Source organism: Dermatophagoides pteronyssinus, unplaced genomic scaffold, assembly GCF_027571235.1.
Source record: "Dermatophagoides pteronyssinus isolate colony J.1.1.1.1 unplaced genomic scaffold, Derpt_VIB-CSIC_2022.12 sq0003, whole genome shotgun sequence".
NCBI lineage: Eukaryota > Metazoa > Arthropoda > Arachnida > Sarcoptiformes > Pyroglyphidae > Dermatophagoides > Dermatophagoides pteronyssinus.
The window spans coordinates 2,760,200-3,884,998 of NW_027461527.1; the positions used below are offsets into that span (position 1 = coordinate 2,760,200).

The following is a 1,124,799-nucleotide window of genomic DNA, read 5'->3' on the forward strand; positions in this document are numbered from 1 at the left end:
GAGACTATAACGCCGCCAAATCAAAGACTTGACGGGCACCTTTCTCTCACCCTGTCCTACAGCCGTCCCAATCATCTGGTCGAACGTGGCTTAGCATCCTCGGCACGAAATGCACCAAAGCTTGCGGCTGAAAAACACAGGAACAACCTCCGAAAAGATCCATTTCCTGCATCGTTAGCCGCCGGCATTGATTGAATCGACCGAGGCGCATACTTCGTGGTTCCATCTGTTTGCCTCCCAGTGGTTTCACGTGCTATTTAACTCTCTCTTCAAAGTGCTTTGCAACTTTCCCTCACGGTACTTGTTTGCTATCGGTCTCGCTGTGATATTTAGTCTTGGATGGAGTTTACCACCGACTTTAAGCTGCACTCTCAAGCAACCTGACTCTAGAATGCATTGGCCTGCATGTATCAGCCGAGTGTCTCTATGGGCCTAGCACCCGCTCTGGATGTCCCTGTCAAAGGAACTTGAAACATACGGCAATACATGATGCGCCAACACATTAACGCCGCATCTCTTGAACGCCTAAACGTCAAGACTTGGCGCTGGACTAATCCCCTTTCACTCGCCGTTACTCAGGGAATCCCATTTGGTTTCTTTTCCACCGCTTAATTATATGCTTAAATTCAGCGGGTATTCTCGCTTGATCTGAGGTCGAAATTAGACGTTTTTATTTGGACAATGATTTGCGACTATACTTTGGTTATGCAAGGCACACATTCGAGGTGTTTAGCTGGAAACGCTAAATACCTTTTGTGAGTGAATGTGCTACAAAGCCTTCTTCAGCACAAAAGTCAGCATATCAAATGTTTGGAAATGATCCGACGACATTTTCACACGACGAAACAGATCTATCCCATTTTGTTTGGTCATAATTTGATAACGACGCTCAGACAAACGAAGCCATCGGCTATCCAATGGCTGCAATGTGCGTTCGAATGTCGAGTGATCGGAGTGTCCTGCATTTCACACCGATTAACGCAGCTAGCTGCGTTCTTCCTCGACCAGCGAGCCGAGTGATCCACCACTGGCAGTAGTTATTTTTGTTTTTTGCAATTCTTTGCAGAATCACAATTTGGTTTGTAACAATGTTTCTGGCTTAATGTTTTTCATAAATGAAAAAGAAAATACCTTGAACCTGTGGCTCCGGCATTCGTTCGATGACGAATCCAGTATTTAAACCTAGCGGCACTTGTTGCAAGAACAAAGCGACACACTACATCCACATCTGTCCCGAGGACAAACAGGAACTGTAGGCTAGGCACCAACAGGCATCAAGGAGAATCGCCGACAAAGTTGACATGATTCGGTTTAACTCCTTAATTAAGAAATTGTCCCATTGTTTTCATCCATGTCGCCCAACATGAAAACCAGGATACAATTTCAGAGCTTTCAATAACCTCATCAATGTCAACAATTGCCAGTCGATCCGTTTGTGATAACGGGCAACGATTCGTTCGAATTGATAATCGAATGTTTCTTTTAAGCAAAATGAATGCTCAAGAAAACCGATAATGATCCTTCCGCAGGTTCACCTACGGAAACCTTGTTACGACTTTTACTTCCTCTAGATGTTCAAGTTTGGTCATCTTCCCGGCCGAACATGGCCACCACGAGGATAGCTACGTTGGCCAGTCCAAAGACCTCACTAAAACATCCAATCGGTAGTAGCGACGGGCGGTGTGTACAAAGGGCAGGGACGTAATCAACACAAGCTGATGACTTGTGCTTACTGGGAATTCCTCGTTCATGGACAATAATTACAATCCCCAATCCCAATCACGAAAAAGTTTCACTCGGTTTCCCGCTCCTTTCGGAGTAGGTAGACACATGCACGCTGATTTTTTCAGTGTAGCGCGCGTGCGGCCCCGGACATCTAAGGGCATCACAGACCTGTTATTGCTCTTTTTCATACGGCTGAAACGCCGTTTGTCCCTCTAAGAAGCGTTCGGATAACCGAAGGTATCCAACACTATTTAGTAGGCTAGAGTCTCGTTCGTTATCGGAATTAACCAGACAAATCGCTCCACCAACTAAGAACGGCCATGCACCACCACCCACTGAATCAAGAAAGAGCTCTTAATCTGTCAATCCTTCCAGTGTCCGGACCGGGTGAGTTTTCCCGTGTTGAGTCAAATTAAGCCGCAGGCTCCACTCCTGGTGGTGCCCTTCCGTCAATTCCTTTAAGTTTCAGCTTTGCAACCATACTTCCCCTGGAACCGAAAAACTTTGGTTTCCCGGAAGCCGCCAGCCGAGTCATACAATAAACTCTGGCTGATTGCTGGTTGGCATCGTTTATGGTTAGAACTAGGGCGGTATCTGATCGCCTTCGAACCTCTAACTTTCGTTCTTGATTAATGAAAACGTTCTTGACAAATGCTTTCGCTTTAGTTAGTCATGCGGCGGTCCAAGAATTTCACCTCTATCGCCGCAGTACTAATGTCCCCGTCCGTCCCTCTTAATCATTACCTCGATTCCGAAGACCAACAGAACAGAACCAAGGTCCTATTCCATTATTCCATGCAACAGTATTCAGGCGATAATGCCTGCTTTGAGCACTCTAATTTTTTCAAAGTAAACGTATCGATCGCCTGCGACACTCAATTAAGAACACCGCAGGACAATGCGATAATCTGCTCAGTATGACAGTAACCACCGTCAGGTGGACCGCCATACATGAGCTGAGATCCAACTACGAGCTTTTTAACCACAACAACTTTAATATACGCTATTGGAGCTGGAATTACCGCGGCTGCTGGCACCAGACTTGCCCTCCAATTGATCCTCGTTAAAGGATTTAAACTGTACTCATTCCAATTACGAGAACGCATAAGCGAAGCCCGTATTGTTATTTTTCGTCACTACCTCCTCGTTCTGAGAGTGGGTAATTTGCGCGCCTGCTGCCTTCCTTGGATGTGGTAGCCGTCTCTCAGGCTCCCTCTCCGGAATCGAACCCTGATTCCCCGTTACCCGTTACAACCATGGTAGGCATATAACCTACCATCGAAAGTTGATAAGGCAGACACTCGAAGGATATGCCGCCGGCACGAGGCCATGCGGTCAGCTGCAGTTATCCAGAGTCACCACCGTAAGGTGTTGCCACCTTTGGTCTTGGTCTAATAAATGCGCTCCACCACGAGGATGAAGCTTTTCGGCATGTATTAGCTCTAGAATTACCACAGTTATCCATGTAATTGGTCAACATCCAATGAATCATAACTGATTTAATGAGCCATTCGCGGTTTCACCTTAATACGGTATGTACTTAGACATGCATGGCTTAATCTTTGAGACAAGCATATGACTACTGGCAGGATCAACCAGGTAGCAGCAGAAGTTATAGGAAATCCGCATTCAACAATCAAGTCGAAATTTGGAAACCAAACTCTGCTTGTGTCACCAAACCGAATACACGATTAGGCAACACGGTATGCTAACCAATACAAACACATCACTGCTTAGGTGGGAAGTTACGTATTAGTCAAACATGCCTGAATCGTACCGAGTACGATTAAAACCCGAAATCTTACGATTAACAGGCCTTTTCGTCGATCTTCTTCAGCTTATTGCGATGAACATTTGGCTGTTCCACCGTAAATTTGCACATTTAAGCACAATAGATGAAAACACGCCAAATTCTGGATCCATCCAGAACGACCAGGTAACCAAGAATCCATAACGAACCATCGAGCAGCTCCAAGTTGACGGGAATCAGCAGCCGTTGGCATTTCAGTCCATGTCTTCATGTGATACAAGAAGAGAAGACCCAGAAACGCTATGGCAATTTGAATTCCTGGACCATGCGAGGCTAATCAATCATGGACATCGAAACTCAAACGCCAAACTTAAGCACGAGATCAAAATCTCTCGCTTAAGCTCCGCGCTAAAAAGCGCTTTCTTCATGATTTTGTGACAAGATACCATAATTTTGCTGTTAATGCATACTATATGGTCGGGCAAGCGCTTATTTTTTAAAAAATAAGCGCCTTTCCAAGCCGATTTAGCTCAATTGTTGCTGTGCACTGAAGCAGCGCTGCAACGCAACAACCTTACATAAATCGACTATCACTATTCGTCGTTTTTCGACGATTGTCTTGTCACATATTATAGAAACTTCGACTAGTGATGATAAACTGTGGTTAATGATCATTTGCAATTGTTGCCGATCATTGGATACATTTACGTAGTTGATCGGCGAGAGAAGAAGAAAATTTATCGAAGTGGCAAAATAATTCTATTTAATCCGCAAAAAAATGCTGCAATTTAGTTGCTAAATAAAGAAATACAACCACATTTAACTTCGAGATAATATCGTTGCCATAGACATTTGCCAAACAGACGATATCATACAATGATAAAAACATGTATGTGCAAGCGAATGGCAATCCTGTGATTGGCCGTAAGGCGAAATTATCAACACATTTTAGCCAAAGAGATAATGCGATTAAACATACCTTGTACAAGATATTGCCAATGATAATAACCTGTTTTATCATCATTGTATATTATCATGATTTTAACTATGTAAAAAAAAATCCATACAATCATGCAAAAACTAAAAACGAAAATATTTATCCAATGTCAACGACATACAGATTTTTGTTTGTTTGTTTAATATTTCAATTTCAATACTCAAGACAAATTAGCTCTGAGTTTTAGCGAAAACTTTTTGATAATCATAGATGGATCAAAATAGATCAAAGACAGCAAAAAATAGATAATATTTTTTACGGAAGCAATTCTATAATATTATTATGATAAATATTTATAAATTGAATGTAAATTTTTCTTTCTTTCATTTCCATTTTTTCCCTACAAATAAAAGAATCCTGAATTGGCCAATCAAGATGATTGTATCGTTTTTCGTTTTCTTTTTTTATTCAGAATATTCTTTGTGTGTTTTATTTTTTTTCGCACTGACTAAAACGAATTATTATTAATTCTATTCGGATTGAATTTTCCTGAATCTTGAATATAAACGCATTCGAAGAAAAGTGTTTTTTTCTTTTTTCGTTTCTGCACAAATCTCAAATATTATTCTGTAGAAAAAATGAATTGTCTGAAAATTCGTTTCAATTGTACCAACATTAAACACAAGCAAATTTGGTACCAATTTTTACATTCTTTTTTTCTGCTTTCTCATCTTTTTTTTACCAGTTTCTTCGTTCGTTTTTTTTCTTGTTTCTCCATAAATTTTAAATTTTTCTATGATTGAATATTGTTGTGTATGATGAAATTTTAGCTCGTTGAAAGTTTTTTTTTGATTCAAATCATTCAATTTTCATTTCAAGTTTGCTCATTTCCATTTATTTGTTTCATATAACACACTAAGCTACAGCAACAAATATGAAAACTGTGAATTTCTTCTTTTTCTTTTTGTTGAACATTTCAATTCGTGAATAGGAGGATACCACGCGCTAAGAATTTATGTTAATTTTTTTTTGAAAAAAATCAAAAAAACTGAGAAAAAATTTCAAGACAAAAGGATTCGTTTTTTTTTCATAAAATGTCTATGGGCAATGGAAAACAAAAATGTCGACCAAGTTCATTTTGAATGAATCCATTGAACAAAAAAAACTTTTTATTTTTCAAGAAAAATTCCAGATAATTCAATTTAATTTTTATTTCTATTTTTTTCTGGTTACAATTCTCAAATTTTGTTGTTGTTTTATTTCATTTATTAAGGAAAGAGAAGGAAAATTTACATTTCTTGGAATTTTTTTTCTTTCTTTCTTGTCGAATCATTTTCATCATTGTTTGTCGTCTATGTATGTGCACATCTTACACATTCAAATTCCATAATAGACATTGAAAAAAATTGAATATAGGCAACAACAACAATGAAAATGGAAAGAAATTTCCGGACAAAATACAAGTCAAATTATCGAATAAGAATAATCTGCTCTGTGAATAAACAAACAAACAAAACAGGAAAAAAAACTCGATAACTCTGTGAATAACTGAAACAAATACTGAAACAAGATGATATAATTCAATGAAACAAAACAAAAACAAAAAAACATTGAACTAATGAGTTTAGATGAGTTTTATTAGATAAAAAATAAAATAAAATTTATATCTCTGATATACATAGTTTATATCAATTTTTTCTTGCTACTTAACTATCTTGATATAGTTTTCTGTTGTTTATATCCAACCAGCATGATCTGTTTCTTTATATCTTTGCTCATTCCATTTCTCTGCTGGTTCTTGATTCGAAAATTCTTGCAAATTTTTTTTTTGTGCTGAAAATTTATGTGCTGTAACAGTTCAATTCATTTGAAATTTCATTATTTTATTCCCTCTTTCATAAATTATTTTCTTTTCTTTTTTTTTAAATTTGATTTTTCAAATGACAGTATTTTGCCTGTTGTTGTTGTCAAATTAGAGAATTTCTATTAGTTTTTTTTTGCCATTCTTTGCAGATATTGATAATCAGCATATATAATATATGGATGATAATGTTGCCGACAACAACAACAACGATAAACGCATTATAAACTCAAAGAGCTCTTTCATTGTTACGAAAGTCGAAATAAATTTATTCAAATTAGATTTGTGTAATGTTGCCCGAAGAACGAGAGAGAAAGAATAATGGAAACACCATAAATCTATCAATAAAAAGAAAGACTAGAGACTAACTAATTGTCATTGATGATGACAATCGAAATATGAAAAATCCAATCAAATGAGATAATTTTTTTTTTTTTGATATGAATGACAGGTTCATATATTTCGAAATAAATAAACAGAATGATGAAAATCCAATTTCCAATTAATTGATTCAACAACCAAAAAAAAGAAAAGAATATATACCGATATTTTGATCAAGAAAATATTTGATTACATTTTCTTCTTTTCATATTTGAATGTGATGATAATTTTCAATAAACATTGGTTGTGTGTATGTGTGTTTTGAATAATGACTATTTTGATTTCATTTTTCCCTCCCGCATTTTATATTTATTTTCAAAGAAATTTTCCAAAAAAAAAAGTAAAAACGAATTCAGAATTTGTGTTTGTGCAAGAAAGAGAAAATAAAAATGTCAGTTTTTTCTCTTCCTTCGCTTCCCTTTTCACAATATGTCGATTGTCAATTTTTGTTCACTTACTTTTATATTGGCTGCAATTTTTTACTTAGCTCAAAGAAAAAAGCTATTATTTTTGATCAAATATCATTTTTTTTTGGATTGTATAAATTTTTCATCTTTCAATTCAAATATCGATACAAATCGATCAACAACAACAACAAAAAATGAAATGTATCAATCGCTATTCTCCCATTCTGGTCGACCAAATGATAAAAAGCGTGATAAGTAAGAAAAGTGGAGTACGAAAACGCTTTTGAAAATTCATTTGACCATGTTTAGATATCTAAGAAAAAAAATATGAAATATTTGATTGTTCCGGATAAAATATGATGATGATGAAAATCATCATCATCAATTGCATTGACAATTTTGTTTGTCACTTTTGTCCGAAATATATTTCATCTGAATTATGATTTTGTTGTTGTTATTATTATCGTTATTACAATTGTGGTTTTCAATTTTTTCCATCATCGTTATTGTTATTTTTGAAAAATTCAAAATATTTTTCATTTTTTTTTTTGTTGTGAAACTCGGAAACGTCATTCTTGTTTCATATGTTTCCAATCAAAAAGAAATGTCCATGATTCATTTATTTTGGTTTAAAAAAAAATTTGAAAAATCTATAATCACCGAGCTTTCATTTCGTGTGTGACAGAATGTGCTTGAAAATAAGAATGAAAACTTAGCCAAAACTTTAACTGTAACTGTATTCTGTTTTCTTCTTGTTGTTGTTTGTCATAAGTTTATTATCATTTTTATTCTTATGATTATTAATGTCTTTTTTCTTTTGCCTTTTCTTATGTCCTATTTTAATGATGTCATCATCATCAACATCTCGTAGAATCATTATCATCATCATCATCATGAATATTCGTACTTTATGGAAACATTCATTTTAAGTGTAAAAATAAGGATTGTTGCAGCATGCTGAATATTAATCCAATTTATTTTTTTTATTTTTTTTGTAAATGCGCAGATTGATTTAAAATAATTTTCTATCATGCCATTACTATATCGGCTTTTTGTTCCCGATTCACTGGAATCAAGAATGTGATGACAACAACCAAAACAAGACAAATAAAAAAGAAAGCGACAATTCTGACAACATTCTTTTTTTTTGGAAATATGTCTTCATATCATATAACATAATGTCACCAATTTTGATGGGTTATTTTCTTATCAAACCAGACCATATTTTTTTTTGTCTTTTAACCGGTTCAACAACGAAAGAAAAAATGATTCAAAATTGATTCATATCAATTCATAGAATCTATTCTAGACACACAATGATAATGAAACAAAAAAAGATACATGTGTGAAGAAAAAATATTTTGCATATTTGGCTTTTGTTTTTGTTTTTCTTTCATTATTCTTACAAACTGATTTACACGATAGATGAATATTAATATTTTTTTTCTCCTAATATAATCTTTTGAATATTTTACATTGGATGAATTAACAGACAGAAGAAATAAAAAATTCGTTCATCATCTTTTTTGCTTCAAATTTTAAATGTAAAAGAAAAATTTCCTGGAACATTCACATGGGAATCAAATGACGACAACGACGACAACGATAATAAAATTGAATTGTGTTTTAAATAAACTGTCAGTAACAGAAGCTTATCATCATCATAACTCTTTTTTATATTAAAATCATTCATTCAATTTTGATTGTTTGTTATAAATAAAAAAAATTTCAGAATTTTCATTTATGAATCATAATAGAATTAAGAATTTGACATTCGACATTTTCTTGTTATAAACAAATTAAAATGGAAATCCAACACTCAATATTTTTTTGTTGTTGTTGTTCGTTGAAATTCTAATTTCATTGATGTAAACTGAAACTCGAACAACAAAAATCATTCAATTATTCATGGTTAAAATTAGAAATTTAAAAATAAAAAATTTAATTACCTTTAAGCAAAAGCTTAAAAATCGACTGACATCATCGAATAAAATTCTATAATAATGGAAATATTTAGAATTTTTGGAATAATCATTGATTGACAATGGCAAAAAACATTACAAGCTTTCAAATATTCAAATTTGACAGAATATTCTCGCTTATAGACAACGACAGGACATTCTCCTTTTTTATCCTCAATTATCATTTTGTAATGAGAAACGACATTGGTGATGTTAATCGTTATTCAGATTTGGGTTATGTTTTTTTTTCATTCAAATGAATCATTTTATTTGTCATTAAAATTCTTGACAATTTTTTTTTTTTTGGAAAAATTCACATGATGATTATGATAGCTGAACTTTTTTCTTCCTTCATTTTTCTCATTCATATCGCACTGGACGATTAATGTATAGGGCTCCGGTTTTGTCATTTTCTTCCATTCATTCATTATACATTATGGCCAAAGATTTTTATCGTTTTTTTTGCCGAGAAAAAAAATTTCAGAACAAAAAAAAACTTTAAAAGAATCAAATTTGATAAAATTAAAATGAATAACAAAAATGAATTCTTTGAAAATGAATGAAAAAAAAACTTTTTCTTTTTTTCTTTTCGTTTCGTTTTTTCAAAGCTGCCAAAACAAAAACTAAGCCATTCGAGTTACCACCAACCAGAAAAACAAAATTTGTGGGAGATAAGAATTCATTGAATCCTGTTGCGATTTTTTTTTATGGTTTAGTGGGTGTGAAATGAGAAAATGAATAGAATAGAATAGATAAATGAATTGTTGGGAGAGAAAAAAAATCCATGACAATGTCATGGTACATTTTTTACTGATGTATCAAAATGATTATCATTTTTTTTGGTATCTATGTTTTTTTTTTCTTTTTTTGTTGTTGTCATTTTTCATCATAGCAAAACCAAAAGAATAAATTCAACCCTCCTCCTACAACAACCAATTTTTTTTTATTTTCATATCAACCCCCCTTTGAAACGGATGTTGATAATAATGTAATGATGATAAGATTTATCTTTCTTTCTCTCTCTCTCTCTCTCTCTCTGGCTCATTTCTGTACTGATGTTTTTTTTCCTTCATTTCATTCAGATATTTAATCGTTGTTGCTGTCGTAGACAACAACGAAAGAAACAAAAAAATATTAAATGAATTAAATGAATGAAGCGTATAAGCAAAAGAAAAAAGAAATCATTTGTCTATTGTTTGATCCATTGATGATGATGATCATTATTAGATTATATAATAGGGTTTTTGTTACTATGTTTTTTTTTCTGTTTTTGTTTCATATCAACAAACAATGATAATGATGATGATGATAACGAAGTTAGAGCAATACGATAAAGCCCCAAGAGAACCATCATCATCATCAATTGGAATCTAAGAAAGAAAAAAAAATATCCAAAAATGAACCTAGAGCCAAATAAAAAAAAAAAGAAAAAAGTTGGCCGGTCCAGTTTTATATTTTACTTATTGCATCATCATCATCATCAAAGAATATTATGAAGAAAAACGACGATAATGTTATTGCCGGCAACTGGCAGAATGTAGTTTTTTATTATTGTTTGAATATATTCATCTATAACAGTGTAGATGAATATTTTTTTTTCTTCTTTTAAAATTATCTTGATTTTTTCCTTCAAAAAAAAAAAAAAAAATTCAACACAATGTATCGACCATGAAACAAACAAAAAATACAACGGAACCAAACGATAAATCTGATACATTAGTAACAAACGACAACGACGACAACAACAAACCATAGATTCTATGGCATAGAATTTGTTTGTAGCAACCCGAAAATTTATAGGGCAGCCAGAAACAAAAAACTTCGATTTTTTTTTCAGTGAACGAAACAAAACAACAAAAAAAAAGTTTAAATTTACTTTCCATTGAATTTTGTTTCATCTTTATTGTTACTGTTTTTTTTCAAACAAAAAAAATAAAAATAAAAATAAAGATAAAGATTGAAGGAACCAAAAAGAAGAAGAAGAAGAAGCCATGTAATTTGCCATTTGGTTTCGATATATACTCATCCATCGTATCCACGACATTTAATTTCATCAACGGTCGGTCGGTCGGTGGTCATTTTGTTTTGAAAGCCATCAATTTTTGTTTTCTTTTTCTGCACACATTTTTTACACCAACTGATGGATGAAATTGTAAAAAAAATAACGAAAACAGAATAGAGAAAAAGTTTTATATCGATCGATATATTTTTTGCAATTTTTTTAGTTTAGTTTAGTTTCGCCCATCGTAAACAGGCTATGCCATGATTTACAATCATTTCATTTCATTTTTTTGACTTTCTGGCCATCTCTGATATGATGATCATCATCATGATCATCATCAACGTTGATCCAAGCAAGTTTATTTTTTTTCTGGCACATCGTGAAAAAAATATGGATAAAATCCAAAACAAACACAAAAAATTAAAATCAACCAAAAGATTTATGCAACGAACTTTGCAACGAAAAAAAAAAAATAATGTACAATGTTTTGACTTTTGGAAGTGAAAAGAAAAAAAAATTGAAATTTAAAGTTTGAATTATCGATTTGTTTTTATGGAAACAAAAAATCTGTTGGTTGTTTGTTTGGTTTTCAAATTCATCATATATTATTAATAATGAAATGAGATTCTATCTAACACAGCAACAAACAATATGTGTCGACCAGAATGAAAAAAATATCGACCATAAGATGATATGGTCAAGAAAATCGATTCATTCATTCATTCATTCTTTTTTGCTTAAATATAGAATTAGGAATCATATCATTTTTTTCTGATTTTAATAATGTTTGATCAAGTGTTAAGTAGTATATGATGATGATCATCGTCATCTCTTTTTTTTAAAGAAAAGATGAAGAAAAGATGAAGAAAAAACTTTGAAAGATTTCGTGTATGGAAAACATGATGTGTGTATCATTTTGTTTTCATTTATATTCATTTCATTCATTCATTTTTTTCGAGTATAATCATTAGATTAGTGAATGAATGAATGAATGAAGAGTTTATTTATCTATTTTGGGCTGATGTTTCTTTCCCATTATCATCATCAACAACATTAACAAGTTGAGCATCTTAAAAATTCTAATTCAATATGTACGCGTACGTGTATGATGATGATGATGATATATTTACACAGAGAGATAGATTTCAAAAATAAATATTTGTTTCATCAACACATTCTTCATTCTTCAAGTCTTTTTTTTTGGAATCGACATTGTTCTAACATTATAATCATTATTATCATAATCATCATCATTCGAAATGTGATTCAAAAGAAAAAAATAACTTATTATTTATTCTGGTTGTTTTCCTGGTTATTATTATCATCAAACTACTTTTTTTTTCTCATAATGACATTGCTATACATTTATTTATATCGATTTTTTTTGAAAACTTGAAATATTTTTCTCAAAAGAGTGTAAGAAATATTCACATTATTCCGGGATGGGAAATAATGGAATTTTTTTCTTTCTTTCATTCTATCAATATGATGGTTTACGGATGTATTATGCGGATCCATTATTATTGAATAAAAGATCGAATATAAAAATGATCCATTTTAGTATAATGATGATGTGTTTAAGATGCATCGAAGATGAAGAAAAAAACGAAAGTGAAGAGTGAAGAGTGAGAGAGTGAAGAAAATTCAATTCATTCAAACATGAATTTAATTTAAATAATTTACTTTCAAATGCAGGTAATTTCAAATTTATTTTTTGTACAAAACACACACACACACACAAACACGCATACAAACATCGATTTAATTAATCTTTTATAAACGAAATATTCAAATTCATTGTATAATTCATGTCAAAAAATCAGTGTGTGTGTGTGTGTGTTTATGGTTCTAACATCAACATGATTTTGATTTTTGATTTTTGGTTGTAAATTCTTTCATTCTATTTCTATATTCTTCTCTCTCTCTCTCTGTGTTAGTTTTGTTTATCGAAGAAATTTGTTGTTGTTGTTGTTATTATTCGGTTATAATCAGACAACCAGAAAAAAATTATTGTAATTTGATATGATGAGGTTGATGTTGTTGTTGTTGTTGAAATGAAGAAAAAATTTCATCATCAACAATCAACCAATACCGAATGTCGATGTTTTTCTCTATCTTCTTTTTGAACTTTTTTGATGCGATGCCATCATCGGAACAGGGGAAAAAATTGCCCAAAATTAAAATAAAAAAATTATAAATAATAAAAATCAACCATTTTAAGCTAATGGAATTATTCATGAATAAGATCATATCGTATGTATGCATGCGTCAATTTAACTGGTTCGTTGATTTTATTTTTGTTGTTGTTGTTGTTCACTCTTGATTTATAAAATTATTCTTGTTGTTTGTAAAAGAATTTTCTTTTTCTTTTATCGATTTTGTGATTTTGTCGTTATTTTTTTCCTTCCTGCTTGTTTTGTTTGTTTTGTTTGTTTCGTTTGTTTGTTTACTGTTATTTCATTTTGTATGTGAGATACAAGAGAATATTATTATTATACAAGATTTGTTTTTTCGTTTTCTCGTTTTTTTAAAGAAAAAGATTTCACTACACTTAAATCATTAGTTTTACTATTTAAATATTTGCAAGAAAAAAACAACCCAATGTTGTTGTGCGATCCATATGTGTTTTGATAAAAAAAAACAAAATTCTAATAAGATTCGGATAGTGTTTTTTTTTCGTACAATTACATTGATCTGATATGAGTGTTTTTACTTAATATATTTTTTTCTTTCTCTCGTAACGATTGATCGTTATAGTTGTTGATCGTTTCAATCGATCGATCGATCGATGATGATGATGTAATCATGATTTCATTGATGTCAACTTTGTTGTTGTTGTTGTTTTGCTTCATTATTATTTCTCATTTCATTCCATCATCACCATTACCATCATTAGTGATGGCGATGACAAGATAGATTTATTCATGTTTCGTTACATACGCACAACAGAATTATTAAAATCATTAAACATTTTAATTTTAGTTTTGGGATAAAAAACGAATAAATTTCAAAATGTGTTTATTTTCTGTTTACAGAATATTCGGCTAACTGAAAACGAAGAAATCGTTCCATTTAAAAAATGACATTTCTTCATTGCCTAATAGAGATGTTTAGAAATTCAATAAAATTGATCACCAATATCGTATATCGATAAAAGCAAAATCATAGAATGCCATAACCAAACAAGCATAGAAATATGAACGAAACAAAAAACGATTGAAATTTTTTCCAATATTTATTTAGGAAATTGCATTCAACAACTGTAAGTAGAAAACGAAGTAATTGGTGTTTCTTCCTTTTCACTAATTCTACAAATAAAATACGTAAATGACAACAACAACAACAACTAAGTATGAAAAATTGGAAATTTTTTATTTCAAATTTTAAACAACGAGATTTGAAATATTGATGATCATTATCAACATCAAAGTTGTCGAGTAGAAATAAAAATTATAAAGGTTTTGCTGCTACTGCTACAGGAATCAATAAAATAATTAAAATTAAAAGCAACAACAGAAACTGGATTCACGAACGAAATGATAATGATGGAAAGGGAAAAAAGAAAGTAGAAAAAAATCAATTATCGTTCACCTAACGATGACAAACGAGGCCATCATCATCATCATCATTTACACATAGAATTTGACTTTTTTCCACGGAAAAATAATGTAATGCAATTCGAATGAATGAATGAATCGAAATGAAATTTCTGTTTCAGATTCTTTCAGATTCCAGATTCTATGGGAAAAAAACAATTTTTCGTTTGTTTTTTTCTCTATTCAACATCGTTACCTTGAAAAAGAGAAATGTTTAAAAATTTTTTTGATTGTCAATAATTTTTGTTCATCGGTTTTTTCCTTCCAATACCAAAAAAAAAATCTATAGATTTTAGCCAATGTTGCATTTCTATTTGAAATTTTCTATTGGTAATAAAGCAAATAAAAACAATGAAATTTATTATTTTTGTTTCATTAAATAAAGATTAAAGATTTCTACAAAAAAAAAAATCAGCATGATATAGTCAGTCATTGATTCAGAAGAAGAAGAAGAAAAAATCCTTATTTCCTTTCAATTTCAATTTCAACAAAATTTGATCTCGGTGCAAACACACTGATTTCTTTTCTCATTCTTTCGACACAATTGTATATACACGCAATTTTTTCATCATCAGACTATTAAATGATTCAAAAAGTCTTTTTTTTCACTAATTTTGCCAAATAAATAGAATCAAATCAAATGAATGGAAGAAAAAAAACCTGGTGAATGGATGTAGAAACCAGAAACAATGCCCGAAAATCGAATGAAAGAAGAAAATTAAAAAAATTCTGATCAATCGATATTGAAATCAAATATTGAATCGCACATCCGCCATGGGCCATTGAAAAAATCACCAGGATCCAAAGATGGTTTCTTCTGTCTATATGTAAAGCCTATCGAACAGTTCCTCATTTATCCCTGTGTGCGATTGCTGGAATATGCCCAATTGACATCAGGATCAAGCAACTGAATGCCATCGCCTCATCTAAAAATAGCTCAAGTTATATCAATGAATTCGGAAACATAGCCCTGATTGAACCTAGATTTCGCAGATCCAATTGTCGCCACCCAGCTATATCATACAATAAATTTATATGTACACCGGGCCAACCATTTCATAGCACTACACAAATAGAAGTTTATACCGATGGATCCAAAATGGACAGCGGCACTGGTCTAGCCTTTGTTATATTTATTAACGGCGTCGAATTCCACCATTACCAACTAAGATTAAACAACGACTGCTCGATCTTCCAGGCTGAACTAATCGCCATCCAAAAATGTCTCACGTATTTAATAAACAACAGAATTGGCCCTTCCAACATATTCTCTGATTCACTATCTTCGTTAATGGCCATTCTAAATCGTGAATCGGACTCTCCCATCGTTAATGACATCCAACAGCTTCTTATTCAACTTGAAAATTTTAATATTCCTGCAGTAATTAGCTGGGTAAAAGGTCACAGTGGCGTCCATGGAAATGAAAGGGCTGATGAATTAGCTAAACTGGCCATTGATTCAAATACAATCTCGGATGCCTGCCTCCCACCTTTGTCAATAGCCAAAAAATTATTCAAACAGCGGATGTTGGTCGACTGGAACTGCCGATGGGCTTCACACAATAAGGGCCGATTTACATATCAATTTCTTCCTGACATTGCAAAAAGGTTGCATATAGACTTTAACACAAACTTCTCGACGACACAATTCATTACTGACCACGGATTTTTCAAATCATACCTTAAAAGGATGGCGTTAATTAACGACGATAATTGCAGTTGTGGTCATGGTGCGATGTCAGCTGAACATCTGATGTTCCACTGCCCATTGACCGAAGATCTTAGACTTCGATTTTCAGGCATGGCCCGCTCAGACCTGCTTAACCACAATACGAATATTATTCCTTTTATGGATGCGGTCGGGCAGATCTTCGATAGATTCAACCGAGGCACAGCCACCATCCACTGATCCTTTTTATCACTTATCTTATTTTAAATTATTGTAATTATTCATTTATTTAAACAATGTTATATTTTATTGGTATTTTTATCTATCTATTTATCTATTTTATTATTATTATTATTTATTTATTTATTTTTATTATTTTTATTATTATCATTATTATTATTATTATTATTTTTTTTTTTTCCTTAAACATTGTCAATATATCGAACCTGACCATGTTAAACCCCTGATTCCATTTTCAGGTGGTAAGATTCTTAAATTAATAAAAAAAAAAAAATCGCACATCCGAGCATCAATACACTGCATATCCAAAAAAATTCTCTAAAGAATTCTAATCCAAAAAAAGACGATAGTTTTCACTTTTATAGTTGATTTGGTTTTGAATTTTGTGTGCCGAAAAATAAAACAAAAACAAAAACAAAAACAGAAACAAAAATCAAAAATCCAAACGACCGATAATAATATATATGGAAAGAAGAAGAAAAAAAAATAAACGAATTGGGAGTGACATTCCAAACAAACATATTTCATTTTAGAATCAAAATTTTTTTGTTTGTCCCCTTCTATTTTATTTCCACACAATAGCATAGCATAGCATAGCATAGCATCTTTTCTTTCATAATACGCCTTTCATTTTTTTTCCAATTTGCTCATCATCGTCATCAGAATGGTGTTGGCGAAAAAAAAATTGAAAAATTGAACAAAAAAAAAGTTGAAAAGAATTGAACAAAAAAAAATCGATCGTTCAATGTTCACAAAAAAAAAAAAGATTATTCAATTTAGTTCCATTTTCATTTTCATTTTTCTTGTTGCCAAACTCGTTTACACAATATACGAATTATGATGATGATGATGATGACACGGTCATATATGAAAAAAGTGATGTATTATTTGTTGTGTCGTACAACATTGTCATCATCATCATCAACAACATCATACATGTGGATGATAGAATCATTATGGATGGCTGAATTTTTTTTTTATTCAAAAAAAATTTTTTTAAGGCTTGTATTGAATGGATCATATGGATTCGGCAATCCTTTTTTTTCGGTCCTATTCTGAAACACAGAGAACATTCTGTCATCGTATAAAAGACAAAGTCTGACTTTCTTTCTTTTTTCTTGTTCTCACCCAGAATCTTACACATTCATTGAACACTGATTATCTCTTTCTCTCCCTCTGACATTTCTCTAATGAAAAAAAATGAATTTAACATTACACATGCGCTAAGAATACTGTAACCGGTTTTATTCTGTGTGTGTGGGTGAAAAAAAATGTAGTTCCCGAATATTCTTTTCAATTATTCATCATATTTAGGACAAATTCTTACTCAATTCGTATAATGGAATCACAAAAGGATTCCAAATACAAAATATAAAAGAAATTAAAATGAAAAATTTACAGAATCTCAAACTAAATCTTCGAATCTCAGAATCTTAACTTTGTGAATTATCCGAATGAATGGAAAATATTTTTTTTTGTTGTTGTTGTTGTTAAAATTCTTTTGTTTTTGTTTTTTCAACAGCAACAAAGAATAACAAAAAAAAAATTATAAAATAATAATAAAAAACCAATCTGGTTTTGTTTTGTTTTTTCGGAAGATGTAACCAAGAGAGATAAAAAACGACTCAATGATTCGCGTATTTCCATTGGGACTTAGTTTTTTACTTCTACTTTTTCGTTGGTTGGTTGTTTTTTGTTGTTTTTTCGAGAATTAAAACATTACATAGGTTTTCTCACTTTCATTCACAGTTAGATTCTAAGGTTTTTTGGATTTTTGGATTTTGAAATTCAACTTTTTAAAATTATCATTTTTTGTAATTATTTTTTTCAAGTTTTTTTTTCTAAATTATTAAATCTTATTCCGCTTTACTTTTTTTTCTATTCTTTTTGTTGTTGTTTTTGTTCATCTTGATGGTACACAAGAGGCATTATTCGATTATTCAGAGCATTTCTTTTTCATCCCCCTACCAACCTCCAACATGTAATGCCAACATTGATATAAAAGTTACCAAAGGAAATAAAAATACTGAGAATCATATTGTGTAAACAAAAGCATTTTATTTCCAAAAAAAAACAGATTTCATTTTCTCTTGTTCCCTGTTGATCAAATGCTAAAAACAAAAGAAATGAAATGAAATAAATGAATTTTACATCAACCTTTTCAAATGAAAAGTAAAGGAAATATTATTCACTTAATTTCAAAGTTATATAATGAATGAATTCATAAATGTTTGCCCACAAAGAGAGATAGAAAAATAAAAACGTTTCATCGTTTCTCAAACTTTTTCATCTTTATTCTTGTCATTTTGAATATTTTTGTTTTTCTTCTTTTGGATTCCAAGTTTATCATCAAATTACGTTATTCTTATTGTTATTTGAATGTGTTTTTTTGTGAGGAAAGAGCAAAACAACAATTGAATTAGATTTGGAAAAGATTTTTTTTTGCGGATTCGCATTCACTCCGATTACAATTACCATTGGATATTTCATTTTTTCTTTGGCCATTATTATCGACGAATAACAAAAAAAAAGCAATAAAAATCAAATTGAGAAAAAATTATTGTTTTGACGTGCGCATCGTATGGTGACGATTATGTGATTATTTGGATACATCCGCCTATCCACCTACCAAACCTTGAACTCTTTTTTTTCTTTTCTTTTTTCGTTTGATCATCATATCATTCCATGCGATCAAATTGTTTTATTTTTGTTTTTGTTTTTGTGTTTGTTTCAAAAACATTTATCTCATTTAATCGTTTATAACAAAGCTTCGACAAAAGTAAAACTTAAATGGCAATGAAATTATATAAATAAATAAAAAAAACAAAAAAAAACAATTCTCAACTTTTATTTCCATTAATATATTTTGAGCAACAATGGACATGCAATGATGATGATGATGGTTGAAAAAAAAATCTTCGCACTATGTTTTTTTTCATTTTAAACAACATTATTTGATGTGTTTCTGGTAAGAAAGAATCGACCGACCAAAGCAAACACCATATACAATCCATATATATCCATTGATTCGACTATGGAATGTTTTTTTGTTGTTTTTTGTCAAATTATCCCGTTATATTCGTTTTCATCATCACCATCACCATCGTAAATATTTTTGATCGTCAAAATATTTTTTTTCCCCTTTCATTCTTTCTTTTTTCACATACCAAAACAAGAATGGTTAAAAATTTTCTGTGTTATTGTAATTCTTTATTTTTATTTTCATTTTAGTATTTTTTTTTCCCCAGTTTTTTTTATATCGTTTTTTTTTCTTCAATGGATTCTGATCGTTTTTTTTTTCATTTTCATTTTATTCAGTCAAGTCACGAAAAAATAGTTTCACACACACACACACACCATATACCAATTGATCATTTCTCAGTATTGTTGTTGTTGGTGAAACAATTCTCAATTCATTCGTTTCAAATTTTTTTTATCTGTTTATGTTGAAGTTTTATTTTTATTTTTTTTCAAAAAGCGAACCAAAAAAAATAAAATAAAATCAGCCATTATCATTGTTGTTGTTGTCGTTGTCGTAGTCGTCATACATAATCTTGTTATCAGATAAAGGCCATAATCATAATCATAATCATCATCATCATCTTTATTGGCTTATAACTTTGAGAAAATTTATTCATTCTTATTCAAAAGAATATTCTTGGAAAATTGTATTTATTTCCTGGTTTTTTTTTAAATATTTTTTTTCAAAAAAATTGAAATTCGTGATACAAGTGCTGCCATCTTTTCACCGATCAAAAATCTTCTAACAGCTGTTTTCGAATTCAAAAAAAACTTCGATAATTCTGCAGATAAATAATCATGTTGTTCAACAAATTGTCAGCGCAAACATTTCGCCGTTATATTTTTGTTCTTAATAACAATAATTTAAAGAATTGCTCAACTTTATCATCATCATCATCATTACAATCATCGTTATATGTTTCAGCCAAATATGCAAAAGAATTATTTCGTGTTCTTGATCCTAAATATGATGTTAATTATTTGAATTATGTTCGACAAAATCTCGATAAAATTGAACAATCATTTCGGATACGTAATATTGAAAATAATTATTTCAATAATCCTAAACTATCGGATTCATTGAATGATTTTATCAAACATCTAACCACTACTGAATCGTTGAAAAAGAAACGAAATAAATTGTTAGGAAAAATAAAAAAATCCAATGATTCCAATGAAACTTTACAGGAAAAATATCAACAATGTTATTCGGATTTAGTCGAATCACGTGAAAATCTTTTTACTCTTGAAGAAACTATTGTACCATTCTTGTTGAGCATACCATGTGAAATCGAACCAAGTATCCGTAATGAACCTGAAATAATAGATCAATTTAAGAACAATACTGTTGGTCAAATTTCACATAATTATGTTCGACTTGGTTATCTAAATAACCTGTACACAAGATCAATCGTTGGACCTGGTGCCAATTATCTACATGGCGAAGGTGCATTATTATATTATGGTTTGATCGATATGTTCAGCCAATCGCTAAATGAATCAGGACATATTTTAGTCAATGGTTTAGATCTAGTCAAAAGTGCCATCATTGAATGTGTTAATTATAGATCATTTCGTGAAGATCTATTTCGATTATGTTTAGCAAGCAATCAAAGTGAAGATAATCAACGTTTACATTTGGTCGGTGATGCATCATTGGAATCATTTTGTGCCTGGTTATCGAAACAGAAAATTGATCGTGGAAAATTTTATCAAACCGGTAGCGCATATAATCATTGCGATTCAATTGAACAAAATCATTTAATTCGTGCAACCATTTTGTCCAGTGCGAATGAATCATCAAAAGTTATGAATGATTTATATAAATTATTTTGGAATATATTCAAAACGATTGGAATCGATCGTTGTACAATTCGAACCGATATTCAATCATTGTATCCAAATGAATATGATAAATATATACTATTATCATGGTTAAAATCTCGACAGGAATGGATACCGATCGGTGAAATTATCCATCACCATCATTATATTACACAACGATTAGGAATGTCAAACTATCAAGATTGTCACTTGATTACATCATCAATCAATTTAATTCCATTATTATATTCGATTGTTGAACAATTTCAAATATTCGAAACAGGTAAACTTGATATACCTGAATCGATTAGAAAGTATTTGATTTGTGAAAAAAATTAATAAATTTTTCAATTTTTTTTTAATTTATTTATAAATGTTAATAATTTGAATCAAAAATTTTTTTAAACAATAAAATTACAAATTTTTTTTCCTCATTTCAATTTAATTGATCCAAAATTTAACTACGTATCGATTTTTTTTTTTGTTTTTTATTGTGTGTGTTTACTTTAAAAACTTTTTCAGGCCTAACATATTTTATTGGCTTGCCACAAATGAAGCAAGGAAATCACTGACAATTTGTTTGAGTTTACCATCTGTATCAGGGCTAATTTGACCTTCAGAAGCGATCGTAGACAAAAGACTTGAATGAGATGTTTTCACGTGTTGCAAAAATTGTTGTTCAAATTTGCCAATTTTTGATGGATCCAATTTATCCAAATAACCACGGACACCAGTATAGATGACGACAACCTGTTCTTCAATCGGCATGGGTACATATTGTCCTTGTTTCAAAAGCTCGGTCAAACGAACACCACGATTTAACAATTGTTGAGTTGCAGCATCCAAATCGGAACCGAATTGAGCGAAAGCGGCGACTTCACGATATTGAGCCAATTCCAATTTCATAGAACCGGCAACCTGTATTCAAAGATCATTGTTAAGTAAATAGGGCAACAAATAGAAAAGATATCAATTTTACCTGTTTCATGGCCTTGGTTTGAGCAGCCGAACCGACACGACTGACAGACAAACCGACGTTGATAGCTGGTCGAATACCTTTGTAGAACAATTCAGTTTCCAAGAAAATTTGTCCATCCGTAATTGAAATGACATTGGTCGGGATATAGGCTGATACATCACCAGCTTGTGTTTCGATGACTGGCAAAGCTGTCAATGATCCACCGCCGAATGTTTCATTCATTTTGGCAGCACGTTCCAATAAACGGGAATGAAGGTAGAAAACATCGCCTGGGTAGGCTTCACGACCTGGTGGACGACGAAGCAACAAGGACATTTGACGGTAAGCGACAGCCTATTCACAAATACAAATTAATTTTCATTTTAAAAAATCCTTTGGCTATTGACAACTGTAATTTTTACCTGTTTAGACAAATCGTCATAGATGATCAATGCATGCATGCCATTGTCACGGAAATATTCTCCCATAGCACAGCCAGAATATGGAGCCAAATATTGCAATGGAGCGGCATCCGAAGCGGTAGCACATACAACAACCGTATATTTGATGGCATCAGGAATCAGTCAAACGTTTGACGATTTGAGCTACGGTGGATCGTTTCTGACCAATAGCAACATAGATACAGAATAATTTTTTCTTTTCTTCGCTACCATCATTGAATCGTCTTTGATTGATAATAGTATCGATAGCAATAGCGGTTTTACCAGTTTGACGATCGCCAATAATCAACTCACGTTGACCACGACCAATCGGCACCAACGAATCAACGGCTTTCATACCCGTTAACATAGGTTCTCTGACACTAATACGAGGAATGATACCAGGAGCTTTGACACCAACACGAGCACGGGTTTTAGTCTTGATTGGACCTTTACCATCGATTGGATTGCCCAAAGCATCGACAACACGACCAAGTAATTCAGCACCGATTGGAACATCGACAATGGCACCAGTTCGCTTGACAATATCACCTTCTTTAATCAACTTGTCGTTACCGAATACGACAATACCGACATTATCAGGCTCCAAGTTCAAAGCCATACCCTAATGTTAATGAAAATATAAAAATTGATTTTTGATTTTAAAATTCAGAATTTTGCTTTTTAATACAAACCTTAAGGCCACTCGAAAATTCAACCATCTCTTCAGCTTGAATATTTTTCAATCCATAAACACGGGCGATACCGTCACCAATCGAAAGTACACGACCTGTTTCATCCAAATTAGCCGAAACTGTATGTCCAAGAATACGTTCTTCAAGGATGGAGGACATTTCAGCAGCTGAAGCTTGTTGGCATGTTGATGTTTGAAGATTTCGTGATGCCACATTACCACAAATTGGAACATAACATTTGGTAAGCTAATGGATCAACAACAACAAAAAAATGAATTATAAATCTCAACAAAATAGATATATCATTTACAGTTTTAAGGGCACCACTTTTACTAGCAGCGGCTTTGGTCAAATTCAATGATCGAATTGCAAGCGAACTCATTGCCATTTTTCTTTAATCGTTGTCGTCGAACTAATTAAACAATAATTGATTATTTTGAATCGTTTGAAGAAAGTTGTAAAATTTAAAAAAAAACTTACAATGGATAAATGAAAAAAAAATCTTTTTTTATAATAATTTTATTGAAACACAAAAATCAAATATCAGAAGTGAACAAACAACACACAAAAAACCAAACACACATCAAGCACCAATGTCGGTGAATGTTGTATCTTTTTCTATTCGTATAAGAACGAAAAAAAAATCTCACTCTTTTTTAATACTCACACAAGAAGAGAATTGATTTCGAAGACGTGCCCTCAAATGTATGACCTGTTCAGAGAATGCGCATTACAACCGGCTTAAAAACAGTCTGGCCATTCAAATCTAACGTGATTCAAGTTTTAAAAATTGAAAACGAAAACAAAATCTGATAAAAAGTTTAAACTATTTTTTTTTATTTTTAAATTAACAAAATGAAATTATCAAATAATAATTCGAGAGAGAGAGAGGGTGCTGTTGCTTATTAATTGACAAAATTATAAAATAAAAATCAATAAAAATATCACAATAATAAGAATTTAAGAAGGGAATTTTTTATCAAATTAAAACAAATTAATCAATTTATCAATTATGTGATGCACGATGACCTTTCATATAGGCAATCCATCGATCGGCAACCGTTTTGAAAAGATCATTTCGAGTAATCGTATACAAATATAATAATTGATTTATATGTGTTGAATGATAATCCCAACGTGCAATATTCGGTGCTATACCTAAGCTCAAATGTCTAAGATCATAAAATGATCCTGAACCAGAATCATATATTGAAAGAGCTGATTCTAATGATCGTATTCCTTCATCATAAAATTGGCCAGATTTTTGACATATATTATCTTGACAAGCTTTACTAAGATCATATAAACCGAACAATGAATAGATGAATCCGTTTAGAACAAATATGCTTGGTACAGTTGGATATTCTTCATACCAGATATATTTATCAAACAAAATGGCTTTAACACCATTTTTGTATGATTCGATTTCAAAGATATTCAATGCTTTTTTTAGCACTTTCCAAATATTTTGTATTGTTTGTAGCACGATATAATCGAGTTAACAAACTTATTGCATGTCCTTGGGCCATTGCAGAATGCCAACCTTTTTTGATTACCAATAAACCTTTAGATAATTTTCTATCCACTTGAATACGCCAACCACCTTGAGTATTTTGATTACGGATTAACCAATCACCAGCTGCCATAGCAAATTCTTCATGTGCTGAAGTTAGAAGGGATAGATTTCGTATATGAACAGTACCATTGATTTGAATGTTTAAAACATGATAATTGTTGCGTTTTCGGTCAGAAATGGTATTTCCTTTGAATAAATCCACAAGCAGATCACGAGTAAGACGAAACCATTCATGTTTTTGGGAAGCTTTTAGATCCTAAACCATATGTGATACGATTATCTTCAGGTTGTAGGACAAACACTTTGTCGATAGTAGAATAAACGACATAAGATAATTGTTGTGTCGGAATATGAAACATGACAAATGTAATTGAAGCATTTCCTTCTAGTTTTAAATCAATTTGCCCAATTAGATAATTTGTATGATTATGTTTCAAATCCAATCGCGCATCTTTAATAATAAGATATTTTTTTCCAGAATCTGGAACAAAATTAAGATCAACATTTAAATTGGATACAATTCCATCGTTGATTAATTGGATACGTTCGGACGGTGGAGATGTAAGATTTTTATTGAAATGGCTGAGACCGTATTGACAGATTTGCGTAGGATAAAGATGACCATCAGGAAACCATTGCGTCGATATTGGAACATTATCGATGGCCGAAATACATTTAACACGATCACGAAATTCTACATTATAATTGCCAAACCAAAGAAATAAATTTGCCGGATCGTATGGTTGATCTGGATAGAATATCTTCGAATAGCTGTGATTCCATTCAAAATATTCATCTCGACTTTTTGGATTAACAATTTTACCACCGATTTCAAAATATTTATGAATAAAAGAAAATGGAATATAGACGGAAGTTTCTTTGCTATTGATCAATTTCAAACAATTAATCTTGTATTCACCGTTGATTTTGCAAGTAATGTTTCGTATTCTTCTCGATTTTGACACCGATTTGAATTCGGTAAAAGAATCAACATTTTTACCATTGGCCACTGAAAGCTGTTCAACCGGTGATGCAACAATAAGATCATTCGATAAAGTTTCTGTTTTATTTTGGATTATTAATTTTCTTGCAATAGGATAAATAGTATTGGCAATAAATGAAGGGTTTTTCGTAGGATTACTATTTGAAATGAAAATGAGCCAACCAAAAATCGATCCAAATGCTATCAAAAGAATTAGTAGAAAATTTCTTAGATAAAATTTCATTTTATCAAATTGTTTTTGTTTGAATAATCAAACTTTTTTGAATGGAAATTAGAGATATAATTATTTAAAATCATTATCGTTTCATTAATTATCATCATTTTCATCATAAAGGATTCGTTAATTTAAAAACAGTACAAATATGGAATTTCGAGGTAAACAAAATGTTTCAAGCAAATTTCGATATATCGATTGTTTTTAGTCCATCATCATATATCGAATTATTGCAGACTTGTGATAGTGTTTGTTTACAATTTTTTTTTACTAATTTACATTTTGGACATTTATTGATTTTGGAATCTTCCAATTTCTTTCTAATTTAAAATAGAAAAAAAATAAATAATTTCATCAATATTACCCTAATAAATGTCGAATAATATGACTCCAAATATTGATAAAATTATACAATCATTACAAAAAAATACTCAACAATTAGATAATCTTAATGAACAGATGAATGATTTATCCAATTCTTCTCAAGATTTATATAATACAATTAAATTGAATAAAGAGGTTTGTTATATTTTTAGTATTCTGTTTTCATTTTAATTCATTAATCTTTTTTTTCCACTCATTATTCTTTACAGTATAATGACGAACTTAACTATCTTAATAATCTATCTACATATAATACACGAGCTTCCTTAATTGCTGCATTGGAACAAGAAAGAAAAACTATTCAAGAATTGGAAAATGAAAATCTTGAACTAGAATCTGCCATACAAAATCATCAAAAAGTTTTGAATGTAATCATGACTAAATATCGTGAACAAGGACATTTATTAGAAAAATTAAATCAATTGGAAAAATTATATGAAATTCAAGATGATCTATTGTTTGAACGTGAAAATTTTTTCCAAACCAAATTAAATGAATTAGTGCCATTACTCGATTCAGTCGGTGCATTCGATGAAATTGAAATTCAAAAACAAGATGTCCTTATACAAAAAATGATCGAAAAAAATAATAAGATAAAAAAACTTTTACAACAACAATTATACGAAGAATGATTGATTGTGAAACAAAAGTGACCATTTCAAAAAGCAACGAATGCTCATTCATTATTTATTTGTATTAGGAAAAAAAGTCAGCCTTGTCAATAATTTGTAAATTTTTTTATTATTTTCTGTACAAATGAAAATTAAATTTTTATTTATTTATTTCTTTTCATTTTCTTCTTGATTGCTGAAATATTCTTCCGGATCTTCTTCCAATTCTTCATCGATCCGTTCTGGACGAGACAAAGTTTTATATACTTGAAGGGCCTGTGTTTAATAATTATGGAGACAAACAAAAAATTATTTGTTTTTTTATCGATATGTTTTCTCAACTTACATTTGCTGACATTTTAGCCACATCTCCTGCATCCGATGACAAGATCAATGTGTTTCCTGTTTTGGCCAATTTTGAAAAAGCACCAATATATTGCTCAGCAATATTCAAACTTGCTGCATCACTTCCCTCCATCGAACGCAATGATTGTCCAACAATATGTATGGCTTTTGATTTAGCTTCCGCTTTAAGTCTAGTTGCTTCGGCTAGACCTTTTGCTTCGTTAACTTGTTCTGTAAGATTAGCTTCAGATGATAAAATTCGAGATTGTTTTTTACCCTCAGCAACATTGATTTCGGCTTCACGAATACCTTCAGATTCAAGAATGGCTGCACGTTTTTTTCTTTCGGCTTCAACTTGCATTTGCATAGCTTCCTGAACTCTTGCAGGTAACGTTATATCTCGAATTTCATAACGCATACATGTTAGACCCCAAGAGCTGCTGGCCAAATTGATCGATTCGACAATAGCGATGTTAAGCATTTCACGTTCTTTGAATACCGAATCTAAATGAATTTTACCGATTTCCGATCGCATCGTTGTTTGTGCAAGTTGAGTAATAGCGAATTCCGGATCTTCAACACCATATGAGGCTTTATAAGGATCGATAACTTTCAAGTAAAGAACGCCATCAATATGTAATGTGACATTATCACTTGTGACAGCTGACTGTTGCGGAATATCAATGGCAATTTCTTTTAAACTTTGAACGTAACTGATGCTATCCAGAACAGGTATAAGAACATTAACCCCAGGATCTAGTATTCGATTAAAACGTCCCATACGTTCGATGATCCAAGCTTCTTGTTGCGGAACGAATACGACAACTGTATTCAATCTAGCCGAATGTCTATAACGAAATTGTTGATGTTGAACATTCCATGACTGATGCTCACTATGAAATTGTAAAAACAGAGGATTTGATCGACGCAATTGAACAAATCTACCTGGTTTAAGAACGAATCTATTCAAATATCTTGCCGCCGAATTCATAATTTAAATTTTGAAATAACCGATGTAAAAAAAAGACCGAATGTAATCCTCATGCAAGAATTGAAAAAAAACATGATGCAAATCGTCTATGTCAACAGTTTGTCAAAATAGTCGTACCCGTTTGAATTCGGAGAAATTATAAATTATTATAAAACAAAAATGAACAAGAATTTGTTCGATTAGATTTTTATTAATTGATTTGAAAATTATGAATTCTTAATAATGAGAATAATAATTATAATTATAATGATGATGATGATGATGATGATGATGATGACAATGATTAAAAAAGAAAATAAAATAAAAATAATTATAACTTTAAATGTCGATGATGAAGGAATTTCTTTTTATATTTACTCATCTTATTTCCTAACACTTTTGATGATTTATTGTTACGATTTTTTATTTCGTCTCTTCTCATTCAGTGATCAACGATGAGATAGTGATCATAATGTCAAAAAAAACTGATTGTTTCATTATCAAAACGAAAAAAGTCAATAAATGAAACCAATAAAATGGATCGATGTTACATGTAATAATTGTAAGTGTATCTTATGTAAGCAATAAAAAGAGTGAAATATTTCAATTTCCTATTTTTTTCAAATATTCATGTCACATAAAAAATGCCATACAAATTTTTTAAAAAAAAAAGATTAAATTTTTTTTTTGTTTCATGTTTAAATTGTTTATGTATGTAAGCGTGAGCTTTGTTTGTTTGATTGAATCTGTAATAATTAATAGTTTGATTGATTTCTTTGTTGTTTAAATGATTGAAACATTTTTCATTGAAAAAAAAATTACTGCCATCATTCATTTTTGGGAGATGTTTTTTCCTTGATTGATAATACTGTTTACAAAAAAACAAATTCATGAACAAATAAAAAAAATGGATGAATTATCGTTCCAAATTGTTTTTTGTTTTATATTTCTTATTCAATGCTTGTACATCGTTGTCATTTTTGTGACAGGGAAGGTCGATTGATGGAAAAGATCAAAAGAAAAAAAATGAAACCTAATAATATAATAAAAAATATATAATAGTCAATGATGATAATGATGATGTGAATGATGATGATGTGAATGATGATTATGATTATGATGATGGAGCTGCCCAGAGATAAGAATTGGGTATCGATACTCCATTGAAACATAAATCATTGTTGAGAATGTGAAAAAAATTATTCAACATTCGGATTGGTAGTTGCGAAATTCTTATGATGATGATGATGATGGCGGTGCAAAAAAAATTATGAAAAAAATCGAATCGAATTATGAGTGTTTGTGTACGAAAATTTGTTTTGGTTATTTATCTCTTTGAAAATTGTTGCTGTTGATTGATACAAATGATTGATTGATTAATTAATGATAAAGATGATGATGATGATGATGAAAAAATAATGATAATTCTTTTCTCTTTATATATCGCCAAAAAAAAATGATTTTTTATCTTCTCAATTTTGTCTGGAAAATCACCGAAATTTGTTTTTCAAATTGATAATAAATAAATCGTTATATTCTGTAGTGCATAAAATGAGTGAATGAAAAAGTGAGAAAGATAGAAAAAAATGAACAATAATAATTTCCATCCGAGTTCGGTCAGATATTGTTATGTTAATGATGATGATGATGATAATGATAATGATAATGGAGATTGTTGAGAATTTGGAAAAGAAAAAAAAAGCTTTTCAAGTTCTACTTGGCAAATTTTTTTTTCATTTTCCTTTTACATTCAATTCGTTGTATTATTTACATTGGCCTTCGACTGGCTGCTTCTCGTTGTCTATCAAAAATAAAATGACATTAAAAATGTAACCAAATAAAAGTAATTTTAAAAAATACCTTAAAAATTCTTCGTGAATAATTTGATGCTGATGTACTATTAAACGTTCACGTTCCATTAGCATTTGTCGTTGAAATTGTTCATGTTGTAATGCTTGTGATTGAGCTGATAAAGCTTGAGCCGAAAACTATTTTGAGAAAATTATTTTCAATTATTCAATACATTTCTAAAATAAATTGTGAATCGTACCTGATGATTTAGTTGATCCTCAAATGATCTATATAAAGATGATTGTTGTGACAATTCGGATGGTCTCGGCATAATTGATCCCGGACGTGATGGATATGCCCCTGATTGTAATAAATTATGACCTGCAGCAGCTGCCGCAGCCGCAGCAGCATGCAAACTTGCCGGATCAAATTGTGATCCTGGCATGCCGATTGCAGCCGCATTAGCTAAAGCAGCTTGTGCAGCAGCGGCTTGTTCGGCTGCTGCTGCTGCCGCTGCATTCTGAGCACTGGCAGACGATGGATGCAATGATGGATGTTGAAAGGAAGAGCCAGGACCACTATTTCCAGGCCCAGAAGCGCCAGGATGTAATGAATCAGGATTGGCTAGACCCATTTGTAACCGGAAGATATGATCAGCACTTAGACTACCAAGACGATCGGCATTGGCTTGGAATCGAGCCGCGTCAGCAGCTGCAGCCATTTGTTGAATTTCACGATCATTCGGTGAAAACAACATGAACGGATTTAATCCTGGATTCGCACCGGCCAACGACATGGCAGCATTTGCCGATGACGTATTCGAGTGATTGGCCATAGTAGAATTTGGCATACTTGGTGCTGTCGATTGTGCCAATCGCCTTTGCATGTCTAATAAATGTGGATCAAACAACGATCCTGACGATGTCGAAGGCATCGATGGTGGTGGTTGCTGCGGCTGTTGATTATGTTGTGGTGTTTGTGATTGTGAACGTGATTTCATTTGTTCCATTTCTTTTTGTTTTTCCATCATTTTTTGTTTCTCCTCTGCTTCCATGCGTTCTTTTAGCATTAATTGTGCTAATGCCATTTGATCAATTTGGCCAGATGGTCCACCAGCAGAGGAATGTAAGCTAAGAGGTAAATTCGGATTCATCGGATTCATTGGATGGCCAAGCGAAGGATGAGAAAAAGGTGAATACGCTGTGTGTGGTCGAGCATATTCGCCTAATTGGCGAAGTGCAGGTGTGTCGAAATTTCTTGGCGTACGACGACCACCCATCGAACCGAGATGTGAATTATCACCGACCATACCAGGTTGATTTGATCCATGATTGGATTTCATTTCAGCAGCAGATTTTTCCGCAGATTTCTGTAAAAATATGGTTAGTTTTAAGAATTATAAATGTTAAATCAACTAAATTTCTATCAACCTTATGTTCTTCACGTTCTTTTTCGGCAGCTTTACGTGCCCGTTCTTCTCGTCTACGAGATAAATGTGATTCCGGTGCAGGTTTGAATGTTAAATCTGTTCGTGCACAAGAATTGTATTCACCGCGATTCCAATGTCTCAAAAATCTATTAACAAGTAAAAATGTTGGCAATTTTTCAAAAACAAAAAAATGATCAAAGAATAACATACATGGCCGAATGACTACGATGACATTCACTATCTTCAATTTTCGGTTCTGGACTAGGTCCACGAGGCAAGTATGAACTATCAAAATCCTCTTCATCGTGCTGATAAAAATCTCTTCTCGGATCGAATACATCTTTGTTGTCATGTGATGATTTATTTGATGGCAAATGTGATGATGAACCATGATGCGAACTTGATTGCGATGTAATGGGAGACTTAGATTTGGATGACATTTGTGAATGAGGTGAATGGGAAGCAGCAGCCGAAGAACCTGGACCACCAATATTACCGGAAGAATTCGAACCAGGCGGAGGTGGTAAAAACGAAGAAGGAAATGCACCTTGTGGCAGACGTGTCGCTGCAGCATACTGGGGCCATGGCGGCATAAACGGCAGACCAGGCAATCCATGTGGAAATCCAGGAGGATAATTCATGAGCGGATTAAAAGGCAAACGATCACTGCCGGGAGGTAAGCCTGGAAAATTCGGATGCGATAACAAAAATGGATCGTTTGGTGATGTCATAAATGGTGGCACTGTTGGAAAGTGCAGTGAATTGTTGTTAGCCAAGTACATTGACATTTCATCCATTTGTAATTCATTAAAATTACCTAACGAAGGAAAAGTAGGAGCCGTTGAGCTGGGCACTGATGTTCTGGGACTGGGTAATCTTCGACCACTTTCGTTTTTATTACTACTGTTGCCGGATTTACCACTACCCGTTTCTTGTCCATCACGTTGTTTTTCATCACGTGAACCTTTCAACGATTCATTTGATTGACCCACATTGGCGGAATCCTTTTCGCTGATCGATTTCATCGATATCGGATCGTGTTGATGTGGTGACGAGAAATTCAATGGTGGTACTAGATATGGGAATTGGGATCGATCCGATGGTATCGGCGGCATTGGGGGTAATGAAGAATGAAAGTTAAATGATGATGATGTGGGCGGTATTGGTGGTGGGAGCGGGGGTGGACCGCCAGGATGTAGTGAATGGTGAGCCGGATGATGATTCGGTGATGGCGATATTGATGATGACGATGGTGGGGACAATTTAGTCGAAGCAGATGTTGATGACAAATTCACTGTGTTAGTTGTCGAATAATTGACAGCGGTAACATTGTCTTCTTTTTTGATGATTGATGATATTGTTGATGCTACTGTAGGCGATGAACTGCCACGAATCATTGAAATGGTCGAGAAAGGCACAGAAGGATTTTGTTGCTCGGCCAAACATGGTTTTTCTTGTCGTGATGATGATGAAGATAGATCTTGTGGTGGTGAATATGGTGGTTCATCTTTGATCATTGGTTTAGCATCCGAATGATCAGACGATAATGGCTCTGCCGATGATTCAGATTTTTGTTGACTATCCAAATGACCATCATCATTCGAATCATCTTTAGTAGTTTTGATCATTATTTGATCATCATCTTCACGAATTCTATCGGAGAATTTGGTTTCATCTGAATCTTTCGTATCAAGATCATTTTTTGATTCAATCGATTCTAGTTTGGCGGAAACATCAGTCACACTTGTACCATCCGCATTATCTTTTTCTCGATATTCACTTTTTGCGATTTTAGCTGCTGTACTATTATTGTCATCGTCATCGTCGTCATCATTATCATGTGAATCATTTTCCGGTGAACTGTCTTTGATTTTTTCGATAATTTTATTTACATCTTCATTAAGATTAATAGCCGATTCATCCGGTTTACTTTGATCCGAATCAAGGCCATCATCATCATCATCCAATGATGATGATAATTTTTTCCGTTTAATGTCATTGTCCAGCTGTTCATCATTCGATTCTTGTTGTTGGTTATTGCCATCACAACCATTAAAATTGTCATTGTTATTGTTGACACTGGAATAATGTCGTTTTTTATTGCTGATGTTAAGAATCGGATCAATCTTTTTGTTTTCATTATCATTACCAGTGCCGGTAATAGTAACGGAAGTAGCATCACCATTAGTTGTCTCAATTTCTAATGGATTTGCATCACTATTACGTTCAGGGCTACTGTTTTCGGATGATTTTGAATTACCACGATTCAATTCGAATTTACTATTTTTATCGCTTTTGTTTCGTCGAACACGTAGATTTGGTTTGCCATTACTTAATTGGCTTGCCGTCGTTGAAAATTGTTCATCGTCCATTTTATTATTACTGTTGCAATTATTATTATTATTATTATTAGTATGTAGATTGGAAGATGTTGATTTATTGATTGAATCGGTCGTTGTTGTCGTTGATGATTTATTACTACCAATTGGTCTATGATCACCGTATCTTTTCAGATAACTACGGCATTCATTACACAACAATGAACGATCTTTGCCTGTTTGATGTAGTTCTTTGGCTATTGTATTACAATTACTACAGGCAAGGTCACTGTTAATTTGTGAATCTGAGTCGTCAGTTTGATCCGCTTCGTCTTCACTTGCAGAACTAGCGGCTACGTTATCGTTGTCTTTGTTTGAAGTTGATTTGTTTTGAACATTAGGATTATTATTATTATTGTTTTGTGTACGAATTCGTCGAAGTACACAGCGTCGATGACGACGATGTGGTCGTGCCGAAGCGGCTTGTGGAGTTTTCTTCCAAAGATAATAATATTCGACCAAATCGGGCTAATAAAATTGCGGGAAAAAAATAAAAATAAATTGAAAAAAAAGTAAAGACATTCTTACCGTTTCTTTATGTGATAATAATTCTTTGCGAATTTTGAAAAAATTTTTACCGTATAATCGTAAACCTTTTACGAATCGTTTCTGTATAACATGATCATTAAATTTGAAATATTTTTTTTAAAATAATAAGTAATTTCCATCAAATAACATTACCTGCTCTTCTTCAGTCCACTTTTTATCAATGCCTTTTGGCACTGGACTTTTGACAAGAGCTTGTAGAGCCTTACCGGTGTCGTAATTGCTTTCGTGCAACTGTGTTTGATAATGACAAACAAATCAAAACAATAACAGATATAATATCGACATAAACAAATAAAATAAATATTATGTGAAAAAAAGTTCAATTTATTTTTTTCAAAAAAAAATTATTAGATACCAATTGTAAAGCGTTTATAGTTGTATCGTCTCTTGAAGCGGCTAAACATCCATCTTCAGCTGATCCACCATCACACATACCGGCAAATGCAGCCATGCTTCTAGCCGCACGCAAATACATTTTTAGATCGCATTCTTCTAGTCCAGGCATCCATCGCAGCTCTTCTAATGATTCGCATTTTTCGGGCATCTCACGCGGCGACACATCCAGTTTGCAATCGGGCAAGCGTGCCTGGTGTGCTGGCCCAACGCGAATTTCGCCCACAGAATTTACTGCCAAATCGTCAGCCACCTTGTATCACTCCTGCCCTGTTTATGGACAGATGAAATCCGTTTTTGGTTTTTCTTTTCGTCTATATCAATTTTATTGTTTGTTTATCGGATTTTTTTTCGTTATCGTTAAAAAAATATGCAAAATATTCAATTGTATTCAGATGAACTTTATTCGTTGATCATTTTCCGGAAATCCGGGGATTGTTTTTTTTCTGGATTGATGCACCAACGATCGATGATGTGTAATAATAAAATATTTTTCTGAAAATGAACTAAAATGATAAACAAACAAGTAAAAAAAAAATGAAATAATTGACAAATTAGTAAAATTTTATTATATTATTTCATTTAAAAAATAATGAGAGAGAAAAAATCGAAATAAAATCTTTGCGGCCAGAATAAGAAATGAAAAAAAAGTACAATAAAATGAAATAAAACGTTTATAAATGTGAAATTTAGTTTTTTCTTCTTTTTTTTTTTTGCCCGACAACCATTCTCATAATTACCCGATCAAGGCCGCCATGTTATCATTCCATGGAAAGTCGGAATTTTTTCATTTCTCATTCATACAATATATTATTGAATAATAATTTTCAACTTTTTTTTCATCAATAAATTCTCTGAAATTTTCAAATGACAATGTTGAATGAAATATTTTTAAAATTGAATAAATTTATTGAAAAAAATTTCCCGCATTCTAACGTCAGTCGATTGGTTAATATTTTCATTTGAAAAAAAATTTTGCACTGTATCCATATTGTTCTACCTTTCCACTAAATATTGTATGGTCCAAATATATTCAAAAAAATTTTCGAGAAAATAAAAATTTCATGAAACTTTAAAATGGAATCTTATCAAGTTGAAATGAGGAGCAAGAAAAAAAAATGAGATCCAAATTGGTTATGATTCTCGGCTTTTTTATTATTATTATTATTTTAATTTCATTTACTCTCTTTTCACATTATTCCAACACATATCGTGAAACTTCACATGGAAACAAAACAAAAAAGGTTTATGAAAAGTTTAGTTCATCACAAAGTGAATAACGAAAAAAACATAACAAGATTTTATTTCTTGTTATATTGGATTCCGAAAAAAAACAATTCTTGTTCTCTCTCACATTCTGGTCTTTTATTTTTTTTGTGGAATTCTATTTTTTTATTGTTCTCATGATTATCATTTATGTTCATCATCATTGATTATATAGCAAATTTGTTTCCAAATATTATATTGTGTATATAAAGAATAGTGAAAATAAAGATCACCGTTTTTTTTAGAGAACCGATTTGACGCACAAACAAATATAGAAAATTTGTTAAATACAAAATATACTTGGGATTCTAGTATATATTTTAATATTTGTATATTTCTAATGAGTACCTATACATTCATTCTCGATTACAATGCTAAAACCGAAACGAAAACCAAAACCAAACTAACCGAAAAAACAATTTCAAATAACTCTATTTTATTGTTGTTGTTTTTTTTCTATGAACAAAGATGAATTCAATGCAGGACAATATTGAATATTGAAAATATATTTAAAAAAATCACACGGAAATAAGACAAACAACTAAATTAACAAATTGAATTCATTTTTAATTTAATAATTATTTGTTATCACATAAGAATATTATATTATTACTCATTCTTACTACTATATATTAATAACCATTTGTTTGTTTATTTGTCTCATTTTGTTGTCATTAAGAAACGAAGAAAAAAAAATAAAATAAAAAAAGGTCACGATTCACATCATCATTAAATAATGATTATTATTATATGACAACAACTACAAATTATCTTATTTCATGTTTCTTGTTCATTTCATTCAATCATGTACACTTTCCATTGTTTCGAGAATCGCTTGACCACTACTAACATTACACAACAAAAAAAATTTATTCAATCACTTATTTGATACGGATGACTAGATATCTATAAAATATACTGACCAGGAAAAAAAAACTAAAAATCAACCAAAATTCAAATAATTTTTTCACGTTTCATTGATCAATCAACAAATAAAAAACGGAAACAAATAAAAATTAAACAAAACAAAAAAGAGAAATCAACATTACATTTTGAGGGTTTTTTTCAACATCAAAATGACATTGACCGACAAGTTTATCATCAACATCAATTGATGCGATGCATCAATTGAATCGCTCTACTACTGATGCAGTTACTGATCATATAACCAATATGACTACTGATAACTAACTATTCACTAAAACATTTATTAGCGGCTAAACAAAACTAACCAAACAACAAAATGATCATCATCATCATCATCATGTCAAATGATAATGATTCAGGCCATTGCAATGGTCATCATCATCATTATTATTATTTTCATCATTATAATAATGATAATAAAATCAAAGGTGAGAAACTTTTAACAACCGAGAAAAAAAAATATAGTGGGGGAGATGAATAAACGTTGATGTTTCGAATAGATAATGATGAAAACGGAGAAATAGCTACAACAACAACAAAAAAAAAGTTCAATTTCAAGAATTTCATACATATCTCTCTGTGTTTTTTTTTTTCTTACAATTTTTTCTCTGTTGTTTTTGTTGTTGTTGTTTGTTAGATTCGAGTTTTTTTCAACAACAACAAAATCAGCTCAATTGAGCTGATTTGATATTATTATTTATTATATTATTTGTTGTTGTTGTCGATTTATTTGTTGTGTGTTTGTATCGTACATCTAATATCCACTACTACATAACACATCTAAAATATTAAAGATACAAGAGAGTAGTCATGCAAGTCAATTATGAATTATTCACCATCACACACACACACACACACACACACACACACACTGAATACAAGAATAAGAATGGCATCTTTTTTCTTTTTTTTGCTTCTTCATACTCTAATTCTTGTTTTTCATGTTTTGTTGATATCAAATGATGATGATTGTCGATTGTAAAGTGTGTATGTATGTCTCTATATGGCAAAGATTAATAAATATTCATATTTTTTTATCTCTTATTGATTGTTTGGGAAGAATATAAATGATTATTTTCAATTCACAATCTTGTTTAACAAATGTTCAACAAACAAAAACAAAAATTTGTCAATCAAACAAGCTAGCATCAAATAATTATCGAATAAATTATATTTAAAACTAGCCAAATAGATCTTATAACATTGATATCTCAAAAAAACCAAAACAAAACTATAAATTCAGTATTTATAACGACAATGTTTGTTTGATCATTGATAATGTTCACATAAATACAAAATTAAAGATACGAAAAAAAAAAACATTAAAATAAAATTTTTTATTTATAAACAAACCTACACACACATACACACACACGGTAAACGATCCTTAACGACATTTATTTTGATATTACAAACACAACCACATATACAATTGAATCCAGTGGTTTAATCTGTAATCAATATAAATGTGTTTATTTCAACAACGAATAAGAATAATGGGAAAAAAACAAGTATGAATCTTGTTGAAAGTTTACTAAACAAGATACAAAACGGTAAATAAATAAATAAGAATCATATATATTTTGTTTATGATTGGAGCAAAAAAAAAGTGACAATTTATTATCACTGAAAACAACGATTTACCAGTGTTTTTTTCTGTGAAACAGAATCGTAGTTTATGCCAATTTCTTTTTTTCTTTTTGCTCCACCCTTTTAAACAACCAACCATTCAAATGAAACAAAAAATTCTTGGCTGAAAATGAAATGAATTTTGCAAAGAAAAAAAAATTCATTTTGACAACAACAAAAATATTTATGATTTCATTTTTTGGGGTATTTGTTATTCATAAATAATAATAACAATAATAATCCGACACGAATAAACAAATAATGATTATTATATGATGATTATATGATAATGATGATGATGGTTAAATCTTTTATGATGACAAATATAATCACACACACACATTATACATTGTGGATAAAATAATAATAATCATCATCATCATCATTATCATTTACCATCAACTGAGAAAAAAAAACATAGAAAAAAGAGTTGATGATTTCATGTCTATTTAACCATCAATGATGATACTCTTAGATGTTATGTGTAAATCTTTCATAAATAGAAAACAAAAACTCAACAATTTCATCATCATCATCATCATATTATATTATAAAATCAATAATCTAAACGTTGATTCAACAAACAAACAAACAAAATCTCATTGTTATGATTTTTTTTCTTCATTGAAATTAAAACGGTAACCAAAACGAATAAACATTGACAATGTGAAACATGAAAGAATCGTGTGTGTGTGTGTGTGTAATGAAACACGAAAAAAGATTTGTAAAGAATTTTCCATACACAAATAGACCGCATTTAGAGAGAATAATACGATTTATTGTATTATAAATTTCATATATATGAATGGGAAAAAAAAGAATATTTGTCTATATAAATACAATAAAGCAAATACAGTAGACAAACATTTAAAAGAATTGAATATTATGGAACAGAATTGAATAGAATAGAATGAGTAATGAATGTTGAAAAATAGAATGAGGATGCCGATACAGAACCATTCAATTTTAGTCTATTATATTATTTATTTTATATGCAATTTAGTGGCAGCAATGAAGTGGTTATGATGATTATGATGTTGTTGATGATGATGATGATGATGATGATGATTATGATGGGCAAACAACGAACATAAAAACAAACATGCACACTTTATACAATAAGCCAAATAGAAAAAAAACAACCAAATCTACTGGATCGAATCCGTTTGGATCATACACACACTTTACTCACACATATTATGATTATTATTATTATTAGTACATATGGGGTGGGGGGAAGAGATAGAGAGAGAGAAAAAAAAAGTTCATCTAAAATACAAACTATTTTTGACATTATATAAGTAAAACTATATGTTTTTTTTTTTGGTTCTTTGATTAATGTGTCGGATGAAAATGTTTGTATTGTTGTCGTAATAAATATTAATGCATAATGATGACTAAGGCGACCTATGGTGCCAACATAACAAATCATTTTTTTATTGAAGAAATCATTTTTGTTTCCTATTGAATATTGTTAATTGAATAATGGAATGGCAAAAAAAAAATCTATAAAGAAATTGATTATGTTATTCTATAGTTGGTGGATGGATGGATGGATGGATGACAAAAACATCAACAACAAAATGAAGAGAGAAAATTAGCAGACCGGAAATTTTTTTTTGCTTCATTATTATTCAATCATTATATTCTTAATATAATATTATCTTGATAATGATGATGACGAAAGGAATTGAATGATCGATTATTTATTTATCAACAAAACAATTATATCAATTGTCGATATTAATCAAATTAAAATAAATATTCATATTGGATTCAATCAACAAACAAACAAAAAAAAAATCAGTTTAAAATCCGTCCCAAAAGATTTCTGAAAGGAGTGAATCAATAATTTTTAGAATTTCCTTTTATTTGTTTCAGAGAATTTTTTGTCCTTTCATTCTTTCTATCGTATGAATTAAATGAATTTCACAATTAGTTGAAATAAATAAATAAAGATTTGAAAATTAACTAAACTTACCTTATTATTAGGAGTGTGAGTGGAAAAAAATAACTTTCAGTTAAGATGAATTTTAAGTTTTAAAATTGTTCATTAAAATTTTATTATAATTGTTTCATGTGAACAAGAAAAGAGAAATAAAACAAAATCCAACTTTATTTAACAATAAGATGTTCCACAACAACAATAATGTTTATAAGCTTTATTTTTTTATTTGTCCACAAAATCGTGTATGATACGCAAAACAAAAATTGAAAAAAAAGTTTATTTAATCAATCAATTTGATTGATTATAATCCAAAAATTATAATGATGATGATGAAAATAAATATACACCAAGCACAAAGCACAAGAGTGTGAATTATAAAGAAACACACAAAAAATTGAATTCGTTGTTCAGTACAAAACTTGAAAAAAAAACAACACGAATGATTATGAATTTTCAAACAATAATAATAATAATAATGATGATAATAAAAATAATAATTATTTTTTGATTATAATAATCCGAAACATAATTCGTATATCACCAAATTATGAAATGAAAACAAACAAACAAACACAGAAATTATTATTATATAGAAAAAAAATCAAATCAAATCAAATGTATCATTGAAAAACATCATTTTTGTTTAAGTACGATGATTACACAGAAAAAAATTGTTGGCTACCACATACACTTATTACACGAAATAAACATTGAAGAACTGTTGTTGTTTAATATTCAAATGATGAGACTTTGGAACAATCAATCAAAGAACTAATGATGATGATAATAATAATAATTTATATAATTTTGATTTACACTGTAAATTTATTATTGATGAATGATGATGATGATGATGATTATATTTGTTTGTAATTGGATAATATTTCATTTTATTGTTGATTGATTGACCAGTTATTGATTTTTGCGAGGTCAAGGAAAAAAGTTTACGATGATGAGTTCACAAGAATGGGAAAAACGACACATTTCATTTGACAATTTCAACACAAAAAAAAAGAAAGAAAGAAAACTATTCGAAAGAATAAACACAATAATTAAATTGTTGTTGTTCTTTGTTCAATTTCCATCGTTTAATCTGGTCCCAACATCACCACCGATCCTGGAACCCGATTAATGATGATGATGATGATAAAGTTGGTTATGTTTGTTTGTTTTTTTCTTAAACATATTTTTTTAAATAATAAAAGCAAAACACTAATATATAATAGGAAATTAATTCACATTCACCATGTTATCTTGGTTTTCTTTCTTCTCCCCCCTCAATATTTGGATTCCAAGATTCTTGAATAATAATTGTTGTTGTTGTTGTATTTTGTATTCATAATACATTGAATTATGCTAGCAAGCTAGCTAAATGGATATATGGGATATAATAATAATGGATGAATAGAGATCAATCTGGCACCCAAGAGAAAACATCATCATCAACACCAAATAGCAGCATCAATATTAGTACTCTGAAACAACAACAGATATTGGAAAAAAAAAGAGGGAGAGGATAGTATACTTTCAAAAGAAGAAGAAAGAAGAAAGAACTCAATAGAAAGCTCACTTTTACAAACACACAAATACATAAAATAAATAATATACGCGTATTAGATTCAAAGATACTCGACAAACTCAAACTTTTATCAACTCTAACAAATCGGTTCGGCTTGAGCTCTTTCTCTCTCAACTCTCTTTGCTCATAATTTTGAAAAAAAAACAAAAATTGAGGAGGATGAAAAATTTGTGGAACATGATGATAATGATAATTGAGGATGATGGAAATACATATGCACACGCACACACACACAAAAACATACAAATTTACACGATTCCGATTTTTGTTCTTTCTTTCTTTTCCCTTCTTGTTTCGTTCATAAATTCGAGCACGAACCGAATTTGATTGTTGTTGTTGTTGTTGTTGAACACACAATGAACAAAGAGAGAAAAAGAGGGAGAGGAAGATCGGCTGGTTGAAATTTTCGGATATACAATTGGATTATTTTTTTTTCTCTGGTTTTGTTGGTGAAGAATGTATATGTGAATTGAAACTTAAATCGAATATTTCTTCTTCTTCTTTCATTGATACCTGCTGGAACACTATATATCTTATGTACATCTATGAATGCTACTACTTTCTTGGAATTCTAATAATTCGATAGTAATTGGTAGTGGTAGAGTGTTAGAGGCAGGATCCAAACCGATCATGATTTTTTTTTCCAAAGATATATCTGCTGTTATTTGTTATAATATCGAATATATTGGAAGGCGTAGTCGATTTGTCTTTGTTCGATATATATAAAATCGTAAACGTTAACGTATTGTTATTGCTTCAATTGTTGGTCACAATCAATAGAATCTATTCCGTTTCAACAATTATTACGTTTATTAGTAGTGGTATTCAATTTGATCAAACGTCAAAGAATTGATTTGTACGAGAGGGGGGAAGGAAATATCCATTTTGTTAGATCAAAAACGATCGATATAGAATGTTAATCATAACATTGTGACCATTACAATGATAATAAATATCATTCAACGTTTCGTTCGTTGCTCTCTTCATTTCTTTCATCTTTTTTTTTTGTTAACCAAGGGGCAGCCATCTTCTTTGGATTGAATATTTTAGTTAGTTTTTTTTTCATTTAGAATTTATTCAATAAATTCTTGTAAAAATGTATTGACAGTTTGAACTCTATTTGGATTCCTATAGGAAATTTCATTTTTATTTTATGTTATTGTCAAATCGAATAATGTATTTTTTTCGGATTCTTTCTTGGATATTGTTTGCATTGGAAACAAAAAATTTGAATCTTATCATGCAAGATCAATAAACGATAATCAATTTTTTTTTGGAGAGAGAGAGAGAGCAGATAGGTAAATGATTATAATTATACATCTTTCAGATTTTTAGCTATTCGAAAATGTTGTGTAAATAGATTATCATCTTGATCCTGATTTCCATCATCATCATCATCATCAATCATCATAAAAAACAAACAAACAAACACTTTATTAGAATGATAAAATAAAATAAAATTCCAAAGTTATAAACTTAATAAAGGAAAATCTATACACATCTAACAAAAACATATCCGATTTATAATGACGGATATAAATTATGTGTTCGAATGTAAAACAACAACAAAACAAAATTGGCGCCATTCATTATAATTTTTCTAATTCTATTACTGCCATCTATTGGATGCCGATCAAAAAACATTGAAGCAACATTCATTTATAACGTTCGAAACGTTTTTTTGTTTTCTCGTGATATTTCATCGGGAGAAAAAATAGAATTTTCATTTTGTAAATGAAAAAAAAATCCGATTTTTTCTCTGGTCAAAAGAATCGTTTTGTTTTTTTTTCAATTACCAATTAAAAAAAACAACAACAACAACAATTTTACATTTGATATATGCAGAAATTGTTTGTTTGTGTGTGTGTGTGTGTATGAACATGGTAAAAATCTGCGCAAGCAACAACGATTCTCAGTTTATTTATCCTTTTTTTTATTATCTTGAATGTCTGCAAACAAAGAACAACGTATACTGTGATATATTTTTTTTTGTTTGGTTTGGTTGTCGGTTATATTGTTGAATTGGGAGCCGCCAACATTATTCAATGTGTAATCCATTATATATCCAACACATACACACACTCATATATACCAAAATACTGTGAGAGAATCAAGATAGAAATAATAAAAATAATCTTTTAGAATGAGGTGATTGTAATATTGGCGCCTATAAAATTACCACCACCACCACCTACACAGAGGGAAAAAATTTCGGTTATAGTCTTTAAGGACAACCCTTTGCGAAAACTCAGTCCTTTTTTCATCGACAGATGGCACTGATTTTAAATTTTTAAAAGAAAAGAAACGAGCGAAAAAAATTTTTTTTCGATTCTTTTTCCAATTTTTTTTTTTTTTTTTTGATTCTTTTTTCCAATTTTTTTTTTTTTTTTTGATTCTTTTATTGAACTGTTTTGTTTTTTTATCCTTTGGTTCTTTTAAAGTCAATTAATTCTCAATTGAAAATACCTGATTTACATATATTTTTTATTAAGGCGCTGCGAGGATTCGAACCCGTGACCAACACATTTTCCATTATGATTGAAATTTCCATAAACGTAAACCAATTTTTTAAAAAAACCCAACCAAAATTCGATCTAACTAAACAGGAATAAACTGTTAAGATATGATATTGTTGGTGAATTATCACCTAAATGATTTCTCTTTTCATATTGGAAATTTTTCAAAGGCCGATTTTGACTTAGAAAATTTTTCAAATTTTGGCTTTCGACTTAGAAAATTTTTCAAATTTTGGCTTTCGACTTAGAAATTTTTTAATTTTTGGTTTTGACTAAAAAATTTTTCTAAGTCCGATTTCAATTTCAAGAATTTTTCAAAGTCCAATTTCGACTTAAAAATTTTTCTAAGTCCGATTTTGAAAAAATTTTAAAGTTCGACTTCGACTGAAAATTTTTCAGATTTCGGCTTCGACTTAAGGGAATTTTTCAATTTTGGCTTTAGACTTGGAAAATTTTTCAAAGTCCGATTTTAACATAAAAAATTTTTAAAGTTCGACTTCGACAGAAAATTTTTCAATTTTGGCTTTCGACTTGGAAAATTTTTCAATTTTGGCTTCGACTTAAGGGAATTTTTCAATTTTGGCTTTCGACTTAAAAAATTTTTCAATTTTGGCTTTAGACTTAGAAAATTTTTCAAAGTCCGATTTTAACATAAAAATTTTTAAAGTTCGACTTCGACAGAAAATTTTTCAATTTCGGCTTCGACTTAAGGGAATTTTTCAATTTTGGTTTTGACTTAGAAAATTTTTCAATTTTTGGTTTTGACTTAGAAAATTTTTCAATTTTTGGTTTTGACTTAAAAAATTTTTCAATTTTGGTTTTGACTTAGAAAATTTTTCAATTTTTGGTTTTGACTTAGAAAATTTTTCAATTTTTGGTTTTGACTTAGAAAATTTTTCAATTTTTGGTTTTGACTTAGAAAATTTTTCAATTTTTGGTTTTGACTTAAAAATTTTTCAATTTTGGTTTTGACTTAGAAAATTTTTCAATTTTTGGTTTTGACTTAGAAAATTTTTCAATTTTTGGTTTTGACTTAGAAAATTTTTCAATTTTTGGTTTTGACTTGGAAAATTTTTCAATTTTTGGTTTTGACTTAGAAAATTTTTCAATTTTTAATGATTTTTTCGCTATTTCAACAAATGTTGTATTCGATTGGTTTCAACAGACGACTTTTGAGTGAAATTTTGAAAATTGTGTCACATGATCAAGCTATTTCAACAAAAATAGTCAAAAAAGTTAAAAAGCCTAAATTATTTCTCTCTGTGTACAATTCAAGATAATAACCATCGTTATTAGTTTTGTACTTTTTTTTATTAATAAAATAAAAAAAAAGTACAAAACATCATTTTGCATAGTATTTGTATATTTGATATTTCTCTCACATGTATGAACATCCATCATTATCATCATCATCATCATCATTGAAATTATAATAATATAACCACACAATCAAAGACTGAAAAAAACATAACCAAAGTAACAGGGTTATGCAAATCTATCATCACCATAACAGCCATAATTTCTTCTTCTTTTTTCACTTTATTCTCAACATTCTTTGTTCCATATTCTTTCAAGATAATTTGTTGTCATTTGAATCAATTTGTTTATTTTGTTTTTTGTGTATACACACATTTATAATCGATAACATTAACACATCATCATTTTCTGATTCGATCAAATATTTATTTATTGTTATCGAATCATCATACATAATAATCATTGTGATAATGACAATTCATTCAATTATCATCTGAATTTTCATTTCAAATTTTTTAAATCTTGGAAAAAAAAGTCTTAGACGACTCATATTTCTTTTATTCTCTTTGTTTCGTTTTTTTCTGTTTTTTTTGTTTGCAAATTTTGTGTTAAATTTATTTCGATTAATGTGATCTATATTGATCAAACGAAGATTATTTTCGCAAATGTTTAAACAAATTCAAATGGGTTTGAAAGCATTTTTGTTATTCACTGCACGTGTTTGGTCATGTATTTGTTATTCAATAAAAAAACAAACTCGAGCGGTAAGTTATTTAATTTGATCATTTATTAGAATTTTTATTATCATTAAAATATTCATTCATTTATTTATACTTGTTACCATGGACATTGTTTTTTATCATCAGCTGAAACAACATCAAACAGTTAAATATGACATCTTACCATTATCGCCATTATCAGCACATCGTTTAAGTAAGTTTTATATTCATTATATAACCATGTGATATATGTTGTATTTGTTTTTTTGTTTTCATAGATCTTGTCAAACGGAAAACATTGGTTCTTGATCTTGATGAAACTTTGATACATTCACAACATGATGGTATAGCCAGACAAACTGTGAAACCGGGTACACCACCCGATTTTATACTTCGTGTTACGATTGATCGTAATCCAGTCAGATTTTATGTACATAAAAGGCCACATGTTGATTATTTTCTTGATGTGGTAAGGAAAGTCATATTATGATGGATATTATTTTTTAATCATCATTGTGCAGGTGAGCAATTGGTATGATTTGGTCGTATTTACCGCCAGTATGGAAATATATGGACAAGCCGTTGCAGATAAATTGGATAATAATCGTGGTATATTACGGAGACGTTTTTTTCGTCAACATTGTACATTAGATTTTGGTAGCTATACGAAAGATTTGTCCACAATTGTTGGTGATCTATCAAGTGTTTTTATTCTGGACAATAGTCCGGGTGCATATCGTTCTTATCCAGGTTAGAATTTTAATTTTTCTTTTCAAAAAAAAGATTATCTTTTTATTTTTTCGAATCAATAGACAATGCTATACCAATTAAATCATGGTTTTGTGATCCTACCGATACTGCATTATTAAATCTATTACCTGTATTGGATGCATTACGTTTTACAAGCGATGTACGATCCGTATTAAGCCGCAATCTTCATCTGCATAAAATGTTTTGAAAAAAAAATCTCAACATCATGCCTACAACTTATTTTTTTTTAAAAAAATTTTCGATAAAAAAATGTCTATTTTTCTTAACTTCATGATTAATTGAATATTTTGCAGCCAAAACCTACCGAGATACACACACACACACATGCATCAGCCTTTCATCATTTCACTTGATCAATTTTCGAAATGGAATACAAATTATTTTTTGACATTATCATCATCATCATCATCATTACATTTGATCAGAAATTACCTGCCAAAAAAAACAACTAATTTTCATCTATAGGAATAAATGATAACGAATTTTCATTTTTTGCAATTGTAATTTGCCCCCACACACACATACACAGACAGACTAAGCATCATCATTAATCGATCATTTGTAATTTTTTTTTTCTCTACTAATGATGATGTTTCATTGTAAATTATAATGAAAAATAATTAACTCGTTAATATTTTCTCTTTGAATTTAATTTCCATTTTCAGTAACATTTCGGTAACTATTCTAAAAAACAAAAACAAATCAATTTCGAATCAAATCTTTCGCGGGTATATGTTTGTTTTCGAATTGTGATTTGTTTTTCTTCTCAAAAATATTGTAAATAACGATATGATAATTTAGTATTTGTTAGGTTGTTTTTGTCATCAATTTTTTTTGTTTCTTTGTATATAAATGAACGATTCTTTTTTTGGATTTCATGTTTTGTTTTCCTAAGTTTGTTTCACTTTATTTGGATCCATTATTTATTTGTAACATTTTTTTCTGGTTTGTTTTTTTTTGTAAAATAAAAATGACAATGTTTTGATCATTTTTTTAAAAATCCAAATATGTGATCAACATGCGTTGCAATGATGATGATGATGATGTTGAATATTCAAAAGTCAATGCCAAAATAGATCAACAAAAACAAAAAAGTTTAAACATTGATCATCATTGTTTTTTGTTTTGAAGATTCAATTTTGTATGGGTTTTCATATATTAAAGCAAGCGATAAATTCAAATTGGTTGTTATTTCAATTTCATCTTTATTCTTTGTTTTATAAATAGAATCATGACGATTTCATTCAAAATTTTCAGCATTTTATTAATCATTTTGACAGCTATCATATCGATCCATGCGAATAATGTATCGATTGATAATCCAGTTAATAATCAAGAACAAAAAATTGCAACATTTCGTAATCATTTTAAACCATCATTAGTGAATGAAAAAATAGATAAAGAAGAATATGATAATTTTCGTAATGGATTAATGTTGATGCGACAAAATCGTCAACGTAATATGGATCGTTTAAATGATTATTATCAACGTTTATTACGAAAAGGTGCCAGCAATATTGATTTTACATTTCGTGCATATAATTTTACTACCGGCATTCAATTTGAAGAAGAATTTGATTGTGATCTACATTTATTAACCGATTGTGAATCAAGTTTATTACGGAAAATTGAAATTATTGAAGGTCGTTTTGTTGTTTTCACTGTAAATCGTACCGAAGAGGAAGAAGTTTCATCACAAATCGATGTTTTGAATGTATGTCGATCATTGGATAAAGAATTTACATGTTTAATTAATTTTGCTGATAAATGTGAAAAAAGAATGACATGGTCATCATTTAGTATATTGAAATATGTTATTACACAGAATAATGAAACAATTGTTTCATGTAAACAAAAAGAAATTGATTGGCTTGGACCATCGAACGATGAAAATGTAAAAGAAAATGTATGGATCGATCAAAATGGTATGAGTCATTTGATTAGTAATTCTCGTGGTCCATGTATACCTACACAAGTTATATCAATATGTTGGACAACAAATATGGGTCAGGATTTTCAATTTGGTCATGATGAAATACAAACTGGCAATCAATGTGAATCTGTTTATCATTTTGAACGTTGTTTGAAAAAATATCTTTATGAAGAGGATAGTGAATGTTCATTGGATGAAAAAGAAGCTACTGTACAGATAATTCTGGGCACAATTAAATGGAATCTATCACAACAAAAACATTTGCCAAAAATTTGCTACGAACTAAAACATCAATGGATACGTAAAAAACATATAATCGGTATGCAAGAAAACATCTATAATGATTATTGGGATCGTGCAAAACGATTTGCATTCAATTTACGTACAGATTTTGGCAGTCTTCTTGATCCTTATTGTAATTGGGTGGTGAAAAAATTTGATAAACCTTGTGAACGACGTTTTGATCGTCGTATTCGTCAATTATGGCATGAAGAAGATGTAAACGGTGTGCAATTGGATTGGCAACGAGAAAGTGAAACGATTTGTTGGTAAGCAATTCGAACGATAATTTTTGATAATTATTAACAACAATTTTGCTTTGATTTTTTTTCTGTTTAGTGCCATTTCTGAATTCAAACAATGTGTTTCAATCTATGTATTAATTCGTTGTGGTAAAGATTCATTTCGTTATTTTAATAATCATTCAAAAATTGCTCAATTGAATCAATGTAATAATCTGGATTATTCAACCGAAATATGTTCAATGAGATTGAATTTTTGAAAAAAATTAAAATTGAATAACTCAATTATCAATCGACAACGATAGATGTCGTTCATTATTTTAAAAAATTATAATTTATTGTAACTTTTGTTTTAATCATTTCTTTTACAATTTGAATAACTGTTATTATTTTTTTTTTTTTAAAATATTAATAAATGAAAAGTAAACACTAGATGTCGACTGTGTTCAATTAAGAAAAACGGAAATCAATAATCATTTCCGTACATGTGACAATTCTATCATTACATTACCAAAAAAGGTCAGGACATTTATCATTTATCTATTGTCGTGTACGTACAAACGAAATCCATTATTATATGCAAATCATTTCATCAATTTGACTTGATGATTCGATTGATGATTTTGGTACATTTTGGCAAGTTTTTTTCAAAACATAACGAAAAAAAAATCTAATCTCCTCACTTGATATCGATCGATCGTAAGATTCATAAACAATTTACCCAAAAAAATGAAATAATGATTTTTCTTTTCTTTTTTTCTTTTTTCACGAACGTGAACGAAATAACGAAACAAAACGATGATAAAGAAAAAATTCAATTCGAATCATATTTTCGATGATAATTTATCAATTTGAATTTGTTGTTGATCATCATCATCAATGATTTGATCATGGTAAGAACGGTTTTTATGATGTCTGGTATAATTTTTCCCCCACCATTGATAATATCGTATGTATTTTGTTGTTGTTGTTGTTGTTGTTGTTCGTCCTAAATATGTCCTTTAATTTGTCATTCAATGAATTTGAATCTATATTGAATTGATTATTATGATTGATTTTTTTTCTTTGCTTTGCTTTTCAGAAAAAAAAATAAACCGATGATGAATTTTCCTACAATTTCCGAATGTAAGTTTTTTCTGTTGAAAATTTCGCACCATTTGATGTCTCTCTTTGGTTTTTTTTGTCGAGGCAAACAAAAAATTCATTCAAACAGTGTCGAATCCATTTATATGAACTAATTTCAACAGTGAAAAAAAAACCTCTTTTTTTCAACATTCATCAAGATGATAATGATGATAATGGTGATGGTGATGGTGGTAAGTTTGTTTTTTTTCGGGAAAACAAGAAATCCACAAGTTTAATGGATGCTAGATATTTTTGTTGTTGTTGTTGTTGTTTGCTTGAATCCAGTTGTCCAGTGTGTTTGTGTGTGTGAAAATTTAATTTTTATTTTTTGAACAAGTGAAAATTTCTAAATTCAGATTTGAAATTTTTTTTTATTTATAAATCTTAAATTATTATTGACTTATTTTTTTCGAAACTAAAAATGATTTCAAAAGAAATTTGAGGAGAAAACACAAAAAAAAATCAGTCATCATTTTTTGATGATGATAATGTAATGTTGGCCAGATGTGTGAAGATTTTTTCATTTCTCTTTATCTCTATATCTGAGTCTTTTCGAATGATAAAACAGCAGTAAAAAAAAAAATTCTGGTCTGTTTAATTTATTCATCATTTGGTTTTTGTAAATTTTTTTTCTCTGTTCTCGATTCGAATTTGATTGAGCATCCCGAAATTGACTGAAACATCATCATCATTATTCAATTATCTTGTGACATATAACCATTTGCATCTAATAGATTTTCTTCTGTTTAATCAATGACAGTGTATCGAATTTATTTCTCGCCTTTTTCTTCGAATGTTTCCACATCCTACAAAACAGAAAAAAAGAGATCGAATTCGCACACGCATCAAACCAACAACAAAAAAAATGACACCAAGACAATCAAAAATGTCTAGAGATAATGATGGTATGACAAGATAATAATAAAGATTCGAATTTAATATATCAATATGACTCACAATGCATGTGACATTCGCACCCATGATATGCTTGAATGTGAACGAAAAACAAAAATCAATTCAATTCAATCGTGCAATTTTATTCTGAATTTAGCTTGAAATTTATTGCATTTTTTCCATGAATTTGTTGTTTTTTTTCTGAAGACAAAGATTAGATTTGTTTTCTGTTTTTTTGGCCGAATCGATGATCAACAAGTGAAGCGAGAGAGAGACAGAAAAGAAGGAAAAAAAGTGATAGCCAGTCGTTGTTTTGCTTGCTTGCCTAATTGATAAGATGTTTTTTTTCCAAATTTTGTTTTCGCTATTTCGTTTTTGATATTAAAAAAAAATATAATTTTATTCCGTCCTTTGGACCCGATTCAATGATGTTTATTGAATGATGTGAAAACGAAAAACTTTCGCGAAGTTTTTGCGTAAATAAATTTATTTTATTTTCAATAAACATTAGCCAGATCCAGATGTGTTTTTAATAGATTAAAAAATCCATTTTCAATCAATCATAATGATGTCTTGATTGATGTGTTATTAATAACACATCATAATTATTGAATTATTATAGACATCATCATTAAATCTAAATCAATTATTAATTATAAATAATATTTTCAATGACCAATTAAATTATCTTATAAAAATCTATAATCAATTAATCTTTCGAATTGATCATCATCATAGTAATAATCCAAAAGGATTGTAATATTAATAGTTTTTTTTTCTATGTTTGTTTTCGTTTGAAAAATAATTATCATTATCGTCATTTTTTTTTGATGTGATGATGATGATCATTGCAATAATCATCACCATGGTGTGGTACAAGTGTGAGTTTACAGTAGAAAACCAAAAATCAATGATTTTTATGATTCGTTTGTAATGATGATGATGATGATGATGATGATGATACAGAGAGTCTGGTCTGATATACAACTATAAAAGTAACTGTGTGTTTGATTTGTATTCCTCAAACCTCTTAACCATTATCACCAAAAATCAAATGGTTAATTTTTTTTATAATCATCATCATCATTATCATCAATCTGTACAATTTATCAATCTAAATTTTTATTTGTAAATTATATGTACACTGTTTGATCGTACGATTCAAACAACACCCTATAGTCTTATTGCAAATTTATTTTTTCAGGAAAAGTGTTTCGTTGTTGATCACCACCATTATCGCTTTTAATTGATTTTTCTTTCTGGCTTTAATAACTACTACAAGGCGCCTTCAAACACACACACACACACACAAACACACCCATCCGATGAAGATCGAGAACATCGAAAAATGGTAAACTCATCTTATATTTTGTTTTTTGACAATTTCTTCCAACAACAACGACAACAGAATGGCTGATTTAGCATTACTATGAATGATGATGATGATGATCTGAATTTATCTTATTGCCATTTTTTTTTCTATGGCTGTTTAGTGTGTGATATAGTTTTTGTTGTTGTTGTTGTTGTTGGTATGATTACGACGATGATGATGATGATCAAATCAACTATGATGGAAGAAAAACCAAACAAAAAGAAGAAGAAAAAAAATTATTAAATCCAATCTAGAATGAAAAGATTTCTTTCACATACATCAAATACATCACATAGAAATCTTTTCTACAATATTTTATTATCATCATCAACAACAACAACGACGACGACAATGACAAAAACAACGTTGTTGGATTTTTTTCTGATTTTCTGTTATCAATGGATAGAAATGGGAGAGAGAGAAAGAAAAAATATCGAATCATCCTTATGATGATGATGGCAGTAGACCTCGAGACTTTATCATCATCATTATCGTCGTCGTTACCATCGTTGTTTGTTTGATGTGTATATAAATAACGGTCGACATTTTCGTCGATGTCATTGCGTTTTTTTTTGTTTCATATTCTGTTTCGTTTGACTTGTGTTTAGATGCAATGTAGGTGTGTACGTGTGTGTCTGTGTGTTTGTATGTATGTATGTATGGTTTGTCAACCAAAATATCTTTGTCATTCATCAACTGCTTATAGAATTTTAGCCAAAAATGAATTTTCTAAAATAAAATCCTGCAGTATAGATGAATGGATGGTTGGTTGGTTGGTTTGGTGTATTCGTCATCCTCAACATCATCGTTTTTTTTTTTGTTAAAAATTTTCTAAAGAATTTATTCTATTCTTCCTCATCCTCAATCACACAAAACATACAATTCATCATTATCATCATCAACATCATCGTCATCATTTTGAAAAATGGTTCGTCATTTTTTATGTTGTTGTTGTAACAATCCTTTTTTTTATATATTTCTTAGAAAAATTTTTTCCATTTTTTTAGTTTGTTTGAAATCTGTTTATATAGGATTTGATCTGATTGTTGTTGTTTTTTTTCCTTCGAAAATTGTTTATTTTTATTCACTTTTAAATTCGGTTGCAATATTTGTTTGGTTTTCTTGTACTGTTTTTTTGTTGCACATTTTGCGTTTGTTCATTTTCCAAATAACAATAAGGTAATTGGATCGAAAAAAAAATTGAAAATCGATAGCCAGTAAAAGCATCGATCATAAATCGATTCAATCAATAAGTTGATTGAAATGAATACCAGAATTTTTTTTCGCATTATTCAATGATAATTTATGTCCGAAACAGAAAAATTATTATTATTATTTAAAAATATTTTCCTCATTTGTTTTCCTGTTTTTTTTTTTTAAATTGAAAGTTAAGAGAAAAAAACAACCAAGAGAGAGAGTGAGAGAGTGAGGAAATTTTTTTTTGTTTTCAGTTCTATCGATATGCTGAATAAAGGGGAGGATAATGAAAAATTACGGATTTCATTTCATTCAATTTGTTTTGTATCCTTATCTCTTTTTCAATATTTTTTTTCGCCATTACATTCAATTGTAAAAATAGATAATTTAACTTTTCAACAAACAGAAACAGAAAAACATAGCTTTCCTGTAGTTATTTTGCCAAACTAACTAAACTCTCTCTCTCTCTAACACTCTGTGGATGATGATCAAAAAATAATTCTCTCCCTAACATCAAAAATATATATCCTTCACACTCCTACTTTTGTCTCTTTGCATGTCATCATTATCATCATCAGCGAAAAAAAAATGGTGGTATGTTTTTCTGTTTTAGAAAATGTCGCCATTTATAGTTTTTTTTATATATATTTAAATAAATATTTTTAAAGATAATTTTTTTTTGGCCATGGTGATGATGATATCGGCATGCTTGTTGTTGTTGTTGTTACCATTGATGTTGATGATGTTTGTGTTAGTTTTTTTTTCTATTTGATTTGATTGTTATTCATCGAAAAGTTTTAGTTATTTGAATGTTGTTTGATAAGTTTATAATATCATCATCATCAAATAAATCTTTCTGTATATGATATTCTTTCTTTTTTTGTTGATAGTGTATATTTCTATATCTACAAAACAAAAAACAAAAAAAACTAATATCATTTATAAATGTGTAAATATGATATGTTTTATAAAATTGTTTTTCTGGAAATTTTCCGCTGAATATCTACATATCATTATCATTTTGATTTCGAATGTTTAACCGAATCAATTGATCAAATATAACAAAAAAAAAAAAAAAAAATATCATCCTATCATCCTTCGATTGGATATCATTTTGTTTACGAGAAAAACAAAAACAAAAAATCATTCAGAAAAAAAAATAAAGATAAATCTTGTTGTTGTTCGGTTATATTATTAGGTGATAATATCATGTATCATATCGAAGAAAAGCTTCACGCCCATCATTGATTGTTCATTATTTTTATTTTTTTCAAAAAATCTTCCAAATCTAAAATACATTTATTCAGCTTTTTTTCTGTTTTGTTTTGTTTTTGAACGAAATTCCAATAACAAAATCATTCAATGATTTTTTTGTGTTTCGGTTCAATTGATATATGATGATGATGATCTTTCTTTCTCTATCTCGCTATATATGTTAGTTGTTTAGTTTTTTTGTTGTTTGAAATTTTCTCTCTATGCTTTTTTAAACACACATACACATCATTCACATTTATAAAATGTGCCATGTATGATTGAAAAAAACAACAACAGCAGCAGCAGAAAAAAATACCACCGATTCGGCGAATCAAAAAATAAAATAAAATAACAGACAGCAATAACCCGAATGATGATGATTATGATGATCGAATCACGAATGAACTAAAAAAAAACGTCGATGACATTGTAAAAATCTAGCAGTGGTAACAGGAAAAGCAACATCCAAAACAAAAAAAAAGCAACAAGTGTGTCGCCGCATTTCGATTTGAAAACAAAATATCAACGGCTACAACTTGAATGAATGAATCAATGAATGAAGACTTTGGTTTCGATTTTTTTTTCTTCTTCTTCAAAGCTTCAAGCATTTCTTTTGCTATTTTTGAGGATTGATAATGTTGTTGTTGTTGTTCAATGAAGAAATCAACAACATATACATCAGACTTTTTTGGAATGAATTGATGATCAAAAAAAAACGAAGACGTAGAAGAAAAGTTGTTTGTTGCTGTTGTTTTCGTAAACTACTTTGATGAGTCCAAAAGAAACTTATTTTTGTTGAAAAAAATTAATTCAATTTATCTCATGTATCACGAGCTTTATTTCAGTGTTAAATTATCTGTTGTTTTTGTTCTCGTATTACAGTTATTATTATTATTACAGTTATTTTTTTGTTTTTTTTATTGAGAATGCCATCGATAATGATTATTGAAAATTGAAGATTATTCATTGATCAGCGAAACGATATTTGTGTATAATGTGTGCGACTATTTTACGATAAAGAAATATTACTTATATTCAAAAAGTAAGTATCAAAAAATTATCCAATAAAAAACAAACCTAATTTTGATTTTTTATTTCGTTTTTTTCCTTAGCGACAAACAAACAACGATTGAAGAATGACGTGCAAATATAAAAAAAAACAAAACCAAAAAAATGATGATCAATATGATCATTTCAACCCACACACACTCACAAAACACACACCTGCTTCACATTAATAATCTGATCAACACCATTTAATCGATCAAATTGAGGAAACCAGAACAAAGAAAAAAGTTATTGATTTGAGTAACGGTTGGCATCTTACCAGACATGTATTAGATCCATTTTTTATCGAAATGTTAAAAAAAAATTACCATTATTATTATTATTGATGGTTTTTTTTTGAAAAAAATAATTATTCTAATACTGTCTCGTAAGATGTTGTTCGATTACTTATTGTTCAACATTGGCAAAAGGGAAAACTATTGATTGAAAAAAAAGAGATAAACAAAGCAACAAAAAAGGTATTGTTTTCTTGTTTGAATTTCCATTTTACTTTTATTATTATTATTATTATTATTATTATGATCCTTTACAATATATTCAAATATAGATAAATAAATAAATGAATTGTTTATTTGAAAAAAAACGATTGATTGATTATCATTTTCATTTTCATTTCTTATGATCTAGAAGAATATTTTGGAAAAAAAGTTCAGCATCTACTTCGATATTTGAAAGTGTGGTAAGATTATCGTTATTTGTTGTTGCAATTGCAGTCGTCATTGTTGATGGTGATAATGATGATGATGATTCGGAAATATTTCTATTTTCAACTTCATCTTTTGCCGATTCATTTGTTACCATTGGAACAATATCATTACTAAAATTCGAAATACCTGGAAGAATTTTTGGTGGTGGATTTTTCGATATTATACCGGATGACATAATCTGTGAACTGGTCATTACATCACCGAATTGTACCAGAACATCATTAACAGTAATGGCTAAATTGGATAATGTAGCAATAGCTACAACACGTGCACGAAGTGATTCAAGATTTCGATAAATTTGTTGAACATATGATTGTAATGGACGTAATCGCATTACCAATCGATATTGACGATTTAAATTAGCTTTAGCAATGGCAATACCGATCATTTCGTCAATCTTTTTCAAATCGGTTAACAAAACGGAAAACCGTTCTTCTTGTTGGTCTTGATTTTTTGTATCATCAACTTGTTGTTTATCTTCATCAATTACAATTGATGATGGTGTTTCAACATGATCATCCGATATATAATAATGTTCACCGGAAATTGATTCATCATTATTATTATTTGCGGCTAATAATTTTTCAACCATTTCATCGACACGGATCAATAATTTTGCTGTTGTTTCGATTGGATCTATTGAATGTAATTTTTCATCATCATCGTTATCACTGAATTCGGACGTTCCAATTGGATTGGCATGATTTACAATGAATGAATTATTCAAAATAAATAAAAATAAACAAAAAATCGAAAAAAATTTCATCTTGTTTTTCTTTGTATGTTTGTTTGTTTTATATGTGTGTGTGTGTATTTCGTGAAAGTGGACACAAAGTTCAATTTTTTTTTCTTATTGATGACGATGGCTGGCAATCATAAACACGATCAATTCAAACTGAGGTCAATTCACATTCATTAGCTAAATAAAATTTGATCGGTAAATATCAACCACACAATGATGATCATTAGATTCCGAATGAATAATCCGGATGAACCGGTTTCGTATCGAAGTTGTTTTTGTTTATTCTTATTTTTTTTTGGGATTCATTGAATAAATCGTGACCTGTACACTTCTAACGGTAAATGATTATTATGGTCACTGAACTAAACTTGTTTATCAATCAAAAATTTTATTCAATTTTAACCAACCATAAAAAAAACATCCTTTTAAAAAAAGGTGAAAAAAAATTTTCGAAATTAATTAATGATTTTTTTTTAATTCAATTCAAAATTTATTCAAAGAAAAGTATTTATAAGATTATATATGATGTGCATATGTGTGTATATGATTGTTGTATAAAAAAAACAAACAATATGAATATGAATTTGAACATTAAAATGTGATGATGTTGATTGAAAAAAAAGAAAAGAAAAAGAAATCAAATTAGTGTAATCAAATACAAAAATGCATATGAATATATCAATGAATAAATGAATGAAAAAAAAGAATGGATTAATGTAACATTTTGGTCAATTTACTAATCGATCTGGTTTTTTTACCTTTTCTTGATCCAACAATTATTCCTCCTTTTCTATTATTATTACTAATATTGTTGTTTGGCACACTATTTGTATTATTTATTGCTAAACCCATTATACCATTATTATTATCTAAAGTTTGATTATTATTATTATTATTATTATTATTACTGATCGATTGATAGAATCGTGCATCATATTTAGAATATTTTATGGCCATTGAATCATGATCATTTGAATGATTCAATGATCCAATCAAAGGTAGATCATTATTGGATTGATTTTGTTCCAAACTGCCAACACCGCTGATTGTTGTAGCCACAAACGAATCGATTAATTGTACAATTTCTTTATGACCACAATTTAATGCAACATCTTTAGCATTTCGGCCATAAAAATCTCGATGTGAAATATCGCAACCAGCTTGCAATAGATATACACAGGTTTCATAATGACCTTGTTGTGCGGCCACAAGTAATGGCGATGCACCTTGAGTCGATGATATTGGATTGACTATAGCGCCGGATTCAATCAATAATCGAACCACTTCAATATGACCATTCCAAGCACACATATGTAGAGGCGTTCTACCTTCAGCATCGATGGCGTCAATATTCGTACCAAGTTTTATTAAACAATCAACTAACGTATATGTACCTTGCCAGGCTGCAACATGCAAAGCGGTTCGTCCTTCAAGATCTTTGATTTCTAAATCAACACCAAATCGAACTAAAAATTCAATCGTTTTAACTGCCGTTTCTAGATATTCTTCTGGTCCATTTTTGTACAATGCGGCAAGATTGAAAAACGGTGGTCCTTTTTGTTCCAAGGTGCTGTGTGTGAATGCAACGACACAATAAATTATTGATCGTCCATCAGCATCTTTATAATTCACATCGGCACCTTTAAGGATCAATAATTGAGCCAAATCAAGGTAATAGGATAAAATTGCAATTCTTAACGGTGAATTACCACTATGAGCTATAAGATTTATCGATTTTGGTGTAATCAATGGTTCGCATACTTCGAAATTATTCTTAGCAACAGCCTCATGTAATGCGAGTTTTCCGGATTTATCTTGTGTATGAATCAATTTATCGCCACCAAATTCCACAAGAACTTCAACAGTTTCAAGCGAACCATTAGCAGCGGCCATATGTAATGCAGTTTGACCATTATTGTCTCGATGCATTTCATCACAACCAACAGTAAGCAATAAACTTATTGTCTGTCCCCAGGTTTTCGGTTCATTAGCAGCAAAATGCAATAATGATCGACCAGTTTCGTCAATAAAATCCGTATGCGATCCCCAATACATAAGTAATTTGATAATTTCTGGTGAACAATTGACTAAAATGGCATGTAAAATTGGTGGCATTGAATATCGATCCAATAGTTCGACATCAGCATCATTTTCCAATAATAACTCACACATGTCAAACGAATGTTGCATTAATGCCAAAATCAATGATGAATATCCCCATTGTGGATCACAAACAGCATTAACATCGGCATTAAATTCAAGAAACAATTCGACCAATTTCATGTTGCCTTTTTTAATCGCCCAATACATTGGCGTTTTACCATTGATGAAATTTTGATTGATTATGACATTTCCATAACGGCTTAGAATGCTACGCAATGCTTTTAGATCACATAGATGCATTGCTTGTTCAAATTTTTGATATAATTTGTTTAGATATTCTTTGGATATTTCTGTTTTACTTAAATCTTGATCATCGACAAGAGGATTTTGTTGTTCATCACCATCACTGTCAACAAGACAATCATCATCGATTGCCATCGGTAAACATTGTTTAGTTTTACAATCTTTCAATGAATTTGATGTAGTACTTTCCAACTGGTTTGTTGAATTAATAAACGAACTACTATGATGATGATCATTTGGAACTAATGTTGAATCGAATTTTGTCGATAATTTTCCATGATATTTTTTATCATTACTATGATCTTGTTCGAATGAACTAGTTTTTGGTAAATTTTTATCATTATTATTAAATTTTTCAATATGACTGTAATCAGTTTCGGCATAAATGCCTGGTGTTTGAAGTTCAAATAATTTATTATTTGAATTTGACGATACTTGTGCTTGTCCACTGGTTGTTCCCATTTGTGAATCCGAACGATCTCTTTCATATAACATATCATCTGAAATATCATTTATTGAATCATCATTATCTTGAATGTATTTATTACTAATAGCCAATGCTATCTGTCGATTTTTTGCCACTTGTTCGCTAAGATTCATCATAAATAAATGTGATTGTTCGGCATCGGGAAAATATGATCGACAAATGAATCGTGCTGTACAATGTTTGATATCGCTTAACCATTCAAATAGACTGCCATGTATTAATTTGATTGATTCATTATTATCGGCAAATAAAATCAAATGATGTGCAGCCAAAACATCTAATATTTGTCTCAATGTATCTTCTGTACATTGAAGTTTGGTGATGAGATCAGCAATCGATACTTTGAATGAATTAATTCGTTCTATCGATGAGAATATTGTTTTGAATTCATTTTCCCATTTGGAATTATTATTAAACATATTAGTGAATAGAGCCAAATAAAGACCATTCAATGTGGCACCAACAAAATCTAATTGTTGAACATCGAAAATTTTTTGTACAATACAATCAATCAAAATCTTGACGTACAAAATCGAACCATTACTTTTATGAACAATTTTATTCAACAAATGTTTTGATGTTGATGATGATTGTGATGATTCGTTTGATGTTGTCGGTGTTTGTAGTTTTGTTTGATGTTTGCAAAGATAACCCATTATATCGTTATAGACATTGGATTTTTTTATATCATCAATGACAATTTTACGTGCACCGGAAAACATTTTCGTTATTCCACGATAACGTTTTGGTCTTGCCGTTATTATTACATGTAGCCAATTAGGTAATGCATATAAATTGCTAGCAACTAAATCACAAATATCTGGACGTAAATCAATCGAATCGATTAATAATAGATAACGTTTCGATTGTAATTGATACTTATTTACAATGGTCATATCTTTAGCAAAACTATTCAATAATTTAAGTAAATTTTCACGAAAATTAACATTATAATTAGTTATGGTGTTTGTATTGTTAGGTGATTTAGATGATGATGATGATAATGATGATTTTTGAACATTAAATGTTTCCTGAATTTGTTGATCAAAATAATGAATGAAATCATTTGGTGTTGATGAGGTAAATTTACAGAAGAATGACATCAAAACACGACTTTGAAAACGTTTTGTTTGACTGAGCAATTGCATAAGAAATGTTTTGCCACTACCGGCTTGACCGAATATAACGGTAACATTTTTAATTGTAGGTTGCTGTTGGGATGATGATTGTGGCTGATTATGTTGTTGACCAACTGAATTATTTCCGTTAGAAATGTCAAGAATTTTTTCAATTTTATTAAAAAACCAATCACGCCATATAATGTCATCATCATTACGAATTTGTTGAAGATTTGTTTCTAATTCGGAATCAGATACAGGCGTATCGGTTGATTGCAGTGGTGGTGGTGGTGGTTGTTCAGGAGGTTTTACTATTTGAGCTCGATTATCATCGGATGATGATATTGGAAAACTATTGTCAGCCATTTTATATGTGTATAGACACAAATTATGTAGCGCAAATAAATGTAGATTGTTTTTAGTTTTGTTAAACAAACAAAAAAAAATTGAACGAGAGAATTCAAAATGAAGATAATGAATGTTTATAATGTGTGATACGTGAGAAACAATTATTTAAAATTGAACAACAAAGAAAAATTCAGATTGAATGTAATTTTTTTTAATGATAAGAATAATGTCATTTCAATGGTGATAATCGATTAATTGATTTAGGATTCATATTCTTCATCTTCATTTGTAACATTTAAGCTATCCTGAGCAAGGGCGGCATTTTGCATTTGTAACCATTCTTGTTGTTCAATTAATGCTTGTTCTTGACGAGCTTTAGCAAATAATTCTTGTTGTTGTCGAAGTAATTCTTCTTCAGGTATACCTAAATGTTCCAAACGTGTTGATTGTCGTCGTCGTTTACCTTTACAATCATTCATAACAGATTCGGCATCGGATTTATAATTAGAAAAACCAAGTCGATCAAGTGCTGATAGAACATGTTCAGCTGACATTGTTTTTTTCTGTTGACTTTCACATATTAAATTTGCTTCTGTTGTTATTTTATGAATGAATTCTGAACAACATTGTAATATAAATTCTCTAGAATCGTTGGCTACACGAATATCAGGTACGATTTCTTTGATTAATTTATTAATTGCCGCACGCGGTATCGTAAGTTCATCATCATCTTTATCGTTTGAGGCCATTTGATGTAATCGAATATGATATGGTAGAATTTTTCATCAATAATCAATTTGCACAATTATTATAGATTCATTCGAAACGATAAATTATCAATGTTTGAAAATTTTCTCGATGAAACAATGTCGCTGAATGAAATGTTTTATCCATCCAGTTGGTCAATTCAAACACAGATTAATCGTTATTTTTTCTGTTTTTACTGCCAAACAAACCGAAACCGTAGAAAAACTATATCTAAATGGAATTTAATTCAAAAATGTCGACGATTCGCATTAAAATTATTTTTTTTAAACCAATCAATCACAAACAAAATAAAAAATAGTAAAATTTTGAGTCGCGATATCGCACACTCGCCATCGATTATTGGAACCTCGCAAGACATATATTTTCCTCGTTTTTATTCTTTTTCTCGCTCGCTTTACGAACGGACTGTACACAGAGGATAGGATAACAGAAATTCCACACTTTAAATTTTTTAAATTCTAAAATTTTATTTTATTTTTTGAGAAAAACAGTTAATAAATTCCAAAAACAAATAAAAATAAAAACTAAATCAAAGTAATTTTTCTTTTTCATCTTTATCGGATGTTTGGACTAGATAAAATATGGCTTCATCTTTGAGAAAACTACAGAGGAAAAAAACAAGAATTAATGATTAAATACATTTTTTTTGATGATAAAAACAACAATCAGGATTACCTGTACCAGAAAAATGGAAAAAATGCTGTAGCAAAATGCCAAATGGAATGTGCATCAAATGTGTAGAATATCGGTGCAAAATCAAACAATTCCAACACCAAACAAATGTTAACGAATGCTAAACTAAGAAAACATTTTCGAATGTGTTTACGATGAAAGCGATTAATAAAACACCAGACTAGCCATAAAATTGTACTTGTAATACCTGTGGATTACATTTTCAAAATTAGCTAAGTTAAAATTTTTGCAAAAAACAACATACCAGTCATAATATTGATTTTCATATTATAACCATAATCGAATCGATGATACATTCGAATTAAATGAAATATGTAAAAACCAATGAAAGGTATAGCCAAGGAAATCTGAATTTTTTTGACCTTTAGGTTGAACATTTCGGTGATCATTTTAATAGTTATCGTATATAGTAAATAAATCACAATTAAGTAGGCTGAAAAGTAATCTAATTTCTAGTGAAAAGAAAACAAATTTAGCTTTTGAATTAAATAATTTAAAAAGATTATAAACTAAACCTCAGTTAAGGGTGTTTCACGAGCATGAAATACCATCGACCAAAACCAGGCATTCATCGATATGAATGCTTGTATTCTCCATAAATTATAAAATGGATCATTTGAATATTCACCGAAAATTCGATAATCCTTCCAACAGTATAAATTTGTTGCCAAATTACCAATGGAAAAAATGAATGATGCCGGCTCTTGGATTCCGTACAATCTATAAAATGTCCACTGTTATAAATTTTGGAGAATTAAAAAAAATATAACAAAATTTTCATGAAATCATACTTTTCCATAAAATTGTGGAACAGAATGAACATTCTCATCATTCTGTAATCGATCAATTGTTTGCCATTGTGCTTGTAATTGACATTCGGATTGGCAATCCCATCCGAATAGTTTTAAATATACCGGTTGTCTTGATTCAAATTGTGTCAATAAATTTGGTTCCGAACAATTATTTTGAACACAATCGATGAAAAAATATTGAAACAATCGTAAACGATCACCGAAAGATGCTTGAGCTATATTCATTAAATATCATTAATACTATGTTAAAATAATATTAAAAAATTACCAAAGTCAAATAAAAATATTGCTAAAATGATGATCAATGACTTATCGATCATGGCTATATTTAAAAATGATTCTAGGTGATTAAATTAAAAACATTGCACTAAATTTCCAAATAATTTATTAAATTATTTACAAATGATTTTTTTTTGCATAATGATCCGGAAAGTTTTCGGGAACTGTTTTTGTTTCGACAAGAAATTTTCCGATTCCAATCTTTTCATGTCAAAGGCCGTCTGGTCGAACAAAATTATTCATTACACGCGTGTTTATTTTTGAAATATTTTTTCAAATTCAAAAATGTCAACCAATTCAGAAACCGATTGTATAGAATCTCGAGTTATTGATTTTCTAGAAAATGCTATCGCTTCAACGAATGAAAGTGAAAAAGTATCATTCCTAAATCAGGCTCAAGAATTAGTCATCCATAATGATATTTTGGATAATTTTCTTGATGAAATTCTTGGATTTCAAAATGATAAATTCTCTGAAGTTCGTAAATTTGTTGCTGGTTTTATCGAAGCGACCTGTAAAAAAGATCCGGATTTTTTCCCTAAAATTATTGTCAATTTAAGCCTTATGTTAGCCGATGAAGTTCCCAATGTTTTGAAACGTGTAATTCAGGCTTTAACTCAATTGTATAAAATATTTTTACCATGGATTGCTACGGCCAAAGTAAATGAAGAGGCTGAATCGACTGGCGTTGTTTGGAATCAGATTAAAAATCAAGTTTTCTCGCTGATCGATCTAACCGAAAACGATGGTGTTCGTACACAGTGTGTCAAATTTATCGAAATGGTAATCGTATGTCAGACCAGACGTGATAACTTTTCCAAAGAAGTAGATTTTTCCTTGGATCAAATCGTCAACGTAGATAAAAAACTAATCGACATTGATGCATTGGAAGATGAAGCAAAACAATTGTTTGAACAATTAATCAATTTTCAATCAAAAATTCATATTTCTAGCGTAAATTTAATGGCCACAATGCAAAGTTTATCGTTGATTGCAAGACAACGTTCACGTTTGTTTTTCGACAAAGTTGTCTTATCGTTTGAAGCACTGAGTACGAATCTACCTCCAACATTAGCTAAGTCGCAAGTTAATTCTGTAAACAAACAATTGAAACTTTTAATGTTAATGTTGTTCAAACATCCTTACATTCAATTCTCAAAATATCAATCAAAAATAACGCAAACATTGTTGAATATTGGCGTAAAACAAAGTGAAATAAATCGTTCTATTCAGGATTGTAAAAAACGTGGTATCAAAATCGAAGCCAGCAACAATAATATTGCAAATGAACCGAAACGAATCAAGATCGAAATCGATGAAGATGATGAAGAAATGGAAAATAATAATGGAAATCAAGCACAGGAAAATGAACAACCAAAATTCAATTTGGATACTAGTCTTCATGATTTGTCGCGGAAATTCTCTCGATATGATGCTATTAAAGCTGCCGATATAACAGCCAAAGATCTAATTGGCCGTTTAAATAATCCAAATATTATCTGTGATTTAGTTCTTACATCATTACATTTATTGCCTGATGACTTGACGCCCGAAATGACTAATTTATTCAAAGATTTTTCATTCACGTTGAATGATCCGGCAACCATAGCAAAGAAAATAGCATTTTATTTTACCGGAATGGGTATTGGACCAGGAATCGATGAAGTTATTGCTAAATATATGAATCTATTCGAAACACAATATCATATGAAAATTGATAACGAAACAAATAAAAAAATTACGAGTATGGTTAAAAAATTGATAAGTCGTGAAATGAAAAATCAACAACAAAGTCATAATAAAGTTAAACTTGTACAATCGGGTAAAAAAATGACATCGGCCGTAAAAATTAAACAACTTAAATTGGAAGATATAACTAAACCATTAGAATTGAATGAAAAAATTCGTCATATGGAAAAATGTATCGGACGGATATTGGTATCAAATCAATCGGCTCAATTTTCTGCTAAACAATATGAAAATTATCGTAAAATAATTGGAAAATTGTCCTCCAATTTCGTTACCTTTGATTCATTAAAATCATTGATTAAAGAATATATTTTTCAAGATATTCGTTCTCGATATGATATATTGTTCAATGCTTTATATTTAGAATATATTAATTGTAAATCACTACATAAATCAATGAAATCATATTCGGATTATCTGACTTGGATAATCGAAAGTGTACTGGATACATGCGAACAAAATGATATTGATTTTTTTCTACAAAAACTTTATCTTGAATCACCATTACTTGATGAAAAAGCTATTGAAATGTTTAAGAATTTTGTACTTCATTCCGAAGATTTTGAATCATCATCAACAATATTAAGAATATTAGTTGAAAAAAGACCTGCATATCGTCGAGAATTTCTAAATTGTTTATTACAAATTTGTATTGAAACAGAAAATCCTGAAATTCATCAATCATCATTGGCAATGATTATTGAAATTTATCAGAATTCTAAATTCAATCTAAAAGAAACGGCCGAATCATTTGCATTAGAATGTTTGAATCTATTGAAAAATGATACTTATGGTCCGAATGTATTCGGTTCAAAAGAACCGATTCCCTGGAATGATGAGGCAATTAAAGTTGTATTAGCTGTTTATCTAAAATTATTACCTCTTAATCAAAAATTGATACATGAATTACCGAATGTATATGTAGCCACAAATGCTCATATTAAACGTATTATTCTACGATTAATTCAAGAACCAATTCAAGATATCGATATGAATTCAACGGAAATAATAAAATTTGTTCAGAATGGTTTTATTGAGGGTGCAGAGATTATTGTTTCACGTGTGATACACATACTTACGGATAAACAAAAACCAAGTCCAAAATTGGTTGCCTGTGTTAAGGATTTATATCAGAAACAGAAACGTGTTACCGATGTTCGTTTCCTAATTCCAGTACTCAGTGGATTTTCAAAACGAGAAATTATCGAAATCCTACCACAACTAATAAAATTGAATCCAAATGTCATAAAAGAAGTGTTCAATAGAATACTCGTTTCACATGGTTAGTCTTTCGTACAATTATTTCCTGTTTATTTCTCAATTTAAAAATTTAATTTTTTTTGATTAGATCCATCGTATCAAAGTCCAATTTCACCTGCCGATCTCATGATTGCATTGCACAATATTGATCCATCCAAATGTGATTTGAAGACAATCATAAAAGGTAAATCATAAATCACATAAGAATATACCCTTTTCTTATTGTTTTTTTTTCAAAATAGCCATACATTTATGTTTTGAAGAGAAATCATTGTTCACTGCCGAAGTTCTTGCTATTGTTATGCAAATGTTAAGTGAACAAAATCCATTACCAACATTATTGATGCGTACAGTTATACAAACATTAGGCCATTATCCAAGATTAATTAGTTTCGTTATGAATAACATTCTTCAACGTTTAATATTGAAACAAGTTTGGAATCAAAAAAAAGTATGGGAAGGTTTTATTAAATGTTGTCAACGAACATTACCACAAAGTTTTCCTGTACTATTACAATTACCACCAATTCAATTACAATCGGTATTTCAAACAAGTCCAGAAATTCGTCCATCATTGATTAATTATCTACAACAAATGAATGAACAACAAGTTGCATTAATACCACAATCATTATTGGATATAATATTATCATCTGAATATGATATGAATGCTAATAATAATCAAATGCATGATTCGGATGGCTATCGACCACCACCACCATCACAACAACAACAACCAATCGAATCAATAACCGATATTGTTGATTCTTAATTTATAATTTTGACAAAAAAAAAATTATAATTGTAAAATGAATGATTCTTTTATTTTTTTCAAAAATTAATTATTAAAAAAATACGTTTTTTTTTGTGTTGGGATTTTTTTTTGTTACAAATCTTTTTTTTTGTATTGTTTTCAATACATCAAAATATGAAAATTAAAATAAAAAAAAATTTCGATTTCATCGATCCATTCACAAAATCACATTCATCTTGTTTGAGCATCATAAGCATTTTGAAATTTTGAATCGAATAAAAAAAAATCATTTGATCGTCGTTGTATACATAATACATCCAATGTATTTGATGTAACAACGATGAAGATGATGATGACCTAAAGGATGCCATGATCAGTTTGTACAAAATATATGTGTGTGTGTGTGTGTTTGTTTGTTTGTTTGTATTTATGTATGTAAGAAGAAACCAGGTATTTCTAGAAAAACTAGAATTTTGTTATTTTTTTAGGGTAAACAAGGACACATACATTTCTTTCAATTTGAATAGTAAAGTGACCGTCATCGACAAAAAAAAAGTGATCATAATCGTAACTTTTCAAAGTCATCATTTGTTATCATCTTGCTGTTGTTGTTGTTGTTGTTGTGGATGTTCATATAAGAATGAATAAATAAATTTTACTTAAAACCTGAAATAGGGTTGTAAAATAGGTTTGGTTGTTTGGTAAGTTGGTCAACAAATCAGTATTCAGTAAGGGTTATTCTTTTTTGGTTTACAAAAAAAGTCTTTTTTTGCTTTGTTTTTTGTTTGGTAGAAGGAAAATAAACCCGAAAAGGAAACGATTCACATAATAAGATTGTGTGTGTGTGTGTGTGGAAATTTGTTGTGTAACAGGTGTGTGGATGGTTAATATCGAAGCCAAGGAAATACAAAGGAAAGAAGAAAAAACTAAAGAAAAAAAAATAAAACATGAATGATTGATATTCAGGATGGGTTAATTATTTTTTGCTTTGTTTTTTTCCAGAAAAAAAACTATTTCTCTTTAATTCTGTTTTTTTCCTGGTTATTCATTCATTATTTCCTATTCCTGGTTTATTATCATTATCATTATTTCTGTCCTTTTTCTTGATTTTCGTTGGAAAAGTGATCATGACGATAACAACAACAAAAAAGTATTCAATAAATACTGAAATTAGCTTTAAAAGCATTATAAAGAATTTCTGTTTTGGTTTTGTTTCATTTCTCGGTCATCGAGGTCATCATGAGAAAACATTTTAGAAAAAAAAACACGGATGATGATGTATGTTATTCATAATGATTATCATTATCAACCTTAATAATAATCCTGTCGGTAATCATGATGATGAGGTCAGGATTATTTAGCGATGGAATTCATGAGGTAATCATCGAAGAGAGAAATAAAGAGAACGAAAGAAAATCAATTTTTTTTTGTTTCCTTGTGTTGTGTTGTAAGTATATCGACAGAAGATCGACAGAATATAAACGGGGTAAAACAAAAAAACAAAATAAATAATAATAATTCAAGTTTCTATCATCTAAGAGTAATCATGAATGATGTATCAACCTGAATGATGTTCATGGTAAATTCTGTTCTACCGAAAAAAAAGTTATTAAATCATAATCTCAATAATAATAATAATAATAATAAATATTCAAAGAAAAAGAAATAGGAAAATAAAAGAATAAATATTATGTGATCGATAGATAGATAGATTGAATGATTTGATAGAAAAAAAGAATAAATATATTCCAAATGATTAGATGATAATGATGATAGAATTTGTGAATGAATTTTTGATGATTATAAAATATATACAAAATGATTAATTTTTTTGCATTTTGTTGAAAAAAAAATTATTTTTTATGAATTTTTTTGTTATTATCACCACCACCACCACCAATATGTTTCTTTGAATTATTGTTAAATTCTTTTTGATCCATATGTAATAATCGATCAAATTGATTGGTTGGAAAATCAATCCTTGGTAATAATGGTTTTCCATAATTGTTCATATTTTGTCGATTATGATTATAATAATCGTTCATTTGATGATGATGATTATGATGATGATGATGATGGTGATTATGATGGTGATGATGATGATGTCCATGAACAGTAGCAGCCGCCATTGATGCAGCAGCGGCTGCTACATTTGTAGCAGCTACCACTGATGATCTTGAATAATCTTTACGAGAATTTGGTGGCGAGCCGATTGACAGCTTGCTAAATTTCAGACAATCAATCTCGTCTAAAATATGAAAAACGGAAAGAAATTAAAATTTTTTTTAAAAAATTAATAATTAATACATAACAAAAACGTTAAAATTAACTAATTAATCAATCAATCAATTAAATACATGCACAATATTTGAATGATAATTATCGTTAACATTGGCCATGGATGATTCAATGTCAATAATATTAATCATTATTATTATTATACATTGCCAATGTCAATGATTATTTTCTACGCACTCACAAACACACAACTATCTATCATTATCATCAACATAATCAGAAGAACAAAAAATACTTTTATCCTTGAAAGTTAACAATAATTTTATGATGCGAAACCGGTAAAAATGAAATAAATCAAACCAATATTATTATTTTCAATTTATACAAAACGGTGACATTGAATGTCACCAATTAAATATAGATTTTTTAATTGAAAAAAATTGATTAAAATAAACCAGAACAAAATGTATAAATCATTATAGATTATAGATTTGATTTCAAAAACAATATCTGAAAATTTCATCATTAATATGCATAGATTCAATATTTCAATTCTAAATCCTCGTGATAATCTCTTAATATAAAAATTTCTTCTTTTTGATTTCCAAAATGTAATGAAATCGATTTTTTTTTTGTACAATGAATTTCAAGGGAAAGTTTTCTTATTTTCAAGAACAAAACATCATTGATATGCACTGTTAAAAATGGTATGACTTTATAAGTTCATAAAGTGGAAGTGTGGACTTATAAGTTCACATTTTTTCTTGTATGAAATTATAAACTCACATTATTTCTCGTATGGAGTTATAAAATCACAACGTTTTTCGTATGAGTTTAAAAATTCGAATTTTGGATTTTATTTGTAATTAAAAACTCATAATGTTTTTCGAATGGACTTATAATCTCACATGGTTTCTCGTATGAAGTTATAAACTCACAACGTTTTTCGTATGGAGTTATAAAATCACAACGTTTTTCGTATGACTTTAAAAATTCTAATTTTGGATTTAATTTTATTTTTTTAAAATTAAAAACTCATAATGTTTTATGAATGGAGTTATAAACTCACATGGTTTTTCGTATGAAGTTATAAACTCATAACGTTTTTCGTATGAGTTTATAAGCTCACAATTCCTTAAAGTGAAGTTAAAAAATCACAATTTTGGATTTTATTTTATTTTTTCAAATTACAAACTCACAACGTTTTTCGTATGAGTTTATAAGTTCACAATTCCTTAAAGTGAAGTTATAAAATCACAATTTTGATTTTATTTTATTTTTTCAAATTACAAACTCACAACGTTTTTCGTATGAGTTTATAAGTTCACAATTCCTTAAAGTGAAGTTATAAAATCACAATTTTGATTTTATTTTATTTTTTCAAATTACAAACTCAAAAAAATTTTGATTTTTGGACTTGGAAAATTTTTTTGAAAAATTTTGAATTCATGTGGAGGCGACGAGCGCCCTCATAATTGAAATTAGCTGTTAGGGTTCTGTTTTGATTATTTAAACTACTGTTCGATTAGTTGTTATTCATTATTTTTGTTAAGTGTGGTTCGTTTACAAAATTTGGTTATCAGGTTTGTTCATTGAATATGATTGTTGTTTATGTCTAACTTGTTCCATGTTTTTTCCTAATCTCATTGGTTTTGTTTTAAGTATTTTTTATCACTACCTACAATAACACCGAATCAAGCTAAGATTGAGAAAGAATGACATTTATGTTGGGGATGTTCGATTGCTATCTGTCTCAACTTCAATGCCGACAAGTGTCGAATGAATGCAAAGATTCTAATTTACTTTATTTGTCCATTTGATCACGAGGTCATAATCTATAAAGATGGATCGAACAATGAAAACCAAGTCGGGTTCTCTTTTCATGTTCCTGAGCCGATTTCTATTGATAAATTTCTATTAGCCTTGTTTAATAATTATAATAATTAATAATATATCTTTAAATGAAAAATAATTAAAAACTTCAATAATTTAATTTAATTTCACTTGCGCATCAAGATTTTTTTAATAAAAAAAAAAAAACGCTTGCGTATAGGGGTTTTTATTTTTATTTTAAAAACCTCACATTTTTTCTCGTATGAAGTTATAAACTCACAACGTTCTCGTATGAGTTTATAAGCTCACAATTCCTTAAAGTGAAGTTATAAGTTCATAAAGTGGAAGTGTGGACTTATAAGCTCACAATTCCTTAAAAAGTCATACCATTTTTAACAGTGTGGTCAAGTTCAACAATATAATTTTCATGGTAAAATAATCATTTTTTCAGTGTCAAGAACTACATTCTTCTTGAAACTATGATAATGTGTATGAACAAAATATCATCATTATACAACAACAATGAAAAAGGATTCAAATTGATTTGAAATGCGGAAACTTTTCTTTAAAACAAAAAAAAAATGCCATCATCAACATCATTATTATTAGAACATTTATGTATGTTATGATGACCCGGGCATCAACAGAAACAACAACAACAAAATCAAGGACAAACCTAGTATTCGCAACATTCATTTTCATGGTCAAATATGAATTAAAATTCATTTAAATACGGACATCATCTGTATCTCTTTCTATTAATTCAAAAAAAAAAAAAAAAATAAAATATTCAGGAAACAAAGAAAAGAAAAACAGGAACAACCGGACTGATGATATGTGATTGTAAGCTTCAAACAACAACAACATTTTTTTTCATTCATTACAAAATGATAAAGCAAAATGAAAAAAAACTAGTTATCTAACCTGTGACCTATTCTCTTCTTCCCCTTTTAATTTCTTACTTTTTACTTCTTCATAATATTCAACATTCGTGAAAAATGGCGACATTATATAATACAGATCATACTTGCCCTGAACTTGATAACAATCACTCATTTACAAAAGAGAGAGAGAAAGAGGCAAGATAAATTTCATTCATTGAATTTGAAAAAAAAACCACAGAAGGACAAAAAAAAATCCCTTACAACAACAGCCAATTTGAGAATGAAGAAAACAACATTTGAGGGACAGAGAAGAAAAAAAAACAACTATCTTAACGGAAAACATTCTATACTCTACTTTTATATAAGTCTGTGTCCGTATATGTTTCTTTGTTGTTGTTGTTGTTGAATGAAACTAGATCTCTTTTAAAACTTATCTTTTTTGAAATATAAAAAGTAAATATATCAACAACAAAAAAAACTTAACTTTCCAAGATCAAGGCTGATGATCACCGGCGGCCATCATATATAAATGTTTTTGTTAAAAAAAATATATATATATCGGGTTATGAAAACGGATCAAACAAACATATATAATGTATATTAATGTGTGTGTGTGTGAGGTCATTATCATCATCAAGTATGAAAGAGGACAAGGAAGAGAACTAAAACTTTGATGATGATGATGATGATGATCAGGATTTGTGGAATGAATTTTTGAAAATGTATGTCATTAAGAGAAGAAAAAAAAATAAGAGAAAACAACAATCTTAACATTTTAAGGATTAGATGATAATTCCAGCAAAAACAATTTATCATCATCCTTTTTGGATTATCATTCATTTATCATTCATTTCGTTTATTCAAATACCATCATCATTATCATTATCGTTGGTTGGTTGAACGGTTGTCATTTAAGGATACATTTTTGGACTAGTTTGATAATGACAATCAATTATCATCAGTTTATGGCACACAGTTGGCAACAACAAGTTCCTTTACTTGATTATGACCAATATATATAAAAACAATCGGAATAAGATTCAAAAATGTTTCAAAAAAAAGGGTTTGACATTCAGAAAAAAAACTGTCAACAATGATTATTGATCAACGAAAGTAATAAACATTTTTTTTGAGAAAATAGAATCATTCAAAAAAAAGAATGTTTCTAAATTTGGAAATCATTTGTTCACAAGAATTTTTGTTCTTTTTTTCTTTTCTTCTCAAAAATGTTAATTAGTATCACACACACACACAAGGGTGACTGACTGAATGACCGATTGGCTGAAATCGATCGATAGATCAATTGATTGATTGACGGAGATTGTGTTAAACGAATAAAAAAAACAAGATATTTTTTTCCTTTTATTTTCAAGTTCATTGCGATCAAATTTGACATGATTGAATGAGGATAGTTACAAAAAAAAATAAATAAATATTATTAACATTGTCAATTTTGATCATTGCCAAGGGCAACTTTACCTTCAAAACAAAAATGATTTAAAAAAAATTTGTATCAAACAAAACAAAAATGATAAAAAAATTTGATACAATTTTTTCTTCACTCTCTTCACTTTTTCCTTATGATCGACCATTTATTTATTTATAAATACAGTGAATAGCGGAAGTATGCAACATTAACCGATATCGGTATTTATTTTCGAATGTTTTCAAATATCGCTTTTCCCCTTTCTGTACTGAACATTTGTTTTTTCAAATAGAAAAAAAAATTTTAATTAAAAAACAAATAGCAAGGTCATAATAGATTCATCAAAAAATTTAAAAACAACAAATTAAAAAGTGAAAGCCATCCAGAAAAGAAAAAAAAACATTTATGGAAATGATAATTTGTTACTACAGATAATTTCGTTTTTTTTCAAATTGAAATTATTCATTCGTGATTATTTTTTGCTGCTGTCTGTAATGATATAAATAAAGGATTGTAAATTTCAGAATGAAATTCACCCTCCTTTTGATATCACTTTCTTTTTCTCAATGATCTGATGATAATTGTTTTTGTTCAATAGAAAAAAAGGGGGATAACTATCATTAGAAGGGGGTAAATATTATTGCCAAGTTTTTTTTCTTCCTGTCCTTCTCTTAAAAAAAAATAGTCATCAGGAAAAATTCAAGATCATCAAATTCGAAGGTTTTCTTTCTTTTTCAATTTTCAATTCAAACATTGTACATGTTTTTTTTTATAATTTGATTGATTGATAATTATTGTTTTTTTTCTATTCAATTCAAATCAATAAATATTAATATAAGTGTGAATAAGAGAAACTTACATGTAGTACGCATTTTATCGGATCGAATCATTGGAAATGAAATTTCAATAAGATTTCTTCTTATGAATTTGTTGTTGTCAGATGATATTCAATGATGTAATCAAAATGAACAAGATTATTATTTTTGATACAGAATTCACAAATTTCATTCGAATAACACAAACACCAAACAATTTTCATTGAATAAATTCATATTTTTTAATTCAAATAAGTTTAGAAGAAAAATAAATTGAAAAAATTGAAAAGCCAGGTAAACAATATTCGAATGTTTTCATCATCATCATTTGTCGAATGATATATATGTGTGTGTGTGGATAGCATGTGAGTATGTTTTTTTTTCTGGATTCAAATGGTGGTCGTCATCGAACATCATATATAACCATCATCATCATCATCATTATTATCACTACAAACAAACATCATATAGACCACTAGTTCTAGTTTTTTTTTCTTTCATCAATGTCTTCTGTTCTATATGTATGTATGTGTAATATCATCAAATGTTGTGTATATAATAAAAAAAAATCTGAATCCTAAAACAACATTACATGTTTTCGAATGTTGTTGATGATGATGAATTAAAACCAAAGGTAGTCAAAAACTTGATTTCGGGTAATAGAAGAAAACAAAAAAAAAATTTGAAATTTGAAATTGATTGTGACATGAGAATAGAATGAAGAATAATGATGAAAGGGGGGTAGATCATTTTTTTAAATATTCGAACAGTGTGTGTGTTTGTGTGGTAGTAGCATTAATGTTTCAATCAATGACAACTTGTTGATAGATAAGATATGGTTTGCCTTTTTCTTTCGTCATCTCTATATGGATCTTCACTTTGGATTATGCTACTATCACTCGACAATATACGCCTTACTTTCTCTCTCTCCTTCTTTGGATTTTTCAGAATGCAAAAGGAAAGAGAGAGAGAGAAAGAAAGAAATCTGATCGAATGTTTGTTCAAATCCGCTCAACAATATTTTAGTTACAAGGTTCAAATCAATTTTTTTTTTCTTCTTTTTCTTTTTGGTTTCATTTACCGCTAACTATTTATTATATATTTGAAACAAAATTATCATTTTTAAAAGTATATATTACACCTGGTCTTCAAACAAACCGGTAAAATTGCACAGCAAAGTAAAATAACAAAACAAAAACAAAAAATTGGTCCCTTTTGGTTGTTTTTACAGTTCCGCTTGCATGTCATAGGAACAGATGCAAAAGTAAAAAAAAAGGTTGACTCTCTCTTTGTGTGTGTATAGTTATTGCAATTTTCAATGTCAATCTTTGACTCTCACTAGTTTTTTTCCCATTTATATGAATGACATAACTTTCTCTTCCCGGTTTTTCTTTTTTTTTCATTTTGATTTTGATTTTGAATGATTCAAAATACACCAGAAACATAGATCCAAACATCATTGTTTCATCATGTCCCAAATTTTTTTTCTTACAGAAAATATTTCTGGTTATAGTTTGTGTGATTAACCGAAAACGACCTTCTTGACCTTTACCTCATTATTATTTTTTGTTGCTTTCTTTCTTTACAAATGGACAGCTGTGTAACAAACATAACGGATAGATATTTTGGAAAAATGAAAAAATTCAAAAAAAAACAGTAGTTTTTTTTCTAAATAATTTTTTGGCAAGAAAATTTTATATTCGGATGAAAATCCAGAAAAGAAAGTAAAAGAAAAAAAGAAAAAATTTTTGAAAATGAAAATTTCAAGGGTGTGTTTTTTGTTTTGTATTATGTAGAAATCCAGAAAATGTTTCTTATTTGAAAGACAGATGAAATCCAAAAAAAACAAAAAACAAAAGAACGGAAAAAGGCGAGCAAATGGTGAAAGTGATAACAACAACAAAAATCTTTTACTGACAGGATTTGGGCACGGCCAGATCCAAATTCAAAAACAAATCTAAACTTATAAACCATAAAGAAGGCACGAGACTGGCACACGACACATCTTTTTTTTTGTTTTGTTCTTTGAAATCTCAATTTGGGATCCAAATTTTCATTATGAATATTTCCCTATTGAAAAAAAACGTATAGCAAGCGCGTGGCCAAATACTAACCTTGAATTTTCATCATCATTTTTCTTTCTGTGTTCAGACATCTTTCTGTATTGGAAATTTTTATCTGTTTCTATTCCAAAAACGGGAACAATCAATTTGGAACAACAGGAAAGACATATGTCCATTAAGCCATTTGCCAGTAAAGCAGCAGACCAGCAGCCTTTTTTTGTCGACATTAAACAACATCACCAGGTTTATTTTTCGTTCCAATTGGTCAGTCAGTGATGATCATCATTGATGTCTGACCATTAAGGTCAAACGAAATAAAATAGATCAAAAAAACAAAAAAAAATCTTGGATTCAAAAAAAAACTAGGTTCCATAATAAAGATTCTATTCATTCATTCATTTATCAGGCTGACAACATTCAATCTCAATCCATCACAAACGAAAAAAAAATCCTCTACAAACTCATGATAAATGGACAACAACAAAAAACTTATTTTAGGTCATAAGTTTGTTATATGAGATTTTTTTGATGAAAAAAAGCGTGCAAAAAAACGTGCCGAACATAAATTCATGAATTCATCGACATTTGATAATCGAGAATGTTGAATTGAACATTTTATAAACTTGAACAGCAAAAAGGTGAAACGAAAGAGTTGATTGACCTAAACGAGTTCATTATTATTATTTCTTTTTTCACCATTTTTTTTTTCTTTGTTAGTTATTCATTCAATTTTTTTTCAAAATTGAAATGTTTGGACTTCATTATTATTATTATTAGCTGCAAGCTGCAACAAGTACAAAGATTTTTTTTTCTGGCTAAAAGATTTGTAGGCTGTTGTCGTTGACCAGAAAATTGTTTTTTTTTGTTGGGCATCAAAGGATTTTATAACAAGACAATAAAGTGTTTGAAACAAGAAGAAATTGAAGCCTGAATGGACAATGGTCAATCTAATCTTGTCTACTGCAGCAAAAATAAAAATATAACGGGACCATTTGCTTTTTTCTCTAATCTTTCTCTTTTCAACAAAAAAAATAATATTGGTTATTATTTGACCATAAGGTCCACACAGATGATGATAATTCAAGGTCATTCACGGTATTCTTGGAAAAAAAATCCATACAAATAAGCCAGTCGTGTGTTGTGATTTGTCGCGTGTGTACCCATTGTGGTAACATTGATTTACAGAAATAGGGAAAAACGAAAAATCTCCTCAAAGCAAAACAATAAAAGTGAGAGAGAGAGAATGAGAGAAAGAAAGCCAACAGGAAGCCAGGTTGATGATGTCAATAAAGTAAAGTGAAGTAAAGTTGAACAAATAAAACAAGCAAGCAAGCAAGCAAATCAAACATACCAATGGTCAGAAAAGCTCACGCGACTTGCTCGTGTATATGCCAAATGTGTTTGGTCCCGTTAATTTTTTTTTTTTTTTTTTTGACTGTGCAAATGTAAAACCAAAAGGTGCACAATAAAAATTGAAATCCAAATTTAGAAACAACATTTGAAGAAAAAAAACGGGCATCTGCCTATAGGCCAGATAGGCTTCTGTTAAAGGAAAAAAAATTATATATTTTTTCATTACATGTTCACACACACACACAAACATATGACCTTTATTGGTTATAAATACAAGCTAAAAATACACTATAGGGTCCTAGGGTCAAAATCCGAGCCAACAAAAAAAAAAAAGAAAGAAAAGAAAAAATCTTTGCAATTATCACACACACACAATCATCAATTGAAATCCAATGATTGTCCTATTCGTATTTTCAACATATACATTATTTTTCTTCAATGACCAGCAGATGATGATGAATACTCAAAATAATAATAAAAATAAAAAAGATGAAATTAAAATTCAAACAAAAAAAAAAGAAAAAAAAATAAAACTTTTATGTACCGGAATAGGTCAAATGGTCAATCAATTTTGACCAAACTAAAAAAGAAAACTAACTAAATTAAACGAAAAATTTAAAAATTTAAAGCTTAATACCATCGATACTAGATGGAGTTAGTGAATGATTGAAAAAAAATACAGAATCTTGAATTTTTTTTTTTTTTTTGATTGTTGGTTTGTGGCATAAGAGAGCCGGTTTTTTTTGTTATTGTGTGTGTGGTGTAATATGTTCTCAATATTTTTGTTTTGTTTCAATTTGTTTTGTTTTTGTTGTCAAGTGGCGTTAGTGAGCCGATGAAAAGAAGAAAAAACGATTCCGAACTTTTTTTCACAGCATTAAAACACACACACATCATAATTGTGATGTTGATGATTCATTTTTTTTTTTAATTTGATTGATGAAATGATGAAAATATAGGATTTTCTTTTGCAACGTTCGAATGTTAACCAGAATTTCAAAATACAGTTTTTTACTTTATTCACTTCACATTGTGTGTGTGTGTGTGATATATGTGATGTATTTAAATTGAAAATTCAGGCAACGATTCTTATTTATGTGTGTTTTGAAATTGTCATTTTCAAAATTATTCCATTTCATTCAACAATTATCGTTTACTCGCTTTTTTTGTTTTGTTTTTGTTTTATTTTGATCATCCAATGAAATTCGAACAGACAGAAATGAATGGGAAAAAAACAACAACAACAACAACCTTTTTTCTTTGAAATAATAATGATAATTTTTGTTATCGAAATGTAAATCAAATGATCAAATTTATATCAATTTTTGTTTGTTTGTTTTGTTTACGTATTGAGGAAGAAGGGGTTTCGATGGTGATTGATAAAATATTGATCAATAAAAACAACAACAAGTTAAACAAATTGAAGCACTCATATTAACCAAAGATAAAATTCTGATCATATCGATACCTAATAAGAAGATGATCCACTTTTAATTGATTTTTTGTGAAGTAAAAAAAATTACCAAATAATCATCAATCATTACGTTGATTTATAACAAAATTTCGAATTTGATGTTTTTTTTTCTTTAATTCGAATTGTTAAAAAAACAAACAAAAATTATTTGAATCGAATTCACAACACAAGAACAAACAAACAAAAGAAATACGATTTTATCGTTTTGTTTTTGTTTTTCTATTGATTGGCACGATACAAATTAATGTCTTCAGTATCAAGACAGGCATCATTGCCCGAAGAAACAAACGATACAGCTACCAATACTACTGTTATTGAATCAACATCACCAAATGCTCAAAAAATGAATGGTTTAACATTAAGTGAATTATGTTGTCTATTTTGTTGTCCACCATGTCCGGCACGTATTGCAGCTAAATTAGCATTTTTACCACCTGAACCAACTTATTCAATCATACCGGATGATAATCATTCAACAAAATTAACCTTAAAATTTTCCGAACGTGCCGATTGGCAATATACACAACGTGAATTGGAATGTTTCGAAGTTCAATATGCTCAATCAAGTCGTGGTAATCGTATTGCTTGTAAGTTTCATTTTGTTTATACAAAATTAATTTTTTCATTGATATTGATTTTATTGAACTGATTGTTTATTCTTATCAATCAAAATACAGGCATGTATGTACGAGCGACTCCTAATCCTAAATATACGATATTATTTAGCCATGGAAATGCCGTTGATTTAGGACAAATGAGCAGCTTTTATCTTGGCCTTGGTACCCGTATAAATTGTAACATATTTTCTTATGATTATTCTGGCTATGGTGCCAGCACTGGAAAACCGTCCGAAAAAAATCTTTATGCCGATATTAATGCCGCATGGCTAACATTACGTAGTAAATATGGTGTTAGTCCGGATAAAATTATTCTTTATGGCCAAAGTATAGGCACAGTACCTACTGTTGATCTAGCTTCGCGATATGAATTAGGTGCCGTCATCCTACATTCACCATTAATGTCCGGTATGAGGGTTGCATTTCCAAATACAAAACGTACATGGTTTTTTGATGCTTTTCCAAGGTATATTTATTATTTTTTAAATTTTTTAAATATCTAATTCATTAATAAATCCTTTTTTCAATTATAGTATCGATAAAGTACCAAAAATTAACTCACCAGTACTGGTAATACACGGTACCGAAGATGATGTGATTGATTTTTCGCATGGTCTAGCTATTTATGAACGTTGTTCGCGTGCAGTTGAACCATTATGGGTCGAAGGTGCCGGACACAACGATATTGAGCTCTATTGTCAGTATTTAGAGCGGCTTAAAAAATTCATATCAGTCGATTTACCTGCCTCAGGATCTGCGGCAGCAGCATCGACAACAACGACAACGAATCAATCATAGAAAAATTATTTAACCAAATCGAACAATCAATTGAAAATTATCGAAACCATCCATTGTTTCATACTCAAACTCTTTATCAAAAGAAAAACTATTGGAATTCAAAAATTTTTTTCCTTATTCAAAAATGGATAAATCCTTTGTATGGTTTTTTGTTTGTATATACGAAAATTTCATAATATTTACCAACCACCGATAAATAATTTCTCATCCCAAATGGTTTTTTTGAAGAAAAAAAAAAGTTCAGTGCATAAAAAACATAAGTATGGATGGAATTGGTTGGTGAATAAAATCGATTCACACACACACACACTCCATTCATTTATTTGGTGAAAAAAATTAAAACCAACAACAATTTTGTTTTCTCTTTTATTTTTATCCAATTTTTATTCTTCATTTTTCATTGAATTCTTTCTTTCATTTCTTTTTTTTGATATGATCCGAATTTCTTTCTTTTTTAAAAAATTTCATTATTTATTTTTCAAAACTAATTATCATAACCAAAAAAAAAAAAAAAATTGTGTGATGAAAGTTGATGTTGGATGTTGTTTTTTTTTTCGTTTGTTTTGTTTTTAGTTTCAAACAAATTCAACAAAAAAATGTATGATTTCTATGTAAAATCTGTAACACCGACACACACACACATCTATACATACTGTATTTTTTTCCTTATTCAAGCGGATTCTACAGGGCGATTTAAAGAAAAAACAGATAAATAAAAACTGTTCATTTTATTATGGTAATTTTTCCAATTATTTTCAAACTATAATATGAAAAAAGTAATTATTCATCAATTTTAAATAATAAAAAATGAATTTTTTTTTATTAATTGGAATTTTTACCGAATGAAAATCTTTGATGATGATGAAATATGATCGTTTGTTTACATGAATTTTCATGATGATATGATGATATTTTCATATCCTGACAAATGTATTCCGGTTTACTCTGTGTGTGTTTGTTCAGTTGAAGATGACGTCCGGTTTCATTTTTTTTTCTCTCTCTCTCTTCTTGCCTGAACCATCATCATCATTTAAAGAATAATATTGATTCACTATAGAGTTGTGTGTGTGTGTTGTGCGTTTTGGTAAAATTAATAATTTCGATAATGTTAAATGATGAATTGTTTTCGATTTTTCGACAAGAACATTATCCAACATTTTATAAATATAATGGATTGCCAAAATTTTGGATCGATATTAATCTATTTCGTTTGGTATCATTGTTTATAGCTATATTATTAGCATTTTTAATTATTCTTCCTGGATTTCGTGCAAAGGTATATATTTTGTTATCGATTAATTAATTAATTAATTAACTAATTAATTATTGATTGATTAATTATTTAATAGAAATTTTCGGTAGCATTACGTTGGAGTACAAGCCTGATCATTTTATTTCTAATGCTTTGTAAATATATCCGATTAAAATTGATTAGATCAAAAGTCATTTGCTTTTTTTTTGTTGTTAATTACAAGTTTGTAATCTGATGCCATATTGGGAACGTGGACAGATACGATCACAAATGCCGTATCGTTTTGGAAGAAATCTTAATATTGATGCAACGGTTGGAATTAATATTGGATTACGTGGTATCAATATTACATTGATTGGTAATCCAATTAATCAACATAATGATACAATCGATTTTAATGAATATTTTGATTGGACATGGTCACAAGGAAAACCTGGTTTTGGCTATGATGGTTTGTTGTAATGAATTTTATGTTTAAAAATATTTTAGTTTTATTCAAATATTTTTTTTTATTGAAAACTGAAAAAAAGCTGGAAAGTTTCAAAAAGATTATCGTCATGCACAATTTCGTGGCCTACCATATCCAATCTTATGGATAGCCGAAACATTTACGATTGATTATGAATCAATACATATTGGTCGATATTATCGACAAGCTGGTTGGTTGGCACATATATTTCTATGGTATTTATCACAAACAATAAGTTCATTGAACGGATTTGATTGTTTTTTGTTTTGAAAAATGTCAAAATTGATGTTTAGGATGGTTGTACCATTATTTATCATATGCAATATACTATTTCAAACAGTTATCTATTATGGATCATTATGGATTATATTTACTGGAATTAGTTTATTAAGTGCAAATTTTATTGTTATTTTTTATTCACATTGTTCAATACCGTTAACATTAGCATTTGATAATGGTTTTTTAATTACACATTATTCATGGTGTTTTTATATAAATCTAATTAATGGAATATTATGCATTATAATCGGTATTATAACATTGATTGCCGATCTTCGTTTACCGGATGAAACGGCCGAATTTTTCGGTAATGATGTATTACAAAGTTATGAAGATTATTTTGCCGATCCACAGGATAATGATGACGTAAATGAATTTAATAATATTCATTCGACAAGTGATAATGAAGTATTATTACGACGAAAACAAATTAATGGTGAAAAGGTTAGTTTTTATCTTCAAAAAAAACCATCTCTTATCTCTTTCCATTCTTTATCTTTCTCGTTATTTAATCAAACTAAACAAACAAACAGATCATTACACATCAGGAAAAAACGATAGAAGGCGGTGTAACAAGAGGATTAAAAAAACGAACCCTATCAAATCGATTTTCACGTTTTCAAAAATCAACAATACGTTCTGTCAAAAAACCTAATACTACATCGAATGATCGACATCGTTTCCATGATGAACATAATACAATCAATCAAATTGATCTAGATGATGTCGGTGGTGATACTGGTGTGGTAGGTGTTAGTGTTACTAATGTTAACCTGTCAAATATCGATGATAAACAATCGGATGAAATTCCATTATATGAAAATTTCCGGCAATTTTCAACCATTGGTGAAGAAAAGGAAGATGATAATGAAATGTAAATACATTTCGACAAAAGGTAACCTGATGCCATCTAGCTATTGATATGAGAAAAATTATTATTTCAAAAATATTTTTTGCTGTTTTGAATTGAATAAATATGAAAAAATTTTCATTTTGTTTTAAATTCTGTGTTTTTTCCATTTTCTTTTTCTTCCTTATATCAAACCAAGAAAACTTTTTCTATTCATTTCCTTTAAGATTGTTTTGCAAAAAATTCATTATTTCCGGCATTTAGTTTTGTCAATTTCGCTATAAAAACAAACGTTTTATTTATTTATTAGATTTTGTACAATGTCATATGTCATATAAGTTTTATTTTGAAGTTTTTTTTAAAAAAAAGAAAAGAAACTGGAATGATTATTGGAATAAAAATCAATCAATTAACACAGTAATGAGCAAAGGATGATGATGATGATGATGATAGTATATTAATGAAAATATTGATAATAATGATAATTGAAACACTGTTGTGGTTAAATATTGTTGATGGCAATGATGATGATGATGATGGATTTGTTTTCATTCCAGATGTTAATTCCGGTGCAATATAATTTGTTTCATATTCCCATATTTCATTTTCCTCATCATCCACATCATCATCATTATCATTATCATGAAGATGATTTTGTTTATTATTAAGATTCATGGTAAAGTCTACAGGAAAATGAAAATGCAAATGTCAACAATCATTGTTTTCATTTGAAATGAATTTCAAAATATGTTAAATATTTACCTTTATTCATTGAATGATGTATATTTTTATTAATATTTGTTTCGAGATTCGGTTGATGTTGAAATAATTTTTTATCATGAAAATTTAATTTTTGATTATGTTTTTTCAGGTTGGATGCAGTTGTTGTCATTGTTATTGGCCGTCTTAATGGTTTTTTTGTTGATGGTGGTGGTGGTGGTCGTTTACGTTCCAAAAGTTGTATAAAATTTCTTTCATTACCCATCTTATTTTTACCTATACAATTATATTTATCGAAATCATTTTTCTGTATATCACTAATTTTGAGCCTTTGGATTAAAAAAAACAATGATGAAAATAATGTAATTCATTTTTTGAATACATTCAATAAATACCTGGCAATAAAACGATAGGGAATGATACTTTCATTCATTGATAATGTATATTTCCTATCACTGTAAACAATTAATGGTAATTGATTATTTTTTCTGCCAATAAACATTAGCTCTTGGATAGGATTCAATATGACATTCAAGTATTGGACTTGATGAGATTGCTGCTTCAACCAAACGTTTATTTGTCCGTATAACTGGTTTGACTAATAATTGAATAATAAGTTTTTTTGTTTTTACAAGATAATTAGTAATCGTATCACGAACAATCAAATTTATTAAGGATCATGGAAAAATTCTAATAATAAATTATTAACTTACAGCTAACGCCAAGAAATATTCGTTTACTTATTGTCGGTAATATACCATTGGAAGCAATACAAAGATAGGCACCTGTCCGAATCATTATCAAAATTAATTCTGATTAAACTTTTTCATATAAAAAATTTACCCATTTGATGTCTGGACACATTTTTCAAGTTTAAATATTGACCTTTAATTGTCAATGATGCTATTTGATCAATAATCAATAATCAATTTATGAATGATATGATATTATTTAAATAACTTACATTCATTGGTTTGTGAATCTAATTGAATTGGTTGTTCATCTTCACGACGCCATACAATCTGTGGTTCTGGTCTTCCTTTTGCCAAACAATTCAATGTTGCAGATGAATTTTCTGCTATATCAAAATCCGAGCTTGTTTTCTCTTCAATAAATGATGGTGGAACTGTTTTTTGATCAAACAAAAAAATAAAAAATAAAAATTTTGTTTCAAATTTGATCATTCATAACATTAACTAACCATTTACTTCAAGATAACCAATTTGTATACGCATTGGTTTAGTATTTACTTGACACATATAAAATCCACGATCTTTTTCCTGTACATCATGTATGGTTAGATAAAATGTTGTATTTGCATGTGACCGTACGGATATTCGTCCATTTTTACTGATGACCGTATCATGTGTAGCTAACAATACATGATGATCCTGATGAAACCATACCAGCTATATTTGAATCCAAAGAAAAAAAATTTCAAATGTAAAAAAAATTCAAAAATAAAACAAAACATATGTCGACATTATCACACACACACGAATATTTCATCTGAAAAAAGCATAAACGACCATAAAACATTCAATTCTCTATGCAGTTATTATATTTAATTTAATTTAATTCAATTTAATCCGTTAGATATGTGATGTGATACGATTCATTTGAAAATTCTTTAACAACAACAAAAAAGACTCATCATCAACATCAACAACGAGAAATTTTCCTCTCCGTTACAATCAAAATAGACGATTATTACGATTATAGTTGTAGTTGATAATGATATTAAACTCTTTGTATGACAAGACAATTTTGACAAGTTTTTTTTCAAATGAATTTTTTTCCGCTTTTCAAAAACCAGTGAGAAAAAAATAACCAAAAATTTTAAAACTAAACAATCATTTTGATGAAAGAGATGTCATCATTCGACCATCATCCATTCATTTTTTTTCATAGAATTTAGCCTTCACTCGTTGTTTTTCATTCACAATTGTTTTTGTTTTGATGTCATAAGTTTTTCAACAGTTATTCTTTAGATTTGTATCAATTTTTTCAAAATTTTTTATCTAATCAGTATGGAATAATGATGGATTTGTTTCTCCCTTTGTACAAACGCTGAACATTCAATTGCTAACTAATTAGCTATCGACCATTGGTCATATCTAATACAATATTCATTTCGAAATAACGAATGACAATATGATTCATTCAAATGAATACGAATTTGTTATATAAGATGGGATTACTATCTTTGAATTACAACAGGGAAAAGAAAGTATCGAATTCAATTTTATTTTCTTGTTGGATAATATATTAATAATATGATAAGAATGTAAGGAATTGAATGGAACAAAACAAGAATAACATAAAATCGATATAACCATATAATAATAAAATATATGATAATGATATCCAAGTAGATATAGTTGAACTAATCGTGTGTGATCGAACGAAAACAACAAAAAAAAATGATGATCTAATATAGAATAGAAAATATGAGAAGAAAATGATCCATAACCCGATAGATAGTGAAAGTTACTATTGTGAAAAGAGAAAACTCAGAAAAATTTCATCAATCAAAAGAATTTTTTTTCTCTCTAATGTGAATGAGTTATATCCATGATTCTATATTCCATTAGTCGTTTGTTTGGAATGATGATGATGATCATCATCATCATCATGATTATGATGAACAAATTAAATTAAATTAAAGTTAAATTTTTTCTTTTTTTTTCTTCTTCAATGTTGAAGAAAAAATGTATCCACACACACAAACACACACATCGAACAAAATAGCAAAAGGATTTTGGAAAATTTTTAGTCTTTTGCAATTGAAATATATTTCGATTTTTTACCGCCAATATTATCGATTATATAGGAAAGAATTAAGAAATTTTGTTTTGAATTTCTCTGAAGAAAATAACTCTGTTTCAAAGAGTTATTTATAATAATTCCAATTTGAAACCCGAATATAAGAGAATTACGAGAGAAAAAAAACATGACATACAAAAATGAAAATAATAATACTGGAAAAAAACACTTTCATTTATCATTTTTTTCTGTTTTTTGTTTCATTCATTCATTCATTCGGCCGTTGTTGTTGATTATTAGAATTACATTGACAATTTAACAAAGATTTGAATGAGAAAAAAAGGAGGGAAAAAATTACAAAAGCCGACAAGTTCCAAGCGAAAAAAAAAACAATAGGAAAAAGAGAAGAGAGAATTTAGCAAAATAATAATAAATAAAAAAAATTCTGGATTGAGTGAAATTCTTTCAACATTACTAGCTTATATGATGCTATTTTAACCCTTTTATTTTTTCTTTTTAATTCAATTCAATTGAAGCGGGGGCTATTTGAGTGTGTGTGTGGATGGAAAATGAAACCCATAAAAATTGAATTATTCATTTGAAATGTACAATAATAATATGTGAAAGGAAATCGGCTAACCGAAATGTTAAATTTTGTTTTTGTTGTTGTTGTTGTTGTTGTCGTAAATGTTTGCAACAAATCAGTCATGACAATTAAATATTTTGTGTGATGCATCGGGTTGATTGTTTAAGTTGTCTATCATTCCATTTTTCCATTTCATTTCATGGATATTCTTTTTTTTTATTGTGATGCTATTTTGTTGTCGTTGTTGCTATAATATTCAACATTCAGAATTTTGGCCAATGTAGAATCCATTTTTATTATTAAGCTCGTTGTTGTTGTTGTTGTATTTTTTTCACAACAATACTCATAAATCTTAAATTTACTAAATTGATCTTTTATGTTGGATACTATAGTTTCATAATGAAAGTCAACATAATCATCATCATCATCATCGTTTAACTTGTTTTCAATTCAATTCATTTATAGATTTACTATAGAAATTTTAGTTATCAAAACTAGATTCTTTGCTTATTCAGCATACTAATACCATTGATCAAAAAAAAAAAAAAAATTCTCTTTTTTCTCTTTCATTCATAACAAGAAACACACACAAAGAAAAATATAATAATTGTTTGAAACCAAATTTTCAACATGTGTTCGGTCGGATCTTATTCTTTTCGACTCGACCAAATCACAAACGGTAGTTATTCTATCGATAGTTAATTAGAGAATAAATTCTATTGCGAGCAAAAAAAAAAAAAAAATATTTTAACAACAGCCAGAAAAAAAAGAAAAATGACAGTAATTATCATCATTTAAATCATTAAAGATTTATTGAATTTCTTTTTTTCTTTTTTTTGAATTTCGTAAAAGAAAGCAATTATAATTTTGATTATTATTATCAATCCGGCTGGTACCGGATATTTGAGTAATGATTGAACAAAAGTGAATTGAAATTTGAAATTCAAATTGATAAAAATAAAAGTTACGGAAGAAAATACCCCTACACACACGCAAAGTCTAAGAAATGTTTAAAAAATAGAAAAAAAACCACTAAAAGACTTACACGAAAATCTTTTAATTTAGGAAATACACATTCAAATGTTGCATCACGACCAACAGTAACTGTTATATTTTTCATTGTATTTGGCCAATCCGAATTGTTTGGTGTTGCCGATGAAATATGTCGGCCTATAAATGATAATATTCCATTGCTACCACCACCACCACCACCACCATTGTTTTGATGATAATTATGATGATGATGTTGATGGAGATGTGGATGTGGATTTTTATTTTTATCATCATTATCATCATGTTCATTAGGATGCAGATGTTGTTTTCTTTGAATTTTCAATGATATTCTTTCATCTAAATCATGTTGTTGGTGGCCATCATTTTGAACATTTGCTCTTGTCGAAAGATGATGATTCCTAAGTTTTTTTTTGTACAACAAAAAAAAAAAATCAAATATCGATATGAAATGATAAAAAAGAGAAAAAAAAAGAATAGATAATACTAATTAGTATAATGATTCTTCAATTGGTGGTGGTGATGATGATGATGATGATGAAATCAATTATTTACCATAATGATCGTCGATGTGTACGTTTTTTGAAAGAAATATTTTCATTCCATTTATTATTCTCATAATTATCGTCATCGGGAAAAAATGAAGAATTTATTTGATTTATAATTGTTGTTGTTGTTGTTGTTGATGTATTTAGTTGTGGTTGTTGTTGTTGTTGTTGAATAATGATTCGATCATCATCATCATCATTATGAATGTAAAAACTATCCATTGTCATCATCATTGGATGATGATGTTGATATTGATTTTTATTATTCTTGAGTTCAATACAATTACAATGATCAATATGAATGATCATTGTAATCATTATTATCATCCACATCCACATAATATACGATAGGCAAATTTCATTGTTGTTGTTGTTGTTGTTATAGAATTTGAAACATCTGGTCAATGTTTTTGCTGTTGCTATTCGAATGGATGATTCAGGAAAATCTTGGAAAAATAAAAAATAAATAAAAAAATGTAGTAGCAGAAACAAATCAATGTTGATATATATAAATTAATCATAATTTTGTTTTGTTTAATTAAAAACAAAAACAAAAATTAATCAATAAATAAATCTTCTGTATCTGTTTTTTTTCTACCTGAAATTCATTAAATTTTTATTAACCAATGCACGTGAATCAACGAAAAAACAAAACACAAACAACCAAATTTATTTAATATTCTTTACATCACATCACAGAATAACCCCGGAATAATACAAATTGTATTAAATAATAATTATATTCCAGAATCATCATCATCATCAATAATGACCGATTGAATTTTGTTGTTTGGAAATTTGATTTGTTTGTTTGTTTGTTTGTAACAAAAAAACAAAATTTTTTTTACCTCTAAATATCAATTATAATTATTAGTATTGTTATGTTTATTTATTTATTAAAATAATGAATTATTATTATCCACATGTTTTTGTGGAAAGAAAATCAAAGTAATTCGTTGTTGTTTTGTTTGCTATCTGTATCATTGTATTCAAACATAATCCAATTAGGAATAATTTCAATAATTATATGATTATTACCAGGTAATTTTTTAATTTTGTTTGGCAAGAAAATTTTCATTTTTCATATTTTTTTTTCAAATTTCCATTTCAAAATAATGTTTTTGTTTTTTTTCACTCATGAAATTTTCCGGTTCTGGATGAATATTTTTGCCTCTTCTCTTTTTCTCTCTTCTACCGAATTCATATTCCAGGTTTTTGTTTGTTTTTTGTTTTGTCGATTCGAAAAATATTGTTTGTTTGTTTGTTTGGTTTGTTTTACATCATAATCATCATCATCATCAAAAGGTTTATGAATGAAATTTTTTTTTCTCTCTCTCGCTCTCGGTGTGTTTTCATTTTTTTTTCTTCATACATTTTCAAATGAATTAATTAATTATAATTAACTAATTAATTAATGAAAATGATGTAAAATTCATTTGGAAATTATTAAATAGAAGACGAATTTAACACAACATATAATATCAACATAGGTTTTTTTGGGTTTAATCATTTTTTCTGTTTTTTTTTGCTTTGGAAAAAACACAAACTAGGCCAGGTTATTTATTTATTTTCCAAATGGGGAAAATAAAATGAAAGGGGTTAACGGTGATAAGGATGAGAAACAAAAAAAAAGATTATGTTTATTTAAGCCATAATATTGATAAAATTGAATTATGATGAAGATGATGTCAGAGAAAGGTTTCCGTAAATAAAATTAATTCTATTTCATTTCGTGCAAATGTTTGTCATCATCAATGTATACAAACAACCAAACAAACAAATAAATGCCTTAACGGCATCAATTTACATAAACTTTTCCATACAAACACGCATCAAACTAAAACTATATTCATTGGCATTTTATGAAAGATTTCCGTGGGTTGAAAAAAACCGGAACAAAATTGTTATGTTCTGTTCATAAACAACGAACATTACAGAATTCTTTTTCAAATTCTATTGAAGATGATCTGGATTTTTGAAAAAAACAAAATCCAAAAAACATTTAAATCAAAATTGATTCGATATTTTCAATACAGCAAAAATCAAACATGATTATGATGATGATGACCATTATCATCATTATTTTATGATTGAATCATAGATGATGGGTATAAACAATCATCATTTGGATGGATACAAGGAACAAAATAAAAAAAAAATAAAAAAAAGACAAGTAGCCATTTTTACGGGTTTCTGGAACAACGACAAACCTATGAAAGTTTTTTGGGCCAACAAAAACATAAAAACATAAAACAAGAACACGAAAACGATGAAATGCAGTGATGCATTAAATTTATTATTATTTTTGTCCACAATAATTTTTTTCTTTACTGATATAGAAAAAACAAAAACAAAAACAAAAATAATCAGAAAATGTAAAGGAAAAAAATAACAGGACTAAACTTTTGAATGAATGACCAAAGAAATTCCAAAGAAAAAAAAAATGAAAATTGATTGACTTTATTTGGTCATCAATATATTTTTTCTTTTCTTCATTCTTTACCGATTATTTTTTTGCAGATACACACCACTTATATCTTTTTTTTTTGGATCAAAATTAACTTATTTATTTTTTTTTTGACAAAACATCAATCGCGAAATTGATTTTTTTGAAAAGTTTTTTTGTTTTGTTTTGTTGTGAAATTGAATTAAAAGTGAAAACAGAAAAAATTATTATCATTATTATTGATTTTTTTTCAATCGAAAACAAAAACAATGAAAAAGAAGAATTAATCCAAAAACAAACAACTTACAGTGATAAGGCGCCATTTGTTTTTTTTTCTATGAATGAATTGAATATTCTGTGAATTCAATGATTTGTAGCAAATTATTATCAAATGTCGAATTTGTTTGAATGATCAAGTAGTGTCATCACATATTGTACTTTGAAGAGAGAAAATAAAGTGTAAAAAAATCGATTCAAATCGATCGATCGATTATTGGCCAAATCAAGAATTTTATTATTGTTTTGCGATGTTATTATCATCATTTTCTCATCATTATCATCATCATCATTAAATTCGTGTGTTGGTGTGTGTGAACAAGCAAAAACACATTAAGAAGATTAACATTCATTATATTGCGAAAACCAAAAATTGTCTTGTTGATCACAAGAATTAATTAGTGGTGAATTAGTAATGTTTTTTTTTCGTTAATATACACTGATGGACAAGAATGTTGAATGAAAAAGCTGATAATAATAAATTGGAAAAAAATGACAAAAAAAGATTCTATTGTCAAGCAAACAGAAGAAGAATAACGAAAATCAATTATAATTTCAATGATAATAAATCTGAGAAACAAATTTTGTAGTTTGTTTGTTGATTAATTTAATTGATACAATTTTATGATCATTATTGAAAATTAGGTGATGGTAGTAAAGAAGGAAAAAAACGATAAAGTTTAACAACGAAGTTTCAATTTTCTATTTATTATGGCCATATAATTTGATTTTATTGTCGAAAGAAAGAAGAAAAAAACTTGGAAATAAAATTGAAAATTTTCAGATTTGTGAAGATATTCTTGAGCTGGAACATCATCATCATTGCTGATCTGTTGTTTTATTTTCATTCATTTCATAAATTGTAAAAAGAGAATGACAAAAAAAAACTATGTGAAGAAATAAATCCACATTGGATCGGATATTTATAGTGGAAAGAAATTCTGTCAATCTGGCGCGGATGTTGCGCAGCAAATATTTTAACATGTGTGTGTTGGTTTGTGTGTGTGCCAAATGGATCGCATCCGATCATAGTATTGATAAGTGGCGGCACATTCAAAATAGTAACCATTATGAACATCGATGGATGAATCCCGACAAACAATTCTAACGACGGCGACATTGCAAAAAAAGAAAAAAAAACAACTATTCAACTAACGGATAATACAAAATCTAGTAAATAGAAAATAGTGGAAAAGAATATGAAAAAAATAGTATTCTTTTTTTTCTGGAATCATCGTAATAACATCACCAACAACAACAAAAAAAACCCATATATAATACCAAGTCATTTCATCTCTATACATTCACAATGTCTATAGTCATCATATACTAGTCACTATAGTATATTGGAATTTTTGTTTCTTGTTCATCAAAAATCACACAACCACACTGGTTTTTTTTCTCCAACATTGATTTTGGTAGTTCGGTTCCATTCATGGTCATGATAGTGATGATGATGATGATGATGATCAATGAATAAAATTTCTATCCGATAAAAAACTTAAATGACGATCGATATCTTTCATCATTCATTGGATTCGGAAATTAATGAATGAATTTGAAATCAACTATTTTTGATTGAATGAGGTTTTTGTTGTTGTTCCTTGTTCCAAGAAGATTTCTCAACACTTTAACAACTTTGATTTTTCATAATTTTTGTTATTGTTTTTTTCCTTTTTGCATATCAGATTTAAGAAATAAAAAGAGTTCAGCCATCATTATCATCAACATTGGAATTTTTTTTTCATTACGATGATGGTTATTTATGTATCATGGATCCATCAAAAAAAGTCCAAAAAAAAGTGATGAAGATAAAATACGACATGACTGATAACAAGATTGGTTTGAACTTGAAGAAAGATCACATCAAAAAAAAGAGAGGGAGAAAAACAGAAAGTTTTTTTTGTTTGTTGAAACGGGAAAAACAAAAATTCCGCTTCGAATTGCATTCATTTTCATTGCTATAGTGAAATATACATTTGAATGATGATGATGATCAAGATGAAAAAAAAACATAACGACCGTAAGAGGAAAAAAGAAATGAAATAAAAGTTCAATAAGCTATTAGTTTGTTTTTTTTTATCCAATTCAAAATCATGTTTTTTCGGCCCGAAAAATCTATTGAAAATCTTTATAACAACAACAACAAAAAAATAAATAATTTCATTGCAAAATCATCCAGAAATTGCTATGAATCTATTATGGATATCTTCACATTTTAGAATGTTCAAAATAAAAAAAAAAAATGAAAACGAAATAAAATAAAATAAAATGAATCACTATATGCGAATCATTGGAGAGATGGATTGGTTTAGTCATTTTTGGTTGGTTTGGTCGGTCGGTCGGACGGTTAGATGGATGGATGGATGGATGGATGGATGGATGGTGTTGATGTTTAACAAACGATGGATAGGATCGACTAGTCCATTGGTCCAACTATGGTAATATCTATCCACACACACAAACATACACTTAACAAGTCGTACAAATGAGTGACAGCATCCATTCAATAACAACAACAACAACAAGACCCTAACACCAGATACAAGTTTCAACAACAACATCAACAGCAGCAGGAAACATTTCATCTTCAATGTTTGTTTGTTCGTTTTTCCCCCGTTTTCCAGAAAAAAAAACTACTACAACAAAGATGATCCAACAAAACAAAACAAAAAAACTTTGAAACTCTAGGATAACAGAAAAAAATTGGATAATTTATTTATGTGTTTAATCTTATCCAGTAGTAATGGTAGATCATCCATTTGGAAATCTATTAAAAGCGAAAACAACAACAATAAAATGAAAGAAGTGAAATGATTTTTTTTTGTTTCTTTTCTCTTTTTTACGAATCATTTTGATGATGATATAAACTTGATTAATATACCGGCCATTATCACCATACTAACCATCTTTGAATATTTTGGAAAAATAAATGTGACCAAAAACAGCGAAAGCGAAAAGTTTTTTTTCTTTCCAATTGATGGATGATCAAATCGTATGCGGTAGTAATTTTGTTGTTGATGATGCTAATCATACGAAAGTTATAAAGAACACAGAATACGTGCATGGAAAGATTCATTTATAATCTGAATATAATGTTTGGATTTACTTGCAAAAAAACCAAACAAACAGAAACACGTACAATAATGCTACAAGTGCTAGGCCTGTTGTTTGATTATGATTAGAATTCAGTTGTTTCTTATGAAAATTCAATGATAAAATTGTTCTTTTTACACCCAGTTGTAACAAAAAAAAAATAATAATAATTAACCATCCATAAATCATAACCGGAAAATATTTAACCGAACACATATTTTGTTGTTTTTCTTTTCTTTTACAAGAAACTATTATTATTATTATTATTATTATAAAAATGACAATTACCGAAATAATAACCGAAAACATTTAATTTAGATTTAGGTTCAAATCACAACATTCTCATTCTTGCCAGACAAGTTAGTCAAACTTCATTATTGTTATTATTAAATCTTATCCGGTTTATTTCATTTAAATAAAACAGTAAAAAAATGGAGAAGAAAGACTGTATGTAATAATCTAATCTTTGTAAGATTTTAAGGATAATTTATGATTAACAACTGTATTGTTTTTTGTTTTGTTTTTGTTTTTTGTCATTACAAACGACAAAATAAAGTAAAGTAAAGTCTTGTTTTTCAGTTGTTATGAAACAGCTTTAGTTATTTATTTTTGGCGGGCTGATGTTTCAATTTTCGTTTTTCGTTTTTCCTCTTGTCTATTGTCAACGAATAATGTCTCGTACACTTGCTATATATGTTTGTTGTTAATAAAGCGAGAATGTCGTTCCAGGATCAAACTACCAAATATGGCATGAATCGATGTCAAAACATATAGTTTAGTGATAACAGAGGTTTGTTATTAGAACTTTTTTTCCCCCGTATCAAACTCTTTATGTGCTATAATTTTTTTGGCTAATGATTTTCTTTGAACAATACGTCGTCATCGTCATATTTTTCTTCCACTAAATTCAATAATTCACCGAAGGAAAATGAACTTTTTGTTCCACTATCTCCCCATGTCAATGCATTGAAAAAAAAGAATTCATCAATGGTCAAAAGAGTGTAAACAAAAAACAATTATCGCATCACAATTATTCACAATCAGCTAATTTCAATGACAAAAAAAAACAAAAAATATTCACACCGGTTACAATGGAATTTTTCATTGATTTAATCATAATTAATTTAATCATCTAATTATGCTTATGCTGATGTTGTTATTGTTTTCTTTTTCCTATGATAATCATATTCAATCAGAAAATCAGTGAAAGAAGGTTTTTTCAAAAAAAAAATCAAATCAGTTCCAGGGTCGATTGTTCAATTCTCCCGAATAATAGTAATGATAATCGGATACAGAATCTATGAAAACAAAAATCTGTTGGAAGGAAAAAAGAATATATTCACGTGGATTATGGAATAGAAAATGATGCTAATATTTTCTCTTTGGAATTTTTTTTTTTGATAACGCCAAATGAAAATATTGATAATAATTTTATTCGCTTGATTTGATTTCTATGTATGTTGTGCATATCATCGTTGTTGCTGCATTGAATTAAACTTTAAATAACTAACAAACAAACGAAAAAAATATGTTGATGATGAACAAAAAAAAAAGGCAAACAAGAAGAAGAATAAAATGAATGGTCAGTCAACGGTGTTATTGATGATAAGAGAAAATATTATTCTTTTCTTTATTTTGTTGTTGTTGTTACTGATTTTTTCTTACAGCTAACTGGACACAACTATAGATTTGATATGAAAATGAAAACGATACGAATATTATTTACTGGTGGTATTTTATGTGGGGAAAAGACTGAATATTTTTGTTTGTTTGTCCAGAAAAAAAGTTCATTTTTTTACACGAATAATAATTTCAGCTCAACAACAACAACGACAAATATCACCTTGAATTGAAACAATGTTTCTTAATGACGTAAGAAATTGTCAATTGTAAATTATTATTATTATTATCTCTCAATACAGACAAGCAAAATTCAATACGATCATCAACAACAACGATGGCCGAATTTTTTTTTATTATTTAGTTCCAAATAACTAATAGGCTTATCATTCATTCATTCATTCATTGAATAATTCGAATTCTATTTGAACTTGTAATGATCAGGTCTACGAAGAGAAAGATTGATCTATCGTCTTGATGTTGTTTTTTTCTTTAGATATCCTCATTTCATTCATTCATTTTTTTCGACTTATGAACTGTGATAATAAGGATGATGATGATGATGAAAATTTGATCTTCAAATCATCATCATCATCATCATCATAAGACGGTTATGGCAACAACAACAACAACAAAATCCAATGCAATGACAAAATTATTATTTTTTTTCGATAAATTCGTATTCGATTTATCGATGTATATTTATAATGTGATGATGTGAATGAAATGATATTCTTTTTTTTCACAATAATGATATATATTTGGTGTGTGTGTGTGGAGGGGGGAAAAGAAAAAGAAAGAATAGATTTTTGATCATTGATAGATTATGCCTAATAACATTCTTGTGCGAACCAACAAAAAAAAAACTAACATGATAAATTCTAATTGAAATGATGAGTCTATGAAGAAATGGTGGGGAGAGAAAAAAAAACTACTATAAAGATTCTATGAATAAGATCCGATATATGATCGGTCGAGAAAAAAGTCGAAAATGAAGAAAACAAAACAAAACAAAAAAAAATGGCAAAGAATCATTGAAAATATTATTAGATACATTTCCATCAACAACAAATCATCAACAAATTTATTTATATACGGATTATTTTTTGTTTGTTTGTTGATAATCAGTTATGAGAAAATGAATTTCATCATCAATATTTTTTCTTCTACTTCTTTATTGTCGTTTGTCGATGCAAGAAAAAAAATGAGCATCATAGTACTCAGTGTGTATACAAATTCAAAGGGAAATTTTTCTTCTTTTTTTTGGTTGATGTGAATGATTCAAATAAATCAAGAATTTTCTTCTTTTCTCCTTCTTTGATTTCGTACATTTGAAAGATTTTTTTTTTTTTTGAAGCCACTTATTCTTTATATTTGAATGAAGATTGAAAAATAATCATCATCATTGCCAGCTTATAATTTCTTTCATTTTTTCACTTGACTTTTGAATCATTTTTTTCTTTTTCTTTTCTTTGATTGAATAAGAATATTCACCCAATGATAAAGCTTGGGTCAAATCTTTTTCTTGGTCTGGATTTTGCGAATGGAATTATTATTATTATTAGAAATGATAATTTTGAATGACATTTTTTTTGTCGAACAAATTTGTTTTTTTTTTGTTGGAAATATTTGTCGAAATCGCTTCAAACGAAACATACGATGACGACAAGATGGAAGCCAAAAATAATTATATTTTGAGAATGATTTTGTTTTTTAGCAAAAATCAAAACAAAAAAAAAAAAATCTTGAAACAACAAACTCTCGTCGTCGACGACAACAAACATCATGACCAGCAGCAGCAACAGAAAAAGATCTCAAATCAAATTTTTTTTCTGGACATTGTCGACGATGAACATGAATTTAGGATTCATTTTTTTTCTTCATTCTCGTTATTATCATTTTTATTTTTTTGGGTGTTAATGTCAAACGATGGACAATGGTCGAGTTTGTATCCAGTTTGGTTTGACAGTTTTTTGTGAATTTTTGTTTTTTAACATTTCATTTTTCTCACTTACAGAATTTCTAGTGAATGAAGAGAGTGAAACATGTTTCACTTAATGTTAATAAAAATGAAAAAGAAACAAAAATTCTTTTTGCCAAGATGTTTTCACTTTTCGAAACATTTTTTTAACATTTTGTCCAATTTGATTTAAATAATTTTCTGTTTTTTTTTCAATTTTTTGGAAATAAACTTGTCATCAACATCATTGAAATTATAGAAATGTCATTTTCTTCTGGGGATATTAAGTTTTTCTGAAATTTTTTTTGTTTGGTTGTTGTCTGAATTTTTATTGCTTTTGATTGGATATTTAATTTAATTGCAAAAATGTTTTTATTTGAAATGGTGTTTGATAAAGGTCATCCGAATAGATTGAACCAACATCCGAAGGGTATTCAGGGTCAATTGAATTGAAAGGAATCCAAATTGAACTTGAACTATTGATTGATTTTGGAATTTTTTTCATCTTTTCATTGTTCTCATAGTTTTCTATCTAGCTGAAATCGATATAATAGAATTAAATTGACCAGAAGTGTAAAACCGAAAGTAAATGGCCAATGGGTGAATGAAAAAATTTGAACCGAAATAACCGACCATATCATCAAACAAAAGAGAAATAGCGATGACCCGACTTATCACATGTCGATAATAATTTAAATAAACAAACCGATCTTTTGATCTATTCGATTCATTTATATGATTATATATTTGCGGTTATTATATTTTTCACTATCTATTTTCGATATCTTGTACAGTACAGATATTTTGATGATGATAAATCGGAATGATCGATGATGATAAAAACTTTGAATACATTGTATATTGATCAGCTTGATCACAATCACAATGATTAGTCATTCATATCGATATTTTTATTTTTACTTCTTTCTTTCCTTTTCTTCTTTTTTTGTTTCATATATAAAAGCAATGATTCAATAATGATCATCATTGATTAAAGTAAATGTATATCTCGTTTACTTATGAGAAAAAAAAACTTGGTTTCAAATTATTTGAATTTGAAAGACATTTGTCATATGGCCTCCATTGTGTACCATTTTACTGATGCTGTTGCTGCTGTTGATGATGATGATTTTGTTGATGTGATGACAAAATTAGATTATCGAATTGCACTCTGGTGAATTTGTCTTTTTGTTTCATCCCTCTTTGTTGTTGTTGTTGTTGTTTTTTTCCCAACATAGAATCACTTTCGAAAATAGTGAAAGCCATAGTGTTGACCATTTCTATTCGGCAAATAGAAACAATTCACAATATTTAAGAAATGAAAAAACAAAAAGAAAGAAAGAAATTCTTCGGCGCCATCATTTTCAACGAATTCATCCATAGTCAACCATTGGCACATTCTCTGTTCCCTCTTTTTTGTTTTGTTTTGTCCTGGTTCTGGTTTATTTGCCCGATGTTGGTGACGGCGATGATGATGATGATGACGATGATGAAAACAGCAATCAATTTACAATGTAAATAACCAAATTATTATAATAAATAAAGACCAACATCGACATGCGAAAATAACCCAAAAAAAAATAAAAATAAATAGCCATGAATTGAATTGATAGCCAAACAACAACATGGTTAAAAACTAGAATAATGAAAGATGACAACTTTGCGATTCCAAAAAAAAAAAAGATTCGATTCTATTTCAACCACGAGTAACCATTTGGATCTCTATATTTACGAAAATTAATACGTTCAACATTCAAAACAAACAAAACTGAAAACCGAAAAACATTTTGATTGAATGAAATGACATTCATTGCTGAAGCCATTTAATAATTGTGATGATTTTCATTCATCACAATTTGATTTTGGACTGGACAAAACATTAATGATGATCAACAACAACAACAATAAAAAAAGCAACGAAAGCAAAATTTAATCATTCATAATGTTATAAAAAACGTTGAAAATCTATGCTGCTAATATCAGAGAATATTCTTTTGGAAACAAATCTTTGCAGCATACAATGTACGATTCCAAATTTTTTTTCTGTCGATTATGAAACAAAGCAAAAAATAAATAAATATTAAAAAACAAAACAGGAAAAAAAATCTGCGACCAACAACAACTTTTTTCATTCATTCATTCATTCATGGCTATTTGCTGTTGTTTGATTAGATAGTTGATCTAATAATCAACGGCAATGTTGATGATGATGATGATGATGGGAAAAAGTACCGTTATTTTGTCACCGTCGTGTTGTTATTGTTGATTTAATCATCAATCGTATGACAACAAACAAACAAGAAGAGAGAAAAAAAATATATTCGATAACCGGACCCAATGGCCGGAGTAAACTTTGTTAAACGCCATATTACAACTTTTTTTTTCTCCATATTTCAACCGAGGAAATCTTTTTTTTTTTTTGTTCCCGTTTTTGATTTTTACCGAAATCTAAAACTTTTTTTTCCATTTTTTTTGCCAAAAATAATTACATTATACAGAAGAGACGAAGAGAAGATCGGTAGGAAATTTTTTTTTTTTTTTGACAAAATTCAATAGAATTTTGTTGTTGTTTCTCGAACGCTATGTTTTAACAATACAGGATATTTTGATGAAAATAATCTCTCATTCCATTTGATGATGATCAACCAGATTTTTCTTAATACTCAAACGATCATCAAACGATCATCATCACTAAAAATAAAAAATAAGAAATAGAATGTGATCATCGCACATTATCTAACGAGCTTTGTATCGAATCGTACAAATCGAAAAAATGAATAAGAAACGAATGTTGAACACATTGTTTAAAACATTGTTGATGATAAACATCTCTTTTATATTACTTTCGTCACACACACACATTATATTTTTTCCCCATAAAATACATGATTTAGGCTAATGAACAGAGATCACCAAATTTGGATATCAAAAATAATGTTGTTTTTTTAGGAATAATTATGGAACAAAACAAAACAAAAGAAAAGAAAAAACATTAGAAAAACATCAAATTCTTATCCGATCAATTTGTTATTTATTTCGTTGTTTTTTTTCGAAAATATCGATAACAAAACAAAAAAGGAAAGGAAATAAAAGATTCATAATTAGATTCTGTATTGTCAAGGGAAAGAAACATTTCATTTCACGGATTAATCAGATTGATTTGATGATTTTTTTTCTTGTTTTATCGTTAAATGATTTGGCTGATAACCAACAAAAAAGAACTAAAAATAAATTCATCAATGAGAAAAATAACCATCTGTCCATTTTCTCAAATCATTTTTTTTTTTAAATATTCAATTTGATAATTTCAAATATAGCTCGCTAGATGGATGAACTTGTGCTTATGATGGTTTACAATAAAAACAACCCTCTGCGTTTGCGTGACAAAATATCGATATGATTAATTCGATGATAATATTTGACATCATCATCATCATATGATTATTGCTTTAAATTTTTCTGAATTGAATTTTTTTTTCTCAATATGAATTCCGAATCGAATGATAATAATAATAATAACAATAATGATGATATTGTTAATATGAATGACAATTCATCAATCAATGTTGTTGTATCGGATGATAACAGTCATCATAATCAACAACAACAACAACAATCAACGATAAAATCAATTGAAAGTCGACAATCAGTAAAAATTATTCTGCATAATCAATCAACACGTAGGGTGACAATAACATGGATTGATTATGGTGGTAATGAACGTATCTATGCAAAATTACATCCAAATTGTAAATTTGTTATCGATTCTTATGTAACACATCCATGGATATTTCGTGATATTGAACGAAAAAATTTGGCTATATTTGATGCAATAATTGCTAATCGTCGTGATTTACTTGCATTTCAAAAATGGAATAAATATTCTGAACAGAAACGTTTTCATGTTGCTGATCGTATCCTGTTTCCAAGACAACATAAAAAAGATTCAGAATTCATATTGGTCATTATTAAAAATGGTGTACATAATCTACAAGAATTATGTCAATTTTCATTGATTGAACAATTACATCGATCATCAACATCATCATCAATAACATTACCATCATATATTCTAAATAATTTGCCAAAACATCTTTGTGAAATTCTACATAACTACATCGATAATGGCCAATCTTTATTAGAATTTTTACCATTATAGTGCAATTATTCATCAAAATATACTCAAAAAACTTTTGTTTTTCAGTTTGATTATTGTTTAATTTGAAATTCTCAATCGCTCAATTCGTTATTGTAATTTCCTTCTTTCTTAATTTTGTGTGAATTTTTTTTACAAATTTTTTTTCAATAAATCATCAATTATAATTATATAATACAAAATGATGAATGAGATATAATGTGATTCTATACTATGATGATGATAAATCAAATCAATGTTTATTGATTGTTTGTTCAATTCAACTTTCCATTTCGGTAATTGTCGATTGTAGTTTTGATTCAAGCTGTTCAATTGTCGTTGTCAGTTTACTGTTGTTGTTTTCGATTTCGTTTTCCGATGATGGTTTCAATGTTTCATCATCACGTTGTTGTTCGGGTGATTTTTGTTGTTCATCGATGGTAGTTGTAGCTGCTGCTGGTATTGGATCATTCGTTTTTGAATCCATTTTTCGATCTTGTGTGCTCTACAAGAATTTTTGAAAAATAAATTTTGAACACAACAAAATAAAAACAAAACACTAACCTGAGATTCGGATGAACTGAACAATTCTTTCATTTTATTAAGGAAATGATCAGCTTTTTCTCGTACACGTGTATCAGTTTTATATTTACGACATTTTTTCAATGTTGAAATCAATTCTTTAAGATTGTCACCGAAATTTGAAACATTTTTCGATGTTATCTTCATTTTTACATCATCAATACTGTCCATTGTTTCCAAACATTTATCGATATTTGCATTCGTTTTCGATAGACTAAGCTTAATATTCGAATCGATCGTTGCTAACCATTCATTGATCCTTTGATTTGAATCTTCTTGTTGTTGTTGGTGGTTACGATTTTTTGCCTGCTGTAATCGTTCCAAACGTTTACGTTCCATTTTTTCACGTTTTCTTCGTTCCTTTTCACGTTCTTTTTCTTCCAATTTTTGTGCCAATTTTTCATCCTGTAATTTTTGTTTCAATTTCATTACATCTTCAATCGTTTCGGTTTTTGTTGTTGTTGTTGATTTTTTCGATATTTCATCATCATCATTGTTGTAATCATTATTGCTGTTGTTGTTTTCGACAAGATTTTCTTTTGATTTTTTTGAATCTTTCGAATCACTATCATCATCATCATCTTGAATGATACGACGTCGTCTTTTTTTGGTTGTCGGTGATTTTGAATCTTCTATATCGGACGATGAAGAAAGTGAAGATGCTGCTGCTGAAGATGATGATGAAATTTTTAATCGTTTATTTTTCTTTTTCTTGTGATCTTTTGATGACTCTGAAATATCATTGCTATTGTCATTGTTGTCAGCATCATCATCATTGATATCAGAAATTTCTACTTCACTATCAGATTGTTTAATTATTTTACGTTTTTTAACAATCTTTTTTTTGTTCGAATTCTTTACATTGTTTTTATCATCATCATCATCATTATTGGAATCATTATCATCACTGTGGACATTTTTCTTCTGTCGATTAGATGTTGATCGATTTTTGGTACCATTCTTTTTCGATTTTGAAGATCTATGATTATCGTCTTGTTCATCATGATCAGAAACACTTTTATTATCATCGAAACTTGCCGAATCTTCGTCATCGTCATCAGATTTTTTAAATGAAACATCACTTTCATCATCATCATCATCATTATAATTATTATTATGGCCAGATAATTCACGTTCATCACGTAAACGTAACATTTCTTCCGAATCCATTGTTAAATTTGGATGTTTTTCAATTTCTTCAAGTCCTTCATTAAAATTTTTCATCTTACGTGGAATGCCTAATTGATGTTTATATTGATGATATGGATAGATATCTTTTGACGATAATACAGCACTGATTTTTGATTTTAAAAAATTATTAATTCTCATTATGAATTGAATGGATCAAAATGAAACTTACAGCTCATAGGTACCGAAAAAGAATACAGGATAACGTCCAGGATGTGGTCTAAAACCGATAGGAAAATCTTTTTCAATCTTTGAAAGAAATGAAAATGATTATTTATATTTGATTTTAAAAAATTAATATTTCAAAAATTAAAAATTACCCGAGCCGGCCAAGGTGGATAGCCTTTAATTTTGGCAAATACAAGATCGCCAACAGAATAATTACGTACGGGTTTTGGTGGCATTCTATATATTTTTCGTGCTAGATGTTTTGGGTATTTTTTTTCGGTTCCGATAGATCTTTAGGCTGCCAATACAAAACTTACTCAAAAAAATTGATTGTAAGGACCGAACGAATCAGCAGCAGCAATAACAACAACAACGAACCAAAGAAAGTAGAGGTATAGTGTTGATGTTATGAAATTTAATTTTAGTAGAATTTGGTTTTTTTTTTGTTTGGAACCCAAAAACCACCATCAAATAAACGGTTATTTTTTGGGTTCTATATACGAAAATATGATTGCGGATACAAATTTGAGAATTTCAAGCTTTTTTTGTAAAATTGAGCTTGCGAATTATATTTTGAAAGACCAGAATTTTTTTCGTTCAAATTATTAGCGGATCAGATATTGATAATTGATCGATCGATAAACAATTCTTCAAATGATAATTTAAACACAATCTATTTCGATTCATTATAAAAACAGGCCAGCGAATTTCATCGTTGTCGCAGTCGTCGTCTAATTCTACCTCATCGATCTTTGTTTTTGTTGAATGTTTTTTCAACCACAAGATGGTTGGATCGAAATGGATGAAGAATTGAATTTTTAATAAATTTTTTTCTTTGCTTCAATAAGATTATTTCTTTTCTTCTGGATGAAATTTTTTCCATTTTAATCCTGAAAACTTTAATTAAATAAAATTATTTTCAATGTTATTATGTTGAAAAAACATACACATGCCATTTGAATGTCCAAAAACTATAAAAAAAATAAATAAATTGAAAATCTAGTTCAAAATTTTCCAAACATTTTCGTTCCTGATACCGGAAATCATTGTCACAATCGATTAGCCATGATCAATTTGATCACTAAGAAAAACCTTGAAAATCTAATTCATTTCGAAATTTGGAAGGTTGAATTTTTTTCTCTTTATCTCACACATTATTCTTAATTGTTTTCCGATGCATCAAATATTTCAACAAAAAAAAAATGTTTCATCGTCATGGCCAAAAAACAATATAATTAAAATCTGAAATTTACTTTTGAATTTCGAAATAATTAAAATAACATTATCGAATAATTGGAATATTAAAAAAAAACATTCGAATCTATTTTGATATCAGTACGTGGTGAAATGGTAGAAATAGACATCTAAAGTTTCAGAAAATTGTCAAATTAAAATGAATAAAATTAAAAATTTCGCACTTGTTGCAGCAATTCATTTGTTTTTTATTAGTATTTTGAATTTATAATTTTGGATTTCAAAAAAAAAAACATCAATGCCATCAATTGATTGTTTTTTTCTCGGGGTTTTTTTCTTTTTTCAAAAGCAAATAGAAAAAAAAATTCCCAAAAAAATCTACCACTAGCCACAATTTTTTCTCTCCCTGTTCATATGCACCGTGTTAGAATAACTAACAGCATATAACAATGCTATAGGACCAACAAACAAACAAAAAGCATCAAAAAAAAATTTTCTCCCACAATTCATTCATTCATTCATTCATTTCATTTGTTTAAATGCTTACCACCACTTATATCACCAATCCATAAACGAATGAAAAGAAGAAGAAGAAGGAAAAAAAACTCAAATCAAATACAAAACATTCATTCATTCAATCAATTTTTATTTTGCATCCACAAAGAAAAAAAGTTTTTGTTTTGAAAATTCCCTAACCAATCCAATAATAATAACAACAACAACGAAGACGTGAAAAAATTCAAAACATTCGATTTGTTATGCAATCGCGATTAATCGATTTTGTTTTTATAAATTATCGATATTTTATTGATGATTATTGAGGATGTTTTTAATTTAAATTGATTTGTAACTAACCAACAAATCATCATCATCATTATCAACAAAAATCAATTTCAATTTCCGTTCATGTTTGCTATTTTAAATAAAGTTTTTGAAATCGAATTTTTACCTTGAAACAATTTCACCATTTGCATAAATCTTCATGCTTAGCAATCCTTTTCATTAGTTTTGTTTTATCGCCTGCCAAGTGTCATCATCATTAAGTTTGACAGTGATTTTTTCATTTACTCCCTTCAACCATATCATCCGTTGTTGTTGTTGTTGGCAACGAAATATCATCAACGTCAACATTGAAGAAATAAACACCCCAATGTCATTATAACATCATCTCATCAACTAATCATTGATTTGATTTGTCATCTTTATTCTTTGATTCATTTTTTTTTTGATTTTATCCACAAAACATCAACACATCATGGCTTCCTTTGTTGATTTTTTTAGTAAATCGAAAAAAGTAGGCAATTATAAAAATGTAGGAATCATTTTTTTATGAAAAGAAATGAGAATTTTTAATGTTTAAAAATAAATAATCTTACCTTGTGTGTGTGTGTGTTATCTTTTTCCAAAATTTTACTTATTAATTTATCTAATTTTTTTCCCATTATTTTTTGTAACAAATCGGATCAATCAATCAATCAAAAAACTAATCGATTTTATTTCTTTTTTTGTTTTTTCCCCACCAATAAATGTCGAAATTTTTATCTTCAATCGACCACCACAACAGACATTTAGACCGAAGAAAAAATTCGAACCCGGAACATTAAGATATTCATTACATAAACAAGCAATTGCTAGTCTTAATTCGGGTATTAATCTTCGTGAGGTTGTTAAACTACCACAAGGTAAGTTTTGTTCAATTTATTTATCCATTTTTTAAAAATCGATTATGATGCGCAATAATGTTTTACCGGAGAGAGAGAGAACGGGATTTTTTTTTAATTGAAAAAATTTTTATCAATCAAAACCAAATAAGATAATCTAATACAAACACAGGCAAAGATTCGTCTTTTGATCAGATGATGATCGATTAGTTGCATATTCATTTGAGAAAAAAAATCCTTCTTATTTCCTTTCTTAATCGATATGTTCAATTTAGAGAAAGTCATTTTTTTTCTTGCTGGTTATTGTTTTGTTTTGCTGTTGTTGTCTGGTTGAGGAATTTTAATTTTCCAGAAAATAAAAATCTAAATTTAGTCAATAAAAAAAATATCCCTTTTCGAAAAAGAAATATACTTAAAATTCAATTAGGTTCTATTTTTTTGCCAGTCGTCTACAACCAGCAAACAAACAAACATTTTGATTTGACCTCATTGATCTTCAAACGAATAAACCCGTTGGTACCAAACAATATCATCATCTATTTAGGATTGGTACTTTGTTGTTGAAGGAAAATAAAAATAATGAAACAATTTCCATTTCTGTCTTAATTCACACACAAACATGATCCATTTTTCCAAATTTTATTCACACAGTGGCTAGCCACACGATTTTGTTTTTATTCAATGAAACATGATAATCATTAATAAGGTCACTTTTTTTTCTGGCCATTTCAAATAAATAAACACATTTTTGGAAATGATAATATTCAAAAAATGAATTTTTTTCTTTTCTTCGTGTCCATGTTCTTATTATCAATGTTGATGATGATGATTTTGTGTATTTGATAGCTTTTTATGGTCAAAAACAAAGAAAAAATGTATTCAGTTGTTGTTTTGACTTCCAAGATGATCAATAATGATGTATGACTTTTGGATCATCATAGAATTTGAATGAATGAATGATGGATGGATGGATGGATGGATGTATGGATTGATTTATTGAATTGAAGGATGTCACGAAAATCATCATCATCACAAGGTGTAGGTGTGAGGCCAGCTCGATCATTCATGTAAATTTCTCAATATTGCACCCAAATTTGTGTGTGTGTATGTGATGTGTAATGTTGCTATTTTAAATTTTGTTTTTGATTTTTGATCGATTGATTGGATTTTTTATTATTTTTACTTATTGAATAAAAACCAATTATTCATTTTTTCGAAATGATTGATTATTTTTCTCTTAATTAATCATCAATGATCGATGAATTTAATTGCTATTTTTTTGTTTGCTTCTTTAAATGAAAAAAACAATGGTAATCAAATAACACAGGTAGTTTTTTTGGATTCACCAATGTATTTCGAATCTATCTGATAGTGATAATATGTTTTTTGATATGCAAAATCTGTGCCACACAATTTGAAAATGGCCCACAAAAAAAAAAATATTCATCATCATCATTATTATTATTTGGTCATGGATTTGTTTATTGTTTTGCTTGATACAGTTTTGTTTGGATCAGGTTCGTCATCGAGAGAAAGAGATTATGCAATTTCGTTTTTGATGAACACAAAAAAACTTCTTTTTGAACATAATAATCATCAACGTTGAATGAAAATGAATGAATATCATGATATTTTTTCCATTTCATTTCACCACGAAATGAATTGTTGAAGAAAAAAAATGTTGTTTCATTGTTCCAAAATGAAAAATACTATCTTGGAACCTTTTTTTTTGTTGTTGTTAATGTGTTATGACACATGTGTGCAACACACGCAGAAGCAGTTGATAAATTGTCAATTGATCCATTTGGATATCAGTGTTGTTTTTGTTATTGTTGTTTCATCATCTGAATAAATTTCTGCCATTGACATCAAGTTCATCATCATCATTTTCAACTTGAAATCTTTATGAAATGAATGAAATTCAATTTGTTTAAAGCGAACAAAATGGCCACAAAAATTGTTGATGATGAATTGTGATATGTTATTGTAGAGAAGGAAAACATTCACACAGATGTTTATCACACAATGTAGCCAGTCAAATTGAATTTCCGGATTAGATTTTTGCTTGCTTTTCCAACATGTGATATTTCTTTTTATCAATCAAATTTCCCCTCTTCGTTTGGAATCAAATTTCAATTTCCTTTTTTTTCTTGTTGCTGTGTTTTGTATTCATTGTTGACTTTTGATTTTTATCGCAATGAAAAATGTCAGGATGTTAATTTACGAACTAAAACTAAACTAATGTTTTTTTTCTATTGATTAAAATTATAGGCGAAGATCTATGCGATTGGATAGCCGTACATGTTGTTGATTTTTTTAATCGTATCAACCTTATTTATGGTATTGTAACCGATTATTGTACGGATGAATCATGTCCACGTATGTCCGGTGGTCATAAATATGAATATCTTTGGGCTGATGGTGTTAATTATAAAAAACCTGTACCATTACCGGCAAATAAATATATTTCATTATTAATGGATTGGATTGAAACACAAATCAATAATGAATCATTATTTCCAACCAAAAGTGATGTACCATTTCCGAAAACATTTTTGCCAACATGTAAAAAAATTCTTGCCCGTTTATTTCGTGTATTCGTACATGTTTATATACATCATTTTGATCGTCTAATGGCGGTTGGTGCTGAAGCTCATTGTAATACATGTTATAAACATTTTTATTATTTTGTCAAAGAATTTGATCTTGTCAATGCTAAAGAATTTGAACCATTGGTAAGTTGTTATTATTTTTTCATACTTTCAAAATTAATAAATACATTAATCTCGAATCATATTTAGGCTGACATGACAAGAAGATTATGCGATACAAGTCGTGGATTACAGATTAATTTGACTAGCTGTGGTGGTAGTAGTAATAATGGTGATTACGGATCGTCACATCATAATCATCATCATCATCAACAACATCATCATAATAATAATAATGATAAACATCATCATCATAGTAACAGTAGTAGTAATATTCATAATAATAATAATGATAAAAATGCTGGATGACGCCCACGCACATTCGAACACTTATTTTATTCGCCCATTTTGTAATTTTTCCATCAAGAAAAATAACGCATTCGTCCATACCATTCTCCCGATGATGACTATGTAATGGTCATATGTTAATGATAATGTTGGTTTTTTTCCTTCCAATCTATTTTTTTAACATTAATAGTTGTAATTTGTATAAAATATTTTTTTCCAACTAAATACGAATAATGATAATCATACATTGTACGCACATTTACACACGAACAGAAATTATTACTCCATTGATTTTATTGATTTTTTTTATCGATTTTTAATTAAATTATTTTTTTGGATTGTCATTATGGAAAATTTGTAAAAAAAATTTTATTTATCGTTGATGAACAAAGAGCAGCAGTATCGAGTTTATTTAAAATTTTCAATTTATCTTGTTTTAAATCAACCTTCTAAAAGATCATTGGCAGGATTATCACCATCAATATAATGAATTCCTTCGATTATATTTGCTTGAATCAATTCATTTCGAATGAATTGTATCAAATGATCCAGGCCATCAATCAATACGACAACTGCAATCACACCGATCGGTATAAGTAATTGATTAAATCGATTAAGCTAGTTTTATTTTTGGAGCAAATAATAATCATTAATCAACAAAAAAAATGTCATGCACATTCGATAAACATACCTTTTCCAATCGATGCTGTAATACTGGAAATGTTTCCATTTGACCAAGTGCTCGCAGCATAAATTGATGAATTGGAATATCGAATAAATCATAAATGGATCGACAAATCCACCAAGGTGCACTCAATGGATACAATGGATCATATGATGATGCTAATGAATAATTATGTACGGCCATAATTTTAAATCTATAAATTAAAAAATAATTCTTTTTTCTCAAAAAAAAAAATTTTGATTTTGTCACAATCGATTATCGATTGATTTTTAACCAAATCTTTCGAACATTGTTGTTGATTGATTGATTGCATAAATGTAAACACAAAGAAATAACAAACAACGAAAGAAATTATTTATTTATTCAAAAATTTTTCATTAAATTTTTCTTTTTTTCTGTTTTATTTTAAAATTTTCTTTGTTTCACATGTTCAATAATTAATAGTAGCATTGGTGTGGGTGTGTGGATAATGAATTTTTGTTTTCGTGTAAAAAAAACCTGGAATTTCACTCTTGCTTTATTAGTTTGGTGGTTCAAAGATTTTGGTTTTTGTAAGGTGAATGATGCTAATATCTTCTTTATTAGTTGAGGGAAAAATATTCAAACAAATTTAGAATTATCAAATCAGGAGGTTTAATTGCTTTTTTTCAAAAAAAAATTGATTGAATATGATGTGGAATTGTCAAAAATCAAAGGAAATATAGATAATCAATTACAAATTAGCATGGGATGTTTGTTTGTGTTTTGTTTTAAATCGATGATGATGATGATGATAATAAAAATGACCAAAATATTTTTTTTTAAATTCAAACAATAATGATATTAAATGTCTTAGAAATTTCATTTTGATTTTAAGATTTCGAAATTGATCAATCAAATGATGATGACACATTGATTACATTATGGCACAATTTTGATTATTTTCCACATTATTCTGAAAAATACAAAAAAAAATAAAACAAAATTAATTTTCAAATGGGAAAAAAATATTGAAAAGGAATACCTCATTGTTAAGATAACCCGTTCGTTGAAATGAAGATGTAATTCGTTTTTCAGTTTTACGTGATGCAACTTCCTATAAATGAATAAATCGATAAATTCTTTGAAAAATTCTTTAATTCGAAAAAAAATCAAACATACCTCATTATTATTGTTAAACAATGTTGTTGACATTGTATCGGCAGTAAACCATGTTTGTGATTTCATTACAATATCTGTTGGTGGATTATGTATCTGTGTACCGGCATCTGAACTCCATATTGTTATTGTTGATTGTGGTTTAATAACAACTGAACGATGAAATTTATAACGTGTTTCAAGATCATCTGCTCGTCGTAATAGATACCAACCACTTAGTGATATTTCTTTATCGCTTTTATTGAAAAGTCGAACATATTTTCCTTCAACATCATGATCAGAAATTTCTACTTCACCTTTAGCTGTTGCATTTACAACCCAATCAATAATAGATTCTTGCTCTTGTAATGCAATTCGTTTACGTTTAGTACCACGCGGGATAAATGAACGAGATGATGATGAACTAATCGCTTGTGATGATGAACCAAAAATTCCACCACCACCACTACCTGCACTACTTAATGATATATTCAATCGTGTTTCTTCCCCTTCCAATAATTTTCGATACACTTCTAATTCGGCATCCAATTTGATTTTATCATCCAACAAATCATTATAATCATCGGTAATTCGTTGTAATTCACGTCGAATCTCATCAATTTCTTTTTCTTTTTCATTCATTTTAATCCTATTCCAATCACGCTCTTGTGACAATAATTTGTTCATATCTTCCAAACGTTTTTTCATTGATGAATTTTCGCTTTTCAATGTTTCCAATTCACTATCGAACATTGTGTATGATGAATTCAATTGTTTAATCTTATTGGCAGCAGAATTTAATTCGGAATTCTTTTTCGCCATCTCTTCCTGTAACATTGCGATACGTGACTCATATCGTTCTTCAAGATCTTGACGATTAAGGCGAATCATATCGTCCATATTTGCACGTAATTCATCCAATTCATATTTCAATCGTTCTTCATATTGTGCTTTCAATTCTTCAGTGTGTACTTCTTTCGATTCGTATGTTTTTCGTCGAACCTCTTCCATTTCATTTTGGAATAGTTGTCGTTGAAAGGCTAATTCTTCATTCAAACTTTGATTACGATTCTCTAAATCAACACGTAATATTGTTTCCTCTTCCAATTGTTTCTGTATACTTTTCAATCGTCCTTCAAGATTTTTATTCTCTTCGGTCAATGAGCGCAATTCATTTTCCAAACGTTTACGTTCAGATAATGCTTGTGCAATTTTACTTTTCAAATCTTCAATCTGTATTTCCAATGCTTGATTACGTTTTTCTAACCCATTAGCTTCGTTCATTTTTTTCGCAAGTCTGACCCAAGCAATTAAACATTGATTAATTTAACTTTTTTTAATTGAATTAAAAAAACTACTTACTTTGCTTCGGCAACTTTCAATTCCTCACGTAAACGACTCAATTCCAATTCTAGTTGCGCTTTTTCTTTGGCAATCGAATCCAATGTTTGTCGTGTATCATGTAATTCTCCTTCATACATTGTTTTAATCGTATGAATTTCACGACTTTCCATCGATTTCTGTATCTGTATTCGAAGTTTTGAATTTTCTGTTTCCAATGAACGAACACGTTCAATATAGGCAGCAAGACGATCATTTAGATTTTGTAATTCAGTTTTTTCCTGTATCCGTGATAATCGTCCAGGTGATACCGGACGTGTTGGTGTTTGTGATCGTCGTAATGGTGTACCGGCACGTGTTGAACTAGCTGTAGTTGTTGATGATTGACCAGTACCAGATATTTCAATTGAGGTAGTCGGCATTGTTGTTGATTGTTGTTGTGATGATGATACTGTTGATGTGTTGGTAGAAGTTTTTTTCGATTTAGTAGCCATGTTTGAATGTTATGTTTATTGTCGTTGTTTTTTTGGTGAAAAAAAGCTGATTAAAATCGATTGATGAAACTAGTCGTATTCCAAATTTCGTAATTTGAAATCAATTTAAAAAAAATACTGAAGAAGTAATGCTCTTTTCAATTAAATTCAATTGATTGGTCTCGTGCGATCGTTTATTATCAATATTATTATTATCACTGAAAAGTGCCAACAAAAGCGAAACACTGAAAGGCAAACACAAGGCAGCTAGAAAAAATGGTGATAAGGTCAAGCCCTATTATGAACAAAATTAAGAAAAAAAGGTCGATCAAGAGATGAAAGTTTAAACATACCACACCAAAGAAAAAAGCGGGCAATTTAGCAACACCAATGCTATTCTTTTGGTTTTCAACTTTCACATCAATATACACACTCACACCACGCTAGCTTTTACAATATATTTGCGCTTGCTGTATGGTGTGGCTGTTGTGGTGGTGGTGGTCGAAGTTTTGAATCCACAGTTTGGCAAACATCAATGCAAAAAAATGATGTTAAATAACAATGGTTTGAAGAAAAAAAAACCAGCGTGGTTTTGATCAAAGATGATGATAATTATTGTTTGCAATAAGAAAGTAGTAGTGGTAGCCGGTATATGGATGTTTTTTTTTGGATGAATAACGATAATAAAGATGATGGCGGGAACCTTGGGTGGATTCTTTTTTTATGATTTTTCTTTATTTATGACACAAAAATGAATGAATGATATGATCAAAAAAAAAGATGTAAGAAATTTGCGAAATGTGATAAGAGTAAGAACAACAATGATCACGATTATTATTGAAATACAAATATAAAAATAACAATGTTATAAAACCAAAATTGAAAAAAAAATTGACGTCAAGAATTGTGTGACAAACAACAGACACACACAACACTATAATTCAATTCTTTTTTAAATAAATAAATTATCCACTTAGTTTGAAACAGATCGATTGAATTGAATTGAAAAAAAAACCTGATTTCTATTAACAGACAATCTATAATAGATAACCTTGTCTGATTGAATCTATCAATCAATTAATTTCTGATTGAATTCTATATATTGTAACAACAGATGCAATCCAAATACAATCACACATACACAGGTAAATTGTTTTGTAAATGGTCGTCAAGAATAACTATTTTTGTTTTTGTTTTTCGATCTTTTGATTCATTCATTTATCACGAATTATTCATTGGTTTTCACTTTCAAAAACACACACAGACACACACACAAACACTCAAGTTGTTGCAACCATAACCAATTATAATCGAATACTTTTGATATATCATTTGCCGGGAGATATTCATAAACATAATGATGATCCATAGAATCCTCCTCCTCACATTAATCAATACCACTACCTAATTATATATATGGATGTGGGTGGATATTTAGAAGAAGAAGAATTCAACGGCAAAAGCAATAGCAACAATCACTAAAGTCTGTTGCATTCATGTACATTGATTTTTGAAAATGATATCACACCTTTTCTGATTTTTTTTTTTGTTAATTCTTATTTTGGATAAATGATGTCACTACAATCTATATATTAGTAATAATTTATCGTTACCTTTCCTGTAAATTTAAATTTTTAAAAAAATGTTCATTTCCCATTTTGTAATTTGTAATAATTTTTACGTTTCAATTATCATCACATGAATTAATGAATGAATTGTAATCAAAATTGAAAATTTCAATTCTTGTTTTTCTATCAATAATAACCATAATTACTATTCGTTACAATCATTATCGAAATAATTCAATTCTTTTTGTTTGTTTGTTTGATTTAATGATTGTCAAACGAATGAATGAATTATTATATAATTGTTGTTGTTGTAAAAATGATTTTGTTTTAGTGCAATCAAATCTAATCGAACCGAATCGATGATTTATTGTTTTTGTGGCATAAAATCATTCATTCATCACATTTTATCATTAGTGATGTACTTGTCGTCATCCAACTTTTTGTTTTTTGTTTGTTAGCGTTATTCGATATGAAACGAATCAAATTTATTGTAGGTATACGTCATATTAGAGATGTTTTTTATTTTTATTTTGGCTGTATTCAAATAATATCAAATTGTATAAAAATGAATGACAAAACAATCATTTCGATCAATCAATTCATGATTGATCAAGTGTTTGATGTGTTTTGATTTATCAGTTTTTCAATACAACAAAAAAAAACAATGAATCTTAATGAATCTTCACAGCAACAACAACAACAACAACAAACATCGATCTTATGGCGTAATCTTTCTTATAATTATCATAATCCATTAGGATTAAATAATAATAATAATAATAATGAAAAATCTTCAATTTTACAATGTTTAAATGGTCATCTTTGTTATCAAACATTAAATGGATTACTTGGTCCAAGTGGTTCGGGTAAAACAACTTTATTAAAATGTTTATCCGGTCGTATAAAATCCGGTCTAAATGTTCATACAGAAATCTATTTGAATTCAACAGAATCAAAACGTTTAACAAAAACAATACGTTTTATTGAACAAAATGATAAAAATGTTTATGGCCAAATGACTGTTCGACAGATATTATCGTATGCATTTCATTTTAAAAATAATCAATCACATCTTTATGATATTGATTCACATATATCGATTATAATGAATGATTTATTATTGGATGAAACAACCATTCTTGATCGTAGATTTGAACAATGTTCAGGTGGTGAACAACATCGTATTATTATTGCACAGGAATTAATGTCATTAAAACAACCAACATTTTTATTTATCGATGAACCAACTACCGGTTTGGATAGTAATTCTGCATTATTATTAATGAAATGTTTATGGCGTTTAAGTCAACATAATCGTATGACAATATTTGTTTCGATTCATTCACCAAATTCAGATATTATGAAATTGTTTGATAAGATTTATATTCTGGCTAAAGATGGTGTTTGTATCTATTCTGATTCACCAAAATATTTGGATGAAAAAATTGGTCATCAATTAAATCATGATGATGATGATAATCGATTGAAAAAATCATCATCATCAATTGAACAAATCATTCGAATTGCCTGTAATAATAAAAATCATCCATTGATACAAAAATGGACAAAATTAACATTGGAAAATGAAAATGAACAATTTAATCAAATTATGATGGCTAAAAATACTGACGTTGATAATCGATTAAAATTTCAACCAAAAGGAATTCTAATCGGACAAAAATGTTTTCATTTCAAAGATCTTTACATACAATTACGACGAATATTTAATATTCAATTCATGATTGAATGGCGTAATCTTATGTCTATAATGTTATTCTATATGATTGTATTTCCATTTATAGCATCATTTTTTGATGAAAAAATTGTACAATCATATACAAATTGTCATATGGTTGATTATAAGGGAAAATTAAGAAATCAAACCTGTTATGAACGTTTAAATAATGAAATCAATACAAATGAATATATAATATATCTTTGGTATTGTCAATGTATATCAGGTTATTCAATAATGATTTTAAGTACAATATCAATTTCATCAATGTTGAAAATGTTTCGCAATGAACATCGTAATCGTAAGTATGCAAAAAATTAATTTTTCATTTAACCAAAGAAAAAGAAGAATATCAAATTAAGTTCAAGTTTTTTTTCGTTTTGAATTAGATTGGTATCATTTTGGTGTATTATTCATAGCGATAACAATGATAACATTCATACATCTTGGTCTATTATCCTGGCTAATTGGTACGATGATCTATTTCAGTGTTAATCATAGTTATGTTGATCAATATCGTTTAAATTGGTATCGTATTATACATTTTATATCATTTATATGGTTAAATAATATTTATCTACAAAGTTTTGGACAATTATGGAGTGTTATATTTTTTTCTGATCAACAACAACAACAACAATCATCCGATAAAGAATTGGCTATTATTATTGGAATGTTTTTCTTTCAATCAACATTTTTGTTCAATGGATTTATGATTGAAAATCCTAATCGATTATATTTAATGAAAATATTTTCATATTTTTTACCAGTTAAAATTATATCAAATGGTTTAATGTATTCATTTTATGGTATCGATCGTAATTGTCCAAAATTATCATCAATCGTTTTGGATGATTTTGATGTTCAAATTGATCATATTTATAGTGATATTTTAATCATACTAATACATTGTTTATTGGCACGTTTGCTTACCTATATGATAATGTTGATAAAATTTTTTGGTTTTAAAAATTTTTATTGGCCAAAAAAATTTCAACCATTCAATGGTTATATTAATCCATTTGATAATGATGATGTTGACAATAATAACCGAAATGAAATGAAAATTGAAATGATAAAAATCAATTCGACAAATGATGAAAATCAAATCCAAACATTAAATAATCAAGATAATCAAGAAAATATAATTATTGCATGGCGTTCGATTTATTTATTTACATCATCAAATACAATCTATGAAATACGTTCAATCAATAATTTCAATATTGATAATAATGAAATAATGAATAAAAAATTTCATATTAAAAAATCTAAATGGACAATTTCGATTCGGTACATTGAATGCAATAATGGGACCATCAGGTTCAGGAAAAACATCACTACTTAAAGTTTTAAATGGTCAATGGAAAAGACGTCTTTGTTATGAAAGTAAATTCTATCTAAATCGATTTAAATTGATTAAACGATGTTTTCTTGAACAAGATATTTCTGGCCATCTTATGTCCGGTCTTACAGGTCGACAAACATTAATATATGCATCACGATTAAAAAATTTATTCGATTCAAAAAATATTGATCATGAAGCAATTGCTGATCGTATTCTTAATGAATTATTAATAGTAAAAATAGCCGATAAAATTGTACAAAAATGTTCAAATGGTGAACGTAAACGTTTAGCATTAGGTATAGAATTGACATCAATTATAATGCCGAATTTAATATGTATTGATGAACCAACAAGTGGTTTAGATTCAAATTCAGCTGAAATTATTATCACCTGTTTACGTAGAATTGTACGCGAACATAATATAACAATTATAGCATCTATTCATCAACCACAATCAGAAATTTTGGAAATTTTTAATGAAATATATGTTTTGGCTAAAAATGGTGTTTGTGTTTATTCCGGAAAACCCGATACAATCATCGAACATTTATCAAAGGTATTGAAAAATATTGATTTAAAATCAAATCAATATTATTCATCATCAATTGAAAAACTTATCAATTATTGTTCTGTAGAAACAACAACAGATTCGATTGTCGAAAAAATGGTCAATATTACTTGTGATAAAATTATTCAATCAAAACAATTTAAATTAATTAACGATAATGATGATCATGATGATGATGATGATATTTATTCAAATCGACAAAGATTTTCATTAAAATCATCATGGATATTATTACAACGTTATTGTCATAATCCAATGTTTAAATGGACAATAATTTTATCAATATTTCCAATCATATTGATAATATTATTACGTAATTTTTATCCAGTTGAAATTGCCAAACAAAATGGTTGTTTTAATTTTTTGGAAAATGATTTTAACTATACAATCTGTTATGATGATGATTGGAAAATGATAAACAAAGATCTAATGGATAATACACGTTATACAATTTATATAACATTCATATATTTAACATGGATATTAATACCGGCAAGTATATTATTTGCACAAGAAATGATATTATTTGATAATGAACATCGAAATGGTTGGTAGATTTTTGGTTTGGTTTCTTTTTTTATTTTCAAATTTTTTTATTTCATTAATTTTCATAGGTTGGTATAGTACTGGTTCATTTTATCTGATGAAATCAATTGCAGAATTTTTACCAATGTTTATAACAACATCGATATTTGTTTATGTTGCCGATATTTATGAATCAATTCATTCGGGAATATATTTTTGGATGTTATTATTATTTATATTTGGTTCATTAGCAATGCAAGGAATGGGTCATCTATTAGCTATTATAACAAATGGAAATTTTTTCGCTTTAATCACAATATTACCTGGTTGGATGACATTGCTGTTTTTATTATCAAATTTTGCAACACCAATTCAACGTTTAAATTATTATTATCAATTATTATCAAATCTATCACCATATCGTTTTGTAATGGAATCATTATTAATATTACAATATGGTTTTGGTCGTTGTCAATCTAAATATGAAATACAATTCGTTCTATATCGTATGGCTTTTGTTCATAATGATGATGATAATAATTATTATTATCAACATTTTTATTATTGTATTCAACAATTATTATTAAATATTTTTATTTATCGATTATTAGCTTTAATTATGTTGATTATACGTACCGAACCGTTTGATAATTATCGTCGTAAACGAATACGTCAACATTACAAATCATGATAAATGTCAAAATTATAAAAATTTGAATCTTTAAATCATATTTGTTTTATCTTTAATTTTAAAATCTAAATTATTGTTGTTGGCAACACACATTTGATTAAATCATTTCATTTTTTCAAAAAAAAAATTCAACTCATGCGCATTATCATTGTTTTCAGCCTAATGTATAAAATAAATGTTCAAACAGAATACGCAGACTCAAAAAGAAAATTCCAAACCAAAATATAAACAAAAAAAATATCTGCCTGTACATTGCCGTATATATATATTGCTCATCCAGAAAAAAAAAATTTGATGCGCACTTTTATTTTCTTCCATTTGTTAAATGTTTTAGAAAAACAACAAACCCGGAAAATCGAAACAATTTCAGATTCTTTGGATCCATCAACAACAAGGTTTGTAAATTTAAAAAATGAACATTATCTTGTTTTGTCATGAACTTTGGAAATTTGTTTATTAATTGTTGCAAAAAAAAAAATATGTCGATCGATGACTAATGCCAAATGGTAAAATGGTCAAATTTGTTCGAAAAGAGAAAAAGACAGGGAGAAAAAAACAATATATCGTCATACTATTTGATTGCCAATCATTAGATTCGAGGATAATAATGTAATGAAATTGTTGTTATCCTCGAAATCTCATGACTTCAAATGCTTGATGATGACTCATCGAGCTGCCAATCGAGATTTTTCTATCACTCTTTTTTTTCTCCCATTTCTCTTTCTCTTTTGATTTTTGTACTCAAAATTATTTGATTTTTTTGTTGGAAATTTCACCTCAGTATATAAACTGAATACAATTTTATTTTATTTAAAAACATTTCAATTTTGTTTATTTGTGTTTTTAGTGTTAAAACAACAACAACAAGGATGGCCGATTATATTTCATTAAAATCATCAGATAAATCTGATGTTGATCAATTGGATTCACCATCAATAATGACCGATAGCGGTAATCATGAATTTAATGATTTTAAAAGTTCAGAATCATTGGTTACATTTAACAAAACCAAAATGATTTATTCATTCAATGATGAATTGTGGGCACATTTTTCCGTATTTTTGTCATCATATAAAATGTCTGATGAGGATCATGTTGGTATTTGTCGATTGCCCGACGATACTTTTATTGTTTCAAAATTAATTCGTGACTGTGAAGTGGATGCTGAACTGGAAAATTTGGATGATATCGGTCTTTTGGACGATGATAAAATTATTGCTAAAAAAACTTGTTTCAATCCAAAAGATTTACAAATGGATAATAATAAGAAGCCAGTATATTTTCAATTCTGCTATCAAAATGTTAATGGTGATATATTGGGTAAATCTACACCATTCCAGATTAAAGATTTGGCCGAAATGCAAAGTTCATCAATGTCACCACCGCAAATGATTGAAAGTACAGCCACTACAAGTGGTGTTGATCGTCCAGATGAAGAGGATTTCATTGTGGTAAGTTTTTTTTGAAATTTTATTTCGAAAAAAAATGAGTTTAACATTAATTTTTTTCTTATCAGGTTCGATCACAAGAAAGTTTTCTCAAAGAAAGAATCGAGCATTTGACCAAATCAAACAATTTACTTCAATATCTTATCCGTAATATGGAAAAAGATATTGTTGACAAAGAAAATGAAAACAAAGAATTGAATTTGCGATTAAATTCGACCGTAGAAGAATTGCAAAAAATCAAAAAAGCACATGCTAATTCGGTGGAAGAATTAGAATATATTAGCCATCAAAGAGTTGATCTTGATACTGCTAAATCACAATTGGAGGAAACATTAAGAACTGAACGAGAACTTCGACGAAGATTGGAAAAAGAATTATCCGAGATGCAAATCACATATAAAGACTATGATAAAGATTTGAAAGAATCACGTGAAAATGTCGATCAATTGCAGGCAATTTTGTTGCAGAAAGAGGATGACATTTCATTAGCACAAGATATGGTAGCCAATCTTCGTAAAGCAAACACTGAATTGCTTACTAAAGTAAATTCGTTGGAAGATGATCTGGAAAGTACCAAATCAACTTTGGCCAAAACATTGGATGAACGACGTGCATTGATGGATGAACGTTCGAATTGGCAAACATCAATGAAAACATATGATGAATCGAAAAATTATCTTATACAACGTGTTGAAGAATTGGAAAAAAATCGCGAAAAACAATCAGCAGAGATTAAATCATTGGAAGAAGAATTACGTCAATCGATTTCGAATCTAAAAAATATCAATTCCAAATCTGAAAAAGAGCAATCATATAATCAGAAAAAAGAACAAGATCTGATTATAAAGATTGATAAACTTAATGCTGATTACATTGAAATGCGTGCTCGTTTAGAACAAGCAAAAGTTGAATATGGTAATTTGTTTGTGAAATATCAAAATTTACAAAAGAAACATGAACATGTTAGTTCAAAACGAGATAAATCCAGTACAATGTACCCAAAATTACCATCAAGCGATTCATTTCGTAGTAATTCTTTTTCTAATGCTGATAACCTGGTCATTATTGATGATCCAGTTGATCGTATTCTCAACGAAATGGATTCGGCTGCCCAAAATCTGGTCAATACGACTGCAAATGTGCCATCATTTGAAGAGGTTAATGAAATTCCAATACAATCATCATCTGCCGAACAACAAACAATGGTAAAAACATTGGCTACCGAACCATCGGCACCACAGCAACAAAATCGACCACAACAAAAGGATAATGATGATAATGATTCAATTCGTGTACGAAGCATTATCGATATGCCATGTACAATGTGTGAAGAGGTGATTCGATGTAAACAAACCGATGAAAGTGGACAAATGAAAGAAATGATTGAACATTTTGAAAATGTACACAAACAAAAAATGTGTCCAGTTTGTTCGGTATTGTTCGATACACGATTATCGATATTTAAATCATATTTTTCAACACATTTACAGAATCATTTCAATCAGATGAAATATCCATCCACATCATCATCATCAAAATGATCAACGAATGTGACCCCGATTAAAATTAATGATGACAATATTGTTTCGATTTAATATTTATATAGTGAGATGATTTGTTTTTTCCCTTTCATTACATTTGATTGGTTATTTTGTCTTGTCTTTTCTTTTCTTTATAATGACTTTATCTATTAAAAATCAATGAAAATAAATCGTACCATTTAATTACATTTTGGAAAAAAATATTTTAAAACAATTTATTTATAAAAAAAATAGAGGAAAAAATGAGCAGATAATGTATCCGTGTGAATGATGTTAATGTTAAATCAACAAATCAGGTTAATTAATAAAAATGATAAAACAGACAATTTGTTTTAAAAACAACAACATTAATAATGACAAAGTATGGTATGTACAGGCGATGTGTTAATCACTTTGAGCTTTTTACAATATTTGTGTTTCGGTTATTGATATCAGACGATAAAAGAAAAGAAATCAGCTTGTCATATCATTATTGTTTTCTTCATCAACTTCTTTTATATCATCAGCTGATTCGGATACTTTTCTTGATCTTGGTTCGGCTATTGGTAGTTTATCTTTCCAATATTGATAATTAATATTCATATTTTCAATCATTTCGGTAAAATTTCCAAATGCTTTGAGTTTTGAAAATTTCGAAGACAAATTAGATGAAAGTAAAAAATTTAAATGTATAAAAAACATTGAAAAAAATACTTACAATGCCAAGCTTCAAACATATCGTTGGCAAAATAATCGATAAAACCAATTTGTGATTTTGGTATTGAACAATTTTTTCGATCAAATGTTGGCATTACAACTGGTAGGTGATTACGTTTTTCTTCTTCGGTCTAAATCAAACAAAACAAAAGTTTTAATAAAATGTCATGGACCTTATTATTTGATTACCTGATCACAATATTCGGATGCAATTCGATTGGCCCAAATTTCACATAATTTAGTCGGACGACCTGGATTGGAAACATCGGCACATTTAATTAACATACGTTTAATTAACACAATATTTTCTGGTGTAGCCAAATCTGATACAGTTGTTGTTGTAGAAATATTATCATCATCATCATCAACATCAATATTTTTATATTTGTCCAGATTAATTGTCAATTGTTCATCATCAACAATATTGAACGATTGAAATGTTCGAACAAATTTAGTTAAATGTTCAAAATGTTTGGTCATTTCGGTAGCCAAAACCATATCGATGATTGATTGACGACATTCACGATATGTTTCACGATCAAGATTTTTAAATATATTCACACGATCCGAATCTGGACCAAGAACTGTAAGTCTAAAAGCATATGCCGCATGATGACTTTCAAGGACCGAACTGGTGTTTCAGTGAGAAATAAAAAACAAATTTAAAATGGAATCAAATAAATCAATGTTATACAACAATACATACATGTCATTATATAATACAGCTAATTCATGATTTGAATTGGATAGAAAAGCACTATTCCTACCGGGATGATCGACATCATGAATGATTGCCGCAATCAAACAAATAGCCTGATCTAACGGGTCAAACAATGTTTTCAGTCGTTCAGACATTAGAAAATATGCTGTGGCTTGCATTACATCGGCTGCATGTGTTGAATTATGGTATGAATTTTTACGATATTTCGATTCTATTAATGAAAGCCAATTTTGTGCAACTGTACGGCTACAATTTAATGTCTGTAATACATTAAAACGATCGAATATAGAATTACCAAGCCATAATAATGGTCTGTAAAAAAAAATGTTAAAGTTTGCAATAAATGAGAAAAGGAAATGAAAAAAAAGAAAATATTAAAATTGATCACCAGTCATTATTATCCATTATCCATTGGAAAATGGTTAATTAATTATATTCTATATAATAATAATAATAGTAGTAATAGTAGTACCTATTTTCAGAAATTCTTTCCAATTCAATGACATTGAAATTCCATTTAAGATCATCTTCTAATAATTTCTGTATATTAGCCGGTACAATCATCGATAAACTTGATTGATGATGATGATGATGATGATGATAATGAAGATGACTTTGGCTTGAAGAATATGCTGGTGTTGACATTGTTTGTGTTAAATGATAGGAAGCATTATTTTTATTATGTGATGATGATATTGATGATGGTACATCATGTGACATTCGTCTTGTACCACTATTTGCTTGGTTTATTCGCTGTCTATCAATTTTTTATTGATATAATAGAACATTGATTTTTTGTTAACAAAAAAAAATAATATTCCTACTTACATTCATTAAACTACTTATTAATTCCGATGTAACCTGATCTTCTGGTTTCATTTGATTTTGAAATTTATTGAATACTTCAGAATTTTTCAATATATCAATTGCTTTTTCTAATGTTGGCGCTAAAAATACTGGCCCACTTTCTTTTATAGCCATTAAGATATTTATAACCTATTTTAAACAGTCAGATTAATAATGATAATGAAAGATGTGAACATTTTTTTTTGAAAGTTTAATCGACCACAAAAAAAACATAATAAAATTTTCGGGACCGTTACCTTGGTTATAGGAGCTTCAATCATTGAAACTGAATTGAATTTGGCTAAACTTGGTCGCCGAGCTGCAATATCAAAAAAAAAAATTCATAAAAATGCAATTTTTTTTCGTTTACAAAAAAATTTGACGTTAATAATAATAATATATTTTTTTGAAAAAAATGACATACCTTCTGAACGAACATCAATGGTTGACATTTTACGATATGCACTTCTTGCTGCAGCAGCCGTAGTAATTGTTGAATTTGGTGATGATGATGTTGCTAATGATCCATGACTTGTATGGAATTCTAATATTTGAAAATGAAATTTTTTTAAAATATATTTTGCAATTCATTTCAAATAATAATAATAGTAATCATATTTACCTCTTTCTGGACTCATTAGTTTATCAACAAAAAGGAATGGAAATTCTTTTATATAGATTATATATTCAGGAACACTATATTCGTTTATTATTGATAGAATTTTAATGAATAAAACAATTTTGCCAAAAAAAAGTTAATAATTATTTACCCTTTTCGATAATTAATTGGCATTATACGATTCCATATTGGTATACTTTCACCGGATTTTCTTCGATGATATATTTGTCCTTCCCATTCCTGTTATTGAGACACACAGGAAGGAAAATTCATTAGAAAACAGTTTTTTTCTTTTACTCAAGCAAAATTTAATTCAATTCAATTCAATTCAAGCAAAATGACAAAATTCCTATTCAATTCCTAACCTTTCCATCATTATAATTGTTAATTTTTTCATCAACTTCCATTTTGATTAAATCGTTTTGGAAAAAATCCTGTGTTTTCTGTCCGATCATATCATCGGCACGAAAACCAAACATTTTTTCAATCGAATGATTAACATATCGTATATCATGTGATGGACCAGTAATAACAACACCTTCTTTACAGGAATCGATTGCCATCATCATTGTTTGTGCGGCACGTAATTTCATTTGTAATTGTAATTCAAATTGACGTAATTGAATCAATTCATAATGATAATAACCGCAATCTTGTGAAAAGGTTTCCGGTATACACTATGTATATATGTAGAAGAACGGTAATTTAATCATTTTGATTTAATAATATTTCGTGATAAACATACCCGATTGAAACCGGATTTATAAATGTCAATCAATTGTTGTTGTTGTTGTTGTTGATCATTATAATAAAAATTTTTATTCATTAATGCTATGACTATTGTAAATTCATTGCCTTTTATATCACGAATCGATCTAGTTATCAATTACAACACAAGAACACATTGTAAAAAATATTTTATAATTTTTTTGTATTTAGCAAATAATATTGTAACGAAAAAAATAAAACTTACCTGCATAAATTTAATGGATCGAAAATTGGCTGTTTTGTATTACCCGAAAATGATGATGATGATGATGATGATGAATCTTGTAAAAGAAATTTTGTTCTAGCCGAATTTTGACTATCAAAACGAACATGTCGTTGATGTGGTTGTTGTTGATAATGATGATCATGATGATGATGTTCAATTTGTTGATGAGAATTAGAATTCTCATGAGATCGGCTGTCAATTATAATTAGTTCATGTTGTTTTTCTTGATATAAATTCATAGCCGATTCTTTTGTATCAACTAGATCGATACAAGAAAAACCTGCCAAATTTCCAGCTTCAAATAACCATTTAGCATGATTATTATATTTATCATTAAAAACTAATAATAACTATAGGAAGAAATTAGAAAAAATTGATATTAGAAAGACACACACATTTGGGAATAACATTGAATGAATAAAGAAAAAATAACATCTTTATGTCATCTTTTGTCATTCACTCATTCAAAAGCATCAAAACAAACAAACAAACATTTTTTTTACCTTTGGATTTTTCATTTCAATATTCATACGTCCAAATTGTATGAATGATTGATCAAACATTTTGGTTGCGATTGTCAATTGTTTATTATTATTATTATTATTATTATTCATTTTATTATTGATCATTTGATTTGCTAAAGATGATGATTCATTATTGATAAAATCCGGAATATCTTGCTTGCTGCTGCTGTCGATTAAATTCTGTTTAGCGGACAATACTTGATCTGAATCCTTAGGAAAAATTGCGAAAAAAAAAAAATAATTTTTTGTTTCAAATTTGAAAAAAATTAACAAAAAGAAATCAATCAACAAGATACAAGTGTGATTCTTTTTTTGATTGTTGTTGAAAAATATCTATTATAAACGTCTTGATCATCTAACCCCGAATGTTTGCTTTAATATTATAATTCCGATAATCGTGTTTTTTTTTTTTGGTTATGATATTCACATTGTCAAATATATAGTCTGCAAAAAAAAGATAATCTCCTTATCAATCAATCGATCGATCGATCGATTGATTGATCAATCCAACCATATTATTATTATTGTAAATATAAAAGGCTATTGTACGATGATGATATTGGGTGTTGTAGCGTGAAATTTATCTCAATTGTATTATCGATATCATCATCATCATTTAGATAAACACTGGCTATATGAGTTGGCTTTTTTTTGGGCTTATTAACCACCTGATGAAAATGGAGTAATTTGGCGCCGTGCTAATAGTGTTCCTGAACGAGAGAGAGAGAGAGAGAGAGAGAGAAGATAAGCCAGGCTGTAAAAGCCAACTAAATAATTGATATTATAATGATGATGATGTACGTAAATGATATACGATTAATTTGTTTGTTGTTGGTTAAGTGGATTTATTTAGTCGGTATATTGAAAAAAAATGAATCTAGTTTTAAAGAGCTTTAAAATTTTAAAAACCCTCATTATCATCATTATCATCATCATTATTGAACCAAGTCAAAGTTTATGGCGCCTAAACTCTACTAAATACTACATATGACAAAATTACGGCTAACTTAATTAATCGATCGATTAATTAATCAGTTAATCACATTGATTATCAACCATTACCAAAATATTATCGATCAAGAATTTTAAGAAAAAAATGAAATATCCAAAAATTAATTGATTGATTTATGGCCGACTTCTCAACCAATAAATCCAAATCCAATTCTTTTCAATATAAATTTTCTTATATTATGCTATTGGTGATTATCTGATCAACCCAAAAACATAAAAAGCCATAAAAAACCTTTTCTTTATTAGACATTGTAAAATAAAACTTGTTGTTGTTTGTTTGTGTAAAAAAAAACAAACTATAAATGAAACTATAAAAATGAAGTATCAAGTACTTTACTCTATTTAAATTAAAAAATACATGTATCGCACACACAAAAATATTATCACCTCTTTTATCATCAGCTTTTTTTTCGATTATTTATGGCATTTGTTATTGTTGTTGTTCATGGCATCCATCAATTGAACTTATGATGATTATCAAATGTAAATGTGTATTTGCGTGCGTGTGTACGAGTGCGTGTAGGTAGATAGGTAGATAGGTAAAACAATTTCAATCAAGTAACAGAAAAAAAAGGAAAAAAAAAGTAAGATTTCACAATTGAAAATATTGATCTTATTAGAGACAATAAGTCTTAAAAGATCTAGTTTGAAAAATGATTGTTATTTTTAGATTATGTTTTTCTTCTTGAATATTTCAATCAATTATTTATTCGTATTACCTATTTACTTTTTTTTTACAATAAAATCAAATTACCTGAAAAAAATCAGATTATTGTCATCATCATAATCATCATTTTCTTTTCAAATAAGAATTGTTGAAATAACAAAATGTTTTTAAAAGTATAATGTGTATTCATTTCTTATTTATGATTTCTAATTGAATTTCTATAAGAGAGAAAAAGAAAAAAGTTAGAGATAATTTTTGTTTCTTTATCCAAAAAGAATTTTTCCTACTTTTTTTTCGTGTCATATGATAATACTAATTTGTTTTATGACAGACATCCAGAGAATAATTTTCTTACAAAAACAAGCGATAAGGAAGAAAAAAATTCTGTAAAGTTTTTTTCTGTTGGAATTTTTCTATACACTGATGATGAAAATCAAGAACATTCTGATGATGATGATGATGATTCGATTGACATGTCACACAATCAGCATACATACACACACACATTCTCATCATTAATGCCATCATCATCATTATTCGTTAAGAAAATCACTCAATCATTTCATCTTCTTCATTTTCTGTTATTATAAATAACAAATTCATTTCAAACACAAAACTTAGCCAAAATAACTAAAATTAACTTAACTCAGCAAAAAAAAATTGTAAATTGAATTCTTCTTCGTTTCTTTCTTTACAAGAAAATTTTGTTTTCTTCTTGATTATATATTTTTTATACGTAAAATAATTATTTTGCTTGAAGAAAAAAAAACGAAACGAAAAAGGGAACCAAAAAAAAAAAAATTAATTCATCATCATGAATGGTTAATATATTCGAAATAGCCTGGCAAAACGAAAAAAAAAAAGATTTACGAAAAACATACGTCATCATTTTAAGCAATTTAGCAAAAAAAAGAAAAAAAATCTATGGATGATGTACACACATTCTGTCTTCATTATCGTCGTCGGCATTGACAAAAATGCTAAACGAAAATATTCTCATTAGCAGAAAAAAAAAATCAAATCAAAAGTCAAATACACGTGCTTGATCAAGATGAATATTATTATATGAATTTTTATCACTTCTTCTTCAGAAAAAAAATGTTAATGAATAGCTAAAAGAAAAAGAAAAAAAAATATTTATCAGATGATGACGTCTTGATTTTTTTTTTATTTATTATTTGGATAATTAAAATTTGACAGTGAATTCGTTAAAAAAAAGAAAAGGTAAGATGATGTTTAATAAGAATCAAGTTAAAACGAAAAAGAAGAAGAAAATTGCCAAAAAGAAAAAAATCCAAAATTATTTCTCTTATCATCTCACGATCATCATCATCATCATCTAAAAGTCAAATTTTTGTTGTTTTTTTTTGCACCAAAATTTCACTCATTTTTTCTGTTTCGCTGATTCTAGCCAATTTTATTTCAATTTTCTCTAATTGGCTTCAGGCATTCATTCATTCGTTGTTGTTGTTGGCCATTTATGTCATCAACATATCATCCATGGCCAAGAGAAAATCATTGGAAATTCATAATTTGAAAAGAAAAATTTCAAATGGAAAATTGATATTCAAAGATTTTGGGGAAAAAATATTGTCAAGGACAGTTACAAAAAATATTTTCCTTTTTACCCTCATCACCCTACCGTCCTTGATTAATTCAATGTTGGCTTCACTGCCAAAATTCATTGTATTTTGGTTTTTTTTGTTTGGTTTGGTTTCGGTTTTACGTGGTCATATCACTTACTGAACATTGTTGTTCCAATAAATTAGATGATGGTTGATCACGAAATGGTTCTAATCGTGCAATCGTTACAGATGTAGCTCGATCAAACGATGATGCTGAACCATATAGACAACAATATGGTTGATGATTTTGAAAAATATTCGCACGATTCGATGGAATTCGTTTTTGATGACGACAACAATAATGATTTTGTTGTTGTTGTTCATCATTATCATCCTGGTGATGTTGATTGTCATCAATATTTTGTTGTTGATTACTATCATCAATTTGGCTAGATCTTTTGATTCTTTTTTTCATCATTTGTTGTTGTTGTTGTTGTTGTGCCTGTTCACTGTTATCTATTGCTGTTGTTGTTTTTGTTGAATAATCGGATTTTTCCTTATTACAAAGTTTACATTGAATAGTTGTTATTTGTGATGTTAATATATTTGCATCAATTTTTGATGATGTATCTGCATCATCCATATGATCATGACTACGACGATTATTTTTAGACATATTTTTAGTAACTTTTAATGTATTAACATTTGAAATTGTTTGATTTGTAGGTGATAAATGTTCCATACTACAGGTAATACATAAAGGTTGTGTAACAGATAATTCGGATTTTATTGAATGAAGACCGGTTAATGATGCCGATATAGATTTTAGATGAGCACTTTCAATTTTATCGGATATATTTTCTTCACGATTATGATGTTGATGATGATGATGATGTTTATCCGATGATGTTGTTGTTGATGATTCTGTTGAATCACTACATTGATTTCGACAGAAATCAAAACGAATTGATTGAAATAGACCACAAGTATAATCCGTTTGTTGTTGTTGATGTCGTGGATTATAATTATCGTCACTTAAATCCGAACAACTTGATGATAATGATGATGATCGTGATTGTGAAATATTTATCGTTTTATTCGATTGTTTTTTATACTTTTTTCGTCGCCGTTTTTTCAATGATAATCGAAATTTGGACGGACTATTATTTGATTTTGTTGTCGGTATCGATGATGATTGTATGTTGTTATTATTATTATTTTTGTTGTTGTTGTGGTGATCTAGTTTATTATTATTTTTATTTAAAATTTGTTGCCGAGTTATGTTTTTCGTTGTTGTTGTTGTTGCTGTTGGTTGCTGTTGTTGTTGATCATCATCATCATCATCCGATTGATTATTATTATTATTATTATTATTATTATTATTGAAATTTGTAGCAGTGGAGGAATTGGTGGTGTTGGTGGTGGATGAGGCAGAGGTAAAAGTAGGAGCAGAAGCAGCAACAGCAGAAGATGAAGAAGAAGCTTGGGTGCTTGGTGTACAACCCATTATATAAATTCCAATGGAATTTTGATTTTTTTTTTAATTTTTACTATTGACTTCCGGACATTTGTTTCGATTTCCTTTTTTTGTTTTCTGTTGTATTTTTCTGATGATAATCGATTGTCGATGATGATGATGATGGTTGATTGTTGCGGTATTCGTCGAATACAATCATTTAAAAAATGAAGTGAAATCTAATCACCTGGGTTTTTCAATAATTTTTTTTTTGACCGGGAGGTGAATGAAGAAGAAGAAGAAAAAATATTGATTATCGATTTTCGATATCGAAAATATTTTAATTTAAATCACATTTTTTTACACAAACGGACAAATTGGCGCCCAAAAAAACGACAACAAATTTTTGTTTTGTTTGCCATTCAATTCATCCAGGTATATCACACACGATGTGAATGGATTTTTTTTTCGGGAAAAAAAACTAAATACAATTTTCAATGAAAACAGACACACAAACAGACACACACATGGTTGACTAACACAACAACAACACTATACTGATCTCGATTATCAAACCAGAAAAGAAACAGAAAAAATGAATCAACCAACCAACCAACCATCCACTTGAACTAAAAATTAAGCAATATTTTTTATTATTATTATTATATGTGTGTTGAGAATATCGAATCACAGTTTGTGCCCATGTGTGTGTGTGTGTGTGTGTGTGTCTATGGTGTGTATGCATGGATTCAATCGTTGATATAAAATGATGATGATGTTTAAATGATGATGATGATGATGGTAAGCAAGTAGAAATATTAGAAAAAAACTAGCAAATTTTCTCTTGTCGTCGTCATCATCATCATCATCATCAAAGTTGTCGTTGTTTTGTGTGTGTGTGTGTTTGTGTCAGGATTCCTTTTCATCATTACACAAAAACACACAGGTATCATATAATTGTAGTTGATATCAACAACAACAACAACGATTGCCTGCTATAGCGTTTTATTTATTGAAAAAAAAGGACAAAATCATCATATAGTATAGATGCTATAGCTTCTATTTTTTTTATCGTCATCATTCTCATCATTATTTACTTACTAAGCTTATCCAATTTGTTCTCGATTTTTTTTTCGTTTGTTCGTTCAATATCTTTTTCATTTGTTCGTTCGTTCATTCATTCGTTTGTTTGTTCGTTATGTATTCTTGTTCAATTCTTTTTTTCTTCTTCTTTTCAATTTTAATAATAAGCACCCATAGTTATTTTTGTTGTTATCATTCAATTTCCTCTTTTTTTGTTGTCTTGTTATTTGCCTCACATTTGGTTATCCTTTCTGTTCTTTCTAGATTTTTATTCATATAATAATAATTCTGTATGAGAAACGATAATGATGATGTTTTTTTTGTGTTAACCTGTACATTGTTTTATATATATATAGAGAAAGAGAAAGAGATAGAAGACAAATAAATTGTATAGAAAAACAATGGAATGGAATGGATTCTTTTGCTTTCGTTTTAATATTCATCATTTTGACAAATTAAATCCAACATTGACACATCGTTTTCGTTGTTGTTGTTGCAACATTGACAGCCATCAGCCATCAACAACAACAGCAGTGGCAAACAACATTATACATATTCTAATCTAACATTTATTCATTTGTCGCATTTGTCAATGTTAATTTGGATATATAAAAACAATATATACACACACACACAGACTATATTTTGTTTAGTTTTCAATTAAATTTTGTACATTCTTTTTTTTTTTGTTCGTTAGTTCGTTCATCAAACAAGTCAAACGACAACGATGAAGGGCATCCTATTCGCATTTATGATTATTGAATTAAATGTACGTTTTTTTTGTTGTTGTTGTCGTTTTCTTGAACTTCAAAATAGACCGGTATCATTTGATGAGGATGATGATGATGAAAAATGATGAAAGATTTAAGATTTAACTTTTACCAAAGTATATAAATTGAAAGTGAAAATGAGAAGAGATAGAGAGAGAAAAAAAAGATTCTTTTTTTCTTCTTCTTCTTCTTCTTTGAATTTGGGGAATGACAGATTGATTGCAAGAATGACACTGGAATAACATAAAGAAGATGATGAAAAACATAAATGATTAGAATCGATTAATGTTGATGATATTCATGTTCATGGACGTACACATTATACATTTTGGTATATTTGTTGATATGGACATTGAATTTAAAGAAAAATGAAATGACGTTTATTTTCTTCTTCTTCTTCATTTTCATTTTCTGTTGAAAAATAATGAAAAATTCATGCTTAAACTACACACACACACACACAAACAAACTTACCTGGAGCATAACATGTTTATCTCGATGTCAATGTTGTTGTTGTTGTTGTTGAGATGGAAATTTTCGTTTATTATTTCATTTAAAATCATCATTCAAGAAAAAAAAATTGTTGACAATAATTTTTTCTTTTTTCATTTTTTGATTTCTTAATCATTCATCATAATTTAATTCAAGTTTGTAGCATCCGGAAGGCTTATTGAGGAAAATTGATGAATCTTTCTTCTCTTTCTTTCTCTATTTCACTGAAATTTCCAATTCAATCGACATAAAATAGACAGCAGAACAAAAAAAATTCAAAATCGATAGGAAAAAAAATCATCAATTTGATTATAATTGAATTAAGTTGAATTGAAGAAGTAAAAAAACAAATTTAAATTTAAATTCAAAAAAAAAGTAATTTTGATAACTTGTTTTTTTATTTTGATTCTGTAATTTGAATATTGCTACAAATTGAATGAATATTTATTCCATTGTGAAGAAACAACAATTCATTCAAGTACAAGGAAAGGATCTCTATCATCATCTCTATTATCATTTGATTGTTTGGAGCTTTATCAAATTGAAAATCTATATTTGTTCAGATGTCATTGTCATCATCAACAACAAACAACAACAACAACAACAACAGTAATTTATTTTGGCTTGTTTGTTTGTTTGATATATTTTATTATTATTATTATTATTATTATTATTTGAAATGTCACCGATAAATTGGAAAAATTTTAATTTCTTTTCATTATAATGATGATGATGATGAAATTGACAGGAATGGAAAAAAACATCTTTGATGTAATAATGGTATTGGTGGTTACATAATCTTTTATCAATTAATTTGATATCGGTTTATGGATCGTTCAATAGATTTATTTTCTGTGTGTGTGATGAACTACAAACAAGAAATTTTCTATTTTATTTAGATCTTGACTGATGTTGAATTTAAATTCTATTAACCCAATCATCTCTTTCCAAATCCTTATATGTTTATCATGAATATTGCTGGTGCAAGCACGCAAGTGTTGTTCAAAAGCAAAAAAAAATCAATATTGAATTTCGCATTTTTGTTCTAAATTCTTTGTCTTAAATGAAAATTCTTGTTTTGTTTTATTTGTCAAAAAAAAAAATTCTTATCAATCTTAAACAATCGATCAATCGATCGCTTAGATTGATTGATCGATCAACGATATTTTATTTGGTTGATTGATTTTATCAGTGAATGATAGAATTTTATTCATTCATTTCAAATTCAATACGTATGTGTGTGTGTTTATCATAAAATATACGCACCAATATGACATTAACCATCATCAACTTACGTTGTTGATGTGGTTTGACGTAAGAGATTTTCTTTTTCTTTTTTAAAGAAAAGATGAAAACGAAAACGAAAAAAAATTTGTAATTCAGAAAAACAAAAATCATTTGCAATTAATAACTGATATAACGAATGATTGGATGAACATCATCATCATCATCATCAAACGAACAAACAAACAAATTCACTTTTGGAAGAGAAAAAGAGAAAAAAATCAGACACTGAATTGAACATGTGATTCTTTGAATCAAGGTTAGCATCTTTTTTTGCTTTTAAATAAGAATCATCATGATTGATTTTATTTGAATTGATTTGACGTGGAAAAATTTTTGTTTAAACTTTTTTTTCAAAAAAAAAACTTAAATCATAAAGAATCGAATCATTTTTTGTTTGTTGTTGTTGGGATTCTATGTTTTGAATTACCAAACGAGCCAACAAATTCAAATTGAAATTCGAATGAAAGCCACCTGAGAATGAAGAATAATAATAACAACAACAAAAAAAACAAAATGAATCAGGAATGACATGTGCGTTTGCGTTTGATTTATACTATATATAAAAATTTTTTCTCGCCAATTTATTGATTGATTGTTTTTCAATCGATCGATCGATCGATTGCGATCCGAATTTGTTGTTGTAAATAGATTTTTTTCACTCTCTTGTTATTTATCATAATAACAACAACGACAAAAAAAATAATGATGATGATCATCCCATATATTACATACATACATACACATTATTATTAACCAAGCCATTTAACTTTTTTTTCGCGAAATTATTATTATTGTTGTTTTTGTTGTTGAAGTGACTTTTTTTTCACTCTATATATACAGTCTGCCATATTTCTGTTTCTTGGTTTTTTGACATTTGTTGTTGTTGTTGTTGTTCACAATTTGATTTTTACGTATCATTTCGAATGAAAAAAAAATCATCATCATCATCCGAAATCCTTAATGACAAATAATAATAATAATAATAAAGCAGCAGCAAATAAATGAATGAGTTATGGCCCAAACAACAACCGGTAGTTGTCAAATGCAAGGCGCCTTTTGGCTTGATGATGATGCTGATTTGTCGTATATATTTTGTAGCTGAATTTTCAATTGATAAATGTTTTTGGTGTACAAATTTGTGTGTTTCCTTCAAGCTGATTTTTTTTGTTGATATCTAAACGTATATAAATCACACATAGACTAACTCATTACGTTGCTGCTGATTTTTTTTCCTATTGTAATGTGATCTATCCTTTTTTTTCACTTCGAATGATGATGATGATAATGTAGATTTGGTTTCCACATAACAAACACTAATCAAAGTGTGAAAGAGTATTTTTTTTTATTTTTGCCTGTCTTTTTTTATCAAACAAACAAAAAATTATATATAACTTTTCCATGGTTAATATCTATATATTTGTAGCAATAACAACAACAACAACGTTTGCCTGGATTTTTGAATCAAACCTTTATATCATTAAATGTATAATATAGATTTGGACAATAAATACGTGAATTGTATGTTTAAATAACTTTTATGTATGAAATGAATGAATGCATGAATGAATGAATGGAAAAACACCTGGAGAAAAATAGATTTCAGAATAATTTGATTCTTATATAAAGTAGCAGCGGAAAAAAATCTTCTTTCTCATTAAAATCAAATACATTTTATTAAGAAATTTTTCGTTCAAAAATTCTGTATCTGTTATTTATTTATAAATTATAATATTATTTATTTATTTGGATTAATAATATATAGAGAGGTGTGTGTATTGTGTATTATGTGTTATGGTCTTTAAATTCATTGTCTCGGTGTGTGTGTGTGTGTGTGTGTGTACACAAATTAGATTCTTCTTATGTATATATCCTATTTAGTTTTATTTTAAATCAAAAAAAATGGAAACAGAAAAAATTCTTAAAATTCTTTATGGTAATTAGATGTTGAATGCATCAGTGTGTGTGTGTGTGTGTGTGTGTTTGTGTCTAGGTAGTTAAGAGGAAAAAAGCTAATATCTTTCAATGACAATTATTTGTTTTTTTTGAACAAAATAAAATTACTCTAGTGAATTGTATGTGTTTGTGTTTGTGTGCAAAATATACGTCCTGATAAAGTTTTTCATTTTTCAAAACAAAATTTAAAAAAAAAGTTTTCATCAATTACTTGGCTGTATGAATGAATAAATGTTTTATGGACGATTGTGTAATGTCTGTGTAGTTGTGGTGATATTTGAAAATAAATCATTATTATAATTTAGTTTACATTCTAGATAGAAGCCTATCGATAGCCGCTTCAACATTACCAAATGTTTCAATCAATGCACGTAAATTTGCTTCACGATTAGTAAAACCCATTGCTTCTAATTGTAATAATTGCTGTTCATAACGATTTTCAGCTACTGCAGGTGCCGGTACTTGTAACATATGTTGCATCATTTGTGCTAATAAATTAGCATTCGGAATTGATGGATTTCCTGTAGCACTTGGTGTTGTTGTTGTTGTTGTTCCTGTAGGATTAGCGATAGTAGAAGCAGTTGTTGTTGATGTAGATGTTGTCACTGCTGTTGTAGAGCTATTATTCGATGTTGATGATGATGTTGTCAACAATGATGGATTATTAGTAAATAATTCCGAACTAAGAAAAAGAAATTAATTATTTTAAGAATTAAATAAAATCCTATTATCATATTAGAATCATACATATTTGAAACGGGTACACCAAGAATTCGGATCAATTGTTCATAACCCCGTTGGATTTGTGTAAATGCCTTTAAAAAAACAAATTAATAATAAAAACATGAAGAATAAATTCATACCTGCATGGCTTGTGGATTATTCTGAATTCTTTGATACAAAGGATTCTGTGATAAACTAGAATTAGCCTGAACACTGGTTGCATTGGTTCCTGTGGTATTGTTTGCGCCTGCTGCTGCTGTTGCTGATGGCATGAACGGATTATTATGAAGAAGTTGTGGATTGCTCATCATGTTCTATATATCAGAAGAATTCGGTTAATAAAAATTATTATTAAAAAACAGTAATGTTATCGTACCTGCATCATATTTTGCATCATTGGGCTATTAACCAATGACTGTACCAATTGAGGATTCTCATTCATTTGTTGCATCATCTGTTGCATTGAGCCCGGTGCAAGCATATTGAATGGCAATCCACCGCCACCACCACCAACACCAAAAGCGGAATCTCGATTATCACCTGGAGCTGGTCTTGCAGGTGTTGAAGTATTTGATCGTTGCCATGGATTTGGTAATGGCTCACGATTCTCTGTATTACTTGGCGTTGTACTAGTTGTATTTGTCGATGATGATGTCGAATTTGCAGATGTAGTAGATACAAAAGGATTGTTGCCAAATTGTTCTTGAGCAGCGTTTATCATTGGCTCCTGTAATTCTGTATACATTCGCCGTAAGGCATTATAACCACCTGGTAGGCTTTCCAGATTGGACAGGGCACGATCATGTGATCGCATTAATTCTTGAAATGTAGCCGGATTACGCATCATTTCGAATGTTTGTCGTAATATATCCGGACTTGATAGTACATGATTAAGCTCAGGATTACGTTCGATCAATTGCTGGAATTGAGGATTACTCGATATGATTGAACGAAATATTTCCGGATTTGAATAAAGATTTTGCATCAATGGTGATTCTAACATTTGACGCATGAATTCTGGATTATTCAATTGTTGCATCATTTGTTGATTTAAATCAAATGGTCCACCAGCACCAGCACCCATTGGTGGCATACCCATTGGTAATCCACCACCAACATTGTTATTATTATTATTATTGTTTGCACCGGGTGGACCAAGAAACATATTGAATAATGATGACATTGGTGGTGCAGCTGGATTTGTTGTTGTCGTCGGCTCTGTTGATGCTCGTGTAGCCGTCGATGATGTTGTTGCATTTGAAGTGGATGTACCACTCGAACTATTGGATGTTTTGACCTGATGAAATTTAAAAAAGATTGAAAAATAAAATATATTTCAAACAAACAGTAACTTACATCTCGTATGACCAAATGAACAATGTAACCATCTTTCATTTCTATGGATTTTTGGAAGAATTCATTAAAACTTTAGAAAACAAAATAATTTCGAAAAAACTTACTATGATTTTCTAATGTATCACCATCTTTAAGAATTTTTCCAGAAAATATTAGACATACTTTATGTGGTTCAACTTTATAACGTTCGGATACCATTTGACGTAAATCTTTAACACTTGCATTATTTGCCAATTGAAATTGTTCCCGTTCTTTTGATGTTTTTACAATAATATTAATCATCTCTTTTAATTCGGATGGTGTTGATGATGATGATGATGACGATTGTTGTTGGCTTTTTTCACCAGAATCATTTGGTGATTCCGATGTTGATGGTTTTGGTGTTGAATTATTCTCCGACATTATTGGAATCTTTTCAATATGATCACAATGAAGTTAAAAAACAAACAAAAACAGCTTAAATATGGTGATGATATTTGAATGGATCAATGTATTGATAGATGAAAAAACTATAACGAAAAATATTTTAAAAATTAAAAAAAAATTAATACAAACAGCTGTTTGAAATGATAAATTTTTGTTTGAAAATCAAAATTCGAAAAAAAAACTTGAATTTCTACTAATTTCAATCAATTTGCTTCTGCTGATCAATATTGCTGAATCATTTGGGGAAAAAAACTCGATGTAACATGACAGCACATTTAGAAGATACACATACACACAGTGAGAGAATGAATGTAAAAAAAAGGGAGAGACATACACAACAAACACAGTTATTCTTTTCATTGAATATTGATTTTTTTTTCGATTCAATAATCCTGTCATCGATTGATCATGATCATCATATTCGAATTGAGGGTCAATATTTAAAGAAGAAGAAAAAAATCATTCAATTGATTAAATTACCTGAAATATAATATTTGAAAGCCAAATTTTTTTTTTTAATATTTTGAAATCGATCAGCCGGTTTCTTTTGGAAAAAGAATGAATTGCGTTTTTTTTCACTTTCTTTTTTTCTTTCTTTCTCTCATGTAATGATTACTCACAATATTAAATAGTGAAAAAAAAACGAAAGAAACTTTTATTTTAAGTATGACGTGTGTACCAAACACAACCAACCAATCACACAGAAATAGAGGCAGAGAGAAACAGGAGAAAGTGTTTTTTAACTCTTCACCTTTCATATAGGACGTATGTTTCAGAATTTACATTTGACATTCGAATTTTTTTTGTTTTTTGGTGAAATTCGATAATTCCAAAATTCTTAAAAACATTAACAAAGTAATTTTCCTTTTTAAAAGAAAAAAAAATCTCTTTTTTTAATTACAGTTTTGATCAATGGTTTTTATTTATTTTTTTTCAATTTTATAAAACAAACAGCATTGTTTCGTTTTTTTAAAATCTTTTGTCGTTATCCGTCACTGTTATTTTGGTGATAAGTTTTAAACAAGTGATGAATTTTTTGTTTTTTTTTCAAATAAAAAGGCAATAAAACAAGAAAGAATTTTGGCATTATGCATAGAATCAGTGTGTGCGTGTGTGTGCTGAGGTATGTAGCAGAAAAAAGTTTCAAATTCCCAACAAAATATCACTATAATTTTGAAATGGAATAAAAAACTACTTGGCTGTTATTATAATGTTTTTTATAATTGATGTGGTGGAAAATGTCGAAGAAAAAACAAAACAAAAAATTCAAAGTGTCAAAATAATGTGTGTCTGTTACAAAATATCCAAGATAAGTGTGTGTGTGTGTTGTCATTCTGTTGAATGGTGAAAATTTGAAAAAAATTGGATAATTTTTTTTTTTTGAGTGATATAATAATGAATAATGGTGTGGCAGATATAAAGAAAAAAGAGTGATTTTGGCCCAACAGAAACAAAATATAACAGAAAAAAATATCAGAATAGGCTGATCATCATTCAAATTCATCAGTATCATCATAATTTGATGAACTAGTAGATGCTTGTCTTGCTTTACTTGCAATACCTAATATTTTTCTTGATTTTGGTTTATCTTCAAATGAATTTAAATGTCTATTTAATGATTGATGTTGTTGTTGTTGTTTTTGTTCTAATTCACGTGCTTCTAACATTGAACTTTTATTTGTAATAACAATCGGTAAATTAATATGTAAATCAATATTATGTGGTATATCTAATGTAACATGTACAAAATATTTTATTGTTATTATTGTTGATTTCATTGTTAATTGAGCTCTTGTTGGTATTGGTATTTCGATTATATCTTCAATTACTTCGGTTGGATCAACTTCACTACCATTAATTGGATCGACTAATACAATTTCCAATGTACGATGACGATCACCAGACATAAATATTTGTGTTTGATATAATGCAGCACGTGGTTGTACTTTTAATGTTGATGTATTATTGATCAAAGTTTTTAATTTGATTGTTTCACCTTGTTTTTTTTTTTGAAAAAATTGATAAATAATAATTATAAGTTATACAAACAAACAAATAGCTTACCTGCAACATGTCCTTTACGAGAAATTATAGCTTCAATTGAAACCGATCCAGAACCAAAACAAAATAATCCTAAATCTTTTTCCGAACTACCACTTACAGAAAGCTGATTTTTTTTATTGAATCAAAAATGAGAAAAGAAAAAAATAATTAGTTAATAATTGACCGGGAAAAAATGAAAAGATTTAATCCTAAAAAAATATAATAAGTTACAAATAATAATAATAAAGTGTTTCGAAATCAAATCATTTTTATAATCAGCAAACAAACAAACAGTTCAATAACCGCTGTTGTTATTTTGTTTTGGCCAAAAGAAAATTTTTTTTTCACCAGAAATACACTTACCATTAAACTTTTTCGTACAGGATTTTCCAATTTAATTTCAACACCATAACGATGTCCTAATTCACCTTCTTTATCGATTATACATTCAACAAAATAATTAATACAACCATAACGTCCATCAAATGATGGTGGTGATTCACTGTAAAATGGATTTAAGAAAAATGAAAATGTTTTACTAAATGAAAAAAAATTCACTTATAACTTACCTATCATTTGGTAATCGAAAACGAAATGGTATTTCATGACGACCACTACGAAGTATTTGTGAGCTAACTATAATCATTTGAATCAATCAATTTAATTAAAAAAAAGATTTCAACAGGCAAATTGACTTACCGGCACGTGGTAATTCATAAAATTCTTCTAATAATTTTTTTTGATCAAATGTATCATCAGCATTACGTATTTTTGACATACAAACAATACCGATTCTTAATTTGGATAAATGTAATTCACCTTGAAATGATATACGTAATTTACCGTGTACCATTTCATCCATTTCATATATTTTACGATCACGATCCAAAAATATTTCAACATCTTTGATAATTAGATTACGATTCATAATTGATTCATTCAATTTTTTTGTTTTTGTTTTTGTTCGTTTGATTAGAAAAAGATTTTTTTTTAATAACTTGTTTGATATCGTAATTGATTTTGTTGTTGTTGTTGTTGTTAAATGTGTAGAATATAAAAAGTAAAAGAAAGTAAATTCTTCGAGGCAAAAAAAAAGGTTGTTTGTTGATCGATATCTGCTTCTAGGAATTTATTGATTTAAAGAAATGTTGTTTTCATTCACAATGTAAACACAAACAAACAAACAAACAATCACAGACAATCCATATTACAAATGATGATCAATCCATCCATTCTATAAATCGAAAACAAAAAAAAAAAACAAAATTCAAGTTTTTTGTTTGTTTTTACCAGAATGTGAAACAGAGAGAAAAAAAATTACAATTTTTGTATTTTCGAGGCGTAGTATACTCTGGTTTTATTATTTTGTCTTTGTTAATAATGATGGTGGTGGTGGTGATGATGATGGTGATGGTGATGATAGCGGTGAATGAAGTAAACAAATACGGGTAGAACGAAAAAATAAATTTCCCGTTAATGAGTAAAATGAAAGTTTCAAAATGATTTATTTTTTCTGTTGAAAAATATAGTTCTTTACTCTCTTTGCCTTCTCTATAGGTAGATAAATATTTTCGCCTAATAAATTGCCCGAAAAAAATAACAAAAACACAAAACGAAAAAAACAATCAGATCAAATCGATAGAATTGAATTGCCTGGATACACGCAATTTATAAATTTTCAGTTTTGATAAATGAAAAATGTTGTTGAAATAATAATGATTATTCTTTGGGTATGAAAATTAATCAGATTCATTAGTAAGTTGGTTGGTTGGCTGGCGTTTTGTTCCTGTATATGTTTGTTTGTTTGTATGATTGTTTGCTTACTTTGCATTGGTGAAACACAAAACCTGGATAGTTCGGTTTTTTTCTTTGCTGGAAAATGTCTATCGAAATTTAACTTGAATGAAAAATGTTCATACAAATTTAGGTAATGTGTATGTGTGTGTGTGCTGTATCCAGTAGGCAATAATCATAATGATTTCTGTTGGAAATGGGCGTATGACTTCGTGTGTGTGTGTTTGGGTTTCCAATCGACGCCGAAAAGTAAATTTGATAAAATGATGATGAAAGAAATGAGAAATTCAAGAATCGTACAATTGGAAATAAACTAATAATGGAGATAGAGAGAAAGAAAAAGAGAGAGGAAATAAAAATGTTGTTGTCTCTTTCTTTTTATCTCAAAACACAAAATGATGAAAAAGCCATAGTGGAACGTTCCAACAACAACAGCAACAGAATACAAAAGCAGCAATTTTGATCAGTTCAAAGGACTGTGTCCCATGTACAATAATCATTGCGTATACGCATATATTACCGACAAAACCGAACAAAACAAAACCAGAATAGAGAATCCAAGTGAATTTTTCTTTTTCTTTTTCTGGAATCAGAGAGGCTTTTAAACTCACCCGAATGGAAACGAAAAACAGAATCCAAATTTCTATTGATTTGGCTGTTGGCTGGATCTTCATTCTTGTTTGTTTACAGAATTTTTTTTTTTGAAATTTTCAATATTTCCTTATGATGTATATACTTTTATTCATGGATTCTTTCAACAACAACAACGACAACAACATATAAAAATGGAAAACAACAAAAAGATTTTTGCTTGTTTGTTTGTTTGTTTGTTTTGAATAATTCAATAATACAAACTAACATAAAATGGATGAATATTTTTTTCTTTTTTGAAAAATAATTTATGAACATGCGTAGATGTGTTTTTGTGTGTAAAATATATTTTACTTATAAAGTTTTTATTATAATAATAATAAATGAAAGGCAAACGACCATAAAACATTTTATGTCTGTCTTTATTCTTCTAATGGAAAAGAATCTTCCATATTAATATTTTTTGTTTTTTATGATGATGATGATGAAATTGAAGAACCCAAAAACCAAAATTCTGATCTCTTGATACCTTATGGTGTGTGATCCTGTATATGGTATTGTAAAATTTTTCATTTATATTAATGAAAATTCTTGTCAAGGTTGATTTGTTTTTCTTTTTCTGATTCGTATTTCTATCATTGCAAATGATGAATAAATTGATTGAATTTTTTTCCTGTTCATTTCAATTCATTTTATGTGTTATGTCAATCATAAGATTGAAAATATATAAAATAAAAAAAAAATATTGAAATAAAAAAAAATCAAGAATTGACATTATCAGGAGGAGAGAGAGAGAAAAAAAATAAAAATCAATCAATCGAAACACCACCAAAGACTGCCAAAAAAAATCAATCTTTTTTTCTGATTAGATTTTTTTTTTTTGTTCACTTTCGTTCTCCTGTGTATCCAAACTATTCCGATGTTGCGCACATAATGGACAACCATATTTTCAGTGATAAAAATATGGATCTTGATCTTGATGGTATAAAATATTGTCAATCATCATTCAACCAACTGAACGACAGACCGACCAATAATTGGAAATCAATAACTCTTTCACATTCTCACATTCTCTATGTTATTATTATTATTATGTAAAAAAAACAACTAAATATTCAATATGTGTTTATCACCACTAACATCACATAAAACAAAACAGCAACAACACAAAAACTTTTCCAATTCGATAATAAAATTCTAGCTAGAAAAAAGATAAAGATGAACAGTACTAACATGTTTCGGTTTTGTCGTTTTTGTTGTTTATTTCCGAATTGATCAACTACACTAATATAATTTTTATGTACTGAGAAATGTAAACAAACTTACACACATACACACACACAGAATAAATTCTTTGGAAAGACCAATTTATCTAAAAGATTTTTATTTATTTTTTTATATAGCCAATAATGTTTTTATCAATGTAATGTGTTTTTGTTGATTACAAAGCGCACACACATCATTGATATTAACATTTTCTTTTTATAACGATTAACAATGACATCCAATAGACTATGATCATCATCATTACATATATGCGATGGCTAAATATGATTAACTAAAAAAACCATGATATCAAATGGATATCAGATGCTAAAAAAAATACAGCAAAATCGATCGACTAGATCGGAATAGAAAATGAAATTGGAAAAAAAAGTTTTTTTTTGTTTGATTCTCTTTATTTCCGATGCAATGACTTGTAATACCAGAGAGAAACTTTTCTTTAGAGAGAATATTCTTTAATTCAAACAAATCTTTTGTTTTTTCTTCAATCCATAATTGGATTCTTACAAATAAAGAAAATGATAAAAAAGAATCCAAATGGATGTCTAAAATATATAGTCGAGTATTAGTATTCGTAATCAATTATTTAAAGATTTTTAAATAATGTTGATTCTTCCAATGTTTTTCTTCATTCTATTTGTATATTCTTGAGAAGTTTCTTTGTCATAAGATTTGCATTTTACAAAATTTGAATTCTGACCTTGAATTTTGAATTTATTATACATGTAGGTTGCCTTTAATAATAACGTTTTCTATAGAAAATCCTAATAATACAATCATTAATTGATTCATTAAGGAAAATTTTGACAAAGTAAAAATGATGTTCCAAAACACTGTAACTAAACTAACGTGACTAGAACAAAAAAAAAGAAAAGAAAAAGAAAAAATGCAATCAGTAAATCTCTTTTTTTTTCTCTAGATACAAAAAGCAGATAGGCAACAAAAACAACAAGAAAAAAACTTTTCCGAAATATAAAAAAAAGATAAATGAAAAGATTTTTTGGTTATTGTTAGTTTGGTTATTATTTTCAATCAACCAACCAACTAACCAACCACCCACCCGATAGGAAACACATTCAGATCTATTCTGTTTATATAAAAGCTTTTTTCTTTGATTAAGATAAAAACCAAAGAACGGAAAGAAATATGATTGATACAAAATAATATCGTATTAGTTAGTAGATTCTTTCTATTTATGAACCAAAAATTGTGATTACAATGGCATTTATTTCCAATGTTGATGATGATGATAATAATAATAATAATAATAATGGCATCGTAACATTATATTCTTTTCTGACATGGTGATGAATAGAATAATTCCCTGTGTGTGTGTGCGTGTGTGTATTTTTTGATTAACCCATTACCAGACCAAATATTTTTTTTGTTCCAGTGTTTATCAACTGTTTATTTGGTCAAATTCTTTGTCGTTGTTTCACACTTTTGAGAAGAAAATTTTTTTTTAAATGAAATATTCAACGAGTTAAACATATATGAATAAGATTCGTTTTCTTTTTATTTTGTCATTTCAAGAAGAAAAAAACATCATTAATAAATCATTAACATTATTATCATCATCATTGACAACATCATCATCTTTAAATTGAAGTTTATTCAGAACCAAAAAAAAAAAAAACAAACAAGCAAAAAACTTTTTTGTTGGAATTACAAAGCAGGAAAAAAAAGAAGTTTTTTCCTGTCTTTTTTTTTGCCCTCAGATGTGATTACGTAAGCAATAATTTTGTTTCTTTTTTTTAAGGAACAAATGAGATTCACAATGATGAACTCATTGAAATGAATTTTGGAATAGAATCAGCAATATTTATCAAAAGAATATCATAGATAAAACGAACAAATTCAAACACACAGTTCCAAACGAGAGAAACACCAAAAAAAACAAACGGTTGGAAAACATTGAAAAATCTTTTTTATGTTTATCTATTTAACAAATACGGTAAATAGTTTTTTTTAGTTTTGTTTGATAGTCAAACAAAATAGCCAAAGAAAAAAAAAATAATTTCAGGAATGGTAAAATGCGAAACAGATAGAAACGGAACTATATCGCTGTCCAGAATTGTTGTTGTTTAGTTTTGTAAAAGTATTGTTCATTTATTTCAATTTTCAACAAACAAACAAAAAAAATCATTTGTCCATGAACAAATCCAGAAACCTATACCTGTTTTCCATTTTCAAAATTTTTTTTTCACTTGAAATGATAATGTTGCTATGTTGGTTGGTATATGATGGACATTATTATGCCAAACAAAAATATTAAGAGAAGAACAGAAAAATTATCATATGCAAAAAAAAAACTTCAAATAAAAAGTTTGTTAAAATAAATTATATAAAAAAAAACTACAGAGATAATTTTATGTATGTATGTGAAAATGTTGAAGAATGTGCAACCAGAAACGATACAAATTATAATTTATTCCGGTTTTTTTTTCTTTCCAAAACTTACGGAAAATAACAACAACAACAACTGTAAATCTTTTCTCAATGTTACAGCACAATAATATGATTGACTCGCCCAAACTTTAACATTAAAACTGAAAATAAAAAAAACTGAAAATGAAAAATAAAAATTGAACGTCAACCGAATTTTACTTCACAGTCGATTGGGTCAAATACAGTTGTTGTTGTCAATATTTTGCAATTTTTTTCTGACAAACATAAGATTGACAAGAATTTTTTTCTGGTTTTGATTTTTTCGTTTCGTTTCGTTTAGTTTGTTTTTGACATGAACCAAATCCAAAAGAATTTAAAATGTTAATACCTGCCTATTTTTTTTGTTTTGTTTTGCCTCTCCACTTGATGATAAGAAACAGAATGTTGATACAATTTCATTTGCTTGTTTGTTTTATTCTTTTTTTTTGCGTGAACATCATTATTTTCTTATCGCTAAACTAAATTGAACGCGCGCTAAATATTTTTTTAAAAAAATTTACCAACAAATTGAACGCCATCTATCGATTTTCATTAAAAATTTTTGCCAATTTTTTTCAAATAAAAATGAAAATTCTTCAAATAAAAAAAGAACAACAAATTCTCATTATTTATTCATTTCATTCCAATTCTGGAATAATGTTATATTTTTCACATGTTCTATTTCTTCATGTACATTACATGTACATCTATTTATTAGTTTTTTCTTCTGAAACGAAACAAAAAAAAAGTCATCAATAATCGATGATCAACATATTGAACACGTTTCTTATGATCATTGATCGATTCATCTTATGATTTTCGAAATTAACATTTAACAAACTGCTGTTTTTTTCAGAATATGTTCAATAAATTTTGTTTTTTTTTTTGCAGCTATAACAACAACAACAAACTTTTGGAATTATTATCGAAATTCAACCAACAACAAAAAAGGCAAAGCAAAACTCAAGAACCGAAAAAAAAGTAGAAATTCAAGCAAGCGAAAAGATTTTCATATATATCATCGAATGATATATGTAGAATATTCTGATCAGTGTGTTATTTTTTTCTCTAAAAGATTTTATTTGATGTTTTTGTTTTTCCCCCAATTATTTCCATCATTCGTTATTTAACTTTGCTCTTTTTTTCTCTCATTCTCATCATCATCATCATCATCATTAAAATGTTCAGCCATTCGCATTTCTTCTTTGATTATATATATAGTCGATATGAACTTAATGAATCATGATCATTATTTTATTAGAATATGATGATGATGATGATGATTATGAAACAAAAGACGCCTCTGTAGAAAATATTCCAAGAAATTTTTTTTTCTTCTTCTTTCCATTCGTTGATTAAAGCAATCATAATTAGCTTTCACTCATTCTCAATTAACGAGAACCGAACCAAAAGAAAGAGAGAGAGAAAAAATTTCATACCCAAAAAAACCAAAACCGAACAAAAACAATCCATCCATCAAAATGACGACGATGTTTTAACCATTGTTTATGAAATGTGTGTCGGTCGGTATGTGTCAAATGATTATTATCGATTATTTGCGTTCCGAAATATATATAGCAGAATAGTATAGCAGAATTCGGCTTGTTCATATAAGTGTATGTTTGTTCTGAATCACCAAAAGAAGAAAAAAAACCAAAAGGTGAGTCATAGCCCTTATGTAGAATCGATAAGAATTCTCAATTCTTTTTCGGAATGTGATACATGGAATGTATAACTATTTTTTTTTCGGTTCGGTTCGTTTGTTCTGTTAAAACATTTGCAACAAAAATAAAAATACCATCAAAGAAAATGCATCCATATATGCTTCTACTTTTCAAAAAGGTTTTCATACAACTATTAAAATATAATGCTTTTATTTTTCAAATTCCAAAATACGCATATATATTTTGTTTGGAGTGGGTGTGGGTGAAAATAGTGACAAAAATTTTTGCTGGTCCGGATAGAGTAAAAATATTGTGCTAAAAGTTACTTTTATTTTTATTTTTACATTTTTTTTTCGGGTTCCAAAATGTTTGCCCATTTGAAAATGATGCGCAGAACATCATGACCGGTTAACATTTTTTTTTTTTTTGAAACATAAAAAGATATAGACGTGTGTGTGTTTCCTTTTTTTTATAACTGTATCGCCTGTATACCAACAACAACAACAACAACGATAACAGAGAAATACCGATTTCACGGCCAAATTCCTATGTCAAATTGCGTTTATTTTTTTTTCTTCTGTGGATTTTCGTAGCTTCTAGCAAAAAAAAAGAAAGAAAGAAAATTGCGCTTCCATTGACCGACTGACCGTGTCTGCGTACGTGCGTGTGTGTGTGGTAATAATACGTTCAGGTGCATTGTATGTTTTTATGGAATTTTTTGGTGATTTAATTTTCTTTTTGTAGTTCTTCTTCTTTAATTAAACATTAATTTTGCTAATTTTAAATTATTTATTTATTTATTTATTCATTCATTTTTTATTAGCGAACGGATTAAATATTTCAACCAAATAACTAACTAACTGCCTAACTAACTGACTAACCAATCAATCAATCATTTAATAATGATAATAACACTAATAATAATATTGTGATTTATTAATCAATTCATTGATTTTCAGTATTTTGAAACATATCAAATCAAATGATATCAATCATTTTCATATCAATATTATTAAAATTACAGGAACTAAACATATCAAGATGCAGAATAATGACGCCTCTTTTACTTCCACTTCATCTTCGTCTCAACACCATCATAATCAACAACAACAACAACAACAACAACAACAACAACAACAACAACATCAACAACAACAACAACCACAACAATGGTCATCATTTTCACGTCCAATGTCAAGTCAAGCAATGACAAAACGTGATCGTTATCAATATAGCCCGTCCATGTCATTATCGGCAAGTACATCACCACAGCCACAATTATCACCATCAAATAAACAACCATCACCAATAATGATGATGATGATGATGAATAAATCACCATCAACATCAACAGCAGCAACAACAACAAATAATATTGCTGCACGTAGCCCGACAGATCAATTATTAGCCAATTATCAATGTGGTACATTGAATGCAAGTACACCACCATTATCACGAAGACGAAGACATTCAAAATTACATTTACGTATTGCATCCGAATTAAGTGTTGATCAAAGTGAAAGTAATTCAAATACAATATCAAATATTAGACAACAAGAATCTAATAGTTCGATACAGAATCTTAATCAAATTAATAATAATAATAGTAATGTACGACCAATGAAAGAAAGATATCGAATTGTTATATTAGGATCAAGTGCTGTTGGTAAAACAGCAATTGTTGAAAGATTTTTATATGGTCTTTTTTCTGAACGTCATTGTGCAACGGTTGAAGAATTACATAAAGGTGAATATGAAATACCCGGTGGTGGATGTATACCATTAGAAATTCTTGATACAAGCGGTTAGTATTAAATTTTTTTTATATATAATGTATTTTAACTAACTAATCAAAAATCAAAATAATCTTATGGCATTAATTATCATCATAATCATCATAGGATCATTTGAATTTCCAGCCATGCGAAGATTGGCCATTTCTACAGGTAAAATACATTTGATTTTTTTTTTTGTTGAAAATTAATTAATTAATTATTTTTTTTGTTTGTTTGTTTCGAATAAATTAATTAATTAATCAATCGATTTTCTTTTCTTTTAACCAAACCAATCATTAATCATTATTCGATACAGGAGATGCATTTGCATTAGTCTATTCAATCGATGATCAATCATCATTTGAAGAGATAAAAAATATTCGTGAAATGATTAAAGAGATTAAAGGTAATCAACAACCAATGCCACCGATTGTTGTTGTTGGTAATAAAGCTGATCTTGATGATGATGATGATGATGTTGATGTTGATGAGAATAATGATGATGATGATGATGATAATGATGTTGATCATAATAATGATAATCAGAATGATGAACAGGATCGACAGAAAAAAATCACTAAACAAACAACAAAACGACGACAAGTTAAAATGGAAATGGCCGAATGTGAATGTATTGATTGGGAACATGGTTTTGTTGAATGTTCAGCTAAAATGAATAAAAATATTGTGAATATTTTTTCCTGTATGTTAATACAGGCACGTTTAAATGGAACATTAAATGTTTTACCAAAATATAGCTCAAAAGGTCATCATCATCATCATCATCATAATCATCCACATATCCAAGATCATCATCAACAACAACAACAACAACAACAAGGATCTGGTAATCGTTTTCAACAAAGACGACGATCAAGTTTACCAATAAGTGAATTATTTCATCGATCATCATCATCATCATCAACAACATCAAGATCGATAAGTGGACATGGAAATTCATCATCATTTACAAAGAATAGTTGTACACCTTCTTAAATCACCTAATATTTGTTTTTCGTTTTCTCTTTGATCACCATCCATTTTGTGAAGCAATAGAATTGATTTAAAAAAAAACAGCAATTGCAATACACATCACTCTACATATCAATCGATGTTTCTTCTTGTTGTTTAGTCATTTTTTTTTGATTAACACTAATTAACTTCATTTTTTTTTCTTCTAAATCTAATGCCAATCCGAACCAACCAACCCCGAATGCAAATAAGCAAATCATATTACACTGAATATTCACTTGAATAATCACCAAAAAAAAATATGCATATCATTAACAAAAAAGGGATAAAATCAAATCAAATACATATCACAATGTTGTTTATTCTTTTCTTTATTCTTTGTTTTTTTGTCAATTTTATTTTTCCAAATCAATCAGATTGGTTGATTATGTTTTTTTTTTTTGTTTTGTCGGAAGAAGAATGAAATAAAATATCAATTTTGATATCCGATCAAAAGATGGCGTCACCAGTTGTTGGGGTCCAACAAAAGTCATCATTCAAAATAAAATGATGATGATGACTTGGCGTGTTAATAATCTCATTGGGTTTTTGTATAGGATTCTTTTTCTTTTAACGATTTATTTTTCCACCATTTTCATAGAGAGAAAATAGCAAAAAAAAAAATAAAGGATCTAGACTCTCGGCGTCGGCGACGAAGACGACGACGGCGGCAAATATATAAAATTTATTATTATTATTGTATGTGTTTGGTATGTGTATGTAGCACACCCAAAAGCAAAGTTCATTGTCTGATGGTTAGATTTTTTTTTTTTTTTGGTTGGATGTATCTGTGTGGATGACTGCTGTATTTTTTTTTTCTTGTATAAGTGCAACACTGTTTAATTTTTTCTTTTTGGTTTGTATATGAAAATGTCTATGTGAAATGTGGATGACGATGGATGGATGATGGTGATTGACATGAACGAACCAAAACGAACTAACAAACGAACGAACGAACGAAAAACAAGAATTTAGTGACGATAGACAGTCACAATGTGTGTTGTATATTTGAGATAGTATGTGGTATATACACACACAATGTTTGATGATTTCCGTTTGACTGTGATTTTTTTTCGTTTCGTTTAGTTTAGTTTTGTCGGTTTTTGTTAACCAAAAAAAAAAAGAAAAGATATTGAATAAATGAATGAAACCTTGATATGTACCTTGATATAATAATAGTAGTATTTTTTGTTTGTTGTTTAGGTTCATGTCAATAATAACGAAAAAAAAACAAATAAAAATTTTTAAAAAAATAAATAAATGCTCCATTCATATAAATAATGATTAATGATTGATTCTTTTTGGATTGGAATTTCCGTTGCATATATCATATATTGTAGATATTCAATAATAATCAATTACGTTGGTCATTGGAATTTTCTTTTTTCTCTTCTTCGTTAGTTAGTATAAATAAAGAATTGGAAAAAAATAACCCGGCATTTCGGGTCATCATCAACAACAACATCAATGATTGGCAGGATATTTGGCATGGTTATAATAATAATAACATGACATTTAAAAAAAAGAAAAATTCCATCGAAAAATAATGAGAATGACCCGAAAAAAAACAGCAAGCAACATAAATTCTCAGACAGCCACACACACACAAACACTGTCTCTATACCTTTTTTTTTATTGGATATATATTAGAGTCGGTCGGGTAAAAAAAACAAAAATTATTTATTTCGGTATGTATGGTATGCGCGATGAACAACGGATAGAGAGAAACAAAAATTCCCGATTTTTTACATTGGCAGCAAATAAAATAGAAGAAGAAAAAAAAACACAGCAAATCTCGAAATAACTTGTTACCTGTTTACATTAATAATGGTGAATGTTTTTTTTTCAATATTTCATCATCCGGCGTTCGGTTCAGTTTGGGTTTTAGTTTGATAATAATAAAGGTATTTTTTTTGTTTTCCCCTTCTACCAGAGATATATCTATCTCTTTCTTTCTTTCTTTCTTTTTCCCGAAATATTTTCTAAAATATTTTATCCGTTAACAATCGATAACGAATGATGATGATCAAGTTGGCTGGCTTATACATATAACCAGGCCAGACTTATACAACAACAGCAAAAAAAAAGTAGTTAAACAACTAGACGAATTAAACATCATCATGGTTGATTGATCATCATCATCATCATATAACCTGTTCGCAAAAGTTATGACAAAAATTTTAACTATGCCGTTTTTTTTTACCTTTTCGTCGTCGTCGTCGTTGCTCTTGTATTGAATAATGTTAATATTTTTGTTGAAGAAAAAGAAAAATCAACCGAATTGATGCCGAAAAATTTCCTGAAAGTCATCCAATGATTATGGTTGTTGTTGATGATGATGGTGGTGGTGGTGGTCATTTATAATGACCTATAGGGCATTCAAAACTGAAAAGAAGAGAGAAAAAAAATGGCCAAAACGGGCCATTCAACTTTTTTTTTGATCACCATCATTGTTGTTGTTGTTGTTGTTGTCGATAATCATTATGAATGATGATGATTATGATGGTTATATATGTAATATAAAAGAAAGAAAGAAAAAAAAACATTGAACAACAATGATTTTCAATGTAAATAGGCCACAATCAATGAATTTAATTTTTCTCTGTGTGTATGTCTTTTTTGGAATATACATTTTACTACTACCATTATTTCTATTCAAAGCAAAAAAAAATGAATGAAAAATTCCATTGAAAAATATAAATTTAACTCCTTAATTCCATCGAATAGTTGTCTCTTTTTTATTATCTATTTATAGTTTTTGGTTCCCCTGTTTGTTTGTTTGTTTGTTATATCTATGGATAGGAATTTGCTATTTTTTTAATATTCATATTCAATTATTATTGGGTTTGATTTTTTTTAATATTGAAAATTTTTCTGTTCTTTCATATTGACAACAGATCATTTTGTTTGTTTGTTTGTTTGTCTGTTGAAACAAAACATGTTGACAAATTAGGCGTTGGAAAAAATAAAAAATAAATTCCAAATAGTTTTTGATTCCATATATATAATCAACGAGTGATCACATCAAATGATTTTGACCATATAAAGTTAGCAAAAAATTTCTAGTTCATTCACAAGATTTTTGTTCATGTTGTAATTAGAAACAACAAAAACAAAACAAAACTGTTTGTGGATCGCCAACACACAAAAACACATCCATCCTACTTGATTCAATTTTGAAATGTTGAAATTATCATTATTCGAACTGATTTCATTATATATTCGATAGGATATTTGTATCCAATATGTACATCATCATCAATTGGATTATCATCAATCCAATTTTTTTCGATGGATGTAGGCCATCAACATTTAACGTTAACAAATTATATATCTAAAAATCTAAAATCAATAATCAATCAATATGAAATCAATTAACGAATGAAAAAAAACAAAAAAATATTTATCAAAAGTTCAACCGGAATTTCGGAGGGGAAAAAATGAACATGCGCTTTACAACTTCCGTTGCGGAGGAGGGCAAAAAAAATCAATAATCTTTTAAATTTTGGGAAATAAATTTTATTGGAAAATTGTTTTTGTCTCTAATCGTTGTTTATCTCGTTTATCTCGCAAGGCGTTAAATGTTTACGTAAAATACAATAATGGTGGTGACAAATTAAATCCATTTTTTAATTTTCATTCAATCTATTTTTCTTTTTCTAAACAAACAATCAAATAAACAATCAATCGATTGATTGATTGATTGATCAATTTTATTTATTTATTTGTTTGTATTTCCGTTGAATCATTATGAATTAATTTACCTGAAAAAAAAGAAACTTTTTTTTAAAAAAATATCATGATTAAAAAACATTCATAAAAAACAGGTGACACATTGTTGTTTGTTTGTGCTTTGAATTTCCCTCTTTCCTGATTTTGTTTTCGTCGATAAGGCAAAAAAAATGCTTTATGGGAAAAACCTATTACCGACGCTTATCTTTTTCGTATATTTTTATCGCTGATTTTCGCTACTGGAACTGATTGACTTTCTTAACGAAAAAAAAAATTTAATCTTTTTTTTTAATGAAAAACATACACAAATATTCAACAGGTCGTCGTCGTCGTCTGTTGTTGAAAACAATATGGCAAACAAAAAAAATGAATAGTTTTTGACCGGCTGCTTGGCGACAACACAACCGGATTCCATACCGAACCGAATAAATGCCACAGAAAAAAACCCATCATCATCATCATCATCATCATTCACATAAAGATATGATAATGAATAAAGTGGGCAACAAAAAAAATGTCATCAAATCATTCATCCTCATCAGTATTTCTTCAGCCAAAAAAAAAAATTTCGGGCGTCATAAAAAAAATTTTAAAACGTCCTATGACCCTTGTGGACTGAGAGAGAAAGAAAAAGAGAGGCAATTCACCCCTGACCTCATTCACAGTAAATTGAACTACCACTACCATTATCATCGGATTATATGAATTACCATCTTTCAATACATTCAACTCAAAGAACTCGAAGAAGAAGAAGAAGAAAAAATTACCATCGACAATGATGAATATTGAGAAGAAACAAAATAAAAGAGAGTTCATCGACATTACTTAGTCTCTATATCTCTCTCTCTATGAAGTTAAATAAACTGAAGACACACATATATTTCAACCAGAAAAAAAGCGGAAAAGAAAATATTTGCCCAGTCTCTTTCGAAATGATCAAATATTTTCCCATTCAAAAAAAAAAAACTATTCGGCTTTTTTTATGGGTGGCAGTATTTGGCGATGATGATGATGATATTTGATGGTGGTGGTGATGTTGATCATTCTATAGCCCAAACAAAACAACCGAAAATACACATCCGTTTGAAAAGAATATGCAAATATTATACGGACATGCGTATTATTCAAAGGATAAAACAGTTTGTTTTATTTGAAAAAAAAGAAGAAACATGTCTTAAAAGCCGGCATTTTTTTTCTCTCTCTTCTCTTAACTTATTCAGATCATCCACAAATGATTTCGAAATTTGAACTAACCAAAATGATTCGTTGAATTTCTTCGTTGTTGTTGATGATGATGATTAAAATATGCGCGTGTACCGATAAATGGTTAACAGAAAGAGATGCGGATTAAAGAGAAAAGAAATAGATGTTAAATCACCCATTTAAATGATTTGAATGTTTTTTCCATTCATATAATATTTTTCTGTATGACCCTAGGCTTCTTCTTCAGCAAGAACAGAAAAAAAAACTCTATCTGCTTCTCTTTCTGTCGTCCCTAGTGAATGTTTATCATCGTCATGTTTCTCGATTGAGATAGAGTCGAAATGAAATGAAATAAAATAAAATAAAATGAATGAACCGGTGTGGTGTCAGTTTTTTATTTTATTTTTGGGTGAGCCAAACCAAATCAAAACTAGTATACTAGATACTAGATAGATTTTCCTAATATTTTTGATCTACTCGATTTTTTTTTTTCTTCTTTGGTTGGTGTTCAACAAACCAGACATTCATTCATACATGATAGTTTTAGTATTCGATCAGTATTCAAACTATCCAGTAGTGTTTAATGTGTTTAATGTGTGTGTGTTTGTTTGTTTATTTGATTCAAGATGTTTGTGCTTTTTTTTTTTGATTTAAATAACCGGATGATGATTCAAATCAAATCATTTTTCTCTGCTCTGGAATCAATCAACATTCAATTGACAAAATTTTCTACCTTCAATTCTCCACCGGTAAGTTTGATTTTTATTTTTAATTTAATTTGAAAATAGATTTTTTGTTTTTTGAAGCCAAAATTCATTTGATTTTGCCACAACGGACATTCACATTCAAAACAGACAGTTGATAACGAAAAAAAATTCGGGCCATTAACCGGCATCGATTATTATTATTATTATTATCAACATTAAAATCATTCAATCAATTCGATGAATGCCTTCTGTATTACTTTGTCTGGTTTGTCCGTTTGGTTGTCGGTTTATCCGGCGGCTATCTATTTATTTATTTTTTCCTATTAATTCAATGGTGCAATGCACCGTTTCTGCTTGGTTGAACGGGCAGGTTATGTTTTTTTTTGTGGCTGGTTGGATGATGGCTTCATATTTCTTCTTCTTCTTTTTTTTTTGTTGAAAAAAAAGCCGGTTGTGCATGAATGCTGTTGCATGTTTTATATTCTTTTTTTTTAAGGCCAATCTATACCCGAGATAACCGATGATGATGATGATGATGATGAAAAATATCTGGAGCATACACAATATATGTATCTGGTATGAATCGGTCAGATATTTTGCGTTTTGTATTTCCTTTTTTGTTTCTCCAACAAGCCAAAATGAATCTTTAAAAAAATGTGGATTGTGTATTGTCGAAATCATCAATCATTTCATTAGGATTACCGATTTGTTTGTTTGTTTGTTTGAATTATAACCGGTAAATAAATAAATAAAAAAATATATATTCAAACACGAACATTCAATCAATTCAGTTATCGAAAATCTCAAAATATCCATCAATTGATTGATTGATTGATTGATTGATGGACAACTATTTCGACTATTTTAATCTATTGTTGTTTGAATCAAATCAAATCAAATCAAACAAACGAACGAGTGAAAAAAAATCAAATTAACAACAACAACAACGAAAACGATGACACAATTTTTCATTCATAAGAATCAGATACGACGAAGAAAAAAGTAAAATAACAACGGAATGAAATCATCATCATAATTGCAATTTACGATTGCAATTTTTTGTATTGTATATTGCGTTAGTTTTATGCATAACATCCAGTACAACAACAGAAGAAAAAAAAACATTGAGAATTACGAATGACAAGACGATGATGATGATGATAAAACAGGTTAAGAAAAGAAAACTTCCGGCTCCATTTTTGTTAATGTTAATGTATTTTTTCCATTGAAAAAAAATATGAAATAATTATTTTTTCTTTTTTTGGCATTTTAAAATTCTCATCTCTCTCGTTTGTTTTGTTTTGTTTTGTTTTTTTTACAATCTTTTTTATCGTAGTAAAATTTTTTGTCGTTTTCGTGATTTAGTGATTCTTATGAATCGTTGTCGTCGTCGTCTTCGTCATCGTATATCCCTTATACATTTCATTCATTCATTCATTGGATTTTTAATTCATTTTTCTTCTTCTTTCACTAAGAAATTGATGATGCTATTTTTATGAATCAAATCATCATCATCATCATCATCATCAAATTCAGACATTTCGGATTTTTCTCATTTGAACCAGCCAAACAAGTCAATCAGTCAGTTAGTCAGTCATTCATTGTCAGTGATATGTACAACTTTAAATCTTTTTTTTTACTATCTTTTTCTCTATCTCTATCTCTCTGTGTGTGTATGTTTAAAAAAAATTTACAAACATGATTATTATCCCTTTTTAGCCGTCTTGTTGTTGGATAAAGCTTTTCTCTTTTTTTGAACACACACACACGAAAAATGATGACGCCACATTATTTCCGAAATCCAAAGAATGCCAAACATTCCTTTTAAAACAAAAAACAAAAAAAAAACATTGATTGAGATTGACCATTCACAACAAGATACAAGATGAAGAAATTTGTTTCCCCTTTTTTTTTATTTTCCCTGAAATAAAATAAAACTGGATACTCTTTTTCTTTCGAAATAAAAAGAAGCATCCATAATAATAATAATAATAATAATAATAATTCTGGTTGATATTCATCAGGTTTTCAGGTATTTTTTATTTTCTCTTTACAGGTATAGTTACACATTGATTACAGGTGAACGAGAAAGAGCAGAGAGAGAGAGAGAGAGAGAGAGAGAGAGAGAGAGAGAGAGAGAGAGAGAGAGATGGACGTCACAACTCGTTTTTTTTTCCTGTTGATTTGTGTAAGTGTGTACGGTTTATACACGTATGTAACGCCCGCAATATTTTTCATTTTAAATAGAGAAAAAAAAATGATGATTATTAGGATGACTATGGTGTCGAAATAGTGTAGGTAGGTAGATCTTTCTCTCAATTTTTTTTTCTTCTGATTTTGATTTTGAATCCGGTTGAAATATAAAGAGAAATATCAAGAGTTTTGTATATGTGTGTGTGTGAGTGTGACGATGAATAAAACGTCTAGTTTTGTTTTTTTTTTTTGAATCGAATCCCATCACACAAAATACAGCAGAAAAAAGAAAAGAAAAGAAAAAAAAAATGTTTGGCGTCAAACCACTTTAATCGGCTACAAGAATGATGACGCCTGATAGGATTTTTATACATTTTTTTTCTGCTCAATATCCCGTTCGATGTCTTATGTGTGTGTGTGTGTTTGTCTACTGTTTTCAAATTTTTTTCTTGTTTTTTTTGATTGATAAAAATTTTCAAAAAATTTTTCTGGTTTAAATTTGTTCACTTTTATCATCGGTGTTTGGTGTTGGTGATATTTTTTTGATTTGATTTGATTTGATTCTGAATGACCAAATCATTTTCAGATTTGAGATTGATTGATTGAATAAATAAATCGAAATAGTCGTTGATATTGAAATTCTGCCAACAAACAAAAAAAGAAGATTATTTTCTGTGTTTTTTTGTTTCAATTTGTGTCAATTATTATGGTGATTTTCAACAACAACAACAACATTAGCATAATTCATCTATCATCACAATTTTTGTTTGTTTTTCAACGCTTCCGAAATTCCGGATTCAAAGATTCGCAATTGAAGGAAGGTGAGTGTTGTTGACAAGCACATATATCACATGAAAAAACATTATTTTAATCATTGAAAGAAGCAGATATTTGAGATAAAATAATAGTTAGCCGGCTAATGATGATTATTTGCGTGCCAGTAAAAAAAAAGTGTGAGGCACCGGTTGAATTATGATGATTATGCAAAATGATGCATTTCATTGAAGTTTAAAATTTTATCATTATTCATTCATGTGGATAAAACACCGATTAGATAATAAATAGATAAAAACTTACTTAAGTCGAAATAGTTGTTGGCCTTTTAACTAACTAATCTATACTATAACTAAACATATGCCAAATGGGTAAAAGGTCTAACCATTATCATCATTAATTTTGCCATTTAAAAAAAAACTTGTTGCACTTTTTTTTTGTTGCATTTCTCATCATCATCATGATCATCATCATGTGTGTGCTAACCCACAGCCAATTTTTTTTAGTTGTTTTTGCCCTCTTCCTTGATTACATACACACACACAATCACATCACATAGATAGATGAATACAAGGCTGACGACCTGATGCCTGAATGATAACATTCACTCCCAGACTATTTTGTTGTTGTTGTTGTTGATCGTTGTTATTCGTTCGTTGATTTTGTCAAATTGAAAAAAATATTCGATTCAATTTTTTTGAATTTGGTCTAAAATGGCCAATTTTTTTTTCTCTTATTCTTTGGTTACAAAATAAATATTTATTAACCCGGTTGTTTTCACACACTTTTGGATACCAAAATAATAAAAAAAAATTTGACGCCGTCTATGTGACATTAGTGTTTTAATGACGCCATCAAATTCATTTGTGGTTCTTTTTAAAACCGTGTACAGGATTCTTTTTTTTTTTTGTTTTGTTTTCAATAAAACGCATGCGTATACGCATGTCACATGTATAATATATTATATCCATAATCTATCAATTGCGTATATATTTGGCGTGAATATCTTTCCTCTTTTTTTTTGTATCCCAAGGAAATGAGAAAAACGACGACGACGACGATGAGCAAATACAAAAAAACGAATGAGCTTGATGTAGTAGCAAAAGCAAGCTACAAGTGGTGAGAGAGGATCATTTTTTTCTGGGGAAAAAGAGAGGGGGGAGCATGGAACCAGGCCTGATGATTATTATATTCACTTCTTGATGCATTCAACATACATAACTCCTGGTCTATGTCTAACCATTACATACATACATGTATATATCCTATTCGCGAATTGAAGAGTATAGAAAATCCAAATGAAAAATTTTTTTTTCAATATATCCATTCAATATTCGATTTTGGTTGTTGTTGTTGTTGATTTTGATAATATAGTGAGAGAGAAAGAGAAAAACAATATTTCGCACATCAAACTTTTACTGTTAATTTTTTGTTTTGTTTTTGTTTCCCAGTTATAAACACATCAGTTAAAGATTAAAGTTTTTGTTTTTTTTTATTCAGAAAAACAAAAAATCGATGCAACCGCTAGTCTCATAATTCAATATCAACAACAACAACAAAAAAAAGTACGCCATGTGACGTTGTTATGATTCGAGGAGAAAAGTTTTTTTCGTTTTTTTAAAAAACAAGGTAAGTCGAATGAATTTTCTTTTGGAAAACGTATATGATATTTATTGATTTCATTTCTTCAGAATCTTTCCAATTAAAAACAAAAACAAAACAAAATCATAATTCCTGGTTTGTTTGTTTATTTTTATTTTTTTCATCATTCTTACCTGTGTGTGTGATAATAGCCATTGCCAATCAATCAATCGATTCGATGTTTTGTTTTGTTTTTTGTTTTCTGCTGTTGTGTTTATACCTGGTTGAATTGATTTAGAATTGAATTGTATGTAAGTAACCCTGAATATTTTTTTCTTACTTGCTAGACAACGACTGTACCTGTACACACACACACATAGTCTAGCTTCATCATCATCATTGTTTAAAGGTAAGGAAATTTATTATTTATTTTCTTCCAAAATTGATAGAGATGTGATGATTGTCATTTTTTATATATACTTTGTGTCCAAAAAAAATTTTTCTTATTATTATTATTATTATTATTTAATCGATCATTCATCGGACTCACACAGACACAGACATAAATGATCGCAAAAAATACCTAACAAAATCATCATTTGAAATTATATTATACAAAAAAAAATATTATTATTTTTGGTTGTTTATAATTTTCAATTCAATTCAATTCGATGATTTTCCTTTATATATTTATATTATATACTACATAGACATCATTTTAAGCTTTTTAGCCAATCGTTGTTTCGGTGTGGCCAGACCTTTTTTATATTTTTTATTATTTATAGAAGAAGAAATATTCATCGCTGTTGCTATTGATGATTTTTCTGACGATTGTTGTTGCGTATGATGATGATGAATTTCTCCTCTTGTTTCAATAGTGCCTGATTTTGTTGTTGATGATGATGATTGGCCATGTTTTTCAATTTTTGTTGCCTGTTGTTGTTGTCTACTATTAATGATATCAGCAGCATTTATATTGCCAATCATTGTTGTTGTTGTCGTCGTAATCATTTTGGATTGCTGCGACGAATTTTTTAAATTTTTTCGATTAACACTTATACCGCTATTCATTGTTGTTGATGTTCCAGGTTTCCATATTTTATCATTAGCAATATTTTGTTGATGATCTTCAGGTGTATCTAGATCCATATAGATATAATCATCATCTTCACGTTTTTTACTTTCAATTATTTTAATCAATTCATCATCATGTTGACGTTTTTTCTTTTTCTTTGATTTAGGAAATAATAACAATTCTTTGCCAACATTTTGATCACTATTTAAATCATATGGATCATCCATTGATCCTGGTGAGAAAAAAAGAAAAGAACCAAACAAACATGGCAATGATATTTATAAAATCAACAACAATAATAATAATCATAATAATTACTTACTCCTGATAACATCCTGGGCAAGTTTCATATTAACTTTAATTTTTAAATTTGAATTTGATGATGTATCTGCTGTATCGACTAAATCTTTGATTTTTGTTTCCTCTGGATTCATTGTTAATGTTGATGGCTGTGTTGATGATGATTGTTGTTGTTGTTGTTGCTGCTGCTGCTGATCGATAGTATCTTTTGATTTAATTTTGATTTGATCTTTATTATCGTTTTGATTGATTTTCTTTTTCTTTCTTAAACATCGATTTAGGTCACGTATAATTTTTGAACAATTAACAGCTCTAGGTATTAATTGTTGTTGTTGTTGCTGTTGTTCATTAGTGGATCGTTTTGATTTAGATTTCTGTAACCAGAATCTTAGCTTTTCTATCAATGCTGCAATACCCATCGATAGATGTTTAGGTGGTTGATTTTTAAGATTTTCTTTTGCTAATTTTAATATATTTGGTGCAGCATACCAATTGGTCAATTCATAACTGGGAAAATCTAGACCAGGTTTTTCCAATGATTTAAGAAAATCATTGATCGATAATTGCTTTGCAATATTTAAACTATGTAGAAAATAGCCACCAAATGCAATAGTATCATCATGTGTGAGTATCGAATAAATCCAACCATTTGGTATGAATATTGTTTGGCCTTCTGTTAATTTAACTTTGAATACATTCTCTGCATTTCTGTAGAACATTATTTCATGTAGATTTTCTGATTTAATCCATTTCTCAAAATGAGCTAGATTTTCATTGCTAGGTTCAATCATATAGAATGTTTGTTCACCTTTCATTATATGATACCATGCGGATGCAGCACCAATATCGATATGAAAATCATTATATGCATTACGCATTGATAGAAAACAATATTTTGTTAGTAATGGCTTAAAAGGCACATCCGGCCAATACATATCGACCCAACTAAGACGTTGTACAATCCGTGGTGGTATAAATTGTTCACCTTTAATATTTTTCGACATTATCACACGAACCGCATATACATCCTGTCGTTCGTCATGGTTAAGTTTAAATTGATTCAATAAATAAGATAGTTTAGTTTTCACTTTGATCTGGCGAGTAACTTCGATTGCATCGACTATCAAATCTTCGGGATAGTATTGATGAGCTGTTGATAGATTGAATTGCGGATCGATTGACATTTCTAAACCATTTTTTGATTCGACTATAATTGGTCGATCAAAACCGCTTAAAATTAATTCTTTCAATGATAATTGTTGTCCACGCATACGTTTCACATCGATCATTGATCGTGCATCCGGAATCGATGTTGAACGTTTTAAGTAGTTGATAAAATCCGGTGTTCCCGTTTGTATAGGTAATTGATCGGCATTTTCAGCATTTCGATTATGACGATGATGATTTGTGATTGTTTTCAATGTAGATGGACCTGTATATGGACGACATATTTGACAATAAAATATAGATGTTTCTTGAGCTTGATGGACTAGTAGATCAGCACATTCTAAATGAATTAAACGTTGACAATTGTTGCATGTTATTGATGATGAACCGAAAATGACGCCATCTTTATTATTATTATTTGAACTCATACCCTGACCACAGATGCATAAGGCCATAATATTGCTTGATGATAAAAATTTATTGGTGAATTTTTAAATAAAATGATGTATCTATTGAAAGAATATTCATGGTCAGAATATCATGATGATGATTATGATGAAAATTGAATCATCATCATTGATTGATCGACACTTACTTACCAAAATGTTGATAATGATGGCAACCATACCAATTATTTGAATCGACATTTATTTTTCATTCAAATTGAAATTGGAATAGCAGTTATGTGTTTTATACACAAAAAGTATGATGCTTGGCAGCGCGCATCCAAACAAACAAACAAACAAACAACAGGCGATGAGCAAATGTATTCAAAGAAGAAAAAAAAACACTGTATTTTTTATGCTGCTCAATTTTTTTTTCGATGTTGTTCATAAAATACGTTACAATGTCTGGTTAAATTATTTAATTGGTGATTGGCTTTTTGTATATTTGTTTAGTGTGAAATAGCAAAACGAAAAGGCAGTAGCATAGCCGCAGCATCATATAATGCTGCTTGTTGAGCGCTTGTTGACTTGATGTTTGGCGTGGCGTGTGATGATATTTGTGGTGGTAAAAAGGAAAGGCGAACGAAAAACGTGTCTTTCACCGAAAAAACAACCACCACAAATCGACGAACCAAAATCAAAATCGAATCAACGATGAAAAAAAAATTCGAAACAATGTGACTTTTTTTTTTGTTGTTTATTTTGTTTGTTTTAATGTCATTTCAAAATTTTTCTAACTTTTATTTTTTGTTTCATTCCAGATTCTAAGATTCCAAGCGACCAATGATTTCAATATTTTTTCAACAGGACAATCGAATCCAATCATCTCAACAACAACATCATCCTAATATTTTTCCTGAGCTACAAATGGGGTTTTCACAGTGATTTTACACAATCATTATCAGGTTGTTTGTACCAAGAAAAAATAGAAACAAGATAAATCATCCTATTCTACAATCATCCAGTGTATCAGAAAAAATTCTTGAAATTTTATGGTACAATATTATTCTGGTTGATTCGTTGAAAAAGAGGATTTTTCTTTTCTTTTTTTTCCTGTGTTAAAAAAAATGTGAGATCATTGTGAAAGCTGTTTTTGTATTGCTCAATTTAAATCAACGCCCATCAATTCATTATCAATTTTTCAAAAAAATTCTTATTCTGTTTAAAATTTTCTTGAATGTTTAATGTAAATTTTTGTTTAAAAAATTGTCAAATCTGTCACTATTTGTTTCAAAAAGAAAAGCAAAAAATAATCAATAAAATGATACGTTGACCTAATTTTTTTTGTTTCTTGTCCATGTGATGTATGCGTGTTGTGTGCTATGTGTGTGTGTGATATTTTTCTTGGGAAATTTTCTCATTTAAAAGGCCATCATTTGTTGAATGCATGCTACATATTTCTTCATTTTTTTGTTACATTTATTCACACACATAACACAATCCATATCCGAGTTTATCACATGTTTTGAATTTCAACCAAGAGATGGCGATACAATTGATTGAAATTTTTTATTTTTTTGTCAATTTAAATTTCAAATTAAAATATTTGCTTTGTTTCGACCTTTGGCCTATCCACCATAGAAAATGATTTCATTTTCTGTTATCGCAATTGAATTACAAGACAAGATACAATAATTTTTTTCGGATGGTTTTGTGTGATTGATCAGTAAAAAAAAATGTATCACAAAAATCGATATCATTTCAGTCGATCATCATCATCACCAGGAGATATTTTTTTTATTTTTTTTGCTTGAAAGCCGTGGGAAAGTCTGGTTGTGGATATTTCTTGGTTAATTTTTCTTTTCGCTTCAGTTTTTAGCATCAATTTATCGATCAATTGATATCGTTTTGTTTTTTACATCAAAATTACTTTACAAACCAAAACTTATTACAAGTTTGGAACCATAAACACACTGACGATAATGATGACAACGAACTATATCGAAAAAACAAAATGATAATCAAAATGAAAAAATGAATTTCATCATTTCATGATCAAAAGCAATCAAAAAAATGATTCGACAAATGGAAAAACAAATTCATTTTTAAGGCTGAGAAAAATTTTCTTTCTTTTTTCGATTAATAATTTGTGACAATCAGAGAGAAAAGTGATTAATTCATAAAAACTGATTGCTGAAAGAGAAAAAAAAAGAAGATCCTCTTTGGTCCGTATCCTTGTGTGTAATAAGAAAAATATCCGGGCATTGTTTTCGGATTGTTTGGTTGGTTTATTCTTCGTTGGCCACAAATGATTTATGGAAAATTTCTTTCTTCTTTTTTTATTTATTTATGATCGGATTGAATTTTAGAATAAAAAAAAAGTTTAATTAAATTAAACTTTTTTCTGTCTAGCCATAACCGTAATCATCATTATCACCATGATCATCATCATCATTCAAAATGGTAGATTTTTCTCTGGGAACCCGAATTTAAAAAAAATCAAACGGCAGCTACCACTTGCTGGTTGATCATTATTTTTTTTATTTTTTTTTTTTTGGTTCATTCTTGCTTACTGTGAATGATGATGATTATCATCATCATAAGCAAAGTGCAAAATGGATTGCATATGGTTTTTAGTTTGTTTGTTTGTTTGTTTGTAACACACACATATATAGGCAACAAACCAAATCCAAATCAATTAATCATTGAAGATGATGTTTAGATTTGTTGTTTTTTTTTCTTCAATTTCTCACTCACTGTTTATCAATGAATAAATGTGTGTGATACACATGGAGAGATGAATTTGTTTGCAAAAAAAGAAAATCTATCAATTTAAAAAGAAACAAAATAAATGAACAGATAACATATCTAAATTTTCAAATTGAATCCGGTATTGTATTGTGTTTTTTTGCATTTTGTCCGAGAATAGCGAGGGAAAGAATGATTGATAAGACAAAACTTATATAATTTCGGGATAATAATAATTTAGTTACAATATTGAGAATGTCCGTAACATTCTCGACATTTTATCAAACATGACTATCAAATCAGTGTTTTATTTTTTTCTGTTGACCACATTGGAATTTGCAACAAATTTCTTTTCCTTCGTTCGTTTGTTCATTCGTTCACTTAATAAATTTCATTTACACATTTGCAAAAAATTTGTTATCAATTTGATCAGTGTCAAAGCTTGAATTACCCATTCTTGTTATGTTTAGCGATGTAGAAAATTTTCATTTTTGCTTGTTTGTGTGATTCACACACACATACATGACAGATCTTCAAAAAAAAATAGCGATGTCGTGTATTTTGGCCAGAAAAAAAATAGTGATGGGCCAAAATCATCATGTTATGTTGTATCACAAACAAACAACGACAACAACATCGAAATATCATTTCGAGATGTAAAAGATGGATGATAAGAAACATTTTGATTTTGATTTTCATATTTTCTTCTTCCTTCTTGGATTATTTGTATGTCGGCATCATCATCGACAAAATGATGATAATAAATTTTCAATGGAATGAAAAATCATCACTTTAATAGATTGCAGCGATTTATTTTATTTTTTTCATTTTTTTTCGCTGATCTGAATATCAATTGATGAAAATAATGTTGTTTGTTTGAAATGAAATGATGATGATTATTATGATGATAAGTGGCTATTATCATCATTTCAAATTTGACGTTTTTTGAACGAAAAAATCGCTGCTCTTGTTATGAATGAAGAACTTTTTTTTGAAGGAAAAGATTAAAGATGTAAGGTGTGTGTGTGTTGTGATATCACGAATTGTTGCTCGAATTGTAAACTTTGAGGAAAAAAATTTTCGGGATCCAAGATTAAGCATTCAAAGAAATTGATTTGTTGGACCTTGTTCGTCATTCATTCAATGACCTTTCATTTTGGCCATTGACCATTATAGCCCATAGAAGCCAATCCAATTACTTTGGGTTTGTTTTCCATCGATATGCATCGATGAATGAATGAATCACATGAGCATCAAATTAATGGGCTATGTGTGTGTGGGTGGGTGGCTAAACCTTATTGAATGATTGAAAAATAAAATTACTTAACCGTGAAAGTAATATTTTATTGGATAATTACATAATTGGTAAATGATAGGTTTTTGTCACCTGTGTGTGTGTGTGTGGCCAAATATTTTCAATTTATCAATGTTTGGTTATGGAAAAACCATTGATTATCTAATTTTTTTTTCTTCTCAGTAAAAAATACTTAGTTTGTTTGTTTGTTTTGTTTTGATCAATGTCTGTATCATCATTGGCCATTTCCGAAATCATCTGAAAAATTTCACATTCGAAACAAAACAAAAAAAAAAATTCATGGATCAATGATATTTTACACACTAAATATAGATTGCTTCCTCATCATATCATCATCATCATCGGATTTGGATTCAAACTTACACGACGATGATAACTTGTATATAAATATCGATTTCATAATTTGACCGCATCAAAGAGAGAAAAAAAAATTTTTCAACTTCAATGGATAATGATGATGACGCTTTTGACGGTGATCATCATGATGTTTTTGAATTTTGTTGAAATTTTTTTTTTTTTGCTACATTCATTCATGGTTCAATGAGAATCATCATAGAATAAATGCCGCGCGTTTTTTTCTGTTGCTGTCGAAATTCAAATTTCACCCAAGAGTTGCTCGATTCACTATAAGGATAATGATCGATGTCGGTTCTTCTTTTTTTTTCGAGGGTACTTTCTTCAACGAAATTCTCTCACTCAATAGGAAAAAGACCCAAAAACCGAAACCAGATTTTTTTTTATTTACTTGGCTTGATTTAATTTAACTTGCGTAGCTAAGAAAAACTCGCGCGTCACTTGTTTTTGTTCAACAAACAGCAACAAAAAAAAATTTGTTGAACGCAATCAAAATATGGTAAAACCGACACACAAACACCAAAAAAAAGCATAAATAGTGTAAAATCATTAAGATCCATCGTTTGATTCACATGTGTGTGGGCGGCTTAATTCAAAAACAAGGACCATTTTCCGCCATATTTTTATCAACAAAATAAAATTCTGGATCCATTTGTTAAAAATCTTTTTTTTTAAAAAAAAAGATCAGATATAACTTAGCCATATCATTAGATCAAACTTAAGAAAAGAAATGCCGTCCTTTGTTTTTGTTTCTCAATGTTCACTATATGATGTAATCATATCATCATCATTAGATGATATTCTGTTATTGCCTCCCCTCTCATCATAATGTTTTAAAAAGCATTCGGAAGAAAACAAGAAAAATTTCGGATAATGTGGTGAATAATATTGATGACGACAACAACAACAACAGCAAAAAGTATCGATTAAATCGATTGATTTCATTTTGTTTCAAATAAGAAGAAGAAAAAATATCTGGGAAATTTTTCCATTGATTTTTCTACATATTTATATAAAAATATTGTTACCGATCAAATCAAAATTTGAATTTTTCTAAAATTTCAAATACAATAGATTTTCTTTGTCTTTTTTGTTTGTTTCTGGTTTTACATTTGTTTTTGTTTATTTTTGTTCAATTGATTGTCTGTCGACAACAAACAAACCAAACCAAACTGCAAAAACAAAAACATCAAAAAAAAAAAAAATCCAAACATGTTCTGGCAAGGGAAAAATGATTCGTTCATGAATTTCCAGAAAATTTCTTTCATTGGTTTTCATCACCAGATTTAATTTCCGTTTTTTTTCTGTTGTTGTTTGTTTGTTTGTTTTCTGTAATCAAATCAAGAATAATGATGATGATGATCATCATCATTTCATTTTTAAAATCTGTTTGATTCTATGCGATTGAATAATAATGTCACCCAGAATGTTTCTAAAAATTGTATTCTTGGTTTTTCATTTTTATTTTTTTTGTTATTAGAAACAAAAAAATCAAAATTTAAAAAAAACAAGCAAAACAAAACGATGCTCGAATAAATGTTTTGCCATCATCATTGGCATCCTACACACACCACATAAAACTTTAGTTCATATCAAAAAAAAAGAATATCTCTCTGCTTGTTTGATTTGAATGAAGAATCATTGTTTATGTTCATTCATTTGTATGATGAACAACAACAAAAAAAACGGATAAATTAAATTTAACTCGAAACATTTAAGATGTGATTTTGCTATTTTACTGAATTCTGAACAAATATATAGTGAACATATAGTGACAGAATTTTCTTCAAACAAAGTTCAACAAATCAACAAGAATATTCAGTCACAATAATGATAGTTGATGATGATGATGAATAATGGTCGAAAATGTAAAGTGACACAATGATGGTGATTGAAGAGATTAAGATCATCAAGTTTTTTTTCTTTCTTTCTTGGATAGAAATTTTGTTTGTCGTTGTGAATTTTGACGATATATGTGATGTTTTCATCGTCACCATCTCTGCTGCATATTCGAGCCAAATATTTTTCATATTTTTACATAACTTTATCGAATGGTTGTCGTTTATAATGAAGAAAATTAGCTTTGGAAAATTCTCATTCATTCATTGATCAATTGATTAATTAGATTAATGAATTTATTAATGAATGAAATGAAGGTGTTGAATACTAATTGAATTCAAATTTGTAAATTAATCACTTAATTATTTTCGTTAATGAATTACCACTCTTTTTTTTGTTTCTTTTAGAAAAAAAAACTAGCATAAAAATTCATATAATGAAATTCATTTTTATAGAAAATTTATTTAGCAAAGAAAAAAAAAATAGCATCCTTGTTCTCACTTCATCATCATCATCAGGATTGAATATAATCGTTTGTTTTTAAAAATCAAGAATAGAATGCCTTTGTGTATATGTCACATGTGTCCTCCAATTTAAAAACGTGCAAACATCTCTCTTTTATTTCTGTAACAAAAGATTCATTCAACAACCAAAAAACAACAACAACACATTTTATTTTAACTATGAATTTTTATTTTTCGTTGCATATTAATTCGTTAATGATAATCGAAAAACAATGAACAAACAATGTTTTTTTTTATGATTTATAAAAATGAAATGAAAAGAATCAATTTCATTATAAACATTTACTTAATTAATGCCATAAATGATGCTATTATCGCCATATTTATTTAACCATAACAAAAACACCTTTTTGATTGTATGATTAATTGATATTGTTGGTTGATGGATTGGAAGACAACATACCTGAATATTGAATCAATTAATTAACCTTTCAATCAATCGATAGGATTTCCTATAATAATCGATTGATATTGTTGATTGACCATTGATCGGTTTGGTCATCATAATCATCATCATCATTTATGTTTAAGATAGAAAAATAAAAATGCTGAATGTATATGTCTTTTGCTAAACTGAAGGAGTGGCCTATTTGTTTTTTTTTTCGCATTATAACCACTTGAATGATGTTTGGTTTTACCACAAAAATGTACATATCGAAAAAAAAGGGGAAAGAAAAAAGGAGGAGCTTCATCAACTTAATCTATATGGATGTTTGAGAAAAAATTACGCCCATCTGAAAAGAAATTCAGAACTAAAAATTAGCTTGTTGCTTATATTTTACAAGTAGAAAAACAAAACTGTTGAACACATCCAATGTGTGTGTGTGAGTGAATATTCACTGTATATGAATGTAAAGTAGGATGCACAAGCCAAAAAAAACAATTTTCCAACAAAATTTTCGATATTGTCGAATACTTTTGATTTGATTGGCCATTTTGTTTGTTTGTTTGTTATCATCAAATGTTTCAAAAAAAGAAAAAAAAACATCTTTTAACATTAACATCACTCAATATTACAATTATATCTTATTCAACTAAGAAGACAACAACAACAACAACAACAACGAAAAAAAAACTTCATAAATAAAAACCACCGACAAACCAATATGTCAATAATATTTTTATTCAAAAAAATTTTTTTTTGAATGAATGAATGAATGACAAACCTTTTTTTCTGATGTGTTTTTTTGTCGAAAAGAATGAATGAATGAATGAATGAAAACATTCTTTTCCAAAAAATTTGGATACATTTTTTTCTTCTAATTAATATCATTTAGCTATTAAACACCGGCAGCATCATTTTTCCTTGTTCTGTTAAACAGAAATACGAACAATCGAATAACATTCAGATTGGAATTTTGTTTGGTTGTTTTGTTTTGAAAAAACGTCTTATCATCGAAATTGATTTTTTTTTTTGAAAACAATAAATCTTTGTATATGTTTGTCACCGTTTTTCATCTTTGAATTCGTTTGTTTGTTTCTTTGTTTGACATTTGGCTTTCCTTTCTGAATCGTATCCTTTTGTCTTTGGTTTGTTTGTTTATTTTTGTTTGTTTGAAATAACAATCATCAAGTGTTTATTGAAAAAAGAAAAATAAGATAATATGGCCGAATTAGAAACAACAACAACAACCACATCGACAACATCAACAAATACAACATTATTATCATCATTGACAACATCCAATGATAATAATGATATTCCATTAATATTACCAATAACAACAAAATATTCAATACCATTAGCTGTTGCTGCAAGTGGAATTGATTCATTATCATCATCATCATCAACAACAACAAAACAATCATCAAATGGTTTACATGGTTTAAATGATGATACAAATCCAGAAATCTATGAAGCTGTTTCAAAAGTTTTACAAAATTATAGCTGGTCATTGGTACCGAAAACAACTAAACCAGTTACAACAAATCAGGTGAAACAATCACATCATGTAAAACGTCCAATGAATGCATTTATGGTTTGGGCACAGGCTGCACGTCGTCAATTATCCGAACAACATCCACATTTACATAATGCTGAATTAAGTAAAACATTGGGTAATTTATGGAGGTAAGTTCAATTGTTTTATTAGTTATATGACATATTTAGATTTCTTTTTTGTTTGATTTGAAAAATAAAATTTAACAGAAATTTAGATGAAAAAACTAAACAACCATTTAAATTGGAAGCTGAACGTCTTCGTTGTCAACATAAAAAAGATCATCCAGAATATAAATATCAACCTAGAAGACGAAAATTATCAAATAAAGCAAATAACAACGATGATGATAAACAACAACAACAACCAAGTATCAAAAGAATTAATCGTAATTCGAAACGAAATATTCAACAATCAATACGTAATCAAAATGATGGTAATCATCATCAACATCATGATAATAACTGTTACAGTGATGATAGTAATGGATTAATGGGCAGATGTAATGATGATGATCATCATCAACAAAATTTGGATCATGATCCGATTAGTCCACGATCAATGGAATCAACATCAAAAGAATCATCAAATTATATGGCTAGTAATAGTCCACCTACACCTCCTACTACACCACAATCAGCAAATCGATCTGGATCACAACATCGTAATAATCAGAATAATAATCAACAACAACAACAAACTGCATTCACATTGAAAAAATATGAATTCTCACCATATGCTCATCTTGTATCGCCCATCGATAAAATTGAAGATGGTAGTGATTGTATTAAAGAACATCAATCCGTTTCGCCAACATCAACATCGATTATTGGTTTACATAATTCTAATGGCTATGGCGATAATCATCATTCGATTGGTAGTGGTAATCATCATCATTTGGTCAATGATCATCATAGTCCGGGTAGTAATTGGTCTCGTTTGGTCGAATCATCATCATCATCACATGGACCATCATCATTCTATCATCCACATCACCATACTCATCATCCACATGTTGCAAGTGAAGCAACAAGTTTGATCAGTGGAAATGTTGATTCGAATACATCGAATACATTGCTTGGTTCAAATAATAATACGGCTGCCGCTGCTGCTGCCGCTGCAGCAACAATGATTGGACAATATGGTAGTGGTGTCGCATCGACCGCCACACCATTATATGTCAATAATATGTCGGCATATCATCCCGGTTCACATGGTCATCATCAAAGCTGGCCAAGATTTGTCACCGATAGCCATCATCATCATCCATATGGTCATCATCATCATCATCATTATGCAGCAACTGCTGCTGAAACAGGTTATGCAACAACAACAGCTCCAAGTTCATTTCACGATTATTATGTAACCACAGCTAAACGCAATAATATGACCAATTTTACTGCAAGCCAAATTGGTAACACTGGATTTATGACAACAACAACAGCAACAACACCAGAAACATCAAATGATCATCATCTTACAAGTTCATTATGGAATTCCACTACATCATCACCAACAACTACTGCTGCTTATCAATGTACCAAATTAGATCCAACGTTCGAAACAAACGGATCAACACATCAGAATCCATTGCTTTCTGTTAATGGATATCGTATGATGTCATCAAATCCATCATCATTATCATCATCATCATCGATAGGCAACATAACCACAACAACTGAAACCATTAATCTTAGCTAAAAAAATAATAATAGTTTTTTTTGATATGATAATAATAATTTAATTTAAATTTTGTAATTATAATAATTAACCATTTTATTCTACTTAAATTAATTTTTTTTAAAAACAAAAATAAAATAATCCTCATGCAAAGATTGAAGTCAAAAAATTTTTTTAAGAAACGAAATTTAAATCAAATTAAAATCAAATTTCAGGCACAAATGCTGGCATCTGTTGGATGATAACTAAATTACGAGTAAATTCTGTTGGTATAGCATCATCGATTAGGCCATGTTTATAAAGTACAATACCATTACCAAAACGATTAATATATGATTGATATTGTCGTTCATAATAATCAATATGACATTCGATTGATGCAAACATTGCTTTACATTCGATCCAAGTGATTAATATTATTTGTTTATCATCATCGATAGATTGTTGTTTGATTTGATCCAATTGATTTGTTCGAAATAATCGTATATTATCGTTCGAATCATCAGTTTTGTTGTTTGATCGTATTAATATCAATGGTAGATTAAGACAAAAATCTGGCGTTACATCATAGTTTCGATCACGTAGCTGTTGTTCACATAGGAATGAAATCTTATTCTTTTGAAGATAATCACGAATTTCCAATTCAAATGACAATCCAACATTTAGACGCATTTGTTGTGTAAAAATACCATCCATCATATCATATAAATTAATTTCCATAATTTCATAAGCTAATCGTCCATTATCACAATCATTCGGATTCTTCAACCATTGTTTGGCAATCTCTTTATTCGGCGATATTTGATTGACAATAAATCGCATCAATGAATAGGCACTGACATTGTATTTTTGTGCCAATTCTAAAATCGATAACGTTTCCGTGGTAGTATCCTTCCATTCCTGAAGGATTTGTTGCATATTAGCTTTGGTATTCGAATATTTATTCGGGAATTCTCGACGAAATTCATAGCTGACCAAACTATAAACAAGTGAAAAATCTAATGAATATTTATCGCAAATAGCATCGATGATTATTTTCATTTGATTCACGCCATTTTTTTCTGTTAAACTTTTTAAATCATCAATAATTGAATCGAAAAGAGATTTTTTCATTACGAACAATATTCGTTTGAAAATTCAAATTTTTTTTGCTGTAAACAAAACAAACATCAAAACTACTATTTTGATCGAGTGAAAAATCTGTCGAAATAGTTGGAATTTGTTTTCAAAATTCACGTGAGTAAAGCAATTTTTTTTAATTTTCAATTGATTTTTTTTTTAATTTCTTAGAATATTATCAAAAATCAAATAATGAGTGATCGATGAAAGAATCAAATGTGTCATTTCGATTAACTTTTTTCAAATAAAATTCCATTTCAAAGAATTAAAAAACTTTTTTATTTGCCGATTTCAATCTGTGGGTCTGCAGTGTTCGGTCAATATAGTCGAAATTGTTTTGGCGCTTTAAACCTTGGTTTTTGAGAAAGTTTTGGAAATTGAAAAAATTGATTAAAATTTTGATTACACCACCATGACGACGCCGAAAAGTGCCTCAATTGTTGCTCCCCAAGAGAAAGGAACCGAAGACAAAGTTGCTGATGTGACAATGGATTCCATCGATATTTCAATTAAAATCAATCCTGATGATAGCATTGTGGTATCTAGCGCAAATGAATCATTCGAAAAGCCAATGGCTAAAAAAAGGATTAAACTTTCCAAAGAAGATAGTGCTCGGATCAAAGCTGAAAAGGAAAAATTACGAGAAGAACGAATACAATTACAAATCGAGAAAAGAAAAAGCCAAATTGGAATTGGAAAAAGTTCGTATAGAAAAGGAAAAAATGAAAATGGAACGAGAAAAACAAATTCTTGAAGAACGAGAAAAGAAACAAAATGAACTACAAATGAAGATGCAGATGAAGGAAAAACTTAGAAAAGAAAGAGAAGAAGAAAAAGCTCGCAAACAAAAACAATTGGAAGAAAAACAGTAAGTATCACTGAAATAATTCTAACTATAAATCAAACTAACAGAAATTCTATTTCGATTCCAGGGCCATCATTGAAGAAGAAAATAAGAAAAAAGAATTGGCAAAGTTAACCGAAAATAAAAAACTGGAAAAAAGTCGAGCATTTATTATGAATTTTCTCAAAAAACCCAATACAAGTTTCAGTGAAAATAGTGATCCAAATACTGATATGAATCGAACATTGTCGACAACAGATAATGAAATTGATTGTGGTGAAGAATATTTATTTGTTCCAGAAAATCTATTCAATTCATTTGATCCTGATCAATTTGATCGTTCAATCATTAATCAGAATGAATCTATCGAAAATCTATATCTTGCTTGTTTATTGTCCGGTAAAAAAGTTCCATATCAATCAATTCCAAACATTCAATCATCATCGATTAATGGCGATGATGAATTGCCTGAACAATATCATTTAAATAATTATATTTATCTGAAATTCTATGAAAATCTTAAACCACCATATTTTGGACCAAAACCATTGACCACTGAAATTGATGGTCGACGACCATTTATCAAATTAGAATCATTAGATTATGAAGTGGATAGCGATGAAGAATGGGATGAAGGTGGACCAGGTGAAAGCCTAAGTAACACTGATTCTGAACCTGAAGAAAAAGATGATTATGAAATTGATAATGAATTTTTTGTACCACATGGTTATCTATCTGATGATGAATTCAATATGAATTCTGATCTTGCCATAAATAATGATAATAATGATAAATCACAAAAAAATACAGGTCCATTAACTAAAGAACAAACATTGCTCAATGAACGAAATCGTATTGGTGATAAATTAGCACCACAAATGATTGGATGTTTTTGGACATCAACATCATCATCGTTGGAACATCAACTATTCGGCCAAGATAAATTGAAATTTTTGGAACAATTTAAAATTTGTCAAATACCATTGCCACCGATTGTTAGCAAACAATAATTTCATGATTGATGTAATTTCAATTAATTTTTCAAAAAAAAATTGTTTCAAAATATTTTTTTTCAATTAAAATAAAAAAAACTTTATATTCTGATTACGAATTGATACAACAAACCGAAAAAAAACTACTTTGATTCGAATTCCTTTTTTTTCTCTCGATTCTTTTTCTATTCTAATCCAACATCAAATATACTCATTATATACAGGAAATAGTCAAGAAGACAATCGATGGCAACAACAACAAAAAATAATAATATATCGGAAGTTAGTAGATCATCATCATCATCGATGATTGTTAAGATACACATTGTGTGTTTGTGTGTGCGTACCATTAAACATTGAAAATGTAATTTTTTGTTCAAATCAAAATATCGTGCCCGATTGTTGTGCACACACACACACAAACACAAAAACTACCGCCGTATACACCACCAGTATGTGTCACGACAATGGGAATTTTTATATCATTTCTCAATTTCATTGTTTAGTAGGTTCAGTGAATAAAGTTTCGATTTTGTTCCTTTTATCATCAGATTGATTCACGTGTGAGCAATTCCATTCAATTTCATTCGGATCTTTTTATTCATTCATTCATTTTGATGATTGTTAATAAAAGTTTGATTCATCTATTGAAGGAGAGAGAGAGAGATAATGATCCAAAAATGGAACTAACAACAGAAACGAAAAGCATTGAGTTGACAATGTGAATTTTTTTATTTTGGCTGATGTTCGGTTATGGCTTGTTATTGCGTGACAATTAAGTATCGGTAATTATTGGAAAATTTGTCCATTACACACACACACACACAATTCAACCGATATTTTTGTTGTTGTTATTGTTGTTGATAATAATTCAAAACAAACAAAAACAACGACAACATTATTACATCATCATCATCATCATCATCATCATTCGATAGATGATTCATTTCCATTTTCGCTTTCGAATCAAATTTGTAACGCGATCGTATCGTATCCTGTGTATGTTTTTCCATTCTGGTATCGTTGTCCAAGTGAAAAAATGATTCAAATTTCATTATCATATGATATAATACGCCCCAATAAGATCCAAACAATAATGATAAAAAAATAGTTTGAAAAAAACAGGAAACTCAATTTTCTAAGCTTGTAGCTTTGTTGTTGTTGTTGAATTTGATGGGGAAATAGAGAAAAAGCCGCCGAAATTGTTGTTGTTGTTGTTGTTGTTATTTGAATTTTGTACCAAACCTAGAGAAAGAATGAAAACAAAATATGATAAATTCATTTGGACTAAAACTATCACGATTTAGATGTTTTGTATCGTTTTTTTCTTTTTTAGACATAGAATATTGTTATTTTCAATGCATACTTATTTTCAAATCCAATGAATGAAAAAATTCTATGCACGTAACTGATTCATAACAGGGATAGCATCTGTTTTTTTTTTTATTTTGCAACTTTATTTTTTACACACAAGATTCTTTGGTATCATGTATTCTCATCGAACAACAAAAGCAAAAAAAATAAAGGAATTTAGCGAAAAACAATTTTTTTTCGAGTAATAACATTCGAAACTATTTTGACAACAATCCGAGAAAAAATAAACACTATATTAACCTATAGTGTTACGCCATTATTTTTGTTTTCATATTTGTTGCATTGTTATCGTTAAAATTCATAATTGAAATCATTTAACAAACAGAAACCGGGTGAAGAAAAAAAAATATTTCAAACAGTTTATTCAGGCATTAACATTTTGTGTGTGTCTGTATGTGGAACATATGTGTGAATAGATTCAAATTATATTTCGGTTCATTGATTGATCGATTGATTGATTGATTGATTGGTTGATTGGCTTATAACAAATTTAAATAAGTTAAAGTGAGTTGTTTAAGATGAATGAATGAAAACAATTATAACCTTATTACTTTATTATTTGTTTTTCTTTCAACAACAAAATGCAAAACTCAAACCAATTTGTTTCGAAAAAATTGAAAAAACGGAAATCATTCAACCCTTTACAAACCCAAAACAAAACAAAATAAATATTGCGCTGATCCATTTGAATGTTTTTTGTTTTCGTTTCTGTTGTTCAAATGCCGACCCGATTACTTTGAAATTATACCGAAAACACAGTAGCCACAGTTGTGTTTGTATCTTTTTGTTGATAAATATGAATTATGTTTCCAAAAAATATTGTAGCGACTATGATGTTGATTGAATCAATTCGAGCGAAATGTGAAACGCGAATACGTTTTTTTTCCTACGGTTTTGTAGTTGTTGTTGTTGTTGTTGAATGGGAAAATCAATTTATAAATTTTGATGATAAAAATGTAAAATATTGTTGTTGGATTGCCCTCAGGCTTTAAAAACAAAAATAAAAATATGCCATCATCAGTGATGGTGATGTCATTTTTATCGGATGAAAACAGTTTGAGTAAAAATGTTTCAAATTTTCAAAATATCCATAATATTTTGGCAGACCTGTCATTCATCACCAAGACCATGGACAAAATTACTTATAATTGACTTAGTGTCAATGGTAGTAGTAGTTTGATGTTTGTAATATTTGTCAACCAATCAGTCAGTCAGTCAGTCAGTCAGTTAGTAAGCATCTTTGTTAATAAAAATACCTCTCGGCTATTTTTTTTTGTCTGCATTGAATTTTTAACACCTGAACGTCTTTTTTGTTGTTGTTAAAACATCATCACTAATAATAAAAGTGTGACATTTTCCATCATTTATGTTTGTTGTTTTCGGATTTAAAGAAGGAAAGAAGGAAAATAGACATAGTGAATCATCTCTTTCCATATTGGTGGATACTTGCATTTTTTTCCTATTTATAGAAATAAGTGAAAAGAATTTTCAGATTTACACTTAGCTTTCAACATTAACACAACTCGCACACACACACACAATAAAATCAATCAAACAAACTAATTGACTATTAGATTGGCTTCGATTATTCGGTTAACAAAATAGGTAAAATTTTTTTCAATTTCCATCGCACTTTATTCGTGTGTTTTATGGTGTATGTATTATGGTGTGTTGAGAAATTTAATTTTCAATTCTTTAGTTCATTTTGTTTTTCACTGAATAATAATGTTCGATCATCATCATCATAAGCAATGATGATGACAAGCTAAGTGTTAATGTAAAAAAATATAAATATAAATGTGTGTGTGTATGTGTTAAATTAAATGGTTGAACAATTCTGAATATTTCGGGTGTGTGTATGTGTTTTCGGTCTGTGTCGATAATCAAATTATTTCATTCAATTACCACCACTATTCATCCAGGGAAGAAAATATTGGCCCTTTTTTCACAATCATCATCATCTCTAATCGATTTGCTTGATGTTTTTTATTATTTCAATTTAGGGAAAAAATGCAGGCCAATTTTCCATCATCATCATCCCTTCTGATTTTACAGTGTTAATGGCTATTGTTGGGATGATGATGATGATTTGTGTTTGACGCAACCTTTCGATGTCAATTTGAAAAAAGAAGAAAATTCCAAATAAATTTGAATTTAAATTTGAATTTTATTTTTATTTACATTTTAAAATTGATTATTCTGGCTGTTACAAATCAATCAGAAAATTAGTTTGAAAATTTTAAATGAATTTTTAAAATGAAATGAAATGAACATCAATTGAAAGGATTGAGAGAAAAAAAAAGTTTTTTATTTTCAAAATGCTTTTCTTTTAATCTTTGCTTAGATTAACTGGTTGTTGATGGTGGTTATTGGAGGTTCGATCAAGATCTACAATTTTATCATTATCTGAATTTTGTTTCAATGAATTATCATCACTTAAAGATTCAAATTGATCGAGTATAACTGATGATGGTGATTTATTCATCAAATCATCATTGATAAGATCATCATCATCTTGAACATCACCATCATTCAATATTGGTGATAAATTTGAATGATTTTGATGATGATTTGGGTGATGAACTACTGAATTATTCGATGATAATAAACTTTCGATACTAAATTCCGTACGATTTGTTGCTGATGATCGATAATTATCATTGATTAATGGTGATCGTTGTTGTTGTTGTTTTTCCGCTATCAAATCTTCATTTTGTTGTTTAATATTATCATATCCCATTAAACGTTTGTAAATGTTATTCATTTCATTATTTGATTGTTGCTGTTGATGATGTTGTGATTGTTGATTCATTGCGAATCGATTTGTTAATGTTTGAAAAAAATTAATAGCTTGTTGTGTTGCAAAAAATGCAGCTGCATTTGTTGGAACAATTGGATTTGATGATGATAATAACGGTTGTGTTGTTGGTCTAATCGTTGATGGTGGTAGTGTTGGTGGTGGTAATGTCGGTATAGAATGATGATGATATGTAAATGGTCGATTAATTGATGCCGTAGCCGCTATTGATGGTTTACGGTTAGTAACTAATGATATTGGTGAAGATAAAATTGGACGTCCATTAACGACGACATCATCTTCGTCATCATCATCATCATCATCGTCATCATCATCGGGTACAGAAAGTCCCATATGACGACGAACTTTTCGTTGTGCTTTACGTCGACGAAAATCACCTTTTTTAAAATCTTCTAAATTTGCCGGATGTATTGCCCAATAATGACCTTTACCATTAGCACTACGTCCTGCTTTCATAAAACAATCATTTAATGATAAATTATGACGAATACTATTACGCCAACCAGGTCCACGATTACGAAAATATGAATAATTATCCAAAATATATTGATAAATATCGGCTAAAACCATTTTTTCATCCGGCATACTTAAAATTGCCATTGCAATCAAACCAATATATGATTGTTGTGGTTTATGATCATCATGTGAATATGAATAACGTGAATGATGATGATGATGATGATGAGATCGATTATAGTTTCCGCTGCCATTAGTTGCCTTTGTTGATGTCGTTCGATTATTGTTGACCATTGTTGATTGTGGCGGACGCGAACCAATAAATGCTGGTGATAATGATAATGATGATGATGTTGTACCATTCGTTATCAATGATGATTGATTATGATGATGAAGATTTTGTATTGATTTTGTTAATTGATATTCAGCAGCTAAATGTGCTTTAGTAAAATGTTGTGCTAAAATTGTTGCAGCCATTGATGATGATGATGATGATTGTGATGGAAGAGTTGGTGGTGGCGGTGGTGGTAGCCGTTGATGATTATGATTCAAACAGGAATTAGATAATGCTAATAAATGATTCATATAGATTAATTGTTGTTGATCAATGATATTCGATGATGGTGATGATGATAAATGATGATTGTGATTATGTGGATGATGATCATTGATCATATCGGTTGATGAATTAACATTGTTTTTAATCAAATCCATTTTTTTCAACAAAAAAATCAAATCAAACGAAGCCCGTTTTCTATGATGACGAATTTGAAAATGAATCAATCTTTTCGACCAACGACGACAACAGCAACAAATTAATAAAGTTTTCAAAGAATAATATTTTTCTTCTTCTTCTTCTTTTTTAGGCAGATTTGTTTGCATTTTTTTCGCAGTTTGTTGTTGTTGTTGTTGATGATGATGTATATAACCACAATATATACAGCCAAACAACAACAACAACAACAATAATAATAATAATAACAACAACAATGAAAACAACAACAACAACAACAGAGAGAGAGAGAGAGAAAGAAAAAAAGGCAGACCTAATATTTTTGTTGTGTTTAAAAACACAACAAACTTTGGATAAATATTTTCATTTTTTTTATTTGTATTTTTTTTATTTGCTGCCTTAAGCATAATAACTTTTGTGTGTGTGCTAAAGTGTTATGTAAAAATAGGTGGAGCATAAGCTAATGCGAAACGCATGTGTTTCGTTGATGTTTTTTGTGAACATCATCAATTAACACAGAAGGGGAAAAATAGGTAGAAAAAAAAAAATCAAATTGAAAATCAAATATTGCAATTCCCTTCGGATGATGATTGTTTTGTTTAGTTGTTTAGTTATCTTTATTGATCGTTGTTTGACACATCTAGCATCCAAATATTTTGATTTTGTTGATGATGATGATGATGATCTTGTCATATTGGTAAAAACGCATGTTTTCCATTTTCAAAACTAGATGGAAAAACACTTCAAATATTGACCACACACCACCATCATCAATGATCCTATAGCTATATATATAAAAAAAAGCTAACAAAGAGGTGTGTCTTGTGTTTGAATTTTCTCCGCCTTTGAAACTTTTTTCTTTCTGTGCTGAATTCATGTGTTTTTTTGGTTGTTTTTTACAAAAACACAACAGCAAAACAAACGGATACCCAGGAGCCAAACCAGGATGAAACATTTCAACAACAACAACAACAAAAAAGCATCTCCATTATCTTTTTTTTTATATTTTGCTGTTGGCTGTTGTTGTTGTTCAATTTATTTATTTATTTATTTCATGTTTGATGTTGTTGTTGTTGTTGTTGTGTTTATATAGCCAACAAAATAAAATACCGAATTGGCAAGCAAAAAAAAAAATCCAAAACTTTTTTTTTGCTATTGCCAAACCCAACAACAATAATAACATCGTCATGTCAGAAAACAATTTTCTTCCATTACAACAACAAAAAAAAACAGAATAGATAAATAAATAATCACATTAGACAATGATGAGATATATAAAAAAAAGTTGTTGTTGTTGTTATCATTTGAACAACAACAATAGTTAAATCCATTGGAAACAAAAAATATTATTACCAAAGTAGATGTTGATGGCACACCATTTAACAATGATTTCAATCAATTGACCTTTTCCATTTTAAATTCAATATTTTTTGTTGTTGTTGAACAACACGAAAAACTATGTTCCATTTGACCGGAACTACTGTGTGTGTGTTAAATAGGAAAAATTTTCATATCTTTCAATATTGATCGCATGACAAGATACACGAGAGAAATGAAATGACATTTGATGATGATCTTGAATTAAATAGATTTTTTTTCTGCTGTTGTTGTTGTTGAAAGAGTTGATCATCATCATCATCATTTTCACTCTCTTTTCTTTCATTTTTTCATTCGTTTTCATTCGTCATTTCATGAATGGTGAATATGACAAAAGAAAAATCACTGAAAATAGTGTTTAAAAAGAAAGACCATATGATAATGACCATTGTCCAGCACAGACAACTTGACTGAATGACTGACATTTTTTGTTTTGTTTTTGTTTTGGCCCCAAAACAATATTGTTTTCTGATAAAAACGAAGTGAAAAAAAAGAAAGAAAAAATCTTTTTTTCCAATCAGAAAATAATCAATGATTTGATGACCATTTAGGTTAGAATTGAATTGAATTGAATGAATGAATCCATTCAACACTTTAACTGCTTCTGTGTGTATTTGTGTGTTTCTGTTTTTCTTCTGATGTTGATGATGAATGAATGATAATGATGGCACCATAAACAAACATATAGACAAATTGTAATGATCTATTGTCCATCTATTTGACCATTGTCGTCCATTAACTCATTCTCTGTGTGTCGATTTAGTTGCTCTTTTGTTGTTGTTGTTGTTGATTTTTTTCAACACAAAATAAAAATTAAATCACAACATGTTTTCTTCTTCTTCTTCTTCTTTTGTTCTTTTTGTTTCCAGTCAATTCATTCACGCGATAAAAACTTAAAATGAACATTTATTTAAGATCAGATCAGACAAATTGTCACCAAACAACAACAACAACAACAATAATAATCAGAAAAACATGAAAACAAATTATGGTGACAACATGCAAACAACTAGAAAAAACAACAACAACAACAAAATTTGTAATGAATGGGTTCTTTCTAGATTGGACATTTGTATTAATTAAGAAGACAGACAACAAAAAATTGTCTGTGCAAATCATTCTCTGTACGATAAGAATCATTGGTGAATGATTTTTTTTTTGGGAATATTATTTCTATCCAAACATGGTTCATCTATAGATTAAAAAAATAGTTTGGCCATATTCAAAATATTGAAACTGAAAAAAAAACCATTTTAAAGTGGTTGATATTTACTTTTATATGATTCACACCTAATGATGAGTGGTGGTTCACTAAAATATTTTGATTCAATTTTTTTTTTTATTTTGACTGAAATCAAAATCAACAAATGTGTTTTATACTCTTCGCTTAACACACACACAGGATAGAATTCATATTCATAGAGGTGTGAAACTTGGAAAAAGTGTAACATTAACAATTTTTTTTTCTTCTAACGAGATTAAGTGATCAAATCAAATTGGGGACCACACCATAAGTTTGGGTTAGATTTTTGTTGTTGTTGTTTTGTTTACATTAGGAACCATTCAAGTGTTTTCAGGTCACCACATTATTATTATTATTGATCATCAATGATGATGATCTTGATGGACCCAGAAAACTTCTTTTTTTCTCTCTTAAATGAGCCAATCATATATTTAAAAGGTTGTAAACGTTGCAACTGCCATAAATGTGATTCATTTTTCCGGATAAATCTTTACGATAATCATCATCATTATTGATAATGTAAACATGGTTAAACCTTTATTCTTTTTTTTCCTGGTTGCTTACAGTTATTTACAATTAAAATTCATTCAAATCAATTCGATTGAATTGAATTGGATTTCATTCATAATTTTCTTTTTTTTTCAAGTGATTTTCCTTTTTGGAAAAAATAATTTTTCAGTTCGTAACAACAACAACAACAAAATTCGTAACTATTTCGACACAATAATCATTATTATTATTATATGGAAAAAAATAACTACAATAAAATCATCATTATGATTTCAAGGCCCAGGAAAATCCTTTTATTATTATATGAATTTTTTTTTTTTTTTGGTTGTGTAAATAAACAAAATCTTATCCCACACACACACACACACACACACGATTGATAAATAAATAAAAATTTCGCTGATGATGATCATCATTAGGGTCTAGCCATTTTGGAACCATAATTCATACGTCGACAATAGGATTTTTTTTTTTGTCATCATCATCGATCTAAATAAATGAATAAGAAGATCAGACAAAACTTTTTATATTCATTAGTGTGTGTGTGTGTATATAAAAGTATTTATTAATCAGATTTAGTGAGACCGATTATAAGATTTTTTTTTTTTGTTTGTGTCTGTGTGTGTTTGTGTGAATGACTGATTTTGTTTTTGGTTTTTTCCATTCACTCATTGTATTTTGTTTTCAATGATATAATCTTCAATAACAACAACAACAACAATAACGACGAAGGTAGAATAAAATCAGTATCGTTGTTGTTGTTGTTTCTTTTCATTTTTGTGGCTTAAAATCTCAGACAAACGTAAACAAAAATGGTTTCTAAGTTGAAACAGCTCGCGGATGCATGTATGTTGATATATGGATGGATATGGTCTTGAAAATTGAAAAAAGCAAAAAATTTTCAAGTATTCATAATGTGTTAGCGATTGAATGAGTGATGGCCATCAAATGAATAATTTTTTTCTAGTTATCCAGATAAACATCCAAAAATGCCAAGTGTCAAGGGAAAGAAACAGAGAAAACAAGGTTATCAACTGCCTTTGCTTTTTTTTTTTTTTTGATTCTCAATCATCAACCTTTAAGATTCTTTTTGATCAAAACAAAATATGAGGAAAAAATTTTTGATTGAAATAGAGGGCAATATAAATAAAGGTTCAAGTGTTAATGTGTTAAATCATCATTAGTTTTTCCTTTTTTCTAACAAAATCAAATCCATAACGTTTTTTTTTTCTTCTTTTTTCTTGATTTTGAAATGTTAAAAACATAATGGTGTGGTGGCGATATGATTGAATGATATGTCAACAATCAAGTTACTTATATTCTTTGATGATTTACTTTAATATATTGCTATCTTTTTGTATAATGGACATGGTTGATGTATTCATCATCAACTAAATAGAAAATAGAGGTGTTTTCAATCTGACAAGAGTGAGAGAGAACCATTATAGTTGCTCAAATCATTGAATGATCAATGAATGATGATCGTTGATTGTTCATGTTGTTGTTGTTTCTTGATGATAATTTAACACCTCGGGTTTTTTTTCTGACTTTTTTTCGGTGATGAGGGTGATGTATGATGGATGATGATGATGGTAAAAACTCATCATCATCATCGTCATCGTGTCATGTCAATCATTTGAATCCATTTAGAGGTGATAGGTAAAGTCATCAAGTCTCGACAATCATTTAGATTTGAAAAAAAAGAATTTTCAAGAAGCAAAACGTTTTTTCGCTACAATCGGAACAATAAAATATCGTTAGTGATTCGTTGGCCATCATTTTATTCAGCCATCTTTTTCCCCCTTCAAAATCATTGATCACAGCTAACGGCCTCTATTGTTTGAGAATCAAAACAAATATTCATGGAATAGTTATTTATCATCAACGATAGATGGCATACAAAATGCTATAATTTTTTATTTTATTGCTGAAAAAAGTTATAAAAAAAATTCATCAATTTCTCCCTTCATCATATAATAGAAATCAAGTGGTGATCGAAATAAAATGCAAAATGTCAAGTGGATCCAATTTCGCACTATGAATTCATTTATTCACTACATTAGTTCATTTTTTTTGCCACTTTCTAAATCTATTTTATTTTCGGTCATTGCACGGCTGATACTGAAATGAACTGAAAAAAAACAAAACGAAACAAAATCGAATTACCGATAATAATAAAGAATATCCAATTTGAGAGAAAGAAAAAAATGGAAAATAACAAACATCCCATTGAATTATCCCTTTTTTTCGCTTGAATACTCTTGTTTTCTATTTACACATTTGTGGACCACATTTGTCAGTTGACCGGAGAATCATGTAAAACAAAACAAAACAAAAACAAAAAATTCTTTTCGTCGTTGTTTTTGCCGATTGGGCACATCTTTTTTTTTTTGGTGATGTTGTTTTAAACAAAACAACAAAAAAAAAACAGACACAGTGTGTTGGTAATGGTGTTAAGCCTATCAAAATTGGTAGTATCAAACGAACCGAAAGAAAGAATTACTAGAGAGAGAGAGAGAGAGAGAGAGAGAGAGAGAGGAAGAGAAAGATCCATCTAGAGCCAAAAGCCAAGTATCCATCCGACAATATATGAAATATAACATCCCGTTGAAAATTTTTTCTTTTTTTTGCCAATTCAGGATTCAGGCCTAATTAAGGTCGACCACAACAACAACAACATGATTTGGAATTACCAACAACAACCAAGTACTACTTACAATCATCATCATCACTATATATATCTTATTATATTGACATGAACACTATTTAAACATCCCCAAAAAATTCACTATATTCACCCCCCTCCTCTATGATGATCATTCCGCATGATCTACATTACTTATATTGACTAATGTATGTGTATTGTGTGTGTGTCTATTGTGTATTTTTTATTTATTATTTAGTGATTAGAATTCCATAAAAAAAACAAAACAAAAAAGGAGAACCAAATATATTCCCTCTCTATTCATTCAATAATAAACAAAATTATCTAAACAAAGTTAAATGAAAGAATCGGTGAATATAATCATGTTCAAATGAAACACAGAAAAAAAGCCAAAAGAATCATCCGCTTTATATAAAGTGTAGTGTGTGTGTTTGTTGTAATCATAATTCTATTGTGATTACAATGGATTCTATATCATATCATATCATTGTCTTTTTTTTTCCCTTTGTATTTTATCCAAATATATAACGTTATTTATAATGAAAAACCTTTAAGAATCAAGATGTTCAAGATATTGCATTTTTTATATTGTTTTCACTACACTCATTTCTTATCAAAAAAAAAAATATATTTCAATGATGATGATACACTTGGAAAACAAAACAAAACCAAAACAAAACAAAACGGAAAAATTCTGTACGATAGGCATCCAAATCTAATTATGTTTTTTTTTCTGTGTGCAGTGTGCATCATTGGTTTATTGGCATCATCATCATCATCATCATTGAGGATAGAATGCGTTTGGATTCTATCGATGCTTGTGTGTACCAAATTGTATATGGCTTTTTTGTGTTTTTTTTTTTGGCACGTGAGACTTTTTTTTTCCTGGTTGTCGGCATAACTGTCTCTGTGTATGTCTGTTTTTTTCAATATGAACTTTACACAATTAGATTGTTGGACCAAGAAAATGATAATAATAAAAAAAAAAATATTGGATTGGATTTTGTGTTCCATTTTAGATTCAATTGAAAAATGATGATGGGGAAAATTTCTTTTTATTTTTTTATTGCCTGATATCAAATCGGATGATTCAATTTAAAGCATTGAATTTTTCTAAAAAATTTTGTTTTCAGTTATCGAGATGAAACAAAGTTGGAATTTTTTCAATTTTTTTTTGTGTCAAATTTGTTATCATGAAATTCAATGGAAAAAAATGGTCAAGCAATGATGATCACACCTTGTCCATTGACAAGTCAGTTATTCATCGTCATCATATCTTTTCATACAAAAATCGTGATAACATCTAAATCCAAAACAGAAGATTTCATTGTTATTAATTTCATATTTTTTTTTTTTTTTGATAGATATTTTGGCACATGTATAATTTTGTCTCCAATCAATAGTGTTAAAGATGATAATGGTGGTGGTTTACTTTTTTTTCACAATTTTCTTTATCAAAATCGCTGTCCTTTTCTTTCTGCAGCATCATCATCCTACTATCATTCAAATTATTCTCATTATATGATCATATTGTATAGCGTTCATAGTGTTAAATGAATGAATAACATGATATAGTTTGTATAATTAAATTCATTTTATACACACAATACATATACAAATACAAATATTTTTCATTTCGATACAATCACGGATGTTGTTGATTTAGATCCTTTTAAAAAATGAAAAAAATTTTCAATTCAATTCATATATGTGATTATCAATGAATTTTTTTTTCTTATTCAACCTAACCTAAGAAAACCAAAGAAAAAACAACTGTTCCGCCTTGCCTTCCACCCCCACCCCAAAAATCTTTTCCTTTATCCATAAAGCAAAGCGAACAACAACAACAAAAATTCAAGTGGGAGGTGTATATAATAAAGTCAAGATGATGATAATAATAATGATGAAAATGATGACCAACAACAACAACAAAATGACCAACTTAGCCCTCGTGTGTGTGTCATCATCATATATAATTGATAGATGATAAAAGTGATGTGATATGTGTTTAAAACATCAACAACAATGATGATTCGCGCGACTTTTTCTTCTTTTGTTGACCATAATAATAACATAATGAATAGTATGTGTGTGTTTGGTCTCCAATATCAAATGTGACTTTTTTAAAAGAAAAGAAAGAGAATATTTTCGTTGATCATCATTATTATTATCATTATCATCTATACAGAGATAGAGAAAAATGTATGACGAACTAAGAAAATGATATGATCAAGATTATGTGTTTATAATGGTAATGCGATCATCATCATCATTTTGAGGAGCGGTTATACATTGGTTATTCCGTTTATTCATTCATTCATTCATTCATTCATTTAAACATTCTTTTCAATTTTAAATATTGTTGTTGTTTCAATCATAATCATCATTGATGGTGTTGATTTTGAACAAATCTTTGTTTCAAAATTTATAATTTTATTTATTTCATTATATTGAGAAAATTGAAAAATTATGCAAATTTTTTTTAGTTTATCGGTTATGTCACCAGGTTTTTTATTTCCATGATATTTGATTACAATTTATTTTTTGTTGTGAATCCTGTTTCAAATCCAATCGATAAGATAATCGATCGATAAGATTAATCAATCAAATGTATGTTTCAAGTATATCGATTGCTTTCGTTTTTTTCTCTCTTTCTTTCTATTTTCCAATCATAATATTTATCTATTTTGTTTTGACAAGTACAAAATGGCTATTTAGCTTATTTGATTTTTCTCGCTATTTCATTCATATAAACACACACACAGTGTTTATATATTGATCATCAATTGATTGACTTTTCAAAATGAATCTTTCGTTCGTTCATTCGTTCGTTATTTTCGTCAAACTGAAAGTTAATGAACTAATTATTTTTTTGCTAGAAACAAACAAACACACACACACACTCAATATATTTTGTTGCCTTATTTTCAATTAATTATCGGTAAAATGCAAACACAGAAATTCCTTTAGGATATTGAGAGAACACTTCTTTTTGGTATAAATGAAACAAATTGTCTTTTTTTTCTGAAAGAAAAATACACATTTGATAGATCAGTTGAGAGAAACAATTTTCTCCTCAGTATAATCAATGGCAGGAGAAAAATTGATCAAAAAAAAAAACAAAATTCAAATGGTCAATGGTTGATGATCATGGTTGGTGGACAGGTACACAGATCAAGAGCAAAAGAAGAAGAAAAAAGATCATCGATCAGGTGCAGCAACATTTAAACAAAAATGAACAAAAAAACAGCAATTTCTCTCTAGCAAGCTCTATCATTCTCTCTTTCTTCATTGTGAATGTAAGGCACGTTTTCTATTTATCACATTTTTTTTTGCATTTTCTTAGATGTCAATTTTGTAGGTGTGTTTCTTTCTTTAAGATGATGATGATGATGATGGAAATGAATTTCTTTCATTTCTCTTTCCATTTGCATTCTTGTTGTCGTTATAATTATGATGATGATGATGAGGATTTTATGCATTTAACACTCGCACACACACACACACTATGGTTTTGAATGGAATTTTTTGCTTTTGTTGTTGTTGTTGTTGATGTTATTTGGACAAATAAATCATTGGAAAAAGTATAAGTATTGTATGTGTGTGTGTGTTCCAACCCTATTATTACGCTGATTTTTTTTCACCAAAAATTTTTTTTTCTGGTGACTTGTTGTTGTTTGGATCTGATTCTATTGTTGTTGTTGTTTTTGGGTCGAATTTTTTTTCCAGTTAAACACTGCTGTCAGTTTGCCAGTCAGTTTGTCCCAGTTTAGTTTAGTGAAACTCCAATCTTAATTGTTTTGAATCATAATGATTTTTTTTTTTTTGGTTGAAATGAAATAAAAGGTCTTAGCATTTTGGTCAATAATTTGGTTGTCGTTTTTTTTCATTGCTTGAAAAAAAAGAAAAAGCCGCGAAACTTTTTTGTTTTAATTTTTTCTTCCAGAAAAAAAAAAACAAAAGAAAACATAATGAACATTGTCCATTTTCTAAAAAGACCTGCTTGATTATGAGATGATGATGATGATGATGATGAGAAGGATGTACAATCATTCAGCCAACCAGATATTAACCAGTTTTCTTTAAGAAGTTATCTTTTTTTTTTTTTTGCTTCAATGATTATCATTATTTTCAATGTAATGTCCCACATTAAACACACAACTATCTCATAGTCATAATACACACACAGACAGACAGTCAATGTAATATAGTGTCATCTTTTTTTTTCTTTAAAAAATTTTCTTTAAAAGCAAAAAAAAAAGGTTGGATATTTATAGAGACAATTATAATTGTTGTTGTTGTCCTTTTTTTCTCTCGTTTTTTTGGCTGGAAAAAGTTTTTTTTTTTTTGGTTCATCATTTTTATTATAGTGACAGTATAGATAGAGAGAGATGCTTTGGCAAATGATGGCCATCATAAAATAAAAAACTTTTAAAAAAGAAAGAAAAAAACCATATGGATAGACATACACATTGACAAGGCTGGTTGCTGATGAATAAAAGAAGCCAATCGGATGCTTATTTTCAACGAAAAAAATCAATTTAACCCCGAACAAGAAAACTTGTCGTTGATTTTATTCTTTTTTTTCATCTTTATTCCTTTTTTCAGCAAAAATCCAAGCCAAGTTTTTTTTAATCAGAAAAAAGTCTTTCAATGTCTCATAAATAATGAAAACTTTTTTTTGTATTCACCATTAAAATAGTTGGTAGCCTGTACAAATCATCTTAGCATCCTAATATAATGTCCATGTCATGCGTGTGTGTGTGTGTGTGTGTGTGACTTTGGACCATATAGCTCTTGTCAATCGTATTGGTAGTTTGGTTGGGTAGTTAATTTGTTGTTGTTGTTATTATTTTCGATCATTTTTTTGGTTTTTTGTTTTTACAGCAAAAAAAAAAATATGGTAGTCACAAAATGCACATATAACTTTTACTACAATCCAATAATTATTATTATGACGACGATGTCCATGTTTTTTTTTTTGGTTGATAATGTTGATGGGAAATGACTATATGTTGATGATGTGATGCAAATAATAAAAAAAAAGAGTTGGAAAAATACTTGGTTGTTATTCGTTTTTACCATCACCATCATCATGATAATCATGTTTTTTTTGGCCCATAAAACTTGTGATGATTTCGCTCTCTCTTTCTCTCTCTCTCTCTCTCTCTCTCTCTGTCTTTTCGATCATAGTCCATTGTCAGTAGTTGTTGAAAATCTATAGAATAATAGTTTATTGGATCTCGGTTGGTTGATTTTTATTTCGGAATTTTTTTGTTGTTGTTGTTGTCTAGTTTTGTCGTCGTCATCGTCGTTGATAATAATCATCGTCTTCCGATTGACTAAATAGTGTGACTATTTTTATTTTTTTCTCTTCTGTGACCCCTACTAGATGATTGGGTAGATATGGTCGACCGACATCAATACAAAAAGGGTTAACATGATTTTTTTATGGTGATGATGATGTTGTTGTCGTTGTTTATTGTCGTGATGCAAAAAACAAAAAAAAACACAGCAAGTATTTTCAATGAAGAAAGGGTCAAATGTCTGTGTCTGAGTGCAAAGTTCAAAAGTCAAAATAGGATTCTTGTTCATGATATGATGATGATAAAGCCAATATTTATGTGTAACAAACCAGTGAAAAAAAAGCCATCAAACAAAAAAAAATTCATGAACAAAATACACGAGAAGCATCTTAGCATCTGTATTCGAAGAAACAAAAAAATATATTCTCTCTATGTTATATCGTGGCCCGCCACCACCAGCATTTAAATATGCAAATCACAAGAACAATCGAACAAAAAAAAATTATATAATTCAATTGAAAAATCGTCAAACGAGCGAAAAACAAAAAATTCTTAATAACCAAAAAGAGTGAAAGATAAGAAGAAAAAAATATGATGGCCATAAAGAGTTAGGATGTTAAAGTTGTTGCTGCTTCTCTGGTACCATCATAATTTTTTTTACGACTAGCGACTCAATTATAATGATCTTGAAATGTTTTTCTATCTGTCTTCAGTTCTATTTCTATTTTTTTCCTCGGATGATGTCAAAAACTTCAAGCGAAAATTTCTGATAATTTGATTTTTTTTTGTTTTGTTTTGTTCTTTGGAAAGCAATGAATGATTATCGTTTTTATTATGTTTGAGAGTAAGACCACCTGGATGTCAGTATGTTGTTGTTGTTGTTGTTGTTGTTTGTCATCATCATCGATGATGATGATCAATTCTTCAGGTAAACATTTTACAAGTTGTCAATGAATGAATGAATGAATGGATGAATGAAATGAGAAAATGAGAAAGATCAATGTCCATGTCTACACACATGGGCCAGGTTCCACAATCAAAGTTTAATCAATTTTTTTTCATTTGTTTCCCTTGTTTGATTTTCATATATATTTGGGTGCGAAAAAAATGTCGAAAAAATAATTTCATTTTTCCAATAAGCGAAACAAAACAAAAACGCGATTCATCATCATCATCATCATCATCATTGTGTCATTTCTATTTCTAGAATTGGAATTGAATTGAACACCACCAAGTCGATATTGGTTGTTATCATTAACACTGTGTGTGTATGACAATGAATTGAATTGAATTGAGTGTTTTTCAATGATCAAAAAGGTAGAACACGAACCAATAAACAAATGAATGAACAACAGAAACTTCGTATCACGACAATACCAGAAACACACACAATTGGACAAGATAGCAAAGACAAAGACAAAAAAAAAGATGCATCCAACCATGACCATCACCGTTATAATAATAATCATCATCATTATCAAATACCATTGGATAAATGAAATAACACTCATTCACCCTCCCCAAACTCACCCACCATTATCACCAAAAAAAATTCTCATATGGTTTTTGATTAATAATAATCATTATCATCATCATCAATGGAAGATCATCATCATGTTATGGTACAATACAAAAACAAGCAAATAAAACATCTGTAAATATTCGACTTGATTTTTTTTCTGTTTTGTTTGTTTGGTTCACTGTTCCAAATTTGACACAAATCGTTTTTATTGTTTGTTCCAAATTGTTTTTTTCTGTTTTTGGTGTGAATGATGATGAATCCGGATAGTTTTTTTTCGTTTTGTTTTTTCAACTAAAGCAACCCCTACTACTATTACTTATGATGATCGTCATCCACTGACGACAATAAATAGAAAAAATACAGAACAAGAATCATCATCATTAAGTGTTGATCCACCATCACCAACACCCCCGCAAAACAACAAAACATATAGAAGAAAATCTTAGAGGTTACTTGACACATACACAAATTGTTTATTTGCACGAAATCCATTTTTTTTTCTCCTCTCCACTGTTTTGGAGACATAAGTAATGTTTTCTCTTGTTTTTTATTAATCAATATCTGATTTGGTTGTTGTTGTTGCTGTTGGATAATGATGATGATGATGATGGTATGACGCCAGGATAATAGTCTATCATTATTATAATCAAACAACAACAGTAGTAATATGTAATATACTTAACTATTACTGTCGATATGGTGTATGTATGTTTGATCAAATATTGAAACATGAAAAGTAAAATTTCAAACACATGACACATGTGTTTGTTTGGAATGTATATTGATCATCAATTTTTCAAAAAAAGAAGAAAAATTGAAACATGTAATTCTGTTTGATCCAAACGATTAGGCCACACACATGAACACTATGAACAAATGATGTTTTTTTTTTCTTTGGAGAAATGTTGAAAATTGAAGAATTTTTAGTTGTCCAAACATTGATGCTTTGGTATGGTACCTTCTTTCGGCGACAATTAATAATAATTTTTTTTTTGTGTAGCGAAAAAAAACTGATAGGACACATTATCTTACCCTTTTTGCTGGACACACACACACATAACATCAATTTTTTTCATCCATAACAACAGCAACAACCGAGAAAAAAAACGATAACACATGTCGAATACAATTCATTTCCTAATCGAAAAGGAACCAGATATGTTTTGTTGTTGTTTACTGTTGTCACAATGTATTTTTCAATATGATTAATGTTGGGATAATTATTATTTTTTTTGTTTGTTTGTTTGTTTGATGACCAAAACAACATTCTGGATTTGTTTCACTGCTGCTGTTGTTATTGTTGTTGTTAATGGGTGACACATTTCTCATTCAATAAAAAAGCTTAACATTATTCAAGTATTATTTGATAGTTTGGTAGTTTGGAAACAACCAATATGGATTGAAATAGTCAAAAACAAGAGAGAAAGAATATTTCCCAAAAAAAACAAGAAACGCTAAGCTACAATTAATATTTAATAATGGTATTTTGTTTTGTTTTGTTTTGAAAACACATCACACACACATTTTTTCTTTCATTTGGAGAATCAATTAATCAAAAAAGAAAGAATTTTCTTTTCCATTTGCATTCATTCACTTATAATTCTTGATATTATTGATGGTCAAACAAACTTATTCACACTGTTTGTTTCCTATTTTTTCCGTAAAGAAGGAACAAAAAAAAATGCAAGCATCTTTCGATCATCATCATCATCAAATGATGATTGTTTGACCTGGTCTGATGTATGTATAACAGCAGCAGCAGCAGATGTAAAATACACACATCATCATCATCAAATAGATGCTGTGTACAGTAGTGTTTATTTTATATTTTTTTTTCGTTGGTTGATGGTGTTAATAGATTTATCCAAATCTAAATCATCCTGATGATGATCCAGATCATCATCATTTTTCAATGGTCATCATTAATATTCGATATGATTATGATGATGATATTTGATAAAACTTAACGATGATGATGACGAAAACGTCGACGACCAACAAATAAACAAATAGACAAATGATAACTAAGAATATGCAGGGATTAAATTTTTACGACTAGCTTTGATCTAAGTCGATTTCGATTCGATTCATTCATTCATTATTGTGATGATGACACCTAAAGCTATCGATTCTCGGATAGAAAAATTCAAAATATTATGGTGGAAACTGTCAACATTTTTTTCTGCACAGCGAAAAAAATCTTATGTATTTTCAATGATAAAAATGAATGAATGAATGGAAAATCCTTGCGAGAAAAAAAAATTATCATCATTTTTTTTTTTTTTTTTTGGCGTATGTTTGTCCATATTTATGGTTATTAATCATTATTAACGTATGATGATGATTATGATGAGGATTTCTTAAGATTTTTTTTCCCGTTGCCCTCTTCTACAAACAAACAAAACAAAACAAGAAAGCAAAGAAGAAGAAAAAAAATTGATGCTTTTCGATTAGTTTGGATTTTCTTTCGTTTTCGCTTATTCCATTCTTTGGCGTGTGTGGTGGATGTCAAACCGAATGGTGTGAATGTTTTTTTTCATCGATTCTTTCACTTTTTTCCTTTCCATAATGGTTTTGTTTGGCTTGCTTGATGAGAGAACCAACAAAAAAAAACGATTCGTCATTATGTAAATATTGAATAAAATGAATTGAATGGAATGAATATTATTAAACCACAGTGACTTGAATACATGGCTGATATTGAATTTTTTTCTCTAAAATCAAAAAATTTGAATAGATTCTTTACAACGGTTCCTGATTGTGTGTGTTGTCGGTGTGAAGAAAAAAAACATTACCAATTTTCATTCATTAAAATTTCATTTAATTCTTTTTTATTCATTCATCAAGAATGAATAATGGTAAAATTCTTGGCTATTCTCAATACATTCTATTGTGATTTTATTGAAGGCATTTTTTCCGAAAACATTTTTTTTCTGGAAAAAATTCTGTTGAATGAAAAAAAAATCAGCTTAATGTTATGTTTTTTTAGGTGTCTCAGCAAGAAGAATGTTTTTTTTTCTGTTTATCAAACATTAACAGATTTAACCCGAGTGTAGTAATGCATCAATGTGTGATTAATCAGTTTTTTCTCTTTTCTAATTCTGCTATATAAGTGAACGAACCAAAAAAGAAATCATTTTCATTTCATTTTCGATGCGACAATCCGTTCCAAAAAAAAGTTTACCCTAATTACTCATCAATGATTGAATTGTTTTTCTAAATCAAAGAACTTAATTAAAACAAATTTTCACTGTTTGTTTTTGTTGGTGTTTGTTTGCTTGATTTGTTGTTGTTGTCGCTGTTAACAAAGTAATTAATCAATTAATTAATTAATTAATTAACACATCGTTGATTAACCTGATGATGATGATAAATAAATAATTTCAAAAATAGATAAATTATTTAAAAAGATTTTAACCCTTTTTTTCTGGTTGTACTCTCTGAAATCAATTACATTGACATTTAGGGGAAAATGAGAATCTGATCCAGAAACAAAGAGTGATAGTGCTTGAAATGATAAGAATAGCAACAACAACAACAAAAAAAGACTTGTGATTTCAAGTATGTTTCATATGATATGATGATGATGATCCACTTCCACATATCCATGGATGCTTATTGTGTTTGTTTTCGTTTTGAATACACACACACACAAACTATTCTTACATCCATTACATTGGTAAGGCAAATTGTTATTGTTGTGGCTTGTCTCTAAGTATGATGATGATGATGGTGATGTTTGTGATATGGAATGGAATGTCTGTACACATATGAATTGTGGCTGATGATGATGCTGATCTTGCGTTCTCTTGTATATGTGTGTGTGAAAGGGAAAAATAGATTCTCTATGTGCAACGCAAACAAACAATATCCAACAACAACAACAACAATGTTTCGGCGTTCCATTTTCAATTTTTGATGGCCAATTTTTTTTTGTCTTTTATACTCTGGCGTGCTATCCACACACGCAAACACACTTATTTGCCGAAAAACAGAAGCATAAAGTTTGTTATTTAGCAGAAAATAAATTTATTTTTTTTCGTTGTTCAAGTTAGTCGAAAGTGAATTGGTGTTAACACTGCAAAATTTTTTCTTTCCATTTCAATGTGGGGTGATGCGGCCCCAATTTTTAACTCGGTGATGATGATTCGCAGCATCATTTTTATTATTACTATTAATCCTTAGATATGCATCCAAACATGAACATTCAGTTCATTGTACCGTGTATGTGTTAAAATAATGTGTGTGTATGTGTTTCCGATGGAAAAAATTTTAACCAATATATTTTGATGATCGTGAATTTTCAAATTGGTGTGTTATTGTGATTCGATCAAACATTATTGGTTTTCGAATAAAATACCCTGATGAATAATTTTACCATTTATTTAATGAATGAATGAAAAAATGAATGTTTAAAACAATTGAATCGATTAAAATTATCATCATTATCAATTGATCTATCGATATTGATGATTGAACATTCAACAATAACAAATACCTTTGTTGTATAAATATGAAAATACATGGCTAGAAAATAGCCATGCTTTCCATTCCATTCATAATGATCCATTCATTCATTCATTCATTCATCGATAGTCGCTGTTTATCATCGATTTTTAATCTTTGTGTGTGTGTGTGTCCTTTATAAATGAATGAATGAATGGGAAAAAAATATTAATATTAATGAACTAACCAACAGCGAAAAAAACAAAACAAAACAAAGAAATCTAATATATTTTGCTTCGATCAAATGTATTAGATATATCCATGATCAATTTGTAAAGAAAACAACATCAAAACGCTTGTTTTTTTTAAATGATTGCAAATTTTCTGAAAAAAAAATAAATTGTCATTGGACATATTCTTTGCAATGATGATTATTATGTTTGTATGATCAACACATTCATAAGATCTCCTCCTTGTTTCTTCTTCTTCTTCTTAAAAGAAAAAATTAATGATCAATAAGGATGGATGGATGGATGGTTTATGATTATTATAATTAATCCACATTATAATTATAATTCACAATCATTATAATCATTTTTTTTCTTCTTTTAAAAAATATATGAAAAATTTTGATCATTTTACATCTGACATCTATTTTCATTTATTGAATAAGTGATTGTACGAGGCACATCGTCGCATATCATAAATGTTCAATTGATTTTGTTTAATTTAAAACAACAACAGCCTAAAAATATTTTTTAAATGTAATGTGTTATTAACATTATTATTATTTTCGATGATGATGATGATGATGGAAATGAAATGAAATGAAATGAAATGAAATGAAACATAACTTTTTCCATCATCATCATCATACAATTCTCATTCATACACAAATTACAAATGTCCACCATCGCCACTATCATCATTATCACCATCAATACATTATATTTCACATCTGTGTGATTAGCTCTCAGGTAAGAGACTTTTTTTCAAAAAAAAAGTATTCAAGAGAGTTCAATCAAACAAACAACAACAAAATGAAAGTCACGATTATGTTTTCTGGATTTTATTCTAAATCAAAAAAATGAAAATTAAAGGGCAATTTCTTTTGCTTTTTGATTAATAAAGATCATTGTGTGTATGTTCCATCGTGTGTGTGTGTGTTTCTGTCTAGGTGTTTATTTCATTTTTTTTTCGTTGAAATTTCCATGTCAATGTCCACTTGGTGATGATGATCCTTTTTTTTCATAACAATAATCATTATCATCATCATCAACTAATCAACTGATGATGATGGGCGCATGTCTTTAATTTTTGATTGTTTCAACGAATAGAAAAAAAACAAAGCAAAATTGAATTGATTAAAATTTTTTCTTTAATCAATTGTAAATTCATTATTATTAACCCCAAAGTGATGATGTGAATATTTTTTCTTTTGCTGAAGAAAAAACTTGATTTTGTTGTTGTTGTTGTTGTAGAAACGGAGATTTATTTGTTAACCTTGTTCAACAACAACAACAACAACAAAATCATATACAGCATATTATCATTTATAATAATGATGCTGAAAATTTCATCTAAAATTGATTGCTGGTCATTGTTTAATTTAAAACGAAACGAAACGAAAAAAAAATTCCCAATTGAAATTCATTAATTCAGTCAAAGTGTTTGTGCATGTGTGTCTGGCTAACAACAACAATATGTCCACTATTGAAAACAACATAAACATCCATTGATCAAATGATAATATCGATTGTATTGTCAAACAAACAAAAAAAAATTATTCAGATTCTAATGTTTTTTTTTTTTTTTGATGATTGGGCAATTAATTAGCTGAAAATTTTTTTTTGTCCACTTTGTAAGATTAACCAATCACAATGCAATTTCTGTTTTTTTCTTTTACTGTAATGTTTATGCCCAACCCGAAAATAAAATGATAATTTCTCATCATCATCGTCATCATCATATATTCCAGCAATAATATTCTATTTTTTTTTTGTCAAGCCCCTTTTTTTTGTCATTTTCTTTTGGTTATAACCGTTGTTGTTGTCGTTGTTTTTATTATTTCTGGGTTGGCATTTTCTTTTTCCAATACAAATGTTTTATTGGGTTGTCACCACAAACAAGAAAAAAAAAATGAAAAAAACGGGCGACAAAAGAAAAGGGGATTGGCTATGGCGACATTTGACAACAAAAAATCTGCCAACCAAATGCACTGTACACTCATTCAGTATTTTGTCTATATAAAAAAAAATTTTTTTCATTATAAAACGAAATAATCATTCAACGATAACGACAACGACGACGACGAATATCTACGTCGTCTCTATGGTAACCAAAAAAATGTCCTTTATGCTAGTGTGGACATCACCATCACCATCATTATCAGTACCAAAAAGAAAAAAATCATCATATAGAATGGTGGCATATTTTTTTCAATTTTCTTTACGTAATTCAAGAAAATAAAATGGCCAACAAAACCGTAGCTATCTTCGTAGCTATATAGTTTGATGATTGCGATGACCTAACATCATCGCTACTCAAATATTGCGCATTCGCTTTATTTGGAACCGAAACCAAAAAAGATACCGCAATTAACTTGGAAGTTTTTTTTTTTTTTTTTTTTTTTTTTTTTTTTTTTGGTTATGGAATGACAAAAAATATTCGGAAAAAGGCATTTGTCGATTGTATAGTATTTGTGTGTTGTATGCGCTCTCTCTCTCTCTCTCTCTCTCTCTCTCTTTTGACGTATATGAATCTCTATATATAAAGCCAATTCCGGATTCCAGATCCAAGATAACAATGATGGCAATGGCGACAAGACATGTATTGTTGTTGTTGTTGTTGAACCAAAAATAAACAGTGGGAGAGAGTGCGGGTGGCGACAAAAGTCGTTCAAAATGATGATGCCAAACAAAAAAAAACCGATGATATTATGTGTATGTCTGCGCGCGCGAGTTTCTCTTTCTCTCACTATATTCTTTAATTATTATTGAAAGCGGGCGACAATTGAATATACGAAGACGAATAAGAAATGTGACTTACCCAAAAAAAAATAAAGTATTATTTTGTCACACACCATACACATGCACAAGTGTTATATGTGTCCAAGAAACAAAACAAAAAAGGTGTGTTTGCATCCTTCTTGGCCACTCCTTTTTATCCACAATCCAGTAAATTTTTGTGTCTTATTTGTGCCATATCATCATCATCATCATCATCCATTTCTATGCTTGATGACGATATGAAAAAAGATGTAAAGCACATACTAACGTTATAAACGTTAAAAGACTTTTTTCCTATTTTTTTTTTTTTTGTTCCACAACAAATAAGTGTTGGTGATAGAGATACTCAAGAAAACAAAAAAAAACTTTGTCTTTTATATTGGACGAAAAAAAGTCACACACACGCATACACCAACAATATTAATATTTGAAATGATGGTGATGATGATGAACATGATCAGAATGTGTCAAGAATCCAGAATCATTCATAGATTCATTCTATCCTTAGATCATTTTCACTTTTTTTTGTTATTGTTATTGCTATTGGTCGATTGATATGATTTTCTTATTCAATTTTTATCCATTGATTAGGAAACATCATGAAAAACCGGAAATCTATTTGATTGAAAACCAAAACCAAAAAAAATAACGCCAACAAATTCGATGTCTACCAATTTTCAATTATCACCATCATTATCGATGATTTTAGAAAATCATCATCATCATTATTTGGATAGTTTGGGTGTAACAAACCAAGAATTTTGTTCACCATCATCAACAACAACAACAACATCTTCATCATTAATGTCATCGACTCATCATCAACATCAAAATCCGCATCATAATTCAGTGAATATTCTTTCAGGACAGCAAACAATACCACTACTTTCACCGCCACCACCACCATCATCATCATCATCAGGAATCGTTTCTATTCCGGCTTCTGCGGCAATTGCTGCAATACCATCATCATCGACATCAGCGGCGGCATCTAATCATCAATATCAGGCGTCATCCTCTAGGAAAACATCTTTAAATTCAACTACTAAGACAACGTCATCATCATCATCATCATTTTCAACAACTATAACTAGTTTGAATAATAATAATAATCATCGAATACCTCCGCCTACATCATCATCATCATCATCATCAAACACTTCTTCGATTACTAACAACATTAATAATCAAACAATTCTGTCATCAACATTATCGTTAGTTAAAAATGATTGTAATAATAATGATCATTGTCGTAGTTTAGTGGCTGAATCATTATCATTATCATCATCTCAACAACAACAACAACAACATCAATTGAAACGTGATTCATATTTGAATAACATTGGACAACAACATCCACCACCATTTGTACCAATATCATCATCATCATCATCATCATTTTTAGATAATTTATTAATAAATTTTACAAATTCTATGCCATCATCAATTGAATTGGCGCCATTAGCATTAGCAGCTATTCAACAACAACAACAACAACAACATAATCATCATCATTCACATAATCAACAACAACAACAACAACAATTACAACGTGATCTAATGCAAAATTTATTACCATTTGTTACAAATCAAAATTGTCATCATACATCATCATCATCTTCGTCGTCATCGGTTGCTACATTTCCATTTCCTTTTCGTTTATCAAATTTTTCATCATTGAACAACAATAATAATAATAATAAACCATTATTGATGCGTTCACCAATGGATCTGGTAAGTGATTTTTGATTTATTTGTTGTTTTGCCATGGTCATTTTAACACTTTTCAACCGAACAAAAAAAACGACTTTTGGGTCATTTTTGTCTATAGACCTCTATGGTCCAGTGCTTGTGTTACAATAATAAAAGCCAAATATCCATTTTGTTCCATATAATGTAAACAACATATGACCACAATGTGTCCGAAAACAAAAAAACCGACCAATTTTCAGTGAAAAAACAAAATGGTCAATTTCGAGTATTTTGATTTGATTGACATGCATGTGTCAAACATACACAAACATACACAAACACAAAATCACAAATAAACACACATGCTTGTCGTAGCAATTAATTATGATGATCATCATTAATATAAACTTGGTGTTTGTGTTTAAATTATCGAATCTTTTTAGCTAAAATTGACATTGACATGTTTGAAGAAACAAAACAAAAAAAATCGATCAATCGATTGATACAAATATATAACGGGCAATCTAATTTCGTTCATTCATTAACGAAATTTGACTGATGTTGATTATAAACAAACTATCCAAAAAGATTTGGGAATTTTAGGATCACCAAATGTTTATGCACACTATTTTCACCCTCGACAAAATTCTTTCCCGGACCTAGTGTATTTACACACACAGATGGTCAATACCAATTTATCTGATGATGATGATGTTTAAATAGACCAAAATCACCCAAAATGATAAACAAATGATAAATAGGCTTTTTTTTGTTAACAAGGGTGGTGGGTATTTGATTGTTAAAAAAAAATTATGTTAACAAATTTAGAAAAAAAACTAAATTGTAACAAAACAAGAGATTCTTTAAAACAAAATCCCAATAAAAAAAATTTTAAACAAAATGTTTTTCTTTTCTTCTGTTGTTGAAGATCACTATAGAAATCCATTGTCCATTGACTTTTTTTTCCGTTCTTCATTGATGATGGATTTCTAATTCCGTTTTCTGATCAATCATCAATTGTATTTTTAATACAGTGATGGCCAACCAAATATTTACTAAAAGAAGAAGAAGAAGAAGAAGAAAAAAACCTTGATCTTGTTGTTGTCTTTGTTGATCAACCATCACCATCAACCAATCAACCAAATAGCTCTTCAATTGTCATTGTTTGTTGTTGATGATGATGATGATTATCATCATCATCATGGTCGAACGAAGACGACGACGACTACGACGATGTTCAAGTTGTTGAACATCATCAACAAGCTGCTTCTGGTTATATTCATTCATTCATTCATTCATTGTTTACATGTGATTAGATCAGAACAAAAGATGATGACGATCAATAAGAATGTTCAGAACAAAACAAAAATTAAATGTGATTGTCATTTTTGTCTGTTTCTTTGCATTTTACTTGAAGAAGAAGAAGAAGAATTGTCTTCGCAAACGACTTTTTTTTTGTTGCTTGCTTGCTTGCATTTTGTTGTTCACTTCAAATGTAATTAGAATTTAGACAAATAGAGTAATCAATTTATTATTATTATTACTTTTTGGTTATGTCCAGAAAGAATTTTCTCTCTAAGTCAAAAAGTCAAATAATGTTTACATTCAAGATGATTTGACTATCACCAGAAAAAAGTATAAAAAAATATTTTGCTGGGTGGTGGTTGGTTCGATTGTCCATCAATTATTGTTATGATTATCATCATCATCATCAATATTTGACGATCACTTTGGTGTTTTTTGGTTGTTTGGTGTTTTTGGTTAAGGTCACACTTGATCGCCTTCTATCTCTTAAATCTTTTTTCTTTTCTTTACTATTTCGTACAAATATTTGGGTTGTCATCAAATTCAATCGATTTTTTTTTGTGACCATCTTGAACAACGAAAATTATTGATCAATTTTTAAACATTTTGTTTCGATTGACCGAACCAGTCGGTCACAGTCAACGAACCACCAACATTCAAAATGTATTTGTCAATGTCAAAATAGTTGGTTGTTTACCTTTTTCTTTTTCTCTTATTGCTGTCTATTTTAACAAAAATGGCCACCGCTGACTATATGATGGTATACCATCAATCGATCGATCGATTGATTGAACTCTAAAAACTTATTATCATCATTTGGATTACCTGATTTGGCTTTTTGATTTTGTTTATTCAATAATGATGATTCAATTGGTAGTTACTTTGTTGAAATAGCACTTAAAATAAACACACACACACACACACACCAAGAATTTGAAAATTCATTGACATTTCACATTTGACATGACAATCAAAAAGTCAAATAACAAATTGCATTTAATGGTTTTTTTTGTTGTTGCTAACTTTTGGAAACATTTAAAATGATGTATTAATAATGAACAACAACAGAAAAAAATGTAACAAAGGTTAGAAGAGGGAGAGAGGGGGGTTAATTAAAATCTTCAATATTTTCCAATTCAAAATGGATTTTTCTCTTTGCTTTTGAAAAAAAGTTTTAAAGTCAAAAAAAAAAATGAAAAATGTCGAAAATGATGATGATGATGGTCAATAGGGTCATGTCAAGTATGAAAGAAAAAAAAAGACAAATTGTAGTTTTTAAGTAATGAGATAAATCAAAAAAATGTGTTCAGGTTAGGATCATTCAACCTGAGAGATATTTTTTTGTTTGTTCCACTTGTCATGACACACACACACACACAGTGTCAGTGTTTGTGTGTGTGCATTGAATGTCAATTAAAACATGGATTTCAATCAGGCGAAAATAAGAAGAAAAGAAAAGATTTTTGAAAAAAAAATTTCATTTTTCAATCAAAAAAAGATAAAATTCATTGTCTCATCATCAAACATTATCTTTACATTCTTGTCATATCAAAAAAAAATGATGATGCTAAGGATCATCATCATCATCAAATGATTGAAAATAGACATCGATTGGACAGGCGAATGAATGAAAGAAAAAAAGAAAATTGAAAGAATGGTCAACGTCACGTTTTAATTCAGGATTTTTTTCTTTCTTTTAGTTGTTGATCATCAAGATGATCATATATTAATCGTATAAAAAAAAGATTGATTCATTTGCATAGGATGCATCAATGAATGAATGAATGAATGAATGAATGAATGATGACAACATTGTGTTTGTGGATGTCAAATAATTGTTTGTTTTTTGTTTGTTTGATTGAACTATAGTGAAGATAATAATAATTTTATGATTATGGTCAAATCTAAATCATAATTGATATGATGATGATATTATATAAGACATATAGAGAGAGAGAGAGAAAGAGTGGACATTTGATTCATTCATTCATCATTCATTCATTGTCACATGTCATTCAAAAATGAATGAATCCAAAATGAATGCCATTCGTCCAAAGTAATCTTTTTTTTTCAATATATTTTTTATTATTGAAAAAAAAGATGCAAAAAAACATTTGAATTTTGCATCTTTTTTTTCAAACAAAATCATCATCATCATATGACAGCTATGTGTGGTTAATAATCAAACACAAGCATCTTAACAACCGAAAAAGACATTATTATTATTATTATTAACATCTTCAGGAAAGGGGAAAAACACACATCAAATACAACTTTGTTTGTTTGTTTGTTTCTATAATGATATGTCAATAGTTATAACGTTTTTGGACAAAACAAAAAAACAATAAAATAAACGCTTTTTATTTCGCTGAAAATGACAAAAAGTTTTTCAAATGAAAAGAAGCATCATCGACAAACAATGATGATAATGGAATGACAATCAAAAAAGAAAAGAAAATTCTTTCTTTCCCCTGATTATATGGAAGAAACGCATCAATTGTGTGGATGCGGCGGCGATGGCCGTCAAGCACACACTCACACACACACACACAACATGTCGCCAAACATCTTTTACCTAATGCATTTTATATTTTATGGATTTTCTCGAACCAATTATTAATCCATCATTTTTATTTCTATCTTCTAAACAAATTTTGTCAAATTCAACCAACCAACCAAACAACCAACCACCTACACAATAATTTCCATTGTATTTTGGTAGATTTACCTGTCGCCATATTGTCCCATCCTGTTGTTCATTTATTGCATTTTTTGATAATTCTTGTTTGTTTGTTTGATTGCTTGCTTACTTTTGACATTTAGTTTGTTGTTGTTGTTGTTGTTGTTGTATTTCGATTTTGTGAACAAAGAAAATTTTTTTATTAACCAAAATTGTCCATTATTCTTACCTGTGTATTTTTTTTTTTCTTTTTACTTCAAATTTTAAGCTTTATTTTTCTTTTTATTCGTTCACTTACAATCTGTCCTGTTTGATGTTCTTAAGTGTGTTCGCATATTAAAAATATATTTTGCAAGAAGAGAGAAGGGAAAAGAAAAATTCAAAACACACATTCTTTGTCAATAATAAAAAAATGACTTATTATTATTGCTTGCCTGCCTGTCTGTGTGCATACAGTTTTTTGTTGATTACCTGAATGCTGAAGGAATGGAATGGCAAGAAAAAAAAACATTCAAAGTTTTTCATTTTTATTTTGAATGATGCTATTGCTTGATTCTTTGATTGTCTTGTCAAATCTTTTATTCTGATGTTATTTTCTTCTGTTTCTGTTCATTTTGAATAATTTTTTTTTATTGTTGTTCATTATTAGGCTTCTATAGCTTCTGTATTATTTCTTCTTTTTTTTGTGTTATGCTTGAAAACATCACCAAAATAAAAAAGAATTAGTATGAATGATTTGTTTGAATTGACAAATAAGAAAAACAAAAACATCATCATTATTCTCTCACTGATTAATTAAAATCAATGAAATTGAAAATTCTCGGTAGGATTATTTTCCTTTTGGAATTAAAATGACTCGATGATTTTTCTAGTATTTCCTTATTTTTAAACCACAAATTCGAACCCGAAAAATGCAGCAATGAAGATAATGAAATTTGTCATAATTATCATCAACACTATTCATTTACTGTGTGTGTGTATACACTTCAATCACACTTCAATAGTTGAATTTTGATCAACGAAAATGTGCAAAAATATTTTTGTCACTTCTCTTGTTTGTTGGTGGTGGTTGATGATGGTGATGGCCAGTCCATATCAATCTAACTAATTGATGATGGTAAAGCATGCCTGCCACCAGTGTTTGTTTATTTGTTTAAATTTTTTCATTGAATCGTTAATGTCATTCGTTAATGTCGTTCGGAATGTTTTTAGCACTGGATAAATATTTGATCAATAATCTCAAATGAAAATGTAAAGTGTGGTTGGTTTGCTTTTTGCTTGCTTAGGATTCATTGTGTTAAGTATTCTAAATGATGATGATGATGATGAGATTCAGTTAAATTAAGATATATGTCATCAATGAATGAATGACTGAATTTTGTCCCAAAAAATTCATTCATTATTAACCCACTTGACACATTCTTTCCAGATCCCCTAAGCACCACACGCACACACACACACACACACACCACTTTCCACAATATCCAAAATCCAATATTGATAAAAAGGATTTTTTGTTTTGTTTTGTTTTCCTATTTTCATTTCCACTAAAGTGACCGTTCAATCAATGTCTAGTGTTGAATTTCTTTTTTCTGTGTATTTATAATTCAAACAACAACGACAATCAATCGATAAGATCAATGGTGATGATGATGATGATGACCGATCGATTCCATTAACCCGTTTAACATTCATTGAATTAATAATTTTTGTTCACTTTGTACAGAATCTAACTTTCTGGCCATATGAGTGTGTGTGACACTACTATGTTTTTGTCATTGAGAAAGAGTTAGCCAAAAAAATTTCTACCGAACTTTTTTGAATATCCAAATATTGTAGCCAAAATAAAAAAAAACTAATGGTCCGTTGTTCATTTTGTTGTTGTTGTTGTTGTTGGTCAGTTTTTAGATTCATCAACAACAACATTCATTCTGGATTCAGAAAAGAACGGGTAGTAGAAAAAGAAGAAAAACAGGGTAAATGAATTTTTTTTCTGTTGTTGAAAATTCTGAATCAGCGTCAGCCGGGTTTTTGGTCATTATTATTATTATTATTATTAACAACATCGATAACAATAAACAAAAAATGTGAACAACAAATGATGTTTAGATAACAAGAACAACTCTTGCATACGATTTTTTTTTGCTGAATATTTTTATTTCCAGCCTAGATCCCAAAAAAAAACCAAGCCAAAATGCAAGTGAATCTTAATTTATTTAACACATTAACGCTCTGTTCGTCGTCGTCGTCGTTCAAACAAAACAAAACAAAAAAAAGTTGTCCATTTGACCATTGAATGGCCATCATTGAACAACAACAACAACAACAATACATTTGGGAAATTAGTTTCATCAACATCAAATGAACAACAACAACAACAGTAGTAGTCAGGAAAAAAAAACTGGACATTTATTAATTAGCCTTTGCTCTCAAACAAATATAAACACAAATGGTCAACAATAACAACAACAGCAAATAATGACCAAATGATGCCTTCGAGAGTAAAAATAACTAAATGAATGACTGACTGACTGACCAATCGAGAATCAGTGAAGAATGGGTTACCCAAATGTTTGTTGTTGTTTTTTTGTTCAATTTCTGAATGGTTGGTGACATTAATAATGATGACACAATCCAGTTTCTGATGATGATGATGATAACTAAGATAGATGAATAATTTAGCAACAACAGAACTGATTAAATCAAAAAGAAAACTTTTCGTTTTATTTTAACAAAAACAACAAAATGTAACGATAAAATATAATAATCATTATGTTTTTATATTTTCTCTGATCCAAAAAAAAAAAATGATTTTTGATTTGTTTGTCATTTTCATTGATGATTCATATTTCAATTATCCTGGTTGTGGTCATTTTCGGTGGTCACTTATAATTAAGATTGTTTATGTAGTTTCATAATAATAATAGGATGACCAAAATCTCGTATATTCTTATTTGGAAGAACATTTATTTTGTCTGTTCCATGTGTGTATGTATGTGTGACACATCTAAATATTTTTCAATGTGGCAATTTAATTAACATTTTCTATTAATGTTTTTGTGTGGTGATAGGGTCATAAACAACTATAGTGATGATGCTTGTTGTTGTTGGTGTGGCCATCATCATCATCATCATCATCATCATCGTAATCATAGAAATAACAAATTTTTAATGACTTTTGATTATCTCTCTCCAATGTACCATTTTGTGGTCGGTCAAACATCATCATCATCACCCAAACAAGTATCACACACATACCGTATACCATATCGTATACAAACACACACATAGTAATGATGTTCAAGTCGGCTTTTTTCATTGAAATTCAAAAAAAAAGAAAAAAAATTTCTCAATCACGATCAAGAGAGGATTTCATTCATGAAAATTATTCCTGAAAAAGTTTTTAAAGATCAATGGTATCAACGGGGTTAAAAGACAACATTGACAAACAAACAGAGAAAATCATTTCTGTCTCGTCATTATCATCATTTTTATTTATCGTCGGTAGCGTCATACATTTTTTTTACTCTGACAATATCTGCGTATTCTATATGGTCCATCAAATTTGGTTTTTTTTTCTACTTGATGTTTGTCTTTTATGATGATCTTTTCACTTGTATTTGTTGATGTTCATGTAATCTTTGGTATTTGATGTTTTGCCGACATTTTCTTCCTGTCGTTTTACCTTGTTGTGTTAACTTACCTGACTCTGACACATTTGTACAATTGGCTATTTATAATGAAATATATGAATATTTTTTCTTCAATAGAACATTGAATAAATGAATAATTTTTTATTAGTTAGTTAACCCTTTTTTTCCGCTAATTTTTTTAAAAGCAAAACACAATAATAAACATGATATATGTCATACATGGTTGATGTAATCGTGCATATACCACTATTGTGTAATGAATGGATGAATGGATGGATTGGTAAAAAGGTTATAGTCATCATACATAGTTAAACATCATTGTTTCTGTTGAACATTATGATGGTTATAATTGTGCTATTTGTTCGACAAAGATTTTCAAATGATAAAATCAAAAGGGACTGACTGTGTAAGTTAATAGAATTATTCTTGAAAAAAATAAGATCATCATAACATTACAATTGGAAAAAATATAATAAAATTTGGAATTTGTTTTTCAGTTGAGGAAATGATCATCATGAGGATCACATCAGCACGTTTGCAACCAAAAACACCAAAAGAAAAAAAATGATGCTGATGTATAGTTTCATCGAATAATAATAATAATAATTCCAATGACCAATTCTCATCAATATTTTGTGTGTGTGTGTGTGTGTGTGTAATGTTCAAGGGAATCAAATTCTGTTGTTTTTCACATTTCAAATATCATTCATTCATTTATTCATTCATCCTACACACACAAACTTGTTCATTGTCTTTCTATCTTTATTCATTTTGTTTTGGATCGATCATAATGGAAGACAAAATTATTATTATCATTATTGTTTTTTTTCTCTCTCTAACACACATCAATTATGGATATCATTCATTCATTCATTCAGTGTGGTCATTCATAGTGGTTTTTTTCCTGTGAAAATCAAATTTTCTTTCTTTCTTCCATTCTTTTTTTTCCCAATTTTCATATCACATATCATTTGATCTTATCTTGAATTCAGTGTTTTGATGTTTCTGGATTTTGAAAAGAAAAAATTATCATTATTGGATGATGGTATACTTAAATTATTGATGATTAAACATCATCGACAAATAATATCATCATCAGAGTAATAATGATGACCACAATCCTTTTTTTTTATTATTTGATTAGATTTTTGTTGTTGTTATTGTTATTGCTTACAATGTTTGCCATTAACACTTTTTTTTCGTTTGTTTGGTTGTTGAATGTAATTTAATCAGATGATAATAATGATAATGTTATATGGTTTTTTTGTTTCTTTAATTTATTCAAATAAATTTTTTATTCTTTTCCTTTTTTTTTGCTATAGGTGCTACGTTGTTCAACACCAAATTGTCTTTGTGAATGTTTTCAACCGGGTAAACCATTGATGCGTCATTGTGCACATTGTAATCATGGTTGGATTGCACATGGTAAGTTTCTTCTTCTTCCTTTTGTTGTTCATTCTTAATGTCTTATCTTTTATGATGATGATGATGATGATGATGATGACCATCATCATCATTTCAATGATTCAAACTACAATCAATTTTTCACACAAACAAACAGAAAATTCTTATAAAAAACAAAATAATGTTCAGAGATGTTTATCACACACACACACACACACACACAGGGTGAATATTAAAATATATTCGAGCCTTTTTTCTTTCTTATCTTTGTTGATTTATATTTCGTGATGCAATCATCATCATCGGGCGCCATCATCATCATCATCATATCCGTATCCAATTGTATCCATATTGATCATTTCAATAGTGCTGCTTTATATATGGCTATGAATAGTGAAATGTGATCGAAAAAAATATATTTATATAATACATGATTGTTCAATAAATCAAACAAGAATTGAATGTGTTTATCAAATACGAAAAAAAAACAAACAAACAAAACAAAATATCGTTTCAAATTCCTATGTGTGTAAATGTAAATAAAGATGATATGAGATAATGGCAAATGGCCAGTTAGATTATTGGATGATATTTTTTTGTTCAATATTGATTGAAATTTTTTGAAAGCAAATTCTGATCAAAATACACAGATACAGTGGAAAGAGAGAATAGAAAAAAATAAAAGTAGATGGGGTGAATTTTTTGTTTAAAAAAATGAAAAATTTCCATTCAGGATTCTGGTTGGTGTGTTGTTGTTGTTGGTTGGTTGGTGTGATTAATATGCCTTTTATGTTAATCGGACAATGCCAGATATTCTTTTTTTTTCTCCATACTGCTGCTGCTGCCATTCTACCTCTATGTATCATCTGGTTTCATCATTTTTTGTATGCCCCTTTCGATTCTTTTTTATCTCGAATGGAAAAAAAATATGATTCTCGACCAAAAAATCGAACAAATTATTGGCTGTTTTCGAGCAAAAGTGAAATAAAGAATAAAATCCTATTTTCTCTCGTAACACTGACAAATTTCAATTTTTTTTCCCTATCATTCACGGTTTTGGTTATCTTTTTTTTTCTCGACAAAAAAATTGAATCAGTAAAAAATGATGATTATGATGGCAGGCAGGCACACTTACAATTTTCAATATCGAAAAAAAATGAAAAAAAATACGAAAGAAGGATGACAACCTAAATTGTCCACTTGGGATAATCACTTTACTTTACTGTTACACACACACACACACACACACACTTTGCTACAATTACATTTTTTTCTATATTCACGATACGACAATCATCATCATCATCATCATCATCATCGTAATCATAATAAGTCAACAGAAAATAAGAATAAAAATGTGAATCCAGAATTGACTTTGGGCCCAAATACATGGCTAATCTTATCATTCGATGCAGAATTGAATAAAACTAAAAAAAGTGCTACTTTGTTTTTTTGTTTTGTTTGCCTCGTTATATAAATGGTATCCAATTTGTCATTCAAATGTGCTATTTGATGTTTTTTATGCCTTGTGTGTCTGTTCACATTCATTCATTCATTTCCCCACATATAGAAACACATTGATATCAGCCGATATTATATAAACCAGAATCTCTTTCCATAAATGCACGTTTATATGTTTTTTGTTTGCTTGGACACGTGCTCGAACACAGCCATATTACACAGCAATTTATTTTACTTTTTTTTCCTCCGTATACTCTCCACTGTCAATTAATCACAAATTAATTTAATAATAATTTTTTTTCTACTTGCTTGCTTGTTTGGTATTATTGAATATAAACAGTTATGTAATGGGCGATGTTGAAAAATTTACATGTTTGCCCAGTTCATTCTGATGCTGATGCTAATATTTATTATTGATCTTGTTTTTTTTGTCGGTCACGTTCATTCGAATATCAAAATTACTATTTCTGTATCGACAAAGGTATAAAATATATTCAAAACATAGTCAATTTTTTTCCCGAATCCGATTGATCATGATGATGATGATGTCAGGATCTCCTCAGAGGACACTTATATGCATAATATACATTATTGACAACTGGATAAAAATGACAGCTGAATGATGATGATGTTGATGGTAGCAGAGCAAAAAAATGGCCACATTTTTTACCAAAGGCATCATTATCGTTATTTATTGATTGATTGATACTGTAATCACAAAAAAAATACCAATAATAATAATATTCATCTTTTCTTTCCAAATTTTTTAAATTAATGAATGTCGACTATGTCAACCCAAAAACAGAAATGAATAATATAGAATGTGAATGTGTATAAATAGTGTTTCCCTCCTGTTGATGATTGATAAAATTGCCAACAAATGAAATGAAAAAAAACCTGGCTTCTGGGCTAATTTCTTTTTTCTAGATATTGAAAAAAAATTTCATTTTCACATCCACAACCACCACCAATATCACTGCCCAATTTACAATTGTCAAGTGTATACACTGGTGATGTTGCTTCAATGACAAATGTGGTGACATTTATCTTCATGTCATTTTTTTTTATTCTCAATCACTTGTACATATAGTAATTTATATAGATCAAAAGCCACTGTATGTTTAGTTAATATGTCTGCAATCAATTTGTTTAACTTGACATTCATTCGGAAAAATACATAGACAAACAAACTGATGATAAACTCAAATAATATTCAGAGTTTTCAAAAAAAAGTAAAAGAAATTCTTTATAATTGAAAAACAAAAACAAGAAAACACACAGTGTGTGTATGGAAATAATCGTCGGATGTTCTTGTCATCATCATCGTTTCTTTTTTCGTTGGTTATCATCAAATTCTTCATTTTATAAATCTTTCTTCTTTCTTTTTTTTTCTAAAATATCCAAGTTATAAATTACTCAAACATCAACATCAACATCATCAGAATCGATTTATCGTTCGTCTCGAACCATTAGACAAATCAAAAGCGAGAGAAGAAAAAAATTATAAATTATTAAAGTTATAGAGAAAAAAAATGAAAAGCGTAGAAACCAAACGAACGAACGAACAAAAAAAAACTAATAATTCATAATTATAATGAAACAAAAAGAAAGAATCTTTACTTTGCTTTTACCCTACTTGAATTGAAATTGATTCCTTGACTTTTTTTTGTCTTGGCTTTTGGCTTTTGGTTTTAGATGCGACATGTGAAACAAGAAGAGATAGATAAAACAGACACACTCAGTGTATAGCAAGTCAGTCCTCTATACAATCACATCATATCAAAATCAAGAAACGAAAAATTCAGCAAATAGAGATAGAGACAAACATGATGATGTTTTGAAAGTCGGGGAGAAAAAAAAAGGCGCGTGCTAAAAAATGTCTACTATATATATAATTGTCCACACACACACACACACATCAGCCAGCCAAACATTGGCTGCAAAACAGACTGACACACGAACAAATTGATGCGGCGTGTGCCAAAATTACATACTCGCTGAGGAAAATCTCTACTTCTCTCTCTTTGTATGTGATTGAAAATGATGATGGCAGGCAATGATATGTCCAAAAGAAAATTCGGTCCTGTTTTATGTCTAATTTTTTTTCTGGCGTTTGTCTCTCTTCTGGCATCATTTTTTCGAAATTCTTGATTTTTTTTTTTTGACAAAAAAATAATGACAAAAATACCAGAAAAAAAGAATTTCATCAGAATCAATTTATGAATTGATTTTAGTAAATCTGCGAATTCGAAAATGGATGAAAATGACAAAAAAAAATTCTTGTTTATCGTCGTCCAATTACGCACAAACATCCAACATGTCGTTTTGAGATTTGAGAGTGAAAGTCAATTTGTTGCCTTTTGATTTGATAAATTCAAGATGCTCATTCTCCCTTGGTGTTTGTCTACATGGCGTATGAATGAATGAATGAATTTTGTTTATTAAGAAAAATTTTCCAAAAACAACCACCACCAATATAAACATTAAAGAATTTTAAAATTGTGAAAAGAAAAAAAATTTCAAATTTGATTGCATGCCTGCTGTTGAATGTCGTTGTCGTTGTGTGTTTGTGTGTATATGTGTCGTACAAAAAATCCAGTAACCAAACTTAATTTTAGCCGCATCAATTTTAAATGTAAACATTCGAAATAAGAAATTGCCAAAAAAAAGACTTTGATGACAGAATTTTTCAGTAGTAAATCTCTGTTCTGTTTTTTTTCTTCTTTCCGGATAATAATAATAATAATAATAATAATTTGTGGCTTGTGTGTTCTGGTTTTTTTTCCGAATCAAAAGAAAAAACACATTAAAAAAATTCTTTATTTACAAAAACTGGTAAAAAAAAGAAAATGAAAAATCGGGTTGACAAAAAAAACAATCAATATAGTAATCATCATCAGTAAAAGATTCTTGTAATTAGATTGGTTTTTTTTGTTGGTTTTTGCACTATTCTAAAAAGTTTATTTGGTTGTTAAACACACAGAATACAAACACATTTATTGATTTATGTTATGTTTGTCTTAATCAAATCTTATTCACAAACACACACACACTAAACATCCCAGCAAGAGAAAAATTTTTAATGTAAATCCTTTTCAGAAATGAATATTTTTCTTTGCATTTTTGTTTTTGTTGTTTGGTTGCTATATAAATCAATGTGTGTTTATCATGGTGATGATGGGTGTTGAAAGATGGATGTTTCTCTCAGTTGATGATGATCCTAACAACAACAAAAACGTCCTAAAGATAGATTAGAAGTGAAGAAAAACAACAACAACAAAAAATTTTACAACCAAACTCGTAAAGAAAGAGAAATTGGATGATGTTTGAATATATATGTGAATGAGGGGCGCTTAAAAAGATTTAATCATTTTTTCATTTTTTGCTTCTTGATGCTTCTTGTTGGTTGTCGATGTCGTCGTCATTAATGATCATCATTATTCTTGGCATATATGAATTGTGACCAGAAAACATTTTTTTTCTGGTTCTGGTTTTATAAATTTCATTTACATTTATTTGTAAAATGAAAAAATTTCTAATTTTATCAGAAATAAGTGCATCGAGAAGCCATATATTTTAATATGGCATTTTTTTGGCCAGTAATATCATCAGCTATTCCATAAACATATTCATAAACATCTTCTTTTTGGTAAGGATTTTCATCTTCGATATGATAATGATTATGATGATGACGATTATCTTCATCATATGGCCATTGTTGCCACACCCGATGGTCGAACACAAAAAAAATGATGATTATGATTATAATAATAATAAGATTGGAAAATGATCTATCGAGAATGGTGATGGTAGAAACCAAAAAAAAAAAAAAAGATGATATCATTCAAGGTGGTGGCTATTTTGTTTCTTAAACAATTTTTTTTCCTCTACTCTAAACGACAATGATCAAAACGACGACCACGGGTGATATTGATGATATTTGTCTTTGACAGCCGCAACAACCACAACACTGAAGATCATTCAGTTTGTCAATTATTTTTGTTTTTGGTTCAGGGTTTTAATTACAAAAAATGATTGTTTTTTTTACTTGGTTGTTGTTGTTGGAAAGATATGATATTTGACAACAACAACATATTGATTATAATCTTTGTTGTTTTTTTTTGGTTGATTGGTGGTGGTATATTTTTCAATGTTTTATTTTTCCCGAAATATAATGATAATGATGATGATCATAATAATGAAGAATCTTCTTCTTCTTCTTCTTATGTGACGCACCTTGATTTGGTTGTTGTTTAGCTGTTGTTGTTGTTGTCGTTCATTGTTGTTGCTTTTATAATTTTTGACCCATGTGCTCCATATATATTTGCATGTTAATTAAAAAAATAACTAACTACAGATTGTTGTTATACCAGGCATGTTGATGAGTGTCATCTTTACTTTGTTGTTGTTGTTGTAGAATGAGATCAACAACTATCTGATGATAAGGACGACAACAACAACGAAAAATCGAATCAAAAAAAATAAATGTTTGGTCATCAATATGGCCTTTGATCAAAGGCCGCAAACTTATCTCAAGTCATGTTTTTTGTTGATGATCAATAATTTCTTCATGTTTTTTTCAACACTCTACCTGTGTGTGTGTTTGTGATGATCAAACATCAAATTTACCTGATTTTTAAAAACTATTTTAGCTGCTGCTGTAATGTGACATAATATTGTAATGATTGAATATTCAATGACGAATGAAAAAAATTCATTTTAATGATTAGGCAAATGATGACAACCAAACAATTTTTATTTTTCTCTCTTCAGGCCATAAACTTTCTGGACAAAAAATTTATTTCTGGAAACATTGGACACTGGACACACACGCCAAAGTGTTAGATGATAGAACAGCAACAAAGATGCAAATTGTCGATTTCTTTTTTTTTCGCTATAAAAAAGTATAATTAGCTATCTGAATAAAAAAAGGAATGTAAATCAAAAAAAGTTTTTTTTTCTATTTATTTCTCACTCGTGTATATAAATAGAAATTTTCTGTTTGTTTGTTTGTTTGTTTTTATTATCATCACTGTTATCAACCATGGCAATGAATTGATGGTTGATTGGCAAATTGCAATCGATCCATATGCAATGGAGAAAAACTTTTTTTTTCATTATTATTATTCAATCGATTGACAAGATTGATTGAATATTTTTTTTGTTGTTTCCATAGGCGTATGATACAGCAGCCATCTACAAATCTATCATGGTAGAAATGATGTGGACAATCAAACTACTTAATTACATGGTTTCTTTCTTTTTTTTTGCATCATACTGATGATGATGATGATTATGGTTTAAAATCAATGTCGCATCGTTAATAATGATGACGGTCAATGTCGTGATTGTAAGCATCATCATCTAGCATCTAGCATCTTGAAAATAGCAATTTGAATCTACCTTGTTGTTGTCGTCGTCTTGGTCGTCGATAATATATTGATGATGATGATGACAATATTCAAAGAAAATTGAACTTCTTTACCATCTTTTTCTTCATGCTCGAATATGATGATGATGATGAATGAATGAATTGAATCGAAAATTTAAAGAAGCGACAATCAAAAACTAAACTAAACCGAACTGAACACATATAAAGTCAATACATTCAAGTCAATAGCATCATTAATATCGTTGTTGTTCGTTCGGTTTTTTGTCGTTTGTCTCTGGAAATGATGATGAAGAAAAATTTGTTTTTCTTCTTTTTCTTCTTCTTCTGCATCTTCTTCTTCGACGAAAAAATGTCCAAAAGACTTGTTGCTGTTTGATTCGATGACTTTTTTTTTCTACACTGCATTCTTGCTTGCTTGATCATCATTAACATTATACAAATTGTCTTTGACGACTTCAAACTCTCTTTCTCTCGAAAAAATACAAACTACTTGTTGTTTGTCATCATCATCAAGCTAAAATACCTGGAGAAAAAAAAATAAGATGATGTCGACGACGAAGAAGACGATCAATTCGAAGACAAGATGAATAGATCGAATCTTCAATGATGAATTTTTAACAAAGTCACGCGGTGGTACTTTTCTTACCTTTCTTCTTCTTCTCTTGGTTAGCTAAGACCAGCATGATTTTTTTTTCTTCTTCTTCATTCATTTGACCTGTCGATGAAGAATGTCGTCGTCGTTGTTCGATGTCATTTTGTCAAACGATGATGATGATGAGATGGACCTCCTAAGACCAATCATCCAATCGATATTAAAAAAAGAAGAAAAAAACAAAATTGCATAGCATCATCGTGAGAATTGAATTGAATTGAATTGAATTGATGATAATGATGATCGTGTATGTATGCAGTATAAATTATTGAACTTTTTTTCTTCATCATTATTGAATCTGGAATTTTATTCATTCATTCACTTCATACCAGATACACATAAACAAAACAGGCCAACAAATTAGGCAAACTAGTTGTTTGCTGTGTGAAATCTATAGAGATTGAAAATAAAATTCTGCTTAATGAATTTTTGTTTCTAGAATCTAAGGCAAGATTGTCTAAAATGTCATCTTGAAGAATGGAGGACAACAACATCATAGCTCAATATGGTGACTTAATTGATGATCATCATCATGGACAGTGTGTGTTTGTTAATATCCAGATCTTGATGATTGTTGTTTTCATTCATTCATTCATTCATTTATTATGCTGGCATCAATCAGGATGTCTTTTTTTTCTTCATTTCATTCCATTGAAATTTTGTGTTTTTTGTTGTTGTTGTTGTTGTTTTGTTATTGTGATTGAAGAAAAAAAAGATGAAAATAGAAATCACATCGATCACTTTACGATGAATAAAATGAAAAAAAAGATCAAATCACAGACAGAAAAGAGGATAATGGATGTCTCTTTCTTTGAAATAGAAATAACATTAGATTTTTTTTTTCATTTTTCTGTTTCATTCGCATCGAATATTGAAAGTGAAACTTTTCCATTTTCCAAACACACACACACACAATTCATTGAATTTTAGTCAATTATTCGATGATCAAATGTCCAACTGACCAATCCACTCAATCCACCATCATCATCATCATCACAATCACCACCAACAGATTTATCACATGTGGCGACATTATTTTTTCATTGATATTTGTTTACGAAAATTCTTTATATTCTTTGATGATGATGATGATCCTTTGAAGAATTTTTTCTACTCATTCCACTATTTATACCGGATATATCATACTGAGCGAAAATAGTCGATCAGCTCAATTCGTTCGAATTCGAATTCTTCGATATTTCAACATTGACATTGAAAATCAATCAACAAAAAATTCCTGCTGCTGTTGATCATAATCGTAATGACAATTAAAAAACAATTATTATTGACCATCATCATCATATTGATTTTAGTTCAAAGATGTTAATGTCGAAAAATATTTTTACCGGAAAACTATAACTTTGTAATGTTTGTGTGTGATAGAAGTTGATTTTTTTCATCATCATCATCATCATCGTTTTCCACTGATCACCAATCAATCACAGAACATAATGAATGACCAATATCGTATACTCACTTTAACAACGAAAAATAAAAAATTCAAATCAGGATCGTGAAGTATTTTTTTGTTTCTGGAGTATGAAAAAAAATGAATTACGAATGATGATGATGATGGAAAGAGATTGAATATTTTGATTCAATGATGATCAATCTCATCATCGTATCGTAATTTTTCATGGCCCCTCTTGTCATCTATGGATGAGGCTTCTTTTCATTCATAATATGCTTCTTTTTGGTTGATCCATTGATCGGTTATCAATCTTGAATCTTTTTTTCTGAATTAAACATTTGATATACGATATTATTTATATCGCTCAAAAGATCAATATGTTTGATTCATTACTCATTCAATTTATTCATCTTTAAATCTTTGTTTTTTTCTTTCTCAAGGTAAAAAAACCATAAGATGATAATTCCAAAATCACACACACACACACACAATCATCATCCGAAATAAACAATCAAAGTGTTCCAGAAAAAAATAAAACATCGATACTTGATTTTCAATTTATTTGACATCATTTTCCTCTTGCTCTTCGATTTCAATGATTTCACACACATACCAAACATCCAAACCTGAAAAAAGGATAGTCACCAATCACTGGTCAGTCAGTCAGTCAGTCCGGTGACCAGTTAATTTATTCAATTAGAAAAAATACTATATCTTTTTATTCGGTGTTTCGCAAATGAAAAATACCATTATTATATTTTATTTTAATTTTTTCGTTGTTTTGCTTCATTGCAAAGGCCGATTATTTTCGATATATAAAGCATCATTATCATTATCATCATCATCTTGATCCTTCGCTGACCGAATGTATTGCATTAATAATCAACAACCAAACCAAACCAAGAAAAAAAATAAGCCATATTATTGACGGCCATATAATGTTGTTTCATTGGCCACGAGTCACACACACACATAGTTCATTAGAATGGACGACGGATGTTTCTTTCAATAATGATAATGATAATAATAAAAAAACTAAGCTGGTTTGAAAAAAAATATAGGCGATAACAAGTCTGTCTGAAGTGTTTTTTCATTCATAAAACCGAAACACACCGAAACTAAAAAAAGAGACTGAAATTTATCCAATCCATTTCAATCTGATATTCAGAATTTTTTTTCCCCAAAGTTTTTTTTTATTATCGGAAAAAAATTCAATTTTTTTTTGTTCGCTGATTTTACCATGTTTTTCATTCATAAGAAAAGCAGCCAATATGGATAAAGCAGAAAAAGATTTAGCATCCTAATAACACATGTAATGTTTACAGTTTTTTTTCGTTTGTTTGTTTGATTGAAATTCAGTTATCGTTTTTTCAGGTTTTTCTTTTTCTTCTTTATTTAAACACATCGGATAGCCAGAGAGAGAAACACTATGAACAAAATCAGCCCTAGGGCCATTTTATTTATATTTCATCGTAAAGATTATACTCAATCAAAAATAATCAATGAACAAACGAATGAAAGAAAACTTTGTGTTAACAAAAAAAAATCATCCAAAAGAAAACATTAAATATAAATGGCTAACCAACCACACATTCATTCAGTTTCTGATTTGTGACACTAGAATCAATTTCAAAAAACAACAAAACAAAACAAACGAAAAAATTCCTGATGATGATGATCATCATCAGTGTGCTGATGTAAGTGTCTTGTGCCACACACACGACATTCTTTTTTCTTTGAATGGTCCATTTCACATTGTTGTTGTTGTTGTTTAGAATTGGATTTTGAATTTTAGTTTTTTTGAATAAATTTTTTTTCTTATTCCTGAAAACAAATTCTCTGATGTTAATAATGAAATTTTCTTTCTATTTATCAACTGGATAAGGGTAATTATATTTTACTACATTTTACAGAATAATCATCCAAAAATGTAGAACACAAGCAAAAAGAGAGATGGGAATTTAGGGTTACACAAATGGATTTGCATCATTTCTTTGCATACATTCAATGATTCATATTAAATAAAAATTATTTTCTGAAAAAATTGATTTGAATAAAATGAAATTAGTTTTTTTAAACCCTTTTATCTTCTTATTCAATTGATTTCCGTTTTCATTATTATCAATGATGATAATAATGTTTGACATTTTTTTTTGTTTTCTTCATGATGATGTTCATAGCTGATGATCCATAACTGACTTAATTTCCGATTAACTCTTTTTTTATATGCAGAATTTTCTTTTTTTTTTTTTTGAAATTCTGTTCAACATAATTAGTTTGATTGTTATACAAGGGACAACTGTAATATCAAAGCCTTTTCGTTTTTCTTAGAAAATTGATGTTTATAATTAAACATTTTGTTAATTGTTGACATAATGATGGTATTTTTTTTCATTGTAAATCAATGAATTTTCTTCGGATTCACAAATTCTTCATTGTTGTACAGGCATTATTATGATTAGTGGTTGGTGAATAATGAAAAGAAAAAGAAAAGAAAGGCAAAAAACATCAATGTTATGTAATGTATCATCTATTGTCAACATTGTTGTCATAAAATACATTGGGGAAATTCTTATCAACAACACATTATGTATCGATTAATAAATTCCATTCCATACAAAAAAAAGGAATTCTGTGTGTGTGTTTGAATGGAAAAAACGTCAATTTTTCAATATCATTTTATTATTTATTAATCTAAAGGTTAAGGTTATCTACTCATGATGTGTGTGTGTCCGTGCATGCGAATCAATATAACCAAATCGTTACAGCAAGCAAAAAAATTGATGTTTAATTCTGATGCGGTGGGGTGGGAGACAATATGTGAATAATATTTTTTTCTAACTCCGTGGGTTGGGGAGAATGGGTTATTATCAGGATTCAAACTCAAAGATTCTATGAAGAGAGAAAGAGAGAGAGAGAGAGAGAGAATAAAAGAATCGGGAATGAACCGAAACCGAAATGATGATGATGATGATGATGAGGGTTTTTCTCTATTCGCGATGATAATTCTTTTCTTTTTTCTTTTTTTTTCTTTTTCAAGATTTAATGAGTTTCGTTCCCGTTTTATTATTTGATTATGTTTGTTCGAGTAAACTTTAGCCAAAATACCGTTTGTGTTTAGGTCTATATCGGTGTGTTTCAAACGATAAAAAATGAATGAATGAAACAAAATAAAAGTTGATGATGCGTAAAAAGTATCACGCAAAGTCACATATTACACATTTTTTTGTTGGCTCGTGATTCTCTTATTCTCAATGTTCCTCTCTGTACCAAAAGGATTTTTTTCATTTTTAATTTTATTTTGAATTTTATTTTCCAAACTTGCGACATTAGAAATTGTGAAAAGTGGAGAAGGTGGGGGAAAAAAGCAAATTCTATATTCAATCTTTGTATTTTCGTTTTTTGTTCCATGAATGAACTTCATTGGAGAATTTCATTCATTTTTTCCTCTATCGTGTTCGATATTTTGTGATCAGAATGAAGATGATGATGATGACTTTTTTTTCTTGTTCATTATTATCTTTTTTTGGTTTCAGGAATGACTAACACTGTTTTGTGATCATGTTTGTTGTTGATGATGGCTATTAATTTCAAAGTTTCGTTTTTTTGTTTTCCAGTATTAATTATATATATCGGTAATGCATTTTTTCCCTCTCTATTACTTATTTGTTGTTTCCAACTCGAAAAACAAATGAGAAATGAATAAGAAAAAAGAAATCAATTAACTTACAGAAAAGAGAATATATTTTGCTTTTTCGATCAAATTTTTTTTTTTTTTTTTTTTTTTGAAGAATTTTTCTGGTATGTTTTCATTGAAGAAGAAAAAACTTGGAAAATTTCTTTTCTTGTAAAGGAGTGGCTTTATTCAGTGGAGAAAATAGAATTCAGAAAATTAGAAATATTTTTTTTTTTGTTTGTAATTTAAATCTTTACCTGTTTTTTTTCTTTTCTTTTTTGAAAGCAATTTATTATTACGGGAGAGAGAGAGAGAAAACCGATCACAATATATTGATAATGGTAATGTACTGTGTAAAGAAATTGAAACAATTGTAATAAGCGGAACAAGCAATTATAAAAAAAACACAAAATTAAAACAAGCAAAAAAAAATATCAATTAAAAACGAATACTGAATGTTTTAATGAATGATGCTAATGGTTTTTTTAGTGAATGAGTGTTAAGCATTTTCTCTCATTCATTCATTAATTCATTTGAAATTGAATGAAAATGTGTTTGATTTATAAACACACAGGTAAAAAAGATTGCTAGGCTTGTTGTTTATAAACAACCATCTCCATTATTATCATCATGATCATGATTATGGCTCAAGTTCATCATCATATGGTGAATATATGAAACAATGGAATTTTTCGTTTTGACAAATTGACTTATTTAATGGATAAAATGTTCTGCTTTTTTGCAGCTTATTGATTATTATTGATTGAATTTTTCCAGAGTTTTTTTCGTTTGTTTGTTTCATTAATCCATTCTTATCCAAATGAAAAAAATTTCTTAATTTTTTTGTTGACTGCATAAGATTGTAAATGTAACAAAAACACACACACACACACACACAGACAGACAAAAAGTCAATTACAATTGAAACATTTTTTCCCTCTGTTTTTTTTGCTATTATTTTTACCTTTAGTTATCTTTCATCACATTTATTTTATTGAATTCATTCATTTATTTTTTTTGAATAATGTCTTTTGATGACAAGATAATACAAAAAAATGATTCAAATTAACAACTGAACAACAGCAAAATAAAATTAATGTATGCCATTTTGTTTTGTTTGATTCTAATCAATATTAATGAACATTTTTTTCTGTTGTTGTTTCTAAAAAACATTGAATTTATTTTTGGCCCATTGATTGTCATCGATTTTGTCAGAATTCAATACCTGATGTTGTTTGTTTGTTGTTGTTGTTGTTCTTCATCTAATAAATGTTCGCAAATAGCAACAAAAAACTTGAATATTTTGTTTTATCATAATTTCCATTTTTTTCGTTTGGCTGTTGACGAATGGAACAATGGGTTAAAAAAACAATTTGAACAACATTAGTTTTCGTTCGTAGATAATGATTGAAAAATGTAAAATAACTTTGAAATGAATGAATGAATGAAAAAAAAACCCCTTTGATGACTCGTTGTTTGGTCGCTTTTGTTAGGACAGATGTTGTCGATGTTTTGTATTGGTGTTTAGTTTGTGATTCCAAAATTTTTTTTTGGGAATCATCAACTGATGATGATGATGATAATATTATTCTCCTATTAACAGCACTTGTGTCTTATATTTGTGATCTTTGTTTCCAAATTTTTATTTATTTACAACAACAAAACAACCAAACAATTTGTCAAATATAATTAATAGTAAATAGTAAATTTCCTTTTTTGAACTGTCGATAATGTTGTATGTGCGGTTTTTTTTTCTTCATTCTAATATTTTATCTAATGCGATTGTTTGCTTCAAATTCGTGATTCATAATGGATCAATTCTCTTTCTTTCTCTCTTTCTTTGTGTAAGGTTTTTCTTATTCAATTCTTGTAGTTTTTATTGTAACAAAAAAACAGCTGTAAACTATATTACATTTTGTTGGTCGATTACAAATGATCACCAACATAATACAATATATAACAGGCATTTATTATCATTATTAAAACGGTTATCACATATATCGGTAGTAGAGAAAAGAAAAATGTGTGAAATTCAATTATTATCATATGTGATAATAATGATAATTGAATTTACAAATTTTTACGAATGATGCAAAAGGGTTAATCACATACACACACCGAAAGTCAGCGAGAGAGAAACGATCCACAGTATGTTGCAAAGACATTATTATGCGATATTTTTTTCTTCCCTTTTTTTCTCTATAAAATGTTTTAATCTACTTAACCCCCATGTGTGTTATGAAAATAATGATAATGGTCACAAATTTCAATGATGATGATGATCATCATCATTATTATCAAACTGAATTTTTTCTTCGTTTTTTTGTTGTTGTTGTTGTTTTTTTTTGTCGATTTTGAAATTCCAAATGCCCATACGAATGAATGAATCAATGTTGTTTTTGAGAAAAACAAAAATATTTCCCCTCAACAAAATGAATGTGTTAAAAAAAAAAAAATTTTCAGGAAACGAAAAATTCCATTGGGTACACACAGCAAAACTATTTTGCACAAAAGAGCTATTAATTTCTTTCTCTATTTATTCATTTTGGTTCTGTTTGGTAAAAGTTCCCAGAAAGAATAACAGAAATGATCCAGAATACGAATACGAAAAGAAACGACAGTCGTTTAGACTGTCATCAGGAATAAATATTTTTATTTTATTTTTCGGTTGTTGTTGTTGTTGTCCAAACATCAACCCAAATAATAATAATAAGAATTTTAAACTGTGGATCCAACATCAGTGCATAGGGTAATTTTTTTCCACCATGGAATGAGCAAAAAAAAAAATTCCCGAAAGGCCAATTTGCATTCCCGAACATCTCAGATGTGTGTGTGTGCGTATGTAAGTTTGGTAGCTAAATAAATAAACCAGGCAAACATTTTTTTTTGTTGATGTAATTCAGTTATTCAAAAGTTTATGTATGTGTGTTTGCATCATTGCATCACATCTCATCATATGGTTGACTTTTTTTTTGCATTTTGAAGTTTTCTATTGAAAAAGAAAAACGAAAGAAAATAGAGTTGAAGAATCGTCGCATCAAAGTATTCATGCGGATATTCACTATTTTTCCACATACACACACACACACACACACATATCAAAACAATCGAAAGGGAAAATGATTCTTCTTGGTTGCATAACATAGAATGAAAAAAAAACTGAAAAACGTCAAATTTAATTTCTGCAAACTTAGCATATTATGAATATTAGTTGAGAATGGCATTTTTTTTCAAAAACAAAATGATTTGAATTGAATGCAAAATAAAACTTTAAAATGTATCGTTTTCACTTATATGAATCTTGTTTCTAATCTAAAAAACAAATCCAAAAAAGAGAAGTGAGAAATTTTTTTTGACGAAAACAGGAAAATGAATTTAGAAAATGTCAACAACAACGTTCAAAATCTACATTTGTTGTTGTTTTGTTAATTGTCAATTACATCGTACGTAAATATTCAACAACAACAAAAAATCAAATGCAAAAAATCAAATTAGCTAAAATATTCTCTCTTTTCTTGCATATATTCAAAAAAATGTTTCTTTTGAAAATTCTTTCAGTTGATCAATGCATATATTTGGATTATTTAATATGAAATAAATAAATAATCATTTTAAATGGTTTTTCGTTCGTTCATTCGTTCGTTTCGTGAATGACAACCGAGACCGAATGAATGAATGAATGAATGAATGTTTTTTTTCTTCGGAAAAAAAGCCAAGGACAAAAAAAAACAACAACATTGCCATTGTCAATTAATGTTAACACTGTTTAAGATTGATCATGACAGTTTTGGCTCTCTCTCTTCGATGTTTTATATCCACTTTTCAAATTTTTAAAACATCATAACGCTTATTAACGAAAAATTTTGAATGCTTGGATTGAAAGAAGAAAAACAAAAATTAACATCCAACCATGTTTGACCAATTCAATTCAATCATCATCATCATCATGTTATCAATCGATATATCCTATCATCATCATCATTCGATAATCGGTATCCGATTTTTTCGTTTCTTCTCTATGCACGATTGCCACTAATCACTTCAAATGTTTTAAATACTTGTCTGTTGTTGTTGTTGTTTTACTAAATACATTCAAACAAATATTTTTCTTTTTTTTCAATAAAGATAAGATGAGAAAAGTATTTTTTTTAAAACAACAACAAGATTAGTTATCCAATATACAAAGATTCAGGATCTATTCATTTTAACCGAATGAATTTTTTGTCTTTTTTTCTGCTGTTGCTATTGCTGTTGTTCAGAAACAAACATATCTGATTTTCGTGACTATATTTGTTCTTTTCCACGATTTTCCAATCATTTTTTTTCTTCTTTATACCCAAAAAAAACACAAATGCTGTTTGTGTGTGTCCCTTTTCACATTGATTTAGTGATGAAGAAGAAACATCCGATTTTCTTCATTTAAAAGAAACAAACAATTCAAAATCATTGAAGATGATAAGTTTTGTTTGGGTTGTTGTTTGGTTAAATATATTTTCTAACTAATATAATTCTGGTATCATCATCATCATCATCATCATCATGATCTATGATCGTTATCATTGAATCCAGTCGTTTGTTGTTGTTGTTGTTGTTGTTGTTTGGTGAAATGTCGTGGCCAATAACCAATGCTGGTTGTTGCTTATAATTTTACATTTGATTTTTTTGCTTTCCTTGGATATTTATAAATGTGTGGTACCGACAAACACACAACAAACGACGACTTGACAAATGTTGTCACGAGAATTCGCTTTTTTTTCGCTTCGCTTTGCTTCGCTATTGGGTGTTTTTTTTCTCCATAAAATATATTTTATTTACCGTCATCTTCATCATCATCATCATCATCATTCTTTTTTCATTGTAACCAATCAAAGAACAAAAACCAATGGATGATGATGATTTTGATCTTCGGCAATGATGATCGGTCGGTTCGGTTCGGTCGGTCATCATGGATATTGCTCACACATTTTTTTCAATAAGAATGAATATGAACCAAGAAAGGGAGAGAGATGTTTGTCACGATTTCGCATGATGATGATGATGATGAAGAAAGATAATTATAAATATATTTTAATTTCTCTCTCTCTCTCTCTTTCTTCAGCTACAAACATTCTGTTGTTATATATGGAGCTAATCACTCTTGAATAATGTAATGTAAAATATATACAACAACGAACAACGAACAACAAAATCAAAAATCAAACACACGATGATGGTATTTATCTTCGATGAGATTCTTGACTCTTGGCTCTCTCTCTCTCTCTCTCATATTAGACATATTTTTGTTCATTTTTTTTCTGGTGATGCTTAACGTTTTATCGATATAAGATATCTGTGTGTGTGTATGTAGCCCCTAAAGTAGTAAAATAATGTAACAACAGCAAGAACGACATTTTAATGTTGATCATCAGCATCATGATCATGATGATGATGATGATGATGATCATGGACATTTAAAAAACATATTGATTGTTATTTTCTTCGAATAGATTTATGTAATTGCAATTATCACACACACACACAAACATCCATGTATGGCTATTAAATAGATGAATTTTTTTCTGTTTTTGTTTTTTAATTTGGCCACAAATAATGTTGATGCACGACGATGACGACCATCTTCGTCATCTTCGTAGTCGTCGTCGATTTTTTAAACAACAACCAAAATTCGTGTCGTTTCTTCATCATCATTATTATCATCATCATTTTTTTCGTTTGGGGTTATTTATAATTGAGAATTTATCGGTTATTATCATAAGTTTTAATGAAAACAGATGCTAAAATGACTATCTTTATAATCTTTTATGATTGGTTCGGGTTTTATACCCGTGCATCCGATTCTTTCGATTTAAAATGTTTTCCGTAAATTTTTTTCCTCCGAAAAATTTTCCTATGAGTGTCGGTAATTGAATTTAGTTATTCATTTCACACACACCAAAAACATTCAACCAAATATGTTTGTTTGCTTTTTCAATCATTCATTTACCAAAAAATTCTTTTTCATTTTTCCGGAATTTTTTTTTCTCAATTCGGGTAGATCATTATACGAACATGGATTTTGTTGTTGTTTGGCCAATCAATAACATCATTTTGAACATCACTCGAAAAATACTTTGTTTTTTTCTTTTCTTGATTCCATTTTGATTTACTTGATTGTTTTGGATTTTGGTTTTGTTTTCGGTTTGCACCATTACAAAATCCTCGAAATACTAACAAAACAAAACAAAAAAAAACCCGATAATGATAACCTTCGACCTTGCGGGCCTAAACAACAAAACAAAACAAAAATGTTTGTTTACGCGGGTACCGAAAACTACATGATCATTGACCGTATATGATCACATAAACAAAACACATTTTTGGATAACAAGAAATTTTTTTTTCTTCTTTTTCGTTTGTTAGTTTGTTTGGAATGTTGTAAAGACTAATTACAATGATGACGACAAGCAATGATCATCATCATTATTTAACCAAAGAGCCTCTCGACTGGTATTTCTCTCTCTCGCTCATTCGCTTCAATTATCTGATTTTGGTTGTTTGGCCTAAATATTGTTGACATGGAATTTTTCTGGTGAAACAAAAAGGGGCAATGTTATTTTGTCTGTACTTTGTTTTTTCATTAGAATCCATTCCAAAATGTAAACAAAAATTAGTTAGCTGTGTTTGGCTAATAAATTAATTTTTGCTCAATTTAGCACGTCAGAAAATGAAAAAAATTTACACACCGAAAGTTACGCGTTTTATTTTAATTTAGTTTTTTCTCCATTCATTCATTTCATTTAACCGAAAATCTAATTTTGAATATTTTTTTTTTCGGATGGCCATTTAGAGAATGGGATCTTCTTTTCCTTTCTCTCGATCGATGTTTGTTTGTTTGTATGAACGATGTAGATGATGCCACAAAGTGTTAATTATCTTTACAATTTGACATTTTTTTTTGAATTGATAATAATCATTTCTTGTTTGTTATTCATTCTTCCAACAACAATGATAACCCGTAGGAAAATAAAAGGAATTTAATGATAATGAATGTGTTGGCAACCAGTGTGTTTGTGTGTGACAACCCAATATTTATTACATCAAATTTTTTCAAATTGAAATATGATTAAGGTGAAACCATGCCCGTTTTTTCATCTTATCAATCTCACCTTTTTGGTGTTTGTTACTTCGGAAAATAGAAAAATTTAACCATTTACACGGTTTACTCTCTGTTAATAATGACCAAATGTCCATACATCGTATTGAAAAACAGACAAACCTTATTCCATCAAATGATGATGATGGTTTGTTGTCTAATTGTCAATATGTCTATCTATTCTAATACTGATGATGATGATGATGATGATGGCCGAAAAAAAACAACCTTAAAATGACTATGACGACAATTTAACTAGAAAATTACATATCTTTGAATAGTAGTGTGTGTGTGTGTATGTAATATACCTTGTCTCTCCCGGCCATCTTTTTTTTTCATTTATTCATTTAGTCAATGTTCTTCTTCTGCTTCTTCTGATTGAAAATTATTATTGAAAATTTATTCTTGAACAAAAAAAAAAATACTTATCGATCTAAGGGCGGTCATCTGAATGATGATGATGATGATGATGATGAAAAAAAATGTGAACGAAAAGAAATAATTGGGGCTGACAATATATTAAATTGATTGGTTTACCCAATTCAGGTCGTGATGATCAACAAAAAAAAAAAAAATGATCAGGATGATCGAAATAATGGTAATTGGTGATGGTGGTCAAAATGATTTTTTTTTCTTTCTTTCAAGAATTTCTTTTTCGTTTGTCATATACGAAAGCTAGCTGTGCAATAGCTCGCGCGCTCAGCTAGATACCAATTTTCAATTTTTTTTCTTTCTCCAAAGATGATGGAAGAGGAATACACCTATGATGATGATGAAAAAAAGTCACCTGTGTATGTAAAGTGACAGAGATTGAAAGATTTTCGAAAATCTTTTCGTTTTTTCGAAAAGATGTTCTGTCGTTTTCGTCATTATTCTTTTCTTAAAGAACAACAAAAGACAAACGATCCGAAACAAAAAAAAATCTCAGTTATTTCACAAAAAAATGAAGCTCACGCGACAACCCTGTGACAAGCGGTTTTGAACAAACAAACAAACAGAAATTCAAAGAAAAAAAAACCACCCGGACTTAAGGCGTACTTTCTTTCTCCACCAGAAAATTGTATTCTTTCCAATCATGTTTAAGAAGAAGGAGAAAGAAAAAAAAATTTAAAGAAAATTAAAAGCGGTTGACAGTGAACATCATCTTCTTATTTCTTTTTAACGAAAGAAAATAAAAAGCCTGAAGCCATTGTGTGTGTCGTTATGTCAGATCTATGGCCAGATTTTAGGTTTGGCTTGTTATTTTTCTCCTCATCTCCTTCATATAAATATATTCTTCTTCTTCTTCTTCTTCACATCTTTTTTTTTCGTCTTATGTAGAATCATTGATTGTCGAATGTGTTGCTATCCACACACACACACATTGAATTTGTATTGCATCCAACAACCAAAAAAAAAAAAATGTTGATGACCATCAAGCATTAATATTAACACACACACACACACATAAGCCGTGATTGAAGTGAAAAAAAAGTCTTTGATCTTTAATAAAAAAAAAGAAAAAGAAAATTCTTTCGTTCTTCTTAAGGTCAATTGTCTCTTCATCATCATCATCACTTATTATTTTTGGTAAAGAGAAAGCTTGACTTGTGTGTGTGTGGAATGTCGTTTACAATTGTTCTTCTTACATACACAGAAACTTGCATTGCACACATCAAAATCACATCACATCACAATGTCAAGCAAGCTATGATAAATATTATTTATATTTTCAAAAAAAAAAAATTGGATGCGGCCCTTCTTCAGCATTCATTCAATCAAAAAACGAAATGGCTAAACATTCTTTTTATCAACGAAATTTTTTTCCGTCAGACTTAAATTGGACGCCTACATTTTTTCTTTTTGAATGTGTTTAAAGAAAACCCTATTTACATGACATAAGACATTTTATTTGAATGGCAATTATCATCTTGCAGCAGCTCGAAAGAAAAAATATGAATTTCTTTTCCTTCTTTTTTTATTATTCTTTCTTCTGGTCAATCGAATAGTGGAAAAAAGAAAACTACCAACCCGAACAAAACAAAACAAACAAACAAACAAAATGAATTTTTTGATCAGACTAGATTAGACACCCTTGGCCATTATCATTATTCGTTTTTTTTTCTCAATTTAATCAATATAAAGATCGATCGATCCATGACACATATGGCACCATTTATTTGCGATGTTCTGGTCGTTACTAAAGAGAGAATCTCTATTATTATTAAAGTTTGTTTTTTCCATTGAAAAAATTTTTCAATTCTTTTCAAACTTTGAAATTTAATCTATAATTTAGTTTCATCAATGATGATGATGATGATGATATATTTGATTTGTTGGAAGGCATCACCATTATATAATTACTATTACGGATTTTTTTCACCAGTTTTTTCACTGTGAAATAAAAAAAAACTTAAATAAGAGGACGGAATCGATATTTATCTTTCAAGGCAAACATCCAATCATCACGATAATCATTTTTTCGTTCGTTTTTTTGCTTTGGATAATAAATCCACAGGGAAAAAAGTCACAATGATGAAAAATCTGTTTTTTTGGGGCGAAGAAATGAAAAAAATGAAATCTTTAAATGTCACTTGAAATCATTGAATCTAACCATTGATCATTGGATAAATGGTGGTGGTGGTTTTTACAGCGATGGTAAAAAAAATGTGGTCATCGTCTATCATCATCATCATCATGATGATTTGGTTGATAGAAAATATTCCTTCTGTCGAGATCTTTTCGATCTTTGATGATGGTGGGTTAATAGTGGTGGATGTTTTTTTTTCTACAAACAAACTTCGATAAAAAATTAAATGATGATGCTTTACGATTTCAAGTTGAACAACCAAAAAAAAAAAAATTTACGAAGAGAGAGAGAGAGAGAGAGAACAAAAATGAAATATAACAAATTTTTTGTTGTTGTTGTTGAAAGCGAATTTATTTTCATCATCATCATCATTTCTCTGAATGAATGGTAAACGATAAAAAAAATACTACGATTTTATTTTTCTCTCGATGATAATGATCCTCATCATCATCATCATCATTCGAATGACATACGATCATCATCATCATCGGATAAAAATGTTATTTTTTTTTCCTGTTTTCACTTTTGTTGAATTGAATTTTTTTTCTCCAAAAAAACGAAAAAACACATCATGATGATGCGGCAGATGATGATAATTTGGTGTTAATGGACACTACTGGTCTTGTTGTTGTTTTTTGAAAAAATTTTTTATATTTATTTCTCAATGACACAACCAAATACGCCCCCACTTATTTTTTGTTTCATCATCATCATCATTATTCGGTGATTATATACTCTAGGTTGCCCGAGTATCTATTTTTGGTGTTTGGATCGAATCGTAATTATCAATCGATTTTCTTTCTTCTCAAGTCATTTTTTTCATTGATTCAAGAAAGAAAAAATCAAATTCAAAATTGATTTTAATTATTATTGACGCAGATCTTTTTTTCTCAAATCTACTTAATTATTTTGTAATAATCATCATTACCACCACAAATCAATTAATACCTAATCTATGGTACTGAACATTGCTTGATTTTTTCTTTCCTGTTTCTTTGGCTTCGGATAATGTTCAATTTTATTTTGGATTCAGTTTGCCGACGATACGGTTTTTTTTTATTATGAATGAATGAGTGAATGAATGAATTTTGCTCGTTCAACAAGCCAAAAAAAAAAAAATAAAAATAAAATTCAATGCTAATTATAGTCCAATGTGAGTAATGACCCATCAGGATGATGATTATCATACTGATGACCGTTTCTCTTTTTGTTGTTGTTGGATAGATACTATATATGGATAACAACAACAAGTTGCTGATGATTGAATCTTTATCGTCAGCGCACACTTATGTCTTATGAATTTTACCTTAAAGCTAAGCATCCTTTTCAACAACAACAACAACAACTAGAAAAAATACAAATTTTCCTCGCTTAATCAATTATCATGAAAATCTGTAATGACATTTTGTGTTTAAATATTCAACTAAAAATTTTTTTGAAATTTTTAAAAAACATTTTTGTTTTTGACATGTCCATTTGACTCCACCTTTCGATTTTTTCTTCTTTTCTTGAATTTAATTGTCTCTCTCATTTATAAAGTATCGATGTTTTTTCATCTTTTTTTTAATGAAAAAAAAATTAAAGAATGCTAATGATTGATTATCAACCAGAGAAAAAATAATAATGATGATTATGATCATTATCATTAAATAATCATCATTATAAATGAAAAAATATATATTGAGAATAATTTGGTCATCAGAAAATCAGTAATCATAATCATCATTATAATAATAATTTCATAATTTCTGTTATAAAAATAGGTTTTTTGTTCACATTTTTCAGGGATGCTTCGCCAGAAGAGATGCTTATTCTGTTTTTGTTTCGTGTTTTTTGTTTCATGAATTGTTTGTGATGACAAAACATAACAGAAACAAACGGAAACTAAAATCACAAGAGAAAATCGTGATCAATGAGTAACATTGTTTTTTGTTTTTGTGAGATGCTTAGCTTGTTGTTGTTGTTGTTGTTTTTCCAATGAAAATCCTGACATTTTTGAACAGGTTTATTTATCGTTTAACTGGTTTTTTTTCTGCAATTCGATCAAATCAATTGATCTATCGATCGATCGATTGATTTATAAGAGACAAGTCGATAGCGATAAAATAAATTTGTGGACAAGTTTTCTTTCTCTCTCTCTTTAAATCTTTTCCTACTCTACCTACTTAAGACTAGTCAAAAAAGAAATTCAACTATGTCGTTGTGTTGAATTAAGGATGTGCAGCTGCGTTTTTGTTTTTGTTTTACCTTTTTTTTTAATTCTTTAGTTGGTGATGAGGATGTTGTTGTTTAATTATATTCACTATACATTTATAATATGGAATGACCGAATCTCGACAACCTTTAACAAACTGATCGATCAGGCTACAAAAAAAAATACAGTGAATAAATGATGGAGAGCAATGCACGATGTTCATCATCATCATCAAGAAGAAGAAGAAAAAGAAAAAAATTATGAATTATGATCCACATACTGATTATGTGATTTGATCATCATCATAATCATAATCATCATTATCGTTTAAACAATATTTGGATCATTTAAAAAAGCAAAATTTGAAATAAAATTTCCTCTTTTTTTTCATACATTGAAATCAATAATCAATCGATAAACACTAATCTATGTTCACGTTTGTCTATTCGGAAAATAAAATGATTATCATGATCATCATGACTATTATGTCTAGGAATTGAATTTAAAAACAGAAAAAAATCTAAACTGAAATTTGATGATCAAGTCAAGAAAATATCAATCAATCGATCAAATATCAATCGATATCATATATCGAATACACACACGATATCAATTGGTGAAAAAAGAAAAAAAAATCCAATGCACTTTTAATTGCTTATTATCATCATTATCCTGGGTTTTTTCTCTGAACAGAAAAAAAATCTGATTTACTTAATCGATTTAATAATAATTTTTTATTGAAAATCTTCCCAAAAATACCTTTCTCTTCTTTGAATGATAAATCGATTTTAATTTACACTTGTTGTTGTTGTTGAGGGTTCCAAATTTTTCATTCATTCACTCACTCTCTCTCATTCGGTGTGTTTGTATGTCAAATGTCAAATGTCAAACGTTAGTATGTCATCTATTTCGGCATTTATTTGGTTTTGACATTTATGTTTGCTTTTTTTTTGGTTTCGTTTTAGACGCCGATGATCATCATCGATGATGATGATGATGATGATCACACCACAAGTGGTATTTTTCTTTTTTTTGGTGACTTTTTCGCTCAATTTAATTACAGTTTTGAATATGAAGATAGACCAAATCGAATCAAGGTGTATACAAACGATGATACACTTATGGACCATAGTGATGGTGGTGGTTTCACCTTGGATTTGACATTGAGAATCAAGCAAAACGAAAAAAAATCGACCGACTGACATTTACTTTCTTTAGTTAGTTTTCTATGTCGATAATATCATACAGGTACCTTCATTTGGAACCTTCATTTTCATTCGAAAGAATTATTTATTGTTTAAAGACATTTATCAAAATGTCGACGACTACGACGAACTTTTTAATGGTCGTTTGTTTAGCAACAATAACCAGAACAACAACATTGATATTTGACAATTTACATCTTCTATCGAGATTTTTGGGTCCCTCTCTCTTGCTCGAGTTTTCTTTTCACTTATGGTTGATCGTCGGCATTCTTTTCTTATTAATGTCTTAAAAAAACAAAAATACTGACACCAATAATTAACTCTTGGATTTTTTTGTTTTTGTTTTTTGTTTTTTCGTTTCTTTAAACTCCATATTTTTTTTTATTTCTGTTCGCTTGTCGCCAATTATAATTTTGTTGTTTAAAACGAAACGAAACGAATCGATGATGATTTTTCAAATGATAGAAGGATTGTGTGGTGATGATGGTGATGATCGTCATCATTGATGATGATAATGATGATCAAGCAAAAGGTGGGAAACATGTTGAGCCAAAAAAACGAAAATGAATTTTGTTTGTTTGGTTGGTTGGTAAAAAACAAATTGATCATAGTTTTCTTACCTTTCTTTTTTGGCCCTTTATTTTCGGGTTTTTTTTGTTTTGTTTCTATACAAAACAAAACAAAAAATCATCATTATTTGATGGATGAGTTTTTCTTTCGAATGAAAAAACTTAATGAACAAAAAAAAAGTCAACACATATAGAAACTGAAACACACTTGGTGATCGTCTAGATCCTTCAAGTCTTAGACTTTGTCGTCGTCGTCTTCGTCAATATTCGTGATGAGATATTTTTCTCTCACTCTTTTTTTACCCAAAATAATTGTCCATTTTCATTATCATGGTTGGTTGTTATTCTTTGGTAGTGATCTCATTTAATCATCATTTCGACTTTTCTTTTACCTGGTTTACCTGTCGGCAAATTTATCTTTATGTTGATACTGATGTTGATGTGATGATGATCATGATGATGATCATCATCATCATGTGATCAATGGTTTTGTTGTTGTTGGTCAGACTTTTTTTTTGTTCAAAAACTTAACCACCCACAACTTTACTTTGATGAATGAAAAATATCATCAAGTCTCGGTTTTTTAAAGATTTTTTTTCAATGTTCAATTGTGGCGACATTCTTTTTTTTCTGTTTTCAAACCATGTTTGATCCAATTATCTCGACAACAAACAACAACAACAACAAACGAATAAAACACTATTGTTGTCTATCCCTTTTATGCTAAAGATCTTAAGGTTTTTTTCTGATGGTGGTGTATTATTATTGAGTGACCACATGTCAAATGTCAAATGTCATGTCACAGTTTTTGGTTATTATTGTTGGTATTCTTTAATAATGATGATTACACCAGCAAAAAAGAAAATTCAAATTTTATTTACCTATATGTTTTTGATGATTGGTTTTCTTTTTTCTTCTGGTATTTTGTGTGTTGACATTTCTTTTCTTTTTGTTTTTCTTTCTTTTCAAAATGAAAAAAGATTGATTGGATTTGTATGTGAATAAAGGCAAAAAAGCGATAGAGAAAATTAGTTTTTCAAATTATTCATCATCATCATCATCATCTTCAGATCTAGATATTCTTCGTCAGATTCAATCGAAGACAAATAATGTTTTAGGTAAGGATAGGCTTGACGATGATGATGGAAGCAGCTAGCAAAACAAAACGGCGCACCTATTATCATCGATGAAAAAAAAGACTAGGTAACAACAACAACATTGATTGGATAGAGAAATAAAGAAAGAAAAAAATTCAAGTTTATGCAGGTTATATAATCTATTACAATCTGGTAATGAACAACTGTAGGGAAAAAAAGGCCACCACATCTATTTTTGAATATTTAGTTAAATTAAAAGTTTGTTAATTTTTTTTAATATTCAAAATTAAAAACAAAAATTTAGTTAGTTAGTAGGTAGGACACACACTTTGATATTCTCATTCTGAATTCTCAAATTCAAATCTCCAAAAAAAAGCTTAGCTTCGATGTGTATGTAAAACCAAATCCAGATCTGTCGCCTGAAACTAACTGAACTGAACTAAACCAAATACACAAATACACAAATACACAAACACACACGGATGTCATCTGTCGTTTGGTTATATATCTTCTATTTTTCTCTTTTTTCTCTTTCTATGATGATCATTGAATGATCATCATCACTATTATCCCACCCACCCATCACATAGTCTCATCATTATCATCATTTCATTTCATTTCACGAAATGACCTTATACTACCACCAATTGAATGAATGAATGAATGAAAGAGAGGCAAAAGCAAATGAAAGCAAGCGAGTGAGAGAGATAGCTGACCTTACATGTTTACCAATGATAGAATATTTTTCTTGTATTTTTTTTCACTGAATTGAAAAATAAGCGAAAGAGAAAATAAAAAGAGAGAATTATGTAGAAAAAATAGTTAAAATAAGTAACCCTCCTACCAATCAAGAAGCAAACATACATACATACACACACACACACCTGCATCACTATTCTCTACTAATGTTTGTCTCGTCATCATCATTCTTATTATCAATGGATTCAATGATGTCCACTTTTGGTTAAATGATGATGATGATTATGATGATTCCAATGTCCAAAAAAAAAGTTGTCGTAGAAGAATGATTTGAAAAAGTCCAGTTTTTTTTAGTTGTCGTCGTCGTTGTTACTATTATATTTTGGTTTTGTTTTGTTTTGTTTAGTTGTTTGGTGTTTGGTGTATGTCGTGTGTATGTTTTTATTCATAATTCAGTGTCTCTTTGATGCTGATTGCGACAACATCTATCTCTATCTCTCGATCACACCAATCAGAATAAAGCAAGATTAAATTGTCGTTTCATCTATCTAGTTTGTTTATTCGTTTGTTTGTTTGTTTGTTTTCGTAATCTCGATTTGTGATGTTTTTCTTCTTTTTTTCTTCTCAATTGTATTCGTGGTGCCAATTTTTCTCTTTTTAAATTTATTTATTTAAATTATTTAAAAAATATTGTGATTGTTTTGGTGAATGACGTATGGTGTATATTATTGAATTTTTATGAGTGAAAATTAACAAAACCAAGAGACAAACAAAAACAAAAATTCATTCCAAATGACTCTGGGCATTGATTTGGCTCGTCATTTGGCTATGGAATATTGTCAACAACAGAATTTTTTACAACAACAACAACAAAAGAAACAAAAACAATCAACTGAAACAATGTTGACCACAACAACTAATGATACATCAACAGATAATGATAATAATAATCGATTAAAATCAATCAATGATCATATATCGGCTACATTAGCCAAATGTCATAATAATAAAGATCGTATTGCAGCTAGTGAGTTTTTTTGTCTGTTTGTTTGTTGTACTTAACACCGTTATATTAAGACTTTTTTTTCGAGGAAAAAGCCAAACAGAACTGAACTAATTTCATTGAATTTTTCGTTTTTGTTTTTATTTTTTCATTAATATAGTGATGGAACGATTAAATCTGGATAAATTACTTAAATATGGTCCAACAGCATCATCATTGGCTGCTGCAGCTGCAGCAGCAGCCGCATCACATAATTTACCTGGATTTACTAATACACCACCTACAACAACAACAACAACAGCGGCAACGACAACACCAAATATTATTGCCGGTACCGGTAATACATTATTCGATATTGCATCATTAATGTTATTCGGTACACATGCATTACCAATACGTTTGAAAATATTATTAGATCGATTATTATGTACATTGGAACATGATGAATTAGTTAATTTATTACATGCATTTGGTTGGACATATGATGATTATTCACGTGGTTATATGTTACAGGTATGTTTATAATCGTTTTTTCAATATTAATTCAATCTGTCAATTTGTTTCTTCTTTGATTATGATAATGATATTGATCAATATGACATCGATAAATTGAGCAAAAACAAAAACAAAACAGCCAGGAAAAAATAGAGATTTCTTTTATTATTATTTCGCAGATTGTAGAGAAAAGTCTTTCTTCTTCCACTAATCCTTGATATTTAATTTTTTTTTTGCTTCATTCAATAATGTGATATGATGATCGAAAATAAAAAATGACATGTAAAAATGTTTTATGCCAAAAAAAAATACAAGGTGAAGAGAGAGCAAAAATGCTTATAACAATCTTTTTTTCTATCTTTCTTTCTTGAATATAATCGTATTAAATAGCCAACAGAAAAAAAAGGAATTAGTTGAATATTTTATTTCAATGAATTTCATTCATTCATTCATTTAAATTCATTTGAATGATGTTCAGCAACGTAAAACGATGATGTTATTTTGTGTGTGTGTTTGTGTTTCATCAACATCTTTCAACGACAATCTTTAATCTTGCTCCTTTGCTCGTTGATTCCAACCATCCATCCATTCCATTCCATCATCTGAATTATCAATATTCAAAATAATGTCCAGATCAATTATTCAAATCTTGTTATATGTGTTTGTTTGTTTGTTTGTTTGTTTGTCGAATGAAATAAATAAATAAATAAAAAATTTTCATTCATTACCTGTATACGTCGGTATTTTCTGTTTGTTTGTTTTCTCTTATTATTCAATCTTTGTCCTTTGATTGATTGATCTATTCGATGCCGAATTTTTTTTTATTTAAATCGATAAAATAATTGATGACATAAACAACGACAACAACGACAAAGAAATAAAAAAAAAACATTTCCGAATGACCCTTGTTGTTCATTTGTTGATGATGATGATGGTCAAAGAAGCTATAACTGGTTACTATTTTTTTTTTTACTTTTAAATTTTAAATTTTATTGATGACTGAGTGAGTGTGTTTTCTTATTATGTAACATACTAGCGGCATTTCTTTTGCTTTTCTTTTAAAAAAAGTTTACGGGTTGTTTTGTTTGATTCGCACCTTTTTTTTCTCCTTCTCCTACTCCCGATCAATCGATTGCGATTGATATTCAACCGACAAAATAAATAAATAAAATAAAAAAAAACGAATTAAATGAATTAGAATTACAGACAGTAAACAGACTTGATGAAGATGAAGAAAAAAAATGTGAATTTTTTTTGTTTTATAAGCAAAATTCATCCAACAAACAAACAAACAAACAAACAAATGAACACACGACACACACACAGGTAATCCTGGGCGAAAATTCCTTTAAATTGGATGTAAAAATAACTTGTTGCAATGTTGCTTTAAAGTAAAAAAAATTTATTAGCCTGATGCACACACCATTATCATTATTTTGATCACCAGCAATGTGATCCAGATGAAAAAAAAGTGTAATAAAATAAAAATGTAGAATTCAAACAACATCGTAAAATTTGTCAACATTTTTTTTTCGTTGTAGATGATGATGATGTAAATCGGCTTTTTCTTTTCTGATTTTTCACTGTTTAGATTTTCTGTTCGGAAAAAAAATTAAAATTTCCAATTGTTTTTTTAAATGTGACATTCACATAATTTGATCCGAACTTTTTAAAGTTCTTTGACTTTTCGGCTCAATTCGGTCATCATTAATTATTGATATTGGTCGTCGGCGTGTTTTGTGACCATGTTTATTGCTTGTTGTTGTTGTTGATGATAATGATGACAAGTAATGCATCAAACAAACAAACAAACATTATTCGAGCAAACATTGATTATAAAGAAAGAAAAGAGAAAGAGAAAAACAAAAATGTAAATTCCATCTTGATGATCATGCCTCGAAGCTATTTTTAGCACCAAAAACCAAAAGCATCTCTGCTGTTGATCAGGCTTTATTATCATCATCACCATCATTATAATTTATTCTGTACATTGTTTTGCAAAAATCTGTACACAAAAAAAAATCATGAATGTGTATTTAAAAATTCAATTTTTTTTTGGTTTCATTGAAAACTAAAATTTTGAAATATTTAAAAATCTTTTAGATTGATCATCTGTGTTGTTTTTTCGGTTTTGTTATGGTTATAATTTTGCGACGAAAAATATTTCTGATCATCATTTTCTGTTAAGAATTGTCTTTAAGTTTTGTTTTTCGGTTTCAACACTGGGGCTGCTGTAGATGTTTACATTAAAAAGATCATCATCTTCTTTTAGTTTTAAATAAAAGTTTAGTTTTTGTGTGTGTGTATGTTTGGTTTGGTTCGGTTATATTGATCTGAACATTTTGTCAAACAAACAAACAGGCAAAAAAGAAAATCCATACCAGACACACACATGAATAAGAATGTTGTTGTTGAATGGCAAGTTCCAAAGTTCTGGCTTTTTTTTTCTTTGGCTTGATTTGATTATTTTTGACTTATTTCGTTTGTTGATCATTTCTGCTGTTGTTGTTGATGATGACGGCAAAATGTTTAGAATATAAGAATTTTTGTTTTTCTCGGATTCAAAACTGGCTTTGATTTTGTTTTTGGACATAAAAAGTAATAAGGGACAAGTGATATTTTTGTTTTTGTAAACATTTTTTTTGAACATGGTTTATTTAGACCAAATGTCAACCAATCACATTCGGAATCTGTTTTTCTTTTCTTTGTTGATGATTGGAAACATAAACAAATTTTAAAACTTTTAAAATTTGACAATTTTGATGAAAAAATCTAATTTTTTTTACAAATTTTTATAAATTTCACTAGGATTCAATTGGTAACATTCTAACCAAATGGATAATCGTTTCGAAAGAAGAGGAAATTTATATTATACAATTATTTTTAAAATTTCCTGAAACCAAAATGATTGCACAGAATTTTGTTATGAATGAAACAATGATATTACAAACAGCATCCGCTGCCACAGCTGCTGCTGCCACATCCACAACTGCATCAAATATTACAGCATCATCCGTACAATACTCATCATCAGCATTATCACCAACAACGACAAATACAACAACATCAACAACAACAGCAACAATCAATGATTCATTATCATCATTAATGGCAAATAATAGTTGTAGTGCAATATTATTGAATAATCATCATCAACAACAACAAATTGTTATGAATTCACAAAAATTATCATCAAATAATAATAATATCAAAATGAAAATTAATAATGATTATAATGAGCTTATAAATATTAATAAAAAATATAATCATCATCATCATCTTAATAATAATATTGATAATAATTGTCAAATAATTAATAATAATTTAATTACAACTAATAAGAATAATCATGAAACTAATGTGAAATCAAATAATCATCATCATCATCATTCGAAACATGATAAAAATGGAAAACATTCAACATCTTCTAGTAGTAATACCACCTCTTCCATATCATCATCTTCATCATCAACAACATCATCGACAACAACTTCCGCATCAATGAATAATCATCATCAGCATTATAATCAAGATTTATTATCATCAGATAAATCTAAACAATCTACAAATAACAATAATAGACAATATTTGACCAATGATTTTAATGATAATAATGAATCAATGATTAAATCAAACAAATCGAATAATTTAAAAAATGATTTAAATAAATTATCGTCAAAAGAAAAGAATCAAATCCATCAAGCATCTTATGATAATCTTAATAAATTGGATAATCTTATGATGGCAGCAGCAGCTGCTGCTGCTGCAAGTGGTTGTGTATCACCATTTAATGAATTTTCAGCTAGAAAACTAAAATCAAATAATGATCTTCACAATCTTCATTCTCATCATCATCATCATCATCATTCATCACATCAGCATGATGGTGGTCAATTTTTACCACCACCACCACCCACCATAGGTGTTTCGATATCATCGGCAACACCTAATGCACAATCACAGCCACAGCTTTTACAACCACAACCACCGGCAACAGCGGCAGCTGTTGCAAATTCATTATTATCATCATTACCATCATTAGCAAATTTTTCCCCATTATTAAATCCGGCTACATTATTGGCCGCAACAACTGCTGATCCCAGTAAATTTCCCGGAACACTTTCAGCCGCTGATTATTGTAAAATTGATCTCAACAATCCGAATGCGGCAGCTGCAGCAGCAGCCGCCGCAGCAGCAGCGGCTGCTGCTTTCAATAAAAATTTGGATTTCAATCCTTTCGCAGCGGTGACAACGACAGCAACAACAGCGGCTACAACGGCTTCGGTAACTGCCTCAAGTCCTAATAATAACAACAACACTAGCAACGTTAATGCTAATAGCAATCGAAAAAATACTAATGATAATTTCAATTCAATGAATCCTACCACCGGTGTTGAAACAGTAATGAATCTTAGCCAACCAATAACCGGTAGCGGTTCTGGTGGTGGGGGTGGAACTGGTAAACGTCGTAATCATGAACGTCATCATCGTCATAATCATGATAAAAATAATAGCAGTAAACAATCCGGTGGAGGTAAACATTCACGCAAATCAAATCATCCATCTAAACGACGTTGGGATCCATTAATATTATCATCATTGACAACAAATCCAACAACTGGAAAGAAACGTGTTCAATGTAGTGTTTGTCTGAAAACATTTTGTGATAAAGGTGCATTGAAAATACATTTCAGTGCGGTACATTTACGTGAAATGCATAAATGTACGGTCGATGGTTGTAATATGATGTTCAGTTCAAGACGTAGTCGTAATCGTCATAGTGCCAATCCAAATCCAAAATTACATACACCGAATTTCCGTCGTAAAATTAATCCACATGATGGCCGTACGGCTAATCCATATCCGATATTGCCACCACCACCAGGCGCATTATTTGGTATACCCGGTATGAATGGTGGTGTTATTACAAATATAGAAACATTAAAGTCAACATTCAATGCTAGTACATCATCCGATCATTCACCTAAAACATCATCCGATTATGCAATCGATTTTAATTCAATGTCATCACATAGTTCAAGGGCAACACCAAATGAAGAAATTATTGATGAAGATGATGATGATGATGACGATGATGATGATAATGAAACATATACCGATGGTGATGATGATGGTCAAAGTGATGATGATGATTCAACTGTTAGAAGAGATGTCGGTATTCGGGTAGCCGATATCGATGACGATGATGATGATGATGATGATGATGATATTTGTATTGATCTCTCATTTAAAGAAGATACTCATCATAATAATATTAATAATAAAAATACGGGAAGAAAACGTAAAAATTTTAATCCAATAAAATTCTCATTAAATAATAATAATAATGAAAATTATCAGTATTTATCCAGTGATGATGATGATAATGATAATAATAATAATAATGATAATAATAATGGTCAATTATCACCACCATTATCAGCATCCGGATCATCTTCATCATCATCATCCGCATCGACCGGATCATCTTCACCATCATCAAGTGATACGGAAAACTATTCATCCGATCAGATTAATATTACTAATAATAGCAAAAGAATCAAAGTCAATGCCGATGGTGATAATGGTGATGTAGGAAATCAACATCGATCTTTCACGACGGTTGATGATTGTAAATCCAATAATAACGATACCGATATTGATGTTAATGATGATGATAATGATACTGGTGTTAATAGTGATATCGAATCGAATGATAAAAATAAAAATAAAGATCTCGATAATGACCAAAGAAATTTAGAATCAATAACTAGTGCTTGACCGATGATACACCGAAACAATTGGAAAAAAATTTTGTTGGTAAGTTTTAGTTTTGTGCGTGATATGTCATTTTAGATCTAATTCTCTATTCTCTATTCTCAAAAACAGATGACTACACTGATTAATTTAACAAACTATTCATCAATCAAATCGATCCAAAGATATCATTATTTTGACACCGAAATAGCTTCTGTACATTTTTTGTCGTTTATTGGATTTTTTTCACCCATTTTTTTTTGTTGTTCATCATCTTTCTTCTATCGCAAAAAAACAAAGAATATTCTATAGCTTCTTGTACTGTAATCATCAAAATCCACTATCATTATCATCATCATTTAGACAATATTTTACCATGTTATTATGTTTATCCTATTCAAATATAATTAAATTTCATTTTGATATGATCCATAATTATAGTTTTTTTTTCCTTTTGTCATTTTCAAATTCAATTAACACATTATGTAGACTGATTCTTTCTTTTTTTTTTGTTCATCACCTGTCTCTTCTATCTTATCCGATCATTATTTCTGGACTTGATAATCAATCGATTGATTCAATTCATTATTGATTGGTGGTATTACCGATGGAATTCAGAAACCGATATTGTTTTCTATTATCATCATCGATCAACAATCTATGTTTTCATTCACTCATTTATCTATCTATTTGACCAAAATTTTCATAAAATACACACACAATCTTTCTTGTTTTTTTTTTGATCCATTTGACCGCCATATATACTTAATTTGTAAATTGTAATTTTTCTTGATTAAAAAAATAATTAAACTATTATTTAATTAATGATTTTAAAATAATGATGAATCATTTTGAATTTTCTTTTATTCAATTTCATTTTATGAAATTATAAATATGATTTGAAACAATCATTGCCATCTATTATTTTGAAATATAAAACGATCAAAATTCTGATTTTGAATGAAATCCGTGCTGCCATCTTGTTTGATCATCTTATTTGGTAAATAACTCACATGCCAGATGATGCAACATGGTCAAAAAATTATTTGAATTTAATCGATCATGAAACGTTTATTAAATTCATTATGTGATTTAAATCTGTTATTGAATAAGAAATTTGATGTACCAATTTTTCGTGTACATTCATCGAATATATCGGTGATAAAGACGCCCGTAGATTTTTATGAAACTTTAAAGGTTAGTTTACCCGGTTGATCAATTGTTAGTTGATTAAAGATTTTTTTTCTAAAATTCGAATTAGAATCTTTCTGATCAATCAACAAAACGAATTTGCATATCATCACTGTATATAGGAACCGATCATCTTGAAAAAGATCTTGTTGAAAGCTTTTATCAAGCCAAATCAAAATCACCTGATTTAAATCTGACAATTTTGCTTGATTATAATCGTGCTACACGTGAAACACCGAAATCCGATCAATCCAATGGACCAACTTCTTCAAAATCCATTCTATTACCGTTGATAAATCAGGGAGCAAATGTAAATTTTTACTTAACACATTTAACTAGTCGACATTATGGATTATGGCGACGACCCAAATGGAATGAATTAATCTCTTTGCATCATATGAAACTATACATTTTTGACAATAACATTATTATAAGCGGTGCAAATTTAAGTGATACATATTTTACTAATCGTCAAGATCGTTATATATTGATACGTGATTCACCAACACTTTGTGATTATTTTGATCAATTAATTCAAACAATTGGACAATTTTCACTTAAACTCAATACAACCGGTGATTTTCAATTACATGATAATTGGCATTATGATCCAAGAAAATTTTTTCATCGATATTTATTCAAAATTAATGCCCATAAAGCTATCAAAAATTTGAACAATGATTTTTCAGCTAAAACAACCTTTAATCATCATAATATTAATGATGATGTTGTCGATACAATTGTTTTTCCATTATTACAAATGAAAAGTTTGAAAATTCGTGATGAAGAAAAATTTACTTCATGTTTGTTTGAAAATCAATGGCCCAAATCAACCAGACTCGATATAGCTACTGGTTATTTTAATCTGATTCAAAAATATCAGAAAAAATTGACAGAAAATTCTTGCCTTTCCCCACCGACAACTATTCTTATGGCTTCAGAAGAAGCTAATGGATTCTATGAAGGAAATGGTCTTTTACGTTATGTGCCTTATGTTTATACATATTATGTACGAAAATTTCTTCAAAGAATCAATAAATTATCTAATCCGAATCAGATTTCAATACGTTATTATGATCGATCAAAATGGTCATTTCATGGTAAAGGAATTTGGTTACAAACACCCGAATATTATCTAACAATGGTTGGATCAACTAATTTTGGTTATCGTTCTGTATATCGTGATAATGAAGCCCAATTAGTAATCATCACAAAAAACGAACGATTAAAGGAAACATTTCAATCTGAATTTGTTGATTTAGTTCATCATAGTCGTACGATTCGAAATTGGCAAACAGATTTACCAAGAATACCATTTCTAATACCATTTATATCAAACATTTTTCGAAGTTTATTCTAAAACAACTATACTAGACGATAATAGTAATTTAATTGATTTCAATTGAATTAGATTAAATATTTGAATGAAATAAATAAATATACATTGAAACTGAAATGTCCTTGCTTGTCTTTAATGATTTTTGTCTTTTTTAATTTTCAATCATCATTGTACGCCTCTGTTCTGTGTGTATGTATCTTTGTTGATAATGATGTGATGTGATTTATTTGGAAATTGTAATTTTTTTTTGGTTATTGCTGAACTATGACATTGATTTGAAATATTGGGATATTGATCCTTTGGATTGTCATTGGTGTTGTGTGTATTTACTGATTATCATTTTTTTCTTCTTCTAAAATTATTACCCGAACAAAAATGAATAAATGAGACATAGTTACAAGTAAAATTGTCAAAAAAAAAGAAAAATCAATTGATTCGGCACAGATCATTTTTTTCCTAACTTAAAAATTATTGATTAATAATATCAATCAATCGATATGGATTTGAATTTTCTTTTATCATTATCATTGCGAATGATTAGCATTTGCTGTTTTTTTTTCAAATGGTAAACAAATGGAATTTTTTTTTCAATTTTGATTGATTGATGCATGAACCTCCGAATCAAGAAAAAAATTGTTCCGATTTTTATTTCGTCGTATTTTTTAATCATCAAATCCGTATCTGAATGTGATTTATCATCAAAAATCGTGAAGATTGTCATGAAAATGGCGTTACAGTAGCACATCTATATGAAAAAAAAATTGTTTATCAAAATTGTTTTTCTCCGATTGTTATTTTCAAAAAAAAATGATCTGGTTTTGATTTTTTTTCCTCCTCAACTCGATTCTGATTGTAGTCGATTAGACAACCATGTACTGAACTAGCTAACTAACTAACCAAATATCGCTTATTGATCGCTTTAGATTTTCATTTTCATTTTTTTCAATTTGTTGGCTGTTTATTATTGGGTTTTTTTTTGGTTGGCAATCATCATCAGCGTTCAATAATTATTAAATTGAAAATTTTCAAGATCATTATTTGAAACCCAATAATAATATCATCAAAATCATCATCAAAGTGAACAACAACAACAACAACAAAAATACAATAATGGCTGAAAAAGAAGATGGTGGATTTATTGGACAGATTCGACGATTATCACGTAGACTTTCGGGTAATATTTTGTCGGCTGATCCAAAAGATGTTCGTGCATATATGGCACGTAATGAAAGTAAACGTAGCATTTATAGTTATGATAATGAAGATCAATTAAGAGTTGGTATGTTTCAATTCAATTTAATTGATTAATTGCTGTCTGATCAATCATTAATTTTTGTTTTTTAAAAAAAGGTGGAATTCTTCTCAAAGATTTAGCCGAAGAATTTGGTACACCACTTTACATTTATGACATTAATCGTATCTATGATAATTACAATCTATTGGCTGGTGTATTGAAAAAAAAGAATTTTTTGCTTAGCTATTCAGTACGAGCAAATTCAAATCTAGCTGTATTGAATATATTATCACGATTAGGATCAGGATTTGATGTTGCTTCGGGTGGAGAAATTGCTCGTTGTTTAGCTGCTGGTGTTGATCCATCACGAATTACGTTCAGTGGATGTGGAAAAACACAAGACGAAATTGATTTTGCTATTAAATCCGGTATCTATTGTATAAATGCTGAAGCATGGGATGAATTGAATCGTATTGAAAGTGTTTGCGTTAAATATAATAAGATTCAAAATGTTTCGATTAGAATTAATGCCGATACACATAGTGAAGGTAATTCTTTTTTCTTCTTTTTGAGATTTCGAATGGATGAATTCAAATTTACTTATTAATCAATTAGGAACAATGAGTCCAGGTTCACAGCATGGTCAATCGATTACAACACAATCGAAATATGGTGTACCATTGGCCGATGCATTGGAAATCTATTCACGGGTAAAAGCATCATCAACAATGCGTATCAAAGGCATTTCATGTCGTGTGGGAACACATGTAACACATTTGGAAAGCTATTTAGAGATTCGTGATAAATTATTGCATTTAGCTGATGAATTACGACAAGAATCAAAAATATGTGTTGAACATCTTGATTTTGGTGGTGAATTTGTGGGCAATCTGAATGCAATGAATGCCGATGCAACCGAGATTTCGAATTGGATCGAAAAAATTGCTTCACCAATTCTGGAACGTGGCCTAAAATTAGTGTTAGATCCGGGTATAAATTTTATGGCCGATGCTGGTGTATTATTGACGAAAATCGAATACATCAAAACGAATACTTGTCATTCAAAGCAAGAATCGTTTAGCGGTACAACATCACCAAGAACCGGTTCATTCATTAGTTCACATGGTCCACATTATCATTTGAAACATCAGTTTGCGAAACGAACATTTGCTGTTGTTGATGCTGGTTTCAATGATTTTGCACGTACTGCTATGCTTGGCCAATCTCATCATATTGTACCAGTTCATCAACAACAAGCAGTAATGGTCGGTGGTATAACATCGGATTTTAAATACGATATTGTCGGTCCAATCACCGATGCTGCTGATGTTTTTTGTCGAGATTTTACATTAAATCATAAATTATCTGCCGGCGAATATTTAATCATTTCGGATGCCGGTTCATATGGTTCATCAATGTCAAGTAATTTTCAATCAAGAAATAAATCGGCTGAAATTTTAATCATCGAACGACAACCGATTGTAATACGTGAACGACAAAAATATGAAGAACAATATTCAAATGAAAAATTGGTACCTGAATTGAAATTGAATTCATCGAAAATAATTGAAGAAGCTGAATCACAAGAAGAATTGATTGAAGAATCACCCGATACCAATGTTGAAGTTGATGTTGGTGGTGGTGATAATGAAACCACCGATGATAAAAAAGAATAATGAACGGACCAAAGTGAAAAAAACCAGGCAGGAAAAAACAAGAAATGATTGTGATGGTCGATTCGAAAAAAAAATAACAACAACAATCGATTTTCGAACAGTATCGCGGGTCATGATCAAGTAGATTACAATTAGAAATTGAATCAAAAATATATTTTTTTTTGTTTTGTTTTGTTTTTTTTTTATTCTTTAATCATCAAAAAAAAGAAAAAGAAAATAGTCCCGCTCAAAAGAAAATGTGATTGATTGATTGATTAATTAATTTGAATTCATTCATTCATATAGAAAATAAAATGAAAAAAAACCTAAAAAAAAATTTATTAATATGGACTTGATCATGTGAATCAACGATAAGATCGATTGGATGAATTTCCATAACCACCTCTTCGTTGTTGATGTTGTTGTTGTGGCTGTTGATGATGATTAACATAATCGCTTGTATAATAAGATGAGAATCCCGATGCTTGTGGTTGTGGTGGTGGTGGTGCTGTCGAATATCGACTATTATAATTCGATGATGATGATTGTTGTTGTTGTTGATAATAACTTCCAGTGCTATATTGATTCTGTTGTGATGGTTGTTGTTGTTGGCTATAATAACTTGATGATGAATAATTTGATTGTTGTCTAGATGGATTGGAATGATGATTATGATTATTATAACCAGAATATCGATTACTATCTTGCTGTTGTCGATTATATCGATTATTATTATTATCGGGATAATATCGATTTTCAGTTGAATATTGTTGCATATTATATTGTTGATGACGATAATTTTGATAACCATATTGATTATGATATTGTTCATTACGATATTGTTCACCACCATGTTCTTTTTGTACTAATCGTTCAATCATTCGATGACCACTACCAGCTAAATTGGCACGATCTGAACGTCTATTCATACCAATAATTGGACGATAACGTTCAAATCGATCAAGATCTTGTGGACGAAGAACAGTGTCAGGTTTTCGTGCATTCTTTAACATTACTGCTGGAAATATAAATTCTTTCGAATAAGTTGGATCATAAAATTCACAGCATAATGTCTTTGAATAAGTCATTGAATAGTTTGAACTTTTTCTTAATGAACCAGATATTAAATTTGGTTCTGATTCAGCAGCTGGTATGGCTTTTTGTTCATTATTTTTATTTACATCATCATCAGTGTCATTGTTTTCAATGGACGTTCCATTTTCGATTGCATTACGAATATTATCTGAAAGTATTGAATGTTTTTTCGATGTAAAAATCAAATGTGATCCATGACAATTACGACGTTTTTCACTATCGGTAAGATCATTGTAAACAGTTTTTAATGCAGCAAACAATCGTTCTTCATCAATGAATGGTAACAATGCAACACCCATCCATGCAGCTTTTTTACCATTCAAATCGATTTTGAATGTTGTCGGATAGAAATCAATGATTGGTGAATCATTACGTGACATTAGTTCACGCCATGTTGGTGGTAAACTTTTTGATGATGCAGCTGGAAATACACTCATCAATTGTTCTAATGGTTTGAATGGTTTAGCCATACGATCAAATTTAATATCAATTTGTTCGATATTTTTGAAATCACTAGCAAAACATGCATAATGAAAAGGAAAAAACCATTTCCAATCAGGACAACCTTGATAATAATAAAGCATAACCCAACAAAGACCTCTAAAATATTCATCCGCAACTTGTTTACTAATACGATCCACTAATTCGACACCAAATTTATGTTTATAATAACGTTCTTTCCATCCATCATTATATAATTGTACCAGATCTTCTGGTTCACTATCATCATTATCTGAATCTTCACGTTTTCGTTTCAACGATGATTCACCACTATTATCATTTGGTTTGATCAACATTTTTTCAAGTTTATCTTTGGCTGAATTCGAACCTTGATCTTTATATGCCATACGCACTTTGTGAGCTTCTTCCCTCGGATTATTGAACACTTCTGGACGTTCAGATTGTCCAACAGCTTCTGGTTTCAACCATCGTAAATCCTGTTCAGCTTGCATTAATTTTCGTCGTTTATTTCTTTCCTTAAAATTCTGTTCATTTTGTTGTCGTTGTTTAAATATTTCATCTTCATATTCACCCAATTCTTGCAATACGAATTGTACACGATGTTTATTAACATGACCATTTTTTGTTAGATACATATCTTGTGCATCTGGATAAGCTTCCATAACATATTTATAGATTTTTATTAGACGATCAATTGCATTTTCACGAATTTCTAACGATGGTAAATGTGGTAAGAAATCATTACCAACGAAAAAACATAGAAAAACATAATCATCGATAAAACGTTCAAAATTTAATTGAACACTTGTATTCGATTTACATTCTTTTTCAAGATATTCTCGTAGAACATTCAATCGAATGTAAATAAATTCCGTATCAGCAGGTCTTATTTGTTCATCTTCAGGTTTCGGTTGCCCGGTACAATCTTTTAGCTCATGACCAAGTTGACCACATAGATCACATGGTCGTGGTTGATTTGGTTTAAATTCTTCACGTAGAATGGTAAAATTTGGTTCATGTGTTGCCAGACCCAACATGATAAGATCAGCATCGGCACCATAAAGACAATGCGAAAGATTTGCATCGAAATTTTTATCCGCTTTTTGTCGTCGAATATAATCCATAATTTTATGTTCACCTTCACCAGGCACAGATGAATCACTTAGGATAATCATCAAATCTTTAGGCCATATTGAATGTTGATCATCATAATCTTCACTTAATTTACGATTAATCCAGCTACGTAAAGCTTCGCTTAGATTTATCATAAAATCAGTACCAGGTGTAATGACGTTCGAATCAAAATGAGCGGAATCTTCTTTTTCCGGTACTTCGATACCACGAGCCAATAAATCATCTTTAACCTTTTGAATTTGAATCAATTTTTCATATGATTCTTGTGCAGCACGAAATCTTCGTGATCGTTGTTGATTCATTTTGGCACGCGGTGCAACACCATCAACAGCCATATATACTAATTTTTTTGGTCGAACAATTTTCATTATATTTTCAACATATTCAAAAATGGCTAAAAACATTTCCTCTTCATTTGCTGGTGGTGGTTTATTTTCCGGATGACTACACGGATGAATAATACCATTCATATCGAGATAAAGATTATCGAAATGATATTCACCTTTAACACCATCATCACAATGTACAACAATTGATGGATATTTTTTTGATAACCATCGAAAAAATGCTGGAACTCCCATATTGGTTATTCTAAATTTTTTTTTAACTTTAAAAATCTTTAATCAAATAATGATTGAAAGAAATGTTTTTGGAAAATGTTCAAAATTAATATCGAAATTGAAATTGGAATAAATTGAATTAGCACACACACACAAACAAACATACTCTCAAAAATGGATATAAACAATAATAATTATCCAAAAACCTATTCTATGAACGGAACATTATTCCACGTGCTCGAGAATTTCATTTTTGTTGATGGATTTTCGAAATTCTTTTAATCATAATCAAATTATTTGAAACAAAAATGACTACATTTCAAAAGGCAACACTTTTTGATTCGGATCATGAAGATGATGATAATGATAAAGAGCCTGATATGAATCCTGGTCAATCATCACCAACATCATCAACATCGACACTCGTAATTAATACTGAAAATTCTTATGCCGAAAAATATGATGATTGGCGCCGTAAAGAAGAGCTACAAAAATTAAAAGATAAATATGGTGATAATCTTGACATTATGTCTGAAATTGATGATGATGGTGATGGTAATGATGATTCTGGTGCTGGTCAATCCAATTCAAGCAATGAAACTTCAAGTGATGATGATGATGAAAGTGGTGAATCATTGACCGATGATCCTTTCGATGATGATTTTTTCAATGTATATTCAGCATTGAAAAATAAAGATTCAAAAATTTATGATAAAAATTTCAAATTTTTTACCAAAGATGATAATGATGATGACAGCAAAAATAAAGAATCTGAAAAGACAATTCCAAAACAAAAAGCTGAAAAGCTTACATTGCAAAAATATCACGAAAAATTGATCGAAGAGAAAAAAGGTATTACGGAAGAAGATGAAACAATGTTGAATAATAAATCGAATGATGAACAACAACAACAACAACCTGAAGGCTATTATGAAGAACTTTATAATATCCGTAAAGATATTAAAGATATTTTCAAAGAAAAATGTAATCCAGATGATGATGATGGTGATTTATTTTCAATTAAACATTCGGATAATATTGTTAAGAAAAAAGAGACCAAACCAAAATCATTGCCCGAAATTTGGACAAATGATGAAAAACTTGATGAAGATGAAAAATTCCTAAAACAATATGTTTTAAATCGTGGATATGTACCTTTAACATTAGACTCTAATGATAATCGATTGAATCGATATAAAAATGTTGACAGTCATTTTAGGATTGTCGATGATGATGATAATAATGAGCAAAAGCTTTCGGAAGAGAACAAACCATCAGTTGTTGAAAATATTCGAAAAAATTTAGATGTTCCAAAATTTCATTATGAAGAACCGGATGCAACAATTATTAAACGTTATCCACGTAATATTGATTCCATACGTGATACAGCTGTTGTTAATGATAAAAAATCTAAACGTGCTGAAATACGTGAACGTAAAAAATTGGAAAAACAACAGGAATTAAAACGATTACGAAAAATGAAACGTGAAGAAATTGAAAAGAAAATTGAAACATTGAAATCAATTTCTGGAAATGATCGACTTGATTTAAAAGATATTGATTTGAATGTTATTATTGATGATGAAAATGATTTCGATGCAGATAAATATGATGAAAAAATGAAATTATTATTCGGTGATGATTATTATAATAATTCGGATGATTCGAAGCCTGTATTCAGCTATATTCCTGAAATTGATGATGAGGTAATCCTATCTATTATTTTTCAGAATAATTGAATTTTTGTTTTTAAAAAATTTTATTTTTAGCTTTATGAAGAAATGAAAATCAATGATGATAATACGAAAAAAAGAAAGAAGAAAAATAAACGAGAAATTAAACAACATAAAGATATTATGGCCGATGATGATATTGGATTATATGATGATATTGTTGGTGGTGATTTGGCAACACGTTTTCGTTATCGTATGGTTGAACCAAATGATTTTGGTCTTACCGATGAAGAAATATTATTAGCCGATGATAAAGAATTGAATCGTTGGTGTTCATTGAAAAAAATGACACAATATCGTTCAAAAGAACGAGAACAATATGAACGAAAAGTTTATCAACAAAAATCACAAAATCTTGAATTGAAAAGAAAAATTCTTAAAAGTGTTTATAATAATGATGATGATAACAATGATAATGGTGATTTAATGCCAACCAAAAAGAAAAAGTCTTTATATCCAATTGCTGTTGATCAATTAACGAATGAAAATGATGAAACAAATGACAAAATTGTAGATAATCAATTAACTAATACGAATGACGATGGTGATACGGTTAAAATAGAATCGACAAAAAAACGTAAACGTAGACGTAAACGAAATCGTGCCAACAAAACCGATTCGGAATCATTATCATCAGATAAAATTAACGATAATCAACAACAACAACAATCATCATCGAATGGAAATGTAGAACAAACGATAAAGAAAAAATCTCGTAAAAGACGTCGAACAAATAATAAAAATTCGAATGCAAAAGATTCAAATGGAAAAATATCCGAAATATCTGGTGTTAGTGTACAAAGATTGAAAGCATATGGCCTAAGTAATCGTGAATTGAAACGAATGCAAAAATAGTTGTAATTTTGTTTGGTTTTAATTTTCTTTTTTATTATTATTTTTATTTTCAATTAAAAACAATTATCAAACAAACAAATAATGATGTGAATAGAATAAAAATTTTTTTTGTTTTGTTTTTGTTAAATACATTTCCCAAAATGAAATTTTCTTTTTCAAAGTAAATTTTTTAACATTGATGGTATTGCAATAGATATGGCAAGAATTGTAACAAAAAATCCAATCAATATAATATAAATTGCCAATAAAAAATAACGAAATGATGATGTTGTTGTTGATGATTGATTATGATGATGATGATGATGATTAATATTATTATTTCCATAAAAACTTCGTTGATTATGATGCATTTCTTGTAATGCAATATCCGGTGATTCTATATTGAATAGGAAAAAAATTGTATAATTTTTGTTTTGATGATAAAAAAAATTACTCACTTAAACCATTTGAATTAGAAACCGTAGATACCGATGATGATGATGATGAAGATGATGATGTACAAAATGAATGAAATTGAAATAATAAATGTAAAATAACATGACAAAATATCCAAACAATAGCTATGTACAAGAATGAATCGGGAAGATTTGCAAGTTTAAGTTTACTTGCTAATAGTATGGCAGCAGCGGCCGTAATTTGGCCGGCTGTACCACCAAACCAATGTGCCCAATTGAAAAGCCAACGTTTTGGCGTTCCAGGATGTGGTCGAAATAGAGCACCAATCGGTTGTAATATGGCCAATGTAAATGCAATTGAACCAAGAATTTGATGTATTCCCTAAGAAGAAAAAAAATCATTATAATAAATCAAACTTTTGTAAAAAAATGATAATCATATTTAATGAAATACTGACCAAACGATATTCACCAATATAATAAAAGATACAAATCTGTGCAATAATCATCAAACAGATGCTAAATATCATTAGACAACGATGAAACTAAAAATTCAATGAAAAACTGAATTTAATTCTGATTTCAAATTAATTAAATGAAAAAACATACAGCAAACCAGATTTGAACACCACAAAGTAAACGACCAGGCCAGGCTGTTTTGAAATATCGAGCCAATGTAATTGCAATAGGTACCGTACCGAACCATGCGATCAACATAAGACATCCTTATTTTTTTCAAATGATAATTCAATTATATAATGCATTAATAGATTGAATCATTGAATATATTTACCATGTACACGAATCAATACGCTAAGATCTTTGACCTGCAAACTACCGGCAGTAATTGATGATAGATCAATCGGTTCGGATGTTCGTAATTTAATATCATGATATTCTTTATGATTTTCTTGACCATCAGTATCATATGATCCTGATGCTAAAAATATATGATATGAACGTTTCGAAATATCATAATCATTATTTCCAACACGAAATTTCCTTGGAACAAATCGCCAATTACATCGAACAATACCATCGATAAATTGTCCATTTTGTTCCTGAAGAATATCCATCTTTTCTTTTCTAGATAATTGTTCATTTGATTTTCCAAAATTTTGACTTAGATCAACCATAACATGACCATTTGAATTGACTAGACAATCGACAACAAAATCATTGCCCATACGATTATCATCGGACAATGCCATCGAATAATATAAATTGGCCATAGTCGATTGTTTAGCTTGTATGCTGAAATCATTTTCACCATTTTCATTTTTCCAAACTGTCATTGATCAAATTAATCAATGGTAATAAATCAAGAGAAAAAAAATGGATAATAATAAATGAATGAATTACATTGGGCTGTCAAATAAAATTGTATTGAATTGAAATGAAATAATAAACAAACCTGACATTAATGCACGACAGGATTTACTGCCAACGCAATTGCTATTATCATCATTATCATTATTGGCCAATCCAATACATAACCGGTTCGAACATTGATCATAATCAATATCGATTTTTGGTGAATCATTATTATTTATTTCGATTGGTTGATTATTATGATTATCAATCAATTTTGAATATGATGATTCATCCGTACGATAACCATTCAAAAAATAGATTGGTTCTGAACGAATATCATTCCAATATGCTTGTTTTACTTGTACAACGGTTGCTTGAAAATAAAGGCTTCCATTAAATGTCGGTGTATTTGGTATCCATCTTGCCGATACACGAGTTTTTGGTTCACCATCTGCATGTGTCCAGGTATTCTTTTATTATTATTATTATTTTTTTATGGTGGGTGAATATAGAAATGGTCAAAGATTAATGAAATGTGTGAAAATTGACGTTTAATTCGATTAAGTTTTAGTGATGAATGAAGGAAAAAACTTACATGTATATGTGATAAACAACTTTTTGTTATTGTATTATTTGTTAAACGTTCAAAATAACCATCATCATCAATAATTTGATAAATATCATCATCATTTCTTTTAGCTTGTACAATAAAACCGGCAAATGTAACATGTGCTGTTGCTTCAAGATCAATCAAAATTATTTGCTGTTTATAATGGCGATTATCATTGATTATATTGATGGTTAATTTATATGGTGATAATGTATTTTGTTGTTTACCATGTCCAGGTATCATTGTTGTACAAACTTTTTGATTATTTGGTGCACCACTACTATATGCTTCGGCCATCCAAAAAGAATTAAAAATACTGGTTGTGGCCATCATCATCATCATCATCAAAAACAACAACCAAATTCTTAAGCAAATCATGGTTGCCGATTCGTTTGAACGCAATTGATGAATATAAATCAAGTTTTTTTGCTGTTGTTGTTGTTGTTGTCCATTTGAATATAATCGATAATGATTGATTCGATGTTGATTATCGAAATACATTCACGAAACAAACAAACAAAAAAAGATGAAAGAAGATATTTTTTGAGACCAAGATTGCAAAGAAGAATGGAATTTGATTGATCAAATAAAATTTCCAATCGGAAAGAAAATGTGCTAAAAGAACAAACAAACAAAACGAATAAAACGAAAGAGAAAATGGTTAGAAGAAAAAAATTCAGGGATAGAGAGAGAGAAAGATGGAATATGGAGAGATTCAAAATGGTCAAAAAAAAGAAAAGAAAAGAAAACAATCGATATTTATTGTCCTTCACTAATCTCTAAATAATAATTGTTATTTTAATCATTTTTTTTCTCGTTGTTGTTGTTGTTATATAATAACGCAAAATAATGGCCAATAAGATTCATTGAATAACATTGAAAATTATGATCATTGAAAATGATGTCATTTTGCTGCTGCTGTTGAACAAAATGAACAAAACCAAATGAAATTCATTCGATGACATCACCAATCATCATTTTTTTTGTTTGATGTTTTCCTGTTGCCATTTTTTTTCTGAAAACGAAAAGAAAAGTAATAATAATTTTTGGCTAAATTTTCATTTCAAATATTAATAGTCATCATTCATTCAAGATGATGATGATGATATTTTCGATCAAATTGAATTTCTTTGAATATTAAAAAACGAAATGATAATAAAAATGTCCTCGACGAAAACAACAAGCGAAAAGAAAAAAAAGCCTTTCCCATGTTGTTGATTTTCCAAGGCATTTTTTTCACAAAAAAAAATCGATTAAAATTTTTTTAAACAGTTAGACAATGTCACCAACAACAATAACAACAACAACAACAAATATTGTCACCCAATGATAATTTTATCGACTGTTAATTTGTTTTTGGATGAAAAATGAACGAACAACGAACAAAGGTTTGAAGGTTGAAGAAAGGATAAAAGAAAATTAGAAAATTTAAAATATCAATCTTGATTAACTTTATTGAAAATTCTATTCTCGATAATAATTATCAGGTAATTTGAAATTTGGTTTTTATCAATTTTCGTGTTTTTCGTTTCTTTCAAACACAAACACAAACAAACTTACATTGACAGTTGATTTGATCTTGATCTTTTTCTTTTGCATTTGTTCTTGAATGCAATGTAATTAATCAGAAGATTTTTTTTTCTTGTTTTAATTACACTTGTACTTTATTAATCAATTTTCAAGTTTAAGTAAGTTCCTTGATGCATAAAATATACAGGGAGAAAACTGGAAGCTGAAAAAAAATATTAATGTTTTATTTTTTCGTTTGAAACAAAACAAAAAAAAAATTCTGTTGAAATATTGAACATACATTTGGTTGATATTAGCAACCGTTGTTATTTTTTTTGTCAAGTGGGATGAATATTTTCTGTTTTTGGGTTTTGTGATTCGAATTGTGAAAATCATGTAAACAAAAATGAATGAATTTCACCACAAAAAACGAATGATTTCAGCAAATGATTCAGCTCAATGCTAATCATGTAGCTAATAGAATGAATCATTCGAATGTTTGATGTCCGAAAAGATTCGATTTTTTGTTTTTTACTGGAAATGAAATCGATTATCATCGATAATCAAATTATCCTAAATTAATGATTATAGACTCGAACAACAATGACATAGGCTAAAAGATTTTCAATAAAATAAAATAAATCCATTTACAATTATAATAATGATAATAATAATAATATTGACTGTAACAAGGTATTTTTAACGGTGTTTTCAATCAGTCAATATAATAACATTATTTTTTTTTGGAAATACAATTCAGAAGTTTCAATGTTAATGATATGTTAATGGTTTTTTCTTTTCTTCTCATTGTAAAAAAAAATGGGAAAAGAAAATCTTTTTAAAACTTACTTACTTGTTTATTTCCTCGACGATATCATCGAAAGGATTATCCGGGGTTAAAAAAAATTTTTGGATGTAGATTGAAGGAGTGGCAAAACAATATTTTTTGGGTTGGTTTTTTTTTATCAGATCATGGATCATTCACAAATAATGTTGTTGTTTGAAAATGAAAACGTTCGAATTTGGATTAAAATTTCGGCGAAAAATCAACAACAAAATAAATAAAGATCAATCAATCAAATATCATTTTTTCAGGCAACGTCGACAATTTTTCTTGAATTGTTGTTGTTGTTTTCACATTTCACATTTCAAAATGATTTTTTATTGTCTTTGTATCTCTGTTTATTCCATCACAAAACATCAAACAAAAATATACAAAAGAAATTTTTTCGTTTCTTCATATACTGGCCGTGCCGTGTGTTCTTCAAAGTTTGTTAGTTTGTCTGTTTTGTTGAGTCTATCCATTTTTATTCATTCATTCAATTTCATTCATCGTTGAATATAATTGCCGAAGACAAAAAGACAGCACATACCACAAACTTTAGTGAATTTTTGTATGCTGTTCACCATTGAATATTACCACCACCACCACCACCATGACCATTGAATATCGTCAAAACTGGCTTTTTTTCGCTCCATGGAAAAAAAACCTCGAAATGATAATGATTGCCGATTCGATTTTTTCTCAACTGTTTATTGATGAGAATATGATTTTTGTTTTGGATGCAAAAAAACAAAAACAAAAACAAAAACAGGATTCCAATCGAATTTTCTTAATTTAATTATTCGATGAAATGTTTATTTTTTCTGATTTGAAATATATATTGTTGGCGTCGTTGTTTGACGCCAACGATATTGGTATATTCATGGCCAAATTATAAACAGTTTAAATAGATTAATTCGAATCAAAGTTTTATCATAAAATTTGATTGATTTGAAAAGAAAATTACAATTTTTTTTTTGAAAAAATGCATCCCGAAAAAACCATTCAAATAACGTGACTAGAATGCCATCTATGAATGAAATTTATCAATTTTATTTATCTTTTTTTTCGAAAAAAAAAATTACAAATCAAATATCCGCTTTTATTGTGTCAAAAAAAAATGTGTTCAAAGGATTCAACGAGATGAAATGAAAGCAAAAAAAAACACAATCTAATAATTCAAAATACTACGCAGTTGTTTTCGATTTATGAAAATTTTTTTTTTATAAAATATCAAAAACAAAAAAAAAAAGTTTATGAACTTTATTATTATTACTAACTAAAATTGTCACAAGGCAACAAAACAACAACAACAATTCTCGAATAAAACGCATACCTATTGTCATTATCATCATCATAATCCTCATATTTGATTACTATCAAAACAAACGAATCTATTCAGCTCTGCTGTGGTTGTTGCGGTTGACATAATCAATTTACGCTTTTAACATCCTATAATTACAGTTATATTTATTTATTGTTGTTGTTGTTGTTGATTTTTTCATAATCATCCAATAACGTTTACGATACCGTAATTATCTTATCGTTATAGATATCATTGCAGGTAGATTTCTTTTTTTTCAAGGATTCAAGATCATTGACAATGTTATATTTGATAAGAGTATTGAGTTAAATAGATTTAAAACATATAAAAAAAAATTTTAGATTATGTTAGCAACCAGACAAATGTAAGGATACCATGACAATTTTATATTTAAAAAAAAGGTAAGTGTTACTCGACTTTAGCGATAAAAACAGAAAAAAATTGAGAAAATACTGATGAAAATGATTGCTAATCAGTGCTAAAAAAATCATTTTGGGTTCAATATTGATTTTCCAAGAAAATAAAAAAATCAAAATTGAAAAAATATTTGAAAAAAAAAATTTCGACGCAAAACAAAATCGTAAATTCCTTCGAAAACGTCTTCTATGTACAGACAAATTATCGAATGATTATAATCAGAGTATCAGATTATAATACCGCTATCTATATGGCAAATGATAATCTAGTGGTATGAAAATGTGTGTTTATGTGTGTGTGGCTGCTTTTATATGTCTTCAATAAACCATTTGTTCGATTGTTGTGATGAATATGCGTTTGTAAATTTCGATGATCAAAAAAAAGAAAACCGATGATTCAATTGACGATATAAACACCACCAAAATCATTTTAATCGTGATGTTTATTTGATACAAAACAATCAAAAAAAAATTCATGTCATCTAAAATTTTGTTTCGATAAATGTTTATTTCAATTTAAATTTAACTTTTGTTTTTTTTTAAATAATATATAAATACTTTCGAAATTGTCAATTGGTGAATTTCATCATTTCGAATTTCATCATTCATTTTTTTTCATCAAGTTTTATTAACACACAAACATCTATCATTATACTTCATCATAACCACACACAATATACACAAAACGTTTAAGAAATTTGATGCTCAAGATTAATCATTGTCAATCACACAATCAAACAAAGGCATTTGACGTTCATGGCAAAAAAATATTGAAATTTTTTTTCCTCATCTTCCTCGTTTTTCATCATTAAATGTTCAAAAAATTTTGGAAAAATTAAGCCAAAATGATCTCGAAACTAAAACCGATTTCTTTCTTCATTATTATTGCTCATCATTTTATCTACCTGTTCATCATTATCAGCTACATCACAAACATCGAAATCGATCAATGAATTGGATATTTGTGGTGAAAATGGTCATATTGATTCACATGCATTAAATATGTAAGTTATTGACTTTTTAAATCGATTATTTTTTTATTTTAAATTGAATATTATTCCGAAAAAAGTGGCTCAACACCATGGAATGTAGCTCGTGATTCAAGTTACATTGACATATCACCATGTTCAACATTTATAAATTCATCGAATTATAGAAATTATTACATTCCAGATGAATGTAAACAAAGTCATATTTGTCATAATATAACCGATAAAAATGGTCATATTCGATCGATTGGATATCAATTAAAACATGTCATATCGGAATTTGGTACAACACGTGCAATTTATATTGGTTCATCATGTGCTGATAATATTAATTATACAATTAATTTACGATTTACATGTGGAAATCATTTGGTAAGTTTTTTCTCCAAAACATTAGATGTTTTATCGTGGACGACTAATGTATTGAAAAAATAATTGTTTCAGGGCCATCCATCATTTCCACTCGTTTCGATTAAAACCAAATGTGCTATCATATTAAATTGGGAAACATCGGCTGCTTGTCGACAACAAATACCTACATCATCATTCGGTTTGAATGAAATGAAATGCTATGTTCTTGATAATCAAAATCGTATTCGCGATCTAACACCTTTGATACGTACTAATGGTAGTTATCAAGTAATGGCCGATTCAAAAGAATTTTATATCAATGTTTGTTCGGCAATCGGTGGTATGGAAAATCGTTGCTCAACACTTGAAGGCTCATCTGCTTGTCAATTGACAACTGGTTCCAAAAGAGGCTTCATTGAATCAGTTGGAACATATAAATGGTCTGATATGAAATTCATTCCATCGAATGAACAGAACGAACGTGAACATATTGAACTTACTTATTATCGTAAAGCAACAGCATCAGAATTCAATCCTGTTACCAAAATTCGTTTCATATGTCCACGACAATTATCAAAAAGTGTTTCATATCGTAATTATCCGATATTAGTTTCGGATTTAGATTCTGAATATATAATCGAATGGATTACCGATTATGCGTGTCCAATGGATATGATTGAACAATTAATCGATCCGAATACATGCCAATTTGAACAGATCAATCTAAAAACATTGCCAAAAACGGAATTTGTAATCGAAAATATACCGATTCAAGATCAAAACAAAACAATTATAATGAATATTTGTGGTTCGGTTAGTCATAAATGTTCAACAACATCATCTGTTTGTTTAGTTGATGGTCATGGTTTTCGATCAATCGGTTCGAAATCTGAAGGAAAATTTTTCAAGGCTGATAATCGTTTAAATATTGTTTTCTCATCGAAAAAGGTTGCATGTAAAAATAATCAAGGAAATTCAATGAATTCACGTACAATTATTGAGCTTGAATGTGATAGATTTGCTGACAAATCTACCGAACCAAAATTCATTCGATTTGCAAGTGATACTTGTGAGTACAAATTTAATTGGAAAACATCGATCGTATGTCCATTGTTTGAACAAACAAATCTAAATTGTTCATTGGTTACAAAAGATTCAAACGATAATCTTATTCAAGTTGATTTATCATCATTACGATTATCAGATTCCGTTCATCGTACACAATCAACGAATATACAATTTCTATTCAATGTTTGTGATCGAATACCATCTATGGTTAAGAACATGAAAATTCCAAAAAATTGTCAACATTCAGCTGCTTGTATGATTGATAAAGCAAATAATCTTTCATTTAATATTGGTAATTTTAATCGTCCCATCACATATAATAAACAATCAAAAACATTTGAATTATTATATACTGATGGCTTTGATCTTACTCGTAACAAAACTGTCAACACAAGAATCATATTCATCTGTTCAACGTATCAAGTTCAGCCTGTTGAAATTGATTTTGATGGAGAACATTCAGAATATGTTTTGGAATTTCGTACACCGGCCGCTTGTCCAATGAATCCTGTTATTGGTGATGATTGTAAAATTTATGATTCATTCACAGGACATTCATTTGATTTGTCACCATTAAAATCAGCAAGCTATTATGTTATTCGTGGTGATCAATATGAATTTGAATTGAATCTTTGTGGTCCTATTGTCGATGGTTCATGTGAACGACCTGATACGGCAATCTGTCAAAAAGAACTTCTGGGTCAAAAACGAAAATTTAGTCTTGGCACTTCTCATGATAAATTAGTTTATTGGAATTCCATACTAAATATGACATTCACTAATGGTGATCCATATAATGATGTGAATCATACTCCACGAAAATCACATATATCGTTTGTCTGTGATGAAACAGCTGGTAAAGGTCATCCAGAATTTATTGGCGAATCAAATCGTTCATATTCATTCATTTGGTATACCTCATTAGCATGTGTTGAAGAAGTGCCGAAAACAAGTCATTGTACATTTGAAAATGAAACACATTTCATTGATTTCAGTCCATTATCGTTGAGCACGGGAAATCATTTTGTATTGAGCGATGATCAAACATTGATCAAGATTAATTTCTGCAAATCATTGAATCGTGAAAGAAGTAATTTAGTAAAACTATGCAAACCAAATTCGGCTGCTTGTATGATACAGATGCAGATGCATTCACCTGGTGAAACAATTATAACGAATCTTGGTGAACCATCTGAACCACCAATGACCGGCTTTGATGGCGATATTTATTTTTTCTTGAATAATGGTGATCCATGTCCATATGATTCGAAAATTAATTTAACCAGTAGCTTTCGTATGGAATGTGATCGTGAATCTGGACAAATGATCAAAATTATGCAAGTTGATCCAGATGAACGTCGAAAATGTACATATGAATTTATTGTACAATCACCAATTGCCTGTGCACAGAAATTGACTGAAACAAAATTTGAAGATTGTGTCTATACCGATCCACGTACAAATCTATCGGCCGATTTTAATCCATTAATGAAAACGTTTGATTATGAAATTAATCCTAAAAATCCATTGAATCGTACTAGTTCAAAATTTATTTTCAACATTTGTAAAAAAGTAAGATCAGTCGATTGTGGTCCAAATGAAGCGATTTGTTTTTCAAATGTTGATAAAACTCTTGTTAGTTATGGATCAATGAATCAGTTACGTGTCTATATGAAGCAAAATCTACATTTACGTTATAGTGGTGGAGCAGCTTGTGATAAAACATTATTATCTCGTCGTCGCTCAACTGATATTGAAATGGTTTGTTCCACAAAACAATCCAATCCAATCGTTGTACATTATGATGAATGTTTAGTGAAGATGTATTGGGAAACACCATCGGTTTGTAGCCTAAAAATACCAAGTTGTTCATTATTCGATTCCGATGGCAATTATTATTCATTGCGACAATTATCATCATTAACGCATTCATGGCGTGTTAAAATGAATAATACGGATAATTATTATCAGATAAATGTTTGCAAACCATTACCATCGGCAACATTTCAACAATTTTCAAAAGATATAGCAAATACATGTGGAAAACAATCTGCTGTTTGTCAATGTAATGAACAAGATGGATGTACAAAAGGTTTTGGAAAAGTTTCTGATCATGAACTTACATTGGATCCGGATACTAAACATTTATTGTTGACCTATGAAGAAGAAATATTGAATTGCATTGGCCCGAAAGGAACATTGTTACCATCGAAAACAGAAATTCAATTTCAATGTTCAACCGATACTGGTATAAATGGACCCAAATTTATTAATCAAACAGATTGTACACTTTATTTCATTTGGAATACATCTTTTGCATGTCCACACAATTTGGTAAAAAATGATGAATATCGTTTATCATTAACAAATGATATGATTCTTATTGATACAACATCCAAATTACGTTGGGATTTAAGCGAATTGTTTAAGAAAAAAATTATTGCACGTGAAACGCGTACACGTGATGGTCTTGTTGAACATTATGATTATCATATTCATCTTGATCCAAATAATGATCCAATAATGGCCGATAAACAATGTTCACAGGCAGCAGTTTGTCAAACAAATGGTAATGGTTTAAATCGTGATATCGGTACATTGAATGAATGGCAATTTGTATCCGATGGTAATATTGCATTGAATCTGAATATTCATTCAAAAACATCAACTTGTGGCCGTAATAAATTGAAAAAAGCATCAACAAAAATATTTTTCGAATGTATCGATTCGCATCAACAAAATAACAAAGATAATGAATCTAATGATGTTAGTTTTCTTTATGAAAGTGATGATTGTGAATATTATTTCCTTTGGCGTACACCATTAGTATGTCCATTATTGGAAGAACAACAAAAATCTAGTCGATCTAATCATGATAATGATTCTAATGGTAATGGCCCCAAACAACGATCATTTATGTTACCAATAATTTTATTATTGACAGTGATATGTTGCCTTTTATTTGTTTCACATCGTTATTATCATGAGTAAGTGTAGATAGATTTATTTTTTTTCAAAGTTTCAATTTTTTTTCTAATTCATACATAGAATCAATGTGAGAAATTTTATTTGTCGTCATATGGAACGTTTGCGTAATCATCGTGGTTCTTCACCTACAACTTCAGATGTTAATTTCCGTTATCAACCGGTATGTTGATGATAATGATGATGATTTTTTTTCATATTCATTCGTTTTAAGCTTATTCAGTATACCCATTCTCTTTACCTTTATAAAAATTCGCTTATTTTTTTTCATTATTTTTTCATTATTATTTTATTTTTATTTTCATTTTTCCCTTTTGAATTCACCCTAAATAGTTGGAACTTTAAGCATTTTAATTTATCTTTTATATCTGATGATGACCCGAGAATTCGTCAAATTCATAATTTTAAAAATTTCTGATTTTTTTTGATAATCTGACATCTTTATTTTCAAAAAAAAAAAAACATTTTTGATTCATACTGTGATATCCTTGGAGATATATAATTTATCCTTGATTACCTTGATTGTTGAATTATCTGAAACAAGGAAGAAAAATAACGTTTTGTTTTTGTTTTTTTATTTCTTTCAACAAAAAAAAATTACGGAAATTATAGTATATTTCTACCTGAAAAAAATTGGCGAAGATAACGAAATCATCTGAGAAAGAAAAAATGTTCAATCAAAGTTTTACTATCAACATGAAAACCTCTTAATTTTTATTTGATCAATGCCATTATCATTATCATTATTATTATACTATAAAATGGGGGGTCAATCAAGATGCCTTTATTGTGATCAATATTTATAAATATTTAATTCATTATATATCATTATTTTTATCTTTTTCATCTTTATTCCCTTTTTGTTTGATTACAATTTAAATTTAAAATCAAAGTGTTTATTCAGTGTTAAATAAAAAATATATATGTAAAAGAAAAGAAACGTTTGTATTAATATACATGATAATAATGATAATGTTAATTCTGTTTCGTAATAAACATTCTTTGTCAAATTTGAATTTTTCATTTGTTTTCTTTATATAATTTTCATGTTTGAAAAATAACTAATCATCATGTAGAAATAAAACATTTTTTTGTTTCTTGTTTATCGTTTATTTAAGGTAAGAATTTTTTTTTTTGCCAATTTTTCAATAAAAATTACTTTGTTTTTTGTTTTAGATTTTCGCTGTGATATAATGTCAATTTTCAGGTAAGTCGGATTTTCGAAAAAAAATTTTTACTTTCGTTCTCAATTAATGGACCTTTTGGACAATGATGATATGGTAAAAGGTTCGATGGTAATCCATGAAACAAAAATGTTTGGTCATTTTCTTTCCCTCATTTCCCAAATTTCCAACATTTAATTATCGATTGAAATATAATTCACAATTTGATTGATTTCACAAAGTCGGTTATTCATAATCGCTTTGAAAAAAACCATATCATTCAAATTCATTTCAAATCGATTGAAAATCAACAATGAAATTTTTTGGTTATTTGAAATATATTTTGTCAAAAGAATTTTTCAATATTTCAAAAAATTAAACTAAAATCAAACAAACATTTTTTTTTTTTTGATCAAACATTTTTGATTTTACGCAATTACCAATATGAAAATAATGATCGAAATATATATTTTTTTTCCAACTGAGTCTTGATCCATTATCTGAATTCAAGGAAGATTTTTTTTTTGTTTTTGTGTTACTAGTCAAATACTAACACGTATTCTTTTTTTCTTTTTTTTCTAGAATGTTTCGTATCATTGGATATCATCGTAAATATTATTACCAGGCAATAGATCATCATCATCATCATATGGACACGCATTCTGGATGTCATTTTCTTTTTTTAAAATGATAATAAATTTTTTTTCTTCTTGTCGAAAATTAAAATAAATTGCCCAAAAGAAGAAAAATTGCACCGGAATTTAAAACTATAAATTTTTTCTTTATATTAAATTTTTTGTTATTTTCAATTATTTTCATGATCACCTAAACATCGACAAAGGTCACTGAAAAAAAGAATCGTTAAATTTTCTGTTAAACATTTTGTTGTTTTTGTTCGTTCGAAAAAACACATTAATATTTAATTCGGTTTGAATTTTTTTTTGCACGGCAACACACAGATCACACCTTTTAAAATAATGATGCTCGAAAAGGGTTCAATATTAAGATATTTTTCGTTTTTTTGTTTTTGTTTTTTAATCAAATATTTATGCGCGAACCAAAGAGAGAAAAAAAAATTCAAAGTTGATCCATGATGATGTTTAACACAGAAATGAAATAAAATGAATTGCACAGCAAAAAACAAAACGTCTAAATTATCGATAATGTTTTTTTACTGTTTTTTTTTGTTTCAACATAAATTATAATCAATTATTAATCACGACGACAACAAAATTGTCCATTGTTGTGATGTATGTGTGTGTGATAAACATTATATGAATGAATGAATGAATGAATGATGAATATGATGAGAAATGGATTAAATTTATCTGGAAATGATGATTGTTGTTGTTGTTTTTTGGGAAAGTTTCCGTATTATAAAAAATTTCTTTTTCTCCCTTTTGTTTGATTGAATGAACTCGAATATTTTGGATTAATATGGGCGTTATGTTGTGCTACCCCGTTATATGGTTTAGTCGTCGCTGACGTTGTCGTTGTCGACACCTGATACCTGGGTTAGGGGATATCATTGGTTTCATTTCCAACCAAAATGATAAAAAAATGCTTATGTTTAATTCATTCATAATTTTGTTGTATTTTTTCGCAAAAAAACAGTTTTTTTTTTGTTTTTAATATATCAAATGGTTTCCATTTTCCATTTTGATTATTGTTTTTTTTTGGTTTTTGGTTTTGTTTAAAAAATAATTTCTACTAAAATTACTTTTCTCGAGGAAATTTTTTCGCTCGAGATACGAGAAACGAGTAAAAAACCCAATATGAAGATGATCTCATTAAACGATCCAGGAATGAAAAAAAACAAAATCAGTCTCTATATTATCTCATTGTAACGGACAACTATATCTGGTTAGCTTCGGTAGCATTGGACAAAGATTCAAGGAAAAATTGACAAACTGGAACTTTTATATAGAGACGAACGATGTAAATATACATTTTGTTGAGATAAAAAAGAACAAAAATTTCATTGTCACTTGGTTTTTTTTACTTGTATTACTTTCATCATTTGGGAATGATGATGATGATGATGATTAAGCTTTAAACACACAAACACACATTTTAATGTGAAAAAAAACTCATTAATCTAGTTGGTAAAGGTAGTAGTGATCAACTTGAATATAAAAAAAAATTCCAAAAGATAACATCAGAATAGTGATATTCAACCAACCAACCAACAGAAAACAAAAAACAAAACAAAAAAAAAAACATTGACAGATACATTGGCTGATCATTGGGATGTTGTTGTTATGTTCCACCAACTATTCCAACTGTTATCGATAGAAGAAAATTTTGAAACAACATTTTGGACATCGATAACAACAACAACAACAGCCGTACAAAAAAAAACATACCGGGCTTTTAGTTTGATTTTATAAAAATTTTTTCTGTTGTTGTTGTTGTTCGGGTATTTGGTTTTGTATTTTCTTTTTCTTTTTTTTTCTCTGACACACATATACATTATACATTTTGTAAAGAAACTTGAATAATTTTTTTTGCTCTGGTCATCATCATCATCATCATCCATTTGATGATCATCAATCTTCATTCACTTTTGTCGCTTACAATGTGTGTATTTTGTGTGTTGGTATTTTATATATAAATAAATACCGGGTACCAGAAAAAAAAGTAGCAAATTTCGAGCAAACAAAATTAGGATTCCCGTTATCCGCGAATTCATTTACCCGAATACCCGAAAACATACACTACACCATTGAATAATGGTATTTTGCTGGTGTTAAAAACATTTGTTACTGATGATGATGAAGAAATTCTGACAAATTCTTTTTCCAAGAAACAAAACAAAAAAAAAAAGTTCAGGAAATAACCCGTTGAGTTTCAATGTTTTATTTTTTCTCTGAAAACATCAACAATATCGATTAGTTTACAAACAAACAATAATCAATTATTCATATGGTGACATCAGCCTTCAAATTTTAAATTAAATTGAAAAAAAAATGTTTCAAAAAATAATTTCATTAGTTTTTGAAATAATCAAAAAAAAAAAAAAATTTCCGACATCTTGATGATGATTATCATCGGATAGTCCAAAAACGTAATCAACCAATAAATTATTGATGAAAATATTTAAGAATTTTGCCCAAAATTCCTTGGAAAGAAATCTCAATGGAAACATTTCTTGCCACTATTTTTGTTTGTTTTTGGAAAAAACGAATATATCTCTTAAATGTTAAGATTATAAATTATATTGTTTGTTTGTTTTTTCTGTTCACTGTTATTCTTGTTGATTCTTTGAATTTATTTTCATTTTTTTTATTTTTCAACCTAGATGATGATGATGATGATGATAATCTTGAAATTACATTACACACACACAAACACAAACAGACATCATAAATTGTTAATAAAGCAAAATCAACAAACAATCCCGGAATTTGTTGAAGAAAAAACAACGATGATGATGATGATGATGATCATGATGTAGAAGTTTTTCTTTTTAGTTGAAAATTGTTACCGGCTTCAATGATGATGATCATCATCATCATCATCAAGATAATGATACGAAGCGTCAGCCAAAACTAAAAAAAAAGAAAGAAACGATAAAATAATGATGATCACCATCGATTATGTTTGTTTTTTTTCATTACCAAAAAAAAAACAAACTTGATATATCTCACTGTCTTACAGTTTTTATCATAATCATCATTATTGTTGTTGTCATAAAAAAAAATCTTTTTTTTTTCATTCATTCATTCAGTTGAGAATTCCATAGAGATGATGATGATGATGCAAAAGGTAGATTATTATTATTATTATTCTTTTTTTAGGATTCTTATGATAACCAGAATTATCATACAACAGTAATAATAATAATAATAATAATGATAACGAATGAATGTATAAAGCCAGAAATTCTTATGTTTTATTTAATGTTAACACAAACGTACACACACACACACATAGTCTTTTTTTTTTTTTTTTTTTTTTTGGTTGTTTGTTAACCATTATATGTCATAATTAGAATATTATTCTCTATCTATGCAGGTTATATATTTATTCATACATCACATACACACATAATGTTTCTGATAAATTCACATTGTGAATTTCTCTATAGGGACATACACACACACACTGACTAATATAATTTATAAGAACAAAACCGTCATGATAATAATACGAATTTGGTGATAAGAATGGTAAATTTTTGAAATAAAAAAAAACAAGATTAAGATTTTCTTCTCGGGAAAAAATGAATTAATACCAAACACATATTCATGGGGATAGACGAACTGAACTTGGTTTGATAAATCAGAAAAAAACATTCAGTTATAATGATGATGATGATAATGCTTGAAAAGTAATCATCATAATTCAAACGGTTATCAGTAAAATTTTGAAACAAAAATTAAAAATTTTTAATTTTTTAAAGGTAAAAAAACTTGAAAAAATAGCCAGAAAAAACTACGAATTATGGAAATATCCAATGTTAATCAAAATTGATTTTTTCCATACAATTTTCTTCGATTATGTTGTTAATGATGATGATGATGATAGAAATGAAAATGTCATGTTTACATAATATTAACCTGAAACCCCAAAAAAATCAATGTCAAAAAACAAAAACTTTTCAATTAAATTCTTTCATCATCATCAACGACAACGACAACAACATGATTCTTTTTTTATTAATGAATTCTGGTTGATTTTTTTTTCTCAAGGTTTTTTTCGTCTCCAAAAAAACATCCATTATCCATGTACGATCAAAAAGATAGTGTGTGTGTGGTAAATGATCATGATATTCATTATCATCATCATCATTCTGATGTAAAGTTTTTTTTTCATCTTCAAAAAAAGCTTTATTCAAATTGTGACTATCATTATGTTGATCATCATGATCAAAAGATGAAAAAAAATCATCATTATGAATTTTTTTTTCTTTTCAAAAAATAAAAAAATTGACCATTTTTTTCATAACGGTCACTATTCACATAATAATAATGATGATAATTTGATGAAATATTTATATAAATGTAATGTAACGGAATTATGCCAAGTTTTATATATCCAAAATGCATCATATGGTCATTATTATTATTGTATGTTTACCTTGCCGATTTCTCGTTGTTGTTGCTGAATATTTTCATTTCATTTCATTTCATTTTTTTTAGGTTTTGACCAACCAGGATTCTCAATGATTATATTTTTATTGTTGTTGTTGTTGCTCATTTATTTCTATTTCTATTTTTTTCGAATGTCCCATATGAATCATATGATGATCATCTTGATGATGATGATACCCAAGATGATCATCAAGGACGACGACGATGGATATATTCAGCGTGTGTGCGCGTAGAGTTGAAATAAAAATGGCCTATTCATTATTATTAGTAGAATAAAGGTGTTTTATGTGAAATTAGAATTAATTTTTTTTCTCGTTTTGGTTTGGTCTGATTGTTGTCATTTGAATATTCTTGTTGTTGTCAGAATTTCATTCCATTTTTCAGTGTTTTTTTAAATTTTATTTGAATGTGAAAATTTTTCGACAAAAACTTTCCATTTTGAATGAAGAAACTTCCCGGGATTAAATGAAAAAAATCGATATCGAAAAAAGTTTATCAAAATGATAATCCATATTTGAATTTAAAAAAAAACTTTTAAGTATTAACGAATATGAATTTTGGACATTTACCTAAAGGACAATAGATCAACCGAATCAGAATTATTTCATAACAACGATAAAAATAATGGTCAGTTTTTTTTTGTTTTCAGTAAAATGTTCTACACCTATGGAGACATTAGTGGACATTAGTGGTAAATAGACAGAACCAGAAAAAAATTGCAGATTTTTTTTCTCGGTTAAATAAAAGTTTTTGTTTTTGTTGTTGATCAAGTCCATGAAAATTATTATTACCGAAAAAAAAAGTTGTAATAATATTTTTGAATTGAGTTTGGCATTAAAACACACATGGCAAACACACCGAGATAGACAAGTCTTAAATAATTAATAAAATTTTGTCTCTATTTTTTTCAGCAGTCAACGAGGAAAGAAAAAATTCATGCAGAAATTCTATACATGGTTTTTGCATGATGAAATATTGCGTCGGAAAAAAAGGAAGAAATTTTTCTACACTGACCCGACTTGATATTTCAGTGGAAAACAAAACAACTGTACTTTTTATCATAGAAATGAATGAATGTACCGAATGATTTCAAATGATATTAACGATCATCAGTGTTTCATGATTTGAACAACAAAAGAAAAAATTTTTCAAAAATAAAATAACCCTGGTTATCAAAGACAGTTATTGAATGAATGAATGGATTATCCATTCATCCATTTATCCATCTATTCAATAACAATAAACAACAATGTAACCATGGTCATAATGATGATAATAATGATATCCTGACAATCATTGACATTGAATTGTGAATGTAAAGATAGAGAGAGAAAAATCTTTAAATTTCAAGTCATCATCATCGAGGACCACACACACACACACACACAGAGAAACACTGAGAAACAAAATTCGTGATTATCAATGTATTTGATCTGTATTTGATATTGTTGTAATGTCATTATGTCATTTTTGATGATGATAACCAAAAAAAAAAAAAATTGTCATTGAATTTGTATATACGTCCAACAGCAGCACAAATAATTATTATTTGAAAATTGGAAGAAGAAGAAATCAATCAATAAATTTTTGATCAATGAAGATATTCGGAGTTGAATAAGATCGATTTTTTTCTTCCTTAGTTTTCATCATCATCATCATCATCATTATCATCCGTTGTTTTGACAACCAACCAATCAACGAAGGAAAAAAAACAATCAAACAAAACTGAAAAAAAGGTCACCAAAACAAAATGATCAATACAATTCAATTTGATTTTAATCGATTGATTGATTAGAAAAAAAAACATGATGGAAAATTTGACAATTTTTTTTCTAGTTAATCAGATCAATGATTTATTTTTTCCCAAAGAAGACTATCCAGATCAATGATTTTTTTTCATTTTGTTTTGAAAATTTTCAATTTCGTTTTCATTCTTTTTTGTTGTTTACCTTAATCAAGTTCAATTTGTCTCTTTCTTTTGGCTATTGTTTTTTGTTTTGTTTCACCGTTCATAATGAATTTTTCAACATCACCGTTGTTGTTGTTGTTGTTCATTTCGATTCTCAATTTTCAATCAATTGATTTTCTTGTTGTTTTCCCCTTTTGAATTTAATTCATTTCATAAACAAAACGAGTTGAAAAAAAACTTTATTGATTTGTTGTTTTTGTCAATTTGAAAATTTGATTGATTACATCATCATCGACTGAATCGAAAAAAGTCGATATTGACCCGAATTTTTCAATTCAAATTGGAGAAACGAAAATTTCTTCCAACAAACCATATGATTAAACATCTTTTTTTTCATCAGAAAAAAAATCCAAAAATAAACAATCAAATCTGATTCAATTGTTTTGATTCATTGTAGAATGGAAATATTGTTCAGTTGAATTCATTCATCTTGTTTTTTGTTTTGTTTTTTGTTTTCTTGGAATAATTTTTCATTCACACACAAAGATAATTATCATCACTATCATCATCATCATCAAAAGATGACAATTTGATGAATAGATTTTCAAAAATCTTTATGATGATGATAACCGCAAAAAAAAGAAAAGAAACCATCCTAATAATCATCATTATGGATGGTTGAATTTCACAGAAACAAAACACCGAAAAAAATGGATTATCCCAAACATTTTTTTTTTTTTGTTCACTTGACAATAAATATTCAAATTAATTACTATACAAAAAAGGGGGATAATTATTATTATTTTCATTTCATTTCAAATAACCCATGGAGATTTGAATGGAAAAAAGAATATTTATGACACATATAGAGTGGAAAAAAAAAGAATTTCAAAAGAATTTTTTTTTCTTTTGAAAACATTTATGATAGCCATTCAAATGTAGAATATTCATTCATTCATTCATAAAGGTGTGTGGTGACACTTTTTATTATTATCGTGTGTGTGTGTGTGTGGTACATAACATAATCGATTAACAACAACAAAAACAACAACAAACCTCATCGTGTGACAAAATGATAAATATACGTTGTGTGTGTGTGTTTGGTGTATAATTATTATTCTTGATGAGAATTTTTTTGTTTTTTTTTATTTTGAAATTAAAAAACAAGAATTTTGTTTTGTTTTGTCACTAGAATTTCGAAAATAAAACAACGACAACAAAACAATTGAAAAATAGATAATTAAAGGGAGAGAGAGAAACACGAAGAATATTCTGTAATGAATTATGTTCTTTTTTTTGTTCGTTACTAATATTTGAAATAAACAATGGAAGAATTTCACTCTGTGGAAATATTTTTTTGAGAAAAAATGGCCATAAGTTTCTCATAAATTTTCTCTCTCTCTCTCTATTCACCTGTGTATTTAAAAAACTTTTTGATGATGATGATAAATAGGTAGATAGTGAGGGAGAGAGAGAAAATAAATCTAAATCAAAAAACAAAAATTTGAATTATATTTTTTATTGTTGTCATCATTTTGGCGTTTGTCGATCATCATCATGATCAACAACAACAACAACAATAACGTGAACAAAATGAACAACTTTTGAACCAGTGCTATATGTTTGTGTTTGTGTGTGTGTGGATAAAATGAACCAAAAGAAATTAAAATTCTGATCACGAACAACAACAACAACCGAAACCGAAAATCGAATCGAAATGAACCGAAATAAATAGCAAATACACACAGCCAAACACACTGTCATAAGTCAATCGATTCGGATTTCGGTTGGCTAAAAGTTTTGATTTTTTTTTTTGAAAAAGTTTTTCAACAAAAAAATAAAGGATTTTATCATGATTTCCATTTACCTGTTTTTTTTTTCATTTTCCCAAAATATTTCTCACACATTCGACAATTTTGAAAAAAAATGAAACAATTTAGATTCTCATCATCAAAAAAAAGGTCATCAAATCAATTTAGGGGTTAGGCAATGAAAAAATCTAAAAATTTTAAATTTTTATTGCCAAGCATCATGATGATGATGATCATCATCATCAGAAGAAGAAAATTGATCATTTATTTCCGTTTTTTTTTCTGTCGGTTGTTTTTTTTTCCGAGAAAAAGTTCTGCTGGACAAGGTTGACTGATCATCATCATCATTATCATTATCATTAAATCTGATTAAATGAGGTGTGTAGTGATGATTTTATAGATCAGGAGAAACAAAAATTTGAAATTTTCCCTTGCTGACAACAACATACGCCTAAAAACGGATATCTGAAAATTCAATCAAATCAAATCATCCCTCCAAAAAAAAAAACATTTCCGTCGGATATTCCCGTTGTTGGAATTCAGGATTAATCACAAAGTGAAAATTGATGATTAATTGATACGCCCGGATTTAACATCTTATCGCATCATTATATTCATTTTACTACATACACCCATCCTACTTGCTATATTATGTAACCAATCTATACACACACACACACACACTAACCAAATGTGGTTAACGGTATTTTACCTACCTGGTTGCTATCACCGGTGTTTTTTTTCTTCACTTCACTATTCTATCCATCTCTCTCTCTCTCTCTCTCTATATATGTTATGAGAGTGTAGCTTTTTTTTGTTTTTCAGCAGACGACAAACAAATGAAACAAAAATAAAATAGGAAAAAATAAAACCTGCCACAACGGAATTGAAACGTATTTTTGTGTGTGTGTACCTTTTTTTTCCATTCAATTTTCTCTTCAATTGTGTATGTATCCTTTGAACTTACTGTTTATGTGGAGAAAAGGAAAATCAAAAAATGGGCAAAAATGATCATCATCATCAGGGAATAAATGTATGGTAGAAGTGGTTTATTATAAAGGTGTGTGTGTATATTATTTTTCTCATCGTCTTTTTACCGTTTACCGTATTTACAATTTCAATTCAGTATTTTTGGTCGGTCGGTCGGTCGATTCGTTCATTCATTCATTCAATTTATGTGTGTTCTGATCATTTTATTTTCTCATTCACATTTCAAACACGATTACGACATACGGCTGTTATTATTTTGTTTTTCATCGGCAAACATTTTACGTAAAAAAATTGTTTTTTTCTGTAAAGTTTCTCATTTCCAGCCAATGAATAATAATGATTATTTAAAACAAAAAGTTACTTGGTTTCGTTTTTACTTTTAAAATTGTTTTCCAGCCCTTTACTTTCTAAGGTAAGATTTAAAAAAAAAATTTTGTAATTAAAAATTGAATTTTTCATTGAGATATTCGTCCTGTCATTTATGAATTTCTCTCACTAAAGGTAAAAAACACTAAAATGTCGATCCATTTTTCGTTATGACATTTGAATACTTTTTTGAAACCATATTTGAATTTGATACCGGTTTTTGTTGTTGATGGATTGATTGATTGATGCGAATTCATTGAAATAACAGCTACATTTGATGGATTATTGTTGTTTGTCGTTCTTTTTATTCGTGTTGGCGTTTAAAATTTTTGAAAAAAAAATTGAAAAATTTAAATTAATCATCAGTCAAGATATGAATTTTTGAATGTTTGACTTATTTGATGAAAGAAAATAATAATGTTGAAAACCAATTTACTTTTACAATTATCAAATCAATCAAAGATGCAGATAGAAAATGAATTTTAAACAAAATAAACAAACAAACAAAACATTTCTCCATAGGTTTGTCATTGAATTTGTTCTGGTTTGAAATTTTTTGTGCAAAAATATTTATTGTCATTCAATGATGCAAGTCATATTTCCATTTATCAATCGATCTTTATTTGCTTATTTTTGTTATTTACCTTTTAAATGAAAAATTCTTTTGATTCGATTCGCTTATACTCGAATGTTCTTTTTGATTCAAATGATGATGATGTCATTTTTTTTTATCATTCATTTCGCAATTCATAATTGCCAGTAAACAAACAAAACATTTAGCTATCTTATCTGATTTAAATGGATTTTCTTTCTGGATTATTGTTAGCCAATTTGGTAGTGGTTAGAGATAATAAACAACCAAAAGCCAATGACTGAAAAGATCAGATCAAGAAAAAAAGATCATGTAAATAGAAAATGATTTCCATTCTTTTTCCTCTCTGATGATATTTGTTTATTAATATTTACATATCTCACGAATGATGATGATGATTTGGTTGAATTTTAATTTTTTTTTGTTGTTTTGTTTTGCCACTAACGACAACGAAAAAAAACATGATTCAAAATGAAAAAGTGAGAAAAAAAAGAAGAGTAAAGAATTATGGATTCCATATGTTTTTGCTTTTCGGATTCTGCTACCTGGTTCCACAATCTCTACAAAAAAAACCAGTTAATGATTTTTTTTTCTTTGTTGCAGAGTATTAAACCATTGTTTGGTTGGTCGGTCGGGTAAAGTTGATACCAAAGAGAAAAAAAAATAATATTCTTTGTAGAAAAAAAAATTATCGTCATCTCCGGTTTCTATTTGCGTGTGTCAACGTTATGTTTGTTTGTTTGTTTGTTTCACTCGCTCTGTGTATGTTTTCGCTGTCGGTGTTTACCTGGAAACCAAAGAGCAAAAAAAATGGCAAGCAAACAAACTAAACTAAACAGAAGAAAAAAACGATCAACTTTCCCAAATAAAAAAAAATGATGAGAATGTCAGAGCAACAACAACAACAACAACAAAAACCATACGCATTACAAACAAACAAACACAAAACAAAACACATAGAATATAAACGTAAGATTGATTCGCAAACAACAACAACAACAACGCAGAAAAAACGTATAGTTGAATTGACAAATTATCATTACATTTTCTGTAACCACGAGAGACTGTGGAAACAGAAAATGGGAAAAAAATCGATGATGATGATTGTCGTTGTTTTGTTTCGTAAAGTTTTCCTATAACTAATGTCAAATCGTTTTCTTTTCTTTTCTTTTAGCAGATATACAGTTGTAATTTAGTTTGTTTTTTTCTTTTAATTCAATTTTTTCCCGGTAATTTTTTTCTAAAAATAAAATTCCTAATTCTTTTTCATATTCTTTTCCAGAATAATCATCAATTTTTTTCCTGCAAGCATTTCTTTTCTTTTGATCATTCGTTTGCAATCATCATTCGATCAACAACAAACCAGAGAAAAAAACCAAAAGCTTGGATCAACAATTTGATTGAAACGCCATTGTGTTTTCAATATAACCTTCATCATCATTATCATCATCGTTCCATTGTGTGTGTGTGTGTTTAATGTGAACAACAACAAAATTTGACCTTTTTTTCTCTCTTGTTCTCTCTCCTGCTCGTACAATCTAAAAAGACCTTGTTTGTTTGACCTTACTTTGGCCGGAAATTTTATTGTGTCACATTTGACATCGGAAAACAGAAAAAAACAAAACTTTAAAAAGATTTTTTTTTGATGTGAACAGACGACAACCTAGGACCTTATTAATTGTGTGAATTGAGAAATTTTTCTGGAAGAAAAAAAAATAATAACCCTCGTCAAAACTCAAGATACACACCCGAAAATTATAAAAGCTTTTCATAGTTTATCGACAGGAAACGCTTTACTTTTTTCAATTTCTACTTTTTTTTTCTTCATTTCAAACAACTTGTTGTTGCTGCTAGTCATTGATGTTTTATGTTCTACGATTGATTTCCGATTAAATCATTATCATTAATCGTGATTTTTTTTACACATGCGCAATACATTGCACTATTGTTGATTAAGTAATTAATAAATTTAATAGAATCATCATCATTGAGTATCATTGTTCATCAGTGAATTGTTCATCAGTGCATTTTAAACCCAATAATATTGAAACATAATATTTTCAGACAAAATTCAAAACTTGGATCATCTTGTTCCAAATGGAATTAGTACATGCGGCCACTGTTGCCGCAGTTAATAATAACAATAATACAACTACCAACGCAAATAACAACGGAAACAATATTATTGAAAATAATATTGTTGTTTCAAACAACAATCATAACAACAATAACAACAACAACAACAATAACAACAACAACAACAACGGCAATAATAATTCATTAACACATCTTAATCAATCAATGGAATCGGTCAATAATTTAACGGATGAAGAGGTAAGATTCTTGGATTTTTGTTTCATTAACATTTTTTGAAAAATTTTCCAATCCACTAACAGCAACCAACAACAGTAGCATTTTCGTTGATTTTTCTTTCACTTTTTTTTTAAACTACAAAAATCTGATCAAAAGTAATTTAGTAAATTGATCTTTTTTTTTCTGTAAAAATATAGTGGAAAGAAACAGAAATCACTGTTATCTGTTTCATTTCAATTATACAACATTCGGTGTTTGTTATTATGAAAACGATGTGGATAATGATCAAAATGAATCAAATTCAAGTCACAAATTCTTACAATCATCATTCAGTAATAATGAGAATTATAAAGAGTGAAGAATCCATCTAGCAAAAGAAGAAGAAGAAAAAAAAACGATCCATTTTCTGTCACTGACATAGAGAGAGAGAGAAATGAAAAACACAAGCTGAAAGAGGTAAAAAAAATTGTCATCAAGAATATTGAATCTATTTATCTCGTTGTTGGTGTGTGTGTGGTGAATAAATTTCCTAAGAATTTTTCTCTAGAAATTTCTCAATTTACAAAAGCACTTGTGACTTAATTAATTAACTACATACACGTTTATGTTGATGGTGATATGAAAAAAAAGGAAATTTTTTATGTTGGTTGAAAAATTGTATCCGAAATTCATCGAAATGAATGGGATTTGGTTTTTTTGAAAAGGTTATTTTAGATTCTTTTTCATTCATTTTGTTTTTCTTTTGGTTCGGGTTAGGTTTCTCACTTTCATATTATTCCAGAGAAAAAAGACTAATGTCCCTAAAGAATTACCGATACGACTACGATTCTATCGATTCGTAGAAATTCTGTATCCAGAATGAATGAAAATGAAAATGAAATGAATGAACAACTTTGACTTTTTCTTTAAATTTGCACGAAAAATCGATGTATGTCAAAATCAATTTGAGATTGAAAATGAAAAAAAAAATTTGGTAAACAGAAAATACCTGTAATATCACTGTTATATTTTTTTTTGGGGGGGGGGTTTATTCTGTCGTAAATGGTAGATTTTGGGTGTTAATAGAATTGAAATATATTGAAATTCTGAACAAAAGATTAGACAAAAATCAAAGGAAATTTTTTTGTTTCTGAATTTTAACCAAAAATTTACCGGGTGTCAAGAAAAAATCCACTTTTTTCAACCAAAAAAATTTCTGTCCATTCAGCTATTCTAAACCAAAAATACCTTTCTAAAAGAATTTCAATAATGATTAGAATTTTTGATGACGATGCACATTGTATCCGGATTTTTTTCTACCTTTCTCCCTCCACTGTAATCTTCTTTCAATTCTATTCATTTACTTAATTTTGTTTCCTTTTTTTGCATAATATTCCAATTAATTAATTAATTAATTCAAACTATATTCAAACACACGGAGATTTTTTTTTCAATGAATCAAAAAAAACGGATTTACCAACTTTCTATTATCACTTTCTAGTAGTAGTTTTTTCGGAATATAATAAGCATCCATCCAAAAGAATCTCGTTGTTTTTGTTTTTGTTTTGCTTTGGCCGCAGCAAAGATTAAAAACAATGTAATTTCTTTTTTTCATTCATTCATTGAAAACAAACAAAAATGAAACACACACACACACACTCTCTTGGTTTGTGTGAATGTGTGTGATTGGAATGGATAATCGTTCAACAGAAAACGATGAAACCAGAATCTCTTATAAACAAAAAAGTTTATCAGAATCAGATTTCGTTTCTGGAACTTTGATTTATTTCCATTTTCTTTTATATTTAGAATGGTGTATATTTTTTTCTGATGGCCAGATATTTGATTCATTATTATTTTTTTGTTTCTAAATGTGAAACCAAAACTAACTAACCTAAAACTTTCAACTAACTAACTAACTAAAATGTTGATCATCATTATGAAAAAAATTGATGAAAACAACAACAACAACAACAAACAGCCTCCGGTTATGAATGATAAGAATTTGATTCTGATTTTCAGAAATTCATTCATTCATTCACATTTGGTCATTCATAATGATTTTTTCTTTTCATTTCTTTTCAAATCTTATTACTTTATTTTTATTTTTTCTTCCATTAAAGTTCATTATTCTTTGTCCGAAATTCTGTTTGTGATTTACGAATTCAAATTGTTTCCATTTATGATTGAATTCCTGAACAATCAAAATATAAATCGGAAAAATAAGAGAAAAGAATTTATTTTTGTCTATTTTTTCCATTCAGAATCGATTCAAAATGGAAATAGAAAACCAAAAAAAAAAATGATTGAATGGACAACGACGATATGGATGAATGATCATGATGATTGTAAGGTGGACAATTCATTCATTCATTCATTCATTCATTTCAATCATTCAATGAATGAATGAATGAATGAATAAATAGTCTTCAAACTTTTTTTTCACTTACATTATTTATGAATTATTTTTTGGTTGAAAAATAAGTTTTCTTCGGATTTCCTTGAACACATTTATAACATAACTTCTTGACGCACACACACACACTTAATTTGTCTTCTTACATTGTACACCGTACTTACACACACCATAATTCCTGTATACATACATAAGACACAGTTTGCTGACTACATGCCCTCCCGCCTTAGTGTTTCCCTTGCATTGGCGGGCAGTGGCAACTTCTCCTTAGGACACACACACCTATACCAGGTGACATTTTTGTCAATCATTTTATTCAATAATTTAACTGAAAAACAAAAAGTTAAATCAATTGATTATTTGATTATCAGGTAAACAACAAAAAAAATTACTAATGGACAAAAATATTCATAAATTGGTTGTTATGGTTGTCATTTTAGTTTTGTTTAGGTTTGTCCATCAAGCAAACCAAACCAACAATTTTATGGTTCAATTTTTCGATTTTCGAAAAGTTGTTCAATCAAAAAAAAAATCATCCGATTGCGGTTCATGTCACAACAAAAAAAATGACTATAATTTTCTGGAAATAGTTTGTTCATGTCAAAATGAAAAATGAAAACATTCATAAAAATAATTACTACATTTAGAATGGGAAAATTCTGAAAGTGAAATTTTTGTTTTTGCTTTTTTTTTTTGTTGGCATTACAAATGACAACCATCCATAATCTTAACCATATACGAACAACCACAACGTGTTTTTAAATTATTCATCGAGAAAAACACAAAATTTTCCGATCATTTTTTTACCCGAAAAATAGAACAAAATAAAAATCCATTGCCCAATTATCTTTGTGCAACAACGAAGAAGAAAAAATCGTTACGTTATACATGGACGACCATTTTGTTTTGTCGTCTTTGCTGTTGTTGTTGGATATAATCGAATGATTCGAAATGAAAATGAAGAAACAAAACAAAAAACAAAACAAAACAAAATTGCAAGAAAAGTTCATTTAATAATATGATAAATAAATAATTTTTTTCAAAAATACAAAAAAGAAATTGGAAAAATGAAAATTTAATCTCGGTTTATTTCGTTGTCGTCGTTCCTTATTTGGTTTTGCTCGTTGAATCTTTTTTATTTTATTTTTCTATTTTGAAACAAACGTCAATCGTATTTTCCATTTCAGTTTTTTTACTTTTCGTTGATAGTTACCGAAAAAGGAAACCAAAATGGAAAAAAAGGTAAACCAGAATTGAAGATGATGATGATTTTTTTCAGTTTCTGAACAAAGAATTATTATTTGCACGCAATTAAATATCGCATTGTGTGAATCAAATTAGAACAAAAATAAAAAAAAACCTTAAAATGAAATGAAAAAAAAACAAAAAACAAAGAATTTAATATTGATAATGATGATGATGATGATGACAAACCAATTTTCATTTAATGATTTTTTTTTCATTTTATTTGTTTTTCTGTTTTGTGTTTGTTTCGATTCTTGATTTTCGTCACCATGTGATGATGACGTTGATTCCAGTTTTCACTTCAAATTTTTTTTCTTTTTTTTGCTTGTGAAAATCCAATTTTGAAATTTTTTTTCCCCATTCGTTTGTTCTGGCAATTTTCACCTACTCGAAAAACATTTATCGAACATTTAATGGCTTTTTTCTTGTTGGTCAAAACTGTGTGTCTACGAATGAAATTTGATAGGTTTTTTTCCCAAATTTATGATGTGTTTAATTGGTGAAAAGTTTAATCTTTTTTTTTTTTTGGCCATGTTTAAAACTTTTTAATTTTGATTCGGAAAGAACAGAAATTCTGTAATTTTTTAAGTTGGGAAAAAAACAAAGAAAAACATTTTTCAAATGACCTTTAAACTTTGATTGATTCAATTCGAATCACAAACAAACAAATCATTTTTTATTTATTGAATTTCATTTGAAAATTGGTTATTCCGAATCATCATTTTTGTTAGCATATAAATCGATTTTTGGTCAATCTTTTCGTTTGTTTGTTTGATATGCGAACCAGAAATGATTTAATTTTCACCAGAAAAAAATTGAAAAACTTAAAAATGAAAAATTCAAATCGAAAACATCATATGAATTGTAAATTTTGTGTTTGTGTGTGAGGTGAATTACCTTTACATAATTTCATTGAATATCTGCACGGAAGAAACTTGAAATGACCGTTGGCCATTTCGGTTTGTTATACTTTCATTGTATAAATTTTTTCAAAGATAATGTTTTTATTGTTGTTGATGCTTCTGTTGGTTTATTATTAGATTATCGTGTTTATCATTCTTTCCATTGATGATGGTCATGAAAATTTCAACAACCACAAAAAAAGAAACTTTGAATTTTGATTTTTCTTTTTTTTTTGTTGTTGATTTGAAAATATTTTCTTTCTTTTGCCCAACTGAATATTATTATCATCATTATCAATGATAAACTTGGAAAATGAATTTTTTCAATGGAAAAATTCTTTCTTTTTTTCCTTCGTTTTTCAGCCTATGGGCAAAATAATGTTGAAGAAAATGAATGAAAAATGGAAAAATTGAATGAATTTCGTTATGAATTTTCTTTCTTCTTTTTTCTACCCAAACTTTTGAAAAAATCAATAAAATTCATATTTAACGGGAAATAATAATAATAATAATCATTATCATTATTTTCTTGCATCATTCACGATGATGATCGATTGTTTGTTTGTTTGTTTGTTTGATTGCAAATGGATATTCAAATTCAATCTATCAATCCATCAATCCATCAATCCATCAATATCGATATTGATTACAATCATTATTATTTTCCTTTTTGATTATCCTGATCATCATCATTATAATCGTTCATTTTGATAATAATAATACTAATGGCCTTGATGTTGATGATGATGATCATATCCATTTTCATGATGAATGAATGAATCATCATTATAAATATTGAGAAAAAGAATCATTATTCTTCTCCTTCGTTCTATCAAATCAATATGGCTGTTGAACTTTTCATAATTTGTTGATCATCATCATCATCATTTTGATTTTGATTCGAATTCAAATACAAAATACTAACAATGATTTCAACGAAAATTATCGTGATGATGAATAATTTTGACAAAATCATTCTGTTAACGTTTTTTTTCTTTTTGAAATGAAATTTTAGGTTAAAACGAAGGTCATCAACACACACACACACACACACCAGACAGTTTAACCATTTGAACCGAAAAAAATACCGATACATTTTAATAGACTTTTTTTCTCTAGCTGCTGCTAAATTGAAAATGAAAACACGTGCCCGACACACGTACACGTTTATCCTCCCCAGACCAGTTTCTCATTTTGTTGTTGTTACTGTGGTCTAACCTGAATCTCTGATATACACAATAAGTGAGTGAGAGAAACAAATCAGCCAGCAAAAATACAAAATAAAAACCCTAGTAGAAACAGATGGCCCTTGGAAATTTTTATAACAAAATTTGGTTCCGTTCCATGGCATCCACCTAGATATGAAATGTGAATGGATGGATTGGATGGTTGGATGGCAGATGGTTTTTTCTTGCAAATTTTTAAATTTTTATTTTTTGTTCATCCGTTTTCTCTCTTGTTGTCCGTACTGTTTGGTTTTTGTTCCATCCAAAATTGTTGTTGTTGTTGTTTTTTTGATCCAAAACGAATGAAAAAATATGGTCCAACTTAAATGATGATGATGATGATCATATAAGTGGAAATAGTGATAGTGAAGAGCGAAAGAAATACCTTTACAAACCAAAACTAATAGGAACAAAGCAAAAAAAACAACAGCTGTCAATCTTTTTTACGTTTTGATTCAGATCTAAATCTATGATGATGATCATCATCATTATTGTCAATGATAGATAATGTTTCTAGTGAAAAAAAAAATTGTAAAAATTTAAACAAAAACAATCGACTATCATCATCAATTGACCATTGTCCAATTGTCAAATTGTTTCAAAGAAAAAGGAAATTGAGATAAAGAAGAAAACAATCCGGTTTTTGATTCGATTTACTTGTCACATTTAAAAAACAAAAAACCCATTATCATCACCATCATTATTACTTTCCGATAGAAGAAAATTTCTCGAAAAATTTTTTTACCGAAAACAATGCCGATGATGATGATGTGTTTACCTTTTTCTTTTTTTTCGTTATCATTTTTCCCGAATCTAAAATAATCAAAACGGGAATTGATCAATTTCATTACGGACGAAACAAAACTGAAAATCCTATGTATCAAACAAACAAACAAACAAAACAGGAGAAAATAAAAATGAAACAAAGGAGATGCACACTAATATAGTTGAACATCATTTGTTGTTAACAAGATTATTATTATCTCATCATCATCATCATCATCGGTTTGTTTATTCGTTCGTTATTTTCAAAGTTGTTGTTGTTGTTGTTTTGCTGTTGTTGTTGTTAATGTCGTTCAATCAACAACAACAACAGATCCTAGAATCAACAAAAAAAAAATGGACATTTCGGATTATTATTCTGCAACTATCATATATATGTAAATGATCATCATTTTTGTTGTTGTTACGAAAAAAAAACAAAACAAGAATATTCTTCACCAAGAATTAGACTATTTTAACATTATGATGATAAAATTGCAAAGAAGAAATAATGAATGAATGAAACAAAAAAAGTTTTTTCCTATTTCCTTTTTTTGAGTATCAAGAAATAATCATGTAATTTTGCTTATGGTTTTTTTCTTTTCTTTAGCTTCAATTTTTGATGTTTGTTTTTGTTGCTTTATTATTATTGTATGCAAATGAACATTATTCGAATATATTTTTTCTGTCTGTCTGTCTGGTTTGTTTATTTTGACCATTCATGGATCAAAAAAAAAAAACAAATTGGACTTGCTTCTAACATTTTATTTTCAGAAAGTTATTAAGGAAAAGAATCTACTATGATGATGAGTAAGGTGGTAGTAATTCTTTAAGGGATTATTCTTTTAAGATCTTATTCTGCTGAATATCAGAAATAAATCTCTGTTGTTTTTTTTGGTGCTTCGTGGATCATACTTTATTCGTTTTGTTTCATTTTGGTTCGAAGAAGAATTTCAGTCCCAGAATTCGGTAGTTTCATTTTTTTCATATTTTAAAGTAATCAAAAAACTGATCAAAATCCTGATGATGATTAAATATTAATTATTCAATTAAATTTCTTATAAAACTAATCAATTTTTTTCGAAAACAAAAAAGTTTCTTTGTTTCTTTGTTTTGGTTTTGTTTGTTCGGGAAATATTTCAAAATTTGTTGTTCCGGATTTTCATTTGAAATTTTTATTTATTTTCTGGGTAATTTTCCACAAAAAAAAACTAAGAAAACATTAATGTTTTATAACTTTGTTCAAGTTCACCAGACAAAATGAAATTGGAAAATCAAATTTTCTCTCTGTTCTTTCGCTATACTTATTTCTATCTTTCTTTCTAACCAAACAAACGAGAAAAACTGTTTCTACCTTGATGATGATGATGATTATATGTCGATTAAAGTGATGTGAAAACTTTTTTGTTTTCTCGCAACAGAATAAAAAAAAACAAATTCTGCAGTCTTAAACACACACACACACACACACACACACACACACACACACACACCACTTACCTGCAAAGTTGAAAAATTTTTCGAAAAAAAAGAAGCTTGAATGTTTTTTGGCTAAAAGTCTCAGTCTTGATGATAACAATTTATCAGGATAATGACGGGGAAAAAAAGCAGAAGAAGAATTTAGTAATTTAGATATTAAGTAAGCTGAAAAAAAATTATCTCAGTCACTCACATTAGGAATTAATTATTAATTTTAGCAGCAAACAGCATCAAAAAAAAATTCATCAAGAATAAGTAAATTAAAAATTCTTGAATCATTTTGATTCAAGTTGATTCGCAAGCGATGAAAAAAAAATAAACAGCCATCATTGATTTTGACAATTTTTTTCAATCATCAATTTTTTTCCAGGTACTTTTGTCGATGATTGAAAATCATTTCATCAGAATCCAAAAAAAAAACCAATCAAACAATGGGAAAAAAACATTACACATGCTAAAAGTTGAAGTGTTTGATGATTCCTGTTTTTTTTTGAATGATACTTGAACGCTCCCGAAAACAACAATTCTGATGTTATTGTTTTTTCATCATAATTTTGATCGAAACAAAAAAACACCAATATTAACAGAATCAGATTTGTTTTTTTCTCAACAACAATAGTGTGTTTGTCAATCGATTTCGATTGATGTTTTTTTTCAATTTCAGACTGAAACTTTGACCTTTCTATTATTCTTTTGCTAACATTGTTTAAATCGAAAAAAACCCTTTTCGAAATCAATTGAGGTGGTAAGGTGTTTAAAATATGGAAAAACATTTTCAAAAAAAATTTGTGTCAAGTGATATGACAAAAACAACGACAACAATTTGTAATTAACACTTTTCATTCACAATTGAAAATGAATGAAATTAAATTGAAAAACAATGTCGTTTTTGTAAAATTTTTCCACAACAAAAACACCAAATATGAATTATTTTAAAAAATTCTAGGTCGCAACAAAGATTTCATTTTCATGTTTTTTTTAATTATGAAAAAATTTTCACACCAAAATCTATTTTTGGTGTTTGTCAGTTGACAAATCAACCAACCAAACAAGTTGATGAATCCAACAGAAAAAAAGAAAGAAACACACATTCATTTCATTTTACATGCATCTCTTTTAATTATCCCAAACAACAACAACAACAACAGAGTGTTACAAAAAAGTGTTACAAAATTGATGATGATGATGATGATACCTGCTAGCTATAAAAATGATGATAACCTTTTCATTCACAGAAATGAAAAATATTCAAAATGATGATGATAAAAACGACCTGTCAAAAGCAGAGAAAAAAAAGCTTTTGTGACAATGATTCATTCATTTCAATTCAATTCAAACATTTGAATTGAATCGTTTGTTGGAAAATTGATGCAAAACAGAACATAAAAATGAAATTCTTTAATTACAAGGATCCTTTGAAACCAGATTATTATTTCATCGTCATTTGTGTGTGTGTGTGTCATCGTTTCAGGGCAAATGACAATTTTTCTCTCCTTTTTGGTTTCATTTTTCTTCAAGATTCAATAATAATCAAAAGAAAAATTTCAAACAAAAATTCAGAAAAGAAAATGTAAAGAATTTTTTTCAAATTTGAATTTCTTTACACATTTTTGGTTAGCATATTTTCATTTTCTTCAAAAAAAAATTAATCAAAAAAATAAAGTTTTCTTTTTTCTTTCAAAAAAAAAATTTCAACAAAACATCAGGATAAATGTCATTTGCACATTCATTCATTCAGTAAATAAGTTTTTTGTTTTCGGTTACCAAAAAAAAAAGATTTTCTTTGGCAGTTAATTAAAAGTATTTATGAGGAGATGCTTGGATTTTTTCTTTTTCTTCTTCGTTTTTTTTTCACAAAATTCATTTTGTCATTCATTGAAAATGATGAAGGTTAGGAATATGCAAAAGAAAATTCTTACATTGCATTCGCCCAAAGGATTATTGTTATCATTATGTTTGTTTACGATAAATTGAATTTGTTGTTTTTTGTTTTTATTTTGTTTTCGATTGCTTTCATTGATATTCAAATTGCGGAAAAAAAGTTAATTAAACATTTTTCTTTCCTCGTTTACTTTAAAGATGCTAAAAAAACTTCATAAGAAACATGGAAAATTCTAAACAAAACAAAAAAAAAATGTTGGCCAAACAAACCGAAAAAAAATCGATCAAAAAAAGAAAAGAAACTATTTCCAAACGACTAATGATGAACAAACGCTATTCAAAAAAAAAAGACAAAAAGTTTCCAGAAATGTTTCTCAAATATTCATGATGTTTTTTCCCCTCCCTCATATCTTTCCTAGCAAAAATAATCTTGATGAATAATAAAATAAAAAAAAAACATCGATAGATTGGATGTTGAAAAAAAGGAGAAAAATGATGATTATGTTTTGGAAACTTTATCATCATCATCATCATCATTTGCTTGCGGGCATGTCAAAGACATTCTTCATTTATTCTTTTCTCAAACACCCACTTTATTTCTTCAAAAAAATGATGAAAAAATCTCCATTTTTTGTTTGCATCATTCATTCACTCAATACCTTTAACTACTCATAAATAAAACCGCAATGACGATGATGAAAAGAAAAATAGAAAATAAAACAACTTTTATCGGGAAAATTATTCTTTCCCGAGAAATAACCGGAATGAATTTTCCCAATAAATTAAAGATGGATTTTAGCCAAACAAACAACAAGAAAAAATCTTTATCATCATCTAATCAAAAAAGATGTCGTTTATTTTAGATGTCATTGTTGTTTGGTTGTCCACAACGAAAAAAAAATTACCCGTTAACAAATACCGAACAAACAACAAACAAACGATTTCACATTTCATCATGATCATAAATCATTTTTCTAACTACCTTTTTTTTTTTGTCTAATATTATACCTTTTTAACACTCCCCTTCTTTTTTTGGTTAAAGAATAAAATCTAAAAGAATTTCTGATTGATATTCTGGCTTTTTTTCACTCTGTAAGGTTACTTGTTATTTTTTTTTGCTTCCAGTTTGTTGTTGTTATCTTGATAAACGAATAGTGAGAATATGTGATATTTTTCATTTTCTTTTGTCGTCATCATCATCATCATCATCGGTAATTTATTTGGGCCATTTTTTTGTTGGCTCGGTTGTCATGACACAAACACAATATTCTTTCAAAATGTTTATAATAATAATAATTTTCAGTTGTTGTTCGATAAATGAATAATGGTGTTTTGTAGTTTGGTGGCGGTGGTGGTGGTGGTTACAATAATATGCAATCAAGTGTGTTTGAAACGATTTTTTTTTACGGTTGTTATATTGATAATGATGATGATGATGATGGGAAAGAAAAACATTATCGAAAACAACAAAACTACTACCTGTGTTTTTACCTGTATTTCAATAATCATTTATTTGATCATCCATTATCATCATTTTTCTTTTTGTCGGCTATATTTTCACTTACTTGGTTTCTTTTATTAAATTAGAGAAAGTTTCAGAAGTTTTTTTTTTGATTTTTGAAGAAAAAATAAATAATTTTTAATCGATAATTAATTGAATTTGATCAATTAGATTGATATTCGATGTTTTATTGAATGAAATATCTAGTATTTTATGTTACTTGACCCGAATAGAATCGATTTATTGATTTTTTTATTGATTATTTTGAATGATCGAAAATAATTATGGTCATGGTCAACTATGTGTTTATTTGATTGATTGATTATTTTTGGGATTTGACAATTTGGAATTGGAAATGATCTTGATGATAATCGACTAAATCAATAAGATAATTGATTTTTTTCTTGCTTCTTTCTTTCTTCATCATTATCATCTTCAATTTCGGATTGAAATTTGATCGATTTCGGATTCGGTTCATTGATTTTCTTCACTGATTTAGATATTCTTTATTACTAATCATGATGATTATATATTGGGAAAGTTTCTTAGAAATCATTGATAGAAAAAATTCCTGAAAAATTTCTTCCCAATTTTATTGTCCATCTTCTGATGTTGTTTTTAAAGGTTTTTCACGTAAAAAATACAACCACCATTATTTTGCCAAGAAAAAAAAAACTTCAATTGACACATCCTATTGATCATTTAAACACGAAAAAAAATTTTCCTTTTACTTTTATCCATTGAAAAATGGTTAAATTTAGTTGAAATAACCGACCAACAACAAAAAGAAAACCACGATACTATTATCATCATTGTGGCTACCAAAAATTTTTTTCTCTCGAATGCATAATAAATCTTTATGTCTCCTTTCGTTCCAAAATAAAGTCTTTCAGATACTTTGAACACTATACCTCTGGTGTTGTTTCTTCCTATGATCATCGAGAATTTTGTTTTCTCTCTCACTCTCTTTCTCTCTCTCTTCGGATAGAAGAAGTGAAAAAAAAGTTTTTTTTCGGATTCTTTCCCATAAACAGAAGTAACAAAAAAAAAAAAAAAAAGAAAATATAGAGAAAATTGCCACAAACCATCAACACGACAGCTTTTACACACACAAACACAATAAAAAGTGATTATGATTCATATCGAAACGGGGCAAAATACCGAATACTGTGTATATGTGAATCAGGAAGAAAATATATAACACTATCATCATCATCATCGGTATTTGTATCTTGTATATGGATGATGATGATGGTGATGACGACACCCGAAATTAATGGGCACCTGGTCATATATTTTTCGATGAAAAAAAAAGAAAAAGAAAAATTCTTTCCCGAATAAATTTCTCTTTTTTTCGGTTTTCTATTTCTCGGGTATTTCTACCACTTTGTCATTTCATTCACAAGTTTACAACAACCAAACAACAACAACACTCTCTCTCGATATTATTACTTTGATTCAGGCGACATTTTTCTTTTCACTGGGCGTTTTTTTATTCGCCACAAAATACATTTGCTAGTTTTTTTTTGTTGTTGTCACCATCATCATCATCATTGTCGGTCGGTCTGTCGGTTATTCCTGATCACTATTTCGACAATGATGATAGGTTTTTTTCAAAGAAATTTTCCCGGAAAAAAAAATTTATTGTCGCTATTTAAATTCCTTCTTGTTCTTATTTTTGTTGTTGTTGTTGTTAAAAATCCAAGTTACGTCATTAGAATATTACTATCGATGCTTAATGAATGAATAAATATTTATTCTTTCTGATCCAGAAACAACAACAAAACAGAAACTCACAATTCAAAAATGGTTGTCGTCGTATTCAAAAATCAGTTCAATAATTAGTGTTGATTTTGTTTCGAGAAAATATTTCCCTTTTGTTTACCTTTGCTTTTGCTTGTTTGTTTGTTTGTTTATTTATCTAAACTGTCAGATTCAATTCAAATCTAACAAAGTGTTAATAATTTAATTAATTAATGTTTTTCATGTTTTTTGTTTTGTTTTAAAACACGAAAACAAAAACTATATCCATCCAGAGAATCGCTTCATTTTAATCTCGAATGATTCTGTGTTTTATTTTTCTATCATTATTGATATTAATTTCAAAAACAAAAACAAAACAAAAAAAATTACCTAATTTCTTTTGTGAAAACAAATAGAGCAAACAGAGAAATTTTTATTCGGTAATTTGAATAATCATAATAATAATAATAATAATAAAAAATGAAATGAATAAAATTCTTCGGTTGAAATAGCTGCCCTAGGTGTTCACCCGGGCGATTGTTGTTGTTCGCCATCCTCATCATCATCATCATGGATGGATTGAATGAAAAAATTTTTCTTTTCCATATCAATTATTCAATGATTTTCTTTTTTTTCTTTTCAAGAAATTCATCTCCTCCTTCACCACTCATATTTTTACAAGCGAACAAACAAATGAAAATCATCATTATTACCTAGAAGAAGAAGAAGCAGAATATTCTTCTTCATTCAATTCAATTCTTTTCGGTTTGTTTATCGGATGGATATTTTGGGAAATTTTCTCTTCTTTTGTATTTTCAATTATTTATTTGAAATTTTTATGATTCATTTTTTTTTCTGAAAAATATTTCTTCTCTTCTCTTTTCTACACTCTATTTTTTGTTACGGTTATATAATCTTTTTTTTATCTTTGGTTTGCCTAAATATTTTTGTTGTTGTTGTTTTCACGGTAATTTTTCAAAAAAAAAAATTTCCCATTTTTTTTTGACCTGGATTCTGCACCCAGAATCTTCACATAGAATTTCATTCAAATCAGAATGTGGAAAAAAATGGATGAATTTCCGAAAATTTTACCTTGCAATTTTTTTCTATTTTCACTGATTTGGTCAAAAAAATTTTGACCACCATCAAATTAATACAGATTGTTGTTTTCAAGTGGATATGTCAGTCAATCAGTGAATATTGTTTATTCGCATCACGTATACATGAAGAAAAAATGAAAAATCAATGATCATCATCATCATTATGATTATTATTGACATTTTGCTACTTATTTTCAAAACAAAAAACAAAAAAAAAAATTATTAACAAATTGGAAATTTTCAAGATACTCGAACAAATGTGTCATATTTTTGAAATCAATCATAGAATCACTGAATTTGTTTATACTTTTACCGTGGCATATATCAGTTTTGATTATCGTCGAATATGACGGTGTTAGTTAGATTTATGTCCATCAGGATAAAAATCCATCCAAAAACAAAAACCAAAATAAAAAAAAACTCTGTTTTTAATGGGATAATCAAAAAAAAAAAAGAAGAATTTTTATTATCATTATTTTGAGGATTTTTTTTACAAGAATTACACTTTGTTTTTTGTTTTGTTAGATAACATATTAACATATATACACCACATTAAACACCGGTTATTTTTTATTTTTTATTTGATGAAATTTTTTTCTGGCTATTTTCACTTGCTCTCTTGAATTTTTGCATCTTTCTTTTTTTTGATCATCATCTCTGTCTTTTGTCTTTCATTTTCAAGCCTGTTTTTTTTTGCACAGAAACACTGCAACAACAACAACAAAATGATGGACAAGAAATAAAGTCATAATAACCGATACGTTTAAGAGAATGAATCTTTTCATATATTTCACAAGAAGATAGATATCGGTAAAAGAATTTGAAAAGAATTCTTGTTTTTCCCCTACCTTTTTTTTTGTTTTGTTTGGGAATTAAATCGAAAGTAAAGTTTTATGGATATTTAATGCATTTGTTTGTTTGTTTGTCGAACCACAAAAAGAAATTAAAACTCGGGATGAGAAAAGAAAAGGAGAAAAAAATCTTTGTTTTGATGATGGTTAAAGGTTTCAAAATGAAACTTTTTCTTCTTTTTGGTGAATTATTACTTATTCTACGACGTCAATGCTGCTACCACCACATAATCATTACATTTGGAATCTTGGATTTTTTACCTAAATATTTTTTTTTATTTCGTAAAAGTAACGATTGAATGAACATCATTTTGATTTGGCTGATGCAAAGATTTTTGTTTATTCGTTTGTTTGTTTGTTTTTCTCCGAAATGACACTGATCCCATATAAATGAATAAAAAATCAAATCAGAGATAGCCATGAATGTATCAAGCCAAAACAAAATGAAACAAAGTTTAAATTCCAGAATGAAAACATCGATAAATTTTTTTTTTTTGTTTTAAAACGGTCATTTTTGATTTTTCGCTTCGTTTTTCAATAGGAATAATGCTGTTTCTTTTTGGATGTCTCCTAAATGTCTACAGTAAAGATTGATTAATACCGGAAAGATTGTCATTGTCGAAATAGGTAGTAGTAGTAGTTTGACCAAATCGATCAAAATAGACTTATTTTTATTCGTATACGATCGATATTTGAATCAAAAAATTAAAACTAAAAAAAGTAAGTAGAGTGGATACTTGATGGACAAATGGAAATGGAAATTTCTACATTTGTCGTTCCATTAATTCATGTGAGAATGAATCAGAAATGTTTTTAGACACACCTTATCAGAATAGAAATGAAAAAAAAATTCAACTTTGCCTTTCAATTCCACTGTCAATCAAAAAATAGTTTTTCTGTGATTTTTTTTCTGGATCAATTTATTCGATGTAACCAAAATGATGAATGAATGAATATTTATTTGTGAATATTCTACTGTTTCTTTCTAACCAATTTTCATTTCGAATTCAAATTCAGGTTATTTATGTCCGTAGTAGTAAAATAAAATGAATATTAGTAGTAGTTCGCATTGTCAGAATCATTATTTATTCTCCTTGAAGAAAAATGAAATGAAATTACAAAAGTCCAGAATTTTATACCGGTAAAAAACATTTGTCTTTATAAACAAAACAAAACTGATTTATCATAACCGATTACCTCGAACAAAACGTAGGTAAATCATATTATTATTATCAATCTGACATGATGATAAATTATAATTCAAATTCTTACCATTGAATAACGATGAAATATTGTTTTTAATTTTAAATATTTTTCTTTTTTAAAATATGAATTTTTAAATTAAACATCATCATATAAATGTCATAATATTCATAATATTGATGATTTTTTTTTTCATCCAAATATCTACTGTTTGTCAACGACTAATTTTTTCTCTTCTTCATAGAAGTAATTTGGTTGTTTTCTACCATTTTTTTTTCATTTTTAACCTTTCTTTTCGTTTATCATCCTGTTTATTTCACCACATGTGAATTACCATTATTTTTTTCACATTCATTCTAGACGTTTTTCCAGTCTTCAGAATTTGGGAAAAAGACAAGAAAAATAAATGCTTTTTTATTTTCACCACAAGAAACAAAACCGATTTTTCGAATTGATAAAAGTGGAATGGGAAAAATAACAATATATTGAGATCGAAAAGTAAAGAAAAATTTGCGTGCATTGGTCACATTTAGATTTTATTTTGTCTGTCTGTCTCCTTGTTTTTTTTTCTTGGCGATTCTATATTCTTCTCTATTTACTTTTTTTCTGTTTCTATGTACACAAAAAACAAGAAACAAACCGAAATAAAAGTCAACGAAATATATTCGAAAAATGAACAATAGCAACCAGAAAAAAAGATCCATTGATTCTATTTTTAAGATTGTAGGTGTGTGTGTGTGTGTGTTTTACTTAGGTGTTCGTGCATGTTTGATATAAGAATATTCTTTATTTGTTTGTGTGTGTAAATAGCTTCTGTTTTTTCTTGATTCTTGATTCGTTTTTACTGTTGTTGTTGTTATTTACCTTATTTATAACTTATTTCGAGTTTAGAATTGAAAAAAATAAACTTTTTCAAGGTACAAAAAAGAAAACATATGAGAATTACGAACAGTCAAACAGACATCCAAAATAGTTTCTTTTTCTTCCTTAAATGTAATTCATGTATGTATGACATGTTTGTTCCCATAGCCATCATCATCATTCAGTCTACGACCGTAAAACAAAGATCGAAATCTATTTTGACGAAAAAAAAAATGAAAATGAAAATATTATGTAATGTTGAAGCAATTGTCATTTTGTCTACCTAGCTATCCATATATTTCATTTCGATCAATAAAAACAGAAATTTTGTGACTAAATGAGAAACATACATACAGTTTTTCAGCATGTTTCGAATATTCATATAAATGTGAAGAATTCCCGTGCGAATGAACCGAATGAAATAATAAAAAAAAAATTTTGGAAAACATATAACCGCCCCTTCTTCTTCTACGATAAAGACAGACCAAAAACTAAATTAATAATAACGACCAATATTCCTGGAGAGAGAGTGAAAATGTTATAATAAATTTTTTGAACTTGTATTTCCGTCACATGCATAGTAAATAGAAAAAAAAATAGAGCAACAACAAGATAAAAAGAGAATATAATTAAAACAATTATTCAATTAAAATATATTGTAACAACAACGACGACGAAGTAAAAATATTGTATCAATTTTTCTTTATCGTTTCATATTGGGCCTTTTTAAAATATTGAAATTGTCAATAACAAATTAAGAATATCATTCTATATTTTTGAAAGAAAAGAAACGTCAATAGTGTTGTGGTTGTTTTTAGTTGTTTTTTTCAAGTTTTATCTAAATGTTATTTATAATTGAATTTCAGTCAATTTTTTTTTGTTGTTGAAAATTTTCTCCTTCTGGATAAAAATTTTGCGTGCAAATAATGATTACGTTAGTTAATTTAGCCTTAAAACCAGCGTTTAAATAAGGAATTTCACGGTTTTTTTATTTGAAATTCTTACATCATTGATAATTATTCTTTTTGCTTGTTTGATGGGCAAAATTTGGTAAACATTATTTTCTATGAGGCCAACCAACAAACAAAAAAAGAAAGTTTTACGTTTTTATAAATTCATTTTCAAAATGTCAAACAAACACATTCATGCATGTATGCATATTATTATTATGGAATAATAATGTTTATTCATTCAATATTGATCATTTGGGAATTGAATGAATGTCATTTTTTCGTTTTTTTTGTTTCGTTTTTGATGGTTGGCCTCAAATATAGAATCGAAAATAATATATCAAATGAAATTGGTTGGGTTGATAGAGAAATTTTTTTAGAATTTTTAGTTTTCTGAAAAATTTCTTTTCGTGGAAAAATTTCCGAAAAAGTAAATCCGGTTACAGGTGGTGAAATTATACCTGATGAATTTTATTTTTCAAATGAAAATAAATGAATTGGGTGTAACCAAACTGCTTTTTTTTCTACGTTTGATGAACAAAAACAAAGAAATTTTCCGGAAATTTTCTTCATTATTTTTTTTCTAATTAAACTTAGTGTGTGTGTGTGTGTGTGTGTGTGTGTGTGTGTGTTGCTTAACATTTACACAATACTTATGGTTTAATCAATTAATTCAATCGGGTAAAAAAAACATTGACATAACACAAATTCAATTTAAATTTTAAATTCTGTTGATGATAATGGTATAAAATATTTTCGCTTGTAAATCGATTCATTTCAATTAACGTCATTAGATTTGTTACTACTTCAAATAAATTAATAAAAACTTTCTTTTTTTTTTGGTTTCGTCTTGAATGAAATGAATTTCAATCGTGAACAACTACACAGACACTACAGTTTTTTATAACGAAATTTGGAAAAGAATTCATTCTTAAAGTCATTAAATTCATAAATGACATTTCTACAATCTTACCAATGATCAAAAATATGAATATTATTCTGATGAAACATTGTTCACCCAGAATTTGACATTTATATTTTCTTATTTGATTTTAAACGTTTGAATTCAGCCACCAAATCAATCTATTCTTGGCAAAATATGCAAACAGAGTGAGATCAATATGATGGAAAAAAAAGTTTTTTTTTCCCATCAAAATTACATTTGTCATCGAATTCATCATCATCATCATGCATTGACTTTATTTGCAGGGCCCTGTTTGTTTTTTTGTTTGACTAAAGATTTGACATCATCATCAAGGTATAACCAAATTGAAAAGTTTTCGTTTTCGTTCTGGACATATTTCTATTCAGAATCCATTCGCAGAATATCTCTCTGTGTGTGTGTGTGTGTGTGTGTGTGTGTGTGTGTGTGTGTGTGTGTGTTTGTCACATTATACGTTTACAAGAAACATTCAAGATTCGTGAAAACAATTATTGATAAAATCAGTGTACGATACTGGAAAAAAGTGCCAAAAAATTTTTCGTGAATATTTTTTCATGAAGCAAAGCCAAAAAAAACATATGAATTTCATATTGATTTTGTTGTTCATTTTGTTTGATTCGATTTTGATATTTGTCATTCATTCATTCATTCAATCATATTCATTTCAATTTTACCATTGCCTCCAGTTTTCCGAAAAATTGAAAGAAAACAAACAAACCAAAAAAAAAAAAACGTCAAAATTTCCTTAGAGAATATTTCTTTGATTCTTTCCAGGAATATTTCTCTTGCACAACGATTTATTTTCTTTTTCTTTCTTTTTTTGTCAAGAATATGCTTTTTATCATTCGAACAACAAACAAACAACAGCAAAAACTTGCAATCTAAAATATATTTTCACACAGCTTTTGAAAAAAAAATTCTTTCACTAAGAACCAAGAATCGAAGAGAAAAAAAGTGACAATTTTTCAATGATTTTTTTTCTTTCTTCTTCTTTTCGATCGTTTTTTCTCATTGTGAGTGAATGTTGAAATCAATTCTCATTTGATACTTATTTTGGCCACTTGGAAAAAAACATACATTCAGTTAGTACTGTTTGTCCCTGGATGTTTAAAGATTCTTTATGTTTTTCTTTTTTTGCTGTTGGATTCTTTGTCGAAAGAATTTTGATTCTTGCAATTTATGCAATTTTTGTTGCCTAAAAAATTCTTATTGAATTATTCTTTTTATTGTTGTTTATCGTATTTTTCGTTTTCACCTAACCTGTTCACTTGGTGATTGTATTGCGAAAAAATTTTCATTTCATTTAGTTTTTTTTTATCACTTCTTTGTTCTCCCGTGTGTTTGATTGAAGGAAAAGTTTTTTCGAAAAGTTGACAAAAGTCTCTCTCTCGGTGTGTGTGTGTGTTTGAATAAGTTCTCATCGGGAACAAAAAATTTGTTAGTTGGTTCCAATTAATTCTCTCTCTCTCTCTCTCTCTCTCTCTCTCCCTCTCTCTCTCTGATTCTCTGATTCTCTCTTTGTCTGTATGTGGTTCAGAGCGAATAAAAAATTCAATTTAATTCAAATTTATTCATATACGATTCTTGTTTAAACAACAACAACAACAATGATGTGGTACAACAGATTTTTTTAAAATAAAAATTTCATTTAAATTCATTCGTTTTTTTTGTTCTCACTTTTTTTTCTTTTGATTAACTTGCAAGATGTGACGAATGTAATGAATGTTTATTGACATTTTTTTTTAACTTGAACTTTGGTTCTTTAGTTTTTCTTTTTTTCGGAAAATAAATTCCTCTTCTGAAACAAAAATCTGGGCAATTATCATTAATGTCTTCTTATTATTGAATCAGGTTAATAAATCTTTACCCAGTCGTCGTCGTCGTCGTCGGTGTTCAAGTTGCCAAGGATTTTCATCATCAACATCAACATTTCCTGCAATAAATTTTTTTTCATTCTTTTTATTTATTATGTAATTAAATCATTTATGGTCTTTCGGGAAAAGATGGAGAAAAGTTTCTTTTTTTTCCAAGCAACTTTCCTCATTATCATTCATTCATTCATTATCTATTTATTGATGTTACATTTTTTTTGTTCCCGGGAAATTTTCTATATAACAAAACAAAAGCAATAATAAAAAGAAAAACGCAAAGGTCATCATCATCATCATCATTTGATCATAAATTATAAGTTGAACAATTGATTGATTGATTGTAATAAATTTTGATTGAATTTGGGATAACCGAAATTCAATTCAATTAATAAAATGTAGCAAAAATAACCGAAATTCTGTTCACAAGAATCAAAATGTGAAGACATCATTATCATCAGATACACCGCAAACATAAAAATTGAAAGATCAATAATAATTAAGAATTTCCTTCTTCTTCTTTTGTTGGCTAGATTTCTTCATACTCATTATTTTTCTCCTTTTTTTGACTTTGATTTTGGCTATTTTTTCTCGAATTGATGTTTCGACAATTGATATTTGAAATGGTATAAACAAATGATTGTAGAAAATTCTGCTGGTTGTGGGTTTACATTCAAAGAAATTCTGCTTGGATAAGCAGAATTTTTCTTTCTGACGATATTTCTAGGATTTATTCTTTTTCACAGTAAAAAAATCACCAAAAGAGAATGAATGAAAAGTGAAACAACGCGAAATTCAGATTCATGAATTGAATGATGACCGAAAAAAAAAAAAATGTTACATGTTTGGGTGTGTGTGTGTGTGTCAAATGCATATCACCACCATCACCATCACAATTCGTTTTTTCCGAAAAAATTTTCTAGCAAAAAAAAAAGTTTTATCCAACAGAACTTTTCAATGTAAAAACAAAAAAACAGGAAAAAAATTCTTTCACTAATTCAAATGCATGTTGCATATATGAAAATCATTTAATTTTGTTAATGAATAATTGTTGTAATTGGTTGTAAAAAGCAACAAAACAAAAAAAAAAAATTTCGTTTGCATAATAATTATGATTGATGGAAAATATGAATGAAGAATTTACTTTGTTTTCATCCCCCCTCGAAACTATTCAATGAGAGGGAGAAATTCTGTAAAATTTACATTAAAATTAACAACAAGAAAAAATCACACACAGTGCCAGCTTACGGAGAAAATTGCTACTAAACTATTACTTGTTTATTTTAAATGAAAAAACTTGATTTGTTCGGTGTAATCTAATTGTTATTTACAAATGTAAAAATCTTTTAGTGAGTGAATAAATGAATGGAATGGAATGGATGTAAAAAAACGCCAGGTAAAATCATTATTTCAAACTTAAGTACAGAATTATAATTCTAATTTCATCATCATTCATCCATCAAAACATTTTACAAAAATTGAATTTTGAACAATGTTACAAAAAATTGATAAAATGTAGCAAAAAGAAATTCTTTTTGTTCAAAAAACTTTTAGTTTTTTTTTTTGCTCGTTTGTAAAATTCTTCATAAAATTTATTAATTAACACACGCTATTTTCACACACCAAACACACACACATCAAATATTTGCTGAATTGAAATTTGAAACTTTATTTTTCATTTTTTCAAGCTGCTACTATTGAAAATGAAATTTTTCTAATTTTTTTCTTTCTCTTTTTCTCGTTTGTTTTTTCTCTATTCATAAATCTAGGTACGAACATTGTTCGTTAGTGGACTTCCAATGGATGCTAAACCACGTGAATTATATCTATTATTTCGTGCATATAAGGTAACAATTAAAGTTTAATAAAGTTTATTTTTTTTGTTTTGTTGAAATTAAAAAAAAACAGAATTTGAAAACTTGAATAACTAACGGGTAACATTTGTTTGAGATTTGCTGATGATTACGAATCTGGAAATATTCTTCCAGTCATTCGAAAATAATAATTTTTTTTTTCACCAAAATTTCAATTCAAACGAATTCAAAGTTTTCACACATCAACAACAACAACATAGAAAAATCTGATAAGCAAGTGCAGTGAAAAGAATAAACATTAATTCATCATTCGATTAACGCAATGAATGATGAATCTTTTTGTTTGTTGTTGTTTGTTTGGCTTAAATGATGTTTCAATGTGTGCCCTAAGCGATAAAACAACTATGATTTATTGTTCATTTTTGGTCAGTCAGTTAGTTTGTTTGTATGTTTGTTATCAGTCTATTACTTTTTTTCAATCATTTTGTTTGTTTGTATGCGGTTATTCAAATGAAAATAACCGAAGAATAAATCAGTGGTCATCAGTGAACATTCTCTTTTTTCCCCTTCGAAAAAAAAACAAACTACCTTAATTCATCAATGTATTTCATTAGAAGAAAAATGAAAAAAATCATGATTAATATTTGAAAACAAACGATGCAACGATGCAAATATGTTTATCTAATAGTAATAATAATAATATTCGTGTCCATTAGCTAGTGAGTTAGTTATTCAAAATGGAATCAAACACTTTATTCTATGTCACTGTTAATGATGATGATGATGATAATGAAATATTCATAAGTGAACGAAGTTTTCTTTTTTCTTTTTTCTTTTTGCATATGTTTTTTTTCTCTCGTTTCTTAGCACTAGATAATGATGATGAAAAAGAAATCATCAATTTAGTCAATTCAGATAGACGATGAAATGATGGGCGAAAAAAAAAGAATCTTAGCTAATTGAACTAAACCGAAAAATAGAAAAACAGAAAAGAAAAAATTCCATTGAAAATTAATGGAGATTAGTGAATGATTGCTTCGATTGCTTTCGAATCATAATAATGAAACCGAAACCAAAATAGACAAATAAACAATGAAGAAAGAAAAGAAAAACTTGGCGATAAATTAGATTATCTTTGATTCTTTTTTTCGTTCTTTTTTTGCATTGATGTTTATGGTTGAAAAGATATCATTAGAGCTGCACACAGAATCAGTGTATTCTATTTGTTAAAATCTTATTGGTTTTTTTTTGTTATTATCGAATAACAAAAGAAAATTATAGGTAAGATGCGGTAATCCCTTGAAGATAATTTCAAAAGAAATATCGACAATCAAATTGTTAACCGGCTAGAATTCAAAAATACAATTACCAGTGATGGTAATTAACATCGTTTTTTTTCTGGAACGATATTTATAATTACTTTTTTTTGAGACATTTATTGTCATAAGATATTAATTGGATTTATGAATGATTTTCAATTTTTATTATTGCCTATAAATTTACGTTGATTGTTCAATTAATCTTTTAAAAATTTGGTTTTTTGGTTTTTTTTGCTTCACACACATACAGGGATATGAAGGATCATTATTAAAAGTTACCAGTAAAAATGGTAAAACATCATCACCGGTTGGTTTTGTTACATTTTCAACAAGAGCTGGTGCCGAAGCTGCTAAACAAGATTTACAGGTAAATATTTTTTATATCAAAAGATAATTTGTCATTATGTTTTCATTCATTTTGTTATCTAAACAAAAAAACAGCAAGGTATCCGGTTTGATCCTGATTTACCACAAACAATACGGCTTGAATTTGCCAAGAGCAATACCAAAGTGAACAAACCAAAGCAATCATTGCCTTCATTATCATCATCATCATCATCGGCAGCAGCAGCAGCTGCTGCTGCTGCTGCTGCCGCTACTGCCTCAAATCATCAAGCGGCATTAGCGATGCATCCGCTTACCGGCCGTAATTATTGTTATTTTTTCCCTTCCCACCTTATTTCTTTTGAAAATAAAATGACTAACTTTTTTTCAATTTTTCAATTCTATTTCCACCCAAAAAAATCCATCAGTCGATCTAAGTGCTGCATTGTTTTCAAATCCACATGATAGCTGGGCAACACCACATCCATTATCATTTCCTGAAATGAATACATCGGCTGCATTACATTCAGCTGCAGCATTAGTACATCCAGCATTACATGCTCAACTACCGGTATGTTTTATAAAATTTGATTTTGAACACAAAAAAACATCAATAATAAACACCAAACAAATTCTTTCGAAAAAAAAACAACCACAGAATCAGTTAGAATCAAAATAATCAGACAGAATTACTTCTTTCAAATTAAATTCTTAGCGTTAGAATCGTATTTTTTTCGATTAAAATTTTAATTAATTTAATTAATTAATCAACTAATTGATTGATCTGATCTATATTTCCATTTTTGCACACCTGCACTCTTCATCATTCACACACACACACAATCACCTATTCCAATTTTATCATTTGAACGAACGAACGAACAATAACAATTCACCTTTGACACTCATATCAATCACTCACAAATTGAATTCTTATTTTTCTTTTTTTCTTATTTCGTTAATCACTTGACCTTGTTTTTATTCCATTCTTTTTTTCTTCTTCTTATTCTTCTACTTGTTCTTTGGTCACATTTTTTCTCGATTCTCTGTTATTATTATTATTATTTTTTTTTGTCATTCACTTTTCACTAATCATCATCATCATCATCATCATCATCATTCATTATCATTATAATCATCAAAAATTCTGCGTAACACTATTTTCACACATCCATTCACACACACCCACTTAAATGTAAATCTGCACTGTAAACTATTTCCACACACCTACACTTACACACCTTTACCTGTTTGTTTTTTTTTAAATAAAATAATAAAAATACAGCCTCAATTAGCAGCCGTATCACATCCAATGAGTCATCATGGTCATGCAGCAGCAGCAGCAGCAGCCGCAGCAGCATTAGCTGCAAATCTTCATCATCATCAGCATCATCATTCACAATTACATCATCATCCTCATCATCCTGGAACTGGAATACAACCATCACATTTAATTGCTGCATCATCAACAACCGCTGCATTAGCAAATCCAATTGGTCAAACACCACCATTATCATCAACAACTGTAACAACAACAACAGGTGCAACACATCATCAACATCATCATCAAAATCATCTTAATCATCATCATCATCATCAACATCAACATCCGCATCTACATCAACAACAACAACAACAATCAAATAATTGCAATACATCACCATGTTCAACATTATTTGTTGCTAATCTTGGTCAATATGTTTCCGAACAAGAATTAAAAGAATTATTTGGAAGGTATTCTAATAATAATAATAATAATAATAATAATCATACAATCATTACAAATCATAATCATAATTAAATTAATCTTATAAACAAACAAATAATGATAAATGTGAAACTGTGATACACATGTGAAATTGATAATCATCATCATCATTATCATCATCATCGTTACCTGATTAAAGTTTTTTTTTTTGTTTCGTTTTATTTTGGCAAAAAAAAGAGGTGTGAACTAAATGGACGTGATGGATGTGAATTAAAGATTGAAAAATTAAAAAATCAAAGTAAAAAACAAAGTTAGATCATTTTTAATTGGTTAATTTTATTTTTCTGCTTTCATTCATCATTCAAGATTTCTCTTCCCATTCGCCACCCCCCTCCCTCCAAAAACAATATCACCAAAATTTATTTTGAAAAAAAAATTTTTCCATTCACCCTATATATGCAATGATGATGTTGATGATGATGACGATAATGATGAACAAATCCAATCAATCAATCAATTTTTTTCAAATATTCATCCACACAAACACATTATTGTATGCGTATGAAAGTTTTTTTTTGTTGTTTGTTGTTTGCACTAATTAACGAAAAATCACCTTTTTCGAATGCATTCTTTTCTTCTATTTTTTTTTGGTTGCTCACAAACTTTCATATAATCCTTTCAATATATATCGATCATATCAATCAATTCAAATTAATCGTTTCACTTAACACTATTTATTCACACACTGAACACAAATAACAAAAAAAACAAACAAACTTAAATTCAATTAATGATTTTGATACTTACCTTTTTCATTTTTTTTCTCTTTCTCTCCTGTTTCACTTGTATCATTTTTTGTTGTTGTTGTTGTTGCTGCATTTCTGCCCCGTCTCTGTGTGTGTGTGTTTGTGACATGTATGATTTTGTTTTGTCCATTTCCAAATCAAATCAAAAAATTGTTAGTTTTATTGGATTTTGCCGACTTCGGATGCATAACAAAAGTGGAGCACCGGTTGCATTTATCGAATTTACGGTATGCTTGTTTTCCTTTTTTTTTTTGCTTACCTATTTTTTGGTCATCTGTTTTTGTAACCATAATTAATTAATATTAATGGTATGATTGGTATTTCAATCTAATTTTTGTCTTTTTACATACATTTTTTTTCAAATGAAAAAACCAAATCATTAATCATCAAATTAACAAAAAAAAAAAAACAAAAACAAAATAGGATATACGCCTAGCAACACATGCAATGAATGCTTTACAAGGATTTATATTATTTTCATCATCCGATCGTGGTGGTGGTATACGTATTGAATATGCTAAAAATAAAATGGGCGATATATCCGGAGGTTCATCATCCGGTGGTTCATCATCTGTTGGTGGATCATCAATTAATAGTCAACCATTAAATCATCATCATAATCATAATCATAATCATCAACATCAAAATAATCATATTTCTCAACATCATCTTCAACTTCATCATCATAATAATGATATAGTCAATTCGGTAAGTATATAATTTCAAAAACTTAATCATGGCGCCATCCAACGTTTAATTCCGCCAAAATTAAAAAAAAATTGAAATCAACAAGTTTTTTTTTAAATTTTGCATCTGAAATAAATAGATGGCGCCATCAGATCCATTTTTTACAAATTTTTTTTTAAATTCATTTTTCTTTGAATTAGATTGGACATGATTAAAAAAAAAAGTAAAAAACAAAAATGCTGGCTACTTAATTCAAATTTTAATTTCAAATTCTAAATCATATCATTTTCATTCATCATTTTATTTACAAACAAAACAAAATGAAACAAAAAAAAACTTTCTTGGTCATCAAACATCATTCAAACATTGTTGTCCCTATTTTTTTGTTTTCTCCGCTGTCAATCATCATTTACTACGAATTGTTTTTGCTTATTTTAATCCTTTTTTTTGGCCATTATCATCATCATCATCATCATCATACTTGAAATTAATCTCGAAATTTTAAAAAAATTTTCATCAATTATCATGCTAATTACTACTTACTTATTTGTTGTTGCTGTTGTCATTTATGGAATATTTCTTTTCAAGTTATTTTTCTAAACAAACTTTCTGTCATTTTTCTTTTCTTTTTCCTTTTTTTTTCGTCATTCATCATTCAATCATCATAATCATAATCATAATCATCAACACATGGATTATCTTGTATCATTATTATCGAGCTATTTTCTTTTTTCTCTCTTTCTCTAAATCTTATTATTATTATTAAATTACATCATTGGATGAATGATCAAGATTAAAACAAAAACAAAAAAAGAAAATTCTGTAATTTATTATTACATAACATGTATAAACCAAATAAAAAAATAAAAACAACAATGGTAAATCATGATAGAATAATCAAAAAAAAGGAGTAGTATCAATTTATAATTTACAACTTTACAAAAAAAAAAAAACAAAACAAACAAAATTACAAAACAAAATAATTACAATTTAGATTTACAACAACAACAACAACAACAACAACGACAAATTATATTTGTTAAATATAAATTATAAATTATAAATTACAAATTATAAAATATTTAAGTAATTTTAATTTTGTTTTTATTAACACTCAATACACACACAATACACATTTACTTATTTTATTTTATTTTATTGTTGTTGTTTCGGTATATAAAAAACAAAAAATTAAAAAATTAAATAGTCAAAAAATAAAAATTTATGAAATCTGATATCTTGTTGGTTGTTGCGGTTGGTCGTTGTCGTCCAGTAAATTGAAACAATGAAACAAGATGATGATGATTATGATGATGATGATGTGGTCAATTTCATGTCCAGTTGCTAACGGACCAAAAAAAAAAAAATTTTTCCAGTGAAACGTTTTCAAGGATAATTTTCATTGATAATAATGTTGAGGACATTCATTCGTCGATAAATTTGATCATCATTAAATTGTTTTTTTTCTTTTCTTCTTTCTCTCTCAACATCGTATTGTTTGGGTTGAATAGTTTTTATTACCACACACACTGAAACACAGCAAACAATCATTACATAAAATATCATTAAAATGTTGAAGGGGGAAAAAAAATAATATTATCATAATGACGACAAAACCAGTGGAAAATTTTTCACGAAAAATGAATTTTTATGTTTTCATCGTATTGTACTGGAATTCTTTCCATCATTATTCACACATTTGGGGTATATGCATACTTTTTTCTACCACCACCAGGTTTCAAACAACAATCAGGTTCAATTCAGTTCCGGTTTGGTTTGTTTGTTGGTTTGGAAATTCATTAGGGCAATATTCATGTAACACGTTCATCACTAATTGCTAATCAAATTTCTTTGAAAATCATCATTGTTTGATTTGATTATTTCGAAATACAAATTCTTGATTGGATTTTTTGATTTTCGAAACAAAAAATACGTGTCATCCGAATATCTTAGCATTGTAGCATTATAAATTTGTTGAAAATTTGGAACAAAACATGATACATGGATTACTGATCTTTGATCTTTTCCCCATTATTTTTTTTTGGGAAAAAATAATTTCCTGTCTCTCTCATTCATTTTTCATATTTCGTAATTTTTTTTTGTCTCTTTAAACAAACCAAAAACTATTTTCCCTATTTGAAAAATCAAGCAAAATAATATAAAAACAAAAACTTGAAAATAAAATTCAATATTTATTATCCGCCAGGCAGAATGATCATCATGGATCATGATTTGTATAGATAAAATCATGACAGACACATTTTGTTTGGAAATTTTTATTCACAGCAAAAATATGGATAAAAGAAGGGGTTAAAAAACATCAAACATCAAAAATACAAACAAAAAGAGAGAACCACAAACATTGACATTTATGAAATGAAAAATTTATTGAATTATTTTTTTGAAATGAATAAAAAAAAATTTTAAATAAACTTTTCGATTGATGACGATAATTAAACATTATCATCATAAATCCTCTTTTCATAGATTAATCAATGATTGATAAAAAAAAATAATCATGATTTGGATTTTGGGTTTTGTTTTTTTTCTCCACAGAATATTCTTTTCTTGATTTTATTTTTAATTAATTAACAAAATTCCCTAAATAATGTTGCAATAATCATTCAACAATGATTTTCATTGGAAAAACGAAAACATAAAGATCCGATTTGAAAAAAATTGTTTTTGTCATTTTTTTTTTGAAAAATCTCATAGGAATTTGTGTGTACAATTTCGACAACAACAACAACAACAACAAAAACAACGGACGTTGACTGTTGTTGTTATTGTTGAAGAATAATTTCTTTTCTTTTTGGTTAAGATTATTAAACAAATTAGGGAAAAACAACAACAAAAATACTGATAATTAGTGATTTGAGATCAGATGCTCATTAGTAATCATCATCATCATCATCATCCGAAAATGAAAAATCCCAAATCAAATCAAATTGATAAACATGATCTCAATTCTTTGATTTCAATGAACAAGAGCAAGACGTACAAATTTTCAAAATTCTATGAACACAAACCTACACACACACAAACAAACAAATGAATCCTTACTCATTTCAAGAATATTCTTTCACTAATAGTAGTTCAATTGAATCAATTGTTGTTTCAATCAGCAAATATTTTTTTTTTTGTCTCCGCCCTCCTTTTTTGTTATCATCATTACAAAATTGTGATGATATCCATCATTAATTACTGGTTCGATGTTTTTTTTTTTTTCTGGTTAATGGTTACCATCAACAACCAGAAAGAAGTAACAAAAAAAAATTGTCAAACAACTTGAAAAACAACATTAAAATCGACACGCACACACACACACACACACACAGGATATTCTAGCAGTCAAATATAGAATACGAATTTTTCAAATGAAACGTGATACTCTAATTACTGAACGACAAAACAACAAAAAAATTCTCTAAAGGATTCTCTTGTTCATGTTTTTGCAAAATGAACAATAATTGTTGTCGATGATGATGTTGATGATGGCCGTTTGTTTGATTTGGGGATATTTAAACGAAGAACATTTCCAAAAAAAAAAATCAAATCAAAATCAATTTTTGAATCAAAAAGAATAAAAACCAAGAGTGAAAAAGAAAATTCAGAAGTCAAAAAAGAATATCAGTGATTTGATTCAACGAATTTGTTTGTTTGTGGCAAAAAATCAATAATAATCAATCAATCAATCAATCAAAAAAAATGGCCTCATCAACGATAACATCATTTTGTTTTGGTGGTCGTACAATATTTCTAATGACCATATTAATAATTATTTATTATTCAAATTATTATATGGTTGATGGATTTAAAAAACCACCATTGAATGGTGGAATTTTTGGTAAAAGATCATCATTATCATCTACAGTATCATCACCATCATTACAATCACCACCATCATTATCATCATCATCATCAGCAGGATTATCATCAATGTTTGGTCGTTTTAATGTTCAAGGTTTTGTAGTTTTTTGTTTAAGATTTTTTTTTTACAAATATTTTCTCATTCGTTTACCACCAATCCCTCCTAGATATCGATAACGATATGAACAATATATGCGATTTGGTTACCAATTTAATGCCCGTTTGTAATAATTGGTTTATCAAACTGAATGAATTTATCAGTAATAATAATAATAATAACAACAAATGAAGTAATAACTTCTGGATCTGAATTTGAAAATTATCATTACAAACGAAATTCTCAACAACAACAACAACAAAAACACTCATCATCATCATCATCATCGTCGAAACATTATCAAAAATCATTTCGAAACTTACATATTAAAATTTTGAACATTTTGAACAATTTTTTTTTTGTTTTCCTTGAATGGATCCAGTAAATCAAACAAACAAACCAAACAAACAAAAATTTATCATTTATCATCAAGAATCTTGTTTAATTATATACTATGTATACATAATTACATTCATCTATTATGATAATGGATATGATTATCACACACACACACACACCTACACAAACATGGGACAAAAAAATTTTTTTTAATTTTCATTCAAACGAAAACCCAAAAACCGAAACCAAAATCATTCAAAAACTCAGTCAGTTAAAAATTATTATTATTACCGTTGTTGAAGTCGAGAATCAACCACAAGAAAAGAAATAAATAATGAAAATTAAACTGAAACTGATTTATATGATTACAAATACAATTACAATAAACCAACAACAATCAAATTAAATTCATTTTATCTGTTTGTATGACAAAAAAACAAACAAACAAAAAATAATAAAAGAATTTCTATTTTCCTGTCAAATGAATGGACACAAGATGAAAAAACAAAATCTTCAAAATCAATCAACAAAATGAATTTGTTGTTGAACAACAACAACAGCAAAACATTTATCCATAATTGCGTAGGCGTTATGTAAGATTGTATGAAGATCCGAATATTTCTTTTCTTTGTTGTTGTTGTTGTTGTTGTCGCACTTTAAGTGTAAATTTCAATTTAATCATTTCCGACTTAGGGTTTTTTTCTCTTTCTCTATCTCTATATCTGTTTGTGTGTTTATATTTAACTTTTTCCAAAAAAATTTTGAATGTTTCTAATTTTGGGTTTTTTTATTTTTTGTTTGTTTGTTTGTTATTTTTTTCAATCTTTATTTATTTTCTTTTGTTGGTGGGTGCATTTTTTAGTTCAAGTTTAATGTGTGGATGTTTTTCATTCCATTTTTTGAATTCTCAAATCAAATGAAAAGAAAAGAATTGATTAAGGTCAAGATTCGAGTGAAAAAAAAGATGACAGCTATTGTTTTTTTCAAATTTACCATAGGATTTTTTTTGTTTCGAAGAAGAAGCGAAGAAGAAATTCTGGAATCAACCGGTTTCTCTAGAAAAAAAGGGTTACCACTTTTTCTATTTCCACAAAATGGATTGAAATTTATCATGCAAACATCATACATCTGTTTAAAGCAGATGAAGAGAGAGTGAGAGAGAAAATATCAATCACGAAAAAAAAGTGGAAAATCACCGAAACGAGTTACTGTTTTTGATTTTAATTAATTTTAATACTTTCAGTGTATGAATATTGAAATGAATCGTTTGATTACAGGTATAGCAACGTTAAATATAAAACATAACAACAAATTATTGATTGATTGATTGATTGATTGATCAAGTAATCAATTATTTCTTTGATTGATTGCAATTTCTTTTCTTTTTTCTTTTTTCTGCAACATTATCTTCACCATTACCATCATTATCATCTTCGTTATAATCATCTGTAATAATTATTTGGGCGAAAAAAAATTGAATTCATAATGATAATTTTGAAATTCATTGATTCAACACAAAGGTATTTCGAGAGCAATTCTGATTGATTGATTGATTGTATGAATGAAATCAATCGTGTAATTTTATTAAATTTACACTTGTTGTTGTTGTTGATAATGATGTTGCTGCTCTTGAATGACCATGAATAAAAAAAAATGATAATGAAAAGGCCATGAATTTGTGTACTTCTGTTTTTCGCTGACATAAACAATGTTCAGAGTGCAGATTGCTATGCAAGAAAAAAAAATTTAAATTTTTATTTATTTCAGTTTTTTCATTTCATTTCTTTTAATTGAAAAGATACATACCCTTCCCCATTATAAGTAAACAATTTCATCAATCATTCAATGTTGTTGTTGTTGTTGTTGTAGATGATGACAAATGATGAAAATCAAAAAAAGAACAACAACAACAACAAAACAAAAATATGATGCTTTTTCGATAATATCAACAATTCATTCAATCATAATCATCATCATCATCACAATCGAAACACGAAATTTATTTGATCAAGTCCGTCAGTCAATCAATATCAATCAATCCTACAGAAGCGAAAAAGAAAAAAAAAAACATTAAAGTTGATCAAAACAAAAACAAACAAAAATTGTCGTTTTGGAAATTCAACATCAACATCATCATCGACATCATAATCAGTAAGGAAAAAAAATTATAAAATACATTCTCTCTCTCAATCAGTTGATTGATTTTGATTTTTTCATTTTTTTTCATTTGCCAGTTTGATTCGTAAAACAAAAATCCAATCATCTTTTTGGAATATAGTGATTTAAATAGATATTTAAAAAAAATGATCAACCATCATTATTGTTCAACATTACGTTTATCATCATTTATGATGATAACAATTTTTCTATCATCATCATTATTATTAATAACAATGATTTTAATCACAAATATTGATAATGTTGATGGACAATTTTTTACTAAAACATCTAAATCAATACCAAGAATGGGTAGAAAAGTGGATAATAGTTTAATTATGGTAAGTGTTGTTTGTGTTTGTTTTTCGTTGAATTTCCAATCTATCTTTTCTTTTTTTCCCTTTCTTTCAACCAATTAGGAATCGGAGGATTTACCAATATCAGATCGAATCAATGACTATGATCGAATTCCATCAACATTTTGGAATCATCAACAACAACAACCGAATAATCAAACCAATCTATTACATCGGCTATTTGTTCAAATTGCACGTTTATTTCGTCAATCACCTCAAGCATATTGAAAAAAAAAAAATTTTCAACAAAACATTCTCATCAATAACAACCAGAAAATCCAAACAAAAAAGTCATTGATTACCAAACAACAGAAATTTTGTAAAAATATTTTTTCCACAAACTTTTTCATTTATTTATCGAAATTATTCAGATTAAATCAACCAAATACAACAACAAAAACAGAAATGAATTTTTGTTCATTGTGTAAATGATCAATGGTGTTCAATCATTCTCTCCAGAATTGGCTATGGTCGTGATTGGTTTTTTTCTTTCTTGATTGATTGATTGATTGATGATCACGAATTTAAATGAAAGGTAAATCGATTATCATCAATCGATTCTGTGTGTTGCATCCAGTATTTTCTCTTTTTTTTCAAAATCAGAATCCAGAATACAGAATTATCATTATTTCAACAAAAGCAAAAAACAAACTTTCAACTTTTGTTTATTTAATATTTTAATTTCAAAATTTATATCCTTTTTTTTTGTTTGTTTCCAGTATTTGTTTTTGTCTGTTTGTTTGTTTTAAATTATTCATTTTAATTTTCATATTTACATAATTTTTCTGTCTGTCTGTGTGTGTGTGTGTGTTTTGAATTCTCTTGTGAAAAAAAAAGATTTGTTTTGGTTACTTTTGTATCTTTTTCAATCGATTCAAATGTACTTTATCAATAAATTTTTAATTTCTGTTTTTTTTTTTGTTTGAAATAAATGATTTTTTTTTTCGTGGTGGTGATAATGATTGGACAACAACAACAACAAAAAATGTATCTAATTTAATAAAGGGGAGAAAAAATTTTTTGCTACTTTTCAATTTTGAATCAATAGTGTTATTTTGAATGCAAGAATAGATTTCAATGATTTTTCTTTCAATGATGATGATGATGAGATCTATTGCTGTCAGATGCATGATGATGATGACCATAGGATGACCAATGATGATGATGATGATCGTTTTGCTGGAATAAATATTCGTTCACCTTTCACCAAGATATAATTTATTCAAATTTTCTTTATTGTCATTGTTGTTATCGTTGTTGTTGTTGTTCAAGTTTTCTGAATATTCTTTCATTTTGGATGGTGATGATGATAATTTTAACATTGCCAATGGCATATTAAAATCATCATTATCATCATTTTGTTGTTGTTGTTGTGGTTCGCCAAAATTATTGCCCATATATGATATTGATGGTGATGATTGTTGTTGTTGTTGTATCGGTTCTAATGCCATTGTTGATGGTTGAAAACCACCACCTGAACGTTTACGTGAAAATAATGTAAATCCACAATGACAACCACCAACATAGCCATTAAATTTTGTACGACGACAAAATGATGAACAATCTAAACGTCGTATAACGGTTGGAAAATCCATTGTACGTACAGCATTAACATGATTTTTTTGTTCATTATTATCATTCAATATGGCAATAATTATAATAATGGAAATCAATACAATCGATGATGATAATGATGATAATGATTTTAATCGTTGATTTGCCGTATTCATGATTTGATGATTTTTTGAAATTTCTGTTGAAATTGCTATCAATAAAACGGGAGGGAAAAAATATTCGAAGAAAAATTTCCAAGAAATTGGACACTATTGTAAAGAAAGTTTACTGTAATTGGTGAATTTGTTCAAAGTTTATCTCAATTCAAAGAATCCAAATTATCAACCAAAAATGATGATGATGATAATAATCGAAAAACTAAATCGAATGGCAATTCTGTATGAATATTTATCTAGTTTAAATATCAATGTTGATAATATTTTTTTTTCTTTCAAAAAATGGCGACATCTCAATCCACTAAAATCTAGTCTAGAAAAAAAACATAGAGGTATATTTTTGTTGGTTGGTGGTTGAAAGGGAAAATATATCCAACAAGCAAAATAAAAAGTAGAAAAGAAAATCTTCATCCAAAGTTTCACCATCAAAGTAAGTAAACAAAGGGAACAGGGACATACAGAATCTGGTTCAAAATCAGCATATAAAAAACATAATGAAAATAACCAATAACGTTTGAAAAAAAAATTGTGTCGGTGTGTGATATGCAAAAAAAAATTCATGCATTCAGCAATATTCTATGTGACGCAACATATAATGTTGTTTTTTTTTCGCGCGAGTTATACACAAAGATGGTAGAATTTTGAATCATGAATGCATGCGGAATGCGCATGCGATGCATTTGATTATCATTTTTTTAATCATGAATATTTTGGGGTTATATAATCCATTCAAATAATATGCATCGACATGTATTTTTCCTCACTCTCTTTAGTTCTTTTTGAATAAGAACAAGAGTACGTTATTTAAATTTATTAACCACTTGGTATGTGTGTAGGTTAATCGAATGCAGAAATTGAAAATTTTTCAGAAAACAGAAAGGAAGGAAAGAAATCTTTCCAGATTTTTAAAATCAGAGATTTTATCGGATAAAAATTAAAAATTTTCATCACATTCTTGTTGTTGTTGATTACCGTCAATTTTTGGCTTGTTTGATTTTACGAAAAAATGCCTCCGGAAATTTTTTTTTCTGGATAAAAAAACCATATGGTTATGTTTAATTCATCGAAATGCATCATTTGTTTTCGTCGTCATCGTTGTTGTTGTTGAAAACCATGTTTGTTTGTGATTTTTATTTTTCTGTTTACCAAAGTTCTTTACATTTTTTTTGTTTGAAGGGGAGGATTTGAAAATCAATTTTTTTTCCACATTCAAAATTCATCAGGTAAAATCATTTGGTTTTTTGAATTGAGCAAGGGGAGGGAAGGAAAACATCCGACAGAATATTTTCAAAACTACGTAAAACCTACTTAACAACCTGGGAAACAAAAAATTTCGTCGTGCGTAATATCAACGCAAGCAGAACGATATTGGAATTTTTTTTCCATTTGGCCTAAAACAATTATATTAGCTTAACGGCTTATCTTTTTGCAGAAGATTTTTATTTACTCCAGCCAACAGAAAAAACAGAGAAAAAAAATTAAAATCAACCCAAGAGATATTTACACATAATGTACATACAAAAAAAAAGAGAGAGAGATAAGGATTTTATGAAAATCTTTATGGGAAAAAAGGAAACTTTCTCGAAAAAAATTCATATGACAAATTTATGTTGCAATTATGTAAATTCAAGCCGGATATTTTCTTGTTTGTTTGTTTGTCTATTTTGAAAAACTAAGTTTATCGTTTTTTTTCTTGGTTGTAAGAAAAGATTTTTCACCAAAAAAAATTTATGGAAAGAAAATTTCCGAAATTTTTTTCCATAAAAATGGCAAAGATATGTTGTTTATCCTGAAGATTTATTCTCCAAAAAATTGAAATGTTTTGTTTTGTTTTGTTTGTTTGTAATAAAATCTGCTGCCATCATCCTTTCAACAGGACCAGAAAAAGAAAAGAAATTAACTTGATGACTGTAAAAAATAAAAATAATTAGGTAATTTTAATTCATAATGATTTCATAGCCATCAACAACAACAACAACAACATTTTTTCACATATAAGTTACGCATATGATGATGATGACATCATTAGCATTCTTTTTTTTCGTCAATGGTAACGGTGGTTAACAGAAAAAAAACACGTTAAAAATTAATTTTACCAAAAAAAAACAAAAAAAAAAACCATAGTTTCCATCATCATCATCATCATTATCGTCAAATGTTACGATTTCGGGCAAAAAAGAAAATCATCATTTTCTTCATGAGAATTCCTTCGTAAAGAATCACATCTAATCTAAAGTTTTTGTGTTGATCCTGATAATGATGATGATGATGAGAAAACAACAAGCCAAAAAAATAAAAATTTACAATTGCTATTCACACCAAGCTTAACTATTATGAATTTAAATTAGATTATTTATGAAATTGAATTCATTTGCCACCAAAAATTCGTGAAATGTTATGAATGAAATGTTTTCATTGGTGTAAAAATATCATTTGTAAATTCAATTTTCTTTTCTTTTTTTTTGTTGTAAAATTTCAATTTTGTTTTCATTTTCGACCAATAGTTGGCGTCACACACAGTGTTAAGAAAAATTCTGTACACGCATTCGAAATACGTGTAAAGAATTTCAAAAACTCGGATCAAACAAAGAAAAAAATTGATTAATTTTCCTTGGAATTAAATTTTCAAAGATTATCTTCCAAGAATATTCTTTATTTATTGAATTTCATCATTAATAATGATAAAAATGAAATTAATTTTCCTTTTTTTCCAGAAATCAATCAAATTTTCATCATGATTTGAATATTGATTTCATTTTTTGATCAATATGAAATGAATATCGGAGTAGGATTAATGAACAAATGAAAAATTTTAATTTCATTTCATTTTCATCCAATGATGCTAACGTGTTGAATTTTTTTTTTCCATTTTTTGAATTATCATTAGAAATGAAAATCGATAGATGGTAGCACTGGAATTGGTAAATCATTATTATTTTGATTTGAATTTCCGGTGATGAAATTATGATTTCATAATCATCAATGATGATTTGTCATTTTTTCCCGACACACACACACAAAAGAATTGATGCGGAAATCAACAAAACAATGAACTTTTCCAAAAATGAATTTCGATAACGAACAATCAAAAACGATCGACATTCAATATTGAAAAATACAAATTATTGACATCTATGGAAAAAGGGGAAACCAGAGATTCATTCATTCATTCATTCAACCAAACCAACCAAGTACAATGTCTTTTTTCATCAACAAACAAACAATCATTTATTAATTTTATTTTTGTTTTGTTTGTTTTCATTTTCATTTTAATTAAATTAAAATCCAATTACAGTGAAAAAAAAATAACAAAACAACAACAACAACAACAACAAAGAACATTTATTTATTTTTAGTTTTGATTGTCATTGTCAACATCATTATTACAACAAAAAAAACCTATAGAAAATTAATAATTATTAATTATTTTTTTTTCGTTGTTTACAACAATAAATCCCTGTTGTTGTTGTTGTTGCTGTATGGTTCTGGCCAACAAAAAAAAAAAATCTCATAAAATTAACACATTGATTTCCGATTGATTTAAGAAAGATTTTCTTTTCTTTTCTTTCCTTTTTTCTGATCCAAACTGTACCCAAAAAAAAACATCATTATCAAAGTGCTCACTAGCAGCAGACATCTGTTTGTTAACAACAAAATCCATCCATTCGATTCCAGATGAATTGGATGGATGAAAAGAGAAAACAAAAAAAAAGGGATCATAATTAAATTTGATGAACAAAAACAAAAATTTCCAATGAATTTCTAACGGTCATGGATGTGTGATGTGTATGATGTCCACACACACACATAGCCATGATAATAATGATGTTGATGACGATGGTGGTCAGTAACAGTGATGTTGATGTTTCTCATTTAATCCATAAATAACAATGAAAAATTTGTCTTTTTTTCTCCCCAAAAGAAAGGTAGTAGCATTATTAGAGATTTAAAAAAAGAAAAACATAAATTTCGCAATAACCGGACATGACAATCATCATCATCATCAATTCAAATAATGATGATGATGACAAATATTGCTGTTGTTGTTTTGTTTATTTGTTTTGTTGTATCATAGATAAGCCAAGAACCCCAAAAATAAAATTCTAAACTAAAAAGTAAAAAAACGAAAAATTCTCCCCTAAAACAAGCAAACAACCTTTATGATGATAATGATCATCATCATCATCAACAACAACAACAACATTAATGAGTTTGGAATTTGATCATAATCATCATTGATTCATCAGTAGTAAATGAAAATTTGTTAACGAAAAAAAAGACCAAGAAAAGAAAGAAATATATACAATTTTTATCTATTATGGATCAAACAGTTAAATAACACCCAATGAAACCAATGAGAAAATGAATGAATGAATGTGATTACAATAGGAAAAACACACACACACACCATATGATATAATCAATTTTTTTTCTTCTTCTTCTTTTTGTAGGACAATTTTTATATGGTCCAACGATTAATGAATGAATGAATGAATGAATCGATTTGAAATGAATACAATGATAATAATGATGATGATGATTATAATGATGATGATGATGGTTAACCATTTCTATATTATTATTATTATTATTATTATTATTACTTTATTTACAAATGAATTTTTGCTGTTGTTGTTGTTGTTGTTGTTTGGTCAAGTTTCACTTTAAATGAAAATGATACATTGTGTATGTGTGTGTATTTGGTCAATAAATATAAAACCCAAAAAGAAGCTTGTTTTTAGGATATATAAACAAACAAACAATGAATTGAAAGGTAGTGAAAGAATGAGTGAGAGAAAAAAAAAGTGATTATATTTACAACGACAAAACAGAAAAATATAAAACATAATGTATTACAATGAAAATAAAAAATATATATATTGTTTTTCAAAAGTCAACAAACAAAAAACATTATTATTATCTATTGTTATTCGATGATATTGTAAAAATAAAGAAGCATATTGACAATTTTAGTTGTGTGTGTGTGGTAAATATTTGGTTTTATTATCTACTATATCGAATAAACGTTGAAAGATAAAAGAGAAAAAATTTCACTTTTCAAATTTTTTTTCGAAAAAATAATAATAACCGGACACGTGTTTAGTTTGTGGAAAATTTTTTTCGATCATTTATACCTTTGGATGTGTCATTCATTCATTATTGGTAAATTATTGATTATTTTTTCACCATAACAAATGGATTCTGGTAAATGAATGAATGAAAAAATTACAATTGTTCTTATGGGTTATTTTTTTTTGTGGTTAACAAATGAAAAATTGTTTTTTTTTCTTTCTTCCATTAAAAATGTTTCAGTTGATTGAACTTTTTTTATTTCTAAAAAGTGATCATTTTCTTTCCGTTGTCTTTACCATTTTGATTCGGTTCATTTGTTCGTGTTTTTTATGGCTTTTTTTTATGCTGTCGTTAGGTTTCCCACAATTTCCGTTTCTTTTTGTCTGATGATTTTTCTGTGTGTAAATAACCGAATGATGATGATGATGCAAACAACAAAACATGAATAATCGATGAAGAAATGATAATGATGATTTCGATGGAATGAAAAATTGAAACTTTTAAACATCATTGGTCATCAATTTCTCTCTCTGCACTTTCAAATTCCTGGAATTCAATATATTTATTTCATTCATTTACAGAGTTACGAAAACTTTTTATCTTTTCTTAACATTTTTCGTTTTGTTGAAAACTTTTACCTGTTTATATAAAAAGGTTAATATATCAATGATTTTATCAATAATTCATTTGTTGATCAATGTTAAAATAAAGAAGATAAATATCATCATAATGATAATAATTTTCATTCATTCAATTCAATTCCTATGAAGAAACAAAAAAAAAAAACTTGGTCAGAAAAATAAAAGTTTTACCTAAAGGAATACCTAATTATTATTATCATCGTAAATGAATAATCCTTTTTTGTTATCTTATTATCATCATTATTAAACCGATTATAAACCTTTTTTTTCCAACAACAAAAAAAAAAGTATCCATTATTTTTGCCTTTTGATTTCAAATTTCTTATCGATTTCTAATATGTTATTATTATTATTATCATCATAATAATCATATCATATCATTATCGTCATCGTTGATATTTCTTTTATCGGATATTCTATTTTTTCTCTTTATATTGGATTATATTTTATTTTGAATAATAACAACAACAACAACAACCTGGAATCTTTGATGATATTTTTGCATAAATTCGTCATTCGAAATTGTTATTTTTATCTATGTTGTTCCGTTTTTTGGTGTGTATTGATCGGGTTTTTACGGATGAATTTCATCCATCCGATCATTCGTTTACTTTTTTTCATCTTTTTTAATATCGAAAGAAAAAAAATTCAATATTTTCTCAGCTTTTTTTTCGAGAAATTTCATAATTTTTTCTTCTTTTATTGTTATTGTTATGACTTTAATGTTTATTTTTTTCAAGAAAAAAAGAAAAAAAATGTCAATGCCAAATGTATGGTTAGGGATCCAATTTTCTTAACATTTTTTTCTTGGTTTACATTTACAGTGAAGAAATAAGAGAAAAAAATTCAAACAAATGAAAATAATTTCTGTTTGGTTTGTCTGCCTGTTTGCTTGTCTGTTTGGTTTGTATGGAGAAGGTCGAGTTACAAAGTTATTTAATATATTCCATTTCGGGTATCCACCAGAAAAAATAGAAGAAAGAAACCAAAAAGTTATTGCTCCATTTCTTGTGCAAACAATTATTATTATTTTTTCTATGATTGATTATTATCAACTTGTCTAAAATTGGATTTCATCATCAATATCATAATATTTGCTTGATTCAGGAATTTAAGAATATCAAAAATAAAAAGTTCAAGATTTATTAGAAATTGGAATTTTTCTGTTTGTTTGTGTACGAAAAATCTCAAAGGATATCAATGAAAATAAAAATGTAAAACGAAAGAAACTTTTAGTAAAACTTTTTATTTTTTCTATAAACAAATATTTCCGGAAATTTTATTCAGGTCATCAATAACAACATTGATAATAATAATGATAAACATCAGTTGCGAGGAATGAAATCCGGTAATATCCGGCCGATAGGAATGATAGGAAATGAAAAACCATTTTTAAAAATCATTTCCGTAATATGATGATGTTGATGATAATAATCATCGTTATCTAATATCGTGTTGGATATTTATTGAATCTTTGAACTGAATTCCCCGAAAAATTCAAGATGACCATAAATGGTCGGTTGTTTGTTTGTTTTTGATTTGGGTCGGTATATCTTATTAGCTGATTCATTAAGTTTATTTCAATTAATTTTTATCATCACAAGAATGAAATGAAATGAAATTTGAGTGCAATTTCCAAAACGGAAAGTTTGCCCAAATACAAAAAACCTTAAAGAAAGATTATCCTTGATAAATGGATGGATGGATTGATGGTTTGTCTTCAAGTTTGTTTGTTTGTTTTTGTTTCGGGTACAAGTTTGACAAATATTTTGATTGTGTTTGGAGATTTGACAATCTTCAACCTCAATCGTGTTATTTTACTTCAACTATATATTCCCACACATGCTTTATCCGAAAATCTATTGTGATGATTATATTTTCAAATCTATAATACCTGAGCTATAATAATGGAGAAACAAAACACACACACACACACATCTTGAACCAAAGTACCACCATATTGACTTCCGTTTTCTGTACGTCATGTTTATATTTGAATTTGATCGCTGATGAATTGTGAAAGAAAGAATGAATGAAAAAACTTATGCAGGTAACTTTTTTTTTGTTTTGTTCAAATATCAAACAATCAAAAGTAAATATTCTATGAATCTATCTAGAGGCTGTTGGCTGCTGTTATCGTTATTTTCAAATGAAAATTGATAAGAAATTCAATTAAAATATGTCGAAAAAAACTGTTGTTGTTGTTTGATTTGATATCTTGTGTGTGTGAGTGGGTAAAAAGCTTATAAACAATAACAAGAATCACAAGATTAATTAAACAAAAACAAAAAAGTAAAACATAAAACTTGAAATCAATATTGGATGCAATATGTTTTTTGGTATTCTCGAAACAGAAATGTTTATTTTTAATCATTCAAAAATTTTTCCATTCAAATTTAGCTAAACAGGGGAAAAATCGGAATCAATTTCAAGCTTTTTGTAACAGATTTATCTAATTATTTTTCCAACTAAAATCATTATTGAATAATTAAAAAAATTTTATTCAAATGATTTGATCGAAACAACCGGTAGGTGGTGGTGGTGGTGGTAACGTTTGATTTTTTTCATTTTGATTGGCCTGTTTTTTTTTTGCTTCTTGGCTTTTTTCTTCTTCGTTGTTGCTGAAATCAGACTAAATTGAAAGCAAAAAAATTTGAAATTCAACAAATGATCAATAATCACACAGCATGATAATAATGATGATAATAATGATGAGATTTCCATGATAGATCAGTTCAAATCCCGAAAAACATGCTCAGCATGAATGATGAATTTTCTTGATTTTTTCTTTTCTTACCAATATTCTTAGTAGTGTAATTGAATAAAATTGAATTTTCTCTGATTTTTTCTTTATTGCCTTCGTTTGTTTGTGTGTGTTCTACAGATCCTCATCATTGTTGTTGTTGTTGAGTGAGATGATGATGCCAAACATTGTTTGGCTTTGATGTTCATCACATATATGGAAAAACAAAATTATTTCTTTCCGATTTTTCTCTCTCTTCTTCATTGAATGACAAGAAATGTTTCGGGTAGAAAAAGAAGAATAGAATGGAAAAATTCCGCAACAAAAAAAAACATGATTATTTTTGAAGCATAAAATTCATTCATTTCATCCATGATGATCAATGTCATACATTATTGTTTGAATCGTTGTACGCGCGTGTAAAATTGATCCGAAAACATGACATGAAATATTTATTGAATATACCCGTCGTTGAAACTTTTTCTATGGAAAGAATTTCGTTATTAATTCTTGCTTCAAAAAAATTATTTATTCAAGATTGATCCAGGATTTGGATGATGTTTCCAAAGAAAAAAAACGGTCAAATTATCATCATCATCATCATCATCTATTGATTATGATTGATGATTGGAATTTTTCTTTTTTCTTTCTATTCTGGATTTTCAATTTTCAATATATTAGGCTGTTCGGAAAGTACTGTCGGCGTTTTCGAGCACCATTTTTGATCGTCTCTAAAAAATTTTTGGTAGGAGATTTTGAAATTTTTTAAAAGCAAATTAATTTCTTGGTTATCTGGCTATAATTTGATCCAAAATTTTCATCAATTTTCCAGCCCAAAATTTTGCTAGGGCCGCTGGAAGTGACCCTTGTCAAATTCAAAATTTTGACGTTTTTTGTTTTCAGTCCACTGTGACATCAAAAAAATTGTCCAACAACTTTTGGCCCCTAACTGATGATCTCTCATGTCTTGGGACTAACCAGAAGTGATTTTCAAAATTTTGCTGCAACGCAATCATCCTCAAAAGCGGTTTGATTTCCGGTCGGAATAAGAATGTATGATGTGCTGTTTTCCCTATACCATTATGATTTTTTCCAATTTTTTTTCAAATCTTGAATGATGATCAATTCAAGAATTTTTTGAGATCAAAAAAAGCCAACAAAAACTTTGGGTTGAGAAAAAAATCCACAATTCTCGATGATCGACAAACGCATTGAAAGGCTATGCACACAAAACGACACGACATTCAGACGGCTATGCAATAGACGGGTCACTTCCAACGGCCCTAGCAAAATTTCGGGCTGGGAAATTGATGAAATTTTTTGATCAAATTATAGCCAGATAACCAAGAAATTAATTGGCTTTTTAAAAATTTCAAAATCTTCAACCAAAAATTTTTTAGAGACGATCAAAAATGGTGCCGACAGTACTTTCCGAACAACCTAATAGTATTGCATCATGGTTTGAATCAAACATTTTTACTGCTTCTATTAATGGCTGTCAATCAATTATATATCTATAATTTCCGGTTGAATAATAATGTTGTTTCTGGTTAAAAAAATTTTATTGTTTATTTTGTTATTTTTGTTTGGTGACTTTTTTCGTTTTTTTTGTTTTGTTATTGTTGATGGAATGCATGTTCATGTAATGGATGATATAATGTTACAAATAGATTAGAATATCTATCATCAAGGGAAAAAAAAATAATACAGTGACCTTTTCGTCAGACAAACAAAAAAAAAAAAAAAAAGACATTCCAACATCAATATTGTTTCCAAATATGGATACAACAACAACAAGAAAATATTTTTACATTAAAATCGATGATTGTCAAACAAAAGAAGCTATTTTTGGGTATAAAATACATGATATTTTTTTGGTGAAATGAATGTTTTTTTTGGATGATTGAATAGATTGAACCCCAAAACAAAAACAACAGATATTGAATGAAACATTCAGAAATCCAAATATAGGATTCCACTGTTTGATTAATTTTCATTGTCAGTTTCTATTCAACCAGAAATTGAACCAAAATTACCGAAAATTTTTCATTATATGTCAAAAACTATAGTTTGTTTTGGATCCATATTTGGGATTGCGATTAACGATTAACCTTTTTTTCCCAACTTCCCTTTTACATAATGACATCAATGTATTTTATCCAATCGAAAGGTCAAAATTTCAATCAAATGAAACCCAAATAGCCAAATAAGGTATGCTGTACTGGATTAATTGTTTTTTCCTTCATCATCTTCCTCTCATTATTATGAATATTAATCATTATGAATAAATTACTTTTTCATTTGGGTAGATTTTTGGAATTTTTTGGAACGTCAATTTTTCTTGTTTTTCATAAACAATTTCTGAATATTTTTTTCATCTTAATCTCAGTATTTCATTATAATGGAATCTTGTTATTGTAGCCGAAAAGAAAAAAAACGGGAGAGAGAGAAATTCCATAGAGAAAACAGTGCAAAGAAAATACTAAATGAATATTCATTATTTACCTGGTGGTGATGGTAGCAAGAAAATGTAGGAAAAAAAACAAAATATGCTGATAAGATTGAATGAAACAGAATTCATCATGTTTGTTGTTTTATACAGAATTTAATAATGACATATGGGCAAGATAGAGAGAAAAATTTCTTCGGAAAATAATAACATAGAAAAATTCATGTTTTTTTCCAACTAATTGATTTTGTTTTTTTGTTTTTACTTTTTTTTCCATTTTCCAAAAACAACATTATAAACTTTTTTTGTTTCCAAAATGTTGGCTTCACTGCCATACATTTCTTGACTATTTCATTTTTGGATTTGAGCATCGTTGCGCAAAAAAGTATTCAATGATGATAATTTCTAATTAGGATACAGGCGATGCAACTGATGTAATAAAATTATTTATAAAATTTGATCATCAGAAAATACAAAATACAAACAAAAAACAAAAAAATTTGATAAGATTATAAATAAAAATCAACAAAAATAAAAAATAATAAAAATATAAGCCGATTTCTATCATTAATAAAGATTTTTATTTATCGTTTTATTTTCATATTTGACTTTTTATTTGATTTTGAATGACTTTGAACTATAATCATATCTTCAAGGTAAAATAATAATTTTTCTGTCATCATAAATTAGTGAAACAAGAAAATTGGTTTTTCTCTTCTCTTCTCTTTTCATTTCATAAATCTATTAAACGATTCTATTGAAAGAAGAAGAAGTTTCCAAACGAAAATATTATCATTTTAGATTTCTATGATGAATATAAGAAAAAACACACACACATAATTTAACATTCTGATGAAATTGTGTGTGTGTGTTTTCAGATGAGATCCATTCATCATCATATTGATTGGCAAAGTTTGTTTTTTTTTAAACAAAATTGTCTCGAAATCATTCGAAAACAATTCCTGTGTTTGTTTGACTAAAAGAAAAAAATGCTGTCACAAATCATAATGATCCTAACCAAAGAAATTGACAAAATAATTTTCTTTGAAAATATTTTGTTAGCAAACCAAAACTATTTCGACACCAACTACAACAAACACTTTTCATATTGATTTTTCAATTTTTTTTCAATTTTTTTCATTAAATTAATTAATTTTACTTGAAAATTTTCATCATCCTTCATCATTCTTCTTATTCAATGGAAAACAATTTTCGTCAGTTAAGTATTTTCGATCATATTTCATCAGTATTATTAATGGATAAAATAAAATGAATCAAGTGAAGCATATCAAAGAAAAAAAAATCATTCTTTTGAATTTTCAATCACTAGATCCATAGATTGATGCGGTTACTCGATTGGCACCACCATCATCATCATCGTCATCAAACAATGAATTTTTTCCCATATTGAATGAATGGAAAAAAATCCATTGAATTATAATTATGAATATAATGATGTGAAAATTGAATCAAAACCAAAACAAAGAAACAAAGCGAATCAAAAAACATGTGAAACAAAACAAAAAAACTGAATTCAAGAGCTGAAGAACTTTATCATTATTGTTATTTTGTTTAGTTAGTTTCTGCTTTCGTCCTACTGGTTTCATTGCAATTCTGATTTAATTAAATCTCATGATAGCGATGATGATGAAGATGATGATGTTATGATGTTATGAATATAGAAAACCAGAAGTAGATTATTACTATATGCGTGTGTGTTTGTGTGTTTGTGTGTGTGGGATGTAAATAATAGTAAATAATAAGGAAAAATACCTGATGATATTTATAACCAACCAGAAAAATATAAGGTACATAAATTGTTTTTTTTTCTATCTGAATATCATTGTAGCGAAATAGCGGAAAAAAATGTCAATTGAAAATGCCATTCATGTAAATTGCCATAAGCATAATTTACCTGAAAAGAATTTTCATTTTTATTTTTTATATTCACCCACACATACAATGTGTTTCTGTTGCTTCTTTTGTTTTTTTTGGCTGTTCAAATTTAATTACAATTAAAAAATATCAATTAACAACAACAGATATTGCTGCTACTGATGATGATGATGCCTTAACTAAATTCATTCATTAAAAGGAAATTGCTTTTCCATTGAAATTCTATTGTTGTTGCTATTTTGTTTTTTTCCTTTGAATTTCATGATAATCATCAATTATCAATGGAACAACGCAACAGTACACAAATTAGAAAAAAAAACATATAAACTTTTAATGTTCCAAATATACATCGTGTACCATATGAACCCATAGAGAGAAAAAAAATTTGATAATTTGAATAACATATAGACTTGTATAGGAGAGAAAAAAAAAGAGCAATCAATCTAAAACAAACATTCAACAACAACGACGATGAAACAAAAACCAAACATTTATTTTATATTATGTCACATTGTATGAATGTTTGTACATTTTTTTCTAACCAAAAAAAAAAAAAAATCAATTGAATAATGTTCACTTATAGACCGAACAAACAAAAATCTTTTTTTTAAGGAGAAATTGAGAACAAAATTCCAATAAAAAACACGTTATTTTTACAAATCAACCACCATCATCAATTGATTAGACGATGGTTGATTGATAAAAAAAAATCAAGATTTTTTTTCCCGCTTCTTCGATGCTTAACATTTTTGTTGTGTTTATCGAAATCTTTTATCAATGTTTTTTTTATTCATCCATAAACAAAAGTGTAAAGAAATCAATTTTTGTTGTTATCGCATTCGCTAATCATCATCATCATCATCGCATAGACAAAAAATTTGAATAATTAATGATTGAATTGTTGAATCCCCTCTTTTTTCGAAATGTAAAATGAGTTATTTTTAGATGATTTCTTTCTTTTTTTTGAAGAAAATAAAAAACATTTCTTATTAATTTATTCATATAAAATAGTTGACATTTGCTGTCTGATTTTGTCAAACAATTCTATCATCTTATTTGTAGTTTATGAAACAAAAAAAAACAACAAAATTATCCTAATTCACATGGGACATGTTCACTAAGAAGAAAAATAAAGTAAAAGATTTTTTTGTTGTTGTTGTTGTTGTCATCAATTTGGACAAAAGACATCAACAACAACAACAACAAAGATTATGATAATGATAATCTTTAAACAACCAAAGCAAAAGAATTACTCATCACATTCTGTATGTGTGTTCATTTTTTGTTTTTTGTTCATCATTCATATGATGATTTATGACCTTAACATTATTGCATTGCATTGATGAATCTAAACAATGATGATGTTCAGAAAAATTATGAAACTTTTTTTCATTATCCATTCTACGATCGTTTGTTTTAATTTGTGGATTTTTTGCCTTTTTTTTATCCATTCATGGAAATGGATTACTTTGATGAACGAATGATATTTTCAACAAAGATCTTTATTTCATTTTTTTTTCTGCTTAGTTGTTTGCATTTTATTCTCGACAAACAAACAGGACTTGATAATCGATTAATCAATCAATTAATCAATCAACAACAAGGCCGTAAAAAATATATCAAATTCATTTCAATTCGATTCAATTCTTCAAAGCACACTTTTCATTCATTCATTCATTCACTCACTCTCTCTTGTTGAATAAAATCATTCGATTTTTCGTTTATGAAAAAAAACAAACAAACAAACAAAAAATTCTAATCAATCAATCAATCGATAATCAATATTGGAAGAAAAAAAAACTTTGACAAATAGCAAATAATTTAGATAAGAAACGAAACATACAATTGATAAACAACATTGTCAAGCAAGTTTCAAGCAAGAAAATAAACAAATCTTAAATCAAATGAAAAAGAAGATTGTCAAACAATTTTTTCATTTTCTCTCTATTTATTTATCAAATGAAATGAAATGTTGTTTGTGTAAAACACATACACACAAACTAACTGATCGATGATGATGGTCTCAAATTTTCAATGAAAAAAAAAATTAAGAAATCCAGTGTGTTAATAGAATGTATGTTTCAAGGATTATTTTTCATTTTCATTTTCAATTATAATTTTAGTTGATAAAAAAATGTTCATTGCTAACTGTTTTTCAGTTATTTGCTTGTTTGTTTGTTTTTACCCCCAGTTGTAATTCTGAAATGATGAATCACAATTTTGCAACAAAAAAATCTTATCTGATATGTGGGTTTGATGTTTGTCGAGCAAAAAAGATGCAAGAAAAGAACCTTCAGTATCCAAGTATACCAAGATGGTTATGAAACAGAATATTCTGTGGGAGAAGAATTTGGGAATTTTAAAACGCTTTTCGTATGCCTAACAAATATCGATCATATCAATTTCATCAAAGAAACTAATCACATGATTATCGATTTGTGTGTGTGTGTTGTGTATGTTTACATAATGAGGATCAAAAATAATATCAGAAACTCGTCAACAGAATCATCTGATCATCAGATTCACCCAAAGAGAAAAAAAAACCAAATTAGATTTTAAACATGAAAATAATCAATTCATTTTGAAATTGATAATTTCATTGATAATCAATGAAAGAAATGTGTAAAAAAAACATTTTTATCATTATCATCATTTTGGAAGAAAGAAGAAAATATAAACAATATTAATGAATGGAAAAAACCAACAATCATCAATGAAATCATGACCAAAAACATGTACCATTTCTTCCTTTGAATTTGAATTTCCAGGAGAAAAATGATAAGATTATCCAGTGAGATTTCAACGAGAAAGAATTATGGGAGAAAAGAAAAACAATTTCTGTTTGATTCTGAACCGAATTGATACGGGAAAAATTCAATCAAAAAACTTTGTTGAAAACGAAAGCAAAAATCAAACAAAACCAGCATGTTTTTTTCCGGTAATTTTGTTTTTCATAATCGCTATTCGATTGAAAATTTGTAAAGAAATTTCATCAAAAAAAAAAATTTCACTAAAACCACCACCGCCATTATTGTGTGGTAATAAATTTCTTTTCTCTTTTCTTTGGTTTGCGTTGGTTGTATTGTAATCGTTTTTGTCTTTTTTTCGCTTGTTTGTGGAATTTAATTGCATAATAAATTTTTTTTTTAAAGGGGAATGAACGGATGAATTGAATTTGAAATTAAAATTCAATATCCGATATCGATCAGATGCCATTATTGATGATTATCTGTGGATATTTTGGTGAAAAATTTCTCTTTTTTAACATTCCGGAAACATTTTTTTTCACATTTTCACTTTTTTCTTGGTTGAAAAAAAATTCATTTTGAAAATTTATCACCCAACGACAACGACGACAACAACAAATTGAACCGGAAAAATTATTCAAATCTCAAATTAATGACACACACTATATTTCATTTGACAAATTTTGTTTTTCATTCATTCAAATATTTTCAAATTGAGAAAATTTCTTGGAAATATGACAAGAATTATTCAAATATAGAAAAAAGTTCGCAATATGAATGTACAGAACAACTATTTACAGAATTATTGAATACAGAATGATGATTATGATTTGTTTTTTTTTTGAAATATAAATGTAAATAACATGATGATTTTATTACAATTTTGTTTTTTTACTTTGTTGTAATTTTTTTGCGGAAATATTTACCAAAAAACTTTCTTTTCATTTCGCGCCATTCTTTCAATTCAAAAAAATCTTATCGTAAATGTAACATACAAACATCATCAAAGCCATCATAATCATATGATGCTAATCATCGTTATCGATTTCAACAATAAAATCCATTCAAAAATCAAATTTGATAAGTAAATAAAAAATTTCCAAGGTTTTTTCTGTGAAATTACTGGAAATTTTCCCAAGAAAATGAAAAGGGCAATGACAAATTTCACAATGTGGTCAGTTTCCAGCAGTGATTTTTTAATAATAATGATTATTATTCTTGAAAAGATAATTATGTTTAATAATAAACTTTTAATGAATAAAATAAACATGATTGCACTATCAAATGGCAACTAAAAAAAATATCATTATAATGATGTTGTTTCTTTTTTTGTTAACTTTGCATTAACCGCGGTCAATATCAATATTACAACCTGAATGGGCGTCATTACATTTTGTTTCGGTGAATTTCTCTTTCTTTTTGCCGACATTTGGCGCCAATCTGCTAATATGGAGAAAATATTTCTTTGGCTGGTTTTCTGTGAATCAAGATATTTTCCAGATATATGTTTCGCTGTATAAAATATTAATTCTGGTTAATTTTGGAAAATAGTTTTTGACCGGAAATTTTTGTGTGTTTTCAAAATTCCAAAAAAAAGCACTGAATTTACCGAATTGAACACGAACATCAAATTGACCAATCGATTCTAAGAAAAAAAGAGAAAAAGAAAAAATTCCCAAATTGCGAAAAACGATGGAATGAAATCCAAAAAGATCAAACCGAAAAAAAATATTGCTGCAACATTGCAATAATCGATTGTAATCATCAACATCATCATTTTGTCTGGTGGCAAAAAATTGTTTCTTCTTGACTGACTGATGATGATCATCATCATCAGTAAATCAGTGTTAGTCGGTCGATTGTTTGCGGCAAAAAATCAAAGATGAGAAAGCAAAAAAAATCATTTCACATTTCATTTTTGACATTTTATCTCATTCTGTCAATTTTAACACAATGACATCATTTTTTTTTCTTTACTTCACACCCATCATTCATTCATTCATTCATTTTCCCTCTCCCTCTCCCTCTTGTTGATCTAATCTAGTATTCAATTTCATTGATTTCATTGATTTTTTTTCCTACATGATGATTTTCAACTTCCGAAATTTTCTTTTCTTTTTCAAATATTGACAAGTGGTTGTTGCTTTTTGCTTTTTGTTTGTCGGTTATATTTCACAGATGTTTGCAAATGGATTGTTTGCAAAACAAATCAAAAAATCAAATTTCAATCATCATTGTTGGCAATGATGATGATTCATATTCGGTAATTAGTTGAAATTTTTTTCTGTTGTTGTTTTCGGAAATTCATTACCAATTGATCTCGATTGATTTTCGATTGATTTTTTGATATTTTAAAATCTTTTTTTGTTGAAAAAAATGATGCCATCGATGGATGATGACGTCAGGATCTTTCACACACACACAAAATTTTCTCCTTCTTCTTCCTTTTAAATTAATCATGAATGAAAGTTAAAGATGATGATGATGATGATGGTAGCTGTTGTTTGTAGGCGGAGTATATTGTTTGTTTGCTGTTGTTTGTGGAAGGATAATGCAACAGTAGCAATAATGATAAGAATAATAACGGAAAAGTTGTAATATTTTTTGCAGCGTCGCTGCAACAATTTTCTAAACCATCGTTGTTGAGAAAATAACAGAAGAAAATAACAGTCTTTTCGTTTGTTCTTGCCTATTTTTTTTCTCCCCCTCATCTATAGTCGTTTTCGTTTTCGTTTTCGTGTTGTTCATTTTATTTCAATCAACCCGAAAAACCCGTAAAATAATGATGATGATGATAGCAACCAAGTTATAACCAACAGACACCAAAAAGCAAACCCAAAACTGAAACACCAGTGTGTATAAAGTGAATGGCTTTTTTTCACTCTACAGTTTAATCTAGTCATTTCATTTTTCGTCAATATCGAAATCTATCATTGAATAAAAACTATATAAATATCAGGTTATAATCAAATCCAAAATTCAGTTCAATTCAATATTCAATTGAATATTAAAATTTCAGAAAAAAATAAACCAAACGAATTGTTCCTTCCTTGAATATCGATTTTAATTTTGCGGTGTTTTTTAACGAAATTCTCAACACTTATTCGAAGGTGTTTGTTTCTATTGAAAAATTTTCAAAAAAAAATTTTCAACAAAGAAAAATCAATCGAATTGTGCTCTGGTTTTGAGATCAAATCAAGCAAACAATTTTTTTCTCATTTCTTCTAAATATGAAAATATCTAAATCTCAACAACAACAACAACTGAATCATCATCAGCCATCATCAACAATGATATCATCAATAATGTCATATTCATCAATGATGAATTATTATCCATCATCTAAATCATCAATATCATCATCAACAAATAAAACAAAAAATTCATCATTAATATCAAGAACAACAACAACAAATCGTACAACACAAATGGCAATGGCTTTTCTATTATTATTGATCTGTGCACAGATTGTTACATCAGCACCGGCATATGATTTGGAAAGTAAGTGAAAAATTTTCTTTCCTTTTTTCGGGAATTACCGCATAATTTTGCAAACGAAAAAAGGAAAACCGGAAAAAAATTTTACCGTTTGATCACATTATACATTGAATTTATTCATGCATTTATTTATTTCGTTCATCATGAAACATCATCATCATTATAATGATGATGATGATGATGAGGATCATCTGGATCTGTTGGTTCTTGTGTGTGTTTCATTAGTATCAAAAATATTTGTTTGTTTGTTCGGTTGGTTGATTGATTCACAATTCAATTACAACCACAAATACAGGACACACTGAGAAATTTCAGGCATCTCATGTGTTTGTTGTTGGTTATTTTTTAGTTGATTGTTTGTTGTTTGTTGTCAAATTTGGTTCATTTTTATTCATTAACAATGATGAGGATCATATGAGGATCATCAAGTATCCCGAAAAATAAAATAAAATTATGGAATAAAAAAAAAGATTATTTCCATTTTGAAATTTGTTTTCTTTGCATCACTTTCATTATAACAACAATCAACCGAATAACCGAAGTAAATTTATTCCGGAATTTTTTTTTGTTGTTGAAAATTTCACAACTTTACACACATCAAGCACAAGCAAACACACGCATAAGATCAGTCTATATTTAGGTTTTTCTCTCTCTCTCTTGATTCGGGCTTTCGGTCAATTCACATAATGCTTTAATTTGATTGACAGCAGCCGAAAAATTGCTTGCTTGTTTTCTTTGTTATTTGATTCCGTCATTTTGTCGTTGTTGTTCGCGTTAATCCGTTTGTTTCCGCTTTTCCAATGAATAAATATCAAATTTGGCAATTCTTTTTGATGAATTCCAATGAACTGATGACATTTTTTGTTTTTGGTTGGCTACCATAATTACATTGCCATTGAATCAACTGTTCTGTCAATTACGTTGAACAAAAGAAAAAAAAATTGATTCATTTTTTTCTTGTGAAACAGAAAACAAAAACAAAAATTAAATTAAATTAAATTAAATTCAACAAAATGAAATTCATCATATGTCAAACAATCAAGCAAACAAGCGAAAACGATTTTGTTGTCCCAACAAATCAATTTTTTGACTTTTATCGATCCAAAAAATTTTTTTTTCCGGGAGGGTGTTTCAGATTTTCAAAAAAAATTTAATTCTACGTCTCTTTCCCCCCTTGGTTCAACTAATGATGATCATTATTATTGATTATCATGTTTGTTTTTTTCAGGGAAAAAAAAATTGTCATCACTTTTTTCGACTTTCGAAAAACGAATATTCCATGGAAAATGTATTTTTTTTTTTTTTTTTTTGGAAGGGGGAAGATCAATTTTTTTCAAGAAAAATTTCTTCACTTTTAAAAACTTTTTTGTTTTTCATTAAATAATGTTAGGCTTTTTTTTCCAATGAAAAAAAAATGAAAAATTTCTTTCAAACAGTCCAATTCATCCAGATAGGTTACAGAAGCCAATTATAAAAATCTATTTATATATAAAAAAAAGGTTATCCATCCATTCATTCATCAATTTTAATGAATCCCCATATTAGATTCAATATCATAAATATTCAATAAGAAGTTTCTAAAATATTTGACTAGGAATTTTTTTGTGGAATAGTAGTAAGAAACTAAAGTATACTCACACTTACAAGAGTGCAAATGTAATGATTTTTTTTTTTGTTGGATCGATTTTGAAATTGAAATTGAATTTTTTTTTTGTGTTTGTTTGTGTCGGGTTTCTATGTGGGTGTCTAGCTGAAATAGTTAATACTTGCTTACTATGCTTCACATCATCATCATCATCAACAACATTATCATTATTATCATTCATTCACGAACATTGCATTAACATTATTGAATTTTTGATTTTGTTTCTTGTTTCTTGAACCACAACAAAAAATAACCGATCAACAACCAAGAATCAACCACAAAACATGATGATGATGATAATGATAAACCAATTTCACATTAAACAAAAAAAACCAATGATAGTTAGATAAATGATAGTTAAAAAATAGATAAATATTATGAGTTTTCAACCTTTTTTTTTTATTCCCTGAATGATTATTGTTATTACATGTCTATAGTATCTATAGTATATCAATAGTATTCGGTAGTGAATAAAAAAGTAAAAAAAAACAAATTCGATTAAAAACAATCGATTATTGATCAGAACCGAACCGAACGAAAAATAAACATTTTGAATTTTGTTTTTTTATCGATTTTTTGTTAATCTTCTTTTTTCCATTGATCAATCAATAAATTATTGATTGATTTTTTTCTGTTTTTCTGTTTAAATTATTGATAAATTCACGTGTTTATTGTGATATAAAACAAAAAAGTAATAAAAATTTTCTTTATAAACTTTGTAAAAAATTTTAGAATTGCGTGATCTTTATGAAATATGGTTACGACAGGATAGTCCAACACCGTTTGTACATCAAATGGAACGTAAAGGTGGTCGTTCACCAACGTTAAGGTAAGATTTTTCTAATTGATTTTTTTTCATAATTGTTTTTCTCCCTTACTAACTAATTGAATCACTAATCATCATTAGACTTCGATTTGGTAGACGTTCCGATCCATTATGGAATGATAAAATGCCATCAATCAAAAACAATCGTGACATTAACAGTATTGAAGATACAGATTTGGAAAGAATGCCATGGAAAGAATGAAAAGTAAAAAGAATATTTAAACCAAAACAAAATAAAACAAAAAACAAAAATGAAAATTTGCAAAAACAAAAACAAAATTTAACATTCATCAATCTACCACACAATCAAACAGACAAACGAAACACATAAAAATCAATCAATCAATCAATCACATATAGAGTATAGAGCAATGTTATGATTTTACTTAACATCAAAGATTTGGTATAATTTATGGCAAAATTTCTCATTGATAAAAACATACACACACACACACAGAATTTAAATTTTTAAACAAAAATTCATCAAATTTAATCAACTTTTCACATTCACATTCACTACAACTACCACTATTACTAGTCATCATATTTTGATTTTTTTTCATTCTTCTTTTGTTTGTTTCCATTTACTATCCATACACGAATTTGCATGTTTTTTTCCCATTGTGTTTGTGTGTGTGTTTGTTTGTTTGTTTTCATTGAATATTCTGTCCTCCACATTCACACACACATAGAGAAGAAAAACATAAACATCACAAAATACATTCCATCATCATCATCATCATCATCATCATCATTATTTAAATTGAACAGAATCATTATTTTTATGGTGTGCAACAGGTTGATTTTATTTTTTCTGGGTATTCATCATCAATGAATGACAAGAATGAATGAATGAATGAATTGGCATGGTGGTAAACATCAGCAGCAAATTAATCAAATACAATTTTCTGGTTTGCAGAAAAACACAACAGAAAATTTGTTGTTGTTGTTGTTGTAGTTGGCATCAATCAATCAATCATCTTAATTCATTCATTACGAATCATTTTATTTTGGATATTATTAATTTTGTGGTTTTACAACATAGCAAACAAAACAAAACAAAATAACAGAAAACATCGATTCCTATTTATTTATTTATTTTATCCACATTTAACATTGTATACACAAACAAACAAAACAAAACAAAAACATCAAATGTCCGTTATTAATCATCAGTTTTGTGAACAAGCGCCAATACCAAAATCTGAGTTTTAAAAACGAGAAAAAAATTTGAATTTAAAAAATTTCAAATTTTTAAAAAATTAATTTTCAAAAAGAAATAAAATTTTCAAAAAAGAAAATGTTTGTCTAATACACCCCACACACGCCTACACATAGTTTGTTGTTCTGTTTGTTTTTTTCTTGACGCAAACACACACACACCGTTTTCATTTATTCATTCCAAATACAAAAAAAAGGTGTGAAACACACACACACACCTGTATTTACCTGAAATACACACACTTGAAAGTTATTTAAAAAATTTGCGATCTACAATGATGACAATGACGACGACGACGACGACTATGATGACCTCGACGACGACAATGATGATGATGATAATTAATATTTTTCGGTCACAATAGCCCAAACATAACCCATTCAGACATGATTTTCAAACAAAAATAAAAAACAAAAAATTAAATTTGATAAAGAAAATTAATAATAAAAAAATTTTATTGATTAAATGAAAATTGGAATAAACATTACACCTTAATATGAAAAAGAGAAAATGAATTTTGATTAATAATTTTTTTTTTCATTCGGATGATGACATTCGACATTGATTGACATGTTTGAAGAATATATAAATAGAGGAACCGCCAACGATCCAAAAAAAAGAGATTGGGATTTTGCTTTCCGCCTACCATAATACTGATGATGCTGCTGTTAAGTTTGTACTTTTTTTTATATATCTAACATTGTCAATATGTGTTTAGTACAATCGTACAGTTGTATACATGTGTAGGTATCATATTTCTCGCCATGAAATTCATATAAATCTATTTGATGTATGATAAGGAATTAGAAAGAAAAAAAAACAAAAATTTAAAATTAGAATCAATAAAGAAAATGTATTAGAAATTGCAATGACAAAGTAGGCAATATTTATTATTAACCTTTTTTTTGTCATGAATTTCATTCATCAAAAAAATAAGGTTAATAATAATGATTTCAGAGAGAAGATTAGTCATTAAATCTTATTGCTTATAAAACCAATTAATGTAATAAGCAATCAATATTTTTAAAAAATTTTCATCAAATAATTGCCTTTTTCTTAATGTAATGTTTTTTTCGCTGGTTGAAACTTACTTGATCATTTTTTGGCGTTCTATATATTAACAATTCTTGCATTTGGATTCGTATTCGTTAACTGTGAATTTGATGGTGATGATGGTCCAGATGAATTTGAATGACCAGCATTCGATACAGCATTTGATTGACGTGAATATTTATTCTGTAATTCTTCAACTTTTTTCTGTAATGCAGCACGTATAGCTAATAATTCTTTGTTTCGTAAACGTATCTGATCAATTGATTGTGGTGAAATATTCATATTCCAACGACAAAAATAACTTGTCCATATTTCGATAAATGGTGCAGCACAACGTGGTATAATAACATAATCTTTAGTTGATGATGCTGTCATTGAAATTGTGTATGGTGTTGGTGCTGTTGTATAGCAAGCATTTAGAAATTCATCTCGATAAGTATTTACCATTGACCATATTGATTTGGTTTTCTGTGGTAGACCATCACGTTTACGTGTTGATTCTGAATTACCTAAAAATGTTCCAAATAAACATGAATACATATGATCGGCAATAACTAACAAAAGTGTTTCATTAAATTCAAAAGCAGTAGGAAATTGTCGTTGAATTTGCCAAACACAATCAAGCCATTGAAGAAATACTGGTGAACGATTATCATCCGATGATTTATCTTCACCATGACCAAGTCGTTGAGCAAATTTATGACCAAAACTGAGCCATTCTTTTTCGATCAATACTTGAAAACCAGTCAATGTTCGATAATATGGATCCAACATTAACATGGCCAGACTAGTTAGCTGTGATGTTCGATCCCATCCATCACTACAATGTACAACGACCGATGTTTTTTGATATTCAATTTTATCGACAATTCGAACAGCACCACTCAATATAATCTGTATATGTTTAAGCCATTGTGATTTTTCCAATTCCAACATAAACAATGAATCATCAATATTTCCATAACAAAGTTCAGTCAATTTTCTTAAACTTTCACGCATCGGATGAATCGAAGCAATACCAAGAAATTGTATTTCAGCATTATTATATAAATGTTCATTTTCAAGACCACCACCACGTGTACGATTAGCCATTGCATTTGTTTGTGGTCTAGCATCCATAATAAATATTTTATGTGATTGTGCATTTGCATCCATTATCATTTGAATATATTTTTCATCATCGGTTGAACGTTGTCCACTAATACCGGTTAATGGTTGTGAACAACGTACAATACTTGCTTGTGATTCTGGATGTATCCAACTTAATACCGGTAATCTTGCGCGACTACGAAATGCTGCAACAGCTTGCAAATCATTATCAGTAACATTATGTGGTACAACTAAAATGGCTGGATATGTATCACATAGTTTATATTTATCATTAATTTTTGTTATACGCCATGATTCATTCGGTAAATTCATTCGTCTATATTCAGCTAATGGTTCATATATTGACCAACCATCAACTGGATATGTAACCTATTTATAAAATTATTACAAATATTTCATTCATGTTACAAGAATTAGCTTACTTTAAATTCAAAACAAAACATATTCTTAGTCGATGCATAGGTTAATGGGAATGCATATTGACGTAGTTTTTCGAAAACATCACGCCGTGAATGATTTTCCGGGCTATGTGCAAATTTTAATGTTCGAACATCTTTACAATGTATTATTATACCATAAGCATTGTTGCCTTTTGTTTGTGAACCACCAAATTTATCAATTTTTTTAATAGTACCCAATGGTACATGTACTAATCTAGTTTTTTCATGTTCTTCATTACTTTTAAAATATAATTTATAATTTGTTAAATAAAGATGGCCTCGTATTTCACCTTCATATGGACAAATATATGTTACTTCACGAGCATTAATTTCTGAATCAATTTTTTCACCGGGAAATAATGGTATATCATCAGGATTATCACCCGATAGACTAATTTCCAATACCGGACTTAATGGTGAATTTGTATAATTATCGTTTCGATTCATTTGGATATAGATGTTCCAGAAAAAAAACGATGGTTAAAATGAATAAAATTCAACTTAAATGAAAATAAAATACGATCAATCAATCCGCCCTCAACACGATAAAAAATAAACAAAAAGATTTGTCATGAAACAAAAATCTTTGAAGCAACATGTTTACTGAAGAAAATAAACGATTACGGGGAGTGTCAATATCATCATGATGATATACACAAGCCGTACATAAAAGACGTTTTTTTTTGAAAATTCGAAAAAATTTTATTATTATCGTATCATCAATATACTATCATCATTATTTTCATTATTATTCTGTTGTTTAAGATTTTCATTAGCCATCGATGATGATGTTGACGATTTAGCAAGATTACGTGCAAAATCTATTCGATTATCACAATCAGACCATGTAGATAATTTTTGATTTAAATCAGGTAAATCTAAATGGCTAGATGCTGCTGGTGGTGGTAATTGTAAACTATCCGGATAAAATTTAAGTGCATCATCAAGTAGATCTTTGGTTACATCATCACGTTTGAATAATCGATTTAATCCATATGCCTATATGAATGAATAGAAAAAAAGTATGATAATATCTGCATTTTTGAAAAGATTATACTTACATGATCCAGATAATCGACTGCTTCAGAATATTTATCCAACATACAATAAACTAAACCGATCGATGAATATGTTGATGGATTATTTGGTGAAAGTGAAAGGGATTTTTTAAAAAATTCAATCGCATCATTATAACGTCCTAATTTTCTTTGTATATGACCCATATTACTAAATAATGGTTCATATTGTATACGAATATCATCTTTGTTTTCAATATATTTTAATACACGTAAAGCTTGTCGAAGATAACGATCAGCTTTTAATAATTCATCCGAATGAAATGCTGTAACTGAAAGTTCATGTAATACTAATGGATCTTCGGGTGCAATTGTTAATGCAGTAAAGATAAATTTTTCACCAAGTTTATGATTTTCGGTACGTGCATATTCAACACCAATATAAAGTAATGGTAAATGACAACCGGGCATTAAATGTGATGCTTTAAAATATGTTGCCATCACTTGATCATGTTCACCATCATCGGAAAATGAATGGCCATATAGTAACCAAGCTGGTGCAAATACATTATTCAATGTAACTGCTTTCTGTAGATAACGTCGTGATACTTCTTTCTTTTTGATCAGATGATAATAACAGCCTAATGAATACCAGGATATTTCATGTTCCGGATATAGATCGATCAAATTTTGTGACAATTTAAATAATTCTGGAAAATTTTTAAACAAAAAGCAAAACAAAAAAACCATAACGGTCATTGACATTTTTCAAGTTACAAGTCATTCATCAAAAAACAACAACTAAACATTACCAATAGATCTTTCAAGGCTGAGCAAACATGAGATATGTATCTCAAGACATTCAAAATTATGTGGATCTTTTTCGATTAACCTGTAGCGGAACGAAACAAAATAAACAATTTTTGTTGTTGTTGTTAATTTTCAAAAGAAAAAAATAATAAAAAAACCATACTTGGATGTAATTTCTAATGTTTGTATTAGGTCAAAATTATAGAAATGTCTTTCGGCTTGTGCGATTAAAAAATCAACATTTTCGGCAAACAATTGAAATGGTTTACGTATGATCAAACGATCTGGTTTATCATATTTTTTCAATTGAATATAATAAAAAAATATCATAAAATCCGTCATAAAACTTCGTATTAATTTTGAACGTTCTGAACGACTTTTTAATTATTAATTTATAAAGAATATCTAATTCTTCAATTTTTGTTGCCATATGATGATGTGTAATACGATAGAATGCTTCATAGCAAAGAAAATTCTGTTCCAATGCCTGTATTAATGATTGACGTGCATCGATACGATTATCCAATGATTCATATGCTTCACTACGTAATACAAGTAATGGTATACGCCATTTTGAATCATCGAATCTTGTTTTCAAACATGAATCAATAATTGTTAAGGCTTTTTTATATTTTTTAATTTTCATCTAAAAGATTTTAAATTGTAATTAAAAAAAGGAAGATCAGAATTTAAATGAAAACAACAACAACAACAATAATAATAAAAGGATTTACCAAACATTTGACTAGTAAACAACAACATTTAACATCCATTTCATGTAAACGATTTTGTTGTAAAAGATGTGCTGCACGTTGATATTGTTTTGATAAATAGATACAATGTATCATTATAAAACCATCATTTATATTCATTCCATTGATGGCTATAATTTTATCCGAAAGAAATATAGCCGATTCATATTGTAATCGTTGAATTAATTTATCTCTTTCCAAACGAATTATACGTATCAATTGTTCTTTATTATTATGATTACCATCAACATTGTTTGAACATGTTTTTGGTCGTTGTTGTTGTTGATTTGAATTGATGGATAAACTTTTCATTTCGTTTTTCCTTGTTGTTGTTGGTTTAATAATTTTAAATTGATTTTTAAAAACATTAGAAACCGATTCAAACAGCGGTTCAAATTGGACTCGCGCGTGATGTCAAAAACACTGAAAAAAAAGATTCGGATTTTTTTTCTGACTGTGGTATACCCATACGGAGAGTACGTATCCAAATTTGGATTTTTTTTACGAAAAAAAAAATTCATTTGAAAAAATTTTGTAAAATTCTCATTAAATTTTTTCAATGACCATTCAAAACAAAAAAAAACTGACCATGGAATTAACCTTGCTATAATGATCATTACAATTTTGATCATGATCTAGTCGTTTGACCATGTTATTACATTCATTGAATTTGAATAAATTATCATCCATGTTAATGGATCGACAAACTTTTTTCTGTTGCCAATGTTTTTTTTTTGCTTTGTGAAATGAAAAAATGATCATGGCCATCCAAATATTTCAATGAAAAACTTGATAACATTTAATTTTAATTGAATCCTTTATCATCTTTCAGATATGACTCTGATGATGATGATGATGTTACACAAGAATCTACTCAATCAATTCGAACGATCCATGTTCCAATTTCAGAATCTTTTTCTCTCTTTTTTTTTGTTTTTGTTTTCTCAATCTGTCAATGAAAACGAAACAATCAAATTAAAAAAACATAATGAAATGAAATTGAAATGTTTCTCTTTTCGAAATGAAATTCGGCCTCGGTCATTGGTGAATATCCTCCCCCTTATAAAAACCACAACTATTTGTTGTTTGAAACATTATTGTTGTTATTGTTGTTCAATGTTCTCTTTGAATTTTTTTGTATCAAAGATTAAACAAAACAAAAACCTGAAGACGAAAGACGTTTTTTTATTTGAAAGAAATGATTTCAGGTAAATGATTTCCGAATCATTATTGTTATTTGAAAATTTTCATCAGTTTTTTTTACAGAACACACATCATCAACATTATCGAGGAAAACAAAATTTTTGTTTATTTTTTTACTTGTACATTTTTACTCTAATCTTCGAGATGTGAACATCGCATCTATCGACACGAACGCAATAATAATAAATAACGACAACAACAACAACAACAATATTCAAATAACCATAATTTGATAATATTTTTTGTTATTCATGATTTGTTTTTCTAGTGAAATATCATCATCAAAGCATCGTCACTTGTTGCCTTTATCGAAAACACACACACACACATTTGAAATTCTGATTTGATTTGATTCGTTACGACCGACCAGAAAACAAAAACTAATATAAAAAACCAGAAAATTTTTTTCTGCAATCAAATTAATCATCAATATATTATCGGATTAGTTTTGAAAAAAATCAACCCAACCAACCATCAATATGGCTACTATGAATAATAAAAAATCAATTTTAATTTTATCAATAATAATGATTATTTTAGAATCATGTAAATCATGGCCAAGTGGTGCACCGGAAAAAACTTGTCCAACACTGTTACCACGGCATGGTGGCCAACCGGCAAAAGAAGCAAATGAATCACCATATATGTTGGAACAATCTAATTCACAATATAGACCTGGTGATCAGATTTTAGGTAAATTTTTTTTCCCATAATGTTTCTTTTCTCATTTGTTTCTTTTCATTTATTAGTTGTATTGAAATCACCAAGCAACATACCATTCAAAGGATTGATCGTTCAAGCATTGGATCCGGAAACGGGCAAAAGTATTTTTGATTTTTTTATTTCAAAAAGTTTTTTTTTGATTTCAATTATCTTTTTATTTCTTTAAACAAAACAAAAAAAAAATCTATATTAGCTATTGGCAAATTTTCCCAAGGAACTGGCCTAAAAGTGATTGATAGCTGTTCGGCTGTAACACATTCGGACAACAGGTTAGTGAAATTTTTTTTTATTTTGAAAATTTCTTTGAAAATTTTAATAAAATCACGAATGAAATTTATATTACAAAAATCAAATTACAAAAAAAAATGATCCTTGAATGTATATTTGGTGTTTGGTGGTGATTTTATCAATTTGAAGCAATTTTTAAGTTATTTTTTTTGATTTCAAAATTGAATTAAAAACCTTGAAAACCAATTTTTGTTTTTCTTCTTTTCTTCAAAATACAAAAAAATAGAAATAAAAAAGCAGCAAATTTGGTTTGGAATGCACCATTAAATACCGGTAGTGTTAATCATCAAGGTGGTTTAAGTGGTCAGGTTGTATTTCGTGGTACAGTTGTAAGAAAATATGATACATTTTTTAAAGGTCTTATATCGGTTGTTAATCCACATGTTCATGTTTGAAAAAACAAAACAAACAAACAAGAAACCAAGTATCATTGAAACCAATCTTATTACAAACACAGCATAATAATAATACTGATCAACACATCCATCACAAACACAAAAAATAATCAAAGTTATAAAATGCAACAATGTTTTTTTTTCAACTAATTCAATTTTTTATTAATTACCAAATTATGAATAAATTTTTTTTTCTTGTGAACAAAAATTTTGTAATAATTTTTTTTTAAACTTATTCTTTCCATTACATTACACGTTTTTTTATATATTTTATTTCTGCTGATGCTTCCCATATTGTTGTTGTTGTTAAGGTAAAAAAATGACCCTACATACAAAATTGATGTTAAGATATTTTGATGGTCATTATTGTTTTTTTAAAAATGTTTTATGATTTGAAGGTGGTTGGTGTATGTTTGTGTGTGTTTGTATTGAATGTATTGGGTGTATGTTTACCGATTCAGGATTTTTTTATTTAGAAAGCAAACAATAAAAGGAAAGCCATCATAAGACAGAAAAGACCCATAGCTTCGGATAAGGCGAAACCTAAAATGGCATATGAGAAAAGTTGTTGTTTGAGCGATGGATTTCTAGCATAACCGACAACTAAACCACCAAATACAGAACCAATACCGGCACCTGAACCAGCAACACCGACTGTAGCAGCACCAGCACCAATAAATTTGGCTGCTGAATCAATATCTCGTCGTACCAATGATGTATGCAAACCACGACTGGGAATCAATGATGATGATGATGTGTTTAATTTTTCATTTGTAACATTTATTTGTTGTTGAATGCTACCGGACATACAACGAACACTTGATCGGCCCAAAAGCTAAAGATTCATCAAAAAAATAAAGAAAGGACAAAAAGGTCATTGATACTGTATGATGTGTGTTTTATTAATATATAAATACCATTGATCGAATAATGTGGTTTGAAACACGAGTTGATTGAAGGTAAGCCATTTTTGTTAAATCGATATCTAGATATTCAAAAAGATTAGAACCAGAAAAAAAAGATTAGAAATTTTAATCAAATAAATCAAACATGTGGTTTGAACAAATAAGTGATCAAATCATTAATTATAGAACAAAAAATTAATCAGAATGACCAATGATCGAAAATCTAATGGCAATAACGACAACAAACATTCATGTATCGCATCATCATCAAATTGGACATTGATTGTTTCGAAATAATTAGTAAATTCAATTTGTATTTTAAGATAATAATTACATTTGGAACAGGATGGATTTTTTTAGATGAAACAAAAAAAAATCAAACAAACTAAAAATTCAGGGAATAGAACAAGACAACGTGTGTGCACAATAGTACGACGGCTTATGGCTTTTTAGGCAATGATGATGATTTTTTTCGTTAACAAGAAAATATAAAAAAAAAAATTGGTTCTTTGCTTAGAGGGCAAAAGGGAAGATGAAGGAGAACTCTCAGTCGGTGTTATTTTGTACAAACGTTGGTTGTGTGCTTTTTATTCAGTTCTTTTTTTTCTCAACGATATCGATGAGCATGCGTCACCTTTTTTTGGTGTACAATGTTATCAAATTGTGATTCCGTTCATATAGAATGTTATGAAATTTTTTTCTTCAAATTTTCTTTTTCAAATTTTCGCCACATTTTTCAAATCTAATAATCTGTCAACTAAATTGAATCGATTAACTTTGGATGGAAAGCAAAAAATAATCTGTGCGTTTAAAGAGAAATGACATCTAAATAATCAACGTATAGAATTGCTGAATTCTGAAAAAAGCCGGTATTTTTTCGGTGAAACGATTAGCCCGAAAAGATCCATCTGATTTTTTTGCCAATTCTAATCAATTTTTGGATCGAAAATTTCTGAGAATCAACTGATCAAAACAAAAAATTCCTGAATCCGGAATATTAAATTCTCCAAAACAAAAAAAATAGAGAAGAAAAAAAATTAGAAAAATCTTTCGATTGATTTTGAGCATGCGTAAAAATGATGAGCAAGAAATTGAAAAAAACGAATTCGAAGCCGGAAAAAAATTTACTACGCATTTGCGCAGTTTAATATGATTGAAAACGAAACATCATTCATCAGCGACTTTTGATTTGTTTTGTTCATTCGAGAATTATTTTCATTTTTTTTCATATTTTTTTGGTTGCGATAACGTCACCCGGTGACTCGGGTGAACTGGTTTTCTTTCGCAAAATAATTCCCCTCCTCCCGTCATCATCATCATCATCGCCGCCATCATTCTTCAAAACGCGATATTCTTTTTCGAACTCAAAAAAAAAATTATATAGCGAAACGAACGTAAAAATTTCTTGGTTAGGTGTCGCTACTAACCATATTTTTCTATTTCGTCGTTTGATTTGACCAGAAAAAAAAATCAAGAGAAAATTTCTCTCCCGCTTTTCTTTTCTTTTCTTTTTTTTCGTTGAACATCCAAATTCTTTAGGGCAATTCGACAAATTCTTTTCAACGATAATAATCATCTCGATAAACTAACCAATTTTATCCGGGAATTCATTATATTCTCATTTCAAAATTGTAAAAAAAAATTTTTGCGGTTTTTTTCCTGTTTGATCGAATTACCTGTAAATTTGAATAATTTTCTCTCTCTCTCTCTCTCTCTCTCGCTTTTATTTTTCAATGGAAATATTGTAAACTCATCAAGATCGATCGATAATTAACAAACAAAGTTCGACCGGTATTTGAGCCATACTGTATATAAATAACGCCATATTGTTCGTTTTCAAAATTAAATTCGATAAAGTTAAAAAATTCGCTTTATTCAATCATTGAAACATATCAAAAAAACTCGATTCAAATCAAATCCATCCAAATAAATAATTTCGAAACAATATCAACAACAACAAATTACGAATCCGAAAAAGAAAATCCCCAATCTGATTATCAATAACAAAGTAACTCATCAACTGATTGATTGATTAATTGAAAATTCAGTTAACGACAATATTTCATTTGATAGGATATCAACAATCAGCAAATCAACAAACAACCAATCACTAATTTACAAAGAGTGTGAAAAAGAAGAGGATACCCTGATAAGCCCTTTTTCAAAATGTTGTTTTGAAAGAATTTTAACTGTTTTTTAATAACCAGAAAACGTTTCTCGTTGTATACAAACAACATCAACAACTACAAGAGATAATTACGTCGTCGTTTTTTTTTCTTTTTGATATTTCACTCTGCGTTTGTTTTTTGATTATTATTATTATTATTTATCTAAAAATATAACAACACAAGCAACGCAAGAAGCAATCATCTCATTCATTCATTCATTCATTCATATAGGCCACAATAATTCTGATTTTAGAAACGTAAAAAAAAATATTGCGGCTTTTAGTAGATTTATATTCAATGTAATGATTTGAATGTAGAAATTTTTAATTTTTTTCTTAAAATTTAATCGATAAATTACAAAATAATCAAAATGGCCGTTTTCTTATCAAATGTTTGTACATTTAATTCTTGTGGTATAAAATTTGCATCATTAACCGAATTAATCAGACATATTGAAGATCATCATTTAGGTTAGTGATTGGATTTCTTTTTTTCCCATTTCCTTATTGCTTATTAATGCATTTTTTTTTGACTAATTCTTTTTTTTTAAAAAAAAGATGTCGATGCAATTGATAATACACCACAAAAAAATCCATCAAACACTAATTGTATGCCGGTTAGCTGTGTTTTAAGGTAAGTAATCATAATTATAATAACTGTTTTTTTCCTGAAAAAAAAAATATTTTTTTCTTATTTAAATATGTTTTACAGAATTTTTTCCAATGATGGTAATGACCTAAATAATGGTGGTGGTGGTGGTATGATAGATTCGAATTCATTGAATGATTCTCATAATAATCAAAATAATAATTATCATAATGGTCATTATGGACATCATCATCATGTAAGAAAATCAATCAATTCACCGGCTGCATCATTAAGTACAACACCTACAGGTAACGTGTAATTGAAAAAAAATGATTTCATTCCTTTTGTCAATTTTTCTTTTTTAAATTTACCTTAGAAGGTAGTGAACTTGATGATGATGCTGGATTCGAAAGTGATTCGGGCCAAAGTTCAATCGATTCATGGGCAAATGTTGATACAACAAACACCAATGCATTGACTAAGTAATTGTTGTCCATTTTTTTTAATGTATAAAAAATCTATAATTAATGATGCTATGCTGTGTGTGTCACTCCCCAAAAAAAATATTTCCAAAAATAAAACAACGAAGATTTCATCAAATTATGGGCTCAAATGTATCATCATCGCCAACAATCGAACAAACGGCAAATGTCAACGGTTTACAGAATGTATGTACAACAATGAATGGCAATGGACAAATGATTACAAATTCATCGAAAATGATGATAAATAATGGTGGTGTTGGTGGTGGAAAAAATATCGATGAAAAACGTCTTTATCATTGTACATGGCAAGGTTGTAATAAACAATATCGTACCTCGAATAGTTTAAGTCATCATAAACGAACAGCACATATTAATAAGGATAATAAGATGACAATGGCTGGCAACAACAACAACGGTTGTGGTAATCAAAATAATAATGGCCAATCAAATGGTCATCCGATGACACCGAAAACACTGGCCATAAAACCAATGCTTGATGAAAAGTATGTGAATTTTTTAAAAATGTTTATTTGATTCTAAAAAAAACATTTTCCTATTTGTTTAGTAATAGGAAAATCTATCGTTGTATTTGTGGAAAAATTTATAAAACTAGTCATGGACTTAAAAGTCATCAGAATACACATCATTCTGGCGGTGTTCAGCATCAATATGCACAGAACAATCATTATCAACAACAACAACAACATGATAATGAAATGATGACATCAATCATACATCAAAAATCGGAGACATTTAATGATATGAATTCTACTACTTCATCATCATCATCATCATCGAATTCAAATTATATTCATGTTTCAGCATCATCGATGACAAATACTAATGGTAATAATAATTTACAATTATCATCAATAAAAGCCGAATTATTATCACCAACAACAATGACCAGTAATAATAATCTGCCATTATCACGACAATCAAATAATAGAATGATCAATATTGGACATACATCATCATCATCATCATTACAAACAAATCATAATACAACAACTGTACATTTTAATCAAAATGATTTAATACCGGATCAAAGTTGTCCACCTGTATCGGTTAATGTTGAAGTAACAAGTTGTGAACCAAAACAGATGAATTTTTTGGCAAAAAATTCAAGTCCACCAATAATATCGGCACCAACATTACAACAACATTTACTTAGTCCAGTTATACCTAAATAATTGTGTATAAATCAATCATCAATCAATCAATCCTAAATTTATTAGGAATAATTTGTTCAAAAAAACAATGTCTATTGTGTGTATTTTTAGTTTATATGTGTGTATTTTGATTTATATATGTGCAAAACAAAAATTCTGTAAATCTTTTATTAATATTCTCGGGTAATGAAAAAAAAATTCTAATATTAAAAAAAAGTATAGGTATTATTATCATTATCATCATCATATTTATCATTTTGTCGCATGCTTTTTCTCTTCTTTTTTTGTTGTTGAATGCTGTGATCAATTATCAATAATAATGATGATGACGATGCTGATAAGAATAATTTAAAAATTTTTTTTTCTTATCCAATGAAATTTTCATTGTCAATAGGGGCTATATTTATTTTTTCTTTTTTGTTTTTATAAATATTGGATTAATGTGAAAATAAAAAATTTACTCAAAACTGACATATTGTTGATGTTAAAGGTGTTGGCTATTTTTTAATAGTTCAGATGCTTGATTTGAAACAAAAGAAGATTGTTTCAAAAACTTTTTTTTGCAAATTCAATTCAAACTTGAATCAAGGAAATCGATTAAAAACAGGCAGCCAGGAAATGATGTTTGCCAGCCCCCACACCATTTCCAAAATTGTTGTTTTCGTTGTTGTTGTTAATCATGACGATAACAAGACGCCATTTAGAAATGTACTTTAAAGAATCGTTTGTAACTATATAGAATCATGCTATAATCAAATTAGATAAAAATGTCAGGATCTTGCGCATTATTTTTTTTTGACAATTTCCTTTTTCAGTTTTGGATTTTGTTATTCTTTGCTATTTATATATTTTGTTGTCAATTTTTTTTTCGTGGATTCAATTCTTGTATGAGACGTATGAGCTACCTTATTTACACTCCGATCCAATAAACGAATCGATCGACTATTTTTGGTTAAACAAAGTGGTTTTGTCGTTCCATTTATAGCTTGAATATCGAGCCTTGTTGGCAGTTTTTTTCCCACATTCATTTTTTTCGGGTCTCAAATTCATTTGTGTTATTAAACCAATTGGATCGTTGAGCAAAAAAGTCATTAATTTCCATGATTAAGGTGAATATTTAAATACCAGAAACAAACAAAAAAAAACAAACAAAAATGTGCGGTGGATTTACCTGTACAAAAAATTCGCTTAAAGCGCTTAACCTTCTTTATATTGTAAGTATTAATCTCATTTGATTATTGCTTTTCTAACCTATTTTTTTTTTTTTTTGAAACCAAAAGGTTGTATCGTTTATATTGATTACAGTTTCAACTTATGGTAAAACAATCATACAGATTACCGATATAACAATAATCGAAGGTATTTTTGCATGTGGTGTATTCTTATTCATACTTTCAATGTTAGGCCTTGTTGGTACGGCTAAACATAATCAGGTTATGTTATTTTTTGTAAGTTTTCTAAAAAATTATTATTTTTTCAATTTAATTTTAATTTTGATGACATCATTTTTTATCATTTACTATAGTATATGGTGATTTTATTCATATTATTTGTGGCACAATTTAGTATTGCATGTGCATGTCTTGCATTCAATACCACTGAACAACGTGAATTAGCTGATAAAGAATGGTATTCATCAACAATTGAAAATCATCAACAATTACAACGTATATTTGATTGTTGTGGATTTCAATCGGATGATCCAAAAAATTCGGAATATTGTCCAAAAGTAAATTGTTGTCAAACAAATGATTGTCAACAATGTTCGGATTGTGAATTAAAAATACAACAAGCAATTGGTGATGTATTACATGTTGCCGGCTGGACCGGTATGTTTTTTAGTTTTACCGAATTTATTGGTGTTTGGTTAACAGTACGATATCGTAATCAGAAAAATCCACGTTCCGATCCAAATGTTTTTCTTTAAAAAAAACAAACACAAAAAAAAATAAATATGCACAATCAATCATCATATTATTCCACTATTTTTGTTTCTAAATTTATTATTATTGAACATCAAACAATTCACACATCAAACACAAACACACACACAAAGAAAAAAACAAAAAATTAAAATTGAAAATCGTTAAAAAAAACCAATAAAATGACTATATATTGATATGATTTAGATTTTAAGGGTGATTTGTTTGTATAATGAAAATTGAATTATTTTTTTTGGTCAGTCATCCATTAATCCAAACAATTCAAGGACGAAGAAGTGATTTTTCCGGATTATTAACATCCACATCTCTCCAATAAGGATATTGCATCGATTGATCGGTAAGTGGTTTACCAGTGATACGAACAACACGTTCAGTTATTAATGGTAATAAATTATCATAAAGTAATTGACCACCATCACGTGATAAATGTAAACCATCATTGAATAATTTTTCATTATTATCTTTAACGGCCATAAAAATTTTGTATAGATCTAATAATGATATGTTCATTTCTTTTGCAACCGATCGACAAGCATCCACATATTTGATTAGATCTTTTTCCCATGTTTCCGGTATGATAGGACGATTTTGTTCGAATGACCAAGCTTTGAATATTGTTTGATGCATGTGTGGCGGTGTAATCAATATGATTTTATCTTTATCAATACCTTTGGATGTTAGATGATTTAACATTGCTATCAGATTTTTACGATATTCATCAACGGGTACATGTTGTCCGGTAACACTTGAAGCTGGTACCGAATCATTTGAACCAAGTAAAATTGTTACACAAGCAATCTCTTCAGCTTTAAATTGTGCGAATATTTTCGGCATTATCATTTTACACCATCTGGTATTGTAACCCGAAAAACCTCTCGGTACTATATCGCAAACTCTTTGATAAAATCAATGAGTAATGATGGTAAATTATATTGGAGAAAAAATTAATCCAAAAACAAACCTTTGAAATTTATTGGCTAATAAAGCACCCCAACATCCATTGTTTGGATCAAAACTACGTTGTGTATGTGAATCACCGAATAAAATGATTTTAGGCCACATTTTAAGGGTATTTTTGATCATTTATAAAATGATCGTTTGTTGAAATAAAATCACAAACTAAAAAATCAAGGGCATTCGATAAAATGAAATAATTGAGAAAAAAGTGACCAAACCGAACCGATTCAATTGGCAATAGATGGCATTTAAGTAGCATAGAATTTTTAGAATTTTTTTTTAGAATTTTAGAACAGAAAACTATTTTTCATGATAATCAGGATAAAATTTAATTTACAAATTGATGATGATGATTATAGTTTTTAAAAAAAATAATTAATGATTAATTAATAACATCATATAAGAATTAATCTTCACAATTTTCAAATTGTCCATCTTCTTCAATAGTTTCGGAATGATCAAGATGATCATTGGTTATAATTTCAACTTCCATTTGATCACTGGAAATAGTTGTCGATTCTTCATGATGATTAGATTTTTTTCGTTTAGATTTGAGTAGTTCTTTTTCCTCCACATAAGTTCGATGCCAACTAATCAGTTTCGGTATTAGATGATCAAATCCATAAAATGAAATAGCACTTAATACATCCTGTGAATGAACGGTTCGTCGATTATTTTCTTCGGCCACTTCGTTTGCACGTGTAGTCGAATAAAGTATGAAAAGATGTGCTGCACGTGCTAATGCTTTGATGAAATCTTGTTCGACCGTTACTGAAAAAAAATGAAAAATCATTTTAAAAAAATTCATTTAAAACTGAAAAAAAAGAATACCTGTAGATTCATCCGGTAATGATTCGGCTATGATTTTCGTTACCACATTTAGTGGTATAGTAAAATCGGAATTACTGGCCATTGATCTAACAAATGTGTTTTGATCAACAAAAAATTGAATGAAATATTTTGTTTTCGATGAAAAAAAGCGCGAGCTCATAAAAAAACAATCGATTATCGAAATTGTTGCCAATCGATTAATTCGTTCATCATTAATGTGCGTGTGAAGGGCATCATAAGAAACGAAAGAAAAAGCTCATCGGTTTTGTTTATTTAGCTCGTTGGTTGTTTCGAAAACTTTAACAATTTTCTTTTGACCAGAAAAAAAATCAAAAAATGATGTCATTTGGAGCTTCAAGATTATTGTCTCGTTTACGTTTGATTCGTTTGAATCGTCGAAACATGTCCAGTCATGATGTACCGGAGAAATATCGTCATTTGGTTCGATTGGATATGAATAAGGGTTATCCGGTACCGAATCAACTATATTCAGAAGCCTATTCAGCTCGACAATCTAAATACAATAAAATGCTTGGTTTATCTGCATTGTTTTTGCTTTCAGCTATGGGCTATTGTTCAATGAATGGTACATTTGAATTTTTATCACCACCACCACGTAAAGTTAATATTCCATTGGATCAACTTCGTTGATTTTATTTGAAAAATGATGAAAAATTCGTTGATAAAAAAAACGAAATTTAGTCACGAATTGTATCATTATTATTAATTGAAAAATGTTGATAGTAAAAAATATGATAAAATAATAAAATATTCATTTATTATTATTAACAACAGGAATTATGATTATTTTTAAAAAAATTAATATCTTTGTTTTTTTTTTTTTAAATTGGTCGAAGCAAAGTGATTTGAACGCGAAACAAAACAATCAAAACAAATTATATAATGAATAATGATGATCAATTACAATCTTTGTGCTGTAATAATTCATTTTTCAGATAGGTAACTTCCTTGCATAATTTATCGATAATTTTCTATTTTTTTTATAAAAAAAAAGTTTAAAATCAATTTAAAATCATCATCATAATCACTTTGAAATACATACTTTTAATTGTTGATTTTGTTGTTCATATTTACTGACACGATTTTTCAATTCATCAATTTCTTTTTTCTTTTTCAAACGACAACGCATTGCAGCAGCACGATTACGTTCAAGTGATAAACGTTTTTTTTCTTTTGAATCTTCTTCAGTAGCCGATTTACTTTTACGGCCAGGTTTTGCACGTGGTGGTAATGCAGCTTCAGTTGCTTTAATTTTATTAATTAATTCATCCATTGTTTTTTCTTTTCTACGTGATGATGATGATGATGATGGAAGACGATTAGAAAGTTTTGAATGAATTAATTCTATACTATTTCCGCTTGATTGTGTTGATGATGATGGTGATAAACTACAACTATTACTATTCGAATTTGAATCAATGGATGGATCAATTGAATGTTTTGGTAAAATTTTTACATAATTTGTTGTTGTTGTTGAACATAAATTATCATATGATGATTGTGGTAAAATTGATGATGATGAAAATGTTGTATTAATAAAATTAAAATTATCATCAGTATTGGTCAACATTCGATTATTATTTGAAGATTGAGAATGAAAATCAATTAGATTTAAATTAGAATTTATGTCTGTTAATGATTGAATTGATTGCGAAGGCGGTAAAGGTAAGGTAGATGGTGGAGGTAATAATTGTTTTTCCGTAATATGATCATGATGATGAGGTATGATTTTCGTGGTCGAAGTTGTTGTTGAAATTTTGGCGGCAGGATAATCAACATTTTCTTCAACAATTGTTGATGTTCGTTTACGTTTTCGAATCGTTGGATTCTGTATTGAATCATCATCTTGATGATTTGATATTCCATTCGAACAATCATCATCATCATTATTATTATTATTATTGGCACTTTCAAGTATCACTGGTGCTGATCGGATTTTACATTGAAAACCATCTTTAGATGATGGTGGTGGACAAATGACCGATACAGCATTTGATCGATGTTTATTATTATTTGAATCGATATTATCATTAATCGTATGGCAACAATTTGATAATGATGTTTCTTTACAATTTTGATGATCATTATTATTATTATTATTATTATTATTATTATCAACAACAACAGAATTATTATCATCATTAATTTCACTTTCCAATATTAATGTTGTTATTTGTGCTGTTGTAATAGCTGTAGATGAAATTGGATCACCAACATTAACAATATCAGAACCAATTGTTGGATTCAATGCTGTATCCGGTTGTATTAATGGTGTATTCAATGGTGATGAACAACAAATCGATAATTGATTATTACTATTTCCATCTGACAATGTTGTTGTCGATGGTGATTGATCGATACGATTTTTTAATGCCAATTCAAATTGTCGATCAAATGGATTTTTATGTCCATTTAAATAGATAATATTGGAATAATGATTTGGTGCCAAATTCATAATGATAATGTTGATGAATGATGATTGAACAATATCTGCAACAAAAACAAAAAACATCAAAACCGAAAATCGACCAAAAAAACTGTTTCAACTTGTAAAACTTACAGAAATTTTTGTCGATTCGAAAACGAAGAATATTTTATTTGATTCAAATTGATTCTTCTTCGTTGTCGACGTAATTTGACAATAATAAATTAAATTACATTATCGGATAATTATCGATTATAACAACCGACAAAATCATCTGATCAAAACAAAAAATTTTTGTTGAAATTTAAAAAAAACTTTTGTTTTTTTCGAATGAAAATCATTGGAAAAAAACAAAAACAACAACACAAACAACTAATGATAATGATGATGACGAAAAATGTCGAATGACGACAACAGGAACCGACAAAATGTTGATGATGATGATGTATCAAATATGATCGATAAAATCAATCAATCAATTAATTGATTTGAGAAGCAAACAAACAAACAAACAAAAATCGTCCAATATGTTTTGGGATCAAAACTTGATTTTGTTTTTTTGGGTGTCTTTTTGCTCGTGATCATTATATAAAGTTAAGAAAATTTTAAACGGCAATAACAACAACAACGATAACGACGATGAAAATACTTGCATCATTTATTGATGATTATCCAATGAGAAAAACAACATAATCAAAGTGATTACAATCATCTTCATTATTATCATCATTATCATCACCACTACTACAACAACAACAACAAATTTACAAAAAAATTATCATTTTTAGTCAAACCAAAAATTATCTCAATGATATTTTGATGATGATGATGCAAGTGAAAAAAAAATTATAAAGAATGTCTGTATATACATGGGGGATGGATCATATGCAGTTGTTGTGTAACACGCGAGTTTCAATGTGTGTATATTGTTCGGTAATAACATTCTGGATTCCCCCACACTACTATGATCAATACCACTACCTTATGGAACAAGATATTGAGGACAATGATTCTCAACCGATCAACACCTTGAATGAATCCTTTTGGACACTATTGCGAACATCATTTTGAAAACCACTGTGTAATTTAATCACTTTTCGGCTATGCTGCTACTACAAAATTCTTCTTTTTTTGATTCGAAAAAATCAAAATCAAAAATTCTCTCAATATTGATTAATTTTTTTGGAGGTTTTTCTCTTCGCTCTGCAAAGAAAAAAATCAATCGATTAAATAAATTATTTTTAAATATTTTTAGAAGTATTTTAACTACGAATATTGTGTGCGTGCAACCATCAAACAAAAAAAACAACTTGAATTAAACGTATCGATCAATTTGGCATTGGAAATTTTCTTTTTGAAGAAACAAATCAAATACGATGATGATGATTTGAAACGATAGGCAACCAAAAACCGATTGATTGATTGCTTTAAATTTAATGATGGCAAAAGTTGTAAAAGCCACTTACTGTGTGATCAAAATTCAAGAATTATTCTGAATGAAAATAAATTTTTAATATTAAAAAAAATTTGAAATATGCCAAGTGTGTGTGTGTGTGTGTATATGTTTAATATGATGTGTATGTTTGTTCGTGCAAATGAAAATGAATATTCTCTCTATACATAAATTTTCAATTTAAACGAAAAATTTCATTCAAAATATTATCATTAATAACAAAATTGAATGCATTTTGAATTGTTGTTGATTCAGTTTTCAGCATTTTCGCTTCATCAGTTCCTGTCATCGGTTGAACGATTTCATCATGACCATTATTCACTGATGATGGTTCTTGGATCATAACAACATCTTCATCTTGATTTTCAGCTTGCTGTTGTGATTGTTGTTGTTGATGACTAAGATTATAATAATACATTAGACCACGAAACATTGGTAATGAAAAATGTTTTAAAAATATATCTTCTTCAGTTGAAATAATATGAAATGTCCATTTTAAACAGAATGTTGTTGTTATTTGTTTTGTACAACGTAATGTTATTCTTGTTGTATGACAATCAACAGAAATTTTTTCAATATTTTTAATTGTATCGGGCATATTTTCCATTAATAATTTTAATGATGAATGAATGGAATCGGTTGATTGTAAACGTATTTTATTATATTTTTGATAATTTTTTTCAATCTGTTCCGATGTTGAACATTCAAAATATGTTTGTGCAAAATCTGATAATAAAATTGCATATGATTTTTGTTGTTCATCATATAGATATTTTATTAAAATTGTTGTCGAACGACCATTTACAATAGTATTTATTGAACATAACCAATTTATTGGTTCTAATCTTGATAATAATTCTGAACTATTATTTAATTTTGTTATTGCTTTATCCAACAATGATGATGATGATTGATTTGTGGCAGATGACACCAATGCCGATGGTATTTTTGATGATGCTTTTAATTTAATCATTTTTGATTAAATTCGTAAAAAAAATTTAGGGAGAAAAAAAATGTTCGAATTCGAGTTTAATGGTAAATGATGGCGATTAAACAAACAAACAAAGTAAATAAATAATAAAAATGCAATGATGATTTTTCTAAATCGAATTAGTTTTTCGTTTAAAAAAATTTCAAAATTTCAATGAACCAATATTGGATAAATCGGGTAATTTAATATCACGAAATTGTTGTGAAAGATTCATATTTTTTACAGCTGATACTGCTCTTGCTGGTGCTGCACTGATTCCCATCTAACGAAGTAAACAAAAAATTCCCAAATGAGAAAATGAAATAATTTTTTTTTGTTTGAAAAAATTCAAGAAATTGAAGCAAAAATCAACAAAACAAAACAACAAAAAAAACGGGTGGAAAAAAAATAAGAGGGAAAGACGGACAGACAGACAGGCTTGTTCGTAAACGACGGAATGGTTGAAAAAAAAATGAATTTCGTTTTAATAATTTTAAAATTTTTCATTTCATTTCAATTCAATTTCAAGAATGTAGAATATTCAACAAAAAACTAACCTCTTGTTTTTCCAATGAATTTTGTTCTTCAATACGGGTAATAATTTCCGACATGCTTGTTTCCAATACCATACCACCCATAACTAATTCATTTAGAATATGATGTACCTAAAGAAATTCGGGAAAAATTGTCTGAGAAAAATTCCGGATAAACAAAACGAAACGAAACATACTTTATCAACATGAAATATTAAATCCAATTCGCAAACATTTTCAAAACATTTATCCAATGTTTCAACAAATACTTGAATCAAATCCAATATTCCTAATTCAGATTCACTTGAATCAACACAGAATACAAAATATAATGTTGCATAATGACGATAGATTAGTTTATAATCTGAACCACCGATTAAACTAGTTTTTTTTGAACAAGAAAATTATCATCATTAGAAATTATAAATATTAAATGAAAATCAAATAATTTACCTGCCACCTTCAAGAAAATTACAAACATTTTCATCACGTTTTGAAACTAATTGAAATGTTTCTTTAATAATTTGTTGTTGTAAATCTTCGGGCTATACCATATGAAGAAAATTGAAAAGGAAATTTGATTCACAATCAATCAATTTCAAGAAAATAAAAACTTACATAAAATTCATAAAATTTTGTTAAACGTGGCTTTCCATGATTATTGAATACTAAAATGGCTTTAATCATTGTGTTTTTTTTTTCTTCACAGAAAGAAAGAAATTCTTCAATTCACAATGTTTGAATACCTGAACACACACAACACACAAATTGATAATCCGAATTAGATCGTGATGACAAGAAATGGAAAAAAAAGTTTCGATGATGATGATGATGATTCACAAAAAATATTGACGAGTGTGTTTTTTTGGAACAGCAGAATAAATGTCCACTAGATAGCGCCATTTATCCATTTTTTTTCAGATCACATTTGACATTTTTTTTCCATCATCAATCGTTCGATCGATCGAACGATCATCATCATCATTATTATTGAAAACGTTCGATCGTTTTTGATCGATGTTTTTGATCAATAAATCTATTTTTATTATTATCATCATTATCATTAACACCATTGCATATAATGGCAGATAATAATCATATGTTATCTATAAGTAATTTTATCTGAAACATTTGTAAACAACCAAATGAATCGAATGTGATGGCTATTTTTCTGTTCTAATTTATTTTTTCAACAAAAAAAAATCTATCAAGTTTTTATATACGGAAATTATTTATTGTTGTTCAACCCGAAAAAAATCTATATATATTCGATAATAATAATTCCATATTGTTACAAAATCATATTTTTTTAAATAATAATCAATAATTCAACAATTCACATCTTCGGGTAAGTTTTTTTCATTAATAATTGAATGTTTGTCCCGTAATCCTCTCCTAATATTGTAATATTGTTGTTGTTGTTGTTGTTCATTTAATCTTATCACATAAGAATTTTGTTTGAAATACGAGAAAGTTGTTGTTTTTGTTGACCCAAATACAAAACAAGCAAACAACCTAAATACACAAAAGATTAGGAATTTTTTGTTTTCCTATTTCTAGGAACCTGTTTTTCTTCATTAAAATGAATTTTTTTACTTGTAACTTGTACTTAGAAAAAAAACATTTGAATTTTTTTCCCATTAAAAAAATATGATGCTTAACACTTGTTGTCGTCGTCGTTGTTATTGAAATTGAATTTTTTATCTCGAAAAAAAATAATGATGTTTTTTTTTCTGTTGGGTACCCGCCTTCTAAATTGACCTTGATAGCGACAACGATTGGGAATCTCCAAATGATTGAAAATAATTTCTTTCTTTTTTTTCTTTTTGAATGAAATAAGATGAAGAAATCTTTTGATTTTCTCTCTTGACTTTCTCCTTCTTTTTTTTCATCATAAGGAAAAGTTTTCTTATCCAAAACATGTACTTTTTTTTGTTCCGTTCATTATTTGATGATTGAAAAATAAAATTTTTGTTTCTGTTTTTGTCTTGTTCAAAATAAAAAAAATCAATCGATCTGCGTTTGCCTATTTCTTGAATTCGAATCAATCAATTTTCTTTCAAATAAATTTTCGAATGTTTCTGTCATTTGGACAGATATATCATTATATCGACAAAATTGGTACATAACAAACATGTACACGTTGCAAACATTGAGATAAATACAAATTGATAAATTTTTTTGTTATTTATTGTATCCATTTTATATTATATATTTAAATAAACTTAGTATCAAACATTCTAACACTTTGTGTGTGTGTGTGACAATCATCAGTAATTATTTTTTTTTTTCAAAAATCAATTCAATATTTGGTCTTTTTTTGTTGGATTTTGTAAGTAAAAAAACAATACTTTGAATCTTTATGTGTTTTCATTTTGAAAATTATAACCCGAATATTCTAGGTTATTTGATTTATATGTGGGTATGTTTTTCTACAATCCATACATACCTTTTTTTTGGGATTCTTGTCATCATCAATAAATCATCATAAATAAATAATAATCATTGTATATTGATGACAAGATTAACATTTTTTTTTCGAGAATAATATTATTATTATAAAATAAAATTGATTTACTTAGTTTTTTCTTCTCTCAATAGTATTTGTTGTAGTAGTTTATTAGTAGCCATAGAATTATATATAATAGGGTATTATTTACTCAAAGAATATCATTCCTATATGGTTTATCTATATGGTGATTGTCATCAATGTATTTTATCAAAGAAAATAAAAAGCCATATAATTCAGGAAGAAAACAACAACAAAAAATTCGTCTGCATTTTACAAGAATGAATAAAAAAAAATGTTATAATTCTGTGTAAAATTTTCGAAATGATTATTTTTTTCTTCTCTTGTTGTTATTGTCAATGATGATGATGACTATAAGGTTAAATGTATGGTATCTTCAATATATTCTTTTTTTTCATTCAACACAATCCATATGATATGAATTATTTTAGTGTGAATGTCGTTTGTTTTCAATGTCTTTTTTCTTTCACTGTTTAGAAATAAAGTCAATTCTATTCTTGTTAGTTGTGTGTGTGTGTGTGTTTGTTTTATAAAATTCTATTATCAATTTCAAACAAAACAAAAACCAGAAGCAGAAACATAGTAATTTGTATGAATCACTACACAACAAAGCAAAAAATCGACATTGAATGACAAATTGAATTCAAAATTAAAAAACAAACATTAATTTCCTGGTTTTTTTATTAAATCAAATTTGGTTTTCAAAAATTTTCAAAATAAAAATTTTTCTTTTCAAATGAATCGAAAAATGAGTACATTGTTCGTATATTTATTTTATTTTCCTTTTCTTTCTTTCTTTCTTTTTTTTTTGTCATTCCTTTACCCCTTTTTGGTTTTTTTTTTCTATCATTTTGCCCAAACAGTCAACCCAAATTTTATTTTCGACAATATTCTTATTTGAGATTCTTATTTAGATTTTTCTTTTTTTTCTTTTTCTTATTTTGATTATAATTATTTTCAACAAAAATTGTTTATAATTTCTTTGAAACATTCTTATTGTAATATTAATATTAATACTAATTATAATAATATGTTTGTTGTTCGTTCATATTCATCAAAATCATCATCATCACCATCGCCATCATCATCAAAATCAAATGATAAACATAATAAACATAATGATTTTTTCTGGAATTTTAATAGACAGGATAAATTTGCCTGGATTAAAGTAATGGGTAAAAAACGTGCTTGTATTATTGGTTCGGGTAATTGGTAAGTTTCGTTGATTTGTCATCAATTGATTTTGATGTATTTGATTTATTGAATTCAAAAGGGGTTCAGCTATAGCAAAAATTGTTGGAAAAAATGCACAAAAGTATCCACAATTTGAATCCGAAGTTCGAATGTATGTTTATGAAGAGATTGTTGATGGTAGAAAATTAAGTGAAATTATCAATGAACAACATGAAAATGTTAAATATTTACCTGGTCAAAAATTGCCTGAAAATATTGTAAGTATTTAAATGTATTTTTCACAAAAAAAAGAGATAAGATTATTTTCTTTTCTTTTTTCCCATAGATTGCTGATCCAGACCTTGAACATACGGTTGGTGATGCTGATATACTTGTGTTTGTTGTACCACATGCCTTTGTATTACGAATTTGTAATACACTAAAGGGTAAAATTAATCCAAATGCAATAGCTATCTCGTTGATTAAGGTTTGTTAGTTTTTTTTATAAACTTGAAAAGAACTTAATTTTTGCATTATGATATGATAATAGGGTTTTAATGAACTGCCATCCGGTGGTATTGAGCTTATATCCGATGTAATACGTCATACATTATGTATTGATACATCTGTATTGATGGGAGCAAATCTAGCAAATGAAGTGGCTGAACAGAAATTCTGTGAAACAACTATCGGTTGTAAATGTCCACATCAAGGTGCCATACTAAAGGATTTATTTCAAACGGATGATTTTCGTGTAACGGTTGTACCGGATCGATATACAGTGGAAATTTGTGGTGCATTAAAGAATGTTGTTGCATGTGCTGCCGGTTTTTCTGATGGTCTAGGTTATGGTGACAATACTAAAGCGGCTGTCATACGAATTGGTTTGAAAGAGATGATTCGTTTCTGTAAAACATTCTATGCCGATGGATTGCAAGTGTCAACATTTTTTGAATCATGTGGTGTTGCTGATTTAATTACCACCTGTTATGGTGGTCGTAATCGTCGTGTTTCCGAAGCATTTGTTAAAACTGGTAAAACAATTGAAGAACTTGAAACTGAAATGCTCAATGGACAAAAATTACAAGGTTATCAAACATGTGAAGAAGTTGTCAATATGCTCAATCTTAATGGTTACATTGATCGTATGTATTTTGCGATTGCAAAACAAAGCAAAAAATTTTAAATGTCTTTTTATTTTTCGATAGGTTTTCCTTTATTCCATGCTGTAAATCTGATCTATAAACGTGAAATACCTGCAGAAAAATTGGTTGAATTTCTACGCAGAGAACCTGATGAAGATGATTGAATTATTTTTTTTTACTTCAAAAAAAAAGATTTATCATTCGTTCAATACAATCAAATAATCAATTGAACAAAATGCATGAATTGAAAGTGATTGATTGCATTGAAATTCAAAAATTATGACTGAAATTAAGATTATTTATAAAAAATTTTTATTCAATAAAAAATCGTTTGTTTCTATCACGTTTATTAATTTTGAATGATGTTTAAGCAATTTCAAATTGGGAAAATTTTCAGAAATTTTCGAATGTAAAAGTTACATGGGAACTTTTTTCCACAAACACAGCTGACTGTACATGCATTTGAAAAAAAGTTGTCCGCGTGGAAGCTGTCTTTTGTTTCGAATTTTTGTTCATAATAAAAAAATCTTAAAATCATGTCTTCGGATGATGAAATTTGTGATCGTCTTTTGTGGCTCGGATTAACCGATGATAAAGTAAAAGATACAATTAAAAATGAATCGTTGACAAAATTATTAATGGAAATGATCGAAACATTGCAAAAAAATATCGATCAAAATTCAAAAAATCTTGATCGAAATATTGGAAAATTAGTTTATCAAGCTGCAACAACTTCGAAGACCCAGATACGACATCATCTACCAATGTTAATCGAATATATTGCCACTCGAAAAATCGATAGTGAACCAAAGTTAGCCGCTGCAATTGAATATCTTCTAACAAATCCTACATCAGTCGATGTTAAAGAATTTGAAACAAATGCCGGTGTTAATGTTGTCATTACTGATGAACAGATTAGCGAAGCAATTGCAAAAGAAATCGAAAAAAATCATCAAGAAATAATTGAGAAAAGATATAGATTCAATGTTGGCATTATAATAACGGAAGCACGAAAAGCATTAAAATTTGCCGATGGTAAAGCAATCAAAACCGAAGCTGATAAACAGATTCAGAAATTGTTGGGACCAAAAACTGAACAAGATATGGCTAAACCGAAAAAAGAAAAACAGCCAAAACCATCGAAAGGTATCGTAGTGAAAGAGGAAGAATGTCGTGATATTATTGAATTATTACGACGTGTAAATTTTCATAAAATTGGTGAAAATTATAAAACCGATGGTTATGTTATAACACCGAATACAATGCGATTATTGGCCGAACATTGTAAAGCTGTTCAAGGTCGTGTACGAACTAGATTTCCACCCGAACCAAACGGTATTCTACATATTGGTCATGCAAAAGCTATAAACATAAATTTTGGTTACGCTGAAGCACATGGTGGTGATTGTATTCTACGTTATGATGATACAAATCCGGAAAAAGAAGAAGAACGTTTTGTTCATTCGATTCGTGATATGGTTGAATGGCTTGGTTATAAACCTTATCAGATAACATATTCATCCGATTATTTTGATCAACTTTATGAATTGGCTGTGAAATTAATCAAATGTGGATTAGCTTATGTTTGTCATCAAAAACCTGAAGAATTAAAAGGTTTTAATCCACCACCATCACCATGGCGTAATCGTACAATTGAAGAAAATCTTCAGCTATTTGAAACAATGAAATCCGGTAAAATGAATGAAGGTGAAGCTACATTACGAATGAAATATACGATGGAAGAAGGAAAAGTTGATCCGGTAGCATATCGAATAAAAATGGCTGAACATCATCGTACCGGACGTAAATGGTGTATTTATCCAACATATGATTTTACTCATTGTCTAGTTGATTCGATGGAAAATATTACACATTCATTATGTACAAAAGAATTTCAAACAAGACGTTCAGCTTATTATTGGCTATGTAATTCATTGGATGTATATTGTCCAGTACAATGGGAATATGGTCGTTTAAATGTTTATTATACGGTTGTATCGAAACGTAAAATAGCCAAATTGATTGATGAAGGTATTGTTGATGATTGGGATGATCCAAGATTGTTTACATTAACAGCATTAAGACGTCGTGGTTTTCCATCCGCTGCTATTCGAATGTTTTGTGCACAAATGGGTTTGACCGGTGCTAATACGGCTGTTGATCCGGCAATGTTAGAAGCTGCTGTACGTGATGTACTTAATACTACTGCACCACGTGCTATGGCCGTATTACAACCATTACGTGTAATTATTGTTAATCTACCACCGAAATCGGCACCAACATATCTGGAAATACCAGATTTTCCAGCCGATCCAAATTCAACCAAACATAAAATACCATTTGATCGTGAAATATTCATTGAACATGATGATTTTCGTTCGGATGATTTGGATCCAGATTTTCGTCGTTTAACACCAAAACAATTGGTTGGCTTAAGATATGCCAATTGTGCTATTCGTTTAAAACAAATACATCGTCGGACTGATGATAATCAAATCGATTATATTGAAGTTGAATATGAACCAATCGAACAACTGAAAGAAAAACCACGTGCCTTTATTCATTGGGTTTCGAATCCATTACGTGTTGAAGTTCGTCTTTATGAACGATTATTTAATCATAAAAATCCTGAAGATCCAAATGAAGTTCCCGATGGTTTTATTTCCGATTGTAATCGTAATGCTAAAACAATAATACCGGCTGCATTGGTTGATATTTCGGTTAAATATGGCCAAATTTATCAACAATTTCAATTCGAACGTCTTGGTTTTTTTCAGTGTCGATACTGATTCAAGTGTTGGACGTCTTGTATTTAATCGTACTGTTTCATTGAAAGAATCATCAACAAAAACGTAGACATTTTTTTCTAATTTTTTTTTATTATCTTTATATTGATATTTTAAATTCTTTACGAAAAATAAATAAAATTTCAAACATTGTTAAACTCGCAACGTGTAAATTATTAATTAACGCATGCGTATGTCGTAAAATAAACAATTGAAACCACATTGCATCAAAAAAAATCACAACAAAATGGTCAAATCAACAATATCTCCAAAAGAATTTGACACAACAGCCCAATGGCTACAAGATCCACAGAAATCAATGGCCATAAGATTTCGGGCATTATTTACGTTGAAAAATATTGGTGGCCAATCGGCAATCGATCATATTGGCAAAGTTTTATTCGAAGATGATTCAGCCCTGTTGAAACATGAATGTGCTTATTGTCTTGGACAAATGCAAGATGTTTATGCAATTGAAATTTTATCAAAAGTTTTAGCTAATACTATGGAACATCCTATGGTTCGTCATGAAGCTGGTGAAGCACTTGGTGCAATCGGTACTGATGAATGTCTTGAAATACTAGAGGTAAAGATTGTTTTGTTTGATAAATGAATTGTTTTTTAACTTTTCGATCTAATCTATAGAATTATGTTAATGATAGTAATAAAGATGTTGCTGAAACCGCTCAACTAGCTGTAAATCGAATAAAACATTTTCGTAATCGTGATAGTGATTGTTCGAATGGAACATCTGATCATTCCATTTATTCATCGGTCGATCCAGCTCCGCCATTAGGTTTAAAAAATAATGATAAGAAAATGATTGAAAATCTTCGCCAGGTTCTAATCGATCCGAATGAATCATTATTCAAACGATATCAGGCAATGTTTTCGTTACGTAATCTAAATACCGATGAATCAGCAATGGCATTAGCCGATGGTCTTGATTGTCAAGATTCAGCATTATTTCGTCATGAAATTGCATTTGTGCTTGGTCAAATGCAACGTCCAATAACGACAGCGAAATTGGCCAAAGTTTTGGCCGAAAAATCAGAAAATGAAATGGTACGTCATGAATGCGCTGAAGCATTGGGTGCCATTGCAACCGAAGAAACTAATCAAATTCTTAAAGATTATCTTGATGATGATACTCGTGTTGTTCGTGAATCAGCTATCGTTGCTCTTGATGTATCCGATTATAATAATAGTGAACAATTTCAATTTTTAAATAATTAATTTAATTCCAATTAAAATTTAATTAAAAAATATATTTACAAAAACAACCAAGAATCTTGATTCATTTTTTTGTTAGATTAATCAATTTAATCTTTATAATCATCATGTTTATCATTATAAGTATCAATATTATCACGAAATTTATCTGTCCATGTGATGAAATCTTGATGATTTCGTGTCACTAAAAATGCTGGATCTTGTATGACATTTGGTCCGATTCTAACGTGTCCATGTTTGACATATTTGACTATCATATTGAAAAAATCATTCATTTGATTAGCATTATGGAAAAAAACTTATACAAAATATACAAACCAGCAACTTCTAATGGTCCGGTAAACATTCCAGATTTTATCATATAAACAGGAAGACGACGTCGACAAAATGTACTGACACAAATATCCTTACATCGTTTCAATCGTTTCGTATGAATCAAACCAATCGAATATAATTTTTCAATCAATTGTGCTGAACATTCATTACGAAATTCATCATCCGTTTCAAGTGTAGATAATTTTTCGGCCAATTGACGAATTTCGGCTGCAAGTTTATTATATTTCGTATATTCATTACGATCAACACCATATTTTCGCATCATACGTAATTCATTCAGATTGTTCGGTTCCCATTGTATGAAATTAACTTTACGAAGAAGTTTTTTCTCATGAAATCGTAATTTTCGTACCATTTTTGACAAAATTTAAATCCCAAAATATTCTACCAAAATTGAAAAACGAACAAACGTGCATGCATGAAAAAATGATCACATGGTTTCCTGGAAACTTTTTTTCAAACTTGATATTCTTTTTTTTCTCGAAAAGTTTTTCCGTGTCCACGTCTTAAGTTTTTAATTCAACGAAACAAATTCTTAAAACAATTAATTCCGAAAATCATGGCCGATGCTGATCTTCCTATCGATATACAGACCAATAAATTATTGGGTATGTATCAATAAATTTTCATTCCGAATTTAATCAATTTAATTCAAATATCAACAAAAGATTGGCTAATAAGTCGTCGTCATTGTCGAAAAGATTATCAAAAATCAATCGATATGATTCGTAATAAGATACGATTGGCCATACAAGATATGCCACAAATTGATGAAGTTCGTGAATTATTACAACGTAATGGTATGTTAGCCGAAATGATTATGGTTCGAAAATTTTCAAATATTTTTCTCTTCGTGTAAATAACAGTATTCGATTATTATGTATGTCAACGTATAGTTGAAATACTAAAAAATACGGATAAAAGTTCAAAAAATATATTCGGACAATATACATCAAAACGATTTCAGGATTGGCAAGAAATCTGTAAACAATATGAAAAAGATAATGTTTATTTAGCCGAAGATGCACAAACATTAATACGAAATGTAAATTATGAAGTGCCATCATTGAAAAAGTGTCAATCCAAATATCAACAACAAATATCCGATCTTGAACGATTAGTTGAAAATAGTCGAAAACAATCGAAAAATTTTCTCAATGAATATTATGCTAGTTGTAAAAAATTAGCTATCAATGGTGATAATATACGTGATGAACTTTATTCACAATTGGAAATATTACCGGAAAAAATGTCCATTCTTGCTGAAAAGATACCATCATTAATATCGGTTTGTAATTATTATAAATCATTCATACATTTTGTATCACAACAAAGGTAAGAAAAATGTAAATGAATCGACCATGAGTAATGATAATTATATTTTAGTGAAATTGAATGTCTACCAAATCTTCATTATCTATTGGCTAAAGGTAATACTACCTGGTATGAATATCGTACTGGTCATATACCGGATTCGATTGAAGAGGTAAAACTTGGTAAATCAACAATGGCAAATGCTGATGATGAAAATGTTATCGATTTTGGTGATGATAATGTAAATAATGATCAAATTGATTTCGGTGATCAAATTGATTTTGGTGATGATGATCAAGCAACATCATCAACGGATACACCATCCACTAGTAATGGAGATTTTGTTAAATTAGATCAAGAAGATTTAAATGTCGAAATTGATGAACCAATCAAAGTTATGGATGATGAATTTGCAAAACAAACAGAAGATGTAGTAAAAATTGCACGTGGTGATGATGCACTAAAGTGTTTTGCTTCATACAGAATTTCGAAGTAAATTTATTAATGAATTGATTGAAATTGAATATTTTCTACGTGAAAGAATTGAAGAAATAAAATCTGATCATGCATTAGCATCATATTTGTTTCAATCGGCACCAAGTGTTGTACAATTAACCGGTGTTGATGGTCTTCATGAAATGATGTCTATTGTCATACAAATACGACAACAATTTGAAACACCTGCATTGAAAGCATTGTATTATATGAAAAATAGTCCAAAATATATTGAAAATTTATATAAAAAATTAAATCATCTAAAAACATTGTCGGAAAAAGCAATGAAAAAAGCTGAAGATTTAGAATTGAAACGTTCCGAATTATTACAAGAATTATCGGGTATTGGACCACAGATTGAGGAACAAATTCAACATACTAAACATATTCAACGGCGGGTAAGTTTCATGAGAATTTTCAAATCGCATTATTTTTTTTTCATTTTCAAAATTTTCAGATTGAAGAAGCAATATCGAAAAAATACAATAATCGAATGGTCAACATTATGGGTGGTGTACAAGTGTTATGAGATCCTGGATAAAACGTTATTTTTTTAAAAATGTTTTTTTATTTTTTCATTTTTTTAAATAATAATAAATTGATGTATGAAATGGAAAGGAAAATAAAAATAAACTCAACAGAAAATATTAGAATTATAAACAGTAAATAACTTAAATTACATTGACTTTTTTATAACAAGATTTAAAAAAAAACTTTTGGGAGAAAAAAAATCATTCGGATTTCTACACATTGACAGAAGTGTGTCGATATTGAATGTAATCATTTCAAATTGCAAGAGATCAGTGAAAATAGTCAAATTATTAATCAATTTTGTATTTAACAATTGTGGATTTTGTTTGTTTTTTTTTGCCCAAAAGGTTTGATTTTTTTTTTTTGGAAAAAAAGAAAAATGAATACCCCATTGACCAAGAAAATAAAAAAAAATTTTTCCCCAGCATCACCATTGTTGTTGTTGTTTTTTTGTTTGAATCTTGATTCCGGAATTAAAAGAATAATTTACTCAAGCTCGTTAATATATTACGTTTAGTACGACATGATGGTTTCACCGATGGACAACGATGACGGCTAAGACATTTGGCAAATTTTCTATCACATTCACATAGTTGATAGGCACATCGTTGTTTTGAATCACCATCGATAACGTATCCTATTTTCATTTAAATATAAATTTTGTTTTGTTTTTTTGGTTTTGTCGTGGTTAGAATTTTTTTTTCAATTACTGATGGATGTATTCATTTGATTAACATTAAATACTTACCACAGCTAGCACGACGATTTTTTCTACAAATCCATTTATATGAAACAAAATAAACTAATGCTTGATTACATTCGCTTTGTTCATAACACATATCATGCATATAACAGCATCTAGATTTTATAATGAAAAAATTCAAATTAAAAAAAAACAACAATAGACAAAAAATTGTACAAACCTATCGATAGCATCAACGGGATAGCCTTCACCTTGAAAACCACAATAACAACCATAATCTTTATAACTTAATGGATTACATTGTGCTATACAACGTATCATTGATGCTAAACTAACAACACCACGTTTAAAACGATTATTATTATTATTATTATGATTATATGATGATGATGATGATAAATTCATAGGATTATGGTCAAGGTCATCATCATTATCACCATCATCATAAACATGACGATCAATAAAAAGACTAGCCATCAATCTTGAATCATCAGATTTATTATTATGATGATTATCAGTATTGTTTATTATTATCAGTGATCCATTTTCATTATCATCATAACGGATATTATAGCCATTAAAATCATCATTATTAATCGGGTTATCACTTAATTCTAATTTTTTTAAAAACAAAATAAAAAGATTATATAATTAGAATTCGTGAAAGAAGAAAAAAGTGTTTTGTTTTCAAAGCAAAAAAATCATTTAGTGATTAGTTGATTGACAACTTTACCATTCTCTTTCTCTCTTGATCAAACTCTTTAATTAATGTTTTTTTGAAATTTGAAAAACAACAACAACAACAACAACAAACACATCATTTAGCAAAATTAATAAACAAATATTTCTAATTATAATAATTAATTAAATTTATTTTTATAAAAGTTTCAAAGAAAATTTTTTAATTTCTTTCGCCTAATCCTTTAACAGCCACTTCCAAACTACTACCACTTTCAATTATATCATTATAGTAAAATAAAGATCCGGTTGTTGTTGTTTAACAGTTTTGTTCAATCGCAATAATAATATTATCTGTCAAAAAATTAGTCGAGAAGAAAAAAATTAAACGTTAAACCAGAGGATGAAATGATGATGAAACGAATCAATGGATAATTTGCCATAAGCACAAGTGTGAAATGTAAGGTAAAAAAAGTGGGAAATCTTATTATTATTATGTGTTTGTGTTTGTAAAAAAAAAAGGAAAATTATCACCAATTTTTTTAATGACAAAAATAAGAAAAATAGTATTTTTCTTTTCATTTCTTCTTTGTTCGTTTCCGTTTAAATTAGATTATTGTTATTATTGTTTTTTAAAGCCAAAAATGATTTTTTTTGAAACAAAACGTTTTTTGTTTTCGTTCGTTGATGATTATGAAAATTGGTTGAATAATAATTGTTTCTGGTGTTCGTGAAATTGGCTGTTTTTTTTTAGGTTTGGGTTTTTTCTTTTTTCCTATTTTTTTCTTCTCAATTGCATTTCCTTTTTCCATCTTTTCTCTTTCTCTCGTTTGTCGATGGAAAAGGAAAATATATTTTGTTTTGAGGAAAAAATTGAATAAAATGAAAACACGTGCCAATGGTACGTGGTAATTTTTGATTTTTGAAAAAAATTATTCTTACCAATCGGTATAATATTGGAATGATTTGATTGTCGAATTGAATCGTTTGCATTGATTTGCATCAATGATGATGATGATATAGATGACAGATTGAAAATGATGAATGTAAATATAATAATCAATATTAATAATAAAATTGTAATTATCATTTGTGATCGTAAAATTAAATGCTGTTGTTGTTGTTGTTGTTGTTGTTTTTTCATTAATGATAAAGAAGATTGTTGTGATTGTTTTCGACTAAATAAAATTTCATTATTCAAATACTTGGCCATAGTTAAATGGATGGTTTTTTGAAAATGGATGTTTATAAAATTCAGTAAGAAAATTTTCAATTTCAAGACTAGAATATCGAATCGGATTTTATTCGTTTTTGTAGTTTTTTTTTACCAAATTTTTTTTGTTTTCGATTTCGAAATCAAATAAAAATAGATGTTTTAACTAATTTTTGGCGAAACAAAATAAAAAAATATTAATCAATCAAATATACAGGTGGTTGTTACAAATAAATGGGGAAAAAATTCAACCTGAAACAAGTTTTTTATTTTTTAAAAAATTTCTAACACTTTTACTGTTGTTGTTGTTTATTCACTGACAACAGGATGAATGAATGAATATGGTGATTGAATTGAATGTTGCTGTCGTTGTTGTTGACTATCATTGATGGAGTACGTGAATTGAAAGCAACGCAAGGAAAGAAAAAACGTTGAAGGAAAAACGCAAAAAAAAATACAAAATTCTTCTGACAATAAGCATACAAATGAAATTATCGTTTGTTTTATCATTCGGAAATGGAAATGTACTAAACATTACAGTTTTGTTCTAGTAGAATTTCATTTGAAAAAATCTTCTTTAAACTGAACAAAAAAACGGATGGCGCCAAATATAAAAATCAATCAATCAATCAATCAATTGGATCAACAACAACAAAAAAAAAAAGTTTTCAAAATTGAATGACGATAATCAGATTTTTTTAAAAAAAACTTCTTGTTTCATTTGACGTTTTTTTGATGATGTTTAATGACGATATTTATCAATCATTACTACCACCATCACCACCACCACCACAATCACTATTCACCACTGTATTGACGACGATCATCATCATTTGATTTCACTGTAAAACTGATTGATGGTAATAACAGTAATAATAATATCCACATCGTTGTTGATAATGATGACCATGACCATGACCACCACCACCAACAACAACAACAACAATAATAACAACAATTTTTAATTATCATTATCACTTTTATCACATATTTCTATGTGAAAAAAAACAAGAATATTCATTCTGGAAAGAAAGTGAAAAATGTTGTTTACATTGAATCGAATGTAGATGTGAATGGTTGTTGATGTTCATTCAATACCTCTCTCTCTCTCACACACACACACTCTGCATCTTAGAGAATTACATTTTTGTTTAAACGATGAAAAAATCCACATTGATAATGATGTTTACAAGTAATAAGAAATTATTTTGTAAATGATGATGATGATGATGATATTGAAAATATCATCATGTTTTCTTTTTCTAGAAAAAAATGAATTTATTATTATTGAATCAATTTGTTGTTGTTGTTGTTGTTGTTACATTCAAACTATGTTTCTGGAACAAACAAACACGCGCATTTTTTGTATTTTTGATATCCATTCCAAGCGCGCGCGTGTGTGTGTTACACTTTGTTTAGAAGAAAAAAATAAATGATTATCATTCAACAGATTATTTCGTTTTTGAAGAAACTTTTTTATCCAAAAAAAAAAAAATCTTTTGTTATTTTTTGTTGTTGTTTTTCATTTTCTTTCCAAAGAGTTTTTACTTTCTGTATTTTATCTCATAAAAAACGAGTCGATTCGGTCATCGCTGTTGAGACATTTTGTTTTTGAATATCGCAAGCAAACAAGCAAGAGACAATGAAAAGAGAAATGAAATGAAATGAAATGAAAAGAAAAAAACAGAAAACATTTCTCTATATTTTTTTTTTACTAATCTGATCTCCATACTCCTCTCTCCATAAATCATATTTGGATATTTTGGCGCCAAATCCATATAATTTCCTTTCGTTTTTGTTGTTGTTGTTGTTGTTGTTGACTCCTATACTATTATTTTTCAATTTTGTTGTTGTTGTTGTTGTTCATAATGATAATAGGTAGTAATTTTAGTAATTTTTTTTTTCGAATCAAGATTTTTTTCCAAAATTGATTGAAACCTTGAAATAATGTTGTTGTTGTTGTTGGTCATTATCAACAACAACAACAACAACAACAAACATTATTTATTTTGTTTTGTCTGAAATTTTTTTTCAAATTTTTTGATTGATTTGGAACAAGGATAGACATGGTTCTTTGGATTTTTTGTTGTTGTTTGAAAATAAAAATCATCATCATCATTTTCGGATGATAATTTTAGTGACCTTAACCCGTTAATCTCTTTTTTTTTATTTTTCCATATTTTATTCATAAGTAACAACAACAACAACAAAAAACTAAATCGATAGGATTGATGTCAATGACAGTATTCAGCTTGTCAAATGACAAATGACAAAACACACACACACACACGGACAGACAGATCAAGATAATTACAAATTGTTGTTGTTTTTTCAACTGAAAAGTAAATTACAAAATATTTTGGATTAAAAAAATGAAAGAATTACACGTGTTTTAAACTAATTACTATAGTTTGGTTAATTTGTTTGTTTTTTTGAAAAAAATCGGATTTCAAGGTTTTACCTTTATAATTCTCGGTTGATTGATCGGGTAACATTAAGCAACAACATGATTACAGAAAATTGTCCGAAAAAAATCATTAAACATTTGATAATTTCTAGGTCAATCACAATATCAGGTCTTTCGGTCAAATCAATGTTTGTTTTGTATTGTTGTTGTTCTTCTTCTTCGTCAGTTGATGAAATGGTCAATGATTTTTTCATTTCATTTTAAATTTCATCAAGAATAAAGATTTGAAGCAAAAAAACAAAATCAAGTCAATCACGAAAAGAGAAATTAGATAGGTTAAGATTTTTTTTTTCTATTTGTTTCTTCATTTGTTTCAACAAGAAATTCTTTTTTTTGACATTTACACGATTATAATTGTTGTTTGTTTGTTGTCATAGTTGATGAATTGAACAAGCAAAATCAGCTCAAAATTTGATTGATTTAATTTTTTTCTTAATCAACAAAATTTGAATGTCAAATGTCATTTACAGTGGACATTTGAATCAAGAAAAAAAAATCAAATCAAATTTGAATTCATATTCGAAACTAATCAATCCGGAAACATCATTTACGAAGTAACGAAAAAAACAAAACAAAAAACAATTGATTTGTTTTTTTCCTTGTTCCAATTTTCTTTGACCAAGGAAATATTTTATCATTTCGATGTTGATGGTTGATGATGACGATAATGACAAGGAAAAAAAAATTGAAATTGAAATTATCAATACTTTTGTGTGTGTGTGTGTGAAAGGTAAACAAACCATCATCTTTTGGTGATCTTGATCAATGTGAATTTTTTGTTTTTGTTTCTGTTTTCTTTTTGACAAAGGTTTTTTGTTTTATTCGTTCCTTTGGATCGATTCGATACATTCGAAGACGAAGAAGAAGAATAAACGGATCGAAATATGATTTGATCTTGTTTTTGTTGTTTCAGTTTTTTTTTCTCGGTCGCATTAATTCAATTTGATCTGTTTAATTGCTTCCTGTATTTTTTTCCCCCATTTTTCCCAGTCTTCTTTGCAATGACCAATGAAGCAAAAGAAACGATTTTTTTTTTTTTGTCAATATGGTTTACATTTGATCGGTATTTCTCTCTCACACACTCCCGAAGATGAATTACCGAAGAAAACAAAACAAAAAAAAAATTTTCGCAACAAAAAAAATATCTTAACAATTGAATGGGAAATGATGATGATGAAAATTCAAGACTAACATCGCAACAACAACAAGGACAATGGATCACTATATAACGGACAACACACACACACACACACGTGTGTTATGTTTTCGAATAACCGGCTTTCTATTTCATTCCATTCGATCATCATGATTACCGATGGAAAATGGGATTTTTTTTCGAAATGAAATCAAACAAAGACATCATCATTATCATTTACCGATTGAAATATACGGTCAATGACGATGTTGATGATTCAATAATGGCCAAAAAAACAAAAAAAAAATCTTTTCCGGTATTTCACACATAAACAAACAAATCAAATCAAACAAAACAATTCAAATTTAACAATTTCTATTACCGGACGCCTTTGCAATCATTATCATTTAATGTTTTTTCTCTTTTTTGTCGTCGTCGTCTTCGTCGTCAATGGAAAGTAAATCTTTGACAAAAACCTGGTAAAATCTCGATAAGCATCATCATCATCATTTTCAAAATGAATGAAAATGAAACATTAAACGAAAATGAATAAAGCCTTGGCCTTTCTCATCATCATCATCAATGATTATCTTCAAATAATGTTACAAACACAATATTGGGTCAGAAAAAACGAAAAACAAACAAACAAACATTTTTTCTATTCAAAATCCACCCACATACGTATATATTTTTCCCATTTCATCATCTACATATTGTACATTTAAAATGATGATGATGAATAAATTCATAATGACATAGTTGAAAGAAAAACAATGTAATTTTTTTGTTTTGTTTTGGTTATTATATCATCATCATCATTATCAAGTGCAAAAGTCAAAATGAATGAAATGAAAAATTCAATGTTCACTTCAGAGTGAACAAATACAATGGATAATAATTTCTTTTCTTTTTTTTAATAATGAAAAAAATATGTATCCATCAAACACTTACAAAAGAATGCTTTTATTCGACTTGACAATGAAGGATTCATTTGAACAAAAAAAAAGATGCATGAATGAAAATGAAACAAACAAATGATCTTCATTTTCACTATGCATTTGTTTGTTTGATAATCGTATTAAGAACGAAAAAATACGGAAACATCAACAAGTGAAATGGTTGATGATGGTTAAGAACAGACAAAAATCTTTGTTAAGAATGCAATGAAAAAAAAATATATAACCCATTGTGTATTTTCAATCATTTGTCTGTATGGCAAGTTCATCATCTACATTTGTTTTTTACAAAAGAAGACGATAATGGTGATGGTTAATGTTTAAATCAATTTTATTAATTTTATTAATTTAAAATACAAAAATCAAAAGACAAACAAACAAATTAAACAAATTATTATTATTATTATTTTGTTTCGTTTGTAACGAAAATTTTAAAAAATTAAAAATGGTTTTTTTGGTTTTATTTTATCATTTTTTTTATTAATCATCAAAAATTAAAACCATCACTTGAAAAATCAATCGGTACTAATGATGATGTTGTTGTGGATGCGGCATTTGAATCTTGTATCGCATTATTATTATTATTATTAAACGACATAATTTCAAATGATGATGATGATGATGAATTATTATGATGATGATGATGATGATGATGATTTAGATTAAGATTATGGTTATTAATATGATGTTGTTGTTGTTGTTGATGATGATGATGATGATGATTTAAATGATGTTGCTGATGTTGTTGATGATGTAAATGATGATGTGAATGATGCGAATGATGATGATGATGTTGGCCATCAGCTGATGATGCAATATTATTACTATTGGTAATCAATGATGATGATGTAGATGATGGTGATGATGTTGGAGGTGGTGGTGGTGGTGTTTTATGGATTCCATTTTGTCTATAGAGGTAGGGATGGAAGGGGATTAAAAAATAACCAAAAAAAAGGGATGATTGTTAGTTTGAACGAAACGAAAAAAAAAATTGATTATGGATCAAAAGGAAAAAAAATTGTAAAATTGATTTTCTTTTTTACCGAAGAGAGAAAGAAAATGAAAATCAAAACACCTACGCACAAGAAGATTAAATAAAAAAAACAACACAGGCTAATCATTGGTTAATTAAAGAATTATTATTATTATCATTATTATGAATAAGAAAAGAGAAAGAGAATTTCGATTAACACATTTTAGATTGCAAGAAAAAGGATGATGAAGAGAGAGAGAGATGGAAAAAAAGCCAGAATTAGAAGGAAAAAAGATTTTCGTTTTTTGTTCGTTATTCATTAATTCATTGGTTTTTTTTTTGGTTGCCATTGATAGAATCCATGTTTAATATTTTTGTTCGGGGAAAAAATTGAAAATTTGAAAATCTCGTAATTGAAAAATAAGATCCAGAATGATGATGATTTAATGAATTTTTTTTTTGTGGTTCTGTTTTCATTGAAAAATTATGATTTGTATGTGTGTGTGTAAGTGTTAATGGGACACAGGTGGTTTCTTTTTGAGAAACAATCAATTAATTTGATAAAATGAATTTTGGAAACAAACAAACAGGAAAAAAAAGTCGATATGCGATTTTGATCGGTGAAATAATTCAATGTTTATGCCAAATATGATGAAATGCTGGAGTGAAAGATATTCAAGATAATAGGGTTTAAATGGGGGGAAAATGACAAGAATCGATTTATATATAAAGGAATTGAGAGAAGAAAAAAAATTCCAAATTGAATAAGCTAGGGTTAATTTTTTTTTGTTTTATAATAAAATTATTGTTTTTCGGTTAACACACAGACACACACGCACACATGCAAACAGAGAAATATTTTTGCTTTAGGAAATAAATGTGAAACATTTTCATAGGAATTTTTTTGTTTTTTTTCGTTTATCAATATCTGCCATTGATGCAATCGATACGTCAATAATGATTAAATTCGAATGTTTTGTGTGAATCGTTGATTGATTGAATGATTTTTTGTTTTGAATTGTGAAAATATTTGTTTTGAATGTTTATTTTTTTTTCAGTAGTGATTTAAACCATATGAAATCCTGTAACCCTTTTTTTATTAAATTTTGGTTTTGACAGGAAAAAAAAGAAGAAAGAAAGAAAAATTGGAATAATGAGGAAAGATTTTATTTCAATGTTTTTTTCAATTTGCAAAAAAAAAATAGAAAGATCAAACAAAATGTGAAATCAAAGATTTTCATGCCTGATTAATATTGAGAAAAAAATGGAAAACTGGATTCGAAATGAAATAAAAACAAAAAACAAAACAAAAACGAAATAAATAAGAAATGAAAATGAAAATTTAAAGCAAAAAAAAAAATATGACTGAAAACAATAATGATAAAAAAATGATATTTTTTGGTTTGTTTTGAAAATGGAAAAACTTACTTGACTGTTGTACAATCCATTGATGTTTGATTTGAATCAAATGGCATTGAATTCGAATCACTTGGTGAATGTGGCTGTAATGATGATTGTGGTGTATTTGGAAATGATTCCAATGACATTGCAGATAGACTAGGGTTGTTTTGTTTTGGTTTTGGTTTGTTCATCATTCAAAATGGATCGATTTCCGAATCACACATCATCAATGTTGAGCATCATAAATGAATAAAAATCAAGAAAAAAAAACAAACAAGATTGGTAAAGAATAAAGACAAGAAGAAGAAGAAGAAAAAAAGAATGAGAATTTTTTTCAAATTAGAAAATGAATATCAATCAATTTAATTATCCCGTTAATAGTAATTTTGAAAGTAAAAATAAAGAAAAAGAATAATAAAAAGGAAATGTAACTAGATAATTTTTTTTTTGGTCAAAATAAAATTTTAATAATACCCAGGCACACATGTGACCAGAACTGGTTTAACATAACCGGTTGTTGTTTTAGTTGTTTCACCAATAGGTGTATAATATTTAGAGAATACCATATCTTTCGGTGTATCCGGATAAAGATGTGTTAAATTTTTTAGATCATTTAAACGATCAGCTAATGAACGTATACTTAAATCTTTTGCCGTAAATGGTTGTAACATGAAACAACCAGCTTGATTATCATCGGGTGATTTTCCTTTCCATGCTACGGTTAAACCGCCTTGTTCAGAATCAGAAAATCTTAATAAAAATGTTCCCATTGATGATTGTGATAGTATATTTGCCGTTTCAGTTCGACTAATAAAACCATGTATTAGATTATCATTCCATAATGGTCGTAAATGTTCTTTAGTTATTTTTAATATTGAATAAAACCATTCCCAAAATGTAAAATTACGATCAGGTAATGGTTCTTTACTAAATTGACTCCACGTAATCAATACATTTAGATCGGGTACATTATTCGTACGTAATGCTTTTGCAGCCAGAAATCTTAGATTATCTTGACTTAAACCTTTACCAACATTTGCAATAAATTTTTGACTAAGTACTTCACCAACACGATAAAATGGTACTTTATCCGGTACGATAAATGATGTTCGTCTCTAGAAAACAAAAAATTTTTGAAGAAAAAAGAAATCAATAATTAATTTTTTTTCAACAAACCAAAAAAACAAAAAATTTTACCTGTTCAGCAAATGCATTATCCCATGTGATTGTAGCATGTGCATGTGGCTCTTGATTTCCATGCACAATTACAACCACCGGTAATGAAAATGTTTGAACGCAACATGGAATCTAATTTATTTCAGCAAAAAAAAAAAAAAAAAATGAAAAATGAATGAAAGAAAAACAATAAGAATTGAATTAAATTTAAAAAAGAAATGGCCAAAAGCAATGGAAAGTTTTGTTATTCTCCATCTTCATCAATTCAATATTACTTACTCTGACTGGCATATCACCAAATTCTTGACTTATAGTGAAACGTGAATTAAACAAAAGGGCAAATTTTTCATCCATAACAGATTCTGTACCTTTCTTTTCTGTTCGTTTAATTTTTTTCAATTGCATATTACGAAAATGGACACTTAGGTGAGTAGTGGCTGCATGATATTCCATAATACCAACATTATTGAGAATTTCGCCAGCGGCCGATTCATTCTGTATGAATGATAATGAATTATCGGCTACATTACTTAATAATGCTGCTTGATGTTCACTAATAATATGGACCGATACATTTGGTGGTGCTAGATGTAGATTTAATTTACAGCCAACCAATAATCGTACGGTTGCTGTAAAACGTGTATTTGTTTTCATCACTTGTGGTGGCTGTTTTTCAATCACAAACGTATTCTTAACTAAACGATTTAACATGGCAGTGTTTGCATCCATTAAATTATACAAACTATCTGTAAGATATTGATTTGGACTATAGTTTGTACATGTTATTTGCATACGTTTTATTTGTAAACGATTTTGCCATATAAAATCGGCTAATGCTTCACACCAATCTTGTATATCATCCAATGTATAACCAGTATAGATAACACCATTACCTAATAATTGTTGACCACGATGCCAATTAGCTAATTCAGTATCCAATACTTTTGTCATTAAAATATTGATTGCATTACTACATTCACGTAAACGATCCAATAATTCGGATCTTTGTTTCATTAATGTTTCAGTCGATGTTTGTAGATTATTTTCTTGTATTTCTAATTGTTTCATTATTTTTGCACGTTCATTTGATTGAGCATTCTGTAATAAAGTCTGTGTTTTTTGTCTATCCTGATAATTAACAATTAATTGTTCTTGATCCTGAAATGTTTGTCGAATAATTTCATCTGTTTCGGTTAAATCTTTACGAATCCTTTGTATGTCACGATTAATTTCTTGAAATGAATCCTGTATTGGTCTTGGTGGTTTTGTATCCAATAAACACTGTTTATTTTTTTTGTTGAAAAAAATATTAGCAGTGAAATGAAAAAAATAGACAATTTCAAAATTATAATCAAATTAAAAATGGGAAAAAAACTTACACTTTGAGCATAGCTAATTATACGTGATTCTTTTTGTAATGAATAATAAATAATACTAGCCAAATCAACCGGATTACGATGTTGTGCGCTAAATGCAACTTGTGTTAAACGATATTTGAGCTGATTATTATCCAATGTATGAGCTAATGAATTGATTTTCAATATAAATTCTTGTTGTAATGCTGTTGCTAATGCTTCAGTTTCTGGACATAATTCTGTTACAATTTTTGACCATGGTTGTTTTTCAATCCATTCACCAAGTATTGTACGTACTTCCATTGGAAATACATCCGTACCATAAACTAAACTAATTTGATGTTGTAATTCTTCCGGTAGATTATTTTGTACAGTCCACATTTTTGGTTTCTTTAAATATTTCTTGTTATTCGATTGGAAACAAAAATAAAGTAGAATTTGCAGATTTATTTACGAGAAATTCCAAATGAAAGGATGATCAATCAATTATCGATTGATTGATTGATTGATTAATTATTTCTCACCAGGCCGAATAATTAACGATGATACAATCTAACAACAGTAAAAATGTTTTTTAGGTGGATAAAAATAGAATCAAACAAACAAACAAACAAAAAAAAACAAAACAGAATTAGTTAAAAATAAGAATTTCAAAGTTGAAAAAAAGTTGTTACAAAATAAATTCATCAAAACAAACAAACAGAAAAAAATCAGTCGAAAAAACAAATGTCAAATCAACAAAAAAAATTGAAGAATTCAAACAACAAAAATGATGATGATGATGACAATAATGACAATGACGACATTGTAAACTTTTTAGAAAATCTATTGAACAACAACAACAACAACAACAAAAAATCAATCAATATTCAATTTGATTTCCGTTCGACAAAAACAAAAAAAAGAGGACATTATTATCGATCGTCAAAACACACACATACAAATACAACATGAACCTAAATGTCGACAAACAAACAAACAAAAAATCAGAATGATAAGAACTACTGTTTTGTAAAAAAAATCACAAAATAAAACCGGAAATTCATATGAAAAAATACTAATAAATCAGAAACAATATTTTATGTGGGGGAGTGAGAGAAAACAAAAAAGATAATCTCAGGATGAAATATTGAAAACAACAAAAACAAAAAAAATTTGAATTTGAAAAAAAATTCTTGACAAAAACATTCGAAACAAAAAAACATTCGAATTCTATATTCACAGAATTATAATGAGGCTATTTCGACTCATTAAAGATCTACTCAATTTTTGTCACTCGATTATGATGTTTGTGTGTTGACATCTTCATTATCAGTACAACTTTTTTGTTTTCCCCTAAATTCCTATGAAATTCATTCATTCAGATTGACAAAAAATCATAATAATAATAATAATTTCTAGTGAAACTGAAACAAAATTAAAACTAAAACAAACAAGTCAACATGAAACGAAACGAAACGACTGATTAATAATTTAAAAGAGAGGCGAAATTTGTTTTTTTCACCATTCTCATTTGACATAATCATCATCATCATCATCATCAATAATAATGACGACGACGATGAACAACGTAATGACGGAAATAAATTAATAGTTAATCGAAAAAAAAATTGATGATAAACTTTGATGTTTTGAATCAACTTTCACAGCAGTATATATGCAGAGAATCATATATCAAACACCGAAATAATTTATATCAAATTAACAATGATGATTATGAAGAATATTTTATTTTTTCATTTTTTTTGTATCAATTTTTCGTCTTTCTTCTTGTGATTAGTTTTTTTTTGGGAAAAGCAAAATGAAAACGAAAAAAACCTACGGAAAATCAAACACAACAAAAATTATTAGATTTCTCAATAAATCCTCTTTTGTTGTTTTTTTTTTTTGAGATTCTTTGGAAGAAAAAACAACAAAAAAGTACGTCGTCGACGTCGATGTTTATTAATTTTAATGAATTTTTTGTTTGTTTTTGTTGGAATAATTCGTTTTCCCTCTTTATTTACTGACTGACTGACTGACTGACTATGTGATTAATAATAAAATATGGATCAAGTGACAAAACAAAACAAAACAGCAAAAAAAAATTGTATCAAAATTGAATTTGAAGCCAAAGAGAGATTTCATGAGGGGATTTGAATCTCAAAAAAAAGATCCATTTCTGAATCTCTCTCTCTCTCTCTCTCTCTCTCTCTCTCTCTCTCTCTCTCTCGATTAGATTTGAAATTATGAAATGAAAAACAAAACAAAAAATATCGGATTATCGGATATTCTATTTGGTTGTTGAAAATAAGCTTGTTACATTTTTTTTTGAGGGACTATTTTGACTTGAAAAACAAACAAACAATTATCATTATGTAAATGTAGAACAAACAAACAAACAAACAAAACAATATTGGTGACCAACATCATCAATTTGATTGTATTTCCATGTGTGTGTGTGTTCGTAAGAAAGTTTCTGGAAAAATAAGCAAACAAATAATTTCTTGGTTCTAAATTAAGATTAGAAAATCTGTTTACAGTACATATATCTTACGTCATTAATTTTTTTTGATTCAATTTTGAGCTTTTTTAAAATGTTTCTTTTAACAAACAACAACCAAAACAAACAAAACTTACCCAAAACTAAATTCATTAATAATGATGATGATGATGATGAGAAAAAAGAATTGAATTATTAAATTGTTAGGTTCATTTTTCGTTCGTTCTTTAAATACCTGTTTTCTCTTCAGAATTTCAGCTTTAAAAAAATTCTAGTTTCGGGAATTTTTTCAGTTTCGTTTTCCACTATTTGAACCGAACGAACCGCTCGTTGAAAATGAAATGAAACGAAAGGAAGAATTCCCTTTTATTGGAATGATGATGAATTTCTCAAAAAAAAAATAATAATCAACATTCGAATCAAACAAACAACAAAAACAAAAATTGGTCCCAATTAAACAATTTTTTTAAAAAGTGAAAATGGTTATTTGTTTCCAAGAATCAAATGAAATTCAAATGAAATTGTCAGAGAAAAAAAAAACTTTTTGGGGAAAAAAAAATTTCGTAAAGTTTTCCAACGAGCGGACAAATTAGACCAAATGGGTAAAGTTTGGAAAAAAAAATCAATTTTTTTTCGTACCCCTTTCCAAAAAAAAACCCATTATCGAAAGTGTGTTTTACCACTTTTTTTTTTGTTTTGTTTCTGGAAAGAGTCAAACAAGTTCTGTTACATGTTGATGATGATAATGATTATTATTATTATCGTGTATGGTGATTGTCAAATGTGTTTAGTAAAAAAAGAAAAAACAAAAAGAAAACAAAATTAAATAAATGATCATTTTTGGTGATGAAACAACAACAACAACCAAAAAGTTTATTCTACCCATTTGGTTTTGTTTTTTCGGGAAACTTGAAGAAAAAACTCAAAGAAAAATGGCAAATTCAAGAAAAAAAAACAACAACAAAAATTTTTTTCGAAAGAAATTTTCATTTCAATTCCTTATTGAAATTGAAGATTTTACCGAAATTTTCTTTAAAAAAACTGGGGTAAAACTACCATCATTTTTATTATTGTTTTACCGAATCGAAGAAAATTCAAACTTATTTATCATTTTTTTTGTTGTTGTTTTTTTTTGGGTAAAGTAATACGAAAGAATCGTCAATTTTGAAATATTATACGGAAATTATCATGATGGTTGAACCGTTAATTTCTTTTCTTTTTGCTTTTCGGTTATAAACCCAAGAAAATAACCAAGAATAACCAGCCATCATTATCATTAAATATTTCATCGTAAACATATTAAAAAGACAATATTTTCATTCAAACCATGACAACGTTTGATTATGAATAATTTTTTTTTATATTTTAAATTAGTTGATTGAATTAGTTGTTTTTCCAAGTAAATTTAGTTGTTTTCGACTAAATTTTTTTTTTGATTCCATTGATACTACTGATGGGTTATTTTTCAAAATAATTATCATGATAATGTAATTTTGATTTCGAAATACATATATTTTTTTTCATTTTACAAAAAAAAAATCTGGAATTCTTGATTGTTTTGGCTGAAAAAAATGCCAAGCGACCCTGAAATAACAAAAAAAAAACAAACTATTTCAACCTGAAATACGAAAGTCAAAAAAAAAAAGTTTCTAAAAAAGTTTTGATGTTTGTTGTGATGTGAAATTCGCAAGAAAAAAAACAATTAAATGAAACTTGGATTCTGTAGACTCGAGAAACATCGAGAATTGAAAATTGAAAAGAATTTTTTTCCCCCACACAAAAAAACAAATTCCATAGAGAATCTAGTTTTTTTCACCTTGAAATTCAAAAAAAACAAAAACAAACAAAACATTTCATTAGGTCATTGATAACAATCTTTGATTAATTATTACTTCGTTTACATTTTTTTTTAACGAAATCAAAACATTTGAAATTTATGTTTTGATTGATTTTTCTCGCTTGCTTGTGTCTGCATCATTGAAGATTATCTTTTCGACATTGACATTGATAATCAAAATATTAAAAAAAAATTAATCAAAAATGATTTAAAGAGATCAAAGGGTTATGATGAAAAGATTGAATTTTTTACGAATTATGAAAGAAAAAACATGTTTTTTTCTGATTAACACTTTGGCATCATCATTATCTCCCCTCTGTATTTTTACTAATTAAAAATTCAATTTTTAAATCGATAAAAGAACAGCAACAACAACAAAAAATTAATTACTAATTCGGTTATGATATTTTCCTCAATTTATAGAATCAAAAAACAACATCATGTTTTTCTAATCTAGTCTAACAAACAATCAATCATAATCGATGAATGAATGGAAAAAAAATCTAAAAAAATCTAAACCGTTAGACATGTACGAACAAACAAACAAACAACGAATGAATCCTGTTTGTTTTTCTCAAAAAAAAAAATAAGAATTTCCATGAAAAAAATCCATGATGACAAACTTTTTTCAAAGACTAAAAAGATTCTTTCCAATTAGCCAATGTTTGTTGTTGTTGTTTTTTTCTGTTTGCACTTGTATTGTACTTCTATTTTGGAACAAACAACAAAATAATAATAATAAAAAAGTCCAGATTCTCAAATAATAATCATCGATTTGATTTCACATGATTTGATTGAGAAATCAGTGCGAAAAAAAAAATCCGATGATAATGATGTGTGTGTGTGTGTGTGTGCGAGAACTGGACGACAAATTATAAAAGAAAAGATTTTTTCTTTTTCTATTAAAGGAAAAACAAGCCAAATGACAAACTTGATGCCAAATGGATTCTTTCATCATTCCAAAAACAAACAAGAAATAACCGGTTAAGTTGAGCAACAGAAACAAACTGAAACAGAAAAAATTTGAAGATAATTTCACAAAATGTTCAACAACAACAACGAAAAAAAACCGGATCAAAAATTCTTGAAAAGAACCATCGAATCGATGATGATGATGATGATGATGATATTAATTTAATGATAATGATAGTCGATAGTAGTCGTCGCCATCATTATCATCATCTTTTTTGATAAAACCGAACAGAATTTTGATGATGCGAAATGAAAAAAAAACGTAAAAAAGCTAGAAAAAAAGAAAGAAAAAACTTCTTCATCATAATCATCATCATCATCATCGTTTTGATTACATCATACGAAAAGTATATGTATGATTCTGATATGTTGTAATCATTATGGACAAACATACAAATTAATTTTCATTAGAAAATCTTTTTTAATGACAATTTTTCTTTCTTTTTGTTGCTGGAAAGAAAATGCCATTTGATTGCTATCAACTTTTTTGGTTTTTTTTTCTCTGGCAAATTTTATATGGAAAAAACAGGGTACATTTGAAACAAAACAATGAAAATATATCGCGATATATCGATTTCAAACCAAACAAATCAATCAATCACTAATTCGATAAATGTAAATGATATACAACCCGAATAATGTTGTTGTTTCCAATTGAAACGAAGGTCATACCTATAGTATAGGGTAATAAAGAGATAAAAATAGACACAATTTTTTTGAATACAGGTAAATGCGTGTACGTACAATACAGGTTGAAATAGTTTCGAATGTTTGCTTCATATTTTCGTAAGTTTTTCATTTCATTTTATTTTACAGTTTTTGTTTGATTTGAAAAAAAAACGTTGTTACAGAATGGGCTCCATACAAAATTGAATTGAAAGAAGAAAAGAAAAAAGAAGAAAAAAGAAATTTTCTTTTCAACAAGAAAAATTTGAATTTTTCAACAACAACAATATGCAAACAGGTAGATATTATTTTTTTTTCCAAAGAATTTTTTCCAATAAAATTGTCAAATGTAAATTTTTTCTTTTTTGAATATTCGGGAATGTTTTCATCATCATCATCAGGTACATCGCAAATGAATGAATGAATGAATGAAAAAAATTGAAACATAGCCGATGGCTAAGTCTAAATTTAGAAACTTTTTTTCAATTCATTCATTCATTCGTTCAAATGGGAAAAATTTTTCAATTTCAAAACCCAAAAAAAACAACCAGAAACCAAAAAAGTAATGTAGATATCAATATGAAATGTTTACCCGTTTTTTCTTCACACAATGAAAAAAAACTTTTTTTTTCTTCTCAACCCTTTGGGGGTCAGACAAACACACACAGATGACAATTTCATTGAAAAAAAACACCGTTACATTTTGAGATTTTGTTTACAAGTGTGTTTTTGTTGATTGTTTGTATCAGTAAAGTTTGTACCCAAATCAAACCAAACCAAACCAAACCGTTAATATGGTTTGAGGCTAAATTTGATATTGATTTTTTTCTTTTCCATCATTATTGTTGTCGTTCGTTTGTTCAATTGAAAATCAGTCAATTGATTTTAATGAGAAATGGATTTTTTATTTTCTGTTGAACGACAACGACATAAGTGGATTTTTAAAGTTATTTTCAAATGAAAAACCCTTCTTATTCGATTAATAAGAAAATGAAAAGATTCTATTCGAAAAAAAGCTTATAAAAAAGATTCTGACTTGGAATTAAAGAGAATTTGAATAAATTCAAATGAAAGAAACGAATATTATCATTTTTTTTCTATCAATTCAATCAATTAACCCTAAAGGTATTCCAAATGTTTGATTCCAAATTCTTGGAATTCAAGAATAATCCTTTTCAAAATTCATACAACATTCGATTTTGTTGTTGATGTTGAAAAGTCGATTCTTTTGGTGCAACAAAAAAAAAACATAATTCCAGTGTATAGTTATTCACGGAATCCACTGTTTAGAAAACAACTTTAGAAAGCATGTGTAAACTTTATCGGTTTTTTTTGATTTCTTTGGAAATTCTGCTACTGTTTCGAGAATTGATAAATTCGTGTGCGGTATTGGTTCTTCGGACATGCGTAGCCAAAAATTCCTCCATCATTTCAAGATGGAGTTTTTTTTTGATAGTGATAAAAACAAGAAAAAAATACCCAGAAAAGAATCATAAAAACTTTGGGAAAAAAATGATTGAATTCAAATGAATTTTCAAACATCAAATTCTATCAATTGATTCAAAGAAAAATACAGAACTCATCATCAAATACAACATTTGAACATCGAATATCTGAAAAATTCTTCGTCGAATCTTCAAGAATCGATATCGAAAGCATACATAATCAAACATTGGATATGAAATTGATTTTTGACATCTTGATTACCATCCTGTTTTTTGTTTTTACCTGTGTGTTCATTCAGTGTTCAAAGGAAAAGAAAAATTATTTAATCCGATTGCGAAAAAACAAAAAAAAAACAAAATTTCCCAGAATACTCAATAAAAGAAAAACACGTTCATTGCGCATGTCTATTTCGAATGCCAAATTCTATAGAATATTCTCTACGTGAAAATAATGCTATATATTTTCACAGCAGCAGCAACATTTAAAAACAAAAACAACAAAAACAACTGGTGTTGGATGCGGCGCATCACAACAAGTTGCCAATTTTTTTTTCTGCTTTTCAATTTCAGAATTATGACTCAATCGGATACACACACACACTCTACTCACGAATTATTTTTGGTTTTTCTGGACTATCATCATCATCATCATCATCAGCCAATCGAACCAGATTAAAGAGTTCGTCTGTGTGTGTGTATGTGTGAGTACAAGAGTGTGTTCCAACATCATCATTATCCAAATATATGGAACGAATGGGAGAAACTTTGATTCTGTAAACAACCAAAATGATTCTATACACAAAAAAAAACAAACAAACATCGTTTCTAAAAATATAGACATTTTTCTGCTTTTGATTCAATGAAATCCACGAAAAAAAAGACTCAAAAGATATGATGATGATTTTCGTTTTCGTACCAAAAATACCATCATCATATCATATCATACATGGTGTGCAAAGGCGTTAATTATTGATTACAGAAAATACTAATAATAACGGTTGATTGGAAAAAACTTCATTCATTATAAATGGAAAATTATAATGTAAAAAATAGAGAATTTTCATTTCCAAAAGTTTTTACAGCGAAATTTTTTTTTAATGACAGAAAAAAATGAAAAAAAATATCAAATTGAGAATTAATCGATTGATTGAATAAAAACTAATCGATCAATCAATCGATCGATCGATCGATCGATCGATCTAGGCAACAGCAAAAAAAAAAAAATTTCAAGCCAGGAAAAAAATCATCATGCATATGATATGCACGAATAAATCAAAGGAAAAAAACATTGATGATGATCATCATCATCAACAAATCGCCAATGGTCATCATCAACGATTTGATCAACGAAATGAAAGAAAATTCCTAGAAAAGAAAATTCCCTGAAAAAAAATCAGATCAATTCAATTCAAATTAAATTGATTTGATGAAAAGATGGAATTTTTTTTTGATTTTTTTCAAAATTGATTAAAAATTTAAACGAACCAATTTTTTGTGAAGGGAAGAGATGATTGAAGAACCAGAAGAATCAGAAAAAAAATTCCTCAGAATTATTCTGGTAAATTCTGTTGAATCACTTGATGGAAAGTTTTTCAATTCTTTTTTTTTTGTTGTTGGCTTAAATCAGTGACATTTGCATAATTTTTTATTTTCAGGGAAATTTTTTCCCAATTTACATTGAACAAAGTTAACGAACGAAACTATTTTGGATTTTTAAAAAATAAATCTTGTAATGATGATGATCATTTGGGCAAATTTTTTTTTTGAGTACCGGTAAAGAGAAAAAAATCCACGTGGAAATTTAATAATGATAATGAAAAAGTTTGGATAATTAAACATTCTTCCATCAGGTTAATGAAATTAAGCCGGCCCCTTCAAAAAAAAAAAAATTTCATAAAAATTCCTGTGTGATGATGTATCGACAATTCGTACAACAAATTCTTCATTGATTCTAAAAATATGAAATTCAGAAAAATTTTGCCCAAAAAACAAAATTCGTTAACCAAATATGAATATATTTGAATACCATGGCCATAATGAATAATGACATCATGTTTTTGATGATGATGATGTAAACAAGGCAAAAAATTTCTTTAGGTAAATATTAGTAAAATGTAAATCAAAAATCAACGTTTTTCTCTTTCTCTTGTTTTCGTTTTCTCACCTCTATTCAAATGAAAATTGATATATGCAAATTCAAACATTCATGCCACAAATAAAACATTCTATACACAAGAAATAGGAATGACGTAAACATAAACCAGAAAAATTCATTTAAATTTCAAATTTTTTTTTCTCTCTCTCTCGCCCCCTGTTATTCTTTTTTGCTAAGAATAATCATTAATCATTAATTTTTTTACCCCCTTTTTTCCAGTTTTCTTTGCCTGTATCATTGAATTCAGATGCTGGTCAACGATTTGTCATCATCATTGACCAAAAGAACCAGTAAATAAAATTCCGAAACGAAAATTCTTTGGAAAATGAAGAACACAGTTAAACAAGAAAAGCAAAACAAGAAGAAATTCTGCGGAAAACAAATCCCAGTTTACCAAGGAAATTTTTTGGAAAAAAAAATTTAATTTGTCGTCACATTCATTTATTTTGGTTTGTTTGTTTGTTCGTTTGAATTAACCCTTTATAATCTCATTCAAACTAAAAAAACAGTGATTGTCGAAAAAAATGGTTGAAAATCAATATTTTTGACTTGAAAAAAAACAAATTCTGATTGTACATTTTCTTGAGAATATGAATGAAAATGAAATTAAAAATAGAAGAAAAAAAATTTTTCATGGAAATTTCCCGGGAAATTCTTTGGAATCAACAAACAATCATTAACCTTATTTTGAAAAAAAAACATAGAAGGAATATCGATCGATAAACTGTCATTCGATATTCTGATTTTGACCCTTTTTTTTGACCGTATTTTTTCAATAACAACATTATCAAAAAACATACAAGTCTTGCTTGTTTAACACGTTGTTTGTTTTTGGATTTTTCCCTTTCAATTCAAGGACGTTTATTTGTAAAAATTGATTATTTTTTTTTCGTTTGTAATAATGTTTTTCTTTCCTCTTCTTTTTTTTTATTTTGGTTGTTATCTTTATCTTTATCTTGCATTAGTTACGACGCAAACATTTTTGCAACAACAAAAACAACAACAACAACAACAGCAGCAGAGAAAAATTACCGTTTGTTTACATTTAAATTTCAAGTTGATCGATTGATATTGTGTGTATGTATGTATGTATGTTTTTCAGGAAAATTTCTCTTGAAAACTCATTTCAAGTAAAAGTTTTCTTTGAAAATATTGATTTTTTTTTGTTGTTGTTGAAGAAAGTCTGGATTAAAATTTTGAAATTTTATCAAAATCAAATCAAATTAAGAAAAGATAAGAAGAGAGAGAGAGAAAGAGAGATTTGAGCTTCACTTTGAAATGACACAAGTTATCAATCAAATCACAAATCAAATCACAAATCGATGTGAAAAAAGAATCCTAAGCAAAAACTTACCGGTCATCATTTGATTGAATTTTTTTTTCTTTCTTCGTCGTTGTTGATAAGTTTGTTGAATCACAAAAAGGAAATCCAAAGGTCAAATGTCGTGGTCGTCGTTATACACTGTCTGATTGTCACATCACCTTCACTAACATCATTATTCTTATTCAAATTAGGTAGATTTCAGAAAAAAACAGAATGTTTCGAACACAAAAAAAACATCAACACCCACCCCGTTAGAGTGACAAAACTCAAAACAAAGCATAGAAAAAAAAAACTCAAAATAAAATTAAATTAATGAAACCAAAAACAAAAAACAAAAACAAAAAACAATTGAACAATCATCATTATCATTGGATGATGTTATCTTTTGGCAATGATGATAATGAGGATTAGTTGAGTAGAAATAGTGGAAATTGAGAATCCAAAATTGAACATTCAAATCAAAAATCGGTGAAAATTCAAATTATTTGATTTGATTCAATTCTGTTGACGATTAAATTGTTGTTCAAAATCCAAAAAAGCAGAAGCAGCAGCAGCAACAAGAAAATATCAAATAATGTTCTGACCTGTTATAACATTAAAGCTGACTAAACGTATGTGTGTGTGTGTTTTACTTGGTTGGTTGCATGATTGCTTTTTGAAGTCGCAAAAAGTAAAAAAAAAAAATCCATTTGAATTGAATTGAATGAGAATGGATGATATCACCAAAACATACCACATATATATAGTTGGATATTTGGTGGTGTACATATTGTCTGTTCGTTCGTTATTTCTCTCTCTCTCTCGCTCTCTCACTTCATAAAGATTTAGCGACGTCGTCGTCGTCTTGGTTGTTCGTCACCAAATGATGATGATTATTATGATGATAGTGATTTTCTTCTTCTACTCCTTGTTGTTGTTGTCGTTTTTTTTTACTTCTTCTGGTATCCTGGTTATTTTATTTCATTTTTTTTCTCTGGCCAAACAACCAACCAACCAAATAAAAAAAAAATGGAAAATCTTTCCAATACAACACTCTCGATATAAAATGTTTTCATTTTCATTTTAGCTGCTGGGGATATTGGAAAAATGATGAGATAGAAAAAAAAATATGCACAGACTCCACACATACACACAAAAAAAAAAATATTGATAAAAAGCTAAAAGTTTGTTTGGATTCTTGATATCTCTTTGTAGTGGTTTTTGTTTTGGATTCTGATTCTGGTTTAACATAACCACTTATCAATGTATGTCATTGACAATAAACAGTCAATAAAGGGCTAATTAACTTTTTAAAGTGTTTTGCTGTTTCTTCTTCTTCTTCTTCTCAAGGGTTAACCCAGGATTTGTATTTTTTACTGTTTTTATCATATTTCATTTCATTTTCACAAAAATACTTGAAAGAGATGTGAATCGATGATGATAATCAAAACGTTGTAAACAAAAATTTCAAGAACGATAACACTGATGATGTTAAATAAAGAAGATATTTGAAGAGAGAAATTAGATCAATTTTAATTTTTAAACTTATCGAACAACTGATTGATTGATTGTTGATTGTTTGGCTATTTGGCTGGCGTTTGTGCTTTAAAAAAAATTGAATTTTGGATCATCAACGAAAAGATTTTCTGTCCAAAAAAAAAATTTCTTCTACTTCTACTTCTGCATCTTATTTCACCCTCTACACACACGGCTAACCTCTTTCGTTTGTTTCCTTTACTAAAATTCATTTCATCAAACATCGTTGTCGAAAAGGGAAAATTCTTCCTTGAAATTACAAATCAGTAAAAATGAGAGGAGGAAAGGAAAAAATCCAAAATCGATCCAAAACTGAATGAATAAAGCATCAATTTATTTATTTATTTATGACAAAAAAAAGAGAATCGTTAAATGGTAAAAAATTGATGACAATTTTTTTTTGTTTGTTTCTTCAAAATCGATGATGATGTATATGTAATAATCATCAACGATATTCTACCTCTTCCTCTCTATCCCTCTGCCACAATTTTTTTTTCTACCCCTCCTTCCCTTGGATATTTTTGATGGATAATGTATATGTAATCCTCTGTGTGTGTGTGTGTATGTGTATGTGAGGATAATGATAGGATCACACATTGATCATCAACATCAACATCATTATAATGATGATGATGATCAAGAATAATGATGATTATCATTTTGATCATCATCATCATCGACATCAACATTATCATTAAATAAGTATGCACAATAAAAAAGTGTGCAACCAAAAAAAAACTAAGAATATGATAGTAATGACGCCCGGCGCCATTACTACTACTTCTTCGTTTTACTTGGTAACTTACTACTACTACTACTACCGCTACTACTTTCGATCATTATCCTAAACAACAACAACAACAACAAAAAATTCTATTCAAAATGAAAAAAAACAAAAACAACAAAAAAATTTCCAAAAAGCGCATCATCCAAAAAAAAGAATGAGAGAAAAAAAAGTGGGCACGAATCATGCCGATACCATGCTGGATTTTCAATTCACATCCCATAAATAAATAAGCGTGAAGGCTAAACTGAACTGAACTGAACTGAATGAATGAAAAAAAAAACATTCAACCCTTTTTTTTTGTTGTTGTTTTCATTTTTAAATTTTTTGTTGTTTTTTTCCTTCTCTTCTCTCTCTTGAAATTACCAGCAGATGAATAGAAAATCTTTCGTATTTTTTTTTTTTGTTGTTGTTTGTTTGTTTGTTTGTTCGTAATTGAATGTACATTTGATTTTTTTTTCATTCATTCATTCATTCATTCATCCAAATGATTGAAAATGTGAAAGAAAAAAACGATTGAAACAAACGAAAAAAACAACAACAACAACAACAACAAAAAATCTTATCTCGAAGCTATATTCTCTAACCAAAGTCGAAATGAATAAAGAATTTTTGTTGTTGTTTCGCAAAGATTTTTTGTTGTTGTTGTTGTTGCTTTTTTGCAAGTCTTTTCATCTATTAAATCATCATGCATGCAAAAAAAAAAAGAAAATTTCAATGTGTGTGTTTTGTGTGTAAAAGAAAATCATTATCAAAAGATAATCATTATGTGAATTTTTTCGTTGATAATGATGATGATGATGATGATATATACGAATGGCGCCACAATCACCATTTTTTTTTGCTTGTTGTCGACGGTCATTTCGACTAAAGTGGGTGTAGCAGTAGCTATTTACTAAATGGATATTTGGATTTTCTGGTCTAGTCTGGTCTGGTCTCTTTGTGTGATGTGTTTGTTGTTGTTGTTTTTCAATTTTCGGCGGGAGTTGGTTCACTAAAACGAAAAACAACAAAAAAAATTTTGTTGTTGTTGTTGTTTCCGTTGTTACTCTTCCGAATGATGTTCATTTATAGTTGGTTTTTTTTCTTGGTGAACCTAACTAACCCAAACCGATTCGACAAAAACCAAAACCAAAAATAAAAATCCAAGAAAGAAAAAAATGGCCAACCTTACATCTGCGCTCTTATGAAAATGAAGAATTTCAAAAGGCTATCAGCAGAATTTTAAATCTCATTCTGGATTTTATTCGCATCGCATCGTTTGTCAGTGAAGAAAAAAAGTTTACGAAAAAAAAAGAAAAAAAAATATTTTTGGGAAAATATAATTTTTTGGAATTTTCCCAGAAAAAAAAATTTATCAATTTCAATTTTTTTACCATGGATAATCATTTTTCTACTACACATTTTATTCTATAGAATTCTGGTTATTCAATCGTTGTGTTTTTCTGGTAGCCAGCATTTATAAAATCTTTTTTTTTTCTGGTTATGTGTGTGTTTTGGTTGTATATGTTTTTTGTTTAAAAAAATGATGTGTCGAAATAGTTGATTGAACAAACCCAGAAATGGAAGCGAAAAACAAAACAACAACAAAAATTAAGTGGGGGTGGCAGATTTTATATCAGCCAAGAATAAAAAACATCGATTTATAAAATTGAGACTGGTTATTATCTTTTATCTTTTGTTGTTCTTGTTGTTGTAAATAACAACAACAAAAAAAAAGGGTTTGGTTTTTTCATCCATTTTTCTGGTTGCCCAACTTTTCAAAAATCCATTCGAAACACACACACACGCTATGCGACAAACATTGCGCACTTGATATAATCATCATCATGATGGAAAAGCAATGAGGGTAAAAATAGATGAACTAGAAGGGGGAATGAAATTCTGGTCCATTGAAGAAAAAAAAAATCAAAAGAAAAATCCAGAATTCTAGAATTTTCTTTTGGTTTCTTCTGGAACTCCCTTCTGGTTCTTATTTATTTTCAACATTTGAAAAAAATGAAAATTCAAAACCCAAAAACGAAACAAAAACAAAACAAAAATATGACACATTCAATCTGTGGAGAAAACTGAAAACTGTTGTTATTTTTGTTGTTTTTTGGCCCTGTATATATTGTTTATCTGGGTTCTGAATTTAAGGAAAGAAAAGAAAATCTAGCAACAAGCAACAACAACAAAAAAAGCCAAACCAAACAACCAACAGACCAAAAATAATCTTGGCGCCTCAAATATAGCATAGAAGAAGAATCCTTTGTTGGAAAATAAGAGAAACAAAAAATTCCGCATCCAAAAAAACAAAAACAAAACAAAAAAAATCAGCATTAGATTCTGTTGAGAATTTTCATGAAACAAACATGCGCATATCATATTCTTGGTAAAATTGTTGAATTTTTGTTGTTGTTTTCTCAACAACAACAACAACAACAATCTTAACAGCCATCCAGAATAAGCAACAGCAGCAGCTGCAAATCATCATGGATCGTTTTTTTTCTGTCCCCTTATCATTATATAGAGATGGAAGCACTCAGTGTTTGCTGGAAAAATGAAAATTTCGGAATAAATTCTTGAGAAAAAAAAACTAATACAACCTCTTTTTGCAAATGTTAAATGGTTGGTTGTACTTTTTACTAGAATTTTCCATTTTTTTAAAATGAAAAATTCATCCAATCAAATCCAATCAATCGGGTTACATTCAAAATATTGAGATTCAACAAAAAAAAAGTTTTTTCTTGGCTGAAGAAAATTTCAATCTTGATTTATCAATTATTCAAAAAAAAAAAATGTAAAAGGGGGAAAAATTGGATTTTTTTGGTTTCTCTGTAAAATGAAGGCGACGAAAAAATTTTTTCCATGGGAAAAAATGTTGCCAAACACACACACACTCAGACATTCAGACCAGAAAAAATGAAAACATCAATATCAAATGGGATCAAAGACCTTGATTGCTGCCTTGGTTCCAGAACCAATTTTCTTTTTTTTGGGACGAAAAAAACAATTCAAATGTATTACCCTCTCGGTTTCCAATTTTGAATGAACAGAAAAAACGTATTGGATGTTAATTTGCATAGCCTTTTCTCTCTCTTTACTTTAACCAAACCGTTATAATTCAAACATTTTGGGGGTATTTTCACACACACACACACACTTTCTCACCAAACACACTTGTTCGATTTTGTTGTTGTTTTTTTTTGGCATCTTTAAATCATCAATGATGCTTATCAACAAAATCAATAGTGTACAAAAAAAAGGAAGCAAAGAAGAAAAAAATTTACAAAAAGAACTCAATATAAGGGATATTTCACCATAAATCTTTTCATTACAATTTATTCATTTTTCTCTGATCTTCACATCACTTTTGCCATGTCAATATTGGCTGTATATTTTATTTCTTTCCATTCCCCCCTCCCTTCATTCACACCCCCTCAGTAGATCATCATCTTCAGTGACAGTAGGCCGAGAAAACGTCACTTTTTTTCACTCTCTCTATCTATAGTGATGTGTGATCCTATACATCACTTACAGTGGATGTTTGATGTTCATGGTGGTGATCCCTGTGTGTATGTGTGTGTTGGTGCGATTTACCAATAAAAATAAAATTACCTGGAACTGTATTATTGTTGCCTTTATGGATAAATGAAAATTGTTTAGTGTTTAGCTATAGAGCGCAAAGCTAGCGCAACTTGTGCTTAGTTGAAATGATTACACCCCCCTATCTCCCTTCACACACAAAAACACAAACATTTTTTCCGCATCCAAAGCAAAAAAAAAGTCCATTGCACTTTGTGGATCAATCGATGATGATGATGGTATTTTTCAAGGTTTTTCCTTCTCATTGCGCATACTTGCGGGACTTGTTCAAAGTGTGATACATTTTTTACTGAAAATCGAAAAAAAACACTGCCGCGCGAGCTTCCACACTCACACACACATATCAACAGAGATCAAACAAAGATTTATTATTATTGACTGAATGAAGAAAATCAATGTGAAATCTTGAGGAGAGAGAGAGAGAGAAACGAAAGCATCCCAAAACAAAATCTTATTTTCCAAAGAATCCTTATTTTTTTCTTTCGTTTGTGTGTTGAAAACACACATAGCACAGCACACATCTTTTTGACACAAACATAAGCATCATGCAAATGAAATAAATAAATAAATTTGTAGCAAAAAAAAAGTTGAAAGGTCATCATCATCATCATTTACGAGTGAAACGAAACGAACGAACAAAAGAAAATAATAAAAAATGTAGCAAAACAGCAAAACAAAACAAAACAAATGATGACCAATTCAAATGTTGACCAAACAACACAAAAAAAAAAGAGCGATAATAATTTATGTGAATTTTTCGTTGTTGTTGTTGTTTGGATTTTTTTTTAATGTTAAAAAAAAACGCGTGTGTGGTTTATTGTCATCATCATCATCATCATCATCATTATCAATCGGTTTTCTTTTTTCTTTGGTGGTCTTTCCACCAAGCAATGATGCTTATAATGCGATGTTTAACGATTATTGTGATGATGATGATGATTATAATGGACAATCATTTTTGTTTTTGTTTATTATCGTTTTGGTTTGCCATCACTTAAAGTACGACGAACTTTTTTTTTATTATTATTCATTTTTTTGTTACTCTTTTCTTTGAACCAATATTGCGAAATTTGGTTCATTTAGTTAGTTAGTTTTTTACGGTCTTTGTCTTAGTTTGAAAGGTATTTAAACGAGAGAAAAGAAAAGATTTGCAAGCTTTTGTGGACGACTAATAAAACAACAACAAAAAGTACCGAATGATTTATTTACAATCGTATTCATTCACTGACAACAGTAAACTGACCATAGATTTTTGGTTATTCGACTAATTTTTGTTTTTTTTGTTTTTGTTTTTCTTATTGCATATCATTCATACAAGTTATAATTAGAAACATACATTGATCTTGTCGCGCGAGCTTTGAAAGCTCGCGCGGTTTGTGTATTGTGGATATTGCTGCGCTTCGTTTCGGTTCTATATGTGAATATGATGAAAAATTTAAGCTTCAAGCAAGCGAAAAAAAATTGGGAATTCTTCATCATCTTGATGATCATGATCATCAGTGTCATGTCATTTGGTTCAAGAAAGAAAAAAAAGTCGTAAAAAAACGACAAACATACGAACAACTTTGGATACATTAAAGGGAAAGAAACTGACAGAAAATCGTTTGCATTTAAGAAAAAAAAACACTTTGTTTCTTTTAAATATTGATTCGTTTTGCGAAAATAAAGGTTTAACCGCGAATTTTTTTCTTTCTTTGGTTATGAAATTTATATTCGAGCGAGAATGAGAAAAACAACGATAAATTCATGGATTATCATCCATTTGATTTTTCTTTTGATCAAATTGCGAAATCCATTGTGTGTGTGTTGGTGTTGGTGTTTGAAAAAGTAAAAGTAAATCACGGTTAATCTCAAAGAATTGCGAAAACCAAAAACCAGGTCATTCTACATGATGATATTAACCTGTATATCAGCCTGAAGAGGATGTATACCAGATCTATCTGGTTATCAGGCGAAAATTGATTTTTTTCTTTTTTGTCCAACCTGAAAATTATGCAAAAAACTTTTAGCCTAAGTAAAATTTAACCCTTTTTTTGCGCAAAAAAATTTTTTTCTTCCCCTATCTAATCTTTATTTCTTAATTGTTTGACTTGTTCATCATCATCTTTAAAAGATCATCTTTATTTTGTTTTTTTGTTGTTGTTTTCTTTGTTGTTGTTGTTTTTTCCAAGTGTAACGATCGGGTTAACACTGTAATGATCTTAATAATGTTAATGATGACGATGATCATCATCATATCATCATTATCAACAGAAAAAATAAGAGGTTCATATAATATTAGATAATAATCATCATCCAGATGGGGGTTATAATCATTATCAATTTTTTCTTTACTGGTAAAAAAGCTGAAACACACACAGGTAGCAATGACCTATCGACAATTTTGACGACAAAAGATCCATTCGCATCAATGGTGGGGGAAGCAAAAAAAATCAACAAAAATTATTGGCCAAAAAAAGCAAAAACAAAACCAAAACAAAGATTCAACAGCAAAAATAAATGTTTCAATCCATAATTTTTGTTTTTTTTGTTTTGTTTAATTACAATTTAAACACTTTGTTCAAATTGAGATCAGGTTAATGTGTTTTTTATTTTTCGATAAATCCATAAAACAAGAAAAAATGAATTCATTTTTTCTCTTGTTTTACGATTTTGAAATGACAATAAACAAGTGATGCAACAACAACAACAAAAATCATGACAGACATTTTCCATTGAACAATTTTTATAGCCAGAAAAAAATTAATGATTTTTTTTCGATGAAAAAACGAATGGCCATTTGAAATATCAATTTCTTGGGAATTTTTGTATTGTTTTTCCGGGAAAGTTGCTCTAAAACCGAAATTCCAAAATTTTTCTTTAATCAAATTTAATTAATTATGGAATGTGTGTATAAAAAGGTCTGACTTGGCAATAAAATTGTTTGGAAAAAAAATTATTAAAGAAAATCATCTGCGAAGAAGAAAAAGACGAAAAAAAGTAAAGTAAATTATGACCAAACATTCAACAAAATCAGTACCAAAACCATCATTAAATGTAACGGGAAAAGATGCATCAACATCTAAAACAAAACAAATTTCAACAAATACAAAAAAATCCAATGATTTGATTAATGATAAAACGAAGAAAAAAAAGAAAAAAGATAAAGAAAAAGAAAAAGAAAAAAAATCATCAAAACCAACGGAAAAAACAACAACAACAACTGCAACTAACGAAGATGATGTAGTAGCAAAAACTAAATCTCATTCATCTTTAAGAAAATTAGATTCATCAATTGGTTTGGGTAATATTAATCGACAAGAAACAGCATCATTACAATCATTATCAAAAAAATATCAAAAATTTGGTAATTTTATAACACCATCAATGACAACAACAATGATAAATGATCATCAAACAACAACAAATGTAGCATCTAAAACATCATTTTTAATGAAAAATAAAATATTGAAAAAAAATATTGAACATATTAATCATTATGGACAATATCTTTATGATTGTGTTATTGTTTATCTTTATTGTCAACGACATAAACGTTTAGCTATTGCCGATGTTAAAGATAAAGGATTATTTTTACCATATACACCAATTCGACGACATGAATCATGGCAATCAGCTGCTGAACGTTTAATACATGATTTAATTCGGTTATCATCAACCAAACCGAATCAAATTCGTCAATCACCATCATTATTTAATGAACCAATTTTAATGGATATATTACGTATACAGATACCGGATTGTTTAGAATTTGTACAACGTATTGTATTTCGTATTGATATAAATTGTACAGATTTATTAAAAATTTGTAATTGTCAAGATAAAAATTCGAATCAATTAATATCATGGCATTTAATTGATGATATACGTCATCATACTGATTGTCGTGATTATTTTGGTCCTGAACCAATGTTAATTAAATATGATGATAATTATGTAAATTATCGTGAATCAACAATAATGACAACATTAACAAATGTAAATCATTCATCAAAAAATATTAATCATTTATTAAAACAAATGAATTATAATGAAACAGATATATTACGTTTATATTCAGATTTCATACAACATTGTTATCCATCAGAATTTATGACAAGTTTATCGTTGAAAAATTTTCTTATAAAATGGCAATATGAATTACCAATGACTATGATTGAAAATGGTTTGAATAAACATAATTCAAATGATAATACTAACAATAATTATGGTGAAAGATTTATACAAACTATAAATCAACAAAGATCAACATCTAAAACAAACAATCAAACAACAACAACAACAACAACAACAAGTTCCAAAAATTTATTATATTTAAATTTTAATGAATTTATATTAGGATTAGCAAGTATTGATAAATTAATTAAATCAATAACATCGATAACTGAATTTAATACTAAAACTTCAAGTGATGATAATGATAATGCTGGTGGTGGTGGTGGTAATAAGAAAAATAAAAAAAATGATGATACAACAACAGTGACAAAATCACCATTAGATCATCTTAGACGAAGACAAGATGATTGTTATCCACAATTTCGACCACGATTAAATCGACAACCATCATTTACAACAACAACAACAACAGCCACAACAACAACAACAACGGCAAGATCAATATCAACATCATTGTCTTGTCCATCATCATTATCATTATTACAATTATCATCATCATCATCATTAATATTGATGGCAAACAATAGTCCTGATAATGTTAATAATAATAATAATGATAATAATTTAATTAAACAAGATAATTTAAAAAAATCAATTAAATTACAACAACAACAATCACATCATTCACATCATCAACAACAACAACAACAACAACGATATACATTATCAGTACATATGGTCAAAATGACTATTAATGGTTGGTATTATGAACCGATGGTAAGTTTTTTTCTCAATTATAATTATCATTATTATCGTCAATCAATCGTATGTGTGTGTGTGTGGTGTTTGTTTTTTTCTTGTCGGTCACACATTGAGTCGACGATATGCAAGATATCAAATTCGGGTTCAAATGTCAATGAGCGTTGTATGGTTTTGTTTTTTTAAAAATGTTTTTTCCGATGAAATTTGTCCACAAAAAAAAGAGATTTTTATTATCATTATAATGGTGATTTTCGGTCGGGATTTAAGAAGAATCTTTATTTTCTCATAACCAAAACATTACAAAATTGTAAATCCCAAAATCTTTGGGTCATTTGAATGGAAAAAATGTGACAACTTTGAAAATCAATCGGATTGAAGATTTAGTTTTTGCTTTAAACTACTTTCGGAGAAATTGTTTTCTTTGGTTTAAAATAACAAAACATGTGTCTAGTGATTATTACTAATATTGAATTTCTATCTTTTCTGTTTTTTTATGGGCACAGATCAATAATTATCCGGATGTAAAACGTATGGCAAAAGTTCGTCGAAAATTATCGCAAAGAAATTTTAATCCAACATTTTGTTGTAATCGTATGATTGATGCAATACGTTCATATGCATATCGTAATGGTGTTGTTTATTTTGGTAAAAATGCATATAATTATGATGATAGTTCAAGAAAAAAATCCCGTAAACATAAATATCATCGTCAACAACAACATCAACATCGAAAAAGTTTGAATGTAAGTAGTAAAAGTACAAGTAGTGATGGTGCATTAATATGGCAACCAGATTCAAAAGAATGTATTAATGTTATTGTAAAAATATTAAAAGATGTAAAAGAAATATTTAAACAAGATAATATTGCTATTATTGATGTACAAACACCTTGTTTTGTAATTGGTGATTTACATGGTAATTTACATGATTTATTAGTTTATGATCATACTATTATTAATCATCGTGGTTATGAATCATATTTATCAACAACAAATTATCTATTTCTTGGTGATTATGTTGATCGTGGTGATTATTCAATTGAATGTATATTATATTTATTTTGTCAAAAAATACAAACACCACATCGTATACATATGCTGCGTGGTAATCATGAATGTCGTTCATTACAAAAAGAATTTACATTTTTTGATGAATGTAGACAAAAATTTGGTGATCATTTAGCTGAACAATTATGGAATTTAATTAATGAAGTTTTTGATCATATGCCATTGGCAGCAATTATTGATGATTCTATATTCTGTTCACATGGTGGTAAGTATAAAAATGATGAAAAATGACAAAACGACCATTTTATATATTCAATTTTTTTTCTTCTAAATCGCAGGAATACCATCATGTGCGGAAAAATTAGAACAAATTGCCGCAATAAAATTACCAATGAAAGAACCAGAATTAGAATCAAGAATAGCACATGAAATATTATGGAATGATCCGGTTTCGGATCAAGAATATCGTGATCTATTACAAAATACACGTTCAATGACAACAATGATGGCTGTTTTAAATCATAATCAAAAAAATCCAATGATTATGCAAAACAAAAATAATAATGATAATAATGTAGAAGATTTGGATAAACAACAAAAACAACATCAAAGTGGTGAAAAAAAAGATTCTACAACAGCAGTAAAAAAATCACCATCAGATTTGAAAAAAAATGAAGAAGGTAAAAAAAGTAGTAGTCCTAAACAACAACAACAACAACAACAATCGAATCAAACATTAAAATGGAAAAGTGGTTTTCTACCGAATACTAAACGTGGTACAGCATGTTATTATAGTGAAGAAGCATTAACAAAATTTTTAGATGATAATCATCTTAGTCATTTAATTCGTGCACATGAAGTTATACCACCTGGTTATCAATATCATATGGGTGGCCGTTGTTTAACAATATTTAGTTGTTCAAATTATTGTGGTGGTATTAATGAATCGGCTGTTTGTTTAATTAATGATCAAAAAATTCGTGTTATAAAAATCGATACAAATACGGCAACAATGAATTCAACATCGGTGGTTAAAAGAAAAACAACACCACCACCACAATCAAATACGGATGATGATGATGATGATAGTAGTACGGCTGAAGAAGAAACGGAAGAAGAAACAGAGGATGATGAAGAAGAAGATTGACAGAGAGATGTGTATAGAAAATATTTTTGCTTTGTTTTTTTATTTTTCAAAAAAATTAATTAAAAATAAACCAAAAACAAATTTGAAACCGAAAAAAAAATCAAACATAAGGGGGGAAGAGAGAGTGCGAAAGTGGCTGCTAACTTTAATCGATTCTCGAGAAACAAACAAACAAAAAAAATATCCTTTCTTCGAAAAGATTTTCATTTATTTTTGGGTAAATGTGTGTGTTTGTGGTCATCGACAATTTCTTAAGAATCAATTTTCATGATAATTTCTTGTTTTTTCCTGTTTTCAATATCGATGTTTCTGATGTCATAATAATATTTTTGTTTGTTTTGTTTAGATTCTTTGTGATTGTGGTTTATGTGGGTAAACATTAACCCACACACACACACATTCACAAGAATTGAATGGGTGTAGAGTTTGAACGAACCCTATGCAATTAGGTTATTATTACGTAATGAATCTTGGGTTGGGATTATTGATAACTTTTTTTTCACAAGAGAAGTAGACATTTAATTTTTCATTAAAATTTTATTTTGAAAATAAAAAATAGAATTTCCATTAAATTAAAAAAAAAATTCTGTCCAAACCAAACCAAACAAACCAAACAAAACAAATCGAGAAATGAATGATGAGTGTTTGTGTGTGTGTGGGGTGGAAAGATTTATAAATATTCCAGTATATCTTTTTCAGCAGTTCCAGAAAAAACCAAAAAAACGGTCATCGTTGACCATCAATGATGATATTTCAACGTTTATCATCATGATGATTATCATCATTAACAAGAAATTCCGAAAAAATTCAATGCATTCAAAGTAGTCTTTATAGCGACATCTTCTGGTTTCATTTCAAGATATGCTGAAACAATTTCCAATGTAATCGGAAGACTAGATGGTTCATTTCGTTGAAATGAACAGTAACTATGTTTGGATGAATTTGACAAAGGTTAAAAAATGTTAAAAAATTCAATTTCAAAAAAAAAAAATTTACCGATTAAGATAGCTAAGTGAATTTTCTGTCAATGAATCTTTTATGTTTTGTGATAATTTATTACTACGAATATTTGGAAAACAATATGGACTATCGGTTTCAAGCACTGTCAGGATTTGAAACAAAGAAAAATTAGTTTCGAAAAAATTTTCAATAATAAAACAAGAACTTACTTAGACGATCTAGGGGAAATTTTTTCTCCACAAATAGCTGCATCAGACCATTTTCAGGTTTCATTTTTGAAATATAACCAGTTATACCTAGATAAAAACCCATATCTAAATATTTTAATGCTTCTTGTTGACTACCGGTAAAACAATGTACAACAATATTCGGTAATAAATCTTTATATTGTTCTAATATTTTAACAAAATCTTCATGTGCATCACGTTCATGTAAAAATAGTGGACGATTTATACCTTGTCGTTTTAAATCGACAGCAATTTCAATTTGTTTAATGAATACATCTCTTTGTATATCTCTTGGACTAAAATCACGATTATAATCCAGGCCTATTTTCAATGCGAAAAAAATGAAAGTTTTTAATTCAGAAAAAAAAACAGAAAACAAAACAAAACATACCACATTCACCGATTGCAACACATTCACTATTTGTGGCCATTTCTACAGGGGGAAAAAACCAAGATATGAAAATGATATTTTTTTAAAAAAATAACCCAAACCTCTTAACATTGATTCTGAATGTTCGGTCCATTGTTTGGCATCATGTGGGTGAACACCTTTTTATGTGTGTGTAACAATCAATCAATAAACAAACACATAAAGAAAGAAAATGGAAATTTTCTTTTCAATTAAATTTAAACTAATTTGATGCAATATTTACCTGCAGTAAATAAAAGTATATCTAAATGGTTGGTTGGTTGTGCAATAAAAATTTCCAATGAAATTAATAATTTAAAACAAACCAGAAAAAAATAATGTCAAATTTTACCTGGATGTAAACGTGCTAAACGTAATGCTTCACGACTTGAATTAATCGATGTACCGGTGACAATAATTTTTTTAACACCAACATCTTCGGCACGTTGTAATACCGATTCTAAATCACGATTAAATTTTCTATTAGTTAAATTTGCACCAATATCAATTAATAGATAATGATGATCAATAATATTTAGATTTAATGTTGAAAAATCTTGGCTAACTTGTACACGAACATTTTCACTTAAAATGTTCATGATATATTTCAATTATTCGTTGGGATATTCAGTCGATGGATTAAGGATGACACAATGTTTGTTATCGGGAAATTTATTTATCGAATCTAATCAGATCGAACATGAATCAATCAATTTTTTTCTCTCAATATTCAAGATGCACAACGATTCACAATGCGAATTGGCCAATGAATGATGACGCCTTGATTTTTTTCGATTTATTTATTACAAAAAAGACAACAACAACAACAACCACGCCATACGATTATTTCTGTTTGTTTGTTTACCTTATAAACACATATTTATTATCACTTTTTTTGTAAAAATTGATTAGTTTTTTCTCTTTTTTTTTGCTTGTTACAAAAATATATTTACCCAAAAGAAAATTACTACAATATTATTATTAAATCATGATGAGTGAGAAAAATATTGTTTATTTACAAAAGCAACAACAACAAATTATATCACACATACACCTTCCCCCCGCAAACTTATTGATTGGGAAAAAAAGGAATGATCAACAAATTGATGATGATGATCATACCACCATCAAATCCATCAGATGATAATCGTCTATATATAAATTGGCATACAAGAATAGAGAGTGTTGAAAATGTGTTTGAGTAAAATTCAATGTGGCTGTGTGATTGTTGTTGTTGATTGTTGTTAAAGATTTTAATGATGATTCACACAATTCTATGGTATAGAAATGCAGCAGCAGGCAATAGCAGATAGCATCAAACAAGACAAACACATACACATTTGGGGATATTATTATTATTATTATGATTTTTTTAGGATAAAATAGATCTTCATTGTAGCCTAGCAGCAGCAACGATGAAGGTTATCCACAACCACCACCACCACTATTTCGTTGATGATTTTCTTCATTTGATCATCATCATTCGTCGTCGTCGTCGTTGTCCCATCTCCTCGTCATTCTGATTGATTAAAATCTTATAAAACGTATACGACGATCACTTGCATCAATAAATACCACTGTTGCTGAATCATTATTATTATTATTATTATTTACAGAAGATTTTGGTTCCAAAATTGTTAAACATTTATTATCAAAATTTGTTTGAAATCCACTGTTATTCAGTTTATCTTGTTGATTTTCATTATTGTTATTAATATTATTTGAACGTATAACAAATTCTAAATTATTAATGGATAAAAAATTTTCAAATTCTTGTCGATCAAACATTAATTGATGATTGATTTTTGTTTGTTTTGTTGTTTTTTCAATAATTTTCTTTAATATTTCAACCGAAAAAAAAGAGAAAAAGTTTCAAAATCAGTTTAAAAGTCAAATCATCAACTTACCGGTGGATATCGTCGTTGTCGTGGTCGTCTATGATAATATTTTGCAAGAAAAGTTAACATCTAAGAAGAAAAGAAAATTTGGAAAATTAGTAAAAACACTGAAACAACTGACAAAAAGGGAATCATTCTTTAGTTGAGAAGGATTCTATCAAATATAAAACAAAAGAAGATCATTTCGTTCTTTCAATGAATTCAGAATATTCTTCTCTTAGCAAAAAACAAAAAACAAACCTGATTATCTTTGATAATCTTGAAATTAATGTTTTTTATTTTCTTTAAATCAATATTATTTTTCATTGATATTGATTTGGATATTTCTTCTGGTGGATTTTTTCCCAGCATTATTGTTGATAATGTTTTAAGTTGTTGTTGACTTTTCATTTGTTTTAAGCTTGTAATCGATGAATTAGACTTTATTGTATGGGAAACACAATGAACACCATTTTCCATTGGACATTGAATTGAATTGAAATAAAAGAAATGAGAAAAATGAAATATTAGAATAAAGGAATTAGGAATTTGTAAGTGAGAATAAATTAAATACACACACACACACAAGAATGATACATATTATGATTAAAGAATATTCTTCGTTTTTTATCATTCATTTTCACCAGGGCAACGGTGGTAATAAATGATAAAGATTTTTTCGTAAATAATAAATAAAAATAGAATTGTGTGTTTTGGGTATGAAAAGATTTTCGTTAAAGAATATTTGGAATATTAACAAAAATGTATTTTTCATTTGGAAAAAAGCTTTCAATACATTTTTCAACTGAATGGGGATCAATATGGAGAAACAAAAAAAAAAAAACAATGATAGTACAGATGAACCTAATTTAGGAGGGAAAAAAAGAAAAATGATACCACCGCCACCAATAAACCTTGACCAATATTATTGGATTATTTATCAATATTTTTTTTCTCTGTTTCCAAGAACAAAATAAAGAATTATTATATTTCTTGCGAAATATTTTGTTCATTTCATTTCGTTCGTTGATCATTTTTTTCAACGCCAATTTGTTGTTGTAAAACAAAACAAACACAGTCGTTATTACTTTTTTTTACTTGGCTGGACTTTTTGAACTAATTTTTTTCTCGAAGAAACATTTCCAGACTTAAAAAACTACTTGGTAATAAAAAAAAAGAAATTGCTGCCGCTGTTGTATTCTTTTTTCGGGTTTTTGGATGGGAATTTTCTTCGTTTATCGCTTACGAAATATATAACAACCATTTCAAGAACAAAACAAAACACTTTCGATTAATTAATAATCATCATCATCTTAACAACAACGATACATTGCACACACACACATTGCACAAACAAACACAAACACCGTTGATTTTGATGAAATTTACTTGATGGTGGTGTGTGTGGTGCTTACTTTTATTGATGTACAACTAAAACTTCTTGATGATGTTAATGATGTTGATGGTGATTGTTGTTTCGGATGTTGTTGTTGTTGTTGTTTCTTAAACTTATCAAAACTACTTGTTTTTGGAATTGTCGTCATAAATCCATCGTTGTTATTGTTTGAACAGCTTTTTTTATAATGAAATTTTGCATCATTTATTTTTATTTGTTTATCCAATAATGTTGATGATGGTGGCGGTGGCGATGGCGGTGGTGGTAATTTTATCGAATCTTTTTTCATTATCATTGATGGTGGTTGTTTTACTAAAATTTTTGTAAATTGTTTCCTATTCAATTTCGACAATGATGATTCAGTAGCCATTTTTGTTGTTGTTGTTGTTGTTATTGTTGATTTTGGCCTTGAAACCAATTTATTTGTTTTCAATGTAGAATCATTATCATCATGTGGAAAACGTGTAATGATCTATAGATAGGAAAACAAAAATGTTCAAAACAAAAAGATAAAAAACACAAGGTTTTTTTCCATTATTATTATGAAACTTGCCTGTTTAGTTATCTGATTCATATGATGATGATCATCATCATCACGTTTTTTATCAATAATTTTGTCGTTTTGTTGTTGTTGTTGTTGTTTCATTGAATAAAATTGTTGTTCCAGATTCTTATTCGTTGTCGATGATGATGATGATGATGATGATGATAATGATAATGGTATACCGGAATGTACACACGCAATACATTCATCAACAATAATGATTATTGGTAATAATGAAAATATTTTCGACAATGTTTCAGCAATAATCTTTCCATATTGTTTACCATATTTTTCATAACATTCATTATATAATGATTCGTTTGTTGTTGTTGTTGTTGTATCATCGATTAATATTTGTTTTGTTTTGGATGATGTATATGTTGTTGATGATGATGATGATAATTTGCATTTGCTTTTGCCTTTACTTTTACTTTTACTTTTAGTTTTTCCATTATTATTATTATTGATTGTTTTAATCAAAAAATCTGTCGATAATTCATTCTGGCCACGTAATAAATGTACTTTATTCGGTTGAATTAGTTTCATTGCAAATAAATATACTAAACATTCGATACCAAAATTGAATTTTTTACTTGAATAATTACCTATATTTATTTGGATTTGGATTTTGGTTTTGTTTAAAAAAATTGAATCGATTTTTAAAAGATAATTTTTTTTCTTACCTAAAAATATTAAATTTTCAGCCATGATTGGAAAACTTTGAAAATAAAGCCTATTCAATTGTATTAATCGATCAAGATTACCATCAATATTACCGAATACAAATGCAGGTCCATTTATTTTGATCAATTTTTCTTCATGACTTAACATAATAGCCAATTTTGAACATAAAACATTCAAAAATTTTGCAAATATTGATCTTTCATCTGATGATGTCATTATACCGAATGATTTTGTTGTAGAATCCATCGACGACGACAACAATGATGGTTGCTTTTGTTGTTGTTGTTGTTGTTGATTTAAGATTTTCTTATTTTCTACATTACTTTTACAAACATTGATTTGATTATCATGAATTTTTCTATAAAAATCCTGTATTAATTCAATAAAAATATTTGCAATCGATGTATTTGAAAAGATAAAATCCATTGAATATTGATAACATTGTCGTTCTTTTATTTCATAGTCGATTAAATCTGTTGATTTTTCTAAATGTTTTGAATGTTTTGTTGATAATTCATTCGTTACAAATGATAATAAATCAACGTCATCATCATCATCGTCATCGTCATCATCCGTATCCTCATCATCATCATCATCATTTCCACATTGAATCGATGATGAATGTTGTTGATGATATTGTTTCCAAATAATTTTCGGTTCAATACAACGACCATTTTTATTCAATGTTACACAATGGCTACCAATACGATATAATATTGATGATTGTTGATAACAACGTTGACATTCTTTATTATTTATTTTATTATTATAACGTTTACTATTTATCGATTTATTATTCTTATTTTTTTTTGATTTTTTACTATTCATTGATTTTTTCTTTTTCGACTGTTCTTGCTTCTGTTGTTGTTGTTGTTGTTTGGTTGAAATAGATTTCGATCTTTCCAATTTATTATTATTTTCCGTTAAATTTTTCTTATTATTATTATTATTTTTATTTTTAGTTTTCATTAAACGCATCAATAAACTTTCTTTCATACGACAAAGATTATTTAGTTGTAATTTTGTTTTTAATGTTGTTGATTGATTTTTTTGTATTGATTCGGCAAAATTTTCAAATGTTATCATATTGTTGTTGTTCGTTGATGTTGATGGCGGTGGTAATGTTCGTCGAAATTGATCCAACAATTCATTGATCATTGAATTATTATAGTCTGGATGTATATCTTTAAACATTTTCATTAAATCCATATAATCAAGATGATTTTTTCTACCATAATCATAATATCTTTTTTTTTTTTTTTTTGATTGAAAAAAATGAAAAACAGGTGAAACATTTTTTAGTTTCTCAATTTTCTGAATCATTAAACACAAAAGAAAATTACATGAAAACATACCGAAATATAAAACGTATTCTTGCCATCAATGTATCCGATGTTTGTGGATCAATAACAATCAAACCGATAAGAAATTCATGAAAATCAATAAAATCATCATTAAAATGTTTATTTGTTTGTTTAGATTCGGATTTTTTTGACGATATAAATGAACGAAATAATGGTAATAAACGATTTTTATCCAATGATGAATCACAATTTTTAATAAAATATGAACGAAATGATTCCAATGACATCATTGTTGATGGAAAACAATGTTGAATAAAATTTCCATATATTTTTATTATAATATCATGATTATTAGCTAAATTAAAATATTTTAATGCATCATATTCATCAGTATCCGATTGTTTTAATAAATCTAATGCATATGATAATGGTATTTCTTCGATAATTTTTGCCGACAATAATGATGATGATGTATCAAGTGTATGTAACATTGTATAAATTTCTGGACCCCATATTTTATCAATTTTTCGACTTAATATTTCAGTTGATTTAAACCAATTAACACGCATTGTATCTTCACAACAATGATCATATGATTGTAAATGAACAAATTGTGTTATTCTTGTTATTGTTTTGGTTGTCATCATTAATTTCGGTGATGTTGTCGGTGATGATGATGATGATGATGATGATTTGATTGGTACCTGAATACGAAGAATCTGTAAATATTGCATTGTATATTTTGGTGCTAAACGTTCAGCTTCTTTTGCATCCAATTCTGGATCTTGTCTACCGATTAATATTGCAACACCATTATGTGATGCTTGTTGCCATGTTGTTTGATTATCATTAATATTATCAATTAATGATACAAATGGTAACCAAATACAACCCATTTTTTTAACATTTGTCACAGCAATACGATCATGTTTTGGACAATAAATTACATAAACAATACAATCATAAACTGATGTTGATGTTAATAATTGATCACCATGATAACCTTCCGGTGTTAATCGTGCAACAAAATCACATCTTGGTGGTAAATGTATTGATGATGATGTTGATGATGTTGATGATTGTTGTTTTATTGTACCAATACCAATACTAAGTAAACTACTATCAGTATTTGGTGAACGAAAAATTGGTGCAGATTTTTTTATCAATTGTATTTTTGGTTGTTGTTGTTGCGATTTAATCAGTTTTGTTAATGATTTTTGTCGTAATTCTTTATTATTTGAGGAAATTATTTTACCGCTATCAATATTGATTTGACGATGAGGTTGATGATGATGATTATCATCATTATGGTTATTATGGGCCATTAGATCTAAATCGGTTTTTTTGGGAAAATGAATGAAACGGAAAGAAACGAAAAAGAAGAAGCTATGTTAGTTTTGTTTCGATTCGGTAATTTATTTTTTTCTGTTGTTGTTCAATTACATTCGTCGATGGCGACGTTGATGATGATGATAATGATGATGATGATTATGGTCGAAACATAACCAAACAACAGCACAACAACTAAAACGTACAATTCTTTTTATTTATTGTTTTTCTTTTCGATTCTGGATTCGAAATTAAATTCGAAAAAATTCAAATTAAATTTTTTTTTTTAAATTTTTCATAAACAAGTTGCAAACTTTCATAGATGGCAGCACTTGTATCAAAAAGATTCATTCATTCAACAAAAAAAAAAAATTGTAAACATTTTTGAATGACGTATACGACAACGACGAAGAAAGAAGAAAAACAAAAATAACATGAAAAAAGCATTTGCATTTGATTTAAAATTTTAAAATTAGAATTTTAAATTTTCTTCTCACTCACTCACTCACTAGATTCTATTTACAATTATCACTTGAAATGATGTATGGAAAGATAGCGAGAGAGAGAGAGAAGTGAACACCAAAAAATTCCGAAAATTCCAAACACACACAGTTGTTCCAATGAATTAATGAATTCTAATTAAAAAAATAAAATTCAAATTCAATAATAATTATTTTTCAATTCTAAATTGTTGTTTGTTTGTTGTTGTTTGTAAACTTGTGAAAAAACAACAATCAAAAATATTTAAAATATAGAAAATGTTTTCGGGAATTTTTGTTAATGGTTGTGAATTTTATTTTTATTTTCCTCGTCTGTGTTTTTTTTGTCAAACATCATGAATATGCATGAATCTTTTTAAAATTGATTTTGATTGCAGTTTTTTTTAAACTTTTTGCATAACAAAAAAAAAAGAAAAGAAATTCTGATTTTGCTTTTTGTTTTCGTTGAAAAGCCATAACCGAAAAGAAAAAATGTACAATTCAATGGGAAAAAGTTTAAGTAAACAATTGATTAATTTAAGTAAAGAAAATGATGATTTTAAACGACAAAATAATCAAATTAATTATAATATTATTGATGATGATAATGATGATGAACAAAATGATAATTTAGTAAAATTAAATGTTTATGGTATACCAATAATAAATAATATGATTAGTTTTACTGGTTTAGGTATTTATCATACTGGTGTTGAAGTTTATGGTAAAGAATGGGCATATGGTGGTTATCCATTACCAGTATCAAGTATATTTCGTATGAGATGTCCAAAAGATATAGCATCATTATCAAGAATATCTGGCCATTTACAATTTGATGAAACAATTATAATCGGTCCAACTGATTATTCATTACAAGAAATTGAATATATTGTAAATGAGTATAAAAAATTTGATTGAATTTATAAATTTCTTCAATTCTTTTTTGTAAATTTTTATAGATTGCTGTAATGGGTTCAAAAGATTATATTGGTACAAAATATCATTTATTACATAGAAATTGTAATACATTTTCAAATGAATTATGTATGTATCTTTGTAATAAACCAATACCAACACGATTAAATCGTTTAGCACAAATTATTGGTAAATTTCCATTCATTACACAAATGATACCGGAAGAATATTTTACACCAATAGCATTAGAAAAAGATATTGCAAATCGTCAAAATTTAAAACAACAACAACAACCAAAATATAAATCTGAAATAGCAGCTAAAATGATAAATACTATATCACCATATTCATTAACTGATATAATGAAAACAAAAATGATTCAATCGGTTATGTCCAATACGGATAATGATAATGATAAAGATCAAACAACAACAACAACAACAACAACAAAAACACCTACAAATTCTATACAACAATTAAAATCAAACGATAATAATAATAATTATTACAATAATAATAATGTTACTGGAATCAATGATGATCAATTGGAAGATCAATATAGTATATTTGGTTTACGATCTAAATCATCGATTCAATATAAATGATTATGATGATGATTATGATGATGAACAAAGTCAAATAAAACAAATAAATAATCAAAAAAAATATGAATAAATGTTTGACAGACACACACACATCACATTGCGAATATTTTCAATATTTTTTTTTCCATATTTTATCCATAAAACATGATGACAATATGCAATGAAAAAACAAAAAAACAAAAATTTTATGAATTTCACAAACACACAGACACTCCTTTAGGCAAATTCACATTTTTTCAATCAGCCAAACGAAGAAGATGGAAGAAAAGTCATCGAAAATGTGTCAAACATTGTGTGTATTGAACTTTTGATATTAGAAAGGAAATGAAAAAAAAAGAAAAGAAAAATGATAAAATTATATTACGAAGACGACGACGACGACGACGATGAATGATGATTGAAAATTGAAAAAAAAGCAAAAGAAGAAAAAAAAATTTCAAATTCATCACCATTCGTCGTCATCATCAATCGTAATCGAAGAATAACCCGATTCGAGCACACAACACATCGGATTGTCATTCGATGCCGTTCATAAAGTCTATGACAACCAAAAAATCGAATGTTTTCCAAAGAATATTCTTTCGGAATCGAAAAAGACTTTATTTTTTCTTTTGCGCTCCAGATTTGATTCTTTTCCATTCATTCATTCACTATATTTTCATTATTCCGGAAAAAATATGCAAGGAAAGAGTTAGCGAAAGAAAATTTAATTTGAATTTGATTAGATTTTTTCAATCCTTTTTTTCTCATTTCACATTGACTTGTGTATGTATGCCGATCATCATCATCATTATTAAACCCGAGTGAGAGAGGGGAAGAAAACTCGTTATTATAAACTGAAATGATCTGAGCACAAAGATAAAGATGCCGAAGAACAAAATCTGATCTCCGAAAAAAAATCAATTCGAAAGAAAAATGGTAAAAAGAAAACACTGAGAAAGAAGTTAATATGACAACTCATAAGGGGACCAAAAAAAAAATTCCAAAGAATTTTTCTATTTTTTTTTAATGAAAATAATAAAAAAAATCCCCCAAAAGAATGAATATTAAGAAATGGCTGTCATCATCATCATTTTGTGTGAGCCAAAAAGCTCATCATCATGATCATTTTTGGATTCTAAAAAAAAATCTAACCGGAACTTGTAACAGAATAGAGAATTCTATATATTCTGTGAAAAAAATGAAGAAAATCTGTAAGAATCGGCAGCAGAAGAAGAAAAAAATTCATATTTATTAAAGATCGATATGTAATAATCAAAATGAAGAGAAGAATATTCTTTCGGAAAGAAATGAAAAAAAGAAAAAGAAAAAAGATGGATGTATGCATGAAAAAGAAGGAAAAAAATTCTGAAAAGATTTCTCTTCTTGTTCATTCGTGAAATTGCCATGGAATAGCTAAGCTAGCTAGCTAACGAAAAAAAATCAATCATTCATTCAGTGTGTGTATGTTCTACTTTCTACTTTCTATATCCAAATCATTCATCGAATGATAATGATGATGATAAAAAAAATAAGGAAATTAGTTTCTTAAACATTAGAACATCTAAGAATTTCCAGTCTCTTCTTTACATCATCATTTGTATTTATATATAATGCAAACATCTATCTCTCTCTTTCTTGGAAGAAATTCTATGCTTCTTCATTCTTCATTCTTCAATCAAATCAAATTGAATCGATATCCCAATTAGACAAAAAAAAAGATTCTTTCTTGATTTTTTTTTCTCTTCTTCTTCTTCTTTGGAAAAGAAAAAAGAAAATAACATGATCTATGCATATAATCATAACATAATGAACATGTTATTCATCTTATCATCATCATCATCATGTTCATTTGCTAGTTGTTGTTGTTGTTGATGGCCATTTCCGGATTTTTTTTTATTTATTTCAATGTTTCAATTGATGATGATGATGTTTGATTCAATCATCATCAACAACAACATGATGATGACGACAACATTTAATCATCATTGACTACTAGACACAAAGTATGTTCGTTATTTTTGCTCCAAAAGATAATCATCATCATCAACATCGTCCAAAAAAAGAAAAGTTAATTTTCCAAAAGTCAAGGAATTTAATTTAATTGATTAGAGAGAGAGAGAGAGAGAGAGAGAGAGAGAGAGAGAGAGAGAGAAATGATGAAAGTAGAAATTCATTTTGATTTCTGGAAAGATTTATTTCAGACTGATCATCATCATCTGATCGTCTGATCATCGTCTGATGTTTAATGATTCAAACTTTTTATATGAAAAACAACAACAACAACCAACAACAACCAAGAATTTGATATGTCGATCATGTTCCAGAAAAGAAAGAAAGAAAGAAAGAAAATCTTTTTTTTTGGATTCATTCATTCATTTTTGGATTTATTTATCTTCAAATTTCTGTATTTTTTGCTTTCATTGATCAATTCAATTTACAATTTCTTCGTCGTTTTTCTTCAATTCTAGACTTTAAGAAATTTGTCCAAAATCATTAGCTTAATGATGATGGATTATTATTATTTTATTTTAATTTCAAAAATAAACAAACAGTGAAATACAGTGAAAAAAATCAGGTTAGGTTAGTTTAAACCAGTTTTAAACCAACCAATCATTAGTGTTCTATACACCTAACATGGAATCTATCTGTGTATGTTTGGCCATCGAATGGAAAGATTTATCCAAAATTTTCTTTCGTGTTTTTTTCCTGCAAAGACTTTTCTTCATTCGAAGAAATTCAATTGATTTTGTTTTTCTAAACAAATTTTCTTTTCAAAAAATTCATGTTTTTTTTGTTTCTCTTTTCTTTTCTGCAGAATTCAAAAGAATTTTGTAGCCAAAAAATAAATTATACAAATAACAAATAACAACAACAACAAAATGTAAAAAAAATGTGAAAACGAAATTTTCCAGTTTCCAAAATTCATTCATTTTCATTTCACCATAAACACACAACGGTAACGACAACTACAATGATGAAAAGTCTCTGAAGATTTCCACAAAAAAAATAATTTCCAAAGATGTTTTTTTGTTTATTATTCAATGAATGAAACAACAACAACAACAACAACAGGATAAAGATCAACAACAAGACAGGTTACAAGATGCAAACATTTAGTAAAACAGAAGCAGCAGCAGTAAAAAAACTGAAGAAAAATTTAAAATTTAAAAATTTTATTTTATTTTCTTTGAAAATTTAAATTTTTGTTTTCCTTTCTTTTCATTCAAGTATTCAGTGTTTTTCGTGTTTTTCTCATATGTGAATGGTGAGATAAATATGTGTTTTGTGTGTGAAGAATTGATTTGAAAATGTCAACAATTAACAAAAACAACAAAAAACAAGTAGTGGGAAGGTGATGGGTGTTTTGGTGGGTGGGTGGATTGATTTGAGTGGAAGTTTTATTTAATTTAGGCTATAAGTTTTGTACAATTTTTATTTACAAATTTTTTAAAAAATTTTCCAGAATCCAATCATCATTATCCGAAATTATTTTTGTTCGTTTTTTCAAAACAAAAAATGAAAACATTTCCCATTAGTTTTGCTGGAAACTTTCCTATCCTGTTACACACCGTTTTTATTTTTCTCAGACAAAAAAATAGCCATTCCGAAAGTGTCATTTTGATTAATTTTTTTTTGTTCATTTTTTGATATCGTTTGATGTTGATAAATTAATGATCAAGATGTTGTTGTTGTTGTTGATGATGATTGAGAATAAAAAAAATTGAGAAACACGAAGACGACGATTGATTGTATTTGTGTGCATTTGGAACTTGTACCAAAATGATGATGATGATGAGAAAATCACAGAATTTAGATAGTGAAAAAGAAAAGAAAAATTATATCAGATAAGAAGTGAGAGTAAAGCGAGAGAGCAAAGAATCTGACAATCTTCTGTTTCTCGATTCTTGTTTTCGTTTTGTTTCGTTTGTCGTTGAGGATCCAATTTCCATTCTTTATCAAAAAAAACCTGAATCTAGAAAGAATTCTGGTAAATTTTTTTTCTGGTTTCTTTTTTTTCGACGAAAATGATTTTTTTTCCTTTCTCGTTATATAATCATCTTCATTAGCCATTTCAAAGATTGTTTCTTTGGAAAATTTTTTTTTCACTCGTTTGTGCGTTGTGTGTTCCTGGTCGGTTTCCCCATATTCCTCCTTATTATACAGCTGTCTGTTGTAGTTGATTAAAGTCACAGTGAATTTCCTAAGAAAAAAAAAGAAAGAAATTTTTGAGAAAAAAATAAAATGTTAGAAAAAAAACAGATTAAGATATGGAAAGAAAGTAGTAAGATAATGATTTTTCTTTGCTTTCTTTGTTTTTATGTTTTGTTTTTTCGTTTTTTTTGAAATTCAAGAATCATTCACGCACACAGACATTCTGTGTAGAATTCATCAGTAAAATGGAACCCGAAAAAAAATACCAGAATCATCATCATCATTATCTTGAATCAGGAAGAAAAAAAAAGTAAATTTCCTTTTTTTTCCCTTTACATGATGGATATTTTTTGTTTTCTTCGAAGAAATTTTCCCGAAAACTAAAATCATGTTTGATGGTGGCAAATGATGATGATGATGATTCTATTCGGTATATGTTCGTGTCATTGGTATATTAGATTGGATTCGCTTTTTTTTTTACTATTTCTACCCAAGTTATTCATTCATTTATTGTTTTTATAAATTTATCATTTGGTAAAAAACGATTACATAGTGAAATTTTACGTTTTTTTTCTACTTTACTTTACTTACTTACTTTATCATTATGGTTATCTAATGTATTTTTTGTGAAAGAATCGAGTCTTAGATTGAATACACAAACACACACAGGAAAGGAATTTGGTCGATTCTTTAAAAGAATTTTTTTTCCATTGTTTTAATATGAGAAAATTTACTTCCAAAATCATCATTGGTGGATTCTAAATCTATCTTTGTGTGACATTATGACAATGATGTTGATGATGATGATCTATATTGATGTGCAACAATTTTTTTTATTTCATTCAACTTTTCCTTAGTTTTCCCAAGTTTTTCGTTGATGAAATTTCATTCAAATGGTCTTTTCTGCCACTGTATATGCGTCTGTGTTAAATTGTTTTTTATTTTTCAAATTTTTGGTTCATCAGTTTGTCGCTGGTACAAATTGCTTGGGAGAGAGAAATCTTTCCGCTTTCTATCTTTCTTTATCCAAAAACATATTTCCTTTTCTGAAATAAAAAACACTATTTTCACTCTTTGTGTGTGTGTTAAAATGATCATCATTAGTGGAAAAAAAAATCTTTTGTGTGTTTGAATGTATTTTATTCCCTTTTTTTCACACACACAAACAGATAGAGTTGATGATGTTTGCAACCATAATGTATTTTCTTTTATTTTCAAGAAAATTTCTTTCCTGAATTTTATGGGAAAATTTCTTTTTTTCATTTTACGGGTTTTGATTTTCGGGTTATATGGGATGTCATTGTTTTTTGCATCATCAATCCTTTCTATCCTTTTTTTAAGAAAAACAAAAACAAAACAAAAACCACCACCAATATTCATCAATTTTATCCATAAATTGTCATGGTTGATTGATTGATTGAATGAAAAAAATCATTTGAATCAATTTGTAACAGAAAAACAAATGAAATATCCACCAACAAACACGAACGAACCAAAATCATTCATAAACAAAGTAATGCAAAACAAAAAAAAACAATTTCATTAGATTAATATTGATCACGATTTACTTTTATTTATCAAATTCATTTTGTTTTTTTTTTGTATCGAAAATAAATTTGTTTCGTGCATTTCATATGTGAGATATGCGATTGAATCGATTGATCCAAAATTCTTCATTAAACATTTAGTAAAATAACGATACAATGTGTCCGTGTTTGTTTGTTTTTCCCCCGAAAAAAACTAGTTGTGTGCATATAGAAACAAAACCGAAAGTTTTTCGGAAAACATTCGCAATATTTTTCCAATTTGTTGATGATCATGACCATCATCATTACTAATCATTATTAATATTTTGGAAAGAAAAAAAATCAGAGGATAAAAAAACGTAGAAAAATCATTTTTCAAAACCAAAAAAGTTTTATTTAATAATTTTCGGTTGTAAACAACCACAACGGAAGAGATAACCAAAGTACCGTAAACAAATTCAACTAATAAATAAAAAAACCGAAAATATTTCCAAAAAAAATAGACATTTATTATCCTCGGAATATAAAGATTCATCATTGTTTCTGTCTATCCCAACCGAAAAACAAAAAAAAACCGGTAAATAGCATTAGGTTATTTTATTTTTTTTTTTCGCTTCCATTCACACAAATGTAAATGTAGCTGTGACCATTATTGTAAAACGGACATTAATTTCTACAACCAACCAGAAAAAAATGGCAATTTCTCTTCTCACATCATGTTTTTTTTTCGTAAAAACCAGAGAGAGATGTGTTTTATCTAACACTCTTGCTTCGTGTTGTGTGTGTGTATCTGGTGTATTTGCGTGAGATGAATTTACTAACATCAACCAACCAACTAAACAAAACCAGAAAAAAATCGAAAATTTTTCTCAGAATCCTGATCAGATATCCACAACCACAAATACACCAAATATATCCAACCAACAGGGTGTTTGTCGAGTAGAAAAAGATTGGAAAGAAAACAAAACAAAACACCCTTTATTCAATAAATAACCGAAACAATCATCAAATAGTATGGCCAAATAGCAGCAACATTCAGTCAAACAGCATCGATTATTGTTGCCGTTATCGACAACAATCGACCAAACAGAAAATACATTACAAAATGTGTGTTTTTTTGAAAGAAGAAAAAGAAAAAAACATCCAATTGCATTATAACATTGTAATGCTACTTGGTCTTTTGCTAAGAGAATTGATGAAATAAGAATTTTTTTCTCCCTTCATTCTTTTCACTTGGAATCTTGGAACAAAAATAAAATAAAAAAAATTTTCACAAATCGAACTGAAATCAACTGAATCGACTTTTGAAGCTACACACAGACACACAATTCATCGATGAAATAGACTAGGGTTGAGTTTTTTTTTTTTTGTTATTGTTGGTCCATTTTATTATCATTTTGCACTCAAAGAAGTGTTAATAATACGAAATTTTCACCAAAGAATAAATATATAGACAACACTTCTACTTTCGAATGGTCATCATTTTCTCAATTCTTCTCTTTTTTTTCTCATTTGCTTTCTTTTCTTTTCATCCATTGCATAACAATGTTTATTTGATATATTGAACACTATAGCCAACCACTATCACATCATCATAAACACAATGAATGTCTCTGGAGTGTTGATCGTTGTATATTTGAATTGGCAAAAAAAAAGAATAATGATGATGATCGGAAAAAATCGACAGAAAAAAAATAAATAGAAAATTTCCCGAAAATCGTAAAGATATTTTTTTGTGTTTTGCTTTCTGGAAAGTATTCTTTTTAAAATTTTACTCACCTCATCAATCGATGATGATGATGTAATTTCCATTGGATTTTGATTAACACCTGGATGATGTAAAAATATTGTTGTAGTTCCCGCTGCTGTTGCTGATGGTGTACCATCCGGTAATGAAACGGTATTAGTACCAACATTAACCGTCGATGTATCAATATTAGCTGTTTGTCCATAATAATCATTATCATTATTTGTTGTTGTTGTTGTTGATAATACAAAACCATCAATCTGTTGTGATGAAAAAGTAAAAAAATCATGAAAATTTGATACATAACATTTTATTCGGCTATTTTAACTGAATGAAATTCTGACATTATTGAAAATTATAAATGCAACAACAACAAACACATAAAGAAAATATAATTTAAATGGACCGTGACACCACTGCCGAGATTCCAAAAAAAAACATTAGAAAAATTAATGTTTCTTGACGAAAGACGAAAGAAGAAGGAAAAGAACCAGAATATTCTCCTTTTTCTCTCAACATAATATTAATGTTTCAAGAGATTCTTCAGAAAAACGAATAACGAATAAATCTGAATATGATATACACATTGTGTTAAAATAGCTAAAAGAAGAATTTCCCTGATATGGTTGATGAGCAAAAACTACAAACCAAAAAAAAGGAAAATTCACATAATGAGATTATGGTATGTATATGAACAGTTTGAAAAAAAACAACGACAAACAACAATAATTTGTTATGACATTGTCATAAAACATTACACCTTTGGGGATATATTATCATCATCATCATTGTTCTGAAACATTAAATGATTTTGATTAAACATAAAAAAACAACAAAGTTTTTCCTAACAACAACAACAACAACAGCAAGAAAAAAACAATAACGACAACAGAATATATCAGGGTAAAATATTAATCACTGTTGTTGTTGTACAGTAGATGATTTGATTCTGAAACTTTTATTATGGATATTTGTTGTTGTTGTTGTTTGAAATATTCATCTTTATTACAACAGCAAAGTGTGGGTGATAATCATAATATTAGAAAAAAAAACTTGAAACTTTCAAGTGGACATATTTTGGGATTAAGAAATTCCCGAGAAAGTTTCTTTCATCAATGTTAATCACAGAAAAAAATGATAATAATGTCTGGACCATTTTCGGTTGTTGTTGTTGTCATTCTGTTGTAATTTTATCGAAAAGTTTTTTACTATAATTATTGCTGTTGTCCAAGTAATAAAATTATAAAGGTGGAAAAGTTTTCCGAAAATTATTATTATTTCCAAAAAAAAAAAAAAAATTTGCCAAGAAACTTACTTTATCATTTAATGATAAAATCTGTGGCTGTGATGCTGTTGTTGTTGTTGTTGTTGTATATAAAATTGTTTGTTCCGGTAATGTATCAATAAAATAATGATGTTGCGGTTGTTGTTGTTGTTGTTGAATCAATGAAGGAGGAGGTGTATCGGTTATCGATGAACTTGGTGTTGATAATGAATGTTGTTGTTGTTGATGATGATGAACAATTTGTGAAAATTGTTGAGGAAAATGTTGTTGATTATTAGGTATTATACAACCAGATGTAGGTGTAAAAAATGCAACTTGATGATGTAATGGTGAACTATTGTTTTGATTATTTGTTGTAAAATATTGTTGTTGTTGTGGATCAAATTGAAATCCTGAATGCTGATGATGATCATTATGATGAATATCGGCTGATTGGAATGTTGTTTGACCATCCATATCATCATTGTTGTTGTTGTTAATTAATGTTGTTTGTTCCATTGGTGTAGCACTAATTAATAATGATGATGATGAACCATTATTATTATTATAATAATGATGCTGTTGATGATTATTATTATTTAATAATGGTGAATTTGAATGAATTAATCCTCCAGTTGTCATCGATGATTGTTTATGTTGTTGTTGTTGTTGTTGATATTGATGATGATGACGACGATTCAATGTACCACCAATTATCGATTGTTGTTGTTGTTGTTGTTGTTGTTGCTGTATTCTTGATACAATTGATGATGGTAAATTTTCTTTAATCACAAATAAACTAAGCTTATTATTATTATTATTATTATTATTATTAGAATCAGGCACTGTTGATGTTGAAATAGTCGATTGTGATGATAATGATGATGATGATGATATAGCCATTGTTTTTTTAGTTACATCTGTACAAATAGCAACAATGTTAAAAAAAACAAAAAAAATAAATATAGAAAATTAGATAAAATGTATCAATCGGGGATTTTTTTTTGTTGTTGTTGTTGTTTCGATTGCATTCATCAACAACAACAACAACATTTCAATGTATACAAAAACAACAACGTTGTTGAATTAAAGTTTGATGATGATGATGATGCTGAATTCAATCATGTAACAAACAAACAAAAAATTGATTGAATTATCGATCTTGATCGATTCGTGTGTTTGCTTTTTGTTTTGTTTTTTTATTATTGCTTTGGCTATTTTGTTCATTTCTATTTTCTAATTCTAAATTCTGATAGATTTTCAAGATGATTTTCACATTCTTTGATAGTAATTTTTCCCATCGTTGTTGTTTTTCTTGTTTCAATTCAATTCTGTATTCATTGTTTCAATTCGTCCATCTACACTCATTTAGATTCTTAGGTGTTTTTTTTTCGTTTATTCATTTCTTCGAATTGAATTACTTATCAATCAATACATTTCTATTCATAAATATCGTTATTAGAGCTTACCATTGAACGGGATAATATCTGGTTTACCATTTGTTGTTGTAGTTGTTGCCGTTGTTGTTGTCATTATTGTTGGCATCATCATCATTGTCATTGGTTGATTTGTTGTTGGTGATAAAAATGTATTGGCATTATTATCACTACCACCACAAAGATCATTACCATTATCATTGGTAATAATCATAGTAGATTCTTGATTCCTTGATGATGATAATAATCTAATGGTTCGTTGTTTTGTTTTACCACCACCACCACCATTATTATTATCAGCTTTTTTCTTTCTAACATTACCATTATCATTATCATTATTTTCGATAATCAATGAAGAATGCTGATTATTATTATTATTATCATTTCGTTTTATCAATGATTGATTCATCATATTGTCAACATTATCGGTTGATATATCCGTTTCGGTAGGACGATAAGCAAAACTGGTATATGAAACAAAAGAAAAGAAAGAATAATTTTTGTCAAAAAAAAATTTTCACTTGAGAATTGCAAAAGAAATTGGAATCATTTTTTTTTTTTTGAAAAGGGGAAAAAAAGAAAATGATGAAATGAAACATCCTTGTGGAAATAGAAATTTGAAATTCTTCACCACACACACACACTTATTGAACATCGATTTATCATAATCAATTTTTTTCGTTCGTTCATAATGATTTGGGGATTGATTAATTTCTGTGGGCGTGTTTTTTTTGGTTGCTGTCTCTTATTGTCACCATCATAATCATAATGATGATGGTTTTGATCGATTGACTACTGCTTGGAGAGGATTTAAGTGTTTCAAATAATTTTTCCATTGGAAAAAAAATGAAAATTCATCAAACGTAACACACACGCACATGCAGTTATTTAGGGAATTTTTCAATTGAAAAAAAGACTTACTTTTGTTTAATTTGTTCTTCTTTACGACGATTTTTTCTTGAAATTTGTCGTTGTCGTAAACGACAAACAATATAAACAATAATTACAATTAATAATATTGTAAATAAAATACTTATAAACATCATTGAATACCATGATTCATATTCATATTCTTGTAATGAGCTTGAAACTATGTTATAAAAAACAAAAGAAGAAGAAATTTAATTAAGAAAAGAAATTAATTACAAAAAAAAACTTACTTAATTTAGTATTTTTTGTAAATAATGTTGTTACTGTTAAACGTTCAAAATCACTTTGTCCACGTTCATTTTGTGCATATAATTCTAAATGATATTTTGTACCTGGTTGTAAATTATTTAGATAAAATATTGGACTTGTTTCGGATGTTAAATTTATTTTTTTATTTATCATTTCTTTTCGGTGATGAATTGAAATCAAATTATTAACACCACTATTACCAGCAGTTTTTATTTTCAATATTGATTGTTTATTATCAATAAGGGATTCATTTTCATTTTCATCTTCATTATCAATGTCATCGTCGTCATCATCAATTTGTTTATATTGATAAACATTGGCAAAAAATATTTGCCTTGAACCACCATTATCACCTGGATAACATTCAATTGTTAAACTTGTTGTTGTTTTATTTGTTACTGAACAATCATTTAATGATGATGGTGGTCCTGCTTTTTGTATACGAAATGAACATGGTTGTCGTTGTATACCTATACGATTTTCAGCCCAACAAGATAATTTTCCATAATCATTTTTTGTTTTAATTTGATATAATAATTCATTATCATATTCATGACGTGATTGAGCAATAATTTTTGTTTCATCTAACCATTCATCATCATTATTATTATCGTTATCATTATCATTATCATCATCCACATTATTCAATGTCCAATAATAATTTATTGCAATTGGATTTGATTGTACATCACATTTTAAACGTATCGATTCATTTATAGCTAAGGCATATTGTTGATTATGATTATGATGATGATTGTTTTGTTGATTGATTGTTGCTGTAGCCAAGGTGGTTGTTATTCTCATTCCATTATTATCACCTGAACCAGATTTATTTGGATTTAAATATGGATCATTACAGAATGGAACATCTGTCATCAAAAAAAGGTTGATTATCATAATTAGTTAATTAGCAAACAAATTAATTAAAGAAAATAAAGAATATTTACATTGAACATTCAATTGTATTGCATTTGAACGTGACATTCCTTGTTGATTAATAGCCATACATTGATAACGGCCACGATGATTTGCATTAACCGATTCGATTAATATTTTGGTTACATTTTGTTCTTGAACATCTTTATTTTTATTTTGGAAAAGAAACAAGAAAAAATAAAAAACAAATTCAATTGAAAAAAAGGATTGAAAGAAAAAATTTACATAACAAAAAAAAACAAAACACGAATCGAAAGTTTTAAAAAAAGAGAATGTTTCTCAAGAATCAAACAAACTTGAAATCTTGATTTTAGATCAGAACAATGTGGTTGTTGTTGATAAACTAAATGATTGATCAACAATGATGATTCGGAAACAAACAAACAAACAAACAAATTATATCGATTTTGAATTATGTTGTAATCAACAACATTCATAATTGAATTGAATGAATTTATTTAGATTCAAACAAAGAAAAACCCAAAAAATTCTTTCATTTTGAGCATCTTTATTTCAATAATCAACATCTTGTACAATAAAAAAAAATGCAGAATTTTCTTCATCATCACGATATTCATGATGTAAAAAAAAACACTGAATAAAGTTTGCCAACTCGAATTCATTTTCCAAAAAACATTGCACAAGATGATGGAATTGATGACAAAATTGAATGAATGATCGAGTGAAAACACACAACACACAAAACACACATACACACAAAGCCAAAAGAAAGAATCTTATAATTTAAATTCTGTAAGCATATTTAACTTTTTTTTATTTTTTCATTCTGGTGATGATGATGATGAAAAAAATGAAAAGAAAAATATTCTCAAAAGAAGAATCCATTCAGCATTCAAATCATCATCATTATCATCATCGTCAACATCGATATTGATATTGATCAATTCAATTCAATCATTAACTATTCCATTTTTGTTTTTTGTTTTGTTTTTCAACTTTGAAAATCATTAGTAGTATTATCATCGTTTTGCAAATGAATGATAATGGTAAAAAATTTAATTAATTTCCAATGTTGGTTTCAAAGTTTGTTTTTTTTATTTTTACAAAATCAATTTAGGTAGATTGATTTTGGGAAAATTTTTCCGAAGAAACTTTTCCGAAACTTTTTTCTCAAAAACATTGCCCGACTGATTTGCAATGGAAGCTCAGACATAAAAAATCTTTTACGAATCTAAATCTCAATTAAATTTTTTTTCGTTTGGCGGGTAATAATTTTTATGATAACGATAAAGTGAAAAAACCCAAGATAAAAATAGTCATAAAACTCTGAAGAAAAAAAGAATTGGTCCCAAGATTCTTGATTTGTTCGGTTCAAGGAGTAAAAAGAAAAAAATTTCAAATCAAAAAGAAACCAAAAACCCTTGAAATTGTTCATCATCGATTTTATATCGATTAAATCGATACTTTATTGGCTTGATGATATAACCATTATGACTTCTTTTCTTCTTTTTTTTTTTTGATTTCAGTTGCAGAAAAAAAAATAAACTCAAAGGACCAATCATCATGAAGTTTTCCAAAAAAAAAATTTCCCAACTTCTTTACGATAATAAATTTAAAATTTTTTTAAAATTTTAAAATTCCATTTTGATTTTGATTTCACTACACTTCATTGGTGATTTTTTCAATGTTTCTTTCGCATCTTTACAGCAAACATTCAGAGATCAAGAAATGCGCCAAATTTTTACGAAAAAATAACAAAAAAGATTTTTCACTTGAATTTCAAATACAAAACAAAACAAAACAAAACAAAGCGAAAGAAAAACAAAGTAAAGGTGAAAATTGTTTTCCTGGAATAAATTTATTCATTTTTTCTTTCTTGTTCGTCAAAAACAAACAAGAATTTTTATTTTTATTTTTCCATCTTTGAATTGAATTTCATTCAATACGGAAACATTTTACCGTCAAAATGAACATCATCATCATTGGTGTGAGACAAGGAAAAAAAAGCAAAAAAGGAAGGAAATTACCGAACGAAGAAAAAGAAGAAAATGAAAATATTTTCGACAAGCTGTGCTGAATATAACTGTGTTTGCCACACGCCATTATTTGATTTTTTTTTTTTTTTGCTTCCTTCAAATATTCCAATGGATAAACCTTTTTTTTTCTTGACTGTCAATTTTCATCGGGTGTTTTTTTTCCGAAAAAAAACGAATAAACGAATAAAACACGCAACTTGTAAAAAATGAATAACAACAAAAAAAAAGTTTTGAAAATTAAAAATTGAATTTTCAATCATCAAAAAACAGATCGACTTGGTTCGATTCGAATTGCGCAACAACAACAACAAGAAAAAGGTGAATTCAATGTCATTTCAATTGAATAGCACCATAATGATTATCAATTTTCTTTTTTTTCACTGAAAAACAATTTCACGAAGCTTTTTCGAAGAGGAAAACAAAACTTGATGAAAAAAATAAAAAATTTAATTCAATGAATTTTATTAACACAATGCACCCACATTGGAATAGATATTGGAAAATTATTGTAAAATTTCTCAATATTTTTTTCTGTTCTGTTTGATTTCCCATCGGAACATTTTGTTATAAACGAAAAATAGAAAAAACGTATCATCATTATACAATGAATGAATGAGTTTCAATTGAAAATGAAAACAGCAACTGATAAAACCTTTGGCTAAAAGTGAATGGAAAAAGTGAAAAAGTAATGTCCAAAGCACAATAACAACAACAATATCCGCATCATTAGAGATGAGAAAAATTTGAAAATGTCCGAATAAGGAAATGGAGAATCCAGTTTGTGATTAATTTGAATAAATAGCCAAACACACAGAGGAGGGAGAAGAAGAACAAAGGTCGTCAATATTCGGGTCGTGTATGGAGGTTTTTTTGGATTTGGTCCATTTTATTGCATCATCATCAATGACGATGGATGATGTGATGAGCATTTTTGGCCATGTCTCGTGAGCATCATTAACCAATCATCCGTTGAAAAAAAATGGTCGTTTCAAATCTTTGCTTCATAAACAAAACAAACAAAACAAAATTCATGGATTTATTTCTCCTCGTTGGCACTGAACTTGATATATGACCCTTATATACGATGTAAGGTTGATGAACGAAACAGAGAAAAGGAAAAGAAAAGAAACATTGTTTTCCCAGTGATAATCCATGAAAACAATGTTTTTGAAGAAAAAAAAATTCTACAGATCCTGTAGATGGCTAATGATTTATATTTGCAATGACATTCATTCATTCATTCTGTAAACATTCATTCATTACATTTACATTTGCACCGAATAACAAAAAAAACAAAACAATGCAAGAGAATGCAATTCTCGAAGGAATTGATTGTTGTTTTCTTCGAAAACAGAAAAAAAATTCCTTTTGTTTTTTCGGATGATAATTTCAATACGAAAATTGCGAATATTTTTTTCCCCTTATTCTCAACTGAAAAATTGAAAAAAAATCCATAAAATTCATAAGATTTTCTTTTTTCAACAATTAAATCCAATCCCATTCAAACAAGAATTAAGAATATTCCAAGGACACCATGAATCTTACGTAACAATGTCTATCCAGGATTCTCTGCATTGCTCCATTCATTTACTCAAAGAATTTTGTTTACATTTCGGAAAAAAGGAAAATTTGAAAAAGAAAATTGAAAAGAATGTAAAATAAGGTAAAATTTACATTTTCTTGATATTTTTTCAATGTTTTTATCTTATTTTCTGGCCATTTAAGATATTTATTGAAATGAAAAATAAATAAAATTATGATAATCCACACACACACACACACACACACACACACACACCAATCAAATTGGCAAAGAAACAAGTTTAGGCAAATCGAAATCGAGATAAAATACATTTAAAGAATTTTGAAGAAAAAAAAATTTAACGAAGCGAAAAAATGAATTGAATAAAAAAAAGAGTTGAATTCAATTGAACGAAAAGAAAATGAATTTTCTCTTGGGAAATTTTCATTTTTTATTTTTTTTCGATCTAAAATTATGTAAGAATGTATGGTGTGTGTGTGTAAGTGAAAGTGAAAGTGAAAGTGAAAGAAAAATTACATGAATTAAAATGAAAAAAAAAGATGCTTAAAGGATTTTTTTTCTCTCTTTTTTCTCGGTTTTGTTTATTTTATACAACACCATCATCATATAGTCAATAAATTTATTGCCTTAATATCTTTTCCTTCTTCATTTCTAACCTACTTTAGTAACAAAAAAATTTACAAATCCAAAGCATCATCGCAAATAGATAGATAGATTGCATGTTTAGGTGTGATTTGCAGCTAAAATTAATTACCAAAAAAAAACAACATATTTTTCTTGTAAGAATTATCAAAATTTGAAATTTATGAAAAAAAAACAAAACGATAAAAGAATGGGTGATAAACGTATTTGACGTTTGTGTGTGTGTGTAAATAGGAAAAGAGAGTTTTTTACATAATTTACACTTGGGAAAAATGATAATAATAATAATAATTATCATTTTCATTAATTATCGCTGAGGAATATTCTTTTCTTTTCTTGTTGTTGTTCGAATCTAATCACAATAGCCAAATCTTTTAGCGATTAGCAGTGGATTTTGAAACTTTGAATTCTTGATTTTCTTGATATCATTTTTGAAAAGTTAAACGAAGTGTACACATTAATTAAAAGATTTCTCTTCTTCTTTTGCCTTTTTTTCAGCCAAACAAAGACAAAATTCTCATTATGTTTATAATGAGAATTTTGCTTTCCATGATTTTAAATCTTTTCTTCAGCAAACAAAAGGTAAAGTCAAAAAAATAAAACAAAAAATTTTTTCAAAAAACAAATCCAAAAAGAAGCATCCTCTTCATTTTCATTTCCATCACACTATTATTATTATTATAGACAGACAAACATATATTTCATTCACACGTGAATAATATGTAAATCACTTTTTTACTTCTTCTTTTCCTTTTCATTTCGAAATAATTTTCCTCTGTGTGCAGAAAATGACTAAATTAAAATCCAAAAATACAAAGTGAAAAAAAACGAATGGTTCTTCTTCTTCAAGCTAAATCCTTTACTTTTTCTTTCTTTTTTTCCTCTTGAAATACTTTTGAAATTTCTTCTTTTTTTTTTATTCGTTTTGATTTTTAACTTAGTGAGAGAAAAGAATAATATCCGGAATCTCTGCAAACACAGAGAGAAAGAATCCACACACAGAAGAATTTCTCTCTCTCTCTCTCTCTCTCTCTATATTCGGGTAGCAATTGTTATTAACATCATCATCCGCATTCTCATTATTATCGTCATTTAAAATTGCAAAAATAAAAAAAATTTCACCGAAAAAAAAGAAAAAAATACACCATGTGTATTATAAATCAAATGGCTCGAGCTTGAATTTATCTATCTAAAAATTTGTTAAAAAGAAGGAAGAGAAAAAAGATGAATAAAACCGAGCTTATTGAAATGAAGAAAATAATAATATCACATCACATTGCTTTTATTGGCTGTAGGTAAAAAGTAAAAAAGAAAAATTCTTTCTTAACAAAATCTAAATGATTATTATTAACAGATTCATTTTATTTAGATATTTTTCCATTGTTTCATTCCTTTTATTTTCATTCGTTTTGTATCTTGATTCGTAAGAATAGAGAAAGAGAGAGAGAAAATCACATCGTCACAGTTCATTTGATAGGATAGTAACTCTTATTATAAAGTCATTTTCAATTTCAATTCATTTTTTCTTCCTTGATTTCTAACGAATTTCGACAAAAATAGTCAAAGTTTTTTTTTGTTTTTTGTTTTCTTCCTTAGCAAATTGGAAACGAATTCCAAACGACATTGTTCTGTGTGAACAGGAGAATGAAGAGAGAAAAAACCAAAATCAATTCTGCCTATCACAATTTTGTTTTCGGGTAAGAAAATCGAAACCAGAAATACTTCTTTTTCATTCATTTTCAATGGAAGAAAAAACCAATTTTTTTTCTCTTCATTGGCTGAAAATTGTCATCATCATCATCACTTGGAAACCGAAGACCAAAAAAAAACAAATTACCAAATGTGAATTGTGAATTTGTTTTCGTTTTTGGTTTGAAGGGGAAAAGTTGTATTTGTCGTTGGTTTCAATTTCAAAATCTTCAAACAAGATTGGCAGATTAATGAGAAGAAGAAGAAGAAATTGGTCAGAAAATGAAATGAGAAAGACAACAACAACGAAAAAAAAAAATCGAAACCGATTGATTTTGGTTCGATCGAAATAACCATTGGACTGTTTTTCCCAATTTTGTTTCAATGTTTTTTTTTATTTGTTTTGTTTTTTATTGAAAAATTTGAGTTTTTTTCATTAAAATTCATTGATTATCAATCGATTTTGGTGAAATCGTCATTGGAATTCATTTTAAAACAAGTTTATAGACCATCATTAACATCTTTGCATAGATTAATAAAAACTGTATGGATGAAAAGAAATAATGAATTTAGTTTTATTCTGTTTTTGATGGTAAAAACACAATTTTTTTTAATTACCCGAACAAAACCCAACAAAAACTACCAGGCCTCTCACGTCATGGAGGTGAGAGGATTCAACTTCCAAGAAACCAGTGATTTCAAATATTTGGGCGTAACCCTGAACAACACGAGAGATGCACATCAACAAATCAGGGAACGAATCAAATGTGCAAACCGGTGTTACTATGGTCTCGAGAGAACGCTCAAATCTAAGTTATTGTCCCACCAGTCAAAAATCCGGTTATACCTCGCTTACATTAGGCCAGTCTTATCGTATGGCTGCGAGGCCTGGACACTTGCAAAGGCGACATGAGAATGCTAGCAGTATTCGAACGCAAAGTGCTCAGGAAAATATTTGGGCCCGTCTTCAACCCGGTATCCAATCAATTCGAAAGAAGGCACAACGCGGACCTGTACGAACGCTTTGGGCGTACAAGTATCTTGGGATACGTCAGGGGAAAAAGAATCGAATGGATGGGCCACGTTTGGAGAAACAACGGGCTGCTGAACCAGGCGTTCAACTATAAACCTGCCGGTTCCAGGGGCAGAGGCAGACCCAAGGAGAGGTGGCGGAACAGCGTGGAAAAGGACCTGGAACAACTTGGCCGACCACTTTCATCGAATATCCCGGATGACAGAGAACGGTGGAAAATTATTGTTGTAGAAGCAATGGCCCTAAATGGGCCGTTAAGCTTTTTGATTGATTGATTGATTACCCGAACAAAACCGGCCATATTAATCAAACCAAAACGACCATATGAAAAACCGTATTGTTTTTTTGTTTGAAATTTTTCCAAATGATAACCAATTTTCCATTGTAAACGTAATGAAAATTTTTCATATGTTGATGCAGATGCAGATGCAGATGCTGATTCAGATTCAGATGATTTTGTTTGATTAAACATTCTGATTGTAATCAATCGTTGTAGACTATGTATACCTGAACGATGTATACGTTGAAGATATTGTGTACAAATATAATGTATAACAAATAGACCCATATGATGAATAAGTGATGACATTGAAAATAATAATAAACGAAATATATTATGATTACTAATTTGATTATTATGACTGATTTTTTGTGATTGTATAAAAATCATAGGAACAAGATAAAGATTACCAGGTAAAAACCAAACAATTAATATGAATATAAATTTAGAATAAATTTTCGTTACACGATTAACCAATAAAAATAATCGGCAATTTTGATGTAAAAATTTCCAAATTAATTTGGTTGTTATTTTCTCGGATTTTAAATGATCAATTTGTTTAGAAATTTTTGGATAACGATGAAATATTATAAAACTAAAACCAAATATGAATAAAAAAATCAATTCAGCTAAATGTATAATGAAATAACCATCGATTAGTGTTAGTATATTATTCAATTCAAATGATATTATTTTCAAATAATTTAACCAATGCGGATGATTAGGATTCGAAAAAAAATTCCTGGATTAATTCGAAGATGTTTATAAAGATAAAATGTTGATGCATATGTAAACAATAAACATAGCACGAATATTTCAATATTTCTTCGTAAAAGATGAATTTTTAGATAACGACAAATTGATTGATCATTATTTTCGGGATTATTTATTGATTTCATAACCGATTTAATAAAAATCATATTTAAATGACAAATTTCAATGGAAAAAAAATTCCGTATAACATAATATGCATTGAATGCTGCTAATGAACATATTAGATTATATTCAGGTGTAAGATCCATAAAAATTGATATATCAAATAGTAATAAACGTTGATTATATGTTAATGGTAGAAAATATAGTAGAAAGAAACGAATACATGAAATTGGTAGATAAATTTTTAATAAATTTTTTAAACGAATTATTGAATTATTATCATTTTGTTCAATACGATTGATTATATAAGCAATACTTTGAAAATAATAATTTATTGTTGGCCAAATCAAATGTATAATATTTGTAACAATTTTTCGATAAAACATTTTTGTTTGTTTGTTTGTTTGTTTGTTCTGTTTTGTGACACTACTACCTATCAAATGTAATATCAATGATCAATTGAATCAAGTTGGTTTTGAAATTTTTTTTTTTTTGGTCTTTTTGTAAATTGACAGAATACAGAATTCACACAGAGTGCGATTCACCAAAATATCCGTCTTAAAAAGTACAGGAAAAACAATGAAAGTGAAGAAAATTATTGATTTTTTCTCCATCAGCAACAACAACCAAAAAAAAAAAAAAAAAATGAATGATGAAGAAATTCTTTTTCAGGAAGAACCAGAAAAATATTTCATAATTTAATGAAAAAATTTTCAGAAAAAAAGTTGTAAACTCATCAAGCAAACGATTATAAATTATAAGGAACCAAAATCCTAATGAAATAAATGTTAAATGATTACGAAAAACAAATTATAAGGAACCCAAAACTCGAGAAAAAAATAATGGATATTGAGAATGAAAGTTAAGAAAAAAAACTTGACAATTATCAAAATGACAACTCAACAACAACAACAACAACAAGAAAAAACAATTGCAAATTGTTTTGTCGCTTAGGTAACAACAAATATATTCCATTCGAAGAAGAAAAGTATGGAAATTTTTTATTTTATTTGCTACCCAAAATAATGATGAAAATTATCATTTTTTTTCGATCAAGTTTTTTTTGTTTGTTTCATCAATTTTATCCAAGTCCATTTCCATTTTGAACATTTCCATTTGTTTGTTTGTTTGATGATAATTCTTAAGTTATTCGCTCTCTCTTTCTTTATACACACATTACATTTTGAATGTTTTATTCAACAACAACAAAATGTTGTTGTTTCAGTCAGTCAGTCTTTTTTTTTCCTTCACTAACCATTATCATCTGATAATTACTAATTGTTTAGTTTTTTTATATTCTTTCTTTGCCCTATGATGTTTGTCTCATGAATTTAATGTATACAAGATGTACACTTTGTCTATGAAAAACGATATTAAAAAAAACAAAACAAAAACTTTTCAAGTATACCATCGATGCAAAATGATCATCATCGATTGAACATCATTGTCGATAAGATTAATTTTTTTTGGGGAACTTTGGAAAGCAAAGAAAAGCAAAGAGAAAACAACGATGAAAAGAAATAAAGATTTTCAATAATTCAATAGGTGTAATTTTGTTGTTTGACTTTTTTTGTAAATCGAAAAATTGATCATTTTGATGATTATCATCAACAAAAAAGAAAAGAAACAAAGACAGTGTTTGTTTTGTTGACAAAGATCCTAAAACTAAACAAATATTGATTAAAATTTTAATAATTAATTTTATCATTAAGACAAAAAAGGAGACCAAAATGGACAAGAAAATCATTGAAATTGGAAACAAAATTTTCTTTACAAAAACAACAACAAAATGAATGATAATTATCATTCATTTTTAACGATTCAAGTATTTATCCTTCCTTGTTCTTCATATATATCGTTTACCGAATCTAATTAAACTTGTTGTTGCTGCTTTTTTTTCTTATAATTTTCCATTGAATTCAGTTATCCAGTCAATGATTATGAAACAACAACATGTTTTCCGACCCCTATGTATTTTTTTTTTCGATTTTTCGCATTGTTTCACGCACGCAACAAAACAAATTGAAAAGGTAGTGAAAAAAGAAATGAAATTGGAAACTTAACACTTGGGTACGAAGAAGGGAAAATCAGGAAAGAAAAAGGGGAAAAAAATTACATGCTATTTTTATCCATTTATCCGGAAAAAAAACCTTCAGATATAACAGTGATTCAGTGACGTTAACAACAAAAACTGAAGAGAAAAAAAAAACTTTAAACAAAAAAGTTTAAAATGAGACAGTAGACAGAAAATAATAGTAAAAGTAGGAGGAGACAGAAGATTCTTTAAAAATGAAAACAACAAGAATTCCATGATGATCTAAGAAACAACAAGAAATTCTTGCCTCTTTGTTCTTAAGGAAAAAAGATTATGGTTTATGAAAAATATAAAATGAGAGAGAGAGAGAGATGCATTCGGTATACAAACATTCAAAATAAGCTGGATTTTGACCAAATAATAATAATAAAAAGATGAGAATAAGGCAAATGATATCATCATCATCATCATAATCTATTCTAACACTATCACCAAAAACAACAATAGAACCATAGAAGTGGAAATAGTTAAAAACAAAACGAAACAGAAAAAAATTGAATGATATACATGAACATCTTTTTTTTTCGTAAAGAATTCTCAAGAATCTCGAAGAGATTGTTGTTGTTGTTTTTGTCTTTCAACAACAACAACAACAACCAAATGTCAAATGATAATATTGTTATCATCACCATGTTTTTTGTTTTGTTTTGTTTTGGCTTCCTGTTTCGAAAAACGGTTGAAAGAACAATGATAATGATAATGTTTGTTGTTGTTTGTTGTTGAAACATTTATGCATACAGCAACAACAACAACAACAAAAATAATGAAAAAAAAGATGGTAGAAAAAAATCAGCAAACAAGCGCAAACAGAAACAAATGAAAAAGAAAATATCAAAAGACACTTACCTAATTGTTTATTCAACTGTATAATGGTTGAATTATGTAAAATCTGTACATCAACCAATGATGGATTTGCATTGATAAAACATTCAATCAATAATGTTGTTTGTTCATTGATGACCATCATTGTTGTTGTTGGTGATGATATTGATGATGGTATAATGGTAGTTGTCGTTGTCGTCGTCGATGATGTTGAAGATGATGACATTGAATGTTGATCATTATTATTGTTGTTGTTGTTGAATTTACGAATTCGTAATATAACTTGAGGGCTATCTATTTACGGTTTTAAAAAGAATTTTATAATGAAAACAAAAGATTATTTTTTGGCTTTTTGAACCAGAAAAAAATAACGAAAAAACAAAATCGGATTTAAAAATTAAACTTTTTTTTTCTCCCAGAGTTTCCCGAGAAAAAAAAGTTGAACAAAAAAGTTTTTTTGGAAAATTCAATTTTCTTTTTTTTCATTCGCTCGTTTTGCTGGAATTTAATGGAAACATTTTATGTGTCGATAAAAAAAACAAAAAAAAAGTTTCAGTCAGTCAATATTGTTTTTGGGTAACAACAACAGCAAGAAGATAAAGAAAAATCGAAAATTCAAACCGATCAAGGTTTTCTTTCTCTTCGTTTCAATAAATACCGTTAACCTTTATCATTAAAAGTTTTCATTTTTCGTTGCTGTTGTTGTTTCTACACTTTCTCTAGTCATTTCAAGGAAAATTAGATGATCGTACGACGGTTATTATGACGATAACCGAGTGAAAATGAACAACCTTGCTTTTGGATGATTACCAACCATAGATTATATCAATCACCAACAACAGTGGATCGATTGACATTTACCTTGTCAATAATTGATTTTTGTTTGCAAATTTGAAATTTCCTTTACTAAAAAAATTAAACTTTTTTTTACTTTTGGCTCTCGTCATTCGATTAATCGACAGCCAAAAATGAATGCTATAAAAGTTCGACACATTTAACCTCTTTGCTAAATCCTTTGCATGATTGATATTTGTTTGGTTTTTTGAAGGAAGCAAAAGAAAAAAAATTTAAATTCAGAAATCTTTTTTATTTTGAATGCTTTTAACGAAAGAAAAAACAAAAAACAAAGTGGTTTTTGGCTGTAGAAATAGCCAAATTTCAAAGGAAAATCTTATTGAACAACAATAATAATAAAACAAATGAATAACGATAATGGGCTTTTTTTTCTGGTCTGGTTCGGGTAGGGAAGGAGATTCTGTGTGATGTGTTTATTCAATCGTTCATTCTATTTATTCATTTAGTTTAGCTTTGGCTGAAAAGAACAAAACTAAAAGAAAGTGAATGGGTGCAAAACAAAACAAAACAAAACAGGGGAAAAAATCGATAAAACAACAACTGAATGAATGAATGAATCAAATTGATAAAAGCATCTTGAAACATCAGTATTTTTTCACTGAATTTTTTCTCAACAACAACAACAAAAAAGTGATTGATGTTTTTGGAATTGAAATCATTGAAACGATGAAAAAATTTGTTGATGTTTTGTTGATGATGATGATGATCAATGTAAAGAAGCGATATGATAATTTCGTTTGTTTGTTTTATCATATTCTTTGTAATTCTGAAGAAATTCTCGAATTTAAAAAATATTTGATTTCAATGGAAAAAGATTTGAATTCGAATGATCAATCTTTGTGTTTGGACATTTTTCATGCGAAAACAAAAAACATCAACAACAACAGCCATAACAAAAGTTTTACTGCTTTTTTTTTCTTCCAAATGAACAGGTCAAACAAATGAAATGAAAAGCAAAGAAAAGAAATCTGAAAGAAACAAAAACAACAAGAAACAAAAATTGTTTCGGATACCAGATGTTCAATCATACACACAGACAGACAGACAGAAATGATTCTTGATATAAAATCTGGACATGAGTTAAGCCTAGCTGTTATTTATTTATTTGAATTTGAACAGCAAGATAAGCATGAATGATAAAAACAGAAAAACAAAAAACGAAAAAGCAATGCAGTGAAGTTGACTTTTTTCTTTTTGTTGTTGTTGTTGTTGTTGCATTACATATATGGAAAAAAAAGTCAATTGAAAATCAATTGAAAATCAATCATCGTGTTTGTAATTTGCTTTATAATTAAATAAAATTATAAAAACAGCAAAATTGATTGATTGATTGATTAGGAATATATATTGAATCCGGTTAATGATGAACGGGAAGGAAGAAAAAACTACTGGGATTTTTTTGTTTCAATAATGTTTTTGCTTAATGTAATTTTTTTGTGAAAAAACATGGCCAAACAAACAACAATTTGATCATCATTATAATCATCATCATCATTATGATGATGATGACGATAATAACAACCAAAAAAAAAGAAGATAAGATAAAATCAATGGAATATCTGGTTGAGAGAGAAATATTGCGGAAAATCTTATTTTCCCAAGAAATTTCTTCTTCTTTTTCTATTCAAAAAAAACCAGTAAGTCCAATGTGATCATAGATATCTATAGAAAGAGAAAAATCTTTCCAGACGCGTTTATCAACGTTCGATTTGTAAATGAAAGATGTTATAGGGAGAAAAATGCAACAGAAAAATTGATGTTAAAATAAATTAATGAAGACATATTGATGAAGAGAATGGATAGATGAATGGATGGATGAATGGAATAAAAACAAAGAAGAAGAAGAAGATCACCAGAACATCATCATCATTACTTTTAGTGGAAACATTTTTTTTCCCTGTTTCACTTTTTTTTCCGGCTACCAAAAATGAAATCTATCAAAAATCAAGGAGAAGAAAATAACTACCAAGATAGATAGATACATGTAATGTATTATGAATATAATTTTGTAATAAAATTTGTTTTATCCAATGTAAATGTGGTGTAAATGGATGATGAATATTCTCTTTTTTCTCATTGATTTAGAAGAAGAAGAAGAAGAATATTTTCTTAGCAATGTTTTCAAATCATTTCAGCCAAAAAATCAAAGTAAATGATATTTCTCATATGGAAAGAAATTCTTATACATGGTGGCTATTATTGATGATGATAATCGGGTGGATTGTATCCCAGCATTCATTTCTCGTTGAATTCCATCATGAAATTCATAAAAAACAAGAAAAAAATCGAGACAGTCAAATGGCAAAAAAAAGAAGTAAAGAGTTATTTTTTTTTGCATCGAAATAGGATTCATCCAACAAGAAGAAACTATTTTCAAACAACAAGCAGATTTATTTATTTCTCAATGTTGTCATTGTCGTTTCGCTTTCCCTCTCTCTCTCTCTCTCTCTCTCTCTCTCTCTCTCTCTCTCTCTCTCTCTCTCTTTATGCTGATCGATTGAATATTACACTTTTACAACGAGAGAAGAAGAAGAAGAAGAAAAAAGCTTATATTTGTCCCCAGGATGTGATGATGATCATAGAGAAAAGAAAAAGACGAAAAAAGAAAAGGATCATTTAATTGTAGCAAGCAAGCAAAAGAGAGAAAAACGATGATAACATGCATATGAAAAATTATTTCAACGATGAAAAACGACTACGACGAAGAAGAAGAAAAAGAAGAAGACGATGATCATCAAAATAATAATAATAATAATCATTAATAATGATGATGATGTAATAATTAATCATTAATTATATTAGAAATTTTTCTGGAAAAGTAAAGTAGGAAAGTGTTTTCAGAAAAAAAGTTTTTTTTCTTTTCTGCTTTCTCTTATTTAACATTTCCTGCAGGGTAGGCTGATGATGATTATGATAGTTGAGACTTGGGATTCTCTTTTTTTTTCAAACAGAATTCTGGCTACTGGTATAAAATATCATTATGATGATGATGATGAATAAAAAAGTAGCCAACCCTTATTCTTCTTCTTTGTTTATATAGAATATCAAGAAAAAAAAGAGAGAAAAAAAATGGCAAAGAATTTTTTCATTTTTGCGAATAATGAATACATTTGAATAGAATTAGGTTGTTGTTGTTGCTGTTGATTGGGAAGATGAGAACATCGTAAACATCATCATAATCATCATGTGAATGAGAGAGAGAAAAAAAAGAATCAATTTTCATTTATTCATTCAAATGATTTATTCGGGTTTTTTTTTGTATGGAAAAAAAACACAATATCATCAATTCAATTTCATCGAAAATTTTTGCTGTTTGAATTCGATGAAAATTCTTGTCACACACACACACACACAAATGATCATTGATCGAAGCAACTATAGAATCCAGAACAGATTAACATCATATATGACATGCTAGCCAGCCAACAAAATATGATAATTATTAATTATGATGATGATTAACTGAAAAAATAAAAATCACATGGTTATTTTTTTGTTTCAGCAAACGACAACAACAATATGTAATTATATTTTTTTTTCTAGTCAGCCAAACCAGTCAACCAAATAAATATTTTTTTTTTTTTTTTTTTTTGAAAAAAGGGAAAAAAAATCATCAAATTGATCTAGTTTTCAATATAGAAAAACCTAGATAGAAATCTCTCTTGCTTTGGTCAATATTCAATAGCGAAGCTTTGTGTTTCATGCCATGTATTCAGTGATTAAACATTTTTTTTTGTTCCTCTGGTTTGAAACAAAAAACAAACGATGAATGAACGTACCATCAACGATGAAGGGAAAGGGAAGAAAAATGATCGATTATTATTATTCTGGTTGAATCGTTATTGTGAAACAACAACAACAGCAACCAGAACCAGAAAAAATAAATAAATCTCTAGTAGCCAACCAACAACAAACTCTTCGGACAATAATAATAATAATAATGACAATCAGCCTTGAAACAATGATGGATTAAGTTATAATCATATACAAAGAGAGGGAGAGTGAATAGGAGAAAGTGATGTTCATCATCATAGTTTTTTTTGGTTGATATTCTCTGTGGTCAAATGTTTTTTTGGTTTTTTGCTTTTACAGTGATTCTAAAATGCTTTTTCAAGTTTTGGAAATTTTCCCGAAAATTATTGACAATGTTTACTGTATTTACACACGAACGCACACGCACACACATGTAACTGGACAAGTAATTTTCGGTAATTTTCCAGAAAACTATGTTTCCAATGTGTAACACCAAGAAAATGAAAAATGAAAAAATAAATTCAATTTTAAAAAATGAACAAAAGATAGATGATGTTTGTTATTTGGCGAACCAAGCAGAAAATAAACATTGTATCAAACAAGATCCAAAACAAAACTTGATCTGATTTGCAACAAAGCAAACCAAACCAAACAAACAAATAACGATAATAAAAGTTTTAGATTTCACTGTGTGATGATAAATTGGTTAAATCCAAAAACGAATCAGAAAACAAACACGAAACACCAAGTGAAACACAAAAAAAAAATTTCAATTTTCATTAAATAATCAGATTTATCAACAACAACTGAAAACAAACATCATCTATCCATCCATCCACCTAGTGAAAGTGTGAAAAAAAAGTTTCATCATAATAATAATTAATTGATTCTATTAATTAGGGGAAAAAACTGAACTGAACAGTAGCAGAAGCAGAAGCAGCAGTAGAGAAATCTAATTACCAAATATTGAAAATAACAATAACAACAACAACAACCGAATAAAACAAAGCTAATTATTTTCCATTCATTATCCACCACCACCACCACCATCATTATCATTGGTGGATTTAAAAAACAACCAACAAAGCTAAGATTATGGAAAAGTTTTTTTTTCTTTGTTTTGAATTTTGGAAACTTTTTTGTTTTAAAAAAGCAAAAAAAAATATTGAAAATAATAACCAATCAAAAAAGAAGAAAAAAGAAAGAAAAAATCAATGCAAACAGATTCCTTGGGTTATATTTGGATGGCCTGAAGAAATGAACACAAGTAGAGTTCATCTTTGTTTAAGCAAAAAGAAATGTTTGAAAAATGAAAATGTTTTTTTGGAACAATGGAAAAAGAAGAATGGGTAGAAGAAAACAAATTCAAGTTGAATTTCTTGAAATAACCAAAGAAAAAACTAGAAGAATCTTTTCTTTTCAACTTGATCATGATGATGATGATAAAACCTTTGAACATTTCTTTTTCTTTCTTTTGATTAATCGAAATTTTCCAAAGAAAAGAAACCGAATAATAATGGAAACTTACAACGGAACAAAAAATGAAACAAAATTGGTAATAAAGTAGTTTTCCAACCAAAAGGAAGAAGAAGAAAACCCTTTTGTCTTATGAAAAACTGAAAATTCTGAATGGAAAAAACACAATTGAAGAAAAAGCATAGTAGTCGTTTTGTGAAAAGATTTCACAAAAAAAAAAAAATTCAAATCGATTTTCGGTTAACGAAAAAAATCGAAAATCTATAATTATGATTGTGTATGGAGGAAAGAAGAATTTTTTCGGTAAAACTGAGAAACTTTTCGGTAAAAAAAATTTCCATTGTACTTCTTTCCTTGTGTGTGTGTACTTCTTTAGTACATAATTAATATTCTCTCGCTTTCAATTTCATTTGAATTTGATTCTTTTTTTGTTTCGTAATGAAAAAAACTAAAGAACAAAATGAATTTTTTTCAACTTACAAAGTACTTCTAATCGCCAAATACTTTCAATATAATTTCGATTTTCATCATCAATGTTTTCTGCTGTTATCGTTGTATTTGTTGTTGTTGTTGTTGAAAATTTTTTATTCAATTGAATTCGAGGATTATAAGCTCGACATTTTAATAATGAACCATTATCATAAACAGTTGGCTTGAACGTTATTGAACTAAATGTTTTATTCGATTCATATGATTCAATTGAATTCGGTGTTATTAATTGTTTATCATTATGAAACCATTTTATAATTGCAGCCGGTTTTGAACCATATGTTTGACAATTTATATCAATTTTACGTCCAGCTAATAATTTTGTACGATTTGTCAATATTTGTACATCGATTGGTAATACTTTTATAATGAAAGAATGAAAGAAACAAACAAACAAAAAAGACAGTAAATCCAATTGCAGATTATCTTTTTTTTTCTTCTTTTTTACTTACAATTAATATCCAATATAACATAAGCTTCGATTGGTATTGTTGATGAACTATTATAATTACCAGCTTGACAAACATATTTATCATATAAATCATGTGTTGATATTTTATAAATAATTAATTCATTTGAAACTAAACCATTATCACTGACAATATATGAACCATCGATCATAACACCATTTTTATACCATTGTAATGTTGGAGGTGGTATACCTAGTTAGTTAGTTTTTCAATTATAAATTTTTTGACAAAACAAATCAAAATAAATCAATTTTTTTCAAAAAAAAACTTTACCTCCATTCGATTCACATGTTAATATAACATCAGTATTCTGATCATATGGACCGATTGTTGAATTTTCAATATAATTTCCATTTTGATCACGAATTGTTATCTTTTTTGGAGGCACTGTATGTGAAAGTGAGAAAACATAATTAGATTTGATTGATCAGTACATCAAATTAGAATATTCGATGGTGAGAAAAAAAAACTTTCATTAATGAGAAAGGGTTAACTAAGGAAAATATTGATTCTGTGTGCGTGTGTGTCTCAAAGATTTTGAATCTGAAAAAAAAGTTGATCCAATTTTTTCTCACTTTGTTAATTGATTATTCCTTAATATTAATTAGCTAAGATGATTCTGCGAAGAAAAAAATATTGTTTTTTTTGTTGTTGTTGTTCGACTAATTCTCTTTTGACAACATAGCTAATAATTTTCAAAAAACAAAAAAACTTTTTGATAAAGTTTCTTTTCCAGAAAATTTCTGATGAAACAGAAAACAAGAAAAAAATCATTAATTTAATGCAAACAACAACAAAGTTTCCATTAAAAAAAATAGAATAAACTAACTTTTCATTTTCCAAATGTGTGTGTGTGTTTGTTTTTGGGTTTTGGTGGATCTTGTGAGTCAAGTTTTGCCTTTATATTCTCATCATCATCATCATTATTGTGATGTTTAAATAAAGATAAAAAGAATGAAAAAAGAGAAATTCCATTCATTGAATTTGTGGTTCAACAAATGTATGAAAAAGATGATTGATTACCAAGGAAATGAATAACGGAAATTTTTTCTTAAATTAATCAAATGTTTCCAAGGAATTTTCTTATTATTCCTGGTTAATTATATCCTGTTCCTGTGTCTGTATGTCGGTGTCTGTGTCAGTTTTTCAGTTTTCAGTTTGGGTAAATATTATATATTGTTATTTACCTATAACATGAAGTGTAACAAATGAATTGATTGTACGACCCCAACGAAAATCAACACGACAACGATAGTCATTATGATCAGTTTCAAATACTGGATCAATAATTAATTTTGATGGATTTGATTGTAGATTAAATATGGCACGATTTGGTTGAAAAATATCACTTAAAAAATGTGTTGCATTTGATAATGTTTGTGAAGCTCGTCCATCCACTGTATAGATAGGCACACGTGTATTATTACCACGATGCCAAAATATTAATTGTATTGCATCGTCTGATGAAGGCAAAGTTAAATTGCAAGGCAATTCTACACGGCCACCAATCAATGATTTTATTTCACCATAAACTAAAAAATAAAATGGGAAAAAAAATTTAAAAAACGAATGCAAATCAACAATGTAAATCAACAAAATGGAGAAAAATTGAACAGATAAAATGACATAAAACATGCACCGTGATTACAAACAAACAAAAAATTACTACCAAAATCAAAGATAAGTAGAAAAACATAAGATACAAAAGGTCATATTACAACAACAAAAATGAGAAAAATGAAACACCGGCTTATATAACATTGCCAATCAGAAACAGTAACAACAAACAAAACAAAACAAACGAAATGAATGAATGAATGAATGAAGAAGAGAAAAATCGGAAATATTTATTTATTATCATTTATATTATACACTTACATGTTTGATCCTCGATTTGGTTTCCGGGTAATTTAATTCCTTGTTGTTATTTTTGTTGTTGTTTTGTTTTGTTTTTCATATATATCACAAATGTATAATGTGAAAGATGAGAATGAGTTTAATTTCACATCATCAAACAATGAATGGAATGAAAATCCAAAATGAAATTGGACAGCAGCAGAATAGCATCACCAATGGCAGAAGCGATTATTATTATGGAAAGGAAGAAAAATTGTTGATTTTGTGTTTGGAAAAGTGATGCAATTGAACAATGAAGGAGTCAGAAAAAGCAATGAATTAAAAGAAAGAAAAGAAAAAGAAAAAATATTAAATGTTATTGAAAGACAATGAATGAATGAATGGGTGGAAAACAGCAAAAACGAAAAGAAATTAAACATCATTTTGAAGATGAATATAAAGGGAAAAATCAAAATAACAGTCAAAATTTCGTATCCTTATCGTTAGTTAAAGAATAATAGGGGTTTCACACTAGCAGCAATGTGAATGAAATATTTCAAATGCAATATTTCAGTCCATAAGGCTGAAATGTAGTGAAATATTGCATTTGAAATATTTCATTCACATTGCTGCTAGTGTGAAACCCCTATAAGAGAAAAAAGAATATGCAATACAAGAAAAGAAAAAGAAAATGACCGAACATAACAAGCAAACAAAACAAAACAAACTTAATGGTCAGATTAATTCTTATGTTTGTTTTGTTTTTCTTGCTTGGAAATAAATGTGAATCAAGATTGTAAATGGTTAACTGAATAAATGAATGAATGGCCAAATTCTTTGGACCGAAAATGAACATTTTTTTGAACAAAGGAAATGAAATGAAGGGTTAGAACCCGATAAACAAACATAAAAATTATTATTAATAAACGAATGAAATGAAAGAATGAATTGAAATGAAATAGTGAATGGTGATTGAAATGTTTTTATGCAATAACGAATCGATGATTCAAAACATCAAATCAATGTTCTTGAATTTGGTAATTCGTTTTTTTATATGTAATTAATTTAAATTACACAAAAGGATGTTTGACAATGATGATTATAATAATCATTATCGAACATCAATATTATGTAATGATAATGATGATAATTGTGTGTTACTTGGAACATCCGTTGTCTATTACATTATTATTTAACCCAGACTAACCATACAATTACGAGAATTTTTTCGGATGATGATGTTACTTAATTTACTCTATCTGATTTAATAGTAATTTGATTGCATAATAGTAGTGGGTAATGATGAGAATGAAACAAAAAGGTCAATTTGGTCATTTTAACCACTGGAAAATCATTATCATCAATGGTGGATCGTTATCAAAGTTTCTGAAGGACAAATGGCTATATTGCAATAGTGTAATGTGTTTTTATGGATCATTTGATCGGGAAAAATAAACATCAATATCGATAATTTGATCAAATTATCAATGATGAAGAAGAAGAACCGATTATCGATTATCATTATTCTAGCAATTAATTAAGTAAAAGATTGACTAACATTTTGAGTCCAGTTGAATAATTTTTGATTTTTTTCATTGCCTAAATTTATTTGAAAAAATAAGGGAAAGAAGAAAGTTTCAATATTCAAACTATTTATTTACATTTGTTTGATATTTTGATTAGAAATGGAAATTTTTCTTAGAAAAAAAAACAAATCAAAATTGACAAAACGACAAACAATCTGATCAGAAATTCCTGAATCACATTCAAAAAACAAACAAACAAAATGATTGTTAGATAAAAATTTACTGTTTTTCTCCAAAGTAAACACACAATTTTCATAGGAAAAAAAAATTCGAAAAATTTTGTTTTTCATTTCTGGTCTGGTAAAACAACCAAAAAATGTAAAGCCAAAGAAGAACAAGATCACATAGACCATTGATGAAGTGAAATTTAGTTCAAAAAACAGAATTTCAAGGGAAAAAAATACATACCAGATACATATGGATTGGAAGCCATTGCATTAATACCACCAATCAATAATTGTTGATATAATAAAATTATAATTATAATCATCGATAATGATATTGGTGGTAATGATGATGATAATGATGATAATAATGATAATAATCGTCTTTTTCGTTGTTTTCTTCTCATTATTTCTTACCGATTCGTTGACATTAGAATAAAGATGATGTTTTGATATCAATGATTATCATATTCAGATTGATTTGATGAAGATCACATGGATATGACTGGAAACAAATTAAAAAATTAGAAAAAAAAACAGAAAAATTCATTATAATTAATTGCGTGTAAAAAAGTTTTTAATTTAAATTTTTTAGTAATAAATTTTTCTGGAAAGTTTCTCTCTTATCCCTGAAAAAAAATTTATTCTGTGGACAAAATTCTCAGGAATTTTTTCACTGATGAAATTAAACAACAACAGCAGCATTTGGATAGTTTAATTATATTCATTTGTGAAACCGAAACAATGAAATGAAATGAAAAAAATGAAAAATGATCAAAAAAGGAATTTCTCGGGAAAATTTCCGGAAAAAACACATAAAATTTTTTATTTTTATTATTTTGTTTCCGAAATTTTTCACTTTTTGCACAACATTCATTGATTAAATCAATGAAATTTTTTTTGAAACAAAAAAAAATTTCGGTCGAAAATGAAATTAATCAACATTTATAGTGATGTAAAAACAAGAAAAATTAAATTAATTTTTTGTTTTGTTGTTTGGGAAAAATGGACTTTCATGATTGCGGCTATCAAAAAAAAATTGATAAAATTCCGGGGAAAATTCCGGTGCCCAATGATAAGTGTTGATTCGCACAAAACAAACGCACAAATCATTGATTGAAATAATAAGATTTGTCGGAAAAAACAATAGAAAATTATTTTCAAAATACATTATTGTGGCAAACACACACAAGGTCCCATTACACGAGCGCAATTGCCTCAGAGATTTTACTTGAGATGTGGGCGGAGCGAGATGGCCTCATCGGTCGGTCTCATTCGAGCTATTACACGGTCAAATGTTGTTGTTGAGATCGTTCTTCGTTGCGACACCAAGAATAATAATTTCTTGTTTCGTCGTAATGTTAATGAACGGAAAATTGACGCAAAGCATTCAAATTGTTTTCAAATTTATCTTTCTGTTTATTTTGATTTATTTTTGATTTCCGTTTGTTCTTTATTCGTTGTTTAATAAGGTATAATAATTAATTTCTCTATAAAAGGTATTTTTATTTATTCAAATTGATTCAATTCAATTCAATTTATTGAAAAGACGTTTATCCGAGATTTCGGATATTCACGTCGAATAAAAAGTTACAAAAATTAATTTTAAAATTTACAATTAATGTGTGTGTTGCCTTGGTATAGATAAATGTATTTATTCAAATTAAAAAAAACTTCAATTATAATTTTGGTTCTGTTTTCGTTCTGTTTATCTCGTTCGTTCGTTTTATCAACGCTTCACAGTTCTTGATGATGGATTATTAAAATTAATCTTTTTAAACTTTTTATTCGACGTAAATATCCGAAATCTCGGATAAGCGTCTTTTCAATAATTGAATTGAATTGAATTGAAGAATAATAATTTCTTGTTTCGTCGTAATGTTAATGAACGGAAAATTGACGCAAAGCATTCGAATTGTTTTCAAATTTATCTTTCTGTTTATTTTTGGTTTCCGTTTGTTCTTTATTCGTTGTTTAATAAGGTATAATAATTTATTTATAAAAAGGTATTTTTATTCATTCTAATTATAAAAAAACTTAAATTATGATTGCTAATTTGTTTTCGTTATGTTTATCTCGTTCGTTCGTTTTATCTTCACATCACAGTTCTTGATGGATTGTGAAGAACGAAGAATTGGAAGAAGTTATGGTGCTTTTTGGACTGATTTTGTTATCATCCTCTTGAAAAAGAAAAGAATTTGGTACAATAGATGGTTTGTTAATCGAAAGAGATATTTTCGAATTCGCATCATCGACCAATATCTTCTGTGCCAAAGATAATCTTCGAAATATCCATTATCAATTGAAAATAAATAAATAATAATCCATTATCAATTGAAAATAAATAAATAATAATCCATTATCAATTGAAAATAAATAAATAATAATCCATTATCAATTGAAAATATATAAGAATCGGTGGAAACAATTCAAAAATTAATTTGAATTGCTTAAAAAATAAACATTATATATTTCGTAAAAACTTTTTCTTGTTTTTTATGCAACTTTTCCGAAAACTTCCCAAAATCTCAACTTTTTGTGATCGACACAGGCCTACTTGGCTGTGGCGGTCGATGAAAAACCATTCGAGCTGAGGCACAGCAAAAACATAGGAACTTTTTTTCTGCAGACGGCCTCAACACAATTTATGCTGGCCGCCTCAGCGGCAATTGCGCTCGTGTAATGGGACCTACACACACACAAACCTTCAAGCACTTTAAAATTTCAACCAATTTTCTGTGATTGATTCGTTGGAAAATTTTCAGTTTTGTTTTCTCATAAATCTGTTCGATAAGAAAGGGGTAGTTACTGATGCAGCAACTGATGATGATAGATTGGATATGAATAGATAGATAAATTCTTAGGAAAATTTCTCGGAAACTTTTTTTTCATGTCATTTTTGAAATGTTCCATTTTTGTTGTTGTTGTTTGATACCGGAACGGAAAAGCGAAATCTAATTTCCGTCCATAAACAAACTTGAAAATCAACCGAAATATAGAATATTGTCAATATCCGATCAGTTTCAATGATAATTCTTTGTGATTATTCATTTTTCCTATTAAATTTCTCAGTTTTTTTTCCCAAAAAATTTCTCTTGGATTATCATCATCATGATCATAATCATTCAATCTCGAATGTGTTAATCGAACCATTAATAATGATTAAGCCAAGTTTTTTTATTTGAAAAAAAGAAAATATGTAAAATAGAAATTCATAGCTTTAAAAAAATGGTTTAAAAGTGCGTGAATGGTTTTCATTGCCTTGGATGATGAATTTTAAATTTATTTTTTTTTCTTTTTCAATTAAAATTCATTTTCATCATTTTCAATTTCACATTATAACCAAGGATTCTGCCCGGAATTCTGGTATTTGCGTGTTTGGGCACATGGGAACAAAAACCAAAAAAAAAAAAAAAAATTCAGATAAGTGACTGTGTGAGGGGGAAAATGAATGAATGAATGGATTCAATAGGGAAATAATTGAACCGGAAAAAAATTTGAAATTATTTAAAATTGATAAATTTTTAAAAAAAAATGAATTGACTATATCGACAAAACTGTGGCGATAAAGTTGATGATGATGGCGAAATAGTTGATTGTTGATTTTATAGCTAAAATCCCAATGACTAACCACATTCAAAGCCAGTTTTGTTTTCATTTTCTAAAATTAAATTCTGTTTTCCCATGAAGAAAAACCGAATAAAATACATTGACGACATTTCAAACGAAAAGATTTTTTGTATGTAAATTTTTTATCGTTGTTGTTGTTGTTGCATTGAACCTGAAAAATGATCGTTTTTCCGGGTTACAGAATTCTTATCAAGGAAAAAATTCTTTAAAACTTTAAATAGGAAACATTATTTCTGGTTAAACACTGACATTTGTTTGTTTGTTTGTCTGTATTTTCTTGATCTTGGCTCTTAGCAATGTTTATTCCGGGGTTAAAAAATGGCACACAAAATGAATTCATGATTTTTGAAACAAAAACTTTTGAAAAACAAAAACAAAAATGTCGTCGAACAAAACTAAAACAGAAAAGTTTTCCACTGAAAACAAGGGGATGAAATTGAAGAAAATATTTCGGAAACAAAAAACAAAAACGGAAAACACAAATCACGGTAACGTCATTTCTGTACGGGTTTTATTAGTTTTTCGCCCATCTAATTCAATTGAAAAACAAATTTTTTTTTTTGACAATATCACTGTGTTTATGCCAATGGTTTTGTCGAAAGAATCATTTATTTCCGATCAAAAAATTTATAAATCTTCACAGACAAAAGCGACGAAGAAGGAAAAAAATCGTTGTTGTTGTTGTTGTTATGTTCACTTAGTTTTTTTTTTATTCATCAGAATTTTTTTTTTCAAACAAGAATCTTTGGTGTATGTCGGAGTGTTAAATATATACACAAAAAACAATTTACAAATAAGCAAAAAGCGTTTATATAAAAAAAAAATCTTTTCTTTTGCTTTTACCGGATATTTTCATCGACATCATCATCATCATCGACAACAACATCAACAGTGATGATGTTCACCATGTTCATATACATACATTTTTTCTGTATGTTTTTTTGTTGTTCATCTTCTTTCTTCTTCATTCATTCATTCTCTATCTTTCATCTATTTTTTCATTCATTCATTCTGTCATCATCAATGTTTTGTTGTTGTTGTTGTTGTTGTTGATGGTAATGATTTCTGTTGTTGTTGTTCATCGTAGTTGTTGTTGTCGTCGTCGATGTTGTTTGTTGTTGATGATGCATAATATTTACATATTTTCATTCATGAAAATTCTGTTCATTTTTTTCTGTCTGTGTGTGTGTGTGATGTTCGGTTTGTTCAATCTTTTTCCATTCTTCTCATTATTATATGGCTATGATATGAGCATCATTGGATTCTTTGATTCGTTTTTTCATGATGATCAATCTTTAGAATCAAACAGAATATTCTGGATTCAACAACAACGAGATTTCGATGAATCAGATCAATGAAAGAATAATGATGACTTGAAATTTTTGGATTTTTTGGAATGGACAATTCAGATTCGTACGGAATGAATCATTAAAATCATTTTATAAAAAACAATTTGTAGTTAAAAATAACCAGGCAGAGATTCTTAGAAGTTAAAAAATGTTTTTTTAAGGAATTTTTCTGATTAATCGCAGATGATATTCATGTTTTTCCTCACTCACTACAGTTGATAATAATCATTAATAAGATTTTTTCTTTGTTTTTTTTTTTGATAACTTTGGTTCTGAAAAATTATGAACGAGAAAAAAAAATCATATTCATCAAATGTTATACAATATCTCAAATTACATCTGCAAAAAACGAAAAACAAGAAAATCATTTTATTCATTGAAATCTCAATGAATGACTGAATCACTGAATCACTGAATCACTGACTGAATGGCATTTATATGCTCTAGATGTGAGTGACATACACACACAAGAATTCAATTATCATCATCATCACCATCATCATTAAAGAAACAGAATCAGAATCATAAAGTATGAATTTCATATTTTTTATTTCAAAGTTTTTTTTTCATTATTATTAATAATAAGAATATTCTCATTATATTTTGTGCTGTTGTGCTTGATCATCATCATCATATCTTTTTTTTTGGCAAAATTATTATTCAAAATTCAACTTTCTCAATTCTTACTTTCTCTCTGCCGAAATATTCTAAGATTCATGATGAACAAAAAATGAAAATATGCAAATTTAACCGGTCGAATTTTCATTTCATTCATTCATTCATTTTTTGGCACTTCTTTGAATCATGGTAATAATCATCATCTTGATGATCATCATTTCTAAAGTTAGCCTAGGTTTTATTTTTTGCATATTTTTTACTTTCCAATTGAAGATCCTCTACTTGTTTTAGTGAATTGAATTGAATGAATGAAAATGAAAATGATGATGCTCATAATCATAACCATAATCATAATCATCAGTAGCGAATGGGGAAATGAATGAAATGAATAATTTTAATTTATATTCGGTTATTATTTTTTCTCGCCATATTTTTTTTTTTTTTTTTGGCGACAAGAGAATTATAGCAAAGACAGACAACAACCATAACCATAATAGATCGTGGAAGCAACATATTTTTTTGCTAGCAAACAGAATTGATGTTTCTTTTTTTCGACCAGATTTTTTCACTTTTTTTTTGAATTCGAATGATCAATTCATCAACCAGGAGAGAGAGAGAGAGAGAGATATTGAATATATTTTGTCAACGTAATAATTATATATGATTTTTGATTTCGATAAATGTCATCATCGTATAAAGTTGTTGTTGTTGTTTGGTAAAGATATGAAAATTTACCACTGGAAAATTGATGGTTGACATAAAAAAAAACCATCAGGAAAATTCACTTTGATTTGTCGTTGATCTTGCAACGGAAAAAAAACAAAAATCTCGTTAAAAAATCATATGAATATTGTTTGTGTATGTGTGTGTGTGTGAAACGTAAATGCTATGAATGAATGAATGAATGAATGTGGAAATAAAGTGTTTTGAAAAGAAAAAAGCCAAGCAGAAAAAGAAATCAAGCATCAATTTGAAACAACAACAACAACAACAGAAACAATCATGGATGATCAATTCTTGTCTCGTTATTCATTCTTTTTCTTTCTGCTTATTTTCTGCCTTTTAGCTAAAAAAAATAAAATTCCTATCATCAATTTAAGCTTCGTCAGTTTGGCTGCTTGATCATCATCATCATTGATGCTTAAAAGAATGAGAGAAATGAAAAACCTTCAAGGCATGCGGCCAAATCGATTGATCTGATATTGAAAAAATAATAATAATAATTTTTTCTGTAGCCGAATGAATTTAAGGAGAAAAACAACAACCAAAAAAATCCAAAGCCAATTTATTCAAAGATCAATCGTTTCAATTTCTTTTTGCGCATCCAATTTGTTTGGTCAATTTCAGCTATATTTTGTAACGAGATAAAACAAGCACCAAAAAGAGAAATTGACAGCTAAATGAATTGAATTAATTTAGCTGTTTTTTTTGTTGTATTGTTTTCTAGCCAAAGGCCAAGTGAAAATAAATAAATAAATTCTTTCATCTTTAAGTATTTCTTATTTGGTTCAAGAATTTTTCTTTGGGTGAAATTCTTACTTTATCTGATCAATCAAAGAATAATAAAAAAGCGCACAAAAATATTTCTGAAATGGCAAGAAAAACAAGATTCTGTTGTTGTTTTTGTTTCTCGAAAATGGAAAATAATCTTGTTCAAATGGGGGAATGCAGTTTTGGCATCTTTTTGCTTTTCTTTCCTGTTGTTGTTGTTGTTATCATTTTCACCGGAATAAAGATTATTTTCTTGTCCATATTCTGACCATTATTATCATGGCATGGATAACAGAACAGGTATGATGTTTACAGAAAGTTTACAGCAACAGTAATGTTTCCGGGGAAAAATAAAATTCTGTTATCAATGTAGATATTTAAAAAAGGAAAGAATTTTCTCATTTCATAAATTTAATGTGAAAAAAATTAGATGAATGTTATTCTTTCAACTAAACAATGGAAAAAACCGAGAAATATTCCAGAAACTTTTTTTCAAAAAAAAAAATTCCGGAAAAAAAATGATATCCAATATAAAACGTGATGTAATTTTCGAATATTATTATTATTATTGAGATCGATGATTATCATCATCGTTTGATGACCCTTACCAAGAAAAAACATTATCATCATTATATGATGATGATGATCATCAGTAAATAAAAAAAGAATTGGCGAAAAAAAACACTTTCCCTCTCTCTCGGGTGTAAAATTCAAAATCGAAATTCGAAAATCATCATCATGATCATAAACACAATGATCAATGCAATTTACAAGAAACGAAAACATTATTATCATCATCATCATCATCGTAAAACATTAAATCATAGAAAACATCATCATCATCTCTCTATTTACAATTCTGAACAAAACAACGAAATTGGAGCTGTAAATGATCATCATGATGATGATAGTTTTATTGGGAGAAAATTCTTCTTTTATTTCATTTCTTTGGAAATTTCTTTTTGAATCGATTTAAATATAGCAGGTATTTTGTTTGGTTGGTTGAGAGGCAAGAGAGTTGTTTAAATGTCATTACACAATCGATGATCACAATCGATAGTGATGATGATTTGAAGTTTTTATTTCCCCCATCTCTCTACTAAATTATCATTTTCATGAAAATAACAACAACAACCGAAACAGAAAAATAAAACGATTGCGTTACCGGATAAGTAATAAAATTATCAAAGCTTTTTTCTTTTTTCTTTTTTTGACCAGCCAGAATTGTAAGAAACAGATCGATCGATTTTGTAGATCGATAAATGATGTTTTGGTAAGTAGGGTTTGGATTGGATATTATGCGTAATGATGTTTAAATGCTGGTGAAAGAAGAAAAAGCAAAATTGCAATTTTCAAAGTAAAGAAAATACAGAAAAGTTTCCTATTTAATTTGTCATTTGAATAAAAAAAATGGTTATTCAATTATTCATTTCCTGAATATCGGGTAAGGTTTCTCTTTTTCATCAATAATTTAGCGTTTTTAACTATAATGTCAACATTATCCATTAAAAAACTTTTTAAAATTTCAAAAATTTTTAAAAACATTGTATCATCACTTCTATGAATCATTCATGAATGTTTCAACCAAAGAATGACGGTATTCAAAAATGATTTTTCAACATTTTTTTTTTTGCCCGGCTAATTGATAACCAAGATGGTTTTGGTTAATTGTTAAATTGTTATCCATTTCTTCAACAAAAAAAAAGTTAATTGATTTTTGTCGTATCGATTTTTGATGATTATTTTTTTTTAACACCGGGTTGTTTATCGAACGACAACGATCGACGACGAAAAACATCCAAAAAAAAAAACAATTAATTTAAATGCGAGGGAGAGAGAGAGAAAGAGAGAAACGTGACATTTACAAACACAAACAAACAAGAAAATCTTGTCATTAATTAACACCATACACTCCAAAACACCAACGCCAATATCCATAAGTGTTTCGAATTGGTGGAAAATTGACAATAGAATATGTCAATAGACAAAGTCAACAACGAAAAGAAAAGGAATTTCAAATTAATTATAATCAATTTTCGAATGGAAAAAAAATTTCGGAAACTTTTTTTTTCTCGAAAACTTTTCCAAATAAATTCCCGAAAACTATTCTGAACAGCAAAAAAAAAATCGATATTTCGGTATTCAAAACAGCAAAAAATCCATTTTCATTTTCAATATTCATCGCAACAACAACAACAACAAAACTAATACAATCTCAATGCTGTTACAAAATGTGGATCCATATTTGATTCAAAATATGGATGGATGGATGGATAAATGGATCAAATCAATCGAAATGGAACAGAAAAAAGAAACTACACTACACTTTTTTCATTATTATAATGAAAAAACATTGAACGAAAAAACAAAACAAAACAAAACAAAACAAGCGAAACAAATAGTGTACAATAACGCCAATTTACCTAATTTACGAAAAAAACTATTGTCACATACTTTACACAAACACATACACACTATTACTAAAGTGTAAATAGTGTTATTATCACAAAATTTGAACTTTTTCTTTTCGTTATCGGTTATCGTTGTTGTTGTTGTTATTGTTATTGTTGTCGTCATCATCATCATTATTACCGATATTCACGCTTAAACCAAACGCGAAAATTTATCGATTTCATCACATCATCATCATCATCATCATCGTCAAAAAGAAAATACTATAATCATTATGGTGGGATTCTGATTCTGTAAAGAACTTTCTTTATTCTTCTTTCGTTTTCACATTCAGTTCGATCGATCCGATTTCGATTCAAAAAAAAAAAAAAATTTCTTATTTTCCAAAAACGAACATCTAATTCCTGGAATTAGCTTTACAATTGAAAAACGTGTTTTTCGCAATGAATACTGTAGCAGAAGTAAAAGAATTAAGAAGAAATTCATTCAGTACAGCTCTTTCAAGTATAGATTATCAATTCAAATGTTGTCATCGAAAACAAGAATTGTTTACAACAACAGTAACAACAACATTTTCTCTTTTCTTTTCTTTTCATTTTTGTCAATCACAAAAATAAGGTCATAGAACTTGACAATTCTGTTGTTGTTGTTTGGTTGTTTGGGTAGCTAGATTCTCATCTCTTTTTTTTTTGTTGTTGTTGAAGAATTTATCTATCAGAAACCAGAAAAGAGTTGAATTTGTAGTTTTATTCTGGTTTTCTTCTCGGCAACAACAACAACAACAATTTATCATCAAAATCATTGTTGTTGTTGTTGGTGAATAAATTCTTTCAAATTTTTCTTTTTTCAATAATGTCATATTATCCATGTATCCTAAATGTATAGAATATTCTGTCATCATCCGTTTTTTCCCCCCAAGAAAACAACAACAACCATCAATTTCTCATTCAATTTTTTTTTTGCATACAAAATTCCTGTTGGATATCACCATATGATGATGATGATGATGATGATGATGATGAAGACATTCTTGCATCACAATCCAAATACACACACAGAGGAAAGAGAGAAAGTTTATACTGCAACCAAACAACAACAACAACAAAAGTTTTAAAACCCAAAACAACAACAACAAAAGAAAAGAAAAGAAATGATGTATATTTTCATTTGCGACATGTTTGGAAATAAATGAATTTTTCGTTGTTGTTGTTGTTGTTTTCACCATGGATCCATAAATGGAAATATCACATCAAACATTACATCACAGAATTCAATAATGAAAGAATTGGTGGTGTGGGGGATGTCACACACATACACTTAACAAGAATGACATAATGCAGAATCGAAGAATATAATAATAACAAAGAAAAAACATGTAAAATAAGAATTAAATTATTCTTGACATTCAAGAATGAAGAAAGCCAAGAAAAAACTGTCCATCATGATGATGATTGTTTTGTTGTTTCGTTGTTGTTTCGTTTTTTATTCATTGAAAATTCGTTTTTCACCCATAACCAACCACAAATTTTTTGATTTGTTTTTTTTTGTGTTTTAAAAATCTGAAATGACATATTATGTATGTAAATTCATTTATCATTGGGATTTTATAGAATCCGGAAAAGACCAGAGAAAACAACAGAATCTTGACAGAATTCAAATTCAAAGTGTATGTGTGTTTGGAACCTAAACACCAACAGCAACCATCGACAAACGATTGACCTTTTCCATGGAAAAAGTTTTTCATAAAAAAAAATTTGGGGTAATTATTCAATGCCAGCAACAACAACAACGAGAAAAACAAAAAAAAAATCAAATGACCCAGCAAGAAGTGAAGAAAAAAATCTAACTCCGAAAAAACATTACCGAAGAAAACAAGAAACAACAACAACAAAAACATGGTAAATCAAATCAAAATCAAGAATCAAGAAAACAAGATGTAAGTAATAATAATATATTTCTCATTTCATTCTGTATGGAATTCCTAGTGGATTGTTTTTCTTCCTTTCACTTTCTTATTGCACCCAATGAAAAAGAAAAACATTAATGTTACATTTTCAAAGTGTGTGTTCTTTGTATGTGTTTTTCACTCTCTCTCTCGCTCATTCACTTACTGTCAATCTTATGTTCATATATTATGCACAACCAAACGAAAAACGAAAGGCAAAAATGAAACAAGAATCAACGATGTAACCTGATTTTTTGCCGTTTCCAACGTCTATGTGTGGCTAAGTGGATCGCCTTTTTTTTAATAAAGATTCTGGAATATGAATAAGAGAATTCTGCATATGTTCTATTTCCACACACACACACACCGAAATCGATCAAAATCTTTGAATGTTATGGAAATTTTCCTCGTTCATTTTTTAGGGCCATCATTATTATTATTTTAATCAAAATAGGAAGAAAAAGAATGGATTCCCTTTTTGCTGGATGGTTATTTTGTCTGTTTGTCTAAATTGAGAAATTGTCATTGAAAATTTCAATTTTCAGTGATTTGGAAATTGAAAATTGAATTTTCTTCTTTTCTTTTTTGGCAGAATTTCACCTTTTTTCCAATCACAAAAAGTGGAAAAGAATAATTTGGTTATTTTCCTTTCTCGGTAAATCCTGGCAAAACTTCTTTTTTTTTCTGTGATTCATATTTCTGGTACAATAAAAACAACAACAACAAACCTCTTTTTTTTTACTCGAATCAAAATTGAAGAATCCAATTTGAAGATTTTGATGTTCAATTTTTTTTACCACCCCCCAAAAAACGGTTGATAATCTAAAAGAATTTATTTTTTTCTTTCTATTTGATCGATAGGTAAGGAAACAGGGAAAGAAAGAAAGAGAAAAAGAGAAAAATAAGAAAATTTTCATTCAATTCAAATTTTGATTTGATTTTTTCTTCTGAATTTTGTTGTTGTTGTTTTTTTCGGGTAAAAAAACCATAAGGTTGTTCCTATCCATCATTTTTTTACAATTGAAAGATTTACAGGATTTTTTTTTCAATCAAAAACACAGTTCTGCCTTCCACTTGAACCAATTGCCAAATCAAATTCCCATCGGTTTTGTTTCTCTAAGATGTGTGTTTTTTCTCTTGTTGGATTTTTTTTGATTGAAATTAAAATTGACAAATTTTGTTTTTGTAAATCGAAAAATTGCTGAATTCAATCAAAAATTAGGGCATTTTTGGTCGGTATGACAGTATTTTCAGGTAAATTTTGATTTCCCGGGATCAAATATCAAACAATCAATGAATAATGATAATTTCCGTTTATCAAAAATAATAATTTTCAAACACCCGAAATACGCATAAACATTTAATGAATATTTCCGCATTTGAGCATTATTCATTTTAATATGATGAAAACGATGATAAAGAATATTTATTCTCCGATCCAAAACAACAACAACAACAACAAATTATTGTCTTGCAACCGACAGAATATTCTGTGTGTAAAAAAGAACAAAAATATGGAATTTTCCACCGAAAAAAAAACATTATTCATTTTTTTATGGAATTCTACACATGCGGAAACGGAAAGAATTCAAAACATTCATTTTACTATATAGTGTCCAAATTTGGTAATCATTAATTAATTGAAGAAATGGACAAAATACGTTGATGAAAATCCCAAATATAAATATTGTATCAAGAAAATCTTTTTTTTCATCATTATCAATGTTTATTCTATTCTATTCTTCTAATCGAAGAGAAAGATTCGGTAAACTTTTCCCAAAGAAAATCCATTTATTGTTTGTCTGTGTGTATATCGACGAATGTGTAACACAAAAAATTCATTTAGGTACGTTTTATATAGGAATCTTTTTTTCGGGAAAAAAATTAATTGATTATCGACAAGACCAAAATCATTTTTATTTACTACCAAAAAATTCAGTGTGTAATATACAACAATGCAAACAACAAACATTAACCAGAATCTGAATCTCATATCATCATTATTATTTTCATTGAAAAAGCAAAGAATTTTATTTTATTTTTTGGAAATTTTAAATCAAATCAAATCAAACATTGTTTTTTGAATTTCATTCATTTTTAATAATAAAAAACATTTGAATGTGTTTTTCAATTTGGTTATTATTCCAGAAATTCAGTAAACAAACGAAAAAAAAACATTATTTATTTATTGTGGTCCAGGTGGACGTTGTTCAACACTTGGATCGGCTGGTCCTGGTGGTGGTTGTTGTTCATCAATATCCATTGCAGCATCTCTACTTACAGATGGTGGCTGTGTTGTAGCCGATTGTGTTGAACGGCCACGTTTTTCTGCATCAGTTAATGGTGATAAAAATTGTTCCACTTTTTCATCTTCAAATATACGAAATGGAAAATCTTTACCAACAATACCTACACTAACATTTTGTGATGTTAATTGTGTATCATTTGGTAAACATTCACGTAATGCAAGTAAACCATGTTTAACTAATTCATCACGTTGACAATCATTAAATTTATCCATATGTTTTTCCAAATAAGTACGAGCCGATTGTGAACGTGAACCAATTGCCATTGATTTACAATCAAAATAATTTGCCGATGGACATGTTTGATAAATATGTGGACCAGTTTTATCATAACCACCAACAATTAAACCAACACCATATGGACGACGATCATAACGTTGTGTACAGGTTTGCATTTTTAAACCCATATCGGTCATTAAACGATTCAATAATAATGGTTGTTCATGTGTAAAACGTTCATTAAGACATTCATTACGCATATAACGTGTTAATATACGACCATCAGCAGTAAGACCAGCAATAGCAACACCAATATGATCATCAACTTGAATCAATTTTTTCTGATACGATGATAATTCATGTGATGTACGTTTCAATGCGACCAATATAGCAAATTCACGATTTTTCAAACCAATTGCTGTTGATCCTTGTTTAACAGCTTCCATAGCATATTCAACCTGATGTAATCGGCCTTGTGGTGACCATGTTGTAACATCATTATCATATTGATTACGAAACATTTTTTTCTTTGTTTTTTTTATTGTTTTTGGTTTCAGTTTATCAGATCGATGATAACAAATTGATTGAATGAATGAATGAATGACAACAGTTTAATTAAACAAAGAAAATCGGGACAAAATTCTGGAACAAGAAAGAGAGAGAGAGAAAGAAAGAAACAAAATCAAAAAACAAAAAACCGGCAAGAAAAATCCAAATTCACAAAACACACAGAATGAACAAACACTCAAAAAACACATCAGCTGAATCAGCGTGACAATGCAGAAAAAATTTTTGAGTGAATGCGCCGCTGTCAAAAAAAAGAAAACCGTTCATAAACACTAGTACAGATTGAATTCGAAAAAAAAAATTATATAGACACACAATCAGCGCAAAAGCCAAAAATTCATTCGAAAAATTCAATAAAATCTGGTCTTTTCTCATTTGGGTTTTTTCTGATGAAAAAAAAATAATTCAAAAAGCCGAGGACAATTCTTTTCCACGAGAATAATGATGATAATGATGATGATGATTATAATGGAGAAATTAATTTTTGTTTGAACAAAAAAAAAAAATAACTTTTTCATCATCATTTCAATGAAATGATGATGATGAGATTCATTTTTGTTTTCCCGACTGTTTTAATTGCAAACAGGGATCGAGCCAAAGAAAACTTTCCAAAAATCCGGAAATTTTATTGAAAAGAAAATTTTCTTTAAAAAAAAAATTCTCCGAATCTTTTCCCAATTAATAATTTATGGATCGAAAAGAAAAATTCCACCGTTCAGGATTTAAAGGGGTTAAAATATTGAACTAAATTTTTTTTTGTTCATCGGAAAAATAATTAAGTTTTCCAATGAGAACAGTAAGGTAATTATTGCGAAAATGAAAAAGTTTATCGGGTTTTTTCTGTTGAAAAAGAATTTCGATGACAGTGTGAAAAACAATACAAACCATCAATAAGATAAGAAAAGATTATTAACACCGACAAACAAACAAGAAAAAAAAAAGTTTTTTCCTACTTCAAATCTAATAATAATCTCAGCAAACAAACAAACAAACAACAAATTGACACATATCAAATGTTAATCTCTCTCTCTCTCTCTCTCTCTCTCTCTCTCTATCTTTTTTTTTCTTCTATTTTAAAGACAAATTTTTTTTCCCGAAAAACGGAAAACGAAAATTTCGTTTCTTTTTTTCGGTTATTCGATTGATATATTCGGTCATATCGATTTTCGTTTGTGCAGTTTTTTTTACTTCTGTTTGTTTGTTGATTAATCCATCGATACACGATGTGTGTGTGTATAATAAATGTCACACTGTCAATAATAATGTTTTTTTTCGTTCGTTCGTTTCTGTTTCTGTTTCTGGATCTTAATTTCAACCCGGGTATGAAAGCAAAGAAAAATAAAAACCCCGAATAGTTTTGGAAAATTCCAAAAATAGAAGAACGTTCTGGTTTCATTTTTTCCCCACATTCACTATTCGTTCAATAATGATGATGATGATGATGAAAACAATAACACCCCCTCCCCCAGAAAAATGTATATTCCATGGGGGGAGAATGGATGGTTAAAAAGAAAATAAATGTAGAAAAAAATTCTTTGCCAACAAGGAATTAACAACAACAACAACAACGATGACGACGAAGATGTTGATACATGATTGTTAAACGATGAAAACGATGAAAACGACATATTTCAACGAAAACGAAAAATTGATCTTGGATTTGATTCTGTATTTGTAGTTTCAATCGAAGGGGAAAAGTTTCTGATTCTCGCTGTGTGTGTATGTATGTTTACTTTTCGTTTTATTATTTTGTTTCGATTGGGGGGGATATCAGTGTGTGAACCACTTAATCATCCATAGTAAAGAGAAAAAATTCCTGTTAAAATCTAAGAAAGATAGAAAATGTTTGGAATGATATTTCGTATGTTTAGTTTTTTTTGGGGAAAAGAATTTTGCCAGATCAACACATATTTTGCTGTTTGGTTTGTCTACCAATGAATAAGGGGAAAAAAAAGTTTATAGAAATAGAGAAAATTTATGGAAATTTTTTTGCCGGGAAATTTTTCTTAAATAACAATTCAATTAATCATCATATCAAGAAGATCAGATCATATCATCGAATGAAATTAATCGAATTTATTCAATTGATTGATTTATACACAGTGCATTTGGTCAACTATACTACAGTTTGTTGTTTGTTTGTTTGTTGAAAACGAAAATCAATGATGACAACTTCTGGCTATCTTCAGGGTTAATCGTATTAGTAAATGTCAAAATATCCAACAAAAAAAAGAAAAGAAATGGCAATAAAACATTCTTGCTTGTCCTCGGGATCATTTACATTTTTATTCCCATTGAAAGCTGAATGGACTTTTCGATTTTTCGTTTCTTATTTTATTTAGATTACATTTCAAAAGATTGCCTTGTTTCCTGTCATCAAATATGGATGTTTATCATCATTGTTATTCGAATTGGATCATCCGGAACAAGACAAAATCAAGAGAAATAAGACTTGAATCGAATCAAATTGAATGGAATGATCGATTGATTGATTGAAATTGGGATCAAATGATGGATACAATGTTAAAAACGACGACAACAACAACAACAACAAAAATTCTTGCATGTAACGTTTATTGAATCGGTTGAAAAGATTTAGATTTATTTAACCCACTCTCCACTTATTTAACCTATTTTCTGCACACACAGGATGGAGAAAAAAATTCCAAATTGTAAACTAAATTGAAAACTGAATAAAAGAACTGAAAACAAATTATACCAATTAATGTAAATAATCTAATTAAGAATTTTGTAACAACAAACAGCAAGCAAAAGACCATCGAGCAAAAGAAAGAGAAACAAACCAACGAATGGATTTCCATTGAAAAAACTAAATAACAAACAACAACAACAACAAGAGAAAAAAGTGAAGAGAAAGAGAATAACAAAAATTTTCAATCAACCGGATAATGAATCTTGAACAATAACAACAACAACAACGACAAAAACGTTTGAGATTGAAATTAGTGAATTGAAGAATTTCTCATTTCATAGATTTTTCATCATCATCATCATCATCATTGGTTGGTTGTTTAGTTAAAAAAACATTACATTCCGCAAAGAGAGAGAGAGAGAGAGAGAGAGACAATTATTCCGATTTCGAATTGGTAAAAATAAAATAAAATAAAAATTCCGAATTCAAAATGAAAATAAAATTTGGAAAATTCTTTTCCAAATTACAATACTGAAATGATGAATATATTTTTTTCCGAATCTTCTTTATTGTCGTTCTTGTTGTTGTTGTTGTTATGTAACAAAAAGAAGAAGAAGAAAAAAAAACATATGGGAGAATATTTCCCAGGAAACTAACAATAGAATTGCGGAGAAATAGGAAGAGAGAGAGAGAGAGAGAGAGAGAAAAACATGAATGAAACATTTCTGTGTTTCTTTTTTTTTTTTGTTTGGAAAATGAAATTTTCTTTCTTTTCTTCAATGATTTAATGATGAATATGAAATGAATGAATGAAAATTTTTCCTAAAAGTTTAAATAATATTTGTTCATTGATCTACCATCGTTTAAATTCAAAATCATCGAAAAAAAATTTCTGGAAAAAGTGTAAAAAATTTTCTGGAAATTTTTTCCAAGGAAAAAATTAAAAATTTTTTTGTTTGATCAACCTAGTTCTTGTCGATTTTGTTTGCAGAAAATTTTCATTTCAATTCAATCGATGAATGAAACGAGAAAAATGAATTTTAAAATTTTAAAATTGTTGTACATCACCCACACACACACTAACACAACTAACTGATTGAATAAATTTTCATTTTTGGTTTTCAATTTTTTCAAAAAATTATGAATTTCAATGAATTTCTTATGAATGATTTAATGAAAAAACAACCAACCAACCAACCAACCAACCAACCAACCAACCAAAGAATTGAATTTCATTTTGATTCACACAACAAACACACTTTGTTTTTTCTTTTCTTTTTTGTTTCTGGTGGGGTTTTTTTCCAAGAACAAGTGAAAAACATGAATGAAATTAATTATCGAAACAAACATGTTTTCTTGTTGAATTCTGGTAAAGGAATTGAATTCCAGTGAACAAAAAAACCAGAATCTTAATTTACATTTTTCATAATTTACATAAATTTTCTAAAATTGGTCAATACGAATCTAAGAAACAAAACATTCATCATCAATTGAATGACTATCTGCATTATCAGTTTGGCCTAAACAATCGTCATGCATTCAAAAAAAAAAAAAAAAAATTCTGTGATTCTGCTTCTGTTTCTCCATCATTATCATCATTTCCAGAAATATTACCATCATTATCTTCAATGAATCAGAATCAGAATCAGAGTGATCAATGAATAAGAATCGTGAATTTTTTTTTCAAATTTCCCTTGTGGTTTCTTATTCTTCTTCTTCTTCTCAAAGCTTCTTTTCTCCATGCTTAATTTCATATTACATATCTATTATATGGTAATGATGAAAATATTCACTAGAAACAATCATCATCATCATCATCATGTCAAAAAGAAGAAGAAAAAGATAGAAAAATGTCAATCCGTTTCTATCATAATGATTATTTATGATGATGATTTCCAATAATCATCATTATTCAAATAAATCAAATTTACATTATTTTTGTTTTCCTAGTTTTTTTTTGATTCAATCATTTTGATGTTCGCATTGGTTGGTTGATTGTTTGGTTGGAATCGATAGACAACAACGACAACAACCACCGATTGGAAGCAAAAATGTATATCTTTCAACCGATCAAACAACAGCAGAAAAAAACAAAACAGAATGATAATTCCACTGGAGAGAGAGAGAGAGAGAGAGAGAGAAGAAAAAATCAATTATCTTAATTTGAATTAAAATATCAACGATGTGTGGATTGAAATAGAAAAAAAAAGTAGCAAAACATTCATCAAAGGGAGAGAGAAAGACAGACGGGGAGAGAGAAATTAATTTCATTTGCACACAAACACACTGTTGGAATATTGAGATTCAATTTAATCATCGAAGGAAAAAAAATTGATAAAACATACAACGATTCTGGATTCTGCCACAGAAAATTCTGTATGTGTTTCTCATTTCAATTGCAATTTTTCCAATGATGATGATGATGATTACACAAAACCAGATGTACCGAACATACATCCATATTTTGCCTATTACTCAATTCTTTTTTTTTTGCACTAATCAAATAATCATCATAGTTTTTTATATTCAAATGAAACAGAGAACAAAGTGTTAACAAAAAATTGATTGTTTTTACCCACCGTTCCAAGGAAATTAAAAAAAATCATGTTTCTGGAATGAAAAAAAAGACAAACCGGAGGGGGGAAACTGAGAACCGAAAAAAAAGCCAAATTCTAATTATTCAATTAGAATGACTTTCAAAGGGTTGACTTTCCAAAAAAAAAAAAATGGGGGGAATGAATTCTCGATTCATTATTTTTTTTTTGGAGAAAATTTTTCTAAATTAACTCTGTGTGTGTGAACCGTGGAAAACTGAAAACTGAAAAACTTTTCTTCATTATCATCATCATATTCTTTCATACATTTTCATGCTCCAATTCTTCGATATTCTTCGAGATTCTTTGATATTCGTTCGTTGGTTCCGCTGCTATCGTTCATTGACTGAAACATTTTTTTTTCATTTCATTTTTCATTTTATACAATTGAAAAACGAAAGAAAAATTTATCGTCGGCGCTAACACTAGCGTACTATTGCCGGAATCGATTTGAACTCGATCGAAACACCAGAAAGTGAGTGAGAGAGTGAGAGAGAGAGAGAAAAGTTCAGTGTCAAATTAAACAATTCAATGAATGGTGGTGGTGGTGGTGGTGATTGGGGAGGGGTGGTAAACAACAAAAAAGTTTTGTTTTTACCGATTTTTTCACTAAATGTGTCATACAAGGTTGTCAAAGTTTCTACATACACACACCCCCTCTTCTATTGGTCATTGAAAATGATAAAAACAGTTTTTTCTTCTTGTTGCAATGATGATGACAACTTAATTCTATTAAGTAGCCATTTACTTGATTTGTTTAACCAACCAACCACCATCACCACACACAGAATAAAACCATCATCATCATCATCATTATTATGATCAAGACACAAGAAGAAGAAGAAATTTGTTGTTTTTTCTTCTACAAAACAAAACAAAAAACAACATGACAAAATTTGATGGTTAAAGAAAGGGGGAAAAAAAGAAAAGGAAATTCTTTCTTTCTTCATTTCGATTTGTCATGTTGTTATTCTTTCTTGGTTTGTTTTGGTTTTGGTCTGGTTGTTTCAATTGAGAAACATTAAATAAGAAAGGAAAACCGCAACCTTAAATGAAAATGTAATTAGTGATAAATGATTCTCTCTCTCTCTCTCTCTCTCTCTCTCTCTCTCTCTCTCTCTCTCTCTCTCTCTCTCTCTAACTTGTTTCTGTTTGATTAAAACAATTTTTCTTTTTCTTTTTTCTCATCAGGCAATCGGTCATAATGATAACAAAGATGCAAAAAACAAGAAAAAATCTTATTCACTGATGATGATGATGATTGAATAATCAAAACGAATTTGGACCTGACAACAACAACAACAACAAGCCAGAAGAAAAAGAAGAAAATCATATTTAATAATCATCTTTGGGCAAAACAAAAAGAAAAAAATAGAAAAAAATGAAAATCTGAATAAACAAAATGAATGGATGGATGATGGGTTTTTCCTTCCTTTTTTCTTTTTTCTTTGAATGACAAAAATTCTGTATGTTGTATTTTGCTATAGGTTGAAAATGTATGAAGAGCTTTCTACTCTAATGGACTTTTTTCTTTTTCTTCTTCTTCTTCTTTTGGCTTTGCCTGCATCGTTAACCGATTTTTTTCATCATCATCATCATCATTATCGTTGGTCCAGTTTTAGTTTTCTTGCACTACTCAACGATGAATAAAAATTTTGGATGAATGAATTTCATCAACAACAAAAAAGGATGAAAAAAAGATTCATCATCATTATCGGATTTACAAAAAAAAAAAAACAAGAAAAAAAAACGAAATGAAATTATGAAATTTTTACCCAAAAAAAAACTGATAAAATGTTGGAATCAACGAATGATTCAAGTGGCCAGCGACCAAAAAAAAAATTTTCAAAATTTAAATTTTGTAAAATCAATTTCAAATGAAAGAAATTTTCCCGAATTATCGTCGTCGTCGGTGTGGAAATAGGAAAATCATCCCGGAAATTTAAAAAAAAAATTCCACATTATAATCATAATGTTGTTTTGTTTTGTTTGAAATTCATAAAGTTAGTGAATGATGATGATTATAATTATAATCATAGGGCTCATGTTTTGTTTTTTGTAATTATCATTTATGAATAAAACTTTGATAACTTGGCTTTTTTTCTAGATTCCTGTTCATCCATAATGTCATTTCCAAATGAGAATTTAATTTTTTGGGAAAGTTTTCGAAAGTAAAAAGGAAAAAAGAGGCAATTTCTCCATGTTTCCATTTCTCAACCTGAAAATCGAATGTTTTTTCAATTATCAGATTTACTGGAAAATGGAAAACATTTTTTATTATTGTTTCAAAGCGATGAACATTAAGATTTTCTTCTTGGAAAATCGATTGAAATCTTTTTTATAATTAGAAAAGAACTGGGGGTAAAAAATTGCCAGAAATTTATGGAAAATTTCCCGAAAAAAAAATTAAATTTTATTACACTTCGTGTATCGATCATCAAAATTTGATTGATCCAAAAAAATGAAATAAAATTTTGAGAAAAAATTCTTCAAATCAATCAACGAAATGGTTACTATGTGTCATTAAGAAAATAAAAATTCCAAAATCTAAATCATCATTGACCAGAGAAATGACAAAAGATTTATCGTTTTTCATTTTATTTTTATTCCAATGAATTTCATTTGAAGAAGAAAAAACATTTTCATCAGAATTCTTCAGCAGCAGCAGTGACAAAAAAAATTTTCCTCCCCAACCATAAAGCGATGAAAATTCCAATCTAAACAAAGAAGAAATTATCAAGAATTTTTTTTGGTGGATGTAATAACCGATTAGATTTTTTATTTTCATTTTTTTTTCTCTGGTCTGTAATGGCTTCCATAAAGCCATCATCATCATCATCATCATCATCATCATTGAGAGATTGAAAAATTGAGATTGAAATGTTTTGGGAACATTTAGTGAAAAAAAAACCATATTTCTTTCGCTTTTTCTTTCTGCAACCAATTTCAAAAAGATGTTAATGGTTAAATGGGAATTTTCTTTTTTAAAAAAAGCCGATGGCTATTCCTAGTGTATTAACCATTTTTTTGGGTGTAATGAGGGGAAAGTTTCCCGGAAACGGAATTCAGGGAAATTTTCCCATTATAAATGTGCAAAAATTCTATTTTATTTCAAACAAAATATCAAAATATATAGAAAAAATGTGATGCTAATGTTTTGACGATGATGTTGGTGATGCAACTTTATCATTATTCTTTGATTCATTATCACGATGACCATCATCATCCATTCTCAACGTTTCAGTTAATTGTTCCAGGATTTTTTCATGAAAATTTTTTCGTATTGTTAAACGACAATCATTGAATGAATGTAATTCATCTAAAAATTTTTGAAAACCACATTCAAATCGATTACATAAACGTGTACAAAATGTTGCCTGTTCAGTACGTTGTCGTTGAATATTGTTGTTGCTATTGTTGTTTAGTGAATTCTTGATTCACAGTATGTGAAAAAGTGAGAAAAGAAATTTAAAAAAAGTTTTTCAAAAATTATTTTTCTGGAAAATTTCCATTACTTTACCATTGGGTAACTTCTCTGTCGACAATAAATCGGAAATTTGAAAATAAATAAAAATAAAAATGAAATCAAACAAGTCAAGAAAAAGTTTCAATCTAAGAAATCTTTTGAAAAGATTGTTTCCTGAAATTTTTCTGTTTGGTTTTCTTTTCAAATTTTGATTATTTTGTTACAATGTTTTCTTTGTTGTTGGACTTTGAAAACACTTTGAAAATAATAATTGAATTAACTGAACTGAACTGAACAGAAAAATCAAAAAAAAAAAATTTCATTTGTCAAAATGAACAAATTTTTCTAATTGAATTTGTTGATTTTTTTTGTTCAAACAAACCAGAAAGATGTTCACAACTTTTGACCAAAAAAAAAAAATATTTTGGTTATTAAATGAATAGATTGATACTTTTCGGGAAAATTTCTTTCCGGAAAATTTCCTGCATTTTCATTTTTTTCTGGATTAACATCTATCACATTATTTGAATGGAATTATTGCCAATCGATTTTTTTGGCCATGATGACAAATGATGACAGTCAATGTTGTTGTTGTTGTTTTTCCTGACTTTCCACATGGCAAAAGCAAAAAACAACAGCGACCAAAACTCGCCAAACAGAATCGAATGATAATAATCGAAAGAAATTGATAAGAAAAGAAATTGTTTCTGCATTTGTTATCCAGAAACAACAACAACAACAAGAGAGAAAGTTTACACCAAGCGGAAATATTCCCGAAACGATCGAATGATTTTTTATTGTTATTGTTGTTGTTGTTGTTGTTGTTGTTCGGAATCAAATTTTATTCTTAACAAAATCATAACAACAACAACAACAACAATCGACAATAATCGACAATCGAAAATTATTATTATTATTTTTGTTGTTGAGTTAAAATAGCAAAAAACAAAAACAAAAACTCTATAGTCACACAAATGATGATGATAATTTATTGTAAACACACAAACAGAGAGAGATGTTGAAATAGGAAAAAAAACTAAAATCCGGATTGTGTGTGCGTGAATCGACCAAATGAAAAATTGAATGACATTTTTCATTAACTCTGAGGGGGTAATGCAAAAAGAAATGAAGAAAAAAAACAAAAGAAAAGTAAAGAAATTTCCAAAGAAATTTCGTGCCTTGTAATACGTTTTTTGTTTGGTTGATTCTGGTATTTCTTTGGTTAGTTTTTTTTCCTTCAAAATCTGTGTGTGTGTTTACATGTAAACACACACACAGAATTTGTATCACCAGAGAATATTTCAATGTTTGCTTGCAAACAAACAAACAAACAAAACTTTGTTGTAACATTGTCATCATGATGATGATGATATGGAGGAAAAAAATTATCAAAATTGGACAAACCAGAACCCAAAAAACAAAACGATAAAGAAGAATTAAATTGAATTGAAAATAATTTTTTGTATTTGTTTTTTCATTTCAGTAAGAATTTCTGAAGATTCTGTTTTTGTTAAAAAACAGAATGTGTTTACAATAAGAATTCTTGTTTGGTTTAAAACTTTTTTTCGGAAAGATTTTGATCAAAAAAATAAATATTATAAAACTTTTCATGTGATTGAAACTCAAGTCAAGGAATGGTAGGAAAAAAAACAAAACAATTTGAGAATCCGATTGATTGTGTGTGTGTTGGAAAATGTGGAAAATTTCCGATAAATTTCATTCGGAATTAGAAACCAAAAAGAAAATATATAACCAGTGTGCGAGAGTAAGAAAAGGCAAATAATATTCAAAGCGTTGTTGTTTTCGTTGTTTAAAATTCACCAACAGATTCAAATTGGAAAAAATGGTAAATAGAAAACAAAAACAAAAACTAGAAAGAAAAAACTTATTAGATTTTAAATCACGAAATATTCTCTTTTTTTTTTTTTGGTAATTTTTTCAGCTTTTTTAGCATCGATTTCATTGTTGTTGTCGTCGTCATGCACGATCTCCATATAGAATGTTTGTGTCGTTGTTTTCGCTAGTAAAACAAGCGAGCAAATACAATTTTGCGGATAGATTTTTCTTCATTTTTGGTTGATACCAAGGCATCCCCCCACCGAAAACATTTCATTTTCTCCTTTTATCTAGGATTTGTTTGAATGTTTTTTCCTGTTTCTTTACATTTGGATTTCAATATTCCTTTTTTTGTTTTGTTTTCTTTGGCTTTCGAAAGTTGCAAAATTGTAAAATCAAAAAACTTTTTTTTTCAAACAAAAATTCATTTCAAATTCATTGAAATTAATGAATAACGGAAAATATATTTTTTTCCTGATTCTTTTGGATTATTATTATTATTAAAATTATTGGAATTTTATTTTGGAAAAAAATACATTTGGGAAATATTTCCATACAAGATTTATGGCCAATATTTGTGGATAAATAAATAAATAAAAGATATGACTTTTGACTTAAGTAAAAATGAAAATCTTTTTGGCTATTTCATTTGGCTATTTTTAAAGCTTCAAATGGCTGGAAAGTGTGTGCGAAAAACAAAATTTCGATTACAAATTGACTTATTAAACAAGGGGAAAGAGGAAAGAATTTTTCGAAAAACCAAAATAAAACAAGAAAAAAATGTTCATTATTGTGATGACACAGACAAACAATAGCGTAATAACCATGATGGAATTTCTTTCCCGTAAATTTTCTCCAACTATTGTTAGATGATGATAGTGGTGGTGGTGGTGGTGGTTGTGAACATCCCAAAAGTATTTTTTATTTATTTATTTATTTATTTCATTCTGTTTTGGTTTTTGTTTTATTCGTTAGTCAATGTTTTACAATGGTAATAAAATTTATTGCCTTGTTTTTTTTTCTCTGTTTTTTTCTCTGGTAATTCTTATTTCCTTGATTTGATATTTGTTGGTTTGTTGGTTTGCTGTTTGTTTGTCGGTTATCACATAATAATAATAACCAGAAACCAGAAACAGAAAAAAATAATGGCCTTATGATCCGTGGATTCTTTTTTGGATTCTCTCTCTCTCTCTCTCTCTCTCTCTCTCTCTCTCTCTCTCTCTTGGGTGATTTTATTTTTTTTCATCAACTTTTTGGTTATATTTCATAAATCTGTAATAACAGATAATGGAAAATTTTTTTGTTTGTTTGAATTTGAATTTAAATTTTTCCATTTCTTGGAAATTTTATTCCAGGATTTTATACGATTTAACCAATTTTTTATACGATGAAAGTTTATCAAGTTTTTCGCCATCAACAAACGACAAAAAATCAATACATTTTTTATCATTAATCATTCATTTCATCATCACTGATGAAAATTATATTATTCAAAAAAGAACGAGTTTAAAATTAAAATTCCTGGAAAATTTCCCACAAACCAACCATCCATTTGTGTCCCCTGTGTGTTTACATGAACAGAAAAATGACAACAACAAGCGACCAAAAATCATTTGGAATAAATTAAAATGAATTTACATGTTTTACATACAAACAAACCAACACACATTTTGTGATTATCATTTATTGAAAATGAAACATACGTTGATTTATTTCCGAAAAGATGAAAAGTAAAAGTAAAAAACTCTGTTTTTACAAATCAAAAACAACCGAATATTATTAAGAGAATTGGTCAGGAATTGAAAAAAAGGAGGGAGGTAGAAAAAACATTAAAATCAAATTAAATAAAATAGTGTAGCGAGCTGTTGGTCAACAGGAGAAGATTGATTGCATCAATATCTTATTTTTGGTACAAGGAAACAAAAAATGGGAAAACATTTCTGGGAAAACTGGAAACATTCAAAATATTTTTTTTTTGTTTTTCCTTCCACACAATTTCCAAAACTCTTGGCTGATTCTGAGGGGAGCGAAAATTTTTTAAATTTGTAACAACCAAAACACCAAAAAATTTATTTTTTCTTGTTGTAACAACATTCGGACCCAAATTCTGGATAAAATTAGTTCAGCAAAGAAAGAAATTGCAAAGCAACACCAGTGTTAAGAAGAAGAAGAAAAATTCCCAAATCACAAACATCAAATATAGTAAATCAAATTCTTGGACCAAACTGGATGGTGTGATTTTTTTTTATATTGGTAATGTCAACAAGCAACGGAAATGATAAATTTTGGTTATTATTTGTAAAAGAGCCGAAAAGAAAGAAAATTTCATTTTGAAACTTTGAAAAATGACAGATCAAAACAAAAAACAGAAAAAAAAAGTTTTTCTGGTAAACATTGTATCAAAGAATATTTCTGGAAATATTCCCAAATGGTGATGCTGATTTGATATGTTTGATCAGTAAAACCACAGCATAATTTTCACCCTTTTTCACCCTAGATAATGTTTTTGTTGTCAAACTAATTCTAATATAATCAAGTTTTTGTTTGTTTATGTGTATTTAATGTGTGTAAATATTTTTGTAAACATGGATTTTTTACAAAGTAAATATTTAATATAAATAAGAAGAAAAAACAATAAAGAATGTTTTGGATTTTAAAACACAAAGTTAGATAAACAACAACAAAAGTAAAATTATATAATTTATATTTTTTTGTAAAATGTTTGTAATTCTTTTGTTTCAAGGAAAGTAGGATAAATGATGTTTGTCTTTTCGCTTTCCAAAAACGTTGAAAATGTCAAAATGTTTTTTCAACAAAAAAAAACAGTGACAACAGCAGAAGAGAATTTTCATCTCGAATTTCTGCGAACAAAACAGTGAGAAAACAAACAAAAAGTTTTAGGTTACCAAACAAACGAGAAAAAAAAGATAACAGAGTCACTAATGATATTCTTTACAAATATGATAATTAATTTGTTATGAACAAGTTTTTTTCTCTAAATCCTTTTTCCTTCTTTCCGAGAACAGAAAATAAGATTTACAAATGTAAATCATTGAGAAACAAAATCAACTATTTGTCAACCAGATTGATTCTCATTCAGATGTTCAAGATGATCAGGATGATGAAATCTTCAAAAAACAATACACTCGATTCATTCGTTATTCTTATACAGAGTAACGAACAAAGAGAAAAAAGAAAAAACTTTTGATTCTTGACTTCTTTTCTATGTGACGAAAAAAACTATAGTGATGTATTTGTGTATGTGGTTTGAAGTAGACTGCTGTTTTTGTTTTGTTTTTTACATCTTTGTTCTGGTTATTCAGTTCAGTTCAGTTCCAAAAAAAACATGATGATAATGACAACATATGTTTTCGACAAAATAATCTTTACGATTTTTTTTTTTTGAACAACAAAAACAAAACCAAAAGAACAAAAATAGTTTTTCCAATGAAAATCTTATTCAAATTCAAATTTTTCAATTTTTTTTTTTTGTTGCATAATACACTTGTCGATAATCAACATTGTTTTGTTTTGTTTTGTTGGATGGTCATCTTCAGCCAAACAAACTAAATGAAAAAAAACCAACCAACAGAATCAGATTCAGTTTCTACATTTTGGACTTTTTTTTATTGGCAATAATCTCTGAATCGATGAACAAACAAACCAAACCGAATCGATCGAAATAAAAAATCAAAATTCGGGATATCAGAGTAAAAGAGAAACGAACAAACAACAAAAAAAGAAATGCTTACGGGCATTAACAATCGCCATTATTATTAACATTTGAAATGTTTCAAATGTCCACCACCAACAACTATCAAATAATGTTGTGTGTGTGTGTGTTTTTTCATTGGGATTTTATTTTTTTTTAAATAAAAAATACGAAAATTGCTTTTGGGTTTGACCAATCGATTCGACCGAATTGAATCCATTGAAAATAATGGACAACAACGAAACAAATCAGAAAAAAAGTAAAAAGATAAATTGAAAATAACACTTACAGCCACCAATAAGCAGCCAACATCCGAAGGGTTATTACGATTTGTTTTTTTTTTTTTTTGATGATGATGATTCTCGAAATCAACAAACGAAAAACAAAACAAACATCCACAACGAATTGTTGTTTGTTTTTTATAAACGATGATGATGATTGATTTCGGTTTTACATCAAACCAAATTTCAATCATCCAAATTGACCGATATAAACAATTGGAAAGATGAAGGAAAGTTTACAAGAAATTTTTTTTCCTTGGTGACAATCATCTATACACAAGCAGCACACATTAAATTCAATGATGGAAAACAACACAGAAAAACACATACACAATTGGAACACTTATGGAACACCGAGAGAGAGAGAGAATAACCGGAACAGAAAAAAAACAAAACAACGAGAAAAACACACACAACAAATATGTGCATGTAATGATGATGATGTTGTTGAACACTATTTTTTCTGGCGAGGAGAGAGAGAGAGAACACTTGAAGAAGAAAAAGAAAAAAAATGATGGTAGAATCAATAAGATCGAAGGAAAAAAGAAATTGGATTGTTATTTGATGATGATCATCATCATGCGAAAAAAAGGAAAGAAAGAACCAGAATCAATGATGATGATGATGGATCAAATAACCCTGAAGACGAAGTAGAATATATAAGAATTTCAAATATTCAATTTTCTTCTTCTTCCTTATTTATTTATTTGTCGTTGTTGTTGTTGTTATTGTAGATTTAGTTGATTTTCAAGAATGTCAAATTGCGATTCAAATCGATCTGAATTGTGAATAGAGAGAGTGCAAGTGAAAAGATTACAAAATCAATATTGATTAAAATCAAAGAAATTTTTTTCTTTGATGTAAAATTCTTTGAATAATTTTGTTGAAGAAGAAGAATTGAAACACCAACAAACAATGAATTTGAATTTTTGATTAGATATTTTTTAAAGTTTTTAAAAAATGTTTTGGTTTTTGGATCGATCTGAAATCCAAATTGTAAAATTAAAAATCAATTAACGAAGAGAGAGATATGTAAGAAAAAATGTTTTGAGAATGATCATCATTAAGTCAAAATAGTCGTCTTGTTTGGAACATTTTTTCAACAAAAACAAACAAAAAAATATTGTCAATATGGAAAATATATGTCAAAATAGGAAATAGGATATCATCCGATACGATACGATTACACATCATACATTACACACATGATAACACTTACACTGCTTGAACACAGATGAATTTAGTTTTACATCTGATCTGATCATACAAACACAAAAACATACAGAGAGAGAATATTCTTTATATTCAAACAGACCTAGAATGATGATGCTAACTGTGCGCCATATCTATGTTCAATTTGTGGAAGTGGAAATAGAAATACGTGGGAGCAGTATACTGATTAATGGACCAGAATCCATAAGAAATCCAAATTTCTCTATAGAATTTGCCGTATCAATTTTTCAGTTCCACATTCACATCAATATATACGTACATTTGGCGCCTGAGCATCATCATCATATCGTTTTTTTTTTTTGGAAAATGATAAGTGATGATCAGTGATTCTAGTGATGGGTTGTATATAATCTTATTCTTATCATCATATTTCATTATAATAAAACACACAAAACACACAAATCCTAAATAAGCAAAAGACGAATGTTTGAAGAAATTTGATTTGAATTTCATTGTCATCCATATGGTTGTTATTTGTGTTGTTGTTTGTCGTTGGCTGTTCCATCCCTTCATTCATCATTCAGAAAAGAAAGAAAATATACAAAACAAACAAACAGGAAAAAAAATGTCAACAACAACAGTTTTTCTTTTCTTTCTGGAGAAAAATATACAATACCTACCGATACATTTTCACAACCATGAAAATATCTCATCCCGAATGAAATGTTGGCCAATTTTATTTATTATTCGTAAATTGTTTTGTTGTTGTTTTTTTTGTCTTGTCTTGTTATCATTCTTTGATCATCATACAAAGAAATGCAAAAAAAATCCATTGTTAAACACAGATCTAAGAAAGTGAAAGCAAGAAAGCAAGAAAAATTTGAATAAATTGGGCCAATATGAATTGGGATATAACTGGAGCAGCAGTGGCCAAAGAAAATGATAACATTAGAAAATTTCAATGTGTAAAATTTCACCCAATTTGTTCTTGCCTTTGGATGGATGTTTTTGGTTGATTTTGGCTTTTTTGTTGCCTCTCATCACCATTCACCAGTAATGATGGATGAATAATCTTGGAACGACAAGAAGAAAAAAAATAGATTTTTTTTCTGGCTTAATCAAATCAAATCATGTCCAAAATTTACCATCATCATCATCATCATTATTATTTTAAGCGATTCAAAAGTGAAGAAAATGATTTTTTTTTTTTTTGGGGGGGGGTTAATGCTAGGCTAGGTTGTCATATTCTGGCCCCCATTACATTACATTCAAAAAGACAATAACATTATTGAAAGATTTTCTCTTTGATTTACTTTGCATTACATTAAGACACACACACACAGAATTTGATAATGTTTTTATGGAACTAGCTGAACGAAAACTGAATCAACCAAATTGACCATTTGATGATAATCATTCAATCAAATTATCAAATATTTTTTTGTTCACTACTCATCATCACATGATGCTGGCATTTACAATTCAAATAAACAGACCGGCCAACAGAAATTCCTATAGAAAACCTTATGACAAAACATATGAGAAACATTGAAACATTTTTTTGTTTTTGCCTGCTTGCTTTCTTGGTTCATAATAATAATCATTATTTTGCTTTTTTTGCTTTTTTTTTCCAAGATGAAATCATCATCTGAGATATCAAAGATGTTTATATCAATTATATTCGCATGGATGAAATTTCAATTTGAACAAATGTATGAATGAATGAACGAAAGAACAAACGAACGAACGAATTGGATGATGTTGGAGAATCATTTTTCTCTGTGTTGTAGTTTTTTCCAGAAATTAACAAACATACAAAATGTTACATATTACAATGTAAATAACTAATCTTATTCTTTTCTTCTTCACATTCTTATTCTGTTCAAATTCATTCGATTCTTGATCCCAAAAGAATGAAAGAAAGAATTTTGATCTACCATCATCATCATCATCATCATTGATCGATTGTAAAGAATAAAATAAACATTACAGAGTGATTGTAGAATGAACGACAACAGCAAAAATCATCATCATCATCATAAATCCGAACCGGATAAAATTTGATTTTTTTGTTCCCAAAAAAAATGTCATTACAATTTCATTGTTGGAAAAAATTCTTTGTTGTTGTTGTTGTTGTAGCGATAAGTTGTGACAATAAAATCAACAACAACAACAACAACGATTATGGTAATCAAAAGAGAAAATGATGATGATGATAATGATCAATTTTCAAATGACAAGAAATATTTCCGTAAATATTTTTTTCGTAAACTATTTCACAATTACATTTCATTATTCTCACACAAAAAAAGATTTCTATTTCAACAATATTGATTCCTTAAACGAAAACAAATTTGATTACATTTTCCAAGTTGAAAAAAGAAGCAAGTCATCATCTTGAAATGAAATTATTATCCACCAAAACCAAAACAGAAAAAATATTATGTTGATGTATATTTTTACGACAAGAATCTGTCATCATCATCTTGGATAGAGTTGAGTAGAAATAGCGAAATGGAGAGAAGAACAACAACGACAACAAAAAAGTCGATTATAACGATCGACAATCATCATCATAATCAACATAAGAAGAATTTTTTTTTCTATAAAAACAACAACAAACAAAACTATCAAACAAATCAATCTCAGTGCCTTGTTTTTTTTTCGTTTGTTTCAACCATTTTTTTTTCGATGCAGGAAATTTTCTTTCGATTATTACCACCATCACACTATAAACGACAATCGTTGATTGACACATACGTTTTATTATAGTTTTTTTCTGGTTTGTTTGATGATGATTGTGGAAAACTTTTCCACCTACCTCCCTCCTATTAAAATTTTTACTTTCAATAAGTTTTTTTTCTGTTTGTTTTCAAAAGAAATATTTATGGGAAAATTTTTCCGCAAAATTTGTTTTCGGGAAATTTTTTCTTCCTCGAAAATTAACATTATCATCAATTTATGTGATATGTGTGTGTAGACCAAAAAACCTAATATGAATTTATTTTGTCATCGCTGAAAAAAAATTAAATTCAAATTGAATTTCCCGAAGAAGGAAAAAAATCCCGTAACCAATAAATAACGTTTTCAAAAAAAAGGGAAAAAAAGAGAAACTTCCCCGAAAACAAAATTTAGCTCCAAAAAATTTTTTCATCATCATCATCATCATTTATAACACAAAAAATGTATTGGACAAAAAAAAGAAGAAAAAAACAGAATTTTTTCCATAACATTGATTTTCGTTTACGCCATCATCATCATCATCAAAATTCAATGACGATGGATGATAATGATAGCAACGGACAAATAATGGTCATCATCATCATTTATTTATTCATTGAGTTCAATATTCGTCAAATATGAAAAGAAAAAAGACGAAAAAATTTGTGAACAATCAATTTTTTCGGGTTTTTTCGAGAATCCAAAATGATTATGATGATGATGTTTTTTCAACAACAAACAACAACAACAACAACGAAAAGAAGAATTGCTGACAACAACAACTATTTTCATTTTTTTTTTCGAGAATAATAAAACATTATCAACCTATGTGTAAATAGTGGAAAATGGAATATTGAATGAAAAAGATTCCATTTCTACCCATTACCATCATCATCATCATTATCAACTTGCTAACCACCCTTTAACTTTGAATTATTGAATAAATATATTCATTTCAATCGTTTATTGAATATAATAATATTGAAAATCGACCAAGAAGAAAAGAAAAAAACTAGTGAAAATTTTTATTCTATTCTGAATAGAATTTGATAAAATGTTTATGGAAGAAAAAATACAGAGTGTGAGAAAAGAAAGAAAGGTATGCAGTTTTTGTTGTTGTTGTTGTTGTTGTTGGCCATTTTTTCATCATCATCATCATCACCATTATATTTGACTTGAATCGATCGACTGGAATGGAAAATTGAATGCAATTTTTTGTTTGTTTGGTTGGTTTGGTTGATGCCTTTGCCTTTTCATCAATGATGATGATGATGATGGGTGTGAATTGAATGAAAATAAATGGGAAAAAAATTGAACAAAAAAAATTGAACAAAACATCCAGTTTGCTGTATCGTTATCAAATGAAAATGAATGTAAACAGCAAACCTAAAAAAAACCCTGAAGAAATGATTGTCTAATGATCGTCGTCGTCTTTTTTTTGTTGTTGTATTTTTGAACATCCATTTATCGGATCGATTTCAACAAAAAAAAAATGATTCATTTTTCTTTGTTTGTTTGTTTTTCCAGAAGAAAAACCAAAAGTTTCCAGAAACATTTCTTTCTGGGAACATTTCCAATCAATTGGTCAAAAATTTTTAATGGGGAATTTCCTTTCCCATATGACATTTTTCAACACCCTGTGTCAGAAAAAAAAGGGTCAGAATTCGTAAAACAACCAAGTGTTAATTAGAGAAAATTCCCGGGGAAAAAATGTTCTCGGCAAAAATCTATTACATACTTTTGTAATTAATTAAAGTAAGTGTGTGTGTTTGTGAAAAACACGAAAAACAAAACTAAATTGACAGCAAATGACAAATGTCACAAGAAACAATGTTTGTTTGCGAATATTACAAATAACTAATGAGTGTGGCACGCGTTAATGACAAAAGAAATTTTACGAAATAAAAAACAGAAAATTTACAGAAAAAATTCCAAAATTCAATGAAACATGATATCCATGATAAGTGACAACATTTGAAATTGAATTTAGTTTTGTCTTTGTCTTTGCTAATTAGCAGTTTTTTTTTGTTTTTTGTTTTAAACAAAAAACTTTAAAAAATTTTCCCGTTATTTTTCTGCAGCAAAAAAAACATTGCCCGATTGAATTTGGCCAACCCGGCCACACATTCCCGATAAATTCAGTGTGACACCCGAGAGAACCCGAGCCCAAAGTGAATATTCGGAATTTTAATGATGCGAAAAAAAAGTTTCTTTTTTTTTGCTTGTTATTTTTGTTTTTGTTTTTGTTGTTTATCATCACTTTTGGATTCCAGTGTGACCAATGTCCATTATCCAAAAAAAAACGGGAATTTTTCTCGGTTTGTTAAAAAAAAACTTTTTGTTTTTTTTTCATTTCAAAATTCTGTAAAAAAATTCAATGTTTGTTTGCAGCAGTCAGTTTCGCAATCCAAACAAACAAACATTCTTTTCGAAATTATTCAAACTTGAGAAAAATTACAGGGAAATTTCCCAGCAATTTTCATCCAAAAAAAAATTCCTTTTCTCAACAAATTGACAGTGGAGAAAAAAAATCGCTGAAAAAAACATTCTGATTATGACTTATTTGATCATCATTCGTTGCTCATTCGTTGTTCGTTGTAATCATGTCAATCTTGAAAAATATGGATTTTTTCTTTTCTTTGTATGTAAGAAGAATATTAACTTAACCCAAATTTCTATATATAAAGAATTCTATGGAATCGAGAAAATGATGATGATTTGTAGCATTATTGTTAAGTTACTTTATTCATAATGTGACAACAACGAGAACAACAACAACAACAACAACAAAGACCAATCAAATAATGGAATTTGGTTATTTTCTCTTGTTGTTATTAATAATAACAAGAATTGTTGGAAAAGAAGAAGAAGAATCGGAAAGAATCGTCGAATGGAGATTTATTTATTTATTTTTATGGATTCTGGAATACACACACACACACATATACATTATATGTAAATAATGATAACTTTTCTTTCCATTATTATTCCGGGTTATATTCATTGATTGTCATCATCATCATCATCATCATCATCATTGTTGAATTGAATTGAATAAGGAATTTATCATTTGTAAATTTGTGATTGTCTTGTCTTGTCTTGTCTTGTCTTGTTGAAGTGAAAACCAAAACCAAAGAAAATTCAATAACAAACCACCAGCAATAATAATAATAATGATGATGATGATGATGAAAATAAAAGGAATATTATCATGATTTGGTTGATAGAATTGATCAGATAGAATATCAAGATGAAGATAAGTCAAGTGATCATCTTTTCTTCTTTTCTTTTCATATTCAAGTGGATTTTTTTTGTATTCATAAGTAACATCATCATCATCATCATTGTTGTTGTTGTTATTCTGGAAATGAATTCTGTCAAATTCTGTCTATACAGTCAGAATTGTCAATGAGGACAGATTGAACAAAGTATGAGTATGGGTGGTTGGATTGAGGAAGATTCGGTGGACAAATTTTTCGTATTTCTCTTTTTGGTTCTGGTTGTTTGAATTGAATCCTATAAATATTTTTTTTTTTTTTGGAGGAGGGGGGATAACCAAAATCAAGATCACCACCACCACTACCGTAATGAGATCAATTTTTAATTAAAATTTTTCTTGAAAAATGATGATGAAAAGTGAAACGAAAAACTAAGCTTATTAATAATTTTTTCGTTGAGAAACATTTTTCCAAAAAATAAAATTAAAATTTCACATTGACATTTCATAAGATTCATTCCATTCATTTCATTTTAAATATTTTATGGGGATTGAATGAAAATGAACGGAAAAAAGAAAAAAATCCTTGTTTAAAATTAAATTTTCAACCCAAAAGAAGCGAAAAATGTGAATGTTCCTCATCATCATCATGGTGATGTAGAATCATCAAAGAATTTCAAAAAACAAAAAAAATATTCAAGAATCTTTCTCGAAATTCTTTCGTTCAAAAAAAGAATAATTTCAGGAATAAATTACGGAAATTTTTCTTTCCAATTTCTTCATTTCAATATGATCATCATCGTCGAAGAAGAAGCAAAGAATTGATGAGCCTGTTTTGTGCAATGAGTGATGATTTTCAGAAAAAAAATATGTTTCCCCTTGATAAACAAGGTAAATCAATTGGTTTTTGTTGTTGTTGTTGTTGTTTGGTTTAGAGTTTGGTTTTCACTAATCGTCTTTTCGTTTGTTCATTGGAAAAACAACAACAAATTTTTCGAATGATTTTCCGAAACAAAACCAAAAACATTATCTTCTTTCCGAACACACACACACACACAACACATTTTGGCTGAATTTTATTCATTTTGAAAACTTTGAAAAGAGAAGAAAAAAATCATTTTTAAAAATAACGATGATGAAAATAGGGGAAAAAAAGATTCGGTTGAAAAATAATTTGCATAATTTTTTTTTTGTTTCACCGAATCGGTGATGATGATTTTGAATTTGTCGATCGAAGGGAAACTTTCACCAACAACCACACACACACAAACATTTCAAATAATTATTTTGGAAAGGAAAAGATTTTCGGCCTATTATCGATTATTGTTTGGCCAGACCGAAACCATCCATCCGTCCAAACAAACTAACCACCAGCCAGTCTCGTAAACAACAGAAAATTAACCGAAAAAATGAAATGAATCGATGACGATGACGATGATGGTTGTAGTCAATTATGAAAAAAATTAATAATCGACCCAATGATTGATTCCAAAACAGCAGTCAAACAACCAACCAACAAAAAGTGATGAACGAATTTCGAATGAAATCGATTTCGAACGCAAAAACAAAATCGAAATCGATTTTCGATTGAAAACCGAAAAAACCAAAAAACAAAAACAAAACAAAGAATTGTGTTTGAAGAAATGAATTTTGAAAAATTGAAATTCAAGAGAAATTTTTATTCTTTGTAAAAATTTTTTTCATTGTCAAACTTGAAAACATCCAACAAACAAACAGCAGAAAAAATCAATCAATACCAAAAAAAAACCGATGATTTTGTTGTTGATGATGGCATCAAAACAACAAAACAAAAGCAACGAAAAAAAGGAAATTAACCGAAATCATCAAATGAAAGTCACATCCAAACACATCATCATCAACATTGACAAAAATGATGATATACCACATGCCGATCTAATGTGATGTGTGTGGGATGTTTTTAGTTTTTTGGTGACAAAATTTTTATTCTTCAAAGATTCAGTGGAACATAGAAAAAATTTGGTGCCTGTTTTTTATTGTTGTAATTTTTTTTGTTTTTGTCTTCTGTTGAAACAATGATGATTTGGTTGTCTTATTTTTGAGAAAATGAAAAAAAAAGAATTTCTCTCTTTTTTGGCTTGGTTCTCTTCTTTGGTTCTTTAACACAATTTTCTGTTCGCCTTTATTTTCATGGACTGTGCACACAAGTGAAAATGAAATTTGTGACCAAAAAAAGCAACCAACGAAAATCAATAAAAATCATTAACTTTTTATTCATTTTTTTTTGTTTTGTTTTGTTGGAAACAACAAAACGATGACCGACCGAAAAAAAAACTGATAAACTGCCATAAAGAATCAAACAAACTGATGATGATAATGACAATGGCAATGGCAAATACACGTAGGTTTCAGGAAATCGATTCGAATGTTTTTTTTTTTCGTTTCGAATAATTCTGTTGATGATTACGAAAACAACTGGCGCCATCTGTAAACCGAAGGTATGAAACTCAATTTTTTCAATTTTTTTGATTTTTTCAATTTTTTGATTTCGTTTCTCAAGAGAATTCCCGGATCAAAATCATAGAATTAATTGATTTTTTTTTTTGAGAAAAAAAGTTTCAATTTTTTTCCAACGAAAAAAAACAAACAAAAGAAATATGTCAATATCAGAAACAAATGTTGAAAATTCAACAAACCCGAAAAAAGTTTTTTCAAAAAAATTAAAAAAATCAAAAAAATTTTGACCACATTTGTAAGACAAAGATCAAAGAATTGAACGGGTATAAATCAAATTTGTTTCTTCTGAAAAGAAAATGACAAAACAAAACAGAAAAACAAACTTTTTAAACCAAAATCAAACGGAATAAATCAAAAATCATCGACAAGGGGAACGAAAAATCAATCAATGATTTTCTTTTGTTATGGGATAACAGCAACAGCAGCCAGCCAGCCATTCATCCATAATAATTCAATGAGGAAGGCGATTTTCATTTTCCTGGATTTTCAAACGAAAAAAAATTTCATCATTCAACAGCAACACTAATCATGTAATGATGATGATGTAAATATATTTAGCTAAAATTCAATTGAAAAATATCGATTGTTTTTTTTTCAATTTTCAAGTTTTCATTCATTCATCGTCTAAAACATCAATGTCCTTCCACACAGACATATAACGTTTCTTTTCAAATTTGCTTGCCATCATCATCATCATTATGATAATGATAATGTATTGGGCGTAACAGTCTTTTTTTTTTCTTTCCAAAATTAAAAGAAAAGACTTGATTGAAAGTTAAAAAGTTATAAAATGAAAAAATTCATAATCTTGAGACTAAAAGCTTAAGATCACTGTTGTTGTTTGTTTGTTTGTTTTCCCTTAATACTTTCTTTCTGTTAATAATTTTTTTTTACAAAAATAGAAAATCGGATCTGATTCTTTTGTTTGCATCCTTTTTCTTCCTTCTCCTTTCTCTATACGTGCACTTGAAACAACTGCTGATTACTGAGTACAAACGTGTTATGAATGTGCAAACACACACGCAAACACGTGTGTGTGTGTTTTCGAGGTAGACGACAACGATTGATGATAATAATACTGATGCTGAGGATGATAATGACGACAACCATAGACTGACTAACTAACACACAGGTGTCCAAACAGGATCTTTTTTTCATTTCATTTCATTTATTTCAGTGACGTTGATAATGATATGGCTATAATCGATAAATGTTTGTTGATGTTCGATTTGGTCATTGCAAAAACCTGATGCGAATAAATTTATGAATTTTTTGATTGATTGATTGATCGAATGTTCTTTTGTCTGTTGCCTACTGTTGCCTGTCATCATTATCCTCATCATATATGATGGTAATTATAATCATCATAAAGTTTTGATACTTTGAAACTTTCAAAAACTGTTAAAATAGAAAAAAATTCATTGAAAATTGAGCTTCGTCTGTTTAGCTTTAACTGTTCTGTTCTTGATCTGTTTTGTTGTTGATTTGAAAATTTTTGTTGAGATTTCTTCAATCACTACATGCCGGCAATGAAATTAAAGGTAAAAAAAAATTCAACCAAGTGGCCAAAATCCTTTTAATCCGTTCTTTTCAGAGAAAAAAACATACAAGCATCATCAATTCATGGATAACGTGTTTGAAGACAAATTTTTCTTCCTTAGACCTTTTAAAAATCTTTGATCAATCAAAAATCTGTGATACAAATCCATCGATGTGTGTGTTTCTTGAGTTGGCTTAAGCTCGGTTCATCAATGGGAATTTTTTCCAACCACCATCATCCATTCATCTTCAAAATGTTTGTTTGCAAAGATTTTTTCATCAATTTCATCGGTTGAATGGATTCATCGAATGATCAACTGATTTCAACAACAACAACAACTAAGGGAAACCAAAAATCAATTATTAACGTCTATTATAATTATTATTATTATGATAATTTTGTTTGTTTGTTTGAAAATTTCAATTTTTTCCATTTTCAATTTCATCGGTTACAATCGAATGAATATGATTGAACAACAACAACAACAATACCTTGAAATCAACGATGATGGCGATAATCATTCAGTTGGACGATGATGATGATGATGATGAAGATGATGATTATGAAAATGGATGACAAGTGAATTTTTCAGGAATTTATTTTTTTCTTCTTTCATTCGTTGAAACAAAAATCAATCAACCGAACCATCCAAACTGATCAAATTGTGTTGTGTGTTTTTTGGAATTTTTTTGAAAAAAAATGAAAAAAAACAAAGATAAAACTACTACCACTACCATCAAATTGCCACCGCCACAACTTTCATCACCACCGCCGGTGGTGATAAACATCATCAACAATATTCTTCGTTCAACATTGCGATTCCTGTCAGAAATTTTTCGTTTTTGTTTCCGTTCACATCTTATCAAATCGAATTGAATCAATCGATTGATTTCCTCTCTCTCTCTGTGTGTGTGTGTTAATTATGATTTTTAAAATTTTTCAATTATTAGGTTGTTTTTTTCTGTTTAGTTTTTGAATGAAATCATCATCATTTTGAAGAAAAAAACAAAACAAAACGAAATTGATTTGTCATTCAAAATCAATGTCATTTTGGAAATATTTCTCCCTCTCTCTCTCTCTCTCCAAAAAGTGATGATGATTTTTTGAATGAAAACAACAAAAAAAAATTACACCGTTATTTCCACACATTGTGAATCACTTGATTGATTAAAAAGTTTGTTTGTTTTTTTTTCGGGAATTTGTTTATTTTTCCGGAAAATTTTTTTTCTTTGTAAAGTTTCTTTCTGCAAATATTTTCCGCTAGTCTTCTTCATCATCATTATTTTTTTTGCTTCCTTAAAACCGAAAAATCAACTGGCTGATCGACTTTTTTGTTTTCTCAGTACACCAGAGCACAGTGATGATGATATTCTAGTGTGAATGTGGTCATCTGTGTGGTTGTTGGTCGGTTAGTTCGGGTCATCCGTTAGTTAGCCCGGTCATCGTCGGTCTGGTTTCTCTCTCTCTCTATACTATATATTTCTTTCATTGATGTGATAACCTATCCTATCAATAACCTATCCTTCAATTTTCATGAATGATATTAGTCATCATCATCGAAACCACCACCACCACCAACAACAACAATATCTAAACTGAATTTCTTTTCGAAAAGAAGTGGGGGAGAAAATAAACAATTTTTTTCCGACTATATAAATACCGATTGATAATTTAGTTGAATGGTTTAAACCAACCAACCAACCGACCTTCATCTTCACCGTTATCACCTGTAAAATTCTAATGAATTAATCAACAGTGTTTTTTTTCTTTCTTCAACGAAATTTGATCAATAATTTGAACAAAAATCATCATGTTTACATCGATTCGATCCAAACCAAAATAATAATAATGATAATGGATCGAAATTGATCTATCAACAGCGAAATTCTCGAATTCAAATTAGTCATTCTAAATTTGTGATGATATCGATCATTTGGATCTCAATGATGATGATGATGATGGTGATAATTGATGCAGCTCCAACTGAAAATCAAACGAAATTATCGATAAAATTGGATGATCATCTGCAAATGATGATTGAAAATAACATTGATGATCATCATCACCATCATCGTCGTCGAAAACGTTTCATATCATCCGATGTTGGTGCAATGGTAAGTTTCCAAGAAATTCTATTTTTTTGAAAACTTATGGAAAATTTTCTGAAGAAAATTTCCCATTCTGTAAAAAAAAACAGTAATGGGAAATTTGCTAATTATTATTTTGGGTAAATGTTTGTCGAAAGAAATTTCTCTTTCTCTTTCTTTATGATGATTTTATCAATGACAAAAATTGATGGTCGTCATCGTCATCATCATAATGATGATGATAATTTTCATTTTTTTTCCAAACTGTTGCTGCTGTTTCTGTTTGTCGATAGATAATGTTGACAATTTTGACATTCAAAACAATTTTCACTTCCCAAAAACTCTGTGAATGAAACAAATCAAAAAAACAATCATCAACATCGTCGTTCATCCATACAAAATTATGGTAGTGATGATAATGATTTTTTTTCTCCAAAAATTACTAAGTTTGGTATAGAAAAACTTTTTTGAATTGATTAATTAAATAGAAAAATTAATTATGCAATTTTTTTCGAGAAAAAAACATCAATTGATTTTTTGACAGGTTTGAGCGAATGTGAGAGTCAATCAATCAATCAATCAATCAATCAGGATGGATCGATCCAGGATTGTATTTAAGCAAGTCATATTAAAGTGTATAAAGGAGAAAATTTCCACCTTTTCTTTATCACACTTTTCAAGGTTATTATACACAGTTGTTGTCATCATCATTTCTTTTATACGATGGTGGTATCTGAAGACGAATGAAATTGAATTAAGTTTTTTCAATGATAATTTATGTTAATTTAATTTTAGGAATTTTGGAAAAGTTTTTCTTTTTTTGGTTTGGAAAGAATGAAGAAATTTCACTAATCATCATTTCAATGTAACGAAACAATGATGATGATAGCTGCCTTTGAACTTGAAATTAAAAATAAAAAGATTCTTGTCAGCAACAAGAGAAAATTCTTGTCAAACATTCAAATCATTATCATCATCATTTTCTTCGTTTGTCATTTATCATTTTTATTTGTGTAGGTACAACCTGTTGTTTAGAAATTAGACAGGTGAAGAATATGAAAAAAACAAGGAAGCGATGTTTAAAAAAAACATCCATTTTCCGAAAGTTTTGAAAAAAAATTTCACATCTTTTTGATATGTTTTCCCTCTCTCTCTCTCTCTCTCTTGACGGTGAAAGGGTTGAAAATACTTTTTTTTCATTGTCAGGAACTTAAAGATTTAGAAAACGAGAAAAGGGTACAATAACCTTTGTTTTTTTTTCTAGTAATAACTTTGTGTATAATCATTTGCTTCCAATCAAAGTAGTTCAAGGTTAACTAACTGGCAACAACAGGTAGAATATAAAAAAAAAGAATGACTAATTAATGATAATGGTCACGTAATAATCATCCATTACTATTATTATTGAAAAGCGAATCTTCAGCGGACAGTGATCTGATGGGATTATCGACCTATGATTTTCAAAAGATCATGATCCTTGATTTAATCATCACTTTTTCTTAATCTAACCCCTCCACATACTCACACACACAGGGTGAAAGGGTTGAAATATGTCTAATAATGGCTTTCAAATTTATTTTATTTTTTATTGCCAAAATCATATGCAATGTCTGTATGTTTCAGTTTGATTGATTGGCATTATCATCATTGTCAAGGGTTTGAAAGAAAAGAAATTCTCACTAAAAGAAACTTTGTTGCCCAAGAATTTCATTCAATCAATGATGATGTGAATCACTCATGAATCACTCTCTCGTCATTTCATTGACCTGTATCATTGTTTTATTGATTTTTTTCTTCGAATACTCGATAGTTTCCTTTCTGTTTTTAACACAAAGGTCATCGACGTTCTTCAAAAGCATTTATCGACGACCCACTCGATAAATTCATTTCAAAGGTCAAAAAACGCAAACGGAATGTTTTATTTTTACAAAAAAGTACAATACCCCTTGTATCATCATATCACCATCAATTAATTGTACACACACACTTGCAGACACATCGCTAAAATCAATTGTTAAATATTTTTCACGTTAACCATGTGGTTATTATTCATTTTTTTCTTTTAACGTTTTGTTCATTCATTTTGTTTAGAGCTACTTACAACGATTTGGCTATATGAATGAAAGTGAAGATTCAGCATCATCACATTTAATATCGGAAAATATTTATTCACAAGCAATCATGGAATTTCAACGTTTTGCCGGTCTAAATGAATCAGGTTTGTATATGAAAAATTTTGTCAAAATTTTTTCATTTTTCTAAAATTTTTAAAATTATCTTTTCTTGTTTTTTTCTCATCATTTTAATTTTTCAAAACAAAAATAGGCATCCTTGATGAAGAAACAATTCAAATGATGAATGCACCAAGATGCGGCAATCAAGATCTTAATGGCCATGGTGAAGAAGCACGTAGACGACGAAGACGACGTAAACGTTATGCATTACAAGGTAAGGTTATCATTACCATTATTTTTTTTAAAAAATGATAATGATAATCACAATCTTTAATAATTGAAAAATTCAATGTCAAAAAAATTAAATTTTCTGTTTATTTTGGAAAAACTAAAGGATCAAAATGGCGAAGAACCGATCTAACATATCGTATATCACAATATCCATCCAAGTTAAATTTGAAAAAAATTGATATTGATCGTGAAATAGCACGAGCATTTCAAGTTTGGGCCGATGTTACACCGTTGAATTTCAAAGTAAAACAAGATGGTCGTGTACATATTGATATTCGTTTTGTTTCGGGTGAACATGGTGATGGTGATCCATTCGATGGGCCCGGTAATACATTAGCACATGCATATTTTCCACAATATGGTGGTGATGCACATTTTGATAATGCCGAACATTGGACAGTTGAATCATATTCTGGTACAAATATATTTCAAGTTGCAGCACATGAATTAGGACATTCATTAGGTCTTGGTCATAGTAGTTCAAGAGATTCATTAATGGCACCATTTTATCAAAAATATAAACCAAAATTTAAATTACATCAAGATGATGTATTAGCTATACAAGCATTATATGGTTATAATGATGATGATAATAATAATGAATCATCAACAGAATCATCATCATCATCATCATCTACATCTGAACGACCAATTGAACCTGATCCATCAGGTGATGGACCAGATTTATGTCAAGATAGTAGTATTGATGCTGTAACACGTATTGCAGATGGTTCAACATATGTTTTTAAAGGTGATTATTATTGGCGTATTGAAACAAATGGTATTGCTGATGGTTTTCCACGACGTATATCGACCGATTGGGATGGTTTACCCGGTAATTTAAATGCAGCATTAACATGGGCCGATGGAAAGACATTCTTTTTCAAGGTTTGTTTGTCTATTGTTTTTCTATATGAAAATCATTTCAATCATTCTGTTCTTAAATGTTATGTTTTAAAAAATAGGGAAATAAATATTGGCGATTTAAAAATATGCGTATGGATAAAGGATATCCAAAATTGATTAATACTGGTTTTGCCGGTATACCGGATAATGTTGATGCTGCATTTGTTTGGGGTGGAAATGGAAAAACATATTTTTTCAAAGGAAATGAATATTGGCGTTTTGATTCAAAAACCGAACCACCTGTTTCGAAACTATATCCAAAATCGATAAAAAATTGGAATGGTATACCGACACGTTTGGATGCTGCATTCCGTTGGGAAAATGGTATGACCTATTTTTTCAAAGGACCATTATATTATCGTTTTAATGATATTGATTTTGAGGTAAATATATTTTCAATCTTGAAAATTCATATTTTTGATTATATAACCTTTGTTTTTTTTGTTTTCTCATAGATTGATACACGTGCAAAACCACCGTTTCCACGTCAAACATCACAATGGTGGTTTGATTGTCAATCATTAAGTAGAAAATTAAAACGTCGTCCAACAACAAAAAAACGTAGTAGTAGCAGCAGCAGCAGCACTAGTAATAATCGTCGTAATTCATTTACGGATAATATTCGATCATTTTTCGGTATTAGTCAAACAAAACCGATTGCAAGTGCATTAATGGATTCACAATTATCAACAAATGAAAGTGAATGGCGTTTACATGGTTCAGCCGGAATAGATGATGATTCTGATTTGTCAATCAAATCAGAATCATCATCAAATTCAAATGATGATACAATGCAAGATTGTAAGTTAACATTAACATTAATGATAATGTTTACTATCATTTCAACATGGCTACTAAATGGATGATGAAAATTTATACTTGGTGATAATATAATATACTTAAATTCAATTAATTTTCTTTCATTTTTTTGGTAATGGTAATGAAATGGTTATGGTTATTTGGTTGATTGGTTGATGGCAATTATTGATTTATCATTGTTCGCATGTAACTAAAATATCCAAAGGGGCTTGCTTGCTTGTTTGATTTTTTTTTCTATTTTGGATCTCTTTCAATTCACTATCATTTAAATCAATCGAAAAAAAATTCTTATTCATTGCTATGTATTATCTGTGTATGTCGTCTCCAGATATTCATCCATGATAAAAAACAAACAATTAACCCAAAGTGTGGATTATTGGCGATTTTATGGTTTAGCTGGCTGGCTGGCTGATGACATTTTACCTGTAAATATAAAATTTTCTTCAAACATTGATCATCATCAATTAGTATTGGGCTCATCAAAAACAACGACAACAAGTATTCGGAATCGATATTTATTATTTTTTTTATAAACAAAATTCAATTTGTAAATAGATTTTTTTTTTGTTTCTGGATAATTCGGCAATCGATTTTCATTTTTCAAACAAAAAAAAAAATTTTCTTTTTCAAATAGGTGTTAACAAATCTTGTCAATTTTTTCATTTTTTACTCGGCTAATATAAATGATCTATCTATAGAATGGAATTGTAATTGAAAAAAAATTATAATCAATTTTGTAATGGATTTTAAAATTTTTTTTTTAATTAAAAAAAATTATTTATACAACAAAAAAAATGGATTCGAATGTATCTCAATGATGACAAGTTTCGCCATCTATTATTGGTGAGATAGATTAAGAAAATAATAATGTTGAGATAATTAATGTTGTCATCATGATGATAATTGATGATGATGATAATTTAATCGTATGACCATCATTCATTGATTGATGATCATGTAAATATTGTGCAATTGGTCGTACTGGACATCCACTTGAATCAGCTAAACGCATTGGTAATACAGTCAATGTAGCACCGACCGGATTCAGATCAAATACAGTTTGATCCAAATTTTCCAAAATATAAATGTTATTTTCATTTAAAATGACATGTGATCGATAATCATTACATTGGCCACAATCAATTGATGGACCATCAATACCGACACCAACGATTTTTTTATCCAACTAACCATTGAGCAGCTAATGGATGTAAACCAGGAAAATGTGTCAATGTATCATCAGTAGTATCGGTACCAAAATAATCCAATTTATTTGGCCAAAATCTTGACCAACCAGTACGAATGATAACAATTGAACCCTGTTCAATAGGACCATTTTTTTGTTCCCATTCTTTAAAATCATTAACATTTGTTTGATAATCACGTTCACTTTGTGATTGACCAACAACATCAATAATAACCAATGGACGTTCCAAAAGATTTTCTAATGGTATATCAGCAATCGACCATTTATCTTTACCACCAAAATGATTCGGTGCATCCATATGTGTACCGGTATGTGTTGCCATAAATATTTCATCTGATTGAATTCTATTAATGAAGAAAAAATGAAAAAGAAAAAAAAATGAAATTAATATTAATGATAAAAGAAAAAATGGGACAGAAAAAAATACTGTCAAAATTCATATGAATTCATCATGCCTAAAGGCCAATTTTTTTTATAATCTTTCTTTTGTTCTCATCATCATCATTTGAAGTTTCTGATTATAAATTATAATCAACAATTGGAGAAAAATCAAAGAAGAATTTATCAAAATACGAGAAAAATAACGATTTCGAATGTTTTCATAAAGTAACAATGTTTGTGTATGACAAAATTGTCGAACGAATAATAATTTTGTTGATAATCATAATCATCATCAACATTCGACAATTGTCAAATGATGATAATCAGATGGAGGAAAACAAAAATAAGTTCATATTTAGACCATCATCGACATCGACAACGATGGATGAAAAACGGCGTTTTTTTTCTTCATTCTTCATCGGGTTTGTTGTTGTTGTTATAGATTTCCTGCTCCCTCATTTTTTGTTTTGTTTTGTTTGTAAACTTTTTCATTGTGATTTTCATTTCTTCATCTAAAATATAAGATAAAAGTTGAAACAGTGAGCGAGAATGAAAATCATTTTTTTTTTTGGTTCAATTTTCTTTTTCAACCACCAAGAATGCTTCTGAAAATACTATCTATCTTGATCTCTATACTATGGATGAATTCCTTATGCGAAATGGACAAAAAAGATGAACGAAAAACATCTCAGAACGAACAACAACCGAAATGAATCATATAGATGTGAAACAAGATTAATGATTGAAAAATGTTTTTTCTTTTTTGGCCACTCTTGTCTATTGTTATCTTTTTGGCGTTTTTGGGTTCGCGTTCTTTCTCTCTTGTCTCTCTTGAAAATATATTCCATTTTTCCGTTATGCGACCGGATCTTGTTCGTTCGTTTCAATAGTTTTTCTTCATAAAATGTTTGCTGCTGTTGTTCATTGTCACCATACATCATTTTCATCATCATCATCATCATCATCATCATTATCATCGAGTTCAACAACAACAGAAATCCATATAGATTTCCAAAAAAAAGTAAGTAAGTAAAATGAGAATAAGAATGAAACCAAGTGTATCATGATTTAATTATTATTATTATTATTATTATTCATCGAAAAAAACAACAGAGAGAAAAATAACAAAAAGAAAAATATACACAAAGAATTCAATTTAGAAGAAGAAAAAACGACAAGACAACAAGTTTTCAATCAAAATGATTCATCATGATGATCATCATTTTGATTATATTCAACTATAGGACGTACTGGACATCCACTTGCATTCGATAATTTTAATGGTAATATTGTTATTGTTGATCCGGTTGGTTTCAGTATAAATATTGATTTTTCAATATTTTCCAATATATAAATGTTATTACTATTTAATATAATATGTGAACCTTTTCCATCACATTGTCCACAATCAATTGATGGACTATCAATACCAACACCAACAATTTGTCGTTGTTTAACAAGCCATTCAGCTGCTTTTGGATGAAGGCCAGGAAAATGTGCCTGTTTTGGATCATTTGTTTCCGTACCAAAATATTCCAATTTATTTGGCCATTTTTTTGACCAACCGGTTCGTATAATAATAACCGAATCTTCTAATATTTTACCATTAATTTTTTCCCATTCATTTAAATCACGAACAGTAACTAAATAATCTAATTGATGTGATGCATTATCAACAACATCAACAATAGCTAATGGTCGATTGATTAGATTTTTTAATGGAATATCAGCAACTGTCCATTTATCAAGACCACCAAAATGTATTGGTGCATCCAAATGTGTACCCGTATGTGTTGCCATAAATATTTCATCTGATTGAATTCTAAGATTTATAACGGATAGAGAGAGGAAAAACAAAAACAAAAACAAAAAACGAATTGGAACAATTTCATAATTCATTATTATTAATGTGTCATATCAATGATTATTCTTGTGTAAAGATTTGATTGTTTTCATTCATTCATTTGTACTGATTGATGAAATATTATCAAGATAAATTAGCCGTAAACATTTCAACAACAACATCGATATCGATTTTATAAATTCAATTCGGCAATAATCGATATATATCGATAAATGATTAACTATGTTTTATTTGGTACGATCATTTGGGCGATGAAATCCGAAAAAAAACTGAAATGAAATGAAATTAAGAAAAAACTTACCGAATCGTTTGATTACCAGTTTTTTTCTCACGACTTAAAATTCGTAATTCATATGGTCGAGCTGTTATCCATTTCATTATTTTTGCATCCATTTTATAGCTTAAATCAACTGTCATACGATGTGCGGATATTTGTTGAAAAAATAATGGTTTTAAAACCAATAATAGATATATGGCAATCAAACTTAATAATGTCATTTTGATTCCAATATAAAGAACTTTAAACAAAACAAAAACAAAAACAAACAAAGAATTCAAAAGAAAAAACAAATTCAGATTAGTTTGGACACACAAAAAAAATTAATTTTAATTTCTGGTTGAAAACAAAACAAAGAACAACGATTAAAAGTCACCGAATTTGAATGAATGATTCACTTTTGGTGATTTTGTTTTTAAAAAAAAATTTCCAATGCTCGATATTGCTCGATTACGATGTAATTTCCACTTTTGAATTAATTTGATGTTATGATATTCTCATTTCTGATTTTATGGAAAATTTTTATTTTTAATAAAATCCTGAAATTCAATACAACAGCTAGGTGTGACGATTAAACAACCACTACTACTACAATAACGGCTATTCATCACCTAAGAATTTGTTTGTTTGCTTGTTTGATTCACCCAGAAATGATAAAAGAATGAATTCAATTCATACTGGACAACATGCAAAGACAAAAACAAAAACAAAAACAAAAAACTTGTCGCGCAAGCTTCACTTGTTTCATATTCTCATTATTATTACCCGCTTGTTAACCACAACCACCACCTTACTAATCAACAGAGCAACCTTGAATTTGTTTTTTTTTGTTTTTCGTTTCTTTTGAATGAAGAAACCATTCAATTCAATTCAAAAAAACTATGAATCGATCGATATGAATTCAAAATGAATGAATGAATAAAGCTTTTGATGATCATTGACGATGGTGGTGGTGGCGGCGGTAGCTAAGCAATTTACATAATTATCATTTTGCTGTTTGTATACTGGACTTTACCACTACCGAATTTCTATATTTTTAGATTCGTGACATTTTTGGATTAATAAAACTTACATGACCAACATTGATGCATTTTTTGTTGTTGTTGTTTTTGATATGTTTATTTTGTGCCAGGAAAATGAAATCGATCGATTCGATTCAATTTGATTGATTGATTGATTCGGTTTGTTTTCAGGTATCCCAACTATTCAATGGAGAAGAACGGTTTTCAAAAACCTAAATGAAAAGGAAATTTTCTTCAAAACAATTAATGAATTTAGATGATGGTAAAGGTAGTGTGATAGGTGTGTAAAGATAATAATCATTACCTGTGTGTGCTATTGGGATATCAAATAATCATCATTATGGATCAAAAAAATTCAACAAGATAGACTTGTTGTTGTTGTTGTTGTTATTATTGTTGAAAAGAACGAAAAAGAGAAAGATTCCACTCAATCATTTTAGTTACTCAACAATCATCAATTTTCGATGATTGAAAATGATTATTTTCTCTTTTTTTTTTCTTCTTCAATTCGAAATGGTCGAATTCATCATTTTCTCTTTGTTTGTCCTTTCCATGGCGACGATGATGACGGCGACGGCGATCTGAAGACTTCACCATAGACAACACAGTTTCGAGGACAAGAAATTTCAAAAATTTTTCTTTTTCCTTTCCTTTCATTGGATTGATCATAATCTTCAACATTAAATAAGATAAAAGAGTGAAAAAAAAGAAATTAAAAGTTTGTTTATTTGAATCAAAGACCACTACCATCATTATCATTATCCGATTATCATCCACTGTGTGTCCATCTTTTAAACATCATCGAAGAGAGAGAAAGAAAAAAAGTGAAATTTGATTGTAAACAGATTGAATCATATATGGCCGTGACCAAAATATTTTTTTTTTCAAAGAGACCAATCACATTGATTTTTCTCGATGATTTTAAACTTGGTAAAACTTTTCTTTTCACTTGTTTTTGTTGACCTCGATGTTTTTTGTCAAATTTTAAATGGGAAATTTTGATTGTTTTCCAATTCCGATATCAATTTTTTCATTGCTTCCATCGAATAGTTTGTGTTTTGTTTTCAATCTTTTTTTCTAAAACGCAAAAACAATTTTAAAAATATCTTCGAAAAATTTCGTAATCACTATAATTCTATGTTTTTTTTGTAAATTGAAAATTCATTCAGAATCAAAATTCATTGTCATTATTAGATGATAATGTTAGCTAGTTGGTTGCCATTACATTACCATTGAACTAAATTAGTTAACATTGAAACAACAAACAATCGGTTATTCAAATTTGGCATTTACATTGACTAATAATAATAATAATAACGATGACGGTGATGAAAAATTCTGTTGCAATGCATTTTTCGATGCAATCGTAGAATATTCCATTAAACGACCATGATGATACAATGGATGTTCAATGTCATCATCATCAACTGCGAATCGGATAGAGGAGGGGCAAAGTATTTTTTTTTTTCATTCGAAAACAAACCAAAAAGATCATCGTCATTATAAATAAATTGATTGTCGTTTGTACACTGGCATTGGGGAAAAAAAAGTCTAAAATTTTTTTTATTAGTTGAAAAAATAGAAATTCTTGCCAATTTTTCTTCTTCGAAAAGAATTTCTTTTAAAATTGAAATTCTCTCAATTCTCTCTCATTCTATTCAACGACATTCATTTCGAACGAAACAAATATTCGATTTTCAAAAAAAAATTCTTTTTTTCTCTTTTTAAATAATTTTTGTTTGTGATCTATTGATTGATCGGATTGGAACATATTAATAATCATGCACATCAACATATCGGAAGAATCAGCATTTGCACCATACGAAGATCGTTGGTATGAACGTGAAGCTGATGGTTTTCGTACCTGTGGCCGTTGGCGTCGTGGACGGAAAAATCTTTTCAATTTAGGAAGAAAATTCAATCAAATGGATTTTGAACGTCGTATTATGGCTGAACGTAAATTACGTAATACATTAAAACGTTTAGATAAAACAACAGCTGAACCGGTTATGGAACAAGGTAATTATTGTGAACGTATTAATTGGAATCATGTTTATCCAAATTGGTTAAATTATCGTGAACTTCATATGCATCATAAAATTGTATTGTAAAACATCAATCGAAGAATAAAATACCAAAATTTTTAATTAATAAAATTTATTTTAATTTAATTACATTAAAATCAAAAAATAATTTTCAATTTATACAAAAGTTTCATTTAAAAAAATTTCATTCCAGATCAGGTTCTTCAAATAAATCATCCGTTGAAAGTTTACGTTTTAATGATAATACATTTTTATCATCTGATTTTTGTTGTTGTTGTTGTTGTTTTTGTAACTTTTTCAGCTCTTGTTGTTGTTGTTCAAGTAATTGTTGTTGTTGTTCTAACAATTGTTGTTGTTGTTGTAGCTGTTTTTGTTGTGAATTTTTGTTAATATCAACTGTTATTGTCGATGATGATTTTGATCTATCATAATTTGGTTTAGATTTATAACGATATTGATTGTCATAATAAGTAGACGATGTTGATTGCTGTTGTTGATGATATGATGATGATGATGATGACGAAGAAGTTAATTGTGGTTGTCTTGATTGAAAATTCGACGCCTGTTTTAATTCATTCATTCGTATTTGATAGACAATTTTTGAATCAACATTTAAAACTTTATCCAATTGTCTTAATGCAACTAATCGAACAAGATGTTGTGCTGAACAGGTAATATCTTCTTTATCTTGTCGATTAAGATAATTAAATATATTTGTTAAACGAGCTTCACATGGATCAGCTAAACCTTGAAAATTTGTCATCATGATACCATGAGCAATAAATTCAAAAAAATGCCGAAATAACGATGCCGGCCCTAGACAACAATTTGCTGAGATCAATATCCGTTCCAATATCACTTCGAATGTCTAAATTGAAATGAAAATTTTTTCAATAAAAAAAAATCAGAAAAAACAAATTTTTTTACAAAAAAAACTTACATAAAGTGTTACATTAGACCAAATATCAACACGTTTAGTTAGATCACGAAGTATTCGTAATGTAAATGTAAAAAAATTATGTCTAATTCCCATATCTTTAAACCAACGAAAATGTTTTATATCATCCAATGAACGAAGACATTTTTCTCGATTCAATAAATCCACAACATTTTCACGAAGTTCTTGTTCACTTTCATCACGAATATAAGGACAGGTTAGATAACAATCAAATCGCAATATTCTTTTGGAATCATCTTGAATTATTGGTTCATTACCACCACTACTAGAATTTAATGTAAATGTATATAATGATATACGAAATTTTGTTTCATCCAACATTAATTCCGATTGAACATGATATTCACCTGGATAATCATCTGGATTTTTTGATAAACGTTCAATTTCTTTCGGTACTAATCGTTCGAATAATTTTAACAACGATTCAGTTGGTAATATTGATGATAAAATTATTAGTTGAAAATATTTTTCATCTGTAATTAATAAACCTTTACCAAGTGGTCCTGGACGTACTACACGAATAAAATCAACAACTCTTGAATCATTTGATATGATACGATTTTCACTATTATTTTCCAACATATCTTCAATCGTATCCATCGGTAATAATGTTTTATGAACGGATAAAATTTTTGGTACAGGAATTGGTAGTAAAAAATTCAGTTCAATAAAACGTCCAACATTACGTATTGCTTTTTCAACCAGATAAGCTGTTTGATAAATATATTCTAATTCAAATTTTGTTGGTTGAATTAAATGATGTCTATATTCAAGTAAATAATCACTAAATGATCTAGTATAATGATCTTTTCCTTTCAAAGATGATGAATGTATTGATGTTGAATGAGCATTATTTTGATTATATTTAAATATTGTTACAAATTCTTTAGATTTTTCTATCGAACGAAATGGATCCAAATCTTCCGTTAGATATGGTTTTGTATGTAATATTTTTTTCATTAAACGTTCTTTTTGTCTTATTCGTTCTAATTTTTCATTTTCAATTTTTATCATATCACTTTTTATAAATTCAACAATTAAATTTGGATCAACTTTTTTCTTATATTGTAAACGATGACGACGACCTTTTAGATGTAAATTTTTTGCATTCAAATCATTAAAACGACATTCACACAGTGTACAAGTAAATGATATAATTTTTCCATTTTGATTTAAAACTTCTTCAATAAAATCCTGGCCAATTGGTTTACAATCGAAAAAATCTTTAATTTCATGTTGCATTTTTGATAATGTGGATGATGATGACGATGGTGATTCGGATGTTTCATTTATCGTCATTCGATCCAAATTTGATGTTTGTTCACCAACATTCATAATGGATCTTGATTTCATTTGATCCGCTTGTTGCTGTTGTACATCATTATGTTGCGAATTTTTATCACCAAATAATTCTTTAATTTTTGTTTCCAATTCAATGGAAACATTTTTTGATAATATTTCCGGTATATTACTAAAAAATTCTTCACCCATTTTTCTACGATAACCAATCGAACGATTATGACGTTGTCCTTTTAAATGACTTGAATATGAATCAATACTAACACAAGGTACATCACAAATACGACATTTTAATATAACACTCATTATTGTTGGTCCACGATTATTGATGGATTTTTTATTTTCCAATGAATCTTTTGGCACCAATTTTTTCATTCCATTATTACGTAAAAAATTCAACACGTTTTTTATGTTTAAAACCGGACATATGTTTCATCATTGAATCCGAACTTGAACAAACTAATTGACATGTTTGACAAAAATAGTTTGATTTTTTATCACTATTATCGATTAAGGTTTCTGATTTTGTCGAAAATTTTGGACTATTCAATTCGACAACATTGGCAGTGCTATTGATGTGCGATGTTACAGATGAAGAAATCATGGCGGTGCGCGGTGTATTTGGTAATATTTGTGGGGCTTGTAAGGTGGTTGTATTAACATTACTAACGGGCATCATAACCATAGGTGTTGATGCGTTTACATTCGAAGGATTTGGATAATATGCATCTGGAGACATCATAGTTGTTGGTTGAAACATCATCGGCGGTGGTGGTGGTGGTGGTGCTGTTGGTCGTTGTTGAAATTGAATCATTGGATTAGCAACAACCGAAATCGTTGTCGGTGTGACAATCGATGGTGTGGACGATGTTGCCGCAATAATCGCTGCATATTGTTGTTGCTAATTTAACAGGAAATTCAAAAATTTTTTTTACAATATTCATTATGGACAAACTTACATATGCTTGATATTGAGCAAATTGTGCAGCATATGCTGCATATGCAGCATTATTATTAACAGATGCTGGAGCTGTTGAAACAGGAATCGTTTGCTGTTGTTGTTGTTGCTGCTGAATAATGGCTGCTGTTGGATATATGGAAGTAGCCGATGATGTTGATGCTACGGCTGTTGACATATAACTATATGGTAATGGATAAATAGCTGTCTGTTGATAATAACTATAATAAAGTTTTGATGAATTTTGGATTGTTTTTTGGCACGAATTGCTACTTACGTATATGGTTGTGGTGTTTGTTGAGCAATAGGTTGTATTTGGCTTACGAATTGAGTTTGACCACCACTTGTAACGGATAGGCCAATCGGATTATTATTTATCGTTGTCATTGTTGTTGTTGTTAGATTCGGTATTACCGATGGTTGTTGTGTTGATTGTTGTGGATTTAACATTCTTCGAGTCGATATTCATTGATTGTGAAATAGGTAAAATAAATTGAATATTTTTTTAAAAACAAACGTTCATATCACATTTTTTAAGGGAAAAAGAATTTTGATAAAATTCAAAGATTCAAAACAAAGTAGAAAAAAAACATTTAAAAAAAAAGATTTTCGAAATCAAGAATATTTTTTTTTTTGCAGAGAATTCAAAGAAAACTCATTATTCTTTTGTTTATACATTGACAGTTTATATTTTACACATGTTTATCGAGTCCTATCCTATATGAACAATATATTCGAATCCAAAAAAATTATGGAAGTGGTATACGTTGATGTGAATAAATTATCCCCAAAAAAAAAAATGTGTATCAGCTGCTGCCACATGTGTAATGTTGGCAATATTGAAATGATGATTTTTTCTTTCAACATTCAATTCATTCAATGTGATTATAAATGTGTGTGTGTGTTTTGTTTGTTAATTGAAAAACAAAAAATTTGCTTTTAAATTTTTTTTTAAATTCTAAAAATTAGTTAAAAAATAATAATAATAATCATGGATGATAATGAATTTGATCAGATCAAGTAAGTGTTGTTGTTCGATTTTTTTTTTTGGTGGTTCCACTTTCAAAAATTTAACTTTTTTTCATTTCCATAGTGATGGTAAAAAACAACAAACAACCGGAAAGAAAAGTAAAAAAGATCGTCGTAAGAAAAAAAATGATGATGATGATGAAGATTTGGATGCATTGTTAGCCGAATTACATATGGAAATTGTTGAAGGTAAAAAACCATCGGTTGTACCTTCAACATCATCATCATCGAAACCAATCAAATCGGATGATACGATAACGACTGAAACTAACAATAATCATGTTGATAATATGAATGATAAAAAATCCACCGTCAATCAAATCAATAATGATGATAATGATGAAAAATCGCAAACAAAATATAAAAAGAATAAAAAAAAGAAAGATAATAAAAAAGTAACGAATCAATCGACGCAAGAATCGGAAAATGTACAACAGAAAAATAACCAAAATGATGATGATGATAATAAAACTGGTGATAAAATGGAAAATGTTGATAAAAATAATGCCGATAAAAGTGATAATGATGATGGCGATGATGATGATGGTGATACCGGAACCAGTAAAAATAAAGACAAGAAAAAGAAACGTAAAGAAGCAAAGAAAAAGAAACAAGAAGAACAACAATCAACAGGTACAACAAAAGCATCGGGAAAAGGTCCAGGTAAAAAACAAATAGCATTAATGCAAGAAATTCTGAAAAAACAACGTGAAGAAGAAGAACGACAACAACGTGAAGAAGAGGAACGAATTCGTTTGGAAGAAGAACGTGAACGACAACGTGAAGAAAAAGAACGATTAGAAAAAGAACGAAAAGAAAAGAAAAAACAAAAGGAAAAAGAAAGAAAATTACGATTGAAAAAAGAAGGAAAATTATTGACAGCCAAACAAAAAGCTGATCGTCAACGTGCTCAATTGAATTTACAATTATTAAAAGAATCTGGTCAAGCAGTAATTGGTAAAACACGTAAAGAAGGACGATTAGATAAACAAGATTCACAAGATGATGAATCTAAATCTGATAATAATTTATCTGAACCAAAAGATGATGATAATACTGAACCATTAGATGATATTGAAATGGTTAATGATGATGATGTTGATGAAGAAGATGAATTTCCTGATGATTGGGAAAATATTGTGATTGAAGATAGAAAAAAGAAACAACAGCAACAACAGAAAACAATAGAAAATAAAAAATCATCCAATAATAAATCAGCGAATGATAGCCAAACAACATCCACAACAAAATCAATTGATCCAGATTTATCGTTATCAACATCAAATCCGGCAAGTAGACCACCGGAAAAATTTCGTTCACCAATTATCTGTGTACTTGGTCATGTTGATACTGGTAAAACAAAATTATTAGATTATATAAGAAAATCACATATCCAAGATAATGAAGCTGGTGGTATAACACAGCAAATTGGTGCTACATTTGTACCACCAACAGCCATACAAGAACAATGTAAAAATGTAAAACAAAAAACTGAACTAAAAATACCAGGTTTATTAATCATCGATACACCTGGTCATGAATCATTTTCAAATTTACGTTCACGTGGTTCATCACTTTGTGATATTGCCATATTAGTTATCGATATAATGCACGGTTTGGAAAAACAAACAATCGAATCATTAAATTTATTGAAATCACGTAAAACACCATTTGTTGTTGCATTGAATAAAATTGATCGTCTTTATGAATGGCGTTCAAATGTACGTAAAGATGTTGAAGATTTAGTTAATTCACAATTACCAAATGTAAAACATGAATTTAATACATTAAAACAAAAAGTTATTGTACAATTAGCTGAACAATCAATTAATGCAGCATTATTTTATGAAAATCCTGATCCACGTACCTATATATCATTGATACCAACATCTGCACATACTGGTGATGGTATGGGTAATCTAATCAATTTGATTACACATTTTACACAAACATTATTGGCTAAACGTATAAATTATGTATTGGATTCATTGGATGCAACCGTATTAGAAGTAAAAGCAATACCTGGTCTTGGTACAACAATTGATGTTGTATTAGTTAATGGTAAATTACGTGAAGGTGATAAAATTGTTTTGGCTGGTCATGATGGTCCAATTGTTACACAGATTCGTGCATTATTAGTACCACAACCATTAAAAGAATTACGTGTAAAATCACCATATGAAGAATTGCGTATTGTTTATGGATCGGTTGGTGTTAAAATTGCAGCACATGATTTGGAAAAAGCTGTTGCCGGATTAAATTTATATGTTGCACATAATGAAACTGAATTAGAACGATTGAAAACAATGTGTTGGTCACAATTTGGTTCGGCTATGAAAGCTATAAAATGTTCAGATAAAGGTGTTTATGTTCAAGCATCAACATTAGGTGCATTGGAAGCATTATTGGAATTTTTAAAAGATTCAAAAATTCCTTATTCAGGTGTACGAATTGGTCCTATTGCTAAACGTGATGTTATGAAAGCATCAATAATGTTAGAACATTCACCCGATAATGCTGTCATATTAGCATTTGATGTAAAAATTGATCGTGATGCACAAGAATTAGCCGATCAATTAGGTGTTAAAATATTTATGGCCGATATAATTTATCATTTATTTGATCAATTTACAGCATATAAAGAAAATCTACGAAAACAACGTAAAGAACAGAATCGTCATTTAGCTGTATTTCCATGTAAATTACGTATATTACCTAATTGTATATTCAATAAACGTGATCCAATTGTTTTGGGTGTACATGTTGAAGATGGTACATTAGTACCGGGTACACCATTATCCGTACCAACAAAAGATTTAGATATAATTGGTCGTGTAACAACAATCGAACATGATCATAAAACAGTTGAACAAGCTAAACGTGGTGATGAAATTTGTATTAAAATTGAACATTGTACATCGGATGCACCAAAATTATATGGCCGTCATTTTGATTCAAATGATTTAATTTATTCACGTATAACACGTGATTCTATTGATATAATGAAAGAACATTTTCGTGATGATTTAGAAAAAAGTGATTGGCAATTAATGATTGAATTGAAAAAAATTTTCAATATCGTTTAAGAAACAAATGAAACAACAAATGAAATGAAATAAAATGATTTTATTATTTTACCAATAATGATGATATATATGATCCAAGCGAAAGAAAACCATGAGAAAAGCAAACATCAAAATTTTTTTTCGTCCCCATTGTTTTTTTGCTGTAAAATTATTAATTCTTAAATGAAAAAATTTTTTTTTCCTAATTATTTTTATTCAAAACAAAAATAAATAAATAAAATGTTTTTTAAATAAAAAATTTGAATAATTCACTGATTGATCACTTGACGAAAAATGAGCAAAAATTAAGCTTTTGCCTTGGCTTTAGCTTTAGCTTTAGCAGCTGCTGATGAAGCATAATTGGTTGTACGTTGCTGTGACATGAATCCACCGCTCGATCCTCCATAACCACCGCTGCTGCTGCTGCCACCGCCTGATGAACCATATCCGCCGCCTGATCCACCATAATCACTGTTACCATGTTCACCTTGTCCTTCAGCGACAACTGTATGAATTTCTTCAATAACTGGTTCAATTTCTTGTATCACTTTTCTTTTTGGTGAAATAATTTCTCGAACTTCTTGTATGATTGGTTTTCGAACTTGTGTTACTAATCGATGTGGTTCTTCTTCATATTGATTATATTCAGTTTCACCTGGTCCTTGCATTCGATGATCTTGTCGTACTTTAATACGACTGGATGATGATTTGAAAACAATTTCCACCGGTAGTTCGTTACCTTCAACTTCGATTATTTGTGGTTCGATTGGTCCAATTTGTGATTGTACGGGTTTGGTTTCGAATGTTTGTGTTGAGAATACAGCTGCATTTATACGACCACCACCTCTTGATGAACCACCTCCGTATCCTGCCATACTCCCACCATAACCGCCACCATTTCCACCCATTTTTCCTCCACCCATGCTTCCGCCATAACCCGATCCACTTCCGCTGCTACTTCCACCATAACTACCGCCACTACTAGATCCACCTGTTTGAAATCAAATAAGGATAAAGATTAAATTTTTTTGCATTAATAAATTCATCATTATAAATGAGGAAAGGATGATCAAAATCAATAAAAAGCTTGCCGCGCACCAACAGCTTGTAAACCCATAAAAGCACCAATTCCACCACTAATAGCAGAACTAATACCGGTGCCTAAATGAGCTAATTCCGGACCCAATCCGTTGAATGATTTCACCTGGCGTCCAGCACCAAGTTGATCAATGTTCATATCACCAATATTGATTTGTTGTTGATGATGAATAAATTTGTCCATACCTAAACCAGCCGAATGAAAGCCACCCATCATACGGCTATATCCACCACCACCACCACCACCACTGCTGCTGCTGCTGCCAAATCCACTAAAACCACGGGAATTTCCACCATAACTACCACCACCACCACCACAAGCGGATAAATCAAATATCCATAATAAACATATCGTTAAAATGATAATTTTGTTAAACATTTTGTTGTTGTTGTTGTTGTTGTTGTTTTTTGTCTGTCGACGAATAATGAATGAATGGTATCAAACAATTGTCAACATTCGAGTATTTATAGTGATGGTGACAAATACACGGTCCTTACTTCTTTTTTTTTTTGTTGTTGTAGATTTTTGTATCATCCAATTGTTCTGAATTTGTTGTTTGTTGACAAAAATATTTCATAATACGCACACACACAATTAATAGTCCATTAAGATCATCATCAATGGTTTGGCGCAACAATCAAACAAACAATCGTTGTTGTTGTTGTCAATTTTCATTTCATTTTTTTTTTTTTTGTAAAGTATTTCAGCAAAGGAAAAAAATACATTCATTCGGTGGATTATATTGTTGTATCACATCACACAGAGATGTTTGAAAACAAAAACAAAAATGTTTCGTGATCAATTGATACGAACGTTTTGCACTTGTGAAATATATATTCAAATTACAAAATTGTTTGAGAAAAAAAGGTTGTTTATTTTCAAGCTTTAAAAAAATGATCAATAAATACAATGAGATTACAAATGTTTTTTTTTTGTTAGATGATACAATTTACAAACCAAAAGTAAAAAAAACTAATGAACTATTAATCGTTTTTTTCGTCGACCATAACCTTTACGGCTACCTGGATTATTTCTTGATCCTGATGATGATGATGATGATGATGATGATGATGGTTGTTGACGAATTTTATAAATCGAATCTTCATCATCACCATCGTCCATTTCCACCTCTTGTTGCTGTTGCGGTTGTTTTTGTTGATGTGGTTGAGATTCCGGTATTTTTTCTTGTTGTGGCTCAAATTGATCTGATTGTTCTAATTGTTCTAGATTTAAATCTTCCATATTTGTTGATATTTGTTGTTGTTGTTGTTGTTGTGGTCGTTCATTCATTCGTTCTAAAACTTGACGAATATTTTCTTCCAATGATGATGATGATAATGATGATGATGATGGTCTTTTCTTTTGTTTACCACTTCCTCCTTTTGAACCACCAGAATTTGATGATGATCCGCTTTGGTACGCAGAATTTGAAGTACTTTTTGTTCCATCGCCACCATGATTATCATTGGAATTTGTACTACCACCATGTCCAGTTGGATGTTTACGTTTGGATGATTTTCCTTTTGTAACTACTGTATGAATTTCTTCCATAACCGGCTGTATTTCTTGATAAACTTTTCGATATGGTGTTATAATTTCACGATATTCAGCAATAATTGGTTTATGTATTTCGTGTAAAATTCTTGTTGGTTTGGATGTTATTTTTGTTGGTCCAATTGTTTGATTATCATCATCATCATCTGTATCGTGAGTTTGTTTGATATTTATACGACTTGCTGATGATTTAAAATGAATTTCTATAGGTAGATTCGAACCTTTGATTCGAAATAAAAATCATTAATTGTTTTCAATTTTATTTTGATGATAATTACTTACCACCAATTTCAATTACTTGTGGTGTTTGTTGATCATCTTCATCAAAATCGGCTTCTTTTGTTTCGATTGAAAATCTTGTTCGAACAGCAGCATTGATAATTTCTTTGATTTTATTCAATGTTTTTTGATCGATTTGTTCATGATCACCACCACCACCACCACCACCACCATGATCATCATTATCTGGAACTTTTTTTGATGGACCACCACCAGGAGAAGATTTTGTGCCATCAGAATTTTGAATTTTATTATAAACCGATTGTACAAGACCACCACCACCCATACCGAAACCATTTTGTGAACCATGTGCTGATTTGATGGCAAAATTCATACGTTGTGATGATGATGGCCTTCGCGATAAGGATGATACATGTTGTTGATTATCATCTGTTTTACTTTGTTTCTTTTCACGAATACGATTCGAAGGTGATGTATGATTTGATTGGCCATTAATCAAATGAATCATTATTGATGACCATATCAAAATCATAAAGATTTTTGACATTTTTGAATTGTATGTTTTTTTCTCCGAAATTCACTGAAATCGGGTGTATTTTATCGTCGTTATCGATTAAACAAATCTTTGGCGAACTAACGATCAGCTTTTATAAAGTTTGTTTCGAAAAAATCAAAGATTTTTTAAATAGAGAAAATCGATAAATCGATTTGTTAAATGATGAAAAAAGTTTTGAATGCAAACAACAACAAAAAATTGCATCATAAACGAAAATATTTTTAAAAAAACTATACCATTAATTGTCGGTTTGCAACAAAAAAAAAAAGAAAAAGAAATGCAATTTCAACAGCCAAACATTTGCAAAAAAAATTGTGATTTATTTGATTTTTGGAACATATTTTTTTTTGGTTCAAACACTTCATTTTTTTTTTTTGATGATTATGATGATGATCCATTTATGGTTCAACATGAATATTTGGATCCGAATAAGCATTAAGTATATGAAAAAATATATATAATGTTAATGTTGAACTAAGATCAACAAATGATGTTAAAAATGGTATTGTTGTATCACTTGGATTTAGATTCAATTTAAATATTATATGTACAACATTACAGGTAATAAAAATCATTAATATAGCCAATATCATACCGAATATAAGATAAAATACAACAAATTTTACCGTTATATAAATATATTGATTTTCTTGTAATATGGCAACCAACATTAGATAGAAAAATAAACATGGTATAACACCATGTATAACATGTGATCGATTTGTTTTCGATATTTTTCCACTATATTCTATCAATGGGAAAAAGACGAAAAAAAATTAATTAAAAATTTCAAAATTGAAAATGATTTCATTCATTTACCATAATCCCAGAAAACATCTTTAGGTGTTAATAGCCATTTTATTGTTCGTTCATCAATATTTCGACTATTATGATGTCGTTTTTGTTGTTGTTGTTGTTGTTGTTGTTGTGGTCTAATTCGTTCGAAATTTGTTGATAATAAATTAATTATTATTGAACAAGAATTACCAATATAACCGGATAACATTGGTAATAACATTGACATTTGTTTAAATTCATCATTTGTTGATTCGAATACAAAACCAGCAAAAATCGATATTACTGTTGCAATTAATAATGGTTTAAATGAACGTTTAAATGTTTGACTTGATTCAATATTTTTCGATATTAAATACATTAAATATGGAAATATTGATAATAATGTTATGATTATTAGCCAATAAATCCATTTACGATTTGATTGTTCAAGAATATAAAATTTATTAGCAAATTGTACGACCAATATAACGGTTATTAAATCACCAACCGAACCAGCTAATGATGTTGCAACATCATCCGAATCTACACCTTTTATCGATATAAAACCAATAATCAATGTAACAAGACTATCGATTAATGAACAGGAAATTGCACCGGTTGTTAATGCAATTGCATATAATAATAATATTGATTGTATATCGAATGATAAATCTTCAATATCCAAATAAATTGTTGTCAATATTACGGCCACAAACGATATAATTGTTACTTGACAATGAATTATTGTTATATTTTGTCGTATTGTTTGAAAAAGTGCTGACCAAGTATTCATACGTTGTGATTGTGTTTGTGCTAATGTTGACATTCTTGATGCCATTGTTATTTCAATATTACCTTTCATATCCATTAACATTGGTACCAATGCAATAACACCTTTTGTATTTTCAAATGATTCTAAACGATTTGCTTTGAACAGATAAAATCCGGCATATAATTGTATCGATCCGGATAATAATAATGTAATTAATTGTGAAAAATGTGCCAATTGAATTCGATCCAGAATAAAATAACAGATCAATACATTTATAATGTAAGAAATGAAAAATATAATTAAAATTATTTGTTCAGTCATTGGATCATTCATGTTTTTTTGTTTTGTTTTGTATATACGATTGGCGAATGAATTTTCGAATCGAATAGTTTTGATTTACTTTTTAAATCTTTAAATAAAATTTTTTTCTCACTGTTGTTGTTGTTCTTGTTGGTTAATCTAATCAATTTGATTCATATTAAATTCTTATTATTCGATAAAATTAAATAAATTAAATAAATTATACACGACAAACAAATTAAATTATCATTTAGGTTGATGTCAACAAAAAATAAACAATTAGTATGGAGTTTTTGTATTTGTGGATGCACCACCACCAAAACTGAATCCACCACCTCCACTTCCACCTGTTGAACCACCACCATAGCTTCCACCCCCTCCGCTACCACCTGTTGAACCTCCGCCATAGCTTCCACCACCACTGCTACCACCCATTGAACCACCTCCATATCCTGAACTACCGCCACCACTACCACCTGTGGAACCACCACCAAAGCCGCCACTAAATCCACCGCCCCCTCCAGATGAACCACCTCCATATCCTGAACCGCCTCCGCCGCCACCACTACCACCTCCTCCTCCGCCTCCTTTATTGCTACCGCCATGACCTTGTCGACGTTGTTCACCTTTAGCAACGACAGTATGAATTTCTTCCATAACTGGTTGAATTTCTTGATAAACTTTTCGATATGGTGTAATAATTTCTCGTACTTCCTGTGATCGTTGAAAACAAAAATGAATTAATTTTTTGTCAAAAACAAATCATATTCATTCACTTACCTGTATAATTGGTTTTCGAACTTCATGAACCAAACGCATTGGTTCTTCTTCTGCTTGTGAATGTTCGGTTTGTCCGGAACCACCCAATTCATGACTTTGTTTAACCTTAATACGACCAGATGCAGATTTGAAATGAATCTCTAATGGTAGACTTCCACCATCAATTTCAATAATTTGTGGTTCTTGATCTTCGAATGGAACATCAACAGTTTTTGTTTCGAATGTATGTTTGGTGAAAACAGCTGCACTAAGACGTTCACCACCTCCACCACCCATTTTAAATTGACCATCATTACTGCTAAATCCACCACTATCACCTCCACCACCACTGCTACTCCCACCACCGCCGCCACCATATGATTGATAACCAAAAACAGTTATCATACACATTGTGGATATTATTAAAACCTGGTTTTTTCCATGAAAAAAAGAGATGGTGGTGGAAAAAAGGAAATGAATTTTTTTATTTTAAAATCAAAAAAATTGAAAAAAGAATTCAACTCACTTTAAATATTAACATGTTTCGGGAATTCTGAGATTATTTCGATAACTTGAAAAATTTATTGATTTTTGTTGTTGTTGTTGTGATCACCAATGAAAAAAAAGAAGAAAAAAGAATCAATGTTCCTGGAACTATGTTCAGTACGTTGTTTTTATATAGTTCTGGAAAACATGAAACCGAAACAAACAAACAAAATGCTGAGAGAGAAAGAAAGAGACCTTGAAAATTCAGTAACATTTTGAAGATTTAATTGAATTGGTCACTCTTTCAATGTCTGATCATCATGAATGTCTCTTTTTGATTTCTGGAACAAAAACATTCGAATTGGATGAATTGGACGATAATCATCATCATCATTGAAGATTGAGAGAAAAAAACTTATGTAACTCATTCAACGTATAATGAAAAAAATAATGAAAAAAATTCTCACACATTTCAAACACACCTACAAATCAAATCAAATCAATCGTATTTTTTGATTGATGGATTAGGATCATCATCATCAGAAAAAAAAATAAACACAAGATTCGATTTCTATTCTAACATTAAATAATCCGATAACAATGAAACAAGCATATGTTGAAATAGTCGTCATTTCGAACGCTCACCAAAAAATTCCCGCGTTCGAATTTGACAACTTTTTTAAAAAATTTTTTTTTGATTTCAAAATAGCTTGTTTTTTTAATCTTTTTTTGTTTTTGTTTTCGGTGAAATTCATATTTTGTTTCAGACAAAACTAATGATAATAATTTGTACACTTCAATCAACGAATGGAAAACTGTCGAATGTTTTTTTTTTTTTGAATTCCAAACAAAACATAAAAAATAATAAGATTTTCTTTTCTTTTTTTTCCAAAAGTTACACAATAGAATTATTATTATCATCATAATATTACCACCATCATATATGTTTGTGTATCTTTTCAGTCAAAATTTATTATTATTTTCAATCATAATCATCATCGCCATCATCAAATAATCAAAATAATAATAATGATAATAATTTTTCATTTTCTGAATTGATTTGGCCATGATCTGTCAAACATTCGATGTTGTTGAATGTTTGACCATTCCAAAATATCACCAATAATGTTGATGATGATTATTGGAGATTGAAAGAAACCCGGTACATCATAATCATCATCATCATCACAATCATTGTCATCGTGGGATCGTTTATATTGCCTGGAACAAATCTTCAATTCAACAAAAAAGTTTTATTTTGAAATGTAGAAAACAAGAAAAAATTATGTAATTCAATGATGATAATGTGATTTTAAAATACCCGATATATCGAATGATGATTACTATTTTGACTTTAATAATGCAACAATCAATCTATGTTCAAAAGTGTAGATTGATTCAAGTCAATAATGTTTATATATCGATCGGTTAATGTATGGTCCATTCGATAAGTGTTTTGAAAATTCAAGGTCAATATTTTTGTTTTTTGGAGCAACATTTGTTTGGAACATTGAAAATTTTTGATCTTTTATGTCAAATATGATTGATTTTTGTTATCATAAATCGTGATTATCCTCCTCAGCATCATCGGTGGTAAATCTTACAATGTAATTATTTTTGTTACTTGTTTGATACAAATTTTAATTCTATTTTTTTTAAAGATCATGGCTTTCAGTGTTTTTTCCGCGTGCAACATTAAATCTAACAACAAAGGATTAAGATAATAAAGATACCACCACCTTTGGATTGTAATTAATTTATAATTTTCCATAATCATCATCATCATTTATTATATTAATTGATGATTAATTATCGTTATCATCATTATCATCTTAATTGATTCATTCAGATTTAGGTCTGAATTCATAAATTAATTAACCCTAAAAATTGACATTGACTTTTTCACCCATATATCAATGATGTTGATGATGACCAATCGATGGAGAATTCGATTTCGTAATTCGTTCATCACCGATGATGATGTTGATCAACAATCGGATGAGAATGGCCATCAGACAAATAACAAATTTCGAATGTGTGAAAATTGAAAAAAAAATTTCACAAAAAACTTTCGTAATCAGAATTTGTTTTTTCATTTATATCAAAAATAGATTTTTACATAAGACAAAATCATCCTTGACTATCATTACTGACTGCATCCGATGAATTTGAATTCTAAAATGGAAAATTTTATTGTCGTCTAGAAGTAATCAATTCAAATCATTTCAAAGTCTAATTTAATGAGAATTCAACAACAACAAAAAAACTTTGGACCAAATATACGTTTGTAATGATTTTATCATCATTCAAGTCATAAATGAATGAATGGCCATTTGTTAATCATTTTTTTATGATTTCATTCTGGTTGTTTGATAAAAATTTTGATGGTTTGACAACCAACAGCCAACACAAAAAAAATGTCACATGTATCAATGAGTAAACCATACGTACGATTATCCCCCCCCGATTATATCGTGATGACGATTATTGCTACGACAACAAATTTTCGATGTAATGACGACCAAATGACGTTACATCCTGTACCAAAAAATTAATCTCATCATCATCACCATCTCTCCCATGGACAATCCTATTATTATTGTAAGTTTTATTATGATTTTGATTATTATTATTATATTTTTATCCTTTTTATCTCATAGTGATCTACAACAAAAAAAAATTACAATTAAAAGACGTTGATGAAAACGTTCTTAAATAGATACAAAAAGGATAGGAAAAAATTCCATATCGTATTGAACCGAAGAACGAACAAATCAAAGATTTTCGTAAAAGTGTTTTTGGGTAATCACATTTTTTATCGATGTTGGTTAGATATATTTTACTGATTCGAAATCGATTATTATTATCGAATTATTATTTAATGTTTATTGTTGTATTGTGCCGATTTTGGTCATCATCATTAGCATCATGTCAAATGTCAACAATTACCTGACCGTTGATATATTGTCAGAATTTAAAGTAAATCATTGAAATTGATTTTCCAAAGAATCGGAAGGAAAGAAAAACAAAATTTCATTTGCAATTTTCGCATATCGAAAGCTGTATATTTGTTTATACGTTTAGATTTGATTCTTGCATTTGGGCATTCCGGATTTCCCCCATTTTATAACCAACATTATAATCATCATCATCATTGTCATTTGATTTAAGTAAGTTTTTCATTGAAAGAATCGTAATTGTCATTATTTTTGATTTGCGATTTATTACTTTTCATTATAAATTTTCGAGTATTTTCCCTCAAAAAAAAAACAAAAACAAAACAAAACAAAAAACAATATGTTTTGTTGTTTTCCATTATTTCGGTTCAATCGATATAAATCAATCGAGATTATTTTTAGTCATTTTTGGAAGAAAAACAAACTTACAAACAATATTTTTGCACTGTAATAAAAAAAATGCATCTTTTTTTTCCATATTTTTTTTCTTATCCTTAGGATTCGACTCTAATCGATCAACCAGAATCAAACTATCGAACAAAATGATTTTATCAATAATTTGGAAATCGATATTATTCACGATTTTTTTGATCATTATTTCGAATGGTCAACCAATATTGAATGATTTGACGACGACGACGACAATAACAACAATCGATGATGATGATGATAGTAATGAACGAATTAAATGTGAAACAAATGATGATTGTTATCGTGATTCTATTATTGTTGGTTATCATTCAGATATGAAAGTTATTTGTGATCCAGATCTTAAAATTTGTATTATTGGTTTGGTTACCGATGATGGTAATGAAAATAATGCAACAACAACAATTAATTATGATACAGTTTCATCTTCGTTGAATACTGATAATAATCCCAATGTAACAATGTTATCATCAACAACTAAATCAATGATAACAACAAAAAAATCCGATGATGATCAAACAAACGATGAAATCGAAGAGGTACCATATTTTGTTTGGATATTATTGACCATACCATTTATGTCGATTATAATTGTTGGTATTTTATGTGCAAAACGATTACAATCAAATGATCAGAATATTGAAGCAAATCTTAATCAATCACCAATAAATGGTTTACAAGTAGAAGAACTTCTTACACAACGTGAAATATTAAATTCAATAGCTGCATCATTAAAACCACCACCATCATATGAAAAAGCTACCGGTCAAATACCACCTAGTTATGAAACAGTATTACAAATGCTTCAAGAAAGACATCCATCATTGTTTTCATCATTACAAACAGCATCATCACCATCGTTAATGATGATGATGATGATGAATGATCAAAATCATAAAGATTCGAATCATCAAACTATCAATTCAACATCATCAACAAATTCCGATTAAATTAATCTTGCAATGCTCAAAAGTCATTTTCACCTTTACTATGTAAATTAAAATTATTATTATTTTTTTTATCATTTATTTCAATAATAAAAAACAATTGATTTCTTTAAATTAATTAATCTAGCTAAAGTAATAATGAATCAGATTTGAAAATTTGTTCATAAATCCATTCACGTAATGCCAAAATATTTGTTGCTACTGATGGAAATTGATCTTCAGCACAACCAATTGCCCATGATGTTAATCCATATAATGACCATCGTGGTTGTGCTTCAATTGCATTCTTCATCATTAAATTATCTATACATTGAAATGGACCACCAGAATCACCTTCACATGTTCCACTACCACCTTCACCTAAACAGATCATTGTATCGGTAACATTGATAACTTCAGAATAACGTCGACGACAATCTTGATGATCAACAATATTTACACATACTTTTTGTAGAATTTTTGGAAATTCTCCATCTAATTTGAATATGATAATAAATTTGTAAATTTTAAAACATGAATCATTTGTAACAACAACAAACAAAAAAAACACCTTGTTCAAACTCACGAAATACAGTTTTTCCCCAACCAGTTGATATACACGTTGAAGGTTTTTTTTCAACAAACGATTCAATAATTCTGGTGCTATTTGTTGTTGGTGGTAATTGTGTAAAACATATTGGACGAATATTTGAATCAGGACCGAAATCAATTTCTTTTGATAATTTCAATAGACAAATATCCGGTTCAACAGTTTGAAAATTAAAATCATTATGTGCAAAAATATGGCTAACATTGTAATCGAATTCATAACCTTCATCCATACTATAATCATATTCACCTAAACGTACACGATAATGATTTGGATCGTTCGAACCAAGAACACAATGTGCAGCCGTTAGAATCCAATGTGAATCGATTACAACACCACCACATGAATGATACCATTTATTCAGGATTTTATTATATCGACGTAATGAAATTTGCCATGGAAATTCATTTCGTTCAGCATTTTGACCACCAACAATTCTTGCAGATAATTCATTATCATCATTACCATCATCATCATTATCATCATATGAACATTCATGTTGTGATTTAAGTATAAAATCAAATCTTGCTTCAAACGTTGTTTGATTTTGTGGTTTGGTTGAGAATTGATTATCATCAGTTGCTGTTGTCGTTTTGTTTGACATTATTATTCTGTTACGTTGATGTAAACTTTGTCCACAATAATGCCAATGTTTACTCATTAAATTATCTAAACGATCACATTGAAAAAATGATGTGATCATCATTATTATAAACACAATTAGAATGAAAAATTGTTTCATATTGATAAATTTTTTTTATGAAGAAAATTTCATGAAGTATCAATTTGAAAATTTTTTAACCATTTTTATATAACAAGTCAATCATCATTAATATCAACAAAAAAAACGAAAAGATGTAAGAATTTTTTCTTTTCTTTGTTTCACTAATAAAGATCATCATCATCATCATTGTCATATGATAATTATTTTAGATTACATTCCATTTTACTCTGGTTACTACTTAGATTTTTAAAATAATAGTGGATGACCAAAAAAAAATGGAAAATCGATGTCATTGCAATTGATGAACTTAACTCTATAAAGGATAATCTCTTGGATACAACAACATCATAATTATTATTATAATTCATCATATGACCATAATTTAGTCGGCCATGTTCCAGATTTTATTAATTTTTGAGAAAAAAAGAAGAACATAATATTTCCATTGATTACCTTGTTCTGGTTAAACACTCTGTCTATTCAATTCGACTATAATAATCTTACTACTACTAATATCAATGAAAATAAATTTTAGGAATTCATGGAAAAATTTTCGTTTTTAAAGTTCTTCATGTAAACGATTAACAATGCCCAATAAACGTATAGCCGGTCCAAGATTTATCGATAATGAATGAATAAAATCATATCTTGTCAGTAACATTAATGATAAACCATTAATATCTTTTTCCAGAAATGTATCCGCTTCTTCTTTAAAACCAAGTGTAACCAAAAAACGATGAACATTTTCCGATGTCCATTCAGTAATTATATTTGGTAATGTTGTTAATGGTCCAAGATCAACATCCGGTCCAAAACGTTTGCTAAATGAAATGAAATGAAAATTAAATTTAAATTTATAAAAAAAATTGAGTTTTTTTCAACTTACCAATTATTACGTAATTCTGTATTTAACCATGCTTGAAAATGATAACAAATACTTTGTGATGGTTTTTTATTCCAAATTTCAAATGATGATGATGTATTATTAAGTTTACGTTTTTTTGTTGTTGTCAATTTATTTGATATTCCATCCGATGATTTAGCCAATGAATTTGTCATATTTGTTTCGGTTGTCAATGTTGATGAAATTTTAGCCTCACCACTGATCGATGGTAGATTCTTTTGCATGGTTGAGGTAGATGATGATGATAATGTGGAAACTGAAGGAACCGTTGTTTCAACAATATCCATTGGCTCATCTTTGATTTTTTTGGATTTTTCAAATGTTGTTGAGGATGGCCCAAAACCATTTGTTGAATTATCATTTGAAGATGACTGAGTCATCGAAATTGTCGATGATTTCGAAGCAAACATTTGTTTTGGTTTATCCTAAAATTTTTTCAATCAAAAAGGTTATATCATTTTTAAACAAGCTAAAAAACATACCAATGAATTCGAAGATTTGCTAATCAAACTTTTACCACCACCGCTACCACTAACATTGTTACCATTAAGTGATGATGTATTCTTCGCCGATTGAATCAATGATCGCAATTTAATTGGAGCGATAGTTACTTTTGGAGTTATTTTTACTGTGCTTGTTGATGATTTCGGATCTGAATCTGGCAACATATTCGATGATTCATTATTAACATCTGAGGTATTTTTTGATTCATTTTCTACTTGTGAATCGGTTGTTGTTGTTGATGATGATGATGGTTGTGATATATTATTCATAACTTGTGCTCGACATTTTTGACAAAGTGAATGAGCTGAACGGAAATAGAAATAAAATTTACTCTTACCATTTTTCAAATATTTTTCATTTTTTTTTGAATCATACCTTTTTCACGATAACAATGAGCATGATAAGTACTTGAACAACTAATACACTGAACATACATTTCAGGCTTTTGTAAATGAAAAATAGAATAATATAAGAATTATAGGTAGATTCTGATGATGATGATACTTACATTTCTTTCATGATTATTACACATATAACAAATACTTTCCGGACGACAATTCGAACAAATCATACGAATAATACCAATTTTAGTATTAACATAAGATCGAAAACATTTACCATGTGCAATACCATTACATTCCGAACAAACAATACGTGATTGTTTTGGAGATTTAAATGCTTTACTACAAACAATACATAATAATGATGATCGTTTCTTTTTAAATGTCGATGTCGATGATCCATCATTATTCTGTTCAGCAATTAATAAAGCTGATTGTTGTTCCGGTGTTAAAAATTTTCGTGATAAATGTTTTGGATGATTCATCATTACATCGGAATATGAATCCAAAAAATCTGGTCCAAGTGTTTTTCGTATTTTTTTCCGTTGACTTACACGTTGTGGTTGTATATCGGCCATTGTTTTTGATTTCAGTTCCGGTGATTTATTTGAAAAATTTTTTGTTGAAATTTTCATTACCAATGATTGTTGTTCTGATTCGTTTTTCATTTCCAATTTATTATCATTCATATTACTATCATTTGATTCGGTAAATGTTACATTAGAACTTTCATCATCATTTTGTTCAATAATAGAATCATCAGCATCATCAATTTGACTATCATCAGTATTATCTATTTCACCAATCGATAATAATGCTAATTTTCGATTACGACGATATAGATCATATGTATTACGAAAAGATTGTGTTATAGAATATTTTATCTGATCATTTGATGATTTAATACGTTCAATATGGCCTAAAATTTAGAAATCCAACAACAAAACAACAAAAAACAAAAAATGATGAAATAATTTTAACGGATTATGTTAAAATAGCCGAATAATTTCTAATTCCTTCATCACAAATGTGTGTGTGTGTGCGTCATAAATTTGAGCACCGAACCAAAAGATAGAAAAGTATCGAAAAAAAAGATACTTTTCGAAATATAAAAAACAAAAACAAAAAACACTTACCATTTTTCAATGCTAATGGTATCAATTTTTCTTTCAATATTTGTACACTATAGTTAAGAAAATGTTTTTTTAAAATTTTAAAATGTTCTTGAATTTCTTCAATAGTAAAACCATCATTTTTATCTTCATGTATACGATTATTATCTCTTTCGAATGTATAACAATTTTTAAGAATATTAAAATAAGATGTACCAGGTATTTGACCATCATACATAATAATTGATTGACGATCATTATCACGTAACATACGTGGTGTACGATGTACAATCACATCATCATCATCATCATTATTCGTACCAATTTTCAATGGATATATCTTACCTTCGGCAATTGCAGTAGACAATAATTCTTTAACAATTGTTGGCCGTTGTTTAATTATTTTACCAACACTTATTTTTTCACTTAATTCTTTTTGAATATTTTCAATTGTTGTTGGTTTTTCATCCAAATTCATTTCTGTTATTTTATGTATAATATCAATCTGTAATAATTGTCTTCGACCTTTCTTTTTGATAGGCATTTTTTCTTTCTTTTTTTTTTTATGTGGAAAAAATCAAAACAACAATGGAGAAAAAAAAATTTACAAACTTTCAATCAAAAAAAAACTGCTACAATTATTATTAACCGTAAAAAATAAAATATTTTGATAATATATTCTGAAATGGAAATGTATCAATGTGAATAACAAAATATAAAATTGATACAAAAAAATGCGATGAAAATTTTAAATGTAAATAAGATGAATGGATGCAAAACAAAAAAATGCTACTTTTTATGAAGCAAATTCATTGAAACAAAATGATACAAATAATAATAATTTCGATCGATAATGGATGATGTTTTGTTTTTGATTTTGTTTTCAATAAAATAAAAGATTTTTATAAGATTGAGTGGTTAGAAATTCGGTATGGATCGAATCGATATTATTTTTATAAATATAAAATAACGTGAGGGTGATCGGCAAACACTCTTTTCTCAATATATTCTCCTCATTCTTGGCATTATTCATAGACACTATGATTTTTTTTTCTTTGAAAAGCTTTTGAAAAGGAAAAAAAAATTCTCCATTTTTTTCTATTCGAACATTGTTATTTCCAAAATTTTCAAATTTTTTGCTTATTTTCGGTTGTGAAATTAATCTTGTTTCTATTTATGATCTTAATCGAAAAGATTTATACAGATTCCATTTGGTTATATTATCGAAAATCTTTGATAATCAAAGACAATGTTATTGAAATAAGGTAGAAAACAATTATTATTATAATCAAGATTTGGCGATGTATTCCATGAATTTTTATCAATTCTATCAACTAATCATATTGTTAGATAAATAATCACACCATTATTCAAATTCTAAACATCATCGAATTGATTTTAACAGAATCCATGCCATAAATGATAATCAACAAAATACTCATATCGATACTATCGATAGTTGTCGAGTTAAAGCGTGCAGCCATATGAAAAATTTTAGAAAAAAAAAGATTCGAATTCAATTTGTTGATAATATTGAAAAATTTGTTCATTTTCAAAACGTTTTAAAAGCTAAAAACAATGGTCTGGCCACATAAAAGTGGTTTCGGTATTAAACTGGTACGTATGGGCTGTAAAAATCGTCCATATTATCAAATTGGTGCAATGCCATCACGACGACGTACCGGATTATTACCGGACGAAGTAATCGGTTCATTGGATCCGGTACCAAATGAACGTAATGAAATTGTTGCCGCTGTCGATCTAAGTCGTCTTTCATATTGGATGGGACGTGGTGCTCGTCTTAGTGTTGGAATGCAAACATTACTTGGTAATGATGAAAAAAATAATTCTTCCCCATTTTATCATTTACTCATCAATCAAAAAAATTCTTAAATTTAAAATTTTGTTTTGTTTTTTCAGGTTTAGCCGGATGGACACCTGTTCCACCACATGTTTACATCAAAGCTAAACAAGAACGTGATCAAATGTTTAAAAAGATTCAACAACAACAACAACCGCAGCAGCAAGAATCTGATGGTGATGATGGTGATAATGGTGAAGAGAAAATCGAAATCGAAAGTATATTACCCAAACGATTACCATTCTGAATCGATCATTTTCGCTTTCTTTTGTAAATAACAATCATCTCCAATGGATAAATTTGAAACAAAACAAAACAACAAAAAAATTGATAAAATGAAAAAAAAGAATTGTTTATTTAAAATCATCAATTTGTTGTTGTTAATAGCAGAATATTATTATTTTTTTTTTTGTAATCTTGTTTAGAATAGAAAAAAAACACTGATTTATAATTTGAAAATTATTTACATAAAATCAATTAATTAATTAATTAGAGTTTAGAGCCGAAGAGAAAGAAAAAAAATTGTTGTTGTTTGTTTTTCACAAATTTATATCATCATCATCAATTTTTTTTTGAATGTGTGGATGTGTTTGTGTTGAATGATTTTGGGCAAAAGAAAAACTCAATTTTTGTTGTGCAGTTTGAAAATTGTTTTCCCTCGATTTACCTGGTCCTAAACTAGGTTTTCATTTATAAAAAAAAAATCTATGGAAAAAATTATCAATTTGAAAAATTGAAATCCTATTCAAAAGCAGTTTTCACTCAATCAATCAATCAATCAATAGCTAGCTAATGTGTGTGTGTGTGACTGTGATGTAATGTGAAATTTGAAGACAAATTATCAAACGCAAATTAATATATATTATATGGTGGGTGAGGTAATGAGCTAAATCAAATTAAACAATTATCATTATTGTTTCATGTTGTTGCTGTTGGTGGTAGTGATGGTGATGATTATTGATGGCGATAAAATATCATATATTCGGATAAACTTAAATGCCGGTTGAAGAAAATGATTGAAAGAAGAAGAAAAAAAAATCATAACGAAAATACAGCAAAAAGAAGTTAAATAACGAAGAACAAAATTGAATTAGAAGAAAAAAAAAATAAAACAAGATCAATATGGAATCATTTATTGATGATGATTGAATGAATGAATGAAAATGTTGCTCATTTCCATGCTAATATAATGATGATGAGGTGAGAGAAAAAAAATCAACTGTTAACACACAACGGTCATTCCTAAAATATTGATGATGATGATGGCCGTGATTGGCGAAATTTGAGAATCGGTCGATAACCTTTTCCTAAAAAGATTATCATTCTAACCATCTTCTTGTGGTGGTGTATACCATCCTATATTCAATAATCAAAGATTTATTTATAAATTCCATTCCAAAACAAAAATCCAAAAAACATACCACTTTTTTCATGTATAGAAACTAAAGAACGGAAAGACTGTTGTGCTCTTGCAAGGCTATATTGGCCCTGGAAACAAAATTATAACAATAAAAATCGGATTAATATTAAAGAATAATGAAAATGTCAAAAACAACAACAACATTCATTATTCTTACCCGATGTCCATTAAATATTATTCTTGCTTTTCCTTTGACCAATGTTGCTGAGATCTGTAAGATAATCGCTTCCATTGAATATGCGCTACTCCATCCCTATATCATCATGTGGTGAAAAAAATTTGAGAAATTTTTATTTATTTATCAATGACAAAATGCCTGTACGGTACCTGTTTCGTAAGCAATTCCATACATAATGCTCCACCACCTAATACATAACCACCAGATATAAATGGTGATGCCACCCGAATAAATGGTGGCTCAAATGGATAATTTTCTTTGAATGTTACATTCAATGTAATATGATCATGGCCTTCTTTATCTTTTAATGCTTGTAAATCACTATGCAGTTGTGAATCGGGATCAACTTTTTTCAGATGTACATTCCATTCATAAAGATTATCATTAACCAGATGTACTTCGAATACTTTGCGTTTAAAACTATCGCAACGATATATATCACGTAATTCTTTCATCAAACGATCAGTAGCTTGTACTGAAAAACTATAATTTCCATTTTGAAAAAATTGATGATGACTTTGTCGTATACGTTCTAAATGCGCCCAATTATCCGAACTAATACCATCGGAATTATTTTGTTCATTTTGTGTTTCATCTTCCATTTCTATATGCATATCGGTTTCATCATCATCATCTTCATCATCATCATCTTCGGCTTCATTATTATCACCACCACCACCACCGTTAGATTTTAATTCATCAGAATGATTAACAGTACCATTCGAACTAGCAACCATTTCATTACCACTTGTTGAAGAGATTGAACTTTGATGATGATTATTATTATTGGCAGAGATGATACCATTAGACATTATTGTTTCTTGTTGCTGTTGTGTTGTTGTATTCATTTTTGTCGTTGTCATTTTTGACAATGAATTCAATGATGTAATTGATGATGTTGATGTTGATGAACTTGATGATACATGATTCGATAATATTGATGATGATGATGATGATGTTTCTCTCGAAGAAGATTTATCCATCATCGATACAGAATTATTTAAAGATTGATCAATAGCACCATTACTTGATGATGTTATTGATGAAAATGGCATTGTAAATGTTGTTGTTGATGATGAATCAATCATTGATGATGATGATGATGCTTTCACATTATTATTATTATTATTATTATTATTATTTAAATTTTGTTGATGATAAAGGCGTTGATTCAATATGTTTGTCGTAATATTTGGATTCAACCAAAGATGATTCAATTTGGTCAATTCATCCATTGGTTTTGGAATGGAAAAATGATTGCAAAGATGTTCCAATAGAATAGCAACCTGACGTAAAATCTATCACCAAAATAAAAAGAAAGAATAATCAGATATCATTTGAAAAATTTTATTGAAAAAATTTACATTTTTGTTTCACTTACAAAATTATTATTATCAGTTGTTGATGTTAATGTTTGTAATGTTGGTGAAATATCATCCGATTCAGAAAACCAAACAGGTGGATCATGTGGATAAGTTTCAGTTATATTGGCATTGATTATAAATTTTTTTTCCAATAATGATAATTTCTCATCATCATTATTATTATTATTATTATTACGAACAATAAACAAACAAGAAATTTCATCCACAGTAGCTAATGTAACACGAAATAATGGATGTGTACGAGGAAATATTTCGCTTAATGATTTTACATCAGATTTTAATCTTGCCAAACAGGCCATTGTACTTTTTTCTTCTTTTTTTAAATTCCAATAACCAAGATGTGATTCTAAAAAAATTGGAGAAAAAAATAAAAATTATTTTTCAATGATTTTTAACTTAGAATGAGGATTGCTCCCAATTATTTTTTCTGTGGAAAAATACTCTTTAAAAGAAACCTAAACCCGTCATCAGAAGAAGAAAATAAAAATCAAACGCATTTAATCCTAGATGATAACAAAATCAATCAATCAAATCAATAAATTTTGAAAGAAAAAAAACTCATTGATGACGACAATCAGATATAATCATCCAAATCCTAAAAATTTTGTTGTTGTCTAAATCTTCAACAGAAACAAACAAACAAACAAAAAATCAAAATGATTTCATTCACAATTGAGATCATCAGATTCATCAATATGTATTATTGAGATAATGAGTATTAAAAAAAAAGCTTAATAATGATCATCGAATATACAGCTGTTGTTGACATTTGATTTTTTTCAATTTTGAATATTCGAATTGAATATCAGATTGAGAGCAACAACAACAACAACAACAAAATAATCAAATCATTTTGTTGTGAAATGACGTTTTAAATTTCTTCAACAAAGAGTATTTTTTAACAGAAAAAACTTGGAATCGAATATTTTTTTTGAAAAAATGATTATTATGGAATCTATGTACGGAACGATATTGTTTTTTGGGAAAACAAAAAATTTTTTTTGCTCAATTTCGGTGTTTACATAAAAAATCACTAATTACATTATGTCATTTTTGTTCAGATCAGATTAAGATTCTAAATTATCAAAATGACAGGAACAAAAAATGATGATTATTTACCTTATCAATTTTAATTAATTCGGGTTCACCATCAACAACAACAACAATAAAAAATCGAATCTTTTAAATGTTCGAATGTTTTCAACAACCAAAAACAAAAAAAAAAACTTCAAAATGTTGATCTTCAACAAAACGAAATCATTCCTGCAGGAAAAAAATCGTTCTGAACACTGTTGGTCTTCGATTAAAAAAAACAATCCTACACCATCTAGCGTGATGCTTTTTGTTGTAAATTCAAAATAAAACAAACAAACAAACAAAATTAATTTTTTTATTTAATAAAATGATTTCATTTCATCATTGAGCACAAACACACTTATATTATTAAAATCATAAAAACAACAACAACAACAAACGCACGAAAATGAATTGAATTGAATTGGCAAACGCACACAACAGCAGAAAAGAAAAGCTTACAAGCAAAAAGGCAGTTTTGTTTGGTTTAAATGAAATGAAAATTTTTTTTTTTTTTTGATTCGCAAAAAAAAAAAATAGAAAGTCTTTCACACACACACACACACACAAAGACTGATCATTTTTAAGGTAGTAGCATTGGTCGATGATAGGATTTTAGCATTCATGATTTTTTTTTTCCTGACAACCGTACAAATATGTCGTATTCGAATGATCATTTTCGATTTCATTTTTGATTTCGTTTTTGATTTCAATTTCGATTTCATTTTGTTTTGTTTTTTTTCTTGAAAAAAAATTCTCTGATTCAATTTATCAAAAACAATTATGGATTACGATTTCGATGATGATGATGAAGGATACGTTGATAATCGAGCTCAGAGTAAGTCTTATTTTTTTTTCAAAAAAAATCAAAAATTTTTATTAAAATTTTTATTTTAGAATACTATTTTCTCTATTGTCAAAATCTTCGAACGAACAGCGAATATTGCTTGTTGAATTTATTAATTTTTGTATTGAACATTATGGTAATGAGTTTAATGATAATCTTGATCCATTCATTTGTCTGTCTACACTTATTGATTCGGATCCAGAATTTATAGCAAAAATTTTAAATGATTATTGTCTAATTCAATTTTGTGATGATCAACGTATCGTCGTATGTCATCCTATAAGTGATATAATGCCTTCTCATTTTTGCTTTTTAACACCAATACATGTGTTAGCCATGACCGAAAATGGTGAAAAATTTTTGGAAGTTTTTATTCAACGATTTCCTCATTTAAATCTTGATCAAAAAGTTGATTTTGTTTGCTCACCGAATGATATGGCATTCGATATTTCTCCATTATGGATTGCTACATTATTAGGCAAAACTAATCAAATGAATTTTTTATTAAAATCTGGTGCCGATCCAAATACGATTAGTTCAACTGGTTCTACACCAATACGATTATGTTGTGGAATTTCTGAAAATTTAACCCAAGATGAAAAGAATTATATTGTTAGAATTATTATTGAAACATAAAGCTGATATAAATAAACCGAATATACTACGAAATACACCGCTCATGTTAGCCAGTTATAATGGACAGGAAAAAATTGTTAAATTTCTTTTGGACAATGGTGCTAATCCTAATCAAGCTGCTTATTGTGGTGGTACACCACTTCATTTTGCTGTCGAAATTGGCAATATTTCAATAATCAAAATGTTATTAGAACATGGTGCAACATTACAACCGGATATTAGTGGATTAACACCGTTATTTTTAGCCGCTTTTAAAAATTCATTATCAGTTGTCGATTTCTTAACATCATGGGAAGAAAAATCAAATCGATTAACTATTGAAAATCTTATTATTATTTATGAATTATTAGCTGTTGGCTATTGTATAGATTCGAATGATAATAATGATTATAATGATGAACCAATGAGAAATTTTCTTCGTTCTGCATATCATTTACGATATTTACCATTAAATTATGATGGAAATTTTGATTGATCATATTTTATTGTTCAAATGTGAAGATCCAAATGTTTTGCCTGTTCGTCCAAAAAATATTCATCATGCACGTTATGCATATGATTTTATTCAAGAAACACAAACATTAGAACAATTTTTAGCTATTGAAAATGATTCCGAACTTCTTCATTATGAATGTTTATTCGCATTGGAACGTTTTTTCATCAATGATTGTGTTAAATTGGCCAAATGTTTGAACAAAATGGGACATATTTTTATTAAAAAATTTCAAAAACATGATACAGCATTAGAATTATGGGCACGTTCAATACGAATATTAATCAAATTAAAAGTATTTGTTGCTGATGATTTTCGTTTATATTTGGAACATCTTAATTGGAATATATTTCAACCGGAAAAATTTCAATATTGGAAAGCATTATTTGAATTGGCAATCCAATATTTAGAATCATTTCCATTACCAAATGGTTTACAAGCAATGTCATTTCAATTGGATATACATGAACTTTGTCAAGCTGAACATTTTACATTGAACGATGTTAAAGTTGATGATTTATTTGCTAAACCTGGTAATCGATCAAAATTACCATCTGCCGAATCAAAAGATATTCATGTTGTATTGGATATTGTTTGTTCGATCATATTTTATTTTGCAAAGGTATGTTTTTTTAATGATTTAAAATTTTTAAAGGTTTGTTTTTAATGATATGATTAATTTTAATTTTAAATAATTTAATTTGTTTTTATTTATTTTTTAAAGCATTATAATGATTTAGAGGATATTGAACAAAAAATTATTGAAGGAATAATCCGAAAATTTTTAAAATTAAACTATACAAATCTAGATTATCGTCGTCATATGATTCATGCAATATTTAGCTATGATGATTGGAGGTAAATATGATGTGTTTGGAGATTAATTAATTTAAAATTTTAAAATTTTTTATTTTTCTATTTCAATAGTGTGGGTATTCATCTTTTGGAAATCAATAACCAGATTATTATTGAAATGTGGTGCCAATACAAATGTATATGATATAATATATAATACACCATTACATTATCTATCATTTTATGGTCATGAAAATCAACTATCTATACGTGAATTAACACCAATATTTAAAGATTTAGTTAATCATATTTATTATGGAAAATATGTTCGTAATGCTTTACATCATTTTGATTATGCTGATTTACAATCAGTTCATTTGGATGCTGTTAATATTTATAATCAAACAGCATTTCATATTTATCCAAATCTAATGTATTGTTCAAAATATTCGGATATAAATCTATTTCCACTTAAATGTTTAGCAGCACGTGTATTACATCGAATGTTTTTTCGATGTGGTGATTGTAAAACTGTTAAAAATGATGAAAATGCAAAAGATGATGTCAGTATGCATGTTTATAATCAATTAGATGATTGGTTTTTAGAATTACAAGATGTTCCATCATATATAGTATTGAATGAATCATTGAAAAATACAATGAAAAATCATTTACCATTACATGAAGGATTACCATATAAGGCAAAAGAAATATGGAAATTGATCGATACATTTAGTGAACGTTTGGGAATATCGGCAAAACTAGTTGAATTTATTGAATTACATGGCCCTTGTAAATTTGTACATCTCATCGAATAATTTGATTCTAATATTTGTGATCGAAACATAAATATGTGATAAATTTACATTGATAAAAAACTATTTTCATTTAAATTTTACATAATTCCTTTCAAATAATCACTCAAAACTTTTGTTGTTGTTGTTCAAAATGAAAAATATCTTTAGTTAACAATAAAATTAACATTTTTGTTTGTTTGTTTCATTTCATTTGATGAATATCATTAATATTTCAGGTATTCAATATAGAGAGATAGGTCACTTATGCGCTTCAACATATCAACCAACCAACCAACCAAAAAAATCAGGTCAAATTCAATCCATCCACATTCAATTCAATTCGAGAATTTTCACAACAGTGAACCAACAAAAAAAAGCGAAAACTATGTCAAACCACTCCTGGTTATGGACCATTCTTCACTAATTACTCATAATCGGACCAAAACGTGTCCATAGACAAAAGAATATCACAAAACACCACCACCCATACGATAAGAGAATGTTTTTATGTTCAACGTCAAGAAAAAAGGATTAAAAAATGGATTCCATTTTTTTCTCGTTTCATTCATTTAACATTTAGCTTGTAAATGGAATGTATCTCTCTCTCTCGAAAGTTTATAAAATGATTCGAACGAAATCTAATCGATTGATCTTGATTTTTTGATTTGTCTATATGTTTATAACGGCTATCTATCGATTTATCGAATGATCAACAACAATATTTTTTCTGAATTGTGATTCAATCATTAATCGTCCGATAATTTCATTTGTGGGTGTGATTTTTACAAATATAAATTCACTCAATTTGATGGTCATCAATCGAAAAATTCACTGAAAATTGTTTCTCCAAATCTGTAAGAATTCAGCAACAAAAAAAAACTAACTGGAAAAAAAATGCCCATAGCTAAAGATAAATGTATCTGTCAGATTTGTATTTGTGGGTATGTTTTTTCAAATTTTTTTCAAAATAATTTTTGACAAATTTTACATCATTTAAATTGCCAAAAAAACTTTTAACTTTTGGTGCGGATTGCAAGGCAAATCCTAAAATATCATAATTAATCATAATCATAGAATCTGCATAGATATTTTGTTGTTGTTTTTTTGGGGACAACTAATAAATAACAAACAAAAAAAATCCTTTGTTTTTTTTTCTCGCTTTGCCAATCCAATAAAATCCAATGTGAAACGAGGTCATCATTGATATGAAGAATGATCATGATGATGATTATCAGTATTTACAACCAAATTCTGATTATTTTCTATAGTTTTTGTTTCGGTTGTTTATATCATAAAAATGTTGACATTTTTTCTTTCTTTTGATCTAGATATTCATTTTTTTGTTCGGAGAATCGGTTGATTGTATATTGTGAATGTTATCTTTGTTGTTTTCGGTTGCAAGGGTTGTTTCATTTGTTTCATTTTCATTGTTTTCATTTTGTCTCATCATCATTGCTACTGATTAGTTTGACATGACCAATAATAATATTTCATATATTTAGGTCAATTTTTGTAAGGGGTACAAATAATTCATCATCAAAACTCATTTCACTCTATAGGATTTATGCACATCACGTACATCAGTTTTTATCCATTTTTCTTCTTTTTTGGTTTTAAATATTGCAACAGACGGTAGCAATTCAATATCCGAAACAAAATAATAATAATAATGATGACCACTGGATAATTTTTTTTCTTCAATAAAATTGTATGAATTTTATAAACTTTAGCTGTATACTATAACTACAGTGAGGTTAGGTTGATGACTATGACCATGTCTGTGATTCATAGTTCGAGTGAGGTTAGGTTGATGACTATGACTATGGCTATGGCTATGATTCATAGTTCAGTGAGGTTAGGTTAGGTATCACTATTACAAAAAAAAAATTCAACTTTACAATTTTTTTTTAAAAATAAATATCATTTATTTATATTTGTATTCATATTTTCATTTATAATAATAATCATAATTATAATCATTGTAATTATAATTTTTATTATTATGCAATACCTAAAATAAGTGATCATTAATAGTATCATGTATAAATAAACTACCGGTTCTAACCGGGTCCAAGTACATTAAATCTTTAGTTGTTGTTTTTGTTTTTTCTTGTCTAAATGCAATCTTTACAGCAACAACAATATTCTGATGACCTAGATTTTTCTCTCTCTATCTCGGAATATTCTACCTAACTATTTTGTTATTGTCGTTGATTAACACATACCGAAAGATCATTTGTCGAATGGATTAGGAAAATTAGTTTTCAGTAACTTCTTTTCTTTTATTGTTGTTGTTTAGTTATTTTCAAGTTACATAATTATTACTACCCGAATCATCGTCATTTACATTTGCGAGTGATTTTATTACACACAATTCGAGATACAGACAAACCAAGATACGAACCAAACAAAAAAAAAAATCAGTGTAATAATTCTTGACCAGAGGAAAAAAACAACAAAATTATCTACTGTATCCAGAATTTTTGATACAAATTTTTTTTACAAGCGGAAGAAACAAATTTGTGATAAATAATTTATCAACAACTGGTAGGAAGAAGGGTTCATCACCACTTTTGTTTTTCACTCAACAATTCACGGTGTCAGTGAACCGAATTTTAATAGGATGTAAAAGAGTAATTCAGCAGGAATTTCGGATTCTATTCTTTTTTTTTTTGAATCATCAAGGGGATCATACTTCGTACATGATTATAATAATAATAATAATGTCCAATCAAATGATGATGATGATTGACTTGACCAATATGATTATTTTAGGACTGAATAAAATGTATGCGTTAGCACACATGCAGACAGACCAAAAAAAGCCACAAAAACAATCTCGTTTCCTATCCTTGTTTATATATAGGAGGAGAGGGTTTGGTCATTTTCAATTAATTGGAAGATTCTTTCTCGTTGTTTTTGGTCATTCTAGAACTGGTAATATTCATTGTCCATTTGACCACCCACTTTTTTTATTCTATTTTTTTTTGGTTTGATTCTGGTTACCTGGAGATAATCTTTGTTTCATTTTGCTGTGTTTTGTTTGTTGTTTGTTTGTTGTTATTGTTTGTCCACTTTTTTTTCTCAAATTTCACTCAATTTATGATGATGATGAGCAATTTATAAAAGGTAACAAAAATAATTAAAAGCTGACTAAAAAACTGCTACTGTTGCGGTTGGTGGTGTGATTTCATTTCATCATTGACATTTGAAAAGTTTATTTCGATTTTTGTTTGTTTGTTTCAATTTTTTTTCACCGTTTTTCTCGTTTCATTCATTCATTCCATTTTTAGACGCCATAATTGTGCAGCGTTTGAACAACAACATAATAATCGATTAATACTTGATTCAGGTGGCAAAGTGAAAATCCAGCAATCGAATGATGATGATGATGATGCCATTGAATTACCGATTATAATTGAAAAAACAAATGTTGATAATGATGCTGAATCGTCGGATTTTCTAAATGAATCAATTTTAGATTTGTCAAATAATAATCGATCGATTGAACAAACAACAACAAAACGAACAAAATTAATTTGTCATAAACATTTGGATAATAATAATATTTCAAGTGATCAATTTGTAGTTCCTATTAATGAATCTGATGATTTCAAAATGAAATCTACAAATGATGATAAACAACAACAACAACAAAGTGCTCAAGAAAATGATGAAAGATCATCATATAGTGAATGTTTAATTAATATGGATGAACAAAATCAAACTTCATTATTAAATCGTGGAAGACAAACATGGAAAACATCACCCGAACAAGTTGAAGAATTAACACGTTCATTATCACGTATTCGTAATGATGAACATGGTAATCATCGTGCAACAACAACTACAAAAACATATCAAAAATCTAAAACAAAACAGGCGACAAAAAAATCAAATCCAAAAGAAACGAAATCAAAAGTGAAAGATTCAAAAAGAAATCAGCAACAACAACAACAACCGCAATTTATGATGCCAATACGTGTTGTATCGACAACACGTATCGTGAATTCAATGACCGAAGATGATCCAACACCGACTACAAACAACAATCCAACCGCAACAACAGGATTTTTACCACCAATTACCGGTTTTAGTGATACAGATTCATCATTTAGTAGTAATGTTTGTTCAAGTGGTGATGACTGTGATAAAATACATTGTATTTGTGAAACATTGAAAAAGACGCATCTTCAAGAACATCATCATCATCCGCATCATCATGATCCTCACCATCAACAACCATTAATCGATAATGATTATGATGATTATCAACAACAACAACAACAACAACAATATCATCAATCCGAGAATGGTATAAATTTTATCAATATAGATAATACAAATAATAATGCTGATAATTGGATAGTCGTACGTCCAAAACGATTACGGCCACAAGATAATCTACGATTAGAAGGACAAATGGAATTAGAAACAACATTTCGTTCAACATATGGACGACAATCGGTTGGTAGCGATAAATCAAAACGTTCGATTAATAGTCAAAATAGTCAACAACAACAACTGTATTTTAATACCAGACGTGGTCGTCATCATATTGGTAGTCAACCATTATTACGTTCAGCAACAAATAAACGTAAAATAATAAGAAATCGACCAAAAACTTGTTTAAAAACTGGTGGACATGGTTATTGGTCAACAAATTATCATGATGCATATAAAAATTTTACTATTGTTGATGGTCAGGCAAAAACTGTTTCGGATTCAAATAATCGTATTAAATTGCCAAAAGTTATATCACGAACAACAATGATGATGAATGAAGAAAAAAATCGTTGCAAATATGATTTGGATGATGATCAGGCTACAACAACAACAACAACAAAACCGCTGCGTATGGTTGATGGTGAAGAGATAAAAAAATTTGAAAAAAAATCCTATGTACAAACATCCGATGGACAAGGTGAAATGATGGCTGAAAAACTTGTACGAAAAGTTCGTTGTGGTGGTGGTGGTGATCGACCCTCAAAATCAAAGAAAAATGTTCATCATGATGATGATAATCAAGATGATAAAGCAAATGAAGAAAGAATTGATGATCAAATCGAACGTGAAGAAGATCCATTATTGCAACAACAACAACAAAAACAACCGATAATGAAATATCGTCCATACGATGCATATCAAGTTAGATCATATTAAAGATCTTGGTTTATTAGAAATGAAATCAAATCAAGATAATGATAATCAAATTAATAATGATATTATTCGTCAAACAGATGATTCTAATCAAAATTATCGATCACATGTTCGTCGATTACATGAAACATCGGATGATTTTCATATATTAACCGGTGGTCATCGTATAAATGGTACGATAGTACCATTAAATAAACCAACAAAAACCAAAAGTCAACCATCAATACGTAGTGATGATAATCCAATGACAACAATGGTTATAAATGGTCATTCAGTAATGGCAAGTACACGTAAACCATTCATATTACCACAACGTATTAATCGACATAAAAATGAAAGTTCAATACCAATGTTTGATGTTGGTGATAATTCGGATTTATCATATCGAAAAAATCGTCAAGGATCTGGACAAAGACGACAACACCAACAACAACAACCTGAACGTAAACGTACAGCTGGATTACGAACACAAAGATCTGGACGACGACGAAATCTATTTCGACAATCAAGTGATTCAATTTTTGTTCAACAACCCGATTCCAGTTCAAATTCAAATTCAAATAAACAAAATATTGTTGAACAGCAACCAAAACAACAACCAAAACAAAATACCGAAATTGATAAAAAAACAACATATAAAATGGAATATGGTGATCGAAGTCTTTATTGTCCAGCATTGGATGTTGTCAATAATTCTACTAATGGTCAAAATACAAATCATAATTATCCATATAAAAAAACAAATGAAATTGGTGGCCATAAATATTATAATACCGTAGACAAATAAATGGTAGAATTTTAGCCAAAAATTTTTTTATTTGATTATCATTTTATTTTGAATGATGTTTTAGGTATACAAAAAAGAAAATCGATATGTTTACACCATTTACACTCATTTTTTTTTGGAAACATGTTGTTTTTTTTGAATTTGGATCTGATTATTAATCTTTTTCTTTTTTTTTGCTTTATTCTGATTTTTGTGAAATGTTTTTCGCTTTTCGCCTTTTACTTTTGCTTTTGAAACACGCACAAGACAAGTAAACATCTGAAATAACTGATTTAATTTTTGATTTTTGAGATTTTTTTTTCTGTTTCTTAAATAAAATGATAAACCTATTTGTTCATTGAAATTTTCAATTTAGCCATAATTGATTCAATTTTTTCACATGCTTTTTCTTTTGAATTTGCCCGTGCAATACGTTCACCTGCTTTTCGACAACGTTGTTGTATTTGTTCATTCGGAAAATATATCATCAATCATTTTGTTTAATTCGCCATCTTTAAAATAGTAAGGATTCATACGATTTCCATAACCTTTTTCTAGAATTCTTTGTGCATTATCATATTGATCACCAAATAATGGCATAACGATCATTGGTTTACCAAATGAAAATGTTTCGGTTACTGTATTATTACCACCATGTGTAATAACCATATCGACTAATGGTATGACTTTAGTCTGAGGCAGAAAAGCTTTTCCCCACATATTATCAGCTAATTGATATTGATCACTGGCTGGACCCATTGATACGATAAATTTATGTGGTGATTTCGATAATTCCTCAACAAGTTTTTTCATCAAATCAATATCAAAACAACCGATTGATCCCATTGATAAATAAATTAATTTATCACTAGGTTTTATTTTTGCTTCAAATTCTTCAGGTAATTCAAATAATTCATTTGCTTCACGACAAAATGCATCAACACGAATATGATTATCAGGTAATGGTACAGTGTCCGAATAGTCCAATTCTTCTGGATAACCATAAATATTCATATAAGGTGATATGAATGTAAATTTTCCAGATGTTTCAGGATAGCCAAATTCCTTATTAATTTGATTTTGACCATCAATAAATCCTACTGTAGAAGCTTCTTCCATTTTTTCAAATTCATCCCATCCAGTTCGATCATCACTTGGATATCCTTTTTTTACAACAATAAAAAAGAAATTAATCAATCTAAAAAGTTGATTTCATCAAAATCATAAATAATCAATACCTGAAGATCTTGGTGGAAGATCCGGTGTTTCATATAACATTCGTGGACATGGACTGCATAGAAATGCCCATGGTATTTTTCCAAACAAAATACATGGTGGTACAACAAATTGATCCATAATAATTAGATCAGGTTTTTCTTTATCGATTATATCGACAAGATGTGGATGTTGATCTTTAACACTTTCAAACATTAAATTCATAGCTTCATTATCACCACCAATTTTAAAGATGTTTAATTTTTCAATTGATGGTTTACCCGATAATGCACCATCTTCACGAAATTTTTTCCAAATCGATGACATTGCTTTGCATGGATGTTCATCGGATTTTTCATTACCATTTTTTTCCATTATTTCTTTTACTCTAGCAATTTTCATTACAATTTCTTTGAAGCCATATTTTTCATAGGTTCCAGCAAAAAATTCGTTAGTCAAAAATATCACATCATGTCCACGTTTTTTTAATGGTTGTGCCAAACCAACACAAGCATTAACATGGCCAACACCATCGACAGCAAGGAAAAATATCTTCAGACGTTGATCATTTACCATTTTCAAAATTAATGTGATTTTCTTTCTATTGAATCTAAAAAAAACCTTAAAGTTTTTCGATTTATATATCACGGATAAAATTTGTTTATCAAATCAATTTTGATTTTTGATCATTTGATCAGGTTTTTTTTTAATCAATGAAATATTCATTCATTAGTGTTTAATTTTTGTACTTCAAACATTTTGATTAAATCAAAAGTTTGATAAGATTAAAGTGCAAAGAAAAAAAAACAGGAATTAATCTTCGATTACATCAATCATTAATAATCAACAAAGTTTGAATTGTAATTGTTTGTATTTTTATTTTTTTATTTTTGGATAAAATGATAAACCTATTTGTTCATTGAAATTTTCAATTTAGCCATAATTGATTCAATTTTTTCACATGCTTTTTCTTTTGAATTTGCCCGTGCAATACGTTCACCTGCTTTTCGACAACGTTGCTGTATTTGTTCATTGGAAAATATATCATCAATCATTTTGTTTAATTCACCATCTTTAAAATAATAAGGATTCATACGACTTCCATAACCTTTTTCCAGAATTCTTTGTGCATTATCATATTGATCACCAAATAATGGCATTACAATCATTGGTTTACCAAATGAAAATGTTTCGGTTACTGTATTATTACCACCATGAGTAATAACCATATCGACTAATGGTATGACTTTCGTTTGTGGTAAAAATGCTTTTCCCCACATATTATCAGCTAATTGATATTGATCATTTGCTGGACCCATTGATATAATGAATTTATGTGGGGATTTTGATAATTCATTGACAAGTTTTTTCATCAAATCAATATCAAAACAACCAATTGATCCCATTGATAAATAAATTAATTTATCACCAGGTTTTATTTTTGCTTTAAATTCTTCAGGTAATTCAAATTTTTCATTTGTTTCACGGCAAAATGCATCAACACGAATATGATTATCAGGTAATGGTACTGTATCGGAATAATCTAATTCTTCTGGATAACCATAAATATTTAGATAAGGTGATTTGAATGTAAATTTTCCAGATGTTTCAGGATAACCAAATTCTTTATTAATTTGATTTTGGCCATCAATAAATCCTTCTGCAAAAGCTTTTTCCATTTTTGCTTCAAATTCATCCCATCCAGTTCGATCATCAGTTGGGTAACCTTTTTTTACAACAATAACAATAACGAAACATGTTAATCAATCTAAAAGTTGGATTTCAACAAAATCATAAATAATCAATACCTGAAGACATCGGTGGAAGATCGGATGTTTCATATAACATTCGTGGACAACAACTACATAGAAATGCCCATGGTATTTTTCCAAACAAAATACATGGAGGTACAACAAATTGATCCATAATAAATAGATCAGGTTTTTCTTTTTCAATTAAATCGATAATCTGTAAATGTTGATCTTTGACACCTTCAAACATCAAATTAATAATTTCATTATCACCACCAGGTTTAAAGTTGTTTATTTTTTCTATTGATGGTTTACCCGATAATGTACCATCTTCACGAAATTTATTCCAAACCGATGACATTGCTTTACATGGATGTTCATCGGATTTTTCATTACCATTTTTTGCCATTATTTGTTTTACTTTAGCAATTTTCAATACAATTTCTTTGAAACCATATTTTTCATATGTTCCAGCAAAAAATTCGTTTGTCAAAAATATTACTTCATGTCCACGTTTTTTTAATGGTTGTGCCAAACCAACACAGGCATTAATATGGCCAACACCATCAACAGCAGTGAAAAATATCTTCAAACGTTGATCATTCACCATCGTTTTTTTTTGGTTGAAAATTTTTCAAATATGAATTGATTTTCCGGTTCAAAATTGATGTGATTTTTCTGTTTGAATTCAAATGCTTTACAGTCTTTGATTTATATATCAAAACCAAAATCAAATCAAATTTGATTTTCGATCATTTGATCGTGTTATCAATAAAATATCCATTCATTAGCGTTTAATTTTTTGCACTTTGAAAAATTTTTGCACCTCGAAAATATTTTCACACCATTAGAACATCTTGATTATTAATTTTCTTCATATATTTCAATCAAACCAAAGATAAGATTGTAACCGGATTTTAATCTTCAATCACATCAATCAATCAATCATAATTTACAATGTTTGAACATTATTCTCTAATTTTCTAGAAAAATTACCGCTTTTCTTTTTGATGATAATCAATCACCGATTACAAAAAAAAATCGAATAAATTGAATTTTCATTCAAAAATAACGGAACCATATATGATCCACGTAATTTTGGTGACGTAATTTTATTATTTTCCATTTGTAAATTAAATTAAAAACATTTGTAAATTATTTTTTTTTTGCCATTCGAATGTTTACATTGATTTTACTATAATAATGGCACAAGAAGTAAAAAATTTTGCTAAATTAGCTAGACAAAATGGATGGTTATTGATTGGAATTTCTGGGTATGTTGTTTTGGCTATCATTTTATTTTATTTGATTGATTGATTGATTTGATTTTGATTGATTATCATCATCATCATCATCATCATTAGCTGTACAAATAGTGGTAAAACAACTTTATGTAAAAAATTAAATCAAAGATATTCATCATCATCATCGGCCATTATCAATCAGGACACGTATTTTCGGGTAAAAATGATTTTTGTATTTTATATTCCAAAAAACAAAAACAAAAACAAACAGAAAAATTTATTATTCCGCCTATCATCATTTTTGTTTTGTATATATAGGAAGAAGATGATCCAAATCATGTTTGGATATCATTGGATGAATCACGTAAACATCAAAATTGGGAATTACTTGAATGTATCAATTGGCAAAATATGTGTACAGCAATTTATGAAATTATTTCAAAACCGGCTATCATTCGACCAAGTTTATTATTAATTGATGGTCATATTATTTTTAATTATTTGTAAGTATTCATTGATTGTTTGACCAGTTAAAATTTATCAATATTTTTCTAAATGAATTATTATGAATGATTAGGCCATTATCCAATATATTTCATCGAAAATATTTCATTCGAACATATAATAAATCAATGATACTTGAACGTCGGCTAAAACGAAATTATATTCCCGCAGATCCACCCGGTTATTATGATCAATATGTATGGCCAATGTATTTGAAAAATTTGGAAAAAATTAGTTTTCAAAAAGATATTCGTAAGTAATTCTATTCGAGTCACTCTTTTTCAAAGTTTATATTTGATTCATTTTCATTTCATTCCATATTTATAGAATATATTGATGGATCATTATCAATAGATCATATTTATAAACAAATTATTGATGATTTAGATAAATTTATTCAAATTATGTTTCCAAAAAATTAAATAAATGTTTTTTAAATTGAAAAAAATTTAAAAAATTTGTAAATCTTGATTTTGTTTTGAAAAACAAAACCCATAATCGCGCGCGCCATCTATTCGTCAATATAATTACGATGATTAATGATTCGAACAATGCAACAAAACCACGCCGCATGGATGTCTGTGTTGTGTGTGCCGCCTTACATTCACACTTTTTTCATAACCATTTTCACCACACTGTTTCATCGTGAAGAAATTGTTTTTGTTGATAATTTTGGATTGTCATTTGATTTGTTTGTTTTTTTGTAATTAATTTTCCGATAAAAAAATCAATAACAGAATGTATGCTCCACAGATTCTTGTTTTAAGTAAGTTTTTTTTTCGATTTATTTTTCCTATATTTCATAATCGTTTTTCTGTTGTTATTTTGCAGAGGATACCATGCAACGTGAAAGCGGTCCTAAAGTACAACTGGAAAATGTAAAAGCAGCCAAAGCTATTGCCGATGTTATTCGTACAAGTTTAGGACCACGTGCCATGTTGAAAATGTTAATGAATCCAATGGGTTCAATTGTTATGACCAATGATGGTAATGCTATACTTCGTGAAATTACTGTCAAACATCCTGCAGCAAAAACAATGATCGAAATTAGTCGTACACAGGATGAAGAAGTTGGTGATGGTACCACTTCGGTCATCATATTGGCCGGTGAATTTTTAGCTTTGGCTCAACAATTTCTTGAACAAAAAATACATCCAACCATTATTGTTTCTGCATATCGTCAAGCATTGGATGATGCACTTATTGCTTTGAAAGAAAAAATTGCCATTGCAATTGATGTGAAAAATGATGCCAAAGTTTTGGAATTGATTCAAAGTTGTATTGGCACGAAAATTCTTGGTAAACTTGGTGATTTTGCCTGTAAACTAGCATTGAATGCTGTACGAACTGTATTGGTTGAAAAAAATGGCCGTAAAGAAATTGAAGTGAAAAAATATATCCGTATTGAAAAAATACCAGGCGCTTCTATCGAGGAAAGTTGTGTACTTGATGGTATACTTTTAAATAAAGATGTACTTCATCCGAACATGCGACGAGAAATTGAAAATCCTCGAATTTTATTATTGGATTGTGGTCTTGAATATAAAAAAGGTGAAAGTCAAACCGAAATCGAGATTACCAAAGAAGAAGATTTTGCTCGTTTATTAGAAATCGAAGAAGAATATATTAAAAAGATTTGTGATGATATTATTCGTTTTAAACCGGATTTAGTTATTACAGAAAAAGGTGTATCCGATTTGGCAATTCATTATATGACTAAAGCAAATATTTCCTGTATTACGTCGTGTTAAAAAACAGGATAATAATCGTATTGCACGAGCAACAGGAGCTACGGTTGTATTTCGAACAGAAGAAATTCGTGAAGAAGATATTGGTACCGGTTGTGGCTTATTTGAAGTACGAAAAATTGGTGATGAATATTTTTCTTATTTGATTAAATGTAAAGATCCAAAAGCATGTACACTTTTGTTACGTGGTGCAAGTAAAGATATGCTTAATGAAATTGAACGTAATCTTCAAGATGCTATGTATGTTGCAAGAAATATTCTATTGGATCCATATGTTTTACCGGGTGGTGGTGCCGTTGAAATGGCTGTTGGAAAAATACTTAATGAAAAAGCTAAATCAATTAAAAGCGTTCATCAATGGCCATATCGTGTTGTAGCTAAAGCATTGGAAGTAATACCACGAACATTAATCCAGAATTGTGGTGGTGATACTATTCGTACATTAACACAATTACGTGCTAAACATTCAAGTGTTGAAAATAAAACCTGGGGTATTGATGGTGAAAAAGGTGTTTTAGCCGATATGACACAATTGGGTGTTTGGGAACCATTAGTTGTTAAAACACAAGCTTATAAAACGGCTATTGAGGTAAGTGCGAAAAAGGTTTTTTTTGTTAATTTTAAATTAATTTTTCTTGTTATTTTCTTATTCAAAGACGGCAATTTTATTGTTACGAATCGATGAAATTGTTTCGGGTTCGAAAAAACGTGAAACATTGGAAAGTGAAAAACGTGCTGATCTAGCTGCTGCTGCTGCTGCACCGACTGAAGAATCAATGAAAGATGATTAAAAGATGATTTTAACCACCTTAACAACAACAAAAATTATTCAAAATGGCTTTTGCTTGCTTATCCTGGGGGGAAATTGGAAAAAACTTTTTGATTATAAATTTTATTAAATAAATAAAAACAATTTTTTTATTATTGAAAAAAATAATTATCAGTTTGAAGCTGTGTCATTTGTTGTTTTCGTAATAATGGCGGATATTCATTACAATTTTTCGATACAATCGATTCATTCATTTTATAAAAACGATTTGATTGTTCAATAAAACGACGATAATTTGTTTCATATTTATTATCAATATGATTTAATACAGATGAATAATATGATTAAAAATATGATAAATATTATGATTGTCATAATCAAAAGAATTGGTTCTTGAATTTTTCGATTTTCATTTGTTTCGATTGTTTCGATTGTTGTTGAATAGTTCATTTCTGAGTTTCGTTTTGTTGACTTCGAACGAATTTTGTTTGACTCGAAATAAAATTTCTTTTATAATGGTTTTTTGTAAAATCTGAAATTTTTTTTATTTTCAAAATAAATTTAATTTAAAGATTATTATTATTATTATTATTATAATCAAATAAAATCATAAACAGTTTGAGTAAATCACAATATATTTACAATTGATTTTATTATATAAATATACGATGATGATGATAATTTGATGGTTCGATTTTCAATTTCGAATGCTGGTCATCTTCAATTACGATTCAATGAACGTTGAAATAATCGTATCATTTCTTCATGTTTCGGTGAAAGATAAATATGTGGCCGTTTATCACGAATAAAATTTATTGCACTTTCAGGTGATAGATTATATGCCATTATTAGATAACAGGCAACTAATGTTGCACTTCTTGTACGGCCAGCTTTACAATGTACATAGATACTTGGTTTAGGTAATAATGTTGTTGTTGTTGTTGTATCATTATTATTATTATTATTGGGAATTGGTTGTGATTGACGACTAGCTTGATCAACAATACGCATCATCATATGTACACCTTTATGTAAATTATCTAAACTTGGTACTTCAACAAAATCTTTTGTTGGTAATTGTAAAAATTCAACACCTAAATTATGCCATTCTTCTGTTGATAATGATACATAATTTAATTCAAAATCTTGATTCATCGATATTACTGCACGTACATTTTCCTGTAGTACTAGCTACAATGATGATGATGATTTTAAAAATGATAATAATTCATTCGTGTTCTTTTCTTTTCATAATTTTTTTATAAAACAAACCTTTTTTGGAAATTGTCCACGCAATGGTAATGCACCCAACAATACATGTTGATCGATACGATCATACCATTTACGAATATTAAATTTATTCATAACAACATTATATGCCAATGATCCATAGAATATTAATTTTTCAGTCATAACTTTTTTTTTTAATTTAAAAAAAAAAATTTTTGTTTATAAAAATTCAAATCAAAACAAAATTAACAAAACTCACTTTTATGGAAGAGTGAATTGCCAAAAGTCAAAGTTAATGAAAAAAAATGAATTTATTAAAGTTTGTAAAAATTATTTTAAAAAATTTAATTGGAAAAAATTGTTTATGAAAATTTTTTTTTAAAAAGAAATTTTTCTTAAAAACGTATTTTTCTGTTCATCATCATCATCACAACAAACAAACAACACCTCGAAACATGCACGAACTCAGCTGATGGTTATCACATCACTCACACAAAAAAAAACGTCGTTTATGGACAAATCTCATCGATATGATTATTATTTCCGTGGTGTTGATGATGATGATGATCGTTGAGAAAATTTAAACGGAGTACATTTAGTAACCGGCTTTGAACGAATAAATGGAATTCCTGTTTCAGCTTTAGGAGTGATATATCTAAATTCTGTTTATCAAAATTTAAAAAAAACGGAATCAAATTAATTAATATTTTAAAAATATTAATCCATTTTTAGAACCTCGTTTAGAAGTTGGCGTCATAAAATTTGTTTGGTCAATTATTGCCGTTGTTGATGATGATGATGATTTTGGTAATGATTTAGTTCCAGCCAAACGTAATATCGATTTCAATGATGATTCATTATTTTTCGGTGTACTTGTTGTTGTTGTTGCTATTATGGGTTTTTCGTTTTCATTATTAATGGTTTTCATTTTCGATGGAGTAATTTTCGAATCTGTTTTGATTGTGGATGAATCCATCATTCTATTGATTGATTGATCGATCGATTATAAATCAAATTGATTAAATGAATGAATTAGAAAATAAAAACAAAAATTCAAATGAAAAAGTTTCTCGATTGCCACAAACAGAGGTGAAAACATATGAACAGGATAATGATGACCGTGATTCGATCGAATGTTTTCGAAGTGAGTGTTCAAATTAATCGATTGTTTTTTTCTTTTTAAAAAATCGATTAATCGTAACCAAAAAAATTATCATTTCGACCATCACATATTGATTATTTCCCCTTTCAACCGAAAAAAAACCAAATCCAAAACAATAAAATCACTATTTACATGGTTAAAATGGGCCATTGCATGCATGCAACAACAACAAAAATTGATGCGAAAATTTATTCTATATTTAGATCTTGATTGGTTTGTTACATTCATGTTATTCATTCATCAATCTGATTTGTATTTGAAAAAAAAAACAAAGCGAAACTGGTTCCAATTTAAATTTGGAAAAAAAACAAAACGATAATAATGGATGGATAAACTGATTGACCTCCTACCATCTTTTTTACTTTTTTTTTTGGTCTGATTGATTAATTAATTTGTGAAAAAAATGATTTTGTTTTTTTAAAAAAACAAATCCCGATCAACAAACGATATTATCCCATTCGAAAGGAAGATAGATAAGAAAAAAGAAAAGAAAAACCAACAGAGAGAGATAATCATGCATATACACTTTTGATAATGATGCTGCTACGATTATTGCCCTCATCGTAATATAACGATAATAATGATGATGATGATGGTCTTCGAGGTCGAAGCCAATGGCCACACACACACACACACACACTTGTTGCTTTTGTCTATCTTTTCATCGAATGAATTTCAAAAAAAAACTTCAAGTTTTAGAGCAGTGGCCCTTTCAGTTCATTCGATTCAGTCTTCAGTCAGTGTGATGCTCATCTATTTTCTTATACCGAAAACAAAAAAAACAATTTTCCTTCGAGCTCGTGTGTGTTTGTGTGAGAGAGATAGAGAGTATCGTTATCAAGATAATTACAACGTTTTCAACAACAACAACGAGAGACGAGTCAAGCGAAAATAATCAATTGATGATGATGGTGGTAGTTTCGGGGGGACCATTATTCTTTTCTTCTTTTTTTTGTTTAAGTGAATGAATGAAACATTCCAACGAATGAACAACAACAACAACAACAACAACAAAAAATTGACAAATTTTTTCTTTCAAATTCTTTGGTGAATCAATAGAATATCAAATGAATATGACAAATCAACAGAATAATGATGATGATAAACGTGAAAAATCGAATAATAAAATAATTTCGAATCATTTGAATCCAAATTCGAATCATTGGTGGAAAGTATGTTGGTTTTATGATCAACAACATCAACGATATTCGAATGGTACGAATTTAATAAATTCATTGAAACAACAAAATCGTAAATATTTTACATTACCAAATCGACGTCTACGACAATCATCAACGACATCGAAATCGACACAGATGCATAACATTGAAGATAAATGGTAAGTGAATGATTGTATTCAACAACAAACAAACACTGGTAGCCCGAAATGAGATTATTCAAAAAAAAAGAAGGCAAAAAAAGTGTGGCAAGTAATAAACAACCAGAACACACAAAAAAAACCAGATGCCTATAAAGATAGTAATTGACCAGGTGATATTCTTTAGCTTCGCTAGTTTACTTAATCAACGACATCCGTTCCTTCTTTTCTCTCTCTCTCTCTCTCTCTCTCTCTCTCTCTCTCTCTCTCTCTCTCTCTCTCTCTCTCTCTCTCTCTCTCTCTCTTTCACTGCTAATGACTTTAATGCCCGTCACTCTCACTCATTAATTCATTCTTTTTTTTATTAAACAAAAAAAAAAAAAAAAAAAAAAAAAAAAAAATTCGATAGCGATGAACAAATTCAGCCAAATGGAACGAATACAAACACATTCGAATCATCCACACCACCACCACTATCACTACCGACTACAGTCAACAATGATGAAGACAATGTGAATGTTGTGATATCATCATCATTATCGATGGCTAGAGATCATCCTAATGGTAATATTATCCATCATCATCCTCATCATCATCAAACAAATGAATCCTCGAAATCACAAAAAGAAATGTTCAATTCAAAACATCATCTGGTTGATGATCATCATTTAATAATCAATAATAATAAAATAATGATGATCGATAATCAACAATTGATAAATAATAAAAATTCAAGCAAGTCAATGACCACATTGCCATTAATTATTGTTGATAAAAATATGGAAAAATTAACCAAAACAAAAACAACAACAACATCGGGTTTGTTTACATTACCAAGAAATCATCGACAGAATTTGATGATGATGAAAAAATCAACATCTGTTGTTGGTAAAGATTTATCTGTTAATGGTAAAGAAATGATTCGTTCGTTACCATTACCATTGAACAATAATATTCAACAACAACATCATCCACAATCAAATCCATTCTATATGAATCATTTGATTGCTGCAAATCGAATTGCACAGCCATTTGTTAATTCATGGAAAAATCGTATAAAAAATTTACAAGAATCAACTGCCACTATACTTATCAATAATAATCACAATAATAATTATCATCATAATCATCAAAAAATTAGTCAATTTATGGCACAATATAAAGGTATTTGAATGAAATGAATTTTCCAAAAAAACTTTTTTTCCAAAATTATCATTATTCAATCCATAGGATCAGCTTGGCGTGAAAAACAACTTCAATATCAGATGCCTGATCATGATGATGATAATGAACAAATTTTTAATGATCATCATCATCAATCGAATAATAATAATAATCATAAACAAAAATATTCAGCTGAATATAAATTTTTAAGACATAAACGACGTAAAGCATTAATACGAACTGAATTATGTCAATTGGATCGACAACAACAGCAACCGCAACCGCAAACATGTTATCAGTGTAAAAATGAAATCGGTAACCAAATACATTGTGTGAAAGCAATCATATCGAATAACGAATCTTTGTCATCATCATCAAATCAAAAACGATTACATCGATTATATCGTTATTATCATATTGATTGTTTTACCTGTTGTGAATGTAATCAAGTTTTAGTTGATTTAAAAGGATTTATTCATCCGGATAATAGTTCCTCTTTATCATATAAACTTTATTGTGGTCGTCATTTTGTTGAATTATTTAAACCACGTTGTCCACAATGTCAACGACTTATATTCGATGATGAATGTACTGAAGCTGAAGGTAAAGCATGGCATATTGGTCATTTTTGTTGTACTGAATGTCAACGATCATTAGGTGGACAACAATATATTATGGCAAATAATAGTGGTCAAAAATCATCATCATCTTCGTCATCACCATCACCATCATTTGAATCAAAAAAACCATATTGTCTTACTTGTTTTGATATATTATTTGGTGATCTTTGTGAAGAATGTGGTGAATTAATTGGCTGTGAAACTGGTGCCATTGTACATGAAGGTCGATCATGGCATGCTGATCATCGATGTTTTCGTTGTTCGCTATGTATGAAAAATCTACTTGGACAACCATTTTTACCAGCTATGGATGGTCGTATTTATTGTTCGATTTCATGTTCACAAGCAATGCAAGCACATCGTAAAAAACGTCTTAAACAACGACAACAACAGAATCAGCATCATCAGCAACAACAACAACAACAAAATCGATCTGAAAAAAATCAAACTACCCTTTCTGTAAGAACGGATGATAACATAATCGATAATCGATTATCATCTGGACCATCATCATCATCGTCATCATCATTAATGCAATTTCGTCGTAGTCAAATGGTTGATTATGTAGAATTTATTAAAAAGAATAATCAATGTTTTACATCCAAATATGATTGGTCTAAAGAACAGGAATTTGTTGATGTTGTTGAACATTCATCAAGTATAAATAATGATGTATCATCACAAACATCAAAAACAACAACAACAACCGAAATTAGTGAAGATCCAAATGAATGTTTACAACGATTAACTTTCGATAATCACCACCAACAACAGATGCCAAAATTTATTCCACCTTGGCCATCGAATATTTTACCATCATCGATGATTAATGATCATCAATGTAATTGGCAAAAATCACCACCACCAGAATATTGTAATCTTTTGGTGAATAGTGATAATTCATCCAATTGTTCATCATTGATCAATATGACACGGAAACTAAATCAACGAATTGATTCAATACCGGAAAATGTTTCAATCGATTCGAATTCAAAAAGTTCTCAGGAAATGGATAATGGTTCATTTTTACAATCACCATCAACATTGAACAATGAAAATCCAGCGCATAAATCACAATCAACAACAAAAATTGCCAATCTTACTACCATCAAATCAAACAAATCGGTATCATTCGATCCAAATATACAGGATAAATTAAGTGATCAAGGACAAATACGAATGAAAAAAACCAAACATCGTAGTAATCGTAATTATCGATCATCATCATCATCGAAAAATAATTGTAATGATGATCAATATGATTCATGTTCATCATGTTCAACTTGTTCATCAAACACATCATCATCATCGTCATCTTGTTCAAGTGATGATGAAGATGATCAATTTGATTTAGATTTTCAAAAATTTCTTAAAATGGGTCATTTAGTTGATAATAATAATGATAAAAAACAATCATCTTCAAGTCATTTGAATGGTAACAATAATAATGATGGTTGTATTATTTCTTAGGAAAAAGTCAAATTATTATTATTTTATTCTTGTTTTTTTTTATTTCAATTTATCATTAATAATTACAATAAAAATACTCTCTTTGATCATGATGATGATTATTTGTTTTCATTCTGTTTTTCACTGTTGTTGGCTGTAATGATCGTTTCATTTTTATGTTTTTGAATTATCGGTTTCCAAATATAATAACCGCTTATAATTCCGAAAGCAAAAAAGAATACCACGGCTGTTTTCATTTTTCGAATAAAATTCAGCTGAATTTTTTTTCAAAAAAAAAGAAAAAAAAGATTTTGGGTCATTAGTATAGGATAGGATCACATGTGGAATGGATACAACATTCGAATATTTGGAATGTTGACAAATTCCAAATTTATCCCAAAAAAATGACAACTAAAAAACGTAAATTATCATCTTCAACCAAATCTGTTGTTAATACTCTTGATTTGTTCAATAATAATGGATTGGAATTAGATTCTGATCTTGATAATTCTTATCAGTATGGTTATATTGATATAGAAATAATTAATGATAATGAATCTAAAGATTCTATGGACAATATGCTTGCTATTGGATCATTGTGTTTTGATGTACAAGATAGTTGGGAAAAAACGACCGATTATGATTACAATCTTACATATAATCATCTAATATTAACTGCTAGTAATCGTTATTATCTTCATGAATCAATTTGTTCCAAACAAATATTACATCGATTGACAACCAACCTGGATTTGAATTTGCCCAATGATTTCTATCGAAATTTTACCCGAAACATGGCTAAAGGTCGTCGATTTTGTAAAGCGAAAGCGATCCGTCATTCAAATGCTAATCTTGTGATTGATTGGTATTTATCATCAAGCATTGTATTTATCGATATGGTAACATTTAAAATTGCCATGACGACAACCAAAAATGATTTGACGTTGTTATTGATGGCATTCATTCATGGCAATCGGTTATTCGAAACTAATCAATCTCATGAATTTCGTAACAATACCGAGATCGAAAATTTTTATCAAACCATTGCTCAGAAACAAAAGAATGACCCCGGTTATTTTAATGAATTCGAAACGATTGTTATTGATTATCAAAATTTACGACCAAAATTATGGCGACATCAACAAATGGCTCTTAAATGGATGTTAATGCGCGAAACATCTAAAGAAAATACCAATGTTGATCTAGGCAAACAATTTGAAAAAATTCCCAATATAAAATATATTGATGAGAATTTGTATTTTCATTCAAGCCTTGGTCATTTTCTTACCGAAAAAGTATATCATGAATATATTGAACATCTGAAACAATTACCAACCAAAGGTGGTATATTAGCAGATGAAATGGGTCTAGGCAAAACAGTCGATGTAATCGGTTTAATATTGAATAATCCAAAGCCAACAACCACGAGCCAGGAAAATATAAATTTCATATTGACCGAACAGAATCTATTTCAACTATCAAATAATCCATTAGCCGGTGAAATACGTTGTCATTGTGGTATGATCGATCATAATTCAATTATCCAAATGAATGCTATCAATTTGGAACAATTACGTCAACAATGTCTTCGACAACAATATCATTTGGTTGATAATCTAATTCAATGTCTAATGTGTGGTCATTTTCAACATCTTGAATGTAGTAGCTATTCAATTGAACAATCACAAAAATTTGGTTATATTTGTAGCCATTGTTGGCCACAAATGGATCTAATCGATTCACCGGCTACATTAATTGTCTGTCCTACATCAATTTTAAGTCAATGGATACAAGAATTAAATCTACATATTGATGAACCGAATGTAAAAATATTCAAATATAATGGTGTCAAATGTAGAGGTAGGTCGATTAGAAAGTTACCTGATAAGTTTGTGTTGTTATGGTTTTAATCAATATATAAACATTTAGATTATAAATTTCCACCTGAATTGGCCGGTAATGATATTGTCATTACAACATATGAAATTCTAAAATCCGAATTAGATTTTGTCGCTGCTCATGATTATAGCCATTTACGTAATAGTCGTCGTTATTATACACCGGTATCACCATTATGTTCGATACGTTGGTGGCGTTTGATATTTGATGAAGCACAACTTGTAGAAGGCCGTACAACTCGAATATTTCGTATGGCTAAATCATTACATTCGATACATCGATGGACTGTGACTGGTACACCTATTCAACGAAATATTGAAGATTTGTTTGGTCTTATAAATTTCATTGGCGAACGACCATATAATGAAGAAAATGTTTGGAAGAATCACCTTTACAATCCTTTTTGTAATGGTTTGTTTCAAGTATTTTAGTTTAGCTACAATGTTAACTGATGTTAGAAACTTATATACAGGTGAGCAGGATCATTTAATTAACGTTATGACTCGATGTTTTTGGCGTGCATCGAAAGCATCAGTTTTTGATGAAATTCGTATATCAAAACCGATTACCATAATGGAACATTGTGATCTATCACAGATAGAACGTGATTTTTACCTACAAGAGGCATCAAATTGTCAACAATCAATGATGACCAAATTAATAACAACACCCAGTGAAATGAAAATTTCACATCTTAGCAGTACGGTACAATCGGTCATATTTACATTGGCATTGCGACTACGACAGATTTGCTGTCATCCACAAATGTGTTTGAAAGTTAAACTTGGTGATTATTGTTCACTACAGGATGTCCTCGATAAGATGATTGACGATGCTAAATATGATTGTGAAAAATGTCATAGAGAAAAAATTGCATCAATTAATGGAATGGCTGCCTGCTATCTGCTACAGGTATGAATGTTTGAAAAAAAAGATCTGTTCAATCTTATGGACATCTTAACTTTGTTTATAGAATGATTTCAAAACGGCCATCCATATGTACAAAGAAGCTCTTACATCTATAAACAATGTTGGTGATGATATTCGTACGGATAAAACACAAAAATATCATATTTACTATAATCTTGCTCAAATACTTGAGTTTGTTGGATGCACACAAGTCGATGTCAATGAACAGCCAATGGACCCATTCAATGGATCTGTATGTTTTTGCAATTGAATCTTATACTGTCATTATAAAACTAATTGCAAATTCATTAGCAATCTATTTTGATGCCAGGAGATTCTAAACCTTGTTTGCCATCATATGATGAATTGCCCATCGAACCGGATGATCGATATCTTCGATTGAAAGCTAAACAATTGTATCAGGACTATCTTAATACAGCTCGGCTTTCATTGCTAACAGCGGATCGATATCGACGGGAATTGATAAAAAAATGTGATCAAATCAATGAGAAATTCACTTTGAAAGGCTGGTGGCTAGTTCATGCCTTGAAAGAACTTTCTAAAGTGATGAATGTAGACGAAATAATACTCTCTTTATTGGAAATCCTCGGGGATAGCCGTCAACTAATTGATCCGATTGGACCAAGATCAATAGAATCAATACGATGGAAATTATGTGAATATCTAAATTCATTCGAAGAAGTTCGTCAACAGATTCGTGATGCATTCGTTCAATTGGATCATGAATCATTAAGTGGTAATCCGGATCGATATATAGATTGTCATATTAGACCACCAGAACAATCCGTGCCGGAAAGACCAGAACGATGTCATCTATGTAAAACAGAAAGTGTGATAAAAAATTTCGAAAAAATCATTTTTCAATTCAACAAATCCATATCAATCAATGTTGAGAATGAAGAGGAAAATGAAGCTGATAATTGGAATGAAAATTTATGTTTAGTTGCAATACGTAAATTGGGCGTTTGGTTTAAAAGTCGAACTGTCGGTTCGGCAATAGATTATGATGTTACAGTGGCCGATATTGACAATTTTAATCAATATATTGATGAATGTAAAAAAGAATATAAAGCACATCGAAAATGTTGGCGAGAATCATGCGAACTTGTATTACGAATCGATGAATTGAATCAAGCTCAAACTCGTTATGAACATGGTGTCGATTCATTATCATTGTTTCATCGTGATTCATCAGCTAAAGAAATGGCTGAAGAAAAACTTCGTACAAATCAACAACGGCTAAAATATCTGAACAATTTGAAAAGTACATTAAAAGATAAGGATAATATTGATAGTAAAGTATGTTCAGTTTGTTGGTTAGATCTTATCCGATATTCAGTACTAACATGTGGACATCTGTTATGTATTGAATGTATGAGAAATATTAGTAAACATTCGGAAACATCATCTAGATGTCCAGTTTGTCGATCACCATTTGATCATCTAAAAATTTGTTTTGTCGATTCAAATTTATTAATCAATAAATCATCAATGATGGGTATGTGATGTGTGATTCATGTGACTTTCAAACTTTTAATTACAATTTATAGTTGAAGGAAATTGGTCATCGAAAATAGTGGCCATTATTCGTCGTGTCAAACAAATTCAACAAGAATCTAATGATGAAAAAATATTAATTTTTTCCACATGGTTACGAATGTTACAATTGTTGGAAAAAGCATTACAAATGAATCATGTTGAATCTATATTGATTTCCGGATCAGGTGATGATAAATTTGCCATCAAAATTGATCGATTTCGAAAATCTGATTCATGTCGTGTATTATTATTGCCTACTCGATTTGCATGCAAAGGTCTTAATCTTACCGAAGCATCTCGAATAGTGTTTGTCAATCCTATACTGAACAAACGAGATGAGCTACAAGCAATTGGTCGTATCAATCGAATCGGTCAAACAAGGTAAACATTATATTTTTAAATAAATCATTTCATTAATCAATCTATGATAAATTAATATAGGCAAACCTATGTACATAAATTTATCATCAAAGATAGTATCGAAGAATTGATTGAAAATTATAACAAAGAATGTAATTATCGTACGAATTGTACAAATGGTGAATTTACCGATCTAACTGTTGGAGAATTTTGTGCTCTATTCAATGTCTATAAAGCTTAATCTCTTTTTTTTTTTTTGGTGATTAGTTATGATTAAATAGATCTTTTAAGTTGTTTAATCCAAGTTTACTTTGAAAAAGTTGAAAAAAAATTTTTGATTGTGATTGGAATTTCATTTTATCATATTGATGTCGCCCGATATGATTATCCGCATCGATTAATTAACTAAACGGAAGCACTTATCAAAATTTTATCTTATCAAATTCAATTAACCACTTAACTACCGACAATTTTTTTTTTCGATCATCATTTATAAGAAAATATAAAGAACTTGTTTTGGGGATAATCCTTCGATTTCGAATATATGACGACATTGACGATATATATACAGTGGTAAAGCAGTATATTTATGGATGGTACCACAACATACACATGTATGCATACACGATTCACAAACAAAACAAAAAAAAAATCTCTGTATTACAGTGGCCTTTGGTTTTGACTGGTTTGAGATGGGCTATAGCTCATATCAACATCAATTATCAATTTCAACAAAAAAAAAAAACATAAAAATATTTTGGTAACCAATTGAATTTGAAACGGGTGTTTGCTTTAAGGGATTTTTGTCTGTTTTCAATTAGCAAACAATTATCATCATCATCTTTTATTGAACAAAGGTTAAAATTTTTTGAATTTGGATTTGGATTTGATTAGTGGATGGATGATGATGATATTTTTATTGGCAAATATTTTAAAATATTGATGTGATCCTCGTCATCATCAACATCTTTTCATTGTTTATTGTGATCATCATAAGTGAATGAACATCATCATCACGTATAGCAAAAGATCTCTTTTTCTCTTTCTACGTATACCAAGTGTGTATTCTTTACAAGTATCAAATTTTATCTAGGCGTTTTTTTCACATTAAATATTTTCATATTAACTATATATGAATACGTAGCGTATTGGTTGTCATCATCCATCAATCAATCAATCAATCATTTGGTCGATTTTAAATTAAAATATTTTTCAAAAAAAACCAAACAAAACAAAAAAAGATGGCCTGGACTAAATATCAATTATTTTTGGCTGGATTAATGATTGTTACCGGATCGATTAATACATTAGCTACCAAGTAAGTTTATATCAAAACAAAAAGGGTTATGTTTAAAATTAATTATTTTTTTTAATAATAATTAAATTTCAAGATGGGCAGATGATAGTAAATCAAAAGGTCGTGATGGTAAAATAAAAAAATTTAATCATCCATTTTTACAAGCGGCGGCTATGTTTTTTGGTGAATTTCTTTGTTTCTTGGTATATAAATTAATGTATCATTATTATATGCGACGTAATAATAATGATGCTGAACAATTACCCGAATCGATTAAAGGAAATCGAAATTTTAATCCATTTATATTTATGATACCAGCATTATGTGATTTAACCGCTACATCAGTCATGTATATTGGTTTAAATATGACTAGTTCATCAAGTTTTCAAATGTTACGTGGTGCATTAATCATATTTACCGGATTGTTTTCCATAATATTTCTTAAACGACGTCTTCGATTATATCATTGGTTTGGAATGTTTTTAGTTATTGGTGGTTTAATTATTGTCGGTTTAAGTGATATGTTATCTAAAAATGAAAATAATTCAACAATTGGTGATATACTTATTATATTGGCACAAATTGTTGTTGCAACACAAATGATTGTTGAAGAAAAATATGTTTCCGGTTCAAATGTATCACCATTACAGGCGGTTGGTTGGGAAGGTTTATTCGGTTTTGTTATGTTGTCCATATTATTAGTACCAATGTATTTTATTAAAATCAAAGGTGAAATGTTTAGTACAAATCCTGATAATCAAATTGAAGATGCTATCGATGGTTTTTATCAAATTTTTAATAGCTGGGAAGTTGCAAGTGGTATATCCGGTTAGTTTATAATTCATTCATTTTTGTTTTTTTTAATAACAAGTCATTTTTTCTCCAAATTAGGAACAATTTTAAGTATTGCATTCTTTAATTTTGCTGGCATATCTGTTACAAAACAATTATCAGCTACAACACGTACCGTATTGGATTCAGTTCGAACAATTATCATATGGATATTTAGTTTGGCAATAAAAGTAGAGGATTTTTCTTTTTATAAATTGGGTGGATTTTTTGTATTACTTATCGGTATGGCTATCTATAATAGTGTATTCAATGGATTATTTTGTAAACATAATTCTGAAACATTAGTTATTAATGATGAAGAAGGTGAAGAAGCTGATGCTACATATTCACAAGATATTATTTCCTGATTTATTGATCTTTTTATATTTTTTTTTATTTTTCATCAACTACAATTGATTAATGTAAATCTTATTTTTGTCATAACTGTCATTTTTATAATGATAATGATGATGATGTGATTATTATCATTTATTTTTTTTATACATGTTGCATATTTTTCGATATATGATATATAATATTCATTTCATTTTCTAATTTACTCATTTTATCTGATTAATTTAATTTCACAATCAATCAAACAACCCGAACATCAAAAAAAAAAATCATCAACCCTGATGTGATTAAATCAAATCAAATTTTATTTTTAAATTTCAATCCATAGATGGCAGCACACAGATGACATAATTTTGAATTTGAATTTGAAAAAATTTGATTTTCAACTTTTATGTTTTTTTTTCAATTAAAATCAATGTGAATAAAAATTAACAAAAACATCATTGAAACAAAACAAAAAAAATAATGTCAAATTATCGAATAAAAAAAAAGAGATGTTTCATTCATCCAAGTTTTAATAAAATTGTTAATACCGATATGATGATAAAGTTAATCAAACGAAATAATTTTATCCAATCAGAATCAGGCTCCACTGAAAATGATTATTTCAGAGGGCAGGGTTAAAAAATGTTCGTACACACACATTCATTTGTGCTTTAAACGCTCACTGCAGTGTATGTAATGTAATGAGAAAAAAAGCCGCAACCACCTAACTTATATCATTGAGTATACACATAAACACGCTTTTTTTGTTTCGAAAAACAAAAACAGCGGCAGCTGATAGATACAGGAAAAAAAATAAAATACAGCCATACCCAAAACCAGTGCGGAGACAACGAAGAAAGAGAGAAAAATTAAAATTTTGATCGATTGATGGATGATGGTGAAATGAAATTGGTGAACAAAATTATCATGTTCAGTCGTCATTTGCATGTTTACGTTTTTGGTTTACGTTTTGTTTTTCGATTTCATATTTATCATTTGGTTGTATTTGCGTGATAAAAGAAAATTTTAATTAGTTTTTTTGTTGTTGTTGTTTTGTTTTTTAATTTTCTTTAAAATAATAATTATCATTTACAAAAACAAAAAATGTATTGATTTCTTCGAAAAACAACGTGGCTATTTTTCTCTTCCCTTTTTTCAATCAATATTATTGATCAGTTTGTGTTTGTTTGCTTCGATTGATGTTTGTTTGTTTATTTTCAACGTTTCAATTATCATCATTGAGTGGATGTTTTTTGTTTTGATTTGTTTACAATTGTTGTTTTTTTCGGTGTCATCGGTTGTTGTCAAATTTTAATCGTGAAAAAAAAACAAAACCATAATTTTCATTCAAAATTCGTGTCAAAAATCGTATACCGATACCATCATATCCATCATCAGTTATGGATAGCCAAATAACCGATGATGGTGATGGTAATGGTGGTGGTGGTGGTGGTGATGAAAGTGGAAGCGATATGGATACAACGACAAATGTAAGTTAATGTCAACTATTTCCACCCAATTTGATTTTTGATATTAACCCTTAACACTCCATATTTGATTTAATTATGGTTGCCATCATTGATGGCAATTTCTTTCCGGAAAAAAAACAACCAACCAAATAAAACAAAACAAAAAAATTTAAACAAAATTAAATTGTCAACCGAATTTTATGTAGGTGTTTTGTTCAAATGTGAAATTTTTGTTTTGTTTTTTGCTGTAAATAAAGTAATTAACAACATTTGATTTGTGTTTGTTAATTGATCAGAAATTTTCTCTTCATTTCATTTATTGATGCTTGATGAAATTTTGAAAGTTGGTAGCGAAAAAATTCTGGCAATCAAATTCTGTTCTGCTGCTGCTTCTTCTTCTTTCCGAATTCATTAAGTCAGTCAGTTAATCATCATAATGATGATAATGAATCGAATGCGTCGAAATATTCTGTAATTTTTTTTCTATAAAAAAATTTTTTTTCTAAATCAAATCCATAGTGTTTGGCAATGTTGAAATTTTTTTGCTGTTATTTTTGTTGATAAAATTAATTACACACATTCTGGATGAAAAAAATTCTGTGTTTAAAAGTCTGATGATGAATTTTCATCATCATCATCATAGTCGGTCGTGGTTGAAATAAAGCCAAAGAAATTGAAAATAATTTCAAATATTTATAGCTAAAATAGAAAAATAAAAATTTCAAATATAAATGGTGGCCTATGATGATGATGATTTAAAGAATTTCTTTTTCCTCCCCCCCTCTGATTTACGCATTTTTTTCGTATTCATATTTAGCCATTTCATTACACACACACAATTTAAAAAGGTGGCGTGCATGTCGAAGTGAGCACACGTGTTTTGATTTCTCATTTTTTCATATCTCCAATTTTTCTTATCGTATCTTATCTTCATCATCTAAAACAGCTCTTTTCAGAGCTCATCTTAAAGTTCGTAGAACAAGAATTCTTTTGGTACCATCATCAGCTCAATCGAGTTGGAATTAGTCCAAAAATGTGTGATAATATACTTCAGAAATTAGACGACTTGGAAACAAGTCTTTCGTCAAGATTGCAACAAATCACCCAAAAGCTGAAAGACAAATATAACTCAACAAGCAAACAAATAAACAAATCGGACATTAAAGATATCTCAACCATTATCCAACTAATCACATGCGAAATCGCAACAATGAAAGAAGTCGCTGTTCAAAATCAACTAAATGACACAAATCAACAACTCATGACCGAGCTCACAAACATTATATCAACTAATAAGACAAGACAACAACCAAGTTTTGCTCAGATTGTAAAGAATACAGACCATCTCAATCAACAAATTCATCAGAAACAAAAAGGTATCGAAGAAAAAACCATAATCATCTCTGCAAATGACGATCAATCCCCAACAAACATCCTTATACAAACCAACAATGCCATCAAGCACACAAGAAACGAAAATCGACCATTCAAAATCAACAAAATCATCAAATCCAAAAATGGCGCAATAATAAAGCTTCCACCTGAAGAAGACATCGACCAATTAATAAAAGACTTCAAAGAGTTTGATCAACTAAACAACATTGCATCGATCTACCAACCAACCCCACTCGACCCAACCGTCGTGCTAAAAGCAATATCAAAAATCACCAATATCAAAGAATTACCCGAAATCATATGCAATATGAACCCTCAGCTAAACGGTTGCGAAAAGAAAATGCAAGTACTTTTCGCCATAAAATCAAACACAGACGTGCAAGATGTTGTACTTCGAGTTTGTCCGAAAGTCTATGAAACAATCATGCAAACTGGACAAATTTACACTGACATACAAGTGGCAAGAGTAAAGGATAGAGTTTTTATTAGACAATGTCAAAAGTGCTTCCAATTCGATCACAGTTCCAATCAGTGCAAAAACCAAATATCCTGCATCACCTGCGGTGCCAAAGGCGATCACAACTGTACAAAAATCACCCGTTGCCAAAATTGTTCATCGCATCCTAAATACAAGAATAACACCGATCATTTACCAAACAACAAAGAATGTCCCCTATACAGTGACCAAATCAAAAAACTAATCCAAAAAACGTGCTACACTGGACTTGACCACGAAATCAAAATAATCTCGCGTAAATCAACCTCAAATGGAATCTAAAAAGATTAAAATCCTACAACAAAATTTAAGAAAAAGCATAACAGCCTCGAACGAAATCAAGTCCTTAATCAACAAACACAACATTGACATTATCCTGCTGCAAGAACCATATACATTGAACGACAAAGCCATCTTTAACATGAAATCAACAATATATCATCATCAGCAAAACTCATCAGCCATCTACACAGCCACAGTAGTGATAAATCCCAGCTTATCAACTAGTTTGCTCAACGATTTCACCAACACTTTTGCAACAACTATTATGATTCAAACCGAATCCAAACCAATAATCATCGCAAATCTCTACATACATCCAAATCAATTGAGCGATATTCACATAGAATTCTTTCAATCTCTGCTAAACAAATTCAAAAATTTACCAATCATCATCTGCGGCGATCTAAATTCTAGAAGCCCAGTATGGTTCGATCGCTTCACAAATAATAATGGTAAAAAACTCACCGATATTATCGACAACAACGACCTTTTGGTACACAACAATCGCAGTCCTACTTGCAGGGGCAGTAGTATAATTGACCTAACAATAACTAACAAACATTCACATAGCCTTATTTTCAACTGGAAATCCAACCAACTTTCCCAGATTTCTGATCACACTGGTATCATCTTCGACATATCAATACCTACAAAATTCCTGAAAAAAACAATCAATACTACTTGGAAATTCCAAGAGACCAACGCGGACTGGGAAAAATATGTCGAATCTATTGATCTACCGCATTTAATTTCAACGCTAGAAAAAGTCAATAAAGCAACATCAGTATCTGATATCGATCTCGCTATTCAAAGCATCACTAATATACTTAGAGAAGCAGCGCATCATTCCCTCAAAACTAAATCATTCCGTTTCAAAAACCAATCACAACACTGGTGGAACAACGAATTAGAAACCCTCAAAAATCATTTCCATTACATCAGAAATCTTTACTACCGCGATAAAAACTCAAACAATCCAAGAGTTGACAAACCAACTTTCACCTCAACAAGAAATGCGTACATTAACGCTATAAACAAAGCTCGAAAAGCCAGTTGGCTTCTTTTCATCGAAGAAGTAGAAAATAATTCTGCATTTGGGAACACCTTCAAAATGATAAAACAACACATAGCAAAAACCGATCACGACCTTCCAATTCTAAATGTGCTAGCACGCGATCAAATACCGACAATGAAGAAAATTCTAAACAAACTTTTTCCTGACGACGATAGCTCATCTGATTCAAACGAAAACCGCGAAATCCGAAAGCATCAAATTAACTACTCAAACACCCAACAAATCAAATTTAGCGAGGAACAAATCTCAGCTATCATCTCAAAACTAAACCCGAAAAAAGCTCCGGGCATCGACTCAATCAGCAACAACATGATTAAAAAATCAGCTCATATCATCTTGCCAATTCTGACTACAATTTTCAACAAGTGTACTGAATTAAGCTACTTCCCTTCAGCATGGAAAATTAGCTTTGTAAAAGTTCTCAAAAAACCGTATAAAACAGACTACAACGATCCTAAATCATATCGTCCAATCTGTCTCTCTTCAAACCTCGGTAAAATCTTCGAAAAACTTATCCATAAAGAACTTAGTCTTTATTACCAGCAAAACGACATTCTAAGCAGAAATCAACACGGTTTTACTCCAGGAAAATCTACGACATCAGCATTAATGGACATTACCAATACAGCCTTACAATATAAATCATCTCACAAAGTTGCAATTATAACAATAGACATAGCTGGGGCCTTTGATAACGCCTGGTTTCCTGCAATCATTAAACAATTAGACCGTCACAAAGTCCCATCAGACATTTTAAAATTAATCCAATCTTATTTATCAAACAGAATAGTGGAATTCTCGCACTCAACCAATAAATGCAGAAAAAACATCTCCAAAGGATGCCCCCAAGGGGGTATCTTCTCACCAACATTATGGAACATTCTGCTTGACGACTTACTTAAAAACTTCAACATCGACAACGCCAAAGCAGTAGCCTTTGCCGACGATATTACAATCATAATTTGGGAAAATGATCTAGTCAAACTGAGGAACAAAATTCACAAATGTCTCGACTTCACTAACAACTGGTGCAAAAAAGTTAAGCTACAAATCAGTCTGCCAAAAACCAACGTCTTATATCTTCACAACAACGAAAAAATACCAATTCATTTCAACAACACCATCATTCAACCTTCATCAGAGATAAAAATACTTGGAGTCATCATAAGAAATCATCGACACCGCAACAAACTAGACTTCAAAGGCCACGTCAACTACATCATCGCCAAAGGAAACAGACTAAAAAATGCAATATATACATACTGCGGAAAAACCTGGGGGATCGATGCCCAAAAAAGAATCATCCTACTAAAATCAATGATCAGACCGGCTCTGGCCTATGGCGCGGAAGTGTGGTACCCACACATCACCACTAAGGACGCCAACCGTCTAAATTCCCTGCAATACCAAATAATAAAGAGATGCATATTCGCATACGTCACCACACCATTGTACATAACACATTTGCTTGCCAACATTCCATTATTAACAGACTTTCTTCATACAAAAGTGATACGATTTAACATGATTAAAGACACCAACATACAAGACAGACAATTCTTAAATGAGCTAATCGCTAATGTAACCGAACACCACATAAATACAAAATTCAAATACCTGTTGACTAATTCAAATGTGACATTTAAAAGTTTCTTCGACACAAACATCCCAAAATTCGTAACACCTAACAGATACACTACACCCTTCTTCTCAGGCCATGGTCCTTTTGCTTACTATCTACACAAAATCAACATAAACACACACCCATGTTGCCAATGTGGAGAAGAAGAAACATCATTACACACAATCTTTTGTCCTTTAAACACAAACATTACATCAAAATATTTTCCACATGATACATCCACAACAAAATTCACAGAATCAAAACAAAAATATAAAAAATTTACTAGAATGTGCAAAGAACTGTATTTCAAACAAATCATGATACACAACACAACTTACACACATGTAAATACATAACACTTTTTACACTTTACATTTATTTTATACTTTATTTTATTTTACTTAAATAGTGCAAATATCTTCGGATAGCGCACAGTAATAAATATTATTATTATTATTATTACACACACACACACCACCAACACCATACATATACAAATGACAGCCAGATATCACCAAAAGTTTGTTTTTTTTTTTGGGAAAAGAAATGAAGAAATGAACATGGCAATTAATATTTGTTTGATTGCAATATGGCAATCTTAACACTCTCACTCTCACTCTCTCTCTAACTTTTTCCTCTTCTTTTTTTGTTTGGAAAGATTAAATGTACTATGCTCCATTAAAAATAAAATGGCGTGGGCATCAATTTTTCTTAACTTAACGGTCGATGTATCAAATGGATTTGATTTTTGGTTGAACCAGAATTCTCTCGACATTTAGAAATCAATTTTTCATTTTTCATCATTCCTCGAAAGCGCTAAAAAACCATGTTGATCAACAAAGGGACCATAAAAATTTTTTTTTTCCTTTTGTTTTTCAAATGACCATGGAATTTTCATTTCTTTTCTGATTAATACCATGTGCGCACATTGCTTAAAAAAATTTACCACGAATTTTTTTTTGATATCAATTTCGACCAAATTTCGATTGGACCTTTTCTTGAAAGTTTCAATTTTTGTAGCCATGTTGTCCTGCATATTTGCTGCTGGTAGTGGTTGTTGATTAACATTCAAAATGATCGATACAGACGATAATAATCATAATGATGATGATGATGATGGTCAGTTTTTTGCAATGTCCTCCTCATAATATTTGACCATCAAAACAAAAAATCCTATTGCCCGAAGGCAAAACCAAAAACATATAGCGAACGAATGAAAAATGTTTTTTACATTCGATGACGATTATAAAAAATGCAAAAAAAAAATATTTTAATTCCTTATTCCTTTCTCCCCCCCTCACATTTGACTAAAAAAATTTGATAATTCTTTCCAACAACAACAAAAAATGAATTATGTTTTTCATTTCTTTTTCTTTCCAATTGTCGTTGATTTTGGCTGGTGTCAAATCCAAAAACAGAAAAAAAAAATCGGGCTGTCAACAATTTAGATTTGAAAATGAAATGAAATTAAGTTTTTTTTCTTCTTCTTCTTCTTTCGAAACTTTAATGCAAATCAGAAAAAAGATCAAATAAACGAGAGATCAACATATGGCACACATTTGTTTTGTTTCGAAATTCAAATTCAAAAAATAAAATAAAAATTTTTTTTTTGATCATTTTCTGGTCCTCTTCAAATTACCAAAAACATACTCGATCAATTTATTATATTTTTTTTTTTTGCTTTCGCTCTAAAATCAAGAAAATTTATTTATTATTTTTCTTTCTCGCTTGTTGAATTCAATATTCAATGGTTGTTTGTTCAGAGAAGAAAAAAAAAGTTATTTCATTTCAATGATGATTCTCGCCTCATGGTTTTTTCTTTTTTTTCTTCGTCTTTGAATAAATTTTTTTTTCATTTAAATAATGATGATATGTGCGCTATGCTATTTATGGATTCCATGGAATTTAAGATTATTATGATGATCATGATGATGATCATCAATAATAATATAACTCGATCAAATTTGATGATCATCATCATTTAAATTCACAAAAAATGTGTGTCTGTGTTTATATGATGAAAGTAGTGGTATGAGTTTGTGTGTGTGTATCATCATCTTTTTTAAAAGTTTTTTTAAAAAAAAAGAATAAATTGAACGGATGTATTTTGAATTGATTGACGACAATTTTGCAAAGAAAAAAAAATGATGACGACACACACATGTGGTAAACACATTTGGTTTATATTTTTCCAAATTTTTCAAATATCAAATGAAATTTGATACCATTTTTTTTTTTTTTTGAATTGAAATAAATAAAAAAAAACTTAATGGTCATTTCAGACTTTAAAAAAAAGACTTTTTGTCATTATACATTGACCAATGTGTCATGTCATTTGTGTATGTGCGTTTTTGAGGCAGGGATTATTATATAATAAGGTGGTGGTTGGTTGGTTATTATTTTTTATAATGAAATGAATTAAGCCACACCACATTTTTTATAAGCCAATCATTTTTTTCAAATGAAGATTGGTTGAATGAATGAAAAGAAGAAACCTCCTCATTTTTAATGATGATGATAATTTTGATGATGATGATGATCATCATCAAGCCAATCGATCAAAATCATCATCATTCAGTCATTCATTCATTTTTAGTCATCATTTTCAATATTAAATAAAAAAAGACCTATAATAGGATAAATTTTTATATGAAAAAATCAAATATCAAATATAAACATGTTGAGATGTGTGGTAATAATAATAATTATCCAAATGAATTATGATGATGATGATGATGCCAGAAAACAAAACGAAACGAAAAAATGGTGATAATTAAGATGGCAATCGATGTGTGAGAAATCTAGTTTTTGTTAAATATAATAATATGGATTCGAGAGTGGAGTCAATTTTTGTTTTCAAGTTTCTTCTTTTTGTTGGTGATAAATGAAATGAAAAAAAAAGATGTGATGTGATGGCCCATTATAATACATTAATGATTAGCATTATGAATGATTTTTTTTTTTGCTTTTCGGTTCGGTAATAACACTATTTATTTGACATCTCTCTCTCTCTCTCTCTCTCTCTCTCTCTCTCTCTCTCTCTCTCTCTCTCTCTCTCTCTCTCTCTCTCTCTCTCTCTCTCTCTCTCTCTCACTTGTTTTTCTTTGCTTTTTTCGCTTGTTGTCACCGTAGACGCCGCCATGGCTGAAAATTTCAAGTCGAGTGTCGAAGATGATGATGATGAGAAAATTTGAGGAAACATTACTGGAATAGTTTGCCATTTTTATTCGAAAATGATTTTTCATTTCGAATTAAAGGTGGCAATCATCATTCGATTCAATCGATTTGATTATTGATTTAATAACACATTCAGTGCACTCAGTGTGTGAATTGCAAGACGATATGTAAACAAATCGTTTTTCATCAATTTTTTTCTTTTTTTTTTTTGGGAAAAAAAAAGATAATGTGGGGGAGTCATCAATAACAACAACAACAAAAAAGGAGGGCCATTATCATTACGATTTTTGAAATATTGATTGCAATGAATTTTTTTTTTTTTTTTTGACAAACTTGTTGAATTTTTTCTTTTGTTCTTTGTTCCCCTCTCTCTGTGTGTTGAAAAATTCAAAGTTCAAGTTTCTTCTTTTGATTGGGTATTGATTGATAATTGTCTTTTGTGGTAAGTGAGTGGGGGGGAGAAGAATTCAATTCAATATTCATTCATTTGATACCCTGTTGTTGTTGTTGTTGATGATCATTCGATTTTTTTCTTTGGAAATTGATGTAATTAATAATAATCATGATTAGGAGGGGGGATGAGGAAATTTCAATTTTTTTTTCTTTTGATTAGCAAATTTTGTTTGTTTGTTTGTTACCCAAAAAAAAAAATTGACAAGTGATGAATGTTTTTTTCTCCTTCTCATTCGAAAATATTTCAAATGATAAACTCTATTGTCTTTAGCATCCTTCAGATCATACGATGTATCCAATAATACATACAAAGTTTATTGGCTGTCTATAAAAATGATGGTGGTTGTTCGGGTCAATCGATGATGTTTGTTGATGATGATGAAAAATTCATTTAAATTAATCAATTTTTCTTCGTTGAACAACTTTTGATAGCACTACTTGATTATTCGAGAGAAAATTAAGTTTGAAAAAAAAACATTATCAACAAATGGATTAATCAAATTCAGATGTTTTCAGCCAAATAAAACATACAGCAATCGAACAACCAGGGCGCTTGTCTTGTTTAGTTTTTTTTCATATTTCTGGTCATTTTTTTTCTGGTCTTTCTCTTTGGCCAATAATCGATTCGATTATGATCAATGATATCATTTGTTTTTTTTTGTTGTTTTTTATATGATCATGATGATTGGAATCGTGATTTTTGTTTATTTCATTTTCATCATTTCATTCATTTATGATTTCTTCAATCTTTTTTTTTTTGAATAATCGAAATATGTCTTGCCCGTTTTTTTCTATTTCGACATTGGTTTCTTTCAATTTTTTCTGTTTGTTGCTTACTTCTCCCTTAATTTGAAGGATTTCAATATTACAATTGTCCATTTTTATTTGTTTGTTTGTTTTTTCATCTTTTTCTCTCTATGGTTGAACTAAACATATCTTGTTCGTTTAGCCTGACTGCCTGTTTTTTGTTGTTGGTGATGATTTATAATTAATAATCTCTATACATCATCATCATCATCATCATCATCATCAGGTACATACATGCATATCATATCATATCCCCCCTACCAAAAAAAAAAAATTATGATGATTAATATCAATTCCATTTATTCAACATCATCATTATTGTCTTTATATCTCTAAGAAAGAAAACTATGTTTGGTACTGACCTCCGATCCTCGATGATATTTGTGTGTGTTTGACACGATTGTATATCTATTCATTTTCGTATATCTTTCTCTCTCTCTAAATAAGGGGAAAAAATATGTAACAAACGAGAGAAACAATGATATGATATGTTACTTATAAATAAAATAATATTTTTTACATTTGGGTAAGCAGCAAAATGAAAATACATACCATTTTTTCCAAAAAAAAAGATTTTCATAAATTGTTCATGTCATCAGGTCAAATTGTTTTCTGGTTGTTGTTGGTTTGACCATTTGGGAAAGACGAAGTAGAAAAAATCTTTGAAATAAATGAATGAATCTAGAAAATTTTTTCTTCATAAACACACAGCATGATGATTATCATTGATGATGATGATGGTCAGACTAATTATGAATTCTTCATCATCATCATCATCTAATACAATGGATTAATGAAAAAAAATTTTTGGTTTTGGGTTGCTAAAAACAAAAAAAACAAAAACATAATTAATTAATATTTTTCAAAATAATCATTGATCATTCTTACATTGTTTTTTTGATATTTAATTTCTTTTTTTTTCTATTTACAGAATGATATCCATAATACAGCGAAAAATGGTTATGTTGATGATGGCCATGAAGAAGAACAAGAAGAAGAAGAAGAATTATCGGATGATGGCAATGATTTTGATGATAATAGAAGTGATGGTGAAGATGATAATCATTCAAATATTGTTGATGAGGGTGATGAGGATGATGATGATAAAACAAATATTATGACACAAAATGATAATAACGGTATTATAACGGAAGATAATATACAAACAGCAACTGCTGTTGCAGCAACAACATTATTAAATGCAATGAATCGTTTAAAATCGGAAACAGATTTAAATGTTACTACTGAACAAGTTGCTACTGAATTATTATCAAGACATTTTAAACAACAACAACAAAAACATCGTCAACGACATTCAGATAATGAGGATGATGATGATGGTGAAGATGAGGATGACGACGAACAGCATCATGAAAATATGAATGATAATAATTCATCATTGATAATGGATGATTTATCTGATATGAATAATTTTAAATCTGAACATCATCAACGTGAATTAATGTTAGTTGCAATGCAACGACAAGCAGCACAAATGGCTGCTGCAGCAGCAGCTGCCGGTTTACCAACTGCAGCACATTTTGCTAATTTAGCTGCATCGGTTGGTAATTTAGCATCATCCGGTGGTTTTAATACAAATACATTTGGTCATCAATTAAATACGGCATTAATGAATAATCATCATCATCCACATCATCATCATCATCATAATCATAATCATCATAATCATAATAATAATAATCATCATTCATCAGCATCACCAAGTCAAACATCAGGTTCATCGAATCATTCAACAACATCACCATCAACATCATCAGCAATGCATATTCAAAGCATTGAACCAGGAAAAGGCTATACTTATGAAGAACAATTTAAACAGGTATGATTTTTCTAAGATTCGTCATTTTTTTTGAATTTCCGTTCAAAGAAAGTTTTTAAGAAAACAAAACGATCCTGAGAGTCAATCTAAAAAGACTGAGAAACAAAAAAAAAAAATAGTGAGAGAAAGAAAAAAAACGTAAAAACAAATAATCATCGATTAATATTTACCTAATGGGTGTCCCCAATGTAATATTACATCCAATGATGGTTGGAAAATTTTTTTTGAAAAAAAAAACAAAATTCAAATTACTAAATTTATTTGATTATTGTTGAACAGAAACATTAATCGACAATCATCATCATCATCAAAAAAAAATTGGTGATCAATATTGTTCACACACAGGTGGTTGATTTTTTTTTTTATTTTCCACCTTGATAATGATGTGTATACAAACCAAAACCTTGCCGACAATGATGATAAGTAGCCTTGATTGGGTTGGTTATTCAATATTATCGTTATTTGTGTATGTTTAGATATATTCTTCGACCTTTACCACCATCATCGATGATGATTGTCTGGCCTTTTTATTCTTTCTTTATTTCTCACTCAAGAATGGTCAACAATACACAAACAACAAAAAAAAACGAAAATTTTTATTTTCTCAGGCTATAAAACTGAGAAAATAAAGTTTTTTTCTTTTTAAACAGGAACAATTAAATTATAAGCAAAAGTGGCCAAAAAAAAATAAAAAATATTTTCATAATGTAAATGATTGATTTTTGGGGGAGAAGAGGATGAGAGAAAGAAATAGGGGTGACACATAAACATTCGAATTCGAATGTTTTTTTTTTTTTTTTGATTGTTGAAATAGAAAAAAGACAATTTAGGTTAATATAGTTGTTTCCGACTTCGGATCAGGATTTTTGAGTTAATTTTTAAAATTTTAGCCGAAAACTGGAGAAAAAAAATCAATTAATTATTTGATGATTAAACAACAACAACAACAACAGATCATATTTATCATTGATCACATTTTGGATAAACATGACGTCAAACATTTAAGAAATTTTATTTGTTTTTTTGATTATACAAAGAACCATCATCATAATTAACTATCTTTTTTTTCATTTAATCATTTGCCATTTTCAAAGTTGATTTCTTCTTGTTTCTTGTTATTATCATTCTCTAATTATTAATCATAATAATAATTATGATAGCTTGAATGCAAGGAGAGAAAGAAAATATTTCGTTGTTTTTTGAATTTTTGATCGTTTCTCAGCTATCATCAATATATCAATTTCTCTCTCTTTTGAATAAAATTTTCTGGTAGGAAAATATAATGATCATGATGAATATCAAAGAAATGAAATATAAAAATGAAATGAAATAATGAAATGAAATAAGGAAAAAAAAAGATTGCTTAGTGCTCATCTCGCATGGCTGGTTCATAATTGATTGGTTTGAATTGAAATGAATTTGAAATGAAATAAGAATTAATTAGTCAAACATATTGACTTGAATTATTGTTGTTTTTTTGTTTTGAATGAAGATTGATCCAATTACAATCATCATTCAATTTCAATTCATTTTGAAAAAGTTTTATATAGGATTCAATTCGTTTTTGCGTAACTTGTTTTTTGAGTACAAAAAAAAATGATTCGATCGATTGATCAATTTGGTTAATCAATCAATCAATTTTCTCTCATTCTCTTTTCCCCTTTTTCAATCATTTTGAAAATAAAAATTATCAAAAGACTGCCTCTTTCAGACAAACAAAAAAGAGGCAGTCTTTTGATGATGATAATAATCATAAAAAACAATTGAAAAAAAGAGAGAGAAAAACTTCGTCGTCATCATCAATTTTTGGTAATTTTTTTTCTGTTGTTGTTGTTGATTTGGATTCGGTAGATTAATAATGCGTAAAATTTATGATCAACTTTTGAAAATCATAATAATTCTTTCATATTAGACAAAAAAAAACAAAACAGCAAATCAATTGAGTCAAACATAAAACAAAACAAAAAACTTACGAAGAAAAAAAATCGAAGCGGTGATGGTGGAAGCAATTTTTTTCTTCTTAAATTCATAATGTTCCACTCGATAAATTGAGCAACAATTTCTTGATTCGTTCATCACTCGATTGTTGATATGATGAAGAAGAAAAAAAAATTTCTGGTTTGATTGAACAAATTCTTCATTCATTCGGGGCCACTAATTATAGCCACCAAACATATTTTGGAAAAGGATTTTAAGAAAAACTTTTCTAATTATAGACCGATAAAACAATGGTAAAGAAACATAACTTTTTAGATTGAAACAATCATCATCATATTAATTCGATCCAATTTTTTTTCGTTGGTCTTACATGATGATTAATCTATGCAAATTACCACTATCACCTCTTGGCGAAACAAAAAACAAATTTTCTCCAAATGACACGTGTCCATGATAACAATACATCATCGTTCACCAATGATCATCAGCGAGGAAAAAAATGATGATGACAAACAAAAGTTGTATGACAAGTTGAAGGATATTTTCATTTCATTTCATTTCATTCCAAAACAAAAACAAAATATTATAATGATAATTATTATTATCTACCATCTGTTTTGATGATCATTATTTGTTGATGATGATTTTGTTTTGTTTTGTTGATGATGAACGAAAACATTGAAAAGATTGGAATTAATTATTTCTTGTTATTAGCATTTTTGATGATTATTTTTTGCTGTTTTTTTTTGTTTTTTGATTATCAATGATCATTGATGATAATGTCACGGTTTGATGATTCTCTTCTTCATCATCTATATATCGCACCAATGATGGTTATTTCTCTGGAAATAAATTTGATGTCAAAAATTTTTAGTTTTTTTTGATATGATAATCATACCTGATGATGATGATGATTATTGTTTTTTTGTTGAATAATTATAATCATCAAAAATGGATGATAATGATCATCGATAAACATTTTTATCCATATATTTATGGTTCCATTTCAAAGATACCCTTTTTTTCTATTTCGAATGTTAATGACCGGATTTTTTTTCTATTCGTTCTTTTCTATTTCAACCCCAAACAATATCCTCCGTTTATATAGCTATACGAAATAAGTGATGAACCAAAACGTAAAGCATTCCTGGATGATTTGTTTAGTTTTATGCAAAAACGAGGTAAGTTATAAAATTTCTTTTATTTAAATTTTTTTTTTTGATAATAACTGTTGAGGATAATGCACATCACGTGTGTGTGTTTGTCTGTTTTTCCTGTTAATTTGTTTTATTTCACAACAACAACAACAACAACAATTTGACCATCTGATTTCGAACGTTTTTTGTTTCAAGTAAATCGAGTAAAGAAGCTTTGTTTTTTAGCCAGAAAACAACAATATTTATGATCTTTTCTTTTTGGCTTTTTATTTCGTTCGATAATGATGTTTCGATAAATACTGAAAACATCATCATCAACAGCAAAAGCAACCAAACAGAGCAACATTCGAATGTTGAGCCTTTTTTCCCGGAATATTTTCCGTTTTCAGAAAGAAAGTTATTGAAATGAAAGAAAGATTCATAGTATTTTAAATTACTCGTGAACATTTTGGGTCGTTTGTTCGTTATTACCCAAAAACATTATTCGAAATTTATGATCATCATCATCATCATGATCAAACGTAACATCAAATCTACCACGAATCGAATATGTGTGTGATCATCGTAAATTCGGCAAAAACCAAAAAAGAAAACATTCGATTTCTGTGTGTGCGACTTATAAAACACCAACAACCTTACAATTGATGATGACCATCATCAATGATCATCAAACTGATGATGGTCATATTTTCTTTTTTTTATTAGTCACTTTGTTTCGTTATAAATTTTGATGATGATCATCATGGCTTTAAGTTTTTTCTTCTTATTATTCATCAGAATAGATCATATTACCACCACCACCACCATCGACTATCGACCTTGTTATTCAAATGAATTTGTTTTTTTGTTTTTCGAACAACGACCAAATGAAATAATTTTACATGGCGGTGAATATCTTTTTTTTTCAGATAAATTTTCCTTTCTTCAGTTTCGATAGTATTTTTGATCATTTTTTTCTTTTCGTTTGTAGCAAATCGAATGAAGGAGAGATTTTCATATGAATTTATTTATCATTCTTTGATTTAAAACAACAACCCAAATGACATTCAAAATAATGATGATAACCATATGGTTAATGGCGACGACGATGGTCAAAAATGAATGAAAAAAAAAAAACATTTAACCCCTTTTGGTAAACCAAACAAAAAAAACCGATTTGATAATCACATAGAGTTATTTCAATCAATCGATTCTGAATCCGATCGATCGATCGATTCATTTCGATATCATCGATATTTTTGTTTAATCATTAGACCTTGGAATATTTGACATACACACACACACAGCAAGCAGCCAAATGCTATGTTTTTTGTTTTGTTTTGGTTTGGTTAGTTTTAATTAATAGCCACACACACACTTGGCCACCATCAAAAAAAGCGAACCGCTTTATAAACCCCATTATTATAAGTGTTTTTTGATCATTCATTTTTTTTACTTGCTTACCTTGTTCGTTGCTTATTTTTTTCCAGGTAACAAATGAAATGAAATGAAAAAATATTTAAATTTCAAAGTCAAACAACAATTATTATTATGATGATTATTAGATAGATTTTTCTGGGTTTTTTTTGTTTTTGTTGAACATTTTCATTTGTTTCTCAAGAATTTTTGTTTTTTTTCATTTCAATCGAATGATTTTTTTTAGCCCAATTGGTTTATGTTGATTGGTGGTGGTGGTGTGTGTGTTTGATTATCAATTTTCGTTTTCTAGGGTATCAAGGGGTCTTGGCCGACTAACTGACTGGCTGGCTGGTTGGTTGGCTGACTGACTGACCAAGATAGTTTTTTTTGGCCGACTAACTAACTTGTCCATTGGCCATATAATTGCTTTGGCCTTGACTTGGCTTTTCTTTAATTTCAGTTTCTGATTGTACCATACATACACACAAGTAGGCCTCCTTTTCCCCCACATTCAAATCAAATCAATCTATAAGTTTTTTTTTCATTTTATATTTTATCGATCATCATCATCATTATTGAAATCTTTTTTTTTTTTGGTATAAAAAACGAATTATATGAAATTCAAGGAGAAACATTTGAAAAAAAATCTGGCACCAGTTTGACTGGAACCTTGTTTCGAATTGAATTTTTTCTGTTGCAATGATAGGCCTTTGATGGCCTTTAGGCCAAAATGAATGAAAATATTTTTTGAAGAAATCTAAATTGATAGCGAGAGAGAGGGGTTAATTGCATGCATTTTTTTCCTGTTTGTTTCATCCCTTTTATTTATTTATTTAGGAATTTTGTCTTGAATTTTCATTATGAAAAAAATATCTAATCTTATAGATCAATAAATAATTTTTTTGTTTTTTGTTTTTTTCGTTGTTGTTTTCCACCTTATTATTACTGGTTATTATTAATTTAGGTACACCAATCAATCGCATTCCAATAATGGCCAAACAGGTATTAGATTTATATGAATTATATCAATTAGTTGTTGCACGTGGTGGTTTAGTTGAAGTTATAAATAAAAAAATTTGGCGTGAAATAACAAAAGGTTTAAGTTTACCATCATCAATAACAAGTGCTGCATTTACATTACGTACACAGTAAGTTTTATTATTTTAAAAAAGATTCAGATAATGTTCAAATGATAATATATTTTTTTCGTAACAAAAAAAAGATATATGAAATATTTATATCCATATGAATGTGAAAAAGAAAAATTAAGCCAACCAGAAGAATTACAAATGGCAATCGATGGTAATCGTCGTGAAGGTAGACGTTCAAGTTATGGTCAATATCCTGATTTAACTAATTCACCACCACCATTACCATTACCATCATCATCATCATCAGCATTACAAACACCATCATCATCAGCAGTATCAGCTGCAGCAGCACAACAATTTCTTAATCGTAATTCATTGTTTGTAAATAGTGGATCATCCAATAATAATAATAATGGCCATTCATCTTCACCTTTAAGTCTAGTCTCTAGACATTTATTGAATGGTCATCATAATCATAATCATCGATCATCATCACAAGGTCATTCTTCCGGTATGTTTTTAGAATTGTTTTGGTCAATTTTTTTCAAAAATAACCCTTTACTTTATAGGAGAAGAAGATAATGCAAGTGTATCATCCAATCATACACCTTATACACATTCATTACCTGGTAGCGGTAGTAGTCATAATCATCATCATAATAATAATCATCATCATCAACAACAACAACATAATCGTCTTAATCCTAATGAAGCGCTCAATCTAGAAATAAATCCACGTAATTCATCATCAACAAATATTGCTGGCAATGAAACAATGACAACAACAACAAGTTCATCAGCAAAACTTAATTCATTAGATAGAAAAACTAATTACGAAGATCTATTTGGTGTTACGCCTAATAAACGATTCTTAAGCGAAGAGGTATATATTTTTTTTCATTTCATTTCAAACCAAAACATACAAAACATTCATCATTTTTCTTTTTCATCTTTTTTCTAGAATTTTTTACTAAATGCTTGTAATTTTCCAAGTACACATCTAAAGATATCAAGCAAAGGTATGTGATTCATTTCAATTCACCATCAATTGATTATTCCTTGTTGTTGATGATATAGATGGCCGAACTTTAGATGGACAACTTACTGTCAGTATGGAAATAAATGGCATACTTTATCATGGTATATTATTTGCTCAAACTAATAATCGTAACAACAACAACAACAGTGGCAGCAGCAACAAATGAAAACCAAAAAAAATTGATGATTCCTTTTATATACTCATAATCGACCAAATATCCAAATTGCTCATCGGATATCACAAATTGATTGTCCAAGCCAATCAATCTTAAATAGCGATTCGTATTCCGTCCCCCTTTTTTTGCAACATTATCAAACATCAAAACGAATCGAAAGAAAGAAAAAACTTTGGATTTTGATTCGATTATTATTATTATATATCCATATCTACTTAAAAAATATTATTGATTTCATCAACAATCAACAACAACAACATCATCAAATTTTAAATTGTTCAATTTGTATAGTGATGAACTTATTTGATTAATTTAATTTGATTTTGTCTATATATTTGATTTTTTTTTAAATTATTCCATCCTTTCATCAAACATCAAACATCATCATCATATTTGGACAATTTTTTTTTCTATTTATCAAATTCATTTTTGCTCATTTTTTTTATATAAAAATTATCAATCAATTTATGATATTGACCTTTTTTCTTTTGATGATCACAAATGTGCCTTTCACCCTTGCCCTCACACACACATGATGATCTTTTGATTTTATTTAAAAAAATGCCTCATTTTTTTGTTTAATTATCATTGATTGATTGATTGATTGATTTTATGTCACATGATGAAGCAATAATTTATATGAAAATTTCTTCTCTTTTTTTTGTCTTAATTTATACACAAACAAACAAACATTTTAGCAATATTTGACCTTTTTGACTATTGATGATCATCTACAAATCTTAAAAGAAATAAATGAAATTTTTTAAAAATTAAAATATCAGGTTGCTAATTTATTTTCATTTTACTGTTGTTTTGACAAATTTTATTTCGAACCAATACGTGTTCGTCGATTCCAGGAAAAATTTTCTGCATAAGTTTTTTTCAATTTACGACGTTCATGTGTTTCATCAACTTCATAATAATATCCATTACGTTCACAATAAGCAATAGCATCTTCTTTGGTTGGAAACCAAAGATATAGATTGGAATTAGGATCACCACTATTTTAAAATTAAAACAGGAAGAAAAATTGAAACAATTTTCAAAATCTTTGATTCACTTACGTTGATGTCCAACCCATCAATGGATTTTCCCATCGTGCACGATTTTCAAAATCTATTTTCCAATTTTGTGTATCAAAAGTACCGGATTGCATAGCATTCTTGGCTGGTTTATAGATTCGAACACGTCGTTCTTCAACCTGATCCAATGGTACACCAGATATATTTGACAATGTATTCGGTTCTTCAATGGTTATATATGAATTTTTAAGTTGTTGATCACGTGAAACTTGTTCCGGATCGGCTAAAACAATAGAATTATCTTCACATTCACCGTCTAGAAATACACCTCTTGTTATTGATGTTGATTTATATCGTTGTAATGATGTTGATAAGATTCTATAGAAAATCAACACATCAAAAATCAATCTTGGAATCTGATTTTGAAATCCAGCAACATACCTAGATTCATGTGATTGTAATTGTCGCCATGTTAATCCGATTAATTGTCGAAAAGCCATAATTTTAAAATTATTAAATAGGAAAAATCAAACAAAACAGAAAAAAAAACTTGAAAATCAAATGAGTTTTTTCGACCAAAAAAAAAAAACAGAAAAACAAACAAATCGAGCATACGTTGTTTATGTTTAACGCATCGAATGTTGTTTGGATGGAATCAAGAACGAACAGGTCAAACAAAACAAAAAACATCGAAAAATAAAATTTTTATTTAATGACAGTTTGTGTTTTTGTGCCACGACATAATTCATAATCAAAGTTAATCTGATTTCTTTCTTTGAAATATCAAAGTAAATTTTCAAATATAATGGCACAGATAAAAGGAGTTTTACCCGGTATAACCATACCATATGCATTGGGTTTAGGACGTAAATGGTAAATGATTTTGTTTTTTTTGATTTCGATTTGTTTTTCTAACATTTTTTTTCCGAAAAACCAATCACAAAAAGGATTCGATCAGGTGCAACATTCGGTGCTGCTGGTGTTTTGGCCGTTACATTCTTTTGCGATTGGAAAGATGTACTAATCTATGTTCCAGTTTTGAATCATAAATTCATCAAAGAAGAATAAATAATTGATAATTATGTAATTATGAATTGATTTTAGGAAATTATACTGTGTATGAAATAAACAATGAATGATTAAAACTAAACAACTCTACTTGTTTTTGATCATTTGACTGATAAAGTTACCATAGGAATCGGTTATCGTCGATGTTTTGAGTTGTTGTTTTTTCCTTTAAAAAAATAAACACTCATTTGATTGGGTGTTTATAATTTTCATGTTTTGTTTTTTCCGGATGAAATTCTTGATGAAAAAGAATGGAAATATTAAATCAACCAATTCGACAATCATCAAATCTAATTCTATTCCGTCATGATGGTAAAACATATGAAAAATTTAAAATTCTAGGCCAAGGTAAAATTTCAATGTTTTCGATGTTTTTGAGCTGTTTCCAATTGACAAATGAAAAAATTGTTTTCGTTAAAAAAAGGATCATTTGGCCATGTTTTTCTTTGCCGTAAACATTGTGAAAATGAATGTCAATATGTTGCATTAAAAATACTTGATGTTGATCAATTTGAAGCAAAACAAATTGATTCAACTATAAATGAAATCCGTATATTATCGATATTGAATCATAAAAATATTATTAAATATTATGGTAGTTTTGTTTGGCGTGATAAATTCTATATTGAAATGGAATATGCTGATGCTGGAACATTAAATTCATTTCTAAATTCATTAAATTGTTCATTACGTGAATTTGAAATTCTAGCATTATTCTTACAGATTGTAACCGCTGTACAATATTTACATCATAATAATGTTATTCATCGTGATATAAAAACGAAAAATATTTTCCTTAATAAACAAGGTTTTATTAAACTTGGTGATTTTGGTATATCGAAAATTTTGGATAAAAATAAAGATGCCCGGTCGTTTGTCGGTACACCACTTTATCTTTGTCCAGAGATTGTAAGTTTGTTGATATCTGTTGTCTGTTGTCTGTTTGTGTTTCATCGATGTTTGTTTGTTCGATCAAAATATAGCGTTCGGGAAAAGCCTACAATAAACCGGCAGATATTTGGTCATTAGGATGTGTACTATTTGAAATGACATTTACATCCGTAAATAACCGTATACCATTCGACGATGATGATGATGATGATAATGATAATGATGGTGTGATTGCTCGATTAATGTCAAAAATTATCAAAGTAACCAAAAATAATCGTTTTGAATTCGATAATAATCGATATAATCAAATGATTTTTCCTAGGGCCAACAACATCATCTATCGCTGAATGGACAATATTCAAAAACGCTTGAAAAATTTATCAATAATTTATTGGAACATAATCCACGTAAACGACCAACAGCCGAATATCTGGTTCAAAAAGTTACATTAATGATGAATGAAATGTCGGCAAAAAATCTTAATAATCTAAGTTGTTATTCAATGCCAAATATTCGAATGGATCAACAATCAAATCTATCAACATATTTACATCAAAATAATCGAAATTCATTTCGGCAGAATTTCATCAATTATTGTTCATATGTTTGTCGATTAGATCTTTCACAATTAGATTTGAATGTTGAATTAATGAAAATTACTTGTTCACATTGTTCATCAATACGACAATTAGTTAAAAGTGATAATCATTTTTTGGCTTTATCGAATGATAATAAAGTTTATTCATGGGGTGATGGTCAGAATGGTGAACTTGGCCAAGGTCATGATATAATATCGTTGAAGAATGCAAAACAAATAAAATTATTGAATAGTTATTCGATTCAGAAAATTGGTTGTGGACAAGGATTCAGTGTTTTTGTTGATCGTAATGGTCTGGTTCTTACATGTGGAAATTATCGTAGCCAATGTTTAGGTAGTGATGACCAAACCAATAGATTTCGACCAACCATTGTAAATGAATTATTACAAATCAATATTGTTGATGTTGATTGTAGTGATGATCATGTTGTTGTTGTTAGTACGGATGGTCATGTTTATGGTTGGGGTTCGAATCAAAATGGAAAACTTGGTATTAATAGTGAAAAACAAACGGTTATTTTTCCTAACTTGCATACGATTAGATTGTCGAGTTAAAACAGTTGTTTGTGGTAAAAATGCAACAGCATTTATTGATCAATACGGATCAATTTGGCTTTGTGGTGATAATCAATTTAATCAATTGGCGCTAAATGATTTAGATTTTGGTCATTGTTTCCGTAAGAAACCAATAAAAATGGCAACAAAACCAATTCGATGTCAAGCTATTAAAGGACGAATTAAAGATGTTTGTTTGGGTGAAAAACATTCATTTTTCATTCTACATGATGATACTATTATTGCTGCTGGTGATAATTCTGATGGACAGCTAGGTCTTCATCACCGGAATCGAATCATAAAACCAATTCGAGTTTCGCCATTAAAACCAAAACAACAATTCAAAGTAAGTAACATTTTAGTTTTCAATCATTTTAGTTTATCAGCACAAAACTTTTTAACTGAAATTAAAAATCAAAAAGTCAATCAAAGTTGGATCATGTTTTACAGCAATTCTTACTGATGATTCATTATATTTTATTGGTGCTCGTACTATTCTACAATCATCATCATCATCATCATCATCACCGGAATTACAATCAACAATTTTAAATTTATCTGAAAATAATAATAATAATTTTATTATTGCCAATTCGAATCAATCCGTAATGGACGTATTAAAAATTTATGGCCCAGATTATTCGATAATTAAAATATCCAAACCGAAAATAATTGTTCGTACAATTAATGATCTATTACGAATCGATTGTAATCATCATATTGTTTTATTTGCACAATCCATACTAAATGTTTATCAAACAAAAACATTACCTGAACATTCAATACGATTGAATGATATTTATTGTCATAATGATGTCCTATATGTTTTGATTGATTCGATACAAACACAAGATACACCACCAATGGTTTCCGATGAATTATTCATTCAACAACAACAACAACAACAATCATCCTGTTTACAGCCATCACAACTTTCAAATTATTTTTTATTTATGAAAAATGATTATGAAAGTGAATTGGTAAGTACATTTTCTGTTTGTTTAAAATAAATTTAAAATGATGTTTTTGGCTGATTTGTTTGAAATGGTAGGATTATGCCTGGCTTGATGATTTAGGAAAGTAGCTTAGCTTAGCTGTGCTTAGCAGCCAGCAATTTGCATAATACAAGAACCAACTTGTAATAATTGTAAAAATTCATCACCACCATCCAATAAACGTTTATCGATAATACCGATTTGCCAACAAATTTTGGATTTTTGTCCATCATTTAATAAACATTCATCAGCAATGGCTAACCATTCTTGTAATTGACAAAGAAATTGTGTAGCTGAATAACCTGAATGAATAATTTTTGTAGTTTCGTTCAATAATTGTGAATATGATTTACTATTACGACAAATATTGAAAAAATGTTCAATACATTTCATTGGTACTTGACCGGCAATTTCACATATATCATCCGGACTAATTTCATTACAATCATCACCTTCACTAATCAATGATAATGTTTGTATTAAAGTAATAGCTTTACGAAGATCACCATCCGATATTTTGATCAATATATCTAATGTTTCATCATTAATTTTGAAACCTTCTTGGCTACCGATTTTCAATAATGTTGTTTTGATAAGATCAATTTTTAACGGTTTAAATCGATAAACAGTACAACGTGATATAATTGGATCGATTATTTTCGAAACATAATTACAAATTAAACAAAAACGTGTTGTTTTCGAATATTTTTCCATAATTCGACGTAAAGCTGATTGTGCTTCTTTGGTCATTGAATCACATTCATCCAATACGATAATTTTAATGGCAGCCAATTTTTGATTATTATTGGTGGATATTGTTCGTTGTGCAAATGATTTTACTTTATCACGAATCACTTGAATACCACGTTCATCCGATGCATTCAATTCGAGTACACGATTTTTATATTGTTCAACGCCGAATAATTGTTTAGCCAATGCAATAATCGTAGATGTTTTACCGGTACCCGGTGGACCATAGAATAAAAAATTCGGTAAATTACATGCATTCGATGTTATTATATTTTGTAATGAATTTATAATTTCTGTTTGATAAACAATATCATCCAATTTGGATGGTCGATATTTTTCGACCCATGTTTTGAATTTATTTACAGCCGTAGTAGTAGTCGGCGGTTGTGAATCAATTTCCATTTTTGATTTTGATTAAAATTTCTTTGAGAAAAAAATAAAAAAAAACAAAAATTTGATAATTGGCGGCAAACAAAACTTGCTCGAAATAATCAATGTGCCATCATATCTCTCTTTCGATCTCATAGATGTCGCAACTTGCAAAATAATTCAAAAATTATATAGCGGCTTTTTTTTCCTTCATTCATTTCGGCTGTTCCATTTGGTTATAAGGTTCGATTTCGAACGAAACTCACACGGTATCATTTTATTATTCGGGTCGTATCTACGGGTAACCAAAAGAAAAACAAAACAAAGACAAACGAATTTTTGGGTTCCAAAAAATTTTTTTGAACATTTTTTTGAAATTTCTGTTTTTTTCTTTTATTATTGATCCTGGATCATGAACTCCTATCAGAATAAGGTAAATAAACTTTCTTTTGTTTGTTTGAAAGAAAAATGAAAAACTAAAAACTGAAATTCATTTAGAATGTCATCTTTAAACGAATACAAGCCGATTTAAAAAATAAATGTCTAATTGTTTATTATGATTCAATTTCGGAACAAAAACAACAAATATTTACAAATTGTAAACAAATGTAAGATTTCTAATTGAAAAGGTGGCATTTTTCTAATTGAAATTTTTTTTTCGATTTTAGCATCAAAATCAATAAACCAGCAAATAAAAATTTAAATATTGAAAAAATTGCTCGAAAAATTCTAAGAAAAAGTCATGTGATACCTTATATTCATTATTATGAATTGGTTGGTCAACTGATTGAATTGGATAGAAAATGTTCAATAACACCCGCATCATATGATTCACTTCCATTATCAACATATAATTTTCTTAGTTTTAATCTTACTTCGGATGTTATTGAACATTTGGATACAATAATTCCAGCATCAATTATATCGATAAAAGATTTGGATAGTTATATTGAATTTTTATATGAAGAACTTGATGATAAAATTAAAGGTGCCTATCTTATATTGAAATCATTATCACAGGTTGATTGTATGATTGAAAATCTTTGTAAAAATGATACATTATTATGTGCATTAAGTCGAGTATTTCGTGAAGATGGAAAAAAATCTCTTGAACTTTCAATTTGTATTGCCTGTATATTTGGTCATTTTAGTAAATATTCGGATTTTCATTTTGCCATTACAAATGTAAGTTTTTTTTGGATTTTAAAATGAAATTGATTAATCTTCTTTATCGATTATTTTAGTATAAAGTTGGTTCAACATGTTTGGAATTGATTTATTATGAAATGCTTCGACAAGAATCATGGTTAAAAGAATTGATGAAAACTCGTGAAAATCTTGACAATCATAATGATAATGATGATGGTGATAAGGATGATGAACGTAATGATTATGAACGTCTTTCGTATTCACATCAATCATTGATTAATAAGCAAAATATTTTTTTCCGTTATTCATTATACATATTGTTAAACATCAGTGAAGATATAAAATTAGAATATAAAATTCATCAAAAAGGTATTGTTTCAATATTGGGAAAATTACTTGAACGTAATAATCAAGAATTGCTTTTGATTGTAATATTATTTTTGAAAAAATTATCCGTTTTCATTGAGGATAAAATTCAAATCAAAGAATTATCCATTTATAAAAATTTAACACCATTATTGTATTTGGATAATGAATTACTTATTATCAATACTTTAAAATTATTATATAATTTAATGATTGATAGAGATATTCGTTTATATTTAGTTCGTTCGGGTATTGTACCAAAATTAATATCATTTTTTCTTAAAGATCATTATACATCTGTTATTGTTTCAATATTTTATTTGATTAGTTGTGAAACAAAATTCATACCAATATTCAAACAAAATGAACAAATGATTGATTTGTTAATGGAAAAAATATTCATCAATATTGATTATAAACCAATTATCATTCGATTATTAACAAATTTGGCTATAAATGAAGATTTAGCATCAATGATGGTGATAAATAATAAGAATAAAAATCGTTTTCATGAATTAATCAATTCAGCAATTGTTGATAATAATATTCATCTTTATCAATTATGTCGTAATATTACTTGTCATCGGAATGATAATATAAAATTTGATTCAACAACAATAAACAGTTTATTCGAAATGATAAAACAATCGAATAATAATATGTTACTGGAAATACAGATTGAATGTTTGGCTATTTTAACTAATCTTGCTCCCGTTATCGACATTGGTCATTGGATACGTTTATTGGAAAAATATTCATTTATTGATTTTATTAAAAATTATCGTATTACAGATAAAAAAACAAAACAATCTGAATTTTTAAGTTATTTATTGAATATGGTGGCCAAAGCTATTATTACATCATCACCATCATCTAATAACGATACAGAATTGGTCAATTATCTTATCGATCATCAGTGGATTGATCATCTATTAAATATAATAAATTTAAATCAAGAAAATGATCAAATAATTTCGAATGCTATTTATTGTCTTTATGTACTAATCAAACAAATCGATGATGATCAAAAAATAATGGAATTATGTCAAAATAATAAACTAACTGATTATCTTATTGAATTAATGTATGATAAAAATTATCGTATAAAAACATTATGTAATTTTACATTGGATTTATTGGCCGATAATTGTGATAGTGAACAAGCCAATAATTTAGCCAAACGTATATGTTCGGAAAAATTTAATGCACATAATAATAAATGGTTAAGTATGGTACGTGCACAATCTAGCTCAAGCGAATCAAATAATCTATTGGAAGATATGTTCATTTATCCGGATCTTTTTCTTAAAATGGATGTCCTATGTGATGATGATTCGAATTCAGAAACGTTTTCGGATGAAAATGTCAATTGATCATTATCATCGAAAAAGAATTCGATAAGGTATTGTTTAAAGTGAAAATGTGTTTGTCAATGAAATAATCATTGGTTATGAACAAAACAAAACCAAACAAACAATACCTGGCTCTATTTATAGACATTCATATACTCTCTCCCTCTCTCTATATTGATCAATTTAATTGAATGAATCATAATCATAATAATAATTAAACAATCTTCAAATCTACGAATACAACGACCAACTAGTTTTTTTGTTTGTTTGTTTGAAATGATAAAATCTATGTCTCGTCCAATCAACCGATTCGAATGTATCGATCTAAATTCAAAAAACATTATTCGATCAATCGAACGTCATGATCGACGACAAACGAACAACAAGTTTTTTCTTCTTCTTCTGGTTTATTTCATAAGAAATAATATTTTTCATCATCATCATCACTAATCTCATCTTTATCATCATCATCATCAATATTTGATTTTTGTGCTGGTGAACATAATGTTGGCCTCGAATTTTTTACGTTCAAATAGCCATCAATGTTTAATCATTGTATTATTATTATTATTATTAATATCAATTCTAAATATTCCTCAACATCAAATTGAATGTTCTGTATTTAAATTAGTGCGGAAAAAGAAATTTCTTGAAGGTTTTCTTGTCGGTTTTCTTATCGGTAGTGAATATGGTAATCAAAAAGCTGGTTCAAGACCACCACCACCACCTCCACCGCCACCTCAACCACATCCTTTACCATCATTAGGTTCATCATCAATTTAGTAAGTAGAAATTATTATAAATTGATTAAAATCTAATCAAATTTTTCCCCTTTTAAAAGTGGTGGATATGGTTCATCACCGGATTTTGGTCATTCAGGTCTTGAATATCGTTCATTAATCAAATCGAAAAAATATGATCGTAATAATTGGCAACGAATGCGTGGTAGACAACCACGTCGTCATCGACAACAACAACAACAACGACGTTTACGAAAAACAAAACGAATAAAGAAAAAAATATCAAAATTACCATTTTATATGAAATGGTTAACGACGGCACCCATACCATACCATTAACACCCATACCATCAATCAGCATATGATCATTATAAATGGTAACAGTAGTGAATGCTTCATTATCAGGTGGTGTTTCAATAATACCATGTAAAACAATATAATGAATATTATTATCATATGTATAACCACTATTATGTGCATGACCATTAAAATAAGCAATAACTGAATTATGTTGATTAAAACAATCAATAACTTGATCATAATTCCATAGTATTGAATCCCAACCACATGATTTTGGATGTAAACCAACATGACCAAATACAATGACCATTTCATTTAATAAATCGGATTCGATTAGTTCATTATCTAACCATTGTAATTGTTCAAAACTTAATCCACCATTTGATGATTGAAATCGTTTATCCATATCATTTTTAAGATTTTTATCACTATCCCAAACATTTAAATCATCACAATGATGATATGATCGTAATATATTTGCTGCTATTTGATATTTTGGATGATTTCGATCATATCCTAATACTGATATATCATATGTATCTAATGATATAAATTTAATACCAGGCCGAGGTTTAAATCGATAAAATAATGTTTTCGAATCGTTCATTTCTTTTGGATGTAAAATATTTAAATTTTCATGTACATTATGATGGAAAAGATATTTATCGAATAAATGACAAAGTTCTGTACGATTAAAATTATAAAGTTCATGATTACCGACCGTATGAAATGTAGGCATTTTTGTATTATCCAAAAAACAATTCAATGTACGATCAATAGCTGAATGGCTACATTTTGATTTACTTAAGGCATCGATAATATCACCTAATTGAAGAATAAAACTAATAGGACAATGATCATTAACATTATCATCATTATTATCATTATTATCATCATCATTCGAACGTCCAAACGATTCCCAATATTCGAATGCTTTTCTTACTTGTTTCAATGAATTACGATAGAATCTTGTTTTAGTTGGATTATACCAAGCTTGTTTATCATCATTATCAGCATATTGTACATCGGCAATAACACCAAATCGTAATAATGGTTTTTTTGTTTCATTATTATCGATTGATTTCATTATTCTAGAAAAACAAATAATTCGATTAAAATTATAACGAATAAATCGAATGATTGATCGAAACAAATATTTTAAACGATGATTAAAATTATTCAGGGTTTTCTATTTATTGATCTTTGATGAAGATAAGTCAATATTGATGACTTTCAAAAAAAAACGGGAGAATATCGTTGAAATAATCGTCAGGCAATAGCATAAGCATACATGATTGAAAATAGAATCGTTGCCTTTTTTTTAACGATACAATTGATAATGAATAATAATTTCGACATTGTTTTTTAATTCGACAGAAAAAAACAAATCATAAAAAATTAAATTCAATAATAATGATGAAAAAACAAACAATGTTCGAAGCAATTTATAAGTTCGAGCGAAATGAATTATAATTAAATTATGAAGAAATGATTTTTTAGTAAGTGTTCATATTTGAAGTGTGCTCATTCCGAAGTTCATACGGAAAAAAATACAGAAAAATCGAAAGAGAAGTGTACTAAAAAAAATACTGGAAATGATGATGAGAAGGCAAATATTGTTTATGAAATGATGATGATATCACAATTCAATTCAAAGTCATCATTTTTTTTAGTTACTTTGTCGAATGATGCTTCGTCGAATGATGTTGCAGCAACAGCAATGAAATTCAGTTTGATTCATTTCAATTCAATTCAATACATTCTTGTCTTGGCCGTATGAATTGAATCATGTCATGTTGAAAATGTCATGTTAAATTCATTAGAATTCAACGATTGTCACCATCTAGTGGTGAAAAATATCAAAAAAAAAAAAAATAAAGTTTCATTTTTCATTTTTCATTTTTAGGTCCATATGTTTTATTTGATGATGGTGTTGATTTTGTAAAAAAGAAGCAAACGTTTATTATAATACAGATTTGACTGATAAATTGTTTGTTTGTTTGTTTTTTGATGATAATACACCACACATTCAATACATTCGAATCGAATTGAGTTTGTTGTACCCATATTGTTAATTTTCTTCTTAATTTTTTGGTTTTTTGAAATAAGAAAAATATATCGAAAATTTGAACACAATGTTGTTACGTAAAGCATTAACAAATAGCCATGGTGGTGCTTTGTTACCATCATTTATACGTGATGTTTTGACACCAACAACATCTGCTGTGGCCTATAATTGTCTATCCAAACGTTATATTAATCTACAAGAATATCAAAGTAAACAATTAATGGAAAAAAATGGATTACAAATACAAAAATTTCGTATAGTATCCGATATTGATCAAGTGAAAAATATTATTGATGATCCAACATTAAAAGCAAATGAATATGTAATCAAAGCACAAGTATTGGCCGGTGGTCGTGGTAAAGGTTATTTTAAAAATTCCGGTTTTAAAGGTGGTGTTAAATTGACTAAAAATAAAACCGAAATTGAATCAATTGTTAAAGCAATGCTTGATGATTATCTTATTACTGCACAAACAACAAAAGATGGTATTCTTGTTAAAAAAGTAATGATTGCTGAAGCTATTGATATTAAAAAAGAACTTTATTTGGCAATATTATTGGATCGTGCTAGTGGTGGACCAATTGTTGTTGCATCACCTGAAGGTGGTATGGATATTGAAAAAGTAGCCGAAACAAATCCAACAGCTGTTCATAAATTTCCAATTTCAATCAGTGAAAATTCAAAAGATTTAGAAAGACAATTAGCATTAAGAATTGCTGGCGAAGGTCTTGGATTAGATGGTAAACTTAAAGAAGATGCTGCAACTGAAATATCACATTTATATCGAATGTTTTTAAAATTGGATGCATTACAAATTGAAATCAATCCTTTAGGTATTACCACACAGAATCAGGTAATTTGTTTTGATGCTAAAATGAATTTCGATGAAAATGCAATGTTTCGTCATGAATGGATGAAACAAATTATGGAGGAAAATTCCTCGGAAGAAGATCCACGTGATCGATTAGCTCGTGAATCAAATCTGAATTTTGTACCAATGGATGGTAATATTGCTTGTTTGGTTAATGGAGCCGGTTTAGCAATGGCTACAATGGATATTATACATCGTTATGGTGGTAGTCCGGCTAATTTTCTTGATGTTGGCGGTTCGGTTAATCAGGCTGGCGTTGAAAGTGCATTCAAATTAATTATGACCGATAAAAAAGTTAAAGCCGTTTTAGTCAATATATTTGGTGGTATTGTTAATTGTGAAACAATTGCTAAAGGATTAATTGCAGCTAAAAAGTCAAGTAACAGTACCATTAGTTGTACGATTAGAAGGTACAAATGCTGAACAGGCTATTAATCTAATTAATACCGTACCGGATATTATATCGGCTAAAAATTTAGATGATGCTGCACAAAAAGTTGTTGGATTTACTAAAACAACATGAAAAACAATTCATCATTATTAACCCTTAAATAAGTTAAGTTTTTCCTTTCTTTTTTTTGAAAAAAAACCGACCAAAATTGTGTAAATTGATTTCCTGATTAACTGGAAAATTGATTATTGATTTTTATTATTTTTGTTCAATGCCATCCATTGTTTTTCTTTCTTTTTTTTAATTTTCTTCGAAACAAAAAAACAATTTAACAAAATAAATGTTTTCCTCGTACAATCATTCTTTATCGATCTTTAATTTGGTTAAAGTCTTTTTCAAAGATTTCATCAATATTCGTTTGTTTGTTTGTACCAATCATCAATCATTAATGAAAGTGATCAAAGAATAACACCATCCATCAACCATGATTAAAGGTTATTTATTTATCATTATTATCTTTGCATTGATGATTCGATTTGATGATCGAATACCATTTCTTGAAACCGAATGGTTTCAATCATATTGGACTATTTCGATACCAATTGCCTTTATTTACGTTTTTTTGATTGTTTGGCTGCCGAACAGAATACAAAAACCCATGAAATGTACCAAATATCTACAGTTATGGAATTTTACATTAACAATTTTTTCCATATCGGCCACCTATCGTTTGGGTTGGAATTTTTTCGATAAAATTTATCAACATGGATTTCGAGCTACTTATTGTGATCGTGATTATCATCATGATCGTCGAGTTTATTATTGGTATTTTTTGTTTGTAAGCTCAAAAGTATTCGAAATGGGTGATACAATGTTTTTATTGGCCAGCCAAAAACATGTAAGATTTATACATTGGTTTCATCATGTATTAACAATGATTTATTCATGGTATATTGCTGTTTATCTGCCGGCAATTGGACGATGGATGAGCACAATGAATGTAACCATTCATTCATTAATGTATGGTTATTATTTCATACGAAGTTGTCGAATACGTCTGCCTAGTTTTATTGCCATCACTGTAACCATTTTACAAACATCACAAATGTTTATCGGTTTAATTATCAATTTATTAGCATTATATGAAAAATTGATTCGATCAGATGACCATTGTTCAAATGGTGGTTATACTATTGAATCAGGTCTTATCATGTATATTATCTATGTTTTTCTATTTATACGTTTATTTCGAAAAGAAATGAAAAGATATTCATTAAAATGTAATAATAAACCTAGAACATAATTTGTTCTGAAAATTGTAAATTTTAAAATTGAATTTCTGGAAATTTTTCTGATGAAAAAAATAAACAATTTTGTTGTTGCTGGAAACTTTCTCATCAAATGAAATGTGTACGTATTCTTTTTCGATGATCGTTCACTTTTATTTATCTTAAATTTTTGAACAAAAAAAAATGGATCAAACAAAATGTTTTCAACAAATTGTCCATACGATTGGCAATCATTCAAATTCTATCGTATGCAATGGACTAAGAAATGAAGATAAAAGTCGACAAATTTCATGGAAACTTCGTGAACTAGTTGCATCGATTACCTGTATGAAAGATTATCTATTGGCCAATCAAAAAGATTATGTTAACATTTAGTAAGTTAAAATCTATGTCTTGTTTACTTTTGATTCATCAATCTTTTTCTTAGCAATTCAATACTATATTTATCATCAAAAATGACCGATGAAGAACGTGATCAAATTGATAAAGATGTTCATGATTTTGTTAAATTAGGAAATGATGTAATCAAAATATTACGTGTCGAATGTGAGTAATATAATAAAACAAATACTTTGTGTTGATGATAAATTTGATTGTCCTTTTTTTATCCAATGGTCAGTGAAATCAACAACTTCCAAACAACAATTCGAACATGAAATGAATGCAATCAATTTGGTCGAAATGTATCTGCAATCAATCAACGATTTACATAATAAGAATAAAGCATTACGTTTACGAAGAAATCTTTATATGCAAAAATTTTTTCGGCTCAATAAATCGAATGTCAACAGCAATAATAATAACACTGATGGTATTGATGGATCATCGACCGAAAATCAGGCCGCTAACAAAACAACAATCAAGTTGAGAAAAAATCAAAAATCATCCGAAACAAACAATAATACTTTGAAATCTTCTGAGAATCTGAATTCGAAAACATCATTTTATAATGATTATCATAATGAACAATTATTATCATCGAATAATGAATCAATGAATAATTGTCGTTTAGCACCCGAAGAACAAAAACAATTTCAACTTGAAAGTAAACAAATTTATGATCAAATGAATTCAATGAATGAAGAAGTAATAACAATAACAAAAAAATTAGCCGAAATATCTAAATTACAAGAATTATTTTCAGAAAATGTTATCAAACAAGAATGTGATTTAAATAATTTAAATCTTTCAACGATAACATCGAATGAATCAATACGTGAAGGTAATGAACAATTACGTGAAGCAATGCGTAAAAATGCTGGATTTCGTGTTTGGATATTATTTTTTATCACAACACTTGCATTTGTTGTTTTATTTTTGGATTGGTATAATCCTTGATTATAATGAAAATAAAATTTAAAATTTTTTATTCTTTTTAATGACTATTTTGAATGTTTTGTTGCACATTTGTGTGGAAATGGTTGGTTTGTGACCACATGAGAATTTTTGTTTGATTTTGTTTGGGTTTTTTTCAATCAAATCTATTGATTTTTTTTTGGATAATAATGTTCCAGATAATCGAATTAACCAAACGAATTTGTATACCATGTAAATATTTTAGTCCACATGTTGATATGCATGATTTGTTGTTATTATTATTGAATCGATGTATGTACAACAAAGTAATCTATAATGCTGGCCTGTTTATTATTGTAACATCAATAAAAGGTTATGAAATACTTTCGGCCATAATGAACAAATCAGATTTATTTGTTAATTGTCGTTTTCAATGTATGGTATTTAATTTGATCGAAGGTGAAACAATGATCGGTAAAATTCAGGAATGTACACCACAAGGTGTAACATTAAGTTTAAATTTTTATAAATCATTAGCTATCGATGCTAATTATTTACCTAATCCATCAAAATTTGAACATAATGGTCGCCGTTGGGTATGGATCAAAAAAATTGGTATCGATGAACATTATTTCAGTATCAATTCAAAAGAAGATGCAAGATTTAAAATATTAAAAACACGATTTAATCGATTCAATTTACTTAATCAACAACGAGTCATTGAACCAATGATTACAATGGCTACATTTAAACAGGATTTATTAGGACCTATCGATTGGTGGAATTAAATTTGTTTACTCATTTTGTTATTTGTATTTTTTAAAAAATTAAATGTAAAATAAAATTTCATTTGAAAAAAATCCTTTTAAATTGGAATCTGAAAGCCGAATTGCGTTTGCGCTGTGAATCTATTTTCACAACAAAATCATTGTTGAATCAAAATAGTTTTGCATATGATTTGAGTTTGGCGCGTTTTGGATTCGAATTGTTTTGCAGGATTTTATTCTATTTTTTAAATAAAATTTAATAAAAAAATGGAAAATTATCTACATTGTGATCCACAATTAAATATTAAATTTTGTTCAATGTTTCGTTTGATGGAACAATGTTCCATAAATCGTTTAACATTGGAAACATTTGCCCAACAACTATCAAATACATTTCACTATGTTCGTTCTGATTATTTTCGACGATTAATAATACAAAATGATCGTGAATATTGTTGTTCGATAAAAAAACAAAAACAAACTTGGGTATTTTTTAGATTTGTACGAATTCCTTATATCGATCAAGTGAATCAAGATCGACATTTACTACCGTTGTTTATGTTTATTAGAAAAAATTTCAATCATAATACGTTCAGCCACATTAGAAGATTGTAATTTTGAATTCAATGTTAATATTGATTTTTTTCAACAATATTGTCATCCAATCATTGATTGTCTCAATTTTCTCAAAAGATTTTTTATGATGATCATCCACGATGATGTTCATGATTCGAATCCAGAAAATAGTAAATGTTTTTTCATATTGAAAGAAATGCGAAAACTTTTACTATTTATTGGTCGATTATCACAATTTGAAACAAAATTTCAAGAATTTAGTTTTCATCGTAAATCCGACGCGGATGGTTGTTTTTATCATCATTTTCATTTAACATTACAAATATGGTTAACATATTTGGAAATGTTATTCGCTTTAAAACGTCAATCAAATAAATTTTATCATCGATTATTTTCCGAATTTAATCTATTGTTGAACAATGATCAAGCTAATGATGATTTATTCATACAATGTTTACGATTATTTTTATATGATATTCTATGTTTTAGTTTGGAAAGATTTCAACAAAATATTCAAAATGATAATGATTATTCTTGCTATATACAACCGGATTCAACATTTACTCCATTTATTTGTACATGTTTTCAAGAAACGATTTTATTGTTAAAATTTATGTTGAATAATAATAATAACAGCAATGATGATCAATTTCAATCAATATTTTTCAATGTTTTGGCTTATTTTGATTCGAAAAATCAAGATAAAATAATTGTAACCGATCGTAATGAAATACAAATCGATCATTTTCGATCAATTTCATTGGCAAAATATTTTGTAAAAGAATTTAATCAATATAGTCTTTGGTTATGGTCAAATATGGTGCCATTATTAGCTATCGATTTGAATCTCACTTATAAAGAAATTCGATTCGATTTACCGGCAAATATTCTGAAAATTTATCGAACAATTTTACGTGAAATTGATTGTCAATATCCATCGATTAAATCGACGAATTTATTGGGTAAATGTCGCCTGATTCCTTCATTAATTATTTGTGCAATACGTTATGGTTGTTTTATTTCGGATCCATCAATCGATTTAGTCATTTTATTTATGGATTTTTTTCTTAAAAGATATAATTATAAATTTTCATTACAATCAAATGTAAATCTAATCGACAATGATATGATAATGACCATTAAAGATGGACAAAAATGGTCGGAAAAAATTCAGGAAATAATTGAATCACCGGAAGATATTTACCAGAATAATGATTGTTTTAAAATATTTTTATTTTATTTTCATCAACAAATGAAAAAAATTCAACAACAACAACAACAGCGAACAAATCGTATGAAAAATCAACAAATTGAACGAATAACGATGATGAATTATCAGAAAATTGTCAGTAAAATTGTTGTTACATTACAACCGAATTTCATACGATCAATACAACCAAATGGTTTCTATCGAATTGGTCAATTATATCTGATATTAATCGAATCATTACCAACGGAACGATGGCTAGAACATAATGATCGATTATTGAATCCAATCAGAGAATTATTGAAAGAAAAACGAACCATTGATTTTCAAGAAATTTTATTGAAATTCTACTTTGCTATATTACATCTGAAATCGGCTACTACTGTTGGTAATGAACAAAATCATAAAATTGTTTCAATTTTAAATCGTTATATGAATGGTATTTTATTGGAAAATATTCGATTAATTGATCCGAAAAAAGATTTCCTTAAAATTATTAATAATTATTTTAATGAATTGAATAATTTATTAACGAAATCTTTTCAACAATTTTTTCATTATTATTATGATGATCTGATCGGGAAAATTGAACTAATCAAAATGTATCAACAATTTTTATCATTCGAAACCGATCGATCCGATCGCTTGATAGTGATGGAATTTTTTAAAAAATTACTCAATATTTTTTATGATAAAATTATTGTTAAACGTCAACAACAACAAATTGATGAACATCAATCATCATCACCGACTGATAACATTGTAAACATTGATAATGATAATTTATCATCATCATCATTTGATAATATAATTCAATCGTTGATCGAATTATTGATTGAAATGATAAAATTGGAATTGATTGCTAGCCAAAATGATGATGATGATAAAGATGAAGAAGATGAACCGGATGAAATCGTTGCTTATATTACCTTGAAAATTACAATTATAAACATGATAATGATGTAAGTGCACAAAAAATATTTACTTTTTTTGAAAAAAATAACAATTTACGTCATCAGATTTTCCATATTAAATTAAAAAATAATTTCAAATTTAATCTTGATTGATGATCATTTTTCCCCTTTGATTTTTCTTCTAGGAATAACAACAACAACAACAGACAACATCAATGTTTAAATATTATTGATTTATTTCTATCGTTTCAAGGTCAAGATTCACAACATCACCATCATCATGGAAAATGTTCCAACACTATCGATATATTTCATCTAAATTATCTTTATCTTTTATTTAAGGATAATTATCTAAAGGATATATTTGAATCAATCGATAATCAGGATAATTTAGTCAAAAAAATTGTATCGATATGGTCAAAACTTTTAATCATTATCGATGATAATGATCAAAATGATTGTGATACAGATCAAAGAAAATATGAAAAATTATTAATAATTTCTCGTCGAATTTATCGTTGGTTTGAATCGGAATCTATTGTCCTATTAGATAATGGAATAATTTTCGAAAAATTTCTATCAATTTTATACGATCGTTTTGGATTGGTCACATCAAATTCCGAACGTATTAAACATATGAATAATGTTGATCAATATTTTCGTCCAATGATTATAAAATCACAACAAATTTTACTAACTATTAGTCGACGATATAATGCTATGACAAAAAATATTCATTTCATTAATCTACCACCAAAAGATGTACGATTATTAATACGAATATATCGATCGATAGCCGAATTAATATCACGATTATCACAACAAATATATATTGTTGGTAAATCAGATTGTCTTCTTGTTACCATATTGGAAAATATAATCATTCTGCCATCAAATTGTCAATTTTTATTACAAATAAAATCATTATGGCCATCATTATTTCGTCAATCATTTCCAATGATTTTTGAAGGTCTTGTACAATTAGATCCAAATGATCCATATCTAAATCGAAAAATTCGTCAATTAATTTTAATATATTTACCAATCTTCAGTCAATATCTTAACTATACAGCAATAAAAGTAAGTGTTTTTTATTTCTTCTTCTTTTTAATTAACTTGATTTTTTTTACCAATCAAAGACATTGATATCTAATCGTGGATCAAAAGTGTACGAAAATTGGCATCTGCAAATAATTTTGATTTTGAAATCAACATTTCTTCTGGTGCAACGTGAACAAACAATTACAAAAGATTTATATGAATATTTAAATCAATTTTGTCGATTGGATCATATATCACATAAAGATTTATTACGGTTATCAGAGCAAATATTTCGTACAAATATTACTGAATTTAAAATTGGTCAACATCAACAGCAAACAGACTATAGAATGGCATTGTTTCAAACAATCATATCATGTTTGATAGAAAGTTTTAAAAAATCAAGATCCAATATCGGTGATGATGGTAAAGAAGATCAAGAGGAAGTGAAAATTTTCATCGAACAAGTAATCAGTCCATTTATAAAGGCAAATGCACAAACACGTCCAGCAAAATTATTTGAAGTAATTAAATTTCTTTTACCAACAAAAGCAAACAGTCAATGTCCGATATTATTTCATGAATTTTGTTTAGAAATTAATCGTCAAATGGATTATTTTGAAAGAATATCATTGGGTGCTAATCAATTGATTTTACGGTAAAAATTGAATGAAACAATTTTTTTAATCAGTCAAATTGAATTTTCTTTTTCTTTTTTTTCTTTCATTATCATTCACAGAAATTTACTTCGAGAATTTCTATCCCATTATGAAAATAAAACCTAGAAAAATCTTGAAAATCGATGATAATTTATAAATGGAAATGTGTGTAGATAAAAATGGATGGTATCCAAGTTTTCTTTTCTTTTTTCTGGAATTTCGCAATACATAGCAAAAAATAAAAAAAAACGATCATCATCATCATCATCACGATCATAAAGTGTGTACACACTGTACATCAAATCAATAACAGAAGATAATTTTTTCTTTTCCGATTTTTTTTTCTCTACTACGTGATCCTATCAAATTACAAAAAAAAAAAATAATTCAAATATTTGAATCGATAAAGATAATGATGATGATAAATATTTTTTTTCTCTCTCGATCACATCAATGTTCATATTTGGATTTATAGAGAGAGAGAGACAGAGAGAGACAGAGAGAATATCATCATCATGATCAGTCGATATTTGAAATTTCTTCTTTTTTCTTCTTCTTTTCTTCTAAACGAAACTTGATGGATTTTGCCAGTCATATTGAATAATCTTATGTATTTTTCTGTTATTGTTGTTGTTGATGTTGATGTTTGTTAAAAAATTAGCCCGGCCACCAAGATGATGATGATGATTGATAATCATTGAATTTCAACATAAACATTTTATTAAATGGAAACTTTTTTTTTAAAATTGATTTTTGTTCACATTACTACTAGCTATTACAATTATTATTACATTTGAAAAAATTTATTTATGACGAATTTCGTTATAAAAATCAGATAGTTTTTTGTTTGAAGAAAATCATTTCATTTTCATTAACAAATCCATCACTAACTAAAAGATCAGAAAAAAAAACTTATTGAATAAATATTGAATCATGGTTTCCGATGAAATTAATAATAATCATATTGGTATGATGTTTTTGTTTTGTTGTTGAATTTGATTTGATTTGATATGATTATCGATTTTTTTTGTGTTTTGGTTAGGTAATGGAGATTCAATGATCAATGGCAATGGTAATGTTCAACAACAACAACGACAACGTGTTTGCATTATCGGTGCTGGTGCTGCTGGTCTTTGTGCTTTACGACATTTGAATATGCGACCAGATTGTTTTGAATTGACTGCATTCGAACAAGATGATAATATTGGTGGTACATGGAAATTTACTGAACATGTTGGTATGACACCGGATGGTCTACCGGTTCATAGTTCAATGTATAAAAATCTTCAGTAAGTTTTAGTTTTTTAATCCTAATGAGAAACAAACAAAAAAATCATTCATTAACTCCTTTTAGTACTAATCTTCCAATGGAAATTATGGGATATCCAGATTTTCCCGCCAAAACAAATCATTCATATGTTCATCATAGTGTTGTTATGAATTATCTTGTTCAATATGCTAAAACATTTGATCTTTATCGTTTTATACATGTAAGTCATTTTGTTTTTTCCTGTTGGATAAAAAAAATTAAATTTGATTTTAATTTTGATCAGTTTAATCATCGTATAATGTATATTTGTCGTGAAAATAATGAATGGTTAGTAACGGTAAAAGATGTTCGAAAACGACAAGAATTTCAACAAATTTTTGATATCATATTAATTTGTACTGGTCGTTATTCGGTACCACAATGGCCAAAATATGATACGATTAAAAATTTTAAAGGAAAAATGTTACACAGTCATGATTATCGTCAACCAGAAGATTATATTGGTGAACGTATTGCTGTTATTGGTGGTGGTCTTTCCGGTGTTGATATTTCACAGGAATGTTCACGAAAATGTAAAGAAGTTATATTTGTTAACAATGGACAGATGAGATTTCAAAATATGTATCCAAATGTTCAACAAGTTGATGTTAAAGTTGAAGAATTTACTGAAAATTCTATGTTAGCTCGTGATAAAGATGGAAATCTTATTGAATATCCTGTGGATACAATTATAATGGCAACTGGTTATGTTTATAATCTAAAATTTGTTGATCCAAATGTTGGAATCAAAATGAATCCCGATGGAACTATTGATGGTTTATATCGTCATCTGATTAATATTGAAAATCCATCCATGGCTTTATTTGCTGTTAGTAATCGTGTTTTACCATTACCATTATATCATCAACAGGTAATGTAATTTTGTAATTCAGGAGAAAAAATGACTCATTTTCTTTTTGAATATTATCATAAATATAGCTATTATATTTAATGAAAATATTGTTGGGTGAATACAAATTGCCATCGAAAAAAGCAATGATACTTGATAGTGAAGAAGATTATCGTCAACGTTTAGCACGTGGTTTACGACCAAAAGATCGTCATACATTAGAAGTGGAAATGATGGAAAAATATTTGGATAAATTGGCTGAAGAATCGAAAACAAAACCATTACGTAAAGTTATTATAAAATTACATCGTGATCTTTATTCAGTTCGTAAAATGGATATATCAAATTATAAACGTTTTGATTATCGTTTAATTTCGGATGATGAATATGTTGCAATTGATAAACATACTGATATGTTAGCATATACTGGCAGGCAAGGATTTCTTGATTGGTATTATAAAAATCATCCAATCGGTTTACAAATGAATGAAATTGAAACAGAAAAAACAACAAATGCTAATCATTCAACTGGTTTGGTTGAAAGTAATGGACATCCTTGATTTCTTTTTTATTTTTGAAAACTCAAATTCGTTTTTGTTTTGTTTTATTACAATTCTTTTCAAAATTTTCATTCATTTTTTTCACATTTACATTTTTAAAAAATAAACAAAAATGAATCTACGAAATGATTTTAATCAATTATTATTATTTAATCCTAAATCAATCAATCAATCAAGTGGTTCAAATGTATAATGTACACGACCATCACCAGGCAATTGTTTCGGTTTCATTGGATTAGCCGTATGTAGATCAAAATAATAATCAATCCATTGAATGATAGCAATTATAATGAATGGTGATAGAAAAATAGCAAACATAGTTCGACTAAACAAAAAAAAAGAATGAATATTAGATATAGAGAATCTTTAGTAAGTTGAAAGTAATAAACAAAAAACTTACGGTGGATAACGATGAACAACATTTGGATTTGTTCGTTCCGACATTAGAATATCATAATCACGATGTAACTGTGTGTAGATAAAAGAATAATTACTTCTGAATATTAGTAGATCAATCATTATTTAACAAACCGTTTCACCAAAATTTCTTCGACGATAATAATAATCATAATTTTCATATGGATCCATTACTTCATGTGAAACGGCCGGTAATTTTGGATAATCACCAAAACCTGATCCTTCTTCATAACAATCATAATCTTCAGGTATAAGATTATATTTACGTGCAGCTGCTTCACGTTCTTCAGGTGTTCGTGGATATGGACCCGGTTTAAAATCACGTACCCAACCACCTGCAAATCAATTTAATTATCTTTTTCGAAGAAAATCAAATCCAAACAAAAAAAAGCTTACATGATCGAACAGCAATAAATTGTGATTGTTGTTGTGTTAAACGAAACAATTTTGCTGCATTAAAACCATAACGAATCAGATTTGATCCGGTCATGATTATCGTCAAACAAAAATTCAAAGAATTTCAAGTTTTCTTGATCCAAATGATGATGAAAAAAAAGTGTTTAGGCTTTTTCCAACAACAAAACAAACATCTGACATTGATTTTTTCAATCTCAATAACATTGGACCATTCATTAACACGATAATCGCTGATTACTAATGCCATCTTTTGTCGAAAATATTTAAAATGGAAATATTTTTGAAAAAAATGGTCAATTTGGTTCTGGTAAAATTCTGGTTCTAGCACACACATGTGACTCATTATCAAATGAAAGAAAATTGTTCAGCTGCTGCTGCTTTGGCTGTTTTGTTCAATTGTTTCGATACGAATGATTAGACATTTGTTAAATCAATTTGTTCTAATTGAATGTCCATATGTAGCCCAGAACGAAACAAAACAACAAAAAAAATTGATTGTTACCATCATCATCATTTATAATAAGACAACCGAAATGACCATTGAGAGAATGAATGAAGCAGAAAAAAACAAATGACTTCTCTCTATATATTAATGAATTCAATGGAACAAAAAAAATGGAATTCATTGAATGAATGACCAAACGATAAGTTACAAATTAGATTTCTTTGGGTCATAAATTTTTTTTGACTGTTACAACAACATCTGTTTTAATGTTTATTACATTATCATAATAATAATAATAATAATGATGATGGTCATAAATTGTTTCCTTAAGTTAGTCTTTTTGTTTTTTCCTCTACATTTAATTTTATTTTATGGAAAATTTTATTTTTCTGATTTATAAATCATCAAACGAAATTAAAAGTGTACACCAAAGTGTTCATATTTTGGTCGAAATAGTTTTTTTGTCTATTTCGACCATTCGAATAGAAAGTAGACAGGAAATACATTCGAAACAACAACAAGAAGAATTTAAAACGAAAACAAAAACAAAATCAAGAAAAACAATTCCGTGAATCAAATCAAAATAAATGTGATTTCCCAATCGTACAATTTTAGGTTTCTTTACCAAAAATGTAATGAACATCATAAAACGAAACAAAAAAATAAAATAAAATAAAAATAAAAATAAAATTATAGACATTTGTTATATGTGTGTGTAACAAGATAAATTGATATTTATATTTATTTATAAACAACAATAAATGTTTCACTTTGAATGTTCCAACAGCCATTTTGTTGTTGTTGTTTTGTATAACAATAAACAATTCAACCATGATGTTTAAATGACCAAATTATTCTTATTATTATTATTATTGTTTATTGGATGATCCAGAATCTCGTCGTATCGTATCGTATCGTATCGTATCGTGGATGGCGATAAAAATTTTATTATTATTATTATGAGGAAACAACAACAACAAAAATGTTCAAAGTTTTTTTTCCCAGTTTATCGTCATCATTGTTTCTTTTACGTTTTCTTTGATTATTATTATTATTATGGCCATTCATTCACCTACTAAATTTTTATATGGAAAACTTTTTTTTTGCCTTTCCCATTTTTTTTAAGGGTAATTCATTCATTCTAGACGTGTTAAAACGAAAAACGATAACATCGATGTATATAAAACTCATGTGATTCTCATTTTTTTTCTTAAGAATTTTTCTTTCTTCAATACCCTACACTCGCTATAAACACACCCGAAACGAGACGAAATCCCCCAACCAGCCAGCCAGCCAGCCAGTTACACCAGAATCATCATGATAGGAACCAATCACGACCAACCAACCGACCATTATTTGATTTGATTTTTTTTCGCACCATACGTACGCGAGAACGTCATTTGAGATTTGAACACCGATCAGATCGGATGATGTTTTTTTCTTGATCAGAAAATGTTGAAATCATATCGATTGAATAATTTTTATCAAAAAAATGTAACATTATCATTGAATTTGATAATAATGATGATCATAAAATCATTATTAATTCTGTTATCGATTAATAATTATTCATTAGTTTTATGTTTGAGTAAATCATCATCATACATACCGATTACAACATCACCATCATTATCATCATTAATATCATCATCAACCACACAACAATCATTATCATCATCATCATTATCATATGGATCAATATTTCCAACTGGATCAACATTGGAAAATTCATTAAATAATCAGATTTCTGATTTAAACGCCAACAACAATAATCATAATCATAATCATCATCATCATCATCAACAAAATGAAGAAGATTCAAATCCAAATCATCATGAATCAATAAAAAGACCAAAATATAATTGGTGGTAAGCAAACGTTCGATTCGAATGATTCGAATCGTTCGATTTTTTTTCTGTTTGAATTTTCAATTTTTTTTTATTTGATTTGAAAATAATATCCAAGATTATCGTAGGCCACCATTTAAAAAAACTCAGATAGAATTTTTTATTAGAAATGATAATTTTTTATTATTATTATAACCATAATTTTTTACTCACGACAACAATAACAATCAAAAAAAAATATCGAACCATTTATAACATTGACAGTAATAATGATAATCATCATCGACCATTTGGATCCAAATGGATCCATTACTGTTATTATTGACGTGTGTGCGAACGTGTGTGTTATGATCATCCGGAATTTTTATTTTGCAATTTTGTTTTTAAAAATTTTTTTGGAAAATTTCATTTTTATTTCTTTCTCTCTCTTTATATTTATAGGCGTTTAGGAACAAGAAAAAATTATGCCAAACATTATCTACAAATAAATGCAACAACATTTAAACAACGATGTCCACAATTAGATTTTTTATCACCATTACAACAGGAATTATGTTCATTACATCCAAATGTATTACATACGATTAGTCGTGGTGCACGTTTCGGTATTGAAGAATGTCAATTTCAATTTAAAATGAATCGTTGGAATTGTTCGGCAATGGATTCGGCCGATTCAGTATTTGGTCCGATTATTGATATCAGTAAGTTTCTCTCTTGGGTATTATTATCATTTGAATTTTATTTGAAATTTTGTTTTGCCCTGTTTGTTTTGGCTGTTCGATTGTTTAGATAGCCGAGAAAAAGCATTCATCCATGCAATATCAACGGCTGGCGTTGTTTATAGTGTAACACGTGCCTGTACAAAAGGTGAATTAAGCCAATGTGGATGTGATGATAAAGTTAAAAGTCAAGATGTACAAGGCAAATGGGATTGGGGTGGTTGTTCGGATGATATCTATTATGGTGCAGAATTTAGTCGTCGTTTTATTGATTCAATTGAAGATCCAAATCAATCTGAAGGTGTTATGAATTTACATAATAATGAAGTTGGACGACGGGTATGTTGTTTTTTATATCTTATCTATTCATTCATTGGCCTTGAATTTATTTTTATTTCCTTTTTTTATGTCATAAATCATGAATGAACATAAATTTTATTTCTTTTTCTGTATTCAAACATATATAAAAAAAACAAAGGTTATCAAATCCAAAATGGAATTAGTATGCAAATGTCATGGTATTTCAGGTTCATGTACGGTTAAAGTATGTTGGCGTCGTTTAAAACCATTTCGTGAAGTTGGTGAAGAATTGGCACAAAAATTTGATGGTGCTACACATGTTAAAATTGTTCAAAGTAGAAAAAAACGTAGCCGTTTGAAACCGGCACAAAAAAATGTTCGAAGACCTTCAAAACGTGATCTAGTCTATTTGGAAGATTCACCTGATTTTTGTTTCCATAATGGATCATCGTATGTATCCACTTTTTTTTTGTTCTGATTTTATTAAATTTTAAATTAAAAAAAAATTTCATCAAAATAGACATGGATCATTTGGAACAACTGATCGTATTTGTAATGCAACCAGTCTTGGTTTAGATGGTTGTCGTTATCTTTGTTGTGGTCGTGGTTATCGTACTATCGAAAATGATGTTGATTTAAAATGTAATTGTAAATTTGTTTGGTGTTGTCAGGTTAAATGCGATCTATGTCGTCAACGTATTATTGAACATCGTTGTAATTGAGTATTGTTTTTTTTTTCGTGAATTTTTTTCAATTTTAACCTACCCACACTCATCACGAATATTTTTTATTTCACCATACGGGCGGTGGTCGATTTACAGAAGAGAAAAAAAACCGAAAAAGTTTTATTTCGATCAACAATCGGACAAAACCAACCCAACATTATTCCAAGGTGTGGTTCTCTATTAATCTATTTTTGGTGATGATTCGATTGCCAGCCAAAAAACCAAAAACCAAAAAAAAACATATAGAATCAATTCGATTGATTCGTTGTAAATATTCAACATTCAATATCGATTATTTATGATTAGCTTAAAGTTATTAGAATTTTGAATTCTTCCACATTTTTCTTCTTTGATTGATGGATTAATAACACGCACATTTTTTTATCAATGATTTCCATAAAAATAAAAATGTATACACGCAACGATAACCCTCACAATGATCATCAAATTAATCATCTGCTTTTTTGATTTTGAAAAACATTTTTTTTTTTTTGTTGATAAAATTGATTTTTCAATTTCAACCAAAAAAAATTTCAAAATTCATTACATTTGTGTGTAAATAGTCACCACATAAACATTTTATCTTTGATATGTTTATCTGAATAAAAATTTTTTTCTTTTTTGCTTTCATATCCATCAAATTCAATCAAAATGATTACCTTTTATATATGGTTGTCATCAAAGAATTTTTTGTTTTGTTTTGTTATTGTTGATTATCTGTGAAAAGCATTTCCATGTTTTTGAGCATGATTGACATACAAGTATTATCTCAATGTTTCTTTTTTTTGTTGATAAAAGATTGTTTTGTTGTTGTTACCCAAAAAAACAAAACAAAATAGAATCATAAAAAATAAGGTCATTGGTCATTAATAATGTCATGTTTGATTGGTCATATCTGATTGTCGGTTGAGTCGAATTTGATGATTAGTAGTTCCATTGTTAAAACCAAAAAATTTTTTTTTAATGAAAATAGGAGGAGTTAATTAATGATGATAACCATAATTTTCATTTTTATATCTGATCATATTTCTATTTTTTTTTCTGTTGGGGGGATTATTGTTGTTTTGAGTAATGATGATGATGATTACAGAATATATGTAGTTACAGAATGGATAAACTTGTATCCAACATAACATGACCATCATCACATGTATATATAGACAACGTTTTATGAATACAAATCATTTTTTTTCTTCAATTCTTTCTCTTCTTTGAATATACAATACATCTACCTCTTGAACGATTTATCAACGGATTATCTATAGTTGTAAATGATGAAATGATAGATTAAAGTTACATGAAAAAAAGAAGAGGACGATAAGAATTTTCTGTTCAGTATCAATGACAATATCAATATAGGAAGAAGAATATAGAAATTAATTAAAATTACGTCAGTAATTAACAATGTAATGACCATATATATTACCTGAACCAAAAATGGAATAATTTTTCAGCCTTGGAACAAACCAAAATTTCGTTTGTTGTTGTTGTTGTTTGCTTGTTTGTTGATATTTTTAGTTACCGGATTCTGTTTCTGTTGTCCACATTCGAATCCATAGTAATGTGGATATAGCAGTGAGCATTCGATCGAACGAATGAATTTTGATTCGAAATAGAAATTCATCATTCGCAATGTTATGATAATAGATAAATAATGCCTCGAATTCAACCAAAATTTAATAATTTTATTCAGAAAAAAAATTCATCAACATTATTATCAACAACAACATTATCATCAACAGCATCATCATTGACTGTAAATGATAATCATAATAATCATATAAACAATAATAATAATAATAATTAATCGTAAAGTACAATTTGATTCGGCAACGATTGCCTATCAGGTTAAATATTCAAAACATCCGGGTGATGATTTGGAAAAAAATTCCAAACAAACAAAAAAAGAATCGAAAATGAAAATGTATCCACGTAATCGTATCGATATGATACGTTGGTTTTTAATACAACAGATAACCATTAAACAATGGTTACAATTTATAACATTCATATTGTTAATGATACAATGTTTTTGGCAATGTTTTCGTTTGTATAAAATTTATAAAAAGTAATGTTTAAAAATGTTTGAAATGAATTTTTCTAAAAATGTCAATTTCTCACCCCCACTATTATAAACAGAGAATATAAACAAACATCAATTTCGTATGAACTACCTGAACAAATTGAATTTCCTGCATTGACCATTTGTATACCGATTATAATACCATTTAATAGTAGATGTTTTGATGATACGAATTCAATTATCAGTGGTAATAATGGTACCAATGATGATAAACAAAATCGTATAGAATGTTTACAAACACCATTAACAATGTTATTCAATCAATCAATGTCAACATTTGGTCATCAATGTAAAATAAAAACAAATCGTTCATCACCATCAATGATATATTGTGCCAATATTTCACCAATAATTGAAAATTATTATCAAAATTATCGTTGTTATACATATCTAAGTGAAATTCACATTATTTCGTTCAAATAATGATCAATTAATGATACCAATTTTGGAACATAATGATTTCTATGTACAGATATTAATTCAATCAAATCAATTTGGTCATTATCATCATCATTTTCAATCACAAAATAATGAAAATCCTTCCATAATGTTATATCTACATCAAATAGATGAAATACCTATAGATTCATTGAAAGAATTTTTAACAATATCTATGGGTCGTATTTATAATATAAATTTTAATCTTCGTAAAACAATAGATAAAGAATTTTTTGATTGTCATAATTATAGTGGTCAATATCAACCATCAAACATTTTATTAAATCGATGGTCATCATCTAGATCATCTAAATCATCATCATTAAATATTCGACAAATGATTTCACGTCAAGAATGTTATAATCGTTGTTGTATGAATAAATGGCGTCGTTTATGTGGTCATTGTTTTCCAACATCTGTTTCATTACGTCGTGATTTAATTCACATAAAAGATAAATTCTGTTCGAATACATTAAATGAAGAATATGAACAAAATCATAATAAATGCCATGATAATGAAAATGAAATGATTGAAAAAATAGCCATCGATTGTAATCATCAATGTCCAAAAGATTGTCAAAAAACGGATGTTGAATTGGAAGTAAAAGAAATCGAAAATGAAGATCAAGGTGAAACAATGATTACGATTCGACGTTCTATACGGCCAGATAAATTATTGATTCAAATACCATCGATTTCATCGGTTCAATATATTGGTTATATTGGTGGCCTATTAGCATTTCATTTAGCCATTTGGTGGTTAATTTGTAAATTTTTCGAACTAATCGAATTCATTTGGGAAGTTTATCAATTAAATTGTGTGTAAATTTTTTCTTTTTAATTTAATGAAATAAAATGAAATTTTCAAAAATCCAAACAAAAAAAAATAGGAAATCCAAAATCCAAAAACTCTAATGCGCATTTAAGCGCCATCCATCGGTCAGGAATGAATTTAAATGAGAAAAAAGTTTCCGAGAACATTCTTTTGTTGCATGTGCTTGACCCTCTCGCTCAATCTCTTTCTATCTCGCATGTGTATATCCGGGAAAATTTCTCGCTCTCTTTTTCTTTCACAGAAAATACCCATTTCTCTCATTCATTACTCTCTCTCTCTCCGTATCACATATTTACTCAAATGTCTTTTGTTGATTTTTGTTACTCGCAAAAAAAAACGAAAACAGAAAAATAAATAAATAACGACAATTAATCTGTCAATTACCTGCCATTATAATTTGATATTCTGGATTTCTTTAATGGGAAGTCAACTGACCAAAACTAGTGGATCGTCGTCATCAACATCAACATCACATCATCATCAACAACAATTTCATCATCGACAACCGCAACAACAACAACAACAATCGTTATCAAATTATCAATCATTACGTTCAAGTCCAATTCATACTGCCCAACAACAACAACAACAACAATCATCTAAAACTCAAATCGAACAACAACGATCAATTCCAAAGAATATTGTTATTGTTAATCGTGGACCAAATAAAGATCCAAATAATAGTAAAGATATTTTTACAAAATTACCATCCGAACCATTATTAAAACCATTGATACCAATTGGACAATTATCAACAAATTTTATTGTTACTGCTGTTGGTAATCAACCACGTTTATCAGTATTACCATTTGTTGAAATTGGTAGATTATTTGATCAAAATCTAAAACAAGCAGCTGAAACGGTTGCTAATGAGCAACAAAAAATTATCGAACGTATACGTTTATTTGAACAACAATCAATAAAATTGTCACAAAATTATTCTCAAGATAAACAAAGACGTTTAAATAAAACTGTTGAAAATTTTGGAAAATTTGATGAAATACGATCATTAATTGATCGTTGTGAAAACGATATTGAAAATTTATTGACAACATTTGCTAAATTAAATTCAGCATTACCAGAATCATTGTGTTTGGAAAATTTTCAATCACCTAATTAAACAAAAAACAAAAATGATTGATTATTCATCAACAGTAACAGCTTCTACATCACCATCATCAGCCACATCAATGTCGGCTATAAATTCATCATTATCATCATCATCATCATTAGCCACTAATTCTCAATCATCATCATCATCTTCAACAACAGCAGCATCGTCAATATTTCGTCAATCATCAACAACATTAACAGGAGGACAATCATCATTAATTTCATCCGGATCGATATCATCATCATCCACAGCAACAAATTTATTGATGCATAATGCTTTTGGAAATATTGGAAGTGGTCATATTGGTGGTGGTATTGGTGGTTCAATTGGTGGACCACCACCACCAACACTTGATTTAAATGAATTTCCATCATTGACCGGTCAGACTGTATCGATCAATACGGTAAGTCGACAAACAAATTCAAATGTAAATGTTTTTTTCATTTTTCTTTTTAAATAACTTGAACATTAATCATATTGTCACAATGATGATGACAATGATTATTTTATTATTTTATGCATATCACTCAAAAATTTTAATCTGATTTTGTTTTTGTTTTTTTAAATTTTCTTGTCAGTTTTCTCAACAAACATCAACGATTGGTCGTCCTGCTTATGTTGGAATAATGAAAGATAATGTTACAAATCAATCCGGATCGAATGAATTTAATATTCAAAGTGAAGATTTTCCAGCATTACCTGGTGCTTCACCTGGTGGAACATCAGCTGCAACATCAGCAGCTGTTGCAGCTGCATTTAGCCAATTTCAGCAACAACAACAACAACAACAGCAACAGAATTTAGATGGTAGTAATTCTGGTGGTCAACAACAACAACAACAAGATCATCAACTTTTGCATCATCATCATCATCAAGAAAATAATCGTTCGATGACAACACCACCATCGATGGGAGTAGGTATTGGTCAAACACAACAATCATCAGCCAATATAGCTTCAATGTCAGCATCATCATTATTTTCATCATTAACATCTCAACATCAATCAACGAATTCTGCAAATAATAATGGAGCCAAAACATCATCATCATCAAACAATCAAATACCGGCAATAAATGTTTCCAAAGATGGAATGGTTACAAATATATCGCCCGGAATGTTAACCGATCAATATGGTATTGCAGGCCTAATGGCAATGTTACATCAAACAAAATCGAATCCAAATCTATTTGCATTGACAATCGGTTATGATATTAATTCTCTTAATATGAATCTCGAAAATAAAGAGTAAGTAAATAACGATTAATTTCTTTCAATTTTTTTTTAATTTTTCATCTATTTTCAACAATATTAGACGAATATATCATACATTTTCTGGTCCTTGGAATGAAAAACCATTGAAACCACATGAAATTGGTAAATTATTATCATTAAATAAATGTTGCTTATATTAATGAATAATAATTTATATCGATAGATTATCCTGTACCACCGGAATATCTTATATTCAATTCGATACGTGATAAATTAGCTCAGATAAAATTAACCAGTTATTGTGAAGATTTATTATTTTTTCTATTCTATTGTTTGGCTGGTGAAAATATGCAGGCAGAAGTTGGTGCCGAATTGTAAGTTGAAATTGGAAAAAAATATTTAAATTTGAAATTTTTTTTTTGTCTTCAAAATTGAAAGATATTCACGTGAATGGAGGTTTCATAAAGATGAAGGAATTTGGATAACCAGAAAACAAGGTAATCCACCATTAGAACAAAGTTCAAATTATGAACGTGGTTCATATATCTATTTCGATACAAATACATGGTCCAAAAATCAAAAAGAAATGTTAATTGAATATGATCGTCTTGATGGTCCTTCACATCAATGATTTTGTTGTTAAATAATTTTGGCTATAAGAAAAAAAATCTGTCTGATATATAATGTATAATGATGATAATTAAGCAAAAAATTCATTCTTTTTTTTCACAAAATGTTTCAAATGTTTTTTTTTCATTCAACAAAAGAATAAAATTGATTATTAAATATTTTTTTATTGATTGATTTTTTTTTCGAAAATTTAAAATCAAAATATCAACCATAATCATTTTAAAATTGATTCAATAATTTTATACCATTTAGCATCCATTAATGAATGCAATGCACGAGATTGATCGGCTAAACTCCATATAATAATATCGATTAATTGTGGTTGTTTTTGTTCGAAAAGAAATTGTCGTTGACCAAGATTGACAAAAAATCGACCCAATTTTTCAATACAAAATTGATCGGATTGTAAATTAGCATCGGATGATAATAAAAGTTTCCATAATTGTTCATCAGAAGAATTGTTAGCCGAAATCAACGAATATAAATGATGTAGAATATTTAATTCACCTTTAATGATAGGTTGATTAGATTTAAATATAGCTATCATTTGATTATCATCAGGTTGTTGTGGGGTGGATAATTTTTTTGCTATAAATGTTATGATAATCTTACGATTCATACGTTCACTATAATCTTGAACAGTGTTGAAATGAAAATTGATTTGTTTAAGCTTAGCATCAAAATTTTGTTGTTTCATATGAAATTGTTTGATCATTGAATCATCAAGTAATGATGAATGAACATGATAATTGATTAGAAATAATTCGGGTGAATCTTTAATTAAAAAATTCAATACTTTAAACAGTGTTGTTGGTGGATGATCCAAATCAAAATGAATGACAATATCTTCAAAATTTTCGGTAAATTTTTTAATAAATTTTGATTCAAATTTTTCCTGTTTCATTTGAATATCATTCACATCGATCAATTCTCGTTCCAGATCATTTATTCGACATAATAATAACATTTGTCGTGAAAGTAAATCTTCCAATGCCATACATGCATCAGGATCTTTTTCCAAATCTAAATTGTTTGGTATCGATAACCGTTCGGTTGATGAATGATCAATAATCTCCATCAATGATGATGATGATTGTTGTTGATCATTGGCAAAGTTATTCATTATATCCGAATAATATGGTTTCATTGGATACATTGATGTTTGTAAAACATTCGAATCGAATGGACTTATTGAATTATAAACGGGCTTTAAAGCATACATGACCGATTGATAATATTTGATTTGATAATTGAATGATATCAAATAATCAATTTTTTTTCTTCTTCTTCTTCGTCTTCGGCAAGATAAAAGCTTATTTATATATAATCGTTATGGAGTTTCAAGTAACACGTGTAAGTTTGTGTGAATAGAAATATTAATCATTGAAAATGATATATGAATGTCGATCAATGTTTTCAGTATTAGCTCACTCATTCATCATCAGATGGCGACTTTTATGATTCGAAACAAACATGAATAAACATTCATAAAGAATGTTTTTTTTCTTCTTCTTCTAAAATTAATCAAATGAATTGATTAATTTGTACCGATGTTTGTTTGTTTGTTTGTAATTTGATGCTTTTGAAATGATGAGTAGAATTTTTTGTTTGTTTTTCTTTGACATTTGATTCTTGATTAATATTCAATAATGTTCAATGACAATCATCTGAAATGGAATGATGAAAATGATGATGATGATGATGATGATAATCAAACTGATCAACAATCTGATCGAGAGAAGAAAAAATTTGAAAATTTAAAGAAATTTTTTGTCGAACAATTTTTGCCAAATGAATGGCCAAAAAAATATAGATCATATGATTTACGTTTAACATTGTTTGCATCAGCATTGTATAGTTTAAAAACAACAACAGTACTGAAACCATATCCCGATGATTATTATGATCATGATCATCAAGAAATTCGTCGTCATCAATTGGTAAGTGAAATTGAATGAATTTGTTACAATTACAATTAATTTTGATTTGAATAGATAAAAGTTTTTGAAACAATATCTGGTCCAATAAATCGTGTAATATCACTTTCAGATCATCAATGTCATAATCGTCATACAGTTCAATTGATTCATTGGATTCTATCGCAAGGATCATTCGATTTAAAACATGTTAAAATTGAAGAAATTGATCAAAAGGTTTTTGATTTGTTGATTTGGATTTACATTTTCAATTTTTTAATTTGTTTTTATTACAATAGGCACGTGATATTCTTGGAGATAATCTTGAAGAACAACGAAATCGATTACGACCAAATCATTTGTTTGCTGTAACATATCCCGATGATCGTTATCGTAGTCGTAAATTTAATGATTTAGCCGCACAATATGGATCATTTTATGCATTTCATGGTTCACCAATGGAAAATTTTCATTCAATTCTTCACAATGGTTTAATTTATAGCCTAAATAAACGTAATATGTTGGGTATTGGAACTTATTTCAGTTCAAAACTTGAAGTAGCCATTCTATTCAGTCCATTTGGATTGAATAATTTTAAAGGATCACGTTTGGGTAAAAAACTTAGCTGTGTTGCTATGTGTGAAATTGTTGATCATCCAGATATTGAGGCAAAAAGTAAGACCTAATTTTATTGATTTAAATCAAAAAAAAAGGTAATATTTAATTTTTTGGTTTGTTTTACAAAGAAAAAAGATACTTACTATGTTGTTACCAATGATGAATTAATTCGTGTTGCCTATCTATTATTATATTCATCCGATTCATCGATCAATAATCTTCATCATTTAAATGTTTCATCCATACCATTTGGGTAAATCTGTTTTTTTGAAAATTGATTAAAAAAAAACAATCATTAATTTCCTAATAAATTTCTCATTTTTCCTTCAATCTAAACACAGAAATCCGGAATCGATCGAAACATCAACCAAATCTAATGTAGCTTTTTTATTGATAATGTTTTTGTTTGCTTTTATTGGATTTTTTATCACTAAATCTCCAGATTCTTGATCATCAATGTTCCTGCATACATAAAAGTGTCAAAAAAAAAAGATTTTATTTGAATGATTTATTTTTTTTCCCTTCCCCATCTTTATTGAATTTTCAAAACAACAATTTTATTCTTTTTTTTTATTACCTGTGATTTATATTTATATTGAATGTCATTTCAGACAATTTCCTGACAATAATAAATTTGTGAAATATAAAAATTTTACTTGAAAAATTTTTCGAAATGGATCAACAAAAATTTTTTTCGAAATATAAAACTCAAGTTAGCATAATGAAATAATCGATTGTATCGATTAAGTTCTTCATTAAATTTTTCCGCTGCATTTCCAAATGAAAACTAACGTGCACACATTGGGTTAATATAATTTGTTTCTGTTGTTTTGTTTATTTCTTTATTAAGAAAAAAAACGAAATTCCAACTTGAAAAAAAAATAATTTTCATTTAATTGACAAATTGATTTTTTGTTGTTGTTGTTGTTTTTGGCTGTATTTTGAACAAAATGGATGATTTCGACACGTTAATGAAATATCGAAAAGCATATAAAGATTTATTGTTGGGTATAAAAAGAATGAGTCTTGATGATAATGATGAATTATTGAAAGATATGAATGGTGATGATCTTTTACAACGTTGGATTTGGATAAAACGTGCACGAAAATTGTATAATCAAATTTTATCCAAATTATGTGATGATCAAATTGATGATAAAATTCTTGAACATTATATTCAAACAAGATTAACATTGGAAAAAATGGCCATTCGTACTTATTGTTTTCTTGAACAACAACCAATAATCATATCGGATCATTGTTTCGAAATGTTCAATGATAGTATTGAATGTGATGAAAATATTTTCGATGATTATGAAAATAATTCAAATAATACACGCAAAAATAATTATCAACATAATAATTATTCATCGAATTCAAATCATCGAAATTCTATTGATGATAACAATGAAGATGATGATGAGGACGATGGTAATCGTCGTCGCGATCGTGGTCGTAGTCATGATGATGGTAGTCGTAGTCGTAGTCGTCCTCTTAGCCATTCGAAATCATTAAATGTTTATGATGAAATTACTATTGATCGTAGATCAGAATCAAATATCAATTCCGAAACATCAATGAATGGTGATTCCGGTCATTATTATCATCCAAATAGTAATAATATTCATCTTCATCAACCTCATCAACCTCTTCAACAACGACAACAGCTGCAACAACAACAACAACAACAACCGATGGTTACAAATACAAATAATCATCCAATTTATCCACCATTCATTTTGCAACCACAAGTAAGTCAACTTAATTTTGTTTTGTTTTTTTTTGAAATCAATTAATTTTTGTTATTAATTAAGATATCGATGCAAATTACCAATCAAAATGTCAATTCATATTTTCAATCACCAATTATTCGGACAAAATATCAACAACAACAACAACAACAACAACAGATGCAACGGCCACCATATAATTTTGATATGTCAAGACATTTGATGGCTATCGAATGTATAATGATTGAAGTGAAAAATATGGCAAATATTCATAATAAATCAATTGAATTTCGTGCTTTAGGTATTGATTTTTATTATTTTGAAAAAATTATCGAAAAAATGTTTAAAATAATTGGCCGTGATTATTGGCCCGATGAAAGTATTCAAAATTTGGCTAAATTTTTAGAAAGTTTAGATGAATTACCTGTTAATCCACAATACTGTTCACAGAATATTCGTATAATATTCTCCAGATTTAGATTGATCAAATTTGGAAGTATTGTAACATATTTTTTTGTAAAAGATTTGGAAAATTTAATGTTTGATCATCAAACATCATCGAATCAACAGACAAATTTTGCCATGGATGATAATCAATGGAAAATTTATACAATTACATTGATTAAATTAATTGCTCATCTTTATCGAATGAATATGATCGACAATCAAGTAATCATTTATTTGATGAACAAAATGACATTCATATTGAATAATAATGATAATTATGATAATATTGTTTTGCCATCTGAATTTAAAATGGATTGTTTTTATTTAATGATGGATACAATGGGTTTGAATTCAATCAAACGTTTATTCGATGAACATAATCGTAATTTCAATAATAATGATCCAAATTTAATGACATTAAATTTGAATGAAATTTTTAAACGTTTATATGATATTTGTATGACTGCTGATGAATCTAAATGTTATTCAAAACATACAATAATACGATTACGTACTATTATTGATTATCATCAACGTGATTGGCAATAAAAGCTGTGTGCATTATAAATATATTTTTCTCTGAATACAAATGAAAACAATTTTATGCATTAAAATAAAATAAAACTTTTTTTTAAAAAAAACATTTATAAAAATCTTTTTTTTTTTATTTACATCAAAAATTTAATGAAAAAACATTTGATAATTTTGATAGATTTTGTGATTTATTATCACCTGTAAAAAATAAAATCAAACCAGTAATAATAATGGATATTGTAATTATAATCAAACATAACCATATAACAATATAGATAAAATAATAACGTTGATCGATTATATTCGATTCAATATCTTTACCATCATTTACGATCGATGATGATGGTAACGGCAACGGTGGTGAACCAGATTTATTAACTGGATTTTTTTCCAAATCATTAATTTTGAATTTCATAATTTTCAAAACATTTTATGTTTGGCCTGTTGAAGGAAAAAAAATCAAAATTAATTAATTGAACGAGTTGCACGTTTATTTATAATTTAAAAAAAAATCTGGAAACTACGTCTGATGATATCAATGGTATACAGGTATCTTTTTGTTTACAAACATTAAAAAAAAGAAAAATGTACAAAAACCAAAAAAAAAAAAACATTATCAATTAATGATGCTCATGACTTTGATATGGGGATTAGTCACATAAGTATTACGGATGCCACCAATGATGATTGCAACAAATACATAAATTTTTTGGCAATAAAATATTGATGATGGTGGTCGTCGTGGGAGAGAGAGAGAGAGGAGGGTGGAGGTTTAATGGGAGGAAATTCGAGAATTCGCTCGATTTTTTTGTTTGGAATTCGAAAGAAAATCGTTCGATTTTTTCGAATATAAAAATAAGGCAAATTACCAAAGGAAAATTTGGTTAGGAATCGACAAAAAAAAAGAAAGAAAAAGAATTTTTAAATATGCAAACTTTTTGTTTATCATTTTATATTTTTCTCATCAAAATTGCTTTCATTCAAACAGCAACGGTATGAATTAGTAATTTAAAAAAATCGATTTTGTATCTAAACATTTTTTTTTATAACCAAAACTCAAAAAACATAGAAAAATTGTTTTGAATTACGACAGGAAATTATTGATCATATTATTGCTGTTGGACCATATTATCATGATAATTATTTATTATTTATAACCGATAAATGGTTAGCATATAATACAACAATAAATTCATTAATTAATGATGTTGAAGTTGATTTATTATCAAATAACGGTGAAATACATAATCTTTGGCCAGTAATGAATCAATTTATTCATTTTAATAGAATGGAACGTTTACCAGTATCAATTTATTTAGCTGGTGATACATGTTATAATTCAAATAATCAATCAGAATTAATTGTAACATTTAAATCAAAAAAAGATAAATTATATCATACATATCATTTTGATTTTGAAATTGATCGATTAATATTGAATGATAATCTTACTGAAAAAGATAAAACATATCAAAAAATTATTGTTGATGATTGTCAAAATCGTACATTAATTATAGAAAATTATGAATTTTATTTATTAGATAATAATCTAAATGAAAATTATCGTTTTAATATTTGTGTACAACAATCTAATATTGATCAACATCGTATGGAAATTGGTACAACAATTCATGAATGTAATGATAATTATCAATCTAGATTAATATTTTCAAATGTACGTACTGGATTTTTAGTTTCAAAAACTGGTCAATTATATTTAATATCAAAAGATTATCTATTAATATTTTCACATAATGCTATTATTGATCATGAAAAATATTTTGTTTTAACAACAAAATCATTTTATCAATGGTTAGATTGTGGTGATTTTGCTTACCTTAAACAATCTGGACAATCAATGAATGAAGGTATGTTTGAAAATAATTTTTGGTTTGCTGATTGATTGATTGATTCAATTTGATTTTTTCTTCTTCTCTTTTTCATTCATTAAAGCTGATCAATTTGTATCGATAATATCGGGATTTTTTTTCCTATTTTTTATTATATATTCATTACTTGTATTTCATTTTATGTTTCGAACAAATAAATCATCTGCAAATGGTAAAAATCTTCATAATTCATGAGATTTGGATGATTTTTTTGAAAAAAAAAATGAAAATAAAATGATGGAATTTTGAATCTTTTTTTTAAAGCCAGCCCACTTTTTTAAAGCCTATTTTAACCTAATCGAACGATTGACAATGATCATATGTTTTGAAAACAAACACATTTGCTTTATTTAGCAATTTTTTTATTTGTTTGTTTTTGTTTTGATTTTGTTTTGGTTTTTATTGTTTTGTTTTCGTTATCATTATCATTATCCGAAAACATGATAATAAAGATTATCATTAAATGCGTACCAAGTTGAGTATTTAAAAAAAATTGTTGATAATGTTTGTCATTTATTTCTAAAAAAAAACATTAACTACAAATTTACATCGAATATATCATCATCATCCATGGCTATGATTCGAATTTGTTTTTGTCTAATAACGATAATGATATTATCATTACAGATTGTTGATGGCAATTCAACGATCAAATCAAATGATTCAAATGTTTTATATTGTTGGATTTGTGATTCATCAATCGATTACGAATGTTTAAATAAAATTCCACATGGTTTACCAACAAATTCAATATCATCAAATATACGAAAATATTTTCAACCATGTAATTGGTCAGTGAATATTGTTAATTATCAATGTTTAACAATTTATCCATCATTAAAAGATCATAAAAAACAAATCATACGAAAATGTGGTTATGATGATTATCATTTTTCTTGTTATCAAAATCAATCGGAATTAATTTGTCCATGTGATTATAATGGATGTAATGGATCGACAACAATAAAATCATTTAGTTTTTTGTATTTATATTATTTTCAAATTGTATTTATATTTTACATTATTTATAATATCTTTTTCTTTTTGTAAAAATTTAAAATTCACAACAACAACAACAACAACAAAATCCTAAAAATAAAATTTAATGAATTTGCATGCAATGAAAGTGCACTTGTATTTGAATCGATTTGAGTAAACAAAAAAATCCAATGAAATCACCTATTGACATTTAGTTTGGTTTAGTTTTTCATTTAAATTCATTTTACAAATGGATTTTGTTGGGTTTTACAAACACACGCACGACCTTTCAGTTTTGATGATAATTTTGCAAAAAAAAAAATTCTTCGTCGATCAATATTTTTCAATGATAATCAAGGATGAAGACGACGACAATGTTGATTTTTCCGGAAATTATTTATTCAATTTTGAATTTTCTTTTTTCGTTCCCGGTTTTTGTGAATTTCGTCATCACCAAACGACCAATCGATTGAAATAACAAAGAGGGAAAGATAAACACACACACACCGATGCGGAATTTAATCACTGAAAAAAAACTATTTTGCCACTTGTATGCGCTTGAGAATGCTTGTCTCAAATGCTTTTTTATATATTTAGATATTCGTTGAAGCAGGGAAAAAAATTAATTCAACGATCCGAATGGAAATTCGGTTTTGTAGTAATAAGAACCGAATGAATTAAATTGAATTCTATCGTGATCAACGTTTGGGAAGAAGAAAAAAGAAATTCATTTGAATAAAATTCTTTCGTCGAAAAAAATAAAAAGACAATATTTGACTTTATATTGTCTGGTACCATCCTTCCCAAACAATATAAAGTCATCCTTTCTTTAGAATTTCATTTTCTTGATTGTTGATTGATTGAAAATTCTTTCGTCGTTTATCAATTCTTGAATAAATTTACAAAAAAAAAGAAAGAAAACAAAATGAATGAATGAATGGACTCCGACCAAATTTTTTTTTCAAATCTATAAAACAAAAAGAATTAGTTTTTGAAGAAAAATTTCCATTTGAAATTTTATTCATTTTGTTTGAAGTTGATTCGAAAACCAAAGAATAAACCCGTTCCTAAAACCCAAACCAAATGGAAAACAAAAATAAATCTTTGCTTATAATGACAATAATAATGATTGGAAAATTATTAAATAAAAGTCGAAATCGTTTATGGAAATGTAATGAACATTATTTAAATCAATTATATTCAATACTTGGTCAAATTTATTTAAGTTCATATTCAACAAAAAAATATGAATCAATTTATCATTATTATTCAAAATTAATGTTACTTGATCCAAAATGTTCATCATCATGGTTATCATTACCAAGACGAATGAAATTATCAATAATAATATCATGGATAATTGTTATATTTTATATATCATTAACATTTGGTTTTAATATTGATAATCATTTGTTTCGTTATTTAATGGGTGATTTAACAATGATTGTTATTGAAAGTAATCATTCAGTAGAGAAAAGTTTTCTTACATTATCAAGTTTTACATCATTATTATTTTTAATAATTATACATCAATCATTTCAAACACAACAATATAAAGCATTTCGTACATTTTTATTATATATTGGTGGTGATCAAAATATTTTTGATGAAATGAAATCATATTATTCACGTTCAACAGTAATTCTTTTGAAATATATGGAAAAAAATATTTCAAATACAAAATTAAAATTTCGACAAATGTTTAATCGTGTTTATTGTTTTGCACAAATATTTCATCGTATGTATTTCTTTTTTAATGATTATTTTGTTTGTTGAATTCTTTAAAAAGTTTTTTCTTCCAAAAAATCTATAGTCATATTGAATCTATTTTTACATCAATACAATACTGATCATATATCGGAAGAAAAATCATTTTGGCAAATTATTATACGTATTATAATGATGCAAATTAATATTGCTGTATTTATATTTCTGCTATCATCATTATATTCACCATTAATGATTGCCTTTGAATTGATTATAATTGGTTTTCGTGTTGTAAGATATTGTCGACGTATAATACAAAATGAATTAAAACGTTATCATTTAATTATAATGGATAATAATGATAATTATAATAATGATAATAATTATAATAATAATTATGATTGGATTATAACTAATAATGATCAAATGAAATGGAAACAATCATCAATAACAGTTATACAATGGGAATTGAAAAAAATTTTACAAATATTCATCAGATTAATTATATTTGCTGAAGAAGTACAAAAATATTTATCAAAATTATTATTATTAGCATTAATTGTAACAATTGTTGCAAGTCAAATAACATTAAATTGTTTAGAACATTTATTAACATCAAGACAACATATGACAATACAAATATTTCTTTTTTATTTTCTAATGCTTGATTATATTATAATAATATTTGTAACATATTTTGTATCGAAATTAAATGTAGAATTAAATTCGATACATATTGAATTGAATAAGATAATTATACAGATGAATGAATCGATAACATTTCGTTTTAAATTTCAATTAGCATGTTATTATGAACGATCATTAGGTGGAAAACCATTTGGTATATCAATTGGTTCAATAACCGTATTGAAACGATCAGTATTTATGAAGGTAAATGATGATGTTTAAAATCAATAAAAATTCTAATTCTATTGTAATTTTTTTTTACTCTTTTTTAAATTCCATAGATTATTATTCTTTATATTCGTTTTACAATTTTATCATATAAATTTAGATAAATGTCAAACATACAAACACTGAATATTTTCTTCCACATTGTTTTTGTTTTGCCCAATAATGATACCAAAAAAAAAAAAAAATTATTACTTTTTTTTTTTATTGAAAAAACAACTGAATCTATGATGATCAATGAATGTGGATCGATCATTTCATTTTTATCAGTCGAAACAACCCGAAAAAAAGAAAAAATCATTATGAATAATTGATTGTTTACCATTTTTTTAAACTTTGTTCTAATGATGATCTTGATATTCGTTTCGAATATTTTGATTTATTATCCCCCAAAAAATAAAGGAAAGTTTTCGTGAAACTATTAAATATGTACATTTTTTTCGCATATTATTGAACCAGAAAAACAAATGACGAAATACAATTGACATCTATATTTTGCACTTTGGATTTTATTTTTGGTAACATAGCAATTTCAAGCGAGGAAATATAAAAAACGAAAACAAAATTTACATTAAGAAATGGAAATGACAATCGATTCTTATACATGCATTTCAAATGAATCGTTTTTTTTAATATTCAAAAGGAATTTAGCATGATAAAATTTTTTCACAATTCGTCCAAAAAAAATTTTTTTTTTCGATCCAAAGAAATTTCTTTTTTGTTGAACAGTTTGAATCTATGTCAACATTGACATTATAATCATCGACAGTATTCAACTGAAAAAGAAGTTTAAGAATTGAATAAAATTATAAAAAAAAATGGAAAATCGACAAAAATTATTTGAAAATTTTTATTATCAAATGTGTCGATTATATTTTTGTTCATATAAACCTAATAATTATAAATCAATTTATCATTTTTATACAAAATTTATGTTAAATGATTATAAATTTCCATTATGGTCATCATTACAATGGCGTGAAAAATTATGTTGGTATTTAACAATGATAATGACTGGATATTATCTTGGAAATAGTGTTAGAATTTTTAATTTAGATGAAGAAACTAAATTTATGATTTCCGATATTGGTAAATATATTACCGATAATATACAATTACAGCGAACAATTTCATTTCAAGCTGGTTTTGCATCGTTAATTTTTCTCATAATAATTTATTATTCATTTGATACATCATCATCACATTCATTACGAACATTTCTTTTGTTTATGTTGAATGATGATGACAATGATGATAATAATTATCAAAATCAATCAAAATATTATTCACAATCATCAATGATATTAATAGATTATTTAATGAATAATGTTCAAATAATAAATCCAAATAGATTTAAATCAATTTATAATAATATTTATTGTGTGGCACAATTTTTTCATTGTAAGTAATGTTAAAAATTATCTGCTTATAATTCTTAATATTTATTTTTATTACAAAAAAAATAGTGATATTAAATTTATGTATGCATACAGCAAAAATGACAACAATCATTTTTATATGGCCATTATGGCAGATAATAATTCGAATTTTTTGTTTACAAACACAATATACATTATTTAATTTTATGTTTTTAAATCTTTATTCACCATTATTATTGGCCGGTTATCTATTACATATTGGATTTCATTCAACTAAACATTTACTTAAACAGTTACGTAAATTGATTAATAGTCATTATGAATGTAGAAAATTTACAACAAATAATAAACAATTATTATCAAAACAATTCAAACAGATTGAATTAAAATTGGATAAACATTTACAAATTTATAGCCGTTTGATTATATTTGTTGAAGATGTACAATCAGTTTTATCAAAATTATTATTATATGCATTATTGGTTACATTTATTGTCAGTCAAACTACAAAGAAATTTATAAATGATTTATCAAATTATGATTATAATACAGTTATATTAATATTTTTATATTATTTTTTAATTGTTGATTATCTAATAATCATATTATTATCATATTTTGTTTCGAAATTTAATTCAACAATTAATTTAATACGTTTTGAAATGACACGTATTGTACGATTAACAAATGAATATTCAAATAATTATCATATCAAATTTAAAATGTTATTCTATTATGAACGTTTAGTTAATCGTAAACCATTTGGCATTAAAATTGGTAAAATTACTGTACTAACAACGGCTGTATTTATGCGTGTAAGTTCAAAATATTTCATATAACCTTTAGTCAATAATTTAATAATTTCTTTTCTGATTTCTTGCCCTTTCCACCCCTCCATCCATTATTAGCTTATGATAACCTATATTCGTATTACAATGTTATCGGCTAAATTAATCAATACATCAAATGAAATTAATGCTGATTAGTAACAGTTTTGAATAATTGTGGCAATGGTCATAATCATCATCATCATTAATGATGATATTTCAACATACAAAACAAAACAAAAAATTGGGAAAAATAAACGAATCCATTAATCAAATTTTGAATTTTTTCCATACACACACACACACACTATCTGTCATAATTGTAAGGTTGCTTAGCACTTGATGATCATAAACATAAGTACCGTCTTTTTTTCCTTCTCCAGTTTATAATTTGTAAAATAAATTTGAAATATTTTTATAAAAAGAATATGATAATCATCATTATCATCAATATTTTATGTAGATGAATTTCCTGTTAATTTATAATCATAATCATCTTACAATAGATATCATTATTATTACTATTGTTTTCATTAGTTAATCGATGAATCAATCGATTTATTGAATTTTTAAACATTTTTTTTTTTGGTTGATCGATTTTTCTCTTTATGAAAATTTTTTATTTCACATTTTTCTTTTTTGTTTGGAGAAAATTCACCGGAAAAAATGTCAATAATGATCATTAAAAAAGCAAAAGATGAAATAATGAATGAAAGAATCGAAAAAAAAGAGAGGAAAAAAAGAAATTAACGCGTTCGCTACCGGAGGTTTTGAAAAACACATAGAACTACAGCAAATAAACGACGCATATATGCGTCGCTGGTAGCGAACGCGTTAAGACCTTAAATTTTTTGTTGTTTTTTAAATATGAAAAAATTTTTGCGAAAGAAACAACAAAAACATTCAATCGTCCTATATAATTTGACTGACTGATATGATTTGAGATTCACAAAACACTTCATTTTCAGTTTGTTTTTCATATTTCAACAAACAAAACCTCAAATAAAACCCAAAAAAATGGCTATATTTTTTGAAAGAAATTTTTATAATAATGAAAAATTTTTAAATAATATCTATTATCTAATGTCAAGATTATATTTTAGTTCATTTTCACCTAATAATCATCAATCAATTTATCATTATTATACAAATTTAATGTTAATTACAAATAAACCAATTTTATTTCATATACCGATTAAAGAGAAAATTTGTTTCTGTTTATCCATTTATTTGGTTATCTATTATATTACAACCAGTTATAATATAATAGAATTGGATTCGGAAACAAAATTTTTATTCGGTGATCTAAGCTATTTGATTGATGAAGATTCAACAATTGCATCGAAAAGTATATCATTATTAGCCGGTTTTGCTACATTAATGTTTTTAATCATAATTTATTATTCATTAAATACAATGCCATCAATTGCATTGCGTACATTTTTATTAATAACACAAAATGATCATCCATTAATTTATGAATATTTACAACAACAAAATTCACAACCAATTTTACTTTCAACAATACAAACATTGAAAAATTTTGATAAAAAAATTCATCTAAATCAACAAAGATTTCGTTTCATTTTTAATCGTGTTTATTGTATTGCACAATTTTTTCATGGTAAGTTTTTTCGAATGAGAAAAAAAAATAAAATTCACAAATTCAGTTTACTAATCATACATTATCATTAACTCCAAATTATAGTGATACTAAATCTTTGTATACAATTATTTAAATTAACAAAATATTTACAAACAAAATCAATGGATAAAATATTTATACATATAATTCTATTACAAGCATCATATATTGCATTTAATTTTATGTTTATATTTATTTATTCACCATTAATGATTGCTGGTTATCTATTACGAATTGGATTTTCATATATACGTGTATCAAAATTTCAATTAAATACATTATTATTAAATTATCAAATAATAATCAAATTAAAATCAAAACAATCAAAAGAATTTATTAATTCATATTCAAAACATATTGAATTAAAATTAATAAATTATTTACGTGATTATAGTGGTTTGATTATTTTTACTGAAAATGTACAAATTGTATTATCAAAATTATTTTTATGTGCATTATTAGTTACATTTGTTGCTAGTCAAATAACAATGAATTGTTTAAAAAATTTATCAACTGATAGTACTGTTATCATTATATTTATGTATTATTTTCTAACATTAGATTATATAATTATTTTATTATTATCATATATTGTTTCGAAATTTAATGCAAATCTTAATTCAATTTGTAAAGATTTGAATCGTATTGTTTGTTGTATAAATGAAATGGCTAGATCAAAACGTTCACAATTTAAAATAATGTTATTTTATGAACGTTTAGTTAATAAAAAACCATTTGGTATCAAAATTGGTCCTATTACTGTATTGACTAAAGCTGTTTTTATAAAAGTAAGTTTAGTAAATTTGTAAATTAAAATTGTAATATTTTTCATTTTCAATCATTAGCTATTGATTTTATACATACGTTTTACAATGTTATCGGGTAAATTAAGCAATACATCACATGAAGTTGATAATGCTGGTGGTTGATAATATACACGCAGTCATTGTTCATCATCATCATCATCATCATCATCATCATCATCATCACTTTACATTATTTTTTCCGGAAAATTTCCCACAAAAAAAAACAAACAATAAAAATTATTGATTTGAGAATCCATTTATTGATTGTGTACATATAAATAGCGAAAAAAAAAACCAATTTACACGTATAACGTGTTTGAAAAAATTTAAAAAATGATAATGATAATGATAATCTCACTTGTAAATAATAACAATAATAATAATAATCACAGTTCTTTTCCAAGAAAATTTCTTGGAAAACAATGTGAAAAAATACATAATGAAAAATATATTTTCAACAAGATTATTATCAAAACAAACCAAAAATACATTAAATCTTTATTTGAAAATATAAATTTTTATTTCATTTTTATGATGGTAATAAATAAATGCAAGACAAATAAATATTGTCAACAAACCAGTTTATAAATCTTGCACCGATTTTTTCAGAAAAATTTCTACAAAATAAATATCACTTCGTTTCAGTGTAAATGTTTCATTGATAATTTAGCTTTTTGTAACGATGGATCCAGTAAAAAATTCTTATTCCTGCTTTTTTTGTTGTAATTTTTTAATTTTATGCATAATCATAATTATCATCACTGTTATTCTGTTTTTTAAATATTTACAATTTCGTAAAAATGAAATTATATCTGGGAAAATTTATCATCATTTATATGAAATATTTTCATATTTTTATTTTTGTTCATATTCAACAAAATTTTATGAATCAATTTATGATTTTCATACAAAATTTATAATGTTAGATAAAGAATCTAATTGTTTATTTACAATATTACCATGGAAAGAAAAATTTAGATTTTTTATTATTGAAATAATTATTTTTTATTATATAACAATTAGTTTGAATATAATTAATTATTCAGAAACAATACGTTTTATATTTGGTGATGTAACAATAAATTTTGTTACATTAAATAATAATGATGATAATGATGATTATAATTTATCCGAAAAATATATAGCAATGTGTTTTGGTTTTTGTTCACAATTATTTATGATTGGTATTTATCAAACATTTAATTCACGATCATCCAAATCATTTCGTACGTTTATTTTGTTAACAAAAGAATTTCATCGTCAAAATGATGATGATGAAAAAATTGTTTCGAAATATGATTCAGAAAGTTTTCGGCAATATTCGCCATCATCATCATCATCATCATTGCAATCGTCATTACCATCACCATCATCATCCATAATAATAGATTATATAATTAAACAATTTTCATTAAATTTTAATCATTTTCGTTCATTATTTGATCATTTTTATTGTTTGGTAATATTATTTCATTGTACACACAGAAAAATGAAACGTAAAATAGTTCGATTTTTTGCCAAAAAACCATAACATTTTTGGGTTTTAACGTCATCCACAAAATGTTATGGTTTTTTTCCTCAATATTTTATGGAAAACTGAAATCGTGAAATATTAGGATTTTTTTCCAGAATATTTCATGATTTTTTGCCAATCTTATACTCAGCCCAAACATTTCATGGATTTTTTGTTTTGCCCAAACATTTCATGGATTTTTCTGCTAGCCTCAATATTTCATGGATTTTTCTGCTAGCCTCAATATTTCATGAAAAATTTCTGGACTTAGAAAAAATTTTAAAATCTTAATTTTCATTTTTTGGATTTATCAAAATTTCATAATAAAATATGAACGATTTGAAAAAATATGTTAACTGAATGACACTCGGCCAAATATATCGCGTTTGCAATGAATTTGCGAAGTTGGATCTACAAAAAAATGATAGATTTGAAACCACGTTTCAATGAGAATGGAATCCTATCTCCCGGACAGAATAATCATACAGACAAAATGGATGTTTCCTAACCAAATTTTTTTCAATGGGGCTAAAGAAGAAGGTATTGGATTGGATCTTCCTTCATTTGTCTACGATGAGTTCCACTCGAATTGACTAATATCTAATTTGGTTTAAAAATATGAAGGGGACAGATGTGGCAATTTGTTCATGAAGCCAAAACTAGTGGCTGTTGTCATTCGGTGGCTTCGTAAACAACTTATAACCTAAAATTGCTTTTGAATATCTGATTGGATTCATGATCGATTCATGAAAAGATTTGGTAAATCGATGTTTGTTCGATTTAGCCATAACAATTGAACTTGAAATTTGAAACAATTCGTTAACATTCGAAACATTGTTAATAATTCAATTAAACAAATGAAATAATTCGAATCCAGCATTTTTGTTTTTAAACGAAGTTTTTGTTTTTCGTTTGCCATTTGACTATTTTTCGAATCAGAAATATTATTTTGTGTAACAGCTTAAAGCATCGAAAAAACAATAGAAAGCGTTGTGGCTGGATAAGGAAATCTCCAACGGTCGAGCGAGAAATCGGAAGCGATACGGAACTCAAGCAAGCATCAGTAGTGAACTGAGGGCAACCAAGGAAGATTCATCCATTCATGATAAATTATTAGAAATCACATAGCCATGATTTGAGCGATAATCTGGAAAATAAAGCAAACAAATCGGAGAATTTTAATCTATCCTTGGCCAATAATCTTAATTATTTTATTCACTGATTAACTTGTTTACTTTTTGTTTATGAATTTAAAAAATGATCTTTATGCCACCTTAGTCGGCTAAATTTATCTTTTCTTTTCTCTTTTATTTCGCATTTTTTTGTAAATAAAAATATTTTTAACCAGAATATTTCATGATTTTTTGCCCAAAAATATTCAGTCTTTTTCCAGAATATTTCATGGATTTTTCCAAGAAATATTAGGTCTTTTTCCAGAACATTTCATGGATTTTTCCAAGAAATATTAGGTCTTTTTCCAGAATATTTCATGATTTTTTGGCCACAAATATTTGAGTTTTTTGCCTCAATATTTCATGGATTTTGCCCAGAAATACAAAAAAAGAAAAAAAACGTAACATTTTGTGGATGACGTTAAAACCCAAAAATGTTATGGATTTTGCCGTATATTTTACGACTTTATTTTTCTGTGTGATAAGTAAAAAAGAAATTTTCCGGGAAATTTTCCGAAAATATAATTTTCAATTCTATTCATTTTACATCTTAGTTACATTGAATATAATGACATTTTTATTCGAATTGGAACATTTTTCCTTTCAACGACCATTATGGCAGCTAATCATACGATTTATATTATTACAATTTGTTTGGATTGCATTCAATACATTACTTACATTTGCATATTGTCCATTATTAATCAGTATTTATTTAATGAATTTATGTTTAAAAACTATACGAAAATTACGTTCGGATATTCAAAATGAATTAAATCGATTAATAAAATTATCATTATCGGATAAATATTATTCATTAAAAATATCATCAACAAATATAAATGATAATCATATAAATATGATAAAAATTTTCGATCATATCAATGAAAATCTATGTAAATCATTACAAATGTATGCAAGATTAATAATATTTGTTGAAAATTGTCAACATTATATATCGAAATTAATATTATGGACATTAATAATCAATGTAACTGCAAGTCAATTTACATTATTATGTTTGAAAAATATTAAAACAAATAATCAATGGATTGTATGGATAATAACAATTTATTTTCTTTTATTGGAATATTCATCATTAATATTGTTAACATATTTTATTTCTAAATTTAATTCAAAACTTAATTCAATACGTTGGGATATTGAACGTATTGTACATCGACCAAATTTAATAAGAAAATTTGGAAGAAAATTTTGTTTACTCACATTATATGAACGTATGATTAATATTAAACCATGGGGTTTACGTATCGGTACAATTACCGTTCTAACTAAAGCTATTTTTACACGAGTAATTAAATTTGATTGATTTTTTTTCTAACTTTAAATTAATTGATTTTTTTTGAAATTCCCATAAATATAGATCATTATTGTCTATGCACGTTTTACATTATTATCGAATAAATTTACCTGAAAAAAATCCTTGACGATTTTCTTGGTTAAATCATCATCATCATCATTATTGTTTTGGAAAACAAAAGATTTTCCATTTTTCTTTACGTTTTTTTTCTATTTTTGAGTTTGAATATAGAATAAATTTTTTGTCAATTTCTTAGAAATTGTGTAATGAAGAAAAAAAACGAAAATTTAAAACTATAGAAATCAAAATAAAAGTTGACTAAATATAAATGATTTCAAATCAATAAATTCAATAAAATTAATGACATTGAAAACAAAACCAAACAGATCAACAAATAAAAAAAAATATTCTCAATTAAGAAGAAGAAAAAGAAAAAAAAATATTATTGACTGAAAATTACTTAGTAACGATACCAAAAAAAAATTTGAAAAAACTTTGAAATAAAGAATAATAAATATTTTACAAAAAAAATGATTACAAAACAATGTCATTGTTCATCATCATCATCATCATCATTGAAGAATAAAATTTGTTATGAAAAATAAATAAAAAAAATGTCGTTCGAATATTTTATGAATATTTTGTATAAAATATTATCAATAATCTATATGAATTCATATTCAACAAAATCTTATAAAACAATTTATGATTATTATGCAAACTATTTGTTAATTAAATCGAAAAATAATCAAAATAATCGATATATTTTTTCGATATTACCATTAAAAGATAAGCTACGTTTTATAATAATAATGATTTTCAGTAGTTATTATATTTCAATCAATTCAATACAATATTCTGATACAATACGTTTCATATTGGGTGATGTATTGATTATAAATATGGAACAAACAGATCCATTATTATGGAATCATTTTCGAAAAAATATGGCATGGCTTTTCGGTTATACAGCAGTGATATTCGGTTATGGTATTTATCAAGCATTCGATACAAAAAATATCAAAGCATTTCAGACATATATATTGTTTACAATTGAAACTAAGGATAATTTCAGTATAATAATAATAATAATAATAGTTTATTCAAAGTTGACCTCTAGAACTAGTATTATCCACTAGAGGTAATATCTTTTCAGGTAAATACAAAAAATATAATTTCAGTATAGAAGAATTATATGAAAAAAATCCAATGAAATATTCCCGATCAACAGCAATATTTTTTATCTATCAAGAATGTAAAATTGGTTTAAATTTAGCAAATTTTCGTAAATTATTCATTCAAATACAATGGTGTACGATAAATATTAATTGTAAGTAAAATTATCTAAAAAAAATAATAAATATTAATCAATTCGATTCAATTCAATAGTTATCGGACACATAATCGTACTTTATATTGAATTGAATCCAAATCAATTTGATTCACATGAGTAATTGCTGAAAATCCATATATTTTTTCGATTAAATTCATCATCATCATTATCTTCAGTTTGAAAACTTTTTTTTTCGATTGGTGTATTTTCCAGTACAAATTTTTGAAAAAAAAATTTCCTGGAATTTTTTCCATGAGATAAAAATCGTTTCAAAACATTAAAATCATTAAACAAAACTAACACCAAATCAACAGAATATAATTGGCATTTATAAAATTTAAGACAATATAATTTCAACAGAAAGAAAAAAAATTCCAAATGAAATTTTTCTTAAATGAATGAATAACGATCATTAGTGAATCCTAGCAAGAGAAAAGCAAGAAAACAAAAAGTTTCGCCATAAAAAAAACCTTTCCTAAAATCATTATATTTTTGATGACAGTGTTAGATTGTTTTACCCAGCAATTATAATAAATTTTTTGTTTTCGAATAAAATTACAAAAACAAAAAAACAAAAATGTCATTGGATCATCTTATGAATGTTTTTTATCGAATATTATCTATAATTTATTTGAATTCATATTCAACAAAATATTATAAATCAATTTATAATTATTATATGAGCTATTTGTCAATAAAATCAAAAAATAATCAAAATAAAAAATGTTTTTTTAGATTAATGCCAATAAAAGATCAGCTACGTTTTATAATTACAATTATTGGATGTGGTTATTATATTTCAATCAATTCAATACAATATTCTGATACAGCTAGTTTTATTCTGGGTGATATATTGATCACACATATGGATCAAATTGATCCATTATGGAATCATTTTCGAAAAAATATGGCATGGCTTTTCGGTTATACAGGCATACTATTTGGTTATGGTGTTTATCAAACATTGAATATAAAAAATAACAAAGCATTTCAAACATTTATATTGTTTACAATTGAAGCTTATGATAATTTTAGTATTGAAAAATTATATGAAAAAAATCCAATGAAATATTCACGATCAACAGCAATACTGTTTATCTATCAAGAATGTAAAATTGGTTTAAATTTAGCAAATTTTCGTAAATTATTCATTCAAATACAATGTTGTGCAATAATTTTCAATTGTAAGTAAAATTATCATTATTATTAAATTGTTTTTTTTATCATTGAAAAGAAAAGATTTCATCAATCAATTCTATTCTATTTATAGTTTTACTACATATGATTGGAATTTATATTGAAATGAATCCAAATCGATTCGATTACCATCCATTATGGCATTATATTATACGATTCATTTCATTACATCTTCAGGCAATTATATTTTATTTTTTATGTTCAATTGTTTATATGCCATTATGTTTGATCTACTATACAATATCATTGGGATTCAAAACAATTCAACTGATAAGACATAGAATTTCTAATCATTTAAAAAAATATCAATCAATAATGATGATTTTCAATATTGAAAGAGAAAAATATGGAAATAATTCAACAATAATTCAACGCAAAATTCTTCTGATGACTAGAATTGAAAAAAATCTTTTTCGTTTCTATTCAATATATCAACGATTGATAATATTTATTGAAGAATGTCAAAAATATTATTCTAAACTATTTCTAATCAGTATTATGTGTACAATATTATCAAGTCAGATTATATTGAAAAGTTTACGATTTATACGTGATGATGATTATATTATAATAATATTATATTATTTATTAGCAATTGATTATATAATAATAATAATAAATTTTATTAAACACACGCTGCCCGAAGGCATAGCAATTGATTATATAATCAATATATTTTTATCATTTACAATATCATTATTCAATAAACATTTAAATTCTATACGATATGATCTACAACAAACAATTTGTCTGATGAATTGTTCATCACCATCATTTCGAAATAAATTTCAAATGTTAATGTATTATGAACGATTAGTTTATCGTGGAAAATTATGGGGAATTCAAATTGGTGCTATAACCGTTATGACAACAGCAACATTTTCAAAGGTAAAGACATATATTTCTTTTAAAAATATCATAATTTCATGTATGTATGTAATGTAATTTTTCTTTTGAAACAGTTAATATTGACTAATGCCCGATTTACAATGTTAACCAATAAACTATTCTGAATCAATCAAATTCAATCAACAACAACAACAAAAACAAAAATCAATATCACTATATAAACATAATGTCAATTAAATTGATTTTTGTTTTTGTCTTTGATCTGAATTTTTTTTTTTTAGTTTCCTTTAAAAATGAAACGAAATTCTACATTTAATATAGTATCCAATAACTAACAGATGTCAACAGATCAATAGATCATCAGTAATAATATAATAATATAAATCAAACAAATTTTTCTAGAAAATTTCAATTAATGTTATTAAATGAACGTTTAATTACACGTAAACAATGGGGTATTAGAATTGGTGATTTAACTGTTGTTACTAAATGGGTTTTTATGCGTGTAAGTAAACAATTAATTGATGATTTTGTAACTTTTAAATTTTGTACATTTGAATTTCTTTTCTTTTATCTTCCCTTAAAAATATAGCTCATCATACTTTATGCACGTTTTACATTGTTGGCAAGTAGATTATCATAATCATTGTTTTTTTCTGGATTCTGTTTTTCATCATCTTGTTTGAAATCGATTTGAGTACAAAAAAAATATGAAAATTTCCCTGTTTTTAATTAAAATATCATTTGTCATTTGATGAATTGTTTTGTTTTGTTTTTTCGGTTGTCAATTTGATTGATGAATAAAATGTAAAAATATCGTGCATTTTTGAACAAAAATTTTCATTAAAAATAAATTAAAATTCAATGTTTTTTTCTGTTAAAAGAATAACAATTTTTTTTCTGTTTCTAATCATTAGTAACCATCGATTTTGTTGTTGTTGTTTGAATAAAACTAAATGAAAATTTGAAAAAAACTGAATGAAAATTCACACTCAAATCAGTCATTCATCCATTCATTCAGATGATTTAACTTGATCCAAATTTGAATATTTGTAACAAAAAGAAAAATTCATAATGAAAATGAATCAATTAGATCATTATCTACAAATTATTTATCGTATTTTATCAATAATTTATCTAAATTCATATTCATTACAATCAAATCGTACGATATTTGATTTTTATACTTGTTTTTTATTGATCAAAGAAATTGGTTGGAAACGTTTTAAATCATTACCAATATTAGAACGATTACAATTTTTAAATGCAACCATTCTAGGAATTTATCATCTAACCAAAAGTTTTGGTTGGATTGAATATTCAAAAACGATAAAATTTCTAATCGGTGATATGACACCAATCATGTCGAATGATGTAAAATCAGCTGAAAATTTATTTTCATTTTTTCTTTCATTCTGTTTTCTATTCTCTGTATTAATAATTTATAATACATTTCGTACTGAAAATTCATTATCATTTCGTACATTAATAATGTATTTACGTGAATATGATAATAATAATAATTATAATTTATCAAAAATTCATCAAATTATTCAGATAAAATATGGTAATTATTCACGTACATCATCATTATTATTTAATTATTCTATAAAAAAATTTCCAACAAATATTAAAAAATTACGTTTATATGTTAATCGTTTTTATTATTTTATACAAATATTTATCGGTAAGTTTTACAACAACAGCAAAAAAAACAAACAAACAAACAAACTACCATTTAGTATTTAATTAACACTTTTTTTTCAAATCAATGATAATTTAGCATCAATAAATATTGGTTTCTATATATTTATATTTAAAAAAGTAATCACTATTAATCGTCCTATTTGGCAATTGATAATACATTTATTAAATGGACAATTAGTTGCAATATCATTAAATTTTACTGTATTATTTTCATATTGTCCATTTATAATTGGTTCATTTACATTATTATTAGGTATGAAAACTATACGAAAAGTACGTATTGATATACAACGTATATTACGTATATATTCAATAATAATTTCAGAAAAATCTGAATTAACTTTAATGGAAAGAAAAATTTTTATTCGATTAATCGAAACAAAATTAAATCGATCATTTCGTTTATATACACGTTTGATAATATTTAGTGAAGATATTCAACGTTATGTATCACGGTTAATATTATGTATAATAATTGTTGGTATTATTGGTACACAAATATTTATGAATGCATTAAAAGAAATTGAAAATTTTCAATTTGTTTTATTAATTGTATTATATTATGCATTTGTTTGTTATATTTGTTGTGTTGTTTTATCATCATATTATATTTCATTATTTAATTCACATTTAAATTCTATTCGTTATGAATTACAACATACAATAGTTTTAATTAATAATACATCATGTTTACGTTTTAAATTACAAATTATGAATTATTATCAACGTATGGTTAATTTAAAACCATGGGGTATTAAAATTGGTACAATTGCTGTATTAACACGAGGAATATTTTGTAAGGTAAGTGTCGGTTTATTTCAATGTAATATAATGATAACATCTAAAATACATTTTTTTTGTAATTTTTTTACATCATCATATAGCTTATGATAATATATGCACGTTTTACAATGTTATCAATGAAATTATCTGGATAAATTATTTAAATTTCTTTACTTTATCGAAATTAACAATGTATTTTTTCACAAGATTGATAATTTTTATAATAATAAAAAAAAATTACTGGAAAAAAATGGCTATTTTTGTTCTCTCTTTTTACCCAATCAAACACAGGTCGAAATAGTATATCGAACATATTTTTTTTTTTTTTGGCGAAAATGAATATAAGAAAGAAAATAACGGTAAAAGTACAGTTTTGAAAAAGAAACAAAAAAAAATATCAACCTACCTTGTTTGTTTATAAACCATTTTTTTGGTTTTGTTTTGTTTTGTCTATTGGCCCACGAATATTTTCATTCTTATAATGATGATGACGACGAAAACCGAAAAAACAGAAAGAAAAACCATAACAAACAAACACCCTTTGTTCTCAGTTGCAAAAACTTTCGTTTCATTTTCTTTCTTATGAAAAACCAGGAATAAGATTTTCAGGTCTTTGGCCATCATTCCACCCACACATACACAATACAGTTCAATGATTCAATCATCATCATCAATAAAATCATTAATGGTCAGTTGATCAATCATAATGATAATCATGATGGTAGTGTTGATGATGATAATAATAATGGTAACAATAAACGATAATAATGATATGGTTTTTGGAACAAACAAAAAAAAAAAAAAAAAAAATATGACCATGACCATGACTATGACAAAAAGAAAAGAAATTCGAACGAATTTTTTTTTCTACGATTGTTGATGGTATCGCGATATATCGATATTCGAATGAATGAACGATTCGATTATTGTTTGTTTTCATTCGACCAAACTAATCAGTAACTTTCAGGATCATTTGCCATTATATTTTTCCTAAAAAAATGGTGTCGGTATCGAATATTTTATTTTCAATCAACAAAAAAAAAGAAAGGGTGAGAAATTTGACCACCGATTTTTTCTTTTCTTTATACAATGATGATGATCATTGAAGTGAAACAAATCGATTGTTATCGAATAATATCGATGTAATATTTTTCCAGCAAAATCTGTGATAATTTCTATTTGGTTTCTGATTTTTTTTTATTGTTCATAAAATCATTCAACCGAATTGTCCACCACCATCAATATTCGATATGTGACTGACCAATGAAAGTCACAAAACACCTATGCACAATTTGATAACCCGATGATATTACCCTCAAACAAAAGGGTTATACATGTGTGTGTGTGTGTTTGCTTGCTTGTGTTTGATTGATGATTTCGAAATAGAATCGGATTTTTTTTTTCTTCTAAATCGATTGTCAAACGATTCAAACACTAGATTAAATCAAGTGTAAGAATCGGGTATTATAAATGGGCAAATTTTCGTTGTTGTTGAGAAAATATTTTGAAACGAAATGGTAGGCTTGAAGCAATATCCGAAAATTGAAATCGAAAAGCGAACCAAGAGAGATGACATACAAATGTTTGTCATGTGGCTAGAAGACCCAACGAAAAAAAAAGATGGAACAAAAATAAACATCAAAGTTTATGGCATCTCCAAAGTCATTTTCGATTGTTAGAACTTTTAAAGTTCTATAAATCGAACATTCATATTATTATAAAATGTTAACAGTTAAAACAAAAATGTTATTAGTTGCAATTAGCAGTTCAATGTGTGTTTATATAACATTATTTCTTACTGCGATAATTTTTGCACAGAGAACGAAATTCTCGGCTTCAAAATGACCTTTGATAGCTTATGTAGGCTGTGCCTAGAGAAAAGAGAACGATATAAGTTGAATAATTTGGGACATTCTTTATTCGACTATTCATTTCTAACATACGATTATGAGAAACCCAACAAAAAATCGTGGGAAAATGATTATGGCATAGTAAGACCATGTATATTAACGAAATTGAAAGGAGTGAACATCGGAAATATTATGTCGCCAGATTTATTTCATGATTTATAACGGTGAGTTTGTTTTGTTTTGATTGATATGGCGATTTATGATTTGTTTTTCTAATTTTTATTAGCAGGTTGCCATGAAATGATATTAAATGTTTTATTCATTTCTTCTCAATTGCATCATCGATTAATTATTTTAAAAAAAAATCGAAAACATTTTCCATTATATAACGGGAATGTAATGATAACTTTCAACAATCGAATACATTTCTCTACTGGAATGCAAAAATATAAAGTTTTCATGCGTGTTCCTGAAATATTTTTTAATGATTTTTTTTCATAAAGATTCTATAATATTATATATAATTCTATGGCAGAATTCACCGGTCTGTCTAATAAATCATCAATATAAATACATCAGAGTTGAATAAAATGGATCATATTAATGAGATGATTATAAGTTCTTTATGTGTAAAATATAAACATAAATTTAAATGTGACACTTATAAAATACATAAGATCCTCCAATTACTTAAATGAAATTAAGATGTATGGACCTCATTAAGTTTATGGTTCGACATGAGCAGGATTCAATCCATTTATTTAACTTTAACATTTTCAATTTATTTTGTAAAAATTATTATCATATCAAATGTAACTCTTCACACTAATTTTTTTTTCTTTTTATAATTTTTGTTAAATTTTTTTTTCTAATATCGTACAACAAGTGCCTTCGGGCAGCGTGCGTTTTTTTGTTCAATAAATAAATAAGTTTATGTTCGACGACTTGTTTCGAGCGTTGTCATTCATTCCTAATTTTGATTTTTCGAATTTCCGATGAAACCAAAAGGAAAAAAAAACAAAAAAACAAAAGATCACCTGGTTATGATGATCATGATAATGATGATGATGATGGTGGTGATAATGGTAATGGTAATGGGCGGATCGTATCAATCGATTGATGGCGACAACGATTTTGGAAACCGAACTCACGAACCCTTTTTTTCATACTTGGAAAATTCATTTAAGAAAAAATTTATCATCAAATTCAGGTCACGAATTTTTGATTTCAAACACATATAATTTGATTGATTGATTTATTTCCTTTTTCTTGAAACAAAAACAAGGTGAAAACGTCAAAAACCTATTATCTACATAAATTTTCTTTGTTTTTTTTTTTTTTTGATTGGGGTGTCCATTACCAACCAAAACAACTGGTCAACCAACCAACCAACCAACCAACCAATTATTATAATAATCATTTTTTTTCCCTTGTTTATTGTTCTTGCACGAGTTTCGTGTTTGTGTGAAATGATTTTCACGTGTTTTCTTTAACCAAGTATCATCATCATAATGATTTTAACCTGGAATAGAAAAATCAAATCAAGCCTTTCATGACCGGTTCAATAATGGACTTTGAAGATAATTTACCTTGAATATTGGTTATTGTTGCTGGAAACCATTACCATTATCATCATCATCATCATCATCGACAACAGCAATCGTTGTACAAGTAAAAAAAATCGTGATCATTGATCAGAAAACACGAAACATTCTTTACACGTGCCTGTCATTCACCAACCAAATTTGATCATATTGATGACATTGAAAATATTTAACAACAACAACAACAACAAAAAGTGAAAATATCCGACAACAACAAATGTTCAATCAACCGGAATCCAATGTCAAACATCACAAACATATCGATCCTGGTTTTGACAAATTTTTATGTTTTTTTTTAATTTTTACGTGACAAGTTAATTTAATTTTATTATCATCATCATCATATGAATTTGTTAAAGATTGACGTCACACATATGGTCAATGATAATATCATCAACTCTTCTCCCTCTCTCTCTCTCTCTTTTTGGTCGAAAACATCAAGATCCTGATATATTTACAAAAAATTTTCTTTTCAAAAAAAAAAATCTTCATTCATTTTTGTTTTTTATTACTTTAACATGTGTCAAACAGCAGCCAGCCTGCATTTGTTGCCAAAAACTTGACTTTTTATTATTATTATTATTGCTTTGATTTGACAAATGACATTTTCAAGATTTATCTATTTCTACTTCTTTGGTGTTCGGTTCAGTTCGGTTTATTTCTTCGAACAAAAAAAAAGCCGTCAAACATTGAAATTTTTCATATTTCTTTTCGTTCTTTATGGTTATATTGTTGTTATTTGCTTCGCAACCCTTTTATTGTTCTTGTTGTTGTTTTGGTTACTTTATTACTTTAAAGGTAGGCAAGCAAGTCAAAGCAAAAAATATGAATCATATTTCCTGAATCGATATTGTCCATTTTTTTGTTTGTTCCTTTTATATGATATCTTTATTCGAAGGAAAAGAAATTGACAATTTTTTTCGCAACTCTCTCTTCGTTTATTTTTGCTGTTGTTGATGATGATGAAATTGAGATATTCTTAGATCATAAGATCAAGATATGATTCATATTTTTTTGGTGCCAAGGTGATGTATATTTGAGCGTTTTTTTGAAGTAAGAAATTGACAGATGATAGTTTATGAATTTCATTTTTTTCCTTTTTTTTGACAAATTAGTAACCTTTTTTTCAGGTAAGGTAAGGATTGTTTGTGATACGAACTTATTAGTTTCAAAATGATTATTGTTTTGTTCATTTTTACCTGGAATTTTTAAAAAAATTTACTTCCTTGGTTTGGTTTAAGTTTTTTCTGGTTACACGCGACGACGACCTCCTTTTTTTCGTCTTCAAAGTAAAAAAACGAAAACAAAAATCTTCGAAACATCAAGGTCATCGCGTGTTTTACCTTTTTTTCACCTTTTTTCTTTGCATCGATCAATCTTTGTCAAATACGTAAGCAGAAAGCAGAAAAAAAAATTGGCACGCGAGCATCCAAGAACTGAAGAAAAGTGATAATGGAACAGGAATGGACAGAAAAATATATTTTTTCAATGAAAATATTTTTCATCAAAAGCAGCATAATCTTACCAATAATGATTAGCCTTTAAACTAAGCAACAAAAAAAACTTCAATGAACTTTGACCTCAAAATGATAATAGTAAAATGATGATGATCGAATGATCCAAAAAAAAATCATTGATTGTCGAAAGCATCTGTTGCATTTTTTCTCAAAAAGTGTAATAACTGTCAACAACACAGAGAATGGAATGTTGTCGGGACCCGAAATAAGTAAGTATATTTGGTGTCCGGGACAGCAAGGAAGTCATATGTGACATGTGTGTGCGTGGTGATGGTGATGGTGAACAACACACGTTACCTAGATTCAAAGAAGAAAAAAATAAAAATACCACGTGCCTTTATCTAATATCTTCGGTCCTTTGACCTGATCTGACTGGAGCGTATTACGCAATTTTTTTTTTTTTTTAAAAAGGTGTGTGTATATGGCATAATGTAGAAAGTGTGCTTAAACTGAATGGATGATGATGAATTGAAAATGATGATGAAAAAAAACGCGGCCAAAATAATAAAAAAAAATGTTTGGTATGCGAAATCATTATCCAAGATGAAAAAAATGTTATGGTTTTTTGTTTTGTTCAAATAGTATCCGATTATCATCGTCATCAACATTTTGTTTTCAAATTATCCGGACAACGGATGGATCATCCATAAATGTCATTCAAAAAAAAAATATAATTTTTTTTCTATAACCAGAAAAAACCTGTTGATTAAAATGAAAGTCGTTGAAAATCTTTAGATTTAAGAAAAACAAAAAGATTTTCGTTGAATAAAACAAAAAATTCAATCCACCTGGATAACCATCGACAGACACACACACACACACACATGTCTTGACGAAATAAAAAAAACGGATAAAAAAACGTGTGCCATACGCATTCCAAACATTTTCTTACTTTTTCATCTCTTGAATGAAATGAAATCCATCAAACCATCCTTTTTTGTTATCCAGGACATTTAAATACCCTCATCCGTTTGGTTTTTTTTCATTCATTCAATTATTCACCTTCAACCAACAATGAAAAAAAACTACATTCCAAAAAAAAAAACAAATTTCAACCGACGAATATCATCAAGGTAACAAAAAAAACACTGATGTTATGCTGCCTGTGTGTGTGTGTGTGTCAACCTGAAAAATGTTCGTTGAATTTTTTTTTTTTTTTTTTTGGCAAACAAACATAGGTCACATGTCTTACATTCCAATCTTTTTCTGCTTTGTTATTTTGTCATTGAGCATCATCATTATCGGATGTGTTTTATGCATACCTGTGTGTGATGTGTGTGTGTGTGTGTTTGGAAACGCAGCCGGTGACAGGCAGCCATAACCGATAAAGAAAGAAAAAAATAACGACAAACATTCCAATGATGTTTTACCCATAGGGTATACAGTGGCAAAAAAAAAGTCGTTGATTTTTTTTTTGTCTACTTTTCTTTAGGATCTTTGTTTGAAAGGAGAAAAAAAAATTCCTGAATGACCGTTACGTAAATATATCAGGTACTTACCAGTTAAAATCATCATTAAATCAACAGCCTACCTGTGTGATGTATTTGGATGCTTTTTTTCCAACGAATTTTCATCTTTTGATTTTCTTTTCTTTTGGCCAAGATCACCTGAACCAAGAAGACAAAAAAAAATGCCATAACTCTAAACGAATTACCGGATGTTTTTCGTCGGGACCGAAAATTTCAAATTTTTTTTTTCTCAAATCAAAAATGATGATAATGATGACGATTATGATTGACCATATGGTTTTATTTGATTTGATAATGACAAATTTTTTTTTGTGGTTGTGTGAAAAACAAATTTTTCACTTCCCATTATCCTGGTAATTTATGAATATTTTTTTTTCTTCTTCTTCTTTGGGATCTTTGGTTCTAGCCGAAAAGTAAAAGTTTTTTTCATTGAAAAAAACATTTTATGAAAAAACAAAATGACTTTTACCCTATTTACCTATATAGACATAGACAAAAATTTTTTTTTTCTTGCTGCAAATGTTTATCGTGCTATTTATGGGTTTCTTCTTTTTCTGTTTCACTAAAAAAGATAAAAAGTTTTGTCTCCGAACTTGCAGGAGATTGAATCAAAATGATAAGATTTGACCACCAACATACACACAACACATAGACAAACCACACGCACTTACACACACCACATATGTGTGTGCCATCATTATCATCCATTGATGATGATCATCATAATCATTTTAAAATGATTTGAATTGGTTCATTGATTTACGTGACAACATTGTTTATTTGTTTGTTTGTTTGGGTAATATTGGCTGATGGTCAATATTATTTGTCGTCAACGTTGTTGTCGTTGGTCAATTGTCATTTCGTAATTTGATAATAAAGTCTTTATCTCGTATTTCCTGTATGTGTTTTGTTTGCCTGTTTGAAAAAAGTCTTATCTGTTTTTTTTTCTAAAAGAAAAGAAAGGAAAGAAAAAAGATTCAAATTTCTTCTTCTGCATTTAAAAAAAAAATCAAAATCAAAAGTTTCTTGATTATCTTGTATAATAATAATAACTCATTGCGTCAAGTAACTCAGGTTTTTTTTTCATTTACCTTTGCTTTAACTCTTCTTCTTGAGTCAAAGTTTGACATTGTTTGTTTGCTTGTTTGGGCATTTAACTGTGTTTGTTTGTTTGGTTTTGATTTGATTAGCTGTCAGATTCAATTTAGATAAATTTGATTGTTTGTTTGTTGATCAAAATTCATCGATAACATTGAAAATTTTTTGGTTTGGTTTGGTTTGGTTGATTTAACATTGTCTTGATTGACCCTTATTATTCCTAAAAAATTTAATGATAATCAATTTGATGATTATAATGGAATTTCTGATCCAAAAGATTAATCAAAGGTCATTCGGGTGTTTTTGAGAATTACGGTAGAAAATTTTCGTGACATGTTGACCAGAAAAACAGAAGGTTTTTTTGCGTTTTTGGATGAAAAAAAAATCCAATTTTTTTCTGGGTAAAAAAAATATCGTCACACAAAACAGGTTATGTCATAAATTATTTAAATTGAAAATCTGGTTACCGTTATTTTTTTTCGGTTGTTAATCCAGCCAGCCAGAAAAAAAGGCCAGCAACAAGGAAAGCGAAGAAAAATCTTACATAACAAAATCGATTAGTTTCGAATCAATTTTTTTTCTTATATTTAATCCTTGCATATCAACGAATGAATGATTCTGTAATTCAAACCTGGCTTTGGGCTATTTTGTTGTTGAAAAATGTTTCCAGTAGCCGATTACGTAATTCCTGGTCCTGGAACTGATGGAGAAAAAAAAATTTCCAATGAGGAAAAACCATGAAAACCCTGAGGGTTTTTCTTTTTTCAAAGAAGCATTTTTTTTCTTTCCATTTAAAATTCATTGTTATGTTGTTGTGGTCAGGCTAATGACCAACACTACCACCACCAATCTCATTTATTAAAATTAAGTACATTTTTGAAAAGGTCTGCCAAAAGAAAATCGTTTCCAACAACAACAACAAATTGGTTAATTTTCATCATCATCATCAACAACAGCAACAACACCAGGTAAACTTTACAAAAATAAAGTCTTTTTTTTGGGTTTTTTAACAAAGGTCAGACCCTTTTTTCTTTTCTTGCAAACGTTTGGTGACCGACTTTGTCAATTATTCGTAATTATCCTTAATACCTGAGATTCCATTCCGCCATTTTTTTTTTTTTTTTTTTTTGAAAGATTTTCTAAATCTTTTCTTACGACATTCATTATTTAATGGATTAACATTGAATTGAATTGAATTGAAAATGAAAATGAAAATGAAATAAATTTTCATTATAATTCTGGCTATTTCTATTTTTTTTTTTTTTTTTTGTGGATGAAAATTCATAAGATTTAATGACGACGATGATTATTATGAAATTTGGTTTGAAAAGGATAGTTTTAAAAAAAGGTCAAAGGTAACCCATAAAGGTAGATATAGCCATAGACAACTCTTTTGTATTTTTTTTTTTTTAATGTTTGGAAAATAACCCAATGAAATGTCAAAAGGAATGAAAATGAAGAAAGACAGACTGCGAGAGAAATGAAAAGAAAAAGTAAAAAACATGTCCAAAAAAAAAAATTTGGTTCAAAAATATTATTACGGTCATCGAGGCCATATGGTCAACAAAAAAAAAATTTGATCTGATCTGATCTCTAAAAGTGTTAGTGCTGGTTGGAGCCGAAAGGTTTGTTGTCGATCATCATCATCAACAACATTGATCGAAAAACTTTCTTTTTTTCTTATATGTGTGGAGCCGCGTGAAATGTCGCGCGCTCGCGTTTTTTCTTCTTCTGGCTCGAGCTTGTTGCGCACGTTTTTCGTTTTTTTTCTTCTTCGGACAAAAAGTTTTTTATTTGCTGGTCATGTTTTTTTTTGACCATTGGCGACTATATACGTAATACAAGACCACAAAGTCGGACAAAACGAAACGAAAAATAAAAAAATAAACCGAGTAAAAAAGCAATGGATATATCAAATGATGGTAGTAGTGGTCAAAGGTCATCATCATCATAATCATAATCATCAAAGAAGAAGAACAAAATACATCATCATCATCATCAAATGTATGAACGCCGGCTATCCATAGAATCATCATCATCATTTGAAAACATATTTAGAAAACAAAACATGTGTGGCTAAGGTTTTTTTTTTTTATTTCTGGTGGTGGTCAACCTGGAACCATATCGACTATATAGACTAGGCAAAAGAAAGAAAGAAAGTAAATTAGACATGAAGAAAGAAAAATGAGGAGGCTTGCTGGCCTGCTTGCTGGCTTGTAAGGGGAAAAAATGATGGTATTTTTTTCGGTTAAACGACAAATATGAAGACTTTAACACACACACACACACACACACAAAAGATTGTTAATTGTTTGACGCTTGACCGATATGATGATCGAAAAATGTTGATGATGGAATATGATGATGAATACCTCCCCTCCTTCATCATCGCTATTAACCCAAGGTTCCCCCCTTTGGATGATGATGGTCTGAAATCAGAGCAAGAGGTCAGTGTCTGGACATACAGTATGGATCACTCTTTTTTGCATTTCATTCGCGGTCAATTCAAAAATTTTTTTCCCTACTTCTTCTACTTCACATGGACATGGTTGAAGTCCATCATCACTGAAAATCTTGCCCGTCCATCATATTATGAATTTTTTTTATTGGATTTTTTTTAAATTGGCAAAAATGCCAATGAAAAATATGTTCACACACACACACACCAAAGACATTGTATGGTCCATTTGAAATGGAGAAAAATTATTGAAATTTTTTCAGCTCTAATCATCATCATCACCGAGAGAAAATGAAAAATCTTAACCCGATGATCAATTTGATGATGAAAAAAGATCAAAAAAAAAAAAACTAAATGAGGCTGAACTAGAGAAAAAAATTGTCTGAAAGAATTTCTTAAAAGACGATATTCCAGTGAGAGAGAGAGAGAGGGAGAGAACGAAGAAAACGGAACTTCATAAAACATGATGAAATTATCAACCAAAAAAGACTTTTTTTATTTCACTGAGGGTTAAATGATTGATCGATTTTTTTGCTTGGTTCCAAAAAACATTTTATCATCATCATCATCGTCGGTGTTAACAATTTCATTTTTCATTTTTTCATTTTGCTTTGCTGGGTGCCAAAGTGTTGACTTTTTTTCACTCTTTCACTCTTTTACCATTCTGACTGATTGATTGATTTGAATTTTTTTTTCAGATTTCGGTGTAAAGAAAGAGGCTGTTGTTGTTGTTGTTGTTGTTGTTTTTCTAACCAAAACAACAACAACAACAACAAACATTGTTTAAACTTTTTCAAAAAATGGATCATTTAAAAATTTTTGTTTGTTGTCATCACCAACACCAAATTGCCATTATCATCATCATAATCGATATTTAACATTCTGGGGAAAAATTTATCAACACTTTTTGAATCTCTTTTTTTTAAAACATGTGTTTGTTCGGTAGGAAAGAAGGAGAAAAAAAAACATGTGTCCAAACTATGTCCACTTTTTACATTTTAGTTTAATGATGATTTTTTTTTTTTTTTTGTTTGAATGTCCAAAATTTTTGTTGTTATTTTGATTTGTTACATACAGATGTGTTTTTGGGGTTTGTTTGTTTGTTAGGTTGGTTGGTTTGTCAATCGTTATTATTCCTGAATCGATCGATGAACATCGATATTTTCGTTTTTTCTGAAAATGTTACACAATAAAAATTTAGAAAATTAAAGGTAAAAGTTTTAAAGTGAAAGTTCAAGGTCCAGTACCAAAGAAATTGAATGAAACAAAAATTCATTTTTTCGAAATTTTTCTTCAAAATTGAATTTGTTTATTCATTTAGTTTGTCCCGATGTTGAATGAGAAACATTTTTCTTCGTTTTTGCAAATTGATTTTCAATTGAAATTCATGGCGATCATTGATGATGATGATGATGATGATGATGAATGTCAAATTGAAAATCAATTTTCGGGCAGACACACTTGTTGTTGTTGTTGTTCGCAATGGCCATTATGTCCGAAAAAATGTTTATCGATTTTTTTTTATGTTTTCTCCTTGTCCCAGAATAGAAAATCCAAATTTATTGAAAGAAATGGGCACCGATTTCTGTTCCAAAAGAAAAGAAACGAAAGAAAATTGAAATTTCTTTGCTGCTTTGGTTAAATTTAGTAACAAATTATTAATGGACATCGTAGGTCATTGATGATGATGACGTCGACCGACCAGTGACAACAACAACAACAACAACAACAACAACAACAACAAGCAAGAGGCAAGTGGACAACAACAACAACAACAAATTTTTGACCCAACAACAACAAGACAGTCGGGTAATGTAAAGAATGAATGAATGATGAAAAACAACCGTTCCAAAAAAACATTGTTTTCATCATCATCATCATCGTCATCGATTAAAGGTGATGCATTATTCAATTTTACCTTATGGTCCTTACCAGAAAATAAAAATTCAAATTCAAAAAGTTCAAATGAAAAGACAAAAATATGTCATAATTGAATAACATTTGAATAATAAAATAAATTGATTCCTGAAAACTATTCTCGAAATATTTCCCGGGAAATTTCTTTTATTTATTTACCTGTTGACAATCAAATAAATTATTGAAAAAAAATTACATTTTTTCATGTTTTTTGATTTGATTTGTTTATTTTTTGTCGAATGAAAAGGTAAACCGAAAATGAAAGAAAAAAAAAACATTGTTTAAACATTGTCATTTCAGTTGTTATTTGAATTTTGTTTTTCCAAAAATTTCTTTTTTTTTGGATAGAATCCCCCAGTTATGATGATGATGATGATTACGGTGATGATTAATGGCCCCAAAAAAAAAAAAAAGGTGACGTTGGTTCCAATCGGTACCATTTTGTTGTTTTCCTCATTATTTTTTTCACAAAAAAAAAACTTTTGAATAGAATTTCCCATCTAATTTAAAACTAATCAAAATTATCACCAAAAAAAAAAATTTATTGATAATGATTTATTGCTTTTCTTTTGGAACACTATTTTTGTTTTGCCTCGATGAGAAGAAAAGAAAATATGTTCATTACTCGTGCCGGGTTGTTGTTGTTGTTGTTGAAAGAAAATTTTGTAACAAAACAAATAAGTTACAACAGACAACAACAACAACAACCAAAAAATTACATGACATCTTACAACAACAACAACAAGAAAATATTGACCTCTTATATGATGAATGAATGGGGAAGAAAGGTTACAACATTTTTGCTTTGTCAACAAAAATTTGAAGGAAAAATTTCTGAATTTTTCTCTTTCCCCTAATGACCAAATGTGGACATTTAATTTTTTGAAATTTGAAAATGCTGGTCCTGGAATTAAAATCCCGGACAATCGAAAATGATGAAAGAGTTTTGTTTGGTTTGGTTTTTCGTTGATCCACAAGTGACAAAAAAGAATGAGAAAAATTTCCCAAAATCAATCAGCATTCTTGACATATTTTTGTTCGATGACCAAGGCGAACCAAACTAACCCAACAAAACAACTCAATCCAAAAAAATTCAGGGTATCAGGTGTCAAATGAACCGTAATAATGATAATAGTTAGTTGGTTGGTTGGTCAATGAACCTTACCATTGATTGTTTGATAGAAACCTGGGCCTAAACCTTTTGGTAATTGGTGGGCCAAACAACAGCAGTAGAGAAAATATTCACTTTCATTCATTCGTTTGACCACATAGGTCAATTGGATTTTTTCCAATCATTGAATCGATGATTATCATTGAATTGAATTTGAAACGAAATTAAGATATTTAAAATTTCATTTCGATCGTAAAAAAATGGTGTTTGGATGATCATCATTGATTTGGTCATGATTTTTATGGATTTTCATGGATGGATTTTATTGAAATCTTGTCATTTTGATGAATTCCAGAACGGCATTTTAAGGGAGAATTTTTTTATGTCCAGAAAAATGTCTCTTTTTGTATGAAATGTGAAACCAATGTTGTTGGTCATTCATTTTTTACGATGCCGAATCTCTGGATTTTTTCTTCTTCTTCTTCTGAATTTTAAGTGGTCCTTCTGAAGAAAAAAAAAATGAATAAAATTTAACCCCATTCTATCTATTTTGTTCAAAAATTTTTTTTATTATCAACGAATCACGTGATCAACTTGTTGCGCATGCTATAAACTACAGAAAAATAAAAATAAAAATGGTAACAAGCGGCGCAATATGATCAAAAAAAAAAAGACACTGTGTTGCGCTTGTTACAGTTTTTTATTATTATTATTATTTCGGCTAACAGTAGTCCCGTGTATATTGAAATGAAAAGAAATGATCGACCCTATGGACCGGCCCTTTTATTTCTTTTATTTTGTTAATATAGTCCCATGCAAAGACCAATCGCGAGCTTGTATTGTTTTGAAATTGTCAGAAGAAGAAAAAAATGCACACGAAAAAACTTTGAAAAAAAAACCAATGAAACCGGACAAGTATATAAATCGTGTAACCAGGTCCAAATTGAGATTCAGTTAAGTGTTTGATCGCGACACGAGTAAACAACCGAAAGACTAACCGAAAAGAAAGAATTTTTCTGTGAGAAAAATGACCAAAATTGCCTATATTCGTGCTACAAATCGACAATATCAACAACAACAACAACAACAATCAATATCAATGAATCAATCGATATTGAAACCAACAATACCATCAATGATGCAACAACCAAGACCATCATTTCCAAATCCACAAACAACACGAATGATTATGATGAATAATCAGAATAATCCTCTGCCACCAAAACCAATGATAATGACACCAACAACAAGATTTAATTCAAATCCAAACATTCTATTAGGATTAGATCAACAACAACAAAATGGACAACGTATATCGAAACCATTGATGGAAAAAAGACGTCGTGCACGTATTAATCAATGTTTAACACAATTAAAATTAATTGTTGTCGATTCTGCTGGTCAATATACACAGAATAATAAATGTAAATTGGAAAAAGCTGATATTTTAGAATTGACTGTAAATTATGTTAAAAAATTACATCAACAATATCAACAACAAGAAGAAAAGTCAACAAAAATCAATAATAACGATAACCAACATTATCTATCCGGTTATTCGGAATGTGTACGACAAATATGTGAATATTTAACCAAAAATCAAACACAAATATCATATGATTCGGTGAAAGATTTCCTACAACAATCATTATCGATTACATATCAACAGCATAAACATCATGATCAACAAGCGGCAACAACGTTTGTAACACCACCATCACCCGCTCCATCATCCGAATCAAATCATGGATGTTCACCGACCACAGCGGCAGCAGCAACAACAACAAGAATCAAAATCGAATCAAATTCTGAATCAATAAAATCCTCATCGATAATAACGAATTGCCGTAAACGTAAACGAATCAATGAATCAGATACAGATGATAATAATACTGATAATGACGAAGATTACTATTATGATTATGATGATGATGATGTTATCGATGATAATGATGATGATGATTTTGGTTATGGATCGGATCATCAGCAACAAGAAAATTATCCATTAAATTTGAAAATTGTTAAACTTGATAATCCGCAACCGAAACAACAGCATGGTTATTTTGATGATAATGATGATGTATGGCGTCCATGGTGAACCAGAAGATTCATCAAATTTTCAATCTTTGTAAATAATTTTTTCTGTTATAAATTTTCTTGTTGTTTATGTCCATGAACTGTATTTATTTTTGATCAAATAAATAATTTTGGTTTTTAAAAGTACGAATTGCACGTGTTTCGTTTCGTTTTTTCATTTGCCGCCTTTCATTTGTTGTTTATTTTAAAAACTTGAAGAAAGATTTTCCCCTTTTTTTTCTTCTTCTTTCTTGACTTTGACCCATATTAATCAATGGAAAAGTTTCTTTTTTTTCATTGGAAAAATTTGTTTGTTTGCTTTTTGGACACCAAAAATTTTTTTCTTTATGGTGACAATATTGACTGAAGGAACACTTATGAACTGGTAAAGAGAAACATTAAAGAATCACGGAAAAAAAGCCGGAACTATGTAGCAAATGAAAAAAAGGCAAGGTTCTTCATTTTCATTGAAAAATTGAAAGAAATTTGGTTTTTTTTCTTTATCGATTCAAACAAAGTTAGCCGCTAAAGTGGACAACAACAACAACAACAAGGGGTTTGAAACCAAAGAAAAAAGACAGAAATGTGTCGATCAACAATGATGAATTTGACAAGAAATTTTTTGGGCAAGAAAAAAAAGAAATATCCAACATGATTGACACATTGAATTGATATTCAATCATCAGATTTCAAATCAAATGTTCACTTTAATTCACTTTAATTCAGTTCAATTTGATTCAAATCAATCACAATCGAACGAGAAAAAAAAAATTCAATTCGATTCAGTAACAATTTCTTTTCTGGGTTGCTTTTTTTCACATCAATGTCGATGTAATTAAGAGTTTATTAACAACCGAAAAAAAAGTAGGTAGGCTATGAACTGACCAATGAACTATGAACCAAAAGTCAATCAAATTTAGAAATTTCTGATTTCTTTTTTGGATTTAAACTCTTCAATTTCAATTGGAAGAAATAAAAAACCAATGACCGGTCATCATCAATTGATGATGACATATTTTTTTCCTATTAGCGAAAAATTATCCATTTTTTGAGGTCAAAAAAAACCAAACACACCAGATCTGTAAATTGAATGAATCAATGGGTCATTTGCAATTTCCAATTTCCAAATTGATTATTATTTATGCGATTTCTTTGGAAATCATCTAATCAGGCCAAAGCGTGTGTGTGAATTTCATTTTTCCAAAAACTGGAATAAATTTTTTGATAGAAAATTGACCAGATAAACACCGAAACACTGAAACACACGAACGCGTAACGAATTTTTTCTTCTTCTTTTCTTCAGAAGAAGATTGATTTTTTTTTCATAAACTTTTAAATAAATTAAATTTTTATTGACCTCTCTGTGTCTCGGTCAGGTCAATTCATTTTCATTCATTCACTTGCCAAAAAGAAGCAAAATCTTATTACAAACAAACCGGAAAAAATTTTACCCGATTATTACCAGCCACTGATAATACCCTTCTTCTTCCACAAGCTTATAATTTGATTATTTATGATTGGAAAGAAAAGAAAAGATAATAAATAAGTGAAAATTATTATAATCATCACGATAATCATTCAATAAATAAATAATATCCAAGAAAAAAAAATGATAATAACTTTTTAAAACTTTCTTGCTTCGTCTGTAGTAGTTTTTGTCCTTTTTTATAAAGCCAAATTAGCCATGGGTTACAAATCATAGATAAAAAATGATCATGATTTTTACTAACACAATCAGATGGTCAGTGTTAACAACAAAATGTTTCATGTTTGTTTCAAATTTGTTAACACTGTGGGCATAAATCATCGAAATAAACGACTACGACGAACAGGTCATCAGGTCTTTGATAAAAGGTGATCAAAGGTGGTAGTAGTACCCGAAATGATCTGGTAGTGATGAAATAAATCATCGATAAAAACAATATTGATTTGATTTCCCTTTGCTAAATTCAATCGAATTATAATTTACTTGACCTAATCGACAGTAAATTATTATTATTATTTATGAATGACAAATCTGTTATTCGTGATGATGATTTAAGACCGAAAAAAACCCTTTGATTTTTATGAAACTTTTTTGGTAGTCATCATGCAGAACACACGTGCAAATCGATCAGAAAGACTGGAAAATCACTGAACATATTTTGTTGACTGGTCGATTGGGTGGTTACATCAGGCATTCAATCAAATTTTTTAAAAAAATTTCAATTTTAAAAATCAAATTTTAAATAATTAATTTCGATGATTAAAATGAATTTTTCTTTGTCCAAAAATCGATGAATTCGTCCTTGATCTTGAAAAAAAAGTTTTTCCAAATACTTTTTCTTTCTTGACCATCATTTCATAACGGTGATCAAATGACAGACCAACACATTTGATTGAAATGACCAATTCACAATTGGTGAAAATATTTTTTCAACAAAAAAGAAGGAAAGAATGAAAAAAGTTAATCCTCGTCGTTCGTTGTTGTTTGGATCATTTTACATTATTTACCGTAAACACTGGGATTATAAAATTTGAAAAAATTCGTTAACCTTTTATAAAGCCTGTCTCTCGTTTTCGTTCAATTCAATTTGAAATTTTCTTTTTTTCTGGCGTTTCACTTATATTCAAGGAGATCACACAAAATCATCATTTGAATATTTGGATTGGACAAACAGTGAAAGAATGGAAGAAGACAACGAAGCAAAACAGAGACACACATATATAGGAGTCAATGAGGGTCAACATAAGAAAAGAAAAAGAATAATAATCTTCCAAAGCCGTTCATTTTCATTTGAAAAAGAAAAAATTTTTTTAATCCTTCATTCTCCATTCACACAATTGTCCAATCCGTTAGCCATTATAATGTCTTTTAAAGAGAACAGTTTTGCTGCTGTGGTTGTTTGGTGTTTGTTGGTTCAACAATTTGATATGGAACACAGGACAGAAAAAAAAATCAATAAGTTTGACCAAAGATTTGAATGAAAGGTCAATATTGAAAATCATAACGACGATGATGAGGATTTTAATCCTTTTTTTGAACCAAAAAAGAAAAAAATTCAAATTGTTAAACGAGGTGATTAAGAATGAGAAAAGAAACGAGACTTTTCAAAATCAATGAAAATCTGTTTCAAACAAAACGAAATGACCAAAAATAAAAAAAGTTGAATAAATGAAAATTTTTTTATTTTATTTAAAATTTTAAAAATTTTTAAGAAATTTAAAATTCATTGCCAATGTTGATCTAAAATGACAGATAAAAAGAAAGAAAAAACCTACCCAATTTTTCTTTTAAAGAATTTGTTGATTCCAAAAATACTTACACCGTGTGTGATCAAGCATAGCATCCATCAAGTGTCAGCCATCCACACGAATATGTTCAAAGAAATTATGCAATTATAAAATACTGTCATCATTATTATCGATTTAACACGGCCATCGCCATTATCATCAGCATTATCGTCTGCCATTGATTTCCTATCCAATCCAAGAGAAAAAAAATTATAAAAATTATTAAAATCATTTTAATTAGAAATTTTTATAAATTAAAAACTAAAAATTATAATTCTTATTACTACCAAAACAACTAAATAAATTAATATTACAAACTTATTCTCAATATACAATTTTATTCAAGAAAAAATCTATTTTATCATCAATTATGAAAATGATGGACCATTTTTTTTGATGATAATGATGATTGCTGAAACCTCCAAACAAACGGCGGCCCAGAATCTTCCGAATTTCGAAATTTTCATCATGGACATCATCAGTTTCCTAAGACAAACAAACAAACTAAGAGAAGGAAAGAAAAAAAAGGTTTGGGAGAAACTGGCTGCAAATGCAAAAATTGAAAACAAAAACAAGCGCAATTCAATTTAAGCTAATTTTTTTGGTTTTTTTTAAATTTGTATTTTTCCGAAATTTTTTTATAACATCAAAAAAAAGACATTAATTATAATAATATGAAATCGGTAGCAATAAGAATGTAGAGATATTTTTTATGTTTTCTTTTTCAGAAAAAATTAATTAGAAAAAATCAATTTTTTTTTGGATGAAAATGATTTCAAAAGATGATGAATGTTGGATCAACAACAACAATAATAATCGGGAATCGTTTTTTTGGTAAAACACCAATGCAGTACACACACCCACACACACTTACTTTTAAATGTATATCATTAAACTCAACAACAACAATAACACTTTCATTTTTTTTTTTTTTTTGAAAAATCAATTTTGGTTTTATTATTTGTATGGGTGTGTGCGAGCATCAAACATCAATCATCATCACTTACCTCCTTATCTCTATATTTAATTATTGTAGATTATAAACGATTGTTGTGATCCAACAACATCACTTTATTATTATTGATGTCCATAACCCCATGGCCGCCATATTGCTTCATAATTTGGTAATTCACTACCATTACGTTCATTACCAACAAAATTTGTTTGTTGTTGTTGTTGTGATAATTCAGCATAAAATGGTGATGGTTTTGTTTCACCAATTGGTTTTAATTGTTGTTGTTGTGATGATTGTTGTTGTTGTTGTTGTTGTTGATCAATTTTAGCTAATAATAATGTTGTATAACTTGGTGAATATTCAGATTTTGTTGATGATGATGATGATGAACAAGTTGATGATGATGATGATAATGAATTTGATGCATTTGATGTTGATGATGAACCACAAGATGATAATAATTTTGATTTAAGCGGATGATATATTTGTTGTTGTTGTTGTTGTTCGTAATCATTTGTTGTTGTTGTTGTTGTCGATGATGATGAATGACAACTACTACCACTTGTTCTTCTATGTCTATGTTGTTCCAATAGACTAAGATGATCTAATTTTTTAATCAAATGTTTTGATTGTTGATCTAAATCTTTATTATTATTATTATTATTATTTGATGTTTGATCTTGATCAGCAGTAACAGCAGCAGCAGCAGCAGATGATTCTGGTTTATTTTCTAAATAATTTCTTGTATGTTGTATAACACCCGATGATTTTTGATTATTGTTCATCATCATCATCATTGCTGTTGATTCGGAAAATATATTATTATCCGATTGATAACCAGAAATACTACCACTACGTTGATGATCATTAAAATAATGTTGCTGATGGTGTTGTTCATCAGCTGAATAATGACCATCCGAATCACCACCACCACCACCACCACCACTTGTTGCCATACGATTTTTGATTTCATTCAATTCAGCATGTAATGTTGATAAATTAACGCTCATTATTTTTCCTTGTTTTTCCTGTAATAATTTTTCACCATCTAAATCTAATTGTTTCATTAATTTTTCAATTATAATCATAAATGATGAATAATGATAATCGTCTTTATCATTATTTGCTATCGAAACATCTGCTTGTTGTTGTTGATCATCATCATCCATTTTAATCGATTGATCATTAGTAACATCATCTGCTTCGGAATTAATTTTAGAAGAATCATCATCATTTTGTTGTTGTTTTTCGGTTATTTTATCATCATCATTATTATTTACAAAATATTCATTTATTAATTTTGTAAATAAATTTTTACAATCATCAAAACCTTGTTGATAAATACGTCGTTCTTCCAATACTAATGATTCAAGATATTTTACAGTTATTTCCAATATATCGGCTTTTTCAAATCGTTTGTTGTACTAAAAAAGTCAGAGATAAAGAGACAACAAAGAAACAAAGCAAAGCAATGAAAAAAACACAGCAAAATTAAACCAAAATTCAAGATTGATTGACATCTGATTGATTTGATTGAAAATCAAATCAAATCAATCGATATTTATTTATTTTTTTAACACTTACATTCGATATTGGATAACGTTTTGAATCAATAATCAATTGTTTTAATATATTCAATGAACGATTAATACGATCACGTCTTCGTTTTTCAATCATTGGTTTAGATATTTTTTTATGATATTGTTGCTGTTGTTGATGATTGGTGGCTGAAGTTTTTGATGATGACGATTGTTGTTGTTGATGATGATGATGATCTTGATGTTGTTGTTGTTGACTATGATTATTATTATGATGATAATGAAATGCATGCTGTTGTTGTTGTTGTTGTTGGTGAGCAAAAAATCCTTGAAAATGTGATATTTGTCCCAACAATGCTTTACTGTTTGCATCAAAATTATCAAATTTTTGGCCAAAAATTGTATCCAATGATGATGATGTTGTTGTTGTTGTTGATGTTCGAACGGTAAAATGTTGTCGATGATGATGATTTGTTTCATTTCGAATTTTATCATCCTGGAATCCTTCTGATTGTCGATTCGATTGTTGTTGTTGTTCGGTAATTATCATCATTTGTTCATCTTGTTGTTGTTGTTGTTGTTGTTCATTTGTTTGTTGATAATATAATGGTTTTATTGGTAATTCTGCTTGATTTGGTTGCATTGGTCGTAATAGATTTTGTTGTTGTTCCAATATTGGATTCAAAATACGACAAAAATTTGTTACATTTTTATTTTCATTATGTTTTTTCGTTGATGATTGAGATGATTGATTGTTTTTTCCATCAATAGATGTTAAATGTCCTGGTGGTGTCGTTATAGTTGATGATTGTTGTTGTTGTTGTTGATATATCGATGGTGAACGGCTTGATGTTGGTGTTGTTGATGGTGATGTTTTTGATGATGATGTTGGTGGTGGTTGTGGATATTGTTGATCCAGTTTAAAACATTCTCCATCATAACAATCATCATTATTTTTTCGTTTATATTTTGAACTTTTTTTCTTCTCATTCGTCAATGATGTTGTTGATGATGTTGTTGTTGATTCAATTTTTATCGAATTATTCGATGATGATTTTATCGATGATGGATCGATTAAATTCGGAAAATTTAATGATGGTGATGATGCTCTTGATGATTGTTGTGATGATGTATGTGATTTTGGTGATTTTGGCCGATGACGTAATAATTGTCTAGCCGTTGATGTCGAAATAGTTTCGAATGAATTTTCCGTTTGTTTTGTTGATTGTTGTTGTTGCGATTGTTGTTGTTGCATTTTTATTCAATCAAATTTTTGTTGTTGTTGTTTTTGTTTTTACAATCGATACCCAATTCAGGATCAAAGATTCATAATTATTTTCAATGAAAAAGTAAAAAAAACGGTAAATATTAATAATAATGATTATTTAAAAACTGACAATGATTAAATGCTTTTTAATAAAGTTTTTTTTTATTATAAATAACCAGAAAAAACAAAAATTAATAGATCCAGTCTACTTATTGTCTATACCGTTAGCAACATCATCAAGATGATGATGATCATCATTATTATCGTAATCGAGTAAAAAAAAATTGATAATGGTTTTCTGGTTGTATTTTGTATGTCGTTGTCGTTGTTGTTGTTGATCAATTTGGACCCACATTATAAAATTATTATCAACATTTATCACACCACGCACACACACACACATCCAATTCTAATCATCATCATTATTATCGTAATCACGAGGATTATAAATGGTGCTTTTCTGATTTTTTTTCTTCTTCTATACTTTCACACCATCCATACATCCAGCCAAACAACAGAGCAAAAAAAACCAGAAAAAATGTACATTTTTTCCCGATGATGATGATGATAATCAATGTGGTTAATGCTTGTTTCATTTTTCTGTTCCTGAGATATTGTCTTTGCTTTGACTATAGAATCGAAAGATTTTGTTTGCCTTCCCCTTTTTTTTGGAGAGTGGGGTGGGGGTTAATATTTATTATTTTGATCGATTTTTTTGGGATATTTTTTTTTTGATTGATCAAAGTGATCCGTTTTTGGTGATAACTGGTTAATGTTGATGGTGGTGGTGATGGCTCCAAATCATATAACAACCAAGAAAAAAAAACAATATCGCGCGAGACTTTATGACGGCATATTTATAACACAAGAAAACCAGAAAAAAAATCAAATCAAATCAAATCAAATTGAATTGAATCAAATCGAATCGTTTATATTAACACTTGGGTGTATCGCACGTGTTTTTTTTCGCCCTTCTTTTTTAAAAATATTATTAATCTTGTCGGGTATACATGCGATCCACGCATCAAAATACAACATCTACACTTTTCTGGTTCGATGGCATTCGATATATTTTTGGGTTGTTGTTATCAAATATGCCCAAATGATATTAAGTTTTTCTTTTCTTTTTTTTTGCTTTGCTTTGCTTTTATTTCAACATTGATAACGATGGAAGGAATAGAGTTGAAAATTTTCTTCATTTTTTTGTTGATCACAATCGATCGATGCTATCGATTATTATTCGACATCAAAAAATCGATTCGATGGTTGGATTGATTGATTGATTTTTTTTTAGATCAACGTAAGAAAAAAAAATAGCATGATGAGCATAATAGTAACATAGATTTTTTTTTCAAATAATTTAAATAAATCAATAACACTGTGTTTGCAGTGCAATCAAACTTTGATCAATCGATTGGATTGATTGATTGATTTATCATCAATCAATCAATCAGATTGTCAATAAACTCAATGAACATTCACAACAACAACAATGTACCGGACATTAATCGTTCGAATCGATTGTACACAATCGATACAATCATAATATTCATGTACATGTACTCAATTTTTTCTTCAAACAAGATTTTTTCAAACAATCTTTTTAAAAAATCTTAAAATAGATTTTTTTCTCAATCCACAATAACATAAAAAGTAAAACACTGACTGGCTGAGACGAAACACTTTTTTCAATTTCAATGCGCATGCTCGAAAAATGGATGGCTTGCATTTTTATTTATAAGGGTCTTTTGATTTTTACATAAACAAATGGCTGGCTTGCATTGGAATTGGCCTTATGACTAAGCTAGACTTCGTCTACTTAGTAGACGAAGCCAATGGCCAATGGCTTGCAATGCTAGTTAAAAAATAAAATAACGATACTTTGTATCCAATTTTTCTCAATTTTAAAAAAGAAAGAAGAAACAATATATCGGTTCTAAAGTAACTAAAACAAATGATTATTGCCATGGTACCATGGTTATCATCAATATCAAATGATAAATTCTTTTCAACAAGAAAAAAGAAAATCATCAAGAAACGTTTTTTATTGAAGAAAATTCATTTATGATGATGATGATAATCAACACAAAATGATGGTTTGTTAATGGTTTAATCTCTTAAATTCTTTTAAATTATTTTACGACATCAAGATCATTTCAAATTATGAATATGTTTTGTCATCGATTGTGTTGGTGTTTTTATGATCAAATGATGATGATGATGATGATGATATAATGATTTTTTAAAATCTTTTGAAAAAAGGATTATCATCCAAAAATTTTTTTATTTTATTTTTCGCAGTCGTCCTTCTTTTTTTTTGTCTTTTCTTTCGAACGTGATCATCATTTATGAAGTTGATGATGATAACGATGCTTGGCTGTATTTGGACAAACAGAAAAATTATTGCCTTGTTCCAAAGTTCATCATCATCACCACATTGATATTACCTATTAGATACTATTACATACGACCGAAAAATGATGATGATAATAGTCGATGCAACATTTCTACCAAATGATAGTGGTGATTTCAAACCTAAAAGAAAAAAAATCACGAAATTCTTTCGAAGTTTGAATTGGGGAAAACGCAGAAAAAACAAAGATGATGTGCTGATGCTTGATAACAATTTGATATTTTGTCATCGAAAAAGAAAAAATCAATATCATTCAACCAATCAATCAATCAAGCGGTTTTTTTCTGTATCTACATGGATGCAACAACCAAAAAAAAAAAAAAAGAAAAAATTGAAAATTGAAAATTTCTTTTTTTGTCTCTTTCATAAAAAAATTCATAAACTACGTACCAAACATCCCAAATTTGGTTAATTTTTTTTTTTGGTTGAAATTTTCTCTCGGATTCATTTGCTCATCATCATCTTATGTGCCTTTTTTTTGGCGTTGGTTTTTGGCGTTTGAGAGATATCTCCTATCTCATGGAAGAAAAGTATCGTAAAAATTTTTTTGATAACCAAATAAAAAAATGTATCTGGTTTTTTTTCTGTGTTATCTAAAAGCTTTTTTTCTGGTTAAATTTCCTTTTAAAAAAATAATGGCACGATCAAGGGATATTACAGCAACAACAACAACGACGACGACGATGGACGTGTGTTTGCATTGGAAAAAAACTTTCAATCAATCGATCGATTGATTGATTGATTGATTGATCAATAAAATCATCAAACATATAGTGATAATGGTGAAATGGAAACAATTTTTTATTGATTTTTTTTTCTTGAAGAAAAAAAATTACAGAAAATCAAAAAGCTGAATATTTCTGGATTCCAATCCGACCCGGTTGAAGCCGGTTATTACTGGCCCTTCGAACGAAATTTGGATGTTTTTTCAAAAAAATGTTTGAATCTCGCAAATATTTGTTTATCTGGTTTGTTTGTTTGTTTGTCTTGGTTTTGATTGATTGTTTGTTTGAAAAAAATTTTCAAATCAAAATTTTTTTTCGAAAATTCTGTTAATTCGCTAAATGGCAATATTGTGGCGCCATCTTTTGTCCAGGTTTTCAGTTTTATAAAAATATGAATTTTAGTTTTTTTTTATGGTAAAATTTTTTTAATTATTAATCAAATTATAAACAAAAAAAAAATACAAATTTAAAGCCAAAAAAATACAAACAAACAAAAACATTTAATTAATTTGATGATCAGATGTTTGATTGATGAAATTGAGTTTTGCGTTTAGTTTGACGTTTCATAAAACAATGTTATGGATGATTATGATGAGGATTTTTTTTTGTTTTGTTGTTATTTTTCGTTTTCCAAACCAAAGATAATTGTAAATTGAAAATTCTAATAGATCATGATGATCATCATCAACAAATCAAAGAAAAATACGTCCATTTTGAATATCATCATATGAATTTTGATCCATCAAAATATATTGTTTATTTTTACGATCCAAATAATATAATGGATCACGTATATGATTAATATTGAAACCATCTTTTTCTAATGAAAATTTTGATAATTTAAATGATGCTGTCAGGTCAATTTTAGGTGTTATACGTATAAATAATGGTATTGCATAAGCGGGTAAACGTTTTTCCAATTGTATAAATAAATTTTCAACATTAACCGTTTGATTTGGATCAGCAATAACAGCCATACCGGCTTTACCATCACAATTACGTATTGAAACACCAAATACAACACAATCAGATAATTTAACAACTTTTTGTATAACAGCTTCTACTTCATTTGTTGATACATTTTCACCTTTGTTTTTTTTAAAGGAATTTTGGAAGGGAAAATAGAAAAGATTTTAGTTTTAAATTTTGTTTTCAATCGATAGAAAAAACATCATCATTAAAATTACCTTTCCAACGAAATGTATCACCAGTACGATCACGAAAATAAAGATAACCATAAAAATCCATTTCGACTAGATCACCGGATAAAAATGCACTATCACCATGACGTAAAACATTACGAATGATTTTTTTCTGTGTTGCATCATTATTAACATAACCTGGATATGATTGTCCGGGATCTTGTCGAATCATACCGACAATTTCACCAATTTCACCTGGTTTTATTAATTTACAAAGACCATTACGATCACGTTTATGTTCACCAGTTGTTGCATCAACACGTATAACCGTAACCGGAAAAACAAAACGACAAATAAATGGTACACAACATGGTATTATACCGCATGCACCTTCGGTAAAATCAAAATTTGCTTTTGGAAACGAGAAAAAAACGAAAAAATTATCGATTCGCAAATAATCGATCACAGTGGACCGCATGCAATTTCTTGGCAGAAAAAAAAACTTACCAACATTAGCATTGCCTTCAGTCGATCCATAAACTTCACCAATCTGGCGAATACGGAAACGATTTTTAAAATCACCCCAAATTTCTTGCCGTAAACCATTACCAAACATTAATCGTACACGATGCATTGTATCGGTTTCTTTTTTTCGGTTGTGCCAATAAATATCGACATAATTCACCAATATACATTGCTACTGTACAATTATATCGGATACAATCATCCCAAAATTGTGATGCTGAAAATTTATCCCGTATAACTATTGAAGTACCAAATATAACCGATTGACATGTACCAATAGTACCGGCATTATTATGATATAATGGTAATGTTAAATAAAGTATATCATCATCACGAATACGAAATAAATTCCGTAAAATCATTCCAATCCAAACAAATCGATGATGTCTAATAATAGCTGCTTTTGGTAGACCAGTTGTACCAGATGTAAATATATAATATAATTTATCACTCATTGATTGATCATCGATTGCTTGTGGTCGTGTATAGATCATATTTTCAATACAATCATCCAACAGTTTTGCTTTAATTGTTTCCGTTATAATTTCTTTATTTTGTTCTAATGATTTTAATGATGGTTGATCCGAACCAACATAACAAAAATATTGCATTCCAGGACGTTTTGTTTCAATCAATGATATTGATTCTTCAATATCTTTTTTAATGAGGAAAAAAAAATCAAAATTGAATCAAAGGGTTAAATGTGTGGAAAATATAAAACTTACTTTTAGTTAATGTAGAATCAAATATAACTGCTTTACAATTAACAACTGTAATCGAATGAACTAATGTTTCCATACGTTGATTTGTATTGATGAATGCCGTTACAATTCCTTGTTTAGCTAAACCCAGCCAAATACCAACAAATTCTGGTCGTGAATTCATTACTAATGCAATTTCATCATTTTTTCTATAACCAATCGATGCAAAATAATTACCAACTTTATTGGAAAATCTTTCAATATCATCAAATGTCCATTGTTCATCTTTATAATAAAAACATATTTTATCCGGATGTTTTTCGGCTAATGATGAAAATATTTTTGGTACATTTGAATTACGATGTTTGAGCATAAAATATCTTGATTTAAGTAATGCATATCCAGCACTGTAAAAACGAGAAAAAAAAGAAAAAGAAAATTAATAAAAAAACACTAATATCATCGGTCAATCGATCAATCAATCGATTTCTTACTCAATATATTTGATCAAATCAAGGACATCAATCAAATTATCATCAAATCATCATTCGGACATCATCAATTTTTTCCATTGAAAAATCATTTTTTTTGATTGCAATAACAGTTTTTTTCATTCATTCATTCATAAAAATATTTTTAGCAATCAATCAATCAAAATCCGTGGAAATTTCCCAGATATCCTTGCATTATTTGTCGCACAGGAAATATTTCCGAATATTTTTCGCCTCCAAATGTTTATTTCGGAATTTTTCACTTTTTTTTATTTTTCACGTGGCCAAACTTGACATTTTGTTTATTTGACGTTGATGTTTCCCTGTATCATCATCATCATAATCGTCATCATTAAATTGTGAATGAAATGTGTTTAAATCCAGTCAATCTCTGGCTTGTTTTCAAGGATATGTGTTTTTTTTGTTGTTGTTTTTGTTGTTTTGTAGTGATGTAATGATGAAATATCAAAAGAGATAATGATGATGATGAGATATTTCATCACTTAAATCACTAAATGATGCTAAATAATGATGATGACGACGATGACAAACCGACAGGATATCCATCATAATCATCAACAACAACAACAATTTTTGTAATTATAACAAGTGTTTTTATCTTGAAATGATGGTCAAATTTTATCAGATTTCAACAACAACAAAAAATGACATCATACTGGTGATTTTTTGGTGGAAAAAAAAGAATGTCAAAAAAATGTAAAAACCAGAAAAAAAATTCGCAACAAAAAAAAAAAAAAAAAATTTCGAACGTTTTTTTGTTGGCCAAAAACATTCGAAATGAGCATGCGCATTTCGTTTTCATTCATTTCACAAAAATGAAAATCTACCAAACAAACAACAACAAAAATAATAACAATCAGAAAAACAAATTACGAATTGACTAAAAATATCCTCTTTTGTTTGTTTGTTTGTTTGTAAGTGAAAGATGAAGATTATCATCATCATCATCGTAATTATGATCAAAAAAAAAAAAAAATGGGGGAAACAAACAACAATCTAATCTGTCCTTCAAAATTTTTTTGTTTCTGTTTCTGTTGTTGTTGTTGTTATTGTTATTGTTCAAAATTTGATTGCGAATAATGAAAAAGTGTGAAGAAATGATTGCTGTTTTTTTCGGCCAATACAACAAGACAAAACAAATTCAAATTCAAAGATTATTGTTTAAAGATGAAATTTTTACTTTTTTTGTTTGAAAATTTCCAGATAAATTCAATTTTAATGTTTTTCTTTTTTTTCTTCTTCTTTTCCAGGAAAAAACATTAAAATTGCCTGGTAACCTTTTTTTTCCCCGTTTTCGATCACAGAAACAACAGAAACAGTTTCGAATGTTCAAATAGTGGAAGGAAAAAATCTGAACAAACATCTGAAAGGAAGAAAATGCAAATCAGCTGCCCGGTTTCTCTCTTTATTTTTTCGAAAAGCAAAATCCGGGTTGTTGTTAACTTTCACTTTTTGTTTATGATTTTCGTGATATAAAATCAAAGAAATCAGTTAATGACAACCAGGAAAACTATTACATCACTAGTGAGACTTTACGCCCACGCATAAAATTACAGGAAAAAATTACAAGAAAAAAAAATTAAAACAAACCTTATATCACGAAAAAATGTAAAATAAAATCTTCGAACAAAATCCCAGAAAAATGCCAAAAATGTCAGTCCACTTGCCAATAATAATGATGCAATTGTCCATAAATTTAATTTAATAACTTGATCACCCAAATGGGCTACAAATAATGTTACATAGACTAGTACCATGATGATGTTTGATGTTTTGATGTTTGATGTTTGATGTTTGAGATTTCAATGTTAAAGTTTTTCAAAAATGACAAACTGAAAAATTGTCCTTGTTGTTTTTACCCAGTTTTTCTTCTTTTCTCAGCTACACAAATCAAAAATCAAAAAAAGAAACAAACTTGAAACAAAGTAATGATGATGATTTTGCAGTAATCAAACGTTAGATACGGATTTTTTTCCCTGTTGCTGTTGTTGTGTACCCCAGGTTGATAAAATGTCGATTTTTTTTTGATAGGAAAAATTGATTTTCTCACTTTTGAAATCAGATGATGAAAAAAACAAGCTAGAATTCTTGTGAGACTGTAAAACCAAAAATGATGATGATGAAGTGACGACGACGATTATGAACAAAAATCAATCAAATCAATTTGATTTGATTTGGATGAATATTTACGGAATCTTTTTCTGTTCTGTTCAGTTCAGTTCATTCAACACTTTTTTGCGATCACAAAAAAAAATCAATCAATCGATGAGAATTATGACGTCATAGTTTTGTTTGGAAATTAATTTGATGATGATGATGTGCGTGTTTTAAAGCCAACAACAACAACAACTTTACAAAAATATAAATCGTTGCTGAATTCGGGGTTTTTTTCTCCTTTTTCTCTCTCTCTTTTCAAATCGCTCTCTCACTCTTGATCGTATTTTTTTCTCGATTTCTGGAACAGCAACTGCACACACACACACACGCACTAATAATCAATGATGTTTAACACTGAGTGACTGACTGAGTGATGTATTTTTAAAAATCTTAAAGATACTGGATGGATGAGAGAGAGCAATGATGATTTCCTGACGATGATGATGATTATGACGTTGTTTTGGTTTTTTTTCTAAAATGTGTGTGTTTGGAATTAAAGAAGAAGAAAAAAATCTTTTGAATTTTCTTTCGATTTTTTTTGGTTGTCTGCAATTTCTCTTCTGTTTTTTTTTTTCTCTCTCGTAAATTAGCTAATGGTTATTGTTGATTTTTTCTTCATTTGTTTGTTTTTGTTTCGCATGGATGGATGATTAGATGGATGAATGCATTGTGTTGATTGATTGATTCGGTTCGGTTTGGTTTGATTTTAATTGATTTGTTCTGATTGATTAGTCGTAATACCTGTTTTCTGTTTCTTCTCATTACTTTACTTGATTAGTTTTTCTCACTGCAAAAACAAAACAAAATCAAATGTCAAATCAAAACAACATCTTTTCGCTTGTTTCTCTATCTCTCTTGTGTGTGTGTTTTGCATCGCATGTTTCGTTACTTTCTCTTGTTTTCTTTCATCGTTTTCGTTTGACCGAGATATTATTTACTATTGAACAAACAAAATGTTTTTCCAGCTTTCTTTCTCTCTCTCTCTCGTTGTTGATTTTATTTTTCTTCATTCAAAATCATCCTATAAGTAGCTTTTTAGAGGATCTTATTGATTGATTGGCAATGATGCGATATGCAATAATAATCATCATCATTTTTTTTTTTTTTTTTTTGAAGAGAAAAAGAGAAAAATTAACTGATTTTTGTAATGTAATTTTGCAAAAGAGAGAGAGAGAGAGACAAGAAAATGATTGAGCCTTTTTTGCGGATCAATAGTCCTCTCTCTTTCCATTTTTTTCCCCATTTGATAAATGATGTTTTTGGCTTGATCAATGATAACAATTGATTATGAGAGAGAAAGCGAGAAAGATCGATACTAACTAAGGGGACAAAACTTGAATTTTGGACTTGAGATTTTTAGTTGTTGTTGTTGTTGTTGTCAAGAGAGAGAAAAGAGGAAAAATCAAATTTTTGTTGCTTTGCTTTGTTTTTTTTCCTGTTCCAATTTATCAATGTAGTTAATGAATTGAATGTCCAAGATGACCTTTGATTTTTTTCATTGTAAAAATACATTTTTTCTTAAAAATAAAAAAAAATCTTCAAAAAACATGATTTAAGCTGGATGATTATCATCATTCACACTGACATCACATCTGGAGAAACAGCAGATGAAGAAAAATTTAAATAAATGAAAGAAAAAAAACAGAGGAAAACTTCCGACTTTGTGACCTAAATTTTCTGTTTTTGAATGTTTTTGTTTTTCGCCTTCGATTCATTCGATTCATTCGATTAGAGTTTGGCTAAAGGCGATTTGAAAATGAAGGAAACCTTTTTTTTCAAAATGAATCATTTCATTCGGAATTTGAAATCAATACGATTAATCCAGTAAAAAGAAAAATGAGATTATTATACAAAGTAAAGCAGTTTTACTTCGTTCAAAAGAAAGAAACGTGAATCATAATTATATTGCACCGAACGCGCACACCTGACCACCTGATCAAGGTTTTCTCGTAATTTCCAAACTTTCCATATTTGTTGAACTGAATTGTCCTATGGAAAAAAAATGACTTGATGGATGGATGATTGGATGGATGTTACAAGTGATGAACAGAATAGATTATGTAATGATGATGAACATCAATGAACGTCATCATGTCAGTGATTCATTATAATTTTTTTTCTGGTTTTTTGTTTAATTTGATAATTTCGTTTAAAAAAAGACATTTTTTAAAATAGGGGTTTCAGTAAAGTTTTTTGTAGAACAGGTTACGCCATCTATTTGTGTCTATCGGTATTAACTAGGGATTTTTTTTGAAATTTTTTGAAAATTTTTGAATTTTTTCTTTTTATGAAATTTTTATCTGTCCATTCAGTATTTTATCATATGTTTCACTATCAATTGGAAGATATTTGGATTGTTGACAATTCCAATAATAAAGTTGATCCATTGGTTTTGTTTGTTTCAAATCAAAACCAACTTTACGTAATGGATATTTAATAAATTTTAATGTAGATGTCATTTGTATATCATCTGTAATACGTATGAATTTTGGTATAGCATAATCCGGTACGCGTTCATACATAAATTGATAAAATCTATCCAAATTTAATTGACGATCATTAGTGGCTAACATACCGGCACGACCATCATAACCAGGTACCGTAACACCATAAACAACACAATCTTGATGTTTAGTAAATTGTGAAATAATATCTTCAATTTCGGTTGTTGAAACATTTTCACCTTTCCAACGAAATGTATCACCGGTTCGATCTTTAAAATAAAGATTACCATAAAAATCCATTTCCATAAGATCACCAGAAACAAATGCAAAATCTCCTTTTGTACGAACATTACGTATAATTTTTTTTGTTGATTCTTTTGTTGATGTATAGCCAAGAAATTCGGAAAATGAATGTCCAGGTCTTATTTGGCCAACTAACATACCAGTTTCACCGGGTTTAGCAAATTTACACAAACCATTACGACGACAACGTTCCAATTCCATTGTTTCAGGATCAACTTTAATTAGATAAACATGAAATAAAAGTCTACATAAAATTCCATAATAATAGGGGATAAATCCGCATGATCCTTCAACATTGGTCATGTTGACTATGTGAGAAATTGAGGAAAAAGAAATGTGAAGTGTTAAATTTGGTTTCAAGCTCAATTCAAATGCAACATACATGTTTGAACATTTCCTTCGGTAGATCCATAATATTCTCCAATACGCCGAATATGAAATCTTGTTTGAAATTCGCGCCAAATTTCACGTTTCATACCAGGTCCCATCATAATACGTAATGAATGTTGTGTTTCTTCCTGACGATATGGTTGTGCTAATAAATATCGACATGTTTCACCAATATAAATGGCTGCCTATTTTTAGGAGAAATTTTTCAGTAAAAAAAATGTTTACGGAATTTTTTTGCATTCAAAAATAACATACCGTACATTGATATTGACAGCAATCTTTCCAGAATTTTGTTGCTGAAAATTTATCCGCCAATGTAATTGTTATACCACCAATAAACATATAACCAAGACCAGTAATACCGGCAAATGAATGATAACAAGGTAAACAAATATAGATATTATCATTTGAATTTAGATCAAATGCACGACATTGTGAAAAATATGATGCAATTTGTCTAACATTATCTGCTGGTGATGCTTTTATATTACCACCAGTTGTACCAGATGTAAATATATAAATCATTTTATCTGTAAATTTATATGGGTATTTTTTCAATACACTTGTTGTTGGATATGTTTGCAGTAGTTTTGAAAATTGTAAATGTTTTTCATTTTCATTATCATTATCCACCGAAACATTGATGAGATCCATACGTGTCATACCATCATAGTTGAAGTCAATTTGAAGTAAATTTTTATCAATCGATTGTTGTCGCTGCGGTTGTTTAATTAAATCACGATCATAAAGAAAAAATTTTATATCAGGTAAATTCTCGGCTACATCTTTAATTGCTTGTAAATATTTTCTTTCAAATATAAATATTTGACATTTGGTTGCTTGGAATGCATTGATCAATGTATCACGACGATGATTTGTATTGAACATTATTGCCGAACATCGTACACGTGCAATACCGATTAAAAAACTTGCCAATTCCGGTATATTACCCAACATTAGTCCGATTTGTGTTGTTTGTAAATTATCATTAAATTGTTGATAGATTTTTGTTTGTATAATATTTTCTTTTCCGTTATTATTTTGTTGATTTTGTTGCTGTTCATCATTACTAATAACCGAAACTTTATGTAATAATTCCCATTGATCATCATGACCAAGTTTCAATGATGATTCAATCCAATTTGAAATACGATTAGCTAAATCCGAAACATTTTCAAATGTATATTGTTCATCTTTATAGAATATTGCCGGTTTTTCGGGAAATTTCCGTACATTTTCATCAAAAAAATGTAACATAACAATATTTTTTTGCTTATACCAAAACATTTTTATCTGAAATGTTACTAATAATATTATTGACCTGATAATGATAAACATTTTGGAAAACAAAAAACATTTAAAAGTTTTCGAAAAATAACATTACATTTCATTTACAAAACATACCGAATATCACGTGTCAACATAACATGGAATAATTTCATCCATTTACGTATTAATTCAGCCATTTTGATTGACATTTTTCTACCACTGAAGTTTTGTTACTAGAATCGATGATTGATTGTTTTTTTCTGGTTTTTTGAACAAGAAAAAAGAAAAGATGTACGTCATACAGTGAAAAATCAATCAATCAATCAATAAGCTTGATCAATTCACAATTCCTGTAATGATGATGTTTTTGAACATTTTTTTCAAGGAAAAAAACCAAATTTTGATTGAATTGAAGGAAATTGTTTTGGTTTTTTTTGTCATTAATGATATAGATTGATTGATTGATTGGTGATTTTATTTTTGGGGACGCAAAAAAAAAAGGAAAACTTTTTAATTTTTTTTTGAACAAGGTAAAAAAAGGCTGAAATTTCGTTTTCTGGAAAGTTTCTTTCTTGGTAAACTTTTTTTCTGTTGTCTGGTTATATGGTTGGCCTGAAAATGATTTGGGACAATTCTTTTCAAACAACCTAAATACGATTTTTCGTTTGGTATCAAACACACAGAAAATGGAATCATTCAACGATTATCAATCAATCACCAACTACGAAACATTTATTTTGATGAAAATTAAACACAACACTCAGCAAAACCAAGACAAAAATGATAATATTTAGGTTTAGGTCGATGACTAGTGATGATAAATAAATAAAAAACGGAATGAATGATGTTTGTACATATGAAAAATGTTTGTGTTTATTTATTTCTTTATTTGAACGATGATAACGGAAGATGATTTGGCTGAAACAAGCGAACGACGACGAAGAAATGTAATCCAAAGATCCATTCGATAAATCAATGAATCGATATACGAAATAATCGAGAAAAGTCGGACTAGTCACGACGGTCAAGTCGAAAAAGGTTTTGAGAGAGAGCCACTAAAACACATTTCAAAGTAACTGATCTCGGAAACGATAAACAAGAAAAAAGAAAAGTACATGGAAGAACAACAAGTAGTAAAACAAAAAATTAATGGTCATTTTGTGGAAAAAATTTGATACAGAAAATCAAATTATCATCCACAATCGCATCTCTTCACTTACGATGATGATGAACTTGCTTCTAGTTTGATACGATGAAAATCCGATAATCAAAAAAGAAAAGGAACAAAAATTTATTCACAACGGGAATGGTAATTATGTTGCCACGGGCAACGATCGATCGATGGATGGATGGATCATCATCTTATTTCCCTGATTATTGATTTTGTAAATCTCATTACAAAGAAAGTTTCTTTAATTATTATAAGGGGCAAAAAAAAACTTTATTATTAAAACAAAAAATTATAAATAATTCCCCCCTTTGGTAATAGGTATTTATAATACTAAAAATATAAAAATATAGCCTGAAAGAATGTTAGATGTTGAGGGGATTCCAAATCGATGATGGTGATGATGATTGATTTATTGATTGATTGATTGGTTAAATATTGATCAAATTCGTATCGAACCATTAATAATTTTTTCATAAATATCCATATCCATTAAATGATAACGTTGTGTTTGACGATCAAAATAATAAATCTGTTCATTTGGTTTTAAATTTTTCAAATCAATACCATCATTACGATATGTATATTTAATATATTTATGTGTACTTGTATGTTCAATTTCATCTAAAAATCGAATGAATTTCGGTATAGCATATTCAGGTGCACGTTTTTTCATATAATCATATAATTTATCCAGATCAATTTTTCGATCAGTTAATGCTGTCATACCACAACGTCCTTCATAACCAGGTATTTCAACACCATAAACAATACATGCTTTATGATCAATAAATTGTGATATGATTGATTCAATTTCGGTTGTCGAAACATTTTCACCTTTCCAACGGAATGTATCACCTGTTCGATCTTTAAAGTAAAGATTACCATCCCAATCCATTTCCATAAGATCACCGGAAACAAATGCATAATCACCTTTACGTCTAACATTTTGTACTAATTTTTTCGATGATTCTTTTACCGATGCATAACCAAGAAAATGTGTTGTTTCGGAATTTTGTCTTATTTCACCGATTAACATACCAGTTTCACCTGGTTTGGCCATTTCACAAAAACCATCCTCACCACGTACAATTTCTTTTGTATCTGGATCAACTTTAACAAAATATATTGGATAAAATAAACGCATAATTTTACCCCAATAATATGGTAAAAATCCACATGCACCAGGTACTTGTAAAAGATTAACTTTTCATGTATGAAAATGGTTAATTAATTAAATCAAATCAAATCAAACAGAAACTTACAAAGTGCAGTATTTCCTTCGGTTGAACCATAATATTCATAAATATTTTTAATATGAAATCTTTTAACGAATTTTTCCCAAACAAAACGATTCATACCGACACCCATAAATTTTTTTATTGAATGTTTACGATCATAATCACCTGGTGGACGTGATAATAATATTCTACATAATTCACCAATATAGATTACAGACTAAAGAAGAAGGTAAAATTAACAAATTTAAGGAAAAAGCAACTCTCTCAATCAACACTTACTGTACATTTATTTTCATAACAATCTTGCCAAAATTTTGAAGCAGAAAATTTATCCACTAATGTTGTAATATTACCATTAATAAATGTTGAACCAATACCCATTATACAGCCTAATCCATGATAAATTGGTACACAAACATAAACATTTTCTTTCGGATCAATACCGAATGCAAAATGCATTAATAAATTAATAGCAACAAAACGATAATTATTAACAGCAGCAGCTTTAATTTTACCACCAGTTGTACCAGATGTAAATATATAGGCAATAATATCATTCATTTTGTATGTATAATTTTTTCGTACACGTGTTACTGGATATGAATCAAGAATTTGTGAAAATTTTTCATCAGTTTCAGTAATATTTCCATTTATAAGATCATCACGTGTAAATCCTTTATAATCTAAATTCTTTTCATGTTTTCCCGAATCATTACGTATATTTCGATCATACATTATGAATCGTATACCATCAGGTAATCGGTCGGCAATTTCTTTTAAAGCTGGCAAATATTTTGATTCAAATATAAACATTTTACAATTGGATGCTTCAAATGCATTCAACAACAGATCATTTCGATGATTATAATTAAATAATACAGCAGCACAACGTACACGACAAATACCGATTAGAAAACTTGCCAATTCCGGTACATTACTAAACATTAAACCAATTTTTATTGAATTTTGATGTCGTCGTACAATATTTAAAACATTTGATGATGAATTATCATCATTTTTTGATTGTTGTTGTTTTTTCAATTCTTCCTGCTGCTGTTCATATTCATCATCACAACCTAATTGTAAACAATTTTCAAACCAATTTGATATTTTATTTGCTAAATCATCTAATGTTTGATATGAATATTTTTCTTCGTGATAAATAATTGCCGTACGATTACGAAAACGATGTAAAACACTATCAAAACAATGTATTAATGTTTGATTTGTCCAAATCATCCATTTTAAACGTAATACAACTCTAAGCAATAATATTAGACTCCTGTTTGAAAATAATTTTTACAAAATTATAAAATTACAAATTACAGATTACAAGCAAATTACAAACAAAATTACCTTATATCACGAACAAATGTTAGATGAATAATTGAACCAAAATAACGTAATTTTTCATAAAAATTTTTCATTCCCATCATTATTGATCAGGGTTGGATTGTTTTTCTTTACAAAAATTTATTTCACAAATCACAAAAAAAATATTAAATTCACAGAAGAAAAAATTTTTCCAAAGATGAATTCATCTAAAAACTTTGCCTATTTTTATAATCATCAATCTTCTCACACTCTCTCACTCTCTTCCTGTTGAATGACATCATGATACACAGACAGAGACAGTGGATACAATAGTAACCAGACACACAGTAGTTATCATTGATGGTGATGGTGATGAAAAAATTCGGGTAAAATCGTACCCTAATATCAATAAACATTCATTCATTCGATTCGAATTCAGGATATGTATCTTGTAATTTGTTTATCGCATAGAAAATTTCATGTTCTCATTTAAATTCAAAACATCTTTTGATGATGATAACGATAATTTTTTTTATTTAAAAAATCTGGTTCTTTTTTTTTGGTAAAAAAAAGTACAATATTTCATTGGGATAATCAAATAAAACACTTGAAGGTTTTTTTTTCTATGAAAAAATTTACAAAACGAAAAAAATTACAGGATTTTTATAGTCAAAAAAAAATTTTTTTTTAATAATTTCAAATAGGAAAAGTTTCCAGAAATTTGTTTTTCAATGGAAATTTTTTTGTTTTCCTTTTCAAAATTTTTATCATTAATTTTCTTTAACCAAAAGAGTACCGATAAACACAAAACAAAACGACCTTTGAGCAAAAAACATTGATAAAATGATCTTCGAATGATCGATCGATTGATTGATTGATTAATTTAAAATTGAATAAAACCATTTATAATTTTATCATAAACATCATAATTCATTTGTAAATATTTTTGATTTTGACGATCAAAATAATAAATTTGATCAGTTTTTGGTTCAAAACGATTCAAATCAATACCTTGTTCACGTAATGGATATTTAATATATTTTTGTGTACCAGTTAATTGAATTTTTTCTGTAAATCTTATAAATTTTGGTATTGCATATTCCGGTATACGGGTTTTCATAAATTCCAATAATTTATCTAAATCAATTTGATTATTATTATTATTTGTTGTTGAATTATCATTGGATTTAGAATTAATAGCCAACATTCCACAACGACCTTCATGACCAGGTACAATAACACCATAAACAATACAATCTTGATGATTAATAAATTGTGTAATGATTGATTCAATTTCGGTTGTTGATACATTTTCACCTTTCCAACGGAAAGTATCACCGGTTCGATCTTTAAAATAAAGATTACCATAAAAATCCATTTCCATAAGATCACCGGAAACAAAAACAAAATCACCATGTTGTCGTACATTACGTATTAATTTTTTGGTTGATTCTTCCGTTGATGTATAGCCAAGATATTCGGTAAATATTTGTCCTTTACGTATTTCACCGACCATCATACCTAGATCACCATTTTTAGCCATTTTACAAAGACCAGTTTTTGAATCTCGTACTAATTCTAATGTTATTGGATCAACTTTTATTATATGACATGGCCATAATGCATAAAGTAATGGACCATAATAATATGGTATGAAACCACATGAACCGGGTACATTTTGATGATTAGCTATTCGATTGATATTTAAAAATTAGCGTTTTTCAATAAAAAAAGTTCAACTGAGCTTACCAATAAGAATATTTCCTTCACTTGATCCATAATATTCAGCAATTTTTGGTATATTAAAACGTTTACGTAATTTAATCCAATGTTCTTTATTCAAACCTAATCCGAATAACATACGTAATGAATGTTTTTGATCATCCGATTGTTCGGGTTGTGCTAATAGATATCTACATATTTCACCAATATATAATGCAATCTTTGACAAGTGGGAAAATAAAGTTTTACAAAATAAGCGATTGATCAACAAAAAATTTGATACATACTGTACATTGATTTTTACGACAATCATTCCAAAATTTGGATGCTGAAAATTTTTCAGCCAATGTAATTGTATTACCATCAATAAATATTGAACTTAAACCAATAACACCAGCAAATGCATGATAACAAGGTAAACAAACATAAAAATGATCGGATTTACGAAAACCGAAAACTAATTTATGTGAAAGATTACCACCAATATAACGTACATTATCAACTGGTACACATTTAATATTACCACCAGTTGTACCGGATGTAAACAAAAATTGAACCATATCGGACATTTTATATGGATAATTTTTTTTAACCCCTGTTATTGGATATGCATTTAAAATCGATGAAAATTTCCATGATTTTGGATCAATAGTATTTTCAATTAAATCCTGACGACTAATACCATTATAATATTGATCGATAATAATTTGATTTTTTGATTCATTACGATCATACATAAAAAATCGTATGTCCGGTAATTCATCAGCAATATCCTGTATAGCTGAAAGAAATTTTGGTTCAAATATAAATATTTTACAATTTGTTGCACGAAATGAATTCAATAATAAATCACGACGAGTGTTTGTATTGAATAAAACAGCTGAACAACGTACACGTGCAATACCGATAATAAAACTTGCCAATTCCGGTATATTACCCAGCATCAGACCGATTTGTGTTGAACGTTTATTATTTTCAAATTTTTTAAATATTTTTGCTTCACGATTTAATGGAAAATCATCATCACCTGTTTGTTTTGTTCGATTCAATTGTTCCCATTCATCATCATGTCCTAATTGTAATGTTGTTTCAAACCAATTGGATATTTTTTGTGCTAAATCCGATATATTTTTAAATGTAAAACATTCATCATTAAAATGTATAGCTGTTTTTTCGGGAAAATGTTGTACATTATAATCAAAATATTTTATTAATACACGATTTTGTCGTAGAATCCATCGTATACGTATTTGAAATGTAAAAAATAATATTGCACACCTGTGTAAAATGAGACAAAAACAAAAAACAAAGATGAACATTTGCATCATTCACATAACAAACACCATAAGCAAACACCGATACACAGTGAAAACCAAAACCAAAACACTTACACGAGATCACGAAATATCATAATATAGAATAGTTTGGGCAATTTACGAACAAAATCAATTATTTCAGACATTTTAAATATTTTTTGTTTTTGTTTTTATAACTTGAAAATTAAAGCAACGATGATTGATTGCTTGAAAAAACAAATTCGGGAAAATCATCACCAAAATTAACCCGAAATAAAATTTAGAGCAAAATCAATAATTTTTTAAATGAAAAACATTTTCCAAATCTATCATCATCATTATTATCAATTTGGAATTAGGAATAAGAAGAAGAAAACATTTTGTTTTTTCTTCGCAAATAATCAATGATGTTTTTCTCTTTAATTAGGAAAAGAAGCATAATCTCTTTATTCTCTCTCTCTCTCTCTCTCTCTCTCTCTCTCTCTCTCTCTCTCTCTCTCTCTCTCTCTCTCTCTCTCTCTTCATTATTTATTTTATCCATTCGATCAATGATCTTTCGGCATCATTATCATCATCCAGAAAAATAAACTTGCAAAGCTAAGCTGTTTTTTCGAATCTCTGAAAATGGAAAGTGAAAATTTTTTTGATGGTCAAATAAACAAAAAATTTCGTAAACACATTTTTCAATGAATCTTTTTTTGTGTTTTTGTCAAAAACAAAAATCAAGAAATTAGATTTTTAGGGGGAAGAAAAGTATTGGGGGAAGGATCCCGAAAAAAAAAAATATCTTTTCAACGATAAAGATTATGTCGACCTTGTAGCCTTGTTGTTTGTTTGTTTGTAGATTTGTATCATGGTTTTGAATCTTACTTGATTAATTAGGCTGGGGTCCCACTTGTATAAACTAACAAACAGACTAAACCAAAAATGCACTGTGGAAGTAGAAGCGAAATTTGTCTGCAGTTTACGGTCTACAACTTCCACAGTGCATACATTAGCCGTGGTCCCACTTGTAAAAACTAACAAACAGACTAAACCGAAAAATGCACTGTGGAAGTAGAAAACGGGAAAAGTTTGCGATTTGACAAACTGGCGAGTTTAACATATCATGCAAGCATGATCCGGCAAACTAGTTTTTTAGTTTATTCAAGTGGGACCACCGCCTTACTTTTACAGCAACAAAAAAAAAACAACAAAACTAAACGCAAAGAAACTAAAATTAAGAGTATCCTGATTTTTGTTGTTTTGTTGTTGTTGTTGTTCATCCATTTGAAAATATCTGTGTCTGTGTTCCAAATGAATCTTTTTTTTCAGCGTAAATATTGATAATGATAATCAATTTTTACTCGTTTTTTCTAATGGACGTTACTTTGGACACGTTTTTACTCTAAATAATATTGTTGTCTTGACCACATTTCTCTCTCGGTTTGGTCCAATGAAATTTCTCTCATTAAAAAAAAAGTTATTGATGAAATGATAATTAGTTTCGTTTGTTGCTTAAAACATCGTATAATGATGGATATTTGATGAAACAAAACGAAATGAAAAAAATCTAATTTAACAAATCCAAAAGGTGATTGTCCTCAATCAATCGATTCAATCAAATCAATCAATAATTATGTAATCCCCTCAAATTAGATTCAAAATTTTGTTTTTGTTTTTGTTTTTGGATCCCAAAAACAACAAACTTTGGAGAAATTTGATTCTCTCTAATTTAGTTTTCATTGAGAAAATTTGAAAATCCGAATGTTTTTTTTCTGTCGAAAAACAACCAAATTCAATTTGTTTATCATCACTATCATCATTGTAAACACACAAAGATTTGATGATGATGATTTTTGGACTGAAAAATCGATTGAAAGAAAATCGTATCATCAAGTACTTTACCCAAACAAAAATAAAATGATACCAGATTTTTTTTTTATTTCCAGATTCAAATGATGATATGATTTTTGATTGGAATTTTTTCCTCTGATAAACATTTTCACTGAAAAAATTTTTCAAATTTTGATAATTAATTAGAAAATGTTTTCGAAATTTTTCAATCTATATTTCTGGAAAGATTGCTCAATTTCATTCATTCATTCAGTATGGCAAAAAAAAGTGACGAAATTTTTCATTTAAAACGAAAAAGTATTTTTTCCCAAAAAACAAACGTAATGTGATAAAGAATGGAATCGAATGATTCGATACATCAACTACCAACTTTTGAACGTATTTTATGGTCTGATCAGACTTGCAAATAAATTAGAAAAAAACTTGTGATAATCAAATCAAGGGAGAGCGAGAGAAAGAGAGAGAGAGGTATTTCTTGATCGTACATTATTATGAATCTTTGAATATCATTTCTCCCAAAATTTTCAGTTTTGTTTATTTGATTTTCTGGTCATAATCATCATCATCATTATCATCGTCATACACCACTAGCATGATAAAACAAACAAAACAAACAAACAACATTGAAAAACAGAAAAACACTATTTAATCATAGACTTATTCAGAAAAAATTTTTGTCATTCTAAAAGTTTTTGAAAATAAAACCTGATTACCTTCAAATAATTTTAGTTTTTGCTTCTGCTGCTGCTGTTTTGATCTTCTTCATCCAATTTTTCTTCGTCCAATTTTTTACAAGAATTTTTTTTTGTTTGCAAACAAAATGGGTAAGTGTTAATTGTTTCGTAACATGGTCAAATTGAAAATCCAATATATATTCTGATCATGAAATAATGATGATGATGATGAAACGTTTGCTAAATTTGTTTGTTTTCATTTTTCATTTCATTCATTTTTTTAGAAATTAACAAATCTAATCTTGGCGATCTTTTGATCGAAGGTAAAACAAAACAAGTTTATTCATTTAAATCAACAACGGATGAAAAACATCATAATCATGTTTATGTATTGAGCAAGGATCGTATAACTGCAGGCGATGGTGTTAAATCACATCAATTAATTGGTAAATCAATACTTTCTACACAAACAAATTGTGCTATATTTGAATATTTAAATGCTATTGGTATACGAACACATTTTGTCGGAAGAGTTTCAGAATCAAATCCCGATTCAAAACGTTCATTCGTTGCTAAACGTTGTTCAATGATACCGATTGAATGGGTTTGTCGTCGTATTGCAACTGGTTCATTTTTAAAACGTCATCCACATGTACCAGAAGGTTATCGTTTTGCACCATTAAAATTGGAAACATTTTTCAAAGATGATGCTAATCATGATCCATTTTGGTCGGAAGAAACTCTTATTGGTGCTAAATTAAATATTGGTGGTATGATTATTACTGCTGAACATGTACAAGAAATGTATCGTATTACTAAATTAGTTTTTGAAGTTCTTGAACGTGGTAAGTAACATAATATATTTTCTTGGTTTTACCTGAGAAAAAATCATCATTACTATTCAATTTACAGCCTGGCAAACAGTAAATCATTCATTGATTGATATGAAAATTGAATTCGGTGTTTATGAAGAAAATGGTATCAAACAAATAATTGTTGCCGATGTTATTGATAATGATTCATGGCGTTTATGGCCAAATGGTGAAAAACGTTTAATGTTAGATAAACAAGTTTATCGTAATATGGATAATTCGAAAATTGATGATGAGGCATTGAATTTGGTAAAGGCAAATTTTGAAATAGTAGCTGAACGTACACAAAAATTATTCAATTCATTGATACCAGTCAGACCTGATATGTCAAAAATTGAAGGTGTTATTGCACCAACAGTTGCTATTGTTGTTGGTTCACCATCCGATAAAGAATATGCATTAAAAATTAAAGATACCCTTATTAATCGTTATAAAATCTATGTTGTTGATATTCATGTATCATCAGCACATAAATCAACCGAGAAAACATTAGAATTAGCTGCACAAATTCAACAATGGCCATCATGTAAAATTGTTGTTGCTGTTGCCGGTATGAGTAATGGTCTTGGACCAGTATTGGCCGGTAATCTTTCAATACCGGTAATTAGTACACCACCAACAACCGATGTATCAATATTACAAACAGATATTTGGTCATCATTACGTATACCATCAGGTATGAGTACTGCAACCGTAATTGGTGCCGATAATGTTGCTATAATGTGTGCACAAATTATCGGTACAAGTAATGCATTTGTTTGGTCTACGATTCGTACATATCAAACATATCAAATTGTTCGATTGATTCATTCAAGAATCTAAATTTTTCAGGAAAAAAATCGATTGAAATTCTTTCCAAACTTTTGTCTTCCCCCATCCAAATGACTGATAAATAAAACCAAAACCAAAACCAAAAAACATTTTTCTTTGTTGAATCTTCGTTTTTTTCAATGCCAAATTCTATATAATTGTCCTTGAAACATAAAAGAGATGCGTACCAGAGAAAAAGTTGACAGAGAAACATTGAGATGTTGTTCACATGAGTTTCACATTGTGTGATCCACATTTGATGTCAAAGGAAAATAACCACCACAGAAAAATCGATGTAAACAAAAACCAAAAGAAAAAAAGAATGTCAATGTTAAAATCATTAAAATTTTATCAAATAATTCGTCAAACAATACCGATACTTATATTTACATTTTGGTTATTAGTTTGTTTACGTTCATTTTTACCAATCATATGGATTGATAAAATTATTGTTCATTATGAAGATGAACAACAACAACAACAACAACAACAACAAAATGGTCAAACTGATGATGATCAACTGAGATTACAACGAATGAAGGTTTGTTTATCTTCAAAGTCTTACCATTTTACACAAATAATGACGATAATGATAATTTTGTCTTTTTCCCAGGATTCAATGTTATCATTAACAATAATATTTATAATTTTTACATCAATAATATCAATAATCGGTATAATTGGTTTGATTTTGGATCGTATAACGCTAACAATAATGTATTCATTATACATTTTAATGACATTAATGTTTATTATCATACAGATTTGGAATGATCCATTTGTTTGGTTTGATAATAATGATGGCAATAATTTCCTTGATACATTAATATTTCTTTCCATATTGATCATTACAAATTTATCTATTTTCCTATATATTTTTCTATGGTATTGGCATCATCATTGTAATCATCATCATCATAGTCGACAACAACAACAATATTTATTATCAACAGCAATTTTTGATGAAAAATCATCAGCCATCCAGGATTGATTGACAGAAATTGTCACTGACAGAAATCGAACGAAAATTACAAATTTTCCAAAATATCATAAGTTTATTTTTCCAAATCAAATATTTATATATTTTTTTTTCTCTTTAAAATTTTAAAAAAGAAAGTAAAGGGTTAATAAATGAAATAAAAATGTTAATTTTACAAATGAATCAATGGTGGGTTTGTTATGTGTGTGTGTGTGTTTTGTTTGGTTTTTTCAAGGATTTGTACTAACAATTTGATTAATCCAACCTAAAAATGATAATACTTTAACATAAACCCCAGGTACACCATTACGACCACAACCAAAACCCCATGATACTAAACCGGTTAATTCAAAATAATCATCATTCCAATTACAAACTAAACCAGAACCACCATCACCTTGACATGCATCATTACCACCATGGCCACCACCAGCACAAAAACTACTTGCTGGTAATAGAAATTGTTTTTCCGTAACAGAATTTATTTTCATTATACAATCTTGATCATTGACAATCGGTATTAATGCTTCACGTATACGAAGGGCAATTGGTCCAGCTAAAAAAAATCAAAGAACCAAAAATGTTAATTTCTGTAAACTCAGGATTCAAAAAAAAACCAATTACATTCATGTTGAAAACCATAACCAGTAACTGTACATAATTTATCCTGTATCGTACGATTTGTATTCCATGTTGGCAGACAAACTAAACATGTATTTGGATTCAATTCGATTGGTGATAATAATTTCATCAGGGCAATATCTAATTGTGTGGGGAAATAGAAAACAAAAATTTAAAAAAAAATTCAAGAATTCAAGAATCCGAAAATACCATTATCCAATGATTGTCCATTATGATTATGATGAACAAAAATTGTTTGTATTTTTTGCATTTGTCCAAAACGATTATTACGTGTTAAATCATATTCACCAGCACGAATAAAAATTGGTTCATTTTTTCTTAAATAATTTGTAACACAATGTGCTGCTGTTAATGCCCATTGTTTTCCAATTAATACACCACCACAAATATATTTATTTTGTTGATTTACTAATGCTATTTGCCAACACCATTCACCTGGATATGAATCACTACCACCAACAACACGTTGACTACGTTTTGATCCTTTTTTACCACATTGATGTGGTATGGATGTTGATTGTTGTTGTTGTTGTTGTGATGGAAGATCTATAATGAAAACAAAAATATTAAGCAAATTAAGTGTTTTTTTCTCAGAAAAATCAACAAACCTAGAATATTTTCATTATTTGATGATAATGATGGCTGTGACATTGGAATTGGTTGATGTGTTTTGATTATTGGTTTTATCATTGGCGGTGATGGAATTGAAACGGCTATTGGTTTATCATTCGATGATGATGATGATTGTAAGATTGGTGATTGTTGATTCGGTTGTACCATTGGTGGTGGTGGTGGTGGCGGAGGTGGAATTTGCTGTTGTTGCTGGTGCTGCTGTTGTTGTTGAACCATTTTTGTATTAAGTAAAAATAATTCCAATTTTTCAATATCCGTATTTGAAGCACAACATATTTGTCCTTTTGAACATTTAAAATGTTTACTAATTGAATAACCACCTAAACAAGTGAATTTAAACATTGAATTTATACATTTCCCAGGGCAAACAACAAAATTATGTTCATTAATCAATGATGTCGATGATGATTGATCATCATTTGATGAATATGATGATGATGGTAAATTATCTGATGGACGAAAATGAACTTTATTATTATTATTCTGATTATTACCGGTATCGATGGTAATCGATGGTGGTTGTTGTTGATTATTATTTTTTCTTATTGAAAATGGTAATTGTATACGTGGTGGTGGTTGTGGATAATTTTGTAAACCAGATATAATTGGATTTTGTTGTTGTTGTTGATTATGAAATGGTCTTGTATCACCATTATTATCTTGATCAATCGATTTACCACGTGCACAACAAATAGTACCTTGACCACAATCTAATGTTTTCAATACTAATTCGGATGGTTTTGTACACATTCCACTTAGGATAATCGGTAAACAAGTACCATCACATATTGAAATTATTAATGGTGGTGGTAATGATGATGATAATGGTAATGGTGTTGTATTATATTCACGATTTACACAACAATAACCATTTGAACAATATTGATTATGATCAATTTCATCACATAACATATGAAATAATGGTACAACACATGTTCCATCACATTGTGGTAATGATGATTGTGTTGTCGTTGTCGAGGTTGTTGTCGTTGATGATGGTATCATGATCGCAGACGATGGCAATGTTGATGAATGAAATTCTGCACCAATATTTTTTGTTTGATTCATAGCAACTGTTTGTTGTACTAATTTAATAAAATTTTTTGTCATTGTATCTAATGTTGATTCAATTTCTAAACAACATTCTTCATTTGGATTCATACAATATGAATCATGTAATGGACGCATACAAAATGTATTCTGTAATGATATACATTTTACTGGACATGGATTTGTTTTGATACTTGAATTTTGTTCCATATAATCATCTCTATTTGCATTCGATAATAATGATGGTGGTTCTTGAGTCATTGCTGTCGATGTTTCTTGATTTTGATTGTTGAATCGATTTGCGGTTGTTAAATGATGATTATTCGATATAACGCTAAACATTTCGGTTATGGTTGTTGATGCTGATGTTGATGGTAAAAGTGGCTGTTCGGTTGATTCAAAATTATCAGCGTTTTCCATCGATGATGATGATGATGATGATGTTGGTAAATGGCCATAAATCTGATAATATTGACTATTCGATATACAACATCTTGATAATTGTCCACCACAAGATATATCTTCTAAAACATTATCACAAAATATTGATGTTATAGCATGAACACATTCACCTGGACATGTTGATGTACGATTCACTGTTGTTAATGTATTCCATAAATCTGAAAAATTGAACACAGAAAAAAAACAATTAATTAATCCATTTTTTACCTTGTTTAAACCAGAAAAACAATTAATATTTACCTGAAAAATATCCCGTTTCATTTGATTTTTCTTGATCAACAATTTGTTGTTGTTGTTGTTGTTGATATAGTCGATCATCATCATCATTCGATGATGATGATAATGATATTCTCCGATTGACAATAAACATTTGATGATTTTTGTAGATAAAATATACTTAATATTATTAATGAAAATTTAAATAAAAACAACATTTCTTCTTCTGTTGGTGATTGAGGGTTATTATTTTTTTTTGTTGCCTAACAATAATGAAAAAAAAAATTTTTTTTCTCAATATTCAAAAAACGAAAACGATAAACAAAATCATCCTATCATCATATTGATGGGTTCACGTACCCGGTGAAGTTCATCATCAGGTTATTCCATAACAATCCTATGTGTGTGTGTGTGTAGTAGGTATTTTGATGGTTGAAGGGTATACTATGGAAAGGATGACCAACAACAACAACAAGTTGTCCAGTCCAGTCTCTGTGTCTGTGTACAATGATACAACCTGATGATGGTCAATCGGTGGTGGTGGTAAATATCGAATGTTTTATTTATTCAGTTTTGCTGGTTGGTTGTTTGAATTGAAAATTTTGTCAATTGTAGTCGTCGTCGCTGTTATTTAAATGGATAAAAACTGGTTATGATCATTGTTGTCGAACGAACGAAAAACACAAAATTTCCATTTTTTGACCTCAGAATTGATGTCATCATCATATATTTGACAACCGCAAACAAAACAAATAATAATCATTGACCGTAACTTATCAAATTCAATAACCGAAAAAAAAGAATCATTCATCCATTTGATCTAGTTGCAGAATATTTTTTAAAATTGAAAATTTAAAAATTTTTTTAAAATTTTAAAAAATCTAAAAATTTTTGGAAATTCCAAAAATTCATCGCTAGATGGCGCACAGGATGGATATATATTTTCGCTTCTCTTTTGTTCCAAAAATGAATGAGTGAGCAGCAAAGCCATCAAACAACCGAACAAAGTGTGCTTGACAATCAGCTTTTTGACCCGCGCTCGCCCGGCTTAATAATCGTTCAGTGTTTTGGCTGGCTTTTTTGAAAGACAAAGATTGAAGCAAACAAACAAAAATACCGCTTAAAGATAATTTCATTTTGTGTGAATGGTGGTGGTAGTGGTTATCAATCAAATCAAAAAGAAAATAACACAAAAAAAAGTGTTGCTTGTTGGCGCTTTTGACAAACAAAACAGACACACACAGACATCAAATCTTTTGTTTGTTCGGTATTTTTGTCTTCGATTTTAGTTTCTTTTTAAAAAAAATTTTCATTTTCATCAAAAATCTTAAAGTGAAAAACCATTTGCGAAAAAATTTCAAACAGTATTTTCCTTTTTTCAAACTTTGATTTTCATTTAGAAAAAAAAACTTAAAATTATGGCCGATCCATCAACGAAGAATGAAACAACATCCACAACGACAACAACAACAACGAATAAAAATGATATCGTTGAATCTTCATCAACATCGAATGTAGAAATGAAACAATCATCATCATCATCATCATCGTTATCAAAAAATCAAAAAGATGATGAAGCAAGTAGTTCAATGATCGAACCGTAAGTATATCAATTGATCATTCGATTTTTATTCATTTTCTTCTTTGTTGTTTTGTGACAGTGATAAAGAATTATTAGCCGAAGCATTACAATCAATGCAACATGGTAAACGTCATATGATTGTTTCGGATTATCGTTCAGCTGTACCTTGTTTTGAAACTGCTTGTGAATTTCTTGGCCATTTATATGGTTTACGTGCATTAGAATGTGCTGAAGCATATCTAAATTATGGTATTGCATTATATGAATTATCACGTCTTGAAGAAGGTCTTGATGGTGGTATTGTTAATGTTGAAAGTAAGTTTTTTTCCATTCTTAAAGTGAAAATTTTATTTCAAAAAAAACCTAATTTTTTCAACAGAACAACCAGATAGTGGTGGTGATGATGATGACGATGACGACGATGATGATAATGATGAAAAAGATGGCGATGATGACGAACAAGAAGATGAAAATGCTGCTGCTGGTGATGAAAAAGAAAAAACTAAAGACGATGAACAAGGGGATGATGATGAAAAACAAATGGATATTGATCTAATGGCACAACAAAAACCATCAACATCTAAAGCATCATCAGCGATCGATGTTCCTGGAACTTCATCAGCTACAAATGGTGGTAATAAAAATGTCGATGGCGAAGAAGAAGAAGAAGAGGAAGAAGATAATGCTTCAAATATTGAAATTGCATATGAAGTATTAACAACAGCCAAAGATATTTATAGCCAACATTTGGATAATAGTGAAATAACATTAAATTATGCTGAAGCATTACAAAAACTAGGCGAAATCAGTATTGATTGGGAAAATCCAGATGGTGCTATTGGATTATTGAATGAATGTCTGGAACAACGACGTCGTGTATTACCGGCAGATGATCGTTTAGTTGCCGTTACTTATCATTATTTAGGTTTAGCATATTCATTTAAATTAGTACATTCAAATGATATGCCAACAACATATGAATGTGAAACATCAAATAATTGTTTTCAAAGTGCATTGGATGTTATAAAATTACGTATAGATAATCTTAAAAATAAAGATACAAGTAAAATGGATACATTTGAAAAAGCAACATTAGAAAGTGAAATACAACAATTAGAAAGTTTAATGCCTGAAATTCAATTAAAAATTGAAGATATGAAAGAACAAATACAAAGTGGTCGTAATATAATGGATCGTTTAGAAATGGTTGATAAAAAAGAACGTGAAAAAACTGAAGAATTTTCTAAATTACCTGAAAAACCAATTACCAATATTACACATTTGATTAAACGTAAAGTAAGTATTTTTTAAAAGATTACAAATTTTCTATAGAAAAACATTAACATTAAATTCATTTTTAGCGTGATGATATTGATGGTAACAATACTACTTCGAATGGAAATAACAAAGAAAATGGTACATCAAATTGTAGTAATAGTAATAATGATGTTCCAAGTAAAAAATTATGTTCATCATCATCATCATCATCAACGAATAATGATAATGTAGGTAACACATCTTTAGTATCATCAACAACCACCGAATCATCATCGACAGCCGCAACAGCAACCGAATTAACATCACCAAAAAATGGTGACAATAATTAAATTAATTTCATATCGTTTTTTCCCCATTACCTTACATTACATTCATTCATTCATTTACCTATTCGTTTTGGGCAAAATTTGAAATTATTATCAAATTTTCATTATACAATCTGTGTTTGGTAACAACAACGAATTTCACTTTATATCACTCACACAATCATTTTCATGTTCATTTTCTTTTTTTCTGGTTGGTTGGGGTATCGATGATTTTCTTCGAAAGACACATTTATATTACACACACATACAGAAACACAAACACAAAAAACCCAACCTAATATCATTCATTTTGTAGAAATTCAAGGTGTATTATTCTCGAATCAAGTTAATAATGAAAATTGAAAAAAAGAAAATAACATGTTCCATATTTCTTTAACTTTTTTTAAATATTATATACTCACTTTAATAAACACAGAAACAACACTTTGTTCATCCATTATTCCATTTGGAGATAAACGTTGTTGTTTGAAAATTTCATTTTTTTTTTTTTTTTTGCAACAAATGCTGTAATGATAAAATGCAAAAACAACAAACATACACTTATACATTCTTAAATTGGAGATTGAAGAAATTGAAGAAATTGAATCTTGTTCAAAAAACATTGTCTTCATCGTTGTCGTTGTTGTTGTTGTTGTTTGGTTTATTTAAAAAGTAACGAACAGCAAAACATTCTCAGATTTCCAAAATGTGACACACATGAAAAACAAAAACAAACATCGAACCAAACAGAAATGGATACCTTTCTTTTTTGATTTTCCTTTCTCCTTCTTTTCCCGATTTATTAGGTAGTATTTGTTCTGTAGTATTACATAACAACATTTTTTGAAACAAAAAGAAGAATTGGACGATAAATTGATCGGTATTGGGAAAGAAAAAAGAAAAAAGATTGTCAATTTGTCAACAACTACAGCAAGCGGAGAAAAATCAACAACAACAAAAAGGATGTCTATTCACATATGACGTTCAAAAGTTTTACTCGAATCCTGGAACATTTTCGTTTTTTTCTCTTGAAATTAATTTCATTTATTTTTTCCAATTTTCATTTGCTTTTCATTTTAAAAACAGAAATCATTTAATAAATTTGACTTTTGATTTTTTGTTTTCCAAGTAAATCCAAATTTGATGGGGTGATCATAATTGATAAAACAACGTTCGTTTTTTTCTTTTTGTCTGTCTGTTTTTTTGGTTGATAAACAAAAAATGTTATGATCGTTTGGTTTTTGGTTGGGTTTGGTTTGTCAAGCAGGATATACACCATTCTTATCTCATCCTATTCATTCAAGCAGAATGTATCGTTTTCGAAATGAAATCAACAATTGAAAATCATATATAAATAGAACGAAGGGTTAGAATATTGAATAAATTGCATATTTGAATTCATTTTTGATTGATCGAACCGAATTTTTTGAAAAAAAACCGACCATGAAACAATTCAATATAATTTTGATTATTGGTATCGTATTGATGATCGTTACCACTGAATTAGTAAATTGTGGACCATTTCTTGAACGACATGGACGTAATGCTATTGATGATGACGATGATCAAAGTCTTTCCCGTAATCAACGTTATGCTCCTGATCCATGGCTTTTACGTGATAGACGTTATGTTCCTATCAAAAATATTTTCCGTGATAAACGTTATTCTGGTAACCGTCTTCTTCGTAGAGGACGTAATGCCTATGACGATAGTCAATGGTAATCAATATGATAATGGTATATCCAATATGATCGATAAAAATGGAAAAAATCATTACCGTTCATCGAAATCAATATCGACTTGATTCTTTTGTTTGTTTGTTTTTTTTTTCATTTGTTTAACTTGATTTTCCATAAAAAAAAAATATTTTCAATAATGTTATCCCGGGTTAATTGAAAAAAAATAAAAATAAAAAATATTTTAAAAACAAAAAGCAATAATTATTATTTCTTTAATTATAATTAATTAAAATTTACAAAAATTTTACAAAAAATAACCAAAAAAAACATTAGTAATAATCAATGTCGGTGACAGAATTATCGAAATTGGTTTTGGCTTTTGGCTTTTTGGCTTTTTGGTTTTTCTGTTCGATATGATCAACGAGAAAAACAACAAAAGACCAAATCTGATTATCCTGACCAACAAAATAATTTGTCGCCGAATGGTGACCAATAATCATTTTTTTTTTTTTTGATTAAAATTGTTGGTGCAAAAATCAAAAAGAAAAAAAAAAGATCAAAAAATCAAAAATCACGCGTTATTTTTGTCCCTCCAAATTGCTTATCAATCGAATAAAAATAACTTTTGTTTGTCTGGTTTGTTTTTTTTTTTCGGTTTGTCAGGATGTATCTGGTCGACATTTTTATCTTATCATTCATCCGGATGGCCAAACAGAAAACAAACCTAATGATCAAATATAAATAGAAACGAATCAAGCTTGAATTCAAATCATCTTGTTATTTGATTGATTGATTGATTGATTGATCAAACCGAAAAAAACCGAGAAAAAAAACCAACAATGAATCGTTTCAATGTAATTTTCATCATTGGTATCGTATTGATGATTACCATGCAGATTGCCTATTGTTATGATAGCGAATATGGTAGTTATGGATCAAGTGGTTATGGTAGCGGATATGGAAGCAGTGGTTATGGTTCAAACCGTTATGGTAGCGGTTATGGAAGCGGTTATGGAAGCAGTGGTTATGGCTCTAACCGATATGGTAGCGGAAATCGTTATGGAAGTAGCTATGGTTCAAGTAGTTATGGTTATGATGATGATTAATCAAAAAAAATCTGATTGATCTGATCGGTTATTGATTGATTGTTATCGTTTTGTTATTGAAAACCTTTTTTTTTTATTAACCCCGGGTTCACCAACAAATAAAATTTTTGAATTTTTTTTTCGCACCAAATAAAACAAAAAAATAAAGATTCATTGACTTTCGGCTATTTCTACCCATCCAGCAAATAGCAACAACATTATTATTATTATTATCATTAATAACATCTTTATTTTTTTCTATAGGATCTACAAAGATAAAATAAACGAAATGATGATGATGATGATGATGTTTAATCCTAATTTCTTTGTGAACAACAACAACAACAACAACAGCAAAAATAATGTTATTATCATCATTATAATCATCGTCATTTTGTTTTTTCTGCTTTTTTGCTTTGTTTTACTTGATTATAAATCAAGATATTAATGAGATATGAATAAAGTAATGATAATAATAATAATAATAAAACTATAGTCACCCTTGTGTTTTAATAGTGTTTTCTAATCTATCCAATTATTATTATTATCATTGGAACTTTGATGAAAACAGAAAAAAAACAAAAACATTGAAGATTCTTCTGTGATTTTTTTATTTTATTTTGGGTGCATTCATTCATTCTTGGTATTCGGACAGACAGACATTATTTTGCGTTTCATTTGGATCGGTTTTTTTTATCGGGCCAAAGATAATTTATTTCAGTTTTTATATATAGAGAAAGAATCCTAAAATCATATAGATTTTTTTTTGGTTGTCTACGATGTAATTGTAGTTTTTTGTTGTTTTTGTTCTTCTGATAATTCTAGTTTTTGCTTTTTTTGTTCTCCCACTTGGTTAATTGATGATGTCTATGATGATGCTGATGATAATATAATAATTTGTATGAAGGCAGCAGCAGTAATAAAAAACCAATTCAAAGAATTTGGGTTAAGAAAAAAAAATCTTTGCATTCATTCGCTAGATTCTACAGAATCTCTCTATGTTTCAAATAAGGAAAACTATCATTAAATTTTCTTTTTTGGGAATTTTGTTAAGAAAAAATCCCAAAAATTCTTGTCGAAATGTGTAGGCGTCCATTCGTAACATTCAGAATTATTAATTTGAATTTGAATTTGTTTCCTGTTTTTTTCATTCTGTTTGAAAAACAGGAATGAAAAATGATAATTTTTATTGATGCGAAAATAATTTTCATTTTCAAGAATTTCATTCAACCAAAAAAAGCAGCAACAAAAAAAAGTTGCCGGTCAGTCAAGTTAAAATAGTTATATAAGGAAGAAGACCGACAAAATAATGTCATCTATGAATGAACTTTTTAACACTCAAAAACTTTTTTTTTTTTTTTTTGATTTCAAATTCTTCACTGCAAAGTGATTGATGTTATTCGCTTGTTCGAGCAACTACTACATCATCCGAAATTCTTGAAACCCAAACAACAACAATAAAAAATTATCAGCAAAGAAATCTCTGAAAGTGAAAGTTATAATAATGATGGCAGACAAGAATCCCGGAAACAAAATAAAAAAAAGAAATGAGAAAACTTACTTAATAATGTTAGTGGCAGTCAAAATAGTGAAATTCTTGGATTCCAGATCATCATCATCATCATTTTCTTTGATTTAAAAAATGGATTTTTTTTTCTCTCTCTCTCATTTCGCTATTTTGACCCAAAACACACACAAACACATGATCATGCATGAGAAAAAATAGATTTTTCACTAGATTTGTTTCAACCAGAACATTTTTTCTTCTCTGGTTATTCGGTTGATGATGATGATGATGATAACCGAACAACATTAAATGAATGAATGAATTCGAATGGTGATGATCATCATCAAGGCGCCTTTTTCTTCTTTTCTCTCATTATGATGACGCCTTGTTTTTCTGGTTTGATTCTGGTCTAGTTTTCATTTTTGCTGGTTGATGATGATGAAGATCACCCAAAGATGATACGCACGATCGACTAAAGCCATCAAAAAAAAAAACAAAAACAATTTCCGTTTCATGTCGATCACAGAAACTGTTGTTGTTGTTGTTGTTAGTTTTGGTTTTGTTTTCTCTATCGATATACTGATTAGATACGTTAAGACAACAATAACATTGTTGAACTATATTAACTCTGACTGCTTGCTTGTTTAAGCGGAAATAGTCGAAACATTGTTCTTTTTTTCTATTCTTGTTTTGATTTGTAGTATATGTCATTTATGAACGTGTCATCATTATGATTGTCAGTTTGTCGTAAAATATTGTATTTTTGATTAGAAGAAAAAAAAACCCGGCAAAAAATGTTATGTATGGGTTGAATCTGGAACAATAAACTTCCTTTTCAAAGATGATGTTTCATTCATGATTACAATTCAGCGTATCCGACAACTGTGGACATCATTTTCCGTTCATTGTCAAATTCATCGTACACATCACTTGTCTATGATAAAGAAATTTTTCCAGAAACAAAACATTTCCCGTAAACATTTTGTGTTCAAATCAACATTTTTCTCTCATAATCTTTTTTTTCTTATTAATCATTTAAGCTTACAAAAAAATGTAATTCATTTGAAAACGAAAATGAATTTATTGCACCTAATCAATAAATAAAAAAATCTATCCATCAATCAATATTATGATCAATAAGAAGAAAGCAAAACAAAAAAAAACAACAACAACAACATTTGTATGGCTCCATCATCATAATCATCATCGAATATAAATACATTATAACGATGTTTGCGTGTTTGTATTCAATGTTTATTACAACAACAACAACATTTTGTTTTTCAAAATTTGCAAGTTTCTATCAAGAGAGAGAGAGAGAGAGAGAGAGAGAGAGAGAGAGAGAGAGAGAGAGAGAGAGAGAGAGAGAGAGAGAGAGAGAGTCCATAGTCATATATAAAATAAGGATTTATCAATCGAATCAATCAATCAATCGATTTTGATCGATTCAATATCGATATTTTCTATTTATGTGGATCAATAAGAAAAATAATATCATTTTGTTGTTACTGTTACTGTTGTTGTTGTTGTTTCTTATCAATCATAATTGAATTTTCTTTTTTCTCTAGTTTTTCTCTCTAGTTTCATTGAATGACCATCAATTCTTTTCTCTTCGTTTTTGTTTTCGTTTTCTGAAACACAACTGGAACTTATTCCCATCATCCACTATCACTTCAACCATCTCCTTTTTGGTCATTTTGGTGAATTTCTTCTTCTTCTTCTTCTTCTACTTCGGTTATTCATGATCCAAGTTATTAATGATTGCGATAACTGTGTGTGGGAAAAAATCAATCATTTCAAAAATCTCGATTGAAATTGAAATTTTTTCAAAAGAATAAAAAAAACCAATTTGTTTCGAAAATTTTCGACACACACACACATTATATCACACTATCTTGGAATATTCTTTGTTGATTTTAATTGATTGATTATCAAAGAGATATCAAAGATTTCTACCGAAAAAAACAAAAACAAAAACAATCCGGAAAGAATGTTGTTACCCTAAAGTAAATTCTTTCATTTCATTTCTTTTCTATTCTAGTTTTACATTCACGTAAAAAGAATGCCGAACCAAAAATAGAATTTGATCAAATCATTTTTTTTTCATCAGAAAAAAAACAAACGAAGATAAATGATCAATACTTTCTCTATCTCCTCTTACTCCCACACACACAAAATCCCGATTGTATCGATATATCGATATCGTCGTCGGAAAAAGGATTTCTAATCAATAATTTATTTAGCTAGTTTTTTTTCATTTCATTCTCCATCTTTGTTCATTTTTTTTTCTCTCAATGTTTCATATGGGTTAAAAGATTCAAAGAATTTTTTGTTTGTTGTTTCTTCTGTTGATTTCATCATTATTATCATCATCATAAGCCATATTCTTTTCCTCTTGTTTCAGCATCTTTATGTTTGTTTATTCCGAAATTCCGGGTATTTTGCTTTGTTTTGTTTGCACATCTTATTATCGTCGTCGCAAAACAACAACAAGCGAATCAAGTTCAAATTCTTTAGACAAATATTCGAATGCCGAAACGCAAAAAAAAGGGCAAACAAAATCAGAAACGAAATCTTGATTTTCGTTTTTTCATTTGAAAAATGAAATGAAAAAAAGCAACGAGAAAAATTTTCGTTTCAAAAGAAAATTATTCTTGATTCCAGCTTGTCAAGAATTCTGTGTTGTTGTTGTTGGCCTAGATTCTTTCTCTTGGATCGAATGACTATTTCTACTCTTTTCTTTTTCTTTTTCTTCATTCCACTATTTCGACTGTTATTGTTGTTGTTGTCATTATCATTCTTCATTTTTTCCCCCTTTTTTTTATCGTGTTAAAACAATCCTTTACATCATAAATATGCCGTTGAATGTTTGTTTGTTTATTATCGTTTTAATGATGGATGCATGCATGAATGAAACAAAAAAAAAAAACAAACGAAAAACGAAAAAAATCGCATGAAAATATTTTGATATTTTTAAAATTTCAAACAGTTTTTCCCCTTTTAGACCCTATTCGGTCTATATAGCCTCGAAAATTCTTTCTTTTTTTTTGGCGGGTTGAAATTCTCTTGTAGCTTAGCTAAAACTAAGATAACGATTTTATTATGTATTTTCTTTTCCCATTCTTTTTCTTTTTGTTTGAATAATCAAAATATCATTATTCGGGAAAAAAAGAAGAAAAAGAAAGATTCCGTGTTTTTTTCTCGATCATTTAACCGTAAAGAATTTCGAGAATCAAACAACAGCAAAAAAAATAACCTTTTGGCTGTACAAGATGAATTCACTTCTTGTTGTTGTTGTCACTTAAACGAATTTTACCCTGAAGAATAAAGAATGTAAATGAAGAAAATAAAAAAAAACATTCAGAATATATTCTTGCGAAAGAATCGAGAACCGAGAACAAAAACAAAAAAACACGTAGCTTGTTTTTCTGATCTCTCTTTCTGTGAATGCGTGGGTGGCTAGTGCGTGGATCGCCTACGTAGTTTTCAATCTTTCAAATGATCCAAATGATGATGACGATTTTTTCGTTTGTTTTTTGGTGCAACCAAAAAAATCCATAACCAAGAATTTATTAAAAAAATATGAAATTTTCAGGTTTTTTTCAAAATTATCGATCGATTTTTTCCATACACTCTTCCTATATTTTATTTATTGATTTTGAAACCAGGGGAAAAAAATGAAATAAAAAACCAACCATAAAGAATCCATTGACAATAATAATAATAATAATAATTTTCCAACAAAAAAATTCAAAAAAAAAGAAATTATTATTTCGATTCTTTAATTTATCGTTTTTTACGAAAAGAGAATCTTTTCATTTTCATTTTTCTGAGGGGTTTTTTTGAAATGTAAATTTCTGGAAAGATTTTCTCTCCCTGCTTCATCATCATCAACAACAAATTGATCAGATGTTACCCGATTTATTTATTTTTTCCCTTTCGTTTCAATATGTTGCTGTTGTTGTTTATTTCATTTTTTTTACTTCATATAAGGAATTCTTTCAAAATTCCGAACTTGATTCCGTTAAATGTCACTGAAGTTTTTTCTTTCTGCTGCATTTCTCATTGTGTATCGACAGAAGAAATGGGAAAAACTCTTTTTTTTATTGGAAACTTTTGGTTCCTGTTTTTTTTTCGGAAAAGTTTCCGGATCGGAAAATAATATATGAAAGAAAGAAAGATTCTTTTCGGAAAAGTTTTTCCCATTCAAAAACATTATTATTATTATTATGAAATTGAATTCTTTTTTTATTCGTGAAAATCTTTCTTTGATGATCGTTTTGATTGTCCTCAATTCAAAATGCAAAATGCAGAATTGTATGAATGAAAAATCAGCGGATGAATGGGAAAACTTGCTGAAAAGTTTTTTCATTTTTCATAGGCCAAAATAAATTGGCCAATTTTAAAGTTTTTTGGAATCATTTTCGCTCAAGATTTTTTTTTTATTCCAAAAACATAGATCATTATATTCAGGAGAGAAAAAATTTCTTTAAAGTCAAAGAAGAAAAAAAGTTTTCGGCAAACAAACAAACAATTTTTCATTTGAAATTGACTTTTGACAAAAAAAAATCTGACAAAATCTAGTAGTTTTTTTTCTTCTTCTTCTTCTTCTTATTCTTTGATCCAGTCGAGAAAATAGACAATCCAATTTGAATTACATTGCGAAACACACAAAGAAGAAGGAAAATTTCCCGCAAATCTACAACCGAAGGAAAAAGAAGAGTTTTTCCATTCAAGTAGCCATAGTTGAAACAACAAAACAAAAAAGTGATGAAAATTTCCAATTCCAAATGGATTGAAAATCTTGTTTTCTTCTCCCTCCTTACGAATATAATCCACAAATGCTGTCAAACATTGAGAATTTAACAAAACAGCGAGAAAATTACATTATAAAACGAATGAATGAATGAATGAATGAAAATTGACAAAACTAAACCGAATTAGGTCAATTTATTTAAATCAAAATGAATGAAAATGTTACGATGAACACAATATATATTCTTTTCTTAACACTTACTTTTCTTCTTTAACCCGAATCAACGAGGGAAAAATAAATTTCTCTTTATTTTCTCTTCTTTTGGGAAAAAGAAAATCGAAATGGATGAAAAGATTTTCTTTCCTAAAAAAAAAGTTATTTTTTGTTTGCCTAATTTTAAAATGATGTTTTTTTTTCTTTTTCTGAAAATGAAGAAAAATTTCATTTCGACAAATCTTTCCATATCAGAGAGAGAAATTTGTGAATAAATTCTGTGTGCTTCCACGAATCATCGAACCGTAATATTCTGTTTTATTTTTGTTGTAGAATATTCTTGGTTTCATTATTTTTTTCAATTCAATGGTTGGTTGGTTTATCATCATCATCATATTCAATGGTAATAAAATTCACTTTCCATTGAATAAAATGAAATGAAATGGTCATCATCATCATCATCAGCGTTGAATGATTAAAATTACATTAAAAAAAACATCGATTCAATTCGCTAGTTTTTTTTATTATTGCCATTAGCATTTTTATGATAATGATGACCATCATCATCATCATCATCATTATCATCATGATAATGGATGCATCAAGCAGCAAAGTGTGGAGCTATTCTCTCTCTCTCTCTCTCTCTCTCTCTCTCTCTCTCTCTCTCTCTCTCTCTTCAAGTTGTAAAAATAAAACGAATATCCCAAATAGAGAATCATTTTGAACAAGATCTCCAACAAGATTTGAAAAAGGATATTTTCGTTTTTCATTCATTAACAGGTTCGCTACCAGCGACGCATATGTGCGTCGTTTTAGTTCTTTATTTTGAGCCCGACGACGCAAATATGCGTCGTTTTTGTATTACATTTAAGCAAATATGCTTGGTTTTAGTATTCACATTTGATCGAATTTGCGTCGTTTTTGTTTTTACATTAGATCGAATATGCTTGGTTTTTGTATTCACATTTGATCAAATATGCGTCGTTTTTGTTTTTACATTAGATCGAATATGCTTGGTTTTTGTATTCACATTTGATCAAATATGCGTCGTTTTTGTTTTTACATAAATGCAAATACTCGTCGTTTAAGATTTTACATTTATTTATCAATTAGATTTTTTCAAATTTCTTATATAATTACTTTTACAAATATGCGTTGGTTTTAAAATCATTGCCATTCAAAGTTTTATTATAAAAAATTCCATGGGCTGTGGTTAAAGATTTGTTTCTCAAGCGCTGGTAGCGAACGAGTTAATTGGTAAATGGCCTAAAGCAGTGAATGAATGAAAAAATTTTTCAAAAAACTCGATAAAAAATTTGGTTCAAGTCGTTGATGATTATGATCGATAATAATAATGATAATTTTTTTTTAAATTTCAAATTTGTTTTCAGGGGTTATTTAAATTTTAAATTTTTCAAATGTTGGCTTCACTGCATTGCATTTTGCATTTTTCCTGTCTGGGTGAATGTTTTTTATCGTTGAAAATTGTTTTCTCTTGCAAACAAAAAAGAAAAAGCTTTGATCCAATTTCTTTCTTTGTTCATCTTTGTCAATGTCTTTGTTTGTTTGTTTGTCAAACATCATGTTTGATCAATTTTCGGATATTTTTTTTTCGGTTTCGTTTTCGTTTTACCCCTGATAAAATGATTTGTAAAACGAAGAGAAAAATTCATTATTTATTTATAATGTTTGAATTTTTTTTGTTCATTTTTGGTGATGTTCATTTTTCCCGAAATCCAAAAATCAAAAATCAATCTTTTTTCGCTTTCTCTTTTTGAATCGATTCAAAGACCTTTGAACTGATTTTTTTTTCTTTGGCTGAATTTATCATCATCATTTGTCACCGATTAATGTCATTATGAGGATCATAATCGTCAGTTTTTAATGATAATAAATGAAATGAACGTTGTTCAAAGTCTATGCAAAGCAATCCATTTCTCTTGTTGGCCAGAAAATTGCCAAGTTTACACCATGCATTCATGTAGTTACCGTTAGTTTTTTCCTGACTGGTTGGTTGTGTTTGATCAACCAACTCCCACACTTTGTTAAACTTTCATTAATCATTTGCATAAAAACTACTACTGGAAAAAGGCAAAAACTAAAAACAGCAAGAATTTTTTCAAAATTGAAAACCTCTAATTAGTTGATAATAAATGAATGAATGAAAAAGACCTAAAGGGGAAGAGAAACAAAACAAACGAAAATGGTGGCTTCCTAAATCCAAAACTACCAACCAACCAAGTCAGCCTGTTTGTTTGTTTGCTTTTGTGTTTGTTCATTTTTGGTGTTTGTTCTGCTTTTCTCTCGCTCTCATTCATTTATCTTTGAATATTTCTTTTTTGTTGTTTCAATGAATGAAAATGTCATCAAAAACAATTATTTTGTCGATTAATGATTATTGTGTGTTTGTGTGTTGTGTTGTGTGTGAATGTTGTCGTTTGGCTAAGCAGGAATTTTTTTATTAATTATAATTAATTTCTGTTTTCTGTTTGCTAAACGAATATTGTAACGAAATTAACAACGTAAAAAACTCAAAATTCAAAGCGAAAAAAGATTAATCCAATAGATCAGAGAGTGAGAGAAAGAGAGAGAGAGAGCGAAAAGTTTTATCAAACTTTCTCTTATGGATCGAATTATCGAACCATCACACACACACACATGCAAACAGAATATTATCATATTTTTTTTGCACGACATTTTCTTTTGATTAAAAAAAATTGTTACGCTAATCAACCATCCAGAATAGTCAGAAATTCCTGAATATTCTTGATTCTGGTTAATCACTAATTCAGTACGAGATTAGAATAATCACGTTTCAAATCGAAAATCCACTCGACAACAACAATAACAACAACAAAATGGATAACCTTCGACATTTTTTTTTGTAATTATATAAACTCACGCAATGATTGTTTCGTTTGTTTTCCGTTTGCTTCAATTGAAATTGATGATGATGATTAGTTGTTTGATGAAAACAAAGCTAAAAAAATTTCTAATTGTTTTTTCCGGTAGAAAAAAGCAAATTTTCACCAAGTCAATTGAAAATGTCAAGAAATTAGCAGAATTTTCTAATCGATTTTCTCTCTCTCTTTTGGTTTTTCCGAGAAATTTTCCGGAAATATCTGCTTCTGTTCCTGAAATATTCAAACATTGAATCAAAAAAAAAAAAAAAAAATTCAATGTCCCTCTTTTTTACCTTACTTTTTTTTCATATCTCACCAAAAAAAGTCAAATTGAATTTTATTTTTATTGGATTTTCTCTTTCTCTCTCTCTCTCTTTGGCATTTTATCTTCAGTTTCTAGGTCAAATTTTTGAAAAAAAAAATTTCAAAAGAAATTTTTCCAGAAAAATAAAAGAGGTGTGTTTATGCTACAATATTCATATAGAAAAGACATGATTCTTTCTTTCTTTCTTTTTTCCCCTCTTTCCGAGAAAGATTCTTTCAGAAATAACCGAAATAGACTTAAACAGAAACCAAGTTATAGATCATTGTATCAAGGACAAACATAATCATCAACAAAAACAACAACAACGATGACGACGTTTTTAAAAATTGAAGAATTTTGTTTTGTTTTTTTTTTGGCCCAAAAATACGCATGCTCTTTGATTTTATTGTATCCGTGTATTCTGGTAGCTTCAATGGTTCGGCTTTGGCATGATCCTGAATTTTTTTTTTTTTTTATTTATCCCGGAACTATTCTTTCAGTTATTTTTTCTACTTCTTCTGTAAAAATAGTGGCATTATTTTCAACTAAAGAATAAATCAATGGCCCGGCATCAATATAAAGTTGAAAAAAAGAAAAAAAAGAAGCAGACAAGAAAAAAGAAATGCACACAGAGAGAATATTCGTACACAGAATCAGTCAGAAACCAAAATTTTTCTATCTCTTCATCAGTTGGTTTTCGACCACAACAACAGCAACTTGAATTCAAAATATCAAAAAAGTTATCGAATGATTTCAGCTAGAATCATTCATCGTTAAAGTAAAAAAAATCATATTCTGCTGTTTCATCAACAAATTTTTTACAGTTTTCCATCATTACGAATATATAATCAATAAAGTTTTTTGCTTTTTGGCTGTTCTTTTTGAATCATTTGGGTCAATATAGTCTTGGCTATCTCCATTTATATCTTGTTTTGGTTGAAGTGTGTGTGTATAGTGTGTGCGTCCATTATCGTCAAAGTAATTTGTTTTTGTTTTGGCCATCCATATGAATTTTTTCATATTTTTTGGATCAGAAAATTTTGGAAAAATCATCAAAATCAAATTATCATCATCGTCGTTATCATTACTCTCCATGTTTTGATTAATCAATCGATTGATCGATCAATCAATCAATCAATCATCATTATCGATTGATTTTCAATTGATTTTTTTCTTCTTCTTTTTAGTTCATCTATTCATCAACAACATAAACAACGACAGCAAAAAAAAACAATAATAATTTGAATTGATGATCCAATTTATGATCGATAAAGTCAAAATAGCCATTGATTGTTGTTTCAATAAAATGTTAAAATAGTCGATATTTTCTAACCAAAGTGAATCCATTTTATCAAATGATGATGACGATGATTGAATGAAAACATCAAACTACAAAAAAAAATATGATTGAAAAAATTTCGCTGAAGTAAAAACCGTAAGTTTGTTGTTATTTTCCTTCGGGAAAATGGTCAGTTTCGGTTTGTTTTTATCCTCTTTTCACAACCCTATTCATTTATTCATTCGTTGATCAAATAGAGATGATCTACATTTGAATTTGAAACTTTTTTCTTTTTGCTGTTGCTTGATTCATGAATTTTAATGAATTCAAAAAAAGGATGAAAAAAACATGATGAATCAATGTTTTTTTTCTACTGAAAATCATCTTTATCAATTTTTTTTTGTCAACAAAGTCGATGAAAAAAACTGAATTGAAAAGTGGAATTGAAATGTACATTACTAACTCGCACACACTCGTTTTCAATGATGATTTTCGGATCAGAATTTTTCAGTAAAAACAACCCTTGTTGATGTGAAATGTTCCATTAGTTCCAAAATCTGTTTTTATGGGGAATTTTTTTTATTCGACCGAGCGGGAAAGAGAAAAATGTATCATTCATTCATTGCCATTAAGAATCCTTTCTTTTCATAAATTTTCTTCTAAATCTCTGGATAGATTCAAAGAACGAACGAACGAACGAACAACAACAACCCACAAATAGCTACCGTTTTGAATAAATACAGGAATAAAAAAGGACTACTACACTCTCATTTCAATGATTGATCGATTCTATTTACTATCGTATAGTTTTCTAAACATTATCGAATCTACTTCGAAGGCAATTCACTTACTTTCATCATCATCAATTCATAAAATCAGCAAAAAAAAAGCCGAAGAAGAAAATATTTCAAACCAAAAAACCACTTAGAATGAATGAATGAATGAATGAATCCAGTTTGAATCCACAGTGGTTCAATGAATGAGTCAAGTGTAAATGGTTATTTTCATTTGAACGATCAAAAATATACCAAAATAAACAAACAAACACCATCATCATCATCAAGTGTTAACGATAATGATGATGATTATGGTATTAGTGTGTAAGTGTGCAAAGTGGAATAGATTTTTTTTTTCACTTGCGAAATCGATTCAACTTGATGATGATGATGATGATTTCCATCAAAATTCATTGTATGACATTTACCTATTTATTTGCGGGAAACTTTTTCAAAAAAAAAAAAAATGATAAGATATTTTTGTTATTTTTCTGGAAACATTTCTCTGTTTACCCCCCAAAAAAAGAAGCTTTTTTTTCAATTTGATTAACTTGATTGATTTGATTGATTAAGATGATGATGATGATGATGATGATGATAAGTATCATTGAAAATAATGAAAATAGGGTAAAATTTGCTTCCAAAAACATGTCAAAAATAAACGTTATTTGTTGTTTGTTATTAAAAAGTTGATCCAGAAAAAAAAAGAATATTCAAACTTTATTCATTCATTCAATTTATTCAGATTCTCATCATCATCATGTTCATAAATAATGTAATTACCATTTTGTTTTTGTTGTTTTCAATGTTGAACTTTTCTGTTGATCCATTCGTACTTTTGATTCTATAAATAATTGGATATAACAGAGTAACTAATATAACGGGGCAAAGAAAGAAATTACAATGTGATAATTTGTTCATCCAAAAATGACCAACATTGTTTTTGTTTTGGTCTTTTTTTTTGCTTCCCCCACAGTCGAAATAGTTTTCACTTTATCCTCTTATTATATGAATGTTTAGACATTCAATTTTTTTTGTTGTTTACAGAATTCTCTGGACCCAGAATCGAGAGAGTGAGAGAGAGAGAATTCAATGAATAAATAATACTTTAATTATTTTATTTCGGGGTTTTATTTTCTCCTTCATTCTGGCATTTTTTGTTTTGTTTCTTTTCACTTCGATAATCTTTGACAAAAACGAAAACAAAAAATTCTCAATTCAAATCTGATTAATGTTTGTTTGTTTGTTTGTAAATAAACAAACAAACATTAATTTGGTCTTTTTCTCTCTCTCTCTCTCTCTCTCGTTCAAAGTTTCAAATTGCTTCGGGAAACAAAAACAAAACAAAAAAAAACCGAAGAATAATTATTCTTTGGTGTTTTTGTTTTTGTTTGGGTGAAAATAGAATGCATAAACAAGAAAATTTCCAATTTATTCACTGGGAAATTCTATTCCAGGTCAAATTCGTTTTCGTTCGTTCGTTTGTCAACCATCATGTAATTCTTTACCCAAAAAAAGAGAATATTCTCTGATTGCACAGAACTCACTTATTGGATTCTCTCTCTCTCTTTGTGTTTGTTTGCTTTGAAATGAAACAAAAATATGAAATTTGATATCCGAAACAAAACAAAACAGAAAAAAAATGAAATTTTTTTCTTGTTTCATTTAAAATTCTGCTGATGAACAACAATTTTCATTCGGTTTTCATTTATTTGCTTTCTGCTTTTCTCATTTTCAAGAATTCTTTTTTGTTTTGTTTTCTCCTTTTTGTAAAATGATGTTCCAGTTTTCCTCTGGTGTATTGTCTTACCACAACAACAACAACAACAACAACAGAGAAACCAAACCAAACGAAAAATGTTGACAGTTACAGTTGATGATGATGATGGAAAAAACGAAATTGACGAAAAAACAACATTATTATGGATGAACAAATTTCCCCCCCCCCCAAAAAAAACCAAAAAATGGTTAAATTTTATTGTTTGTTTTCAAATCTGGAGAAAAGGAATTTTGTTTTCATTTCGTTTTTCTTTCATCAATCCCGGATTTATTTATTAAAAACGATCCAAAATCGATCAAATTCTTAGGGGGTTTTCCTTCTCTTTGTTGTTGTTGTCGTTGATTGTTGTTGTTGTTGTTGTTGGTTGGTTGATTGGATATGTCACAACAACAACAACAACAACGAGAAAGAATTGAAAACAAAAAAAATTGATGAAAAAAGTTTTTTTTCATTACAGAAAAAAAATTGTTCATTTGTGCATGTGGATGTTTCCATTTCTTAAAACTTTTCCAGTGACAACAGCAAACCATTTTAGTCAAAATAGTTGTGTTTTGGCTGTTTTAAAAAAAGTGTGAAAAAAGAATCTTCTTTTCTCATTTGAAACAACTCGACCACCACCACCACCCCACTGAAATGAAGGAAGGAAATATGAAAATTGAAACGACAGTTTCAGAAAGCCAGGCAGCCAGCAAAAAAAAACTTAAAAACTTTTCAATTTAATTTTATATTTTTTCAAAGAAGAAAAATAAAAAAAACGTTTGATATTAACAAAACCCAAAAGAAGAAGAAAAAAAGAATGCTAACCTAAGATAAATTTTTAGCTTATCATATTCGAATGTATGTCATGTCTATTTCTACCTTGATTGGTTAAAAATAGCAACCGTAAGGAAAGAAAAAAACTGAATTTTTGATCAATTTTTTTTTCATGATCGATTTTTGATTCTGCTGTTCACATTATTATCATTATTTTTTTGAGAATAAAAAAATATAGAAAATTCAATTTCCTTCTGTTCATTTGTCAACATTCGCGATGGAAATGAGAAAAAAAAATTGAATTTTCATTTTTTCATTTTCGTCAATAATTTCCATATGACTTTCATGGATAATGTTGGTGGTGGTGGCAATGATGATGATGATGATAATGGTGACCTTCGTTCTATTTCAGAATCTTGAATGAAAAATTCGATTATTCACTGAAATTCTGTCTTTGCTGTCTACGATTCTTGTTTTTCATCATGAAATTTATGAATGAAAAAAGCCAAAATTGCTCAGATTCTGAAACTTTTCTGGGTAAATTCTGGTATTTTTATTTCATTCAGTTTCTATTTCCACTCTCCTATTTGCACCCCCTTCGAAAAGAAAAAACTATTTCCACCGTCACCGTTTCGGGTTTGAGTGAGCAACCAACAACAAGAAGAAAAAAAATTACTCTATTTTTTTCATATTTTTCGCTCGAATAATTTTTCATAAGAAAAAAAATAAAAATAATGATAATGATGATGATTGCTATATTGGATCCGGATTCATTTCTTGGATCGTAACCAACCAACAACAACAACAACAAAAGCGAGCAAAACCATAAAGAAATTGCAATAATAATAATAATAAGCAAACCGCCAAATAAGCAAAGCAAAAAATCTTATAATTAGAAAGCTTAAGAAGTGAAGAAGAAGAAGAAAATGAAATGAACGCCCTTCAAAAAACCCAAAAAACCGAAATCTTTTCTGTGTTTTCGGGTTTGAATGGCAAAATTATTATTAAGCAAGAAAGTTTCTGTTTAATCGACCGTATTTTTTCTTCTTCGTTTTTGTTTTTGTTTTGTCATTCACAAGATTACTGTTGTTGTTGATGTTTTTTTGGCTATTGGCTTTTCTTCATTTTTAAATAGTCAGTGTTTCTTTATAGCTTTACCAATATTTTCAAATATATTTGTAACTAATAAATGGAAACTTCAACGTAAATCTTTACGTGTTCGAATGTTGTGTGTGCAGCTTTGGCGTTGTAATGATAAAACGGGATATAATTTAGAATAAAATATTTTATTGACCAAGCATATGAAGATCATAGATCTCCAAAATACTCGATGATTGAATGATAATTTAGGAAGGCTTTATATACTAGATTTAAATCAGTTAATTACATTCATTAGGCTACAACATTCATTAGTTGATTAACAAAACATCCAAACGATGGTATTTAGGACATGTAATCAATCAATAACATTCCAAAACAAATCATGTTTTGAAAATATTATTTACATCCCCTCGCTCAAGATGATGCTGGCGGGCCGGATCAGGTTGTTGTTGTTTCCTGCATCAGCTCCATGGTTATAACTGCAATGATGTTGTTAACAGATAATCCAGTATATCTGTGTAAAGTATTTGGTGTGTGGAATTTAGGGATAATATTGACGATATTGGAAATATTTTGGAAAACCAGTTCAGCAAAACAATAAGTCAGTTTGATAATTTTTCAAGTTTTTTTGATACAAATCATTTGTCAAAACGTTTCTTATTTCACATAAAATTTTCATACGATTTCTTCAATTTTTCTTGATAAAATTTTGATTATTTTGATTGCTCTCAAGCTGTTAAAGATGCGTGTCTTGGTGAACCATTTTTTGACGAGGTGCGTACCTTAACGCCTACCTTCAGCTTTATCGGGTTTTTTTTTGAATTTGAATTTGAATTTGAATTTGAATTTGATTACCCTTAGGCTGCCAAGGATTTACAGCATATTTTCGGAGGCCTCTTTTTTTGATAGATTCTTACCTCAACGCTTACCTTCCGCTTTATTGAGCTTTTTGAAACAATTTGAAATTTAAATCTTGATAATTGAATTAATTTGATATTGAAAACTTTGATGAAACGATACTTAGTTTTTCGAAACAATTTGGTCAATCAGCTTGGTTAAAATTTTCAAATTTTCGTTTTCATTTTACTTGAATTGATTGGGCGGTGTGTTGTACGAACAGATATTGATTGAAACATTGGAGATTCCCACTGTTGACATCCTGTTGGCTTGTAACTAATAAATGGAAACTTCAACGTAAATCTTTACGTGTTCGAATGTTGTGTGTGCAGCTTTGGCGTTGTAATGATAAAACGGGATATAATTTAGAATAAAATATTTTATTGACCAAGCATATGAAGATCATAGATCTCCAAAATACTCGATGATTGAATGATAATTTAGGAAGGCTTTATATACTAGATTTAAATCAGTTAATTACATTCATTAGGCTACAACATTCATTAGTTGATTAACAAAACATCCAAACGATGGTATTTAGGACATGTAATCAATCAATAACATTCCAAAACAAATCATGTTTTGAAAATATTATTTACATATTTATATACGGAAGCCATAAAAAACAACATAATATTTTTGTTTGTTTGATGAAATGAATGATTAAAGTGATTTTTTATTTCTTTTTCCCCTTTTCTCTCTTTTGTATGTTTAGGTGGACAATAAATATTAATGAATGAATGTTGAGAGAGAGAGAGTGGGATGTCTATGGAATGTTTATTTATGGTGGGGGAATGGTGGCGGTGGTGGTGGTGGACTAGAATGAATGAATGAATTGATTAGAATATTGTCAAGTTTGGATTTTCAAAAATTGAATTTGAATTCCTTGATTTCCTTGATTTTCTTTTGTTCACTTTGATCTATCTTTGTTTTTTTTCTGAAAGGAAAAGACATTAAACAAATTGAAAAATTTTAAAAACAAACAAAAAAAATTGTTTCAAAATGATAATTTTGATTTCGGGAATTTTCCTTGGAATCGATATATTTTTTTTAATGTCATTTTTTTCATTATATTGATTGATTGATTGATTGATCAATCGTTATAACGAGATAAATTTGGAAAATTCCTGGAAATATTCCTGGAATCAATTTTTTTCCTTGGAAATTTTCTCTATTCGTTTGCTTGAAAAAAAATAATTGAATTCTCAAATATTTTTTTTTCTTTCTTCAAACAAATAATTTTCAAACAAACCTAACAAAGTGTTAAAAAAATTATTATTATTTTTATTATTATAATCAACATTTTTTTTTCAATTTCATTTTCAATTATTTCAAATTCAAAAAAGAAGAAGAAGAAGAGAAAATCTTATTATTCTTTGAAGAATATTCCGCGAATATTCAATCCAATCAAATCGAGAGAGAGAGATAGAAGAAAGGAAAAATTGATGAAATTCTTGAGGATAGTAGTAGTGTGATTTGGTGGTGATTAGTGTTTGATGTGATTCTCAATGGAATTTTTTTTTACTTTGATCAAAAAAAAAATTATTCAAATGGAAAAAAAGAAAAAATGTTTAAAGTGTGTTGGTGTTTGTGCTTGCGACTGGTGATGATTTTCAATTTTCCATCATCATCATCATCCGAATAGAATATTCTATTTGATGATGATGATGATGACATTGGCGGCTTTGTAATTGAAGAATTTACATATAAAATTTCATTTTTTTTTCTTCTTCTTTCAAACAAATCATTTTCGTTTGGAAGTAAAAGAGAGAGAGAGAGAGAGAGAAACCAAATCTAAATAATAATGATGATTATATAAGAAAAGAAAGAAAGGAAAAAAATTGGTTAAAAAGTTTTACTTGTTTTGCACTAGATTCTTCTGTCTGCTGTATTGTAGATTCTGTTTAAAGATGTTCGGTTGTTGTTTTGGAAATTGTTTTTGGCAGGCAAAAAAAATAAATAAATGACAGAACAACAACCAAACAACGAACAATTTAAATTAAGGATCCATTCATTCCATTCCATTCTTCTTCTTTTTTCCATCGGGATTTTTTCCAAAACGGGAAAAATCTTCTTTACTTTACTTTGAGTCGGTTATTATTATTATATAATGAAAATGTCAAACAATTCTTTAACCGTTTTTTCCCTTCTTTTTAAAGAAAAAAATTTTATGAAAAAATCTGATTTTCTTGCACTGGTTACGTTGTTTGTGAATTTTTTTCTCACTTATTCATAAAATGATTGATGATTAATTTGATTTTAATTTCTTTGAATTTTCTTTCTTCCTTTTCTTACTTTTTTTCCCATGTTTCAAACGTGTCAAAATGAATTTTTGAACGAAAAAAAACGACGACGACGACAACATTATGCTTTTATCTTTTCGTTCGCTTGTTCGTTCATTCATTCATTCATTCAAGATGAGATACATGAAAATTGAAGAAAAACATTATTATTACATTGTAAGGCAATGTTTTGTGATTATAACATTGAACAACAACAACAACAACAACAACAACAACAACAGCGACGACACCAAAATTTCAAACAACAACAACAACAACAAAGAAATCCCGAACAACAACAACAACAACAACAACAGAATCAATTTTGGTATAAACGTCGTAAACAAACAAAATCAACGACAGAATCTTTGTCAACATCTACGAATGTAACGATAGAAAAAGTTTCTTCTTCTTCTTCTTCTTTTTTTCCAATAATAATCATCAATAACATTGATGATAGCATCAACAACAATGATTACAAAAGAAATTCATGTTTATCATTTACATTGTTACCAATTTTACTATTATTATCATTGATAAAAGAAAATTTTTATAAAAAAACAATAATTTTATCTACAAAATGCAAATTAAAACCTTGTTATTATCACTACCATCATTACCATTATCAACAAACGAAGCCGAAGAAACATCATCAGCCTCCACCACCGTTATTATTATCGTTATTTGTAAAGCCAAACATTGTCAATATTTTAATGAAATTTCACAGGTGCAAATCTTTTTCTTCAACAACAACAACAACCACGACAACAGCAATTTACTTATCGATATTCATACAAAATATTTTAATAATAATAATCATTATAAATCAAAAATTATATTTACAAAAACAAGAAAAAGAAAATGGAAAAATATTTCAAGGAAATCAATTTATAGACAATCATCAACGATATCGAAGGCATCGAATTATAAAATCATTGAAACAATGGATAAAAATGACGATAATAAAGCAATTTTGGTTGTTTTTTTGCCAAATATTTCCCATAATGATAATGATGAGAAATTTTCCGAAAATAAAAAAGAAATTTCCACGGAAATTTTTGTTTATAATTTTAAATTTTTTATTATTAATACGGCCAACATTATCATTATCAAATACAACGACTACGACTACGACTACGATGACATCTTTAACGTCTTCATTATCACCACCATTATCGCCAACATCATCGTTTCCATTACAAGAAGAATTTTCGATATCATATTTCAAATCATCATCATCATCAGCAACGACTATATCAACAGCAGCAGCAGCAACAGCGACAACAACAACTATATCAACATTACCGATAAAATTACCACCACCGCAACCACTATTTCAACAGAAATTACAACAAGATACTGTTGCTGCTGCTGATAATGATAATTATCATCAACATTATTCAGTTATTCGTAATGTCCATTCATATATACCATCATCAGCGTCATCATCATATAATAATCATCGATCAAAAACATTATATATAGCGGGATTTTTTCCAACATCAAAAGATATACCACAAGGTGCAATTGGTCGTGGTGTATTACCGGCAGTACGTTTAGCACTGCAACATGTAAATGAAAGTCCATTATTTACAAAATATCGTTTAGATCTTGTTTGGAATAATACCAAGGTAATGGGTTTTTAAAAAAAGGTTGCATGGATTTTTTTTCAATTTTCAATATGAAAACAAGGATTTTTCTTGTCCTGCTTCTGTTAATTTCACTATTTTCATTGCATTTATTTGTTTTTCCACACACACACATTTTATCAATGTTTCTGTTGTACAAATTCCCCATAACAGCAAAAACAAAAAAAAAAACAAAATTGCGATTAGAATATCAACAACAACAAAATCATCGTGATCAAAATGTTAATGTATTTTTTACATTATTGTCCATTCCTATACCTAAATCGATGATTATCATTTCTTCTTTGTCGTCCTTATCATTTGTTTGTTTGTTTGTTTGTTTCCATTTGGATTTCTTCAATGTTTTCTTTTTTTTTTTTTGCTGCAAAAAAAAAACATTTTCCCTATCAATCCAATACTCATTTGGCCGATTCGATAGATTCGGTGTGCATTGAATTTGAGATTTTTTCTTCTTCTTCTTCTCTTTTCCTCCTATCTCTCTCTCTCGATTACCTCCACCACTATTTCTCTCCTTGGTTTTTACCCTGAAAACCATATCCAAAATCGTAATTATTTGAAATAATAATGATCATCATCATCATCGATAAGGCTAATTTCATTAATTTTATCAGGATTGCTTTCTATTTCACTCAAGAAAAAAAAACGTTTATTTATTCCATCATTTTAGTTTCCGATTTAGTTGATGCAATCAAATTATTCTGCCATTCTGAGATTCTTAATCTTTGCTTTTCGAATAGTGGACACAACAAACAACAACAACAACAAAGCAACAACAACATTGAAAAAAATGCCTCAAGTCTATAATCATCAATTTGGGCTTCACTGCATTGCATTTTTCGAAAAAAAAATTTTCATAAACTTTTTTTTTTACTGAAAAGTTTCTCACTTTTTTTTCTAAAAAAAATTCGAGTGGACAAATAATAATGACCATCATTATCATCATTTTGAAAGTGTTTTTTTGTTGTTGTTGTTTTCCGTAAAAATTATGTAAAATTGAAACAATGAATGTTTTTTCTTTTAACAGGAAACAAAACTGAAATTGAAACTTTTTTCTCTCTATATTCCAAGCCATTTCCATTGTTGTTGTTGTTGTTGCTTTAATTTGTAATTTGTTGTTGTTGTCGCCGTTGTTGTTGTTGTTGTTGTTGTCTGGCTAATTATGATGACAATCATTGATATGATATGGTGTGTGTGTGTGTGTAAAAGTAATTTGAAACAGCAGTTGTTATGTGTGTCCAACTAATTTTATCTATCTATCTATAGATGTGTTTCTGGTCCGTGTTGCTGTTGTTTTTTTTCTTCTTCTGCAGATTTTGAAGTTTGGCTAATTTTTCAATGGACCAAAATTTCCATAAAAACTATGGCGGTGAAAGAAAGAAAAAAAAACAAAACAAAACAAAATCTGTATTTTTTTTCTTTGATTTGTTGTTGTTGTTGTGGTTTTTTTTAGTTGTTTATTAAACAAACTTTTCTCTCTCTCTCTCTCTTGCCGACATGTTTCTGGTTTTTTTTCCTGTTCCATCATCTTTGGCTGCATAGTTTGTTTTTTTATCTGCTACCGCTATTAAGTTAGAATCCTGTATATGAATTACCCATATATGTGTGTGTACAATATTTAAATGACATGTTATCAAACAAACAAAACAGAGAAAACAAAAACTAATGATAATAACTTGATTATCAAATGCACACACCAAAACCACCATTTTACACGATGAAACAGAATTTGTGGATGATTGCCTTACATTATACTGTATACATAATTGTCCATCATCATCATAATCATTATGGTGATCATAATATTCAGACTGACAGACCGACAGACAGACAATATCAAACACACTATCATTATTATGTCAGCAGTGTGTATTGAGTGGGAAAAAAAACATTTACAAAAGCAGGATTTTTTTGTGAAAAAAATCGTTTTTTTTTCATTTGAAAAAAACGAAGAAAATTTAAAATCAAATCATCGATATGACTTTATTTTTGTTGTTGTTGTTGAATTTTCAGTTACAACAACAACAAATGTTAACCCAATTATAATTGGGAAAATATGTTTTTTTGAATTGCAAGGAAAAGCAAACGATAGATAGATAGATTCCTATATTTTTTCTTTCTTTTATTTTTTGATTATTACATTATAACGTTTCTCTATTTCATCTACATTACAACATTGATTGATTGCCATCACGTTCTTCTCTCTCTCTCTCTCTCTCTCTCTCTCTCTCTCTCTCTCTCTCTCTCTCTCTCTCTCTCTCTCTCTCTCTCTCTCTCTAACCAAAAAAATTATTCTCATTTGACCAGAATTTTCTAAAATGTACATAGCATAATAATGATCATGATCTATTTTTATCTATCTGTGTTTTTTTTGATCGGATCAATTTGTTTTCAACCGAAAAATTATATATCAAAAAAAATACGATTCCTAAACTAATGATTGAAAATTGATAATAATAAACAACAAAATTCAAATTGAATTCAAACTACTACTACTACTACTAATAATTTAGTCATTACTTACTAATTTGCTTCTACTACTAAATTATTATTTTTTTTATTTTGGCTTCCTTTCAAGTACAAATAGCTTATTTTCAACCAAATAAGATATTTTCTTCTTTCATCATCATCATTATTTCATTTCTTTTGGGTTATAAGAATAATTCAAATGCAGAGAAAAGAGAGAGATAAAAATAACATAAGAAACATACACACTACCATCATAATATCCACAAAGATTTTTTTTTTTGGGTATCGAAATTATTCCATTTTCATTCTCGTTGTTTTAGTAATGACGAATTTACTTTCCATCATCATCATCATCATCGGGGTAATCATAATTCTGCATTTAATTATACATTCATCTCTCTCTCTCTCTCTCTCTCTCTCTCTCTTGGCCATCATCTTTTCTCCTGAAAGAATATTCTTTTTATTCTGTCGAACCAACTAACTAACTAACTGACACACACACACAAACCCTCATACAACATTTATATAATACGTTTTTTTGTTTGAACATAGAAACTTGACGTTATTTTTCCCGTTTCTCTCTCTTTATTATTTTCACTATTGTTTCATTTCTTTTCTTTTCGGTTTTTCACTATCAAGAAAATCAAGCTTAGCCCAATATTCATTCATTGAATCGAATAATATATATCTGGTATTTAGAAAACAAAGTGAGAAAGAGAAAGTCAAAGAAACAAAAAATATGGTCTTTATTCTGGAATAAATGAATGAATGAATGAAACAACAGCAGTGGAAAATGGTAGAAAAAAAAGCTAACCGAATATAATAATAATCAGAAAAAAAAATAACAAATGATGATCTGAAATGTAGCATCCTATCATCATCAACTATGTATGTTTTGTGTATGATTGTTGCTGATTTTGGCATTATCTCGGTGTATTATATTCATCATCATCATCATCATAATTCACATTGTCACCATTTGTTTCTATCATATTTGATTAGAAAAATAGTTATAGTAGTAAGTAACTACTAGTTTTTTGACTAGTTTTTTTTTGACAATTCCGGAAACAACTATGAATTTAATCTTAGTAATGAGAACAATGTCAAACAATGCAAACTGTGACAAAAAATCTTTTTTATTCTGTAAGCCTGATTAATGATGATGATGATGATGATGATGATGATGATGATGATGATGATGATTGGCGATGTTATCAAAGATGTAACCAAAAACAACCGTTGACAACCAAACAAAACAAAAAATGAAATGTAATATGAAAAAAAAGAAAAGAAAAGTTGAACAAAATTTAAATGAAAAAATTTTTTCTGGTTTTGGTTGTTCGTGTGGCGAACATTATTTATTTTTGCATCATCATTTCTCTCTCTCTCTCTCTCTCTCTCTCTCTCTCTCTCTCTTCGGGTTTTCTATTGCCTCACTTTGATTTATGTTTCAATTTAGTGTTAACAAAATGACACTAATGGGGGAAAAAAAGGGAAAGATAATGTTTGTTTGTGTGTGTGTGTGTGTTAAAATTGTTCCAATCAATTTCCAAACAAACGAAAAAAAATCCAATTCAATTCAATTTCAAAATAACAATAAATTTTAATCAAACACGAAGTGAATCTATTTTTAACCCCGAAACAACAACAACAACAACAAAATTTGGAAAAGCAAGGCAAACTTTCTCTCTCTCTCTCTTCGATAAAACGTATCGATGATGATTCTTTATTCCATTTTCAATCATTGATCGATTTTGCTATTTTTCTATTTTTCAAATTTATTCAATTTGTCAATTTTTTCCCAAACAACAACAACAACAACAAAAAGTTTGATTTCATTTCATTTTATTCAGTTTATCAACGAAATTATTCACTTTTTTTAACTTTTTGTTTTTTTTCTCGAAAGATGAAGTGTTTAGTTGTTTATATGCAAATGCCAATGGCATCAAGGAAGGAACAAAAAAAATCGATGATAAAATTCAATTTTTCAATTTTTCAAAAAAAAAAAAAAAATTCTTGAAAATCCTATAGGTTTATTGTTGTCATTGGTTTGTTTTGTTGTCAAATCGATTTTTTTTTTTTTTTTTGTTCTTCGATTATTGGCTGATAAAGAAAAAAAGAAAATTTAAAAAAAAGGAAAATTTCCCGGGGAATTATTATTGTCAGTGTTTTCATTGGTTTATTGCCGGGAAAAATTTCCTGTGTAAAAAAAATGAAGCAAAAAAGTTTCTTGTAATTCAAATTTCATATTGGATTCTTTTTTGGTATTTCTGATTGCAATTTCCTGCCAGAAAATTTTGTTTCAAATTCAATTTTGACTTTGACTTATTTAACCATCGACTACCAGCCAACCCATTCACCCACGCACCATTATTTACAGTGGTGGTGGTGGTTTATTTGATTGATTATCATACGTTTCTTTGGAGAATCTATCCATTTTTATAATATAATTTTCTCACTTGCTTGCTTGCCTGGTTGAATGATTTATGATGATCATGATCATCATAAATGAGGGGAATGAATCGATGAATATGAAATTTTTCTTTGGAAAATTTTTTTTGTAAAAATTTTTCATTTTTTGTTGTTGTTGGTCGTTGGCTCCATATTAGAGATCGATTTGATTTGATTTGATTTTCGCTGTTAAGATTAATGAAATTTTTTTGGTTGCTGAGAAATTTCCCGTAAATTTTTTTTTGTTTCAAATTAATTATATCGTACGAAAATTTGTCGAAAGAAACAATTTCCTTTTCTTGAATAACTAATGATATTTATTTTTTTTTTTTTTAAACTGATTGAATTTGAATTTGCTTTGTTTGGCCTACAATTGCAAACATTTCTCCACTGACTGATCAATTACGCACGCAATAAGATGATTTTCAATCTTTTCTTTTTTTCATTCAAAAAAAAACCTTGTAATCAATTCAACTGATGTAGCAATTTTCTAAATTAAATTCATTTGATTTCAAACAACGAAAAAAAAATCTGATTTTAAATTCAAATTCAAACGAACGTAAAAAGGAAAAAAAACAAGAATCGATTAGAGCGCCATTTCTTGGCCCTGGTGGCCAGCAATTTGTCCCGAAAAAAAATAAAAGAAAGATTTATTTTCCAACCAAGCATCACCAATTGCTTTATACCAGTAATTTAATATTCGAACCAGCAACATTTTTTTTTCTGTTTTTCATTATTCGATGTCGATGCCAGAAAGAAAATTTTCAGAAAAAAAATTTTACAAAATCATATTTGGCCTATTGTGAAGAACACCAACGGCAGTAATGATGATGATGATGAAAATAAATTGATTAGGCCAAAAGGCTAATTGTATGTACTGTGTGTGGAAATAGTTGTTTGCGAGGATGTCATAGGCAGAATTTGATTTTTGTTGTTGTTGTTTTGTTTGCCAAAAGTTTTTCAACAGCAACAACAACAGCGAAAAATGAATGGAAAAGAATTTTTCGGCTGTAAAAGGAGATAGCGAGCGAGCGAGAGAAAAACTCGAATAAATCATTTTCTTCGTCGTTTGGTAAAAGAAGAAGAATTTTTCTTTATTTTCATGAAAATTACACAATCACAACAACAACAACAATGACGACTATAATAACACCAACGACAAAACAATTGATAAAGGAAAAAACAAAACTAGAAAATGAATGTCGAAATAGAATCGAAAGAAGAAAAAGTGAAGAAAAAAATCCATTAAGAAATTCTTTGCTCATTTTTTTTTGTGGGGCTCATTCTTTTTCAATTACGATACACAAACACAAACATAATTTTCTTTGGTTTAGATTCTTGGATTCTGTGCCGGTTCTTGGTTGCTTGATGATGACATTTTTTCTGTGAAAAAAACTTTGATTTTTTCAATTTCATTTGACATCATCATCATCATCGTCTTCGTCATCTCTCTCTCTCTCTCTCTGCCTCTGTCTCTCTGAATTAAATTTGATTCAATTTCCTAATGAATTTCGCTTTGTCGTTTAAGGAATTTTTATTTTTTAAAATCACTTAAAGGGAAAAATGAACGAAAGGAAAAAGCAAAGAATCGAAGCGAAAACCAACCAGAAAATATGACCTGACAAAAGTTTAATTGATTTTTCATATGGTCCATTGATTGATTGATTGATGGTCAATCAAAAAATGTAAAAAAAAAGAGAAGACGAAACAAAACAAAATTCTTGAATCAATGAGAGCTTAGAGAGCTTCAAATCGATTATAATCGATTTTTTTTTCATTCGATAGAATCCCAAATGAAAAACGAAAGGAAAATCGATTCTTTTTTCGGTTGTTTACTTGATCTTCACGATTTCTTCTTCCCCAGAAAACTTTTCAATCGTAATTCGAAATTGTCATCATCATCAGATAATCATCAGCATCGCATTGATGTTTTGAAAGTTTTTTTCTGTTGGTTGAGAATTCGTGAAAGAAGAAAAAATCATGATTATTCTTGATCGTGTGTGTACTTAAATCATTTCACAATCAACATCAACCAATTTTCAAGATTCTCTTCTTGGATTCTACTGCTTTGTTTGTTTGTCATCAAACATCAAGTTTTAGAAATAAACACTTAACACATACACACACGTACATTTGATCATCAATTTTTTGGACATTTATTTAATCATTTAATTATCAGATCAAAAAAGTTTTTTTTTCGTTTCTTTTTCTCCAATGGGGGAAAATAGAGGGTGGAAATAGTTTGTTTTTGTAGGCTATTTTGATCCATGCATGATTTTTTTTGCCTTTTCTTTTGATAAAACCACCGTCATATTTTGGATTTTAATTGTCCATAAATTTTAAGTTAATCATTGAGTCCAATGTTGTTGTTTGTTTGTTTGTTGCAAACAAGCAATTTTGATAAAATACAGATGCATTGGACTCGATGACTGGCTTTCAATTTGTGAAAAATATTTATTTATTTTAATGACAAATCAATCAACGAATTTCCTTCCTTTGACATTTCATTTATTCTGCTGATGAACATTTCCACCTTTTTGAAATTCTAGGTTCATTGAGAAAAAAGTTTCCCAGATTTTTTGACGTAAAAAAACTTTAGAAACTTTTCTGACTTTTTATGTCAATTAAAACAGCCAAAAAAAACATGACAATCAACTTCCAGTTTTTTGTTGTTTGTTGTTGTTTGCATCTTATATGAATAAACTTTTCATAAGTTTTTTTGTTGTTTTCCGAAACTATTTCCACCCACTCATAACTGGAATTCTGAAACTTTTACTTTGTTATAGTTTTTCTTTACAATCAAACTTATAATTTTGGGTTGCTTGTTTTTTTGAGTAATTTTTTTTGTTTTTCGTAATTTTTCTCTTTAAATTATTCAACCAGTGTGATGCTGCATATGGAATGAAAGCATTTTTTCAGATGTTAGATGAAGATCCAGTAAAAATTTTATTATTTGGTGGTGCATGTCCATCGGTTACCGATCCAATTGCAAAAACATCAAAATTTTTTCATCTAATTCAGGTAAGTTTTAGGGGAAAATTTTTTCCCGGGAAATTTTCTCATCCAAGCCTTTTTTTTTGTATAAAGTTATCATATGCTGATACATTCACTGCCACAACTGCCAATTTTTTTCGTATTGTTCCAAGTGAAGGTTCATTTAATCCGGGTAAGTTGTTTAAAAAAAAAATTTTTTTAATTTTAAAAACATTTTTTTTTTCTTTTTTTCTTCAAAAAATTCTGACATTTTAAAAATGGTTGTTTCAAATTTAAATTGTTTTCCCTTTCTGTGTCTTCTCTGTGTCTTCTGTCTAAATGTTTCTGAAACATTTCTGACATTTTAAATCCTTTCTTTCCATTTATTTGTATGTGTTCTGTGCTGTGCTGTGTTATATCAATGTTTTTCAAACAACAACAACAACAACGACAACAACAAATTCTTTACCACCAATCAACCGTTTGTGTGTGTTTCAAAAACAAAAAACGACAATTAAAAACTAATGTTTCGATGGGGGAAAAAAATCGACATTTCATTCGAATGTTGTGAACATTTTTTTCCATGTTTTTCTATGTTTTTCATGATGACAGCACGTGTCAAATTATTAAAATTTTTCAATTGGACCAAAGTTGGAACTATTTATCAAAATTTGCCTCGTTACAGTCTGGTAAGTTTTTTTTGTTGTTCTTTTTCCCCCTATATTCCTTGTAGATGTTTTTTCAATGGTTGTCATTTTTTTTCTGCATTTTATTTCCAAACATCCTCATCACCATAATCATTATTATTATTATTACGAATGTTTTGACAGGTTTTAAACTCTTTATTCTTTTTCCTGGTGAAAAAGCCTATCATTATAGGGAAATGTTTTACTTTTCACTCTTTTCGTATAATTCTCTTATTCAAATTGAAATGGAAATTGATACATTGCTTACACTTTTTTTTCGGTTGTTTTACTGAATAAATGTTGAGAGAATTCAATCAGCTTTTCTCATTCATTCATTCATTTCATTCAATAAATTGAATGCGTGTCTGAAAATGATGAAACAGATGTTTTGTTATCACCAAAAAGTCATAATGAAAAATATCTTTTTTTGTGAACATCACATGTTTTTTTTTAATACTCGTTCGTTATATTCGTTCGTTCGTTTTTTATTTGCATATAATTTTATCAATCAATATTTATTCTAGTAATTAAAATATGGATTCAAATGAAAAAAAGTCACCAAAGAAAATGTCGAAATCTAATAAGTTTTTTTTTGCTCAATTCATTGATGATCATCTAATTGGCAATTTTCTCATTTCGACGACTATTTCGACTGTTGTTTAGTTTTTCTCATTTGATAATTTATTTTGTCCCCTGGAATTCATTCAATTCAATTGATCGATTATTGACCCTCCAAAATACACTGAAGAAGAAATACACTGTGTCTGTGTCTGTGTTTATCTAGTGTTTTCTCCCCCCCATTCAAAATTGTTTACCAAAATAATTATTCTGTGTGTGTTTGATTGTCGACGATGGTAATGGTTTTTCTTTTTTTAAAAAATTCTTGTCAGAAATTTCAAGACTTTAAAAAAATGAACAAAAAAAAAATAATCGATTGCCATCATCGATAAATTCGTCCATTACTATCATTACCATCATCATCATCATCATCATCATCATTCATATCCTTATCCTTATATCCTTTATATGAACATTCATTTTTCAAATGAAAAATATGTGTGTGTATTTTGAGCTTAGCCAAAGGAATTTCCTCTTTTCTTTTGTTGTTGTTGTTGTTGTTGTTATCATTATTATTATTATTATTGTTGTTGTTGTTGTTGATCATTTAAAGGCCAAGAATTTCATAAACAACAACAACAACAAAACATTCTTACAGAACGATCATCATCATCATCAATTCAATATTTGTAAGGAAAACAAAATAGTAGAATTTTCCTAACACCAAAAATTTCCTTTTTTTTCGGTTTCATTTCGTTGAACAAGCAGAAAAAATAACAGAATTGATCGAAAAAACTTGAAATGAATGGAAAGCTACTTTTCAAGACCGGACTTAACACACACAGACACTAAAGTGGCTTTTCTTTTTCTTTTCTTTCTCGATTTTCTTTTATCTTTTTCTCATTTCATTCACTAAGATGTTTTGATGATGTGTGTTATGTGAATGTGTGTGTGTGCAGAGGATTCTCTTCGTCTTCATCTCAGGATGTGAAACATTTACACTGTGTTGTTTTTTGTTCAGTTTAGTTTAGTTTAGTTTTTTGCTGACCAAAGTAATCGAGAGAGAGAGATATCGAGATATTTTCTGTTTCTATTTCTGTTTTTCTCACTCCAAAGCTATCAATTTTATTATTGGTTGGTGTTATCCCCCTGAAGAAAGAAAAGAATCTTACACTACTTACACTAAACGCATATTCTTTCTTTGCTGTTGTTGTTGTTGATACTATGATATCCGTATCCTGAAATGTTTATTTCGTTTTTTTTCAAGTCAAACATTTTTTTTTATAAAAAGAAAGACCTGATGGGAAGTAAAAACTCGTACGTAACACAATTTATGAATGGAAACTTTTGTTTGATGTTTTGATTTATTTTTTTTGTTGTTGAATTCTTTCTTTCTCTCTATATGACGTCCCATATCATTTGATTTCGATTTTGATTTCGATTTTGATTTCGATTTTTGTTGTTGTTGTTGCTGGATTCGTTATCATCAACATCATTAATAATAATAATGGAAAAAATCTATATTTACAAATGTATGAATTTTATTTTACACATTTGGGTAGAAATAGAAATGATAAGCAACTATTTACACACAACAATTTAAAGAAGAAGAAAAAAAAACACAAATCAAACATCAAAATGTGTAAAGTCAATTTTTTGAGGTTTCTGGCTAGCCGGCCAATTTCCAGCAAAAAAAGAATCCAGAATCCAGAATCTAGTTTTGTTGTTGTTGTTTATTCACAGCTTGAAAATATAAGAAAAAAACTTTTGCTTTTTCCAATCTGGTTGATCGACCCATACATTTATTTTTTGCTCTACAGAGATTTATCATTTGGGTTTCTTGGCCCGAAACAAAACTTTTTTACCAAAAAAGTTCCAAAAAGATGAAAATGTTCATACTACAATGGACAGAATGTTTGTCATAATTAAAGATTTTGGTAACCCGAAAAGAAAAGCTCAGAAAAAAAGTGTTAATGGTAAAACCAAGAAGAAAAAAACAAACCGATTGATGAATGAAACCCGAAATGAAAAAAAACTAAAACTAAATGAAAATGAATTTGTTATCTAGCTAGCTAGCTGGGGAATGTGTGATCAGAAATCGAAATGTAATATTCGTTTCACTGTTTTATTTTACTGGTATCATCGAACCAAGGGAAAAATAGAGATGAAACATTCACCATATCACTCTCTGGAGAACAATTTTATTTGATGATAACGAGTTTTTTCAGTTGCCTGCTCTATATTTTTTCCTTTTTGGAGGATCAAACAATGATGATGATCAGAATGAATTGAATTCATTGTTTTTGGGTGAAGGTATATAATCAATTTTTTTCAACTATTTCGATCCAACTTATTCGTCGCAGTGTAAATAGTGTAATGCTTTTTTTTTTTTTTGGAAATTTTGTTTCAATATTAACCCTTTTTTATCTTTGACATTTCTGTTTTTCACCCCTTTCTCTCTCTCTCTCTCTTTCCAATTTGATTTATTTTTCTTTCCAGTTTATTCTAAATTAAACAATATCTTTATTTACTTTGAAGAGGAAAGAAACTTTGACCAAAACAGAAATCTTTTCAGAAAGTTTTTTTTATTTATGGAGAAAAAAATCAACAACAACAAGACTTATGGTTATTGTCAATGATTGGACATTGGCCAAAACAACAACAACAACAACAACAAAAATGAATCGATACAAACTGCATTAGACATCTGTGTGTGGTCCATTACATTTATTTATTTCTATTTCGATCCATTTGTCCGACGAAAGAAAAAAAAAGAAAATTATTCTGACCAATTTTTCATATTTCTCTCTCTCTCTCTCCCCTCTTTTGCTTTCTTCACTCATTAATCATTGAAGGAGAAAAGAAATTGGAAATTGAAAAAAATGGTCATCGAATGAAGTAAGGGAAAAAATGAAAGCTTTTCTTTTTTTTCGCTGGATTTCAATTCGACTTTGTCCATCATCCTTTTCATCATTTAAATCTTTCTTCCATTCATTCAATATTACCGATGTATAATCCAATGAATTTCCCTGGGACAAACAAAAAAAAATTTGATGAATCTTGATTTTTTTTGTTTTTTGTTGTTGTTGAAAAATCTGTCTCGAAACAATCGATAGAATCGATATTTCAATGATTTTGACAGTTTTTTTTTGAATTTACGAAAAATCAGCAAAAATCTTTCCAAAATCAAATTTAAATGTTTTTTTTTCAGAGTTTTTTTTTCTTCAGACGTGTCCAATAATATTTACTTGAGTATCATTGAAAATCGACATTTGCAAAATGAAAAAAAAACAACAAAAAAACAAAATAGAAATCGGATGCTCAAACACGTTTTGCACATAACAATAAAAAACCACCACCACCATCAACAACAACAACAATTTCCATTTAGAAAATTGAAAAAAAAAACATTACTTTATATGTGAATTTTTTCTTTTTTTTTTTAGTTACGAATTCCTGATTTGTTTTGTTTCGTTTGTTTCTCTATCTCTCTTTTTGAAACAAACCTTGATCAGATTTGAAAACAAAACAAAACATAAAACTGAGATTTGTTGATTGCATGATCTTTTCTGTGTGTGTGTGTGTTTGGATCAAAAATCTAAATTCCAAAAAAAAACAAAGAAAAACTTTAAATTAACAAAATAATCGATTCTGGATTCTGGTTTTCAAAGTAGAAGAAAATAATGATATTGATGATGGGTGTTCCATCAACAACAGTGAAATCAACCAAAGGAGAAGAATCAAACAGAAGAATTTTTAATTGGAATGAAATGAATTCTTTGAATGGAAATTTACCTTCAAAATTTGCTTTTTGTTGGTTGATTTTGAAAAACATTTTTTTTTGATCAAAATAAGTCTGAAAATAATGATGGATAAATGGATTGTTTTTGTTTTTTGTTCGTTTGACTGATTTACAAATGTGAATGAACATGAAATGATAAATTGGATTTTCATTTCTTCTTCTTCTTTGTTTTTTTTTTCAAATGAAATTTTATTGAAGAAGAAAAAATCTTCATATCAAACAGATTTTGATTATCAAACAAACAAACAATCCGCCTATATGATGTTTTTTCTCTCTCTATGGAGTAGAGAGAGATAGAGAATGTATGATTACACACAGAGAAGAAAAGAAGAAAACCAAATTGATTGATTTTTGTGTTCGATGTCTTCGATTGGTTTTTTGTTTTGTTTTGTTTTGTTTTGTTTTTCTTCTTTCTTTTGCTCTTTTTTCTCTTTTTCCAAAAAAAATAATCACATCTCTATCGAAGGATAATTGAAGAATTTCTCAAGCTAAAAACAAAAAGCAGAAAAACAGAAAGGAAAAGATTCGAGAAAATCAAACAAAACAAAACAAAACGGAATCGACAAATTACCCTGATAAATTTGTGTTATCTGGGCTGTTAAACAGCAGAGAGATAGAGAGAGAGTGCTTTGTGTGACACACGCACACAAACAAACAAACTGTTTGATGTTTCAAATTTTCAATCAATTTGTTTCCAATCATCTCTTCATCAAACAAACAAACAAACAAACGGACAAACAAACAAGCAACAGCAATGATGGTAATGGTCAATATTCTTTGGATGAAAACCAAACAGAATACAGAATACAGAATACAATTCTTCTTTCCGAATGAAAATTCCATCGTTGGATTTTCAGGGGGGAAAAAAATTCTCCAAAAATTTCATTTCATTTCATTTTGAACAACAACAACAATGACAACAACAACAACAAAAATGAAAAGTAAACATATATTTTTTATCAATAATTTAACATTGAATTTGAATGAAATCCATGATCCATTGAAAATTCGAAAAATAATAATGATTTGAATTCCGAATCAACAAACAAACATTGAATCAAGAATCGAAGAATCAAATGAATAAAACAGAATTCTGGATGCCCAGGAAAACATCATCATTATTATTATCATCATTGTAGAATCTATGAACGTAAATTTCATAATCATTAAATTTTTTGCCCTAAATCCATCATCCATGGATCATATATAATGGTCATCATTTTTATAAAATATTTATAATGGCTATTTGCATGTAAGTCACACACACACTGACACACACAGAAGAAAAAAAAAAACATTTTTATTATTCAATTTGGATTGTGTGTTTGATTTGGTTTGTTCAAATATTTGAGCGAAAAAGAGCGGGAGAGAGAGCGAAAACATCCCAAATATTTGATTAGAAAATTGAAATTTTTTGTTGTTGTTCTGGTCGGTCGTTTGGAAAATTTTTTCCAGTTTTCTTTTTTTCATTATCATTGGTCATCATTGTTATTAGGACACGTAATTTTATGCGATAATTTTTGGTTGAGATTTTTGCCATCTTTTCAAGATGTTATTAGATTATCATTTTTTCTCTGACTATCAAAATCTTCTGTCTGGATAATGATTTGATGATGATGTTTTATGGGGTTTGGGGGGTTTTTAGCTTTTGATATTTTATCTATTTTTTTCCCTGCAAATAACGTAATAATAATATTTTGTCGATTTTCGTTTTCAATTTGTTTTTGTCTATTTTTTTAGCCGCACAGTAAATTATTAACCGATTTAGATAATGCTGATATTGAAATTGTTGCATCACAAAGTATTGCTGATGAATTAAAACCAGAAATGTATTTACAGGATCTTAAAGTAAGTTGAAATTTAGTTTTTTTTTGAAAATTTTCCACTTTCAACCCAATTCTTTCTAAAATCCATCCATTCTTTTATTTAGGCCAAAGATGTACGAATAATTGTCGGTAATTTTGGTGAAGAATATGGTAGAAAAATATTCTGTCAAGTAAGTATTGATTATTAAAGTTTGACATTTTTTTGTTTTGTTTTGTTTTTCAGTTTGAAATATTTTTTTCGGTTCCTGTTTGTTGTTCCTGGCCGTTGTTTGATTGAATCAAATCAATTATTAACATTTTTTTTTGTTTTCAAATTTATTCAACTATTTCGACTTGAACGTGATTCGAATAATATCGGATGATGAAAATATTATACACACGATTAGTAATCGATTGATCGGATATCAGAAATTTTCTTTTTTTTTTTGTTTTAGTTTTCCTGGAACATTCTATAGAACGGAAACTATTTTCATCCATCCATCCATTTTATATCGAATAAGTATTTGTGAATCATCAAACAAACAAACAAACAAACAAGCGACGACTATTTCGATCCAGTTGGATAATTTTTTTTCAGAATTTCTCCACAAAAAAAAATGATGATAGCTAAATGATAATGATAATAACCATAAAGATCATTTATGATTATCAAATGTCATCATCATTTTCATTTGTAAATGGAAATGTACACAAATGAAATGAAAAACGTTGATGAACCAGAAAACTACTACTAATAATAATAATAATAATAATCCAATGGAAACAACGAAAATAAAAGATAAAAGTCGCAATGGAACAATAAATAGCGAAAGATAATGATGGTGGTGAATTATCTCTCTCTCTCTCCCTCTCCCTTCCTCAAGTAAATAACTAAGGGGGAAAAGAAAATAATTTCCAAAGCCATTTTTATGGCCAAAAAAGAAAAGAAAAGAAATGCTAGTCACTCTTGAACATCTTCACAATCTTTTTTCTCTTTTTTCTTGCTAGTAGGGTAATCTTTTGGTTCGTTTGTTTGTTTGTTTTTCGATCGGTATTTTTTCTTCATTTCTTCTTCTTTATTATCGTCATTATTATCATTCAGAGGGAAAAAAACATTTCCAGATTTTTTTTCTTTTCTTCGTTCATATCATTTCATTTCCAGTGAAATTTATCATTTTCTTTTCTTTTCTTTTTTTTCAATGGTTCTTAGCACCAAAGTTTTTCTCTATTCTTTCCATTCTTTTCATTTCTATTATTTTCCAAGTTTTATTATAATAAGATTTCCATTACTATTTTCATTTTTTTTCTGTTGGTTGCCTGATACACATGATATGGACCATGTAATTCTTTTCGTTTTTGATTTTACAGATTCTGACATGGGAAACATAGATGTGTAGAAGAATGTAAATGGTAACCAGGAATATTAGAAAACACACACATAGAGAGGGAGAGTGAGAATGAAAAATCTTTGTTTCCAATTTTCAAGATTCTTGTACACGAAGAGAGAGAGAGAGAGAGAGAGAGAGAGAGAGAGAGAGAGAGAGAGCGAAATACATTTTCATTTTTTATTCATTTCGAAGATTCTTTTGTTTCGTTTTCGATGTGGAAAATTTCTTCTTTTTGTTTGGAAAGTAACAAGATAATAATTTTCAACAATGTTTTTTTTTTGTTTTGTTTTCGTTTGTTTTCGGTCTATTAGGTTTTTTTTTTTGTATTTTGGATGTGTGTTTGCGGGAGGGAGAGAGACAGTGTTTGATGTAATAACATGCGAAAAAAAAAGAAGGAAACATGGTTTGTTGTTTAGCTGAAAAAGGTCATAATCATAATTTATGAATGAAGAGAGAGATAACAAAAGATAGCCTCGAAAAAAATGATGAACAAATTCGTTATTTTCGACTATTTCAACACAAATGTATTCTGAATGAGTTTTCTTTTTGGTTGAACATTTTGGAAATTTGAATTTAACATTTCTAAAAACTTTTTTTTTCTTATTTTTTTCTTATTATTTATTTATTAGGCATATAAAGAAGGTATTTATGGTCGTCGTTATCAATGGATAATAACCGGTATTTATGATGAAAATTGGTGGCAATTAAATGATGATGAAATTGATTTATTGGGATGTACTGAAGAACAATTATTAGAAGCAATTAATGGTTATATTTCAACTGATATATTACCATTAAGTAAAAATACACAAACATATTATGGTTTTGTAAGTTTCTTTTTTCCCTATTTCGATCCTAGTGGCTTTTTTATTTTGCATTAATCAAAAAATTTTTGTTTTTTTCCTTTGATCTATTTTGACCTTAACAACACATCTTCTTATACATTAGGAAACATCATTATATAAAAGTGAATATGATCGTTTACGTTTACGTGAATATAGCCGTTTTCATGGCTATGCATATGATGGTATTTGGACAATTGCATTAGCAATACAAACAGTTGATAAAAAATTACGACAAATAAATTCACCATTAACAATTGAAGATTTTCATTATCGTGATCCATTTTGGGCACAATTATTTCGTGAAGCATTAAATGAAACGGATTTTATTGGTGTTACGGTATGTAAAAATGTGTAATGTACTTCCCATATATTCAATGATTTTGAAAACTTTTCTGAAAAATTTCCCCTATGTGTTTCGGTACGTTTCTATGGAAATCATCGTATATTTGAAGCCCACAGAATAGTTAGAATAGTTACCTTTTTTGAATTTGTCAAAAAAAATGAATGAATGAATTGGGTGTAAATAGTCGAAAATTTGATACTTTTTTTTCAGGGGAAAAAATTTTCAAACATTCATAATTCATGTCATAAAATTTATGTCTTCATTTTTGTGGTGCAAACAAAGAATGAAAAAAAACCAGAAAAAAACCAGAGAAAAACAAAGAATGAACCAGAGAGAAATCGATAAATTGACATAGACAACTGCAGTTTTAGTCAGTCAATAGAGGTTTCATCATTTCTCCATTGTTCTGTGATCAAAAAAAAAGAAAGTAGTGCCAAAAAATCGAATCATCTTTTCTGTTTTTTTTGTAATTTCATTTTGTCATTTTGTCAAAAATAGCAAACAAACAGAAACAAAACTCAAAAATTCAATTTTTGTTTTCAAACGAAAAAAAAAACTTTTCAAAAAACCAAAAATACAATAAAATTCTTACGTAATCACCACCATTGTCGATTGATTCTTTCATTTCGTCCTTTAGCAAAAAATCATCATCATCATTAAAAAATCATTGAAGGACTTTTCCAAAAATAGCAATGATTGTTACTGGGCGAGAGTGTAACCAAAAAGTGTATATAACAAAATGAAAAAATTCAAAAGAAATTTAAGATTGGAAATATAGAAAGGAGAATGGAAACCAGCAAAAAGCAAAGCAGAAAAATCCAATTATCATTAACGATTTTTAGACAACAGAAAAAAAGAAAGAAAGAGTCAATCTTAATGAGACCTATTTGAAGATATTTCAGATTGGATTTCTTCTTCTTCTTATTCCCCACTATGTAGTTTTGTAATTGGAGAGAAATTTTTCTCGAAAACAAATTTCTGAAAACAAAGTTTCCGGAAACTTTCTGGAAACAATCCAAACAAAAAAACCAATCAATTCAATTGATTAAATAGAGAGAAATATTTTTGGCAATTTGAATCGATGATGAAAAGTGTTTAATTTCATCATCATCATCATCAAATTTGATTATTACTACTAATTAAATTTGGATGATTTTTAATTGAAAATGAAAATATACCAGTATTGATTTTCTGGTTGTTTCTGGCTTTGGTTTCTGGTGTTTTTTTCATTTAAAAAGATTGCTTTCAATGTAACCACCACCATCAAATAATGGAAGAGAAAAACCCAACCGCAATCAAATTAATTTCGACTGAAACCAAAACCAAAAACCAGAAAAATCATTAAATAGCAAAAAAAAAGGATTAATTAATCAATATTTGATTTATTGCATAAGAATCCTTTCATCACCCCCAAAAAAAAAAAAATCAAATCGATATTCTCGATATTCTCTAAGATTGAATAATAATGATGATTCGAATGGGTAAAATTCATCAAATTTGTCATTGATTCTTTTGGCCTTGTTGTTGTTGTTGTTTACATTTAGATCACAAAACCAATAGAGAAAAAAAAGAGCAGAGATCCATTGAGAATTGATGAGAGAGAGAGAGAGAGAGAGAGAGAGAGAGAGAGAAATCACAACAACAACAACAAATCATTAATGAAAATGAAAAAATTTTCGTTGTTGTTGTTGCAAATTTCTCATCAGAAAATAATGAGATATGACAATCCGATTCTTCTTCTTTCAACAACAACAACAACAAAAGAAAATTTCCGAAAAGAAAATTTTTTCGGAAAGGGAGAAAAAAGAAAAAAAACTTTATTCATCATCAATTTACGGAATAATCAATCAATACATTTTTTGTCGATTCATCGTCGTCGATATGTTTACCTCTTCCTTTCTTCTCCCATAGTTTTCCTCTAACACCCACTTGGTCTCCCCCTCCCTCCTGCATAATCATTATATGAATATTTTTTTTTGCTTTTCTGAAAAAAAAATTTCGATTTGTTTTCGATTACACAACCCAAATCAATCAATAATTTTTTCTTCTTTTCTTTTTCTTTTTTTTTCAAACCAAAAACATTATTCAACAACAACAACAACAAATAATTTCTTGGAACAAACTAGGACCATGTTAGTTTTGATAAAAATGAACGTCGTGGAATCGTTTTGCTTCAACAATTTCAATGTAAGTTTTTTTATATTCATTGCTGTTCATTTCGAATGATTCGTGTGTGTATGGAACATCCGTACCGAACATTATTATTTAATAAAGAATATTCCATTGAAACATTTCTTTCTTTCATTCATCATCAAATTTATGAATGGCAATGAATGAAAAGTCTGTTTCTATGTTGTTTTTTGTTGCCATACAGAATCAGGAAATAATCAGGAATTTTATTGAGAATCCAGATAATGAAATGAAATCGAGAACTTAACACATATGCACACATACCATATTTTCTTCTTTCTTTGAAAATTTGATTACCGTTGATTTTTCTTGCTTTCGTAGTTGCATAAAACGAAATGATTCAAAATAATTCAATCAAAAGATTCAATATATGATTGTTATTAGAGTAGTAGTGAATAAAGGAAAAAATAAAAACAGCCCAAAGGTTTTAACAAATTCAATCTGTTTTCTTTCATCTTTGAATTTCTTTTTTTTTTTGTGAATAAAATGTTGTTTTCGGGAAATTTCTCAGAAATTTTTTGTTGTTGATTTAATCGTTTGGGTCAGTAATAATGATGATGATGACAATAACAAATGTTGATGCTAAATAAATAAATAAATAATTCTTGTAGCCAATTAGATCGAAATAGTTGCTGTATTCATTCAGAAGAAAAAGAAGAATCTTTTGTTGAAAATGTAATGTAATGAAGCCAACTTTTTTCTCTTGTTGTTGCTGTTTGATTTTTCTGCTGACCATATATGATTCGATTGATTTGCCATAATCATCATTTGACCGATTGCAATGATTTTTTCGTTCGTTATCATCGTTATCAGGAAAAAAATTCGTTCGAAATACCCACAAACAATGTCAAGCAAACGAACGAATAACCATCATCATCATAATGAATTTGAGCAGCGAGAGTGATTCTCATCATTTTTGATGGCAGTGGTGGTGGTGGTCAGTGGTAGTTGATAATGGTCATCATCATCATAATTATTAATGTCAATAGTAATCATAATAATGATGATGATGATGATGATTTACTTTAGCCAAACAATGAAAATGAAAAAAAATTATAAATTCTTTTTGAGTCAATCAGCAGAAAAAAAAATTCTGTAGTAAACAATGGAAAATTGCTGGGAAGTTTTCCCATTATATTCAAAAAAAAAAAATTCCATTTCCGAAAACATTTCTCCGATTCATTACACACAATCAAATGAATGAACGAAGGAAAAAAATCCATTACATTGATGATTTTTTATTTATAATGACGACGATGATAATGATGATTCTCTTTCTTTCCCACCACCATCATCATCATCATCATCATGGTTGAAAATGAAAAAAAAAATTCGTTATCAAAAAAATAAAAATGGACACAACCAATAAAGGACACCCACTAAACATTAACAATTTACAGTTTTTTTTCTCTCATTCATTCATTCATTTTGCAATTTAATTTTTTTTGGGAAATGTTTTCGAAATAGAAAATTTCCCGAAAAATTTTCCATCAACTAATCTCAACAAAAAAAACATTTAATGTGTTATTGGACATTACATTATCATTATCATCAATTTTCACTTTCTTCAGCAGAGAGAGAGAGAGATCATCATCATCATGTTGTGATTCCAGAAAGGAAATATCTTAGGAAATTGTTTATCAACACACACACCGAGCATGAAGAGCTGAGCACTTGAGAAAACTGAAAACAAAACAAAAAATTCAAAGTTTATCAGAATTTGAGTTTTGTTTTCATTGAAAACACTTGAAAGGTTAATATGATCCATCCATCATTCAAACAAACAAACAAAAAAGATGTTCATTGAGTATGATTGATTTAGTGATTTTTTTTTACTTTTGAAATCCGGTCGAAATTCGGTTGATTCCATCATTGTTTCTCATCCCTTTTTGTTTTTGTCATTAAAAATGGATGGAAAAAAGTTTCGAAATACCGATATTCTTTCTTTCTTGTCATCTTTCTGTTCAAATGAAACTTTTTTGTTTTCGTTGTTGTTGTCAAAACGTCGACGTCATCATTCGAAATAGATCATTTCGAAACAGAAAAAATTTAAATTTAGATTTATTATTGTAACACAAGGAATTTGGTTGGTTGGAAACAAAAACAAAAAAATCCATTTCAAACAAATCTTTGACACTTCTTTCGCTCGTTTGTTTGTTTTTTTTTGGGAATTTTTTTATTTTTAGCATTCGATTCTGGCAAAAATTTACGGGAATATTTTTTCACGGGAAATCTTTTTACGGGAAATTTTTTTCCCTCTTTTACAATTTTTTTCGATGAATTTTTTTTCATTTGATTCAAACAGATAATTCCGGTTATTAATTTATAATTTCAATTTTCCCCGATTCGGATATTGTTTTTTCTCTTGTTTTTGTTTTTTTTAAATATCCGAACAGCAACAAAAAAAAAAAGAATATTTTTCCCCTATTTCGACACAATTTGCCCACTGCTGTTGTTTTTGGATTCAAAAACAACAACAAAAACATTCGAAAATTCGAGCGGAAATTATTTACCATCATTTTCTTTCTTTCTTTCATTTCGGTTATTTATTTTCTTGTTTTCTTGTTTTCATCATTAGTTCAAACAAAAAAACTTTAAGAATTATTTATTTTCTCATTAAATCTTTGCTTTGTTTATCTTCTCCAATATCTCTGTTTTTCTTGTTGTTGTTGATTTATTATCGGTAGTGACATTTTTTTTGTTTTTCTTTACCATCATTATCATTGAAAAACTAATCCAATTTCTTTTCTTTCTTTCTCATTATTATCTAACAATGTTCATCATTATTCACGTTGGTATATCAAATTGGATGTTTGCTTGATCAAACTACCAAACAAACAACAACAACAAAAATCAATGATCAATGTTGATAATGGTGTTTGATGATGCTTTTGACACATTGAATGAATATCGTATTAATAGCAAAAAAATTTTCAATGACCGATATAGCACAATATTATACATATAATGATGAATTAATATTTGATGATCAAAATCAAATTGATTGGCGTGGTAAGTGTTAATTGTTTTTGTTTATTATTATTTTTTTAAAATTAATTCAATTTTTTTTGTTTGAAAAATCATTTCAGGTGGAAATAGTCCACCAGTCGATCGTAATACGGTTGTTATAAAACCATCCCGTATTAGTATGACATTATTTATTGTGATTTCAGTGTTTGCCATTATTGGCATCATTATTGCCTTTGTTTTTCTTGCTATGAATATCAAATATCGTAATCAAAGGTATGTTTTATATTCATTTATTTTCTTTGAAATATCCATAAAATTCATCTGAGAAATACCTGTTAGTACCCAAAAAAATCATCATTATTATTCAGAAAGCATTTTCAAATAATGATTACCAATCCACCTTGCTTCCATTTAGTAAATGAAAAACAAAATGTTAAAATCCCTGGATTCTCTATTTGAAAATGACCGCAAATGCACATGTAAATCCGTTATAAGTCGTTTCTTTTCTTGATGTTTATCCCATTCGACTACAACAACAAAATGTGCCAGAATTCAGGGTTTCCTCTCATATATCATGAAGAATCACGTAGAATATTTTTTTGTTTTGCTACAAGAAACAACAACAACCGAAATTTCATTTCATTATTTATTATTTATCAACAGTATTACATAACAAATCATCATCATCAACCATTTTTCAACAGCAAAAAAAACAACAACAAAAATCATTGTCTCAGAAGAATATTGTTGTTTTCCATTTCATCATCATCATTATTAATATTATTGTTGTTTATTATGAATTTGTTTTAAATGAATGAATGAATGTATGGATGGATGGATGGATGAAGCCAGAAACCAGTAAAAAAAAGTGATAATTTTCTTCCATTTGTGTGTGTGTGTGTTTCGCTTTTGTTTGCGCTTGTATGATTCTTTTGTAAACCAGAAACAAACATTTGAAACAAACAAATATTAATAATGAAACCGGTTCATATTTTGTTTGTTTGTTTTTGTTTTTCGTTTTGGTTTAATGTACTATATTCATTTGTAAATGTGAATTACATTTACAAAAAATGGATTGTTTAATATTAATCGACAACAGCAAAAAAACAAAGACTGAAACATGATTTACAAATTATTATTATCATTATTATGATTATCATCACCAAGACAACCAAGACACCAAACACAAAAAAAAACATTTAAAAAAAATCAAACGACAAAAGTTTATCTACTATATACTATACACACACAAAGAACATATATTAATCATTTTGATTGAAAAAAACAAAATTTCCCACTATTTTCACCTTTGTTGTCCTTTTTTCCGGTTGATATAGAGAATTTTTCATGATAAGAAATGATAATTTTTTCTAATTTTTTTCTTTTTTTTTCTTTTTTTTTCTTTTTTCAAAAGATACATCAAAATGTCTAGTCCTTATCTTAACAATTTAATCATAATCGGTTGTATTTTAACTTATACCAGTGTGATTCTTTTGGGTTTAAATAGTGGCCTAACAAATGAAAATAATTTTCCATATATTTGTGCGGTATGTATCCTTTTTTTATCGCTTATTGTTGGTTGAATCCAATTCCAAAAGTGGAATTGATTTTTTTCTCTCCCACCATTCTTATGTCATTTTTTTTAAAGTTTTTAAAGTTTTTTCCCCTCTCAGAAAAAGTTCAATTGTCCATCACAAATCGTTTCTTTTCCTCTCTAAATTGTGTGTTATTAATCTTTTAAATTGCTATTTTGTTCTTTTTGGTTTTGGAAAAATTGTTTAATTTTTTTTTTGCTTTTTTTGGGCTTTTATTGATCGTTTTTACAATCTTCGAATCAATCTGAACAATTTATCCCCTATCCTCTCTCTCGATTCGATGACATTAAGTTTTATTTTTATTATTATTATCATTAGTTTTATCGGGTCATTTGTCGTTTGTTTTGTTTCGTTTTTCAGTTCAGTTTGAAAAACTTTTTTGATTTTAAGAAAATCCATTCATTCTTTTCGAAGCACTTTTTTTCATGAAATTTTTAATCTTTTTTCTTTTTTTGGTCTTTTCAGAGCCGAGCCTGGGTATTGATGACCGGTTTTACATTGGCATTTTTGGAAGGTAAGTTTTCATTTTGTTTACAACGAAAACAACAACCAAAAAACCTTGATATAAATTCCAATTTCAATAAAACTATTAGAATATCAAAATTCTAACTCTAAATCCATATGGATGTTTCTTTCGATTCCATACCCAAAATATATTGGATTTTTTATCCAGAATTTGTCACGTTTTTTTCGTAAGGCAAATAATATTCATTAATAGCTTGAAGGTTTTTTTTACTCATTTTTCTCTTTTGATTATTGTTACAAATTGTTGTTTGAAGGGGCCTATAAGCAATGATAATGTTTTTTCTATGAATGTTTGTAGGGGAAAAGAAGTTGGAAGAAAGAAAAAATATTCCATTAAGCAACATTATGAATATCATAGTCACCGAGCTATCTAAAAAGATATTTGATGAATATTCAATTCATTCATTCATTTGACTTTTTTTTTCCTTTATCCAAAAAAAATATATAATGTTTTTCATCATCATCATCATCGTTGATATGTGTACAGAATATTCTTCTTATTCTGTGTGTGTGGCTAAAATTCATAATGATTTGAAAAGCAATATAAACTGAAAAGAAAAAGAAAAAGAAGAAAAATACCGAAAAAGGAAAAAAGATCTTTCTTAATTCCCAAGCTAATATTAAATATTATAGAATGTTTGTGGCCTAGTTTCACTTTTAGGTTTGTGTTTGTTTATTTGGGATGCTTTGAATTTTCTTTCAAATTCTTCTTCTTCATCACATATCATCTTCACACACACACACACCACACACATGAATGATGGTAAAATTTTTTTTTTCAACAACAAAAAAAAACCACATCAGCGAAAATTTTTCGTTGTTGTTGTTGTTTTTCATTTCTTCATTTTTTCCAAAAATGATAACAAGATTATTTTAGATTAAATTCTTCTTTTTGGAAATTTCAATTTTTTGCATGAAAAGAAAAGGAAATATACATTGTTCATCATCAGGAAAAAATTTCCCTGAAACTTTTTTTCCCGAAAAGTTTTTCTGTGTAAAATAGTTCTGGTAGTGTGAGGATAACAGTAAACAACCGACAAAAATACATTCATCATTTGAATGGCCATACAAAACAAAAAAATTCAGATCAACTTTTCGACAACTGCCAGTTCAATGATATTTTTTGGTTATTGAATTTTATTATCGAGAATTTTTCCCAACCAAAACAAACACTTTCAACAGCAGCAAATTTAAAATTCAAACATTTTTTCGAAATTCTTGATTTTTCAAATGAAAAAAATTCTGTTTTAATTGATTTGGTTTGTTTGTCTGTTTGAATTTTATTGCCGGAAAAAAACAGAAAATTTTCCCTGCTTGTTTACACACTTTTTTATATTTGATTTTGGGAAAAAAGTTTTTTCCATTTCATTTTCATTTGGAAATATTCATCTCTTTCTCTGTGTGTTGATGTTTGAATCGAAAATTTTTTGTAAACATTTGTTTTTTTAACATCTTTTTTTTTTGCTGTTTGTTTGTTTTGTTTTTCCATGTTATCCACCCACCACCCACATCAACAGTATGTTCAGTAAAACATGGCGTGTTCATGCCATTTTCACCGATATTAAGCTCAATAAAAAGGTAAGCAGAATTCCTGATTTTAAACTTTTTTAATTTCTTTTTTTTCCACATTAAAAAAGTTAATCAAAGATTATAAATTGTTTATGGTTGTTGGCGTACTTGTATTTATTGATGTTGTAACATTAACAACATGGCAAATTGTCGATCCATTTTTTCGTGTTACAAGTCAAGGAAAACCTGAGGTAAATATTCGTTTCTTTGTTTTTTTCCAATGCTGATGATGTTTGTGTGTGTTAATGTCATATGTGGGAGGAGAATGTAAAATTTCATTTTTGAAAATAACATGTTTTGTGGCATGGTCAAAGGGGGTTTAATTTGCATCATTTTTTTCATTGTTCCCTCCCCCATTTTGCTCCAAAGAAAAAAACTATTTTTTTTTTGTTTTTTTTGGTAGTGATGAGAATTTTTTCCGAAATTCTTTAAATTCTGCTGTTTTTTTTAAATTTATTCAAAAGCCGATTCTGCTTCTGTTTGCTTTGTTGAATGAAATATTCAAAATCAAAATATTTTTGGCCCAGATCGATTTTGATTTTTCAAAAGTTTTTTGTTTAAAAAATGAAAATTTTTCCCTCCTGCCTATACCAGCAATAAGGCTAGAATTTCCCAAAAAAAACATGCATGCATTGTGAATATTCTGATTGTGATAATGATATTCATTCAGCCAAACACATTTATTTTGGGTGTTTTTTTCGTTGTTGTTGTTGTTGTTGAAAATATGAAATGAGTTTTTTTCTTTGTTTTCTTCGGTGCAATTCTTGAAATTCTTTTCTTGTTCAACAACAACAACAACAACAGAATAACAGAATCGAAAAAGAATTCAAAGGTTCAAAATGATCATTATTATTTCTCGAAATATTCTTCATCAATATTCATGTCATTTTTTTCTACAAAATTTCAAAAGAATTTTTTTTTTGAAACATTTTTCTGCGAAAACATTTTCATTTGTAAATAAAATAGACAAAACAAAAATGTCTATTTTAACCATGGTCTACATTACACAATAATTATCAGGAAAACATCATCATTTTTCCATTCTGCGACGAATGATTTTACCATGATTGGTTATGATTCTGACAACCGAAAGCAAAACTGTCAAAAATCTTAATTTTTTCAACGAAAAAAATCACTGAAAATGGTAAACTCATTTTCACTAATTAACATCAAATGATGATAATGAACGTTGTATCAATGTTTTTTTGAAGAAATATTCCCGAAAATATTTCCGAAAACATTAAAAAACTTTTTTTTTATCTTTATTCTTATGGCTCAGCGAATTTTGAACACTTTTTTTTTGGCGAAAAAATTCTCATTTAATCCAGTCAAGTTATCCCCAAAAAAAGTGTTGTTGCTCAAACGAAAAAAATTTTAATTTGTTTTTTCTCTTGCTGTTCAGTGTTTGCCAATTAATTTTTCTACACGCACAATCAACGAATGAATGTGAGAAGAAAAAATGAAATTGGAAATTTTTTTTCCATTTCCCAGAATAATTTCCTTCCTTGCAGAAAAACTAATCAACACTTTGATAATGATGATGATGATTGTCGATATAGTTGAAATGCCTGAACTAAATTCCTTCTTTATTTTTCGTTTGTTTGTTTGTTTGGAAAAAATTCAATTGTTTCTTCAAAAGTTAACGAATGTAAAAATAATGATGATTTTCATCGCACTGAAAAACGATTAAATGGATTTTTAATCACAAAAAAAAATGAATTTTTTTTCCAAAATTTTGACATTGAAAATGTTTATGTAACAATATTCTCATTCTCTTTTTCACAAATTCTATTACTCACAATCGATACTATCGATTGTTTTTTGTTTCGAATACTATCGAAAAAACGTTCGATTTTTTTTTTTGTTTTTTTGGCCAAAACTTTTATCTATTCGATGGTTTGTTTGTTTTGTTTTGTTTTGTTTTTGTTTTTTTCGGCAAATAAATTGTTATTAGTTTTCATCATCATCATCATTTCGATTTGATTTTTGCTTTCGACCCAAGAGAGAAACAAGAATAATAACAACAACAACAGCAGCAACAAATTCATCATTCATAATTTCCGTCGGTTTTTTTTATTTGTTTTTGTCTATTTTCGCTTGTGTAACAAACAAAAATAAATAATTATAATTGATTGATTGATTGATTGATCGATTAATTTGATTGCTTTTGTTGTTGTTGTTATTATTGTTTTCGTTCGTTTGTTCTTTTTTTTCACTTATTTTGATTGACAATCATATTTTTCGATTATGATCGATATGAATTTTCTTTTATTCCCATTGACATTCTCAAAGTGTTTATTGATTTTTTGTTTTCCTTTTTTCTTTTCTTCTTTTTTACTTTTCCATTGTCATTATCATCAATGATGGCCAAAACAAACAAAAAATTTGTTTGTAAATCGAATCAAATCAACGCCGATAACAAACCGAAACAACAACAACGAAAAAAAGCCATCACCACAAAATGAAGATATTCTTGTTATACCCGAAATGGAATATTGTCAAAGTAAACGTATGACTATATTTTTAGGATCAATTTATGTTTACAAAGGATTATTAATGGTAATTTTTGATGATTTTTAATGATTTTTTCCTTTTGAATTTTTATGTAAAATCTTATTATTTTTTTGAATTTCAAAATAGGCATTTGGAATATTTTTAGCATGGGAAACAAGACATGTATCAATACCTGCATTAAATGATTCAAAATATATTGGAATGTCTGTTTATAATGTTGTTATAATGTGTGTTATTGGTGCTGGTGTTTCATTTGTATTACGTGATCAACAAGATGCTGCATTTGTTATTATATCAGCATTTATTATATTTTGTTCAACAGCAACATTATGTTTAGTATTTGTACCAAAAGTAAGTATTTTTAGTAAACAAAAAATTGATTGATTCTTTTATTCATTATTGAAATGATTTTTTTGATTTTCTTTTCAACTTAAAAAAAGCTTATTGAATTGAAAAGAAATCCAAATGCTGGTGATCGTCGTGTTCGAGCTACATTAAAACCATTTAAAAAATCACATCGTGATTCAGAAGATATTGAAATACATACAAAAATCAAATTAGCAAATGAAGAAAATTTTCGTCTTCGACAACGTTTAAAAGAGGTTTGTGTAAATCTTTATTGTTCATTTGTTTTTGATGATAATTTTGATTTTATTTTTTTTCTGTTGACCAAAAAAATAGAAATCTTACGAACTAGAAGCATTAACATTTCGATTAAGAGCATTAGAAGAATCAATGGAAAAAGAAATGACGAATATAACGACAACATCATCATCAGCTGCCAAAACAATTATACAACCAAAAATACCACCACCACCATCATCATCATTATCATTATCACCAACAACAACAACAACTGCTGGTAAATCTGTGATTTTAGCTTCAAATTCTGTAAATAATCTGGGTATGGCAAGATCATCATCATCATATGCTAATAATATAATACCAAATACAACTAATGAAATTATTGTTGAAGAAAATGATCTTAAACAAATCGATAACTGTGATCAAAGGTTTGTTGTTTGTTGAATGTTACAATCTTTTTTTTTTACCAAAAGAAAAAAATATTAATCAAAAAACTTTTTCAATCCATCAACAAAAAAAAGGAAACTTTCGGTTGCCAGCCTAAAAGTTTTATCAAAATCAGCATCATCATCAGCAGCGGCAGCGGCAAAACGACAAAAATTAAATATAATTAAAACACCGTTAGGACATTTTGAAATACAAGAAGAAACAACATCAACATCACCAACAGAAATTATTGTAAATAGTACAAGTATTTTATCATTAAGTTCTGAAGCTGCTCAATTAACTGTAAAAAATAGTCAACAATCAACAAATGAACCGCCAATATCTTCTAATATTTCATCTAATGGTGAACAAAACAATAGTCCACAAAATGGAAATGATGGTATTAGTGATCAAAGTGCTACCGGTAGTACAAAATCATCCGATGAAATGAGTTTTACATTTCCAACTTATCATCCTACACATCATCATCATCATTCTAAACGAATAACTGGTAATGGTATTGCTGGTGGTGATTCGAATTTATTCAGTCCAAATGGTTCATTTAATGAACAATGTTCATTATCAAATGGTTCTGATGAAACATCTGATGATACATCTTATGCAAAAGCAATTAAACAAACAATGGAATCACAAGTACAACAAGCTATTATGTCATCAAATACAAATGTGATAAGTGGTAATAATATTACGACAATTACTGATGATAGCCATCCTTATCATTATCATCATCATCATCATCAATGTACAGCTATACCAAGAATGACAACTGGTATGGTTACATCAACAGCAACCAGTGATGATGTTGGTACAACTGTCCATCTACAACATTGTTGCCATCATCATAATCATAATCATCCTCATCATCATCATGTACCAATTACTGTACATCATCCATATCTTCATCATCCAACCCATCCTCATCATCATCATCATCATCATTTACCTATTTCGGCTATATCTACACAATCATCTTCATCGATGCCAACATCATCTTCAGATTATTATCAACAACAACAACAACAACAGCATCTAATTGTACATCAATCACAGCCATTAACACCAATCAATAATGGTGATGAAGAAGATGATGATAATGATGATGATGATGATGATAACCGTAAAGGTAGTGATGATCAATTCGATGAACATTATGAACGCCAATCATCTAGAATGTTTGGCGGCCATTATCCAAATATGTATTGATTGTGTGTGTGTTTGTGTGCACTAACCATATATGCAAATAGATACAAATATGATTTTTTTTAACAAAACCATACAATTACCCAAAATATTTTTTAAAAATATATATATTGATCAAATGCATGCTGATATATTATTATTATTATCAACAACTGAATGATGATCATTGGCATTCTATATTTATTTATTTTTTATTTTTTTTGTTGAATTGATTGATACATTTCGATATTCTTACTATAAAAAAAATACAGAGCTAAAATTGGCAACGTTAACGGAATTATCATCAAATACAACTATTAATAATGATAATGATGAAAATGAAAATGAAAATAATAAACCTGAAATGATGATTGAAAATAATCAACAACACTGCCATAATATTGATGAGAAAAAAAATATGTTTGACAATAATAATAATAATATTGATTTGGGCAATAATAATAATGATAATTTAAAACGAACATTTCAACAAAGACGAACACAAAGTTTTGGTGGATTTCTTCCAACAACAACAACGACAACTGGTAACATTATGATCAATACACATGAGGATTATAAAACATCATCATCATCATCGACAATTGTAACAATTTCATCATCAATGGCAATCGATAGTGCCATAAGACAAACATTCAAATCTAAATCACCAGTTCGATCATATTCCAGTTTTGATGATACATTGAATATTATTGATTCGATACGAATACCGACATCGATTTCAATTTCATCTTCGAATAATTATCATCATCATCATCAACAGCAACATCAACAACAACAACCATTATTTTTATCATCATCAACGACATCATTATCAACATTATCGTCGTTACGCCTTTATCCTTATCTTACACATCCAATCGTATCTAGAGTATCATCAGTATCATCCACAACAACAACAACAACGACAATAATACAGACATCCAATCATCATCATTTTTATACAAATCAACAACAACAACAACATCAACCACCATTACATTATCGTTCAATGTTGATCGATCAACAACAACAACAACATTTTCATAATCAATATTCATCAACAATGGCCACTACAACACTTCCTCATACTCATCATCATAATCATCATAATCATCAACAACATTCAAATCAAATAAATCATAATCATTTACGTAGTGGACAATCATGTCCACATGTTCGTTGTGATATTGTCGAATATCTTTGAGAAAAAAAAATTATTATTATCATGAAATTCTTTATTATAGGCAATATATTTATCAATCAACAAAAGGAAATTCTGTACAAATTCTGTATTAATTATTCCGGATGCTCAATACACAAACACACACACTCATCTATAATAATGATGTTGTTACATTTGATGTTTTTTTTTCAATATTTTTTGTTTCCCATTGTTATTGTCTTTTTTCTCTCATTGTTGTTGTTTTTTTTTATTGTATCAATCTGATTCCAAGAAAAAAAAATTCTGTATATTCATAGTTTGATCATAATCATTCAAGCAACGACAACAACAACAACATCAAATCGAAGAAAAATTTTCCACAATTTTTTTTTGTTAAATTTCAAAAATTTCAACCACAATCGGTCGATTTTCGTCATCATCATCATCATCGTTTTCGATCGAAAGTAAATTATTGTTATCGATCCATATGAAATGAATCAAGCAAACAACAGAAAAAAGAAATGAAAAAAAAACTTGGAATAAAAACTTTAAACAACCAGCCAACAACGACGACGACAACAACAACCGACAATAACCGATCGAAGAAATGTTCATTTGAAAATATAAAAAATGAAAATATAAAAATAAAATTTCGATTGTGACGTCCATTTTGGCTGCTGTTTGATCATCATCATCATCATCATCATCATTCTATATACTTATCTTGATTATATATGATGGCCATTTTCAAACGAAAACCAGAAAAGAAGAATCAGAGAAATGGTGAAAAAAACAAAAATCGATATATGTTGATTTCACATTTCAACCATTTTCTCATTTTCGTTACAATCCCATTATTATCATTATGATTTTTCGTTTTCGTTTTTTTTGTTGAACATGAATTTCTGATTATTTTTTGGTTCCGTCAGGCCCATTCAACCATGGTCACACCACCACCACCAAATGGTTAAATTTTTGTATATTCAATTTTTTTTTCTCTCTGCGTTTCTTTGTTTTTTGTCTTCCCTATTTATTTATTTATTTATCCACATTTTGGTTATTATTTTTTGGGATTTTCGGCTGGTTCCATACACACAACAAACAGCAAGCAAACAAACATTAAAATTCATCTGAAATTTCATTTCATTTTAACACAATAACATCGTCGTCGTCCAATGATGATGATGATGACAATAATCATGATTATGGATGATCATTATTCTTCATTTGGATTTACATGACTAAACTTTTGTTTTTTTTTTTTGTTTTGGGTTTGTAAAAATTGTTGTTGTTGTTGTTTTGGTTGTTGTTGTTGTTGTTCATCTTTAACAACAATAATTATATAATGTAAAAAGTATAAGTTTTTTGGTTAAAGATTTTAATGGAATCCAAGTTGGATGTTTGTGTTATGTTTTTTTGTTTTGTTTGAAATTCTAACCACCAGAAATAAATTGATGCCACCAGCCAACCAACCAATTCCATTCTTTAATGATAACGTTGTTCTTCTTCTAATAATAATAATTTTTTTCTGGAAAAAAACCTTGGATTTATTTAACCCGTTGACACACACACACACACACACACACAAACACATTATATTAACACAGCAATGATGAAAAGTGTGATACCCATCCATTAAAGCGACATAATATTGTAAAGTATTTACACACTTTGAACTACTTCTTTCTTTTGTAAATTTTGTAATTTTTTTTTGACAGAAAATGTAGAAATTTGTAATTTGTAATTTGGTTGATTTTTTTTATTATTAAATATTATATATAGAATAAGAGAATAAAATTGAAATTATCACAAGTTACAATTAATTTTCTTGTAAATTGCAAAATTGTTTCATCATTAAATTGTCAGGAAAAAAACGAAAAAAAACATTGTCATTTTGGGTGACTGATTGATTGTTGGTTGTCAAACGGTGACAGAAATCGAAATCGAAACTCAGGGAAAAACAAAACAAAACAAAAAAGTTTTTTTTGCGCGATTCACGATTCTTATTATTTATTTATTTATATAAATGTTTTGCGGGTGGAAAACAAAAAAAATAGCTGATCGATTTGTGTGAATGAGATGAGAAGAAAAACTATTCGTTTGTATCGATGATTCAAAAAAGATTTTGGTTCGGTATTTGATTATTCCGGTATGTAGAATCGACGACTGATTGATGGTGTCAACCAACAATTTTCCAGTTTTTCATTCTCTCGCTTTCTCTGGTTAATGGCTACATTTATTCTGCTCTGTTTTTTGTTTTTTTGTTGAATTTCAATGTGACAAGTTTAGTTCTGTTTTGTTGTTGTTTTGACTGGCAGCAAAACTTTTTTTGTTGTTGTTGCTGTTCTGGTTTCATGGTTTTTTTACGATTGATAAGATCTAATAACAAACAAACAAAACAAAACAAACTAGACAAGACAATATTTTTATATATACAAAAAGATGCCATTCTTGTCAAATTACTATTATATGCCATATTGATTCCCGGGATTCTTTTTTTTTGTTGGCTCCAATTTTGGTTCCAATTTTTTGTATGATAATCAAATTTATTACTTGATAGTTTCTATTGTTTCACAGAAAATGGGATACTCTTTGTTTTTTTATATGTTTTCCAGTTGTTGTTGTTGTTGTTGTCATTGTCGTTATTCATCATCATTGCTGTTGCTTTTGTTTTGACAATTTTAATGATAATAACCGAACAAGTAAACAGAGAGTGAGTGAAAACAATATTGCTTTTTGATTTTCGAGGGAAAAAAAATGAAATTCTTTGATTTGTGAATCGTTATAAGAAATGTTTTGTTCATCAGAATTCAAATGATAATTATTATACAACAAAACAAACGCAAATGATTGACATGAATTACAAATTATAATTTTATTCTGAATCGAAAACAAACCAGAGAAAAAAGAAACATTTCTGAATTGACAATTTTTTTTGTCAAAAAATAAAAATTCGAATCCGAAAATTGAAACACCAACGCCATCTATGAGCGGTGAGTAATAATCCTGTTGGAATGTTTTTTTGTTTTTTGTTTTTTTGTTTTGTTTTTTTATTGTCGACATTTTTTTTTTTTTTGATTGTAAAATATTTTTTGTAATTATCATCATAATCATCATAATAATGATTATTTGATTTGTAAAAATTACTTCCTTATTTTCATAAATTATTGTTTTTTGTAAATAAATAGAACAACAACAAAAAAAATCTCTTTTTTTAATTACAAAGTAATTAGCGAAAAAAAAGCAAAAAAAATCACGTCAAAATTAAATCGAATCAAATGATTCATCCATCCACAGCTTTGAATGAATGAATGATTTCAATTATAACGGTATATATTGGCTTTTGACAAAACAACAACAACAACAAAAATGTTAACCCTTTTTTTTCAATCAAATAAAAAACATTGCATGTGATTTGTGTGATTCTCGTTGCTTATTTTTTTTCATTAAAGTTTCAATCTCTCACTTAACTGTTTTCCATCGTTGTTTTGATTGGTTACATATACCCAAAACAAAACAAACTGTTGCCATTTTCTCTCTCTTCTCTTCAAAACCTACTATTTTTTCATTGCATTCATATTTCTCCATTGGTTACTCTCTCACTCTTTATTTGGGTTGTTGATTATTTCAATCGCGATTATTTTACTGTTTACTGTCATCATCATCATCATCATCAAATGAGCAACCAGATATTCGTCATTATTATCAAATATTTTTAACCCAGTAGCAGTATAGCATCAGTGCAAAACAACAATATTCAATGCTTGTTATTGATCATCTTTTTGAAATTGAAATTCGATATAAATCTCATCCATTATCCATCATCAAAATAATTAATTGATAACTTTTGATTAGAAATTTAATCACATCAATTTGCTTTGTGTTCACCCAATCGATCGATCGATCGATAGATATTTCTCCTTTCACACACACAATCGATTGATTTGATTTGATTTATTGGTGATCAAACGATCATTATCATTAAAATAATTATCTTCCATTATTTTGTCTCTATCCATATTCTCCACTCAATACTGATCATCACCCCATCATTCACCAGTACATACACTACACACATTGTACGTTCATTTTTTTGGATATTTGTTTTTGTTTTGTTCAAATTGTGTGTGATGAATATCATATGAAAGTTTTTTGTTTTTCTGTTTTGTTTTTCCACATTCATTCATGAAAAATTCATCAGTTTTTTTTTCTCATTTGAAGCAACGAAAAATCATTCCTTTCAAGTGAATTTTTTTGTATTTTCTGTTCGTTCTTGTCGTTTGTTGTTGGTTGTTGTTGAATTTGAGTCATTTCACAATCATCATCATCATCAAAGAGTTGAAAAACAACAACCAAACAATTTTTTTTTTTGAAATTAACGTCGTCATCGAAATACAGAAAAACATTTTTTCTCTCTCCGTACACTTCATTCATCAGAAATATTTTTGTTCGTTCGTTCATTCATATGTTTTTTGTTTGGCTATTTTGTTGATTCGAAATTCCAAATTGATTGATTGATTGATTGATTGATTGAATTTGTTATTGATGGATACCGAAGATTCAATTATTCAACAACAATTTCAACAACAAATTGAAAATAATCTTAGAAATATGGTCGATAAGCTTGGTATGTATTTCGGTTTTGTTAACCCCCTCGAATGACAACTTGTTGATTGTTTTTTTTTCTTTTCAAAATTAACTAATAGTCGGTACGGAAGAGAATGCTAAACGCATTGCTAATGTTGAAAATTGTTTCGGTGTTAATGGTGTGGTAAGTTTCTTTCTTTTATTGAAATTATCCCTAATTCTTGTGATTGTAATTCTGTTTTCCGATTCCTTTATGACACCCATACGCACTCATAAACAAACAAAACAGCCATTACAGAATCCAGATCGTGTATTAGTTGGTGAAGGTGTTTTAAATAAATTATGTAGAAAAAAATTAAAACCAAGACAAATATTTTTATTTAATGATATTCTTGTTTATGGTTCTATAATAATTAAAAAGAAAAAATATGCACGTCAACATATTATACCATTATCGAATGTAAAAATTGAAGATTATCCAGAAAAAGAAGGTAAAATGAATGAATTTCAATGATTCTTAATAATTTTAATAATTTTTTTCATATAGATCATGCATGGTTAATTCGTTCACCAACCAAATCATTTATGTTATATGCAGCAAGTGAAATTGAAAAAAGAGAATGGATTAATCATATTAACATGTGTATTAAACATGAACTTGATAAAAGTAAATATATTCATATTCAAATTGTCAAATATTTTTGATTCATCATATCTAGGCAACGGCTATTTTCAAATTGTGAAATCTCATAAGTTGAAAAAGAAAATATTTTTACATTTCCGTTTGGATGCAACTTTTGTTCATTTTCTTTCCTTGTTTTGTTTTGTTTTGTGTTGCACACATTCTTGAATTATTATTTTTATCATTTTTTATATTACAGAAGGAAATTCCAATTCAAATATTGAACATGCAGCTCCATGGTTACCGGATAATCTTTCAAATCAATGTATGCATTGTAAAAAAACACAATTCACCGTTATTAATCGTCGTGTAAGTGTGATTCATTCATTTATATTTTTTTTCCAAATTTCAAATGACATTTATAAGAAAAACAAACAATGTGTAATATGATAATGTTGTTGACTATTTGATAATTGAATTGATGACTGATAATTCTTTTCCGGTGCTTTTTTATCATTTTGTTTTTGTTTTTTTATTGTAGCATCATTGTCGAAAATGTGGTCTAATTGTTTGTGGTACATGTTCGAAAAATAATTATCTATTAACAAATATTAGCTCAAAACCAGTACGTGTTTGTGATAAATGTTTTGATGAATTACAAATTCGTGATCGTATGGCAAATAATGATTTTGGTTTTGGTCAACAAAACAATATCAATGATAATGATTTAACGTCAACAAATGATCAATCATCTAATCATGATAATGATAATGATAATGGTAATAATATTCAACATCAAAATAGTAATGATTCATCCGATTCGGATAGTAATCTAAATATAATGGATTTTAAGGTAAATTTTTTTTGTTTTTAAAAATCAAAATATTCTCATCATTTTAATGATTTTTTCCTTTGTCGTCCATCGTTAGCCAACATTTTATAGCCATTCAACAACGGCACCTAAATATTAAAATGAAGAAGAAAAATATCATTAACGATTCAAAGCCAAAACATTATATTTTTCCGCTCCGATCAACAACAACATAACCTTCATAATCATAATCATCATTTTCTGAATTATTTCATTCAACATTCTTTACTTTTCATACATTCATGGAATTCAGGCCAATCAGTCATAATTGAAATTGACTGTTGTGTATTTAACAGCGATTTATTATATTATATTATTAAAAAAAATCCAAATTTTATAAAAATTTTATAATTCTTTTTTAATTATTCCACTAATTTTTGCATCATGAATATATTTTTTTTAAATAAAATGATTTTAACAATTTGAATTAAAAAGAAATCAAATGTTTTTTGTTGTTTCTATCACTCAATCAATACATTTCTTTATTTGATTTTTGTGGTAAACGTTTATCAGCCATACGATCGATTAATTCGAAAAATGAAAATCGATCATGTTGATAATATTCTGGACAATTATATTGATCATTACGAAATTGTTCTTCGGGTTCAGCTTTGGATGACTGTTGTTGTGGTGGCGGTGGTGGTGTAATTTTAGTCGTGGCTTTCTTCTTATTTGAAGATGAAGCTGGAGAAAAAAAAACATTTTCGAATTGAATAAAGTTTTTGAATGAAATGAAAATACATTGTAAACAAACCTGATCCAGATTGACCACCAGATTTAGCAGCCGTATTATATACAACACGTGTAAAACTTGTCAGATTACGTCTGATGATCATTTTGTTTTAATCAATAATCGGTTTGGCCAAGAAAATGATGAAAATGATGAAAATTGAAAATTATCTGCCCTTCACCAACAAAAACAAACAAACAAACAAAACATTATTATAATGATTCATAGATGGCGATGTATGGCTGATATTTTCCAAATAATCGATTATTTCGTCCATCATTCTTAATTGTTTTAGTTTTATTCCTTTGGATTTGTTTTTTTTTGAAAATTTTGTTTTTTTAAAAAAAATTGACAATCGTTTTTTGAAAATTCCAATAGATTTTATCATTAAATTAATCAGTTATGGAGCAACAAGTTGAACCTGGTGAAACTTATGTTATTCTTCAACCTGTCACACAACAAATAGTGATTGATCCAAATTCTAGATCGGTAAAAGTTTTTTATTTATTTTGTTTTTTGAGTTTTACTGAGAATCTCATAACTTCCTTTCAAAGATTACCAGCATATTAATGGATCGAACTTTATCACAAAATTATGATGTACAATCAATGTTAGAATTATTCACATCCGAATTGCCTGAAGATCAATATATTCCGGATATTATTAAACATCGATTTTCACGAATCATTTCCTGTTATATTTTACTTTATAATGGTGATAAACCATCACGTGCCGTATTGAAACATTATTCGGAAAAAATTGTAACCGAATTTCCTAAACTAGGACCAATCGTATGTTTACTTTTAACAACAAATTTTCTATCGTTAATTTTTATTTTCTCTTCAAAATATTAGTCAGATTGGTATCAACGAGCCAACATTCAAGAAGGATATAAAAACGATACCGGAAGATTGGTTCGATGTATCGATAATATTCGTTATCAACAACGTCAACGTCTAAAACAACCTGTGACACAATTAGAAGATCCGGATCAATTGAAACGAAAACGAAAAACAACTATATGTACATATCCAGATTCAAATGAAATGATTACGGCACAAAGTTTGGTATGTTTGTTATTTTTCGCCATTTTTTGTTTTGATTTACAAAAACAATTTTGTTTTTTTAAAAAAATAATCAGAAAGAACATTTAAAAACTGTGAAAGCTAAACCCGAAATCAAATATTTAATTATCAATAATATGCGTGCAACATTTTGTCTACGTAAAATGATGCGTTCACAAGGTAAAACCATTATGGATTTTATCACCGAATTTCCACATCTTATCCAATATAATGGTGAAATGGTATTGAATGAATTTTCATGGATGTATCCAGATTATTCTGATATTGATTCGAAAAATCGTTTCAATAAATGTCGTGAAAAATTATTGACAATCTTTTCTCGAATGAATCAATCATTGAATCTAAATGTTTATAATGATTTTTTCAAAATGTTAATAGCCATTATTCTTCGATTACCACGTGGATTACCAGCCAAAAAAGCAAATAAAAATGTACCACCTTTAGTTGATTTATTCGAATTTATGACTGTAAGTTTTATTTCTCAAAATTCGATGTCAGATGTTTGGAATATTTTTTTGACCAATTCTAAATTTCTATAGATGGACGAATATCAACGAAAATATGTCAATAATTCAATTTCATCATTCATTCGACCACATTTGATAATTATCAATTCGATTGCCTATACCGAAGGTGAAATGTTTTTAGTATTCGATTCACATAATCGTACACCATTACCAATAATGATGAGCCTTTTGGATGCTTTCTTTTTATTGATCAAATGTTATATCGTATTCAATCTTCAACCACCACCATATCAAATATATTTATTTAATTTTATTCAAACAAAAATTATGCATTGTACCGAACGAAGACCATATGCTAAAATTAATGATTTAGCTGATTTTATTGAAAAGGCAATCATTTACAATGATGATGATAATTTGGAAAAAATTGAATTTCATTTTCTCATTTCTCCTATTTACATTGTGATATATTTAAACAAAAACCGTTGATAATTCAATTTGATAATTTCAATAATACTTTCAAATTTTTATTGGCAAAAAAAATAGTATGAAAAAAAAGAGAAAAACATTGTCATTGAATAAAAATGGCATGCGAAGAAGAAGAAGAAAAAGTATACAAATTCACGATTATTTTTGTTACAATAAAATCCAAAATGAAAATAAAAAACAAATTGAAAAGAAATGATGCTGAAATGATGATAAACAAAAATCGCGGTTGTGCATTTCAATGTTGGTCAATTCAAAATAAAATGTTATGGTTTTGTTTGATGGACAGGATTGTTCTGTGATGATGATGAATTTTTCAAAAATCAAAAGAAGAAGAAAAAAAATCAAATTCAATATATGCTGGTTTAGATGATCGAAAATTCAAATCAAATCCTAATTTTTTTTTTTGATTTGAAAATTTAGAAGAAAAAAAAACATTCAATGATATAATATGTCGGTGTCTTAAGCGTTTTTGTTTTGCTGTTATTGATGATTGATGATTTTGAGTGTAGTTGTGTGTGTGTGTGTGTGTGTGAATGGAACAAATAATAATAATATCGATTCATTGGCACTAATATAAAATCATATTGATTGAGTATATTGTGAAGAAGTGAAATAATAGTGGATTTTTGGTGTTGCTGGTGAAGAAATGATCATCATCAAATATTTTTTTCTCACTAACAAATTTGTTTCTTTCATCCAAATTCTTTGGTTTTTTGATATATGTACAAGAAAATGATTTTTTTTGTTTATGGACAAATCATTTCTTTTCTTATTATTATTTTGAATTATAAAAATGGTCCCCATTCAATTTCCAAAAATGAATAAAATTATTAGACCCATGAATCACCAGCTGGCATTGAAGGAGGATAAATTGGTTCATTGGTTGTTGGATCTAATAATACATTATTAACATTATGATATTGGCTACCATTACTATTTGGTGAATGATTTATATTTGAATCAGCACCACCATTCATAGGATGATTAGGTGGTGGTGGTGGAGGAGGTGGCTGTGAAGGTGGAATTGATTGTGTTGGTGAATTTTGATGTAAATGATTTAATTGTTGCTGTTGTTGTTGTTGTAATTGTTGACGTTTACGTTCACGATTCACTTGAGCGTATACTGGTTCGCCGGGTAGCTATTATAATATATTTGAAATATATGAAAGTTAGACAAAAGAAAAAAATTTTTCGATGAAAAAATAAAAATTCCAGAATAAATGAGCAGATGTTGTACAGATATTTTTAGGAGAATATGTAGATGGATTGATAATGAAGAGAGAGACAGAAAAAAGGAAACAAATAGCAAGCAAAAAAAAGCGAATGACTAATGATTATTTATCATTTTGGGCAGTCGATGTGATCGCTTGTGATTCACGATTAACCATTGAAGAAGATGTGACAGTGACCATACCAGATGTGGATGATACTGGAAGTGAAGCACCACTTGTTGCTACCATCATTGTTGCTTGTAACTTTTTTGTTCAATGGAGGAAAATAAAAAACGAGCAAACACAGAAAAAGGAAAGAGGAAGAAAAAAAAGCACGAAATAGAATTTGACAAAAATGGCAGAATAGGAAAAAAAAGATAGAGTCAGGTTAGAAATAAAAACGGATTGAAGCATATCAGAATATATTAAAAATGTTTAAACATGCTTGAAAAGAAATGAAAATTAATCAAATTGAATACATACCGTTCCGGGTGGAAATATTGGAACACCACCAATTGGTGCACGTACTAATGTTTGAGTTCCGTTCGCAACAGCACGACCATCAATCATATCGGACATGAGCATTTCTTCATGCATCTATAATAATGAAAACCAATAAATATCATTGTAAAAATATTCAATAAAAACTAACCCTTTGTGACATCATTTGTTGCTGTTGATGTTGTCCAGATCGTGATAATGTACCAGTACCATCAACACCACGATAATGGCCATGATCTTCATATTTAGTACCGCCAACAGTTGACATTGGACGACTCAATGTATTGTTGGCACTGATTGAATGATAGAATCCTGAACCAGGTAAGGCTCCATTCGTTGTAGGTGTTGATGGTATCATCATAGCAGATTGTGATGGTGTCATCATCATTTGTTGTTGATTACCACTTGGCCCATTCACAGATCTTGTTGATGTACGTGAAGATTGATTAGCAGCTGTTGTATGTTGTGATATAATAAAATGAGATTCTTTCCAACCAGCTTTTCGATAAACATCTCTTAATTCGGTATGTTGCCACATATTGTACAGTAGCTGTAATAAAAAAAACCAATTAAGGTTGATTTTAAATCAATAAACAATAATGATTCGATCCATACCTGACAAGTAAATTTAACTACACGACTGGAAAAACGATTCCGATGTTTAGTGATTAATGTTAACCGTTGCATACCGCCAGCTTCAAGCATTGATTTGGCAAAATCAGGATTACGAGAAATCACTTCATTAAGTGTGGCCAAAACAGCAGCTACAGTATCATCACTGGTTCCAGTTTCCAATGGAATACCTGTGGCTGATGGAGCCGGTAATTTTGAAACTAAATCTTTGAGGGCATATTTGCCAATCAATTCTTTGTTTCGTGTATCCATAGCTAGATTACGAAGTGCAGTGGCCACAGCACAAACAACACGATCAACTTCCATTCTGAAGTAATTCAACAAGAATAGGAAGACCTTTTTCTTTACGAACAGCACCACGAATATCGATTGATGGCTGCCAATAACATGCAGCTAAATTTTGAATAGCACCTGCAGCTGCTTCTAAAGTTTCTGGATTTGAACATTCGGATAATAAAGCCAAATATGGTTGTACTACATCAGTTTGCCATAATAATTCCATTCCGCTTCTTGGACCATTCGAATTCAACGTAAGATTAGCTGTTTTTGATTCTATTCAAAATAATTTTTTAAAAAATCAATAAAAAAAATTTTTAACAAAATAAAAAGACTTACCTAAACCTGATGCTGAAACTGATGGTGACATAGTATGTGAACTATTTTTTGATTTGTTCTTTTTTGATCCACCAAAACAGCTAATATTTTCACCAACTTTTGAACTGATTCCACCCATTAATGAAGAAGTAGAATTTTTCGATGATGATGATGAAGATGGTGATAATGTTGATGATGATGGTGAAGCTGTTGATGTTTGTTGCGATGATGGTGATGAATATGATGTATTTGAAATATTATTAGCGTTTGGTGGATGTTTATCATAATCAGGATCAACAACCTCTTGACAACGATAGCTTAAATTTCGTAATATACAAACACAATTTTCCACTGATTTATTATCCATATCATTTTTACCAATAGCTGCACGTACTAAAAATAATAACGAATCGACAAGACCTTCACATTCACGAAGACGACGGCGAGCATATTCACCGGCCGATGAAACATTCCGTACAACACCGGAAGCATTTCGAAACACTGTTGACCAATAGATTGGTTGTTGATGTTGTTGAACTTGTGATGGTTGTTGTTGTGGATTATTACGATCCCAACCTGAATGCGGTATAATTACTGTAGACACTAATACTTGTAATGCATCATCAATAATTTGTCTTTTTAAATCTTCACATGAACTAAGATTCCATAATACACTGGTTACTAATTCACGAATTTCATTATCAGGAGTTTTTCGTAACAATCTTACTAGATTTGGTATGCCTCCTGCTGCACGAAATGCTCTTTTGTTTTCATCATTTTGGCGACCATAGCTAAGATTTCTTAGCGCTCCGCATGCATTTCGTTGAATTTCGGGTACATCTTGAGCAAGTAAATTTATCAAAGCCGGTATACCACCTAATGCTCTTGTCTTTGCTTTCATACTGTCATCCATGAAACAAAGATGTTGTAAATAGGCAGCAGCATTGGCTCGAACAATACTATTCGGATGGGTTAGAAATTCGATCACTTCATGTAGATCAGGATCACGCCATCGTACACCATCAGGACCTATAGCTGTGACAGCAGAGGAACCAGGCGCAACACCACCACCACCTGGCATTGGACCGATTCTAGGAGGTCCACCTGGACCGCCAGGAGCTCCAGATGATAAAACAGTAGCACCATTTTGAAAAAATACAGCTGCTTGTTGTGGATCCATAGCGATACCAGCTTGTTGTAATGCGTGTAGATGCTGATAAGCAGATTCAGCATCTTCATACATGGCTGCTGTCATAGGTGGCATTTGTCCACGAGTAGGATCCATCATTTGACCATATGTAACAGAACCAGGAGGTGGACCGGTAGTATCATCATAGGTTTGTCTTCGATCTAGATAACCTTGAGGAGCATCTTCAGCACCGAAATTTCCGTAGATAGCTGCCGATGGTGAATGCATTACACCTTGTGGCGGTCCTCCAGCAGCAGCATTTATCGGTATCTGTATAGTAGAATTATGATTTGCACCTGCTGGAACATAACCATAGACTGCACCCGGTGGTGGACCAGCAGCCATTTCGGCTATATGTCTTCGAATAGGAGGCTGAGGAGATGCGGATGTATGATCAACATTCATCGGACCATTTTGGTTTTCATGATGTGACGTTAGATCTTGATAATTACTAAAATTTGAATAATCCTGATAACCGATCTAAATTGAATGAATGAAAAATCAATACAACTCATTATTCAAATTTAATTACAAAACATACCTGATTATTGCGTGCATATGGATCATATATTGCTCTTGTATTGACAACAAATGGTGCGGCTGCTGTAGAACCAGTTGTTCCAGTTGAAACAGAACCTGGACTAGGACTTGATGCCATTTGATGATGATGATGTTGTTGTTGTTGCTGTTGTTGTTGTTGTTGAAGTAATTTTTGAAAATTCGTATTGCTATAATGAGGATCGTATATATTTTGATTATTATAATCAAAATTATTATTATTATTATTCGATTGTTGTTGTTGTTGTTGTGATTGATTATTTACAACATGATGATGATGATCTTGACCATTATTAATCATTTTTGGTCCAGGAAAATTACTATATTCATTTGTTGATGAATCATTATTATTTTCATTATCATTATCAATATTAATACCAGGTGAAACAGATGTTGTAGCTGCTATAACCTGACTATTACTATTATTATTAGATTCAATTGGTTGACCATCCGGTCCAATATGACGTATTTCACGTGTTGTATAAACTTTGGTTATTGTTTTGACTTGCTGTGTTTTGACTTGTTGTGTTGTTCTTGATAATAGTTGAGCATTTTCTGGTACATCATTTAATATACCATTATTTGTTGTTGATGATGTTGCTGCTGTTGAAGCTAATGTTGTTGTTGTTGGATTTTGTTGTTGATCATTTTGAATACCATCATCATTTCTATTATTATCATTGTTTGATGATGATAGATTTTCCTGATCATTTTTTGTTGATGATGAATTTTGTTGTTGTTGTTGTTGCTGTTGTCCATCTAAATTATTATTATCTGTAGCCATCGTTTTAGATGTTGTTGTTGTTGACATAATTCGTTTTGTTGTTGTTTGAAATTCCTGTTGTGATGTTGAACATTTCAATTTTGGATGATCATCTTCATAGATCACATGGTGTTTTAAATTTTTAATATCCAAAACATTATTATCATCATCATCTAAATAACGATATGTTCTATACACACACACACAGAAAGATCAGATAAAAGAGAAAAAAAAAAGAGAATGGTTAAATTCCAAAAATAAACTAATTTCAAACAAAACAGAAAAAAAAATTTACAAACAAACATTCAAACAACTTTTGAAGAAAAAGCAAAAAGCCAATGTGAGAAAAGCCAAATTTCATTCATTAGTGACGATCAAAAAAAGCGATTGACTATTGCCGAAAAGCATTTCTAAGCTTCAAGACAAAAAAAACAACAACAACAATCATAAAACAACAAAAAACAACAACAACAAACCTTTGCACACATAACGGTAATTTGTTGTTGTTGTTGTTGTTGTTAAGATAAAAAATGGAGAAACAAAAAAATGTTATTTAGCCGCTAGTAAATTAGAGTTATTGGGCATTTTTTGTTGTTTTGTATCAATGAGAAAATCACATTCGAATGGGTCAATTATTATTTTCCCTTTGAAAAAATATTTAAGCAAGAAAAAACATCATCTAAAAGCATAAAAGATAAAACTAATGATGAAAAAAACAAAAAGATTCAAATCCTGTCATCATCCGATAGATTCAATCAATTTGCTATGGTGCAATATAGAAAATTATTCATTACAAAAAACAAAACAAAAATGAAAAAAAACCTTTCAATTTTTTCCAATTTTTCTTTAATCAAATGCTTTTTATCGATTATTTTTGATTCAATTTTACGATCGATTATACTTTTGATTAATTAATTAATCAATCAATCAATCAATCGATAAGTATGGAAAACCCATAGGAAAAAAAATACCGAAATACCGATGAAGACAAAACATGTGTACAATTTCCGAAATTTGATGATGATGATGACAACATGACGGTAACAAACAAACAAATACAAAAAAAGAAAATAAAGAAAGGTTAGGCGTATATTTTTACAAAAGTAAAAAGGAAACGGAAACACTTACATTTGGGTAGGATCCATATTGTTTGGTTACAAACAAACAAACACAAAAAAACATGGATAGATTTTGATAGATAAATTAAACAATGAAACAAAACAAAAAATGTTAAAATATCCAAACAACCGTTGGTGGTCGACAAAAAGAATGGTGTTTATGATTGAGGAATGATGACTGACAAAACAAAAAAACAATGAAGATTCATTACAAACACAACAGGATTCTTTGTAACAAAAAAATATGATATGATATGATACAAGCAGGAAACAAAAAAGTAAAGAAAAACATTTACAGCTTTCAATGAATTCTATTTGCCAAAAAGAATCTTGATTATTAATTACCATTGATGATGATGATGAAAAGGAAAATAAAATTAAAAATTCTAATCAATAAAAAACAAAAACTTGAATAGTTATTTTCACATTAACAAAGTTCAGCAAAGCAAATAAATTAAAAAAATCACACATGTGTAATTCATTCATTAATCCATCAATCAATCAATAAATAAATCAATCAATCAATTGATTGATCGATTAAATCGATCAAATCACAAATAAAGAAAGAAGAATTGAAAAATAAAACCATTTTTTAATGTTACAGATTTTTTTCAAGTTTTTTTTTTAACCCTCGGCTATCCAGGTGGGGTCAAATTTGACCCCAACGACATTTAAAACTTCGCCATTCGAAAATCTATCAACATAAATCAATTTTCTCTTGAATGATCGAAGATCTATGTTTATTGAACATGATAGGCAATTTTCACCGTTTTCCGACTAAGAATAGTGGAGAAATCATCGATTTTCGGGATGAAGTCTAAATGTGCATAACGTAAGTGCTGTAGGATCCCTACCTACAACACTTACGTTATGAACGGACCCCAAATTTAATAGGAAAATCAAAATTTGTTTGCCGCTTTGTATCATTAATGATATGCTTTTAAGATAGAATTTTTTGATGAAATTTTAAAATTGATAATATTTTCTAAGAGTTGAGCACAAAATTTTAGATTATTTTAACTTTCTAACATAATTTAAAAGCGATCAAAGTTGGGGTCAAAAATGACCCCACATGGATAACGACGTGAGAAATGCTGCGTGAATAGCGGAGGGTTAAAAATCAAAAGCTGAAAAAAGGGTAATTTTTTTCCTGTTGAAAGAAAAATTCTGCAAACATCCAAATATAGATTCTATTTCTATTTCGATTTTTGTTTTTGTTTATCCGATTTTCCAAACGAAAAATTTTCACAATTCTAATCCGATTATCATCTGCTATGTTTATTTCGATGATGATGATCACCATTGCTCTATCATCATAATCATAGGAAATTAAACAAAATTTTGAATTCATCATCATCATCAGAGATAACATTCATCGTCTATTTTAGTTTGGTTTGAACATTATCGGATAACGCAAGCAAGAAAATCTTTCCCAAATCTGTCTTTCTTCAACAACAAAAAAAAAGCAATTTTTTCAACTAAAATTCACAAATCAAAAGATGTCATCTTTTTTAAAAAAGAAAAAAATTTTAAAATTTTAGAAAAAAAGAAATAACCTCCCTAATACAAGTGAAAAAGGATAAAACATTTTGACTGAATTTTGTTTATCTCCCTATTTTAGTTTTTTCACACAAACTGTCAGTAGAAAACAACAAATGCGAAAGTAAAATAAATGTCATTTTTCCATAAGAAAATATTGATCAATGTGTGACATCCACATTAAGAAAACCCGATATGATCTGTGATCATTGAATGTCAAAAACATGTGAAAAATATGTATAGAAAAAAAAACATTAACATTTTTTCTTCAGTTTCAAATGGATAAACCAGAGACAAAAACATCAACATCATTTCTAATCATCAGATCCATGTCATAGATTTGAAACAAAAACAACATTGACATTTATCAAATTGATTTCAATCAATGAATAAATGACAAGACATGATGATGATGATTGAAGGATGATATTTATGGCTAAAGAAACAAACATAAAATTATTGCACCAGAAAAAATGACAAACCAATAAAATTAGTCATCCAAAAATTAGCCAAAGTAAAAAAAACCTTCAATGCAAATTGAATGCACATCATCTTTTTCCCCCGAACATTGACATGATGATTAACCTTTTTTTTCTGATGAAAAAAAAACTTACCAAAACAAAATGTTTGATGATGATAATTGATATGATTGAAGAAGAACTAATGCATCTGGATCATTAAAATTAATTTTTACCAAATGGATTCATTAATAATCATTTCAACAGCAGAAGAAAAAAAAATTTCAATCATCAACACACACACAATATGTTGATTTAATTGATTGATCGATCGATGATGGCAAAAAAAATCTATCATTAACGAATGATGAAAATTGAAAAAATTGAAAAAATGCACGCAACAAAAATTGAATAGAAAATACACAAACAAAGAAAGAAATGGCCAACAACAACGACAAAGACTTTCTAAAATGTCATTCTTTCTGTGTCGAAAGACATTCAATCAATGGAATGGATGATGATGATGATGAATATAGTTTTTTGGAAAAATAAGAGAAAAACAAAAATCAAATTAAAATGGGCGAAACATTGAATTTGGTCGACAAAAAATAACAACAACAATGATGATGATGAAATTGAAATGAGAAAATCTTTTTTTTCGTGTAAATGTGATGCACGAATATTTCGTTGCTCGTCGATGATTTTGTTTTTGTTGTTGTTATTGTCGATTCCAAGGAAAATTGAAAAAGAAAAAGAAACATTCACCAAAATAATTACCGAATTGTTTTTTGTTTCAAATTTTTTATTATTATTATTATTCTTGGATTCTATTATATATCTTCATTCATTCATTCATTCATTGTTTGCGGCAGTTTTTTTCACATATAGAATTCTTTACATTATTATTTTGAATTCTTTATTCTTATGGCACCGGGTATAAGTGTGTGTGTGCGAGTATATAAGTATGATGGGGATTCAGAAACAAAAACAAAAAACAAAATTATTATAGAGTTCACTCAGTTATTATCGATGATGATTATAATGTTGTTGTTGTTGTTGGTGGTGATTCGAATACAATAATAACAACAACAAGAAAAAGTATGAGTTTGTTGAATTCTATGTTTGTTCGTTTGGTTGATTTATCCAATGATGAAGACAATATTGATGATTGTGGTGGTTTGACCCGGCACAAATATTATTATTATTGTTATTTTACAACAATAATACTGGATCCTAGCAAAACAACAATGAAGAATCGAAATTCTTTTCCACAACAGAAAAACAAAATATATATACAAAACACACACAATATACGAACATAAACAATTGGATTATCAACAAGAATTCATCGTGGTTTTTCTTTTTATCATTTTCATTGATTCAGAATTGTAGTAGTAGCAATAATTATTTATAGTCGAAAATGATTCGGGATCTTTAAATTCAACAATATTTAAATGGAATCGGATGATTATATGGCATCTATTGACGATTCTGTGTGTGTCGGTGGTAGCAACCGAATTTTCTGGTTAAATGTTCATATATTGAAAACAAAGTATATATGGAGTCCGAAATGATGTTTTTTAATTTTATTTTGAAAGAATAAAATTGACGCGTCAAAAAATACCCAAAACAAAACAAAAACAACAAAAAAACGATGAAAAAGAATTGAATATTGGATTCGAGTTTGTTAGTTTTACAAGTGTATTTCTTGGGTAAACAACGAATACAAGTGTGTGTGTTTGTGAGTATATTCCATTGGATAGTAGTAGCATTAATTTAGTGTAAGAATCTTCGAATTTCCTGAATAAAATAGTAGTAGTAGTAGTATTGTTGATAGTTGTGAATACACTTGTATTCGAATGCTAGCAGTAGTTTTTTTCATATATATCCACCAGTGTGTGCCATGGGAAATGACCATTTTTTTTGACCATTTTTTTTTTTTTTTGAAAAATGTTCGAATAGTAGTGGTCAATATTGATTCATTCAAAAAACACCCCCTCTGTTCTATTTTTTTTGCCACTAGTTTTCGAACATGAAAAAAATAAAAATAAAGTTTTTGAATATATTGGTCATCACTATTATCATTCATTCATCAAACATTCATCAAATGAAATGTGATGTGAAAATCGGCGCATCTCTATCTCTACCCGGCTAACGGGATATGTATTTTGTCAAAAGAAGAAAAGAAGAAAAAAGTTTCCATTCGTTTTGTCGTTTGTTCTCTTTTCGTTTTGAATTTGAATTTTTTTTCGATCATCATCCAGTTTGAAGAGCCAAGTAATCCTCAAGAGAATGTGACAGGAGATAAAAAAACAAATTAAACAACTACAGCAACAAACGGATGAGAAAACTCGAGAAAAAAAAGCCAACTTTTTTTTGTTGTTGTCCGATAAACTACTTTGGGTAATTTGAGAGAGTGAATGAACAAAACCAAACCAAAAAAGAAGAAGAATCTCTTTTCGAAAGAGAAAAACTGGACAATTGACCCGAAAATACGGACAAATTCGGGAAAACAGAAAGAAAGAGACACTGATGACCGAATATTTTTGGCTGTTATCCGATCAAGATTTTCTCACAAGTTTTTGAAGCAAAGACAGTTCCCGATGAAAGTTTTTTTTACTGAAAATAAAAATAAAACTTGGCCATCAAAATTCGATCGAATTGTTATGATGATGATGATGATCGAAATGATCGATTGCCCAAAAGCAATGATGAATGAAATGAGAAAAAAAAAATTTTTCAATCAATCAGGGCGATCATTATCTTCACCGAACAAATGAATGAATGGTGTCAATGATGTTTATTTCAACGCCCAAATCTTCTCTCCCCCTTTAACAAATTATTTTCTTTGATTATCATCAGGTTGGTTGATGATGATGATGATGATGATGAAAGAATTCGATCAAATTTTTTCCTGGATAAGATGACCAACGACGACGACATAAGTAATGTCACTTTGAAAATGTATGTATGTGACACTTTTTTTCTCGCCTTTTGGTGACAAATTATGAATTATCTTCAACAAAAAAAAAGAAGAAAAACATTTTCGGTTGCACCCTGAATTATCATTTTTTTTTGTATCTTTTATTCGGTTTTGCATCACATTTCACTATTCACACTGTGTTTATGCATTCCAACGGGGAAAAAAATGTTTTTTTTTTGAAGAAAATCCAAAAATGTAGAGCAAAACAATTGAACAAACCAAACCAAACAAAACAAACAAATCATCGATACGTGAGTAGAATGATATTTTCGAACGTCAAAACATTCGAAATGTAAATATTATTTATGAAAAAAAAGGAAATATCGTATTTTCAACAAACAAAGAGACTGTTCAAATAAAACGTGACAAGACTTGATTCGAATGTTTTTACTGTTGTTCAACTGCATTCGAAGTAATAAAAACGACGAAGATAAAAAAATTTGTAATTTTTTTTAATGATAATCATCGTTTAATAATGGTAATTTATATTAAAATCGAAAAAAAAGAATACCGAAAGAAGAAAAAATGTAAAGAAGAAAATTTGTCATCGAAATTAATCATTTTTTGGTTGCTCACCATCAGTCCCGCCACCACCATCATCATCATCAAAATAAATAAAATTTATTGATTCAAATCGAATGTTATTGGTTATCGTTATCGTTTTTTATCATTTTTTCATTGATTCCATTGTATCGACAATAATATCAACACATTCATTTAATTCATTTTCATTGATTATTAATGGTGGTGCAAAACGTATTTTATCACCATGTGTTGGTTTAGCTAATAAGCCACGATCACGCATTTCTAAACACATTTTCCATGCATCATAATCATTACGTATAATAACAGCATTTAATAAACCTTTTCCACGTATACCGATAGCAACATCTTTTGGTAAACGTTCATTTAATAATTTTCGAAATAATTGTCCCATTTTTTCAGCATTTTCGGATAATTTTTCTTCAACAATAACTTTCATTGCTGTTAATGCAACTTTCATACCTAATGGATTACCACCATATGTTGAACCATGTTCACCCGGTTTAATTGTTAACATAATTTCATCATTAGCAACAACACCGGATACAGGATAAACACCACCAGATATAGCTTTACCTAAACAAATCAAATCTGGACGTACATTTTCATGATCAACGCATAACATTCGACCAGTACGACCAATACCAGTTTGTACTTCATCAGCAATCCATAAAACATTATATTTTGTACATAATTCACGAACACCTTTTAAATAACCATCATCAGGTACAACAACACCAGCTTCACCTTGTATTGGTTCACACATATATGCTGCAATTTGATCACTTTCATCAGCTAATTTTCTTTCCAATGCATCCAAATCATTATATGGTATTATATCGAAACCAGGCATAAATGGACCAAAACCTTTATAAGAACTTGGATCAGTTGATGCTGAAATAGCTGCCAAACTTCTTCCCCAAAAATTATCCTGTGCAAATACAACTTTAGCCTTATAATATGGTATTCCTTTAACATCATATGCCCAACGACGTGCTAATTTTACAGCCGAATCACATGCTTCAACACCAGTATTCATTGGTAAAAATCTTTGATAATTAAGTAATTTTGTTATATATTCAACAAATTCACCAAGAACATCATTGAAAAATGCCCTTGATGTTAATGTTAATATTTGTGATTGTTGATTTAATGTTTCAATAATTCTTGGATGACAATGACCTTGATTGACAGCCGAATAAGCTGATAAAAAATCATAATATCGTTTTCCTTCAACATCCCAAACATTGCAACCTATAAGAAATCAGAAAAACAAAATGAAAAAATCGATATTCAATAACGAGATAAGAAATCAATTGGCAAACAAATATCTATTTTTTCCTATCGATTTTATCATCAATAAACAAAACAAAACATACCTTTACCACGTGATAATGCTACCGGTAATGGATGATAATTATGTGCACCATATTTTTCTTCACGTTCAATTATTTCGGCTGTTGTTTTTGTTAATGGTTGATTATTTAATGGCTGTTGTTTTGTTGCCGATTGAATCAATCGTATTGTTGATGAATTATAAATTTTTCTTAAACATAATTTACTTGTTGACAACATCTTTGACGATAATAATAACTTTTTTGTTACAATGTTTTATAAAAAAAGGTAAGAATTAGAATGATCAAAACAGAAACTTTTTTTCGAAAAAGATTTAGGTTAAAAGGAAAAAACTTTTTAACGATTTTTGTTTGTTGTTCGGATGTAAATGTAAAATGATAATGAAAAAAAAATTGATGATGATGATGTTTGTCATTAACCAAATCAACGTTTCTATTTATACTTTATATATGTTTTTTTCATTTTTTTCCTGGCCTTGGTAGTGTTAAAATTATCAAATCTTGAATATATATCGCACCCAACTGGTCTTATCATCAATATTTATCATGTGAAAATATTTATGGTGGTGATGTATGCCTGTGCGTGTGTTTGTCTTATCGACAAATTCTTTTCGAATGTTTTATTTTTTTTGGCATTCGATTTCGAATCGACTACGACGACAATCTGATCATTTTCCTATTGATAATTGATTTTTTATCCCGATTTTTTTTTCCGAAAAAAATTCTTGTTTTCGGTAAATTTGTTGTCGTAATCATACAACGATAATCATTATCATTAAAATTTAAGGAATTTTTTGTTTTTGTGGTGACACATTCATCGTTGATTGGCGATGGAAAAAGCGTATGAACAAAAAACCTGATGAACAAGTTTTTGGTGACAACTTTCTTTTCTTTTTTCTTTTTTTATCGATTGAAAAATACATTTTCCAATTGAATTCTTAATGTTAAAGTCTCAAAGTTTGTTTTCAGGTTCGATTTGTTGCAATCCAAAAAAAAAAAAAAAATCATTTTTTTCTGATTTTTGATTTTGATTTTTGGATTTTGATTTCGGACCAAACATTCACAAGTGACAGAAAACAAAAGTAGCAATACCGAAACCGAGACCAAAAAAAGCATACAGGAGCAAAGTTTGGAATAACAACAACAACAGCGTTTGTTTGTTGGTATTTATTGGAAACCAAAGAATTTTCAAAAAAAATATCCATAGTTCAAATGGTAAAATGAAATTGTAATCAACCAAAAAAAATTTATTCAATGCTTTTGCTTTGTTCTCTTATCCTCATCAATTTCAATTTCAAAATGCAAATCAATCAATAAAAAAAGTCAATAATTTTATAATAACTTATCAATCGATCGATACGATCAATGAATCTCTGTTTGATTTGATTTTGATTTTTGATTTTTAAAACAAAAAAAAACTATCGATTGTTACATTGAACATCGAATAGATGGCGTTCATATCGATTATTCAAAAAAAAAAAATTAGCCCCGCCTTCTTTATATGACCGTTGGGAAATTTTTTTTTCCTTTTGCCATTGATGGCCAATGGAATAAGGCGCCAAAAATGATTGGCTATTTTAGCAACAGATGAGCTATGTGTGTGTGTTTTGTGTTTGTGTCTCGTGATTGAACTTTCACTTTGTTTTTTTTTGTAACCAAAGATTATTTTATATGTGTGCATGTGATATTTGTTGACATATTTTTTTTGTTGATAATTTCCCAAAATAAAAAAAAAATGACAGATAGATTTTGTAAATATCATTCAGCTACTATACCGATACCGGAACCACCAAGAGTGAGTGATTTGATTGTTTTCAAGTTAATTACTGATTTTTCAAATTGATTTTTTTATAATTCGTAGATTGTTCCAATACAACCATGGATACAAGATGATTCAATTGATTTGAATAAAAATCATCTAACAACAACAATTCATCCAAATATAGATACTATAAAACAATTCAGAAGAAAATTTGGTATCATAACTGGTGATCAAATTGATCCTGAAGATTCATTAATCGAAGATATTAAACTGATTGATTTGAATAATGATGATGTTGAAATGAAAAAATCAGCGACGAATAAGCGTTGTGATCATAATCTTCAAAATCAATTGCAAAGAATGCAGAACGATATTCGAAATCAATTGACAAAATTACATGAAAAATCGAATGATTCGAATCGATCAACATCAGACAACGATTTGGAAAATAATTGTCTAATATCAACAACGCCTAAACAATTATTCGAATGTATTCGGAAACAAGATGAAAGATTAGATTTAATAAATAAAAAAATCGATCAATTAATACGATTACAGCAATCATCAACAATCAAACAACAAATTGAACAATCCATATGTACAACAACAATACAACAAAAATCAAATCATCATAATTGTATGAAGAAAAAATCACTTTCATCCGAAGAATCACCATGTTCATCCTCATCAATAAATTCATCATCAACACAAAGTTATCTTGATTCAAGTATTGAAAAAGTACGAAAAGATCTACATGATAGTATACGATTAAAACGTAATCAACAACAAACTAAAGTAAAACAATTTCTTCAAAGTCCAATAAAATCAAACAAACTACAACAGATACTTAATGATCCACCTGAAAATGAAAATGAATTCTATACAACAATATTATCGGAAGTTAATTCGATTTTAGTTCGAAATGGATCTGTTTCAACAAGTACACCTTTGTCAAAACCAAGACATCCACGACAATTATTACGAACAGAGCAATCTATTTATATTCAACGATTAGCATCAAAATATTGTATGGATGATAATGATAATGATAATTATGATGATGGGGAAAATGATTTGAACAAAATTGATAATCATTATCCAACTAAGAAGACTAATGATCAAATAATTTTAGAATCAATACGAATGACTACTGGTGGATCAGCAATGAAAAAAGTACAAATGACGAAAAATAAACAACAACAAAAACAACAACAACCATCATCACCAAAGATAAATTATCAAAAATTTCAAACCAATTATGATCGTTATGCTTTATCCGATCATAATAGTTCAATTGCAACACGTAATTATATGGATAAATATGGTCTACATATTGAAACGAAAAAGAAAACGAATAATAATCCTAAACATCATCGTTATAAGCCTATTATTCAATCGAATTTGATTGAAAATATTGCCAATAATGATAATGATAATGATGATGATGATGAAGAAAATTATCATGATGCTAAAGCTAATATGGAAACAGATAATCATCTACCACCGCCACCGCCAAGAGATCGTCTAATCGATTTAGATTTGGTAAAAAAATTACCCAAATTAAGATGACCCAGATTTTATTCAAAAAAAAAAAAAAATTTTTTATTTAATTTATTTATCAATTAATTGTTATGTTGATGATGATGATCATTATATATTTTAAATACATGGAAAAAAAAAGTAAAAGTTTTTTTTTTGTTTTGCATCTGATTTTTTTATCTTATCAAAATGATAATGAGTGAATGAAAAGTTTATTTATTTTGTTTTCTCATCATTATTGTCAAATGTATGGTAGCCGTAGAAAAAGAAAAAGAAAATTATCGATTAATTAATGATTGATTGTAAAATTATGAAAATTACACATCTCACAATTTGTTTTTTGGGGGTAAAAAAACTGAATTACAATGTTTAGAAAAACGAAAGAAAATGTAAAGATTAAATGCCTCAGGTTTAGTTAATGTGTTTGTGTGTGTTGTTTGTTTAAGTGTAAAGTGTGCAGAAAATGTGATGGTTATTATAAAAAAGCTACTGTGTGTGTGTGTCGTTGATGAAAAGGCAAGAAAAAAAGAAAGAAAGAAACAGTTGATACAAGAACGAAAAGAAGAAGAAAAAAAAGATGATATAAGCAAAATCCTATACACAACTTCGAATGAAATTTGTAAAGAAAAAAACAATGATCAAAAATGAAAATATAATTATGTTTTTTGTTTAAACAGGCAATTTCAATGAGAGTGAGAGAAAAAAAACAGAAGAAACAAAAAAAATATTCAGCCCATTCTATTAAAGATGGATTTTCGTTTTTGGATTTGTTTTCAAATAAAAATTTGTCGGTTATGATAATGAATTTGATATATATTCGGCTATAGAATGTGTGTGTATGTGAATGTGTGTTAATTGTCAAGATTATTAAGAAAGATATTTTTTTTTTTTTGGTTCAATAAACAAAAATGGTTTTAAATAAAAAAAATGGAATGGGTTAAATTTTCAAATATAAATGTCTTGTTGCATTTATCCTTTTTGTTGTTTTCTTTTTTTTCCTTTTCCCATTCCGTTTGTTTAAAACAAACTAATTCGGTTGAACATAATGGTAACAAGGCCCATAATAATGTAAAGTAAAACATGGCAGCAATATGAATAGCTACTGATGGCAGCATTGACTTGAAAATCACGTCTTTTTGCCAATACTTTGTCAATAATGTGAATGACACCGTTTAATCCGTTAATATCCGAACTAATTATTTTGGCCCGTTGTCCTTCCCATTCGATATAAATATCGCGTGCTAAATAATTGTTTTTGAAAAAAAAATTTTCCAATTACAATATGTATCAAGCATAATATAATAGGAAAACTTACTTGTAGGATCAGGTGAAATAATTAGTTCACCTTGAACAGTTTCAACTTTTTTGATTGTTTGTTCCAAATCTTTTTTATTATATTGACCTTTAGCTGAAATATGGCGATCTAAAATCTGTTTCAAATAATTAAAAAAAAATCATAAATCAATTTTTTCTATTAGATTATTTTTATACATACAGCTCGTGAAATGGCTGGATAAAGGCCCTGGTCAAGTTGTTTAAATTCAGATGGATTTGCTTTTTCAAATTCCATCCAGGCAGTATTCGATGGAGCAAAAAATGTATAACGTTTATTTTTATCCATTAATTTGGAATTCCAATTCTGTGTACCGCCTTGTGATCCAATTTGGAATGTTTCATTCAACATTGGATTATCGATTAATTTTTCGTAAATTGTTTTGAATGGCATTCCAAGAACACGATCAATAATATGTAATATACCATCGGATGCACCTAAATCGGATAACGATGATGTTGCATTCACTCCACCACTTTCAACTGTCAATCTTGTGTTATGTTCCATTCCAACTAAACGGAAAATAACAGGAACATCATTGGCCGATGTATAATTAGCGAATCCACCACCTACAAAAAATCGATATATTAAAATCACAATAAGATTACAAAATTAAAAAACAGCTTACTTTTTTTAAGATCACTAGATGACACTTGATGATATACAACATGATTTAAAAGCAATTTTTTCATTTCATCCGATTCTTCACCAGTACCGGCAAAATTTTGATGATTATCCATAAGATTAGTAAATGCATTATCATCAGGTGCCAATATAGTTTTGTTTGAATGTTTATCAATATCGCTCAATACATCTGGATGTTTTTCCAATAATTTATAGAAACGTTTCAATTTATTTTGTTCACGAAGAAAATCTCTAATAGCAATATCCATTAACATTAATGGTTTTTCAATAATATGAACAACACCATTTTTAACAGGAATATTTGCCATTATCATTCGACTTAATACACGACCAGATTTATGTATAGCATTACTTTTTATTGTATTTGTTTGAATATAATACATTTGTTCAATGTTAAATCGTACAGTTTTGTTAATGAATGAAAGTTCAACATCAACATTTCCTATTTAGTGTGGGGGGAGATATTTGAAAAGAATAAAAATCATAAATCAAAAAAAAACACATTATTGACATTTTTAAACATACCATCAAAAGCCATTGTATTATAGGTACGACGATCACCCATTGTTCGTGTAAATAATGATTTATCTGGAACAACATGAGATTGAATAACATATTGATCAAATTCTGGTGTACCACGGCTAGCCACTTTAGTTGGAATAAAAAATGTACCCGGTGTTGAAAATATTGATTCCAATTGTTTTTCCTGAATTTTTCTCAAAAATGATGACATATCAAATCTATCTAATCCATAGATTGATGGTTCTTTAAGCAATTCTAATGCAGTTGGTGCTGTTTGTCGATTTGGTTTCAATGATGAAAGTACTTCATCAATAATATAAACCGATTGATCTTCATTCGAACCTTCACCTTTCAAATCTTCAAATGCTTCCGAAACAAGAGCATTATTAACATAATATAATTTTTCATCCGGTTTAAGTGGATTATCAATATTTGTTAGAAAAAGTGGTGGATATTGTCCATTCAAAGCATTTGCCGGTGATGCTTCATTCCATGAATTACGTTTAATTGAAGCTGATACTAAATGGTGAAAACAAAAAAAAAAACGAAAAAAAATCAATTAAATAACCTGTCAACACTTATTCATTGTCAAAAAACATTTTAACGAATGCGTAAAAAATTGCTAATTTTAAAATTTTACTTCGGATATCCTCCTCTACACAAAAATGCTAAGAAAAAAAACTTTATCGATATGCTACAATAATTATCCACATCATTGTCTTATCATGATGATGATGATGTTGATGACAGAGACGATGGCGGCGGCGGTCAAAAATCATTCAACCATAAATATCATCACCACCATCATCATCATTGATGACAATCAAACGTAGAAATAACAAAGAAAAAATTCTTTCACAAAAAAAAATGATCGGGTCATTACACCTGGGTTTTATCGATTTCTTTCACTATAGTTTAACCAAAAAAAAAAAAAAAATATTCCCGAATCTTTATCGATTTTCAAAACAAAAAAAAATTTTCAAATCGAAAAATTTTCATTCGAAATAAATTATTCATTCAAATAGATTCTATATTCTTTCTTTTTTTGCTTGTCTAACGTTCATATTCTGTATATTATTTATACTAAGATCATTTTGGGTGTTGGCCATTATGCATGAATCATCCAAAATGATTCCAATAAATTATTCAACAACAAAAACAAATCTAGCCAATATAAACCAAACTTACCAATATGATATTTTAATAGATCTGAATTGAATGCATCCGATTGTTGTGAATTACGTTCCAAAAATGATTTTATAGCCTGATCATTTGGTACAAATATTGTTACTTTCCATGATTTAAACATTGATGGAAAAATTGAATCATTTTCAATCATTCGTTTAAACTAAACATAAAAAAGGAAAAAACATTAAAACATTAGTAATCAATTAATTGTCAATTTACAACAAAATCAAACCAATCAATCAGCTTCAAATTATTAATCTGTTTTTAATTATGATTATAATAATAGTTTTCTTTAGAAATAATCATGTAACACGCATATAACTTTCAAATAATAATAAACATTTTCATTTAAAAAACAATTAAAATCAATTTATCATTGATAATAATGGTAATTATCTTTTCAAACAAAACAATTGATTATTATCTTTCTTTCTGTAATGGATTTTCATTCATTCATTCAAAAAATAATAATCAAAAGTTTCTTTTTGCAAATGATTGGATATATAGAGGAGGGTTTAACAAGTTTTTTTTCCTATTCATCTTTCTGTAGTTATTAAAGAAAAAACCAAACATAATAATGGAATGATAGGTAAATGGAATGGATACCCAAACACTTCCTTTCAAAAGGTATTATCATCATCATGATAATCATCAAAACTGACGATTTTTGTTGTTGTTGACAACTTTTGGCTACGACGATTGTCCATTATTATAATGATCATCATCATCATAATTATAATCATCATTTTTTATTTGTCTGATATATAATGTTACCATCATCATCATCAATGATAATATCTTCTTTTTTTTTAATTTCTTTGCTTATCATCATCAAACAGCAAACATCATTATGAAATCAATCCTCCAAACAGAAAAACAACCAATGTGATTTTCAATATCCATTGAATTGATATTCACGATCATCATGAAATGATGATGATCACTGGAAATAAAAAATTTCCTATCAAATAATATATCAATTCCATTCATAATGATCAAACACGAATTTTTGGTTGTTATAGATCGACGACCTTTTTCATTCAATTCAATTCAATGTCTTTATTTCAATTCAATTCAATATTATCATCCATCCATCCATCCATTATTGTTTCAACCATCCAACCATTCAACTAACCGACCAACAAATCAGACAAAAAAAATAAACGATCATATCGATTTTTTTTGGCTGTTTTCCGTAGAAAGAAAGAATAGGAATTACATACTATTTTCACACACAAGGTTATTATTTTTTCAAGTTTTTATTTCTTTTCGCATTTTTTCTTCGCTATAGCCATAATTATGGTTAAATATCCTCTCTCTGGTATATCTCTCTTCGACTATTAAAACACCACCACCAACATACACACACACAAAATATTCAACTTTCAAATCTTATATGAATCTGATGAGGATGTTCATCAACAAAAACAAAAACAAAAAAAAACCGAATAAGAGAATAGCGCATTAGATTAACATTATTATTATTTTTTTAGCTGTCTTGATATATAATTGCTCACTTTATTCCCTCTCTCTCTCTCTCTCACTCTTTTTAAATTGTTCTTCTTAAATCATTATCATCTTCGTCGTCTTCATTTTTTTTACGGAGGTGTCTAAACTTCTACCACCCCAATTTAATAGATAATATGGTAGTGGTGATGGTCATCAGGTTATCACCATCAGAACAGAACATCAATGCAATCCTAAGAATCCATATTTCTTTTTTAGGAAAAAAAAGTCAACCCAATATTCAAGACAAACAAACAAACAAACGAATTGCCACACACAAAAACCTGCACAATTATCATCCATTGATGATAATCATAAGGTCATGGAAATCTATCATCATCATCAAAACGTAGGACAACAAAAAAACCTGACAGATTTATTATCTGGTTATTATTCAAAAATACTATTTTTACCTAAACAAGATAGAAATAGAATTTGAAAATCTGATTGATTGATTGATTGAATGAATGAATGAAAATTGTTTGTGTGAAAATGAAAAAAAGGAAAAACTCAGGTTCCTGATTGTAAAGATGATAAAGTTTTGAAGAAAAAAAAACAAAAGGCCATGACCTATGACATGCGTATATCAAAACAGCCAGAAACAAATACTATGTGTTTTGTAAACTCAATACACTTGAGTTTCTCCAATCATCATCATCATCATTATTTGCTGTATAAAACAAACAAACAGCCAGAGAATTTGAATTTTTATCGATCATTTTCAAAAAATCAAATTCAATTTGATTTTTCCCCCTCCGAAAATGACAATTATCATATTTTATTTTACAAAAAAAAAACTTGACCAAAAAGATAAAATCAAAATTTGACCGGCGGGTGCGGTGTTTGTTGTTGTCAATACAAACCGGAAAAAAATTTCAAATCAAAAAACAACAACAAATATTTACTAAATCGATATTTTTCAATTCAATTCACTCTTGCTCTTGATTCTCTTGACGTTTGTTTTCTGTTTATTCATTGATCTGACATTTGTCAGATTTAGGAAGAAGAAGAAGAAGAAAAATTCAAGTGTATTCTTTGAATGCATGCATAAAAGTGTTTGAAATCCTGTTTGTCAAGTACGCGTTTCACTACTATTTTTTTTTTTTGCACACGCAACGGAAACGTTAAAAAACATACAACAGCAATCAACCAAACTAAACTAAACCAAGCCAACAATTTGATTAAAATTGATAAAAACCGGATATTAATCATAATCAATTTTCAATGTCTTTTTGTATGGTGAATTCAAAAAAATTTCATTCCAAATGTTGCCTATTTTATTCAAAGAAAAAGAAATAAAATTTCACATTCATTCAATGTCATCATCATCTGTATTTGACCAATTTCATAGCCAAACACAAATACACAAACACACATCAATCAATCAATCAATCAATCGATAATTAATTAATTAATCAAATCAAATAAAATCCGTGCATGCATTCAATTTCATATTTGAATAAATTACTATCATCATCATCCAGAAATGAATATGCAATGTTTTTTTTTGTTTCTCATTATTATTGAAAATATACAACCCGTTTGAAATTTGATTAAAACTTTTCCATTCAAACGAAAAAACGTAATAAAAACGTAAACATCTTTCACCCATCTAAATACACCTCCGCATCAAAAACACTATCAATTTGATCACGATATTTTTCTCATTGAATATTTATGAAAAAAGCTTAAAAAACCAATTGCAATCACACACACACACCATATGCATAATTGGAAACCAGAAAAAAACCACATCATCATCATCAAATTCATCAGGTGCATTGTACCATCAATGCTATCAAAAAAAACTATTTGGATGGGGAAAAATTAGCAAAATTCAATCAATCAATGTTATTATCATTCATTCATTCATATAGCGGATAAATTAAATTTCAAAAACAATCAAAACGAAAACAAACAAACAAACAGAGCCCTGACTACACCCAAATGATCAATTTTCATTCACAGTACAAAATACTACACAAAACTATTACATAACAAACAAACAAACAGAAACAATCACATAACGATTATTTGAAATTGAAAGTGTCACCCAGGTGAACAACATTGACTTTCTCTCTATCTCTCTATATATATTCTGGAAAAATATTGATTCATTCATTCATTTTTTCAAAACTAATCATCACCAAAACAACAACAACGGAAATATAAATATTTAAAAACCTTGTAAATCAGAGAAAAGATTTATACCAATTTAACAAACATCCGTGGTAAAAATCATATTTACCACCAATTGGGGTGTTATAAAACAAAACAAAAGAAGAGATTATTAGTTTTCAAAGAAAACAAAACATAGAAATTTTTCCATATAATTTATTTGTTTGTTTGTTTGTTTGACATTTTGGAAAGCCGAAAAGAGAAAAAAATTTCTATTAGATTCCGCGTAACCATAGATACCGATATTTCATATCATATCGAAAAAAAGGGAGAGAGAGAAGAGAAATTGATTCATGCAATCAAAATCAAAACCAATCAATCGATCGATAATGAACATCTGTCGATATGTCTGGATGACCTAAAACTAATCAAAATTTTTCAAAAATAAAAATATTTTTCTTTCCCATCAATCAGATTCAAATGCTAATTAGTAACGATTGAATTCAATATAGTGAAACTAATCAGCTATTTTTAGAGTTAACAAAAATCAAATAAATCCTATCCAATCCTATTAAAACAGAGATAAAAACCATGAAATCATTATATAATCGAAAGATTTTTTCTTTTTAGATTTTCCAAGTAATTTTGAAATAAAAAAAACAAATTACAAAACATACCATTGATAATTCCGGATTTTCTGAGATCACTTGTAATGCATTACGTTGTTGTATTGATGCTTGTATACCAACAATATTAATATTAATATCAATCAATATAAATAATAATATTGATAATATTGATAATAAGCTATTCATTTTATAATTATTATTATTATTGATGAAATTTGGTAAGGCCAAAGTTGAATTAAAACGACTACGACGACAACGTTTCAAACGTTCATTTCGATGTTGTTGTTGTTGATATTTATAATTATTTTTTAAATTATCATCATTATTATTATTATTATGGTTGTTGTTGTTAATGAAATTATTGATGCTATAATCATTTGAATATTGTTGATTCATTTGTTGTTGCTCATCATGGTGATGATGATGAAATAGTTGATTGGAAATATTATTTTTACAATGATCATTGGAAATGATCATCATGGGATTGTTTCGTATTCTTTCCCGTTTATTATTATTGTCGTTGTTTTCAATCATTTTCTATATTCAATTGAATGGATGAATATTTGTCGTTGAAAAATAGTTTTCAGATCTTCTTGTTTTGATCGTCGTCGTTTGTTTTTGTTTTGTTTTAGCTAATAGCAATTGACATTACAATTTTGGATGACAACAAAAACAAAAACAACAGCACACTTCACTTGATGATGAAAACAAACAAATAATAGTTGTTGCCCAAGTTTAATCATTTTGATGATGAAATATGAGATGAAATCATTCGAACATTTCGGGAACCGAAAACAGGAAAAAAATGGAACAAAACAAAACAATTTAATTTTCAATGATTAAACGGGTGAAAACAAAATCCATGGATAGAAAAACAAAACTTACCCGAAATTCAATTTCCGGTACGATATTAATTGGAAAAAATCGAATCAAATCAAAATTGATTGATTGATTGATTGATTAGAGTCGATTATGATTGACAACAACATCAACATCAACAAGATTCTAGGTTCCAGGAACGGTAGTAGCAGCAAAAGCAACAGTAGGAGATGAGGAACCCGAGAAACTCAAAAACTCAAAAAAATGTTTCGAACGATTCGAATTCAGAAAAAAAAATTTCACTTTTCGGAAATCGGTTGAACAAAAAAAAAACAATTAAAAATGAGAACAAAAAAAAATCGTTTTAAAACAAAAAAAAAAGTTATCATTCGAAACACACAACAGGCAAACAAAAAGGCGACTTTAAATCATCAGAAAAGCAAGAAAAAAATGAAAAAAAAATAAAATTAAAATTCGTTATCCAAATTGGATGATGATCGTCGAAGACAAGACAAGACCACTACCCCAATGGATCACAATGAAAAAAAATAAAAAAAACTATGGCCGATTTCTGTTTGCCGCACTGAAATTCTATCTCTGGTTACTCTCTATCTCTCATTGGCGGTGCTGGAAAATATCATTAGCCACGACCATCGCCGAATACACACACCGATAAACTACTACCACAAAAAATCATCGATTGACCAATTATCATCTTTCAACGGTGGTGGTAGTAGTGGTAATACCATCCTGTGGAATATGACAACCGTCGATTTTTTTTTTTTTGAAGAACCAAAAAAAAACCGGCCCTCTTCCTCACCACGTTGTTTGAATTGGAAAGTTTTTTTGGAACTTTTGGTTCAGACACACGGACGGGAGTGTGTGTATGTTTGTTTCGAACACTTTCAAACGTTCGAAACTACAGTGATGATACGAATATTCTTGGTTTGTTTGGGGAATTATTCATGAATTTTTTTTCTTTGATTTTTACATTTTCTATTTGCAAAATTCAAATAAAAAAACTTGTTTGTTTGTTTTTCTTCCTGCCATTCATTAAACAAACAACAAACTAGAGATATGCAAATGAACTCATTGATAAATTCTATGAATAAATTGAAAAAAACAAACAGAAAAACCTAATCAACATCAGAATTGTCATTGAAAAAAGTAAAATAAAAAAAACGAAAACTGATCAAAAACACACACATTGAATGTCGAAGATTGACCATTCATTTGATGCTTTTCCCCCTCCTCCCGAAAAGAAACCTGTCTTTGTCGACGAAAACAATTTCAAGAAATAAGAATTTCTCTTGATAACGAACAAGACAATCAAGGTGTGTATGTGCTACTAGCACACCTATACCCAACCTTTTTTTTCTGGGAAAAAAAAGTGGGGTGGGGGGGATAAAACACACGCGATTCTTGTTGCACAATCAAGGTATTTTTTTTGTTTTCTTGCAATAAAATGAATTTTTTTGAATTAATCATCATCATTATCATCAACTACGCATGTCTAAGTTTTATTACAACAAAAAACACCGCCATTATAAAAACAAAAAAATTACAAGTGTTTCCCGCCTTTATCGTTTTGGTATTTATGAGGAGGGAGGGTGTGTTTTGTTCGGTGCTGCGTTCGAATTTCTTCATCCATCAATCAACCACACAATGCGCCATCTCGTTTTTGATAATGAAACGATTTTTTTTTAATTTTTTAATTTTCCAGGTGATGCTGAGGATGATGCAAAAAACCAGAAAAAAATTTCTGGATTTTTCCGATAAAGAAACAAAAAACAAGGAAAAAAAAAAATTCAGAAGTTTTCGTCTTTGGAGGCGACGGGTATCGATCCCGCTACCTCTCGCATATTAGAATTTTTTTTTTTTGAAAAATTGCTAAGCGAGCGCGCTACCATCTGCGCCACGCCCCCATAGAACGATCCGGATATCCTCCCCGTTCGTTCCAAACCTCTTCATTTTCATGGAAACATTCGATTTTTTTAACTTTTTTTACAAAAATTCGAATGATTTTTTTGTTTGTTTCAGATTTTACAAATTGTAATTTTTTTTATTTTTTTTTATTTTAAAAAAGATTATTATTATTCAAAATCTTCTGTACAACGTATTGTATGATATAATTTTGCTTTTCCTTCACGTAATTCATCATTCCAACGACAAATTTCATCCGGTGTTGATGGTAAATAACTAATAATAACTTTATTAAGATACAAACCACTTGATTTTAAACGTATTGTAATATTTCGACATGATAATGGAAATCCACCACGTTCCACTGTGTTTAAAATGTGAAAAATCAAATTTTCATCCTTGACATCAAATCAAACAAACAAAACAACTTACAATCAGGTTTAAAATTATTACAAAAATCTAAATATTTTGTTTTTTTATGATCTGAACGTGAATTTCCTTGTATATAAAGATGATCATTTCCACACTAAATTTTCAAGAAAAAAAAATTCATTTTAATTTCAATTTAAACAAAAAAAAAATCAAAATTACTTACATTTGGTCGTACACTATCATCATCTGGAGCCTGAAAAATTGGATCTGGTTTACCAACCTGTAAATAATGTATTCGAAATGATGCTGTAAATTTTTGTTTTTGTTGTTTAATTAAAAATAATGAACATGTTCGTGCTCTATTAAGTTCATAATTTTGTAATGTATATGAATAAAAATATGGACATTTTTGATTATCATTGATTGAATCTAATAATAATGCATGACATGCTAATTATAAAATTGGAAGACAAAAAAAAATTATAATTATAATTAACCCTTCAGCACCACACACCATCATTATTATTTTACAACAAATAAAAAAAACTTACGTTGTTCATTTTGTTTAAATAATAAAAAAAATGAAAAACTATGTGTTTTTTGTGAATAAAAACGATAATCAATTTGTGCAAAATTCTGTGCTGAATGATATGATTGAAATTTTAATTCTAAATCAGTTTTACAAATATTTTCACTAAAACGATCTTCATAACTTAATGGATGATCACTTGTATATGGTATTATTTCACCAACATTCCAACCATCAAACCAACGTATGAAACTTGAACTTGGACAATTTAAATTTATCGGTTGTATGTAGAAGGCAATAATTTTGGTTGGATCGGGTGTATAAAATTTTATCGTACCAATTTCACCATACATATTTTCATCCGGTGTTATTGTATAATGTCCTTCAACAGTTACATCGATAAATTGTTCTTTCCGTTGTTGAACAAACAATCACAAAAAGGTTACTTTGGTTATGGTGAAGGGTTAAAAACACTTACTTGATGGAAGTATAAATGATGGCATTGGATATGGTGATTTTTCTTCACGTAAAATATCTTCATCATTTGGTTCATTTGTATTTGGTTTATCTGGATCTAAAAATTCCCAAATATCTTCATTACAATTGATTAATGTAATAAGTAAAAATTGATCTGGATTAATGATTTTAGCATTTTTCACAATGTAAAATCCAGAAAATTAACCCCGAAGTAGAACAAACAGGAAAATCAATAAAACAACAACAAATAACACTGTAAAATTGTAATATTTTCATAAACTTTTATAAGCGAGTTTTTTTTCGAAGTTATTTTTAATTTAATTTTTTATTTATTTTCTTGTAATATTATTCAACAATGTTAATTATTTTAAAAAAAAAATTTACAAATTTTGTAATTTTTTCTTCCCCCCCCAGTATTCAAACTGAAAAAATTTCACCAGATGGATTTTCATAATGAAATTCTGGACGCTTACATAATGGTGGATGTGCTTGATAAAATTCCCATGCCCTTAGTACACCTGGATCATTTGGTACTAATTCTTTTGATTTTAATGGTACGACTGTTACTTCGATTGATGATGGTTCCACTTGTGTTGTTTCAGCATTTGGTGATTTTTTCAACGGTGCAACCAATTCAATACCAACATTCCAACACCAATGTACTTGAAATGCAACTAATTTGATTTGGAAATCGATTATCAATCAATCAATCAATCAATCAATCAATTTAAAATTTAAAAAAAAAACTTACAATTTTTTTTCTGATCACCACAAAGTTCAACACCACGCATATGATGTTCTTTAAAAAAATATTTAACATCATGATTACCAATAATTCTTATATAATATTTTGCACCATGTTTCGTACACTGGGGTTAAAAAAAACATTTTTGTAAATTTTTTTTGTAAAACTTTTGTAAATTGTATACATACCGAATCATCCCAATCATAAATATGTTTATGTAATGATTTTTCCGGTATTTCATATTTAGTAAAATGTATATCTAAACCACTATAATCACTTTCATCACGTACATGATCGGGATATGGATTCCATGGTACAAACATTATATATGTTGTACAAATATAACCATCATGATTATTATTTATCATACGAAAATTTATATGTTTTTTTTGTTTGAAAACATCATCAAGAAAATATATTTGATCGCAGGCTATATTTGGAAAAGTTAAAAATCAAAAGAGTCAAAAGTCAACAGTCAAAAGTCAGAAGTCAAGTTCAAAATTTGATTATCCAGAAGAGAGAGACTTACGTTCAGGATTACGTATAAAACGTAATGAAAATTGAAAATCTTTATTCCAACCTTTACCTTTTATACGATATTCTAATTGACCAATATTTTGTGATAAAAATATTTTTTCTCTTGTCCTTTTACAAAGATTATAAATACGTGATGTATAATTTTTTATTGAATCAAATGTACGTGGTATAACTAGACGATCAACAAAACGCCAACCATCAAACAGACGTAAATATTGATTATTATTTATTTTATCATCATCATTACAAGTAAATTTTATATGTATAATTTCTATTTGTATTAATTGTAATGAATTTTGGTGCCATTATATAAAGTATACATAGTTTATTATAATGTTCGCGTGATACACCAAGTGAATAATAACCACTTTCATTAATTGTTTGTTTACAAGCTAGTTGGAAAAAGTAAAAGTAAAAAGTTATTTTACAAGAAAAGTTACAAAAGAAAAATGAATTTTTACAATTATAATCTAATGATGTTGCTAGGCCAGGTGTACGACGTTTATACGAACAATAAGCAATATCTTCATTTGGATTATCATCCTGATTATTATCAGTTTGATTAGCTGTTGGTTGTAATTGTGAAATTTCACCTTCAAACATTGTTGTTATATCAAATTCAATAAAATTATAATATTCAAAACTTGAACGTAAATTTATGGCCGAATTTGGACATAATATTGTAAAGTTATCTAGTTATTTGGTTTTTGTAATTGTAAACAACGGAAAAGAATTTTGTAATTTTTATAAATTTTGTTACAAATCAAACAAACACATACGTGGTGGCGGTACATTCAATGCATTACAAAATTCAAATGCATGCGGTTTCAATTGTGCAGTCATACCGAATTTTAGACCACCTTCCAACTGTATTAAATCATTTTGACTTTGTAAATATCCACATCTATTTGGCTGTTAAAAGAAGTATTATTCAGAATTGGAAATTTACAAGGGGAAATCGATATTAGAAAAGATAACAAACCAAATCTAATCGAACAAGATTCTGTTCCAAACTAGTCAATTGTGACATTGGTTTACCAATTGAATAATTATATAAATGAAATTTTAACCCGATAAAATTTGATTGTATCCAAGGTAACCGGGGAAAATAAAATGTACAATTTATATGTACATTATAGCTTAATAATAATAATCGTTCGGTTGTATAACGATCTTCCGTATTGATTAGATAAACTTGATTACAAACTGGTTATAAAAATGGGTTATAATCTTTTTAGTAAATAATTTGTAATATAACTACAACAACAGCAGACTTACAAGTTGGTTCGAATATAAATTTAACTGTAAATGCAAAACCCGGTGGTATTGGTGAATCATATAAAAATGTTTTTGTAAATGGTAAATAGAAATCAATTTCGGCAATATTTTGTGATGATACAAAATAACGATCACCATTTTTTTTACATAATGGTATTTCGGTTAATGTTGTTTGCGGCTGTTGTTGTTGCGTTGATTGATCATCTAAAAATATATTCGGTATATTTTCACCATCAATTGTCCAACCATCAATACCGGCAATATAATCTTCAGTACGATAATCACGACAATAACCTAATATATTTATATTTATTTCCATTATTTTTATTTCAATTATATGTTTAATCGGTGCTAATATTAATATTTTACAATTTTCATCAATATTATTTGGATCAGTTGCTGATACTAGATGATAACCTTGATTTCTAATTAAATACCAGCAATCTAAATAGAGAAATCAGTGTTAAAATGAAAAGTTTTTACCTGGATTTTAGTTAAAGAAAATGAAGAAAAAATGAACTTACTTGGATCCGATTCATTACGTTCAGGGTTTGTTAGCTGTACAGGTACATTTGTAACATACATTGATTCATTTGAACATTGCAGTTTATATGGATTTTTTTGTCTTAAATAATCGGTTGTCCAAAATGATTTCGATGTTATTGATTTATAATGTAATTTTATATGTTGTTGTGAATACCAAATTGCAATACGTACAACAACATTTGGACATTGAATAAATATTGGTTCAGCATAATAATGTTCATTACATAATTCAATCCATGTATGCATTTTTTCCGTATAATAACCTAATAATGCTGGGCCAAATCCACCGATTTGTACAAAATTTTTAACACCATGACACTATTTTGGGGGACAAAAAATTTATCAAAAAAAACAAAACAAAAAAAACCACTACTTACATAAAATGGGTATGGTACTCTAGTTTTAGTTTGTTTATCACCAATATCAAATTCATTTATAGTAATTTTCATACCGAAAAAATTTCCTTTATTCCATTTAGGTGATTGTATAATATATAATGAACAAATTCTTTGTAAATTTATATTATCATTTGTATATTCATGCACACCGTGTGTTGTTTCCGAACCGGCTATAAATACATCACATAAATTATTATTTTCAACAAATGTTAAACGAAATTTAAATTGTCCAACAGTATGTTTAAAACGATATGTAATCATAGCACCATTTTGTGATGATATAAATGTTTTATGTCCAATATAATGATCATTACAAATACGATCATGTAAATGATATATTTTTTTATTCATTGGATATATTTGATCATACCATTGCCAATAATCATTTGTTTCAATATAACTATTTTCATTATCACAAGGACTATTATGATCAAGAAATTCTACGAAAATTAATTTATCTGTATGTCCCCATAAATAAATATGACATTCAAAATCTAAATGTTTTTCGGTTATATATACTTGATATGTACCTTGTAATGATGCAAGTACATCACAATCTGAATGAGGAAGGTGGGGGTGGGAGGAGGTGGAAAAAAGTTCATTTTTAAAATTTGTAATTTTTGTTTTGTAAAATTTTGAAAAAATTACAAACCATCATCACCATGTCCAATTATAAAATCAGCATATTTAATATCACCTTGTTGTAATAACAATGTTTGTATTTTATAAAAATTTTCTTGTAATATTATTATCAATAAAAAAATATTGAAAACTAATGATTTATCTGCGGAAATCATTATTATTTTTATTATTTTGTTATAAAAACACAAATTACAAAACATGCAAAATTACAAATTACAAAAAAATGCTGTGAAAAAATAATATTCTTGAACTTTTTCTTTGGAAGTAAAAAATCACAAATCAAACACACACACCGTTTCACATTGTTCGCGATTTTGACTCTTTTAAAGAAAAAAATTACAAATTCGAAAAAGGAAAATTTTTAATTTAATTTTTGAACTTTTTTTTAAAAAAATGTTTTTTTTTTATTTTTTATTTTGGTTTTCGGTTTTTTTTCTGGTTAAAGAGTTATCATTTCATTCGGTTAGTTAGTTAGTTGGTCAAAAATCAAAAGTCAAAAGCCAAAAAAAATCATGATTTCAATCAGGGATCAACAAAACGTACTTTAAATTCAAAATCATTATTCCAATCTTTACCTTCAATTCGATATTCAATTTGACCAATTGAATCCGATAATCTAATTGGTGTATTTTTTCTTTTACACATTGGATAAATATGTTTTTGCATTTCATCATATGTATTATAAATTGGTAATATTGTAAAATTTCCTTTCTTCCAACCATCATAAATTCTTAAATAATTTCCATTATTACTATTACTACTGCTACTATCATTACATTTAAAACGTATGGAAATTATTTCAATTTCAGCTTTTTGTTCCTTATTTGCACCATATATATAAAGATCACAATCTTTTTTTATATTATCGATTGAAGCGCCTAATGAATAATGGCCAGTTGCATTTATAACTTGCATACATACTGTGTGTACAAGTGTGTAAAAATGAGAGTAATTGGGAAGAAAGTTTATAAATTATTTGTAAAAAACAAAGCAAAACAAACAGTAACTACTAACCATGATAATCTAATGATATAATTAATTGATCTGAAACTGGCCTGAGTACCACAATAAGCAACATCTTCATTTAATTTTTTTTTTATTTGTTGGTTGTTCACCTAAAAATAATGTTGTTACATCGAATATAATAAAATTATCATATTTAAAACTTGATTGTAAACTGAATGCCGAACTAGGACAGATTATTGTTATTTTATCTATAAAGGAGGAGGGATTTTAGAAGAAAAAAAGAATTCCTGTGAGAAAACAAATGATAAAATCAACAATACACATACGTGGTGGTGGAACATCCAATGCATTACAAAATTCCAGACCATATGGTTCAAGATTGGTTGTCATACCGAATTTTAAGCCACCTTCAATCTGTAATAAATCATCTTCACTATGCAATCGCTTGCATCTGTTTGGCTGTAGGTGGTAGTGGTGTAGGGTTAATTTTTTGGAGAAAAAAAGAAGTGTTTTTTTAGAGAGGAAAAAAGCAAAATAAGAATAAAGAAAATATACTAACCACATCCAAAATAACAAGATTTTGTTCCAAACTACTTAATTCGGATATTGGTTTACCAATAGAATAATTATATAAATGAAATTTTAACCCTATGAAACCGGATTTAATCCATGGTAACCGTGGGAAATAGATTGTACAATTTTTACGTAATTTAAAATCCATTAATATTAGACGATCGGATGTATAACGTATCATTGAATTGATTAGGTAGACATCGTTACAAACTTTGGGGAACAAGAAAAAAAAGGTTGTAAATTTGTAAATTTGTAAATTTTTTGTAATTTCAGTATTAAAATATTTGTTGTTGTAACATACGATTTGGTTCGAAAAAAAATCTAACTGTAAATGCAAAACCGGGTGAAATTTTTGAATGATAATTAAATTTATCATTTTGTGGTATATAGAATTCAATTTGCGCAATATTCTGTGCTGATTGTATAAAACGATTACCATTTTGTTTACACATTGGTAATTGATCCATTTTACGATTCGGTATGAATTCATTTTCAAATGTCCAACCATCCGTAGCTGAAATGAAATCTATTTTTTCATAATCATCACAATGATCATTTTCATTTATATTTATATCAATCATTTCAATTTGTATAAAATGTTTTAATGGTGCCAGTATGTATATTTTACATTTTTGTTTTAAATTCATTTCATTTAATGTTGATATTGAATGATAACCTTGATTACGTATTAAATACCAGCAATCTACGAAGTTAAGAAGTTAAAAGTTTTTTGGGTAAAGTTTTTCTCTAAAGTCATCCTTGGTTATTCAAAAAAAAACACTTACTATTTTCATCCCTTAAAAATAATGGTGTCGGTATTTCGGGCATTTCAATCGAATCAATTGTACATTCAAATTTATATGCATTTTGTTTAAATAAATAATCAGTTGCTAAAAATGAATTTGTTGTTAATGCTCTATAATGAAATTTTATATATGGTTTTCGTTGTTGATTATATGATATTAAACGTACAACAACATTTGGACAAATAATATAAAGACGATTTGGAAAATAACGTTCATTACAAATTTCAATCCATGTTTGCATTTCATCCGTACTATAACCGGATAAACCGGGTCCAAAACCACCAAATTGTACAAAATTATTAACACCATGACACTATTGAGGGGTGATGATGGATGTGTGTTGAAAAAATGCTTTTTTTAATGAAAAACAGAAAACATTAACATTAAATTGATACTTACATAATATGGATATGGTATAAATGTTTTTGTTTCAGTATCACCAACATCAAATTCATCAATAGTTAACATAATACCTAAAAAATTACCTTTATTCCATTTAGGTGATTGTACAATATATAATGCACAATTTTTATCATTATTTTTCAAACGATATTCACCATGTGTTGTTTCTGAACCGGCAACAAATATTATACATGGTTCATTATTAGGTATAAATTGTAAACGAAATTTAAATTTTTCATCCACTATTCTTCTATAACGATATGTAATCATAGCACCATTTTGTTTGGATTGAAATTTTTTCCTATTCCAATAATCATCATTACAAATTCTTTTAGTTTGTTGATAAATTTTTGCATCCATTGGATATACCTGTTCATACCATGACCAATAATCACGTATCATAATAAAACTATTACGATTATCACAAGGACTATTATCATCAAGAAATTCAACAACAATCAATGAATCAATTGGTGCCCATAAATATATTGTACATTCAAAATCAATTTTTGTTTTCATTGGTTTGACTTGATAATTTCCTTGTAATGTAACCAATATATCACAATCTGTAATTAGGATTGCAAATAGATTACTTAATGTTATCATTGATCATCGTTAGGATTTAAAATTAACACTTACCATTTTCACCTTCACCGATAACAAAATCTGGATATTCAATTTTACCCTGTTGTAATAACATTCGCGTGTATTTTATGGAAATTTTCATGTAATAAAAAACAATTATTAGGAAAATGTTGAACAACGATAAGAATTTTTCAAACAAAATCATCGTTGCTGATGGTGTATTTGAAAACCAAATAGGAATGAATAATGTTATTCGAAAATGGCAAAATATTACTTGGACTTTCGCGTAAAACACACCGAACAAAACCAAAATCCAAACGACAAAATCAAAATTTCAATCTCGTAATATTCCGACATTTAAATATTGTTTTTATTCACATTTTTAATTATAAATTCATTACAAACAAACAAAAAATTAAATTAAAAATTTTTATTAATTAAAATCAAATAGAAAAATAATAATAAGAAGAAAAAAATGAAAATAATTTTAAACACCTCCGAGGGGTTAATAATCATCAAAGATGATTGAATTTTTTTTTTAACCAGGCCTCTGAAAATGATCTATTATTATTGGTGTTGTTGGTATTTTTACCTTATTCTGTACATCATCATCAGCATTAAGAAAAAATAATAAACCTTTTTTTGTAATTGTTGGTTTTTTTAATTTTGATTTTGTCCATTTTGGTCGTTGACATAAACGATAATATGGTATATGTTCACCGAATGGCATTGTCGGTGATGATTGTACACTGCGTATTGGTTTTAATTTAAATTCTAAATGATTTATAAATTGTCCACTTGATATCATACGTACAGCCATATTACGACAATATCTAATTAAATATTGCACTGTAAATTTTTTGATTGATTTGAAAACGAAAGAAAATTTGATTATTTGACTTTTGGTTTTTTTCACTATATATGGTACTTACTTGGATATTCATCTGGTTGTTTAAAACAAAATTCAAAACCTTTTTTCATTAATAAACTTGAAAAATCAATACGATTATCACCATAAAATTTTATATAATCTTTACTTTTTTTTGATGAACACTGTTTTTTGGTAAATAAAAAGAGAAAAATCAATAAAAAACGAATGAAAAATGAATGAAAAAAAACTTACCATATTTTTATTCGCTATACAAGTATCCAATTGATTTCTTACTTGTAAATTAGTTATCTGAAATACCATACCAGTAAGTGATTGTTTATCCCATGGCCAATCAACAATAAGTATTGTACAAACTCTGGATGATTTTACTGTTTCCATTATATATGTTTGTTCGATTATTGTACGATCACGAATACGGATAATTCGATTGCATGCTATTTTTTTTAGAAAATATTTTAGAAAATTTTTTCAAAATTTTTCTCACAAAACTTACGTTCAGGAGTTTCAATAAATTTGGCACGTAAACGAAATCCCCTACCGCTATGTTTGATACGATAAAAAATTTGTACAATATTCTGTTGTGATCGGATTGGTTTATCTTTTTGATTACAAAATGATTCATAACGATTTTCACGACGTTTTTTCTTATGATCAGCTTCATTTGGCCATATTTCATTATTGTTATGTATCCAGCCATCAAAAAATTTTAAATATGATTCATGTTCATCACAATCCATATCATAATTATCGACAATAATTTCAATAATTTCTGTTGAATTTGCAACAATTATTAATGAACAATCTTTATTAACGGTTGAATCCATTGCATTCAATCCATATAAACCTTCATAAATAATCAATTGATCTACACAATCTATTTAACCCAAGGGGGAGTGAAAAATAAAATTACTTGTTTGCCCTTTTGTGTTTCTATCGATTATTAATTTTTTATTACTTACGATCTGGATCTAATGCCAATTGATTATAAACCCAATGTTTTGGTTTATTAAAACAGGTAATTTCTTTAATATTATCTTTTGGTAATGAATCTTTTCCCATTTCTTTTGTAATTTTTTTTATAGAAAATTGTATATAATTATTCGTACGATAAGATAATTGTGATGTTAAACGTATAGCAATATTTTGACAACGTAAAATTAAACTAAATGGAAATATTTTAATTGGTGATTGGTTACAGATTTGAAAATCATCCGGAAACATTGCCGATGATATACCAAACACAGCACCACCATTAATTTCAACCCAATCATTTGAATAACGAGTTATACAGGCTTTTTTTCTATGTTGTATCAGATCTTGTTCATTAATTTGATCATATTTTCCACCAATATCATAACTTAATACATTTACTAATATACCATATAGTTTTTCTGTTTGATTCCATATTTGTTTAACAAAATATGTTGCACATATTTTTGTTTGACGATAATTACGTGTTAAATAAATTGATTCGTCCATTACATTATCAATAGCATATATTACATTACATGGTTCTTTAACGAATAAAAATCTTATTGCAAATGAAAATTGTGGCCCAATTTTTGAAAGACGATAATAGATTTGTCCAATATTTTGTGATGTACGATATATTCTTTTTCCACCATTTTTTAAAAAATTAAATGTTTCTTCCGTACAAATTTTCAACATACGATTGTCAGTTGCTTCTTTATGATCGGATGAATGTGGTAAAAATTCCTGATCATAATACCAACCATCAACTAAATTAATAAAATCAGGATCTTGACATTCAGTGGATGATGGATCACCTAAATTTAAATTATCCATTTCGATTTCAATTGTAAAACTTGCCGGTGCATGAATATAGATTGAACATTCTTTACGACTATTTTCAGTTGAAATATCCATTATAAAAAAACCCGGTTCTTGAATTGATTGTTGACAAACTTGATTTCGGAAAAAAATGCAGAAAAAAAAGTTAATATCAACAAGAAAAAACTCGAGATGTTTATTTTACCTGTAGAATCTAAACGCATTGGAACAGAAACCAATAAATCTGATGGTACATTTGGACAAACTAATTTCACTGGTCTTTTTATTAATGAATTATAAAATTGTTTTGATATTGGTCGATAACGAAATTCAATATACTGGTCAGGTGCATTTGAATCATCAATATGTAAACGTATACCAATATTTGGACAAAATATTGGTATTGGTTTATCGTCTGTGAATAATGGGAAAAATCAAAAATTAGTATTTATTATGTGATTTGAGACAACCGTGTTGAAAAAAATAACTTACAAAAAACATGGCTACAAATTTCAGTTGAAACTGTCATATCCCATGTATGAAAACCGGGTGGATCACCCCAGCCACCAATTTCAACATAATTTACAGTTTTATTTTCGGTAAATCTTTTACACTAATCATTATTATTTTTTCCCAAATAAAAAACCAAAATCAATTAGTTTTACAAAAAACCAAGAAAAGATCAAAAAATAAACATACCGAATATGGTAATTGTACAATTGGTTTATTTTCATAACCAATTTTCATTGATGTTATATTTAATGAAAGACCAATAAAACGACCTTTTGTAAATGGTGTTTGCAGAATATAAATACTATTATTATTTCCTAAATTTTTTGACCAATCAAAACGTATTTTTCCTTCACTTGTTTCCGAACCAGATATAAATAATGAATGTGGTTTTTGATTATCATTAAATTTTAATTTAAATGTAAAACCACCACCAAATTTAAACAGATACATTATCATACCGGCATTATAAATGAATGTTGTTGAAACACCTGAATGACAAAATGGTTTTGTACGATCTTTTATATGATAATTTGGATTAATCATTGCGGGATATGTATGATCATAATATGCCCAACCATCAAATGTAACAATAAAACTACCACGTTTACATGGATAAATATTATCATTTTCAATCAATTCAACTGACATTGTTTTATCGATTGGTGATATTAAATATATTGCACATCTTGTACTGAACATTTCATTTGATACATAAACAGAATATGTACCTGGTTGACTTAATTCAATTTGTCCATCTTCTGGTCCAATAATATTTAATGTTTTTTTTTACATTATTTTTGTTAATGCATATGATTCAAAAATACTGATGGTGATGATCATGATTATCATTGACGATGTCCAACGATTCTGTTCCATGATTTTGGTTTGAAAGCTAATTAAATTTCTTTGCTGAAAATGCAAAGGCAGATTTGAGAAAACCAAAGAAAAAAAATCAACACACAAAAAAACAAACAAAAAATTCACTTCAAAAAATTCTTTCGATTTGATTGTTTTTATATGGAAAAAATAAGGAAACTTTGAAATTCAATTTTCGAAGAAAAATCATTGATTCGATTCGATTTTTCATTCGATCGATCCAGAAACAAATCAATTTACAAAACAAAAACAAAAAAATTCTTTTTTCGTTTAACGCTAATTGAATTTGATCAATTAACTGTACAGCAGGTATAAACAAATTGTTAAAGAATGGCTTTGGCCCTTAACTGTTGAACTTTATTGATTGATTGATTGATTGATTGACAAAAATAATTTAGGTAATAATAAGAAAACTACGAATAAAAGTATAAAAAGAAAATAGTAGTCCATCTAATAATGTTTGTGATGTTATTGCCTTTTTTTATTGTTTCTTTTTTTGGTTCATCCTCGTACACCATGGAAACCACTTAAAAGTTCATCTAAACCTGGCAATGTTGTTGGTATTCGTACTTTAGTTCGAACATCATTATCAGCATTAAGAAAAAATAATGAACCTTTTTTCGTAATTGATCGTTTTTTTAATTTTGATTTTGTCCATTTTGGTCGTTGACAAAAACGATAATATGGTATATGTTCACCGAATGGCATTGTTGGTGATGATTGTACACTACGGATTGGTTTTAATTTAAATTCTAAATGATTTATAAATTGTCCACTTGACATCATTCGTACAGCCATATTACGACAATATCTAACTAAATATTGTACTGAAATTTTTGATTGAAAATAAAAATTTGATTTTTCACTATATAAATTACTTACCTGGATATTCATCTGATTCAAAACAAAATTCAAAACCTTTTTTCATTAATAAACTGGAAAAATCAATTCGATTATCACCATAAAATTTTATATAATCTTTACTTTTTTTTGTTGAACACTTTTTTTTGGTAAACAAAAAAGGAAAAAAATGATTTTACTGTTTCCATTACATATCCCAGGGAGAAATTTGTCTCTTAAAAAACAGTTCTAAACTGTATAACTATTGAAAACTCTTTAAAAAATATTACGATTTTGAATTTTTATTAAAAAACTATGAAAATTTAAAACTGTTAAAAAGTTATTATCAAAGTCAGTTCTTTTTATGCACAGTCACATATTTCATGAATTATACAAAATAAAATTGCACGTGGAAAATTTTTTCATGCTCGCATCAAATATTGAAAATTTTTCTAAGTCAGAATTTAACTTGTAAAAATTTTCAAAATCAGAATTGAAATTGAAAAATTCTTTTAATCGGAATTCAAATTGAATAATTCTTTGAAAACGAATCCATCGTGATGAATTTTCAAACTTGAATCCGAATTCCAACTGAAAATTTTTCAAGTCCAATTTCAACTCTGAAAAATTTTTCAAAGTCCGATTTCGACATAGAAAATTTTTCTAAGCCAAAGTCGGACTTGGAAAATTATCATTATTTGTTTGATGTCCGAGAATACATAACAATTGGCTGTTCTGTTATAAGTCCCTTTTCCGCTTATGTTCTTTATGGCCATTAATCAATCTGTTTTGAATGGGTGATATCTTTAATTTTTATGCCATTAAGTAAGTAAAAATGTCATGTTGTTCACAATACTCAATCTCTTTTTGCCCAAGTTTCAGTATTCTGTCCAATAATCCATGTCGAATCATTTACAAAACAATCAAAAACAATACAGGTATAAATCTAAGAATGAATGAATTTTCTTCGTTTGCTAATACAATTTTTAATCTTCAGCCAAATTCAAAACTTATCATCAAATTTTATATCGAAAACAAATTACAATCCAAATGATGAGATACAGAAAGCTTTTCTGACTGTTAATGATTCAACTCATTGTTTGCAATAATCGGAAAAAGTGGTCAAGGAATCGGGACAAATGCATTCAGATGGGCATGAAATTGTCTATAATCAAAAAGAATATGAACAATTCACTCGATTGATTGAAACGATATTTGAAAATATTTGGCTACAGAAGAAGCTAACATTTTGTGAGCGTTGGATTTAGATGATATTGAGAGCCAATGTTGAATCGAAAAGTCAATTTTGTTAATTACTGTATTTTTTGAATTGTACAATTTTATTATGATTTTTTTGATTTAAAAATAAAAATTGATATTCTTAACCGATCAATTAGCTTGAATAATTAATTAAGAATCAAGGGATTTAAATTTTGGACCGGTAAAACCCCCATTTCGGTTCATTCGGAAAACTCTTAAAAAACAGTTTTAAACTTCGAAAAATCGTGCGTTTTTTAAGACTCTGAGAATGGTGTTTTAAGAGTTAACGATTTACTGTTCTGCGACTGTTTTTCAAGAGAAATAATTTTGCCTGGGATGTTTGTCCAATTACTGTACGGTCACGTGCACGTATAATACGATTACAGGCTATTTTTTATAGAAAAAATTATCATTTTTTACTTTAAAAAATAAAATTTTCTCACAAAACTTACGTTCAGGAGTTTCGATAAATTTGGCACGTAAACGAAATCCCCTACCGCTTTGTTTGATACGATAAAAAATTTGTACAATATTCTGTTGTGATCGGATTGGTTTATCTTTTTGATTACAAAATGATTGATAACGATTTTCACGACGTTTTTTCTGATGATCATCTTCATTTGGCCATATTTCATCATTGTTATGTATCCAACCATCAAAAAATTTTAAATATGATTCATGTTCATCACAATCCATATCATAATCATCGACAGTAATTTCAATAATTTCTGTTGAATTTGCAACAATTATTATTGAACAATCTTTATTGACGGTTGAATCCATTGCATTCAATCCATATAAACCTTCATAAATTACTAATTGTTCCACACAATCTATTTAACCCATCAATCAAAGGAGAAAAAATAAAATCTTCACTATTTGCTGTTTACTGAATAATTTTATACTTACGATCAGGATCGAATGCCATTTGATTATAAATAAAATGTTTTGGTTTATTAAAACAGGTTATTTCCTTGATATTATCTGTTGGTAATGATTCTATTCCCATTTCTTTTGTAATTTTTTTAATTGAAAATTGAATAAAATTATTCGACCGATAAGATAATAATGAAATTAAACGCATAGCAATATTTTGACAACGTAAAATCAAACTAAATGGAAATGTTTTGATTGGCGCTTGATTACAGATATGAAAATCATCTGGATGCATTATCGAAGATATACCAAACATAACACCACCACCAATTTCCGCCCAATCATCTGTTAAACGTTTTGTACAGGCTTTTGTCGAATGTTGTAGCAGTTCTTGTTCATTAATTTGATCATATTTGCCGCCAATATCATAACTTAATACATTTACTAAAATGCCATATAATTTTTCTGTTTGATTCCATGATTGTTGTACAAAATATGTTGAACATATTCTTGATTGACGATAATTACGTGTTAAATAAGTTGATTCATCCAGAATATTATCCATAGTATAGATTACATTACATGGTTCTTTATCGAATAAAAATCTTATTTTAAATGAAAATTGTGGACCAATTATGGAAAGATGATAATAAATTTGTCCAATATTTTGTGATGTACGATATATTCTTTTTCCTCTATTCTTAAGAAAATTGAATGTTTCTTCATCACATATTTTTAGCATTCGATTTCCCGATGCTTCTTTATGATCGAATGGATGTGGTAAAAATTCCCCATCATAATACCAACCATCAATTAAATTAATAAAATCCGAATCACGACATTCTTTTGTTGATTTATCACCTAAATTTAGATAATCCACTTCAAATTCAATGTTAAAACTTTCCGGTGCTTTAATAAAGATTGAACAATCTTTTCGACTATTATCTGTTGAAATATCAACAACAAAAAATCCCGGTTCTTGAATCGATTGTTGACAAACTTGATTTTGGAAAATGTAAAAAAAAATTAATACTTAAAATATTTATTCAACAAGTTTGCTAACAGCGCCGCATATATCCATTTGCTGTAGCGAACGTGTTAATTTATTTACCTGTAGAATCTAATCGTATTGGAATTGAAACCTTAAAATCTGATGGTATTTTTGGACAAACTAATTTTACTGGTCTTTTCATTATTGAATTATAAAATTGTTCGGATATTGGTCGATAAGTAAATTCAATATATTGATCAGGTGCATTAAAATCATCAATATGTAAACGTATGCCAATATTTGGACAAAATATTGGTATTGGTTTATCGTCTGAATAAAACCCAAAAGAATTATTATTATTATGCGTGATTTGTAAACAACAGAGTAACTTACAAAAAGCATGGCTACAAATTTCAGTTGAAACTGTCATATCCCATGTATGAAAACCAGGTGGATCACCCCAGCCACCAATTTCAACATAATTTAAAATTTTATTTTTTGAAAATCTTTGGCACTAATCAACAAGAAAACCAAGATTAAAACTCAATTAAAAATAAACCAAATAGAAAAAAATAACATACCGAATGTGGTAATTGTACGATTGGTTTATTTTCATAACCAATTTTCATTGATGTTATATTCAGTGAAAGACCAACAAAACGACCTCTTGTAAAGGGTGTTTGCAGTATATAAATAGTATTATTATTTCCTAAATTTCTGGTCCAATCAAAACGTATTTTTCCTTCACTTGTTTCCGAACCAGATATAAATAATGAATGTGGTTTTTGATTATCATTAAATTTTAATTTAAATGTAAAACCACCACCAAATTTAAACCGATACATTATCATACCGGCATTATAAATGAATGTTGTCGAAACTCCTTTACGACAAAATTCTTTTGTACGATCATTTATACGATAATTTGGATTATCAACTGCTGGATATGTTTGATCATAATATGACCAACCATCAAACGTAACAATATAACTACCACGTGCACATGGATGAATATCATCATTTTCAATCAATTCGACTGTCATTGTTTTATCAATCGGTGCAATTAAATATATTACACATTTTGTATTGAACATTTCGGTTGATACATAAACCGAATATGTACCTTGTGTACTTAATTCAATCAATCCATCTTGTGGTTCAATAATATTCAATAATTTTTTATCATCATTTGTTAATGCATATTCAACATAAGAGTCAAATATGATGATTATCATTATCATCAATGTCCATTGATTCTGTATCATGTTTTAAATTGTGATTGGAAAATTATTTATGAATGAAAAAAAACTAACAAAAGAAAAACACACCAAAATTCAATTCAAAAAAAAACTATTACAATTTAAAACTGTTAAAAAATTATTAATCAGAATTCAAAAAATTAGTGGACTAAATTAAATTTGCAACAATTTCAGCATATTGTTAGTTTTTAGAACTATTGTTCGTTATTGAAACGATCTTTTCAAAATACATCTTTGATTGTTTCAATACATTATTCGCTAACCCTGTTACTGTTTATGAGATATTGTTATATCTAAGTCGAAAAAAATAACTAAGTAAAACTAAAGTGCGTCCAATTTCCGTAAACAAGTTCCGTAAAGAATTCATGCGAAAAAAAATGCGAACATCTAAGATCTTTGTAGAGAGAATGACGACAAACGAGAACTCGGTAATGCTAAACCCAAGTCTAGTGGCCATATTTTAATTGTACAATTTTATTATGATATTTTTTCTAATTTTAAAATAAAAAATTGATATGCTTTACTCTGATTAATTGAATGAATGTTTCATTAATTGTTTTTAACCATGAAATGTTGAACTTTAGTTCATTTTGTCACACACACCATATATAAATACTGCAGTCGATTGTTGTAAACAAACACAATGTTGTCTTCGTCTAAACATAATCATCGTCATTTTTTTAATAGTAGATTGCATTCCTTTTCTTTTTTTTTCGTGCAATTGATCAAATTATTACTTCTGAAATCGTAACGTTGATTTAATGCAATTCATAAAAAGGAAATTCGGTAAGCAGCAAAAGTCATTGAAAATTAACTAGGAATGGCTACTCATTATATAGCCTATTGGTTGATTAATTGACCTCAATTCAATTATCGAATTAATTAATTAGTAATTTCAAACTGTTCAGCAACAGTTCTCTCCCAGCCCCAGAGCGAGCGATCCAAAATAATTTATCCGTTGACCACAAAAACGTCCGTCCATAAAACGCAGTCACGTAGAACCACAAACCCATCCGAACCAATCACTATATCCGTCACCAGTTTAATCGGCCAATTTCTGTGGTTCAAAGCATTTCTAGGTCCAACAATCAGTCAGCGATTTTTATTTCCACTGGTTAGTTTCCCAAATTCATTTTAACCATTAAAAATATTGAGACATCCATAAGAAAACAATTTAAATTCTTTCAAATCGATTCTTCACGAACAGACGATGACATAAGATTCTTGGTGCGACCAAAATACAGTCCTTTGATCTTTAACATATTCCTCATAGTTGAAATTTCGGTTTTAAGCCAACAAAGACCAAACTTTTTCGGCAGCAGCCGTAGGCATTCTTTGATCAGATGGTCTAATCGCAACCATCATTGTACACTCAAACAGTTTTATGAATCTTTTCTACATTTCATGTAATAAACAAAACTGTTGATTAATGACATTACCACGAATTGTCCGACATATGATACACCCACAGACTAACACCAATAACTCCGTAGACTGTTATCCTCAAACAATATTATATGGATATTTGGAAAACGGTTAAAGCTGAACTCCTTGTCGATATCAACCGTACCAAAGAGATGCGTCGCGTATATTCATATCCAACCAAGGTAAATCTGACATCTAATCTCACGTTACCAAAATCTGCAAAGACACCAACATCAAGTCTTCGTCAACCATCAAAAACTTGATAGCAATTATACTATCGATGACACGATACAGCTCAATACATGCTTAATCGATTTTTTCGGATGATTCTACTTTCGAAGAGCGAACACCAATAATTGGACAGCAAGGCCAGAATCCTGGGTATTCAAATCAGCTGATTATCACTATCTCTCGTCTCAAACAAAATAAACCATTAACTTCAATTAAATTATCAGGATACCTAGCTTCACTCTGTTGATAAAAACGGTTCACTGTCTGCAAAGCGTCCAATTGTCGAAACTCTTTGTGACATTTAGTCACCAGTGTCTCATGATCTCTCTAGCTTCACTTTAGACGATGCCAACCAAGTAGACGAATGAGTTGAGCCATTATACGCAGCTATCATATTTGGTAGACATCTATCCCATTCTTTGATTAGCAATTCGATACATTGCATTGTCAAAACCACACAATTTGATTGGCGTTGAGGTTCGACGATTCCGAGTCGCGACCAGATTCCCAGAAATTATAGAGACGTCAGCTCCTGAATCTATAAGAACTTCACAATCACTTGCTCCAATTCGGCATTGAAATTTCCCAACTGAAGAACCATTCTTTGCAATTCGAACTTCAGCCATAGTAACTACATTTATTGACTCATTAAAATCGTGCAAAGGCGTTGGATGATTTCCATTACACGTTATACATTCAACTGATTCCTCTTTTTTTTTTTCGGCAATCTTTAGCTTTATGACCGAATCAACCAATATTGAAAACATTTTCGAAAGCCATCGGGAAATACCTTCTGCATCCGACATCGACGTACCTACCTGAAATCGTGAAACACAATCCTGTACCAAACCATATAACGATTTCCATCTAACGATTTTTCAATGGACCACAGATATCCATCCGATTCTATGCCAGTCATTCATTTCCGATTCACTACAAATCATAGGCAACCGTGTACGATCAATATCATCTTTAAAAGCTGCACACTTTCCAAAAACTGTTTCAAATCAGCCTTCCAACCTGGCCCAAACATTATCATTTCCCTTAATATGATCAATTCCTTCGATTTCATACTCCATCAATATTATAACCATTCGACCTAATCTACCCGTACAATCACTTTTCGACAGTAACCATTTGAGTGACTTATTATCGGTTTCGATCCTGAACGGACGACCTCGAATATTTCTTCTGTGCTGTAGAGAACATTTTCGAAAAGAAATTGACGGCTGTTTTTATCAACAATGAACTGCTACAAAGTTGCTCCATAACTGAAATCTGATACATCGCACGTAACAATAAATTGAGTGAAGGATCTGGAATTTTAACTTCCGAATTTTTCTCGATGTTCTTTCGGAATGCATCCTCTTCTCTCGGACTCCATTCTAACTTTACTATTGCACAGTCGAAACAAAGGTTTCGCGATATATCAAACACGGTAAAAAACCAGCCATACATACAAATGTTGTTACTTCTCGTTGATCGGTTGGTTTCAGGAAATTCAATGTTTTCGTTTTATTTTCGGTAATGATCGATCGATGAACATTAAGATGTCATCCAAATAACATTCAACATAATCTAAATGTCCCCAAAGACTTTCCATCAATCGTTGAAAAGCTTGCGGAGCAGATACCAAGCCAAAAGGCATCAGCTTTTGTTAGCATCAATATTTACTTTCAGAATTAGTATCATTTGTTTGAATTCATGCAGCGACTAATAAGACATCCCCTGGAAAACACATCAGATTTCTTTTTCTCCCAACAAGACAAAACTCAATACGTATTACACCGGCGATCAATAAAACTGACAATATTCGTAGAGACTATAAGAAACATTGATACTTACAAAATACAGCGTAACCATAATCATCACCACAAGCTTTTACAAACATGAAAATGGTTCTCTCCTTACGATTAAACACGAAAAGTTTAATTCTTTTTTTTTATATCGTCTCATTTCATATCTTGCATTAAAGTGAACTCCACACGAAACCAACTTAGCTGGATTGGCAAAGCAATTAACAATTTTCGTTTTGTATCAATAGCACTGGAACAAAAGAAGACTGCGCTTCTTCCATGACATTAAATATTACCGATTCTGAATTCGTGACTACCAACAAGTCATCTATATTTGATGAATTTTCACAAAGTTGAACCCTTTGGTACTTATAATGCCAAGACAATTCCGTTACATGATATCCTGAAAAAAAAACAAAAACTCTTTACCATTCGAACTTAAACCGTACCAATTACATTATTCATTGATCCATTATAATTGACATCATCAACATATGATATCATCTTGTTTATCATCAAGTTATTAACCATTTATCGACATTCTACAAACGATAGCAAAATGACCAGGTTTATCACATAGAAAACAAGCCATCATACTCGGACAAATTCATTTTGAATTCTACGTTTTGCTGTGCACATATGACAGCGTCCAATTGAGCTTTTCTTAAGTCCGACATTTACTCTCATTTGATAATCATCATCTCGACTCGTCACCATTCATGGCTCCATTAAACGGCTTAATCGACAGTACAATACTAAAATCGGAACATCAGTATTATCATCATCAGGTTTCTTGCATTCATTTATACATTCATTCATTCGTTGGCCGAAGTTTTGTCAATTCTTCGTCAACGTCATCATTATCAGATTCATTTTTCAAATCTTCAACATTTTGAACCATTGTTCCATTTTATACAATACGGAACGAATCCCAATAGATTCTTCCAACTCATCATTTGCTCAATATTCTGCAAAACTTCACCTCAGTTCAACACATTGAAACAACTCAGTAAAACAATTTAGCAAACAACTCAACAAACATTTTAACACACAACTCAACAAAACAATTTAACAAACAACTCAACAAACATTTTATCACACAACTCAACAAAACAATTTAACAAAGAACTCAACAAACAATTTAACACACCTCTTCCACATGCTGGTTACTACTTACACATGTTGCTTTTCTCATTATATTCTGTTTATTCTTATAAACAACAAACCTGATTCACGTCATCTGAAGTCAATGAGATCTTTTCATTTATTATTATCTTCTCATTAGATTCCGGTAAAAAAGATGTTTCCAATCGTTTATTGCGAACTAATCACTAACTTCATTGCTTCAATAAATAGCAATTTAATTATTCATGGGAAACACCCAATTCTTTCGCTTGAATCAACAATCGATCCAATCTCAATGCTATCTCATTCGCAGATTTGTGATGTCTTCTGAACCAAGTTTATCCAATAAATGATCAATTACCCGGTCAAAACTTTCATCTCTCAACGTGGTCAGTAAATACCATTTAAAATAGCCAGGCAATACATTTTCCAACAAAAATGTTCTTTCTTTTCCTTTTTATGAAACTGAAATCGTAACGTTGATTTAATGCAATTCATAAAAAGGAAATTCGGTAAGCAGCAAAAGTCATTGAAAATTAACTAGGAATGGCTACTCATTATATAGCCTATTGGTTGATTAATTGACCTCAATTCAATTATCGAATTAATTAATTAGTAATTTCAAACTGTTCAGCAACTGGCTTCCATCGTCAAGAATTTCAAAGCATGGAAAATCTCTTTATATGGACTTCTGGCGCAAAACAATCTCCATCGTCTATTCCGGAGCGAGTTTGATCCGTCAACACTGACTGAACAGGAAACGGCAAAAGCCGTAGGATTGATTATATCGACACTCGATTCTGAAGTCTTTATGAAATTGTCAGATAACCTATTGGACAAACCAAAAGAAATTCTAAATTTCTTAACCGACGCATATGGAAAATCTGACGCCACTTATTTATCCTTGATCATAACATTGTACAACCTAAAACTGGAAAGTATTGAAAACACTGAAGCTTTTCTTGAAGAAAGTAAAAATTTGTACAATGATATTAACAATATGGCGTCGAATGATGATGATAAACTAAGTGAAAAGGTGTTCGTTTCACTTATCCTGGCAAAAGTTAAAGATAAATTTCGATTCATCAGCGATTTAGAATTCAATCCTAATGCAATCATCAATATGACGACAATCTTTGCAAAGATGATCTCTGAATCAAGATCTTTTATCGTAATAAACCATCGATCCTCTGATTCAAATTATTCATTAAATGGTATCTCACATCATAATAAACAAAGAAATTTATTCTGCAAATACTGCAAAAGAAACAATCATGTCATTAAAGATTGTTTTCTTCGTCAAAAAGCTAATCAAAAATAAATCATTATCATCATCGTCGTCATCATCATCAAATAATGATCGATTTAAAAGAGTTTCGAGCGCCACCCTATCAATGAATTCTTTATCACATAATTAGCCAAAAGACCAATCGACGTCAAATTAAAATATATCAATGATTGTATTAATATAATGGTTTAATCAAAATTACATTTATCGGAACCAAAGGACCAATTAGCCGATCCTTATATAAAAAGGAAATAAATAGTTTTTTGTTGTTGTTATTCTTACACCAGTTCGAACATCATAATCAGCATTAAGAAAAAATAATAAACCTTTTTTCTTAATTGAACGTTTTTTTAATTTTGGTTTTGTCCATTTAGGCCGTTGACATAAACGATAATATGGTATATGTTCGCCGAATGGCATTGTCGGTGATGATTGTACACTGTGTATTGGTTTTAATTTAAATTCTAAATGATTTATAAATTGTCCACTTGACATCATACGTACAGCCATATTACGACAATATCTAACTAAATATTGTACTGAAAATTTTTGATTGAAAATGAAAATTGGAATTGGAATTTGTTTTTTTGTTTTTACTAAAATAATACTTACCTGGATATTCATCTGAATCAAAACAAAATTCAAAGCCTTTTTTCATTAATAAACTGGAAAAATCAATACGATTATCACCATAAAATTTTATATAATCTTTACTTTTCATTGATGAACACTTTTGTAAACAAAAAAGAGAAAAAAAATTAAATTATACATGAAAGTGTGTTATTCACTTACCATAGCTTTATCCGCTATACAAGTATCAAATTGATCTTTTACTTGTAAATTAGTAATCTGAAATACCATACCAGTAAGTGATTGTTTATCCCATGGAAAATCAACAATAAGTATTGTACAAACTCTGGATGATTTTACTGTTTCCATTACATATGTTTGTCCAATTACTGTATGGTCACGTGCACGTATAATACGATTACAGGCTATCTATATAATAAACACGAGAAGCGAAGCTTCTCGAGAGTGTCGTGCACAGAGAAATGTGTTAGCAAATGCAATTAGCAGAGAAATGTGTTAGGAAATTTGACAAATGTGTTAGAAAGGGTCTGCAGAAAAAGTCAATGTGCGCAACATCGTGCGCAACATGAATGGCCTCGGGATAGAAACAATTGTTAACGCTTAGGCCCCGGTCTCATTGTAATGGGACTGCGGCCTTAGAGAAAAATTATGGTTTGCAAAAAAATCTCAATAGGAAAAAATAGCAAAAAAATGGAAATATTCAAATATAATTTAAATTTGGTTTAAGCAGGTTAGGTTAGGTTTGTGCAATTAGGTTTTCCGGGAGGAACTAACTAAAGCGCCAATATTTGTGGCTATTTTTGGCGATTTTCTCCACTATTTTTCTTGGACCGATTTTCGGTGAGACCCGAAACAAATGGATAGAAAACAAATAAATAATTGGATCGAATCCCAAAAGAACAAAACTTCAGCCAAAGATTTGGGCGATGGGCGGCGTAGCCGCTCATCTGCCAGAATCTACGGGCTGAAACAAGTATACGTGCTGCTGGCCAAAGGCCAGCAACACACACTTGTTTTTTATAGAAAAAATTATCATTTTTTACTTTAAAAAATAAAATTTTCTCACAAAACTTACGTTCAGGAGTTTCGATAAATTTGGCACGTAAACGAAATCCCCTACCGCTTTGTTTGATACGATAAAAAATTTGTACAATATTCTGTTGTGATCGGATTGGTTTATCTTTTTGATTACAAAATGATTCATAACGATTTTCACGTCGTTTTTTCTTATGATCAGCTTCATTTGGCCATATTTCATTATTGTTATGTATCCAGCCATCAAAAAATTTTAAATATGATTCATGTTCATCACAATCCATATCATAATCATCGACAGTAATTTCGATAATTTCTGTTGAATTTGCAACAATTATTATTGAACAATCTTTATTAACGGTTGAACCCATTGCATTCATTCCATATAAACCTTCATAAATAACTAATTGTTCCACACAATCTATTTTTTTAACCAAAGGATGAAAAATTAAAATTATTAGTTACAAGTTTTTACCGATTATTAATTTTTTGCTTACGATCTGGATCGAATGCCATTTGATTATAAACCCAATGTTTTGGTTTATTAAAACAGGTAATTTCTTTAATATTATCTGTTGGTAATGATTCTTTTCCCATTTCTTTAGTAATTTTTTTAATAGAAAATTGAATAAAATTATTCGACCGATAAGATAATAATGATATTAAACGCATAGCAATATTTTGACAACGTAAAATCAAACTAAATGGAAATGTTTTGATTGGTGCTTGGTTACAGATATGAAATTTATCTGGATGCATTATCGAAGATATACCAAACATAACACCACCACCAATTTCAGCCCAATCATTTGTTAAACATTTTGTACAGGCTTGTTTCGAATGTTTTATCAGATCTTGTTCATCAATTTGATCATATTTGCCGCCAATATTATAACTTAATACATTTACTAATATACCATACAGTTTTTCTGTTTGATTCCATATTTGTTTAACAAAATATGTTGCACATATTTTTGATTGACGATAATTTCGCGTTAAATAAGTTGATTCATCCAGAACATTATCAATAGCATAGATTACATTACATGGTTCTTTAACGAATAAAAATCTTATTGTAAATGAAAATAGTGGTCCTATTATTGAAAGATGATAATAAATTTGTCCAATATTTTGTGATGTACGATATATTTTTTTTCCTCTATTTTTTAGAAAATTGAATGTTTCTTCATCACAAATTTTTAGCATTCGATTTCCCGATGCGTCTTTATGATCGAATGGATGTGGTAAAAATTCTTGATCATAATACCAACCATCAACTAAATTAATAAAATCCGAATCACGACATTCTTTTGTTGATTTATCACCTAAATTTAGATAATCCACTTCAATTTCAATTGTAAAACTTGCTGGTGCTTGAATAAAGATTGAACAATCTTTTCGACTATTTTCTGTTGAAATATCAACAACAAAATATCCCGGTTCTTGAATTGATTGTTGACAAACTTGATTTGAAAAATATTTAATATCAACAAAATACATAAAATATTTATTTTACCTGTAGAATCTAATCGTATTGGAATTGAAATCCAAAAATCTGATGGTATTTTTGGACAAACCAATTTTACTGGTCTTTTCATTAATGAATTATAAAATTGTTCGGATATTGGTCGATAAGTAAATTCAATATACTGGTCAGGTGCATTTGAATCATCAATATGTAAACGTATGCCAATATTTGGACAAAATATTGGTATTGGTTTATCATCTAGGAATAGGAAAAGAAAAGAATTATATTTTATATAATTTTTAATTTCATTTGATTGAAATTATAAACAAACACTTACAAAAAACATGGCTACAAATTTCTAATGAAACAGTCATATCCCATGTATGAAAACCGGGTGGTTCACCCCAGCCACCAATTTCAACATAATTTACAATTTTATTTTTCTTAAATCTTCGACACTAATTTATTACAAAAAAAAAAAAAAAAAACAAGAAAACCAAATAGAAAAATCAAAAATTACATGAATGAATGAATTAAATAAAGTGGCGCTACTATACCGAATATGGTAATTGTACAATTGGTTTATTTTTATAACCAATTTTCATTGATGTTACTTTTATTGATTGACCAACAAAACGACCTCTTGTCAATGCTGTTTGCAATATATAAATAGTATTTTTATTTCCTAAATTTCTGGTCCAATTAAAACGTATTTTTCCTTCACTTGTTTCCGAACCAGATATAAATATTGAATGTGGTTTTTGATTATCATTAAATTTTAATCTGAATGTAAAACCACCACCAAATTTAAAACGATACATTATCATACCGGCATTATTAATGAATGTTGTTGAAACACCATTATTACAAAATTCTTTTGCACGATCATTTCCAGGATTATCAGCCGCTGGATATGTTTGATCATAATATGACCAACCATCAAACGTAACAATATAACTACCACGTGCGCATGGATGAATATCATCATTTTCAATCAATTCGACTGTCATTGTTTTATCAATCGGTGCAATTAAATATATTATACATTTTGTATCGAACATTTCATTTGATACATAAACCGAATAGGTACCTGATGTACTTAATTCAATCAATCCATCTTCTGGTCCAATAATAGTTAATAATTTTTTATCATCATTTGTTAATGCATATTCAACATAAGTATCAAAGATGATGATTATCATTATCATCAATGTCCATCGATTCTGTATCATGTTTTAAATTGTGATTGAAAAATTATTTATGAATGAAAAAAAACTGACAAAAAAAAAAACACACCAAAATTCAATTCAAAAAAAACAAACAAAAAACTTAGTTTTTATAAAGTTTTTATATGAAATTCAAAAAAAAAATTTGATTCAATTTTCATCAATTAAATATCGTTTTTATTTTGGCGAAAATTTTTCCACTACTAATTTCAAATTAATTACAAAAAATTGAATTAAAATTTTTTTTTAATAAAATCAAAATTAAGAAGAAAATGAAAATTATTTTATCACCATTATCAAAAAAGAAACAAGGAATTGATTTTTTTAACCATGAAATCTAATAAAAATTTTATATAAATCTTCTCTTATTTCTTGTGTTGTTGTTATTCGTACTTTAGTTCGAACATCATTATCAGCATTAAGAAAAAATAATAAACCTTTTTTCGTAATTGATCGTTTTTTTAATTTTGGTTTTGTCCATTTAGGTCGTTGACATAAACGATAATATGGTATATGTTCGCCGAATGGCATTGTCGGTGATGATTGTACACTACGTATTGGTTTTAATTTAAATTCTAAATGATTTATAAATTGTCCACTTGATATCATACGTACAGCCATATTACGACAATATCTAACTAAATATTGCACTGTAAATTTTTGATTGAAAATGAAAATTGGAATTAGAATTTGATTTTTGTTTTTTCACTAAATATGTAATTACTTACTCGGATATTCGTCTGAATCAAAACAAAATTCAAAACCTTTTTTCATTAATAAACTGGAAAAATCAATTCGATTATCACCATAAAATTTTATATAATCTTTACTTTGTTTTGTTGAACACTTTTGTAAACAAAAAAGGAAACAAAAAAAAATGATGAGCATCGCCACTATTTCAACACCATTAACTTACCATAGTTTTATTAGCTAAACAAGTATTAATTTGATCTTTTACTTGTAAATCAATTATTTGAAATACCATACCAGTAAGTGATTGTTTATCCCATGGAAAATCAACAATAAGTATTGTACAAACTCTGGATGATCTTACTGTTTCCATTATATATGTTTGTCCGATTACTGTACGATCACGTGCACGTATAATTCGATTGCAGGCTATTTTTTATAGAAAAATTTTTCATTTTTTACTTTTTTTCAAAAAAATTTTTCTCACGAAACTTACGTTCAGGAGTTTCGATAAATTTGGCACGTAAACGAAATCCCCTACCGCTTTGTTTGATACGATAAAAAATTTGTACAATATTCTGTTGTGACCGGATTGGTTTTTCTTTTTGATTACAAAATGATTCATAACGATTTTCACGTCGTTTTTTCTGATGATCATCTTCATTTGGCCATATTTCATCATTGTTATGTATCCAACCATCAAAAAATTTTAAATATGATTCTTGTTCATCACAATCCATATCATAATCATCGACAGTAATTTCAATAATTTCTGTTGAATTTGCAACAATTATTATTGAACAATCTTTATTGACGGTTGAATCCATTGCATTCAATCCATATAAACCTTCATAAATAACTAATTGTTCAATACAATCTATTTAACCCAATCATTCAATCAAAGGAAAAAAATACGAATTTTGATTACAAAAATTAGATTGATAAAATCGTATTTTATACTTACGATCTGGATCGAATGCCATTTGATTATAAACCCAATGTTTTGGTTTATTAAAACAGGTAATTTCTTTAATATTATCTGTTGGTAATGATTCTTTTCCCATTTCTTTTGTAATTTTTTTAATAGAAAATTGAATAAAATTATTCGAACGATAAGATAATAATGATATTAAACGCATAGCAATATTTTGACAACGTAAAATCAAACTAAATGGAAATGTTTGGATTGGTGCCTGGTTACAAATTTGAAAATCATCTGGATGCATTATCGAAGATATACCAAACACAACACCACCACCTAATTCAACCCAATCATTTGTTAAACGATTTGCACAGGCTTTTGTTGTATGTTGCATCAGATCTTGTTCATTATTTCGATCAGCTTTTCCACCAATATCATAACTTAATACATTTACTAATATGCCATATAATTTTTCTGTTTGATTCCATGATTGTTGAACAAAATATGTTGCACATATTCTTGATTGACGATAATTACGTGTTAAATAAGTGGATTCATCCAGAATATTATCCATAGTATAGATTATATTACATGGTTCTTTATTGAATAAAAACCTTATTTTAAATGCAAATTCTGGTCCTATTATGGAAAGATGATAATAAATTTGTCCAACGTTTTGTGATGTACGATATATTCTTTTTCCTCTATTTTTAAGAAAATTAAATGTTTCTTCATCACATATTTTTAGCATTCGATTTCCCGGTGCTTCTTTATGATCGAATGCATTTGGTATAAATTCTTGATCATAATACCAACCATCAACTAAATTAATAAAATCCGAATCACGACATTCTTTTGTTGATTTATCACCTAAATTTAGATAATCCACCTCAAATTCAATGTTAAAACTTTCCGGTGCTTTAATAAAGATTGAACAATCTTTTCGACTATTATCTGTTGAAATATCAACAACAAAAAATCCCGGTTCTTGAATTGTTTGTTGACAAACTTCATTTTCAAATGAAAGTTACAAAATTAATATCAGAAAAATTCAAAATATTTATTTTACCTGTAGAATCTAATCGTATTGGAATTGAAACTCTAAAATCTGATGGTATTTTTGGACAAACTAATTTCACTGGTCTTTTCATTAATGAATTATAAAATTGTTCGGATATTGGTCGATAAGTAAATTCAATATACTGGTCAGGTGCATTTGAATCATCAATATGTAAACGTATGCCAATATTTGGACAAAATATTGGTATTGGTTTATCATCTAGGAATAGGAAAAAAGAATTATTTTTTGCAAACAAAAAACCGTAAAAAAACTTACAAAAAGCATGGCTACAAATTTCCGTTGAAACTGTCATATCCCATGTATGAAAACCAGGTGGATCACCCCAGCCACCAATTTCAACATAATTTAAAATTTTATTTTTTGAAAATCTTTGGCACTAATCAACAAGAAAACCAAGATTAAAACTCAATTAAAAGTAAACCAAATAGAAAAAACATACCGAATGTGGTAATTGTACAATTGGTTTATTTTCATAACCAATTTTCATTGATGTTATTTTTATTGCTTGACCAGCAAAACGACCTCTTGTAAATGCTGTTTGCAATATATAAATAGTATTATTATTTCCTAAATTTCTGGTCCAATCAAAACGTATTTTCCCTTCACTTGTTTCCGAACCAGATATAAATAATGAATGTGGTTTTTGATTATCATTAAATTTTAGTTTAAATGTAAAACCACCACCAAATTTAAAACGATACATTATCATACCGGCATTATAAATGAATGTTATTGAAACACCTTTACGACAAAATTCTTTTGCACGATCATTTATACGATAATATGGATTATCTGCCGCTGGATATATTTGATCATAATATGACCAACCATCAAATGTAACAATATAACTACCACGTGCACATGGATGAATATCATCATTTTCAATCAATTCGACTGTCATTGTTTTATCAATCGGTGCAATTAAATATATTACACATTTTGTATTGAACATTTCGGTTGATACATAAACCGAATAAGTACCTTGTGTACTTAATTCAATCAATCCATCTTGTGGTTCAATAATATTTAATAATTTTTTTTCATTATTTGTTAATGCATATTCAACCAATGATTCAATGATGATCATTATAATTAACAATGTCCATCCGTTCATGATTTTTGGCTTGAAAAATTGTTTCAAGTGAAAAAGGCAAACCAACGGAAAACCAAAACCACTAAAATTCAATTCACAAAATCGAAAAACTTTGATTCGAAAGTTTTTATATGGAAATTTTGAAAAGAATTTTTCAAATTCTATTTTGAAAAAAAATTTGATTAGATTTTCATTGATCGATTGTTTCAAGAAATTCGTTCGAAATTTTCGTTTTTCCGCTTTTTTGAATTTCATCATCATTTCTTCTGTTTAGTTGGCTGGCTGTAAATTTCTTTTCCATCATCAACAACAACAGGATTGTGTCATTTTTGGTTATCGAACGTCACCGATCATACGATCCCTCTGTTTCTTGTTTTCACTTGTTTTTGTTTGCTCGTTTGACATCTTTTCTATTTCGACAGAAACATCAACCCGGAAAATAAATGGTTAAAATATTCAAATTTTTTTTCACTCAAATAGAAATTTTCATTGTGTCTATTTTCGCTTGTTCGTTCGTTCAATCAATCAATCATTCGATCGATCAATTTGATAAATCGATTGGATCAATTATGACTATTGACGTTTTCAATGTCAAAGTCAAAAGTAAGTAAGCAAAGATGATGATTATGACGATGATGGTAATGATTGGTTAACTGGTTTGTTTTTTTTGCATCATCTGATATGATCGAGGATTCTTTCTTTCTGAAAATCCTTTATATAAAAAGCGAGAAAATTGCCAGTTAAAAAGAATCACATTCAACAAGTGTTTTTTTCCGGAAAAAAAACTTTCTCCTGAAACAATCTGATAACGACAAAAGAAAATGCTCAAAATCATCACTTTGTTCATCATTTTATCAACCATTAATGATTCTCATCAACAATTCGGCCTGTTTGATTCGGTTAATGATTTAATCAATGTTTATGATGGTATGGATTGTTCAATAAAAATTATTGATATTTATTTTCAACAATTTCAACAACCAATTTGTTGTATTTATTGGAAATTTCGTAAATTTTTTGAAAATAAAGCAAATGATTATTGTGAACAACCACAAAATGTACAGAAAATTTTATCCGGTAAAATTTTAAAAGATTATGTTGATTTCAAGCATTTGGATTGTAGAAATTATCCGGAAAATTCTTCGGAATGTTCAAGATTTTGGTCAATATTGTTTACAATATTTTTCGGTCAATTTTTATTACTTTCATTGTTTTCAACTACAACAATCATTTTGATATGGAAATTATGTCGCAAACGACAACAACAACAACCGCGAATAAAATCATTGATCAATTCCAGAAGAAAGTTATCAAGATGTTCAAGTGAAGCATCTAGTTTATTAACAACATCAACAATAATTGCTAATACAAGTGATACAAGTAGTGATTTTAATGATGATGATGATGATGGTGATGTTGAAGATGGTGATGATGATTTTTTTAGCTGCCATCATCATCTGTCAATGATGTCATTGACAGGTCATTCCATTTGAATTCTTTTCTTCATTTTCCATTGTTTTTCCATTGTTTTCATTAAAAATCATCGAAAATCATCAGAAAATCATTAGCAAAAAATATGTTAGCTAAACAACAACAACAAAATGATCTCATTACATTCATTTTTTTCTTATTTATTTTTGTAAATTTTTTTTGTAATTTTTAAAATTTTTATTTTAAAAGAAAAATCATTAAAATTTTTTGAAAAAATTTTCGAAAATTTTCACGAAAAAATAGGAATCTAAAAGCGCCATCTTGTGTCGAAATAGCTCATTAATCTTTTTTTTTCGATGAAGGGATATTCCTCATTGCAAAAAATATGAGTCATAAAATTCATATTGGGATTCTGTTTTCACTCTCGGTGTGTGAAATTCATTTGGGTTGAAATATGGGTTGCAAAAAAAAATACTGTTGCTTTCTCTCTCTGTCTCGGTCTGTGTCTGGTTCAACCAAATGTGCTTGTTGGGTGTTTATCCTGTATCTCACCCTGTATGTGTCGACGATTCGAATCATCGATTCTTTGAAATGTTTTTTCTTGGTTTTGGTTTTTCTGAAAAAATCTAGTCAAATTTTGTAGATTTTTCTTTTGTCTTTTTTTTCGCTCAAACGATAATAATGTATTCAAAGAACAAAAAATTTTTCCATTTAAAAACCCTAAAACAAATTGTACATATTTTAATCGGTATTATTATCGGTTCATGGATTACATGTCAAATACGTTTAATTAATTATGAAAATTTTAAAAATGATATTCTATATCAAATTTGTTCATATCGTTCAACATGGTTATCATCAAATGATAATGATAATGTGATTCAAATATCGACTAAAAACAATGATTTAGCCAATACATTTTATTCGATACATAATTTGACCACCAATCGAAACAACATCAACCAAAATGATCAACGTAAATTATTATTGATCGGTGTAATGACAACAAAATCATTTCTAACGACTCGAGCTAAAACCATCTATGAAACATGGGGTCATGATTTAAATGGTGATATTTTATTTTTTACTAGTTCAAATCAAAAGTAAGTTTTTGTAAAATTGTTTTCGAATGTAAACATTTTTTGACTGATAATTTCGTTTTTTTTCTCACTAAAAAACCGCAGAACAAATTCAAATCTACCACTTGTTGCCTTACCACAGGTAGATGATTCATATCCACCGCAGAAAAAATCATTTTTTATGTTTAAATTTATGAATGATTATTTCGGTAATCATTATAAATTTTTTATGCGTGCTGATGATGATTTATTCGTTAATGTTGAACGTTTAAAACAATTTCTTGAAAGTCTTAATAATTCTGAATCAATTTATATTGGTCAAACTGGTGTTGGTAATAAAGATGAATTTGGACAATTAAATCTTTCCATGCATGATAATTTTTGTATGGGTGGCCCGGGTGTTATATTATCCTTTAAATCATTGCAGAAAATTGCTACAAATATTAAATATTGTCTACAGAATCTTTATTCAACACATGAAGATGTTGAAATTGGTCGTTGTTTACATCGATTTGCTGGTATATCTTGTACATGGAGTTATGATATGCAAAATCTTTTCCATCATAATTCATCCATACAACAATCAATTTTAAATAATGATAATGATGGTATGATTCAATCATCAAATCATGATTTATCAAATGTTCTAACCATTCATCCAATTAAAAATCCTATTGCAATGAAAAATCTTTATAAATATTTTAAACGTATTGATAATCAATATTGGAATTTTCAAATTACAAAACTTTATCGTCATTTAAATATTTTACTTTCGAATTGGACAGACGATAAATTATCCAAACAATTTAAAACATTTTTGAATCTTGATCGAATGGCCATTGAATCCGAAAATATTGGCCATAAAATATCGTTAAAAAATTTAGCCAAAACAACAACAACAAAGTCAACTTTATCCGATCCAATTTGGAAATTTTTTGGACAAAAATTATTTATGGAAAAATCATTGAATCCAAAAAAGAATATCGACAAAGATATTATTCAATCATTTAATCAAAATATTAAACAAATTTTAAATGAATTTAATCAAAATTCATTTAAAAAAGGTACATTATTTGATTATCATAGCCTTAATTATGGTTATATTCGTTGGTTACCATCAATCGGTATACAATATATATTGGATTTTTTAATAATTTATCGTAAATATCATGGTAAACGATTAACAATACCGATTCGTAAACATATTTATGCTGTTCAAACATTTTCTCGTTCACATTTGATTCATGTGGAAGAAAAATCCAATAATGATAATGATGATGTTATCAATATAATTGTACCATTAGCAGGAAGAATATCAACATTCAAAAGATTTGTTCAGAATTTCATTGATGTTTATCAACAAGATAATCAACTAACATTAACTGTTGTTTTATTTCCCGATCATCATTCAAATTCAAATTCAAATCAAACAACAAATTCGAATGAAATTGAAAAAATTTTGGAAAAATTTTCCGGTACAAAAAATATCGTTCGAATTCAGGGGAAATTTTCACGTGGTACAGCATTGCAAAAAAGTTCAACATTATTTAGTAAAAAATCATTATTATTTTTTCTTGATGTTGATATGATTTTCACTGGGAAAGTATTGAATCGTGTACGTCAAAATACTCGTTTAAATCAACAAGTTTATTATCCAATTGTATTTAGTCAATATGAAAATTTATTGAAAAAATTATTGAAAAATGATTCCATTGACCACAACGAAGAAATCGAAGAAGAATTCGGCTATTGGCGTCAATTTGGTTATGGTATTGTTTCTGTTTATAATGAAGATTTAATTAAAATTGGTGGTTATAATACAACTATAAATGGTTGGGGCATAGAAGATGTTAATCTTTATGATCGTTTTATTTTAAATAATTTTTCAATATTTCGTTCAACCGATCCGGATTTAATTCACGTTTATCATTCGATTGATTGTGATCGAAAATTATCCATATTACAATATGAAATGTGTTTAGGTACAAAATTTTTTACCCTTGATTCTTTACCAATTATTTCGAAATTTATTCGAAAAAAATCATTTGTTAATCGATTGAGCATTTTTTTATTAATTTTTAATTTTATAATTTTATAATTTTTAATTACAAATAAATAAATAAATAATAATTTTTTTTAAATTATAAATTGCCACTGTACATTTGAAAAAAAATATTATAATCATCATCATCATCTGCCATCACCATCATCACACAAAGAAAAGAAAGAAAGTGAAGAAAAAAAATTTAAATAAAAAAAAAACCATAACCATTTGATTTTTGATTTTTGAATCTTGATTTTGATCTATGAATGATCCAAAGCTCCTTTTGGTAATATTGTATTCTTCAATGTAAAAACATTACCACGAAAATAATAATGTGGTACGGATTTCATACATTCAGGTACATTTTCAACCCAATCACATAATTTTGATTCATTATTAAAAACAGTTTTTCTCTGGACATTCATAGAAAAATAATTGAAATTGTCCTTCAATTTTTGTTTCAACACAACGAATAAATTTTGTACAATCATCTGGTTGTCGATATAGACCTTCTTCACCACAGATAAATTCATCTTTGTCTTTTTCCGTTGGATAATTGAATGGATTTTTTATTGTTGTTGTTATTTTTTCATCAATACTATTCTGTGGACTAATACTGAATTTTTTATTCACTGTTGGAAATGTTGATGACCACCACATTTCTGAACTAGCCGATACACCTGGTGATGGTTTTTGTGGCCACCATGGTGTTGAACTTGACCACCAAGTTGAACCACCACTTGAATCATCATCAGGTCGATTTGTAGGTTGAACAGTTGTTGAAGAAGATTGCCATGGTTTTTGACTGGTTGTTGTTGATGTTGTTCTTGTTGTTGATGATGATGTTGTTATCATTGGTGTTGATATGATTGGTGTCGTTGATCTTGTTGTCGTTATACTTGGTCGAATACATCTTGTTGTTGTTGTTATTGGTGTTTCACTACTAGGCATTTGACTTGTTGATGTAGTTAAAGTAGGACGCGGTGAAGTTGGACGTGATGATGATGATGGTCGTTGTGATGATAATGGTGGTCGTTGCGATGATGCTGGTGGCCATGGAATAGGTGATCTTGTCGACGATGTCGATGAAGGAAATGGTCGATTTGTTGATGATGATGGTCGATTTGTTGATTCTTGATCTTGACCTGGATCATGACTTGGTTTTGGTAATCTTGGTGGTTCATCACTTTCAAATACACGACGAATTGCATTCAATAATGGATATCTTTGACCACAATGTCCACCAAAATCATCTGTTTCAATTGACCAAATCATACCACCAGCTAAACCCATTGCTTTTGCATAATTTGCTTTAATTTCAATACTTTTTACATTATCATAGCCAACCCATTGACGATCCCAATATGAATATGGTGCCATATAATAAGAATCCCATTGACTTTTCATACGATCACCTAATTTCATTTTCATTTCACAAATTTCATTATAACCTAATGAACCACCTTCACGTGTATAAGGGTCCAGCTTGTCCTTTTTGTGGTGCCGGTGAACCAACATCATGATTTTCAGCTTTTCTTAACGTAAAAGCACGACCATAAGTTCCCATACCTAAAACCAATTTATTTCGTGGTGCACCTTTCGAAATCCAATAATTTATCGAAAAATTTACATTCAATTGAAAATCATCCGGATTATTTGGTCGTCCATATAATGGTGAATGATGACCAGTTCGGGTTTCCCAACTACCATGATAATCATAACACATAACATTAATTAAATCTAAATATTTGGATATTTGTGGTACATCATATGCTGGATCCATAAAATGTTTACCGGCTGCAACAGCTGAACTTAATATATAACCTTTTGGTTCAAATGCTTGTTTTAATTCACGTAATAATATAACAAAATTACGTTTATCTTCCGGTTTACCACCACGTGATCCAGGATATTCTGCGAAGAAGTTAAAAAAATCAAAATTCAAAAATTCAAAGATTAAAATTCATTCAATATTTTGCCATACCCCAATCAAAATCAAGACCATCAAAATCATAACGTTCTAAAAAATCCATTACTGAATTGACAAATGTTTTCCTTGATTCAGGATTTGCGGCCATATTTGAATATTTAACTGAACCTTCATTCCAACCACCAATTGCAATCATTGTTTTTAATTTTCTATTTATCTTTTTCAATCCAGTAAATCGTAGAAATGCACCTTTACCCCAATTTTCTTTTAAATCATTATATGGATCAAGTGGACGAATTTTATTATCATAGCTTAGACCAGCAAAGCCATAGATAATGTGACTATATTTTTATAAAAATGTTAACCAAAAAAAAAGTAAAAAAAAACGAAAAAAAAATCAAATTTGAAAAATGATCAAAAAAAACTATTTTGACCCAAAATGGATATAGCATTTACCTGCATAAAAATGGATCAATTTCTTCTACAGGAAATTTTCCTCTTCCAGGTCGATAAACAGCCCAACTTCCATAATAACAGATCAATTTTAATCCATTATCATTGGCTATTTTTTATGATGATCATGGTGTCGAAACATTTGTGAACAAAAAGGAAAAAAATAATGATGATAATAATCTTTATAATTACATAATTATGATGTTGATCTACTTACAAATATCATGTTTTGTTGGACTATCCAATTCATTTTGTTTATTATTCGATGATTCACCACCAACATAATCATCATCTTCATATATAACGGATGAATTTAAACATAATGATAATGATGGTAGACAAATTATTTGTAGAAAAAATAATAATAGAAACCATAATGATGGTAAAAAATAATATTTGAATGATAACCGAAAAGATTTCATTTTTTTGTTTTCGAGTAAAAAATGATGATGAAGATGTTTTCAAGATGACAAGATGATGTGAAATGCGGTAAATTGATGCTATGAAATGATGATTTTAAATGGCTTTTTGATGAAACAAACGGGAGCAAAAAAAAACGAAAGGTGAATAGACGATATGAAAGGGTTAAACACTGAATGAAAAAGGTCAAAAACAGAAGAATAACTGGAAAATAACATTCGATATCGGTACGGTGAACTTTCAACAATTTCTGGTTGTTTTCTCAAAGATTCAAGGGAAAAAAACTGGTTCCACAATGAAAAATTTTGAAATTTGAACTAGAATCACAACGATGATGATCAAGATGATTTGAATGTCATTGCCATTGAAGAATCTTGGAAAGAGTGGAAAAAAATCTTTTTATTTATAAAGTTTATCAATTTTTGATTGTATAATTTCAATTTGATCATAAAAATTTAACAATTCCGAATGATTAAATGTTAATGTTAAATTTTTTAAATTATTCGAATCTTCATCATCATCATTGCTATTGAATTGAAAATTAATTTCACATAATGGTAATTTTGGTTTTGATGTTTGCGAATGATCACTTAGGATTTTTAGTTTACGATCTAAATTTTTTAATAAATATTTTGTTGATAATTCAAATGAACGTGATTTTTGTTGATTGAAAATTTTTAAAGAATTTTGTTGATAATGTTCAATAAACAGTTCAATTTTTTCATCTGACCATTCAGATTTTGTTAGTAGATTTTTCAATGATTTTGTTTTTAAATTTAATTGAAAAATTTCTGAATAAAATTTCAGTAAAAATTTTGCCAATAAATAATAATTATCATCATCGTTGTTTATGGTAGAATTTTCTAATAATTTTCGTAGTTGATTATTATCATCATCATCATCATCATTATGATGATGATCATCATCAACGACATCACCACCACCACCACAACCAATTGATGAAGAAAGTGTAATGTCCGAATTAGTGAAAGCAAGTTGTTGTTGTTGTTGATTATCATTAACAAGTTGATTTCCGTAACTAATGTTATAAAAATGTTCAAATATCAGGTTGAATAACTTTTGAAAATTATTTGAATCCAAATGATTTATGTTTGTTGAATATTTTTTCAAAACCGACAACAAGTTTAGTCTATGTGAAAAAAAAGGAAAGGAAAGAAAATGAAAAAAATGAATAAAAAGAAGAAAAAAAATAATCTTTCATCCGTAACAGTGTAAAACAAACTGAAATATGGTTAAAAAGAAAAAAAGAAGGGCAGCAACCTTTCAACTTACATTTTATCCTTTGAATCCATTATGATCTTGATGATAATAATAATAATGGTGATGATGGTGGACAGGTGAAATTAGAAGATTGAATTGAAAAGGAGAGAAAAACAGAGAAATTGAGAGAAAGAAAAAGATTTTTTTCGGACGAAATGGATTGCTGAATGAATGAGAAAATTTGATTTTTGATTTTCTTTTTTTTTCAAAAGAAAAGAATGGAAATGGAATGCCAAGTTCAATTCAATTCGAATCGATCAAAAATTGATGACACTTTTTTTTTCAATTTGATAATCAAATCAAATCAATCAAATCAGAAACAAGAAATTGAAGAATGATCGAATCAAATCAGCTGATTCTCTTTCTTCTCTTTCGTTTTCACATTTGGGCGTTTGGTTTGCAATATTGCAGAAAAGGCAGAAGCACGAAAACCTGCTCTTTTGTTTTTCGCCAAAGCTGTTGGGAGATAATAAAAAAAAATTACGGAAAAACTTTTTTTTTGGTCAAAAAAAGTTTGAAATTTTGTTTTTTTAAAAAGTTTTTTTTCGATTAAAATGAAATAAAAATCATATATTACCCATCTGAGCGCAGCTATGGCCGAGTGGTTAAGGCGATGGACTTGAATCCATTCAAAATCGGATAACTGAAAGTTGATGATCCTTGATGCTAACGCACAGGGGTTAAAAACCAAAGAAATCCATTTCCCATTGGGAGCGCAAGTTCGAATCTTGCTGGCTGCGAATGTTCATTGGTAAATTTTTTTTTTCTTTTCAAATCTGATGATTGTGAATCTTGTCTTGATTGAAATAAAAAAACACTGTGTTGTCCAATTGTATGTCATCGTTGTTCTGTCCTGAGAATCAATCTTATAACGACAAGATTCAATCATTATTTTGGATAAAATGATGATGTCGATGATGATGATGATGATTATCAAGTTCAAAATGATAAAAAAAATCGACCTTAATCATGAATTGTTTTCATTTTTTTTCTTTTCTTTTCACTTTTTTTTTGACAAAACACACAAAGAAACAAAGAAAAATTTTTTGCTATGTGTGTGTGAGACAAATGGACAAAGGTCAATATAATAACGGATGTTATTCTTTCTTTCTTTCTTATTTTTTTTAAATAAAAAACTTTTTTAAAACTTTAAAATGATGATGATGATTATATTGCAATATGGTGAACATTATCATTAATATCAGCCAGCCAAACAAAACAAACAATGACCTTTATTTTTTTTTGCATTGTGGGGACACATAGCCCATTTTGAAATTTCATTTTCATTTTTTTTGTTGTTTAATTTCTTTAAAATAATGGATTGTAAGATGATCATTATCACCAAGAGGAAAGAAAAACAAGTTAAAAGTAACAAGGTGACAGTTTTTGTTTTCGGATTTTTGAATTTTCGGATTTTCGGATTTTTCGCGTTTCGAATCTTTCGAATCATTCGAATTCGTTTATTATGAATGGATCATAATGAATTTATTCGATCTGCGCATAAAATGAATGTGCGCATCAAAAAAAAAGTGGAAAGAGATTGGTCGGAAATTAGATTTCCCGCCTCCTTTTGCTTCTACTAAAATGAATCGGGAGGAGGGGTGAAAAGAATGTTTTGGATCGAACGTTCATGGAATATTCCATTCGATTTCATTCTTTTTTTTTTTGTGTTTTTTGTTTTCAATTTTTCACGGGATTTTTTCGGGTTTTTTCGGATTCAAAAAGCAAATCATCAAGCAAATATGGATTCCATGAACGATAATAATGTTGGTAAAGATGGCGATGCTGATAATGAAAAATCGGGAATAAAAAATGTCAACGAAATCAAACAATGGATATCATTACGTTTGGAACAATTGGAAGAAAAAAATCAATTACTGAAAGAAGAAAATAAAAAAGTAAATGAAGAATTATTAAAATTACGTGAACGTTATGTAATGAAAAAATCTTATACACCTGAACCACAACGTCGTCATCATCGTCGTTATCATCAACAAACAACAATGAATAAATATCAACAACAACAACAAAATCATCCTTCTAATAATCGATATTATTTGAAAAAACAAAATTTTTCAACATTATCATCATCGACGTCATCGTCGTCGACATCTTCCTCGTCGTCTTCGTCATCATCATCGGATGATGATGATAATATTCTATTATCATCTGGATTGAGTAGACGAAAAACTCAACAACAACAACAACAAAAAATGAATAAATATCGATCGAAAAATCATCATCGACGACAAAATCGATCAACAACAACAACAAAAACAACAAAAAAATCAAGTAGCCTTGATAGAAAATTAATCAAAATGAATAAATGGAAAAAATCTACAATAACTACGATGAATAATAATAATGACAACAACAATAATAATAATAAACAAAATCATTTCAATGTTGTTACATTGGATCATCATAATCAAAAAATTAATTCCAAAAATATTGATGGCCATGATTATCCTCAAAATGTCGATGTTGATGATGATATTGAAAGGAAAAAACCACCCACACCACCATTACATCGTTTACCATCTTGGGAATCACGTATATATGAAATAGCTCAAAATGGTATTATACAAAGTACATTATCAACACCAATCAATTATGTAACAAAATTTAAACAACAACAAGATTTTGAAAAAAGAAATCATCAACAACATCATCATTATATTAATAATAATTATCATTATAACAACAACAACAACAACGAAAATCGACAAAATTCAAATGAAAATTGTTATGATTCAATTCGTTTTGTTGATGATGATGTTGATGAGACAAATCTTTCAACCGAAGCGATCATAAGTCAACGACAAAAACAACAACAACAACAAAACCAATTTCAGCTACAACCGAAAACAAATTCATCATTCGACAACGATGATATAATAATGTCTAGAGAAATAATTATTAATAATAATAACGGAAGTAAAAATGAAATTCATCCATTTCAGTTACCGAAAACGACAGCTACAGCGACAACAACATTCATCAACAGACAACAACGACAACAACAACAACATCGATCGACAGTAAGTAATGTGACCACATCAAGTGGAAATGAAACCGATTCAACGATGACTCCAACGATTATGGCTATGGCTACAACAAATGAATTGTTATTGTTGAAATCATCATCATCATCGTCGACAACAACGTCGACGACGACGACGACCACTGCAACAAAACCGACACTATTGCGAAAAAATCATCACATTTTTAATGATCATTCACATGAAACAAATTCAACAACAGCACGGGCAACAACTTTGACAACATTCGATAGTGATGTTGGTGGTGGCGATGAACATCATTATCATTTTCTTGAAGATTCATTTGAAAAATTGAAAATTGCCACAAATCTAACACCACAACAACAACAACGAGAACGAGAACAACAATCTTTGTTTGGCCCGTTATCATCATCAACAACTTTGAATGACAATAAACTTGAAAAATCAGGCTATCTATACAAATTGTCCGGAAAATTTAAAGTTTGGAAAAAACGTTGGTTCATATTGAAAGATGGAACATTTTATTATTTTAAATATAAAAATGATAATGGCCTAGATAATAATAATAATAATAACAATGATAATACGATGACAACAAAAAAGATAAAAAAGACAAAACCAAAAAGAACGATTGTATTGGATCAAAATTGTTCATTGATTCGATCAAAAGATCTTCGATTTCATTTATCATATCAACAAGGTAAACGAACAATACATTTAGCTGCCGATACAAATGATTCATACAATGAATGGTTACGTTTGATTGGTCAAACATTAACAATGAATAATATATTAAAATTACAGGATAATCAAGTACCAATTATTGAAAATTATCTAATCAAAGTTAGATTTGGACATTCAATCAAATGTTGGACAGCATTATATAATAATCATCTTGTATATTTTAATAATCCATTTGAAAAAATACCAATCGGTTATACAAGTTTAAAAGATTGTGATATTCAAGAGATACAAATTCCTGATGGTGATGATAATCTATTAATATATGATGATATTATTTTAAAAAAACAAATTCATTATTCATTATCGATTCATCCGAAAAACAATAATAATGATAATAATGAACCAATTTATTTGGTATTTATTAGTAAACAAGATTTTAGTCTTTGGTATTATCATCTAAAATTAGCATTCGATTCAAATAATATACCGAAAACTGCATTTGAAAATCTTCTTATAACATTATTGAATTTGGAATCAAATTGTAATTCAAAAGAAGAATTTTATTCACATGATATATGGAATAATTCATTGTTAACATTTACAAATGATGATAATATTCAAGAATCATTAATTTCATTATATGATTTGGATTTAAAACGTGAAGCATTAAAACTATTTCGATCTATACAGTTATTCATTCAAGTACCAATAGAATCGAATGCAATTGATTATCATATAACATTAATACAAAATTGTTTACAAGTTTGTTTGGATCATCCAGAATTACAAGCAGAACTTTATTATCAATTAATTAAACAAAGTTCACCAATAAATTATCGATCATCATCATCATCATCATTTATTGTTCATCGTAGTCAATCAACAAATAATAATAATAATCAGACAAAAACATTTTGGTGTTCACCACATTCATTATTTAAATGTAATAATAATGATATTCGTTCACCACCGGAACCAATACCAAAATCACCATCATCACAAAAAGATTCATCATTATTTTTACAATGCTTTACAATTTTTATCGGCAACTATTTCATTGTTTTTACCACAAAATCAAGTTCTTTGGCTACTTAAACATCATATAAATCGATTTAAAAATGAATCAACTGAATTGGGAAAATATTTTCTTTATTGTGAACGAGCATTAGGACGAACATTGATGAATGGACCAAGAAGACGAATTCCATCACGAATGGAAGTACTGTCTATTATTCAACGTAATCCTTATCAACATTCAATGCCACATTCAATACCGGTACATTTTGCTAATAATTCTTATCAGGTTATTGGATTTGATGGTTCAACAACCGTTGCTGAATTTATTCGACAAATTAATTCTGAATCCGGTATTCGTGATAATATTTATTCTGGATTTGCATTATACAGTGATGATCCAATTGAAAAAGATGTTGAACATTTATTGGATCCATCGGAAAAACTTGCTGATGCAATTTCAAATTGGGAAACAACAATGCGTAAATATAATCTGGGAAAATTTGAACCAACAAAAATCATTAAACTTACCTATAAACATCGTCTTTGTTTACGACAACATTTCAAAAATGAAACGGACAAAGAACGATTAATATGGATCTATGAAATAAACAATGAAGTAATCAACAATCGTTTCCCAGTGACATATGATTTAGCAATCGAATTGATGTCGTTAATGATACAAATCGAATATGGTAATCATCGAAATTATGACAACAACAAGAACAACAATGTCGATCAAATTTTGAAACAGTCAACGATACGATTTTTGTCCGAAAAATTTCACAACAAAAATGGTCTGAATGAAATCGTGACACAACGATGGAATGAACTATGTGATCGATCATTATTAGATTGTGTACGAATTTATTTAAATTGTACACGGAAATGGAATCTATGTGGATGTCAATTATTTCAGGCAAATATTTTTAATTGTCTAAAATATGATGATCTGGCAAGTCTTTATTTGTATAAATTTTTTCGTAATCATTCAATGATTTGGATTGCAATTGATGAAGATTTTATTGAATTATTGGAATATGAATCATTTCATTCAATATTAAAAATATCCTATCGAAATGTATTGAATTATGGTTATTTTAAATCCTATTTTACATTAACTATTGATCAAAATTGCCTAAATGAATTATTATCAATGGAAACATTAAAATCGGATAATCAAATATTTCGTCAACAAATGTTGAATAAAAATGGACATCCATTATTTTTTCAATTATCCGAACAGAAAATTATTCAAATTACCGCTTTAATATCGGATTATATTGAAATGAAAAAACAACAACAGCAGCAACAATTGATTATCGATAGTGATTATGGCCATATTAATTGATCAAATTTTTTTTAATGTTTTAAAATTGATTTTACAAATAAAAATAAAATAAAATAATTTTTCTTTTACATAATATTAATTTCAAGATGCAACGTCATTTACGGATGTGCGAGTTTAGGAGAATCAACAAAAAAAAAAAAAAAAAAAAAAAAAAAAAAAAAAAAAAAGAACATTTTTTTTGATCTCAACAACATTCTAACTGTTTATTTATCCATCATTCATGGAATAAAATTATAAAAATCAGATTATTATCCATTAGGTCAATAATAATGATTATTCACATTTGTTTCAATTAGAAAATCTTTCTTTGTTCCATTCCATTCATTCATTCGCACACACATACAATCATTTTACTTTTCAAATGGATCTCAATACAGAGAAATTACCGAATTTTAAATCATCATTTCTTTTGTTCAAAAGGGTATGTTCATTTTGTGATCTTCATTTTCCTGAATTCATTTTCATTTCTTTTTTGATTATAATCTCTATAGAAATGGAAAAGATTGCCAAAATTTCTTCGTTTCTATCTGATTGTTGCCATTATATTTATTTTATTTACATTCTCTTATTATGTATTGTTTATTGCTACAAAGAAAAGTCTTATCAGAATTGATGAAAATGTTGATCCATTGTTAAATAATGATAATAATGGTGATAGTAATCAAAATATTCATCCACCATCACAATTTATTGAACATAATATTATGCTTCCACCACAAAATTCAAATTCAGATAATTTTGATAATACAAACAAAGAATTTGTTTCGACAAAAAAATTACCATCTATTCTACTCGATGGTGATGATAATGATGATGATGGTGATAAAATGATAACCAATGAAGAATTATTTATTGCATCAAAAAAACAAAACGAACAACAAAAATTAATACAAGAAGCAATTCAACATTCATGGAATGGTTATCGTAAATATGCATGGGGTAAAGATATGTTAAAACCAATTACACAAAAAGGTTCAAATTGGTTTGGTATTGGTTTAACTATTTTAGATTCACTTGATACATTGTTGATTGCTGGACTGAATGATGGTTAGTTGTTTTGTTTTTTGTTGTTGAAAATCTACAAGTTTCTGATTAATTTTTCTTTTTTTAAAAATTTGAAATTCAAACAGAATTTAAACAGGGTCTCGAATGGGTTAAAAATGATCTAACATTCGATGTTAATGAAAATGTTAATTGTTTTGAAACAACTATACGTGCATTAGGTAATTTGTTTTGAATATCAAATTTGTTTCGATATTAATAATTTTTGATTTTTCTTCGTTCCACAGCTGGATTAATGTCAGCATATCATATAAGTAAGGAGAAAATTTTATTGGAAAAAGCAATCGATCTTGGTGATCGTCTGATACATTGTTTTGATTCACAAAGTAAAACAGTACCATTTAGTGATGTTAATTTGAAAAAGAAAATGGCTAAAGCACCATCTTATATGCCTGAATCATCATTATCCGAAGTATCAAGTGTACAATTGGAATTTCGTGATCTATCCTATGAAACTAATGATAAATCATATGAAGAAAAATCATTTGCAACATCAAAACATATACATGATTTAATACAACAACGAAAAAATTATTTACTACCAATGTATATAAATCCTTATACGGGTAATCTAATGACATCGACAATAACGATGGGTGCACGTGCCGATTCATATTATGAATATCTTTATAAACAATATTTACAAACGAAAATTGAATTTTTATTGGATGATTATATTCGATCGATTGATGCTATTGAAAATCGTTTAACGTCAAGAACAAAGAGTAAACTAAAATTATTATATATTGGTGAAATATTAAATACAGATCAGCAATCAATACATCCAAAAATGGATCATTTGGTTTGTTTTTTATCCGGTACATTAGCATTAGGCTATTATCATGAACATTTACAACCATTTTATCGATTACAAATTGTAAATGAAACATTTATTAATCATTTAAAATTAGCTGAAGATTTAGCACGTACATGTCATTATATGTATAATTTAACTGAAACTGGTTTATCACCTGAAATTGGTTATTTTGGTCAAGATTATCAAGATGGTGATTTTTATATCAAACCAAGAGATACACATAATCTATTACGTCCAGAATTTGTTGAATCATTATTTTTTCTTTATCATATAACTGGTAAACAAATTTATCGTGATTGGGGTTTACAAGTTTTTAATGCATTTCAAAAATATACACGTATTAATACCGGTGGTTATACAACAATCAATGATGTTCGTCATCCAAAAAATGTTAAACCAAAAGATAAAATGGAATCATTTTGGCTGGCTGAAACATTGAAATATCTTTATTTATTATTTATGGATGATCATAAAATTATACGAAAATTGTTAAATAATTATGTTTTCAATACTGAAGGACATTTATTACCAAGAAGAGTTTAGAAAATTCTGTTTGTGTTTGTAAAAATAATAATAAATAAAAGCTTATTTTGTGATAGCAAAATTCGAATTCAAAAAAATTATTATTATTTCTGAAACTTTTTTTCGTTTTGCCCATGGTGCAATTGATTTTAATGGAAAGTTTTCTCATTCAATGTTGTTTATTTTTATTTTGATTTGTTTGGAATGAAAAAATGATTGAATTTATTTGAAAATGAATTAGGTTGTTTTTTCTTTTGGTTAATCTTCCATGGTTTTTTTTTAGTTTTGTTTGTTGATGGCCAAATTGGTGGCGATCACACAAATTGATGATGGCCAATAATAAAATGAACGATGATCAGATATTGGAATCTACGAATGATGATAATGCGAAAAATGAGCTTATAAACAACGAAAATACAACAAGAAAAAGAATATAAAATTATTCAATAAAAATCATATTTATCATGAAAAACAAAGTCGTCAACTTTGTGCATTACATGCATTAAATAATTTATTTCAAGATTCGAATGCATTTACAAAAAATGATCTTGATTCAATTGCTGAAACATTATCACCATCATCCATATTATTGTTTAATCCACATAAATCAAAATTTGGTTTCGGTAATTATGATGTTAATGTTTTATTGATGGCATTACAGAATAAAAATTATGATGCTATTTGGTTTAATAGAAAAAAGTAATTATCGATTATTATTCATTGCTGTTTGATTATTTAATTACTGAATTTTTAACATTTTTCCCCATCCTAAAGAGATCCAAAACGTTTAAACTTGAATGTTATATTTGGTTTCATATTAAATATTCCAAATGACTGTGATTTTTGGAAAAATGCATTAACATTTTTTACATCATCACGACGACATTGGATTGCTGTCAGGAAATTTGATTCAAATTATTATAATTTAGATTCGAAATTAAAAGAACCAATCCTAATTGGCCAGGTAAGTTGTCCAACAAAATCAAATCGATGATAATTTTTTTTTGTGATCATCAATTATTATATAGGAGGAAAATTTATTCGAATTTCTTCAGACAAATTTAACTGCCGAAAAGAATGCGGAAATTTTCATAATCGTCACGAAACAAATCGCTCAACAAAATAATTGGTATAATGAATGAGAATGACAAATTTTTTTCGACATAATAATTTTTTTCTTTTGTGTGTGTTCCTTCAATCAATTTTTCTTTTATTTTGTTTTGTTTTAATTTATTTATTTTTTTAAAAAATTGTTGAATATAATTTGTAACTAATAATAATAATAATAATATTTTTAAAAAAATTGATGAAAATAAAACAAATTGATGATGCAGTTGAAAAAAAAAATTTCTTGATGAATTTAACAAATTGAGAATTTTATATAATTAATAATATGATGAACTGATGATGGCATCTCTAAAAACCAAGATAATTTCTTGTATTTGATTGTTGTGGTTGTTGATGTTGTTGTTGTTGATTAAGATTTGATTCGGATTGTGATCGATCTTGTAGAAAATATTTGTCACTAATCCAAAAAGAGAAAATGAGTAAATTTCAAAGTGAACAACAAATAAAAAAAAACATACCTAAGAAAAGGCAAAATGGTTGTAAATTTTTCCTTATTATTAATATCCATATGTTGTAATTGTATATGATTGATTACATTACGAAGATAACATTCTAATTTTTTACGACGTTCTTGTACAACTCTAGAATCTTTATTACCGATTGCTTTTTTCGGTGGAAATTCATATTTCGCTGTTGTTGGATATTGATTTTTTAATAATCTATATAGACTATAAAATTGTGAATAACGACGATAAACATTCCATTCTTCATCTTTAATTCGTACATATATTTGATATATATGATGTGATTTTCCTTTAAAACCACCGGATAAAAATGCTGTCGGTATCCATACATGTATTAATGGTTGTGGTAATGATTGTAATGAATGTGTATTTGATTCTAATTCAGTTGATATGCTAATTACTTCATCTTGATCGGGTAGCTAAAATTTTTGATCGAAAAAAGAACCAAAAAAAGATAATTAAATTACAAAAAAAAACAAAAAATTAAAATACTTACTGGACCACGTAATTCAATTAATTCATTTCTTAATCTAGCAATAATTGCATCTTTTATCTGAATGACTTTATATAAATGTTCATTAAATTCAATAATTTCACCATGCATTTCAGAAATTTGAATCAATTTTTTCTGATAATCATTGATTGTTTGATTGGAATGATCATTATTATGATGAGTGGATGATGATGATTGTTGTTGTTGTTGTTGATATGTTTCAACCGTTGTTGTCGATGGCTGTGATTGAATTGTACATTTATTATATTTAAGTAATTCGATTGTTGCAATATATTTTTTCATCTGAATATTTAGTAAATTATTTTCTTTAGTTAAACGATCACGTGTTTTTTGTAATTCATCAATTTTCCCATACAGATCTGTTTGATTATCATTATTTTGATTTGTATCATTTGAAATTGGATTATTTGTTGTTGATGAAGATGATGATGATGATGGTAAAATATTAACATCATCCGAAATTGGATATAAAATTAATTTTGATGAATCAGATTCATTATTTATAGATAATGATGATAAACTACGTTTAGTTTCGGATGAATTGTTGGTTTCATCAAGAAATGATTCTTGAGTTACAATTGTTGACATACTTGATGATTGAAGAAATGAATTGACTGGTGCACTACGTGCAAGACATGCAACCGATGTTTCTTGACCTTCATCATATTCATCATCAACATCATCATCATCATCATTATCATGTATGATAATTAAATTACTTTTTTTTCTTGTCGATTTCACTAAACGATTATTTTCATCATTTTTTCGTATCGGTGCCAAAGATTTGATCATCGTATCATCATCATCATCATTATTGAATTTTTTCGGCGATGAAGATGATTGTGATGATGATGGCCGATCCAAATCAGCATTATCAATATTAAGGGCAAAAAGAATTGAATTTAAACTTTTGAATGATGAAGGTAATCCATCAATCTGTTCCTGAGACAATAATAAGGCCCAATCATCATAAAATTGTTGTCGATGTTCTTGCGTATCTTCAACAATCATTAGAAAATATTTTTCCAATGAATGTTCATTTAAACAATTACGAATCCATGAACGTCCTCGACCTAAATCTATCATATTGAAAATTATGATTTATTCATGATGATCAGAAAATCAAAAAAAAACAATTTACCCGTATGGACAAAACGTAATGATAAAAATCGTTTCAATTCATGTTCGGTAAGAAACGCACTGATATAATTCCAAAAACATTGGATTTGTATCATTTTTAGAAAGAATATTGCTAAATAATTTACTATAAAAACATATGTTAAGCAAAAACGTTCGATTCATGTCAACTGTTTACTCTTACTTTCCACGTCCAAGAATTTTATTCGATTTTTTTGTCAATAAACCATTAGTAAAAATTTCTTCAATTATTATTAAAAGATTGGAAATTAATTGATCATTTTCAGTTGCTAATTCATAACGATTAACAAAACGATTCTGGCACTATAAATTTCAAAATAAAAACAAAGACATATGTAGTTAAGAAGAGAGAATTATCACAATTGGTATTAATACCTGAGTTATTAATGAATTTAATCGATTGATAAGTAGCTGATGTTGTTGTTGACATTTAAGGTTATCACTGTTTGTCGATGTTGGTATTGTTGTTAAAGACATTGTTGAGTAAATAAAATCATATGTTGATGTTGATTAAAGCGATACAAATGTCAACAATAATGATGATGATGATGATGACGACATTTCTTTATTTATTTTTCTCCTTTTTTCTCACCAAAAACAAATAAATAAGAAAAAGAAAAAAAAATCCAACAATATGGTATATGCGCGTACAAGAAAGAGACGATCGTATATTTGGATGCAAATTTTCTTACAAAGAAAAAAAAATGGTTATCTTTACTAACGGGAAAGAAAAAAAGATTTTTCTTTTGCATCACACATTGATTCAAAACGAAAACAAAACGAAAAAATTTTTATTGAATACCATCAATCGATCAGCTTGTGTGTGCAAAACACACAGTGAAAAGATGTGTTCGTTTTGCTCGTGCGCATTAAAATTCGATGGAAAAAAACATTCAAAAACGTTCGGTATATTTTTTTATGGGAGTTTTTTATTGGATTTTTTTTTGAAAAATTTTTATTTTGATTTCATATTTTTTTGTGGGTTTTTGTCTTTGCTTTTAGATAATATTACAATTCAATCCTTTGATTGCCATCATTAATATCGTTTGTATAGGCATTGATTTGATCCGATGATGGTTGTAATGATTGATGATGATATGGTTGTTGTTGTTGTTGGCCAGCAATATTATTAATAACAATTATAGTTGCTTTTTTTGGAAATAATCGAATAAAAATAACCATAAATAAAAATATAAATATAACTAATGTTAATGATATCCAAAGCCAATATTCACAAGCAGCGCTTGCAAATTCACGTATTTTATCAGCATTTTTTCTTAAATTCGTTACATTTTTTTCAGTAAATTGATTAGTTTTTTCCAATAATTCGGTATCTTTTTTAACAATTTCATTACTTGTTGTTAGATTTTGTTTTAAATTTTGTACTAATATAACCATTTCGTTTGTAACTTTTTCTTGTAATAATTCATGATATTTAATAATATCTTCATAATTTTTATTTTTAGTATTTCGTATTCGATTTTCATGGTTTTCATTCTTATCATCAGCGGTCGTTGTTTTGTTGTCGGTCGTTAATCGTGATGATAATAATTCTTTTTTCATTCGTTTATCACATTTAGCTATTTCGGTTAAATGTATTCGTTTTGTTTCATTTTCCATTTGTTGTTGTTGTTGTTGTATCGCTGTTGTTGAATTTGATTGTAATGAATTTATAATTGAATATTGTTCCAATATAGTTGTATCTTTTGAATGTGCATCAAGTAATCCTTGAAAAAATTGTGCTTTCTTTTTTGCTGCAACCAATTCATCATTTCTGATTTCCAGCAAAAAAAAAAATGGAAAATATTTTGAAAAAAGAATCATTTTTTTTGGAAGTAAAACATGCTTACAATTTACCCGTATTCATTTCTTCTTGTTCAAGCATTTGAAATATAGATTTTATATACTAATAATTAGAATGGGGAAAAAAAGGAAAAATTAACTCGAATCAAAACATCATCAAATGTGTGTTTATCAATAATCACCTGTTCTAAACGCCAATCCGATTTATCATTAATCAGTTGAAATCTATATTCACATTTTGACAATAGATTCATAATATTAATATGATTTTTACTACGATGTATGATGGTCATGTTTTGTTTTTCTGTTTTAAAACGCAAAGTAAATTATAAATCTGGATTAATTTGTAAAAAAGATGTTTGGAAAATTTTTCGAAGATTTTCTTTTCGTTCGGATTACGTGTTCGAAATCTTTTTCGCTGTTCATTTCACCACCAGAAAGGTTGAAATAGGCGCATAGAAATTATGTTTTTTTGTATTGCGAGCTCACTCCTGTCGAGAGCAAGAGAAAAAACCGTTGAAATTTTTTCTCGTTTTTGATGATTTTTGTTTTGTTTTGGATGTTTTTTATTCCATAATTAAATTAATCCAAAGAAAAAAAAATCGAAATTTTGATAATCATGTCGGTAAGTTTTTGATCAATAAGTTATAGCCAATTTTTTTCATTTGATTGAAAATTTTGTTTTGTTTTTTAATTTTTTCCCAAACAAAAAAAGTCTTCAAATGTTGAAAATTTAGCACCAAATGTATTGAGAAAAATTTCAAAAGAATTAGCCGAATTAATAAAAACACCACCTGAAGGTATTAAATTAATACCGAATGAAGAAGATGTTTCCGATATACAGGCAATTGTTGAAGGACCAGGTAAAATTTTTTCACAAAACTTTGATGGTTTTGATATTAATTTTGTTTTTGTTTTTTTACTGTAATCTTTCTTCAAGCTGGTACACCATACCAAAACGGTTCATTTCGTGTAAAACTTTTGCTTGGAAAATCATTTCCCGCACAACCACCAAAAGGTTATTTTCAAACAAAAATCTTTCATCCAAACGTTTCGAGAAATGGTGAAATTTGTGTAAATACATTGAAAAAAGATTGGAATGAAAATCTAGGCATCAAACATTTATTATTGGTTATAAAATGTTTACTTATTGTACCGAATCCAGAATCAGCATTGAATGAAGATGCAGCAAAATTATTATTAGAAAATTATGATGAATATTATCGACGGGCAAAAATGATAACAGAAATTCATGCAAAACGTTCAATACAACAACAACAATGTTTTGATAATAGAAATTGTAATGAAAATAATGATGACGATGATAAAAATGTTCGAAATGATTATGAATCAACAACAAGCGGTGATTCTTCAACACAATCATCAACTGCCAATAAGACAAAATCATCATCATCAAATAATGATCTAATGCCATTAACAAAAAGACCGGCTAATAATCTTAATATTATGAATACAATGAATATAACAATTGATCAACAACAGCAACAACAAATGAAAAATCGTAATCTACAGCAATCAAAATCATCATCATCATCATCATCATCAGTAACACAGAATAAACATAAACGAACATTGAAAAGGCTGTGAAAATCAATCATCATCATCATTCACAGCAGATTTCATTTAGGATATCAAACTAAGCATTAAGCATCTTCTTGTCTTCAAATGCAATTTATTCAACACTGAATTATTCTTATGATTTTTCTTCAATATATATCCACAACAACAACAGCAACAATAATTTTTTCATTCATAATCAATTTTATCTAATAATTTAAATGTTAATTATTTTTTCTTTATTTCTTTAATTTTTTTCAATTTTGATCATATTAATTAATTATGAATTATGGTGAATTTGCATGCGAATTTATTTTTTATCTTGCACCAGAAAAGATTTTACAAAAACAAAATTTACTCAAAAAATTTGAAAAAAAATTACAAATTGTAAATTTAAAAAAAAATTTTTAAAAATTTTGAATTTTTTCGGCTGATCAAATCGGCGGATTGACGGAGATTGGTTGAGAAACGCTGTTTTCTATATAATAATAGCGTTGTGCGACTTTAACTTGGCTGATTTGTTGCAGCAATCCAAGAGAAGAAAAAAATTGCTGCAATATTTTTTTTGTTGTTTGTTCGAACTGAGTTCAAGCAACAACAACAACAGCAAAAGTTGACAATCCAAAAAAGCAAAAAATTTTTATTTTAAAAAATTTAGTTTTTTTTCTTCAAAAACAGATTATCAAATTATCAACGAGTTATGTTTGTTTAATAATTTGCCATAATCATCGTTATCGAATGAATTTTCATTATTTCAATCAAAAACAAACCAAACGAACGAAAAAAGATTAGATAAACGTGCTTTTCTTTTTTTATTTTGAAAAGTAAAATAACCATCTGACATTTGAAAATTATTATTATTATTATTTTTGTTGTTGTTTTTAACCATCACCCGATAAAATAAAAAATTCATTTCAACCAAAGATTGGTCAATCAGCAACATCCAGGCAAGATATTCAAACAAGAAATATTATTATGAAACGTAAAGAAATAATGTCTGCATTAGAATTAAAAGATGAAGGAAATAAATATTTTTCATTACATAAATATGAAGATGCTATTAATCTTTATAGCCAGGCTATTGTAAGTTTACTTTTTTTTTGATTTTTGATTTGAATTTTTCGAATATTAAACACATTTATCATTTCCCCCCCCCAAAAAAACAATAACAGAATCGTAGCCCATCAACACCAACATTCTATACAAATCGTGCACTTTGTCATTTGAAATTAAAAAATTGGGATGCATCATGTGATGATAGTCGTCGGTCATTGGAATTGGATCCAAATTCAATTAAAGGACATTTTTTTCTTGGTTTAGGTTTATTAGAATTAGGTCATTATGATGAATCGATTGCTCATCTACAGAAAGGTATATTTGTGATTGATTGATTGAATCTTTTTCTAATTCAGTTCTTTCCTTGAAATATAATCACAGCATTAGAATTATCAAAAGAAACTAAACGAAATTATGGTGATGAAATTGCCTATCAAATACGATTAGCCAAAAAGAAACGTTGGAACATGATGGAAGAGAAACGTATTCGTGCTGAAATTGAACTACAAAGTTATCTTTGTGATTTGATTCATAAAGATAAAGAACAACAAATGTTAAAACTTAAACAAGATATTTGTGATGAAGTTGTTAAAGATGAACAAATTATTAAACAATTAGAACAAATGATACATCAAACATTTGATGAACGTATTGTTGCTACAAATGAATTATTTCAAATGGTCGATGATAGACGAAAGGTATTATTGTTTTCTTTGCTTTGTTTTTTTTTTCAATTTTTTCCATTTCAATTTCATTTATTCTTAACAGAAACGTGAAGTACCGGATTATCTTTGCGGTAAAATAAGTTTTGAAATAATGCAAGATCCAGTTATAACACCAAGTGGTATTACATATGATCGTAAAGATATTGATGAACATTTACAACGTGTTGGTCATTTTGATCCGGTTACACGTACACCATTAACCGCAAATCAATTAATACCAAATTTAGCAATGAAAGAAGTTATTGATAATTTTTTAGCTGAAAATGAATGGGCTAATGATTATTGAATGACCATCCAAATTCATCAAGATTGGATACCATCCATCAATATTTGTTTTGTTCACATCATCTCTCGCGTTCTTGTAAATTATTATTATTTTTTTTCCCCGGAACAAAAACATTTTGCATGTAAAAAACAAAAAAATGGAATCGATGATGATTATTCGAATGTTTTGAGTGCCTTGAAGGAAAACGAAGATGAAAACATCTAATATAATCTGTTATATAATCTTACTGAATAAATTATTAAATTTTGTTTTATGAAAATTCATTTTTTTTCTAGTTTTTTTTTCAATTTTTTTTGTTGACATTTTTTTTTTTTTTGAGTATCCAAGAATCACGGTTACCATGGGATACTTTCATTTTTTTGTTGTTTGATGTTATTTTGATCCAACCGGGTCATTCGAATTTGGTTGAGTGAGCAAAATTCGTTCGAATTTCGAATATCAGTGAAAAACATTCGAAATAATGACATTGTTTCATTTACGGGAATTTTGGTCAACAAATCTTGGTGATGATGAAGAATTTGATAAATTATCAATTTGTGTGGCGAATATTGATAATGAACCGGATGGATTTGGTAAGGATATTTGATGTCAACTTTGTCAACTTTCATTTATGTTGTTTTTGCTTTGTTCTTGTTTGTTGCATAGACAAAATAATCGTCGGAAGTTTCAACGGTATTGTTCGTATATTCAAAATAATATTGAATAATAATAATAATGATCAGATTAAAACGAATGAACAAAATCTATTTCAAATATCTGATCAATTATTGGAAGTTGATTTCAAAAATCCAATATTACAAATTGCATCTGGATATCTGTTGAATTCGGCAAATGTACAGTTGGCTATATTACATCCGAATAAATTATGTGTTTATTCAATTTCGTGTAATTCAACTTCTTTTTATCATCACCACTGATGCAACTTTCTTTAACTGAATTTTTGTTTCTCTCATTTTTGTTTTCTCACTTGTAGCAACATCTGGCGTAACAGATCATGGAACATCATACAACATTCTACTTATCTATGAATTGGAATTTAGCCATAAAGCCGTCAATATGTTGATTGGACCATTAGGACAAACAACTAAAGGTAAGGGCAAAAAAAACTTTTTGAAAATCTTTTGATTTTTGATTGATAATTTTGTTTTCTTCAAAAACAACAAAAACAAGGCAAAGATATTATCTGTATACAAAATATAGAATCTACATTTGAATTTTATGAAAATGAAACATTTTCATTTGGTTATAATTGGAATCATCGTCAAACCAACAACAACAATGGATTGTTGAAGAAATTTCCAATAGATTTTACCTATATTCCTAATCGTGATTTTATTATTATTGTTGATGATTTATATACAATTCAATGTTATCAATATCGTGAATTGGCTATGAATTCTACAACAGCAAACAATTCATTCAATAATAATAATGATGGACAAGGAAAAATTTCCGTTCCAGAATGGTCATATGAATTTGGTGAACCAATCATTGATTTGCAAACAGTACAATTAGATCGATGGTATATCGGGATATTGGGTGAAAAAAATCTTTGTGTTCTTCGTGATAATGGAACATTATTTTTTGTGAAAAAATTTGATTCAAATCCAAGTTGTTTTTGTATATTTGGTAATGATAAAAAAGATTCGATAATCATATTGATTGGAACACATATGAACAATATGTTATTGTATCAGAATGATATACTAAGATGGGCAACAAAAATTCCATTCATACCGATTGCTATTCGCCGGGCGAACCTCAACGATATTACCGGCAGTATTGTTTTGCTATCCGATCAAGGACAATTAACTTTTGGATATTTGGGAACGAATCCATCTCTGCGTATAATAGCATTACCATTATTACAAACTAATACCGGTAATAATGAAAAAATTGAAGAAGAATTAATGGAATTGAAAAAAATGATTAATTTTGAACATATGAATAGTAATCAAAATCAAAATCAAATTGAAAATGAACGTGAAAATCGATTGACCGATGGCCCGATCGATATTAATCTAATTGAATGTCAAAAAAATCAACAATCCGAACAACTAATAATGATTATTGAATTGATACCAATGAAAACAATTTCCAATGTAAAATTATTATTACATCAAAATGATTTTTATTTGATTGAACCGGAAGAAATTTTAATCGATAAACTTGATCAACGACAACAATTTCAATTGCGAATTCAATTCAAACATGAAAATCTTTTATCATTATCAACAAAAATTAAATATTCAATAATGTATACAATGGATAATGTATCAAGAATTATAACGAAAAATTTATTTATTCCATTTGAATGTTTAGTAAAATTAATATCATCATCAACAACATCAGCATCAACAACAACGATGAATGGTGGTCGAAAATATTCGATAAAAATTATGTTTACAAAATCATTATCATCAACAACGGATAGTAAATCTACACAGTTATTATCAAATCTTTTCGGTGATCTTTTTCAAACAAATCATTCAAATAATTTTTCATTTTGTTTTGAAAATTATGAACAAATTCATTCGACAATCAAAATACAATGGTCAGAATCGAATGTAACAATTATTGTTGAAAGTAATGATCTTGGTGGTCTTTATATAACGTTGCAACAATTATTTTGGCGTATTTCGATGAATAAATCACCAGAAACCAAAAAAATTGAATCAATTCAAATGAATTTCAATCTAATCGATCAACTGCAATTGGCCATTAGTAATCGTATAAACAGGAAAAATCAAATGAAAAAAATTAAAGATGAAATTTCAAAATTTTCACAACATTATCGTGTACTACAAAAACGTATATTAGTCAAATCAAAAGATAAAACACCAGCTTCATTGGATAATTTTTCTAAATTATTAACATTGATACAGAAAAAAGTAAGTATTATTCAATGTCGTTTCAATGTTTGTTTTCATTTTTGTTTTTGTTTCTCTCCTTTTAGATAACCAAAAACATTGATAATATTATTCATTTGGAAAAATTAATCAACATTTGTAATTATCATGTTTGGACAATACTAAATATTTGGCGATTAATATTAGAACAAGGACGAAAATCAAATTCAACCGATTCACTGGAAAAATTTTCCAAATTAATACAAATTTATCAATTATCAAATTTTAATAATGATTGGGAAGAATTATTTCTGCAAAGTATATTGGAAATATTTCAAATGAACAAAGATTTAGTTAAAATGATACAGATGATTGAACCAAAACAACAACAACAACAGCAACAAAAACAAAAACAACAACAAAATGAACAGAAAATTTTACTAAATATATTCAATCAGATTCATGAAAAATTATCAATCGATTTGATTTCGATTGAATTTTCAAATTAGAAAAAAAAAATTTTTTGAAAAAATTTTTTGAAAAAATTTCAAAAAATAAAAACAAAATAAAATGACATTAGATGGCAGAAGTGTACATTTTTTCTTGATAAACTTACACGGTATAAACTGTATAGGAATGAGCCGCTTCAATCAAATATTGAAAGAAAAGAAGAAGAATTATTGATGGAAGCAAGCAAGGAGATACAACCACGCTATTTATACATTGTTCATGTTACACACACACTGCACAGCAACACACACAACAATACCCAACGAATATGGCGCTCACTCAATTTTTTTTGTTTTTTGTTTTTTTCATTGAATTGAATTGAATTGAAAAGAACCTGAACCTGAAGAAAAAGGAAAAAATTTCATAATATTTTTTGTTTTATGCAATTTTGAACATTTTATTTTAAAAAAATTATCAATCAATCATGGAAGTTCCAATTGAATTCGAATCATCATCATCGACAACAAAACAGCCAACAACAACATCAACTGTTTCATTGAATAATGATAATTTGGATGAACAAACCACCACGCCAACAACAATGATAATGGATATATTACCAGCGACAGTAACAGAACAACAACAGCCAGAATCATTACCAAATGAACAGATAATTATCGATACAATTGTTACCGATAATAACAATCAAGTAGATCAATCATCATCATCATCATCGATAAAAGATTTAGCTGTTGAACAATTATCGAATACAATTGAAATACCACCGGCAATCATGTTGGATTATGGTGAAACATTAACATTTACAGGTGAATATATGGAAAGTGATGATGGACAAATAATTGCAACATTTCAAAATGAAAATGGTGAAAAAACAGAAGTAATTGTACAACGAACAAATGTTCCAATTGAAAATACGGCTAATGAATTATTGATTCAATCTAATGATCAACAGCAACAATTAGAAACAATAAATACATTAAATGTTGTTTTAGATCAACAACAACAACAATCATCAACAACAGCAATAACCGAACAATTACCTTTGAATAATCATAGCGAAACAATCGTTGTTATTGATCAGAATCCAATTGATAATATTGCAAAACAACAACCGATTGATTTTCAGCAGGCATCAATTTCATTAGTAGCAGTTCCTACTTCTGAAATCAAATCAATCGTTGAACAAGAAGAAGAAACGAAAAAATCCCAAGAAAATCATGAACGTGAAATGAAAAAAGATTCGAATCAAAATGAACAACAAATTACTATTTCAACAGCAAAAGTACCGACAACAACAGCCGAATTAGTTTCCGATAAAAAAATATCTGCCGATTTGTTTGGTAAATTAAAATCAACAACAACAACAATTGAAAACAATGGAAAACAAGATCTCAAAAATATTATCAATAATCAGAATAATAATAAAATTGCAGCATTTCAATTATCATCATCATCACAATCGATCAATCCAATAAAATCGTCAACAATCAATTCAAAATCAATTGAATCACAACAAACAACAAATAAAACAAAGATGCAAACAAATTTATTTAATAAATTGAAAAAATCAACAAATGATAATCCGCCAACATTTAATCAAACAAATCAATTATCAAAATCATTAAAAACATATAGCCGTTCGAATATTGTTTGGTTAAATATACCGGCTGAACATAAAGAACAAACACCAGCAACGATAGAGGAGAATAACAAACTAACAACAACAATTGAAATTGTTGAAGATAATAATAATAATATGGATAATGATATTGGATCGACAAAAATGTGGTATCCCCGAACGATAACAAAAACCAACCAAGACAAACTTCCAACATCATTATCATCAACAGCTAAATTCAATCAAATACAAACAACAAATAAAATTAGTGGTGAAATAATAATGAATAAAAATAAAATATCCGATACGGTTAAAATAATGATGAATAATAATAGTAAAGGTATAATATCAATAAATTCAAATAATAAGACGTTGGAAATATTGAAAAAAAGTGGATCAATTGAATTGGCAAAAAATTTGGATAATAATAATAAAGATAAAAAAGAATCTGCTGTACGTACACAAACTAGATCTTTGAAATCGCAGCTTGTTAATCAAAAAGAAAAACAGCCAGAACAATCATCATCATCAACGTCATCGATACCGTTACAACAACCAAAAAAACGTGTATCATTTCGTAATATACCATCATCACCGGTTAATAATCTTCCGAAAGATGTTGATATACCAATGGTATCGGATGATAATACTCAAAAATCAATTTCTGATACAAAATCTAATACAAAACCGATTGCTGCCACTATTTGTACTCCAATCACCAATGAAGATTCGAATGTTGTTGACGTTGTTGATTTTAAACGAAAAGATCGTCGTTCAACAAATGATTGTTGTGATTATCGAATTGGTAAAAAACAACAATTAAAAATATCTATTCGAATACAACCGGAATGTCGTGATGAACCATTATCATCAGCAATGATATGCGATATTTGTGATTATCGTACACAAATTGTTGATGCATTTCATTCACATAAAAATTGGTGTTGTAAACGTTTTCGTTCGAATCAAAAACATCATATTACTAATAATAATAATCAATCACCAACGAAAACTATTGTTCGAAACAATTCTTCACCATCATCATTGACAAAAAATAATAATGAATCAGTTAATCGACAATCATCAAACCAAAATACTGGTAGCAGATTATTACGAAAACGTAAAGCAGCCGAAATCGATGATAATAATAAAGATGAATTAGAAGGGAAAAAAGTTAATCTAAATGGTGGTGGCGATGGGGTTATTCATAATGAAAATAATAATTCCATTGATGACAATGGTTCGATTAATCATGATCAATCTGTAAACAATGATGAAATGGACAAAAAAGAAGAAAATAATGAAGAAAACATTGAAGAAGAAGAAGATGATGAGGAAGAAGATGATGAAGAATCAAAAAAACTTGATGGATTTTCAATCAAAGATATTGTTTGGGTTGAAGTGAAAAAAAGATCCGGTTTATGGCCAGCATTAATAATCGATATATCGATTAATGAACGAAAATTAATATTAAAAGCAATTGATTATAATGGAAAAAATACTAGGTATGTATTGAATGTAATTTGATTGTAATTTGTTAATTTCTTTGTTTTTTTTCTTCTTCTTCTTTTGAATATAGTTTTAAAGCAACAACCAAATCGGTTGTATCGCATGATCGTTCTGTAGTGAATAAATTTCTAAAAAATCATCCAAATGAATCACGTACCGTACAAAAAGTTGAACATTATCTTCGGAAACGTGCATTAGAAGATGAAATAAATCCAATGGAATTTTTTTTCGAATCAAATTCAATGAAACAAAATTCAATGAATAAATCGAATGAAATTTCAACGACAAATAGTGGTAGTGGTGGTGGTGGTAGTATAAATAAAAATTCATCAATGTCAATCGATGGTACTATTATCTATCAATTTATTAAAGAAGGTTCAGTTGATTCATATTTACGATCAATTCATCAAGGCCGAATACAGAATAGTCGTCATAAAAAATTTTTAGAAAAACAACAACCGGAACAACAGAATGAAAACAATATTGGCAGTGAAGAAGAACAATTACATTTTGGTCCGATAAAAGATGAAGAACAACGTGATGAATTATTTAGTCATCTATCAAAATTATATGAAGATTGTTTAAAGAAAAATAAACAGGAAAAATCTGATGAAATGATTGGACGATATATTTATTCGGTTTGGATACCTGAGGTAATAAGATTATTGATTAATAATCTATGTTTCTAATGATAATCATTCTTTTCTTTTTTTAAATAGGCTATAATCAAAGCAATTAGTAAAAAATATCAAATAGATTTGAAAAAAGCTGGACAATTATTTGATGATGAATGTCAAACATTGAAACAAAATTGTAATAGTTTAAATGATTAGTAGTGTTTAATATATTGGATTCGTTTTATTTTTTCTTACCATTCTTTTCATCATTATCATCGACATCGACATCATTCAAAATTTAGCATTACTTATATGAATTCTTATCTGTTCTTTCGACATTTCATTTCGTGCATCAATCATGATCATCATTTTTCAATCTTTAATTTATTGCCATTTTGTATGGATTATCATCTTCCTGAAAACAAAAAACAAAACAAAATTTTAATCATGATACACACACTTACTTTCCCTCCCCCGTATTATTATTTCAATCAAATTTTATTAATATATTCATCAATTTTTTTCTGATTGTTTGTATTTGCATTTTTTTTCTTGACAATTCAAAAAAAATTTATCCACTTATCTTTTTCACAACACTTGTATTTGAAATCATCATTTGTCGTTTTATTTTAAATTAAAAATGAAAAAACAAAACAAAAAACTTGTTCGATTCGAATTGCTGTTCATAAATTCAATGATTGAATGGGGAAAATGTAAACATTGAGAAAAATCAACTTTTTCTTTTTTTGTTTTGCAATCTCAAATCTCATGATGTTATCGGTGTTATGATAAAAATTTGTTAAATTTCGTTTTTCGGTTGTTTCGGTGTCTTTTTTCCCGTAAATTATGTTTGTTGGTAGTTATTTTACAAACTATAGATTTAATCGAAAAATTCTACAATTATCATCTTCATTAGTAAAACAACGTAATCATTTTAGTATGGATTCGAATAATAATAAAAAAACAAAAATTGCTGTCATACAATTAACATCGAAACAGAATAAAGATGAAAATTATCAAATTGCAGAAAAATTAATTAAATCGGCCCGAGATGATGGTGCACGTATGGCTTTTCTACCCGAATGTTTTGATATGATATGTCCAAGTAAAAAATTAACAATGGAAAATGGTGAACCAATTAATGGACCAACCGTTCAACGATATCAAAATTTAGCAAAAAATTTAAATATTTGGTTATCGTTAGGTGGTTTACATGAAAAAGTTGTTCCCGAATCGAATGATGATAAACGTTTGTTCAATGCACATATTATTGTCGATCAAGATGGTCAAATTGTTTCGATTTATCGTAAAGTTCATCTATTTAATCTGGATATTCCAGGCACCAGACTTGTTGAATCAGAATTTTCTCGACCTGGAAATGCAGTTATCAAACCACCACAAACACCTTGTGGTCGACTTGGAATGGGTATCTGTTATGATGTTCGTTTTCCTGAATTTGCCATTTCTTTGGCTAAATCTGGTGCCGATATTCTAAGTTATCCATCATCATTTACAATACCAACCGGTAAAGCACATTGGGAAATATTACTTAGATCACGTGCAATTGAAACACAATGTTATGTTGTTGCTGCCGCTCAAGTTGGTGCTCATAATGAAAAACGAAAATCATATGGTCATGCTATGATTATTGATCCTTGGGGTAAAATTTTAACCGAAATCAATGATGAAAAACCTGGTTATGCTGTGGCTGAAATTGATTTTGATTATTTGAAAGAAATTCGTCAACGTTTACCTGTTTGGAGTGATCGAAAACCAGAACTATATGGTTATATTCGTCCAACTTATAGCGAATCAATGAATGATTTGGTAACAAAATCCGAACAACAACAACAACAATCTCATCTTGATTTGGAAGATTTTCGTTTTGGACCAGATGCAATCGTGAAAACTTATCAAATATTTGCAAAAACATTTTATTCAATTGCATTTATAAATCATCGACCAGTATTACCTGGTCATGTTTTAGTATCACCATTACGACCGGATTCAAAACGTTTATCCGAACTAAATAATGATGAATTATTTGATCTATTTCAATTGGTACAAAAAGTACAGAAAGCAATCGAACTGATCTATAATGCTGAAGCATCAACCGTTGCCATACAAGATGGTAAAGATGCTGGACAATCGGTACAACATTTACATGTTCATGTTATACCGAGAAAACAAACAGATTTTGGTGGTAATATTGATCAAATTTATCAACATTTACAACAACATGATAAACAGGATAATCCATTAAATTTATGTTTATTGACCAACGATGAAATGAAAAAACAATGTAACATCTTGAGAAATTATTTCTAAAACAAAAAAAAAATATTAAAAACACTTTTTTTTATTATTATTGTTATTTTACAAATTATAATATTATGGTTTTAACAATTTAAATAATGAAAATAATAAAAATAATAAAATTATCAATGAGACGATAAGAGAGAAAATTGTTTTTCTTTACAAATTTCAACCTGTTTCAATATCTGTTTGATTCGTTGTCGTAGTATGTTGAAATTTTTTGTAGGCATTAAATTTTTGGAATTTTTATCAGTTTCAATAGTAAAATGATCGAAATAATTTTGTAATAATTTTAAAAATTGATTTGAATTTTAATTGGGAAATTTTTTCCAAATTTTCAATTGTTGAACGACGAAATATACAAAGACCATCCAATAATGATCGATGTAAATGTTCATAACGTTTTAATAATCTATAACCATGAAATAGGCCAGATTCATTATCGATAAAAATAAGTTTATCATCATTGTTGGAATTTTGTTGTTGTTGTTGTTGTTGTTTTAATAAATTATGTACAGGATTTTCCATCATTTGTGGATTCCAATTTTCATTAATCATATTATTAATCATACGATCAGTATTACCAGTCAAATAATCAAATATAATCAAATCAGACCATTGTATGAGGTCGGAAATTGTTGTTGTTTGATTTTGATTTAAATCATCATAAATCGGATATAAACGTTTTGATTTCGAACGAAATTGTCTAGGAATTAATGTTGGTTTTAAATTTTTCAAATATTTTGTCAATACAATTGTTTTGTTTGTTTTCCATTTGGTTTGATTATTTGATAATAGATTGGCAATAGATTTCCAACGATCATTTACATTATATGTAATTAATGTTGTTGGTAAAACATTTGAAATCTGTAGAATACGTGCCAATAAAAATGAATAATATTCACCAAAAATTTGTTCATTATTATGACGATAACGTGCACAGATTTTATCACCTTGATCAGTGATTAACAAACGATTTTGCATACGACCACAACCGGATTCGAATCGAATAAATTTCGATTTGGATATACTGTCAATCCAATTGATAATTTCATTATCAAAATCATTATTCGAATTGGTTGATCGATCAATATTTGATGACCAATAGATTTGATCTTCAATCAATTTGGATGAAGCAATATTTTCAGTCGAATCAACAACAACAACAACAACAAAAACAATAACAAAAATTAACAATAATAATGATGACATTATCACAGATTTTTTTTAAAGATCAATACACATAAAACGTTCAATTATCATATTTTTCTTTGGTCACATTATTGAAATTTTGAAGAAGAAGAAAACATTCAAAACTGATATCATGTTCTTGCATTCGAATCAAATGATCAAATGAAAAAAGTTAGCACCTTTCGAATGTTGAATATGGTTTATGTTTTTCTTCTTTTGAAATTCAATTCAATTCAATCTACACCACCTTATTATATCGTCAAGGTGTGCGTGTGATTTCTTCAAAAAAAAAGAAAAAGAAAAAACATTTGAAAAAAAAATATTCAATTCATTCTCACCTGACAACGATGACCAACCACCACCGAACACAGGCAGAGATTTATTCTCAAAATTTGTTTGTATGTCGTTATTTGGACAAAATCTTTGCTTTTTTCGTTCTTTGGCTTCGGTTGTTTATGATTTGTTATATGATGATTTTTCAAACACCACACACACACACATAGAATATTTTAATCTAACACGCTCATTTCAATTTGGAATTAAAATTGTCGGTCTTTTTTCTTCACAAAAAAAAATCAAAAAACAAAAATTAATCTTACTTGTTTGCATTTGGTTGATTTTGGCTGTTTCTTCTTCTTTTTCGTTTTTAATTCTTATTTCTTGCATATTACCTGTTTTTCGTCGAACCTTGGATACGTTACAATGTGAAAAAACACCGAAAATGCACGTATAGTGGGGTAAATCAAGAAGAAAAGATTTTTCCCCGTCGTTTTTTTTCTCAAAAAAAACTTTGACTTTGATCTATTACCCATTCATTCATTCATTCATTTCATGATAATAAATAATATCGATTGCGCGTTTCATTGTCACCAAAAAAAAAAAAAAAAACTAAAACGAAAATAAAGAAATTGAAAAGAAAATTTTCAAAAATTCGGGTTGATTCACCAATTCGAACGAATTGGAAATATTGAACCAAACAACAAACAACAACAAAAGGAACGGTATGGGTCAAAATAGAATCGAATATTTTTTCTGAATCGAATGTCTTCCTTCTTCGGTCAAACAAAAGTTTTTTCCTTTTGCTTTTTGTTGAATTTTTCAAGTTGACATTTTTTTTCTCAATTTTCCCGATCCGATCATTTATTGAACAACAAAAAATTGAAAAATTTGAAAAAAATTCAAATCGACCACCGAGATAAGATTATTTTTTCAGGTGTTGTTTTCTTCACTTCACTTTTTTTTTTTATTCAAAGACCACCATCATCATAATCACCCTTCTTTTTTTTCTCACCATTCGAAAAATTTCACTCATTTTTATCTCTCGTTTGAAAATCGTTTTCAAAATTAATTTTTTCCCCGAAATAAAATATTATTTTTTTTGTTGTTGGGAAAAAACGCATATTAAAGATCAAAAAAAATGAAAATGAAAAAAATTGAAAATTCCATCCATTACTTCAGTAGCAACCGGTTAATTTTTTCTAATCATGAAACGTTTTTTGCTGGTCGTTACCATCATCATAATCATCATCATTGTCGATATGGTTGATGATCATCATCATCACAAAGTCAGTGTCAAGATTAATAATAATAATTAATCGACAACAGAAGGTAACCGATTTTACCTTATGGATTTTTTTTTCCATTTGAAGAAAATTAAGTGTTTGTGTGAGAAAAAAAAGAAAAGATTATCAGTGATGTGTGTGTGTGTGTGATTGCCATTATGACAACGACAACGACGACAACGAAGAAAAAGTGAATTGAAGATTTTCTTGTTTTTTCGAAACGAAACGAAAATTCAGGTATGAAACTCCTCCTTGACAAAACGACTAAGATGCTGATCAACATCATCATCATCATCAATTTTCTAAACACCTAAAGATTAATGGGCTTCAACTTTTTTTTTTTTTTGGTAGATAGATTTATCAAATGCCGTCTTCATCTTTATCTTACTCGCCTATATGAAGGTTCAAGGTAATTTTTTCTTGAAAAAAAAATAATCATTTTTCAAGTATCATTTGTTTTTAAATTAAAAAAAAAACAACAACAAAAACATCAAAATTCTTTTAATTAAATGATGTCAAGTAAAAAAATAAAAACCAAAGAATACCGACCAAATTCAAATGAAAATTGAATATGCAAAAAAAAAAAAAAAATTGTTTCATTTCAAATTTAACTTTGGGGTTGAAGGTCAAAAAAGAGGCCATTTCCAACTGTGTGTGTTTGACCCGGATGGTTGTCAACCAATCTTAGTAGTAGTGGTGGTGGTGGTGGTGGTGATAGTTGGTATATACTATTTCAACAACCAACATTTCTTAATTATGGTGGGTGTTCATTCAATCATTTCATTTTTGTTCGTTGTTGAATGAATGAATCAATGAACATCTGTCGTGTTTGGAAAGCTGGCTGGCTGGCTGGAAAAAATTATTTTTCATTTTCAACAGTTATTTTATCACCATGGTTGGTTCGAACAGATTGCAGAACAGCCAGCAGCTAACCGAATCAATCAAATCATCGATGATCAGGGTCATTGATTGGTTGGTGGGTTGGTTTGGGCACGTGGCCTTATCACCCGAAGACTTTTAACGGAATAACACAGAGAGAGAAACAGCAGATGCTATTTGAAAAATCAAATTTTCAAAACCAAACTGAACGCGTGTTTGTTTTCTCTCTCTTTTTGTTCATCAAACATATTTTGGGTTCGGTGGTGGTTCGATACAAAATGTATTTTGACGCGTGTCTGGCTCATGGCTTTTGTCATCAAAAAAAAACTAATAAAAACGACAGCTGCTGCTGCTGCTGGTTGTTGTATTTGGATCAGATTTAGGATAATAAGTAGCGTCTGGTAGTTTTTCGAATGAAAACAAAAACAAAAAAATCTGTTGATCTCATCATGACCGTTGAAATATTTTCAGTTTTCCATCATTCGATTTATGATTGTCGATTAGAGCGGACGGAAACTTTCTTTTAAATTTTTGTTTGCTTGAAAAATATTATCATCCAACAAAAACGAAATGGTTATTTATGAAAAATTATCACCAATTATGGCAATGATGAATCAACGTTATTTTCATAATCGTAGCCAAAAACGTTTTGGTATTTGTTCAAGTCCTGGTTTTGAATTTGTATGTTTGTTTTTTGGTTCTTTTTTGACTAAATGTTGGCAATTTCATCATTTTTTTTTCTTTTCTTTTGTTTTTTCATTTTCACCATAGGCTTATTACGAATCACCTGTGCAGGTTTGGCTAAATGAACTACAATCATTAACAGAAGTTGAAAGTCTAAGTGCATTACAAGCAAAATCCGTTGCTACCACACCAGAATCATTTGAAGCATTATCCATACGTAATGCCCAGATATCCATACAACAAATTCGTCTGAATTCAACATTGATTATTGATGAATTAGATTCAATAATTGATTCATTACCTGTTTATTATGATAATGGTCTTTGTTATATTGAAGAAAAATTCCAAGATACATTTCAAAAAATACAATCATTAATTGAAATTTGTAAACGAAAAGGATGTGATTTTATTGTCAATAAACAATTATCTACAGATGTTATCGTTATTTGTGAACAGACCATAAAATTTATGAAAAATTCCATTTGGAAACAGAATAATAATGTTAATAATGCACAAATTGAAGCAAACGTTCGAAAATTAAAAGAAAGTTTTGGTGAATTGGTTGATGTTACCATTAAGAAAGAATCATTGGTAAGTTTTTTTAATTTGATTTTTCAAAATGATTTTCTAATTTCTCGATTTTGTTTCGGACAGATTCTTGTTACCTCCTTGAATAAAAAAACTAGTCGTCTTTGTTTAAAATGGTCATTATTAGCATTATGGCAATTGACACAAAATGATCCATATATGTGTCGTTTGTTCATTGAAAATCAAAAAATTATCAATTATCTATTGGATATTGTACAAAATTATTATAATATTTCTCTGGATGATTCAAATCATATAAAAGCAGCAGCATTACGTGTATTAACATATTTATCAGCTAATCGTGATGCAGTACAACAAATTCTGCAGGAATTTATCAACAATAAATATTTAATATCAATATTATTGAATGAAAATAATGAAGAAGAAATAATTCAAAAAGAAATGGTTGGATTTCTTGTTCAAGTAACCACAGTGTTTATTGATAATAATAAAGATAAAATAATCGTCAATAATAATGATGAACTAGGAAGTTTAAATGGAAAATCATTAATAAATGAATTGGTAAAAGGATTAACCGGAATATTGAAAACAACAACCAAAAATGATCAAATATTTTTAATGTCTTGTGCTGCATTAGCTAACATATCGTTTATGAATACTGATTCTTTAATCAAATATGATACATTAACCATTGTATTGAATTCGATTCGACAAAGATTTGAATCATCAATGGATCAATCATTATTGAAAGATCAAATAATAACATTATTGGCAAATATGTCACAAAAACATCAATTAATTGTTGTTAGTAGTGGTGGTCTGATATTTTTAATACAAACATTATTGGCTATCGATATTGATAATAATGATAATCGTACGATGGAAAGATCAAAAATATTATCAATCGAAAGAATACAGCAAAAAATTGCCGTTGCATTAGCACGTCTGGGTAATCATAAAAGTACGGCAAAAATTATCTATAAATTAAATGGTGTTTCCAAATTAATACAACTATGTAAAGAACCTAAACAAAGAAATTATAGTGATACAGTATTATTAGCATCAATTGCTGCATTAAAACGCTTGGCACAATCAATTGGTCGTTTACCATTTAAAGAATTGAATGCATTAGATCTTATTGATTCGAAACTTCAGGATATATTCATACAATATTCAATTAAAAATGAATCATTAGTTTGATTCCATTTCATTCATTCATTGTTAAATTATCATTATTCATTGTTATTGATTTTCATTTGTTGAATTCATAAATAAAAATTCACTTTTTTTTCTCTATTTTCTTTGAAATTTTCATTAATTATTTAACCAACGAACGAAAATGACAAGTGATGGGATTAACCAAGGAATTTGATACGATTCGAATGTTTAGAAGAAAAAAAAACTATTAGGATCGTTCGTTGTCATTGTCATTTTTTTGGCCAACAAATTATTGTTTACATTGAATACAGGTGCCTATTTTGTATTCAACAGAATTGTATAACCATTGTTCTATTATTAATAGGGCCAAAATTATTATTATTGCACGCGTTGTATTTGAATAATGGAGAGAATGAAAAAAACATCCGCATCGGTGTTAATGATGCATGTCTTCTTTCATTTTTTTTCTGACAAATATATTGTATTTCACCATATAGTAGTAGAATGGATTGAACATTGAAATAAAAATGATGCTGTCCATAATGATGATCAAGATAGTGTTCATCAACCGTCCAACAACCAAAATAAAGTTTGAAAAAATGAAATGTATTGATCATTTAGTTTGATCGAATCAATCGAATCGAATAGGTTTTTGTTTCCAATCAAATGATGGACAGCAACATTAATTTTATGAATCTAGATCAACAACAATATCAACAACAATCGATTAATAATAATAATAATGATATTATGACAATGATTACCACTATTGATTTTGATTGTGATAATAATAATAACGATGATAATGATAATGGCATCGAAGATGGTGATTATGATGATGGCGATGATGATGATAATGAAAAAGAAGATCCATTTAGTCCAAAATGTCGAATACCATTACCGAATCTATATGGTGGTGGTGGTAATGATAATCATATCTATTTTGATTCATCAACATTCATCAAACGTCGTAATGAACGTGAACGTACAAGAGTTCGTAATGTTAACGAAGGATTTGAACGTTTAAGAAATCATTTACCATTATTACCGAATCAACGTGAAAAACGTTTATCCAAAGTTGAAACATTACGTTTAGCTATTTCATATATAAAACATTTACAAAATCTTTTAGAATCTTGATCGAACATCGAAACAAATAGGAAGCTAATTGCGAAAAATTGTCGAACACCATCGACAATCGACAAAACTATCGATTATATCGATTATTACGGGCTACATATATACTCCAATGATCGAATGATGAACATTGAAGCAATATTTTTTTTTTTGTTCTTGTTTATTTAAGTCAATTTTATTTCATTAAAAGTTTAAAATTTTTTTAAAACATTTATTATTCGAATCAATTAATTAATTTAATAATAATTTTCATTGAAAAAAAACCATCATGGATCATTCATCATCACAAGCTGAAAAACGAGCCCGGTTAAGGCGTGCAAAAATACTGACCAATTCAGAGGATCGAATGAATCGTATTTTTGGTGTTCAATCAAGTCAATCATCACAAACATCATCGACAACAGCGAATCGTGATAATGATATCTCACGAGATTTACCACCACCATCATCATCATCATCTTCATCAAATACTTTTGATGCTCACCGTTCTGAATGTTCATCATCATCATCTCGTCAGGTACAATGTTTATATTTTCCAAAATAATCGAATCCTAATGATTTTTTTAAAATTTTCATAGCATATTATTCTTCCTAATCATTCGGAACAATCATCATCAACAGCAACAATCGATTCAATAGTAAATCAACCACAACATGGTTGTTTACCACCAAGAGATGAATCATTTCCACGTAAAGTATCATTAATATCATCACCAATACATTATAAAACATTACAACAATCACAACGTTTTCAACAGCAACAAAATTCAATATTATCCAAAATATTTATTTGGCCATCATTATATTTAATGAATTTGAAATTATTATTATTTACGATTTCTTGTATTGGTTCATATTATGGTTTGAATTTTACTGCATTATTTTTTACATTCGAATCGATTAATTTTGTATTCAATTGGTTAATGAATTATTATAATAATGGCCAATATAATGATAATGGTCAATGCCAAAATCGAATTTCAAACATTATCAACAACAACAACAATAATAATATCCGATTTACATTTGGACAATTTTCGGAAGATTTTTTCTTATCAATTTTCTGTTATATTATTATTCAAGCAATATTGATAATCAATAGATAGATATTTCGTTTGATAAAAATTTTAATGAATTAAAAATGTTTGTTTGTTTTTGGTTTATACTAAATAGACAAAATTATTTTAACGAAAAATTGAATGGTATTACAAATTGGTGGATTATTATCAATCAAAACATTTTTTTTTGAAATTAGATTATTGAATTTAAAGAGTGATACAAAAGATTGGTTAAAATTCTTATATGATTTTTCAAAGTTTTTTTTTGGTGATGAATGATTTTTAGCGTTTGACATTTTATATTAATGATGATTGTTCGGACAAAATCCATTTCATGATTCTGATTTAAACCTGTTTTCCAAAGAATTTTTTTTAGTCAGAATTCAATCATTTTGCATAGAAAATTTACATACTTTGTTTGAATAGGCATCAAGATCGGCATCCAATTCAGCGGCGGTTGGAACTTTTGTCCTTTGTCCACTAATGATTTTACAAAACAAAAAAAAATTAGAAAAATGTTTCTTTTAATGAAAAAAATGAATATTATTTACCGTTGTATTCCAGCACGTTGTCCAATTCTACCGCCACGGCCACGACGACCAGCAGCATTTCGCACCGGACCATTACGACCAATTCCACGAGGTTTATTTCCACCACCACCACCACCACCGATATTAGCAATATTCTTTTTGAATATATCAGGATTACCGATACGAGATGCGATATTTGTTTTGGCCGTCGTTGTTACCACTGGTTGAATTTGCATTGGGCGTCCTATATTTTATATTAATACGGGTAGATTATATATACAGGACTTTGGTTAAACACGATGGATGTTTTTATTTTCGATCATGGATATGATTTATTATTGTGGCTGATTGAATTTGATTGAATGTGCTGGGCCTTCAACAACAAAAAATGTTGATTATACTGCTTCTGCTGCTGTGTTGCTGCAAATTTTTCTCAAAAGGAAAATTCATCAATAACATTCGCGAATTTCAGCGTGTTGAGACGCCCAAATCGCCAAAAACATTACCCCCCAGGCAACAACAACAAAAGATATTCAAATCGAGGATCATCATCATCAATCGAATCGTGATCCCATAATTAATTGAAAATTTCTAAAAAAAAGTATTATGATCTTTCATGAAAGATATCAATCAATCAATCATTTTCAAAGGTCATCAAATATATACTGGGCCTCTATTTTTTTTTGTTGTCCAAATTTGTCAGGAAACTATATATGCCGGACAACAAACATTTTTTTGGACTCATTTTTGTGTTATAGCAGATTATTGCAGTAACATTTTTTCAATCATCACACACATAGAGCGCATTATTATAAATTTCATATCCATTCAATATTCAATATTAACATCAAGAAGGAAACGCAAATTTACCGTCGAGTGGTATTCCATTGTATTTTTTCATGGCACGAATTGAATCGTTTATCTTGAAGAATATAACTTCAGCTTTACCAAGTGATCGTCCAGATGAATCATAATGTACGGTTGCTTTTTTTAATGGACCAAATTCCGAAAATAATTCACGAATATCTTGATCTTTTTTTTTGTTTGTTCATTTTTTGATTTCAAAATAAAGATGATTAAAAAAGGTAAAGATAATGTTTAAAATGTTGTTCTTCGTTTTTCTTCAAAAAAATAAAGAAAAAAAAACATAAAATGATTAAATCAAATAGGAAATACCTGATACACCATAATCAAGATTGGAAATCATTAAAGTTGCGGATTTAATTTCGGCTACAAATTTATCATGTGCCCATTTATCGGGTAAAACTCTGGCCTAGGAAGGAAGAAACAAAAAGAATGATTACTCAATCTATTTTTTTGGGGGGGGGAAATTCATACATTTGTTGGTTTGTTTCGTCTTAAACCACCACCACCGCTACTTCCACCAGCTTTCATTTGACGAGCTGTAGCACCAATTTTTCGAATATTACCCGATTTACGATTACCACCACCAATACTACCACGGACTGAAGATCGTGCACCACGACCACCTTTAGCACCAATACCTCGTCCACGACGTCCAGTTGTAATACGATCACGTTTAATAATATCATCTAATGACATATCAATTCTTTCCGACATGATGATAATGGTAACTTTGATGATTTAGTTTGGAAAAAAATGAATGAAACGAAAAGCTGTTTTCTCTAAAAAATTCGTGGGAAAAAAAACGTGATTCTTTCTGCTAAACGGGATTCAGTTAAAAAAACGGAAAATAGATTTGTTGATTGAAAAAAGTAAAAAACAAACAAACAAAATGCGTGAGAGAAACGAAACAAAAAACCGAACACAAAATGAAAATGAAAATTTTTTTTTTTGGCTCAATTTTTATATAAAGGCTGTGTGGGCTTTTGTTGAACAACTTAACTCTCACTCTTTGTGTGTGTGTTTTCACCTAATTACATTTGCTCACGCTCACCCTCTCATGATGGCCGCATTTTTTTGACCGTTCATATACAATGTTCAAAAAAAAAAAAAATTCGATTTCAACATCGATAGAATCAATATTCGCGGATCTCACATAAACACATGTTTACCGAAAAGTAAAAATTGAAAAATTTTCATAATTTTTTCATGTTTTGAATTGAAAACAAATTTGATTTTTGATTGAAAATAAAGAATATATTTTCTGTATACAATTCGGATTGGATTCGAAAGTATAGATGTGAGATTCCGATTTTTTGTTGAAATACAAAACAAAGAAAGATAATTGTTTGAGCGTTGAAGCGAGAGAGATTTTGTTAACCAAAACCCGATTCAAAATGGATTCGTTTAAAAAAATCAACGAATATAATTGGATTGATATAACGGATGATTTTAAAAATGCAACCGAAAGTATGAAAATTTTTTTTTGTAAAACAAGTGATATTTTCATTATTAATATTTTCTATTTTTTTCCTTTTTTTTTGTAAAAAATTTTTAGAATTAAAACTTGGTGAATTAGTTCATGATGTTATGTTCAGTTTGTATGATGCAATGGCTGCAATTGAATTAATGGATCCAAAAATGGATGCCGGTATGATGAACAATAATAATAAAAATCAAAAGAAAATTTATAAATTTGAAGATATGATTCAAGAAAATTTAATCAAAATTGATTCATTCACTTATGAAGAATTGATTGGAATTATTGATGATACATATTGTTGTTTAGTAACATGGATAAATGGACATTCATTAGCACAAACAATGTTTATTAATGTTTTTCTACATAATCCACAATTAATTTTGAATAAAACATTGAAAACATTTTGTTTGACAATATTGAAAATTATCGATATGATTATTACATTCATAAGTCGTGCTAATGTTTATGAAGAAGAAGATTTTCAACCAAAAAATTATGGATTCGATCTAGCTAATAATGTAAATATATCGAAAATATTACCAATGCTCAAAATGATTGAAGAAGAAATTCGTACTGAAATCGATAATAATAAATCAATCGATAATGATCAACAACGAAAACTGGAAGCATTATTAATAAGAATAAAATTTACGAAAAATTTTTTCCTCTGTTTTTATTCATTCAAACGATATTTAAATCAACAAAATGCATTATCAATTAATGAATTTATTCAACAATTACAAGAAAATTTAAATCAATCTGAATGTTTGATTGATCAATGGTTGGCTACTATTGATCTGGGTATTAAACCTGCAATAATAACCAATGCTGAACAACAACAACAAACATCAGCAGTAAATAAACCTGATTATCCAACAATAATTGGTTTTGAACCATTAATCAATCAACGTTTATTAGCACCATCATTTCCACGTTATACAAAGATTAAAAGTCGTAATGAAACCGTTGAATATTTACGTAAATTATTACAACGTATACGTAAAATATTGAAAATTTATGAAATTGATAAATTTATTGATATATTAAGATTTTTTAATCATTATAGTCAACAAAAACAAACAACAGCAACAACAACAACAACTTGTATTGTATCTCGTTCATTATTACAATTATTTTATCTACCACAAGATGATTTTGTTTTTGGTGAACGTGAATTTGTTAATGTTATAAAAGAATCATGTAAACGTTTTATTAAACCACCAATTCTATGTGGAAAAATCCAAATGGAATCTGAAACTAAAGAAATTATTGAATCATTTTTTGATTTATGTTCACAATTTTTTAAAAAATTATTACAAATTTATGGCCATAATCGTGCAAGTCAACGTACAAAATTAGCATTAGTATTTAAAGAAATTATTTATATTAATGAAAAATGTGCTATATTGGAACAAATTCTATTGAATCGTTCATATTGTGATCATCTGCAAATATGGATAATGTTTTATAAATTTTATTTTGTACAACAATATTTATTTAGTGGTTTTGAATTGGAATTATATTCATTAAATGAATATAGTTATATTTATTTTGAATTAGATCATATTTGTGATTATTTATCATTAATATTGAAACGTGCCTTTGAAAATTATATGGAACATGAATTATTTTTAAGTAAGTAGTTTGATTTGATTTGATGATTTTTTAAAAATTATAATTTTACTTTTATAACTTTTATAATTTATAGATTCAACAAATAATTCAACAATGATAAACAACAATAAAAGTAATAATCGTCGTAAAAATAAATCAAAAATCAATAATAATAATCAACGTAATAATATGATACATGAATCATTTGTTAATTATTATAAAGGACTGAATCAAATGTCGGCTGCAATGTATCGTTTAATGATTGCATTTATAATTGATAAAAAAATTAAAATATTAACAAAAAGTTTAAATAGTGAAGAGATACGTTATAAACATCGTTTTGAACCATTATTACAATCAGATGGTACATTACAATCATATAATAATTATCGTGAATGTTTTGATAGATTTGTTGAATCAAAAAAATCAACAATAATACTTTATCAGGAAGCATGTCATCTATTTGAACAGGCAAGAAAATATTTTGAATCATTACAAAATGATTTAACATTTAATGATGAGGTAAAGTGATTTTTATATACCAAAATGGTACTTTTCCGTTAGCCGGGCGCATTTTTGTATACATTATATAAATATTTTATATATATAAAATATATATTGAAAAAATGTTTGTGTAAAGTGTGAATGCAAATGTGTTAGCGAGTGGCGTGCACACTTTTCTCTCAGTGATATTTAAAACAAAACAATAATTCGAATGTTCGATTGAATGCTATTTAGAATACTTTCATTTTGATATTTGCATGATAAATTTTAAAAAACATCCATGATAATAGTACCTGATTAAAGACTCTAAACAAAGAATAGAGCAAATGAACATTGTTTGGTTTTTAATTAATCAAACTTAATCTAGGCAGGTTAGGTTAGGTTAGGTTATAACTGTTAGGTTTTCCGGGTAGGAAAACCTAACTGTTTTTTTGCAAAACTAAACTTGAAATGGATCACCTGTAGATTAAGAACACCAAAACCGTTTTGGGTTCCTATATGAGGTTTTTTATGAGTTCTTATGGGATAGAATAATAATAATTTTATTTGAAAGAAAGTGCTTCATCCAACGGGATGTTTGCACCATTTCTGAAAATACAAATAAAGTAAATGAAAATACAAATAAAATAAATGTAAAGAAAGTGTTATTTAGAAATATTTACAGATGAAGAAGGATGTGTTTGCAAATGTTATTGAATTTGATTGTTTTTTTGTGATGATATGTACAAGTGTGGTGTATGATAAGGTGTTATGAAATTGTTACTTGCAGTTAATAAGTGGATAGGGTTTTGGATATAGTTGCATGTATTTATGAGTTCTTAATCTGCATTATCTTTAATCAAGGAAAAATTCTAACGAAATTCATCATATATTAGATTATCAAATATTTCTAAATTCAATCATAAATTTTGATTCATAAATTTTCATGCGAATTGCTAGAAAAAAAAATTTAACGTTTCACCACACGATTATAAATGAAGACATCATCATATATGAAAACTCTTTGCATTGATATTGGATATTTTTTTAAATCAAATATTTCTATTAGCAGTTAGGTTTTCCTACCCGGAAAACCTAACTGTCAAAGCCTAACCTAACCTAACCTGCCTAAATTAAGTTTGATTAATTAAAAACCAAAGAATGTACATTTGCTCTATCCTTTGTTTATGTATGTAGTTATCATTGAGTTGTGCAAGTTTTTGATTCCTAATCTAATATTCCCAATTGAAATTAATCGAAATGATAAAAATCTACTTTTATTTTAAATAAACAAATGTTTTTACTGAAAAATCCATAACTGAATGTTTCATTTGCACTAACATTTCGAAGTGTTCGAAACAACACTTCGAAATGTTCATTTGCCTGTGTTGCACATAATACCATATTTATATAACTGTATATCAAAATATATAAGTTTATACATTTATACAAAAATGCGCCCGGCTAACGGAAAAGTACCAAAAAAATTTATAACAAAAATTTATAATTTTTTTACAATTTACAAACGAGAATAGATTCAATCATATATAAAAGTTGCTAAAACAAATAATATTGTTTTGAAACTATTTCTTTCTGGTCACAATAATAAGGTATGTTTTGTTTGTTTGATTGATTTTTGAAAAAATTTACAAATTTTGAATTTTGTTTTTCCATAGGGTTGTGTTGAATTTAACTTTAACGAAACACCATATTTTCCCATCATACGTTTTGGTACAAATTAATTCCGAAAAAGACGAGAGAGATTATAAATATAATAAACACTGTGATAATATCATATAATCTGTCTTTTGAAAATTAAAAAAAAAACTTTAAAATTTTTTGAATTTTGAAATTTTTTTGAATTTTGAAAAAAAATTTCGAATGAATGAATGGAATTGACCTTTCCACTGTGTTGATTCACACAGTTCACACACCACAGGACACGCCTTTATGAAGGAGGGTCAAACAATGTTCAATTCGAACGTATTATGTTCGTAAGAAAGGTTCAGAGTTTGTTTTGGTTTTTGATCGAGCCAGATATATTCTTTTCTATTTGTTTGTGCTTGTGCTGGATGCTGCATTTAATTTTTTTTTTTTTTGTTGAAAAGAAATGTACGTGTAAATCACTGATCTTCAATTTGATTGATTAAAAACTGTTTCTCATTTTATTTTGGATGGCTCAATAGAAAAAAGAAGAGAGAGAAAAAAATTCCCTCCATTTTTGTTTTTATTTTGCGGGAAACAACAATAAAAAAAAACAACGAATTGCATTGCAACAATAGCGCAAAAGAATTGGTTTGAAACGCACATACATTCATTCATTCATTCGTTGATCATCATCGTTTGCATTCGTTTGTTTTTTCGAAATAAATTATTCTTCTTGGATTCCATGTTTCAAAGATGCCTACCATTGCCTATGTCGATGATAATGAAGAGGAAGAGATAAAACAATATACAAGCTGTTTATTTTCAACATTAATACGTGAACAATTGCTAAATAGTGGTCAAGTTGATGAAACAGCAATCGAAACAAATCCCGATCTAGATTTTTTGTATGTATGATCCTGCTTTCGTTTGTTTTTCAATTTTTTAAAATGTTTGTTTTTCATTTCCACCTCCCATTGAACTATAGAAACTGTCAACTTAGTAGTGCCTTAATGAAACAAATTGGACGAGATTTGAATGCTATATCGATAGAATTTGCTCGAAGTTCTGAACGTAATCGTGTTTTGGAACAAGCTCAACATGTCGAAATTGATCATATTAATTATGATGATTTTCGACAATTTTTAGAAGAATTATTCGTCGATGGTATTACACGTGAACGTATTGTTGTTTTATTTTTTTTCTGTTCGGATGTTGTTGTTCGTGCATATAATAATCGATTGGCTAGCTTTAAACGTTTGTTTAATTGGTTTCTAAACTATATACTAAATCGTATTTGTGGATGGATTGCTAATCATGGCGGATGGGTATGTGTATTTATTGCATTTGAACATTTCAAATTCAAATTCAAATTGTTTTGTCTGTTTTGTTTGTTATAAATTTTTAGAAAGTTGTTCTTGGAACCTATGTACCAGCTGTTAGTCAAACAGTATTCTATTGGCTTGGTAGTGCTGCTATCGTTATGTTTATGTACAAGAAAATATTTCAATATTGAATAATCGTCATCTATCTATCTAATCTAATCTAATATATAAAAAAACCCACCTGGATCTTCATTACAAATTTTACTTATCATCATTTCATATTGATCTTCATATCACAAAAGTCTTTCCAAAAAATTTTTTTTTTTAATGGAATTTTTTACTCTATTCTGACATAATCATGCCATATCTTTTATATATATTTTTTTGAAAAAATTTGAATAAAATTTTTTTTTTTGCATACGTACATTCTGAATTTGTCTTCAATCCAAAAAAATACATAAAACGTGTGTGTGTGTTCGATTGATTTTTGTTGTTTTGTTTTCGAGATAATCATAATATCATCGACTAATACAATGGATATTTTTTCATTAAATTCCAATAACAATGTAGCATCATTGAAACAAGTTCCACTTACATGTAATGGTCATACTAGGCCGATTGTTTATCTACATTTTAGTTCGATTACTGAGAATGGTTTCTATTTGATTTCAGCTTCAAAAGGTTAGTTTAAATTGTTCAAATTGTTAATTAACATTGCTGATTTATTTTCATTCAATAATTTTATAAAGATGGTAAACCGATGCTTAGAAAAGGTGATACCGGTGATTGGATCGGTACATTTGAAGGACATAAAGGAGCCGTTTGGGGTGTTGTTTTAAATAGTGATGCTTCATTAGCAGCCACTGGTTCGGCTGATTTTACAGCCAAAATTTGGAATACAACACAAGGTGATGAAGTATTTTCATTACCACATAAACATATTGTTAAAAGTGTTGATTTTAGTTCAGATGATAATCAATTACTTACATCAAGTAATGATAAAATTATTCGATTATTTGATTTAAATAACATTAATTCGGGTAAGATTTTTCTTATTATCCAAAATCCTTTCGATTTGAAATTATTATTATCGTTTGTCTTATCTTATCTTAGATCCACAGAATTTTATCGGTCATGATGATAACATACGACAGGCATTATTTTCCAATATCGAAGGTACACAATTTGTAAGCTGTGCTGATGATAAAACAATACGTTTTTGGGATAAACGTTCAACAAAAGAATGTTTTAAATTAACATTTGATCAAAAACCAAATGGAATTGAAGTGACTAATGATAAATCAATATTATCAATTTGTTATGATCAAAATGTTATATTTTTTGATCTAAACAGAATGGTACAGATAAAAAAATTTCAAGCACCAACAGTAATTGAAACATCATCATTACATCCAGATAAAAATGTTTTTGTTTGTGGTGGTTTGGATTTTCTCATTTATAAATGTGATTATAATCGTTGTGAAACAATTGGTAAATGGATTTTAAATGTTTTTTTATAAATCATTTTTATTTATGAAAATTTTTGTTTGTTTTTGTTATCAAAAAAAAACAATCACAGATTCTTATTCTGGACATTTTGGTGCCGTACATTGTTTACGATATTCACCGGATGGTGAATTATATGCAAGTGGTAGTGAAGATGGTACATTACGTTTATGGCAAAATACAATTGGAAAAACTTATGGCCTATGGAAATATGTTGATAGTAATGAAACGGAATAAACCAAAAAACCAAACGGATATCAATTGGCTTTCAATTGTAAATCGAATGTTTTTCCAAGATAATTGTAGATTGATTTCTACGACAAAAACAAACAAACAAAATCTTGTTAGCAAAAAAAAAAATTTGATCATATTTCTTTACAAAAATTACCATTTTTTGATCAAAACAATGGAATTGATGTTTGGTCAATGTTTTACATGTCCAATTCCAAAGTTGATTAATGACATGACTCATTTTTTGTATATTATCAAAATTTATAATCAAAATGATAAAATCCAATGCAATATTCAATTGCTGTTTGATATCCTTTTATTTTGTGAATAACAGGGAAAAAACAAAAGGAAACATTAATAATAAAATGTTATAAGGGAAAGAAATAAAAAGACATGCTTTTTCAGGTTACTTACCAAATTATATTGTGATTTTTTAAACATATCCAATGATTCTTGAAAAATAATATCAAAATATGTTTCAATTTCTTTTAGAAATTCTTCATCCTGTGCATAAAGTGTATCATTCGAATCAATACGTTCAATATGATATGGATAATTATCTTTACTACATGTGGCTAAATATTTTGACATATTTATCCATATTAATAATTTATAATTAGAATTTGTTTCGAAACGATATTCTTTTAGTACATTATATAAACCTTTAAATAGATATAATATACCAAGTTCAGGATTATCCGGTACAACTATCAATGTTGATAATAATTGTGATGAATATGAATATAAAAATTCATCATTTGAATAAAATTTTCCATCCAAATATTCTTGATATGGTGGTAGTTGTCGTATTAATGTTATTGTTAATTTTATAAATGAATCAGTTTGTGGTAAACAACCATTCATTAATGAAACATGTGAACTTGATAGATAAAGTTGCAGACGTGAATAAATATCATACATTGATGGTATGGTTATATAGGAAAATGCCATACAAGCATTAACAAATGATAGGGTTTTTTTCGTATGACGACCATTCACTAAACAATGTGCATCCATTGCTAATGTATTCACCTGTTGAACAATAAAATTCAACACTGGATCTAAATTTGAAAAATTTGCTCGTGATTCAATATAAAAATTTAAACGTGCTTCAAGATCTTGTTGTTGTTTACAGGAAATACGACGTATAAATCCAATAATTAATGTTGATATTTGACGTTTATCATCTTCTAATGTTAATGAATCAATTGAATCATGAATTAATTTACAAAGATATTGCATTGCATTCAGAATAACTGGATCAGGTTGATCATTCACCACCATCAAACAATCATCATCATCATCATTGATTATTGAACAATTTTGATTATAATATGTAACAATCAATTTACAAGCATCAATTTTTATCGATTCTTTATGAAATAAATCCAAATACGGTAGCAGATTATTCATTGAGAAAAATTGTTCACACGATATTCGTTTACTACCATTAATGATGATTTTTTGTAATATTTGTAATAATTGTTGTAAATTATCATATGGTTCATGATTATTAACATTTTTAATAATATCGCCCAATAGTTTGTTTATAAAATCAACCGAACAATATTTGGCAATAATTTCTGACCAACATGTTTCTAAACAGCATAAAAATTCCTGTCTTGATTGTTGCTGTTCAACGTTATTTTGATTATTGGATAATGACCAAAGATCAATGAATAATAAATTTTCATCAATCGAATATTTTTCCAGAAAATCATCTTCACGAACTAATGATTCACCGATACATTTGATTAGAAGATATTTTGGATATGCACAATCTTTTAAATCACGTTGATCTTCAATCTGACTATGATGGTGGTAAATATTCTTAATCAATGTGACTAGATTTGAAAGATTCTGTCCAATAAATTCGGTTGGAAAACTTGTTATCATTGAACTGAGTACAAAAGCCGAACAGCTTGTATTCTTGAAGAATTCAATTTTGTTACAAAAATATTTTAAAACATTATCATAATTAGCACCTTTATAAAATAAACAATTAAAAATCCAATTCATAGCCGGATTAAATAAACTATAATAAAGTGGATAACCAATGTTTTGTGTCGTCAGACAATTTCGTACATACGAACATGTCAATTGATCAACATTATCAATAATATCGTAAATATTTTGAAGGAAAATTTTCTTTGATTCAGGCAATAATTTGATGGCAACACGACAAAGATAAACACGACAATAAATTGCTATTAATGGATCACCAATACCGCGTGTCATCCGAGTTAAACGTAATAAAATTCTTTCATATTCTTCACGATGCTGATGATTTTCCGTTGATGACGGTGATTGAAATAAAAATCTATAAATTTGCAACACTGAACATTCAATATAAAAACGTGGTAATAATTCACGTATACTTGATATTTTATAAAACCAATTTAAACATGTTTCTTTGGAATCATCCGTTTGGCTATTTGGAATTTTTTTCTTTTTTTCAATACGATCCAAAACCAATTCACCAAAATTATCCAGAATATCGGTAATCAGTACGAATTTACTTGGATAAAAATGTATAGCATTTATTGTTGATAATTGTTTTGAACATTGTATGGCAATTTTTAATGCTTTCACTCGTTGATCACTATCCCAGGCATTTTTAATGGCCAAATTCATTTCATCAATACGTTTAATATATTCTTGTTGACTTAGATCATGCATTTCATTTATAGAACCTTCTTCCAGTTCATCCAATTGTTCTAAACGTGTACGAACTTTTTGCGATACATTCGGTGTTGATAACGTACCTTTATCAAATTGAAACGATGAACGAATTGTTAATTTTTCCACTGTATTAAATTTATTAAGAATTTTCATTCGAAATGATTGCCAATGATTAAAATCATTGCCAATATAGACATTTTTTGCTTTACCAAATGTTTTCGAAATATTTTCATCATCATCATCATCATCGTTAACAATTTGATTTTCGACCGAAGAAGAAGACAAAGCAACCGATAATGGATCCAAACCATTCCATGTAGTTTTAACCAATTTCGCATCAATAGAATTGGTCTTTCCAATTGGTTTTTTATCATTTTGGCTAGATGATGATGAATCAATTTCCGAATCAAATTGCATAACAGATGATAATGGATGATCATAATGATGAACAGATGAAAATTTTGATGGCTTAACCATGGTTATCTTATTTTTTGATTTCGAATATCTAATCAATGATAATAAACTATATTACCAAACATCAACCAAACTCCTGAAAAAATAAAACTTACAAATTCATAATTCCTGTCGTTCGAACAAAACAAACCAAAACCAAAACAAAAACAGAAAAAATTTCAATAAAAAAAAACAAATCAAAAAATCCCATCCGAAACACAAAAAAATCCTATTGTAACCCGACCAATACCCAAACAAGTGATAATAGAAATTCAAAATTCAAAAATTTTCAATTTTTTTTTTTGGTTTATTTTCATTCTTTTTTTTGTTTTGTTTTTTTTGGAAATATCAAAAATTTTTGTTCCAAAATAAAAATCGATTAGATCAAGTTATAATTTTTTTCTTCGTTTTTTTTAAAGTTTTATCGTTACATTTTACAAAATTGTGTTTGTTTTGAAAGTGCGACATAGAGAGCGAGAGTGAGAGAGTGAAAGTGAAAACATTCGAATGATGATAAGATATTTTTTGTTTTGTTTTTTTTCTGATTAGTTTACAATATTTATAATGTGAATTGGAATACAAAAAGTGTTTTTTGTTTGTTTCTGTTACAAATATGAATTATTGATTGATTGATTAGTGAATGAGAAGAAAAAACAAAAGTAGAAATTGAAAATTTGATTATTGATCACATCCAAATTATACACGAAAAGAAATGAGAACAAAAAAAAAGTTTTATGCTGTGTTTATGATGATGATGATGGAAGCAAAAGAAAAAAGAAAAAAAGTTATCAAATTTGTCCAATATTCCTATATGATATTCTGTATTTGAATATTTTTTTTGATCGAATTCTGTGTGTAAAAACTCACTATTATTAAATTAAACTCGTTATTATTATTGATTATTGATTATGAAATTGTATATTGTTTGGTCATATATAGAGATTTGTAAATAGACAAACAAACAAACGAAAAACAAACAAAAATGATGAGAAAAAACTAGAAAATCCGACTAGCCGGGTAAATTATTTGTTGCATATGTTGTGGTGTGATTCAGAATGAATGAATTATTAGATCCATATATGGGAGAGAAAATGATGATGATGATATAAAGAGTGGTCAAACCAAATTCAAAAGATCAATTGAAAATGATATATATTCAAAGATGTGTGTGTGTGTGTTACACCAATATACAAAAACATATAAATGGTGTTTGTTTGTAAATTTCAATCATTATTATTTTACTTGCTTGGTTTCCATTTTGTAGATCAGAGTATCTTCGCGATGGGTTAGTGGCGGTTGTTGTTAAATTTTCGAATAAATCATCGGGTAAAATGTGTTTTTCTTTCGGTTTGAAGGCACATTATATATGAAAGAGATAATTGTTTCAGATTTTTTTTTGGATTCGTTTCAACTTGAAATCAACAAGATTGTTAAGGACGGGATCGAATATATATTGCATCGGTGATCAATGATTGATGATGATTGATGATTATTGAAAATGAAGAGAAACAAAACAATGAAGAAAAACAACAACAACAACAACAAAACAAACGAATGCAAATCTCTTCACAGTTCTTTAAAATTGACCAGTTGTAAATGTTATAATGTTGCTGTTACTGTTATCATTAAAACCTTTAGTACCATCCGGTGCTTTTGGTTGACGAATAGCAATAACTTTTGGTCCATTTGTTTCTTTATTAATGAAAAAATTTCTAATAAATTGTCGATCAGTTGTTGTTGTTGATCCATTGTTACCAATACCGTTACCACCACTACCACCAAACGATGTTAATTGATGATCATCTAAACGATTTATATCGATAGCATAAAATTTGTCCGTTTTTTTATTTTTGACCAGAAGAAAATCAACTTTATCACCAAATTTAATTTTAACATTTGTGCGAATTTCAGCAGCATTAAAATAAATATTACCAACAATACCCGGATTATCTGGTTTTAAAAATCCATATAATCGTTGTAATGTTAATACAGTGCCCTTTTTTTAAAAACGAAAAAAAACATTGTAAACATTATTCATTCGATCAATCAAATCAATAACTTACCTTAAGACGATCACGAATAACTTCAACATTATAGGCACGTTGTTTTTTTGTCACTGGATTAGTGGCCACTTGAAATCGTACCGAATCACCAACATTAATAAAATCTTTTAAAAATTTCAATGAAATCATACTAAATTCATATTCAGCTTTATCCCAACCATTCATTATACCATTATCACCTTCAATACCAATTTTATCAATCAATCCAATATATTCTTCTTGATCATTATCAAACATTTGTAATGTACGTACAATTGTTCCAATAAAAATTTCACGTGATAAATCTTCATATAAAATCAAATCATTTTTCGTTGAAACATTTATTGCTTTCCATTTTCCATTCGAAAATAATGTATCAAATTCGACTGTTTGTCCAAGTTTACAATTATCATCATTACATGAAAGACTATGAAAATAATATTCATTTTCACCATCAATCGATTCAATAAAACCATAATTTTCTTTTAATAATATTATGATACCAGTTTTTCTAACACCACTAATTTCATCCGATTCGTTATTTGATAATGATGTATGATGATTATAATCTAAATTACCATTTGTAATTGTCATAAATGAATCATTATTATTATCATTTTTTTGAAATATTTCCATCAATTCTTTTGTCCAATTTGATGAATAAACATTATTATCATCATTATTATTAGTAGTAATAGTAGTAGTTCCATTCTGTTTAATAATACCATTTTCATTTTGTTGCTGTTGTTGTTGTTGTTGAGTATCTTTATTTTCAGCATTTATTAAATGATTATTCATTGTAATGTTCATTGGTGTTGTAAGATCAATTAGATTAAAAACTTCATTAACTGTTGTTTGTGATGATTGTTGTTGTTGTTGATTATCATTATTATTATTTTGAAAATTATTATGATTATTATTATTATTGTTTGGTTGTCGTTGTTTGGAAAGTATACTATTAAATAATGTACCATTAGGAAGTATTGAAATACGAATTGCTTGACATTTTTTCAATTGAGCATCAGTTATAAATGTAAATTCAACTTCATCATTTAATTTAAGTACAATAGTTGGATCTAATAATTCAGCATGTTTAAAATAGATAAGTGAACCTTCTTTACTTGGACATTTAATGAATCCATAAGTGTCCTACAGGAATTTTACATACATAGAATCAGTTAGTCAAAAAATTAAATTTTAGAAATTTCTTACCTTCAAACTAGCAACATAACCACGTTCACGATTTTCTGAATTTGTTGAAAATGTTTCAACCAAAAAACTAACATTAACAGCACGTTCATAATGTGTACGACGATCGGTTGCAATCTGAAATGTAACCAAATCAAAACAATTTATAGTAAAATTTCCACGAACATCTTTATCATAGAAAAAATAATCTTTTTTCAATTCTGGACAATAAATAGTTCCCGATGTAAGATTTGAACGATTATTATATTTAGTTACTTGTCCTCTATAAATTTTATCCGAAAATTCTTCATCCGAATTTATTTGTTTAGTAACATTTATAGCCAATTCTTTATTTTTTCGTGTTGTAATATCAAATTGTACAATATCACCAATAATCAATGATTTAAAATCTTCACAATCTGATGAATGAAAAAATATTTTCATTCCACATTCAGAACGTTCAATAAAACCAAATGTATCTTTAATAGCACTGATTATTCCTTGATTATTAGGCATTGATGATCGTTCCAATTGAATACTGGTTGCTCTATATGATCCATTATCATCAGTACTTAATACAAACGATACTTTATCATTAACCTTAAAATTTACATCATCAACAACATCATCAATATTGAATGGTAAGAAAAAATATTCTCCCATATTATCGAATGCAATACGACCAACACGATCATTTGATAATTCAGCTGCAATAACACCAATTAATCTTTCTGATTTATTCAATTTAATCATAAAATTATTTGATGTTATTTTACGAATTTTTATAGCTACTGGTTTTCCCGTACGACGATCAAATGATAATTCATATTCAACTGGATCACCAATTTTAAGATGTTCAATATTATCTTCATATTGACTAAATACAGAAACAACAACAACAACAAATTACTATTAACACTGAGTAAAATTTTTTAAATGAAAAAAAATATACCTAAAATGAAAGAATAAACGTGCTTGTCGTTCACAACATTGTATAAAACCATATGATACAAGCTAAATTAAAAAAAAGAGAAAAAGTTTTTTTCATTAAACAAATCAATTAAAATCACCATAATTGATTTAAAATACATACCATTTTTTCAATAATACCTGTCTCTTTGACACATGATGAATCCAACAATGATGTTGAATTTTGATAATGATCAATTGTCATTGCTGATGATGATGTTGTTGATGATGATGAAAAATTAAATTGATTTGATGATGATGATGGTGATGATGTTGATGAATGTTTAAAATGATTATTCGAATCATAAAATGTTGAAAATGTATCGGTGTTTGGCAAAAAAATCTTTGACTATAAAGAAAAAAAAAGAGTTAAAATTTACAAAAAAAAATCCAATAAAAACTTACATCCGATGAATTCGACATGTTTCGGTTTTCGAAAAAAATTGTTTTTTTCAACTTGTAATTAATTAATTAATGATTAGGATAAATGAATTATCGCAATATTTTTTTTTTCGTTATTGTTTGTTTTTCACAGTCAGTTACAAAATATTATTATAATTTTTTTGTTTTAAATTAAAAAAAAAATCGAATGTTTTTATATGTTTGAGTCGCAATGTGTGTGTGTGTGTGTGTGTTCGGTGTGTATACGATGATGATGATGATAAGAATTGAAGAAATGCCGAAAACACAAATTGATTGAATGAATGAATGAATGAACAAAATGTTTTTACAAGTTTTGTTTGTTTGTTTGTTTATTGAGTTTGATAATGAACGATGATGATGATGATGTTTGCGGCGTGTGTTGTTTATAAACTTTCAAAAGTTTTTTTTTAACAAATTTTTTGGTGAAAATGAGAGCGAAAAAGAGAGGAGAGAGAGGGAAAAAACGTACAAAATGAAAGAAAAAATAGACAAATTTTGAACTGGTGTATTTTTTGTTTGTTCTGAGTGAAAAACAAAACAAAGGTTGAAAATGATGTTTTTTTGGAAGAAAGAAAGAAAGAAAGATTCTATCGATATTCGATAAACGAAACGAAAAAAATGATGATGATTTGATGAATTCGGATGGGTTAAAATAGTTTGAAACATACACACAAAAAATGAGTTTTTCTTGCTCGAAAATTGCCAAAAAATTATCAATTTGTTTTTTGTTTTGTTTTTTAGGGTTTTTTTGAGATTCAAAATTTACAAAAGATTTTCTTCTAATGATGATGATTATTGCAATGAAAAGAAACAAACAGAATAAAAAATGATTGATTAATTCTCTATGAGAGTTTTCACAAAAAAGTTTCAGAATCGAATGTAAAGAATTCTTGTTTTTGTTGTAGTTTTTTCAAAATTTACAAAAATGTTAATTTAAAAAAAAGATAATCTCACCTATTATATAAATAATGTAGATGTGTGTGTTTGTCTTGCAAAATTATTCAGTAATTTCGTTTCGTTTTCGTTTTTTAAAAAATAATGAATTTTTTTTTTGTTTTGTTCACATTCGTTTTGCTTTGCTTTAAAAATTTGTTTATATCACAAAATATTATTGATGATTTGAAAAATATTGATTATTAATTAATTAGATTGGTTCACTGTGTGTGTGTGTAAAAATTTCTGTTATTTCGATGAGGAAAAAAAAGATCAAAAAATGTTTGTTTTTGGAAATAAAAGATGTTTATGGTTTTTTGATTCTTCTTCTTTTTTGCTTTGAGATTTTATCGATTTTTGTCACAATAAGGATATATTTGTTCTCTGTTTCGAATGATAAAAGAATGTCAAAGGGGGGAATATTACAAAAAAGAAAGAAAAAAAAAATAGAGCAAATTTGACTGATTGACTTGTGTGAAATAATAGAATGAAAGAGCTTTCAAGGACAGAATCGTGATAATGATAATGATGATGATAATCAGGTAGTGTTTGGTGATTTTATTTTCATTTTTTTTTGAATGGATTCGGATATTAATGTCTGTTTGTGAGGCACTAATAGTTTTCTTTTTCGTTTGTTTTTATAGAAAAAAAATTACAAAATGATGTGTCTGGCTGTGTGTGTGTGTGTGATATATTCGATTGGTAATTGAATGAAGATTGTTTTGTTTTTTGGTTATTTTTTCTTGTTTTTTGGCACACCGGACAAAATTATTTCAAATGCTCAATAGACAATACGCAATACACAATCACATACACAAAATTCACAATATATATAGAGAAATATTATGGTTAGTGGCGTTGCGTTTGATGATTGATTGATAATGAAGATATTGATGCTGATGATAATGATGATGGTCCAAAGAAAAGGATTTTTGTTTGGGAAAATATCGTTTTTGATGAGAATCGTTGCTGTGATTGGAAATATATTGTTTTCAACGAGAGTGAAAGTGTTGGTGAAGAAATTTGCAAAAAATTGAAAGAAAATAAGGGGACCGAATTTAGATATTCGTTGTTGCTGTTGTTTGATTTGTTTGTTTGTTTGTTGAGACCAGAAAAATTTTTCGAGAAAAGATGGATTTTTTTTCGTTTTTTTTTGGATGCGATTATTCTCGCAAAGATTGATGATGATGAAGAACAACGACAACGACGACGACGATGGTTGATGATGGTTAATATTGTTGATGATGATGATGATGATGATGAGAATCAGAAAAGAAAAAAGAACAAAAAATGCTCGAAATATACATTCGATACCACTACCACAAAGTAAGTATCATCATAAACTGCTATAGCAGTATCCTCGAACAAATAAAAAAAAGTAGTAGTGGTATGAATTAATGAAAACGAATACAAAATTTATGAATGGTTAGGATATTCGATTCGCGAAGAATGGAAAAAAATGAAGCATTGTGAAACAATCAACATACGCCATCTTTTGATACAATATTTTGGCTTTACCCTTTTCAAAAATATTCAAAATCCGAATCGATAGATGGCAGGAGTATGGTATCAAAGCAGCCAGAAAATAAAACAGACGACAAAAGCTGCTGCTGCTGCTTTGATAACCACCCAAGCCAAAAAAAAATTCAAGGATTTCCTCGTACAATCACATTTCCCCAAACGAAAATACCATACACCAGTGTGTGTGTACAGCCAAAATAGAAAGCAGCCAAACGACAATGAAAATCAAACCGATCGGATCAGACCGTGTATGTGTGTGTGTGTGTGTGCGTGTGAGGGTGTTGGCCGTGATGAAGGCCATCTTGATGCATTTAAGCAGCAGCCACAGCAGCAGCCTTCATAATCAAAAAATTTTGCCGCGCTCTATTCTTTTTTTTTCACACACACACACAGTATTATATAATCATTAGCATCATTCTCATGAATGAAGTTCGTCGATCGTTTCATTTTTTTCGTTTTCATTTTCGTTTGAAAAAAAATGTTTTTTTTTCGTTTTTTCAAGCTGCGGATTTCAACCAAGTTTTCAACGGAAAGATCCAAACTAATTTCCTCTGTAATTTTCTCCAAATAACATCTGTATGTTTCGCTTTGGTTGATTTGTTTTATTGTGGAATCATTTTTGGCTAAGAAAAAATCCAAATCAAAACGAGAGAAGAAAGAAAAAACAAACGGAAAACAAGGGTGAACCAAACAAACCCAGACACTATTTACACATCACTATATTCCGATAACAATAATATAGCCGCATCCATTTAAAATATAAATTCGATGCGATGTGTGATGATGATGATAGTTGCAAAAAAGAAGAATTGGTAGAATCCATATTAATATCGGAATGATTTCAGAGAGAGAGAGAGAGAGAGTTTGAGAGGAGAGAGAGAATGTTTTTCTTTTTTTTTCGGGGAGAGAGATAGGTTCGACGACATTCAAACAGCAAGATTCATACAACCAACCAACCAACCAGACAAACAAAATGAATTTGAAAATGAGCTGACTAATAAACGATAGTTGATGGTGTTGTTGTTATTCTTTGAATACCTTTTCTTTTTTTTTGTTTGTTTGTAAATAGAATCAGAAAAAAAAGAAAAAATTTTGCTATTGTGATGATGATGATGATTGGGGGCTATTTTCATCCAGATTCTCAGATAAATGTATCCATCACACACACACACACGAATTCAGGATTCGAATCAGACATGAGCATTAAGCATCTCGACTAACGAAAAATAAAAAAAAATAAAAAAATTCAGGGTTAAGGACCAGGGACATGCCAAACGAAAAAAAAAAATGAAGGGAATAAAAAACATGACAAACAAACAAGAAAAAACAAATTTGGAAATACAGTGCAATGGCCAAAATCCTTGACGATGGTGTCCTTATTATTATGGGGGGGGTATGTATGTCGAATAAATGAAAACAAGCGGCTATTTTGACTTAATGATAACTTTTTTTTTTGATTGCTTTTGGATAAAATTAATGAATATTTTAATTGGAAAAATTCCTTGATAAATGATTTTAAATTAAAAAAATTTCATTCTTTCATTGAAATTTTCAAATTATCATCGATTGCGCATGCGTCGATTCATATTAGTCATTTCATTTCATTTCATTCATTTTTTTTTTGATTTTTTCTTCGTAAAAATTACATTCAAAATGTGTAATAATAACGCGCGCAAGATTTTTTTTCATTTTTCATCATCACCAACAACGTTGCTGAATATATATTTGCTGAAGATAACCTCACTCTTGCTTCGCAAAAGTTCAACCACACCAAAAAAAAAAAAAAAATTCAAAATGCTGGATTCATCATCATCATGATGGGTAGTGGCATTGAGAAATGAAGAATTATTTTTTTTTTTTTGTTGAATCCAAAATTGGATTCAACCAACCATACCACACACAACAAAGAATATCTTCTTCCCTTCTCTTTTCAAATAAATACCCCTCGTCTTAAATCTATACTACCCCAACAGTTTTTTTTTCTCGTTTCCCTCGCTTTTTTTTTTTGGTTTAACCCACCATTATCTTCTTTTGCATTGACCACTTCCACTTTTTGGTTTGTTCATCCAACGGGTGTGCAATTCATTGACACTGAATGCTGTTGTTGCTGTTGCTTGTTTTTTGTCCATTCTTCTTTTCTTTTTTTTCATTGATATTTTTTTGTTGTTCGATTTTGAAATTTGTTTTTTTGTTTGTTTGTTTTTGTTGTTTTGTTTTTTTGGTGTTTTTTTTCATCTTGTTTTCTTCTAAATTATTATTATTATTCTTCGATTAACTAATTATAAATCATAGTAACACATCCGTTGTCATCATCGTGGAAAAAAATCAATAAAAAAAACATTTTGTGTTCGACCAGTAATCGAATTGATTGAAAGCGAAATTTTTTTTGTTTGAAAAAACTGTTTTTCGTTTTTGATTTTTTCGTGAAAAAAAATCCACAAAGATTGAGATTTCGACGAAGAAATTTTTCAGAAAATTTTTTTCGGTTTTTTTCAATTCGAACGCGAACACCGAACGTAAAACGTTCGATTCGAATGTTTTTGTCAAACAACAACAACATCATTCAATGTTTGTGAATTTCCCCTCCATTTTTTTTTTTACCAAAGAAAATTCTTGTCAAACAAGAATAGCTTTTTGTTGTTGTCATCGTCATCATCTTCATCGTCAATGTTGAATTCAGAAATCAGAAATGAAATAAAAACTGAATCGAAACAAATTTTTTTCATTACCATCATAACATTGAATTTCTTCATTTCTTTATTTCGTCTTGTTGTTGATGAACTTTTTTGACCCTGTGTACAAGTCTTCTTTTAACCACCACCAACAACAACAAAAACTCAAATCATCGTTCATCATTGAATTTTTTTTTTTTTTTTTGTACAAAACATCATCGTCAAGACAACCAGTCAACCAAGCGCTACCAAACAACCAATTTTAATAGAAAGTTCAAGTTGAACAACCCTAAGCAAAATCATCATAAACCAAACAACAACAACAACAACAAAAAAACTTGTAGACACGACAGATAAAGAAAACCTGATGATGATAATGAACCATCCGAATTGAAGAAAAACAACAAACAAAAAAAAAACATCTTATAAAAAAAGGGATAATAATATCCAATGATCATCTTATTCGGCGGTAACGAACTTTTTCGGTCATCGCCATCATTGAAGATAATTTTTTTTCCCCTTTGCTCTACGAAATTTCAAAATCATTGCCATCATCATTGTTTTTGTTTTGTTTGTTTGTTCAAAAGTTGCGTCCATCATCGACAAAGACAACCAAGAAAAATCTTGATTTTCCACTCTTCGAATCAAAAAAAAAAAACTTTTCATATTTGATTTTAAGAAAATTTTTTTTCTTCTTTTAAATTCATTTAGAAACAACAACAAAACAAAACAAGTGCATCATCATCAATACCAAAAAGCGCCAGAACTTTGAATTTTTTTTTTGTTTCGAAAAAAAAATCACAGAAAAACTGCGTCTACTCCAGCCCAGAAAAAAAACAAAACAACAGGGACAACCCAACCACACACACACACAGTGCATATACAGTGTGTTATATATTGAAAAAAAGATAGACACATTAAAATGACTGCATAAACTAACCAGCCGCAACCAAAAAAAAAAAAAAAATACACACTATACATATACATACTACGTACGTATACGTATATTCTCGTCCAATAAAGCAAGCAAGTTTTCATCATCATCATCATCATCATCAACATCAACATCTTTTTCTTTGTTTGGTTTGGTTTGGTTTTTTTATAATACCCACACCACGCTTGCTCTTGTTTTATGTGTGTGTAATGTGCTATCTTACTCACAACTGAATGACTGACTATCTCTCTTTTTTGAAACGAAGTTTTTTTTCTTTTTTGTTCGTTTGGTTTTCTGGTTATTATTTTTTTCTTCTTCAAATCTTTTTGGACGGCGACAACGACAACAGAAAAAAAGAAAAAAAAATCAAGATAGTGCCATTGCCTTTTTTCCATTGTCTCATCTTGTTTTTGTATGGTGTGTGTGTGTGTGTGTTGAGATTTTGAATGTAAAAAAGAAACGTGTGTGCATTTCTTTCATCGTGTTTGACGAATATCATCATCGAATCTTGCAAGCAAGAGAATTTTTTTTTCATCATTCACACACACTGTCGCTATACCAATTTTGATTCGGGTAGTGGTGGTGGTAGTAGATTTTTTCTCATCTCTGGTTTTATACGTTTGACGACGACAAGAAGAAAAAATTCCAGGATCATTGTTTCATCATCATCATCATCATCATCATCAACAATTCCAAAGCGTGGAATCTGAATTTTTCTTTTTGTTAAATTTATTTTGTTTGTTTGTTTGCTTCAAATTCACGTTTTTATCATATCGTTTTTTTTGTTTGTTTGTTTGTGAATTGCGTTATTGTTTTTTTTGTCTGTTTTTGTTTTTTCGTTTTTTGTCGCATCATTTTTTTGGCTTTTGTTTTTTGCATATATCTTCAAATCATCAAAACAAAAAAAATTTTAAGAAGATAAAATGATGACAACATTTGATACATCGACGTTGTCAACAATGTCATCGACATCATCAACAGCAGCGGCCGCTGCTGCTGCTGCTGCTGCCGCAGCAGCAGCTGTAGCCAACACTTCACCAATTAATCATCTAAATAATCATGATCATTTTGCTAATGAATTGATATCCGCTGCTGCAGCGGCAGCCGCATCAACGACCAATTCAGTAACCAGAAATGTCTTGTCAAACAACAACAATAACAATAATAATTCCAATAATAATTCATCACAGCAACAAATGTCATCATCATCATCATCAAATTCACCATCCAATTTAAGCAGTTGTAATGATGATAATTCTGTATCATCATTAAATAATTTAACAACAACAACAACAAATGGCCAATATAGTATTGTTGGTAATAATAATAATAATGGTCATCAACAACAACAACAATCGGATACAACACATTTGATACGAATATTTCAAGAATGTCGTAATCGTTTATCACATAAACAAAAAAATCTTGAACATTTATCAAATCGTTTACATAATCAACATGGTAAAGCTCAACAAGAAATTGATAATGCCTATCAAGCTGTTTATACTGCATTAGGTAAAGGTAAAACAGATTTACTAAAAGAATTGGAAGATGTTTATAATGCAAGATTAATATCATTAACAATATTTACATCAAAAATTGAAGAACATTTAAGAAAAATTGAACAAATGTTATATTATATGGAACAAGGACAAGATTGTCCAAATGATATGTTAAATTGTAAATCATTTATTGATAATAAACTACAAGCCATTCTAAATATTGATCTTGATTCGAGCTTTCATTCAAATGAACTTGAATTTGTTACAAATTATAATGGTATACAATCGATACTCAAACATAATGTTGGCTATATACGTACATCATCATCATCATCATCATCAACAACAACAGCAGCAACAACAACATCGAATAATAATAATAATAATAAATATCTATCGAGATCAACATCGGTTACAGTAGCTAATAATAATAATAATAATTTCCATAATCATCATCATCATAATCATAACCATCATCATCAACAACAACAACATAATTCCCAAATGAATGGCTTTATTGATTCATCATCTTCAAATGGCCTTGTTGATCGTTTTGGATCATTTAATTTATCACAAAATCATTGTTCAAACAATAATAATAATAATAATAATAATCGTTCATTATCATCATCTATTTCGGATTCATTGAATAATGCATTTAATTATGATAAATGGTCAGTTGTTGGTAGTATGAATGGTAATGGTCTTACTGGTGGTGGTAGTAGTGGTGGTGGTGGTGGTGGTGGAACTGGTTCAAATTCATCACCAGATTCATCATTATTTTCTGCTTGGAATAATGTTACCGATGGCCTTGCCGATTTGACTGGTTCAGTTGATCCAATTGATCTCATTAATAATCATGACCAATCATCATTATCATCGATGACATCATCAAATATGCCTATTAAATCACAAGTTCAACGACAAAAAATGATCTATCATTGTAAATTTGGTGAATTTGGCATTATGGAAGGTCAATTTACTGAACCTTCCGGTGTAGCTGTTAATGCACAAAATGATATAATTGTTGCCGATACAAATAATCATCGTATACAAATATTTGATAAAGATGGTCGTTTTAAATTTCAATTTGGTGAATGTGGTAAACGTGATGGACAGCTTTTATATCCAAATCGTGTTGCTGTTGTTAAACAATCTGGTGATATTATTGTCACCGAACGTTCACCTACACATCAGATTCAAGTTTATAATCAATATGGACAATTTGTACGAAAATTTGGTGCTGACATTCTGCAACATCCACGTGGTGTTACTGTGGATAATAAAGGAAATATTATTATTGTTGAATGTAAAGTAATGCGTGTCATTATATTCGATTTGATGGGCAATGTTTTACATAAATTTGGTTGCAGTAAACATTTAGAATTTCCAAATGGTGTTGTTGTTAATGATAAACAAGAAATATTTATTAGCGATAATCGTGCACATTGTGTAAAAGTATTCTCTTATTCTGGTACATTTTTACGTAATATTGGTGGTGAAGGATTAACAAATTATCCTATTGGTGTTTGTATTAATGATAGTGGTGAAATATTGGTTGCTGATAATCATAATAATTTTAATATTACAATATTTACGCAAGATGGACAATTAGTTAATGCATTAGAATCAAAAGTAAAACATTCACAATGTTTTGATGTTGCATTAATGGATGATAATTCGGTTGTATTGGCAAGTAAAGATTATCGTATCTATATTTATCGTTATCTTCAACTGCAATCATTGGCTACAGCAGTTGCTACAAGCGGTATTTGTTGATTTTCAATTTTCAATTATTCTCAATCATCATCATCATCCGTATATCAATCGTTGATCGATTTGATTACGGACAAATCACATCACATTGAATTCATCATTTTTTTCTGCGATTCACACCAATCAATCAATCAATCCAAGCACATTATTACTTATGTCGTTCTATTGAAGAAAAACTGAAATTCCCAATGAAGAATTTGAAATTCTGGAATTCTTGAAGATTTTTCTCTTTTTTAAATATTGTTTTTTTATTATTCTCTTTGAAAAAATCATATTTGTTCGTTTCTCTATATGTATTTTTTTTCTCTTTCCCTTTTTTTCTCGTTTGTTTGTCTGTTTGTTTGTTGAATCGAATCTGTTTTTTTTTTATTGAATCATTATTTCGTTTTTTCTATTATTACTTTTTTTTGTACGTCAAAACTCTCGTTACTTTCTTCCATTTTTTTCTTACATCACTTACTACTTGTCACAACAACAAACAATCACTTGATGCTCTTGTTTCTTCCAAACAAAACTAAATCATATTTTGTCTTCACAAAGTTTTTATCCAGCAAACAACAACAAGAATCTTTTCGTAAAAGAATTTCATGAAGATCATCATCATCATCTCAAAGTTCAAACTTGTTTTTGTCTTCTTTTTTTTGTCTGGTTTTTAATTTTAATTATTCTTTTTTGTAGAACCTTAACTATTACGTCAACTACAAACAAATTCATTATTTTTTTTTAATTATCATTATATTTTGTTAATTAATCTATCTTTCACAAACAAACAAACAAAAATTACAAATTAACAGTAGCAAAATGATGATTGAAAATCTGTTTTGTTTTTTAAAAAAAATTATCTCCTGAACAAACAAATCCTGAAACACAAACGTTCCATATTTCAAATTTTTTTTTAAATTTAAATTTTGTAATTTTTTTTCTTTCGCTCGTTTTGCTGTTCTGTTCTGTTTTTTCTTGTGTTTTTTTTGTCGTTTCTTATGTTGGTTATCAATTCAATTATTATCAATTCTGGGCGATTCTGGTTCACTGAAAACACTCACACACACACACACACACACTTGACAATGGAAAACAATTTGTATCCGAAACAATTTTGATCTTTCAGCTGCTCCAATGGTGTTAACTATTTCTTTCTATTTTTTTGCATTTAAATTATGAACGTTATATGATTGAATGAATGAATGAACATTTAACACTACCATAATCTTACCCCCTTTTTTTGATTATTTTCTTTATTTTTCATTATTATTATTATTAACTTTTTTTTTTGGTGTTTGTGTTTTATTATTATTATTATTATTATGATTTTGATTTTTGATAAACAAAAATTATAAAAAAAATTTGCCTTGATTTTCTTTGGTTTTTTGATTTTTTGCTCGGCGGACATTGCCCACCGAAAAACTTTATTTTGGTTTTTCAGCAGAATATCATCAGCGAATGATTGATTGATTGATCGATTGATTTCGTGCAATTTTTCGTTTCTTTTGTTTGTTTTTTAATTTCCCAGCCAAACAAAGAAATACACACCAGACACCGGAGAGCGAGAGAAACAAAAGATTCTATTTTTTCACTTGAAAAAAATTACTATTCATGTTTCAACCATATGTTTGTTTTTTTACCTGATTTTGTTTTTTTTTCCGTTAAATTTTTGTTTTATTTTTCTTGAGATTCTCTCTCTCGCTCGTTCGCTCTCCGAATACTTTTCCGAATCACATCCTGACTGTTCTTCCTTCATTCATTCATTTGGTCAAATCGCAAGACGAATTTTCAATACTTTTTCCAATCAAATATTTTTCTATTAATCAGCATCATAATCCAAACATTTTCTCAAAAAAAAAAAAATGGCTTCCCCCTCTTTCTTCACACATGTTTTATCTTCGTTCATTTCGTTCAATAATCAATAATATCTATACAGGGACAAATTATCAATATTTTTATTTGAAAAAAAACCATACATAGGTAGAAATAGTGAAAATCATCATCAACGAAATTTTTTGGCTAAATTCAATAATTCGTTTCTTCTCTCCTTTTGGCTATTTTCAAACCAATTTTTTTCTCTCGACTATTTTGACTATTTTGGATATATGTTTTGTGTCATTGCTAATACTTCCGAATCATCATTATCATCATTCATCATTTTTCATAATTTGAAAATGTTTTTTTTAAAAATAATTTGTGTTAATTTTTTTTTATTACTACTAAAAAACAAATTTGTAATTTGTAATCTGACACTTTTATTATCATTATATTTGCTATTTTTTTTTATAATTAAATAAAAATTTTCATAATTAACAATCATCATCATTGTTTTTATATTTTGATTTGTAAAACTAATCATGGGAAGGATGGAGAAAAACATTGCCTGAAATTTTTTTTTACAGAAGAAAAATCACAATCAGAAATTTTGTTGTTGTTCAGGAATTTCTCACCAAAGAATTGTTGTTCGAATGTTTTTGCTTTTTTGTTCGATTCATTTTTGAAAATAAAAAAGAGATGAAGAAGGGTATCATTATTAACCAAGGTAAATAAATTCACCATCAAGATTTGGATCACATAATATTATCCATCGTTAACAGTAACATTATCATTATTACGTAGACCATAATCAGGATGAAATGTTCTTTTCCTCTGTATATCATTCAATATTGCTTTAATTGCATTAATCTCTGTACGATGTGTTATAAATTTCAATAATAAACCAATCGTTGCAATAATCATAAATATTAATGACATTAATATTGTTTCAACAAATGTTAATGGTATTAGAAATTTAAACGAAATCAATAACATTATAAATATAATAATCATAATCAATACGGTAATCAATGTATAATTGAATGATGGCAGAAATTTTTCCACATATGCATTTAATAATGTTTCAATTTCATTGATTAATGATGAATCACGAATTTTTTTAAACATTGGTTGATATTCACGAAGGGCTAGATAACATTCTTTTCGTCGTAGTTTGGCTGAAAATAATTTTGTTTGTGTTGATTTTTTATCATTCATTTTCATTGCTGTCGATGTTGGTGATGAGGGTGATGTTTGCGATTGTGATTGCGATTGCGATAAACCATTACTTGTCTCGAGAAAGGATGAATTCATTTCTTCAGCCTTATTATTCAATAATTGTCTATCATCACTAGTATTATCACTTGTATTATTTTTATAATAATAATTATTTGATTCATTAACTAAATCTTTAATTGTTTTCCATTGAAAATGTAATTTTGCAACAACTGGTTGATGATCGCTAAACGAAAGGCCGGATATATCTTTAGCAACAACATTAACTTTTTCCGGTAAACACATTAAAAATGATGTTTGTTCAATACGATTCGGATTCTGATTCTGATTATTAGCGTTATTATTCGTTGATGTTGTTGTGACTAAATTATTTTCATTATTTGAAAATATTGTATCAAAATCATTTTTTATTAAATCCATTGTATTATTTTCAAAATGATTATGTAAATAACGATGATGATCAGATGGTGATGATGAATCCCTTAATTTAAAGAAAATAAAATCAATACGTTTACCAATTTTTTTTTCTGATTGTAAATATTGTTGTGGTGTAAATGTATTATCACGATGACCACATGTTGTTAATTCTTCATCACTTGATTCATGATCATTAATTGATTCTAAACTTTTTAATTTTTCCAATTGTTTATTATTATTCGACGAATATTTTTTGTTTAATTTATCTGGACTTCGCAAACATTTTAATGTACGTTTTCGTTGATCAATTTGTATCAGTTTATAACAATCATTCAGATCGGTTAGTTCAACTTTTTGGGAAAAAAATGAAACAAAATTTAAAAATCGAAAATACAAAAAACAAACAAAACAAACAAACATACTCAACATTTTATATGGTAATTCTTTGGATGATGTATTCATATCACCAGCCAATAAAATTAAATCTTTCGAACCAGTATTCATACAATTACAAGCCATAAGATTAATAAATTTAGCCAATTCATATGATTGACAAATCCGATGAATAGAATATTGATCGATAATTTTTTCTTTTTGATCATATTGTGCATGCATATGTGTACAGAATAAATGTAAATTCAAACCAATCAATTCAATACGAACATATGCAACACCTTTGGTTGAAAACCAATCACCATGAAATGGACGAAATGGTGAACCATTAATACTATATGGATGAAAATGTATAAATTGTGGTGTCCATTTGGACATTATGACCAGACCACTTGTTCCAAGCAGGCTTGCATTGTGAAACATATGAGCAAAACGAAATTTTGATTTGGTTTTTGTTCGAATATATTCAAAGTCTGATTGTATCCATACCTGTGTTTGAAAGAAAAAAAATTTAGATTTTGACAAATTTTACCTGCTCATCTAAACTTACTTCTTGTAAAAATACAATATCATAATCTTGTTCGACTAAATGTTGAGCAATTAATTTGATTCGTACTTGTCGATGATCCGATACATATCTTAGACCCCTTTTTGTGGTTCAAAAAGAGTGAGAAAGAGAAAAATTTGATAAAGCAAGAAAACAAACATACCAACAATTCAATGTAAATATTTTAAGATTATCAATTTCCAATTTTTTTTCGGACATTATTATCACCAAGCACAGAAAAAAAACGAAAAACAAAAATCACTGATTTTCAAAAATACAAAAAAAAAAAACGTTATTGTGAATGATGATTGATGGTCATGAAATGCGTTTTATATAATTTTTTTTTTTTTTGAAGTGTCGATGGATGATAATGATTTTCTTTTCTTTTTGATGATGATAATAATGAGAGATATGAGTGAGAGTGAGAGAGAGAGAAAGAGAAAAATGTGTGACACGACGACAGTTGTTGTTGTTGATTTTCAATCGAATAAAAATCGAATAACAAAATCCTATATAGAGAATTTCGCAATGTTTGAATCAATCATTGAATGTTTGTTTACGCACAGCACACATTACATAATTAATCAAGTTTTTGTTGCTGTTGAATGATGATCTACATAGCTAATCTAAATATTCAGGATTTCTCTCATCAGAAAAAATGGAAAATTGGAATGGAAAACAAGTTTTTTTTTGTTTTCATTCGAAATCCATTCGAATTGTTTGTTGTGTGGCTCGAATTATGAGTGTTTTCGGGGGGTGAAAATGAAATGAAATTAGATTTAAAAATTCAAAGAAAAACTTTGGAAACTTGAAAATGAATTTGGATGTTTGGAAATGAATTTCGATGTTTGGATGTTTAGGTTTCTTTTTTCTGTTATTTACATTCGATGATTTTGATAATGATGATGATGACGATGCCAATTGGCACAGAATATTTATGTCTCGTCATTAAATGATGTTATGGATTTTTTTTTGAAATCACGTGTGTTCGAAATCAGCTGGTTTGATGATTCTTTTTGAATTTATTTTTTTGGGGAAAATTCAATGAATTCTTTTCTATTTAAATCAATAATCGACAATTTATGTCGTCGTCAATCGATTCGTTATAAACATAATTTTACATTGAAAGAAAATTTAACGGAATTTTTTGAAAATGTTGATAATAAATATCGTAATCAACCAGGAAATCGAAGACTTTTTTCCGGAAAATTACCATTTAAATTACATTTTGCTGCTACTTCTGTTATCAATAGTAAGATGAACTGCATGATAATTGGGAAAATAAGATGGTAATCCTTTTTTGTTTACATTTACAGAATATCGTAACAAAAATTTTCGTCGAAAAGTAAAAGAAATTGAAGATGATTTCCTAAGAATATTTGTAAATAGAGAATCTGAACAACAACAACAAGATAATGTTGAAAATACGAAAAAAATTAACGGTAAATTCTTGGTTGGTTGGTTAAATAAATTGTTCATAAATTTTCCTTTTTGTTCCATCCAATAGTTGATGAATCATTTGATTATGAAATGGCAATGAAAAACATTGGATTCAAACAAGAAATGCAAGAACGACATCGAACTTTATATTTTGAAAAAGATTTGTAAATTCAAAAAAATTGACATTTTTAAGTTTTTTAAAACTAAACTTTCTTCTTTCCAATCATCATCATTTAGTTACAATAATCATGAATGTGCAAGTTATATGGCTGCAAGATTACCGGCTAATTTTGCTGTACTTTCTCATGTATTTAATGAGGTTTGTTACGGAAAAAAAGAGCCTCCTTCTTGATTTGATAATGTTTTTTTCTTTGTCAACAACCAGATTCGAAATGAAGAACCAGATTTTCAACCAACAAGTGTATTTGATTTTGGTTCCGGTATCGGTACAACAATATGGGCTGCAGATCATTATTGGAACAAAACAATACAAGAATATTTTTGTGTTGATATGAATGAAAATATGAATCAACTTTCACGTGAATTATTACAACGTGGAACATTGAATGATGAACATATTTTAGATCGAATTTTTTATCGTCAATTTTTACCGGCTAAACATTTTGTAAGATTTTTTCATTTGAATCAAACAAATACTAATAATTTTTCCTTTTTGCACAGCCATCATATGATCTTGTTGTAAGTGCATTTTCATTACTCGAAATGGAAGATACAAGAAATCGTTTATATGTTGTGGAAAATTTATGGCAAAAAACTTCTGGTTGTTTAGTATTGATTGAACATGGTTCAAAAGCTGGTTTTCAAGCCATTATGGAAGCAAGAAATTTTCTTCTGCAAATTAACCGGAAAATTCAATTGGAACAGCAACAATCGAATCTACCAAATCAATCAGATCGAACTGAAATTGATAATCGATTATTATCGACTGGTGGATCGATAATGGCACCGGTAAATTATATCCAAATGATTGATTGATATCACTCTTTTTAATTATCATCATTTAGTGTCCACATGATTTGATTTGTCCAAGACAATCAATATTGAATAAGAAATCCTACTGTAATTTTGGTGTACATTATCAACCGCTTGATTATGGCCAAACGAATCCACGTATAAAATCGGAAAAATTTACATTTTTAATTATGAAAAAACATGGTCATTTTAATTGGAAAGAAGAGCAAAAAAATTGGTCAAAAATTATCGAACCAGTTGTGTCGAAAGCAGGTCATGCTATTTGTCGTATCTGTGATAATGATGGTTTACTTAAACAGATTATTGTTTCCAAATCGAAAACCGATAAGTATGGGAAACTTTTAAAAATTTTTTATTCATTTTCTTTAGAATTATTATAGACATGTTTATAAATGTATAAAAAGTGCAAGATGGGGTGATAAATTACCGATGGATGTGAATGAATGTACAGTGGATACCGAAACCGAAACAACATTAACAACGACAAAAACCGATGAATGAATGAATGGAGATCAAGTTTTCTGTATAGCCAATGATTGTTTGGTGGTGGTGGTGGTAGTGGTGGGCATTTTAAAAACACCATCCAATGTCATTAATAATTCTTTAATATCATCACGACATTCATTAAAATACATACAAATCTGTGCAGCAGCATGTGATTCTTTATAACGTTTATTACGATGAAAATAATGTGCCAGATATTTATATGCATTAGCAAAATCTGATATATTCAAATTATACAGTGATTTTTTTGTTTCAAAATTTGTAACAAATTCATTATAAATAATAGCAGCTTTATGTTCTTCATTCATACGTTCATAAAGATTTGCCAATTTAATCAATGATGAAAATCCAGCTCTTGCATAACAATTTGCCGCTTCTTCATATCTGGAAATTTTTTCAAATGTTTGTCCAAGTGCTAATATAAATCGTGTATCGTTTGGTTTCAAAAACAATGCTTTTGAATAATAATAAAGACTTGATGTTGGCATTTTAAGTATTTCATATGCTTGACCCAGGCCATACCATGCACGATAATCTTGTTCATTACATTTAATTGCTGAACGATATGCTTGTATAGCAGCATTTGTATTTTTTAATTCAATATATTCATGTCCCATTAATGTCCATGCAGAAAGATATTTTGGATTTAATTGTAGCGCTCGGGAAAAATATACAACCGATTTTGCATGTTGTCCACGTAAACTATAAAAATTTGCAATACAAACACAAGTTTCAACACGATATGGATCAATTTTATTTGATATATGCGCCAGGGAACTTAGTTCAGTTTGTAATTCTTTAACATACAACAGGTTACTATAGATATCCATTGCATCCAATTTACATGGTTCATTTGATCGTACAATGGAAAATAATTTAATTGAATCATCAAAATTTCTAAGGTTATTATTAACAATAGCCATTTGTGTACGAATATAAGTATTATCTTCAAATGTTTTAAATAAATCTTGATAAATATTTAATGATTCTTCATTGGATTTTATTTCTAAATAAACAGCAGCTAGAAAAAAATATTTAATCCAATGATCCGGTAGAACTAGATTAGACATTTGTGATTCTTCAACAATAACCTGTGTCATTTGATGCCATGAACACCAACATAATGGATTGATTCGTATGCTTTTAAATAAAGCAGCTAATGCTTCTTTATTTAAACTTAATTTCAATAAAACAATACCATGAAGATAATGCATATAACAATCATTCGATGCATTATTATTTTGTTGAAATAATTTTTCAATATGATTTTTAAGTTCAATAAATGAACGATGTAGATAATTTGGTACAACCGATGTTGGTTCAATCATACGATCTTGTCGTTCTTTTTCAATGGCTAAATATTCCGAATAATAATGAATGAAACATGATTCGGGTGATGAATTTATTAGGTTTTGTGATAAATAAGCAGCACGTTTATATTCACCACAATCGAAAACACTTTTTGCAAATAAATAATCCGGATCATTAATAAGATGATTATCAGTAATAGGACTATGTTCCATTGGTTGTTCAAATGTATTATTCAAATCATTAATCGATAGAAAACATTTTGTTTTGATTTGTGTTTGCGTTTTGATCGAACGCAGCATTTCGGCTGACCATTTTGTACTTTGTTTCAGACCACGTGCATTTGATTGCAAATAAATTTCGGTTAAATCATGTCTGATTTGTTCAATCTTCATTTTTTCTTATTTCGAATTCGATGATAATATTCTTGAGGAAAAGAAAATTTGAAAAAATTTTTGAAAAAAAATTTTCTTACCGGTTAAAATGAGAAAAACATGCGAATGAATGAAAAGAGCGAATATTGTGAGAATGCGCATCAAAATTGTCCAAACATAAAGTACGTTTCAAAAAAACATTGTCTATGACGGATTCCAGTTAACACGTTGCTCTGCTCATTTTATTTAACAAAGTTCCGGCAGTGTTTTGTATGCGAACCGTGTTTTGTTTTTTTTTTTTTTTTACATTTGGATTTTTTTGAATTAAAAATTGAATTTTTTTTCGAAAATCAAAAATGATTATCTTTGTTAAAACATTTGACAAAACCATTTCATTGGATGTTGATCGTTTTGAATCGATTGATTCGATTAAAACGAAAATTCAACAAAGAGAAAATATACCCGTTGAAGATCAACGTATTATTTTTGGTGGTAAACAATTGGAAACTTGTTTGAATGATTATGATATCTCGAAAGGTTTGTTAATTTTTAAATTACTTTGGTTAAAAAGCTTTTTAAAAACAAACAAACAAAAAAAATTCATTTTTCAGATGCTACACTTCATCTTGTTTCACGTTTATGTGGTGGTGTTATCGAACCAAGTCTTTTGATTTTGGCACGTAAATATAATTGCGACAAGATGATCTGTCGAAAGTAAGTTTTTCGACTTTTTCATTTTTCAAAATTCTTTATTTTTCACCGGTTATTTCATCGATCCATTTCATACATAGATGTTATGCTCGACTTCATCCAAAAGCAACAAATTGTCGTAAACGTAAATGTGGACATTCGAACAATATTCGACCGAAAAAGAAGATCCGTTAATCTCGAAATCGAATAAACAAATCATTCGAGATCAGATTTTGGTCAATGTCTTATTTTCATTCTATTTTTTTGATTTGAATAAAAAAATTTCTTTTAATTTTGAAAATACAAATGAAAATAAAGAAAAAAATTCTAAAACAAAATAAAATTTTGTCTGTTTATTTATTAAAAAAATTCAAATTCTGTAATCATGGTTGTTTTTAAATAGAAAACAACGTTTTTTAAAAAAGGAAAAGAATTGAAAGAACTTTTCGAGATATCTTCATCATAACTATGGTCTTTGGGCTAATGAAATTAATCTTCGCCACTCGGAATTATCCCTTGACACATGGTCAACATCCATTGGCTATCTTCGGTAACGATGTTCCGCCACATATTGTGTTTTAATAAGATACATGCTGCATCCATGGATTCCATTAAAATTGTTTGCAGTTTAAGATAACTGCATTGTTGATTTTGGTAATTCGTCGTCCAAAAACGATAATTCGGGATGAATACGTTCCAAATATGGTTTACGAACTCTTCTTTTTATGTGTTTAATTTGTGCACCACGGATCCTTGACCAATATATTTTGCATTTTTTTTCTATTTTATTTCATTTGTTTTATTAAATTCATTAATTTTAATTACAAAACTTACCTTTCATATTCATAGATTTAGCAATTAATTTCCATGATTTTTTAATCCTTTCTTTTTCCTTTTTGAAATAACTATGGCCTTTGGGCTAATGAAATTAATCTTCGCCACTCGGAATTATCCCTTGACACATAGTCAACATCCATTGGGTATCTTCCGCTATGTTGTTCGGAGACATAATGTGTTTCAATGAGACACATGTTGCACCCATGAATCCCATTGAACTGTTTGCAGTTTAGAATATCTGCTCTTGCAGGAGCATCAGCGATTACCAATAACAAACGAACGTGAAATAACAACACACGACCGTCCATCAAAAACAATTTCTATCGGTTCGCGGTCATATTCAACTATAGTTCATCGATCAAAGGCCATAATATTGATTTAGGATGGTTTGGAAGCTTTGGCGTGCAATCCAACCAGCAAACTAAGTTCTTGACGAAGTTTAAAAATGTAATTCGTTCAAGTAACATACGACTGGCCACATTGATTGGATATTGTTGAATTGTACACCATGTCATGAATCGAAAACTCATATCCCAAAGTTATGGTAAATTAATTCTATGATAAAATTTGTTAAATAGAAAACAAAATTCGAGAAAATTCATTAAAAAAAATTCTAAAAGCGAACTAGCGTGTGTTCCGAATGGGAAATGAACTTTTTTTTCCGCTGCTTTATATATAAGCCTGTGTTATATGCATGTACGTGTGTGTGTATGGTGTTTGTTTGTTTGTTTGTTTGCGTGTGCTGAGTCAATCAATACGCATATAAAATACGCATATATTTTTACTGCTGCATGCAGTAATTATTATACCATTTCATTCATTCATGTGTAAATGCTGATTGATAATGATGATGATGTTTGTTTTTTTTTATTGTTTTGATTTAACGATGATGATGATGATGATTTGATCGCGTTTGATTTGATTGTGGGTGTTGGTGATATTTTTCATATTGATGATTTTCGTTTGTTCTGTTTCGTTTGTTGTTCTCTGTTTTTCTCACTATATTCATTCTCTTTTGTCAAATCATTTCAGGATAATTCATTGATTAATGAATATCGATTGATCGATCGATTTTCTGTTGTTCTGTTTGGTTGATTCGTTCGACAAATCAATAATTTCATTTTGTTGTTGTGTGTGGATGAGATTTTGTTCTTTGACATTAATTTTTTTTCACCTGTTTTTTTCTTCTGCAAAAAAAACAACGACATTAACACCGACATTATCCATCGTCAATTAAAACATCAATTAGATAATTTCATTAGTAATCAACAATGATGAAAGTAATTGCACTTTATGATTTTCAAGCACAGCCTGATACGGGTGAAATTTCCATTATAAAAGATGAAATGATTACGGGTAATTTGATATTTGATTTTTGTTTGATTGATTGATTGATTTGTTCAACAATGAAATTCATTCATTAATTTTTTGTTTGTTTTTTGTTTTTGTAACTTTACTGTTTGACGAAAATTCATAGTCACCCGTCAAGATATTGGTGAAGGATGGTGGGAAGGTATTAATTCACGTGGACAAAAAGGTCTTTTTCCTGCTGAATATGTTTCGCCTGTTGCTGTTTCTCCTCCTAATGCTACTGTTGATTCAGCAAATTCAACAACAAATGATTCATGGAATCGACCATTACCAGATCCAAAACCAACAATGTTATCGTTTGTAAATCCAGCTACTGGTACAGCGATTATCAATAATAATAATAATAACAATATTGAATCAACTACAAATCAACAACCATCCCCACCACAACAACTAAGTGTTAATAATAATAATAATTATGATCAAAATGCAGCTGCTGAAGATGTTGATTGGGGTGATGATGATTGGGATGATGATGATAATGATAGTCAAACTTCGGAATTTACAGCTGATTATTATTCACCAACAAATTTACCACAAAATCAACTTGCACCGATTAATATTCATGGTCATAATCATAATAAAAATTCTTCAGCGGGAGGACCATCGATAAAAAAAAGTATAAATAGATTTTCACATTTTGTTAAATCTGGTGGTGAAGATTATATATTAGGTTTGAAAACATATAATGTTAATCAAAATGATTTGATTCATATTGTTTTTGATAATGATGGCTTGTTGAAATGGGCTCCAACATATTTTAATGTTACGGTTAAAGTTGAAGAACCACAAAAAGAAAGTAAAATGAAAGGATTGAAAAGTTTTATTGCTTATCGGTTGACACCATCGGATACTGGTGTATCGGTTAAACGACGTTATAAACATTTTGATTGGTTACATGAACGTTTGCAGGATAAATTTACCACCATACCGATACCATCATTACCGGATAAACAAATTTCGGGCCGTTATCAAGATGATTTTATTGAAAATCGTAGAAAACAGCTACAATCATGGGTTGAAAGAATTTGTCATCATCCTGTTCTTTGTCAATCAACTGTTTGGAAACATTTTATCACATGTAAAGATGATAAACAATGGAAAAATGGTAAAAGAAGAGCTGAAAAAGATGAATTAGTTGGTGGAATGTTTTTTTTAACAATTCAAATACCTGAAAATGCTACGATTGATCGTAATACTGATCCATTGATTGAACAATTTGTACGTTTTATTGGTAAATTAGATGAATCAATGAAAAATACATATAATGTTTCACAAGATATGATAAAACGTTATCAATCATTTTATAAACGTGAATTTTCCAAAATAAGTAGTATATTTTCAACATTAAGTGAATCATTTGAAACATGTCCAGCAAAAGATTCACCAGCTAATCGTTCATTAATACAGGCAATAAATTATACTGGAGAAACATATGAAACAATTGGAAAATTATTTGAAAAACAAGATTGTCGTGGTTTTGTTCCATTATCAAATCTAATGCATGAATATCGTGGTATATTAACTGCATGGCCAGAAATTTATCAAGTTTATAAAGGTTCAATAAATAAAAAACGTGAACATAAAAAAGCACGTGATGAAGGTAGATTAGATGATAAATCATTAATGGGTATTGAAAAACGTGCAGATGTTGTTACATATGCAACAATTGCTGAAATGAATCATTTTGAACAAGAACGTATTAATGATTTTAATCAGGTAATGCGTGAATTTCTTACCGGTCAATTAAAATTATATCAAGAAATTGTTTTGAATATTGAAAATGCATTACAAATGTTTCCCCCATCATCATCATCATCACAAGAATAATAATTTTTAAAAGTTTTAAAAAAAAACAAAACAACATTTTGATTGCCTGGAGCAATCATCAATCATATTTCCATTTTAAAATTTTATTATATTTTTTCTACTAATTAATTAATTAATAATTTTAAAATTTTATACAAAAAAAAACATAATTTTTATTTTTACAAATTTACATAATTTATTCAGAATTTAAAAAAAAATTAAAAATATAATTTTTCTCGAAAAACATTCGAATTCGAACGTTTTAATTTAATCCATGAAAAAAACGCCATCTGTCGATTTCGATTGAAAATGATGATCGTTCTTTGTCTCTCAATGTTGTTGTTGTTGTTGTTGTTTTGTCGCTAAATTGTCGCTGTTGCCGCTTGTTGATAATGTTTGTTTTTTTCAAGATATTTTCAATGATGATCAAAAAATAAACACCTCTCAAAACAAACATCGATATGAAACGAAACGAAACAAAATGAAACGATCAAATTGCTTTTAGCCATTTAACCATTTTGTGAATGGTTTTTTTTGGTTGGTTGGATGATCATCGCTGTCAATCAAATATTATATCATCAAATCCAAATCAATTTTTTCTTTCTTTGTTTTGGTTTTTTTTCCAAATTTCAATTTTGATTTTGTTTGTTTGTCTTTGAAATTGCATGTATTGATCCTATTTATTTTAAACAAAAAAAAATATATTTTGTTGCCATTGACCACAGACGCAAACACTCTTAATCGATAGCGAGTAGAATATTTGGAAAAACCATGTCATCATTATCATCAATGATTTATTTAACCGAAAAAATGGTCAAAATTATTATTTTGTATAAACATTAAACCAAATTAAATTCCAAAAGTCATTGTTCTAGTTGTTGTTGATTTCTACCAATTCATCGTGTTGTCCATCGGATTTTGTTTTGTTTTCGACATTTTTGTTTTTTCTGCATTATCATTCCTCATTACCCAGTTCGACAGATTCTTTCGACAAGTTTTTTTTCTTGTTTTCCAAAATTTTCGAACCATGTGGGTCAAATTGGAAAATGTTGTCGTTGCAAATGCTTTTTGGTAAGTTTGATGAAAACCTTCAATCAACTTTTATCAATCAAATTCATTGTTTTGTTTGAAAAGGATAACCGAACGTGCAAATCCATATTTTGTCCTGCAAAGACGTTTAGGACATGGAACCAAAGGTTTTTCATCGCTGTTGGTCGGTACCATTGATTCGGTTTTCGATACAAAGGTAGATATTTTTCTCTATTTTTTCTGACGTTTTTCTGACATTTTTGTTTTTTTCTTTTTTCCCACCCCAAAAGCCATTACCATTCAGAATTTTGCATCAAATTTCCAATTCGGATACAACATACAGTATGTATCAATGAATGATTAGGATTTCCATTCAAGTAATTTTTCCATTATTTCATTTCCCTATTTCCATAGTCATTGCTGCATCATCTAGTTTTACTGAAATACTACAAGATTGGGAATATATTGAAAATCATCTAATGCCAACATTAACAAATTTTGAAAATGATTCAGATGTAACTGATTTTATTAAATGTAAAATTGAAAGTCTTTTACAAATGATTATTGATCAAAATTCCTTGGATAATGATAATCAATCAACAACAAAAGATGTTATATCATCAGTGGCAAAATTTATTAAATTATTCGCGATGCCTGAAGAAGAAAAACTTGTAAATTGTAATTATATTTGATTTACTTTTTGCTTTGTAAAATTATTTGTAATTTTAATTTTTATATTTCATAAATTTAGATTATTATTGCAGTTATTTTAAAGGTTCATTTCCACGACAAGGTTGGCTTTATATAAGCATCAATTATCTGTGTTTTTATTCATATATTTTTGGTAATGAAATTAAAATCATAATCAAATGGATTGATGTTAAGGTAAGTTGTGCGAAAAAAAATTCTTAAATCAGCAGTGTTTAATTTGTTTAATTTTTTATGATTCTCACAACAGCATCTTGAAATTGATAATCCACGTTTTTTCCCTAATAGTATATTGGTAAACACTAGAACAAAAAAATATTTATTTTCAATGTTTTTGAAAGCAAATGAAGTTTATTCCCTTATGGAACAATTGGTTAATCTTGCTATGAAATCATTGATTTCGGATGAAAAACAACATTTGCTTGCTATCGATAATACAAGTGGTGGTCATAATAATAATCCGAATAATAAATCAAAAAATTCACAAGGTTTTTCGAAAAAAATACTTAAACGTGATTTGGATGCCCGAGCAATGTGTGAAAATTATAAAATAACATTCCGTTTACCAATGGATGAAAAACTTGATGGTACATTACCATGTACATTATGGACACCATATAATAAACAACATGTTTGGGGTAAAATGTATCTTTCAAATAATTATATTTGCTTTGAAAGTCGAGTATGTTTATCTTTTGTTTGAGAAAAGGTTTTGTATTTAAATTGATTTTTCCGTTTTTTTTTCTGTAGGTTTTAAGCCTTTTGTCATTGATAATACCGATGCGTGAAATTCGTTCGGTTGAAAAATTAGACAACAGTACAAATTGGCCTGTATGGAATAAGGCAATAGTAATAACATTAAGCAAAACTAATATCATATTTGATCATGTTGAAGATCGTGATTTTTTGATTGGTAAAATTGTTAAAATGTTGGCTCGTTTGGATTATACTAAAAGGTATTTTTAAAAAAATCTTTTTTGAAAAAAGGATTAATTTTTGTAATGAATTTTTCTGTTTGTTTTTGAAAGTGGTGAAGGTCTTGATGTACTTGGCCGTGAAAATCGTCAACTTCGATCCAGTTCATGGTCAATTGAACCGGCATTAAATAAAAAATTTTCATTCGATAATATATCACCGGAAAATGAAGCAAAAGAATCGGTTAAATTAAATTTATGGCAATTACATTTTATTGAATATGGTCGTGGAATAATCTGTTACCGGGTGGCAAAAACACGTGATCTTATTTTACAAGGAATACCGGATGAATTACGAAATGAATTATGGTTACTTTATTCGGGTGCTATTAATGAAAAAGAAACAAATCAAGGTTATTATGAAGAATTGGTTGAAAATTCAATGACTGTACAGAATATTGCATCGGATGAAATTGAACGTGATCTACATCGATCATTACCTGAACATCCTGCATTTCAATCCGATATTGGTATCAATGCATTACGTAGAGTATTGAAAGCATATGCATATAGAAATCCAAATATTGGTTATTGTCAAGCAATGAATATTGTTGCTTCTGTTTTTCTTTTATATGCAAATGAAGAAGATGCATTTTGGTTATTGGTTGCATTATGTGAACGTTTATTACCGGATTATTATAATAAAAAAGTTATTGGTGCTTTAGTTGATCAAGGTGTATTGGAAGAATTAGTTAAAGATTATTTACCTGAACTTTATAATCAACTATTACATTTGGGAATTTTATCAATGATTTCATTATCATGGTTTTTAACAATATTTCTAAGTGTTATGCCATTTGAATCAGCTATAAATATTGTTGATTATTTTTTCTATGATGGTGCAAAAGTTGTATTTCAAATTGCCTTAAGAATATTGAATGCAAATGAAGAATCATTAATGAAATGTAAAGATGATGGTGAAGCAATGACTGTATTAAGTGGTTATTTGGAAAATATTATCAATCCTGAAGCAAAAGTACCACATATGGTACATTCATTTTCATATGGTACGGCAAGTAAACGTGCAAGCCAAAAAATGACCGATATTAAAGATCTGATTAATGAATCATATACAAAATTTAATTTTATAACAGCAAATCAAATTGAAAAATTGCGATTAAAACATCGTATGAAAGTTGTACAAAATTTGGAAGAAAATTCAATTAAAAATACTATTCGTACATTACAAAGTATACCGATTATTTCGCAATATTTATCATATGATGAAATTTTCACAATGTATATGATATTGAAAGAAGAACAACTGAAACAACAATATTGGGGACAAATCAATTCAACAACATTATTGGATAAAAAAGATAATATTTATACATTTAAAATTGATATTGAACAATTTCGTTGTTATTTCATTCAATTTATACCATGGAATTGTGATAATATTGAACATCTGATCAGTAGGGTTTTTAATTTTCTTGATGAAAATCATTCGAATACGATTGGTACATATCAATTATTAATATGTATGATTATTTTTATAAAAGCTGATGCAGAATTACGATTGAAATTTTTATATGCAATACATTTATTGGACAGAGGAAATACCGGATTATCATCATTGAATGATGATAATGGTAAATCTAATAATGTAGTGGATGATCATGTTGAAACTGCATCCGAAGCTATGGAATTTTTTCAAGATAAACCATCACCACAGAAATCGTCATCATCAAAAGATCCCGGAGCAGATGATGATAATCAAGATGAACCACCACCACCACCAAAAGAATTTACACTTTCCTGTTTTCTACATTTATTACCAATACAAAAATTACATCGAACTTCAAGCATGACCTATACTTTATCACAACAACAACAACAACAATTGAATAATTTTGATAATGGTGATGAAAAACAGCATTTTAAATATCAAAAATTACCAAACATGAATGAAATGCAATTCATACGTTTATGGAAAACAATGTATGATATATTTGCATATGAAACAAATGAACAACATATATTTGATTGTATTGCAAGAGTGGGTAATGATTTACTGCGTCATGGTTATCTAACATCATTGGCAATTGCTGAACGTGAAAAAAATCAACAAGAAGATAAAGAAACAATAAAATCCGATAATACTAGTTTTCAAACAATTAGTGATGATGATTTAAAAATTATTGATGATTTATCCATAAAAAGTTTTAGTAGTTGTTCAAGTGAAAATAATAAAGAAATTATGATGGTTGTTGATGAACCATTATCATCATCTGCATCAATGACAAATGCAGATTCAACCAAAAATCAAAATCATGATAATCACCATCAAAATCATCACCATCATCATCATCATCATGAACCATTAAATTGGCAAATAAGTTTTGAACAATTTTTTAGCCTATTACATACTGAACAAACATTAATAGATTTATTTGAAAAAAAATCCGATTGGTCGATTGTAATGAATAAGATAAAAAATCCGGATAATTTTGATCGTTCACCAAGTGTTACTATTGGTCCATCAACAGCGACAACAACAACGACCAATCCATTGTCAACCAATTCAACCACAGCAACCTGAGCTTATTATTTCGAAAATACCGAAGAAATTCATTCATTTGCGAACACAGGGGATAAAAAAAATCATCGTTATAAATTCAATATTTTATTTTCTTAAATTCCACCCCTCAATTCCTTTCATAATTATATAATAATTTTTTTTATAAAATTTTTTTATTTTTTTAATTAAAAATCACACAAACAAACAAACAAACAACAAAAAATACACACATAAAACACGTTTATAAAAAAGAATATTTTTTCATATATCAAACAGCAAAAAAAGAGAAAAAAAACTATATATTTACATAAAAAACATTAACAATATTTTTGAATTATTAAAAAAAAAGAATCTGTGATAATGTTGATTGGAAAAACAAGAAAAAAAACTTTTTATCAAATCATTCGGGACAAAGTGTGTGAGAATATTCTGGAAAACAATTCAACAGTGCACAGAAAAATGAATAACGACAAGGAAAAAATTTTTTTGCACAAAAAAAGATCACGTAATTAAACAATAATGACAAACAGTTGATGGTATACCAGGCAGACAACGACATTTATAACGGCTATAATGATAAAAATTATCTTCATTAGCTTTTTTTACGGATTTTTTCGGCTACATCACTTTTATTAATATAGATTAATGCATCATATAATTCATTCATTGGATCTTTATTTGATGATAATCCATGTAACCATATTAATAACATACGATATGCATGATCTTTATAACTAGTTTTCCCTGAATATTGATGTTCAATTGCTTTGATTTGTTCTTCAGTGAAATTCCAAAATCGTGCTAATTTTTTCCAATCATTTGTATCAAGATAATGTCGGGATAAATGATATAACATTTTACGTATATGTCCTAATCGTATACTTTCTTGATTTTCATATTCAGTTGGCAGTTCATATGATGTTTGTTCAATCAATGTTGATTGATTTTGATTTTGATTCTGATTATTGGAATCTAATTTAAAAAATTGTTCACGTTCGGCTTTGATAAGCATATCGACTAATGCTTGAAAACTACCACGTGATGCAATATAAAGTGCTGTTCGACCACTCTAAAAATAATATAGAGAGGAAGAGAGTGACAAAAAATTGTTCATCAGGGTCAGGTTGATCAAAAACTTCAATGGTAAAACGAAACAAACAAACCTTTTCGGTAGCAAACAAATCTGCTTTATGATTGATTAATACTTCGGCTACTTCAGTATGGCCAAGCTCGGCTGCAATCACCAATGGTGTTTGTTTTCGCTGAAATATAGAAACAGAATTTAGTTTTTTTGTTTTTTAGTTAGCAAAATGAATGACAGATTTCATTATCATCATTATAATTACATTGTTATAAGCATTAATTTCAGCTTTATTACGTATAAGAAATTGTGCAACACGTGAATGATTACCCATAACACATAAATGTAATGCTGTATTACCATTTTTATCTTTACAATTTGGATTAGCACCATGTTCAATTAATATGGTTACAACATCTAGATAGCCTAATGCAGCTGCAATCATTAATGCAGTTCGTCCTTTCTGTTTAAATTCAAAGAAAAGGAAACAGAAGAAAAGATAAAGAAAGAAAGGGTTAAAACGAATCAGAAATAAAGCGAATTTAGAAGAATTACCGTATCAGTTATGAAAATATCACAATTATGTTCGATTAATGTTTTTAATGTTTTTTCAAAACCATATTCAGCAGATAAATGTAATGCTATTGATGAATGTGAAAATGTGATTATGAATCATCAAAATCAACAACGAAAACAAACAAATACCATACCAGTTTTACCATCTTGATCTCTTTCATCAGCTTTAACACCGGCTTTCAAAACACGATCCAATATTTGATGATAACCTTTAAAACTTGCCCAATGTGCAACAGTTCTACCTTGCTGTAATTTTTTTTTTTTTTTTGGGAAAAAGTTTTTTAATTTTACAAATTCAGTCAATCAGCCAATCAACCAATTTACCTTATCTTTCATGTTGACATCGGCACCTGCTGCAATTAATTTTTCAACAATTTCCAGATTATTATTGATACAGGCCATCATTAGGCTAGTTTGCCATGACTCATTCACTGAATTAATATCAATATCAACATTAACATTATCAAGTAAAAATGCTAATATTTCATTTTGATCATGTTTAACAGCACAATGTAAAACGGTTTGTTGTTTCTGTTATTTGGTTTGAACGAAAAATTTGAATTCAGAAAAATGAAAATCAAATTGTGAATCTGATCTTACCTTGTTCACTACACGACAATTACAGCCAGCTTCGATTAAAATTTTAACCATCTCTAGATTACCGACCATTGCTGCCATCAAAATTGGTTTCATTTCAAACTTTTTTTTCGAATTGAATGAATGAATGAAAACAGGGAAATTTGGAAAAATTTGAAAAAAGGAAAAACTTACCTTATCCGATGCTTCAATATCACATTTTGCATTGACTAATAATTCAACAATTTCAGTATTATTATTAATAATAGCCCAATGAATTGGTGACCGACCAAGTTGTGATTTTTTATTCAAATCAATATCCAATGTAATTAAATGTTTGACTGCTGTAATATCATTTTTCATACAGGCTTCTTGCAGAAGTAAATCGATTGGTATGTTTTCAGCTGATATGAAAATACATTTTTTTAAAAAGAAACCAAATGTAATCATCAATGGGGAAAGCAAGCAAAACAAATCAAAACAGGTATGATAATTACGTTTTAAAATCTGTGAATTTGATAATGATAATGATGATGTATCCGATTTATTTGTACGTTTCGATATAACTGATAATCGTTTTGAACGATCACTATTTAATGATGAAACATCATCCATTTTTTTTCTACTTTTTTCTCTGGTTCATTAATGGTACTTATTTTGTTTGATTCACAATGGACAATATATTTCAACCCTTTTTTACCAAATCGAATCAAATCAAACAACAACAACAATTATGACTAACAAACTACGACCAACGACTACCGATTATGACGATGACCGCAACATCCAACCAACCAAACATACCAAACAAATATTCTATGCTGTGTTTTCTTTGGTATGTTGTTTTTTTTATTTTTTTTTTTTTTTTGGTTCAGATACAGGAATAGCATAGGCAACTATGATTATGGAACATCAAATATGATTGTATAGATAGCAAGCAAGCAATGAAAAAAAAAAACATTTGTTGTTTTGTACACACACACACATATATACATTGTATACAAATTCTCTCCTTTTCACAGGATGCCATATATAATCGAAAGAATCGAAAAGAATCGTTAGGGAATGGAATTGAATTTAGATTCGTGCGCATAGTCGGTTATAATGGTAAAATAGTGTATTGCTTCTGCTGCTGTTTCTTGGGGATCAATGAACGGGTCAAATTCCTATGGCTATATTCTTTCAAGTTTTATTTTCTGCTGGTTGCCTATAGGGAGAATGAAAAAAAGGTAAATTTTTGCCAGAATCCAGAATCTTGGTAACAACAATTTGAAATTTGACCTTTGAAATTCAATTTCAATCATCCAAAAAAAACCCATCACACATCACATATAATAATGCGACAAACGAAAACGAAATGGAAAACATTGATAACAAAAGAATCATCTCAAATTGTGATAAAATATTCATAGAATTTTTTTATTCAAATAAAAATTGCAAAAATAAATGTTTTTTTTCTTGTTTGTTTGTTTTGTTTTGTTCTCTATACACACACAAAAAAGAAAAAATTTGAAACAAAATATTTAAAATAAAAAAAAAAATAAGAGACTAGAAAATTCATTCCTAGAAAATTTTTAAACTTTTTGGAACAAAGTATGTTCTTCTTCATCATCATTATCATCAATGTCATCATTATTCTTATCAATATTACCATCAAATTGTCGTTCAATATTTCGCCTACGGCTTGATTTTTTGTTATAATTCAATTTTTGATAGTTAACATTATAAAATGATTCGGAACGTTTTCGATTGATTAAACCAAATGATTTGACTTGTCGTTTTAAAAACATTAACAAAATTATACTTAACAATAGGATCAATATAATATAGGTAAAGAAATGACTGAAAATAAATCCAAACAAATGATATATTGAAAGAATATTTCGATCTGGTTTATCGTTGATTATTTGAATACTTCGTGGTATATCGATTGAAGCGCAAGGACCATCCTGATTAACACAATGACAACAATCGATAAATTCATTGTTGTTCAAATTTTGACAACAAGGCACACAACGCATATTATCCATAAAAAGTCCTGATTTACATGTAATACAATCAGTTGCTAATGGTCCTGAACATGTTGAACAAGATGAATGACATAATTCACATTTTTTCATTTGATTCATAAAATGTCCTTCCAAACAAAGATAACAGGTTCCATTTAATAGGGTTGAATTTTTGAAACAAGATTTACATTTAAAATGTGAAGGTCCATCACAGGTTTCGCATGAATAATGACATCTATGTTGAAAAAAAATTTTCAATTTTAAAAGAAATGTAAAGGTCAAAAGATTACTTACGATTCACATGCCATCGATCTACCATCTTGTTGAATATAATATCCTTCTGGACAATCAGAATCAATACAACTACCTTTAAAAAATTTACGATCATTTTTGCACGACAAACAATCATTTGATGATGATCCATTACATTTTTCACAACTTTCATCACATAACAATTGATTAGATGAAATAGAATATTCTTCATCCAATACACAACGATTTTGTTCATTCAAACGGTAATCAAATGATTTACAAGTTTTACAAATATCAGGTGATTTTGAACAGGTTAAACAATTTTGTGAACAAGGTAAACACTCTTTAAGCTCAATATCTTCATAATAGCCATCTGGACAGCGATCAAGACAATGATAATCAAAAAAATAACCATTTGTACATGAAAGACAATTATCGGATGATGGTCCAAAACAGCTATCACAGGCATTGTTGCAAGGTATACATTGACCAATATCACTATTAGCCCATTGTTTTGGTGGACATTTTTTAACACATTCATCTGATTCATACATCTTATATAATCCTTGTGGAACACAATCATTCAATTTTTCTGTTGCCGGTGATGTACTTCGAGGATAATAACGAACAGTTTCATTATACAAACGTTGTGCATAAGTTTTTTCATATGTTCCATAAAAAACTAATGACCAGGAAAATAATTTCCCTGGTACAATGCTTGATTTGGAACCATCATTTTGAATCACAAGTCTCCATGTACCATCTGGAGGTTCACCCCAAAAATGTACCGATAAGAATGGCCAAGAATTGAATGAAATATCTTCCATATCTCTTGGTCGTGGAAAAAGCAAATGTGATATGGTTCCAGAAGGTGATATTAATGATATTTTTAGATTACCACGTGGCTGATATTTTAATGTAATTTTAGCTTGAACATGTTCCAGATATCGTACATAATTTGATGTACCACGACATCCGCTAGTTAATAATGAAACTTCCAATTGTTTTCGAAGTTGTGCAGGTATTTCCCATTCTTTAATCTGTGTAGCTGTTTCACAGATACGTGCCGATGGAACTGTTGTCCATTTTTCAGCATATCTAACAATAGTTTCAGCATCAAGTAATCCATAGCCAAATTTATGACTAAATTTTCTACCAACACCATTGGTTGCCCAACCTTTTTCATGACGCAAAGGTCCATATCGTGAAGACATAACAACTAAGTGTTGCATGTCACGCCATGTTAGATTTGGATTTGCTTCCAAGGCTAATGCAATGATTGCAGCAGCTATTAGCGAAAAAAACAATCAAATATGAAGACTATTCATTAAATTAAATTTTAAAATTAATTACCAATCGGTGCAGATGCTGATGTTCCAGTATGTGTTCGTGTACATAAACTATCTTTTTGTGGTATTTCTCCTTTTTTCAATGCTTTAAAATATGATGTATCCTGATCACAAGTTAATATATTACCATCTTTATTCGGTGTACCGCTACTGTATGTTGTCGATAATGTTGATGAACACTTGAATATAAAAGATTACAAGCAAAATTTAATAAGAATTTCTCAAGTGACAAAACTTAAATATACCTCTTCTAAATACCATGGTTTATTGCCATTTTGTGTAGCACTACTTATTGAAAGTGTATAAATTGAATTTGTATAACCATCACAATTACAATTATCTAATCGGCGACCACCATTACCCGAAGCCCAAACATAAATTGATCCACGTCCACGTCGGCCTTTACGTATACCATCAACAAATGCACGTTTAGCTAATTTCCCCGGTCCATCCACAGTTTTACCATCATCTTCAGGTCCCCATGATGCTGAATAAATATCTACATATTGTGGATTATGACTAATGGCACGAGCTTCAACTTGATCGGTAACAATTCCATCTAACATTCGTACACCACCAATACTAGCATTAAATGCTATACCAACACCACAAAAATCTATTTACGGAAAATGGCATTTATTTATTTTGTCCATTTCAACAACACAATATTATTTATAAATGGAAAATCATCAATCATCAAATAATATTTTTCTTTAAAAAGGAATTATAGAAAAAAAAGTAAACATACCATTATAAGCTTCAGCAGCAACTTCACCAGCACATCTAGTTCCATGTCTTTTTTGAAAAGAAAAAATGACAAATGAAAATGATCATTAGTTTCGGTAGTATTTATTGATGATAATGCAGAATATAAAGGGGAAAAATGACAAAATCATCATTTTCATTTTCATTTCATTTCATTCACTTACTTATTATCACCATTATCGGCAGGAGTAGGATCAGGATCATTATCATTAATATCATAACTTGCATGAGGATCCTTAAGTTTTCAATGGGAAAATATTCCATACAAAAAAAAGAATAGATAGAATATGGAAGGGGAAAAATGAGAGGGAGAAAAAAACCAATTAGAATTATTACTACATTATATTAATTTAAGGGGTTATGTGGAAAGAAAGAAGAAAATGATAATAATAATAATTACATAATTTCTGACAAGTTCTGGATGATTAGGTTGAATACCATCATCAAGAATAGTAACGACAACACCTTTACCAGTATAACCTCTGTATTTCGAAAAGAAAAAAAAATCAAGGTAAAACAAAAGAAACTCATTATAAAAAGGTATAATTAATGGTATATAATGTCATTGTTGTTTGACAAAAAAAACAGTTTGTTCAACAACAACAACAAATGTAAATATAACATTACATTTTCCAGGCATTTTGAACGTTCATATCGAAACCACCACGGGCTCCTTTATTCTATATTGATGACAAATATTTGGATAGGGGGGGACAGGACGGGTTGAAAAAAATGAAAAGAAAATTAGAATCATCAGATTTGAAGAACCAGATCCAACTGGATCAAGAATAAAATCAAATTTACCAAATACCACATATCACGAAAAATTGGATCAGGCATTTGACGTCTATAACGATAACTAGATTTTTGATTATCACGTTTTTCACGTACATAGATTCGTTGCTGTTCAACCCAATGTACCTTTTTTCAATCAGTGAACCAAAAAAATCATAATTAAAAACAATTTAAAAATATTCCTCTTTTCCCAAAAAATACCTGTTCATCATTAGCCAATAAACGATGATGTTTATGAGAATATTCTGCTGAACGTTTACTAACATGATTATGCGAAAATATATAATGACAATTTAATGCTCCAACCTAAGTGAAAAAAAAACAGAAAAATTGTTATTTATTTTTCAAATGTTTTTTGTTATTATCATCATAGTAAATGCGTATAATTTTTTCTCCCATATCAAAGGTGATTAGAAAAACCAGAAAATGCAATCCAATATCAATCATCAATCTCTCTACTTCAATCAAATGATTTCATTTCAAATATTTTTTTTTCTCAATGTCAAGGTTTCAATATCATCATTATCATCATCATTATTATTAAAATCAAATTTTGATCAATTTGGAAAATTGAATGATGATGAAAAACCATTTTTACAAATGGCAATAACAATAATGAAGAAAAATTGCAATCAACAACAAAAAAAAGAAAAAGAAATAGCATCCGGACATCAATCGATCAATGATGTTAATGATGATGAATATGGGTACATTGAAATGTGAAAATTTAATGATGAAAAACTTGACAACAAAAAAAAAAATTCTTTTACAATCAAGAATTGATAATGATAATGACCACAAAAAGAAGAAGAAGTGTCAATCGATCAAGGAGAAATTGACCAACAACAATCAACAATCATCATCATCATCATTTCATTTCATTTAACAATTTAACAATTGAATTGAAAAAATAATAATAATGATGAAATAATTGAATGAAGATTTAGCTTGTTGTTTCCCAAAAGTAATCATTTATTTATAATGAGAAAAATTCATTGAAAACATCATCATCATATCCATGGCCAAGTGGGATATTTATAATCATCATCATCATTGATTTTTACCTCAACGATTGACAATATTCAACGAATGGAAATTAAACGAATGAAAATCATTCATTTTTTCCAGTGAATAATTGAAAAAATCCAATTGAATGGCAATCATCAAATCAAATCAATGTAAACATTGATTGATTGATTAATTTCAATGAATTTCTCACATTTATAATTGTGATGAATTTTTGCAAATTTGCTTTCCCCTCTTCTCCATATAACAGAATATCTAATGAAATGCAAGATTACTTTGGTGACAAATAATTTATTGAATGTAATTTTTTTTATCTCACTGAATAGATAGATAGAATAAGAAGAAAATTACAAGATGCAAGATTTACAACAAAAAAAAATTAGGAAATTGAAAAGAAGCAATATTGAAAGAAAATTTTGAAGGACAAAAAGCTTGTAATATTTTTGTAATGTTTTCTTTTTCTTTTAATTGTCATTATTATTACTGACACTACGACTACCTCTCTATAACATGTTAAACACATTCATTACGTTTGTAACCGAAATGTAAAATTTCATTTTTTTTAAATTAAATTTTGTGAAATTTTTGTAATTTGAAATAATATTCATTGACCTAACCGGATTCGAAATATAGGCAAAGAAAAACGAATTTGATTTGTTGCCAGGTTATTTTATTTTTGATTTCATTTTTTTTTTTTTTGTAATAGGGGTTTCACACTAGCAGCAATGTGAATGAAATATTTCAAATGCAATATTTCACTACATTTCAGCCTTATGGACTATTAAATTTTTCTGATTTTTATAATAGGGGTTTCACACTAGCAGCAATGTGAATGAAATATTTCAAATGCAATATTTCAGTCCATAAGGCTGAAATGTAGTGAAATATTGCATTTGAAATATTTCATTCACATTGCTGCTAGTGTGAAACCCCTATAATGGAAATTTTTATCATCTCGATGTTGTTGTTGTTATGATTGCACACAACAAACGGATGTTTGATAAATGTTTATCATTCGAGAAAAATTAATTAGATTTTTTTTTCAGCTAAATCTGATTTTTTGTTTTGTTACAAATTCAACAGGCAAACAAAACCCATTAAATCTTACCACCTACCACCAAATATTATTGCTGGTTTTTTTTTGGTTTCATCATTTTATAGAAACATAAACGGTGATAAATGTGTAAAATAATCGCATCATTTGATTCGATTGAAAATGAAATAAACAGACATGCAAAAAATGAAGTATTTGAACGAAACACACACACAATAGGATATCATCATCATTAAAATGGCAATATTCGCAATCAATTATTTTCCTTTTTGATAACCGAAATCAATTTCATCATTGTTTTTCGGGTTCAACTTGAATTATTACATGGAAAATGAAATATTCTTTCTAAAGGACAACCTACACACACACACACACATTCTGGAAACTGGAAAACTGGAAAAAAACCAATTCTGCTTGATTGTTTTTTTGCTATAATCAATTTTCAAAATCAAATAAAATAAAATATATATGACCACCATGTATAAACAATGAAAATTATGTAATGATGATATTGAAATTGGAAAAAAATTGATTGAATCATTCATTAATGATTAGCAATATGATAAAAATGCAATAAAAAAGTTTTTGAATTTCATTGCCTCTGTGCAGAGTTTGTGTTGATTTTAATTTCGATTCGGTTTTATTATTATTATTATTATTTGCTTTGTTTAGTGTCAATAAACGTGAAAAAAAATTAATAAAAAATTATTACGAAATGAAATTTCTTTTTAACCACAAAAAAAAGAACGAGCAAAGAATTCATTTGAATTCTTTGTGCATTTCATGCGAATAAATTTGTAATAAAAAACAAATAAAATTTGAATTATAAAGAATTTTGTAATAATCAAATTCAATTTATAATCTAATAAAACAAGTAAAGAATTTATGGCCAAAATAATAATAAAAAAATATAATGAAACCATTACCTTTCCATGATTAATAAAACCATAACGTTCAGCCAATTGTTGTGCAATTTGATCATGATATATTTGTTGATTAATATCATTATCCAATAAATGATCATAACAATTATTCAATGCTAATGCAAATTCATTTGTATAATGATATTGATTATTATTGATTGTTGTTGCTTGTACGGTTATTGTAGTTGAAAATATTAATATTATTATTAATGATGACCATATTGTAATCAAATGATGATTATAATTTAAAAATAAAGATAAAAAATTAATTTTTCTATTAAAATTATTATCATTATAATGATAATTATTTCTAAAATTATTATTATTATTATTATTCGACATTGTTTTGAATGGCAGAATTGTTTTATTATTCGTTGATTTGCAATGTTTTGTATGGTGATGATACTGATGATTCTGATTATGATGATGATGATATCGACAATTTTGTTTGAAATTTTTTTCACTATTATCTTCCATACATGATGATGATGATGATGTTGGTAATGATGATGATAATGTTATAGTATGATGATACCACATGATATTTAAATATTGAAATTTTTCCAATGAATCAACCGAGATTTTTATCAAAATAAAAAAAATCCAAATCAATCAAAATATGATGGCAATTGATTGAATTTATATATATCACGTTCGAAATGTATTTCTTCGTTACGATAACGATGAAAAATTCATTCAGCTATGTATTTTGATATAATTTGTTTGTTTGCTTGCTGAAATGACAAATATTTTTCTTGATGATGATTGCGATGATGAAAGAAGGGTGGTCTTGATTGATTGATCGATTGATTGACGAGATATTGATGATGATGATTTTGTTTTTAAAGAAAATATTGATTTAAAGAAAAAATGGCAAAATCTAGTGATAAATTTTGTTTTGTGGTTTGAAAGACGTTTTGGTTTTTCAACTAAACAAAAAAAACTATAAGTCATCAAGTTACAAAGTATAGTAGGCCATCATCATCATCATTGATTTTGTAATGATGATCATCATTGAATAAAAATGAAAAGGAAAGGAAATCAACCAACAAAACGAAGATCACACTTTTGTAACAACAACAACAACGATGAAATCAATCTTTTTTTTTGTAATTTTGTCAAATGTCAAAAAAAATTGACATTTTTCATGCGATAATATGCGTTGTGTATCAGTAGTTTTAGTTTGGAAAGTCGAATGTATGTAGAAAAAAAACGGATGTAAATGTTTGACAATCCGTTTTTCCTTTTTTTTTTAATTATTGATTTATGTATTTCAAATCATCAACATTTCTAAATTGATTAATCAAATTTCATTCGCCTGTCGTTGTCGTTGTTACAGATATTTTTGTGGTCGCTATTGAGATAATGATGATGATGATGATTGGAATCACAAACACACACTTTATGCAAGTTTGGAGAGAGGAAAAAAAATTATTAAAATATTTTTCACTTTGATGATGGGGAAAAAAATGTTTTTTTTTCTTCTTCGGTCCGTTATGTCCGGAATGTTTGTTTGATTTTCCCGAAAAAAATGTGTGTCTGATTTGTTGATTAAAATACTTTTTTGTATGATTTATTTGATATGAAACCGAACAACAACACAAAATTTTTAATTAAAACATTGCAATCGTTATGTAATCGTTGATGGTTTGAGTGATAAAGTGAGAAAGAGAGAGATATCAAAGAATATTTTGATTTTTTAAAATGCAAAAAAATGATAATTCCACACAGTTATTTTCACTTGTTTTTGTTTGGATAATTTTGTTTTTTTTCAAACGTTGATTATCAATGTTGTTTTGTTTTGCAATGATGATGATGATGATGGTTGATGATTATGCTGGCAATAATCATTTGAAAACAAAAAACAAATTTGCCTGGTTATAATGATTCCAGGTCTGGTATTTTTTGCTTCGGCTGGTGCTGCTGTTTTAGAAAAAAAAATTACCCAAATATTTTCTCTTCTTTCTTTGTTGTTGTCGGTTTTAGTTAATTTTCTGTTTTCTGTTTTTCGGTTAAAAATATACACACATGGATGGCCAAAAGAAAATCAAAATTGACTAAAAAAAACAGCTGAATTAACACCAAAAAAAATCACCGAATGAAAAACCAGCTGTGTGTATCAACACACCAACCAAATAGATTTTTTTTCTGTGATCAACAAAATAAAATAATCGTCTTCGTCGGTAAAAAGATACTAAACAAAATGATGGTTGGTCGGTTGGTTGGTTGATGGTGGTGGTAGCAGTAATGGATAATTGATGGAAAGAGAGAAAATCAAAACAGCGACGACTCTGTTTTGGAAAAAGAAAGAAAAAAAAACTGATTTTCTGTTTTCAATAATGGATGATGATGTTGGCACAACCGCCTTTCGTTCGGTATATTCTCTCTCATTGATTGATTGGTTGGACAATGAATATATCCATGAATATACAGGATCCACAATGAATACAGCTACCTTTTTCTGTTTTTGTTGTTGGTGGTCGGTTTATCAACAAAAATGATGGTTGCAAAAAAAAATTATTTCTTTTTCTCTTTCCTTTTCATTATTTGCTGCATGCGAAAAAGATAGAAAAAAAAATGACAAGGCGATCAACAAACAAATTTGTTAACATGAAAAAAAAATTCATAATTCGGGGGGATAGGATAAGGGGGAAGATAATTAACACACAGGTTGTTATCAATATTTTTTGTGTTTTTAAAGATGATGATGTACATTCGATAACGATGATGATGGCTTTTATGATTTTGTTCAAAGATTCATCATTGATCTTCAAATGGAAAATCAATCAAGACGATGGTCATTGAATGACGACGACGACGACGAAGAATTTTTCGAATCTTGTGTGTTATTATTATTCAACATTGGAAATTGTCGATGATGATGATGATGATAATCTAAATATCTGATAAAGAAAATAGAGACAGAAAAAAGTAAGAGAAATGAAATGAAATGGAAACAAAAAAGAACTTTGATTTCAATTGGAGGTTGAAATGTTCGTCAAGTATAACTGATGATGATGATGATGATGAGAACTTGTCACTAATTTCATTGTCAAATAATCATTCATTTTTTGTTCTCAAGACGATCCTGTTTTCATTTCATTTCGTTGATTGTTAATGATGAATGAATGGATGGATGGATGGATGTCACATATATTAAAAGATCCATAAATTCATCAATGCGTTACAAACATTTTTCTGTTGTCATTGTTGTTGTCATTGTTAAAGCTGTTTTCTGCTGTTTAACAACCAAAATAATCAGAAGAAAACAAAAAACAAAAATAAAACCTGCAGTTGTTCACTGTCAAACTTGTTACCTGTCGAAAAAATTGAATAATCTCTCTCTTTTTTTTCATGTTCCAATTAAAAATTTTTGGGTGACATTTCACCCCCCGTTTCAAAAAAACATTCGAAATTTCAAAAAAAAAAAAAAAAAACAAACATTCGATTCTATTTCGACCTTATGTGCTGATCGATTTAGTTTCTTCAGAATTTTTTAATAAAAATTTCAAAATTTTAAAATTTTAAAATTCCATTTTCCAATTTATTTATCAAATAATAATAATTAAAATTAGGCAAAAAAAAATCAAAAATAAATTTCCAATTTATCATCGTCGTTATTACCGATGATGATGATCATTTAAAGAGAAAGGTTTTTTCTTTTGTAATATAAAAAAATATTTATAACGTTTTTTTTCAATTATTAATAATAGTAATAATAATAATGGATAATAATGATAATGAATATGGAATAAAAGATGATGATAATGATGATGATAATCAAATGTAGATAATATTATTCTGTGTTTTTATATTCAGAAGTGAATATAATTCATTTATGAAGGATATCCGGCATTTTGACCATATCTGGTGTGTGTGTGTCTGTGTGTAAGAGTAAATGCTGTGTGTTTGGTCTTTCCATTCAATTATTGATGATGGATATTTGGGGTTTGTTGTTCGGCTGGATAAAGAATGATGATGATAATAATGTTGAATAGAGAGCTGCTGCATAAAAGAATTTGACCCATGAAAAAGATGGAAATCGATTTCCGAAAATGAAATAAAATTAAAAAAAAGCAAAATTAGAAATGTTTTGACCAATTTTTTTTCTTTACAAATATATTCTTCAAGTACAAAGCTAACCTTCGGTTAATTTCTATTTCGTTTCGGGTTGTTGTTGTTGTTGGAAAACGAATATTTTTACTTGTTTCGTGTGTCTTGAATCGACAGGAAGGAAGAGAGTGCAAAAAAGAGAAAAAATGTCAGTCAAAACGGAACTGGCGTCATCATTATGAACTTACCAGATATTTTTGTTTATTGAAATCGTCGATTACATGGCTATTTTCATCCATCCATCATTCATTGCATTAAATCATTAATGGCTGTTTCAAAACAACGTTTCAATTCTTCAAATGAAACAATAATAACATTTTGTGCATCTCTTGATATCAAACAAATTTTTTCCGGTGATCCAATATCAAATTTATTTAAATTTGATATAATATGACCAAGATCAAGCCATGGTTTACCAGTTTCATCACATTGATGAAATAAATAATCACGAAATAATTTTAACATATAACGATCACCAGTTTCAGACCATGTTGGATCAAGTTGATGTTCCGGACGTTCATTTATTGTACCTAATTTCGATAATAAACGTAATAATCTACCATTATCAACTTCTTTTGCTAATTCATCATAAAGATAATCATAACGTAAATAAAAATAATCAAGTTGCATATAAAAACGTGCACCAATCATTGGCATTATATCATCAATTGATCTTGGCTTTGATGTTGAATTTGTTTTAAATGTTATTAAATACAATATTAAATTTCTTAAATCATTTGAATAATTACGAGGTATTGTATCAATATATTCTTGTATATTATTATTATGATTATGATGATTATCACGTTGTAAGGCTGATGATGTAAATGCTGTTAATGAATTTGTTGCTATTGATAAACAAAATCTACCAAATAATATTAAATCTTCTTGTTGTAGATGTTGTATGAATGCACGATGATTATTAGCTGATGAATGAATTGAATCCAATGTTAGTATATCGGTTACACCACAAAAACTTAATTTAACACGTGCATCACGACCACGATTAATATTTGAATGTGTACCATTCACACCACCACCACCACCACCACTTGTAATGAGAATTTTTGTTGGATCTAATGAACGAAATGCTAAATTTGATTGATGTATTGTTCTTAATGCTGATGATATCTGTATAATATAATTCCATATAGTTTGTTCTGGTAAATATTTTCGAGTATTTTGTTGTTGTTGACTATATGGCCGTGATGATGTTGAATAACCATTCATTGTCATTGTTGTTGTTGTTGTTGTTGTTGAATGATTACCACCACCACCACCACCACTATTATTACCAATATTATTTAATTGATTGGAAAAATAACTAGACATAATTGTTTCGGCTAATGGATAATAATCATAAACAAATATCACAGAACTATCTCCAAATGATTTTGTTGTAAAAACTTGTCGTAATGGTATTATATTTGGATGTTGTATCCTTTTCCATGATTCAATTGTTCCCATTAATAATTTTGTATTAGCTGTATTTGGTTGAAATGAATGAAAACGACGTAAACAAAATAATTGTCCAGTTTCACTGTTTGTTGCACGATAAACAGTTGATATCATACCATTAAATGTAAATGAACTGGCACCTGATATTTGATCTATTTGTATTAAATCAATGAACACATCAACTTTTGATGGTATTTCAATATTTATTGTTTCACTTGACATTTCTTGTATTTTAGCCATACGTCTGGTTAATTCATCACGTATTGAATCGGCAATAAAAAATGTTGAATTTGAATTATCAATTTGAATTTGTTGTGGCTGTTGTTGTTGTTGTTGTTGATGTGAATTGATCATTGATACAGTAGCATTTGTTGTCGTTGATTTTGATGATGATAATAATGATGATGATGGTAGTGGTTTATTTATCGTCGAATTATGTTGTTGTTGTTGATGCAATGATGATGATAATGAAGAGGAATTATGATCATGATTCGAATATTGAAAAGATTTTTGTGTTGTTGATGATGTTGAATCAATATTTAATTGTGATAAACGTGAAGTGATTACATGTGCCGCTTGATGTTGTTGATGATGATGATGTTGCGGTTGTTGTTGTTGTTGCGGATGTTGATGATGATGATGATCATAAAATGCAGCGATAACATTATCTGCAGCCATTGTTGTTACATATGGTGCATAATGATGATCGGAAGGCATCGATGATGCAGCAGCAGCTGCTGCAACTACCGCTGCATAATTATTCGAATGTGTTACATCCGGTGGTGGTGGTTGTTGTTGTTGTTGTAATACAGATGTTGCTGTTGATTGATGATCAAGAACACCAACAAAATAATCGGCTGGTGTTTGTGATAAAGATGATGTATTAATATGATAATCTCGATTTGTTGTTGTTACAGGATTTGGAAAGAAACTTTTGTTTTTTAAAAGAATTCAAAGAATAAAAGAGAAGAGAATAGTCAATGATTCAATGGTACATTTTTCCTTCAATTATCATCATCATCATGGTTGAAACGAAATTCATTTCCATCATAAGATGATTTCTGTTTTAAGTTTTTTGCTTACCTGTTAATCACTTTTGTATTTCCATTTGTTGTTGTTGTTGATGATGGCAATAGGCCATCCATGATTGTCGATGATTTTTTTTGGTTTTCTGTTCTGTTTGGTCAACGTAGATTATTCCGGACTAAATTTTGCAGAATTCACAGAATTATAATACAAAAAACAAAGCAAAGCAAAACCAAACATACCTGGATCGAATCTTTCGAATATTTTACTAAAACTGTTGGGGTTTTTCTATTCAATCCATTCGAATCATTATAATTACTGTGTTTTTGATCGATAAATTCAGTTATTTAAACACAAAATTTTTCAATTGAAATTTAATTAAATTTTAGTAAACAAACTTACCATACTTGTACAACAACAAACACAAACACAACACAAGAGAATGAGAGGGAGAGACAACAGAATAAAAACGGACGGTGGACGGTTGTTTCTGACTCACACACACAGAACAAAACAAAACAAAACACAGAGGGAGAGAGGAGAGAGAGAGAGAGAGACAAAGATGACAACACAAACATTGAAAGTTTCTGGGAAAATTTCTTTTCGAATGAAATTTTTTGTTTTCAATGAAACTTTCTGAAAAAAGTTTTTGAAAATTTTTAAATTTTTTTTTTTTTTGAAAATTTTTATTTTTAAATAAAATTTGATTATACCGGATTCTGGAATGATTTGAATGATAATAATATGGATGTATAGAAAAATTAGTGAAAGTACAAAAATGAATTTTACAATCCAATTTATAATGAAAAATATACAATGTTTTTTTTGTGTTGTAATTATAAAATTCTTGCTTTCAAATTATGCTCTATAAAAATGATTATAATAAACTAAGTTGTTTGATAAACTAATTGATTATGTCGATTGTATAAATCGTTTGTAAAATAATGATTGCCAAAATCATTCATTAAATGTATTAAACATATTTAAATCTTCAAATGAATTTTGATCTTGTTGTCCTAACATATGTAACATTTCCATTTCGGATTGTGGTTGTTGTTGTTGAGATGATTGTTGTGAATTTGCATGCGGTGGTCCAGTGATTATTGTATTATTCGATGGTGGTTGTTGTTGTTGTGGTGATTGTTGATGTTGTTCATTAACACTACCACCACTTTGTGACCATTGTGTCCACATTGCTTTTTTATAAATTGAAATAATAAGAATTAGTTAATAAATCAAATATCCATATTCTCCTTACCTGGTGGTCGTGTAGTTGTTGTTCCAAGTTGTGTATATGTTGGTGCAACAGCCGATGGACTACGTGATGGACTAACCTGATTATAAACACCAGATTGATTGGGATAAGTTGATTCGGTCTGATTAAAAATGATGAAAGAATTAATTAATCGTCGATAATCAATCAAAAAGAGAAACATACTCTAGTCATATTTCTTGTTGCCCAAGATTCATTCGATGAACTTGTTACCACCATTTTATTCAATGATGGACTATTATTTTGTGTTGTTGACATTTCTGTTTGATTCATTGTTGTTGTTGTTGTTGATAATAAACCATTTGGATTATAACCAATAACATTTGGATCCGTATAAATAGAATATGGCTGAAAGAGAGAGAGAGAAAAAAACATGATTCGATTATAAACGAAATTAATCCTTTCAACAACAAACAAAATCTACCATTTGATTATACATAGTAGAATCATTAATTCGATGTAGATTATATGAATCAATCGATGAATCTGTTTTAGTTATTGGATTAATAATATTCATTGTTGTACCCATATGTTGTTGTTGATGTGTTACAGGTTGTTGTTGTTGGCCATAATGTTGTTGTTGTTGTTGTTGTTGTCCATTATCAATTGCTGATGATATAGTTGTTGTTGTTGTTTGTGCTTCATTCATAATTCCATCATTATGATGCATATTTCTGTTTTTTGTTGTTTTAATAAAAAATTATGAAATTTTGAAATTTTGGATTGAAACAAAAACAAACTTACTTTGTCGATGTATTTGTACAGACAATATATTCAACATCATCAGTATATGGATTATGGAATGCAAAACTACTTGTACGAAACCAAACCCAATCACAATTTTTTGCACGAAATCTATACATAACCGACATAACTTGTCCTTTTAGGCTGAGAACTGTAAGTAAGTAAGTAAGTAAGTGGAGAGAAAAGGAAATAATGAAAATTTGAATCAAAAATTTAGATTTCATTGATTGATGAACCATACATACCATGTTTAAAACTTTCTTTCATATGATTTTGATCTTCCGGATGATAATAATCGAAACAAATTTTACTTAATAATTCTTGTGGTTGATAGCCAAGTATATTTGTAATACGTTGATCAACAAATGTAAATTTTCCATCCAATGAATGTCTTGATATAAATTCATTATTTGCATTGGTTGTCATTAAATCATTTGTATTTGGTATTGATGTTACTTGTAATCGGCCAATAGCAACCATACAACAATTATTAACCTGATGATGATGATTATCATCATTATTATCTAAACGTTCAATTTGTACACCAGTTGGTGGCCAATTTTTTATATAACCAGTACAATGGACAACAGCATAATGATTACCATCAATACTAGCACCAAGACCACTACGTTGTCTAATACGATGTAAATGATTTGGTGATATTGCATCTAATGGTAGATTACCAATTTTCATACGACAAATAAAACCACGACGTGAACCCATACAAAGTCTCATCGATGATTGATGTCCTTCTTTTTTAACAGTTCCGGCTATTTTAACGTTTCAACAAAAAAAAATTTGTATTGGATCAATCGATCGTTTCAAAAAGAAAAAACACTTACTTTTAAGATCCAAAATACGACCACCATTTGGTGATTCTTGTGTTGAAAGTTGTTCACGAACTTTTTCCACATCTTCCGGATGAATTAAATCATAAATACAAGTATTAAAAAAATCTGATTGTGAATGATTTAAAACAGGTGTAACCGAATCCGATACATAAATAATACGACCAGAATCACATGAAACAACAAATAAAAAACCATCAGCTGCTTCTAAAATTAAATGTTTTAATTCTTGATCAGTTAAAAATGATGGTTTATATGTTCCATCATTATTTGTATTTCCAGTTCCACGTAATGATTTCATATGTGCAACAGCCATACGTAATATTGTTAATTTATCTGGTTTTCTTGCTAATGCTGAACATGTTGGTACCATATCAGATAATTCTGTTATATATGCTGTCATTTTATTACGACGACGACGTTCAATTTCGCTATGATTTTCTCTATGATTTTATTTTGAATATAAATTTATTCAATGTAAAAAAATCGTAAATGTTTTTTTAAACTTTTAAAACAAACCTTGCAAAACGTTCTTTATCCTGTACAGTATCGTCATCCATATTGTTATTATCGTTTAGTTCGAAATTATCGAATGATGATGATTGAATCTTCATTCAAACTAATTGATGAAATGAAATATGAAAAAAAAATGACAAACAGGTAAACAAAAACTCAGCAAAAAGGTAAACTCAAAATATGAATGAAAAACGTTGAGTCAAACTAACAAAAATCTAATTAGATCGATTCCATAGACACACATAGGTAGAAAGAGGAGAAAAAAAACGTGATTTGTAGGCCGGATCTATTTGATGGTCCACTATAAATACAAACTTCAAACAACAACAACAACAAGTGATAGATCAAAATCAACAACAACAAAAACCTAAAAAAACCAAAAATATTTTTGTTTTGATCCGGATTGTGATCATTATTAGGGCGGATCATTGCCAAAGGCCTCAATGAAATTATTATTGATGATCATCACCATTACCATTATGGTCCCCTATCTACCTACATAGATAATGGGAGGTTCATCGTTTGAAGATGAACATGAAGTTAATGGTAGCAGTGATGATGACCATTTCGATACATAAACTTTGACCCCTAACCAAAAATAAAATACCGCGAGCGCGCGCTTAAACCAAAAAACAAAATGAATGAATTACCTTTCGTTTTTTGAAAGTAAAAAAAAATTGGGAAATATTCTGATTTCCAGAAAAATGAAAAATTCAAATTGGATTCTTTGTTTCCATTCTGGATTTTTTCTATTTCCACTTAATAAATAATGGTGGTTTTTCAAAAACAAAAACAAAACAAAACATCATACAACACGCACATCTTTTATATATACAAACACACATCTTTTATACCACTCATTTCGAATGAGTATGTATTCGAATATTTTGTATGTGTGAATGAGAACAGCCCTGATGTGTTATATATAGTCAATCATCAATCGAAATATTCATTTGATTATCATTCAGTTCAGTTAGGTTAGGTTAGGTTAATGAATATATGAACTATGACTATGACTGTGATTCATAGTTGAGTGAGGTTAGGTTGATGACTATGACTTTGATTCATAGTTGAGTGAGGTTAGGTTGATGACTATGCCTATGACTTTGATTCATAGTTGAGTGAGGTTAGGTTAATGAATATATGAACTATGCCTATGACTTTGATTCATAGTTGAGTGAGGTTAGGTTACTGACTATGACTGATAGTTCGATGAGGTTAGGTTAGGTTAATCAATTATCAAAAATGAAAAAAAAACAAACAAACAAACAATATTTACGTTTTTGTAGATATGATTTGATATGAAATATTTTTATTTATTTTTTTTTTTTTTTTGAAGAAAAAATGATGCAAAATTTACTTTAGGATTTACATTAAAGGATTACCATCACCAAAACAAAAAAACAAACATTCGAAATTGTTTTTTTACACAGAAAAAATTGATACGAAAAAACAAAATTGATGCAAAAATTCGTAAATAAATTGACGTTTGTTGACGTGTATGAGCTGTTTGTTTGTTTGTTTGTTGTTATTTTCAAATGTTGATGATTAAGGTGAGCTCCTTAACTCCAAATAAACAATTGGACAATGGAGAAATAGAGAGAGATAAACGTTTTGTTAGAAAATCCTCGCTTACATATCCTCACCTGGTCAACTGTTATTATTTTTTTTCCTCTAAAAGAAAAAACAAACTAAAAAAATCATTATTCTGAATTCAAGTTTCGGCTACGTTTTCCATCTATCTCTCTCTGTCTATATATACTCTATGTAATCTCCATTTGGTGGTAGTAGTAGTAGTGGTTCCACCTTTTTTTTCTTTTCTTTTGTATCATCATTATCAAGATAGCGAAAAGTAGTGGCCAATCACAACATCATCATCATCAAATGGTCAAGCTAAATGTGGACTGGAAATACTGTCCACTGGATGGCACCATTATAGTCATCGGAATTTTTTCGAATTCGAATGTTTTTCGAAAAAATTCGAATGAAAAAAAAAATTGAATTAAGAATTTCTTCAAATATTTAAATGGTGTTTTTTTCCATTTCAGATTCAAACAAAATTCAATAACTAAAAAATGATCATTTTGAAGCTAATATTTTCAAGTTTAACAACATTAATAATCAACATCAACATTATCAACATCAACATCAATAATAATAATTGTTTTGTAAATGGTTTTTATTATGCAAAAAATACCAGCGATATAATGACAATTGGAGAATTAAAAAATGGTTCATTATTATTAATATTAAATGATAAACAATCATATATGATTGATTTTTATAGAAAAAATTTATGGAAAGATATTTGGTATTCATTGGAAACACCAATGATTCGTTTAGAAAAACGTTGGCCATGGTTAAAACAATTATCATTATATAAAAAATTATTAGAATATGATAAAATACGTTCAACATCTTTCGTAATTACAAAAGAAGGTGATGATGGTTGGGCTATTTTCGGTCATAAGATGGCCGTATTAATCAATCTGGATAAACGTTATTCATCATCAATCAATACAACATATATAAAAAATTATGATGGCCGTTATGCAATATCAACAACCAATAAAGAATTAGCATTTTTAGAAAATGATACAAAATCAATATCAGTTGTAACATATAATTGGTCATTTCATGAAGTTATACGTGATTATTTTCTTTGTTCGGATCATAAAGTTGCATATGTTTTTAAACAATGTCCACAATATTCTGATTATGTAGAATTTCCATTCATAACAAATGGTTTTATTAATGAAGATCGTTTTGTTTTATTATTTACAAATTCAAATCTATTATATCGTTTTCCAATCGATACTGGTTATATGGCAACAATTAATACATCAAATTTTTTTAATACTAAACCACCAATTCCACCATTAATCAATCATCGTTTGTGTAAGTAAAATTTATAAATTTGTAATTTTTACAAGAAAATTATCTAATTTTTAATTTATAATTTTTTGTTTCTCCAGTAATATTTTTAATAATATTTTTGATTGTAGTTGGATTAGCCGAATCATTTGCATTGATTAAATGTGGTATGGATCATAAAAAAATTGTTAGCTATACAAAAAATTTATCCGCATCATTAGAATCGGCTAATATTATTCGTAATAATGATAGTTCATTAATGATTGAAACAAAAGAGAAAACATCACCACCACCAGAAAGTAAAAAACGTAAAGGTAAAAAAGGAAAATTACCACCACCAGGTGATCCAGCACCATTAGCCGATTCATTTTTAACAAATAATAATGATGATTCAAGCAAATCATCAACAAATAATTCATCAACAGTAGTACCATCAACTAATTCATTATCGAATGCAAAATTAGGAATAAGTTCAACATCGGATAAAAGTCAAACAAATAAACAGAATAGTTCGACATTTTATTCATCAGCAATTGGAAATAATCAACAACAACAACAACAACGACAACAATCAACAGAATCATCTGAAGAATCAACATCGAAGAAAAAAGATAAAAGTCCATTATCGAAAAAGAAAAAATCTACTGGTGGTGGCCGTAAAAGTCCAATATCAACAAAGAAAAAAGGCACTGATGGCGGCGGTAATCGTTCAAGTCCAGTATCGAAAAAGAAAAACAAAGGACAACAGCAACGTAATAGTCCAATTTCATCAAAGAAAAAAGGTGGCCATCATGATAATAATAATAATAGTAGTCCTATTGAAACAACAACGAAAAAAAAGAAACAACCTAAAAGTACTCCTGATCGTAAAACAAAAAAACAAAAACGTTGATTTTGATTTTGTAAAACAAAATTATTCAAAAAAAGTAAATTATCTTTTTTTTTAAATATTTTATTTACAAACAAATCTACCTCAACAGAGAGTTATCACAAAAACGAAAAAAAAAACAAAATTATAAAAACATTGCACAAACAAAAGTAATAAAAAATTATTTACAAAGAGATAGACCTGGTCTGAACAAATAAGTATTTTTTTACTCTAAAAATAAATTAAAAAAATTTGAGAAAAAAAATTAATTTGGTTTCGTTTCGTCGTTGTCGGAATGATGAGAATTTTTTTGTTGAAAATTTTTAAACAATTCAAAATTAGCCGTTTCAATTTTTTCTTTGGTTTTAAATCCTGGATACAGGCCATTTTGTTGTGTGACACGATTAATACCTTTACTATAACCATTCCAATGATTACCAGCGATTCCTGTGTGATTAATTTAGTAAAAAATGTTTAGAAAATTGTAATTTGAAACAGCAAAACAAATAAAAACAAACCAATAATATCACCACGCTTGAGAGTAATTTCTGAATCTTTCATTGGATCATGATCCAGAATAGCAATCTGATTATGACTATTTTGACCACCAAAATAATAAATATCATCAAGTGAGAAAAAATCTTTGGATCTATCGACACCAGGCTAGAAAAACAACAATGAAATTTAGATAAGATTTAGGTGTTTTCTTTGGTTTTTTTTTGAAAAAACATACATTTTTCGCTTGCATCAATTCATATGCTAAACGACAAACTTGTGAACTAAATGTACAAACAATAAAATCCGTTTCGCTTAACATCCAAACATCAAGTATAATATTTTTAAGCGAATCAAATGAATATCGACGATTAACGCTTGCTGTATTGGCTGGTTTTAAGTGATTGGGAAAATGTTTTAGAAATTTAGAAATCAAAAATCAAAAAAACTTACAAATTTCCGAATCACCAATAAATGTATAGCCTTTTGATTGAAATTTTGGTACTTCTTTTTTCCAAACACTTGAATCATCGGTTGCCAGATATACGATACGTTTGGTTTTTGTCTGCAAGAAAAAAAAATCCAAGGAAAAATTACAAAAAAAAACAAAAGAAAAACCAGCAAAATACCTCATTATTTTGTCGTTTCTGAAACAATTCTAACCGATCAAAATAATCATCAACATATAACATATATTCCGATAATGAATGAAATGATGCTTCAGTATTAATTTTATCCGTACGTCGTACATGTATACCAACAATTGGATGTTGTTGTTCAATTTGAAATTGTTTACGTTTCTCATTAAGAAATTGTTCAATTTCTTTGGATGGTTTCATTATATATTGTAGAATTTGTCCAATAAACCAAACAAATGGTGAACCATGTAATAATTTCAATTCTGAGGATATTTCTTCTGGAATTGTTAATGGTAAATATGATGGTCGTGGTCTTAATGAATCTAAAATTGGTAAATCAATTACTTGAACATTTCGATGTTGCAGTTGCGGTTGTTCATCAAAATGTTGATGATCAATCGAATTAAGCCAATTTGTACGTGATGTTCCTGAATCATCTAAACAATTCTGACTTAACGGTTTGAATGCCAATTCCCACATTGATGTTGTTGTTGATGATTGAGATGAGGATAACTTATCGATAATCGGTGAACGTTGAATTTTATTTACATAACGCCAATTTTTTGAATTTAATATTAATGTACGTTTAGTTGCAAGTGCAATAATCATACAATATGAAAGATGATGAATTTGACAACCAAAACCACAACCTTTATTCAATGTGCAGACAATTTTTTCGGCAATTTTACAATCGATTGGATTTTGTAATTCGTGGATTTGTTTCTGTATATAATTCGAAAGTGATTTCAATCGATTTTGTCGATATTTTTCATCACGTTTATCGATTATATCTGTTTTTTTTTGTGGGGAAAAAATGAATGGAGTTAATTGGGGGAAAAAAACTTGCAAATGAAAACATTACCCAAATCGAATAGCAAACTATTTTTCAATTCTTTCACAAAATTTTTCATTTCAGATTTAACTGTTTCGGTTGAACGAATATAATTCCATAATTCATTTACATCGTTGGTTAATTTTCTTCGACTAAATTCATATTTTGGATCCAATGAATCGATTGTATCAAAATATGATCGTTGGTGTTGTTGTTTTGGTTGTTGTTGAATATTAGATGATTGAAATGAAGATGATGTTCGATCTAAATGATTCAATTTTAATTGTGGAATAAAATTCTGTATCAATTGATGGAGTTCTTCATTTTGTGATTTAAGTGCCGTTAATTCAGCCATTGCTCTACTTAAACGAGCTAATATTATTTCGGTTGATGAATCAACATTATCAATATCATTATTATTTGTATGATTGAATAAACCAAATGGTTCATTCGATATTATTATTAATAAAAATATAAATAAAAATATTAGGATAAAATATTTGGTAAAATTATTAATGGAAAAATATGTAAACAACATTTTCGGTAATTCGGTTTGTCGGCTATCGGTGACTAAATGGATTGTTGTTGATGATGATGACCGAACATCCAATAATCTAAAAATGAAAACAAACAAAAATTTTTTTTATTATACGGTGCAATACCGTTCATGATAAACAAGCAAAATAATGAAAATTCTTTTCTTCGTTGGCTCAAAAAAAAATTCATTGTTTGTTAAAAGGAATTTTTTTTTTCGTCTGCAAATTCAACGTCCGTTCATAAAGAATGTTATATTCGGATTCGAACGTTGTGTATACACATGTTTGGATCCAAAATATTTTGCGGGATATTTTTTCAAAAAAAAAAAAAAATGTGGAATCGACGACGTTTATTTCAAAGAATCATAACCATAAGATCATCATCGATTGTTGAAAAATGTCAGCAATTATCATCTCAACCAAATAGAATCATTTCGTTTGATCAATTAGAATTACGATCAACATTTGATAAACAGCAAAGAATTATACCGAATGTTACATACCTGAATCGTATCGATCATCATCATTATGATTCGAATCTAAATCTTTATTGTTGTGGTCCAACTGTTTATGATCATAGTCATTTAGGTCATGCAATTACTTATATACGTTGTGATTTAATTATAAAAATGTTACAAGAATTTTGTAATGTAAATATTCATTTTGCAATGAATATTACTGATATTGATGATAAAATTATAAAAAAATCACAAGAAACTAATGTGGATTATCGACAATTATCCAATGAATATTATCAATCATTTTTACAAGATATGCATTCATTACGTATTACGAAACCAGATTATTTGGGTAAAGTTTTAGATAATATTCCAACAATAAGTGATTATATTCATCGGATTTATGATAAAGGTTTTGCATATATAAATTCTGAAACGGGTGATTTAAATTTTGATTATGAAAATTTTCTAAGAAAATATTCAATAAAAAATATACCAAATTTTGGTAGTAATCAAATAACGGAAAAATCTTTTGGTAAACGTTCACCAAAAGATTTTGCATTATGGAAATCATCGACAACAGCAAAATTATCGAATGAACCATATTGGTTATTAAAATTACCGAACGGTACAGAGATAAAAGGACGACCTGGTTGGCATGTTGAATGTAGTGCAATATCTGAATCAATATTTGGTAAAAAAATTGATCTACATTTTGGTGGTCAAGATTTAATGTTTCCACATCATCATTGTGAATCATGTTGTAGTCATGTTTATCAATATAAGCCATCAATAGATGAAAATTCACAAAAATTATATTCAAATGTCAATGTTTGGCTACATTCTGGTCATCTAATATTACGTTCAGAAAAAATGAGTAAATCATTGGGTAATGTTATATTGATAAAAGATTTTCTACAAAAATATTCAACAAACATACTTCGATTACTTTGTATACGAACACATTATCGTTCGGGTAAGTTTTTGTTTTACTTAATGAATAAATAATCCATTTGTCTGTCTTGATAATCCGACAAAATTCCTTGGAAAAAAGTTGTTTTTTAATTCAATTTTCTCACCTTTTCCTTGGTGAATATTTTCATATAATTTATGTTGATGATTTTTTTCGGATTTCTAAATTGAATTCAATAAAAAAATTCAATATTTCGAGGTCATCCCTACTATATAGTGTCAAGATTGATCATCATCATAATTTGATTGATTGATTGAATACTTTCTTCAGGTTTTTTTTTGTTTTTTTGTTAACCAGCCATGGACATTGACATAGATAATTTGTTTGCGTTCGATGATGATCATAATGATGATGTTTAAATATTGAATGTCTCTTAAAATAGCCAGTGTCTTTTTGTTTGAACAACTTCATTATTTTAAAAGGTCAAAGTTGAATCCGGGTTTTTCAAAAATCAAACGATTTTCATTTCAAAATATTATGATCATTATCAACGTTTGATTATGTTTGATGATGATGATGATAACAAACGATGACATTGAATTATGATTGAAAATCTAGAGCGAAAAAAAATGATTAGGACGATGGCCAAATTAATCACATAAATCTTCAAGTTATGATTGGCGATGATAATGATGATGATGGTCACATTTTTCTTCTTTTTAATTGAAAAAAAATTAATTGGATCTTTGAATTCGAATGATTCCATTCATTTAATATCATTCGATTCTATTTCGACCCAATTAGTAAAAAAAAACTTTCGAATGTTATTATCATCATTAAAATATAGTTGATTTTGTCCAACTCTTCTTTTTTTTGCCCCCAAAAAATCGATCGATCGATATTTACCAGAAAATTAGGTTGAATTTTTGCTTTGTTTTTTCATTGCATCGTTTGTTTTGTTTGTCCATTATCATCATTTTAAATTCATTTTGATTTTACCAATGAATGATTATCGTTAAATTACGAATAACAACAACAACAACATTGATCAAATGAATGTTTCGTTGATTTGTTTGTTTGTTTTCATCATCATCATCATCTTCTTCCTATCATCATTTTAGATCTATTTTATGTTAATTGTAGCCTGTCAAATAGTCAAAATCTTTGCCAACGATGATGATCATGTTTGATGGTGGCCATTATCAATCGAATGAGTGAGAGAGAAGATAATTTTTTTTTCGCAATTGGGTGTTTTTTTCTTGTTGTTGTTTGTTTGGTTTGTTTTGGCGATGATATTTTTAGTTAAGGGTTGGCTTCCATCAATGATTATGATGATAGATCAGCAGAAAAAAGAAAAAAACAGTTTTCACCGATGTTTAAGAGTTTTGTTGTTGTTGTTGTTCAATGCAAACAAACAAACAAACAAACACATCTTGATGGTCAATGATGATGATGGTAAATTGATGATGGCCAATTATCATCATCATCATCATCAACTGGTGAAGAATGGTCATCATCATTTGATGATGATATTTAAATCGATAAATTGAATTTTTTTTTCAATTTTCGAAAAACTTTTTCGAAAGGAAATTGTTCGATTTTTTTTCAAAACTATAACGACACATGAGTGGACATTGAGTGGAAATAGAAAAAAAATTAAAAAACACCTCGGATATTAATCATTTTTTTTTGTTTTTTGTTTCTTTAAAAAATATTTACAGAAATAGATTTTGATGAAAAACTTTTACTTGAAATGTCGGCATTTGATGAAAAATTATTAGAATTACAACGTCAAATTGAATGGGCAATATATAAATTATCGACCACAACATCATTCGACAACAATGATCTATCGATGATGAACGTAACTATCGATACATCGACAATCGATAGTAGTGAACAACAACAACAACAATTATCATTAGATGAATGGATTAATCAAATTGAACAATCAATTTGGTCTGGTTTATTGAATGATATGGATTTAAATCGTTCATTAGTGAAAATAATATGTTTAGCAGAACAATTTCCAAGAATTTTATCATCAATTTATCCGGATCAACCACAATCGAAACAAAAATTTTTATTTAATTTAATAAGATTAAGAAAATTATTACAACGTTGGTTTATGGCAACATCATTAGATTATTATGATAGTTTTGATCAATCATCATCATCGACGACGACGACTATTTCGACTGATCAATTGGCCATAGTTGAATATTTAACCGAATTTCGTCAAAATATTCGTCAATCAACATTGTTGATGATGAAAAATTTGAAAAAATTTCAACAACAACAACAACAGCAACCAGAACAACAACAACAACAACTTGAATTTGAACAACAAAAATTTGAAATGAATAAAATTCTTGAACAATGTGATCAAACAAGAAATTTTTTAGAAAAACATGGTTTTAAATTAAAGGTTAGTCAGTCGATTATGATTATTTTCGAAGGTTTTCTTTTCAAATATCAAAAGAACAGAAAAAACATTTTGAAAAGAAATTGAAAATTATTATTATTAGATTTTTCTTTTCTTTTCTTTTTTAGTGATAATGACATCTTTCCACTATTTCAATCTCACAGGGTCTATAATTTTATCTTTTTTCATTCATTCAGTCAGTCATTCCATTCAACCAGTCAGTCAGTTTTTTAAATACCGAAATTGTTATTAAGGATTAAAGATTATCCATAGACATAAGCACACATGCTTAACACTTATGGAACAGGTACATTGGTCTATACCTGATATTTCAACAAACAAACAAAAAAAAGGGAGATTAATAATCTTATGGAAATTTTCTTAACAAAACAAACAAACAAAACGAAAAAAATGACCCAACCCTTGTTTATAAACAAACAGATTTTTGATTTGATTTATTTTATCCAATTTTCAAAGTTTCATTTTCACGATTTTTCTCATTATTTTTTTCTTGTTTGTTTGTTTTTCTGTTAATCACATTTATGAACAGGACCAACGATCATAATTCAAACACGGATTTTATCTAATCTGGATCATCATTATCGATAATTAGTGTACATGGATCAAGCGAGAGCAAAAAAAAATGTATCGATTTTTTTCCCTTGATAATAACGAGAAAATTTCATTTTTTGATTAAGATGACAAGATTAAGCACGAAAAGAAGATGAAGAAGATGATGATGATAATCCGGTTATCTTTTGATCAAAATCCAGTTCTGCCTACATCCAAAAAATCATGATATATGTGGATGGATGGATGGATGGTGGTCATCATCATTCAAAGGATCAAATCAATCATCATCCTTATCCAATTTTTTGTTCGTTGTTGAAGCAGAAGAAGAAGAAGAAAAAATAAACTGAATTTTAATTGGAAAATTTCTTTTTCGTTTTTCACCGTTATTTTCGTTTCTTGAACTTGAAAATTTCAAATTTTTTTAAATTTTAAAATTTTTCAAAAAATCAAAAATCAAAAAAAAGTTCATTTCTGAAAGGAAAAAAAATCCTGGATAACCAAGAGTGAATGCAAGATGCTAACCTTGTTTTTGATCTATTTTTATTATGAAGGTTGTTTTGTTGGTCTGTCATTTGATTGAATTTTGATTGATTTGGTTGGAGAAAAAATTGGCATCATGTCGGTTGATTGGTTGGTTGGTTGGTCAGTAATAATCGTCGTCGTCGTCGATGACCACACACAATCATCAAAGTGGTAGTAGCATCCAGAATCGATGATAACTACCACCATGGTCGTCGACGAAAAAATCAATCAAATCCTAATCAAGTGAAATGAAATTATTGTTTAGAGAAAGTTTCCTCGAAAGTTTGGGAAAATTTCTGGAAAGTTGGGAAACTTTCTCAACGAAAATGAACGGTTGGAGATCAGTTTGATCCAGATTTTTATCATTTCTTTCTCCCCTTCGAAGTTGTTGTTGGTTAGTGACCATTTTTGTTATCAGTCTCAGACGGTCTGTGCATGCATAATGATAATTTATCATAGCACGAATTATCATCATCAACAACAAAGATGAATGGAAAACAATGGAAAAACATTTTGAAATGATAACCTTTGTTTTCTGGTAAACACACTGGCTAAACTTTTTAACTAACTAATTTTCACATGGACAATCATTTGACAGACGAAACAAAACGAAGAAACATCCACACGCAACAGGTATTCATCATCACATTTGGAACAAAATAGATTTTTGTTTTGAGAAACTTTTTCAGTACAAAAAAACAAGAGCTATTTTTAGATTTTTGTAAAGTTTTTCTTCATTTTTCTTCATTTTTTTGAAAATGAAATAAAATTTTGTTTCAGGTAAATTATGGATGGACAACACAGGTACCACACACACACACAACAGGTGTTGATTGTCATGATTATCATTTTGTTTTTTGTTTTTTGTTTTTTGAAGAACAAAAAAACCAAAAGAAAGAGATGCTCTTGATTATTTCGTCGTAGATAATCACCAATGTTGTTGTTGTTGTTGTTTTTTTTTAATAAAAAAAAAGATGGATCATCATCTTTATTTTGGTCATTTTTTTTAATCTGGAAAAACTTTAGTTCAAAAAAGAAGAAAAAACAAAAGTTTTTCTTGTTGTTTACTGGGAATTTTCTCGGTTTTTTTAAAATGAATTCGAAGGATATCGCTTTGATGATTAAGGGTTGTTCTGTTTTTTATACAGTGAAAGTTTTTCAACAAAAAAAAGTTGACACTGCCTGTGTGTCAACAAACCATTTTGTGAAAATGGCCTAATTTTTTTCAAGAAAAAAAGCCTTCAGATCCAACACAGGGTTAACAAATCGAGTTTTTTTTTTTCTGTTAGCATCATTATTCAACAAAGATGATGATGATCATAGTAATTATCTTAGTCAAGTCAAGCAAAATTATTAAATATTTTATTTTTCCTCAGTGAAAATTTTTTCTTGCCAAAAATATCGGTGAAAGGGATCGATCGATCGATCGATCGATTGATTGATTGATTGATCCATCGATGATTAGATGGACGACTAAGTTGATTTTTTGTTTACTCGTAAAAAAAATTGAATCAATCAAAAGTTTCTCGGAAAGTTTTCTCTCTTCCCCCCTCCCAGAAGACAAAATTAGTTTTTTTTAAAAATTTAAAATTCTGATTTTTTCGGTGATAAGATTTTGTCAAATCAAACTTTTTTTCCGAAGAATTTTTCAAATTTAACAAAAATTTTTTTTCTAATTAAAAATTTTTATAAAAAAAACAAATTTCCAGCTAACCACCATTAATATGCAAATTACCGATTTTATTTAAATTAGTTTTTTTTTTGGTGAATTTTTTTATTTAAAAATCAGGTAATGGTGGTCAGGTAATCTCATTTTCTATCAACCTTTTCCCATCGAATTCTCTTGATGGCCAAAATAAAAAATAAAAATGATTTTTTAAACGAAACAAACAAGATTTGCTTAACCCTTTCTCTCTCTTTGCTCTAATGATGTTCCCATGATATCATCATTTTATTTTCAGAGAAAAAATATCATTACCTCAACCAACCAACCAATCATTATCATCATGAGAAAAATTTGATTGATTCTAAGAATCTATTTTTTGTTTCCATCTAAATTCGATCAGCAAAATTATCCCCAAATACCATTTTTTTGAGCACTATCGATTGTGATCGATAGTTTCGTTCATCAAAAAAAACCATCATCGAATATAGATTGTGAACATTCGAAATGAAGTTCGATGACATTCGCTTTCACTTTTCTTCGACAACAATTTGAGTTGATGAAAAATTTCGATGATAATAAGCTTAATTGAATTATGTGTTTCGTTCTTCAAATCATGTGAAGTGTTATATTGCGTGCCATCAACTTGTTGTTCGTTCGATGTCGATGTTTTTTGATCCATTTTGTGAATAAAACGATTAACACGATGACGTCAACGTCAACGAATGATGATCATCATTAATGGAATGGTACTATCTCTTGCTATATCTATCACTATCGATACCCGAAATGAAAGAAAATGTAAAGAAACGAAAAACCTATTTATATTTGAAAAGACGAAAAGTACTTTCGGTTATTATTATTATTATTGCTACCTGGAAACGATCAGCATAAAAATGTTTTGCGGTTATCATCATTGATGGTGGTATTTTCTCATTATTAAAAATAGATTTTTTACTTTCGATTTGGGCTGCCATTTCATCATCATCATCATCATCATGTTTGTCGATTGACGATTGACGATCATCATCATGTTTGACGTCGAGCGTTGATGATGACGATCAAGCAAAAAGTATATATCCGCAACATTTTTGATGATTTGAATATTGTGGTGGTGGCCAAACACCTATTTTTTTTGATAATTAATTTTCAAACAACAATTTGAAAATCATTAATCCGATTCGATTTGATTTGGAAAAAAAATGTTTTCCTTCTTCAAATCAGATCACCACCGCCACCAAGCAAACAAACGACGATTATATATTTGCAAAATCTTTAATGGATTATATAATGATGATGATGAAGAAGCAGTGAAAGTTTTCACCAGTATTTAATGATTTTTTTTCTGATTGAGGAAATTTCATTTTTTTGTTCGACAATCCTTTTTTGGTCAGATTTGAAAATTTTTTTGGCCAACGACAAACAGAAATTTGTTTGTTTGGTTTGGGCTAAAGATTTTTCAACAACAACAATATTTATCGAAAGTTATCGATGACAAAAATATGATTTTTTTTTTTGTTGAAAATGAAAATAACCAAAATTGGAAAAAAAGGAGTTTGGTTTTTTTTCGGGTAAAAAGATAAAAATAACTTTTTGGTGTTTTTGGTCGAGTGCAATATCGTTTTACCGAAAAAACCGAAAACAAACCTGGGATGTTTTGTTTTGTTTATTTCACTTTCATTTTGTTGTTGTTGTTGGTGATTCGGGTATTCAAAGAAAAAAATGTGTAGGTGGAAAAATCTACCCGAAAACCTGAAAAAACGAACGAAAATACAGGTCACATGATGAAATGTTTTTTTGTTTGTTTTATTTTGTTTCGGTTATTATTATTTGGATTGTGTACTGAATGGTTAATTAATTGAATTAAAAAATTCATGTATTTAGGTTAATAGATTTGATGATGATGATGATGAAAGTAGTTTTTTTCGTATCTGGAAATAAGAGAAAATTTCCGGCAATTTGATGATGATGATGAAAGTGAAAATTTCTTTACGGAAATTTTTCCTGTTTGATTATTCGATTGTTTGTTTGTTTGGTTGTACACCATGTTGCTAATTCCGGTTTTGTTTTCATTTTTCAATTGTTTCATTTCGTGATTGTTTTTTTTAGCCAACGTCATCATTATCTGGATGAAAATTTTTTTTCAAAAAAAAATTTCAAACAAACAAAACAAAACAAAAGCGAAAACCATCCGAATTTGATCTATTTTTGGTCAGACCAGCTGCAGCAAACCAAGTTCCATTGTTTTAACTTGAATGCTCATTTCAAAATTTGTTTTGGTTTTTGTTTTGTTTGTTCCATGATGATGACATATATGGAACAATTTAGTTCCGGAGTTGGAAAACTTTTCGGAAATCATTTTTGACCTAAAAATGATTTATGTCGAAATGTAGAATTTTTCATCATTCTATTCTATTTCGACATAAATTGGTTCGAGTTATGATGATGATGATGACATGATTTAATTTAGATTAATCAATTTTTTGTTTTGGATGTCAAAATATTTGCTTACGTCATTCATTCATAGTTGTTGTTCTAATTAATTTTCTCAATCAATCATAAAAAAAAATTTGCTGAAAATTCGTCGTTGAAAGGGGTAATGATTATCATTGGTTGAAAATTTTTAAAAGAAACAGAAGCTAAATGTGTGTATCTTTTTTTTCACAGGTGTTAATAAATTATTCGATGTTATTGATGCTAAAATGAAAAAAAAATCTTTAACCCTTTTTTCGCTGTATGACTGACATTATCGTTCAAATAAAAAGTGTGAAAAAAACATTGATCGGTGATAAGTTTTTGTTGTTTGTTTTCCATCGGCATCAAAAAAATTTTTTGTTTGCTATTTTTACTGTTATGGGTTCAATATTTTATATTAGTTTTGCTATTTTCATCCAACCAACCGGCTAATCGACTCTTTTTCCATCATTACCCATTGACCATTCAACTTTATTGGATGTCATCGAATTGGATTCACTTTCATTTTTTTCATTTTCTTTTTCTTGTTAATCCGAAATTTCTATTTCTGATTTCCAAAAGAAAATGGCCATTTTTTTTCTTCTTATTTAACACGATTTTGACCATTTTATGATTATCATCATCGATTTACGAAGAGATACCTTAAGCTTGGAAAATCTTTTTTTCTTTTTTCTTTTTTATCGATCATAATCTCGTCTTCGGGTATTTCAGTCTGACGATGATTTTTTGCTTCGTTTGGCTGGCTGGTTCGATTGATTCGATTCGATGAATCCATTTAAACGACAACGAAGATAGAGAAAAATCTTTTTCTGGTTAATCAACCGATTTTTTTTGTCTCTTTCATCGATTATGATGATTTTTTTTAAAGAAAAATTTTACTTTCAATTTTCAAAATACTTGAAAACCACCACCACTATTCATTCATTTAGTTGGTTGGTTTTGGTTCAAACGAACGAAATGAATGAAAAATTAAATTTAGATTTCAGGTTTCATAACACTGTACTTGAATGGTTGAATGAACAACATTTTCTTTGATTTGGCTGGTTTTTGATCGGTTATTTTAAAAAAAAGCAAAAGAAGAAAACAATCACTATTTTAAGATAGATTGTGGAAATGATTATTATAAGTTTTCTTTGATGATGATGATGATGATGATGATGATAATTGTCATTCGATTCTTTTTGATGATGGTGGTTGTTTTCGTTGTTGTTACGGTCTTACGGACAACAACAACAACATGGTCCATTTGTTTTGGATAATTATTAATCATAGAAACTCTTATTTTTGGTTGTTGTTGTCATTTCCTATGATAATAAATCATATTTGTTTTGTTTTTTGGTGTGTGTGTGTGTGACCGATAAACAAACAAAAACAAAAAATCCAGGTAGAAAAACGGCTGTTTGAACGTGTCAAGACAAGGAAATTTGTGGATAATTATTATTCAACAACAAAAATTATTATGATTATAATTCATACCTTTTTTTTGTTTTGGATAATTGGGCGCCAGGTAAATCAATTTTTGGTTGATTGTTTCCGGATTTTTTTTACCCGAGAAAAATCATAATCAATCGAAGGTAAATCAGGAATTCGAATGTTTTTCTGTTTTCTGTGTTCGAATCATACTATCGATACTATCGATAGTGTTTATATTGTTCGATTCATTCGATATTCGTTCATCATTATTCGATCAATTGTTCGATGTTGATGATGGATCAATCAATCAATCAATCAGGTTTTTTTTTCTTTGTGGAACAACAACAAGAGTTTTGTATGCCCGAAATAGTGATGATGATGATGATAATGATGGTAAGTGATGCCAAAATTTTATTTTCTGATCAAAAAATAAAATTTATTTGCCCAGAAAACTTTTCTGTTTCTTTCTTTTCCCCACTCACATGTATCGATTATTTATAAATCAAAAAATCAAGCCATTTTGATCAACAACAACAACCAAAAATAATAATAATGGCCAAGGACCTGTGTTCACCTGATCATCTTTTCCCAAAGTTTGTGTGTCTATTATCATCATCATCGTCGACCACAAATCATCATCGAACCGAACCAAGCAAAAATCGTGATAATAATCATCAATAATAATTCAACGAAAACAACCAAACAATCATTATATCGATTTCGGCAACAAAATATTGGTCATCAATAGAAAACGAAAATAATCTTTGGAAAAAGATCATTTCATTCGAATCGATCACCGATTGATCACTTGGTGTTTTTCGAAAAAAAAATACCAGACGAAACGATACTAAATTCAATTACCAAACGATGATCGGATTATATGAGTTTTGTTTTTGTGTTTTCAAATCCAATATTGCTGCTCGGGAAATTTTCCCATAATTCCAATCAACTAATTGTTCATTGGCGAAAAAGAAAAAAGATAATCCGATTACCATTACGATGATAACAATGTTTTTTTTGTTTCTGGAAAGTTTTTCTTCTTTCTTGGTAAATTATTATTTACAGTCTACAATCGATTACCAGCAACAACAACTAAAAAAACCCGAGATATAAACGGAAAATCTTGTTTCTCTTTTCGTCAAGAAAAATTGTCCGATGATGACACAAACGACGACGACGACGACGAATTACCGAAGCAGCGAAATCCCGTTTCTTTTTCTTATTTTTTGATTGGTTCACGGGTATTGACAAGATGAATGAATGAATGGAAACAAACTATATACACGGGTATCTCTCTCTTGCTTGCTTGTTTGTTCTCTTTTTTTGTTGTTTGTTGTTTTGTTTGATAACCGTTTTCAGTTTTGTCCGAATAATTCAAACAACAACGACGACGATGAAAACTCGATTTTTTTTTCTTTCTTGTTGAAATAACCGTTTCTAGGTTATGAATCTGGCTGGTCTCTTTCTCACTCTGTTTCTGTGTTTTTTACACTCTCCCATTCAGCCAAGAAAAAAACAGGTGAAAAGCATATGGTTTGATTTTATTTGGCCAGGTAAACTCTACAGGTTGTTGTTTGACTTTTGATTTTTTTTCCTTGCTGAGTTTTAAAAAAATAAAAAACTAGCGGTTTATGCAACAGGTGTGTGCAACCAAACAAGCCATCCAAAAAAAAAACTCACAAAAGCCTGTTTAAAAAGACGACACTCTTTTTTTTTGGACATACAGATTTTCTCTTGGATTTTTTTTGGAAGCAAAAAATTTTTCGGTTCATCATCATTCATCAGGTTTTTCACCATCATTTCATTTCATTTCTCGTCACCACGTTTGTTGATCAATTCAGTCTGTCAGTCAGTCAGTCAATCGAAAATATTTTTATTTTGTTCAATGTGATTTCCTTGTTCATCGACATAATTCCATATTGAATAATAATAATAAAAATGTTCATCCAAAAACAACATTGGACACAATATGCATTATCATCATCATCATCATGATTAACAATTTTTATTTGATTTAAAAATATTCTGTGTGTGTGTATATGTTTGTGTGTAAATAGTGTTTAACTGATCACAAAAATGAAATGAATTTTGATTCTGGAAACTGTTATTGTTTTGTTTTTTTTTCAATCTTTGGATTGATTGAAAATGTTTAAAAGTATAAGTAATGATTTTTAATTAATGATCAACAATCGACAAAAAAAAATTGTTTGTATCAATCCAAAAACAACAACAACAACAAAACAGCCACCAACAACAACAACAACAAGTCACCAACACTAATGCAGTCAATGCGGCCAAAGGTCGAAAACGATGCTAAATGCCTTGGTGAGAATTATAAGAGTGGCCAATATAATAGTTGTCACTACTATTGTTGTTGTTTTAATTTGTACAATCACAACGACAACAACAACTACCATCATCAACAACAACAACAAAAACAACATCAACACAATAATCAATCCGAATATTTATTCACAAACATACGGAATCGATTCAACGACAACAACAACAACAAAACATCGTTTAAAACAAACAAATTATCAACAACAACAAGAATTTATTCATCCAACAACAAATCTTTATTATCGCAAAGATCAACAGCCGCAACAGCAACAAAAATCGCAAAAAAGACGATTCCTATGGCCAAATATATCGTTGAATTTGACGCAAATTCAACGACAACAACAACAACAACAGCGACAACCGCAAAGAAGAAATCATCATCCACATCCACATCATCTAAAACAACAATCGCAACCAATTGCGGCAGCAGCATCAGCTGCTGCCGCATCAATTCATTTATTAACAATCAATTCAGCATCATTTATTGCTCCTAATAATCGATTGAATCGCAATAGTGATGAAGACGATGATGGTTATATCGTTGATGATGATGATGAAGATCAAGATCGAGCAGAAACATCAAATACAGCCATCGCAAACTATTGGCCATCATCATCAAGATCAACTGCAAATAATATTCGTAAAGCGATATTTCAATCAAATCTAATCAATAATAATCGTCCAGCATATTTATCAACATGGCCACAATCAAAAAAAGATACAAAATTTCAAATCTATTCACCAATAATATATCAAACAGAATCAAATAATAATAATAATGAAAAAATTTGGCCTCGAATCGATAATCAATCACCAAATTATTATTATCCATTATGGTTTCAACAGACACAAACAACAAAAACATCATTGAATCAAAATCAAAATTTCGAATTACCATCTTCATCGTCATCGTCAAACACTGAATTGATCTCATCATCTTCTTCATCGTCATCATCGTCATTTCAACCAACAACAACAACAACCACTACAAAAACACCAGTAAAAACAACCGATATCGTTTTTTTAAATGGTAATCATCATTATTATCATCAAAATAATGTTGCTGATGGTGATGTTGATGGTGGTATAGGAACTACTTTGACAACTTCAAAATTCATCATTAATAACGATCAGGATCAGGATCGTCATCTTCAAAATCTGGATCATCATCAAAGAAATGATTACGATACTGGTGGTGGCAGTGGTGATGAAGATGAATTTTTGTTCGATCGTACAGCACCAGATAGTATGTACATAAAAGTATCCAGAGATTTTTTTTTAATTGAATGTTTTTCTTATCTTTATCCGTCGTTTGATTATATCATCATCCGTTTGTAGCATCAGCAGGTTTTTTTGCAAAAGCATTAGATAATGTTGTACGATTTTTACCAACAATGCGTATACGTGAACGACAAAATCCTGGTTGTGTTGGTGGTACTAAATGTCAATTTTTTGTATTCTGTTGGATGTCTGGTGGTTCATTAGGTGCATCATGTGGCCCATTACATACTTGTTGTGTAACACCAAGCAGCCAAGATATACAACCAAAATATTGGGGACCTGTTATTAATGATCCACGTATGTATCATTTTATTTTATATTTGAATCGATTTTTGATTTTTGATTTTCGATTCTTTTGGTTTCCATTCGGTATTTAGAATGCGGAAAATCAGCAACAAGAATTAGTCGTATTGTTGGTGGATCGGATGCATCGTTTGGACAATTTCCTTGGCAGGTTTGTTAACATACATTTTGAAAAGATTTTCTTTTGTTGCCGAAAAGTTTCTCCCAAAAAAAGTGTGTAGGCGTTAGTGTGATGTATGTGTGTGTAAATATCATGTAGGTAGAAATAGATGATTTAAATCCAGAAAAATTGGCCAATCTTTGAAAACCAGCCATAAAGATGATGTTCATGTTTCTTTCTTTTCTGATATTGCTTTTACCGGCATCAAACATATAGGAAATTCGCATCACATAAAGTGATCATCATTGAATGAATGAAATGAAAAGAAATGAAAATATGATTTAAGTGGAGAAACAGATACCTGCTTCTCTCTCTCTTTCTTTTTGATTTTCTTTGGTTTTTTTTTGATCCGAAAGACAAACTTGTTGTTGTTGTTGTCTTGGATTTGACCTAAATTTTTTTTCGTTTCTAAGGATTCACCTGAGCAAATGATTGACGAACTTTTCTCTCTCTCCTTAAACACACTTTTTTTGTTTTGTCTGATTTTTTGTTGTTGTTGTTTTGGTTGTTGAATTACACAATCGAACAACCAACTAACCAACCAAACAAACAAACAAACGAGATTCATTCGGTTGGTTCAAAAAAAAACTTGATTCTTTTTTCTTTGATGATCAAATTAAAACAAATTAACAATCGATGATGATGATGATTTCAATGAAACTTGAACTGAAATTTGGATTTTCTTTTCTTTTCTTTTTCTACGATAAAAATGATTGATTTATTTGATGATAGTGGTTGGTTGGTTGGCTAAATCAACCTAGTAAAATAACTATTTTTTCTGGTTTTTTTAAAATTTCATTCAACCGAGAAAAAAATTCATTCATTCTTTTTTTGTTGTTGTTCAGTACATTTTTGGATCATTGATCATCGTTTGATCATTTGATTTGGATCGATCGATCGATTTAATTTGTTGTTGTTGTTGTTTGCTAATTATTTCTCTCTCTCTCTTTGACAACAAAAGGCATTCGTACAAGTTGGTGGTAGCCGGTGTGGTGGTGCATTAGTTGGACCAGCTCATGTTGTCACTGCTGGACATTGTGTTGCAAGGTAAAATTTGATTTTGATTTTTAATAAAGTTTTTTGTTTTTAAATGAAGTTTTTCAAATTTCCAAATTTAGGTCACAACATAATCCATCAAGTATACGTGTTACATTAGGTGATTATATCCTACATTCTGAAATTGAAAGTCTACCACATGAAGTATTTACTGTTAGTGAAGTAAAACTGCATCCAAATTTTCGTTTTACACCACAAGCTGATCGTTATGATGTTGCGGTATTAGTTTTGGATCGTTCTGTACAATATCGTGAAAATATTATGCCAATTTGTTTACCACCAAAAGATACTATTTATATTGGTCGTATGTCATATGTTGCCGGATGGGGTGCATTACAAGCAGGTAAATATTTAAAAATCGATAGTATCGATATTTTTTTCAAACAATCGATTTTTTTTGAAAAAAAATAAAGGATCAAAATTACGACCAAAAGTATTACAACATGTACCAGTACCTGTTATTGAAAATAATATCTGTGAAAATTGGCATAAACAACGTGGTATTAATATTAAAATTTATGATGAAATGATGTGTGCTGGTTATGAAACTGGTGGTAAAGATGCTTGTCAGGTAAAAAATTTTCTGATGTTTTTTTCCTTCTAAATATTCAAATGTTTTTTATTTCCCATTTGAACAGGGTGATTCTGGTGGTCCATTAATGTTAAATGAATTTGGTGTTTGGTATTTAATAGGTATTGTTTCAGCTGGTTATTCTTGTGCCAAACAATATCAACCAGGTATTTATCATCGTGTTAGTAGTTCATCGGATTGGGTTTCAGCAAACGTATTTCCATCAGCACATTTTCGTGTACCAAGTTAAAAATTCAAAATCAAAATCTGAAAAAATGTTTGTAAATAATGAAAAAAAAATACAAATTTCTGTTAAATCTTCACACAAACACTCATCACACATATTACATAACCCTTTGTGTAAAAACAAACCGAAACGAAAAAAAAAATTTAAAATAATCCACGCATGCACACACACACACACAGACCACCTTTATTTGTTTTGTTTTTTTTCTCGCTTATTTTCGCTTATCAAGCCAATTTGATTTTCTCCTAAACCACCACACGTATTTTATCCAGGCAAACCATATTTTTTTCATATTTATTTCCACATCCAATATCGATCAATGTTTTTTTTTCAATTCTGATTCTGTTTTTCTCTTTCTTTCGTAATTTTTTCTTACTTTTGGATTTCACTTGTGATTATTATTGATTATTAAATTAGCAAAATATTAATTAAATTTACCAAGAAAAAACTTAAAAATATTTAATTACAGAATTCGGTTCGTTTCCCCCCCCAATATAAAAAGTTCATCGTTGAAAATTCGATTCAGTCGATCCAGATTCTGTGTTTACTTTTTTTTCTTGCATCTGCATTTCTCTGATTCGCAAAAAAACTAAAACCTCCAAAATGTCAGCGAATGCTGCTGTTGTAGATGATTTTCTAATACTTAAATCAATCAACAGTCATTATGATCATCATAATCAACAACAGAAAAATCGTCAACAACAACAACAACAACAACAACGATCAAATTCAAAACCATTTTTACAAATAAATTCATCATCATCATCAACATCAACAACAACATTAAACGGTTCAACATTATTATTATCATCAAATGAAATAAATCCATTTAAAAATGAAAGTGATCATGAACAATCATGGTCAGCATTAAAATATTTACCATCACGATTGAAAATGAGTTTAAATCCTCATAATGACAATGATCAACAGCAATCAAATCAAAAAAATCCAAATAATTACCGTTATGCAAATGATACATCAACAACATTATCATCATCATCATCATCGATTCGGAAAAATGGAAAACATCGAAAACATCGAAAACGAAAAAGAAAAATTACTTATGATTTAAAACATTATCGTCGTATAACATCCATACAAATACTTATAATTTGGTTCATTTCGTTAATGATATTAACATGTCATTTATGGAATTGTTATCGATCATCATCATCAATCGATCAAAAATCAATAAATCGTTTAATCTGTTACTGGTTAACCATTAGTATTTCTTTAAATTTTCTAATTTCAAATTTATTATTATTAATATTACAATTTTATATTTGTCATTTGATACAAATGTTTCCCAAAATATCATGGTTATTTATTGAAATGTTATTATCAATTTTATTAATAATAACTATATTTTTTCTATTCAATTATAATTGCCTGTTTAATTAATGGACAAAAATTTATAATTATTCTATCGTGGATACAATTAATGATGATTATTTTTTATTGTAAGTAATTTTTTTTTATAATTTATAAATAGTAATTTGTAAATTACAAATTACAAATTACAAATTTTTGTAACTAATTTTTACTTTTTTTGTTATAATTTTGTTTTCTAATAGTAATAAATCGTTATTATAAATATCGTATGAATATATTACCACATCATCAATATGTATTAAATAATTATTTTAATGATAATTATTATGATGATATTAATAATGATTGTGATGATGATGATGATGAAAAAAATTATGTTTATCATATGAAAAGATATTTTTTTCGACAAGCATTTGATTCACCAATACCGACACCAAAGCATACATTATCGGATAAACATCAACAACAACAGCCACCAACAACGCCACCTATACCGCCAACGCCTCCTATGAAAAGAAGTAAATGTTTGAATAATTTGAATAATTGATCCAGAAACACAGCAGTGATCCAGAAACAAAACAAAAGTTTACCACTTGTTGATAATGATCATATTGTATAATTTATGTGATGAATAAAAACAAAAAACAAAACAAAAAAAAAAATTCAGAAACTCTTCCACACCTGGATAATAGAGGGAAAAAAAACACTCATTTGAATATTATTTTGCGCGCAGGCGCAAACGCGCGGTTACAAAAAAATTAAAATTCAATTCAAATATTGATTAACCTTTTGGTTAAATTATTGCTTGTTCGCTTAATTATGTTGTTGTTGTTGTTCGATGTTTAGTTTGAGGTCAAAAAAATTTTTTGATTGTCGGGGTCGTTGTTGTTGTTGATTTTGATTTTCTTCAAACATATTTTTCTTATCCACCTGCATCAATCAATTTTCTCTCACAAAAAAAAATCACTAAAAGTCCAATAATAGTGTCATCAACCTTGTTGATCATTATCGATTGATCGATGATTCGATTAAAGTAAAAAAAAATGGAGAGAGATAGACGATGTCCTCAAATGATCATCCATAACTCCAACCGTAACGCAGTGTTAATGTCATTCAAGAAAATCTTGATATCTTTTTTTTCGGTCAACACCATCGCACACCCTAGCACAATAAAATAAAAAAAATTGGGAAATTCCAAAAATGAAATTGAAAATTCATACCTGTAGTAAATGGTTGAATGTGTCACAACTCAATTCAACAAGGTGATGAAAGTTTTTTTTAAATTTAATTTTTTTACCTTTATCAAATTAAAAACGAAAAAAAAGGAAAAAACACAAGATAAACTGCGAAAACTTTAAAAATAGCTTCTGTAATTTTAGTTTTTTTTCAGCTTCAAAAACAAAAAAAACTTTCCTTCATCCGTTCATCATGAATGTAACAAGTTTCTTGGAAAATTTCCAACTAACCAAATATGCAAATCTAATTTTTCGCTTTCTCTAATTCGTCTCCTTTTCAGTTTTAATTGTTTTCTGTGGTCAGAACACTGAGTTTGCTCGGTTGTTTCCACCACCAGTATCACCACTAGCACCACGACCAGCGCCGCATCATTATCATAAGTGATTATTTTGGATCATTTTTCATCCATCAACATCATCATCCATAATCATCATTCCCACCCTCACTTTATCTCATTTAAAAGGGATGTTTGCTGTATAAATTTAGATTCACAGACAAACACTAGCCATCCATAAACATCTTATGTTTTTTTGCTTGCTTGCTTGCTGGAATTAATGTGCCATAAAAACACATTACGGAACGAAAATTTTTTAATCTATATTTTTTTTTCATTGTAAATGTAATTCTTTTGGCACAGAAAAAAAATGTAGGATGTTTTTTATGATGATTATGATATCCCATGAATTAATGACGACGACAGGCAAGCAGCAAGCAAAATGATTCAAACAGGTTATGTTCCAGATGATGATGATGATGACAAAAAAGTAAAACAGATTTACTGGACTCAAAGAGTTTATTATCATTTTGCTTGTTTTTTTTTGGAGAAATTAAATCAGAAAAATGCTTTTTCTTTGAAAAAAACGAAGAAAAAACCAACTGAATTGATTGAATATCGATTACTTTTTTGATTCGATTTTGGGCTTGTTATTTTTTGGCTATTGATGTCTGTGTGGTCAGTTTGGAATGTTTGAAACGAAACAAACAAAACAAGGAACAAACATTGTTTTTTTGTTGTTTGCTTGTTTGTTCAATTGATTTTATCGATTGATTTTCATTATTTAACATCATCATCATCATCGTAAACAGACGAAAACAGACGAAAATTTTCAAATCAAATATCGATCGATCGATCGATAATCCACTGATAAGTTTCTTTTCTTTTCTTTTTCATTTCTCTCACTACTGGCTACTCTCTCTCTCTTTTTTGAAAATTTTATTACTGAATTTCTCTCCTTCACTAATTTACCTTTTTTTTGCTTCAAACAAAATTTCTCATTTCTCATTAAAATGATGTTCAAAACATAAACATCATCATTACTTCTTCAACATTGTCCATTTTGTTTATTAAGTTAGTGAAAAAAATTTGTTGATTTTTTTGATTGACAGAAATCAGTTTTTTTCGCTACAACAAACAAACATATCGATAATCCAAATGTTCGTGTTTTTTTTGCTTGTTTCACACATTTGGTCAAGTGGTCAAGTGATTTTTTTCAATTCATTTGGAGCATAACAACAGTGTGTGAAAATTAATTGACCATCGGCTACTACTGTTTGATTCATTCTTCCTTGATCATCGATCAATGTTTTTTGTTTTTTTGACCATCGATTATCGATCCATTAAATTCTGTGATTAATTGAATTTTTTGTCCAAAGTCGTCCATCACAATCGATTATTTTACAATCGATATTTGAATCATCATCATCATTATCCGGCGATACAACGTACGACAATCATCATCATCGTCGTCGTCGTCAATCCAGGATATCTACTTTGACAAAAAAAGATTAGAAGTGAAAAGCCAAAATGATGTTTCACTGTTACCATCGGACATAACCGTCGTCGTCGTCGTCTATTGATGTAATAGTGTACCATATGATTGGTGCACCATGTTGAAACACACTTCCTTCTTCGTGGACAATTTTTCTATCTGTTTGTTTTGATTGAATTTGATCCATTTGAACATCGAAAGAGACAATTTTCAACTTTGAAAAACAACAAAGACATCAGCAGCAGTAAGTGAAATTGTTTGTTTTCTTCAAAATTGGATTATGACCCGATTTTAATCCAAAAAATCATAATGATAATGAGGCAAATTAACAGCAGCAGCAATTCAAAATGAATAAATTCAGTTCAGTTTCAGTTCAGTTCAAAAGTTGTTGTTGTTTGAATTACTGTTTAAAAATGAATGAATGAAAGGAAATCCTGTGCGCATGGTGAATGATGAATTTGATTTTAATTCTTCTTTGTGATGTTTTGCATATATGCAAATTTTATTCTACAAAAAACAAATGATGTTTGGAGAAAAAAAAAGATGTTCAAAAGGAGATTTCTGTTTGTCTTGTTTTAAGACAATTGTTGCGCGCGTTTTGTTATGATGCATATATGTGACACGCGCAAACACGCGCAAAATCAGATAATCAGATAATTGATGTGTTTGAATGGATTTTCAGAAAAAAGTTTACACCATTCTGGGTCAATGATTTTAATCAAAGTTAATCAAAAACTTTTAACAAATCAGAATTAGTTTACCGAAAAAAGAACGAAATTTATGTGGGGGAAAAAAGCTGATGAAAACTTTTTTTCCCCCACTTCTAACAAAATGATAAATTATGATGATGATGGTGATATAGCTTTGTTTCAAGACAAATTTTTTCTGTCCATTTTTTTTTCTCATAAATAATATACAGTCGCTTGGTGGTTTTTTCCACATTCGCTGGGTGATTTATAGTTTTTTTCTTTCTTCTTCTTCGCTGTCTTATTACAAGCAAGCAAAGCGATTAAGATTTTAGAAAAATCACCAGCAAAAGACAAAGACGGTGTGATTTTTCATTTTGGCCTGAAAAATGTGAAACAAAATGAAAAATTAAAGAAAATTTTCTTTCTTCTTTTGGCATTCATTTCACATGGTTTTTTTGTTTTGTTTTTGTTTCGTTTGATTTCACCACCATTTTTGAAGAAGTTTTTTTGTTTTGTTTGATATATTTTTAGATCCAGCAGAAAAAAGTTTGAGCATTCATTTTTCACACATTCAAAGCCTTGTTCTGCACCTGTGTGTGTGTGTGTGCGTATGGCACACGCGATTTCGATCCATTTCATTGAATTCATTGATCGATCGATCGATCGATCGATTGATTGATTGATTTTGGTTGTTCAATGTTTTGCTGTTGAAAACCACAGTGATGATGACAATGTCAATGAGAGAAAGAAAGAAAAAGTGAGAAAATGTGGTTGGTTGGTTGTGAAAAATGATTTTCGGGAAAATTACCTGGATTTTTCGGGTACATTTTCACTCTCGATTATCGATTTTTATTTTCTTTCAACGAAGTAAAAATCTTATTATTTTTGCGACATCGTCACCGGTTTGTTTACCGAATTGAGAAAAATCTCGTTTGAGAAAAATCTCGTTCAAATTTCTTTATCTTTGGTGATGATGGTGGCTATTAATAAACCGAAATTGAAATTGAAAAAAACTTTTTTTTTCGGATATTTTTGTCCATTCATGTCAGCTGACAAACTGCGAATAAAAAAAACGTTTCCAAAATCGAAAGCTACCACTTTTCACTGTCGTCGTCAAATGTAAAGATTTTATTTTAGTTTTTTGTTTTCAACTAAGTATCTTTGCCAAAGAAAAAATGGTCCTAAATACGGTAACACCATGTAATTCGGTTAATTCGGTTAATCATCATCATTAATCTCTTTTGGTCGATGATTTTTACTTAATTCGATTTGAAAATTTGTCATTGAAAAAAAAACATTTGAAAAAAACATTCGTTTTAAGGTTATTTTTACATCAATCATCAGCCAACTTTGATACTTTTTTTTATATGTGTTTGGTTTGGTGCGAGGATGTGATTGATTAGAAAAACCAAAACCAAAAATTCAATGGTAATCATCATCAATCATATTGAATTTGACAAACGAAAAAAATCAAATGAAAAACCTAATGAAAAGTCTACTGAAATTCAAACTGAATCAATGGCAACAAGTTCAAAGCAAGATTGAGCAAAAGAAACATTTTCTAATTACAAAATTAACCGAAGAAAATAATATTCTTGAAGTTTCATTCGACTTGATTTTTTTTTAAAATTCAATTTCAATGAAAAAAACAATGAATTTTAAAACAAAAGATTTTTTGAAATTTTCTTCTCTCTCTCTCCCCCTCTCTCTTCTGTTGTTTTCATTCAGAGATAATTTTCGGCTAATAAAAATGTGATCAACTTTATTCAAATCAGTAATGATGATGATGATGATCACTAATTAAAAAAAAAGAAAGAAAAAGATCTATTCACAATGAAACAATGATGATTATTTTACCTGGGTCACACACACACACACAGGTAACCTGGCTGAAATTCAAAAGCCAAAAGAATAGAAGAAATGTTTCTTCAACAAAAAAAAACTTGTCATTGTTTTAAATTACAAACAGAAAAATCATTGAACCAAAGAATCAAGTTCATCGCTTTTCGCCATTGTCATCCGTCAACTGACTGACTGATCATTATGATGATTATATGATGATGATGATGGTGACAACCTAAAACTAAAACCTATTTCGAATTGGGAAGATAAAAAATCAGTCAATCATTCTCACCAGTTTTAATGATTACGAAACGAAATTATTTTTCAACCAGAAAATAATAAAATATATACCGACCGATCTATCCATTGTAATTTATGTAACGATATTTATGGATTTTTCTTTCTTCGTTTTTTTGTTTCTGTTAATAATTACGATATAGATGAATGGTTTTTTAAAAAAAAAGCTATAAACACCCCATATAATAAGTTTGATAATGAACACCTTTGTGTGTGTATATAGTCGAATCTGCTATTTTACTCTTCTTCTTTGTCGCCTCAAAATAAGAAAAAAATGATTGACTGGTTGGTGTTTCCTTTTTTTTTCTTCTTCTTCTTCTGATATAATAATCACTTTGATGAGCCAAAGGGAGAGAGAGCTTCAATCTTTTAACTTAAAAAAATAAACCAAAGAGAAGTAAGCAAGCAAACAGACAGATCACCTAAGTAACAAACGAATTGGCCAATTTGAAAAAACGAGAAACAAAGTTAGAGAGATAGGGAGAGAGAGTTGAATGTGTTTGGTCGATCCCTTTTTTTTCGGTTATTATCATGATGATGATGATGCAAAGGTTTGGCATAAAGAATGGCTCTTCTTCTTCTTCTTTATTTCAAAAAATTCTCCATTGTTCATTGATTTTCAAATGATGATCATCGTTGGTTTTTTTTTCGTTAAAGTTTTTTTGTTTCATTTGTTTCACATCTAAAAAACATGATCTAGTTGCCAAACAAAAAACAAAACAAACAGCAACGATTATTGTTTTTTTTCTTCTTCTTTTTGTCGTCGTCGTCGTCGTTGTTGCTTCAACGAAAATCAATTTGGTTGAATCAAAGTGACCCGGCCACCAAAATCGACAACAACAACAACGACCACTAAGCCCCGAAATAGTTTTGAAATGGTAAAAAAATTTTCTGTTGTTTTTTGTCATTATCGTTGAGCTTCAGCTTCAGCATTTTTTTTTAATTAAAAATGACAATGATGTTGATTGTTGTCGACGAAGATTGTTGTTGATGATTGCTGTGGATTGCTGTTGTTGTTAACGATAATGATGATTGTCAGGTTTTCAAAAAATATCAATTCAAAAAAAAAAATCTTACCTGCAAAATCTTACCTGAAATAAATCTTTCAATCAGAAAAAAATTAATCTTTTTCGTTTCTTTTTTTTCATTTTGGTCATCATCGTCATAAAATGACATTGCTGGTTGCTGGTTCCAAGATGATGATGATAATGTAGAGGCTGCTCAGAAGAGAGAAAAACCACAATTCGAAAGAAATCTTTCAACTAGTCACATATATCGACAACGACGACCAACTGTAATCATCATTTCGTCAAAATAGGATTTTTTTTTTTTTGGTTTGAAATAATGAAATCTTTAAGGTGATATTTCGACGACCACGAAGAAGAAGAAGAAGAATTTAAGAAGTTTCTTTTTTTAAAACAACAGCCGAGAGAAACAAAACCAAGATGTCATCAATAAATAAAAATCATTTTTGGAATAATCATCTTTATAATGGTGGTTATCGATTGAAATCGATAAAAACTTCGACACCACTATCGATACTATCGATAGTTTACAAATTAATAACATTGATGATTATTTGGATATTGATGATTATCAATCGACAGATATTATGTCAACAACAACAACAACAACAATATTCACATCTATATCCCTCATATCCACATCATTCAAATTTTTATTTATCACCACCACAAACATCACCAACACCATCATTAACAAATTCTAATCAATTTCAACCAACAACACGAATTTATACCATTCGTACAGGACGTGCAATTGATCATCATAATCATCATCATTTTCATCAAAATAATAATGATAATATCGCATCACAATCATCGCAGATGTTATCATCATCGTCGTCGTTGTTGAAGCCACAACAATCTTCACAATCAACGTTTTATCGTTCGATTCCATTATCATCAAGTTCATCACAATCTTCTTCTTCTTCAGTAAACAACAACAATCATATTAAAAATCAATATCCTCATTATAATCATAATCATCATAATCATCATTATCATTATCAACAACAACAACAACAACAAAATTCACTTCCTCAACAACAACAACAACAACATGAATCAAGACAAATATCATCAAGAAGTTATCATAATAATCATCAGTCATCACCATTATTATCATCATCACCGACAACATTACATTCGATTGCTAGTGGTATTAATAATAATGATAGTAGTAGCATTACCGGAAGTTCAGGAATAATGATGATGATTGGAAATAATAGAATAAATAGTGCTGGTAGTGGTATAACGGCTATGACAACATCCACCACACCCACACCATTAACCACTCCTACTAATACGCCTACTACAACACCCACAATATCAACAACAACAACAACAACAGTTATACATCATCCATCAACTTGTTCGAATGATCGATCTCAAACAGCTTGTACATTTAATCTATTATGTTATTTAGCAAATGGTTTACCAATTGAAGGTTGTGAAGATAATCCATCCATTACTTGTTGTTATTTACGTTTAAAAAATCCATCATCATTAATGTTACAGAAATTTTCTGAAATTGGACCTAGTTATTCATTATTTTATCAACAACAACAACAACGTTTGCCAACAACAACAGCATCCGAAACATCCGATCATCAATCAATTTTGCCGATTACAACGTTTGAAAATGCTACGGCAATGACAACAACAACGACGACGACGACAACAACAACACCAATTCCACCATTACAATCATCAATAATCAATGATAATAATGGTTATCATTTTAATCATCCATTTAATCATCATCAACATCCAAATTCACCATCATCATCATCATCATCACCAATGACACCGATTCATTTGATTTCAATGACCAATAATAATAATAATAATTTAAAATCAACAACAACCGCAAACGCAAACAACAATATTCGCAATTATCAATCGCCATCAAAATCATTATCTTTAGATCATTATCATAATAATGTTGGTACATTACCATTATCATTACATCAACATTATCTTCAACATCATCATCATCATCAACATAATCATCAATCGTTGTTGGGTTTTAATTCTGGATCATCATCAAACAACAACAACAATAAATTTGAACAATCATTTAATCTAAAAAATGATCTACTTTCATCATATGAACCACAATCATCAATGACAACATTTCGTAATCAAAATGAATTTGATTATGCAGTATCGAATGCAATACGTCGTACACGGCCGGATAATGTAATGAAATCAGTATTTCAAGAAATTGTTAATCGAAAATTTTATGCTAGAAATTATAATATTGATGATAGTAAGTTGATGTTAATTGATTTTACCTGGATTCTTAATGATAATTTTCCCCTTATTCAACTAAATTAGTTTGTGGTAAACCAATGTCAAAACCACGTAGCCGTATTATCGGTGGACAAGATGCTTATTTCGGTGAATTTCCATGGCAAGTTCATATTAAAATTACTAAACATCAATGTGGTGGTGCATTAGTTAATTCAAGATTTATTGTTACAGCTGCGCATTGTATTTATCAGTAAGTTTTTCTGTTTGATTTGAAAAAAAACCGCGCCAAAATTTTCAAATATTCAAAAAAAAACCTTTTATATTTTTCTCTGTGTATAGAGCACCTATTCATCAATTAAACGTAATTATTGGTGCACATGATATTGAAGATCACCGGTATCAGGATATACCACCACAATATTTTCATGTTCAACGTGTTATATTACATCCGAATTTTCGTTTTTCTGCAAGTCATCCTGATCGTTATGATGTTGCATTAATTAAACTTGATAGTCCAGTACGTTTTAGTGATAGTGTATTACCGGTTTGTTTACCCATTGAAGAGAATAGAAATTTTGAAGGACATAAAGGTGTTGTTACTGGTTGGGGTAAAACTGATCCAGCATTAAGTAAGCATTTATTCTGATTATCCATATTTCATTCTAAAATGATTAATTGATTAATCCTTAGGTAATCGTTATGGTACACGTTTATTACAAAAAGTTGATGTACCAATTATTGATAATGAAAAATGTGAAACATGGCATCGTACACGTGGTATTGATTTACGTATTTTTTCTGAAATGATGTGTGCAGGTTATGAAGATGGACAAAAAGATGCATGTGTTGTAAGTGAGATTGACAGAAAAAAAGTGTTATTTTATTTTCTAATGAATCAAATTCTATACAGGGTGATTCAGGTGGACCATTAGTAATAAATATGAATGGCCGTTGGACATTGGCCGGTATAACATCAGCCGGGTTTGGTTGTGCACAATCCCGTCAACCTGGTATTTATCATCGTGTTTCACATACGGTGAATTGGATTCGGCAAACATTACATGATGAAGAGGAAAAAGATAATAATTTAAATCAAATTTAAACAAAACAAATCAAATCAAATCAAAACAGACCTACCGATCAATCAAATTCAATGTCATTTTTTTTACCAAGGAAAAAAAATATGACAAACTATTCTGCAAATACGCAAAGATGATATTTATTTTCTCCATTTTCTCATAAACATAAATAGTATTTTTTCTAGAGTATTTTCCATTGTTTATAGTTTGTTTTTTCTTCTTCGCTCATTTCTTTTGATTGATTTTTTTCGTGAATAAAAAGAATTAATTTTTTTTCTGTCCCTCTCTCTCTCTCTCTCTCTCTTTATTACCGGCTATTTTTTCCCGAAAAAAAAATTAGTTACAAGCAACAAACGGTAATTCACAAGCGAAATAAAATAAAATGATAATCTTCAGACGAAAAATAAACAAATTTTCAATGATAATGGTTATCATATCGTGATTTTTGGCTGGTTGTTTTTTTTTGTTGCTGACCATGGCAATGATCATCATCATCATAGTTGGTCATCCAGTAAACAGTTAAAATTACCGAATGACCGATTAATGACCGGCTGGCTGGCTGCCCGGTTATTGCTTGAAGGCAGAAAAAGATTTTATTCTTTTTTTCTTTCAAAAATCTCAATGTTTCGTGTTAGTTGAGTTGGTTGTGTGATTTCTATTTTTTGCCATTTTTTTTTATTAGACAAGTGTTGATTATGATTTTATCTATCTATCCATCCATCCATACTTAGTTATCTTAATTCACCAATGGACAGTGTCTGCGTGTGTCCAGTATCAGTGTGTAATGTCCTAATTTTCAAAAAAAAAATTATTGAAACAAAAAAAAAAATACGAGAAAAGTATCATTCACAATCGATAGATGGCGACACGTTTTCTAGAAAAATACTTTTTCCCAAAAACTAACCCAAAAAAAAACGAAAAAATCAAAAATCAAGATAGCAAGATGATCATCATCATCAAAATCATAAACTCGTGATACTTGACCATCCCTCAAGTTATTGGACATTGCCAATTCACAAAACATTTGCAATTTTATTTTTAGTTTTAGTTTTTCATAAAATTTACCATTTTTGGTAAACATTTTCCTATCCTTGTCCTGTAAAAATAAGCAAACTGTGTTTATTTTCTTTCTCTCACTGTTTCGGTCATTGGAAAAATCGAACCGAAACAAATCGCCACAATGTTGTTGTTGTTGGTGTTGTTGTTATAATTGGTAATCATCAATATCCGTTTTTCGTTTTATCGTTTTTATTGATTATCAGAGTTTTTCAATGAAACACACTACCAGCCATAGCCATCACCTGACTAAATTCGGTTTTTTTTCGTTTCGATGTTGCAAAGCACCAAACAACATCGTCTATTTTTGACCTGTTGACCATATCCCCGAAAAAGAAAAATTACATCTTGGATAGAAAATTACTTGGAAAGAAAAATTTCCCTGGAAAATGCTCCAGGCAAATTGTTGAAAGCGTAAACATCCACCAAGCATCGACCATCAAACGATCAAACGATCGATCGATTTAGAAATTCACCCAGTGAAAAAAAAGTAAAGCAAACGAAAAACACCATAATCATCGAAATCATGTTTTTTTATTTCAGTCAATGTTTTCATTTCATTTTGACCAGATAAATTATCAAAGACCTAGTGACCTAGATTTTCATAGGCTAATCATGTTCATTTAATTTGTGTATAACCATATTATCTATGGATTGGATGATGCTTTTCATTTGTGTCGAAATAGCCCCATAGGCCATTTGCCATTTTGTTCACTGAGATCAGCTATAGATTAGGTGAGAGTGATCGACTTTGGATGATTTGACAGAAAATCTTTCATTTTTTCGTTTTTTCAAAATGATTCAACAAAATTTCCCAAATGTTTTTCTGACCAGTGTTTAAAACCAATGATCAGTGATCAGTGATTCCTTATCTATCCAGTGATCATTCTTATCAGTTTCTTGATGAACGAGCAAGAGAAGAAGAGATTGATTTCGGTTTTGCCAAAAAAAAAATCATTGATTCCCCTGGCTTTGTTTTCATGAAACCAAAACTTTGAAAATTCAAAAAAAAATTGAGAATTTGAGAATTTGAATATGCACACACCAGTGTGTGCGCTGCATAACCCATTTTCCTAGTTTGTTTTTTTCATACGAAACCCAATGAGGAGATATGTACATGCGGTTATCGTTATAACGGGTATTATTTCTCTCTTTTTTTTCAACCGAAAAAAAGTAGAAAAAAATTTCAATTTCTAGTTTTTTTTCGCCCAGAAACCAAAATGTTTTCCATTTCTTTTTCTTCTTCTCTGTTTTGATTTTTTGTTTGTGAATAATAAAATTTTTCAATAATAATTTCTCTCTTTTTCTGGTTCTCTTCATTTCTTCTGTCTCTCGGTTTCGTCTGTTCTATTTTTTATTTTTTCAACGAAAATTTGGCTGGCTCTTTAAACTTTTTTTCGAATCCATATTTGCTGATGATGATCATTTTGTGATTTTTTCTTTTTCTGGTTGATTGTTTGATCATCATCATCATCATCATAATCATCTTTGATCTTTGTCATCGTGGTGGTGGTGTTTTTTTTTCTTTTTTCTTTTTTTCTTTTTTGAAAATTTTCAATTTTCAAAATTTTCAGTGGGAAAAAAAAGAGAGAATCCGTAGAAAGAGAATTTTTTCACGTAAAGTTTCTTCACGTAAAGTTTTTTCTTGTTTTTTTCCAATTTCTTGGTGCTGAATCAAACCATTAGACGACGACGACGACAATGCCATCACCACTGTCATTCATCATTATCATCAACAACAGCGACGAGTGTTTTTCTATGATCAACATTGATTGATTGATTGTCATCAAATGTTTGTTTCCAGTAAAAAAAAATTTGTCAGAATTTTTGATGGACATTTTATTAGTGAATAATGTTTACGAAAAGTTTCTCTGAATGAAAATCATCAAATGAATCCAAATCATCATCATTTGAATCATCAGTTTTGTTTTTTTGTTTTTTCTGTTTTTTCCTAGCTAATAATGCAGGTAACTATAAATTTTTTTTTGAAATATTTCCACTAAACAATCGATTGTTTTCAATCGATTAATCGGGGGAAAAACAATCGATTGTTTTTCATTAATCTGATTATCATTCGATTTTCAAAATCAAACACCCGGCTTTCAAAATCTTTCTTTGAAACATTCACTCCACCTTAACCCAGATATGAATTGAATGAATGAATCCTCGAACAATTACATTGACCACCACCACCATAATAATCAAATTATTCATTCAAATCATGAAATGAATAAATCATTCGACGAGAATAAATGAAATAATCATGTTTTTGATGATTTTGATAACCAAAAAACTGTAAACTTAAAAAGTTAAATTTAGTTATTTCTTTTTCATTATTATTATTATCAGATTTTCTTTCCCTCTCTCTGTGTGTCTTTTGGTCAGAAAAAAAGAGAAGGTCAGCAAACAAACAAACAAGTGTCATTTTATCATCATTATGATTATGATGATTATCATAATCATAATCATCTTCTCTCTCTCTAACGGTGAATTAATGATGATGGTAGCCACCTGATGATTCTATTTTTTGGCAAGTGAATTTGTTTCAGTGTGTGTGTGAAACTCACACACACAGAGATTACAATTTTTCAATTTTTTTTCCGAACAAAAATATTGATTGACCGAACCAATAAAAAAACTTCGAGTTACATCCAAAATCATTAAAATGATGATTGAAATGGCGAAAAGAGGGAAAGAAAAAAGAAAGAAAAAAAAATCCATTAAATGATTGACCCTTTTGTCATTTAATGATGATGATAATGTCATCATCATTGGTCAGCAGCAAAATTATGAAAAAATTTACGAAAATTTTTGGACAAAAAAAAATAAAAATCTTTCTCGAAATAATAATAAAAAGAAAAGATTTCTTCTTCTTTTCTTTGTCATTCATCTTTCAGGTATTTTTCATTATTATATCATCATCGAAATTGTATGTCAGCAAGTTAGTAAGTCAAATTCAACAGGTTCACATTCATTCAACATTTCAACATATTGAACAATATGGCTGATTTGTCATTTGGGTTAAGTTCATTTCATTAATATTTGTCGAAAAATTCATTCATTTATCAATCGAAAAGAATCTTTCGTTCGTTCGTTCGTTCGGTTAGTTTTTGCTGTTTTTTTTTCTAATGTCAACGTTTTTAAGTCAAAGAAAACTGTGTTAATTATTACACAATCAATGATTAGTGTTCTCGTTTTTTTCTTTTCTTTGTTTTTCTGTGTTTTTGGCATTGGATTTATATTGGCACAAGATGTGCTAATTATGCATATCGTTTTCCAAAAAAACAAAAGAAATCGGCTTTCTTGCTTTTTTCGAAAATTGAATATCGTTTTTGGCTGCCCTCGTTTCTTTTCGGGGTGATTTTTAGCAGCGATGCCGGCTTCGTTCGATCTTTTTTTCTGATCATCGATTAGAATCAATTAGTCATGGTTGTATGATTTTGTTTGTTTCGTTTTGCATAATCAATAACCGGACATAAATGGAAAACTCTTTTGTTTTCCAAACAAAACAAAACAAGCAAACAAACCCAGATCGATTGCACACCTTCGAAACTTATTGGTCAATTTTTGATTTCTGATCTTTTTTGTCTGGTCTGGTTTTCTTGTTTTTTTTTTAGCCAAAATGAAAATGAAAATCTTCTAACACTCGCCTTACACTTGCCCATTATAATCTTGAATTTTTCATCTAAAATTCCCAAAAGTAGATTGACCTGAAACACGAAAATCAAACCGATTTTCATCAAATGATTTTTTCTAAAATTTTCTAAAATTAGCTTTTTTTTTTCTTCAGCAGGCCATAGATAGATCAAGGTAAAGATCTTTTCTTTTTTTTTCAATTGTATAATTTTGTTTCCTTTTCACAATAGCCACATGACAACATCTTAAAGTATTACACACACACACACATCACACATCACACATCAAAGATTTCTCTTTTTCTTTATCTTTAAAATATACATACAAAGATTGCTAAAAATACACAAAAGACTTTTGTCGGTTTTTGGTTTTATTCGGTAAGTTCATTCATGTCAACAAACAAACAAACAATAATTTTTTTCGTTTGTTTGGTGGTTTTCAATCTTAACCAAAAGAAAAGAAATGGAAAAATAGAAAATGGTCTGTCAGCGTCAAATAAGTGCTGGTGTTTGTGTGTTTTGAATGAAGAAAAAATTTTGTGAAAGTAGGTTTTGACCTATCTTTCATCATTGGTAACACTTTTTATGAATGTCTCCCAAGCAAATAATACGAATAATGGCCATTTCAATCAATCAATCAAATCGAAATCAATTGAAATTGATTGAAATGGCCATTCACATAATGTGTGTGCAATGAATTTCTCAAAATAGAAATTGAAAATGGCCTATTTTTTTTCTGCTGTTGGAAAAAAACACTAATTTTATCTTCTTTATCTTTTTCTTTTTCACATCAATCAATCAATAGAATGTTTAGAGGACTTTCATTTTTCCTAGTCACCATCAATCTATTATCATGTCATAATAATCGATTGAAATCACATTTTCTTTCACGTTCCATTGGAACGTTACATCAATTATCATCATCACCGTCATCGTCATCAGCGCCATCTTCGTCAGCGCCATCAGCATTATCATCAGCATTAGCCATTAAAAATCTAACAAATTTTCGTTTTTATAAATCATTAAATTCATTATCACCATTAAATGCATATCCATTATTAGTAACTGGTTCGATTAATTCAATTATAAATGATCAATCATCATCTGCATCATCGACATATGATTCAAAACAGGTATCAAATACATTATGGAATCTATTAAGTATAGCTAGATTTATATTATGTAAGTTTTCCATTGATTGATTGATTGATTTTATTGATTTTGAATTGAAAATTCCTTTCCTTTCCATTGAATAGCATTTCCACAAAAATGTCAACATCAAAATGAACAATATCAATGTACATTTGGTATAACATGTTGGATGTCTGGCCAACGTCCATTAGATTTATGTAATGGTGGTATATTTTGGAGTTGTTGTGTACCATTTGAAACAATTTCAACATCAACAACAACAGGACAAACAAATCAAACATCAATTACGCCGGATGAAGTTGTGGATCCAGGTTTGTTTTTTATTTGCTTTTTTCTCACCTGTTGAATTTGATTGAAAACAAAACAAAATTTTAGAATGCGGTCGTATAATGTTGACAAGAAATGCAAAAATTGTTGGCGGTGAAAATGCCCGATTCGGCCAAAATCCATGGCAAGTTGCAATTGTTAAACATCAATTTTTAAATCAAAAAATTTCCTGTGGTGGTGCATTGATTAATCGTCGTTGGATTGTTACGGCTGCACATTGTGTTTATAAGTATGTAATTACTTTTTTCTCGCACCAATCACTCACTCCAATAATAATGTTGTTTTTTACTTCGAAAAAAACCCCAAACAACCCAAATGTAGAACACCGGCAAATAATATTCGTATACGTTTAGGTGATTATAATCTAAAAGCACAAACCGAACAATATATACATGAAGAATATAGTATACGAAGAAAAGTTGTACATGAAGGTTATAATCCAGCAACATATCAAAATGATATTGCATTATTAGAGCTTAATCAAGATGTTATTTATCGTCCACATATATTACCAATTTGTTTACCACCAAAAGGTTAATTAAATCAAATCAAATCAAATAATATTTTTCTTTATTAATCGATCGATCGATTGATCGATTGATTGATTGGAAATAATCTAATCACCACCATTCTTTTTCATTTTATTGGTTTAGGAAGAAATTTTACCGGTGAAAAAGCAACCGCTGTAGGTTGGGGCCGAACACAGTACGGTGTTTCAACATCACCCGGTATCCTACAGAAAGTTGATGTTGAAGTTATTGATTCAGATGATTGTCAAGAATGGATGAAAAATGCCGGTCGGAGAGAGAAAATTTTCAACAATATGCTTTGTGCTGGTTATAAAGATGGTGGCAGGGATTCATGTCAAGGTGATTCTGGTTCACCATTAAGTTTACGTGATGATAATCATCAGATATTGATTGGTTTAGTTTCATGGGGTAAATTTATTGATTGATTTTTGATTTTTTAACCCAAAAAATTAACCAAAATTTCATTCAAACAATAAACAGGTGTTGGATGTGCAAGACCAAATCTACCGGGTGTTTATACACGTATCACTGAATTTGTTGATTGGATTCATATACATACCAATTAGGAAAATCAATCAATCGATCGATCGATTGATTACCTGCCTGTTTTTTTTCTGGAAATTACCACCATAATACTGATGATGATGTAAATAGGTTTTATTTATTGATTTTATTGATTTTTTCTTTTTTGATTGATTGATTTCTACTGATAATAATAATAAAAATGTTGTTTTATTGCTCAATTTTACTGGTTGAGAATATGAAAAAATGTAACTTGAATAATTTATTTATTTTTGGCCATAAGTAATTTCAATCAGTTTTTTTTATCAGGTAGCTCTTGATGATAATAATAATGATGTTGTTTTTGTTTCCAAAGATTTTAACTAAAATTTTACACTACCACCATCTTGTTGATGGTTGATGGTTACAATGATCATCATTCATGAATCATGGAGCCGACAATCAGGTTTTGCTACTGTTTTATATACGGTATTTCGACCAGACACCAAAAAAAAAAAAAAAAAAAATTGACCGATTCGGCATGATCGGTAAACAACTTGATTGTATACCACCACCACCACCACTAACACCACAAATATCATCCGTTTGACCGAACATTCGATGATAATGATAATGGTGGTGGTGGTGGTGGTGGTTTTAGATATTGGTAGCATAGCATCCAATAAATATAAAAAATATACTTGTTGTTCGGTTGTTTGATTTTGAAAAAAAAAGTTCAACGTGGTCTTCGTTGTTTGCTTATTTATTTTTGTATTTTTGTTACAGTTATTTTTTCTTCTTCTTCTCTTGTTCATATTTTTCGTATGTTTATTAATAATCATAATTTTTTTTTCTGTTGAAATTAATTATCAAATCAAAAAAAAAAAAAAAATCTGATGTAATCAACATTCACCTGGAATAATTAAAAAAAAATCCAATTAACCTGGAAAAAATAGATTTCATTTTTTATGAAGAATCATTGATTTTAATTTTACAGAATAGAATCCGAAAGAAAACGAAAGAATTAATAATCTAAAAGAAACATTTCTTTGTGTTCGTGTGTATGGATGTATGTGTGTTTCTTTCTTTTTAAACAAGAAACATATTTGCATATATAGTATGCGCATAGAGACGTTCGATGTTTTTTATCATTTATCAATCATTACCATCATAATCATTCATCATTTTGTAAAAACATCATCATCATCATCATCATCATCAAACGATGGCCAACAACAACAACAACAACAACATGGTAAAGTTGACCATTTTGGTCAACAGTTCAACTTTTTTACATTGATTTTTTTCTCACAGGTTGTGGAATCAATCGATATAATAATGAAATTCCATTAACTGAACGTATTGTTGGTGGTAATCGTTCATATGAAGGTGAATTTCCATGGCAAGTTTCCATACGTTTAACACATCCACAAGCAGGTAAAGTTGGTCATTGGTGTGGTGGTGTTTTAATCGATAATGATTGGATTGTAACTGCTGCACATTGTATTATCAAGTATGTTTTTGAAATTTTCCAAAAAGTTTCCAGAAATTTTCAAACCTTTTTTCTTCAAACAACTACAGTCCATTATTTATGTTACCACAAGCAAAACATTGGGAAGTACGTGTTGGTGAATATCATCAAAAAATGGAAGATGGCTATGAACAAACATATCAAGTTGAACAAGTATTTCATTATCCATTATATAAAGGTTATGATAATGATATTGCATTAATGAAATTATCTAAACCGGTTGAAACATCGGAATTTGTTAAACCAATTTGCTTGCCGCCAAGTATTTATACAGAATTTTTTGAAAAAGAATGTATTGCTTCGGGTTGGGGAAAATTAGATCATAGTAAGTTATTTTTTTGCTTTCTTTCCACAAATTCAAATTCTGATTCAAATTTTTGTTTTTTCCCCCTCCTACCTGACCACCATCACCACCACCACCATCAACAGATAAAAAAGGATCGGATGTATTACAAAAAGTACGAATCAAAGTTTTTGATAATGCATTATGTCAACAGGCTTATTTTTCTAAATTTAAAATCGGTATTAAAAATTGGCATCTTTGTGCCGGCACCGAAGATGAACGAGGTAAACTTTCAAATGAAATTTCTTAATTTCTTTTTTCAAAAACTTTAATTATAAACGTTTGTTTTTTCTCTCATTACCGCAGGTGGAAAAGGAACATGTCATGTATGTTTTGCTTTTGTTTGTTTTTTAAAGTTTTTTATTTTAAAAATTTTGTTTGACCATTAATTACAGGGTGATTCAGGTGGTCCATTACAATGTAAAATTGGTTCAACATGGTATTTGGCTGGTGTTACTTCATTCGGTTCTGGTTGTGCAAAACCTGGATTTCATGATGTATATACACGTATTACACATTTTATGGAATGGATTAATCAGCTTAGATTTCTTTATTGATCCCTTTTAAAAACAAAACAACAACAAAAAACGTCATTATCATCATCATCATCATCATTTTAGATCATTTTTTTTAACCCTTAACTAATAAATTCTAATTTGTAAAACTGGAAAAAATCTGATTTTTTTGAAAACATAAACAAACAAGCAGCACACGTGTTAAATGATGCAGGGAAAACATAGTGATTGAAAGATTTGGCTATTTTGGACGCTGATGATGATAATCATTGCGGGAAATAATCATAGGCAATTGTCGGATTATCATTGCCAACACCAACGATATTTTGTTCAAAGTTATTTCTTGGAAAAGCAATTTGTGAATTTTGCAGCAGCAGCAAATCCTGCTGTTGATCAGGATTCTGTAGTTGATCCTGTTCTTGATGATTATGATAATGATCCAATGTTTTATTAACATTATTCAAATCATCCTTTAATTTTTCCAATAAATTTAAAAGAATATTTTGAAATTCTTGAAATTCTATTGTTGTTGTTGTTGTTGATTGATAATTGTTATTGTGATTTTGATCAATGCTGTTACTTCGGTTGTTTTGATTTTGGCTGTTATTGAATAACTTTTCCAATTCAATTGGCGAAAGATATTGAACAAGAATTTGTTTATCAATATTTCTTAGGAAATCAATTGATTCACGTTCAATTATTGAACGTTTTATCATTGAACGTTCATAATTCTGGATTATATCCTGGTTATTGTTATCGTTAACACCTGTACCTGCGCCAGCTCCAGCAGCACGATAATTAGCAATCATCAGATCAATTTCACTTTGACGTAAATTCGATAGAATTTCCGATAAAAATAATGCCAATTCAGAAATTTTATTTGCCAATTGATAAAGTTTGAAATTTTCATTGCGATGATAATCTTGTGTGGATAATGTTGGTAACGAAGGGTTATTATTATCATTGATTTGTTGCTGTTGTTGTTGAATTTTTGCTGTTAAATATGTTTCAAGCATCAGAATTTTTTGTTCATATTTTTGTCTTTCATTGAACCATTGTTCACGATTTTTTCTTAAATTCTCTCCATATTCTTCACGTAATAATTCTATTCGTTCGCGTAAATAATTACGTTCTTTACGTGTACAATCTAATTCTGAAAGAATATTTTCATTTTCATCACTTAATTCATTCAAACAATTGAAATAATCCTTTTCAAAATGAAAAAATTACAATTAAAAAACACAAAGAAAGAAAAAAAAATTCGCTAATTACCTGGCGAATAAGCTGAAATTTTTTCCTATAATCAGCATCCATATCGATAAATCGTTCATCATCATCCTCCTCAGGTAATATTGATGAATTATATCGTGTACAATCTTTAAGACGATTAAAACTTGCCATAAATTCATCATCATCAAGATGATGGTCATGATTTTTCGATGTTAAAACATCTGTACCACGATGCGGATGCAGATCATTGTTGAGGAAGTTTCGCGGATGCGCATGAACATGGTGATGATTTTTGTTCATTGCTCGAATTGATGGAAAAATTAATCGTCGATTATCGACACCGTGAAAATTATCATCCAAGCCACCGCTATCGATCAATTGTAGATTATCAATGCTTTTGGATAATAATAATGTACCACTACCATCATCATCATCCGGATCATCGGGATCATTATCAACAACCGCTGAATATTTATTCAGATTACGATCATGATGATGATGATGATGAAAAAACCGATGACGGTTAAAATAGCCACGTTTAATACAATCAGCAACCGTATCTGATTCATTTGTTGTTGTTGTTGATGTTGTTGATGATATTGATGATGATGTTGTTGTCGGTGTTATTGTTGTTGTCGGTGTTATTGTTGTTGTTGTTGTTTCCGACATTTGTTGTTGTTGTTGTTTTTCAATAAATCTCGTATTACAATCAACAACAACATTCGTATCATCAACATCAGTTACGGTATTGAATAAATTGATTATTTCATCAATTTCGTTATAATTCGGATTGAATTCATTTCGTGATGATAATGTTCGTAGTGGTGGCGGCGGTGGTGTTAATAATCTTAAATCATCAACATCATCCGTATCGCATGTTTGAAATAATTGCCATAAACGTTGTTTTTCTTCCGCAGTCAAAGTCATGATTACTCGATTAAATCAGAATTTCAAATTTCATTGAAATTCAAGCAAATGATAAACATCAACAAGATCAAGAATTTAGCTCAATGACTCCCACTCTCATTGACTGTTTTTGTTCAGTTATTATTCTGTTCCAGAAACAAACAACGCATGTATGAACCTTGTGTGAATAATAAAAATTCTGCTAGAAATACTTTTGCCCTATAGAGTGTAGTAGCTGGTTTTAGTTGCTGCGTAGAGAAACGATTCATTTCTAGGACATCAGTGGACTTAAAAATCAAACACGAAATTGGAATGTTCCAGAATTATTTTTCATCCAAAGATGGATAGTGGAAGGTGGGAGAAAAAATTCCAGGAAAAAAATTTTCAAAAGAAACATCCTCAAAAATTACCTTTCCTTCTATTAATTAATTAATGTAATTTACTTAGTGAGTAATGAGTGTGTAAATAGCTTTTTTCTTACTTCTTACTTCTCATTTCATTCAAGTTCACACGGTCAATAACTAGAAAAGTGTCATCATTTTTTTTTCTGTCAAAGGATGGATGGATGGATGACACATCTAAATGGTGTGTGTGTATTCGAGAAAACCAAAAGTTCAACGAACTTAGACATAAATTCAGGTAGAGAGAGAGAGAGAGAGAGAGAGAGAGAGAGAGAGAGAGAGAGATTCATTACATAACATATTTAACACGGAAAATTCCATGGATGGATTTCGATCGATAATCTTTGTTGATTGCAACCGGGAAAATATAAAATTCGGTAGCCAGAAAACTTGATCAGAAAAAAAATGAATATCAAGTTTTCCATAGGTAAGGGTCCATGTTAATTTACTTATGGCTAAATGTCATTTGACACCTTGATCATTTTTACTTAATCACAGTAAAAGTAATCGAAAATATAACCCTACAGTAGCTTTAAAATGCTACTAGTTAAGCAGCCAGGTAATGAATAAAAAAAAATTCTGAATGAACTTTTTCAAGCAGATTTTTTCTGTTTGTTTGTTTGTTTTTGTCTACTTGAACTACCTTGAATTACATCCATTGAATTGAATTGAAAATTGATTTCGTTTCAATAAACCTGGTGGTCAATGATATTATTGTGTTGTTTTTTCCCCTTTGTCTGTGTGTGCGAATCAATTTTCCAGGTAATTTTCTTTCATTGAAAGGATATCGATCCACACATTGGCCATCAAATTTGATTCGATCTGATTGATTTGATTGAATGTCAAGATTGTCATTGTCAAGAACCAAAAGCCGCATCATCATCTAACAAAACATCCTATAACAACAACAACAACAACAATGAAAATAAATAAAAAACGTTTATCATTCAAATTATCAACGATATTACCAGCAACAATTTTTCCTATTGGTAAGCATCATTTTAAAACCAAACAAACAGAAAAAAAATTATTACCGAAAAAAGCAAACATTTTTCAAAATGCCTGATGAACCGTATACTACGGTATTTCATTACAATGATTATTCGATGCTCGATTAGACTTGTAATTCTATTATGGCTGATGACTGATGATGGCTGATGATTACGATGATGGCTGATTGAGGGTTAAAATCCAATTCAATGATGCTTGAACCAACGACCAAACAAACACAGACAATGAACACACAACGCACACCTTGTAAAAATCTTCTTTTTTTAGATCAAAATGAATGAATTGATGGTGATTATGATCGATCGATTCTAAATCCAAGTAGAAAAGAAAAACATTTCTGGAAAATTTCTGAAAAAAAATTCATAACTATGATGATGATTTGATATTCAAAATGATGTTTGTTTTTGGTTTTTTTTCAATGAAATTATGAATTTTAAAGATGATAAACATCATCATCATCAAAAAAACAGCGAACCTGGGTGATGATTGAATCGAGAATCTTGTTGTTTGTTGTAGTTGTTTTTCGCACGAATTTAATTTCATCATGTTTTTTTTTATTTGATGGAAGAAATTATGTCAGAAAAAAAATTTTCCATTATCATCATCATCATTGTCAAATGGCCATTATCTTTGCAAAACAGCAACAACAACAACAACAACATTATCTAATTACATTTACGAATCCTGGGATTGGTCTCTCTCTCTCTCTCTCTCTCTCTCTCTCTCTCTCTCTCTCTCTCTCTCTCTCTCTCTCTGAATGAATGAATGAATGAATAATGATTGGGCGCCAATCAAAACATTTGTTCCCAAATAATTCACAACAATCAATGACGATAATGATGATGATGATGATAGAAATCCATCAATCTGGGGTATAAAGATCTTGATCGATGATGATGATGATGATGATAAATGATGAATATTCGTGAATCTAAGGATGCCAAAAACTAGCAAGAAAAAAAAGGGTCATCATCATCGACAACATCTTTGAAAAAAATCATTTTATCGTGCACTTTAGTTTGATCGGTTTGATCGACTAAATCGACTAAATCATCATCATGTTTATCCGAAATTTTTCTGTTTAATAGTTTTTTTCCTTTTGATTCAGTTTAAGTTCAGGGTCGATTGAATTCTGTATACCGATGTTGATGATGACGACGGTTTACCGTTGATAATTCGTGAATGTAGTTAAATTACATTTAACCACCGCCATCAACCACCACCGCCATTATCAAAGAAAATTTAAATTTTTTTTTTTTTTGAAATGTACATTTAACCTTGACAACTTTTTAACCCTCAGTGTATTCGTGTGTGTGTGACTTCCTTGTGGTCAGTTTGATTGGAAAATCAAAATCAAAGGAACAAAAAATCACATGTCATCAATTTGAAAAGCGATTTTTTTTCTTCTCTGAGAGATTAGTTTGGAGGGGTTAAGTTTTTTTGCAAATTTTAAACGATGATTTAAAGGAATATCACACACGCACACAAACATCAAAACTTGACCTTTTTTTTCCCTCTATTTGAATATATTCTGACCAATCATTAAGTTGTCACAATCAGTAGAGGGGAGAGGGGGAGAAACAAAAAAATACACACAATGTATAAATTGAATTTTAAAGTTTTTTTTTAAAATGTCCAAATTTGTTTTTTTATTAACCCTCCATTTCTTTCTTTCTTTTTTACATCCCATTAATCATCATCACTTGATGATGATAGATTCTTTTGGCTTTAAATTTAGCCAATTGTAATCGTTTACCATTATCAATTGTCGATAATGTTCAACAACAACAACAACAATTGACAAAAATTATTCAACAACAACAACAACAACCGGTAGAAAATAATAATAATAATGGTAGCTATAATAATAATGGTTTTGATCGACAGCAGCAGCAGCTAAATTCAAAGCCACAACAACAACAACAACAACAACAACAACAGAATCAATTTCAATGTAAGTCAAATTGTGAACAATTGAACAATTCCGTGATGTAATGATTGATTGATTTTCATATTCAATATTTTTTTTTTTGGTCTAGCATCAATATCATGTGGACAATTTGAATTTTATGTACAATTAACATTTGAAAAACCATTTAAAGGTTTAGTTTATGCATATAAAACATTGAAAAATATTGATAATCAACAACAACAACAACAACAACAACAACATGGACAACAACAACAACAATATTATGGAAATTATTATTATCCAATTGAAATATTAGATTCATGTACAATACGTGGTAATGGTGAATCAATCATTTATCTAGAATTATCATTTCTAAGTGAATGTGTTGAAAAGTTGTTGTTGAATACGATGATGAATGATGGTGGAAATATTCCGCATCTAAAATGATGATGATAATAATAATACAGATGTACAATCGGATAATCATTATGATCAAACATCAACATCATCAACAACCACATCAACAACGTCGACATTGATGGATGATAATGATGATGATGGTAAAACATCATCATTGATGAATGATGGTTTTATCAATACGCATGTAAGTGATTTTTCTCTCTACCTTATTTGTCAATCAATCAATCAATCAATCAATTTTGCTGTTTCGCTTTTCCAAAAAAAAAGACAATCAATCTAGATGGATTCAATTTTCGTCGTGCATTATTATCAAATAATAATAATAATGATATGTTACAAATGAATAGCTATTATCAACAATATTATCGACAACAACAACAACAACAACAAGTTGATAAACAACAACAACAACAAATCGATAAACAACAACAACAACAATTAAATATAAGCAATGATGATTTATATCAATTATCATTATATATACAAAATGATCCAAAAATTGAACAAAAATATGATAGTAAAATTTTTATACAATGTTCATCAAAATTAACAAAAAATATTTTATTTGAACAAAATTCAAATCAAAATGATTATTATTATCGTAAGATTGATGATAATCAACAATCAAATATTAACCCTGATGGCGATGCGTCAACGAATGGTGATAATGAACACCAGGATGGCAAAAAGCCGCAAGAACCATATGCGGCAAAAGTAAGTCAATCGCAGCAGCAATTGCAACAGAGATCAATAATGCCATCAGCAAATTTAACAATAACAACTATTTATGATTATTATCAACAACAACAACAAATTGAACAACAACAACAACAACAATCAAACAACAACAACAACAACAATAACCAGGATAAAATTGATATAACTAATTTGATTGAATCAAGAATGGATATCCTACGTGGACGTATACCATTTTTAAAATTAATTGATAATAATGTTGAACTGGGTGATGATGTAACATTGATTATACGTTCAAGACAATTAGGTAATGTTAACCCCAAAATATGTTGATGAAAATTTGATGATTTTTTAACCCCTTTGTTTCTTCTTCGAATCGAAAAGATGATTATGATTCAAGAATATCAACATGTTATGCATATGATGAACAAGATACAATGCGTTATGAATTGACTAATCAAGATGGGTAAGTTTTTTTTTCTTGTAAAGTTTCCCGCAAGTTTTTTTCACTCAATTAGTTCTTTGTTCAATATGGAAATTTTAAGGAAAAATTTCAAAATCAAAGGATTTTCATTCTTTTTTCTTTAAAAAGTTCAAGTTTCTTCGGGGCAAAAAAAAAAATCCAAATGTTTGTACGTTGAACAACAACAATGTTTTTTCATTGTCATTCAAAAACAGAAAACCAGGAAGAACAAACACACAAAATAATCGCTGTTCATTGATAAAGATGCTTAGTTTGTTTTTTTGCTTGAAAAACTACAAAAAAAAACTACAAAACTAGATGACAATACCAGAAGTTGTTGAAAAGTGTTTTTCTTCGATAAACAACAACGACGATTATGATGATTGAATTGAATTTCCAATTGATAAGTTGTTTGTCTTTATGTCAAGCAAGGTAAAAAAAAACTTACATAATTCAATCAATGGAGAATGTATTTATCTCTGGTTTGGTTTTTTTGGTTTTATGGTTTTGTTGATCTATTTATTTACCTGTTTAAAAAGTTTGGTAATCGTTTTTCACTCTGAAAATTTGAAAAAAATAGAAAAAAACAAACAAATGTTTGTTCGGTGTTTGTTCGTTCATTTCGAATAATCATCGTGAGAGAATTATGATGAATGAATGAAAAACTTATTGATTGATTTTTGGAAATTTTTCAGGGAAGTTTCCCGGAAAGTTTCCCGGGAAATTTCTCAAAAATTTTGAATTTTTTAAAGTTTTTTTTTATGGAAACATTTTCATGATTAATGATGATGATGAACGAAAAAACTTTATTGGCCTACTGAAAATTAGCATCCAACAAACAACAAAGATTGAATCACTTCTTGATTTCTTTTTCCTACTTTGATGATTGACTTCTTTATTATCATAATGATGATGATGATGATATTTTCCTGGTTCTTTTTTCCCCTCCCGTTGATGAATATTAAATGAAAAAGGATTGTTTCTCCAGAATGGTCATGCGATCATCATTTTTCTAGAAAAAATGATGTCCAAATTAATCAATCAATCAATCTCAAACTATAAGTGAATATTTTTTCAACATCAAAGGTCAGGTGTAAATTAATCTAATATTCATCAATCGGACATCGACGACTATTATTGATTGAAAAATCGTGTCTTGGTCAAATGATGAAACATGGATAATGATAATGATGATGATTGATGAATTGATTGATATGATTTCTAACTTTGAACATTTTTAAAACTCTTCTTTGAATGAATGAATGAATGGAAAAATTTCCGTAAATGTTTTTTTTTTTTTGTTCTCCACTATTCATTTTTCAGAGATGGAGAGAAAAGGGTTTATGTTTCGATGTTTCGATTCAATGTTTCGTTTTTCATTGTTTTCGGCCAAATTTTGTCTACGGTTTTTCTTCAATCAATCGACTGATTGATTCGATTTAACGATTCAACGATTCAACGCTCGCTTAGCAGCTGTTGTTGTTATTATTCATTTATCAATCAACTAATTGATTGACAAATTATCGATCTTTTTGGATTGAAAATTGACAATAATTATAGGGGGTTAAAAGAGCTTTTGTTACAAGCTTTCGTTACAAAGATTTTAGTTACAATTTTGTTGTAATTGATAGGTGTATGACACATTGGGATTTTGTTTTGTTTGAAATTTTAAACTTTTTTTGCTTTATTTTGCCTTTTGAATTAACCAGATGTCCAGTCGATTCAACCGTAATGCAATCATTCAAAATAATGCATAATGTTGGAACCGAATCAAAAGTTTATTATACAACATTTCCGGCATTTAAATTCCCGGGTAGTCAATATCTTAATATACAATGTACATTATTGGTTTGTAGACAGATTTGTCCAACGGTAAGTTTAAAGATTTGAATTTTTTTTTCGTCTAATTAATTTCTCTTACCTAATTAACCCATCGAAGCCTACCTGTGATCATCACCACAATCAACAACAACATCCGAATCGAAATGGATGGTGAAAAACGTTGGAAAAATTTCCCGGAATTATGGATGTGTGGGAGAAATACAAAAGAAACTTTTTCGTAAATTTTGGGCAAAAAAAACTACTGGCAATCAAAAATTATCTTTTTGAATTTTTTATTTCTTTGAATAATTAAAAAAAATAAAATTTCGTTTTTTTCCGTCGATTAAGATGTGTTGATTATATTATTAAGTTTTACGGTGTTTGTGTGTGGCCCACGATCAATCAATCAATATCCGATTGTAATTGATTGATTGATTGATCATTGATAAATACCCGGGCTATCGATTATTATATTCAATTATCGATCTTTAATTCAATCAATCCAATTCTACCTTGTTTCTCTCTCTCTTCATTGATGAAAAACAACCCGACAAACCTTTATCATCATCAATAAGAATCTACCCCTTTTTTTCTCTCTTTTTTTCCAATCCACCATTGTTGATCACGTTTCTCGTGATCAACAAATTTTTTTTTCAATTTCGCAACAGGTAAAAGGTTATTTTGTTGCATGAAATGAGAGAGAGAAAAAGAGAGAATTAGAAAAAAAGGGTAAGAGTCAAGCTGTTTGCTTTTTTTGTTTGTCTATTAACCGTTAACCGTACCCGTTTGTACCGTTATATCTGGCTTTAAAGGGTGTGTGTTTGTGTGTGTGAGGGTGGTTAGCCAGGTAGGTAGGTAAGTGGGTAGGTAAATTGGATGATGATAAGAGAGAGAGAGAAAAAGATTCTCATCATCATTCAAGAAACATCCAAACTAAAAGAATGATATTTAATCAACGGGAATAAAACTCATTTCCATTCCCGGTTGGATTTATTCCATTCGAAACATCATCAAAAAACTGCAGAATCTTTCCAGAAGTTTTTTATTTCCAGAAGTTTTTTTTCAACGAAAAAACAAAGAAAATTTTTTTATTATCAAAGTTGTTAATGATGATGATGATAAATGTGTGATCAGTGTCTTCAGAAACTCCATAAACAACAACAAAAAAACGGAAGCAAAAAACCAAAAAATTTTACGATCTTTTGTCCTGTCATCGACCAATTGAATTTACAGAAAAGTTTCCCGAAAACCAAGAAAAACAATGACATTGACCATTCGCTAAAACACCGATGATAATAATGACGACGATAAAAATCCGATTTCAAAATTAATCGTTAATAATTCAATTTTTTTGTGTTTTTTCATTGTGATTACATCAATTTTTTTTCGGGAAATTTCTACAAAAATTCTTCAATTTTTTTTCCGGGAATAATTCTGGTAAGTGGAAAGCAAAAAAAAAAACTTTGATTATAATCATCATCATCATTATTTTATTTGGTTACATTACGCTTTTAATGATAATGATTTTCTTTTCCAATGGTAATTGAACAAAATTATAAGGGATGTCATTAGTTTTAATGAGAATCATTACAAATTATCACACACATTACCACTAATGTTGTTTGATGCACCAAAAGATTTTTCCCATCATTTATTTTCGAAATTTACCACGAAAATTATCATCATTATGATGATTTCAACGGGAGCAAAAACAAAACAAATTCCCGAAATTAAGGAAATCGAAAAAACTCATCGAACGAAAAATATATCGATTGTATCGATAGTGATTCGAACATCAATTTTTTGTTAACATTCGATTTTTTTTTACATATGACCAATCGTCAATTTCAATTGAATTCAATCCATTAATTGTTTTGCAAATGATAATCGATAAAAAAGTTGAATTGAATTGAATTTTTTCGATAAAAAAAAGAATCCCGGAATGATGAAAAATCATTTTTCGTTCGTTGTCCATTCAAAAAACATGTGAATTTTGTTTAAAATTTTCATTGTGTAACAACATTGTCTACCTGCCTCTTTTCTTTTCAATTGTCATGTTTTGTTGTTGTTGTCCTTTTGTCATGCTTTTCTACAAAACTTCTTCTGGGTGAATGTGTGATGATGATGGTAATAATCACACCATCACCGTGAACAACCAAAGAAAAAAAAAATTGATTGAATGAAACATCACAAAAGTTTACACTAATTATTTATTATATTCAACTAACGTCTATTAATGTTATTGAATCTTCGAACACACCAACTGTGTGTAATTCAAGAATTGAATTTCAAAAAAAAAAAATTTCATTCAAAGTTCAGGTGTCAATGTAATAAATGTAAATTCAAGTTCAAGGACGACGACGATGATGAAAGGATGGTCAATTTTAAAATTTTTCAAATTGAATTCAATTCAAGACACCCTTTTTTCTTGAATTCACCCGACAAAAAAAAAGACCGATGATAATTTTTTTCTTCAAATATAACGGGTTAGTAGTCATAGTAAAAAGATCTTAAATCAGTCACAAACAGCAGCAGCAAAAATTCAATCAATTTCTTTTGTTGTTGTTGTTGTTGCTTGACCACATAAATGACTGACTAATTAGATGGTTGTGATCTTTCTCTCTGTGTGTGTTTGTTTGACCAGAAAAATTGATTGGTGATTTTTTTCAAGGTCAATTCAAATGGACATCACCACCAATGATAATCAAATGATGATAACGAAAAATACAATTGAAACCATCGATACTCGATACACCAGCCAGCCAGCCATAACTATGATTTCCTCTCTCTCTGTCCATCTAGATAATTGATTGTTTTTCTTTTAATTTTTATCTTTTGGTTACCATCACCACCACCACCACTATCATCATTATGATTAAGTAGATCTAATTCTGTGTAATGAATGTTGTTGTTGTTGTTGGTCAGTCAGCTAAAGCAACTTCCTATCTTCTTTTTTTATTTGTTTAATTTCATTTCATTTCGTTTTTTTTACTCTATGATCAACAATATACTAGAAACAATTATAAAATTATATAATAATAACAATTAAAGAAGAAAAGAAAAGAAGAAAAAAATGTGTAACACGGAAGTGTATATAACCTCTTTGAATAATGAACCCTTTTTTTAAACTTTTTTTTCAGATTTTGTGGTTAATTAATTAAAATTTTACAGAAAATCAGAAAATTGTTTCTCATTACACCTGGTTGCAGTAGCAAACCGTGATTGGTTAACAGTTTTTTATTTTTTTTTGAAACAAAGAAAGATTTTCAGTTTAGAAATTCATTGATAATGATTATCTTGTTTCTTTTTCTATCTAAAATTTTAGATTCAATAGACGATATACCAACTAGAAAAAAATGGCATCTAAATATCAAATCAAATCAATCATATTGATTATTTTGTTTATCATCAATATTGTAAATGTAAGTTGATTGATTTGGTTCATTTTTTCCTCAAAATTTCCAAATAAATTAATTTTTTCCCTTGCATAGTTTATCCAAACAGATAATCAACAAAATAATGGTGGTGAATCATCGTATTATAAATCGGCAAGATTAACAAAAGAATTTTTACCTATTAATATTTCAATGGATACATCAAATTCAATGGATGATGATAATAATATTATTCCAAATATTACTGATTCAAATGGATCGATTATGATGATAACAACAACAACAAATCCAATTTTATCAACTGAATTGAATAATAATTTAAATACAGATACCGTTATTATGAATTCAAATGTTCAAAGTGATAATAATGTAACATCAAATCAAACATTCATTTTACCAATTGATTTATCCGCATCCGCATTAAATAATAATGAAAATCGTCTGCGATGGATAGATTCAGGACGTCATCAAGGTTTTCCACCATATATGCCACCAGTTGCCGGTATTCCAAGTGGATTTCGTAATCCATTAATAACATCATCAACAACAACAACAACTAAAACTATGGCACCAATATCATCATCATTCCCGGCAATGATAACAACAACTGAAGCTTCAATCGAACAACTGAATTATAATAATATTCCAAATCAGAATTTTCTTATGACATCATCCGATTCATCGTCATCATCATCGAATTCAATGACATTTGGTTCAATTGATGATGATTTTCCATACAGTACACCTATGACATCTGTAGGACGTTTAAATATAACACGTGTTGAACGTATGTTTTTTTTTGTTATTTTATTTTGAAAATATTCACTCAATTTATGTGTATTTAGATATTGTTGCTGAATGTTCAGATGAATATATGAAAGTTGTTGTTCGTTTTAATGGAACATTTACTGGTCTTATTTATAGTTCTGGTTATGTACATGATCCAAAATGTATTTACATTAATGGATCTGGTCGTAGTCATTATGAATTTTTTATTCGTTTAAATCAATGTGGTACATTAGGTCGACAAGAAATGTATCATCCATCAATGCCCGGTGAAGCACGTAGACGTGATCATCTAATGTGGAATACATTATCAATTCAATATAATTCATTGATTGAAGAAGAATTTGATGAACATTTTCGTTTAACTTGTGAATATGGTAGTGATTTTTGGAAAACAGTTTCGTTTCCATTTGTTAATGTTGAGTAAGCAATCAACACAATATATGTTGTTCGAATTGATATCATCAATCATTGTTATTTTTTTTTAATTTCAGAGTCAATACTGGTAGTCCGGTCGTGTTTACTATTAATCCACCACAATGTCAAATGGAAATTCGTCGTGGATTCGGTATTGCTGGAACACGTACTACAGGTCCGGTTACTGTTGGTGATCCATTAACATTGTTGATACATATGAAAAGTGAAAAAGTTGGTTTTGATATTTTGGTTAAAAATTGTATAGCACATAATGGTGCACAACAACGATTACAATTAATTGATTCGAATGGATGTGTTACGAATGAAAAACTTATCAGTCCATTTCGTGGTACATATAAAGCTGATAATGGACATCAGGTCAGTTTGTTTGCCTATCTAAAAGCATTCAGATTTACTGGATCATTAGCATTATATCTTGAATGTGATATTCATATGTGTCACAATCGTTGTCCGGTAAGTTTATTTGGAAATTTTTTTTATTTTTCATATTTTCATTCTATATTATTCATTTAGCCACAAAGATGTTATTGGCGAAACTTATCGAAACGATCGGCAAAACTTCAAAGTTTTGATTCGGTTCTGAATACAACCGCAACACCGATATTATCGGAAAGTATTTCGTTGGTACAAGCACTTGAAGTTCATCATGATCAAGATGATGAAACAATTTCTCAATCAAGTAAAGGTAAAATTTTTAATTTATCAATGAAAACTATTCAATACAATTGATTGTTTTTTCGTCTATCTCAGCTGAACTAGATAAACAAAATGAAGAATTGGTTTGTTTACGGCCTGTCGGTATTATTTTGATGATATTATTTCTAATGATATTATTAACAATATCATTGGGTACATCTATTCGTTATTGGATACGAATGAGAAAATTAAAATGTTTACAACATAGTTTACAACATAATGATTATCATAAATCAACATTATTGTCTACGCCAACATCATCATCATCGTTAGATTATCGTAATCATCATCATCATCATCAACAACATAATCAATCGGCAACAAATACACCACAAACCATACGTTCAATGAGTGATTTTTCCGATACTCCAAGTTCGGTATCCGTATTTCCGTATCGTGGCCGTTTTTGTAGATTTACTTAGGATAATGAAGATTTTTATTCAAATTTGATCAAAATTTCGAATTACAAATATTGTATACAAAAAAAATATTTATTGGAAAAACATATCGCGAACACATTACCAAACACATATATTTGATTTATGCATCTCTTTTTTATTAGCCGAATTATTCGAATAATCATCATCTTTATAGGATCTCGGGTTCAATTTCATATAGGATACATACATACATACACCATATAGACATAATTATATTTCGGGTTTTTTATCATTAACCTTGTGTACCATAGAAAATGCTATGCAGTGAAGATCACTTTTCATGGATGGGTCTCTTTTTTGGTCGAAATGGGCCATCACAATTTTTAAATTTTCTAATCAAAAAAATTTTATTAATATCCTATTATAATTTATTTATTTATTTTATCATATATCATATTATGTATTTGTGTGTATTTGAAAAAAATAAGAATTATTTCAACAACAAGTTTTTTTTTGGAAAGAAAAACGAGAAAAAAGAAAGAAAAACAAAAAACAAAAAAGAAAGAGTTTCGATCCGCTAAGATTAACCAATGATCGATCGATTGATTGATTTAAGTGTTGATTGTTATTATATTCATATTCTTTGTCAACTTTGATTCAATCTCAGTTTTCTTTCTCATTTCGAATAAATCAAATCAATCAATTGTTGCTGGACTGGTTAATCGAAAAGCGAAATCGGTTGTTGTTTTTTTTCATACAAATATCGACAGCTTAAAGTTGAGACACATAAGAAGAAAAAATAAGATAATCATCAATTGTTATATAGATAATATATGATATTTCATGCATTCAGTGTGCTTTGTAATTGGAGAGAACAAAAAAAATATTGCCCAATAATATAATCCAAAACTAGAATAAGTTTATTATTTCTCTGCTGTGAGATGATTTCAGACATATTAATCCCGATGAATTGAACAAATAAAAATAACGATCATTGAACCGCATTGATTGATTGATTGATTGCTAGGTTTTAATATTTTTCGAATACTTTGGATTGGAAGGCATCTGAACAAATGATCGTAGTTCATATGGTGCACCACCATTCATTGTAGCTACATCTAGATCATGTTTACGGAATACTAATATCCGTATATCCGTATGTAAACGTATACGACCAGATTTGGAACTTTGAAACCTTTTGAAAAGAGAAAAAAAAATAAACACAAACAATGGAGAGAAAATAAAGCAATTACCTGAGATGGATGAGGTAACGTAACCATTTACGACTATCTGGATGATGTTCATTGGCATCATTTGGCATAAATAATGTACGTTGTCGTAAAAATGTACGACAATTTGGTGGCATATCCGAAAGATCATAACGTACAACAAACATTTTTACCACAGTTCCATTTGGATTGAATAATGTCTAAAAAAGGGAAAAAATTTCCATTATATTTAAATATTATCATTATTCAAGCTTGAACAAACAAAAAAAAACTTACCACCTGTACAGTTCCTTGTCTAGGTACATGATATCCTTTTTCACCAAGATTGATATGGCCCTAATGTTGTTGTAAATGAAAATATAATGTTTATAATAGAATTACAATGGATGATGATGATGATCATCCTAACATACCAAATATGGTGAAGACATTTTTTCTCCTTTATCAGTATCTTGCAGTGTATAGAAAAATACAGTGACAGGAAATGTTTTATGTGATGGACAAAAACCACCGCTAGCACCGATTTCGGCTGAAAATCCATGTACAATACTAGCTGGATCAAGACGACCATTCAATACTGATTCCTAAATGATTTCCAAATCAAAATCAAAATCAAAAACAAATCATTAATCAATGAATCATAGAAATCCAAAAAATTAAAGAGTAACAAACCTCAAAATTTCCAAGTAAACCACTAGTAGTAGTTGTTGTAGGAGCTGAAAGACTTAGTTTAGATGAACGAAGATTTGGATGATGATAATCATCATCTTTTCCATCAGGATCTTTATGAAAAAGAGCTCTGTATTTGAACAAAAAAAAATCGATCAATCAATAAAATTAGTTTTTTTTCTGTTTGTTCATTTTCATTGAAAATTTTTTTTGCTTACTTTTTAATTGCATTCACAGATGTAAGAGAACTGTCAAAATCGAAACAAGTTCCAGATTTACGAATTGGTGCCTATATTTGAAATTTATCAAAAACAAAAACAAAAACAAATAAAATTAATCGATTATCGAATGGGCGCGCGCAGCATTGTTTATTATGCACATTATCAATCAACACACAATTAGTCAGGGTTTTTCTCCAACAACAACAACAACAAAAATTCAGCCAAAAAAAATCAATGAATTATGATTATAACATTATGATTTTCATAAATTGATAATTTTCAATGGGAAAAAGAAATGATAGTAATCATAATAATCGCCTACACTTAATTACTTTTTTTTACACACACACACAAATTACCTTGTAACTTTGGAACAATTTCAAGTTAGTTATACTTAGCAATCATCACCTTTGTCGTAAATCTTTTTTTTTGTTTATAAATGTTATCCACTATTTTAAAGCCATTAAGAAAATTATTCAAAATCATCATTATAATGGAAAAATTATAAATCCTGTCAATGAAACATACACACACACACATATGGCTTTCCCTGAGTATTATCTTTTCTAGTTTCAATATCCTTACCTTAACAACAACAACAATTTAAACATTCATTTTCTACCTTTTTTAAATAATGATATTCTATTCGTGGCCAAGGTGTTCATCATTGGATTGTTTGATCATCATCATCATCAAAAAATGAAATATTGTATTTTTTATTATTGTATACATTTTCCCTTCAACATTGACATTTCTATATAAACAAAAATTACTATGCGCAATGATAATGATGATCGGATGAAACTTAAGAGTTAGGAAAACAAAACAAAACAAAAATCCAAGGATACAACATTGTAGTTGTAATGAAAACAAAAAACAAGCTAAAATGGATAAAATAATCAAAATAAGGATTTAAACAAAATACAATAAGAGAGAAACAATTGAATCTTTTTTTTTGCTACTGCAATCTGATATGGTCTGAATACAAAACTGTTCATTTCTCAAAAGCCATTTCGAATAAGATGTTCCAGAAAGATGTATGGTTGAGAAATAGAAAATCAATTTTTTTTGTGGTCATTTTCTAGCAATATTGAAATACTGATTATGCGCAACCAGAATCTTTAAAATTGAAATTTTTTTCCTTACAAACTTGAAAAAAATTGGTTTTTTTCAATCAAATATAAATAAATAAGGCTTGTTCACTTAGCTTCTTTTATATGTTTATGTTTCACCTTGAACACATAAAAAATTTCAAGTTCTCTTGCAAATTGGATTCGAATCATATCGAATAAAGTAGATAGTCAACCATCATTCTCAAAATTATAAAAAGATGACAGAGTCAATGTGAGAGTGAGAGAAACATTGTGAAAAAAAGAGAGAAATATAGTTCAATGTAATTAGGTCAAACCTTTGCTATATATTTATTCAGTGTGTGTGTGTGCGTAAGTGTTAACACATTGAAATCATTCATTCTACCATCATTATCATCATCAAATAAAATCATTAATAAAATCATTTTTGAATTGGAAAATCATTCCTGGAAGAAGAAGAAGAAGAAGAAAAATCCTAATGACATATTGTATTTTTTTATGACAATTTCATTTCATTTTTTATTCCTTGACCTATACGCTGTAGACAAACACACAAAAATGCCAACATCATTTCCCAATATTTTTTGACAATCGTTATTTGCTGTCATTTATCACATATAGATCACACACACACATATGTTTTTTATCCAATTTCTATTACAATTGTTATTTTGCACCAGCAAAATAACAAAAAGAGAGAAAAATAAATAAGCCATTTTCAATGATGATAAAAATATTGGATATGAAAAACAAACTGTCAATAACAACAGCATGAAATAACATGAAATGGTCTCTTTTTTCTTAAAAATAAAATTACCCCAAATCAACAACAACAACAACAACAACTTTCCAATTCCTTCTTATTATGTAACCCAGAAAACAGTAAATAATGCCTCACACTCAAAACAGAAAAAAAATTGTTTATGAAACTTGAAACAAGAAGAAAATAAAAAAAAACCTTGATAATGATGATGATGATGAAATTGGTCAGTGATTAACATAAATAATCAATTGAAATGGAAAATATTTTCAAAAATGTAATTTCTTAATCAATTTTCTTTCTGTTTCGTTTTATAATCATGATTTAGTAGTAGTAGTGTTTCTCTATCGATAGTTCTCGATACCGGAACAAAGTTTTATGTTTTTTTTACTTCTCAAATAAAATGAATCATGCCAAAAGCTAATTTAAAACCATCTTCAACATAACCGAACCCATCATCATCATCATTATAGTCGTTGAATGAATAAAAAAAAACAAAATTTTCATTCAAATTAATGATCCTAATTTGATAATTCAACTTTTTTTCTCTCCACAGTTTATTATCAAAAGATTTTTGTTTTTCGGTGACCAATGGTCAATAATAATTAGGGATAATAAAATTATAGATAAAAACAACCAAAAATCTATTCAATGGCAATTAAGCTGATTATTTTATCATCATGTATTTTTACATATAAATTTTTCTTCTTATTCAAAAAAACAAAAAACAAAAAAATCCCTATAGGGCACCATCGAAATGATTTTAATTATAATGATGATGATGATGATCATCATCATCATCATTTCAATCTTTACGTCAACATTATAACTCTTCCTATTTTCCGTATCATCATCAAAAACAAAACGAAAAAGCATAAATTTAGGTCAACTTATTTCAACTATGAAAGTGAATTTTTTCTTTCTTTTTTCAAACAAATATCATCCTAAAATCTTTAAACAAAATAAAAAAATATACTTACAGGACTAGAATTAAGAGGAAGACCGCTTCGACGATGAAAGACTAATGTAGTTGCGCTATCCAGAGATCTTTGAAATTGTTCTTTTTCAGCTACCGTTGGTATTGTATATGTGATTGGTGTTGTCGATGATGATGATGATGATGGACCAGCAACAGCAGCAGCAGCAGCTATATCATTTGATTTTTTAATTATATCATCAGTATTTTTTATCAAATTATCATTTGAATTTGAATTTGAATGATTTTCCAATGATTCACAATTGCCATTTGTTTTGAAAGAATTTTCATTTGTTGACGTTAATGTTGTCGACGTTGTTGACGTCAGCATCGATGATGATGACGAAAATACTGGTTCATTATTCGTTTTTGATGACGTTGTTGTTGATGCTGTTGTTGTTGACCATTTTTTCATCGAATAATCTGTATTACCACCATTACCAGCACGTTTTGGCCAATAACGATAATCATCATATGGATAGCGATTATGATGATTATGATGGTGATGATGATTATGATATAAAATTCGTTTATACAACGATGTTGATGATGACGATGTTGTTGTTGTTGTTGGATCCGGTAATATACCATCCAATGGTTTTATTGTTGATGATGATAATAATGAATCATCAACATCATCATCATCATCATTGTTATTATTCGGATCTCTATCAATATTTGTTTCATCATCATCATCAAGCATTGTAACATTTCCATCATTATCATTCTTGCCATTATTATTATTATCATGTTGTTGTTCAATAATTGTTTCCATTTCTTCATCATCTTCGAAAATTTTTTGTGTTGAAATCGATGTTGTTGATGGTAATGATGATACGGTTATATTTTTTACTTCCTTATGTAAATTACAATTACTACTATTACGACTATTACTATCATCATCATCATCCATTATATTAGTAGAACCATTATCATTATGAATCGATGATGTCATCGATGTTGTTGATGATGAAGATGAAGAAGAAGATGATGATAATGGATCAACTTTACGTGTTTTTGTACGATATTCGACAATTAGATTACGCATTGTTCCACGTTGCTGTTGTTGTTGATTGAAACCATCATTATCACCCACACAACCTTTATTGATTTGTGAATGATGATGATTGTGATATAAATCCTGACATCTTAACTGATGATTTTGATTTTGATGTTGATAATGAATATTATTATAAGGATTATTATGATGATGATGATGTTGATATTGATTCTGATAAGTTGAATAATAAGAATTATATGAATGTATTGTTTTTGAACGTGAACGATGACCACCACCATTATTACCACCACCACCACCACCACTTTGATTACAATTACAACGATATTTATCAAATGTTCGATGATAAAATTGTTGTTGTTGTTGTTGTAATTGATTATTATTATTATTATTATGATAATGATGATGATGACATGAATGATGATTTGTTGTTGTTATATCCTGTGTTAAACTTAATGGTCTTTTAATCGATGATCTTGATAATAATGGAAATGTATTTGAATTATAATAACGATTATCATTATTGCTATTAATTATTGTTCCTGTTTCAGTTGTTGTTGTTGTTGCAGTTGTTGTTGTTGTTATTGCTTGATTACCAATCATCATCATCATCATTGATGATTTTGATTCTTCATCAATAATATCATTGATTGATGTTGAAATTGCTGATGCTATTGTTGATGATGATGATGATGATGATAAATGAGATATTTCATTTATCGTTGTTGTTGTTGTTGTTGGTGATGATGATGATGAAACACCACCAATATTTAGACCAGTCAAATTTTTTGCTGTTGTTGTTGTTGTTGCTGCTGCAACATCTTTTCCATGTTGATGCATCTTGATTTATTGTTGGTTGTTTGATCTAATTCTTGATCAATTATCACTCTATTTTTTTTTGTTGTTGTTGAAAATATTGCATTAAATGTATGTGTGCTTAATATGTGCGCGTTGTGTTTGGATATTTATATTTCAGTCAGTCATAATAGTCGAATCACAACTAAAAAAAGAAGAGAAGAGTGAGAGAGAAAAACAAAGAAATTTTCTTCATTGGTTCCAGGATTTTACCAAACATGAATCATCATCATTAACCAAATATATACAAAAAACATTCTCTTCTTATCATTTCAAACCAAAACACTATACGCACACATAATTTTTGGACTAATAACTATAAGGAAACAAAGATAACAAACACACACCATCATAATCAATTGAACATTATTGAAACAAGCAAGCAAGTCATCATCATCATCAAATTATCATTATTATCATTATAATCAATGTGGTGGTCCATAAATGAAAAAAAAGTTTGCTGATGATGAACCCAAATCCAAAATTTAAAAGAAAAATCAAAGTTCAAAATTCAATTTCTTTTACACACACACACACTTTTTGTCAACAAACACACATATAACATGATGGTGTAACTTCATGCTTGCTATTATTTCTTGATGATTAAATCTTCATTTTGGATGACCATGATGATTGAATATATAGAATATGGAATGACCAAATTGATTGATCATCATGGTCATCTTGTTGTTATTGCTGTTGTTTTCGTTGTTGTTGATCAAATATATTGATCAACCACAAATATTCAATAGCTATGATGATTATTATTATCATTAACGTAATATCATTTTGTTTTTGTTGTGGTTTTGTTTGTTGATAATCATCCAAATCATCAAACAGACGACAAAATAATTGTCGATATTGATTATTATGATGATAAGAATTTTCTTGTTGTTTCTTGATTTTGTTACCAATAACAACAACAGGAAAATTATCAGTTATTATATTTCTAGTTCTATCCGTTGTTGTTGATGTTCGTGTTGATATGATATTATTATCATCATCTGATAATTTGATCGCTGTTAAATTTTCGTTGTTATCGTTGTTTTTCAATTCCGGTTGTTTTCGTCGTTGCTGTAATTGATTATTGTTAAATTCGCCAGTATTTTTGTAGGTTATATGATTATAATGACTGTTATTTTGTTGATCAAAAAGATTATTTATTTCCATAAAAATATTTAGCATATTTTTTTTGCTGTTTCACACTGTGTTGATCAGATTCGTAATGATTATCAGATCTATAACCAAAAAGGTGGAGAAAAAATGTAACAGAAGAATGTTGATAAGGCAAACATTAACAAAACAAAAAAAAAATTCATACAAAAACAAACTTACTTTTTGTTGATTTTTTGGGTTGTGATGGATTTAGGTTGGATCACACACACTAAACATACACACAGAAGAAAAAAGCAATTCAGTGAAGATAAATATTTTCGATTTGATGATGATGATGATGATAATCAGTTAATTCGATGTTGATTCAATGATGGCCAAAAAAAATGTGTTGTGCAAGACAAAATTAAAAAAAAAAACAGCAACGACGACAAAGTTTTTCGAAAACAAGATTTTCGTTCGTTCTCTTTTCGTTTCACAAAACAAAATCGTTTCCTTCTATCTTTTCAAACGAAAAAGTTTCTCTTTATTTTTCACCTGCAACAAATACACAACATACATTGACGAGTTTTGAGTTTTGCAACAAAAAAACTGATTTAGGATGATTGAAAACAAAAATGAGAGAAACACAAAGAGAGTGAGGAAAAAAAATTGTTTGATAATGTTTTTTTGCTGTTCCAGAAAACAATATTCAATTTCTACATCTACTTTTCTTGATTGATTGATCGATGATTGAGAAAAAGGCCAGAAAAGATTCTTTGAATTTTGATTTTGATTTGAAACAAAATTCTTGATGAAATCGATGATGATGATGATGATTTTGGTTTCAATTTGAAATATTTTCTTCTTTCTCTCTCTCTGTTGTTACATCAACCAACCAAACCAAACAAAACAAACTACAATCTCTCATATGATGATTTTCCAGGACCTTTTCTATTTTCTATTTCTCTCGTTGCAGTATTATATATGGTAAATTTACTTTTTCTTTCTCACTTTTTTTTCAATGAACAATATTTATATTTTTGCTGACGATATTTTTTTTCATCACACAACCACCAACAATATATATTTGATGTATACACATGCAGAGAGTACTCTATATTTTATATATTTGCCAAAATGAAATACTGATTTCCTTCTTCTATCATCATCATCATCATCATGTACATCAAATGCATCAAAACAGACTACCACCACTATTTTTTTCAAATCAACAACAAACAACAATCCAAAAAAGAAAGAAAAATCCCAAATAAAAAACTTTCACACACAGAAAGACTGTATTATCCATTGAATTCATTCATATACGAAAAACATTAAAATACGCATGTCAAATATATGTTTAAATATCCACCACTACCTATTATCATCATAATAATGATGATGATGAATCCATTTAAATTCCACATAAAATAGTTAAAGATTCGTTTGGGTGTGTGTTGTAGTAGCAATTGATTCAGAAAAAAAAGATGATAATGCTGGTGGTAAAACCAGATGAAAAACCAAAAACAAACCAGCTGCATTCATTGTATAGCAAATCAAAAGGAAAAAAAAACGGAATGAAATAGGATTCTCAGATCTATCATTATCTTCTGTGTGTGTGTGTGAATCAAAAGCAACAAAAAAAACAGACGATATTTCTTTTCAATTTCTGTCATTCATTCATTACACACATTTTTGTTTAAATTGAATAGAATGTGTGCAGAAGAAAAATAATTGTCAGCTGTTTTTTCTCTCATTGAAACAGAACACATTTATCTGCTGCTGCTGCTGCTGTAAACCAGAAAAAAAATATCAAGAATCAATTGAGAAAAACAAAAACTGGTGGTATACTTTCACACATAGAATACGAGGTCTTCCCCATATATGCTTAAGCTATGTGAAATACATGAATGACCTATCGGTAAAAGGTCAATAAATAAGGATATAGCTATTTCCTTCTTTTTATTTCACAAAAAAGGCCCTTAGCAACAACAAAAAACGACAATGAACAGACGACGAGAATGCAAGAAATAATAATAATGTGCATGCATGTTTTTTTTTCTCTGTTTTCGTGATTCACAATTCGATCAACATCATCATCATCATCATTACAATTTTTGAATAGAAATTCGACATTGTTCGGTGGTTGTTGTTGTTGGTCGTCATTATCGTTTGTTTGTCATTGTCGTATAGAGAAGAAGAAAAATATTTTAAAAAAAGAAAAGAAAATGAATTAAAAGCTAGAAAAAAACTGGATTTTACCTTCCAACTCCTGTTTAAATATTAGTTTTCTCCTTTTTTTTAAAAAAAAATAATCAAATTGTCGCTAGGCATTCAGGTAGAAACAAACAAGAAAGAAAAAGGAAAAAATTCCTATTTTCAATGGAAGAAGGATAAATGGAAAAAAAAGAATGAAAAAAATTTCAAGTTTAAACTTACCAATCAATCAAATGATGATGATATTTTACCAGCAGAATTTCATTCAACAAGATCGATTAGAGTTCAATCGATTTTTTTTTGTGATGATCCATAATCTTATAACATTCATGTGATCAATGCAAAAGAAAAAAAAAGTATTCACCAAACAAACAAACAAACAAAATACCCTCATTTTTTTGCACTACATATACCCGAAGCATGATTCAATCAACCAAACAACAAACACAAAAATTCTACGCACAAAAAATATTTAGCACTGATGATGATGATGATGATTACACACGAACCGAGGACAACGAACCTGGAACATATATAAAAACAACAACAACAAAACAAAAAACATACGCAACAAACAAACAATGGTAATTCGAAATGGAAAATGTAATAAACATTAAAACATTATGGATAATGATGATGATTAGTATCACTATAATTAAATAAAATTTAATGAAATCGAATTGAAAAAGTTTGATTTGATTTTGGTTTTCCCTTCTCTCGATTAATCTGGTTTCAATTTCATTCGATTGTCGTCCGAAAACTATAGCTATATATAAAATATGTCCTTACCTTTATTTAATGATCAAGTCCATCATGAAAATTTAATGAAAAATGGGGATTTTGTTGGCTTCGAATCAATGATTCATGATGAGGATGATGATGATGCAATGCGATTTAATCTATGATGTCAATATATATTCAAATACAGAAGAAATTTGTAATGATGAAATGAAATGAAAAAAAAGTGAACGTCAAAATGTCATTATTGATGAAATGATTTTTGTTTTTTGAATTTTTTTTTGTTCGTTTTTACTGAGAAAAAAACGAAACAAACAGAAAGCGAACAAAAAATCGAATCAAAAATAGGAAGAGAGCAAAAAAAAATCGAACAAAAGTAAAGTGAAGGACAACATTGAAAATTATTATTATTTTTTTTTCGATATCGCGATATAATCGATGTTTATCATCATCATTGTTATTATTGTGAACAACATTTTTTCTATTCGTCGATTGATTGATTGATTAATCGATTATGGATGCAAAACAAAAATAGGCGAAAAAAATCAGTTCGATGAATTTTTCTAATAAAAACAATATGCAATTGATAACACTTTTGTCGAGAGAAAAAAAAGAGAAAAATAACGATAATAACAAAATTCAATTTTGATACACACAATCACACATAAACAATGAATATAAATTTTGTTTGTTTGTTTCATTCATTCATTCATTTGTAAACGACAAAATAATGAGAAATAATAATTGATAATCATAATTAGCCGATGTAATTAACATTATTCAAACAAAAAACAATAAACAAAACAAAACAAAACAAAAAAAAGGATCAAAACACATAAATTGACTTTCGATACACAAAATCGAATCAAATTAACCTGTTTTTTTTTATCGTTATCATTGTTATTGTCGTTCCATATTTCTCAATCTCACCATCGTTTTGTTAACCTCGAAAACCTCGAGAGAAAAAAGAAAATTTTCGAATTATCATCATCATTCGATGATTCGATTTGCGCAATCGTTCAGGAAGCAGAACAGAAAAAAAAATTCGAAAATCGACTTTTACGCCATCTGATGTTTGTATTTAAAACTTTTATTTTATTTTCATTTTTGAAAAAATTATAAGCAACATTTTCAAACAATAATTGAAAAAAAATTCTTATTAAAAAAAAATCATCATTATTATTAAATAGCACCTGCCATCTGTGCCGATAATGATGGATTATTAACTTTTTCACCTAATGATTGTAGAATTTCTTCCCGATAATCATCAAAATCACCATCAATTTCAGCAATGGAATTATTTTCAATAACCCATAATTGACAATCAGTTTCACGAATCAAACGTTCATCATGCGTAACAACGATGACACCACCTTCAAATTCATTAATAGCTTTAGCTAATGCATCGATTGATTCTAAATCAAGATTATTTGTAGGTTCATCCAATATCAATATATGTGGTCCACGTAATGCCATTTCAGCTAATGCAACACGTGATTTTTGTCCACCACTTAACTGTCCATTTGGTATTGTATGTGCATGTGATATTAAACCAAATGAACCAAGTTGTTTACGTGCATCTTGATATGTTAGATTAAATACACGCATCAGATATTCGGTTGGTGTTTCCGAGCTTGGTAAATGTTCACCTGAATGTTGATCAAATTTTGCAATACGTGCACGATGATTTTTTCTTAATTCACCCGATATTGGTTCAATTTCAGCTGAAAGTAATTTTAAAAATGTTGATTTACCAACACCATTTGGACCAACAATAGCAATACGTGATGACATATCGATACCAAAATTTAAATTTTTAAATATTAATTTACTCGGTTCATAACCAAAATCAACATCATGTAGGCCAAGAATTGGTGGACTTAATGGTGGTGGATTAACAAATGTAAATCGTACTTGATAATCTTTTTGTCGTTTAAGCAAATTACTTTTAGCTTGATGATCACCAGTTTTTCTTGCTTGATGTTCTTTTATCTGTTTTTCTGCTTGTTTACTTGATTTTCCTGATTGTTTCAGCTGTTTCAATTGTCGTTCTTGTTTATCTAATTCTTTATTAAATTCACGTTTTTTTTGTTCATACATTTTTTTAAATTGTGTATAATTTCCACGATAATAGAATAATTTTTGCCGATCTAAATGTATAATATCTGTACAAACATTATCTAAAAATGATTGATCATGTGATACGATTATTAATGTTTTTTTCCATTCTTGTAGATAATTATCTAGCCAAATAACGGCATTTAAATCAAGATGATTTGTTGGTTCATCCAACAACAGTACGGATGGTTCCATAAATAATGCGCGTGCTAATGATACACGCATACGCCAACCACCACTGAAATTTTTTGTTGGTCTATCTTGCATTTCGGCCGTAACAAAACCTAAACCGGCTAAAATACGACGTGCACGTGATTCAGCACTATCAGCACCGATTGCTTGTAATTCATCATAAATCTGTGTTATACGTTCGGAATTTTTTAGACTATCCACTTTTGAAAGTTGATCTAATTCTTCCATTAATGCATCACGTTTTTTATCACTTTTTAAAACAACCTGTACGGCAGGCGTTTCATCAGCCATAACTTCTTGTTCACAAAGTAAAATATCCAATTCATTGGGTAAACGTAATGCACGTTTATCAGCAATATGACGTAATAATGTTGTTTTACCGTGACCATTTGGTCCAACCAAACCATAACGACGACCTAATGTTATTGATAATGATGCATTCACCAATAATTCTTTACCAGCAGCACTCATTGAAAATTCTTCCACTTTTAATGCATTATCAACTAATGTTGCACCAGATGTTGAAATAGTAAAATTTTTATCCAATGTTAAACATTCTTCTAATTGTTGTTGTTCTTCTGCTTCACGTGCTTTTTGTAATTTTAATTTTCGTTTTTCTTTATGTGTTAATTTTGTCATTTTATTCGTTACATCATCCATTGATTTATCAACATTTTCTTGTTGTTCTTCACCATCATCATCAATATCAATATCATCTTCATTATCGTCGATGACGACTGGTTTTGGTGGTTCTTTGGTCACCTGAGATTTTGAATCACCTTTTTAATTCAGAAAAATAAGACTTTTAAAAACAATCAATTCAAAATGAGCGAAAAAAAACTCACCTTTATTATCTTTTTTATTCTTATTTTTCTTTTGTTGACCAGTTTTCTTTCCAATTTCATCATCATCATTGGCTAAATCTTCAGCCGTTATAATTGATGGTACTTCATCATCATCATCGTTTAAAAAATCAAATCGATTACTTTTCTTCTTTTTGGGCATTGTTGTTTTGTTTTTTCGATTGTAATATCAATTTACTGAATTTATTAACTAAACTTTTTTCAAATAAAACAAAAAAATCAAATTAAAAGCCGGTTATAAAAATGGAACACAAAATATTTTGATATTGCGTGGCACACATGTAATTCAAAGTGATGGACGACTTAATCGACTATCGCGATTATATCAAACTTTAACTCACCACTCACATGATACATCAAAAACATTCTTTTTTTCCAAAGGAAATTTTTTTTTGAAATTTTTTATTTATTAAAACAGATAAGATTATCAACAACAATTTATTATTAGTTTTCTTTTTTTTTGGTTAATCAAATATGAATTATTATTTAGAAAAAAAATTGAGATTACCAGGAATAATATTTTTGGATAATATTAAAAGAAAAACATGATAACGAATAATACAAATTATAATTGTTTGGTTTTGTTTCAATAATTATTTGTTTTGTTTTGTTTGTTTGTTTATAAGATCACACATATTGAGAAAAATAGCTGATTGTTTTTTTTTCGTATTTTTTTTTATAAATTTTTTTAGTAAGAAATTGATTTTGGTCATCATCATCATCATTTTCTTTGGCTGCTTCAAATTTCATTATAATCATCATTATCGTCGTCTGTTTGAATTTTTTAATCTTCATTAGTTTTAACACCATTATGCTTTGATTGATGTGGACGTTTTACACGTGAATAAGGACCAATATTTGGATCCATAATATAACGATAAATAACATTAATCCATGAATTATGTGAATGTAATGAATCATAATATTCTGGTGCAATTTTTCTTACTTGTGGTAATAATGTACCGGGTATTGATGGAAAATCATGATGTTCAACATGATAACCAACATTAAATGTAATCCAATTTAATGGTCCATAATATGAACAAGTTTCTGGTATGAGCATTAAACCATTATGAGCATAAACACCATTTATAAAATCACATTTTGATAAATCATTATCATCGATAGTATTAATTTCATCAATATTTTTCAATTGTTTAAGTTGTTTAGCTTTTTCAATCAGATCTTTTTTGTTCGAATCAAACATAATATAATGTTCGGAAATAAAATGACCAGCAACTGGATGTAAACCCATCGCTATTAATGATGAACCAATCATATAGAAAACCATACGTATACCAAGTGTTTGAGCAATAAAAATATCGAATGATAATTGTATGATTAGATTTAAAAATTCATAAACACTTGGTGGTTTTGGATAAACAAACAATGGTCGTAAACCATAGAATAATGGTTGTAATAAAACCCATATAAATTTCCTAACAGTTGTTGTAAAAATTTTTGCTTCAAAACGTGATGGAATGTCCGTATCGATAATATCATCACCTTGATAACGATGATGTGCCAGATGATATTTTTTAAATGTAACACTCATTGGAAAACCTATCGGTAGATTAGCAAATATACCAAACAATTTATTATATAATGGTCGATTTGTACCAAAAGCTTGATTATGTGATATTTCATGTATGGCCAATGTTAATGTATGATTTAAAACACCGGTAAAACAATATGCCATTAAAAATAATAACCATAATGAATTAAAATGACTTAAAATATATAATGTAGTAATCTGTATGAAAACAATACCGATAACAATCCATTTAAATTTTTGATCAATAGTCATTAATTTTTTTATTTGTGGATATTTTTTCAATATTAATTTTCTTCTTGTTGCATGTGGTTCATCTATATATACATACATAATTGATTCATGTTTGAACAAATAACGATCAATCATTATTTTCGATGAAAGAAAACAAACAAATTAATAACCAAATCAAATTCATAATCAATATAACTTACCTGTATATGACCATTCATAATCACAACGTGATACTTGACTGCCCATTTTTGTTCAGAATTTTTAAACTTTTTTGAGAAAAAAAGTTGTATTTGAAGTTGAATTTGTTCGTTCGTTCGTTTTTTGGGTTTAAAATATTGAATTGAATAAAAAAATATCGAATGTTTTTCTTGTAACAAAAACAAAATTTTTTAAGGAAATTTAATAAAGAAAAAAAATGTGAAATTTGAGAAAACAACTAAATCAATAACAACAACAATGATAAAAGGGAGAAATATAAACACACACACACCGAACAAACACAAACGACACGCACATCAAACAAACGAAAAGAAAAGAAAAGAAAAAAAAGAAAAATGGCCGGCTTTCAGCGCAAAATCTTTAAAATGAACAAAAATTCTTGCGAATCAAACAGAAAAATTCTTCAAATAAAAAGTGACACGATATATATTCACACTAAAATACACCCAGAATGGTTCCAGAAAATGATTGTGATTGTTGTCGTATTATCAAATCAAACACACACATATACCATAAATAGGAAATCTCTCTTACGTAATAATTATGATTATTATTATTTCACTAAACAAATATCACAATTTAACAAATAAAAAAAAATATGGATTAAACAAAACAAAACGTTCTATGACGACAAACAAACATTAATATGGTAGGATTAACAACCATAAAAACTTTATTCTCAATATCAATTCCGATAATGATGATGATGGTTGATGGCTGATGTTGATGCCAACTAACATTCGAAAATTCCTATGTAAATAACGTATGAGGAGATGGTGGCTGGTTTAATAAACATCACATCAAATACAACTCTCTCATTACCAAACAGACTGTATATGAATAAATGGATATTTCGATGATTGAAATCTTGTTCTTTTCAAGTTGTTTCCCTCTTTATTTTCTTTATATAATGCTGATGCTTGCTTGGTGGTATCCACACTTGGCTGGCTGGTGTAAATTCTCTTTCTCCTTCAATTTGCTCTTTTTTTTCACTTGTTTTTTTTAAAAAAAGTTGTCACACACATACACGAAATGACACAAGTTTTTGTTTTTGATGATGATGATGATGATGATTATGCACATAGCACATTTTTGTTTTCAAACTAATTTGACATTTATTATCAAATTATCATATCATAATCATTCGATAATGATATGATGATGTTATTCGAGAAATATCATTATGAAATCATTATCATTTTTTTGTTCAAATTTCCAATCATTTATTCATCATTATCATCATCATCAATATGGAAAATAATTTGTATCGAGAGAGAGAGAGAAACAGAGAAAAATCTGAATTTTAGAAAAAAAAGAAAGGCGTACATCAATTTCTGATTTTTTAAAAATTTTTTTTCAAAAACAAAAATCGAATGATGCACGTATAACAAACAAAAAAATTTTGGAATCAAAAAAAATTGTAAAATGAGAATCAAAAAAAAAATCGAACAAATTATATATTGCAACAAACAAATTGAAAAAAAAATCGATGGTATCGATAGTGATGGTGTGATTAGTGATGATAATGACATCCAAATACAAAAAAAACATTGGAATCATCAGATTTTATAAGATTTTTAAAGATGATAACATCGATTATAATCGATGCAGGTGGATTTTTTCGTTTTCCTACATTATTTTTTATTATTTATATAGGCACATACATTTTTAAAACGGATGTTTAAAAATTTTTCTTAAAAAAAATGATGAGCATACATGGCGATAATATATATGTTTGAAATAATTAGTGTTCCGGTTTTTGTTTGCTGTTTTTAAACAAGGTATTCCTCTTCATTTCATTCTTTTTTGCGGTGGTGGTGGAAAAGCCATTTTTGTTTCAATTTTTATTGAGATTTGGAAAACAATTGTATTCGTTTACCACGATTAACCTGTGGTTTGGTTTTGATTGTACCCTTCTTTCTTCTGGAATTCTATTTTGATTACAAACAAAATTAATTAAAATTGAAAAATTTTCACAGTTTCATTTTTTTTACCTTTTTCGTTACAAAACCAGTTTGTTTAACTTTACGTTGTGAATATGGTAATTTTTGACGATTTGATGGTTTTTTTACACGATAAATACGTACTAACCAATGTTCAGTTGTATATGCTTCTTCAAGATGTTCAAGTTTAATATTTTTATTACCAATTTCAGTTTGTCTAGTACGATCATAACCATGTGGTGAACGAAAATCAGTCTGATTTTTTTTAAAAAATAGATAAATCATTTGCGAAAAAAATGTCAAATCCAAAAAGCAATCACTTACCTGTAATTCACCAAAACGAAAATAACTTAATTTATACATCAGACAATTGAGCAATGTTGGTGAACCACCGGCATCCACACGAAATTCACCACGATCAGTAAAATAATCACTTTCACGTATATCATTCGGATGTTCACCTTCAGCAATACGTACCATCCATAAAAATTTATTAATATCATCACCTGAATAACCGATTACACCACCAAATATAACTAAAACATAATCAACATCTAATGCTTTCATAATTTCATATGCTGCACTTTCATTTGATGACATTGCTTTACCAACTAATGCAATATGACTATTATTCCATGTATTATTATCAACTAATGTTGTACGATTTGCCATACCGGCTATTTGATAGCCATAATCCCACCAAGACATAACTCTTGCATCATCATCAGTATTTTGTGATAGCCAATAATATGCTTCACGAAAATCATCCAATATAACACGAGATCTAAAAAAGGAAAAAAGAAAATGAATTTTCAAATGAAAAATGAAAAATTCAAACACAGAAAATTCCTTACCCATCACCACCATAACTGGCTAGTACAATACTAGGACTAGAATAAGCATTACTAGTTACCCAAGTACAATGAACAACAAACAACATTAATAACATTATTAATAAAACTGATGCTATTGTTCGTAGATTAGCACTTAATGAATCAGATTCTTTTGGTTCGGAACGTATTTTTCTTATTTTTCCAGCTTTATCATAAAGATTTTTTTGACCATTTTTTTGATCATCATCATTTTGTTGTTGTTGTTGCTTAGATTTAGATGATGTTATTGTTGGAGTTGTTGTTGGTGTTGTTATTGTTGTTGATTTCTCTTTATCCATTAGACAACCAGAAAAACATTCGGAAAATGCAATAGCACTAAGAACACATACAACCGGTGTAAATGTTAACATTAAACGTACCATAACTCCAGCAAAATAAGAAGCAGTAATTGCATATAAGGTAACTATTTATTTGTTTTGTTTTTGGACCAGAAACAAAAGCATTAGTTTAGGAAAAAAAAGCTTTGAAAAATACAAAAAAAATAAATACATACTGAATACACGTTCATCATTAACTTCACGAATACAATACCAAAGACCAGCTGGAAATGCTGTAACAAGTACATGAAGATCGAAAAAAAATGAAAACCATGTTGTTGGTTGATGTTCAGAAACTGATGCTATAATTGGTATATGAATTTTTGCATAACCAGTATCCCAAAGTGAATAAAAACGACCACTCCATGGTGCAATATAACCAGCATATGTAAGTGTAACAACACTTAAAAATACAAGACCAGCAAAACCAATAACAGCTGTTATGAAAAATGTTTTCAATTGTGATTTCGATACAAATTCTTGTAGATATTTAAGAAATGCATATGCTTGTAATAATGCAAATACACCGGCCGATGCCATATGTTCACTAGTACGAACTGGTTGAAAACCAACAAATGGTATTTGCATTGAAAACAATAATCCTAATATAAAAAATACGCTATAACCTGAAAAAGAATATGAGGGTTTTTTTAATGGTTTCATTGAATTCTATACATTCAATAAACTTACCAACATAAATACGATTAGAATATCGTCCCATTAATAGTAGAAAAAATACATGTAATGGAATCAAGTTGATAATGAATACATAACCACCCCAAGCAGAAACCATATATAAATATGATAATGCTGTTAATGTTGCCCAAAATACTGAACCAGTTTTTACTGTTTTAACCCAAAGATAATATGTAAACATTAATGCAAATATAGCAATTCCTTCATTATCATAACTGCCGGCAACTGAACGTGAAATATAACCCGGAACTATTTATCAAGGAGAATAAAAAAACAAACAATGAGAAAGTTTTCGGTCAAGCAATGACAATAACAAACAAACCAATAGCAATAAAACATGCAGCAAATAAACCAGCCGATTCATTCCAAAGTTCTTTTGTAAGTAAATATGTAGCGATAGCTGTTAAACCGGAAAATATTGGTGCAAGAAATACACAAATATCTCGAATATGAATAGGAATGTGTAATATATCCAATATATAATGTATTAGACCAGATGTTAACATTAAACCTGGATAAACAGTACCACCAACAATACGACCTAATGGATACCAAGCTCGTTCATCAAACCAATTAAGAAAATTATAGAATCCATTTGTAACCATATAATGTGTTGCACGATAATTGAACCTTTTTTAAATAAAAAAAAAAATCATTATTAAATTATCAAACCCAAATGACAATCAACATACCATGGATCAAATTCATGAATGATACTTTCAAAACGTATCACAGCAAATAAACGGCAACAAAAACCGGCTAACCATGCAAGACCCAATATGGTTACTTGTAATAATAATAACCGACTTTTTAAACCATTTGGTTTATTATTATTACCACCAACACATTGTTGTTGTTGTTGTTCATTTGAAATCATTTCTTTTGATGATTTCGATGAACTGGCTTTATTTTCGTTTACCACCATCAAGAATTTTGTATAATAATTTTCTTTAATAGAAACAAAAAATCAATCAATAAGAATCGAAGAATTTTTTTTTGCAAATGTCAAGCGAACCTTCAGTAGAAGATGGATTCTGACTGACTTGTTTTTTTTTCTTCGGTTGTTATCGTGATCGTCAGGAATCGGAATCGATCACTTTTTATTTATCCACAAAACAAAAAAACACACAAAAGAATAGAATTTTTTATTCAATAAAAACCAACTCATCAATCAAACACACACACTCTCATTGAAAGTTAATAAGCTCGCCGAACACCGCATGTATACACCACACTTAACACAAAGATGACGTTTGCATAAGGCAAAAGAAAAAAAAAATTTTTATTTAAAACAAAAATTCGAAAATTAACGCCATCTTTTGACAGACCGGTGGTATTTTGTATTTTTTCTAAATGTTGCTTTTTAGTTGCATTAGATGGCAGCAGTGCAGCATTATGGATGATGATGAATTGGAATTTTTGAAATTAATTTTTTTTTCAAAAACGTCATTTTTTCTTCAAAGTCAATCAATCAATCAATCAATTAGAAAAAAAAATGATAATTTTTAATCGAACCTTTTCAATTTTGGGAGATTAAATGCTTATGGTAATAATCACTGGGGTATAAAAAATGATAAAATCAATTTCAAGATTTTTTTTGGTTTTTTAAAAATAAAAAATGATGATAATGATGAGATTAATTAAGATTAAGATTGGATGCGGATTTGCTCATATGACTACAAAGAAATTATCGATCGTCATCAATCCATCGATCATCGGGGTATAAAAGTATCGATATTTTTTTCCAAAAAATTGATTCAAAAAGTCAATTTTTTTTGAAAGTTTTAAATTCCAAACCATCATTGACGACTACTTTGACTCAGCCAACCCGAAATAATTTTTAAAAAATGAAAATCTTTCAAATATTATTCGTTTTTTTCACAGTGTTTGCTGCATTAACATTCGGTGAAATGCATCGTTTCTGTGGTGATCATGGTGATTGTAAACATGTGGATAAAAATAATCCCGAAGAATGTTGTATTAGTGGCCAATTGAATGGTTATCATGAATGTTTACCGAATCCATCGCCTGGTCAAAAATGTCCACCATTGCCCGTATTTTGAATGAGAGATATGACTAACGAAACAACCCTTTTTTTGCCAATAAAAATTTTCTAAAATACAAAAAAAAATGAATTTAAAAAATAAATAAAAACTTGATTTTTTCTCCCCCAGAAAAACACTTACATTTTGTTTTCTGCTTGCAGCGATCACAAATGGACTAGCTTCTTGTTTTTGATTTGATTTTTATTTTGCTGGTTTGCTGAATGGTAATGTTTTTCAATTGATAATATTGAATAATAATGCTAGAATGATACATGCAGTATAAACACCTAATGCCATCCACCATAATAATTGTTCATGAAGTTTTTGTTCAAAATTTTTCAACACCAATAAACCGATTGTTAAACCAGCTAATGCACCGGCTAAATGTGCAACATATGATATTGATTCGGATTGAAACATAATAATATCCGATTGAATAGCATAACGATGATATATGGCAATACTAACATCAACTGATGCTATTAAAAATACACCCAATACACGTAATAATCCCATTTCCAAATGATTATAATTTAGTAGAACATTGGATAAATGTGCAGCTAATAATGCATAAACACCACCTGAAGCACCAACCAAGTAACAATTTGGATCAAATACTGATGTTGCTAATGAACCAGCTAATACACCTGACATATAAACAATACCAATACGTGTTGATCCATGTACCATTTCCAGTGGTAATCCAACCAATAATTGTACAATTAAATTAAAAATTAAATGTAACCAACCAGCATGTAAAACCATATACAGGAAAAATCTCCAAATTTCATTTTTTCTATCTGGACGATAAATAAATATTGAATCCGTGGGTATTGGACCAGATGTTGTTAATTCAATTTGATTTACGATTGTATAATAGGCGAAAAATATTAATTCAACTAATGTTATGGTCAGTATGAAAAATGGTGGTGGCATACATGAATACATATCGGCATAATATTTACGATCACGTTCATCATCAAGAAAATGTTTAGCAACCGTACGGGTCATTTTATTGAATATTTTTTTCATTGATGATTTGGATGAGGATGACTGGGATGTTGATGACGGTGGTAACATTGGTGTTTTTGATGATAATTGTTGTTGTTGTTGTTGTTGAAGCAATTGCACTTGAGGATGATGATGATAATAATGTTGATTTGGATCAAAATGAATCGATTGACAATATGGTGATTGATTTGTTGTTGTTGTAACCGAGTTGTTGTTGTTATTGGGCAATATTTGAAAATCTTGCAATTCAACCAAACGGCTACCGTTTGATGATGAAGATGATGACGATGGTATCGGACCTATTAATGATGGTAAAATAGCCGAATAACTTGGTAAACTTAAATCACCACCAAATTGTGGTGAAATTGTTGTTGTTGTTGCCGCTGGATGATTTTGATTTTCAACATCGAAATTCGTTTGATTAGTTATCATTATTGGTGATATTGATGATGGATGATGCTGTATTTGTTGTTGTTGTTGTCGCAATTGTTGTTGTTGTTGTTGTTGCGACGATTGTTGTTGTTGTTGTTGTTGTTGTTTATTCCAATTATTAATCTGTCTATGTCTACTAATAACATCTTCATGATAATGATGTGATCGATAAAAATCATTTGAAAAATTATTATAAAGATAATTATGATAAATGTTTGTCATATTTGTTGTTGTTGTTTTGGTTGTTGTTGTTGTTCGTAATCCAGGTATTGTAAAACAACGAAATATTTCATTTAGATTTTGTTTTTGATTTAGCTAAAAAAGATTTTTGTAGAAAGAAGAAAAGAAACAGAAGAAAAATGGTTATATTTTCAAATGAAAATGTCTTTGCGAGGGAAAAAGAAACTTTTTTTTTGCAAAAAAAGAAAAAACTCGTTGATCACAAACCATCTAACCTGACCTGACCAAAGATATCATCATTATTCAAAGAAAACTAGAAAAGAAAAATTGGTTATCTTGATTGTTCATCTTAATGATGATCAACAACTGAAAAACCAGAAACAATAGTCAAATGAAAACAAATGGAAAAAACAATGGGCATCATTATTCATTATCCATTTCAATTTTCTTTGTTTTTCTTTCTGTTTCATGTAAAAATTCATGCACAATGAAATAATTAAACCAGACACCAAGTGTGTGTGTGAAAATGTCAAAAACAAAACAAAAAAGTTAAATAAGGATTAGACTTTTTTTGCATAGACAATCGGTTAGCTTCTGTGTTTGTTTGTTTGGTAGGACATTTAAAAATTCAATGAATAATGATCGTTTCGATTCAATGATAATGATGATTATCATCATCATTGAAAAGATAAAGAGACTTAAGGGAGAAAAAAAATCTTCATTCAAGAGATAGGCAAGCAAACTTCTTTAAAAATTCTTAACACTTCATCATCATCCTTGATCAATCGATCGATCGATTGATTTTTATTTGATCAAACATTAATTTTCCAACCAGAAAAATTCAATTTCGCTAAATTGTTTTTGTTTTTCCTTCTTCTTCCATTTCATCATTTGCTAAAATTCATTCGAGCAATCATCATTTGATTATCATCATCAAAAAGGCGACCAGGATTTTGATGATTGCTCTATATATATTTTGTGTGTTTCCAAAAACCAATTTCATTCTACACACTTGATGATGATGATTGTCTTGAAGAGACAACGAAGCAAAAACAAAAAAACAATAATGTCTATCCTGTTCTGCCAAGTAATGAAGAGAATGGAATGGCAAAGAGAAGAGAAAAAATCAATTTACCACTATGGATGAATGAATATTATTATGATGAAATGATTATCCAGGTAAAATTTAAGGTAGGTAGGTAGGTATGTTTAAAGTGAATGAATTACATATCCCAAAAGGCAATATGGAAACTTTTTTTAAAAAACGGATCCTGTTTCTGTTGAAGAGCAATTATCATCATCCATAATGTTTTTTACTGATTATAATCGTCAAAATATTTTCTTTTCTTTCCCTCGCTATCAATCATAATAATAACCAAGGGAACCAAAAATCAACCAGAAAATTTCATTGCATCATTTGATTTTTTGATTTTTGGATTATCAAATTTAATTTTTAAAAAAAAAAGACAAATGATGATAACCTGGAGACAGGAATATTTTTAAAATTTTCAAAAATACGTATCATGCAATGAGCATACCTACACTGCACACACACACCTATTCTATTCTGATTTAACGTTTAGTTGATTGTCCGGGATTGTTTTTGAACACACACAGAAAAATCAACGAAAACGATGCAAAAATGAAAAATTCAAAATGCGGAGGTGGATGACGAGATATATACGAAAAAAATAAATTCATTCATTTCTTTGATAAGAAAATTAAGTAGGTAGAGGTTTCTATTTTATCCAAATTGGGGGATATCCATGATACACAATGACTATGTTGAATAATAACAAACGACATTCAACAGATAACAGGTAACTAACGTTAGTCAGGTGAACAAAAAATGACTAGATCATCATCAACAACCAGAACAGAACAGAACAAAAAAAAAAATTCGTTAGTTGACCCTGTGTTTGAATGGAAAAGTGCATGGGAAAAAACAAAATTAATTGTCCATATGTCAGGCATATGTATGTAAAACACACACAGGTAACAAGATTCAGGTAAATTTCACATGCAAAATTGCAATGATGATCATCATCAAGATTTTTGGGAAAAACTAACTATCCTGGACAATCATGATGATGATGATGATGATTAAATTGAAAATGACAGCAGCAGATTCTCTGATCAGATTTTTTCTATTTTCGGGAAAATTTTCCTTGAATGTGATGACAATTAAAAAAAATTTATTTATTTTTTTGTCTTTGCGTAGGTGTATTGTGTTGATGAAAAATGTCATCAAACTTTGCAGATGATGATGCTATGCGATGATAATGAAATGAAATGAAAAAAAAACTACGTGGGAGTCATCCACAGTGCAATAAATTTTTAATTTAATTGTCGAAGGAAAAAACTTTCAAAACTTTTGAAAAACTTTTGAAAAACTTTTGAAAAAACCAGAAAAAATTATTTCCATAATTTTTCTGGTTTTTGACAACAACCAGGGCGTTAGCGTTGCTTTTTGTGTTTTGTGTTTTGGTTGGGTGACAAAACAGAATGAACAGCAAAAACCGGAACAAACGAACGGAAATTATTGGTTTGGTTTGGGTTTTATGTTTGTGGACGAAAACAAAATCACACCGGATATTTTTTTTTTATTTTCGTTATAAATTTACCTGTTGATATTGTTGCTGTTGTTGTTGAAAATTGAATTTTAGTTTTTTTTCAAGTTAAGTTTACAACGCAAAAAACACAAACACAGTAAAAATTTTTTTGAAAAAAAAACGGGGTGATCTTCTTGTTCACTGATCAAAAACTGAATGAATATGGTACTTGGTTGGTTGGTTGGTTGGCTGGTAATTTCAATTCAGAAAAACTTTTTAGCTAACCAAAGAGAAACAGCGAGAGAGAATCTGTCTAGCTTCAATATGGGCATATTGTCTGTCTCATTCATTCAGTCAGTTTCTCTCTCTCTCTCTCTCTCTCTCTCTCTCTCTCTCTCTCTCTCTCTCTCTCTCTCTCTCTCTCTCTCTCTCTCTCTCTCTCTCTCTCTCTCTCTCTCTCTCTCTCTCTCTCTCTCTCTCTCTCTCTCTCTCTCTCTCTCTCTCTCTCTCTCTCTCTCTCTCTCTCTTGATGAAAAAAATAGCGAAAAAACGACCCATTCGACAAAAAAAAAAGGTATTTTTTTTGTGTTAACAGTCACCGCCGTTTGTTCATTTCCATTCAATTCATGTTTGAATTTGATTTGTGATTTGTGATAGAAGCCCCTCCCCTATAATTTTGAATTGATAAATGTTACCACCCACATGTTGTGTTGTGGTCATCATTATTCATTCATCATTTCATTCATTTGATAAAATTGATGAAAAAAAGGATGTTTATGTAAGTGAATGTAGAACGAGAAAAAATCGATAAATTTTCCGATAAATTCAATTTTCATAAAATTTCTCGATAAAATTTCCGGAAAATTTCCGAAAGTAATCTTTTTTAACAGACGAATAACAGACGAAAAAAAAATGACCAATTTCCGACGGAAAACAAAAAATGTCGACACGCGTCACCACCAAGAAAAAACGTATGGTGACCACCACCACACATCCTATATCCACACAAATTGAAATTCAAAAAAAAGACTACATTTGGTTATATGTCACTCGACATAGACCATCTGGTCATTAATATTTTCCTATTTTTTCGCTTGTTGAATGTTGTTGTTGTCACAACAACGACGACACACCAGACAATGGTCACGGTTTACTGAATTTCTAATATGGTTAGTAAAGTCTGTTTCATGTCACCAATTATCATTTCATTTTTGGACATTCATTCATCATTGGAATGTCAATTCTAATATTAAAAAAAAAGTTGAAAGTTCAATCAAACTTTGGGCGTTCAGAAAAAAAAGTAATCGAAAAAACAAAAACAAGCATCCTTGATGTTTTGTCGCGGCAAATCTTCAAACAAACATCATTGGGTCACTATACCTACATCCATTTCACTATATCCACCTTGTTTGCTTGTTTGTCCAAATTGTCATTTGTCGTTGATGATGATGTTTGTCAAAGGAACAGCGTTTTTTTGTCAATTGAAAATACCCCAAAAAACATGCGACAAAATCCCTAAAATAAATATGGATGATGAAAATTGAACTTTCGCCCGAAAAAAATGGCACACTTCAATCAAACAGCTGCTGTTTGGCTGTTGCTTTTTGGAAAAACCAAAATACTTTTTTTTCCATTTTCAAACAAATAAAAAAAGTCTGGTCGTGTGTCACACACACACACAATCATCATGTAAATGGACGAGAAAAAAACATTCGACCAAAGCCAAAGCCAGAAAACAAAAAAACCATTTGCAAAAATTAGAGCACAAGCCGTTCAAACCAGTCAACCAAACCAAACCAATTGAACAAAATAGCCTTGAAAAAGAACGAAAATCAGCCAGGTTTTCATTTCAATTTGGCTTGGTTAGACAACAGGTCTACAGATTCAGGATTAAAGGTAGCACGTGCTTGATTGAACCAAACTCGAAAAAAAAAGAAAAAGAAAAAAAAAAGGCTCGTGGCACAACAACCCTCGATCAGGTCATTCATCACATCTGCTCACCAGAAAAAACCAAAACCAAACGAAAATCCATTAGTAAAACTTTTTCCAGAGAAACACAGACACACACACACACCTAACTTGTTGCTTATTGTCACCAAAATGATTTTTTTTTGTTCGGATCCAAAAAATTTCCACCAACCTCACCCTCCTGATCAGATGGAGATCACCAGAAAATATTGAAATGGGATGATTGACTGCACACTATTCACCAAAACACAATGAAAAACTTATTAATAGATTAGGCTACTGTGTGTTTCTCTATCTGGGGTTTTTGTGAAAATGTCGTTGGTTGTTATCCCCCTGCCACCAAACACAGTAGTTTGTTCAAAATCATCATCATTATCTTTATGCTTATTTTCCAACAGCAAAAAAGACCTGCTGCTGCTGCTTCAGAGAAGGCCAGAAAACGACAATTTTTTCTCTTTTCGTTTTTCGGTTTTTTGACATTTCAAACGAAACAAAACGACATATGGTGTGCACGAGACCAAAGAGGATGTAAGTTTATATATGGATATGGTGTGTGTGGCACGTGTCTATTTTTTTCACAACTGTAATCTGCAAGTTAGGCTTTCTGCAAATTGAAAAAGCATTTTGGGGTAAAAATGGCCTTGAAGTTGATGATATTTTTCATAGTCAAAACTCTCAGACAAAGAGAGACGATATTTATAATTAAAAAGATCGTTAAGAATCACAAAATGAAAATGTCAACGCTTTTCTCGGGAAAAAACAACAGCAGAAGAAAAAGATTGACATCCTTCTTCTTCTTCTGCTGTTTTTACGATTCTTGAATGAATGATGATGATAATGAGAAAAAGTTCAAGTTTCAAAGTTCTTAAAAGTTTCTCTTTTGGTTGAATGATCCAAATTTAGACCAAAGTTAAGATAACTAACTAACCAACTAAGCAAGTAAAGAAAAACACCAAGGGTAAGTGTAGTAAGTGTGATCAAAAAGTAATCAAATCTTATGTCTTATTGAAATGGCCAGATGAGTATTAACACGTGTGTGTCTCACGCGCGACGATAATGATTATGATGATGATGATGATGACAAAATGCAAATCATCAAGATGATGATCAAGATAAGAGATAATTTCAAGTTTAACAAGCAGCAACAAAAGAAAGTTAATAACCTTTTTTTTTAAAAAAAAGGAAAATTCAATTCAATTCGTTTCGGTTCCATGAACATTGGTTTCATTAATTAGTTTTAAGTGAAGAAAAAAACAAATTTTGGCTACTGGAAAATCCTATGTAACAAGATCAGATACAGTCAGAGAAAAGAAAAGAAAAGAATTTTTTCATAAGAAAAAGTTTCTCTTGGCATTACGATTGATCAAAAGAAAGAAATTCAAAGAAACTTTTTTCCATTCTTCTTCAGAACACAAATGAAGAAAAAAAAAGGTAAAACTTTGAATCTTTCAAGGGCAATAATTCATTGTGCGTACAGGTAGGTAGGTAATTTTGATTGTAAAATGAAAATTTTTCACAATCAAATTATCAAAAATTTTGTTCAATAAATTCTTTAAACAACCGACCAAAACGAAAAAAATATTGACACTTGAAATGAAGAAAAATGTTTCAAGAATAACAAAAAAAAAATTGTTTCAAGCCAAACCTTAAGAGAGAGAGAGAGAGAGAGAGAGAGAGAGAGAGAGTGGGTTACGTTTCAAGTTTACGATTTTTTACATATAGAAAGATAGCGGGATAGGTTTGGTATTTTTTTTTATTTTTTATTTGTTTAGTATCGACCTGTCAATAAAAAAAAATTTTCTACCATAACACAATTGAATTGTTACGAATTGGCGATTGATTGGCGATTGATTTGATGGTGGCAGTGAGAAAAAAGATAAGGTTCACTATTCATATCGCAATCAATCGATCGATCGATCGATTGATCGGTATTTCTTACAAGCCAGAAAATTTTTTTTCTTTCTCCAAAAATTCAATTCATTAGTTGGCGGCAATCGTAACCATTCAACCTTTGATGATGATCAAGATGATCATCTTGATCGATCGAGTGAATGAATGAAGAAAAAAATCATAAAATTTTTTCCTCACTCTTATCTATGGACAAAATTGTCTTAATTTAGTATTTTTTTTTTCTAATATCGAATTTTCACGGTTTTAAGGTTTGGTTCAGGTAAATAATAATAATAAAAAAAATTTGCATAAAATTTACCTGGAGAAAGCACACCTACACAATTATGCACGCGAATTAGCAGAAAAAAAACGTGCTGTAACTTACAAAAAAAAATTTCATATTTTCTTATCACTCGTATCGAATATCAAAGGAAAAAAGGAAACTTATTTTTGTTTTGGAATCCAAAGAATCCATAGAACATCACCCAAACCATAATGGTTACCTAGTGGTAGTTATTCGATTATGATGATGATGATGATTGGAAATCCAGAAAAAGGTATAAAAAAGGGTTAATTAATTGGAAAAGTTTTTCTCCTTGATTGATTGATTGATTGATTATGTGATTGATTAACACCAACATCAAAAAAATGAATCGATTAATAATTTCATCAATTTTCTTATTAATATTATCAATAAATTTATGTTTTTCATCATTTCCAATACCAAATTTTATAAAATTATTAATAAATAGTAATGTTGATGATGATGATGAATCACCAATTGTAACATTAAAAAATGGTGCACGTATACGTGGTGTTAATGAATGGGTGCCGGATAAAAAACCAATGTATTTTTTCAAAACAATACGTTATGGTGAAATCAAAGAAAGATTTGGCCTACCACAACCAGTTAAACAATGGAATGATATTTATGATGCAACTTATTTTCGTAATGGTTGTCCACAAAATTTACCATTCATATCAACAGAAGAAGATTGTCTTTTCTTAAATATTTTAACACCGGTTATTTATTCAACATCAAGTGATAAAAATCATTTACGGCCAGTTATATTTTATATTTATGGTGGTGCATTACAATTTGGTAATATAAAATTTATACTAAGTAAATTATATGATGGTAGCCATTATGTGGATTTTGGTGATTTCATATTCGTCAGTGTTCAACATCGTTTAGGTGCATTTGGTTTTCTTTATTCGGGTAATGAACGTGCACCAGGTAATCAAGGTATACATGATATGATTCTTGCCCTAAAATGGGTTAAAGAGAATATTGAACGATTTGGTGGTGATCCAAATGATATAACATTAATGGGTTTATCATCCGGTTCAATGGCTATTTCAACATTAATATTATCACCATTAGCACGTGGTCTATTTCATCGGGCAATAATGAAATCTGGTTGTATTAGTGATTATTATACATATTCACCTGAACGTTTGCTAAATTTTTCAAAAGAATTTGCCAAATTATGCGATTGTCCAATTGATAATCCAAATCATATGATTGATTGTTTACAAAGTAAATCAATAAATGAATTAGTTGGTGTACGATTAGCAATAAATTTACGTGAAATATTTACTGGAAATATATTCCTGATGATGTATGGTGATCATCGAAAACTATTACCTGAACGACCAAGTAAAATGTTTGCAAATGGTAATATAAATCCAGTTGATTTAATTGCTGGTTTTACACATGGTGAACAAGGAAATTTTGTTGAAAATTTCCATCCAGAACTGAAAAATGGTTCACAAACAATGAATATCAAGGATGTAAAAAGAATATTTGATAAAATTTCATCAAGCGTTCCACGTATGTATGAACATAATGATAAAGTTTTTAATTTTTATACCAAAAATATGAATGATAATCCATTAAAATCTGAAGTAAGATTAGCAATTGGTCATGCATTATCTGATTCAATTTTTACATGTCCAACATATCTGTATACACAAAAATATGCACGTGCAATAGCCAAAAATTCATCAAATTCTAAATATAAAGTTTATCTATATCGTTTTGATCATCATTCACCATATATGATGATAATGTCTTGTCCATCATGGATGGGTCCTTGTCATGGTGCTGATCTACCTATAATGATTGGTATGGCACATTATACCCGGTTATTATCATTTGCATTTTCCGCTACGGATAGAAAATTAAGTCATCAAATTATGAAAACATTTACAAATTTTATTGAAACAGGTGAACCGGGTAATTTTATTGATAATCTTGAATGGCCAGAATTTCGTTCCGTACAAAAAACAAGAAATGGACAGGAGAAAATTTCCTGGAAACAAATGGTTATCGATAGTAAATCACGTATTATTGTTGATGCTCATATTGATCAATGTAGATTTTGGGAACCATATCTTTCCGTTGATGATCCTATCAACTAAATTTTACACAATTCAAATTCACAAACAAAATAAAACAAAACATACATTTGTTTACAATCCTGATTATTTTCCCAAAAACAATTTTCCGTTGACTGTTAATTGATTTGAATAATAATAAAAAAATGTTGATTATTTGCAAAACGAAAAAAACGTGCGGTAACTTTAATTCTCTTTGTTCGTAGAATTTTATAAAGATTTTTTGTTATGGAATCCAAAAATCTGCTTATGATATTGGTGGTTACCGTGGTGGTAACATGCGTAATTTCATTCTTAATAGCGAAAAACAAATATTTTGGATATTCAACAAAAAAACAGGTATAAAAAGAATTTCATTTTTCTTTGAAATTTTATGACGAATAATCCAACAAAAATGAATCGATTAATTATTTCATCGTTATTACTGTTATTATTATTATTACCAACAAATTTGTGCTTTTCAATATTACCCAATTTTATAAAATTATTGCTAAACAACAGTCAAGATGATGATGAATCGCAAATTGTAACATTAAAAAATGGTGCACGTATACGTGGTATTAATGAATTGGTACCGGGTAAAAAACCAATGTATTTTTTTCGTACAATACGTTATGGTGAAATCCGAGAAAGATTTGGCCTACCACAACCAGTCAAACAATGGAATGATATTTATGATGCAACTTATTTTCGTAATGGTTGTCCACAAAATTTACCATTCATATCAACTGATGAAGATTGTCTTTTTCTTAATATTTGGACACATAATATCTATTCATCATCATCGTCATCGAAAAATCTTCTTAGACCGGTAATTTTTTATATTCCTGGTACTGGATTTGATTTTGGCAATATAAAATTTCTTCTCAGTAAATTATTTGATGGTAGTAATTATGTGGATTTTGGTAATTTTGTTTTTGTAAGCATACAACATCGTTTGGGTCCATTTGGTTTTCTTTATTCGGGTAATGAACGTGCACCAGGTAATCAAGGTGTTCATGATATAATTCTCGGTCTACAATGGGTTAAAGAAAATATTGATCGATTTGGTGGCAATCCAAATGATATAACATTGATGGGTTTATCATCCGGATCGATGGCTATATCAACATTAATATTATCACCATTAGCCCGTGGACTATTTCATAGAGGAATTATGAATTCTGGTTCAATAAGTGATTATTATAATTATTCACCTGAACGTATGTTAAATTTTTCAAAAAAATATGCCCAAAAATGTAATTGTCCGGTAGATAATCCTGATCATATGATTGATTGTTTGCAAAGTAAATCGGTAAATGAATTAATCGAATTACGATCATCATTTAATCTTTCTGCCTTATTCACTGGAAATGTATTTCTAATGATGTATGGTGATCAGCAAAAATTATTACCTGAACAACCAAGTAAAATGTTGGCCAATAATGATTATAACCCAGTCGATTTAATTTCAGGTTTTAATAATGGTGAACAAGGTGTTTATCTGGATAATTACTTTAAAGAATTAAGAATTGATTCAAGAAAAATGAATATCAATGATGTTAAACAATCATTCTACAAATTTTGTAAAATAGTTGAACATATGTCTGAATTTTGTGATAAAATATTCCAATTTTTTACACGTAATATGAATGATAATCCATTTCGATCCGATGTTCAAAAAGCATTAAGTCATGTATTATCTGATTCAATTTTTACATGTCCATCATATTTATTTACACAAAAATATGCACGTGCTTTGGCACGAAATTCATCCAATTCTAATCATAAAGTTTATTCATATCGTTATGATCATCATTCACCATATATTTCATTATTATTTTGTCCAAAACGATTAGGTATTTGTCATGGAACTGATTCACCAATATATTATGGTTTGGCTTATTATACACGTATCTTGTCGTTTGTATTTACCGCTACGGATAAAAAACTAAGTTATCATGTAATGAAATCATTTAGTAATTTTATTGAAAATAGTGAACCTGGCCACTTTATGGATAATCTTGAATGGCCAGAATTTCGTTCAATTGAATCAAATGGTGGAAAAAATATTTCCTGGAAACAAATGGCTATCGATAGTAAACCAAACATCATTATCACTGATGCATATGTTGAACAATGTCGATTTTGGGAACCATTTCTTTCCGTTGATGATCCTATCAACTAAATTTTCAACAACAACAAAAAAACTTAACACATTGTTTTAACAAACCCTAATTAGATTTATTTGTTACTGAACAAATACCGACATTACCATTTTTTTAAGTTTCTTTTGTCCTCTTTTTTTTTATTCATTCATTATACAACCATTTGAAAACAGACAAACAGCATAATAATAAAAAAAAAATTCGTTACAATTGTCAATATTGAAATGATAAAATGGTCATTATATTTGCTAGCCCTTCAGGTATATTACTTTAGGTAATAAAAATGTCCCATGAGAAAAGCAGAAAAAAAACTTTAAAAATTTTCAAATGACATAATCATTGTGTCATTTTTTATTTGTACAAAAACAATTTTCTTCAGAAATTATTGATCATTCAATCAATCAATCGAATGAAACAACTGATCTGGGAAAATCATTGTGGCAAATAGGAAAAAAAGGATTACGTCTTTTTTTGAATTGGAAGAAAAAATGTTGCTTTAGGCTGGTTTTTTGTTTTGAATACAGAACCAAACAAACAACAAACAAACAAAAAGCCGAAACAAAATTATCAATCAGATAAGATCTTTCGATTGAGAAAAATTTAAGAAACAAAAATTCTCATTCTTATTTTTCAAGTGAAAAAATGGAAACAATTTTATTACATAAAACAAAACTTTTGTTGTTTTTTTTGATCAAATTGAGATCTCAATTCATTCATTGAATTGGTCAATCATTGAACCAAAAACAAAACAAACATTGAAAGACCACCACCCTATTGATTTGATCAATCAATCGATCGTTTGATCACGATATTCAGAAAAAGTAACCATAATAAAAGCAAAGAACGAAAAAAATTATGGACATTCATAATCATAAAGCCTATCATCAACCTATCAACACTCTATTCATTTCAATTCATTATTATCGATGTTCATCAGATAACAGATGTGTTTTGTTGTTGTTGCCGAAGATACCAATCTTCAAACTGCTACACAATCATTATCTACCGGGATAAAAATAGGCCTGACCATTTTTTTTTGTTGCTGGAACATTATCGATTGATAATGAAAATCATAATCATCATTATTATCATTATAATGACCAAAAACATCGACCAAAAAGACGTTGACCATTTTCGCCGAAAACAAAAAATATAAAAAATTAAAAGGCGCACATCAGAAATCAAATATTGTTGTTTACATTCATATCATACAAAGACAGCCGTTGAACTTTGAAGCAAAAAAAAAATCGATCAAACAGCAACCAAATGGTCAAGAGAATGGTCTAGTTTGATTGAACTTTTTCGATTTTTTTCACAACCAACCAAACTAAAAACATTTGTTGCATGCTCTATTGGTTTGCATAGTATCTGGTAAGGGTCCAGTAAAACTTTGAAAAAATATCTTTCCAGACACGAAAAAGTTTTTGGTGGCCAAAAAAGTTTTTCTTGTTGATGGTGGTCATTTGAAACAAACATACACAGATGTACCACACACGATCATCATCATTATCGATCATTCAACAACAAAAAAAAACATCAAGGGCCATCATCATCGATTTTTACATATGTGGAACATATAAATAAACAACCATGGTTAACCCCAAGAACCAAATTAAAACCAGAAAAAATACAGAAAAATTGTATCAAACAAAACAAAAAAATCGATTATTTTCGATTTCAAATGTGTTTATTTTGATGATCCAATTTTCAAACAAAAATACATCTGTCCAGATATATTCATATTATATTAGTCCAGATGAACATCGACACACGACGACCCTATGGTTGATTTGATTTGATTTTTTCGGTGTTTTTTTTTCTTCTTCTGAAATTACAAATGAAAAATCATCATTTCATTTTCTTACCAAACCAACCAACCAAACCAAAAGAATCAAATAATAAATGACAGGCACATTTCTACAGCCTGGAAAAAAAATAAATGAAATTGCAACAAACGACCAAGACGAGAAGAATGAAAAAAAACAAGGTGCAGTTCTAGCCAACCAAACATTTTTGAAAAATTCAGATCAGATATTTTTTCTCGAACAAAAAAAAATTAAGTTTTCTCTCTCTCTCCCTCTCCCTCTCTATCATTCCTACATTTTTTTGGCGGATCTTTTTTATTTTATGATCATCACCTCTCGATGATGATGATGATGATTATGATTATCATCGGCCTTTTTTTTGCGAATCGAAAAAAAGATGATGATCATCATGATTATCATCCATGGTACATTTTACAAGTAAATTTAAAGCTTACAAATAAACACAACAAACGTAAGAAAAAGATAATGGTTTTTTGTTGTTGTTGTTATTGTAGTTCCTTATTCGTATTGAATTATCATTCATTTCATTCCGTTTCATTTGTTGTTGTTGTTGTTTTGGCAAATTATCACTCAACAACAACAACAACAAGAAGATTATAAGTAGAAAATAACTTACTACCTCTTGAACAACAACAACAACATTTGTTGTTGTTGTTGAAAAGAAATTATGTGATGATTTGATCAAAATGATGATGATGATCAAATCAACAACAACAACAACGAAAAAATTGATCGATATTTAGACACGCCTTATCGATTTTTTGTTTTGTTTCGATTTTTCAAAGATTCAAGATTTGAAAATTTCTTTTTTTTCTGTTGAAAAACGTTATTGTTACGTAAATGTGTGTTTGTTTTACCCAAATATATCACGCTTGATAACAAACAACAACAACAGCAGAATGAAATTGGTTCAAATCAAAACAATGATGATTTGAAGAAAAAAACCACCACCACACAAGTTGAGGGACTGAAACAATTTTTAACCCTTTTTTTTGGGATCATATTGCCAAAATGAAAACAAAAAACCGATAACCATAAAGAAAATAAAATAAATAAAGATATATTCTGGTGAAACGATCATAATAAAGAAAGACAAGTCAGCAGGTTTTTGGTTTTGTTTGAAAAACAAAAAAATTAATTTCTTTAAGAAACAAGCAATGTTTGATTGAGAGAATTTTGACAGGTAAAGGTCATATCATATCATCATTATCATCATCAATAACACACAGAAAGAAAGAGCTACGAAAATTATGGTTAACTAACTAGATAAAATTTCTTCTTCTTCATTTCTTCAACCATAAAATCAACCTCGAGAAAATCGATAAACTAAACTTTTTTTTTATTTGTTCGGCATAGTTGATTCAAAAATTGATTTAAAAAACCAAACAAACATTGAAAGGGTTGTGTTCTATGATTATTTATTCAAAATTTTTTTCCTTGTTGATTATTATTGTTTTTTCATTTTTGCATGTTAAAATTGTAAATTCTGTGTGGTCCAACAAACAACAGGGTAATCAACAGTAACCAGTAAAATGAAATGAAATATATCAACAGGTAGTTAGCAAATGGGGGCAAAAAAAACCCTTTTCTCAAGTTTTTCTCAAGTTTTTCATTCATTCATTCTGATAATTTTTGTTTGTTTGATTTGAAACAAGCTGAAAACTTCATTATTGATGTTCATTTTTTCCCACAGCGGGTGTTTTATGTCTTTTTTTTAAAAAAAAAATTTTCAAGATTTTTCAAAATTTTTGGATGAAAAAAAGTTTCTCCAAGTATCATCATCAATTCAAATCGGATAAACACGTGCCGACAGCAGATTAGATTTTTGGAATGAATTTTCCAAAACAAAAATATAGTGTGTGGCTTATGGCACAATGAATTCTCAACAGACAACCAAAAAAATCATTAATCATTTTGGAATTAAGAATTATGATTGCTTGTCAGTTCATACAAAACAGAAACATGTTTTGAAAACAAAATATTCGTGATTTTGATTGTGTTTTAACTTGATGATGATGATGATGATCTCCATATTTTTATTCATAGTCGTCAAAAAATGATTAATTCATCATTCATTCACAACAGCAACAAACGACAAAAACGGAATCAAAAAACGTTTGGCATTTGGGTTCTGAATGCAATGAATGAACCATATTTGTAATAAATAATGATTATTATGAATTTTCATATACAACATTTTTCCATTGTAAACATGTAAATATATTACTACATGTGTCAAACATTTGTAGTAAATGAAACAAAAAAAGTCATATATCACCCTAAGCATAATGAACAACTCAAACATTGATTATGATGGTCAAAAACACACACAGGAAACTACCATATGATGCCGGCAATTTATTTTAATCTAAAAATGTCGGCAAAAAACAAGAAAAAAAAATGTAATAAGCTTTGGATTTAATCATCATTTGAGAAAAAAAACAATGATATTTCTCTGTTTGTTTAAATGTCAAAGTTCATTATTAATTCAAACATCGATATATGTTTTGTGCGTAACACAAAATAATTAAAAGAAAAAATTCTTTTCTTGGCTTCTGTGCACACAAACATTCTTTCATTCATTCAATATATTTCCTTCAAATTATGTAAATATTTGAAAAAAAATGATGATGCGAAACAAACAAAACAAAAAAATTGTTACATTGAAAATCATTGATGAAATATCAAAGAATCGAATCTTTGATGGGTTCAAAGACCGAATTCTTTTTGAATGAAACACATTACGCCATCTATCATGCAAATGATTGAAATTAATTCATGTGCTCACCGTGTGTGAGTGATGAACAAAAAATGGCCACCTGAATCGCGATTGAAACAATTCTTGACCAATTCGGAATTTTTTGCTTCAAAATTACTAAAAATCAACAAATCAAATGATTGAAATGACCAAAATTAATCTTGAATCAATAAGAGAAAAAATCAACAATCTATATAGATTTCGTGATGAATATTTTGTCAACAATTCGAATGAAAATGAATGGCCAAATAAACGATCAGCGATTGAAATGAAAATAAAGGTTTGTTACTTTTTTTTCCAAACGACTAAAACAAATTTTCATTATTTAAAAAATGAATAATCAAAATAGGAAATTAATGATGAACTTGAAAATTATATCAATACAAATCATCTGGATGATGATGATAATAATATGAATAATAAAGCTGAATATTATTTTCTTCGTGGATGGTTATTAAATATACGTGATCAATATGATACAAATGTATTTGAATCACTGACAAAATCAATAAAATTTCAACCAGATAATCAACAAGCATGGTTAGAATTAGGTGAATGTTATTTTAAAAAACAACAACTTAATTTAGCTAAAAATTGTTTTGAAAAAGTTTTACAAATAAATCCATTGGAAAAACATGCATTACGTAATCTATCGATAATGTTACGATCAAATCAATGTAATACTAATGATCAATCATTGGAAACAAAACAACAAAATATTGTTAAAAGTATTGAATTAGCTAAAAAAGCTATCGAATATGATTGTAATGATCCGGATTCATGGGCTATTCTTGGTAATGCTTATCTAACATTATTTTTTCAATCATCCAATAATAAATCATTAAATCGAATAGATTTATTGGAAAAATGTAAATCATCATATCAAAAAGCATTGAATGATCCTATTGTACGAACAAAATCCGATATTCTTTATAATTTTAGTACAATATTACAATATGATGAAGAATTTGAACAATCATTACAATGTTTATATAATGCAAGTCGTTATGATTCAGAATGGCTAGAATTGATTGATAAAAAACAACGATTACTTAATTTGTTTGATGAAATTTGTAATGGAAATAAATTAGATCGGACTGTGATCAAAGCGAAAAAATTAGCCAATATTAAAGAACAATTACAAACGGAAGAATTAAAATTGAAAAAACAATTTCAAAATGAATTGAAATTTTTTAATGGTCAAACAAAATTGATTGATGAATTGAATGTAAATGAAATAAATGATTGTTTACTAGTCTGTCGAATTATATCATATATCGCTGATCCGCATAATATATTTTTTTCATCTATTTATATTATTATTGATTCAAATGGTCAAACAATTACATTGTTTGTTTATGATTTGATCAGAAATAAAGGACCAAGACCTGGTGATACATTAATCATAATCAAACCATTTCTTCGAGAATATCGAATAAAATTCAACGGACAAGAATTTCATTTTAAAGCATTAAGAATTGTTGATCCATTACAGGAAATGTTAATCAATAATATGCAAATTAAAAATGATTGTTTAGCTATACCGACTATTAATGTAACACTTAAAAGTGATTGATTGGATTTATTTGAAAAATAATATTACTTACAACTTCGATAAATTCTTCGATTGTAATGAAACTGGTTCCATATTCAAGAACTTTGGATTTAAGTGCAGCACGTTTACGTGCAACATATGGATCTTGACGAAAATCTTTAGAATCGATTGCAATCAAAAAATCTTCAGTAGCTATTCGTCCGGTTCCTATTGGATCAAACTAAACAACAACAATAATAATTGACGAATGAATGAAAACAAACAACTACAAACTCCACTTACCTTTTCAAATAATCTTATCCATTTCTGTCATAATATAAACACAAACACGAAAAAAAATTACGAATTAGAAACTCTTTCAAAGTATTGATTGAAACAAAAGGAAAAAACTTACAGCATTTTTTTTAGTAAAAATTTTTCCCTTTGTCATTTTTTTCTTCCGGAAAAACATTTTTTTTTCTTTTCAAATTAAGATGTAATGTCACAAATTAAAACAAAAACAAAAAAGTAAAAACAAAAAGAATTTCAAAAATAACCAAAACACATGATGTTGATGATGATGATGACAAGAATAAGTTCGACGTTCGATTATTATTATTATTATTACTTTCTCTCTGTGTGTGTGTGCCTTGTGTTCCTTCCGTCCGTCCTTTCTATTCCGCATACCACTTCCACTCCGGAATTGAATTCGAACCAAATAGATTCTGGAACGCTGGATCATATCCTTGTTTTTGATTCCAGAATCTGTTTGTTTTTCTTGATTTTTTTCCTTCCTACCAAATCAGATTTTTTCAAAAAAATTGATTATTATTCAAATGAATTTTTTCAATCATTCAAAAATTATGATTCCAAAAAATTAAAAAAATTCTTTTCAACAAAACAAAAAAAACGACATCTGATGGATAAGAATCGAACAACAAACAAAAAAAACTACAGCTAGCATTCGAATGTGTGTTTGTGTGAGCCAAGAATATCATTAAAATATACTACTACTACTACTACTACAAAAACAAGTGCAAATAGAATTGTTATTGTCATTGTTGTTAATGTTTGAGGTAGTAGTATTCGTGTCTGTTATTATTATTTTTTTTTTTTTTTACTAACATCCGATTCATAACAACACAAGAAAAAAAAAATCGAACGAACGAACGAACGACAATAATTCAAGTTCGTAGTCCTTTTTTTTTTATTTGTGTTTTTTGTTTTTTGTTTTTTGTTTTCGCATCTCAAAATAATAATAATAACTTTGTTTTAAAAAAAACGAAACAAGAACCTTGTCATTGTGATGATGATGATGAAATTGTTTTTATTTTACGAGTGAGAAAACAAAAAACAAGAATTTCATCATTTATCAACCAAAAAAAAAAAAAACAATGACATTTTCGTCGTATTAAGAAAAAATATCAAGAATATTCTTTATCAAACTTTAATCAATATTTTAAAATTACTGCTGCCAGTTATTTTTGTTATCGAAATTTGTTTTTTGTCTGTCTTCAATTCGAAGTTTGTGTTTAAATGTGATTGTTTTTGTGTTTGTATGGCCATTTCATTCAACAAGGTGATGGTGGTTTTAGCATTGAAAAATTAATAATATTAAAATAATAATAATAAAGGCTGATTGATCCTTGAAAAAAAGCCATCAATATCGTATCGTTTTTCGAAATTAAAAAATTAATTCAACTTTTTTTTTTTGGCGAATTTGATTAGAATCTATTTTGTTTGTTTGTTTGTTCTTAAAATCATTTAGGAATTCTATTTTGTTTTCAATTTTTTTTTAAAAAATATTTAAATGATAATGTCCGATTATGAACATTGTGATGATGATGATGATTCGATTAATGAATCATCACCACCATTAACAACCGATGATGATGATGATGATCAAGATGATGATGATGAAGATCTTGATGATGATAGTGTATTATTAGCATTGGATACAAATATTGGTAATTCTCATCGACAACGTACAGATGGTATGGATATGGATGGTAATAATGATGATGATGATTATCCATATAAAGTATTATCCACTGAAGATATAATGAGATATATGATTGATACGATCAAAGAAGTCAATACTGTTGTTCAGGTAAATTTTGTTTTTGTGAATTTTATTGCATCAAAATGAAATAATTTTTTACACAAAAAAAAATTTAGCTTCCACAAACAATCACCCGTATTTTATTGAATCATTTTCGATGGGATAAGGAAAAATTATATGAAAAATATTATGATGGTGATCAAACACAATTATTTCATGATGCTCATATTGTTAATCCTAATTATCGTCCATTAAAGGTATGTTTTTGTTGTTTTTAATTCATGGATTTTTTTTGAAATGTAAATTTTGATTTTCAAGAAACCAATATATCATGGGAATGAATTCTGCAATATATGCTGTGTGGAATATCCATCATCGGTATGTTTTTTGATTTCGATTCGATTCTATTCGTCCAGCATCATTGTTGTTTTTTGTTTCCTACAGTTAATGACCGGATTAGGATGTGAACATCGTTTTTGTCGTGAATGTTGGACAAATTATTTGACAACAAAAATAATGGAAGAAGGACAAGGACAATCGATTTGTTGTGCAGCACATAATTGTGACATTCTTGTTGATGATCAAACTGTTTTCAATTTGGTTACCGATCCTAAAGTCAAATTACGATATCAACATTTAATAACTAATAGTTTTGTTGAGGTAAATAATCGATTATTATTGTAATTCCAAATTTGATTTTTATTTTTGATATTTCTGAAAATATTAGTGTAATAGGCTACTTCGTTGGTGTCCAAAACCAGAATGTTCACGTGTCATTCAAGTTGAATATGTTGCATTCAGACCAGTTAAATGTTATTGTGGTAAAATTTTCTGGTAAGTTATTGATATAAATAGAGAAAAAAAAGTTCATTGATATCGATGACTAATTATGATATTATATAGTGTTTTATGTAGTGAAGATTGGCATGAGCCAATAAAATGTGATCTATTAAAAAAATGGAAAAAGAAATGCGATGATGATAGTGAAACATCGAATTGGATAGCAGCCAATACAAAAGAATGTCCAAAATGTCGTATTACGATCGAAAAAGATGGTGGATGTAATCATATGGTATGGGATTTTTTTTTAAATCTTTTGATTTCGAATTTTACAATTTTTTCAAATTTAGATATGCAAAAATCAATCCTGTCGTGCAGATTTTTGTTGGGTATGTCTTGGACCATGGGAACCACATGGATCTTCATGGTATAATTGTAATCGATATGATGAAGTTGAAGCACAAGCAGCACGTGATGCACAGGAAAAATCTCGATCAGCATTACAAAGATATTTATTTTATTGTAATCGTTATATGAATCATTTACAAAGTTTAAAATTTGAACATAAACTATATGAATTAGTCAAAGTTAAAATGGAAGAAATGCAACAACATAACATGTCATGGATTGAAGTACAATTTTTGAAAAAAGCAGTCGATGTTCTTTGTCAATGTCGATTAACATTAATGTATACATATGTTTTTGCTTATTATCTGATCAAAAATAATCAATCGATTATATTTGAAGATAATCAAAGAGATTTGGAAGCAGCCACCGAAACATTGTCTGAATATCTTGAACGAGAAATTACAGGCGATAATATAACAGTGATCAAACAAAAAGTACAAGATAAACATAGGTAAGTTGTTGATTACAATTCTTATCCATTTTCATTCATTCATTATATTCTAGATATTGTGAATCACGACGACGAGCTTTATTGGACCATGTACAAGAAGGTTATGATAAAGATATATGGGAATATCAAAATTAATCAACCGAGTCATCATCATCATCAAGCAAGCAATAAAAAACAACAACTGCAAACAAACGTGGCAATTTAATTTCAAATGACCATTTTCATTACAGAGAAATAACATCATTAACAACAAAAAAAAGATCATCATCGGATAACTGAACTGATAAGATTTGCATATTTTTTATGTTGTTGTTTGTTGGATTTATCCTCAAGAAGATATTTTTTTGTTTACATCTCAAAAACTTCATTTTTTTTGATGTTGTTATTGTCATTGTTATTATTATGGTCGTTTTTTTCTAATTGAAAGCTTCCTATTTCTTAAACAACGCTTCCGTTTTGTGATTGTTTTTTCTCTCTCATTTGTTTCATTCATCATCATCGATTTTTTTTTTGTGAATCGCCAATTCAAATAATGATGATCTTATAGCTATTCATATATAATAATACATCAAGTGATTCAACATTACATTACCTTAACATCATCTTTTGTCATCATCAAAAAAAAGATTTGATTTGATTTGATCTGAACATTTTTTTTCTCTTCATTTTTTTAATAGGGTATATCATTCATTCATTTATTAATGTTAAAATGAAATGAAATGAAAAGTTTTGCTTATTAAAATTTTTTTTTATACAAATTTTTAATTATTATTTTTTTTTTGCAAAAATCCTAATTTGATTATTTTATTAAATATATAGCGCCAAAAAAGAAAAAAGAAATGGATAAAAAAAAGACCAGATGAGTGTGTGACATACGCGATGAGAGAGTGGATGTTTTTGGTGAATTTCAAAAAAATCAAGATTTGTGTAAATGGAATCGTTTTTTAGGGTTTTTTTTCATTTATTTATGTAAGTAGGAAAACGATGGTGATGCATCATATGATAATTTACGTCCATTGATTAAACATTGTACAATATATTCACTTGCAACAATCGGTATTTTAAGCTGTTTAGCTTTTTGTATTAAACCATTTGGGCAACTAGCATCACCAATCACAATATCGATTTGGCCACCTGTATTTTAATTATAATTATTTTTAAAAAAAAATAATGTTTAAAATTCAGAAATACTAACGTTGTAATGTATTATGAATATTTGGATCATTTGGTACAATAGTTGCCTGTGCAGCTAACAATACTGGTGACCAAAGCTGTTTTAATTTATCCGGTTGATCTGAACCGAAATAAAATTTTGCACCTTTAAATAGAACCGAACTTCGTTTGAATGTACTCCTTTTTTTTAAAGAAAAAAATTATCAATAAAAATTGCAAAAATAATAATATTAATTCGCCATACTTATCGGATGATAATGCATTTGTTATGATACTATAACCAGCTGGTAATATATAAGATTCACGATCAAGTATACGATTTTGACGACAACATTCAATAATCCATTGATGGCTAACAATCGATATACCACCGGCCAAACATTGAATAAATTTAATCGATCTAGAATATGTATCCGCTATACAAACACATTCATTTGATGATTTCTGCATTATAATCACCAGAAGAAAAAAAATTCTCAGTTACAATTTACAAATAACAATTTAAAAAAAAATAATACAAACCTTCATTTCTTCATATGATTCATAAACTTTACCATTACCATTGATAATCTGTTTAATAAGATATGTTTTATCAAATGGTGTTGAACATTCTGGATTTGAATCCGAATCATTCGAATCAAGTAAACCATCATCATTAAAATTATTATTATTATTATTATTGATATTGTTATTATTATTGTTGAAATTATTTCCACAAGTCAATATAAAACCAAAATTTTGAAATAATCTGGAACCAGATTTCGGTATTGGACCGAATATTTTTTCCAATTCATTTTGCGGAATGGTCAATTCAATCGACCGGGTTAATCGTAATGGTGGTGGTGGTGATAATGATAATGAACGTTCATGATAATGTCCAATAGATGATGTAAATCGATTCGATGATGTTGTTTTCAATGAATGATTTGAAAGGCTATGATTTTTTAATGTTCGATTTGTTGTTGTTGAATTATTCGATGTTACAGTGGTGGTGGTGGATGATCGATGATCACTTTTGGTGTTGTTGCTGCTAATATTGTTGATGGTTTTACGTTTTTTCGTCGGAATTGCTGCAGCAACAATATTATCGGACATGCTATCAGACGTTTCAACAATTGTTGATTTCTTTTTTTCATCTTCTTTTTTATTATTACTATTACGTGAACGTTTACCCGAAACAATATTATCCAAATCAACATCAGCAAAAACAGCTGCCATCATTGATGGTTTGGAAAATTGATTCAACAATATTGTACCTTGTTCACCATAAAGAAATACATCTTTTAATTGATATTGTTTAATCACTTTAGTACGATCATCATCATCTGAATGTTCTAAATCAAATTGATAATTTTTATCATCTAATTTTATCATTTTTTTCACTATCGATGCTTTACATAATTCATCCGATATTTTTACCATTAATTCTTGATTCTTAATACCGACAAGATGTTCAATACGAATAATTTCATTTTCAAATAAATTTCTTGTTGCATTATCTTCAAAACGTACCATCCAACGATGTGTTTCATTTTGTTTTATCGTTTCGGCTGGATAGAAATTTTTATCTTTCCATTTGGCCATTATTTTCATACCTGGTTTCAAACGTTCAATCACAATATTGTTGCTAGCTGCTGTATCGTTGGATTTTTTCAATTCCACTGTTTGTGGTAATCGATCATCATCATCATCGGCGGTAACTATCGTTGTTGTTGTCGATGGTAAATCAATGGTTGATTGTTTTATTGGTGTTTTTTGTAATGATAATAATGCTGTTGCTGCTTCTTTATCTTTACTTTCATCAACTAATTGATGATGATGATCAACATTATCATTTGATTTAGCTGATTTTTTTGTTGATAAATCTTTTGAACGTTTTGTTATTTGATCTGATTTTTTCAATGATGATTTCACATCTTCATCGATTATCATATCAACTGATGGTGATGATGATGATGATGATGATGATGTTGCCACTACTATCGATGGTGAATCAATCAATGAACAAGATGAATTTTTAGTATTCATTGTTAAATTACTAACATCAGCTAAAAGACCTGAACTACCACCACCATGAGATCGATTACTTAATAATGTACTATTATTTATATTACTTGAATTATCATTATTCTGATGATTCTTATGGCTATTATTCCAATCATCAAATGAGGTATGACCAATATCAATAATAATTTCTTCATTTTTTTGAACATTTTCTTTCACTATTGTTTTACTGGTTGGATCGACTAGTTGTTCAATAATTTTAAATATTATTAAATGTCTACGTTCAAATAGACGATTTTTCATATCATCATCATTATCATTTGCAAGTTTGTTGCCAGTTGATCGTTGTTTTTGTTGTTGTTGTTGTATCGTTGTTGTTGGATCATCATTATTGATCAACAATGGTTGAGTGATCTGTTGATTATGCTGTAGATTGTTGTTGTTGTTGTTGAGAAATTTTCGATTCATAATAGCTGTTTTAACCATAAATGTTGAATCATTTTTTTGATTATTATTATTATTATTAATCGGACTATTATTTATGGATGTAGATAAAAATGTTGAACTATTCTGTTCGGTTGAAATGAATGGAAAACAATCATTGCTATCAAGTTGTTGTAATGAATATGCAGGATTTATTGATGATAATGATGATTTTGTGATTCGTGTTTGAGCATTCAAATTTGATGATAATGGCAGTGATGATGGTGTATCAGGTGTAACAGAATGATGTTGTTGCTGTTGTTGTTGATTATGGTGATGATTTAAATGATGATTATGATTCCAACCGGCCATTGAGCCATGATAATTATGTGGTGTTGAATTTTTCATTAAATGATGACGATGATGACCAATATTCTGTTGTTGTTGTTGATGATGATGATTTAAATGATTGGTCGATTGTAATGGTAGTGGTGGTGGTGTAATAGCATAATTTGTTTCATTAGCATCTGATGTTGTTTCCGATATATGTGTCAATGATGTTGATATACTTTCATTGATAAAATTATGTTGTTGATGATGATGAGGATGATGATTTAACACCATCGATGATCCACTTGAAACATCAGTTATCATTGGTAATGGTGATGGTGTAGCCGATGTTGTTGCCGATGATGTTGATAATAATGATCCGGCAATTGGACTTCCAGTTGGTTGATATGTTGTTATTGTTAATGGTGGTGTTTCATAATGATGATTACTATTACTATTACTACTACTGTTGCTGTTATTATTATTAAATGGAATCTGTCGATTTTGTGGACCAATTTGTGGTAAATCGATTATATTTGCTGACGACGATGATGATGGTGATAATGTTGTTTGATGGTGAAGTTGTTGTTGTTGATGATGATGATGATGAACTTGATGCTGTAAAACAGGTGATATAGATGTTGGTGACATTGCTGTTATTGACAATGAATTGTATGGTTGTTGTGATGGTGAACCAAGTGATTTTTGTTGTTGTTGTTTATTTGTATTTTTATTATCGTTTAATGTAGATTGATGACTAGTTGTTGTTGTTGTTGTTGAATTATCACCATGTAATTGTAAATGTGATTCGGTCTAATGATGATCAAAAGATGAAAAAGATGAAAAAGATGAAAAATCATTTCATTAAAAAAAATTTACAAACATACCATATAGGGATCGATAACATTCGATTGATAATAAGATGTTGTTGATTGTTGATGATGTGTTAAAGGATGAGAATGAACATATTGATGTCCAATATGATGTTGTTGTTGAAGATCATGATGTCCATGTTGATTATTATTATTATGTTGATGATGATCCATCATATCGGATATTTTAATACTGATGATAATGATGTTGCTGATGATTTAAAAAAATAGGGTCCAAATACGAAGATGATTCAACCAAAAATTACCATAAAAATGAGATCATTCGATTTTGTTGTTGTTCGGATATTAGAAAACATATTGTTTCTCCTTAAAGATGTCTTTTTTTCGGAAATTGAAATCGCAAATAGGAGAAAAAAAATCACTAAAATAACCGAAATTCAAATGAATTTTTTCAGAAAAAAAGGGAAAATAATGAAAAAATACGAACCATAGAAAATAGAAAATTAGATTATGGAACCAAAATCTGAGAAAAACCAAACCAAATAACAATAGCGAGAAAAACAATCATCGAACCAAAATCCATTCAACATTACATACAGACCATATACACCAAGAGAGGGAGAAAGAGAGTGAATATTGACTGACTGAGCCGGCTCAGTGTATCTCATCGCATTGATCGCAGCAGTATATTTTGTCACATATTGGGTATTCTTGTTCGTTGTCTTCGTTATAGAAGAGGACCAGGATTCAATTCATTTTTGATCAATGTTTGATGAGTACAATCCACGTATCGCCATCTGTCGTATTTTGTGGAAAAATAAATCAAGTTTGGATTTTTAATTTTTACAAAATATAAAAAAATTCAATTTTATTTAATTGATTTTTTTGCTTTTTTTAAAAAAAACCGAATGAATCGCAAGTGTAATTAGTGTGTGAAAAAAATTCAACAATGAATAAAATATTAATGAAATTAAATGAGAATTTTGAGTTGTTTGTTTTTGTAAATAAATGAATGTTTTTATAATGTGTGGTCATTATTGAATGAATGAATATAATTTGTTAAACAAAATACATTTTTTTTGATTGATTGATTTGATTATAACCAAGTGTGTGTGCAATATTTTCATGGATTTGTTCGAATAGGCGAGATTAGGGTCAAAAATGAATTGTTTTTTAAGGGAATCAAAAAGAAGATAAATATCACACATTTGTGATGAAATTATCGTTCGAAGTTTTAGCGGCAACAACAACAGTGTTGGTAGTAGTTTTTGTTGACAGTTGATTCGATAATTTTTGTCTGATAATATCATCATCATCATCATCATTTACCATTATTTTTTCAAGTTCCGATGATTTTTCCGGTGATTGTTGTTGCTGTTGTTGTTTCATTTCATTTTCATCGACAGTTATTTTCGTAAAACCATTACTAATCAATGCTTTTTTCTGTTCATTAAAACATGATTGACAAAGAAAATTTGTTTCGGCTGTTGATTTTGATTCACAATCATTATTCACACAATTATATTGATAATTTGATAAAGAGATTTTATCATTTTGGCCATCATTTAGTTTTGGAATTGATTCATCATCCGAAAGTGATGATGCAGATGATGATGCGGATGATGATGAAGAGGCCGAACTAATTGTTGATGTAATCGATGATTTTGATGCTGTTTGTTTTTCATTCGGTTTTGTTGTTGTTGCCGCAACAGCGGTAGACGTTTTTTCCATTTCTTTTAATCTTCGTTGTTTTTCACGTTCCGTTTCAAATCGTACACGTGCTGTTGTTAGATAATTCTTAATTAATTCATCATGATACGATAATTTTTTATTAATATATAATTTGGCAGCTAAAACATTTGTATCGCAATAGAATATTGAATTATCTGTATTGATTATTGATTCGATTCGATTATTAATCATAACAGATTGATTATTATCATTATTATTATTGGCAGTTATTATTGATTCGTCATTATGTTCATTCTCTTCAATCACATTGATTGGATTATTTTCTATCGAAGATTTTTGCCGTGTTAATCGAAATGATGTTGATCGTCTGGCTAATTGACCAAGATTACGTTTAATTTTTTTACCCATTTTACCAAATGTTTGAAATGGTTTCTGTAGTAAATGTTTGGCTCTAGATTTATTTCGTTCATCACAATCACTACCATTTATGATCAATGATGAAAATTCACCATTTTTACGACCAAAATTTGATGGAAGTGTTTGTGATTTTTCTTTTGTGCTTGTTGTTGTTGTTGTTTTAGGAAGACTTGTCGATGTTGTTGTTGTTGCTGTTGACGTTGTCACCGAATTCGTTTTAACATCATCAGCAACCGAAGTAACAATAATTGGTATCGGTTTTTCAATACAATTTTCTTTTTTATGTGAAAGTGTTAAAATATCGAAATATTTTTTCAATAATTCAATTTTATCCTGTTCGGTTAACACTAATGTTTTGGCTAGATTATTGAGCGTAGAATCAATATTTGATTTATTATTATTATCATTAATGAACACTTCTTTTCCCGGATCGATAGCAAAATGTAATGGTAAAACATTATGATCAACATCCATTAATGGTATAGCCCATGGAAGACATTCATTCGAATTGTTAATCATTTGTGATTCAATATTCATGGCTACTAATGCTGAAAAATGTGCTGAATCTGTAAAATTGATTTTTAAGAAAATTTTGCATTCGTCGTAAGTTAAATTTTTTCAAAAAAATGCTTACCGTATGTTAAACAGAGCGGCGATTTCATCAGACAATCATCATTACATTCAAGCGGTAAATATATTCCACCCAAAAGTATTGGAAAAAATGCTTCACCTTTTGAATCTTTGAGCATAGTATCAGCAATCACAATGATTGGTCTTCGTAATACATGTGCCAATACAAATATATGAATCTCTTCTAAACTTTCATAGATATATGATTTTTCTTCATATTCATCTATTGGTGCTTTTTTACCACCAGCACCAGTCATTTCATTACCCGAATCATAATTTTTCGATCTTGGTTCAGTCGATGCTAAACGTACAATTGAATCCCATTCATGTTCCCATTCTTTTTCCGATAATAATAGACCGGCTTTAGAATTTTGAAAATGTGTTTGCCAACGCCAACGACGATAAAATGCCTGCGTATATGAACTATTGGCCAACATAAGATGAAGTGCTTTTCGTAAAATTAGACCTCGATCATGAAAGCCCCACATTCCTAGATATTTTTGTAGGAGAAAAATCCGTAAATAACCATTGTTTGTTTGAATTATTAACTACAATTTACCTAATGAAGCGGCATGTAATAAACAATTGCCATCGCCCGAAGTGACTAGAGGATATAAACGATGACAAATATCAGACCACCAATTTAAACGTTTTGATGATTCCAACGATGCTTTTGTCGATTTTTCAATCAAATCTTTACGAAGAAATTCATAAAATTCATCTTCATATCGATGTATATCGGGCAACGTGAATGTAAATTCCGGTGTTTCAATTAATTTATCAACATTCAACAGGCGACTACCACGATGTGATATTTTAAAATCTTCTGCTACTTCTGATCGTGCTTTCGAAATAAGATTTTCATTATCCGAAGCTCTTGATATACCACGGCTTAATTTTTTATCCGGGAAAATTTCACCATTACGTTGATGATATTTAAATGATTGAAATTTTGTTGGTGTTGATAGTACGGATGAATCACATGCATCAGATGATTGTGATGAAAGTGATGGTTCAGATGTACATTTATTCGGTATTAAAAATGTATCTTTTGTTGTTGTTATTGTTGCTGGTGGTGTAGTAATATTTGTTGATATTAAATGATTCAAACAATAATGATGTCCATTCATATCATTTAATGTTGTTGTTAATGCTGATATTGTTGCTAATGATTCTTTTGAATTAAAATTATCATCATCATTCACATCATCATCATTGTGATTATTATCCGTTACAATCGATGTAATTATATCATTCATTGGATAATAACTTTTTAATGCAGCTGCTAAATTCCAACCATGATCTAAAAACAAAAAGATAGTAAAAATCAATCATTGAATCAATTAAAAACCGAAAAACTACTAACGATTTAATAAATCTTGTGCAAGACCGGGATCGCATGAAGTTTTGGCTATAAATTCTGATAATGTTATTTCCATTGCTTCCATTTTTTTTTAGAAAATTTTTTATTTGATAATATCAAATTAGCAAAAAAATCATAAAGCAACAGACGATTGCAATAACTTTATTTGTTGTTGTTGTTGTTGTTTAGTCCCGTTATCTTAATTATTTTGGTGATAGGCAGCAAAAAAAAGCAATGATTTGAGCACTTTAGTTTTCTTGTTTTCTGGTGATAACGAAACGACGACAGAAAGACGAGACAAGACTAATTTGTTTGTTTGTGTTTAGCTGATGATGGTTAGTTTTTTTGTTTGTTTCACCAACAACAATCAATATTTTTTTTCAGAAAAAACAAATCCAGAAGATTCTAGAGAGAAAAAGATATTTTCGATGATCAAGGAAAAAAAAGACAAACACAAAAAATCATCAAGGTGATCGAATGATTAATAGATGAAAGATGCTTGATGGTGGTGTATTTTTATTTTACTTTTTTAAAACAAATATCAACGTCGAAACCAAAAAGCCAATTATAAAAACAACAACAAGACAGGTAATTGCTTAATCAATCAATCAATAGAAAAAACAACAATAAAAATGAATCCAATTGTTGCTTCAAAAAAATTATTGATTTTTTTTTGTTGGTTGGTTGTTCAACACACACATATAAAAAAATTGATTTATTGATTTTATTATTGACTGGTGTTTTCAATATATGATGAAATTTGCAGATTCATTCGAATAAATTTTTTTTTCATTGATCAGATCAGGATTCTGATTTTTGATTTTTTGAAATTTGGATGAAACGAACGAAGAAAATCAATTTTTGGTTGATCATAAAACGGCGCAATATTCGTTGTTGTCTCTTTCTTTCTCTATTTTTCTTTCAACAAATATTCACATGATCAAACTGCGGATTGTCAACAACAACAACAACAACAAAACAAAACAACGAAAATTGTTCCACTTTTTTTCCACTGTTGTTGATGATGATGGTACTTTTTTTTGGCTGGAATAGTTTTTGGATAATCAATGATGGCCATTATTTTTCTCCGGATCGATCGATTTGTTTTGTTTTGTTTTTTGATAATTTAATTTTTCCGGGTTTTTTTGACAATAATTTTTTGATGCTTTTACCGTCGTTTGATGATAATGATAATGTTCGACGATGATGTTCGATGATGATGGTGACGTTCGAATTGCTGCAATGTTTCTTCCATTCATACTACTACTTTTGATGGTGGTAGATTGATGATTTTTTTTCTCCAAAAAAAAAAAACAACAACAATAATCAATGCTACTAGCAGTGTTGCATCCAGCATGCATCATAATCAACAACAAAAAAATGTTTATACATTGTTCGTAAACATTTTGGGCGAATTCAATAACTTTTATCGTATAAAATTTGTAAAAAAATTGTTTCTTTTTTTATTCAAAAAATCAATCAATTTTTTCATCATCGATTTCCGTTGACCAAAAATTCAAAAAAAAAAAAAAATAATAATTAATTAACAATAACAACATAAAAAATATCACAGGGGAATTTGAGTTTGACAGTGTGTGTGTGTGTGTGTGTGTAGTTTTAAATCATTGAGAAAAATTTTGTAAAAACGGAAATCAAATTATCATTTTTTAAAATGTAAAAATGTATGACGAATCCTTTTTCGACATTGTTTCATATCTAATGTTAACAATAAATCAACAATATCATCATTTATTTGTTGCTGTCGTTGTTGTTGATTATCATCACTGATGATTGTTGAAAAATTTGATGTGGAAAAATATTTCGGTATAATTTCTTGTCGTAAAAATATTGCCAATTGTTCATCACCAATTAATGGTTTTAATTTTCGTATCAACACGATAGCATCTTGACATGAACCATAATCTTCGATAAAATTCCTGGACATACAAATCAAACAAGCCAAAATTAATTGATCATAAATTATTCGTTGAAAATATTGATTGATTGATCGATTTTGTTTGTCCGTTTGTTTCATATCGTTTACTGTTTTAAGATGAAGAAATTTAAAAAGAAAAATCAATTAAAAATTCAATGTAAAAACACAAATTCAGATTAACAAACCATAAATATCAATTAGATTGGCCATTGTTTGACAACAGGTACGTTGAATCGATGAATCGGTTGAATGTACAATACCTTCGATCAATGATGCGATTATTTTTTCAATCAATTGTGATTCTATTGGCATGGAAAAAAACAAAAATTGATAATTAGCAAATCAATTCGAATCAATTCAAAACAACAAATACAAACCAATATCGAAAAAATTTGGCATCAAACAATGTACAGTAAGTAAATGTAAATATGAATAATATGATTTTTGTAATGAAATTTTTTCACTATCAATATTAGCTTCGATAATCAAACGAAAATATAGATTGATTAATGGACAAAATATACGATCTAAAAATGGTAGTATATCACGTTGAAATAGCCATGAATGTTTATATTTTGGTATTATCTGATTGAATAATGGTATTAATTCTAATATTGATTTGGAACTAATTTCATTTGATGATAGAAATAATGTTTGTATTGCATTCGGCAGCATTGGTATCATTTCATCTTCACCTAAACATACAATCAATCGATGTAAATATAATCGAATGGATGATTGAAGAATATGTTGTGCTTCCATATCAATCACGGTTGGATTTTGTTGTTGATTCGAATGACCAACAATCGATTTAATAAATAATTCAAATGAATAAAGATAAAATTGTTGAACGCCAATCTGTTTCACAGTATTAACCGATGAAAATGATTTTGATGTAGCCGATATTATATCAATTAAATGTGATTGATGATAATGTAAAACGAAACGTTTTTCTTGTAATGATATTTTCTGTGCTGTTAACACTGAGTCACCACCAACATTACCAATACCACCGTTTGTAAAACCATTTTGATTTAAATACAATAAAATTCTTTCCGATTCATCATTATAATCTTGATATTTTTTCCATATTTTTTCAAATAATTCTTTTAATAATTGTTGTTTATATTGTTGATTATGATGATTTGATATAATTAAAAATGAAACTGTTTCATAAATATTCAAATGATCAGATGATGATAATGGATATGGAAATTTTATCTGTTCACGTTGAATCAAATAATTTGAATTAACAATATGTTCAAGATCTTGTTCCAAAAGATCATCAATTGAATCAAAAACAATATCCAATTCAAGAAAATCCTGTATTCTTTTCAATATATCATCAATAAAATGTTGTTGTTTTTCCTGTGAATTATGTTTCGAACGGATATATGTTTTGGTAAATTTATTAAAAAGTTTACAAACTTTACTTCGAATCTTAAGATTGGAATTACGAAGACCACGACCATCCAAAAATGAAACAATAATCTGTGATAATAAATGATTTAGATTTGAATTGAAAAATTTTTCATATCGTACGATAAGATCAAAATATAATGATTGTGTTATTGGATTATCAAACATCGATATGGATGATGTAATCAATGCTTGTACTAAATTTTCTAAACATTTTATATTCATATCCAAAATATTTAAATTTTCACCAATCAAATGAAAATAATATAGGGAACATTCAATTTCAGCAAATGATAATGATTTCCAATTTATTAATGTTGGTAGAACCAATTTATCACAAATAAAATTTAATGTTATAACCGGTTTCAATAGTAAAAGATTATCGAATAATATTTTACTTGATTTACGAAATTCATTAAAAAATTCATCTTCATGTTTATATGTAGCAGCCAGCAGTTTATTTCGATCAATAATAATTGATATTAATGTTTGTGTACGATCTTCAATCATTGCTGTAATCAATTCATTTGTTGTTGTTGTTGATGATGAAGAAATTTTCGGATAAGATTTTAACCATTGTATATAATCCCGTGCAAAATTATGTATTCGAATCGAAACCGTTAAATTTTTATGCGATAAAAATTGACATAGTAATGGAAATTTCAATTCAATTACATTTGAAATTATTTGTTGATCATCAATATTCGCAGTTGGTTGTAAACGTGAACGAATTTTTTTCTGTGCTTCAATCAATTCAATACCTATTGTATTGATTAATGATGCAAATTTTTCCAAAAAATCAATATCACCGTTAACACTTCCACCACCACCGTTCGGTATCCCTGTAGTCGAAAATATCTCAATCAATGTTGTTTTTATCAATTCATAATTAAGAAATTCTTCAATCAATTGTGTTTTAGCCACTGGATCCATTCCTTTTTTCAATATACAACCAAAACATTCAATAATTGAACAACGATAATGAACATTATTAGCGAATAACATAAATAATATTGGCATTATTGAATCATTTGTTATAAGATTAATATCGATCCATGATATATAGGCACCGATTACATCGAGGCAAAGACAAACAATCTGTGGACATGTTTCATGATATGTATTCTAATAGGGAAAATAAAGAAGAAGGAAGAAAAAGTGTTAATCAAGAAGAAAACATCATCATCAATAAATTTACAATAATATTGAACCAGAATTGTGCCAAATCCATTAGACAAGATTCACGCATCATATCTTTGATTCGGGCGTTTCGTTCCATTTCCTATAATAATAATGATATGGATTGAAAGTTTTGAAAATAGTTTTTTGTTTTCTTTTCTACAAAAACTTACTTTAGCTGTTTTAGGTATTTCACGATCAGCAATATCTAAATTAATTTGTATCAGAATACGAAGAAATAATTCACATTTTAAACGTGTTTCACAACGTTTTAAAAAATCATTAAAAAATGTTGGCCATTTTTGATATGGAAAATCAATCAAAAATAATGTATTAACTAGATGTGCATATTTATTTTGCAGATAATTTGTTTGTAATATTTCTTTTTCAAATAATGTTATTATAAAATGACAAAGTATAATACGATCATTATTTTGATCATTATTATTATTATTATGATTATTATAACGTGTTTTTATATAATCTTCGATTACTTGAAAACAAAAAAATATTATCATTTCATCTTGAACCGAATCGGATAATAATGTTTCAATACAGATTTTCCAACCATTTGGATTGGATTTTAATGATTGAAAATAATCCAACAATTCTTTTTGCTGTAAAGTATTATTCGTATCGGATTGTAACCGTGAAAATTTATTGAATATTTCAAGATTCATAGTTGATTGGTTGGGCGGTTGATTTAGATTTGATGAAAGAAATTTATGAAAAAAAAAATATCGACAAAAAAGATTCTAAGCTACGAAGTTTTCAATAAAATTTTTTTTCAGATTTCGCATTTAGATTGCTGGATTATTGAGTTTTTTCTCTCTTTTTCACAATTTATATTTACAAAACAAAATTCATATGACCAAACAACAACTGAAAATGATTTTTATCTTTTCTGGAAAAAAAAAACAAAAAGAAAGAAAGAATTCGAGTTTCATTCGCAAAAAAAAAAACATTCCATACACGTGTGTAAAAGTGTTAAGTGTGTGTGTATTTCTGGATTGGATCGGTTGTTTGTTTGTGTTATGCCATGCTGTTATGTTTTGTTAGTAACATTCGAAAGCAGCTACCATTTTTTTTTTTTCGGTGGTAGCGGTATAAACCAAAGTGAAATTTTTTCTCAGCGTTACGCATTAATACCGTTTACTGCAGTTGTGTTACGTTATATGTGAAATTTTTTGAATAAAAAAAGGAAATGTGTTCGAATTCGAAAAAAGGAAATGTTCGAATTCGAACACATATTCGAATTCGAGTGATGCTCGAATGTTGTTGTTGTAAAGAACCACATTGAAAAAAAATTCTTTAAAAATTGTATCGAAGAGACATGCAGAAATTGTCCTTGTCTTAAAGAGAATGATTTTTCGAAAATTCATTGTCTTTTCAGGTGAAATCATTTTTTTTTGTGAGAGATCTTTTCCCCTATTATTTTCTGATTAATGAATTGGATTTCACGAAGAAATCACTCCGAATGAATAAATTCTATTAAATGTTTCAAATGGATCAACGACAAAATATCAAGGATTTTAGCAAAAAGGGAAAAGGATTCCAGGTATGTATTGAATACAAATTCCTTAACCATATAGAATATAATTTTCAAAATGATTTTAATTTACAGAAATTATAGAAATTGAATCAACGTGGGTTGAAAATCCATCTTTCAGTCCCAGTTATTGATCAATCACAGTTACAAATCCTTTCACATTTTTTTGCAAATTTTTTGGATAACAAAAAAAATGAATAAATTCATGGGCAGATTGTGGGAAAAAATTTTTTTAAGCCAAAAAAATTGTGCCACTCTATTGTAGAACATGAAAATTTAATATACCAATCAACTTAATGTTGATTGATTAAATAAAATTAATTTTCTAAAATCAAATATTCATAAAGTATTATGAATATTGATATATCAACACTATATCAACACTAATATCATTTTATAATAAAATTATGATTTTGAAAATTGTATAATTTAAATTTGAATTTTTAGTTGAGTGAGGTTAGGTTGATGACTATGCCTATGACTATGATTCATAGTCAAGTGAGGTTAGGTTGATGACTATGTCTATGACTATGATTCATAGTTGAGTGAGGTTAGGTTAATGACTATGTCTATGACTATGATTCATAGTTGAGTGAGGTTAGGTTGATGACTATGTCTATGACTATGATTCATAGTTGAGTGAGGTTAGGTTAATGACTATGTCTATGACTATGATTCATAGTTGAGTGAGGTTAGGTTGATGACTATGCCTATGCCTGAGATTCATAGTTGAGTGAGGTTAGGTTGATAATTTAAAATCACAAATTTTTTTTTTAATTTTTTTTAAAATGAAATTTTATTATTTATTCAAATGATTTTTTATTAAAAAAATATGATTACAAAATAAAATAAAAAAAATGAAAATTATAAATTATTATTAGAACCATAATTCATTATCTTCTTCATTATCATCGGCATTATTGTTATCAGCAGCATCTCCATTATCATTATCATCATCATCGTCATCCGAATCGGATACATCAAGATCTTGTGATACATCGACAATCGGTTCATTACCATTATTATTAGCATCTTCAATATTATCATCAAGGTTGGCTTCAATAGGTTGTTGTTGTTGTTGCTGATATAATGATGATTGTTGTGCAAATGAACTTTTTAATAAAAATTCTGATGGATCATAATTTTCATCAAAATCATCCATATTTTGATGATACGATGATTGTTGTTGTTGTTGTTGTTGTTCACCAATAAACGAATGTTGTTGTTGTTGTTGTTGCCAACCAGATTCTGAACGTTCATCATCATCATCATCACTTTCATCACCACTTTCAATTTGTAAATCATCAGCAACGATATCAGTTTCATTCGGATTTCGATCATCACCATCATTGAATCTTGGCTGTTTAGCAGGTGGTGGTTGTTGATCATCATCATATTCTTCAGCCATATTTGATTCATAATCATCATCATAATCATCATCGACCATCATCATTTCATCATCATCATCATTAAATCGATCAATATTATGATTATCGATTGCTTTTTCCAATTCAATCAATTGTAATTCATATTGTTTCAATTCATTATTGGCTACATCAACAATTTGTCCTGCTTTTCTTGTAAATTCACTATCCGGACCATTAAATTTAACACTATTTTCATATATAAGATTTACATGTTCTAAAAATTTTTCCCTTGTACGATATAAATGATTTGCGGCATTTTGTTCCAATGTATCCAAATCCATTGGATTTTTTATTATATCATAATAATTTTTTACCGTCTTTTTATTTACTGGTTTATGAAATGACCATGTATCCGGAATTGTTTTTAATTTTTGTGCAACAATTGTACGGAGTATGTAGGAAAATGCAATTTGATCTTCATCCAATAATGGATTGATTACTTTTTCCAATTTAATTAATTCATCTTCTTTTTGTTGAATTTTCAATACACAAAGTTCCATTAAACGTCTTGCAATAACGCTTAATACATGATTAGGTCCATTATAAATTTCTGAATTTTTTACAATTAAATTTATATCATTTAAAAATTCTTCACGATTTTTATAACGTTTATTACGTATATTTTGTCGTATTGATTGCAGATCCATTGGCCTAGTTATAATATTATAATAATCTGGTACAGTTTTTACATTAACCGGTTGATGAAATGGTTCAGAATCCTGTATTGAACGCATTTCATTCCATATTTCTTCGAAAATATCCGATAATATTACTAATGGATCAGTACGACGACGATTTGCTGATTTATAATCGGGTTTTTGTAAATAATCCAATTGATCATTATTATCCTGAGTTGCGGAACGTTTTTTACGTTTTTTCAATATATCTTTTGGTATTTTTAATTTTATTGATGCAGCTGCTGTTGATTTTTTCTGTAATCGTTCCTGTTCTAATTGTTGTTGTTTTTGTTGTTCTAAATCCAATTGTTTCATTACGGTTTTTGATAAAACTAATTTTGTTTCATCTAATTTTACAAAATTTTCATCATCCAAATTTGTTGATTGGCTAATACTACCACCAATAAAATTACTACTTCCACCACCACCACCACCACTAGCACCAAAACTATCATCAGTTGATAAATCATTTCCAAATGGTATAGAACCAGAATCCGCAATACCATATAATGGACATGCACGATTCGTACGCATATGACCAACACTACCGCAAGCACCACATTTTAATTTTGTTTCTTTTTCTTTACGATTTCCGGATTTTTTCCGATTCAATGTTGATGATGATGATAATCCATCGATTGATGAGGTGGTTGGTGTACCAATGTTACCAACACCACCACTACTACCACCAATATTAAATGAAAATGGTGATGATAGATTAGCCGATAATGGTGTTGATGTTGTCGTTGATGATTGTGGTTGCATACTACCGATACCGCTAATCGAACCAATACTACCACCACCAATATTCATCATTGAAAAATTATTGTTAGCCGTTGTTGTCATAATACCATATGAATTACGTAATGAATTTGCTAATTTTTCACGTTCTTGATTACGTTTCATACGACGTAATTGTTCCTGTATACGACGTTTTTCTTTACGTTTTTCTTCTTTTTGTTGTTCATCCATTGTTGATGCAAATTGTTTAATAAAAGTATCATCTTTTGTCGTTCTTATACGTACATATGTATCGATAACAGCCGGTTTACGAACCGTTTCAATACGAACATATTCTTTTCCTTCTGAATCTGTATATGTTCGATATATTTTCAATATTCGTCCGGATGATGTTGATGATGAAGACATTTGTAAATCATTATTATCATTATTATCAGCGTTATCAGCATTCGGATCATTTTTACGTTTTCCACCACCTTGATTCGATAATTCATCACGTAACATTAATTTTTTCAATTCTCTACGTTCTTCTTCTTCTTTATCACGTGATATTTGATTGATTGTTTTTTTATTCGCCAACATTGATTCAATATTTTTACCTAATTCTTCAATTTCTGAATCTTCTTCTTCTTCACTTTCATCTTCATCAGTGGAAAGATCTTCATTCGATGCTAATACACGATTTTGTAGATCAAAAATACGTTGACATTCTTCTTTATAACGTTCTTGATGTTCAGCAATTGAAAATCGATTACCACGTGCAAATTTACTCATAGCATCATCTTCACCTGGTCCACCTGTACTATCACCAGTTTGTTGTTTCACCTGTTTGGTTGATAATGTACGAACAACATCGATAACTTCCCAACGGCTCAATTTTTTTATTTCATCATCTGGTACACCAAATTTCCGTAATAATTGTTTAGCTGCATTCAATGGTAAACGACGAAGATCAGCATCCGTACCGGTAACAGTTTTTTTCGGTAATGGTTCTTTTTGTTGTTCTTCTTTTGATTGTTGTGGTTTATTCGGTATACGAACATATGAAAATCCTTCACCACAACCAGTTGGATCAGCAACACCTGTCAATTGTAACAGACATTTGCCTTTCATTGCCGATATAAATGCACGGGTTGTATTCCACGGAGCAGCTTTGACTTCATCATCCATTTTTACTTGTAAATCTTCATCTTCAGCATCATCCGGTGCAAACATTGATTTTTCCCCATAACCAGCATCTTTAAGACGTTGTTCGGCTGCTAACATTGAATAATATGCACAACAAGCTTCAGGTGATACCATAGCACGAATTTCATCTTCCGATGGTAGACGAAAATCTGCTTTCAATACCCACCAATTAGAATCCATACCGGTACGTTTAAAATCCGCACATTGTTTCAAACGTTTACGTATGGAACTTTCCGAATGTAATGGAAATGCTTTTTTTATATCTTCCATTTTAATTCTTCGTGGATTATCATTATTTTTCCAGAATAAACGAAAAATAAAAACTTGTAAAAAATCACGCATAAAATTATTTGCTTTTTTTGAATTCGGTCCGGGAACTTCGTACAGCGGTAACTCCTGTCCAACCGTATAAATTGTTTCAACTTCACGAATATGATAATTATCACGGGTACGTATAACAAGAAAATCTGTTTCCGGTAATTGATGTTCATAAATTGGTACACGAAATAAATTATTTTCCAATGCTTGTATTGATTGGCCATGTAGAAGATTCCCAAGAAATGGTGATGAATGACTATAAATAGTTTCACCATATTTATAATTTGGTGCACCACTATCTTTGCCCAATTTCTGTATGAAAATACAAATTAAAAAAGACCTTCAATTCAACAAAAACAAAAAAACAAAAACAACATACCCTTCGATAATAATTTTTAATTTTTGTAGCCATACCAACTTGCATAATTAATGGTGGATGTTCTTCCGAATATTCCGTCAAAATAAGATCACCATCTTTACCTGTAAGATCTTCAGGTGTACGCATGAAAAACATTTCACCACCACCAGATGCTTGTCGTTCTTGTTCACGTTGTTTAGCTTTACGTTTAATATGTTTAACTAATGGTTGTACACCATGTGGTAATGTATCAGCAATAGTACCATGTGAATATCTTTTTAATGATGGACGATGAAATGCACGTAATCTTTGATAACTAAGAAACGTTGGGAAAAATGGTTGCCTTAATTCTAATGCCGGTATTGAATGCTGAATAAGATTACTGCCAACATTTGATTTCAATGTTACATCGGTTGTATTAGCTTTCTGTGCATAATATTCATCATTCGATATATTATATGGATCTTTTTCACTTGATGGTGGTGATGGTGGTTGTAGAATTTCCGGTTCAGCAATAACACCAGCTTTACCTAATAATAATCTTGATTTTCTTATACCTTCTTTTTTTTCTTTTGTTGGTTGATTTTTATTATTTTCATTTGGATCTTCATCTTTTGGTATTTCTAATATAATATTTTCATCATTACGATCCAATACGAGTAATGGTGGTTCTGGTATATGATCCATTGCTTCACTATCCCATATAATTGAATCTTCCCAAAGACCATAAACAAGATCTTCATTTTCGATTGGAAATATTGAAAACCATTGATCACCACCACCACCACCACCGTCTTGATCATCATTTTTATCCGGATTATTCTTTTTATTATCATTTTTCTTCAACGACGACGACGATGATGATGATGATGATTGTGGTAATGGCTTCGGTGTTATTGAACCACGAATTTGCTGGGTAAATGCTGTTGCTGTACGATTATGACCGGATGGCAGCCAACCAGATGCCAAATGTTTATCATTCAATTTTGCTAAAATTTTCTGTCTTACTTCATCAGCATTCCATATAATTTCATTTTCCCAATGATATTGTGTAACCAAATGAAATGCATCATCATCATCGTTTGATAATGTTGCTGATGATGGATTATTCAATGTTGATGGTTCGCGATGACCATCTTTGTCGCTTCTGTCATTATCATCACGATTATCATTATCATCAAAAAATGTATCTTGTTTTTTCAATTTAAAACCATAATCAAAACCATCACCATTTTCAGGTACTTTCATACGATCATACCAAAATTTTGCCGGTCCATAACGCCATTCAGCAATTTTATTATGATCATCATTTTTACCTGAACCATTTTTACCATATTCATCATCCAGAAAATCATTTTGTAACAGACGAATTTCATCATCCAATTCAATCATATCGGCTGGTATATCATTCAATGAGCAGGCATTAAATTGCCAAATATCTTTATTATTATTACCATCCATATCGATTGATGGTGATGATGTTTTTGATTGTTGTTGTACAATAAATAATTTATTCTCGAATATATGACGATTTTTTCGTTTATTACGAACAGATTTCCATATCTGTGGTAATGATGATGATTTTCCCGGACCAAACAGTCGTGAAAAACGTAATACTTGATCATGACGAAATTCGGGAAATAATTCGGTAACATCAAGATCAGCATATTTGGATGGTAACATTGCTGCCAAAGGGGTATCCAGACGTTTTTTACATGCTTGTTGTTGTTGTTGTTGTTGTTGTTCATTTTCTTCATTTGATTTTGATTGATCAATTTGATCTTCACCAATATCGTTCGATAATATTTTTCGATGAATCGGTTGTTGTGGTATAACAAATCCATCTTTATCTTTTTGAATTTCATGATTATCATTATCTTTTGGACGATTCGATGTCAAACTATCATCATCATAATTATCATTATCATCATAATAATCATTTTCAGTTTTTCGATTAATATTTTCAAGTAAATCTTCTACGAAAGATTGTTTTTCATCATCATAATCATCAACCAATTCATTTATATCGGAATAATCAACTGCATTCACTGATTTCAAGTCTGTATCAAAATCCGATTCTAGTAAACGAAGAATAACAATTTTGAAATGTTCGAAAATCTATCATTTTTTTTTGAAAAAATCCAAACATACCTTTACCATCGTCGTCTGATGAACGTTTATCATTATTATCCGATTGTGGTCGTTGTTTAGAATCATTGTCATCATCATCATCTTGATCATCATTTTCAATAATATCTTCATATGAAATAATCGATGATAAATGTGGTTTTAATGAATCAATATGTCGTCGACATTCATCATCATCAAATATATTATCAGTTAATTCACCATTTTCATCAATATTACCGAATAATATTGCGCTTGCAATTCGATTGGCCGATAATGATGATGATGATGATGATTTTGTTAAATAATCATCATCATTATCTTCTTCATCTGATGACATTTTGGGTCTTTGAAAGTTATTTAATTCAAATTTGATTTGATAAAACGAAAAAACACCAAAAATAAACAGCAAAATTGTCACACCGAAATTGAGCGGAAAAGAATGATTCGATTCTTTGATTCTAGATGGCACTGATTTATTTTTTTTGGTTCCATGTTTTCGCACACGTTTTTTTCTTATTCGTTCGATTCGTTCGACGATTCTTGAAACATGGATCAAAATAAGGATTTTTATGGTGATTTAAAAGACGATGACTACCATTCATTTGATGATTATATTGATGATGATCAAGTTGATAATGGAGCCGATGAATATGAAGGCGAAGAAGAAACGACCACAACAACAACAGTGCCTGAAGAACCACCAAAAGAACGGTTTGTATCAAACTTGGAAAAATTGTCCAAATTCAAACGATTACATCGTGAAGAGGTTCGAAAAATTCGTGGAAAAGAAAAACGTTTACGACGTAAACGTAAAAAGGTAAACAAATTGTTTTATGTTTCAAAAATCAAAAAAAAAAAATATTCGTCCACACAGGAACTAGGATTACCAAAACAAATTCCCCGGACAATCGAAAACACTCGAACACCGAATGATGATCAAGTTGATGCTGATGATGAAGAAATTCAACTGGATGAATCATTGGATGAAATGTCCGCATATTTCAGTAAACAAATTCCACCAAAAGTTTTAATCACATCAAGCCATAATTCACATCGTCGTACGATTAGATTTTGTCGTGAATTACGTGATACAATTATTGGTTCGGAATTACGATGGCGAAAAAAATGTCCATTAAAAAAATTAGTTAAATGTGCTAATGAACGTGGTTATACTGATATTTTGGTTGTCAATGAAGATTGGTCTAAACCAAGTAAGTATATGTCTTTCAGGACAATAATAGTGTTGAATCTGCCACACAAACTAACAAACTTTGTCAACATTTCATCAGATGCCTTACTACACATACATTTACCGAATGGACCTACTGCTTATTACCGGCTAAGCAGTATTCGTTATTGTAAAGAATTAAAAAAACGTGCTGCATATAATAATAGTCATCCGGAAATTATTGTCAACAATATGACTACACGTCTTGGTCATACAATCGGTCGAATGTTAGCATCATTATTTCATTTTCAACCACAATTTCGTGGCCGAAAAGTGATTACATTTCATAATCAACGTGATTATATATTTTTCCGACATCATTTATATGAATTTAAACAAAATGGACAACGTGTTGCTATCAGTGAACTTGGCCCTCGATTTACAATGAAATTACAATCATTACAATTGGGTACATTTGATTCAAAATTTGGTGAATATGAATGGAAATTACAACGTCATGAACAAGGTGTTAATCGAAGAAAATTTTTCCTTTGAAAAAATTGTCGATTTTATTATGAAAAATGGGGTAATTATATTATAATAATAAAATAAAATTGATATGATAATAACAAGTTAACATAATAGTTTTAAGGCCAAATTTTTTATGATTTGATCACCCTTTGAATACATCATTGTAGAAATGGGAATCATTTGTTTGTTCAATGTTTAGATCTGATGATTTGTCGTTTACATTTGACGAATCATTTTCAATCGTTTTGGTTTGTTGTCGAGAAGAATTAGGTGATGATGATTGTGGTGGATGTTTTTTTCGTTGTCTTAGATTGAATGCAAATGGATGTTGACCACCACCATTACCATTATTATTATCATCTTTCCATCTTTCATTCCAACGTACTGTTGCTCTTGGTAATGGTTTAAATTGAAAGGAATCCTTATTATCATCAGATTTTTGTTGATGATAATAATAATGTTGAAATAAATCTTCATTTGAACATGATTGTAATGCAATATATGAATGTATAATAAGTCTTGGAAAACGTTTTGTAAAATATTTTGAAAATTCATTCGGTATTGTACCTAATGATCGTTGTACACTAGGATCAAGTTCATGATAATGATGACGTTTATTTCTAATCGCTCGTAATAAATCACGTACAGATTGTCCACGATATGAACGAAATTTACGTAAATCTTCTTGTAATTCAATTGTTATACAACGACGCCAATCACCACGACAAACATCCAATGAACCTTGTTCCAGCGTACGTAATAATTCAGAATCTGATTGTATACATTCAAAACGATCCGAAACATCTTGCATAAATTGTAATGATTGTTGTTCATTCCAAAAATATGGATGTTTTACCACAGCCTCAATTGGTGGACGATTTTCAATTTTTGGATCAATCATTGATTCAACTAATGATCGAAGACAAATATCATCTTCATTATTTAATCGATTCAAATCTGATTGGCCATTTAATATTGCATTTTGTCTATTTAATAAATTACCAAATGGATGATCACCATCTGTATGTGTAAAATATATTACACAACCTAATGAAAATATATCATTTGGTTTGGATGGTTTTTCACCATTTTCACCATTCAATTTTCGTTTAAGAATTTCCGGTGCAATCCAACCTTCAGTACCGGCTGAACGATTATCATTCATATTTGTTGTTGTTGTTGTTATTGATTCGGATGTAAGAATTTTCGATACACCAAAATCCGTAATCATTATTTTTGGTGGTTGTTTTTGTAAATTATTCGATGATATTAATATATTTGCCGGTTTAATATCACGATGTACAATATCTAATGAATGTAAATGATAAAGACCTGAACAAGCTTGTTTCAATAAATCAATTTTATCCAATCTTAATGTTGAATCAATTGAATCATTTTTCAATCGTTCAATATAATCAGCTAATGTCATTTCAGCCAATTCAATTGCAATATAACTAAATTGTTCATCAAATTCAGTTGCAAAATAACGAATTAAATTTGGATGTTGTAATTGACGAAGTAGATCAATTTCACGATTAGCCAAACGAAAACAATCCGATACAATACGTTTAACAGCAACTTTTTGTTTACCTTCAAATAATCCTTTATAAACACATGTACCGGCACAACCACGACCAATTATTTGACTTGGATTAAATGTTATTTTACCAATACTAATTTGATTATCATTCATTGTTGTTGTTGTCGAAGATGATGATAATAACTTTTTATCCGTAATAATACGACGTTTATCCCAATAAAACATTATAAAAATTGGTAATAACATTGCCATTATAATAAGTAAAAGAAACATAATAATAAGATTGAAAACCCAATATGTATAATATGTAGCATCATCATTCAGATTTGCCAATGTTTTTTGATTCGATGAATCTTGAATTTGTAGCTGTGATGATCGACCACCACCACCATTAATATTATTATCATCGATTGAATAGGCAACATTCGATATAAGCTGTGTACGTGGTATAACCGAAAATTTAACATTCGAATCTTTTGGATATTCATAATAACCTAAAAGATATTTTAATAGATTAAATCTATTATCAAATTTTCCAGTTTGTAATGGACCTTCAATCAGATAATCCGAATCTTTACGTATTTGATTTGTTTCAACCAATGCACTTAATGCATATAATGATTTTGATTCACTATTCAATTCACCAACATAAACCGATGGAAATAGATTTGGTTTTGTGCCGAAAAAATTTGTCGTATTAATAAAACCACCAATCGTAAAGAAAGGAACACGATGTATGATTGGAAAATTTGCCGTTTCAGATAATCGATATATCGATACTATTGGTGATTCAAATTCAAATGACCATAGAAAAGAATTATGACCATTCGTTACATCCATTGTAGCAATTTTTCCATTTGTACTTGATGTAAGATGTAAAAATTCATATGAACTTTGTGATATTGAACTAATCATTGATGGTGAATAATCAATATAGGTAAAATTGAATATTTTTTCACGATTTTCCGAACTAAATATCGATATTTGATATTCACTTTTGAACAAATGTAAAAGATTGTGCGTTGCTGTATTGAATAAACGATTTGTAGCGATCGGTGGTGGTTCATCAGGTGTTGAACAAACAGGTGAATCAGTATTTAATGAATCAATTTTTGTACCAGTTTCAATATCAAAAATGATCCATTCATCAATTTTTTTACTTGTATAAATCATACCATCCGAACTACGACATGGTGATGTTGAAACTAATTCACTAATAGTAAATGGTAATTTTTCCAATGTTGTACGATGATTTTGTTTATTATTAAAACCATTAAATAAATATAATGTACCATCTTTTGGATCAGGTAAAAGATAATGATGTTGTTTATTATCATCACTTATATTAATTAATGGTGACATTTGTAATATTGGTCGATTTGGTATTGTCCATTTTATAAGACCATTACGTTGTGATACAGCATGAAATGAACCATCCAATGTTGTAATCAATAGCATATGATCACGAACAGCAACATCCTATCAACCAAAATCACCAATCAATCAATCAATCAGATATTCTTATTTAAGATTTCATCATTGATTTACCTTTGCTTCGGTAATATTCGCTGAATAAACATAATGATTATGAAGAGTAAATGTGCAAATAAAAAGGGTTATATACAATACAGATAATGACGGTTGATTAATATAAAATTTAGCCATAATTTTATTACATTTTTTAACATTGTTTTGTCTGACAAATCTATTTTTTTAAAAATTCTATTCTTTTTTTTAGACACACACAAACAAAATCAACGTGTTTCCTTTGCTTGCTGTGAGATTGATTCAATCAATTAATTAATTATAATTAATTTATCAAATGGAATAATGCGTTTGCGTTATAAAAAAAAAATGTCAGGCGATTTTGTTTCCAAAACAACAAACAAAAAACATTGCAGGTTTTTTCTTTTTGATTGTAAATGTAACGCCTCAACAAATAGAACATCTGAGAGTTGTGGGGGATGTATTCGCTCGTCTTATATGAATGGAACAAACTCGAATCGAATCATCATTGCGTCATATGTGTGATATATCAAAGAAAGAAAAATATATTCTTGATTCGCGAATAACATATGGAAGTTTTGCTTTTTGGATTTTTGACTTTTTTCTCAAACGAAACAAACGAATAAAAAAAAGAAAGAATGGATGTGGTACATGCAATGAAATTATATATCGATAAAATGGTCGATGATGCTGGTCCCGGTATTAAGGCATTATTGATGGATAAAGAAACGGTTTGTTGCATTTTTTTTTTTGATTTGAATTTGATTAAACAACTTGAAACTAATTTGATGATTATTAATAAAATAGATCAGTATCATCAGTATTGTTTATGCACAATCGGATATGCTACAAAAAGAAGTTTATCTTTTTGAAGCAATTGAAAATTATGTTCCACGACAAGAATCATTAAAATTTGTTAAATGTATTGTTTTTGTTCGACCAACCGAAAAAAATATTACCTATTTGATTCGTGAACTTAAACATCCACGTTTTTCACAGTATTTTATTAGTAAGTAGTGTATTTTTTCTCGAAAATATCTTTCAACGATTTTTTTTTGGCAGATTTCAATAATATCATCAGTAAAACCGACATCAAAGCATTGGCTGAAGTTGATGAATTTGAAGTAGTAAAAGATGTACAAGAATTTTATGCCGATTATCTTGCAATCAATTCACATACATTTTCATTGAATGTTAAATCATGTTATCAAAATGTTAATCATTGGAATCCAATTTCATTTCAGCGTATTACACAGGGAATTATTTCTATTTTATTATCAATTAATCGTTGTCCATTAATTCGTTATCAATCATCATCTGAAATGGCTAAACGTTTAGCTGAACAAATACGACAAACAATCGCTAAGGAAAATGTTTTATTCGATTCAAATACATCAACCGAATCACAACCAATTCTATTGATATTGGATCGTAAATTTGATCCAATAACACCATTATTAAATCAATGGACATATCAGGCAATGTTACATGAACTAATGACTATTGTTAATAATCGTATTAGTTTAGCTAATGTACCTGGTATACAAAAAGAATTGAAAGAAATTGTTTTATCACAAGATCAAGATGAATTTTATCAAAAAAATTTATATCTAAATTATGGTGAAATTTGTTCAAATATTAAATGTTTAATGGAAGATTTTCAACAAAAAACACAACAACAGAAAAAAATTGAAACCATTGCCGATATGAAAGCATTCATTGAAACATATCCACAATTTCGTAAAATGTCCGGTACAGTTACTAAACATGTTACATTGATTGATGAAATTTGTCGTATTGTTAATGCCAATTCATTACTGGAAGTATCGGAAGCTGAACAAGAATTAATTTCAACTGGTAATCATTCAGAATCATTAAAACGAATACAATTACTTATATCATCGGATAAAATAAGAAATTGTGATGCAATACGTTTAACATTATTATATGCATTAACATTCCATAATCATTCGAATTGTGATACACGTGGTTTGTGTCGTTTGTTGGAACGTCGAAATATGAATCCTGGTGATATAAAAATTATCAATCAATTGCTGGAATTTTGTGGATTGAAAAACAAACAACAACGTACAAGTGGTGTTGGTGGTGGTATTGGCAAAAGTACAATATCAACTCAAGAACTTCTAACAACAACCGAACATGTTCGTGCATTTACGAAAAAAAGTAATCAAAGGATTTAAAGGTGTTGAAAATATCTATACACAACATATACCGGTTATAAAAGAATTGATTGAAGATTTAAATCGTTGTCGATTACGTGAAACATTATATCCATTTTTAGGTAGTGTACAACAACGTGAACGACCACAAGAAATAATTATATTTATTATTGGTGGTATTACATATGAAGAATCATTAACTGTCTATAATATGAATAGACAATTACAGGGGATAAAAATTTTATTAGGTGGATCAATCATACATAATTCAAAATCATTTTTGGATGAAGTACGTTGTGCTTGTCAATATCATTCTGAAACATCGATTAGTAGTAATACTGGTGCTGGTAGTAATGTCACGGTTGGTGCATTAGCATCAGTTATTAATAAAATTGAAAATCTTTAAATTTTTAATGTAATAATTTTCATTTTTAAGAAATAAAGAAAATAAAATTATTTAATTTTTTTCCAATTAAAAAAATTTTTAAAAATATTTTTTACGATGATAAAGATGCTTATCTGGAATCTTGTTTAACTTTGGTAACCTAGCTTTATGATGTGATTGAGCCAGAATGTGTGAAAGGGGAGGAAAAAAAAGCCAGAAAAAAATGTCTATGTAAAAAAATGTACAAAGACAAATTCTGGTCTGGTACTCATACAGCTAGATAACCAAAGAGAAACTGATCCCTTTAATATTGATGATTGGATGGATGGATGAAAGGAGTCGGAAATCCGAAAAAAAATCTGGTACCTATTATGTAGAGAAGAAGAAAGAAAGATTAAAAAACACATATTTTCAAACATTACATTCATACCAAAATTGATCCTTCATTGATTGATGATGATGATGATGGTAAATAAATAAAGACAATCGATTTGGCAATCTGAGTAGAAACGGATATTCAAAACACGATGATGATGATAATATTGATGTGATTGAATTTCAACCGAAAAAAAAGAAAAAAATTACATGAAAAAATTATGTCGTCGTTATTATTTTTGTTTGTAGAAAAAAAAATCAAAGTTCTTACAAAAAAAAAAATCATTCTTTGTCGCTGTTGTCTGATGATATCTTAATGATTGAAAAGTCTTCTAAAGTGAAAAAATATTGATTTTCATTGAGGTTAGTGGTTTTCTTGTTGTTGTCTCTGGTTGAACCAACCAACCAACCAAACAAACGAAAAAAAAATCATATTACAAACCGATAATGATGAGAAATTTATTCAAAAGAAAACGATAATTTGTTTTATCGTTAATTTGATTTGATCAATCAAATGATGATGTTTTTTTTTGCATTTCTGGTTTTGTTCATCATCATTATCACCATACAAACTGGTGGCTGTGTGTTTTTTTCGTTGTTTCACTGTTATCATTATTTTATCATATTAAAATTGTTAATCGTACAAAAATTTTGTAAGAAAAATCATCATCATCATCATATTCAATCGATTTTATGATGATGATGGACCTGATTTATGATGGATTTTGTTGGAGAAAAAGAGAGGAAACACCAAGGAAAATTCAAGTAAAAAATCCGGTAATACTTACCCCTTATGTTTTCAAGGGAAAAGAAAAAAGAATCTCCTGTATTCGATTTCAACGTTTATTTTGTGAAAAGCGTTTGATCTATTACACACACACACCAGAATGGGAGGACAAAAAAAAAGATGATGATGAGATTGTTTGATTTGATCATCAACCATGTTACCATGGTTTTGATGACGATGATGATGATGATTTGATTATCACTGTATTTTTTTCACTTAGCAGCCACAAATACAAAACAAAAAAAATGAAACAAATCTAAACCTACTGATAACATGGAACAATAAAAAAGATTTTCCATTTTTGTCAACCACCAGACAAACGAAAAAAAAGAAAGGAAAACAAACATATATTTGGTGGATACATATTGATGATGAGAAAGCAATCTATTCTAAGCAACCAGCAACAGTTTATTATTATTATTTGAAATGAAAAAAAAACGACAAAAATGGTAATCCAAAACCTCCAGAGAAGAAAAGAAAAAAAACTAGCAAACATAGCAAGATCAGAAAATTATTTGATGATGATGATCAAGAAGAAGTGAAGTGAAGAAGTAAAATTTTCAATGAAAATAAAAAATTTTGTTTCTATTTTGATTATTACATAGACACATCAACCAATCAACCAACCAACCAACCAACCAACCAGCCAACTAACTAACTAACTAATCAACCAACACATACAAACATTCATTCATTGATTGTTCAATGATATTTAATATCACCATCATCATAATAATCATCATCAAACATAGATTAAAGTCTCAAATGATTATTTAGAAAAAAAATGACATTTGTTATTGGTGGTGGTGGTGGTGGTTCTCACTTTCACTTTCTCTTGTGCTTGTATATGTTTGTATTGTCAGTAATGGAATTTGAATCTATAGCTGCCTTGTGTCTGATCTGATGATCTGATCAAAGCAACAAGTGGTTTTTTTTATTATGTTGTCTGATTGATCTGTCTGTTTTGCGAATGATCAAAAAATGAACTTTGACAATATTCAGTAGTCGCTGATGATGATGATCATAATGATTAGTTAGTGGCATACAGAGAGAGGCAAAATAGCTAAAATTAATTTTTGGTTAATTTTTTTAAGTACAAAAAAAATATGACAATGATGATGAGGATGAGGAAAAAAATGAAATGAAATGAAACACCGGCAACAAATCAATGATTTTTTTGTTTTGTTTTGGAAACCTGTTGAATAATTAACTGAAGAAAAGCTCTTTTCTTGTGCAAATCTATGTATGTAGCCGTAGTCATCGCTATTTTGTTGTTTTTTACCTGGGTAGACTACTAATTGATAATTTCTAACAATAACAACAAAAAAGAGAATAATCAATTAATTAGTGAAAAGAAAAAATTTGCCGGTAGCAAAAAAGTTTTCAAAAAGTTTTTTTTTAAATAAAATTTTCTTACCTGAGTTTTTTGCGACAGTTTAGCACCATATACACTACACACATCAGAACGAAAACCACGAAAAGGTGACAAGTGAATAATAATAATAATCCTAATGCCTAAGACAACAAATGGGAAAAGAAACAAAGAAAACCATAAATTCAAAAACATCATCCGCAAATGACAAAAGCAAATATAAATAACAGCAAAAAAAACCAGATAAAAAATTTGTTTGTCATAGCCTGTATGTGTAATCTCATGGTACCAGGATACACCACCACCATCATTTACATTATTATATGACCTATTGATGATAATAATGATGATGACGACAAAGAAAAAAAAACGATTTACATAGGTGTACACAGGTGGTGTGTATTTTTTTGCGATATTGTTATACATCACGATAATGGGATTTCATGTCAATTCTGTATCAATTTAGATGCAAGAAAAAACGTTAATAATTTTTTTTTTTTGAAATGCTAAAAATTGGAAAAATATTTATAAACTGATAAATCAACTGATGAACTTTTTTTCGATAATTAATCAATTAATGTTTTATATAACCCCTCAAGCAATCATCATTTTTACCGGTTATAAAATTGAAATTTTATTTGATTCATTCAAATCAAAAATAAGACAGCTTTTTTTGTTGTTGATTGATTTAGGTCAAAAAAACAGTTAACACTTGATTAAACTAACCTGAAATGATTGTGGAAGAAGTGATATTCGAGTGCAAAAATGAAAATCTTTATTTGCCAATAAAATTGATTAAACTTTTTATTAATAATTCATTTTTGCGAATCAAATTTCATCACACAAACAAACACACTGATGATGAAAATGTCGATCTTAGGGAAAAAATTTCACATTTTGAAATGAAAATTATGAGAAGATTGAACTTTGTTCGGTCATAGCCGAACAAAATGAAAAAAATCGACAAGCAAAAAACGTCATTCGACAGACGATTATATATAGGGAAAAAAAGGGTTAACACTGAGGCAAAATAAAAAAAAAAACAGCAGCAGCAATTGTTTTGCTTCAACGATGAATTAAGAGAGAGAGAGAGAGAGAGAGAGAGAGAGAGAGAGAGAGAGAGAGAGAGAAAGAAAGAAGAGATATTTAAAACTTAAACAAACATGGGTGAAAAGCCAACAATAAACTGGATATTTTAAGAGAAAAAAAAAGAGAGAATTCAACAAGAAAAAAATAACGATTCGGCATGAAACTTAAAAATGATGTTTAAAACAAACAAAAAAATTATTGATTTTACAAAATTGGGAAATCTAATTGATCAGGTTAGAATTGAATTAATTCGACCATTTCATTATGATTCTTTCAATCAATCGATTTTAGATAATTATTATAATTTGATTTTTTGATTTTTGACCAAACAATTAGGCAAGACAATAACATAATTAAAAGAACAATCGATTGTTCCAAGAACTGATCAAATCAATAATCGATTGTTATCGATTTTCAATTTAGAAAAAAACAACAAGTAAAATTAATTTTTCTAAGAATTCGTTAACAAAAAAAAAGGCAATTGATATCTTCGTACGATAATACCGAATGGTACTACACACAGGTACTCTATTCAACATTGTCAAAAGAATATAAATTTTAGTAATAGAATACATACAGACACACACACCTGTAATCATAGTGAAAAAAACAATGTTTTATCATTCGGATGATAAATGTTTTTTACCAAGAAAAGAAAAAAAAGAGATTAAGATTTCAAATTGAACTGGAAAGAAGAAAAAGAAAACTCTATTTCAACAGGTTATACATTCGGATGATGATGATCATTATTATTATGATCATCAATGCCGACTATTTTAACACATGAATGATCAGATATTGATCAATCATTTGATCAGATAACATATCATCACCTTTAAGAAAATTGTTACCAATTATAATTGAAAACAATAACAACAACAGACAGAAAACTAAACCTATTTCAAAACAATTCAAGCATTTTTTGTTGGAATTGATTTGATATCAACATTTGCATTTCAATCAATCAATCAATCAATTGAATGTTTGGATTGATTGATTGAATGGAATCATGCAAGTGTGACCATCGCCACCAAACAATAAAACAAAAATTTCAAAGAAAACTTACCCAGGATTTGAAGGAATTGATCAAGAAAAAAAAACAGGCAAGGTGATCATCAAACCAAACCAACCAACCAACCACCATCACAATCATCAATGATTCTGATGTTTTTGGTCTGAGTTTTTATAGCCAGATGATGATGACTCTTTTGAAAATTTTTGAGTTTCTTCTTCTTCTTCTACTTCATCATCATCATCATCATCTCACCAAAGTAGAAAAAAAAATGATTCGTTATGGAATCCATCTTCATCATGAATGTGAAATTTGAACAAGCCACAAAAACGAAAAAAAATGACATGGCGAAAATTTTTTTCAAACCACAACAATTCGGGATTTATAGATGTGTTTGTCCGGATCATCATCATCATCATTATCGTTCGATTTCACTATGTACATACATTCTCTTCAAAAATTTTTTCGGTGTAATTTTTTTCAATTTGATTTTTTCCCACTTCTTCATCATCATCCAAATCATCATCAATCTTTTTCTCTTCAGTTTGATGTTCGACACATTTTTTTTACGTCCAAAATGATGATGACGATTATTTTTTTTTCTTGACTAATTCGACCGAATAACCAAAACGGATAAAAATTTCTGTTTCTGTTGAGGGAAAAAATCGAATAAATTAATTCAGTTGTTTCATAAATTCAATTATACTCACACATTATGCATTTGTAATTGTAAAATCTATATTTCAACAAAAAAAACCTATAGCCAGAACAAAAAAAAATTGATGAATTTTCATGAATTTTGCCTGAATGAAATGACTAAACAAATATTCTTCTAAAATTCATCCTCATCATGATGATCGTTTGGTTGGTTGAAAATGTCATTACAGAAAAATTGAAATGAACCAAATAAAAAGAGACCACACATTGAAAAAAAACCGAATGATGATGACGATTGCGAAAAAAAACCGAAATGAAGAATGCTGCATTGCACACACCGTTTGATGAATTTGAAATGATCTGAAATGAATTTCGAAACCACACACACACGATATGATCAACAAAAAAAATGACTGATGCCTTTTCATTATTATTTTTCTTGATCAGAAACACGACAAATTTCACTTTTTGTTGTTGTTTTCTGGCTAATAAAATACACACACACATGGTAGAATTGGAATGAAATTTGATATTGATCATCTTCTCTCGATCATTATTTAACATCGACAATTTCTATCTGTTTTCGTTTTCTGTTGTCGTTGTTGTTGTCAATCAATTTTGATGATCAAATTGGCAGCAAAAACCAGAAACCACCGAAAAAATTCATGGATAATAATGATGATAAACGAATTGACATTTTTTTTACAATTCGAATGTTTGATAACAATCGTTTCGAAAAAAAACTATCGATTATATCGATAGAAAGTCTGGAATATGCCGGAATTTTTTTTCTTCTTCTTTTACTCATTTATCATTCGATTCGAAATTTCTGGTTTTCTTTTTTTGCTGACCCAAATGATTGATTTATTCGGTTTGTTCAATCATCAATAACGGTCCTATAGAAAAACAGAATTTTGATAATTTTGTTAATGAAGATGAATTTCGAAGAAGAAGAATTGTAAAATAAAACCAACTAAAAACCTGAAAAAGTAAATTCTTGTTTTCGTCGTCGTTTTGGTTTTTTGCCTTATTGCTACAAAACTTTCAAATCAAATTTAGATAATGAATTATTTGTTGGTGATATTGAAACCAAAAACAAAAACCAAAAATATACAGGTACCTGGATAATTTATTGCAAACGAAACGAAACGAAACGAAACGAAAATGCAGGTAAAAATGGAAATTTGATTCCATAGTCAGTCGGTCGGTCAGCGAATCATCATCAAATGAATGAATCATAATAATAAAAACGGTTGACGGTTGTTATTGGCAAGGTTTGTTTATGGTTTTTGTTTTCTTCTTTCGTTTGTTTTTTTTTCATTATTATTATATGGTACCAAACCAAAACAAATACAATTCTCATCATCATTATCATAATCATCATCATCATCATCGTTATATATTGGTCAAATAACAATAATAATCATTGGTTACCGGCAATTGAAAGTATACTGAATGAATGACTGGGGGTGAAGAAGGGGAGAAAAAAAATCTTTGAAACAATAACAATAACAAATATTGCTCACCATGTTGGAAATAACGGAAATGTTTACCGAGAAACTTTCTTTCTTCTTGTTTTGTTAAGATGATTCATACGTTGAAAGTAACTTTTTTTTGCTTTTTTTTTTTTTGTTATTTATTTTTGATGAATTGTAATTTGATTATTTGTCCATCCTAGATGAACACCAAGTGAAATAAAAAAAAATTGAAATCCATTGGGCGTTTGTATTGTGCTTGTATCGGGATTGATCCAGCAGGCAAAACAATCAAAATCGGATATAAATAGAATTCAATTAAATGGATAGGATTGGTTTTTTTAAAAATTCAATTTTTGAAAAGGAAAAAACATCGAAAATTTTTATGATTTTAAAATCAACAATGTGACAAAAGGTGACGACGATGACAACAACAACAACAACAGAAATGTGAAAATCGAATTAAAGAAAAGAAAATCTTTATTGGGAAACGAGTGGGGAGAAAAAAAAATCATTGCCGGAAAATGATTTTTTCAAACAATCGATTATTGAATAAAAAACAATCGATTGTTTGTCAAAGTGTTCGAATCATTCGATTTTAAATTTTTTTTCCTCGGATTTTCAATTTCAATTTCGTTTTAATTCAATTTTTTTCAAATAATCATTGTGAAAAAAATAAAAGTCAAAAATGGAAAGAGGAACCTATCGTATCTATTAAATTGTGTCCGAAAATCTGAAAATGATCATCATCATCATCATCAAACAAAATATTGGTTGACCGAATAACAGAAAAAAAAACAATTTTAAAATGATTATGGATGATAATGCACGAAATGTTTGTATTTGTTTGTTTGTTTGACGACAAAAATCAATTCATGATGTAGCATTTGTGTGATAATCGAACGGAAAAATCTCACCGGGTTAAAAAAAAAAAGAATGAGTGTGTGTATGTGTGTTAAATCAAATTATCCTTTTCCTCGATCTTTTTGATTTTTAACCGATGTTGACGATTCTTTTGCGTGCGTGCATTCGCATCGTTATTACGCAAAACAACAACAAACCACCACCACTACTATCATTATTATGATTATAACAACATTAAATATGGATTTTTTTTCGCATTCATTCATTCATCCAAAGTGCGAATTATCTGAACAAATTGATGATGATGAATGGATGGATGGATGTTGTTGTCCGGATACCATGGTTTAATTTAATTCAATTTTTTTTTCAAAAGTCATTTTTTCCTTGTTAACACTTTGATTTCTTTTGTAATTAAGGGTTAAGTTACATTGTATATGAAAGGTATGTGAAAAAAATTATTATTTTAGCTAAAAAACAAAAAAAGCTAAAATGTAAAAATTTCCAATTTTTTTTTTCTTGAATTTTTCTTTTTCTGTTTTTTCATTCAGGTATATTTTCATCTCATCAATCAATCAATGATACAAATACAAACAAGAAAAAAAAACATTAACCTAATTAATTATTGAATTATACCGCAAAAAAAAAGAAGAAGAATCAATATTGGCTATTTTTGTATTTTGGCCATTTTTCGCAAAAAAAACACTCTTCATTGTGACGACGACGACGACGCGTCGGCTGCTAATCACAACGACAATAACAAAACAAAAAAATTGATATTTAAAGAAAATTTCTACCAAAAACAAAACCAAACAAACAAGCAAACCATTGATTGATTTTGATCCAGAAAAATATTGACCTGATTAAAAAAAATGGATGGCCATCATTATTATAATTTGTGACAATAATCAATCAATAAAATCATCAATCTTCCAACTTCAGCTGATGATGATGATGACAAAAGAATTTTAAATCATTATTTGTGTATATGTCGTAAGAAGAAGAACTAGAAGAAACCATAACAACACGATTGATCAATAATTTTTGGACTGAAGTTATTGTTTTTTTTTCTTAAATAACAACCAACAGCAACAATAATAATAATTAGAAATTTCGAATTCGAGTTTTGGCTGTTTGTTGTTGGTTTTTATTTCAAAAAAAACAAAAAGAAGGGGAAAATTGATGTGATACGGTTGGCGACAAAGTTGGTGGTGGTGGGTTAATGAAAAACAACAACAACGAAAATTCTCATTTCAAAAAACAAAAAATTCATTTGTGATATATAAGAAACATCAAGAGAGAGAGAGAAAAAAATCCAAGGAAAACGAAAAAGAATGGCATCACGTTTAGATCGATTATTTTTATTACTTGATAATGGTTCAACACCTTTAACGCGAAAAGCGGCTGCATTACAATTGGGTGAAGTACAAAAACTACATCCACATGAATTGAATACTTTATTGATAAAAGTACGACAATATTTGCATTCATCATCATGGGAAACACGTATTGCAGCAAGTCAAGCTGTCGAAGCTATCATTTCGAATGTACCGGATTGGTTTCCAAATGGATCATCATCATCCAATGATAATAATGGTGGTGATGAACAACAACAGCAAAATAATGGTGATGATAATGATGAATGTCGTATGCGTTTCGATCGTTATGATATTCAAACAGTTATTAAATGTGGCCATAATTTACTTGCATCCGAAGGAAAAGATTTTGATGGTACAATGACCAATGATAATTCTTCCAATGTTAATACAAATATTGATGATACTACTACATTAGATTCACGTGAAAAAATTGCTCAAATGCGTCAATCATTGAATCAAAAATTGGGTTTAAGTTTTGCCGAAAAAATTGGTTTAAAAATGGATTTTATTTCGAATGCTGATCTTATGCAATCTACTATCGACGAATCATCAAAACAATCGATATTGAAAGAAAATGTAAAACTTGAACAAATTATACCGAAGGCACGTGGGCCAATTGTCAAACGTAAAACAACCGCATCCAATGTCAAAAATGAAGATTCAAATGATGATGATTCATCAGTGGTGGTCGGGAAAAAAATTAAACTTGAATCGAATGATGGTGATGGTGAAATTCCAAATGATGATCAACTTGATGATGATGTTAACAATATATTTGATGGAAATGAATGGCCATTATCATGGTTTAGTGATGAATTAATGTCCGATTTATTTAATGCACAATGGGAAATAAGACATGGTGCTGCAATTGGTTTAAGAGAAATTGTTAAATTACAAGGACGTTGTGGTGGTCGTCAACGAAATGCATTAACAATTAAACAAGATTTACTTAATCAACAATGGTTAGAAGATTTATCATTAAGATTATTATCGGTATTAGCATTGGATAGATTTGGTGATTTTTTAAGTGATCAAGTTGTTGCACCTGTACGTGAAACATGTGCACAAGTACTTGGTATGATTATAAAATTATTAACAAAAAATGGTGTTCATAATGTATTAGATATTTTATTACAATTATTACAATGTAATGAATGGGAAGCACGTCATGGTGGTATGCTTGGTTTAAAATATCTATTAGCCATTAGACAAGATATGATTGAACAATTATTACCAAAAGTATTTGAACCAATTTTTACTGGTCTTAAAGATTGTGAAGATGATGTATCAGCAGTTGCCGCTGCAGCATTAGTACCAATAAAAGATCAATTAATGTATTTAATGCCGGAAAAAGTACCATTAGTTATTGAATTTTTATGGGAATCATTATTAGTATTGGATGATTTATCATCATCAACTGGTGATTTATTAATGTTATTATCATCATTATTAACATTTAAAGGTCTTTCGGAAACATCGAATAATGGTGATGATAATCAACATCAACAACAACAACAATTATCAATATTAATACCAAGATTATGGCCATTTTTATCACATTCATTAAGTTCAGTAAGACGTTCAGTATTGGAATCATTATTAATATTAAGTGAAAAAAATTCAAATGAATGGTTAAATTATTCATCGCTATTATCGGATGCATTACGTTTATTATATCAACGGTCATTGATTGAAAATCATACAATAATATTAGATCTTTTATATAAAGTATGGTTAAATTTAATATCAAAAACAAATTATCAATGTTTAATTGAATCAACCAGGAATTATGTAACTGGTTGGATTTGTTTAATGATGCAACCACAAAAAATACCAATAGATATTTTAAATACACCAGTTTGGTTAGAAATTAAACATATTTCACATCCATTATCATCATCATTATCGGTAAGTTTTTTTTAAAATTTTTTCAACTTGATGTTTTTTAATTTGATTAATTTAACCAGCATCTGAAGAAACATTCATCATTACAACAACAACAACATTTATCATCAACAACATTACCGGCTGAAAATTATTTTATTGGTGGTACAGAATCATTAGGTGAAACAAGTGAAGAACGTGAACGTTGTACAATACGTGCACGTTATCAATGTGCTAGGCTTATTGGTGCTTTAGCTTATTATTTGACTGAAGAAAATGAAAGTCAAACATTATCATCATTATCATCATCATTGAATGGTACAGAATCTTCTCAAACAGCAACAATTGTACAGGATCCACTTGATAGTTTTGCCTGTTTGTTATTGGTTCATTTGAATACCAAATCAGCCATACAACGAATGTGTAGTGCATGGGTTATAAAAGAATGGGCAATAGCAAAAATTCAACGAAAAGGTGAACAACAACCACCTTGGATAATCAATGATAATGATAATAATGATCAAAAAACTATCGAATCACCACCGCCATCATTACAATTACATAAAAGATTAGCAAATCGTTGTATTGAATCATTAGAAGAGCAGATATTTTTTGATGAAATATCTGCATATGTTAGTCGTGTACAATATAATTTTCGTGATCTATTAACAACATTACGTACGAATAAAATTGAATTCAATGATCAAGAATTGGTGGGGAAAAATGTTTATACTTTTGTACAGATAAATTCGGTTATTGATAATTTAAAAAATAATCAAATAATTGAAATGAAACAAAAATTGAATGAAAATCGAAAACCAAACCCGAAACTAAAATCCTTGATTGAATGTTTGGAAGAGAAAATTTCATCAACCCGACGTACAATTTTGGATTTAAATCAATTAACAAATTCGTATACGATTGGTGTAAAATCATCATTAGCAACTTCATTGATTGAATGGCGTCATTTACCTGATCGTCTTAGTCCAATTATAAAACCAGTAATGGATTCAATAAAACAAGAAGATAATGAACAATTACAACGTGGATCAGCATCTAGTCTTGTTAAACTAGTTAATATATTCTGTGAACGTACCTATAGAAATTCTACACAATCAACACCAACGGCAAAAATTATCAACAATCTGATTACATATCTATGTTCGGATCGTAATTTTACACCTGAAGTACGTTCAATATTAAATGATGATCATAAAACAACAAAACAAAATTCCGATGCTGCTCAATATGGTATACTTGCATTGGAAAATATGCAAAAAATTGCTGAACAAAATTTAACATTAAGACGTTCAAATTCAATGAATATGAAAAATAATAATCGAAGTAATAATCAAACAAATGATGATTGTAATGGTAGTAATAATAGCAATAATAATGGGACAATGAATATTAATGAACAACAACAACAACAAGATAAACAAGGTGAAATACAACGTCGTGGTGCTACAATTGCATTATCTGAATTATGTCGTTCGTTTGGTCAATATCTACCGAAACAATTACCATCATTATGGGAATATATTGGAAAAATATCATTGGATCAACAATATCCACCAACAACATTTGATGAAAATGGTATGAAATTATGTAGGGACTTGATACAATCATTACAAGTATTTGAAATTATTGGTCCATATTTACATCCAAAATTATATTCATTATTAAATGGTGCATATGATTTTTTGAGTGAATGTCTGAATAATCCATTTATAACCATAAGGCATATGGCTGCACGATGTTTTGGAATGTTATCATCAATCAATCTGAATGTTACAATGGATTTTATATTGACAAAAATTCTAGATATGTTAGAAGCAACTGATTCAGAACTGAAAAGACAAGGTGCAGTTGAAACAATATATTTTATAATTGATAATCTTTCATTAAAAATTGTACCATATATTGTATTATTAATTGTACCAATGTTGGGTAGAATGTCTGATCAAACTGAATCTGTACGTTTATTAGCAACACATTGTTTTGCACAACTTGTACAATTAATGCCATTGGATAATGATCATCATCAACATCAACAGCAACAGAATTCAATGAAAATGAAAAGTAGTAATAGTGGAACAACAATCGATTCTTATAAAGAAGCATTATTATTAAATAATGAAAATTCACATTTTTCACAGGAATTATTAAAACGTAAAGAAAATGAAAGACATTTTCTTGAACAATTAATGAATATAAAAAAATTAGATGATTATCAATTACCAATCAAAGTAAAAGCAGAATTAAGACAATATCAACAAGATGGTGTTAATTGGTTAGCATTTTTAAATAAATATAAATTACATGGTATTGTTGCTGATGAAATGGGACTGGGTAAAACATTACAAGCAATTTGTATATTAGCCTCGGATCATTACTATATGCGAAAACGTTTTTTTAATAATGAATCAAAAAATAAACCATTACTTTCGTTGGTTATTTGTCCACCAACATTAACTGGTCATTGGATGTATGAAGTTGAAAAATTTATTGATGAAAAGTATTTATCACCAATTATGTATTATGGACCACCATTTGAACGATCAAAAATTAAACAACAAATTATACGTGCACAATATTTGATTGCCACCGAAACAACAAAAAATCATTATCATAATTTAATAATTGCATCATATGATCTTGTTCGTAATGATATTGAATTTTTTTCATCGATCAATTGGAATTATTGTATATTGGATGAAGGACATGTTATTAAAAATGGTAAAACAAAATTAGCACGTTCAATAAAAACATTACGTGCAAATCATCGTTTAATTTTGACTGGAACACCAATACAGAATAATGTTTTAGAATTATGGTCATTATTTGATTTTCTAATGCCCGGTTTTCTTGGTACTGAAAGACAATTTATGTCACGTTATTCAAAACCAATATTAGCATCAAGAGATGCAAAAAGTTCATCAAAAGAACAAGAAGCCGGTGTATTAGCAATGGAATCATTACATAGACAAGTATTACCATTTATTCTAAGACGAATGAAAGAAGATGTTTTAAAAGATTTACCACCAAAAATAATGCAAGATTATTATTGTGAATTAAGTCAATTACAAGCACAATTATATGAAGATTTTTATAAAAGTCGTGCTAGGCAAACAATTAAAGATGATTTAGTTAATGATTTATCATCCACATCATCATCATCCGCAACAAAAATGACCAAAGATGTTGAATCACCATCAACAACGGTAGATATACCAAAATCACATATATTTCAATCATTACAATATTTACGTAAAGTTTGTAATCATCCAAAATTGGTATTAACATCGACACATCCAAATTATAATAAAATTATGTCCAAATTAAAAGCTGAAAATACAACATTATCCGATATAAATCATGCAGCCAAATTGATTGCATTAAAACAATTATTACAAGATTGTGGTATTGGTGTTTCACAGACCAGTGGTCAAGATCAAACTGCAGCCGAACCAGTTGTTAATCAACATCGTGCATTAATATTTTGTCAATTAAAAAGTATGTTAGATATTGTGGAAAAAGATTTATTAAAAATACATATGCCATCGGTTACATATTTACGATTGGATGGTGATGTACCGGCTGCATCAAGATATTCAGTTATACATCGTTTTAATAATGATCCTTCAATAGATGTTTTATTATTGACCATTCAGGTTAGAATAGTGTTACTTTTATTTGATTTTTCATTCGAATGATTTTTCTTTTCAATCATTATTCATTTTAGGTTGGTGGTCTTGGATTAAATTTAACCGGTGCCGATACAGTTATTTTTGTTGAACATGATTGGAATCCAATGAAAGATCTACAGGCAATGGATCGTGCACATCGTATTGGACAGAAAAAAGTTGTCAATGTTTATCGGTATGTTTTTTTCTTTTGCTTTTTTTGATTATAAATTTTAAAAATTAAACTTTTACAGATTAATTACAACCGGTACATTGGAAGAGAAAATAATGGGTTTACAAAAATTTAAATTAACAATAGCAAATACGGTTATATCGAATGAAAATTCAAGTCTTGATTCAATGGCAACCGATCAATTATTGGATTTATTTGAATTAAAAACCGGTAATGAACGAAAAGAAAATACCATTAGCAGTAGTAGTAATGGAATGTCGTCATCATCATCAGATCAATCATATTCTGCCTCAGCAACTGGATCCGTATCAATGAAAATGATGCTAGAAACATTACCCGAATTATGGGATACACAACAATATGAAAATGAATATGATTTGAATAATTTTCTACAATCATTATCGAATTTTTCTACCTGAACAAACAACCAACAAACATTTTTTGTGTGTAAAAATCACCACTATTTATCATTCATCCATCCATCCATCATCGAATACTCAAAATTTTCTTCTTTTTTCTTTTTGTAATAAAAAAAGATGTGTCATTGAATTTTTGATTCTGTGTAATTAATGAATAATCAATTAATACTTTTTTTTAAAAAAATTTTTATTTAAAAAAAAACTTTTTGTAATAAATATATATTTAAATTAGAAATGTTTTTAGTTATTTGTAATTTCAGAATTCCAACAAAATTTGTTTCAATTTTTCCATTTTTTTATCGATTTTTTTTTTGATTTGGATTTAGGCACTTTTTTCGTCGGTGGGATGTTATCGTTATGTTTATCGAAAAATCATTTAGTAATATTATTCAATTGATGAATAGCCGATGATGTTTGATCTCTTGGATCACAAGAAATTTTTATTGTTTTCTGTATAGCATTTGTAGCTAATATTAATTGTGCTGCACTTTGTAAAACAGATGAACTATCACCATGTTTAAAATATTCTTTTAATGTTTGGCTAAAATTTTTTGAATCTTTAATGAATTCACGTTTACGTTGTTCAATTGAACGTTTATCTTGATAGGTTTGAATGAATCCACTCGAAGATGATGATGATCCATTCGAACCGGTAATATCATTAACACAATCCAATAATTTCTTGATTGCCGAAGCAATTTTACGAATAGTTTCCAGAAATACCTGACGATCATAAAGAACATCCGGAATACGTGATAAGATTTTTTTCAATGCAAATGTACGACGATTCAATTCTTGAAATGGTTCTTCTTGCCGACGACAACGTTGTTCTTCAAATTCAGGTATTTGTGATTGCATTCGCAGTAATGCTTCAGTCATATTCATTGATATAATATTACGGGTTGCAAGAATTTCGGTAATAAATTCTAATAAAAAACCGGGACGTCTATGTTCACATTTACCTAATGCTTTCAGTAGTACAACAGCAGCCTGTTGACTATGTTTTTGTATTTTACATAATAATGGTCGTACTATTATTGGCCATATTAATGCTGCTGTAACTGATGAATATCTTGGATATTGTGTTACCATTGTTGTCGTTGACGATGATGATTGTTCATTATTATTATTCGTATGGTTCGATGTTGGATGATGTACAATCATATTACCATTATTATTATTATTACGATGATAATGATGATTCGATGATGGTTCGGATGAAACAATTTTATTATTCATAATTTTCATTCAGGATTTTCATTCGTGATTTTCTCTCGGTAAAGGCACAATAATTTCAATGTTTTTTTTTGTCAGGTCCAAAAACAAAAAACAACAAAACAAAAATATCACCTGGTGGCTGCTCACCTTTTTGCGCAATAATAAATGATCACAAGAAAGCGAAAGAGAGAGAGAGATACGTGTCGTTTGTTTTTTTCTCGATTGATGATATTTAAAGAAACAAGATTTGTTTACCTGTTTTATTTTCATTCTTTGCGACTAGATGGCGCTTCTGATCGGTGATATTTTTTTGTGGAAATTTTCCGGTTTTTGCAAAATTGATTGATGTTTTTCTCGGTTTTCCCCAGTCATTTTCGGTTATTAAAGATCATCAAAGTTTGCTTTGATGATGATGATCGGTTGATAACCGATTCAATACCCGGTTTTTTTTGCTTAAATGTCTTCGAATGCTTTCCGTTTTGAGGTCATCAGGTTAATCATATTCGTTTTTTTTTTATTATTTCATTAAATTTTTATTTGATTATTATTTTTTGTATCCCATTTTCAATTAGCAAAAAAAATCTTGTTGATGATTTTGATTTTGGAAATTTCCATTGATATTTTTGTTTACCCGAAAAATTCTTTCTTTCTGGCCAAAAAAAAATTTCACTCATTTCACTTCATTTGACAATCTTCCTGCCATTTGAGAATGATAAGTTTGTCACATGACACAAAGTAATGATCATAATGAGGTCATCATCATCATCATCGAAGAAAGAAACGGGAAAATTTTCCGACCGGATAATTTCATTCGGATAATTAATTAACACCTCCAACACCAGACTTGTCTAAATGAACACACCACCAGTATTGATCACTATGAATGAAAAAATACCATCATCAAATTGCGAATCTTGAAAAAATCCACAAACAACGTTCATGGATCATCCGAAAGCCTGGCCAACAGAAAATATCGTCCATGACAATCATTATCATCAGAAAAAATTGTTGAATCCCAATGACAAAACAAGCTGAAGAAATAAAAGTGGTGGTGTAAAGGAAAAGAAAAGAAATGAATTTTTTTTTTCATTTGAAAAATCTTGAATTTCATCATTGAATGGAATGGCATTTTTGACCTATTTTTTTTCTTCCTTCTTTATTTCTCATCATTATCATTGTGATTATGATTGCCTATTCAAACACAAAACACATCAATCAGTAGTGACTGGATTTTCTTTTCTTTTTACTAGATTTTTTTGAAAATCCACTACCGATTTGCACAAGCTTTAGTTCTTTCGCTCTTTTTTTCTCAATCGAGAAATGACTGTGTGTGTGTGTGTGTGTTTTTTTTTTTTTTTTTTTTTTTTTTTTTTTTTTTTTTTTTTAAGGAGCATAACTCCAAAATTTTATTTGATATTATTAAAAGAATATAAGAAAATTATAAAAAAGGGTTTATGAAAAGAGAAAATACAAATGCGTGTTTGTGTTTATGAAGAATTTGGTGATTAATTTTGTGTGTTGTATTTCAAATGTCTGTTTTGGATACGAAGTAATGTGTGTATGTCTTTGCAAAAGTCAGTGAAATTGTTGTTTAAGATGAGTTTGTTTATAATTTGTGTTATGTTTTGTGTTGTAATTATTGTATATTTTTGTCTGATGTCTGTGAAAAGTGTGCAGTCTGTGATGATGTGTTGGTATGTTTGAGGTACTTTACATGTAGGACAATCGGGAGAGGATCCGATTTTCCAAATCCTAAATAGATATTCTCTAGTAGGACCATGTCCAGTAACTAATGATGTTGTGGCCTGTGTTTGTGTGAAATTAAGTTTATTTTGGTGGATGTGTTTTACGAGTGTTTTTGTACAATTTGTTTGAAGAGTGTTTAAATGTGTATTGATTGTGTCAGTGGCTATTGTTTTGATACATTTTTTGTTGAAGTATTTTTTCTGTGATACTTGTGATGGGAGTGTAAGATTTGGTGGAGGTGTGATTTTAGAATAATGATAGAGGATCTTGGTGTGATGCAGGTGTAAAATGTTAAAGAGTTTATGTGTGTTTTTGGAGATTTTGTTAGTGTGTTGTATAAGGTTATTTTGATTGGTGTGTAAAAGAATGCTCAAATTATATGTGTGTTATATTATATGTTATATATGTATATTATTATATGTTATATATGTGTTTTTGGAGATTTTGTTAGTGTGTTGTATAAGGTTATTTTGATTGGTGTGTAAAAGAATGCTCAAATTATATGTGTGTTATATTATATGTTATATATGTATATTATTATATGTTATATATGTGTTTTTGGAGATTTTGTTAGTGTGTTGTATAAGGTTATTTTGATTGGTGTGTAAAAGAATGCTCAAATTATATGTGTGTTATATTATGTGTGTTGTATTATTATATGTTATATATGTGTTTTTGGAGATTTTGTTAGTGTGTTGTATAAGGTTATTTTGATTGGTGTGTAAAAGAATGCTCAAATTATATGTGTGTTATATTATATGTTATATATGTTATATGTTATATTATATGAATTATTAGTGTGTGTGTGTGTGTGTGTGTGTGTGTGTGTGTGTGTCCTAAGGAGAAGTTGCCACTGCCCGCCAATGCAAGGGAAACACTAAGGCGGGAGGGCATGTAGTCAGCAAACTGTGTCTTATGTATGTATACAGGAATTATGGTGTGTGTAAGTACGGTGTACAATGTAAGAAGACAAATTAAGTTAAAATAAAAAAAATAAAAATAAAAATAAAAAAAAAATGACATAAAATTACAATGGGTACAAATATGAATTATCAATTAATTTAAAAGAAAAGAAATTCTGTGTGTGTGTAAGCAATGGATATAAATATGAATTGACGATTGATTTAAAAGAAAAGAAATTCTGTGTGTGTGTAAACAATGGATATAAATATGAATTGACGATTAATTTAAAAGAAAAGAAATTCTGTGTGTGTGTAAGCAATGGATATAAATATGAATTGACGATTGATTTAAAAGAAAAGAAATTCTGTGTGTGTGTAAACAATGGATATAAATATGAATTATCAATTAATTTAAAAGAAAAGAAATTCTGTGTGTGTGTAAGCAATGGATATAAATATGAATTGACGATTAATTTAAAAGAAAAAAAATTCTGTGTGTGTGTAAACAATGGATATAGATATGAATTGACGATTAATTTAAAAGAAGGAAACGAGAATATGTGGTCAATACGGAGATTATTAGATTATGCAGATACAGATCAATGTTCACGGTATGGATGTTAATGAGAGGCTGGTAAGGAATGTATTAACGGTTTATTAACGGCGATTATTGATGAATGGCAATCCGTCATAAATGGTCGTCACGAAGCTGATCCAATCCTGTGCCAAGTCGTTGTTCCCAAGGATTATGTCCAGGTTGGCCAGATCGTCTGCGGATATACCATGTTTTATTGTTATGCAGTGACGGGAGTTTTCCCAAATGGGACATTCCAGCATAAGATGTTCTGTTGTCTGCTGTTTGTTGCTGCTGCATAGACAAGTACCGTCCTCGATTATTTTGAATCTACAGAGGTAATGTCTGGTGGCGCCATGGCCAGACAGTACTTGTGTCAATAATTTGCTCATACCGAGCTTGGACTGCACTCTTTCCGCAGTTGCCAAACTCGGGATAAGACGAACCGTCCATCTGCCGGTTGAAGCTTCTGTGTTTCGTGCAGTCCATTCAGCATTAGCTTTTTGTCGATATTCATGTTTAAATGTGGACACTGGCATTTTGTTGTATTCCTCAACGGCGAAGCTCTCCATCGTTGCCGTTTTTGCCAGTTGATCTGCCATTTCGTTCCAGACGTAATTTGTGTGCGCCTTGATCCAATATAGATAGACGTTCGTGCCTATTTCTTTTAGTTCGCCAATTCTGTTGTTGATGTCGATTACTAATGGATGGCAGTTATTGCAATCTCTAATCGCCTCCAGGGAAGATCTTGAGTCAGAAAATATTTGAACGGTGACATTGCTTTCGGGTTGGAACTGCAATAAAGACATTTTGATAGCTAGCAGTTCTGCTTGGAAGACAGAACAGTGATCAGCCAGTTTCCACTTTTTTTGATCGATTAGTTGTTGATTTTTGGTAACGATACATGCTGCACCAGTGTGATTGTTCAGCTTACTACCATCAGTGAAGATCGAGATTTTTTCGTTTGCTATACGCGTGTTGATTTCATTGTGATCAACAATTTTCAAATATTCTTTTATGATTCTTTTTCCTGGATGTGGAAGACTTGTGACGGGAACTGTTTTTTCCAGATCAATATTAATGTTTTCATCTTGTTCTTTACCCAGCAATTTCACCCTTTCCACAGCTGCTCTTTCCTTTATTTTAATATCGATGGGCATCACATTGTTAATAAGAAAGGTAGACGTGTATGACATTGTTCTGTGACCTTTGCATACTTTTATTAAGATTTTTCTTTGGACACTTAGGATTCGCTGTGCTATCTTTTTCTTTGTGTGTGTGTGTGTGTGTGTGTGTGTGTGTGTGTGTGTGTGTGTGTGTGTGATTCGACTGCCGGTTTTGAATCTGAAAAAAGATCCTTTTCGTTTTCGTTTTCGATCAAAAAAGATTCTGTAATTTTTCTCATTGACAAAACAAATGAAAAGTTATCCCAAAAAGTATCTCTGCACTGTGTTGTTGGCCTTGTTGTTTTTTTATCTGTTTCTGCACTTGGCATACTGGCCCTGATATTGGCAATTTTTTGTTTCGTTCGTTTTGTTTTTTTGGAATGGAATTGGCCAGTACAGAATTGGTTAACGAGTCCAGAATATTGGATATTAGTTTTTACGCCCAAAATAGAATCCAAAAGCACACAGAAAAAAAATTCCTACTAAAAATGGATCCCGGGACTGTAATAAACCAACAAATAAAATGAATGAATGAAAAATCCAGGGCAAGGATAATGCGCAAATCATCATTTACCAATATTTGGCTATACATACAGGATGTGTGTGCGTTATGCTGATAATGATTACAAATTAACATCTGGCCTCTTTTAAAAGTTGATGTTTTTCAAGTTTTCAGTTTTTCAAGTCGGTTTTTTGGTTGGTTGGTGCAAAATCCAATTTGATTAGCAAAAAAAGAAAAAATCTAAATTGATTAGAATCAATGAGAAAAAACCGAGAGATATTCCACCAATAACAACATAATGATGATGATAAAATAGAAAACCTTCACCATCAAATGATCAATGATGATGATCAATGAATGAATTGAATTCGAGGTTAATGTGATAACCCTTTTCCCCCCCCGTTTTTCTGTTTTGTTTTGTTTTGTTTGCATATTTCATGATAAACACATTCATGAAAAAATGACGATTTTTTTTTCATTATCAAATTCATGGCTTTCTATTTTTCCTTGAATGAAGCAAAAGCAAAACAAAACTGAAAAAATTTATCAAAATTGACATTCACACACAAAGATAATGTTAGTTTTGTTTTCTCTTCGTAATTTTTTACCTTGAATATATTTTTTTAAAATGCGAGTTTTGTGCTGTTTTGTATGTTTTTATTGATATATCAATGCCATTTCTATTGATGATAATAATAATGATGATGATGATCATCATCATCATGACTATGATGATTGTCAATGTTAATTCCTTTTTTATGTTTTTTTTATGAAATTAAAAAACAAAACATAAAAATCCATATCAACGCACACAACATACATACATTGGATTGAGATATTTTTGTTGTTATCATGGTAACATCCGGTTTTTTCTGATTTATCATAGCCATAACATTAACAAATTTTCTGTTTTGTTTTGTTTTAGATAAACAAAACAAAATACACAAATAAATTATTGATTGATTGATTGATTATCCCGTTGTTTGTCGAGAAAACGATCATATCCTGTATTCAGATATGGTGATGACGGTTAAAAAATGAAAAATCTTAATCATAATTTTGACATTGATCTCTTCATTTTGAAAAAAAAAACAAAATTCAAATGGTGACAGGTCAATCACGTGACCCTTGACCATATTGATTTTTTATGGTAACCTTTATTATTGATTGATTTTTTTTTACAATGTCATTCGGTGTCATTCTGTGTCATTTCTCATTTCGTAAATCCATGTCATTCAGTGGTGGTCATAATGGTTGACCGTTATAGCCTGTGTGTGTTTCGTATGTTACCAATCATCATGATGACTGTCGATATAATATTTGTCATCGATCAAAACAAAAAAAAAAATCTTTAGGTCACGATCATCACATAGGATTTTTTTTTTTTGTGTGGTTTGTTTCGATAAAAAAAACATTCAGTTAGTTCCTAGATCAGGGAAACAAATGAGCCAAAACCAAAAGAATAAAACCAGAAATTGGCCTTCAAACAACCAACAACCAAAAAACGCCCACGCAATTTCGTATTCCGGATTCTAATAATAGAATGCCTTGGTACACATGGTCTATCAAAAGCATCAACTATAGAAAAAACTAAGTCAAGTTCTTTATGCCGGGTCCCGGACTAAATACTTTGCTATATACACCAAGTGAGAGCGAATCATTCTTGGATCATCTTTCTATATAGCCAACGATGGGAAAGCGAAATACAATTTCAGTTTCAGAGTCATTCATCGTTCATTGCTCCTTTTCTTCTCAATGCGGTTATATTCATTCATTCATTCACTTAACCCGGGTACATTCACATTGGATTTTTTTCTGCTGCTGTTGTTGTTGTTGTTTATTTTCGGTTAAAAAACAACAACAACAACAAAAATTGTTCAGGTCGTTGCTCGATATATCTGCTTTGGTAAAAAAAAAGAGAAATGTAAAAAGTGAATGAGAATTTCAAGTTTTCCATTTTTTTTCTTCAACCAAATCATCAATGGTAATGATTGAAGAATCGTCGAAAAGGTCGTCGACCATTTTTTTCCATTGATGATCAAATGGATGGTCGAATGGTTGGATCAAGTTTCTCGCAATCCATTTTCTTTGGTGTGTTTTTTGTCTTGTTTTTGTTTCAAGTTCGATGTACTTTCGATATCCACTGATTGATTGATTGAATCAATGGAATCGATGATTTGATTGATTGAAAAAATGATTCTTGAACTGATTTAGTCAATTTTGGTTAGTTTGACTTGACTTTCATTTCATTGAAGTGAAAGTTCTGCTTGAACTTCTTTGAAAGTTTTTTTTAAAGTTCTGTTCAAGTTGAAGAATAATAAACTTTTTAAATTTTTTAAAAATAAACTTTTATTCCGACCAAGTTCATAAAAACTGAGAGATTGACATCTGTGTGATGCTTGTGTTTGATGGTCATTGAGCGTATATGTGATATGAGGGTAATGTTGAAGAATCAAAAAAAGTTTCTTGACCTTTGAACATTTGGTCGTTGATGATGCTTGATGCTTTGATAAATGGGCAAAAAGCACACGAGCTTCAGGTGGTGGTGATGAGGATCCGATTTCGAAAAAATTCCTGAGATAGTGATGAATCATTGTAAATAATCATTATCATCAAAGAGGGTATCATCAAAATTTTTTTGTTACCTTTACCTGTGTGTCGAAATAGTTGATTCAACCATCCATGATGATAATGATGCGGGAAATGGGCGGAGTTTTCTCTTCATTGTTGTTGCCATTGACACACCCTATAAGTATCGATTAACCAAAATATTCTTCTTTTGGTCACGTGTCACGTGTCACCTGTATAAAATGTCAACCGAAAACAAAAGGTAACAAAAGAAAGGATGAAAAGAAAGTTGAGAAAAAAAACTGATTGAAATTGAAAACAAAAGGTAAAGGGAAAACAAAGGTAATTCGTTGTTGTTGGTGACCTTCATCATCAATAAGCCACACCTTTTTTTGCTCTAAAGTTAACAAACTTACCTTTTTACCTTTTCTTCATTCATTATTACATAATTGCTGAGAATATTCCAATTTCGCTTTCGTTTCGTTTTTGTACACCTGAATTTTTGTTCTCACACACAGCGCACAATACATGGACAAAGGTTCATGACCTTACCATCATCATCATCATCATCATCAACAACAACAACAACCATCATCATCATCAGGTAAGATCCGATTATCTCATTATCATGATGAGAGGCAATTCTTGATGATGATGATGATGGTGAGGATGATCACGTGTATTCGCTTATTCGATGAACTTGACCATGAACTTTGTAAAGGTCAATCAAATGGATTTTTGAGAAAATTTCTGTTTTTTTTTCTTTCTTCACTTTGTCGAATTCAATCAATCAATAGACAATCTCTGTATTTGGAATGGCGTGGTCAATTTTTATCAAACCAAACAACAACAAGGAGCATAAGGATCGTTGAACTGAAACTGGCGTTTTGTTCTATTGCGGACGACGACATTTATTCATTCATTCAATATCGTTTGGTTTGGTTTGGTTCACATTGCACATCATTCATTCATTCATTCATGGTGGTGAAAAATGATAAAACCAGAAAAAAATATTCAACTTTGTCGCTAGCGCGTGCGCAACTAACCAAATAATCAAACTAAACTAAAAACTAACCAATCAAAAACCCGAAACACAGAAAAACATGCACATCATTTTATCTTCGTCTTCTTCTTCGATCAACCAACCAACCAAAACAGTCAAAAAAACCAAAGAAACCAGAGTGTTTTAAAAACCCGAATCAACAAACGAATTTTAACCATTGAACGGTCAACAACCAACCAAACAACCAAAATCGAAATGAAATTTTTCCGAATAAATTCCTGATCAGAAGAAAAATATCATCAAATTTCATTTGAAGAATTTTTTTTCAAAGTGCCTTTTTTTGAAATTTTTCTTTCGAAAAATTTTTTTATTCGTGTGTGTGCGTGTTGTGTGTCACACCGAAGAAGAATTTCATCAGAAAAATAATCCTTGATTTCCATTATAATCATGTATCAACAAATTCTTTCAGAATTTTACCAACAACAACAAGAATCGATCCAAATGAACAACCATAAATATCAATCATCGAAAACTAATAATGAAAATAATTTTAAACAAATATTATTTATTGGAAATGATAATGATGATACTGGACAAATAATAATGATGAAAATTATTTGATGTTTTCCTTTATTAATGAAATGAAATTAGAATTAGAGAAATTTTTCCTAAAAAAATTAGTTTTCCAGAATATTTATCTATTTTTCCTTGATTGTTTTTTTTCAAAATTCTTATTGCTTTTTGCTCTTGTGTGATATTATCATCGTAATTTGTTACCTTATTTTTTTATCAAATCGCCACCGAAAAAGGTAAGTTTTTCATTTCTTTTCCTTGTTTATCATCAAATGTTGTTGTTGTTGACAATACCTGGTTGTCTTTTTTGTTACCTGTGTTTATTTTGGGAAAAATTTTCCTTTTTCCTTTTTGTTTTTGTTTTCATTTTCGGTGTTAAAAAAAAACTTTTGGTTGTCAAGGCGGCTTCGGATTTTTAAAGCGTGTGACCTCTGTATGGCGTAGTTCAAAATATTATAACCAATTTTTTCAGTTTCCATGACGAATATTGAGAGATGCATAACACGCATGCATGCATGATGCTTTTTTTTGTTTTGTTTTTGTTTTCAAGGAGTACAATGACCTTCCATCGTTTGCTTGATTGAAAGAGGGTATTTACATCCAAATACTGGTTTTTTTTACTGGTTATATCATCCATTGTTGTCCGCTTATTGGCGCCACTTGTTTTTACATAATCATCATTCGTGAAAAAAATATGGAAGAGTTCATAGTTCGGTTGCAGTATTAATTCAAGCTTCAGAAGAGTGTTTTTCTCTTGTGCATCCATAACAAACAAATCCTATATATTATATTAACCATGATTGAATCCAATATGCGTTTGGTTGGTTGGTTGGTTGATCAGGACCTAAAAAAAAATCTATATGTGTGTATGGTGAGTGTGAGTGTTAAAAACGAGGCCATGATTTTCTGTGTGAGTGTCAATGTCTTCAGTCTTTTCGTTCGTTCATTCATTCATTCGTTCTATATATATCGTTAAACCCTGATATATAAAGGTCGGCGACCTAAACTATGGGCGCCTTCAAATATTATTAGGCGGTGAATCCAGTGTTGATGGATTCATCCAATTTCACTGCTGGATCAATTTTCATTCGTTATTTGAGGCTAATTTTTTTCTTCTTATTTTTTCTGGATGCATCACCACTGCAGTCAAAAAAAATCGTCATTTGGTATTTGACATTGATCGCTAGATGTCGCATAGATTCATTTTTTTCCCGAAATAAAGAATATTCTTGGATTCTCGAAAAAAATAGAATATTCTATTGGTCATGCACTATGACCTGACCTGGATTCTGCAAATGCTATATACTACTGAACATACACACCCAGAATAATTGATCAGGCAGTTCAAAAATGTAGAAAATGTTGTCGATTTTTTTTAACCCTGGGTTCGACAATAGAGGAAAAAAAATATTGACAATAAAATGTCGAAAGAAGAAAGAAACGAGGTTAGTAGAACTTTGATTCATCATTTTGGCTTGGTTTAATGATGATAATGATGAAGAAAGATTTTCATTTTTCTGTCGCATCATCATCATTTGCAAAGAATGTTTTGAAAAAGCCGATTTTAACCCTTTGATGATACACAAAAATGCATTTATCCTTTGTTAACAAAAAAAAATAACACTTTGTAGGACAACAATGGACATTTTTTTCGCTTTCACAAATTAGTTTGACATGATGATCCAATTGGAGCAATAACAAAATTGTTGTTATCGTTTCTCTGACTATAACCTTGATCTCAATCAGAATTGGGAACAGAATTGAATAAAATCAAAATAATCCTTGGGTTAAAAAAAAAATTATTATTCTGATCATCATTTTAAAACAAAACAGATGACAAAAAAATTTAACACTTAATTAATCGGGATGGGGACAAAAATTGATTTCGAATTGATTAATTCTATGAAACAGAGAAAAAACAAAATCTTTCTTTCTTTTTTGTTTTTCTACCACAAAGGCGTTATCATCATTGTCATTTGACATTGAAACACACACACACACATTTTTCACTTTTAACACTTGATGATGATAATGATAATTACTCCGCCTTGTTTTTTTTTCAAAAAAAAGTCTAAAAAACATCACCATTGTGTAGTGAGAAAGTGAAAAAAGACCATGAAAATTATCATCAAACACGGTGAAAATGAAAAACTGAATTCCTCAACAAATACGGAAAGAACAAAAAAAAATTAACAGTTTGTATCCATGACATCCATGAAAAAAAATTAAGACATTGAAAGTTATCTGATGTGTGGGTGGGTGTTGTCCTTGCTTCGTATAAACCGGTCACCCACATATAATTTTTTTTGCTTTCAATTTCAATGTAAATTTTCACTTTTTTTTCATTTTGGAAACAAAAAAGTAAAAGTTCCTTCCATTGTCAATCGATCGATCGAAAGATTAGAAATCGTTTTTTGTTATCAAATTTGTCTCTCTCACTTTTATCATTGATAAAATTAGCAAGATAAACATGCAAATCGCTTGACGCCACGAGTCTGACACACGAATTTGACCCTTATTTTTTCTGGTTTAATCCATTTTGGTGTTGTTGTTGGTAAATATTTGTATAGAGGGTGTATATTGGTTGATTTTTTTTTGTTGGAAATTTTCAATGAAAAAATCATACATTCGACATACTCCCGCCCGGCGCCATGTTTGCAGCCAAAAGCCAAAAGTAAAATCATTCTTCTTCTTTCCAATGATTGGTGGTGGCGGTGAATGGTGAATAGTAGATTTTTGTATGCATACTATGTGGTGGATAGAGCATTTTTTCAAACTAGGTCACGCCGGTGATGGAATGTTGTTTTATTTTTTGTGGTGGTAGTCACATTTCATTTCATTTTATCTTTCTCTTTTTCATTCACAGGGATTCATTTCAAAAACTGTTTTTTCCATTTGCTTGGAGAAAAAAAAAATGTTGATGGCTCCCTTCTTATGTTTTTAGAGAGAGAGAGAGAGAGAGAGAGAGAGAGAGAGAGAGAGAGAGAGAGAGAGAGAGGAAATACCGTTTTATTTATGCGCTTGCGACGATTTTTTGTTATCATTTCTTCTTCTTCTGTTTGCGTTTACAATTGGGCGCCAGCCCATTATTATCATCATTCTGAATGAATGATGGTGGTGGTGGTTTGAGGAATCTTTTTTTTTCTAACGGCCAGGACAAAAAAAAAGTATTGCTAAATATCTTTCTCTCTTTTCATTCATATCATTCAATTTTAGCTAAACTCTATGTATGTTCAGCATGTTCCACACACTTGGCGTCATCCAAAAACACTCTGTGCGTCTCTCTGTTGTAAGTTTCGTAGTTTTTAAAAAAATAGATATTCATTCACAGTCCTATTTAGTTCAATGTGTTTCTGTTTGCTTCTGTTTGTTCCTCTCTCTCTCTCTCTCTCTCTCTCTCTCTCTCTCTCTACTTTTTTCATTTCTGTGCCAGTATGCCAATGATGATGTAAAGTTGGTTGTGTTTTTTCTACTGGGTCGTCGAGGTTGTGAATAATAACGGTTCATAACCATTTTTGATATTCGGTCGATCGGTCGATTGGTCGATCCGTTTAATCCTTCGTTAGCCTTTGGCTCGTGTTCTCTTTTTGAATCTTCTTTCTTGACACAACAAAAAAAAATAAACAAATTCTGACATTTTTTGATGGTGAGTGTTTAGTGTTTGATTAGCTTTCACTTTTTGAAAATTATTTCCAATATTTCCACAATCTTTTCAATCATTTCAAACTACAACGTAAAGTTTTGTTTTCAATTTTGTGTTCCTGTTTAGTTTTTTCATCTCTGTTTTTCATTTAAATGTTTGTTTTTCTCTGATATTGACCTCGCTATCAATTTCCGGAATGCTAATTGAGTGTTAAATTATTTTCCATCAACCAACACACACACAACAACGACATTGACATTGATACAAATTTCAAAAAAAAAACAAAATTGCTGCCGGTTATAGTGATGTTCCAAATATTTAACTCTGTGTGCGTCTGTTTTGGTTTGAATGGTTACTATATTTAGAAACTGAATCAGTTTTTCTGGATCAAAAAAAATTCATTGAAGAAAACGAATGAAAAGAATTTCATTGCCCATAACATGTCTATATTTAAAGTTTTCTTCCGTCGTCGTCATCGTCATTGTTGTTGTCTGTTTTACTATTGATGATATTCTAATCATTGATTTGCGCAGAAGCGGTAGTTGTCATTGATGATGATGATGATCATCATTGCTTTCGTCATCATCATCATCATTAACATTTGTGGCGCCCGGTTTCTCTGTCTATCTATTTTCACTTCACTTTCTCTTTCACTTCTGTTTCAATTGATGTTTTTGATTATCAATTGACGCCAATCATCACTCAGATCTCCCTCCTACCATCGCTACTATTCACTATAAAAATATTGGCGTCATCCATTGATTAATAGGGTGTAATGTTAGGTAGGATGTTTGTTAGGCAATCGATGATTGACATTGTCCAACTTGTAGATAATCAAACGAAAAGATCAAATTCCGATTTGAGAGTTTTGGGTTCTATGATTTTTTCTATGATTAACAACCCTATCATGGTTGCTATGTTTTCTGATGATAATCTCTTTTCTTTTCTGTGTATTTCCGATGTCATTGTCTTCTTTCTTTTCTTTTTATTGCCATTCTTTTGTATAAAAACCAAGTGGATCTTGATTTTAGATTTAAGCAGAAAAACGTTATTGCCAATAATTTTTGTAATCCACCAGAAAAAAAGGTGATGATTATTCCGGTGAACAAAAAAACAATGATTACAACATTTGATTGTCATTTGGTTGTAACAAAATGAAATTTTGCTGTTGAATTTTTCGTCGTCTGATCACCTTATAGTGAAAATTATCATCTGTGTAATGCGCCTGTGTGAATTTTATGGCACGTTTTTTTTCGAAAAAAAATCATCCTTGGTACATTTTTGTTGTTCCGTATCTACATAGGTTTTGTTATCATCGAAACAACAAGAAAAGTCAGGAGAATTTACACCCATCAGTTTGTCTTTTTCTGGTTTGTTTTCTGCCATTATCAAATCAAATCAAATCGAGAGAAAATGTTACTTTTTCATGTTGAAATGATGATAAATATGATGATTATGTCAGTATCTCTCTCTCTCTCTCTCCTAGTGATGAAATATATAAAATGACTCACATTTTTTACATTACTTTTTTTAAATCAAGAATTTATCGATTGATTTGTTTTATTTGATTTGATTTTCCGTTTGTTTTTCATTTTTCGACCAAATTGCTAATAATGATTCTCTCGTTTTTTGTTTTCTCACCATACTTTATTATTATGACCAAACAGGATCTGACTTGCAAAAATTTCCATCATCATCCATAATCAAATATTCAACAAATCAATCGGATTTTCGAAAAAACTAACGTAAAAATTTCAACGTAAAAACAAAAGAAGCAAAGCAAAGCAGAAAACGAAAATGTTTAGTTTTCATAAACCAAAAATTTATCGTTCCATATTGGGTTGTTGTATTTGCCGGGCAAAATCATCATCATCACGTTTTACTGATAGTAAAAAATATGAATCAGAATTTGAAAAATGTTTTCGTTTAAAAAATGAAAAACGTTCAGGTGAAATTTGTAATGCATGTGTCCTGTTGGTAAAACGTTGGAAAAAATTACCCACTGGTACAAATAAAAATTGGCATCATGTTGTTGATGCACGTGCTGGTCCTGGTACAAAATCATTTAAATCATCATCAAAATCATCATCAAATAATGATGATAAACGTCGTCATCGACGTCAACGTCGATTATTATCATCATCAAATGTCAATAATAATGGTACAACAACAAATAAAAGTTCAAAAACTACAAACAACAATAATTCAACAGGAGGAAAATGTAAGTATTTTTTTTCTGTTAATGTTATTCATATCGCAAGGCAATCAACTTTGATTTTGGCACAACAACATTTATATCATCATTATCATCATTATGATAATTTCATAATTTCAAATAGCCTAGATTTTAAACGGGTTAAAAATTTACCTTGAAGGCATTTCATAATATTATCATAAATAAGTGTGTGCTAGATTTTTATGTTTTTCCCCTCTTACCTTCTTCAGTGTTAATCATATTAGATAAAAAAATTAACCCTTTAGGATTACCTATGGAATGTTTTTGATTGGATTTTGTTTTAATTTTCTCTCATTTTTTTCTCCCACTATTTAGTGACATTAATTGATCATCAAAAATCCTATTCATCAACAACATCATCATCACCAATACGTAGTGGTTGTGAATCATCCGACGACAATGATGATGATGATGATGATATTGATGATTTGGATGATGAAATCGATTTGGATGATGATTTAGATGATGATATTATTATTGATGAAACAGAATCAATATCGGATGTTGATTTAGTTGATGATATGGTTAATGTTGTTGTTGATTGTTTACGTAATCAACAAGAAGAAGATGATGATGATGATAATTGTAACAAAAACAATGGTAAAATCAATAATAATAATAATGATGATAATAATCGTCGATTAAGACGTTCAACAAGATTAGCAGCCACTGGTGGTCGTAGTCGTGGTAAATCTTATTCAATCAATGATAATGATTTATTAATGTCAACATATCATTATCGTACCAACAACAACAACAATAACAACAACAACAAATCCAATCAACAACAACAAATGCTCAAAAATAAACAAAATTCAAATATCAATAAACAACAACAACAAAGACAAAGACAAAAATTAATGATGAAATCTCGTAATCGTTTATATCGTGATAAATTTGTATCATTTTTAGATTCAAATATTTGGAAAAGGTTTGTTTTTTGTTTGGTTTGATTTTTACCTTTTGATTCTAAATTAATTTAACACCTTTTTTTAGAGAGAAAATATGCTGTGGAATTATATTCAAAGGTCCAAATAATGAAGTATTAATTTATCCGGAATTATTTCAACCATGTAGTTGTCGATCAATGTCAATGATGTCAACAACAACAACAAAATCATCAACCAACAACAACAACAACAAAATTATTGTTGATAATGATAAAACGATTCCAGCATTGATAAAACATGGTGAAAAAATGAATAGTTTTGATGATGATGATGAAGAAGACGAAGATGACGATGATATTGATGATGATGATGAGGAATTTCAAATTGTAAATGATGATGATCTAACAACAACAACAACATTAGCGACAACAACAACAAAACCACCGGCATTAATAAAACCATTCAATGATAATGATAATAGTAATAGTTCAACAATTAGCTGTACAAGTAATAATGGTGGACAGCAACAACAACAACAACAACAATTAACCCTTGTTGATCAAAGTATATCGATGTCCACCACCACCATCACCAAAACAACAACGAAAACATCATCTGTTGCTTGTGATGATGATAATGATGATTCATATTATTCAATCACTTCGGATCATTTATCAACAATATCATCATCATTAATTGATGATGATGATCTAAATAGTGAAAATTCTACAAATGAAATGATAACAAATTTTCATCAACAACAACAAAGCAAAACAAATGTCCATCTCCATCATAATCATCACCATCATCATCATAATCATCATTCAAAATCTGCTTCAACAAATCAACCACCATCATTGGCAGTTGTTTGAAGTTTGATTTTTCAATCTTATAAATTTTATCTTTATCAAATTAGGCTCAAATCTACTAAGTCAAATTAATTAATTGTCATTATCATCACACCATTATCATCATTCTCATTCAATGGTCATCATTGATCAAACAACACCTGTACAAATTATTAAACACTTTTAATTTACCTGGATATCTTTTCCTTTTTTTACAACCATTTTATTACACCTGAACTATTTTACTTTGATATCATCATCAATTAACACCCACCAGAATTTTAGCGGTTATTTTTTTTTCTTTTCAAATTAGGAATTTACTAAATTACAAAACAAACAAAGAAAGCTAACAAAAAAGGCTGCCAGCTACAGAAAACATTGACAAAAAAAACAAACTATTGTCGTTTTCATTTTGCTCTGAATTTTTTTTCAGAAATTTTTCCTTACTTTCTTTCTTCACCACCTTTTTGGCCTTAATTTATTGAATTAGTCTGACAAAATTCTTCTTCATTTTCTTGATTTTTTGCCCGAAAAAAAGTGAGCTTATTTCAGGCAAGCAAGCAGAAAAAAAAGCAATTTTTCTTATTTCATTTTTCATATTTATTTTCTTCTTTTTTAAAAAATTTTATTTATTTCATAAACAAACATTGGGTGCAAACTAGCTCTTCAAAAACAGAAAAATTTTGTTTGTCGTTTTTGGCAGTCGAATTTTCTCGGAAAAACTTTTTCGGAAACAAACTTTGTCAAATTCCTTCCTTTCTGGAAACATTTCTCTTGTTATCATTTTTTTTGTTGCTTTTTCTATTTATTTATCTGATACTCTTTTTCTTCTCTCTCTCCATATTTGAGAAATATTCTTAGGTACCTTATAAACACATTTTTATAATTCATTACAAACTAATTAATTACAAATTTTTTTTAATTATGAAAAAAAATCGATACAAAGGCCGTTTGTGTGCAATAATAATAATAATTATAATAATAATGATTTTTTTTCATTTACAAAATCATTATTTGTCCCCCTCTCACAAAAATTATCATCATTCATTTGTAATTTGTAATTTTTTTTCTTATTATTTATTTATTTTCACATCAAATATTGTATTTTTATTTTATTGTAATTTGTATTTTTTATTTATATTTATTTTTCCTTCCTCATCTTGTAATAATTTTTACATTAATCAATGTTCCTTTACTATATTTTAATTTTTTTAAAAAATTTTTTTGTTTTAAAAATTCTTATTATTTTCATTATTCATCATCACCACCAACAAATATTATTACTAAGAATTAACACTTGATTATATTGCCGGGACATATTGCTATTCTTGTATGAAATTCTTATTTGAAAAGAATTTCATTCTTATCACACATGATTACAAACAAAAGTACAATGCACACACACACATGGCCACGAATATATCCTACCGAATTTAACCAAGCACCACTGCCTATTGGTTTTTTCCCCCCTCCATTTTAATCCTTTCGTTTCCAACACACACCAAATCCCTTTTTGGATACCTAATTAAAGATGATAAAATCTTTCGTTTTTTTTCGTTTGTTAGCCAGAATCTTTTTTCCTTTCAAAAGAGCTGGTAGAATCAAAAACAAAAAACTTTTACAACAACAAAAAAGTACAAATTTTTTTTTTTTAAATTACAAAAATTTCCTTTTTCTGGTTTGTTTCCTATTTACAATCACATGATATTTGTTTCTCTCGATTTCTCACAGTTACTATTTTATTTTGTTTTTGCTTTTTGATTTTTGATCGAAAATCAAAAGAAAAAAAGGATGAATGTGTGTCAAAAATCCTGGTGAATTTCTTCTCGATTTCTTATTCTTCTTCTTCTTCCAGAAAATTTCTTCCTGAAAAATTTCTTCAAACAATTTTTTTTTCTTAATGAATTTTTATTCAAAATTATAATTATAATTATAACTAATTAATTAATTCATTAATCAATTTTTTTTTTAAATAATAAATTAATAAATTAAATAAATTTGAAATTACAAAGTAAAAAGTTAAAAAACAAACATTTTTATGCAACCACCGACGACAGATGGCGTCAGTGTTTCCATTTTTTTCCCCCCTCACAGGTAAAATATCGTATTTTCCCAATCAATCAGGAAATTCAGAATCCAGAATCCAGAATTATTTTATATTTGTTTGTTTATCATTATTAGAATATTCATTCCTCATTTGATAAAACAAAATGTCAAAATACAATTTGATTATGACAATGAATGAATTCAATATCAAATCAATCTTTATTATCATCATCATCATATTGACTGACTCAGCGACTGATCAATATTTGATGAATAACAAAAAATTCAATTAATGATAATCAAATTATTCTGTTTTGTTTGGCTATATTGAAAATGAAACGTCAATTCAATTCGGCAAAAAAAAAATAACCCCTAGAATGTCACGAATGTCACGATCATCAATTGGTTGGCTATCAAAAAAAATGTCGCACGCTCGACGCCATACAAAATGGAGAAAAATGATAATTTGCTTTTCTCTCTATCGTCCTGGTCTATAAATAAACTACTATCCCTTTTGGTGTTTGGAAACTGGAATCAATATGTGATCAATAATAATAATAATAATAATGATGATGATGGCGGAAAACTACCAATTTTCATAATATTAATCAATTGAATAATCGCGTCGAGAATTGACGTCATCATCGGTTTGAATAATATTTTTTATTCTGATTCTTCAATTCAATTCAATTCAGTAGTAGCTACTTACTATTTATTGCTACTACTACTACTACTATTTCGATTATTTACCATATGGTTATTCGTTTTTTTTTTTTTTTTTTTTGATAAAAAAATATGCAAACACGATTGCCGGAAATGATGATGATAATGATGAAGAGATAGCCAGTAAAATTATTCCAAAAAAAAAGAGTTAAATTTTTTTTACAAGAATGTGATTCATAGTTGAGTGAGGTTAGGTTGATGACTATGACTGTGATTTATAGTTCAGTGAGGTTAGGTTGATGACTATGCCTATGACTGTGATTCATAGTCAAGTGAGGTTAGGTTGATGACTGCAAGCTATCGGTTAGCAACTCACATTTTCCTTCAAAGCCAATTTTAAGGGTAAAATTTTTAAGGGAAAAAAACTGTATATAAAAATTAATTTGATTCAGATTAACTAAAAAAAAATAATGACCAAAAAACAAAATCCATGTAATTTTTGTGATCATTAACAAAAAACATAATCCTTTACTAAGAAAAAAATCCATTTTTTCCTCCAAAACACAAAAATTAATGAAGAAGATTCCAATTCGAATTCAGATCAAAAAAAAAATTTCACTTTAATTAAATTCAAAAAGCGAAAATTCAATCTCAACCTACTCTCTCCCCCCTCTATCTCTACCCAGATTTCAACCCAATAATAATAATAATAATGTCAAGTTTTTCATTTCATTTCATTTCATCACTTTAGGGCTAGAAATGTTTTTTCAAAATTTATTTTTTATTTTTTTCAATTGAATTTTTTCTCCCATACAAACAAAACAAAACAAAACAAAACAAAACAAACGAATGACATTATTGTTATCACAATGTTTGTTTGTTGTCGACAGAAAAAAAATGAATTTTGAATTTTTTTTTTTTGAAAATTTTCAACCCCTATGTACCTTTAGGGAAAGTTTATTTAATTTAAATGATAATGATATTTTCGATTTGATTCTGGATTCTTTTTGATGAAAAACCAAAACAAAACAAAAAAAAAAGTTTGTTTCCCTGATAATGGTGGTATCCACGTATACGCCAAATGGTTAATAATAGACGAATGACTATTTTCTATTTTCGGGAACCAAGAAAAAAAAACAAACTAACAACAACAACAGAATATTATTACAGAATTCTATTGCTGTTGTTGTGGACGGTTTTATTTTTTTCCCCGAAATAAATCTTGATGGAAAATACTTGTAATGTTGTTTTTGTTGTTGTTTTCTGTTTTTCTTAGATTTCTGCTTTCTGAATTCGAAATGAATTCAGAATTTTTTTTTGAATTTGTTTCGTTTTTCTTTTGGAAACTTTTTTCTTGCTTCTTGCGATACAAAATGATGGATCATCGTGCAAAATGAACGAAAAGAAAGCAAACGAAACAACAAGGCCAACAACTACTACATGACATCTTTGAATTCGGTGAAAAAAAAACAGATTATTTTTGCTATTGAAGGACACACAAAACAAATCGGTTTGTTTGAAAGAAAATTTCCCGGAAAGAATGACAGAAAAAAAAATAGAACCGGCAATTTAGAATTCAGAAATTACAACACTTTTGTTGTTGTTGTTGTTGAATTGGAAATTTATTCAACAACAACAACAACAATTTACAATGATTATTATGTTATTCATAATTATTATTCATAATTGTTTTTCTGGGAAACTTTTCCGGTAAAAAAATTTCCAGGAATATTTCCCATAATAATGAAGAAATTATTATGTGTTTGTTTGTAAATATCATCATCATCATCAACTTGACAACGAAATTGATTCAAACCGGAATCAAATCATCATCATCATCATTATTACCCTGACAACCGAAAATTAACCGAAAAAAAACCCGGCAAAAAAAAACACAGAAAAAGAAAAAAGAAAAAACTAGGTCACAACTCCTATCGTCGATCATAGAAAAAATTTGAATTTTTTTTTTTTGTTTCTGGGTTGCCTATAGAATTTGGTTGTAGAATCAATGAAAATTTGTTCTGATTTTTGACAGCTGCTTATTGTTTTCATCGATTGTTTATTGTTGTCTTTTCTATTGTCTTTTTGATGATAACAAATTTCATCATCATCATCAACAGAAACGACGACGAAAAAAACAAAAATTCTTCATTTCAGATCAATTTTTTTCTGGTTCAGAATCATCATTACATAACAACAACATGTACTCACAGAATTTGGGGAGGGGGTACAGCTTATCCGTAGAATCGCCAAAAACTCAGATATTCTGTATATGGGTACCACCAATTTATCAATGATCAATACCAGAGGAGGATATATATACCCGTTCGAATGCTAGCGGTATATGAATTTATTGGTTCAATATCCTGATGAATCCATTTGATAGTAGTAGTAGTAGTAGTAGTGGTTAACGGAAAAACAAGTCCCCCCCTTCAAAAATTGAGCCAAAATATTACAGCATCATCATCATCATCATCATCATCAACAACAAAATCAACATTTTTGATATCACCGTTATCGGTTATTTTAGTTTTCATTGTGAACTTTTTTCTGCTTGTTTGTTTGGTTTGAATCCGGTTTTTTTCTTCTTTTTTACCCAAAAAAAATAACTGTGTTTGAAAATTCTTCAAATGTTTGTTGTTGTTGTTGTTGGCAATGGTGGTAGTGGTGATGATGATGATGTCACTGGATCCATTCTGTAGGAGAAGCATATCGAATAAGTAAACCGAAAAAACATTGACCGAACCCAAATTGTTGTTTGTGTGTTTTGATGTTCGATTCGAACACCAAAAACTCTGCTTGTGCTGACTTCCATAACAAACTTGCGCCCAAAAACAAAAAAATTTTTGACGTTTGTTTGTCAAATTCTGCTTATTCTGGTATGTATATTTCATTCTCATTTTGTTTTTTTGTTTTGTTTTGTTTTTTGTTTTTGGTTCTATGTTTTATATCGTTGATGATCTGTGTGTGTGCGATTCTGTGTATGTTTGTGTATGTTTTCGGATCCATGAGGTTTTGAAGACGACAACAACAAACAAGCAACGATTGATTTTTTCGTTTTTTTTTGTTTGGATTTCATCAGCAGAAAAACCAAGAAAATCCAGGAAAAAACATCAATCAAATTGATTATCGATAGTTAAATTTTTCGGGAATTTACCCCGAAAGAAATCAATCGTCATTCAAAAACCGGATGATCCGGTAAATTTTCTTTACAATTTGAAAAATTCATTCATTTCAGAATTAAAGAAAAGAAAAACGACTGAATAAAATGCCGACAAATGAAAAAGAGAGAGAGAGAGAATTTTATATCCAAAATAATTATGATTTGAACAACAACTTGAACAACAACAACATTGTGCGTGACCAGAATCATTGAAATTCATCATCACCATCTTCCTGGTATATATTTTTTCTTCTTATTTCAAGTTTCTAACATTTAAAAGTTGTTGTTTTTTTTGTTGGTTGTTGTTGTCGTCGTTATCATTATCATCTTTATTATTATTTCATTTTGGTTCTTTTATTGATTAATGATTCTGTGAATGATTCCTGTAATCTTTTTTCTTTTCTCTTTTCCACTCTTCTTTAAGGTGTAGAATATTCCTGAGAAACCAAGAGAAACACAACCAGAATATCTTGAATCAGTCAAAAATGTCATAATCATCATTATAAATAATTGTTTATTCATCGATTGAACCACAACAATCAAAGTTTACCACCGAATTTAGATAAAAAGTCATAACAAACAAACAAAAATAGTGAGAAAACAAACGACACCTCAAATCAACCAGCCAGCCAACCAACCAAACAAAATAAGGTAAGTTTTTTTCGAAATGAAAATCAATCTGATCAGATTTTGAATTCTATTTTTAATCATTATCATATGATGATGATGAATTTTCTGTTTGTTTTTTTTCTTCTGTCAAACTTGATTTGATTTTTGTTTGTTTTAACCGTCGTCGTTCATATTGTATACGAAAAGATTAAATAAATGCAATCAATGTGTGTGTGTGGTTGAAGGGCAAATTGTTTTTTAAATCGGATGAAAGCGAAAATTTAAAATTTCAATTTTTATTCGCTCTTTCGACAATGTTCAAACAGCTAGAAAATTTGAAACGTTGACATTTTCTTTCTTTCACTGTTTTCATCTTAATTCTGTAGAATTATTGAGAATTTTCGGTTTAAAAAACAAAAAAATTTATTTTATTTTATTTTGTGCTTGAATTGACTTTCAAGTTCTTCTTTTCGTTTTCATCTTCATCATTGGTTGTTAGGTAGAAATTCTGTACAATTACCTATGCAATCATCACATATATAGAGAATCGTATATATGCACCACACACACACACACACGTTGAATTTCTTATGTTTGAATTATAAAAAACAAAGATGTATTCAACCGAAAAAATAAGTGTAAATTAGCAAAATTGAAACATATAAAGAGAATCCTTTTTTCATCAGAATTTTTCAGCAAAAAGCAACAACAACAAACGCCAATCATTTTTCATTAAACAAATGATTTTGATTTTGTTTTACCTTGATGAAGATGATGAACGAAACTACAAAACAAATTACGAAATATTCCAAAGAATCTTCCATTTGGGAATAATTTTAACGGGGAAAAGAAAAAAAAATTCTCCAAAATACATTCACATTGTTTAAAAAACAACATCTTTTCGATAAATCGATAGTAGAGTATGGATCAATAATAATAATTTTTACTTTAATGATTATTATTAGATTATTATTTTGTATTTTGAAATGGATTTACGAATTGTTGCTGCTACTGTTGTTGCTGTTGTTGTTGTTGTTGTTGAAATTCAAGTAAAAAAAGAAAGAATCAAATCGATTGATCGAGTGCAACAACAACAACCTACCAACAAAGCAAAGAAAAAAACTACCCGATTCAATTCGATAATTCTCAAGGGAAAATTTTTTTCCCATTTTGAAGATGCTAAAATCAAATAAATAAATAAAAATAATGGCCATCATCATCATCATAGTGTTGATGTGATTGTTAATGGCATTGAAAATCATAGCTTCGTTTGTCTTGTTTGTTTCCATAAACAAATTGATGCGGCTCTTCACATTTTTTTTTCTCTCTCTCTCAATAAAATGGTCCATTATTGTTATTGTGTTTCGGGCAGAAAAAAACAACCCAATGTGATGTTTTACTAAAATTCATATACCTATATCGCAAATATAGAACTGAATAGTCAGCCAAAAAAACAAACGTATTTTTTATCGACATTTTCATTCGTTTTTCTCTGGTTCTGGTCCATTACATTGTGTAGTTAAATATTTTTTTCTGAATCGTTCGATTAATAAATTTTGTAGTGTAGAGTCTACATTGTAGACTTTTATAATAATGCCGATGGCATTTGTAATAATTGTCTTCTGTCGTATAGAAAAAAAAGACGTTGAAACATATCAATAAATTATTATTTTCCATAGGGAAGAAATGAAATCCAAAAAATTCCAAAGTATTGATTTTTCTTTTCTTACACAGGTATTCACAGCTTTTCAACAAAAAAAAAATATTTTTTCTTATCGACAGTTATGATAAGTTATTATGTTTTTCTTTTTCGCTCCAATATTGTTTACATTGTGGTCACGAAACCTACAATATTTTTCAAAAAGAGAGAGAGAGAAAGAATGAAAATTCCATTTTCAAAATTGAATTGCCAAAAAGATTTGTACTGAATATATTCTTTAGAATATTCTTGTTTGAATCGATGAAATTCTGTGAGAGAGACAGAGAGAAAAGATGATACAAGTATGAAAAAAATTTAAACATTTTTTTCTTTCTCTCCCAAAATTCTGTGTTTCATTTGTAAGTGGGTGTTTGGTTGGTGTATGTCGACCATTCATTTATCATTTTTTTGGGGAAAAAGTTTGGTTTTTTATTCATTCATTCATTTCTGGTTTGCATTTTTTTTTTGTTTGACATAACATTTACAAGCTGTTTGCTGAGATGTTTTTTCAGTTTTCTGGTTGTCTGGTTGGTAGACCAAACAAATAGCAGGTGTAAAAATAGCATCGCCTGTCAAGAAATTACTGTATGTATTGTTTCCCGAATATTTATGAGAGGCATTATTATTATTATTATTTATCCACTGAATAACCGAGAGAAAACATGAATAACAATAATGATAATGATGAAAAAGGATGTTCAGAATTTTAAAATTTTATGTAATTTTTTTTTACTTTTTAACTGACTGTAACCAGAACAGAAAAAAAACATTCAATTACGTTTTAATGATGATGATGATTGTGTGTTTGTATAGTGAATTTCATATTATAAATGAAATGAAATGGTTTTTTTGGTTATTAAATTAAATTCATATATGAATAGTGAGTGTGTTGGTGAGGAAAGGGTTGTTTTGAAATAAATTTCTAGAATTTTTTTTCACTATTAGGGGTTTCACACTAGCAGCAATGTGAATGAAATATTTCAAATGCAATATTTCACTACATTTCAGCCTTATGGACTGAAATATTGCATTTGAAATATTTCATTCACATTGCTGCTAGTGTGAAACCCCTATAATAAATTTTTTTCTTGACTAATAAAAATTAATGTCAGAATAGGAAGGTTTTTTTGTTTGTTTGTTCTGGTGAAAACGATGGAATAAGATTTAGTGAGATAGAACGTGGGTGTTAAATGTTTTTTTTTTTGTTTTTGTTTTGAATTTATGTTTAGTTGGAATTATCAAATAGAAAATTTGTTTCAATTTTCTATAGCTGAATAAAGAGGAGATATTCAAGGTTGTGTCTATTCATGAATTTTATCCACTCGGGAACCTGAATTTTTTTCGAAATCTAACAAGAATAAATTGATTGACAGTGAATATATACAGAGTTTTTCTCTCTTGTTTTCTTTCTCTGGAAAGTCAAAGAAAAAAAACATTCTCATGAAAACATTCTCGATCGATAATATTAACATTGAAACATAGAATATTCTTTTTATTATAAGACAAATGATGAGAGAGAGAGGTAGACCAATGAAAAAATATAGATCAAAATAGATTTTTTTTATTTTGTTTTTTTGATTAGATTAGATTTGGTTGTTGTTTGTTGTTGTCGTCATCATTTGCTTGTATTCTCATTTAGGTTTTTTTTTTTGTTGTTGTTAATATTCTTCGAATGAATAGACGAAAAAAAACAAGCCAAAAGTTTTTTTTTGCTTGTTTGTTTTTGTTTGCTTGTTTGTTCGTCCCAACAGAAACAGAAACAAGGCTATTTTGTTTCTGGTTGTTGAATCTTTTTTTTATTCGTATATTTGTATAATGAAAATAGCATCTTTGGAAGAAAAATTTTCTCATTTCTTTCTCTCTCTATCTTCAGGTAAGATAAGATAAAAGGTAGGTAGGTGGATTTTTCCCCCCTCCAAACAAAAACAAAATAATGAGATTTTTTTTCCAATTAATTTTTTCCATCTTATTACATTTCAATGTTAATGTTGATGATGAGGATGGCTTCTTCTTCTTTTTTTTTCGTTACATCCGGTGAATGAAAAATTGATAATTTATGAGCTGGGTTCTTTTTTGATTATTCTATGGAAACATGGAGCAAGAAAGGAATGGGAAGCAATATTCCATTGAAACTTTGAACTTTGAAATTTTCGTTTGTTTTCTCTCTCTTTCGATAAATGTATAGATTGAAAATTATCAATTAAGATTATGGATGTTTTTGCATCTGTCATGACTTTTTTTTTTGTTTTTGGTTCAAAATTCAATTTATTTTTATGTCATGTTAGGTTTTTTGGTGTTGTTTGTTGTGAAAAATCCCAAAAATAAACATTTCAATAAGAATTGAATTGAAATTTTTTAAAATTTGAAACTTTGAAATTTTTTTCTTATGTTTTCTTATGTTATTTGAAACTTTTCATATTTTCAAATTTGAAAGAATTTTCTTTTTTCAAAAAGAATCTCAAATTCCAAAAAAAGAAATTCTTTTTTTTGTTTTGTCAGAAGAAATTCTTTCAGCTCTGCCCGATGATCATCTGGTTCATGATGGCAGAAAACTTGGACATTTTTAGCATCATTTCATTCATTCATTTACCATTCAAACATTATTTCAAACATAATAATCTTCTTTTTTCTGAGAAAACTGATATCATCATCTCTTTGTTGTTGTCAGAACTTTTCAATATCTGATGATCTTCATTAACTTTTTTTTTCGCACATCATATACAAAGAATCCTTTTTTGTTTTGTTTGGGAAAGAAGTTTATATTTGTTTTTTACACAGATAAACAAAAAAAAAAAACAAACATTTTATTTTTATCGGCTCGAATCTATCTGCTTTTTTTTGATTCTTTCGAGATAAAAACTTTTTTTTTGTTTTCTTGAAAAAACAAAAAAAAAAGTTTTCAGGACAATTCTTGATTCCAAACAAACCAACCAAGCAAAAAAGTCAATCCAATATGTAAACATTGTTTTAACAAACACTATTTGATTAGATAAACAAAAAAGACAATCAAATAAAATTCGTAGACTTGACTTTTCGTTCGTGGTTTTGCAAATTTGAATTTTTGTTTTTGAATTTGCGTATTTTTTTGTTTGTTTTGTTTCGCACTTCATTGAAATTCTTGATGAACTTTGATCTTAAATAATTATTTTCTGGTGATGATTCTTATTTGATGAACTGAAATGATGGATAATAATAATGAACGTTTTTAAATGATTCTGTAAACACTACTCGTCTTTTTTTCTGGTTGTTGTTGTTGGCGAATATTGATGAAAATATGAAATTATTACGTCAACAAATGAAAAAAAAAGATTCATCAAACGATGTGTGAACCAAAGAGAGAGAGAGAGAGAGATGTCAAAACTTTGTTGACAAATATTTATTCTTGTGTGTGTGTAGGATAAAGCAGAAAGGAATTTCAATTATCATCATAATAATAATAATGATGATAAAAGACGAAAATTGATATCCTCATCATCCTCATCGATATGATATATGATGAAAAAAAATTTGCAATTTTAATCTTGAATTTCATTTCATTGTCAATCATATATCATATATGATTGGATTGGAATGTTGAAGTCATTGAGATGATTATGATGATGATATTGATGAAAAAAATATACTCAGAACAGAACAGAATATTCTATTTTAGATTTTGAATTCTCCAAAATCAAATCAAAATCTTATTCAATTTATTATTACAATATATGATTATGATGATGTTTTTAATTCAATTTTTTCCTATACTTTGTCTGTTGTTGTCTGTTTTGTCAGAATTGTTCAAACGTAAATAGAGAAAAATTTTGTTTTAAATTAAATTTTCGGTTCTGGATTCAATAATAATAATCGAAAGTGATCAAAACGTAGACGACGACGATAGTTACGAAGACGAAAATAGTGATACAAACAAAATTGAATCAAAAGTTTTTTTCGAAAATAATATCACTATTGACGTGGAAAGAGAAAATATTGAAACATCTGAAGCGTTATTATTATCATCGTACAAGGATAAAACTGTAAAGCAAGAAAAAAACCAACAGCCGCATCAAAAAAACGCATCAACAACACAATCATCCCGATCATCGAAAAAACAATCGACAACGGCTTGTTTATTGGCCGCATTTCGTGCCATTAGACGTAGTCAGAATAATAGTATTGGTAGCTGTAGTCGTTGTTTATCATTATTATCAACAATAGGTAGTATGTCGGCCGAAGTATCATCATTTTCAAAACGTGCAGCAGCTGAATTATCACGTTGTTTTAATGGTCTTTCTGTTTCATCATCATCCGCATCATCTTCGTCGACAACATCATCAAATACAACAACATCCGTTATTGGTCGAACTAAATCAACAACAACAACATTGAAAGAACAACAACAACAAAATGCAGCTAATAATAATAACAATAATCCACAACAACAACAAATGGGAACAACACAAACATTAAATTCCGTTTCCACATCCGCATCATCTACTTTAGCATCATCATCATCATCGTCAACCGGTGTGAATAGCGGATGTTCAGATGAACAGCAAAAAGTATCAACATCATCATCATCAACATCAACATTTGGTGCCCGTTCAGCTATCGGTGGTGCTTTTCGTGTATTTAAAAATAATAGTGAAAAAATATTATTATCACCATTGAAAAGTAAATTTTTATTCTTTAGTGTTATGTGTCTTCAATTTATTTTATTTTTTCGTTTTTTTTTTCTGTGCAGGTAGTAAATCTTCAGGTAGTAGCAGTAGTCAGGTATCTACTGATAATGTTGATGCTACTACAAATCCAATGACGTTATTACATCAGCAACAACAACAGAATCAAACATTAATGACATCCGGTACATCGATGGCTATTAAATCAACGACAACATCTACTGCCGCATCATCATCATCATCATCATCGGCCAACATTCCACAACAACAACAAAGACGTTTATCACGTAATGGACCACCACCGAAAGCACCACCAAAAACACAACGAGCACGATTGAAAAATTATCTTTTAAATCTACGTAAACCGATAACATTATCGGAATTATTTTTAAATGTTGAATTTTTACGTGAACATTTTTTTCCAAAATGTTATCATCATTTATCATTATCATCATCATCATCATCATCAACAACAACTACAACATTATCATTGTCGAATGATTCGATAGCCGAATTTTGTCGTTTTTCACAGGTAAAGTATTTTTTTTACACATAGAAAAAAAAGCTATAAAATTTTTTACATGAAAAACAAAGCGCATGGTCGATTTTTTCCCTTCTTTTTCTTCTCAATTGATAAATGATGATGGCCTTTTTGTTTTGTATCGAAAAGATATTCTTCTATTAGCCAAAAAAAATGTAGTTTGAGGGAGAAAATAAAAACTCTTGAAGAAATTGATGTTTAGTAATCATTTTCAATTGTCCTTGTGAATATCAATATTATCATTCCATAGTTCCAATTTCTAACCGAAGCAAATATTTTCTCAATCTTTGATAAGATCACCAAAAATTATGGTCATCGATAAAATCGATTTATTGATTGATTTATTGATCGATTTTTTTCCCAAAATATTAAGGATATAAAGTTATTAATTCTTCATTTTTATATAAACATGATCAATGATACATTTGAGGACATTTTGAAATTTTCTGTTTTTTTTTATTTCACAACAGCGAAAAGGTTCAAAATCTCTTGAATTTCATTCATTTGATATTATGCTGGATTTAATCGAAAGAATTTTGCTGCTAAAATCTATCTATAGAACAGAATTCAAAAGTTTTCAATATATAATTAGTTTTCGGGTAAACATTCATTCCCAAAACTATCCGCGAAAAAAAAATTTTCACTTGAATAAACCCAAACAGAAATTTTTTCTGTTTGTTTGTTTAGTTTTTAGCTGAAATCGATGTGATAATCAAGTGTTTGTAGGATTTTATCTTTATCTTTTCGCACAGAATTTTTTTTCATTGTTTTTCCCTGATCACACCGATATATATTATCACGCAATTTTTCTATTTGATAAACAAAAAAAAAATGAAGATAAACAGTTGTTTATCGTTATAAACAATGAAATTCTTCAAGTTTAATGTGCCGTTGTTTTTGGTTATTGTTTTTTTCCAAGAAAATTTTTCGATTATAATAATAATTATTTAACGAAAAAAAATTTGTTTCATTTTAGCAACCTTATGGATGATGATGTAATGATGATGATGCTTTAGCAGTGTGAATTGCCAGGTTGAGATACACTGTACAATCATCATCATTGTTTGTGTACCACTTTAATGACAGAATTTTTTTGTTTTTGCAAAAAAACAAACAAACAAAATGATTTTGAAGTTGACTTTTTTTGTTTTCTCTTTGACTCAGATTGATGATGAAATTTTTTTGGTGTTATCATTTTGTTTTTCTCCAAATGGATTCTGTTTGTTTGTTTGTCATTATTCAAGCATTATCAAAGAAAGAGAACACACTGAAAATAATAATCATTTGGTCATTTGATTCTGTTTGGTGTGATGTGTGTGTATGTGTAATTGTCATATACACATCACATCACATCACACACTAACATTAAGTGCTTTTCAAGTGCAAGTGTGCTTTTCACCACTTATCACTAAAAATGTTTTTGGATTTCACTGATTTCAATTCATCCGATTCTATCTGTAGGATCTAAATTGATTTGATTAAAAATGGTTTGGATGATTGTGATCCAAGACAACCAACCATCCACATTGTTAAATCAAGCAATATTTTGCAGTTTTTTGAAGAAAACTTTATTAAATTCTTTCATTTTTTTTTCTTTCTTTCTCTGTTTTTGTTTTTATAGGTCTGTAAAACCTGGTGTCATATTATTTATATGGATAAAAATTATTGGCAAGATTTAATATTTACAATACATTATGGTGAATTAAGACAAATGGAAAAATTACAAAATGAACAACAACAACAACAGATTACCAATATTGATGATGATACAATAATGATGGAACAAAGTGCCAAATTATTTAAATATTCTCCACCACCACCGACACCTAAAAAATCATTTGATTTAAATAAATCAAATGTTTTTCATTTATTAAATTTCAATCAATCATCATCATCATTTGAATTGAATTCCGATCAAAATATTGTTGATAATAATAATGATTTAAAATTGGATAAAAAATCATCATCATCATCTTTGATTAATCCATTACGTAAACGTTTATATTATTCAATCAAATTAAGACAATTTCAACAAATTTGTTTAAAAAATCCAAGTGATAATGATCTAGTCGAATTGGTTAATTTTTTTAAACATCAAAATGATAATGATGATAATAATAATAATAATAATCAAATGATTACGACAAATTCTAAGGAACAAGAACAACAACAACAACAACAAACAATCAATGATTCAATTATCAATCATATTATTATTCGTGATGGTACTATTACTGATAATGGTTTAGAAATTTTATTAACTACATTTGCCAAAACATTACATTCATTTGAATTGATTGGTAAGTTTGTTTTGGATTTTGTTTTTCATTCATTTTTTCATTAATGTTTTTGTCTTTTCAGGTTGTAACGAACTAAGTAATTCAGGTCTTTGGTCTGGTCTAGTACCAAAATTACGTTTATTAACCATACAAGATTGTATTAATATTTCTGATGATACTGTTACTATATTATGTCAACTATTAACATCATTGGAAATATTTCAATTTCAGGTTTGATTTTTTTTCCAAATACAGTGGTACCTCGGTTAACGAACACCTCGGTTAACGAAATTTTCGGTTAACGATTTCGGTCAGGAGACCGTTAACGACGATTTTTCTCGGTTAACGATGATTAAAAAACAAGTATTGCATTGTATTTCGGTTAACGAACATTTCGGTTAACGACGGTTTTTCAGGAACCGATCATCGTCGTTAACCGAGGTACCACTGTATTTTGAATCTATTTGATTCTGATTGATTTTTTATTTTTTTGGTTTCATAGGCATATCATGTAACCGATATTGCAATGGCATATTTTAGTACATCATTAATACGTCATTCATTACGTATATTAACATTACAACATTGTTGGGAAATAACTAATCAAGGTGTTGCTAATATTGCACATTCATTACCAAATTTAACATCATTATCATTATCTGGTTGTTCAAAAGTAAATTATAATCATTGATTGATTTGTATTTGATTTGATTATGATTAATATAAAAAAATATTTATTTATTTTATTACAGGTAACTGATGATGCAATCGAAGTTGTTGCCGAACAATTACGACAACTACAACAATTAGATTTAAGTTGGTGTCCAAGAATTAGTGATGCTGCATTAGAATTTATTGCCTGTGATTTAGCCGATACATTACAAACATTAGTATTGGATAGGTATGTTATATTATTGTTCTTCTTCTTTATATCATTATTATTTTTCTGGGAATTTTTCTTTTCTTGTGAAATCGATTGATCAATCGAGATCGAGAAAAGAATGATGAATTATTAAATTCTCATCATCATCATCACAACAGGGTGTGTGTGTGTGTCTTCGAAGAACTGGAATTCTTTCAATTCTTTTTTCTCCAGTTCTGTTCTGTTCACCACCCAAACAATTAAAATTTCTTTTTCTTTTTTTTTTTTGCTGAGAACAAAAAGAAAAAACTCTTACATAATTCATATGTCGCCAGGATCAAGATTTTTTTTTTTTGCTGTGCTGGTTCAACATTCATTTAAGATCAAACATATTGATCCCTTTTTTTGTGATTCCAAGTGTTTTGGGTTGGATTTTTTCGTTTTCTTTTCGTTTTCCTTAATGTTTTTATTATTTTTTCAATCATTAATCCTATGTTTGAAAATAACGTGAAGAACAGAACAAAAAAACGCCCAAACAAAATAAAAATGTCTTTTGATCATCATCAGGGTAAATTGAAAGAATCCTTATAACAGTATTTTGTTACTTGGAATTCTGCTCTGCCTGCAAAGATTAATTTTATTTCAATTTTTTTTTCTTTCTTCTTCTTACTACTTAAAAGAATCTTAACAAGGACATTTTCTTTGAAAAATTCTTTCTTGTTGTTGTTTTTGTATCAATTTTGCTTCTATTTCTGTTTTAGATACTTTTTTTTTTGGTTTCTCGATATGATTGATTGAATTGTTTTCAGTTTTTTTTGTTTTTGTTTTTGTTTTTAGAGCATCCTGTTTTTTTTTAAATATTAATAATTCATATGATAATCGATTGAATTAACATATATCGATTGTAATGATGAAAAGTTTTTCGGCTGGCCATTTTGTGAAACAAAAAAATGAAACTTAAGGGCCAGGCAATCTACAGAGTTAAAAAGGCTCTTATTTTTCTCAAATAACCTTAAGAAATTAAGATTTTGAATTTCCTGTTTTTGTTTTATTTTCCTGATTGGCTATCCATTTTGAAGGAGAGAAACCAGATTAAAATATTTTTGTTCAAATATTAGCGACAGGTTTTAATAATGTTTAGCTTTTAATAAATGTAATAATAATAATAATCATTGACTAACCGAATTTGATTTGATTTTTTTTCATTTGTAATTTCCGATTTGCCTTTGGACATTTTGTTTTTTCATTTTCATCGTTGATGATGATGATGATTAAGCCTTGAGCTAATTGCTTGATCAGACAATTTTCATTAGCCAGAAAATAATAATTTGTAATGACGGTGTTGACCTGTGATCTGTTCATTTCGAAAAAAAAGCATTTTGTTCACACAACACTGTTTCAATCAATCAATCAGAGATGTTTTCATTTTTCACTTATAACCTTTTGAATCATGAAAATTTCTTCTTTTCGGATTTGTAATTTTCACTTTTAATTTTGTTGTTGTTGTTGTTGTTGTTGCTGTTGTTGAAATTAATTAACCTCGAATCGTGTAAATAATAATAATAATAATAATAATTTATGTTTAGTTTGTTTTGACTGTTTATTCTTTGACAACTTTTTGATCAGACAAATTTGTTTCCATTTTAAATAATGATATGAGTGGCAGCCGCAAATTTGCATAAATTTGCATGCATTTTGTTTGAAATATGTAAAAAATCAAAACATATTTTTTCTGTTCGTCCAACAAATCGATGATCGATCAATCGATTTTTTTTTTTGTTGTTGACGTTGACAATCGATTATTATGATAAATTGTATTTTAATGAT

The 1,124,799-nt window shown here is 28.7% G+C and overlaps 211 protein-coding genes, 16 long non-coding RNA genes, 5 other non-coding genes and 2 pseudogenes across 295 annotated transcripts in view; 123 read left to right on the plus strand and 111 right to left on the minus strand.

The window, feature by feature from the left end:
• Positions 1-657, minus strand: part of LOC142644847 (large subunit ribosomal RNA) — a 3,730-nt gene extending 3,073 nt beyond the window's left edge. Inside the window, exon 1 of the ribosomal RNA XR_012846020.1 lies at positions 1-657. This exon is cut by the window's left edge and continues 3,073 nt beyond it. This is a non-coding gene — a ribosomal RNA (large subunit ribosomal RNA).
• A 226-nt stretch (positions 658-883) lies between these two features.
• LOC113793592 (5.8S ribosomal RNA) lies at positions 884-1,036 on the minus strand. The gene has a single exon (XR_003474829.1). It is a non-coding gene; the product is annotated as a 5.8S ribosomal RNA (ribosomal RNA).
• Positions 1,037-1,512: 476 nt separating this feature from the next.
• LOC113793594 (small subunit ribosomal RNA) lies at positions 1,513-3,327 on the minus strand. The gene has a single exon (XR_003474831.2). It is a non-coding gene; the product is annotated as a small subunit ribosomal RNA (ribosomal RNA).
• Positions 3,328-4,877: 1,550 nt separating this feature from the next.
• On the plus strand, positions 4,878-8,650 carry LOC142646343 (uncharacterized). Its single transcript, XR_012847297.1, has 3 exons — positions 4,878-5,106; positions 7,933-7,992; positions 8,068-8,650. It is a non-coding gene; the product is annotated as an uncharacterized LOC142646343 (long non-coding RNA).
• An 11,626-nt stretch (positions 8,651-20,276) lies between these two features.
• On the plus strand, positions 20,277-23,879 carry LOC113793698 (uncharacterized). The gene has a single exon (XM_027343761.2). The coding sequence runs from the start codon at positions 20,349-20,351 to the stop codon at positions 21,711-21,713; it is 1,365 nt and encodes a 454-aa protein (XP_027199562.2). The 5' UTR covers positions 20,277-20,348; the 3' UTR covers positions 21,714-23,879.
• Positions 21,869-23,879, minus strand: blw (ATP synthase subunit alpha blw, mitochondrial). Its single transcript, XM_075825216.1, is given in 6 exon segments — positions 21,869-22,292; positions 22,354-22,686; positions 22,755-22,907; positions 22,909-23,397; positions 23,468-23,713; positions 23,778-23,879. Coding segments are annotated over 6 exon segments (1,683 nt in total). The 5' UTR covers positions 23,856-23,879; the 3' UTR covers positions 21,869-21,908.
• A 401-nt stretch (positions 23,880-24,280) lies between these two features.
• Hsepi (D-glucuronyl C5-epimerase) lies at positions 24,281-26,435 on the minus strand. The gene is given in 3 exon segments (XM_027343770.2): positions 24,281-24,926; positions 24,928-25,287; positions 25,289-26,435. Coding segments are annotated over 3 exon segments (1,794 nt in total). The 5' UTR covers positions 26,270-26,435; the 3' UTR covers positions 24,281-24,473.
• Positions 26,436-26,491: 56 nt separating this feature from the next.
• Positions 26,492-27,426, plus strand: LOC113793712 (FGFR1 oncogene partner 2 homolog). Its single transcript, XM_027343773.2, has 2 exons — positions 26,492-26,779; positions 26,854-27,426. Exons 1-2 carry the CDS (start codon positions 26,633-26,635, stop codon positions 27,274-27,276), a joined length of 570 nt encoding a protein of 189 aa, XP_027199574.2. The 5' UTR covers positions 26,492-26,632; the 3' UTR covers positions 27,277-27,426.
• Positions 27,360-28,591, minus strand: Stoml2 (stomatin like 2). The gene is made up of 2 exons (XM_027343772.2): positions 27,602-28,591; positions 27,360-27,531 (listed from the first exon to the last, which is right to left on the minus strand). Exons 1-2 carry the CDS (start codon positions 28,589-28,591, stop codon positions 27,424-27,426), a joined length of 1,098 nt encoding a protein of 365 aa, XP_027199573.2. The 3' UTR covers positions 27,360-27,423.
• A 156-nt stretch (positions 28,592-28,747) lies between these two features.
• On the minus strand, positions 28,748-41,151 carry Gug (arginine-glutamic acid dipeptide repeats grunge). Of its 3 annotated transcripts, XM_075825215.1 has the most exons (10): positions 40,914-41,146; positions 35,073-35,616; positions 34,850-34,948; positions 34,697-34,777; positions 32,608-34,636; positions 32,001-32,532; positions 31,792-31,936; positions 30,621-31,730; positions 30,431-30,558; positions 28,748-30,371 (listed from the first exon to the last, which is right to left on the minus strand). In XM_075825215.1, exons 2-10 carry the CDS (start codon positions 35,259-35,261, stop codon positions 30,338-30,340), a joined length of 4,347 nt encoding a protein of 1,448 aa, XP_075681330.1. In that variant the 5' UTR covers positions 35,262-35,616; positions 40,914-41,146; the 3' UTR covers positions 28,748-30,337. The 3 variants fall into 3 exon arrangements, with proteins under 3 accessions (XP_075681330.1, XP_075681329.1, XP_075681328.1); XM_075825214.1 differs by having other exon boundaries at positions 28,748-30,368; positions 32,001-34,636; positions 40,914-41,151; XM_075825213.1 differs by having other exon boundaries at positions 32,001-34,636; positions 40,914-41,149.
• Positions 41,152-46,332: 5,181 nt separating this feature from the next.
• On the plus strand, positions 46,333-47,988 carry Dd (CTD nuclear envelope phosphatase 1-like protein dullard). Its single transcript, XM_027343691.2, has 5 exons — positions 46,333-46,996; positions 47,099-47,165; positions 47,230-47,420; positions 47,473-47,701; positions 47,764-47,988. The coding sequence occupies exons 1-5, from the start codon at positions 46,898-46,900 to the stop codon at positions 47,907-47,909; spliced, it is 732 nt and encodes a 243-aa protein (XP_027199492.1). The 5' UTR covers positions 46,333-46,897; the 3' UTR covers positions 47,910-47,988.
• A 905-nt stretch (positions 47,989-48,893) lies between these two features.
• Positions 48,894-50,475, plus strand: LOC113793637 (uncharacterized). The gene is made up of 2 exons (XM_027343690.2): positions 48,894-50,203; positions 50,274-50,475. The coding sequence occupies exons 1-2, from the start codon at positions 48,954-48,956 to the stop codon at positions 50,434-50,436; spliced, it is 1,413 nt and encodes a 470-aa protein (XP_027199491.2). The 5' UTR covers positions 48,894-48,953; the 3' UTR covers positions 50,437-50,475.
• A 7,120-nt stretch (positions 50,476-57,595) lies between these two features.
• Positions 57,596-58,905, minus strand: LOC113793668 (uncharacterized). The gene has a single exon (XM_027343730.2). The coding sequence runs from the start codon at positions 58,557-58,559 to the stop codon at positions 57,696-57,698; it is 864 nt and encodes a 287-aa protein (XP_027199531.1). The 5' UTR covers positions 58,560-58,905; the 3' UTR covers positions 57,596-57,695.
• Positions 58,906-58,990: 85 nt separating this feature from the next.
• Positions 58,991-63,068, minus strand: LOC113793663 (uncharacterized). The gene has a single exon (XM_027343725.2). It carries the CDS (start codon positions 62,910-62,912, stop codon positions 59,247-59,249), a length of 3,666 nt encoding a protein of 1,221 aa, XP_027199526.2. The 5' UTR covers positions 62,913-63,068; the 3' UTR covers positions 58,991-59,246.
• A 15-nt stretch (positions 63,069-63,083) lies between these two features.
• On the minus strand, positions 63,084-64,028 carry NC2beta (negative cofactor 2beta). Its single transcript, XM_027343731.2, has one exon. It carries the CDS (start codon positions 63,641-63,643, stop codon positions 63,155-63,157), a length of 489 nt encoding a protein of 162 aa, XP_027199532.1. The 5' UTR covers positions 63,644-64,028; the 3' UTR covers positions 63,084-63,154.
• A 75-nt stretch (positions 64,029-64,103) lies between these two features.
• On the minus strand, positions 64,104-65,603 carry PGAP3 (Per1-like protein PGAP3). Its single transcript, XM_027343728.2, has 6 exons — positions 65,436-65,603; positions 65,147-65,382; positions 64,871-65,089; positions 64,600-64,807; positions 64,338-64,542; positions 64,104-64,264 (listed from the first exon to the last, which is right to left on the minus strand). The coding sequence occupies exons 1-6, from the start codon at positions 65,485-65,487 to the stop codon at positions 64,192-64,194; spliced, it is 993 nt and encodes a 330-aa protein (XP_027199529.2). The 5' UTR covers positions 65,488-65,603; the 3' UTR covers positions 64,104-64,191.
• A 32-nt stretch (positions 65,604-65,635) lies between these two features.
• Positions 65,636-69,331, plus strand: Sym (symplekin scaffold protein). The gene is made up of 3 exons (XM_027343726.2): positions 65,636-68,477; positions 68,544-68,639; positions 68,698-69,331. The coding sequence occupies exons 1-3, from the start codon at positions 65,732-65,734 to the stop codon at positions 69,225-69,227; spliced, it is 3,372 nt and encodes a 1,123-aa protein (XP_027199527.2). The 5' UTR covers positions 65,636-65,731; the 3' UTR covers positions 69,228-69,331.
• Positions 69,258-77,069, minus strand: LOC142646403 (uncharacterized). 2 transcript variants are annotated; one of them, XM_075825240.1, is made up of 2 exons: positions 76,450-77,069; positions 69,258-71,457 (listed from the first exon to the last, which is right to left on the minus strand). In XM_075825240.1, exons 1-2 carry the CDS (start codon positions 76,478-76,480, stop codon positions 71,063-71,065), a joined length of 426 nt encoding a protein of 141 aa, XP_075681355.1. In that variant the 5' UTR covers positions 76,481-77,069; the 3' UTR covers positions 69,258-71,062. The 2 variants fall into 2 exon arrangements, with proteins under 2 accessions (XP_075681355.1, XP_075681356.1); XM_075825241.1 differs by lacking the exon at positions 76,450-77,069 and adding an exon at positions 71,571-71,649.
• Positions 72,146-73,445, plus strand: LOC142646404 (uncharacterized). The gene is made up of 2 exons (XR_012847351.1): positions 72,146-73,030; positions 73,110-73,445. It is a non-coding gene; the product is annotated as an uncharacterized LOC142646404 (long non-coding RNA).
• Positions 77,070-80,606: 3,537 nt separating the features above from the next.
• Positions 80,607-83,450, plus strand: LOC113793666 (alpha/beta hydrolase domain-containing protein 17B). The gene is made up of 3 exons (XM_027343727.2): positions 80,607-81,882; positions 81,973-82,378; positions 82,446-83,450. The coding sequence occupies exons 1-3, from the start codon at positions 81,540-81,542 to the stop codon at positions 82,708-82,710; spliced, it is 1,014 nt and encodes a 337-aa protein (XP_027199528.2). The 5' UTR covers positions 80,607-81,539; the 3' UTR covers positions 82,711-83,450.
• Positions 83,451-83,757: 307 nt separating this feature from the next.
• On the plus strand, positions 83,758-86,565 carry LOC113793612 (dual oxidase maturation factor 1-like). Of its 2 annotated transcripts, XM_075824966.1 has the most exons (7): positions 83,758-83,986; positions 84,060-84,117; positions 84,186-84,413; positions 84,493-84,646; positions 84,725-85,154; positions 85,244-85,605; positions 86,432-86,565. In XM_075824966.1, the coding sequence occupies exons 1-6, from the start codon at positions 83,816-83,818 to the stop codon at positions 85,586-85,588; spliced, it is 1,386 nt and encodes a 461-aa protein (XP_075681081.1). In that variant the 5' UTR covers positions 83,758-83,815; the 3' UTR covers positions 85,589-85,605; positions 86,432-86,565. The 2 variants fall into 2 exon arrangements, with proteins under 2 accessions (XP_075681081.1, XP_075681080.1); XM_075824965.1 differs by lacking the exon at positions 86,432-86,565 and having other exon boundaries at positions 85,244-85,713.
• On the minus strand, positions 85,896-94,963 carry LOC113793699 (uncharacterized). Its single transcript, XM_075824964.1, is given in 11 exon segments — positions 85,896-86,243; positions 86,323-86,609; positions 86,676-86,765; positions 86,767-86,878; positions 86,994-87,065; positions 87,124-87,183; positions 87,245-87,406; positions 87,482-87,689; positions 90,678-91,044; positions 91,199-91,637; positions 93,945-94,963. Coding segments are annotated over 11 exon segments (2,091 nt in total). The 5' UTR covers positions 93,961-94,963; the 3' UTR covers positions 85,896-85,965.
• Positions 94,964-103,985: 9,022 nt separating this feature from the next.
• On the plus strand, positions 103,986-104,748 carry LOC113793700 (uncharacterized). Its single transcript, XM_027343763.2, has one exon. The coding sequence runs from the start codon at positions 104,074-104,076 to the stop codon at positions 104,746-104,748; it is 675 nt and encodes a 224-aa protein (XP_027199564.2). The 5' UTR covers positions 103,986-104,073.
• Positions 104,749-104,827: 79 nt separating this feature from the next.
• Positions 104,828-107,559, minus strand: LOC113793642 (uncharacterized). The gene is made up of 4 exons (XM_027343698.2): positions 106,815-107,559; positions 106,667-106,743; positions 105,289-106,600; positions 104,828-105,229 (listed from the first exon to the last, which is right to left on the minus strand). The coding sequence occupies exons 1-4, from the start codon at positions 106,896-106,898 to the stop codon at positions 105,005-105,007; spliced, it is 1,698 nt and encodes a 565-aa protein (XP_027199499.2). The 5' UTR covers positions 106,899-107,559; the 3' UTR covers positions 104,828-105,004.
• Positions 107,560-108,387: 828 nt separating this feature from the next.
• Mob3 (MOB kinase activator 3) lies at positions 108,388-112,860 on the plus strand. 2 transcript variants are annotated; one of them, XM_027343695.2, is made up of 4 exons: positions 108,388-109,168; positions 109,421-109,538; positions 111,789-112,252; positions 112,319-112,860. In XM_027343695.2, the coding sequence occupies exons 1-4, from the start codon at positions 109,112-109,114 to the stop codon at positions 112,535-112,537; spliced, it is 858 nt and encodes a 285-aa protein (XP_027199496.1). In that variant the 5' UTR covers positions 108,388-109,111; the 3' UTR covers positions 112,538-112,860. The 2 variants fall into 2 exon arrangements, with proteins under 2 accessions (XP_027199496.1, XP_027199497.1); XM_027343696.2 differs by having other exon boundaries at positions 108,388-109,150.
• Positions 112,861-112,870: 10 nt separating this feature from the next.
• On the minus strand, positions 112,871-113,452 carry LOC113793641 (uncharacterized). The gene is made up of 2 exons (XM_027343697.2): positions 113,208-113,452; positions 112,871-113,134 (listed from the first exon to the last, which is right to left on the minus strand). The coding sequence occupies exons 1-2, from the start codon at positions 113,382-113,384 to the stop codon at positions 112,958-112,960; spliced, it is 354 nt and encodes a 117-aa protein (XP_027199498.1). The 5' UTR covers positions 113,385-113,452; the 3' UTR covers positions 112,871-112,957.
• Positions 113,453-113,533: 81 nt separating this feature from the next.
• Lam (Lamin) lies at positions 113,534-116,978 on the minus strand. Of its 2 annotated transcripts, none has more exons than XM_075824996.1 (5): positions 116,485-116,978; positions 115,680-116,398; positions 114,342-115,614; positions 114,205-114,276; positions 113,534-114,135 (listed from the first exon to the last, which is right to left on the minus strand). In XM_075824996.1, the coding sequence occupies exons 2-5, from the start codon at positions 116,150-116,152 to the stop codon at positions 114,097-114,099; spliced, it is 1,857 nt and encodes a 618-aa protein (XP_075681111.1). In that variant the 5' UTR covers positions 116,153-116,398; positions 116,485-116,978; the 3' UTR covers positions 113,534-114,096. The 2 variants fall into 2 exon arrangements, with proteins under 2 accessions (XP_075681111.1, XP_075681110.1); XM_075824995.1 differs by having other exon boundaries at positions 115,680-116,426.
• Positions 116,979-118,257: 1,279 nt separating this feature from the next.
• Positions 118,258-120,782, plus strand: LOC113793670 (ATP-binding cassette subfamily G member 4-like). Its single transcript, XM_027343732.2, has 2 exons — positions 118,258-119,735; positions 119,824-120,782. Exons 1-2 carry the CDS (start codon positions 118,364-118,366, stop codon positions 120,780-120,782), a joined length of 2,331 nt encoding a protein of 776 aa, XP_027199533.2. The 5' UTR covers positions 118,258-118,363.
• Positions 120,745-122,601, plus strand: LOC142646350 (ATP-binding cassette subfamily G member 4-like). Its single transcript, XM_075824997.1, has 2 exons — positions 120,745-121,897; positions 121,965-122,601. The coding sequence occupies exons 1-2, from the start codon at positions 120,745-120,747 to the stop codon at positions 122,564-122,566; spliced, it is 1,755 nt and encodes a 584-aa protein (XP_075681112.1). The 3' UTR covers positions 122,567-122,601.
• Positions 122,602-122,799: 198 nt separating this feature from the next.
• Positions 122,800-125,743, plus strand: LOC113793672 (uncharacterized). Its single transcript, XM_027343734.2, has 3 exons — positions 122,800-122,961; positions 123,414-124,017; positions 124,083-125,743. Exons 1-3 carry the CDS (start codon positions 122,861-122,863, stop codon positions 125,553-125,555), a joined length of 2,178 nt encoding a protein of 725 aa, XP_027199535.2. The 5' UTR covers positions 122,800-122,860; the 3' UTR covers positions 125,556-125,743.
• Positions 125,744-135,592, minus strand: LOC113793671 (high affinity cAMP-specific and IBMX-insensitive 3',5'-cyclic phosphodiesterase 8B-like). The gene is made up of 15 exons (XM_075825002.1): positions 133,377-135,592; positions 129,935-130,165; positions 129,411-129,781; positions 129,183-129,312; positions 128,803-129,114; positions 128,589-128,677; positions 128,441-128,514; positions 128,243-128,362; positions 128,076-128,137; positions 127,789-127,968; positions 127,445-127,716; positions 126,958-127,284; positions 126,441-126,882; positions 126,253-126,382; positions 125,744-126,169 (listed from the first exon to the last, which is right to left on the minus strand). Exons 1-15 carry the CDS (start codon positions 134,703-134,705, stop codon positions 126,009-126,011), a joined length of 4,230 nt encoding a protein of 1,409 aa, XP_075681117.1. The 5' UTR covers positions 134,706-135,592; the 3' UTR covers positions 125,744-126,008.
• A 4,514-nt stretch (positions 135,593-140,106) lies between these two features.
• Positions 140,107-143,382, minus strand: Ubqn (ubiquilin). Its single transcript, XM_027343681.2, has 7 exons — positions 143,225-143,382; positions 142,423-142,827; positions 142,319-142,359; positions 141,339-142,259; positions 141,103-141,276; positions 140,987-141,054; positions 140,107-140,921 (listed from the first exon to the last, which is right to left on the minus strand). Exons 2-7 carry the CDS (start codon positions 142,718-142,720, stop codon positions 140,546-140,548), a joined length of 1,878 nt encoding a protein of 625 aa, XP_027199482.2. The 5' UTR covers positions 142,721-142,827; positions 143,225-143,382; the 3' UTR covers positions 140,107-140,545.
• A 533-nt stretch (positions 143,383-143,915) lies between these two features.
• On the minus strand, positions 143,916-147,115 carry LOC113793630 (arrestin domain-containing protein 3-like). The gene is made up of 7 exons (XM_075825000.1): positions 146,612-147,115; positions 146,109-146,362; positions 145,487-146,021; positions 145,357-145,423; positions 145,151-145,289; positions 144,809-144,911; positions 143,916-144,740 (listed from the first exon to the last, which is right to left on the minus strand). Exons 3-7 carry the CDS (start codon positions 145,713-145,715, stop codon positions 144,235-144,237), a joined length of 1,044 nt encoding a protein of 347 aa, XP_075681115.1. The 5' UTR covers positions 145,716-146,021; positions 146,109-146,362; positions 146,612-147,115; the 3' UTR covers positions 143,916-144,234.
• Positions 147,116-152,974: 5,859 nt separating this feature from the next.
• LOC113793652 (uncharacterized) lies at positions 152,975-155,639 on the plus strand. Of its 2 annotated transcripts, none has more exons than XM_075824999.1 (4): positions 152,975-153,245; positions 153,572-154,351; positions 154,449-154,493; positions 154,639-155,639. In XM_075824999.1, the coding sequence occupies exons 2-4, from the start codon at positions 153,589-153,591 to the stop codon at positions 155,316-155,318; spliced, it is 1,488 nt and encodes a 495-aa protein (XP_075681114.1). In that variant the 5' UTR covers positions 152,975-153,245; positions 153,572-153,588; the 3' UTR covers positions 155,319-155,639. The 2 variants fall into 2 exon arrangements, with proteins under 2 accessions (XP_075681114.1, XP_075681113.1); XM_075824998.1 differs by having other exon boundaries at positions 152,976-153,245; positions 153,371-154,351.
• A 10,124-nt stretch (positions 155,640-165,763) lies between these two features.
• Positions 165,764-169,981, plus strand: LOC142646351 (uncharacterized). The gene is made up of 3 exons (XR_012847304.1): positions 165,764-165,932; positions 168,965-169,188; positions 169,273-169,981. It is a non-coding gene; the product is annotated as an uncharacterized LOC142646351 (long non-coding RNA).
• LOC113793692 (lysine-specific demethylase 7B-like) lies at positions 166,064-168,520 on the minus strand. Its single transcript, XM_027343754.2, has 2 exons — positions 166,921-168,520; positions 166,064-166,830 (listed from the first exon to the last, which is right to left on the minus strand). The coding sequence occupies exons 1-2, from the start codon at positions 168,518-168,520 to the stop codon at positions 166,226-166,228; spliced, it is 2,205 nt and encodes a 734-aa protein (XP_027199555.2). The 3' UTR covers positions 166,064-166,225.
• A 6,633-nt stretch (positions 169,982-176,614) lies between the features above and the next one.
• Positions 176,615-179,004, plus strand: LOC113793693 (uncharacterized). The gene is made up of 2 exons (XM_027343755.2): positions 176,615-177,302; positions 177,381-179,004. The coding sequence occupies exons 1-2, from the start codon at positions 176,836-176,838 to the stop codon at positions 178,870-178,872; spliced, it is 1,959 nt and encodes a 652-aa protein (XP_027199556.2). The 5' UTR covers positions 176,615-176,835; the 3' UTR covers positions 178,873-179,004.
• LOC113793695 (CDAN1-interacting nuclease 1) lies at positions 178,922-180,053 on the minus strand. Its single transcript, XM_027343757.2, has one exon. It carries the CDS (start codon positions 179,962-179,964, stop codon positions 179,056-179,058), a length of 909 nt encoding a protein of 302 aa, XP_027199558.2. The 5' UTR covers positions 179,965-180,053; the 3' UTR covers positions 178,922-179,055.
• A 134-nt stretch (positions 180,054-180,187) lies between these two features.
• Positions 180,188-181,925, plus strand: LOC113793694 (uncharacterized). The gene is given in 3 exon segments (XM_027343756.2): positions 180,188-180,622; positions 180,624-180,838; positions 180,903-181,925. Coding segments are annotated over 3 exon segments (1,377 nt in total). The 5' UTR covers positions 180,188-180,382; the 3' UTR covers positions 181,825-181,925.
• Positions 181,926-182,382: 457 nt separating this feature from the next.
• Positions 182,383-183,351, minus strand: LOC142644836 (uncharacterized). The gene is made up of 2 exons (XR_012846008.1): positions 183,173-183,351; positions 182,383-183,051 (listed from the first exon to the last, which is right to left on the minus strand). It is a non-coding gene; the product is annotated as an uncharacterized LOC142644836 (long non-coding RNA).
• A 1,976-nt stretch (positions 183,352-185,327) lies between these two features.
• fd102C (forkhead domain 102C) lies at positions 185,328-187,342 on the minus strand. Its single transcript, XM_027343669.2, has one exon. It carries the CDS (start codon positions 187,334-187,336, stop codon positions 185,510-185,512), a length of 1,827 nt encoding a protein of 608 aa, XP_027199470.2. The 5' UTR covers positions 187,337-187,342; the 3' UTR covers positions 185,328-185,509.
• Positions 187,343-205,070: 17,728 nt separating this feature from the next.
• On the plus strand, positions 205,071-254,156 carry LOC113793702 (uncharacterized). Its single transcript, XM_075825225.1, has 6 exons — positions 205,071-205,233; positions 207,856-208,998; positions 217,917-218,019; positions 247,219-247,571; positions 250,362-253,373; positions 253,443-254,156. The coding sequence occupies exons 2-5, from the start codon at positions 207,928-207,930 to the stop codon at positions 253,332-253,334; spliced, it is 4,500 nt and encodes a 1,499-aa protein (XP_075681340.1). The 5' UTR covers positions 205,071-205,233; positions 207,856-207,927; the 3' UTR covers positions 253,335-253,373; positions 253,443-254,156.
• A 144-nt stretch (positions 254,157-254,300) lies between these two features.
• Positions 254,301-255,957, plus strand: PGS1 (Phosphatidylglycerophosphate synthase 1). Its single transcript, XM_027343664.2, has 2 exons — positions 254,301-254,507; positions 254,572-255,957. The coding sequence occupies exons 1-2, from the start codon at positions 254,373-254,375 to the stop codon at positions 255,859-255,861; spliced, it is 1,425 nt and encodes a 474-aa protein (XP_027199465.2). The 5' UTR covers positions 254,301-254,372; the 3' UTR covers positions 255,862-255,957.
• Positions 255,958-256,950: 993 nt separating this feature from the next.
• On the plus strand, positions 256,951-258,987 carry LOC113793679 (diaminopimelate decarboxylase-like). The gene is made up of 3 exons (XM_027343740.2): positions 256,951-257,119; positions 257,191-257,622; positions 257,690-258,987. Exons 1-3 carry the CDS (start codon positions 256,951-256,953, stop codon positions 258,748-258,750), a joined length of 1,662 nt encoding a protein of 553 aa, XP_027199541.2. The 3' UTR covers positions 258,751-258,987.
• Positions 258,447-262,144, minus strand: Rat1 (5'-3' exoribonuclease 2 Rat1). The gene has a single exon (XM_027343736.2). The coding sequence runs from the start codon at positions 261,999-262,001 to the stop codon at positions 259,095-259,097; it is 2,907 nt and encodes a 968-aa protein (XP_027199537.2). The 5' UTR covers positions 262,002-262,144; the 3' UTR covers positions 258,447-259,094.
• Positions 262,145-262,155: 11 nt separating this feature from the next.
• On the plus strand, positions 262,156-264,828 carry LOC113793677 (protein KRI1 homolog). The gene is made up of 2 exons (XM_027343737.2): positions 262,156-263,686; positions 263,750-264,828. The coding sequence occupies exons 1-2, from the start codon at positions 262,289-262,291 to the stop codon at positions 264,566-264,568; spliced, it is 2,217 nt and encodes a 738-aa protein (XP_027199538.2). The 5' UTR covers positions 262,156-262,288; the 3' UTR covers positions 264,569-264,828.
• On the minus strand, positions 264,682-269,703 carry LOC113793678 (putative ferric-chelate reductase 1 homolog). 2 transcript variants are annotated; one of them, XM_075825226.1, is made up of 9 exons: positions 269,250-269,703; positions 268,448-268,619; positions 266,873-267,502; positions 266,378-266,747; positions 265,757-266,251; positions 265,573-265,688; positions 265,422-265,508; positions 265,006-265,345; positions 264,682-264,944 (listed from the first exon to the last, which is right to left on the minus strand). In XM_075825226.1, the coding sequence occupies exons 3-9, from the start codon at positions 267,386-267,388 to the stop codon at positions 264,724-264,726; spliced, it is 2,145 nt and encodes a 714-aa protein (XP_075681341.1). In that variant the 5' UTR covers positions 267,389-267,502; positions 268,448-268,619; positions 269,250-269,703; the 3' UTR covers positions 264,682-264,723. The 2 variants fall into 2 exon arrangements, with proteins under 2 accessions (XP_075681341.1, XP_027199539.2); XM_027343738.2 differs by lacking the exon at positions 268,448-268,619.
• A 2,481-nt stretch (positions 269,704-272,184) lies between these two features.
• Lerp (lysosomal enzyme receptor protein) lies at positions 272,185-276,358 on the plus strand. The gene is made up of 2 exons (XM_075819392.1): positions 272,185-272,320; positions 272,393-276,358. The coding sequence occupies exon 2, from the start codon at positions 272,510-272,512 to the stop codon at positions 276,356-276,358; it is 3,849 nt and encodes a 1,282-aa protein (XP_075675507.1). The 5' UTR covers positions 272,185-272,320; positions 272,393-272,509.
• Positions 276,359-277,389: 1,031 nt separating this feature from the next.
• On the plus strand, positions 277,390-278,289 carry LOC142644839 (uncharacterized). Its single transcript, XR_012846012.1, has 3 exons — positions 277,390-277,470; positions 277,529-277,559; positions 278,098-278,289. It is a non-coding gene; the product is annotated as an uncharacterized LOC142644839 (long non-coding RNA).
• A 9,150-nt stretch (positions 278,290-287,439) lies between these two features.
• On the plus strand, positions 287,440-319,630 carry LOC113793644 (uncharacterized). 5 transcript variants are annotated; one of them, XM_075825003.1, is made up of 10 exons: positions 287,440-287,733; positions 289,562-290,613; positions 313,272-313,349; positions 314,886-315,002; positions 315,077-315,290; positions 315,388-315,530; positions 316,245-316,693; positions 317,631-317,700; positions 317,897-318,181; positions 318,361-319,630. In XM_075825003.1, exons 2-10 carry the CDS (start codon positions 290,377-290,379, stop codon positions 318,373-318,375), a joined length of 1,608 nt encoding a protein of 535 aa, XP_075681118.1. In that variant the 5' UTR covers positions 287,440-287,733; positions 289,562-290,376; the 3' UTR covers positions 318,376-319,630. The 5 variants fall into 5 exon arrangements, with proteins under 5 accessions (XP_075681118.1, XP_075681122.1, XP_075681119.1 ...); XM_075825007.1 differs by having other exon boundaries at positions 287,442-287,733; positions 315,077-315,281; XM_075825004.1 differs by lacking the exon at positions 287,440-287,733 and adding an exon at positions 289,301-289,508.
• A 1,858-nt stretch (positions 319,631-321,488) lies between these two features.
• On the plus strand, positions 321,489-322,948 carry LOC113793622 (uncharacterized). The gene is made up of 2 exons (XM_027343672.2): positions 321,489-322,124; positions 322,198-322,948. The coding sequence occupies exons 1-2, from the start codon at positions 321,869-321,871 to the stop codon at positions 322,317-322,319; spliced, it is 378 nt and encodes a 125-aa protein (XP_027199473.2). The 5' UTR covers positions 321,489-321,868; the 3' UTR covers positions 322,320-322,948.
• Positions 322,949-324,476: 1,528 nt separating this feature from the next.
• Positions 324,477-325,900, plus strand: LOC113793624 (uncharacterized). Its single transcript, XM_075825035.1, has 3 exons — positions 324,477-324,617; positions 324,701-324,964; positions 325,043-325,900. Exons 2-3 carry the CDS (start codon positions 324,770-324,772, stop codon positions 325,205-325,207), a joined length of 360 nt encoding a protein of 119 aa, XP_075681150.1. The 5' UTR covers positions 324,477-324,617; positions 324,701-324,769; the 3' UTR covers positions 325,208-325,900.
• Positions 325,627-326,954, minus strand: LOC113793625 (uncharacterized). The gene has a single exon (XM_027343676.2). The coding sequence runs from the start codon at positions 326,707-326,709 to the stop codon at positions 326,176-326,178; it is 534 nt and encodes a 177-aa protein (XP_027199477.2). The 5' UTR covers positions 326,710-326,954; the 3' UTR covers positions 325,627-326,175.
• An 18,046-nt stretch (positions 326,955-345,000) lies between these two features.
• On the plus strand, positions 345,001-349,936 carry sNPF (short neuropeptide F precursor). The gene is made up of 3 exons (XM_027343752.2): positions 345,001-345,759; positions 348,134-348,230; positions 348,309-349,936. Exons 1-3 carry the CDS (start codon positions 345,489-345,491, stop codon positions 348,427-348,429), a joined length of 489 nt encoding a protein of 162 aa, XP_027199553.2. The 5' UTR covers positions 345,001-345,488; the 3' UTR covers positions 348,430-349,936.
• On the minus strand, positions 349,887-352,499 carry LOC113793687 (phosphatidylinositol-3,5-bisphosphate 3-phosphatase MTMR2-like). Its single transcript, XM_075825095.1, has 3 exons — positions 352,035-352,499; positions 350,541-351,981; positions 349,887-350,230 (listed from the first exon to the last, which is right to left on the minus strand). Exons 1-2 carry the CDS (start codon positions 352,497-352,499, stop codon positions 350,560-350,562), a joined length of 1,887 nt encoding a protein of 628 aa, XP_075681210.1. The 3' UTR covers positions 349,887-350,230; positions 350,541-350,559.
• A 261-nt stretch (positions 352,500-352,760) lies between these two features.
• Positions 352,761-355,080, minus strand: LOC113793688 (cell division cycle protein 16 homolog). The gene is given in 6 exon segments (XM_027343749.2): positions 352,761-353,051; positions 353,114-353,778; positions 353,881-353,960; positions 354,042-354,262; positions 354,264-354,524; positions 354,613-355,080. Coding segments are annotated over 6 exon segments (1,848 nt in total). The 5' UTR covers positions 354,943-355,080.
• Positions 355,081-356,034: 954 nt separating this feature from the next.
• Positions 356,035-357,249, plus strand: LOC113793689 (putative defense protein 3). Its single transcript, XM_027343751.2, has 4 exons — positions 356,035-356,526; positions 356,583-356,657; positions 356,750-356,825; positions 357,071-357,249. Exons 1-4 carry the CDS (start codon positions 356,313-356,315, stop codon positions 357,237-357,239), a joined length of 534 nt encoding a protein of 177 aa, XP_027199552.1. The 5' UTR covers positions 356,035-356,312; the 3' UTR covers positions 357,240-357,249.
• Positions 357,250-357,373: 124 nt separating this feature from the next.
• On the minus strand, positions 357,374-358,712 carry ATPsynC (ATP synthase, subunit C). The gene is made up of 3 exons (XM_027343753.2): positions 358,479-358,712; positions 358,157-358,224; positions 357,374-358,074 (listed from the first exon to the last, which is right to left on the minus strand). The coding sequence occupies exons 2-3, from the start codon at positions 358,205-358,207 to the stop codon at positions 357,712-357,714; spliced, it is 414 nt and encodes a 137-aa protein (XP_027199554.1). The 5' UTR covers positions 358,208-358,224; positions 358,479-358,712; the 3' UTR covers positions 357,374-357,711.
• A 649-nt stretch (positions 358,713-359,361) lies between these two features.
• LOC113793649 (uncharacterized) lies at positions 359,362-362,794 on the plus strand. Of its 3 annotated transcripts, none has more exons than XM_075825097.1 (7): positions 359,365-360,152; positions 360,218-360,782; positions 360,870-360,945; positions 361,024-361,208; positions 361,277-361,382; positions 361,490-361,888; positions 361,951-362,794. In XM_075825097.1, exons 2-7 carry the CDS (start codon positions 360,683-360,685, stop codon positions 362,576-362,578), a joined length of 1,494 nt encoding a protein of 497 aa, XP_075681212.1. In that variant the 5' UTR covers positions 359,365-360,152; positions 360,218-360,682; the 3' UTR covers positions 362,579-362,794. The 3 variants fall into 3 exon arrangements, with proteins under 3 accessions (XP_075681213.1, XP_075681212.1, XP_075681211.1); XM_075825096.1 differs by having other exon boundaries at positions 359,365-359,775; positions 359,903-360,782; XM_075825098.1 differs by having other exon boundaries at positions 359,362-360,782; positions 361,280-361,382.
• A 591-nt stretch (positions 362,795-363,385) lies between these two features.
• Positions 363,386-364,484, plus strand: Tsp97E (Tetraspanin 97E). Its single transcript, XM_027343687.2, has 3 exons — positions 363,386-363,771; positions 363,838-364,005; positions 364,083-364,484. Exons 1-3 carry the CDS (start codon positions 363,712-363,714, stop codon positions 364,482-364,484), a joined length of 630 nt encoding a protein of 209 aa, XP_027199488.2. The 5' UTR covers positions 363,386-363,711.
• Positions 364,485-364,486: 2 nt separating this feature from the next.
• Positions 364,487-365,688, minus strand: LOC113793632 (isoamyl acetate-hydrolyzing esterase 1 homolog). Its single transcript, XM_027343686.2, has 2 exons — positions 365,462-365,688; positions 364,487-365,395 (listed from the first exon to the last, which is right to left on the minus strand). The coding sequence occupies exons 1-2, from the start codon at positions 365,581-365,583 to the stop codon at positions 364,762-364,764; spliced, it is 756 nt and encodes a 251-aa protein (XP_027199487.1). The 5' UTR covers positions 365,584-365,688; the 3' UTR covers positions 364,487-364,761.
• A 72-nt stretch (positions 365,689-365,760) lies between these two features.
• On the minus strand, positions 365,761-366,446 carry LOC113793634 (DNA polymerase epsilon subunit 3-like). The gene is made up of 2 exons (XM_027343688.2): positions 366,289-366,446; positions 365,761-366,228 (listed from the first exon to the last, which is right to left on the minus strand). Exons 1-2 carry the CDS (start codon positions 366,368-366,370, stop codon positions 365,864-365,866), a joined length of 447 nt encoding a protein of 148 aa, XP_027199489.1. The 5' UTR covers positions 366,371-366,446; the 3' UTR covers positions 365,761-365,863.
• Positions 366,447-366,624: 178 nt separating this feature from the next.
• Positions 366,625-367,080, plus strand: LOC113793636 (uncharacterized). Its single transcript, XM_027343689.2, has one exon. It carries the CDS (start codon positions 366,625-366,627, stop codon positions 366,937-366,939), a length of 315 nt encoding a protein of 104 aa, XP_027199490.1. The 3' UTR covers positions 366,940-367,080.
• Positions 367,045-369,140, minus strand: LOC113793654 (uncharacterized). The gene is made up of 3 exons (XM_027343713.2): positions 368,870-369,140; positions 367,352-368,799; positions 367,045-367,280 (listed from the first exon to the last, which is right to left on the minus strand). Exons 2-3 carry the CDS (start codon positions 368,762-368,764, stop codon positions 367,206-367,208), a joined length of 1,488 nt encoding a protein of 495 aa, XP_027199514.1. The 5' UTR covers positions 368,765-368,799; positions 368,870-369,140; the 3' UTR covers positions 367,045-367,205.
• Positions 369,141-370,284: 1,144 nt separating this feature from the next.
• LOC142646380 (uncharacterized) lies at positions 370,285-371,166 on the minus strand. The gene has a single exon (XM_075825099.1). The coding sequence runs from the start codon at positions 371,158-371,160 to the stop codon at positions 370,363-370,365; it is 798 nt and encodes a 265-aa protein (XP_075681214.1). The 5' UTR covers positions 371,161-371,166; the 3' UTR covers positions 370,285-370,362.
• A 32-nt stretch (positions 371,167-371,198) lies between these two features.
• or (AP-3 complex subunit sigma-2 or) lies at positions 371,199-372,537 on the minus strand. The gene is made up of 5 exons (XM_027343723.2): positions 372,309-372,537; positions 372,144-372,235; positions 371,888-372,071; positions 371,715-371,822; positions 371,199-371,440 (listed from the first exon to the last, which is right to left on the minus strand). Exons 1-5 carry the CDS (start codon positions 372,375-372,377, stop codon positions 371,321-371,323), a joined length of 573 nt encoding a protein of 190 aa, XP_027199524.1. The 5' UTR covers positions 372,378-372,537; the 3' UTR covers positions 371,199-371,320.
• A 335-nt stretch (positions 372,538-372,872) lies between these two features.
• Gpdh1 (Glycerol-3-phosphate dehydrogenase 1) lies at positions 372,873-376,885 on the plus strand. Of its 3 annotated transcripts, none has more exons than XM_027343719.2 (6): positions 372,873-373,038; positions 375,364-375,432; positions 375,494-375,671; positions 375,740-375,880; positions 375,944-376,538; positions 376,602-376,885. In XM_027343719.2, the coding sequence occupies exons 2-6, from the start codon at positions 375,392-375,394 to the stop codon at positions 376,700-376,702; spliced, it is 1,056 nt and encodes a 351-aa protein (XP_027199520.1). In that variant the 5' UTR covers positions 372,873-373,038; positions 375,364-375,391; the 3' UTR covers positions 376,703-376,885. The 3 variants fall into 3 exon arrangements, with proteins under 3 accessions (XP_027199520.1, XP_027199519.1, XP_027199517.1); XM_027343718.2 differs by lacking the exon at positions 372,873-373,038 and adding an exon at positions 373,876-374,022; XM_027343716.2 differs by lacking the exon at positions 372,873-373,038 and adding an exon at positions 374,857-374,979.
• A 98-nt stretch (positions 376,886-376,983) lies between these two features.
• GlnRS (Glutaminyl-tRNA synthetase) lies at positions 376,984-379,474 on the plus strand. Its single transcript, XM_027343714.2, is given in 2 exon segments — positions 376,984-379,306; positions 379,308-379,474. Coding segments are annotated over 2 exon segments (2,319 nt in total). The 5' UTR covers positions 376,984-377,074; the 3' UTR covers positions 379,395-379,474.
• Positions 379,475-379,503: 29 nt separating this feature from the next.
• On the plus strand, positions 379,504-380,614 carry nero (deoxyhypusine hydroxylase nero). Its single transcript, XM_027343721.2, has 2 exons — positions 379,504-379,910; positions 379,970-380,614. The coding sequence occupies exons 1-2, from the start codon at positions 379,572-379,574 to the stop codon at positions 380,558-380,560; spliced, it is 930 nt and encodes a 309-aa protein (XP_027199522.2). The 5' UTR covers positions 379,504-379,571; the 3' UTR covers positions 380,561-380,614.
• On the minus strand, positions 380,540-381,336 carry LOC113793662 (U3 small nucleolar ribonucleoprotein IMP3). Its single transcript, XM_027343724.2, has 2 exons — positions 380,876-381,336; positions 380,540-380,807 (listed from the first exon to the last, which is right to left on the minus strand). Exons 1-2 carry the CDS (start codon positions 381,246-381,248, stop codon positions 380,647-380,649), a joined length of 534 nt encoding a protein of 177 aa, XP_027199525.1. The 5' UTR covers positions 381,249-381,336; the 3' UTR covers positions 380,540-380,646.
• A 13-nt stretch (positions 381,337-381,349) lies between these two features.
• Positions 381,350-383,596, plus strand: LOC113793657 (CDK5 regulatory subunit-associated protein 3). Its single transcript, XM_027343715.2, is given in 6 exon segments — positions 381,350-381,501; positions 381,562-381,693; positions 381,760-382,228; positions 382,280-382,670; positions 382,672-383,100; positions 383,160-383,596. Coding segments are annotated over 6 exon segments (1,542 nt in total). The 5' UTR covers positions 381,350-381,452; the 3' UTR covers positions 383,232-383,596.
• A 76-nt stretch (positions 383,597-383,672) lies between these two features.
• Positions 383,673-385,993, minus strand: LOC113793660 (uncharacterized). The gene is made up of 4 exons (XM_027343722.2): positions 385,557-385,993; positions 384,157-384,550; positions 383,982-384,091; positions 383,673-383,870 (listed from the first exon to the last, which is right to left on the minus strand). The coding sequence occupies exons 1-4, from the start codon at positions 385,825-385,827 to the stop codon at positions 383,707-383,709; spliced, it is 939 nt and encodes a 312-aa protein (XP_027199523.2). The 5' UTR covers positions 385,828-385,993; the 3' UTR covers positions 383,673-383,706.
• A 4,705-nt stretch (positions 385,994-390,698) lies between these two features.
• Positions 390,699-407,210, minus strand: LOC113793621 (signal transducer and activator of transcription 5A-like). Of its 3 annotated transcripts, XM_075824969.1 has the most exons (8): positions 406,202-407,210; positions 395,315-395,842; positions 394,215-395,216; positions 393,957-394,067; positions 393,234-393,874; positions 392,787-392,915; positions 392,602-392,630; positions 391,215-391,293 (listed from the first exon to the last, which is right to left on the minus strand). In XM_075824969.1, the coding sequence occupies exons 2-7, from the start codon at positions 395,669-395,671 to the stop codon at positions 392,606-392,608; spliced, it is 2,265 nt and encodes a 754-aa protein (XP_075681084.1). In that variant the 5' UTR covers positions 395,672-395,842; positions 406,202-407,210; the 3' UTR covers positions 391,215-391,293; positions 392,602-392,605. The 3 variants fall into 3 exon arrangements, with proteins under 3 accessions (XP_075681082.1, XP_075681084.1, XP_075681083.1); XM_075824967.1 differs by lacking the exon at positions 392,602-392,630 and having other exon boundaries at positions 390,699-391,293; XM_075824968.1 differs by lacking the exons at positions 391,215-391,293; positions 392,602-392,630 and adding an exon at positions 391,506-392,448.
• Positions 407,211-414,947: 7,737 nt separating this feature from the next.
• LOC113793651 (uncharacterized) lies at positions 414,948-419,171 on the plus strand. Its single transcript, XM_027343709.2, has 3 exons — positions 414,948-416,951; positions 417,440-418,208; positions 418,282-419,171. Exons 1-3 carry the CDS (start codon positions 415,050-415,052, stop codon positions 419,088-419,090), a joined length of 3,480 nt encoding a protein of 1,159 aa, XP_027199510.2. The 5' UTR covers positions 414,948-415,049; the 3' UTR covers positions 419,091-419,171.
• Positions 419,172-419,273: 102 nt separating this feature from the next.
• On the minus strand, positions 419,274-421,886 carry LOC113793646 (3'-5' ssDNA/RNA exonuclease TatD). Its single transcript, XM_027343702.2, has 8 exons — positions 421,640-421,886; positions 421,039-421,575; positions 420,931-420,951; positions 420,770-420,826; positions 420,669-420,710; positions 420,260-420,598; positions 420,087-420,192; positions 419,274-420,016 (listed from the first exon to the last, which is right to left on the minus strand). The coding sequence occupies exons 2-8, from the start codon at positions 421,283-421,285 to the stop codon at positions 419,875-419,877; spliced, it is 954 nt and encodes a 317-aa protein (XP_027199503.1). The 5' UTR covers positions 421,286-421,575; positions 421,640-421,886; the 3' UTR covers positions 419,274-419,874.
• A 133-nt stretch (positions 421,887-422,019) lies between these two features.
• Positions 422,020-428,077, minus strand: LOC113793705 (uncharacterized). Of its 2 annotated transcripts, XM_075824940.1 has the most exons (8): positions 427,935-428,075; positions 426,543-427,821; positions 425,187-426,433; positions 424,513-425,108; positions 423,979-424,431; positions 422,825-423,004; positions 422,594-422,653; positions 422,020-422,522 (listed from the first exon to the last, which is right to left on the minus strand). In XM_075824940.1, exons 2-8 carry the CDS (start codon positions 427,814-427,816, stop codon positions 422,214-422,216), a joined length of 4,119 nt encoding a protein of 1,372 aa, XP_075681055.1. In that variant the 5' UTR covers positions 427,817-427,821; positions 427,935-428,075; the 3' UTR covers positions 422,020-422,213. The 2 variants fall into 2 exon arrangements, with proteins under 2 accessions (XP_075681055.1, XP_075681056.1); XM_075824941.1 differs by lacking the exons at positions 422,020-422,522; positions 422,594-422,653 and having other exon boundaries at positions 422,832-423,004; positions 423,953-424,431; positions 427,935-428,077.
• A 539-nt stretch (positions 428,078-428,616) lies between these two features.
• On the plus strand, positions 428,617-429,918 carry LOC113793706 (uncharacterized). Its single transcript, XM_075819381.1, has 2 exons — positions 428,617-429,190; positions 429,259-429,918. Exons 1-2 carry the CDS (start codon positions 428,792-428,794, stop codon positions 429,817-429,819), a joined length of 960 nt encoding a protein of 319 aa, XP_075675496.1. The 5' UTR covers positions 428,617-428,791; the 3' UTR covers positions 429,820-429,918.
• Positions 429,919-432,957: 3,039 nt separating this feature from the next.
• On the minus strand, positions 432,958-493,203 carry LOC113793643 (uncharacterized). 4 transcript variants are annotated; one of them, XM_075824977.1, is made up of 16 exons: positions 492,735-493,203; positions 475,821-475,914; positions 463,892-464,152; positions 461,940-461,978; positions 461,249-461,593; positions 460,335-460,448; positions 460,044-460,253; positions 459,583-459,951; positions 453,043-453,312; positions 442,053-442,184; positions 441,087-441,974; positions 440,848-441,016; positions 439,960-440,390; positions 438,542-439,410; positions 437,259-437,486; positions 432,958-434,002 (listed from the first exon to the last, which is right to left on the minus strand). In XM_075824977.1, the coding sequence occupies exons 3-16, from the start codon at positions 464,052-464,054 to the stop codon at positions 433,958-433,960; spliced, it is 4,272 nt and encodes a 1,423-aa protein (XP_075681092.1). In that variant the 5' UTR covers positions 464,055-464,152; positions 475,821-475,914; positions 492,735-493,203; the 3' UTR covers positions 432,958-433,957. The 4 variants fall into 4 exon arrangements, with proteins under 4 accessions (XP_075681092.1, XP_075681090.1, XP_075681091.1 ...); XM_075824975.1 differs by having other exon boundaries at positions 475,821-475,938; XM_075824976.1 differs by lacking the exon at positions 475,821-475,914.
• LOC113793631 (proteasome subunit alpha type-1-like) lies at positions 477,093-478,383 on the minus strand. Its single transcript, XM_027343685.2, has one exon. The coding sequence runs from the start codon at positions 478,136-478,138 to the stop codon at positions 477,278-477,280; it is 861 nt and encodes a 286-aa protein (XP_027199486.2). The 5' UTR covers positions 478,139-478,383; the 3' UTR covers positions 477,093-477,277.
• Positions 493,204-501,664: 8,461 nt separating the features above from the next.
• LOC142646324 (uncharacterized) lies at positions 501,665-502,480 on the plus strand. The gene is made up of 2 exons (XR_012847277.1): positions 501,665-502,314; positions 502,377-502,480. It is a non-coding gene; the product is annotated as an uncharacterized LOC142646324 (long non-coding RNA).
• A 2,569-nt stretch (positions 502,481-505,049) lies between these two features.
• Positions 505,050-510,744, plus strand: Mmp1 (Matrix metalloproteinase 1). 2 transcript variants are annotated; one of them, XM_027350389.2, is made up of 7 exons: positions 505,056-505,987; positions 508,052-508,178; positions 508,286-508,408; positions 508,529-509,313; positions 509,391-509,714; positions 509,787-510,132; positions 510,479-510,744. In XM_027350389.2, the coding sequence occupies exons 1-7, from the start codon at positions 505,793-505,795 to the stop codon at positions 510,490-510,492; spliced, it is 1,914 nt and encodes a 637-aa protein (XP_027206190.2). In that variant the 5' UTR covers positions 505,056-505,792; the 3' UTR covers positions 510,493-510,744. The 2 variants fall into 2 exon arrangements, with proteins under 2 accessions (XP_027206189.2, XP_027206190.2); XM_027350388.2 differs by lacking the exon at positions 510,479-510,744 and having other exon boundaries at positions 505,050-505,987; positions 509,787-510,446.
• An 81-nt stretch (positions 510,745-510,825) lies between these two features.
• On the minus strand, positions 510,826-515,778 carry LOC113799691 (kynurenine formamidase-like). The gene is given in 6 exon segments (XM_075825281.1): positions 510,826-511,334; positions 511,336-511,701; positions 513,904-514,120; positions 514,952-515,113; positions 515,206-515,573; positions 515,649-515,778. Coding segments are annotated over 4 exon segments (933 nt in total). The 5' UTR covers positions 514,971-515,113; positions 515,206-515,573; positions 515,649-515,778; the 3' UTR covers positions 510,826-511,003.
• Positions 511,700-514,148, plus strand: LOC142646418 (uncharacterized). The gene is made up of 2 exons (XR_012847360.1): positions 511,700-512,763; positions 512,852-514,148. It is a non-coding gene; the product is annotated as an uncharacterized LOC142646418 (long non-coding RNA).
• A 771-nt stretch (positions 515,779-516,549) lies between the features above and the next one.
• LOC113799692 (uncharacterized) lies at positions 516,550-517,072 on the plus strand. Its single transcript, XM_027350378.2, has one exon. It carries the CDS (start codon positions 516,683-516,685, stop codon positions 517,010-517,012), a length of 330 nt encoding a protein of 109 aa, XP_027206179.1. The 5' UTR covers positions 516,550-516,682; the 3' UTR covers positions 517,013-517,072.
• On the minus strand, positions 516,652-520,841 carry LOC113799690 (zinc finger RNA-binding protein-like). Its single transcript, XM_027350372.2, is given in 5 exon segments — positions 516,652-517,814; positions 517,887-519,596; positions 519,598-520,104; positions 520,163-520,382; positions 520,439-520,841. Coding segments are annotated over 5 exon segments (3,294 nt in total). The 5' UTR covers positions 520,612-520,841; the 3' UTR covers positions 516,652-517,130.
• Positions 520,842-521,017: 176 nt separating this feature from the next.
• eIF5B (eukaryotic translation initiation factor 5B) lies at positions 521,018-524,527 on the plus strand. Its single transcript, XM_027350379.2, has 2 exons — positions 521,018-521,181; positions 521,255-524,527. Exons 1-2 carry the CDS (start codon positions 521,153-521,155, stop codon positions 524,274-524,276), a joined length of 3,051 nt encoding a protein of 1,016 aa, XP_027206180.2. The 5' UTR covers positions 521,018-521,152; the 3' UTR covers positions 524,277-524,527.
• LOC113799695 (uncharacterized) lies at positions 524,482-525,952 on the minus strand. 2 transcript variants are annotated; one of them, XM_027350381.2, is made up of 2 exons: positions 525,354-525,952; positions 524,482-525,246 (listed from the first exon to the last, which is right to left on the minus strand). In XM_027350381.2, the coding sequence occupies exons 1-2, from the start codon at positions 525,730-525,732 to the stop codon at positions 524,561-524,563; spliced, it is 1,065 nt and encodes a 354-aa protein (XP_027206182.2). In that variant the 5' UTR covers positions 525,733-525,952; the 3' UTR covers positions 524,482-524,560. The 2 variants fall into 2 exon arrangements, with proteins under 2 accessions (XP_027206182.2, XP_027206183.2); XM_027350382.2 differs by having other exon boundaries at positions 524,490-525,246; positions 525,540-525,944.
• Positions 525,953-526,204: 252 nt separating this feature from the next.
• LOC113799694 (uncharacterized) lies at positions 526,205-527,795 on the minus strand. The gene is made up of 2 exons (XM_027350380.2): positions 527,191-527,795; positions 526,205-527,129 (listed from the first exon to the last, which is right to left on the minus strand). Exons 1-2 carry the CDS (start codon positions 527,693-527,695, stop codon positions 526,327-526,329), a joined length of 1,308 nt encoding a protein of 435 aa, XP_027206181.2. The 5' UTR covers positions 527,696-527,795; the 3' UTR covers positions 526,205-526,326.
• Positions 527,796-528,087: 292 nt separating this feature from the next.
• LOC113799689 (solute carrier family 41 member 3-like) lies at positions 528,088-530,978 on the minus strand. The gene is made up of 5 exons (XM_075825047.1): positions 530,839-530,978; positions 530,334-530,741; positions 529,835-530,267; positions 528,524-529,648; positions 528,088-528,452 (listed from the first exon to the last, which is right to left on the minus strand). Exons 1-5 carry the CDS (start codon positions 530,851-530,853, stop codon positions 528,103-528,105), a joined length of 2,331 nt encoding a protein of 776 aa, XP_075681162.1. The 5' UTR covers positions 530,854-530,978; the 3' UTR covers positions 528,088-528,102.
• A 2,037-nt stretch (positions 530,979-533,015) lies between these two features.
• Positions 533,016-535,700, plus strand: LOC113799738 (uncharacterized). The gene is made up of 4 exons (XM_027350429.2): positions 533,016-533,399; positions 533,459-533,968; positions 534,254-535,176; positions 535,259-535,700. Exon 3 carries the CDS (start codon positions 534,298-534,300, stop codon positions 535,132-535,134), a length of 837 nt encoding a protein of 278 aa, XP_027206230.2. The 5' UTR covers positions 533,016-533,399; positions 533,459-533,968; positions 534,254-534,297; the 3' UTR covers positions 535,135-535,176; positions 535,259-535,700.
• On the minus strand, positions 535,205-536,699 carry LOC113799737 (trypsin-1-like). 2 transcript variants are annotated; one of them, XM_075819364.1, is made up of 2 exons: positions 535,697-536,699; positions 535,205-535,605 (listed from the first exon to the last, which is right to left on the minus strand). In XM_075819364.1, exons 1-2 carry the CDS (start codon positions 536,460-536,462, stop codon positions 535,259-535,261), a joined length of 1,113 nt encoding a protein of 370 aa, XP_075675479.1. In that variant the 5' UTR covers positions 536,463-536,699; the 3' UTR covers positions 535,205-535,258. The 2 variants fall into 2 exon arrangements, with proteins under 2 accessions (XP_075675479.1, XP_027206228.2); XM_027350427.2 differs by having other exon boundaries at positions 535,682-536,699.
• Positions 536,700-536,795: 96 nt separating this feature from the next.
• On the minus strand, positions 536,796-540,311 carry LOC113799735 (uncharacterized). The gene is made up of 6 exons (XM_027350425.2): positions 539,330-540,311; positions 538,361-539,112; positions 538,228-538,294; positions 537,831-538,156; positions 537,331-537,773; positions 536,796-537,265 (listed from the first exon to the last, which is right to left on the minus strand). The coding sequence occupies exons 1-6, from the start codon at positions 539,847-539,849 to the stop codon at positions 537,004-537,006; spliced, it is 2,370 nt and encodes a 789-aa protein (XP_027206226.2). The 5' UTR covers positions 539,850-540,311; the 3' UTR covers positions 536,796-537,003.
• Positions 540,312-540,747: 436 nt separating this feature from the next.
• Positions 540,748-541,625, plus strand: mRpS16 (mitochondrial ribosomal protein S16). Its single transcript, XM_027350430.2, has 2 exons — positions 540,748-541,133; positions 541,226-541,625. The coding sequence occupies exons 1-2, from the start codon at positions 540,884-540,886 to the stop codon at positions 541,411-541,413; spliced, it is 438 nt and encodes a 145-aa protein (XP_027206231.2). The 5' UTR covers positions 540,748-540,883; the 3' UTR covers positions 541,414-541,625.
• A 238-nt stretch (positions 541,626-541,863) lies between these two features.
• LOC113799736 (ubiquitin-conjugating enzyme E2 25) lies at positions 541,864-545,495 on the minus strand. Its single transcript, XM_075819363.1, has 6 exons — positions 545,269-545,495; positions 544,146-544,495; positions 542,914-544,062; positions 542,744-542,839; positions 542,588-542,654; positions 541,864-542,522 (listed from the first exon to the last, which is right to left on the minus strand). The coding sequence occupies exons 2-6, from the start codon at positions 544,446-544,448 to the stop codon at positions 542,491-542,493; spliced, it is 1,647 nt and encodes a 548-aa protein (XP_075675478.1). The 5' UTR covers positions 544,449-544,495; positions 545,269-545,495; the 3' UTR covers positions 541,864-542,490.
• A 384-nt stretch (positions 545,496-545,879) lies between these two features.
• LOC113799709 (uncharacterized) lies at positions 545,880-549,175 on the plus strand. The gene is given in 7 exon segments (XM_075825048.1): positions 545,880-545,884; positions 546,121-546,667; positions 546,669-547,175; positions 547,177-547,821; positions 547,924-548,057; positions 548,127-548,145; positions 548,147-549,175. Coding segments are annotated over 7 exon segments (2,523 nt in total). The 3' UTR covers positions 548,813-549,175.
• Positions 549,176-549,607: 432 nt separating this feature from the next.
• On the plus strand, positions 549,608-554,875 carry LOC113799710 (uncharacterized). The gene is given in 3 exon segments (XM_075825267.1): positions 549,608-549,732; positions 552,085-553,942; positions 553,944-554,875. Coding segments are annotated over 3 exon segments (2,700 nt in total). The 5' UTR covers positions 549,608-549,685; the 3' UTR covers positions 554,739-554,875.
• A 114-nt stretch (positions 554,876-554,989) lies between these two features.
• On the minus strand, positions 554,990-556,546 carry LOC113799708 (NDP-glycosyltransferase YjiC-like). Its single transcript, XM_027350396.2, is given in 3 exon segments — positions 554,990-555,187; positions 555,189-555,880; positions 555,956-556,546. Coding segments are annotated over 3 exon segments (1,368 nt in total). The 5' UTR covers positions 556,509-556,546; the 3' UTR covers positions 554,990-555,064.
• A 238-nt stretch (positions 556,547-556,784) lies between these two features.
• Positions 556,785-558,393, minus strand: LOC113799704 (NDP-glycosyltransferase YjiC-like). The gene is made up of 2 exons (XM_027350393.2): positions 557,741-558,393; positions 556,785-557,658 (listed from the first exon to the last, which is right to left on the minus strand). Exons 1-2 carry the CDS (start codon positions 558,291-558,293, stop codon positions 556,841-556,843), a joined length of 1,371 nt encoding a protein of 456 aa, XP_027206194.2. The 5' UTR covers positions 558,294-558,393; the 3' UTR covers positions 556,785-556,840.
• A 381-nt stretch (positions 558,394-558,774) lies between these two features.
• On the plus strand, positions 558,775-559,879 carry LOC113799728 (nicotinamide riboside kinase 1-like). Its single transcript, XM_075825276.1, has 5 exons — positions 558,775-558,957; positions 559,048-559,144; positions 559,246-559,430; positions 559,505-559,683; positions 559,759-559,879. The coding sequence occupies exons 1-5, from the start codon at positions 558,887-558,889 to the stop codon at positions 559,851-559,853; spliced, it is 627 nt and encodes a 208-aa protein (XP_075681391.1). The 5' UTR covers positions 558,775-558,886; the 3' UTR covers positions 559,854-559,879.
• Positions 559,880-560,026: 147 nt separating this feature from the next.
• CCT3 (chaperonin containing TCP1 subunit 3) lies at positions 560,027-561,987 on the plus strand. Its single transcript, XM_027350418.2, is given in 4 exon segments — positions 560,027-560,197; positions 560,263-561,164; positions 561,166-561,768; positions 561,836-561,987. Coding segments are annotated over 4 exon segments (1,668 nt in total). The 5' UTR covers positions 560,027-560,169; the 3' UTR covers positions 561,971-561,987.
• A 41-nt stretch (positions 561,988-562,028) lies between these two features.
• Positions 562,029-562,692, minus strand: LOC142646412 (uncharacterized). The gene is given in 3 exon segments (XM_075825278.1): positions 562,029-562,271; positions 562,273-562,480; positions 562,591-562,692. Coding segments are annotated over 2 exon segments (297 nt in total). The 5' UTR covers positions 562,399-562,480; positions 562,591-562,692; the 3' UTR covers positions 562,029-562,100.
• LOC113799732 (phosphatidylglycerophosphatase and protein-tyrosine phosphatase 1-like) lies at positions 562,582-564,286 on the minus strand. Its single transcript, XM_075825277.1, has 4 exons — positions 563,914-564,286; positions 563,440-563,840; positions 563,221-563,363; positions 562,582-563,139 (listed from the first exon to the last, which is right to left on the minus strand). The coding sequence occupies exons 3-4, from the start codon at positions 563,359-563,361 to the stop codon at positions 562,669-562,671; spliced, it is 612 nt and encodes a 203-aa protein (XP_075681392.1). The 5' UTR covers positions 563,362-563,363; positions 563,440-563,840; positions 563,914-564,286; the 3' UTR covers positions 562,582-562,668.
• A 570-nt stretch (positions 564,287-564,856) lies between these two features.
• Positions 564,857-568,932, plus strand: LOC113799713 (uncharacterized). The gene is made up of 3 exons (XM_075825266.1): positions 564,857-565,679; positions 566,068-566,822; positions 566,889-568,932. Exons 1-3 carry the CDS (start codon positions 565,408-565,410, stop codon positions 568,910-568,912), a joined length of 3,051 nt encoding a protein of 1,016 aa, XP_075681381.1. The 5' UTR covers positions 564,857-565,407; the 3' UTR covers positions 568,913-568,932.
• A 328-nt stretch (positions 568,933-569,260) lies between these two features.
• On the plus strand, positions 569,261-573,918 carry LOC113799727 (E3 ubiquitin-protein ligase SHPRH). Its single transcript, XM_027350415.2, has 7 exons — positions 569,261-570,751; positions 570,821-571,201; positions 571,263-571,702; positions 571,764-571,952; positions 572,012-573,218; positions 573,271-573,640; positions 573,701-573,918. Exons 1-7 carry the CDS (start codon positions 569,296-569,298, stop codon positions 573,858-573,860), a joined length of 4,203 nt encoding a protein of 1,400 aa, XP_027206216.2. The 5' UTR covers positions 569,261-569,295; the 3' UTR covers positions 573,861-573,918.
• Positions 573,919-574,364: 446 nt separating this feature from the next.
• Positions 574,365-576,624, plus strand: Tango9 (transport and golgi organization 9). The gene is made up of 4 exons (XM_075825272.1): positions 574,365-574,677; positions 574,764-574,937; positions 575,011-575,744; positions 575,808-576,624. The coding sequence occupies exons 2-4, from the start codon at positions 574,861-574,863 to the stop codon at positions 576,113-576,115; spliced, it is 1,119 nt and encodes a 372-aa protein (XP_075681387.1). The 5' UTR covers positions 574,365-574,677; positions 574,764-574,860; the 3' UTR covers positions 576,116-576,624.
• Positions 576,625-576,895: 271 nt separating this feature from the next.
• LOC113799729 (uncharacterized) lies at positions 576,896-596,278 on the plus strand. The gene is made up of 8 exons (XM_027350419.2): positions 576,896-577,576; positions 587,796-588,704; positions 591,751-591,823; positions 594,162-594,345; positions 594,420-594,799; positions 594,858-595,171; positions 595,250-595,307; positions 595,366-596,278. The coding sequence occupies exons 1-8, from the start codon at positions 577,487-577,489 to the stop codon at positions 595,491-595,493; spliced, it is 2,136 nt and encodes a 711-aa protein (XP_027206220.2). The 5' UTR covers positions 576,896-577,486; the 3' UTR covers positions 595,494-596,278.
• On the plus strand, positions 578,404-579,870 carry LOC142646342 (uncharacterized). Its single transcript, XM_075824974.1, has one exon. It carries the CDS (start codon positions 578,589-578,591, stop codon positions 579,726-579,728), a length of 1,140 nt encoding a protein of 379 aa, XP_075681089.1. The 5' UTR covers positions 578,404-578,588; the 3' UTR covers positions 579,729-579,870.
• Positions 585,071-587,678, minus strand: LOC142646415 (uncharacterized). Of its 2 annotated transcripts, XR_012847358.1 has the most exons (4): positions 587,417-587,678; positions 587,227-587,302; positions 586,589-587,121; positions 585,071-586,491 (listed from the first exon to the last, which is right to left on the minus strand). It is a non-coding gene; the product is annotated as an uncharacterized LOC142646415 (long non-coding RNA). The 2 variants fall into 2 exon arrangements; XR_012847357.1 differs by having other exon boundaries at positions 585,071-587,121.
• LOC142646416 (uncharacterized) lies at positions 590,449-591,822 on the minus strand. Its single transcript, XR_012847359.1, has 3 exons — positions 591,541-591,822; positions 590,678-591,484; positions 590,449-590,604 (listed from the first exon to the last, which is right to left on the minus strand). It is a non-coding gene; the product is annotated as an uncharacterized LOC142646416 (long non-coding RNA).
• On the minus strand, positions 596,273-597,127 carry ND-18 (NADH:ubiquinone oxidoreductase subunit 18). Its single transcript, XM_027350414.2, has 3 exons — positions 596,966-597,127; positions 596,567-596,902; positions 596,273-596,503 (listed from the first exon to the last, which is right to left on the minus strand). The coding sequence occupies exons 1-3, from the start codon at positions 597,022-597,024 to the stop codon at positions 596,326-596,328; spliced, it is 573 nt and encodes a 190-aa protein (XP_027206215.2). The 5' UTR covers positions 597,025-597,127; the 3' UTR covers positions 596,273-596,325.
• Positions 597,128-597,176: 49 nt separating this feature from the next.
• Positions 597,177-597,668, plus strand: LOC142646413 (cytochrome b-c1 complex subunit 10-like). Its single transcript, XM_075825279.1, has 2 exons — positions 597,177-597,397; positions 597,472-597,668. Exons 1-2 carry the CDS (start codon positions 597,330-597,332, stop codon positions 597,590-597,592), a joined length of 189 nt encoding a protein of 62 aa, XP_075681394.1. The 5' UTR covers positions 597,177-597,329; the 3' UTR covers positions 597,593-597,668.
• Positions 597,669-597,689: 21 nt separating this feature from the next.
• Positions 597,690-601,834, plus strand: niki (nimA-like kinase). The gene is given in 7 exon segments (XM_027350431.2): positions 597,690-597,940; positions 598,017-598,501; positions 598,576-598,743; positions 598,806-599,627; positions 599,629-599,982; positions 600,059-600,616; positions 600,688-601,834. Coding segments are annotated over 7 exon segments (2,517 nt in total). The 5' UTR covers positions 597,690-597,843; the 3' UTR covers positions 600,721-601,834.
• Positions 600,553-601,893, minus strand: LOC113799746 (replication factor C subunit 4). The gene has a single exon (XM_027350436.2). It carries the CDS (start codon positions 601,781-601,783, stop codon positions 600,737-600,739), a length of 1,047 nt encoding a protein of 348 aa, XP_027206237.2. The 5' UTR covers positions 601,784-601,893; the 3' UTR covers positions 600,553-600,736.
• An 85-nt stretch (positions 601,894-601,978) lies between these two features.
• Kap3 (kinesin associated protein 3) lies at positions 601,979-604,660 on the plus strand. The gene is made up of 4 exons (XM_075825268.1): positions 601,979-602,183; positions 602,249-602,358; positions 602,419-602,935; positions 602,995-604,660. Exons 1-4 carry the CDS (start codon positions 602,163-602,165, stop codon positions 604,636-604,638), a joined length of 2,292 nt encoding a protein of 763 aa, XP_075681383.1. The 5' UTR covers positions 601,979-602,162; the 3' UTR covers positions 604,639-604,660.
• A 461-nt stretch (positions 604,661-605,121) lies between these two features.
• On the plus strand, positions 605,122-605,701 carry LOC113799748 (uncharacterized). The gene is made up of 2 exons (XM_027350438.2): positions 605,122-605,399; positions 605,459-605,701. Exons 1-2 carry the CDS (start codon positions 605,122-605,124, stop codon positions 605,694-605,696), a joined length of 516 nt encoding a protein of 171 aa, XP_027206239.2. The 3' UTR covers positions 605,697-605,701.
• LOC113799744 (manganese-dependent ADP-ribose/CDP-alcohol diphosphatase-like) lies at positions 605,210-607,149 on the minus strand. 2 transcript variants are annotated; one of them, XM_027350435.2, is made up of 2 exons: positions 605,691-607,149; positions 605,210-605,498 (listed from the first exon to the last, which is right to left on the minus strand). In XM_027350435.2, the coding sequence occupies exons 1-2, from the start codon at positions 606,742-606,744 to the stop codon at positions 605,452-605,454; spliced, it is 1,101 nt and encodes a 366-aa protein (XP_027206236.2). In that variant the 5' UTR covers positions 606,745-607,149; the 3' UTR covers positions 605,210-605,451. The 2 variants fall into 2 exon arrangements, with proteins under 2 accessions (XP_027206236.2, XP_075681388.1); XM_075825273.1 differs by having other exon boundaries at positions 605,686-607,149.
• A 435-nt stretch (positions 607,150-607,584) lies between these two features.
• On the plus strand, positions 607,585-609,344 carry LOC113799743 (succinate--CoA ligase [GDP-forming] subunit beta, mitochondrial pseudogene; annotated as a pseudogene).
• Positions 609,345-609,457: 113 nt separating this feature from the next.
• Positions 609,458-610,305, plus strand: LOC113799747 (very long chain fatty acid elongase 6-like). Its single transcript, XM_027350437.2, has one exon. It carries the CDS (start codon positions 609,472-609,474, stop codon positions 610,288-610,290), a length of 819 nt encoding a protein of 272 aa, XP_027206238.2. The 5' UTR covers positions 609,458-609,471; the 3' UTR covers positions 610,291-610,305.
• A 68-nt stretch (positions 610,306-610,373) lies between these two features.
• Positions 610,374-612,432, plus strand: Syx18 (syntaxin 18). The gene is made up of 4 exons (XM_027350433.2): positions 610,374-610,650; positions 610,704-610,822; positions 610,896-611,540; positions 611,840-612,432. The coding sequence occupies exons 1-4, from the start codon at positions 610,460-610,462 to the stop codon at positions 612,358-612,360; spliced, it is 1,476 nt and encodes a 491-aa protein (XP_027206234.2). The 5' UTR covers positions 610,374-610,459; the 3' UTR covers positions 612,361-612,432.
• Positions 612,433-612,528: 96 nt separating this feature from the next.
• Positions 612,529-617,181, plus strand: LOC113799714 (uncharacterized). The gene is given in 5 exon segments (XM_075825265.1): positions 612,529-612,924; positions 612,926-615,084; positions 615,222-616,116; positions 616,176-616,735; positions 616,817-617,181. Coding segments are annotated over 5 exon segments (3,978 nt in total). The 5' UTR covers positions 612,529-612,606; the 3' UTR covers positions 616,863-617,181.
• Positions 617,182-617,317: 136 nt separating this feature from the next.
• LOC113799699 (senecionine N-oxygenase-like) lies at positions 617,318-619,581 on the plus strand. The gene is made up of 5 exons (XM_027350385.2): positions 617,318-617,703; positions 617,779-618,025; positions 618,091-618,226; positions 618,290-618,916; positions 618,985-619,581. Exons 1-5 carry the CDS (start codon positions 617,670-617,672, stop codon positions 619,453-619,455), a joined length of 1,515 nt encoding a protein of 504 aa, XP_027206186.2. The 5' UTR covers positions 617,318-617,669; the 3' UTR covers positions 619,456-619,581.
• Positions 619,569-620,480, minus strand: ND-ASHI (NADH:ubiquinone oxidoreductase subunit ASHI). Its single transcript, XM_027350387.2, has 4 exons — positions 620,269-620,480; positions 619,987-620,207; positions 619,856-619,923; positions 619,569-619,780 (listed from the first exon to the last, which is right to left on the minus strand). The coding sequence occupies exons 1-4, from the start codon at positions 620,360-620,362 to the stop codon at positions 619,624-619,626; spliced, it is 540 nt and encodes a 179-aa protein (XP_027206188.1). The 5' UTR covers positions 620,363-620,480; the 3' UTR covers positions 619,569-619,623.
• A 1,706-nt stretch (positions 620,481-622,186) lies between these two features.
• On the plus strand, positions 622,187-624,955 carry LOC113799749 (protein Wnt-4-like). Its single transcript, XM_075825270.1, has 5 exons — positions 622,187-622,602; positions 623,023-623,282; positions 623,371-623,639; positions 623,779-624,050; positions 624,121-624,955. Exons 1-5 carry the CDS (start codon positions 622,187-622,189, stop codon positions 624,320-624,322), a joined length of 1,419 nt encoding a protein of 472 aa, XP_075681385.1. The 3' UTR covers positions 624,323-624,955.
• Positions 624,956-625,645: 690 nt separating this feature from the next.
• On the plus strand, positions 625,646-627,732 carry LOC113799715 (uncharacterized). The gene is given in 3 exon segments (XM_075825271.1): positions 625,646-626,393; positions 626,465-626,810; positions 626,812-627,732. Coding segments are annotated over 3 exon segments (1,359 nt in total). The 5' UTR covers positions 625,646-626,241; the 3' UTR covers positions 627,673-627,732.
• A 210-nt stretch (positions 627,733-627,942) lies between these two features.
• LOC113799703 (BLOC-1-related complex subunit 5-like) lies at positions 627,943-628,801 on the plus strand. Its single transcript, XM_027350392.2, has one exon. It carries the CDS (start codon positions 628,100-628,102, stop codon positions 628,799-628,801), a length of 702 nt encoding a protein of 233 aa, XP_027206193.1. The 5' UTR covers positions 627,943-628,099.
• On the plus strand, positions 628,686-630,796 carry LOC113799702 (uncharacterized). 2 transcript variants are annotated; one of them, XM_027350390.2, is made up of 5 exons: positions 628,686-629,222; positions 629,374-630,041; positions 630,109-630,170; positions 630,232-630,382; positions 630,447-630,796. In XM_027350390.2, the coding sequence occupies exons 1-5, from the start codon at positions 628,815-628,817 to the stop codon at positions 630,637-630,639; spliced, it is 1,482 nt and encodes a 493-aa protein (XP_027206191.2). In that variant the 5' UTR covers positions 628,686-628,814; the 3' UTR covers positions 630,640-630,796. The 2 variants fall into 2 exon arrangements, with proteins under 2 accessions (XP_027206191.2, XP_027206192.2); XM_027350391.2 differs by having other exon boundaries at positions 628,686-629,198.
• Positions 630,783-632,151, minus strand: LOC113799707 (uncharacterized). The gene has a single exon (XM_027350395.2). It carries the CDS (start codon positions 631,858-631,860, stop codon positions 630,853-630,855), a length of 1,008 nt encoding a protein of 335 aa, XP_027206196.1. The 5' UTR covers positions 631,861-632,151; the 3' UTR covers positions 630,783-630,852.
• A 136-nt stretch (positions 632,152-632,287) lies between these two features.
• Parp16 (Poly(ADP-ribose) polymerase 16) lies at positions 632,288-633,846 on the plus strand. Its single transcript, XM_075825274.1, has 5 exons — positions 632,288-632,578; positions 632,633-632,791; positions 632,854-633,227; positions 633,297-633,425; positions 633,514-633,846. The coding sequence occupies exons 1-5, from the start codon at positions 632,288-632,290 to the stop codon at positions 633,620-633,622; spliced, it is 1,062 nt and encodes a 353-aa protein (XP_075681389.1). The 3' UTR covers positions 633,623-633,846.
• Positions 633,847-633,954: 108 nt separating this feature from the next.
• LOC113799697 (uncharacterized) lies at positions 633,955-635,990 on the plus strand. The gene is made up of 2 exons (XM_027350383.2): positions 633,955-634,923; positions 634,987-635,990. The coding sequence occupies exons 1-2, from the start codon at positions 634,123-634,125 to the stop codon at positions 635,896-635,898; spliced, it is 1,713 nt and encodes a 570-aa protein (XP_027206184.2). The 5' UTR covers positions 633,955-634,122; the 3' UTR covers positions 635,899-635,990.
• Positions 635,987-637,967, minus strand: LOC142646414 (uncharacterized). The gene is made up of 2 exons (XR_012847356.1): positions 637,721-637,967; positions 635,987-636,324 (listed from the first exon to the last, which is right to left on the minus strand). It is a non-coding gene; the product is annotated as an uncharacterized LOC142646414 (long non-coding RNA).
• LOC113799716 (uncharacterized) lies at positions 636,317-638,039 on the plus strand. The gene is made up of 3 exons (XM_075825275.1): positions 636,317-636,876; positions 636,953-637,751; positions 637,837-638,039. The coding sequence occupies exons 1-3, from the start codon at positions 636,811-636,813 to the stop codon at positions 637,965-637,967; spliced, it is 996 nt and encodes a 331-aa protein (XP_075681390.1). The 5' UTR covers positions 636,317-636,810; the 3' UTR covers positions 637,968-638,039.
• Positions 638,040-639,767: 1,728 nt separating this feature from the next.
• On the plus strand, positions 639,768-641,753 carry LOC113799718 (uncharacterized). Its single transcript, XM_075824970.1, has 3 exons — positions 639,768-640,488; positions 640,564-641,348; positions 641,426-641,753. Exons 1-3 carry the CDS (start codon positions 639,834-639,836, stop codon positions 641,474-641,476), a joined length of 1,491 nt encoding a protein of 496 aa, XP_075681085.1. The 5' UTR covers positions 639,768-639,833; the 3' UTR covers positions 641,477-641,753.
• A 2,839-nt stretch (positions 641,754-644,592) lies between these two features.
• Positions 644,593-646,484, plus strand: LOC113799719 (uncharacterized). The gene is made up of 3 exons (XM_075825049.1): positions 644,593-645,170; positions 645,306-646,008; positions 646,066-646,484. Exons 1-3 carry the CDS (start codon positions 644,593-644,595, stop codon positions 646,147-646,149), a joined length of 1,365 nt encoding a protein of 454 aa, XP_075681164.1. The 3' UTR covers positions 646,150-646,484.
• Positions 646,485-649,603: 3,119 nt separating this feature from the next.
• LOC113799721 (uncharacterized) lies at positions 649,604-650,364 on the plus strand. Its single transcript, XM_027350410.2, has 2 exons — positions 649,604-650,023; positions 650,096-650,364. The coding sequence occupies exons 1-2, from the start codon at positions 649,622-649,624 to the stop codon at positions 650,144-650,146; spliced, it is 453 nt and encodes a 150-aa protein (XP_027206211.2). The 5' UTR covers positions 649,604-649,621; the 3' UTR covers positions 650,147-650,364.
• A 19,269-nt stretch (positions 650,365-669,633) lies between these two features.
• LOC113799698 (uncharacterized) lies at positions 669,634-671,148 on the plus strand. Its single transcript, XM_027350384.2, has one exon. It carries the CDS (start codon positions 669,953-669,955, stop codon positions 671,021-671,023), a length of 1,071 nt encoding a protein of 356 aa, XP_027206185.2. The 5' UTR covers positions 669,634-669,952; the 3' UTR covers positions 671,024-671,148.
• A 3,035-nt stretch (positions 671,149-674,183) lies between these two features.
• On the minus strand, positions 674,184-678,168 carry LOC113792940 (uncharacterized). 2 transcript variants are annotated; one of them, XR_012847298.1, is made up of 3 exons: positions 676,814-678,168; positions 675,282-676,653; positions 674,184-674,460 (listed from the first exon to the last, which is right to left on the minus strand). XR_012847298.1 is itself a non-coding variant. In XM_075824980.1 (2 exons), exons 1-2 carry the CDS (start codon positions 678,020-678,022, stop codon positions 675,352-675,354), a joined length of 2,511 nt encoding a protein of 836 aa, XP_075681095.1. In that variant the 5' UTR covers positions 678,023-678,168; the 3' UTR covers positions 675,190-675,351. The 2 variants fall into 2 exon arrangements, 1 of the variants encoding a protein (XP_075681095.1); XM_075824980.1 differs by lacking the exon at positions 674,184-674,460 and having other exon boundaries at positions 675,190-676,653.
• Positions 678,169-681,679: 3,511 nt separating this feature from the next.
• Positions 681,680-685,878, minus strand: LOC113792915 (long-chain fatty acid transport protein 4-like). Its single transcript, XM_075824981.1, is given in 6 exon segments — positions 681,680-682,259; positions 682,360-682,725; positions 682,822-682,966; positions 682,968-683,494; positions 683,565-683,947; positions 685,643-685,878. Coding segments are annotated over 6 exon segments (1,983 nt in total). The 5' UTR covers positions 685,810-685,878; the 3' UTR covers positions 681,680-681,864.
• Positions 685,879-688,399: 2,521 nt separating this feature from the next.
• LOC113792914 (long-chain fatty acid transport protein 4-like) lies at positions 688,400-690,890 on the minus strand. Its single transcript, XM_027342874.2, has 4 exons — positions 690,751-690,890; positions 689,602-690,667; positions 689,339-689,531; positions 688,400-689,264 (listed from the first exon to the last, which is right to left on the minus strand). Exons 1-4 carry the CDS (start codon positions 690,822-690,824, stop codon positions 688,495-688,497), a joined length of 2,103 nt encoding a protein of 700 aa, XP_027198675.2. The 5' UTR covers positions 690,825-690,890; the 3' UTR covers positions 688,400-688,494.
• A 1,147-nt stretch (positions 690,891-692,037) lies between these two features.
• LOC113792924 (long-chain fatty acid transport protein 4-like) lies at positions 692,038-694,721 on the minus strand. The gene is made up of 4 exons (XM_075825027.1): positions 694,381-694,721; positions 693,304-694,306; positions 693,049-693,241; positions 692,038-692,989 (listed from the first exon to the last, which is right to left on the minus strand). Exons 1-4 carry the CDS (start codon positions 694,458-694,460, stop codon positions 692,226-692,228), a joined length of 2,040 nt encoding a protein of 679 aa, XP_075681142.1. The 5' UTR covers positions 694,461-694,721; the 3' UTR covers positions 692,038-692,225.
• A 431-nt stretch (positions 694,722-695,152) lies between these two features.
• Positions 695,153-697,684, minus strand: LOC142646362 (long-chain fatty acid transport protein 4-like). The gene is made up of 4 exons (XM_075825056.1): positions 697,452-697,684; positions 696,348-697,338; positions 696,088-696,280; positions 695,153-696,027 (listed from the first exon to the last, which is right to left on the minus strand). The coding sequence occupies exons 1-4, from the start codon at positions 697,520-697,522 to the stop codon at positions 695,222-695,224; spliced, it is 2,061 nt and encodes a 686-aa protein (XP_075681171.1). The 5' UTR covers positions 697,523-697,684; the 3' UTR covers positions 695,153-695,221.
• Positions 697,685-699,854: 2,170 nt separating this feature from the next.
• Paics (PAICS bifunctional enzyme) lies at positions 699,855-701,655 on the plus strand. The gene is made up of 3 exons (XM_027342927.2): positions 699,855-700,015; positions 700,150-700,710; positions 700,778-701,655. Exons 1-3 carry the CDS (start codon positions 700,012-700,014, stop codon positions 701,557-701,559), a joined length of 1,347 nt encoding a protein of 448 aa, XP_027198728.1. The 5' UTR covers positions 699,855-700,011; the 3' UTR covers positions 701,560-701,655.
• Positions 701,656-701,776: 121 nt separating this feature from the next.
• LOC113792964 (uncharacterized) lies at positions 701,777-702,678 on the plus strand. The gene is made up of 2 exons (XM_027342928.2): positions 701,777-702,088; positions 702,161-702,678. The coding sequence occupies exons 1-2, from the start codon at positions 701,777-701,779 to the stop codon at positions 702,536-702,538; spliced, it is 690 nt and encodes a 229-aa protein (XP_027198729.2). The 3' UTR covers positions 702,539-702,678.
• Positions 702,679-702,712: 34 nt separating this feature from the next.
• LOC113792961 (uncharacterized) lies at positions 702,713-705,698 on the minus strand. The gene is made up of 5 exons (XM_027342924.2): positions 705,554-705,698; positions 703,777-705,471; positions 703,358-703,714; positions 703,151-703,288; positions 702,713-703,082 (listed from the first exon to the last, which is right to left on the minus strand). The coding sequence occupies exons 1-5, from the start codon at positions 705,681-705,683 to the stop codon at positions 702,757-702,759; spliced, it is 2,646 nt and encodes an 881-aa protein (XP_027198725.2). The 5' UTR covers positions 705,684-705,698; the 3' UTR covers positions 702,713-702,756.
• An 819-nt stretch (positions 705,699-706,517) lies between these two features.
• Positions 706,518-709,091, plus strand: Nasp (Nuclear autoantigenic sperm protein). The gene is made up of 4 exons (XM_027342925.2): positions 706,518-707,129; positions 707,191-707,426; positions 707,491-708,407; positions 708,473-709,091. The coding sequence occupies exons 1-4, from the start codon at positions 706,948-706,950 to the stop codon at positions 708,716-708,718; spliced, it is 1,581 nt and encodes a 526-aa protein (XP_027198726.2). The 5' UTR covers positions 706,518-706,947; the 3' UTR covers positions 708,719-709,091.
• Positions 709,092-722,101: 13,010 nt separating this feature from the next.
• On the plus strand, positions 722,102-765,534 carry GABA-B-R2 (gamma-aminobutyric acid type B receptor subunit 2). The gene is made up of 22 exons (XM_075825212.1): positions 722,102-722,576; positions 730,145-731,640; positions 739,459-739,596; positions 739,663-739,741; positions 740,161-740,237; positions 746,335-746,442; positions 746,525-746,590; positions 748,417-748,614; positions 748,736-748,969; positions 751,102-751,162; positions 754,088-754,177; positions 754,255-754,408; positions 755,550-755,682; positions 756,196-756,248; positions 757,773-757,833; positions 757,893-758,015; positions 760,273-760,383; positions 760,465-760,689; positions 760,779-760,940; positions 761,020-761,351; positions 761,445-762,493; positions 762,822-765,534. Exons 2-22 carry the CDS (start codon positions 730,195-730,197, stop codon positions 763,751-763,753), a joined length of 5,832 nt encoding a protein of 1,943 aa, XP_075681327.1. The 5' UTR covers positions 722,102-722,576; positions 730,145-730,194; the 3' UTR covers positions 763,754-765,534.
• A 1,404-nt stretch (positions 765,535-766,938) lies between these two features.
• On the plus strand, positions 766,939-770,100 carry LOC113792913 (pleckstrin homology domain-containing family F member 2-like). The gene is made up of 7 exons (XM_027342871.2): positions 766,939-768,338; positions 768,418-768,482; positions 768,588-768,789; positions 768,846-768,965; positions 769,180-769,289; positions 769,462-769,773; positions 769,850-770,100. Exons 1-7 carry the CDS (start codon positions 768,257-768,259, stop codon positions 769,889-769,891), a joined length of 933 nt encoding a protein of 310 aa, XP_027198672.2. The 5' UTR covers positions 766,939-768,256; the 3' UTR covers positions 769,892-770,100.
• A 97-nt stretch (positions 770,101-770,197) lies between these two features.
• Positions 770,198-770,724, minus strand: LOC142646392 (uncharacterized). The gene is made up of 2 exons (XM_075825211.1): positions 770,546-770,724; positions 770,198-770,475 (listed from the first exon to the last, which is right to left on the minus strand). Exons 1-2 carry the CDS (start codon positions 770,625-770,627, stop codon positions 770,261-770,263), a joined length of 297 nt encoding a protein of 98 aa, XP_075681326.1. The 5' UTR covers positions 770,628-770,724; the 3' UTR covers positions 770,198-770,260.
• Positions 770,725-770,804: 80 nt separating this feature from the next.
• LOC113792918 (uncharacterized) lies at positions 770,805-772,562 on the plus strand. The gene is made up of 5 exons (XM_027342880.2): positions 770,805-771,010; positions 771,076-771,312; positions 771,376-771,588; positions 771,663-772,073; positions 772,146-772,562. The coding sequence occupies exons 1-5, from the start codon at positions 770,924-770,926 to the stop codon at positions 772,560-772,562; spliced, it is 1,365 nt and encodes a 454-aa protein (XP_027198681.2). The 5' UTR covers positions 770,805-770,923.
• Positions 772,563-772,578: 16 nt separating this feature from the next.
• p120ctn (adherens junction protein p120) lies at positions 772,579-781,414 on the minus strand. Its single transcript, XM_075825229.1, is given in 8 exon segments — positions 772,579-773,701; positions 774,257-774,370; positions 774,426-774,824; positions 774,890-775,210; positions 775,212-775,459; positions 775,523-777,170; positions 777,232-778,201; positions 781,283-781,414. Coding segments are annotated over 7 exon segments (3,867 nt in total). The 5' UTR covers positions 778,060-778,201; positions 781,283-781,414; the 3' UTR covers positions 772,579-773,392.
• Positions 781,415-784,542: 3,128 nt separating this feature from the next.
• Oat (Ornithine aminotransferase precursor) lies at positions 784,543-786,417 on the minus strand. The gene is made up of 2 exons (XM_027342910.2): positions 786,032-786,417; positions 784,543-785,906 (listed from the first exon to the last, which is right to left on the minus strand). Exons 1-2 carry the CDS (start codon positions 786,225-786,227, stop codon positions 784,777-784,779), a joined length of 1,326 nt encoding a protein of 441 aa, XP_027198711.2. The 5' UTR covers positions 786,228-786,417; the 3' UTR covers positions 784,543-784,776.
• Positions 786,418-786,465: 48 nt separating this feature from the next.
• LOC113792919 (uncharacterized) lies at positions 786,466-789,479 on the plus strand. Its single transcript, XM_027342882.2, has 2 exons — positions 786,466-787,802; positions 787,869-789,479. Exons 1-2 carry the CDS (start codon positions 787,743-787,745, stop codon positions 789,336-789,338), a joined length of 1,530 nt encoding a protein of 509 aa, XP_027198683.2. The 5' UTR covers positions 786,466-787,742; the 3' UTR covers positions 789,339-789,479.
• A 22-nt stretch (positions 789,480-789,501) lies between these two features.
• LOC113792945 (fasciclin-1-like) lies at positions 789,502-798,503 on the minus strand. 2 transcript variants are annotated; one of them, XM_075825231.1, is made up of 8 exons: positions 798,135-798,503; positions 797,298-797,938; positions 792,997-793,156; positions 791,812-792,327; positions 791,270-791,728; positions 790,804-791,210; positions 790,624-790,738; positions 789,502-790,549 (listed from the first exon to the last, which is right to left on the minus strand). In XM_075825231.1, the coding sequence occupies exons 2-8, from the start codon at positions 797,781-797,783 to the stop codon at positions 790,326-790,328; spliced, it is 2,367 nt and encodes a 788-aa protein (XP_075681346.1). In that variant the 5' UTR covers positions 797,784-797,938; positions 798,135-798,503; the 3' UTR covers positions 789,502-790,325. The 2 variants fall into 2 exon arrangements, with proteins under 2 accessions (XP_075681346.1, XP_027198709.1); XM_027342908.2 differs by having other exon boundaries at positions 797,298-797,943.
• Positions 798,504-799,893: 1,390 nt separating this feature from the next.
• On the minus strand, positions 799,894-799,993 carry TRNAA-AGC (transfer RNA alanine (anticodon AGC)). Its single transcript has 2 exons — positions 799,957-799,993; positions 799,894-799,929 (listed from the first exon to the last, which is right to left on the minus strand). It is a non-coding gene; the product is annotated as a tRNA-Ala (tRNA).
• Positions 799,994-800,111: 118 nt separating this feature from the next.
• On the minus strand, positions 800,112-801,569 carry LOC113792939 (corticotropin-releasing factor-binding protein-like; the record flags this gene model as incomplete). Its single annotated transcript, XM_027342901.2, has 5 exons — positions 800,112-800,355; positions 800,424-800,517; positions 800,587-800,813; positions 800,915-801,301; positions 801,371-801,569. Coding segments are annotated over 5 exons (1,101 nt in total), but the record flags the coding sequence as incomplete, so codon positions are not given.
• A 106-nt stretch (positions 801,570-801,675) lies between these two features.
• On the minus strand, positions 801,676-805,687 carry LOC113792950 (uncharacterized). Its single transcript, XM_075825232.1, is given in 12 exon segments — positions 801,676-802,043; positions 802,121-802,238; positions 802,303-802,544; positions 802,644-802,947; positions 802,949-803,043; positions 803,149-803,343; positions 803,431-803,563; positions 803,634-803,857; positions 803,930-804,373; positions 804,454-804,793; positions 804,853-805,430; positions 805,526-805,687. Coding segments are annotated over 12 exon segments (3,075 nt in total). The 5' UTR covers positions 805,671-805,687; the 3' UTR covers positions 801,676-801,786.
• Positions 805,688-805,954: 267 nt separating this feature from the next.
• Positions 805,955-809,170, minus strand: LOC113792938 (uncharacterized). The gene is made up of 8 exons (XM_027342900.2): positions 808,902-809,170; positions 808,260-808,828; positions 807,840-808,173; positions 807,356-807,757; positions 807,041-807,264; positions 806,808-806,940; positions 806,530-806,729; positions 805,955-806,435 (listed from the first exon to the last, which is right to left on the minus strand). The coding sequence occupies exons 1-7, from the start codon at positions 809,050-809,052 to the stop codon at positions 806,596-806,598; spliced, it is 1,947 nt and encodes a 648-aa protein (XP_027198701.2). The 5' UTR covers positions 809,053-809,170; the 3' UTR covers positions 805,955-806,435; positions 806,530-806,595.
• A 92-nt stretch (positions 809,171-809,262) lies between these two features.
• LOC113792935 (uncharacterized) lies at positions 809,263-818,188 on the minus strand. Of its 4 annotated transcripts, XM_075825204.1 has the most exons (9): positions 817,468-818,188; positions 817,280-817,400; positions 817,007-817,216; positions 815,929-816,894; positions 815,472-815,852; positions 809,971-810,173; positions 809,885-809,900; positions 809,780-809,818; positions 809,263-809,696 (listed from the first exon to the last, which is right to left on the minus strand). In XM_075825204.1, exons 1-9 carry the CDS (start codon positions 818,149-818,151, stop codon positions 809,386-809,388), a joined length of 2,931 nt encoding a protein of 976 aa, XP_075681319.1. In that variant the 5' UTR covers positions 818,152-818,188; the 3' UTR covers positions 809,263-809,385. The 4 variants fall into 4 exon arrangements, with proteins under 4 accessions (XP_075681319.1, XP_075681318.1, XP_075681320.1 ...); XM_075825203.1 differs by having other exon boundaries at positions 809,780-809,900; XM_075825205.1 differs by lacking the exons at positions 815,472-815,852; positions 815,929-816,894; positions 817,007-817,216; positions 817,280-817,400; positions 817,468-818,188 and adding exons at positions 810,233-810,613; positions 810,699-811,664; positions 811,736-811,945; positions 812,023-812,143; positions 812,230-812,955 and having other exon boundaries at positions 809,780-809,900.
• On the minus strand, positions 813,251-813,983 carry LOC142646391 (uncharacterized). Of its 2 annotated transcripts, XM_075825209.1 has the most exons (3): positions 813,904-813,983; positions 813,802-813,854; positions 813,251-813,746 (listed from the first exon to the last, which is right to left on the minus strand). In XM_075825209.1, the coding sequence occupies exons 1-3, from the start codon at positions 813,966-813,968 to the stop codon at positions 813,421-813,423; spliced, it is 444 nt and encodes a 147-aa protein (XP_075681324.1). In that variant the 5' UTR covers positions 813,969-813,983; the 3' UTR covers positions 813,251-813,420. The 2 variants fall into 2 exon arrangements, with proteins under 2 accessions (XP_075681324.1, XP_075681325.1); XM_075825210.1 differs by having other exon boundaries at positions 813,802-813,926.
• Positions 814,206-815,148, plus strand: LOC142646393 (uncharacterized). The gene is made up of 3 exons (XR_012847346.1): positions 814,206-814,584; positions 814,636-814,697; positions 814,757-815,148. It is a non-coding gene; the product is annotated as an uncharacterized LOC142646393 (long non-coding RNA).
• A 175-nt stretch (positions 818,189-818,363) lies between the features above and the next one.
• Positions 818,364-822,162, minus strand: LOC142646394 (uncharacterized). Its single transcript, XR_012847347.1, has 2 exons — positions 822,054-822,162; positions 818,364-822,000 (listed from the first exon to the last, which is right to left on the minus strand). It is a non-coding gene; the product is annotated as an uncharacterized LOC142646394 (long non-coding RNA).
• Positions 822,163-823,946: 1,784 nt separating this feature from the next.
• On the minus strand, positions 823,947-828,336 carry LOC113792943 (uncharacterized). The gene is made up of 8 exons (XM_075825207.1): positions 827,662-828,336; positions 827,442-827,562; positions 827,153-827,362; positions 826,134-827,099; positions 825,677-826,057; positions 824,803-825,005; positions 824,623-824,740; positions 823,947-824,549 (listed from the first exon to the last, which is right to left on the minus strand). The coding sequence occupies exons 1-8, from the start codon at positions 828,334-828,336 to the stop codon at positions 824,236-824,238; spliced, it is 2,988 nt and encodes a 995-aa protein (XP_075681322.1). The 3' UTR covers positions 823,947-824,235.
• Positions 828,337-828,558: 222 nt separating this feature from the next.
• On the minus strand, positions 828,559-832,197 carry LOC113792944 (uncharacterized). The gene is made up of 8 exons (XM_075825202.1): positions 831,463-832,197; positions 831,279-831,399; positions 831,012-831,221; positions 829,985-830,950; positions 829,517-829,897; positions 829,247-829,449; positions 829,059-829,176; positions 828,559-828,980 (listed from the first exon to the last, which is right to left on the minus strand). The coding sequence occupies exons 1-8, from the start codon at positions 832,135-832,137 to the stop codon at positions 828,655-828,657; spliced, it is 3,000 nt and encodes a 999-aa protein (XP_075681317.1). The 5' UTR covers positions 832,138-832,197; the 3' UTR covers positions 828,559-828,654.
• Positions 832,198-832,579: 382 nt separating this feature from the next.
• On the plus strand, positions 832,580-833,819 carry LOC142646390 (uncharacterized). The gene has a single exon (XM_075825208.1). It carries the CDS (start codon positions 832,938-832,940, stop codon positions 833,607-833,609), a length of 672 nt encoding a protein of 223 aa, XP_075681323.1. The 5' UTR covers positions 832,580-832,937; the 3' UTR covers positions 833,610-833,819.
• A 91-nt stretch (positions 833,820-833,910) lies between these two features.
• On the plus strand, positions 833,911-836,686 carry LOC113792958 (chondroitin sulfate synthase 1-like). Its single transcript, XM_027342921.2, is given in 3 exon segments — positions 833,911-834,650; positions 834,732-836,658; positions 836,660-836,686. Coding segments are annotated over 3 exon segments (2,376 nt in total). The 5' UTR covers positions 833,911-834,228.
• Positions 836,687-836,761: 75 nt separating this feature from the next.
• LOC113792959 (chitotriosidase-1-like) lies at positions 836,762-839,488 on the minus strand. The gene is given in 6 exon segments (XM_027342922.2): positions 836,762-837,083; positions 837,085-838,149; positions 838,151-838,584; positions 838,655-838,941; positions 839,057-839,162; positions 839,271-839,488. Coding segments are annotated over 6 exon segments (2,250 nt in total). The 5' UTR covers positions 839,476-839,488; the 3' UTR covers positions 836,762-836,930.
• A 355-nt stretch (positions 839,489-839,843) lies between these two features.
• LOC113792934 (uncharacterized) lies at positions 839,844-842,286 on the minus strand. 2 transcript variants are annotated; one of them, XM_027342897.2, is made up of 3 exons: positions 841,332-842,286; positions 840,767-841,210; positions 839,844-840,623 (listed from the first exon to the last, which is right to left on the minus strand). In XM_027342897.2, the coding sequence occupies exons 2-3, from the start codon at positions 840,784-840,786 to the stop codon at positions 839,873-839,875; spliced, it is 771 nt and encodes a 256-aa protein (XP_027198698.2). In that variant the 5' UTR covers positions 840,787-841,210; positions 841,332-842,286; the 3' UTR covers positions 839,844-839,872. The 2 variants fall into 2 exon arrangements, with proteins under 2 accessions (XP_027198698.2, XP_075681176.1); XM_075825061.1 differs by having other exon boundaries at positions 840,767-841,245.
• TRNAS-UGA (transfer RNA serine (anticodon UGA)) lies at positions 841,342-841,494 on the plus strand. Its single transcript has 2 exons — positions 841,342-841,378; positions 841,450-841,494. It is a non-coding gene; the product is annotated as a tRNA-Ser (tRNA).
• A 78-nt stretch (positions 842,287-842,364) lies between the features above and the next one.
• Positions 842,365-846,829, plus strand: LOC113792933 (uncharacterized protein CG43867). Its single transcript, XM_075825057.1, is given in 2 exon segments — positions 842,365-845,486; positions 845,488-846,829. Coding segments are annotated over 2 exon segments (4,461 nt in total). The 3' UTR covers positions 846,827-846,829.
• Positions 846,830-846,987: 158 nt separating this feature from the next.
• alpha-Man-Ib (alpha-Mannosidase class I b) lies at positions 846,988-849,309 on the plus strand. Its single transcript, XM_027342864.2, has 4 exons — positions 846,988-847,247; positions 847,318-847,873; positions 847,957-848,049; positions 848,116-849,309. Exons 1-4 carry the CDS (start codon positions 847,188-847,190, stop codon positions 849,246-849,248), a joined length of 1,842 nt encoding a protein of 613 aa, XP_027198665.2. The 5' UTR covers positions 846,988-847,187; the 3' UTR covers positions 849,249-849,309.
• A 52-nt stretch (positions 849,310-849,361) lies between these two features.
• Josd (Josephin domain containing) lies at positions 849,362-850,457 on the plus strand. The gene is made up of 4 exons (XM_075825052.1): positions 849,362-849,386; positions 849,626-849,926; positions 850,002-850,191; positions 850,256-850,457. Exons 1-4 carry the CDS (start codon positions 849,362-849,364, stop codon positions 850,367-850,369), a joined length of 630 nt encoding a protein of 209 aa, XP_075681167.1. The 3' UTR covers positions 850,370-850,457.
• A 158-nt stretch (positions 850,458-850,615) lies between these two features.
• On the minus strand, positions 850,616-853,182 carry LOC113792908 (sorting nexin-29). The gene is given in 7 exon segments (XM_027342865.2): positions 850,616-850,752; positions 850,814-851,238; positions 851,316-852,412; positions 852,475-852,556; positions 852,558-852,597; positions 852,655-852,794; positions 852,867-853,182. Coding segments are annotated over 7 exon segments (1,995 nt in total). The 5' UTR covers positions 852,969-853,182; the 3' UTR covers positions 850,616-850,643.
• Positions 853,183-853,400: 218 nt separating this feature from the next.
• Use1 (Vesicle transport protein Use1) lies at positions 853,401-854,728 on the minus strand. The gene is made up of 3 exons (XM_027342866.2): positions 854,477-854,728; positions 854,342-854,397; positions 853,401-854,265 (listed from the first exon to the last, which is right to left on the minus strand). The coding sequence occupies exons 1-3, from the start codon at positions 854,585-854,587 to the stop codon at positions 853,500-853,502; spliced, it is 933 nt and encodes a 310-aa protein (XP_027198667.2). The 5' UTR covers positions 854,588-854,728; the 3' UTR covers positions 853,401-853,499.
• Positions 854,729-854,767: 39 nt separating this feature from the next.
• Positions 854,768-856,169, plus strand: LOC113792911 (ubiquitin-conjugating enzyme E2 S). The gene is made up of 3 exons (XM_027342869.2): positions 854,768-854,919; positions 855,010-855,157; positions 855,235-856,169. The coding sequence occupies exons 1-3, from the start codon at positions 854,914-854,916 to the stop codon at positions 855,900-855,902; spliced, it is 822 nt and encodes a 273-aa protein (XP_027198670.2). The 5' UTR covers positions 854,768-854,913; the 3' UTR covers positions 855,903-856,169.
• Positions 856,170-856,783: 614 nt separating this feature from the next.
• STUB1 (STIP1 homology and U-box containing protein 1) lies at positions 856,784-858,202 on the plus strand. Its single transcript, XM_027342868.2, has 4 exons — positions 856,784-856,955; positions 857,045-857,243; positions 857,310-857,626; positions 857,697-858,202. The coding sequence occupies exons 1-4, from the start codon at positions 856,848-856,850 to the stop codon at positions 857,937-857,939; spliced, it is 867 nt and encodes a 288-aa protein (XP_027198669.1). The 5' UTR covers positions 856,784-856,847; the 3' UTR covers positions 857,940-858,202.
• A 167-nt stretch (positions 858,203-858,369) lies between these two features.
• Positions 858,370-861,373, plus strand: BBS9 (Bardet-Biedl syndrome 9). The gene is made up of 5 exons (XM_027342894.2): positions 858,370-858,511; positions 858,585-858,824; positions 858,913-859,029; positions 859,110-860,830; positions 860,896-861,373. The coding sequence occupies exons 1-5, from the start codon at positions 858,400-858,402 to the stop codon at positions 861,295-861,297; spliced, it is 2,592 nt and encodes an 863-aa protein (XP_027198695.2). The 5' UTR covers positions 858,370-858,399; the 3' UTR covers positions 861,298-861,373.
• A 196-nt stretch (positions 861,374-861,569) lies between these two features.
• On the plus strand, positions 861,570-865,607 carry LOC113792921 (uncharacterized). Its single transcript, XM_027342884.2, has 3 exons — positions 861,570-864,382; positions 864,457-865,039; positions 865,106-865,607. Exons 1-3 carry the CDS (start codon positions 861,723-861,725, stop codon positions 865,217-865,219), a joined length of 3,357 nt encoding a protein of 1,118 aa, XP_027198685.2. The 5' UTR covers positions 861,570-861,722; the 3' UTR covers positions 865,220-865,607.
• A 125-nt stretch (positions 865,608-865,732) lies between these two features.
• Positions 865,733-867,451, plus strand: NitFhit (ntrilase and fragile histidine triad fusion protein NitFhit). The gene has a single exon (XM_027342885.2). It carries the CDS (start codon positions 865,850-865,852, stop codon positions 867,329-867,331), a length of 1,482 nt encoding a protein of 493 aa, XP_027198686.2. The 5' UTR covers positions 865,733-865,849; the 3' UTR covers positions 867,332-867,451.
• Positions 867,345-869,409, minus strand: fj (four-jointed box kinase). The gene is given in 3 exon segments (XM_075825060.1): positions 867,345-867,630; positions 867,632-868,789; positions 868,849-869,409. Coding segments are annotated over 2 exon segments (1,086 nt in total). The 5' UTR covers positions 868,532-868,789; positions 868,849-869,409; the 3' UTR covers positions 867,345-867,444.
• Positions 869,410-869,904: 495 nt separating this feature from the next.
• On the plus strand, positions 869,905-873,480 carry LOC113792920 (protein inscuteable homolog). Of its 3 annotated transcripts, none has more exons than XM_075825058.1 (5): positions 869,905-870,309; positions 870,424-870,481; positions 871,423-871,632; positions 871,723-872,226; positions 872,290-873,480. In XM_075825058.1, exons 3-5 carry the CDS (start codon positions 871,522-871,524, stop codon positions 873,382-873,384), a joined length of 1,710 nt encoding a protein of 569 aa, XP_075681173.1. In that variant the 5' UTR covers positions 869,905-870,309; positions 870,424-870,481; positions 871,423-871,521; the 3' UTR covers positions 873,385-873,480. The 3 variants fall into 3 exon arrangements, with proteins under 3 accessions (XP_075681173.1, XP_075681174.1, XP_027198684.2); XM_075825059.1 differs by having other exon boundaries at positions 870,428-870,481; XM_027342883.2 differs by lacking the exons at positions 869,905-870,309; positions 870,424-870,481 and having other exon boundaries at positions 870,542-871,632.
• A 309-nt stretch (positions 873,481-873,789) lies between these two features.
• LOC113792928 (helix-loop-helix protein 6-like) lies at positions 873,790-874,497 on the plus strand. Its single transcript, XM_027342890.2, has one exon. The coding sequence runs from the start codon at positions 874,009-874,011 to the stop codon at positions 874,480-874,482; it is 474 nt and encodes a 157-aa protein (XP_027198691.2). The 5' UTR covers positions 873,790-874,008; the 3' UTR covers positions 874,483-874,497.
• A 100-nt stretch (positions 874,498-874,597) lies between these two features.
• Positions 874,598-875,649, plus strand: LOC113792927 (uncharacterized). The gene is made up of 2 exons (XM_027342889.2): positions 874,598-874,996; positions 875,058-875,649. Exons 1-2 carry the CDS (start codon positions 874,748-874,750, stop codon positions 875,583-875,585), a joined length of 777 nt encoding a protein of 258 aa, XP_027198690.2. The 5' UTR covers positions 874,598-874,747; the 3' UTR covers positions 875,586-875,649.
• LOC113792955 (THO complex subunit 4-A-like) lies at positions 875,589-877,886 on the minus strand. Its single transcript, XM_027342919.2, has 6 exons — positions 877,406-877,886; positions 877,244-877,340; positions 876,938-877,099; positions 876,089-876,311; positions 875,951-876,017; positions 875,589-875,888 (listed from the first exon to the last, which is right to left on the minus strand). The coding sequence occupies exons 1-6, from the start codon at positions 877,646-877,648 to the stop codon at positions 875,883-875,885; spliced, it is 798 nt and encodes a 265-aa protein (XP_027198720.2). The 5' UTR covers positions 877,649-877,886; the 3' UTR covers positions 875,589-875,882.
• Positions 877,887-878,117: 231 nt separating this feature from the next.
• Positions 878,118-882,363, plus strand: Naa35 (N-alpha-acetyltransferase 35). Its single transcript, XM_027342917.2, has 5 exons — positions 878,118-878,401; positions 878,490-880,049; positions 880,123-880,550; positions 882,047-882,121; positions 882,188-882,363. Exons 1-5 carry the CDS (start codon positions 878,329-878,331, stop codon positions 882,251-882,253), a joined length of 2,202 nt encoding a protein of 733 aa, XP_027198718.2. The 5' UTR covers positions 878,118-878,328; the 3' UTR covers positions 882,254-882,363.
• A 304-nt stretch (positions 882,364-882,667) lies between these two features.
• Positions 882,668-883,904, plus strand: LOC113792957 (apoptosis regulator BAX-like). The gene is made up of 3 exons (XM_027342920.2): positions 882,668-883,063; positions 883,144-883,483; positions 883,564-883,904. The coding sequence occupies exons 1-3, from the start codon at positions 882,912-882,914 to the stop codon at positions 883,669-883,671; spliced, it is 600 nt and encodes a 199-aa protein (XP_027198721.1). The 5' UTR covers positions 882,668-882,911; the 3' UTR covers positions 883,672-883,904.
• Positions 883,905-883,929: 25 nt separating this feature from the next.
• wmd (serine-threonine kinase receptor-associated protein wmd) lies at positions 883,930-885,564 on the plus strand. The gene is made up of 4 exons (XM_027342918.2): positions 883,930-884,161; positions 884,230-884,520; positions 884,594-884,971; positions 885,060-885,564. The coding sequence occupies exons 1-4, from the start codon at positions 884,014-884,016 to the stop codon at positions 885,221-885,223; spliced, it is 981 nt and encodes a 326-aa protein (XP_027198719.2). The 5' UTR covers positions 883,930-884,013; the 3' UTR covers positions 885,224-885,564.
• Positions 885,045-888,553, minus strand: LOC113792951 (VPS35 endosomal protein-sorting factor-like). 2 transcript variants are annotated; one of them, XM_027342915.2, is made up of 4 exons: positions 888,469-888,553; positions 885,632-888,404; positions 885,375-885,530; positions 885,045-885,300 (listed from the first exon to the last, which is right to left on the minus strand). In XM_027342915.2, the coding sequence occupies exons 1-4, from the start codon at positions 888,474-888,476 to the stop codon at positions 885,244-885,246; spliced, it is 2,994 nt and encodes a 997-aa protein (XP_027198716.2). In that variant the 5' UTR covers positions 888,477-888,553; the 3' UTR covers positions 885,045-885,243. The 2 variants fall into 2 exon arrangements, with proteins under 2 accessions (XP_027198716.2, XP_027198715.2); XM_027342914.2 differs by having other exon boundaries at positions 885,045-885,530.
• Positions 888,554-889,491: 938 nt separating this feature from the next.
• Positions 889,492-895,182, minus strand: Unr (cold shock domain-containing Unr). Its single transcript, XM_027342916.2, has 6 exons — positions 892,957-895,182; positions 892,676-892,900; positions 892,535-892,596; positions 891,607-892,459; positions 890,416-891,543; positions 889,492-890,348 (listed from the first exon to the last, which is right to left on the minus strand). The coding sequence occupies exons 1-6, from the start codon at positions 892,972-892,974 to the stop codon at positions 889,929-889,931; spliced, it is 2,706 nt and encodes a 901-aa protein (XP_027198717.2). The 5' UTR covers positions 892,975-895,182; the 3' UTR covers positions 889,492-889,928.
• Positions 895,183-897,584: 2,402 nt separating this feature from the next.
• Positions 897,585-903,665, plus strand: LOC113792947 (uncharacterized). Its single transcript, XM_027342909.2, has one exon. It carries the CDS (start codon positions 899,958-899,960, stop codon positions 902,313-902,315), a length of 2,358 nt encoding a protein of 785 aa, XP_027198710.2. The 5' UTR covers positions 897,585-899,957; the 3' UTR covers positions 902,316-903,665.
• A 558-nt stretch (positions 903,666-904,223) lies between these two features.
• On the minus strand, positions 904,224-907,329 carry nSMase (neutral sphingomyelinase). The gene is made up of 4 exons (XM_075825020.1): positions 906,866-907,329; positions 906,706-906,802; positions 906,185-906,644; positions 904,224-906,112 (listed from the first exon to the last, which is right to left on the minus strand). Exons 1-4 carry the CDS (start codon positions 906,919-906,921, stop codon positions 904,875-904,877), a joined length of 1,851 nt encoding a protein of 616 aa, XP_075681135.1. The 5' UTR covers positions 906,922-907,329; the 3' UTR covers positions 904,224-904,874.
• Positions 907,330-907,651: 322 nt separating this feature from the next.
• Positions 907,652-910,173, plus strand: LOC113792974 (ribosome assembly protein METTL17, mitochondrial). Of its 2 annotated transcripts, none has more exons than XM_075825023.1 (8): positions 907,652-907,954; positions 908,019-908,144; positions 908,210-908,306; positions 908,380-908,461; positions 908,528-908,767; positions 908,824-909,111; positions 909,168-909,463; positions 909,505-910,173. In XM_075825023.1, the coding sequence occupies exons 1-8, from the start codon at positions 907,747-907,749 to the stop codon at positions 909,533-909,535; spliced, it is 1,368 nt and encodes a 455-aa protein (XP_075681138.1). In that variant the 5' UTR covers positions 907,652-907,746; the 3' UTR covers positions 909,536-910,173. The 2 variants fall into 2 exon arrangements, with proteins under 2 accessions (XP_075681138.1, XP_027198741.2); XM_027342940.2 differs by having other exon boundaries at positions 907,659-907,954; positions 909,516-910,173.
• On the minus strand, positions 909,469-911,458 carry Cdc23 (cell division cycle protein 23). The gene is made up of 2 exons (XM_027342937.2): positions 911,423-911,458; positions 909,469-911,373 (listed from the first exon to the last, which is right to left on the minus strand). The coding sequence occupies exon 2, from the start codon at positions 911,340-911,342 to the stop codon at positions 909,648-909,650; it is 1,695 nt and encodes a 564-aa protein (XP_027198738.1). The 5' UTR covers positions 911,343-911,373; positions 911,423-911,458; the 3' UTR covers positions 909,469-909,647.
• Positions 911,459-911,582: 124 nt separating this feature from the next.
• On the plus strand, positions 911,583-913,496 carry LOC113792975 (ubiquitin-ribosomal protein eL40 fusion protein-like). Its single transcript, XM_027342941.2, has 3 exons — positions 911,583-911,858; positions 911,933-912,035; positions 912,113-913,496. Exons 1-3 carry the CDS (start codon positions 911,678-911,680, stop codon positions 912,204-912,206), a joined length of 378 nt encoding a protein of 125 aa, XP_027198742.2. The 5' UTR covers positions 911,583-911,677; the 3' UTR covers positions 912,207-913,496.
• Positions 913,497-913,737: 241 nt separating this feature from the next.
• On the plus strand, positions 913,738-916,272 carry SH3PX1 (sorting nexin 33-like protein SH3PX1). The gene is made up of 2 exons (XM_075825021.1): positions 913,738-914,204; positions 914,326-916,272. Exons 1-2 carry the CDS (start codon positions 914,120-914,122, stop codon positions 916,047-916,049), a joined length of 1,809 nt encoding a protein of 602 aa, XP_075681136.1. The 5' UTR covers positions 913,738-914,119; the 3' UTR covers positions 916,050-916,272.
• Positions 916,273-916,389: 117 nt separating this feature from the next.
• Positions 916,390-921,621, plus strand: Tbc1d8-9 (TBC1 domain family member 8/9). The gene is made up of 8 exons (XM_075825014.1): positions 916,390-917,099; positions 917,163-917,274; positions 917,348-917,399; positions 917,472-917,735; positions 917,809-917,942; positions 918,016-918,447; positions 918,516-918,721; positions 918,794-921,621. The coding sequence occupies exons 1-8, from the start codon at positions 917,056-917,058 to the stop codon at positions 921,279-921,281; spliced, it is 3,732 nt and encodes a 1,243-aa protein (XP_075681129.1). The 5' UTR covers positions 916,390-917,055; the 3' UTR covers positions 921,282-921,621.
• Positions 921,622-921,623: 2 nt separating this feature from the next.
• On the minus strand, positions 921,624-924,338 carry LOC113792971 (uncharacterized). Its single transcript, XM_027342938.2, is given in 10 exon segments — positions 921,624-921,863; positions 921,865-922,329; positions 922,424-922,522; positions 922,607-922,804; positions 922,897-922,982; positions 923,052-923,163; positions 923,242-923,448; positions 923,518-923,616; positions 923,689-923,897; positions 923,991-924,338. Coding segments are annotated over 10 exon segments (1,695 nt in total). The 5' UTR covers positions 924,109-924,338; the 3' UTR covers positions 921,624-921,761.
• Positions 923,316-924,465, plus strand: LOC113792976 (uncharacterized). Of its 2 annotated transcripts, none has more exons than XR_012847316.1 (3): positions 923,316-923,437; positions 923,861-923,977; positions 924,369-924,465. It is a non-coding gene; the product is annotated as an uncharacterized LOC113792976 (long non-coding RNA). The 2 variants fall into 2 exon arrangements; XR_012847315.1 differs by lacking the exon at positions 923,316-923,437 and adding an exon at positions 923,681-923,818 and having other exon boundaries at positions 923,872-923,977.
• Positions 924,466-924,880: 415 nt separating this feature from the next.
• On the minus strand, positions 924,881-934,156 carry LOC113792966 (furin-1-like). Its single transcript, XM_027342931.2, has 11 exons — positions 931,670-934,156; positions 928,865-928,969; positions 928,673-928,789; positions 928,496-928,548; positions 928,269-928,350; positions 928,033-928,103; positions 927,852-927,898; positions 927,349-927,719; positions 927,108-927,282; positions 925,797-927,042; positions 924,881-925,737 (listed from the first exon to the last, which is right to left on the minus strand). The coding sequence occupies exons 1-11, from the start codon at positions 932,204-932,206 to the stop codon at positions 925,068-925,070; spliced, it is 3,474 nt and encodes a 1,157-aa protein (XP_027198732.2). The 5' UTR covers positions 932,207-934,156; the 3' UTR covers positions 924,881-925,067.
• A 1,040-nt stretch (positions 934,157-935,196) lies between these two features.
• Positions 935,197-938,799, minus strand: PAN3 (Poly(A) specific ribonuclease subunit PAN3). Of its 2 annotated transcripts, none has more exons than XM_075825015.1 (6): positions 938,666-938,799; positions 938,506-938,581; positions 938,321-938,441; positions 935,968-938,168; positions 935,810-935,883; positions 935,197-935,668 (listed from the first exon to the last, which is right to left on the minus strand). In XM_075825015.1, exons 3-4 carry the CDS (start codon positions 938,380-938,382, stop codon positions 936,026-936,028), a joined length of 2,205 nt encoding a protein of 734 aa, XP_075681130.1. In that variant the 5' UTR covers positions 938,383-938,441; positions 938,506-938,581; positions 938,666-938,799; the 3' UTR covers positions 935,197-935,668; positions 935,810-935,883; positions 935,968-936,025. The 2 variants fall into 2 exon arrangements, with proteins under 2 accessions (XP_075681130.1, XP_075681131.1); XM_075825016.1 differs by having other exon boundaries at positions 935,197-935,671.
• Positions 938,800-938,993: 194 nt separating this feature from the next.
• tgo (Aryl hydrocarbon receptor nuclear translocator homolog tgo) lies at positions 938,994-943,047 on the minus strand. The gene is made up of 9 exons (XM_075825017.1): positions 942,924-943,047; positions 941,648-941,747; positions 941,123-941,571; positions 940,526-941,050; positions 940,281-940,431; positions 939,961-940,210; positions 939,702-939,884; positions 939,522-939,639; positions 938,994-939,459 (listed from the first exon to the last, which is right to left on the minus strand). The coding sequence occupies exons 2-9, from the start codon at positions 941,740-941,742 to the stop codon at positions 939,221-939,223; spliced, it is 2,010 nt and encodes a 669-aa protein (XP_075681132.1). The 5' UTR covers positions 941,743-941,747; positions 942,924-943,047; the 3' UTR covers positions 938,994-939,220.
• Positions 943,048-943,473: 426 nt separating this feature from the next.
• On the plus strand, positions 943,474-945,546 carry LOC113792973 (uncharacterized). 2 transcript variants are annotated; one of them, XM_075825022.1, is made up of 3 exons: positions 943,482-943,876; positions 943,932-944,542; positions 944,620-945,546. In XM_075825022.1, exons 2-3 carry the CDS (start codon positions 943,975-943,977, stop codon positions 945,408-945,410), a joined length of 1,359 nt encoding a protein of 452 aa, XP_075681137.1. In that variant the 5' UTR covers positions 943,482-943,876; positions 943,932-943,974; the 3' UTR covers positions 945,411-945,546. The 2 variants fall into 2 exon arrangements, with proteins under 2 accessions (XP_027198740.2, XP_075681137.1); XM_027342939.2 differs by having other exon boundaries at positions 943,474-944,542; positions 944,620-945,444.
• On the minus strand, positions 945,448-949,442 carry FucT6 (alpha-(1,6)-fucosyltransferase 8). 2 transcript variants are annotated; one of them, XM_075825018.1, is made up of 7 exons: positions 949,425-949,442; positions 947,382-947,723; positions 946,511-947,310; positions 946,335-946,446; positions 946,120-946,271; positions 945,905-946,049; positions 945,448-945,833 (listed from the first exon to the last, which is right to left on the minus strand). In XM_075825018.1, the coding sequence occupies exons 2-7, from the start codon at positions 947,704-947,706 to the stop codon at positions 945,652-945,654; spliced, it is 1,716 nt and encodes a 571-aa protein (XP_075681133.1). In that variant the 5' UTR covers positions 947,707-947,723; positions 949,425-949,442; the 3' UTR covers positions 945,448-945,651. The 2 variants fall into 2 exon arrangements, with proteins under 2 accessions (XP_075681133.1, XP_027198736.2); XM_027342935.2 differs by lacking the exon at positions 949,425-949,442 and having other exon boundaries at positions 947,382-948,080.
• LOC113792969 (putative cysteine--tRNA ligase, mitochondrial) lies at positions 948,158-952,618 on the plus strand. Its single transcript, XM_027342936.2, has 3 exons — positions 948,158-949,321; positions 950,980-951,686; positions 952,234-952,618. Exons 1-3 carry the CDS (start codon positions 948,169-948,171, stop codon positions 952,246-952,248), a joined length of 1,875 nt encoding a protein of 624 aa, XP_027198737.2. The 5' UTR covers positions 948,158-948,168; the 3' UTR covers positions 952,249-952,618.
• Positions 952,619-960,323: 7,705 nt separating this feature from the next.
• LOC113792923 (uncharacterized) lies at positions 960,324-964,723 on the plus strand. Its single transcript, XM_027342886.2, has 7 exons — positions 960,324-961,918; positions 962,011-962,250; positions 962,331-962,407; positions 963,378-963,463; positions 963,535-963,815; positions 963,886-964,043; positions 964,111-964,723. The coding sequence occupies exons 1-7, from the start codon at positions 960,640-960,642 to the stop codon at positions 964,291-964,293; spliced, it is 2,304 nt and encodes a 767-aa protein (XP_027198687.2). The 5' UTR covers positions 960,324-960,639; the 3' UTR covers positions 964,294-964,723.
• A 110-nt stretch (positions 964,724-964,833) lies between these two features.
• Positions 964,834-966,001, plus strand: LOC113789999 (uncharacterized). Its single transcript, XM_027339604.2, has 2 exons — positions 964,834-965,750; positions 965,865-966,001. Exon 1 carries the CDS (start codon positions 964,894-964,896, stop codon positions 965,689-965,691), a length of 798 nt encoding a protein of 265 aa, XP_027195405.2. The 5' UTR covers positions 964,834-964,893; the 3' UTR covers positions 965,692-965,750; positions 965,865-966,001.
• Positions 966,002-968,749: 2,748 nt separating this feature from the next.
• On the plus strand, positions 968,750-976,093 carry LOC113790017 (uncharacterized). Of its 2 annotated transcripts, none has more exons than XM_075825102.1 (6): positions 968,750-968,871; positions 972,652-974,749; positions 974,818-974,983; positions 975,073-975,362; positions 975,424-975,581; positions 975,644-976,093. In XM_075825102.1, the coding sequence occupies exons 2-6, from the start codon at positions 972,901-972,903 to the stop codon at positions 975,833-975,835; spliced, it is 2,655 nt and encodes an 884-aa protein (XP_075681217.1). In that variant the 5' UTR covers positions 968,750-968,871; positions 972,652-972,900; the 3' UTR covers positions 975,836-976,093. The 2 variants fall into 2 exon arrangements, with proteins under 2 accessions (XP_075681217.1, XP_075681218.1); XM_075825103.1 differs by lacking the exon at positions 968,750-968,871 and adding an exon at positions 972,099-972,333.
• Positions 976,094-978,468: 2,375 nt separating this feature from the next.
• On the plus strand, positions 978,469-983,235 carry LOC113790032 (trypsin-1-like). Its single transcript, XM_075825109.1, has 7 exons — positions 978,469-978,835; positions 981,309-981,685; positions 981,760-981,966; positions 982,031-982,211; positions 982,304-982,515; positions 982,636-982,920; positions 982,993-983,235. The coding sequence occupies exons 2-7, from the start codon at positions 981,310-981,312 to the stop codon at positions 983,076-983,078; spliced, it is 1,347 nt and encodes a 448-aa protein (XP_075681224.1). The 5' UTR covers positions 978,469-978,835; position 981,309; the 3' UTR covers positions 983,079-983,235.
• A 502-nt stretch (positions 983,236-983,737) lies between these two features.
• Positions 983,738-985,462, plus strand: LOC142646381 (tryptase-2-like). Its single transcript, XM_075825114.1, has 6 exons — positions 983,738-984,268; positions 984,328-984,526; positions 984,595-984,869; positions 984,974-985,111; positions 985,194-985,213; positions 985,283-985,462. The coding sequence occupies exons 1-6, from the start codon at positions 984,085-984,087 to the stop codon at positions 985,442-985,444; spliced, it is 978 nt and encodes a 325-aa protein (XP_075681229.1). The 5' UTR covers positions 983,738-984,084; the 3' UTR covers positions 985,445-985,462.
• Positions 985,415-987,678, minus strand: LOC113790034 (uncharacterized). The gene is made up of 2 exons (XM_027339644.2): positions 986,675-987,678; positions 985,415-986,610 (listed from the first exon to the last, which is right to left on the minus strand). Exons 1-2 carry the CDS (start codon positions 987,557-987,559, stop codon positions 985,669-985,671), a joined length of 1,827 nt encoding a protein of 608 aa, XP_027195445.2. The 5' UTR covers positions 987,560-987,678; the 3' UTR covers positions 985,415-985,668.
• A 726-nt stretch (positions 987,679-988,404) lies between these two features.
• LOC142646345 (uncharacterized) lies at positions 988,405-989,126 on the minus strand. Its single transcript, XR_012847299.1, has 2 exons — positions 988,974-989,126; positions 988,405-988,835 (listed from the first exon to the last, which is right to left on the minus strand). It is a non-coding gene; the product is annotated as an uncharacterized LOC142646345 (long non-coding RNA).
• A 660-nt stretch (positions 989,127-989,786) lies between these two features.
• LOC113790054 (uncharacterized) lies at positions 989,787-994,609 on the plus strand. The gene is given in 8 exon segments (XM_075825053.1): positions 989,787-989,822; positions 990,667-990,904; positions 990,990-991,298; positions 991,300-991,466; positions 991,550-992,285; positions 992,363-992,444; positions 994,151-994,313; positions 994,381-994,609. Coding segments are annotated over 8 exon segments (1,788 nt in total). The 3' UTR covers positions 994,438-994,609.
• A 694-nt stretch (positions 994,610-995,303) lies between these two features.
• On the plus strand, positions 995,304-1,000,406 carry LOC113789966 (uncharacterized). Of its 3 annotated transcripts, none has more exons than XM_075825108.1 (7): positions 995,304-995,699; positions 997,588-997,684; positions 997,754-998,444; positions 998,503-998,866; positions 998,938-999,334; positions 999,395-999,566; positions 999,632-1,000,406. In XM_075825108.1, exons 2-7 carry the CDS (start codon positions 997,619-997,621, stop codon positions 999,997-999,999), a joined length of 2,058 nt encoding a protein of 685 aa, XP_075681223.1. In that variant the 5' UTR covers positions 995,304-995,699; positions 997,588-997,618; the 3' UTR covers positions 1,000,000-1,000,406. The 3 variants fall into 3 exon arrangements, with proteins under 3 accessions (XP_075681223.1, XP_075681221.1, XP_075681222.1); XM_075825106.1 differs by lacking the exon at positions 995,304-995,699 and adding an exon at positions 996,113-996,748; XM_075825107.1 differs by lacking the exon at positions 995,304-995,699 and adding an exon at positions 996,805-997,141.
• Positions 1,000,374-1,011,028, minus strand: atos (atos homolog atossa). 2 transcript variants are annotated; one of them, XM_075825105.1, is made up of 8 exons: positions 1,010,878-1,011,028; positions 1,004,908-1,006,921; positions 1,002,074-1,002,144; positions 1,001,859-1,001,985; positions 1,001,600-1,001,770; positions 1,001,463-1,001,522; positions 1,001,211-1,001,386; positions 1,000,374-1,001,152 (listed from the first exon to the last, which is right to left on the minus strand). In XM_075825105.1, exons 2-8 carry the CDS (start codon positions 1,006,759-1,006,761, stop codon positions 1,000,981-1,000,983), a joined length of 2,631 nt encoding a protein of 876 aa, XP_075681220.1. In that variant the 5' UTR covers positions 1,006,762-1,006,921; positions 1,010,878-1,011,028; the 3' UTR covers positions 1,000,374-1,000,980. The 2 variants fall into 2 exon arrangements, with proteins under 2 accessions (XP_075681220.1, XP_075681219.1); XM_075825104.1 differs by lacking the exon at positions 1,010,878-1,011,028 and adding an exon at positions 1,008,112-1,008,964 and having other exon boundaries at positions 1,004,908-1,008,014.
• An 872-nt stretch (positions 1,011,029-1,011,900) lies between these two features.
• Positions 1,011,901-1,014,298, minus strand: LOC113789968 (ATP-binding cassette sub-family F member 1). Its single transcript, XM_027339572.2, has 2 exons — positions 1,013,982-1,014,298; positions 1,011,901-1,013,915 (listed from the first exon to the last, which is right to left on the minus strand). The coding sequence occupies exons 1-2, from the start codon at positions 1,014,139-1,014,141 to the stop codon at positions 1,012,009-1,012,011; spliced, it is 2,067 nt and encodes a 688-aa protein (XP_027195373.2). The 5' UTR covers positions 1,014,142-1,014,298; the 3' UTR covers positions 1,011,901-1,012,008.
• Positions 1,014,299-1,014,423: 125 nt separating this feature from the next.
• ifc (delta4-sphingolipid-FADS-like protein ifc) lies at positions 1,014,424-1,017,330 on the minus strand. 5 transcript variants are annotated; one of them, XM_075825110.1, is made up of 3 exons: positions 1,016,668-1,017,330; positions 1,015,986-1,016,051; positions 1,014,424-1,015,868 (listed from the first exon to the last, which is right to left on the minus strand). In XM_075825110.1, the coding sequence occupies exons 2-3, from the start codon at positions 1,016,029-1,016,031 to the stop codon at positions 1,014,784-1,014,786; spliced, it is 1,131 nt and encodes a 376-aa protein (XP_075681225.1). In that variant the 5' UTR covers positions 1,016,032-1,016,051; positions 1,016,668-1,017,330; the 3' UTR covers positions 1,014,424-1,014,783. The 5 variants fall into 5 exon arrangements, with proteins under 5 accessions (XP_075681225.1, XP_075681227.1, XP_075681228.1 ...); XM_075825112.1 differs by having other exon boundaries at positions 1,016,645-1,017,330; XM_075825113.1 differs by lacking the exon at positions 1,016,668-1,017,330 and adding an exon at positions 1,016,539-1,016,557.
• Positions 1,017,331-1,017,774: 444 nt separating this feature from the next.
• On the minus strand, positions 1,017,775-1,021,082 carry Stt3B (catalytic subunit 3B of the oligosaccharyltransferase complex). The gene is made up of 9 exons (XM_027339603.2): positions 1,020,869-1,021,082; positions 1,020,546-1,020,801; positions 1,020,176-1,020,483; positions 1,019,848-1,020,102; positions 1,019,334-1,019,783; positions 1,018,802-1,019,243; positions 1,018,272-1,018,731; positions 1,017,999-1,018,202; positions 1,017,775-1,017,935 (listed from the first exon to the last, which is right to left on the minus strand). Exons 2-9 carry the CDS (start codon positions 1,020,776-1,020,778, stop codon positions 1,017,849-1,017,851), a joined length of 2,439 nt encoding a protein of 812 aa, XP_027195404.2. The 5' UTR covers positions 1,020,779-1,020,801; positions 1,020,869-1,021,082; the 3' UTR covers positions 1,017,775-1,017,848.
• A 384-nt stretch (positions 1,021,083-1,021,466) lies between these two features.
• Positions 1,021,467-1,039,208, minus strand: LOC113790041 (rhomboid-related protein 2-like). Of its 2 annotated transcripts, none has more exons than XM_075824989.1 (3): positions 1,039,093-1,039,208; positions 1,022,040-1,023,656; positions 1,021,467-1,021,966 (listed from the first exon to the last, which is right to left on the minus strand). In XM_075824989.1, the coding sequence occupies exon 2, from the start codon at positions 1,023,561-1,023,563 to the stop codon at positions 1,022,133-1,022,135; it is 1,431 nt and encodes a 476-aa protein (XP_075681104.1). In that variant the 5' UTR covers positions 1,023,564-1,023,656; positions 1,039,093-1,039,208; the 3' UTR covers positions 1,021,467-1,021,966; positions 1,022,040-1,022,132. The 2 variants fall into 2 exon arrangements, with proteins under 2 accessions (XP_075681104.1, XP_075681103.1); XM_075824988.1 differs by lacking the exon at positions 1,039,093-1,039,208 and adding an exon at positions 1,026,146-1,026,447.
• On the plus strand, positions 1,030,177-1,032,464 carry LOC113790044 (acetylcholinesterase-like). Its single transcript, XM_027339657.2, has one exon. It carries the CDS (start codon positions 1,030,580-1,030,582, stop codon positions 1,032,353-1,032,355), a length of 1,776 nt encoding a protein of 591 aa, XP_027195458.2. The 5' UTR covers positions 1,030,177-1,030,579; the 3' UTR covers positions 1,032,356-1,032,464.
• LOC113790040 (cholinesterase-like) lies at positions 1,032,711-1,034,629 on the plus strand. The gene has a single exon (XM_027339653.2). It carries the CDS (start codon positions 1,032,726-1,032,728, stop codon positions 1,034,496-1,034,498), a length of 1,773 nt encoding a protein of 590 aa, XP_027195454.2. The 5' UTR covers positions 1,032,711-1,032,725; the 3' UTR covers positions 1,034,499-1,034,629.
• LOC113790043 (tetratricopeptide repeat protein 5-like) lies at positions 1,039,199-1,041,419 on the plus strand. 2 transcript variants are annotated; one of them, XM_075824990.1, is made up of 3 exons: positions 1,039,199-1,039,342; positions 1,039,412-1,039,856; positions 1,039,917-1,041,419. In XM_075824990.1, exons 1-3 carry the CDS (start codon positions 1,039,199-1,039,201, stop codon positions 1,040,636-1,040,638), a joined length of 1,311 nt encoding a protein of 436 aa, XP_075681105.1. In that variant the 3' UTR covers positions 1,040,639-1,041,419. The 2 variants fall into 2 exon arrangements, with proteins under 2 accessions (XP_075681105.1, XP_027195457.2); XM_027339656.2 differs by having other exon boundaries at positions 1,039,412-1,041,419.
• Positions 1,041,420-1,042,168: 749 nt separating this feature from the next.
• Positions 1,042,169-1,045,654, plus strand: LOC113790051 (E3 ubiquitin-protein ligase arih1l-like). Its single transcript, XM_027339665.2, has 8 exons — positions 1,042,169-1,042,706; positions 1,042,775-1,042,915; positions 1,042,977-1,043,036; positions 1,043,103-1,043,318; positions 1,043,386-1,043,492; positions 1,043,562-1,043,730; positions 1,043,789-1,044,297; positions 1,044,351-1,045,654. Exons 1-8 carry the CDS (start codon positions 1,042,407-1,042,409, stop codon positions 1,044,430-1,044,432), a joined length of 1,584 nt encoding a protein of 527 aa, XP_027195466.2. The 5' UTR covers positions 1,042,169-1,042,406; the 3' UTR covers positions 1,044,433-1,045,654.
• LOC113790047 (uncharacterized) lies at positions 1,043,374-1,049,851 on the minus strand. The gene is made up of 6 exons (XM_027339661.2): positions 1,049,548-1,049,851; positions 1,049,115-1,049,481; positions 1,045,993-1,049,040; positions 1,045,715-1,045,914; positions 1,045,493-1,045,650; positions 1,043,374-1,045,431 (listed from the first exon to the last, which is right to left on the minus strand). The coding sequence occupies exons 2-6, from the start codon at positions 1,049,274-1,049,276 to the stop codon at positions 1,045,259-1,045,261; spliced, it is 3,741 nt and encodes a 1,246-aa protein (XP_027195462.2). The 5' UTR covers positions 1,049,277-1,049,481; positions 1,049,548-1,049,851; the 3' UTR covers positions 1,043,374-1,045,258.
• Positions 1,049,852-1,050,022: 171 nt separating this feature from the next.
• trbd (ubiquitin thioesterase trabid) lies at positions 1,050,023-1,053,555 on the minus strand. The gene is made up of 4 exons (XM_027339663.2): positions 1,053,166-1,053,555; positions 1,052,359-1,053,102; positions 1,051,804-1,052,289; positions 1,050,023-1,051,735 (listed from the first exon to the last, which is right to left on the minus strand). Exons 1-4 carry the CDS (start codon positions 1,053,245-1,053,247, stop codon positions 1,050,261-1,050,263), a joined length of 2,787 nt encoding a protein of 928 aa, XP_027195464.2. The 5' UTR covers positions 1,053,248-1,053,555; the 3' UTR covers positions 1,050,023-1,050,260.
• On the minus strand, positions 1,053,470-1,058,734 carry LOC113790045 (exportin-T-like). Its single transcript, XM_075824987.1, has 5 exons — positions 1,057,870-1,058,734; positions 1,057,716-1,057,799; positions 1,055,476-1,057,642; positions 1,055,284-1,055,400; positions 1,053,470-1,055,205 (listed from the first exon to the last, which is right to left on the minus strand). The coding sequence occupies exons 1-5, from the start codon at positions 1,058,374-1,058,376 to the stop codon at positions 1,054,823-1,054,825; spliced, it is 3,258 nt and encodes a 1,085-aa protein (XP_075681102.1). The 5' UTR covers positions 1,058,377-1,058,734; the 3' UTR covers positions 1,053,470-1,054,822.
• Positions 1,058,735-1,060,073: 1,339 nt separating this feature from the next.
• Taf1 (TATA-box binding protein associated factor 1) lies at positions 1,060,074-1,066,529 on the minus strand. The gene is made up of 3 exons (XM_075824986.1): positions 1,066,106-1,066,529; positions 1,063,976-1,066,032; positions 1,060,074-1,063,908 (listed from the first exon to the last, which is right to left on the minus strand). Exons 1-3 carry the CDS (start codon positions 1,066,419-1,066,421, stop codon positions 1,060,123-1,060,125), a joined length of 6,159 nt encoding a protein of 2,052 aa, XP_075681101.1. The 5' UTR covers positions 1,066,422-1,066,529; the 3' UTR covers positions 1,060,074-1,060,122.
• A 36-nt stretch (positions 1,066,530-1,066,565) lies between these two features.
• LOC113790052 (ribosome production factor 1) lies at positions 1,066,566-1,067,894 on the plus strand. Its single transcript, XM_027339667.2, has 3 exons — positions 1,066,566-1,066,901; positions 1,066,959-1,067,295; positions 1,067,374-1,067,894. The coding sequence occupies exons 1-3, from the start codon at positions 1,066,632-1,066,634 to the stop codon at positions 1,067,805-1,067,807; spliced, it is 1,041 nt and encodes a 346-aa protein (XP_027195468.1). The 5' UTR covers positions 1,066,566-1,066,631; the 3' UTR covers positions 1,067,808-1,067,894.
• Ire1 (serine/threonine-protein kinase/endoribonuclease Ire1) lies at positions 1,067,782-1,071,127 on the minus strand. The gene is made up of 2 exons (XM_027339662.2): positions 1,070,872-1,071,127; positions 1,067,782-1,070,802 (listed from the first exon to the last, which is right to left on the minus strand). Exons 1-2 carry the CDS (start codon positions 1,070,986-1,070,988, stop codon positions 1,067,926-1,067,928), a joined length of 2,994 nt encoding a protein of 997 aa, XP_027195463.2. The 5' UTR covers positions 1,070,989-1,071,127; the 3' UTR covers positions 1,067,782-1,067,925.
• An 86-nt stretch (positions 1,071,128-1,071,213) lies between these two features.
• On the plus strand, positions 1,071,214-1,073,476 carry Vps45 (vacuolar protein sorting 45). Its single transcript, XM_027339664.2, is given in 4 exon segments — positions 1,071,214-1,071,560; positions 1,071,637-1,071,838; positions 1,071,892-1,073,006; positions 1,073,008-1,073,476. Coding segments are annotated over 4 exon segments (1,818 nt in total). The 5' UTR covers positions 1,071,214-1,071,467; the 3' UTR covers positions 1,073,416-1,073,476.
• Positions 1,072,563-1,080,587, minus strand: LOC142646347 (uncharacterized). Of its 3 annotated transcripts, XR_012847301.1 has the most exons (10): positions 1,080,213-1,080,587; positions 1,079,807-1,080,149; positions 1,079,668-1,079,727; positions 1,078,740-1,079,582; positions 1,078,084-1,078,678; positions 1,076,307-1,076,380; positions 1,075,974-1,076,256; positions 1,074,041-1,075,864; positions 1,073,825-1,073,893; positions 1,072,563-1,073,760 (listed from the first exon to the last, which is right to left on the minus strand). It is a non-coding gene; the product is annotated as an uncharacterized LOC142646347 (long non-coding RNA). The 3 variants fall into 3 exon arrangements; XR_012847302.1 differs by lacking the exons at positions 1,078,084-1,078,678; positions 1,078,740-1,079,582; positions 1,079,668-1,079,727; positions 1,079,807-1,080,149; positions 1,080,213-1,080,587 and adding an exon at positions 1,076,655-1,078,061; XR_012847300.1 differs by lacking the exons at positions 1,078,084-1,078,678; positions 1,078,740-1,079,582; positions 1,079,668-1,079,727; positions 1,079,807-1,080,149; positions 1,080,213-1,080,587 and adding an exon at positions 1,076,655-1,078,061 and having other exon boundaries at positions 1,075,974-1,076,380.
• Positions 1,080,588-1,081,596: 1,009 nt separating this feature from the next.
• Positions 1,081,597-1,088,818, plus strand: Hel89B (histone acetyltransferase 1). The gene is made up of 4 exons (XM_027339660.2): positions 1,081,597-1,084,309; positions 1,084,369-1,087,959; positions 1,088,031-1,088,167; positions 1,088,226-1,088,818. Exons 1-4 carry the CDS (start codon positions 1,082,357-1,082,359, stop codon positions 1,088,581-1,088,583), a joined length of 6,039 nt encoding a protein of 2,012 aa, XP_027195461.2. The 5' UTR covers positions 1,081,597-1,082,356; the 3' UTR covers positions 1,088,584-1,088,818.
• Positions 1,088,809-1,090,055, minus strand: LOC113790002 (programmed cell death protein 10-A pseudogene; annotated as a pseudogene).
• Positions 1,090,056-1,092,361: 2,306 nt separating this feature from the next.
• Positions 1,092,362-1,095,116, minus strand: LOC142644807 (uncharacterized). Its single transcript, XM_075825093.1, has 2 exons — positions 1,094,784-1,095,116; positions 1,092,362-1,094,690 (listed from the first exon to the last, which is right to left on the minus strand). Exon 2 carries the CDS (start codon positions 1,094,217-1,094,219, stop codon positions 1,093,107-1,093,109), a length of 1,113 nt encoding a protein of 370 aa, XP_075681208.1. The 5' UTR covers positions 1,094,220-1,094,690; positions 1,094,784-1,095,116; the 3' UTR covers positions 1,092,362-1,093,106.
• Positions 1,095,117-1,097,020: 1,904 nt separating this feature from the next.
• Positions 1,097,021-1,124,513, minus strand: LOC142644844 (uncharacterized). 4 transcript variants are annotated; one of them, XR_012846014.1, is made up of 3 exons: positions 1,124,154-1,124,513; positions 1,097,337-1,097,492; positions 1,097,021-1,097,265 (listed from the first exon to the last, which is right to left on the minus strand). It is a non-coding gene; the product is annotated as an uncharacterized LOC142644844 (long non-coding RNA). The 4 variants fall into 4 exon arrangements; XR_012846016.1 differs by lacking the exon at positions 1,124,154-1,124,513 and adding an exon at positions 1,111,373-1,111,739; XR_012846017.1 differs by lacking the exon at positions 1,124,154-1,124,513 and adding an exon at positions 1,097,684-1,098,770.
• On the plus strand, positions 1,098,918-1,108,003 carry LOC142644843 (uncharacterized). 5 transcript variants are annotated; one of them, XM_075819402.1, is made up of 5 exons: positions 1,101,899-1,102,124; positions 1,102,269-1,102,481; positions 1,104,146-1,104,699; positions 1,105,030-1,105,645; positions 1,105,711-1,108,003. In XM_075819402.1, exons 3-5 carry the CDS (start codon positions 1,104,276-1,104,278, stop codon positions 1,106,474-1,106,476), a joined length of 1,806 nt encoding a protein of 601 aa, XP_075675517.1. In that variant the 5' UTR covers positions 1,101,899-1,102,124; positions 1,102,269-1,102,481; positions 1,104,146-1,104,275; the 3' UTR covers positions 1,106,477-1,108,003. The 5 variants fall into 5 exon arrangements, with proteins under 5 accessions (XP_075675520.1, XP_075675517.1, XP_075675518.1 ...); XM_075819405.1 differs by lacking the exons at positions 1,101,899-1,102,124; positions 1,102,269-1,102,481 and adding an exon at positions 1,098,918-1,099,071; XM_075819403.1 differs by lacking the exon at positions 1,102,269-1,102,481.
• Positions 1,111,754-1,124,799, plus strand: part of LOC113790027 (uncharacterized) — a 14,436-nt gene continuing 1,390 nt past the window's right edge. Inside the window, exons 1-8 of one of the 2 annotated variants that reach the window (XM_075819401.1) lie at positions 1,111,754-1,112,040; positions 1,112,749-1,112,975; positions 1,118,407-1,119,285; positions 1,119,356-1,119,822; positions 1,121,453-1,122,131; positions 1,122,193-1,122,341; positions 1,122,613-1,122,783; positions 1,122,863-1,123,011. In XM_075819401.1, coding sequence (XP_075675516.1) covers positions 1,118,835-1,119,285; positions 1,119,356-1,119,822; positions 1,121,453-1,122,131; positions 1,122,193-1,122,341; positions 1,122,613-1,122,783; positions 1,122,863-1,123,011 — 2,066 coding nt within the window. In that variant the 5' untranslated portion in view covers positions 1,111,754-1,112,040; positions 1,112,749-1,112,975; positions 1,118,407-1,118,834. Of the gene's footprint in view, positions 1,112,041-1,112,108; positions 1,112,561-1,112,748; positions 1,112,976-1,118,406; positions 1,119,286-1,119,355; positions 1,119,823-1,121,452; positions 1,122,132-1,122,192; positions 1,122,342-1,122,612; positions 1,122,784-1,122,862; positions 1,123,012-1,124,799 lie in introns of those variants that run through there. The other variant, XM_075819400.1, reaches the window with a different exon arrangement.

Bases quoted from the DNA above. Each gene is read 5' to 3' on its own strand.
- LOC113793698 (XM_027343761.2), top strand. From the start codon at position 20,349: ATGTTGTTCAACAAATTGTCAGCGCAAACATTTCGCCGTTATATTTTT.
- LOC113793712 (XM_027343773.2), top strand. From the start codon at position 26,633: ATGTCGAATAATATGACTCCAAATATTGATAAAATTATACAATCATTA. The intron at 26,780-26,853 runs GTTTGTTATATT...TATTCTTTACAG, and splicing joins CAATTAAATTGAATAAAGAG to TATAATGACGAACTTAACTA.
- Stoml2 (XM_027343772.2), bottom strand. From the start codon at position 28,591: ATGAATTCGGCGGCAAGATATTTGAATAGATTCGTTCTTAAACCAGGT. The intron at 27,532-27,601 runs GTAAGTTGAGAA...TATTAAACACAG, and splicing joins TGGCTAAAATGTCAGCAAAT to GCCCTTCAAGTATATAAAAC.
- Gug (XM_075825213.1), bottom strand. From the start codon at position 35,261: ATGCCCGAAAAATGCGAATCATTAGAAGAGCTGCGATGGATGCCTGGA. The intron at 34,949-35,072 runs GTATCTAATAAT...TATCAAACACAG, and splicing joins CTATAAACGCTTTACAATTG to TTGCACGAAAGCAATTACGA. The intron at 34,637-34,696 runs GTAAGAATGTCT...CAATTTTATTAG, and splicing joins TATTATCACATAAAGAAACG to CCCGATTTGGTCGAATATTA.
- Dd (XM_027343691.2), top strand. From the start codon at position 46,898: ATGTTTAAACAAATTCAAATGGGTTTGAAAGCATTTTTGTTATTCACT. The intron at 46,997-47,098 runs GTAAGTTATTTA...TTTTATCATCAG, and splicing joins TAAAAAAACAAACTCGAGCG to CTGAAACAACATCAAACAGT. The intron at 47,702-47,763 runs GTTAGAATTTTA...TCGAATCAATAG, and splicing joins TGCATATCGTTCTTATCCAG to ACAATGCTATACCAATTAAA.
- LOC113793637 (XM_027343690.2), top strand. From the start codon at position 48,954: ATGACGATTTCATTCAAAATTTTCAGCATTTTATTAATCATTTTGACA. The intron at 50,204-50,273 runs GTAAGCAATTCG...TTTTCTGTTTAG, and splicing joins GAAAGTGAAACGATTTGTTG to TGCCATTTCTGAATTCAAAC.
- LOC113793668 (XM_027343730.2), bottom strand. From the start codon at position 58,559: ATGAAATTTTTTTCGATTTTTTGTTTATTTTTATTTATTTTGAATAAT.
- LOC113793663 (XM_027343725.2), bottom strand. From the start codon at position 62,912: ATGGCTGACAATAGTTTTCCAATATCATCATCCGATGATAATCGAGCT.
- NC2beta (XM_027343731.2), bottom strand. From the start codon at position 63,643: ATGGCCTCAAACGATAAAGATGATGATGAACTTACGATACCGCGTGCG.
- PGAP3 (XM_027343728.2), bottom strand. From the start codon at position 65,487: ATGATCGATAAGTCATTGATCATCATTTTAGCAATATTTTTATTTGAC. The intron at 64,808-64,870 runs GTTTAGTTTATA...TCTTTTCACTAG, and splicing joins GTGAAACACCCTTAACTGAG to AAATTAGATTACTTTTCAGC. The intron at 64,543-64,599 runs GTATGTTGTTTT...TGTAATCCACAG, and splicing joins GAAAATCAATATTATGACTG to GTATTACAAGTACAATTTTA.
- Sym (XM_027343726.2), top strand. From the start codon at position 65,732: ATGTCAACCAATTCAGAAACCGATTGTATAGAATCTCGAGTTATTGAT. The intron at 68,478-68,543 runs GTTAGTCTTTCG...TTTTTTGATTAG, and splicing joins TAGAATACTCGTTTCACATG to ATCCATCGTATCAAAGTCCA. The intron at 68,640-68,697 runs GTAAATCATAAA...TTTTCAAAATAG, and splicing joins TTTGAAGACAATCATAAAAG to CCATACATTTATGTTTTGAA.
- LOC142646403 (XM_075825240.1), bottom strand. From the start codon at position 76,480: ATGATTCGATCCGATAAAATGCGTACTACAT. The intron at 71,458-76,449 runs GTAAGTTTCTCT...TTCATATTTTAG, and splicing joins CGATAAAATGCGTACTACAT to ACGAGATTGATTGTCTGAAA.
- LOC113793666 (XM_027343727.2), top strand. From the start codon at position 81,540: ATGTCTTCAGTATCAAGACAGGCATCATTGCCCGAAGAAACAAACGAT. The intron at 81,883-81,972 runs GTAAGTTTCATT...ATCAAAATACAG, and splicing joins TCGTGGTAATCGTATTGCTT to GCATGTATGTACGAGCGACT. The intron at 82,379-82,445 runs GTATATTTATTA...TTTCAATTATAG, and splicing joins TTTTTTGATGCTTTTCCAAG to TATCGATAAAGTACCAAAAA.
- LOC113793612 (XM_075824966.1), top strand. From the start codon at position 83,816: ATGTTAAATGATGAATTGTTTTCGATTTTTCGACAAGAACATTATCCA. The intron at 84,414-84,492 runs GTTTGTTGTAAT...ACTGAAAAAAAG, and splicing joins ACCTGGTTTTGGCTATGATG to CTGGAAAGTTTCAAAAAGAT. The intron at 85,155-85,243 runs GTTAGTTTTTAT...ACAAACAAACAG, and splicing joins AACAAATTAATGGTGAAAAG to ATCATTACACATCAGGAAAA.
- LOC113793700 (XM_027343763.2), top strand. From the start codon at position 104,074: ATGAATTCCGAATCGAATGATAATAATAATAATAACAATAATGATGAT.
- LOC113793642 (XM_027343698.2), bottom strand. From the start codon at position 106,898: ATGCCACCAAAACCCGTACGTAATTATTCTGTTGGCGATCTTGTATTT. The intron at 106,744-106,814 runs GTAATTTTTAAT...TTTCTTTCAAAG, and splicing joins ATCCACCTTGGCCGGCTCGG to ATTGAAAAAGATTTTCCTAT. The intron at 106,601-106,666 runs GTAAGTTTCATT...ATCAAAAATCAG, and splicing joins TTTTTCGGTACCTATGAGCT to TGCTGTATTATCGTCAAAAG.
- Mob3 (XM_027343695.2), top strand. From the start codon at position 109,112: ATGGCTTCCTTTGTTGATTTTTTTAGTAAATCGAAAAAAGTAGGCAAT. The intron at 109,169-109,420 runs GTAGGAATCATT...CCACCACAACAG, and splicing joins AAGTAGGCAATTATAAAAAT to ACATTTAGACCGAAGAAAAA. The intron at 109,539-111,788 runs GTAAGTTTTGTT...TTAAAATTATAG, and splicing joins GGTTGTTAAACTACCACAAG to GCGAAGATCTATGCGATTGG.
- LOC113793641 (XM_027343697.2), bottom strand. From the start codon at position 113,384: ATGGCCGTACATAATTATTCATTAGCATCATCATATGATCCATTGTAT. The intron at 113,135-113,207 runs GTATGTTTATCG...AAATAAAACTAG, and splicing joins TACAGCATCGATTGGAAAAG to CTTAATCGATTTAATCAATT.
- Lam (XM_075824996.1), bottom strand. From the start codon at position 116,152: ATGGCTACTAAATCGAAAAAAACTTCTACCAACACATCAACAGTATCA. The intron at 115,615-115,679 runs GTAAGTAGTTTT...TGCTTGGGTCAG, and splicing joins TTGAAAGTTGCCGAAGCAAA to ACTTGCGAAAAAAATGAACG. The intron at 114,136-114,204 runs GTATTCCTTTTC...TGTATTTTTCAG, and splicing joins CGGGTTATCTTAACAATGAG to AATAATGTGGAAAATAATCA.
- LOC113793670 (XM_027343732.2), top strand. From the start codon at position 118,364: ATGAATCTTAATGAATCTTCACAGCAACAACAACAACAACAACAAACA. The intron at 119,736-119,823 runs GTAAGTATGCAA...GTTTTGAATTAG, and splicing joins TCGCAATGAACATCGTAATC to ATTGGTATCATTTTGGTGTA.
- LOC142646350 (XM_075824997.1), top strand. From the start codon at position 120,745: ATGGGACCATCAGGTTCAGGAAAAACATCACTACTTAAAGTTTTAAAT. The intron at 121,898-121,964 runs GTTGGTAGATTT...TAATTTTCATAG, and splicing joins TGATAATGAACATCGAAATG to GTTGGTATAGTACTGGTTCA.
- LOC113793672 (XM_027343734.2), top strand. From the start codon at position 122,861: ATGCGCACTTTTATTTTCTTCCATTTGTTAAATGTTTTAGAAAAACAA. The intron at 122,962-123,413 runs GTTTGTAAATTT...TTGTGTTTTTAG, and splicing joins TTGGATCCATCAACAACAAG to TGTTAAAACAACAACAACAA. The intron at 124,018-124,082 runs GTAAGTTTTTTT...TTTTCTTATCAG, and splicing joins ATGAAGAGGATTTCATTGTG to GTTCGATCACAAGAAAGTTT.
- LOC113793671 (XM_075825002.1), bottom strand. From the start codon at position 134,705: ATGGGTTGTACACCAAGCACCCAAGCTTCTTCTTCATCTTCTGCTGTT. The intron at 128,515-128,588 runs GTAAATAATTAT...AAACGAATATAG, and splicing joins CCAATTAATTATCGAAAAGG to TGTTCCTGAATATATAATCT. The intron at 126,883-126,957 runs GTATGTATTGTT...CTGAAACACCAG, and splicing joins GCTGTATTATATAATGACAT to TTCGGTCCTTGAAAGTCATC.
- Ubqn (XM_027343681.2), bottom strand. From the start codon at position 142,720: ATGTCGGAGAATAATTCAACACCAAAACCATCAACATCGGAATCACCA. The intron at 141,277-141,338 runs GTACGATAACAT...TCTGATATATAG, and splicing joins TGATGCAAAATATGATGCAG to AACATGATGAGCAATCCACA. The intron at 141,055-141,102 runs GTATGAATTTAT...GTTTTTTTAAAG, and splicing joins ATAATCCACAAGCCATGCAG to GCATTTACACAAATCCAACG.
- LOC113793630 (XM_075825000.1), bottom strand. From the start codon at position 145,715: ATGAATCGTAATCTAATTATCAAAGATGTTGAAATATTTTTGGATCGT. The intron at 145,290-145,356 runs GTAAGTTATAAG...TCCATTTTACAG, and splicing joins TTTCGATTACCAAATGATAG to TGAATCACCACCATCATTTG. The intron at 144,912-145,150 runs GTAAGTGTATTT...AAAAAAAATCAG, and splicing joins CTGTACGAAAAAGTTTAATG to CTTTCTGTAAGTGGTAGTTC.
- LOC113793652 (XM_075824999.1), top strand. From the start codon at position 153,589: ATGCAGAATAATGACGCCTCTTTTACTTCCACTTCATCTTCGTCTCAA. The intron at 154,352-154,448 runs GTTAGTATTAAA...TAATCATCATAG, and splicing joins AGAAATTCTTGATACAAGCG to GATCATTTGAATTTCCAGCC. The intron at 154,494-154,638 runs GTAAAATACATT...TATTCGATACAG, and splicing joins AAGATTGGCCATTTCTACAG to GAGATGCATTTGCATTAGTC.
- LOC113793692 (XM_027343754.2), bottom strand. From the start codon at position 168,520: ATGGCCTTATGCATCTGTGGTCAGGGTATGAGTTCAAATAATAATAAT. The intron at 166,831-166,920 runs GTAAGTAATTAT...TTTTCTCACCAG, and splicing joins TGCCCAGGATGTTATCAGGA to GATCAATGGATGATCCATAT.
- LOC113793693 (XM_027343755.2), top strand. From the start codon at position 176,836: ATGGCCGAATTAGAAACAACAACAACAACCACATCGACAACATCAACA. The intron at 177,303-177,380 runs GTAAGTTCAATT...AAAATTTAACAG, and splicing joins ACATTGGGTAATTTATGGAG to AAATTTAGATGAAAAAACTA.
- LOC113793695 (XM_027343757.2), bottom strand. From the start codon at position 179,964: ATGAAAAAATCTCTTTTCGATTCAATTATTGATGATTTAAAAAGTTTA.
- fd102C (XM_027343669.2), bottom strand. From the start codon at position 187,336: ATGCAAACAAATCTGCCTAAAAAAGAAGAAGAAGAAGAAAAATATTAT.
- LOC113793702 (XM_075825225.1), top strand. From the start codon at position 207,928: ATGTCTACCAATTTTCAATTATCACCATCATTATCGATGATTTTAGAA. The intron at 208,999-217,916 runs GTAAGTGATTTT...TTTTTGCTATAG, and splicing joins TGCGTTCACCAATGGATCTG to GTGCTACGTTGTTCAACACC. The intron at 247,572-250,361 runs GTATGTTTATAA...AAATTTCACTAG, and splicing joins CACGTGGTTATATGTTACAG to GATTCAATTGGTAACATTCT.
- PGS1 (XM_027343664.2), top strand. From the start codon at position 254,373: ATGAAACGTTTATTAAATTCATTATGTGATTTAAATCTGTTATTGAAT. The intron at 254,508-254,571 runs GTTAGTTTACCC...AATTCGAATTAG, and splicing joins ATTTTTATGAAACTTTAAAG to AATCTTTCTGATCAATCAAC.
- LOC113793679 (XM_027343740.2), top strand. From the start codon at position 256,951: ATGGCTGAAAAAGAAGATGGTGGATTTATTGGACAGATTCGACGATTA. The intron at 257,120-257,190 runs GTATGTTTCAAT...TTTTAAAAAAAG, and splicing joins TGAAGATCAATTAAGAGTTG to GTGGAATTCTTCTCAAAGAT. The intron at 257,623-257,689 runs GTAATTCTTTTT...TTAATCAATTAG, and splicing joins TGCCGATACACATAGTGAAG to GAACAATGAGTCCAGGTTCA.
- Rat1 (XM_027343736.2), bottom strand. From the start codon at position 262,001: ATGGGAGTTCCAGCATTTTTTCGATGGTTATCAAAAAAATATCCATCA.
- LOC113793677 (XM_027343737.2), top strand. From the start codon at position 262,289: ATGACTACATTTCAAAAGGCAACACTTTTTGATTCGGATCATGAAGAT. The intron at 263,687-263,749 runs GTAATCCTATCT...TTTTATTTTTAG, and splicing joins TTCCTGAAATTGATGATGAG to CTTTATGAAGAAATGAAAAT.
- LOC113793678 (XM_027343738.2), bottom strand. From the start codon at position 267,388: ATGTATTTCGATAATCAACATCGAATCAATCATTATCGATTATATTCA. The intron at 265,689-265,756 runs GTAAATATATTC...GAAAAAAATAAG, and splicing joins CGTATTGATTCGTGTACATG to GATGTCTTATGTTGATCGCA. The intron at 265,509-265,572 runs GTATGTTTTTTC...TTGAATTTTTAG, and splicing joins GTGTTCAAATCTGGTTTGCT to TTTCATCGTTGTCTAATGAT.
- Lerp (XM_075819392.1), top strand. From the start codon at position 272,510: ATGAAATGCTATGTTCTTGATAATCAAAATCGTATTCGCGATCTAACA.
- LOC113793644 (XM_075825003.1), top strand. From the start codon at position 290,377: ATGGAATTAGTACATGCGGCCACTGTTGCCGCAGTTAATAATAACAAT. The intron at 290,614-313,271 runs GTAAGATTCTTG...TCATAAATCTAG, and splicing joins ATAATTTAACGGATGAAGAG to GTACGAACATTGTTCGTTAG. The intron at 315,531-316,244 runs GTATGTTTTATA...ATAAAAATACAG, and splicing joins CATTACATGCTCAACTACCG to CCTCAATTAGCAGCCGTATC.
- LOC113793622 (XM_027343672.2), top strand. From the start codon at position 321,869: ATGGCCTCATCAACGATAACATCATTTTGTTTTGGTGGTCGTACAATA. The intron at 322,125-322,197 runs GTTTTGTAGTTT...AATCCCTCCTAG, and splicing joins TGGTCGTTTTAATGTTCAAG to ATATCGATAACGATATGAAC.
- LOC113793624 (XM_075825035.1), top strand. From the start codon at position 324,770: ATGATCAACCATCATTATTGTTCAACATTACGTTTATCATCATTTATG. The intron at 324,965-325,042 runs GTAAGTGTTGTT...TCAACCAATTAG, and splicing joins TGGATAATAGTTTAATTATG to GAATCGGAGGATTTACCAAT.
- LOC113793625 (XM_027343676.2), bottom strand. From the start codon at position 326,709: ATGAATACGGCAAATCAACGATTAAAATCATTATCATCATTATCATCA.
- sNPF (XM_027343752.2), top strand. From the start codon at position 345,489: ATGAAAATATCTAAATCTCAACAACAACAACAACTGAATCATCATCAG. The intron at 345,760-348,133 runs GTAAGTGAAAAA...AAAAAATTTTAG, and splicing joins ACCGGCATATGATTTGGAAA to AATTGCGTGATCTTTATGAA. The intron at 348,231-348,308 runs GTAAGATTTTTC...AATCATCATTAG, and splicing joins GGTCGTTCACCAACGTTAAG to ACTTCGATTTGGTAGACGTT.
- LOC113793687 (XM_075825095.1), bottom strand. From the start codon at position 352,499: ATGAATCGAAACGATAATTATACAAATTCACCATTAAGTCCGGTATTG. The intron at 351,982-352,034 runs GTAAGCTAATTC...TTTTATAAATAG, and splicing joins TGTTTTGTTTTGAATTTAAA to GTTACATATCCAGTTGATGG.
- LOC113793689 (XM_027343751.2), top strand. From the start codon at position 356,313: ATGGCTACTATGAATAATAAAAAATCAATTTTAATTTTATCAATAATA. The intron at 356,658-356,749 runs GTATTTTTGATT...AATCTATATTAG, and splicing joins GGATCCGGAAACGGGCAAAA to CTATTGGCAAATTTTCCCAA. The intron at 356,826-357,070 runs GTTAGTGAAATT...ACAAAAAAATAG, and splicing joins GTAACACATTCGGACAACAG to AAATAAAAAAGCAGCAAATT.
- ATPsynC (XM_027343753.2), bottom strand. From the start codon at position 358,207: ATGGCTTACCTTCAATCAACTCGTGTTTCAAACCACATTATTCGATCA. The intron at 358,075-358,156 runs GTATTTATATAT...ATGAATCTTTAG, and splicing joins ACCACATTATTCGATCAATG to CTTTTGGGCCGATCAAGTGT.
- LOC113793649 (XM_075825097.1), top strand. From the start codon at position 360,683: ATGGCCGTTTTCTTATCAAATGTTTGTACATTTAATTCTTGTGGTATA. The intron at 361,209-361,276 runs GTAACGTGTAAT...AATTTACCTTAG, and splicing joins ATTAAGTACAACACCTACAG to AAGGTAGTGAACTTGATGAT. The intron at 361,383-361,489 runs GTAATTGTTGTC...AAAACAACGAAG, and splicing joins AACACCAATGCATTGACTAA to ATTTCATCAAATTATGGGCT.
- Tsp97E (XM_027343687.2), top strand. From the start codon at position 363,712: ATGTGCGGTGGATTTACCTGTACAAAAAATTCGCTTAAAGCGCTTAAC. The intron at 363,772-363,837 runs GTAAGTATTAAT...TGAAACCAAAAG, and splicing joins CGCTTAACCTTCTTTATATT to GTTGTATCGTTTATATTGAT. The intron at 364,006-364,082 runs GTAAGTTTTCTA...CATTTACTATAG, and splicing joins ATCAGGTTATGTTATTTTTT to TATATGGTGATTTTATTCAT.
- LOC113793632 (XM_027343686.2), bottom strand. From the start codon at position 365,583: ATGATCAAAAATACCCTTAAAATGTGGCCTAAAATCATTTTATTCGGT. The intron at 365,396-365,461 runs GTTTGTTTTTGG...ATTTTATCAAAG, and splicing joins TTAGCCAATAAATTTCAAAG to AGTTTGCGATATAGTACCGA.
- LOC113793634 (XM_027343688.2), bottom strand. From the start codon at position 366,370: ATGGCCAGTAATTCCGATTTTACTATACCACTAAATGTGGTAACGAAA. The intron at 366,229-366,288 runs GTATTCTTTTTT...ATTTTTTTTCAG, and splicing joins ATTACCGGATGAATCTACAG to TAACGGTCGAACAAGATTTC.
- LOC113793636 (XM_027343689.2), top strand. From the start codon at position 366,625: ATGATGTCATTTGGAGCTTCAAGATTATTGTCTCGTTTACGTTTGATT.
- LOC113793654 (XM_027343713.2), bottom strand. From the start codon at position 368,764: ATGAATTTGGCACCAAATCATTATTCCAATATTATCTATTTAAATGGA. The intron at 367,281-367,351 runs GTATGTATTTCA...TAAAAAAAATAG, and splicing joins AACAAAATCAACAATTAAAA to AAAATTATCGATAAATTATG.
- LOC142646380 (XM_075825099.1), bottom strand. From the start codon at position 371,160: ATGATTAAATTAAAAGCATCATCAAAAATACCATCGGCATTGGTGTCA.
- or (XM_027343723.2), bottom strand. From the start codon at position 372,377: ATGATTAAAGCCATTTTAGTATTCAATAATCATGGAAAGCCACGTTTA. The intron at 371,823-371,887 runs GTATGTTTCGTT...GAATTTCTTTAG, and splicing joins TAATATTTCATGTTGATAAA to GTACATCATATTCTAAATGA. The intron at 371,441-371,714 runs GTTAGTTTTTTG...TTACTTCGTTAG, and splicing joins ATTCATTGGAAAAACAAGAG to ATGGGAATCAGTGCAGCACC.
- Gpdh1 (XM_027343716.2), top strand. From the start codon at position 374,957: ATGAATCGAAAAATGAGTACATT. The intron at 375,672-375,739 runs GTAAGTATTTAA...TTTTTCCCATAG, and splicing joins AAAAATTGCCTGAAAATATT to ATTGCTGATCCAGACCTTGA. The intron at 375,881-375,943 runs GTTTGTTAGTTT...ATATGATAATAG, and splicing joins TAGCTATCTCGTTGATTAAG to GGTTTTAATGAACTGCCATC.
- nero (XM_027343721.2), top strand. From the start codon at position 379,572: ATGGTCAAATCAACAATATCTCCAAAAGAATTTGACACAACAGCCCAA. The intron at 379,911-379,969 runs GTAAAGATTGTT...TCTAATCTATAG, and splicing joins AATGTCTTGAAATACTAGAG to AATTATGTTAATGATAGTAA.
- LOC113793662 (XM_027343724.2), bottom strand. From the start codon at position 381,248: ATGGTACGAAAATTACGATTTCATGAGAAAAAACTTCTTCGTAAAGTT. The intron at 380,808-380,875 runs GTTTGTATATTT...TCAATATGATAG, and splicing joins CGGACCATTAGAAGTTGCTG to TCAAATATGTCAAACATGGA.
- LOC113793660 (XM_027343722.2), bottom strand. From the start codon at position 385,827: ATGGCCAAGTATTTGAATAATGAAATTTTATTTAGTCGAAAACAATCA. The intron at 384,551-385,556 runs GTAAGAATAATT...TAAAAAAATTAG, and splicing joins TTCCAATATTATACCGATTG to AATTAAGTGATAACCCGATT. The intron at 383,871-383,981 runs GTAAGTATTTAA...AAATGAAAATAG, and splicing joins AAATCGTCGTGCTAGCTGTG to GATACGTTATCGATGGTGAT.
- LOC113793621 (XM_075824967.1), bottom strand. From the start codon at position 395,671: ATGTGGACTGTACAAAATAATCTACCGGAAGAATTACAACATCAAATT. The intron at 393,875-393,956 runs GTAAAATTTTTT...TTTGTTTTCTAG, and splicing joins ATAATGCATTTGCTGAACAG to AGACGAACATCATTTATCGT. The intron at 391,294-392,786 runs GTAAGTTTTTCC...CTACCTCTATAG, and splicing joins ATGGATTGTACAACAGTCAA to ACAAAATGGAATCCATAAAA.
- LOC113793651 (XM_027343709.2), top strand. From the start codon at position 415,050: ATGACCAAACATTCAACAAAATCAGTACCAAAACCATCATTAAATGTA. The intron at 416,952-417,439 runs GTAAGTTTTTTT...TTATGGGCACAG, and splicing joins GTTGGTATTATGAACCGATG to ATCAATAATTATCCGGATGT. The intron at 418,209-418,281 runs GTAAGTATAAAA...TCTAAATCGCAG, and splicing joins TATATTCTGTTCACATGGTG to GAATACCATCATGTGCGGAA.
- LOC113793646 (XM_027343702.2), bottom strand. From the start codon at position 421,285: ATGAACATTTTAAGTGAAAATGTTCGTGTACAAGTTAGCCAAGATTTT. The intron at 420,599-420,668 runs GTATGTTTTGTT...CATTGAAAATAG, and splicing joins TGTTGCAATCGGTGAATGTG to GCCTGGATTATAATCGTGAT. The intron at 420,017-420,086 runs GTAAATTTTTTT...ATCCAAACATAG, and splicing joins TCACTTAGCTATCTTAATCG to TTACTGTTCATTTCAACGAA.
- LOC113793705 (XM_075824940.1), bottom strand. From the start codon at position 427,816: ATGGCCCATAATAACCATAATGATGATAATCATCATCATCAACCTCAT. The intron at 426,434-426,542 runs GTATGTTTTCAT...AAAAAAAAAAAG, and splicing joins AGAATACGTTTTATATTTCG to ATATTATGATTATGGTAGAA. The intron at 425,109-425,186 runs GTAAGAAAAAAA...AAATAAATATAG, and splicing joins TGAAAATTTAATATTTTTAG to GTAATTATTCAAGTAAAAAA.
- LOC113793706 (XM_075819381.1), top strand. From the start codon at position 428,792: ATGTACAATTCAATGGGAAAAAGTTTAAGTAAACAATTGATTAATTTA. The intron at 429,191-429,258 runs GTAAATGAGTAT...AAATTTTTATAG, and splicing joins TACAAGAAATTGAATATATT to ATTGCTGTAATGGGTTCAAA.
- LOC113793643 (XM_075824976.1), bottom strand. From the start codon at position 464,054: ATGAGAAGAAAACAACGAAAAAGACGATTATTATCATTATTATCATCA. The intron at 460,449-461,248 runs GTAAATAACAAT...TTTCACATACAG, and splicing joins TGTTACACTTCATGTTATAG to TGCCTCCAAAAAAGATAACA. The intron at 439,411-439,959 runs GTAAGCTCTAAT...CTATTTGTACAG, and splicing joins AGATATTATCCCGTTCAATG to ATGTAACTAAAAAAACAATG.
- LOC113793631 (XM_027343685.2), bottom strand. From the start codon at position 478,138: ATGTTTCGTAATCAATATGATAATGATGTTACAACATGGTCACCACAA.
- Mmp1 (XM_027350388.2), top strand. From the start codon at position 505,793: ATGATATCGATCATTTGGATCTCAATGATGATGATGATGATGGTGATA. The intron at 505,988-508,051 runs GTAAGTTTCCAA...CATTTTGTTTAG, and splicing joins CATCCGATGTTGGTGCAATG to AGCTACTTACAACGATTTGG. The intron at 508,179-508,285 runs GTTTGTATATGA...AAACAAAAATAG, and splicing joins TGCCGGTCTAAATGAATCAG to GCATCCTTGATGAAGAAACA.
- LOC113799692 (XM_027350378.2), top strand. From the start codon at position 516,683: ATGCACATCAACATATCGGAAGAATCAGCATTTGCACCATACGAAGAT.
- eIF5B (XM_027350379.2), top strand. From the start codon at position 521,153: ATGGATGATAATGAATTTGATCAGATCAA. The intron at 521,182-521,254 runs GTAAGTGTTGTT...TCATTTCCATAG, and splicing joins AATGAATTTGATCAGATCAA to TGATGGTAAAAAACAACAAA.
- LOC113799695 (XM_027350381.2), bottom strand. From the start codon at position 525,732: ATGTTTAACAAAATTATCATTTTAACGATATGTTTATTATGGATATTT. The intron at 525,247-525,353 runs GTGCGCGGCAAG...GATTTCAAACAG, and splicing joins TATGGGTTTACAAGCTGTTG to GTGGATCTAGTAGTGGCGGT.
- LOC113799694 (XM_027350380.2), bottom strand. From the start codon at position 527,695: ATGTCAAAAATCTTTATGATTTTGATATGGTCATCAATAATGATTCAT. The intron at 527,130-527,190 runs GTAAGTAATTAT...TTCGAATCAAAG, and splicing joins ACAAGTAATTGAAATTGGTG to GTTCGAATCTACCTATAGAA.
- LOC113799689 (XM_075825047.1), bottom strand. The intron at 530,268-530,333 runs GTAAGTGAATGA...CAACGATCACAG, and splicing joins TTCGAAAACCAATTATACAG to GAAGTACGAGAAATTATTAC. The intron at 529,649-529,834 runs AATTGTTTATTT...TTAAAAAGTAAA, and splicing joins AAATACAAAAACTCCATACT to TCAAAACTATTCGATTCGAA.
- LOC113799738 (XM_027350429.2), top strand. From the start codon at position 534,298: ATGATTTTATCAATAATTTGGAAATCGATATTATTCACGATTTTTTTG.
- LOC113799737 (XM_027350427.2), bottom strand. From the start codon at position 536,462: ATGAAACAATTTTTCATTCTAATTGTGTTTATAATAATGATGATCACA. The intron at 535,606-535,681 runs GTGTTTTTTTTG...TATTCAAATTAG, and splicing joins ATTTCGTGAGTTTGAACAAG to ATGGAGAATTTCCAAAAATT.
- LOC113799735 (XM_027350425.2), bottom strand. From the start codon at position 539,849: ATGCCTATCAAAAAGAAAGGTCGAAGACAATTATTACAGATTGATATT. The intron at 539,113-539,329 runs GTAAGTGTTTTT...TCTAAATTTTAG, and splicing joins ACCATTAGCATTGAAAAATG to GCCATATTGAACGTATTAAA. The intron at 537,774-537,830 runs GTATGTTTTTTA...AAAAAATTTTAG, and splicing joins GCAAATCTTCGAATTCATTG to GATAAACCAAAACAAATGTT.
- mRpS16 (XM_027350430.2), top strand. From the start codon at position 540,884: ATGGTCTGGCCACATAAAAGTGGTTTCGGTATTAAACTGGTACGTATG. The intron at 541,134-541,225 runs GTAATGATGAAA...TTGTTTTTTCAG, and splicing joins TGGAATGCAAACATTACTTG to GTTTAGCCGGATGGACACCT.
- LOC113799736 (XM_075819363.1), bottom strand. From the start codon at position 544,448: ATGGCCTGTTTGGCAAGATTAAAATCTGATGTAAAATCATTAAGCGAA. The intron at 544,063-544,145 runs GTAAGTGAAACA...TTTTGGTGATAG, and splicing joins CAACTGATAATAATAATTTT to ATTTTACGTCAGGTTGCTAT. The intron at 542,840-542,913 runs GTACCGTACAGG...ATGATGATATAG, and splicing joins TGGAATTGCTTACGAAACAG to GGATGGAGTAGCGCATATTC.
- LOC113799704 (XM_027350393.2), bottom strand. From the start codon at position 558,293: ATGGTGAATGATCAACGTTTGAAGATATTTTTCACTGCTGTTGATGGT. The intron at 557,659-557,740 runs GTATTGATTATT...TTGTAAAAAAAG, and splicing joins TCTTCCACCGATGTCTTCAG to GTTACCCAACTGATGATCGA.
- LOC113799728 (XM_075825276.1), top strand. From the start codon at position 558,887: ATGGCACAAGAAGTAAAAAATTTTGCTAAATTAGCTAGACAAAATGGA. The intron at 558,958-559,047 runs GTATGTTGTTTT...CATCATCATTAG, and splicing joins TTATTGATTGGAATTTCTGG to CTGTACAAATAGTGGTAAAA. The intron at 559,145-559,245 runs GTAAAAATGATT...TTGTATATATAG, and splicing joins ATCAGGACACGTATTTTCGG to GAAGAAGATGATCCAAATCA.
- LOC113799732 (XM_075825277.1), bottom strand. From the start codon at position 563,361: ATGACTGAAAAATTAATATTCTATGGATCATTGGCATATAATGTTGTT. The intron at 563,140-563,220 runs GTTTGTTTTATA...TCATCATTGTAG, and splicing joins GTGGACAATTTCCAAAAAAG to CTAGTACTACAGGAAAATGT.
- LOC113799713 (XM_075825266.1), top strand. From the start codon at position 565,408: ATGAATATGACAAATCAACAGAATAATGATGATGATAAACGTGAAAAA. The intron at 565,680-566,067 runs GTAAGTGAATGA...AAAATTCGATAG, and splicing joins CATAACATTGAAGATAAATG to CGATGAACAAATTCAGCCAA. The intron at 566,823-566,888 runs GTATTTGAATGA...TTCAATCCATAG, and splicing joins ATTTATGGCACAATATAAAG to GATCAGCTTGGCGTGAAAAA.
- LOC113799727 (XM_027350415.2), top strand. From the start codon at position 569,296: ATGACAACTAAAAAACGTAAATTATCATCTTCAACCAAATCTGTTGTT. The intron at 571,703-571,763 runs GTATGAATGTTT...CTTTGTTTATAG, and splicing joins CTGCCTGCTATCTGCTACAG to AATGATTTCAAAACGGCCAT. The intron at 573,219-573,270 runs GTATGTGATGTG...TACAATTTATAG, and splicing joins CAATAAATCATCAATGATGG to TTGAAGGAAATTGGTCATCG.
- Tango9 (XM_075825272.1), top strand. From the start codon at position 574,861: ATGGCCTGGACTAAATATCAATTATTTTTGGCTGGATTAATGATTGTT. The intron at 574,938-575,010 runs GTAAGTTTATAT...TTAAATTTCAAG, and splicing joins ATTAATACATTAGCTACCAA to ATGGGCAGATGATAGTAAAT. The intron at 575,745-575,807 runs GTTAGTTTATAA...TCTCCAAATTAG, and splicing joins AGTTGCAAGTGGTATATCCG to GAACAATTTTAAGTATTGCA.
- LOC113799729 (XM_027350419.2), top strand. From the start codon at position 577,487: ATGGATAGCCAAATAACCGATGATGGTGATGGTAATGGTGGTGGTGGT. The intron at 591,824-594,161 runs GTAAGTTATAAA...TTATTAATTTAG, and splicing joins TAGTTTTATGCAAAAACGAG to GTACACCAATCAATCGCATT. The intron at 595,308-595,365 runs GTATGTGATTCA...TTGATGATATAG, and splicing joins TCTAAAGATATCAAGCAAAG to ATGGCCGAACTTTAGATGGA.
- LOC142646342 (XM_075824974.1), top strand. From the start codon at position 578,589: ATGTGTGATAATATACTTCAGAAATTAGACGACTTGGAAACAAGTCTT.
- ND-18 (XM_027350414.2), bottom strand. From the start codon at position 597,024: ATGGCTTTTCGACAATTAATCGGATTAACATGGCGACAATTACAATCA. The intron at 596,903-596,965 runs GTATGTTGCTGG...GATTTTCTATAG, and splicing joins TTACAATCACATGAATCTAG to AATCTTATCAACATCATTAC. The intron at 596,504-596,566 runs GTAAGTGAATCA...ATTTTAAAATAG, and splicing joins TTGATGGGTTGGACATCAAC to TGGTGATCCTAATTCCAATC.
- LOC142646413 (XM_075825279.1), top strand. From the start codon at position 597,330: ATGGCACAGATAAAAGGAGTTTTACCCGGTATAACCATACCATATGCA. The intron at 597,398-597,471 runs GTAAATGATTTT...AATCACAAAAAG, and splicing joins TTGGGTTTAGGACGTAAATG to GATTCGATCAGGTGCAACAT.
- LOC113799746 (XM_027350436.2), bottom strand. From the start codon at position 601,783: ATGGAAATTGATTCACAACCGCCGACTACTACTACGGCTGTAAATAAA.
- Kap3 (XM_075825268.1), top strand. From the start codon at position 602,163: ATGAACTCCTATCAGAATAAG. The intron at 602,184-602,248 runs GTAAATAAACTT...AAATTCATTTAG, and splicing joins TGAACTCCTATCAGAATAAG to AATGTCATCTTTAAACGAAT. The intron at 602,936-602,994 runs GTAAGTTTTTTT...CGATTATTTTAG, and splicing joins TTCATTTTGCCATTACAAAT to TATAAAGTTGGTTCAACATG.
- LOC113799748 (XM_027350438.2), top strand. From the start codon at position 605,122: ATGTTGGCCTCGAATTTTTTACGTTCAAATAGCCATCAATGTTTAATC. The intron at 605,400-605,458 runs GTAAGTAGAAAT...CCCTTTTAAAAG, and splicing joins TTAGGTTCATCATCAATTTA to TGGTGGATATGGTTCATCAC.
- LOC113799744 (XM_027350435.2), bottom strand. From the start codon at position 606,744: ATGAAATCAATCGATAATAATGAAACAAAAAAACCATTATTACGATTT. The intron at 605,499-605,690 runs GTATGGTATGGG...ACGATATTCAAG, and splicing joins TGATGGTATGGGTGTTAATG to ACCTGAATGACCAAAATCCG.
- LOC113799747 (XM_027350437.2), top strand. From the start codon at position 609,472: ATGATTAAAGGTTATTTATTTATCATTATTATCTTTGCATTGATGATT.
- Syx18 (XM_027350433.2), top strand. From the start codon at position 610,460: ATGGATCAAACAAAATGTTTTCAACAAATTGTCCATACGATTGGCAAT. The intron at 610,651-610,703 runs GTAAGTTAAAAT...TCTTTTTCTTAG, and splicing joins AAAGATTATGTTAACATTTA to CAATTCAATACTATATTTAT. The intron at 611,541-611,839 runs TTCGTGTTTGGA...AATATTTTAGTC, and splicing joins AATGCGTAAAAATGCTGGAT to CACATGTTGATATGCATGAT.
- LOC113799699 (XM_027350385.2), top strand. From the start codon at position 617,670: ATGGTTTCCGATGAAATTAATAATAATCATATTG. The intron at 618,227-618,289 runs GTAAGTCATTTT...AATTTTGATCAG, and splicing joins ATCTTTATCGTTTTATACAT to TTTAATCATCGTATAATGTA. The intron at 618,917-618,984 runs GTAATGTAATTT...TCATAAATATAG, and splicing joins TACCATTATATCATCAACAG to CTATTATATTTAATGAAAAT.
- ND-ASHI (XM_027350387.2), bottom strand. From the start codon at position 620,362: ATGACCGGATCAAATCTGATTCGTTATGGTTTTAATGCAGCAAAATTG. The intron at 620,208-620,268 runs GTAAGCTTTTTT...ATTGATTTGCAG, and splicing joins ATTTATTGCTGTTCGATCAT to GTGGTTGGGTACGTGATTTT. The intron at 619,781-619,855 runs GTAAGTTTTTTG...TTTTTTGTTTAG, and splicing joins GTTGTTCATCGTTATCCACC to TCGAACTATGTTTGCTATTT.
- LOC113799749 (XM_075825270.1), top strand. From the start codon at position 622,187: ATGTTGAAATCATATCGATTGAATAATTTTTATCAAAAAAATGTAACA. The intron at 623,283-623,370 runs GTAAGTTTCTCT...TCGATTGTTTAG, and splicing joins TGGTCCGATTATTGATATCA to ATAGCCGAGAAAAAGCATTC. The intron at 623,640-623,778 runs GTATGTTGTTTT...AAAAAAACAAAG, and splicing joins ATAATGAAGTTGGACGACGG to GTTATCAAATCCAAAATGGA.
- LOC113799703 (XM_027350392.2), top strand. From the start codon at position 628,100: ATGGGAAGTCAACTGACCAAAACTAGTGGATCGTCGTCATCAACATCA.
- LOC113799702 (XM_027350390.2), top strand. From the start codon at position 628,815: ATGATTGATTATTCATCAACAGTAACAGCTTCTACATCACCATCATCA. The intron at 630,042-630,108 runs GTAAGTAAATAA...CAACAATATTAG, and splicing joins ATGAATCTCGAAAATAAAGA to ACGAATATATCATACATTTT. The intron at 630,383-630,446 runs GTAAGTTGAAAT...CAAAATTGAAAG, and splicing joins GCAGAAGTTGGTGCCGAATT to ATATTCACGTGAATGGAGGT.
- LOC113799707 (XM_027350395.2), bottom strand. From the start codon at position 631,860: ATGTATGCTTTAAAGCCCGTTTATAATTCAATAAGTCCATTCGATTCG.
- Parp16 (XM_075825274.1), top strand. From the start codon at position 632,288: ATGTTCAATGACAATCATCTGAAATGGAATGATGAAAATGATGATGAT. The intron at 632,579-632,632 runs GTAAGTGAAATT...TGATTTGAATAG, and splicing joins AAATTCGTCGTCATCAATTG to ATAAAAGTTTTTGAAACAAT. The intron at 633,228-633,296 runs AAGTAAGACCTA...GGTTTGTTTTAC, and splicing joins CATCCAGATATTGAGGCAAA to AAAGAAAAAAGATACTTACT.
- LOC113799697 (XM_027350383.2), top strand. From the start codon at position 634,123: ATGGATGATTTCGACACGTTAATGAAATATCGAAAAGCATATAAAGAT. The intron at 634,924-634,986 runs GTAAGTCAACTT...TTATTAATTAAG, and splicing joins CATTCATTTTGCAACCACAA to ATATCGATGCAAATTACCAA.
- LOC113799716 (XM_075825275.1), top strand. From the start codon at position 636,811: ATGCAAACTTTTTGTTTATCATTTTATATTTTTCTCATCAAAATTGCT. The intron at 636,877-636,952 runs GTATGAATTAGT...CAAAAAACATAG, and splicing joins CTTTCATTCAAACAGCAACG to AAAAATTGTTTTGAATTACG. The intron at 637,752-637,836 runs GTATGTTTGAAA...CATTCATTAAAG, and splicing joins TGGACAATCAATGAATGAAG to CTGATCAATTTGTATCGATA.
- LOC113799718 (XM_075824970.1), top strand. From the start codon at position 639,834: ATGGAAAACAAAAATAAATCTTTGCTTATAATGACAATAATAATGATT. The intron at 640,489-640,563 runs GTATGTATTTCT...AAAAATCTATAG, and splicing joins TTTTGCACAAATATTTCATC to TCATATTGAATCTATTTTTA. The intron at 641,349-641,425 runs GTAAATGATGAT...TAAATTCCATAG, and splicing joins AACGATCAGTATTTATGAAG to ATTATTATTCTTTATATTCG.
- LOC113799719 (XM_075825049.1), top strand. From the start codon at position 644,593: ATGGCTATATTTTTTGAAAGAAATTTTTATAATAATGAAAAATTTTTA. The intron at 645,171-645,305 runs TGTTTATTGTAT...TCTTTGTATACA, and splicing joins TTTCGTTTCATTTTTAATCG to ATTATTTAAATTAACAAAAT. The intron at 646,009-646,065 runs GTAAGTTTAGTA...TTCAATCATTAG, and splicing joins CTAAAGCTGTTTTTATAAAA to CTATTGATTTTATACATACG.
- LOC113799721 (XM_027350410.2), top strand. From the start codon at position 649,622: ATGTATGCAAGATTAATAATATTTGTTGAAAATTGTCAACATTATATA. The intron at 650,024-650,095 runs GTAATTAAATTT...CCATAAATATAG, and splicing joins CTAAAGCTATTTTTACACGA to ATCATTATTGTCTATGCACG.
- LOC113799698 (XM_027350384.2), top strand. From the start codon at position 669,953: ATGACCAAAATTGCCTATATTCGTGCTACAAATCGACAATATCAACAA.
- LOC113792940 (XM_075824980.1), bottom strand. From the start codon at position 678,022: ATGCAACAACAACAATCGCAACAACAACAATCAACAAAACAAACGGAA. The intron at 676,654-676,813 runs GTAAGTGTTAAA...TGACTTTTTTAG, and splicing joins AACGTTATCCAATATCGAAT to TACAACAAACGATTTGAAAA.
- LOC113792914 (XM_027342874.2), bottom strand. From the start codon at position 690,824: ATGTCAATCAAAATGGCTGAATTAATACGTAAATGGATGAAATTATTC. The intron at 689,532-689,601 runs GTATGTTATTTT...TCCTAAAAATAG, and splicing joins GCTGTCAATATCAATGTACG to GCAGCCATTTATATTGGTGA. The intron at 689,265-689,338 runs GTATGTTGCATT...TTTCTCACATAG, and splicing joins CGAAGGAAATGTTCAAACAT to TCAACATGACCAATGTTGAA.
- LOC113792924 (XM_075825027.1), bottom strand. From the start codon at position 694,460: ATGATGGGAATGAAAAATTTTTATGAAAAATTACGTTATTTTGGTTCA. The intron at 694,307-694,380 runs GTAATTTTGTTT...ATTTTCAAACAG, and splicing joins ACATTTGTTCGTGATATAAG to GAGTCTAATATTATTGCTTA. The intron at 692,990-693,048 runs GTAAGTTTCTGT...ATACATGAAAAG, and splicing joins CGAAGGAAATACTGCACTTT to TTAATCTTTTACAAGTACCT.
- LOC142646362 (XM_075825056.1), bottom strand. From the start codon at position 697,522: ATGTCTGAAATAATTGATTTTGTTCGTAAATTGCCCAAACTATTCTAT. The intron at 697,339-697,451 runs GTAAGTGTTTTG...CATTTTACACAG, and splicing joins ATGATATTTCGTGATCTCGT to GTGTGCAATATTATTTTTTA. The intron at 696,281-696,347 runs GTATGTATCAAA...CACTTGTCAAAG, and splicing joins GTCGTAAAAATCAATGTACA to ATTGCATTATATATTGGTGA.
- Paics (XM_027342927.2), top strand. The intron at 700,711-700,777 runs GTAAGTAACATA...TTCAATTTACAG, and splicing joins TTTTGAAGTTCTTGAACGTG to CCTGGCAAACAGTAAATCAT.
- LOC113792964 (XM_027342928.2), top strand. From the start codon at position 701,777: ATGAGTTTCACATTGTGTGATCCACATTTGATGTCAAAGGAAAATAAC. The intron at 702,089-702,160 runs GTTTGTTTATCT...TCTTTTTCCCAG, and splicing joins TGAGATTACAACGAATGAAG to GATTCAATGTTATCATTAAC.
- LOC113792961 (XM_027342924.2), bottom strand. From the start codon at position 705,683: ATGTTTATTGTCAATCGGAGAATATCATTATCATCATCATCGAATGAT. The intron at 705,472-705,553 runs GTAAATATTAAT...TCAATTTTTCAG, and splicing joins TGAAACGGGATATTTTTCAG to ATTTATGGAATACATTAACA. The intron at 703,083-703,150 runs GTAATTGGTTTT...GATTTTTTTTAG, and splicing joins TTATGGTTTTCAACATGAAT to CTGGACCAATTGCCCTTCGT.
- Nasp (XM_027342925.2), top strand. From the start codon at position 706,948: ATGGCCGATCCATCAACGAAGAATGAAACAACATCCACAACGACAACA. The intron at 707,130-707,190 runs GTAAGTATATCA...GTTTTGTGACAG, and splicing joins AGTAGTTCAATGATCGAACC to TGATAAAGAATTATTAGCCG. The intron at 707,427-707,490 runs GTAAGTTTTTTT...TTTTTTCAACAG, and splicing joins TGGTATTGTTAATGTTGAAA to AACAACCAGATAGTGGTGGT.
- GABA-B-R2 (XM_075825212.1), top strand. From the start codon at position 730,195: ATGTTTTGTGATTATAACATTGAACAACAACAACAACAACAACAACAA. The intron at 739,597-739,662 runs GTAAGTTTTAGG...TTTTGTATAAAG, and splicing joins AATTTTTTCATCTAATTCAG to TTATCATATGCTGATACATT. The intron at 739,742-740,160 runs GTAAGTTGTTTA...TCATGATGACAG, and splicing joins TGAAGGTTCATTTAATCCGG to CACGTGTCAAATTATTAAAA.
- LOC113792913 (XM_027342871.2), top strand. From the start codon at position 768,257: ATGGATACCGAAGATTCAATTATTCAACAACAATTTCAACAACAAATT. The intron at 768,339-768,417 runs GTATGTATTTCG...ATTAACTAATAG, and splicing joins AAATATGGTCGATAAGCTTG to TCGGTACGGAAGAGAATGCT. The intron at 768,483-768,587 runs GTAAGTTTCTTT...CAAACAAAACAG, and splicing joins GTTTCGGTGTTAATGGTGTG to CCATTACAGAATCCAGATCG.
- LOC142646392 (XM_075825211.1), bottom strand. From the start codon at position 770,627: ATGATCATCAGACGTAATCTGACAAGTTTTACACGTGTTGTATATAAT. The intron at 770,476-770,545 runs GTTTGTTTACAA...TTTTTTCTCCAG, and splicing joins TGGTGGTCAATCTGGATCAG to CTTCATCTTCAAATAAGAAG.
- LOC113792918 (XM_027342880.2), top strand. From the start codon at position 770,924: ATGGAGCAACAAGTTGAACCTGGTGAAACTTATGTTATTCTTCAACCT. The intron at 771,011-771,075 runs GTAAAAGTTTTT...TTCCTTTCAAAG, and splicing joins TTGATCCAAATTCTAGATCG to ATTACCAGCATATTAATGGA. The intron at 771,313-771,375 runs GTATGTTTACTT...TCAAAATATTAG, and splicing joins TTCCTAAACTAGGACCAATC to TCAGATTGGTATCAACGAGC.
- Oat (XM_027342910.2), bottom strand. From the start codon at position 786,227: ATGTTGTCAACAAGTAAATTATGTTTAAGAAAAATTTATAATTCATCA. The intron at 785,907-786,031 runs GTATGTTTTGTT...GATTTCTTATAG, and splicing joins AGCATTATCACGTGGTAAAG to GTTGCAATGTTTGGGATGTT.
- LOC113792919 (XM_027342882.2), top strand. From the start codon at position 787,743: ATGACAGATAGATTTTGTAAATATCATTCAGCTACTATACCGATACCG. The intron at 787,803-787,868 runs GTGAGTGATTTG...TATAATTCGTAG, and splicing joins CGATACCGGAACCACCAAGA to ATTGTTCCAATACAACCATG.
- LOC113792945 (XM_075825231.1), bottom strand. From the start codon at position 797,783: ATGATTGAAAACAACGACAATAATAATAAACGGGAAAGAATACGAAAC. The intron at 792,328-792,996 runs GTAAGTTTGGTT...TTCACCATTTAG, and splicing joins TCTATTAAAATATCATATTG to TATCAGCTTCAATTAAACGT. The intron at 790,550-790,623 runs GTAAGTTTTCCT...ACAATTATTTAG, and splicing joins TATTTCACCTGATCCTACAA to CACGCGATATTTATATCGAA.
- LOC113792938 (XM_027342900.2), bottom strand. From the start codon at position 809,052: ATGATTTTGTTTGAAAAATTCTTATCGTTGTTCAACATTTTCCTAATA. The intron at 808,829-808,901 runs GTAAGTGTTAAT...TCCTAATTACAG, and splicing joins TATCGGTGAAGGTGAAAATG to ATTGTGATATATTGGTTACA. The intron at 806,941-807,040 runs GTTAGTATATTT...TACCACCTACAG, and splicing joins ATCTTGTTATTTTGGATGTG to CCAAACAGATGCAAGCGATT.
- LOC142646391 (XM_075825209.1), bottom strand. From the start codon at position 813,968: ATGGAAACAGTAAAATCATTTTTTTCCTTTTTTGTTTACCAAAAAAAA. The intron at 813,855-813,903 runs GTAAAGATTATA...TGATTTTTCCAG, and splicing joins AAAGTGTTCAACAAAAAAAA to TTTATTAATGAAAAAAGGTT. The intron at 813,747-813,801 runs GTAAGTAATTTA...CAAAAATTTCAG, and splicing joins TGAATCAGATGAATATCCAG to TACAATATTTAGTTAGATAT.
- LOC113792935 (XM_075825203.1), bottom strand. From the start codon at position 818,151: ATGATACAGAATCAATGGACATTGATGATAATGATAATCATCATATTT. The intron at 815,853-815,928 runs GTAAGTATAAAA...TGGGTTAAATAG, and splicing joins AATGGCATTCGATCCTGATC to ATTGTGTGGAACAATTAGTA. The intron at 810,174-815,471 runs GTAAGTTTTGTG...TAAAAAAAATAG, and splicing joins ATTTATCGAAACTCCTGAAC to CATGCAATCGAATTATCCGT.
- LOC113792943 (XM_075825207.1), bottom strand. From the start codon at position 828,336: ATGATACAGAATCGATGGACATTGATGATAATGATAATCATCATCTTT. The intron at 827,363-827,441 runs GTAAGTGTTTGT...TCCTATTCCTAG, and splicing joins AATTTGTAGCCATGTTTTTT to ATGATAAACCAATACCAATA. The intron at 825,006-825,676 runs GTAAGTTTTGTG...TTATATAGATAG, and splicing joins ATTTATCGAAACTCCTGAAC to CCTGTAATCGTATTATACGT.
- LOC113792944 (XM_075825202.1), bottom strand. From the start codon at position 832,137: ATGAACGGATGGACATTGTTAATTATAATGATCATCATTGAATCATTG. The intron at 830,951-831,011 runs GTAAAATAAATA...TTGAAAATGAAG, and splicing joins AATACGATTAGATTCTACAG to TTTGTCAACAAACAATTCAA. The intron at 829,450-829,516 runs GTAAGTTTCGTG...TATAAAAAATAG, and splicing joins ATTTATCGAAACTCCTGAAC to CCTGCAATCGAATTATACGT.
- LOC142646390 (XM_075825208.1), top strand. From the start codon at position 832,938: ATGCTCAAAATCATCACTTTGTTCATCATTTTATCAACCATTAATGAT.
- LOC113792934 (XM_027342897.2), bottom strand. From the start codon at position 840,786: ATGGATTCAAAGGATAAAAT. The intron at 840,624-840,766 runs GTAAGTTGAAAG...TTTTTCACATAG, and splicing joins ATGGATTCAAAGGATAAAAT to ACTAAACTTGTTGTCGGTTT.
- alpha-Man-Ib (XM_027342864.2), top strand. From the start codon at position 847,188: ATGGATCTCAATACAGAGAAATTACCGAATTTTAAATCATCATTTCTT. The intron at 847,248-847,317 runs GTATGTTCATTT...TAATCTCTATAG, and splicing joins CATTTCTTTTGTTCAAAAGG to AAATGGAAAAGATTGCCAAA. The intron at 847,874-847,956 runs GTTAGTTGTTTT...AAATTCAAACAG, and splicing joins GATTGCTGGACTGAATGATG to AATTTAAACAGGGTCTCGAA.
- Josd (XM_075825052.1), top strand. From the start codon at position 849,362: ATGGTGCAATTGATTTTAATGGAAA. The intron at 849,387-849,625 runs GTTTTCTCATTC...GCGAAAAATGAG, and splicing joins GCAATTGATTTTAATGGAAA to CTTATAAACAACGAAAATAC. The intron at 850,192-850,255 runs GTAAGTTGTCCA...ATTATTATATAG, and splicing joins AACCAATCCTAATTGGCCAG to GAGGAAAATTTATTCGAATT.
- Use1 (XM_027342866.2), bottom strand. From the start codon at position 854,587: ATGACCATCATACATCGTAGTAAAAATCATATTAATATTATGAATCTA. The intron at 854,398-854,476 runs GTGATTATTGAT...TCTAATTATTAG, and splicing joins CGGATTGGCGTTTAGAACAG to TATATAAAATCTATATTTCA. The intron at 854,266-854,341 runs GTAAGCATGTTT...GCTGGAAATCAG, and splicing joins GAAATGAATACGGGTAAATT to AAATGATGAATTGGTTGCAG.
- LOC113792911 (XM_027342869.2), top strand. The intron at 855,158-855,234 runs GTAAAATTTTTT...TCTTTCTTCAAG, and splicing joins GGCAATTGTTGAAGGACCAG to CTGGTACACCATACCAAAAC.
- STUB1 (XM_027342868.2), top strand. From the start codon at position 856,848: ATGAAACGTAAAGAAATAATGTCTGCATTAGAATTAAAAGATGAAGGA. The intron at 856,956-857,044 runs GTAAGTTTACTT...AAACAATAACAG, and splicing joins ATCTTTATAGCCAGGCTATT to AATCGTAGCCCATCAACACC. The intron at 857,627-857,696 runs GTATTATTGTTT...TATTCTTAACAG, and splicing joins TGGTCGATGATAGACGAAAG to AAACGTGAAGTACCGGATTA.
- BBS9 (XM_027342894.2), top strand. From the start codon at position 858,400: ATGACATTGTTTCATTTACGGGAATTTTGGTCAACAAATCTTGGTGAT. The intron at 858,512-858,584 runs GTAAGGATATTT...TTTGTTGCATAG, and splicing joins TAATGAACCGGATGGATTTG to ACAAAATAATCGTCGGAAGT. The intron at 858,825-858,912 runs GTAATTCAACTT...TCTCACTTGTAG, and splicing joins ATGTGTTTATTCAATTTCGT to CAACATCTGGCGTAACAGAT.
- LOC113792921 (XM_027342884.2), top strand. From the start codon at position 861,723: ATGGAAGTTCCAATTGAATTCGAATCATCATCATCGACAACAAAACAG. The intron at 864,383-864,456 runs GTATGTATTGAA...TTTTGAATATAG, and splicing joins TATAATGGAAAAAATACTAG to TTTTAAAGCAACAACCAAAT. The intron at 865,040-865,105 runs GTAATAAGATTA...TTTTTTAAATAG, and splicing joins ATTCGGTTTGGATACCTGAG to GCTATAATCAAAGCAATTAG.
- NitFhit (XM_027342885.2), top strand. From the start codon at position 865,850: ATGTTTGTTGGTAGTTATTTTACAAACTATAGATTTAATCGAAAAATT.
- LOC113792920 (XM_075825058.1), top strand. From the start codon at position 871,522: ATGGTTATTTATGAAAAATTATCACCAATTATGGCAATGATGAATCAA. The intron at 871,633-871,722 runs GTATGTTTGTTT...TTTTCACCATAG, and splicing joins CAAGTCCTGGTTTTGAATTT to GCTTATTACGAATCACCTGT. The intron at 872,227-872,289 runs GTAAGTTTTTTT...TGTTTCGGACAG, and splicing joins CCATTAAGAAAGAATCATTG to ATTCTTGTTACCTCCTTGAA.
- LOC113792928 (XM_027342890.2), top strand. From the start codon at position 874,009: ATGATGGACAGCAACATTAATTTTATGAATCTAGATCAACAACAATAT.
- LOC113792927 (XM_027342889.2), top strand. From the start codon at position 874,748: ATGGATCATTCATCATCACAAGCTGAAAAACGAGCCCGGTTAAGGCGT. The intron at 874,997-875,057 runs GTACAATGTTTA...AAATTTTCATAG, and splicing joins CATCATCATCATCTCGTCAG to CATATTATTCTTCCTAATCA.
- LOC113792955 (XM_027342919.2), bottom strand. From the start codon at position 877,648: ATGTCGGAAAGAATTGATATGTCATTAGATGATATTATTAAACGTGAT. The intron at 877,341-877,405 runs GTATGAATTTCC...CTTCCTTCCTAG, and splicing joins GACGAAACAAACCAACAAAT to GCCAGAGTTTTACCCGATAA. The intron at 876,312-876,937 runs GTAAATTTGCGT...TATAAAATATAG, and splicing joins CAATGGAATACCACTCGACG to GACGCCCAATGCAAATTCAA.
- Naa35 (XM_027342917.2), top strand. From the start codon at position 878,329: ATGGATTCGTTTAAAAAAATCAACGAATATAATTGGATTGATATAACG. The intron at 878,402-878,489 runs GTATGAAAATTT...AAAAATTTTTAG, and splicing joins TTTTAAAAATGCAACCGAAA to AATTAAAACTTGGTGAATTA. The intron at 880,551-882,046 runs GTAAAGTGATTT...AAACGAGAATAG, and splicing joins ATTTAACATTTAATGATGAG to ATTCAATCATATATAAAAGT.
- LOC113792957 (XM_027342920.2), top strand. From the start codon at position 882,912: ATGCCTACCATTGCCTATGTCGATGATAATGAAGAGGAAGAGATAAAA. The intron at 883,064-883,143 runs GTATGTATGATC...ATTGAACTATAG, and splicing joins AATCCCGATCTAGATTTTTT to AAACTGTCAACTTAGTAGTG. The intron at 883,484-883,563 runs GTATGTGTATTT...ATAAATTTTTAG, and splicing joins TTGCTAATCATGGCGGATGG to AAAGTTGTTCTTGGAACCTA.
- wmd (XM_027342918.2), top strand. From the start codon at position 884,014: ATGGATATTTTTTCATTAAATTCCAATAACAATGTAGCATCATTGAAA. The intron at 884,521-884,593 runs GTAAGATTTTTC...ATCTTATCTTAG, and splicing joins TTTAAATAACATTAATTCGG to ATCCACAGAATTTTATCGGT. The intron at 884,972-885,059 runs GTAAATGGATTT...AAACAATCACAG, and splicing joins TAATCGTTGTGAAACAATTG to ATTCTTATTCTGGACATTTT.
- LOC113792951 (XM_027342914.2), bottom strand. The intron at 885,531-885,631 runs GTAAGTAACCTG...ACAAAATAAAAG, and splicing joins AAAAATCACAATATAATTTG to GATATCAAACAGCAATTGAA.
- Unr (XM_027342916.2), bottom strand. The intron at 892,460-892,534 runs GTATATTTTTTT...TTCTGTATTTAG, and splicing joins CGTTTATTCTTTCATTTTAG to TCAATATGAAGATAATATTG. The intron at 891,544-891,606 runs GTAAGAAATTTC...AAATTCCTGTAG, and splicing joins GTTATGTTGCTAGTTTGAAG to GACACTTATGGATTCATTAA.
- LOC113792947 (XM_027342909.2), top strand. From the start codon at position 899,958: ATGATGACAACATTTGATACATCGACGTTGTCAACAATGTCATCGACA.
- nSMase (XM_075825020.1), bottom strand. From the start codon at position 906,921: ATGTCCGAAAAAAAATTGGAAATTGATAATCTTAAAATATTTACATTG. The intron at 906,803-906,865 runs GTATGTTTGTTT...AACCACAAAAAG, and splicing joins ATATTTACATTGAATTGTTG to GGGTCTAAGATATGTATCGG. The intron at 906,113-906,184 runs GTATGTTTGTTT...TTTCCCAAAAAG, and splicing joins ATTACCATATAAAATGTTGA to TTGAACTAACCGATCTGAAT.
- LOC113792974 (XM_027342940.2), top strand. From the start codon at position 907,747: ATGAATTCTTTTCTATTTAAATCAATAATCGACAATTTATGTCGTCGT. The intron at 908,145-908,209 runs GTAAATTCTTGG...TCCATCCAATAG, and splicing joins AAATACGAAAAAAATTAACG to TTGATGAATCATTTGATTAT. The intron at 908,462-908,527 runs GTTTGTTACGGA...GTCAACAACCAG, and splicing joins TTTCTCATGTATTTAATGAG to ATTCGAAATGAAGAACCAGA.
- Cdc23 (XM_027342937.2), bottom strand. From the start codon at position 911,342: ATGAAGATTGAACAAATCAGACATGATTTAACCGAAATTTATTTGCAA.
- LOC113792975 (XM_027342941.2), top strand. From the start codon at position 911,678: ATGATTATCTTTGTTAAAACATTTGACAAAACCATTTCATTGGATGTT. The intron at 911,859-911,932 runs GTTTGTTAATTT...TTCATTTTTCAG, and splicing joins TGATTATGATATCTCGAAAG to ATGCTACACTTCATCTTGTT. The intron at 912,036-912,112 runs GTAAGTTTTTCG...TTTCATACATAG, and splicing joins GACAAGATGATCTGTCGAAA to ATGTTATGCTCGACTTCATC.
- SH3PX1 (XM_075825021.1), top strand. From the start codon at position 914,120: ATGATGAAAGTAATTGCACTTTATGATTTTCAAGCACAGCCTGATACG. The intron at 914,205-914,325 runs GTAATTTGATAT...GAAAATTCATAG, and splicing joins AAAAGATGAAATGATTACGG to TCACCCGTCAAGATATTGGT.
- Tbc1d8-9 (XM_075825014.1), top strand. From the start codon at position 917,056: ATGTGGGTCAAATTGGAAAATGTTGTCGTTGCAAATGCTTTTTG. The intron at 917,400-917,471 runs GTATGTATCAAT...CTATTTCCATAG, and splicing joins CAATTCGGATACAACATACA to TCATTGCTGCATCATCTAGT. The intron at 918,448-918,515 runs GTATGTTTATCT...TTTTTTCTGTAG, and splicing joins ATATTTGCTTTGAAAGTCGA to GTTTTAAGCCTTTTGTCATT.
- LOC113792966 (XM_027342931.2), bottom strand. From the start codon at position 932,206: ATGTGGTATCATCATACTATAACATTATCATCATCATTACCAACATCA. The intron at 928,351-928,495 runs GTAATGTTATAT...TTCGAAATACAG, and splicing joins GTTCAAAATGCCTGGAAAAT to AGGTTATACTGGTAAAGGTG. The intron at 925,738-925,796 runs GTAAGTAATCTT...TTTTCAACATAG, and splicing joins AGATCGATGGCATGTGAATC to ATGTCATTATTCATGCGAAA.
- PAN3 (XM_075825015.1), bottom strand. From the start codon at position 938,382: ATGGATGGCCTATTGCCATCATCAACAACAACAACAAATGGAAATACA. The intron at 938,169-938,320 runs GTAAGCAAAAAA...AAAAAACAAAAG, and splicing joins AATACAAAAGTGATTAACAG to TTTCTTTCCAAATCCTGTAA.
- tgo (XM_075825017.1), bottom strand. From the start codon at position 941,742: ATGAAGATTCAATCATCATCATTCGATAATTTCGAACTAAACGATAAT. The intron at 940,432-940,525 runs GTATGTATGGTT...ACTTACTTACAG, and splicing joins GAAAGAAAGTTTTAAACATG to TTCTCAGCCTAAAAGGACAA. The intron at 940,211-940,280 runs GTAAGTTTGTTT...AACAAAAAACAG, and splicing joins TGTACAAATACATCGACAAA to AAATATGCATCATAATGATG.
- LOC113792973 (XM_027342939.2), top strand. From the start codon at position 943,720: ATGATCATTTTGAAGCTAATATTTTCAAGTTTAACAACATTAATAATC. The intron at 944,543-944,619 runs GTAAGTAAAATT...TTGTTTCTCCAG, and splicing joins ATTAATCAATCATCGTTTGT to TAATATTTTTAATAATATTT.
- FucT6 (XM_027342935.2), bottom strand. From the start codon at position 947,889: ATGTTGTTTACATATTTTTCCATTAATAATTTTACCAAATATTTTATC. The intron at 946,272-946,334 runs GTAAGTTTTTTT...ACTTAAAACCAG, and splicing joins TATTGGTGATTCGGAAATTT to CCAATACAGCAAGCGTTAAT. The intron at 946,050-946,119 runs GTATGTTTTTTC...TTGTTTTTCTAG, and splicing joins AATTGATGCAAGCGAAAAAT to CCTGGTGTCGATAGATCCAA.
- LOC113792969 (XM_027342936.2), top strand. From the start codon at position 948,169: ATGTTTGGATCCAAAATATTTTGCGGGATATTTTTTCAAAAAAAAAAA. The intron at 949,322-950,979 runs GTAAGTTTTTGT...AAATATTTACAG, and splicing joins ACGAACACATTATCGTTCGG to AAATAGATTTTGATGAAAAA.
- LOC113792923 (XM_027342886.2), top strand. From the start codon at position 960,640: ATGCTAAATGCCTTGGTGAGAATTATAAGAGTGGCCAATATAATAGTT. The intron at 962,408-963,377 runs GTTTGTTAACAT...TGACAACAAAAG, and splicing joins TTGGACAATTTCCTTGGCAG to GCATTCGTACAAGTTGGTGG. The intron at 964,044-964,110 runs GTAAAAAATTTT...CCATTTGAACAG, and splicing joins GTGGTAAAGATGCTTGTCAG to GGTGATTCTGGTGGTCCATT.
- LOC113789999 (XM_027339604.2), top strand. From the start codon at position 964,894: ATGTCAGCGAATGCTGCTGTTGTAGATGATTTTCTAATACTTAAATCA.
- LOC113790017 (XM_075825102.1), top strand. From the start codon at position 972,901: ATGTCATCAATAAATAAAAATCATTTTTGGAATAATCATCTTTATAAT. The intron at 974,750-974,817 runs GTAAGTTGATGT...CAACTAAATTAG, and splicing joins AAATTATAATATTGATGATA to TTTGTGGTAAACCAATGTCA. The intron at 975,363-975,423 runs GTAAGCATTTAT...ATTAATCCTTAG, and splicing joins TAAAACTGATCCAGCATTAA to GTAATCGTTATGGTACACGT.
- LOC113790032 (XM_075825109.1), top strand. From the start codon at position 981,310: ATGTTTAGAGGACTTTCATTTTTCCTAGTCACCATCAATCTATTATCA. The intron at 981,686-981,759 runs GTAAGTTTTCCA...TCCATTGAATAG, and splicing joins TATAGCTAGATTTATATTAT to CATTTCCACAAAAATGTCAA. The intron at 982,212-982,303 runs GTATGTAATTAC...ACCCAAATGTAG, and splicing joins GCTGCACATTGTGTTTATAA to AACACCGGCAAATAATATTC.
- LOC142646381 (XM_075825114.1), top strand. From the start codon at position 984,085: ATGTGTGTTTCTTTCTTTTTAAACAAGAAACATATTTGCATATATAGT. The intron at 984,269-984,327 runs GTAAAGTTGACC...TTTTTCTCACAG, and splicing joins ACAACAACAACAACAACATG to GTTGTGGAATCAATCGATAT. The intron at 985,214-985,282 runs GTATGTTTTGCT...CATTAATTACAG, and splicing joins GTGGAAAAGGAACATGTCAT to GGTGATTCAGGTGGTCCATT.
- LOC113790034 (XM_027339644.2), bottom strand. From the start codon at position 987,559: ATGACTTTGACTGCGGAAGAAAAACAACGTTTATGGCAATTATTTCAA. The intron at 986,611-986,674 runs GTAATTAGCGAA...CATTTTGAAAAG, and splicing joins AATTTCAGCTTATTCGCCAG to GATTATTTCAATTGTTTGAA.
- LOC113789966 (XM_075825108.1), top strand. From the start codon at position 997,619: ATGGCATCTAAATATCAAATCAAATCAATCATATTGATTATTTTGTTT. The intron at 998,867-998,937 runs GTAAGCAATCAA...TTTTAATTTCAG, and splicing joins TTTCCATTTGTTAATGTTGA to AGTCAATACTGGTAGTCCGG. The intron at 999,335-999,394 runs GTAAGTTTATTT...TTATTCATTTAG, and splicing joins TGTGTCACAATCGTTGTCCG to CCACAAAGATGTTATTGGCG.
- atos (XM_075825105.1), bottom strand. From the start codon at position 1,006,761: ATGCATCAACATGGAAAAGATGTTGCAGCAGCAACAACAACAACAACA. The intron at 1,001,986-1,002,073 runs GTAAGCAAAAAA...GTTCAAATACAG, and splicing joins TCTGTGAATGCAATTAAAAA to AGCTCTTTTTCATAAAGATC. The intron at 1,001,771-1,001,858 runs GTTTGTTACTCT...GAAATCATTTAG, and splicing joins GTTTACTTGGAAATTTTGAG to GAATCAGTATTGAATGGTCG.
- LOC113789968 (XM_027339572.2), bottom strand. From the start codon at position 1,014,141: ATGCCCAAAAAGAAGAAAAGTAATCGATTTGATTTTTTAAACGATGAT. The intron at 1,013,916-1,013,981 runs GTGAGTTTTTTT...TGAATTAAAAAG, and splicing joins GAATAAAAAAGATAATAAAG to GTGATTCAAAATCTCAGGTG.
- ifc (XM_075825110.1), bottom strand. From the start codon at position 1,016,031: ATGGGCAGTCAAGTATCACGTTGTGATTATGAATGGTCATATACAG. The intron at 1,015,869-1,015,985 runs GTAAGTTATATT...ATGTATATATAG, and splicing joins TTATGAATGGTCATATACAG to ATGAACCACATGCAACAAGA.
- Stt3B (XM_027339603.2), bottom strand. From the start codon at position 1,020,778: ATGGTGGTAAACGAAAATAAAGCCAGTTCATCGAAATCATCAAAAGAA. The intron at 1,020,484-1,020,545 runs GTATGTTGATTG...TATTTAAAAAAG, and splicing joins ATTCATGAATTTGATCCATG to GTTCAATTATCGTGCAACAC. The intron at 1,017,936-1,017,998 runs GTAAAAAAAATG...TAATCAAAATAG, and splicing joins CTGGTTTTGTAACGAAAAAG to AATTCCAGAAGAAAGAAGGG.
- LOC113790041 (XM_075824989.1), bottom strand. From the start codon at position 1,023,563: ATGACAAACATTTATCATAATTATCTTTATAATAATTTTTCAAATGAT.
- LOC113790044 (XM_027339657.2), top strand. From the start codon at position 1,030,580: ATGAATCGATTAATAATTTCATCAATTTTCTTATTAATATTATCAATA.
- LOC113790040 (XM_027339653.2), top strand. From the start codon at position 1,032,726: ATGAATCGATTAATTATTTCATCGTTATTACTGTTATTATTATTATTA.
- LOC113790043 (XM_027339656.2), top strand. From the start codon at position 1,039,199: ATGATTGAAATGACCAAAATTAATCTTGAATCAATAAGAGAAAAAATC. The intron at 1,039,343-1,039,411 runs GTTTGTTACTTT...TAATCAAAATAG, and splicing joins CGATTGAAATGAAAATAAAG to GAAATTAATGATGAACTTGA.
- LOC113790051 (XM_027339665.2), top strand. From the start codon at position 1,042,407: ATGATAATGTCCGATTATGAACATTGTGATGATGATGATGATTCGATT. The intron at 1,043,493-1,043,561 runs GTAAGTTATTGA...GATATTATATAG, and splicing joins TATTGTGGTAAAATTTTCTG to TGTTTTATGTAGTGAAGATT. The intron at 1,044,298-1,044,350 runs GTAAGTTGTTGA...ATTATATTCTAG, and splicing joins AAAGTACAAGATAAACATAG to ATATTGTGAATCACGACGAC.
- LOC113790047 (XM_027339661.2), bottom strand. From the start codon at position 1,049,276: ATGATGGATCATCATCAACATAATAATAATAATCAACATGGACATCAT. The intron at 1,045,651-1,045,714 runs GTATGGCGAATT...TTTAAAAAAAAG, and splicing joins AATGCATTATCATCCGATAA to GAGTACATTCAAACGAAGTT. The intron at 1,045,432-1,045,492 runs GTTAGTATTTCT...ATTAAAATACAG, and splicing joins TATTCATAATACATTACAAC to GTGGCCAAATCGATATTGTG.
- trbd (XM_027339663.2), bottom strand. From the start codon at position 1,053,247: ATGGAAGCAATGGAAATAACATTATCAGAATTTATAGCCAAAACTTCA. The intron at 1,052,290-1,052,358 runs GTAAATTGTAGT...AAAAATATCTAG, and splicing joins ATTACATGCCGCTTCATTAG to GAATGTGGGGCTTTCATGAT. The intron at 1,051,736-1,051,803 runs GTAAGCATTTTT...TCAATTTTACAG, and splicing joins GCCGCTCTGTTTAACATACG to ATTCAGCACATTTTTCAGCA.
- LOC113790045 (XM_075824987.1), bottom strand. From the start codon at position 1,058,376: ATGAATCTTGAAATATTCAATAAATTTTCACGGTTACAATCCGATACG. The intron at 1,055,401-1,055,475 runs GTTTGTATTTGT...CCATGCCAATAG, and splicing joins GCCAAATTTTTTCGATATTG to AATCACAATTGATTGAAAAA. The intron at 1,055,206-1,055,283 runs GTTTGTTAATCT...ATCTTAAAACAG, and splicing joins CAATCTAATTGATATTTATG to TAAACGATATGAAACAAACG.
- Taf1 (XM_075824986.1), bottom strand. From the start codon at position 1,066,421: ATGTCATCAGATGAAGAAGATAATGATGATGATTATTTAACAAAATCA. The intron at 1,066,033-1,066,105 runs GTATGTTTGGAT...TTCGTTTACTAG, and splicing joins ATCAGACGACGATGGTAAAG to AATCGGATTTTGATACAGAC. The intron at 1,063,909-1,063,975 runs GTATGTTGTTTT...ATTTTCATACAG, and splicing joins TTAAAAATTATTATCGAAGG to AAATTGGGCAAAGATAGTGG.
- LOC113790052 (XM_027339667.2), top strand. From the start codon at position 1,066,632: ATGGATCAAAATAAGGATTTTTATGGTGATTTAAAAGACGATGACTAC. The intron at 1,066,902-1,066,958 runs GTAAACAAATTG...TCGTCCACACAG, and splicing joins TACGACGTAAACGTAAAAAG to GAACTAGGATTACCAAAACA. The intron at 1,067,296-1,067,373 runs GTAAGTATATGT...ACATTTCATCAG, and splicing joins TGAAGATTGGTCTAAACCAA to ATGCCTTACTACACATACAT.
- Ire1 (XM_027339662.2), bottom strand. From the start codon at position 1,070,988: ATGGCTAAATTTTATATTAATCAACCGTCATTATCTGTATTGTATATA. The intron at 1,070,803-1,070,871 runs GTAAATCAATGA...TTTGGTTGATAG, and splicing joins CGAATATTACCGAAGCAAAG to GATGTTGCTGTTCGTGATCA.
- Hel89B (XM_027339660.2), top strand. From the start codon at position 1,082,357: ATGGCATCACGTTTAGATCGATTATTTTTATTACTTGATAATGGTTCA. The intron at 1,084,310-1,084,368 runs GTAAGTTTTTTT...TAATTTAACCAG, and splicing joins CATTATCATCATCATTATCG to CATCTGAAGAAACATTCATC. The intron at 1,088,168-1,088,225 runs GTATGTTTTTTT...AAACTTTTACAG, and splicing joins AAAGTTGTCAATGTTTATCG to ATTAATTACAACCGGTACAT.
- LOC142644807 (XM_075825093.1), bottom strand. From the start codon at position 1,094,219: ATGTCATACACGTCTACCTTTCTTATTAACAATGTGATGCCCATCGAT.
- LOC142644843 (XM_075819405.1), top strand. From the start codon at position 1,104,276: ATGTTTAGTTTTCATAAACCAAAAATTTATCGTTCCATATTGGGTTGT. The intron at 1,104,700-1,105,029 runs GTAAGTATTTTT...CCCACTATTTAG, and splicing joins TAATTCAACAGGAGGAAAAT to TGACATTAATTGATCATCAA. The intron at 1,105,646-1,105,710 runs GTTTGTTTTTTG...ACCTTTTTTTAG, and splicing joins GATTCAAATATTTGGAAAAG to AGAGAAAATATGCTGTGGAA.